This window comes from Pelophylax lessonae, assembly GCF_965119305.1.
Source record: "Pelophylax lessonae genome assembly, chromosome: 5".
Classification (NCBI taxonomy): Eukaryota; Metazoa; Chordata; class Amphibia; order Anura; family Ranidae; genus Pelophylax; species Pelophylax lessonae.
Window position 1 is genome coordinate 297,460,065 of NC_138772.1, and position 1,153,433 is coordinate 298,613,497.

Genomic DNA, 1,153,433 nt, shown 5'->3' on the forward strand with positions numbered 1-1,153,433 from the left:
GAGCACCATCCATAACACCGCCACTGTCATGGTCCATACAAAAGGGGGAAAAGATGTGCTGAAACCGCAACTGGCCCTGGATTACAATAACACCATGGGAGGTGTGGACAGAGCTGACCAGGCCATGACTTTCTATCCAGCAATGCGGAAACAGCAGAAGAAATACTATAAAAAAAATTTCAGACACCTCCTGGAGCAGTGTTTATGGAATGCCTTCATTCTGCTAAAAAAGAAAAGTGACCGGCCTGTGATCCATGCGGACTTTGTGTGGAAAATTGCGGAGCTGATTTTTCTCAGGCACCAGACACCAACTGTAAGTCGATCCGGACGCCGTGCTGCTGGTGTCGTGAACCCCGAACGACTGACCGGTCGTCATTTTATGGACCTCATTCCGCCGACGGAGAAGAAGACTGCACCCACAAGAATGTGTGTGGTGTGCTGTTCCAAGCACGACGACACCGGGCGGAAAATAAGAAAGGAAACACGGTACTACTGTCCAGACTGTGATGTTGGACTTTGCGCTGTACCCTGTTTCAAAATTTTCCACACCCGGGACGTTTATTGAAGCAGTATGAAGAGTAATATTGCATCCTTTTTGGGAAAAAAAAAATATATTGCATCCTTGTTTGACAAAAAAAAATTTCAGTGTTTTTGATTACATGATTTACTATCATTTATTGAATAAAAAGTGTTATTTTTTGGAAAAAAAGTGTTATTATTATATTATTATTTTATAGTTATTTATTATATTATAATTTAGGATTTTGTGTTTCAAACTTTATCATACTCGGGATGTTATAAAGAAGAACACACAGTAAAAAGAAATCATTAGTAAATAGTTGGTTTGGGCTGCTCATTCTCCAGAATTGCAAGCAAAATAATGGTACCGCTTTCAGCACCTAAAATCTGAAACAATCATACCGCCAGGGAGGTTAATAGACGCTAAAATACAAAATGAAATACAAACGACAATTACAAAGTATTTTAACCGCTTGCCGACCGCCGCAAGTACATATACTGCGGCGGTCAGCCCCGGCCAGGCAAAGTGACGTATGGGTACGTCACTAGCCTGTGAGCCAATAGCAGGTGGGCGCGCGCCCACCGGAGGCGCGCTCCCACCCCGGCTCGTTCCCCAACAAGTCTGCACGTGTGACCGGCAGACCCGATGTCCGCCAGTCACTCGCCATCGTCCGCCGTGAAGGGAGAAAGGCAGGCGGCTAATGTAAACAAAGCCGCCTGTCATTCTTTCCTGTTTAAAAGCAGAGATCTAACGGTCCTGCTATGTAGGACCGTTGATCTCTGCTGTTACATGTAAAGCAAGATCCGTGCACAGTTAGAAACACGCCCCTAGGGACACACTTATCCCCTCCTTCCCCAATAAAGTTAACCCCTTCCCTGCCAGTGTCATTTTTACAGTAACAGTGCATATGTATAGCACTGATTACTGTAGTAATGTCACTGGTACCCCTAATAGTGTCAAAAATGTCAGTCAAGGGTTCGATCTGTCCGCCGCAATGTCGCAGTCCCGCAAAAAAAAATCGAAGATCGCCACCATTACTCGTTAAAAAAAAAAACAACAAAAATGACAAAAATCTTTCCCTTAGTTAGTAAACGCAATCACTTTTGCGCAAACCAATAAAAACACGATTATTGTGATTTTTTTTACCAAACATATGTAGCAGAAAACAAATTGGCCGAAAATGTTAAAAAATTTAGATTTTTACATTTTTTGGGGGGGAATTTCATATAAAAAAATGTGAAAAATATTGTTATTTTTGCAAAATTGTCGCTCTTTTTTTGTTTATAGCGCACGATCAAAAAATCGCACAGGTTATCAAATACCACCAAAAGAAAGCTCTGTTTGTGGGAAAAAAAGGACGTCAAATTCGTTTAGGTACATCATCGCATGACCGCACAATTGTCCGTTAAAATCACGCAGTGTCGAATCGAAAAATAGGGCCTGGTCAGGAAGGGGGTAAAATCTTCCGGGGCTTAAGTGGTTAATGAAAACCAATCTTTTGACATTTCCCCCATGACATTATGGGAAGCACACAAATGTGTGGTTAGAGGTGAATTCATTAAGTTCGGGGTTAGGAGAAAGAGAGAGAAGGAGCAGCAGGTCCAAGATCTGATTGCAAAAATATCGGCCCTTGAGTCCCAACATAAAATGTCGCTAGCCAAAAAACATGACCAAGAACTGTTATCTCTTAGGAACTCTCTATCAGAAATTTTAAAGAATAAAATTAAGAGATCACTTTTCTTCAAAAAGGCTATTTACTACGAATTTGGGGATAAAGGAAGCAAATATTTAGCAAAAGCACTAAAAGACGCACAAGCCTCCACTCATATCCTGTCTATGCGTGATAATACTAATAAAACAATACATGACCCGAGAAAGATAGCGAAATCTTTCCGCTCTTTTTATGAGAAATTCTACAACTTACCTCCTCAGAACAGTCCCACTAAATCTACAGGCCCTAGACACTCAATAATAAAACAATACATTACAGATAGTGGTCTTCCCCATATCTCAGATAAAGAGGTTGAGGATAGGGATGATCGAACGGTTTGGTTCGACCATCGGTTCGACCCCGAACATTGGGTTTTCGAAATTCGGCCGAATTCCGAACTTTTTGCGGTAAAAAATTGGTATTCGGTCACCAGAACCTTCCAAAATGCAAAGGAACAGGAAGTGGGCTTTAAAAGCCCGTGATTGGCCCAGAAACGTCAGAAAATGCCAGCCAATGAGGGGGCAGGAGTCTGCTAGGAACGTGATTGGAGTGACTACGGGGACCAGAGGCCAATCAGGAGTGAATACGCCCCCCAGTATATAACATAGCCCCGCCTAACCTCTAGCACAGTAATACAGAGACTGTGGAAGAGAGTGGAAGCATTTCTGTTACTCCTGCTTTGTTACACAACGTTTGCTGCATATCTGAGTGCTTCTAAAGCTCCATATCAGCAGAAGAGCATTCAGCTTACAGACAGTCAGTGTAGTTAGAAATACAGCGATTGTGCTATTTGTTTGAGTTAGAAAAAAATAAATAAAATTAAAAGGACAGTGTCAGTTAGAAATTATCTTCTGCTGTATGGAGCTGTTCTTTTAGTGTGAGGAAAGGGATATGCAGTGTAGTTAGGGTACTATATACCACTATAGTTAGATTCAACAATCTAGTTTTTGTAGGGATAGTAAAAGTGTCAGAGTTCCGTCTAGTGAGCACGTTGAACTGCTGATATATCTACAGCAGGTATACGTGCTTGCTAGTCAGCAAAATACATTGCAGTGATACACACATCTGCTGTATTTAGCGACAACTTTGGGTCGCATAGCAGTGTGCGTTTTGCAGGTGAATTTAACCGCGCAGAGTTGCCAAATCCTCAGTGACAACTTAACGCCTGTTCTTGTAAGCGTTAAGTCCACTGTGCAAAAAGGCTTTGCTACTGTGCGTCACACACATCTGCTGTGCTGTATTTAGTGACCACTTTGTGTCGCATAGCAGTGTGCGTTTTTCACAGCGCAGAGTTGCCAAAGCCTCAGTGACAACTTAACGCCTGTTCTTGTAAGCGTTAAGTCCACTGTGCAAAATGATTTGCTACTGTGCGTCACACACATCTGCTGTGCTGTATTTAGCGACAACTTTGTGTCGCATAGCAGTGTGCATTTTTCACCGCGCAGAGTTGCCAAAGCCTCAGTGACAACTTAACGCCTGTTCTTGTAAGCGTTAAGTCCACTGTGCAAAAGGCTTTGCTACTGTGCATCGCACACATCTGCTGTGCTGTATTTAGCGACAACTTTGGGTCGCATAGCAGTGTGCGTTTTGCAGGTGAATTTCACTGTGCAGAGTTGCCAAAGCCTCGGTGACAACTATGTCAGGTAGACCAAGGAAAGGCATACGTGGCCCTGCTGCGGTTAGGGGCACAGCTTCTAGGGTGTTTAGAGGCAAGGGTGGACATGGTGGTCAGTCCTCAGCCAGGCCACCATTGCGATTGTTCTCCTGCAGTGGCCAAGCTATACGTCCACAGTACGTACAGGAGGTGGTGGACTATATGACCAAACCCTCATCATCGGCATCATCTGCAACTACAGTGACCCAGGCAGAGAAAAGTGGTCAGTCTTCTGCAGTTGTCAGAACAAATACAGATGAGTCCATGTCCACCTCACGTCCTCCCTTAGACCTAACTACAGACATGGCAGAGGAGTCAACTGAGCTGTTTGACCACAGTGTCGGCCATCTACTCAAGCCTGATGCTCAGTCCTTTATGGAGTCTGATGTTGGGTCTGAGGTTGAGGAGGAGGCAGAGCAAGCAAGAGGGGAGAGCAGACGGCCCACTCCATCTAAGGCCGCACCTGTTGTCTCCCGGGCCACGCCTGATGCGCAGTCCTTTATGGAGTCTGATGTTGGGTCTGAGGAGGCAGAGCAAGCAAGAGGGGAGAGCAGACGGCCCACTCCATCTAAGGCCGCACCTGTTGTCTCCCGGGCCACTATACAAACCTCTTCTTGCTGGGCCTTTTTTGAGACATCTCATGCAGATCGAACAGTTGCGATCTGCAAGATTTGTCATAAGGGTCTATACAGTCTCTTTAGTATAGGGAGAGCTATCCAGTGGTTGCTGTAGGGGCAGTTAGAGATTGTCAGCAGTGACACAAATCGATCTGTTAATGTCCACAAAGTCATTTAAAGTGCTGCAATGTCGTTATAGGGTCTATTACAGTCTCTTTAGTATAGGGAGAGGTATCCAGTGGTTGCTGTAGGGGCAGTTAGAGATCGTCAGCAGTGACACAAATCGTTCTGTTAATGTCCACAAAAGTCATTTAAAGGGCTGCAAATTTTTTGGTATTGCTGTGCAGTGCACTAAAAAGGGGGGGGGGTGGAGAGGAGTAATCCACAGTATAATATACTTTGTAGAAAGAACATTATAGAGGATTAGTAGTATTATTGTGCACTGTGCAGCATTGTGACAGGTTTGATGGTGAGACTGAGCGTTTCTGCAGCAACACTACACACAGTGACAAAAGCACTTATGTATTAAAACTGGTGTGATAGACCAATTGCCCCCCCAATACCACATATTGAAGTGTGGTGTAATCTGAGTAAACTTTTACATGTTTATTTGTGTCATGCAACAATATTGCCTCGTTTGCTGAGTGAAGTCTGGTACACACAACGCCAAACTCACTGGCCAATTTTTTGAACTGGTGTGATACACCAATGCCCCCCCAATACCATATATTGAAGTGGGGTGTTATTTAACAGTATAACTTTCTAAGAGTGTATTTTAGTCCTGCAAAAATTTGGCCTCTTTCTGTGTAAACAGTGCTACACACAGTGACAACAGTTACTGGCCAATTATTTGTAGAACTGGTGTGATAAACCTGTGCCCCCCCCCCCCCCCCCAATACCACATATTGAAGTTGGGGTTTTATCTGAGTAAACTTTTACATCTTTATATGTGTCATGCAACAATATTGCCTCGTTTGCTGAGTGAAGTCTGGTACACACAGCGCCAAACTCACTGGCCAATTTTTTGAACTGGTGTGATACACCAATGCCCCCCCAATACCACATATTGAAGTGGGGTGTTATTTAACAGTATAACTTTCTAAGAGTGTATTTTAGTCCTGCAAAAATTTGGCCTCTTTCTGTGTAAACAGTGCTACACACAGTGACAACAGTTACTGGCCAATTATTTGTAGAACTGGTGTGATAAACCTGTGCCCCCCCCCCAATACCACATATTGAAGTTGGGGTTTTATCTGAGTAAACTTTTACAAGTTTATTTGTGTCATGCAACAATATTGCCTCGTTTGCTGAGTGAAGTCTGGTACACACAGCGCCAAACTCACTGGCCAATTTTTTGAACTGGTGTGATACACCAATGCCCCCCCAATACCACATATTGAAGTGGGGTGTTATCTGAGTAAACTTTTTCAAGTGTATTTGTGTCATGCAACAATATACCCTCGTTTGCTGAGTGATGTCTGGTACACACAGCGCCAAACTCACTGGCCAATTCTTGTAACTGGTGTGATACACCAATGCCCCTCAATACCACATATTGAAGTGGGTGTTATCTGAGTAAACTTTTTCAAGTGTATTTATGTCATGCAACAATATTGCCTCCTTTGCTGAGTGATGTCTGGTACACACAGCGCCAAACTCACTGGCCAATTTTTGGAACTGGTGTGATACACCAATGCCCCCCCCCCAATACCACTTATTGAAGTGGGGTGTTATCTGAGTAAACTTTTTCAAGAGTATTTGTGTCATGCAACAATATTGCCTCCTTTGCTGAGTGAAGTCTGGTACACACAGCGCCAAACTCACTGGCCAATTTTTGGAACTGGTGTGATACACCAATGCCCCCCCCAATACCACATATTGAAGTGGGGTGTTATCTGAGTAAACTTTTTCAAGTGTATTTGTGTCATGCAACAATATTACCTCGTTTGCTGAGTGAAGTCTGGTACACACAGCGCCAAACTCACTGGCCAATTTTTGGAACTGGTGTGATACACCAATGCCCCCCCCAATACCACTTATTGAAGTGGGGTGTTATCTGAGTAAACTTTTTCAAGAGTATTTGTGTCATGCAACAATATTGCCTCCTTTGCTGAGTGAAGTCTGGTACACACAGCGCCAAACTCACTGGCCAATTTTTGGAACTGGTGTGATACACCAATGCCCCCCCAATACCACATATTGAAGTGGGGTGTTATTTAACAGTATAACTTTCTAAGAGTGTATTTTAGTCCTGCAAAAATTTGGCCTCTTTCTGTGTAAACAGTGCTACACACAGTGACAACAGTTACTGGCCAATTATTTGTAGAACTGGTGTGATAAACCTGTGCCCCCCCCCCCAATACCACATATTGAAGTTGGGGTTTTATCTGAGTAAACTTTTACATCTTTATTTGTGTCATGCAACAATATTGCCTCGTTTGCTGAGTGAAGTCTGGTACACACAGCGCCAAACTCACTGGCCAATTTTTTAACTGGTGTGATACACCAATGCCCCCCCAATACCACATATTGAAGTGGGGTGTTATTTAACAGTATAACTTTCTAAGAGTGTATTTTAGTCCTGCAAAAATTTGGCCTCTTTCTGTGTAAACAGTGCTACACACAGTGACAACAGTTACTGGCCAATTATTTGTAGAACTGGTGTGATAAACCTGTACCCCCCCCCCCCCCCAATACCACATATTGAAGTTGGGGTTTTATCTGAGTAAACTTTTACAAGTTTATTTGTGTCATGCAACAATATTGCCTCGTTTGCTGAGTGAAGTCTGGAACACACAGCGCCAAACTCACTGGCCAATTTTTTGAACTGGTGTGATACACCAATGCCCCCCCAATACCACATATTGAAGTGGGGTGTTATCTGAGTAAACTTTTTCAAGTGTATTTGTGTCATGCAACAATATTCCCTCGTTTGCTGAGTGATGTCTGGTACACACAGCGCCAAACTCACTGGCCAATTCTTGTAACTGGTGTGATACACCAATGCCCCTCAATACCACATATTGAAGTGGGTGTTATCTGAGTAAACTTTTTCAAGTGCATTTATGTCATGCAACAATATTGCCTCCTTTGCTGAGTGATGTCTGGTACACACAGCGCCAAACTCACTGGCCAATTTTTGGAACTGGTGTGATACACCAATGCCCCCCCAATACCACTTATTGAAGTGGGGTGTTATCTGAGTAAACTTTTTCAAGAGTATTTGTGTCATGCAACAATATTGCCTCCTTTGCTGAGTGAAGTCTGGTACACACAGCGCCAAACTCACTGGCCAATTTTTGGAACTGGTGTGATACACCAATGCCCCCCCCCAATACCACATATTGAAGTGGGGTGTTATCTGAGTAAACTTTTTCAAGTGTATTTGTGTCATGCAACAATATTACCTCATTTGCTGAGTGAAGTCTGGTACACACAGCGCCAAACTCACTGGCCAATTTTTGGAACTGGTGTGATACACCAATGCCCCCCCCAATACCACTTATTGAAGTGGGGTGTTATCTGAGTAAACTTTTTCAAGAGTATTTGTGTCATGCAACAATATTGCCTCCTTTGCTGAGTGAAGTCTGGTACACACAGCGCCAAACTCACTGGCCAATTTTTGGAACTGGTGTGATACACCAATGCCCCCCCCAATACCACATATTGAAGTGGGGTGTTATCTGAGTAAACTTTTTCAAGTGTATTTGTGTCATGCAACAATATTACCTCGTTTGCTGAGTGAAGTCTGGTACACACAGCGCCAAACTCACTGGCCAATTTTTGGAACTGGTGTGATACACCAATGCCCCCCCCAATACCACATATTGAAGTGGGGTGTTATCTGAGTAAACTTTTTCAAGTGTATTTGTGTCATGCAACAATATTGCCTTGTTTGCTGAGTGAAGTCTGGTACACACAGCCCAAAACTCACTGGCCAATTTTTTGAACTGGTGTGATACACCAATGCCCCCCAATACCATATATTGAAGTGGGGTGTTATTTAACAGTATAATTTTCTAAGAGTGTATTTTAGTCCTGCAAAAATTTGGCCTCTTGCTGTGTAAACAGTGCTACACACAGTGACAACAGTTACTGGCCAATTATTTGTAGAACTGGTGTGATAAACCTGCCCCCCCCCCCCAATACCACATATTGAAGTGGGGTTTTATCTGAGTAAACCTTTACAAATGTATTTGTGTCATGCAACAATATTGCCTCATTTGCTGAGTAAAGTCTGGTACACACAGCACCAAACTCACTGTCCAATTTTTGGAACTGTTGTGATACACCAATTCCCCCCAAATACCACATATTGAAGTGGGGTGTTATCTGAGTAAACTTTTTCAAGTGTATTTGTGTCATGCAAAAATATTGCCTCGTTTGCTGAGTGAAGTTTGGTACACACTATGCCAAACTCACTGGCCAATTTTTGGAACTGGTGTGATACACCAATGGCCCCCTATACCACATATTGAAGTGGGGTGTTATTTAACAGTATAATTTTCTAAAAGTGTATTTTAGTCCTGCAAAAATTTGGCCTCTTGCTGTGTAAACAGTGCTACACACAGTGACAACAGTTACTGGCCAATTATTTGTAGAACTGGTGTAATAAACCTGTGTCCCCCCAATACCACATATTGAAGTGGGGTGTTATCTGAATAAACTTTTTCGTAGAACTGGTGGACTAACGGACCAGCAGGAGAGGCAGGCAGAACTTTCATTGCACAAGAGGTACAAAGCAGACTGCAAATGTATCAGGAGCGAGCCATCAGCCATGTACAGTCACATCTGGTGCTCCCAGGATGCCGGCACATGGCTCCGCAGTGTGGGCTTTTTTAACGTGTCCGTTGCTGACACCAGTGTTGCCATCTGCAGCCTTTGCAGTCAACACATAACTCGCGGTAAGCCCAACACTCACCTAGGGCAACCGTCTTAAGAAGGCACCTGAAATACCATCACCAAGCCCAGTGGGAGCAACACCGTCAGAACCCACAAAGCCACACTCCATGCTCTCACCGTCCAGCGTCTTCTCCTTCTCCTGTCTCCTCACAGTTGTCCAACACTCTACCTTCCATGATGCCGTCGTAATGTTGTTCTGGAAAAAGGCAGGCTTCTGTGGCTCAAATGTTGGAGCGTAAAAAAAGATGTCCGACAGGTGTCCGACTACATCAGGTTAACGGCCGATGTGGATGCTCTGAGGAGTGATGAACCCCTGGACTACTGGGTGGGCAGGCTTAACCTCTGGTCAGAGCTTGCACAATTTGCAATGGAACTGTTGGCTTGCCCCCGTCCAGTGTCCTGTCCGAAAGGACGTTCAGCACAGCAGGGGGGATCGTGACCGATAAGCGCACTCGCCTAGCTCATGACAGTGTAGACCACCTCACATTTATAAAAATAAATGAGGCATGGATCTCTGAGGAATTCAACACATGTGACCACCAGTAGACCATGTTTCATTGAAATTCCTCATGCCGGGCCACAAATATCTGCCAGACCGCCATCCACCCACAACAATTCCTGGTCCTTGGCTTCGCTAAATACAGCGGCATAAAAGGCATTTCATGTCCATTGAATGGCTATTTTTTGGAGCCTATACAGGCCGCCACGTACTTCTGTATACTGTGAATGCCTACTGTACCTCCAGCCATCAAATACACTACGTTCTTTGCTGTCAGTTCAACCCATGTGAGCTAATTTTGCCGCCTATACAGGCCACCACTTACTTCTATATACTGTGAACGCCTACTTTACCTCTAGCCATCAAAACCTAAGTTCTTTGCTGTCAGTTCAACCCATGTGAGCTCATTTTTGCAGCCTATACAGGCCGCCACTTACTTCTGTATACTTTGAATGCCTACTGTACCTCCAGCCATCAAATCCACTACGTTCTTTGCTGTCAGTTAAACCCATGTGGGCTAATTTTTGGAGCCTATACAGGCAGACACTTACTTCTGTTTACTGTGTGAATGCCTAATGTACCTTTAGCCACAGAATACTACGTACTTAGCTGTCAGGTAAACCCATGTGGGCTAATTTTTGGAGCCTATACAGGCCGACACTTACTTATATATCCTGTGAACGCCTACTGTACCTCTAGCCATCAAAAACAAAGTTCTTTGCTGTTAGTTCAAACAATGTGAGCTAATTTTTGGAGCCTATACAGGCCGACACCTACTTCTGTATACTGTGAACGCCTACTGTACCTCTAGCCATCAAAAACTAAGTTCTTTGCTGTCAGTTCAAACCATGTGAGATAATTTTTGGAGCCTATACAGGCCGACACTTACTTATCTATCCTGTGAACGCCTACTGTACCTATAGCCATCAAAAACAAAGTTCTTTGCTGTCAGTTCAAACCATGTAAGCTAATTTTTGGAGCCTATACAGGCCGACACCTACTTCTGTATCCTGTGAACGCCTACTGTACCTATAGCCATCAAAAACAAAGTTCTTTGCTGTCAGTTAAACCCATGTGGGCTAATTTTTGGGGCCAATACTGGCCAACACTTACTTCTGCATCATGTGAATGCCTAATGTACCTTCAGCCACAGAATACTACGTTCTTAGCTGTCAGGAAAATGCATGTGGGCTAATTTTTGGGGCCTGGAATGGCCGACTTTTACTTCTTTATCCTGTGAATGCCAAATTTTTCAGACTGGAAATAAAAAATAAAAAAAAATAAAAATTTAGGGCAACTTTTTCAATTGCAATACTTCTGTTATGACATTGTCCATGTGCTGGGACTATTTGTGCACAGCTAGTACGTCTTTTGTGGCTGCAAATATAACACAAAGGTTTTTAAATTTCGCCTCCTATTAAAGTCAATGGGGCCCGCCGCGAACTCGCGCTTCGCGTACTTTTGAGAAAATTTGCGGCTGGTGTTCGCGAACCGCCCTGGCCGATGTTCGTCCATCACTATACTGCAGTTCTTGGCTGAATAAATTGCAGTGATTCATACCAAATATAGTACTGGACTATATGCGTGCATACTTATGCATAAGCCTAGATAAATATAGTTGAAAAAGAAAAACATAAGAACTTTCTGTACAAAATCAACACACAATGAATAAGTTTGCATTTTAACCAAAACATAATATAGCATATTCCTAACTATTCAGAATACATTGTGCATGGTTGTATTGTATTTGACATGTACTACTGTATTCATATTTCGCCACTTGCTTGCCTGAGGCAGGGAAATTAGATTGCTAGCTCCATCTGAGGAACTAATGTGAAATGTCCATGTTCTGTGTAAAGCTCTGTAAAAAAAAGTGTCAGCATTATATAAATGAGATAAAATAAAAATAATAATCAAATGCAATGTATAGATAAAATAATCTTCCATGTCATTTATAGAAGGTTCTGTTATGCCCTCCATCATTCATTGGGATTCATTGTTGTTGAAAATGACTTCATGAAGATAGTCTAAACACTTTTCCATATGGTGAATAACATTTGTCAGCAGGATTTATCTTGGGGGAATATTTTTTATTACTGCATCAGTTGTCTTCCTATTCTTATCTATCTTATATAGATATATAAAATGCTTAACCTATGGTATTTATGATAATGGCTTCACCATTTTCTGAAAGCCATTATGTTATTTCTATAGTACAATATAAAGTGCAGTATGGGAATCCAGCTTATGAAATTCAGGACAGAATCAAGGATATTTCTGTTTTTTTTTCTCCACAGTTTATAAGATGTGTAAGACCCTGGTCACTCTTCTCACCTTTCTGTCACACAAGGGTTTAACACTAAAATACTGCAATATTTACTGTTAATGACTGTTAATCCTGTTAAGTGACCTTACCAATCAGCTAATTATTTACTAGTAATTATCTAATGGGTTTGAAAAGAAGACCAATCTGGCCAAACTCATCTGAACAAAATCAGCACTTAGACTCGGTTCACATTGGGGCAATGGAAGACATTGCGTGTGATTCGCACCACACTGCTATGCAAATCACATGTGATGTTTGTGCAATGCGAATTCAGACCAAACTCATGCAGGACCCTTTTTTTGGCCCGCACCAGAATCGGATCGCATGTTCACACACTGTCCGAAATGACTTTTCGCACTGCAATATGCAAACCGATCAGGGGTGTCATTACCTTTGCATTGATACTGCCAGTGGTTCGCATATGGCAGTGTGACCTGTCTGCGAGTCGGGGTGATGCAGAACCTGCAGTGGATTCACAGGGCTTTTTTTTGGCCAATTGGAAAATATCACTGCTTTGATATCACAGGATGCCGGTTTGCATTTTCACTTCCTACTTCTTCTATGTTGTTTGTATGTGCATTTGCATATACTATCATTGCCGCAATTTCATTATTTCTTGCTGCAGCCACAGTTACTGCTGCAGTCTTGCTGGAAGAGGAAGCTGAAGAAGAGAGAAGGTAGTGAAGATATTGAGTGCATCTATTTGTTGTCAATAGGGAACAGAGAAGGCAATTCTGGCTCATTTACAATGATCTTTGAGCACATGAAGGAATGTTTTTTAAGTACACAAGGATGTATGTTTTTTAAAATAACCTAACTGTAAACATAACCCTAACCCCAACTCTAACCAAAATCCTAACTCTAACTGTAACTCTAACTACTCAAGTGCAGTCCCCCAAAAAAATTGTCTGCATGTATTGTACATGCTTGCATAGGTCACATCGTGTTGTAGGTTCTATCAGTATTATTATTATTATTTTATTTTTTTTCCACACAGTTTGGACAAATTATTGGGTGTACTGAGCAGCAAGCTGCATCAACAAAACATGTTCTTCAGGAACAGTATTCCACCAATTAAAAAACTATTATTATTATTATACAGGATTTATAAAGCCAACAGTTGGCACAGTACTTTACAATCTAAAGGGAGACAATACAGCAACAATATAATTCAATACAAAAGGGGTAGGAGGGCCCTGCTCTTGTGAGCTTACAGGAGTACTTGTGACTAGTAATTCTATTGAGGTAAGTGTGTTTACCTATTTTTAATATGCAACCGAAAATAATTTTTTATTTTTTGTCAAACATTATGCAGTATGTTTTTGTTTTGCTTTTTACATTGTTTTAGATTATTTAAATGCTGTAAAACATTTTTCCGTTAGTATGACATTTTTTTTCTAAAGTGAAAGAACATGACATATAACATACAACGTAGTCACAAAACAATGACATCATTTTTACATTTCAGATACCTTGGAACTGGACATGCTCTGTCAAGTCACGCATACTTAAAGTGTTACTAAACCCAGAGCCTCCATTCACTATATCTGGTCTCCCACAGTACACAGAACATGAAAATGCAATTATTTTAGTAAATATAAACACATAAATACCTTTTCTCATTAGCAGTATATGGCAGCCTGGTGACTTGTATTATGGCTCTTTTCCACTGCATGGAACGAACGGTTCGGCTCGCTTTTGTGCTTTTCCACTGCTGCTGGTATGGTGTAGAAAAGGTTCGGTATGGCGGCACTTTTCCACTACATGGAACCAAACGGTACGGCTCGCTTAAACAGTACCACCTCAGTTGTGGTTCCAACAGGGCCGTACCGGTACCATATCCCACAATCTTTTGCATGCAGCCTTGACTGTTTGTCACTACTAGCCACTGATTGGTCAGAGAATCATTGTTATCCCACCCACTTACTTTAGCACTACTTTAGTGGAAAAGCAAACCATACCAAACCATACCGAACCGTTCCAACACCGTACCATGCAGTGGAAAACCAAACCGGGCCAAGCAGGGCCGAGTAGACTTGAGCCGGTACTTGCAGTGGAAAAGTGCCATTAGTTCCTAGTAAAGCTTGAAAGGAGGAGTTTTCATTCTCCCCTGATCCTCTCTCTGGACATCCCTGAACAGTACTTATTGGCCCTGTGCTGATCACATGCACTCTCCAAAGAAATAAAAAACTCCTCAGCAATACACACCAAACTGAGCTTGTGCATCCCGTCCCCTGACTCTGTATATATCAGGTTCTTTTTTGGAGACAGTGGAAGAAGAGGAGGATCAGAGAGACATGATCAACCAGCCTTTATACACAATGCAAAAGACTAACCCCTTAGGTTCCACAGTGAGTATAATAACAAGCATGTTTTATTGCATATACAGACTTATTTTACTGTTGTGGGTTTAGTAACACTTTAAGACAGTGGCCGGTGGCAGCAGTTTTTATAATTACAACAATTCTACTCTTTTGTGTTGTTTTCCATGGCAGATGCCAATTATAGATTCACTTACGTTGATATAGGTTCCTATGATAGCAGTTCGAACTGGCTTTGTCAGGGATGAAGAATTTGCTCTATGTGAACACCTTCTAAGGCTTATTTTCCAGCTGCTTACTGAACACAGAAAGAAGTGTGTTCAGTTATCACCTCACTAGGGCCAGGGGAGTGGTTAAGTGTGCTTTTGGCATCCTTGAGAACAAATGGAAATTGTTGCACACTCCAATCCATCTTAATATGCAACATGTATAGCTGATTTCTTCTGGTTGCTCTGTAATCTTCCCAATTGTTTGGGTGTAGTAGATGGGAAACACGCATACTTAGGCCAGTTGCCAGTGGCAGCAGTTTTTATAATTATAAAATGTCTTCTCTTTTGTGTTGTTTTCCGTGGCAGATGCCAATTATAGATTCACTTACATTGATATAGGTTTCCTATGATAGCAGTCTGGACTTAAGTGCATTCTCACACTCATTATTTGGACAGTTGCTGCAACAAAATAGACTGGACTTACCAGTCAACAGCCCACTCCCAGGAACAAAGGGTCCTGCTAGGCCATATGGCTTTGTCAAGGAAAAACCATTTGCTCTATGTGAACACCTTCTAAGGCTTTTTTTTCAGCTGCTCGCTGAACAGAGAAAGAAGCATGTTCAGTTATCGCCTCACTAGGGCCAGAAGAGTTAAATGTGCTTTTGGCATCTTTAAAAACAAATGGCATTTGTTGCACACTCCAATCCATCCTTATATGCAACATGTTATAAAGGCTGGGAAAGCAGCATGTGCTCTACACAACTTTATTTGGGAACGAGGCAACTTCAGGTTTGAACTGACTGCAATCCGGGGCAGCAGGAATAGTGCCACTATCCTGGATCCATTATCTTCCTATTTCATGTCACTAACAGGTCAGGTGCCATGGCAGCTTTATGCAGTTGCATAAAAAATCATACGGCTATTGTTAGAATTATGAATGTACAGTTCATTGCTAAATTATTTTTGCTAATTATTCCTGTTTTTTTGTGGATTTTTTAAGTGCAGAGGTTATGTGCTAACCAAAATGTAAATATACATCCTAAACGAAGCTAATAAAAATACGAGAGCATATTTCGGAGTTGTAGTTACTGAGCAGCAAGCTGGAACAACAGAACATGTTCTTCAGGAACTGTCTCACCAGTTGAAATACTAATAATCAAATTGAGGGGGGTAAATGTCTTTGATAAGTCTTTCACATCATTAGGGTTAGCGTTAAAGTGGTTGTTAAGCCACTTGCATGACTTTCTCTAATCCTCTCTGTTTCCTAAGCCTGTGTACCTCTATGTGTTTGTGTGTCTATGTTTTTTTTGTTTTTTTAAATGCTGTGAATACCTAATTTCAGTGTGCTGCTTGGCGATCACGTGACCGGCCGCCTCTCTTCTCTCCCTCTCTGACAGCTGCAGGGGGCGGGGCTCAGATTCCCCTGCTGACATTACCTGGGAGAAGAGGAGGAGAGATATAGAGAGCTGGCCGGTATAGAGAGCTGGCCGCCAAGCAGCACACTGAAATTAGGTATTTACACCATTTATTTTTATAAAACACACAGACAGAGGCACACAGGCTTACAAAACAAAAAATATTATTTAACACAATATTAAACATGATTTAAAAGTTATTCCAGCAGGAGGAGGGGCAGGCAAGCTATGACACGGAGCTGACAGGCAGGGAGGGGAGGGGGAGGAGGAGAGCAGGGCTGAAGATGACTGAGGCATGTACACTAACCACGGTGTCAAGACTCAGCATCCATGATATACTGTTGTCAGTTTACAGGGAGAGGGCAGAACCAGGCAGGATCAGCCAGTTTTTTAGCTGATACAGGGGGCCAAATTACACAGTACAAGCACTGTGCTGTATAACATTTTTTAAGTAAACAGGATAGGTTTTTTTTTATGGTAACAAACACGTAGCGTTAAATGTTAGGGTAAGGGTTTAGAGTTAGGTTTAGTGGTAAATATTAGGGTTAGGGTTGATGGAAATTGCTATGATTAGCAGTAATTATTAGGGTTAAGATTATCAGTATTTATTATAGTTAGAATGCTAACCCTAATAATTACCGATAACCCTAACAATTGCCGCTTACCCTAATGATTACTGCTAACACTAACCCTAACATTCAACCCTATCCCTTAACCCTAACATGTGACTTGGGACACATAAATGTTCCTGCACTACTTTGATGCCACTTTGATGTATTTGACTGCCAAAGATTTTAAGTCGCATGAAATTCACATCAAAGTTGCATAAAAGTTACAATACATGAACAGAGCTGTCGTACTTTCCTATTAGCTAAAAAAAATGCAAAACTCATCAAAAACACATCACACTTTCATTTTTGATGTGGGTCCATTGAAGTCTATTACACGTGAAACGCAATCTGCAGTGGGAAAATAAGTCCCTGACCCTTTCCAAGAAACACACTGGCTCAAAACATACAGATGTGAACTTGATCCATAGGAAATCATGTTAAATATACAGTAGTTTCTTCAAAATGCACTAGAAAATGTATAGGTGTGAACCAGGGGTAACTAAATTATGATTGTTTGTTTTCTTAAATATCATAATTCTCTGCAGATGAGATAAATCTACATGCAGATGTTTAAAGTGGAAGTAAAGTCCACTTTTTAACTTGTACCTACAGGTAAGCCTATAATGTAGACATAGTAAATATCTCCTAAATTTGCACTGTTTAAGAGATATTCACAAAGCATGCAGCCAGTGACCTCACTGGAGCATGTGCTCTGAAAGGACGGTATACGCTTGACATACCTTTGGAGCTTTGTGCTGGAGATCTCACGCACATGCGTGAGAGTTGCGTCATTGAGACCTCATTCATAGAGCTGGAGCTTGCGAACCCAGAAGGAAGACAGGGGGAAGATGAAAGCGCTGTGGAGCTGTGGCAGCACTGCACTGGAGGGATCCGTGTCCAGGTAAGTTTGTTAGTATATGGTGTATACTAGTACATTATGATTTAACCACTTGCTGACCATATAATTTACATATATGGTGGCAAGGTGGCTCAGCTGCGCCAGGTCACGTACCTAGTACGTTATATGACACTTCCGTGTAGAGGGCACGCACACGAGCCACCGGTGACCCGGCTGTGCTGTGACTAAACACAGCAAATGTCGATCACCAGGTGCCGACCAATGAATTATCTTGTCATGAATTCACACAGGACAGAACTTTGCCTGAGTAAACAAGGCAGAACCCTGTCCTGTCAGCGGGAAGTAATAGATTTAATTTAAATTAGAAAAGCAAAGGAATCCACGCTTAGGATAAGAGTAGAGGCTAAAAGTATAGAAACTTGGCTGCAGCCCACTTCAAAAATACAACCCTGGAAAGGGTTATATCAAATATTAGTATAAGAAGGGAGAAGTGATTGGCGCTGCCAAATGAAAGATATATATAACGGATGTGTAGAGTGGGATTCTAATAGTAGGTACTCAATGTCTGATAAAATGTAAAGACTAAACTCACCGTGATGTGAGGCAAAGTAACTAGTGCAATATATAAATAAATATCGTGTCACTTACAATATCCATACATTGAACATCAACAACAATAAAACCATACATATTCACACTTATGTGCAAAAAAGTGCAAACTGCCAAAGGGTGGATATGTGAACCACTAAGAGTATAAATAAATAAATAGATAAAGGATCCGAAATATGAAAAAGTGCTGTGTGCAAAAAATATGATCACCCTAATTCATAATATGAATATATATAAATAAAACTAAAAGGAAAAAATGAATCAGACCACCTGAGGTGGGGAGACGTCACACAACCTTATGTGTGAGCCTATAGTGATAAAATCAGTAAACGATCAAACAGTATATAAATATATATGGCCGTTATTGAATATATATATGGTGCAAAGTACAAAGGTATAAAACATTTATATAAAAAAATGAAAACCAATAAATAAAGTGCAGAGAAAAGTGCAAAATTGCAAGGAAAAATGTCCAATACAATATTAAATAAGTGCAAAGTCCACAAAAAATGGTAAAGGTGCTCTTTTTTTGAAGTGACCCGGGGTGGGTAAGTAGGTGAGAGATAAGGTGCTCCCCCTTCAGTAAGTCCCGTGCTTACCAGATTTGGATACCCCTGCAGGGGTAAATCGCAGGTCCATACTAGGGATCGCTCCCATACAGCAGGGGTCCGGTCCCTGTTCCTCTCTGACTTATCGCACTTGAGTCAAAAAACTTGGGGAATCAAAAAACACCATTTTGAAGCCCTAAAACCTAATAAATGTCCCTAAAAAGTGCCTAGGGTTCTGGGTCATGCCCCAAGGACTATAAATCAGGCAAAAAAAAGTTCTTAAAAATTGTCGTTTTTGATAGAGAGCCAATTATTGAAAAAATTATTGAAATAAAAAGAAATGAGATTTCTTTGGATTTAGTGTCTGGGGGTCTAAAAGGTGTACCTGTGAAGTTTTAGCTCTGTAGCATGTCCAGAACCAGAATTATAGCATGCCAAACCTTCAAAAATGACTCTTTTGCTTAACCGCGCATTTCTTTTGCTCCTAATCAACTGCACAGCCCATGTGTGTGATGGGGACATAATGCAATGCACTGAGAATAAGATTCAAGTTTTTTTTGGAAAAAGGTGCTGTCTCTTTAAATGTGGATAACGGGTGTATTTTCACAATGGGCTATTATTACCAAATGTTTTCAAGAAGTAAAATGGTGTTTGGTGCACTTTAACTTGAATTCTCACAAGAAACAGACATATATGCATGGATACATTAAGGGTTAGGGTTAGGGGTAGGGGCCACAATGTAGTGCACAGTGAACAAGATTAGAGATGTTTTGGATGATTACTATGGTCTCTTGACTTTGAATAGAAGTAAAGGATGCTTAAAAATTGGGCCTTTGGTGGTGCCGACGGTGCCTTGACACCATATCCCTATGAAAGTGCTGGTCATGAAGGCAATAATTGCCTTTGTAAGGAAAAAAATTGCAATGATATGCATCTGAGAAACAGGTGCGCAAAAATTGTTGTTTGGGTGTTGGCGGAGCCATACCACTGTAAGCCCAAAGAGCTGGTGTTGAAGTAGGTGAAAAAATTAAGATGTGTACCTGTGGATCAGGTGAGCAAACATTGTGTTTTGGGTGTTGGCGGAGCCTCCCCACCGTAAGTCCAAAGAGCTGGTGTTGAAGAAGGCGTAAAAATTATGAGGATGTGCACCTGTGGAACAGGTGCGCAAACATGGTATTTTTGGTGTTGGCGGAACCTCCCCACCGTAAGCCCAAAGAGCTGGTGTTGCAGAAGGCCAAAAATTTATGAAGGTGTGCACCTGTGGAACAGGTGTGCATACATGGTATTTTTGGTGTTGGCGGAGCCTCCCCACCGTAAGCCCAAAGAGCTTGTGTTGCAGAAGGCCAAAAAATTATGGAGGTGTGCACCTGTGAAACAGATGCTCAAACATGGTATTTTTGGTGTTGGTGGAGCCTCCCCACCATAAGCCCAAAGAGCTGGTGTTGAAGAAGGCGTAAAAAATATGAATTTGTGCACCTGTGGAACAGGTGCGCAAACATGGTATTTTTGGTGTTGGCGGAGCCTCCCCACCGTAAGCCCAAAGAGCTGGTGTTGCAGAAGGCCAAAAAAAAAAAAAGTATCTTTTCTAGTGGAAACTAAAATGAGGTTCTGTGAACCTAAACAGAACAAGAGGAGGGTTGGAGGGGGCACCCTGGTCCAGGCTTAAACTGAGGCTCAGCTGCCACGTCGCAACGATAGACTAGTCTACAAGGTCTGCATCAGGTGCATCAAAGCTTGATATCCACGACTGATTCATTTTAATGAATGTCAAACGGTCGACTGAGTCGGTGGAGAGTCTCGTTCGATGGTCTGTGATGAATCCTCCTGCTGCACTGAATGCCCATTCCGATAGGACACTGGAAGCAGGGCAGGCCAACAACTCCATGGCATACTGGGCCAGTTCTGGCCAGTGATCTAATCTTAAGACACAGTATGCCAGTGGATCGGATTCGTCACATAAAAAGCCCTCTATGTCACTTTGTGCCCTGACTTAATCGTCCACCATGTGATGCAGACGATGTCAATGCGATGTGGCAGCTGAGAGGCCTGGGCGGTGAGGACTAAAAAAAGACCAAAAGGCATCTGTCAACTGCACGCCTTCTCCAACGCTCTTCTCGTGACCTGCAGTAGAGTCCATGGTAGGTTGTCCCCGCCCCTGCACCCTACGGGAGTCGGGGAATGTGTTCACCAGAATCCTCTTGAGACTGCCCTCAAGGGATTTGATCCTGTGTACTCTCTGGGTGGATGGGAAAAGCTCAGAGACTTTTGACTTGTACCGGTGGTCAAGTAGGGTGGCCAACCAATAGTGGTCAGTCTCTTTAATGGCCTTGATTCTGGGGTCCTTTCGCAGGCTCTGAAGCATGATGTTTGCCATGCGTCGCAAATTTGCAAAGACCTGAGAAGCTGACTCCTCGGGGTCACTCAAAACGACATGATCTTGAACGTGCTCCTCCTCCTCCCAGCCACGTACTACTCCAAAGTGTCCAGAGGGAGTCAAACTAGGCCTTGCAGATTGCCGCATGTCTTCTTCCTCCTCCTCCTCAAAGCCTGCAAAAGTTCCCGAAGAATCGTCCTCCTCTTCCACCCCTGGATCCTGCTCAGCCTCTGGGAGCTAGGCATAATGGGGTCAGGAATCTCAGGATAAAGGCTGCCTTGAGAGGCAAGGAAGTCCTCCTCTTCCTCCTGCTGCTCTGCCTCCAGTGCCCTGTCCATAATGCCACGCAGAGTGTGCTCCAACAAAAACAGTACAAGTAGGGTGTCACTGATGCATGTGCTGTCCTGGCTGACCATCCTTGTGGCCTCCTCAAATGGCGAGAGGACAGCGCATGCATCCTTAATTAAAAGCCACCCAGGCGCGCTGAGCCAGTGCTAGTGCCGTACTCGCAGAGATATTCATTGAGGGCCCTCTGCTGCGTGTACAGGCACTGCAGCATAGCCAAGGTGGAGTTCCAGCGGGTGGGAATGTCACAGACGAGGCGGTGTAACGGCAGGTGAAACTCACGCTGCACTTCGGCCAAACGTGCAGTGGCACTGTACGATCGCCTGAAGTGACTGCATACCCTTCTTACCATGCTTAGCACATCCTGCATTCCCGGGTACGAGTTCAAAAACATCTGTACCACGAGATTCAGGACATGCGCCAGGCATGGCACATGGTTCAACTTTCCCTGCCGAAGGGTGGCCAGGAGGTTTGACCCATTATCGGTAACCACCATTCCTGGCTACAGCTGGCGTGGTGTCAACCACCTCTGGGTCTGTGCCTGCAGAGCCCCAAGAATCTCAGGGGCAGTGTGCTGCCTGTCCCCTAGACACACAAGCTGCAGCACTGCATGACACCTTTTGGCCTGAGACATAGAATAGCCCTTTGAACGTTTACGTGGTACCTCATCATATTCAAAGGACCATGCTGCAGAGGAGGGCATAGAGGAGGATGAGGAGGAGGAGCAGGAGGGGGTAGAAGTGATCGATCTACCCGGATCAGCGACACCACCAGCTGTTTGCAGACGTGGGGGCAATACTGGCTGCAGCACCGAGCTCTGGCTACAATCCATTCCACTAGCAAGCAGTGTCACCCAATGAGCAGTGACAGAAATGTGCCGTCCCTGCCCATGTTTGCTTGACCAAGTGTCAGCCGTCAGGTGTATCTTACGGCTGACTGACTTGGCCAGGGACGACAATACATTGCCTTCCACATGTTGGTATAGGGATGGCAGGGCCTTACGGGCAAAGTAATGCCGACTTGGCACCTGCCACTGTGGAACTGCACATTTTGCAAAGTCGCGGAAGGGAGCAGATTCTACCAGGTTAAATGGTAAGAGTTGCAGAGCCAGTAGTTTTGCCAAACTACTGTTTAGACGCTTGGCATGTGGGTGGCGGGGAGTATACTTTTTTTTTTGTTCCAGCATGTGTGGAATCGAAATTTGCCGTCTAGATGTTACAGCTGGCCCAACCCACCCACAGCTGGCCCAACCTCAGACCCAACATCAGACTCCATAAAGGACTGAGCATCAGGCTGGAGTAGATGGCCGACACTGTGGTCAAACAGCTCAGCTGACTCCTCTGCCATGTCTGAAGTTGGGTCTAAGGGAGGACTTGAGGTGGACATGGACTCATCTTTATTTGCTCTGCCAACTGCAGAAGACTGACCACTTTTCTCTGCCTGGGTCACTGTAGTTGCTGATGATGACGATGATGAGGGTTTGGTAATATAGTCCACCACCTCCTGTACGTACTGTGGACGTATAGCTTGGCCACTGCGGGAGAACAATCGCAATGGTGGCCTGGCTGAGGACTGACCACCACGTCCACCCTTGCCTCTAGACACCCTAGAAGCTGTGCCCCTTTCCGCAGCAGGGCCACGTATGCCTTTCCTTGGACTACCTGACATAGTTGTCACTGAGGCTTTGGCAACTCTGCACAGTGAAATTCACCTGCAAAACGCACACTGCTATGCAACCCAAAGTTGTCGCTAAATACAGCAGATGTGTGTAACGCAGAGTAGCAAAGCCTTTTGCACAGGTGTTAACTTGTCACTGAGGCTTTGGCAACTCTGCGCGGTGAAATTCACCTGCAAAACGCACACTGTTATGTGACCCAAAGTTGTCGCTAAATACAGCAGATATGTGTGACGCAGAGTAGCAAAGCCTTTTGCACAGGTATTAACTTGTCACTGAGGCTTTGGCAACTCTGCACAGTAAAATGCACCTGCAAAACGCACACTGCTATGCGACCCAAAGTTGTCGCTAAATACAGCAGATGTGTGTGACGCAGAGTAGCAAAGCCTTTTACACAGGCGTTAACTTGTCACTGAGGCTTTGGCAACTCTGCGCGGTGAAATTCACCTGCAAAACGCACACTGCTATGCGACCCAAAGTTGTCGCTAAATACAGCAGATGTGTGTATCGCTGCAATTTATTTTGCACAATAGCTGACTAGCAAGCACGTATACCTGCTGTAGATATATCAGCAGTGCAACGTGCTCACTAGACGGAACCCTGACACTTAAAGTATCCCTACAAAAACTAGATTATTGAATCTAACTATAGTGGTATATAGTACCCTAACTACACTGCATATCCCTTTCCTCACACTAAAAGAACAGCTCCATACAGCAGAAGATAATTTCTAACTGACACTGTCCCTTTAATTTTTTTTTTCGCTGTATTTCTTTTTTTTTTTCAAATTTTATTTTTCTTTTATTTATTCCAATTCATAAACATATACATGTCATTCCTTACATTTTTAACTTCCAAAAACATCGTGACTGACATATTATATCATAGCCATTCTCAAAAAAAAACCTTTTCTACCCAGTCCCTTCCCTCCTTCCCTTCTTCTTCCCCCCAAAAAAAAAAAAAAAAAAAAAAAAAAAGGAAAAAGGAAAAAGGAAAAATATAAGTTTCTCTCCCCTCTCTTCCCAATTGGCCTTTCATGGAGATCTCAAGACTATCAGTATTCCGCTCGCCATTTTTTATCTATTTCTAATCAACCAGTTCTTATTCTATCATTAATGATTGACATTCCTCTGATTTAACATACTCTTTCCATTGTTTCCATTTCTTCTCATATTTATCTGATTGTTGGCAGGCAGACATTACCAGATTCTCTAATTTACTTATTTCCTCAACCTTCTTTATCCACATTTTTATATTAGGGGGGTCAGTATCCCTCCATTTAAGAGGGATACATATTTTAGCTGCGTTTATAAAATGTGGCATAATAGATTGTTTATATCCCTGAATGGGTGTGCTGGGTGTATGGAACAGAAAGAGAGCCGGTTCTTTTGAGATTTGACAGTTCATAATTTCCTGTATCGTCTTCCAGATCTGTTCCCAGAATATTTCTACTCCGGGACATGACCAAAATATATGGAACATTGTCCCTCTTCCCGTCCCACACCTCCAGCACCGATCTGTGTTTGTCCTAGAGATCTTGTTCATTTTTACTGGGGTATAATACCATCTGACTAGTATTTTGTAATTTAATTCTTGTATTCTGACACATCTTGAGGTTGAAAATACTGACTTGATTATTTGCTTTTCTCGTTCTACCGAGAAAGTAATGTCCATTTCTTTTTCCCATTCCCTCAAAAACGGTAGTTTACATCGTTCTGTTGATGTCATTAATAAAGCGTACAGTTTAGATATAGCATGGTCTAACATTCCCTGCTGATTACACATTTTTTCGTAAGCTGTTAAATCTTTGTCTCCTTGAGTGGGGAGTTGTAAAGATCTCAAAAAATGGCGTAATTGAAAGGCCCTCCATAAATCTAGGCCGAAAGGGCCCAAGGGGTCCATTAACTCACTTACTGTTACCCATCTTAACTCCAAAATAAAGTCAGATATCTGAAAAATTCCCTTTTCCAGCAGGGTTTTAAACTTCCCATCTTGGTATCCTGTAACAAAATGGGGGTTCCCCAGTACTGGATACAGCAGGGAACTTTCCCGTATCAGCTTCTCCTGTTCAAATATTTTTGCACATACTTTAACCGTGTTTCCTATAATCGGGTGTTTCTTGATCGAGGCTGGTATTATTTTATAACACCATGGAGCTCTTTTAAGCGGGATTTCACATTGTGATTGTTCTAAGTTTGGCCATATCTTTTGTTCTCCATGTCTGCACCAGTCTATCACTCTACCCAATTGTATAGCTTGGTAGTATCTCTTCATATTTGGAACAGCTAAACCACCCTCTACTCTAGATTTAGTTAGATATTTTTTCCCTATTCTCGGGCGTTTAGATTTCCATATAAAATTCATTATCAGGGTTTCAATTTGCCTAAAGTACTGGGGTGGAATATATATAGGGAGTGCCTGGAAAATATACAGAAACTTTGGCAATATACTCATTTTAACTATATTACACCTTCCAATCCAGGAATGCGTTCCTCCTTTCCATTTCTGTAGCAATAAATCTACTGTTTTAATTAAAGGTATAAAGTTCTGTGTGAATAATTGGGAGATTCTGGGTGTGATCAGTGTTCCCAAATATTTTAGAGCCGTCTTTGTCCAATTCAATTTAAAGTTTGAACTTAATTGTTGTTGAAGTATCTCTGGAATCTCTACGCCCATTGTTTCGGATTTAGAGAGGTTTATCCTCATATTAGATTGGGTTCCGTATATTTCTAATTCATGTAGCAGATTGGGGAGTGATATGACTGGGTTCGTAATCGAGAACATTACATCGTCTGCGTATGCTGATAATTTATGTTGTTCTTTGCCCACTTTAATGCCTGAAATGTCCGGGTTCGCTCGAATTCTACACAGGAAGGGTTCTAAGGATAATACGAATAGAAGAGGGGATAAGGGACACCCCTGCCTCGTTCCGTTTGTAATGGGGAATTCCGTTGATAATATTCCATTTACCCTTACTTTTGCCGTAGGCATTGAGTAGCTCTGGGTTATCCATTTGAGCATTTTCTCTCCTATCCCTATGTGTCGGAGCACAACAAACATATACTCCCATTTAACCCTGTCGAACGCTTTTTCCGCGTCGGTATTAAGTAGGATACTCTGTGTTTTATTTTGATGTATTATATGTAGTAGATTCAACAGTTTCGTCGTGTTGTCCCTCGCTTCTCGAGTTGGCACAAATCCAACCTGGTCCAGATGGATCAACCTCTTCAAATATTTCTGTAATCTTGTGGCTAAGATCTTCGTGAAGATCTTAAAGTCTATGTTCAATAGCGAAATCGGTCTGTAGCTTTTGCATGAGGTGGGATCTTTCCCCTCCTTAGGGATTACCGATATATGTGCATGTATTGTTTCTTTGGGGATTCTATTCCCTGTTCCCCATGCATTAAACATTTCAATCATGAATTCTTTCAAATATGGTATTAACTTTTTATAATATTGGATAGTGAATCCATCTGGACCAGGTGCTCTCCCAGTTTTAGTATTTTTTATAGTCTCCATTAATTCTCCCAGTGTGATTGGTGATTCAAGTATGTTAATTTCTTCCTCTAATAGCTGTGGCATTCGTGACGTGCGTACATATTCCTCCATTCGGCCTTGTGGGGTTGTGGGGCTTTAAAGATTATACAATGCTTCATAATATTTTCTAAATTCTTCTACTATCTCTTTAGGATACCGTAAGTAATTTTTTTCCCTGCATCAGTTACTATATTTGGTATGTATGTTGTTAGGGTTTGCTCTCTGAGAGATTTAGCCAATAACTTCCCACATTTATCCCCTGTTTCATAGAAAACCTTTTTAGATTTTTGAATTGCCGCTTTGGCTCTAAATAAGAGAAGTTCATTGATGTTATTCCTTATCTTTATAAGTTCTGCTATCCCTTCACCTGAAGGTGCATGTTTATGTTTTGCTTCTGTTTTATGTAAGGATTGAAGTAGAAGGTCTAATTGTTTCGTTCGTTGTTTTTTGATCCTTGATCCGTGTTTAATAAGAATACCTCGTATGACTGCTTTATGGGCTTCCCATATAATACCTGGGTCTATGTCTTCGATGGTATTAGTTTGAAAGAAAAAATTTATTTCTGATTCTACTTCTGTCATGGTCTCTTGGTCTTGTAATAAGTTTTCGTTTAGTCTCCAGGTCGTTTCTCTCTTTTGCTGCTTATTAGATAGTTCATATGTAATTATAATTGGGGCGTGATCTGACCAGGTTATTGAACCTATCCTTGTATCTTTTATAAAGTGTAATTGACTATGTGGAATTAAAAAGTAATCTATGCGGGAATATTGTTGGTGTAAATTAGACTAGAATGAGTAGTCCCTTTCTCCTGGGTGCATCAAACGCCATACGTCTATTAATTGCTCCCTGTATAGTATTTTTGCGAACTGTTTTTGAACTCTTGGAGGAATTGAAGATGTACCTCGTGACGTGTCCTCAGATGGGATCAAAGGGATATTCAAGTCTCCCCCTATTATTAGTTGTCCCTCTCTAAAGTTGTTGAGTTTGTCCATACTTCCCCTCAGGAAAATGTCTTGTTGTATATTTGGGACATATAAGTTAGCCAATGTAACCTCCGTTTCCTGTATGTTCCCTTTTATAAACAGAAACCGCCCATTTGGGTCATTCAGAATCTGTATACATTTCCATGGTAAGTTTCTCGAGACGAGGATGGACACGCCCCTCGACCTTGATTCTGAGTTCGTGGAATGGTATACTGTAGGAAAGTAGACATTACCCAATTTAGGACACTTATCCTCACGGAAATGTGTCTCCTGTATCATGGCAATGTCAACCCTTAATCTTTTCAAGTCATCTAACAAGATTCTCCTTTTCTCTGGAGTGTTAAGACCTTTTGCATTTACTGATACTATTCGTACGGTCTCCATTACCAAGACCAAAAGATAAGAAGGAGGGAGAGAAAAGAGAAAAAAAAAAAAAAAGGGGGGATAAAGAAAAAGGGAGCTTCCCACCCTTGACCTCTTTATTATAAAGAGATCCCTAATAAGCTTTACGCTAAGTTGCTCATCCAATTGTTATTGGTTCTTGAGCAAATTCCTATGTGGGGCACTGGCTGGAATAGGTCAGAGAGTTGAGGCACTCCCCTCCCTCTCCCTGCCCCGGCACGTCCTATTTCCTTAGTCTATCAGGCATACAATTGTAATACTTTCACATATTTATCCCGTCCCTAGTCTCCGCCCCCCCCCACCGCCCCCCAAGGGAGCAGAGGGAGGAGGGGGGAGAGAAGAGGGGACAGAGGGGCTAGATCTTCTTCCAAAAAAAAAAAAAAAGGGGGGAAAAAACCTGAATGGAAAAAGAGGTTTTGCCGAACCTATCCCCCGTATCTGCCCTTTCTCAGCAATATCTCCTAGTATTATTGCTCCAGAACATCTCTATTTTACTTATAAACATATTATCTAGAGGGTGGCATTGGTACATAGTATTCCCTCTCTGCTTCGTCTCAAGAAAAAAAAAAAAAAAAAAAAAAAGGAAAAAATATTTCCCCTTTCTTCCTCTTTCCCTACCCCCTCCCTCTCTCCAGCACTCCGCTTACTGGCATCATTCACATGTGATAGTTAATGCCGGTAGTGTTGTTAGTGTATTCCCCTAAAAAAAAAAAAAAAAAAAAAAAAAAAAAAGGGAAGGGAGAGGGGGAGCCACGGAAACATACATGGTCTTCATCCAGAAGAAGAGAAAAAAAAGAAAAAAAAGGGGCCATGCTGTTCTTTGCCCCCTGAACCTATATTCTTGGCAAAAAAAAAAAAAAGGGGGAGGGGAGTCCCTTCGTCTTCACCTTAACCTCACCCTCTTTAAGGGTCTTAGTGTGTGCAATCATAAAAAAAACAAAGTGATATCGACACTATTCCTAGGGTCGTGATTTTAAACTGTGAAATTACTTCCCTTTCACTACCTCACTACCTCATTTCTCCTCCCACTTTCTTCATGTGTATATTATCTAATCATTGTGTAAAAAGAAAAAAAATAAATATATAAAAAAAAAAAAAAAAAAAAACCAACCGAACAACAAAAAAAAGGGGGAAAAAGCCCCACATATAATCAGAAAAAAGATGGTGTCACCAAAAAAAAAAAAGAAAAAACACTTCATTCGTGTTTGTGTCTGTGAGAAAAAATAAATAAAAAAAATAAAAAGGTTTTTCCAGGAGGGATCAGTAAGGGAGATTGAGGGACCCCCATCGCCAACTCCATTCTATACCCACTACGGAGGTATATACCTCCTTCTAAAAAAAAAAAAAAAAAAAAAAAAAAAAAAGGGGGAAAAAAAAAGGGGGAAAAAAAAAATATAGGGGGGGGGGGGGGGACACAGAATATTCTCCCATAAACGTTTCCCATTTCATACATGTATACATATTTACCAAATTTCCCCTTCCTCCCTCCCCCTCAACTGTCCTATAGATATAGAGCCTTCAAAAAAAAAAGGAAAAGAGGGAAAAACGATTCATACCCCTTCCCCCTTAACAAAGAAGCGCCCTCCAAAGTCTTATCCCTCCCTCTCTCCCCCCCAGACTCTTATACATCGGTGCTTTTCACATGTAGGACTCTTTATCTTCTTCCATTGGGTTTATCCCGCGGTCTCCCATAGGACTGTCCCATTGTCCTAGGGGAAATTGTTAGCCAGTTCTCCACCTGTACTGTTTCCACTCTCAGAAACTCAAATAGATCAGGCAGGTCTGCTGGGGTTCGGAGCATAAATGATTCTTTTTCTTTGAAAAAAGTTACTGCTAGTGGGTATCCCCATCTGTATTTGAATCCTTGCTGCTTCGCTCTTTCTAACACCGGACGCAGTAATGCTCTTCTGTAAAGTGTAGTTCTAGACAGGTCTGGGAGAATTTTGATTTTAGCGCCCTCACATTCAATTGAGCCTAAATCCCAGGCTTTACGGAGAATCTCCTCTTTTTGCGCATAATAATGTACTTTACATATGATGTCCCGTGGTCTGCTGGGGTCCACAAATCTGGGCCCTGCCACTCTATGGACTCTGTCTATATCTATGTGCGCCATTGTCTGTGCTTGTGAGACCGGGGCTAATACTTTGAGAAAAATATCCCTCACCTTCTCCTGTAGGTCCTCACCCTCTGTCTCTGGTAGCCCCCTCAGCTTCAGGTTTCCCCTGCGACTTCTGTCTTCTAGGTCTTCAATATGTAACTGCATATTGATCAGTGTATCTGAAAGTGTCTCTGTGGTTTTCCTGACCTCTGTCACTTGGTCTTTCACTGTTGTAACTTCCATTGCTTTTGCACTGACCTTACTGGAGAGCTGGGTCATATCAGCACGAAGTTCCTGCATGTCCCGTCGGTGTGTCTCTTCGATCCGCATGATCAGTGCTTCTATCTCCGATTTCGTAGGTAATGCTTTCAGTAGCTCCTTAATTTCTGGGCTTTCTAATCTCTGATGGTTTCCAGTCGATTCCCTGCTCTCTTCAGCAATTACCGCTGGCGCCTGTATGTCTTTGTCCGTAATTTTTCCGGTATTATCTGCAGCCTGTACAACCTGTACAACCTGTGTACTCTGAAGACTCTGTTTGGTCTGAGTTCCGCCACGTGCAGCCGCCATCTTAGGGTCGGAGGTCCCAGCTGTCTGCTGTGGAAAGTATTGCTGGATGTCTCCCGATCTCCTCTGCACCTGGCGGCGTTCTACCGCAGAGCGTTCACTGGCTGAGAGGGTCACCGGGCGCGTCCTTGCCCAGTTGCTTGTTTGCATGCCGGTTTAATTCTTGTACCATGCCGGTCTAGGAGAGGGACATGCGGGAGCTCTTCAGACACACGTCCTCACATCTCCGCCTCTCCGAGCCACGCCCCCTGGCCACTTCGCTGTATTTCTAACTACACTGACAATCTGTCTGTAAGCTGACTGCTCTTCTGCTGATATGGAGCTTTACAAGCAATCGGCTATGCAGCAAACGTGTAACAAAGCAGGAGTAACACAAATGCTTCCACTCTCTTCCACAGCCTCTGTATTACAGTGCTAGAGGTTAGGCGGGGCTATGTTATATACTGGGGGGGCGTATTCGCTCCTGATTGGCCTCTGGTCCCCGTAGTCACTCCAATCACGTTCCTAGCAGACTCCTTCCCCCTCATTGGCTTTTACTGACGTTTCTGGGCCAATCATGGGCTTTTAAAGCCCACTTCCTGTCCCATTGCATTTTGGGCAGTTCTGGTGACCGAATTCCGAACTTTTACCGCAAAAAGTTCAGAATTCGGCTGAATTTCGAACACCCAATATTCGGGTCGAACCGATGGTCGACCCGAACCGTTCGATCATCCCTAGTTGCTATATCTCTAATATCTATTGCTATTGTTTCTATACCAAAGAACAGAATAGCCAGTCCTGGCGATATGGCTGCAATTATCCCCAGAATTTGTGTGAGCAATTGGAAGATCGCTGTCCAAAAGGTGGCTATAACCGGGTATGTCCAAAGTATGACGTATAGCGTACCTATTGCTCCAAAATTCCTCCAACACCAAGGGATATCCTATATGGAGTTAACTACCACCAAAGTAAAATTTTTAGAGTCAATTCCCACAGTTTAATGCTTTTTGTTGCCACATATGTGATGCTGAGCGCCTTTTGCCATTGCACGGGAGTGTAACAGATACCTAAATCTTTTTCCCATGCTTGGATTTATTGTTGAGCAAATCATAAAAGAGGGAGATACCCTTATTCTTGGTATTAGACTCAGAGTAATATTAGGCTACATTCCATGGCAGAGATATGGAGTTGTTTGGATTGGCACGGATAAAATGCTTGATCTGTAGGTAAGTGTAGTGGTCGGAGTTGGACAAGCAATATTTAATCTGCAGGGATCTAAAAGTTTTGGGTGCTGAATCTATCATCAGTTCATCTATCCTTTTAATTCCTTTGGTCACCCATCGAGTGACTTTTAAGTCTGGAATGATATTGGGCAAACTGAGTAGAGGCAGAGGGAACAAGGTAGTAACGGGATCTTGGAAGGGTGTGGCTAGTAGGATACGCCAAGCTTGAAGTGAAGCTAGAAAAGTAGGAGACAATGCTGTAGCTTGATAAGTATAATTTTGGCTAGCTAGAAGAAAGCTATAAAGGTTATATAACAAATATCTCAAAGAAAGCTGCGCTTAGGTCAATAGCAATTAATACCAAACCATAGGTTCAAATGCAGGTATATATAAAAAGCTGCTGCACATATGTAGGATAAAACATATAAAAACAATAATAGAAAGGAAATGCAGTGCTATTAAAAGTCAGAATACTAGTCCATTCAAGTAAGTTTCAGCTGATTGGTCCTATGGAGTGCCACCGCCACCAAAAGAGTGTCCCCAATCACACTCCCGCTTACCGTTCGGCTGATAATATAAGTCTCTCATAGAATCCACCAAAAAACTCCTCCAGATATCCCCCTTCCCAATCAGCACTCTCAGGGTAGAGCAATATATCAGTGGGATTCCATATAACAATTGCTCAGGGTAGAACGATCAGTAATCATCCCCAAAGGCAAAAAAAGATACTCATAGTGTAGTAATTAAGTACCAGATATTTATTAACAAACTTAAGCCCAAAACACTCACAAAAATGAATGGTGAAACAGCTTATCTGTAATGATGTTAGAGATCGGTTTATAGCCCCTGACGACGTCTTCTATTGGATGAAACGATGCGTCGGGCGGGATCTGGAACGCGTGACGTCACTATGCTAAGGAAGCAGCGGCCATCTTCCAGGCTAGAAACCGATCTCTAACATCATTACAGATAAGCTGATTCACCATTTATCACTCCATGTGTAAGGAAATGATGCACTAAGTTTCTGATTCATGGGTGGAGAAATGTCTAGCCCTAGGACATATGATTTTGACTCATTTACCTTGTAATAGGTAATGCGGTTAAACCATTTTTAAAGCAGAGTGTACTGAAGCCAGGGAATTTTCTACATCTGTGAGCATTAATATGATATCATCGGCAAAGAGGCTAAATGTATGTGATGAGTTTTGAGCCTTGGAAACCTGTAATGCTGGGGTGGTTGCGAATATAAGTTGCCAAGGGTTCCATAAGTAAATTAAAGATTAGCTGGGAGAGTGGGCACCCATGGCAGGTCCCATTCATAATAATGAAAGAAGTAGAGAGGACACCAGAAGTGTATACCTGAGCTGAAGGCTTGGTGTATAAGGCCATAATGGCTGAGTATATCGGCCTGCAAACCCAAAGGCTGACAATACTTTAGCTAGATAGCCCCAATGAATTTGGTCAAAAGATTTCTCTGTATCTAGTACTAAGAGCAGAGAAGGCGAACCTCATAGTTTAACACAGTGGATGATATTTATTAGGCATTGTGTTGAGTCTGTGGTCTGGCGTCCCTTGGTGAACCCTAATTGGTCTGGGTGTGTAAGCAGTGAGAGAACATCTATTAGACGTAGGGCAATATTCTTGGCACATCGTTTTAGATCACTGTTAAGGAGTGATATAGGCCTAAAATTTTGAGGAGTAGATGAATTTTTACCTGGCTTGGGTAGGGTTATTATTAGGACTTTAAGTATCTCTGGGGGAAAAGAGGAATAGGCAGCAGAAGCATTGAAAAAGCAAACCAAATAGGGCGTTAAAAACTGTTTGAAAGTTGTATAATATTCCCCTATGAAGCCATCCGGCCCAGGAGATTTATTGATCTATTGCTATTGTCTATTGCTTTGTGAATTTCCTGTGGGTCAAAGAGCGAATTTAGCATCTGCAGTTGTTCTGGGGTCAACTGGGGAAGGGTTAGTTTGTTTAAAAGTTGTTAATCAAATCAGGGGTTGGTTGGAATGTTTCTGGTTCTCTATGAAGATTATAAAGTAAACTGTTATAGTGGTTAAAGGCATCCGCTATATCGTTAGGATGATAGCATTTGCTAGATTTATATCTGCAGGCTCAAAGGCCTTGGGCCAAGACCTTTCCCGCCCTGTTACCATTAGCGTAATATGTCATTTTTATTCTCCTGGAGGTCTTCTCAAAGTTTTTCAAAAGAAGCAATCTGAGGTCATAGCATAGTTGTGTCAATTTATAGGAGATCGAGGGTGAAGGATTTTGTTTGTTTTGAGTTTCTAATTTGGGAATTTTGTCAGTAAGTTCACGTATATGCTTTTGTTGCTGCCTCTTTACTCCTGCCCCCAGTTTGAGGAAAATACCTCTAATAAATGCCTATTGAGCCTTCCATAAGGTGAAGTAGTCAATTACTGAGGTATCATAAGCTGCAAAAAACTCCAATAAATGTCTTTCTATTATTTGTTTGGTGTCATTCTTTTGTAGAAGGAGTGGATTTGTTCTCCAGATCAGAATGGTATTGGAAGACAGGGAACCTTCTATGGTCAGCACAACCAAGGCATGGTCGGACCATGTAATAGTATTAATTGAGGTAGAGGAAGTCTTAGTTAGAAGCCTCTGGTCCACTAAGAAAAGGTCTATGTGTGAATAAGAATGATGGGGTGTGGAGAAGAAGACAAAGTCTCTCTCACCTGCATGAAAGCAACACCATGCATCAAACAGATCATGTTGGAGTGAGGGTCCCGGACATCTAGTGGTAGAAGTGGAGTCCATAGATGGGTCAGGGATGAGATTAAAGTCTCTGCAAAGCAATAGAGAGCCTTTTTGGTGTGTACGTATTTTGCGTAGCAATTTTTTGAGAAAGTGTACTTGATGGGAGTTTGGTGCATATACGTTAGCAATGGTATAGGTTATGGAGTTAATATCACATATTAAAATTAAGTAGCGTCCTTGTGGGTCTTCGACTTCCTCGTGGAGTGTGAAAGACAGGGTGTTTCTAATTTCCGTAAGGACTCCTCCTCTTTTTTTTTTTGAGTCCGCATTACTATGGATCTGAAACAGAAATTCCGGGCCTTGGGATCTCGGATTGGGAAACTAGAAAGTAGTTTAGACGCTACCATTGCCAGAACCTCTCAGAATACTAAATGCATTGAAAACTTGCACAAGCGACTGGATGAGGCACTGAATAAAATTGATGACCTTGAGAATAGGTCTCGCAGATATAATTTTAGAGTGCGTGGCATTCCAGAATCCTTCACCGATGCTAATGCTATTATAAAGGAACAAATTTTGCATCTTATCCCGGACATACCCTCTCACAAATTAAAGCTGGATAGGGCTAATAGGGCTCTGACGGCACCCAGGGATGATGGTCTCCCGCGTGACATTATCGCAAAGCCTCATTATTATGCTGTCAAGGAACAAGTTATGTCCAGAGCCAAGGACATTGTTGATCTTAAGCTGAGGGACCACAAGATTCAAATCTTTGAAAACATCTCACCTGCTACCATCTTGAACCGCAGAAATCTTAAACCACTATTGCAAACCTCTGATTGCCAAGAACATCAAATACTTTTGGGGCTTCCCTTTCAGACTGAACTTCACTTATGGCAATAAGAAACATTCCTTTTCTACATTTCCAGAGGGCAAGGCCCTCTTGCATAAATTGGGCCTTTTCTCCAATGGCCCTGGTGGTAGCCCCCGTACTACTCCATCTGGATCACCTGCTTCCAGGGATGCACGGGATCCTGCCTCCCTGATCTGGCGTTCCACCAGAAGCCAAGCCAAGTTGAAAAGCAGACCCCCCTGAAGCTGAATGTCGCTGTGAAGGTTCAACTAGACCTGCCCTTTATTTCTTCTTGTTCTAACTCTTTTCTTTTGAAGACTGATCCTGGGCGGGATCAAACATGGATCATCGTGGATGCTTCCTGACAAGTCTCTATGTGATAGTTGGAGTGCCCTGACTTCCTGGACTTGAGTTGATATTTTATTGGGAGTTTTCAATATCTTTCGTTTCTCTTATTGATATATATTTTTTTCCCTAGGGAAATCTCACTCCCGCTTGTTTTAGTTGTTGGTCCTATCACTAATGTTGACTATTTTTTGGTGGGCGAGGACCGGTGGTGGTGGTCATGTGTCCTGTTTGTCTGTGTGTCCCTCTCTTGGTGAGGGAAGCGGAGCCAAACTGACTCCTGGGTGTAACCCAGTGTACCATTGGAAATTACCAAGGTTTTGTGCCTTGGACTGTTATCAGTATCTTGCAATATATTTTATATTACTTGTTTTATTGGGGATTAATTCCCTTTCTTCTTTACTTTGTAGGTTGCTACTCCTATTGGAGTCCTTCTTTTTCTTACCCTTCTATGGGTCTTCTCCTATTCTTTTATCTCTCCCTTTGCTCTCTCGCACTTTTTTTTTTTCTTTCTCCCCCTGGTCCTGAGCCCTGAGCTGTAGACGTTCCAGTGAGGCGGAGGCTGTAACTCGCTTTACGGGAGGAGGTGGTGAGTTTCATTTTATATTCCTTTGTGCACCATGGCAAGTACCTCTTCTTGGCTCCCCTTTAAATTTGTCACCCACAATGTGAAAGGTCTCAATTCCCCAATTAAAAGGAGGACAGCTTTTCAATATTATAAATCTTTACACGCTGACGTGCTTCTCCTCCAGGAGACGCATTTTCCACCGAATTATAACCCAAACATTTTGCATCGTTCCTATACAAATTTCTACCTAGCTAAAGGCCCGGGGAAGACAGGGGGCATGGCTATTTGTTTTTCTAATCGAGTGTCTTTCTCATTGGAGAAGAAAATCAGTGACCCGGAGGGGTGATATTGCTACTGGTGGGACATCTGGAGGGCTCCCCGGTCTCCTTGCTCTCCTATTACATCCCCAACCTGAAGCAACTTCCCTTTTTCCACGCTATGCTACATGCAGTGACAGCCGAGTTGAGAGGGATGATTCTTTTCGGGGGGGGGGGGGGGGGGACTCTAATGTAGCTTGGACTCTATTTTTGATAAAACCAGGAAACCTTCATCTGCTCCTAGGCACTACCCTAAACTGGGATATAGATTGGCTAAAATGCTTTACTATCATCATTTGATTGATGTTTGGCGGGAGCTTAATCCCTCCAGGAAAGATTATACGTTCTTTTCTAGTGTCCACCATACCTATTCCAAAATTGACCATTTTCTGACAGATCCATCTTCGGTTCCTCTTTTCCAGGCCAGCAAAATTGTGGATGTAGCATAGTCAGACCATTCCTTGGTTTGGATGTCATGCGACTCCTTATTAGTGAAAAGCGGACCGGCACCCTGGCGGTTGAACAAGTCCCTTTTGAGTAACCCCTCCATATGTTTTGATATAGAACAACATTTGAAGAAGTATTTTGCTGCAAATATTGCTGAAGACACCTCCCCAGTAACCAACTGGGCTGCCCACAAGGCCACGATCTAGGGGGTATTTGATCCAAATAGCGTCTCCCCTTAAACGGAACGCGGATTCTCTTATACGTGAAAAAGAACAGGAATTGGCTGACCTATTGACTCGTCATAAACAAAATCCCTCTCTGGACCTCATAGATAAAATTGACTCAGTCCGGCATGAACTGAACCTGTTTAACAACTAGAGCCGAATAAAGTCTCCGGTGGTCGCAGGTGACATTCTAAGACAAGCCGGGCGCTATGCTGGCTCGAAAGCTGACGCCTCACTCCAGTGAACAGGCACCCCTAAGCTTAGAAAACGGAATGATACTTTCACTCAGAACACGCAAAAAGTCATACACGTGTTTCATGCTTATTATTCTTCCCTGTATGATGCTACACCAGATCCCCCTAGCGCGACTGTCGATAGATTCTTGGATGGCCTTGATCTTCCCTCTCTGTCGGCCTCTCATAGAGAGGTCTTGGAGAAGGAGATCTCCTTAGAGGAGGTGTTAGAGGTCATCAAACAGGCTAAGTCTTCAAAAACCCTGGGCCCTGACGGCTTCTCTACCGCATATTATAAAAAGTTTGCGGTACAGTTGGCGCCACATCTACTCAATTTTTTAGGGCGATCCGGGGGGGGGGTGCGGCCCTTGATGGGGATTCAAATAGGGCCAATATATGTTTAATACCTAAGCCAGGTAAGGATCATACTGATGTGAACAATTGAACAATTATCGTCCCATATCATTGATCAATAATGATTTCAGATTTTTCACCAAAATCTATGCAAACAGGCTTAATGGCTTCTTGGCACATTATATACATACTGACCAGTTCGGTTTCCTTCGGGGCAGACAAGCGGCGGACCAGATACGAGGGGCAATTGATTTGATCACGGTTATGTGGTCAGGTTGGGATGGGGAGGGCTCGAGACAGGGTATGCTGCTATCATTAGACTAACATAAGGTCTTCGATTCTCTGTCCTGGCCCTTCCTTTTCCATATACTTGGCAAATGGAACTGTGGACTGACATTCCTCAATCTTCTACATGCTTTATATTCCCGTCCGTCAGCTACTATTGTAGGGAGTGGCCATACCTTAGAGCCGCTCCGTATCCATAGGGGAACTAGGCAAGGGTGCCCTCTCTCTCCACTCCTATTTGTGATGGCTATCGAGACACTGGCGATAGCCATTAGAGCTAATCCTAATATTCATGGGGTGGAGAGTGGGGCAGGGTTCACAAATCCGGTTTGTTTGCCGTTGATCTGCTCTTATTTGTAACGGACCCTATCACGACCCCACCCAACTTGTTCACTTTATTACATAATTTATTACATAATACATGTCTTTGACAAAACAATTCTCAATGAGTGTATTTTAACGGCTTTAAGACCGGAAGATTTTACCCCATTCCTGACCATGCCATATTTTGCGATTCGGCACTGCGTTATTTTAACGGACAATTGCGCGGTCGTGCGATGCTGTACCTAAATTAAATTGATGTCCTTTTTTTCCCCACAAATAGAGATTTCTTTTGGTGGTATCTGAACACCTGTGCGATTTTTACTTTTTGCGCTATAAACAAAAAGAGAGCGACAATTTTGAAAAAATAACAATATTTTTCACATTTTTTTATATGAAATTCCCCCCCAAAAAAATTTAAAAATCAAAATTTTTTAACATTTTAGGCCAATTTGTTTTCTGCTACATATTTTTGGTAAAAAAAAAATCACAATAAGCATATTTTGATTGGTTTGCGCAAATGTTATCGCAGCTACTAACTACAGGAAATTAATGTCATTTTTTTTTTAACTAGTAATGGCGGCGATCTGGCGGTGATCTGCGATTTTTTTTGCGGGACTGCGAAATTGCGGCGCACAGATCGGACCCTTGACTGACATTTTTGACACTTTTGGGTGTACCAGTGACATTACTACAGTAATCAGTGCTATAAATATGCACTGTCACTGTAAAAAATGACACTGGCAGGGAAGGGGTTAACTTTTATTGGTGATCAAGGGGTTAATGTATGCCTGGTGCTTACTGACGTGTGTGGGGGGAGGGGACTGAGTGACACAGGCACAGATCGCAGGTTCAGCTATGCTGAATCCTGTAATCTGACCCTGCCTGCCACTTAGGTGTAAACAAAGCGGGCGGATCTCCACACTCGATCCCCGACGATCGGGGAAGAGCAGCGGTGATCACCACCGCTCCTCCCCTGGCCCGACTCCCGCGCCGCTGAGAGAGGGGAATGTCTGGTGACGTAGGTCTATGTCGCCAGACGATAACGAGCCACTGTGCCGCAGTAGAGGCACAGTGAGCAGTGGTAAAGTGGTTAAAGCTTGGTTCCACTATTGAAATTGTGCATACAAGACATCATGTCAGCCTGGAGTGAGCTCCACAAAGATATCATAATATCTTTTAGTACAGTGTCCACAACAGGCTGATTTATGGTAGGAAATTATTCAATAGAGTCAGGAAGTTCCCTTGCATCCTCCCCAGAATCTGTGACATGGCTAGCTGCTGGGCTGCATCCAGAGCCATCCATCCAGAATTTTGCCTTGGCAGGGGCTAGCAGATTGAGGTGTAGGTGGGTAGGATTGTGGGCTTTTAGGGGAGCCACTATTTGTTGTTAATATTTGGCTTGGGTGGCTGGGGATGGGTACTATGTACAGGGGTAGACAGAGGATGGGCCAGAGCCACCTTGCCGACCTCCATGCTGCTGCTGAGTGAAGAAAGCAGTCAGCTTCTTTGGTTTCCTCTCATCCTTGCGCTTCCTCGACATGGTCTCTGGATTACTGCAGGGTGGATCGCCCAGATGGGGTTTTTTGAGAAGGCTCCTGGATGTCTGCAATCTGCCGCTAAATGTCCCTGGATGTCAAAGCTCCTCTCTCACGCTGCCATCACAGTCCACGGCCAGCCACACCCCCCAAAAATACAGATTTTTACACATAGGGGATCATTTTCAGAATAGGTCTGATCTTCAAGTGAATTGGATGTACAGTAATTTGAAATAGTGAAGCTGTATTGATGAGTTGCACAACATATTCACTAATGGAACAAGTTCAGTTTAATGTGATACCCAACTAATACCTAGCCTTGTAGTTATACCCTGGGATGCATAGAGCTGGCATTGTGCAGCTTTACTTCATCATTCTTCAAGATCATACTACACAAACTTACACTGTCTTCTGCTGCTAATGTGGCTTTAAACAATTAAACAATAGCAGCCCTCAACAGAGACCATTGCTTATTACAATATCAAGGTAAGTTATAGTTAACCTGTACCTGCCAAAAATCATATTGCAATCATTTTAAAATTGATTTTGTTGTCATTTGTGAAAAAGAAGCTTGTTTTTGTTTTACTGAAAAAAAGTTATAATACAAAATTACAGCCAAATAAACAGATTTCTGAATTTTTACAGTCTGTATTTTACATTCCATGGAAATATTTCTGGTAATTAAAGATGTATATTATAATTAGGTTTGATGTTTACTGTTAGAATAAACAAGGCATGCTTTGAATTAATGTAATTATTCTTAGAAATGCTCCCATATAGCTTTCATGTGTTTATCACATCATTACTCTGTGGATATTAATGATTTATTTTCTTTGGCAGATTAAACTTGAGCATTAGAGCTTAGAAAACATATGTGCAACAAAATGTTTGCAAAAATTAAATTGAATAGATGACTAAATAAAAGGGGAGTGCCTGATCTCTCAGCTAGTTCTTTCAGTAGGATACCTATTAAAGTGGTTATATAGATAACATTTTTTTTTCTTTTAGGTAACAATCTTTTATAGACTAGTATGATAATGTAATGCAAGTTAGTAATGTTGTAATTGAATGTATTTCTGATAAGATATTTTTTTTTCAATATGGTCAGATATACTTTGATATAAAGAGCAAATCCATGTAAGATGTAAAGCAATCAGAGATTTCTGAATAGTATAATGAAAATGCTGCCACTATGTTAAATTTAGAAACTTCAGTTAATTTACAATAATCTGAGTTCCGTGTAATTGCCTGCATCCATCTACAGTATATACACTGCATATATAGGGTTATTAGAAAGCAAGAAGGATTATAAATCCTGGAGCCTCTGTGGGAAATTGGTCTCTCTCTCTCTATCTTTCCTACATCACCAATCACATTTGGCTTTTGTATGAGAGAGACAGCAGGAAGCCTGCAGTGAGCACTTTCAGTGTTACAAATAGATGCACAATAGGGTCATCAGATTGGGAACAAATGGGAGTAAGGCATTTTTTTTACTTTTTTTTTTCATGAAAAACTGAATTGCAGAACAAAAATATTATGCTCCCTGTATGCATCTCAAGGTTGATACTGTTTTCTAATGGAAGGACCCCTTTTGTGATATATATATATATATATATATATATATATATATAAATATACACAAGGCAAGGCAAAATAAAGTATTCTGTGCACTGCCTTGTTTTATGAATGTATCTCAGTTCTATTCAAACATTAAAACAAAAAATCCCTCTTTGTTTTTTTTTTGACAGTATATTTTTAATATCTGTTCATCTATTCAGTAGGGAGAAGGTGTTTTTTTTTTCACAAAAAGGTGCTTTATTAAGATATTAAAAATATTAACAATAGAACAACATAAATGTCAAAGTCATTAACATAGCACAAATAATATCACACGTTCGTCATTCGTGCCTAACTGCAACTGAGCGGTATAAGGCTCATGAAAAAGGTATAATCTTTACAAAATATCAAATAGTGCAACCAAAACAGAGTAGAATTAAGTAAAGCAGCTAAAGGGCGTGTGTATGCGAATATTCTGCAGGAAACTGTCAATGATTATAAGATATCAATTACTAAGTAGGACATTAATCACCATGAAAGAAAGAGGGGCATGGTGACAATTGAGAAAGAAGGAGAAAGAGAAAAGTTGAAAGAGAGAAGGAAGTAGAAGAGAAGAAGGGGAGGGGAGGGAAGGCATAGGGAAAGGAGAGATAGGTAGAGGGACTCGTTTCAGTATTATGATTCTCAGGTTCTATGAGGTAGTCAAGCTCAGCAAGTGGTAAGTTGGTGACAAGGTTTAAGGTATGAAAGGAAGGAGTGTGGTCTTATTGTTAGAAGGCATGATCGAACGGTTCAGGTCGACCATCGGTTCGACCCGAACATTGGCTGTTCGAGGTTCGGCCGAATTTAGAACTTTTTGCCCAAAAAGTTCAGAAATTCGGCAACCAGAACTGACCAAAATGCAATGGGACAGGAAATGGGCTTTATAAGCCCATGATTGGACCAGAACCATTAGCAAAAGCCAATTGAGGGGGCAGGAGAATGCTAGGAATGTTATTGGAGTGACTAGGGGGTCCATAGACCAATCATTAGTGAATACGCCCCCCAGTATATAAGATAGCCCCCACCAAATTCCTAGCATTCTTATACGGGACATGGAAGAGAGTGGAATGCTGTTCTGTTACTTCTGTTACAAAGTGTTACAAAGTGTCATTTAGCAATTTTTAGTGTGAGGAAAGGGATATCTAGTGTGGTTAGGGTGCTCTTTTACACTTTAGTTATCTTTAATTTATTCAGTTTCTGTAGGGAAAGTGTTAAGTGTAAGGGGACTGTAGTGTAGTGTAGGGTTAACTGACAGTGACTGCTATGGCAGGGTGACAAAACCTTTCCATATCAGGGTGACCGCTATAGAGAAAAGCTAGTTTCTCTTGTGTCACTTTCGCTGCAGTAATATGGCTTCGCCCCCATCAGCATTCTTTTTGGCTGCAGGCGTCCATAGGGATCTTTTGAGCACATGTTTGAAGTCAGGCATGACATCTGAACATGTGTATAGGGGGTATATATACACACCCATGTATGTATATATACACCTAGACATATATAGGTGTGAAAGGAGCAGAAAAAACTACTTGCGCTAATGAAATAATTAACACCAATATAGTTACGCTCCTATCACGCCTATATATGTCTAAGTCTAATATACATATAAGTATGTGTGTATATATACCACTATACACAAGTTCAGATGTTTTGCCTGCCTCTAAAAACCCCAAAAAAATGCCTGCAACAACACACCTGGGCATTTTTTTTTGACGCTAGCGTTTTTTTGGGCATTTTTTGGGGTTCTTTGGAGGCAGGCAAAACATCTGAACTTGTGTATAGTGGTATATATACCACTATACACAAGTTCAGATGTTTTGCCTGCCTCCAAAGAACCCCAAAAAATGCCCAAAAAAACGCCTGCTGCTAAACCCGCAAGGTGTGAAAAGCGAGAAGCCACTAACCTGTTCTATAACTGACCTAATACAAACAATCTTTTTTTATGGTTCTGGACATGCTACAGAGCTGAAACTTCACAGGTACACCTTTTAGACCCCCCAGACACAAAATCACACAAAAAAGTTCTTAAAAATTGTCATTTTTGATAGAGAGCCAATTATTGAAAAAATTAAAAAAAAAAAATTAAAAAAAAATGTCTTTGGATTTAGTATCTGGGGGGTCTAAAAAGTGTACCTGTGAAGTTTCAGCTCTGTAGCATGTCTAGAACCATAAAAAAAAAGATCATTGGTATTTTGTCACTTATAGAACAGGTTAGTGGCTTCTCGCTTTTCACACATTGCCGGTTTAGTAGCAAGCGTTTTTTTGGGCATTTTTGGGGTTCTTTGGAGGCAGGAAAAACATCTGAACTTGTGTATAGTGGTATATATACCACTATACACAAGTTCAGATGTTTTGCCTGCCTCCAAAGAACCCCATAAAATGCCCAAAAAAACGCTAGCGTCAAAAAAAAAAAACGCCCAGGTGTGTTGTTGCAGGCATTTTTTGGGGGTTTTTGGAGGCAGACAAAACATCTGAACTTGTGTATAGTGGTATATATACACACATACTTATATGAATTGCACACTTAGACATAAATAGGTGTGATAGGAGCGTAACTATATTGGTGTTAATTATTTCATTAGCGCAAGTAGTTTTTTCTGCTCCTTTCACACCTATATATGTCTAGGTGTGTATATACATATAAGTATGTGTGTATATACACCACTATACACAAGTTCAGATGTTTTGCCTGCCTCCGAAAACCCAAAAAAAATGCCTCCAACAACACACCTGGGCTTTTTTTTTTTGACGCTAGCATTTCTTTGGGCATTTTTTGGGGTTCTTTGGAGGCAGGCAAAACATCTGAACTTGTGTATAGTGGTATATATACCACTATACACAAGTTCAGATGTTTTTCCTGCCTCCAAAGAACCCAAAAAATGCCCAAAAAAACGCTTGCTACTAAACCGGCAAGGTGTGAAAAGCGAGAAGCCACTAACCTGTTCTATAAGTGACAAAATACAAACAATCTTTTTTTTATGGTTTTGGACATTCACAGGTAAATTTTTTAGACCCCCCAGATACTAAATCCAAAGAAATTTTTTTTTTCTTTTTTAATTTTTTCAATAATTGGCTCTCTATCAAAAATGACACTTTTTAGGAAATTTTTTTTGTGTGATTAATAGTCCCTGGGGTATGACCCAGAACCCTAGGCACTTTTTAGGGGCATTTATTGGGTTTTAGGGCTTCAAAATTGTGTTTTTTGATTACCAAAGTTCAGGTCCCATTGATTTCAATAGGGCTCTGAAATCCGGGCCGAACTTTCGGGAAGTTCGGATGTTCTGGCCGAACCGAACTTTTGAAAAGTTCGATCATCCCTAATTGTTAGTTGGCTACTTTATCCGGTGGATTTCAATTTGTCATATTTTTGAGATACAGAAAAAAGTGTCCAATTAGCCCACAATTCACGGAAGGATTCGTGATGTTCCAGTTTTAGAGCAATAGTTTTTTCCATCTCATAAATTTGGTCCATTCTCAAAATCCAGTCTCTGATTTGAGGGACTTTTTAATGGAATTAAACTTTTGGCCGAATTCAGGAGATGGCGAACAAGAGAGCGCTTGTAGTTTTTATAGGACATAGAGTTTATATGCAGTAGGAAGGTAGGAGCATCAAATTTTAGATCTGCCTCAGTGATATGTCTGATCCAGTGGGCAACAGAGCTCCAGAACGGGACAAGTTTGGGGCAGGACCACCATATGGGTAAAAATGTACCCTGATTTCTCCCACATCTCCAGCAAGAGTCAGTGAGCTTGGGGTACCATTGTTTCAATCTAACTGGAGTCCTGTACCACTGTGTGCGTATTTTAAAAGCGGTTTGCTGCATTCTAGTACTTAGGGAGCATTTATGCGAAAATATGCATGACTTCCTCCATTGAGCTTCAGAAAATTGTAAAACAAGATCTTTTTCCCAAGTCTTTTGGTAGGGATCCGGTTGATTTTGCGGGTGCTTGGAAAGCCATTTGTACACTAACGAGGTGACTCTTCTCATCGGAGTCCCCAATAAGCAGCATTTCTCAAAATCGGAAAGGTCCCTAGTGAACAGGGATTTGTACTTGCTATTATGAAGGAAGTCGTGTACCTGCATATAGTTCCACAAAGTCAAGGGCTGAGTGGAAGAGCATCTGTTTTTCAGTTCTGAGTAGCTAAGTAGTTTGTGATTGTGGAAGCATTTAAATGCCAGCAAGGGTCTGAGTTTGTCTTTGTCTGATACGAGGAAAGTTTTGTTGGCCACACCAGGTGTGAAATCAGGGTTGTTAAAGAGGGATGTAAGTGGACTTGGAAAGGACGAGAGATTAAATTGATCCTTTATTTTGCGAAATATTTTCAAGGTAGTACCGATCAGGGGGTGTGTTTTAATGTTCAGGGGGATCGCAGAGTAATTGGACCAGGGGAGAAATCGTTTATCGAAACTGGACCAGTTTTTCTCTATATTCACCCAACTTTTAGAGTAACCATGACAATGCCAGTCAATCATTCTTGTCAGATGCGTGGCGTAATAATAGTTAATGAAATTTGGGATACCCATGCCTCCAGCATCCTTACTGCACTGAAGGTACTGGAGTCTGATTCTGGGATGTTTGTCCGCCCAGATAAACATTCTTTGTAGCGAGGTGAGACGACGGAAAAACGCGTTTGGGATGTGAATTGGGAGAGCGTGGAACAGGTACAAGAGTCTTGGCAGGATCGCCATCTTCACTATAGCTGCTCTCCCGAACCACAAAAACCTACCTTTATTCCATTTTTTAAGATCCTTGGCCAGAGATTTCAGTAAGGGGATAAAATTAGTGTCATAAAGTGCATCAAGATTGGGTGTGAGTCTTATACCTAAATATCTTAGGGAAGAGGACTCCCATCTGTATGGGCAGTTTGCTTTTGTTAAGGCAATCATGTTAGCGGGTAATGTCAGATTAAGGGCTTCCGATTTAGAATTGTTAATTTTGAAATTGGAGAGATATTTATAATAATTAAATTGCTTATTCAAGTTAGGAATTGAAATGTGGGGTTGTGCTATATAAAAGAGTAGGTCATCAGCGTAGGCTGAAATCTTGTGTTCTTTGTTATGAATATGGATACCCTGGATGAAGGAATCCAGATTGATGGACCTAATTAGGGGTTCTAGGGTTAGGATGAAAAGAAGGGGAGAAAGAGGACAACCTTGTCTCGTGCCATTGTGTAGGTTCAGTGGATCGGAGAAGACCACATTGACCCTCACCTTAGCCTGTGGGCCCGAGTATAGAGCACGGATCCATGACATGAGGTTCGGGCCAAAGCCAATATGTTCGCAGGTGGTGAATAGAAAATCCCACGAAACACGGTCAAAGGCCTTCTCTGCATTCGTGGATAGCAGGAGACCTTTAAAGTCGGTCGATTTGGCAGCGTGAATCAGGTTCAGAGATCTGATCACGTTATCCCTGGCTTCCCTGCCAGGCATAAACCCAACCTGATCCAGACCAATGATTTTCTCCAGGTGGGGTCTAATCCGATCCGCCAAGATCTTTGCCAGTATTTTTAAGTCAGTATTCAGTAATGAAATTGGCCGGTAATTTGAGCAGGCCGTCACATCTTTATCGGGTTTTGGTATTACAGCAATGTGTGCCATCAGAAACTCACTTGAGGGTTTGTGTCCATCCTTGATGACATTAAGTGCCTTAGTAAGGTGCGGGGATAGGGTGTCAATAAAAGTTTTATAATATTGTGCAGTAAAGCCGTCCGGACCTGTACTCTTGCCCGGCCTCAGCGCTTTCACTGTTGCCTCGACTTCCTCTTTAGTTATTTCTAGTTCTAGGGTAGCCAGACTCTCCACATCTAAGTGTGGGAGACCGCTTTGAGTCAAGTAGCCGGTTATAGACTGTTGTCTTGAAGTTGTGACATCGGGAGGGGCGTTATGTGGTGGTATGTTATATAGCTTAGCGTAGAAATCTTTGAAGGTATTGGCTATACTTCTAGGGTTGTGCACAAGTTGTCCATTATGGTTTTTAATGCTAAGTATATTGTTGGCGGTTTGTGCGTCTTTAAGCGCTTTCGCAAGCATTTTACCGGACTTATCGCCTTGTTCGTAATAAATGGACCTTTTTAAAATATAAAATGCGTTTTGCATTTGAGTCGTCCTCTACTTGCTTAGCCAGTGTCTGTTTGTGTTTTAATTCAAGATTGCTTATTTTGGAAATCAGACTATCCCTTAACTGTTCCTTCTCCCGTTTCCTCTGTGCACCAGTGCAAACTTTGTACATATATGTACTTTATATGTATTAAAGCAAAACTAGTCAAGCAATGAAACAACTTTGCAGAGGACACAAAATTGGGCAGGGCAATAACTTCACAACATGAGGCAGATATCTTACAGAATGACCTGAACAAAATAACAGAGTGGGCAACTACATGGCAAATGAGGATTAAAGTGGAGAAGTGTAAGGTTTTGCACTTGGGGACTAAAAACATAAAAGCACAATGCAATTTGGGGGGGGGGGCTTTGGGGGAATCAAAAATGGAGAAAGATCTGGGAGTCTTAGTAGAGGATAGACTAAGCAATAGCATGCAATGTCAAGCTGCAGCTGCCAAAGCCGGCAGAATATTAGCATGCATAAAGAAGGGGATGTATTCCAGAGGTAAAACTATAATCCTACCACTTTATAAAACATTGGTCCGACAGCATCTGGAATACTCTGTCCAGTTCTGGTCGCCATATCTCAGGAGGGATGTGTTGGAGCTGGATGTGTTGGAGAGTCCAGAGAAGGGCAACTAAACTAATTAGGGGATTGGAGGACCTTAATTATGAAGAGCGCTTACAATCACTTGATTTATTCTCCCTAGAGAAGAGACACCTGAAAGGGGACATGATAGCAATTTACAAATAGCTCAATAGTGATCTCAGCATAGAAAAATAACTATTCAGTCGCAAGGATTGCATGAGGACGCGAGGACATACAATGCGATTAGAGGAGAAGCATTTTAACCTCAGGCAACGCAGGGGGTTCTTTACTGTTAGGGCTACAAGATTGTGGAATTCTCTACCACAAGAGGTAGTTTCTATGGGAAGTATGGCTGCTTTCAATACATCTCAAGGATCAGAACATTAAGGGGTATGAGAAATGATTACGGCCACACACACCTACACAGGTTGAACTGGATGGACTATTGTCTTTATTCAACCTCAACTACTATGTAACTATGTAACTTGAACACCATTTTCAGTAACTGGGCAATGTCAAAATGTGTCAAAATCTGGTGCAGAATAGTGAAATGTTCCTTTAAAACATCTATATTGGAAACAACCCACAAGGTTTGCTTTTTGTGGCATTGGGTACCAACTCAAATAGCTCATTCTATCCCAAATTACAGTGACAGGTGTATCAGGGGATGCAGTTATGTACTATATATATCTGGTGGTTCTGTCCAAAGCTGACTGCATTTTCGTACAGAACATTTGACCACCTTCAAACTCTGTTTTTTGCATATGATAGTCCCTAAGGACGCGAGGATGGCCATTATTCCCTACACGATTCCAGGCCTGTTTTCATACCAAGAGTAATTGGTTACATACTTTTTTACTGGCCGCGAAGCAAACTATAGCCAAAGCAAGATAGAAGCCCACCATCTGCTTTCAAGAAGTCTAAGACCATATGAATTTGATGCTGATTAATGCGAAACTGTCCAGTGTCTTTCACAACCTAAATTCCTCAAAATATGGGAACGATGGCTTGCTTATGCCTTACCCTCTTTTAACTCTTCTAGTCTGAGCAGCTACTGTTAATTTACAGTAGCCTCTGGCCTAATTCTGGGGGTGATACATCCTGCTGTACCCCCCCCCCCCAGCTCCACCCCACCTACCAGCATGCTCTTTTTCAGCACAATAACTGATTAGGTCCATGCACTGCTTCATCAATCACTCTCAACTTTGCAGGATTATAGGAAATTTGATTTTGCACCAAATACAAATGTTTATGTGTCTTTTTAAAGACACTTTAATGCTGCATTTAATACAAAAAGAAAAAGAATTCAAATATATACAGTTAAATAAAAAGTTATGCTTACTTTTGTTTAAAAAAAGAAACACTTTTGTGTGAAGAGCAGGCCTTTTCTGACACTTTTTGTTTACATGTAAAATCAGCTTTTTTTGCTAGAAAACTACTTACAACTTCCAAACATTTTATATATGTTTTTAGCACAGGTCTTAGAGAAATAAATAGTGAGTTTTGCGATTCTTTATGTCACACGGTATATGCACAGTGTTTTTTCAAACGCAAACTTTTTTGAAAAAATACACTTGAAAAAATTTTATGCACAAAAAGACAATGATTTTTTTGTTATAATCGAAATGACAGTGTTACGCCGAGTAAATACATACCTGACATAACATAACATAATGTGGAGCTCCTGATGACGTCCACATTTATCGATATAGCCTTCGAACTATATTTTGCGGTTGGCTGCAGCCCACTCCTTGTCCACAAGCGTGGAATATTTTACACCTTTATAACATAACATAATGTCTGGTGGGATGGAGATCCCGGAGAACCCACGTGTGAAGAAATAAGCGGCAATGTATTAAACAGTAGACAAGTTCTGAAGTTAAGGAAAGCCTCTACAGGATGCCTAAAGAAAGCTGTATTCTGACTTAAAGGCTGGACTATAAATATTAGATACTTGCAGTACAGTCCAAATGATTCAGCCACTTATGCCATTGCTTTCAAAAGGATGCACTTTTGCCATTTTTAAAGGTCAAAAATCAGCTCAAATTGTGTGCTGGTGTTTCCGGAGAAAAAGAGAACAATCCAGAGGATCAGCCAATGTCCATGCAGAGGATATTGTTCTTTTAGTTGCTATGGGGCCATGTATAAGAAAAGAGGTTTGCGTGAGGCCCAGAATTCGTGGTGGAGAAGAAAGAATGCTGTTGCGGGATTACATTCAATAGGGATCTTTAATACAGAAGACAGAATGGAGAAGACATATTTCCAGAATGCTGGTCTCACCTGATATGTAGAAGGAATTCATGGCTTCCATATTCCATCCAACAGAGTGGTGAGGAGGACAGGAACATTTTTGCCAATCTGGCAGGGATATAGTACCATCTGTGAAGAATCTTTAGAGAAGATTCCTAGTGGGTTATGCATTTTGAGGATGCAATAAGCAGTTGAGGGGCCTTATGACATGGTGTGAGTTGTTGTGAAATCTCGGTTTCTCAAAATTCCAAAGAGGGGGGGTTTTACTGGAAAAGAGATTGTGGTTATTAGTTTGGTAAAGGAATGAGATGCCTTTGGAAATACATTGGTAAAAAAGCAGATAATATCTTTTGGGATATGATAGCTTCCTTTGATGAGAGTTGTGAGGATAGATAGGATTCAGAGGCATTTGTAGAAATAAGATTTGGGCAGTTCAAAAGAGTATATAGACAGGTGTGAACGTAGCTCTCAAATACAAAACCCTTATCACACTAGCAGCGCTGAAAGACAAACAAAGAACTTCCAGATGCTGGAAATTCTAAACCATTAATAACCCTTGCACATATGTAGTATCAACTTCAATTAAGGTAAGTATTGCAAAAATACATAAGCCAAATGACCTCCAATTGGCTATAGATCTCAAAGGGCGATTAACATACATACATATGTAATATTAAAATAGGGTATAAGTTCTTAAATAGTTCATAAATAGTTCATAATGGTTCCAATGAAACGTATCCTTCACCACGGTACACACGTATCTCTAGCTGGACCACCTTCACCACACCAAAGTGAGTCCCCCGTAGTAATGAACACTCACCAGACCAAAGAACAAATGAAGCCTTTTGGAGTATATGCAGATATCCCACATCAGATGGAATAAAAGTGGTCAATATGGATCTTTCCAGCATCCACCAACATGTACTCTCCAAACGCCCATGAGCTCTATTAAATGTATATGTGCATAGAAAGCATGTAAGGCAGAGAAAAGGGACCCATAGCGTAACACAGTTAAAGACAAATTTATTTAAACTAGAGATTCCCCTTCCCCAATACAAATGCACTCACATATACATTAAGTAATATCAGCGTGTAAAATGACTTGCGTCTATGATGGAGACACCCGACTGGTGCTCACTCACCGCTCGGCGCCTTGAGCGAGTGAGTTCCGGGTGTGTGACGTCAGACATATCCAGGTGACTGCGGGCTCACACTCTTACGCGTTTCGTCATCATGGACTTCTACGGAGGGCAGTTCAAAAGAGTGTTGCAAGGCTTGAAAAGTGTGCAGGGAGTTAAGCTGGATACACACTATACAACATATGTTGTTAGATTTCCTTTAAATTTACCTTCAACTATGTAGTGCAAGGGCCTGCCTGATTGCATACAAATTGAAAGTGTTTAGATTTGACCTCATATTATATGGTTTTGGTAAATCTAAAGGAAAAAATCTAGTCAATTGTATAGTGTGTATAGCCAATTAGAGTCCATTAAGTAGCCAAGAGTAGACATTCCAGCTGTCATCCATTGTGAAAGTGATAAGTCTGGTGGCATAGGTTGTAGGGAAGCAAGAGGCAGGGTAGCTATGTCGGGTGAGCGCGATTTTAGTAGTTGAGGATGCAGATTTTGCCAGATGGATAAAGCTGCTCTAATGGTTAGGTAAAGAGGTGCTTGGGGGTTGAAACCTAATAGTTATGCTCCTAGTGTACCTTGCAGGGATGAACCAAGTAAGGAATTCTTAATGGAACACCATACATGGTCCTGTGATGGGGACCACCAGTATTTTAGTTTATCAATGAACAGTATCATCTACACATTAAATTTAAAGAAATATTAACCATAGTCACACAATCTACAACTACACTTCTCTTACACTACCAACAGTCTTTCTTCTACAAAACAACAGCAAAACTGACATTCCTCAACTTCTCACAAGATTTATTGCAGTTGCTGCCATTTGATTGGTCCCCAAAACAAGGACTGTAATTGGCCAGTAGGGTTTGCACTTAAAATCTGCTTCCTAACCACTTAAAGAGAACAATATGTATAGTTACATTGCGACTTCCAAGTATTTTACCAGGATGATGCCTGCAACTACAGGTATCATCCAGTATTATTTTTTACAAGAGATGATGGCTTTTAGGTAAAAGACACCTGAGTGGCTAATTAGCCACTGGATTGCTTTTACAGGCAGAGGAAGGGGTCACACAACCCACATCCTGCCACCATGGGGTGCCTCTCCGGGATCTCCATCCCACCAGACGTTATATTATGATGGGGATCTATTTATTTTGAGGAAACATCATTGTTTATATTTTACCAAAAATTGGGTATTATATTGTGTTTGTGTACATTAAAATTAATTCAAATTATTATTTTTTTTCCAAAAAATGTGCATTCAAAAAACCACTATGCAAATACCATGTGACATAAAAATCTGCAAAACCAAAGGATGGTTGCTGACTGTGAATGATATTTACAGCATGGAAGAGTCACTTGCAGTAGCTAATGATAGGCTTACGAACTTGCACAAAATGTGGTCCACTTGGCATATCTTTCGATACTCCTCAAGCTATGAAAATCTCACTAACTCCCGCTGTGTCCTTGATCCTACTCCTACAATTTCCTAACTGATAGTATCTGCTGTACAAATTTCCCATTTGTCTGACCTCCTATGCCTATTTTTTGGTCCCCAATGATTATCTTTTTGAAGTTACTATCGAGTGTTTTAATATCCAGTCCCATTGTTGTAGCATATTCACCTCTAAATTTCTTTTTACTACCCCTGGCGCTCTAGCTTTGCCTGATTCTTCATCTTCTCTTAGAGACTATCTCTACTGTTTGTTGTACTAGAACGTACCATCAGCATATGTTGCCTTTTCTTTTCCATACATAGGGATATGACTAATGCATATGTTGTTACCTTTCACTTGTTTTATTGCTACAAATTGAAAACTTCTCTGTTTTGCTTGATTTACATGTTGTTCTTCAGAGCAACGCGATTCTTATGCTGGCTGTTGTCATATCATGCTATTATATTTTTTGTTATCCATGTTATTGCTGAATGATTGTTCTTACCTGTACACCTTTCTTTTTCAATAAACTTTGATTGTGAAGAAAAAAAAAATCTGCAAAACCCACCATTTTGTTGACTCTTGTATTGCCTCTTCTAAAAATATATATAAAGTTTACGGGTTCTAAGTAATTTCCGAGCAAAATTTACATGTAAACAGGAAGTGTCATGAATGGCCTGATCTTCTTGTGTTTTCCAGACTAAAGTAAACTTAACCCTTTTTTTTACTGCATATATTTGAAATCTATTTTTTCATACTGAATTTAGAAATAAATTACCTTTCAATTGACATATACACATTTTAAACATGTCCATTTGGTGCAAAATAACATTTCCTATAAGTCTACAAAGTTGCAAAATTTTAAGATTCCCACATGTGCCCACACATTTTGCCACCACTGTGTGTGTGTGTGTATATATATATATATATATACACACACACACACACACACACACACACACACACACACACACACACAGTGCCTTGCAAAAGTATTCGGCCCCCTTGAACTTTGCAACCTTTTGCCACATTTCAGGCTTCAAACATAAAGATATAAAACTGTAATTTTTTATGAAGAATCAACAACAAGTGGGACACAATCATGAAGTGGAACGAAATTTATTGGATATTTCAAACTTTGTTAACAAATAAAAAACTGAAAAATTGGGCGTGCAAAATTATTCAGCCCCTTTACTTTCAGTGCAGCAAACTCTCTCCAGAAGTTCAGTGAGGATCTCTGAATGATCCAATGTTGACCTAAATGACTAATGATGTTAAATAGAATCCACCTGTGTGTAATCAAGTCTCCGTATAAATGCACCTGCACTGTGATAGTCTCAGAGGTGCGTTTAAAGCGCAGAGAGCATCATGAAGAACAAGGAACACACCAGGCAGGTCCGAGATACTGTTGTGGAGAAGTTTAAAGCCAGATTTGGATACAAAAAGATTTCCCAAGCTTTAAACATCCCAAGGAGCACTGTGCAAGCGATAATATTGAAATGGAAGGAGTATCAGACCACTGCAAATCTACGAAGACCTAGCCGTCCCTCTAATCTTTCAGCTTATACAAGGAGAAGACTCATCAGAGATGCAGCCAAGAGGCCCATGATTAGAGTTGAGCGGACACCTGGATGTCCGTGTTCGGCGGGTTCGCCGAACTTGAAAAAAAAGTCCGGGTCCGTGACCCGGACTTTTTCCGAACTTTACCCGGACACCGAACCCCATTGAAGTCAATGGGGACCCGAACTTTAAGGCACTAAAATGGCTCTAAAAAACCAATGGAAAGGGCTAGAGTGCTGCAAATGGCAGCAAAATGTAGTTAAGAGCATGGCAAGTGCTCTTAAAAAAATTCACTTTAAATTTGTAATTTTTAAATAGCAGATTAGAACAGCACTCTGTAGTAAAATATAGCTGAACACTGCACACAACAGACTGATAAAAATATTTTTTTTTCTCCCTCCTCCTCCTCCTCCTCAGTGGGCTCAAGTGAGGGCAAAAAGATTGTTCACTGCACCACCCCCCACACAGCAAAATCGATGTAGATCGCTAACGGACGATTGTTCTGTCCTGTGTCTCCTAGTCTCTCCCTGCCTAATCTCTCCAGCCTGTCCCTAAAATGCTCAAATATCTTTCCCTGCCTACACTCCGACCTGTCCCTGCATTCTTTTCGGGCACAATGTTGTTTTTCCCTGTCTGTCCCGCCATTAAAACCGCGCCATTACATACAGGAAATAAAATTACTGAACACGGATTTTAAACCCCGAACATACAGTAAAGTTTTCGGGTCCGTGTCCGGGTAACAAAAATCCAATTATCCGGTACGGACCCGAATAATACAGTCCGTGTTCGCTCAACACTACCCATGATCACTCTGGATGAACTGCAGAGATCTACAGCTGAGGTGGGAGACTCTGTCCGTAGGACAACAATCAGTCATATACTGCACAAATCTGGCCTTTATGGAAGAGTGGCAAGAAGAAAACCATTTTTTAAAGATATCCATAAAAAGTGTTGTTTAAAGTTTGCCACAAGCATGTGGAAGAAGGTGCTCTGGTCAGATGACACCAAAATCAAACTTTTTGGCAACAATGCAAAATGTTATGTTTGGCGTAAAAGCAACATAGCTCATCACCCTGAACACACCATCCCCACTGTCAAACATGGAGGTGGCAGCATCAAGGTTTGGGCCTGCTTTTCTTCAGCAGGGACAGGGAAAATGTTTAAAATTGATGGGAAGATGGATGGAGCCAAATACATGACAATTCTGGAAGAAAACCTGATGGAGTCTGCAAAAGACCTGAGACTGGGATGGAGATTTTTTCCAACAAGACAATGATCCAAAACATAAAGCAAAATCTACAATGGAATGGTTCACAAATAAACATATCCAGGTGTTAGAATGGCCAAGTCAAAGTCCAGACCTGAATCCAATTGAGAATCTGTGGAAAGAACTGAAAACTGCGATTCACAAACGCTCTCCATCCAACCTCACTGAGCTTGAGCTGTTTTACAAGGAGGAATGGGCAAACATTTCAGTCTCTTGATGTGCAAAACTGATAGAGACATACCCCAAGCGACTTACAGCTTTAATCGCAGCAAAAGGTGGTGCTACAAAGTATTAACTTAAGGGGGCTGAATAATTTTGCACACCCAATTTTTCAGTTTTTTATTTGTTAAAAAAGTTTCAAATATCCAATAAATTTTGTTCCACTTCATGATTGTGTCCCACTTGTTGTTGATTCTTCACAAAAAATTACAGTTTTATATCTTTATGTTTGAAGCCTGAAATGTGGCAAAAGGTCGAAAAGTTCAAGGGGGCCAAATACTTTTGCAAAGCACTATATATATATATATATATATATATATATATATATATATATATATATATATATATATATATATATATATATATATATATATATATATATATAGATAGATAGATAGATAGATAGATAGATAGATAGATAGATAGATAGATAGATAGATAGATAGATAGATAGATAGATAGATAGATAGATAGATAGATAGATAGATAGATAGATATAGATATATTACAATAATGCAGTCCTGCATTATTTGTTTTTGCTTTTATGCTTAAAGATTAGTTTTAAATTCCAAGTGATAAAGTTGGAAGTGCTTATTATTGCAAACAAGCATTACATTCTAAGCTCCAATTGCTGTCTTTGTATTGGAAATAGGAATGTGTTAACCATGGGAATGTGTTACATTACAAAAGGTAAATGGGGCTGGAGCAAGACTTGTTGTAGTAGTGTTCATAATGCAGATATCTAATTAGTCATCATTCTCAGTAAGAGAGCTGCTTACGTGCAGCTGACCAAATATTTTTGGTCATAAGACACTTTTTAACTAGTTCCCCTCTAGTGCAATTTTTTCATTTTTTTTACACAAAATAAAATCAGCATTTTTTGGCAATAAAAAGACTGTACTTAAACCCCCAGAAAATTATATTTTTTCTGAAATAAGAGGCCTTATAGGATAAAAAAAAAAAAAACTAAAATTAATTTTGTACAAAATAAAAGATGAGGTAATGTAGAGTAAATAGATGCTGCTTCAAAACTGCTTCACAAACTGTGTGTACTCCAAAATTTGTGAAAAATATACCCAAAATGATCAATAGGCAACATTTTAAATGCTTTTAAAGCTTATAAATTTAGCGTAAACCATAAATGAGAGACCTAGAATTATAGCTCTCACTCTGATGTTCATGATGATACCTCATATGTGTGGTGCAATTGTGGTTTACATACATGCGTGCACCCCGTGCTGTGTTTGTATTTGCAGGTGTGCACAACACAGTGGAGGATATCTCACACAGGGGCAGGTTGTCCCCATTCATACAACCAATTTTCTTCTCATAGAGGACTTATCATGGTCTTAAGAAAACACTTCATCTGTAGTGTACCAAGATCACATCCTTGGGGAGTAAATTGCTCATTTGTGGACAAGCTATCCTTATGTGGGATATCCTTTGTGTGTTCCCCGTGTTACCTCCTTATCCTCCAGGATTGGTCAGATGCCTACATAATAGCATGATATTGCTTTTTTAATTGCTTAATTTTATTCCAGATCCTTTGTTTATCTTCTCCTAAAGATGTGAACGTTATTCCTGAAACAAGTTAAGAAAAAGTTTTGGGTCTTGGAGACATTCAAAATATCAATATGTATAACAATATGTATAACAATGACGGTGTGAAACTGTAATTAGAAATGATTGAGAATATTTCTGTGTACGGTTAAATTACTTATGTAAATGGAATTATCAGCAAAATATATTTTTATTATGAAAAACTGTGATTTTTTAAGACAAGATAAGACAAGATTAAATGTTATGAATTTTAATTTAGTTATGTTATGTAATAATTGATGCTGTACCATGTACTATGTTTGTAAGCAGCTAAAAGTAACTGTTGACTGCAAATCGACCACAAAATTAAATGAAAGTATAAGTTTAACAGAAAAAAAAAGTGAACTAACTCCCAGCACCTTTACCATTTTCACAGTCCCCATTGCACTTAGTTGCTGTAAAATCCATCTCTTGCCACCTATGCCAGCAAATGTAATGACTCCACACTTGTAAACCTTACTAAACAGAACAGGAGGCTGTGTAGCATTATACTGTTTGCAATGACTAGTGGTCGTTGGTCAGAGCAGCCATATGACCATACTGACCAATGAAAATTTCTTCAGAGTCTTTTTTCTTCTGTAGCAGCATCCCAGAGGAAAGATGAGCTGACCAATGAAAATCTCTTCTGAGCCACTGTCCTGGAAGAAAAAAAAAACATTCTCATTGGTCAGAGCGGTTATGTGGCAATTCTGAGCAATTTTACCAGCTATTGCCTCCATGGGTGTGTAGTGAACGTTTTAAGTGTGTGACTAGTGTTGAGCGAACACGGACTGTATTATTCGTGTTCGTACCGAATAATTGGATTTTTTGTACCCGAACACGGACACGGACACTTTACTGTATGTTCGGGTAAAAATCCGTGTTCGGTCGTTTTATTTCCGGGTTTTGCATGCTTTGGCGCTCTTTTCATGGCGGGCTTTCAACAGCCAATCAACAATCGTTTAACTGGTGTGCCTTAAGCCATCCCAGCCATGCCTGCAAATGTCTCAGTAGCTGTGATTGGCCGTCTGAAGCATGTGACCAAGTCTTTATAAGTTCGAGGCAGCCGCAGCGGCGTCATTATGCTGCTTAGATTCAGGGACAGAGCACACATCAACGTGCTGGCTGCTGATTAGGGAAAGATAGGCAGGAAAAAACCATTTGTGTCCGGATAGAATTGAGGGACAGGTCGGAGTGTTTAGGCAGGGCGAGTTGTAGGCATTTTAGGGATAGAGTCTGCTGAATTATATAGGGTCAGTGTCTTCTACAAACTACAATCGATATTGCTGTGTGGGGGGTGGGGTCTGCACTCAATCCTGATCTACGATCTCTTCTCAATCCTGTTAGGGACAGAGTCTGCTGAATTTTAGGGAAACTGTGTTCTACAAACTACAATCGATATTGCTGTGTGGTGTGGGATTGGAGATAGGCAGGTGTCAGTGATCCACATCCATTTTTCTGTGTGTGAGCTGCAGTGAACACAATCTTTTTGGGCTGCAGTGAACACAATCTTTTTGGGCTGCAGTGAACACAATCTTTTTGGGCTGCAGTGAACACAATCTTTTTGGGCTGCAGTGAACACAATCTTTTTGGGCTGCAGTGAACACAATCTTTTTGGGGTGCAGTGAACAAAATCTTTTTGGGGTGCAGTGAACACAATCCTTTTTGGTGTGCAGTGAACACAATCTTTGTGGGGTGCAGTGAACAAAATCCTTTGTGGGGTGCAGTGAACACAATCTTTTTGGGGTGCAGTGAACAAAATCCTTTTTGGGGTGCAGTGAACAACATCCTTTTTGGGGTGCAGTGAACACAATCTTTTTGGGGTGCAGTGAACAAAATCCTTTGTGGGGTGCAGTGAACACAATCTTTTTGGGGTGCAGTGAACACAATCTTTTTGGGGTGGAGTGAACAACATCCTTTTTGGGGTGCAGTGAACAAAATCCTTTTTGGGGTGCAGTGAACAAAATCATTTTTGGGGTGCAGTGAACACAATCTTTTTGGGGTGCAGTGAACACAATCTTTGTGGGGTGCAGTGAACACAATCTTTTTGGGGTGGAGTGAACAACATCCTTTTTGGGGTGCAGTGAACAACATCCTTTTTGGGGTGCAGTGAACACAATCTTTTTGGGGTGCAGTGAACACAATCTTTGTGGGGTACAGTGAACAGAATCTTTGTGGGGTGCAGTGAACACAATCTTTGGGGGGTACAGTGAACACAATCTTTGTGAGGTGCAGTGAACACAATCTTTGTGGGGTGCAGTGAACACAATCATTGTGGGGTGCAGTGAACTCAATCTTTGTGGGGTACAGTGAACACAATCTCATACTGAAGGTTTGAGGGTGCTGCCTGTTCCATACTCCCCCTACTCCTCATCTAGCCTTTTAGGGGTACAAACAATAGTAATTGGGGCCTAGTGTGGTTGTGTACGTGTGATATACATACACTTTTTTGGGATCATATTTTCTATTCCGCTATTTAATCAAAAACCTTTGGGGATCAGTTAAATTGGGGGATAGTCTGTGTTGGTACGTGTGAGAGAGATCCACCTTTCCAAGTTGTTGGGGTTCATCTCATACTTCTGAAGGTTTGAGGGTGCTGCCTGTTCCATACTCCCCCTACTCCTAGCCTTTTAGGGGTACAAACAATAGTAATTGGGGCCTAGTGTGGTTGTGTACGTGTGATATACATACACTTTTTTGGGATCATATTTTCTATTCCGCTATTTAATCAAAAACCTTTGGGGATCAGTTAAATTGGGGGATAGTCTGTGTTGGTACGTGTGAGAGAGATCCACCTTTCCAAGTTGTTGGGGTTCATCTCATACTTCTGAAGGTTTGAGGGTGCTGCCTGTTCCATACTCCCCCTACTCCTAGCCTTTTAGGGGTACAAACAATAGTAATTGGGGCCTAGTGTGGTTGTGTACGTGTGATATACATACACTTTTTTGGGATCATATTTTCTATTCCGCTATTTAATCAAAAACCTTTGGGGATCAGTTAAATTGGGGGATAGTCTGTGTTGGTACGTGTGAGAGAGATCCACCTTTCCAAGTTGTTGGGGTTCATCTCATACTTCTGAAGGTTTGAGGGTGCTGCCTGTTCCATACTCCCCCTACTCCTAGCCTTTTAGGGGTACAAACAATAGTAATTGGGGCCTAGTGTGGTTGTGTACGTGTGATATACATACACTTTTTTGGGATCATATTTTCTATTCCGCTATTTAATCAAAAACCTTTGGGGATCAGTTAAATTGGGGGATAGTCTGTGTTGGTACGTGTGAGAGAGATCCACCTTTCCAAGTTGTTGGGGTTCATCTCATACTTCTGAAGGTTTGAGGGTGCTGCCTGTTCCATACTCCCCCTACTCCTAGCCTTTTAGGGGTACAAACAATAGTAATTGGGGCCTAGTGTGGTTGTGTACGTGTGATATACATACACTTTTTTGGGATCATATTTTCTATTCCGCTATTTAATCAAAAACCTTTGGGGATCAGTTAAATTGGGGGATAGTCTGTGTTGGTACGTGTGAGAGAGATCCACCTTTCCAAGTTGTTGAGGTTCATCTCATACTTCTGAAGGTTTGAGGGTGCTGCCTGTTCCATACTCCCCCTACTCCTAGCCTTTTAGGGGTACAAACAATAGTAATTGGGGCCTAGTGTGGTTGTGTACGTGTGATATACATACACTTTTTTGGGATCATATTTTCTATTCCGCTATTTAATCAAAAACCTTTGGGGATCAGTTAAATTGGGGGATAGTCTGTGTTGGTACGTGTGAGAGAGATCCACCTTTCCAAGTTGTTGGGGTTCATCTCATACTTCTGAAGGTTTGAGGGTGCTGCCTGTTCCATACTCCCCCTACTCCTAGCCTTTTAGGGGTACAAACAATAGTAATTGGGGCCTAGTGTGGTTGTGTACGTGTGATATACATACACTTTTTTGGGATCATATTTTCTATTCCGCTATTTAATCAAAAACCTTTGGGGATCAGTTAAATTGGGGGATAGTCTGTGTTGGTACGTGTGAGAGAGATCCACCTTTCCAAGTTGTTGGGGTTCATCTCATACTTCTGAAGGTTTGAGGGTGCTGCCTGTTCCATACTCCCCCTACTCCTAGCCTTTTAGGGGTACAAACAATAGTAATTGGGGCCTAGTGTGGTTGTGTACGTGTGATATACATACACTTTTTTGGGATCATATTTTCTATTCCGCTATTTAATCAAAAACCTTTGGGGATTAGTTAAATTGGGGGATAGTCTGTGTTGGTACGTGTGAGAGAGATCCACCTTTCCAAGTTGTTGGGGTTCATCTCATACTTCTGAAGGTTTGAGGGTGCTGCCTGTTCCATACCCCCCCTACTCCTCATCTAGCCTTTTAGGGGTACAAACAATAGTAATTGGGGCCTAGTGTGGTTGTGTACGTGCGAGATACATACACTTTTTTTGATCATATTTCCTATTCCGCTATTCAATAAAAACCTTTGAGGATCAATTGAATTGCGGGATAGTCTGTGTCGGTACGTGTGAGAGAGATCCACCTTTCCAAGTTGTTGGGGTTCATCTCATACTTCTGAAGGTTTGAGGGTGCTGCCTGTTCCATACCCCCCCTACTCCTCATCTAGCCTTTTAGGGGTACAAACAATAGTAATTGGGGCCTAGTGTGGTTGTGTACGTGCGAGATACATACACTTTTTTTGATCATATTTCCTATTCCGCTATTCAATAAAAACCTTTGAGGATCAATTGAATTGCGGGATAGTCTGTGTCGGTACGTGTGAGAGAGATCCACCTTTCCAAGTTGTTGGGGTTCATCTCATACTTCTGAAGGTTTGAGGGTGCTGCCTGTTCCATACCCCCCTACTCCTCATCTAGCCTTTTAGGGGTACAAACAATAGTAATTGGGGCCTAGTGTGGTTGTGTACGTGCGAGATACATACACTTTTTTTGATCATATTTCCTATTCCGCTATTCAATAAAAACCTTTGAGGATCAATTGAATTGCGGGATAGTCTGTGTCGGTACGTGTGAGAGAGATCCACCTTTCCAAGTTGTTGGGGTTCATCTCATACTTCTGAAGGTTTGAGGGTGCTGCCTGTTCCATACCCCCCCTACTCCTCATCTAGCCTTTTAGGGGTACAAACAATAGTAATTGGGGCCTAGTGTGGTTGTGTACGTGCGAGATACATACACTTTTTTTGATCATATTTCCTATTCCGCTATTCAATAAAAACCTTTGAGGATCAATTGAATTGCGGGATAGTCTGTGTCGGTACGTGTGAGAGAGATCCACCTTTCCAAGTTGTTGGGGTTCATCTCATACTTCTGAAGGTTTGAGGGTGCTGCCTGTTCCATACCCCCCCTACTCCTCATCTAGCCTTTTAGGGGTACAAACAATAGTAATTGGGGCCTAGTGTGGTTGTGTACGTGCGAGATACATACACTTTTTTTGATCATATTTCCTATTCCGCTATTCAATAAAAACCTTTGAGGATCAATTGAATTGCGGGATAGTCTGTGTCGGTACGTGTGAGAGAGATCCACCTTTCCAAGTTGTTGGGGTTCATCTCATACTTCTGAAGGTTTGAGGGTGCTGCCTGTTCCATACCCCCCCTACTCCTCATCTAGCCTTTTAGGGGTACAAACAATAGTAATTGGGGCCTAGTGTGGTTGTGTACGTGCGAGATACATACACTTTTTTTGATCATATTTCCTATTCCGCTATTCAATAAAAACCTTTGAGGATCAATTGAATTGCGGGATAGTCTGTGTCGGTACGTGTGAGAGAGATCCACCTTTCCAAGTTGTTGGGGTTCATCTCATACTTCTGAAGGTTTGAGGGTGCTGCCTGTTCCATACCCCCCCTACTCCTCATCTAGCCTTTTAGGGGTACAAACAATAGTAATTGGGGCCTAGTGTGGTTGTGTACGTGCGAGATACATACACTTTTTTTGATCATATTTCCTATTCCGCTATTCAATAAAAACCTTTGAGGATCAATTGAATTGCGGGATAGTCTGTGTCGGTACGTGTGAGAGAGATCCACCTTTCCAAGTTGTTGGGGTTCATCTCATACTTCTGAAGGTTTGAGGGTGCTGCCTGTTCCATACCCCCCCTACTCCTCATCTAGCCTTTTAGGGGTACAAACAATAGTAATTGGGGCCTAGTGTGGTTGTGTACGTGCGAGATACATACACTTTTTTTGATCATATTTCCTATTCCGCTATTCAATAAAAACCTTTGAGGATCAATTGAATTGCGGGATAGTCTGTGTCGGTACGTGTGAGAGAGATCCACCTTTCCAAGTTGTTGGGGTTCATCTCATACTTCTGAAGGTTTGAGGGTGCTGCCTGTTCCATACCCCCCCTACTCCTCATCTAGCCTTTTAGGGGTACAAACAATAGTAATTGGGGCCTAGTGTGGTTGTGTACGTGCGAGATACATACACTTTTTTTGATCATATTTCCTATTCCGCTATTCAATAAAAACCTTTGAGGATCAATTGAATTGCGGGATAGTCTGTGTCGGTACGTGTGAGAGAGATCCACCTTTCCAAGTTGTTGGGGTTCATCTCATACTTCTGAAGGTTTGAGGGTGCTGCCTGTTCCATACTCCCCCTACTCCTCATCTAGCCTTTTAGGGGTACAAACAATAGTAATTGGGGCCTAGTGTGGTTGTGTACGTGTGATATACATACACTTTTTTTGGATCATATTTTCTATTCCGCTATTCAATAAAAACCTTTCTAGGGCAAGATCTTAAATTACAGAAATATGAGGAGGCCGTCAAATAAGGGCCGTGGCCTGGGTCGTGGTGCTGCTGGTAGAGCTCCTGTTGCAAGGAGAGGACATGGTCGATCTGTGCCAGCTACACGCACAAGTGAAACACCTTCCTCAAGTGTGAGTAGGCGACAGAACCTGCATCAGTATTTGGTAGGGCATCAAACGCCCCTAGAAGTGATGAGGCCAGAACAAGTTGAGGCGATAGTAGATTGGTTTGCTGCTGACAGTGCCTCCAGTTCCTTCACATTGTCTCCCACCCAGTCTACTGCAGAAAGGTCAGAGTTGGCACCTGCAGCCAATGTCCAACCGTCTTTCACCTCACCCCCTTGCAAATCAGGCCAGCAGTCTGAGCCCCAAGCCATACAGCAGTCTCTTATTCTTTTTGAGGACTCTGTCAGCAGGGTTTCCCAGGGCCATCCACCTAGCCCTGCCCCAGAAGTGGAAGAGATTGAGTGCAGCGATGCCCAACCACTTATTTCTCAAGATGAGTACATGCAAGGATCATCGCAGCACGTCTCCGATGATGACGAAACGCAGGTGCCAACTGCTGCGGCGTTCAGCATTGTGGAGACCGACAAGGAGGGCAGGGGTGAAGACTGGGTGGAAGATGATGTGGAGGACGATGAGGTCCTCGACCCCACATGGAATGAACGTCATGCAGGTGAACTGAGTAGTTTGGAGGAAGAGGCGGTGGTCGCACAGAGCCACCAGCACAGCAGAAGAGGGAGCAGGGTGCAGAAGCGGAGCGGCCGTGCCCTAGACACTACGCCCGCTACTGCCCAACGCAGCAAGGGAACGAGCGCACCAAAGTCAGCTCAAAGGAGTTCTCTAGCGTGGAAGTTCTTTAGAAAATGTGCTGATGACAGGACACGAGTGGTTTGCACCCTGTGCAATCAGAGCTTGAAGCGAGGCATGAACCTTCTCAACCTGAGCACAACCTGCATGATCAGGCATCTAAGTGCAAAGCACGAGCTGCAGTGGAGTACACACCTTCAAAACCAAGAAACGTCTCTGGCTCATCCTGCTTCCTCTTCTGCTGCAGTCTCGGCCGCTCCAGCCACATCTGTAGTGATACCGGCACCTGCCACCCCGCAAACAGACGATCTGTCAGCAACACCACCACCTGGGTCACCAACAACCATCTCCACAATGTCCCGTGGAAGCGTTCAGCTTTCCATCTCCCAAACACTTGAGAGGAAGAGGAAGTACCCCCCTACCCACCCGCGATCCCTGGCCCTGAATGCCAGCATTTCAAAATTATTGGCCTTTGAAATGCTGTCTTTCCGTCTGGTGGAGACGCACAGTTTTAAAAACCTTATGTCGGTGGCTGTCCCACAGTACGTCGTGCCCAGCCGCCACTACTTTTCCAGGCAAGCCATCCCTTCCCTGCACAACCAAGTGGGGGAAAAAATCAGGTGTGCACTGCGCAACGCCATCTGTGCCAAGGTCCACCTAACTACGGATACGTGGACCAGTAAGCACGGTCAGGGGCGTTATATCTCCCTAACGGCACACTGGGTAAATGCAGTGGCGGATGGGCCTGAGGCGGATAGCAATTTGGCGCATGTCCTTCCACCACCGAGGATTGCAGGGCGCTTCAGTTTGCCTCCTGTTCCTAACTCCTCCTACTCCGCTTCCTCATCCTCTACCGCCTCCTCATCCGGACAGCGTAACACCTTCACCACCAACTTCAGCACGGCCAGGGGTAAACGACAGCAGGCAGTTTTACAACTTGCCTGTTTGGGGGACAAACCACACACCGCGCAGGAGTTGTGGAGGAGCATGGAACAGCAGACAAATGAGTGGTTGCTGCCAGCGAGCCTCAAGCCCGGCCTGGTGGTGTGCGATAACGGGCGAAATCTCATAGCAGCTCTGGGCCTAGCCGGTTTGACGCACATCCCTTGCCTGGCGCATGTGCTGAATTTGGTGGTGCAGAGGTTCCTTAAAAACTACCCCGATATGTCAGAGCTGCTGCAGAAAGTGCGGGCCGTTTGTGCGCACTTTCGGCGTTCTCACCCTGCTGCTGCTCGCCTGGCAGCGCTGCAGCGTAACTTCGGCCTTCCCGCTCACCGCCTCATATGTGACGTGCCCACAAGGTGGAACTCCACCTTGCACATGCTGGAAAGACTGTGCGAGCAGCAGCAGGCCATAGTGGAGTTTCAGCTGCAGCACGCACGCGTGAGTCGCTCTGCGGAACAGCACCACTTCACCACCAATAACTGGGCCTCCATGCGAGACCTGTGTGCCTTGTTGCGCTGTTTTGAGTACTCCACCAACATGGCCAGTGGCAATGACGCCGTTCTCAGCTTAACTATCCCACTTCTATGCCTCCTTGAAAAAACAATTCGGGCGATGATGGAAGAGGATGTGGCACAGGATGAGGAGGAGGAGGAGGATGAAGAGGTAACATTTCCAAGGCTTTCAGGGCAGTCATTCGCAAGGGGCTCCGAGGGTGGGTTCCTGCACACGCAAACGCCAGGGACGCAATTGTCCAGCAGGGGCACAGTTCTGGAGGATGAGGAGGATGAGGAGGAGGAGGAGCTGGAGGAGGAGATGGAACCATGTTCACAGCAGGGTGGCACCCAGGCCAGCTCATGGCCATCACTGGTGCGTGGCTGGGGGGATACAGAGGACACGGACCATACACCTCCCACAGAGGACAGCCTTTCGTTGCCTCTGGGCAGCCTGGCACACATGAGCGATTACATGCTGCAGTGTCTCCACAACGACCGCCGAGTTGCCCACATTCTAACTTGTGCTGATTACTGGGTGGCCACGCTGCTGGATCCCCGTTACAAGGACAACGTACCGTCCTTAATTCACTCACTGGAGCGCGATCGCAAGATGCGCGAGTACAAGCGCACGCTGGTAGACGCCATGCTGCTGGCATTCCCATCTGACAGCGGGGCCACAGTGGAAGCACAAGGCAGAGGAGGAGGAGGAGGAGGTCGCCAACGCAACCAGGGCACCGCCAGCACCTCAGAAGGCAGGGTTAGCATGGCCGAAATGTGGAAAAGCTTTGTCAGCACGCCACAACAAACAGCAGCACCAGCAGCTCAGATGGAACGTCTTAGCAGGAGGCAGCATTTTACCAACATGGTGGAGCAGTATGTGTGCACACGCCTACATGTAGTGAATGACGGGTCTGCCCCCTTCAACTTCTGGGTCTCCAAATTGGGCACATGGCCTGAGCTTGCCCTTTACGCCTTGGAGGTGCTGGCGTGCCCTGCAGCCAGTGTATTATCTGAACGGGTATTTAGCACGGCTGGGGGCGTTATAACAGACAAGCGCAGCCGCCTGTCCAGAGACAATGTGGACAAGCTCACGTTCATTAAAATGAACCAGGCATGGATCCCACGGGACTTTTCCGTACCTTATGCAGAATAGCAATGGATACCGACCTTACCCACCCATTGTTCCATTTTTGCTCTTTCTCACTCTTTTGGGGTGTACCCTCATTTAAAATTTGTGAAAAGAAGCAGTGTTGGCTACCTCGTCCTCCTCCTCAGGGCCAGATTAATGTAGGGGCTATTGGAGCTGCAGCTCCAGGCCCCTACCTTTTATATAGGCCCCGGGTTGGCCATATTCACTGTTACCGCTCTTCTGTCACTTGTAAACACAGAAGTCTGGCTTCTATGCTCGCTTCCCCAGGCAGCACCCTCAGAACCTCCCCACACAGCGTGAAGGCCGGACAAGGAGGGACAGTTGGCGATGCATGGATGTGTTTATGGGCTTCAGAGACAGCATCCCATGTTGAATTAGGCATGCATGGCTGCACCCTTCCTCCTCTGGGTGCATGGCAAGGCACGGCCCTAAGGCCCTTCAAAATCCTCAGCACCAAGCCCATGATGCTGTTAATCCGGCCCTGGTCCTCCTCCACCGCCGCTTCCACCTACACCGCCCATAGGTGTGCGCAGCCTATTGCATTAAGGTGTGCACCCCAAAGTTGAAATACACATGCATGTGTTTGCCAGCAGGGAGAGTAATGTATCGGGGCCATGTACCTGTAGGCAAGGAGAAATAGAGCAGAGCAGGTCCCAGGGAGATCTTTCCCATCTCCTCACTGGCAATGCTATGTGCCCTAGGTGATTAGGGTGTGCCCAGGCACACCCAGCACACCCTGTGCGCACGCCTATGTCACCGCCACATCCACCACCACCTCAACCTCCCTCCTACTCCATATGGGCCTCGTCCTTCAGAGATGAAGAAGAACATTGTTTTATTTTTCTGTTTTTTTTTGTTGTTTTAAGTTATTTCCCTATCCACATTTGTTTGCAGAGCACTTGCCATGCTCTTAATTACGTTTTGCTGCCATTTGCAGCACTCTAGCCCTTTCCTTTGGTGTTTTAGAGCCATTTTAGTGCCTTAAAGTTCGGGTCCCCATTGACTTCAATGGGGTTCGGTGTCCGGGAAAAGTTCGGTAAAAGTCCGGGACACGGACCCGGACTTTTTTTTAAAGTTCGGCCGAACCCGTCGAACACGGACATCTAGGTGTCCGCTCAACCCTATGTGTGACCTATTACACTGCTTGGTGCAGGTGGCAGAACATGGCATTTACAGTAGCTAAATGCTATAGGGACTAAGGGAGTGAGGAGGGTGTTGTGAGTTACGTTACCTTTTCATTCTTATAAAAAAAAAATTACCTTATCATTATATATTATCATATAACAAAAAAGAAGCAAAGGGGTCAACTGACAAAATAACTAGCAATAAGAATTAACCACTTGAAGACTGGCATGTTAAACCCCCTTCCTGCCCAGACCCTTTTTCAGTTTTCAGCACTCTAAAGCTTCAACTAAGAATTTTTCAGGATTGCAACACCGTACCCAAATTAATTTTATATAATTTTTTGAGACATGGCAAGTCTTTTAAAGATAATATTTTTTGCCACACATTTGTAGAAAATAAAGAAAGGACTTCCGATTCCGGCGCCACATAAGGAAGGAGTGAAGGGCAGCGGCTCCGGCATAATCGGCTTATAAAACCGTAACTATACCACTCCAGTCGACTCGGCGACCGGCCCCGACCACCCCTAGGGGATCCGCTATCACTGCCCGCACGAATGGACCGTTTTGTGGTCCACACCGGGACCGGAGTCGCCACTCAGCCGCGCCAGGACACTATACAGCAGAGAGCGCCCTCTCCTCCAGGCATCATGGGCGCTGCTGAGCCCATGGATGGCGCAGTCTCCCCCTCCTTGCCGGCTCCTCTTCCTGACACTCCGGAGGATGCCCAATGCCACAAGATGGCTCAGGCAGTAGCAGCACTCCTGTCTCCCACTATAGCGGAGGCTGTGGAGAAGGCGGTGGCGGCGGGCATTACACAGCTCCGCAAGGACATTGCTGACCAGGCCAAACGCCTCACAGAGGTGGAACACAGAGTCTCTGACATTGAGGATGAGCTCCAATTGTCCTTCACCAAGGAAGCCAAACTTGCTCAGACACAACACTATATCCTTGACAAGCTGGATGACCTTGAGAACAGGTCGAGAAGGAATAACCTAAGAATAATCGGGCTGCCTGAATCCGTCAACACCGGCATGCTTACAGAGGTATGTGCCACTCAGATTCCGCGCGCTCTGGGCATTACCACCGATTGCACGATAGAACGGGCACACCGTTTGGGTGCCCCCTCTAATGACCGCAAGACCCCCCGCCCGGTTATCGTAAGATACCTCAACTACTCGGACAGACTGGCTATCCTCAAATCTTTCAAAAATGCTAAGTCCCCCCTATCGTGTCCCTCCCTACAGCACATCAAATATTGCAAAATTTTAGTGAAGTGTCGTACTATAAGGTAAATTTTGGTAAATCTGTTATCCTTAATATGAATGTTCACTCCTCTACCCTCCACCATCTCCAGACCACACTACCTTACACGTGGACCTCCCAGTCCCTGCCTTACCTAGGTATCCAGATCTCGTTCCCGATGTCTACCCTCCTTCCCTCCAACCTAAAACCCCTATCAGCATCCATCTCCAAAGACGTAGTCACGCTTAGGCCCTCCGAGCTCTCTTGGGCTGGCAGAATAGCCGCCTTTAAAATGGTATGTCTTCCAAAAATTCTTTACGTTTTCCGTACGCTCCCGATACCTATTCCCAAAAAGTTCTTGGACCCGCTATCTAAATTACTGAGAGCGTTTGTATGGCAGAAAAGAAGAGCAAGATGTAACTACTCTCATATGCTACGTCACAAGCAAGTAGGAGGCTTGGGTATGCCAGATATTGTAGACTACTATCACGCAACCAGGCTAGCGCCACTCCGTAACTGGTTTTCCAACCCCCAATCTCTCCCCTGGATCCCAGTGGAGGCTGCATTGTCCAACGTGACAGACCTTAGCCTTCTCTTGCTAGCCGACATATGGAAGCCCCTGACCCTGTCCTCCCTGCCTCCCACAATTAGAGCTTCTATCCAGTCTTGGAGACTTCTATGTACCCAATTCTCACATGTCACTCCTACCTTGACAATTCCCTTCCCAATGGCGGTACTCAATGTGCTGATCCCGTTCTCTTCCGTTGCCCAATTCTTGTCCGCGGGTATACTACAGATTTCTCAACTATACCAAGGACGATCCCTACGTCCATTCAAAGAACTCCAACAGGAGTTTGCCTTGCCCGCTAGGGCTGCATACACATATAATAGTATATCCAGCTTCCTACGCAAATTTTCCCCGCCAACCCTTCCATCCCTGTATCCATATGGAAATTTTTTACGGACCCGACAGTCCCCACCAAAGGTATATCCTTATTTTATAATATGTTTGGGTGCAAAACTAAATTTGTGAAGACTTCACACATGATTAAGTGGGAGGAGAACTGACATTCTCTGATATGCAATGGCAAATAGCTATCCGGTCCTCCTACAGTACTCCCCAATGCGTCAATCATTGGGAACAGACGCAAAAGATCATTACTAGATGGTATCTCACGCCTTATAGGCTATCTAAAATATACCCAACCCATAGCCCACTATGTTGGCGCAACTGTGACCGACCAGGCACACTACTACATGTTTTCTGGTCCTGCTTGGGACTGACAAGCTACTGGAGAAAGGTATTTGAAGTTCTATCCGACATCACTGGGATCCTCCGCAAACCCAATCCGGCAATGGCCCTTCTCTCTCTGGGGATGGATGGTATCCCACTAGATATGAGAACGGTGTATTGCCATGTTCTCACTGCAGCTAGAACATCCATTGCAAGACACTGGAAACAACCGGTGGCCCCATCTCATCTGGAGGTGGTAAAGCTGGTTAATCTCCAATACTCTTTGGAAAAAGCCTACGCTTACTCAGTTACACGAGGAGCTAAGTTCCATAAAGACTGGCACATATGGACCCATAGCCGATACTATACTCCTGCCACATGAGGTTGACGCTTTGTTTCCTTGTTCCTTGTTTACTGTTTGTTTGCTGCTCAGCAGCAATTGCCTTACTGAGACAGTATCTTGACTGACTGTTATGCAATATTGTTTATAAGTTACAACTTGTACTTTTGACCTCGTTTATGCGATACCTGTTCAAGTTCTGTATCGAGTTTCTGCATACCCATATTTTTATTTCTCTTATTGTTTTGTTTTGTTTTATGTAGTTTATTGACTATGATTACACTCTCTTCATGATTGTATTGTTCATTTCTATGCTCTAAAATCAATAAAAATCTATTGAAAGTAAAAATGCTAAGTCCCTTATACTGGATGGTCATAAGCTACTGTTATTTGCCGACTACTCCCAAAAAGTCGCCCGTCGGCGCAAAGCTTTCCAGCCTTCCTGCAACGCATTGTTTCACAAAGGCATAAAATTTCCGCTGGCTTACCCCGCAATTCTGCGGTTCACTGACCAATTTGGAGAAGCGCTATCGTTCTCCCATCCTGATGAGGCAGCTGATTACATCAAATCTCATCTGCATCTCAACTTGGACACTCCTGCTGCTCCCTCCTTATCCCCCTCTGCGAGAGACCTCCTGAGCCCCGGCAGAAACTCGCCTAAAAGGCCCCGTGTGTCCTACAATTCCCGCCAGGCTAGACCGCGCTGAAATGCGCCTACGGTTTATATCATTTCCCCACGTAACAGTTGGGTTTGCTATCAGGGGCCCTGAGCAGTTCTAACAGGTCTGGTATTTTAAGGCTGTACTTTGCGCTACTGCTTTTGTTTTAAGTTGTCGTATGCAAGCCACCGACGCCTGACATGTTCCTGTCATTTTACTCAATGGTTTGCTCTCGACTTGTTGTGATGCATTAACCTATGTTCTTTCTTTTTATCTGTTTTTCCCAGCCTTATCGGAGCACTGGTCCTCTCGCTATGGATGAAGGGTTTTCGTTTCTTCATGTCCTCCGAGTATATTTTTCCCTGGGAGCGACTACACCATTTCTCCGATGGCGAGCGGAATCAGCCTCAACGCCGGTAACGCTGCGGGCCATGTGAGTTTCATGTGGAAAAAAGAGAAGTCAATGCTTCTACTACTGTGTGTTATGATGTATTACTATGCACTATATTATTACTGGTTTACCCCTGTTTCAGATCTTGTAGGCCAGGTTAGGGCCGTATCCATACTCACCTCACCAGGGTCCTGGTATGTCACCCCTATGTGCTTCTGTACTGCCACATACAGCCAGTGGCTTACCCTCTCCCCTCCCGTCACCTTATCAATCCATATTGTAAGACCTCTTCTTTATGATCCCCCTTAATCTCCGGATAGTCTCCTGGAATGTCAAGGGTCTCCGTTCGCCTAACAAGCACATGGCCATCCTTAGGCAGTTAAAACGTCTTAACGCTGACATCGCCATGTTGCAGGAAACCCACCCTTCCTCAGCCAACATTGAACGTATGCGCAAGCTTTGGGTGGGCCGAGTCTACGGCTTGGCTGCGCCCAAAGGCATAGCTGGTGTTCTCATACTGATACACAAACGCCTCACACATGATTGCACCCCCCCTTACACCAATGATCAGGGCAGGATTCAGATCCTTAAACTGTCCCATGGCCCTAAGGACATCATCCTGTCCAATGTATATGCCCCCACACCTCCGACGCACGCCTTTTTCCACACCCTCACGGGCATACTGGCCCCATACGCTCACCTCCCTCTGTTGGTTGGAGGCGACTTTAATGTGGTCATGAATCCTACAGAAGACAGGTCCCTGAAGCCACCTGCAGGCGTCCCCCATGCCCATTCCACAGGCCTTACGCTGTCTGCGTTTGCTGACAGCCTTCATTTGACTGATGTGTGGCGCCTAGCTCACCCCACAGATAGAGAATATACTTTCTATTCCTCCCCCCATGGCACGTTCTCCCGCATAGATTATTTCCTTTGTACCGCACCCCTCCTTCCTACGCTGCACGACCCATCCATCTCTGATCTGGTAATCTCTGACCACTCCCCCCTTATGGTTGACCTGTCTTTGACAGAATCGCCCTCTGCCCGTAAACCTTGGAGATTTCCATCTTACCTTGCTAACAACGCTGAACTCTTAGCGATCCTGATCCGCACTTGGGAAGAATTCCTGCGTGATAATGAATCTCACTCGTTTGACCCTATCTTGCTGTGGGAGACCGGAAAGACTGTCCTTAGGGGCAGAATCATCGCTTTTGCATCGGCATACAAGCGGAATGCGGAGTCAAAATATCAGACCGCTAGCGCCCTTTTGTGCTCTGCTCACTCCGAACTCCTGCAGCAAGATACTCCTGCCCGCAGAGCCCACTGGAAGGAAGCTAAGCAATGCTTTTGATGAGTGGGCATTTGCACACGAACAATTCCATCACTCTGTCCAAGACCTTCAATACCATAAGTACGGCAATAAGTCCAGCAAACTTCTGGCCCGTTTGTGCAGGGGCCCCTTCACTCCAACCCATATCACTTCCCTCAAAGACCAGTCGGGGGCTTTAAATGACACCCCGAAAGGGGTTAACTCAATCATGCAGCAGTTTTATGCTAAACTGTATGGCCCTGATCCGATAAATATCGCTGAGGCCAATAAATTCCTGGAGGAGGTCCATCTTCCACGGGTTACGACAGATCAACTATCTGCCCTGAATGCTCCCCTCACCACTGAGGAGGTAACGTCTTCCATTGCATCCCTATCCCCTGGCAAAGCCCCCGGACCGGACGGGTACACGTCCGAGTTTTACAAGTTGTCCAAATCCTTACTTACCCCCACGCTGACTAATGTCTTTCAACATATCATGGATGGAGGGAGGTACATGCCCACGGGTTCACAGGCCTTCATAAAGCTCATCCCGAAACCTGGTAAGGACGCTACGGAGCCGGGCTCCTACCGTCCGATCTCACTGATCAACCTCAATGCTAAACTTCTATCGAAAATTACAGCCTCCAGATTGGCCGTGATCATGCCATCTCTCCTCCATCCATCTCAGGCAGGCTTCACCAAGGGGCGCTCCGCGACCTCTAATATTCGCAAGGTCTTAGCAGTATTGGCACAAGCACGAGCCGACCCTTCCAACAATTATGCTATTATCACATTAGATGCCGAAAAGGCATTCGATAATGTTAGCTTCCAGTGGCTGCGCCTGGCCCTCCAAAAATTTGACTTCTCAGGCCCCTTCCTTCACCTTATATCGGCGATGAATGCCTCCCCTACGGCTAATGTTGTTACTTCTAATATTCTATCGGATCCCATCCCCCTGCACAAGGGGACCAGGCAGGGCTGCCCCCTTTCCCCACTATTATTTAATCTAGCTTTAGAACCCCTTTCCAGACACTTATCCTTCACATCCCCCCTGAAGGGCATTCGGATTGGTCGAGAGGAAATTAAATCCACCCTGTTCGCAGATGATATTCTACTGTTTACCTCCGACCCAGAGCGGGACATGCACCATGTCAAGGACATCTTTGACAGATTTAAAGTGTGCTCAGGTCTGCGCATCAATTATACGAAGAGTGAAATACTTCCTCTCGGCCAACCGCGCTCTCTAGAGTGGACCTCGCACTCCCCCTTTGCCATTGCCAAAACCAGTATTAAATACTTGGGTATTCATATAGGTAAATCTCCCGACTCCCTATACCAATTAAACTATACCCCATTGATAGCCAAACTAGCCATAGAATTAGATAATTGGGTCTCCCTTCCACTGTCTCTCCTAGGCAGGTGTCATCTCTTTAAAATGGTCACGTTCCCCAAATTGTTATATCTTATGCAGACACTTCCCCTGCTTATTAAACACACTGATATTAATACCTTACACAAATCCCTTTCCAGGTTCCTGTGGAAAACCAAAAGGTCAAGGATCTCCCTCCCCAAACTATACCCCCCAAAGTCACTTGGGGGCGCAAACCTACCCGATATTAGACTATACAATTTATCTTGCCTGTTGAGAGTGGGTATGGATTGGCTAAAGGGGTCTTCTAGGTTCTCTAATTTTTCTTTGGAATCTCAAATCCCTGTCCCTTTTTCCCTAGCGGGGCTCCTGCATAGCGAACTACAGGATCTCCCCCCAAATCTCAAGCAGAACATCTTGTTCCGAGATACTCTTGTGGCTTGGAGGGAAATTAGGAAAAAGTTGGGTCTACTGCAGCACATATCCCAACATCTCCCTATAGCGGGCAACCCATCCTTGTGCTCAATGGACCTAGAAAGAGTCTACTCCACCTGGGCCCAGGAAGGACTAAGAACATTTGCTCAATTGTTTGACTCAACAACGGGTGCACCTCTCCCCTTCCAGGACCTACAACACCTGTATAAACTCCCTGTCCACCATTTCCTGCATATTCACCAGGTCACCTCCCATGCCATGGAACTGTGTAGGGACAGATCTAAGCTATTCATGCCTTCCATCCTGGATACCATCCTATCTGTGGAACATCCTAAACTTGCCCACATCTACCGCCCTCTTCAGGCCACAATACTGGACACACGAATGGACTTCACTAAATCTTCCTGGGACAAGACCCTGAATATTACTGGTTCCAAGCGGCTCCTGATAGCGGGGTATATCACCACATGTGCCTTCAACACTAACGAATTTTGGAGGGAGCAGCAACTGAAAATACTTCACCATGCCTATTCTCCTTTTTCCTCCTCTCCCCTGCATGTTCTTTTCCAAGGATGCTCCTGGTGCTCAGCGCACCGCCCTACGTTACACCACCGGCTGTGGAGTTGCCCAATTGTGTCATCCTTCTGGGACAGCGTGGAACTTTTGATACATAGGGTTACGGGCCTCCATCCCACGAAAAACCCCCTTCCACTGTTGTTTGGGCTCTTGGACAATAAACCTCCGCTTGTTTACATCACACATGACAAACCCCAGGCATCTATACTGCTCGCCCATAAAGCCTGGATCTCTACGTGCCTAATGTTTGCCCATAGGACCATCCTCAGACATTGGATATCCCCCTCCCCCCCACTGTGAAAGAGATTCAATCGGACTTGGATAGTCTGCTCACCAAGGATCGTCTGGACCTATCTGTCTTCAAGTCCAACCCACTTAAGTTCTGGAGGAAATGGCAGGCGTATCTGGTGTGCTTCCACCCGAACACTTCTCTGCCCCCATTAAACACCAGAGGCTGAGACAGCTCAATAGCATACTCCCTTGACTCCTACTTCTCTTCTCCCCCCCTCCTCCTGGATTCTGTAGATGGTTTTAAATTGCCTTTTACTATCACTACCTACTAAAAGATCATCAGGCCTTATCCCTGCCCCCCCCCCTCCCCTCTGGCTGTAATTGATCCTCAAACGTATGTGATATACCTAGATAATTCTTTGATACTGATATGTCTGCTAACCTGGTCACCCCTCCCTCCCCTCCTTTCCCCCCCTGTTTCTCCTCTTTCCTTTCCCCCCTCTCCCGGTTCTATTGCTCTATCCCGCCTGATCCTTCTCCCCACAGGGCATTCGTCCTGCTCTCACCTTTTCCCTCCACCCCCTCCTTTTACTCCCTCCCCCTCTTCCCTTTCTTGGCTGACATTAGTTTTGGTCTCTTGTCACCCCGGTTCCTCTGCTTTGATTTCAGTTGTATGGGCCATTACTCCACCCACTGTATACCAAACATGTTTTACTGTTGTACTTTTACGCTCGTGTTTGAGTGGACTGTTGTATAACTTGTTAATTGATGAAAACTCAATAAATATTTCTTTAAAAAAAAAAAGAAAATAAAGAAAATAAAATGCATTTTTTAAATACAGCTGTCAATTAATATGATATTTCTCACACACAGCATAGGCATACCTAAAGTGACTGTGTCACATACCTGGTCAGTGAGCCTGACATGTAGAGGAGGGCCTCTCATACAACTCCGGCCCGAGGACCACTGATAGTGAGACAGCAGCCACAGGAGCACGGTGACATACGAGTGCCTGTAATCAGTCCAGTCGTTTTCATGGCTGCAGTGGACAGGCTGGTAGAAGGCAGCTGGAAGCAAGGCTTGCTGGGCTGAAAGTTGTAGCAGGCCGGATGAGCAGGATGCCGGGTCAGGCAAGCAGGGTCGGTAATGGTTGGGCAGAATGGACATAGACGGTAGACAGCAGGATGGTCGAGACACAAGCCAAGTCAGTACCAGGAGAACAGCAAGGCAGGTTTAGAAGAGGTCAGGGTATTAAGCAGACAATCACAGAGATAAGCCGGATCAAGATCAGAGGTCACACGGGATCAGGAATGATACACAGAAGCTGCAGATAAAACAGCAATGAGTCCATGCAGCAGGTCAGTTTAAATAGCCAGCCTGGCACCAACATTAGTGACGGGTGCGGTTACATTGTACTGCTGTGACTGGTGATCAGGGACACTGGCTCGCTGCACTGGCATACAGTGTGGTCAGAGCATCCAGCCAGCGTCTCCGATCACTAACCACAGCAATACAATGTTACCATGGTGACACTGTGCTGCTTTGGTAATGATGTGAAGGGACTCAATCACACAGGTGTACTACAGGGTATGGCCATGCAGAGCTGTGCTTACCCACAAGAGGATGCACAAGTGATCCATGCATCTCCATGCAGGCAGTACCATTTTTATCAATTGGGATACAGTGGCTGCATTTACACAGATGCTTCTTCCATTTTGACATCATGGGGCAGTGCCCCCTCACTCACTTGTCAAATTGTTAATCCTTGTGAGAGGAAAGAGATCAAATCCTGCAACAGCCTGTGTTTATAGATGTGATTCCTGTGATTGGTCTCAGCAATCACATGGTTTAGTGCCAATTTTGTTTTGACACACTGATCATGATCGCTGTGTCACAAAGCATGCATGCTGCATACCTTCTAGGGTGGGAGCAGGAGGATGTTTTAATATGCCCCCTCAAATCCAGAAAGCTACTGCTTGACCATTTATTTAAAGTGGCCGAATGGCAACCTGGTTAAAGTACAGTCTTCTACTTTAACTAATCACTTTTTTTTTTCACTATGCAGTTTTTTAATTTTCCTATCCTCCCTTCCTATCCTAGCCATAGCAGCTCCCAATACACTGACATTATGGTTGCCTTGTGCCTGCCTTCTTTATTAAGGGGATTGAATTAGCCAAGAACTTGCTTATAGAACCTTCTAAACCTGCTGGCAATAGTGCAAAGGCAATGAAGTGCCATATGGTTTACAAACTTCTCCTGGGTGAATTTGCTTATAAAGAATCTCACAAAGAACACACAAAATTAACTTTGAGTAGAAAAACTGAAACTTATATGTAGACTCAAACACTACTATGCACTTATAATGATTTGCTATATGAATAGGGGTCTCACTTTTAAAGTGTTTGTACACATTTTAAAGTTAATGTTAGTTATTTCCTCAACTATAAATATCTAATCAAGTGCTAAATAGGGATGATCGAACTTTTGAAAAGTTTGGTTCGGCCAGAACATCCGAACTTCCTCACACAAAAAAAGTTCTTAAAAATTGTCATTTTTGATAAAAAAGCCAATTATTGAAAAAAAAAAGAGAGATTTTTTTATTTTGACTTTGGATTTAGTATCTGGGGGGTCTAAAAAGTGTACATGTGAAGTTTCAGCTCTATAGCATGTCCAGAACCATGAAAAAAATAAAAGATAAATTTTCTGGTTCTGGACATGCTACAGAGCTGAAACTTCACAGGTACACCTTTTAGACCCCCCAGACACAAAATCACACAAAAAAAGTTCTTAAAAATTGTCATTTTTGATAAAAAAGACAATTATTGAAAAATTAAAAAAAAAAGAGACATATATAGGTGTGATAGTAGCAGAAATATATGCTTGCGCTAATGAAATCATTTACAGTAATATATTTCTGCTACTATCACACCTATATATGGCTAGATGTCTATATACATATAATTATGTGTGTATATATACCACTATACACAAGTTCAGATGTTTTGCCTGCCTCAAAAGAACCCCAAAAAATGCCAAAAAAAAAACGCTAGCGTCAAAAATAAAATAATGCCCATGTGTGTTTTTGCTGGCATTTTTTGGGAGTTTTTGGAGGCAGGCAAAACATCAGAACTTGTGCACAGTACCACTCTACACAAGTTCAGATGTTTTTCCTGACTGCAAAGAACCCAAAAAAGAACCCAAAAAAAATGCCTGCTTTGAAACCGGCAAGGTGTGAAAACCGAGGAGAGAAGCTAACCTCCTGAGCTGAAAGTTTTCTAATACAAACAATCCTTTTTTTTTCTGGTTCTGGACATGCTACAGAGCTGACACTTCACAGGTACACCTTTTACACCCCCCAGACACAAAATCACACAAAAAAAGTTCTTAAAAATTGTCATTTTTGATAAAAAAAGCCAATTATTGAAAAAATTAACAAAAAAAAAAAAGAGAGATTTTTTGGATTTCAGATCTGGGGGGTCTAAAAAGTGTACATGTGAAGTTTCAGCTCTGTAGCATGTCCAGAACCATAAAAAAAGATAGTTTGTATTAGAAAACTTTCAGCATAGGAGTATGGCTTCGCTGCTGTAACACCTTGCCGGTTTAATAGAAGGCATTTTTTTGGGTTCTTTGCAGTCAGGAAAAACATCTGAACTTGTGTATAGTGGTACTGTGCACAAGTTCTGATGTTTTGCCTGCCTCCAAAAACCCCCCAAAAATGCCAGCAAAAACACACCTGGGCATTTTTTTTTTTTTGACGCTAGCGTTTTTTTTGGCATTTTTTGGGGTTCTTTTGAGGCAGGCAAAACATCTGAACTTGTGTATAGTGGTGTATATACACACATAATTATATGTATATAGACACCTAGCCATATATAGGTGTGATAGTAGCAGAAATATATTACTGTAAATGATTTCATTAGCGCAAGCATATATTTCTGCTACTATCACACCTATATATGTCTAGGTGTGTATATAAATATATGGATGTGTGTATATACACCACTATACACAAGTTCAGATGTCATGTCTGACATCAAACATGTCCTCAAAAAAGCACTGGCAGTGGCAGCCCCTGCAGCATAAAAAATGCTTGGCTGGTGAGAAGCCATATGCCTGTCCCGAAGCAACTCAGAGAAATGATCATTTCTCTATAGCGGTCACCCTGCTATGGAAGGGTTTTGTCACCCCGCCATAGCAGGGTTTTGTCACCCCGCCATAGCAGTCACTGCCAGTTAACCCTACACTACACTACGGTCCCTTTACACTTAACACTTTCCCTACAGAAACTAAATTTTTGAAGCTAACTAAAGTGTAATGGAGCACTCTAACTACACTAGATATCCCTTTCCTCACACTAATAAATAGCTAAATGACACTTTTAAAGTAAAATTAACAGAACTGCTTCCACTCTCTTCCATGTCCAGTATAACAATGCTAGGAATATGGCGGGGGCGATCTTATATACTGGGGGGCGTATTCACTAATGATTGGTCTAGGGACCCCCTAGTCACTCCAATCACATTCCTAGCATTCTCCTGCCCCCTCAATTGGCTTTTGCTAATGGTTCTGGTCCAATCATGGGCTTTTAAAGCAAATTTCCTGAAGCATTGCATTTTGGTCGGTTCTGGTTGCCGAATTCCGAACTTTTTGGGCAAAAAGTTCTAAATTCGGCCGAACCTCGAACACCCAATGTTCGGGCCGAACCGATGGTCGACCCGAACCGTTCGATCATCCCTAGTGCTAAATAAGTTAAAGGATTTTTGCAAGTGCATTAATGGGTGTTTACATGAACCCAGCTTCACCGTATTAAAAAAAATCACTTTATTAGGGGAACAGTAGTGATAAATGAACTGAGCACAGTTCAATGTACATTCACTTAACACTTAAAAAAACATCTGCAAACCCCACTTAAGTTTATAGGAGCCAAACCTTGTCATTTTCTTTATGGCCTTTTTAACCACTTTAATACCGCTCACGGTAATACTACTGCGGCAGAGCGGCACGATACCGCTCAGCCACGTAGTATTAACGTGATGCGCGATCACGGCTCCAGAGCGCGCTCCCGCGCGCCGCGGGTCCCGATCCCGATGTCATTCGGTAGGGAACCGATCAGTCATCAGATACTGACCAATGATTTTTGGTCAGTGTCTGTAGATCGGTCCCCACCAATGGCAATCTGTCCCCTGTCTGTGTAATGTAAACACAGACAGGGGAAGTGATGTCACTGTCCTTCCTGGAGTCCTTTCGGTTCCAGGAGAGAGACAGAGACACACCAAAAACGTGAGTTCCACTAAGCACTACACTGACACACCTCACATAGGTACATTTAACCCCTTCATCACCTCTGATCACCCCCTGATCACCCCCAAAACCCCTCACAGTGAACACTATATACAGTGGTATACAGATATTTTACTGATCACTGTATAAGTGTCACTTGTGAGCGTAGTTTGCGCCTGCGTTAGGCCCAAATAGGGTTAGGGTACCCGCCACCTATCCCCTAATAAAGTTTTTACCCCTTGATCAGCCCCAGTTAACCCCTTCACTACCTATTACTCTGTGCACTAAATACAGTATATAGGTAAATACTGATCACTGTATTTAGTGTCACTAGTGACCCTAATTTGCGCTTGCGCTAAGCCCATATAGGGTTAGGGCACCCGCCACCTATTCCCTAATAAACTTTTAACCGCTTGATCTTCCCCAGTTAACCCCTTCACTCCATATAAATCAGTGCACTAATATATACAGTATATCAGATAACTACTGATCACTGTATTTAGTGTCACTGGTGACCCTAATTTGCGCTTGCGCTAGGCCCGAATAGGTTTAGGCCACCCGCCATCTATCCTCTATAAAGGTTTAACCCCTTGATCTCCCCCAGTTTAACCCCTTCACTTCCCTGTCACAGTGTTCACTATATACAGTGATTACCGATCACTGTATTAGCGTCACGGGTGACACAACTTAGGCTAGCTAGTTAGCGTCAGGGTCCCACTACACCACCGTTACTTAGCGTCAGTTAGAGTCAAGTACACTAACACACACACACCACCGTTACTAGTATAGTGTTTGAACAGATCAATATCTGATCTGATCAGAACTATACTAGCGTCCTCATAATTTAGTGTTCCCCAAACGCAGTGTTTGCACAATCAGCACTGATTCCTGCTAGCACCTGCGTTTAGCCCCCCTGCCCAGCCCACCTTACCCAGGCAAGTGTAGTAATCAATAGATTACTGACACTTCCAAAAAACACAAATCACACAAAACCGCTGCGTTAGCAGAGTCAGGCCTGATCTCTGTTAGCACTAGCAGTTTTTCTTTGTAGCGACCAAATAGTCCTCGACAACCAGGTGCTTTTATTACCTAGTAGTCGCATCACTGTACGAGTAAATTTAGCTACCAAAATGACAAAACGTTCGTTCAGTGATGATGCTATATACAGTATAATGGCCATGTCAAGTGAGAGCGATGGGGAAGCCTCACTGTCAGAATCAGGGTCAATATACGAACCAGATGACAGCAGCGGCTCCCTGACAGATAGCTCCGACAGAGGGGTCCCTGCTAGGGTCAGGCGTACCCGACCCCATTCTGGAGTTGTTGACTTGCAAGAACTGGAGGTTTCTGGTATGCAGCAGAGTGCCAGTACTAGTGCCGCTCACACTTCTCGTGAACTGGCAAGCACGAGCGGCCTAGTACACCCTGGACCTTCAACCAGCACTGCAGTATCACCTGGTGACGTGGCGAGTCACCTGAGTGCAGTTGAAGCTGGTGCGGTGGCTAGCACGAGTAGTGGCCCGCAGCCACCGCGTATCCGAAGACAGGCCCGTAGAACCCATAGTGTCCTCCCTGAAGCGCTGGCATATCCTAATTGGCAGCCCACAGATTCCACAGCGCCAGTACTTCCCCCATTCACCGCCCAACCCGGAATCCAAGTGGAAACAGCTGGTTTTAATCCCATAAACTTTTTTGAGCTGTTTTTCACTGAAGATCTTTTCAGATCTATTGTGGACCAATCAAATTTGTACACTCAACAATTCATCGCCGCCAACCCAAATTCACCCCTTGCCAGACCATTCGCCTGGAATCCTATTACGATTCAGGAGTTTAAAACCTTTCTGGGCCTTTCCTTCAACACGGGCATTACAAGAAAGAATGAATTGCGGTTATATTGGTCCACTGACCCAATTCATCAAATGTACGTGTTCTCTGCTGCTATGTCCAGGGCTCGATACCAACAAATATTTCGGTTCATGCATTTCAACGACAATGAACTCTGTCGTCCTCGGGGAGACCCTGAATATGATCGGCTCCACAAAATTCGGCCCCTCATAGACCACTTCAATCAGCGGTTCGCAGCCTTGTTTACCCCCCAACAAGATGTCTGCGTTGACGAGTCCCTGATTAAGTTTACTGGTCGCCTTGCTATCAAACAGTACCTCCCCAGCAAGCGTGCCAGATACGGGGTCAAGTTGTATAAGCTTTGTGACAGGGCCACAGGCTATACAGTTAATTTCCGTGTCTATGAGGGAAAAGATAGCACCGTGGAGCCCCCCGACTGCCCAGGCTACATAGGGAGCAGCGGCAAGATAGTTTGGGACTTGGTGTCACCCTTATTCGGAAAGGGGTACCACTTGTACGTGGACAATTTCTATTCAAGCGTGCCACTTTTTAGACACCTCTATCAATTGCAAATTGGCGCTTGTGGCACCGTGCGATCTAATCGCCGGGGCTTCCCCCAACGGCTAGTGAATGCCCCACTGAGCTCGGGGGAGAGAGCCTGCTTGAGGTGCGAGGAATTGCTTGCAGTGAAGTGGAGGGACAAACGAAACGTTTACGTGCTGTCCTCCATTCACCCAGACACGGCAGTCCAAATTACTACGGTCACCGGTGTTGTTGTTGAGAAACCCCTCTGTGTCCACGACTATAACCGTAAAATGGGAGGGGTGGACTTCAACGACCAGATGATGGGACCGTACTTAATTGCCCGTAAGGCCAGACGCTGGTACAAAAAAGTGTCTGTATACCTATTTCAATTGGCTGTTTACAACGCTTTTGTCTTATACAAAGCTTCTGCTGGAACATTATCCTTCTTTCAATTCCAAGAAGAGATAATCAGAGCCCTTGTGTATTCAGCTGGTGCTCCTGCCCAACTTCCCCAACCAGATGCAGTGAGGCGGCTGCATGAGAGGCATTTTCCGCAATACCTCCCGAGTACCGATACCAAACGATACCCCCAAAAAAGATGCCGTGTCTGCAGCAAGCGCGGATTTAGGCGTGACACCCGGAATTATTGTCCCGACTGTCCTGACCGACCTGGTCTTTGCCACGGTGACTGTTTCCGTCGCTACCACACACTAGTGGATTATTAGCATAGGGTACAGCACGGCACAGTTTAGGGCACATTTACACAGGGTCTCAAAAGATGTTCGATGGCTATCGTCATTTTGAGAGACCCGAACCTGGAACCTGGAACTCGACGTTTGAAGAAGAAAAAAAAAATACATAAAAGCCAAAAATAGTTGTCGTCTCAGTCATTTTTTATGTTCTTCTACACTTCCTATGTACTTTTAATGTACTTTGTTTGTTTTTCATTCTTTTGTGACCTGTTTCTCTTGCAGGTACTCGTCGGCTACCACGCATTGATTTCATATATTCTGACACAAACAGTGTTTGCGCTCAGCATACATGGATACCTTTGCTGATAGCAGCTGTGGTGATTTTCTGATTTCAGCACTGCAGTTAAAATCCTATTTTGGTATACGTGGATAGCGCCGTGTATACCCATCATTAAATTCAGTGGGTGGTTGTTTGGGCGGTTAATGATGAGAATCCAAAAACTTTTGTTGTGTCAGTCATTTTATATGTCCTACTCTTCCTAATGTACTTTTTTTTAATGTACTTTGTTTGTTTTTTCATTCTTTTGTGACCTGTTTCTCTTGCAGGTACTCGTCGGCTACCATGCATTGATTTTATATATTCTGACACAAACAGCGTTTGCGCTCAGCATATATGGATACCTTTGCTGATAGCAGCTGTGGTGATTTTCTGATTTCAGCACTGCAGTTAAAATCCTATTTTGGTATACGTGGATAGTGTCGTGTATACCCATCATTAAATTCAGTGGGTGGTTGTTTGGGCGGTTAATGATGAGTAATACTACGCATTATTCCTGTGCTGATTTCTGATAGGTTCTCTTTTTTTTCGTTCAGCCCACAGGCTGCATGAAAAAAAAAAAACCTATATGCCAAACAAAGACCAGCAATGTACTGGTACGTTGCTGGACTTTGAGTGGTTATACCAGGATGATGCCTGCAGATTTAGGCATCATCTTGGTATCGTTTTTTACAGCAAGCGGTCGGCTTACATGTAAAAGCAATCCTAGCGGATAATTGGCCGCTAGACTGCTTTTACATGCAGTGGGAGGGGACTCCCCCCCCCCCTCCTGCCGCCTTCCGCTGCCTTCCACGGTTTTTCTCGGGCTCTCCTGTCCCACCGGTTAACCCGAGAGTGCAGCCGGTGGTTCAATTATCTAACCATAGAGCTGATTGGAGATGAGAATGGCTCCAATCATCTCTATGGCCTAAGATGCCGGAGGCTACGAGCATTTCATAACTTCTGTTTCGCCAGAAATAAACAGCGCCATTGGGAAATTGGGAAAGTATTTTATCACACCAATTTTGGTATGGTCAGATGCGTTAAGGTCAGAGGAAAGATCTAGAGTATAAAAGACCCCAATTTTTTTTAAAAAGAGTACCTGTCACTACAGATTGCTATCATAGAGGAAATTTAAATTCACCGTGATAACAATAAAAATGATTAAAGAAAAAAAATGAAAGAAAAGGTGTCAAAATAACATAAGAAAGCAAATTAAAAAAAAAAAAAAACAAAAAAAAAAATCAAGCCCCCCTGTCCCCCCGTGCTTGCGCGCAAATGCGAGCACAAGCGTTGGTCTAGTGTCATATGTAAACCGCAATTTCAGCATGCATGTGAGGTATCGCCGTGAACGCCAGGTCGAGGGCAGTAATTGTTGTGGTAGACCTCCTCTGTAAGTCCAAAGTGGTAACCTGTAAAGACTTTTAAAGGCTTTTAAAACCGTACGTAGTTTGTTGCCGCGGCACGGGCGTGCGCAATTTTTAAAGCATGTCATGTTAGGTGTCTATGAACTCGGCATAAGATCATCTTTTAAATTTTACCAAACAATTTGGAATTATATAGTGTATTTCTGCATTAAAAATAAAAAAAGTGTTTTTTTACGCAAAAATTGCGTTTGGAAAATGTGTGCGCAAATACCGTGTAACAAAAAAAATTGCAACATCCACCATTTTGTTCTGTAGGGCCTCTGCTTTAAAAAAATATATAATGTTTGGGGGTTCAAAGTAATTTTCTTGTGAAAAAAAAATATTTTTTCATGTAAACAAAAACTCACAGAAAAGGCTTGGTTTTCAAGTGGTTAGAAGAGTGGGTGATGTGTTGCTAAAATTGAGCATAAAATGCCAGGACTGTTCAAACACCCCCCAAATTACCCCTTTTTGGAAAGTAGACACCCAAAGCTATTTGCTGAGAGGCATATTGAGTCCATGGAGTATTTTATATTTTGCCCTAAGTTTCAGGAAAATGACAATTTGTTTTTTTTTTTTTTTTTTTTTACACAAAGTTGTCACTAAATAATATATTGCTCACTTTCCGAAAAGGGGTCATTTGGAGGGGGGTTGTGCTGTCTTGGCATTTCATGGCCTCCGAAACTGTGATAGGTAGTCAGGAGTGAAATCAACAATTTACGCCCTTGGAAAGCCTGAAAGTGGGGGTTGGCTTTCGAGGACCTGTACTCGGCTAGACTGCAAAAAAGTCTCACACATGTGGTATCCCTGTACTCAGGAGAAGCAGCAGAATGTATTTTGGGGTGTCATTTCACATATACCCATGGCATGTGTGAGCAATATATCATTTAGTGACAACTTTGTGTAAAAAAACAAAAAAAAAAAATAATAATAATATATTTCCCGGAACTTGTGGCAAAATATAAAATATTCCATGGACTCACCATGCCTCTCAGCAAATAGCTTGGGGTGTCTACTTTGCAAAATGGGGTCATTTGGGGGGGTTTTGTGCTATGTTGAAATTTCAGGGCCTCCGAAACTGTGATGGGTAGTCAGGAGTGAAATCAACAATTTACGCCATTAGAAAACCTAAAGATGGAGATTCATTTTCGGGGTCCCGTACACAGCTAGGCTCCCAAAAAGTCTCACACATGGGGTATCCCCATACTGAGGAGAAGCGGCAGAATGTATTTTGGGGTGTCATTCCACATATACCCATGTCATGTGTGAGAAATTTATCTTTTAGTGACAACTTTGTGTTAAAAAAAAAAAAAAAAAAAAATTGTAATTTTCCCAAAACTTGTGGCAAAATATAAAATATTCCATGGACTCACCATGCCTCTCAGCAAATAGCTTGGGGTGTCTACTTTGCAAAATGGGGTCATTTGGGGGGTTTTGTGCTATCTTGAAATTTCAGGGCCTCCGAAACTGTGATGGGTAGTGAGGAGTAAAATCAGCAATTTACGCCATTAGAAAACCTAAAGATGGAGATTGATTTTCGGGGTCCCGTACACAGCTAGGCTCCCAAAAAGTCTCACATATGTGGTATCCCTGTACTCAGGAGAAGCAGCAGAATATATTTTGGGGTGTAATTACACATATACCCATGGCATGTGTGAGAAATTTATCTTTTAGTGACAACTTTGTGTTAAAAAAAAAAAATTTTTTTTTTTTATTCATTTTTCAAACACCTGTGACAAAAAAATTAAATATTCAATGAGCTCAACATGCATCTCAGAACATTCCTTAGGATGTCTACTTTCCAAAAAGTGGTAATTTGGGGGGGTCTTGTACTGCCCTGCCATTTTAGCACTTCATGAATTGAGATAGGCAGTCAGAAATTAAAGCTGCGTAAAATTTCAGTATTTACACCATAGTTTGTAGACGCTATAACTTTTGCGCAAACCAATAAAAATACGCTCATTGAATTTTTTTTTGTCAAAGACATGTAGCTAAATATATTTTGGCCAAAAAATATGACATAAATTGAGTATATTGGATATTTTTTAAAAGACAAAGTTGAAAATTTCATTTTTTTGCAAAATTTTCGCTCTTTTTTTATTAATATCGCAAAAAATAAAAAGCGCAGAGGTGATCAAATACCACCAAAAGAAAGCTCTGTTTGTGGGAAAAAAAAGGACGTAAATTTTGTTTGGGTACCACATTGCATGACCGCACAATTGTCAGTTAAAGTCGCACAGTGCCGAAGCACAAAAAGTGGTCTGGACGTAAGACAGCAAAATCCTCCGGTTGTAAAGTGGTTAAGATCAATTTCCATGCTTTTGGTAGAAAAAAAAAAAAGGATGTGGACAGCTGGGAGCTGCCAGAGGAATGTGTACTAGTGCACTAGTACATTTTTTTAAAAGCAATATCATTAAGAGGGGAGCAGATCTTAAGGACTAACATAAATACACAATACACAAAACCTGATTAGGGATACCTTAAAGCTGCACAATAAGTGGTGCACCTGTAGCATGTACTATAGCAAAAGCAACATATTTGGTCAATGATATCAGCCAAATTTCCCATTGTTGGCACTGTTGACAAGAGAGGATCATAATGCGCGGGCTGTCATTTTCATATCAGTGGGTCATCGAGCTGTTTTTAATAATGATTGATGATGGTTCTACTTTGCTGGTTGAAAAGACTACAGTTTTTTTATCACGTGAAAAGTTTTTATTTTAAAATAAAATACTTTTTTTTCCAACAGGGTGTGTGTTTCCTTTATTATGTAATTGCTTTATTTTAGTACTTACTTGTGAATCAGTATCAAGAGGTAGAGTTACATACCCTGTACTCACATGGGGGGGGTTGCGATATTTAGGGGTCTCCTTATTTTGAAGGTGGGCAATAAGGCTGGAGGATATCCAGAGAAAGGTTTGGAGACCATAAAGCCTTTTGTTATGTTTTTTTTTTTTTTTGCATGGGGTCACAAACCCCTATCTATAATAAGGATCTAGTATGGGTTTGGAGAGAACTCATGCCATTTTTCTTTATGGAGTTCCCCTCAAAATCCCCACCAGTTCCTTATCCAGGCATGCAGGCATTCCAGAGTGGTCTGGAAAGGGGGCAGTGAGTGTTAATCAAACCTCCTGGAAAGGAGTGGAGAATAGGTTGGTTAGGGTGGTTTTCAGAGAGAGGGAAAGAGTGGAATATGATGGAATATGATATAAAATAAAGGGACCATTAAGCTTTAAAGGTTTGTTATAAAATACATAGGGGTTGATTCACTAAAACTGGAGAATGCAAAATCTGGTGCAGCTCTGCATATAAACCAATCCGTTTCCAGTTTTGTTTTGTTTTTGTCAAAGCTTAATTGAACAAGATGAAGTTAGAAGCTGATTGGCTACCATGCACAACTGCACTCGATTTTGCACTCTCCAGTTGTAGTAATTCAAACCCATTGCATGTTTATGTATTTTTTGCTGTTTTTTTTTTTTTTTTTTGCTTTTACTTTTGCTTTATAAAACCCCACTAGCTGATGTTTTCTGTTATTAAAAGCACCATAGTTGTTGCACGGTGTATGTAATTCACACAAATATTTAATTATTTAAACATCTATTTAATGTTCATTTTTTATAGCTTTACTTAAATCTTTGTTCACTATAACCAACATTAGGGCAGCTAAAATGTAAAGCTGTTAAAGGTATAAAAGTACAAGACTATTATCAGGAATATTGATAAAATCTTTGATAAATTGGTACATCTGTTTTAGTTGTAAATTGCATCAAAATGTTGTGTCACATATATAGTAAATCATTCAAATTGCTTCATAAATAAAGAAGAACATGTCTGTGTAGGTTCTTGAAACATGTCAGAGCACTACGTTTTGGCACAAGGAAAGGAAGTGATAAAGAAGAAATAAATATTTTACTTTAAGTCAAACCTCTGTGAAGGTTATCTCAAGTGAGATTAAAAGGGCAGCAGATTGAACATCCAATATATCTGATAAATGTGCTTTTGAGACTACAAAAGATCTCTTTTTTAGATATCTTGAAAGCAGTCATCTTAGAAACAGACTTTTCTTTTTCACTCTTGAAAGCTCATCTATAAGAACACCCATGTTTTATTTTCATGACCCCTGTGATACCGGCATTAATCTTCATTTCACTGCATTTTATAATTTAATGTGTGTGTCTTTATATTACTGCAGAAAATGAAAACAGTAAAAATCTTATTTTAAAAATGTCTTTTACTAGTCATTTCATTTTTGCACTGAATAATAAAAATATACATTAGCAGTATGTAAAATATACATCATTGATATTTCTATTAATAAAAAGAAGATGGATTGGTTATTACTAAGCATGATTTGCAAATATATCTAGGTAGATAATGTATGATTTGCTCCACAGTCAGTCACCTTGAATGACAGCTGAAACCTACTGGAGCTGTTATGGCAAAAACATTTGCACAACCTCTGTTGACAGTAAACAGTTTTGAAAGTTTATTTACTGAACACTTTTATGTGGTGCCACAGGACTGTGTGTTTTTCTGGCACCTCATTGAGCTCCAAGCGAACCAAACTGTGCACATTTTTAGAAAGGTTCCCATTGACACATCCTTGTTATGTATGTAACCCAAAACAGCAAAAGATGTGTTAGTACATCAAGATGTTCTACAAAACAGAGAAATTTTACAATGAATCCGAAATCTATCATAAGGCATTATTATAGCATTGACTTTCCATCCAAAGTTTCCATGTGGCGTCAAACAACTTATGTGAAGAGTTTTTACTAGAGTAGTACATACGAGAATTGTAGATTAATCAAGTTTATGGTTTTAGAGGGGTTAGGTGCCAAGTTGGTCTTCCAATGTCTAGCTATCACCGTTTTTGAAGCCACCAGTGTGTGGAGGACAACTGTTCTGAGGAGCTTTTGGAATTTTTCTATTCCTATATGAAGTATAGCTAAGGCAGGGTCGGGTTTTGTCAGGATCCCTGTGACTTCATAAATAATAGAGAAGATTTTCTTCCAGCAGCTGGTGAGGCTTTTACAGGACTGAAATTAATGGAGAAAGTTCCCAGTTTGGCCGCATTCTCTCCAACAAAGGTGCGATTGGGATTTGGAAAATTTGGAAAGTTGATATGGTGTTAGATACCACTGGGAGAGTGAGTCTTCCCAATGTGAAATGCAATGGGATAGGGAATGATTGCAGCGAATGGCTATTTTCCATTGGGGCGTCAGAGGAAGTATTGCAGAGATCTATTTCCCATTTCAACATGGGTGATGATTTAATAAAGACTGTTTTGTTTTGAAGGGTGTTGTAAAACAGGGATATTCCTTTGTGTGGGAGGTTTGAGGAAAAGAGGAACTGCCAGATAAGTTCCGTTAGTTTTATTTCGGGAATGGGGTGTTTGGCAAGGAAAGATGCAATACGGTGATATGTGAAGAATAGATTTTTAGGTAGGTTGAATGCTGTAATTAAAGATTCCAACGGTGTAGGGGACTTATCGAGAATGACTTGGTCTATCCAGAGAATACCCACCCATTGCCTCCCAATTTTTTAGGGATATACATGGTATGAGGAGTTCTAGGACTCGCAGAGGATATCTCATAGTGTGGGTTGTAGGCATGTGGAATTTTGAAGTCACAAGATTTCTCCATGCTATAATGGATGTGCGTGTAGTCATGAGAAGATTTTTGAGACACAATGGAATCCAGGAGCCCACGAGAAGCAGGTAATATAATTTAGGTGATCGATTAATGGTAGATTCAATCTCTACCCAAGGAGCATCCTGGGAGAGGTAGAACCATTGATGAATTGAGGCTAATTGAGTGGTGTGAAAGTAGTCTTCCAAATCTGGAAGTCCCAGGCCTCCTACTCACCTATGTCTTATAAGATGGTGGTGGGCACATCTAGCTATTTTACCTTTCCAAATGAATGTTCTCAACAGTGTTTTTAACATAGATAAATATTGGGGCGATACCGAGACCGGTATTATGCAGAATATGTCGAGGATTTTAGGGAGTATCTGCATTTTGAATGCTGCTAGTCTCCCCACCCACAACAGTTCTATTTTAGACAGTCTAAGGGTATCTTATTTTATAGTGTGTATGAGGGATTTGAGATTGGTAGCCATTAGTTTGTCTATGGAAGAGGTTAAGGTAATTCCTAAGTATGGAATGCTATTGTTGACCCACTGAAGTGGTAAGGAGGCCGAAAGATGTTTGCGTGCTTCAGAATGAATGCTCAGGTCTAAAATAAGAGATTTGGAAAAGTTCACTTTGTAATAGGATATCTTACTAAATTCTTGTAAAGTTTGATGGACAAAGGGAAGTGATATCAGAGGCTTAGACATGCAGAGAATTACATCATCTGCAAAGAGAATGATCGAGTGAGTTCTACCATTGCGTTTGGGTCCAGAAATGTGGGGGTGGGTTCTAATCATCTCTGCCAAGGGTTCAATCATAAGGTTGAAGATGGATGGGGACAGTGGACATCCTTGTCGGGTGCCGTTAGATATGGGGAATATTTTTGAGAGGAGACAAAATGTAAATACTTGGGCTGGGGGGGATGAGTATAGAGCTAAGATAGCAGATAAGATCAGGACTAAGAATCCAAATCTGGACAGTGTGGCAGACATATAACCCCAATGTACCCGATCAAATGCTTTCTCTGCATCTATCGAAAGAACTATGGAAGGTGTACAAGTTATTTTCGTGTGGTGTATGAGGTTGATTAGGCATCTGTTAGTGTCAGGAGCTTGTCTACCTCGAATGAAGCCCAACTGGTCTGATTTAATTAGGGTGGGCATGATATGTAGAAGGCACATAGTTAGGCATATATTTTCACGTCTGTATTTAGGAGAGATATGGAGCGGAAGTTGGCAGGGGCGTTAGGATCTTTTCCTGGTTTTGTAAGGGTAATAATGTGTGCTGTTAGCATTTCCTGTGGGAATGACAATGTTTCAATCACAGTGTTAAACATGGGAAGTAAGAATGAATTTAGAATATCTTTAAAGGTTTTAAAGTATTCATTGGTGATGCCATCAGGGCCCTGTGACTTGCCTGTGGGTAAAGAATTGATAACTTTGTTGATTTCGTGTTCTGATAGTGGGGCATTTAGGGGTAGAAGTTGGGCATTGCCTAATGTAGGAAGGTTGATTTTGGCTAAGAATTGTTGGATGTTATTGTCTGAGGGCTGGGGGGAGAACGAGTCAGATTTTAAGTTAAAGAGAGACAAGTAATAATCAGCGAATGCATCTGCAATGGCGCGAGGGTTTAGAAGCTTCTCTGTGGTATGGGATTGGATAATATAAGGGATTTTTGTTTTGGTCCTTTGGGTTTTCCGTTTATGTGCAAGGAATTTTCCTGCCCTATTATGAAGTGCATAGTAGTTCATTTTTATCTGTTTTAGGCATTTGTCATGGCGTTCACATAGCAGCCCCCTAAGTTTGCACCGTAACTGAGGGACGTTGCATTTATATCGGAGGGTGAGGTTTTGTTACGGGTTTCTAAGGATTGGATTTCGGAAATCAGCTTATAAACCTTGGCATTGTACTGTTTTTTTAGCTCTTGATCCTAGTTTAATTAGGAGGTCCCTTACAAAAGCCTTGTGTGTATTCCATAGGGTACAGGGTTTTGTTTCTGGGAGGTTATTTAATGTGAAAAATTCTTGTAGATGAGTAGAGATCGTTTTTGGATTATAGGGTTTTGTATTAAAGAATTATTGCACCGCCACACAAATACTGGTTGTTGGGTATCAGTGTCTAACAGGGACATGAAGATAGCAGCATGGTCGGACCATGTGATATCTGCAATGCTTGATGATAACACACGTTGTAGCAACAATTTGTCAGATAAAAACATGTCAATTGTGTATTTGAGTTGTGACGTGGTGAAAAATAAGAATAGTCACGCTCTGATGCGTGGTAGCAATGCCACACATCATATAAATCTTCGGTATTGAGGAAATTTCCCAAAGAGGGTGAGTATCTTTTCTTCGGTAAAGAGATGTCCATGGAGGGATCCACCACCATGTTAAAGTCTCCACACAAAAAAAAGAGACCCTTGTCGCATCTTTGAAATTTGTTTGAATAACTTGTGTAGGAATTTCAATTGGTGCGAGTTGGGCGCGTAAGCATTTACAAGCGTATACACGCTGTTGTTGAGCTTACATATCAGGATGATATATCTACCTTCCGGGTGTAGGATGACGTCTAGTAGAGAAAAGGAAACAGCGTCTTTGATTGCAAATAGAAATCCCCTCTTCTTTGTGTTAAAGGATGCTTGGAATATGTGAGGAAAATTGTTGTGTGAGAAGATAGGTATAGAGTCTTTGTGGAAATTAGTCTCTTATACAGCAACTACATCCACTTTGTTGGAGAGGGCTTCTTTCCATAGTGAGTGTCTTTTAGATGGGTGGTTCAAATCGCAAACATTTAACGACATAAATTTAAGTGCCATCTATTTGGTGGGAATTAAAGTAGAGCATGGAATGTAGGTTGTAGGTTGAAAAAGTTAGCAGAGTGTAAAGGATTATGGATGGTAAGGCAAACATTCTCTATCGTAGGGTTGGGTATACACATTCTCGATTCATATCTTTGGCAAGCTTATTATTGTATGAGGAACTGGCCAGTTTGTGTTGCCAGAGAAGATAACACCAGTAACATACTAACTTGAACAAGGAACTGTATTGGTGTAGTAACAGTGAGGTAATTAGCATACAGTAAGTATAAGTAACAGTAATAGCTGTTGCAACTATTGTAGTAGCTGTAGTCATCTTATGGATGTTTTAATATTTAAAGTTAAAGTGGTAATACACTAGATGTTTTATCCTTTTAATGCTTCTCTAACAGATTGAGGATTTGAGGAGAGAAAGGGAGAGATGTTTATACAGCGGACTTTCCAGGGATTTGTATTACAGTATCTCACAAAAGTGAGTACACCCCTCACATTTTTGTAAATATTTTTCTTTTCAAGTGACAACACTGAAGAAATGACACTTTGCTACAATGTAAAGTAATGAGTGTACAGCTTGTATAACAGTGTAAATTTGCTGTCCCCTCAAAATAATTCAACACACAGCCAATAATGTCTAAACCGCTGGCAAAAAAAGTGAGTACACCCCTAAGTGAAAATGTCAAAATTGAGTCAAATTAGCCATTTTCCCTCCCCGGTGTCATGTGACTCTTTAGTGTTACAAGGTCTCAGGTGTGAATGGGGAGCAGGTGTGTTAAATTTCGTGTAATCGCTCTCCCTCTCTCATACTGGTCACTGGAAGTTCAACATGGCACCTCATGGCAAAGAATACTCTGAGGATCTGAAAAAAAAAATAATTGTTGCTGTACATAAAGATGGCCTAGGCTATTAGAAGATTGGCAAGACCCTGAAACTGAGCTGCAGCATGGTGGCCAAGACCATACAGCGGTTTAACACGACAGGTTCCACGCAGAACAGGCCTCGTCATGGTCGACCAAAGAATTTAGGTGCACGTGCTCAGCGTCATATCCATAGGCTGTCTTTGGGAAATAGACGTATGAGTGCTGCCAGCATTGCAGCAGAGGTTGAAGGGATGGGGGGTCAGCCTGTAAGCGCTCAGACCATACGGCACACACTGCATCAAATTGGTCTGCATGACTGTTGTCCCAGAAGGAAGCCTCTTCTAAAGATGATGCACAAGAAAGCCTGCAAACAATTTTGCTGAAGACAAGCAGACTAAGGACATTGATTACTGGAACCATGTCCTGTGGTCTGAGGAGACCAAGATAAACTTATTTGGTTCAGATGGTGTCAAGTGTGTGTGGTGACAACCAGGTGAGGAGTACAAAGACAAGTGTGTCTTGCCAACAGTCAAGCATGGTGGCGGGAGTGTCATTATCTGGGGCTGAATGAGTGCTGCCAGCACTGGGTAACTACAGTTTATTGAGGGAAGCATGAATGCCAACATGTACTGTGACATACTGAAGCAGAGCATGATCCCATCCCAAACACTGGGCCACAGGGCAGTATTTCAACATGATAAAGACCACAAACACACATCCAAGACTACCACTGCTTTGCTAAAGAAGCTGAGGGTAAAGGTGATGGACTGGCCAAGCATGTCTCCAGACCTAAACCCTATTGAGTATCTGTGGGGCATCCTCAAATGGAAGGTGGAGGAAATCAAAGTCTCTAACATCCACCAGCTTTGTGATGTCATCATGGAGGAGTGGAAGATGACTCCATTGGCAACCTGTGAAGCTCTGGTGAACTCCATGCCCAAGAAGGTTAAGTCAGTGCTGGAAAATAACGGTGGCCACAAAAAATATTGACACTTTGGGCCCAGTTTGGACATTTCCACTTAGAGGTGTACTCACTTTTGTTGCCAGTGGTTTAGACATTAATAGCTGTGTGTTGAGTTATTTTGAGGGGGCAGCAAATTTACACTGTTATACAAGATGTACACTCACTACTTTACATTGGAGCAAAGTTTCATTTCTTCAGTGTTGTCACATGAAAAGATAGAATAAAATATTTACAAAAATGTGAGGGGTGTACTCATTTTTGTGAGGTACTGTATATCATTCTCACTCTTTGGTGAGTGCGATTTACACAAGAGCAAGTTATATTTTGGTGTGTATCACTTTTAGCGAGTGAAAGATGTTTTATGGAGACATTTCATCTTTAAATGACCTGCCACTGTTTAACACTTTTGGAACTTTTGTGAATATAAAAGACTTAACTTATTTATTGATTGATTGATTTATTGATTCACCGTGTGTATGTATGCTTTTATATATACGGTTGCCAGCTAAAAATATTCATGAGTATGTACGAATGTACCTATCCTGTAGTACAAAAAACACCTATATTTATTTTCAACAATTGCTTCATCAGCTATTAATTGTGATCAATTACCATTACACCATTTTGTTTAAACGATGTTGTTTTTTTCACAATTTATTCAGTAAAAATTTTGGAAATTTTGACATTAGCATTTTTTATTTTCAGTTATTATATATACTGTATATACACAAAATCACCCACTGTATATCCAGTAGAATTTTTCTGCTCTGCTCTGGCGCTCAGTAAATCTCCTCCACTATGATAATGTGCTAGTTATACATTGTTTATTAGTGTTTGACTAAATGAGCATGAACAAAGGTTCAAATTCAGGCTAGAGTGGTATTGCAGACTGCAGATGGCAGAGGTTCCTGACCTATAATTACTCGACAACCTTGTTGATTTCAAAACTGCTAATTTCAAAGATTCTTTCCATTCCTAGGTGTATAGACAACTATATCTATAAACAGATTGTAAAATACTGTTACAGTATGAAAAGGAAACGTACTAAGAAAATAAATATACAGCTGTTCATGAACTCTCTTTTTGAATGTACAAGTTGACTCATAATTACCCTGGGTTAAAGGCTTCAGCCTTTTTTTCAAACTGTGAACAAATATGTGGATTAGGAGCTCTGACTATTCTTGTTTTGTTAATTTTCTTTTTACTTATTTTCATAAAACTTTTATTTATAACAAAAAATAAGAGGAACAAATAATAATAAAATTGAGTGCAGTGGATTCTGGGCTTTCCAATAATACTCTGCACTGCCCTTTAACATTTCAATTAATAATGACAAGTGTTTATTAGCGATTAGCCAAACACCCCCGGTTCGGTTCGCACCAGAACACCGTGGGGGTCCGGGTACTGATATGGGGAACATGAAGCAATGCAACAAAAAGTTTTTAAAAGCGATCATTTTAAAAGGAGCAGTGATTTACTGATTTTAATTAGGCTTAAAATAAAAACTATATAAATGAAAAATTCCTTCAAATATCGCACCTGGGGGGTCCCCTGAATGTGCCTGAAAAGTAGTGCATCTCTACGATGTATGTAGCCTGCTGCAGCAATACTGACATTCCTAAAGGAAAAAATGTCATATACAAATGTACATACAAATTTCAAATGGCATGTACTTGTCATACAGGTGCAGCAAAATTGGGCCTTGGTTGTTGGTGGTGCCTAAACACCGTAACCCCTCACAGTTACTCTTGCTGGGCGCAGGAATGGGCCCTGCTGCTAAAAATTCCATACAAATTTTGAAATCACATGTACTTGTCATACAGGTGCAGAAACATTGGGCTTTTGGTGTTGTTGATGCCTGAACACCGTAACCCCTCACAATTACTTATGCTGGGTGCAGGAACAGGACCTGCTGGTAAGAATTCCATACAAATTTTAAATCGCATTTACTTGTCATACAGGTGCCAACAATTTGGTCTTTGGTGTTGGTGGTGCCTGAACACCGTAACCAACCCCTCACAGTTACTCTTGCTGGGCGCAGGAATGGGACCTGCTGGTAAGAATTCCATACAAATTTGAAATTGCATGTACTTGTCATACTGGTGCCAAAAATTGGGCCTTTGGTGTTGGTGGTGCCTGAACACCATAACCCCTCACAGTTACTCTTGCAGGCCACAGGGCACAGAGACAGGGCCTGTTGTTAAAAATTACATATGAAATTTAAATTGTATGCACCTGTCATACAAGTGCAGAAAAATTAGGCCTTGGGGGTTGGTAGTGACCTAAACAAAAAACATTGTTGGAAGCTAGCAGATTTACGGTTGAAGAATAGGATAGGCAGCATACCCAGTCTTCAAGGGATGGCAGGCCCCTAGCAAATTCAATCAGTTACATCAGCATCAGGGGCTTGATAGCTCTTGTTGATCCAGGACTGGTTCATTTTGATAAAAGTCAGCTGGTCAACAGAGTCTGTGGACAGACGCACTCTTTTGTCTGTCACAAAACCTCCGGCAGCACTGAATGTCCTTCGGAAAGCACGCAGGAAGCAGAACAGGCCAGTAGCTCCATTACATATTGAGCAAGTTCTGGCCAGTGGTCAATCCTCAAGACCCAGTAACCCAGTTAGAAAACTTGGTTGGAAAGCTCTTCAAGTCTACTCTTGTGCCTAGATAATCATGCACCATATGATGGAGATGCTTCCAATGGTTGCTTAAACCTAACAGCCCTGGGTGCTACTTAGGTCTAAAGAATAGTGTTGAGCGAACACGGACAGTATTATTCGGGTCCGAACTGGATAATTGGATTTTTGCTACCCGGACACAGACCCAAACACTTTACTGTATGTTCGGGTTTAAAATCCGTGTTCGGTAATTTTATTTCCTGTTTTGTATGTAATGGCGCGCTTTTAATGGCGGGCTTTCAACAGCCAATCAACAAGCGTTTAACTGGTGTGCCTTAAGCCATCCCAGCCATGCCTACAAATGTATTAGTAGCTGTGATTGGCCATCTGAAGCATGTGACCCATGTCTTTATAAGTTCGAGAGACCCAGCAGGGTGCGTGATTCTGCTGTAGTGTAGGGAGAGAGCACACATCATACGTGCTGGCTGCTGCTGATTAGGGACAGACAGTGAAAAATTGTGCCCGAAAAGAATGCAGGGACAGGTCGGAGTGTAGGCAGGGAAAGATATTTGAGCATTTTAGGGACAGGCTGGAGAGATTAGACAGGGACAAAACAATCGTCCGTTAGCGATCTACATCGATTTTGCTGTGTGGGGGGTGGTGCAGTGAACGATCTTTTTGCCCTCACTTGAGCCCACTGAGGAGGAGGAGGAGGGAGAAAAAAATATATTTTTATCAGTCTGTTGTGTGCAGCGTTCAGCTATATTTTACTACAGATTGCTGTTCTAATCTGCTATTTAAAAATGAAAGGGGAATTTTTTTTTTTCCCTTCATAGCCTGCTGCTGAGCTGACCGTGACATAAAACATAAGACACTGCTGTGTTCACATGTGCTATTGAGTGATTTTCAATTTTATATACTTTTTTCTATTCCACTATTCAATATACACCCTTTTGGGTTAAAACAAATTAAATTGTGGCATAGTCTGTACTAATCTGCTATTTAAAAATTACAAAGTTAAAGGGGAATTTTTTTTTTCCCTTCATAGCCTGCTGCTGAGCTGACCATGACATAAAACATAAGACACTGCTATGTTCACATGTGCTATTGAAAAATCACCAAATTTATGTACTTTTTTCTATTCCACTATTCAATATACACCCTTTTGGGTTAAAAAAAATTAAATTGTGGCATAGTCTGTACTAATCTGCTATTTAAAAATTACAAAGTTAAAGGGGATTTATTTTTTTTTTCCTTCATAGCCTGCTGCTGAGCTGACCGTGACATAAAACATAAGACACTGCTGTGTTCACATGTGCTATCGAAAAATCACCAATTTTATATACTTTTTTCTATTCCACTATTCAATATACATCCTTTTGGGTATTTTGTATTTTGAGGATTGCAGGGTGCTTCAGTTTGCCTCCTGTTCTGAACTCCTCCTACTCCTCATCCTCATCCTGCCTTTAGGGTACAAAAAATTGTAATCGGGGCCTAGTCTGGGTTTGTACGTGTGAGATACACCTTTTTATATCATATTTTCTATTCCGTTATTTAATCTACACCCTTTGGAGTAAAAATAATTAAATTGCGGCATAGTCTGTATCGGTACGTGTGAGATACACCTTCCAAATTTTTGGGGCGCATCTTCCACCGCTGAGGATTGCAGGGTGCTTCAGTTTGCCTCCTGTTCCGAACTCCTCCTACTCCTCATCCTCATCCTGCCTTTAGGGTACAAAAAATTGTAATCGGGGCCTAGTCTGGGTTTGTACGTGTGAGATACACCTTTTTATATCATATATTCTATTCCGCTATTCAATCGACACCCTTTTGGGGTAAAAATAATTAAATTGCGGCATAGTTTGTATCGGTACGTGTGAGATACACCTTTCCAATTTTTTGGGCGCATCTTACACCGCCGAGGATTGCAGGGTGCTTCAGTTTGCCTCCTGCCTGTTCCAAACTCCTCCTACTCCTCATCCTCATCCTGCCTTTAGGGTACAAAAAATTGTAATCGGGGCCTAGTCTGGGTTTGTACATGGGAGATACACCTTTTTATATCATATTTTCTATTCCGCTATTCAATCTACACCCTTTTGGGGTAAAAAAAATAAATTGCGGCATAGTCTGTGTTTGTACGTCTGAGATACACCTTTTTATATCATATTTTCTATTCCGCTATTCAATCTACACCCTTTTGGGGTAAAAAAAAATAAAATTGCGGCATAATCTGTATCGGTACGTGTGAGATACACCTTCCAAATTTTTGGGCGCATCTTACACCGCCGAGGATTGCAGGGTGCTTCAGTTTGCCTCCTGCCTGTTCCGAACTCCTCCTACTCCTCATCCTCATCCTGCCTTTAGGGTACAAAAAATTGTAATCAGGGCCTAGTCTGGGTTTGTATGTGTGAGATACACCTTTTTATACCATATTTTCTATTCCGCTATTCAATCTACATCCTTTTGGGGTGAAAAAAATTAAATTGCGGCATAGTCTGTACTAATCTGCTATTTAAAAATTACAAATTTAAAGGGGATTTTTTTCTCCTTCATAGCCTGCTGCTGACCGTGACATAAAACATAAGACACTGCTGTGTTCACATGTGCTATTAAAAAATCACCAATTTTATATATTATTTTCTATTCCGCTATTCAATATACACCCTTTTGGGGTAAAAAAAATTAAATTGCGGCATAGTTTGTATCGGTACGTGTGAGATACACCTTTTAAATTTGTTTGGTGCATCTTCCACCGCCGAGGATTGCAGGGCGCTTCAGTTTGCCTCCTGTTCCGAACTCCTCCTACTCCTCTTCCTCATCCTCCCTTTAGGGTACAAAAAATTGTAATCGGGGCCTAGCCTGTGTTTGTACGTGTGAGATACACCATTTTATAAAAAATTTTCTATTCCGCTATTCAATATACACCCTTTTAGGGTGAAAAAAAATGAAATTGCGGCATAGTCTGTATCGGTACGTGTGAGTTACACCTTTTTATATACTTTTTCTATTCCGCTATTCAATATACACCCTTTTGGGGAGAAAAAAATTAAATTGCGGCATAGTCTGTGTCGGTACGTGTGAGATACACCTTTTAAATTTGTTTGGTGCATCTTCCACCACCGAGGATTGCAGGGTGCTTCAGTTTACATCCTGTTCCTAACTCCTCCTACTCCGCTTCCTCATCCTCTACCGCCTCCTCATACGGTCAGCGTAACACCTTCACCACCAAATTCAGCAAAGCCAGGGGTAAACGACAGCAGGCAGTTTTAAAACTTGCATGTTTGGGGGAAAAATACCACACCGCGCATGAGTTGTGGAGGAACATGGAACAGCAGACCGATGAGTTGTTGGTGCAAGCAAGCCTCAAGCCCGGCATGGTGGTGTGCGATAATGGGGCGAAATCTCATAGCAGCTCTGGGCCTAGCCGGTTTGACGCACATCCCTTGCCTGGCGCATGTGCTGAATTTGCTGGTGCAGAGGTTCCTTCAAAATTACCCCGATATGTCAGAGCTGCTGCAGAAAGTGCAGGCCGTCTGTGCGCACTTTCGGCGTTCTCACCCTGCTGCTGCTCGCCTGTCAGCGCTGCAGCGTAAATGTGCCCACAAGGTGGAACTCCACCTTGCACATGCTAAAAAGACTGTGCGAGCAGCAGCAGGCCATAGTGGAGTTTCAGCTGCAGCACGCACGCGTGTGTCGCTCTGCGGAACAGCACCACTTCACCACCAATAACTGGGCCTCCATGCGAGACCTGTGTGCTTTGTTGCGCTGTTTTGAGTACTCCACCAACATGGCCATTGCCTATGACGCCGTTGTCAGCTTAACTATCCCACTTCTATGCCTCCTTGAAAAAACACATCGGGCGATGATGGAAGAGGATGTGGCATAGGAGGAGGAGGAGGAGGAGGAAGAGGGATCATTTCCATGGCTTTTAGGGCAGTCATTCACAAGTGGCTACGAGGGTGGGTTCCTGCACCCACAAACGCCAGGTACACAATTGTCCAGCAGGGGCACAGTTCTGGAGGATGAGGAGGAGGAGATGGAGGAGGATATGGAGGAGGAGATGGAACCATGTTCACAGCAGTGTGGCACCCAGGCCAGCTCATGGCCATCACTGGTGCGTGGCTGGGGGGGATACAGAAGACACAGACGATACACCTCCCACAGAGGACAGCCTTTCGTTGCCTCTGGGCAGCCTGGCACACATGAGCGATTACATGCTGCAGTGTCTCCACAACGACCGCCGAGTTGCCCACATTCTAACTTGTGCTGATTACTGGGTGGCCACGCTGCTGGATCCCCGTTACAAGGACAACGTATCGTCCTTAATTCACTCACTGGAGCGTGATCGCAAGATGCGCGAGTACAAGCGCACGCTGGTAGACGCGATGCTGCTGGCATTCCCACCTGACAGCGGGGCCACAGTGGAAGCACAAGGCCAAGGCAGAGGAGGAGGAGGAGGAAGAGGTTGCCAACGCAACCAGGGCACCGCCAGCACCTCAGAAGGCAGGGTTAGCATGGCCGAAATGTGGAAAAGCTTTGTCAGCACGCCACAACAAACAGCAGCACCAGCAGCTCATATGGAACGTCTTAGCAGGAGGCAGCATTTCACCAACATGGTGGAGCAGTATGTGTGCACACGCCTACATGTAGTGAATGACGGGTCTGCCCCCTTCAACTTCTGGGTCTGCAAATTGGGCACATGGCCTGAGCTTGCCCTTTACGCCTTGGAGGTGCTGGCGTGCCCTGCAGCCAGTGTATTATCTGAACGTGTATTTAGCATGGCTGGGGGCGTTATCACAGACAAGCGCAGCCGCCTGTCCAGAGACAATGTGGACAAGCTCACGTTCATTGAAATGAACCACGCATGGATCCCGCAGGACTTTTCCGTACCTTGTGCAGAATAGAGATGGATACCGACCTTACCCAGCCATTGTTATATTTTTGATCTTTCTCACTCTTTTGGGGTGTACCCTAATTTAAAATGACTGAAAAAAAGCAGTGTTGGCTACCTCGTCCCCCTCCACCGCCGCTTCCACCTACACCGCCACCTCAACCTCTCTCCTACTCCATATGGGCCTCGTCCTTCACAGATGAAGAAAATTGTTTTATTTTTCAGTTTTTTTTGTTGTTTTAAGTTATTTCCCTATCCACATTTGTTTGCAGAGCACTTGCCATGCTCTTAACTACGTTTTGCTGGCATTTGCAGCACTCTAGCCCTTTCCATTGGTGTTTTAGAACCATTTTAGTGCCTGAAAGTTCGGGTCCCCATTGACTTCAATGGGGTTCGGTGTCCGGGTAAAGTTCGGAAAAAGTCCGGGACACGGACCCGGACCGTTTTTTTCAAGTTCGGCCGAACCCGCCGAACACTGACATCCAGGTGTCCGCTCAACTCTACTAAAGAACTGTTTAAAGGCATCGGTCAGCCGGCCACCTTCTCCACTGCTCCTCCTTTGGCTGAATGATGCCTCAGAAACACGTCCAGAGAATGTTAACTTCCCAGTGTCTGGAAAGGTGGTACACAAATTTTTTTTCAAGGCCTCCTCAAGATGTTTCATCCTCTGCTCCCTCTGTGAAGGCAGGATGAGCTCTGCAACTTTACCCTTGTAATGTGGATTAAGAAGGGTTGCCAACCAGTAATTATCCCTCTCCTTGATAGCACAAATCCTCAGGTTTTTTCGCAGGCTTTACAGAATCAGGGAGCCCATGCAATGTAAATTGGAAGAGGCATGAGCTTCTGAGTCCTCTGGGTCACTAAGTATGACATTGTCAGCAGGAGCATCCTCTCCCCAACCACATACAACTCCTGGGGTTTCTGGGGAACCAAAATCATCTCTTGAAGACTTCTGTATGCTATCCTCTACATCCATGCTGCCACAATCCTCCTCCTCCTCTTCCTCCTGTGTGTTTTGTGTCCCTGCAGGCATGATATCTGCATAAAGGGTGCCTTTTGAGGAAAAGGAAGTCCTCCTCTTCCTCCCGCTGTTCTGCCTCAAGTGACCTGTCCATGATTCCACGAAGAGTGTGCTCCAGCAGGTAGACTAGTGTCACTGATGCATGCATCCTTTATCAAAAGTCACGCGGCAAAAAAAAGCCAAGCTGGGGCGTGGCGACTGCCGAAGAATAGCAGATTAACCCGAGCGCTCCTGAGAGATCCTGGCTTCACTTATATCTACTCCCCATCAGAGCACCCTCTGAGCCACCCGAGATACCGGACCGGACGTCGGTAGGAGAAGGAACGATGCCGCTGCAGTCAAAAAACGTTTGAAACTTCTTTCCCGCGGCTCCCGCCGGACTCCGCCAAAATGGCGGGGGAGGCTCGGCTCAAGGCCGAGCGCACCACCCTCTGGCGGCCAGCGCACCGGAGCTCCGGGAGGAGGGGCTACATATACCCGCGTCGCCGCATGCTTCATCCGCAGCTCAGGGAGACACTCCACGCAGCTCAGGGGACTCAACACCACCTACACCATCTTCTAAGAGCCCTGCCAAGTCCAAGCCCAGAATGGAACCCAGGCTCCCTGCACAGTCTGCATTCTCCATGGAGGTTAGTTCTGATCCTCCTATGCTCCTACTCCAGACCTGTTTTCCTCCTTTCAAACAAATGGACAGCCAGTATCGGACACAACGATCAAAAATATGCTTACCATGTTGCACACTTCCCTTCAAGCCAACATTATTGCCGCCATGACGCGCTGCCAAGGAGAAATAGCAAACTTGGGGGAAAGGGTCCACACTGTGGAAAATAAGATGAGTGAATTTACTACCTCTTACAATGCACTGGTTGACTCACATGCATTATATCAGGAAGACATGCACCGTGTTCAGGCCAAATTGGCTGACTTGGAGGACAGGTCACGACGCAACAACTTGAAAATCAGGGGGATCCCTGAAACCGTGACCCCCAATCAACTGCCCCATTTTGTCCGTGACCTCTTTAAGAAAGCTGTCCATGACCTCTCTCCGTCTGACCTCACTATAGATAGAATCCACCGAATCCCCAAGCCTTCTTTCCTCCCGCAAGAAGTTCCGTGCGATGTTCTTATGCACATACACTTCTTTCAAGCTAAGGAACGAATACTGGAAGCATTCCGCTGCAAGGAACATCTCCCAGACCAAGCATTGACACTACAGGTCCTGCCCAATTACTCGAAACACACGCTCCAACTGCGGAGAAATCTAAATTCCATTACCAAGGCTTTGAGGAACAATCGTATTGTGTACAAGTGGAAATACCCCGCCAAATTGTGTATCATGCACCAAGGATCTACCTCCTATTCCTCTACCCTGGATGAAGGCCTTCACCTCCTCCGACAATGGGGGATTGTGCCGGACCTTCCGCCGAACCCTCCAAATCGCAGGAAATCTTCTCCTCAACATGTCCAACTGGATTGGCATGTAGTCGCTAGAAGGTCCAAACCCTCTCATACTCCATCCTAGAGGACGCTCCCATTCACTTCACCGGGATCTCCGGGCCCCTCTCAGGTATCAGAGTACCACTCACCGTACTCGGTCCCCCACTGGCTTTGCAGCCTCAGTTGCTCTTTGGTCCCCTTGGACCCTTTTTTATGTGCTTTAGTTAATGTTCTACCATACTGCTGGTTTTCTCTGTTTGTGTTTTTTTTCTAACACGTCTTTTGCAGTACTTCTCCTCGTGCTCCCAGGATATAACACAAGCCTCGTGCATCCACCACAAATTTTCTTTTTACCCATCAACATTGGTTGGATCACTTCTCCGAAAGACTGCCCTTCTTTCCCACTTCACCTGGAAGGACTGTGTAAGTGATTCCTTCACTGTCCGAATACCTACATAGGCCTCACATTTTGGTCATTCATCCCGCACTCCCGAGCCAATCCACCCTGCCATACGGCAGCCGTTAACCCACCTCATCTGCTTTGTATCATTTATTGTACTTAATGCCTCTACAGTGTTTATTCCTCAATGTTAAGGGGTTGAACCACCCTGCCAAACAGTTCTCATTATGGTCCGAAGCTGTACGCTCCAAGGCAGATATAGTCGCTGTCCAGGAAACGCACTTCCATAGTGGCAAGACTCCCACCTGCCATCATGTGACGTACCCACATGTTTTCTTGTCATCGACTTCTGCCAATACGCGAGGTGTCTTGCTTGCTATTGCTGATTCTGTCTCTTTCACGGCCTCTAAGGGGGTGACAGACACAGAAGATAGATACATCATCTTAGTTTGTCTTCTCAATAATTGTCTCTATACCATCGTCAACATTTATGCTCCTTATACACACCAATTGCACTTTTTGAAGAAATTATGGGTCCAAGTTAACAAAATCAAGCAGGGGAGGTTGATTGTGTGTGGAGACTTCAACCTAGTGGTGGACCACTCCTTGTACTCATCCTCTAAGCGACAGTCCCGCCAGCCTACCCTGGCCTCTCTAATCAAGTCGGAGGAGGTCCACGATGTGTGGCGCTGCCACCATGTTGAGTAAAGAGATTATACCTACTTTTCCCCACGCCATGGTTCATATTTTAGGATAGACTTGTTTCTAGTGGATTTGCCAACCCTCCAGGCAGTTACTGACATGAAAATCTCCCCCATAACGTGGTCAGACCACACAGCTATCCACCTGTCCATTGACACTGGCCCTTGTGCCCCCACAACATACATCTGGCGATGTAACAACTCTCTCCTGACAGATCCGGAGTCTGCCTCCTCCATCAAACAACACTTGCAGGAATTTTTTTGAAATTAACAACACCCCAGAAATATCCCCAACTACTGACTCACAAGGCTTACGTTAGGGGCCTTCTGATCTAGTTAGGGTTCAAACGGAAGAAAAAGTTTACGTCTCGACTAACCGGGTTACTGGCAGAAATACAACTCCTAGACACACAACACACCCTCCCCTACCCTCTTATCCAAATTGACATCTTTGAGACTGGACCTTTGTAGACTCCTATGGGAAAAACATGATAAACTACTAGCTCGTCTCCGTCTTACCTATTACATGCCACACAACAAAGCAGGGAAATTTCTAGCCTCCAGGCTGAAGGCCGTAAGGTCAAGACCAAAATCAACTCCTTAACGTATCCACATACTGGTGCATCCCTGCGCCACCCACAAGCCATCGCTGATGCCTTTGCAGATTATTATGGCTCAATATACAATTTAAAATCGGATACCTCTACACCGCAACCTACTGACACCGCCGTACACGACTTTCTAGAACGCATCAAAGTCCCCGCGCTTACCCCAACAGCGATAGAGTCCCTTAATGCCCCATTCTCCCAGCAAGAACTCTCGCGCATCATCAAATTGCTCCCAGTGAACAAGTCCACTGGTCCAGATGGACTCACTAACGAATATTATCGCTCCCTCCATGAAATATTATCTCCCCACATCCTTACTTTGTTCTCAGATACTATCGAATCCCAATCCTTCCCCTCAGAAATGCTACAGGCCCATATAGTAACCCTCCCCAAGCCGGGCAAATCCCCCACTACCCCCGCCAATTTTCATCCAATTTCATTACTGAACACAGACGTTAAAATCTTTGCCAAGATACTGGCGACCCGACTAGCCACGGTTCTGCCTGACCTGATCGGTCCCGATCAAACGGGGTTCGTTAACCACTTTACCGCTGAGTACCGTAGTACTACTGCGGCAAAGTGGCTCTTGTAGGTCTGACGATGTAGACCTACGTCGCCAGACTCCTCCCCTGTAGGCGGCGCGCTCCCGCTGTTTTCATTCACAGCGGGAGTCGGGCCAGGGGAGGAGCGGCGGCGATCGCAGCTGCTCTGCCCCGATCGTCGGGGAATCCAGTGTGGAGTTCCGCCCGCCTGTGTAAACAGAGCAGGCGGATCTCCTAAGTGACAGGGAGTCACAGATCGGAGTGTTCAGCATAGCTGGACATCCGATCTGTCCCTGACTCACTCAGTCACCTCCCCCCCCCCACATGTTAGTAAGCACCAGGCATACATTAACCTCTCCCTCTCCAATAAAATTAACCCCTTCCCTGCCAGTGTCATTTTTATAGTAACAGTGCATATTTATAGCACTGATTACTGCAGTAATGTCACTGGTACCCCCAAAAGTGTCAAAAATGTCAGTCAAGGGTCCGATCTGGCCGCCGCAATGTCGCAGTCCCGCAAAAAAAATCGCAGATCGCCGCCATTACTCGTTAAAAAAAAAAACACCAAAAATGACATAAATCTTTCCCTTAGTTAGTAAACGCAATAACTTTTGCGCAAACCAATCAAAATACGCTTGTTGCAATTTTTTTTACCAAACATGGGTAGCAGAAAACAAATTGGCCAAAAATTTTAAAAAAAATTGGTTTTTACATCTTTTTTGGGGGGAATTTCATATAAAAAAATGTTAAAAATATTGTTATTTTTTCAAAATAAACGCTCTTTTTTTGTTTATAGCGCAAAAAGTAAAAATCGCACAGGTGATCAAACACCACCAAAGGAAAGCTCTGTTTGTGGGAAAAAAGGACGTAAATTTCGTTTGGGTACGGCGTCGCATGACCGCGCAATTGTCAGTTAAAGTCGCACAGCGCCGAATCGCAAAAAGTGGCCCAGACGTAAGACAGCAAAATGCTCTAGTGGTAAAGTGGTTAAAGGCAGACAGGCCCCGGACGCAACCAGAAGGGTGATAAACCTCATGCACCAGGCGGAGTGTGCTCGATTGCCTTCTCTGCTTCTTTCTATTGATGCAGAGAAGGCATTTGACCGCGTCCACTGGGGGTACATGAGAGCAGTGCTCACTAAGTTCGGGTTTTCAGGCCCCATTGCCTCAGCTATTCTGGCTCTGCCCAGGTTCTTTCCTCTGGTCTACTGTTCTTTCCTCTGGTCTACTCTCTAAAGTGTTCTCAATCACGAACAGCACCCGCCAAGGCTGCCCTCTATCCCCCCTCATCTTTAATTTGATTTTAGAACCCCTAGCCATTTCTGTACGAGAACACCCCATGATCCAAGGCTTCAAATTCTCACACTCACATCACTCCATTACCCTATTCGCCGACGATGTGATACTTAGCCTCACAAACCCCATCACCTCCCTTCCCACGGCCCATCACCTTCTCTGAGTGTTTAGCACCATATCTTATTATAAGGTAAACTTTACCAAATCCCTCATACTGAACATGGGGGTTCACCCATCAACCGTCTCGCACCTGAAATCTACTCTCCCCTACACCTAGACGTCAGAGGACGTCTCTTACCTAGGCTTGAAATTCACTTATCCCTTGTCCAAATTCATATCATCCAACATGCAGCCTCTTGTAGCGACCATCTCGACTGACACACAATCCATAGCCCGCACTGAATTATCATGGGCAGATAGGATTGCAGCCTTCAAAATGATATGTTTACCTAAGATATTGTATGTCTTTCGTACCCTCCCGGTCCAAATACTCACAACCTACATAAACACACTTACCAAATTGCTTCGTACACTAGTGTGGCAGAAAAAACGAGCCAGATGTAACTACTCCCATATGGTCCGACATAAGCAAAAATTCAATCACAATTATTGTGCCATACTCACACAGGTACTCATTTATGGCCCTCTGCTGCGTGTGCAGCTGCTGAAGCATTGTCAATGTTGAGTTCCACCTGGTGGGCATGTCACAAATGAGGCGGTTGGTGGGCAGGTTGAATTCCTGTTGAATGTCAGATAAGCGAGCAATGGCATTGTATGAATGCTGGAAATGGCCACAGACTTTTCTGAACTGCCTCAGGAGATCTTGGAAGCCTGGGTATCTGGTCAAGAAATGCTGCACCAAAAGATTCAGGACATGTGCCAAGCATGGAAAATGTGTCAAGTGTCCCTGATGGAGGGCGGAGAGAAGGTTGGTGCCATTGTCACATACAACCATTTCTGGCTCAAGCTGTCATGGCGCCAACATCTCTAAAGCCTGCCCTGCGGAGCTGACAGAACCTCTGCCCCGGTGTGACTCCTATCCCCTAGACAGACCAACTGAAGCATGGTGTGGCATCTTTTAGCCTGACTGCTTGCGTAGGCCCTTGAACGCTTTGGGAGCACTGCTGCTTCAGAGGACAATTGAGCAGAAGAGGACATGGAGGAAGAAGAGGAAGAGGAGGAGGAGGTGGTGGATTAGCCAGATGTGGCAGAACCAGCACTAACTTTTTGGAGGCGTGGTGGCAAAACAAGCTGCAACACTGAACCCTGTCCTGCATCCTTCCCAGCTGCCAGCAGAGTTACCCAGTGCACCCTGAAAGAAATGTAATGTCCCTGTCCATACCTACTGGACCAGGAGTCAGCAGTAATGTGAACCTTCCTGCTGACTGCTTTGTCCAACGAGGCCAAAACACTACCTTCCACATGACGGTAGAGAGCTGGAATGCCCTTATGCAAAAAGAAATGCCTTTTTGGTACCTGCCACTGTGGTGCAGCACATTCCACAAATTCACGAAAGGGAGCAGAGTCTACCAGATGAAAAGGCAGCAATTGTAACTCTAGAAATTTGGCCAAGCTAGCATAACGACGCTGAGCATGTGGATGGCGGGGCAGTATTTCTTTCTACGGTTCAGCAACTGGGGTAGTGAAATTTGCCTGCTGCTCAAATCAAGTGGTGGTTTACTGCTAGCAGATTGGGTGCAAGTCTCTGTGGCACTCATTGCTATACCATCATCCCTCTTAATGCAAGTATTTGAGAAGACATGAGTTACAGGGTTAGAGATCCCAGATGAGGAGCAAGGTGCAGTATGCTTATTTTGATCTTGTGGCTCTTTCAGGTGCTGTTGCCAATAGACTGCTTGGCAGGTCGTCATATGCCTTGTAAAGCATGAGGTGCCCAAGCGGCTGGTGTTCTGGCCACGCTTGACCCCTTCAAACAGCAAAGCTGTGGTCTACAGCACATGTGCTGAAAAAAAGCCCACACTAATGAATTTTTGGGAGTCCACGGGGAGTTTGCAGCACCCTGCACCTGTGGAGCTCTGTGCTGTGATGCCATAGGTTGGCTACTCCTATGGCAGCCCCTGGAGCACATCCTGCCTCGTTGGAGTTGTTCCTCCTCCTCTATCCTGTCAGGCACCCAAGTACAGTCAGTGACCTCATCATCCCCTCCCTCCTCGTCACTGGAGCAAACTTGGCTGTATGCTGCAGCTGTGGAAACATGACTGCTGCAGCTGTGGTTACATGACTGCTAGTTTCTTGTTCGTCATTATCACCCCCTCTCTCTAGGCTCACATTATTCCCTTCATCAAACTGCAAACCAACATCACAGCTTTCAAATTGCTGTGCATCCTTCAACAACATGCCACTGACACTATCATCAAATAGTTCAGGTGACTCCTCCGTGCATGATGGTGGGGCAACAGAAGGAGTAGCTGTGGAGAAAGAGCCTGTGGAACGGCTTTGGCAGCTGCATTGGAAGGCAAACTACTGTGAGTGTGGGTGTCAGAGGATGAGGTGAATGAGGATGGCTTAATTATCCTCTCCACCAACTCTTCCACATGTTGTGGCTGAATAACACAGGCAGCACCGGAAATAAAGGACTGGCATGCCCCGCCTGCAGAGGATGCACCATGTTGACTGTGACCACCACTTTTCACTGTGGACACAGAGGCTGCTTTTCGTGGCCTTTGAGCGTCTGCCTCTCCTTGTCGGCCTTTCGGACATGATGTGGATAGAGATCAATATAGGGTATACGCAACTGACCGATAGATCCTCTATGGCCTGATATGATCTAAACAATAGCTCTATACACTGTATGGTATATGGTCTATGGTATATACTGCACTACTGAAAATACTTCACTATATGATCTCTTAACTTGTAAAAAGCACAAATCTCTCTCCCTGCCTAACTCACTGCTGCTAGCAATGTCTTTAATTAGACTACACTGCACTGTCTGAAAAACTGAAAATCACTTTGCTCTCCCTGCCTGAAAAATATGATCTAATGCCTGATATGATCTAATCAATAGCCCTATATATAGACAGAGATCAACATAGGGTATATGCAACTGACTGATAGATACTCAATAGCCCTATATATAGACAGAGATCAATGTATGGTATATGGTCTATTCTCTATAGTACTGTATATACTGCACTACTGAATATACTTCACTATCTGTTCTCTTAACTTGTAAAAAGCACAAATCAATATAGGGTATACACACCTAACCGATAGATACTCAATGGCCTGATATGATATAAACAATAGCCCTATATATAGAGATCAATGTATGGTATATTGTCTATGGTATATACTGCATTACTGAATATACTTCACTATCTGATCTCTTAACTTGTAAAAAGCACAAATCTCTCTCCCTGCCTAACTCACTGCTGCTAGCACTGTCTCTAATTAGACTACACTGCACTGTCTGAAAAATTGAAAATCACTTTGCTCTCCCTGCCTGAAAAACACAATCCTCTCCCTCCCTAACTCTTTGCTAGTAGCAATGTCTCTAGACTACACTGCACTGTCTGACAAACTGCAAATTACTATTCTCTCCCTGCCTCAAACACGTTCCTCTCCCTGTCTCCTATCTCGCCCACACAATTATCACACTACATGCTGTGGCTGTGCGAGCAGCCATTATGTGTGGGGCATGTACTTAGTCCCTGAGCCATGATTGGCTAAAAGGCAGCCTGCCTTTGTCCAGTCATGGCAGAGATAATTTGATTGGCCAAAGCATGGAGGTCAGGGTGCATGATTTGGCCAATCACATAATGCACTGCACGCGCGCAATGCATTATGGGCGCTAAGATTTCCCACGAAGAAGCACATTTGTTCGTTATTCGATGAACGAGCAAAGGACCGATGTTTGAGTCGAACTTAGCTTCGACTCAAACTCAAAGCTCATCCCTAGTATTCATCTAAGCTAGCCAAGACAGAGAGTGCATTTTCGCCATCTGACCAATTGTTTTGAAAAGCAACAAATCAATTTACACAGGCTTTTTAGGCTATTTGCAGAATGGCTGCAAGTCCAAAAACAGGAGTGAAATTCTCCAATGCAATATGCTGTATTAGCACTTGCTTAAAAATACATATATTTTAAATTATTATTTTTTTTTTTTTGTGTGTGTTTTTTCACAATATAATTTTTATTGAATAGGATGTATTTGATCTGTTAGTTGTAAGCATGATAAGTACATAAGGAAAATATGCTAAAATATTATAATTTCCCTTTAATAGTGTAAGTTATATACATGTTGGAAATGTTGACATATTTGGCTATGCAGTTATTATATTGTCATTAATTAACAGCTACAAGTACAGACCCCTCAAGTCCCCTGTGTCAACTAAGTCAAGCCTTGACAGGCTCATAGTGTTTTCACAATGCTGTCTGCTTTGGATCTTGAAATATTCAAAGCATGTAAATAATTTGTACTTGCAATATGAACCAAGCAAAGTCACAAAAAAAGAACTGATAATTCTCCCTGCTTTTCTAATATAAATATACTGTATGTGTGTGTAACCTCAATCTGTAAGCGTGTGATGTTCTAAAATTTATATGGATTATAAAAAAAAGTCTGCTCATAGATTCAAAAATAAATATACTGTATAAAAAGTGCTAGAGGAGAGTGACTAAGGGACACAATTACAGTTAAACCTCTACAAAACTGTCCATCTATTAAACTGGTTAGTAACTCTGTATTATAATAAATAAGATGTGCTGTTTTTGATTCTCTCTCTCTCTCCCCCTCCCTCTCTCCCTCCCTCTCTCCCTCTCCCTCCCTCTCTCCCTCTCCCTCTCTCTCCCTCTCCCCCTCTCCCACTCTCCCTCTCTCCCTCCCTCCCTCTCTTTCTCCCTCCCTCTCTCCCTCTCTCTCTCTCTCTCTCCCTCTCTCTCTCTCTCCCTCCCTCCCTCTCTCCCTCTCTCTCTCTCTCTCTCCCCCCTCCCCGCATTAATGCACTATGAGCGTCTACCATTATCTTTTATAACCACATGATGTGATTAACGAGATTAACCACTTCTGGACTGGAAGGTTTTACCCCCTTAATGACCACGCCATTTTTTATGATTCGGCACTGCGTTCCTTTTACGGACATTTGCGTGGTCATGCGACACTGTAAACAAATAAAATTGATGTATTTTTTCCCAAAAATAGAGCTTGCTTTTGGTGGTATTTGATCACCTTTTTTACGCTATAAACAAAAAAGAGCGACAATTCTGAATATATATATATATATATATATATATATATATATATTTTTTTTTTTTTTTTTCACATTCTGCAATATAACATTCCCAATAAAAAAAAAGTTTAAAAATCAATTTTTTTCATCATTTTAGGCCAATTTGTTTTCTGCTACATATTTTTAGTAAAAAAAAAATCCCAATGAGCGTAGTTTGATTGGTTTGCACAAAACATTAATGGCGGTGATCTGCGATTTTTAGTGGGATTGTGACATTCCGGCGGACAGTTCAGGAACCTAACTTACATTTGTGACACATTTGGGGGGACCAATGTCATTACTACAGTAATCAGTGCTAAAAAAAAATGCAATGTTACTGTAATAATGACACTGGCAGGGAAGGGGGTAAGTTTGAGCCTAGGGGAGTATTTTCTAATTGTGAGGGGGATGGGCTTGTGGAATCAACACAGAGACCTGTGATCCTAAATAGGAGGATCACAGGTGATCTGTGTTCATTCCAGAGAGAACAACTGTCTGCTGTGTTTACAACAGAAGACCGTCGTTCTCTCTCCACGGGGAGCGATAGTGGCTGCTGGCCCCATGGATTGGCTTCCCTGCTGCCTAACGGGGGCCATCAGAAGTGCTCCCGTGAACCGACGTACCTATAGGACGGTTCGTGCAGCCGAGCCAGCCTGCTGCAGTATACCTGCGGCGGGCAGTCGGCAAGTGGTTAAGGAACATCATAAGCCTGGATACATTCCCTGGAGCTGGCTGACCATTTGTCTTCAGAGGTGCTTCCACTCACATGTATATGATCTCTTGGTGGAATCATTTGATTTGGTAATCGGACAATTTTCACATATAGAGCACAGCGGTGACACACTTTTGATTGTGGATTATTTCAGCTGCACTACAACATTGAATTGTGGAGCACTGGACTATTTATGAACTTTTTGATGTAATTCACTTTGTTACACCATTCTAGGCAACAAGAGTTTCACTTATCTAGTGATACTTTGAACATTCACTATTGTTTGATTTTGCTTATTGCACATTGTTTATTGCATTGTTACCTAATCACTTTTAGGATGATATCTCAGGCAAAAACAGTGCATCTTATATATTTTACAACTTTTTTTTTCTCCTCACTATTTAAGGAGTGTTTGATTGCAGCAGTTTTTTGATTTCACATATTTGCAGTTATGCTATCTCTAGCAAGCCTGTACCTTACACTCTACTAATTGCACAGGGGGAGGAAAACCACAGAATAGATCTACTTATTTAATTTCTTAACACAAAAAAAAAAAAAAAATTGTAGTTAGGTCCCAGCAAAAAAAAAAAACAACTGCTAGGGTTGTGTTATTAAGCGGTTCTGGACCACCCACCGCATATATACTGCGGCAGGGCGGCCCACCTGCATGAACCGACATAGGGCTACGTTGGTCACGGGCCAGCAGCTAGGGGGGGAGCGCACGCCACTGGCAGTGCGCACTTGCCCCTACTCAGCAGGGGGAACTCTGATTCACGGGGCAGGTGGCTCTGATTGCTGCCTGACACCCACGGTCACTCCCCACTGAGAGAGAAGAACAGTCAGGTGTTGTAAACACAGCTGACTGTTCTTCTCTCTGGAATGATCACAGAGCTCCTGTGATCCTTCTATGTAGGATCACAGGTCTCTATGGTCATTCCATAAGCCCCGCCCCTTAAAATTAGAATCACTCCCCTAGGGTCACATTTAACCTATTGATCACCACAATTCAAATCTGTAAAGAAAAGCGCACGCAACCTCGGGCAATAACGCTTTAATAAAGGACAACAACACAGTACATTGGAATTGCACTCACACTTTTCCTTTAAGACAATCGCTTTACAGCATTCCAACAGGAGCTACTCGCTCCTCCCGTCCCTCCAGATGGTGACTCTGCGGTCTCCTCATTCGCGGCTGCCGCCGCTGTTTCCCTGCTCTCCTTCACTTCCTGTGTTGCCTGGTCACCGGATGCCGGTTCTAGTGCGCCTGCGCACTATACCAACGTAATCTACGGCGCCTCAGGAGAGCCTCAGCCAAAGCCGGAGCCACAAGTTGTACGGAGCTGCGAGGTGGGAGATTCAAGACACGGGTGCACTGCCTCTGCTGTTACTACGGACAACGCGTTTCGGAGGCGGAGCCTCCTTCCTCAGGTCCCACCTTGCTTCCTGCTAACGCCCCTCCCTATATACCCGGGATACCATCGGCCCTAATTATTTAATTGTGTATTCTTAAAGGGGCCAGTAACCAATAATCCTTATCCACCTTGGCTGGGACGGGAGAAGCAAGGTGCTATCCACTTTTAAAAAACATATATTAAAAAACATACATTAAAGATACAGTTTAAGATACAATTTAAAATACAATTTAAAATTTAAAATACAATTTAATACCAGCGCAGATATTAACCAGAGCTATTATAGATACATGTTTGGATATCACATTCCCTACATAGCAATGGTTGTCTCCTGCTAAAAATACATAAACGTATCCTAAAAGTATATATGTATATAAGACTCTAAGCTACATCAGCATTTCCTAATACCAATAGTCGACGGATCATATTAATTCCACATTATCTCTCATCCATCTACCAGGATAATTTCATAAGTCAGGATAATACACATAATAAATATATAAAAAATATATAAAAATACTAGTCTCATTAGAATTCAGTAAGATAAGATTCAATTCCATATGGCACATATGCAAATATCAATTAGTATATGAGGATACTACTCCATATGGGCCAACCAAATGTACTACACGACAGTTGTTTATATTTCTACACACACACACACATATATATATATATATGTATACACACACACATGAGAAATACACATATATATACCTACACATACCCATCGGTGGTGACACCCTGAGTATCCCCAAATATATATCTATACATATACACCTATTCACATACCCAGCTGCTCAGATATTGTTGTGTGGACACGAATGTGCGTATGCCTCCGTGCACACTTCACAGACACATGGCCTGGCAGGGACTATGTTCCCTACCCTTGGTAACCATGTGTATGTGCATGTGCTGGAACCCACTCTACCATGCCCACACCCCCGTGCTGATATGTCAAATGATCGTGTTGACTTCCAGCTCCTCATTGAGCCCACCCGGCGACATGGACCCAAGCGTAAAGATCCAGAATGTTTCTTGCCTGCACAGGATCGAAAACCTTTCACCTTCTGGGAGAGTCATAGATATGGCTTCAATCCCAAATAATTCCAGGCCTGCAGTATCCCCACCATGCGCTTTACAGAAGTGTCTTGGCACGCTGTGCTTGTCTTTTTTCTGCTCAATAAACCGGCGATGTTCGCCAAACCTGGTGCGCATTGCTCTAACTGTCCTGCCAACATAAATTAAGCCACATGGGCACCTCAAGCCATAGACCACAAACTGTGTACCACAGCTAATGAATTGTTTGATATTATAGGAGCGCCCTGCAACTGATGTAAAGCTACTTTTGCCATGTTGCATAAATGCACAAGCCTTACATCTGCTCTGCTTGCATTTGTAGGAGCCTACCATATTAAAGAGAACTGGGATAGTGGATGCTCTATTTTGGCATTTCATACTTTTTATTTTGCTTGGAGCAACCAGACTCTTTACATTGCTAGCCCGCCTAAACACCACTTTGGGTTTTTTAGGGAGCACTCTACCTAAGGCTGCATCCTGCTGCAGAATAGGCCAATGTTTCTGCAAAGCTCTCTTAATGGCCCAATGTTGGTTATTGAATTTTGTAATAAACATAACCTCTCGGGGAGCACCGTTCTCCACAGCTGCCTTGCTACTACAGCCTTCTATATAGCGATCTCTGGCTTTTTGTATATGCTGCACAGCATACCCTTTCTCCATAAATTTTTTCTCTAAAATTTTAGCTTGCAAAAGATATTGCTCAGTGTCTGTGCAATTTCTACGCAGCCTACAGAATTGACTGTAGGGTATGTTTTCTTTCCATTTGGGCAAATGGCAGCTCTTCCAATGTAAATAAGAGTTACCTGCTGTTTCCTTAAAATGCGTTTTGGAGGTGATAGCCCCTTCTTCATTCCAGGTCAATTCTAGATCCAAAAATACAAGGGACTTCGCATCTAGTACATGCGTAAACCTAATGCCATACGGATTGGTGTTACAGTAGTTCACAAATTCTACTGCCCTATCAGCTGTACCATCCCATATTACTATTACATCATCGATGTAACGCCCATAGTACACCAAATGCTGTGCAAACGGGTTCTGCATCCAGATATGGAATTTTTCCCAAAACCCCATGAATAAGTTTGCATAGCATGGTGCAAAATGTGTGCCCATCGCAGTGCCTGAAATCTGTCTATAGTGTTTTCCCTGGAACTCGAAATAGTTCCTTTCCAGTGCAAACTGCGTGCAAGCACTGATAAATCCAGACTGGTCTGGATTGAGGTACTCCGCACCCGACAGGAAGTGTTCTACGGCCTTTAGTCCTCCCTCATGGGGTATTGAAGTATACAGGGAGCACACATCCAGGGATAGCCACAGATAGTTGGGTTCCCACCTATAATTCTGTAGTATCTCCAGCACCTGTGTGGAATCCCTAATGTATGCCGGGAGTGATGTAACTATCGGCTGTAGATGGAGATCCACATATTGGGAGAGTCTGCTGGTAATACTCTCCATGGCCGCTACAATTGGCCTACCAGGAGGACAAACTGGATTTTTGTGTATCTTTGGGGTATGGTAGAAGTACGGGGTTTTAAAATAATTATTTAGAAAAAACAGTTTCTCAGATTTATTAATAATTTTACTGTTGAAGGCCTTATTAATAAGCTCCTTTAGTTCTATCTTATACTGAGGGAGGGGATCCTGGCTCAGAACTTCATAGGTGTTATGGTCCGACAATAGTCTTACCGCTTCCCCAATATAATCCTCCCTATTTTGTACTACTATCCCTCCTCCTTTGTCCGCTACCCTTATGATAATATCGTTATTCTTTTTCATTCGATTGAGTGCCACTATTTCTTCTGAGGATAAGTTATTAGTACTTAGCTTCCCCTTAGGGCGGTTACAGATTTTGTTAAAATCCGCATACACCATGGCATAGAACGTTTTGGTGTATTCATTCTTAACATGATGTGGGTAGAAACTGGACTTGGGTCTAAAATGGCTATACTTTATCTCATTGTAATAGGGGTTAGAGATAGCATTATCTGGTGTTGTACCCCCTTCAAGCCATAATTCTTCCAATATGTCTAACACTTCTCTATCTAATTCTGATTCTCCTAACTCCCCACCGTCCTCCTCCTCAGCCTTCTCCGTGGAGTCTGAGGGGCCTATGGACACCTCTTTAACCTTTGCATTTTGGAGGCTGAAGTATCTCTGCACTGTAAGGTCCCTCATATACTTATGCAGATCTTTAAACAGATCAAAGATGTTAGCATTACTACTTGGGGCAAAATTGAGCCCCTTCTGTAGTAAGCTGATTTCTCCTTCTCCAAGTACATGTGTTGACAAATTGAATATTTTTACTGTGGAGATGGGTGATGTAGTTTTCCTCTTTTTATTTCGCTTCCCCTTTCCTCCTCTGCTTCCTCTATATCTCCTATTTTCCTTTTTTCTGCGGGAGGGGGGCGGTCTAAAAAAGTCCCATCACTGGTCTGGGGCATATGTCCTGTCTGGGCATCTAGCTCCTCTCCTACTATAGCGGTACCTTCAATCTGTGACAGGTCCCTATGTCCTGTGGTGGGTTCCTCTAATGCCTCATACCTATTGGATAGTGGGATTCCTTGGTAGGGTACAACTGGCCCACCCTGGGCTCCCCCATCCATAGAGTATGGACCCTCTCTGGGCCCCTGCTGGGGCCTATCTCCCTTCCCTCCTGACTTCTCCTGATCTCCGGGTCCTGTGATACTCTGGTGGCCTCCTGCACCTGGATTCCCCATGGCAAGATCTTTCTTACTTGGGGTCCTGACCCTCTGGGGTCCCCCCATGTTCCCTATATCTTCCCTCTGACGGGGATGTGTGTTCTTATTATGTTTCTGTGGCCTAACCTCGGGACTGTTAAAGTTACTCTGTTCCCTATAGCTTGCTTTCCTACGTGTACCTCCATATTGTGTTTGATGGTTAGTATTACCATCTCTCTTTTTGTCATATTTATGGTGATTATGATGATATATTGGACCCTTATTATTATGGGGACCACTATTGATATACCCCCTACCATTAGGTGGCGGTGCTGCATTATTACTATTCTGATGGGGTCGGGACACTCCTTTTCCTCTTAGGTATATATATGTGTATTTCTCATGTGTGTGTGTATACATATATATATATATATGTGTGTGTGTGTGTAGAAATATAAACAACTGTCGTGTAGTAGATTTGGTTGGCCCATATGGAGTAGTATCCTCATATACTAATTGATATTTGCATATGTGCCATATGGAATTGAATCTTATCTTACTGAATTCTAATGAGACTAGTATTTTTATATATTTTTTATATATTTATTATGTGTATTATCCTGACTTATGAAATTATCCTGGTAGATGGATGAGAGATAATGTGGAATTAATATGATCCGTCGACTATTGGTATTAGGAAATGCTGATGTAGCTTAGAGTCTTATATACATATATACTTTTAGGATACGTTTATGTATTTTTAGCAGGAGACAACCATTGCTATGTAGGGAATGTGATATCCAAACATGTATCTATAATAGCTCTGGTTAATATCTGCGCTGGTATTAAATTGTATTTTAAATTTTAAATTGTATTTTAAATTGTATCTTAAACTGTATCTTTAATGTATGTTTTTTAATATATGTTTTTTAAAAGTGGATAGCCCCTTGCTTCTCCCGTCCCAGCCAAGGTGGATAAGGATTATTGGTTACTGGCCCCTTTAAGAATACACAATTAAATAATTAGGGCCGATGGTATCCCGGGTATATAGGGAGGGGCGTTAGCAGGAAGCAAGGTGGGACCTGAGGAAGGAGGCTCCGCCTCCGAAACGCGTTGTCCGTAGTAACAGCAGAGGCAGTGCACCCGTGTCTTGAATCTCCCACCTCGCAGCTCCGTACAACTTGTGGCTCCGGCTTTGGCTGAGGCTCTCCTGAGGCGCCGTAGATTACGTTGGTATAGTGCGCAGGCACTAGAACCGGCATCCGGTGACCAGGCAACACAGGAAGTGAAGGAGAGCGGGGAAACAGCGGCGGCAGCCGCGAATGAGGAGACCGCAGAGTCACCATCTGGAGGGACGGGAGGAGCGAGTAGCTCCTGTTGGAATGCTGTAAAGCGATTGTCTTAAAGGAAAAGTGTGAGTGCAATTCCAATGTACTGTGTTGTTGTCCTTTATTAAAGCGTTATTGCCCGAGGTTGCGTGCGCTTTTCTTTACAGATTTGAATTGTTTTGATCCGCCCCCCCCCCCCCCCAGTGGAGTGAGAGAGGAGCAGCAGCAACCAGGACATTTCAGCTATAAAACATACAAACAAAGGAGGTGAATACATGGACAGCGCCATGGGCTGGTGAAGTACTCCTCTTTGTACTTGTTGTATATCAGCATGTGCAGGATCTGTCCTTCTTGATTGTTAAACCTATTGATCACCCACAGTGTTAACCCCGTCCCGGACAGTGTCATTATTACAGTAACAGTGCATATTTTTAGCCATGATTACTGTAGTAATGTCACTGGTCCCCCCCAAAAGTGTCAGTTAGGGGTCCGATCTGTCCGCCACAATGTCGCAGCCCCGCACAAAATCGCAGATCGCCGCCATTACTAGTAAAATTAAAAAAAAAAAACAATAAAAATGACATAAATCTTTCCAGTAGTTAGTAGATGTGATAACCTTTGCCAATCAAAATACGCTTATTGCTAATTTTTTTTACCAAAAATATGTAGCAGAAAACAAATTGGCCTAAAATGTTAAAAAAAAAATATTTTTCATTTTTTTTTTTTTTGGGGAATGTTATATAGCAGAATGTGAAAAATATTGTTTTTTTTTTTTTTTTTTTCTTCAGAATTGTTGCTCTTTATTTGTTGAAAGCGCAAAAAATAAAAATTGCAGAGGTGATGAAATACCACCAAAAGAAAGCTCTATTTGAAGGAAAAAAAAAACATCAATTTTATTTGGGTGCAGAGTCCCACAACCTCGCAATTGTCCATTAAGGTAACACAGTGTCGAATCGCAAAATATGGCCTGGTCATTATGGGGGAGAATCTTCCAGTCCAGAAGTGGTTAATTTGATGCAGCTGACCAGCTTAAAGATACAGTATATTGTAGTATGTTGTACATGAGAATCTAATTTTAATGCAGAGGTGATACTGGGTACTAGATGTTTATGTGTTACTGTGCAGTATTTGTTAAAATGAAAATGGATTTCAAAGCCAACTATGAAGCAGATGCATGAACAGTTGTTCCTATACACAAGAGGTAGGAATTATGGCTGCTAGACTTGCCAACATGTATGTTGTGTTCAGGAAGTCTTTAGTACCACATTATCAAGGTTTGAAGAAATAAAGCATAAAAAGCCTGCTTGGAACTACATCCAAGTTTCAAAAGGTTTATAAAAAATTAGCTAGCCTATGTTGCAGTTTTTATATTGCATGTGCAAAAAAAAGTTTAGGTATATTACGACAGTCATTATTCTTTTAAAATAACATCAAAATAACATCACAGGTCTGGACATCTCACCGGCCAACCAAAAATCAATAGCTACTGATGAATCCTGCCCTTGGGCATAATGTGTATAGGAAAGAGAACCATATTAATGATACCATTTAGTGAAACGTCCAGACCTGTGATATCATTTTAATGCGCTATTTGAGCACCTGTTGTGCTTTAGTTTTCTGTGATTGTTTTTTATGCTATTTGTTAATTAAATAGAGTATATGCATATGCCATTAACTGCTTTGAAGAAAGAGTGATGTGATACCTGTCATCATTTGTCCAAGTCCACTGGTCTTTGATGGTAAAGAGCCCCAGCAGGAAACACCCTAAAGTGCTTATAGACCCAGGGCTGCTGATAGAAATTGTGGGGCCCCATACAGACTACCTGACAGGCCCCTCCCTCCCCAAAGAAAACATTAAAGCAATATTTTTGATAAAAATACAATAAAATCATTATTAGCAGACACAAATACAACATAACTCACAGAATTCCTGCTAAATCACCTTTATTGTATTATTTGATGTTATCATTTCTGATCTGCTATGTATGTTTTATTTACATGTATCAAAAAAAGGTGTTGACAATTTGCCTGCCAACCCCTGCATGTCTCTCATGTAAAGTCCCAACCTCCTTTTCTTTGTTACAAATATTAGGGATGGAGACACACGGCAAATCTCACCGTGCGCCTCATGTAAAGTCCCCCCATTCTCCCCTTTTTCCTTTTTTATCCAGAAGAAACAAATGACATTGGGTTATGTCAGATACACAATTCAGAAATATTACAGAAAGAAATGTAAGCATTTTCAGTAGGCCATAATGTATATAGGAAGTAAGAGACAAGACACTTTTTATCCAGAAATAAAAAAATCATTATGTCAGACACACATTTTGTATAATTTTTATTAAATCAGATCCAAATCTATACTGTACATCTACATGTATATATGACACAGAAAAACAGAAAGAAATATTGTGCACACTACTGTCATGTGTCTGGGGGGGTTTGAACCTGGATCCTTCGGGTTTTGGACCTGCAACTCTGTTTATTTTACCACGGGAGGAACTTTCACAGCATATTCACAAGGAGTCTTTCTATAGCAGGACATCCTGTGCTCTGTGCTTGTTTGTGTGGATTTGTTCCCTGGGTGTGTGCCTTCCTCTGAGACTGTTGAACTACCAGTTTTGCACTTCTGCCTGATTTCTTGACTTTGCTGCCGCCTGACCATTATGCATTCTTCTGCCTGTCTGTGTATGAACTCTGCCTGCCCTTGACTACTCTTTTGATTTCTGACTTTGTGCCTTTTTTCCAGAACTGTTGCTGACCCAGACTGCTTGACTAAGCTAGCGCCTCAACCCTCAACCTAAACACCACTTCAGACTCCATTGTTGACTGGATTTTGACTACAATTTGTTAGTGTATCTAAATCTGCTAGTAGACTTAACATTCCATTGCCCCAAGACAGACAATGCTGCCAGTTCAAATTTGCCTGTTGCTCCTTCATCCAGAGTTTAGGCATCATAATAAGGGAGGTGTGTTACTGGCCAGATCACCAGGTGAAAACAGGGGAAAAAAAGCCTAAAAAAAGAAAATGAATGCAACCACTGCATCTAATGAATGGTAAGCTGCAATTAACTGTATTATATTTGTGTTTTTGGCTTTTTTATGGATTTAAGTTTTATTTGTTTTGAAGATCACAATAGATAAATTATGTGGCAGTGCACACAGCATACATAATATTTCCAGAATGTAATTTGGACCTCTTTGACTGAGCCACATCTACATTTTTCTTATGAGGGCTCAAGAAGGTTATCATTTATATTTCCCAGATTGCAATAGAAGTAATATGCCACATACAATGTGTGTCTACATTTTCTTGCAGACCGTATTGACTAAACCACATGTCCATTTATCTTTGAAGGAATCCCCAAAAAATTAAAAATGCATACTTTTCTGGTTTCTGATTAAAGTAAAATGATGCACACGGCATACGCTATAATTTGTTTTAGACCTCATTTGCTAAACCATATCTCCATGCAGCTTTTCAGTGTCCAAAAAGGAAAGCAGATTTTAATCATTAAAACTGAAGGAATTTGATACTTTCTGCATGAGAGTCATTTTAATGAAATTCTGGAAAACCTCATTTGATAAAACACTTATCTTATGCAGATTTTGAAGACAAAGAATATAATAAAGTGTTTATTTTCACATTGAAAAAGAATGAATATTGACAGTATATCAATTTAACCACTTTACGACCGGCGCACGACGATCTACGTCGGCACTCAGCCCCGGCCAGGCAAACTGACGTAGGCCTACGTCAGCACAATTTGCCGGCCCTGTGCGCGCTCCCGCGCGTCCCCGCCGCCGATGATGACTCGATTGGGTTCAGAACCGATCAGTCATCAGGTCCAGGCCAATCATTTTTGGTCTGGACCTGTTGATCGGTCCTGCCCAATCAGATCATCCTCTAAGCCTGTGAAATGTAAACACAGGCTTAGAGGAGATGTGCCCTCCCCCCACAACGGTCTTTTCGGATCCAGCGTGAGAGGAGAGCACATCTTACTGTGAGTACTGCACCAAGCACACCCACACACAGTTAGATAGGCACATTTCACCCCCGATCGCCCCCCCAATTAACCCCTACAGCACCTGACACAACACACACTATATACAGCATATAGCATATACCTATATACCTGTATAAGTGTGATTTGTGAACAGGTGTAGCCCTTGCGACCCCCCCTTTTCCACTCAAATTACCCCCCACCCCCCCTAATAAAGATTTAACCCACTGATCCCCCCTGAACCCCCCCTGATCACCGCCGTTAACCCCTACACCCTCTGTCACATCAGCACTAATACAAACGCAATATACGGTGTTATTGTATTTTTGTATTAGTGTCATTGTGATCAGAATTAGCGCAGGCGACTAAGTTTCTGTCCCAAGAAGGTTTAGGGTCCCCGCCACCCGCCCAATAAAGATTTAAGCCCCTGACCCCCCCCTGATCACCCCTACACCCCCTGCCATAACACACACCGTATACAGTATATAGCATTTTGCTATATACCCGTATAAGTGTGATTTGTGGTCAGGTCTAGCGCTTGCGACCCCCCTTTTTCCACTTGAATTACCCGCCACCCCCCCCTAATAAAGATTTAAGCCCCTGATCCCACCTGATCCCCCCCTGATCACCGCTAGTTAACCCCTACACCCTCTGTCACATCAGCACTAATACAAACGTAATATACTGTGTTTTTGTATTTTTGTATTAGTGTCATTGTGATCAGAATTAGCGCAGGCGACTAAGTTTGTGTCCCAAGCAGGTTTAGGGTCCCCCCCACCCGCCCAATAAAGATTTAATCCCCTGATCCCCTCCTGATCACCCCTACACCCCCTGCCACAACGCACACTGTATACAGTATATAGCATTTTCTATATACCCGTATAAGTGTGACTTGTGACCAGGTTTAGCGCTTGCCACCGTTCCTTTTATCCTTAGGATACCCGCCAGTCCCTTCCAATAAAGATTTAAACCCCTGATCCCCCCCTGATCACATCCCGTTAACCCCTACACCCTCTGTCACATTAGCACTAATACACACATAATATACTGTTTTTACTGTATTTTGTATTGGTGTCATTGTGACTTGAGGTTGCGCTAGCTAGCTAGTTTCTTTCCCAAAGGAGGTTTAGGGTCCCCGCCACCCCCCCCCAGATCCCCAGCGCATAGTTTAGAAGTAACCCCTTGATTGCCACACACGCACGCACGCACGCACGCACGCACCTACACTTCCATTTCTAGTATAGTGTTTGAACAGATCAATATCTGATCTGATCAGAACTATACTAGCGCCCCCATAGTTTAGGGTTCCCAAAACGCGGTGTTTGCACGATCAGTACTGATTCCGGCCAGCACCTGCGTTTAACCCTTTCACCCAGGCAAGTGTAGTAATCAATAGATTACTGTCACTTGCAAAAAAACACAAGACACAAAACCGCTGTGTTAGCAGAGTCAGGCCTGATCCCTGCTAGCATTAGCAGTTTTTTTTGTAGCGCTTGAAATAGTCTTCGACAACCAGGTGCTTTTATTACCTGTGAGTCGCATCACTGTACGAGTAAATTTAGTTGCCAAAATGACCAAACGTTCGTACAGGGATGAAGAGCTTCTCAGTTATATGCTGACCGAGTCATCTGATAGCGAAGGGGAAGCTACAATGACCGAATTAGTGTCAGTATATGAACCTGATGACGGCAGCGGCTCCCTGACAGATAGCTCCGACGACAGATGGGTCCCTGTTAGACCCAGGCGTACCCGACCCCATTCTGAAGTTGTTGTGATGCAGGAATCGCAGGGTGCTCGTATGGAGCAGAGTGTGGGTACTAGTGCCGCTCATCCTTCTGGCGACCTGGCAAGCGCCAGCGGCCTAGTACAACCTGGACCTAGTACAACCAGCACTGCAGTAAGACCTGGTGACGTGGCGAGTCCCCTAAGTGCAGTTGAAGCTGGTGCGGTGGCTAGCACAAGTAGTGGCCCGCAGCCACCGCGTATTCGAAGACAGGCCCGTAGAGCCCATAGTGCCCTCCCTGATGCGCTGGCATTTCCTAATTGGCAACCCACCGATACTACAGCGCCAGTACTTCCCCCATTCACCGCCCAACCTGGAATCCACGTGGAGACAGCTGGTTTTACGCCCCTGAACTTTTTTGAGCTGTTCTTCACGGAAGATCTTTACAGATCTATTGTGGATCAATCAAATTTGTATGCACAACAGTTCATCGCCGCCAACCCAAATTCACACCTTGCCAGACAATTCGGCTGGAAACCTATAACGGTTTCCGAATTTAAGATCTTTCTGGGCCTTTCCCTCCACATGGGCATAACTAAACAGAGTGAATTGCGGCTATATTGGTCCACTAGCCCAATTCACCATATGCGCATGTACTCTGCCTCTATGTCCAGGACGAGATACGAGCAAATTCTGCGATTTATGCATTTCAGCGACAATGAACTCTGTCGTCCTCGGGGAGACCCTGCATACGATCGGCTCCACAAAATTCGGCCCCTCATAGACCACTTCAATCAGCGGTTTGCAGCCTTGTTTACCCCCGAACAAGTTGTCTGCGTTGACGAGTCCCTGATTAAATTTACTGGCCGCCTTGCTATGAAACAGTACCTCCCCAGCAAGCGTGCCAAGTACGGGGTCAAACTGTATAAATTGTGTGACAGGGCCACAGGCTATACAGTTAGTTTCCGGGTCTATGAGGGAAAAGATAGCTGTGTGGAGCCCCCCAACTGCCCAGACTACATAGGGAGCAGCGGTAAGATCGTTTGGGACTTGGTGTCACCCTTATCCGGAAAGGGGTACCATTTGTACGTGGACAACTTTTATACAAGCGTGCCACTATTTAGTCACCTTCTTGATTTACAAATTGGCGCATGTGGCACCGTGCGACCTAATCGCCGGGGCTTCCCCCAACGGCTTGTAGATTCCCGTCTTAGTCGGGGGGCGAGAGCCTGCTTGAAAACGGACAAATTACTTGCGGTGAAGTGGAAGGATACACGGGATGTTTATGTTCTGTCCTCCCTTCACCCAGACACGACGATCCAAATTCCTACGGCAACTGGCGTTATGGAGAAACCCCTCTGTGTCCACGAATATAACCTTAACATGGGAGGGGTGGACCTTAACGACCAGCTTTTGGCGCCGTATTTAGTTGCCCGTAAAGCCAGACGCTGGTACAAAAAAGTGTCTGTTTACCTATACCAATTGGCTATGCTGAACGCCTTTGTCCTATACAGGGCGTCAGGACGAACTGGATCTTTCCGGGAATTCCAGGAAGAGATCATCCTTGCCTACCTGTACCCAGGAGGCATGCCTGCCCAACTTCCCCTTCCAGATGCAGTGAGCCGGCTGCATGAGAGGCATTTTTCACATGTCCTCCCGAGTACCCCTACCCAAAGATGGCCCCAAAGAAGATGTCGTGTCTGTAGCAAGCGCGGATTTAGGCGTGACACCCGTTATTATTGTCCCAAATGTCCTGACCAACCTGGTCTCTGCATCGGGGAATGTTTCGAGCGCTACCATACACTAGTGGATTATTAGCGTAGGGTACAGCACGACACAGTGTAGGGCACATAAACACAGGGTCTCGAAGGATGTTGGATGTCCATCGACATTTTGAGAGACCCAAGCTGGAAGAGAAGATCGCAGATGATCGCAGTCCCTCCCAAATCAAGAAGTAAAGGAACAGTTAGAAAGAAAAATAAAAGGATCCAAAAACTGTTGTGGTGTCAGTAATTTTATATGTCCTTCTACTCCTTCCTACTATACTTTTTTTCAATGTCCTTTGTTTGTTTTTTCATTCTTTTGTGACCTGTTTCTCTTGCAGGTCCCTCGTCGGCTACCACGCATTGATTTTATATATTCTGACACAAACAGCGTTTGCGCTCAGCATATATGGATACCTTTGCTGATAGCAGCTGTGGTGATTTTCTGATTTCAGCACTGCAGTTAAAATCCTATTTTTGGTATACGTGGATAGCGCCGTGTATACCCATCATTAAATTCAGTGGGTGGTTGTTTGGGCGGTTAATGATGAAAATCCAAAAACTGTTGTTGTCAGTCATTTTATATGTCCTTCTACTCCTTCCTACTATACTTTTTTTCAATGTCCTTTGTTTGTTTTTTCATTCTTTTGTGACCTGTTTCTCTTGCAGGTCCCTCGTCGGCTACCACGCATTGATTTTATATATTCTGACACAAACAGCGTTTGCGCTCAGCATATATGGATACCTTTGCCGATAGCAGCTGTGGTGATTTTCTGATTTCAGCACTGCAGTTAAAATCCTATTTTGGTATACGTGGATAGCGCCGTGTATACCCATCATTAAATTCAGTGGGTGGTTGTTTGGGCGGTTAATGATGAAAATCCAAAAACTGTTGTTGTCAGTCATTTTATATGTCCTTCTACTCCTTCCTACTATACTTTTTTTCAATGTCCTTTGTTTGTTTTTTCATTCTTTTGTGACCTGTTTCTCTTGCAGGTCCCTCGTCGGCTACCACGCATTGATTTTATATATTCTGACACAAACAGCGTTTGCGCTCAGCATATATGGATACCTTTGCTGATAGCAGCTGTGGTGATTTTCTGATTTCAGCACTGCAGTTAAAATCCTATTTTGGTATACGTGGATAGTGTCGTGTATACCCATCATTAAATTCAGTGGGTGGTTGTTTGGGCGGTTAATGATGAGTAATACTACGCATTATTCCTGTGCTGATTTCTGATAGGTTCTCTTTTTTTCCGTTCAGCCCACAGGCTGCATGAAAAAAAAAAAAACCTATATGCCAAACAAGGACCAGCAATGTACTGGTACGTTGCTGGACTTTGAGTGGTTATACCAGGATGATGCCTGCAGATTTAGGCATCATCTTGGTATCGTTTTTTACAGCCAGCGGTCGGCTTACATGTAAAAGCAATTCTAGCAGGTAATTGGCCGCTAGACTGCTTTTACATGCAGTGGGAGGGGCCTCCCCCCCCCACCGCCGCCTTCCGCAGCCTTCCATGGTTTTTCTCTGGCTCTCCTGTCCCACCGGTTAACCCGAGAGTGCAGCCGGTGGTTCAATTATCTAACCATAGAGCTAATTGGAGATGAGAATGGCTCCAATCATCTCTATGGCCTAAGATGCCGGAGGCTACGAGCATTTTATGACTTCTGTTTCGCCAGAAATAAACAGGGCCATTGGGAAATTGGGAAAGTATTTTATCACACCAATTTTGGTGTGGTCAGATGCGTTAAGGTCAGAGGAGAGATCTAGAGTCTAAAAGACCCCAATTTTTTTTAAAAAGAGTACCTGTCACTACAGATTGCTATCATAGGGGATATTTAAATTCACTATGATAACAATAAAAATGATTTAAAAAAAAAAAAATTAAAGGAAAGGTGTCAAAATAACATAAAAAAGCAAAAGAAAAAAAAAAAAAAAAAAAAAAAAATTGAGCCCCCCCCTTACCCCCGGTGCTTGCGCGCAATGGCGCACGCAAGCGGTGGTCTAGTGTCATATGTAAACCACAATTGCAGCATGCATGTGAGGTATCGCCGCGATCGCCAGATCGAGTGCAGTAATTCTTGCAGTAGACCTCCTCTGTAAGTCTAAAGTGGTAACCTGTAGAGACTTTTAAAGGTTTTCAAAAATGTACATACGTTTTTGTCGCTGCGCAGGCATGCGCAATTTTTAAAGCATGTCATGTTAGGTGTCTATGAACTCGGCATAAGATCATCTTTTAAATTTTACCAAAAAAATTGGAATTATATAGTGTATTTGTGCAATAAATTAAAAAAAAATGTATTTTTTTCGCAAAAATTGCGTTTGGAAAATCTGTGCGCAAATACCGTGTGACAAAAAAATTTGCAACATCCACCATTTTATTCTATAGGGCCTCTGCTTTAAAAAAATATATAATGTTTGGGGGTTCAAAGTAATTTTCTAGTAAAAATAAAATATTTTTTCATGTAAACAAAAAGGCACAGAAAAGGCTTGGTTTTCAAGTGGTTAGAAGAGTGGGTGATGTGTGGATAAGATTGAGTATAAAATGCCGGAACTGTTCAAACACCCCCCTAATGACCCCTTTTTGAAAAGTAGACACCCAAAGCTTTTTTCTGAGAGGCATGGTGAGTCCATGGAGTATTTTATATTTTGCCACAAGTTTCGGGAAAATTATTATTTTTTTTTTTTTTGTTGTTTTTTTACAGAAAGTTGTCACTAAATGATATATTGCTCATGCATGCCATGGGAATATGTGAAATGACACCCCAAAATACATTCTTTTGCTTCTCCTGAGTACAGGGATACCACATGTGTGAGACTTTTTGGGAGCCTAGCTGTGTACGCGCCCCCGAAAACCAATCCACATCTTCAGGTTTTCTAATGGCGTAAATTGCTGATTTTACCCCTGACTACCTGTCACAGTTTCAGAGGCCCTGAAATTTCAAGATGGCACAAAACCCCCCCAAATGACCCCATTTTGCAAAGTAGACACTCCAAGCTACTGGCTGAGAAGTATGGTGAGTCCATGGAATAGTTTATATTTTGCCACAAGTTTCGAGGAAAAAAATTTTTTTTATTTTTTTTTATTTTTTTACACAAAGTTGTCAGTAAATGATATATTGCTCACACAGGCCATGGGTATATGTGAAATGACACCCCAAAATACATTCTGCTGCTTCTCCTGAGTACAATGATACCCCATGTGTGAGACTTTTTGCCAGTCTAGCCGCGTACAGGACCCGGAAAACCAATGCGCACCTTTAGGCTTTCTAAGGGCGTAAATTGTTGATCTCACTCCTTACTACCTATCACAGTTTTGAAGTCCATAAAAAGCCAAGATTGCACAAACCCCCCCCAAATGACCCCATTTTGCAAAGTAGACACTCCAATCTATTTGCTGAGAGGCATGGTGAGTATTTTGCAGCTCTAATTTTTTTTGGAAAATGAAGAAAAAACAGGAAAATGCATTTTTTTTCCTCTTTTTTCAATTTCCAAAACTTTGTGACAAAAAGTGAGATCTGCAAAACACTCAACATGCCTCTCTGCAAATAGCTCAGGGTGTCTACTTTCCGAAAAGGGGTCATTTGGGGGGGGGTTGTGCTGTCTTGGCATTTCATGGCCTCCAAAACTGTGATAGGTAGTCAGGAGTGAAATCAACAATTTACGCCCTTGGAAAGCCTGAAGGCGATGATTGGTTTTCGGGGTCCTGTACTCGGCTAGACTGCAAAAAAGTCTCACACATGGGGTATCCCTATACTCAGGAGAAGCAGCAGAATGTATTTTGGGGTGTCAGTTCACATATACCCATGGCATGTGTGAGCAATATATCATTTACTGACAACTTTGTGTAAAAAAAAAAAAAAAATATATATATATATATATATTTCCCGGAACTTGTGGCAAAATATAAAATATTCCATGGACTCACCATGCCTCTCAGCAAATAGCTTGGGGTGTCTACTTTCCAAAATGGGGTCATTTGGGGGGGTTTTGTGCTATCTTGGAATTTTAGGGCCTCCGAAACTGTGATAGGTAGTCAGGAGTGAAATCAACAATTTACGCCCTTGGAAAGCCTGAAAGTGGGGACTGGTTTTCGGGGACCTGTACTCGGCTAGACTGCAAAAAAGTCTCACACATGGGGTATCCCTGTACTCAGGAGAAGCAGCAGAATGTATTTTGGGGTGTCATTTCACATATACCCATGGCATGTGTGAGCAATATTTCATTTACTGACAACTTTGTGAAAAAAAAAAAAAAAAATATATATATATATATATTTCCCGGAACTTGTGGCAAAATATAAAATATTCCATGGACTCACCATGCCTCTCAGCAAATAGCTTGGGGTGTCTACTTTCCAAAATGGGGTCATTTGGGGGGGTTTTGTGCTATCTTGGAATTTTAGGGCCTCCGAAACTGTGATAGGTAGTCAGGAGTGAAATCAACAATTTACGCCCTTGGAAAGCCTGAAAGCGGGGACTGGTTTTCGGGGACCTGTACTCGGCTAGACTGCAAAAAAGTCTCACACATGGGGTATCCCTGTACTCAGGAGAAGCAGCAGAATGTATTTTGGGGTGTCATTTCACATATACCCATGGCATGTGTGAGCAATATTTCATTTACTGACAACTTTGTGAAAAAAAAAAAAAAAAATATATATATATATGTATTTCCCGGAACTTGTGGCAGAATATAAAATATTCCATGGACTCACCATGCCTCTCAGCAAATAGCTTGGGGTGTCTACTTTCCAAAATGGGGTCATTTGGGGGGGGTTTGTGCTATCTTGGAATTTTAGGGCCTCCGAAACTGTGACAGGTAGTGCAGAGGTGACATGCACAATTTACGCCATTAGAAAACCTGGGAGTGTTGATTGGTTTTCGCGGTCCTGTACACAGCTAGGCTCCCAAAAAGTCTCACACATGGGGCATCCCCATACTCAGGAGAAGTGGCAGAATGTATTTTGGGGTGTAATTCCACATATACCCATGTCATGTGTGAGAATTTTATCTTTTAGTGACAACGTTGTGTAAAAAAAAAAAATAAAAAAAAAAAAATAGTAATATTCCCAAAACTTGTGGTAAAATATAAAATATTCCATGGACTCACCATGCCTCTTAGCAAACAGCTTGGGGTGTCTACTTTCCAAAATGGGGTCATTTGGGGGGGTTTTGTGGTATCTTGACATTTCAGGGCCTCCTAAACCGTTAGAGGTAGTGAGAAAATGCAATGAAAAATGTACGCCCTTTGAAATTCTGATGGTGGGGATTTGTTTTTGTGGTCCCGTACACAGCTAGGCTCCCAAAAAGTCCCACATATGTGGTATCCCTGTACTCAGGAGAAGCAGCAGAATATATTTTGGGGTGTAATTACACATATACCCATGGCATGTGTGAGCAATATATCATTTCAATGACAACTTTGTGTAAAAAAAAATAAATAAAAATTTTTAGTCATTTTTCAAACACCTGTGACAAAAAAATGAAATATTCAATGAGCTCAACATGCCTCTCAGAACATTCCTTAGGATGTCTACTTTCCAAAAAGTGGTAGTTTGGGGGGGTTTTGTACTGCCCTGCCATTTTAGCACTTCATGAAATGAGATAGGCAGTCAAAAATTAAAGCTGCGTAAATTTCTGTATTTACACCATAGTTTGTAGACGCTATAACTTTTGCGCAAACCAATAAAAATACGCTCATTGAATTTTTTTTTGTCAAAGACATGTAGCTAAATATATTTTGGCCAAAAAAAAATACATAAATTGAGTATATTGGATATTTTTTAAAAGACAAAGTTGAAAATGTCATTTTTTTGCAAAATTTTCGCTCTTTTTTTATTAATATCGCAAAAAATAAAAAGCGCAGAGGTGATCAAATACCACCAAAAGAAAGCTCTGTTTGTGGGAAAAAAAGGACGTAAATTTCGTTTGGGTACCACATTGCATGACCGCACAATTGTCAGTTAAAGTCACGCAGTGCCGAGTCGTAAAATACCCCCTGGTCGGAATGTGGGTAAAATCTTCCGGGGCTTAAGTGGTTAAATTGTCTTCATTTCAAACAGGAGAGACACTAGGGAGTCTGAAATCAAAACATCAACATTAAAATGCATTATCTATCCAAAAACAAGTCAGCAAAATGCTTCCTTACTTCATGCAGATTATAATGTATAAGAACTTTTACCAGTCCGCAGTTGATTGTGAAACACCAGGTATGCTTCAATGAGAAAACTACTTAGAGACAATAGTCACAATTTTTTTGTGTTAACTGACATACAGTCCCCATCAACTCTTTTCTACCTTTAACGCTCTACTTCATCCTCCATTACCTCCACCCACTAACTTGCTCACTGCCCAGAAGATTGCCAATCACTTCAAAAATAATATTGATACAATTTTTGATGAGATCTCCACTACAAACATATCTTCCTCACCTTACACTCCTTGTCCTCCTGCACAATCAATACTTCCCTTGTTTAACCCAACTACTATAGAGGAAGTCACTAAACTTTTTTCTAACACCCACCTAACTTCTGGCACCCTGGATCCTGTTCCTTCTCAAATACTATGGTCACCCTCTGGCTCTATCCTACACTCTTTAACTCATACCTTCCCCAACCCTCTAAAACATCCACTAGTCACTTCCATACCAAAAAGGGCCTCACTAGACCCCATCAATCTTAACAACCTAAGACCCATCCTCTTACTTCCTTTTGCCTCCAAATTCCTTGAACGTCTAGTCTACAACCGAGTGAGTGATCACCTCATTGAGAATAACCTTCTTGATCCCCTTCAGTCTGGATTTCGCCAACAACACTTCACAGAAACTGCTCTCCTAAAACTCACAAACTACTTACTAACAGCTAAAATTAATAGTCACTATTGCATACTCTTACTATTGGACCTCTCCGCTGCCTTTGATACAGTTGACCACCCCATCCTCCTCAAAAAAAAACAAAACAATTTGCTTGGTCTCGGTGGCTGTACTCTCCATTAGTTCAAATCTTACCTGTTTCACCACACCTTCAGTGTCACTTACAACTCCACTTCCTACTCTCCAACTCCAACTCCTCTTACCGTTGAGGTCCCCCAAGGTTCTGTCCTTGGACCTCTACTATTCTCGAGCTACATCTCCTCACTGGGTCAGCTGTTAGCCTCCCATGGCTTCCACTACCATTTCTATGCTGATTACACATAAATCTATTTCTCTACCCCTCAGCTCACCCCATCAGTCTCCTCATGCATCACGTATTTACTAACAGACATATTAGCCTGGATTTCACACCACTTCCTCAAACTGAATCTATCTAAAACCAAGCTCATAATATTTCCTCTCCTACGTGTCCCTTCCCCTGACTTCTCTGTCAAGATCAATGGCACAAATGTCAGTCCTTCCAAACATTCCAGGGTGCTAGGGGTAACCCTGGACTCTGAACTGTCCTTTTAGGCTCACATCCAATCCCTGTCCAAATCTTGCCACCTTACCCTCTGCAACATCTCCAGAATATGCGCCTTTTTAACCAATGACACCACCAAGCTTCTAATTCACTCCCTGGTTATCTCTCCCCTTGACTACTGCAACTCCCTCCTCATTGGATTAACCTTTACATAGACTATCCCCCCTCCAGTCCATAATGCATGCTGCTTCAAGACTCATTCACCTTACCAACCATTCAGTGTCCTCCACCCCTCTCTGCCAGTCCCTCCACTGGCTTCCACTCACCCAACAAATAAAATCCAAAGCACTAACAGTTTACAAAGCCATCCACAACTCTAACCCCAGCTACATCACTAACCTGATCTCAAAATATCAACCTCCTAGTGGGGGGCGGGAGCGCCACCAGTGGCGATTGTTTGCCCCCTAGCACCACTCCCGCAAACTGACGTACCCCTACATCGATTCGCGCAGCCGAACCAGCCTGCCACAGTGAAACAGTCAGCAAGTGGTTAAGTAATGTAGTTTGTCAGCAATCCACGAATGTGCACAATTTTAAAGCATGACATATTAGGTATCTATTTACTCAGCATAAAATCATCTTTCACATTATACAAAAAAATTGGGCTAACTGTACTGTTTTTTTTTTTGATTCATGAAAGTGTATTTTTTAAAAACAATTGCATTTAAAAGACCTCTGCGCAAATACAGTGTGACATAAAATATTGCAATGGCAGCCACTTTATTCTTTAGGGTCTCTGCTAATATATATATATATATATATATATATATATATATATATATATAAATGTTTGGGGGTTCTAAGTTATTTTCTAGCTTAAAATACAAATTTTTAACCTGTAAGCTACAAGTGTCAGGAAAAGACTTAGGCTTCTTTCACACGGTCCGCCTCCGCAGGCGGATCCGTGTTGCTCAGCGGGGATCGATCCGCGATCCCCGCTGAGCCGGGCGGATGACAGCTCCGTCTCCGCTTGCAGAGCGGAGAGGGAGGTGTCTCAGCACCCGCTGCCCTCTATGGGGGATCGGATGAGAGCGGACCGCTTGTCCGCTCTCATCAGATCCGCTCCGCTCCGATTACTGAACGGATGGAAAAATAGGGTTTCCATCCATCCAGATTTCAGCACAGGATCGGATGCGGATGGCAGCGGGTGTCAGCGGAGGTGACCTCCGCTGACACCCGCTGCCCCATAGAGCTGCATGGAGGATCCGATCAGATCCGCCTAAAAAACTGACAGGCGGATCTGATCGGACCGCCCGTGTGAAAGAGCCCTTAGTCTTCAAGGGGTTAAAATGGACATGCTACCTAGAGTTTTTTCTTTTTTTTATTCCAAATGTTCCCTGTATGCATCCCTATAGGTTTTTTCACCTTGCTACACTGCCTAATTTCTAAATACATTTGGAACAGGTGTCACCCACAAATTTCCTGTGTCATTCCCTCTGGACTCAAATATTTTGGTGACTTTCAGATTTCCAAAAGTTTAACCAAGCTATTGTCTTATCTCATATTGCTGACTGGAAATATGAATACTGCACAACGCTTTGGTCTGCCTTGAATGCAAAATATTCTAAAGACACCCAGTGGGAGGGGCAAAACGCGTCAAGCAGGGAAGAGATAGAAACACCAAACCGACATTAGATCTGAATGCTGTGGCAGCAATCCTCATTGTTTATATGCTCAGAAATGTTATCACTATTGTAAGTGCATTTATGCTTTTAATCTTTTAATAAAGTAAATAGTATTATGCTATTATCATCTCTCTCTTTATTTGGAATGTATACCATCTTTATGCTGAGAGCCTTGTATACTGCCAAAGAGGGAAGGAGATAGATCCACCCATCCATATAACACGCTGATTTTGATCTTATTGCTGGTGAGTGCGGACTCAGGAGGGGAACACGGAATGTCTCCTGAATCCTATATGAGAAGACATCATTAGCACTTTGCACAGTATTACTATTGAAGGACTTTTGCTTGTCTGATTGCACCATCACTTTATGCATCATTAATTGCACTGTTACTTTATGTATTATTGATTGTATTTACACGTTATGTAATTTTCACATGTTTATTGATTTAAGGAAGCAGCGCTTATTTTAACACACTTTTTTTGATCAATGAAATGTTGGCTTGTCTGTATCTCCATAGATCCCAAGATCCTTCAGACATCTGCCTACACTTACAACTCTTTAACAATATCCATATTGGATACTATATTACACTACATTGCTAAAATAAATGGGCATACAAATGACCTTTAATGCCAGGATACCTGGACAAAGATTTTCTCTCATGGCTACCACATTGCCCTCTATTGTTGCATCATATCGAGACTTGAATCTTAAGCCTTTGACTGACCTAGTAAGCGCTTCCTTCCCAAAGGTCAGGTGGCATTATAATCATTTAAGGGAATTTATAGGAGCTCTCCCTAAACCACTTAGGTCTTCTAGAGATCTGACCTAATTTTAATCTATATTTTACTAATCTTCTCTGCCATTATGTTGTATATCTGCTTTATATTGGGCTTTACTAACCCCAAGGAGATCACCATTTCCAGAATATCTATCCCGCTGGGAATCAGACCTTAAGGAACCCATTACAGAATCTTAGAAAAATCAAAGTTCTACAACTGGCACTGGCTCACATATATATATATATATATATATATATATATATATATATATACACAGAATCTCACAAAGGTGAGTACACCACTCACATTTTTGTAAATATTTTATTATATCTTTTCATGTGACAACACTGAAGAAATTGCACTTTGCTACAATGTAAAGTAGTGAGTGTACCGCTTGTATAACAGTGTAAATTTGCTGTCCCCTCAAAATGACTCAACACACAACCATTAATGTATAAACTGCTGGCAACAAAAGTGAGTACACCCCTAAGTGAAAATGTCCAAATTTGGCCCAATTAGCCATTTTCCCTCCCCGATGTCATGTAACTAATTAGTATTATAAGGTTACAGGTGTGAATGGGGAGCAGATGTGTTCAATTTGGTGTTATCACTCTCACTCTCTCATACTGGTCACTGGTAGTCCAACATGGCACCTCATGGCAAATAACTCACTGAGGATCTGAAAAAAAGAATTGTTGCTCTACATAAAGATGGCCTAGGCGACTTCCGGGTTCTAGCACACATGTAACCAGCAGCACGGAACGGCGGCTCCAGCATCATCAGCCTATTATCCTGCATCCAGAGCCCATCTAAGCCATCCAACCCAGGGGAGAACATAACATCGCAACGGAGAGCTAGTAGTTATGGATAAATTCATCCTCCATGGACATTTGCCTGCCATTCCGTCCCCAAAAGGCCTGGCTGTGGATCAGGCCTCACTCGCAGCAGAAATGGCGGATTCCGTTGCCTCACAGCTTCCTCTGGTCACATCTCTCCCTGAAGCCCAAGTAGCCTCACTAGCACAGGCAGTTGATGCGCTGCTGTCCCCTACTATCACAGAAACTGTGGACAGGGCTATAACACAGGGGATGGCGCAAATCAGGAGGAAACTAGGGGAACAGTCCACCAGACTGTCAGAATTGGAGCACAGGATGTCTAATATAGAAGACGAGCTCCAGGGTTCGTTCTCCCTAGACCAGCAGGCCAGGCAAATGCAACACTATATCCTGGACAAGCTTGATGACCTTGAAAATTGTTCCAGACAAAACAATTTAAGAATCATAGGGCTCCCTGAGACGTACAATGTAGATGCCCTGTCAGATTTCTGCATGTCTCATCTCCCCTAAGCCCTGGGCATTACCTCCACCTGCACGGTGGAACCGGCACACCGCTTGGGGGTCCCTTGAAAGAGAGACGCTCCCCCCGTCCGATTTATTGTTCGCTACCTAAACTATGTGGACAGACAGAATATATTGAAGTCTTTTAGGAATTCCAAATCCCTTCAAATTGATGGACATAAGCTCCTTATTTTTGCTGATTACTCGCAAGAGGTTTCCAAGCGCAGAAAAGCCTTCCAACCCCTTTGTCAAGCTCTGTTTCACAAAGCTGTCATATTCACTCTCTGGCATATCCTGCCACGCTCCGCATCACAGACACCTCTGGGGAACTAAAGTCATTCACCCACCCGGAAGAAGCCAGTCACTACCTTCAATCTTACCTGCACATCGCTCTGGACAACACCTCTGGCCCGTCACCTCAGCCCCCCCCCCAGGCCCCAAGAGAGCAACGGAGCCCCAGGAAAGAACCAGAAAAAAATCAGCGCCTCACAGGCCCTGTGTCTCACTCCAGGCCACACTAGAACTCCTACGTTTGGACCTCGGTCCCTTTACGTTCATTTTTATTTTCTTTTTTCTTGTGCTTGGCCCCCTCCACTTCGTATAACATATCACAGGCTAAGTCTCCTGCTTTCTTTTTCCCATCTATCAGGATGTGGTTATCTAAGTTTTTATAGAGATGGTCTTCATTACTGCACTGTTTATCTTCAGCCAGTATTGTATTTGAGTTTAAAGTTTAACACTTGTGTATTGTTCTGTGTTTGGGGTACCCCCCCTTACAGGTTCTCAGCCTTGCCGGACATCGGATCTCTGCCACTCCCTGGTTCACTAGGGCATCTTGACCCTCTCGCCTATGGTCACTATCTCCACCTCTCCCAGGTTCCAAGTGGGCGACAGACTTCGATACCGGTAATGCTGTTCCTTACGGATGTATGAATTCCATGTGGAAAAAAGTGAAGTCTAGGCTTCATTGGTTGTGTCCTTTGGGACCTTTGACCCCAGGCCCCTGTTGGGCCCCCTGTTACCCCTTACCTCCATTGCCCCAATACTTTTTTACCCCCCATTTATATGTAAACTTTCACTTTGCTACTGTGTTGAGCCACACTACTGCCAACTTGTCACTTTTATCGTTGTCATATCTGCTTTTTTGCCCTATCAAGTCACTTAATCCCATATGAAAATTGTCACATGGAATGTTAAAGGCCTCAGGTCTCCCCACAAATGTATAGCCAGCCTCAGGCAACTTAAACGCCTGAGGGCGGACATAGCTGTTCTTCAGGAAACCCACCTCGGTGAACCGGATTTCTTCCGCATGCATAAGCTGTGGGTGGGCAAAGTGTTTGGCTCACCCGTAGCCAAAGGCAAAGCTGCCATTCTTAACCTTATCCATAAAAAATATCCAAGTGATCTCCTCCCCTCTAATGTGGATGAGGAAGGGCGCATTGCTCTTCTTCACCTTAACATCCTTCAACGCTCGTGGACCTTGGTAGGTGTGTATGTCCCTAACTCCCCTTCCACATTCTTTTTTCAGTCGCTCACGTCTACTGGTGGCGGGGGACTTTAACCAGCTCCTTGATCCATCTTCAGACAGATCTGGCTTTAAAGTCGTCCCCCTCACCCCCTTCACCCCCACTAACCCCCCTGGCTGCCTTTTCTAACAGTCTACAACTGGTCGATACTTGGCGTTTGGCCCACCCAACAGCCAAAGAGTACACTTTCTTCTCACACCCCCACAATACGCTTACTAGAAATGACTATATCTTTTCCAATGAACACCTTCTGCAATATACTGTTCATCCCATCATCCATACCATTGCAATCTCAGATCATGCCCCAGTTTCCCTTGATCTCGCATATTTTACAACAGCGAAGGAAAAGGGTCCATGGCGGTTCCCCTCCTACCTCGCCAAAGACCTGGTATCTAAACCGACATAAAAGACACCTGGGAGGAATACCTAGCCAACAACTCCTTGCCTGACTGCTCCCCCACCCTCCTCTGGGAGGCCGGCAAAGCAGTCTTGAGAGGTCGTATCTTATCCTATGCCTCGGCTTATGAGAAAAAGATAAACGCCGCCTACCTCGAAGCCAGCGCAGCCCTTCGGGCAGCGCAAACTGCCCTCAATCTCTCCAATACCTCCCAGAACAGGGAACACTGGCGTTTGGCCAAATCCCGCTTTGAGAAATGGGCTGAGGCACAGGAAAATCTGCATAAATCCTTTCGAGACTGGCAGTTCCACAAATACAGAAACCAATCTGGAAAACTATTGGCCTACCTCTGCAAGCCCCCCTTCACTCCCACTTGCATTTCGGCCCTGAGAGACTCCCAGGGCCAAGTTGTTGACTCGCCTCAGGGTGTCGTTAAAGTGCTTGAACTCTATTACAAATCCCTATATGGACCCGACCCAGTAGATGATACTGTAACCTCCACTCTCCTATCTACTGTCCAGTTACCCACGGTCTCACAAGAACAGCTAGACCTCTTAAATGCCCCCATTTCTCTCAACAAAGTTGCGGATACGATAAAAACTTTAGCCCCCGGAAAGGCTCCTGGCCCCGACGGGTACACCTCAGAATTATATAAGATTGCATCCAGCTCCCTAGCACTTGCTTTGTGTGCTGTCTTTAATCAGATTCTCTCAGGCAGCCCATACTTACTCACTGGTTTCCAAGCCCTTATTAAACTTATCCCCAAAAAGGGAAAGGATCCTGTAGACCACGGCTCCTATCGCCTCATATCCCTTCTTAACCTTGACTCCAAGTTGTAAAATCTAAAATAATCACCAACAGATTAGCCTCCTTCCTTCCTACCCTTATTCATCCAGCACAAGCTGGTTTCATTCAAGGCAGGTAAGCGATCTCAAACTTTTGGAAAGTGCTTGTGGCTTTGGAGACTGCGAGGGCTGACTCCGCCACTGATTCTGTGATTATCACTAACGTCAGCTTTCGGTGGTTGGAGTTGGTCCTCGCTAAATTTGGATTTTCTAGTCCATTTTCTCACCTGATACGGGCCATGTACTCCTCTCCTTCGACCCAAGTCATGACCGCGGGCCTCGCCTCTCAGTCTTTCCGACTGTATAAAGGTACAAGACAGGGCTGTCCACTCTCCCCTCTCCTGTTCAACCTCACTATCGAGCCCCTGTCCAGGACCCTTACATAACATCCCCAACTGAAAAGGAAACGGGTTGTAAACCAAGAACTTCGCACAGCCTTATTTGCAGATGATGTATTGGTTTTCACCTCGGATCCACGCCATGACTTGCCGATGATCCAATCTGTCTTTGAATTTTCCGCACATGCTCAGGTCTATGCATCAACTTCTCTAAAAGTAAAATTCTACCTCTGAACACCACACAAACACATTACTGGGCCTTCTCCTACCCTTTGAAAGTGATCACCACATGCATCACCTACCTGGGGTTAAAAATTGGCAGCCACTTTATCGTCTTAACTTCTCCCCAGCTCTAGACAGAATAATTGCAGAACTACAACATTGGCGTAATTTACCTATTTCCTTCTTTGGAAGGTGCCACCTTTACAGAATGTCTAGCTTTCCCAAATTACTTTACCCATTGCAAACCATCCCCCTCCTTTTAAAGCACAGTGATATTACCAGACTTAATAGGGCCCTGACTGCCTTCCTTTGGCAAGGCCGTCGACCCCGCATCGCCTTCCAAAACACGTAGGCCTTCCCAATGCAAGGATTTGTAATATCTCTTGCCTCCTACGCGGATGCCTTGACTGGATAGGCCAGAAGTCCAGGTACACTAATTTTGATATAGAAAGTCAAATGACTGCACCTTATGATTTGGTTTCGTTGCGGACACAGGGACCTGCCTCCTCCCTTGCACTCTAACGTTCTAGTTAGAGACACAGTAGCGGCCTGGAGGGAAACAAGGAAAAAGCTAGGATCCCCACAGCGGATATCCAGATACTTACCCATCAGGCATCACCCCTGTTTCCGCAAGCGCAGTAACACCCTGCTTTTCTGCTCTGGTCATCAAAGGGCCTGACCAGGTTCTCCCAACTGTACAATGTTGCCACAGGTGCCCCCCTTATTTTTGCTGACCTCACTCGACTTTTTGAGGTACCACCTCAACACCATCTGCTTCTTCACCAATGCCTGAGATTTGTCAATACCCTTTGCTCATCTAAATCCCTTCAGTTCAAAGGCACTATTCTGGACTCATGGGTCTCGCAGGACAAAAACCAAATTTCTCATCTCTACAAGCCATTACATGGAGAACTCTCCAAAGCTGTCTTATTGCAGATAGCCTCACCGTGGAATAAAGTCCTTCACTCCAGTGAAGCTCACCACTTTGCTCTAAGGGGCTATGTGACCACATGTCTTTTTGTTCATAATGAGTTCTGGTGTGAGCAACAATTTAAAATTCTTCACAGGGCATGCATCCCCCACCTAAGATGCTCCTTAGACCAACAAAATCATCTTTGCACACTATGTAAACTCCAATATCCATCCTTGCTTCACAAGCTCTGGGAATGTCCTCACATCTCTAAACTCTGGGACCAGACTCTCTCCTTTACATCTTAGGTACTGGGTATAACACTCACCAAAGACATTTACAGTGCCTTGCAAAAGTATTCGGCCCCCTTGAACTTTTCGACCTTTTGCCACATTTCAGGCTTCAAACATAAAGATATAAAACTTTAATTTTTTGTGAAGAATCAACAACAAGTGGGACACAATCATGAAGTAGAACGACATTTATTGGATATTTCAAACTTTTTTAACAAATAAAAAACGGAAAAATTGGGCGTGCAAAATTATTCAGCCCCCTTAAGTTAATACTTTGTAGCGCCACCTTTTGCTTACGATTACAGCTGTAAGTTGCTTTAGGTACAGTATGTCTTTATCAGTTTTGCACATCGAGAGACTAAAATTTTTGCCCATTCCTCCTTGCAAAACAGCTCGAGCTCAGTGAGGTTGGATGGAGAGCGTTTGTGAATAGCAGTTTTCAGTTCTTTCCACAGATTCTCGATTGGATTCAGGTCTGGACTTTGACTTAGCCATTCTAACACCTGGATATGTTTATTTGTGAACCATTCCATTGTAGATTTTGCTTTATGTTTTGGATCATTGTCTTGTTGGAAGACAAATCTCCGTCCCAGGCTCAGGTCTCTTGCAGACTCCATCAGGTTTTCTTCCAGAATGGTCCTGTATTTGGCTCCATCCATCTTCCCATCAATTTTAACAATCTTCCCTGTCCCTGCTGAAGAAAAGCAGGCCCAAACCATGATGCTGCCACCACCATGTTTGACAGTGGGGATGGTGTGTTCAGGGTGAGGAGCTGTGTTGCTTTTACGCCAAACATAACGTTTTGCATTGTTGCCAAAAAGTTTGATTTTGGTTTCATCTGACCAGAGTACCTTCTTCCACATGTTTGGTGTGTCTCCCAGGTGGCTTGTGGCAAACTTTAAACGACACTTTTTATGGGTATCTTTAAGAAATGGCTTTCTTCTTGCCACTCTTCCATAAAGGCCAGATTTGTGCAGTATACGACTGATTGTTGTCCTATGGACAGAGTCTCCCACCTCAGCTGTAGATCTCTGCAGTTCTTCCAGAGTGATCATGGGCCTCTTGGCTGCATCTCTGATCAGTCTTCTCCTTGTATGAGCTGAAAGTTTAGAGGGACGGCCAGGTCTTCATAGATTTGCAGTGGTCTGATACTCCTTCCATTTCAATATTATCGCTTGCACAGTGCTCCTTGGGATGTTTAAAGCTTGGGAAATCTTTTTGTATCCAAATCCGGCTTTAAACTTCTCCACAACAGTATCTTGGACCTGCCTGGTGTGTTCCTTGTTCTTCATGATGCTCTCTGCGCTTTAAATGGACCTCTGAGACTATCACAGTGCAGGTGCATTTATACAGAGACTTGATTACACACAGGTGGATTCTATTTATCATCATTAGTCATTTAGGTCAATATTGGATCATTCAGAGATCCTCACAGAACTTCTGGAGAGAGTTTGCTGCACTGAAAGTAAAGGGGCTGAATAATTTTGCATGCCCAATTTTTCAGTATTTTATTTGTTAACAAAGTTTGAAATATCCAATAAATTTCGTTCCACTTCATGATTGTGTCCCACTTGTTGTTGATTCTTCACAAAAATGACAGTTTTATATCTTTATCTTTGAAGCCTGAAATGTGGCAAAAGGTCGAAGTTCAAGGGGGCTGAATACTTTCGCAAGGCACTGTATGCTCTCCTGTTCGGTTACTTGAATACTCAACTTGAAACTTTGCCGAAAACGACAAAAGATCCCATTCCGACAAAACAAGCAATGGCTGCTTACATGTTATATGATAGCGCAGAGAACAATTCTCAGACGCTGGATGGATGTCTCTCCTCTGACCATCTCAGAGCTGCGCTCAGATCTCAATGCCCTTTGGACAAAGGAGCAACTAGACCTTACTGTTCAGCTCCATCAGAGTCATGCAGCCTTTCACCGCAAATGGCACAACTATGCTACCACTCAGGATCTAACTCCATCAAGGAAACCGAGAGGTCCTCCTCATCCTAACTCATAATCAGACAATAAAAATGGGGATATTGCTGCGCTAAAATGTAAAGATAAAAACATACATGAATAAAAAGTCAACAGACCAAATGAAAGCAGCCAGCACCTGATCTAGAATCAGAAATACCAGATCTAAATAGCAATATAGAATGGGATTGGTGCAGCGCTAACACAATTGAATCCACAGTCCATACAAATGTTCAAATGGATCAAATACAAAAGTGCAGTAAACAAAAGTTCATCAGAGAGTGCTCCAATAAAGAAGGGAAACTGTCCACCACTTCAAACTTGGAAAAAGCCCCGAGTGCAGGAACCGCCACCAAGATAATAAATGGCCTCTTACCAAATTGCAATGACCCCCATTACAAGGATCAAAGACAGCCTGTGTGATCAAATCAGTGCCCAGATCGACAGGTATCGATTCCCAGTGTTCCCTCAGCAGCTCCGACCGGAACAAGTGAACATAAGGAAAAGAGGGACAACTCCAATAGTGAAGTACGTTCACAGGTTTATTCAGTAAAAGCAGAGTGGCAACTCACGTTTGCATGAAGAAATCACAGCATGTCTCGGAGCTATACTCTCAGAACCTTTGTTTCCAACCAATAAAATGGCCGCCGTGTCTCCTTGCTGGCCTCAGCACAACGAACCGCAGGCTCCTCCTCCGACCGGTTTCATCAACACGTGACTTCGTCACCCCCTGACGAAGTCACGTGTTGATGAAACCGGTCGGAGGAGGAGCCTGCGGTTCGTCGTGCTGAGGCCAGCAAGGAGACACGGCGGCCATTTTATTGGTTGGAAACAAAGGTTCTGAGAGTATAGCTCCGAGACATGCTGTGATTTCTTCATGCAAACGTGAGTTGCCACTCTGCTTTTACTGAATAAACCTGTGAACGTACTTCACTATTGGAGTTGTCCCTCTTTTCCTTATGTTCACTTGTTCCGGTCGGAGCTGCTGAGGGAACACTGGGAATCGATACATGTCGATCTGGGCACTGATTTGATCACACAGGCTGTCTTTGATCCTTGTAATGGGGGTCATTGCAATTTGGTAAGAGGCCATTTATTATCTTGGTGGCGGTTCCTGCACTCGGGGCTTTTTCCAAGTTTGAAGTGGTGGACAGTTTCCCTTCTTTATTGGAGCACTCTCTGATGAACTTTTGTTTACTGCACTTTTGTATTTGATCCATTTGAACATTTGTATGGACTGTGGATTCAATTGTGTTAGCGCTGCACCAATCCCATTCTATATTCATAATCAGACAAGTTTCACTTTTATTTTGCATCTTTCACACTAGGAATGACTGATTGCTCTTTTCTTCACTAAGTAACTCCTGACTTTCGCTTCTCATATCACCCCAACCCCGAATCTTTGGTTCCTTGTTGATATCAACAATGCGCTCTCCTCCCCCCTTCTTCCTCCCTTTCTTGCTTTACCCATCCTCCCTTCCTCCCACCCCACCCTCTCCCGCCCCAATCCCTTTCCCCCCTCCCCTATCTCCCCCCTCACCCCCTTCCTCTACCCCTCCCCCTCCCCCCTCTTTCCCTCCCATCCTCTACCCCTCCCCCTTACCCTTTATTAAGGTTCACCTGTTCTAGTTAATCCATTTTCGGTTTTTCTTTCTTTCTGGATTTACATGATGTTTGCCAGCAATCCCTTGTTGTTTTCCAGTGATGTGCTATTCGATGTATGTTCTGACTTGTACTCCCTGCATCACTAATGGTTATTGTATGTTCTGTTATGACAAACCTCAATAAAGTCTTGTTAAAAAAAAAAAAAGATGGCCTAGGCTATAAGAAGATTGCCAAGTCCCTGAAACTGAGTTGCAGCATGGTGTCAAAGACCATACAGCAGTTTAACACAACAGGTTCCCCTCAGAACAGGCCTCGCCATGGTCGATCAAAGAAGTTTAGTGCACGTGTTCAGCATCATATCCAGAGGTTGTCTGTGGGAAATAGACACATGTGAGTGCTGCCAGCATTGCTTCAGAGGTTGAAGGGGTGGAGGATCAGCCTGTCAGCGGTCAGACCATACGACGCATACTGCATCAAATTGGTCTGCATGGCTGTCATCCCAGAAGGAAGCCTCTTCTAAAGATGATGCACAAGAAAGCCTGCAAACAGTTTGCTGTAGACAAGCAGACTAAGGACATGGATTACTGGAACCATGTCCTGTGTTCTGATGAGACCAAGATAAACTTATTTGGTTCAGATGGTGTCAAGCATGTGTTGCACCAACCATGTGTTGCGCCAACCATGTGAGGAGTACAAAGTCAAGCATGGTGGTGGGAGTGTCATGGTTTGGGGCTGCATGAGTGCTGCCAGCACTGGGGAGCTACAGTTTATTGAGGGAACCATTAATGCCAACATGTACTTTGACAGACTAAAGCAAAGCATAATCCCCTCCCTTTGGAGACTGGACCGCAGGGCAGTATTTCAACATGATAACGACCCCAAACACACTTCAAAAATTACCACTACCTTGCTAAAGAAGCTGAGGGTAAAGGTGATGGACTGACCAAGCATGTCTCCAGTCCTAAACCCTATTGAGCATCTGTGGGGCATCCTCAAATGGAAGGTGGAGGAAGGCAAGGTCTCTAACATCCACCAGCCCCGTTGTGTCATCATGGATGAGTGGAAAAGGACTCCAGTGGCAACCTGTGAAGCTCTGGTGAACTCCATGCCCAAGAGGGTTAAGACAGTGCTGGAAAATAATGGTAGGCGCACAAAATATTGACACTTTGGGCCCAGTTTGGACATTATAATTTAGGGGTGTACTCGCTTTTGTTGCCAGCGGTTTAGACATTAAAGTCTGTGTGTTGAGTTATTTTGAGGGGACAGCAAATTTACACTGTTATAAAAGCTGTACACTCACTACTTTACACTGTAGCAAAGTGTAATTTATTCCGTGTTGTCACATGAAAAGATATAATAAAATATTTACAAAAATGTGAGGGGATTACTCTCTTTTGTGAGATACTGTATATATATATATACACATTGTATTTCATCAAACATGGTAGAAGTCAACTACAAGCTTCTAATGAGATGGCATCACTCCCAAGAAAAACTTCACTCCATTTCAGACATACCATCTCTATGCTGGAGAAGATGTGGCATGACAGCCAACCAGGCCCGGATTGGCCAATCGGGAGCACCGGGAGAATTCCCGGTGGGCTGGATTGGTCGAGGGCCGTTGTCATTCCTTGGTGAAGAGGAAGTCACTTATTAAACTCACTTCCAGGACATGCTGCGTTCCATGCCTCGGTCCCACTCCAAAAACACGCCCCCGGGCCACTCAGCGCTGCCGATAATTGGCTCACAGGCGATACACTTCTTGTAGGAGGCGTGGAAGAGATGGCACCCTATCACAGGATGGATCAGAGAGCGATCACGGAGCCGTCAGCCCTGTGGAGATAATAGCAGGGACAGGAGCTCTGGCCACCCCTCCCTCTGGGGAATTCAGCTGAGGGGCGGGGCTACACATCACTGCCTCGGGTGAAGGAGATGGAGGCTATAGAGTGCAGAGCTGAGCAGAGTCACCTCAGAGCTAACCAGCCTGACCTGCAGTGTGTGTAGCAGCAGGTCAGTGTGTGATAATGACAGCAGTTTAAGGTGTTCTGTGTGTCTGTCTAACCACCAGCAGGACTGACTGAGTGTTCCTTCTTTCTTCCCCAGTGCCATTCCCCAGTATAGTGAGTGCCACTATATCAGTGTACAGTGTTAGGGAAAAACCCTTAGTGTACAGATATCAGTGTTATCTATAGGGAATAGCACCTAATGAGTTTTTCCCTATATATTTCTCTGATATCTGTACACTAAGGGCTTTTCCCTAACACTGACATCTGTACACTTCAGCTGGAAGAATGTCTCTTAGAGCCGGTTCACACATATGCGATGCGGGAACCCTGCAAATTCACTGCAGGTTCCCGCTTTGCATTCAAATCGCAGGCAGTTCACAATGCGATTTGCTAATTGCGGGGGGCTGTCAATACGAAGTTACCGACACCCCCAGATCAGTTCGCATATCGCAGTGCAAACTGTCAGTTCAGACATGAATCGGATCGCATAGGTGTGAACACCCATGCAATCCAAATCTGCTGTGCACCCAAAAAAGGGTCCTGTGCGACATGTGTCCAAATGCGACGCAAATTTAGCCATACAATCTGTATGGCTGAATTTGCATTGCACAGACATCACGTGATTTTCAGCGCAGTGCGCTGCGAATCACATGCAATGTCTGTCATCGCACTAATGTGAACCGGGACTAACATTGGTGGTCAAGTAGGGGTGTTGAAAATAATCATATAATCGATACATTGCGATTCAGCCTTAAATGATTCTCCATCAATGCAGGCAACAGCTGAATCACAATTGCATCAATGACGTCATTCTGGGGCGCCCCTGTCAGAGTGCTCCCCTCCTTCCTCCTCTTCTTGTGTATGTCACACAGAGCAGCGATCTCCTGCTGTGTCACGGAACCTGGATCTGAATTGTTCTGCAGCGATGTAACAAAGTCCCGCCTCCTAGACCAGCTCCTATGATAGACAGCACACTGATCCAATGCTAGGAAATTGAATCAGTGTGACCTGTATCATAGGAGCCAGTCTAGGAGGTGGAACCATGTTGACAGCAGCCGCCAGGCAATTTAAATTCAAGCTTCGCGGCACAGCGAGAGATCTCTGCTCTGTGTGATCCAGGCACTGGTGAGGTTGCATTAGATGGGCACTGATAAGCTGCATTGGATGAGCACTGATAAGGCTGCAATTGATGGGTAATGATAAGCCACATTTGATGGGCACTAATAAGGCTGCATTTGTTGGCACTTCTGAGGTTGCATTAATGAGCACTAACAGACTGCATTTGATGGGCACTGGTCAGGCTGCATTTGATGTGTATTGGTGAGGCTGCATTTGATGGCACTGATAAGCTGCATTTGACGGGCACTAATAAGGCTGCATTTGATGGCACTGGTGAGGTTGCATTGATGAGCACTGGTGAGGCTGCATTTGATGGGCCACTAATAAGGCACTGGGGAGGCTGCATTTGATGGGCACTGATAAACTGCATTTGATGGGCACTGATAAGCTGCATTTGATGCCACTGATTCGCTGCATTTGATGGGGACTAATAAGGCTGCATTTGTTGGCACTGGTGAGGTTGCATTGATGAGCCCTAATAAGCTGCATTTGATGGGTACTGATGAGGCTGCATTTGATGGGCACTGATAAGCTACATTTGATGAGCACTGGTAAGGGGTTCATTAATGGGCACCAATAAGCTACATTTGATGAGCACTGGTGAGGATTCATTAATGGGCACTAATAAGCTGCATTTGATAGGCACTGGTGAGGCTGCATTTGATGGGCCACTAATAAGGCACTGGGGAGGCTGCATTTGATGGGCACTAATAAACTGCATTTGATGGGCACTGATCAACTGCATTTGATGGGCACTGATAAGTTCCATTTGATGCCAATGATTAGCTGCATTTGATGGTGACTAATAAGGCTGCATTTGTTGGCACTGGTGAGGTTGCATTGATGAGCACTAATAAGCTGCATTTGATGGGCACTGGTGAGGCTGCATTTGATAGGCACTATTGATGCTGCATTGATTGGCACTAATAAGCTGCATTTGATGGGCACTGGTGAGGCTGCATTTGATAGGCACTATTGATGCTGCATTGATTGGCACTAATAAGCTGCATTTGGTGGGCACTGGTGAGGCTGCATTTGATGGGCACTGATTGGGCTGCATTTGATGGGTACTGATGAGGCTGCGTTTGATAGGCACTGATAAGCTGCATTTTATGGGCACTGATAAGCTGCATTTGATGAGCACTGGTGAGGTTTAATTAATGGGCACTAATAAGCTGCATTTGATGGGCACTAGTGAGGCTGCATTTGATAAGCACTGATAAGGCTGCATTTGATGGGCACTGATGAGGCTGCATTTGATGGGTACTGGTAAGGCTGCATTTGATGGGCATTGGTGAGGCTGCATTTGATGGGAATTGATAAGCTGCTTGAGTGTGGGCTGGGACACAGGGGTCCCCATGATCCCCTACTGCCCGGGGGCCCCATGAGTTGTCAGTCCGCCCCTGAGCCAAACTGCATGTTTTAGTGAACATGAAAGGATTAGTTCATCTTTTCCAAAAACTGCCAATACAGATAAAGGGGGGGGGGTGTAGTAGATAAAATGAAATTGTAAAGCTCTGACTAAAGATGAATAAAGCCCTTGTTATAGGTAAAGGCCATTTATATACCTCCTAAAACCTGACTAAAAAACTCCCAGTGATGGTATCCCATCCCGCCTTGTTGGTAAGACACGCCCAGCTGTTACTGTTCACTTCCACCATCACATGAGTGACCTTTTAGCTCACATCTACTGCACTAGGGGGGAAAAAGCGCGGAGACTGAGCTCACCATTATGATGGTGGAGGTGAACAGCTGGGAGTGTTGTAGCAGTCTTAGCAACAAGGTAGGATGGGATGATACCATGTGTGGGAGTTTTTCAGTCAGGTGAACTAAAGTGGGCCGGTCTAAGGCATGAAACTCCAGGGCTAAAAATGAGTCCCACTCCAGCCCTGCAGCCAACCATGCACACATTTGATGGCGTTGTCCATATAGTCAATCTTATTGGGATATGGTGTTATCACTGATTGCTCAAATCCAAGACCTTGCACTAGATCCAAACCCTTGGACCATATTATTTCATTGTACAAACTAATTACCAGGCCAATATGAATGTTCTATTTCTCTGGCACCGTGAAGAGGCATGTTTTTGTTCTTTTTTCACATGAAGATCCTCTGCTGGAGCCCTGGTATGTTTGCCCATTGGTTATACCCTTGGAGCCGAGAGAGCGTTCTGGGAAGTGTATTGCCGATTTTCAGTGATCATACATGTTTTAAATGACTTCTCTTGTAATAAGAGAGTCATGGGAATTTGGTAAGCAGATACTCCTATTAGACTTTGGGTGATGGTGAACGTTGGATTGGAATTCATTGAGGAACACTTTATCACAAGTTAACTGGATTTACTTTATTGGACTGTTGATGGATTTTATTTCACTTTTTATGAATTATAGGTGCACTATTTGATTTATCACTTGCAATTTTTTATTTAGTTTTTATTTTTTGTCTAATTTTTTCTTTAGCGCAGCACTTTATTATTTTATTACATACAGATAATTGCTAATAAAATGGTGAATATATAATTAAGACACTATAAATAGTAAAAAAATAATACTAAACAAAACTAATCTCATAAAGTACTTTACTAAAATGCCAGTATCTGTGTTCATTAAAAATAACTTAATGTGCATAAAAAAACCCCAAAGTAAGTATTCTAAATCCTAAGTGCTCTTTACATAAGTATCCTACACTGTGCAATCAGCAAATTCCAGTGAAGATGGTACTCCAATACGTCAGCAATCCTCATAATATTCAATACAGTGAAATCCACGTGCCCAGGTGAAGAAGATAAAAAGCTTACCATAGCAACATGACCCTCAGTCACAGAGCGGTCATAACAAACATGAAAACTGTATCAGCCAGCAGCACAGCTTATCCTAGGGAATACATGAACGCATAAGAAAAGAGATCCCAACAATATAGTGTAAATCCAGCAACACAATTTAGTAAAAATCAGAATTAAAACACTCACATATTAAAAATCAAAGAAGCACTTTTATGTATAGAAAAAAACAGCCTCTAATAGCATTTCTTGCATGCGTAATGACATCATCACATCCTGGTTTTGCCCTACTTGTTTTGACACAGTGTAATGTCCTCAAGGGCTCTGAGACCCTGCTCTAAAAAAAATTAATCAATCCTCGAATATGAAGCATGTACCTGCAAACAAATAGGAAAATGTTGTTTTCCTTTGGATATAATATTCGCCAGGCATCTATCAAATTGAGAGGAATACACCATGTATCATGAAGACAGTAATGTTGGGTCTGAAAGAATCTTTGTTAAAAGCTTGTTATATAACATTGAATGCCTGTTGGATAATGTCCACTGCCCAAATACACAATCAATAGCTTCCTTAAAACAGATTTCTAGTAAGCTGGTTGGGTTTAAAGAAGGTAAAGTAATCATGGCAGGGGGATTCAATTTTTCATTTTACCCAGCCTTAGATATCCACCCATTATCTCTGCTGTCAATGAAAGAACAATTAGGATTGATAAAATGGAGACTATATAAAGAGCACTTAGTAAATGCCTATGGAATATTACATTTTGAAGGAAAAAAATATGTATCTTTTTTTCACAGGTACATGCTTTACTCAAGGTTTCATTACATTTGTTTACATCAATTACTGAAATCCTTGATCTCTATGGAAATAAAACCAATCACTCTATCTGAACATTCCCCAGTGCAGGTGTCTTTAGACCTGTCAGATTAAGAGATATGACATCAGCACACTAGGATCTCTGGGGAAATGTCCAGAAGATTTATTAAATGATCACATCACAGCATAAGCTTTTGTTAGTAGCTCGGTTAATCAGCAGATCTGAGACCCCACAAGACCCTTGACAATTTCTTGACAATGTCTTTTCCATGCTACTGGAATTTCAAGAGATAAATATAAGAACTCTAGAAAAAAACATATTTGTTAAATGCACCAAAAGCATTGATGCCTAGTTACTAGAAGACAAACAAGTTGCCAACTATAAAAACACTGCAAAAAGCACACAGGAAGGCTGCCACACCTCGAGCATTACCACAAAAAAAAATATATATTGGATCCAAAATGACAATTGGATACTCACATGCTGATATAAAAATTCAAGCAATACTGATACACTCCAGCTGGATGCAGTAAAACTCAAGGAAAGGAGCATGACCCCCCAAAATGTGTCAGCTTTCCAACTATTTGGTCCTAGGATAAGTTTACCGGATCCAGCTGGAGTGTATCAGTATTGCTTACATTTTTATATCAGCATGTAAGTATCTATTTGTCATTTTGGATCCAATAAATGTATTAATGGTAATGCACAAGGTGTTTTTGCCTTGCTGTGTGCTGTGTGTTTCTTGCAGTGTTTTTAGAACAGTGGTTCTCAATTCCGGTCCTCGGGACCCACCAACAGGCCAGGTTTGCAAGATAACTAAATTACATCACAGCTGATCTCATTTGCTGCTCAGTGATTGCAGTATTCTAGTCTGCATCCCCCAAGGTAATACTTAAAATCTGGCCTGTTAGTGGGTCCCGAGGACCGGAATTGAGAACCACTGTTTTAGAAGACTTCCCAGTCTGTGGAGAGCTGCACCCTTGAGTGGTATTATGGATAGAAGCATTGCTGAAGAATACCCCTGGTTCTAGCATTGGAGTGTTTTGGAGCAGTGGTCCTCAACTCCGGTCCTCAGGGCCCACTAACAGGCCAGATTTTAAGTATTACCTTGGGAAGATGCAGACTAGAGTACTGCAATCACTGAGCAGCAAATGATATCACCTGGGATGTATTTCAGTTATCTTGCAAATCTGGCCTGTTAGTGGGCCTCGTAGGCCAGAGTTGAGGACCACTGTTTTGGAGTATGCAAGTTTCCAACTATAGCAGAGCGGCTTACCAAGATGTCAAATTTCGGATACCCATGAAATGGTAAAAAACTATGGTACCTAAAAAACTCCATAGGTGACACTTTAAAAGACTTTACAGGTTACTAGTTTAGAGTTAAATATGAACTCAATAAATGCATATGTACTAGAATTATTACTCTTACTCTGAAATTTGCATTGATACCTCATATGTGTTGTGCACTATTTACAAATATGTGGAGATGTGGAGGACCTATATGCATATTTGCATGAGCGCAGGAGCATGGGGGACTGGGTGCTTTAACTTTATATATATATATATATATATATGTATATATATTGTGATGGTATGCGAGGTGAGGTAGTAGATAATCGCTATATTTCACCTCGCATACGTGCTGTAGTGAGAGACTGAACCGGAATCCGGCCTAGGTTTTTCCAGCCTCTGTGACAGGCTAGGTTCCGGTCCAGAGATTGTGGGTTACCTGAGTCCATGCTCAGGTGGACTTTAAATGAACAGGAAGAGAGCACAGAAAGGCTCTGGCCTGAGACTCAGAAGGGAATCTGAGAGAGGAGCTCTGTTTGGACTTTCAAAAGAACAGGTTTGCTTTACCATGTGTTTTTGTGAGTGATGGGGGCCAGCCCCACACTGTATAGTGAGAAAAACTGTTGTTTAGTTTAGCGCCGGACGGCAAGGATTTATTTTACTGTTTTTACATATTTGCAAACCTCTAAAAAAAAGCTGGCAATCCATCAGACTTTAAAGAAATTACCTGCATGCTGGCCTTACTTTCCTAGAAAAGGTGATCCCTGTGAGCTAATCTACCACAATATATATATATATATATATATATATATATATATATATACAGGGCTTTTTTTCTCAGAAAATAGGTGCAGGAACTCACTCCCCCTGTCCAAACCCCACCCCCAACCACACCCAAACCCCACCCCCAACCACGCCCAGACACACCTTCTATAGAGGAGAGAAGTACAGCGGCGCCAAATTATTGTAATAAGTTAGGGCTTAGATCTGCGTATCATAAAAGGCGCGTGGTTCAGGAATATAGGGCTCAGGACTGTGTATTGTGCAGTGCGTATAACAAAGGCGCAGAAAAAAAAAAAAAAACAGCAAACAGGATAGTACTTACATTCAATGCGAAGTGTCCCTTTTTCTCAGAAATATGGAGCATATAGCCCTGTGTACAGATTGCAGGGGTCAGGAATATGTAACACAGAACCCAGCACACAGAGCAGTTGTAAAGCGTATGTAATATGCAGTCCAGGATACAGAGCGCAGGGCTCAGGAGTATGTAAGGCAAAACACTTTGGGCTGAGTACAGCATTAAGCAGTACCATCCAGGGGCCTTTAATATGTAACATACAGCATGCAAAGTATAGAGGTTCTGAATATGTAATCTACAAGGTGCTACAGAATTATCACCACTGGACCCTGCACACTGTGACATACATTACATACTCTTGGTCACCAACTCTGTATGCTTTACAGTACCCCAGAAAATTGCCTTGGTCTTCCCCCAAAAGTAACCATCAAATCATCACCTCTGCTTATCTCTTTACTTACCTCTGTGTCCCCCATCCACAGCTCTACTCTGCACCCCTATCCACAATTCACCTTAGCCACCCCCCCATCAACACCTCACCTCTGCACCCCTCTAACCACAAACTAAAGCTCACCCCAATCCACAGCTCTCACTTTTGCCACCCCCCCCCAAGTTTCACCTATGCACCCCCAGCTTCCCTTACAGCTCTCATCTCTGCACAACCTGCCCCAACCTTCACACCTCTAATTTTGCACAACCTACCCTCCCCTCCTCATCTCTCACTTTGCACAAACTACCTTCTTCCCTCTGCACCTCTCACCTCTGCTCAAAGCTCTCCCCCTCCAAATTCTCCTCTCTGCACAAATTACCACCCCCCTGCTGTCCTTTCTGCTAAAATTCCCCCCACTTTCCAAGCTCTCCTCTGTGCACAAATCCCCCTCCTCCACCCCAGTTCTCCTTTCTTCAAAAATCCCCCCCACTTGCCCAGCTCTACACTCTTCACAAATCTCCCCAACTTTCCCAGCTCTACGCTTCACACAAATCCTCCCCTTTTTCCATCGCTCCTTTCCGCACAAATTCAACCGACATTTCCAGCTCTCTGCTCTGCACAAATCTCCCCAACTTTCCCAGCTCTCCGCTCCATGCAAATTATCCCCCTTTCTCAGCTCTCCTTTCTGCACAAATCTCCCCCCCCCCTTTCCAGCACTTCTTTATGCACTAATCCCCCTGACTTTCCCAGCTCGCCTCTATGCATAAATCCCCCCCCCCCCCACACATAAACTTTCCTAGTTCTCCTCTCTACAATGCCCTCCAGTTCTTCTCTGTGCTCAAATTTCTCCACACACTTTCACAGTTTGCCACCACCCCATCCCCCCCCCCCCCCGCTTCCACCCCAGCTCTCCTCTCTGTACACACATGATACATGACATGGTGCACATCTTGCACATCAGAGTCCCCCCCCCCTTTACATCAAAGTTTCATTTACATCACAGCCCCCCTCCCTCAAATCAGAGCCCCCCTTTACGTCAGAGTCTTTGCTTACACATCAGAGCTCCCCCCTTACATCAAAGCCTCACCTTCACATCACAGCCCATCTCCCTCACATCAGAGTTCCCCCTTCATATTAGAGTCTCCCACATCACATCAGAGTCCTCCAACCCCCCACATTATATTTCTGCCATCACATAGTCCTCTAACACCAGAGTCACCTCTTGCATATTAGAGCTCCACCTTCACCCCCCCGCTTTACACACACACACACACACAAGTTGTCCCCTACACATGAGAAATGCCTTCACATCACAGCCTCCCTCCTTCATTTAGGGGCATGTTGCTGCAGGCTGGGCAGAATCCTCTAGCAGGCATTTGAAGTCTTGTGTACTCCACACACATATTTTTACAGTATTCCACTCTGCACGATCCCCCCTCCCCCACTATTTCCTAGTTGTCCTCTCTCTCTTCGTGATCTCAGTCTCTGCAGAGCTCTCTCCCATTCACAACTCAACTCCCTCACCTCTTCCACCGTCAGTGCTCCGTGGTATGTGCAGGCTTTTTTTCTTTTTTTTTTTAAGCCAATCGAGGAGCTGATACAACTGTAGCTGGGGTGGAGTTTCAGCTCTCCTCCACTCCGTGCTACAATTGTGAGTAGAGGAGAGACACAGGCAGCTGCTGATTCCCCTGCTGGGAACCGATGACTTGAGTTCCCCCGCGTTCCGGCTGAAAAAAAGCCCTGTATATATATATATATATATATATATATATATATATATATATACACAATCTATACAATTTATACAGGATTTAAAAAGGGCCAACAGTTTGCGCAGCGCTTTACAATATGAGGGAAGACAATACAGTTACAATATAATTCAATACAGGAGGAATTAGAGGGCTCTGCTCGTTACATCTTCCAATCTAGAAGGGAGGGTCAAGTGAAACAAAAGGCAATAACTGTGTAACTGGGGGGGGTGGGCTGATGGAGAAAATGGAAGTACAATTGTTAGGTGGAGGTAGGAAACACTTCTCTGAAGAGGATGGTTTTCAGGGATCGTCTAAAAGCTAATAGAGTAGGAGATAATCGGACATATTGGGGTAAGGAGTTCCATAGAATTGGAGAGGCTCTGGAAAAGTCCCAGAGATGAGCATGGGAGGAGGTGACCAGGGAGCTAGGGAGCTAGAAAGCAGGAGGTTTTAAGAGGAAAGAAGATTAGGTTGATATTTTGAGACTAGGCTAGTGATGTAGCTGGGGGCTAAATTGTGGATGGCTTTTTAAGTTGTTGTTAGTATTTTGAATTGAATTTGTTGGGTGAGTGGAAGCCAGTGGAGGGATTGACAGAGAGGAGTAGCAGACACTGAGCGATTGGTAAGGTGTATGAGTCTGGCAGCAGAATTCATGATGGATTGAATGAATTGAAGCCTATGTAGAGGTAAGCCAATGAGAAGGGAATTGCAGTAGTCGAGGCATGAGATGACCAGGGAGTGAACCAGGAGCTTTGTTGTGTCACTGGTTAGAAAGGGGCATATTTTGGAGATGTTGTGGAGGTTGAGGTGACAAGATTTGGACAGTGATTGGATGTGGGGCTTGAAAAAGAGTTCAGAGTCCAGGACTACACCTAGGACTTTGACATGCTTGGATGGGCTGATAGTTGTGACATCGATTTTTGACAGAGGGATCAGGGGAAGGAGGAAAATTTTAAGTTCTGTTTTGGATACTGAAGGGAATCAAGAAAGCTATTCTCGGCAAGGTGGTCAGTCGGTTGTAGACCAGACGTTCAAGGAGTTTGGCTAAAAAGGGGAGCAAGGAAATAGGGTGTAGGTTGTTAATATTGGTTGGGTTCAGCGAAGGCTTTTAAAGTATGGGGCTGACTAGTGCATGTTTTAGAGAGTTGGGGAAGATGCCAAAAGAGAGGGAGAGATTGAAGATGTGGGTTAGAGAGTGTAGAATAGAGCCAGAGGGTGAACATAGCATTTGCGAGGGAACAGGATCCAGAGGGCAGGTGGTTAGCTGGACGTTAGCAAGTAGTTTAGCAACCTCCTCTATAGTGGTGGGGTTGAATGAGGGAAGTAGTGATTGTACCTGTGGGCATGAAGTGTAAAGTGTGGAAGGTATCTGAACAGCAGAGATCTCTTATATATACTGTATATACAGGTGCATCTCAGAAAATTAGAATGTCATCAGTTTATTTGTTTCAGTAATTAATTTGAAAAGAGAAAACTCATATTTTATATAGATGTGCTACACACAGGGTGATATATTTTAAGTATTTCTTTCTTTTAATTTGAATGAATTTGGCTTATGGCTAGTGAAAACCCAAAATCCAGTATTTCATAAAATGAGAATATTACATAAGACCAACAAGGAAAAAAGGTTTTTTAATAGAGAAATGTTGGTTTACTGAAAAGTATGTCCATGTACAGTGTAGTTTGCACTCAATACTTAGTCAGGGCTCCTTTTGCATGAATTACTGCATCAATGCGGCCTGGCGTGGAGGCGATCAGTCTGTTGCAGTAATGAGGTGTTATGGAAGCCCAGGTTGCTTTGATAGCAGTTTTCAGCTAGTCTGCATTGTTGGGTCTGGTGTCTCTTATCTTCCTCTTGACAATACCCCACAGATTCTCTATGGGGTTTAGGTCAGGCGAATTTGCTGGCCAATCAAGCACAGTATAACCATGATCATCAAACCAGGTATTAGTACTTTTGGAAGTGTGGGTAGGTGCCAATTCCTGCTGGAAAATGAAACCAGCTGGTCTCAGAGGGAAGCATGACGTGGCCTGACCACAAAGGGCCTGGTATGGACTGGGGGGGGACCCCATGCCATTTTTTTTTTTTAACATTTGCCATTGCCGACATTCTTTTTTTTTTACATTTATCTGTCTGACAGATGATGAGTCATGGTTGTTAAGGATGTGGCCAGCCGACTTCCTGGGCTGCTGCTTAACAACCAGCTATTCTTCACACAGAATTCGAATTGGTCAATCATTTGTCGACTGATCCAAATTCCAATCATTCTGAAAAGTTGGAGTTTATTTTAAAATTAATAAACAAAACAAATTTAAGGCTACGCTCACATGTTAGTGTAGCAGACCGCGGTAGAATCACCGCGATTCTGCCCGCGATCCGGAAATCATTGCAAATCGCGGGACGCCTGTGCATTGCCGTTGATTTGCAATGGCACCCCAAACGCTGTGCGATGTTGCCGTGATTTCCACCTGCTGAATTGCAGTAACATTGCGCAAACAAAATCGTGGGTCACATGCCGCCCAAAAAAGGTACAAGAGCTTCTTTGGGGCATCATGCGACCCGTGATTTTGTTTTTGCGATGTTACCGCGATTCGGCAGGCGGAAATCGCGGCAACATCGCACAGCATTTGGGGTGCCATTGCAAATCAATGGCAACGCACAAGCGTCCCGCGATTTGCATTGATTACCGGATCGCGGGCAGAATCGCGGTAAGTCTTCCGGGGTCCGCTGCGCTAACATGTGAACGTAGCCTTAGTGAAAACTAAATAAAAATAGACAAATTCCATAATGAAACAAAATTAGTAACATAATGAATCTATCCAAAACTAAACATTTTTTTCCGTCCTGCACATGTCTACTACTGGCACCATCCACTGCTCTATTGAGTGACATAATCTGCTGCTCTAACGGCACCGTCCACTGCTCTACTGGCACTGTCCACTGCTCTATTGAGTGACATAATCTGCTGCTCTACTGGCACCATCCACTGCTCTACTGACACCATCCACTGCTCTATTGAGTGACCTAATCTGCTGCCCTTCTGACACCATCCACTGCTCTACTGGCACCGTCCACTGCTCTATTGAGTGACATAATCCACTGCCCTACTAACACTGTCCACTGCTCTACTGACACCGTTCACTGCTCTACTGACACCGTTCACTTCCTCTACTGACACTGCACTACTCTTCACTGAAAACGATGGACTCCATATGACCAAAGTTAGGGTTAGGTTATAGGGTAATTCCACTAGGGAAGTGACTTTCTAACCTAAAGGATCAGTTAATTTGTTGTAACATGGTCAATGCCTTATTTGTGGTATTTAGGATGAAATGTTTAGGGTGTAACACATAACATTTTACTATGTAGCATCCTCCCACTCAGCTCTCCACCCCTAATGGCAGCAGTCAGTGGTTCTTCTCCCTGCACCCACTGTCACATTTTGAAATTGGTGGAGCCACATCATTCATTCACAGAAATCTGTTAATGATTAAACTGCAAGTCCTTTTTGCCACCACAGAAGATAGACTTGTAGTATCAATGAACTGTGAGCATGCTTAACAGCCCACTCCTAGTTTATTCACACAGCCTACATTTCAGGAATTGTCTGTTTGCATAGAAGAATGGGCAGAGAGCACTAGACAGTGTGTGCAGGAGCAATACCTTACACCAGAGATTCACAGATTGAGGGTGCAATACTCTGCAGGCTCCTGTAAAAAAACAAAAATAAATGCACTTTTTTTTTCTGCAAAAAGATGTGTATTTACTATTTTTTCTAGAAAGGTGAACTTAGCCTTTAAGCATGTTCACTGCAAACATCCAGAGACATTAATAATACTCCTATTTTATGTATTTTTTTAATGCAGCATCTGTAGCATAAAACCATCAGCTGATAATTTATTAGTGCATATTGCATAACATGTTTTTTCTTGTCTACCCCCCCCCCCCCCCAAAAAAGAAAAAATGGTGTTGTGTTAATTAGTTATAAATTAATCATAGTGATGTTGCCACAAATAGACATGTTTTCTATAATGATCAACACAATTTTCCACATTTAATTTGCATGAAGCTGGCAACTGAACATGGCATCATTAAAATAAAGCATAGTAAGCCAGATTCAGCTTGAGTGCAGACCTAAACTTTGGCTCTGTGCTATGCCCATTGATTAGAGAGAGCCAAAAAGAAGCTCAGCCAAAGCAATGATTCATTTTTACAACTCCAGCATCAAAGAAAAAATATGAGTCTGTTAAACTCATTGTGGTTCTAAAGAAACTTCACTGTTGGCAATGCTTCTTTGAAAAGGCTATAGTCTCTGAATATTTATTCTGGTTCAATTAATTCTATGTTCTTTGAGGGAGAGGAACATTTTGCTTAGTGCATGTTAAGCTTGTTTTGTTTCCTTTATCAGCTGCTCCTCTAGGTATGTGCTATTTATTTCAAACCACAGCAATTAAGTGTATACTATAAAAAAAGTTAGACGTGCTCTGCAAAAGCAAATCATTTCATTGTGCTTCAACAGAGACTTTCCTGTGGTTTGCTTACGTTTTTTTGCCAATATGTCATTTCTTTTAAATCGTATCTAAATTCAAAAATGTTCTACATTGCAGCTTTTAAATCTTTAGATTTTGTGGCTGCATTGTCTGCCTTTAAAAAGGCTTTTTCTCCTTTATTTTCCTCCAGTGATCCTGCCAGTAACAGTATTCTTGACCTAGAGGGGCTGACACTTCTATACATATCTATGGAGGCTTTCTCTACTGATTTGGACTACACCTCTACTGAATTTAGGCTTGCAATCTTCACCTTATCGTTAAATGTTTATAGCGGTATTAAACCCAAAACAGAAAATGTATTAGACTCTGTCACACCGGTGTGACTTGTCATGTGATATGTGACTTGTGACTTGTGTGACTTGTCATGTGATTTGACAGTTTCTAATTGCATGTCAAGTCGGACCCTATTGTTGGCAATGGAACCATTCAAATCAGTGCGACTCCATCTTTGAAGTGCCGCACTGATATGAAAAGAAGGTTCCTGCATTATTTATTGTAACGTCAGGTGCGACTTGCATAGACATCTGTGCATGAAGTCACACCTGAAAGTTCACTAACCTGCGACTTTGAAATCGTGCTACTTCAAGTGAAGTAGCACGAGTTCAAAGTCGCAATTTGTGTGAACCAGGCCTAATACTGCAGCTTGTCAATCACTAGATGTGGTAGTTGCATTTTTTCTTCCTTTGCCTTCTTTCGTTCTGTTTTCATCTGGTAATCTGGCCAGTAATGCACCACCTGTATTAATGAGACACCACTCTCGATGAATGAGTAGAAGAGGCACAGTAGACACCAGAATTCTTAGTCAGGGGGGAGAGTACTGTTAAATTCATTAGCATATTTAAAGTGATTGTTAAGTCTTGTTTTTTTAAAATAACAAACATGTTATACTTACCTGCTCTGTGCAGTTGGTTTTGCAGCCCGGATCCTCCTTCTTGGGTCCCTCTTCTGTGCTCCTGTCCCCTCCCTTCTGTTGAGTGTCACCACAGCAAGCAGCTTGCTGAGGGGGGACCCGAGCCGAGCCACAGCTCCCTGTGTCCATTCAGACACGGAGCCATGACCCGGCCCTGCCCCCTCTCTCTCCTGCCAATTGCACCGTGCTGCTGTCTCAGCCAATGAGGAGGGGATTCCTGGGCAGCTGAGAAACTCCTGTAACATCTCTGGATAAAGGTGGGCTCAGGTAAGTATTAGGGGAGCTGCTGCACACAGAAGGTATTTTTTATCTTCATGTATAGAATTCAATAAGATAAAGAAAACTTCTTCCCTTACAATCCCTTTAAAGAAACTAAGGTAAAAGTAGAAGAAAGAAAGCCTAAAAATGAAAATGAATGCAGCCATCCCATATAAGAATTGATAAACTGCACTATAATAAATGTTTTCTTTTGGATTTAATACTGCTTTAAACCTTTTAAAAGTTGCATTGTGCAAATCAGCTCTTGTGGAATTGCAGAAGTTAATGGCAGTCTCAGGTTGAGCTGGGAGGAAGAGAGCTAGGCTGCACTTGGAGGATGATTGTGCAGAGATCAGGGAATTGTTATTTGGAGCAGGTGTGGGAGAGTAGAAGTGACTCCCTCCCTGCGCTCTTATGGATGTATTAGAGGCTAAAGCCCCGTACACACGTACCGATCGTCGGCCGAACGATCGGCCGTCTTTTGTCTGAGGGCTGTCTTGTCTGTTGAAAAGTGCAAAAGACTGCACAAGAATTTTGTCCGCCGACTACAGCAGACTGCAGAAGTGATGTCATGTGATGGTTAACTTTCCTGTTTTTTTTTTTTCTTTTCTGAGCATGCCCAGTCTTGCAAATCTGCTGTCTGTCGGCCGAAATTTGTACTGACTGGCGAACAATCGGCCGCTCTGGTGTCGGCATACAAAAAATTTAATGCTTGCACGACAGATTCTTTTCGGCCGAAAGTGCGCTGTCGGCTGTCGGAAGCATCATACTAACAAGCCGAAAATCGGCAGATCGTTCAGCGGCCGAACATTTTCGGCCGACAATCTGCACGTGTGTACGGGCCTTTAGTGATCAGCATGGAGTGAAGGACCAGAGTAAGGACGCAGTGGCAAAGTTAAAGCAGTTTGCCATATATATATATATTCCAGAACAAGGTGCAACAGCCTCACAGAATTAAGCTAAGTTATACTTATCGCCATCTCTATCCCTTAAAGGACCCAGCCAGCAAAATGGATCTCCTAAAATTGGTTTCAGTGCCTATTACACCAGCGACAGGGAAATCCCATGACCTTTTTGCCCTAATGATGTATCATCAGTGGAGGAGCCATCTTTGAGAGCAGTATGGCTCTGCCATTAATTGCTTGCAAATCCACCCTGTTTAGGATGTTTGAGCAATTAAAGAGGATGAGCAATTAAAGAGGATGTACCATTTTAAAGACATGATCTTCAAAAATTGGGAAAACACACAACGGTATTAGAAGACAGAGTAGGCGGGATAGAAGATGATATACAGTATCTTACAAAAGTGAGTACACCCCTCCCATTTTTGTAAATATTTTATTCTTCCATTTCATGTGACAACGCTGAAGTAATGACACTTTGCTACAATGTAAAGTAGTGAGTGTACAGCTTGTGTAACAGTGTAAATTTGCTGTCCCCTCAAAATAACAACGCACAGCTAATAATGTCTAAACCACTGGCAACAAAAGTGAGTACACCCCTAAGTGAAAATGTCCAAATTTGGCCCAATTAGCCATTTTCTCTCCCTGGTGTCATGCGACTCATTAGTGTTACAAGGTCTCAGGTGTGAATGGTGAGCAGGTGTGTTAAATTTGGTGTTATCGCTCTCACTCTCTCATACTGGTCACTGGAGGTTTAACATGGCACCTCATGGCAAAGAACTCCCCGAGGATCTGAAAAAAATAATTTTTGCTCTACATAAAGATGGCCTAGGCTATAAGAAGATTGCCAAGAGCCTGAAACTGAGCTGCAGCATGGTGGTCAATACCATACAGCAGTTTAACAGGACAGGTTCCACTCAGAACAGGCCTCGTCATGTTTGACCAAAGAGGTTGAGTGCATGTGCTCAGCGTCATATCCAGATGTTGTCTTTGACAAATATACGTATGAGTGCTGCCAGCATTGCTGCAGAGGTTGAAGGGGTGAAGGGAGGGGGGTCAGCCTGTCAGGGCTCAGACTATACACCGCACACTGCATCAAATTGTCCTGCATGGCTGTTGTCCCAGAAGGAAGCCTCTTCAAAAGATGATGCACAAGAAAGCCTGCAAACAGTTTGCTGAAGACAAGCAGACTTAAGGACATGGATTACTGGAACCATGTCCTGTGGTCTGATGAGACCAAGATAAACTTATTTGGTTCAGATGGTGGCAAACGTGTGTGGTGGCAGCCAGCTGAGGAGTACAAAGACAAGTGTGTCTTGCCTACAGTCAAGCATGGTGATGGGAGTGTCATGGTCTGGGGCTGAATGAGTGCTGCTGGCACTGGGGAGCTACAGTTCATTGAGGGAACCATGAATGCCAACATGTACTGTGACATACTGAAGCAGAGCATGATCCTGTCACGGAACCATGAACCAGACGTACAACAACAGATAAGTGAAAATAAGAAGGCTTTATTGAAAATCAAGCTGTAAAGCAAAAGTCCAAACGGATGGCGAAACCGAGGCAGAGTCCTTGCGAAGCCAGAGGTCAGGAACCAGAAGGGTAGTCAGACGAAGCCGGGATCAGGAACCAGCAGGGTAGTCAGACGAAGCCGGGATCAGGAACCAGCAGGGTAGTCAGACGAAGCCAGGATCAGGAACCAGCAGGGTAGTCAGACGAAGCCAGGATCAGGGACCAGAAGCAGCAGCAGTCTTAGAAGCATGTGAACACAGGAGGACCAAGCAAGGAACTGAAGCCACAGACCTCCTATATATATGAGCTAGGCATCCAGCTCCTCCCAGTGGGAAGGAGGAGCCGCAGGGTGGGAGGCTACAAGAAACCCAGAAACCAAGATGGCCGCCAGCACATGTCAAACGAAGGAGAACAGCAAGAAGGTAAGACCATGACAGTACCTCCCCCTCAAGGGCCCCTCCTCCGCGGAGTAAAGAACGGTTTCTGAGGGAAGCGTGCGTGGAAGGCTCGGAGCAAGGCAGGAGCATGGACATCTGCGGAGGGAACCCAGGAACGCTCCTCTGGACCATAACCACGCCAATGAACCAAAAACTGCACCCGACCGCAGACCAGGCGTGAGTCCAGGATATTGCTCACCTCATACTCCTCACGATTGCCCACTTGGACCGGACGAGGCCGAGGAACCGAGGAAGTGAAACGATTACACACCAGTGGCTTCAACAGGGAGACATGAAACACGTTGGAGATCCGCATGCCAGGAGGAAGCGCAAGGGCATAGGCTACCGGGTTTACCCTGCGAAGCACTCGGAAGGGACCAACAAAGCGAGGCGCCAGCTTGGGAGTGGGCACTCGAAGGTTGAGATTGCGGGTGGACAACCATACACGGTCTCCGGCCTGGTAGGAAGGAGCAGGCGCTTGTCTGCGATCAGCCTGGAGTCTCTGGCGCTGCGCAGAGACCTCAAGGGACTTCTGGATCTGTACCCAAGAAGCACGTAGGACGGAAAGGTGATCCTCCACAGCCGGAATATCCTGGGGAGAGAATACCTCCGGTAACACGGCAGGTTGGAACCCATAATTGGCCATGAAGGGAGACGTCCCAGAGGAAGAGTTCACCGCCGTGTTCCTGGCAAACTCAGCCCAAGGCAGGAGGTCAACCCAATTGTCTTGGTGATCGGAGACATAGCAACGAAGGAATTGCTCCAAGGCCTGATTGGATCGTTCTGCGGCCCCATTGGATTGAGGGTGGTAGGCCGAGGAGAAGGAGAGATGAATCCCCAACTGGGAGCAAAAGGCGCGCCAGAACCTGGACACAAACTGACTCCCCCGATCCGACACAATCTCCTTGGGCAAACCGTGCAAACGGAAGACCTCCCTGGCAAAAATCGTGGCCAACTCCTGTGCAGAGGGTAACTTCTTGAGAGGAACACAGTGGCACATTTTGGAAAATCGATCCACAATCATGAGAATGACCGTATGGCCTCGGGATGCAGGGAGGTCCACAATGAAATCCATCCCCAGGTGTGACCATGGGCGCTCCCCGGTGGCTATGGGTTGCAGAAGGCCCAACGGAAGGTGCAGAGGGGACTTACTCTGGGCACAAACGGAGCATGCCGCTACATATGCGGCGATGCCGGAACGTAGGGAAGGCCACCAGAACAGACGTGAAACAGCCCAGGACAGCTGATTCTTTCCAGGATGCCCCGCGGTCTTGGAGTTATGGTAGGTTCGCAACAACCGAGTGCGCAACTCCTCAGGCACAAAACATCTGCCGTTGGGTCTCCCAGAGGGAGCACCAGATTGAGCCGCCAAAATCTGCTCACCCAGGGGAGAGGTCAGGCTGGTGCGAATGGCGGCCAGGATCTGATTCGGAGGTATGACCGAAGTCGGAATCGACTCCTCCCTGGACAGGTCGGAGTACTGCCATAATAAGGCATCCGCCCTGATGTTCTTGGAACCGGGTAGGTAGGAGACCACGTAATTAAAACGTGACAAGAACAGAGCCCATCTGGCCTGACGTGGTGTCAATCTCTTGGCCTCAGAAAGGTAGGTCAGATTCTTGTGGTCCGTCAGGATGAGGACCGGAACCACCGAACCCTCGAGCAAGTGCCTCCATTCTTTAAGGGCCTGCACGATGGCCAATAACTCCCTGTCACCAATCTGATAGTTGCACTCCGTGGAAGACAGTTTCCGGGAGTAAAACCCACAAGGAAGCAGAGGACCCTCTGGTGTTCTACGCTGAGACAGAAGGGCGCCTACTCCCGTCTCAGACGCGTCCACCTCGAGGACAAAGGGCAACCCAGGGTTGGGATGCGACAGAATCGGAGCCGACACAAAGGCGGACTTTAGAGCCTCAAAAGCTCGGATGGCCTCGAGCGGCCAGACCTGGGAATTACTGCCCTTCCTGGTCAGATCCGTGAGAGGCTTGGCTAGCATGGAAAAGTCCCTGATGAACTTCCGATAATAATTGGCGAAGCCCAAAAAGCGCTGCAGGGAGCGAAGACCACTGGGCTGGGGCCACTGTAAGACAGCCGAAACCTTCTCAGGATCCATGGAGAACCCCTCAGCGGAAATGATGTAACCTAAGGTTACCTGGGATCGGTGAAATTCGCATTTCTCAAGCTTACCGAACAGCTTGTTCTCTCGTAACCGTTGCAACACTCGTCTGACATCCAGAATGTGGGTCTCCATGGATTCAGAATATACCAAGATGTCATCCAAATAGACCACCACACACTGCTGCAACAGGTCACGGAAAACATCGTTAATGAATTCCTGAAAGACTGGGGGCGCATTGCACAACCCAAAGGGCATAACCAAGGATTCATAATGACCGGTCCTGGTGTTAAACGCGGTCTTCCACTCATCGCCCGCCTTGATCCTTACGAGGTTATATGCCGCCCTCAGGTCGAGTTTGGTAAAGACTGTGGCCCCTTTAAGGCGATCGAACAGCTCGGAAATCAAGGGTATCGGGTAAGCGTTCTTGATCGTGATGCGATTGAGACCCCTGTAATCGATGCAAGGCCTCAACTCACCGCCCTTCTTTTTCACAAAGAAAAATCCAGCCCCTGCCGGGGACGAGGATTTGCGAATGTGTCCGCGTGAAAGCGCCTCCTTCACGTACTCCTCCATGGCCTCATTCTCCGCTACCGACAGTGGATAGACCTTGCCACGAGGAGGAACGGCACCAGGTTGTAACTCGATGGCACAATCGTATGGGCGGTGCGGAGGTAGGGCAACCGCGCGCACCTTATCGAATACATCCCGGTAATCCTCGTATTCAGGAGGCAACAGAGAGTCCGAGGAAGTACACAGCAACTTGACAGGCCCATGGATGCAACTAGCCCCACACTGTGGTGACCACGAGAGGATCTCGGCCGATCTCCAATCGAAAGTCGGATTATGCTTCTGGAGCCAGGGGTACCCCAAGACCACCGAGTAGTGTGGAGACGAAATAACCTGGAAGCAGACCGACTCTCTGTGAACGGCACCAATGGCTATCCCCACTGGAAGGATCTCATGAGTCACGTGTGGCGGCAGAAGGGGTCTGCCGTCTATCGCCTCAAGAGCCAGTGGAGAACCTCGGGCCTGCAGAGGAATGGAATTGGCGGCAGCGAACACACTATCAATGAACAAACCACCAGCACCAGAGTCCACCAACGCCTGGGTCGTCACAGAGCCCCCGACCCAGGAGAGGACAACAGTGATCAGTGGTTTGTCAACACGGGAAACCGGGGACGAGGAGACTCCACCCAAGATCTGCCCCCGACAGGATCTCAGGTGCGAGCGTTTCCCGGACGGTTCGGACATGCCAACCGAAAATGCCCACCGAGACCACAGTACATGCATCGACCCTCGCGTCTTTGGAGTACCCTCTCCCCCTCGGACAGGCGAGCAAAGCCCAGCTGCATGGGTTCACCCCCAGCCAAGTCATCCCCAGGAGGCGTGGGAGGAGAGGGAGGCACGGGTGGGACAGCAAAGGTAGGCGCCAATCTGTTAGGAGGCCTCCGCAGACTCTCCTTAAAGGAAGGTCTCTCCCTGAGTCTGGTGTCAATCAAAATCAAGAAAGAAATAAGAGACTCGAGCTCCACTGGTAGGTCCTTAGCTGCAACCTCATCCTTCAAGGCATCCGAGAGACCATGAGAGAAAGCAGCGACCAGAGCCTCATTATTCCAGCCCACCTCTGCTGCCAGGGTACGAAACTCAATGGCGTATTCAGCTACGGATCGTGAACCCTGTCTGATGGACATAAGGAGCTTCGCAGCAGAGGCAGCACGAGCCGGCACATCGAATACCCTCCGAAGAGAAGCAACAAAACCGGAAAACTCGGCAACCACCGGATTGTTGTTCTCCCATAAAGGGCTGGCCCAGGCCAAGGCCTTGTCCGAGAGCAGCGAAATTAAGAAGCCCACCTTTGATCTCTCAGTAGGAAAGGCATGTGGCAGCAACTCGAAATAAATGCCCACCTGGTTAAGGAAACCTCGGCACTGAGTTGGCTCTCCCCCAAAGCGCTGTGGAAGGGGGGCAGAACCGGTCATACCCCGAAACACCGCAGGCGCAACAACAGGTGTCAGGGTAGACTCTGGCGCAACAACCGGAGCGGCAGTAGGAGCGGGCCCAGGAGCGACAACAGACCCATCGGCAACGGGAGCGAAATGAGCCGTGCGTTCAAGCAGGGTTTGCAACGCCACGGCGAACCGACCCAACAGGTGATCCTGCTGATCAAGTCTGGCAACCAGCGTGGGTAGCGAGGATGGCCCTGTACCGTCAGAATTCATGGCTTGGTCCTAATGTCACGGAACCATGAACCAGACGTACAACAACAGATAAGTGAAAATAAGAAGGCTTTATTGAAAATCAAGCTGTAAAGCAAAAGTCCAAACGGATGGCGAAACCGAGGCAGAGTCCTTGCGAAGCCAGAGGTCAGGAACCAGAAGGGTAGTCAGACGAAGCCGGGATCAGGAACCAGCAGGGTAGTCAGACGAAGCCAGAGGTCAGGAACCAGAAGGGTAGTCAGACGAAGCCAGGATCAGGAACCAGCAGGGTAGTCAGACGAAGCCAGGATCAGGAACCAGCAGGGTAGTCAGACGAAGCCAGGATCAGGAACCAGCAGGGTAGTCAGACGAAGCCAGGATCAGGAACCAGCAGGGTAGTCAGACGAAGCCAGGATCAGGGACCAGAAGCAGCAGCAGTCTTAGAAGCATGTGAACACAGGAGGACCAAGCAAGGAACTGAAGCCACAGACCTCCTATATATATATATATATGAGCTAGGCATCCAGCTCCTCCTAGTGGGAAGGAGGAGCCGCAGGGTGGGAGGCTACAAGAAACCCAGAAACCAAGATGGCCGCCAGCACATGTCAAACGAAGGAGAACAGCAAGAAGGTAAGACCATGACAGATCCCCTCCCTTCGGAGACTGGGCCGCAGGGCAGTATTCCAACATGCTAACGACCCCAAACACACCTCCAAGATGACCACTGCCTTGCTAAAGTAGCTGAGAGTAAAGGTGATGGACTGGCCAAGCATGTCTCCAGACCTATTGAGCATCTGTGGGGCATCCTTAAATGGAAGGTGGATGAGTGCAAGGTCTCTAACATCCACCAACTCCGTAATGTCGTCATGGAGGAGTGGAAGAGGACTCCAGTGGCAACCTGTGAATCTCTTGTGAACTCCATGCCCAAGTGGGTTAAGGCCGTGCTGGATAATAATGGTGGCCACACAAAATATTTACACTTTGGGCCTAATTTGGACATTTTCACTTAAGGGTGTACTCACAGTTGCCAGTGGTTAAGACATTAATGGCTGTGTGTTGAAGTATTTTAGGGGACAGAAAATTTGCACTGTTATACAAGCTGTACACTCACTACTTTACATTGTTGCAACGTGTCATTTCTTCAGTGTTGTCACATGAAAAGATATAATAAAATATTTACAAAAATGTGAGGGTGTACTCACTTTTGTGAGACATTGTAACTCCTATAGGCAAGAAATTGAAATAATTAAGGAGAAAGTTTCTGCACAAGATTCTTGGTTGGAGGACTTAGAAAATCATCTGTGCAGAAATAATATTTGTATTGTTAGCCTCCCTGAATGAAGTGAAGGCAATCATTTGCTGAATTTTATGGAGAAATGTTTTTTTAATACTTCCTTTTTCCTCTTTATTTGCTATAGAAAGGGTCAATAAGGTGCCCTTCAGATCTCAGCCCCCATGGAGCCTATCCAGGCCGATACTTGTAAAGCTCCTTCGCTAGAAGGACAGAGACATTGTCTTGCACAGAGCCAGAGAGGCGAAGGACGTTGCATAAAATGGAGTTAAGATCTACATTTTTCTGGACTTTTCCACAGGTCTACAAAAGAAGAGAACTAAATGTATTGATATCAAGCAATGATTGCAGCAGTTAGGTGTACCGTATGCTATAAAATACCCTGCAAAGCTAAGGATTGTGGCCAGTGGTGAAACCCTTTTTTTTTATACAGTACACCTGCCACAACTGCTGCTTTGTTGAAACAAAATGAGCAAACTTCACAATCTATTTGAGATGGGGTTAATTGGTAGAATTTAGCTTGGAGCTGTATAAGAGGTTTCCACCATAATTTTTTGTATGTGTATGCATTTATTTATGTATTTATTTAAGATTGGAGATTTTTTTTTTTTTTACTATTATCCCCAAGCTACTATTATTTTAAATATACTTCATATTGTTCACTAGCTGCATTTTTTATTTTGATTCGTTACTGCAAATTTATTTTACATTATTGTAGTCTTTTTTTTAACCAGGGTGCCTTGAGGTTTCTTCAGGAGTGCCTTGAAAAAATGCCTAAAAATTGCCTAAAAATGTATACAAGCTAGCAAGTGGATCAAGCCTGACTTTTAGTTACACAAAGCCACAGGTTTTTATTGTGCTCCATTTCAACCTTCCAGCCACTAACAATAAGTAATGTCATCAGTGTTAATAGGAAGGGTGTTGATCACCTGCACAGTATCCTTGTTTGACCCTCAGCTGCCCCTCTCCATCAACACTGGGGTCACAATAATTGAGTCATGGAGAGAAACTGATGGAGAGAAGTGTATGTGTTTCCATTAATTAAATTTTTAAGGGGGGGAAGAGGATATTTTTTTTTGGGGGGGGGGGTGTATACCTAATAGAGACAATTAATTGGATGAGTGTGATGCTTTTCTAACTGGGCACATATTTGTGTGGTAGTAAAACAAAGATAATCTATAGCTATAAGCCACTTTAGGTACTTCTTTAGCAATGGGGATGGGGGGGGGGGGCAGGTTGAAGGATCTGGCAATAAAAAATAGCTGTGGTAGGTATGGCCTCTACTCTTAAAGCTACTATTCTTTGCTTACAAGAAACACATATTACCAAAAAAACACTATCACAACTGAAACATAAAGGTTTTCCTCATCAATATCATTCTGTATATACTTCTTACTCACATAGTATAGGATAATAATAATATACAGCTCTGTATTCTTTTCCTGTTGGCAAATTAGGGTTGATTATCAAGACCTGTATATATTTATGCACTGCCTGTTAGCAGATACTTTTATGTATTTTAGTGAATGTGCATATTTCTCCATCATTTATTATGAAAGTAATATGACATTTGTTTGAGTTTATTGTAGATAAACAGAGTTTTGTGGTAGGCATTTTTTTTTTTCTGTTCAAACGGTTTTTATTAAGGCAGAAGGAATGTAGTACAAAACAATACCAATAGGTAACAGTGGTGCATAACAGATGAATACACGTCAAAATGACATCATGAACAGCAAGTAGTAGCATAACAATCAGGTTAAGGAATAGGAAGGGGGCAAGCTGGGCGCCCGGAATACAGGTACAAGGGATAAACACCGTGCACAGGGGCGGCTGGGGGTAGGGCAAAAAGGGAAGCCGTAGTGCAGCAAAAGTTTGTGGTCCAGCCACAATAGGGAAACAAATTAGGTAGCGGCCAACTCGAGGCAACAGGGGGGGGGAGAAAAAGAAGGGAGTAAGAGGGGCAAGGAGGACGGGGGGGGAGAGGAAGGGCAAAACAGTGGGGGGGGGGGTTATGCGGGAGAGGAAGGGTGCCCAGAGGGAGTCCCGGGCCACTGATGTGGTTCAGATCGACAAAGCCATCAGGGAGTCGGTAACCACAGGTCAAGCTAGTACAAGAGATTCATCAAAGCCTATCGGAAGACAGTTGTCAATCCATGGTTTCCAGAGCTTTTCGTAAGGTATAAGTTTATCCAGCAGGATAGCTTCAGTTTTAGCATGGATCATAGCTTGAGTGACTCTATTTTTCATGGTCAGGAAACAAAGGGAGGAAGTTTTCCAGGCCTTCGCTATGGTCTGTTTGGCAGCTGTGGTGACATACAGGAAAAGTTTAAATTGGCGATGTGTGAGGTCAGGTGGCTTGCGGTTCAGGAGCGCAGAAGCAGGATCGGGGGTAAGGGGTGTGTGGAAGATTGTAGATAAAACCCGATACACTTCGGACCAAAAGGTACGGACTGTGGGGCATTCCCACCAAATGTGTGCATGGGTACCTAGAGACTCGCAACCACGAAAGCAACGAGGTGAGTATTGTGGCACATACTTGGAGACTCTGGCTGGAACCAAGTACCATCTGGTAAGGACTTTGTAATTTGTCTCCAAGGCTACAATATTTGGGGAAGCCGATTTAGTGGCTTGCCAAATTTGGATCCAGTCAGTCTTCCAAGGAGAGGTGTAGGTCCCTTTCCCATTTGGAAGCATATGCCGGGGGGGTAGTCTCTTGAACCGACAGGAGTTGGGCATAGAGATCAGAAATGAGCCCCCGCCTATGCGGGTCTGTTTTGCAAGCCCGTTCAAAGGTGGAGAACGCATATGAGCTATCGCGCGCCGGTGCGTTCTGGCTAAAGAAGTGTTTCAGTTGCAAGTAGCGAAACAATTCGCCAGGAGGGAGGTTGTGGGCCTCACGCAGGGCTGGGAAGGTTTGAAAAGCCCGGGGAGTGAAGAACTGGTAAGCACGTATCAAGCCAACCCTAGTCCACGCGGAGAAAGAATTCCGGGAGGACCAGGCTGGGTAGAACGAGGGGTTGCGGAGAAAAGAAAGTAGGGGATTATGGGGGGACTGAAGGTGAAAACGACGTTTAAGTCTATCCCAAAGGGTTAGGCTGTGCTTAGTGATAGGATTGGTAACACATCTCCGTTGTGAGGGTGGGAGCCAGAGGAGGTTAGCCACAGAGAGAGGATCACAGTCCATTGCTTCTATGGAGAACCACAATGGGACTTCCTTTGTTGCATGATACTTAGGGAGCTGAGCCAACTGTGCAGCATAGTAGTATTTGGAGAACTGTGGCACCCCAAGCCCGCCTCGGATACGTGGTCGATACAGCGTCGGTCGGGGTAAGCGGGGTTTGGCGTTACCCCAAATGTATTCCAAAGCCCGTTTCTGTAAAATGCGTAAGTAGTAAGCTGGTACCCCAATCGGGAGAACCCGAAACAGGTACAAGATCTTGGGTAAGATCGACATTTTGATGACTGTAATTCTCCCCATCCAGGAAAGAGGTAGGGAGGACCATTTGTTCATAAACGATGTAAGCGTTGATAGCATGGGAGGGTAATTAGCAGAAAAGAGCTCAACAGGGTCAGCTGTGAACTTGACGCCCAAGTAGGGGATGTAGGAGTTGGCCCAAGGGAACGGGAGGGAAGACTTGAGGTGGTTAAGGTCTTCGGCTGAGAGGGATACATTGAGGGCTAGAGATTTCCGTGGGTTAACAACAAGGCCCGAAAGTGATCCAAATTTAGTTAGGGTATCAAGGAGATTAGGGGCAGACGTGAGAGGGGCCGTAAGAAAAAGCAGGACATCGTCCGCAAAAAGGCAGAGTTTATGGTGGTGACCCCCCAGTTCAATTCCACGAATATTCGGATTGGATCGTATGAGGATCGCAAGGGGCTCAATGGCCAAGGCAAATAGCAGGGGGGAAAGGGGACAACCCTGTCTCGTGCCGCGCTCAATGGGGAAAGGGTCTGACCTATAGCCTGAATAATAGACGTACGCTCTAGGGTTCTTGTAGAGGGCATTCACCCATTGCAGGAAGTGGGAGCCAAAACCCCAGCGATCAAGGATGGAGGTGAGGTATGGCCAAGACAGAGAATCGAATGCCTTGCTAATGTCTAGGGAGAGAAAGCAAGAGGGAATTCTGCGTTTCCTGGCAATGTGTGCCAGCAGGGTGGCCCGACGAATATTATCGCCAGCCTGGCGGGATGGGATGAAACCCGTCTGGTCAGCATGGACCAAAGTGCCTATGACCACATTGAGGCGAGAGGACAGGACCTTGGCAAGCAGTTTGATGTCAATGTTGAGTATAGAGATGGGTCTATAATTGGACCAGGAGGTATCATCCGAATTGGGTTTAGGAATCATGGAAATAGCAGCCATGAGCGAATCCGTGTGAAAGGAGTGACCGCCCAGCAGGGAGTTAAGTGCCCCTACCAACGGGGGGATAAGAACAGAGGCAAAGCGTTTATAGTATGTAGCAGAAAAGCCGTCAGGGCCCGGACGCTTACGTGGTTTCAAAGTCTTAATTGCCTGTAAGAGTTCCTCAGCAGTTATGGGTTTATCAAGATTCTCCCTGTGGGAAGCGGACAGTGCAGGGAGATGGACAGAAGACAGGAGGGCATCTAAGCGAGTGCGGTCAAATGTGGAGGGGTCCTTATAGAGCGTGGAGAGTTTATCACGGAAGGTGCGGAGAATTTTAAGGGGATTACAGGTGTATGTGTCCTTAGCCTGCTTAAGGCGTATAGGTTTGGGAGTATAATCGGCTTTGCGAAGCGTCAAGGCAAGAAAGGTGTCAGGTTTATTAGCTTTCATATATAAAGTGTGTTTCGACTTTCGGAGTATTTGTTCCGCCGATTCTGAAAGGAGAAGATCAAGCTCAAGTCGAGCTTTATCGAGGGCTTGTTTCCTGGAGGGCGAGGGGGTGGCTTGGAAGTCTGCGGAGGCCTTATAGAAGGCAGCTTCTAAGTTTTGTAGTAAGAGGCGACGTTCCTTACGGAGGTGAGAGGTTCGGCTAATGCAAACCCCCCGTATAACTGGTTTGTGGGCTTCCCACAACAGGAGTGGGGACGTGTCCGGATGAGTGTTGGTGGACAGATAGTCAGAAATAGCGTGCTCCAATTCAAGACGGTGGGTCGGGTTAGCCAGCATACCGTCATTGATCTGCCAAGAGCGAAGGTTGGGTTTAGGTACCAAGGAAGAGAAGGAGGAGATGACCGCATCATGATCAGACCAGGCGCAGGGGATGATAGTGGAGGTGGAAAGGAGAGGAGATGTGCCCATGTGGATCAAGATGTGGTCAATTCGCGAAAACAGCTTATGTGGATGGGAATAGTGCGTGTACTGTCGTCGGCGTGGGTTGTGTTCACGCCACGTATCCACTAAGGAATGTTGAGTTAGGAGTTGTTGGAAAGAGAGGCGCTGAGCGGAAAGTGGAGCGGGAGATTTGTCCTGCAGAGGATAGAGTACTTGATTGGAGTCGCCACAAAGAAAGAGGGTACCCCGTTTGTGGGTATCCGTGACAGACAATAGGTGGGAAAGGAAGGCCTGGGGTTTCTTATTAGGAGCATAGTATGAAACTATAGTGACATCCGAGTCAAGAAGCCGTCCTAGCAGTATGAGGTAGCGACCCTCAGGGTCTTTTATTTCCTTCTGTAGAGTAAATGGGGTAGTTCTGTGAAATGCTATCAGCACACCCCGTTGCTTCGTGGGAGCAGAGGCAGTGTAGACCTGTGGGTATTGGTGACCAAAGTGTTTGGGAGTCGAATGAGTGGAAAAGTGCGTTTCCTGAAGGCAAGCCACATGAACCGATAGCGAAGAGAACGATCGGAATGCCTTCACACGTTTGGAGGGGGAATTTAGGCCTTGTACATTTAGAGTAAGAACGTTTAAGGTGGACATAATGGAGCGCAAATGTAGCGTGGCAGGGGTAGGAGGCAGGAACGGCGGGCGGGGGACTATCTCCGGGTGGGGACGGAAGACAGGAGGAGCAGGAGCAAGAGGGCGGGAAAGGGGGGAGGAAGGGAAATGGGGGAGAGAAAAAACTCAAGAATGGAAGGGGAGGGAAAGAAAAAAGAGAAAAGAGGATCCTCTGGAAGGAAGTAAACTTCCCGCCAGGAGGAGTCAACCTATCCAAGAGATACCAGTCCAAAAAGGTCTGGTACTGAAGGACTACAAGTGGGGTGCAGTGAGCAGTCTCTGGGGTAGGGACAGCCTAGTAGCAAGCATAACGCAAGTGGAGGTAACGAGTCAATAACATATCAGAGCACAAACAGTAAAACAAATCAGGGCAATACGATAGACCCAACAATGAGAGAAAAATAATAGTTAAAAAAAAAAAAAAAAACTCTTTGAAAATTGAAGAAAAAGTCCAATGTAGGGAAACTCTGCCACCAGTCTCACCTACAGAAGTGGTACGTCCTGGAAGGTACCAAAAAAAAAAAAAAAAAACACAAATGTAAATATATGAAAACATTATAGTTACGGTTCCAGGAGGATACCAAAAATGGTGGTATCAAAGAAAAGGATCAGCAGGGCAGCTAGACAACCGTCCTAGTAACAAAGAGCAGGTGAACACCGCGGGGTGTCCTCAGTCCATGGTGTCCTCAGGAGCCGGGGCTGGAGCTGGTGATGAATAGCGACCTCTCTTGTGGATCCCGTGCTGGGAGATATGATCCTGGTGAGCTTGGGTCTTCTGTGGAGAGGATGATGCAGCACGGCGCTTGGAGCCTTCAGGAGAATTATCTGGGGGTGTCAGGTGGAGTTCACGAATAGTACCATGGAGATCCTCAGGAGATTTACATTGGTAAGAGGAGCCTTTGTAGGAGAAGCGGACAGCAAAGGGGAAGATCCATCTGTAGGTAATCTTGTGGTGTTGAAGAACAAGGAGATGCGGCTTCATAGCCTTACGTTTAGCCAGGGTAGCTTGGGATAAATCCTGGAAGAGTTGGTAACGGTGACCCTGGAAAATTAGGGAATCCCTATTACGGGCAGCTACCATGAGTTGTTCTTTAGTGCGAAAAAAGTGAAGTTTCACTATGATGTCCCTAGGGGGGCCGTCATCCGAGCGCGGGGCCAGTGATCTATGTCCATTTCCAAACGCTCTATAGGAATTGATGGGGATAGTTCCTGAAATAAGGCAGTGATGGTGGATTGAAGGTCCTCCACAGACTCTGGGATACCTCTGATCCTGACATTGGATCTTCTGGCCCTGTTTTCAAAGTCCTCCAAGCGGGAGTGTAGGGATGAATTTTCCTCTCGAAGGGCTTCCAAGTCCTCAGAATGATTGCCTGCTGTGAGTTCTAGTTCCTCAGTGCGTTGCTCTAAGAGGGTAGTGCGGTGGCCCACCTCCCTGATTTCCCTGGTGAGCTTGTCAGTAATGGCATCTGAGGTGTTTTTGAGGGCTCTAGTGAGCATCCGTTCAAATTGCTGGAGCAGGTCTGGCTGCAGCGTGTCTCCCCTAAAAGTTAGGGGTGTGAGGCCAAAATCATAGTCTGTCTCACCGTCTGGGTGCAGCGCCACAGGCTTGGTGTGAGGAGTTGCGTGAGGCGAGCAGGTAGATGGCCCCGCCGCCATCTTAGGAGCGGTTTTGAGGAGAGCGTCCCTGATGGATTTATTTTTAAATTTGTTCTTCGGTCCGCCGTAGACCATCGTGGGTTGACCCCAGAGGTCCCTGGCAGCCGGTGGGTCTGTATGTGGTTAGGTTAGCAGCGGGATGACTCGTTGTGAAGAGGCTGTAATGCCCCCAGAGATGCGGAGCACTAGGCGGACATGTCCTGCTCAGGGGCCAACGGTCATTCGGACCTTCCCAGGGTGAAGGTGAGGCCTGGGGTCCGGAGTCCTGGCCGGGGGATGGAGACCCAGGGGTGCCCAGCAAGCGTGAGGGGGCTGGGAAGATGGCGGCCGGGTGCTGACTAAATGGCTGTGGAGATGGTCCCAGAGGCGCTGCGGGGCAGATTAGGGCAGAGGGGGGTAGGTCCGTAGGGCAGGATGGTGAGTGGGTATTTCAACAGTGCCTACCTCCCCTCTGAAGCGCCGGATGGCGGGCCGCGGCGGCCGCGCAGGCCTCGGGGTCCGGTCCGTAGGAAAGTCCCCGGCTTCAGGCCTAGTAGGCCGCGAGCGGTAATCCTGGTCCGATTCGAAAAAATTTTCGTCCCCCAGGGTCCGGGGAGTCGTGAGGGGGTGCAGATGAGCCGGTGGGCTGAGCAGGGAGGGAGGATTGCAGTCGATTGTACGTGAGGCGGCGGAGCTCCTCACAAAGACGTCCGCTTCCGGTCACGCCTCGTGGTAGGCAATTTTAACATGGTTTTAGATGTATTATTAGATAGGTTTCCTTCTGAGAGGGTGAGAGAGTGGGGTTCACATACCCCATTCTGTAAGATAATTTATAAAGCAGGACTGAGGGATGCTAAGTGGTTACATCACCTCTACACTCAAGGTATGATTTAGCATTGGGTAATGGTTGTCTCCTGCCATTAGGTACTAATAGAAAGTATATATCTAGGGGGCTATCAGATCATTCTTCCCTGGTTGTGCCCCTTGGATTGGGTAGGACCCAGCAGAGATGGCAGTGGAAAGTGAACCCTTTTTGCTGGAATTGATTATAGTGAGGGAGTTTCTGGATTATAATAAGACCTCTGTGTTGTTTGGGGCAGGATGGGAGTCCCTTAAAACTTAGGGGGATCTTAATACAGCAGATCTCTAAGATTAGGAAATCCCTGAGTCAGTTGAGAATGACCAAAACACTCAGTCTGTAACTGCCATATTTAATGACTTGTAGGACAAGCCGGCCACAAATCCCATCGAAATGGAGAGAATCCATCGCGCATTGCGTCGGAAAGGCAGAGACACCAACCCGCCACGTGACATAATTTGCTGCCTCATCAGTGTTCGCACTAAGGAAGAGATCCTCAGAAAAGCCCGAAACAGAATACACATCACATTTGAATCTGTTGATATAAATATTTATCAAGACCTATTTAATATAGCTTTACAACACCGTAAAAATCCCTGCTCACTACTAGATGTCCTAAGAGCAAGGGGTATCCATTACAGATGGAAATTCTACTTTTGCCTTTCAGCCTCCACAGCAGGCTGAAAAATAGCACTGTGGACTCGTCGACATAAGATTATGAATATGAGAAACACAGTAAATGGGCATTGTGATTTTGATTGACATTTAAGTTTCCCAATTCTGATGGTATCCCTATGGGCTCTATACTCCAATATGACTTTATATAAAACAGGATCCTTTTGAGGCCTACACTTCCAAGAATAAAGCATCGAATCATCACCAATAGCCACATGGGGAAACCTATTCAGACTTTACTCTGCTTGACCTTAGATCTTTTCATCCTGATACACACGTAAAAGGCAGAACCTAATCCACTGTTGTAAGAACTATTTCCTTATCTACGAAATTGAGAGAAATCTGCTAGGCTCAGCTTTTCTATAGCGACTGCCTCCTTATAGGGAATTTTCAGATTTTCAGATCTTAAATCTTCAAAATTTATAAGGTCAAGCCTCTTCACTACTGATTATGGGGACACCCCCGAATGGAGACACACATAGAAGGAGATAACCTTTCAAACTCAAACTATGGTACTTGCTAATAAGGAATGACTATCCCCTATTATGCCCTTGCAAGAAGCAAGCATATAAGGGTATAGGAATGGATGACGTCTAGGCTAGGTTTGAATGTTAAACAGCTTTATACTCTATATTGTGTTATTTTATAGTGGACAGGAGAAAAGGGGAGGTGACCTTCATGGGAAATTTTACTCCATCGTGATTTAAATCCAGTATACCAATCATATGAAAATGGATCAATTGTAATTTTTTATGCCAGCAATAAGTTACTCAGAATAGTTTAAGACAAATAGCCAGTAGAGGTCCACCAATTTCTAAAGGCAAATTGGCTATAGTGCTGAAAAGTTTTTGCTTTTTTGATCTACCTATTTAGGTCTCCCCTATCCATTGTTCTCCTCAATAGTTTGCCTCAAAGTTTTACTCAAGGGAATAGCTTAGAAATTTCAACATTTGTACTTCTAGCTTAAACTATAACTAAGGTTTTTGGTTAACCTAAACTGACCAACCACCACTTCCCAACAGTTTACCACGCCACTCACATGCTAGCAAAATCCAAAGGAGTATCTATACTTATCTCAAAAAATGTACCTATAATTGTCACTGACACCCTTGCAGACAGTAAAGGCAGATTCATCTTCTTAAAAGGTTCCCTCTATGACAAACCAATCACATTAGCCATCTCTACTGCTATCTCTAATACAAAGCAAATCCCTTTCCTGAACTCTGTCTGGACACAATTTTACACCTTCAAAACAGGCATCTTAGTATTAGGGGGTGACCTTAATATACCATAACAACCCATCTTAGACATGTCCACTGGCACCTCGTCCATCTCCAGCTTTAAAATGCATAAACCTTCTCCTACAAGAAATAATGGTTCGTGACTCATGGTGTACCCTTAACCCTCATGCCCGAGACTACACATTCTTCTTAGTATCATATAACAAACACTCTTTATTACCTGTTTCTATCACAACCAGATCTGCACCTCCTGACAAACTCTACCATCGAACCCTCAATTTTATCCGATCACAACCCTATACAACCCTATATTCTCCACACACGCTAGAACTTGGAGACTGAGCACTTCCTTGCTAACAGATAACGAACTAACCAGAACATTCTCCTTATGCCTTGACTCATACTTCAAAGAAAACATAGATCCCTCCTTGTCCCCATGTCGATATGGGAAGCACATGAATGTTTAATTTAGAGGAGAATTTATAGCAATGGCTGCACACAGAAAGAAAAGAGAAACAGAATACGATAAACACTTTAACAACACAAATCAAATCACTAGAAGCAACTCACAATCATGAGCTATCCAAGTGTTTCAAGATTTGTTCCAGGCCAGGAAAGAGCTCCTTGCAGAATTTGATCAAATTGTTAAACGCAAATACACTCTGACTAAAAAACTGTTCTATGAACAGGGTGATAAATGTGGCAAATTACTAGCAAGAGCGCTCCAAGCGAAAAGAGCAAAAACCAAAATAAACCACATCAAAACCACGGACAGCACTCTTTTATCCTCTAACACAGATATTGATTCCCAGTTTGTGCAATATTATTCAAAACTTTATTACCTACATCCAGAAATGACCAACATGACTGACCATGATACGCGCCAAACACTTATCTCAGACATTTTTTCCAAAATAGGCTTTTTATCTCAATATAGTCCGAGACCTATCTTCAAATTTGATTCTGAAAACCTGGACAGACAAACTTCTACAGATGAACTCATCACAGCGTTTAAACAGTTAAAATTAGGAAAAAGCCCAGGACCAGATATGGCTTAATCTAAAACGTTCACAGATACCATAGCTAACCCATTCTTAAAAGTATTAAATTCTTTAGGCTCTAAGCCAAAGAGCCTACAAGGTCTATTAGAAGGGCACATTGCTAAAATTTCCTAAAGAAGATAAAGACCCCTCACACGTTGCTAAATATAGGCCTATTTTATTACTAAACTTAGACCTTAAACTCTAATCAATACTCTTAGCAAATCGTCTATCCTCTCACATGACATCACTAATTAGCACAGATTGGGTGGGTTTCATACCCGGCTGAGAGGCTAGAGAAAATACATTGAAAGCAATCAATCTTCATCACTGGATGACCAACACCAAACAAGAGGGATTCTTCTTGTCAAACGATCAGAAGGCGTTGGACAGGGTGGCATGGGACTATATAAGAGCAGTACTGGAAAAAATAGGACTAGGACAAGGAATGCTTAACTATATCTAGCTAAAAACACTCTCTGTAATTATTCAATTAAGTTGCAATCCTCCCTGTGTGGAAGGGTATTTAAGAGTTGAGTGGTGGCGTGTGTTCCACACCCTTGATGATATCATCAATGACAAAATGCATAGGGTGAAGCCGGATTTGCCAACTAGCCACGGCCATCCTGCTTATGGGAAGGATAGAAGTGTCTATCTATCTATCTACATGCCTTTTTACATCATAAGTGCACATTCTTTTAATAAATCTCGCTGGTTTTAATTGATTCACACTATGGAGAATGTTTTCCTCTTTGTATTAATACACCGGCACATAGAGTCTCCTTATCTGATACATACAGTCAGGTCCATAAATATTGGGACATCGACACAATTCTAATCCAAATCAGGTGAACGGTGTAGGAATTACAACAGTTTGTATATGTGCCTCCCACTTTTTAAGGGACCAAAAGTAATGAGACAGATTAACAATCATAAATCAAACTTTCACTTTTTAATACTAGGTTGCAAATCCTTTGCAGTCAATTACAGCCTGAAGTCTGGAACGCATAGACATCACCAGACGCTGGGTTTCATCCCTAGTGATGCTCTGCCAGGCCTCTACTGCAACTGTCTTCAGTTCCTGCTTGTTCTTGGGGCATTTTCCCTTCAGTTTTGTCTTCAGCTAGTGAAATGCATGCTCAATCGGATTCAGATCAGATGATTGACTTGGCCATTGCATAACATTCCACTTCTTTCCCTTAAACTCTTTGGTTGCTTTCACAGTATGCTTCGGGTCATTGTCCATCTGCACTGTGAAGCACTGTCCAATGAGTTCTGAAGCATTTGGATGAATATGAGCAGATAGTATTGCCCGAAACACTTCAGAATTCATCCTGCTGCTTTTGTCAGCATTCACATCATCAATGAATATAAGAGAAACAGTTCCATTGGCAGCCATACATGCCCACGCCATGACACTACCACCACCATGCGTCACTGATGAGGTGGTATGCTTTGGATCATGAGCAGTTCCTTTCCTTCTCCATACTCTTCTCTTCCCATCACTCTGGTACAAGTTGATCTTGGTCTCATCTGTCCATAGGATGTTGTTCCAGAACTGTGAAGGCTTTTTTAGATGTTGTTTGGCAAACTCTAATCTGACCTTCCTGTTTTTGAGGCCCACCAATGGTTTACATCTTGTGGTGAACCCTCTGTATTCACTCTGGTGAAGTCTTCTCTTGATTGCTGACTTTGACACACATACACCTACCTCCTGGAGAGTGTTCTTGATCTGGCCAACTGTTGTGAAGGGTGTTTTCTTCACCAGGGAAAGAATTCTTTGGTCATCCACCACAGTTGTTTTCCGTGTTCTTCGGGGTCTTTTGGTGTTGCTGAGATCACCGGTGCATTCTTTCTTTTTAAGGATGTTCCAAACAGTTGATTTGGCCACACCTAATGTTTTTGCTATCTCTCTGATGGGTTTGTTTTGTTTTTTCAGCCTAATGATGGCTTGCTTCACTGATAGTGACAGCTCTTTGGATCTCATATTGAGAGTTGACAGCAACAGATTCCAAATGCAAATAGTACACTTGAAATTAACTCTGGACCTTTTATCTGCTCCTTGTAAATGTGATAATGAGGGAATAACACACACCTGGCCATGAAAGAGCTGAGAAGCCAATTGTCCCATTACTTTTGGTCCCTTAAAAAGTGGGAGGCACATATACAAACTGTTGTAATTCCTACACCTTTCACCTGATTTGGATGTAAATACCCTCAAATTAAAGCTGAAAGTCTGCAGTTAAAACACATCTTGTTTGTTTCATTTTAAATCCATTGTGGTGGTGTATAGACCAAAAAGATTAGAATTGTGTCGATGTCCCAATATTTATGGACCTGACTGTATTGGGGATTTGTTGCTATCTATAGTTACGAGTTATAGTGAATGATGCAGATGTCCTTTTATCTAATATCCTCATATGTCTCTTTGACCTCTCTCACTGAGGGTCATTATTGTTTGGTAATGCTGGCAATACATGTATAGATTTTCGTTCAGAAATTTTTAGAAAAATTGTTTGATTTTCTAATGTCAAATCAATGTCCTTTTTCAACTGCAGTGATGGGAAAATTTGAAGGGGAAGGAAGGAAAACTTTTCTCAATCAAATTTTCGAGCAGTGTATGTGGTTATCGATCAGAAATTGCATTAATTTTGAAATTGAATGTTAATTCAAAAAGACAATTTTCAAACGACATTTGTCCATTCATCGAATGTTCAAAGAATTTTTCGTACCAATGTTCTATGAACATTTTCGTCCAAAAATCTGTACTTGTATGGCCAGCATAAGCCTCCATCTTCACTGTGGTGATTTATTGGGAGTTTGAAGCTTTGTTTTTTCCTGGGATACACTTTTGGTCAACAGGATCACCAGTCGCTTGCTTTTTGCTTGATTTTTGTTACATTTTTCTCTGCATGGGACTTACAATTATTTTATTTTCATTTTTGGTACCTATTTAATCCCAGGATGGACTTTGTATATCATAGTACTCACTATATGCATTTATTAAGCACTGTTTTCTTAGTACTGATTGTTTATATGCTTTGTATTTGAGCATTGTGACAGCTTTTAGTTATTAAGTTTTAAGCACCCAGTCTGGATTTCTTTTTCTAATAACATCCTAGAATTTGCTACATTGCTATGTAAAACTGTACAAGGGTTTAAAATGAATACTAAGGAGTTTGAATTTGAGAAAAAAAAATAACGCCATTATGTGTTCAGTCATGTATACAATTACAAGTGATACCTGTGAATTTTCCAGACCAAGATGGATTGCCTCATTTACTAAAGAGTTTTCATTCAATTAATGGGCTGGCTGCACTGAATTTTGTTACCTCAGTATGTCACTCAGAGAAGAGGCAGTGAAGGCAAAGAAGCAACCATAAGGGACATAGGAGCTCCAACAACACTATACAGAGACTGTCCATATGACAGCAGCAGACATGATTGTGAAATGACCCAAAACATTTTGAAAGACAGTAACTTAACCTACAAGTCACTAGTATTGAATACATGTGTTACATTGCTTGTCCCCTGGAAAAGATAATCTCTTTCAAATCATGAGGTTCCAGTTAGCAAAACATATTCTGATTTCAAGGAAAGGTGGGAAGAAGAACAGTGTCTGGATGGATTGACAAAGTATTCACTTGATGATATTGAACTAATGATGCCACTGTTTTTTGAACCCTCGCCCCAAGACTGAATTAGGTGGGGATAATATTCTTAAGTCTTTGGGCAGCTTTACTTACATTTAAAATTCAAATTCTTTACTATTTCTCAAGATAAAAGGTGTAATTTGATGCATTGTGGCATGTTTTTGTTAGCTGCTAATGTTATTAGAATAATAAAGGTTTATGGAATCCATCCTAATTAGGTGATTTAAAAAAGGTAATTGCAAATTGCAGATTATATGTGTACAGTGAATTGCCAATAGCTGGAGCTTTTATGAAGAAACAAAGAACTGTAAAATGGAGAGTGTTTGAAGGGGATATTTAGCAGCAACCCTAACTGCTGGCATCCTGTCCCTACCATTTCTTCTGTAGCTTGAATGTGGACCACAAAGGAAGGCTGGAGATGTCCTCTGATCACCACTGCATATCATTAGCAGATACAGCATGGGAAAGGAACAGCAGTGTAACATTGTCATATGAGAAGTACTGACTCTAAAATGTGGTCCTGATGTGGCCAAGCCAGAACCAGGCAAAGTCTGTTGCTTTCGCAGGTAATGCTAATCATTGGATTGCCTCCTGCTGGGGCTGCACTCCTGCTCAAGCCAAGCTGCACAGGACACATGGCCACCATGGTTTATGCAATCAAGCCCACTCTGCCACATTGCTCAGTCATCTAATCTGTTTGAGTTCACTGCAAATGAGCCAATGAAGCCAGTTCATTGAGACTATCAAAGGCTTCAAACACGGGTGCTTTAACACTTTCTGTACTCAAATTGCTACAGCTGTGATTCCTTACTATACCTGTTGTCCCTTATTATGCCTACATTGTCCCTTATTATGCCTACATTTCTACAGTCCCTTATTATGGGTTGTCCCTTATTATGCCTACATTTCTACAGTCATGACTGTGGAATTTTCTCTTGTTGCATCACGTTGCTGTCATGGGAGCCTTCTGAGCTGCCCTTGCTGTACCTAAATTCTTACTGCTCTGATTTTGCAGACTTACCATATCTATGCTCTATGATCCAGCTGAGTTGTTCCTTGCTTCTCCTAAATGATTACTGTTGTATTTCTGTGGACTTACCTCTTGCTACACTGCCTTTTGTTTGTGCCAAGATGTTCCTTTCTGTACCCAAAATTCTACTGCTTTGGCGCTGTAGACCTATTCTTTGTTGCACCATATTGATAAAGATATTGATTATTTGGTTGAGCCAGATGGACTTGTGTCTTTTTTCAACCTGACTAACTATGTCCTGAACTTTATCCTTGTTCCACTGCATTGCTGCTGTGTGTTTTGTAGACTTAAGGCCTACAGACAAGGCTCTTTTTTTCAGCTTATGGGCTTAAATGATTTTATACCAATATTAACAGCATAGATGGAGGAGTCTCCACTGTCAGCTACTATATTTGTGTGGCAACAGTGACTGCATCTGATAGGAAACACAGGGGTTGATTTTTTTAAAACTGGAGAGTGCAAAATCTGGTGTAGCTGAGCCTGGTAGCAATCATCTTCTAACTTCAGCTTATTCAATTAAACTTTGGCAAAAAAATACTAGAAGCTGATTGGTTTCTATGCAAAGCTGTACTAGATTGTGCACTTAAGTTTTAGTAAATCAACCCCATAGTCTATGTTCAGCTGATAGTTTTCCCCTCAGCTCACTTAACTTTTAAATCAACTTTTGATGGGTTAGGTGATGCTTGCAGGACCAATTATAGCTCAAACTTTGTAATCAATTTCCTGTATACTGAACATCTTAAAAAAGAGCCCCTATGCCAAGAGTCCTGCATCACTACATCTGTGTGCTCTGTTCCATTCACATTACCTTCACAATAACGCTGGTATTGTGAAGGTTATTATAATAGAAAATGCTGGTACAATAATACCATATTGAAAAAAATATTAAAATGTATTTCTTATGTAAAAAAATAAAAAGTAAAGAATCTGAATGTCTTCATGCAAAAAATATATTGTTAAGCCCAAAAAAATGCACAAAGAATATAGAATTTTTAGAAAATATCCATAACTTTGTAAAATTATACTGACAGAAGCCACCCTAATTAAAGATGAGCTTTCACTGTTACTTTACACCTAAAAGCTTTGAAACTGGGGGTGTGGCCAGTGCACAGACAAGATGGACTCCTAATCAAGAAGCTCCACATACCGGACCCGAGCATCGGCGACCAGCAGCAGCCCCCGGTGCGCCACAAGCAGCGGTAAGTGCCCTACCTCTGCAACAGCAGGATGTCCCTGAAGTCAAAAGAAAAACAGATATTCATACTGCACTCCTCATCCCACTGTCATCTATCCAGCTTGTAGAGCAGGAATCCCACCAAGGAGGCACCATGAACACAGCAGAGTAGATGGCCAGCTCTCTTTCCTCACCTCCTGGCACCCTAGCCACTTGAAGCCCAGCCAAGACATGGATGCGGATGGATTCTCCCTCTCCAAGAAAATATGAGGAAAGCCACACACATCCCTTCCCTGGGACACAGAGTTTGCAGCCTGATGCCATAGTTTTTCTCACTTCCAATCAGCCAGTCATGGACTCAGTCCTTAGTCACATAAATGGCTCCCTGCAAACTGATATGGCCATCTTAATACAACAATTCAGGCATAACCCACATTGAAATTAAGTAACTGAGTAAACTGAGTATCCCACATTGAAACTAAAATAGATGTCACTTCTACTGTGAATGATCTTGTTGACACGTATGAAGAACATATAGGGAAGCATAGATGTATCAAAGATAAATTGGCAGATATAGAAGACAGATCACTATGTAATAATATAAAAACCCATGTCATATCTAAATCAGTGCAAACATCTGAACTCCCTATATACAGTATGTTCGAGGCATGCTTAACCACTTGCCAATCGCGCTATAGCCAAATGAGGACTACAAAACAGATGGCCAGGTCTTTGAGGCCGTCATATGTGGCGTGCTCTGTGATCAGTGTCCAGAGGACAATCCTGATTACAGATCGGGGTAAAGAGCCAATCAGCAGCTCTTTGCCATGTGATCAGCTGTGTCCAATCACAGCTCATCACAGATGTAAATAGAAGCTGGTAATCAGCACTCTTTTACTCATGCTGACAGCATGAGGAGAGGAGAAGAAAGCCGATAACTGGCTTGTGTAACAGGGACATGTACACTGATAATCAGGGCACTGAAAACAGTGCAGTCCCTACTGTGCCCCACAGGTGCTGCCAAAGGGTGCCCACCGGTGCTGTCAATTAGTGTCACCTATCAGTGCCACCTACTAGTGCCCATCAGTGCTTTCCATCAGTGTCAATCTGTGCCAACTATCAGTTCAGCCTCATCAGTGCCTATAAATGCAGCCTATCAGTGCTCATAAGTGCAGCCTCCTCAGTGCACATCAGTGCAGGAGAAAAATGACCGGTTTGCCACATTTTATAACAAACTATAAAAGTTTTTTTTTTTTTTTTTTACATAATTTTCAGTCTTTTTTCATTTATTTAGCAAAAAAACCCAGCGGTGAATACCAGCATAAGAAAGCTCTAAAAAAAATTATATAACAATTTTGTTTGGGTACAGTGTTGCATTACTGCGCAATTATCATTTAAATTGTGACAGTGCTGAAAGCTGAAAATTGGCCTGTTTAGGAAGAGGGTAAAAGTGCCCAGTAGACAAGTGGTTAAGGTCTTACTACCTGAGCTTAAAAATTTTGAGCTTGTTGTTGAACACATACACAGGCTTCCCAGGTCTTCCCACCTGCCTGACTCAATCCCACAGGATGTGATACTATGAATCCACTTCTATCACGCAGAAGAACAACTTATGCAGAAGATGAGATTGCTGGGAACTCTCCCTGATCCCTACAAACATCTACAGATCTTTGAAGATCTCTCCCAGCACACATTACGATGACACAGGCAACTTAACAGCCTAACAAAGGCCGTAAGGAACCACAAAATTATCTACTAATGGTCCTCCCCTGCAAAACTGCTAATCATGCATTAAGCCTACTACACTTTTAAGGCATCCTCATTGAACCCCCTCCTCCTCTTCAGCAACGTGGGTATAAGGCCTCCTGACAAAAATCTGATGGAACGCCATGGGTTCTCCCCAGCGTTTAAGGGGCATAATCTGGAGTGTACTTGTCTCCAGCCCATTGAACTTTTCTTACCCTCAACCATCTTCCAAGGCACGAGGTTGGCCTCATACTTAGTACTTAGTACTTTGCTTCATCAAATACTTCTACCCTGGTTCTTGAAGAGTGGCTGAACAAACAAGCCTCCTTCAACACTACCTACATTCCACCTCTATGCTGATTCATCATTTAACGCCATGACAAAAAAGAAAGGAGTCCTCCTGGAGATTAAAAATTCTGTTTCTTTCCAACTTCATGACTGTATTATTGACTCAGAGAGAAGGTACCTTATTCTTTCATATTGCTTCACAATTAATAATACTTACGCACCTAACACCCACCAGATATGTTTCCTTAGGAAACTTTACAAGAAAATCTAAACTGAACAACAAGGCTCCCTTATATGGACTGGGGACTTCAAAATTATCCCTGAATTGCAACTGGACTCTTCTGCCTCACATAGATGATGCAAACCCAATCTGGGACCCCTCTTATTTGAATTTCAGCTTTACGATGTACTGTATGGAGATGCCAGCATACAAAGGAACAGGACTTCACCTTTTTTTCTACTTGTCATAACTCCTATTCCCACATCGACCTTTTTTTTTTTGAGAGATCACAAAAACAACTAAAAGTGTCTTTTTATGCAAAGGAATAAAACCAGAGAAACTTTTGTCTCAGTGCATCAAAGGCCATTGCATCAACTCCCAAATCCCTTATTATCACCATCCTTTTACCAAAGAAAGAACCACTAACCCCAGGCAATTGAAGATGCTTTTAGTGCCTGCTTCTATTCAAGCCTTTTTCAATGCAGTACATCTCCCAAGTTTAACAAATCCACAACTTGAAGCCCTTAACTCTCCATTCTCCCCCATTGAAATTACCAAAGCAATAGATTCTCTCCCAAATAAGTCACCCAGACCAGACAGTTACATAGGAGAATATTATAAACAGTTCACATATATCCTTATCAAACCAATGACACAGTGATTTAATGCTGCTGCCTCCTACTCTACATTTCCATAAGAAATATTAGAAGCCTTGATTGTTGTGCTGCTGAAGCCAGGGAAGGGCCCTACCATACCATAAAACTTTCACCAAATTTCATTGTTGAATCATGACCTTATACTATATGCCAAATTAATTTCAAACAGATTAGTGGATGTACTCCCAACTTAAGTCTTATCCATCCTGACCGGTCAGGCTTCACAAAAGGGCGGTAAACTTCTGACACTACCTGACGTATGATCAACATCATTAATTATGCTGATTGCCACGTACTGCCTCCTCTGCTTCTATCTTTAGATGCAGAGAAGGCATTTGCCAGGGCCCACTAGACATACCTAGCTATAACTTTGAGTTAGTTTGGCTTCCAGGGCTGCATCTTCTGGGCAATCATGGCACTGTACTCATGCCCTTCTGCCCAAGTCTGTTGCTCATCTATGCTATCTCAGCCATTCAACATCACAAATTGCACTAGACAAGAGTGCCCCCTCTCGCCCCTCAATTTCAATCTTCCTATGGATCCCTTGGCAGAGAGTATTATCACACTCTGGTATCTCAGGCTTTCCTATATATTTCATAGAACATAACATAAATTAATTTGTGGATGATGTCATCCTTATGTTAACCAATCCCGCTTCTTCCCTAGCTTCAGGACAAAATATGTTATCAGAATTCAGTGCTATTTTGTACTCTAAAGGTAATGATAATAAGTCTTTGGTGTTGGGCATAGGGCTTCCTTCACCACAGAAACAATTGTTAATAGAAAAATACCTTTATGCATGGACTGAGGAAAGTATTGCCCACCTTGGGATCCAACTTACCAGATCCGTCTTGTCCTTAATTTTGGCAAACTATGTCCCTCTCTTGCATGAACTTTTGCAAAATTTTGACCAATTATCAAGGCCTAAACTCTCCTGGTCAGGCCACTTAGCTGCATTTAAATGGTTCAAGCTGTCTTAAATTCTGTACCTATTTAGGCCACTACCTATCCTGATCCCTGCCACTTATTTCAGAACCTTACAATCCCATTCATTTTGAATAATTTTGTATGGCAAAATAAAAGAACCAGGTGAGCACACAACAAGCAAATAAAACGCAGGTCAAAGGGAGGCACAGGATTATTATTATGCCACCATCTTCGCACAACTTAAAAAAAAAAAAAACATTTTTTGCCTAATATCATTAGCCTATGAAAAGCTATTGAATCATCACAAGTCCCAGGCTACAACCTCTACAAATGGTTGATTAGCATGTCCCGGGTACAAGTTAAAGATAAAACTACAATTGCTACACTCACAGCCTCGGTGTTCGCCTTCTGCTCTTTTCTTCAAACAACATCCTTAGGCAGAACTGTGTTTCAAATGCCCACTCCCATCACATTCTTCCAACCACTTATTTCTAATAGCACTTTTCATACTTGTATAGCCAAAGGAATTACTCAAGTGTCTGATTTATACTCTCAAGGGTCAATTATACCTATTCCCACATTGCAATCTAAGCATACACTTCCTAATTCTGAATTTTATAGGTATCTTTATATAACCCACTCTCTATCACACCTGCCCTCTCTGCCTAAATCCATAAACAGCTCAGCTTGGAAATATCTTGCAACTGACAATATCAATGTAAAAGGTATTACACTCTTCTATAGTCTGCTGCAAGACAAACATGTTTAGGGAACACTCTTCCTTTGCAAAATAGGAATCTGACATTGATTGCACTCTTCCAGATTCACCAATGGTTAGCAGCTTTCAGGACTGTCTTCAAAAGCATTTGCTCTGCTAACTTATGGGTACTTACCTATAAAATTGATCTGCATTATGCAATCATGAACCCAGCTGTATCCCCATTATGTTGGAGAGAATGTGGAGCTAGAGTAAGTTTTTTCCATGTATTCTGAGAATGCACCAAGATAAAGGTATTTTGGGAGGACATCTCTGCTTTTTTAACAGATATCTTCAAAATTCCAATAACCCTTTTACATGAACTTGCAATATTACATGTGGGGATCAATGCTCTTCCACCAAACTGTCAGTGTCTTATAATGCAAATTCTACTAGCTGCACGTCTTTTGATTGTTCGGGATTGGAAAACTCCTGACCCTCTCTGGAGGTCTGAAGCTATCACCTTGGTGCATACCCATGGCAAAAAGGAATGTATGTTAGCATCTAGTGAAGGACACTAACAACACATAGAAAACAAATGGAAATTCTGGTACAACTGGTATTCTCAAATGCCTTACTCTGAACCATATTGTATTTTAATGTGTCTGTTAGCCTACCATGATCCAAGTGTGGAATTGCTGTATCACATAATATGCCGTATCACATATTATTGATGTATCACCTTTTAGTCAGCTCTTGATAATTTGGCTACTCGTTCCCTATTTCTTATATACTTTTTATTTTTGTGAGCTTGTACTTGCCATGTGAAACAGTTTCAATAAAAACTTTTTTGATAAAAAAAAAAAAAAAAGTTTCAAAATGTTTGGTTCCAATGTAATGAGTGCACTGTAAAGTAAAGCATTTTAACTTTATATTACCACTTGAGTTCCTGGGCCTTTTCTCCCTTATGTTTTTCATTTTTTTTTTTTTTATTTGTGTAGCACCCACCTTGGTAGGTGCTAGAGAGTGAGTATAGTTTTTGGCTCTGTTTGCCTGTCAGAAGAGCAGCAGGTACATTCTATATTGCACTCTGCTTAACAGGGAGCAGGATCTGTGAGCTAGGTCTGCTCAGTGTGCCCATTGTGTGATTCATATGGTCTGAGGGAGTGTCCCAACTGTGCCCAATGGGGAGGCACATTGGACAGCGGAGGAAACCTGGCCAATGAGGACACAGGCTTTGATACAGCCCCAGGGATTGGCACAGACTGTTGTCTCGTGTATTGTGTGGTGTGGTATAAAAAGCCAGGGGGCATGTGTACACTGGGTCTTTGGGGGAAAGCAGAGTCCCAGAAGGAGGGTTACAGCTGCCTCCTCTTCTGAAGCAGTTGGTGTGTAGCCACAGGCAGTTGGCCTGGTAAACCAGAGTTGTGAAGCTGAGCCCAGAGGTCCAGGAGAGCTGACTGGAGGAGTTGAGGCACTGTGAGGATCTGGAAAGCAGTATCATGAGTACAGAGGATCTTGCCTAAGGGTCTGCCCAGGAAGGGGACCACTCTGGAGTAGTGTAGTCAGTGGACGGGTGTCAGCTGGAGGAAATGGGGTACTAGGTGAGTGCCCTGAAGAGAAATACTATAAGGAACATTTACCTCAGATTCATCCAATGACAGGATGGAGTAGCGGCCTTGCTGCATCCTCAAGTTAGAAGTCCTCAAAATTGTGAATAGTTCAAGTGTTGGAGTATTCCACTCATCCTTTCTCCCATCCCAATATAAAATAAAAACAACAAAAACATCAACCCCTAGACTGATCATTGACTAAGCCAATGCTACGGGTGCTACGGGTAACCCAGGGGAATCCAAAAAGTGTTAAAAACCAGCAGCTCTTAAGGGGGCAGTGCTACATTTCCGATGTATAAATTACACACCTTATATATTAGGTTTTGTGGTCTACATACCATATATTGTTTGTTTGCTTTTTTTTTGCTCAGATAGGGCTTTAATTTGATCAGATTGGATGCAATCATTTTTATTTTCTAACATTATTAGGAAGAAATAGTATATACATTTTATTTTTTAATGTACAGTATTTTTTCCCAACACATCTTTTATGTAATTAGTGTAACCCCATATATGTACTACATAATGTAACCATTACAGTCTGCTGATTAAAAGTATATCACATAAGTGTGATTTTAATGTGACATTATGAAATGATAAAAATTAAAGTAAAGGTTTGCATTTCACTTTAAGATAGCTTTAGTCCCTATTTCTATTGTGACACACTCGCTAAAAAAACAATCTGTTTATGTAAATTAGCATACTATTCAGATAAGATCAAGCCAGGCAGGCAAGAACATACATTAACATAATGGTGACTTTTTTTACAGACTTACATTCACTAAAATTACGAATGACAGTATTTGTTTGTGCAGTAAAGTAAATTTCATGCCGAACATGAGACTTCATTGTTGGAAAGTCTGTATAAAACTGTATGTATAATTTATTACAATATAGATGATATAAATGTATTTGTAATTTTTTCACACTTTATTTTTTTACATTTTCTCTTCTTGGGGTCCTAATCTTCTACTAAAACGTTTAATCTGCAGTACCTTGTAGATTTATTAAGAGCGTTATAAACTCATCAGATTACAACAGTTTTGGATCTATAAGGATCCTTCTTTAGGTAGAACAAGCATGAAAGTCAAACTTACATATATTCTTTATAAAACACATTTCTCCTGGACTGGAAATTAGCAAACTCCTGAATCACTTCAGTTAGGAATCAGGATACAATGCAATCAAACACAGCAGCTAACATTCAGATGACAAATAATATAACAGTGTCTTTGGTTACTTCATATAGATACCTTTTTAAAAAAAAAAAAAATAACAACTTAGAACAATATTTACAAAAAACTATGCAAATCATAATCTTTTTTCAACCCCATTGGATAAATAGCATCTAATTGTAAAATCCATTCCACTTCCCTCTGTCTCAATTTCAATTCTCTATTTCCACCTCTCCTCCACAGTGGAATGTGATCAATTACCATGAATCTGAGCTACAGTATGCCCACACTGTTTAAAATGTTTAGAAGCTGGTAATTCAGACTGTGGAGAGCAAATAGAGGATTTGTGTTGGGAAATCCTATCCTTCATTTTCTGAGTCGTCTCCCTCACATAGTATAATCTGCATGGACATTTCAAAATATAGATTACATATATACTCTGACATGTAAAAAATCCTCAATGTCAATACAGTGCATATGTAATCTATATTTTGAAATGTCCATGCGGATTATTCTATGTGGGGGAGACCTCTCAGAAAATTAAGGATAGGATATCCCAACACAAATCCTCTCTTTGCTCTCCACAGTCTGAATTACCAGTCGTTAAACCTTTTAAACAGTGTGGGCATACTGTAGCCCAGCTCAGTTTCATGGTAATTGATCACATTCCATGGTGGAGAAGAGGTGGAAATAGAGAATTGAAATTGAGACAGAGGGAAGTGGAATAGATTTCACACATAGATATTATTTATCCTAAGGGATTGGACAAATAATTTGATTTGCATTTGTTTTTGTAAATATTGTTATAAGTTGTTATTTTCATTTTTTACAGGTATCTATATGAAGTAACCAGAGACATTGTATGTCCTCTGAAAATCAGCTGCTGTGTTTGATTGCATTGTATCCTAATTGAAGTGATTCAGGTGTTGCTAATTTCCAGTCCAGGAGAAATGTCTTATGAAAAGAGTATGGGCCCTTTCACACGGGCGCTCTGTATGTCCGCAAATCATCCTATTTTTTTGCGGATGATTTACGGACATAATGTAAGTCCATGGCATTGCGGATGTCAGCGGATGACCATCCGCTGACATCCGATTTTCTTCCTTTCAGTTCTGTTCGGTTTTTTGGAATGGAACAGAACCCTATTTTTCCTCCGTTCAAAAAACGGAAAGGAAGCAAAATCGGATGTCAGCGGTGTCATCCGCTGACATCCGCAATGCCCATAGACTTACATTATGTCCGTATGTCATCCGCAAACGGATGGGATGATATGCGGACATATGGAGCGGATGACACAAGTGTCATCCGCTCCGTGAAAAAAAAAAAAAGTGCCGGAGCGGATCGCAATGTGGTCCGCTCCGTGTGAAAGAGCCCAATATGTGAGTTTGACTTTCATGCTTGTTTTACCTGATATAGGATCATTACAGATCCGAAACCGTTGTAATCTTATGAGTTTGTAATTTTTTTTAATACATATAAAAGGTAATCTACACACTGGGTGTGTGCTGCCCTGAACAAATTATATATATATATATATATATATATATATATATATATATATATATATATATATATATATATATATATATATATATATATATATACATACAGTGTGTGTATATATATATATATATATATATATATATATATATATATATATATACTGTATATATTCTGTTCTCCTTTGGAAGTAATATTTGTGTGGGGCACCAAGGCAGTTCTTTTAATTTGTCTATTTTTTAGTCTTGGGTATTATGAAAAACTAAGTACACTCTCTTTAAGAGACAAGAACTATAACACGAGAAGGGGAAAAAAGTCAGGCAAATATCATCACATATTACAAAATCATATAATTGAGACTGCATCAACAATAAAATGCAGAGCTTGAGCAATCATATATAAATTATTATTGGATGTTTTACTGTTAAAAATCTGCAAAGGGAACAATAGAAAACATTTTATTGGGCAATAACACTGGGTAACTGTACCACATAGAAAGGATTTACACAGAACTCATAGAAATTGTCAAAAACTGTGCTTCTATTTATCAACAGATATAAAAAAGGAAAGACAGGAGACTTTAGACACTTTTTCATCTGACAACTTTTTCCTAGGTTATTATATTGTCCTACACTGATATACGTCAAAGACAAATTAAACTGTTAAAATTGACCTCAATGTTTTCAAGAAAACTATAATAATGGAATTAAGGGAGTTACTTTTATTGAATTAGATCTTGAAATTATATTTACTTGGCTTTCACATTATACTTTAACATTTTCAAAAGTGTCACTAATTGGGAACAAGTAAGCAGCAAGCCATGTTGAAGGGAAGTCTACATACTTGTGGCTCTAATGCCATTGAAGGCAGAAACAGCTTAATAAGTCAGGCAACCAGCATTTTCACAGTAAGCACTGCAAGCTCAAATATCTCTCATGACAGGTTTCCTTTAATGTGACTTTTATGATTACCCTTCAGCAAAGTCATAATGTGGTATTTTTTAGTAAAAGAGATGAGCAATATAATTTATTTCTCTATGGACCTTATTCACACAATCAGGAACCTGATTCTGAAGGACCACTTAGAAGTTACTTACATGCTGTAGAACCTGCCAGCAGGTCCCCAACAGTGGGTTATAGGGCAAGGAATCCAAACACCATAGGACATAATAAAGAAGTAATATACTTATCAGATGTCTCATAAGGAAAATCTATTTTTTCATATTAGAGAAGCAAGGTTTTAAAGAGGATTATCTGTATAAAGACCATAAAAAGTGAAAAAAACGAAGAAAAAAATAATACATAGGAAAGCTTACCTGCAATAAAATAACAAATTTAACATAGCAAATAAGTGAAGTGTAAACAATTATGTAAGTACATTTTAATTTAATTTTAATATAATTAAGACTTCCACTTTCTTTGGAGCCACACACTCACATGAGTAAAATACACTGATAAAAAGATGTAACTTTTTTATGTGCATTTTTCAATTGAAAATACTTGAATTTTATGCACTTCAAATCGCCAATTTTTAATGTTTTTCAGCCTTTACGCATTAGCAATTTGGTTCTCAGTAGATAGCAACTGCGAGAGCCCATTCTGAGCACTATCCCATCTGAACTACTTTATAAACATTTTCAAGTAGAGGCAAGTGAAGTCAAAGCCACCAGACCTATGGACTTTTACTCTCCAGCGGTCTCAGTTCTTCCTAGCCTTCTTGGCTAGTGATGAGCCAAACAACCCCCTGTTTGGTTTGCACCAGAACACCGCAAACAGGGAAAATGTTTGTTTGAACAAACAAACTCCTTTGTAGTCTATGGGACTTGAATGTCAAAAATCAAAAGTTCTAACTTTAAAATTTAAGTTATTACTCAACTAAAGTGTATGGGGGTCCAGGTACTGATCTGGGGAACGTGTAGCAATGCAATTTTTTTAAAAAAAAACCTATAGTTTTTAAAGGAGCAGTGATTTACTGATTTTAATGATGCTTAAAGTGAAACTATAAAAATGAAAAATTCCTTTAAATATCGTGCCTGGGGGGTACCCTTAATGTGCCTGTAAAGTAGCGCATCTGTACGATGTATGTAACCGGCTGCAGCAATACTGATATTACTAAAGGAAAAAATGTCATGTAAAAATATACATAAAACATTTCAAATTGCATGTACTTGTAATGCAGAAAATTGTCCCTTTGGTATTGGTGGTGCCTGAACAGTGTAACCCCTCACAGTTACTCTTGCTGGGAGCAAGAACGGGCCCTGCTGGTAAAAATTCCATACCAATTTGAAATCGCATGTACTTGTCCTACAGGTGCAGAAAAATTGGGCCTTGGTTGTTGGTGGTGCCTGAACACCACAACACCTCGTAGTTACTCTTTCTGGGTGCAGGAACGGGCCCTGCTGGTAAAAATTCCATACCAATTTAAAATCGCATGAACTTGTCATAGAGGTGCAGAAAAATTGGGCCTTGGTTGTTGGTGGTGTCTGAAGGCCGCAACCCCTCACATTTACTCTTGCTGGGTGCAGGAATGGGCCCTGTTGGTAAATATTCCATACAGATTTGAAATTGCATGAACTTGTCCTACAGATGCAGAAAAATTGGGCCTTGGTTGTTGGTGGTGCCTGAACACCACAACCCCTTGCATTTACTCTTAATGGGCGCAGGAATGGGCCCTGCTGGTAAAAATCCCATACAAATTTGAAATTGGCTAAGATTAAGTGTAGTATGTGTTCTTATCAGTGATCTAGTGGGGTCGTTGTTCTGTCATCTGACCTGGCCAAGGTTGGGTGTTGGCTATGCATACCTGCTGGAGTGATGGGGACCTGGAAGGTGGAGTGATGGGGACCCGGCAGGAAGTGAAACTGAAATTGGGCCTTTGGTGTTGGTGGCTCCTGAACACCGCAACCCCTCGTAGTTACTCTTGCTGGTCGCAGGAACGGGCCCGCTGGTAAAAATTCCATACCAATTTGAAATTGCATGAACTTGTCATAGAGGTGCAGAAAAATAGAACCTTGGCTGTTGGTGGTGCATGAACACCGCAACCCCTCACAGTTACTCTTGCTGGGCACAGGGACAAGCCCTGCCGTTAGAAATTAGATACGAAATTGAAATTGCATGAACTTGTCATACAGGTGCTGAAAAATTAGGCTTTTGGTGTTGGTGGTGCCTGAACACCATAACCCCTCGCAGTTACTCTTGCTGGGTGCAGGAACGGGCCCTGCCAGTAAAAATTCCATACAAATTTGAAATCGCATGTACTTGTCATACAGGTGCAAAAAATTGGGCCTTTGGTGTTGGTGGTACCCCTCACAATTACTTTTGCTGGGTGCAGGGCACAGGGACAGGGCCTGCTGTTAAAAATGTCATACAAAATTTAAATTGTATGCACCTGTCATACAAGTGCAGAAAAAGTAGGCCTTGGGTTTGGTGGTAACCTAAACCAAAAACATTGTTGGAAGCTAGCAGAATCAAGGTTGAGGAATAGGATAGGCAGAACTGTTTAAAGGCATCTTTCATCTGGCCACCTTCTCCACCGCTCCTCCTTTGGCTGAAAGATGTCTCAGAAACATGTCCAGAGAATGTTAACCTCCCAGTGTCTGGAAAGGTGTTACACATATTTTTCTTCAAGGCGTCCTGAAGATGTTTCATTCTCTGTGAAGGCAGGATGAGCTCTGCAACTTTACACTTGTAATGTGGATCAAGAAGGGTTGCCAACCTGTAATTATCCCTCTCCTTGATAGCGCAAATCCTCAGGTCCTTACGTAGGCTTTGCAGAATCAGGGAGCCCATGCAATGTAAGTTTGAGGAGGCATGAGCTTCTGAGTCCTCTGGGTCACTAAGGATGACATTGTCAGGAGCAACCTCTCCCCAACTACGTACAACTCCTGAGGTTTCTGGGGGATGAAAACCATCCCTTGAAGACTGCTGTATGCTATCCTCTACATCCATGCTGCCACAATCCTCCCCCTTTTCCTCCTGTGTGTTTTGTGTCCCCGCGGGAATGATATCTGCATAAAGGATGCCTTGTGAGGAAAGGAAGTCCTTCTCTTCCTCCCACTCTTCTGCCTCAAGTGCCCTGTCCATGGTTGCATGAAGTGTGTGCTCCAGCAGGTAGACTAGAGGGATAGTGTCACTGATGCATGCATTGTCTTGGCTCACCATCCTCGTGGCCTCCTCAGATGGTGACAGGACGGTGTATGCATCCTTTATCAAAAGCCACCGGCGTGGCAAAAAAAAAAAAGCATAGCTCGCCTGAGCCTGTCCTTGTGCCATACTCACACAGATACTCATTGATGGGCCTCTGCTGCATGTGCAGCTGCTGCAGCATTGCCAATGTTGAGTTCCACCTAATGGGCATGTCACAAATTAAGTGGTTGGTGGGCAGGTTGAATTCCCATTGAATGTCAGATAGCTGAGCACTGGCATTGTATGAACGCCGGCAATTGCCACAGACTTTTCTGGCCTGCCTCAGGAGATCTTGTAAGCTCGAGTATCTGTTCAAGAAACACTGCACCACCAAATTCAGGACATATGCCAAGCATGCAACATGTGTCAAGTTTCCCTGTCGGAGGACGGAGAGAAGGTTGATGCCATTGTCGCATACAACCATTCCTGGCTCAAGCTGTTGTGGCATCAACCATCTCTGAGCCTGCAGATATGACAGATTCTCTGCCCCGGTGTGACTCCTATCCCCTAGACAGACCAACTGAAGCACTGCATGGCATTTTTTAGCCTGACTGCTTGCGTAGCCCCTTGAACGCTTAGGGAGCACTGCTGCTTCAGAGGACAATTCAGCAGAAGAGGACATGGAAGAAGAAGAGGAAAAGAAGGAGGAGGATGTGGTGGAGTAGCCAGATGTGGCAGAACCAGCACCAGCTTTTTGGAAGCGTGGTGGCAAAACAAGCTGCAACACTGAATCCTGTCCTGCATCCTTCCCAGCTGCCAGCAGAGTTACCCAGTGCGCCGTGAAGGAAATGTAACGTCCCTGTCCATGCCTGCTGGACCAAGAGTCAGCAGTGATGTGGTCGTTCGATCGTTCGTCGAATAACGGACAAATGTGCTTCTTCACGGGAAATTAGAGCGCCCATAATGCACTGCGCGTGTGGCGCATGCAGCACGTTATGTGATTGGCCAAAGCATGCACCCTGAACTCATGCTTTGGCCAATCAAATGATCTCTGCCATGATCTATATATAGGGCTATCGATTACATCATATCAGGTCATTGAGTATTTTATCGGTCACTTACGTATACCCTATATCCATCAGATCTCTATGTATATATAGGGCTATCGATTACATCATATCAAGTCAATGAGTATTTTATCGGTCACTTGCATATACCCTATATCCATCTGCTCTCTATCTATATATAGGGCTATCAATTACATCATATCAGGTCATTAATTATTTTATCGGTCACTTACATATACCCTATATCCATCTGATCTCTATCTATATATAGGGCTATTGATTACACCATATTAGGTCATTGAGTATTTTATCGGTCAATTGCGTATACCCTATATTCATCAGATTTCTATCTATATGGTGCTGGTTCTGCCACACCTGGCTACTCCACCACCACCTCCTCCATGTCCTCTTCTACTCAATTGTCCTCTGAAGCAGCAGTGTTCCCTAAGTGTTCAAGGGGCTACGAAAGCAGTCAGGCTAAAAGATGCCATGCCGTGCTTCAGTTGGTCTGTCTAGGGAATAGGAGTCACTCCGGTGCAGAGATTCTGTCAGCCCTGCAGGGGCAGGCTCAGAGATGGTAGATGACAATGGGACCAACCTTCTCTCTGCCCTCAGACATGGACACTTGACACATGTTCCATGCTTGGCACATGTTCTAAATCTGGTGGTGCAGCATTTCTTGAGCAGATACCCGGGCTTCCAAGATCTCCTGAGGCAGGCCAGAAAAGTCTGTAGCCATTTCCGCCATTCGTACAATGCCAGGGCTCGCTTATCTGACATTCAACGGGAATTCAACCTGCACGCGCAGTGCATTATGAATGCGGTTGCTCAAATTTCCCACGAAGAAGCACATTTGTTCATAATTTGACGAGAGAGCGAACAGTCAATGTTCGAGTCGAACTTACGTTTGACTCAAACTCGAAGCTCATCCCTAGTAACCAACCACGCTGTAACTGTAACTGTAACAAATGCATGGTATCAAGTACATAGGATACCATAACTCTTGCCTGGGAGATTCCACCCTGGGAAAAGTGGAGGTGTCTGGCCTGACTATAGTGTCTGGTGAGGGTAGCTGGATCATAGGTCTAGTTCCAAATATTTATAAGCACTTGAGCAGGTGAATAGCAGCATATATGTATGTATTTCAACATTGTATTTAATTATTTTAACAATTCTTGCAGATGAGTGTTAAAAATGTCCTTGATTGAGGTTTATCAGTCCCTGTTTTTTTGTTCAACAGTTTTCTCCAAAAGGATTGCAAATGATTTTTTTAAGATATGTAAAATTTGCTCAGTTGTGATCCTTGACTGACCTTCTTTGACCAGTCCTTGACTGAACAAAAAATTTGAATAAGAAATCTTCAGCTCATGTTGCTGGAACACCAGAGGAAAACATTTTTAACAGCTGACATCAACACAAATAGCCACACTCATGATTTACTATTAGAGGTATTTCTGTTTTTTTTTTTACCCTAAAAGGATGTTAGTGTTTAATGGCAGTCCTAAAAAGATATATTCATTCTTATTTCTGAATTCACAGGTTTTTTCGAGATCAGACAGGAATGTTTGTTTTTTTTTTTGTTTTTTTTTTTAGATAGGCAACTCACCTTTTTTTACAACTAGCCCCATTTAAATTTCAGCAAAGCAATGAAATAAGGAATTAATGCATGTTGAAAAATATTTTGTCAGTTGTGTATAATAAAAACAATTAAATATGTGTATTTTGCAGCCAGCAGAGCTAATGGCAGCATAATAAAGTGGTTCTTTCTCTCTACCTTGGCTCAGCAGCATACTTGCAGCTACAGTGGCACCCCTGTCTACTTTTACACCTGACCTTCACACAGCAAACCCAGCCACCATGTCCAAGAGTCTCAAGGCGGAGAAGATGCCTCCGAAACTGACAGACTTCTTTCTGGCAGCTGCCAAAAAGAACCAGAGATAGCACTGGATTGTCCGGGGATTCAGCTTCTCCAACAGCCTGTGGGTCACATTAACTCAGGTGAGTCCTTTCCTCCATCCACTCCTATTACTAAGGGTCCAGCTAAAACTAAATTCAGGAGAGCAGAAGACCCTACTGATTCTGCTCCCAGCCCCATAGACACAGACACAAAACAGCCTGCAACTGTTACACAGTCTTTGCCCACCACCTGTTACTAATCAGCCTGTAACAGAAACAATGAAAGGCATGATGCTTTCTTTGAGATGTACACCATGTTCAGATTTTACAGCCACATTTTCAGCTCTTAACCCCACTGTCCATGCTGAGAGAATTCAATAGATTGAATCTAAAATTGGGGACATCGAAGTAGCACACAATAAATGAGTAGATTGGTATGCAGAATATGGTTCTGAAATCCAATGGCTAAAAAACAAGTTGGCTCACATGGAAAATCACTCCAGATATAAAAATATAAAAGTTCAGAGATGTATTAGAAATTGTGTCATACTCTCATCACCGGGGCTGATTCAACACATTATGAAAGCCCCTTATTAGGTGATCTGGAAATGTGCACTGATGCGGTTCACAGAATCCCTAAACCTAAATTTCTACCTGATCTTTCACCAAGGGATGTTCTAGCATGCATCCATTTTTCCACATCAAAGAACAGGTTATGGATGCAGGTAAAAAAGAACCATGGCGAATTTGCAGGTATCTCTATGTGGACCTTTTACAACTGAAGGTCCTCGAAAGGAAGAAAATTGCCCCTCCCACTAAAACATTGAGGAACAATAATATCACCTAAAAAATGAGGCTTCCCCACAACATTTCTGGTAACCTGACGGAGTAAAATACTTCCCATCTTTAGAATTGAAAACGGACCTTCACCACCTGAGGGGATGGAAAATGATACCATCAAATGTCCGTTCACAGATGTCGATATCACTGAGGTGCACTGACATGATGTCCTTCATAAGGCTCACATCCTTTCACCTTGTCAATGCTTCATGTAAATGCTATACTATTATGAAAGAAGGGAGCTCATATGCTATCCTTTTTATTTTTTTCTTATTCTTACTGTGTTCTAGCTCAGTGCTACCTCAACTCCCTCAACTCCCCAGCTTAGGCTGCCCATTGTTCCTGCTTTCCCCTTCTTGCAGGATGTTATTAACTGTTATTAACTGTTCTTTGTTGTTGTTTTATGTTGATCCAGTCACATCTCATCTGCACTGCTCAGATCCCCCTGTCAGTGAGGCATGGCCGAGGGGAAGAAGAACTCTGTGAGGTGGCCCTGCCCTAGAGTTTCGCTTTTCCCCTCTGGCAGGAGAGAATGGGGAGATGGGTAGCTGTAGGTTGCTATGTGTCACTGGAGCTGTGGGATCAAACAGCCATCACAGTCCATGGCCGTTCACTCTCCCCTGGAACTTTTTTGATAAAGAGCTTGTCAAAAAAACAATTGTATTTTACTACTCTGGTTATCATACAGCATTTCTGATCCGTGACCAGATCAGTACGATCCCACCATAGTGACAATGCGCTGTTTTGGTGACAGGGACATATTTTCTTTTTAGGGTCATTTACACTTGCGGTGCTCTCTAAAGAGCAATCTGCGTTCAGATTGTTCTTCACAGACAGAATTTAACAGGTGGCGAAAAGACATTGATGTCAATTCATTGAGTTAAATAACGGATAATAAAATGCTGTAAAAGTGCTGTAAATCAGTTGTGAAAATTCAATTTATTAAGAATTTTGCATTAAATACTGAATGCAGTGTTTGCTCAATTTAGCAGTAATTACTGCATTATTTAATGTGGTAATTTATCACATTAAGCTGGTTTCTAAGAAACAAGCTGGGAAGCTGGCTGCAGCGTCACTAACGGATGACTCATCAGCTGTGAGCGGGTTTCCCACTGACAGCTGAATTTAAAAAAAAAAAACATGCCAGCAATTAAAATTTATGAAAAAAACAGTGTGGGGTCCCCCTAATGCATACCAGGACAAAATAAAAAAAACAGTGTGGGGTCTCCCACAAAATCCATACCAGACCCTTATCTGTAGATGCAGGGGGGGACGAGTGAGCGCCTCCCCTCTTGAACCATACCAGGTCACATACCCTCAACATGGGGGTGTTCTTTGGGGCAGGGGGACTCTGCCTCCCCACCCCAAAGCACCTTGTCCTCATATTAATGGGGATAAAATGGCCTCTTCCCAACAACCCTGGGCTGTGATTGAAGGGGGAGTCTGCGGGCGGGGGGCTTATCGGAATCTGGATAACCTCCAAATTCTTCCCCCATGTGAATGAGTATGGGGTACATTGTACTCATACACATTCACCAAAAAAGTGTAAAAAGTGTAAAAAAAAAAAAACAACAGGAGGCAGTTTTTGACAATATTAAAAAAATAAAAATGTAGATTCATCCTCAATCACGATGCCCGCTGCACCGTTAACTCAAAAAAAGAAGAAAAAAGCTCCGCTCTCGACAAATGCTCACACAGTCTGACTGCTTCACCGTGTGCATGCTGAATCAGTGATATCACAAGGGGGTGGTGCCATTAGGTGACATCACCAGATGGCCCTACTCTTACCTATATAAGAACTGTCAAACGGGAAGCCAGCCATTCTGCGATTTGCCTTCACAGCAGGTGGTGCATTTTTTTTTCCCGGGTCCAGTGGTGCAGCGGGCGTTGTGATTGATGATAAATCCAAATCAGGGGACACTGTTTTTTTATTATGAATAAAGGATTTTTGAAAAACTTGTGTACTGTTTATTTTATTTTTTTTTGGTGAATGGGTAGGGGTACTATGTATACCATACTCGTTCACATTGTGGGGGAGAGCCCCCCCCGCCCCAAAGCACCCCCCATGTTTAGGGCATGTGGCCTAGTACAATTCAGGAAGGGGGACCCGCTTGTCCCCCTCTTTCTTACCTGCCGGGCTGCATGCTCCAATAAGGGTCTGGTATGGATTTTAGTGGGGACCCCAGGCCATTTTTATTTACATTTTTGCATGGAATTTCTCCTTCAAATGCATACCAGACCCAAAGAGCCTGGTATGTGGGGGGGGGGGGCTGCACTATTTTTTTTCTTTTTAACATTCAGCTGTTGACAGGAAACCCTCTTACAGCTTATGAGTCATCAGTTGTTAAGGACGAGGCGGCTGACTTCCCGGTCCACTCCTTAGCAACCAGCAGTTGGGGGGGCCCCTCACTGTTTTTTGATGAAAACCGCATGTGATACCACCAGCAAAACCCTGGTAATAAATATTGCATATATAGAAATATGGGTAATTGGCGCTGCCTTAGTGGAATATTATTATATAAATCACAACTAGGGTTGAGCTAACACGGACTGTATTATTCGTGTTCGTACCGAATAATTGGATTTTTTTTACCCGAACACGGACACGGACACTTTACTGTATATTCGGGTAAAAATCCGCGTTCGGTCGTTTTATTTCCGAGTTTTGCATGCTTTGGCGCGCTTTTCATGGCGGGCTTTCAACAGCCAATGAACAAGCGTTTAACTGGTGTGCCTTAAGCCATCCCAGCCATGCCTACAAATGTATCAGTAGCTGTGATTGGCCGTCTGAAGCATGTGACCAAGTCTTTATAAGTTCGAGGCAGCGCCGCTACGGCGTCATTCTGCTGCTTAGATCAGGGAGAGAGCACACATCAACGTGCTGGCTGCTGATTAGGGACAGACAGGAAAAAAAACATTTGTGTCCGGATAGAATTGAGGGACAGGTCGGAGTGTGTTAGGCAGGGCGAGTTGTAGGCATTTTAGGGAGAGAGTCTGCTGATTTTTAGGGAAAGTGTGTTCTACAAACTACAATCGACATTGCTGTGTGGGGTGGGGTTTGCAGTCACCCGATCTACGATCTCTTATCAATCCTGTTAGGGATAGATTCTGCTGATTTTTAGGGAAAGTGTGTTCTACAAACTACAATCGATATTGCTGTGTGGGGTAGGGTTTGCAGTCACCCGATCTACGATCTCTTATCAATCCTGTTAGGGATAGAGTCTGCTGATTTTTAGGGAAAGTGTGTTCTACAAACTACAATCGATATTGCTGTGTGGGGTGGGGTCTGCACTCAGTCCCGATCTACGATCTTATCAATCCTGTTAGGGATAGAGTCTGCTGATTTTTAGGGAAAGTGTGTTCTACAAACTACAATCGATATTGCTGTGTGGGGTGGGGTCTGCACTCAGTCCCAATCTACGATCTTATAAATCCTGTTAGGGATAGAGTCTGCTGATTTTTAGGGAAAGTGTGTTCTACAAACTACAATCGATATTGCTGTGTGGGGTGGGGTCTGCACTCAGTCCCGATCTACGATCTTATAAATCCTGTTAGGGATAGAGTCTGCTGATTTTTAGGGAAAGTGTGTTCTACAAACTACAATCGATATTGCTGTGTGGGGTGGGGTGCAGTCCCGATCTACGATCTTATAAATCCTGTTAGGGATAGAGTCTGCTGATTTTTAGGGAAAGTGTGTTCTACAAACTACAATCGATATTGCTGTGTGGTGTGGGATAGGAGATAGGCAGGTGTCAGTGATCCACATCCATTTTGCTATGTGTGGGCTGCAGTGAACACAATCGTTTTGGGGTGCAGTGAACACAATCTTTTTGGGGTACAGTGAACACAATCTTTTTGGGGTGCAGTGAACACAATCTTTTTGGGGTGCAGTGAACACAATCTTTGTGGGGTGCAGTGAACACAATCTTTTTGGGGTGCAGTGAACACAATCTTTGTAGGGTACAGTGAACACAATCTTTGTGGGGTGCAGTGAACACAATCTTTGTGGGGTGCAGTGAACAGAATCTTTTTGGGGTGCAGTGAACACAATCTTTGTGGGGTACAGTGAACACAATCTCATACTTCTGAAGATTTGAGGGTGCTGCCTGTTCCATACTCCCCCCTACTCCTCATTCAGCCTTTTAGGGGTACAAACAATAGTAATTGGGGCCTAGTGTGGTTGTGTACGTGTGAGATACATACACTTTTTTTGATCATATTTTCTATTCCGCTATTTAATCAAAAACCTTTGGGGATCAGTTAAATTGGGGGATAGTCTGTGTTGGTACGTGTGAGATCCACCTTTCCAAGTTTTTGGGGTTCATCTCATACTTCTGAAGATTTGAGGGTGCTGCCTGTTCCATACTCCCCCCTACTCCTCATCCATCCTTTTAGGGGTACAAACAATAGTAATTGGGGCCTAGTGTGGTTGTGTACGCGTGAGATACATACACTTTTTGGATCATATTTTCTATTCCGCTATTTAATCAAAAACCTTTGGGGATCAGTTAAATTGGGGGATAGTCTGTGTTGGTACGTGTGAGATCCACCTTTCCAAGTTTTTGGGGTTCATCTCATACTTCTGAAGATTTGAGGGTGCTGCCTGTTCCATACTCCCCCCTACTCCTCATCCATCCTTTTAGGGGTACAAACAATAGTAATTGGGGCCTAGTGTGGTTGTGTACGTGTGAGATACATACACTTTTTTGAATCATATTTTCTATTCCGCTATTTAATCAAAAACCTCTGGGGATCAGTTAAATTGGGGGATAGTCTGTGTTGGTACGTGTGAGATCCACCTTTCCAAGTTTTTGGGGTTCATCTCATACTTCTGAAGATTTGAGGGTGCTGCCTGTTCCATACTCCCCCCTACTCCTCATCCATCCTTTTAGGGGTACAAACAATAGTAATTGGGGCCTAGTGTGGTTGTGTGCGTGTGAGATACATACACTTTTTTGGATCATATTTTCTATTCCGCTATTTAATCAAAAACCTTTGGGGATCAGTTAAATTGGGGGATAGTCTGTGTTGGTACGTGTGAGATCCACCTTTCCAAGTTTTTGGGGTTCATCTCATACTTCTGAAGATTTGAGGGTGCTGCCTGTTCCATAGTCCCCCTACTCCTCATCCATCCTTTTAGGGGTACAAACAATAGTAATTGGGGCCTAGTGTGGTTGTGTACGTGTGAGATACATACACTTTTTTGGATCATATTTCCTATTCCGCTATTCAATAAAAACCTTTGGGGATCAATTAAATTGCGGGATAGTCTGTGTTGGTACGTGTGAGATCCACCTTTCCAAGTTTTTGAGGTTCATCTCATACTTCTGAAGATTTGAGGGTGCTGCCTGTTCCATACTCCTCCTACTCCTCATCCTGCCTTTAGGGGTACAAACAATAGTAATTGGGGCCTAGTGTGCTTCTGTACGTGTGAGATACATACACTTTTTTTGACCATATTTCCTATTCCGCTATTCAATAAAAACCTTTGGGGATCAATTAAATTGCAGGATAGTCTGTGTTGGTACGTGTGAGATGCACCTTTCCAAGTTTTTGGGGTTCATCTCATACTTCTGAAATTTGAGGGTGCTGCCTGTTCCATACTCCTCCTACTCCTCATCCATCCTTTTAGGGGTACAAACAATAGTAATTGGGGCCTAGTGTGGTTGTGTACGTGTGAGATACATACACTTTTTTGGATCATATTTCCTATTCCGCTATTCAATAAAAACCTTTGGGGATCAATTAAATTGCGGGATAGTCTGTGTTGGTACGTGTGAGATCCACCTTTCCAAGTTTTTGAGGTTCATCTCATACTTCTGAAGATTTGAGGGTGCTGCCTGTTCCATACTCCTCCTACTCCTCATCCTGCCTTTAGGGGTACAAACAATAGTAATTGGGGCCTAGTGTGCTTCTGTACGTGTGAGATACATACACTTTTTTTGACCATATTTCCTATTCCGCTATTCAATAAAAACCTTTGGGGATCAATTAAATTGCAGGATAGTCTGTGTTGGTACGTGTGAGATCCACCTTTCCAAGTTTTTGGGGTTCATCTCATACTTCTGAAATTTGAGGGTGCTGCCTGTTCCATACTACTCCTACTCCTCATCCATCCTTTTAGGGGTACAAACAATAGTAATTGGGGCCTAGTGTGGTTGTGTACGTGTGAGATACATACACTTTTTTGGATCATATTTTCTATTCCGCTATTTAATCAAAAACCTTTGGGGATCAGTTAAATTGGGGGATAGTCTGTGTTGGTACGTGTGAGATCCACCTTTCCAAGTTTTTGAGGTTCATCTCATACTTCTGAAGATTTGAGGGTGCTGCCTGTTCCATACTCCCCCTACTCCTCATCCAGCCTTTTAGGGGTACAAACAATAGTAATTGGGGCCTAGTGTGGTTGTGTATGTGTGAGATACATACACTTTTTTGGATCATATTTTCTATTCCGCTATTTAATCAAAAACCTTTGGGGATCAGTTAAATTGGGGGATAGTCTGTGTTGGTACGTGTGAGATCCGCCTTTCCAAGTTTTTGGGGTTCATCTCATACTTCTGAAGATTTGAGGGTGCTGCCTGTTCCATACTCCCCCTACTCCTCATCCATCCTTTTAGGGGTACAAACAATAGTAATTGGGGCCTAGTGTGCTTCTGTACGTGTGAGATACATACACTTTTTTTGACCATATTTCCTATTCCGCTATTCAATAAAAACCTTTGGGGATCAATTAAATTGCGGGATAGTCTGTGTTGGTACGTGTGAGATCCACCTTTCCAAGTTTTTGGGGTTCATCTCATACTTCTGAAATTTGAGGGTGCTGCCTGTTCCATACTCCTCCTACTCCTCATCCATCCTTTTAGGGGTACAAATAATAGTAATTGGGGCCTAGTGTGGTTGTGTACGTGTGATATACATACACTTTTTTTTTATCATATTTTCTATTCCGCTATTTAATCAAAACCTTTGGGTATAAACAATTAAATTGCGGGATAGTCTGTGTCGGTACGTGTGAGATACACCTTTCCAATTTTTGGGGCGCATCTCATACTGCCGAGGATTTGAGGGTGCTTCAGTCTGCCTCCTGCCTGCTCCTCCTACTCCTCTTCCTCATCCTGCCTTTAGGGTAGAAAAAATTGTAATCGGGGCCTAGTTTGTGTTTGTACGTGTGAGATACACCGTTTTGTAAAATTTGTCCTATTCCGCTATTCAATATACACCCTCTTTGAGTGTAAAAAATTAAATTGGGGGATAGTCTGTATCGGTACATGTGAGATACACCTTTTTAAATTTGTTTGGCGCATCTCCTTCTACCGCCGAGGATTGCAGGGCGCTTCAGTTTGCCTCCTGTTCCCAACTCCTCCTACTCCTCTTCCTCATCCTGCCTTTAGGGTACAAAAAATTGTAATCGGCGGGGCCTATTCTGTGTTTGTACATGTGAGATACACCGTATTATAAAATTTTTCCTATTCCGCTATTTAATATACACCCTTTTGGAGTGTAAAAAATTAAATTACGGCATAGTCTGTATCGGTTTGTGTGAGATATACCTTTTAAATTAGTTTGGCGCATCTCCTTCCCCCGCCAAGGATTGCAGGGCGCTTCAGTTTGCCTCCTGTTCCCAACTCCTCCTACTCCTCTTCCTCATCCTGCCTTTAGGGTACAAAAAATTGTCTGTGCCTAGTCTGTGTTTGTACGTGTGAGAAACACAGTTTTTTATCCTATTCCGCTATTCAATATACACCCTTTTGGTGTAAAAAACATTAAATTGCGGCATATTTTTCTTATTTGACTGTGAGATACACCCGTGCGATACTGTTGTTCTTTAGTTCCGCTATTCAATAAACACCTTTCTAGGGAAAGATCTTAAATTACAGAAATATGAGGAGACCGTCAAATAAGGGCCGTGGCCTGGGTTGTGGTGCTGCTGGTAGAGCTCCGGTTGCAAGGAGAGGACGTGGTCGATCTGTGCCAGCTACACGCACAAGTGAAACACCTTCCACAAGTGTGAGTAGGCGACAGAACCTGCATCAGTATTTGGTAGGGCATCATGCGCCTCTAGACGTGATGAGGCCTGAAGAAGTACAGGCGATAGTAGATTGGGTTGCTGACAGTGCCTCCGGTTTCTTCACATTGTCTCCCACCCAGTCTACTGCAGAAAGGTCAGAGTTGGCACCTGCAGCCAATGTCCAACCGTCTTTCACCACACCCCCTTGGAAATCAAGCAAGCAGTCTGAGCCCCAATCCATACAGCAGTCTCTTCTTCTTTTTGAGGACTCTGTCAGCAGGGTTTCCCAGGGCCATCCACCTAGCCCTGCCCCAGAAGTTGAAGAGATTAAGTGCAGCGATGCCCAACCACTTATTTCTCAAGATGAGTACATGCAAGGACCATCGCAGCACGTCTCTGATGATGATGAAACGCAGGTGCCAACTGCTGTGGCGTTCAGCATTGTGGAGACCGACAAGGAGGGCAGGGGTGAAGACTGGGTGGAAGTTGATGTGGAGGACGATGAGGTCCTCGACCCCACATGGAATGAAGGTCATGCAGGTGACCTGAGTAGTTTGGAGGAAGAGGCGGTGGTCGCACAGAGCCACCAGCACAGCAGAAGAGGGAGCAGGGTGCAGAAGCAGAGCGGCCGTGCCCTAGACACTACGCCCGCTACTGCCCAATGCAGCAAGGCAACGAGCGCACCAAAGTCAGCTCAAAGGAGTTCTCTAGCGTGGAAGTTCTTTAGAAAATGTGCTGATGACAGGACACGAGTGGTTTGCACCCTGTGCAATCAGAGCCTGAAGCGAGGCATAAACCTTCTCAACCTGAGCTCAACCTGCATGATCAGGCATCTAAGTGCAAAGCACGAGCTGCAGTGGAGTAGACACCTTCAAAACCAAGAAACGTCTCTGGCTCATCCTGCTTCCTCTTCTGCTGCAGTCTCGGCCGCTCCAGCCACATCTGTAGTGATACCGGCACCTGCCACCCCGCAAACAGACGATCTGTCAGCAACACCACCACCTGGGTCACCAACCATCTCCACAATGTCCCGTGGAAGCGTTCAGCTTTCCATCCTCCCAAACACTTGAGAGGAAGAGGAAGTACCCCCCTACCCACCCGTGATCCCTGGCCCTGAATGCCAGCATTTCAAAATTCTTGGCCTTTGAAATGCTGTCATTCCGTCTGGTGGAGACGCACAGTTTTAAAAACCTTATGTCGGTGGCTGTCCCACAGTACGTCGTGCCCAGCCGCCACTACTTTTCCAGGCAAGCCATCCCTTCCCTGCACAACCAAGTGGGGGAAAAAATCAGGTGTGCACTGCGCAACGCCATCTCTGGCAAGGTCCACCTAACTACCGATACGTGGACCAGTAAGCACGGTCAGGGGCATTATATCTCCCTAACGGCACACTGGGTAAATGCAGTTCCGGATGGGCCTGAGGCGGATAGCAATTTGGCGCATGTCCTTCCACCACCGAGGATCGCAGGGCGCTTCAGTTTGCCTCCTGTTCCTAACTCCTCCTACTCCGCTTCCTCATCCTCTACCGCCTCCTCATCCGGACAGCGTAACACCTTCACCACCAACTTCAGCACGGCCAGGGGTAAACGACAGCAGGCAGTTTTACAACTTGCCTGTTTGGGGGACAAACCACACACCGCGCAGGAGTTGTGGAGGAGCATGGAACAGCAGACAAATGAGTGGTTGCTGCCAGCGAGCCTCAAGCCCGGCCTGGTGGTGTGCGATAACGGGCGAAATCTCATAGCAGCTCTGGGCCTAGCCGGTTTGACGCACATCCCTTGCCTGGCACATGTGCTGAATTTGGTGGTGCAGAGGTTCCTTAAAAACTACCCCGATATGTCAGAGCTGCTGCAGAAAGTGCGGGCCGTCTGTGCGCACTTTCGGCATTCTCACCCTGCTGCTGCTCGCCTGTCAGCGCTGCAGCGTAACTTCGGCCTTCCCGCTCACTGCCTCATATGTGACGTGCCCACAAGGTGGAACTCCACCTTGCACATGCTGCAAAGACTGTGCGAGCAGCAGCAGGCCATAGTGGAGTTTCAGCTGCAGCACGCACGCATGAGTTGCTCTGCGGAACAGCACCACTTCACCACCAATAACTGGGCCTCCATGCGAGACCTGTGTGCCTTGTTGCGCTGTTTTGAGTACTCCACCAACATGGCCAGTGGCAATGACGCCATTCTCAGCTTAACTATCCCACTTCTATGCCTCCTTGAAAAAACAATTTGGGCGATGATGGAAGAGGATGTGGCATAGGATGAGGAGGAGGAGGAGGATGAAGAGGTAACATTTCCAAGGCTTTCAGGGCAGTCATTCGCAAGGGGCTCCGAGGGTGGGTTCCTGCACACACAAACGCCAGGGACACAATTGTCCAGCAGGGGCACAGTTCTGGAGGATGAGGAGGAGCTGGAGGAGGAGCTGGAGGAGGAGGTGGAACCATGTTCACAGCAGGGTGGCACCCAGGCCAGCTCATGGCCATCACTGGTGCGTGGCTGGGGGGATACAGAGGACACGGACGATACACCTCCCACAGAGGACAGCCTTTCGTTGCCTCTAGGCAGCCTGGCACACATGAGCGATTACATGCTGCAGTGTCTCCACACTGACCGCCGAGTTGCCCACATTCTAACTTGTGCTGATTACTGGGTGGCCACGCTGCTGGATCCCCGTTACAAGGACAACGTACCGTCCTTAATTCACTCACTGGAGCGCGATCGCAAGATGCGCGAGTACAAGCGCACGCTGGTAGACGCGATGCTGCTGGCATTCCCACCTGACAGCGGGGCCACAGTGGAAGCACAAGGCAGAGGAGGAGGAGGAGGAAGAGGTCGCCAACGCAACCAGGGCACCGCCAGCACCTCAGAAGGCAGGGTTAGCATGGCCGAAATGTGGAAAAGCTTTGTCAGCACGCCACAACAAACAGCAGCACCAGCAGCTCAGATGGAACGTCTTAACAGGAGGCAGCATTTTACCAACATGGTGGAGCAGTATGTGTGCACACGCCTAGACATACTGAATGACGGGTCTGCCCCCTTCAACTTCTGGATCTCCAAGTTGGGCACATGTCCTGAGCTTGCCCTTTACGCCTTGGAGGTGCTGGCGTGCCCTGCAGCCAGTGTATTATCTGAACGGGTATTTAGCACGGCTGGGGGCGTTATAACAGACAAGCGCAGCCGCCTGTCCAGAGACAATGTGGACAAGCTCACGTTCATTAAAATGAACCAGGCATGGATCCCACGGGACTTTTCCGTACCTTGTGCAGAATAGCGATGGATACCGACCTTACCCAGCCATTGTTCCATTTTTGCTCTTTCTCACTCTTTTGGGGTGTACCCTCATTTAAAATTTGTGAAAAGAAGCAGTGTTGGCTACCTCGTCCTCCTCCTCAGGGCCAGATTAACGTAGGGGCTATTGGAGCTGCAGCTCCAGGCCCCTACCTTTTATATAGGCCCCGGGTTGGCCATATTCACTGTTACCGCTCTTCTGTCACTTGTAAACACAGAAGTCTGGCTTCTATGCTCGCTTCCCCAGGCAGCTCCCTCAGAACCTCCCCACACAGCACGAACGCCGGACAAGAAGGGACAGTTGCCGATGCATGGATGTGTTTATGGGCTTCAGAGACAGCATCCCATGTTGAATTAGGCATGCATGGCTGCACCCTTCCTCCTCTGGGTGCATGCCAAGGCACGGCCCTTAAGGCCCTTCAAAATCCTCAGCACCAAGCCCATGATGCTCTTAATCCGGCCCTGGTCCTCCTCCACCGCCGCTTCCACCTACACCGCCCATAGGTGTGCGCAGCCTATTGCATTAGGGTGTGCACCCCAAAGTTGAAATACACATGCATGTGTTTGCCTACATGTACATGGCCCCGATACATTACTCTCCCTGCTGGCAAAGTGAAATAGAGCAGAGCAGGTCCGAGGGAGATCTTTCCCATCTCCTCACTGGCAAACAGAGCGATAATGCTATGTGCCCTAGGTGATTAGGGTGTGCCCAGGAACATCCGGCACACCCTGTGCGCACGCCTATGAGACCGCCACATCCACCACCACCTCAACCTCCCTCCTACTCCATATGGGCCTCGTCCTTCAGAGATGAAGAACATTGTTTTATTTTTCTGTTTTTTTTTTGTTGTTTTAAGTTATTTCCCTATCCACATTTGTTTGCAGAGCACTTGCCATGCTCTTAACTACGTTTTGCTGCCATTTGCAGCACTCTAGCCCTTTCCATTGGTGTTTTAGAGCCATTTTAGTGCCTGAAAGTTCAGTTCCCCATTGACTTCAATGGGGTTCGGTGTCCGGGAAAAGTTCGGCAAAAGTCCGGGACACGGACCCGGACTTTTTTTTAAAGTTCGGCCGAACCCGCCGAACACGGACATCCAGGTGTCCGCTCAACTCTAATCACAACGTGTTGCATGTGAGTAAAGTGTCTGTGCTAGTGTCAGTATACACAATTCATTAAATAAATAAATAATAGTGTAAACAGGTATAAATTAATAAGATCAACATGTATGAAGAATAAAAATTATATCACAGTGATAAAAGTGCAATCAGGTCATATATATATATATATATATATATATATATAAAAAATACAATCAAATCATATATATAAAAATAATAAAACAATATAAAGTGCCAAGTGATAAATGATGCTAGATCATGTGCAGAAAATAAGCAGCAGTGTACTGAGTGAAAGTACAGAAAAATTGCAATAAATGCAATTTTGTGCAAATTATTAGTTAAAAAGATATATATATATATGGTCCTGTTAGCCAGAAAAAAAATTTACAAATCAGTGAGTAAAGTGCAATAAGAACAATAATGTGCAAAAAGGCAATAAATATTGGGTGGCTGGTTAAAAATTAATAGAATCCTAATAACCAGTATAAGTGTTCAGAAATAGTCCAAATCCAAAAGAAAGATCCAGAGAAAATCGGTGTATAAATAAAATAAAAAAGGATCAGTGAATAGATGCAAAATAATATTGCAGGTGACCCCGTGGTGGGCAACTGGCAAGGTGCAGGGGAATCCCACTAATAAATAGCCTACTAACCAGATGTACCCACCCCACACAGGGGTATAGAGCGGGTATTAGGGTATGGATGGAACTCCTTCCCTTCGCTCCTAACTTCTTGGTGGGTCAGGGGGATGTTAGAAACCGTCCCTGGGGGTCCCGGATGTCACCAGAGGAAAACCGGATCCTTAGGTCCTCTCCAATGGGGATAGTAGTGTATCTGGAATATCGTGGATAAAGGATGGCCACTCGGCAGTGGAATATACAGGGCAAAGAAAAATGCTCGATATTGTGATACTGTATGGCTAATTTTATTAGTTAATAAGTAAAAGCTGGGTACTCACAGTGTAACAGGTAATAAAAAGCGTGGAAATAGCATCTCGGAACGCACTGCTTTACACCAGATAGTCGGAAACCGGAAATGATGCAACGGCGCTGTTCGCGTTTTGTCATCTGATGTCCTCTGCAGCGTAGCATCATTTCCTGTTGTCCCCTATTTGTATGCAGTGGTTACCAGGCAACGCCAAACTTCCGCGATAAAACAACTAGCTGATCGGCAAGGTTTCAGACTCCAGAAATATGGCGGAAAAAACACATATAATTTTGTAAATGCCATTCGTACTTGATATACTAAAATCCGAAGGCAAAATCTAGTTTTATTTTAAAAAACTTGTGCCGATATAAATATATATAAGATGCGGATTAAAAAGGTAAATGTGAGCCGTGCTAGAAGAAGTTATAAACCACCGTAGGCATATACAGGGGATTACATATAAAATTACAAATTTATTAACAACTTACAGAATTAAAACAAAAATGTCATATGTACATAATGTACTAGAAATATACCTTATAAGTACATTATATAATGGATCCTATATTACAATAAATTGTGTGGTAAAGGGAGACATTTAATGGACAAAATATATATTGTCAAACGAATGATAGAAAAGTATTTAGTGTGTATAAGAGAGGAAATAGGGCAAGATCTAGTGTGAGGTTTGGCATATTGGTAAACCAGGTATGGGAATACTAAATTAAATTCTAGATGATGTATATATGTAATAAATTACTTTAAATAGTGGAGACTACACCTAGGAGCTATTATCCATTGTGCGATAATTTATTAAATTAGGTAGGTAATAGTAATGTATAAAAATTAGTAATGTATAAAAATTAGTTTTTGAAGGCATATGGGCAAAGGACTAAAAATATACAATAAATATAGTAAATAAATAAGCATATGATATGAGCTAAAACTATTTCATATAGAAGGGCATATTATAACCTATTCAAAAGATATATAAAATATTAAAATATTAAAAGACGGTATGAGAGGCAATACATGGATTGAGATAAGACAACTATTATAAAACCCTAATATAAATAAGATCATATATTAAAAAGACTATATATTCAGTAAGGGGAGGGTATGAGTAATAGCTAAAAATTAGAGATAAAACAATTAAGATCAATGTCTAGGTTTAACCCTTTTGGCTGTAGTGTATTTAGTCGGTATATCTAGGCCGTTTCATTTTTCGAAATTTTAATTCTCTTATTTTCACCCCTCCAATGACCTGAGATGGAATCTATTCCTATAAAGGTAAGCCCTGTTGGGTCTTTGTTGTGTATTTCCGCAAAGTGTCTAGATAAGCTGTGTTTGGGGAACCCTTTTCTAATATTTTTAATGTGTTCCTTAATTCGTACAAATAAAGGCCTAGTAGTCCTGCCGACATATTGGAGTCGGCAAGGGCACTCTATAATATAAGTCACGTGTGTAGTTTGGCACGTGATTAACTTGTTAATACAGAATTCCTCTCCATTCCATCTGGACTTAAAATTCAATATTTTCCTTGGTTGATTTCTGATCGTCTTGCAAGGTAGGAATCTGTTGCATCTAATGAAGCCTTTGAGATCAGGAAACATCTTGACTGGTTTCAGGGGGTCGATGGCATTGTGCACTAATTGATTGCGTAATGTAGGGGCCTTTCTATAGATAAATTTGGGTTTCCTTGTTAATATCTTCGATAGGGTTTTGTCTGACCTAAGAATAGGCCAGTATTTCTTCACAATCTTTTCCGTCTGTCTGAAACCTTTATGGAATCCTGTAACAAAGGCCAGATTATCAGATTTGTGGGATGGGGTCCTGTTTTTGTATAAGAGATCTTCTCTGTTCATGTTCTGTACTTCATTTCTCTTTTTGATTAATTTCTGTTTGCTGTAGCCTTTCTCTTCGAATCTCGCCATAAGTGTATCCGTTTGCTGTATATAATCTTCCAGGTCATCGCAGTTTCTCCTAATTCTAACGAATTGACTCTTTGAAATACTATCTTTCCAGATAGGGTGATGACAGTTTTTTGTAGATATTGTGGGGTTGATTAGCTCGGTGGTAGGCGTGGATGACCCCTTGGGGGGGGGGGTTAGTTACACAGGGAGATAGCCGAGAAGTGGTTGCAAACAACAGTTTGGTTTATTCTTGCAGTTTACTTCACACAAGTGCAAGCGTCAAAAACAGCATAATTCAAAATAAACATAAATAAAATAAATCCTTGCCACTGTGGGCGGCTACCTAGTTCCTTTTCTCTATCTGAACTCCACATGGAATGTATCTCAAGATCACGCTCAAACTTCTGCCACCTGTCTTTCACCAGTTCCATTTTGGAAATATTCCCTGAAAGGCACTTAAAATTAATTTGCTTCACGTTTTCACCAACAGCCTTAGTTTTCTCCACTAGGTGGTGTTTGCTTTTTTCTCCCAGATTTATATCACTTGCTTTAGTTTTCTCCGCTTTAGTTTTCTCCACTAGGTTTTCAGCCTGAACTGAGAAATCATCACATTTCTTACACAGCTCCTTTGTTGGCTGAAGCTCTAATGATACATTTTCCAATGCTTGAAGTTTTTGAAGGAACTGTTTATTCCAGAGGGGTGATTCAAACAACCTGTCATCAAATTTCTGATGCTCACTCAGGACAGACCCCAAAACACTGATCCTTTTAAAAACTGCACCAGGCACACTATCCCCTCTTTGGGACAGATCCTCTGTTGCCTGTAATTCCTCTTCAAGTTCCTGCAACGGAATCTTCATCTCTTCTACTTGCTGTTCTAAGGCTCGCTTAGACTCTTCTAGCTCCTGAACGCTTTTCACAACATCATCCTTGGAGCTGACTAAATCTTCCATTTCTGTACACAGCTGTTTGTTAACTCTTTCTAGTTCAACCTTACACTCTAGAGCTTCCTCCAAGGAGCGAGCCAAGAACAGGGCTTTGCTCTCGTTATCACGCGCCTCCGCTTCTGCATGGTCGCGTTCTTCTGCATATTTTGCAGACACAGTCTTCTCCTCACCAAGCATCTGATCAAACTTCTTTTTCATATCTTCAACACACTCTAATGAACCAACGCTTTCTTCCATGCGTTTTTTCATATCCGCTATCTGAGCTTGCAATGTTGCGACTTGCTCTGATAGGTTTTTCTTGGCTTCCTCCTCCTCTTTTAATTGTTCCAGGACGCCATTTTTCTCAACTTCCATTTGTTTTAGTTTTGTGCTAAAACTCAGCCTTTGACTCCTCTCTTCCTGTAAGAGTTCCTGCGTGTCTTGCAGCTGCGATTCCAAGATAGAAAAATCTTCCGCAATTTCTCTAGATTTGCTGTCTGCTTGAGAAAGCTGATTTGTGACATTGTTCAACTCAACCTGCAGTCGGTTTGCCTTCTCTGACAGCTTAGCACACAATCGGTCACTTTCTGACACTTTGACTTGCGATTCCTGCAGCTGTGCCTCTACTTTTTTTCTCTTGTGTTCAGAATCTCCTTTTCCCTGCATAAGAGCCTTCACCTCATTGGCTAGCTTCTGGGAATGAGACTGTAATTCTGCCACACAGGCTTCTTTCTTCTTTAGCTGCTGCTGGACATGTTGGGCTTCATCTTTCCAACTTTCACAGTCCTTAAGTAATTCATCTACCACATTGCTCAAAGTGGTGAGCTCATACACAGTACTCAGTAATTTAGCCTCTCTTTCACTTTTCTCCTTGTCGCTGAGAGACAATGTCGTTTTCTGAGCGACATTCTGTTCCTGCGCCTCCTGCAGGTCTATTTTTGTAGCTTCCAAAGAATGAAGACTTTTTTCCAGCTGATTACACAACTCCAACATTTCACACATACTTTGCTTCTGCAAAGTCTGAATTTCAATTTCCTTTTCCATAAGGATGGTATCTTTCTCCATTATAGTCTCTCCTCGTTTTTGTAACTCGGAAAAAAGAAGAGCAGTGGATTTTTCCCACTGGAACACCTGAGCCTGCACGTTTCTATGCTCCATCCTAAGCAACTCCAGGGCTCGTTCTTTTTCTTCCATTTTCCGTTGCAAGGCATCCAGCTCAGCCCTGCACACATACTCGGTTTCCTCCAAACCGATGACCTCCATTTGCTGCTGGCGTCTCTGTTTCCAGTCTGCCATGCTCTCTTGGTGAGCCTTTTGTTGAGCTGCACAGCTCCGCTGAAAATCCGCATTTTCCTCAGTGTTGCTAGGGACAACAACCTCTCTTTTTAGCAGATTCCGTTCAGGCATGGATGGGGCTCGTTCAGGCGGTAACATCCCCTCCATCCATAGAATCCGGTCTCTCATTTCAGCTATCTTTGCATCTTTCAGGCGTTTTGACCGCCCCATCTTCAATAACGCCACAATAAATTTTTCACAGTCCAGCAAAAATTTTTGAGACCACTGTCTCTTTAAAACTTAGTAGTTTTTCTCTCTCTTGCAGGATCTCCTTTCCTGTACACACAGTTTGTGCAGTCTCATGCACCAGACAATGCACCAGACAAAACAAAGTCCATCAAAAATTTTGAGACCACTGTCTCTTTAAAACACGTTTTTTTCTCTCTTTCAGGATCTCCTCTCCTGCACACATAGATTGTGCAATCTCATGCACCAGACAAAGTTCATAGAACATATGCACTTCTTTGCAGGGATCTCTGCTTCTGCCCGCATCCTCCACCATATGTGGGGTTGATTAGCTCGGTGGTAGGCGTGGATGACCCCTTGGGGGGTTAGTTACACAGGGAGATAGCCGAGAAGTGGTTGCAAACAACAGTTTGGTTTATTCTTGCAGTTTACTTCACACAAGTGCAAGCGTCAAAAACAGCATAATTCAAAATAAACATAAATAAAATAAATCCTTGCCACTGTGGGCGGCTACCTTCTCACATACCGGAACCTATCTACGGAGTCTGTCTCCAACCTACTGTTGGAGCAAACTTTGCTGATCCTACAGCAGACACTCAATAGTTCATGTATTTTCTTTCCACATAGAAATAGTTCAAGACCTCACCTTGAGTAGTCTTCAGTCTTAATTAATTTCCCCTTCACACAGGAAATGTCCATTGGTTTCTTTTCACCTAGAAACGATCCAAGACGTCACTTCGAGTAGTCTTCACACTTTTTTTACCCTCCTCAGCGCCCATCGCTTCAGGAGGTCTTCCCCATGCTCACACAGCTTTCAGGGGGCATTCCTTCTCCCCTGCCCACATGGCGTCGGGAGGTACACATCTGACTGTCCTCCTCTCCCCAGCCCACACGGCGTCAGGAGGCAGCAATCCTTAGACTTCCTTTGGACAAATTATAGAGGCATTCGTTTCCTCATTCTGAACAGCTGAATGGTTTTCAACTTCCTGCTGGCTATCTCTGCAGCCAACACCCTATAGTAATTGGTGAACTTTCCAAACCAGGTGGAAATGTATCTCCTGTCTGTGACTACATCCACAGATTTACCTGACTTCCTGTCACAATATATAACCGTTTCTGTCGGTTGGTTTAAAATATGTTTTGCTCTTTAATCGTTGCTTCTCTTTAAAAATGATTAGGTCTAGATATTGCATGTTTCTTACTCTGTTTCATTTGTGAATTGGACTTAAGAGCTTAACGTTTTATTTTAAACTATATTTACCAGCACATTTTTCATTTTGCAGTAAATACCACAGAGAACCAAAGAGTTTGAGGCCATCACTACAAAGAAAAAGTACAACATAAAATCCTTGATTACTTGTGATTCGACCCACGTAGTGTATGTTTTAGAGTGCCTATGCCGTCAACAATATGTGGGGAGGACTTCAAGGAAGTTAAAAGTTCGTATTGGGGAACATATCAATAACACAAAAAAAGGCTTTGACAAACACAGTGCGTCTAAACACTTTAAACTGAGGCATAATAAGGATCTACGGGATAGATAGAGTTATAGGACATAAGAGAGGGATGGATAGGCTGAAAGAAGAATCCAAAAAAGAAACCCAATTGGGTATATGAGATGGGTACGCTGCAACCATATGGGTTAAACATAGACATAGATTCAAAATGTTTTTTGACTATCTTTTGATTCATTTTTGAGTGAAGAGATGTTAGATGAACAGACCAAAATATAGATGTCTGATAAATAATAATATGGAATAAAGTACACTTCCCCTTTAAGAGAATGACAGTTAGTGGGGAAGATAATATGGAATATAGTACACGTTCCTTTTAAGATATAATAGTGAGTGGGTTATATAACAATATTAGTGGTATTGTTAACAATGCACATAATATACTTCCCCTTTAAGAGACATAGATACACAGTGGAATTGATAAAAATACATATAACATACTTCCCCTTTAAGAGATATAGATACTCAGTGGGTATGATAATGATATTAATAGGATTGCTAAGAATGCAATTTCTTTTTCTATGATTAATCTTAAAACAGGTGTGTAGATAGAGTGGATAAATGTCAATTGGGGGTAGTGATAATTATCGAGACAACGGATCAGTAACATAAATTGGGTCCCATATGTGAGATGTAATAGAGATATATTTAGTAAAATGTCAGAATCATTTTTATAAAATGGCAAATGTTATTGCAGTATTAATGATTTCCTGATTTAACGCATGTGAGTGAGTGGATTTCCCACTATAAAGATGGTGCAGCTGTGTTTAATGTCCTTCCTCTGTGTGAGGACGTCGAATGACGAAACTAGTCGGGCGGGGTTAGGACATTGGACACCATTGCGCATGTCAGAATCATACTCGTGGCTTTGGATTAACAGCTGGAGGTGAGACACAGACACGCAAAACAGAAAGCAAATTGTTTCCTAGTGTCAGGCATAAATGTGGCATAATTTTACGGATTCAGTCTATGTGGACTCTCCTTCCTTCCTTATAATTACATACCTCCTATAAACCTCAATGAGAGAGCATGGATAAAAGAGATTGTAACATCAACAACAGGGTTTTTAGCCATCCTGCTGGACATTGTATACCAAGGCGCTGAAGCTGGTTTATAATTTTACCAGCCACTCCATCTGGTGAGTCAGTTTCGGGTGATCGGTGGAAGGATCACACTGGGTGATTGCACAGATTTGTTTGTTGAAGATTTTCCACATTGTTTATATGCACTTTTTGGTCTTCTTCCTTTGGAACCTTATGAGAAATTATATAAATAATTTATGCAGCCACTGATTTTTGGATTATTTTACAGCGACATTTGGATTTTGTACTCACAGTATGTTTTATTTGCACTTATATGAATTTATAGTTTTTTAATTGTATTTACGGTATATATGAATCACTTATTTTTCATGTTGCACTAAAATATCACATTTATGTGAGAGTTATTGTTTACATAATAGATGTTTAAAGGTTGCACTAGCACTTTAGGGAGTCTTTTTGAATAGAGCGCATCATTTTTGACAAAATAGGGAACAATTTTTAATTCCCCTTGCTTCATTATATGAAGGAGGGTAAAACTTTTTTTAGTTTTGGATGGAGTGAAGATGGATTAGAGCCCCTGTCATTTTTTTGCTGCCTGTGCCCTCTCTATTTGTTCTGTTTACCGTTATTATTGAAAATAAAAGTTAAAGAAAACCACACATTTTGGGTTGTCCCCAGAAAAGTTATATATATGAAATATTCCAATGGGGACACTATTTCTGGTGAATTGGGGGTCCCCAAGAAATTTCTTTAATGTGCAGGGATTTCCTCCCACTTCCTGTTTAGCTATGGAACGGGAAGTGATGGGAAATCTCCGCAATGGGACACAGATGGTGAAAAAAGATCTGACAGGGGTTATAACCCTCCCTTGCTCTATTCAAAATTTAAAAAAAAAGTTTTGCCCATAGTTCTACTTTAAAAACAATTCCCAATAAAAATAGTTAATTACATGTCAGTCAGGGAGAAAATGATAGTTATATCTAGTTGGTGTCTGCAAAAGTCAATAGTAATGGTCAATGCACCTACTTTGTAGCTGCCTAATAAATGTCTATTAGGGAGACCCATGCTGCTCTGTCTGTCCACCTCAATACACATGCTAAAAAAATGAAATGGGGCATGTCAGTTAAACAGAATCAGTACCTGTCAAAATGTGTCCTTAATGATTTCAAACATACAGTAGTTTACTAATAAAAGGTATATACACCATATATCAGTATTACGTCTTAAATTGGGAGTGAGGCATAGCAGTCATACCTGATATAATACCTGCCAAACATACTGTATATCTCCCAATTACATGCAAATATAAAAAGTATTCATGAAAATCAGTGCTGATCAGAGGGTTTTGAATAATCCAGCTCTGATCCAGTGAACTGTGATCTCAAATCTCATGATGCAAATCAAATATAAACCATGAAATTACAAATATCAATGGATAGCACAATATAAATACATATTCACTTGTCATATCCTGTATACCTACCCCAGGCATACTATAAATACCACAAAAACTTAGAAAACATAATAAATAATAAACTATATAATTAGCTAGATGTCAAATAAATATGATCCAAAAATAGCCTTAAAAAGAAAGAGACTATTGTCCAAGACTGTGCAACAAAACATTCAAGAACATTTTAAAAAAGAAGAATATAAGAAATATTATTCATTAATTTATTGATTCCAAACACAGTTGAAAACATTAACATTTTTCTTTATACGAAATGTCAAAATTCATCCAGCTATAACTCAAAATAAGGTTGTGGGGTTTAAAATGATGACACCTCATGTTCAGTGGACCAGCAAGAAATTGTGTCTGAATTGAAGCCTGAGTTTGAATATGTAACATCGAATGCCAGATGAGTCCAGTATCAGGCAGAATGAATACAATAAATGGACCCTGGGGTATAGAAGGCCTGCACTTGACCGATTTCACTGGTCCTAGTGGGCTTTGTCAGAGGTAAGGCTGAAATGGTGTGCTCAGCATGGATTGTAATAAGTGAACCCAGCAAGGTAAGACAGTGCCACCAAGTGTTTCTTACACCAAGCGGGCATCAAAGGAAAGATATCACAGTTCCAGCCTCTCACACCATGTCCCATGCATGTCTCCCATCATTTAAAGGAACCCAGTACCAATTAAAATCATAGGCTAGCAAATTAATTCTAGCCTTAAATCTCACATACACACAACCTGGGGGAGAAAAGGGCAACCTGTTTTCAACATGCTACAATATCTAATATCCCAATTCCAATGTATTTAACCAAAAGTCTAAATCATCTACATTCAGGAAGCAATTCTCAAAAATCTATTTGTAAAGAATACCCAACCATTTGCATTATAAATAAAAAACAGCATTCTAGCTTGCTCTTAAGTGGATGATGAAAGTCAGCAGAATGTTACTTTCTTCACTAAGCTAAGGGAAAATTCTTTTGCAAAATGACCAGCCTATTTTCCTTTAGCAAGGCAAATCTAATGACTTTCAATGATACTTTTAAGGAAAACCTTCTCTGGTATGTAATGCTTATCATTTTTGACCCCCATATCTAATTGCCAATTTACACAACAACATCAAATGAGAAAACAAGCTCTTTAGTAGACCATGGCCCTATATCCTTGAATTTTCGCTCCCCAGTGAAGTCTTTAACCTTTAGGTGGCTCATTGTAACATAACTACCCTTCATTTACTGTAACTAGTATAATTTAGAAAAATAACCCTTGCTACGACATTTCCAAAGTGTTGATCCTACTTCACATGGATTTGCTTCAAGTCTTTTAATCTTTCAATTACATGGCTTAAAACACCTTCTTTTCCTCTGATATAATTTCTTCTGTCTGTTCTGGGTTAAACCATAATTTCCTCCCCAACATTCTCATTTAAGCCTTTTTTTTCTCTTGAATGGTGATAAATATGGAGTGCTTTGTAACCTCTTTCCTGAACAGGTGTATAGCCAAACACTTTAACCAGTTCTGGACCGAAAGGATTTGCCCTCTTAACCACCCCTGGACCGAGCCCATTTCTGACACATGTTGTTTACAAGTTAAAATCTGTATTTATTGCTAGAAAAAAAAGGAAACAGTAAAGTTAGCCCATTGTTTTTGTATATTGTGAAAGATTACATCACGCCGAGTAAATAGATACCTATCATGTTATGGTTTAAAATTGCGCACACCCGGCGACAAGCTATGGTCAATAAAAATCTCCATAGGCGAAGTTTTAACATTTTTTAAGGGTTACCAGTTTAGAGTTACAGAGTATCTTTTTTTTTTTTAAATGGAGGGAGTGGATCTAAAAGACCCCAGACCCCTTAACTGCCCCTTAACTGCACTTCAATGTATTCAAAATGCCGAAAACTGCATTTTTTAATACTGTCACTTTTTTAAATTCGGCACCTTTAGCTGCCAAGTAACCCGGACATGAGGTCATGAACGCCGCTTCCAGTTTACATCATCGGAGACCCGATCAAAGCCGAATCCAGCTTTTCTCGGGGCTCCAACCAGCCGGCTGGTTGCTCGGGTCTTCCGGTGGGACAGGAAAAATGGGCAGAGCTGAGCAAAGTGGCGGGAGGGGGGGCTGGGGTAACAACCGAGCGGCTCCCGAGTCATATCGGCCATTATCACCTGAAAGCCGACCACCGGCTCTAAAAAATGGTACTGGGATGATGCCTCTAGCTGCAGGCATTACCCCTGTACAACCACTTCTTGCAGATCACATACAGTTTGCGGGAAGTGGTTATTAACCAGGCCATTTTTTGCGGTTCAGCACTGCGTTACTTTAACGGAAAATTGGGCAGTCTTGCGACACTGTACCAAAACAAAATTGATGTCCTTTTTTTCCCATGAATAGAGCTTTCTTTTGGTGGTATTTGATCACCTGTGCGATTTTTATATTTTGCACTATAAACAAAAAAAGAGCAACAATTCTGAAAAAAATATTTTTCACATTCTGCTATATAACATTCCCAAAAAAAAAATCAAAAGTTTTCATACTTTTAGGCCAATTATTTTTTTTTGCTACATATTTTTGGTAAAAAAAAATTGGAATAAGCATATTCATTGGTTTGCGCAAAAGTTATTGCGTCTACAAACTAGGGGAAAGATTCATGTCATTTTTATTTATTAGTAGTAATGGCCGCAATCTGCGATTTTTAGCGGGACTGTGACCTTGTGGCGGACAGATCGGACCCTTAACTGACCTTTTAGACACTTTTGGGGGGACCAGTGACATTACTAAAGTAATCAGTGCTAAAAATATGCACTGTTACTGTAATAATGACACTGGCAGGGAAGGGATTAACCACTTGCCGACCAGTCACGTTGACTGTACTGCGTCACCAGACATTCCCCACTCTCGGCGCCGCGCTCGCGCCGCCGGAGGCTCGCTCCGGCTGTATTCAGTTACAGTGGGAGTCGGGCCAGGGAAGGAGCGGCGGTGATCACCGCTGCTCTTCCCCGATCGTCAGGGATCTAGTGTGGAAATCTGCAAACTTGTGTAAACAAAGCGGGCGGATCTTCTAAGTGACAGGCAGGGTCAGATTGCAGGGTTCAGCATAGCTGAACCTGCGATCTGTCCCTGTGTCACTCAGTCACCTCCCCCCACACACGTTAGTAAGCACCAGGCATACATTAACCCCTCCAATGAAAATTAACCCCTTCCCTGCCAGTGTAATTTTTACAGTAACAGTGCATATGTATAGCACTGATTACTGTAGTAATGTCACTGGTACCCCAAAAAGTGTCAAAAATGTCAGTCAAGGGTCGGATCTGTCTGCCGCAATGTCGCAGTCCAGCAAAAAAAATCGCAGATCGCCGCCATTACTCATTAAAAAAAAAACACCAAAAATGACAGAAATCTTTCCCTTAGTTAGTAAACACAATAACTTTTGCGCAAACCAAACAAAATACGCTTATTGCTATTTTTTTTACCAAAAATATGTAGCAGAAAACAAATTGGCCTAAAACGATAAAACATTTAGATTTTTACATTTTTTTGGGGGGAACTTCATATAAAAAAATTTGAAAAATATTGTTATTTTTTCAAAATTGTCGCTCTTTTTTTGTTTATAGCGCAAAAAGTAAAAATTGCACAGGTGATCAAATACCACCAAAAGAAAGCTCTATTTGTGGGGGAAAAAGGACATCAATTTAATGTGGGTACAGTGTTGCACAACCGCACAATTGTCCGTTAAAGTAACGCAGTGCCGAATCGCAAAATATGGCCTGGTCAGGAATGGGGTAAAACCTTCCGGTCATAAAGCGGTTAAAAATATGCTCATTGAGGATTTTTTTGTCAAAGACATGTAGCTGAATACATTTTGGCCTAAATTCATTTATGGCCTAAATTCGGCACTGTGCGACTTTAACTGACAATTGCGCGGTCATGCAACGCCGTACCCAAACAAAATTTACGTCCTTTTTTTTTCTTTTGATGGTATTTGATCACCTCTGCGCTTTTTATTTTTTGCCATATTAATAAAAATATGCGAAAATTTTGAAAAAAGAACAATATTTTTTCTGCTTTGACAGTTAAAAAATATCCAATATATTCAATTTTTGGATATTTTTTAACTGTCAAAGCAGAAAAAATATTGTTCTTTTTTCAAAATTTTTGCATATTTTTATTAATATCGCAAAAAATAAAAAGCGCAGAGGTGATCAAATACCACCAGAAGAAAAAAAAAGGACGTAAATTTTGTTTGGGTACGGCGTTGCATGACCGCGCAATTGTCAGTTAAAGTCGCACAGTGCCGAATCGCAAAAAGTGGCCTGGACGTAAGACAGCAAAATCTTCCAGTGGTAAAGTCGTTAACCTAGTGGGTAATCAAGGGGTTAAATGTGAGCCCTAGGGAGTGTGGGGGGAGGGGCTTTTGAAATGACCATAGAGACCTATGATCCTATACAGAAGGATGACAGGCACCCTGTGGTCATTTCAGAGAGAAGAACGGTCAGTGTGTTTACAACAGCTGACCGTTCTTCTCTCTCAGCGGGGAGTGATATCACGGATGACTGGCGGAAATCGCGGCCGCCGGCCCTGTGCATCAGCATCCCTGCTGCCCCCCCCCAGCACCACGCACGCGATTGACATAGTACTAGGTCGGTTCGCTCAGCCGAGCCAGCCTGCCGCGGTAAAACTGCGGTGGGCGGTCAGCAGGGGGTTAATTAAGGATATGTACAATTTGGATAGTTTCTTACCATTTCTTTCACATCTTTTTGTATTGCTACATCTATAGCTTAAATAACAAACTGATATTTTGAAAAATCTTTATTTTAGCATCACAAACTGATATTTTAAGAGTTGCCAGGATCAGTCTTTGAAGAATGACAAAAAGCTTACCTTAACTTAACAGCTGAAAACCATTTAATTATTAAAGGACTCATTCATAATCCTTCCGAGCTCATTTTATAAATCTTTTCTTTAGCTCTTATACTGCTTCTCAATTCCCATAACTGTCCTGAGAAATAAGATACCTTTTTTTTTTTCCTACAGTAGATATTCTTTCTTTAGATATTCTTCCTTTTAGATATTTTAACACAGTGTGACATTTCTCACCTTTCAATGAACTCATAGCAACTTCTGTCTATTGGTCAAGATGCACATCTTACTATTCCTTCAGAATAATCAGCCAATTCTGCAAGCTCAACAGCACAATTAAAAAAATACTTGTTGAGCTTTGGTGCTCAGGTTAGGGGATCCCCGCTCCCCTGTTCGTACATTCAAAACAGAAATCTAGCCAGAAACTTGATATCTCCTTAGTATAGTCTTTTATTTGGCTACATCATATATACAGGATTAATGCTGGCATGTATTGGCTATTGCAGCCTTGAAGCCATAGCATATAAAAGAAAAAGAAAAGTGCCTCTAAATATAGTATTTATTTAGTACATCGGGTAATCAGTTAAGTGAACATTCACATGAGGGTAGAGGGATAAAACGCTAATCTTTAAGGAAACCACCAGGTGGAAATAGTCCTCAGTGCCTCCAGTCTGAAGGTATGAGAGCCGCTTTGTGATAGGGAGATTCCGGCAAGGTCATTGTTCTGGGTGGATGGATGCAGCTTTAAGCCCAGCACCAATAGGTTTGTGATGTCACCAGGGTGAAGAGAGAAAGCACAACATGTTTCAGAGCATGCGCTAGGCTCATACGGAGCATGCTCACTCCTTTCCAAGTGATATGGGAGCTGAGTTTAAATACTCCAAGTAACAATGTATTCTCATCTACCAATTAACGTAATAGCACTATTATTGTTCACAAAAATGAACATTATAAAGCATGATCAAAATAGTGGAGGGGGGATCTATGTTTAAAACTATACGAATATATACAGTACACATGATAATATAAAGCTTATATGACAGATTAAAAATGAGCGGATAGCAGATTCGTTTTACAAGATCTATAGAACTGCACAGCCTGTAAATATAGAAAACACAAGAAATACATGCAATGCATGATAGACATGCCTAGCTCAACCATAAGAGATATAATACCTCTCAGTGCTGTAATCTCACATGGTGGAGGTGACACATTGGGGATATGAGATTACAGCACTGAGAGGTATTATAATCCTTATGGTTGAGCTAGGCAGGTCTATCATGCATTGTATGTACTTCTTGGATTTTTTATATTTAAACATTATAATGATTTATTAATATTATGTTATCATTTAATGTTGTGCGGTTCTATAGATCTCGTAAAACGAATCTGTTATTCGCTCATTTTTAATCTGTCATATATGCTTTGTGCTTTTGTGTGTAAATATTTGTATAGTTTTAAGTCCTCCCCCAGCTCTCTTTCACTATTGTGATCATGCTTGATAACGGTAATTCTTGTGAACAACAACCAAACAGTGCTATCATGTTAATTAGTAAATGAGAATACTTTGTTACTTTAGAGTATTTAAACTCGGCTCCCTTTTATTCCCGTATCACTTGAGAAAGGAGCACGCATGCTCCCTATGAGCCATGCGCTAGCTCTGGCTCAAGGTGTTGTGTTTTTTCCCTTTTACCCTGCTGATGTCACATGCCTATTGGTGCTGCGCTCCAAGCTGCCTTCCATCCAGCCATACCCGGAATGACTCTGACTTGTCACCCTGCGGCTCTCATACCCTCAGACTGGAGGTGCTGAGAACTTTTTCCACCGGATGGTTACCTTAAAGTTGAGCTTTTTATCTCTCTACCCTCATGTGAGTGTTCACTTGACTGACTGCCCAATGTACTAAATAAATACTACACTTAGAGGTGCTTTTCTGTTTCTTTTATATGTAATTTTCCAGATTCGGCTTCACTCCTGAGAAGAGCTCATGAAAACTGCTTCCCGTTAAAATCAATAAATGCTTTCACATTGGGGCGGTATGCTGGCAGTGCGGTGACAATTAATAAGGCATGCAGCATCTTTGTAGCATGTTTGGAGAGCTAAAAAAGCAACTCAAATTGCCCCTCTCCATTGAAATAAATGAGAAGCGCCTGAAAAGGGCCTGAAAAGTGCCCGAAAATCACTTCAAAAGCATCTCATAATGGTTTTTGAAGAAGTTTTTGAGTCACGTGTCCATTTAAAAAGTGCACTGCAAATGCCTGAAAAGCTTCTGGAAAATGCAGCAAAAGCGCTTAGCATTTTATTGGCAGTTTAAAAGTTTGAAAGGGCTCTAAGTGTTTGTTTTTCACTCAATGCCTGCTAATTGACAGATGTTTATTTTTCCATGGACCCTTTTATGTACCAATTGGTGTATTCTTTTTAACTTACAGTATTTGCCCTAATTAATTTATCCTGTGCGCTGGCATTTTATCTGTTTTCACTCATAGCATAAATTTCTGCTTTGGAATTCTGTAAGAAGCCTGTCCCCGACATTGATCTTGGGTAAATGAAAGGATAACTGGAGCATTGCACATTACCATCAGTCCAATATTACCAAGAAAAGTACTCTGGAAGACTACGACTACACCAACTGAATATCTCACTGAAAGAGGGTCTGTGATGCCTGAAGTGATAAAATAACTCCAAAAACGGTGGTACATACTGCACATGGAGGCATGTTGGTAAGCTTGCCATTTGTAGCAACATATTAAGAGGTAGATGAAGGCACTATATGGAATTCATATTTTAGTAAGCCTAACTGTGATGACAACTAAAATATAAACTGATGGTATTGATGGCACAAGCTCAATACATAGTTGTTTTATATCATTTAATAAAATGTTAAAAATCTTTAGTTCACATTGAAGAAATCATAACTTGTGAAAATATGCATAGATACAGTTGCATTAGAATTAAATTGTTCAAACAATCCACAAAATCAATATGCAAAGAAAAGTATCTAAGTAGCCTCTTTAGGGTGTTTAAAGATTATCTGTTGGCTGACCTGAAAAGAAGGTTGAGATGGGTCATGGTGGTCTGAAATACATATAAAGCTTAACCTCGGGTAAACAGCTAAATACACATTCGATATACATACGTATATGAATCATATCATCACAATATGAACCACCACGCAGCCAGGCTGGTTACCTGAATTTTCTCTGCTGAAGATAAACAATACAAACTTGTTACCTCCAACCTGTGCATGATTAGTGAAGGATCATTATCAAACTGAGGAGCCTATCCATCTGCTTACTTTATTTTCTTTTACCGAAAGCATGGTCTTTTCATCAAATTTGAATCCAACACTCCTGTTTTGCTTTTAGTGCTGCCTCTTCCTCCATAGCCTCAGGGATGGGAAACTGTGGCTTTCTAGTTGTTCTGGAACTACATGTCTCATGAGGCAATGCAAAACTGACAGTTACAAGCCTGACACACAGAGGTAGAGGCATAATGAGACTTGTAGTTCTGCAGCAGATAGAAGGCTGCAGTTGCCCACCCTTGACCTACGTGGTGCATAGGGGAAAATTTTAACTCTCTGTTTTAGTATTTATCTTCATCATCATGTGATGAAATTTCCACAGGAGAGAAAAGTTAAGGAAACAAACCCGACAGAGGTCCTAGTTGTTCCAACATTCCAAAATTAAAAAAAAGTTAAATTGAAAAGACTACTTAAAATGGTTATTTTTTTTATTAGGTTTAACAATTTCTTTACACTACCATATTAAGGTTTTAGCATGACATGTTGGCCCCTTCTTCCTATAACTATAAAACCAAAGAATATTAAAAAAAAATAATTTTACCTCTGAGTTCAAGATGTACTGCCTGCTTTAAAAGATTGTATCCTTCACGTACAGGTTCTGAGTTATTTTCTCTCAGACTATAATAATGGTGGTCAAAAACGTCTATCATTCATAATCTTTCTGTTTCTTATAAAGCAATTGTAAGTTGTCCAGGCACATTCCAACAGTCAACTTTTTTTTTTACCTCTGCCTTCTCTTTTATCCGGCAATTTGATCATTTTGAACTTTAAGGCTATAGTATACTTAGACCACAGCTCATTTTTAATTTCAATATGTCTTTATTGAAGTTTTAAGTAAAAAAAACCTGCAACTGCAGAGCAGAAAAACAAATACAAATAAGTTAAATAGATAATTAGCTTTGCAGGGCAACATGGTGTTCATAGTAGCCAACATACATTAATACTGTACATCATTGACATAGAAATCAGTAATACTAACAGTACACATCAGGTTATTTCCTTGTTTTTTGTTGAAGGGGTACCAGGTTGATCAATCTTGCCAAGCAACTTCAAAGGTCTTCAATAAATCGGACCTATGAGCCATAATTTTCTCAAACAAGTAGATTGAGTGGATAATGGTTATTACTTCTGATAGGTTAGATGCTTGGTCTCATCTCCAGTACCTAGTGATTGTTAGAGGAGCTGCCAGCAAAGTTCCAGTAAACACTTTTTGGTGCATCACAGGAAAATCCTCTATACCATGATTTAGTATAGCTAGGTCAGGCATAGGATCCTTTAGGATGCCTGTAACACTGGAGAGGAGCCAGAACACACTCCGCCAGAAGCTCCTAAGGTTTTTACAAGACCAGAGGACATGGAAAAGGTTACCTTTTTGGCCACAACCTCTTTAACATAAGGGGGAGCTATCTAAAGAAAAGTGAGCCACATGGTATGGCGTGGGATACCACAGGGATGTAATTTTCTGAGTAAGCCCTCAGTAGTTAACAAAGTGACACAGTAAAGGAGTATCATAATGTGCTAAGCCACTAATGAGTTTTGTAGGTTTTTTTGCAGGTCAGCATCCCATGCCAAGAATGGGGAACTCTTGGTTAATTGTAATTTATGCTGCGGTAGGTTTTAAAAGAAGGGAATGCCCTTGGGAGCGTAAGGCCCACTTTGATAGAGCTGCCAAAATTAAGAGGTATTTGGATTTTAAGAAGAGGGTTTGCCATCACAAGGTATCTGATACTGACAAGTTTGAAGAGAGTATAGGCAGGAAGACTATGAAGGCATATAAATCAATTCTAGAATATGAATTTTGACTTGGAGAGAAGAAAGTATAGTCCCTCTCATTAGAATGCAAATATCTCTACGTGTCATGAACATCTTGACTATGAAACAGAGATTGCAGGCTAGGCACTCTACTCCTGGGTGAGGATGACATATCCAGTCGTGTATTAACTGTGGGGTTAAAGTCTCAACAAAGCAATAAATTCCCATTCTTTTCAATAGAGAGTTTTTTAAACACTTTACAGGAAAAGTGCAACTGGTTGGAGTTGGGAGTGTTTCAGGATCATGCGATACCAGTTGAAAGAATATCCATAGGCATGTGGTATGTTTGTCACCACATACTGTAAGTGAGGCTGGGGAACAAACAAGAAAACAAAAACCAAGTAGTAGAGATGGCCTTGCGGTTTGCCCGGCAGTCGGTTCGCGGCGAACTTTGCTCGTTCGCTGTCCGCCGATCATGTGAACATATGGCGATGTTCGCAGCCACCATATTCTTTTACATTGTGAAGAACTTTGACCCATGACACATCCATCAGGTTGTACAGGACAGCCAATTGAGACATTTCAGCACATGGACATACCCCCTACCTTATAAATAGACCTGAGCTGGCTGCCATTTTACATTCTGCTTTTTGTCAGTGTAGGGAGAGGTTTGCTGTGTGGAGCAGGGACAGATTGTCAGTGACACAAATCGCTCGGTAATAGGTCCACAAAAGTCCTTTTAAGGACTGGTATTTGGTATAGGTGTACTGTCTGTGTCTATATTCTGTCTTTTGTGTGTGTAGGGAGAGTTTTGCTGTGTGGAGCAGGGACAGATTGTCAGTGACACAAATCGCTCAGTAATAGGTCCACAAAAGTCCTTTAAAGGACTGGTATTTGGTATAGGTATACTTTTGTTTAGTTTGTGCAGTATATAGGGGTGTAATACATTTATAATATACTTTCTAATATGGAAAGCATATTATAGTGTATTTTGCCTCTTTCATTGCATTAACTCTGCTACACACAGTGACAAAAGTTACTAGAAAATATTTTTCGTAACTGGTGTGATAAACCAGTGGCCGCCCAAAACGACAGATTGAAGCAGGGTGTTATACTTTCATAATAGTGTTTTGGGGTTCTGCAGAAATGTTGTCTCTTTCGCAGCGTTAACTCTGCTACAAACAGTGACAAAGGTCACTAGAAAATATTTTTCATAACTGGTGTGATAAACCAGTGGCCCCCCAAAACGACAGATTGAAGAGGGGTGTTATACTTTCATAATAGTGTTTTTGGGTACTGCAGAAATGTTGCCTCTTTCGCTGCATTAACTCTGCTACACACAGTGACAAAAGTTACTAGAAAATATTTTTCATAACTGGTGTGATAAACCAGTGGCCCCCCAAAACGACAGATTGAAGCGGGTTGTTATATACCTTCTTCCACATATACTGCACTTCTCTAGAGACTTTTGTCACAGAGTCATCTAAAAAATGACAGAAAGAGGAAGAGGCAGGCCCTTCCGCAGGGGTGGTAGGGGTAGGGCAGGAGCACCAGGCCGGAGCGAAATTGGGAAGTTGCAGAAGGTGCATTCGATTACGTCAAAGGACACACCAGACTTGGTTAAGTGGATCACTCAGCCTTCCTCTTCTGCACCCTCCTCATCCTCTCTATCTGCACCCTCTTCACTCTCTGCTTTGTGCACCCGCACAGACATCAACACCACCACCACCATATACCCTCCGCTTGAGTCACAGGAATTATTTTCCGATCCATTACAACACATTTACGATGCGCAGCCATTCTTGGCATCCGGTCAGGAAGAGGAGGTAGCAACAGCCGCCACTCAGCAGTGTGACGACAGTACCCAGATCAGCCCAAGGAGGTTGGTCCCCGCGGTTGCTGCCTACTCCGAGATCTCAAATGTTAGTGGTGGGGAAGATGACGTCAATGATGACGTGTCTATGGACGTCACGTGGGTGCCCACAAGAGAGGAAAAGGAGGGGAGTTCAGAGGGAGAGATGGACCAGCAGATAGGGAGGAGAAGCAGGCCAAACTTACATTGCACAGCAGGGACAAACCAGAATGCTAATGTATCAGGAGTGAGCCATCAATCATGTACAGTCACATCTGGCGCTCCCAGGACGACGACACATGGATCCGCAGTATGGGCTTTTTGTAGCTTGTCTGCTGCTGACAATCGTGTTGCCATCTGCAGCCTTTGCAGTCTACGCATAAGTCGCGGTAAGCCAAACACTCACCTAGGGACGACCGCCTTGAGAAGGCACCTGAACTCCCATCACTGAGCCCAGTGGGAGCACTGCCATCAGAACCCAAAAAGCCACACTCCAGGCTCTCACCATCCAGCCTCTTCTCCTTCTCCTTCCCCTCTCTCCTCACAATTGTCCTCCACTCCACCTTCCATCATGCCGTCCTCAAGTTTTTCTTGAAAAAAGCAGGCTTCCGTGGCCCAAATGTTGGAGCGTAAAAAAATTATGACACCGGATAATCCTCTTGCCCAACGGTTGACCGCTGGCTTGTCGGAACTGATAGCCCACCAACTACTGCCATATAAACTGGTGGACTCGGAGGCCTTTATAAAATTTGTGGCCATTGGAACACCACAATGGAAGGTCCCAGGAAGGAAATATTTCTCGCAGCAGGGGATCCCAGAGCTATATGGCCATGTTCAGCGGCAAGTGAATGTATCTCTGGCACACAGTGTCAGTGCCAAGATACATCTGACCACAAACACGTGGTCTAGCAAACACAGGCAGGAAAGGTACAACCCCGATTCCAAAAAAGTTGGGACACTATACAAATTGTGAATAAAAACAGAATGCAATGATGTGGAAGTTTCAAATTTCAATATTTTATTCAGAATACAACATAGATGACATATCAAATGTTTAAACTGAGAAAATGTATCATTTTAAGGGAAAAATAAGTTGATTTTAAGTTTCATGGCATCAACACATCTCAAAAAAGTTGGGACACAGCCATGTTTACCACTGTGTGGCCTCCCCTCTTCTTTTTATAACAGTCTGCAAACGTCTGGGGACTGAGGAGGCAAGTTGCTGAAGTTTAGGAATAGGAATGTTGTCCCATTCTTGTCTAATACAGGCTTCCAGTTGCTCAACTGTCTTAGGTCTTCTTTGTCGCATCTTCCTCTTTATGATGCGCCAAATGTTTTCTATGGGTGAAAGATCTGGACTGCAGGCTGGCCATTTCAGTACCCAGATCCTTCTTTTACGCAGCCATGATGTTGTAATTGATGCAGTATGTGGTCTGGCATTGTCATGTTGGAAAATGCAAGGTCTTCCTTGAAAGAGACGCAGGCTTCTGAACTGAGTGCTGAGAACAACTTGGGTTGTCCTTGTCCTCTTTAGTCTGGATGACATGGCGTCCCAGTTTTCCAAAAAGAACTTCAAATTTTGATTCATCTGACCACAGAACAGTTTTCCACTTTGCCACAGGCCATTTAAAATGAGCCTTGGCCCAGAGAAAATGCCTGCGCTTCTGGATCATGTTTAGATATGGCTTCTTTTTTGTCCTATCGAGTTTTAGACGGCAACGGCGAATGGCACGGTGGATTGTGTTCACCGACAATGTTTTCTGGAAGTATTCCTGAGCCCATGTTGTGATTTCCATTTTCCATTACAGTAGCGTACCTGTATGTGATGCAGTGCTGTCTAAGGGCCCGAAGATCACGGGCATCCAGTATGGTTTTCTGGCCTTGACCCTTATGCACAGAGATTGTTCCAGATTCTCTGAATCTTTGGATGATATTATGTACTGTAGATGATGATAACTCCAAACTCTTTCAAATTTTTCTCTGAGAAACTCCTTTCTGATATTGCTGCACTATTTTTCGTCGCAACATTGGGGGAATTGGTGATCCTCTGCCCATCTTGACTTCTGAGAGACACTGCCACTCTGAGAGGCTCTTTTTATACCCAATAATGTTGCCAATTGACCTAATAAGTTGCACATTGGTCCTCCAGCTATTCCTTATATGTACATTTAACTTTTCCGGCCTCTTATTGCTACCTGTCCCAACTTTTTTGGAATGTGTAGCTCTCATGAAATCCAAAATGAGCCAATGTTTGGCATGACATTTCAAAATGTCTCACTTTCAACATTTGATATGTTATCTATATCACATTGTGTATAAAATATAAGATTATGAGATTTGTAAATTAGTCCATTTCTTTTTTACCCACAATTTGTACAGTGTCCCAACTTTTTTGGACTTGGGTTTGTATATCACTTTTACTGCCCACTGGGTTCACCTTCTGGCGGCCGTCAAGCATGTAACCCGTGACACCCGTGTAAATTTGGTTTTACCGCCATGGATTGCATGCAGGCCTGCCTCTTCTTCTCCTCCTCCATCCTCCCTCTCCACCTCAGCTGACTCCTCCTTTTCCGCGGCTACCGTCTCTTCCGCTGCACCACCTAAGATCCCCAGAACCTATTCGACATGCCAGGTAAGACATTGCCATGCTGTACTGTGGCTGTTGTGCCTGGAAGCCAAGAGCCACACTGGTTCTGCACTCCTTTCAGATTTGCGTTCAAAGGCAGATCAGTGGCTAACACCGCTGAATTTGACAGTTGGTAAAGTGGTGTGCGACAACGGTGCCAATCTGCTGAGCGCGCTGAAACAGGGCAAAATTACACACATGCCATGCATGACACACGTCCTGAACTTGGTCGTGCAGCAATTCGTTGCCAAATACCCTGTGGTCACGGATGTCTTGCGTCAGGCCAGGAAAATCTCAGCTCATTTCAGAAGATCTTACACAGCCATGGCTTGCCTTGCTGACATTCAGCGGCGACACAACCTGCCCGTCAGACGTCTTATTTGTGACTGCCCGACGCAATGGAACTCAACCTTGTATATGCTTGATAGGCTGCTCCAGCAGAAACGTGCAGTTAACGACTACCTGTTCAAACTCTGCGGCAGGACAGGTTCTGGGGAGCTTGGGTTTTTTTCACCGCACCAGTGGCTTCTCATGCGCGACGCATGCAGACTTCTGTGGCCATTTGATGAGATCACCAAACTGGTCAGATGCAGCCAGGGTGCCATCAGTGACATCGTACCTTACGCCTTCTTTCTGGAGCGTGCATTGCGTCGTGTCATTGATCAAGCCGTCAAGGAGCAGGAAGGTGAGGAAGTCGCAATGCTGGATGAATTCCCAGGGGGGGTTACTCCATATGAGACAAGTCAACAACAGGAGTCTGAAGAGGATTTAGAGGAGGATCATGCCAGGGCGGATGAGGAGGAGCAAGAAGAGCATGCTTTAAACCTTTCTGGGATCAATGGTGTTGTCCGTGGATGGGGGGAGGAGAACAAGGACAACATTATCCTGAAAGATGAGCAGGAGCCAGGCCACTACACCCCTTCCAGTTTAGTGCAAATGGGGGCCTTCATGCTCCAGTGTTTTAAGAGGGACCCCCGTATAAAAAGCATAAAGGGCAAGGACCTGTACTGGGTGGCAACGTACTTAGACCCCCGGTACAAATAAAAAATGACGGAAATGTTACCACCATCACAGTAGGCTGTCAAAATGCAGCACTTCCAGGCCTTGCTTCGAGAAATGCTGCATTCTGCTTTTGCGTGCGCTGGCAGAGGATTTTCCACTCACAGAGAAACAGTTGCGGGCAGCAATCCAACAGCGCCTGCAAAAGGAGGGCGGTTTGAAGATGTGTTGGTCACTTCAGATATGAGATCATTCTTTCAGCCGACCCATCCACAGCTGTCCTCCGGATCCAGCATCAGGGAACGCCTAGACCGACAGGAGTCTGACTACCTCGGGTTAACAGCCGATGTGGATGCTCTGAGAAGTGATGAACCCCTGGACTACTGGGTGGGCAGGCTTGACCTCTGGCCAGAGCTTTCAGAATTTGCAATGGAACTGTTGGCTTGCCCCTTATCCAGTGTCCTGTCCGAAGGGACGTTCAGCGCAGCAGGGGGGATCGTGACCGATAAGCGCACTCGCCTAGCTCACGACAGTGTTGACTACCTCACATTTATAAAAATGAATGAGGCATGAATCTTGAAGGAATTCAACACATGTGACCAGTAGACCATGTTTGATTCCAATTCCTCATGACAGCCCACAAAAATCCGCCACCACCCATAATAATTCATGGTCCTTGTCTTAGGTAAATACAGCGGCATAAAAGGCCTTTTATGTCCGTTATATGCCTACTTTTTGGGGCCTGTAATGGCCCACACTTACTTCTATATCCTGTGAATGCCTAATGTACCTCTAGCCACAGAATACAAAGTTGTTTGCTGTCAGGTGAACGCCTGTTGGCTAATTTTTGGGGCCTGTACTGGCCGATACTTACTTCTGTATCCTGTGAATACCTAATGTACCTCCAGCCACAGAATACAAAGTTGTTTGCTGTCAGGTGAACGCCTGTTAGCTAATTTTTGGGGCCTGTACTGGCCGACACTTACTTCTGTATCCTGTTAATGCCTAATGTACCTCCAGCCACAGAATACCAAGTTCTTTGCTGTCAGGTGAACGCCTGTTGGCTAATATTTGGGGCCTGTACTAGCCGACACTTACTTCTGTATCCTGTGAATGCCTAATGTACCTCCACCCACAGAATACAAAGTTGTTTGCTGTCAGGTGAACGCCTGTTGGCTAATATTTGGGGCCTGTACTGGCCGACACTTACTTCTGTATCCTGTGAATGCCTAATGTACCTCCAGCCACAGAATACCAAGTTCTTTGCTGTCAGGTGAACTCTTGTGGGCTAATTTTTGGGGCCTGTACTGGCCGACACTTACTTCTGTATCATGTGAATGCCTAATGTACCTCCAGCCACAGAATACAAAGTTGTTTGCTGTTAGGTGAACGCCTGTTGGCTAATTTTTGGGGCCTGTACTGGCCGACACTTACTTCTTTATCCTGTGAATGCCTAATTTTTCAGACTGACATTGAAAATCAATGGGTCTGTAAACGTTCCGCTAAATTGTGGAATGGATGCGGACCCATTTTACAGACATGTGAATGGACCCTATATGTATTTGACATGTATTTACTGGCTGCTGTCAGTTCTGGCTGATTTAGAAAAAAAAAAATAATTTTTGGACTGAAAAAAAAATATATATATTTTATGGCAACTTTTCCAATAGCAATACTTCTGATATGTCAGTTTCCATGTTGTGGGACTATGTGTGCACAGCTAGTAAGTATTTTGTGGCTGCAAATATGACCTGGAGGTTTTTAATGTTCGCCTGCCATTGAAGTGAATAGGGTCCGATGCAAACTTGCGGTTCGCGAACATTTAAGAAAGTTTGCGGGTCGCGTTCGCAAACCGCCCCGTCCGATGTTCAATATAAAAAGGTTCAAATGAACTGAGTGCAGACTTGCTGCTATGCTTAGGGGGTATAAATTGAGAAAACTTGTGGTGGCTCTTGCCACAGGGGAACATGTAATAAGGGCGAATGGATGAGGTGTGCTACTAGGACCTAGCGCCTCCATTAGGATTGTTCCTGTGGGAGACTACTTGCCAATCCAATTCCAGTGCTGAGGGGACTGCAGCTGAGGATGATGCGGGTTGGTGAACCGGAAGGGTGTCCCATGATCTTAGAAGACTGATGCCTTCTTTAACGGATGTCACCTGAGTGGTGTTCCCATTGCGTGTAATAAGGAGCTTAGCTGGGTACTTCCACTGGTAGTTAAGAGAATGGTTTCTGGCACGTTGGTGATAGTATCCAGATTTTTGCGCTGGTGTAAAGTATAAGCAGAGAAGTCAGGAAGTACCTGGAGACCTACTGCTTGTTCCGGGAGATGCTCTTTCTTTCAAAAAGTCTCCAGGATTTTTTCTTTAACTTCGAAAAAATGGATACGCAGGAGGACATCCTGTGGAACATGTGAAGGCAGAAAAGAGGACCTTGAAACTCTGTGTAACCTCTCAATGGTTAGGTCAGCGTGTAAACGCTAGTACGACTGCCTCGAATAGATCTCAAACATAATGTGGTAGCTAAAAGGATGGTACTGATTCCGGTATGCCCTGTATTTTTAAATTATTAAGTCGGGATCTATCCTCCAGGTCAGCCAGCCTATTTATTGATCCAGGCTATGATGTCTTTCTGAGCCTCGTGCATTGGAAAAAAATCGAAATATTGTCAAACTTCCAAGGAGAGCCCTAATTTCTATATGATATTTAAGGGAAGAACAAAATTCATTTGCATGTTTCAAGAGGAACACTTTCAATAAGTAGATTTTTTTTGTGGGGAATAAAAATGTAATTGTTTGGCATTGCATGTGAAGAGATTTGAAGTTACTCTATTAGCAGTAGCAGAAAACACCTTGAGGCACAAATGTTAGGCTCCTTTCACACACATATATACAGTATGTATATATATATATATATATATATATATATATATATATATATATATATATATATATATATATATATACTGTATGTATATATATATATATATATATATATATATATATATATACACACACATCCTTATAAATATGAACAAACATTTTAAAATGTATTAAAAAAATGTTTAACATTTATCATTGTTAGAAAAAAATGAAATAAAACACTTTATTTTTTAAACTTATTAAAGCATTTAATTGTTTACACTAGTGGTTAAGGGGCAGTAAAACTCTGTGGTTAAACCGTTCTTTTACCACCACTCAATTGCTACCACCTTTTAGCTGTAGAAGCAGCGGCTAGGCATGTTCACATGCAACAGTTGCAATTATACCCCCGGTTGCTTTCAGCAGGTGTCGCACCTACAGATTGTGACTCATTCATGTGAATGGTGGAACTCTGCAAGTGCCCCACAACCATGTGCAGTGTGGAGTTCAAGCAGGTGGTGTGGAGGTGATACAATGCCTCCTCACCTCCTCTCATATGTTCTCTGAAGAGTGATCTGTTTGTGGATCGCTCTTCATAAATCAAAGCATTTGTGAATGAGCCCCTACAAATTTGTGAGCGTCCCCCCTCACATCTGAGTCCTGTTTTACATAAGAGTTTTACATAAGAGTCCACAGCATTTCCCCTTACACCAGAGTCAATAGCGTTTCATCTATCACAGTTCCCCCTTAAATCAGTGTTTCCAGAGAGCCTCCCTTACATCAGAATCCCAAGAGTTCCCTTTAACACTTGGAAACCTGATGTAAAGAATGCTGTGGTGTAAAGGGGAACCTTGACTTAAGGGGGTCTCTGGTCACCTTACATAGGAGTTTCCAGCATTTTCTTATATCAGAGTATCCAAAGTCTCCATTTACATTGGAGTCCCCCTTTATATACACTGTAAGGGGGGACTCTGACACAAAGGGGATCTCTGTGGACTGTGATGTAAGGGGGGGGGGGCTCTAAAGTGAGGGCGTCTCTTGTTACTACAGAGTTCACAGAGATTCCACTTACATCAAAGTTCCCATTTATGCTAGAGTCTCCAGAGTTCCCCTTTAAAACAGTGTGCCAGACAAAAGTATTTGTAAAAGGGGGTCAGGTCAGCCATAGCAGCCCCCTCACAGCACAAATTATTTTACTTTATATGAGCAGCACTCCCTCCCCCCCCCCCTGTTTGTGTGAGTATTGTCCTCCCCTCCGTGAGACTACAAATCCCAGCATAGCAGGCTGGGCTCCCATTTCTCAGTTGCTCCCTAGTGCCCCACATACAGTGTGACTGAGAATGAGGACACCCTCTATCCCTGCCTGCTGCAGTGCTGCACAGATACTGCAACTGCCAGAGTCTGTGCCCCCACTCTCTCCTTACTAGTGACACATCCTGAGTCCCAGCGGGTCCCCCTCACCTCAGTTGATTCTATTGGCTGCAAAGTGGAACAGGGGGGCGGAGCATTTAGAGGCGGAGCAGGGAGGGGAAAGGTACATCCTCCTCCTCTGCCTGGGGTAGTCCTAGCAACCAATCATTTTCTTGGGGTGGACATTGGGCAGTGGTGGCTTCAGCAACCAGTGGTGGACCCATTGTGGCAGCAGACAGGACCATAGAAGATAAAGACAAAGGGGCCCTGAAGCTGCCTCTATAGTTCCGGTTACAGCATCCCTGACAGCAGGCGGTGGATTGATATTCTTCTGTCAGGAATGCTATATAGCCTGAACTATAGAGGTAGCATCAGAAAATGTTGCCGCCTGCCTGCTTACTTACTTACACAGCCAACTGAATAATAGTCCTTCTTGCAGTGCTGCAATTATCTATTAGCAGAGGTTCTAAAATGGAGATCCCCCACATTCTGCCAGCAAAAAAGCCCTGGGGTGTGCCAGATGTGCCTGGGCATTAGTTTGTGCCCAGGCTCACCCGGCACACCCCGTGCGCACGGCTATGCAAGCTTCCCATCTGATCTTCGTCCTTGCTATGTGCACTTTAGTTGTGATCTACTGCCACCTGTAACATTCATTTTTTTTTTACATTTTCATGCGTGTGACCTTAACTTCACCGGCAAGACCTTTTGCAAGAAATAATTGGACATGTTCTGCCTCCTCAACTTGGTTTAATTATTGCTTTCAGTATAAAATGTAAATAAAATCATTATTACACAGAATTATGAGCTTCTCGTGAATGATTTAATTCATCCTGCACATATCCAAATGCATTCATTAAACAATGAACAGAAGTAAACTGACTCCAAGAGCATATCAAGATACACAGATAGCTAGCAAAAGCAAATGAAGACATACTGTAGAGATAGCTAAGGCAAAATAAACTTTTTTAAGACTCCCTGGATATAGAAAATGCTTGTGTTTCATCACGGATTTTCTTGTATGGAGACAGGTATAGACCATCAGTAGTTATCATGATATAAGCACACTGTCACGCTGTTAGAGACACACAGAATATATTCCTGAGTGTGCAACGATAATATAGAAAATTATATTCATCTACATCTACAAATACCATCTCTAGGGATTTCTTAGAGACATTAAACTCCCCATTTTCACTCCTTCACGGAGAGAAGCAACTCGATACACCATTAACTTCACTTGAGCTGAAAACTGTCATAAAATCCTATTCCATCTAGAAAGCCTAAGATATGTATTTTTAAATTTGAAAATAATCAGGTCCATGGTAGACTACAATGGACAAAATACTAAAGTCTTTGAGTGCCAGTATTAGTGTAAAATGTATTTTTTTACTGGAACATTCACTTTACTGAGAACAGCTGTGCTGGTGGAGCAGTGCCTGTTTTATTTATGCCATAAATTAACCTGCCCAATTGATGTTTGGATTCACTAAGTCTCCATTGGACTGAAACTTGAAAAGGCTGCATATACTGTTCTACTGTACTAGTGTAGCACTGCCCCCTGGGGGATTGCTGGTTTTTTAACACTTTTGGATTCCCCTGGGTTACCCGTAGCAACTGCTTGCAGAAATGTTAACACTTTACGTTCGGCCCAGTCAATGATCAGTCTAGGGGTTGATGTCTTTGTTGTTTTTATTTTATATTGGGATGGGAGAAGGGATGAGTGGGATACTCCAACACTTGAACTATTCACAATTTTGAAGACTTCTAACTTGAGAATGCGGCAAGGATGCTACTTCATCCTGTCATTGGATGAATCTGAGATAAATGTTCCTTCTGGTATTTCTCTTGAGGGCACTACCAAGTACTCTAGTACTCCCTTTCCTCCACCAGCTGACACCCGTCCACTGACTACACTATTCCAGAGTGGTCCGCTTCCTGGGCAGACCCTTAAGCAAGATCCTCTGTACTCATGATACTGCTTTCCAGATTCTCGCAATGCCTCAACTCCTCCAGTCAGCTCTCCTGGACCTTTTGGGCTCAGCTCCACTCCTCTGGCTCACCAGGCCGACAGCCTGTGGCCACACACCAACTGCTTCAGAAGAGGAGGCAGCCGCCACCCTCCTTCTGGGATTCTGCTTCCCGCCAAAGACCTTGTGCATATATGCCCCTGGCTTTTTATATCCCACCCCACAATGCACCAAGACAGCAGTCTGTGTCAATCCCCAGGGCTGTATCAAAAGCCTGTGTCCTCATTGGCCAGGTTTCCCCCACTTTCCAATGTGCCTCCCCCTTGGGCACAGTAGGGACACTCCCTCAGACCAGATACATCACACACTGGGCACACTGAGCAGACCTAGCTCACAGATCCTGCTCCCTGTTAAGAAGGGTGCAATATAGAATTTACCTGCTGCTCCTCTGATAGGCAGACAGAGTCAAAAACTATACTCACTTTCTAGCACCTACCTAGGAGGGTGCTACACTAGAAAATTATAAAAAAAATTCTTTGACATCCTTACACACTGACTAACCCATGGACTGAGGAAGACATGAGGTCCCTGTGTCGTCACGCGTAGGGGAGGGGCTAGGACGGACGGAGCGCTTCACTGATTGTGAGACTGTCGGGCTGCATTGGCAGAGGAGAAGATACATAGCCACCGCGTCTCCCGCTTTTCCATTACGGCTTGCATGGATAAATTGTACACTGCTGGTTAAAGGTGCATGGATGCACTGAAATTTGTGAGTTTATATCGATTCTTCTTTTATTGAAATAAATGTTTTAAAGGTATAAGCACTATTGGAGATTTCTTTTTTGCATATAACACGGTGATACTAGCTGCTGGAGTGTCATGGTTTGGATGGATTGAATTTCATGATTCCCGGTATAAGGGCTTATTTAAATCGTGTTTTAAGCCATGGACCACAGGATTAATAAGATCTGGAAGGGTCAACCCTGAGAAGGAGCCCCTATAGATGAGCCTGTTATAATCGTTTATAAGGTGAGCGCCCACTTGCAAGGGGGTGCACAGTGATTTTAGGATCCGTGACACTCTGGTCACTCACTATCATGGGGAGCACCTACCACCTATAGGTGGTTCTGAACACTGCAAAGAATTGTCATTCGCACTGATTCAAAAGGACTTGAATTTTCGATTTTTGGACACTAATTATATATCAATATTTTTCACCTATTTATTTTGCACTTCATTATTGGATTAATTCATGTTGTACTTTATTAGGACCCGTATAGCACTGTGGTTTGCATATTGATGTACATTGCACAGTATTTGCACTACGCACTTATATGAGGATTTTAATAGATTTATTGAGAGTATATTAGGTTTTATTATATTATTTATTATACTAAATTATTCACCGGTCACTTTGACCGGTCATCATCTACGAACAGGTTAATGACATAGGGTTTGTCATGGATTCTAAACCCTGTGATTGAAGTGTGGGAGCGGATGGCTTCTGCTAAGGGTTTGATTAGCAAGTTAAATATCAAAGGTGAAAGTGGGCAGCCTTGTCGTGTCCCATTTGTGATATTAAAAGTTTTAGATAGTAACCCCAGAGAAAGGCAGGCCTTGAGTAGGGAATGTAGCTATTGGGTCCTCTGTAGTAGGTGTGTTAGGCAAGAGGGTGTCTAGAGCACTTACCTCTCTAGAGGGTTCTATGGAGGAATCGTCCTCACAGGAGTCTCTGCGTGGCCGTGACTTGGCGGGGCTCCCTTCGGATGGAGTTGAGCTGCCTGAATTCTGTGTCTCCTGGCTGGGAGGAAGGCTACTAAGCTTTCGGCCGAGCGGCCGCTAGAATACCAGTCGCGGCTGCCTCATCTTGTCTCTCTCTGTCCATTTTAGAGAAGACCTCTCTGAAAAGTTGGAAAGAACCCGGACAGCTTCTGAAGTTGTGCAGCTTCTCTGTGGCGTCTTGGCATGGCAGGTTGCTCTGGGGCACTGGAGGAGACAGCAGGGGAAAGCTGGATCGGCTATGGGGGATCAGGTTGAGCTCAGCTTTTGGAGGAGCAGGTATCTCATGCTGCCATTTCTCTTGGTGGTCCCTATGCCCCGCCCCCACACTTTTTCACGTTTGATGATAATGGAAAACAGGGCAAATAGAGAAGGTAAATCTCCCTAACGGGAGAACAAACAGCAATAAAAACCTGACAGGAGTTCTAATCCATCTCCTCTCTATCCAAAGCTTAAAAAAAAGTTTAGTCATACTTTAAGTTATATAGTATTCAAAGTTATAGTCTTTCAGATGGAGAAAAATAATTATGTTTTAAATATTGAATGTATGTTTATTGTTGAAAAGTGCCATATGTCACAGCATCAGGAATTTGCAAGCTTCGGTGTTTCCTCTGATACTGTAGTCACTAATAAATCAAAACATATTAAATCAAATGAACAATGACACTAACTGTTTTAAATCTGTTACATTTCTTCTAAATGTCATTTTCAACCTTGTAACATTCTGTCATACTGATAAAGTGTTATGCATCAATATATTTCCTATAGGCATTGTTGTATCTTACTCGAGTGTAACATAAAACAACTTAAACTAAATCATCAGAGATTGATATGATCCTTCTGCTACTGTTGAAAGTGCAGAGAGAGGCTTAGAACAGACAGCTGGTCTTAATTAGTGTTTGTGTTCTCCCACCTTGACAAAATACATTTTCACAGTCTTAGATGCAGATATTAATGATACATTACTAATTGAAGGTATGAGAGGTTGGAGAAACTGATCACAGCTCATTAGATTCAAAAGATACAAAAGACAGGTCAGAGACATGCTAGCAAGTCCTTGCTGTTTCAGTCATCTCAGTAAGTATTTAAGAAATGATTCCTTGCTAAAATATTAAGCACAGTTTAAGCTGATGTGCAATAAAATTCTATGATGATTATAGGCATGATTATGATGCTTCTCGTTGACTGTGTATAGCTAGAAGAAATACTAATGCAAATGTATGGCTGCAGTCTATAAAATGCATAATAATTATGAAACATAATCAAATTAGGTACCAATAAAATTATGTTTAAAGCTGAACTCTAGGCTAAGCAAATATTTTATAAATTAAAGAGACGTGTGTATTCTTACGTGGATTTTGGTCCGCCTTATCCATTTTTTGTAGGTCCTTGCAGTAATCAAGCATGAACCTTTGTCTTTGTGCAATAGTCCCCTGTAATAAAGACTATTTACATCTGCTCTCGTTATCTTTGTGTATGGTGACTGGTCTTGTATCCCCCCCTCTCCTGATTTGTTCTCAGCTCTGGCTATTAGCAGCATAATGGTGATGTCACTGACATATTTACAAGGTAATAGCCAGGTTTGCAAAGACTTCTGGTGTATACAAAGTGGATTTATATGCTTTGTGGTTACTGGTTTTCTGCCAAGAGTTCAGCATTAAAGCTTAACTGCAAACATTTTTTTTTTATTTGGATAGAGTGAGAAGAGGTAACATTTCTGTTAGGTTTTTCGTTCTTAAAAACAGTAATAATCCCTCAGATCTGTTTAAAACTAGCAAAAGTATGGGGTATGTTGGGCTACCATTTAGGAGGATGGGCTGTCTCCAGGTGAGCCTCTGTTTGTGGATTGTTATATACTATATGTCCCATAGAAGGAAACAGTTAGTTTAAACATAGGTACCAGACTTATTAGCCCTAAAGCTGAACTCTAGGTTTGCAATCACTATATATAGTTTGTTTGGCGGGGAGAAGTGGCAACCGCTCACTAACATGGGGGTGTAAACCCCGAGCTCTGTGTGGATCTTTGAGAAAAGGACATTTCCACGCCAGCCTCCATGGCTCAACAGCAACCCACTGCTCTCCTGCACCCACAGCAATGTCTCAGAGGCGGAAGGAGGATGCAATGCTAGAGAAATTATTGGGTTTCTTCCCAATCATGCGGCTAGAACCATAACAAGATGGCGTCAGGATCCCTTCCAGTTCTAGTGGTGACTGCTTCACAGGGCTCAATTCTACTATCTCCCAGTACTAGGAGTACAGCCACATTTTTCCCCAGGAGAAATTCCTAGCCTGATATTTTCGGCAGACCTCGCATGGGGGTATGTGACTCCAAAGTACAATCATCAGCTGGCACCCTGCCCAGTGACCCCATAGCCTAATTTCCCACTGGGGATAAAATAATTTCTGACACTTTGCCAAAAGACATGTTGCTATCCCTACACTCCTCTTTTCAAGCAGACATGCTGGCATGCTTTAATACCATGGGAGCTTGCACCACATCTTATAACAACATGGTAGACGCTCACGTGGCCAACAGTGAGGAGATTGCTTGGCTAAAATTAAAAGTGGTTGATTTAGAAGATTGACATGACCTCAAAATTAGAGGTATTCATGAATCACTTCAGTCATCACAATCCCCCACTATGTTCGTGACCTCTTCCATGCAGTAGTGCCATCAATATCACCTACTGACCTCACCATTGATAGGGTCCATGGGTTCCCAAACCTTCCTCCTTGCCCCAAGAGATCCCAAGAGATGTCCTGTTAAGGATCCATTTTTTTCAAGTAAAAGAAAGAATTCTTCCTGCCCTTCGCCAAAAATACCAGCTCCCAGAGCAAGCTACCACCTTCAAGTGTTACCAGATCTCTCTACACATACCTTACAAAGGCGGAAGAATATGATTTCCATAACTAAGACTCTTCAGAAGTATCAACTCAGATGCCAGAAGAAATATCTGGCTAAACTAAAATTCACACCAGATGGCTTCACAGCTCTCATCAATAACCTGGAAGATGGAATTTGATTAGTCAAAGATTGGAATATAGTTCTAGAAGATTCACCCATCTGGCTCCTCCTTGCCCATATTTAAAAACCTATGGCAGACATGTCCAAAGTCCAGCCCTCTGGCCAATTGCTTTAATATGGCCCCACAGGTAATTTGGAAAAATCCATTGTTGTGGCCCCTGTAAATCCTCAAGCGCTGCTCAGGACCCCTGGGATCTCTGAAACTTTCAATGCCGCTGGACTGCACGTATACCATATTAGTTCTTTTACCATTTATTTTATGCATCCTCTTATATTTGCTACTGTTTTGAATGACTTATACTATAAATTATGGTCCATCCCGGCCTGCTGCATCCAATTCCGTTTTTTCCTGTTACTTGTGTATACACTATTGTTAACACCCACCGCTCACTCCGCCAGATTTTTATCCCTTGCTCAATACGGCCTCAGACAGCCTCATTAGGAAGCACTAAAAAACACAAATAAATCCGGCGCTAGTATGACAAGACCAGCGCCCTCTACATGATAATTGGCATTACACCTGTGGGTCAAGCAGCAACTGTGTGGGAACAAAACACACTAGGAGGGATGTTCAAAAGTATATATTAGTTACACAAGGGTTAACCACATATAAGTGCTATATGAATAATGGTGGCAGCAATAATAGTCATGAAGGATGCCAATGTAGTAAATAGAACATTGAAAAGTTGTCAGGACAACCATACGAGAAGCAGGTACTCCTCACGCTCCCCTGGCTCCCCTGCATTGGGTCACCGCACATGCCTCTCTCCACCAGTGGCTCCATAGCGGTTCAAGGCTCATTTTGGTCCTCCTTCCCCCAGAGTCTGATGTCACATCCGGGTCCCCTTCCCGATTGGCACTCATCGTGGGTGATCGGAGCAGCCACAGATTGCAATCTTCCTTGCCTCCTATACCGGGCATTGTGTGACCCCTTTTCCACGCTTCCCTGTCCAGGATTAAGGCATTCTGTTATCATCTCCTCACAGCCCGAGCAAGGCACAACTGTCCACATTGGTGCATTGTTCCTGGTTGGTTTTATGCCTTCACACACACTGGATGGTCACCAAGCTGTGAGTTTTTAACCCCTTATTTTGGCTTCACCATTGCAGATCCAAAAGGGGTCATTGTACAAGGTGTACTGCTGTTTTATACATACATGGAACTGATTTGGATAAAACTTTTCAATGTTCTATTTACTACATTGGAATCATTTATGACTATTGTTGTTGCCATCATGAATCATCATCGATGGGTTCATGTAGAGCTTATATGTGGTTAACCCTTATGTGACTGATTAGGGAGCATGCATGCTCTGAATTGAGATGTATACATTGTAAAATCTCAGTTAATGCCAGTTGGTCTAAATTAGTTCTAAATATATATGGACACAACATGTATACTTAGTGTTATATGAGCTTTTGAGAACGCTCTGATTGGAGGAGCGAAATGCGTCAAGCCGTTGCTCATACGTACGATGTAATTTCCGGTATCCGTGGTTGGAACACACAGGGTGAGCCCGGCGTCCACCACCTGGAAGATATTCAATTACCGCACCGCATGTATGTAAGTGTAACTTTATCTATATGCAATAAACTTTATTATATATACTACACTATGAAGATTCTCTTTTGCAATGGCTATACCCATGGGGAGAGCTAAATCAGGTTAACCCAGGAGTCTACGATATTGCCACGCTACTGCTGCTAAAAATAAGAGTTTGTGTATGGTCACACTGCCCGCTTGCTATCCACCCTGATTTGAGGAGGGAATTGATACTACAGGCTTATTTACCTCTTTTGTCCGGTGAGTAGGGGACCGAGAGGGGAGCACACAGTGGAGGCACCAAGCACTGAGCACTTTGTGTGGAACTGTCAGCAATACATGCTATTTCAGCACAGAACACTTTTGATTTGTGTGGAACTGTCATCAATTGATTTTCAGAGCACTGAGCACTTTGCATTAACTGAAGGACATTGTTCATTTATTTATTTATTATAACCATTTTTTGCACTTTATGAGTATAACATTTGACACCTTATAAGAAATGTAATTATTTAAGATTTAGTGGTATTTGTTGGCGTATGCTAATATTATTAAATATTTATTGATAATTTACATAGTATTATTGAAGTATGTACACATTATTACTATGAGTATTCATTTTCACTGTGATTTGTAGCACTTTCTGGCACTAGTTGGCACATTATATTGTTTAATATTTAAATATTGGCATTTGGGCACAAGTTTTTAGCAGCGCTGATATACATATATATATATATATATATATATATACAAATCTAAAAAGGTTTCCTTTTTTTGATCAGCAGCAGCTTACTTTCAAATATAGATATAGTGTGCCAATTTTCCTGAGCGCAGGTACCCATACCCATTTTATACTTAGTGTTATGTTCCTGTTTATATTTTTTGAACCTAAAAGTTGACAGACAACCTTTATTACTAATAATATGTCATGTACTTTAAAAATGTTCCTGACATATTTCAGCTTCCTGGATTTTTTTTTTTTCATCTGGCCTTTAGATATGAAAGGCAGAGTGATTTAACACCTGTTAAGATTTGTCATCCATGTGACGAAATGAAAAGTATGCCGTTTGCAATAAACTTTGCATAAAATAGTTAATTTCATTTTAATGGTCCAAAGAATGTCAGTCAAAATGGTCAGCCCTCACGCATGTTTACTTCATCAAATCTGGCCCTCTTTGAAAAAAGTTTGGACACCCCTGACCTATGGTGAGTGGAAAAAAAAAGCAGCCTAACCTGGGCTAACACACTTAACTATCATTGCCACATAATTAGAGGTTTCCCTTGGAGATATTGGCTCCTTGTTAACAAGAGCTCATTCCTATATCCCTGTCTGGTTTAGCAGCCTTGCTGCACATGGCTCGATTCTGAACCCTTTTACTTTCTGTATCAGTTATAGTAGGTTCCTGTTCCAGTTTACCTACTCCATGTGTTGTTTGAATATTTTTTCATTATGGCAACCATCTCAAAACAACCTTTGTTGCAATTTTTTTTCTTCTCTACTAAACATAAAACCTACCACCTTCAGGATTCGTTCTCAATCTTCACATTATTGGATGTTAATACTTCAACTGAGGACCAGTGCCCAAGGTGTGGGATGAATCTTCCATTTATATTGTCCCAGTGTAAAGAACAAAAACTTATTGTCATTCTTGAACAATATCTTCCACCATATAGATAAAGTGCACACTCACCAGAGCTAGTTGCTGTACAAATTATAAGACAGCAATAGCGCATGTAGCTACTGTTGTCCAGGTCCTTTTTGGTCCTGAAGAACAAATTAACCAATGCAAAGTCTCCTCGTGTGGAATTGTAGCATCAATTAAGAGCATATGGATGTCCAAATAAAAAAATATGGAGATACTCATAGTGTAGCAATTATTACAAAAGGTCTAGTCACTTACATCAGGAGCCACCACCTCAAATATTAAAGTGGTGGCTGGACCTCAGGCATGTCTGATGTAAGTGACTAGATACATCTTTGCCTTTTCTATTTTATTTGGACCTCTTTCTATTGGCTTTATACTGTGACATGTCAGTGTCATTTTAAATATTTTTATGATTTTGCATTTTTTTGTATCGATTGCTAAACAATGAGCATCTTCATATTTTTTATTTGGATCTCCATATGCACCTAATTAATGCTACAATTCTACATGAGGAAACTCCCTGCATTGGCTAATTTGTTCTTCAGGACCGAAAAGGACCTGGACACCAGTAGCTACATGTGCGATTGCTGTCTTATAATTTGGACAGCAACTAGCTCTGGTGAGTGTGGAGGACAATGTTCACGAGTGACAATATTTTTTTGTTCTTTACACTGGGACACTATTTGTTTGAAACTACTTGTTTTTATTTTACATATATTTTTGGACTCGCATTGGATTTTTTCACCATGTTAAGTTAGTTTTATTCTGAGCGCCGTAACTGTTTTTTATTCATGTATTTGGGTGTATGTATAATTTGCACTATTTTGCTAGCAGCTCTCTCTATAATAATTTTTGTACAGCGCTGACATTTCTTATTACACAATCTTCCATTTATGCATTTACTTATTTGTTGATATACTACTTAAATTATTAGTGCCTAATGTCCACGGTCTCAACCACCTAGCCGTTGTTCATTATGGAAAGAAGCCATTACTGCCAAAGCTGACATACTTATAGTTCAAGAGATTCACTTTAAACTCTCAGCTTCTCCAAACTGCCATGACAAAGACTTCCTTTGTGTCTGTTCCACTGAGTTTTCCTCAAAGAAGAGAAGAGTCCTTTTTGCCCTTAGGAATTCAATAACATTCTCAATTCAGTTCTCTGTGATTGATAAAAGTGGGCAGTATGTAATTTTAGTATGCACAATTAATGATAATCCTTAAACCCTTGGGTGGGGGGGGGGGGGTTGGGTGTATGCACCTAACTCTATGACCAGCCAATTACTTGCATATAAGCCTTCAAAATGGGGACTATTGATTTTTCAAGTTCAGGTTCCATGGACTTTAATAGGGTAATAGAGAACTTTTTCTAAGTTCAGGAGTTCTGGTGCAAGCCAAAAATATCAGTGAAAGGGGAAAGTAAAGGATAGTCCCACATATAGACTATGCATACCTGTCTTGTTCAACTTGTTTCCATATACTGTATCTCTTTGCAGCATGATGATTGTACTCTTTACCTTTTCTTTTAGCTCTATATATTCTACTAATCGTAGACTATATACAGCTATACCCCCACTCAGTCGTTGTGATTGTATGCTTTACTAATTTTGAGGAATTTCATTTTACTTAATCGTAGGTGAGCTTATGGCTTATCTAGTAAGAAAAATGTAAAGAACTGTTTTGTTGACTACTATTTACTATACTGTAAACGTATAGATGTTCTGTCTTGTTTATCTTTATAGAGAATACTGATTCTGAATCTTAGGGCTGTGTTTTATCGTTATAGGTTTGGCCTATTGTCAATATGTTGTTATACTTGCACCTTATTGTTGTCTATGTATCATTTTAATAAAATATATTAAAATTTATAATTTTTTAATAAAACATATTGTTGGTTGTAAATTATGTTGTGCCACTAAAGTCCATTCTGTTGCTCTATATCACTTTCTACCCTTGGTTAATGTTATATGCTGGTTGAAGTAGTTTCTCCCAATTACTTTGATTAAATTACTGTCTAATTTTCTAGGAAAGACCCCCAGCCCCCTTGTTTACAGAGACTCTGTCCTGGGTGGGTGCACTGACAAGTTTATTATCAAATCCACTCTTCCACTTAGCAAATGTTCTGGTTCTTTTATTTACCTACAGGATTAATGCAATATTCTGTTTGAGGCGGGTCATTTCTGATAAATCCCCAAAAGAGGGCTACATGTGCTTCATACCAACTAGAGCTAAAAAAAACTCCTTGGATGAGTGGTAAAACATCTTCAACATTGCAAAACAAGTTAAAAGATGCAAATTGCAACTAACTATATCATGGCTTGATATATAAGAACTTTCACAGACATACTAACAGTAAATACACAAAGAATTGCCACCTTCTGACAGTTTCTTTTTTTGTTTCTTGAGGTCTTCTGTGCTAGATTTTTGTGCTGTTTCTTTAAGCATGTTTTACCATCCTCTTTGTATAAACTGTTTAGGAAAAAACTCTCTAGCTGCACTTAATTATTTTTTTTTACTTGGCAGGCTCTAGGTCTGATACTGTATTCATTACCCAAGGAGTTACTAACATGGAACAATCATTCAGACAGCAAAGCATATAAACTCTGTACTCCCCTTTAACATACCTGTTTCAGATCAGATAGTGAAAACAAAAAACAAGAAAAAAAAACAGTCATCACGGGATGAGCCAGTGTTTCTATCCCTATAATATCCACAAGCTGTATACAGTATAGCTTCAAAAACATGCAATCACATGTATTTTCTGTAAATATATTTACAAACTCAGGAATGAGATACCTTTTTGCTGCAACTTGTGACACAGATATATATTCCTTTTTAAAATAACAATTAAAAAATAATGCAGCATACAAAGAAAAGACAAGAATATATTTCAAATAAAATATTTTTCTTGTTATATGATAATTTAAGAACAATGCAGATTATCAGGGGAATATCTGCAGTTTGAGTAACTGAATCACAGCAAACATGTGTATCCAAATTCACATTGGATAGGAAAGAAAATAATAAATTTTAAGCAGAAAGCAATCTATTGAATATCATTTTAAAAATGTCAACCATATTTCCTTATAAAAATAGACAGCCAAAGGGCAATCAAGGTTGCTTTTTCAATTTATTGGTAGGTTTTACCTGCTAGAGCCTCTTGAGGATATTCAATGCCTCAAACTAATGTCCGTTGCTTTTATTCCACATATGAGCTTCTGATGCTCATGTCCTCAAGGAGCATTAACTTTAGCCAGATATTCATTAACAGGACAAGATAAAAATTCTTAGTAATAGCTACTATTTTTGCTAGGTAGGCTAGATTATAGCCTTATGAAAGTTTTCCTCATTTCCTTAGCTTTCAAATGAAAGCTTGGTATATATTACAGCACATTGAAATGCCATTTAAGTCTACTTTATGAAAAGTTCAATCTTACTTGTTCTAACTTTTTAGACTAGGAAATCATATTTCCAATTTGTCATAAAATATAAACCAAAAAAGGTTATTTTTTTTTTGTTTTGTTTTAGGCTCTGCTGTTTAACAACAGGCTGCAATATTAAGTGCAACATAAAACAGTAAAATAATTATGAATACCTTAAACATAAACTGACACTGAAATTTTAAATTAAGTTAATTAAAGTATTTTTTATAGTATTAATAATAATATTCCAGAGATTTTATAGTTACGCTGCCTTGCTTATTTGGTATCATTTTTGACCTGCACGCATTGTATAGCTTGGGCACTCCTGACAAGATTTTTAAGCAGCCTGTGTTTTGAATGGAACACAGTGTATGTAAGGCTGGGATTGGGCTAGGAAGGTATATTTGGCCACAGGGATACAGGGGGGGCATGAATCTGTATTCATAGTATGCAGTGAGAAACCACATATTATCTGTAGAGTTAAAAAATGAAAGCTGCCAGCAGGGGCCGATTGACAACTCATGGGGCCCCTGGGCAGCAGGAGATCATGAGACCCCCTGTGTCCACATTAAAGCCACATGCACACAAAGCCCCACCCCCCAGCATGCACTGCATGGACACATCTACCGTGGGATCAAAACTGGTTGGTTCACGACAGGCTGAAGAGGGTAAGGCAGGGCTGAGGAGGCCAAGTGTATAGAGAAGAACTTTTTATGTTCATATGGGCTGTTTGAGTGGGGCTGGCTGACTGTCTCTTTACCCAGTAGCTAACTGGGAGCCTTATCTTTCTCCCCCCCCTCCCCTCCTTTTTGGCATGGGAGATTGGATGGGCGTTTCCAGATGTGCATCGGTGCCACGCTTCGGGCAGTTGCGTGACGTCCTTTTTTTTTGGAGCCGCAGTGTCGGCCACATCTGTTTATCAGCATCGTGTATGAGGAAGTTATGTTAGCGGTTTTTGCCAGACAGTGTTTTTCACCCATGCGAGCATGCCTCCTCATTAACCACGCTTGTGTGACGCTGGGAGCGTCCTGTGGTTCAGCTCTGGGTATGTATAGCACTCTCAGTTAAGTTACGGTCTCACATGCTTTTCCTCTTGGGAATGCTGTAGATTACATTTGGATTCATTGTTACCACTATTGGAGCTAGAATGTATTCATTACAGTTCAGCTCCTCCACCTTACTCTCACTGGTTATACCCTTTCCTGGGTCTATGGAATTTATTGTGTCAACTTTTTTACGGCCCTTTCCATCACATTCACACTTTTTTACAATTTTACTCTCTTTCTTTCTGGTCTGTAGCACTCTGCTACAATCTTCACCTCTCCCCTTTTTTTAGTTAATAAAGACCCATAGGCTTTGTTCCAATTTGTAAGTAGCAATACTCACCATACAATCAACTCACTATGGTTAAAACACAGTCTGAACTCTGAGCTGATTAGTAAGTTATCAGAGGTGGACTTATATTTTTTTTAACAAAGGCTGACAGCGCTCAGGGGCTAATGTAAACTGATTGTAGAAACAGCTGCAATAATCCACAGTCAATGCCCAATAAAACACTGGCGATTTATTCACAACATTGGAAAGAAATGTATATACCATATGACACTATCGCAACATTACCATGCTGACACTGGAGCTGGCTCGGGCACTGATGGGTTACTGCATATTTTTAAAAAATATTATTCACAAAGTTAAATCAAAGTCCTGACTTCCAACTCCTCATTCAAACCCTCAGGGGACATGGAGTTGAGTGTGAAAATCCCATGGGTTTCACACATACAAAGTCGCAAAAACCTTTCACCCTCAGGCAGAGCCTTAGAAATTGCCTCAATGCCAAATAACTCAAATCCCACCGTACTGCTCCCATGCACTTGACAAAAATTCCAGGGTACACTATGCTTATCTTTCTTTTGTTCTATGCAGCGGCGATGTTCTCCGAACGAGTTTTGCATGGCCCGAACCGTTCTACCCAGGGCCGGTGCAGGACTATTTTGTGCCCTAGGCAAGACCAGCTACTTGCGCCACCCCCCCCCTCAAAAAAAAAAGAAAAAATCGAATTAAATTCACTAATTCTAGCACCAGAACTCCTGCATTCCATTAAACTGATGACCTATAGGGTCTTTTCATGTGTGCACCCATGAAACAGCAAAAAACTTCAGTACCCTATATTTTCTCATAGGCAACGCTCAAAAAGCCCCTACAGGACATCAGGTTAGTGTTATGCAGTAGTTCTGATGCTAGAAATATTGCTGTCATTCTGGCGTGCACGGTGATGCATAACATGTGCAGGGCAATTGCATGCATTTCTTTTGTGTGTGTGTCTTGTGGGGGGGGGGCTCTAAAATGTTTTGCTCTTATATGTGTCTCTTTAAATGTTTAAAAAGTTTTTTTATATTTGTGTTCTTTATTTTTTTTTACATAACGTTTATTGCCATTAGCTAGAGGACCAATAGCCCCCTATGTGGTAGCATATAGGTGACAGGTACTCTTGATTAGACGTTCAGGTTCTATTAGTCTCTGGATGTCTCCCCTAAGGTATTACTCCCAGTCGTGAAAAGGTATTACTCCCAGTTGCTAAGGTATTACTCCCAGTTGCAAGGAATTACTCCCAGTCGCTAAAAGGTATTACTCCCAGTCGCTAAGGTATTACTCCCAGTCGATAAAGGTGTTACTCCAAGTTGCTAAAGGTATTACCCCCAGTTGCCAAGTTATTACTCCCAGTCGCTAAAGGTATTACTCCCATTCACTAAGGTATAACCCTGAGGTTGCTAAGGTATTTCTTCCAGTCGCTAAGGTACTACTCCCAGTACCAAGGTACTTGCAGGTACTAAGGTACTCTCAGACCAACTGCATGTCTGCCCTGGTCTGATGCCAAATCCTGCAGTCTGCAGCCTTCCCCTGTCAGTCTCTCTTCACTCTGTCTGTGCCTGTTTGTGTGATCCCCCTCCGGCCCCCCCTCACTCAGCCGAACAGCTGATCATCGCACTCACAGTTTCTGCTGTCTCCTCTCCTGTCCTCTGCACGCCTCTGGTACTGTTCCTGCCGCCCGGTGTCTGTCATGCTGCTCCCTCAATGTCGGCAGTTGGCAGGCCCCCTTCCCCTCAGTCACTCGGTCTCCCTCGTCATCTCACCCTCTGTCTCCCTCGGCTCTCAGTCACTCCTCTCCTCTGCCTCTAGTGGCCGCTGCAAGCACAAGCCCTGTCCTTCACTATGTGTTGTTTTTTTCACATTTGGCTAGGTGCCACCATGCTTTTCACATTCTTTGCCCATTTGATGACCACCTTGGGTTTTATTGGAAGTACTCGACCTATGGCAGTATCCTGCCTTAGGATAGGCCAATGTTATTGCATAGCCTTCTTAACCGCCCAATGCTGATTATTGAACCTGGTGATGAACAAGATGTTACAATGTTCATCATCCATACCCTCAATCCTCCTACTCTCACGTCCATCCCTATAGCGTTCAATTGCCTTATGAATATGTTCCTCCTAATACCCTTTTTCCAGGAACTTTTTTATAAGTACTCCTGCTTGTGCTAGATGATCTGATAAATCAGTACAGTTTCTACGCAATCTACAGAACTGACTATAGGGTATGTTTTCCTTCCATTTGGGTAGGTGGCAACTTTTTTGATGTAAATAAGAGTTGCCCGCAGTCTCCTTAAAATATGTTTTGGAGACCCTCAGAACCCCAAGATAGCTTCAAATCCAAAAAAAGACTAAGACCCACTCATCAACAACATGCGTGAATCTGATTCCATATGGATTTGAGTTACAATTGGCCACAAATATGGCCACTGTGTCAAGGTCTCCATCCCATATTATGAACACATCATCCATGTACCACCCATATTATACAAGATGCTGAGAAAAAGGGTTTTGGGTCCAAATATGAAATCTTTCCCAAAAACCCATAAACAAGTTGGCATAGCTGGGGGCAAAATGTGCACCCATAGCTGTGCCTGCCACTTCTCTATAGAAAGACCCATCAAACTAAAAATAATTTCTTTCAAGGGCAAACTTGGTAAATTTACATATAAACTCAGATTGAAGTGGATGCATATATTCAGCTTCTGACAAAAAGTGCTCCACTGCCCTTAGCCCACCCTCATTAGGGATGGATGTATATAAGGAACATACATCCAGGGATAACCAAAAATAGCTACTTTCCCACCTATACTTTTCCAAGGTGTCTAGGACCTGAGAGGAGTCCCTAATATAGGCTGACAGGGACGTGACCAACGGTTGCCACAATAGGTCTACCTGGAGGACAAATCAAGTACTTGTGGACCTTTGGTATGTTATAAAAGTAAGGTGTCTTAAAGTAGTTGTTGAGAAAGAAAGAATAATATGTTTTGATAAACTCGTTTTTCACATGATGCGGATAAAATACCAACTTGGGATGGAAATACGTATGGATGATATTATTGCCGAAGGGTTGTGGCGACCAATTCATCAGGTTCCACACCCCCTCAAATAACATTTCCTCCAAGATATTCAGTACCTCTCGGTCCATATGTGTTCTGTTTGGGTCTCTACATTCAGCTCCTGAAAAATTTGTCCTAACCTCAGGTACATTGTTAGTGACCTTATCCTTATCGGATTTCAGACTATAAAATCGCTTAACTATAATATCACGGATGTATCTATGCAGGTCCCTGAACAGCTCAAACAAATTGACATTACAATTAATACAAATTTAAACCTTTGTGTAATAGACCCAATTGCCCTTCATTTAATACATGAGTGGACAGATTAAAAATCTTTATAGTGGAATCCAAAGGTCTATTTTCCCTCTCTTTGCTTCACTTCCCCTTTCCTCCTCTGACCCCTCTGGGTCTCCTATTTTTTTTTTCCACAGGAGGGGGTATGGCTAAAAAATTCCCATTTGTACCAGCACGGGCTATGTGTGGCAACTGTGTATGAGCTCCAGCACCTGCCACATCCACAGGTGCATCACCTAAACATACTACAGGGGTCCGAGAACCCTGTGATAAACCCTTTAATGAACCTGTATCAATATCCAAGACACTGTAGGAATTGGATACAGGTATAGTGAACAAAACAGGTGGGGCTTCACTGTAACCAGCCTCACTGACATCCTTTGCTGGACTCCTCCTAATAACCTCGGTGGAAGATACACACCTAAGATGATTGGTCTCACCAAGACACAAGAGAATTGGAGATGACTCCACTACCTCCTTTTTGGGATCTATGTGGTTACTGGAGGGAGGGCCACTGGCTATTTTGGGAAAACAAACCTTTTTATTATAATTCCACTCACAATGCTTATGGGTCAAAAAGTTGCCACTCCCTTGGGGGCAGGGATCTGGATGGTCAGTCCCTGTACCCACCCGTCTATTTCTATGAGGCCTTTTTAGTGAATTTTTAGGGGTAACCACATATTATCATTATCACTAGTATTTTTACTTTTGTGGTGGTTTTTATTCTTGTTTTTATTCTTATGGTTGTAAGAAGAATTTGAATGCACATTTTTTTCTATTGTGATTATCCCTATTATCGCTATGATTAGAATTCTGATTCAGAAACTGCACAGAATTTCTTCCCTGAGGAGCAGAAATCATGTTATTATTACTGTTCTCATTCATACCGGTACAACTACCTTCACCTGCATGCTGGGAATGGGTAACTCTAGCATTTTTCCAATTTAATATAGTGCCTTTTTCATAATCGGCTATATCCCTGGAAAATGTTTTACATTTACCCTGAACAAGGTGATCCTCAAATCCAACCCTTTTGTGTTCTAACAAGTCCCTACATTTATTATAGCTGGGAACTTCTTTGTACATATTTAATTCAGACACCAATTGTGTGAGTTTGGTGGTATTAAAGGCCAACATCCTTTCTCTCTATAACTATAATTATATAACTATAGCTATAACTATAATTTCCATCCATTGTGCTGTACAGAGTGAAGAAACCTTGTCCCAAGTTTTTTGTAAACCAGGGTCTAAAAAATGACATCTCTTTTTATTTTTCAGGCCCCTCGGAGCAAGGCATTCACCTAAATACTGCTTAAGAAATGTTATATCCCACCACTGGGTGGAATTATAATTATACAGTATACATTTTCAGTTTTTGTACATAAACTCCAAAATTCTCTTTCTAGCTCTTGGACAGCAGTGATGATCACATTGCCTGATGGGCAAGATGAAGACTGACAAGCATTAGCATTACTATTAATGTCTTCTCCTGAAATGGATTTAGTTTTTGAAAATAATCCTTCAAAGATTTTTACTGATTTTGAATATTATTTTGAATGCACAGTTTTATGCTATTTTCACTCTGATATATATTGCACAATGTTGCATCATTTGAAACTTGGAAGCACATTTGCGCCCTTATTTTTAGCACTTAGGCCCTTTGTATAAATATATGGTTTATATATTTGTATTTTAATTTTGGAATAAGGGTAGTAGCGCCTCACCATAACATACATTTCCCAAATTAGGGCCTTATCTGCATAACTTTGAAACCTTATAATATTGTCTCTAGGAATATCTGCTGACATATTCCTGGGTCTCCGGAGTCGATGTACTCTCTCAATATTAATATGGTCTACTTCAGCATTACCCATCAATGGGTTGAAGATTTTTTCCACTTTATCCATTAAGTCTTCTTCCTGTTGTTCAGGTATACCTCAGATTCATACATTTTTCCTCCTGCTCCTATTCTGCTGTTCCTCTATCATATAAGCAAGATCTCTGTTCTCCACCTTAAGTTTTTTCAGCTCCCCTTTAAGGTCTTTATTGTTTTTATATGGCCGTCCTGTTTCTTCTCCAGATCTTCCACAAGGTGTAACAGGTGGCCCAAATCTTTACTAGTTGCTGTTAGATCTGTTTTCAGAACTTTAGGCATATTAGCCAATTCTCCTTTTGTAAGCGACTGATCATTTGATAATCCTTCTGCGTCCTTATCCGGTCCCACTACTGCTTCTATAACCTGTTCATGTACAGTTTGTTCAACTGAGGACTGACCTGTTGAAGTTCTTTTTAAACTCTTTTTTGGATCAGTTTGTTTTGACCGAGCCCCTAAGGGTTTCTCCAAAATGGATTTATCAGTAATGTCCTCTAGTATCATAAACATTTTTATGGTATTAGGGCTAGCACTAATTTGTGTTTTTGTTTTTTTTTTTTAGGTGCACCTCCTCTTTCAGATCTGCCCCTCATAGTCCCCCCCTTTTTTTTTAATTTTTAAATAGTCCTGGGGGTTATTTACCCAGAATCTCAGTACTATATAGACTAGTCACCTAATCTCTGGTCTGACCTTCTCTGGATCTTTGCAATCCCAACAGGTTTTACAGCTATCCAGAGCAGTGTTAATTTTGGCAGCAAATATCAATTTCGTTTTAGTCTAAGGCTGGCCATACATGTTCAATTTTCTTGTACAATTTTCTGTTAGATTTACCACAAACCACATAATATGAGGTCAAAGCTAAACAACACTTTCACTTGTATCTAATTAGGCAGGCCTTTGTACTACATAGTTGAAGGTAGATTTCTAGAAAATTGTACAGAAAATTGTAAGAAAATTGTATAGTGTATGGCCAGCCTTAGTCTTAGGACTAAAATGGCATTTTAGTTTTAGTCCCATTTTAGTCTTCTCAAGTGTTTTAGTTTTAGTCGTATTTAGTCGACTAAAACTCCAGTACATTTTAGTTGACTAAAACACCTTACATTTTAGTCGACTAAAACGTCCTACATTTTAGTCGACTAAAACTAATTTTAGTCATCTAAATGTCATGGTCAGGTCAGAGAGGAGGCCTGTAATGCTGCTGCCTGCAGTCAGTGCAGTGAGTGCACACAGTGCTGCTCAGAGTGCTGGATGGGGGTCTCAGGTTTAAGGGTGGTCTCTGGTCTGACTCTGAACTGAAGTTGTTGAACGGGATGGGCCGGGCGGGCCTCAGCGGCCTATATGCACACACACAGTCCTGGATGGATGGCGGAATCGGATGCCAGTGGTGATTGGTGAGTGGTCTGAGGGGACTCAGGGAGGCAGTAATAGCTGGCCTGGCTGTTAACTCACAGTGGGTGCTCGGCTCTGGATGTGGTGGTGGCCGGGTGCCAGTGCCGTGTGATGAGTCAGGCCTGGCGCGTCTGGCTGTAGTGCTGCAGCTGCAGTGCTCTGGTGAGGTCAGGTGACTGGTCTCGAGTCGGCTCTCTTGTAGTAGTCCACTCCTCACGTCGAACGTCACGGGGCACGCCACGCCAGACGCCACACAGGCGGAGATCCGTGAAAACCCCAGAAGTTGGGTAAACGTCCCTGCCTCACATTCTCGTTTAGTTTTCATTCATTAACGAAAACGGATTTGATTTTCGTCATAGTTGTCGTCATTTGACGAAAATGTGCTATACTTTGTGTCTCGTTTTCGTCAGTTGAAAAATTGCCGGTGACGAAAGCAGTGACGAAAACTTTTTCGTTGACAAAATTAACACTGCTGTAAACTCCTTGGCTGTAATGTCATTGCACATATTACCTGAATATATTACCAACATTAAATTTTAGGGAAAAATATAAGGAAAGCCTCTTTCTTAATTGTTTAGTTTTCAGCAGCTTAGTAGATGCTCCTTACTTATGCGTATGCGGTGGTGCAATACATGTTTAAACTTTAATGTGCTATTATTACATGCTCTGGATGTTATTGTGTTGCCGATATAGAAATGGCCAGCAGAGGAGTGTTAATTTTGATGATGTCAATTTTTTATTTAGTTTTAGTTATAGTCTTATGACTAAAATGCCATTTTAGTTTTAGTCGTATTTTAGTCATCTGAATTGTTTTAGTTCTAGTCGTATTTTAGTCGACTAAAATTGTGTTAATTTAGTCGACGAAAACGTTTTAGTTGGTTTTAGTCGACGAAATTAACACTGATCCAGAGCAATCGTATATGCTTCTAAATTGTCAAATTAGTCCAATTATCAGCCTAGGAGCTAAAGACTGAATGCACAACTGGTATTGAATGTGGAAAATTAAAGAATAATTATATTTGCATTTACGTTTGCATTTGCTCTGCACGTTAAACAGAAAAGTTGCTAAAGTTGTTGCAGATCAAACAGTAACAGGTATAAGAAAGTTCTTCTGTAGCAAGTGTAAGAAAGTTCTCACCGTCCTGTAGAAAAATCCAGAAGTTCAGTGGAGATTGATAGCCAGCAGGATACCTATAAAGGTCTATCCATGAGTTCAGGAGTACATGGAGCAGGAGGGATTAAATAGAGATATCAGGTTACTTTTAGTCAGTGATATATCTATCTATTTATATATATATATATATATATATATATATATATATATATATATTTTTTTTTTTTTTTTTTTTCAAATCAGAATATAAAATAGCCAAGTGAAGCAGGTATGTCAGCAAGGTTTTTATTTTTTATTTCCCTTTCATAGCAGCTCCTAGGATCTGAAGGTCCTCTTTAAAATGGATCATGTTAAGGGCGGTTCAGGACAATATGGCTTCTTTACAACACAGCCTCTGTTCCTTGTATCCTACACACCTCCTGACAACTTCGGGGTTCAGACATGAGCCCCCCTCCCGTGCCCAGCAGGGGGATGTTGTCTCTGTCAGGCCGCAGTTTGAAGGAGGGTAACGGTAGGCACCGTTGGATGGATCGGGAGCAGGGCAGTCAGCTGGAGTCAGAGCTTTGTGTCTGCATGGCGTTCGGCGCCTGGAGCTCCCTGCTCTTACAAGTACATCATCAGGCTCCTCCCTCCTCTGCTTATGCTGTGTAATTGTCTCTGTGCTTTGCAACCTAGGAAGGTTCTGGACTATAGGTGGAGACTAAGCAGATAAGCAGCATGAATATACATACAGCCCTAGCCAATTGTAAGGAGAAGTGCCACTAGGCATGCTGGGTGCTGGTATTTATGTTCAGAGATCACATGGGCTCTTGGTTATTACTGGAGAGGATTGCACCAGGATGGGTGAGAGACATTGCCTCCCCTGTCACTTGCTGCCATGTGGCCTCAGAGGTGTGACCAGAAGGCCTGAATTGCTAACATGTGGCCTCAGATGGGAGATCTGGGAGCCTGAAGTCTGTGTGGCAACCCTGGTCCTACCATAGCTGACAGAGGGAGAGTCTACAGCGTATCTGGTCTGGTATTACGAAAAGAGAAGTCTGCCGGTGGTGCTTCATGAGCCTTGTGAGTACAAACATCCTAAGGATCCTTAGACAGTCATACCCTCTTGTGCTCTAAGTCAGCTGAGGACCCACACAAACAAGTACCTTGGATAGTGTTCTTAGAACTTTTTCTACATCTGTCCAATACTTTACTAAGGGACATTGCTCTGTTCTGCAATCAGTTTGTTGCTACTATGAAGAAGTCTGCATCTACCTTTGAAAGGACTTCAGTCAAGTTTCAGTAAGAAAATACATTTCCTCTGTGTGAATAGTTCAATTTGGCAGTATCCCATTATATCCCTTACCTTATCCAAGTTCTCCAATAAAACAACAAAACCAAAACCCCTAGACTGGTCATTGGAGTAACGAGCAGAAGTTAAATGTGCACCTAGCTGTGGGAAATGCCTTGTGCCTGGCTGCGGAGCAATGAGTGGGGAAGACCCGGCCACATACCAGCGGTCTCTGCGGGGATATTGTACATTGCTTAGATTTGAGTTGAGTTATAAGTCACGGTGTTATGAGTAACATTAAAATCTAATAAGGAGCTAAATTCATGGGATACATTGATGCCTAGGCGTTTAAAGCACTGAACCCATTGTAGTTGGAGATAGTACTAGACAGCAGAGGTGCACATCTATCTATGAGGAAAAGAGTAGATTTAGATCAGGTGATCTAGATGCCAGAATAGAAACCAAATTTGTTAAAGGTGTGCAGAGTGGCAGTCAGGGAAGATTGAGCATCTTTGAGATACGACAATACATCATCAGGTGATAACGAAAAAAACAGGAAGGAAGTAGAGAGGAGACATTGCTGGAACTGACAGCAGAGGAGCTAATGCACCCATGGTGAGAATAAGGATGACCTTGCAACCTCAGGGAATTTCTCCATTGGAATTTGTTTTAAGGCTTGGCTCCCTTGGCTCCATATGTGGTGGAGGATTGGTATGTCATACACAGGCTGAGGAAGCTCTATTACCCTTTTATGGATTTCTTTTGTGAATCGTGTTCTACTCTCGGACACCTGTGGAGTTCTTTGCTCTTTTTTCATTGGATATTATGATTTATGGACTTTTCAAGATTTGAACTTTTATCTATTTTTATTCACATTCATGGACTGTTTATTTAGCATTTACTAACTATTATTTAGCGCTGCACCCACCTCTTGATTGTTTTGCTATTTAAAAGGTATATATTCAACTTTTAGTGCCAGCAGCTTGTTTATTCATAGCGCTCGCTCCCCATTGATTGATTTAGGTGATAACGAAAGCTTGTCCTCTAGTGACCCAGCCACAAATGTTTGGATTGGTACAAATGAAGGAAGCCAAGATTTCCATGACCAAAGCAAATAGACCTGGAGACGAGGGGTAGCCTTGTCTGATACTCTTTATGCCAGGGAAATATCCGAGGGGGGGCAACAGGGAAATTGCTCTCCCCCCGAGAAAATATTACTGACTCAGAGGCCAACTCACAGCCATTACACATTGGTACTTGATGCTCCACCCCCTGTACCTCTCCCAACAGTTTCCCAGCCTCTCTCCTACAGGCTGCTGCTTGAGTGGGCAGGATGGGGATGTGCCTGACCCCTGAGATTGCCACCCGCCTGGAAGAGGGAGGTGTGAGCAGCTGAGCAGAGGGAGCCGAGTGAATGTTCCTGGAGGTAAGCTCAGCTAGCAGTACATCGTGGATTCGTTTACAAGCACCCCTATGCTAAGTCTGCTGAGTTACGGCAGCTTAGCATAGAGTTGCTGCTAGCTGACAAATAGAAATGCATCTCCTTTTCATGTAGCACAGTGAGAAATTGGGCTCATTAAAGCATTGTGACTGCCCCGTGGTGTGTGCCCTCCTAACCCCCCATGGTATGCCCAACCCCTCCCCCCCCAGGGTGTGCCCTCCTGGCTCCACCAGTGTGTGCCCTCCCAACCCCTGATGTGTGCCCTCCCGACACCATGTGTTTCCTCCTGACCCACCGCTGGCGTGTGCCCTCCTAACTCCCCCCACAGTGTGTCCTCCTGACCCCCTCAGTGTGTGCCCTCCCAACCCCCCAACCCCCCGGTGTATGTTGCCTTACATACTACTGACCACTGTACACTGCCCTACAGCCTACTGACCTCTGTACACTGCCCTACAGCCTACTGACCTCTGTACGCTGCCTTACATACTACTGACCTCTGTACATTGTTCTCTGTATGATACGTTAAATTCAGTTCTGTAGGCAACAACTTATTTTCTGGCAGTGTCCCTCCCGAAACTAGACTCTGGATCTGCCCCTGCCTTATTCAGGAAGAAGGGAGCCAAGAGTTGGCAAACACCCTGGCGTTAGGGGTTAGAGAAGCTTAATCCACTATATGAACTTGAGACTGAAGCCAATTTTTGGATACGGTGCCTTAAAGAGCTCCCGTCATTTGCTAAATTGTATAGCATGTGTGGGCAATTTAACTTTAAGAGTAATTGTGAATGATGATTTGTTTCTTTTTATAATGATGATTTTTGACATTGCATAATGTCAGAGTGCAGGGGTGTTTCCTTTTCATTGCTCCTGCTTGGTGGATGGCACTTTGAATATTTCTGCACTACTGTATGCACTTACTGTTTCACGTGCCGGATGAAGGGCTCCTGCACCGCTCCAAAACATTACAATTTTCAACTGTGATGTATTCATTCTTCAATAAAACTTTTGCAAATTATTTGAAGATCTGTGGTGTGCTGGTAAATATGTACACAAGAGTACCTGTCACCTGCTCATGCTATCACATGAACTTGAGACTGAAGCCAATTTTTGGATAAGGTGCCTCAAAGAGCTCCCATCATTTGATGATTTTATAGCATGTTTGGGGAATTTAACCTTAAAGGCCCGTACACACGTACCGATCGTCGGCATACAAACGTCGGTGGACGAAGGATCTGCCGATTGTACGCGTGTTAGTATGGTGCCTCCGACAGATGTCTGCGCACAATCCGCGGACAAAAGTCTTTCGTGCAAACATGAAAATATTTGTATGCCGACACCAGAACGGACGATTGTTCGCCTGTCAGTACACAATTCGGCCGACAGACCGCAGATTTGCAAGACTGGGCATGCTCAGAAAATAGAAAACACAGGGAAAGTTAACCATTACATGACATCACTTCTGCAGTCGGCGGACAAAATTCTTGTGCTGTCCTTGTGCTGTCTTTGCACTTTTCAGCAGACACCGACATCCCGGGGAGAAAAGAGGAACATTTGTAAGCCGACCATCGGTACGTGTGTACGGGGCTTAAGAGTAATTGTGAATGATGATTTGTTTCTTTTTACAATGATGATTTTTGACATTGCATAATGTCAGAATGCAGTGGTGTTTCCTTTTCATTGCTCCTGCTTGGTGGATGGCACTTTGAATATCTCTGCACTACTGTATGCACTTACTGTTTCACATGCCGGATGTAGGGCTCCTGCCCCGCTCCGAAACATTAAAATTTTTCAACTGTGATATATTCATTCTTCAATAAAACTTTTGCAAATTATTTGAAGATCTGTGGTGTGCTGGTAAATATGTACACAAGGGTACCTGTCACCTGCTCATGCTATCACATAGGGGGCTTGAAAGCATACAAATTAACAAAAAATGTTAAAAGTGCAAAAAAAAAAAAAAAAAATTCTATAAAAAATAATAATAATAATTGAAAAAAGTAAAACACCCCATCACACACCCCAAATAAAAAGCATAGGGTGAGCATGTGTATGTAAACATCAATTGTGCCACACATTTGAGGTATCATCATAAACAATATTGACAGTAGGTTTATTTACTAGTAGAGTATGATCACTTAGTAGTGAATTTTCAGTTAACTTAGTGAATTAAATGAAGCTTTGAGAAGTTCAATCATCCAATCAAATACAAGGTAAAACCCTGTATTTATTTAATTCCCATGCAAATGATGATTAGATATTTACAGCAAACATAGTTTCACTTTGATCACTTTGGTAAGTGAGCATTCTCAACTCTATCAGTAAATCACTGCAATATGCAAATAACTTTACATTTTTGAAGAAGTGGCCATGGTAATGAGACGTAATTTAGAAAAACTTGATTGGGTATTTATAGTGAATATAGCTTCACTTTGATCATTTTGGTAAGTAAACTTTCCCTACCCTATTAGTAAATCTCCTCAGTAGCCACCTAACTTTACCTTTTTAAGGAAGCAGTTATGCTTATAAGATATGATTTATAAAAATAAAAAAAAAAACTATTGCCCTTTCCACATACTGTATATTATTTTTCTCCTACACTAAGAAAAGAAATATTCAGAACAGTGCAAGGAAAGAAATATGCCGTGATACAAATAGCATCACTAGCTTCTAGTTATTTATAGAGGAATTCCATGAAAATAATCTTGTTATGCATACTATTTCTGTCAAACAGTAAAAATAGTATAAAGGACCCTGTGTAATTTGACTATAATGTCGTGCTCTCTGGTGTCAAATAAATAACAAGATATCTTGCTGAACTCCCTTTTAGACTTAGACAAGTAGTTGAAAAACTTTTCATGGCTTTAAAGGATTATATTTTATCATATGTTCCTGTGGTTTTTAAAGGCTAAGTTCACCCTTTGTGTAAAATGCTTCATGCAGACAAAGGGGCTCCAGTAGGTTTAAAATGCAGTGTGGCACTTTCAAAATATTGTTTAATTTGTTTACATTCTTACATCCTATTTAAGCTGGATACACACTATACAATTTTCTTTAGATTTTTTCCTTTCGATTTACCAAAACCATATAATATGAGGTCAAACCTAAACACTTTCAATTTGTATGCAATCAGGCAGACTCTTGCACTACATAGTTAAAGGTAAATCTAAAAGAAATGGTACAACAAAGGTTGTATAGTGAGGAATCCAGATTTTGTTTCCTGGACACACCAGACTTTACTGCAGGGTTTCTCAACCAATGTTCCACTGGACCCTAGGGTTCCTCAGAGGTTGGTAGGGGTTCCTTGAGCAATGAGCAATTACTGCCCCTCAGATAAGTTTCCATTGACACCATTGATCATTTTAGCTATCTGTAAGGGGATAATTCTTCCCAGTGACCACAAGCATAAGGATGATTCTTCCCACTGCCCATCACACTGATGTATCATTAGATGTAGATATAGTCATTTTCAGCAGGGATTCCCTGAGACTAGAAAGTTATTTCAAAGGTTCCTCTGTGTTAAAAAGGCTGAGAATGGCTGCTTTACTGTATATGCATGAATAAACTAGTGAGGCATTGCTACCTTTTCCACACAGGACAGAAAAGGAAATGTTCTGAGCAGTAATATTTAAACAACACTAGTTCGAGAAAGTGTCACCAGACCAATGAACAGTCCATGATGATGCTTCCATTGGTAAAACAAATCAGTTCATCCATCCAGGGCCATCTTACTGAATGGGCACGCTGGGCAGTTGCCCGGGGGGCCCACTTGCCAAGGGGGCCCCACCTGTTCAGCGACCCAGCCTCAGCCAACCATTAGTCCCGATTCCTGTGTGCACCCCACCGCCGAACTTAGCAGGAGGCAAGCGCCTGTCAGCCCTGTGCTGCTGTCAGGCCACTTGGGCTATGGAGGGGGAGCCCGCAACTGCAGGAATGCCTGTCTGCCTCCATGGGAACAGGCACACAGGACAGTCGAGTCTGACTCCCAACCGTGTGTGTGTTCACCGGAACCAGCCGCCCAACTTGGAAGCTGTCATTAGCCTGGCACTGCTCAGCGACCCAGCCCCAGCCAAGCATTAGTCCCGATTCCCGTGTGCATCCTGCCACCAAACTTAGCTGGTGGCAGGTGCCTGTCGGCCCTGCGCTGCTGTCAGGCCACTTGGGCCATGGAGGGCCCACAACTGCAGGAATGCCTGTCCACCTCCATGGGAACAGGCACACACTGGACAGTCAAGTCTGACTCTCCTCCATGTGTGTTCACTGGACCCTGCCACCCAACTTGGAAGCTGTCATTAGTCTGGCACTGCTGTACCAATAAATATTGCCTTATCGATTATTTGCATTTTTATTCTCGTGGGTGATTGTGTAGGCAGGGCCCCAGTGCTCGGCATTGCCCGGGGCCCTTTAATGCTCTTAAGACGGCACTGCATACATCTACATGTGCTGTCTGAAAGATCTGGGCAAATCTCAGGAATGAATGGACAGAAATACAAACCCTAAAGTGGCATTTAAATCCAATACCAAAAATGTATTTTATTGCAGCTCACCAATCCATAGATGTGGTGGCTGCATTTTTTTTTTTTATTTGGCTTTTTTCCCCTCTGTATTCATCCAGTGATCTGGTCAGTAATACATCTCCTGTATTAGAGTGCCTCCACCCTAGATGAAGGAGAGTAGGGACACCTTTGGACAACAGCATTGTCAGTCTAGGACAGCCATTCTCAACCTTTTCAACACAGAGGAACCCTTGAAATAAATATCTGGTCTCAGGGAACCCCTGCTAAAAATTAAAAATCTACAACTCATGACACATTAGTGTGACAGACAGTGGGAAGAATGCTCCTTACTCTTGTCATCATTGGGAAGAATTACCCCGTTACAGATAGCTAAAAGGAACAATGGTGTCATTGGGAACTCATCTGAGAAACGGAAATTGCCCATTTCTCAAAGAACCCATAGCAACTTCAGGAGGAACCCTGGTTGAGAAACCCTGCTCTAAGGAGAGGGTAGTGTTAGATGCAACAAATTGAAGCTGAACTCCATCTAACACTTTAGCAGTGGGATAGGGGTTTTTTTTGGGATAGGGGTTTTACATAAATAAATAAACAAAAGCTGATCATTGTAAGCACCCCTGCCAGTGGTAAATGGGTTGTCTCAATCCTCTAACTGCTACATCTGCATGATAAAGTTCTGTTGAAAAACAGCAGATTTACTGGCCAGATCACCAGGGGAATATAAAGAAAAGAAAGACCAAAAAAAACAATGCAGCTGTCACAGCTAAGAATTAGTAAGCTGCAATATAATACATTTTTGCTTTTGGATTTAATGCCACTTTAAATAGAAAATGGGGAATATGCATCATAACTTTGATTTTAAACCTGAACTTCAGGCAAACATATATTTATACAGTACATAGCTATAATATTGAATTGCAATCTTATGTTATTTGCCAAAGGATTTGTATTTATGCCTATTAATTCCTGAGATTTACAACCAGCCAGCTTGAAGACCAAATGTTTGTCTACTTCAGTTAAAGTGGGTCTTCACTGTATCTGAGCAACACTAACCAAGAACCCAATTTAAATCATTTGTGATATTCAAAGCAAACTTCCCCATCCATCCATGTCTCCATGCTTTATTTTGTTGAGAAATCACTTTGAAAAACACTCCCCTAGCATTTCTGGCCATGGCCATCTTGAGTAAGGGCAAAGGATTTATGTAGCATTTACTTCCTGGAATCCATCTGCCTTTAGTTTAGGCATGCATGTAGGAGAGAGTGCTTAGATGAGAAAACCCATCCTCCTGCTCTCCTCCCCTTCTGAAGACACCTGGGATGTATGACATCATTTGCCTAGGCCAAAAACCAGGAAGTAACTGAAGAAATGTAAAAAAAATACATTTAAAAAAGTAAATACAATATACTTTCTTATCTATTTACTAATACTAGCAGCAGGATGATTAAAAATAATCATTGTTGATTGGGAGAGTGAAGTTCCCCTTTAATCAATACAACTAGGTATTTTCCCAATTGCCAGCCTGTGATGGCTTAGAAGTAGATGCAATAAAGGCACTGCAGGATAACCGATTGACTTTTCTTATTTTTGTTATTTTCTGTTTTGCACATCCAGGTTTTGGCAAACTGATGTGATCATATCTGCTTAGAGACTTCATATGCAGTCACATGAAGCTGTAGCTGTATTCTATTAGTTCACCTACACAAATCCAGTCATACTGGACAGACTTCTATCATTCGGTCAACCAGGGTTGGATTTACACTTTGGGATCTGAAACACTTCAGGTTTTGCACACTCTTACTACACAGGAATGAACCCTTTCGCTGCCAGGTCCTGCGCGCGTCCTCTTCGGCGTCTTCTTCCGCCTTCTGTGGTCCCACGATGCTCTGCGCCGGCCCCGACGTCACTTCCGGGTCGCGCGCGTCACCCCTCCACAGCTTCTGGGCATGCCCAGAAGCTGTTTAGAAGGGGATGACGCGCGCGACCCGGAACTGACGTTGGGGCCGGTGCAGGCGCAATGATTCCTGGGAGCTATGACGTCCAGCTCCCAGGAATCATTGCAGAGCCAGGAAGTGACGACGGGCCGCGGCCGAGGAAGGAGGAAGAAGGAAGTAAGGTAAGTATATTTTCTTCGCTACGAGGTAAGTAAAAAAAAAAAAAATATGCGATTATCCATTTCTTTTTCAGGTGACCCGGAGCGAGAAGATGGAGGTAAGTATAAAAATAGGGTGGAACTCCACTTTAACCACTTTACCACCAGAGGATTTTCCTGCTTAACATCCAGGCCACTTTTAGCAACTTGGCACTGCGCGACTTCAACTGACAATTGCGCAGTCATGCAACACTGTACCCAAACTAAATTTACGTCCTTTTTTCCCACAAACAGAGCTTCCTATTGGTGGTATTTGATCACCTCTGCGCTTTTCATTTTTTGCGATATTAATAAAAAAAAGAGCGAACATTTTGTGAAAAAATTTACATTTTCTACTTTGACAGTTAAAAAATATCCAATATATTCAAATTTTGTCATATATTTAGGCCAAAATGTATTTAGCTATAAATTTTCCAAGTAAGACCAGCTGACACTGTCAAATGCCTTATGGATGTCTAAACTAACTAGGCAGGTGGGGATTTTCCTACGGCTAGCATCATGTATAATATTGGCTGTAAGTCTGATATTATCGACGAGTTGTCTGCCCAGAATAAACCCCGTCTGGTCTGGGATAATTAATTTGGATATGTGTTCCGCAAGACAGTTAGCAAAGAGTCTACCGAATAGTTTAAGGTCATTGTTCACAACCGAAATGGGTCTAAAGTTTTGAGAAAGGGAATGATCCTTGTCAGGTTTTGGGATAAGGGACATATTTGCGAAGAGCATCTCTTCAGGGAAGCTGCCACCCTGAAGTATCCAATTAAATAAATTGGTGAGTCTAGGGACCAAAATGGGGGAGAATGTTTTATAATAAATTGCGGAAAAGCCATCCGAACCTGGCGCTGTAGATGATTTTAAGGATTTTATGATTGATAAAATCTCCTCCTCCGTGCAGGGTAACTCCATCTTTTCCCTCTCCTCAGTAGTAAGGGTAGGAAGATGTAATTTGGTAAGCCAGGACTCGAATTTAGCCAGTGGCATTAAGGAGGAGTTGGACAGGAGATCCTTGTAAAATTTAGTGAAAACCTCCAATACCTGCTTGAGATTACTGATGATGGAACTTTTGAAAAGTTCGGTTCGGGCAGAACATCCGAACTTCCCGAAAGTTCGGCCCGGATTTCAGAACCCCATTGAAATCAATGGGACCCGAACTTCGGTAATCAAAAAACACAATTTTTAAGCCCTAAAACCCAATAAATACCCCTAAAAAGTCCCTAGGGTTCTGGGTCATGCCCCATTAACTATTAATCACACAAAAAAAAGTTCTTAAAAATTGTCATTTTTGATAAAAAAAAGCCAATTATTGAAAAAAAAAATAGAGATTTTTTGATTTTGACTTTGGATTTAGTATCTGGGGGGTCTAAAAAGTGTACATGTGAAGTTTCAGCTCTGTAGCATGTCCAGAACCATGAAAAAAAAAGATACATTTTCAGTAGAACAGGGATGTGGGACCCTCCTTTTACACCTATATGATCTTTTTTTCTGGTTCTGGACATGCTACAGAGCTGAAACTTCACAGGTACATCTTTTAGACCCCCCCAGACACAAAATCACACAAAAAAGGTTCTTAAAATTGTCATTTTTGATAAAAAAGCCAATTATTGAAAAATTAAAAAAAAAAAAAGAGATTTTTTTTATTTTTACTTTGGATTTCGTATCTGGGGGGTCTAAAAAGTATACACAGTTTCAGCTCTGTAGCATGTCGGGAACCATAAAAAAAAAAAGATTGTTTGTATTAGAACACTTAGAACACTTTCAGCTCAGGGGGTTAGCTTCTCTTCTCGGTTTTCACACCTTGCCGGTTTCAAAGCAGGCATTTTTTTGGGTTCTTTGCAGTCAGGAAAAACATCTGAACTTGTGTATAGTGGTACTGTGCACAAGTTCTGATGTTTTGCCTGCCTCCAAAAACTCCCAAAAAATGCCAGCAAAAACACACCTGGGCATTTTTTTTTTTGACGCTAGCGTTTTTTTGGCATTTTTTTGGGGTTCTTTTGAGGCAGGCAAAACATCTGAACTTGTGTATAGTGGTATATATACACACATAATTATATGTATATAGACACCTAGCCATATATAGGTGTGATAGTAGCAGAAATATATTACTGTAAATGATTTCATTAGCGCAAGCATATATTTCTGCTACTATCACACCTATATATGTCTAGGGGTATATATACAGACATATATGTGTATATATACCCCCTATACATATGTTCAGATGTCATGTCTGACATCAAACATGTCCTCAAAAAAGCACTGGCAGTGGCAGCCCCTGCAGCATGAAAAATGCTTGGCTGGTGAGAAGCCATATGCCTGTCCCGAAGCAACTCAGAGAAATGATCATTTCTCTATAGCGGTCACCCTTCTATGGAAGGGTTTTGTCACCCTTCCATAGCAGTCACTGTCAGTTAACCCTACACTACACTACGGTCCCTTTACACTTAACACTTTCCCTACAGAAACTAAATTTTTGAAGCTAACTTAAGTGTAAAGGAGCACTCTAACTACACTAGATATCCCTTTCCTCACACTAAAAATAGCTAAATGACACTTTGTAACACATTAGAACAGAACAGCATTCCACTCTCTTCCATGTCCCGTACAAGAATGCTAGGAATTTGGCGGGGGCGATCTTATATACTGGGGGGCGTATTCACTAATGATTGGTCTAGGGACCCCCTAGTCACTCCAATCACATTCCTAGCATTCTCCTGCCCCCTCAATTAGCTTTTGCTAATGGTCCAATCACGGGGTTTTAAAGCCCATTTCCTGAAGCATTGCATTTTGGTCGGTTCTGGTTGCCGAATTCCGAACTTTTTGGGCAAAAAGTTCTAAATTCGGCCGAACCTCGAACACCCAATGTTCGGGCCGAACCGATGGTGGACCCAAACCGTTCGATCATCCCTACTTGGGATGAGAGACTATTTTACCATCGTTCTTTCTAAGTTTATAGACATGTGTGGGTTTTACTGTTTGGGCTAGTTTTTTGGCGAACATAGTAGAAGGTGTATTGCTGTGGAGAGTAAATTTAGCTTTGGACCATCTAAGTGATTTCTCTGTGTCTCTGGAGAGGATCTCATTTAGGGCTTTTCTTTTACTAGAGATTTGATCAAGTATAATCACCTCAACAATACCCCCCTTCCAGATAGACATAAATACATGTCTAAATGGGAGGAGGATCTGGGTTGCACTTTTTCAGTCATAGAATGGAGGGGTATGATTAATAATCTACGTAAATGCACACGCTCTACTACTAGTAGGGAATCACCCTTCAAATTATTTACCAGGTGGTATCTGACTCCTTCCCTCATTCATTCCTACAACAACTCTGTGCCCCCTCTTTGTTTTAGAGGCTTCACAGACGAGGGCACACTTCTCCACATTTTTTTGAAGTGTGATCGTTTACAGCCCATTTGGTCTAGGGTCAGTCAACTGCTGCCATTTATAGTGGAACGTGATATTACTCTCACCCCAAATATATGCCTGTTGTAGTCCCGTGTCCCTGGGGTCCCCTTCCATAATTCCAAACTATTTCATACTTTAATGTCTTCAATACAGTGGATGATAGCATTGAACTGGAGATCGGATAATATATCTTGGTCTCAAGTTTTATCTAGAATGGACAGCATCAAACTGTCTGAGAAAGTGTTCCACTCTATACAAGGCTCCATGCCAGTTTTCCATGCCAAATGGGATCTGTGGGATACCATTGTTTGTTGAGGTTCTACCCGAGTTGGAGCTTGCTTCTGGTACATTGCTTGTCGAAGATCAATAAGGTCTTACCTTTATGTATTGCCTTTATTCCTGGTTACAAACTTAAATGTAAACATGACTGTAACATTATATTATGTCTAGGTCTTCTATCCACCTTTAGTTTATGCATGTCATAGGCTCGCAATCCTATAACCCTGTTTAATGCATTCTATTTGTATTGATCTGATTTTTACTTTTGTGTGACTTTCTAATAAAATCTTTTGTAAACAAAAAAAAAATGTATTTAGCTACATGTCTTTGACAAAAAAATCCTCAATGAGTGTATTTTTAACCGCTTTAAGACCGGAAGATTTTACCCCATTCCTGACCAGGCTATATTTTGCGATTCGGCACTGTGTTAATTTAACGGACAATTGCGCGGTCGTGCGACGCTATACCCAAATTAAATTTATGTCCTTTTTTTTTCCCACAAATAGAGCTTTCTTTTGGTGGTATTTGATCACCTGTGCGATTTTACATTTTTGAAAAAAAGAGCGACCATTTTGGAAAAAAAACAATATTTTTTTACATTCTGATGTAAAAAAATGTACTGTAAATAGCCACTTTCTCTACAAAACTGAAGGTGTTCATTTTTCCCTTACAGCTTTAAGAATTTGTAAAAGACCACCCAAACCATATATTTTCTGAAAACACATGACCTGTAGAATAAAAAGAAGGTGCTAGTAATTTTTAAGACCCAGTGATATTTGCACAAATGTTTATTAAATCAATATTTTCACTAATACATTAAAACCATTATTTGCAGATACAACACAGTTAATTTTACAAAATGCCTACTAAATATAAAAGCCTAACCTATATTGAGCTAATAAATAACAACAAATATTTGTAAATTTTAAATTGCACCTTTTTGCAAAATGGTGAAATTCGAACGTACACAAAAATTTCTCTAACGATTTGGAATTTTTCTTTTTTTAACTTACAGTTTCTGAGTTTGTAAAAGCCCCCCAAACCATATATTTTCTGAAAGAACATGACCAGTAGAATAAAAAGAAGGTGCTACTTAGGGATGATCGAACTTTTCAAAAGTTTGGTTCGGCCAGAACATCCGAACTTCCCGAAAGTTCGGCCCGGATTTCAGAACCCCATTGAAATCAATGGGACCCGAACTTCGGTAATCAAAAAACACAATTTTGAAGCCCAAAAACCCAATAAATGCCCCGAAAAAGTGCCTAGGGTTCTGGGTCATACCCCAGGGACTATTAATCACACAAAAAAAGTTCTTAAAAAGTGTCATTTTTGATAGAGAGCCAATTATTGAAAAAAATAAAAAATAAAAAAAATTCTTTGGATTTAGTATCTGGGGGGTCTAAAAAGTGTACCTGTGAAGTTTCAGCTCTGTAGCATGTCCAGAACCAGAAAAAAAAGATCATATAGGTGTAAAAGGAGGGTTCCACCATCCCTGCTCTACTGAAAAATTATCTTTTTTTCTGGTTCTGGACATGCTACAGAGCTGAAACTTCACAGGTACACTTTTTATACCCCCAGATACTAAATCCAAAGAAATGTTTTTTTTTAATTTTTTCAATAATTTTTTAAGAACTTTTTTTGTGTGATTTTGTGTCTCGGGGGTCTAAAAGGTGTACCTGTGAAGTTTCAGCTCTGCAGCATGTCCAGAACCATAAAAAAGATTGTTTGTATTAGGTCAGTTATAGAACAGGTTGTTGGCTTCTCGCTTTTCACACCTTGCCGGTTTAGTAGCAGGCGTTTTTTTGGGCATTTTTGGGGTTCTTTGGAGGCAGGCAAAACATCTGAACTTGTGTATAGTGGTATATACCACTATACACAAGTTCAGATGTTTTGCCTGCCTCCAAAGAACCCCTAAAAATGCCCAAAAAAAAGCTAGCGTAAAAAAAAAAAAAAACGCCCAGGTGTGTTGTTGCAGGCATTTTTTGGGGTTTTTTGGAGGCAGGCAAAACATCTGAACTTGTGTATAGTGGTATATATACACACATAATTATATGTATATTACACTTAGACATATATAGGTGTGATAGGAGCGTAACTATATTGGTGTTAATTATTTCATTAGCGCAAGTAGTTTTTTCTGCTCCTTTCACACCTATATATGTCTAGGTGTATATATACATACATGGGTGTGTATATATACCCCCTATACACATGTTCAGATGTCATGTCTGACTCCAAACATGTGCTCAAAAGATCCCTATGGACGCCTGCAGCCAAAAAGAATGCTGACGGCGGCGAAGCCATATTACTGCAGCGAAAGTGACTTCAGAGAAAATAGCTTTTCTCTATAGCGGTCACCCTGATATGGAAGGGTTTTGTCACCCTGCCATAGCAGTCACTGTCATTTAACCCTACACTACACTACGGTCCCCTTACACTTAACACTTTCCCTACAGAAACTGAATAAATTAAAGCTAACTAAAGTGTAAAAGAGCACTCTAACTACACTAGATATCCCTTTCCTCACACTAAAAATTGCTAAATGACACTTTGTAACACTTTGTAACAGAAGTAACAGAACAGCATTCCACTCTCTTACATTACCGTATAAGAATGCTAGGAATTTGGCGGGGGCTATCTTATATACTGGGGGGCGTATTCACTAATGATTGGTCTATGGACCCCCTAGTCACTCCAATCACATTCCTAGAATTCTCCTGCCCCCTCAATTGGCTTTTGCTAATGGTTCTGGTCCAATCATGGGCTTTTAAAGCCCATTTCCTGTCCCATTGCATTTTGGTCGGTTCTGGTTGCCGAATTCCGAACTTTTTGGGCAAAAAGTTCTAAATTCGGCCGAACCTCGAACAGCCAATGTTCGGGCCGAACCAATGGTCGACCCGAACCGTTCGATCATCCCTAGTGCTACTGTTAGGGTCCTGGGATTTTTACACAAATGTTTATCAAATCACAAAAATAAACCACTAAAATAATTTTTTGCACACATAAAAACAATTTAATATGTAATTCCTGCTAAATTCCTACTAAGGTCTCCCTCAGTGGGGTGTGCTAAAGTGTACGCCCATGGAGGGCCATGTTTACCTGCATGGGGATGCACAGGTATTGTGTGCATCCAAGTGCAGACAGTTCTATTCATGTCAATTGGGAAGCAGCATCTGCAAGGACAGATCTGACATCCATGCGGGTATACAGCTGCAAGACAAAGTATGTGAACCCTTTGGAATGATATGGATTTCTGCACAAATTGGTCATAAAATGTGATCTGATCATCATCTAAGTCACAACAATAGACAATCACAAACAAAATAAGGTGAAAGACACACCTTTCTCCTGTGCTCAGAAAACGAGGCTCCCCGACTGAGCTTCCCACAGGACTTTGCAAAAGGCGTCTCAGATGGCTATGGTCTTGCTAAAGGACTGGGGCAGTCCAACAGTACTGCAAACAAAAAAACACAAAAAGGGCGCAACGACCTAGCGCATTATCCTCAATAATGGTTTTATTGTTGTAACATAAAAATGGCTACTCACAAATGCAGATGAAATCAATCATATCGGACTCAGAAACTTGAGTGTCAGAAGTAGTCCATACGAAAGTTCATTATCCTATTAGGATAACGGCTGACGCATTTAGAGGCCTACGCCTCTTCCTCAGAGACACTGTTTTTTTGTTTGCAATAGACAATCACAGTCTGCTTAAACTAATAACACACAAAGAATGAAATGTTGCCATGTTTTTATTGAACACACCATGTAAACATTCACAGTGCAGGTGGAAAAAGTGTGTGAACCCTTGGATTTAATAACTGGTTGAACCTCCTTTGGCAGCAGTAACTTCAACCAAACGTTTCCTGTAGTTGCAGATCAGACGTGCACAACGGTCAGGAGTAATTCTTGACCATTCCTCTTTACAGAACTTGTCTTGACTAAAATGAATAAAAGACTCAACTTGACTTTGACTTGGTATTCATGACTTGAGACTTGACTTTGACTTGAGACTTATGACTCAAAATGACTTTACTTTTTTAAGTTATTAAATATTTGCATTTTCTCAATATGTGTTAAAGCAAAATGAATGTGCCTGTTATGTTTCTGACACCACAGTCACTTAAAACACCTCAGTGTGTTCTGATTTTTAGGACACTGGCTGTTTAACAATGGAAATACTTAACTTGTTTTTAGTGACTGTGGTATTGAAACATGACCGGACGAAGGATTTTGAGCTGTTTGGGCATTCAAAGTGTTTCTTTAATATGCCAAGAAAAAAGCACTAAGCAGTTTTGTTAATGTTAAAAAAAAAAAAAAAAAAACCTTTCCTGACCACTGACTTTTAACTGATTTAAAGGTGAAAATTGGGGTAGATCAGTATTTTGACTTGATTTGTGACTTGACCAAAATAAATGACTTGACTTGACTTGCTTGACTTCTAGCAGGGACTTGACTTAACTTGCTTGCTTTTCGCCACAGTAACTTGGGACTTGCTTGAGACTTGAATGTTAAGACTTGAGACTTGCTTGTGACTTGCACATGTGTGACTTACTCCCATGTCTGGTAGATTTACTAACAGGAATGTTAGCATTTGCCAGTGACTTTTATAAGTCTTTAGCTGACACTCTAGGATTCTTCTTCACCTCATTGAGCAGTCTGCGCTGTGCTCTTGCAGTCATCTTTACAGGACGGCCACTCCTAAGGAGAGTAGCAGCAGTGCTGAACATTCTCCATTTATAGACAATTGGTCTTACCATGGACTGATGAACAGCAAGGCTTTTGGAGATACTTTAATAACCCTTTCCAGCTTTATGCAAGTCAACAATTCTTAAACGTAGGTCTTCTGAGAGCTCTCTTGTGTGAGGCATCATTCACATCAGGCAATGCTTCTTGTGAAAAGCAAACCCAGAACTGGTGTGTGTTTTTTATAGGGCAGGGCAGCTGTAACCAACACCTTCAATCTCATCTCATTGATTGGACTCCAGTTGGCTGACATCTCACTCCAATTAGCTCTTGGAGATGTCATTAATCTAGTGGTTTACATACTTTTTTTCACCTGCACTGTGAATGTTTACATGGTGTGTTCAATAAAAACATGGCGAGATTTCATTCTTTGTGTGTTATTAGTTTAAGCAGACTGTGAGTGTCTATTGTTGTGACTTTGATGATGATCAGATCACATTTTATGACCAATTTGTGCAGAAATCCATATCATTCCAAAGGGTTCACATACTTTTTCTTGCAGCTGTAGGTGCATGAACCCAAACGCAGATAGTGTGAGTTCAGGGACATTCATCCACATGGATGTCAAATTGGGAGCAGTGGCTGTGTCCTTGCAGCTGCTGTGTCTCAATTGACATGAATAAGAATGCCTTCAAAGGAATGCACGGAACACCTGTGCATTCCTGTGCAGCTGCTGTGTCCCAATTCACATCAATGGGACTGCCTGCATGGGGATGCATGGAACACCTGTGCATCCCTCTGCAGCTTAACTAGGCCCTGTAGTAGTATGGCCTGCGTGAACAAGGCCTTGGGCTTTGTTTAGACATGGAGGGGTGAGTGCAGGGGGACTGTGCCATGGAAGGATGAGTGTGGAAGGGGACGTGCTGTGGAGAGGTGAGTGCAGGGGGGCCGTGCTGAGGAGGGGTGAGTGCACGGGGACCATGCCATGGAGGGGTGAGTGCAGGGGGACCGTGCCATGGAGTGGGGAGTGCAGGGGGACCGTGCCATGGAGGGGTGAGTGCAGGGGGACCGTGCCATGGAGGGGTGAGTGCAGGGGGACCGTGCCATAGAGCAGTGAGTGCAGGGGGACCGTGCCATGGAGGGGGGAGTGCGGGGGGGGACTGTGCTGTGGTGGGGTGAGTGGGGGGAGACCATCAAGTGGAGGGGTGAGTGCGGAGGGGAACGTGCCATGGAGGGGTGAGTGCGGTGAGAACCTTAGTGAGCCTCTAAAGTTTATACATTAGATTATGGCACACCTGTGGTTGGTCTTGAGGAAGCACAAAGCAATGGAATGAGGACCTTAATCGTGAGATTGACTGTATAGAGGTGTTCGCACATATGCCACAGAATCTATTACCAATATATATATATATGTTAATTTGTGTATTTTTATACATAGTCGCCTAAGGCACCTATCATGTTTTAATGATGATTAAATAAATGTGTTTTTTTTAAGAAAGATATAGATTTGTCTAATGTGAGTGACTTTAAAATGGACAACAAGCAGGAAGCTGTTTAGCTAACTTTCTGTATTATATGCATTGCATACTAGCACATTATTAAAGACTAACCTTGAAAGGAAGCCCTCTAGCAGCACACTGTCACCGCTGCAGAGGCTTCCATCTTCACCTCATCTTCCTTCTAGGTTCGCGTGCTGCAGCTGCTTGAGCGGCCGAACCACGATGATGTCATTTCCTGGCATGCGCATGGGAGTCACAGCCATGCCACAGGTATGCCGTTCTAAAGAAATGGCACAGGTATGCCGTTCCCTCAGAGCGCATGCACCAGTGACGTCATCATCACGTTGAGGAGATATTATTTAAGCTACAGGTAAGCTTTACTATAAGCTTACCTGTAGGTTAAAATAAAAATACTGCATTTACTACCACTTTATTCAGTTTGCTGTTAAGCATGTATTTCTTTACCCCTTATTTATCTTTTCCTAGAATGTGCAAATTAGCAGCAAAAAGACATGTAAAAAAAATGTTAATTCGTTTTTTCCAAATGCCAATTCTACCATACTTATTTAAATGTGATAGCAATACAAAAATGCTAATCAAACATAAAACCCAATTCAGTTCATAGATTCGTCCAATCAGCAATTATACTTTCCAAATATTTCTAAAAGTGCTGCAAATTACGTACAATTACACACTAAATGATATAATCCTTTATACTGAGTTCTACCTTTTTCTCCAAAAAATGCAACAACCTAAAAAAAGATTAAACCTAAGCTGCATTTCCAATTATGTTAGCAGGCAGTATAAATACTAAAAACATGTTCAGTATAATTGGAAATCTTTCTAATGTCACATTTTGACCCTCATAAATGTTAATGTATAACTATTTAAAGATAAGCACATTTGTTCAGGAACAGTTCAGTAAGATTATAGCTTTCTGCTATTACTGTTCAGCTGTCAAACATTGTGTTGTGCTGCTTATTATGCTAATTGAAAATCTGTTGTTGGTATTTACTAATGCAGCTTGATTATTAGAACATTTAGTATTCTAGCATAGATATCTTGATGGATACCTGTTTAGACAAGCAAAGAGACGGATACAGAAACACTAATAGAGTATCAGTGATAGTTTTTCTGTGTGTGTGCCAATAATAACTTTTCAGCTATTAAATGCTTGCTTTGTGTCCATAGTTCATGTCATTGCTACTTGTCCTGATAATGCTATAGATAGTAGGATGGATGCATGTGCATATAGAATTAATATTCATAACAAAATATAGAATTTAGGACTGTGACTCGAATACATTTTATTCATTAAACTGTGACAGCATAGCCTAAGATGGACAGTTTGAGTACCTGAAAATGAAAGATCCGCTTTACTGTAAAGCTCCATTCACACCAGAGCATAGCGTAGCAGCAGCTGCTGCAGGGCATTTTTTTTTTTTTAGCGTTTTTGTGTTTGTTAGAGGAATGTTTTTGGAGCTGCACTATCCATTTGAATGGGCCTCTCTCTGCTCCAAAAATCCTCTTTTACTTTTTCAATGTTCTTACATAAGTTTATAGAAGCATGTTTGCACCTCCTCGACTGGATAGGATAGTGATATATGATTAAATACATACACTGATGAATCATCTAATGTGATTGGGAGGGCATTTAAACTAAGAAACATATCATCACCTTTTACAACTTTTGTGATGCACTGGGTGTTTTTCTTTTTTTTTTTACTTTGACCCTGTCTACAGATTCAGCTGGCGGCATTATTATTTGTGGAAATACAACAATGCAGTGCTTGCATCATGTACATATATAAAAACCACCAAAAATGCAAAAGTCTTAAAATGTCCAGTACAATCAGTAATCAAAAGTGCTATTGTGCTCCAATCTTCTGAAAAGTGTTGAAGTGCTCCACATAAATGCAATCTGTGATGTGACACACACCCCCTCTGTGTCCTTACTTACCAGCGACAATGGACTCCCAGCTTTTCTGTCTTGGCTTTAATAAACTGATGGGTCACAAGGATCAAGTCAAAAACTCCCTAGTATACCTCTCAAATAATCCAGTTATTCCTCAAGTTCAGAACAGAGAAAAGGAGCAAATAGTGAAGAACCGCAGGTTTAAGTTTAATTGCGCAGTAAAAAACATGCTTACAAAACAGAGGACAAAAACAAGTGTCTAAAATGCAAGGATAATTCCATAAATGCTGTAACCAGCATGCTTTTCACAGTGGCCGGATGTGATGTCACTAAAACTTATAACCGGATTTCCGACTATTAGCTTCTTCTCTCTGTTCCGAACGTGAGGAATATCTGGATTATCTGAGAGGTATACTGGGTAGTTCTTGACTCCATCCTTGCAACACATCGGTTTATTAAAGCCAAGCCTGTTTGGCTCCCAATTACAAATAATTGGCCAGTAACTGTTGTCACTGTGTGTAGCACAGTTAACGCAGCAAAAGAGGCCACATTTTTGCAGGAATAAAATACACTCTTAGAAAAGTATACTGTTGAATAACACCCCACTTCAATATGTGGTATTGGGGGGCCACTGGTCTATCACACCAGTTGTACAAAAAATTGGCCAGTGAGTTTGGCACTGTGTGTAGCAGAGTAAACACAGCAAAAGAGGCAATATTGTTGCAGGACATCAAATACACTAATAAAAGTATACTCAGATAACACCCCATTTCAATATGTAGTATTGGGTTGCCACTAGTTTATCACACCAGTTGTTCAAATAATTGGCCAGTAACTGTTGTCACTGTGTGTAGCACAGTTAACGCAGCAAAAGAGGCCAAATTTTTGCAAGACTAAAATACACTCTTAGAAAAGTATACTGTTAAATACCACCCACTTCAATATGTGGTATTGGGGGCCACTGGTCTATCACACCAGTTGTACAAAAAATTGGCCAGTGAGTTTGGCACTGTGTGTAGCAGAGTAAACACAGCAAAAGAGGCAATATTGTTGCAGGACATCAAATACACTAATAAAAGTATACTCAGATAACACCCCACTTCAATATGTGGTATTGGGGGGCCACTGGTCTATCACACCAGTTATAGTACTTTTTGCTTTTGTCACTTTTTGTAGTATAGCTGCAGAAACGCTCCACACACCAGTCACAATGCTGCACAGTGCACAATACAAATCCACTATAATATGCTTTCTATATTACAAAGTATATTATACGTGGATCACACCCCTATATAGTGCACTGCACACCTATAACAAATACCAGTCCTTAAAATGATTTTTGTGGACCTTAACAGAGCAATTTTTGTCACTTACGAATCTGTCCCTGGTGCACACAGCAGACCTCTCCCTACACTGACAAAAGAGACTGTACATCTATACCAAATATCAGCCCTTAAAATGACTTTTGTGGACCTTAACAGAGTGATTTGTGTCACTGACTATCTGTCTCTGGTGCACACAGCAGACCTTTCCCTACACTGACAAAAGAGACTGTAGACCTATACCAAATACCAGCCCTTAAAGAGGTTGTAAACTGAGAAAAACATTTTTTTTTCTTTACATCCTGAAAGAGAAAGACATAATGAGCTAGTATGCATTGCATACTAGCTCATTATGAAATACTTACCTTAGAACGAGCCCCCGCCGCACCGCTCGCTTACCTCTATGACGGGCGACATGTCCAGTCGCCCGTCTTCCGGGATCGCGGCATCCGGCCATCTGATTGGCCGGAGCCGAGGTGACGTCACTCCCGCGCACGCGCGGGAGCCGACGGTCACGGCACGGGGCTCTGAAGGAACGGCACGATCGGCCGTTCCTTCAGAGTGCATGCGCCAGTGACGTCACTGGCTGCATGAAATGTAAATATCTCCTAAACGGTACATGTTTAGGAGATATTTACAGTACCTGTAGGTAAGCCTTAATATAGGCTTACCTATAGGTACAAGTGTCAGAGGAGGGTTTACTTCCTCTTTAAAAGGACTTTTGTGGATCTTAACAGAGCGATTTGTGACACTGACTATCTGTCCCTGGTGCGCACAGCAGACCTCTCCCTACACTGACAAAAAGCAGAATGTGAAATGGCCGCCAGCTCAGGTCTATTTATAGGGTAGGGGGTATGTCCATGTGCTGCAATGTTTCATTTGGCTGTCCCCTTCCTGGTGTGGTGACTGAGCGTTGCTGCAGCAATACTACAAACAGTGTCAAAAGCACTTTTAATGTATTATAACTGGTGTGATAGACCAGTGGCCCCCCAATACCACATATTGAAGTGGGGTGTTATCTGAGTATACTTTTACAAGTGTATTTGTGTCCTGCAACAATATTGCCTATTTTGCTTTGTTAACTCTGCTACACACAGTGCCAAACTCACTGGCCAATTTTTTGAACAACTGGTGTGATAGACCAGTGGCCCCCCAATACCATATTTTGAAGTGTGGTGTTATTTAACAGTATACTTTTCTAAGAGTGTATTTTAGTCCTGCAAAAATTTGGACTCTTTTGCTGTGTTTACTCTGCTACACACAGTGACAACAATTACTGGCCAATTATTTGTAGAACTGGTGTAAAAAACCTGTGGCCGTCCCAATAACACAGATTGAAGCGGGGTGTTATTGTCACGATACTGCCGCATACTCACCTGCGTCTGGGCGCCTGCGGCATTCTCGCAACAGAGTCTCGGTGCTTGCCGTCCTCAGAGACACCTCCTCCAGGTCTGCGCTGGTTCCTTCTCCTCCCCTCACCTCTGAAGACCGCAGCGGGCACACTGTCGTGGCAAGATTTCGGCCGCCATGTGGTTCCAGTGTCTTACACAGAGGGAGAGAGGAGAGTTGAAGATCTGGTAAGGTCAGGTTCTATGAAGCAAATCAAGATGGCGCTGGGTCTCTGACCTCCCTTTATAGCTCCTGGCTGCCCCACCTACTGATGGGAGGTGGCAGGTCATGTGATCCTGGCTCCCTATATAAATCAAGCACACCTCAGTCAGTGCTTGGTTATTTTCCTTGCTCCTGTGTGTCTGCTGTTGCTTTGCCTGTGTTCCTGGTTCATGATCCTTTCTTCCTCAGGTTGATACTCCTTAATTGCCTGCCAGACCTGACTCCAGAGTTGTCAACTTTACTTCCTCCTCTTCATTAAAGGCCTCCGTGCCACCACAGACCCTGCGGGGCCCTGTTCCCACTTCCAGGGACTCCTGAGGGTCGTGATTGTAAGGGAGTGCTGTTCCACTGCAACTGGGTTCCCTCTCCACTGCAAGACCCCAGGTAGGTTGTGACATAATAACCAAGCCTAAAGAATGGAACCAGCAGGAACAGCCGAAGCTATTGCTGCTCTCACCTAACAGATGACAGCCTTGGCTCAAGCCATCCAAGATCTACAAGCCAGTAACGCCGGGCTTCTTCAACATAAACAAAGAAGGGCTCAGTCTGTACCCCTTCCAGACTCACCCCCAACCACTGGTCAGGTACTGACTGCATTCCCAGAACCGGCCATTCCTATGCCTGACAAGTTTACTGGAAAGAAGTCTGAACTGCGATCACAGCTTGTGAACTACTCTATGCTCTAAAACCACGCACCTACCCCAATGATTATGTGAAGGTCCGCACAACCATTGCCTTGCTGTCAGGTCAACCTCAAACCTGGGCACACCAACTCCTGCACTCAAAAAGTCCAATATTGGAAACCTGGGACTATTTTGCCGCAGCTATGCGCACATTATATGATGACCCTTTGAGACGCTCCGATTCTCGCTCAGCCCTCCGTTACCTCCGGCAAGGAAGAAGACCTGTGGAGGACTGCACCACGGATTTCCGGGAGTTGGCATCTGACACCGGTTATAATGAAACTGGCCTGATAGAACAGTACCGACTAGGCCTATCCGAGGCCTTAAAAGATGAAATAGCCAGAGTTGGGGTACCCACTTCCTTGGAGGGTCTGATCCTCCTAGTCACCCAATTAGACCGACGCTTCCGTGAACGAAGAAGTGATAGACAGGCTCCAGCTAATCTCCGGTCCTTGGATTTCCTGGGGCCTGTGCCTTCTGCTTCTCAGTCCTCTTCTTCATCTGAAGAACCTATGCAAATAGGCATGGTTCGTCGTCCACTAACGGAAGAAGAACGCAAAAGATGCCGTTCTCAAGGACTCTGTCTCTATTGTGGGAAAGCCGATCACCAACTTCGGTCATGCCCAGTCCGACCCACAACCTCACCTGGTAAGGGTTCCTTAGCTGCTTCTTCCTGGACTACTACTGTTCCATCCACCTCTTCTTACTTATCTGTTTCTCTTTCTCTCCAGTGGGGAAGTAGAGATCTCCAGATTACAGCCATCATCGACTCAGGAGCCAGTGGGTGTTTCATAGACCATACCTTGGTCCGATCACATCATCTGCCTATGCAACTTAAGTCACGACCGTTATCCCTATTTGTGGTAGATGGGACTCCTATCAAAACTGGACCAGTACTACATGAAACTGGCCCCATCTGTCTCCTCCTTGGTCACCACAAAGAGACTATCAATTTAGATATTGTACCCTCACCAATATTCCCACTCATTCTCGGCCTTCACTGGCTTCACACCCACAATCCAGCGATAGACTGGATCAAGGGCACTCTCACCTTCTGTTCCACCTTTTGCACCACCACTTGCTTAAAAGAGACACCCAAGCATCTACTCACGATGAACTTTGACCCTCCAGTTATCTTGCCAGACAAATACAAGGAATTCCAGGATGTCTTTAACAAACAGAATGCAGATAAGTTGCCCCCAAGATGTCCATATGATTGTCCAATCGATCTGCTCCCAGGTGCCCCTATCCCCTATGGACATGTATTCCCTCTCTCTGAAACTGAACTCACACACAGATGAGTTTCCTGCAACACTGCGATGTCAGCTCTCAAACGTTTCAGGTGTCTGAGAACTGCCATCCTCTTATGTGGGGACCTAAGACCCTTGACATTTCATGAAATTACTTTTATGTGGGGTCATAAACTTGGGGTGATATTTTTAGCTGATGAATAGTACCAATAAGTGTCTGTAGGTGAACGGGAAAGGTCAGCCTGGGATATAGAATATGTTTGAAGTCTGGTGCATGGCTGTTAGCATCTAGTGGGGATCTGAGAAGGGACAGGAGAAACAGCAGCCCAACAGGGGCTTGTGAAAGAAAATGAGGAGCATTAACCATAGGAAGCCTAGACTTCGCTTTTTTCCGCACGTAAGATCACATACGCGACGGACAGCGTTACCGGTTTTCTGTAGTCTGACCTCCACTCCAATTATTAAACATTAGAAGAATGTCCGACTCAGCGATGAACTATGTGGGAGGTCAGAAGATAGTGGAAGTGTTGCCAGGCCCCAGAAAATGGCAAAGCCGCGCACCTGGGGTGGAAGTTGCACTTCCTAGGATGGAAAAAAAATAAATATTAGAACATGAACAAGAACAACGAGGCAGATGATAATAAAAATTAATGAACAGTCACACCTATAACGGTCAGGGTATAAAGCATACAAAAGGAACAAATGTAACCTGACTAATCTCAGTACACGATGGCATAAAGTAAATAATGCATGCCGGCTCCAGATGGAGAGGTAGGGCCTGGCAAACACAAGATGACCTCTTACAACAAGGAGGAAAATGGGTGTCATGTGGAGACCAAAAAGAAGCAATGATCAGCGTGGCCTAGAACGGGAAGAGGGGCCAGTTAGGTGTTGCTTTTTTGCAGGGTCTTTCTTGGGGCTCCGTTGTTCCCTGGTGCCTTGAGGGCATTGGGGTGAAGGGGTGGATGGAGATTCCAGAACAATGTTGAAATAACGATGCAAAAATTGACTGGCTTCATCTGGATGTGTGAAGGATTTCTGCTCCCCAGATAAGTCCGTGAGACGCAAAGTGGCTGGATAAGCCAGGGTGAACTTGATGGACTTATGGTACAGGGCCTGGCAGACTGGTTGAAAAGCCTTTCTGCACCTAGATACTTCCTGAGAATAGTCGGCGAATACCAGAGGTTTGTGGCCATCAAGTTGGAGAGATTTGTAGTTACGGAATGATTTAAGGACATTTTGTCTGTCCATGTAATTGAGGTACCGCACTTTAACAGGACGGGGAGTGCATCTCTCATTTGAGGGGGTCCCCAGGCGATTTGCAGGTTCAACAGTGTATGAGGTATTGATCCCCAGGGCCGTGGGCAAGCGGTTCATTGCAACATCCAACAGAGAATCAGTGCCATAAGATTCTGGGAGTCCAATGATCCGGAGGTTATTCCTCCTAAATTGGTTCTCTAGGTCATCTATCTTATCCAGAAGATAACGCTGTTTCTGCCTGGCTTGCTGATCCATGGAGAAGGACCCCTGCCGCTCATCCTCCAGATCAGACATTCTGTGCTCTAGTTCTGTGAGCCTGTGAGTATGTTCCCCCATCTCCTTTTTAAGCTGGGCAATCCCCTGGGAAATGGCTTTATCCACAACCTCAGTGATGGTGGGGGAAAGTAGAGCTGCCACCGCTTGTGCCAATAAGGCTATTTGAGTGTCAGGTAGGGGAGAAGATGACTGACTGTTAGATGCAGCGTTGGGTGGAAAAGCACCATCCGCCATGTCTACCTCTGTGTAAGCCAGAGATTAAGCCGTGGGCTTGAGCAGTGGATTCACTGGGACACCGCCGTGATGCAGGTATCGATCCATGTCTGTCAGGACCCTGAGGCATCGCTGGGTTGGTTGCTGGGTCGGATGGCTCACTGGGACTGTGTGTGCCGGCTTTATAGGTGATTAATCCCGGAGCTGAAGTCCTGCGCTGCCTCTTACATGGGCACCGGAACCGGAAGTCGGATGCCTGGTTCATTTGAGCTTGTCCACATTGGCTCTGGACTGGCGGCTGCGCTTGTCTGTGATAAAGCCCCCTGCCGTACTAAATACACGTTCAGATAATACACTGGCTGCAGGGCAGGCCAGCACCTCCAAGGCATAAAGGGCAAGCTCAGGCCATGTGCCAAAATTGGAAACCCAGAACTTGAAGGGGGCGTGTTCACACATACTGCTCCACCATGTTGGGGAAATGCTGCCCCTTGCTAAGACGTTCCATATCAGCTGGTGGTGCTGGTTGTTGTGGCGTGTTGACAAAGCTTTCCACATTTCGGCCATGCTAACCCTGCCTTCTGAGGTGCTGGCTGTGCCCGGCTGCATTGGCTACCTCTTCCTCCTCCTCTGCCTTCACCTTGTGCTTCCACTGTGCCCCCACTCTCAGGTGGGAACGCCACCAGCAACGTGTCTACCAGCATGCCCTTGTACTCGCGCATCTTACAATCACGCTCCAGTGAGGGAATTAAGGACGGTACATGTTCCTTGTAATGGGAATCCAGCAGCGTGACCACCCAGTAATCAGTACGTTATAATGTGGGAAACTCGGCCGTAGTTGCGGAGACACTGCAGCATGTAATCGCTCATATGTGCCAGGTTGCCCAGAGGCAACGAAAAGCTGTCCTCTGTGGGAGGTGTATCATCTGTGTCCTCTGTATCCCCCCAGCCACGCACCAGTGATGGCCATGAGATGGTCTGGGTGCCACCCTGCTGTGAACATGGTTCCTCCTCCTCCTCCTCATCCTCCACAACTGTGTCCTTCCTGGACAATCGTGTACCTGGCGTTTGTGGGTGCAGGAACCCACCCTCTGAGCCACTTGTGAATGACTGCCCTGAAAGCCTTGGAAATTATCACTCTTCCTCCTCCTCCTCCTGTCCCACATCCTCTTCCATCATCGCCCAAATAGTTTTTTCAAGGAGGCAGAGAAGTGGGATAGTTACACTGAGAATGGCGTCATCGGCACTGGCCATGTTGGTGGAGTACTCGAAACAGCGCAACAAGGCACACAGGTCTCGCATGGAGGCCCAGTTATTGGTGGTGAAGTGGTGCTGTTCCGCAGAGCGAATCACGCGTGCGTTCTGCAGCTGAAACTCCACTATCGCCTGCTGCTGCTCTCACAGTCTGGCCAGCATGTGCAAGGTGGAGTTTTCACTTTGTGGGCACGTCACATGTGAGGCGGTGAGTGGGAAGGCCGAAGTTACGATGCAGCGCTGACAGGCAAGCAGCAGCAGGGTGAGAACGTCGAAAGTGCGCACAAACGGCCCGCACTTTCTGCAGCAGCTCTGATATATCAGGGTAATTTTTAAGGAACCTCTGCACCACCAAATTCAGCACATGTGCCAGGCAAACCAGCTAGGCCCAGAGCTGCTACGAGATTTCGCCCATTATCGCACACTACCAGGCCAGGCTTGAGTCTCACTGGCACCAACCACTCATCGGTCTGTTGTTCAATACCCCTCCACAACTCCTGCGCAGTGTGGGGTTTTTCCCCCAAACAAGCAAGTTTTAAAACTGCCTGCTGTCGTTTACCCCTGGCTGTGCTGAAGGTGGTGGTGAAGGTGTTACGCTGACCGGATGAGGAAGCGGAGTAGGAGGAGTTGGGAACAGGAGGCAAACTGAAGCACCCTGCAAACCTCGGTGGTGAAAGGACATGCGCCAAACTGCTATCTGCCTCAGGCCCAGCCGCCACTGCATTTACCCAGTGTGCTGTTAGGGAGATATAACATCCCTGACCATGCTTACTGGTCCACGTATCCGTAGTTAGGTCGACCTTGCCACAGATGGCGTTGTGCAGTGCACACCTGATTTTGTCCCCAATTGGTTTTGCAGGGAAGGGATGGCTTGCCTGGAAAAGTAGTGGCGGCTGTGAACGACGTAGTGTGGCACAGCCACCGCCATAAGGCTTTTAAAACTCTGTGTCTCCACCAGACAGAATGACAGAATTTCAAAGGCCAGGAATGTTGAAATGCTGGCATTCAGGGCCAGGGATCGCGGGTGGGTAGGGGGGTACTTCCTCTTCCGCTCCAGTGTTTGGGAGATAGAGAGCTTAACGCTTCCTTGGGACATCGTGGAGATGGTTGGTGACCCAGGTGGTGGTGTTGGTGGCAGATCCTCTGTTTGTGGGGTGGCAGGTGCCACTGTCACTACAGAGGTGGATGAAGAGGCCGAGACTGCAGAAGAAGAGGAAGCAGGAGGAGCCAGAGACCTTTCTTGGTTTTTGAGGTGTCTAATCCACTGCAGCTCATGCTTTGCTCTTAGATGCTGGTCATACAGGTTGTGCTCAGGTTGAGAATGTTTATGCCTCGCTTCAGGCTGTGATTGCACAGCGTGCAAACCACTTGTGTCTTGTCATCAGCACATTGTCTGAAGAACTGCCATGCTGGGGATCTCCTTGGAGCTGGCTTTGGCGTGCTCGGTCCTTTGCTGTGTTGCGCAGTAGCAGGCGTACTGTCTAGGGGACGACCGCTCCACTTTTGCACCCTGCTCCCTCTTCTGCTGTGCTGGTGGCTCTGTGCGACCACCGCCTCTTCCTCCGAACCACACAGGTCACCTGCATGACGTTGATTCCATGTAGAGTCAAGGACCTCATCGTCCTCCACATCATCTTCCACGCAGTCTTCACCCCTGCCCTCCTTGTCGGTCTGCACAATTCCAAAAGCCGCAGCAGTTGGCACCTGTGTTTCGTCATCATCCGAGACGTGCTGTGATGGTCCTCCCATGTACTCAACTTGAAACATAAGTGCTTGGGCATCGGTGCACTCAATCTCTCCCACTTCTGGTGCAGGGCTAGGTGGATGGCCCTGGGAAACCCTGCTAACAGAGTCATCAAAAAGCAGGAGAGACTGCTGCATGACTTGGGGCTCAGACTGCTTGGTTGATTTGCAAGAGGGTGAGGTGAAAGACTGATGGACATCGGCTGCCGGTGACAACTCTGATCTTTCAGCAGGAGACTGGGTGGGAGACAATGTGATGGAACTGGAGGCACTTTCAGCAACCCAATCTACTATCGCCTGTACTTGTTCTGGCCTCAACATTCGTAGAGCTGCATTAGGCCCAACCAAATACTGCTTTAGGTTCTGTCGCCTACTTGCACATGAGGAAGGTGTTTCACTTGTGCGTGTAGCTGGCACAGATTGACCACGTGCTCTCCTTGCAACAGGAGCTCCACCAGCAGCACCACGACCAGGGGGCCACGTCCCTTATTTGACGTTCTCCTCATATTTCTCAAATTTAGGATCTTGCCCTAAATGGGTGTTTTTTGAAAAGCAGAATAGAACAACCGTATCTAAAGTGTGTATCTCACACGTACAGATACAGACTAGGCCGCGATTTAAGATTTTTCCCCTAAATGGGTGTTTTTTGAATAGCAAAATAGAACAACAGTATCTAAAGGTTGTATCTCACAGTAACATATGCAGCAAACGCTGCAAAATTATTTTTTTTTGCCCTAAATGGGTGTTTTTTTTAATAGCAGAATAGAACAACAGTATGTAAAGGGTGTATCTCAAAATGACAGATGCAGCAAGGGCTATAAAATTGTGGATTTTAGCCCAAAAAGGGTGTTTTTAAAAACCCAGAAAATTATAGCTATATAGCTTAAAATGCACACTGAATAATGCGGCAGAGGCCCCAGATGGAGGGTATTGCCAAAAATGGGTGTTTTTTCAAAGCCTGAAAATTCTTGAAGTATTTCAAGCTTGTTTTTATCACACATGCACCTAGCAAAGGCTGTAAAATTGTGTGTTTTGCCCAAAAAGGGTGTTTTTAAAAACCCAGATGGAGGGTATTGCCAAAAAAGTGTGTCAAAAATGTCACAAAAGCACATATGCAGTGAGCTGAGCTTGCATAAAATGCCCCCCACTGCCCACCTAACTAACAGACGGATAAAAGTAATTTTTCTTTGTCACTGGGCTCAGGGCAGGGTAAAAAGATTATGCACTGCACCCACACAACAAAATCTTTGTAGCTCGCACGCTGACTGAGTTCTGATTAAGGCTCCTTTCACACTATCCGTCTGTCGGACGGATTCTGTTTTTCTCAGCTGCCGATCCCCCGCTGAGCAGGAGGATGACAGCTGTGTCTCCCCGCTGTGTGTGGAGACACAGCTGTCAGTTCCCCATGCATCTCTATAGGGGAAATCGGATGGGAACGGACCGTCGGTCCGTTCTCATCCGATCCGATCCGCTGGACGGATGGAAAATAGGGTTTCCATCCGTCCAGATTTGACGGATCGGATCGGATGTCAGGGGACATGTCTCCGCTGACATCCGATCCCCCATAGATATGCATAGGGGGACCGTTCAGATCCGCCAAAAAATCGGACAGTCGGATCTGAACGGTCCGCCTGTGTGAAAGGGGCCTTAAGAATAAAGCATCCAGGTGTCCGCTCAACTCTAATTCTGTCCACTCCTATTCTCTCCCTCAAAGCAACAGCCTCAGCCTTTCCCTACAGTAGATAGAGGACTCCAGCTTATATAGAGGCTGGGTCACATGCTGCACTGGCCAATCATAGCCATGCCATTAGTAGGCATGGCTGTGATGGCTTCTAAGGGAACATGAGTTAAACACTTGTTAATTGGCTGCCCTGCAGCTTTTTTAAATGCGCCATTAAATTGCCGAACACAGAACTCGATACCGAACATACAGTAAAATGTATGTGTTTGGGTCCGGGTACCAAAAACCCTAAAGTCTGGTACGAACCTGAACTTTACAGTTTGGGTTCGCTCAACCCTACTACTTACCCTTCCCCCACTTTCAGTCAGTTTTTGGTAGATGGTTTCACACAGGGGTTCCACACGGGGTCCATTTCATTACTACAATCCACATTTGGGTTTAAAAATCTACTGTCAACAGCCACTGATATGGATGCAGTGGATTGTTTGCTCCAAGTCGAACTAGAGAAGGGTTTTATCATAGGGCCTTTCATGACACCTCCATTCCACCACTAAGGAGTTCACCCGGTTGGTCTGGTTAGTGGAAAATTCTCCAATAAATTAAGTTTAATTTATGATTTTTCAGCGTTGAGATGTCTCACGCATTTTTTACACTTGGCTGACTAGTCTGTTATGCAAATTGTTCAATAAATCCCTTTTTCTTTCACCCTACTCTCTTTATTTTTTCTCCCTTTTAGGCATACTGTCCATGTAGCCACGGCACACCCCAGGTCACTATTCCCCTCTCCCTCCCTTACCTTCCTGAATTATTTCTAAGAGACTCCAAGTACAAATAGGAAGGCTGATCACAGATCAGCCTGAATTTGTAGGAGTCGTCTCGCTCCATAAATACCTGCACTCAACCATCTTCCCTCGTGGACGTTACCTTTCACGTTACCCCACCCACCCATCCCTTTGACTCTTCTTTTTTTCTGATTACTAATTACTTCTTGAGTATGCCCCCTTTTAGGCATACTGTCCATGTGACCACGGCACACCCCAGGTTCCTATTCATCTCTCCCTCCCTTACCTTCCTGGATTATTTCTTTCAAAGATTTTTATTGGTATAAATGCCAAGACAGAACAGTATAACAGAACAAGATAACATGGCGTAAGGTTAATCAGCAGAGCATACAACAAATAAAGAAAGATCAGCAAGTAGAGGTAACATTTATGATAAACATCATATGAACATATGGAAATAGGTCGATCTTCGTGGTACCATGTGGTTAGAAATCGACTGATTCAGAACTAAAAAAGTCAATGGAAGATATTAGGATACAATGTTAGGGACCACGGGCTCCGAGCACCTGAAAAGGTTGCGACACATTCGGGGGCCCTGTTGGGCGTTTTTATAAAAGGGGTCACCTACTGGGCAAAGGGGACCCTTCCAGTAAATCTAAAAGTGAAAGCAGAGGCAGAGAGGTCCTCCCGCAAGCAGCGAGAGCCTATAGAATTGAAAGAGGGTAGTGAGGAGAAAAATGCAGAGTTGATATAAAGAAGATGCAGGGAGAGAGAAAGCAGAGAAAAGAAGGCCAAAGAAGAAGGGGGGGAGAGGGGAATGAACAGAGCAAGAGGCAGGCTAAAGAACAGGGGTTTAGGGGGGTCACCGGGGGTTGCTTGGACCAGGATGGCCCTAATAAATCACAACGTCACATTTGTATATTGTAAGGTGCCCAAACACTCTCAAATTTAGATACATGGTCATGTAGGATTGCAACAATTTTCCATTTAGCGGCCTGAAAGTAGACAAAGGGTGATTTCCAGGCTTTCGCTAGAGTAAGTTTAGTTCCTAGGAGCATAAAAAAGATGAGGGAGAGAGAATGCTTGGGTACCCTTAGGGGGTATTCGTGCAAAAAGGTTGAGGAGTCTACGGAATCTGAAGTTTCATCAAAAGTCTAATCAAGAGAAACATCTTATTCCAAAAGGACCTTATCTTACCAGGTAAGCATAAAAGAGCCCTGGTGGCTGCAACCCCTAAAGCATAGGGATGAGGAGCTATGGAACACAATGGATAAGTACCAACGCATTAGTAATTTGATGTTGGCCTCAATGAGGGTTACATTCATCATTCCTTTAAAGGATCTGTGAAAAATGTGGTGCCACGTATCTAATGGTAAGTCTAAATCAAGGTCCTGTTCCCATCTAAGGGCATAGGCGGGCTTGTCATTGGCATTCAGTAGGGCCGAATATATGATCGAAATGCCTACTCTCAGCTCTCCAGACTCTGAGCACCATCTCTCATAGGGGGTCAGCAACGGGGATTCCATTTTTTTGGACCATATGGTTTGAAGAAAATGTGATTTTTGAAAGTAACGCAATTTTTCTGAGGGAGGCATCATTAATTTGGTAAGACAATGTGAAAGGGAGAGTGGGCTTGTCGCTCAATTAGGACCCAATCTGGCTTGGGGCTGTGGAGGTAGATTGCTGAAAATTGGGCTAGTTGGGCCGCCTGATAATATTTCCACAAATTAGGGAGTGCCAAGCCTCCCTGTGTCCGCAACCTGTACAGAGTCTTTGTAGGACAGCGATACACCTTCTTACCCCAGATGAATTGAACAATTTGGGATTGAAGTTTTTGCAGATGGGATTTAAAATAGGGATAGGAAGCGATCTGAAGAGATATAAAATACGTGGGTGAAGCATCATTTTTATGGAGATAATCCTGCCCAGCCAGGAAATATTATGTAAGCTCCAAGAACTCAAATCAGATTTTAGTTTATGGTAGAGAGGCGGATAGTTAGCTTGATACAGGAAGCCAATGGAGGGAGAAAGATGAATCCCAAGGTAGGGGAGGGAGTTTTTGTACTAAGTGAATTGAAAGTTAGGTTTAAGAATCTCATAAGTGGCGGTACGGACCATAATGTTTAGTACCGAGGATTTAGCTAGGTTCACCGTTAGACCTGAAGCAAGGGAGAATTAGGTATGGTGGTGATCGGGGAGGACAGAAAGAGCAATAAATTGTCTGCAAAGAGGGTGCATTTGTGTTCAATAGGGCCGCAGTGTACCCCATGGATATCCGGGTGTTGACGGATTGCTATGGCTAGGGATTCGATCGCGATCGTGAATATGAGGGGTGATAATAGACACCCTTGTCTGGTTCCCCTTTTAATATAGAAGGGCTCAGAGTTTTGGCCCGGGATGCGGATTTGGGCGGTGGGCGAGGAGTAAAGAGCTCATAGGACATTAATAAATTTGGGACCAAAGTCCCACCTTTCGAGAATCTCAAAGAGGTAGGGCCAGGTGACTGAGTTGAAAGCCTTATGCAAATCGATGGACAGTAGCAAGGCTTCTTGTGGGGGGCTTCCATCCCACCTAGAAGTCAGAAGAGAGATGAGGTCTACAGCTCTCCTTATTTGGTCGGGGGCCATGTCTTCCCAGGATAAAACCTGATTGGCCCTTATGAATATAAAGGTTAATACATCGGGACATTCTGTTTGAGAGGACCTTGGTGAGAATTTTTAGGTCGACATTTATAAGGGAAATTGGCCTAAAATATTGAAAGTCGCTGTGATCCTTGCCAGGTTTGAGGATGACTGAGATGTATGCTGAATTCAAGGACCTCTCAAGAGAGCCCCCTGATTGTATAGCATTTTAAAAGTTAGTCAGGTGGGGGGCAAGAGTGTTTGCGAAAGTCTGATAGTAGACCGACGAAAAGCCATCTGGACCCGGTGCAGAACCCTTTTTAAAATTCTTGATCACCCCTAGGATTTCTAGCTTGGTAATAGGGTCATCTAGTTGTTCTTTGTGATCCCGCCGAAGATGGGGGAGAGGTATGTCCTTGAAAAAATCCGCTGTGGACTTTGACGGGGAAGGAGAGTCACTATCGTAGAACTTGGAGTAAAAGGAATGGAACGAAGGCAAAACACGTTGGGGGTTTTGGGACAGGGTGCCTTGGACCGTCCTTATTTTAGGGAATGCCGAGGATCAGGTTTTGGGGGATAATTTGTAAGTCTGGGCCCTATTTTGTTCTGAGGATTCGTAAAACTTGGCTCTAGACCACCTTTTTTGTTTTTCGGCCTCTGTCGTTAGGGCATGATTTATTTGGAGCTGGCCTCTTCCAGCCGTAATTTGGAAGTCGGGGTAGGGTGTTTGTTATGAGATTTGCTAAGTGCAGTGAAATCAGGTTCTAATTTTGATAGGTCCGCCCTTCTTTGGCGCTTGAGGTCAGAAGAGATTTGTATGATCTTTCCTTTGCTTATCGCCTTATGGGTGGCCCAAAGGGTTTCAGGGGAAATTTTATCCATGTTATAAGTAGTGAAGTATGCTTCAAGCTCTTTATTTAGAATGGTACAGTGAACTGGATTGCTCAGTAAAGCTTTATTCAATCACCATTTAAATGCACTGCTTGGGGGCGGGTAACGTGAGATGAGTAAAATAACCATTGCGTGGTTGGATAGGGGGGAGTCCCTAATGTAAGATTTTACAGTTTGCGGAATAGCATGAGAAGAGATAAAAATGTGGTCTATTCTTGATAGTGAGGTGCGTGCTCTTAATTACCTCTGTATCTGCAGTTACCATCCTCAAAGTTCTAAAAAATACTTTACCTTTTTTTCTATCCCAGCAGAGAGTTGTCAGTCTTTAAGCCCTCTTACCTGGAGTGTCAACACAGAACATGTGCACAGGAATAGAAGGGAGAGCAGAGAATTTAATCCTGTCTTGCGTGTAGTCCCTAGAGGTAGTAGTCCCTAGTAGTCCTTAAATGTCCACTAGCCCCTCCGAGAAGAGCAGCCTAGCAATGCGGGTGCTCTGTCTAGGGGGGCGGCAGAAAGAGGGGTTACCCAGGCGAGATTTGTCTAGGCCCTGATCAAGGGCGATGTTGGAGTCACCGCCCATGATCAGTGTGCCTTTGGTGTGAATCAAAACCCTGGAGACTAGATAATGGAAAAATTTCTCCTGATGTTGGTTGGGCGCATAGTAGGAGAGCAAAGAGTATGCGCGTCCATCAATGTCCCCTATTAGCAAAAGGCAGCACCCATCCGGGTCCTCTCTCTTTTTTGTGAGGGTAAAGGGGACGTGTCTATCGCCACCCCTCTGGTTTTATTGGTAGCATCGGCAAGGTAGAATTGAGGGAATTTGTGGTGAACACATAAGGGCCTAAAAGAAGTAGGAAAAGGAGTTTCCTGCATCATGACAATGTCTAGATGATGAGAGTGGTAGAGATTAAATAGCTTACGTCTCTTCATTGGGGAATTGATGTCTTGGATGTTCTGAGAAGAGATTTTCAGTGGGCGAGGAGAGTCAGCTGGGGGGGGGGGGGTTATCGTGCCATAGGAGAGTGGAGAGCTGGAGTGGAAGCATGTCGGTGACCCAAAGAATGAAGGTCGGAGAAGAAAGCTGTTAATGCCAGGCGTGGAGTGTCAGTATCCTCTTCTTCCTCAAGGTGAGTCGAAGGTTCCCCTGGTGACTATAGTTGAAAAAAGGAAAGGAGAGAGAGAGAGAGAGAGAAGAGGGAGAGAAAAAAAAAAAAAGAACCATGCGTGTATCTGAAATAACATGCAAATAAAGTACATATATCCCAGCTCAAACGGGGGGGGGGGGGCTCCAAAAACCCAGAGATGCCTGTTGAAAGGCGGGGCATCTGTCCTGATCCACAGAGGAGACTACCCATGCAGATGAGGGGAAAGGGGAACCAGGGAGCCCACTCCGGCCAGGCGCCTGGAGTAGCTTGATGGGCCACCTGAAAAACCAAAAAAAAAACCCAAAGAGGGGGGGGGGGGGTATTTCGTTTTTCAGTCTCCCTGAAAGGGAGAGCTGGGAAAGCTGGACATCCCAGAAAAAAATTCTAAAAATTGGTGGCTCTGGAAAAGGATAAAAAGGAGAGATCCAAAAAATAAAACAGGTCAAACAGTGTGTGATGGGGGTCCCCCAAGAGGGGTTCCTGCAACTGTAAAACAAGTGCAGAAGTCTCTAGTGTAACGGATATGAAAAAAGAAAATCAGGTGCGCTAAATTCACATGTGTCACACATCAAAACTTGGGTGTGTCACTATAATAAGTAACCAACCAACCTCTGCAGTGTGTACCTTGATTGATGTGCACTAAGAGGGTGTATGGTATTACCAGAAACCCTGGTGCTGACAAATAAAGGTGATGGATGAAGTAATAATTTTCAATGTGATAATAACAACATAATCAAATGGTGCTTCACAAATAATGCAAAATAAAGTCCAAAACTTCAGTGTGAACCACCTAAAGTGTATATATACACCCCTGGGGGGTACACAAGTCCCAAAGTCCCACACAAATAATACAGTCCCCCGACGTGTATTGGATAAAACTGTGAAGGTGCAATGGTTCCACCACCTGGATAGGGATTGGCCTCTTACCATAAGAAAGAGGTCAAGGGCGGATAATTAACCCAGTAGTGTCCTAGGGGTCCCGGGGGTCACCTTGGGATGTGCAGACAAAATTGGCCTCTTACCAGATCGCTCCAAGTATGGGCAAGTTGTCTCACTTTTCGTATTATGTCCCAATCCCGGTCCTCTATCTTCCTGGGGGTTCTCTCTATTATCCCGGATGGAGGCTTCAGCTTGTGGCTCATGAAAATAAATTAGACCATAGTGCAGTACCTTGGGTGGTTTTATTAACAAAAGTAGATGCACTTACATTTAGACGGTCATCTCAAATCACAAAAAGAACCAATTCCAATAATAGAGGCCGAGACCACCTGCAGTGCGGTCCGGCAACCAACGATGACGGCGCGGCGCTCCTCTCTGACGCGTTTCCACTCAATAGTCGTCTACGGAGATAGGAGTATGCCTGCACCGTCATCTTCCGCCCTTAAAAAGCCAATGTGTGACGCACTTCCGGTGTCCGCAGTATCCTCCTTCCTGTGCGCGCACAGGAAGTGACCTCACACAAAAAGTCCGTCCCAATACTTCCTGTTATGGAAAATAAACATCCGGGTCAAAGTCCGTGACGCTACCATAATCAGCACGATCGCCACCCATATAATGGGGACCGATCCGGCCGCCACAGGAAGTGGGGATCTGGGCTAACTGGTACTGTACAGATGAAGGTCATATATGAAATGCCCAATACAATTCCATACGGTACAAAATAAAATAAAAAGCCGCAATGCTTCTCAGCTGATTCCAGCCATTATACAATAAAAAATATAAAATATAAAAATATTGAAATGTAAAACCCTGCCATCAATATAGGTAGGTGAATATTTTTACACAATATTAAATAATATTTAAATCACATGTTAAAATAATAAAATCAATAAAATATTACCTCAAATTAAACATGATTTGGGCAATAGGAAAAGAAAGCCAATAGGTAAATGACCTGCCTGTTATCAAACAGGATGTGTCACTTTGTGTAAAGAGGAGAAGGGAGCAAGATTTGGCGAATCTCTAAACCATTCATCTATTGTTAATGAATGAATTAATGTCAAGATCTACATTATGTCCTAGGGGGCGGGAGCTCTTCAGCTGGTAAATCCAGAAGGTTTCCCTTCTGGATATAGTCCTTCTCAAATCGCTACCTCGCCAGTGGGGAGTGTATTTCTCTATTACTACCACCTCTAAATCGTGATGTTTCTTGTGGTGGTATATAGCACAATGTTGGGATAGGCTGTGACCTGGAAAACCTTTCCTTATGTTTGCCAGGTGTTCACAAACGCGGATACTTGCTGTCCTGATAGTCCTGCCTACATATTGTTTTTTGCAGCTGCAGGTCACAAGGTAAATGACCCCTTTAGTATGGCAGGTAATGAAGTCTTTTATGGGAAAACTTTCTCCAGTGACAGTTGATGTGAAGGTATTAGTCCTTTTGGTCTTAGCACTTCGACAGAGATTGCAATTTTTACATGGATAGTACCCCTTAAGATTGGGAAAGAGAATTGGGGTTACAGGTGGTTCTACATATGTCCGAGCTATCGTCTCCTTCAGATTTTTAGCTTTCCTGAAGATCATCTGCGGACCCGTAGGGAGGACTGGACCTAATACTTTATCCTGCCTCAATATGTTCCAATGTTTACGAAAAACATGGTTCATCCATCTGTAGTTGCCCGAGAACTGCGTGATGAAAGCAAAGTCAAAGCTTTTCTTAGTTGTTCCTTCATCTCGTTGAACGGTCAGTTCCCCTTGTGTGCAATCTTCTAACTCCTTCATCTCTCTATCAAATGTAATGGGATCATAGCCCTTCTCTGTGAAGCGTTGTTTCAGAATTTCTGCTTGAGTGTAATAATCAGAACGTTCTGTACAATTCCTTCGTATCCGCCTGAATTGCCCTCTGGGAATAGACTTTAGCCATGCTGGATGATGGCAACTATCGAGTGAGATGAACCCGTTCTTATCTGTGGGTTTGTGGTAGGCACTTGTTACGAATCCATTCCCTCTTCTTGAGATGACTAGATCGAGGTAATGTACTGACACAGTACTCCAGGAATAGGTGAACCTAATGCCCCAACTGTTTTGGTTGATATGAACCATAAACTGGTGTAAACTCTCCTCGTTTCCTTTCCAAATAAAGATGGCATCGTCTATATAACGTCGCCAGAACAGCAATTCCTGTATCCTCTCGGAAAAAATGTTCCTATCTTCCCAGAGTGCCATAAAAAGATTGGCGAGGCTGGGGGTGGCGAGGCCGTTAAGGGAGACACAACCACCCCCCCACCAAAGGGTAAGGGGAAGGCTAAATGGGAAGATAAAAAGAGAAAAGAACATCCAAACACCGGATATAACAGAAGGGATCGATCGGATGAGAGGAATCGGAGACGATCAAGATCTAGATCCCCGTTTAGAGGACAGGTGGACCACACTGGGTATTATTCCCAATCATCCCATACACCTCAAGAGTCTAGGTATTCGATGCCTAACAGATACGAATCATTAAGTTATGATGATTCGGATGAAGATGAAAGGCACCCACCAAAAAGAGGCTTATTATCAACTCCCATCAATTCTAAGCCAAAGGGTTTTTTAGGCCAGGGACCAAGCAAAGCCAAAAGAAAAAAACCAGTAGAGGCTGCAGGGGGGGCAGCGCACGGAAAAAAGAAAAAATAGATACTCCTGGAATTTTCAATCTGAGTGGAGTGGTTTTAACAGAAAAGGAAAAACACACGCTTAATAAGGGACTGAAATATGCCCCGAAAAAACCACTCAACAAGTTCCAGACCTTTGTTGACGTGCACAAATTTATACGCAAACTGAATGTAAAACGACATTTTTTGTGCAACGCCAAAGAAAGGAATTATGTGTCATACAGTCAGACCGCATGTATACCCACCAACCTCAGGAATGCTTCCTTGTTCAATCCTGGAGGCAAGTCCAGTGATCATGTCAAAATTTTCAAGGAGGTTGTCCTGAGGGAATTGGAGGAGAAAGATATGAAAATCCAATCCCAAAGAGACTTATCTTTAGGGATCAAAGCTATATGCGACAATAAAAATCTGATTGTTCGACCGGCTGATAAAGGAGGGGGAACGGTACTCCTGAATAAAGAGGATTATCTAGAAGAGATGCAAAACCTCTTATCAGACCGAGACACTTATCAAATCCTTCGGAAGGACCCTACTGGGACTTATAAGAGGAGGCTCGAAAAGATTGTGAAAAGAGGCTTTGAAGATGGTATTATAAGTGAAAAGGAAAAAGAATTCCTGGTTCCACTGGCTCCACGTATACCAATCATCTATTATCTTCCAAAGGTTCACAAGAGCTTGACTAGACCTCCAGGAAGACCTATAGTGAGCGGAATAGATTCCGTAACATCTAGGATAGGCAAATATGTTGACTTCTTCCTGCAGCCTCTAGTTAGGGAAACTCCGGCCTATCTGAAGGACACTTCCCAGTGTATACAGGAGATCACCAATTTAGAAGTAGAGGGGAACATTCTACTAGTTACCGCGGATGTTACGTCCTTGTACACTGTCATCCCCCATGATATGGGGTATGAGGCAGCTAGTGTGTTCCTGGACCAGGCATATGAGATTCCAATACAACAAAGGCGGTTTATCCTGGAATTACTCACATTCGGCATGGAACACAACTACTTCTACTTTGGAAATCAGTTTTTTCTCCAAAAGAAAGGCGTGGCGATGGGGGCTAAATTTGCCCCCAGCCTCGCCAATCTTTTTATGGCACTCTGGGAAGATAGGAACATTTTTTCCGAGAGGATACAGGAATTGCTGTTCTGGCGACGTTATATAGACGATGCCATCTTTATTTGGAAAGGAAACGAGGAGAGTTTACACCAGTTTATGGTTCATATCAACCAAAACAGTTGGGGCATTAGGTTCACCTATTCCTGGAGTACTGTGTCAGTACATTACCTCGATCTAGTCATCTCAAGAAGAGGGAATGGATTCGTAACAAGTGCCTACCACAAACCCACAGATAAGAACGGGTTCATCTCACTCGATAGTTGCCATCATCCAGCATGGCTAAAGTCTATTTCCCAGAGGGCAATTCAGGCGGATACTAAGGAATTGTACAGAACGTTCTGATTATTACACTCAAGCAGAAATTCTGAAACAACGCTTCACAGAGAAGGGCTATGATCCCATTACATTGGATAGAGAGATGAAGGAGTTAGAAGATTGCACACAAGGGGAACTGACCGTTCAACGAGATGAAGGAACAACTAAGAAAAGCTTTGACTTTGCTTTCATCACGCAGTTCTCGGGCAACTACAGATGGATGAACCATGTTTTTCGTAAACATTGGAACATATTGAGGCAGGATAAAGTATTAGGTCCAGTCCTCCCTACGGGTCCGCAGATGATCTTCAGGAAAGCTAAAAATCTGAAGGAGACGATAGCTCGGACATATGTAGAACCACCTGTAACCCCAATTCTCTTTCCCAATCTTAAGGGGTACTATCCATGTAAAAATTGCAATCTCTGTCGAAGTGCTAAGACCAAAAGGACTAATACCTTCACATCAACTGTCACTGGAGAAAGTTTTCCCATAAAAGACTTCATTACCTGCCATACTAAAGGGGTCATTTACCTTGTGACCTGCAGCTGCAAAAAACAATATGTAGGCAGGACTATCAGGACAGCAAGTATCCGCGTTTGTGAACACCTGGCAAACATAAGGAAAGGTTTTCCAGGTCACAGCCTATCCCAACATTGTGCTATATACCACCACAAGAAACATCACGATTTAGAGGTGGTAGTAATAGAGAAATACACTCCCCACTGGCGAGGTAGCGATTTGAGAAGGACTATATCCAGAAGGGAAACCTTCTGGATTTACCAGCTGAAGAGCTCCCGCCCCCTAGGACATAATGTAGATCTTGACATTAATTCATTCATTAACAATAGATGAATGGTTTAGAGATTCGCCAAATCTTGCTCCCTTCTCCTCTTTACACAAAGTGACACATCCTGTTTGATAACAGGCAGGTCATTTACCTATTGGCTTTCTTTTCCTATTGCCCAAATCATGTTTAATTTGAGGTAATATTTTATTGATTTTATTATTTTAACATGTGATTTAAATATTATTTAATATTGTGTAAAAATATTCACCTACCTATATTGATGGCAGGGTTTTACATTTCAATATTTTTATATTTTATATTTTTTATTGTATAATGGCTGGAATCAGCTGAGAAGCATTGCGGCTTTTTATTTTATTTTGTACCGTATGGAATTGTATTGGGCATTTCATATATGACCTTCATCTGTACAGTACCAGTTAGCCCAGATCCCCACTTCCTGTGGCGGCCGGATCGGTCCCCATTATATGGGTGGCGATCGTGCTGATTATGGTAGCGTCACGGACTTTGACCCGGATGTTTATTTTCCATAACAGGAAGTATTGGGACGGACTTTTTGTGTGAGGTCACTTCCTGTGCGCGCACAGGAAGGAGGATACTGCGGACACCGGAAGTGCGTCACACATTGGCTTTTTAAGGGCGGAAGATGACGGTGCAGGCATACTCCTATCTCCGTAGACGACTATTGAGTGGAAACGCGTCAGAGAGGAGCGCCGCGCCGTCATCGTTGGTTGCCGGACCGCACTGCAGGTGGTCTCGGCCTCTATTATTGGAATTGGTTCTTTTTGTGATTTGAGATGACCGTCTAAATGTAAGTGCATCTACTTTTGTTAATAAAACCACCCAAGGTACTGCACTATGGTCTAATTTATTTTCATGAGCCACAAGCTGAAGCCTCCATCCGGGATAATAGAGAGAACCCCCAGGAAGATAGAGGACCGGGATTGGGACATAATACGAAAAGTAAGACAACTTGCCCATACTTGGAGCGATCTGGTAAGAGGCCAATTTTGTCTGCACATCCCAAGGTGACCCCCGGGACCCCTAGGACACTACTGGGTTAATTATCTGCCCTTGACCTCTTTCTTATGGTAAGAGGCCAATCCCTATCCAGGTGGTGGAACCATTGCACCTTCACAGTTTTATCCAATACACGTCGGGGGACTGTATTATTTGTGTGGGACTTTGGGACTTGTGTACCCCCCAGGGGTGTATATATACACTTTAGGTGGTTCACACTGAAGTTTTGGACTTTATTTTGCATTATTTGTGAAGCACCATTTGATTATGTTGTTATTATCACATTGAAAATTATTACTTCATCCATCACCTTTATTTGTCAGCACCAGGGTTTCTGGTAATACCATACACCCTCTTAGTGCACATCAACCAAGGTACACACTGCAGAGGTTGGTTGGTTACTTATTATAGTGACACACCCAAGTTTTGATGTGTGACACATGTGAATTTAGCGCACCTGATTTTCTTTTTTCATTTCATATCACCTATTGGCTCTAAGGTTGCTGCTTTTTTCACCTACTTTATCCAGCGCACTTTTTCTTTATACACATAGTGTAACGGATATATCAAGATGAGATCACATCAAATGCCGTTGACTTGGGCCATTAGGGAGGTCTAGCATCCTTGGCACGCTTGGAGTGTTAAATAAATGGATGAAATTTGATATACGGTATATAGTAAAAAAACATATATATGTCACAAATAACAGTAGGGCAAGGATGGTGGGAACCCCTCACCACCACACAATTGTTCCCAAACTTAGTGCAAAGGCTAAGACCTATATAAAAAATAAAATCATAAGAAGTGTCCTTATAATAAAGTTCTCAGCACAACATAGTCCATAAAGTCCATGAACTCTTAAATACATGCAAAGAATGTCCAAGGAGCAGAAATATTTTGTGATATTAGGGGGGGACACCCCATTCTCCACCACCACAGTGCCGGCATTAGTAGCTGAATGACACAATCACCAAATGACAATGCCCCCCCACTGTCGTGGATCAGGCTCAAAACGCATGGATTCCAAGAAGCATTACTCTACCGGACCGCCACAACCGCCTAATTGGATGATGTACCTTCCGTGCATGAAAGAAAGAAATACTCCACTAGTGTGATATCGTTTCCACACGCTTTATTAAAAAATCCCACACATTGCACTCACTTGTTTACAAGAACATTATAGCATGTAAAACATGATCCAACATCCAGCTGGAGCTATGGATACCCTTCAGATGCTTGAACTGGCTCCACGCCAAGTAGAAAGTTCCTCCGGATACTCCAATACCTCCGCCGTGTCAGTAACCAAAAACGCCATAAAGTCACGTCCCTACGCGTTTCGTCATATCCGACTTCAACTGGGGGCGTGGCCAGACGGCATGGCATACTAATTTATAGTGGCGTACCCTGCCCTATGCAAAACAGATAGGGGCTGGGCGCACGCTCTAAAGAACACCTTCTGGTCTAGCAGGTTTTGGCAGTATGAGTGATCCCACAGCATCCAACTGTGCATTTAACCCCTCCTTTACCGGCATCAAAAACCATTCGTCAAGCCACAGCACAATGGGAGGCTAAAATAGTTGGAATCACCCAGAACTACTATTGGCCCACCAAAAATAACTCTGGAGGGTCCCTGTATACTGTAAAATATAGTGCCTATATAATATGAGATGCCATTAACACCTGCCAATAGGGCAGAATACAGCAGTTAGTGGCAATCCAAACTAATAATGCCCACACACATAAACCACACACATAAACATATGAAAGGACAAATGGATGCCAAAGCAATAAATGAAACCAGTAATGCATTATGTGCATATATATTCAGCCCCTCATACAAGCAACAAGACCGGATTAAGGTATATTAAATCGCATACGATACCAAACCACATAGGGCATAAACATAGACCTATATGAATATGGGAAAGCATACATAAATAGAAAGTAAAACACATACATAAATCATGATAAAATCTACAATCTCATGAAATATAAAATACATATAAAATATATGCATAAACCACACATAATACATAAAAATATGTATATAAAGAAAAATATTCAAATTCAAATTAAAGATTAAAATTAAAGCGCCTGCTCCTAGGGAAAATATCCAGAAAGGGATCTCAAAGAATATATAAAAAAAATAATATATACACATATATATGAGACCCCATTGGAAATCCTAAGGGGCCTAACTGTAGTACTATGAATCACTAATGAAGAATTTCAAATCAAGCTCGATGTTAAGGCCTACTGGATCAAGAGACTGGGTCAGAAAGATCCATTTTGCCTCACACTTGGACAATTCTCTGATCCAGTTTGCACCTCTCCAAGACGGGGACACCTGCTCCACTCCCCAAAAATGAAGACCCCTAGGGTCTCGTTGATGGAATTTTCTGAAGTGTGCGGATACACTATGTTCTTGCTTCCTCTTTAAAATGTTACTGATGTGTTCACCCACCCTTTGCTGTATAGTCCGCTTTGTGGGCCCAATATACAACAAATTGCAGGGACACATCAGTGCGTAGACAACATGAGTAGTGTTGCATGTCATGAGGTGCTTGATTTTAAATGATCGATTTATAGCTGGAACACTAAACTCTTCCCATTTCCTCAAGTTTGTTCCAGTGAAAAAACAGGACCTACACCTCCCACATATATGAAAACCTCTTCTCCCTGGGAAGAAAGAGGTATTAGGTGGGTCGAGGATTTTCTTGACAATCCTATCCCCAAAATTAGGTGCCCTCCTATAAATAAAAGAGGGCACCTCAGGCAGAACAGGTCCCAATGTCTTATTCATACATAATATGGGCCAGTGCTTTTTAAAGATGGCCTCAACTCTTCTGCAGTCCTCAGAATAAGCCAATAAAAAGCTCCACTCCTTCGTATTGCCAGACAAATTTTGAGTGTTGTTCTTCTTATTCTCCAGACAAGAACTTTTTGGGACTTCCAAAATCTTCATAATTTCAGCCTCCATGACTTCTTCTCTATAGCCTTTAGTAAGGAACCTGTCTTTCAAAATCCCTGATTGGGTCAAATAGTTAGCGTCAGATGTAAAATTACGTCTGACTCTCATAAATTGACCACATGGTATATTTTTAATTCAGGTGGGATAATGACCACTCTGGATGAAGAGACAACTTTTCCTATCAGATGGCTTGAAATACACTTTGATGGTAAATTTGGTACCTTGTCTCCGTATTATCACATCCAAAAAATTTATTTCCTCCTGGCTCCATTGGAAGTCCAACTTGATGTTATTCCGGTTATTATTGAGGGGCTCATAAAATCCCTCAAAGAGGATTCTGGGCCCTCCCAAATTCCTCATAACATCGTCAATGAGCCTGCGATAATATTTCAAGGCGGGTCTGCTAGTGTTAAACACAAATTTGTCCTCCCTCTCCACCATGATATATGTGCGAGGCTTGGGGCGAACCTAGCGCCCATAGCAACACCTGTTCTTTGAATGAAAAAATTATTCTGATACCAAAAGTAATTGTGGCCTAAACAAAAATCAAGGGCCTTCTGGATGAAAACCTTTTTTTCAAAAGGTACCTCATCACGTTGGCTCAAAGCCCAATTCAGGGCTAAAAGAGCACCAGTGTGTTGGATGATGGTATAGAGGGACGACGCGTCCGCCGTCACCAAGAAGGTGGGCGAGTCGTCCCTCAACAACACATCATCCAACGTAACCAACAGATCCCTAGTGTCCTTCAAAAACGCCTTAGTTCGAAGGACACTGGGCTGTAAAAAGGTATCCAGATACTGGACAAATCTCGCATTCACCGAACCGATTACATTCACAATCGGACAGGGAGGAAAACAAGAGGGGTCCTTGTGGCCCTTGGGCAGCGTGTAAATGATGGGTATCCGACATGCACTAGGGACTAGAAATTTCTTCTCTTTTTTTTTGTCAATACATGACTCTTAAATCCCTGATCAATCAACACCTTGAGTTCCTTCTCGAAGTCAGGAGTCGGATCACATGGTAACTGCACATAAGTAGCCGTGTCTCCTAACATTTCTTGCAATTGCCCACGATAGAAGTCCTTGTTCATAATTATGACTCCTCCACCCTTATCAGCGGGCCTAATTATAATTTCCTTACGCTGTTCCAAAGATTCCAGGCCCTCTTGTATATGTTTGTATTTCTTCCCAATAGTGTAATTAGGCTGAAGGGACTATAAGTCTTGTAGGACTAAATTTTTGAAAACCTCAACACAGTGGTTGTTTCTAACGGGAGGATTAAATATGGACTTATTATGCAGTCTGCTATTAATCACCCCCCTTCCACCTCCATTGCTAACAGATGTAATGGGGTTGTTGATGAAATATTTTTTTAAATTCAATTTCCTTATATATTTGTGTGTGTCAATGTACACATTGAATTTGTTCATAGCTCGTTTCGGGGCACACTTTAATCCTTGGTTCAAAATGTGTAAATCACTTTTAGTCAACTCAACTCCACTGATGTTAAAAATCTCTTCGTTCAATACTCTCTCCTTCTATTTCTTGTGCTGGACCCATCTTCCAGCACGGACTCCCCTTCGGAGTTGTGGACCTCTCGGAGTGTCTGACGATCTCCTTGCTGCCCATGCATGGAGTGTTGTTTCTACCAGGTCGGTTGAAGAGGGCTCTACGGGGAAGGACTCTTAGATTATCCTGAGCTCCTGACTGTTGAAGAGGCAGTTGGGTCCTGAGAGATCAGTCCAAGACGCAGGAGGAGATGTTCACCCTCGGGGAGGGAGGAAAAGCTGTAGGTCTGTTGATGGAGAAAGCTGAGGCGGAAAGGGAAGGCCCACCAATATTTAATTGCCTTTTGCTGTAGGATATGAAGCAATGGTTTGAGAGCTCGCCTTTTCTGGATTGTGGTGGGCGAGAGATCAGCAAAGATCTGTACTGGGTGACCTTGGATACTGAATTGCTCCATATTTCTTTATTTTATCATGATTTCCTCTTTGACTTTATAAAAGTGTGGCTTAACAATAATATCCCGCAGAGATCCATCAGGAAGGGGGGGTCTTAGTGCTCTGTGGGCTCTGTCAAACTCAAGGCGGTGTGGGGGGATGTCAGGAATCATGTCCTGTATAAAAGCTGTGACTGCTGCGTCAATATCCTTGACACTTTTAGGTAGCCCCCTGATCCTGAAATTGTATCTTCTGGATCTATTCTCCAGTTCATCGATTTTGGACAAAGCATTGTCTAGCTGGTCATGCAGGTCTTGGAGTCTAACGGTATCGATTCAGTATCCTCCCGAAGAATTTGGATAGGAAGTCCCTGATAACAAATAAGATCAAGGCAGAGGAGTTGGGTTCTAATAATTATAGAATAGTGATGGACTATAGTATACAACATATCATTGAGAAGTATTGGTCCATATTGAGACAGGATAAAATCTTAGGCCCGAGCCTCCCGGCAAAATCGCAATTTGTTTATAGGAAGGCTCCTACCCTCAGACAGGTTGGCTCCTGGAGTCATAGATCCCCCTATCCAAAGAGAAAATAAATTATCTTCTTTTCTCACAGGTTTTTATGCCTGTGGAAAGTGCAAATCTTGTAGGACTTCTAAAGTAAATAATAAAAGACGTAAGGAATTTACTTCGAGTGCCACTGGTAAAGTGTACAAAATTTCTGACCTTATTACTTGTTCAACCACTGGTGTTGTTTATATGCTTGAGTGCAGCTGCAGATTGCAGTATATCGGACGCACATCTAGAGCATTGCACGTCCTTGTGGCCGAGCATATGAACAACATCAGGAAGGGTCTTAGAACTCATTCCGTCTCTCAACATTTCAGACAGTGCCATCACAGAGACCCACAAGATATGAGGTTCTGGGGGTTGGAAAAAGTCAAAAAACATTGGAGAGGTGGAAATTTTATTAGGCAACTGAGTCGACGTGAATCCTATTGGATTTATGAAACAAAAGTTTCGGTACCAAGAGGGTTAAACGTCGATTTTGATCTGAACTGCTTTATTTCTAATCGCTAGTCTGGGAGTATTTTATAGTTTTAAGGATTTTATACTGTTGGTTATAAAGATGTTTAATATGTTTCTGTGACAATTTGCGAGCTATGTAATCCGTGAGACAGTGGGTGTTAGTTTACGGCTCCTATTTTATATTATTTTTAAGGAAATTTTTATAGAAGGAATTTTTTATGGAAAATTTTATATAATAAATGTCTTAAGTGTTTAAACAATAATTTTTGTCCCCTATCGTATTTATATCCTGATTTTAAGTACTTGGGTGTTTAACACACACTATTGTTTAATATATTTTATGTAGTTAGACAAAAGGGTTGGGATAGTCATGCATTTTTGTCCCATTTCTTTTAAATTATTAGGGATAATATAGCAGTCTATTACCCTTTAGCTCTTAAGTTTATTAATATTCTTTACATTTCTCTCTGATTCACTTTTCTATTATAATTGTGGATTTTGAGGACGGGTATTAGTTACAGTGAGGCCGCTTTGTTCAGGCTGTTTTACAGAGGGTTAACTGGGTGGTATCGGCACGATGTTTCCTAGCGCTGGATTGGTGTGTCAGTGTGTCCGTGATGACACACTCCGGGGCGGGATTGAAGGAGGAAGTGCCTGGCTGCCTAGCAACCCTATGGACGCGTTATTGCTTACTGGCTCTTTATATTGCGGGGATGACAGGCTCCAATACATGCCGCTGAGGAAGTCCCTCCCCTTACGGGATGTCACGCATGCGGAAGGGAGGAGCTGTGACGCCACCCGCCATCTCACGTAGCCGCTCGAGGAAAGGTTTGATCGCTGTATCCAGCCTAAGAGCTTTGAATGCTGTTGTTTTGCTGTTTTTCATGTAAGAGGCTTTATACTTTTATTTAATAAATGTGTTAAGACATACTTCACCATATGCAATCCCTTGCCCACTTTTTTTGAGACACACTACTAGAGAGCAAGTACTTGGATTGTCTGGTCGTTAGCACCTGGAGGTATCTGGAGGAGCTGGGATCATCCCATCCATCCTGCCAAAGGTTCTATTGCCGATTTCAGTGGAAATTATTCTGGTATATTTGACCCTTTGTGGTCAGAGTTTTGAGGTGAGAGGCCAACCTTATCTGGTGGTGGATTTTCTGTCACTATAGAAGTTGCAAGACCATAGAAACATCTCTGAGTGCATCTTTATCCACACGGGCCCCTTCCTCCTCTGCATGGACTATTTCCACTTTTATACATTTTTTAGCACTGCACTAATTTCCTCTGATAAGGTCTGGCTGTGTTTTGATTGGCTCTCACAACAGTCTGGTCTGTCTTAAGTTCAATGGCCTCAATTCTAGTCCCCAGGTTTTGAAGATCTGAGTGAATAGCAGAGGCTATTTGCATGGCAGTTTGTGTCAGGCCTTTAGATAACATTTTGAAGAAAGTGGCTATAATATAGGAGAAGTCTTGTGGGGTGTTGGGGGGGGGGAGGTGGAGTGCCCAGGGATGCGTTGAGCAGGCCCCATCCAGAGATTGCAGTAGCTCATCCAGGGTCTGCTCCAGGAGGGAAACAGTGGATGCAGGGGAGAGAATAGGGGGATGATTCAGGGAGGTTGCAGGGTGTAGATGTGCTGACCTGAGTGGTGTATTAGTCGCCGGGGTGTCCGTGATGTCTTCCTCTCCGTCGGGCTCCATGTTGTGGGCGGTAGCGGCCGCCATCTTAGTGCTGGCAGAGTTGGAAGCCGCAGCCCCTAATCGCTGTGAGAGGTTCCTATGGACCTGTGATCCAGGCATCGGGGGTCCCAAATTGAGCTCCAGGGTTTCGGGAGTAAGGGGGGCCAGGTGTCACGGCGGCAGAGTGCTGGTGATCGCTGTAAGGGCGCCTATACGGCCGGAGCGGGACAGAGCTCCCTGGTTAAGCTGCCATCCGGGGAGCCGCCGCGCATGCGCCTCCTCCTGGACTATTTCTAAGAGACTCCACGTACAAATGTGTAAAACATGATCTTAATTACCTCTGTATCTGCAGTTACCATCCTCAAAGTTCTAAAAAATACTTTACCTTTTTTTCTATCTCAGCAGAGAGTTGTCAGTAGTGATGTCGCGAACCTAAAATTCGCCGTTCGCGAACGGCGAACGCGAACATCGGCAAATGTTCGCGAACCGGGCAAACCGCCATAGACTTCAATAGGCAGGCGAATTTTAAAACACACAGGGACTCTTTCTGGCCACAATAGTGATGGAAAAGTTGTTTCAAGGGGACTAACACCTGGACTGTGGCATGCCGGAGGGGGATCCATGGCAAAACTCCCATGGAAAATTATGTAGTTGACGCAGAGTCCGGTTTTGATCCATAAAGGGCAGAAATCACCTAACATTCCTAAATTGTTTGGAATAACGTGCTTTAAAACATCCAGTGTGTGAATACGATCAGGTATGATGTTTTATCGGTCAAGTAGTGTAAGGGTTACGCCCGTCGCCCGCTTCACAGTGACAGACCAAACTCTGACAGACCAAACTCCCCGTTTAACAGTCAGTCAGTCCATTTGCACAACCGCAAACTCCCCATTTGCACAAGGTTGGATACCAAGCTAGCCATGTCCCGTTCCTTGTCCTCACTGACATTATTGAAGGTCTCTTCCTCCACCCAGCCACGTACAACACCAAGGGTCCCCGAAAGGTGACAACAAGCCCCCTGGGGCGCCTGCTGTGGCTGGTATTCCACCTCCTCAAAGCCACCTTCCTCCTCTGACTTCTCTTCTTCAGACTCCTCTCTCTGCGTTGCCACAGGTCCAGCAATTGACAACGACAAGGCTGCTTCTGGTGGTGATGGGGACCACAACTCTTCCTCTTCATGCTCATCTACAGCCTGATCCAGTACTCTTCGCAGGGCATGCTCCAGAAAAAAACGCATATGGGATGAGGTCGATGATGTTGCCTTGGGTTCGACTGACCACCAGGTTTGTCACCTCCGCAAAAGGACGCATGAGCCTACAGCCATTGTTCATGAGCATTCAGTAACGCGACCAAAAAATACCCAGCTCCGCAGAAAGAATGAAAGAAAATTAATGTTTTTTCTATGAAAAATTATCCCGCGGATCGCTTTTGGTCTGTTCACAATGAAGCAACGACCTTATCATCTGGGGTGTGCCAACACACTCCTAGAGGTGATCGCTTCATTGTGATATGCAAGCCCCTTCACCACGACAAGGTATTGATCACGAAGGGGAATTGACACATGTATGTGCCTTTTTTTTGTTTTTTGTTTTTTTGCAGCCACAGTGTAGCACCAGAGGCCAGAAAAATTAGGCATGTACACATGCATGAAAAAGCAGGTATTGTTGCAGCCGCTGCTGTAGCAGCGGCCTGAAAAATTGAGGTTTTCAAGGCAGAAAGTGCACTAAAACATTGCGGCTTGAACCGTAGTTGGTAGCGGAGACGTCACGTAAGTCATCCGGCATGCAGAGAATGATTAAATACAGCAGCGTGTGGACCATTTTTAGCCCAAGGCATCTCAGTCATCACCAGGCCTTTTTTAGTCAAATGCATCCCCCACTGTCAGTCCCTCCGGGATCCATGCCTCATTCATCTTAATAAACGTGAGGTAATCAAGACTTTTTTGACCTAGGCGACTTCTCTTCTCAGTGACAATACCTCCTGCTGCGCTGAAGGTCCTTTCTGACAGCACACTTGAAGCGGGGCAGGCCAGAAGTTCAATGGCAAATTGGGATAGCTCAGGCCACAGGTCAAGCCTGCACATCCAGTAGTCAAGGGGTTCATCGCTCCTCAGAGTGTCGATATCTGCAGTTAAGGCAAGGTAGTCTGCTACCTGTCGGTCGAGTCGTTCTCTGAGGGTGGACCCCGAAGGGCTGTGGCGATGCGTAGGACTAAAAAAGCTTCGCATGTCCTCCATCAACAAGACGTCTGTAAAGCGTCCTGTCCTTGCCGGCGTGGTTGTGGTGGTAGGAGGAGGATTACTTTCACCTCTTCCCCTGTTGGATTCCCGTTGTGCTGTGACATCACCCTTATATGCTGTGTAAAGCATACTTTTCAACTTATTTTGTAGCTGCTGCATCCTTTGCGACTGCCGGTAATTGGGTAACATATCAGAGACTTTCTGCTTATACCGGGGGTCTAGTAGCATGGCCACCCAGTACAGGTCGTTCTCCTTCAGCCTTTTTATACGAGGGTCCCTCAACAGGCATGACAGCATGAAAGACCCCATTTGCACAAGGTTGGATGACGAGCTACTCATGTCCAATTCCTCGTCCTCACTGATGTCATTGAAGGTGTGTTCTTCCCCCCCAGCCACGTACAACACCACGGGTACCAGATAGGTGACAACGAGCACCCTGGGATGCCTGCTGTGGTTGGTGTTCCTCCTCCTCAAAGCCACATTCCTCCTCTGACTCCTCTTCCTCAGACTCCTCTTCCAGTGTTGCCGCAGGTCCAGCAAGCGATGGTAAGGCTGTTTCTGGTGGTGGTGATGGTGACCACAACTCTTCCTCTTCCTCTTCACGCTCATCTACGGCCTGATCCAGCACTCTTCGCAGGGCACGCTCCAGGAAAAAAACATATGGGATGATGTCGCTGATGGTGCCTTCGGTGCGACTGACTAGGTTTGTCACCTCCTCAAAAGGACGCATGAGCCTACAGGCATTGCGCATGAGCGTCCAGTAACGTGGCAAAAAAATACCCAGCTCCGCAGAGGCTGTCCTAGCACCCCGGTCATACAAATACTCGTTGACCGCTTTTTCTTGTTGGAGCAGGCGGTCGAACATTAGCAGTGTTGAATTCCAACGTGTCGGGCTGTCGCAAATCAAGCGCCTCACTGGCATGTTATTTCGCCGCTGAATATCTGCAAAGTGCGCCATGGCCGTGTAGGAATGCCTGAAATGGCCACACACCTTCCTGGCCTGCTTGAGGACGTCCTGTAAGCCTGGGTACTTCTGCACAAAGCGTTGCACAATCAGATTCAACACATGTGCCATGCACGGCACATGTGTCAACTTGCCCAAATTCAATGCCGCCAACAAATTGCTTCCGTTGTCACACACCACTTTGCCGGTCTCCAGTTGGTGCGGGGTCAGCCACTGATCCACCTGTGCGTTCAGGGCGGACAGTAGTGCTGGTCCGGTGTGACTCTCTGCTTTCAGGCAAGTCAACCCCAAGACAGCGTGACACTGTCGTATCCGGCATGTGGAATAGCCCCTGGGGAGCTGGGGGGGTGCAGTTGGTGTGGAGCAAGACGCAACAGCAGAAGAGGACTCAGCCGAGGAGGTTAGCAAAGAGGATGGAGTAGGAGGAGTAGAGGAGGTGGCAGCAGGCCTGCCTGCAAGTCGTGGCGGTGTCACCAACTCCTCTGCAGCAGAGCCACGCATTCCATGCTTGGCAGCCGCCAGCAGATTTACCCAATGCGCAGTGTAAGTGATATACCTGCCCTGACCGTGCTTTGCAGACCAGTTATCAGTGGTCAGATGGACCCTTGCCCCAACACTGTGTGCCAGACGTGACATGATTTCATTTTCCACAATAGAGTACAGGTTGGGGATTGCCTTTTGTGAAAAATAATTTCGGCTGGGTACCTTCCACTGCGGTGTCCCAATAGCGACAAATTTTTTGAAGGCCTCAGACTCCACCAGCTTGTATGGTAAAAGCTGGCGGGCTAAGAGTTCCGACAAGCCAGCTGTCAGATGCCGGGCAAGGGGGTGACTCTGTGAGATTGGCTTCTTACGCTCAAACATTTCCTTGACAGACACCTGACTGTGGGCAGGTGAGAAGGAACTGATGAAGGTGAGAGGCGGAGGGGTGGGTTGTTGATAGGGGGCATGGAGGACAGCAGTGGTTGACGTGGCTGAAGATGCTGGACCAGGAGGAGGATGGTGGCTTTCAGTTTGTGTGCTGCTTTTACTCATGTGTTGATCCCATAGGCGTTTGTGATGTGAGATCATGTGCCTTCGCAAAGCAGTTGTACCTAGGTGGGTGTTGGACTTCCCACGACTCAGTTTCTTTTGGCACAGGTTACAAATGGCATCGCTGATATCAGAGGCAGACACACAAAAAAAAGCCACACTGCTGAGCTTTGCAAGGACGGCATTCAGGTGGTGGCAACAGCTTGCGTTGATTGGCGTGCTGTCTGGCTGACCCCGGGTGCCGAATCTACATGCTGTCTGACTGCGCCACTAGCTCCTTGCGATGACCTCCTCCCCCTGCTTCCAACTCGTCTCCTCCTCCTCCTCTCTGTCTCCGCATCTGAACTTTCCTCCTCTTCTTCTGCTCTTCGAGCAGGCACCCAGGTGACATCCACAGACACATCGTCATCATCAGCCGCTTCACTTGACAACTCAGCAAAGGCAGCAGCAGCAGGTACAACATCATCATCATCATCACAATGTACGTCCATGTGTATAATGCTGCCTGACTGAGACATATCCCCATTATCTACATCCTCTGGCACTAATAGTTGTGCATCACTTATTTCTTCCAACTGATGTGAAAACAACTCCTCTGACGGATCAAGTGAAGCGGCTGTGGTGCTAGTGTTGGTGGTGGTGCCGGCGGGCTGGCGAGTGGTAAATTGAGAGGTGCCCGAAGCTGAGCTGGAGGAGGATGGTGCATTAAGGTTCCGAGCGGAAGCTGTAGACGATTGGGTGTCCTGTGTAAGCCAGTCAACTATGTCCTCAGAATTTTTTGAGTTCAGGGTCTGTGGTGGCCTCTGAACACTGGGCATTATTCTACGGCCTAAGGAAATCACAGCACCACGACCAGGACGGCCCTTGCGGGGTGGCCTGCCTCTGCCTGTCATTTTTTTTTAATGTGTTGTACTATGAGTGCAAGGTGCTGTGCCACCCTATAGGAGTGTTGGGCAGTGGGTACAGTACACTCTGTGGGCCTGACAGTCACTGGCACCCAGGCAACTGCAATTATAAAAAAATATATATTTTTTTACTTTGCAAGCTGCTGTGCCACCTTATATATCAGTGGTGGGTGGGCAGTGGCACAGTACACTCTCTGTGGACCTGACAGTCACTGGCACCCAGGCAACTGCAATTATAAAAAAAATATATATTTTTTTACTTTGCAAGCTGCTGTGCCACCTTATATATCAGTGGTGGGTGGGCAGTGGCACAGTACACTCTCTGTGGACCTGACAGTCACTGGCACCCAGGCAACTGCAATTATAAAAAAAATATATATTTTTTTACTTTGCAAGCTGCTGTGCCACCTTATATATCAGTGGTGGGTGGGCACGCAGTGGCACTGCAGTGGGCACAGTACACTCTGTGGACCTGACAGTCACTGGCAGCCCAGGCAACTGCAATAATAAAAAATATTTTTTTTTTTCAAATTGCAACAAGATGCTGTGCCACCGTATATATATCAGTGGTGGGCAGTGCACTGCAGTGGGTACAGTGCACTCTGTGGACCTGACACAGCACTCACTGCAATTATGACAGAGGAAAAAAAAATATTTTTTAAAATGCAAGGTACTGTGCCTGTGCCACCCGAAATGAGTGTGGTGTGCACACAGTACAGTCTGTGGTGGGTCTGTGGCCTCTCACACACAGCGGGCAGGCAACTGCGGTGTACAATATATATATATATATATATATATATATATATATATATATATATAGGAAAAACTCAATTACCAGCCCTTAAAAGGGCTTTTGGGGACACTATATATATATATATATATATATAAATTAAAAAAAATCCTCAATTACCAGCCCTTAAAAGGGCTTTTGGGGACACTAGATATATATAAAAAATTACACAAATACCAGCCCTTAGAAGGGCTTTTTGGGGTGCTGTCAGGATGATGTCCTTACAGCAGTAGTGGACCAAGAACACTGCAAGACCAGGAACACTGACTAACTGTCCCTAGCTTAACAGCAGCAGCAGCAGCAGCAGCTCTCCCTGCTCTCACTAACACACACTGCTTCAGAATGATCTAAGATGGATGCTGCCCTTGCTTATTTATAGGAGGTGGGAGGGTGTGGGAGGGAGGTATGCTGATTGGCTGGAAATGTGCCTGCTGACTGTGAAGTTCAGGGTCAAAGTTTGCCTCAATGATGTATTATAGGGGGCGGACCGAACATCGCATATGTTCGCCGGCAGCGGTGAACGCGAACATGCTAAGTTCGCCGGGAACTGTCCGCCGGCGAACAGTTCGGTACACCTCTAGTTGTCAGTCTTTAAGCCCTCTTACCTGGAGTGTCAACACAGAACATGTGCAAAGGAATAGAAGGGAGAGCAGAGAATTTAATCCTGTCTTGCAGGACATTACTAGACACCTAACTATTTTCCCCTCACCTAAAAAACTCAATAAAATTCACTTGCAAAGCGCAAAAACTCTTGTAACGTGATCAGCTTTTTTTCCTTTAGTAAGAAGTCGTATTTTTCTGTTTGCATATTTCCAAATGTCACATCCATTGTCATGTGCAAAGTGCATAAACAAAAGCTGAGACATGACTGTTCCTTCACATATTCAAGAACTTGTGATCTAATGTAGCATATGAGTTGCCATGAGAATTGTCCCTGGCACAAACACAGTAACTGTTGCAGTCATGATCCATAACAGAAGTATTATATTAATACAAAAGATATGTTAGAATGCACCTCCCTGTGTGCTAAACAAAATTAGTCTGACTTTCACCAGTATCAATAGCATATAAATCCTTCTCACTCTCCCTCAAAGAATTACTAGACATCTATTGTGGGTTTTCCAGAGACGATATGGCACAATTACAATTCATGTGCCTGTCTAACCAGTAAATACTCATCTGGCCAAGATATGGTGAGCCAATGGTTCTGGGAAAGATAAAAAATAAGTGATAAAATCAGTGAAATACTGTATATCTATGAGCACATTACTTAATTATTTTCTTCCACCATTATTTGGGTATGCATTATGGTCACAAACAATGTTGAGTACATCATTACTGCGCTAAAATGACATACTGTAATGTAAACTAAGCTGTGAATTGATTTACCTCACGCTAGAAAATGGCTTGTGATGACTGATTTTGCATTGTTACAATTGCTCTCCTGCCTTTGAGAACAACTTGTCTTTTTAGGAATAAATCAGGGGATCTCCTATTTAATGGAATTCAACCCTGAAAATGTTTAACAGGAAATAGAACATAAAAGGAATAAAAAAATATTTCAATGGCTATATAATAAAGGCTCCTGAAGAAGTTGCTTGCTGACAAAATGGGAGGGGTGTGAAGACATCTCATTGGAGAATGCTCATACATGTGGATTGCACAGTAGTGGTCTGGGCAATCTGAGGCCTGTGAGTTTGAGCAATCATATACTGTATGGTAATGCTTTGCACTAGAAACATGTTATGAGTTTATTGTTTTTTTTTTTTCATTTAACCACTTAAGCTCGGAAGATTTTACCCCCTTCCTGACCAGGGCCTATTTTACGATTCAGCACTGCGTGACATTAATGGACAATTGCGCGGTCGTGCAATGCTGTACCCAAAGGAAATTTACGTCCTCTTTTTCCCACAAACAGAGCTTCTCTTTTGGTGGTATTTGATCACCTGTGCAATTTTTTGATCATGCACTATAAACAAAAAAAGAGCGACAATTTTGCAAAAATAACAATAATTTTCACATTTTTTTATATGAACTTCCCCAAAAAAAATGTAAAAATCAAAATTTTTTAACATTTTAGGCCAATTTGTTTTCTCCTACATGTGTTTGGTAAAAAAAAAAAAATCGCAAAAAAAGTATTTTGATTGGTATATAGTCGGGCGGCGGTCGGCAAGTGGTTAAGTTTTTATTAAAGGATTTTCATGGTACAGAAACAATGATTAACATGCCTAGTAACAAAATGTATTGTACAAGGTACAATAGTAGGAAAAACATTGGCAAGGTATGTCAGGATACCAGTGAAATATTAAAAAAAGAGTTTATTGGTTTAAAAGTAAAAAAGCAGAATATCATGGTTAGAAACCCTTTGTTTTTCTTTAAGTATCTGCTATTGTTATACTTTAGGAAGCTGAGCCCTGGTAGACTTGCTTATTATTTGTGATCGAACACCCATCCTTGATTGGGAATATACCTTATATGATATCATCAGGAATCATCATTTATGTTTAAACACTGATTGATATTTATAATGGGGTTCAAACACATATGATGAGCTGCTTTTATATTTTGGGTGGAAGCACACAATGGTCAGAGTAGTCATGGCTCCACCAGAGCAAGATATGGCTATCAGCTGTACCAGTTATGCAACCAGCTGGATGAAGCTAGAGAGTTTTTAGAGAATTGTGAAAACAGAAGTTAGGTTGGAAGTTTTGCCAGGAGGTCATTACCAAGGGAAACCAGAGTAGACAATAAATGTATAGTTAAGGTTTACAAAAAGGTTAAGAAATCCCATTAAGAGAAGTCAACACCAAAAACAAAGCAAATAGTTCTCCTCACAAGCTAGTAAAATTATAATACAGACAACTTGAGTGTGGAATAAGTTGACCTTACATGTGCTATTCAATACAGTATATGGAGGCTATAATTACTCAGTGATTATAATGCTTGTAAGACAGAAAAGTTATTTTGTAAAAAGTTTGTTGGTTGTAGCTATGCTCTAATTTGAGTTCACAGTTCTTGCCTCAACTTACTGTACTGTTGTGTGCAATGCTCTCTGACTATTAGGTTTTTGTAAATATGATACAGAAAAGATGAGTACTTTATTTCAATCCAAATGGGAAAGGCTTATGAAGAAATGTTCCTGAGCCACTACCAGATTAATTACATTGAAGTGTATAGAAATTGAAATATACAAAAGAAATATGGTGCCTCTAAGAGTAATCCATGGATAATATCACATACTATAAATATATGAGCATCGTACATTTATGTGATATTAATTCCGAATTGATTGATAATCGTAGAGGGGCCCAGTTACTTTTGTATCACTCATCATAATGTACCAATTATTCAGCACAGATGGTAAAAGTGATGAGGCCAGGTTCTTAATTAAGTATGCTGGTTGATACTTAAAAAACAGATAATCCCTGGAATTTATGGACATAAAGATGAAAAGGCCTGCGTGAATCATGAGGTGGTTGAAGTGTCAGTTTAAAACATTGCTTTCACTTTTGATTCACTTTAAGAGGGCGCCTTGTTACAGAGTATTTAATAAAGCAACCATAAAATGTCAAATAGAAAATATAGAATGTAACAACTAATATAGTTATCATTTCAAAAGTAAGTGAAGTATGAAGGTATGGTATATTATAGCAATGGCAAGATTTTGGTAATACATGATTTTCTTTTTTGACTTAAAGTGCCTGCCAATTTTAACCACAACAATTCTAGAGCATTTTTCTTTTTCATTTTTTGCTACTGTTAGAATATGCATTTTTTTGGCTATAAAATTACTTAAATCTCTTAGGACCTTATATATTTTCTAAAGTCAGAGGAGAATAAAAAAAAGATGTTAATTGCAATTTTTTAACAGTTAATCAATGCATATTTTCAGGAAAAATGCACTAAAATACACTAAAATAAAGATTAGTGCAAAAAAACCCACAATGTAATACCCAATGTTTTGGTAAAATAAAGGAGAAATGGGTAGCTTTGAGAAAATAGAAACAAAACGTGTCCATGCTTAAAACTAGGTGTGCCTATAATATTCCAAAAACGATGGTACCTAAAATTGTCCTTAGGCAATTCTTTAAAAGCCTTTGTGTCTCTTTAATTTAGAGTTAACCAATAAATATGGCCCTAAAATTATTGCTCTCATTCTGTTCACCGCGATACCTCACATATATAATGCAATTGTGGTCTACATACACATTCGCACCCTGTGTTTGTGTGTGCAGGGCGACAGGGTTAAGTTTAAAATTATTTTTAATACTTTTTTATAATTGTAATTTTGTATTAAGTTTTACAATTGTAAAAAAAAGACAAAACAATTCAATCATGCACCTATAATCACATCAATGATATGAATAATCAAAATCTATTCTTTTACGGTATTTAAAATTTGTCTTGTGACAAAGAAAAGAAAAACCAGAGGGGAAAAGACCAGACAACAACCATGATAATATTCACTTTCAGACATCAGATGATCCAAAAAGGATTATAAGAGAAAGAAAAGTAAACTAGAGTTAACAAATAAACTCTTATCCAAACATATGGATATATCAGTGGGAGCTAGAACTTCTATAGAGTCCAACATCCCTCAACTGTGTATGCAATATTCATTTCACAAAGAGAACACAATAAGACTGATGGGGCTGCAGTGGACTATAAACAGTAAGGATAGTCAGGGAGAGGTGGTATTGTATTTTATTAAATAATTCCAAAGAGTCCCAAGTTACAGCTGTAAGATTTTCCAACACTCTTATATCTGCGAAGGTAGAGAAGAGCTGACCATGTGATTGGGTCTCTGTAGATCTCTGTAAGTCTCATAGCCACCATTAAAATGTAAGCAGTAAGCTTTTTGGAGTGTTTACAGGGACCTGAAAAAGGCAGTTCTAGGAGATAATGGAGCACATCCAGAGGCAGGAAGGTATATAAAATGTTCTCTAAAATTTGATGAATGGATGCCCTAAAAGATTGTATTCAAGAGCATTGCCAGAATATATGGACCAGTGTACCTCTGTCCTGTTCACATCTCCTGCATACCAGTGGCACCATTTGGCTGTAAGAATGTAGAACATCAGGGGTTTTACACCAAAGGATAAGAATTTTGTAGATGTTTTCATTATGGCTTATGGCTTCATTATTTTCCATGTCCTAGATTTTGTTCCAGCTTGCTAAAATAATATGGTGATGAAGAGCTATACCCTATTTTTAAATGTATAAGTGAGATTTCTCTGAGGGAAAGGTGACCTCTAGAAGTGTATGTATGTAGAGGAAATGAAATAGGGTTAGGTAGGACCTTGGGCACAACAATTGTTTTAAAGTCAGAGGGGTGGTCTGAAGCTAGGGAAGGCCGCAGGGCTGAGAAGAAACTGGAGATGGGAATGTAAGACCCGAGCAGGTTCCTATTGGAACTTTCAGGACACCAGATTTGGAGAATATTGTAGTCAAAGATGCCTGCCCAGGGTAACATTTGTGTATACAAACAATTATCTGGCAGTTCAGGATTGTACTGTAAGTTAATCATGGGCGACTGAGTTGGGGCCAAAGTATATTTTCTAGTGCAAGTTTTTCTAATCTGTATATTAAAAGCAATAGGGTAAGTAGAATTTGGTGTACAACATTTTGAGCGGCATCTGAAGATGATAAGAGCAATCAACAAGGGTGTACTGGATACCACTGTCCCAATTCTAATTGTGATCAGCGATTGCAGGGGGACTTGTTGGAACATGAAAGTATATAGTGTAGAAGAGTCCTGTAGTAATACTTGATTAAATCCAGTTCCCCAATACCACCTTTAGATTTAGAAAAAAGAAAAACTTAATAACAGCTTTGACATTTTTTAAATGTAAATTCTATCTAGAAAAGAAATATCATAGGTATCTCATTGTTTCATTAACATGTATGTCTTTGATTAAGGGAAGGTAGTTAGCTTTATATAGAGATGAAGAGGGAACTGTGATATTTGTGCCTAATATTAGCAGTTAAAGAGGTCAGCTCTGCACATGTTTATATAAGAAGTTTAAGGTTTGACATAAAGTCCTTATTATTGAAAGGAGGGTGTAACTCTGGTGACAGGCAGTTATAAAGCTTAATATAAAATTTCTCACATTTTTTTAGTTCAATAGCTTAAGAGCAGTAGGTAGGGGTACTTACATTTGGATAAGAAACTTAGGGCAGATTGAGAAGGTCTAGCTTTTAATTTATACACTAACTTCCTATGGGGTTCCTGTTACCTCCATAACATACTTTTTTTTAAAAAAAAAATTTCACCTCAACCACCTTGAGCTCATTTCACAACTGGACTACAGATAGCAATAGGGGAAATGTAGATGAAGATAACAACTAGTTTTCCGCTATACACAATTATTGCAGTAGCTCCATTTTAACAATAGCAGAGTCGCGTTTGATGAGTACCATCTGAGATATATTAACCTTTAATAAAAGCTTTGTGAGCGTCCCATCAAGTGGTTGGACTGTGAAACTGTACCATTATTTACTTGAAAAAAATTCCTCTAGAGCCCTAAATAGTTGAGCCCCAATCCCCTAAGAGTGATTCATTTAGATGCCAATGGCATGTTCTAGGGCTAGTGTGTGCCACTTCAAGATTCAGGACTATAGGGGAATAATCTGACCAAGTAATTACGTTTTTTTCAAAGAAAATCACTGATTGGAGTGGTGAGGCTAAAACAAAAAAAAAAGATCCAGCTCAGAGTATCCATTATGTTCTGCAAAATAACAAGTAAGTTGAAGGGTGTTTGATGTGCAAGGCATCAAATGATGGTGCTCCCTTATTAGCTTGCTGTAGGCGGTGGACATTTTTATTTCTGATTGGAAAGTAAGTGCTGTAAAGTGATTGCCTATCTCTAGTTTATTATACAATTAAGTTAGTCACCCCCAACCATGGTGTATGGTTGAGCTGACTAAAGTAGTTTGGCAGAGGTATGAATATAAAACATTATTTGACCAGTGTTTAGGGCATATACATTTATCTATGTCATGGGTGTATCTGCAAATCTGCAGTTAAGAAGAACATATTAACCTTGGGGGTCTAAGTCAGAGAACAGTACATGTAGTGGACAGGTGCATTTAATTAAAATTGCTACATCTGATTTCACAGATGGATCAGAGGCTACATAAACTGATGGGAAATATTTTAACCCAAATCTGAAAGAGCTCTCCTTCTGCAAATGTGTTTCTTGTACCATAACTATGTCTGCTTGAGAGGTCCTAAATTATTTTAAAGCTAAACACCTATTCCTTACAGAATCTAAACCTTTAACATTATATTATAGGATTTGCAATGTAATTATACAATACAGGTTTGAGCAATTGTGGATAAACAGGACTAAGGAGAAGAAACCATGTCGGGAGCCATTTTAAAACAGAAAAGTATAATCTGGTGCACATACCCATCCAAAATGGAAAAACACAAAAAAAAAAAAAATTATAACTATGGTCTAGGTAAGACCTACAGAAAAATAACACCATAGTCAACAGACCTGAGATCAGCAGCCATCTCAGTTTTTCATAGATCCAACCAAACTGAGAGGAAGCATTGAGATGTAAAATCATGGCGAAAGCCACCTACTCCTTTTATACAAAAAAGACCAATAAAAAGACATCCTGAGAATTTAGAAATCTGGTCCATATGAGCAGAGGATGATATCCTCTAAAGCAGGGATCTTCAAACTACAGTTCTCCAGCTGTTGTGGGACTATACGTCCCATGAGGCATTATAAAACTCTTACGTTCATAGATATGAATAGGCATGATTGGAATTGTAGTTCCTGAACAACTGAAGGACCATAGTTTGGAGACCCCTGCTCTAAAGTTTAAAGATATGCAGGCATAAAAGCTTCAGTATAACAAGGGTGGATATAACATATTTGCTCACCTATCAATTTCATGTACGAAGTCAAGATGGAGATGTAAGTTGACATGCTGGTAAGTATTTCTTAGTCTTGTATTTACAGTAACTGGTGTCCAGGTCTTGCTAGATGTCATCACTGGTCGTGGTTGTGGGATAGGATCTGCTTCTTCAAATGCTTCTTCAAGCAAAAGTGGATGTCTCAAGTTTTTGAGGAAGGCCTCACCTTCTTACAGATCCTGTATGCTGTGTTGAGCTCCTTCTTTGGTCACTATAAGTCTTTAGGGGAACCACAAGCTATAGGGAATGTGGTGTTTTTGCACATGTAATGTTATAGGTCTCAGTGAGCACCATTTGGTGAGCTTAACCACTTTACCCCCAGCCCTATTTCAGACACTTTTTGTTCACAAGTTAAAACCAGTATTTTTTCCTAGAAAACTACTTAGAACCCCCAAACATTATATATATTTTTTTAGCAAAGACTCTGGAGAATAAAATGTCGGTCATTGCAAAAATTTTTGTCACGCGGTATTTGCGCAGCGGTCTTTAAAACGCCATTTTTTTGGAAAAAATTTGAAAAGTCACATTTCACTGCATTTAAAAAATACTAAACAGTAAAGTTAGCCCATTTTTTTGTATATTGTGAAAGATGTTTTCACGCCGAGTAAATAGATACCAAACATGTTACGGTTTAAAATTGCGCCCCCCCCCCGTGGGATGGCGACAAACTACGGTCAATAGAGATCTCAATCTGCGACGCTTTAAATTTATTTAATGGTTACCAGTTTAGAGTTAGAGTGTAGCTCTTTTTTTTAAATTATTGCCCACGCTCTGGCGATCGCGGCGATACCTCACATGTGTGGTTTGAACAGCGATTTCATTTGCGGCTCGACTTGCGTATACATTTTTTTTGTGCGCGAGCTAACGGTGACGGGGGCGGCTAAATTTTTTTTTCCTATTTATTTTTTCTTTTTTTTAACTTTATTACAGTTTTTTTAAAAAAAAAAAAAAATCTGATCACTTTTATTGCTGTCACAAGCAATGTAAACATCCCTTGTGACATCAATATGTGTGACAGGTACACTTTATGGAGGGATCGAGGGTCTAAAAGACCCTAGACCCCTCCACTACACTTCCCTGTATGCAAAACGCCAAAAACGGCATTTTTGCATACAGCCATTTTTCAAATCTGCCGCCTTTTGCAGCACAGTAACCCGGATGTGACGTCATGGACGCCGCCTCCAGGTTACGTCATCGGAGACCCGATCGATGCCGTTTCCGGCATTCATCGGGACTCCATCCAGCCGGCGGATGCGCCGGCTGGGTGCTCGGGGCTCCCGGTGGGACGGGAGCCCCGAGCAAAGCCGCGGAAGGCGGCGGGAGGGGGGGGGGACGTCCCCTCCCGCCCCCCCGGGTAACGATCGAGCGGCTCCCGACTCCCGCTCAAACAACGGTACCGGGATGATGCCTCTAGCTAGAGGCATCATCCCGGTATAACCACTCAAAGTCAGCCGACGTAGATCTACGTGGCTGGTCGTTAAGTGGTTAATATGTGACAGATCCCTAAAGATTTGGGTTTTCTTCCCTTTAAAATCAATCACTGACTTGTACTGGGTAGAATTTAGTAGAATGTTTTTTGCTGCTATATTAATGAAAGTAGACAATAATGTCTATAGGGAGTATGTCTGCTGGTGGCTTAGGACCTATAGAACAGTGTGTACATTCCATATGCCTGACTATGTCTGGTATATTAGGGACAAAAACTGTGAATAAGCTCACTAAATAAATTGGAGCTCTGTATCTCTTACAATTTCTGGTACTCCCCTGATGCAGAGGTTTTGATGCCTAATATTTTGGAAAATGAAGAAATTATAAAAAAAATGATCATTTGACGTCCACTCAGAATGGTAAAGCCACCACCCGGACAGCATTCTGCTATCAGCTGGATGTTAAAGCATAACTAAACCCAAAAACTAAAAAATGTCATGTATATTGTAGTTTACCAATCATTGGATGCAGTGGCTGCATTTTTTTTAAGCTTTTATTCCTTTATTTTAATTTTGTAATTGGCCAATAACAAACCTCCTTCTTTTAGGGTTGCTACATTCACTTTTCCACTGTATCTATGGAAGAGCAAGATAAAAAGACAAGGCGCCTCTAAGTGCAGTAGGCTCTGAGTATTTATTAGGTTAAAAGCATAAAAGCACTCACATTTGGTAAGTATAACATGGGCATAGCAAAGATCTGTCTGGAGTCTTCCTATCCGCTGTGCTGAGTGGTTGCAATGGGGACATCCGGTGATCCGCTTCCTGTAGATGCGTCCTTTCATCTGTGTCTCAGCCTGGTCGGCATGAGATTTCCTGAAGGCAGGGTGTGGACGCAGCGGCTGGTGTCCAATAGAGCGGGTGGTGGGCGGTTACATGTTTCTGAGCTTAGCTCCTTTGTCAGACCTCCACCCGCTGGAGGTAAAAGGACATTTATATATGCAACTGAAATCATTATTAAATGGGACAGGTGCATTCAGGCAAAAGATAATTGGATAGTTAATTGATACCAGCATGTGCATACCCTGAAAGCTGGTAACCATTGCACAATTATCGCACATGTGAATACTGCATTACCATATTAAAAATATTTAAAAAAATGTATAAAAATATATATTAAAACATACACATATACATACATGTAAATAAAGAATATATATCTAAAAAAATATATATATATAAATAAAAAAACAAACAAACAAAAAAAAAACGTACGGAAAGTATTCAGATCCCCTTAAATTTTTCACTCTTTGTTATATTGCAGCCATTTGCTAAAATCATTTAGGTTCATTCTTCTTCCTCATGAATGTACACATAGCACCCCGTACTGACAGAAAAACACAGAATTGTTGACATTGTTGCAGATTTATTAAAAAAGAAAAACTGAAATATCACATGGTCCTAAGTATTCAGACCCTTTGCTCAGTATTTAGTAGAAGCCCCCTTTTGATCTAATACAGCCAGGAGTCTTTTTGGGAAAGATGCAACAAGTCTTTCACACCTGGATTTGGGGATCCTCTGCCATTCCTCCTTGCAGATCCCCTCCAGTTCTGTCAGGTTGGATGGTAAACGCTGGTGGACAGCCATTTTTAGGTCTCTCCAGAGATGCTCAATTGGGTTTAAGTCAGGGCTCTGGCTGGGCCATTCAAGAACAGTCACGGAGTTGTTGTGAAGCCATTCCTTCGTTATTTTAGCTGTGTGCTTAGGGTCATTGTCTTGTTGGAAGGTAAACCTTCGGCCCAGTGTGAGGTCCAGAGCACTCTGGAGAAGGCTACTGCACTTAGAGGCGCCTTGTCTTTTTATCTTTATCACTTTCAGAGCAGCTTCTCCTCTCCAGTGCTGCCGAAGTGCAGTGTCTCACCTAAAGCCTGCTGTATTCCACGGAAGCGCCCATACAACAAAACCTTTTCTATGGAAGAGCAAGATAGCCATCCTTGGATAGCAGTGTTGTCAATCAGTGGAGAGAGTAATATTAGATGAACTGGTAGATTCAGATGGACTTTACATAAGTGACTAAAAATTGTAAAGTTTGGCATTGTTAGCCACCATGGCAAGCATTTGGGATCAAACACAAAGCCATTTCAAAGCAAACAGAAAAGTCATTTTTTTTAAAAAGGGTAAAATAAACGATATTTCCAGCAGCAAACAAACATTGAATTAGCTTCAAACAAATTACAAAACAAAGTCTACTTGTCTTCAGCACAAAACCACAAAACAGTATTTCACCAACTCAACTCTTCTAATATTCCACGCCTCAGCTTCCAGCTTTCCTGTACCTAGCCCCCTCTGCCTTAAGGCAGAGGTATTGGAGGCAACCTTGGGCACCCTACAATGCAACCCATGAATATGAATCTCCGGAGGGAAAGAAATCACCTAGACACTCTGCCACTGGCATGCTTGTTTTGTCTCATCAAAGTCATGGGGGAAAGGTCCTGCCTAGCCTAGCAGTAAGTACTGCAGACAGTCCAGAACTGATTTGGCACTCTAGCTCTAGGGATGGCCTTGCTGTTCGCCCGGCAGTCGGTTCGCGGCAGACTGCGAACGAGCAAAGTGGCCATATTAGTTTACATTGGGGAGAACTTTGACTCATGACACAGCCATCAGGTGGAACAGGACAGCCAATTGAGACATTTCAGCACATGGACATACCCCCTACCTTATAAATAGACCTGACCTGGCAGCCATTTCACATTCTGCTTTTTGTCAGTGTAGGGAGAGGTTTGCTGTGTGCACCAGGGACAGATTGTCAGTGACACAAATCGCTCTGTTAAGGTCCACAAAAGTCTTTTAAGGGCTGGTATTTGGTATAGGTGTACTATTCTTTGGTGTGCAGTGCACTATATAGGGGTGTAATACACTTATAATATACTTTCTAATATAGAAAGCATATTATAGTGGATTTGTATTGTGCACTGAGCAGCATTGTGACTGGTGTGGTGAGCGTTTCTGCAGCTATACTACAAATACAAACAGTGACAAAAGCACTTTTAAAAAAGTATTTAACTGGTGTAATAGACCAGTGGCCCCCCTAAACGACAGATTGAAGCAGGGTATTATCTGAGTATACTTTTATAAGTGTATTTGTGTCCTGCAAAAATATTGCCTCTTTTGCTGCGTTAACTCTGCTTCACATAGTGCCAAACTTACAGGCCAATTTTTTGTACAACTGGTGTGATAAACCAGTGGCCCCACAATACCACAGATTGAAGTGGGGTGTTATCTGAGTATACTTTTATAAGTGTATTTGTGTCCTGCAACAATATTGCCTCTTTTTCTGTGTTATGCTACAAACAGTGCCAAACTTACTGGCCATTTTTTTTGTACAACTGGTGTGATAAACCAGTGGCCCCCAAAATACCACAGATTGAAAGGGGGGTGTTATCTGAGTATACTTTTACAAGTGTATTTGTGTCCTGCAACAATATTGCCTCTTTTGCTGTGTTAACTCTGCTACACACAATGCCAAAATTACTGGCCAATTTTTTGTACAACTGGTGTGATAAACCAGTGGCCCCCCAATACCACAGATTTAAGTGGGGTGTTATCTGAGTATACTTTTACAAGTGCATTTTTGTCCTGCAAAAATATTGCCTCTTTTGCGGTGTTAACTCTGCTACACACAGTGCCAAACTTACTGGTCAATTTTTTGTACAACTGGTGTGATAGACCAGTGGCCCCCAATACCACAGATTGAAGTGGGGTGTTATCTGAGTATGCTTTTTATAAGTGTATTTGTGTCCTGCAACAATATTGCCTCTTTTGCTGTGTTAACTCTGCTACACACAGTGCCACACTTACTGGCCAATTTTTTTTACAACTGATGTGATAGACCAGTGGCCCCCCAATACCACAGATTGAAGTGGGGTGTTATCTGAGTATACTTTTATAAGTGTATTTGTGTCCTGCAAAAATATTGCCTCTTTTGCTGTGTTAACTCTGCTACACACAGTGCCAAACTTACTGGCTAAGTTTTTGTACAACTGGTGTGATAAACCAGTGGCCCCCCAAAACCCCAGATTTAATTGGTGTGTTATCTCAGTATACTTTTATAAGTGTATTTGTGTCCTGCAACAATATTGCCTCTTTTGCTGTGTTAACTCTGCTTCACACAGTGCCAAAATTACTGGCCAATTTTTTGTACAACTGGTGTGATAAATCAGTGGCCCCCCAATACCACAGATTGAAGTGGGGTGTTATCTGAGTATACTTTTATAAGTGTACTTGTGTCCTGCAACAATATTGCCTCTTTTGCTGCGTTAACTCTGCTACACATAGTGCCAATATTACTGGCCAATTTTTTGCACAACTGGTGTGATAGACCAGTGGCCCCCCAATACCACAGATTGAATTGACGTGTTATATACCTTGTTCCACATATACTGCGCTTCTCTAGAGACTTTTTTAACAGGGTAATGTAAAAAAATGACAGGCAGAGGAAGAGGCAGGCCCTTACGCAGAGGTGTTAGGGGTAGGGCAGGAGCAGTAGGCTGGAGCCAAAGTGTGAAGTTTCAGAAGGTGCTTTCGATTACGTCAAAGGACACACCAGACTTCTGCACCCTCCTCATCCTCTCTATCTGCACCCTCTTCACTCTCTGCTGTGTGCACCCCCAAAGACACCACCAACACCACCACCATATACCCTCCGCTTTAGTCACTGGAATTATTTTCCGATCCATCACAAGACATTTGTGATGCGCAGCCATTCTTGGCATCGGATCAGGAAGAGGAGGTAGCAACAGCCGCCACTCAGCAGTCTGACGACAGTACCCAGATCAGCCCAAGGAGGTTGGTCCCCGCTGTTGCTGCCTACTCTAAGATCTCGAATGTTAGTGGTGGGGAAGGTGACTTGGATGATGACGAGTTTTTGGACATCACGTGGGTGGCTACAAGAGAGGAAGAGGAAGGGAGTTCAGAGGGAGAGACGGACCGGTAGATAGGGAGGAGAGGCAGGCAGAACTTGCATTGCACAAGAGGTACAAAGCAAACTGCAAATGTATCAGGAGCAAGCCATCAACCATGTACAGTCACATCTGGCGCTCCCAGGACGCCGGCATATGGCTCAGCAGTGTGGGATTTTTTTAATGTGTCCACTGCTGACAACAGTGTTGCCATCTGCAGCCTTTGCAGTCAACGCATAAGTTGCGGTAAGCCCAACACTCACCTAGGGATGACCGCCTTAAGAAGGCTCCTGGACTCCCATCACGAGCCCAGTGGGAGCAACGCCATCAGAACCCACAAAGCCACACTCCAGGCTCTCACCGTCCAGCCTCTTCTACTTCTCCTTCTCTCTCCTCACAATTGGCCTCCACTCCACCTTCCATCATGCCATCCTCACGTTGTTCTTGAAAAAGGCAGGTTTCCGTGGCCCAAATGTTGGAGCGTAAAAAAATGATGACACCAGATAACCCTCTTGCCCAACGTTTGACTTTTAGCTTGTCGGAACTGATAGCCCGCCAACTACTGCCAAATCAACTGGTGGACTCTGAGGTCTTTCGGAAATTTGTGGCCATTGGAACACCATAATGGAAGGTCCCAGGCAGGAAATATTTATCACAGAAGGGCATTCCAGAGCTGTATGGCCATGTTCAGTGGCAAGTGAATGTATCTCTGGCACACAGTGTCAGTGCCAAGATACATCTGACCACAGACACATGGTCTAACAAACATGGGCAGGGAAGGTACATAACTTTTACTGCCCACTGGGTGAACCTTCTGACGGCCGTCAAGCATGTAACCCGTGGCACCCGTGTAGATTTGGTTTTACCGCCACGGATTGCATGCAGGCCTGCCTCTTCTTTTCCTCCTCCTACTCCATCCTCCCTCTCCTCCTTGGCTGACTCCTCCTTTTCCACTGCTAATGTCTCTTCTGTTGCACTGCCCAAGATCCCCAGAACCCATTCGACATGCCAGGTGAGACGTTGCCATGCTGTGCTGCGTCTGTTGAGCCTGGAAGCCAAGAGCCATATTGGTCCTGTACTCCTTTCAGCTTTGCATTCACAGATCAATGGCTGACACCGCTCAATTTGACAGTTAGTAAAGTGGTGTGCGACAAGTGTGCCAATCTGCTGAGCACGCTGAAACAGGGCAAAATAACACACGTGCCATGCATGGCACACGTCCTGAACGTGCAGCGATTCGTTGCCAAATACCCTGGGGTCCAAGACGTCTTGCGGAAGGCCAGGAAAATCTCGGGCCATTTCAGAAGATCTTACACAGCCATGGCTCGCCTTGCTGACATTCAGCGGCGACACAACCTGTCCGTCGGGCGTCTTATTTGTGACTGCCCAACGCAATGGAACTCAACCTTGTATATGCTTGATAGGCTGCTCCAGCAGAAACGTGCAGTTAACGACTACCTGTACGAACTCTGCGGCAGGACAGGTTCTGGGGAGCTTGGGTTAATTTCACCTCACCATGCTGCTCATGCGCGACGCATGCAGACTTCTGCGACCATTTGATGAGATCACCAAACTGGTTAGTCGCAGCCAGGGCGCCATCAGTGACATCGTACCTTACGCCTTGTTTCTGGAACTTGCTTTGTGTCGTGTCATTGATCAAGAAGATGAGGAAGTCGCAATGTTGGATGAATTCCCAGTGGGTGCTACTCCATCTGAGACAAGTCAACAACAGGAGACTGAAGAGGAGTCAGAGGAGGATGGTGCCGGGCAGATGAGGAGGAGCAAGAAGATCATGCTTTAAACCTTTCTGGGATCTTTGGTGTTATCCGTGGATGGGGGGAGGAGAACAAGGATGACATTATCCTGGATGATGAGCTGGAGCCAGGCCACTACACCGCTTCCAGTTTAGTGCGAATGAAGGCCTTCATGCTCCAGTTTTTTAAGGGGGATCCCTGTATAAAAAGCATAAAGGGCGAGGACCAGTACTGGGTGGCAACATACTTAGACCTCCGGTACCTCTGCTCTTACATACAACACTCAAATCCCAAGTGGAATTTAATGAAAAGTATTAGTAGCGCAGACATCAATAATAATGAAAAAAAAATTTGGCTCATCCATATGAATCAGTCCAATACATAGAGTAGAATTTCCAGAAAAAGTCTATAAAGTATGAGATCACTTTGAGAGACCAATCCACCATACAGGAAACACCACTGTGTAGCCAGGATCACCAGAAAGATTTTTTCATCCACCGCTGTGATAATAAGTGAGGATGGCAACTCACCAGGTACTGTGGCCCACCCACTTTCATAGGTAAGGCTAACAAGTGGAGGAACACTGATTTGCACACTGGCTCAAATCCTGATCCCCTGTCTTCCACATGGACAATATTCACCCAGTGATCCTTATGCACCTTTAATCCTCACTTCTCACCCGACCATCCATAGGTCAACAAGGTGACTCAGCAGCAAGAAAAAGATAAAAGGCCGCACTAGTGTGATATTGTCTTAAAATTTCACATTTATTCACTACACACTAAATGAAAATTCACTCACAAACGATATATAATACAATGCGGTATTGCACCATCGCTACTTAGGGCACACTCGCGGGCGATGCTGGTCCCTCACACCCTCTCCACGCTGGTGTCAGGATACTCCGATCGCTCCGTTCGTGTACTTCCGGTCGCCGTAGGTTCACACTCTGACGCGTTTCATCATTTCCGACTTTGTCAAAGGGCGTGAACCCACGGCGTAGCGTCCCGGTACTTAAAGGCAGATATCCACACAGCTGGCGCTTGAATGATCACATAGCCCGCCCAGTATGCAAATATCCAGGCTAGGCAAATAGGGGAACACTCTCCCATCCACCCCAGCGAAAGAACTAATGTGGATATGATGAAATATGACAGGGAATCCTTAATTTAAACCGGACAAATCCCAATACCGAGATTTAGCACAGCTATTAATGCCGCTAATGATAAGCAACTTGTCATTGATCCAGCCATACCAGTCTGTGTGGATATCAAAATGCACCAAGACATCAAAAAATGATTTAACTCTATGAATACCCACTAGAAATGGGCAATATAACATATATAAAAACAATTTGAGTACATTTAGGCTACATTCACACCTGAGCGTAGCGTTTTTCGCGCGATTTTTGCGGCGTTTTTTACCGCGATTTTACCGCGATTTTTACCGCGATTTTTGTGCAGGCGTTTTTAGATTGAATGGAGATCAATGGAAAACGCCTGTAATCTGCCCAAAAAGAAGCTCATGTACTTTTTTGAGCGTTGGGCGTTTTGTATACAGCGTCAAAACGCTCAGATGTGAACAGGGGCCATTGAAATGAATAGGATTTGTCTTGTTGGGCGTTTTGAGAGCTGATCCTAGAGCAGAAAAACGCCCCAAAAACGCCTCAAAACGCCTAGATGTGAACGGAGCCTTATACAATAAATGATATTTAAACAAAATTAAAAAGCGTAAACAAATAGAGACAAAAACCCTGACATAATGCCATGGTGATTAATCTATAACACCAAAAAATTCAATATTTTTAAATAATTAAGAATATTTAAATATTCATTAAAATTTATAATGAAACTAAAAAGTATAAAATTTAATTAAAATTACAGACAAGGACCTCATATGCAAGACTAACGGAATAATGCTCCCACATTTCCTGCATCATCAATCTAAAATAAGGTAATCTCAAAAGTACAAAGGATCTGTAAACCACTGGGGACTCAATTGTTCATCTATATTCACTACTGGTCACTGATGAAACAATTGAGGTCCAACTCAATGTTCAACCCTTTGGGATCTAAGGCCTGGGTAAGGAAGATCCACTTGGTTTCACACTTCGATAACTCCCTCACCCAGTTAGCACCCCTCCATGAGGGGGTTACCCTTTCTATCCCCCAGAAATGTAATCCTCTGGGGTCACGTTGGTGAAACCTCCTGAAGTGGTCAGAGACACTATGGTCCCTGAACCCCTTCAGGATGTTGGAAACATGTTCCCCCACCCGTTTTTTAACGGTCTGTTTGGTGCAACCAATGTAAATTAGATTACATGGACACATCAAGGCATACACCACATGTGTGGTGCCACATGTAATGAGGTTTTGAATTTTAAAGTTCTTGCCTATTGAAGGTACAAAAACTCTTCCCTTTTTCTTGGATTGGTCCTTGTAAAATAACAGGCCCGTCATTTCCCACATGTGTGGAACCCCTTCCTATCTGGAAAGAATGCCACATTTGGGGGGTCCAACACTTTCTTAACTACCCTGTCCCCGAAATTCAGAGCTTTCCGATAAATAAAGGAGGGAATAACAGGGAGCACAGGGCCCAGTGTGCGATCTTTCCGAAGAACAGGCCAATGCTTCCTGAAAATTCCCTCAACCTCTTTGTAATCTCTGGAGAAATCAGACAAAAAACTCCATTCTTTAACATTATCAGTGGGTTTTGTTCTATTCTGTAGACAACTGGACCTCGGTATCTCAAATACTCTCTGGATTTCATTATCAAGAACTTCTTCTTTATAGCCCTTTTGCAAAAATCTATCCTTAATTATCTTAGATTGTACTAGATAATCCTGATCAAAGGTGCAATTGCGCCTGACTCTCATGAATTGACCCCTAGGTATATTTCTTAACCAAGTGGGGTGGTGGGCACTCATTATTGACAGATAACTGTTACGATCGGTTGGTTTGAAATATATCCTAGTTGCAAACCCATTTTGCTGTCTGAAGATAGTCACGTCCAAAAACTGGATACACGTCCTATCTCAATGAAACTCCAACCTAATATTATTAGAGTTAGAGTTCAGATGGGACATGAACAGTAAAATAGATTCCTCAGTGCCCTCCCAAATAAACAAGATATCGTCAATATATCTTTTGTAATATAGCAATTCTTGTCTAGACTGGCTGAAAACATACTTATCTTCCCACTCAGCCATAAAGATGTTGGCCAAGCTAGGGACAAACTTCGCGCCCATGGCAACACCCATCTTTTGGCTGTAAAATTGATTGTGGTACCAGAAATAATTATGGGATAATACAGAAGTCCAAAGACTTCTGTATAAATCTCTTTTGGGCAAAGGGGATCTCATCCCGTTTTCTAAGGGCCCAATTAAGGGCGAGGAGGGCAAGGTATTGTCCCAGCCTTGCAGACACAGTTCCGATACCATTGACAATAGGACGAGCAGGTGGACACTTGTGAATCTTTGTGAATTTTGAGGAGAGTGTAAATTTTAGGAATTCTACATACACTGGGGGTTAGGTACTTTTTTTCTTTTTTGGTTAGAACGTGTATTCTAAAACCAAAATTGACCAAAGACCTCAGTTCCTCCTCAAAACCTTTTGTTGGATCAGCAGACAGTCTTGTATAGGTGTTTTCATCACTTAGCATGTTGGACAGTTGCTGGTGATAAAAGTTTTTGTCCAAAATAACCACTCCCCCTCCTTTGTCTGCTGGTCTTATGATAATCTCCTTTCTTTTTTCTAAGGATTCAAGACCTTCCGCAATATGTCTACTATTATTATAGACCTTTTTTCCGGGTGTCAACTGTTGTAGATCCTCCAGCACTAGATTTTTAAACACCTCTATATAGTGATTATTATTCAACTGGGGATTAATAATGGATTTATTTTTCAAACCACTATTCAACACCCCTCCCACAGTTCCATTACTTATTGAGGTGACTGGATTATTCAGAAAATATTTTTTAAGGTTAAGTTTTCTGATATATTTGTGGGCATCAATATAAACATTAAATGTATTAATGGCACGATGAGGTGTATGCCTTGATGTGTCCATGTAATCTAATTTACATTGGTCGCACCAAACGGACCGTTAAAAAATGGGTGGGGGAACATGTTTCCAACATCCTGAAGGGGTTCAGGGACCATAGTGTCTCTGACCACTTCAGGAGGTTTCACCAACGTGACCCCAGAGGATTACATTTCTGGGGGATAGAAAGGGTAACCCCCTCATGGAGGGGTGCTAACTGGGTGAGGGAGTTATCGAAGTGTGAAACCAAGTGGATCTTCCTTACCCAGGCCTTAGATCCCAAAGGGTTGAACATTGAGTTGGACCTCAATTGTTTCATCAGTGACCAGTAGTGAATATAGATGAACAATTGAGTCCCCAGTGGTTTACAGATCCTTTGTACTTTTGAGATTACCTTATTTTAGATTGATGATGCAGGAAATGTGGGAGCATTACTCCGCTAGTCTTGCATATGAGGTCCTTGTCTGTAATTTTAATTAAATTTTATACTTTTTAGTTTCATTATAAATTTTAATGAATATTTAAATATTCTTAATTATTTAAAAATATTGAATTTTTTGGTGTTATAGATTAATCACCATGGCATTATGTCAGAATTGTTGTGTCTATTTGTTTATGCTTTTTAATTTTGTTTAAAGGTCATTTTTTGTATAAATATAATCAAATTGTTCTTATATATGTTATATTGCCCATTTCTAGCGGGTATTTATAGAGTTAAATCATTTTTTGATGTCTTGCGGCATTTTGATATCCACACACAGACTGGTATGGTTGGATCAATGACAAGTTGCTTATCATTAGCGGCATTAATAGCTGTGCTAAATCTCTGTATTGGGGTTTGTCCGGTTTAAATTAAGGATTCCCTGTCATATTTCATCATATCCACATTTGTTCTTTCGCTGGGGTGGATGGGAGAGTGTTCCCCTCTTTTCTTAGCCTAGATATTTGCATATTGGGCAGGCTATGCGATCATTCAAGCACCAGCTGTGTGGATATCTGCCTTTAAGTACCGGGATACCGCGCCGTGGGTTCACGCCCTTTGACAAAGTCGTAAATGACGAATCGCATCAGGGCGTGAACCTACGGTGACCGGAAGTACTGGGGGACACGAACGGAGCGATCGGAGTATCCTGACACCAGCGTGGGGAGGGTGAGAGGGACCGGCATCGCCCGCGAGTGTGCCCTAAGTAGCGATAGTGCAATACCGCATTGTATTATATATTGTTTGTGAGTGAATTTTCATTTAGTGTGTAGTGAATAAATGTGAAATTTTAAGACAATATCACACTAGTGCGGCCTTTTATCTTTTTCTTGCTGCTGAGTCACCTTGTTAACCTATGGATGGTCGGGTGAGAAGTGAGGATTAAAAGTGCATAAGGATCACTGGGTGAATATTGTCCACGTGGAAGACAGGGGATCAGGATTTGAGCCAGTGTGCAAATCAGTGTTCCTCCGCTTGTTAGCCTTACCTATGAACGTGGGTGGGCCACAGTATCTGGTGAGTTGCCATCCTCACTTATTATCACAGCGGTGGATGAAAAAATCTTTCTGGTGATCCTGGCTACACAGTGGTGTTTCCTGTCTGGTGGATTGGTCTCTCAAAGTGATCTCATACTTTATAGACTTTTTCTGGAAATTCTACTCTATGTATTGGACTGATTCATATGGAAGAGCCAAAATTTTTTTTCATTATTATTGTCTGCGCTGCTAATACTTTTCTGTAAATTCCATTTGGGATTTGAGTGTTGTATTGTTTCCAATGTTTAATGCTTAAGTAGCTGCGACTATTCTTTAATTAGACCTACTGACTATCTAGTACTTTGCGAGCAGGGGATATATTGCTTTTATTCCGAGTAATATTTTTATTTTGTGTCGGCTCTTACATAGTATGCTTGGGGACTGGGCAGTCTGTGTATGCACAGCCCCTAGGCAACAAAGTAATTGGTTTTTGTGATGTATAATGCTTTTTATGTGATTATGGAGATAGCGGCTCTATATAGTCAAATTAGTGATATATACTGTATGTCTCTTTGATTATTCTTATAGAAAATATTTATTTATCGTATCTAAGTAAGTCAATATTCTTACTGACTAGCTATATTAGCAAACATTATGCAGGCACATTCTAAACCAACTACATGTTAGTGGCTTTTGTCTGTTCCATAGCAACATGGAGGACAAAAACAAATAATATTCTTTATTTATATATGCTGATATTTGCATCTCCATAACCACATTGACTACTACTATTTTCATCATAGGATTTAAATTATAGGTCAACTAGCCACATACTTATGTTGAGCTTTTATTATCATACTATAGGTTATCCATACAAAGGATTTTTGATACTAATATGTAGTGTTTTACCTCACCTTATAATCTATATTGTATTTGTGTAAAAAACTATTTTTGATAATATTGTGTATATGAATTATTTACTGTATGTTATTATTCACAGTGCTCCTTAAACAGGCCCCTGAGGAAGCGGGTAAGCGCGAATCATGTTGAGCCTGGAGCCTGAGTGAGTTAACAGATGCCCAGTCACGGACACTACCTAAATTCACTACTTTACAACAAAACATCTTGTATATTGGAGTACCAACCTTGAACAGCTTCATCAAGGGAAGATATTATCCTTACTCTTCTGTGATGTAATATGGTAGTCGGCATCTGTCTGTGTAGATCTGCTAACTATGTTCCAATGTGGCTTTATGTTTCTATGTGTAAACTATGTGTACACTTTTTCAAAATATGTGTTCTTGCAATTTTAAAAATGTTTTGAACTTCCAAATAAATTTATATTGATTTTATTTTAGTTTTTTCTTATGTGCCATTAAAGTCCACATTTACATTTATCTTCTTGACAAGATAGAAAGAAGTCCACCTCTTTCTGGGCTGACCGATTCTTTGTGCCTACTTAAAGGATGACCCTGAAGCCTGGACGTCCAGAATTTCAAAGTCCGGCTGACTGCTCAAATTTCCAAAATGTTGATGGGGAGACTTTTCTCTACCCGAGACCATTTTCCCTGGACAGAGGCTTCCTCCAAAACCGCTCCCCAGCTGGAGAGACTGGCATCTGTAGTGGCTAATTTCCAAGTCACCGGAAGGAAGGATTTCCCTTTCTCCAGATTTCTGGTCAACAACCACCAATTTAGACTCTGACGTACTCTTGGTACAAGACACATGGATCGGTCCAGAGACTGAATGTTTCTGGTCCAGGCACACAGAATGTTGTTCTGTAAGGGTCTGGCATGAAATTGGGCAGAGGGAATTCCCTCAAATGCAGACACAATCTTCCCCAATAACCTCATGCAAAGACGTATGGAAGGATATCTCAGCCTTACTACGGACTGAACCTGATCCTTCAGGTCTGCAACCTTTCTTGCTGGCAAGAATATCTTTGCTTGCGCTGTGTCCACAAGAAGACCTAGATATTCCAGATGCTGGACCGGCTGTAATGTTGATTTTACCAAGTTCAGAATCCAACCCAGACGCTCTAAGAACTGGGCTGTCTGATGAACTTTTTGGCTTAGAGCTGAAGCCAATCGATCTATTAGTAAAAGATCATTCAGATATCCTATTATAGATATCCCTCAGGACCTTAGAACAGTCAATACTGTAGCTAGGAACTTTGTGAAAACTCTTGGAACTGTGGCTAACACCAAAGGGCAGGTCTACAAACTAAAAATTATGGTTCTCTATTGCAAAGCGTAGGAACCTTTGATGAGCCTGGAATATAGGCACATGAAGATATGCATCTTTGATATCTATGAATACTAGAAATTTCTCTCCCTGCAGGGAGGCTACGACAAACTGACTCCATCCAGAAAGTATGAACGTTCAGAAACTGGTTTAAAGCTTTGAGTTTCAGAATAGGTCTCACATCCCCATTTGGTTTGGGGACTTATGAACAGGTTTGAGTAAAAACCCTTAAACGTTTTGTGCTCTGGAACCTTTATTATCACTTTTTGAGCCCTCAGCTCATCCAATGCCAGAAAGAGAGACTTTCTTTTTAGGGAATCCTGTCGGTAAACTTTACCTTATAAACTGGGGATACAGGAACACCCAAAATTCCAATTTGTTCCCCTGTGAAATGGTGGAGATAACCCAGTTGTCTTGGATCAATTCCACCCAAACTTTTGAGAACTGCCACAGCCCTCCCCCCCCCCCACCCTTCACAGAGAGGGCTTAGTAGAAGACATGGCTGATTTCTGGGTCCACGGCTTTTTCTGACCCTGCCCTTACGGCTTGGTTCTGGATCCAGATGTTTGAGGCCGTCGCCACTGTCTGGAAGTAGAAGCACTGGTATTATGAGTGCTGGGGATTTTGAAAGAAGGATGCTTGCTTTTCCTTTTTATGGGTAGCAATGTACTTTTCCCCCCAAGACCTTTTGGATATACTTATCCAGATCATCACCAAAAAGGCGTTCTCCTTGAAAAAAGCAGCCAGTCAGTAATTCTTTACATGGTAATTCCGCATATGCACTGATATCAGAGAAAATCATGACATTTGCCTTATGGAGTCCTTAAGAGCATCCACTGCAAAACATAAAGTGTGAGGTAGATCTGACAGATCTTCCACAGACTCTTGAGAAGGAACTGTCTTGGCCACTCGCTTCATACGGTCTTTCAAAGACTAACAAACTCCTATGGCTGCTACTGCTGGTTGTATAGCAGGACCTGCAACCACAAAGGAAGCTTTCTATAAAGATTCCATTATCTGCTGGATCTTTAAAAACCTGGGCATTATCCACAGGTTAAACTCTTGTTAACCACAAAAATAGAAGCATCCACAGAGGGTATATTTAATGTCTTAGTAAACTTTTCCTCCATAAGATTCAATGATGAAAACCTTTTCGGAGGAACAAAAATCCTATCAGGATGGTCCCAATCTTTATACATTTCTTGCCCCAAGAGCGGATGTATGGGAAACGTCTGAGGACTATGAGTTGGGGCAATGAGCCTAGAGAGGAAAAAGAGACTTCAGCTGTCTCTAGGGGAGGAAATTTGTATCCAGACTAGACCATTTCAATAAGAAACTGAATACACAATCTCTGGGTCTGAGAGGTAGATAGAAACTCCTCTGACCCTAACTCCCCAGAAGTGGAAACCTCAGCTTGACCTTCCATAGGGTCACCATCAGCTTCCACATCCTCTGCTTGATCCTGAACTGACTCGGGCGGGCTCAGGTGAGGGAGATCTATCACGTTTCTTCCCTTGAGATGCTGCAATGATGCCAGCAAGCCTACCCTCAAGGCTGGCCAATGCCACAGCCAAATCGTCCTTAGTGACATAGGTTGCGACAGAAGTACTAGGAGTAGCTACTAGGAGTACTAGGAGTGGCTCAGATTGGCAAGATGCCTCTGGCTCTTCAAGAGGAGCAGACACAGTGGAAACATGGCTAGAATCTTCAAGGCCTGACGGTGGCATCACAGTGCCTTTTCCAACTGTGACACCCCCCCCCCCCGGCCCTTTTTCAGGCAGACATTGCTTTAAAGCAAGACAAACTTGAGGTACTATCTTGAAGTGTACTTAAGGCTAGTGCCAAGTTTATACAGCCTAATGCACACAGCCCTGATTATCCCCAGATACAGGACCTGTTTGTGCCAGTAACATATACCCACAGTGACTCACGCAACCCAGCTGCTGCTGCTCTGTGTCCCTTTCAGCCTGTGACAGAGGCTAGTGTGTTGGAGACAGTTCCTTGCAGAACTCGCCCATTTATGCATGTGCAGTGTGGCATGTGGTGTCCATGTGCATACCATTGCATTAGAACACGCCGTCCAACTTCCGGTTCTGGTGCCACATGTGAGGGAGCAGGAAGCGGCGGCTCCCGGACTATCTGCATACAAAAATGGCACCAGAGCCCACGGCAGTGAGTCCAGCGCCCCCCAAACTAATTGTAATAGGGGACATAACACTGATGGACAAGTACCTGGTCCACGGACCGACTAACGCCGCCCCCGCCCCCCGCACTGACACTTCACAGACCGGCCTCACAGCAGCCAATATGGCGGACGGAGCGGGGTTGCCGCACAGCCTGCAATCCCCACTGCCCACAGCAACTGGCACAACTCAACATCATATACAGCATTCCGCTGTCCCCCCGGATCAGTATGCGGGGATAGCGCAGGCAATCGCTGCCTTGCTGTCCCCCACCATTACTGCAGCCGTGGATAAGGCCATGGCTGCTGGCATAGCCCAAATATGGAAGGACCTGGGGGAAGGCACCATCCACCTCACAGAACTTGAGAGCAGAATGGCAGAAATTGAGAAGGAAGCACAGGCCTCATTCCACTCAGACCAGCAGCTGCGGCAAACACAGCAGTATCTATTGGAAAAGGTGGATCATTTAGAAAATTGTTGGAGGAGAAACAATTTAAGAATTATTGGTCTCTCTGAATCCATTGGAGCAGACTCTCTTATGGATATATGCTCACAATGTATCCCGCAAGTGCTGGGAATCGCAGCACCATGTATGGTGGAAAGAGCCCACCGCTTAGGACCACCCTCCAATGAACGCCGTACCACCCGGCAGGTCATAGTGCGGCACCTTAACTATGCGGACAGAGTTAATATCTTCAAGTCCTACCGCAACTCCAAAGCCCTCCGGCTGGATGGCCACAAACTGTTAATGTCCACTGATTATTAGAGATGGCCTTGCGGTACGCTCGGCGGTCGGTTCGCGGCAAATTTTGCTTGTTCGCTACCCCCCAAATTTGTGAACACATAGCGGTGTAACGCTCCTGAGTTTTTAGTATAGGCTGGATTTGCAGCTGCAAAATCTCCACTCAGTAGTCATGTAGAGATGTGTTGAATACCAGATCCAACTCTCCAGGACTCATCACCGTGGGCCTGGCAGCTTCAACATACAGATATATACACACTCAATGAGATGTTCCTGGAGTGATAGGATGTATATGATAGTATGAAGGTGATGTGCTGAAGGGACAGGTGTGAACAGTGACAAGGATGGTAATCACTTGATAGGTTTGTATAGGAGAGTTCAAGATGGTATTTAGGAATGCAGATAGGTTAGTATTGAGTATGCTAACAGGTGGTGAGGACAGAAGATGACAAATACAGGATAGACTAACCCAGTGCAAGGATAGATAGTAGTAGACAGGAGAGCTAGCAATCTATGCAGCAGTGCAGATGATAGATGGTAGTAGGCTCAAGAGCTAGCAATCTATGTAACAGTGCAGATGATAGGATAGTATGGATAGGTAGTAACAGTCCTTAATGTGCATAGGTAGATAGTACAATAAGGTTATGGAGGGTTCCCCTGTGGGGTACTTATCACTTGTAATGTTAGTAGTTTAGAGAGGTCCAGTAGATAAGGAATGATCCGGTAGCGAGATACAGGGATCAGTAGCGAGGTTCCGGTCTGCTCCAGGTAAAGGGAATAGCTGGAGGTTCCGATCGAGAGACAGGCTTGAAAGCATGTGGATAACAAGGCAGGTTGAACGAACAATGTGAGTGAGACCGCCGGCGGTTGAAATAGCCGCTCTGCGGCGCTCAGCAGTGACATCATCGTTCTTAAAGGTATATGCGTACCACCTGAAGAGAAAGGTGGGACGCATTACAGAGAAAGTGGTGATTAAGGGTACCGGAGGTACCAGAATCTTACAGTACCCCCCCCCTTAAGGCCGGCTCCGGAAGGCCTATAGGACAGGTTTCTCTGGGTGTTTCGAGTGAAAGTTCCGTATAAGTCTAGGCGCATGAATATCAGAGGTATCTAGCCAGGTGTCGTCTTGGGGTCCATAGTTCTTCCATCTTATGACATACTGGAGTCTTCCTCTATGGATGCGAGAATCCAAAATTTCCTTGATCTCATACTCTTCTCCGCCTTCAACTTGTATTGGAGGTGGAGGCAAGATGGTAGGCCTTATTCCTTGGTTAGGAACATGGGGCTTCAGTAGCGACACATGGAAGATGGGATGGATCTTGAGATCTGCTGGTAGGGTGAGCTGTACTGCAGCTTTTCCGATAAGTTTTTTAATTGGGAAGGGTCCCAAAAATAAAGGTCCAAGCTTCTTGCTAGGGATTTTTAATCTTAAGTTCTTTGTCGATAGCCAAACAAGGTCCCCAATAGCATACTGAGGAGAAGGTCTTCTACGAAGGTCGTAGTACTTTTTTTGTTGACTGTGAGCGTGTGATATAGTGGTATTGAGTAAACCCAAAGAGTCTTTTATTTGGGTAAGGTAATCCGAGGCTACTGGGTTACTCGATGGCAGGATGCGTGGTGGAAGAAGAGTGGGATGAAACCCATAGTTCAAGTAGAACGGACTTTGCTTCGTAGTACTGTGGGTTGCGTTGTTGTAAGCAAATTCTGCTAGAGGAAGGAGATCCACCCAATCATCCTGCAAGTATGATGTGTAGCAACGTAGATATTGCTCAATGCACTGGTTGACTCTTTCAGTCTGTCCATTGGTCTGAGGATGGTAGGGAGAAGTGAGCTTTCGCTCAATGCGTAAAATTTGACAAAGTGCTTGCCAAAATTGAGAGATGAATTGTGAACCACGGTCGGACAAAAGAGTTTTTGGAATTCCATGCAACTTAAACACATGTTTCATCAGTAGTTCCGCTGTTTGTTTAGATGAAGGTAGTCTACAGATAGCAATGAAATGTGCCATCTTTGTCAAGTGGTCCACTGACACTAGGATGGTATTAAATCCTTTAGAGGGTGGTAGTTCTACTATGAAATCTAAGGACACAACTTCCCATGGAACCTGGGGTATTGATAGACTACAAAGTAGTCCAGAGGGTTTTGTAGTGTCAATTTTGGACCTTGCACAGATGTCACATGAAGAAACAAATTTTTGTACAGACGTCTTCATATCAGGCCACCAAAACTGCCTGGTGAGCAAATTAAAGGTTTTCGTTATACCCATATGTCCTGCCATGGGCACATCATGCGATAACTCCAAGATCTTGGTGCGCATAGTAGGGGGTATGTAGAGTTTGTCATTGTAATAGAGGAAGCCTTCTGCATCAGTACTTAGTTGTGGTGGAGGTGAATCCATTCTTATACTGTGCAAAATCTCTTCCTTCAAGGAACGGACAACACCAATAATGCGTTCATAGGGTATTATGGGAATGGAAGGGATTTCGGCGCAGTTATCTTCGGTTAATCGTGATAGCGCATTCGCTTTTTTATTTTTGTCTGCAGGCGTGTAGGTCACTAAGAAGTTGAATCTTAGGAAGAATAATGACCATCGTACCTGCCGGTGGGAGAGAGTTTTGTTAGTCTGGAGGTATTGAAGGTTTTTATGATCTGTATATATGAGTATTGGTAACTGGGTACCTTCGAGCAGATGTCGCCAATTCTCCAGTGCCAGTTTTATGGCAAGCAACTCCTTTTCACCCACTGGGCAATTCACCTCTGGGCTGCTTAGTGATTTTGAAAAGAAAGCAACTGGGTGGAGTGATGAAGTGTTTGTTGGTCGTTGGGAGAGAACTGCTCCTACTGCCATATTTGACGCATCTACCTCTAGAATATATTGGAGGGATGGGTCTGGATGGCGTAGTATGGGAGCAGAAGTAAAGCTTGATTTTAACAAGCAGAAAGCTTGATTTGCTTCTTCTGACCATTTGAATGTTTTTTTTATACTTGTCAGTTGTGTGAGAGGTCTCACAATAGCGGAAAAGTTCTTGATGAACTTCCTATAGAAGTTCAAGAATCCAAGGAATCGCTGTAGGGCCTTACGAGTTGTTGGTATAGGCCAGTCTAGAATACAGGACATCTTACTCATATCCATCTTAATTCCAGTTTTGGATATGAAGTATCCTAGAAATAATATTTCTTCTTTATGAAATAGACATTTTTTTAATTTCACATATAGTCTGTGTGAGAGCAGTCTGGACAACACAAGTCTTACATGTTTTATGTGTTCAGGCATAGATCGAGAATAAATAAGTATATCGTCTAGGTATACTACAACACAAACATCAAGTAAGTCTCTAAAGATGTCGTTTATGAATCTTTGGAAAGCTGCGGGAGCATTACATAGCCCGAATGGCATCACAAGGTATTCGAATAGTCCGTATCTGGTTCTGAATGCTGTTTTCCACTCATCCCTGTCACGGATTCGGATTAGGTTGTATGCCCCTTTCAGGTCTAATTTGGTGAAATAAGTAGCCCCACGCACCTGTTCAATAAGTTCAGGGATGAGCGGCAAAGGATAGCGATCCTTTATCGTAATCGTGTTTAATTGCCTATAATCGATAATAGGCCTGAGACTGGAATCCTTATTGCGGACAAAGAAAAGTCCTGCAGCAGTGGAAGAAGTAGAGGGTCTAATGAACCATTTGTCAAATTCTCATCCAAGTATTCCTTGAGATGAGAAAGTTCATCCTGTGAAAGGGGATAAACATGACCGAAAGGCAATTTGCTGTTTGGGAGTAGATCGATAGTGCAATCGTAATCCCTATGGGGAGGCAACACTTGAGCATTTTTCTCAAGGAACACTTCGGACAGATCCTGATAGCATAGTGGTGCAATTTCATCTGACACCACAGACAGAATCTTCCCATAAGATGGGAGGTTACACGTATTCTCACAATAGTGAGAAGGGAAAATCAAAGTCCGTTTTTTCCAATCTATGATTGGTTGGTGTGTGTGTAACCAGGGAAGTCCCAAAATAATAGGAAAATGGGGTGAGGATAGTATGTCAAAGGTGATGGTCTCCACATGTGATTCGTTGGTAGTGGCAAGGAGTGCCTGTGTCTGGTTGGTGATTGGACCAGAAGACAGTGGAATAGCATTAATGAAACTAACAGAAACAGGCTTAGATTTTGAAATAATAGGTATTTTATTTAAGGTAACAAAGCGTGTATCAATATAGTTTCCACAAGATCCAGTGTCGACCATAGCCTTGGTGGTGATCCTAGTTTGGTCCCATTGTAATATTAAATGAACAAAAAGATAGGGGTTAGAAAAGGAAGTCGTTAATCCTCCCAGCAAGACATGTGAACACTCACCCTCTTTTTTGCGGACAAGGGGACAGGTGCTTATCAAATGATCCGAGGATGCGCAGTACATGCAGAGATTTCTGGATGTTCTTCTAGCTTGTTCAGTAGTCGTTAAAGGTGGGCGTATGGTTCCTACATCCATGGGAGTAGGGTCAACGGCCGAAATCTGAGAAGGACTAGACAATGGCATTCCCATCTTTTCAGCCCTTCTTTCTCGCAGTCGTCTGTCGATGTTGATACTAAGTTGTATCAAGGCCTCCAAGGTGCCAGGTAAATCCGCTCGGGCGAGCTCGTCTTTAACAACTTCTGATAACCCGAGTCTGAATTGAGTTCGCAAAGATGTGTCATTCCACCCTGAATCAAGGGTCCATCTTTTGAACTCAGATACAAAGTCTTCTACAGGTCTCCTTCCTTGTTTTAAGGCCCTCAACTGAATATCAGCAGTACTCTGCCTATTGGGGTCATCGTATAAACTAGCGAGTTCCGCTAGGAATAAGGAATAGGTGTTGAGAATCTGATCATTATTCTCAAAGAGAGAGTCTGCCCAGGCCCGTGGATCACCCGTCAAGTATGAAATAACGGCACAGACTTTTATTTGATCGGTGGGGTATGTACGAGGTTTTAACAAAAAAAGCAATTGACATGCGTTTTTGAATTCACAAATTTTTTTCCGATCACCTGTAAACACTAGAGGAGGGTTTATTTTAGGTTCAGGAGGCTGAACAGCAGTAAGCCGTGAGAGCTGGTTTACCTGCTGTGTCAGAGTCTGATTCTTTTCTTGTACGTCAGTCAGAACAAGTATTAACGCTTTTACTTGTTGTGTTAATTGTGTCACTTGAGTGGGTAATTCTGCTGAATCCATTTTTAAGGTTCGTTCAATCTGTAACGCTCCTGCGTTTTTAGTATAGGCTGTATTTGCAGCTGCAAAATCTCCACTCAGTAGTCATGTAGAGATGTGTTGAATACCAGATCCAACTCTCCAGGACTCATCACCGTGGGCCTGTCAGCTTCAACATACAGATATATACACACTCTGCACCCTCTTCACGCTCTGCTGAGTCCACTCCCAAAGACACCACCAACACCACCACATACCCTCTGCTTGATTCACTGGAATTATTTTCCGATCTATCACAAGGCATTTGCGATGCGCAGCAATTGTTGGAATCGGATCAGGAAGAGGAGGTAGCAACAGCTGCCACTCAGCAGTCTGACGACAGTACCCAGATCGGCCCAAGGATGTTGGTCCCCGCTGTTGCTGCCTACTCTGAGATCTCGAATGTTAGTGGTGGGGAAGGTGACGTGGATGATGATGAGTTTTTGGACATCACGTGGGTGGCCACAAGACAGGAAGAGGAAGGGAGTTCAGAGGGAGAGACAGACCGGTAGATAGGGAGGAGAGGCAGGCAGAACTTGCATTGCACAAGAGGTACAAAGCAGACTGCAAATGTATCAGGAGCGAGACATCAATCATGTACAGTCACATCTGGCGCTCCCAGGACGCCGGCACATGGCTCAGCAGTGTGGGATTTTTTTAATGTGTCCGCTGCTTACAATAGTGTTGCCATCTGCAGCCTTTGCAGTTAGCGCATAAGTCACGGTAAGCCCAACACTCACCTAGGGACAACCGCCTTAGGAAGGCACCTGAACTCCCATCACCGAGCCCAGTGGGAGCAACACCATCAGAACCCACAAAGCCACACTCCAGGCTCTCACCGTCCAGCCTCTTCTTCTTCTCCTCTCTCCTCACATTTGTCCCCCACTCCACCTGCCATGATGCCGTCGCCACGTAGTTCTGGAAAAAGGCAGGCTTCTGTGGTCCAAATGTTGGAGCGGAAAAAAATGATGACGCCGGATAACCCTCTTGCCCAACGTTTGACTTCTGGCTTGTCAGAACTGATAGCCCGCCAACTACTGCCATATCAACTGGTGGACTCTGAGGCCTTTCGTAAATTTGTGGCCATTGGAACACCACAATGGAAGGTCCCAGGCAGGAAATATTTCTCGCAGAAGGGCATTCCAGAGCTGTATGGCCATGTTCAGCGGCAAGTTAATATATCTCTGGCACACAGTGTCGGTGCCAAGATACATCTGACCACAGACACATGGTCTAGCAAACACAGGCAGGGAAGGTATATCACTTTACTGCCCACTGGGTGAACCTTCTGACGGCCGTCAAGCATGTAACTCGTGGCACCCATGTAGATTTAGTTGTACCGCCATGGATTGCAAGCAGGCCTGCCTCTTCTTCTCCTCCTCCTCCTCCATCCTCCCTCTCCTCCTCCTCTCTGCTACCGTCTCTTCCACTGCACCGCCCAAGAACCCTAGAACCTATTCCACATGCCAGGTGAGACGTTGCCATGCTGTGCTGCGTCTGTTGTGCCTGGAAGCCAAGAGCAACACTGGTCCTGCACTCCTTTCAGCTTTGCGTTCACAGGCAGATCAGTGGCTGACACCACTGAATTTGACAGTTGGTAATGTGGTGTGCGGCAACGGTGCCAATCTGCTGAGCGTGCTGAAATAGGGCAAAATAACACACGTGCCATGCATGGCACACGTCCTGAACTTGGTGGTGTAGCAATTTGTTGGCAAATACCCTGGGGTCCAGGACGTCTTGCGGCAGGCCAGGAAAATCTCGGGCCATTTCCGAAAATCTTACACAGCCATGGCTCGCCTTGCTGAGATTCAGCGGCGACACAACCTGCCCATCAGGCGTCTAATTTGTGACTGCCCGACGCGATGGAACTCAATGTTGCATATGCTTGATAGGCTGCTCGAGCAGAAATGTGCAGTTAATGACTACCTGTTCGAACTCTGCGGCAGGACAGGTTCTGGGGAGCTTGGATTTTTTTCACCACGCCAGTGGCTGCTCATGCGGGGCGCATGCAGACTTCTGCGGCCATTCGATGAGATCACCAAAGTGGTCAGTCACGGCCAGGGCACCATAAGTGACATCATACCTTATGCCTTCTTTCTGGAGCGTGCATTGCGTTGTGTCATTGATCAAGCCGTCGAGGAGCAGGAGCAGGAAGATGAGGAAGTCGCAATGTTGGATGAATTCCCAGTTTGTGCTACTCCATCTGAGACAAATCAACAGCAGGAGTCTGAAGAGGAGTCAGAGGAGGATGGTGCTGGTGGGGGGGGGGATGAGAAGGAGCAAGAAGAGCATGCTTTAAACCTTTCTGGGATCCCTGGTGTTATCCGTGGATGGGGGGAGGAGAACGAGGACGACATTATCCTGGATGATGAGCTGGAAGCAGGCCACTACACTGCTTCCAGTTTAGTGCGAATGGGGGCCTTCTTGCTCCAGTGTTTTAAGGGGGACCCCCATATAAAAGGACTAAAGTCCAAGGAGCAGTACTGGGTGGCAACGTACTTAGACCCCCAGTACAAACACAAAATGGTTGAAATGTTACCACAATCACAGAGGGCAGTCCGAATGCAGGGCTTCCAGGCCTTGCTGCGGGAAATGCTGCATTCTGCTTTTGCGTGCGCTGGCAGAGGAATTTCCAGTCACAGAGAGACAGTTGCGGGTAGCAATCCAACAGCGCCTGCCAGAAGAGGGCGGTTTGAAGATGTCTTGATCACTTCAGATATGAGATCCTTCTTTCAGCCAAACCATCGACAGCTGTACTCTGGATCCAGCAACAAGGAATGCCTAGACTGACAGGTGTCCGACTACATCGGGTTAACGGCCGATGTGGACGCTCTGAGGAGTGATGAACCCCTGGACTACTGGGTGGGCAGGCTTGACCTCTGGCCAGAGCTTGCACAATTTGCAATGGAAATGTTGGCTTGCTCCCCCTCCAGTGTCCTGTCCGAATGGACGTTCAGCACAGCAGGGGGGATCGTGACCGACCTAGCTCATGACAGTGTAGACTACCTCACATTTATAAAAATGAATGAGGCATGGATCTCTGAGAAATTCAACACATGTGACCAGTAGACCATGTTTCATTGAAATTCCTCATGCCAGGCCACAAATATCTGCCAGACCGCCATCCACCCACAGCAATAGGCACATGGAATGGGAATTACTGCGCTATCAAAAAAAGAAAAGCTGCTTGCACTAATCACCAGACATAAAAAGTGACCAAAAGACATAGAAAAAAGCATAAAAATGTGCAGTGCTAGAAAACAATAAGATATACTTGAACATATGACACGTGTGAAATAAATACTAAGTGTCCAAACATATAAGCCAAATGGAAATCAATAAAAAGTCCATCTGGAATGAAGTCCCAAGTGAATGAAGTGAGGAAAAAAGATCCAACATAAGTAACGTGATCACAATGTGCAGCAAATCCCAACACCGGTAAGGAGTAATAGATTACGCTCACCAGATAGGTAGGACCCAGATACCGTATAGCATGTGGGTCATACAAGCTGTTAGAATATGTGGTGGATGTCCCAGATGGATGTAGAAACCTCAGAGGTGTCCATATGGACCAGCAGCAGGCATGGGTGAACCAAATTCCAGCTCCAACGTGGGTAAAGGTAAAAACCAAAGAGGGACAAACATAGTGTAATATTGCTAAAAATCAATTTAATAAAAAAACGTAGCAGGTACACTTACAAAACATCCCAAGGTATTGTGCATATCAAGGGTATAAAGCAGGGCTGACTGTAGTCATCTTAACACGTTTCAGCAGAAATGCCTGTGGAAGATTGCTGGCATGCACCACGCCAGATTGCAATGGCTGTTGCGATCTTTGGTTTTTACTTTTATGGGCTTCTCACCCACGTCAGAGGTCAGGGATTCGGAAATGAGATATATCCTGGTATCAGGGACTTTGGAAGGGACTCAGTACACCTTTGTTTCATATTATGCCCCCAAGCAGGGACAATCCCAGTTCTTCATCTCCATGTGGGCTAAACTTGCTCCATACCTCGTGGGCAAAATTGTCGTAGGGGGGGATTCAAACACGTCCTTTGACAGAATCCTGGACAAATCCAGCCCCAGGCGAGCACGTGACCTTTGTCCGCCCAAACGCAGTCTCACTATAGCCAAACAATTTCACGCGCTCTGACTCATAGATATATGGAGGGAGCTTAATCCGTCCTCCAGGGAATATACCCATTTCTCTGCCCCTCATGGCACATTGCCAGGATTGATCGCATCTTCCTATCCTCAGTAGACGTTCCCCTTGCAGTGAAGGCGTCTATTAAAGATTCCCCACTTTCGGACTATTCCATGGTTCTTTTGGATTTCTTAACCTCACAAGACCGGGACGGGGTGTTTAGATGGCGTCTGAACGAATCGTTACTCAGCAATCCCTCTCTCTGCAACATGTTGGAAAAAGATATTGCTGTATATTTCCAATTGAATGACTTGGGAGATGTATCTCCTGAGACTTTATGGGCTGCACACAAGGCAGTTATGCGGGGGAAGCTTATACAGTTGGCAGCCAAACTCAAACGAGAGAACCAAATTGATGTCTCCAAACTCGAAAGGTAATTCCAGGAATTATCTAGGACACACAGAAGTAGGCCTACATTAGCCTCACAACAGCGACTAGAGGCCAGTCGTCTAGCCTTTAATATGGCCCTTACCACGAGGGCTTAAAAAAGCCTGCGATGGTCTAATGCTCAATTTTACTACCATAATGACAAAATAGGACCTAGATTAGCAGCCAAATTATCTCCCCGTCCTAGAGCTTTTGCTTTCCCTAAAATTAGGACTTCGGAGGGCATCCTGACTCAGAACCCGCAAAAAATTATGACAGCATTTAATGAGTTCTACTCCCAGCTATACACATCTAAACAGGGACAATCCCATCAGGCCAGGACAGGGTTCCTGGATGGCTTAACACTCCCTAACATATCTGAAAGCCCACAGAGCTAGTATGAAATCCCCTATCTCTGATCTTGAAATTTTGGATGTGATCAAACAGTTGAAAAAGGGATCTGCTCCCGGCCCGGATGGATTTTCCTCTGGCTATTATAAGACGTTTGGACCGGTGCTTGCCCCGCATATGGCCCACTTTTTCAATTCCCTCCGGGAGGGAAAGCAAATAGAGGATTCCGCCAACACAGCGTACATTTCAGTAATCCCATATCCTGGCAAGGACTCCTCTGATGTTAAAAATTATAGACCAATCTCTTTGATCAATAATGATTTAAAAAGCATGGCGAAAGTTATGGCCAATAGGTTTGCGGACTTTATAGGTCGCTATGTCCATAAGGACCAGGTGGGATTTATGCCGGGCAGGCAGGGCCCAGATCAGATCCGCAGGGCTGTGGACATACGTGTTTAATATCCTAGACAGATGGGTTTCGGACCCTCCTTTTTAAACACTCTAGCGATCCTTTACTCCACTCCTAAGGCACAGGTAAAGCTGCAGGGTCATTATTCGGAGGCTTTCCCGATTTTTCGAGGTACTAGACAGGGTTGCCCGCTATCTCCCCTAATTTTCGCGATAGCCATCGAAACGCTAGCTATTGCAATCAGAAGTAATCCCAACATTCATGGCATCACCTGTGGGGGTCGGGAGTACAAGTGCACCTTATTTGCAGATGACCTTCTCCTCTTCCTCTCTGACCCTCTTATTACTACCCCCAACCTACTCAGGCTCTTAGATGAGTTTGGGAGGGCCTCGGGCCTGCAGGTCAATCTATCAAAGTCCATAGCACTGAACGTCAGTCTTCCTCCCGCTCTATTAAACACTCTCCAGGAACATTTCCCTTTTGATTCGGCCACCTATTCCATCCCGTATCTTGGGGTCAATTTAACTGTCTCCATTGATTCCCTATATCAAGCCAACTACTCCTCCTATCTGCTGAAATGGAACTTTGGAGTAGATGGAACATCTCCTGGCTGGGAAGAGTTAATTCGGTCAAGATGAACCTCCTCCCCAGGATCTTGTACTTATTTCGCTCCCTCCCCATACCTCTAGCTAAGGCAAGACTTCAAAAGCTTCAGTCTAACATCACACGATTTATTTGGGGTAATAAGGGCCCCCGAATTCCGAGGAGGGTCCTCATCAGAAGTCGACTTCAGGGGGGCTTGGGGGTACCTCAACTATGGAGATACTACCATGCGGCCCAACTGGCGCAATTCTCGGTCATCTACGCCATGGGTGGTAGACCTGACTGGGTTGACATGGAAAGACAAGCAACCCCCAACCACACCATAGACTTCCTAGTTTTGTCTCCTCCTCATTGGAGACCCCCCATATTGTCACCCACCCTGTCTCACTCTATTGCGCTTTGTGACAGCTTATACAAACTCCCCTCCCTCATTTCAGCCCATAAACCCCTGACACATGTATTTAACAATCCAGATTTCCTACCGGGAATGAACATAAAAGCTTTCCAGTGGTGGACTGACAAGGGGCTGTTCAGGATAGGACATTTCCTGTCCTCCAGAGGCCCGTTGTCGGTCACACACTGTATTAATAAACAAGGCATGCCTCCTACGGAGAAGTTCAGGCTTCATCAAATTAGACACTTCCTATCTTCCCTGGTCGCCGCTTCCACCTACACCGCCACATCCACCGCTACCTCAACCTCCTACTCCATATGGGCCTCGTCCTCCTCCTCCACCACCACCGCCGCTTCCACCTACACCGCCATATCCTCCGCCACCTCATACTCCTACTCCATATGGTCCTCGTCCTCCTCCTACATCATTTAAGATGATTATTTTTAATTTTTCTGTTTTTTAAGTTATGTTAAGTTATTTCCCTATCCACATTTCTGCAGAGCACTTGCCATGCTCTTAAGATGGGTTTGCTGCCATTTGCAGCCCTCTAGCCCTTTTCATGTTTGTTTTAGAGGCATTTTAGTGCTCAAAAGTTCGGGTCTCCATTGACTTCAATGGGGTTTGGGATCGGGGTAAAGTTCGGGTTAAGACCGGTTCACGAACCCCAACTTTTATTCCAAGTTCAGTCGAACCCGCCGAACCCGTACATCCATGTGGTCGCTCAACTCTACCCACAATCAGTGCCCACAGTGCTGCCAGTCATTGTCCATCAGTGCCTGCTCATCTGTGCTGCCCATCAGTGCTGCCCGTCAGTGCCCATCAGTGCCACCTCTCAGTGCCGCATATCAGGTCCATCAGTGCCACCTCTCAGTGCCAATCAGTGCTGCCTTTCAGTGCCCATCAGTGCAGCCTATCAGTGCTCATCAGTGCCATCTATCAGTGCCCATCAGTGTGGCATATTAGTGCCACCTCATCAGTGCCCATCAGTGAAGCCTATCAGTACCCATTAGTGCCGCCTCATCAGTGCACACCAGTGAAGGAGAAAAAATACTTATTTTCAAAATTTACTGACAGAAAATAAGAAAAACTTTTTTTTTCAAACTTTTCTGCCTTTTTTCTTTTTTTTTTTTTAGTAAGAAATAAAAAACCCAGCTGTGATTATATACAGTACTACCAAAAGAAAGCTTGATTTGTGTGAAAGAAATGATAAAAAGTTCATATGGCTACAGTGTAGCATGACCGCACAATTATCATTTAAACAATTTGCTGAAAATTGGAAAGGGTTGTCGCCTTCAAAATGATAGCCCTCCCTATTTTATGATACTTATTTAGGATACTACCGATTGGTCTTTCTAAGGCCTACCTTTTACATATTCAAGCAGAGGTTAACAAATTTATTTGATGTAATATGCCCCCTAGATATGCCAGAAATATTTTATACTGCTCACATAAACAAGGTAGACTTGGAGTCACACGGATATGGTTTTACTATCTGGCCTCTCATTTGACCCAATTAGCACCTTTCATTGGTCTGCCTCTACACCTATTAATGTACTTATGAGACACAATGTCATAGTAGCTCAATCTCTTTGACTTTGTCTCTATAAAGATACATTTCAGATACATTTCAGCTTATATAAAATGTTTATCCTTGAATATTATTTTGGGGAGATCCTAGATTGGTGTCAGATTTTTCTAGACCTGCAGACTTCCATTGGTGGAGATCCCAAGCACTCAGAAACCTTTTTATATTTCCTTGAAAGCTCTAATTTTGTGATCTTTGCACAACTAAGTGCTTCCAGGTCAATTCCCCTTTCTGAATTTTTATTATAGCAACAAGTTAGACACTTTTTTGCTACACATTATGCTCTCTTTAACAAGTCCTCATACATTTTTTGAGGACATCTGTCATAGGCATTCTCAGGAAAAGAGTCTGATTTTATTTAATTATACCTGCTTTTTCCATGCAATGGCTACTACCAAACTTTTGTATATGGCGAACTGGGAGACTGACCTTGGCGACCAGTACACAGAATGAACTGGGATGTTTTTTTTTTTTTATAAAGTATTTACTTTGCAATAGATTCGAGCTACACTGGGCTCCATTTACTAAAGCTTATTGCATGATGTATTTAGGTGTCAAGATACATTTTCCCTAAAGAAGGGCCCCAATTGACAACCTAATGAGTATTTGTCTAGTCTACATTTGCCAGTTGTACATTGCATGCTCTCCCCTGCATCCCTAATGGAGCTTTTTGAGGCAAATTTGTTGGAGTTTCAGGCCATTCTAATGAGGTTGAGAAGAAGGGTGGTTGTTATGTGTCCTTTAAGCAGCGAACCTTGCTGGATGATTTCCCCAAAGCAGAAGTGCTTTCTAAATTATGTCTAAGGACCTTAATAAGCTTCTCCTTTGGGAATTGAAACATTTTCTGCAGTCCACCACACTGAGTAGCCATTCCATACTGCCCATGACCAAGTTGCTGGCTGCTCTGCACTTTCTGTGCAAAGCCACCTTTCAGATGGTAACTGGAGAAGTGGTGGGGATATCCCAGGAATCTTTCTCAGGTTTCTTGCTAACGCCTTGCAGGGTTTCAGGCAAATTGCCCCCAAATATAACTACCTGCCTATCACACATCAGGAGTGGGATAAGATCAAGAACGATTTCTATGCGATAGCTGGGATTCCCAATGTCATGGGTGTGATGGATTGTACTCATGAGCTTTTTTTTGCCCCCTCTCTTAATTAACACATCTACCATGATAGTAAAGGCTACCACTCACTAAACATACAGGTTCTCTGCGATTCATCAAAAATGTGGTCATTGGGTTTCCAAAATCTGTTCATGATGCACAAATATTAAGGCAATCACAGCTCTACCATCATTTTAAAACTAACAGAATAACTGGAGGCTGTCTTCTTGGTAAGACACTTTTTATTATCAAATATGTCTCTCTCAATGCATGTCACATACATCATACATGGAAGTATATGTTCATATGTTACACTCCTGTGTTCACTCCTCATACCATGCAAACAAAATATACGCAGAAGATTGTTAGCCTCCTCATCCTGGTGTAACAATTTCCAACTTAGCCATTTTACATATGGCAGCCTGTTCCCATTTATGAGATTGTCTATTGATTCTGCAATATGCCCTGTTTATCTTCTAGGTAAGCTGCAGCCTGTATGGGAGTGTTTGGAGATCCGTTCTGAAAAAAAGCCTTTCACCCTTTGTGGGGTACACTAGTGGAAACTAGGCAACCTCCTACATTCTGCATTTTAGCTTCTGCCTCCATAAAGCATGCATGCAGATGGCTCAGAGGGTCCACAATCCCCATCCAAACCTGACTGTATTGACAGAACTATATGTGTGTGTGTGTTTTTGCCCTGACGTACACTTAAAAAATACAGTAGCTTTGTTGAAAAGAATTTTCGAATTATTCTCAGATACAAATATAAAAAGGATTTTTGAAATTACTGCTTGCATAAGGACTTTTGCCCCGGCAGCTAAATAAGCATATTATGAAACCCTCAGTAGTGCATCGCAGAGCTGGGTCCATCGGGGAACAACTGGTGCACAGTGAATACAGGGGTGACTCCCCACGAGACCCTTGTAGGATCTGGGGCACCTACCCCTGTGGATCATGCGTCTGCTGTCCTTTTATCCGACAGAGAACTACCTTCACTCTGCCAAATGGAAGTCCATTCAGATTAAGGCATTTCGCCAATTGTAAAACCAGGGCAGTCGTCTACTTGATGGAGTGTGAGTGCGGTTCATTCTATGTGGGCAAAACCAAGCAGGAATTCCACGATCGGGTAGGAAAACATCTGGCGAGCATGAGGATCAGCAACCTCTACCTGCCTTTGGGCAGGCATGTTGCTGGAATTCATGGTTACCATATGCCCACTGTGAATTTCACGGTTTTGGACCGCACTCACATTCCGTCAAGGGGGGCGACTGGAATAAGGTCCTCCTGCAAAAGGAGGCACGCTGGATTAGGGCCCTTAGAGCGACTACACACCCAGGTCTCAATGAGACTGAAAGTTTTAGACCCTTTCTATCTAGCTTCAATTCGGGCAAGACTGATTAGAGGCACACCAGTTCATCCCCCCTCCCCTCTTTTTAATCCCCCCCCCTTTCTGTAGTCTGTTTTTTGTTTTTGTCTTTGTCTGGGAATATTTAATATGCTTGTCAATTACGATGTTTTCCTGGATCTCAGGAACAGGCAGGGCTATGTATATATTTTTATATATTATGTATATGTATTGAAATATGTTTTCCCATATACATATATGGGTATTTTCCAATAAAACAGTGTTAACTCAGTTGATCCATGTGTGGTGGATGTGACACGTGTTTCTTGGCTTCCCTCCCCCCTTGGGAGATGAGGTTGAATGCCATATACACGTTGAGCGCTTCCACACAGGCATCTTTCTGACTATTAGATATGTGTAATTGTATATATCATATGTCTAGTTTATCTGGATATGTGAGATACATATCATGTTGTCTCCAAACTCACTGTTCTTTTAATATAATTGCATGTACATTAACATCATTGACATGACAGTTGCGTGCCATCTGTTTGCATCGCATATGTGGGTTTTAGTTGGAGCAACGTTATCCCCACATTTCCATCAGTTATTGCTTTGTCAAATCCTATGGGTTGGGATTTGGGGATATGGCTATGTGATTCAATAGTTCAGACGTTGTGACCCCCCTTTTTTTCCAGCCCTGTGCTGGACTATTTTGGGAGTGGTGGAGGGGGTTTTTTTTCTTTCTCCCTCCCCCCCCCTTTCTTTATTCTCAAAATAGTAAAAATTTGCTCTTCGGTTCTTTTTGGGATGTGGTTTGATCTCATGTTTCTCCTGTCCGGCGCGGTTGGTTGACATCTCACCCTCCCAGACTCCGAGTGTGGATGGGGTGATTACGTTACCCGGATCCTTATGGGGGACTGTCTCCCTTTTGAATCTGGGGTCAGCACCCGCGCCGGCGGCCATCGGTCCTCGTCGGGTTAATGTCATGTGATCAGCGGCAGCCTCTGTGTTCCCGACATTTCCGGTCACAACTTCCGCCAGCTGATCCCGACATTTCCGGTCACAACTTCCGGTGTGGCGTCATGGATATGACGCCACATCTGGCGGAAGTGAGGCGCATCCAGCGCGGTTTCCCGCGTTGGCGCCCTTTTTGAGGACGCCGAGGTCCGTGACCAGCGTCATTCCCATGGAATCCCCTTGCAGAAAGGGTGTTCCATTTTGTGGGGATCTTCAGCACACTGTTTGGGGTTGCTAAACTGCTGCCTCTCTTGGAACGCCTTGGGATCTATGCACTCTTGGGACCTTTTTCAACCGGGATCCTTTGTAAGTATAGTTATTACATAGATGTTCTTCGATACATTGACAGGCTATGTAATTAATTTTGGGGAAATTTGATATTCATGTCAGCATTGATGCCCCCCCCCCCTTTTTTCAGTATGCATCGTCTTACATGCTGAGATTTTCCTTGTTTTAAGCAATGACCCAGAGACACTTATGATTAAAGACAATGTAAATTGATTTGCATTGCAACTATTGTCTTTTGTTATATATATGTATATTTTTTGATTACAGTGCTTTCTGTCGGTCGTCTGGGGAATACTTTATTCGTTTCCTGCGGCCCTACAGGAGAATATGGGACCTACCTATCTCATGAGAACTTGGATACAGATATTTGGGATCTTTTCCAATTAATAGTTTTTACGTATGTCTTTTTTCTTTGGAGGAAGGATCTATGGGGATTTCTTTCGTCTCCCCTCTCTTTCTCCCTTTATGGTCAGTCTGAATATAGTAGTCATATCCATATGTTGCTATTACCCACGTATGCATATGTTTACAGTTTGTATGCAGCTGCTTTATTATATTATATTTTCTATCTTTACTTGTAGAGTTGGGATCTATCTCTCCCTGATGAAGAACAGAACTGTTAGTTCTAAATATGTTTGAAACGCGTTGGATCAGGATCTATACTCTATCAAAGGGTTCTATACTCAGTGCAATATTATCTACTCATGTGTGGTAGCCTTTCTCAATGTTCCACGACATGTATTTTATTACGCTGTGAACAATATATGTAATTTTGAATTGAATCTATGTATTCTTGAATAAAATTAGTAATTTTTATATATCCATGTTTTTGTTTGCCCTCAAAATCCCAATCTGAGGAGAAAAACTTTTTTATTTGTATTCTTATGTGTAACAAGGGATGGTGGCAAACCATACCAACCATAATCTGAAAGTTCTTGTATATGCATATTATGATATGTATCTTTTGCATAATACTTTCCAAATGCTCCTGGACACTTTTTTTATCTACTGTATATGGAACCTGACCTTTTAGCTACATCCACCAATTCCATATCTTTCTATTTCTTGACCTGCTTACTTCACACTGTCAATTTTATTTACTGTATCTTTATCAAATGTATATTGACTAAGGGCCCATTTACATGCATCTGTTTTGATGCATTACATGTTGCATGCATTAGCATTTTGAAGTGTCATTCATTTTGAATGGCAACACACTACCCCAGCGAACCTCCAACTCATACATGTTGACGGTGCCAAAACACATGGTAAAGAACTACCATGCATTGCAGTGTGCTTTATCTGAAATGCTACAAGAAATTTTAATGGTTCTGTATTGGCACCTATTCATATGAAAAAGCTGTCTGTTTGGAACACATTCACATTTTAAATATCTTTATTTGATAATACATTTTTCAAGTAAAAAAAAATCTCTTCACATGCAGCTAGACTTCTTTTTTAGTTTCTCTTAAACTCTAAATAGGGCTATGTTATTTGAAATTCAGATAGTGCCTAGAGAAGTTTTTTCTTTAGGAACACACTTTTGGTTGCAAATTACAATATATTACTTTCATACTTTCACCTTTCCTTATATTGTAAATTGTTATATGCTCATACTATTCAAATATTAAAAAAAAACTTGAAATACATTTGCTCCTGCACTTTTTGACCTAAAGTACATATTTCATTTTATTTGAGGAGGTTGAAATGTCCTTTGGAGATTAGTTGCAGATTAAACTTTGACACATTATCATATATAAGAAAAAAAATTAGAGGGTCATTAAGCATTCTGCTATCATAGAATGAAATATTGAGGCTTAACTCCGAAATACTCATGTGGTCTTTCCCCAGATATTGTAATGTTATTGCACCCTGAGGGCTCACTTAGGAGAGCACACATCTATCTATAGTGTGCAGTCAGAGGACAGTCAGACATGTTAATGAAGATGCATAACCTTTAAAGTTGCAGACAATTCAGCATTTTAAGTCATGTATTTGAAACTTTTTATTTCCTTACTAAGTGCCTGCTAGATAAAGTTAAAAGGAGTTCTACAGCACAAAGCTAATACTTTAAACAAAATCTCAGATTTCACACTTCATTCTACATACAATACATTTTAAAAGGACTCAACGAACTAGGAAAGTATGTCAAAATTATTTTATAACATGCTAGCTGTAGTACAAAAATCATATGATCTATACTAACCATTATTATGCTGTTTTTCTATTTTGAAGTAGCAGATTTTTTTAATAGCAACAAGAAATTTTATGAAAATATTGGTTAAATTTGTATTATAGCATTTATAAAATGAATGAATGTGTCAATGTGAAGAAAATCTTTCTAAATTATTTCCTTTTATTGGTTGAACTAGATGGACTTGTGTCTTTTTTCAACCTGGCCAATATGTAACTATGTAAATCAGGAGTGATACTGATTTTTATTATTATTAATATGTTCTTAACAATTAGATTTGTATTATTTTATATTTGCATTTATCGGACTGTTAATAATAATAGGGGAAAACATGTAGGGTCAAGAGCTTAATGTAATTGATCCCAGATAGCGAATGTGATAATATTTTAGAAGTTCCTCCTGGTCTGTTAATTGTACCCTGAAAATCTACCTTTTACCTGGAATTCCTCCTGAAAGATAGCAGTGCATTTCCAGTGATTCATACCATATCTTCAGTGTCATATCCAAGGCATTGTGTTTGTAACTGCTAGTCCCATGAGATTTAGAGTGATATTTGATAATGTCACTATGGTTCTGCACACAGGTTTTTTTTTAGCAAACAGAGAAGTATCTTGAGGACCTGCAGTGCCTGCATCAACTTGCTTTTGATGTATTATTTTTTCTTAATCTGTACTTTTTAAACCTCTATGGATGCTGCAGCTTGAATATTCCCCCACAAGTCATCAGATCAGCACTCCTTGGTGAAAAGGGGGGATCTGGCATGAGAAAGCAAAGCACTTCTTCCACTAATATGGCTGCCTTTACACAGTGAAACATAAAGGAACAAGGCATGGCCAGGTGAATTCACAAAAGTCTGGAGGTATTTAGCTACATGTTACCTGTGCATCTAGTTCATTATCACTTAACCACTTAAGCCCCGGAGGATTTGGCTGCTCAAAGACCAGGGCCTATTTTGCGATTTGGCACTGCGTTACTTTAACTGACAATTGCGCAGTTGTGCGACGCTGTACCCAAATTAAATTGATGTCCTTTTTTTTCCACAAACAGGGCTTTCTTTTGGTGGTATTTGATCACCTGTGCGATTTTTATTTTTTGCGCTATAAACAAAAAAAGAGCGTCAATTTCTTCTTCTTTTCAACATCGGGAGGGTACCTTTAATGGGGGGTGGCTAATCTTCTTCCCTTGCAAGGCACCTTGGAATTATTTCCATATTCTATACCCCAAAAGAAACATGAGTATTTTTTGGGTAGATTTACCAGAATCTTGAAGCACAGAAATGTGATGATGTCGCTGGGACCAAAGTAAGATTTGTTATGAAAACAAAAAAGGTTTTATTTAAAAATGTCATTAGCATGTTGAGGGCGGTGGAGAGGATTTACCAGGGAAATCAAAATATAGGCAGAAAAACTTTAATCTTTACTATGAATGATATGGTTGTATCAGAGCTTGTATGCAACCCAGGAGTCAGATTGTGTCTACCTCTGATCAATGTTCAGTGCTGCATATAACACAGATATCTTCATTTCTAAAGGATAACTTCCCCTTTTAATAAAAAAATAAGTGTACATTTTTTTGCAGGTAATTATAGCTTCAATGGCTGATGGAAGGTGTACTGTAGTTCATTTATTCACAGGAAACTGTGAATAAATGACGTTTCCATGTGGACGGAGCCCTGCAATGCCGCGGCCTTTTCAAAAAGTGACAGCGGGTGGGGGAGAAGTTCCTCCACCCGCTGTCACATAGTGGGGAGAACAGCAGAATTGTCGGCAGGAGCTAGACCATGTTACATGTACCAGGTAACATGTTCCAAAAGGTGAACTTATCCTTTAACAACTTTTTTTTACATTATACGGAAGTTAACTACTTAAGCTGCGGAGGATTTAGCTGCTCAAAGACCAGGCCCCATTTTGCGATTCGGCACTGCGTGAATTTAATGGACAATTGCGCGGACGTGCACCACTGTACCCAAATGAAATTGACGTCCTTTCTTTTGGTGGTATTTGATCACGATTGCGATTTTTAATTTTTTGTGCTATAAACAAAAAAAGAGCGACAATTTTGAAAAAAATAACAATATTTTTCACATTTTGTTATATGAAATTCTCAAAAAAAATTTAAAAATCCAAGTTTTTTAACATTTTAGGCCAATTTGTTTTCTGCTACATATTTTTGGTAAAAAAATTGCAATAAGCGTATTTTGATTGGTTTGCGCAAAAGTTATTGCGTTTACCAACTACGGGAAAGATTTATGTCATTTTTATTGTTTTTTTTTTTAACTAGTAATGGCGGCGATCTGAGATTTTTTTTTGCAGGACTGCGACATTGTGGTGGGCAGATTGGACCCCTGACTGACATTTTTGACACTTTTGAGGGTACCAGTGACATTACTACAGTATTCAGTGCTATAAATTTGCACTGTTACTGTAAAAATGACACTGGCAGGGAAGGGCTTAACTTTAATGGTGATCAAGGGGTTTAGGTGTATCCCTAGGGGCATGATTCTAACTGTTAGGGGGCGTGGCTAGTGAAGTAATCACAGACACATACGAACCTACATAGCAGGATTGCATAGCCTCTGTCATTACTTCAGGGAGAATGACATACGGCTGTGTTTACATCCGCCATCTGTCTTTCTCCCTCTCCTGAGGGAGATCGCGAGTGGCCGGCGGACATCGGAGCCACCAGTCACATGCACAGGCTAGGCAGGGAACGAGTGGGGCGGGAGCGCGCCGCCGACGGCGTGCGCTCACTCCCTACAGGCTCGTGGGCAAGCGACGCACCCATACGTCACTTTGCCTGTAGGGGGCTGACTGCCGCAGTATATAGTCGTGCGGCGGTCGGCAAGTGGTTAAATACAAGCACATATTAGGCCTCTTGCACACGATACTCCTGTTTGAGCATCTACTTTTTCATCTGTTTTTTTCATTAATGTATTTTTGTGCATATGCGGTCGCCGGATTGTGCACATTTTTTTGCGCAAATGCGCAGAAACATATTTACATGTTCTTGTTTTGTTCATTATGGAAATGGCTATTTGCGCAGATTTGTGCACAATTGCACGCATTTGTGCGCATTAGGAGTAAATTGCTGATCAAAAATGCAGCTTTTTCTATTTTGTTTTTACTGAAGAATGCATGGTGCTTGTTTACGTGCCTGTGTGGATAGGCACAATACAATTAATGGGCTGTATTTTAGCTTTGTAAAAAAAAAAAAAGCTGTACTTAGCTTTTTCAAGCTGCAGTGTGCAAGAGGCCTTAATGGTTGAACACACCTTCCTTAGTATCAGATGCTTTATTGTGCTACAGTCTATATTGATGGGAAATATAGCAGTCTATTTTAAAACTACACCAGAAAAAAATCACTCAAATAATTTTCTTTAATGTAATGGGTTTCTCTAATGTTAATAGCTAATGATGAATTGATTTTTTTTGTCTTAGCATGGGTTTATCCTTCATATCTACATTATAACAAAGCTTTTAAAGCACAGCACGATCTTGAAACACATTAATTACTGCAGAAGGAAATGTTCACAATCTGACAAGTGTATTTTACTGTATGTGTTGATGTATATACTATATAGATCATTACATTAATGTACAGTATAAAACTAAAATCACTAAACTAGTCAAAAGTCTTTTTTATCAAATCCATGTTAATTGCAGTCATGTTTATTAACCAGTGAAACTCTCTAGCTTTTTGCATGTCACCAAAATGAAATAAAGCCAAAATGCAATAGAGAAAGAAGTCTGTAATGTATAAAAAGAAAACTTAAGCTAGCAATTGATGGTGTAATAAATCAAACTTCTCCATTGCAAAAGATATAAAAAATGTTGACTGCATACACCATTCCACTTCCCAAACATGCAGTTTGAAAAATGAAAATCAATTTTGTTATGTGTTTTTAGACAGTGCTGAAAAACAGAACATCTAAAAGGTGGGGAGAGAAAAGTTTGAAACTAAAGGATAATTTATAAAAGTCAGTTGCATTAAATTTTCCACCAAAATTGTTCTATAAAAGTAATTTGCAGTGGTTCTGGCTGAGAAAATATTGATGTCAAAACATGCCTGGTGTAAGTTAAAAAAAGTTTAAAACAAAATAAAAAATTTACTTATTTTCATAAATAGGGAGATAGATTGTCAAATATGGCACTGACATGAATAACTGATATGCCTGTGGTATTTTGGTAGATTTTAAAGGAGTTTTATAGCAGCAAATGAGTCTTAAGGACAAAATTGTAAAATTGATTTTGATTTTATTGACAAAATGTTAAAAAATTCCACATGGGATAAAACATGAGCTCTGGTGATGATTCTGAACCAATGGGAATAATCTCTGGTAGAAAGATATCCATCAGTTCAATGGTAAATATACAGGCCACATTCTTACAGCCACCTTGATATGCTAAGCATACTATATCTCTAAATGTATAATGCATTTTATAGACATCACACACTGCCTGAAGAAGACCCTTATGGAATAGGTTGAGACACGTCGGGGTACCACTTTGTTTGTTGTGATTGTTTATTATTACCTATACATTGATCTTATTTTCTATGTCTATGTCATTACTTTTGATAGACCAATACTGTAACCAGAGCTCATGTTTTATTCCATGTGGATTTTTTTAACATTTTGTCAATGAAATCAATATCAATTTTCCAATTTTGTCCTTAAGACTCGTTTGCTGCTATAAAACCCCTGGGGGATTTTTCCTTTTTAAAGTGATAATAAACCCCTACATAAGCCTACTGAAGTAACTAGCCTCAGATTATGCAAAAAGATTAAATAAATCCTCCTACATAAACTATACCTGTTTATCTGAAGCCACACACTACACAGCACAGAGCAGAAAGCTTAGTGAAACCTGAGTGGAGGGAAAAGACACTCCCCTCACTACACAGTCTGATGGGGCACAGCTGAGGCTTTAAATTACCTTCTGTGTGCTGGAAGGGGGCAAAGCCATCTCCCAGGATTCCCTGATGTCTGGAAGAACTGTCAGAAATTACTCATGCTGATAGCAGAGGAAGGAGAAGTCAGTCAGGATCCACATTAAGTGCTATAGATTGAGGCAAGTACACACCATAAAGGATATGTTTTGTTTATGTTTCATTTCAGAGGTTTACAAAAACTTTAAAGATATTGTGTGCTGCATAGATAAAATTATTATTTAAAAAAATTACACATTTAAAAAGATTAATTTAATTCCAACCAAAATTGACAGTTATGCATTGTGGGGACAAAGCCTACCTGCTGGATAGTTCAGTTTTCATCCAGACATTACTCTTTTGTCTCTTAAACACAAGTTCTGTTGTAAAATAATTCCAATACTACTACATTTCTCACAATTGCCAACCAGCTTTAAACCTGCCTTGGAAGTTTGATGGGATTGGTGGTGCATGTGTCATGTACCTGGGTGTCCTTGAATCGGGAGGTTCCCTGTTTCATAGCTTGTAGCCTTATCTGTTGTGCCACAAAGAAGCTCTGGAGTTTTGGCAGTGATTTTTCAGCCTGATGCTTTACTTTTGGACTCACTAGCTCCACCTGCTGCCAGCTGCGAACAATGTACAATTTAACTAGCTGTGAACAATGTGCAATTTATCCAGCCTTTAAATAGCAGCACTTCCTGTTCCTCAATGCCCGTTTGTTTTGGAATATCTTCCTGGGTGTGCTGTTTGCTCTTTTACTGACTATCGTGTATAAACTTTTGCCTGTATTCTTGACCCCTCTTCAGCCTGCCGAATCTGTACTTCACCGCCAGCTTGTGTATGACTTCTGCCTGCCTGACCATCTTTTGGATTACGTTTGGATACCACTTTGCCCGATCTGTTGCCGGCCTGAACTCTGACTATGTTTTCACCTGAATCCTCAGCACTCAAGCTCCACTTCGGACTTTACCTAACAGGTACCTAACAGCATGATTAAAAAACAAGGAATTTTCACAACACAAGATTCAGTAAGTTAAGTCCTACTGCCCGCCCCCCTTCCTGGGACCCTAAATAGACATGTGTCTGCTTTTTTCTGGTTTTATGTACCTACTTGCGTTTTAAGTAGGAGATCACTGAGAACCTTAGGCTATAAGTAGGATGGTGCATGGTAGCACCTTTCTCCACATCTGCTCATATGAGCCATGCCCCAGGGTAAATTATTTGAACTTTTTGACTTTAGCACAGTTGTTGTGCTTCTATAACTTACTGTTTATTGTTGTTAATCTTTTTCAGGTGCTCAGTGTGACCTTGTAGGTTTTTTATATAAAGGCTAAATTTAAGTTCCATTCTGGTTGTTCAATTCAAAAAAGGTGAGCAATAGATTTTTCTTATTAATTTTTACAGTGTATGAACATATTGATTGACTTTTTAGTAAACCGTAATTTACACATAATTTTTGAATATTATTCAATAAAGATTACCCATGCATGGTTAAAGAAAAAAGCAAGATAGGAAAAGGTACTAAAGTATTTAAGCAATCATTTTATTTTTAAGAGAAAAAGTTCTATGAACTTAAAAGACTATAGGCCTATTAATAGATACACGCACACACACTGAAATGAACAAATCTTGTAATTTAAATTTGGACCTTAAAGAGGAGCTACAGTCCTTTTGTGTTTGTTAAAAATCAGCAGCAACAAAAACTGTAGCTGCTGACTTTTAATAACACTCACCTGTCCCTGAATCTAACAATATGCTCACCTGAGCCATCCCATACCACAGACTTCTCTCCCCGGGGTTGGAATTTCAATTGTGGGCACCCAGGTGTGACAGCTTGCACCCCCTGCATGGTCTGGCAGTCTTCTGGGACCTATGACATGTCCCAGAAGACTTCAAGGAGGGAGAGGAGAACTTGAGCTCAGATCGCTTAGACGTTTCGAGAAGGAGTGGTAGTGGGTACCTGTCAAAGCTAGGTACCCACTCCCCACCCCAAAAAATGACATGCCAAATATGGTAAGGGAGGAGTACTTAAAGCGTAACTTCCCTTTTTGGGTCGAGCTCCTACAACTGTATACCTTTTGCAGACTAAAGCAATCTTTACAGTTCTTCTATTTGACTAATGATTCAGTGATAACTTTGTCATTATTTAGGATAACATTAGGATTAGTGTTGAGCGAACACGGACTGTATTATTCGTGTTCGTACCGAATAATTGGATTTTTTGTACCCGAACACGGACACGGACACTTTACTGTATGTTCGGGTAAAAATCCGTGTTCGGTCGTTTTATTTCCGGGTTTTGCATGCTTTGGCGCTCTTTTCATGGCGGGCTTTCAACAGCCAATCAACAATCGTTTAACTGGTGTGCCTTAAGCCATCCCAGCCATGCCTGCAAATGTCTCAGTAGCTGTGATTGGCCGTCTGAAGCATGTGACCAAGTCTTTATAAGTTCGAGGCAGCCGCAGCGGCGTCATTATGCTGCTTAGATTCAGGGACAGAGCACACATCAACGTGCTGGCTGCTGATTAGGGAAAGATAGGCAGGAAAAAACCATTTGTGTCCGGATAGAATTGAGGGACAGGTCGGAGTGTTTAGGCAGGGCGAGTTGTAGGCATTTTAGGGATAGAGTCTGCTGAATTATATAGGGTCAGTGTCTTCTACAAACTACAATCGATATTGCTGTGTGGGGGGTGGGGTCTGCACTCAATCCTGATCTACGATCTCTTCTCAATCCTGTTAGGGACAGAGTCTGCTGAATTTTAGGGAAACTGTGTTCTACAAACTACAATCGATATTGCTGTGTGGTGTGGGATTGGAGATAGGCAGGTGTCAGTGATCCACATCCATTTTTCTGTGTGTGAGCTGCAGTGAACACAATCTTTTTGGGCTGCAGTGAACACAATCTTTTTGGGCTGCAGTGAACACAATCTTTTTGGGCTGCAGTGAACACAATCTTTTTGGGCTGCAGTGAACACAATCTTTTTGGGCTGCAGTGAACACAATCTTTTTGGGGTGCAGTGAACAAAATCTTTTTGGGGTGCAGTGAACACAATCCTTTTTGGTGTGCAGTGAACACAATCTTTGTGGGGTGCAGTGAACAAAATCCTTTGTGGGGTGCAGTGAACACAATCTTTTTGGGGTGCAGTGAACAAAATCCTTTTTGGGGTGCAGTGAACAACATCCTTTTTGGGGTGCAGTGAACACAATCTTTTTGGGGTGCAGTGAACAAAATCCTTTGTGGGGTGCAGTGAACACAATCTTTTTGGGGTGCAGTGAACACAATCTTTTTGGGGTGGAGTGAACAACATCCTTTTTGGGGTGCAGTGAACAAAATCCTTTTTGGGGTGCAGTGAACAAAATCATTTTTGGGGTGCAGTGAACACAATCTTTTTGGGGTGCAGTGAACACAATCTTTGTGGGGTGCAGTGAACACAATCTTTTTGGGGTGGAGTGAACAACATCCTTTTTGGGGTGCAGTGAACAACATCCTTTTTGGGGTGCAGTGAACACAATCTTTTTGGGGTGCAGTGAACACAATCTTTGTGGGGTACAGTGAACAGAATCTTTGTGGGGTGCAGTGAACACAATCTTTGGGGGGTACAGTGAACACAATCTTTGTGAGGTGCAGTGAACACAATCTTTGTGGGGTGCAGTGAACACAATCATTGTGGGGTGCAGTGAACTCAATCTTTGTGGGGTACAGTGAACACAATCTCATACTGAAGGTTTGAGGGTGCTGCCTGTTCCATACTCCCCCTACTCCTCATCTAGCCTTTTAGGGGTACAAACAATAGTAATTGGGGCCTAGTGTGGTTGTGTACGTGTGATATACATACACTTTTTTGGGATCATATTTTCTATTCCGCTATTTAATCAAAAACCTTTGGGGATCAGTTAAATTGGGGGATAGTCTGTGTTGGTACGTGTGAGAGAGATCCACCTTTCCAAGTTGTTGGGGTTCATCTCATACTTCTGAAGGTTTGAGGGTGCTGCCTGTTCCATACTCCCCCTACTCCTCATCTAGCCTTTTAGGGGTACAAACAATAGTAATTGGGGCCCAGTGTGGTTGTGTACGTGTGATATACATACACTTTTTTTGGATCATATTTTCTATTCCGCTATTTAATTTAACTGGGCCTCCATGCGAGACCTGTGTGCCTTGTTGCGCTGTTTTGAGTACTCCACCAACATGGCCAGTGGCAATGACGCCGTTCTCAGCTTAACTATCCCACTTCTATGCCTCCTTGAAAAAACAATTCGGGCGATGATGGAAGAGGATGTGGCACAGGATGAGGAGGAGGAGGAGGATGAAGAGGTAACATTTCCAAGGCTTTCAGGGCAGTCATTCGCAAGGGGCTCCGAGGGTGGGTTCCTGCACACGCAAACGCCAGGGACGCAATTGTCCAGCAGGGGCACAGTTCTGGAGGATGAGGAGGATGAGGAGGAGGAGGAGCTGGAGGAGGAGATGGAACCATGTTCACAGCAGGGTGGCACCCAGGCCAGCTCATGGCCATCACTGGTGCGTGGCTGGGGGGATACAGAGGACACGGACGATACACCTCCCACAGAGGACAGCCTTTCGTTGCCTCTGGGCAGCCTGGCACACATGAGCGATTACATGCTGCAGTGTCTCCACAATGACCGCCGAGTTGCCCACATTCTAACTTGTGCTGATTACTGGGTGGCCACGCTGCTGGATCCCCGTTACAAGGACAACGTACCGTCCTTAATTCACTCACTGGAGCGCGATCCGGCCCTGGTCCTCCTCCACCGCCGCTTCCACCTACACCGCCCATAGGTGTGCGCAGCCTATTGCATTAAGGTGTGCACCCCAAAGTTGAAATACACATGCATGTGTTTGCCAGCAGGGAGAGTAATGTATCGGGGCCATGTACCTGTAGGCAAGGAGAAATAGAGCAGAGCAGGTCCCAGGGAGATCTTTCCCATCTCCTCACTGGCAATGCTATGTGCCCTAGGTGATTAGGGTGTGCCCAGGCACACCCAGCACACCCTGTGCGCACGCCTATGTCACCGCCACATCCACCACCACCTCAACCTCCCTCCTACTCCATATGGGCCTCGTCCTTCAGAGATGAAGAAGAACATTGTTTTATTTTTCTGTTTTTTTTTGTTGTTTTAAGTTATTTCCCTATCCACATTTGTTTGCAGAGCACTTGCCATGCTCTTAATTACGTTTTGCTGCCATTTGCAGCACTCTAGCCCTTTCCTTTGGTGTTTTAGAGCCATTTTAGTGCCTTAAAGTTCGGGTCCCCATTGACTTCAATGGGGTTCGGTGTCCGGGAAAAGTTCGGTAAAAGTCCGGGACACGGACCCGGACTTTTTTTTAAAGTTCGGCCGAACCCGTCGAACACGGACATCTAGGTGTCCGCTCAACCCTAATTAGGATCTATTTTTTTGTAGAGAAAAGGTTTTCTGTTTAAAAATATTGTCTTACAAAAATTATTTATCTTTAATGCAATATATAAATAGAAGCCTGTATCCAATCAGCCTAAAGGGCCAGTCTTTGGGTATCTCATTGGTAGTGATTCACAGTTAGTTTAGTCAACATAAGATATGGCTTTTCAGGGCTTTTTCTGCCCACTTTTATTAAAACAGAAAATAAAACGTTCACAGCAATCCACTTCCCTCACAGGGGGTTTCCACCATCAATACAAAATTAATACTCAGCCTCCTGGCCTTTTTGGCCTCCTTTGGTAGCCCTGCTGCTCAGGCCTCGTGCCTTGGTTCTCCTGACCATCTAACACAACATCCCAGTGCTCATGCACAAATGCTGTACCTCTGTCAGCTTTCTCTTTTTACTGCAGCTCCCTACTGCTCCATCTCTCAGGCTTGGGCCTCTGTCTGTCCTGTCCCAGACAGCACCATACAGACACTCATAGCTCTCTAGCTGCTCCCTTGCAACCACACACAGACCCCCCCCCCCCCAGTGCCCAGTGCCTCTAAGCTTTCTGAGTGCCTCTCTGTGTTCCTCTGCTTCTGAATTCCTTTCCAGTGTCCATCCTGGTCCTGTGATCTCCTGTTTCCACTCTCAGTGCATTACGTCCGATACTTATTTTCCTCTCGAGATTGTGGGGCGTATTTTGGGACATGCTTGGGGGCCACCATTTTGTTACAGCTGGTGAATACAGAGGCAGGTGCGGCCACCATTTCTAGGTAAATTCTTGGCATTTTTATAACTTACTGTACTATAACTTCTTTTATGGACTGATAATTATTTGAACATGGATCCTTATTTATGTTTTTCTTCCTTTGAAATGTTTGGTCATGTCCCTGTTATGTTGTGGAGTCAATATGATCCTGTCTGCTAATAGTTTAGTACCATATCCCATGATCACCACACTAGTATTTTAGGCATTAGTAGTTAGTTAAGATACTACACCACTTTTCTGAACGGTTCATTACATATTGTATTTGTCAACTCTCCTCCTATTGTACAGTGATTTTAAAGTCTCTTTTTTTTTTTTCAATAAAAAAAAAAAGCTTGCTATGGGGGCACCTGAGCCGAGTCGAGCTGCTGCTCTGTGTATCCATTCAGACATGGAGCTGCGGTTTGGCCCCGCTGCCTCTCTCTCCTCATTCGCTAACTGACTTTGATTGACAGCAGCAGGAGCCAATTGCGTGTCTTAGCGATTAGAGTTGGTTCTGCAATGTAAGGAGCTTCGCAATCTTATTTTGGGATGGATTTTGTTTATTTAAGGGTTTCTATTCCTTTGAGAAGAATTTTATTGGTGAGGGCATTTTTTTTCTTTTCCTGGGTCCCCAGCTTGAGGAGTGTTCCCCGTATGACTGCCTTTTGGGCATTCCAGAGGATTTCTGGATTAGAGACAGGATAAACATTAGAGATTAAAAAGACAGTAATCTCTGATCTGACCTCAGCACCAAGCAGTGAGGCGTTCATTTACCACATAGTGTGTCGGGGAATGGTGGAGGAGATAGTGATGGTAATGAATACAGGAGCGTGGTCAGACCATGTAATGATCCTGGAGGAAGTTACTTTTTGCAAAAGGGCCTTGGAGGTCAGGAAAAGGCTTATTCTAGAATAGGTTTTCTGGGTGTGCGGGAAGATGGAGTAATCTCTCTCAGTACCATGATGACATCTCCTGGGGTCATAGAGGTGCTCAATAGGGATGGCCTTGCGGTTCGCCCGACGGTCGGTTCACGGCGAACTTTGCTCATTCGCAGTCCTTCCGATTTTGCGAACATATGGCGTTATTCATGGTGGCCATATTAGTTTACATCAGGTGGAACAGGACAGCCAATTGAGACATTTCATCACATGGACATACCCCCCTACCTTAAAAATAGACCTGACCTGGCGGCCATTTCACATTCTGCTTTTTGTTAGTGTAGAGAGAGGTTGGCTGTGTGCACCAGGGACAGAATGTCAGTGACACAAATTGCTCTGTTAAGGTCCACAAATGTCCTTTAAAGGGCTGGCATTTGGTATAGGTGTACTGTCTCTTTTGTCAGTGTAGGGAGAGGTTTGCTGTGTGCACCAGGGACTGATTGTCAGTGACACAAATCGCTCTATTAAGGTCCACAAAAGTCCTTTTAAGGACCGGTATTTGGTATAGGTGTACTATTCTTTGGTGTGCAGTGCACTATATAGGGGTTTAATACACTTATAATATACTTTCTAATATAGAAAGCATATTATAGTGGATTTGTATTGTGCACTGTGCGGCATTGTGACTGGTGTGGTGAGCGTTTCTGCAGCAATACTACAAACAGTGACAAAAGCACTTTTAAAAAAGTATTATAACTGGTGTGATGGACCAGTGGCCCCCCAATACCACATATTGAAGTGGGGTGTTATCTGAGTATACTTTTATAAGTGTATTTGTGTCCTGCAAAAATATTGTCTCATTTGCTGCATTAACTCTGCTACACACAGTGCCAAACTTACTGGCCAACTTTTTATACAACTGGTGTGATAGACCAGTGGCCCCCCAATACCACATATTGAAGTGGGGTGTTATCTGAGTATACTTTTCTAAGTGTATTTGTGTCCTGTAAAAATATTGCCTCTTTTGCTGCATTAACACTGCTACATAAAGTGCCAAACTTACTGGCCAATTTTTTGTACAACTGGTGTGATAAACCAGTGGCCCCTCAATACCACAGATTGAAGTGGGGTGATATCTGAGTATACTTTTCTAAGTGTATTTTTGTCCTCCAAAAATATTGCCTCTTTTGCTGCATTAGCTCTGCTACACAGAGTGCCAAACTTACTGGCCAATTTTTTGTACAACTGGTGTGATAGACCAGTGGCCTCCCCAATAACACATATTGAAGTGGGGTGTTATCTGAGTATACTTTTCCAAGTGTATTTGTGTCCTGCAAAAATATTGCCTCTTTTGCTGCGTTAACTGTGCTACACACAGTGCCAAACTTACTAGCCAATTTTTTGTACAACTGGTGTGATAAACCAGTGCCCCCCTAATACCACATATTGAAGTGGGGTGTCATCTGAGTATACTTTTCTAAGTGTATTTGTGTCCTGCAAAAATATTGCCGCTTTTGCTTTGTTAACTCTGCTACATACAGTGCCAAACTTACTGGCCAATTTTTTGTACAACTGGTGTGATAGACCAGTGGCCCCCAATACCACAAATTGAAGTGGGGTGTTATTCAACAGTATACTTTTATAACAGTGTATTTTAGTCCTTAAAAAATGTGGCCTATTTTGCTGCGTTAACTGTGCTACACACAGGGACAACAGTTACTGGCCAATTTTTTGTAGAACTGGTATGATAAACCAGTGCCCCCCCATTACCACAGATTGAAGCGGGGTGTTATATACTTTGTTCCACCTATACTGTGCTTCTCTATAGACTTTTGTCACAGGGTATTTAAAAAAATGAAATGCAGAGGAAGAGGCAGGCCCTTACACAGGGGTGGTAGGGGTAGGGCAGGAGCAGTAGGCCGGAGCCAAAGTGTGAAGTTTCAGAAGGTGTGTTTGATTACGTCAAAGGACGCACTAGACGTGGTTGAGTGGCTCAATCAGCCTTCCTCTTCTGCACCTTTCTCATCCTCTCTATCTGCACCCTCTTCACTCTCTGCTGTGTGCACCCCCAAAGACACCACCACCACCATATACCCTCCGCTTGAGTCACTGGAATTATTAAGATATGAATCTCATTTGTTTGAAATTTGCCCTTTGCAAGATGATTTACTTTATTTATTCTTCTCTCTTTCTCTTTTCTATCTCTGTGTTTTTTTTTTTTTTTTTGGTTTTTATCCAGCCATATCCAGGTTCTTTCTTGATAGGACCTGTATTTGGTCTTTTTTTCTTTTTTTTTTGTAATAAACTTTAATGTTGATCCTGTATTATCCAGGTTCAAGGGGGTCCTTTCCCTTCTTTGCAAGAAGTTTAATCACTGCCTGGTTGCCAGTGGGAGGATATGAACCTCCGGACCAGACGGCGCTATAGACTTCCAACAAGGTAGGTGTGATACACTCTAACGTGGATTTGTAAAATTCCCCTGTAAGTCCATCTGGACCAGGGGCTTTGTTTGGGGCCAGAAATTTTATGGTAGGATTTTTGAGAGGGATATTGGGCCATTTAACATTTCCAGGTGGTCAGATGAGATTGTAGGGAGATTTACTTTGTCAAGGAAGAAATGGGCCTGGGCGATATCAAAAGGATCAGGGGAGTATAAGAAGGTATAGAATTTGTGAATAATAGATTTCACCCCTTGTGGGGTGGAGTTTACCAGTCCTGTGGGGTCTCTAAGGGATGCTATATGGGTGGGTTTGTAAGGGGCTCCGCATAATCTCGAAAGTAACTTACCTGCCTTGTTACCAAATTTGTATAATGAAGCAGAAAAGTGTGCCCGTTTTACAATTTCAAGTTTCTCCGCCCACGTGTCAAAAGCTTTTTCAGCATTAGTCCATTCCTGTCTATTGGCAGGGGAGTCTATAGACAGGAGTGTACGTTGGGCATGGTGGAGGCGTTCGCTAGATTGGAGATACTGTTTGGCAGTGGACTTTTTGTATGCCGAAACATAGAAAATAATTTTCCCTCTTAGGAAGGCCTTACCAGCTTCCCAAAAAAGGTTGGGGTTGGACGTGTGGGAAACATTATCTATAGAGTATTCAGACCACGCCCGTGCTAAATAGAATTGGAAGTCTACATTGTTATTCAGAATCACTCTGTCTATCCGGGGGTCCAGTATCAATGATATAGGGGCATGACCAGATATGACAATGTCATGTATTACCGGGTCCTCGATCCTAGGGGTGACCGCTAGGGATGATCGAACTTTTGAAAAGTTTGGTTCGGCCAGAACATCCGAACTTCCTGAAAGTTCGGCCAGGATTTCAGAACCCCATTGAAATCAATGGGACCCGAAAACACAATTTTTAAGCGCTAAAACCCAATAAATGCCCCTAAAAAGTGCCTAGGGTTCTGGGTCGTGTCCCATTAACTATTAATCACACAAAAAAAGTTCTTAAAAATTGTCATTTTTGATAAAAAAGCCAATTATTGAAAAAAAAAGAGATTTTTTGATTTTTACTTTGGATTTAGTATCTGGGGGGTCTAAAAATTGTACATGTGAAGTTTCAGCTCTGTAGCATGTCCAGAACCATAAAAAAAAAAGATTGTTTGTATTAGAAAACTTTCAGCACAGGAGGTTGGCTTTGCTGCTGTAACACCTTGCCGGTTTAATAGAAGGCATTTTTTTGGGTTCTTTGCAGTCAGGAAAAACATCTGAACTTGTGTATAGTGGTACTGTGCACAAGTTCTGATGTTTTGCCTGCCTCCAAAAACCCCCAAAAAATGCCAGCAAAAACACACCTGGGCATTTTTTTTTTGACGCTAGCGTTTTTTTGGGCATTTTTTGGGGTTCTTTTGAGGCAGGCAAAACATCTGAACTTGTGTATAGTGGTGTATATACACACATCCATATATTTATATACACACCTAGACATATATAGGTGTGATAGTAGCAGAAATATATGCTTGCGCTAATGAAATCATTTACAGTAATATATTTCTGCTACTATCACACCTATATATGGCTAGGTGTCTATATACATATAATTATGTGTGTATATATACCACTATACACAAGTTCAGATGTTTTGCCTGCCTCAAAAGAACCCCAAAAAATGCCAAAAAAAACGCTAGCGGCAAAAAAAAAAAATGCCCAGGTGTGTTTTTGCTGGCATTTTTTGGGAGTTTTTGGAGGCAGGCAAAACATCAGAACTTGTGCACAGTACCACTATACACAAGTTCAGATATTTTTCCTGACTGCAAAGAACCCAAAAAAATGCCTGCTTTGAAACCGGCAAGGTGTGAAAACCGAGGAGAGAAGCTAACTTCCTGAGCTGAAAGTTTTCTAACACATACAATCCTTTTTTTTCTGGTTCTGGACATGCTACAGAGCTGAAACTTCACATGTACACCTTTTAGACCCCCCAGACACAAAATCACACAAAAAAAGTTCTTAAAAATTGTCATTTTTGATAAAAAAGCCAATTATTAGCGCAAGCATTTATTTCTGCTACTATCACACCTATATATGTCTAGGGGTATATATACAGACATATATGTGTATATATACCCCCTATACACATGTTCAGATGTCATGTCTGACATCAAACATGTCCTCAAAAAAGCACTGGCAGTGGCAGCCCCTGCAGCATAAAAAATGCTTGGCTGGTGAGAAGCCATATTCCTGTGCCGAAGCAATTCAGAGAAATGATAATTTCTCTATAGCGGTCACCCTGCTATGGAAGGGTTTTGTCACCCTGCCATAGCAGTCACTGCCAGTTAACCCTACACTACATTACGGTCCCCTTACACTTAACACTTTCCCTACAGAAACTAAATTTTTGAAGCTAACTTAAGTGTAAAGGAGCACTCTAACTACACTAGATATCCCTTTCCTCACACTAAAAATAGCTAAATGACACTTTTAAAGTAAAATTAACAGAACTGCTTCCACTCTCTTCCATGTCCAGTATAACAATGCTAGGAATATGGCGGGGGCGATCTTATATACTGGGGGGGCGTATTCACTAATTATTGGTCTAGGGACCCCCTAGTCACTCCAATCACATTCCTATCATTCTCCTGCCCCCTCAATTGGCTTTTGCTAATGGTTCTGGTCCAATCACGGGCTTTTAAAGCCCATTTCCTGAAGCATTGCATTTTGGTCGGTTCTGGTTGCCGAATTCCGAACTTTTTGGGCAAAAAGTTCTAAATTCGGCCGAACCTCGAACACCCAATGTTCGGGCCGAACCGATGGTCGACCCAAACCGTTCGATCATCCCTAGTGACCGCATCGGAACAGAAAAAATAGTCTATTCTTGGGAATACATTGTGTGGATGGGAGTAAAAGGTGTACTCCCTATCACAGGGATAATGAATGCGCCAGATGTCCGTGAGGCCTAGGGAGTCAATGGTTGCAGCTAAAGGTGGCAGGGCAGGTGTAACGTGATGTGGGGCCTTGACTCTAGTCATAGATTTATCTAATAACGGATTAAGCAGAGAGTTGTCTGTACCGTAGCAGTTATTGTGGGGAAAAGTAGCGCTACCATAGCTTGAGCTATGCGGTCCAATTGTGGGTCCCCCAGGGATGGCACGGAGGCGGCCGGAGGAGTGTCCATGCCGGATGCGTCCGCATCTCCAGGGGGGAAGGCCGAGACTGCAGCCTCAAATTGGGGCTGGCCTGACGGTGCGCGCGGGCCATTTTTTTCCAAAAAATTGTCCATGGCCGGTACACAACCAAACTAGGTAAGTACCTGGAGGGGCGGATGGATGCGTTGGGTCTCTGTGAGATGTTTGGAGGGTTTTACACGCAGATTTAGTGTCCTGCCACGGGAGCCGAGGGAAGACGCGGCTACAGCATTCGGCGCCGGAACCGGAAGTCCATATTTGGTCTTTACATACAACATTTGAGGAGTTCCATGTCCCTGTGAGGGTTCTGTTGATTTTTATCATTAGGCCCTGACCAAATAAAAACAGGTATGTGATGCATCATGAGAAAATTCTTTGTTTATTTTTTCTTTCATATAATATATATACATATTTTGCATCTTTCAATATATAACTTTTCCATTTTGTTTTTTTTTTATTTATTTTTTTTAAACAGTTTTTTTCCATTTTAAGAATTATATTTTCATAATCATTTATTGCTTTCTCAAAATTATTATCATTTTTTATTTTTTTTCCTTTTTATTTTTTGATTTTTGCATTTAATTATTTTTTTATCCCTTTTATTCTTTATTTTTCTATTTTTTTATTTTTTATTTTTTTATTTTTTTTTTTATTTTTTTTTCTCTCTTTATTTTGGATTATCTCATATGGCTTTTTTCTTGCTGCATTTCTCTCTCTCTTCTTCCTTTCCCTTCTTCCCCCCCCCCCCCCCGCCAGGTCCGCCCTTGTCTGTTTTTCGCCCCTGTCCTTTGTGGTTCCCAGGTGAGGACCGCCATCCTGGTATGTGGTCCTCTTGGTATGTGGGCCTTTTGGATTATACAACCTTACATTATATAATTGGTAGATCCAAGATGTAGATGTGGGTGGACCACATATCTATGTAAGTTCTGCGCCCATCTGCATTGGTATTATAGATATATTATTTGTATGATATAGAATACTCATTTGTTCTCTGTACTGTATATACAGATATGTGCTGAGGACCAATACACCCCCTGAGGAAGACTTTGTTAAAGTTGAAACGCGTTGGTGTTCGGGGGTCCGGCACCATATCACTCCTGTGCTATAACCCATATGTTTTGTGATATCCACCTTTTCATGTCTATGTTTGACTATGTACTGAAGGTTTTTTAGAAATTGATGTGTTTTTTTATAATAATTGTACATGCAAGTCCCTTTAGACTGCCTTTTTGTAATAATGCAATAAAGTTTTTTGCTTTTTATATATATCTTTTGCTTCATACATTTTTGTAAATTTCCTATGCAACCCTATTTACAAGACATCTCAAACATCCCTTCTCCCCCCTTCTTTTCCAGGATTTTTTCTCAGGTTTTTTGTAAACACAAGCCAGTTATCAGCTTTTCTCGCCTCACGCTCACAGCGTAAGATTAATAATATAACTTTGATTACAAAATATTCAGTTTTTCTCAAATTAGTTGATGCAAAAATTAATACACCCCACAACAAAAACTACTACATCTAGTATTTTGGATGACCCCTATGATTTGTAAGGACAGCACTAAGTCTTCTAGGCATGGAATGAACAAGTTTGTAACATATTGCAACATCTTTTTCCATTCTTCAAGAACAAGAGCCTGGATGCTGGATGGAGAGTGATGCTCAACTTGTCACTTCAGAATTTCCTTAGGTGTTCAATTGGGTTCAGATCAGGAGACACACTTGGCCACTGAATCATTTTCACCCTATACTTCTTCAAAAATGCAACAGCGGCCTTAGATGTGTGTTTTGGATCATTGTCATGTTGGAAAAGTGCACGATGACCAAGGGCACGGAGTGATGGTAGCATCTTCTCTTTCAATATAGAGCAGTATACCTGTACATTCATAATACCATCAATGAAATGCAGTTCCCCTACACCAGCAGCACTTTTAAGCCCCAAAAAAGGTCAGACTTTTTTGTGCATGGGCTTTAGGAGAGGCTTCTTTCATGCCATTCCCCTGCTGTGTATGCCCTATTGTGCCAGGGGAAACAATCACCCCAGTTTGGCTTTCTACTTTTTAATCTAACTGCAGTGAATTTGCATAGTGATGATTTTCTTCAAACCTTCTCATCACAAGACATGGTCTTGAATAAATTTGTTAGAAAAAATACTTTTTAGTGTGTGCAAATTACCAAATCTTGGTTGCAATCAATAGCATTTTGTAGTATAATGTCCCATAGAAATTGTTGATTCTGAAAGGAAAGTAAGGGTTTTCTGACAAATCTTTTGGGGTCTACTCATTTATGCTGATAATATCTTTGTAGTATACTGTATACGTCTGTCCATCATAATTCAGACAATCTTGGATGGTGATAACACTCGTGGTTTAAAATAATGTGGACAGTATGGGGGAGATTTACTAAAATAGGTGTGCACAGAATCTGATGCAACTGTGCATAGTAACCAATCAGCTTCTAAATTCAGCTTGTTCAATTAAGCTCTGACAGTAAAACCTAGAAATTGATTGGTTACTATGCACAGCTGCACCAGATTCTCTGTGCACCAGTTTTAGTAAAGCTCCCCCTATTTGTAAATATACAGAAAACCAACTGAGATATAAACAGTATATATATGAAAAGATATCACCAACGATAATGAAAAATTATGAGTATTATTAGACATGATTGCAAAGTCAAATTGTGAGTGTCACTAAAATGAGGGTACAACACTTTGGAGAGTAATCTCATTCACTGGAAATTGATTAATTATTGTGGGACAGAAGTAAAATCAAACTTAGAATATTATAAAAAAAAATAAAAAATCAGCACATTGTAGTCATCTATGCGGCAGCCGGTTGCGATCCAGGTGCCTATTTAAGAGATTTAGGACAGTAGTGAAATGACAAGTGGTGGAGTGAGGCTGTCACATTGTATCTTTGGGAATAATGCCAAATGCGTGATATTTGGAGGTTAGAGGTGGTTGATATTTGTTGAGGCTAGTTGTCTGAGTGTCCAGGTCAAAACGGTATGAAGCTAAGTGATAAGATAAGAGCAAATGAAAGTGGTGGAAGGAGGTAAAGCGACACAAGGTCTGGGAGTGGGCAGCAGAGTGGGATGACAGATGGCTCGGGGTTAGGAGGCAGGCTCATGGAAAAGCAGGGTAGAAGCAAGAAGATCCGACTGGGAGGCGGTGACAGGAGTTGATGGCTTAGGATTGGGAGCAGATAAGGGGAAATGTCAGGAAGGCAGTGACAGGTGGAGATGGGTGGGAATTGGTACTAGAACAAGAGGACAGGCAGAGCAGGATGACAAGGAGGGCAGGCTAAGGAGGCAGTCTGGTGGGATGACAGGGTGGAGACAACTGAGAGCTGTAAGGGAGGCAGTGGCAAGAATGGATGATTAAATTATGGTAAATGATTGTACCAGAACAGAGGAACTGTCTGGGAGGAGGAGACAAGGGGATGCTAGCTAGGGTTGAAAGACAAAAAAAAGAAAAACATGAAATAATAATGGCTCAATTTATCCTGGGTAGTTCCTAGTAACTCAGGTAGAGTAATGAAAAAAAAAGCTCTGCTGCTGTTTGCTATTATGGTACAGAAGCTGCATCTTGACTAGTTATATCTGAAACAGCTAGCATTCTCTGTAGAGATGAAATCTGATTTTATCTGTGGTAATCTGCTGGGTGCCAAGTGGTTTTTGATAGTCTTAGCTCTACAGAACATAACTTTAGGTTGTGGGCAGTGGCTCAGGTTTGAGGAGTGGATCCAGTTGAAGGATGTGCCCTTGATTTGAGAGGATATCCCTGATTAGGAAATGGTTAGTGTTATACCTGGTGATGCAGTTGTATTAAGAGAAGGGTTTGGTGGATCTGGATGAGATGGATGGCCTGAGATACTTCTCATGTGGGATCTTTAGGTCTCTTTTAAACACTTCTTCAATGAATCCATTGGGATATATTTTGGTTTTTGCACCTTGACCTAAAAATTGGTGAATATGCAATAAAAGACTTATTTGTTCTACAACTTTTTTCTGAGGTGTTTAAACTGACCAAATAGAGTGTTTTTGAGCCAAGGTTTGTGATGGCAGCTGCCTGAGGACTTATTACTTAGCTTCATATCTTCTTGATCAGGATGTTCAGACAATCCTCCTTCTATAAGCATTATCAACCCAACCCTAACCTCCAAAGATCACACATTAACCGCTATTCAAATAGATACAGTGTGACAAGCTCACTCCATCACCTGTCATTTCACTGCTGTCTTGATTTTCTCAAATAGGCACTGTGATTCCAACATGGCATGCTACCACATAGATTACTACATAGTCTTTATTTATTTTTTTTTCTTTTTATCATTCTGAGTTTATTTTATATTTTATTGTCCCACAGTATTTAATCAGTTTCCAGTCCCACCCTCCTTTTAATGGCACACACAATTTGACTATGCAATGTTGTCCAGTCCCACCCTCCTTTTAATGGCACACACAATTTGACTATGCAATTTTGTCTAAGAAGTAATCATTGGTTATATATTTTAATATATATTGATTGCAGAATGATTATAAATTATTTAGTATGAAGGATTACCCCTTATTTAGCAATTATTTATGTTCCATCACATTTAAACATTTAAGTATGGTCTGTTGTGTAATGATACGTGTGATGGTCACCATCTGTGTAGGTGCCTACGTATCTGTAGTATGAAGCTCCTTCACATACAATACAATACATCGTCAATTGTTCTATTGTTTTATATTTGTTTTTATTTTTATTTTGTTGCACTTTTATTTGTTGATTTTCTTACTCCCTTTTACAGGTTTATAAAAAAAATAAAAAAAAGAGTCCAATTTTTGGTTATGAATTGTTTTCATGATTTATGTATATATATATATATATATATATATATATATATATATATATATATACAGTATACAGTATATTTTTCCTCTTTTTCAGGATCAGAGCAGTGCTCAGTGGAGCTGGCAGCAGAAGAAATACAGTGCCTTGCGAAAGTATTCGGCCCCCTTGAACTTTGCGACCTTCTGCCACATTTCAGGCTTCAAACATAAAGATATAAAACTGTAATCTTTTGTGAAGAATCAACAACAAGTGGGACACAATCAAGAAGTGGAACGAAATTTATTGGATAACAATAAAAAACTGAAAAATTGGGCGTGCAAAATTATACATCGAGAGACTGAAATTTTTGCCCATTCCTCCTTGCAAAACAGCTCAAGCTCAGTGAGGTTGGATGGAGAGCGTTTGTGAACAGCAGTTTTCAGTTCTTTCCACAGATTCTCAATTGGATTCAGGTCTGGACTTTGACTTGGCCATTCTAACACCTAGATATGTTTATTTGTGAACCATTCCATTGTAGATTTTGCTTTATGTTTTGGATCATTGTCTTGTTGGAAGACAAATCTCCATCCCAGTCTCAGGTCTTTTGCAGACTCCATCAGGTTTTCTTCCAGAATGGTCCTGTATTTGGCTCCATCCATCTTCCCATCAATTTTAACCATCTTCCCTGTCCCTGCTGAAGAAAAGCAGGCCCAAACCATGATGCTGCCACCACCATGTTTGACAGTGGGGATGGTGTGTTCAGGGTGATGAGCTGTGTTGCTTTTACGCCAAACATAACGTTTTGCATTGTTGCCAAAAAGTTTGATTTTGGTTTCATCTGACCAGAGCACATTCTTCCACATGTTTGGTGTGTCTCCCAGGTGGCTTGTGGCAAACTTTAAACAACAATTTTTATGTATATCTTTAAGAAATGGCTTTCTTCTTGCCACTCTTCCATAAAGGCCAGATTTGTGCAGTATACGACTGATTGTTGTCCTATGGACAGAGTCTCTCACCTCAGCTATAGATCTCTGCAGTTCATCCAGAGTGATCATGGGCCTCTTGGCTGCATCTCTGATCAGTCTTCTCCTTGAATGAGCTGAATGTTTAGAGGGACGGCCAGGTCTTCGTAGATTTGCAGTGGTCTGATACTCCTTCCATTTCAATATTATCGCTTGCACAGTGCTCCTTGGGATGTTTAAAGCTTGGGAAATCTTTTGTATCCAAATCCGGCTTTAAACTTCTCCACAACAATATCTCGGACCTACCTGATGTGTTCCTTGTTCTTCATGATGCTCTCTGCGCTTTAAACGGACCTCTGAGACTATCACAGTGCAGGTGCATTTATACGGAGACTTGATTACACACAGGGGGATTCTATTTATCAACATTAGTCATTTAGGTCAACATTGCATCATTCAGAGATCTTCACTGAACTTCTGGAGAGAGTTTGCTGCACTGAAAGTAAAGGGGCTAAATAATTTTGCACGCCCAATTTTTCAGTTTTTTATTTGTTAACAAAGTTTGAAATATCCAATAAATTTCATTCCACTTCATGATTGTGTCCCACTTGTTGTTGATTCTTCACAAAAAATTACTGTTTTATATCTTTGCGTTTGAAGCCTGAAATGTGGCAAAAGGTAGCAAAGTTCAAAGGGGGGCCAAATACTTTCGCAAGGCACTGTATATATATATATATTTTTTTTTTTCCTCAAAGGTATGTGCTTGCTTATGAATTTATAGTCATGTGACTGGGTCTCCAAAATGTATTTCCCTTCCCTATTTACCCAATGCTCTAGCCACTCTGTCAATAATCTAAGTTCTGTTTTAAAAAAGGCTTGTAAAGCCATATGTTATTCACCATTATACATCATATGTGTCCAGAAGTTGAAACTAGTGGCATGAATGTATTCACATTCTAAAAAGAAACGTATGTAAATGATGTCTGACTAATATTAATTGATAAATTTCCTTACAAATTTTATATGTGTGACTGACAACGCAATATATCAAAAGAATGTGCATTAAAAAGGTTTATGAAACGTATATTATTAACATTTTAGTATTCAGTTAGTGCAAATGCCTCCAGAAGTATACAGATGTGTGTGGGCAAATTGAGAATATTAGTTACATAATCAATCATTAGTCTGTCTAATGCAGTATGATTGTTTTACACTATAACTTGATTTGAAGAAAGAAAAACATTCAATAACGTGTAACATTGTTTTTTTCCCTGATTTCATATATTAAATAAATTGTCTTTATTAATGTTTTTTAGATTTAAAGAATACATTTTATACCTCATATTACACCACACCAAGGTGGGGTTCAACATGCATGAACAAGAAGTAATGGTAATAATCTCTGCACATCAGCAGAACAACAATGTGTTTTGGTTGAGAAATAGAAACAGTGAACAAATCCACTCACACTAAGGGAATTGTAAACGTATGAGGGGTGTAGTGTCATCCCTAATGGGATGGCCTTACTGCCAATTATGAGCTTAACATACCATGAAAAGAAAGTGAAATGGAAATGGCTCTTACAGTGATAATAGTAAAGATGATGAGGGGGTCAGGTCACATGTATAATAATCAGCATTGTTAGTGGGTAAAGGCCCACCACATATATACTGCGGCACTCAGCATCTTACAGGCAAAGTGACGTATCGCTACGTTGCTCGCTCCCGCCGCTCTGGGGAACGCTTATGCATGCCCTCTGCCCCGCTGATGATCTGATTGGGTTCAGAACCGATCAGTCATCAGGCCCAGGCCAATCATTTTTGGCCTGGACCTGTTGATTGGTCCTGCCTAATCAGATACTGTTTGTGCTTGTGTAATGTAAACACAGGCACAGAAAAGACCCGCTCTCTCCTCCCCAAATCCTTTTTGGATACATCGAGAGGAGAGAGTGGATCTAAACTGTGAGTACTGCACCAAGCACCCACACACAGACGTAGATAGGCACATTTAACCCCCGATCACCCCCCAGTTAACCCCTACACCCCCTGTCACAACACACACTGTATACAGTATATAACATTTTCCTATATACCTGTATTAGTGTGACTTGTGACCTGGTTTAACGCTTGCGGCCGTTCCTTTTAGGCTTAAGATACCCGCCACCCCCCCTCAATAAAGATTTAACCCCCTAATCACCCCCAGTTAACCCCTTCCCCCATGTCACATTGCACACTAATATACAGGTAATATAGTGGTTTACTGTATTTTGTATTAGTGTGATTGTGACTTGAGTTAGCGCTAGAAAGTTAGTTTCTGTCCCAAATAGGTTTTGGGTCCCCGCCACCCCCCGCATAAAGATTTAACCCTCTGATCACCCCCAGTTAACCCCTACACCCCCTTTCACAACACACACTGTATACAGTATGTGACGGAACCTCAGACCCACACTGTACTTGTGGTCTTCCGTCAGTATACGGCTTCCTCGCAGTCATGAACATAGATATCAAATCCCAGCCGCTGTCATACAAAACTAGCCTGACACTTAGCTTGTATACTGGAAACAACTAACTCTTTTATTAAAACAAGTAGCAGACTTTTACACACTTGAGAAGCATGACAGTCACTACATGAACAATGACCTGGATATTTACATAAAGCATCACACAATGGTGAGATAACGAGATACAGCTAACTCATGGCTAATCCCATCTAGACAAGGTTATTATTCACATGCTAATTAGCTCAGCGTACTTAAGTCAGCCTGGAAGCCCAGACTGCCGGCACCAAAGGTAAAACATACATACATACATTATTATAGTGTAAATACTGAGAACCCACCGTAAACAATATGTGAGCAAATCAGCATAATTTACAATGCGTGGAAGACAGGTGTTTGAGCTGATGACATGCACCTGTCACAAGTCTGACCAACTGAAGCAATCCAAACTATTACTTATCTGTCTTTAAATTCCAGTGACGGTGAATACTGTCACACAGTATATAGCAGTTTCCTGTATACCTGTATTAGTGTGACTTGTGACCTAGTTTAGCGCTGGCGGCTGTTCCTTTTAGGGTTAGGATACCCACCACCCCCCAATAAAGATTTAACCCCCTGATCCTCCCTGATCACCCCCAGTTAACCCCTCCCCCCTGTCACATTGCACACTATACACAGGTAATAAAGTGTTTTTCTGTATATCTGTGATAGTGTGATTGTGACTTCAGTTAGCGCTAGCGAGTAAATTTCTGTCCCAAGTAGGTTTAGGGTCCCCGCCAGCCCCCCCAATAAAAATAAACCCCCTGATCACCCCCAGTTAACCCCTTCATTGCCCTGTCACAGTGTCATTTTTATAGTGTACAGTTTTTTTTCTGATAACTATTATTAGTGTCACAGGTGACATTAGTTAGTGTTAGCGTCAGTCTAGGATAGCGCAGATCCCCGGCACATAGTGAGAAATATTAGTTAACCCCTTTATTACCGCATACACACTCATACACACACATACACCTCCATTACTAGTATAGTGTTTGAACAGATCAATATCTGATCTGATCAGAACTATACTAGCGTCCCCAATAGTTTAGGGTTTCCAAAACGTGGTGTTTGCACGATCAGCACTGATTCCTGCCAGCACCTGCATTTGGCCCCTCCGCCCAGCCACCCCTCCCAGGCAAGTGTAGTAATCAATAGATTACTGTCACTTCCAAAAAACACAACACACAAAACCGCTGTGTTAGCAGAGTCAGGCCTGATCCCTGTAAGCATTAGCAGTTTTTTGTAGCGACCAAATAGTCCTTGACAACCAGGTGCTTTTTTACCTGTGAGTCACAGTACTGTACCTGTAAATTTAGTTGCTAAAATGACCAAACGGTGGTACAGTAGTGCAGAGTCCTACAGTATACTGATCATGTCAGATCAGAGCGATGGGGAAGCCTCACTGGCAGAATCAGGGTCAGTATACGAACCTGAAGAGAGCAGTGGCTCCCTGACAGAGAGCTCTGACAACGGATGGGTCCCTGTTAGAACCAGGCATACCCGACCCCATTCTGGAGTTGCTGAGGTGCAGAGATTGCAGCGTGCTCGTATTGAGCAGAGTGTTGGTACTAGTGCTGCTCTGCCTTCTGGTAATCTGGTGTGGAGTGAGAGCTGCTCAGTGAGAGCTGCTGCTGACTGGACCCCCCACTGAGACCCCCCTTCGAGACAGAGGCGGCGGCAGCTGGTGACCTGGGTGTGCCAAGAAGCGGATAGTGAGAGGCAGTGGCAGCCGGTGACCAGGGGACCAGGAGCAGTGGCCGGTGACCCGGGCATAAAGTGCGGTGGGAGTGACAGCAGGACCGAGAGGCCGAGAGGTGATAGGCTGACCAGGGTGGTGGGTAAGTGAATTTGCTGTGCAGGGGAGAATGGGATTGTCTCAGGCAAAGGCGGTAGGAGGAGAGAAGCAGGCTGAGTGAGGGAGAAGGAATCCGCTGACAAGGCCTGCAAGTTTCAGTGTCAGTTTACAGGGGCAGCTGAGCAGGAGCACAGAGACACAAACTAGTAAAAATGACTGAGACTGTGACTGTGAAGACTGACTGTGTGTAATGGGGACGCTGGCTGAGGAGGTGGTAGTGTGAGTATCTGAGTAGTGTTAGTATCTGAGTGTTGCGAGTACCTGAGTGTTATGATTACCTGAGTAGAGTGACTGTGAAGTGTTGAATACTGCTGTGTATGACTGGGGAGTAACTGTGTGCTGAGAAATTGAGTCAGGAAGCTAGTAAACAGCTAATTGGACAGAATTAAATTCCCAATCCACATACAATTAGTGGGTATGATGCCCGTTGGGTGTGGGGATGAGACTCGGTGTACATCTTGTGGCATGTATGCGTTCCTTGATCATCCAATCAAGGGCGAATACAGCTGCGCAAAATTTAAGCATGTTGCTTCCCTGGAAGCTCAGGTCCTGAATCTGGGAAAGCAACTGGCAACACTGAGAAGAATCTCCATACTTAAGGAGAGCTGGGAACATACCCGGCAGGTGCCGGCAGGGGCCAGCACAGAGGCGGGTGGAGATACAAGGATGCAGGCACCAGAGCAGAGTAATTAGGAAGGGTAGAGGGAAAAGAGTCAAGGAGGCATGAATATCCCAATAAATATGCCCTGTTGCGTGATTTTGGGGAAACCAGTCAGGGACCAGCATTGCTGGAGCAGAGCGATGCCCCTAGCTGCCAGGGGAAGAATTTCTCCAGTCAGGGCAGAAGCGAGGCTAAGGGTAAGGAAAGACAGGTTCAGGTGATAAAGGAACTCAATTATTAGAAGGACAGAGAAGGCAATCTGTCAAAAAGACTGTAAGCACCAAACTATTTCTTGTTTACCGGGCGCTCTGTTAAGTACATCACGGATCTGGTGGACAGATTATTGGGTGGGGCTTCAGGGGACCCAGCTGTCATGGTACACGTGGGTACCAATGACAAGGTTAGAGAGAGATGGAGAGTCCTAAAAAACTATTTCAGGGACTTAGGAGCCAAATTAAGAAGTAATGGGTGACCAGAGATTCAAAACCCAAAGTAGGTAGGCTGACAAATCAAAAGTGCAGCCTCATAACACCTCTAACAAGGGTATAGTATGCAACCAAACAAAATTATGAGGTTTGTATGTCAATGCTAGAAGTCTGGCCAACAAGATGGAAGAACTGGAGCTGCTAATGTACGAGGAGGATTTTGATTTTGTGGGAATTTCGTAGACTTGGTTTGACAGCACTCAGGATTGGCTGGCAACCATTTAGGGGTATTCCCTTCATCACAGAGATAGAGAGGGTAAAAAAGGGGAAGGGGTATGCCTGTATATCAAGAACAATGTGCATGTAAATATGAGGGATAGTGACGGACGAACATCGGCCGGGGCGGTTCGAGAACGTTATCCGCAAACTTTCTCAAATGTTCGCGAACCGCAAGTTCGCGGCGGGCCCCATTGACTTTAATGGCAGGTGAACTTTAAAAACCTTCAGGTCATATTTGCAGCCACAAAATACTTACTAGCTGTGCACAAATAGTCCCACAAGATGGACACTTTCATAGCAGAAGTATTGCTATTGGAAAAGTTGCCCTCAATTTTTTTTTTTTTTTTTAGCAAAAAAATGATTTTTTCTAAATCAGCCAGAACTGACAGCAGCCGGTAAATACATGTCAAATACATATAGGGTCTATTCACACGTCTGTAAGATGGGTCCGCATCCGTTCCACAATTTGGTGGAACGTTTACAGACCCATTGATTTTCAATTCCAGTCAGAAAAATTAGGCATTCACATGATAAAGAAGTAAGTGTCAGCCAGTACAGGCCCCAAAAATTAGCCAACAGGTGTTCACCTGACAGCAAAGAATGTTGTCTTCTGTGGCTGGAAGTACATTAGACATTCACAGGATACAGAAGTAAGTGTCGCCCATTCCAGGCCCCAAAAATTAGCCCACATGCGTTTACCTGACAGCAAAGAACGTTTTATTCTGTGGCTGAAGGTACATTAGGCATTCACAGGATAAATAAGTAAGTGTCACCCATTCCAGGCCCCAAAAATTAGCCCATATGCGTTTACCTAACAGCTAAGAACGTTGTATTCTGTGGCTGAAGGTACATTAGACATTCACAGGATAAATAAGTAAGTGTCGCTCATTCCAGGCCCCAAAAATTAGCCCACATGCATTTACCTAACAGCCAAGAACGTTGTATTCTGTGGCTGAAGGTACATTAGGCATTCACAGGATAAATAAGTAAGTGTCGCCCATTCCAGGCCCCAAAAATTAGCCCACATGCGTTTACCTGACAGCTAAGAACGTTGTATTCTGTGGCTGAAGGTACATTAGGCATTCACAGGATACAGAAGTAAGTGTCGCCCGGCCATTACAGGCCCCAAAAATTAGCCCACATGTGTTTACATTAGGCATTGACAAGATAAATAATTGTCGGCCATGAAAGGCCCCAAAAATTAGGCATTCAATGGACATAAAATGCCTTTTATGCCGCTGTACAATTGTTGTGGGTGGATGGCGGTCTGGAGGATATTTGTGGCCTGTCATGAGGAATTTTAATCAAACATGGTCTACTGGTCACATTTGTTGAATTCCTCTGAGATCCATGCCTCATTCATTTTTATAAATGTGAGGTAGTCAACACTGTCATGAGCTAGGCCAGCCAACAGTTCCATTGCAAATTGTGCAAGCTCTGGCCAGAGGTCAAGCCTGCCCACCCAGTAGTCCAGGGGTTCATCACTCATCAGAGCGTCCATATTGGCCGTTAACCCGATTTAGTCGGACACCTGTCGGTCTAGGTGTTCCCTGATGCTGGATCCAGAGTACAGCTGTCAATGGGTCAGCTAAAAGAATGATCTCATATCTGAAGTGACCAAAACATCTTCAAAATAACCTCTTCTTGCAGGCGCTGTTGGATTGGTACCCGCAACTGTTACTCTGTGAGTGGAAATTCCTCTGCCAGCGCTTGCAAAGCAGAATGCAGCATTTCTCATAGTATGGACTTGAAGTGCTGCATTCTGACCGCCCTCTGTGATGGTGGTAACATTTCTGCCATTTTTTGTTTGTACCGGGGGTCTAAGTACGTTGCCACGCAGTACTGGTCCTTGCCCTTTATGCTTTTTATATGGGGGGTCCCCCTTAAAACACTAGAGCATGAAGGCCCCCATTTGCACTAAACTGGAAGCGGGGTAGTGGCCTGGCTCCAGCTCATCATAGAGGATAATGTAGTCCTCGTTCTCCTCCCCCCATCCACGGACAACACCAGGGATCCCAGAAAGGTTTAAAGCATGTTCTTCTTGCTCTTTCTCATCCGCCCCGGCACCATCCTCCTCTGACTCCTTTTCAGATTCCTGCTGTTGACTTGTCTCAGATGGAGTAGCACCCCCTGGGAATTCATCCAACATTGCGACTTCCTCATCTTCCTGCTCCTGCTCCTCGACGGCTTGATCAATGACACGATGCAATGCACACTCCAGAAAGAAGGCGTAAGGTACGATGTCACTGATGGCACCCTGGCCGTGACTGACCAGTTTGGTGATCTCATCAAATGGCCACAGAAGTCTGCATGCGTCACGCATGAGCAGCCACTGGCACAGTAAAAATAAAACAAGCTCCACAGAACCTGTCCTGCTGCAGAGTTCATACAGGTAGTTGTTAACTGCACTTTTCTGCTGGAGCAGCCTATCAAGCATATACAACGTTGAGTTCCATCGCATCAGGCAGTCACAAATAAGACACCTGATGGGCAGTTTGTGTTGCCGCTGAATGTCAGAAGGCGAGCCATGGCTGTGTAAGATCTTCTGAAATGGCCCGAGATTTTCCTGGCCTGCTGCAAGACATCCTGGACCCCAGGGTATTTGACAATGAATCGCTGTACGACCAAGTTCAGGACGTGTGCCATGTATGGCACATGTGTAATTTTGTCCTGTTTCAGCACGCTCAGCAGATTGGCACTGTTGTCACACACCACTTTACCAACTGTCAAATTGAACGGTGTCAGCCACTGATCTGCCTGTGAACGCAAAGCTGAAAGGAGTGAAGGACCAATGTGGCTCTTGGCTTCCAGGCACAACAGACGCAGCACAGCATGGCAACATCTGACCTGGCATGTGGAATAGGTTCTGGGGATCTTGGGTGGTGCAGCAGAAGAGACGGTAGCAGCGGAAAAGGAGGAGTCAGCCGAGGAGGAGAGGGAGGATGGAGTAGGAGGAGGAGAAGAAGAGGCAGGCCTGCATGCAATCCATGGCAGTAAAACCAAATCTACCACGGGTTACATGCTTGACAGCCGTCAGAAGGTTCACCCAGTGGGCAGTAAAAGTTATATACCTTCCCTGACTATGTTTGCTAGACCACGTGTCTGTGGTCAGATGTATCTTGGCACCGACACTGTGTGCCAGAGATACATTCACTTGCCGCTGAACATGGCCATATAGCTCTGGAATGCCCTTCTGCGAGAAATATTTCCTTCCTGGGACCTTCCATTGTGGTGTTCCAATGGCCAAAAATTTCCGAAAGGCCTCCGAGTCCACCGGTTGATATGGCAGTAGTTGGCGGGCTATCAATTCCGACAAGCCAGCAGTCAACCGTTGGGCAAGAGGGTTATCCGGCGTCATCATTTTTTTACGCTCCAACATTTGGGCCACGGAACCTTTTTACAGAACAACGTGAGGACGGCATGATGGAAGGTGGAGTGGAGGACAATTGTGAGGAGAGAGGAAAGGGAGAAGAGGCTGGATGGTGAGAGCCTGGAGTGTGGCTTTGTGGGTTCTGATGGCGTTGCTCCCACTGGGCTCGGTGATGGGAGTCCAGGTGCCTTCTTAAGGCGGTCGTCCCTAGGTGAGTGTTGGGCTTACTGTGACTTATGCCTTAACTTCAAAGGCTGCAGATGGCAACACTATTGTCAGCAGCGGACACATTAAAAAAAGCCCACACTGCGGAGCCATGTGCCGGAATCCTGGGAGCGCCAGATGTGACTGTACATGGTTGATGGTTCGCTCCTGATACATTAGCAGTCTGCTGCTTTGTCCCTCCTGTGCAATGTAAGTTCCACCTGCTTCTCCTCCCTATCTGCTGGTCCATCTCTCCCTCTGAACTCCCCTCCTCTTCCTCTCTTGTGGGCACCCACGTGACATCCATAGACACGTCATCATCAACGTCACCTTCCCTATCACTAACATTCGAGATCTCAGGGTAGGCAGCAACAGTGGGGACCCACCTCCTTTGGCTGATCTGGGTACTGTCGTCAGACTGCTGGGTGGCGGCTGTTGCTACCTCCTCTTCATGATCCGATGCCAAGAATGGCTGTGCATCACAAATGTCTTGTGATGGATTGGAAAATAATTCCAGTGACTCAAGCGGTGGGTATATGGTGTTGGTGGTGGTGTCTTTGGGGGTGCACACAGCAGAGAGTGAAGAGGGTGCAGAGAGAGAGGATGAGGAGGGTGCAGAAGAGGAAGGATGAGTGAGCCACTCAACCAAGTCTGGTGCGTCTTTTGACGTAATCAAACACACCTTCTGAAGCTTCACACTTTGGCTCCGGCCTACTACTCCTGCCCTACCCCTACCACCCCGCGTAAGGGCCTGCCTCTTCCTCTGCCTGTCATTTTTTAAATTACCCTGTGACAAAAGTCTCCAGAGAAGCGAAGTATATGTGGAAGAAGGTATATAACACCCCACTTCAATCTGTGGTTTTGGGGGGCCACTGGTCTATCACACCAGTTCTACAAAAAATTGGCCAGTAACTGTTGTCACTGTGTGTAGCACAGTTAACGCAGCAAAAGAGGCAAAATGTTTGCAGGACAAAAATACACTGTTATAAAATTATACCGTTAGATAACACCCCGCTTCAATCTGTGGTATTGGGGGGCCACTGGTCTATCACACCAGTTATACAAAAAATTGGCCAGTAAGTTTGGCTCTGTGTGTAGCAGAGTTAACGCAGCAAAAGAGGCAATATTTTTTAAGGACACAAATACACTTATAAAAGTATACTGTTAGATAACACCCCGCTTCAATATATGGTATTGGGGGGCTACTGGTTTATCACACCAGTTATACAAAAAATTGGCCAGTAAGTTTGGCACTGTGTGTAGCAGAGTTAACGCAGCAAAAGAGGCAATATTTTTGCAGGACAAAAATACACTGTTATAAAAGTATACTGTTAGATAACACCCCACTTCAATCTGTGGTATTGGGGGGCCACTGGTCTATCACACCAGTTCTACAAAAAATTGGCCAGTAAGTTTGGCACTGTGTGTAGCAGAGTTAACGCAGCAAAAGAGGCAATATTTTTTCAGGACACAAATACACTTATACAAGTATACTGTTAGATAACACCCCGCTTCAATATATGGTATTGGGGGGCCACTGGTTTATCACACCAGTTATACAAAAAATTGGCCAGTAAGTTTGGCACTGTGTGTAGCAGAGTTAACGCAGCAAAAGAGGCAATATTTTTGCAGGAAAAAAATACACTGTTATAAAAGTATACTGTTAGATAACACCCCACTTCAATCTGTGGTATTGGGGGGCCACTTGTCCATCACACCAGTTCTACAAAAAATTGGCCAGTAACTGTTGTCACTGTGTGTAGCACAGTTAACGCAGCAAAAGAGGCAACATTTTTGCAGTACCCAAATACACTGTTATAAAAGTATATTGTTAGATAACACCTCGCTTCAATCTGTCGTTTAGGGGGGCCACTGGTCTATCACACCAGTTATAATACTTTTTTTTAAAGTGTTTTTTTTTCACTCTTTGTAGTTGTAGTATTGCTGCAGAAACGCTCACCACACCAGTCACAATGCTGCACAGTGCACAATACAAATCCACTATAATATGCTTTCTATATTAGAAAATATATTATAAGTGTATTACACCCCTATATAGTGCACTGCCCACCAAAGAATAGTACACCTATACCAAATACCAGTCCTTGAAAGGACTTTTGTGGTCCTATAACAGAGCGATCTGTGTCACTGACAATCTGTCCCTGCTCCCCACAGCAAACCTCTCCCTACACTGACAAAAGAGACAATATAGATAGTACACCTATACCAAATACCAGTCCTTGAAAGGACTTTTGTGGACCTATAACAGAGCGATCTGTGTCACTGAAAATCTGTCCCTGCTCCCCACAGCAAACCTCTCCCTACACTGACAAAAAGCATAATTTAAAATGGCAGCCAGCTCAGGTCTATTTATAAGGTAGGGGGTATGTCTATATGCTGAAATGTCTCAATAGGCTGCCCTGTTCCACCTGATGGATGTAAAGTAAGAAGGAATGACCGCACTTCCGATAAAGTTCAAAAATGGAGTGTATTTATTTCACATCAAACGAATGGCAAAATAAAACGTACACACTGTGAGTGCAGGACAAAACGGTAGACGCGTTTCACGACTGGATGTGTTGCTTACTCAGTAATGAGTACGCGACACATCCAGTCGTGAAACGCGTCTACCTTTTTGTCCTGCACTCACAGTGTGTACGTTTTATTTTGCCATTTGTTTGATGTGGAATAAATACACTCCATTTTTGAACTTTTTCGGAAGTGCGGTCATTCCTTCTTACTTTATGTGATTCTGGATTACGGATCCGACCGGCACCTGATTCCTGCCTCTCCTGGAGCGGTCTCCCCAGCTTGGACTCTGCTTATCTCCACCTGATGGATGTGTCATGGGTCAAAGTTCTCCCCAATGTAAACTAATATGGCTGCCGCAAACAACGCCATATGTTAGCAATATCGGCGGACTGCGAACAAGCAAAGTTCGCAACGAACTGACCGCAGGGCGAACCGCAAGGCCATCGCTAATGAGGGATGATATCACAAATGGAGCTAGGGAGGAGGTAGAATCCCTATAGATAGAGCTTTAAAGAGAAGGAACTATGGGGAAAGTAATATCACAGCTTGGAATTGCAGCAAGAATGGGAAATGTCATTATACTGGAGTATTTTAATTATCCAGATATAGACTGGGCAGAAGGAACCCCGTATTCTTTTAAGGCTCGACATTTCCTAAATGTTGTACAATTTCATGGGTCAGATGGTGAACGCACTGACAAGAAATAATGCGTTACTAGACAAGGTCAATTAGTTTCAGTATAAATCATAGAAATAGGAAACACAAGGGTAATACAAGGACACTGAATTTCAAAAGAGCCAACTTCCCTAAACTGTGCTCTTTGTTAGATGATATAAAATGGGATAAAATCCTAGGAATAAAGAACACAGAGGAAAAATGGAAGCACTTTAAGAACATACACTGAACAAAATTATAAACGCAACACTTTTGTTTTTGCCCCCATTTTTCATGAGCTGAACTCAAAGATCTAAGACTTTTTCTATGTACACTGCTTATTTCTCTCAAATATTGTTCAAATCTGTCTAAATCTGTGTTAGTGAGCACTTCTCCTTTGCCGAGTTGATACATCCACCTCACAGGTGTGGCATATCAATATGCTGATTATACAGCATGATTATTGCACAGGTGTGCCTTAGGTTGGCCATAATAAAGGCCACCCTAAAATGTGCAGTTTTCCGGTATTGAGGGGGTTCAAAACCAGTCAGTATCTGGTGTGGTGTGAACAGTACACCATTTGCCTCACACAGTGCAACACATCTCCTTCACATAAAGTTAATTAAGTTGTTGATTGTGGCCTGTGGAATGTTGGTTAACTCCTCTTCAATGGCTGTACAAAGTTGCTGGATATTGAGAGGACCAGGAACACGCTGTCGTATACGCTGATCCAGAGCATCCCAAACATGCTCAATGGGTAACATATCCAGTGAGTATGCTGGCCATGCAAGAACTGGGATGGTTTCAGCTTCCAGGAATTGTGTACAGATCATTGCTTTACAGGGCAGTGAATTATCATGCTGCAACATGAAGTGATGGTCGCGGATGAATGGCAACAATGGGCCTCAGGATCTCGTCATGGTATCTCTGTGCATTAAAAATGCCATCAATAAAAAATGCACCTGTGTTTGTTGTCCATACCATACGCCTGCCCATACCATTACCCCACTGCCACCATAGGCCACTCGATCCAAAATGCTGACATCAGCAAACCCCTCAACCACATGACGCCATACATGCTGTCTGCCATTTGCCCTGTACAGTAAAGACTGGGATTCATCTGTGAAGAGAACACATCTCCAAAGTGCCAGACACCATCGAATGTGAGCATTTACCCACTCAAGCCGGTTACGATGACGAATTGCAGTCAGAGACTTTGATGAGGATGACAAGCATGCAGACGAGCTTTCCTGAGACGGTTTCTGACAGTTTGGGCAGAAATTCTTTGGTTATGCAAATCGATTGTTGCAGCAGCTGTCTGGGTGGCTGGTCTCAGACGATCTTGGAGTGGAAGATGCTGGATGTGGAGGTCCTGGGCCGGTGTGGTTACACGTGGTCTACGGTTGTGAGGCCGGTTGGATGTAGTGCCAAATTCTCTGAAATGCCTTTGGAGATGGCTTATTATGTGCAATAACCATGCTGTCAAATCACCATCTTGATATGCCACACCTATGAGGTGACTGGATTATCCTGGCAAAGGAGAAGTGCTCACTAAACAGAACATATTTAGACAGATTTGTGAACAATTTTTGAGAGAAATAGGCCTTTTGTGTACATAGAAAAAGTTTTAGATCGTTGAGTTCAGCTCATGAAAAACGGGGCAAAAACAAAAGTGTTGCATTTATAATTTTGTTCAGTGTACTAAATAAAGATATTGGTCAGTGCATTTCAATAGGGAATACGTTTAGAAGAGCTAAAATAAACCCTGGGTGGCTAAACTTCATTGTAAAAATGTATATAAAAACTAAAGAAAGGGCCTTTAAAAAACACAAGGCTGAGTGGGCTGAGCGATCTTTGGCAGCATTCCAATATTACAAAGAATGCAATAAGAAATGTAAGAGCACAATCAAGGCGGCTAAAATAGAACATGAAAGGCACAAAGCAGAAGAGAGTAAAAAAAAAACCCCAGGAAATTCTTTAAGTATATAAATAGCAAGTGAGGCCAGAACACATTGGCCCATAAAGGACGACAAAGGGAATATGGCCACAAAGGACAGAGAGAAGGCGAAGGTGCTAAATAAATTTGTCTTCACAAAACAATTGGGGGGATACAGTAACCTAGACTGTAATGTTAAAGTTAAAAACACGTCACAGGAAGCACCCTCATGGTTAACAGAAGACAGACTCAGAACTAGACTTGAAAAACTTAACATAAATAAGTCACCGGGACCAGATGGCTTACACCCGAGGGTCCTTAAAGAACTCAGGTGATAGCCAGACCATTGTTCCTAATTTTTATGGATAGTCTACTGACGGAATGGTACCAGCTGATTGGAAAAAAGCCAATGTAGTACCAATACATAAAAAAGGGCCAAGATATATCCCTGGGAACTACAGGCTGATTAGCCTAGGATCAATAGTCTGTAAGATATTGGAGGGGATGATAAGGGACTATATGCAAGACTTTAGTCATGAAAATGGTATCGTTAGTAGTAATCAGCATTTATTCATGAAAAATCACTCTTGCCAGACCAATCTATTAACCTTCTATAAAGAAGTGTACTGCCATCTAGATAAAGGAAGGCCTGTGGATGTGGTGTATCTGGATTTTGCAAAGGCATTTGATACAGTTCCCCCAAACGTTTACAGTACAAACTAAGGTACGTAGGTATGGACCATAGAGTGAGTACCTGGATTAAAAGCTGGCTTCAGGGGCGAGTCTAAAGGGTAGTGATAAATGGGGAGTACTCGGAATGGTCTGGTGTGGAAAAGTGGGATCCCCCAAGGATCTACCCTGGGACCAATTCTACTTAATTTATTCATAAACGACCTAGAGGATGGGATAAACAGCTCAATCTCCGTATTCACAGATGATACTAATTTAAGCAGGGCAATAACTTCTTTCAATAATTTTTATTGATTTTACAAATGATAAGGCAGAAACAGCTAATGGTTAGGCCAACATGGCCACGTACAGTTTGAGGAGCTAATACAAAAGTTTAACAAAAAGAAAAGATTGTGTGACAAATACAGACTAATCACTCGAAAGGTTGACATAAAAATAATCAACAAGTAAAGTTTGTGTTGGACAAGAAGGAAGCCGCATACTGATGTCAAGTGTAACAAAAATGAACACATGAAAAGTTATGGAGTCAACAGATGGGTGGCTGCACAAAAAAAAAAAAATAATAATTTGATGTAAAAACCGGAGAAGCATTAGGGGACCCATCCCAGGGGGAATATACTGTGGACAGGATGGCATTCCAAAAGCCCACAAAACTTCTGGGCTAGTGGAAGCCCCAATCTGAGGACTCCAAATATTGAAGGTGGGCTAGGATGGGAATATCATACCCCCCCCCCCCCCCAAAACAAATAAAAGCAACCATAATCAGTAATTATGTATTCAAATTAACCGATCTTGTCCAACTTGCCTTAAGTCGATATTCTATAGATATGTTGAACCTCATTAATACCCCATAGAAGAGAGGAGGGGTAAATACCAAACAGGAGCAGATTGTCCTTGAAAGAGAGAGCAGGAAGGGACTAGGGAGAGAGTAGGGAGGGAGGATCGGGTCATCTAGAGTTAAGGAGTTTGCGTTATATGGAGACCAGTGTAAAGGGGTATGTGAATATATTTAGCCCAGGGCCCAGGGTTCCCAAATCATTTTGAAAGTTTTGGCTTTATCGTGGAGATGTCTAATCATTTTCTCCTGAGCCATGATCCAGGAGACTTTCTGTTGAACAGCTGAGAGGTGAGGGGGGCAGAGAGGTGATTTTCGATCCCAATAACATGTAAAAGACCAATGCCTAAGAATGTTTAGGATGTTTCTCCACTCTATGGTTAAGAAGCGCAATTTGAGGGTTCTGAGGCATATCCAAGCCAGTAATCTTGCGTAGCAGGCAAAATCCTGTAATTCTGGGGCAAGATCACCAAGTGTGGAAAAGGGAGCCTAAGAGATTGCAGCCTCTGAAGCACAATGGGGAGGAATCTGGGTATATTTTAGCAATTTTGGTAGGAACCTGGTACCAACATAAAAATTTTTTGGCATTTGCTTCCACCAAGGAGATGTTTAGAATATCTTTAGGAATAAATAATGGAAATACCTCCTCTCTGATCCATGATATTCCCACACCATTGTTCATACTCTGTTAGTCTGGGTGGTTCCGGTTTATTGTGCCATAGAGTCTGAAGGAAGTGAGTGATTTGGGTTAGACTGAACTTCTCTGAAAGGGGCATTCCATGTTTGTTTACATAATGACTTATGCATAAAGGGTCCCTCAAGTTGAAGAAATTACCTAAATATATAGTCCAAATGCTAAATAAGCCCTTGTTAAGCCACCATTTGAATGCTTTGATATCAAGACCTGGAGGGAAATCTGTTTTGTGAAACAAATGAGCTAAAGGGTGAAATTCCAAAATTATAGAGGAGTTCTTATGAAGAAGGTCGCAGAGGGTCAGGGAGTGGGATAGCGTGGGGTCTAAAATCAGAGGTCTGCGTCTGGAAGGAGTGCAGGGTAAAAATCTAGGAGCTGCCTGTCTTTCCATTAGAAGCCAATCTGGCTTGAGGCCGTGAGAGTAGGCTATGGAAAACTGAGATAGCTGTGCTGCCTGATAATACTTACACAGATTGGGAAGAGCCAGACCTCATTGCTGTTTTGATCTAAAGAGCACCTCCTTAGAGTAGGGATGACCTATGCCTGTTAATTATTTCATTAGCGCAAGCATAGTGTTCTGCTATTTTCACACCTATATGTGTGTATGTGTATAAATACATATAAGTGTGTGTATATATACCCCTATACAGAAGTTCAGATGTTTTGCCTGCCTCCAAAGACCCCAAAAAAATGCCCAAAAAAAACGCCTGCAATAACACACCTGGGCGTTTTTTTGGGCATTTTTTTGGGGTCTTTGGAGGCAGGCAAAACATCTGAACTTCTGTATAGGGGTATATATACACACACACTTATATATATTTATACACATACACACATATAGGTGTGATAGCAGAGAAGCCACATGGGTGTTAATTATTTCATTAGCGCAAGTATAGTGTTCTGCTACTTTCACACCTATATATGTGTATGTGTATATATACAGACATGTGTGTGTGTATATATACCCATACACAGAAGTTCTGATGTTATGCCTGCCTCCAATAACCCCCAAAAAAATGCCCAAAAAGACGGTTGCTACAAAACCGGCAAGGTGTGAAAATAGTGGAGCCATATCCCTGTTGTATATTAATTCTAATACAAACAATCTTTTTTTTCTGGTTCTGGACATGCTATAGAGCTGAAACTTCACAGGTACACTTTTCAGACCCCCCAGACACTAAATCCAAAGAAATCTCATTTTTGTTTTCAATATTTTTTTCAATAATTGGCTCTCTATCAAAAATTAAAATTTTTAAGAACTTTTTTTGTGTGATTAGTAGTGCCTGGGGCATGACCCAGAACCCTAGGCACTTTTTAGGGGCATTTATTGGGTTTTAGGGCTTCAAAATGGTGTTTTGATTCCAGAAGTTCGGGTCCCATTGATTTCAATGGGGTTCTGAAATCCGAACCGAACTTTCAGGAAATTCAGGTGTTCTGGTCGAACCAAACTTTTCAAAAGTTCGATCATCCCTGCTGGTGACCCTAGCATAGGGAACAAACTATTCAGCAAAATGGAATATAAAAGGACTTGCGGCCATTCACTAAAATTAGAAGAAAAGCGGTTTAACCTTAGATTGCATAAAGGGTTCTATACCGTCAGAGCGGTAAGGATGTGGAATTCTCTTCCACAAACAATGATGTCAGCGGGGAGCATCAATAATTAAAAAAGAAAGATTAGATGGGTACCTTAATGACCACAGCATACAGGGGTTTACAATATAAACTGGATGGACTGGTGTCTTTTTTAACCTCACTAACTATGTAACTATGAATTGCAATTAATTGCAAAGTCCCTCGTTGCCATGAAAATTAACTTAATTCCATAACCCATAAAAAAACATTTCCACTGCATTTGTGCAATATGCTACGGGGCATCCAAGAAAGTCCAGCAAATGCCAGGACCGTCTCCTACAGTTGATTCAGCTGTGGGATCGGGGCACCACCAGTGCAGCTTGCTCAGAAATGGCAGCAGGCGGGTGTTAGTGCATCTGCACGCACAGTGAGGAAAAGACTTTTGGAGGATGGCCTGGTGTTAAAAAGGGCAGCAAAGAAGCGACTTCTCTCCAGGAAATACATCAGGGACAGACTGATATTCTGCAAAAGGTACAGGGGCTGGACTGCTGAGGACTGGGGTAAAGTCATTTTTTCTGATGAATCCCCTTTCTGATTGTTTGGGGCATCCGGAAAAAACCTTGTCTGGGGAAGAAAAGGTGAGCACTACCTTCAGTCCTGTGTCATGCCAACAGTAAAGCATCCTGAAACCATTCGTGTGTGGGGTTGCTTCTCAGTCAATGGAGCGGGCTCACTCACAATGTTGCCTCAAAATAACGCCATGAATAAAGAATGATACAAAAACATCCTTTGAGAGCAATTTCTTCCAACTATCCATTTTGGTGGCAAACAATGCATTTTCCAGCATGATAGAGCACCTTGCCATAAGGCCAAAGTGATAACTAGGCGGTTTTGGGGAACAAAACATCGAAATGTTGGGTCCAGGAGACTCCCCAGACCTTAATCCCATTGAAAACTTGTGGTCAATCCTCAAGGCAAGTGAACAAAAAAACCCCACAAATTCTGACAAACACCAAGCATTGATTATGCAAGAATGGGCTGCCATCAGTCAGGATGTGGCCCAAAAGTTGATTGACAGCATGCCAAGACGAATTGCAGAGGTCTTGAAAAAGAAGGGTCAACACTGCAAATATTGACTCTGCATAATTTTAATGTAAATTGTCAAAAAAAAAGCCTTTGACATCCTTGTCATTATACTTCAGTATACCATAGTCACATCTGACAAAAAGGATCTAAAAACATGGAAGCAGCAGACTTTGTGGAAATTATTATTTATGTGATTCTCAAAGCTTTTGGCCACTGCTGGAAATATACCGAGTATAAGCCGACTTTTTCAGCACATTTTTTTATGCTGAAAAAGCCCTCCTCAGCTTATATACTTACCTGTTCTCCCTGGGGCCGACCAAACGTCAGTGGCAGCCGGCCCAACATATACACTGCGCATGCACCGCTGCTGCTCGAGAAAGCCTGTACACACTCACCCATTTTTGGGCAGATGGCACATGCGCAATGATGTGTGGCGCCGGGTGGCGCCATGTTTAAATGTAAGGCGCCTTGAGGATGGGTAAGTAAGACCCCTGTACAGCCTCTGCATATGCTACACCATGCCCTCAGCCTTGCATCTCCTGCACCATGCCCTCAGCCCTGAATCTCCTGCATCATGCCCTCAGCCCTGCATCTTCTGCACCACGCCCTCAGTCCTGCATCTCCTGCTCCATACCCGCAGCCCTGTATCTCCTGCACCGTGCCCGCAGTCCCTGCATCTCCTGCGCCATATCCGCAACCTCTGCATCTCTTGCACCATGCCCGCATTTTCTTCCTCTCCTTTACTATGCCTGCAGCCTCTGGTATCTATTTTTATTTTTGAAATTTACCAGTAGCTGCTGCATTTCCCACCCTAGGCTTATACTCGAGTCAATATTTTTTTACATTTTTTTGTGGTAAAATTAGGTGCCTCGGCTTATATTCGGGTCGACTTATACTCGAGTATATATGGTATATTAATTTGGAGTTCATTTGATTATCTGTGATTTTTTACAGCGCTGCACTGATTTGTTTTCTTTTTGTATTGTGTGTAAGTGGGAATCACTTATTTAGTACTAGCTTTGCTGTTCCCTATTTATTTTCTATAGTCTTGTATCATCCTCAACTGATTTATTGTTCGGATTTTAGTACATAGCTGTACAGCCTAAAGCTGTGGACACCCTATAATTCTTTGACTGACGGAGTTATAAAAAATTGTATATAAAAGCCCATCCACATGGGTGCAGAGGCCCATACAGCTTGTGTTGAATGACAGATGTTCTGTGCCGCCATCACCAGCAGCCTGTTAAAAATCAATGATAGGCTGGCAGATGCAGTGGCTCTATTAATCTCCCTGCACATCTGAATATTTACATCCAGACAGGCAGTTGAATGGTCTTGGAAGCAGACAGACTGATGGAATTTTTAACATGGTGTTGGCGACAGCTGTATGGAACACCTGTCTCCCCCAAGTGCAATAGCACATACAAAAGCACATGCATAAGCCCATGCATAAGCCCATCTTGTAAGTACCTTTGAGCCCATGTGAATGTGCCCTAATTAAAAAAATTCACAGAAAGATATGCTTGGATTCAGGAGATTTTGAAGTTGGAATTTTAGTAGAAAGGTTCCTGTTTGGGTCAGATATCAGCACAGGAAAGGTGAGCATGCAAATCAGGGATTAGGTTTACATAAGTAAGGGAATGTGTTTTGGTTACAGGATGAGACTTACTGCATGGCATTGTTGTCTGCTACCAGAACTCTACAAAAAGTAGCCATATAAATGTCTTTAGTTCTGAAATCTATTATATCAGGTTATTTGTTGAATCCTGTACTTTGAAAATGTTATGTGGTCTGTTTAATTCAAAATAATACTACTGATGACACTGATAGTTGAGTACACCCCCCTCTTTAGGTTGAGGGTAGGATGCTTAGTCTTCCTGCTTGGTTGCCTGTAGTTGTCTGTAGGTAGTCTTCCTGCTTGGTTGCCTGTTGAGCCTTTATTAGCCCTTGCATTTTTTCCATTAAAATTATTGTTTTTGTTTACCTCTCTCACTGGCCTATATTTCAGCACACTTAAGGGCTCTTTCACACAGGCGTTCCGTATGTCCGTTTTTCATCCCATCCGTTTGCGGATGAAAAACGGACATAATGTATCTCTATTTAAATACGGATGTGAGCGGATGATCATCCGCTGACATCCGTTTTTCGTCCGTTCAGTTCAGTTTTTTGGAACGGAAGAGAACCCTATTTTTTCTTCCGTTCAAAAAACGGAACGGACACAAAAACGGATGTCAGTGGTGTCATCTGCTGACATCCGTATTTACATAGACATACATTATATCCGTTTTTCATCCGCAAACGGATGGGATGAAAAACGGACATACGGACCGGATGACACAAGTGTCATCCGTGTCCGTTTCAAAAAAAAAAAAAGGACCTGATCGGGCAAAAAAGAACTGAACGCCCGTGTGAAAGAGCCCTAAGCCTTGTACACACTATTAGTTTTTTTCTGTGCAACTCAGTGGGTTGAACAATAAAAAACTGTCAGCTCCGGTCTATGCAAATTTAGTATAGCTATCTCCCCCACTGAGCTATTGTGTTCTGATATGGGGAAATCCCCCCCCCACACCAGAACACTCTGATCAGCGCACTCTGCCATTGGCTGAGAGCACTGATCAGGATTTGTTTGACTGCTGGTTTTCCAACATGCGCATCAGATAGAAGCCGGCCAGCTTGGCTGGCTTCTGTTGGACAGACCGACAAACACGAATGTCAGCCCATGTGTACCTGGCTTAATTGGGCTTTTTGAAGGGGAAGGGTAATGTTCTAGCTTTAAATTCTTGTTAATAGTGATCCCTCAATTAGAGGCAATCAGCTACCTTTACCTTGGTAATTATACTTTTCTTTGTGGAACAGTGTTTCATTAATTCAGGCAAAGATCGTATGTACATGTTTCTAATGCTACAGATGCTTTTTGTTGCTTACCACAGTATACTATGATCCTTATGATTGTGATCTTCATGACTGATCTTCACTGATCAGGTTGTATCCTTGTGTCTGTGTATATGATTATTATTCTTGAATAAAAAGATTGAAAGCAAAATAACGATTACTGGGGAGTTATACTATGCAATGCCATTATTCTTAATTTAGTAAAGAAAAGAACAAGTAGTCATTTTCAAGTATATGTCGATGCTTTTACTGTAATAAAGCAGCCAAAGAATGTAATATCTACTTGCAAATCTGAATATCAAGAGCTATATGTTGCACAGATGAAAGGTCTCTGTGTTCATTGGAAATTTGGCACCTCTTAGCCTTGAGCAGTGATTATAGCAGAGGTAACAGTATATTCCTTGGTTGCATGATATTCTTTTACAAGGTTGGGAAGACAAATGCTCATTGCTTTTACTCTGTCACATGATTTATGAGGCTCTGGGTATCCTGTCCCAGGAGCATTAACAAATGAGTGGTTGTTTTGTCTGCTGGTTAAATTACAATGATTCTGGTAGGAAGAAATGTTTATAAGATGAACATTGATGTACATTATAAGACACAATAAGTAACAAACAATGTGAATATACTACATTATACTGTATTTATATATATATATATACACACACACACACACAGTATATTGTCACACATGTTTTTAGACCTCACAAATGCGCTTCTGAAAAAATGGTCAAGCATTTCCATAGACACGCTCCTAAACCTTATGGACAGTCTTCCCAGAAGATTTGAAGCTGTTAAAGATAGAAAGGGTGGACCAACTCAATATTGAACCCTATGGACTAAGACTGGGATTAACCACTCTACTACCGCTCACAGTAATACTACTGCGGCAGAGTGGCTCGTTCCCGTCCAGTCACATAGTATTAACGTGACTGGACTCCTCCCCTTCTGGGCGGCGCTTGCGCGCCGCCGGAGGCTCGCTCCCGCTGTTTTCATTCACAGCGGGAGTCGGGCCAGGGGAGGAGCAGCGGCGATCGCCGCTGCTCTTACCCGATCGTCGGGGATCGAGTCTGGAGATCCGCCCGCTGTGTGTAAACACAGCGGGCGGATCTCCATAGTGACAGGGAGTGACAGATCGGACTGTTCAGCATAGCTGGACATCCGATCTGTCCATGAATCACACAGTCACCTCCCCCCCTACACGTCAGTAAGCACCAGGCATACATTAACCCCTCCCTCTCCAATAAAATTAACCCCTTCCCTGCCAGTGTCATTTTTACAGTAACAGTGCATATATATAGCACTGATTACTGCAGTAATGTCACTGGTACCCCCAAAAGTGTCAAAAATGTCAGTCAGGGGTCCGGTCTGTCCGCCGCAATGTCGCAGTCCCGCAAAAAAAATCGCAGATCGCCGCCATTACGCGTTAAAAAAAAAACACCAAAAATGACAGAAATCTTTCCCTTTGTTAGTAAACGCAATAACTTTTGCGCAAACCAATCAAAATACGCTTATTGCGATTTTTTTTACCAAACATATGTAGCATAAAACAAATTGGCCAAAAACTTTTAAAAAAATTGGTTTTTACATCTTTTTTGGGGGGAATTTCATATAAAAAAATGTGAAAAATATTGTTATTTTTTCAAAATAAACGCTCTTTTTTTGTTTATAGCGCAAAAAGTAAAAATCGCACAGGTGATCAAATACCACCAAAAGAAAGCTCTGTTTGTGGGAAAAAAAGGACGTCAATTTCGTTTGGGTACGGCGTCGCACGACCGCGCAATTGTCAGTTGAAGTCGCACAGCGCCGAATCGCAAAAAGTGGCCTGGACGGAAGACAGCAAAATCCTCCGGTTGTAAAGTGGTTAAAGGTCATGTGCATGTAAAGTCAGGTGCCCCAATACTTTTCACAATATAGTGTATGATCATTGTAGGGGATCCTTTTTACATCCACTCACAAAATCTTCTTTTTAAGGTTTCGTTTTCCACTTTTATTAAAAAAAAAGTTCTCAAAACACAACACAGTTACCACTTGCATGTGTGCTTCAGTCTCTTTATTTGCAAAAGAAACATACATTCAGCCTTCCGGCTTCCACTTACAGTGTTGCTGCTCAAGCCTCAGACCTAGGTCATTGTCTGTTTCCTCTAGACAGCTACCTTAAACCTCAAACTCTCTGCACACTATCTTGCAGCTCCCTGCTGCACTAGCCTACTCATTCCTGGCTGGAACCCTTCTGTCTCCTGGGTGGAACCTTGAGATACAGTCACTCCCAAACCAAAAGGGCTTTTGAATAGCTGCAAAATTATTGGGTGATTATTGCTATCAACATATGGCCCTAGGGTTAAAGGCCTAATTTATTTACAAAACACTAGAAAGCTGCCAATCTCCAAGATCCAGACCAGGACTTGTCAAACACGGATAAAATTGAAAAACTTGTTTTCTTTCTATGAGACACGTATCATAGAGTCCCTCAACCTCTACTAGTGAGCACCCTAGGTTACACTAGTACCTTTCATGGCCCTGTAATCCAGTCTCATCTCTGATGAAGAAATCCCTGTGTTCTAATCTGTACTTCAACTGCCCTTTTAACCATTTCCCGCCCGCCATATAGCAAAATGAAGGCCGCAAAGTGGTTAAGTTATCCTGACTGGGCGTCATGACCTCCAGCAGGATAAGCCGCTCGCGCAAACCCACGGGGGCGCACAGAGCGGTGATCGGTGGTGCGGTGTGTCACTCTGACACACCGCATCTCCGATCTCGGTAAAGAGCCTATGACGTAGGCTCTTTACCATGTAATCAGCTGTTGCCAATCACAGCTGGTCGCATCGTAACCAGGAAGTGCCCATTCGCGCTGACCAGGCGCGAGTATAGGAGACAGGTGCTCTCCTGACTGGGGGCGTCTGCACTGATAATCAGTGCATTTATTATCTGTGCAGACCCATCAGGGATGTCCACTACAGCCCACCAGGGATGCCCACTAGAGCCCACCAGGGATTCCAACCCATGCCACTAGGGATGCCAACCGGTGACCACCAGGGATGCCAATCAGATGCCAATCAGTGCCCATTAGCAATGCCTGTCAGTGCCTTATCAGTGCTGCCTTCTATCAGTGCCCCCCATCAGTGCGGCCTATCAGTGCCCAACAGTGCCACCTACCAGTGCCGCCCATCAGTGCCACCTGACAAAATAGCTGGATCGGGGATCGGTAAAATTTAGCAGACCCACGAGTCGATCCTGGGGCATCGCTACTCTCCAGGTTTCTGACCCTCACTTCAATAGGAGAAAAAAAAGCTTTTACTCATCTAATTCTACAGATGCAGGCATTCTTCTTCTGTTTATGGGGGGGGGGGGGTATCCACATCACTGGCTGTGTGATGTGGACATTTCCTAGGTATCTGCCGATCCCGATACCAATCCGGAAGTATTATTTTGTTATAAGCTCACAAAACAGTACTTCCGGATCGGAATTGGGATCGGCAATTTCACAAAGCAAAAGATCGGGATCGGGACCAAAAAAGTTGGATCGGTGCATCCCTAATAATTACCCCCACTTCACAAATTATTAAACTGGCAGTAATTAAGACCAGCTCTGATCTGACATGCAGAGGTATACCAGTGCTCTGAGTTAGTCATACAATATCTATGTTGGTATACTGCCATAAATATATCTCTACCCATGCCTTCTTAAGCTGTTGGCAGGGAGATTTCCTGGCTAAAAGCTAAATGTAAACAAAAGGGTCAGGTTAGGGGCTAAGCCTTCGTATTCTCTCAGTACAGGTTTCCTTCAACACCTTCCCGTCTGGTCTATAGCAGATTGATGGCCGGGCAGGTGCTTTCCCGTTCTGACTGGATGTCAAATAAGGTGCAGGGTGCGCAGTGATAGGTGGTGAGCTGTGTCTCTAGGACACAGCGAATCACAGATCAGGGTAAAGAACCGATGATGTAGGCTCTTTACCATGTGATCAGCTGTGTCCAATCACAGCTGATCACATGTAAACAAATGCTGGATATCGGCATTTTCTTTCCTCAGCACTGTCAGCCAATAACCAGCTTTCCAGTTAAATGGGACTTTTACACTGATAATCAGAGCACTGATCATCATCAGTAGCCTGATGATCCGTGTAGCCCCATCAGTGCCCATCAGTGTAGCATATCAGTGTCTATCAGTGCAACATATTAGTGGCCATTAGAGCAGGTTATCAGTGCCCATCAGTGTAGCCTATCAGTGCCCATCAGTGCAGCCTCATCAGTACATATCAGTGAAGAAGAAGAATTACTTATTTGAAACATTGTATACCAGAAACAAAGAACACGTTTTTTTTTATTCAACTTCATATGTATTTTTTTTTTTTAAGCAAAAATTAAAAATACCACTGGTGATTACATACCACCAAAAGAAAGCTTTATCTGTCTCAAAAAAATGATACAAATTTCATATGGGTAAAGTGCTGCATGACCACACAATGGTCATTTAAAGTGCTGAAAACTGACGATTGGCCTAGGCAGGAAGGGAGTGAAAGTGCCCAGTATTGAAGTGGTTAAAGAATAGGTGTACTTTTTTTTACCATGCTACATGTTATACCCATACTAGGGATGTAACTTGTAACCTGGTGCCAAGCCCCCCTGGTCCTTACAGATTCCTGGGGGAGGCTTTGCCTGCACAGCTGCATCATTTACTCACAGAGATCTGTGAATAAATAAATCACAAGTCCCATCTGCCATTGTGATGGAGAGACTTGCAGTCACCAATGTTTCTAGTGGTAGTCGGTTAAAGGAGCGCCCACTGTCAAAAATAAGAATCCCACTTGGATCAAAAGATTTTTTTTTTCGTTTTAATGATAGTAACAGAACATGTTAAAGCCAATGCGTTTGCTGTTCGGATCTAAAAGGTTATGCTGTCAATTTTAGATCCGAACAGCAATGCTCACGCCCTCAAGAAAGGGGAGTCTCTGTTCCCCCGAAATGCGTTGGCTTTAACATGTTCTGTTATTATTAAAACGACCATCTTTTGATCCAAGTGGGATTCTTATTTTTGACATTGGGCACTCTTTTAATTGACTACCACTAGAAACTTTGAAAACGACCACTAGGCCGCACCCTAAGGTAGCAGCCCAGACCCTTTAAAAGGGTTCATTGCCACATTTTCATCTATTCGGGCCTAATCGATTGGGAGAAAATTTCCCCAAGCGGCCCTCTCTCATCATTCACTCACAAACCCTCTAGGTCAATCCAGCGTAGCCATCATCTTTTTAAAAAATTGAAGTTACCAATGGAACTTAAGTGCTGTAGTCCATTAACACTTCTTTCAGCTCCCTAAAAGAAAGTCTGTCCCTTGATACAGACATAGAGAGGGAGGGAGCATATGTAGGAAGCCAAACATTGCACCAGAAATCCACTGATCATCTTTTCAATGCGTTGCAAGCTCATATGAAAATTAAATCCACATGTTTTTCTGCAGACAATGGTGCATTTATTATTTGTTTGCAAAAAGTGGACTTAGCTTTTAAGGCACAACATCAAGGGCTCTGGTGTGCTGTAAAGCAGCAATGATACTGAGCTTTCTCAGTTGTTAATAGGATAATGGCTCACAAGTGGCATGGAGGAGTTACTAATTACTGCAGACTATAAATAAACAAGTCTGCTCAGCTAACAAAGCAACAGTAGCAACCCTTCTTTGGACTGTATACAGCTTTGATGTCTTTTTTTACAGCAGTTTAACAAAGAACACTAATTCTCTGATTATGTGAGTATTATTTATGCTGAAGAGATTATTGTTTTAAGTATTGAACACTCTCAGCATTGATGAACTACATGAAACTCTTAATTTACACGCTTATTTTCTAGAAGGAGAACAGAACCAGAATACGGTAAATTCCACCTTTTCTTAGCCTTATAACTGTTCTGATCTATTACATACAATATATGCTCAATTGCGGCGGTGTCTACATATAGAGACTTCTTTGTAATTTCTTATTTGTTATTTATACCGATAGAAAGTATGCTTCAAGTGGTTTCAAATTTCTGAAACACTATTTTTGTGCATTGTTTAGTAGAGAAAGTTGTTATAACCTAAATCACTTTGTGTCTACCTCTCTAAAATGCATCCTCATTCTTTTATAGGCCTATAAATCTGCCAGTCTGTGGCTATGGCAGAGCACCGAAGCTTGGGGACAGAGACCTAACCTCACACTATTCCCCTCCTACCTATATAGAGAGTCTCTCTCTCTCTCTCTCTCTCTCTCTGTATTCTTTGTCTCTGTCTATATTTGCCTCTCTCACTGTCTCTCTCTCTCTGTCTGTCTCTCTCATTGTCTCTCTTTCTCTCTCTGTCTGCCTTTTACTGTCTCTCTCCCTCTCTGTCTGTCTGCCTTTTACTGTCTCTCACCCTCTCTGTCTGTCTGCCTTTTACTGTCTCTCTCTCCCTCTGTCTTTCTCCCTTTCTCTCCCTCTGTAGCTCTCTCTGTCTGCCTTTTCACTGTCTCTCTCTCTCTCTCTCTCGCTCTCTCCCATTGTCTCTCTCTCCCTCTCTCTCTCTGTCTGCCTTTCACTGTCTCTCTCATTTGTCTCTCTGTCTTCCTTTCACTGTCTCTCTCACTCTCTGTCTCTCTCTCTCTCTCTCTCTCTCTCTCTCTCCCTCTGTAGCTGTATCTGTCTTTCTTTCACCGTCTCTCTCTCTCTCTCTCTCTCTCTCTCTGTGTCTGTCTCTCTCTCCCTCTCTGTCTGTCTCTCTCCCTCTGTAGCTGTATCTGTCTTCCTTTCACCATCTCTCTCTCTGTGTCTGTCTCCCTCATTGTCTCTCTCTCTGCCTGTCTCTCTCCCTCTCTGTCTCTCACTCTCTCTCCCTCTGTAGCTGTATCTGTCTTCCTTTCACCGGCTCTCTCTCTCTCTCTCTGTCTGTCTCCCTCATTGTCTCTCTCTCCCTCTCTGCCTGTCTCTCTCCCTCTCTGTCTGTCTCTCTCCCTCTGTAGCTGTATCTGTCTTCCTTTCACCATCTCTCTCTCTGTGTCTGTCTCCCTCATTGTCTCTCTCTCCCTCTCTGCCTGTCTCTCTCCCTCTCTGTCTGTCTCTTTCCCTCTGTAGCTGTATCTGTCTTATTTTCACCACCTCTCTCTCTGTGTCTGTCTCCCTCATTGTCTCTCTCTCTCTCTCCCTCTCTGTCTGTCTCTCTCCCTCTGTAGCTGTCTCTGTCTTCCTTTCACTGTCTCTCTCTCTCTCTCTCATTGTCTCTCTCTCCCTCTCTGTAGCTCTCTCTGTCTACCTCCCTCTCTCTCTCTCTTTCCTTTCTCTCTCGCTCTATCTCCCTCTCTGTCAGTCTGTGTCTCTCTCTCTCTCTCTCTCTCTCTCTCTCTCTCTCTGTTTCTCCTTCTGTCTCTCGCTCTTTGTCTGTCTCTCACTCAGTCAGTCTCTCACAGTTTCTCTCTCTAACCAACTCTCTCTTTTTATGTGACTCTTTATGTGTATGTCTCTCTGGCTCTGTGCCTCTCTTTCCAAGTGTGTCTCTTTCTGCTTCTCACTAAATACACATGTTGGCTGTCTCCTCAGTAAAATGTATGTTGAGAAAGACATAACGAGAGTTGTTTAACTGGTCCAGGTCCTGAGGAGATGAGCGGGGGAAAGTGAAAACAAAAACACTTCTTCCACCGATCTCAGTCATTCTGAGGCAGCAGCAGACACGTCCTCTTCACTAATGCTGTGCCTGAATCTCTTCCTCAGTAGGGTTGCCACCTCATCCCTTTAAACCAGAACACATATGAATTACACAGGTTCTGAGGCTAATAAAATGCACATAAGGCACTAAGTGAGTTTAATTACCACCTTAATCAGCCACAGAACCTATGTAATTAATGTGTGTCTTGGTTTAAAGGGATGAGGTGGCAACCCTACTCTTAATGTCTGTCAATCAAAGGTGAAGAGGCGTGGCAACACAGTTTGTTTGCAGGTTTCGGGATTTTTTTTTCATTATTAAAGGATTAGGGATGATTAGAACTGACAGACTGCTCTTTTCCATCCCAGACTAAGTACAAGTCAGTTGTGCTCCTATGCTGTAATAGACAAACTGTTCAGTTTACATTCTGTTTTCTGGGTTTACAACCCCTTTAACCACTTTACCACCGGAGGATTTTGCTGTCTTACATCCAGGCCACTTTTTGCGATTCGGCACTATGCGACTTTAACTATTGCGCGGTCATGCAACGCCATACCCAAACGAAATTTACGTCCTTTTTTCCCCACAAGCAGAGCTTTCTTTTGGTGGTATTTGATCACCTGTGCGCTTTTCATTTTTTGCGATATTCATAAAAAAATGAGACAATTTTGAAAAAATAACAATATTTTCTACTTTGACAGTTAAAAAATATCCAATATATTCAATTTTTGTCATGTATTTAGCTACATGTCTTTGACAAAAAAATTCTCAATGAGCGTATTTTTAACCGCTTTAAGACCGGAAGATTTTACCCCCTTCCTGACCAGGCCATATTTCGCGATTCGACACTTTTAACGGATAATTGCGCGGTCGTGTGATGCTGTACCCAAATTACATTTATGTCCTTATTTTCCCCACAAATGAAGCTTTCTTTTGGTGGTATTTGATCACCTGTGCGATTTTTGCTTTTTGCACTATATACAAAAAAAGAGCGACAATTTTGAAACAATAACAACATTTTGCACATTTTTTTTATATGAAATTACCCCCCCAAAAAAATTTGTAAAAATCAAAACTTTTTTTTTGCCAATTTGTTTTCTGCTACATATTTTTGGTAAAAAAAATCGCAATAAGCGTATTTTGATTGGTTTGCGCAAAAGTTATCGCAGCTACTAACTACGGGAAATGTATGTCATTTTTATTGGGTCTTTTTTTTAACCAGTAATGGCGGCGATCTGCGTTTTTTTTTTTTTGCGGTGGACAGATCAGACCCTTGACTGACATTTTTGACACTTTTGGGGATACCAGTGACATTACTACAGTAATCAGTGCTATAAATATGCACTGTTACTGTAAAAATGACACTGGCAGGGAAGGGGTTAATTTTTATTGGTGATCAAGAGGTTAATGTATGCCTAGTGCTTACTGACGTGAGTGGGGGGGAGGGGACTATCTGACACAGGGACAGATCGCAGGTTCAGCTATGCTGAATCCTGCAATCTGACCCTGCCTGTCACTTAGGAGATTCGCCCGCTTTGTTTACACAAGCGGGCGGATCTCCACACTCGATCCCCGACGATCGGGGAAGAGCGGCGGTGATCACCGCCGCTCCTCCCCTGGCCCTACTCCCGCTGTGACTGAAAACCGCGGGAGCGAGCCTCCGGCGGCGCAAGCGCCGCCCACAAGGGAAGGAGTCCAGCGACGTAGGTCTACGCCGCTGGACGATAACGAGCCACATTGCCGCAGTAGCAGCAATGTGAGCGGTCGTAAAGTGGTTAATAACAGAATCTGCAATGGAGTAATTGACAAAAGAATTGAGGGTACTTTGCTTACAAAATAAATATAGGCTCAGATTTCACTATTTGGCTTTGTGCGTCCCTATTGTGGGCAGTTATAACAATGTTCTGACTTTTATGAAGACTGAAAAGAACTTGCACTTTGATGCTTTGTAAATTTAAGCCATGACTACTCTATCCTTTATCACTGCTTCATGTAGAAATATATATTAACACAAGCAGTGTGTCACTGTGAAAATGCAGTAAGTGACAGACAGGGAGGATTGGGCAGTGGAAAGGTCCCTAGAGCAGGTAGATTAAGAGAGGATTTAAATTTGGGAGAGATGGTTACCTGCACAAAGGAAAGACTACAGGCAGCCAGTATCCCTATGTTCTGCTATAGCAGTGTAAAATCTGACAAGTTGGGATCACTTGTCCAGGCCTAACTGGCCAAAACAGACAAGCCACAAAGCCATACTGTAGACCAGGGATCCCCAAACTATGGCCCTTCAGCTGTTACGGAACTACAGGTCCCATGAGGCATTTTATAACTCTGACATTCACAGACATGACTATGCATGATGGGAATTGTAGTTCCTGAACAATCGGAGGGCCGTAGTTTGGAGATCCCTACTGTAGACAAATCAGAAAAACACATGACTCAACACCACTGATTGGAAGTGCATGGCTACAGTTGATATCATTGTATAGCTCATAAAATAAAAAAAGCCAGCCACCTCAGCTGTTTATTTCTCACCTGTTATGTTGAGCCCTCAATTAACAACGGAGGCTCATTATTAGGTGCACTGCTGGCTCTTTCTATTTTAAGGGACCACAAAGCCAAACTGTTGTGTGACAGTGAGAGTACGAAACTGTCTAGAAATAGAAGCAATTCTTGTCTAAACAATCCCTGGACACAACAAGAAGTTTAATGGACATCCATTAAATTATCTATGGGTCTTAATTGTCAGTGCTTGTGACAGATTCATGTACCTGCCATAAACAGGTACAATAATTTGTCACATGGAAGATGGGATTAAGGTTTGAGTGTCAATGTCAGACACTTAATCCTCAGTGCAGCTCAGTAATGCTGAGCTCTCTGCCTGGCTACTCTGTGACAGGTGAATTGTCAATGAGTTTTGTTGTGGGGTAGGCAGAGCCTGATGGGGAACTCTGCGAGACAAGTTCCCCATCTGGTTAGTAGGGTTGTCACCCCATCCCTTTAAACCAGAACACATAAGAATTACACAGGTTCTGAGGGTAATATAATGCAGATTAGGCACCAAGTGAGTTTATTTACCACCTTAATCAGCCACAGAACCTGTGTAATTAATGGTTGTGGAGGGGGAGAAACTGGCTTTGCTAATCATTAACCACTTGCCGACTGCCTAACGCCGATCTACGTCGGCAGTCAGCCCCTCACAGGCAAAGTGACGTAGGGCTACGTCACTAGCTTGTGAGGGTCTAGGGAGCGAGCGCGCGCCCCCGGAGGCGCGCTCCCGCGTGGTCACGGACCCCCCCGCGCGTGTGACCGGCGGACCCGATGTCCGCCGGTCACTCGGCGATCGGCGGGGGAGAGGGAGAATGTCAGGCAGCTTGTGTAAACAAGCCACCTGTCATTCTCCTTGCTGTTAGGATACTGATCACTCGGATCTAGTATGTAGATCCGTTGATCAGTGTCCATACAGCTCAAGCCCCAGCCAATCACAGTAGAAAGCACGCCCCTAGGGATACACACAGCCCCTCCCTCCCAAATAAAGTTAACCCCTTCACTACCAGTGTATTTTTACAGTAACAGTGCATATATATAGCACTGATTACTGTAGAAATGTCACTGGTAACCCCAAAAGTGTCAAAAATGTCAGTCAAGGGTCCGATCTGTCCGCCCCAATGTCGCAGTACCGCAAAAAAAATCGCAGATCGCCGCCATTACACGTTAAAAAAAAAAACAACAAAAATGACAGAAATCTTTCCCTTTGTTAGTAAACGCGATAACTTTTGCGCAAACCAATCAAAATACGCTTTTTGCGATTTTTTTTTTTTTTTTTTTTTTTTTTTACCAAACATAGGTAGCATAAAACAAATTGGCCGAAAAAGTAAAAAAATTTTGATTTTTAAATTTTTTTTTTGGGGAATTTCATATAAAAAAATGTGAAAAATATTGCTATTTTTGCAAAATTGACGCTCTTTTTTTGTTTATAGCGCGTGATCAAAAAATCGCACAGGTGATCAAATACCACCAAAAGAAAGCTCTGTTTGTGGGAAAAAAAGGACGCCAAATTCGTTTAGGTACAGCGTCGCACGACCGCGCAATTGTCCGTTAAAGTCATGCAGTGCCGAATCGCAAAATACCCCCTGGTCGGAATGGGGGTAAAATCTTCCGGGGCTTAAGTGGTTAATAGTCAATTGGCACCTTTCCCCATTGTAGAAATTGTGTAGAGAAAAGAGACGGGGTTTCTAACCCTGTCCAAATGGGCAGAGGTAGAACCAAAGGGGATTTAAATGTGCGACTGATACAATAAATTTATCAAATTCAGTTCTTATTTAAAAATTAATAAAAAAGTTTTTATTCAACATATATTAAAAACAGACAGACATACATATTTGTTGCAATTTTATATACATATATTGTACACAGAAAAAAGTGCTTGAATTTCAATGAGCCCACAATGGGACTATATGAACATGCGAAGAGTTGCTGGAACTACGGGTTTCGCGATGAGTGCTTCCTCAGGCTCCAGCTGTTTCAAAATATTCTTAATATATATAGAAAGTCCTTAATTTGGATCTTGGTGAATTTGATCACATTGTACGATGTATGTATGTTTATACAAATAAATATCGACAAAAGAGGCAACGGTCAGATACACCATAGGGAAGCCGATAATTGACATAAGCTTAATATAGTTGTCATATATCAAAATGGGGGAAGGTGATCTGATTCCATTCATATATAGATGTGTATGATGTTAGAACATGCAGAGATATACATTGAAAACGGCTCATAAGAGCACTAGCCGAGTCCTAAAAGGACTAAGGGATTCCAAAAGTTCAAAAAACATGGGAATCCCTCCCACACAAATGTGCATCTGGCACTGTTTCAAAAGAAGAGGGCCATCCTTTTCCCAAGTAGTATTACATGTAGCCAGTATAAAGAAAGGCTTTACATGTTCATTTCCCCTCACCAAGCCGCCCTATATAAAATGCACTGCTGATATGTACTGAACTGACCGATAGATACTGAATGGCCTGGTATATACTCAAGTGGCCTATATATCTATATAGATACCAATATATGGTCTATACTTAAACGACCAATAGAGACTGAATGGCATGATAAATACTCAAGTGGCCTATATCTATAGAGATATCAATGTATGGTCTATACATAACCGACTGATAGATACTGAATGGCCTGATATATACTCAAGTGGCCTATATATATGTAGATATCAATATATTGTTTATGCTGAAAGGACTGATAGATACTCAATTGCCCTATATCTATATATAGATATCAATGTATGGTCTATGGTATATACTGCACTGCTGAATACACTTCACTATCTGATCTCTTAAATTGCAAAAAGCACAAATCTCTCTCCCTGCCTAACTGACTGCTACTAGCAATGTCTTAATTAGACTACACTGCTGACTACACTGCACTGTCTGCAAATCCCTTTCCTCTCCCTGCCTCAATCACGTTCCTCTCCCTGCCTAACTGACTGCTACTAGCAATGTCTTAATTAGACTGCACTGCACTGTCTGCAAATCACTTTCCTCTCCCTGCCTCAATCACGATCCTCTCCCTGCCTCAACCACTTCCTATCTCGCCCCCGCCCACACGCACACTACATGCAGCTGCTGTGTAAGCAGCCTTTATATAGTGTGGGGTGTGTACTTAGCCCCTGAGCCATGATTGGCTAAAGGCAGCCTGCCTTTGTCCAATCATGGCAGAGATGATTTGATTAGCCAAAGCATGGAGGTCAGGGTGCATGCTTTGGCCAATCACATAATGCACTACATGCGCGCAGTGCGTTATGGATGTGGGCACTCAAATTTCCTGCGAAGAAGCACATTTGTTCATTATTCGACGAATGAGTGAACAGCCAATTAAGCTCTTCCCTACTTGTGATTGACAGTGATGTCCTAATTGGTGCACATCCTTTTTTATTTATTTTTTAAACACTTTATTGAAAGTTTTATAAGCATACAAGTAAAGTTACAAAAAGTGTACAAAAATCCAAGACCAAGTGGTAACAAACAACCTTAGTTAGGACAATAACAGGTACCGAATGACATGTAATATTTGGCTAGTAAACAGGTGAAGGTCAGTTGGGGAAAACACAAAAGCGAACAGCGAGAAGAGACCCAGGAATAGGGCAAGTTGTGCATGGAAAGCAGCGCTCGAGTACCAGTAAGTGTCTGAACTGAATGCTATAGTTCTCCCATTAGAAAAGTGAACCCCCGGAACCCCTCGGCCGTGTCACGGTTGAGAAGCGGATCCTGCAAATATAACCAGGGGGCCCCCCCGGGCACACGATCGGGGAGTCAGGCACCCCCAAGGGGAGCACACTGTACCAAGACCCCCGAGCATGCACCAGAGGAGGTTGGATGAGGACCAGACTAGGGGCACAATGAGCGGGGAGGGGGGGTTATGCCGATAATTAAGCCGGGGAGGGCTGGTACACAGGTAAGGGCAAATGGTAAACTGGTATCTCCTCTTACCAAGGTACTATGATGTTACAGGAGGTAAGGGAGAGGTAGAAGGGGCGGACGTTGGGATAAGGATGACGAAACAAGGACAATACACTGGGAAAGGAGGAGAAAGAGAAGAGAGAAAAAAAAGGAGGGAAGCGGAAAAAGAAAAAAAAAAAAAAAAAAAGGGGGGGGGGGAAAGAACATTGAGGGCCCGCCACATCCATGGCGAAAAGAAGGGGACTCAGCCAATTAGCCTATTTAGCCTGAAGCTCCCATTAATTCGCCATATTTGGAGGAAAGGGAAAAATGAAGCCACGTGGCCCACGTGGTGTAAAATTTGTCAGGGGAGTCGTGGGCTTGGTGGTGGGTCAGGTCTTCCATCTCCGCCACCCTCTTCACTCTACGGAGCCAGTCCGCAACAGTGGGAGGGGAGGGAGAGAGCCAGCGACAAGGAACGCACCTTCTCGCAGCATTAATGAGGTGTAGGGTCAACGATTGTTTGTAAGCTTTTTGAGGTATAGACATGTGATGGAGGAGGTATTGAGCTGGGGAGTAGGTTGTGATGTACTTGATAAGAGAATGTTGGTGCGCATCTTTTAATGAAGGGTTTAGTATTATTAGCTACCACCTGATAGTGCAAGATTACTACCAGTCCGGTTGCACCACGTCATGGCCACTACTAGAGGAGGTGTATGTTCCCTATTATAATTTATATGGGGCATTGTTATTAATTTTATAAACTAACACAAATTTTATAAGTTTTATTTTTGAACCAAACTTTTTAAAATAGGCTGCAAATTATTGCTGGTAAATATAGAATAGCTATGGGAGTCCAGATTCACGATTTTAAATTAGATATGAAAGGATTAAATCGGATTTTGGATCTCAAAATGGCGGGAGCATATAAATAAGGAAGAAATGTGTCTGATCACATGACCCCTGATGACGTCAGACATTGCTGCCATCGATTGGAATGCAGGTGAAATGCAAACCGGTGTCCTTGCTTTTTAACAGGCCTCACATGATTGTCCTCATTGTTAATGTAATTTTGTGCTCTTAATTGAATAAAGATTTGATATACTGCACTATGAGAGGCATTTGCTTTTGATTTCCCATATAAATTTGAATTCCGGGGGTCCGTTCGACACCGGTGATTGCCACTATTGAACCCTGCACCTGGTAACAGGATCAAGAAAGTTGCATCCTTTGCTTTGCATGACTGCCTATAATGGGGGTCATCTAGTTTTGGTGAGTAAGATGTGTGGTTTATGTTGGTGATGAAGACACGGGATTACTGAATAAAGCCTCGTACACGCGCACAAATTGTTGGCCGACCGATCGGCCATCTTTTGTCCAGTGTTTGTTGGTTGAAATGTGCTCTAGACTTGCACTGGACTTTTGTTGGCCAACAAAAACCAACTTCAGAAGTGATGTCATGTGATGGTTGACTTTCCGTGTGTTTTTTCTTCTCTGAGCATGCCCAGTCTTGCTCATCTGATTTTTTTGTCTGCCGAAATCTGTACTGACTGAGGAACAATCGGACGTTCTGTTGTTGGCCAACAAAAATTTTATAGCATGCACACCAGATTTTTTTCGGCCAAAAAGTCGCAGTTGGTTGTCGGAAGCATCATACTAACAAGCCTACAATCGGCCGATCGGACATTGGCCGACAATTTACGGCCAACAATCTGTGCGTGTGTACGGGGCTTTACTTACGGTGGAAACTACGAGAAGATTCCCATTTGTTTGGAGACACCTGGTGGTTGTTTTTATGGACACTGCACTTTTAAATGATTTTATTTAATTTTTATCATTTTTTATATGCAATTTAGAGTTACACTACACTTGTATATGCACTTGTAGCACTTATGTGAATATATTTTTTTGGGAGCGTGGTTATATAATAATTGTTTTTCACATTCTGAGCATTGGCATCTCACCGAGTCGGCCTTTATCACCACCAGTTTCCTTATCTGGGAACTAGTAGTAATTGTTATGGAATTTGCCATCACAGCTATAGCAATGAATTCCTAAAGTGCCACAGATAAGAATAACCTGAACTCGGTGCATGTGTCCGAACACTGAATGAAAACGGTCACAAAACTTTCCAGTATTAGGCTCAGGAAATTTTAAAGGGATCATACCACCATAATTGTGTTTGCAAATGCTTTATTAAATTCTCCTAATGCGTCTAGGCTAAGCAGGTGAAACGCCGAGTGCTCCTGGTCCCGTGGCTTCCCCGGAGCACTCGAGGCGTCCCACGGGCTGCAGCGCTCCGGTCATCGTCCCCGACCGTGAGCGCTGTTCCCCCGCATCTTCAGTGACTCACCCGCCGGGTCCCGTCATCTCTTCCTCCCGGTGCACGCCGGGTTCCTTCCTGTCCTCCTCCCCGGCGCACGCGCGGCCCCGCTCCCTAGGGCACGCGTGCGCCGCTGCATTGAAATTTAAAGGGCCAGTGCACCACTAATTGGTGGCTGGTCCAATCAGTCCAAAACATATAAAAAACCCACTTCCCCTTCCTGTCCTTGCCGGATCTTGTTGCCTTTTGTGCCTTGAGAAAGCGTTTGGTGTATTTTCCCTGCCTGTGTATCAGACCTTCTGCCGTTGCTCCTGACTACAAACCGTTGCCGCCTGCCTTGACCTTCTGCTTCGTCTGACCCTGCCTTTGCCTTGTCCTTCTGTACCACGCCTGAATCAGCTGTCTGTGAGGTTGAGCCGTTACCAGAGGATACGACCTGGTTGCTACCGCCGCAGCAAGTCCATCCCGCCTTGCGGCGGGCTCTGGTGAAAACCAGGAAGTAACTTAGAACCGGTCCTCTAGTACGGTCCACGCCAATCCCTCACTGACACAGAGGATCCACCTCCAGTGCAGTCACCTACCGCCAGTCCGGACCCTGACAGTAGATCCGGCCATGGATCCCGCTGATGTGCCCATGCCTAGTCTCGCTGACATCACTACCGTGGTTGCCCAGCAGTCCCAGCGGATTGCTCAGCAAGGTCAACAGTTGGCACAGTTGACCGCCATGCTGCAGCAGCTTCTTCGTGCATGGCAGAAGCCGCCTGCTTCTGCTTCCGCTCCACCTCCGCAGCCGGTGGCCGCCGCCTCCGCTAGAATCCGTTTGTCTCTCCCGGACAAGTTTGATGGGGATTCTAAGATGTGCCGGGGGTTCTTGTCCCAATGTTCCCTGCACCTGGAGATGTTGGCTGACCAGTTTCCTACGGAACGGTCTAAAGTGGCCTTCATGGTCAGTTTACTGTCTGGGAAGGCCTTGGCCTGGGCCACGCCGCTCTGGGACCGCAACGATCCTGCCACTGCCTCCGTCCAGTCCTTCGTTTCTGAAGTCCGCAGTGTCTTCGAGGAACCTGCCCATGCCTCGTCAGCAGAAACAGCCTTGCTAAACCTCGTCCAAGGAGACGCTACAGTAGGCGAATATGCTATACAGTTTCGCACGCTGGCCTCCGAACTGACCTGGAACAACGATGCCTTCTGCGGGACTTTTAAAAAAGGTTTATCCAGCCATATCAAGGATTCTCTGGCCGCACGAGAGATACCTGACTCCCTGACGGAACTCATCCAGTTGGCTACTCGCATAGATATGCGCTTCATTGAAAGACGTCAGGAACTTCGCCAAGAAAAGAATCTTGTTCGCAACAGGCGATATCCACGCCTGCCACCTCTCTTCCAGCAACCTTGGCAGCCGGTTACTGTGCCTTCCGCCGAGGAGGCCATGCACGTGGATCGGGTTCGCCTGACCCAGCAAGAAAGGTCTTGCCGGAGGAACGAGAATTTATGCTTATACTGTGCGAGTTCCGAACACTTCTTAAAGGACTGTCCAGTTTGTCCACAGCGTCAGGGAAACGCTCGCATCTAGTGAACGTAGGAGAGGCGTCGCTGGGTGTAAAGTCTTCCTCTTCACGCTTGATTGTTCCAGTACGGATTTCTTCTGCCGCTAAAGTCTCCTTCCCTGCAGAGGCCTTCTTGGACTCTGGTTCTGCAGGAAACTTCATTAAAGCCTCCTTCATCAACCGCTTTAGCATTCCTGTGGTCCGTCTCGTCAAGCCCTTCTTCATTACTACAGTTAATGGAGAGAATCTGAACTGTACCGTGCGTTATCGCACAGAACCCGTGCTCATGACCATAGGGGTCCTCCACCAAGAGACCATTGAATTTTTTGTTCTACCGAATTGCACTTCTGACGTCCTTCTTGGCTTGCCCTGGCTCCAGCGCCACTCTCCTACCCTCGACTGGACCTCTGGGGACATTAAATCATCGGGGCCTACCTGCCACACTTGTTGCCTCAAGTCGGTACCTACTAGACAAGTCTCCGTCTCCTCACCATTGCTCGGCCTTCCTAAGGCCTATCAGGACTTTACTGACGTCTTTTGCAAGAAACAGGCGGAGGTCTTACCACCACATAGACCCTATGACTGTCTCATTGATTTGCTTCCCGGTACCACACCACCCCGTGGCAGGATTTACCCTCTCTCCATTCCTGAAACCAAGGCCATGTCGGAGTACTTTCAGGAGAACCTCAAGAAAGGTTTCATCAGGAAGTCTTCTTCTCCTGCTGGAGCAGGATTTTTCTTTGTTGCCAAAAAGGATGGGTCACTACGCCCATGTATTGACTACCGCGGTCTTAACAAAATCACGGTAAAGAATCGCTACCCTTTGCCTCTCATCTCGGAGCTCTTTGACCGTCTGCACGGAGTAAAGGTCTTCACTAAGCTTGACCTCAGGGGCGCTTATAATCTCATCAGAATCCGTGAAGGAGATGAGTGGAAAACCGCTTTTAATACCAGAGATGGCCACTTTGAGTATCTCGTCATGCCTTTCGGCCTGTGCAACGCTCCTGCAGTCTTTTAAGACTTTGTCAACGAGATCTTCTGGGACATGTTGTATACCTGTGTAGTGGTCTATCTTGACGACATTCTAATCTTCTCCTCCACCCTGGAGGAACACCGTTGCCATGTTCGTCAAGTGCTCCAGCGCCTTTGTGTCAACCATCTTTACACCAAAATGGAAAAATGTATATTTGAACGTAGCTATCTTCCGTTTATGGGATACCTAGTTTCTGGACAAGGTCTTCAAATGGACCCCGACAAACTCTTTGCAGTCTTGGATTGGCCACGCCCCTCAGGACTTCACTCTATTCAGCGCTTCCTTGGATTCGCCAACTATTACCGCCAGTTTGTTCCCCACTTCTCCACTATCGTGGCGCCTATTGTGGCACTAACCAAGAAAGAAGCAAATCCGAAATCCTGGCCTCCCCAAGCTGAAGAAGCCTTTACTCGCCTTAAAGCCGCCTTCGCCTCCGCTCCAGTCTTGAATAGGCCCGATCCTCTGAAACCATTCTTCCTGGAGGTGGATGCCTCCTCTGTTGGAGCCGGAGCGGTTCTTCTTCAAAAGTCTGCTAAAGGAAAAAACGTCACCTACGGCTTCTTCTCAAAAACGCTTTCCCCTCCTGAAAAGAACTATGCCATCGGAGATCGTGAACTACTAGCCATTAAGTTGGCACTAGAAGAATGGAGACATCTTCTGGAAGGATCCCTTCATCCGATCACCATCTACACTGACCAGAAAAATCTCTCATACCTTCAGTCTGCCCAGCGCCTTAATCCACGTCAGGCCAGGTGGTCATTGTTCTTTGCCCGATTCACTTTCCAAATCCATTTTCGTCCTGCTGATAAGAACATTGCCCTATCACGTTCCACCGATGCCTCCGAAGATGAAACCGTTCCTCAACACATCATTCCTCCTGAGTGTCTAATTTCAACTGCCCCTTCTTCACTGGCACCAGTTCCTCCAGGGAAAACATTTGTTCCTCCACGTCTTCGCCTACGGACTCTCAAATGGGGTCACTCCTCTCACCTGGCGGGTCACGCTGGAATTAAAAAGACGACTCTGCTAATTGCCAGACACTATTGGTGGCCTTCCTTTGAGAAAGATGTAACAGAGTTCGTTCGGGCCTGTACTGTCTGCGCACGTGATAAAACTCCCCGCCAGAAGCCTGCAGGTCTTCTCCTCCCTCTGCCAGTGCCTGAACAGCCTTGGTCCCACATAGCAATGGACTTCGTCACTGATCTTCCCGTATCCCATGGCAACACAGTCATATGGGTGGTTGTTGACAGGTTTTCAAAAATGGCACATTTTGTCCCGCTTCCTGGTCTCCCTTCTGCGCCACAGCTGGCGAAGCAATTCTTTTTGCACATTTTTCGTCTCCATGGTCTTCCAACACATATCGTCTCCGATAGAGGCGTTCAGTTTATCTCAAAGTTTTGGAGAGCTCTCTGCACCCAATTAAAAATCAAATTGAACTTTTCTTCTGCCTACCACCCTCAGTCCAATGGACAAGTGGAGAGGGTTAACCAGATCCTTGGTGACTATCTGCGACACTTTGTCTCCTCCCGTCAGGATGATTGGGTCGACCTGTTGCCCTGGGCCGAATTATCTTATCACTTTAGAGACACTGAGTCATCCACCAAATCTCCGTTTTTTTGTGGTGTACGGCCGTCACCCGCTGCCCCCCTCCCCATTCCCACCTCTTCTGGAGTTCCTGCCGTTGATGACTTGACCCTGGACTTCTCCTCCATCTGGAAAGAAACTCAAAAGTCGCTCATCCTGGCCGCTTCTCGCATTAAGAGACATGCAGATAAAAAAAAGAACTCCTCCTGTCTTTTCCCCTGGGGACAGAGTGTGGCTCTCTGCCAAATACATCCGGTTTCGGGTCCCCAGCTACAAACTGGGTCCGCGTTATCTCGGGCCTTTTAAAATTAAAAGCCAAATTAATGCTGTCTCTTACAAACTCCATCTTCCTCCCTCTCTCCGTATTCCTAACTCCTTTCATGTATCCCTTCTCAAACCCCTCATTCTTAACCGATTTTCCCCTAAGGTCACCGTTCCTGCTCCTGTCTCTGGGTCCTCTGATGTCTTCTCAGTGAAAGAGATCCTCGCCTCCAAGGTCGTCAGAGGTAAAAAAAAATATTCTGGTTGACTGGGAGAATTGTGGTCCTGAGGAGAGGTCATGGGAGCCCGAGTCCAATATTCTCGACAAGGAGCTCATCCACAGGTACCTGGGCTCCAAAAAGAGGGGGAGACCTAAGGGGGGGGTACTGTAACGCCGAGTGCTCCGGGTCCCGTGGCTTTCCCGGAGCACTCGAGGCGTCCCGCGGGCTGCAGCGCTCCGGTCATCGTCCCCGACCGTGAGCGCTGTTCCCCCGCATCTTCAGTGACTCACCTGCCGGGTCCCGTCATTTCTTCCTCCTGCCGCACGCCGGGTTCCTTTCTGTCCTCCTCCCAGCGCGCGCGGCCCCGCTCCCTAGGGCGCGCGCGCGCCGCGTCATTGAAATTTAAAGGGCCAGTGCACCACTAATTGGTGCCTGGTCCAATCAGTCCAAAACATATAAAAACCCACTTCCCCTTCCTGTCCTTGCCGGATCTTGTTGCCTTTTGTGCCTTGAGAAAGCGTTTGGTGTATTTTCCCTGCCTGTGTATCAGACCTTCTGCCGTTGCCCCTGACTACGAACCGTTGCCGCCTGCCTTGACCTTCTGCTTCGTCTGACTCTGCCTTTGCCTTGTCCTTCTGTACCACGCCTGAATCAGCTGTCTGTGAGGTTGAGCCGTTACCGGAGGATACGACCTGGTTGCTACCGCCGCAGCAAGTCCATCCCGCCTTGCGGCGGGCTCTGGTGAAAACCGGTAGTAACTTAGAACCGGTCCTCTAGTACGGTCCACGCCAATCCCTCACTGACACAGAGGATCCACCTCCAGTGCAGTCACCTGCCGCCAGTCCGGACCCTGACAGCAGGCAGCAGTCTGTGTATGAGCAGACTAGGGGTCCAGTCTGATAAATGATGGAACCATTTCAGCAGAAAGGTAGCACTGTCTTAAGGAGGAAATATACAGAGCTGTGAGACCAATAGCCGTCACCTGAGAGATATTTGTGATAAAAAAAATCATAACATAAAATATATTTTAAATCTGTGCTTTGTTGGTTGTTTGAAGTAATTACTGTGTATAAAATAGCATCAGACACACAATTCTGATACAGAATGTAGGGCTGCCCTCATAGGAGCCACTAAATAGGACCAGTCCTCTTGTTCTTTGCCTTGACCTTCTAAAGAACCTCAAACCCTCTGACACACTTGGTTGAGTGTAAAAACATTAGAATATCACAGAAACATACTGAAAGCAATACTTAGTACCCAGCTGTAGTGTTGTATTGTTATATCAAGGAAAACAAGCACCAAACCAGGTTGCAAATGTAAACGTAATATATTACCGCCCAATATGGTTGGTGACAAGGCAAGCATAAAATGGGCTAACAATGAAGATCACATTGACTAGCATACAAAGTGATTATCAGTGATAATCAGTTATCATTACCAAGCATAAGATGGGGTCTAATGTCCAGATCAGCATAAACAGTAACACCACTTGAAGTGCAACAGCAAGCAGTAATATGATCTGTTCTACAAAACTGCAGAAACGATACTGCCAGTGTGCACTTATGGTGGCTTTGCTAGGCCTAGACTGACCGAGCAAGCACTGACTGTGTTTAGATAATTAGGAGGGATAAGGGGGACAAAGGGGATGTGCAGGTTGGTTTATGGAAGGGGCAATCCTTAACCAGTTCCTTCCATAGTCAAATGACGCCAGCAGGAACATTCCATCAATCTGGGCAGCCATCATATGATGTCCGCCCTTGGACAGAGCCCATCCCCGATCAAGGTAAAGAGCCAATGAAATAGGTTTTTAACCACTTGACCGGCTGTGTCCAATCACAGACGGTTACAAATGTCAACAAAGATGGGGGTAACTGACTGTTACCAGGTTCTCCTCTTCACACACAGATCCAGTGTGAGGAGGAGATCTGGAAACAGTGAGTTACCACTTTATTGTGAATTCTACTGTGCTCTTATTGCCCCACCAAATAAAGAGGACATGTCACCAGCTGAACTACTACCTATCTGTGAGCCCATCAGAGTACCTGTCACCTGCCCATCAGCGTACCCGAGTACCTGTCACCTGCCCATCAGAGTACCGGAGTACCTGTCACCTGCCTATCGGAATACCCAAATACCTTCCACCTGCTCATCAGAGTACCTGCCGCCTGCCTTTTAAAGTACCCGAGTACTTGCCACCTGCACATCAGTACCACCTGAGTACCTGTCACCTGCCTATCAGAGTACCCAAGTACCTGTCACCCTTCATACAACCACCATGTCCAAGTCCAAAAAATGTTTCACTGCCGAACAAGCATATCAATTTCTAACCCTGATGGATTGGAGCTCTCACTGTCCGATTCTGATTCAAGTTCTGAATCCGGTTCAGAACACGAGCCCTTTTGAAGGCTTTACATTGGGGACCGAATTGGAGGAGGAAGCAGTCCGTCCTAAAAGAAGAAGACGCTCTGAAAACCAGGCAGACACCAGCATTGGCATGCATCCCAATAGCCAATCAGCAAATGCCAACGGCGCTAGAACCCAGGAGGAAAGGCCAAGTACAAGCACTGGAATTTCACACCAGCCCCAAAGAATTAGAGTGCATACACAGCTTCCAGATGCCTTAGCAAACCCATTGTGACTGCCTTCAAGCTCAGGGTCAGCTACAACCCCCCTTCACAACACAGCCAGGTTTGCAGGTAAACACCAACATTTTTTCTCTAATTGATTTTTTTAATTAATTTTTCCCTAATGATTTCCTTCAATTCATCGTGGACCAACAGTTCATAGAGAACAACCCCAACTCATATCATGCCCATCCTTTCAAATGGAGACGCCTAACATTAGTAGAGCTTAAATTGTTTTTGGCCTTTACATCATAATGGGGCTTACAAAAAAAGAGTTGCATTCCTATTGGTCCACCAAACCCATCCACCACATGTCAATTTATTCATCGGTCATGTCCAGGTCCCGCTATGACATTCTAATGCGCTTCCTCCATTTCAGCGATAACTCCCAGTGCCCTCCCCAAGATCATCCCAATTTTGACAAACTCTATAAAATGTGCCCCCTAATTGATTTATTTTCTAAGAGGTTTCCCGAAGTTTATGTCCCTGACCAGAACATCTCTGTGGACGAATCACTGGTCCATTTCACAGGCCGGCTGGAATTTAAGCAGTACATTCCCAGCAAGAGGGCTAGGTATGGCTTAAAACGAAACAAGCTCTGTGAAAGCAACACTGGGTATGTGTACGTCTTTCGGGTGTACGAAGGCAGAGACTCCCAGCTCCAGCCCCCTGAGTGCCCAACGTACAAGGGAATAAGTGGGTAAATGGTCTGGGACATAGCCTTCCCACTGTTGCAAAAGGGGTACCACATTTATATGGACAATTATTATACGAGTTTAACCTGTACCTGAAGAAAACCTTGGCCTGCGATTTAGCAAGAAAAAACAGGAAGGGCTTCCCGCAGCGTCTAGTCATTACAAAACGGGGAATCCGCAAGCCTTAGGAATGAGGAAGTGTTGGCTGTGAAGTGGAGTTATAGGAAAGACGTTTACATCATGCCCATCATCAACGTTGACACCTCAGTGGAACTTAGAAGAAGACGCGATCCTGTTCGAAAGGCTGGTTGTATCCACGAGTACAATAAGTTCATGAGGGGTGGATTTAAATGATCAAATGCTGCAGCCCTATCTCCCAACACGAAAGTCCCTCTTTTGGTATAAAAAAGTCGCAATTTACTTTTTCCATTTGGCCATTTACAATGCATATGTCACCTATCAAAAATCTACAGAAACACCAAACACCTTCCTCCAGTTTATCGAAGATATTGCCACTGCCCTGATTTACCAGCAAGGATCCCCTCAGAAAGCATTCCTTCCGATTGTGTCAGCAGACTTCATGAGCGCCATTTCCTTGACCATATCCCACCATCAGAAACCAGAAGAAGACACCAAAAAAAGTGTCGGGTGTGTAGCACTGCTAAAACCACAGGTAATCTTTTGTTTACCCTTTGCTCAGCAGAATGTATTTTAGAATGTATTATGCTATGTGTTAGGGGCCTTCAACAATGTGATAGGTTGTCAGGAATTTATGTGTGTGATTTATGTTTCTAGAATGCATGATGGTGCTCCTTGGATTTTGGGCCCCTATATGTGGCTAGGCTGTGAAAAAGTCTCACACATGTGGTATTACCATACTTAGGAGGAGTGGCAGAATCTTTTTTGTCGTTTCATGTTTGCTGTGTACATGCTATGTGTTAGGAATATCCTATAAATTGACAACTTTGTGTAAAGAAAATAGGTTTTTATTTTTTTTTCCACATTTACCAAAATTTTGTGGAAAAAAATGACATGTTCAAAAGACTCATAATGCCTCATAGAATATACGTTGGAGTGTTTGCTTTCCAAAATGGGGTCATTTTGTGGGCGTTTCCATTGTCTTGGTGCTCTAGGGCCTTCAAAATTGTGATAGGTTGTCAGAAAATTATGTGTGTAATTTTATGCTCCTAGAACGCTGAAGGTGCTTCTTGGATGTTAAGTCTCTTTATGTGGCCAGACTGTGTAAAAGTCTCACACATGTGGTTTTGCCATACCCTATAAATTGACAACTTTGTGGGGAAAAAAAAATAAAAAATGTCTTAATTTTCCCCAGAATTGTGGGAAAAAATTACAACTTCAAAAAACTCACCATGCCTCTTACTAAATACCTTGGACTGTCTAATTTACAAAAAGGGGTCATTTGGGGGGTATTTGTACTGTCCTAACATTTCAGGGCCTCAAGAAAGGAGATAGGCCGTCAGTACATCTGGTGTGATCAATTTTCAGTAATTGGTACCATAGCTTCTAGACTCAATAACTTTCACACAGGCTAAATAATATAAACTAATTTGGGTTATTTTTTTACCAGAGATAGCAGTATAAATGTTAGCCCAAATGTATGAAGAAAAACAAATTTTTTGCAAAATTTTATAATCAAAACTAAAAAAAAAGTGTTTTTTTTTTTCAAAACTTTTGCTCTTTATTTGCTTATATCACGGAAAAAAAAAAAACAGTTGTGATCAAATACCACCAAAAGAAAGCTCTATTTGTGTGAAAAAATGATAAAAAATTGTGTTTGGTTACAATGTAGCACGACTGAGCAATTGTCATTCCAAGTGTGAGAGTCTGAAAGCTGAAAATTGGTCTGGGCAGGAAGGGGGTGTAACTGCCCTGTATGGAAGTGGTTATTCTTCTGCCAGCTATCATTGGGCCATTTAGGAAGTATTTGTGTGCTGAATGAGATGCGTGGAGAGGTGCTGTACTAGTTTAATATGAGGAGGAGTTGTTAAGGATGTGGTACAGGTTTGGTGAGTGCAGTATAAAACTAGTGCATTAAATGTCCTGATCCCAGTGGCATTGTTTCTGCTAGCAGTGTAAAGGATGCTTCTAATTCACTTGTCCATAAAATAGTTGCTTCTAGGGAGAATGTCACTAGTGGCCTCTCTTTATATGTAGACAATTTTTACAGCCCCTAGTCATTGCATTGCCCCACCATGTATTGAACATAATACACCTCTATTAAAAAAAAAACAAAATTCATACCCCTTGAAACCTACATATCTATCTTCTTCTTAGATTTATGCTTTTTATGAGGTAGGATTACTGGCAGTTAACAATTTATCTACTAGCAGTGATTTACATGACAAACAGACTTATTTTTATTTTTGCCAGCACTAGTTTCTATTTAGAACCTAATTATTTAAAGTTCGATGGTAGCTATTGCATATAAAAGACCACCACATCAATTGTATTCCAGTTATGCTAACCTGGGCTTCTGGGAGTTCCACCAATTTTAACAATTAACAATTCCTATGCCCGTAATATTATATTCTACAGCCATTATATAGATGATATTGTGATCATGTGGGATTGGCTCCAGTCGTCAGTAGCTACATTTTTTTAGTACTGTAAAAGTCATTTGTTTAGCCTCTAGTTCACTGGTGTGCAATGCTACCTCTTTGGTGTTTTTGGATCTTGATTTGAACTTTATTCCATCATCGCAAAGCAGAGATGAGAAACTTAGAGATCAACTAGTAAAAGTAGCACATTTTACACATAGTTAGGCACATATTTAACCCATTGCTCCCCTTAAATGTTACCCGCTTCCCAGCCAGTTTCATTAGTACAGTGATAGTGCATATTATTAAAACTAATCACTGAATTAGTGTCACTGGTGATGTCAGTGGCAGTTAGTCAGTTCCACCCCCAGCATCAGTTAGTGTCAGACTGTCCATCATTAATAGTATAAAAAAAAATCCAGAATATATACTATAGTTTGTAGGCACTATAACTTTCATGTAAACCAAACCATATGCAATTAAAGGGATTTTTTTTTTAATCGAAAATGTAGCAGAATACATTTTGACCAAAATTTATGAAGACCTTTTTATTTTTTATTTTTTTTTTTTTTTTTAATTATATCGCAAAAAAAACTAGAGGTGATCAAATATGACCAAAAAGCTTTATTTATGTGAAAAAAAATTATACAAATTTTGTTTCTGTACAGTGTTGCATGACCACACAATCACCAGTTAGAGCAGTGCCAAATGGTCATGAAGGGGGTAAAATCTTCCAGAGCTGAAGTGGTTAAGCACATTGTGTTTATTGTTGTCACTTGGATGGGGATCTGATCACATTATGGCAAATTACTGCAGAAAACCAGTTAATTCTAAGGGGTTTGTGACGGTGGCAGGTATCAGATCCCTGCCCTTCTCACTAACTCGTGACCAAGGACCAGCCATTCTCACACCCTGCCGTCACTTGCGTAACAATGCCACTCTCAGTCAGCTGCACCCGGCACATAGATTTCCCAGCTTGCGGGACCACAATCTAGATGCCAGCAGGCTGAGAGCGATTGTCACTGGGCTAATTAAGCAATTAACCCTTTCACTGCCACCACCGCTAAGTTATGATAAGCCCAGCGGACGCTCGTAATTTTAGAAATACCAATTATGACATTAGAATAATCATCTATAACACGCACTGTCACCACAGACAGGAATGTTCAGAAGATTTATTCTATACAGTAGCACTCTTCAAGAGACAGGTTCGTTGTTAGTTTACATTAAGAGCTTAGGGACAAGTATAACACTTTTCAAAATAAAGTTTAATAATAAAAAGGTTAAAATTGGTGCGAATAAAATATTTACAGAAAAAAGTGTTTCAAAGAAATAGCGACATAATTCAGCAATTTAGAAATAAGATAGAATTGAGAAATAAGGATACTTGCATTCAATGTCCTGAGTATTATCAGAGTTTCAGAAGCTGAGCCAGTGTGATTGGTTGTCAAACTTGATAGATGTTCCTTTCTTGATGTTACTATGAGAACTCCCTAACCCCATCTGCCTCTCTCTTTTTTCTCTGAGACTGCAGGGGGTGTTAACAGAGGTCCCTGACCAATAAACACAGTGGCCATGGGCGGCCCTAAGGTTTACGACCATACCAAGGAACCTCCCGTATAGACAGATTTATAACATAATTTATATCTTCCAACATCTACCAGTTGCCTTCTTGAAACTGATAGATTATTGTGCAGCATTGAATTTCATATCCATAGACACCAAACACAGGCCATCTCACAGTAACCTCTGACCCGTAAGGCATCTGACAGCTAGCTTCTATTCTATATGTGATAGGGTGGTCATGCCTGGTCTTAATTCGATCAGTATGACATTTCTCATCCAAATATATACTTATTGTTAATGTGTCATGTTCCTGTCTGCATTTATGAATTGGGAATGGATTGTTAGATGTTCTAATGAACAGCTTGGCTGTGGTGGAATTTACGACACAGCCTGGTCAGCCTTAATGGATTTGCTCAGATTTACGACCGGCCTCTTAAACACCATCTGCTAGGATTTCTGTCTGTGCTGAGATAAGGTTTCTTTGAAGGGCCGTTTCTTTGAAGTCGAAGCCCTCCGCATTCCAGGAATTAATTATCCTGAGGAGGGAGCTGGGTGAGTGAGGGGCTTTGTTAAACTGTCATGGCTGCTTGAACAAAATGGTTGCTTTCGTATATCCAGCGCAGGATATCATTACAGGGTTGATATACTTCTTCTCTTTTACTTTGAAAATAAAGCATAGAACAAATAAACAATTGAACATAAAGAAATCATGGAACCATTTTTAACAAAATGTAATCTCCATTTTTGACTCCTCAAAGTATCCACCTTTTGCTGATACAACAGCCAAACACACTCATTGTATTCTTTCTACAATGGAATATGTATTGTTCAGAAAGTTCTACCCAACACTGTGGCAGAAGTTTCCACAAATGTATTGCCCTTGAAGGTTACTTTGCTTTTACCCCTCTGTCCATTTCATCCCAAACCAGCTCAATAAGGTTTAAGTCTGTATATTGTGCTGGCCATTCTATGATTTGAAGCCTACCATCGTGTTCTTTTCATCTAAGGTAGTTCTTACACAGCCTGGAGGTAAGGTCATTATCTTGCTTTGGTGTGAACCTCTGACCAACTGGGCATATTCCAGAGGGTTTTGCATGGCACTGCAAAATGCTGTGGTAGTAGTTTTGGTTCAGGATACCACTCACTCTGTGCAAGTTGCCGACTATGGATGCAGCAATAAAAGCACAGGACCATCACGCTTCCACTTCCATATTTGACAGTTGGTGTCACAAACCAAGGAACAATTCTTTCACATACTTGATGGCATACAAAAACCCTGTGTGAAAGGTACATTAGCGGCAGTTCACCGGATGGAAGCTTAAACCAAGAGCTCCGCACCGCTCCAGTCGAATAACCTTCGCCACAGCCACTAAACAGCTCTGCCCCGGAAAGCTTGGCAATAGCAATCAGGCATCACCCTGATATTAAAGGGGTCCGCTGTGGTCCACAGGAACATAAATACGCTTTATTTGCGGATGATCTCCTCTTTGTCACATCTCACCTTATCTCAACCCCAAATATTTTTAACTGCTTCATAATTTTGGTCTGGTATTAGGTCGCTAACTGAATTTCTCCAAATCTTTTTTTTTTAAAAATCTTTTTATTTGGTTTTAAACAAGAATAACAATTACACTTACACTGTAGAAATAAATGCAAGAAAGAGTAAGACATATATGGATTTGTTGACAGAATGTTTCGTACATTATGCACATAAGATGAGGGAATTCAAACGCAAACATTTGACATCAGTTGAAAGCATAATAAAAAATGTATAAGATAAGGAATATACATTCAACAAGGAGGAGATAAAGGGGGTGAGGGCAAGGATGCAGACAAGCAAAGCAGGCAGGGGCCATGCACTCCCCCCGGGACACCCAACTGGGATCACTTTATGTCCCAGGGGGAGCCAGCCCCTTTTCTCTACTAGTCGCCAGGTCAATCCGGGGTACACCACTCTGATTACTTGTTAGTAAAAAGTTCCCAAATGTGCCATCTACCTGAAAATTTAGCGGGATTGGACAGATGCGGACTCAAGAGCTTTTCATATTGATAGGACTCTTTTAGTATTTGGAGTACCTCCCTGCGCGAAGGGGGGGATGCGTCTTTCCATTTGCGAGTAATGGCTAGACGTGCAGCAAACAAGATATGTTGGACTACCACTCTGCATACGGGCGGATACCAATCCACTCCGATGCCTAATAATGCCTGCTCAACTTTTAATTTGTTTAATATGCCTGTGACTTCGGCGATCAGACGGTTAATAGAAGCCCAAAAGCTACGTAAAGAGAGGCACGACCATAAGACATGCAAAAGGGTGCCTACTCGGCCACAGCCCCTCCAACACAAATTGGAGTGTCTGGGATGAAATTTAGCTAGCATGTACGGTGTTCTATACCACCGTAAGTGTATTTTTTGGGCACCTTCTCTAAAATTAGAACAACAGGTGAGGGAGTTGTTTAATTTGAAAGCTGACTTCCATTGCTCTTCTGTAAAAGATTGACCCAAGTCCCTTTCCCATTTTAGTTGTGGGCTTCCTTTGGTAAAGTGTAGCCTGTCCTGCATGTGTGAGTAAAAGAGGCTGATGCCTCCTTTATGAGATGTAGGCGAGTGGAGGAAACGTGCTACAGATTCAGGCAATACTACGTGAGTTGGGATTGGGGTAGGCAGCAAACCACAGATCCTTCCATAAGTCAAGAATTCCTTACGGAGCCTGGGGTAACGAATACATAAGTCCTTGTATTTGACCAATTTAGAAGTCTTACAAATGTCCCCGAGGAAAATAAGTCCACTGTTGCGCCATGTCTCCAAGTTTAAATCAGGAGATAAAGTCAGTGATTGCAGTGGTATGGGGATTAGAGACGTATCTCCTGACTGAATGTGTTTGGGCAAAAATGTACGCCAGGCATGAAGCGTGGCGGAGATTGTGGGATGATGCCAGTCAGTGGGTTGGTTAGACAGTGATGCACTGAGGAGCAAATCCATCAAAGTGCCTCTAGTCAACATGTCGGACTCAATAGTAAGCCATCGAGGGGAGGGATTAGAAGAGAACCAGTACTTAGCCTGGGATAAAACCGCCGCCGTATGGTAGTCTTTCAAGTCCGGGACGCTCATTCCCCCCACTGTCACGTGTTTTGTAAGCATCAGGTGCGAGCATCTGGGCTTGCTGCCTTGCCACAAGAAGGATGAAAGTATCCTCTGTAAGGACCGATAAAAAGATTCAGGTAAACTGTTTGGATATTGGGTAGAGACAACATGGGATCTGTGCAAGACATAATAACATTGTCTGCGAATAATGAGATCACATGTGACGTTGTGCCAATATTAATGCCATGTATCCCCGCATGTGATCTCATGCACTCCGCCAATGGCTCCATCAGCATGGCAAAAATAAGGGGAGACAACGGGCACCCCTGTCTCGTTCCGTTGGTAATTTGAAATTTATCAGAAAAAATACCTTCAGTAAACACATACGCGGATGGGGAAGTATAAAGGGCCATAACTGCATCTAAGACCATACCCTGAAATCCCAATTTCGATAAAACCTGGCGCAGGTATCCCCAGTGTATCCTGTCAAAAGCCTTTTCGGCGTCCAGAGACAGGAACACTGTGGGACCCCCCGAGACTTCAGCATGATGAACCAGGTCAATCAGTCTCCTAGTGGCGTCCATGGCCTGACGACCCATAACGAAGCCAACTTGATCTGGATTTATCAGTTTGGGCAGGAATTTAGATATACGGTTTGCCAACACCTTTGCGTACACCTTAAGGTCCACATTCAAAAGAGATATGGGCCTGAAGTTCTGCGCTCTGTCTGGGTCCTTGCCCGGCTTAGGGAGTGTGATAACCGTAGCTTCCAACATTTCCGGTGGAAAGGATGCAGAGGTCGCAGCCTTAAGAAACACTCGTAGGAGGTAAGGAGACAGAAGGTCACCGAATGACTTGTAGTAATCTGCAGCAAAGCCATCGGGGCCTGGTGCCTTGCCTCTTGGCAGAGATTTGATAACCGTAGATATTTCCAATTCTGAAATTGGGGTGTTTAATTTGGCCAGGTCCTCAGTAGCTAGGCTGGGCAGATTGAGGGAACTTAGAAATCCCTGAATAATAGTAGGAGAGGGCTGAGGAGTCCCCACATCCTCCCGTAGGTTATACAGAGAACTATAATACTGCCCAAAGGCATCAGCTATGTCTTTAGGATTGGTCAGCCTAGCCCCTGAGGAGTGGTGAACCAGATAAGAGATGTGTTGTTTTGATTGTTTAGCTTTCAGCTGGGAAGCTAGAAGCCTTCCAGCATTATTACCATGAGTATATTGTTTGGTTTTCAGCCGGCTAAGTGCGGAGGCATGCTGATGTATCAAATATAGTCGGAGCTCATTCTGGGCTTGGGAGAGCTGTTCCGACACTGATGGTGAAGGTGAAGTTTTATTTGTGATTTCCAATTGTTTAAGGGATGCTAATAAGTAATCCATCCGTTGCCTCCTCCGCCTCCTCACCTCCGCACCCCTTGCCATCAGGACCCCACGCAGAAAAGCCTTATGGGTATTCCAGAGGACAAAGGGGCAGACATCATTCGAGTCGTTAATGCGAAAAAACTCCTCCAGTGAGGATCTAACCTCAGTGAAATCCCTCTGGTCCCCCAGCAGGTCCGCTGCATATCTCCACCTATTGGCTCCCGTGGTGAGGGCCACGTCTCCAATCACTAATGAGATGGGAGCGTGGTCCAACCACGTTATGGAGCCTATTTTGGCCTCCGTAACCTTCTGCAGCAAAAATTTGTCAGTAAAGAATATATCAATTCTTGAGTACGAGCTATGCATTTTAGAGAAAAAAGTAAAGTCCTTTTCTGTTGAATGATAACACCTCCAGACATCATAAAGGTTTGATTTAGACAAGAAATTAGAAAGATCGGTACGGTGGTGTCGCCTCGGAGCGTTCCGAGACACATCTTGTTGATAATTCGGTACTACATTAAAGTCTCCACAAAAGATGAGGTGACCCTGAATCAGGGGGGTTAGGAACCTCCATAATTTGTTAATATAGGTGACCTGTCCCGCGTTTGGTGCGTAAACCGTTACAATGGTATAAGTAATTTTATTGATAGAACAGGTCACCACTAAAAATCGCCCATCAGGATCCGTTGTGTGGGAAATCAATTGGAAGTTCAGAGAGTCTTTAACAAGTAGGGCCACTCCACATTTCTTCTTGGGGCCGTTAGACATGAAGACATGGGGAAATTGCTTATACGAGAGGCGCGGGTGATCACTGGAAGCAAAATGTGTCTCCTGTATAGCCGCAATATCGCAGCCATCGGTTTTCAATTCACGCCACAGTACATGCCTCTTGTAGGGGCTATTAAGGCCATTAACATTTAAAGAAGTAATCCGGAAAGACATGACTGGGGGATGGCAAAGTTTAGTTGTGGTGTTAGCAGGGGGAGCTGTAACTCCGAGTTGATGGAGGGTTGTGTAAGTATGTATGCCGTGTAAAATAGAAACTCACGTGTCCAGTCCCGGCAAAGCGCACCAGATACAGTCAAGATCAGCGGAGTCCCGAGATGACACAGGCGACAAACGGTTGTCCACAGCAAGAGTGCCAAGAGTTGGCACTTGGGTAGCGTCTGCAAAGGAAGGCACTCCGGAAAAACAAACAAACAACAATGAGGGTTACACAAAAGAAAAAGCAAAGAAAATTTTGAACAATAGTCCCAACGATAGCCACTAGGTGGCAATGGAATGGGTAAAAAAGGAAATGGTTAGAAAGATGACGATAACCGTGGGGCTATCTGTGTGGCTTCCTAGCCACCAATTCGGGGGATATAACTCAGTCTATAGCCGAACAGAACTACAGGAGCATTATGTAACTAAGAACTTGAACAATGTGGGTCACAACGTAGATCCATAGATAGAGCAAACAACAAAAGGATTGGAGCCCATCAATCCTGTGGGGACGCTGAAGGGTGAGCTGATGAGCCATGAGGGCTATTGTCCGCAGGATCCAGAATACCCCATTGCTCCAACAAATGAATACCATCATTCAGTGTGGTGACACGGAACTCCTTCTCTCCTCTGGTAATAAGTAAGGTAGCAGGATAATTCCATCTATAGGGGATCTAGTGGTTCCTAAGAGGCTTAGTAACAGTCATAAGATTGCGACGTCGATTCATCGTATGGGCCGAGAGGTCGGCGAAGAAGGAGAGGCCCTGCATTGCTGGAGGCAGGCTAGAAGATTTCCTGGCTATTGACATGAATTTCTCTTTCACTGTAAAAAAGTGAATGCGGGCAATGGTGTCTCTGGGAAGATGAGCTGGGATGTGTTTAGGCTTAGGAAGCCTGTGAATTCTATCAATGGCTAGGTCACAGAGTGGAACATCAGGGAGGGCCTCTTGCATGATTGCGGTCAGATATTCCGTCAGTTCCAGCGGTTTAACCGTTTCAGGAATGCCCCTAATTTTTACATTATTCCTCCTCGAGCGATCCTCGAGGTCCGCCACTTTGGATTTCAGCCAGATAATGTCATCATCGTGGTCGTTATGGGCGTCCACCATATTATTAAAGGTGTCAGCGAATTCGCCCATCTTCTCTTCCACATGAGTAACTCTGCCCTCCACTGCCTGCACTGCTGAGTTGCACCTTGTCATAAGCTGTAACATATCTGCATGGATTGCACTGCGGAGGGAAAGCATCATCTCTTTAAGTGTGGAGTCCATGACAGGTTGATTTTTAGTAGGGAATGAGGAGATGGTATCGTGGAATTCTAGGGTGTCATCCACAGCTCCGTTTTGTATGTCACCTTCATTAGGGTGATGTAATTTCAATTTAGCCTTTGCAGGGCTGTTGGCAGCAGAAGGGGAGCCATCTGGGGAGTGGCCAGAGCTGGTGGCAGACGCTCTATCTGGGCCCCTTTTTTCTTTAGGAAGCTGTGTGCCCGGCACGCGCTGCGAAGCCTGTGTGGAGCTGCTAGCAGAGGAGCCGGCGCCATCTTGGCTGCGCGGCCCGCCAGCTTGGCGGAAGAAATCCAGCATCTTACCGGGCTTGGAGTGCAGCTTTCTCCTCCCGGATGCGGTGTTGTGCCTGCCCGGCATGTCAGAAGGATGATCACTCGTCCGTGGTGTGACCCGTATCGCTATAAATTGCTCCGGTATGTTCTGTAGGCGAGGAGCTGTGCTTTCACACTACCATCTCCTGCGCTGGCCGGCTCCGCCCCTCCAATTTCTCCAAATCTTTGGCAATTAATGTCTCAGTACCTCTCTCCTTGATTGAGTGCCTGCAGGGTCACTTCCCTTTTACCTGGAGCTCCTCATCTATTCCTTACCTAGGGGTCAATTTGACTCCTAGCTTTGAGCTTTTATACTCCGATAACTACCGTTCTATGTTTAAAAAATTACAGACATGACCTCTCTTGGCTAGGCCGGATAAACTCGGTCAAAATGACCCTCCTGCCCCGTCTCCTATATCTATTTAGATCTCTACCAATCCAGATCAAGAAAACTGTGTTGCTTTGATTCCAGTTTAAAGTAATACAATTTGTTTGGCATTCCAAAGGTCACTGCTGCTCTAAGGAGGTGCTCTTTAGATCCAAACAGCAAGGAGGTCTTCCCAATCTGTGGTGTTGCTATCAGGCAGCACAGCTAGCTCAGTTCTCCATAGCCTACTCTCACGGCCCCAAGCCAGATTGGCTCCTAATGGAAAGACAGGCCGCTCCTAACTATAAGATAGATTTTTTTTTTTTTTACTCTGGACTCCTTCCAGACGCAGACCTCCGATTTTAGACCCCACCCTATCCCACTCGCTGACACTCTGTGACCTCCTTTACAAGCACTCCTTTTTAATAGTGGAAATTCACCCTTTAGCTCATTTGTTTCACAACCCAGATTTCCCTCCAGGTCTTGATATTTAAGCATTCAAATGGTGGCTTAACAAGGGCTTATTTAGGATAGGTCATTTCTTCAACTCGAGGGGCCCCTTATCCATAAGTCATTGTGTGAGCAAACTTGGAATGCCCCTTTCAAGCTAACCCAAATCACTCACTTCCTTCAGACCCAATGGCACAATAAACCGGAACCCCCCAAAATAATGGAGTATTTCCATTATTTATTCCTCCCTGTCCAAGGCTCAAGATAAACGATCTTCTGCCAAGTCCTGGGAGGAAGATTTGGAGGAGGAATGGGAACTCGAAAGTGATACTAAAGCTTTTTTCACTCCTTTTAAAGGTATTCTTAAACATCTCCTTGGTGGAAGCAAATGTCAAAATTTTCACAGGGTGGTACTGGGTTCCTACCCAAATCGCTAAAATATTCCCTAGATTCCTCCTCACTGTGCTTCAGAGGATGCAATCTCTTGGGCTCCCTTTTCCACGCTTGGAGTCTTGTCCCAAAATTAGAGGATTCTGTAATACATTTTTTTGCCTGCTACGCAAGGTTACTGGCTCGAATAGTCCTCAGAACGCTCAAATTGCGCTTCTTAACCATAGAGTGGGGAAACTTCCTAAACATTCTCAAGCATCGGTCTTTTACATGTCATCGGGAGCAAAAATCACCATAGCTAAATCCTGGAAGAAGACTTCTGTCTCACTCTCATCTGCTAAATGGAAAATCTCCTGGATCATGGCCCAGGTGAAAATGGTTGGAATTTTTTTCGATAAAGTCAACACTTTCGAAAGGATTTGGGAACCCTGGGCCAAATACATTCACATACACCTTTAACCTGGTCTCCATATCACGTGAACTCCTTAACTCTAGATGACCCAATTCTTCCTCCCTACTCTCTCCCTACTCCCTTCCTGCTCTCTTTCAAGGAAAATCTGCTCCTGTTTGGTATTTACCCCTCCTCTCTTCTATGGGGTAATAATGAGGTTCAACATATCTAAAGAATATCAACTTAAGGCAAGTTGGACAAGATTGGTGAATTTTAAAACTCGTTTACTGATTATGGTTGTTTTTATTTTTTTTTTGGGGGGGGGGGTATGATCTTCTCATCCTGGCCCCCCTTCACGCAATATCTGGAGTCCTCGGATTGGGGCTTCCACTAGCCCAGAAGTCTTGTGGGCTTTAGGAATGCGGTCCTGTCCACAGTATATTCCCGCTGGGGTGGTGGGTGGGTCGCCTAATGCTTTTACATCAAATTATTATATACTTTTTTTTTTTTGTGCAGCCACCAATCTGTTGACTCCATACTTTTTCATGTGTTCATTTTTATTACACTTGACAATTGACATCAGTATGCGGCTTCCTTCTTGTCCAACACAAACTTTACTTGTTGATTATTTTCATGTCAACCTTTTCATGTGATTAGTTTGTAGTTGTCACACAATCTTTTATTTTTGTTATGCTTTTGTATTAGCTCCTCAAACTGGACTTGGCTATGTTGGCGCAGCCAACAGCTGTTTCTGCCTTTATCATTTGTAGAATCAATAAAAAATTATTGAAAGAAAAAAAAAAACCTGCGTGATTAACCAGATATCTAAAATTTTGATTCATCTGTGCCTCATGGCCCAGGCAACCCTTATTTTCTTTTAGCAATGACTTCCTTACAGCCAGCTGACATGTCAAGCTTGCAGCTCAAAGTTTTCTCTTCACGGTTGAAACTGAGACTTGTTTACTTCAATCAGAACAACCTGTTCTTGAAGCTATTGTCCTGTGTGCTGCCTGCCATGCATGCTATTGACTCTCAGAAACTTGTCTTCTGATCCTGTTGTGGCTTTGAGTCTACCAGACCTCATCCTGTCAGAGTTTCCTCCAGTTTTCAAGTGGCCTTTAATGATGTAGGAAAATGTACTCACTGACACCTTGACTTTCCTTGCAATTTCTCTAAAGGAACACTTTTTTATTTCTTTTGGCATGTTCTTAATAAAATGTATGGATTTTATAAAAAAAATTGTGAATTTTCTGATCTTCTCATACATAAATATATAAACCTCAAAAGTCCCCATCTTTATCTTTGAAATTAGCTTTTTATTATAAGCCTTAGATTTTGTATAGGTTCTATAACGAGAACTATTAGAAGAATTGTATGCCCATTCACAGTTAAAACTGAGACTTGTTTACTTCAATCAGTCTTAGGTTGTGCTTGAAGTTGTTGTCCTGTGAGCCACCTGTCATGCAAGCTGTTGACTCAAACTTCTCTTCTGATCTTGTTATGGCTTCCTCTTTTGATTTTGTTAAAGCGGAGTTCCGGGCACAAAAACGATTTTTTTTGTTTTGTGCCCCTCCGCTAGGTAGAGCTCACCTGAAAAGGAATTGGATAGTTATTTTTATTTTTTTTGTTTACTCACCTTTTTATTGAAGATCGTAAATACTCACCTCTGACTGCTTCCTCCCTCGGAGCCGCGGCTCACCCCGTCACTTCCTGCCTCACGATGATTCCTGGGAGCTAAACGTCATAGCTCCCAGGAATCAATGCGACGGCACCGGCCCCGCTCGTCATTTCCGGGCGACACCTCATTCCCCTGCTAAACAGCTTCTGGGCTAAACAGCTTCAGCTGCCCACAACAGAGATGGAAACGCTGTGGAAGAAATTTTCTAAGTAAGTATTTCTTCTAAAAGGTAAGTGCGAACCGGGACAGATCAGAGGCTAGCCATTGTGGAATGTGCTAGCCCTGACTGTTCGGGGGTATGTTCAGCAAAAAATCATTTCTGTGCCCGGAACTCCGCTTTAATCTAGGGGGGCCTTACATTTTGTATAAGTTCTATAACAATAAATACCAGAGAAATGTTATGCCCATTCTCCAGAACCATATTCTCACCCACTCAAATTTCCCTCTAAAATATTTAACCACATCAGCGCTGATGTTGTCTGTCAATTTATGAGCGGCCCTGGTACCATGTAATCGCTGTGTCTCACACATGTGGCATCGACATCATCAGAATATGTTGTTAGGTGTAATTGTATATTTGCCCATGCTGTGCGTGAGAAATATTTTATTAAATTGACAACTTTGTGTAAAAAAAAAAAATAATAATAATTTTCATTTTCTTTCTGCATTTTTCCAAATACTTGTGGCAAAAAATTAGGTCTTCACTCACCATGTGTTTGCATTCCAGAATGTGGTCATTTTGCGAGTGTTTCCACTGTCCTTAGACTCCAGGGCCTCCAAATATTTGATAGGTAGTCAGGAAGTTGTGTAATTTATGCCAAAAAGGGCTTCTTTAGATTTTGGGCCTTTCTATGCATCTAGGCTGTGCAAAATGTTTACCTATGTGGAATCCTTTTGCTCTGGAGACATAGCAGAGTGTGTTTTGGGGTGTAATTCATAGTAGTAAGAAATAAGAAAGGCAGTCAGTACATCAGGAGTGATTCATTTTCAGATATATATCCCATAAATTGAAAATTCCATAACTTTCACACAGACTAAATAGTATACACTGATTTTACTGAAGAAATGTAGCAGAATACATTTTGGCTTACATTTATGTAGGAAGATTATTTATTTGCAAAATTTTATACAAAATCATTTTTTTTCTGTATTTTTTTTGTTTATAAGCAAAAAATAAAAAAGTGGTGATTAAATACCACTAAAAGAAAGCACTATCGGTCTAAAAAAAAATTTAAATTTTTTTTGGATACAGTGTTGCATGACTGAGTATTTGTCATTCAAAATGTGAAAGCGTTAAGAGCTGAAATTTTGCCTGGATTGCAAGAGGGTTAAAGTGTCCAGACTTGTACTAAAAATTAGGCTTAGCCGGAGTGTATTTATAAAAGTTTCTGAGTTCTAATGTCATTACAGAAGCTTTATGTAACAAGCTATCAGTAGCTTATACATGGGTCCAAAGCCGCATCAAAATTGGCAGACCTTTACTTCAGTAGGTAGAGGTCCATATGGAATATAAGAAGTAGCCAATACAGGGTTCATCCCATCCAGTGGCTAGCTGATAGATATGTTGAGAGTGGAGCTTGCCAGCGTAAAGATATATCCTGATAGGTACAAGAAGGGAGGTGTGCTAATCAATAGGGTAACACAAAAAAAAGACTAAAAAAAAAAAAAAAAAAAAAAAAGAGGAGGAGAAGTACAGCTAGAAAAAGGGAAGGAAGAAAGCAAGCAAGAAAGGCGAGGGCGGGTTTTGGAAATAGCAATCCCTGGAGGCCTGACTGTGTGGTCAGTTAGTCAGCAAGAATTACACTAACATGCTATGAACAGCTTCACTTCATCAAAGGAGAGGCCTTGCATTCTTCCATGCTTTTGCAATTGTCTGTTTTGTGACCATAAAAATGTGGGTTGCTAAGATACATTCTTTCTTTAAGCTCTTTATGCAGGTTTGAGTGTAAAATTGTACTGACCATGTTTATAGACTTCTATTCATAGGCAATTAACTTTGGGGCATGTCCACCATATATGTTTCATGTCGCCCTGGTCTGAGCAGCCCCAAAAGCAAGTGGCGCAGGGTAAGTAGGGAGACACTTAACAATTCTCTCTGGGGTATAGGACCACCTGGACATTACCTTTTGAATTAATTTTACAAGGTCACCACATTGTGTGAAAGTGAAAGAGTCTTCCACATTTTATTCCAGTCCTAAAAAAATTGCACTACACTAAGACCTGATTCCCATTATGTACAGTATGAAGGGGCCCAGATGTTTGAGGAACACAAAAGCAAGTATTATAATAGAGAAAATTGGCCATGGTGGACTTTAACCCATCATAGTTCCTAGTGAGGGATTTTAGTAGGTGGTGTATTTGGAGATAATACAATGCTTAGAGTTTGGTGTATCATAGGTACCATTTAGTTGTTGCCCTGTGTGGTCAACAAAGATACAACTGTTGTCAGACCTGAAACACCACCAGGAATATAGTAGCAATGGGGGTTTTCCAAGCCCAGGGGAAACAAGGGGCAGTAAAAAATCTCCAGAAGTGGGAGGTGTGGGGAAACAAGACTAGCTGAATATTTGACTGCATCCCAGACTGCCAAGGTGTGAGCTAAAATTGGGTTGAGAGGCTTGGGGCACAGTCAGCAAGGAGTAAGGCCACAATAAATTGGGGCCAGCTATAGCGCTTGCTTCAAGTGAACCAATGCTGAACAATAGCTTGTCAATACAAAAGGTTTTAAAAAAATATTTTTTTGAGGGTGGTAGGCCTTAAATATATATGACACATTAAACCTTCATAAAGTGCTTGGTGCTGATATCTTAATAGAGTAATGTGCAAGGATGTATATACAGTATATGTGTATAACAGTGTGTGATGAATAACAAATGATCTTAAAATAATACTTGAAATAGATAACACAATAAAAGTATAAGAAATAAATATTTAGATATAATAAATGCAGTATTATAAAGTAGAGGAAGATGCTATATTTAAAGTGATTAAATCAATCAAGTAAAAATAAATATATCAATCAAGCAGAAACATTTTTATGTTTTCAATAAAAATTCATATAATAATTCATAAGTGACTCAAGTGCAAATGTGTTGGTAAAAAAAGTCCATAAATAATAGTTCATAAGTGACTCAGGTGAAAATATGCAGATAAATCTTGAGTGCCAATAAAAAAGGAAAAAGTGTAGGTGCTCTGTGTTGAATCCTCTAATGCTCCAGTGCTGGTATTTTCTGGTGCCGAAGAACACACTCACCAGATGATGTGGGTCTAATATACCTTATGGTATTAAGACCTGTATACACTTATATGGCCACCAGGGCCAAAGTAGACACTGCTGGGCTTTGTAGTACCACAGTACTCGGGAATTCCCTCTCCTGGATAGCCTCGATCCACAGGGTCCGGTCAGGGTATGCAGGATAAAAAAAGCTCCAGATAGTGTATTACCATAAAAAATATGTTTAATAAAATTGGTAGGTATACAGTACATGAAATAGTAAAAAAAAACTCCAGCCGTAATGGTGCCCGTGAGTGGAGAGCGGTGAATGCCAGCTTGCGTTCCACTCAGGCACCCGTGACGTAAGCAGCGTGCGTTCCACCTTACGCGCGTTTTGGTCAATGCGTATGACATCTTCAGAGGTGGAGAAGCAGACTGACTCGGGGCCTTAAATGTGGTAGTCACCGCCCCTCACTCCGCCCTGACCAGGAAGTTTGTATGCATATGTGTCCCCTGCTGCTAGGTGGAACTGCTCTCCACTCACAGGCACCATTACGGCTGGCGGTTTTTTACTTTTTCGTGTACTGTATACCTACCAATTTTATTAAACATATTTTTTACGGTAATACACTATCTGGAGATTTTTTTTATCATGCATACCCTGACCGGACCCTGTGGATCGAGGCTATCCAGGAGAGGGAATTCCCGAGTACTGTGGTACTACAAAGCCCAGCAGTGTCTACTTTGGCCCTGGTGGCTATATAAGCATATACAGGTCTTAATACCATAAGGTATATAAGACCCACATCATCTGGTGAGTGTGTTCTTCTATTATCCCCCACGTTGACACCAAAAAGTACCAGCATTGGAGGATTCAACACAGAGCACCTGCTCTTCATCACACACTGTTATTCATCACACACTGTGTTATACACATATACTGTATATACATCCTTGCACATTACTCTATTAAGATATCAGCACCAAGCACTTTATGAAGGTTTAATGTGTCATATATATTTAAGGCCTACCACCCTCAAAAAATATTTTTTTAAAACCTTTTGTATTGACAAGCTATTGTCCAGCATTGGTTCACTTGAAGCAAGCGCTATAGCTGGCCCCAATTTATTGTGGCCTTACTCCCACTATCTCTCACTGTTTCTATAGCCGCTGCATTTTCAATCATCTATTTATTTCTATAAATTATTGCGCATTTCTTTAGAATATACCATAACCCTACCCATAGGCGCGAGGGATGTACATATTCAAGTATATTAATTCACAGTCAGGAAGGAAGCCAAATTATCTGTATCTACTAGATCTATATATGTCCACTTAGGCCCCATTTACACTAGTGCGACTTGTCCCGCGATTGTGGACCGCAAAATCGCATGACAAGTCGTTTTCCATTATTTTCAATGAGCCCCATTCATATCAGTGCGTTTTGAAGTCGCACCGACTTCAAAGTAGTTCCTGCACTACTTTGCCACGATTTTAATGCATTTTGAGGCATATAGCCTTGCCCATGCTTTCAAAATCGCTGCAAAAATCGCGCCGCGAAATCGCGGCAAAATTGCGTTGCAGTAGTGTGAAAGGGGCCTTAGGCTTTGTCTTGTCAACACGTAGTTGCACCAAAGGAGTGAGTTTTGCTACTTTATACTGGTAGATTATATTGGGTACCCCTAATTCTTCCCTAGATTTTTGCTTGTAAAGTGCATGTCTGGTCAGCCTCGGCCTAGTCGATCCCCAGATAAACTTAAGAGTTAAGCGTTGTAGAAACTGTAAAATACGTGGGGTGACTAGGAGCAGCAGTGAGGCAAGGTGAGTGATTAGTGTGTTTTGAATGAGGAATGATCCAAGGTCAGATGAAGTGCGAGATTACAGTCCCCACAGAGTAACAGTATGCCTTTGGAATGTATACGCACTAAGTTAAAGAGATGGGATAGAAAGGGCATCTGGCACGCAGAGGCATAATAGGAACATGCAGTCACCTCCATGTCAATCAGAGAGCCCTGGAGAAGTAGGTAGCAACCTTGATGACATATAAATGGGACTCTAATATGGAATGCAATAAGAATCCCAAACTTTTTAGTAAGGGCAGTGGCATGGTGGATTTGGCAATACCGAGCCTCAAAATAATGTGGGGTGGATGAAGTCTCGAAATTAATTTCTTGCAGGCAAGCTATATCCACATGGTGGTAACGAAGATATCTTAAAACCTTAGTGCAGTTCTAGGATGAGCTTAGGCCTACATATAGCGATAACCAATTAAGATCCATAGCTGACTATGCAAGGTCTATATTGACATAGTCTGTGAAATTGATGTAGAACCCCGGGTATGGGGAGGGAGGGTGAGAAGCACAAGAGATGGGCCAAAAGCAGGAAGAGAGAAAGAAAAAGGACCTCCAGGACAAAATGGCCTAGAGCAGACAAAAAGCTGGAGTCTGTCATGAATCGTCTCCAAAAAGAAGAGTACAATAAAGAAAAATACCCCATCTGCTAAAGGTAGCAAAAAGAAAATGGATACAGGTATGACATGCTCAAATGCTGCTTGGTAGGCAGAGCAACAAGTACTGTATAGATAAGGTAATTAAATAGCACACTTAACCAGAGAGTACGGACCATCCTGTTAGGGTATGACAATCCAACATGAGGAGGAGAAGATGTAAAGGAGCTGGGGAAGGGAAAGGCGATTGGGAAGGGGGAAAAAGAATGGTAGGATGGTACCATTTCACAGAAGGAAAATTAACATTCCTAATACGACTACCAACAACTCATATAGAATGAGATAAATGCAACAAATCAGCTGTGTAACTAATCAAGCCATAATAGGAAAGAGGTCCTGCTAAAGTCCAGCTGAAATATTGAGCAAGAAAAAAAAAAGGGGGGTCCCAGCCCTCGGTTTTAATATTTTTCAGGGAATGTACCTTGGCTGGAGCGGTACTCATGTACCTCTGCCTGTCTTAGGGATATGATTTTTGTCTCTCTCTGGGGCTGGTTTGTCCCCTCTCTAGTAGAGAAGGTTCATTCATTAAGACCTGAAGACATGGTGGGATGTAATCTCCCTTTCATTTAGGGTCTGGTTTTTTTTTCCATACTTTTCCTTTTTTTTTTTTCGCTTTCCCTGTTCTAATCCCATTACTTTCTCGAAGTTTTTTTTCTCTTTCAGTGATTTGCTCAGAAAAATCCAGATCTCCCCTCTTCTCTCCTGAGAAATTTTGTCATCTCCTACGGAAAGGGATATCTTTCTCCTCCTGGCCTGAGGTAAGTGACCTTGTTCAGCTGGCTTTTCCTTATCCCTTGTTCCATGGCTAATGTTATATGCTCATAGCCCAGCCGACATGTCATGGCACTGGCTCACGTGATGTCTGTCACGTGATTCTGTAGAGGGACTTGCACTCCTGCGTTGTCCTTTCTCCTATGGTGGGGTAATTTGTCTGCCCTGCCTCCTCTCTGGCCATCCACCTGTCATTGGGAGGGATCTTGTGATGGGCCTGCAGGGCTATAAATAGGAGGGCTCAGACACCAATGCCTCCCAGGTGATTGGACACGCTATTTTTGGTCAGCATTATTTTCATCCTGGTAGGTACAAACCCTCTCCCTCCCTTATTTGTCCCACATTTACTTTTTTGACCAAATTGACCTTGCACTGCTGGGGTAATCCTATGCACTGGTGTCACTGCCTCACTAAGTTGCATTTATACTTTATAACACATACACTTATATTCACATTACTCCTAATTGTACCATGTGGTAGCTCTTGGCCATTTAATCATTATTTAATATTTTCCTACTACTTTTTTACCTTTCCATCATTTTTTAGTTTATTTTTAATTTATCGTGCACATCACCACCCATATACAGTCCTTTTTTCTAGCCAATATCCTGGCAGGTCATGGTGGATGGCTCTGTTTGCTCATTTTTCCATCTGCCTTGTTTTGAAATGCTGGCCCACTTTAAATCCTTTACTCACAGCTCCTGGGCCAGACATCTCGGGTGCCACTTTGGCATGCAGCATCCTGCATCTTTGTGAGTATGGATCACTTAGTCTGATTCCCACATTCCAATCTATCTGATACATTTCCATGTTCATAACTATGTTATATTTTTTATAATTTTACTTATAGATTATGTCTATGCATCAACCCCTGAAGTGTGAGACTGAACTCAGAAAACACATTGGGTCACCACAATTTAAGCAGGGAAATAACTTAAAAGAAAGGGAGAGAATGATATGCATGTGTTGTGTAAAAAATTGGAACAATGTAAGCGATTTTAGAGAAATAATTGTATGAATGAATGCTTGAAATTTTAGTCCCACATCTTGTGTGTGTCATGTTAGCTGTGTGCAGACATGACCCCTCCCCTTTTCCCCCTTCCCCCTCCCTTTCTCCCTTCCCTTTCCCCCCTCCCTTTCTCCCTTCCCTTTCCCCCCTCCCTTTTTTTTTCTCATGAAAATAATGTACTAGGATGAGACATAAGTGTTAAGCTGAAAGGACACCCATGCTAATTTCTGTTTTTTAGACAAAACATTAATAACATTATGTGCCGGGTTAATTCATCTAATGATAAACAATGTGATTACAATTATTTTGAATCTGTTGCCCTGACATGGTAAAATTAAAGTTTATATTTAAGGGTGTATATTGTAAATAATTATACAAATTATGTATTATTTGACAGTGGAAACGGTGCTTTAAAAAAAAAAAGTGTGCATATTTGCCATGAGGGAAGTTGATCTGCGGGTCCAGCGGTCACAACTGGGCACCTGCGATCGCTCCCCCTGGAGAAAGAATGGCAGTCTGCTGTTGTAAACATGGCAGACCGCTGTTCTGTCAGTAATTAACACAGGACTCCTGTGCTCCTCCTATTTAGGAACACAGATCCCTGTGTTCATTCCATAAGCCCATCCCCCACACAGTTAGAATGCACCCCCTAGGGACACATTTAACCCTTTGATCTCCCCTGGTGTAAACCCCTTCCCTGCCAGTGTCATCAGTAAAGTACCAGTGCATATTTTTTAGCACTGATTACTGTAGTAATGTCACTGGTCCCCCCAAAAGTGTCAAAAATGTCAGTTAGGTGTCCGATCTGTCTGCCGCAGTGTCTCAGTCCTGCTAAAAATCACGGAAATGTTTCCCCTAGTTTGTAGATATGATAACTTTTACGCAAACCAATCAATATACTCTTATTGGGATTCTTTTTTTTATCAAAAACATGTAGCAGAATACAAATTGGCCTAAAATAATTTTTACATAATTTTTTTATTGGGAATGTTATATAGCAGAAAGTGAAAAATATTGTTTTTTTTGGGGTTTTGTTTTCAGAATTGTGGCTCTTTTTTTGTTTTTAGCGCAAAAAAGAAAAATCACAGAGGTGATCAAATACCACCAAAAGAAAGCTTTATTTGTGAAAAAAAAAGGACGTCAATTTTATTTGGGTATAGCTTTGCACATCCACGCCATTGTTGGCTAAAATAATGCTGTGCCGAATGGCAAAAAATTGCCTTGTCATTAAGGGGGGAAAACCTTCTGGTCAAGAAGTGGTTAAGAAGATGTATCTGTGTGATAGGAATTAGTGTATGATATTGAGATTATCACTTGAGTATGATTTCTGATATGATAACAATTTTATTAATAACATATATATATTTTAATTAGTTTAGACAACCTTTGGTTGGAAATTAAGTACATGTTGTTGGGAAAATTTGTAATGAGAGGTTACTTTAGATTAGATTAATATTGATTGTAATATAGCTGTTATGATACTTAACAAAGCCAAGATGGATGGAATACATGGGAACTTTTTTTTACAAAAATGAAAACTAAGGTCTGATAATAACTTGATATGTGGTCCATGATGTCACATTAATAAATTCATTAGAATATAACAGAGCCATCACACCAAGTCCACATACACTGTTAGGATAGTTGCCACCTGCAGCCAGCTGTTTTATAGTTTTAAACTGGCTGATGATTTTTTTTGTTACAGATGGTTGGTACTTTTGTTTTTATTTCTTTTTTAATTCCAGCAGAATGTGTGGATTGAGAAATGATATGTTCCTTTTCCTTGTAAGTGCAGTGGTAAAATGCTGCATTACTGCACGGTAAAGTTATTAATTATTGTTATGACATTAAGAAAATAATGTCAAAAGGGGAACTAAGCACTTGTGTTATCTTGCTGAAACAACAGAGCAAGGAAAGAGAAATTGTAATATTTCCAGTAAAATGTTTTTGTTTTTGAAATGTAAAACTATATATATTGCGGTTGCGGAAAAAAGTTCTGAGGCAGAATATGGGCTTAAGTAAAGCTTTTTTCTGTTCTGGGGCCCTCTGGTTCCACTTGGGTCCAAAGGATAGGAGGAACTGGAGGTGTTTTTGCCTCAGGTCACTTCTGGATCCAATCTGGGATTGGGCTCTTTAATGTTTTTTTTTTTTTTTTTATATTTCAATAGTTTTTTAATATTTTTGAAAAAATACAAGAATAAGGTGTACATGACATATAGTTTCCATATTAGCTTATTACTGACTGGTGTTACATTACAGATGAGGGCACAAAGTGGATTGCTAATAATCATATTGTAAACATTACCTGCTAATGGCAGAGAGTGATTATAAAAAAAGTAAGAGCAACAAACTTTAAGCAGACATTACGGAGGGCAATACTACAATTACGATTTAGACCATTACTCCATGTAAAAAAAAAAACAAAAAAATAGAATGTAGAAGAATAGTTGACTAACATTAGTAATACCAACTACACTTCTAAACACAGTCAGATATCTGATTCAAATAAACCTAGGTTGGAAGGCTTTGAATACAACCTCTGCCAGGGATGCCACTGTTTAACAACCTTCAAATGGTTTCCCATACTATATGCGTAAAGTATTTCATATGTACAGTGCATGTTTATTATTTGTAGGGTTTCTTTCAAGTCAGGGATTGTTTTATCTTTCCAGTGTCGGATTAAGCTGAGTTGGGCTGCTTATAAGATACGAGAGGCCACTGTCTTTTGAGCTGGAGGTAAAGTTTCTATATCTAGCGATAGCAATACCACACCAGGGGATGGCATGATATGGATTCCTATAACTTGTTCAATAAGATTAAAGATAAAAGACCTTCATTTGGTAATCTTGGAACAGGACCACAAAAGGTACATCAGTGTCCCTGGACCTCCACTTTTCTTACAACATTTAGGGGATAGCCCATGGGTAAAATTAGATAGACGATATGGGGTGAGGTACCAGCATAACATAATCTTTTGGGACAATTCCCATACATTGGCACTCCTGGTAGAAGTGCACATAGTACCCAAAGCCTTTTGACACTGTTTCTCTGAGTATTATCTTCCAAAGTCCTTTTTCCAGGCCTTTATATGGGATAATTTGCTGAATTCCTGTTCACTTTGTAGGTATTTATATATGAATAAAGTACCCTTGGTCTTTGTATTGTTGAATAGATAATGAGCAATTTGCCAGGGTAGGTGGGTCCTCAAGTTATTGAAGTGTTTTGGATCCAAAATTTGGATATATTTATATTATTCCATCTGGGGAATAGAATATTTCAACTGAAGGGTTCTAAATGTTTTGAGTGCGGGACCTACAAGTACATCCTCTAACATGAGAGCTCTATCGGGACACCAATTAGTAAGAGAGATACCTGGGATTAAGAGTGAGATAGCTGAAATCTAGAATCTTAAAGGAGTTGAAGTACGTTTGGTTAAGCTTTGCGAAGGCTACTCGAATACTGCTTGTATTGTGGGGGCTGTGTTAGTATGTGTATAAGGAAGAAGTGGGCTAGGGTTTAGATAGTTATAAAGGTTGCCTGCCTTAACTTGGTGTTTTTCAAGTTCAGCCCAAAGTGTAGAGGGGCTTGAGGCAAACCACTCTTTCAGCTGTGCTAGTATGGAGGCAGTATGGTAGTCTCGCAATTTAAATGAGCCTGCTCTATTCCTCCTGCTTTCCTGAGCTTGACAAGTCTGCTAAAAGCACAGCGTGTCTTCTTTCCCAGCCATAAATAACTATTTAGGTTGGATTGCACATATGTAAAAAAGGATTGGGGTACTGGGATTAGCAGTACTCTAAACATGTATAACAGCTGCAGAAGTACTTGAATTTTGAAGGCAGCCAGCCTACCTGACCAAGATAACTCAAATTTTTCTTAGGTTGTCCAGTTTAGAAAGAAAGGATTGTAGAAAAGAGTTACTTAACAAGTTCTTATATTTTACTAGTAAGGGTAATGCTTAGATATGAGATACCCCTTTCCTTCCACGTGTATTGGAATCTGCAGCTGATATCCAGCCTAAGTTTGCTGGGTATTCCCAATCTCAAAATATACGACTTGGTCTCATCTACCTTGGAGTAAGATATTGTATTAAATAACTATAGTGCTTGGTGTACCAAAGCCAGCAAAGTTTTAACATCAGTGAACATCGAAATTATGTTGTCTGCAAAAAGTCTAAAGGTGTGCATTCTACCTGACCTGACCTGGAACACTTTAATAGTCGAATGGGGGAGAATTAGTAAATTAAAAATAAGTGGGGACAATGGCCATCCCTGACACGTCCCAATAATTATATTGAATGGGGTCAAGAGCATGCCTGATGAATAAACTTGGGCAGAGGGAGTTCTACATAAAGCTATAATTTCCAGGTAGATCTGGCCCGTAAAGCCAAACCTGGTCAGAACCTGTGCCAAGTAATCTCAGTGGATTCTGTTGAACACCTTCTCTGCATCCAGAGCTAGGAGCAGAGAAGGCTTTATTTTTCTGTTGGCTAAGTGTATGATATTGATCAGGCGTCTAGTGGCATCTGCTGTTTGGAGACCTTTTGTAAAACCAGATTGGGCTGGATGAATAAGGGATGGTAAAAGATCAACCAATCTGTTTGTAAGTAATTTGGCATAAAATTTTAAATTGTTGTTGAGCAAGGATGTGGGATGGAAGTTTTGCGGTGCGTTAGGGTCTTTCCCTGGCTTCGGTAGTGCAACTATCATTGTCTTGAGCATTTCAGAGGTGAAAGAGGAGGAGGAAGCAGCATGGTTGTAAATGTCTACTAAATATGGTACAAGTACATTTCTAAATGCTTTAAAGTATTCTCCTGTAAAACTGTCCAGCCCAGTCGATGGTATGGGGGATTTCTGTCTCCCCTATTAGAGTTCAATTGGCTCAATTGTTCTTCTGTAAATTGGGGAGTTTGATTTAGTCAAGGAAGTTGGCAATCATTGTATTCGAGGGCTGGTTAGTATTCAGATCCAGTTGTAGGTTATAGAGTGAGCTATAATAATGGCTGAATGTGTCAGCAATAGTCATGGGGTGATATAGCTTGGCCTTACTCACTAGATGTTAGATAGAAGGAATTTTAGTCTTATGCCTATGCCCTCTAAGGCGATTGGCTAAAAGTTTCATAGCCTTATTGCCATTGGCATAATAAGATATTTTAAGTAGTTTTGAAGCTTTTTCAAAGTAGTCGTAAAGTTAGACGAAGGTCATGCCTGAGCTTTGTTAGTTAGGGATGTGGATGTGCTAATTTTATTTTGAGCTTCTAAAATTTGGATTTTAGAGGAAATTTTTTAATTTTATGCTCCCTCTGCCTCTTGGCCCTTGCTTTCATTTTTATAATGAGTCCCAGCATAAACACCTTGTAAGTGTTCCACATTACAAATGGATCAGTTACAGAATTTGTGTTGTGATCAAAAATTCAAGCAACTCTTTCGTGAGCATAGATTAAAGGGATCTACCTCGAACAACCGCGGGTTGGATCTCCAAACAAATATGGAATTGACCTTAGGTAAGTTATCTACCATCAGCAATACTGAGGCATGATCCGACCAAGTGAAAGCATTGATCTTTGAGGATTTTATTTTGGGTAACAACCACTTGTCCGTAAGGAGAAGGTCAAGTCAAGATTTTGTGGCTCCTGGAAAAGGAGCAGTCCCTTTCTATGGCATGAAGACATCTCCAAGCATCATAGAGATCATTGGCGAGTAGCAGAGATTGTATGGAATGATGATGTCTTCTAGACAGTGTTGTGGAATCCATCCTAGGGTCAGGAGGTAGATTGAAGTCCCCACACAGTAATAGAAAGCCCTGCCCTGCTGGACCTGTTTGATCTTTTTGAGGATTCAGCGCAGAAAGCAGAATTGATGCTCATTGGGTGCATAAACATTGGCTACTGTGTAGGTGGTAGAATTGATGTCACACACCTAGATGTGATAACAGCCTTGAGGATCTACCAGCTCTTTGTGTAGAGTAAAAGCAACTGTGTCTCTTATGGTTTTCATCATTCCTCTCTTTTTTGCATCTGTGTTGGCTAAGATATGCAGGAATTTAGGATGGGAACACTTAGGCATTGCTTGGTTGTGAAAGTGCGTTTCTTGAATGCAGAGGATGTCCCAATTAATTTGTGTTGCCTCTTGCCACAGGGATTTGCACTTCACAGGATGGTGGAGTCTCTTGGCGTTGATAGTTAGGAAGGTTATTGTCATTGTGTAGAATGATGGAAAATCTCTGTAGCATGTGAGGGTAACACTTACATCCAACAGTGATCGTGTTCATACCATTCCCATGAAGATAGAGTCTCGGGTCCAGGTGTGGATAGGCGAGGTTGTTCAAGGTAGGTTTCATCTGGGTTAAAGGGTGGCCATAGGTCTGACTGTGAGAACAAACATTAGTAAAACTGCAAGACAAAAAAGCAAAGAAAATCTATAGAAAACTCCAAAGAAGACGAATATAGGTCATTATGACCTGGGCGTAGCACAATGCCACTCAGGAACTTAAGCGGGGAAGAAAAAGTTCAACTTGGTGGAATTTCTCCAATTCAGGGACTGAAGTTAAATGTAAAGGTATGGCTGCTAGCTGGTTCATTTATGCATACGAACATTTCTAGAAGTGACCAGGTTCCATTCTTCCTCAATGTGCTCACGGTTGTGTGTTTTGAAAGTCTGGGGTGGTTCTTCCAGCACTTTATGCAGCGACTTAAGCAGGGTTAGACCTTTTGGCAAGGGAATCTATCACATATTCTTTACCTTCTTTGGTGATGATTAGCTCGGTAGGGAATGCCCATTTGTAGGAGATCTTGTGGTTCCTTAAGGCTTTTCGAGATGGTGTTAAGGTTCCTACGCTTTTGAAGGGTGAATTGAGGTAGAACAGCAAAGAATTGCAGATCTTTGTATTGTGTAGGATAAAGTTCTTTGCTGTGTGATGCAGACATTAGACACTCCTTTACATGGAAGAAGTGCAGGCGTAGTATAATATCTCTAAGCACATTGTCAGGAGGGTAGGAAGGTTTAGGCAAGCAATTGATTCTGTCCACCGTAATGTCTAATTCTGTGAGGTCAGGTAGAATTGAGGGGAACAATTGTGAAATGTATTTGCGTAGATCTGATTGCTGGACTGACTCCGGAACTCCTCTGATTTTAAATTGTTCCTCCTAGAGCGGTCCTCAATGTCTGCAATCTTTGCTTTAACTGCCTCCATCTCATCCTCAATGCTTTCCTGGGCATCTATCAAATCGTTAGTAGTGGTGGCAAACTCCCCCATTTTTGTTTCAATATGATCCACCCTAGAGATTACTGTTTGAAGCTCCACTTCAAATTTCTGTACACAGGACAGCATGTCAGTGTCACGGTTCTATGGATGTGAGCCCACAGAGGAGCAGGTGACACGAACTCCCCCAGGGAGTGGAATATAAAGGGCCAGCCGCTGTTCTGCCAGGGACCCCCTCATTGGAGTTTGGACTTAGCTGTGTGCTGACCCCAGGTCATGACCCCCAGGTTCACCCTGCTCATGAGAGTTCCCAAAGACACAGTGCAGGCATGGATGAATGGATGGAGCAAAAGGAGAGCCAGATAACGAGCCAAGGTCAGGACAGGCAGAATACAAACGTAATCAGGAGAACTAGCAGTCGGTACACAAGAGATTGGTCCACGAGAAGTCAGGTAGGAATGATAACACGGAAGGGGCTCAGGAACAAGTGATGCTTCGGCAACCAGAAACTGGTCTGAGTGGGATTTAAAGACACGTGGGAGGCTGGACTGGAAGTAGCAGGAAGGAAGGTATATTAACCATCAGGTGAAGCATGCGACACCCATAGCTGCTAAGTCAGTGCAGCAAGAGCAGAGCACAGGCTGGTGGAACCACAGGTGCCAGCAGACCTACAGCAGCAAAAGGTAAAAAACGTATGCAAACAGTAAAACACAGATCAGCTCCACAGCTGATCTGTGACAGCACGTAATGAACTCCTCAGGGAGACTAGCATGTCTTTTAAGGTCGTGTCCAATACTGGCTGATTGCTGGTGAGGAAAAGATCAATTGAATCAGGGAGCTCCCTAGGGTCATCCCCTGAGTCTAGACCCGGGCTTATCTCATGACTATGATCCAATCACTCCATCCTAAATTGCGCTTTCTTCGGACTCCCTGAGGTAGAAGTGTGATGAGGAGAGTGCTGGTTGTTAGGTAATATGTTTATTTGTGGTGTATTACCTTTGTAGAGCCTCTGCTGAGGGGTACTGGATCATGTGGATGCGGAGGAGCCGGCACCATCTTGTCTAGGCCCGTGTGTGAAAAAGGCCATACGTTTCTGTGGCTATATATCCCTGGTGCTGTCGGAGCTCTGCTTTCAGGCATCCATCTCGGTCCGTGGCTAGCTCCACCCACGATCTTTAACTACTTCTATATCGGGCGATTTCTGGTACTTCGCTCCTACATGTAAAAATCATAATTTTTTTGCCCTAAAATTACTCGGAACCCCCAAACATTATATATTTTTTATTAGCAGAGACCATAGGGAATAAAATGGTGGTCATTGCAACTTTTTATGTCACATGTTATGCTGAGTAAATAGATACCTAACATGTCACGCTTTAAAATTGCGCACACTCACGGAATGATGCCAAACTTCGGTACTTAAAAATCTCTATAGGCGACGCTTTAAACATTTTTACAGGGTTATCAGTGTTGAGTTACAGTGGATGTCCTGGGCTAGAATTGTTGCTCTTGCTCTAATGTTCACGGCGATACCTCACATGTATGGATTGAACGTCGTTTACATATGTGGTCGCGATGTACGCATGTGTTCACTTCTGCGTGCGAGCACGCAGGGACGGGGTACTTTTTATTTTTTTATTGTTTGTTTTATTTTAATTTTCTTATTTTTGCACTTTCCCTTTATTTATTTATTTATTTTGATCGCTTTTATTCCTGTTTATAAGGAATGTAAACATACCTTGTAATAAGGGAATAGTGAATGACAGTTCCTCTTTATGGGGAGAATGCCTGGAAAAAAAAAAATTATCTTGGCTATTCAAGGGACTGATATATAACTGAAGTGCCTATATATATATATATATATATATATATATATATATATATATATATATATATATATATATATATATATATATATATATATATAAAAACTTTGTGGTATACACTGCACTATCTGATCTCAACAAACTGCAAAAAAGCAAAAATCTCTCTCCTTGCCAGCAATGTATTTATTAACTATAGAATTCCACTTATATCACCCGCTGGCCAAGGGATTAGATCCCACAACCCTGCAATTAGCAAGGCTGGTGTTCTAGCAGCTACACCACTGTCAAGCATGCTTGATTGAATACACTTTCCCTGCCTAACTAACTCCTATCTCACCCTACACACAGTGTATCAGATAAAAGTTAGGGAGAGTGTGTTCAGCTTAAGCAGGCTTAACAATGGCATAGATGGTAGAATACCAGGCTTGCAATGAGATGGCTGTGGGGTTCAAATCCTCAAAGTTCCCATGATGAAGCCCATTTATTCGTCATTCGACGAACAAGCAAACAGACAATCCCTAGTACCAAAATATGACGTCAGTAATTTATTCACTGCACCTGAGAAGTGCATTGTGGGGCAGGTTGTGATGTCAGGTCCCTATAAAAGAGCTGTCAAAATCAAAGCAGCTCAGAGAGCGGGAAGTGTCTGAAGCAGGAGCTGCTTCTTTTTTTTTTTTTTTTTGCGGATGGGCAACTGGTCATTGGGTGACACTATTTTTTTATTTTTTACTAAAGGACTTTTCTGGCTTTTGCCTTAATTTTTTTTGGTGAATGGGTAGGGGGTATGATGTACCCGATATCCATTCACATAGGAGGGCGGAATCTGGGGGCTCCCTTGTTAAAGGGGGCTTCCAGATTCTGATAAGCTTCCCCCCGCAGACCCCCACAACCACAGCCCACGGTTGTCAGGAAGAGACCCCTGTCCCCATCAACATGGGGACAAGGTGCTCCTGCGCCAAAGCACCCACCCCCCCATGTTAATGGGCATGTGGCCTGGTATGGTTCAGGAGGGGGGCACTCACTCGCCCCCACCTCCATCCTGGCCAGCCAGGCTGTGTGCTCGGATAAGGGTCTGGTATGGATTTTAGGGGGAACCCCATGATGATTTTTTTTTTTTTTACCTGTATTGCTGGGAACCGACAATACATTACAGCCACAAGCAAGTTTATATTACAAACCCAATTCCAAAAAAAGTTGGGACACTGTACAAATTGTGAGTAAAAAAGGAATGTACTAATTTACAAATCTCATAAACTTATATTTTATTCACAATATAATATAGATAACATATCAAATGTTGAAAGTGAGACATTTTGAAATGGCATGTAGTGATGGACGAACATCGGCCGGGGCGGTTCGTGAACGGCAGCTGCAAATTCCCTCAAAAGTCTGCGAACCGCGAGTTCGAGGCAGGCCCCATTGACTTTAATGGGAGGCAAAACTTTAAAAACCTTTAGGTCATATTTGCAGCCACAAAAGATGTACTAGATGTGCACAAATAGTCCCAGCACATGGACAATGTCATAACAGAAGTATTGCAATTGAAAAAGTTGCCCTAATTTTTTTTTTTTTTTTACAGCAAAAAATATATATATTTTTTTCATAAATCAGCCAGAACTGACAGCAGCCGGTAAATACATTGTCTAATACATATAGGGTCCATTCACACATCTGTAAAATGGGTCCGCATCCATTCCACAATTTGGCGGAACCTTTACAGACCCATTGTTTTTCATTTCAAGTCTGACAAATTAGGCATTCACAGGATAAGGAAGTAAGTGTCGGCCATTACAGGCCCCAAAAATTAACCCACATGCGTTTACCTGACAGCTAAGAATGTAGTATTCTGTGGCTGAAGGTACATTAGGCATTCACAGGTAACTGAAGTAAGTGTCGGCCATAAAAGGCACCAACAAATAGCCCACATGGGTTTACCTGACAGCTAAGAATCCATTCACACAGTAGACAGAAGTAAGTGTCGGCCTGTATAGGCTGCAAAAATTAGCTCACATGGTTTGAACTGACAGTAAAAAACTTAGTTTTTGATGGCTAGAGGTATGGTAGGCCTTCACAGTACACAGAACCGTAAGTGTCGGCCTGTATAGGCTCCAAAAATTAGCTCACATGGTTTGAACTGACAGCAAAAAACGTAGTTTTTGATGGCTAGAGGTATGGTAGGCGTTCACAGTACACAGAACTGTAAGTGTCAGCCTGTATATTCCCTGCCCGTGTTTGCTAGACCATGTGTCTGTGTAGAGAACACCCCGCATCAGTCTATGGTATTGGGGGGCTACAGGTTTATCACACCAGTTCTACAAATAATTGGCCATTATCTGTTGTCAATATGTGTAGCACAGTTAACACCGCAAAAGAGGCCAAATTTTTGCAGGACTAAAATACAATCTTAGAAAAGTTAAATAACACCCCACTTCAATATGTGCTATTGGGGGGCCACTGGTCTATCACACCAGTTGTTCAAAAAATTGGCCAGTGAGTTTGGCACTGTGTGTACCAGACTTCACTCAGCAAAAGAGGCAATATTGTTGCAGGAAACAAATACACTTGAAAAAGTTTACTCAGGGGGGCGTGGCCGGCAGCCGAAGGAGATGGCCGCGTGAGGTTTGAGCTCCGATACTCCCGGTCTCTCCGCAACACCGAAAGCGACGTAGGGCAGCGACTCCGGCTCTCCTTACACCCTCGTGAAACCGGGAACCCTGAGGAGCAAGATGCGGAAGCGAAAGGATCGCGGGGGGCCCCGTAAGTTAACGGACTTTTTCTCCTCTACAAGTACACCCAGGTCCCAAAATGGCGCCGGGGCCTTGCTGCAGGCCGGAGCCTCGGCCGGATCGCGGCACAATAGCGGGAGGGACCCGGGCTTGCTCTCTCCATCGGCCAGCAGCAGGTCATCCCAAGGGGGCTCCCCATCCCACAGCCCGCAAAAACATGCGACCAAACGGTCGGAGGCACACAGATGTGCGGGCGACAGTAGGGAAGGCAATGGATCCCTGGATAGCACACTTGAATTCTATGCTAATATACGGGATTTTCCTACTACTGGGCAGCCACTCACAGATGTCACTATGAAGGACATGCTGATGTCCATTAATGGAGCGTTTCACAGGGAGATAGTGGCGTGTGTTAATGGCATAAAGACTGACGTAGTAGAACTTGGAGGCCGGGTGGATCATATTGAAGGGAAAATGGAGGAATTCTCTACTGCCCACAACGAGCTAGTGGACGATTATAATGCCCGGGGGGATGACCTAGATGCCCTGAGAAGCAAGATGGCGGACCTGGAGGACAGGGCCCGCCGCAATAATGTGAAGTTGCGGGGGGTTCCCGAGTCGGTCACCCCCCCAGAACTAAGAGCCTATGTGCAGGCTATGCTGCTAGCCCTAATGCCGGACACCCCGATCACTGAAGTGGTGGTGGACCGGGCCCATCGCTTACCAAAACCACAGCATTTACCGGACAAAGTTCCAAGGGATGTCATTGCGCGCATCCACTTCTTCCACGTGAAGGATGACCTTATGAGGTTTGCGAGGAAAACCACCCCACTGCCTGATCCCTACCACGGTATCTCGGTATATGCGGACCTATCGCAATTTACTATGGCCGCTCGGAAGAAGCTTATCCCATTGACCAAGCTGCTTAGAAACAACCAGGTGCAATACTCCTGGGGGTTCCCCACCAAGCTACTTATCATTAGAGAGGGCCGTACACACGTCGTCCGATCGGTGGAGGAAGGATTTGCCCTCACTAAAAAATGGGGTTTTCTCCCGGACCCGCAGGAGACCTCTCCTCGTGCAGAACCTACCCGTCTAGAACCGGAATGGCGTAAAGTCAACAGCTGAGCCCGAGCTGCTGGAGAAGTTCCCGGGATACTAGTACCATGGATCCACAGCGGATTCCTTTTGCACCTTCTTCAAGTCGCTTTTTTTTCTCTTTCTTTCTTTTTTTTTTGCCTTTATAGTTTCCTCTTGATGTTTCCACTCTGAGCAGTTGAAGTTACCTCCTACCTGGATGAGTCGGGGTCCAGGAGTGACCGGGTGCTCGGAGCTGACTCCCCTCTGACCAGTGTCTGCGATCTTATCGCATGACGGGGTTTACTCCGAACTCTTGTTTACTTGTTTTTTGTGCTTTTTGTGTTTCATTTTGTTTTATAGTTCATTTTTTTGACCTCACCATTGTCTACGAAGAACTGGAAACTACTACCCTGATGACCAAGAACTTTTATATTGCATGCGCTCAACACCAGCAGCACACATGGGGGACTGTGTCCTTGTACACTCTCTACAGGTACTGTCCGCACTGTCTGTCCTTTTTCCTATCTCGATATGGCGGAGGCTGCTTGACCTATGAAGACCCTGCTTGAAGTGAATTAAGTCTGATAACTGCAAAGTTTCATTATCTTTATGCCTTTTCTCTTTAAATGGTTATTAAGATAGTTTCTATTAACGCACACGGCCTTAACAGTCCTTTCAAGCGCAGGTCTCTCTGGCGGGAGGCTCGCGCTTTACATGGAGATGTAGTTTGTGTCCAAGAGACCCACTTCGCACGGTCCAATCCTCCTCGGTGCTCTGACAGGTCCTACCCCCACATTTTCTCCTCTTCGGGTGCTACTAAAAAGAAGGGTGTACTTACTGCTATTAAAAATTCTGTTGCCTTCACTTTACACGACTCGTTGGCCGACGAGGCAGGTCGGTACCTTATCCTAGTCTGTGACATTAATAATATCACCTACACAATTGTTAACCTTTATGCTCCCAATCAGGGGCAATTGCGATTCTTACGGGCGCTGAGGAGAAAAGTGGATCGTGTGAAAAAGGGTCTCACACTGTACTGTGGGGATTTTAATTGTATTGCAGATAAAGGGTTGGATTGTTCTCCCACTCAGGGGCGTGCGAGGGCTACTCTACAAAAGTTTTTGCACACCTCTGACTTATATGATGTCTGGCGTTGTTTGAACCCTACGGAAAAGGACTTCACGTACTACTCAGCCCCTCATGGATCGTACTCGAGAATAGATCTATTTGTGGCTGACCTACAATTCCTAAGAGCGGTTGAGAAGTCTAACATCCACACTATGTCCTGGTCTGACCACGCTCCGGTCTCGTTGGTGCTCTCGGAGCCCCATATGACTACCCCGGTCCAACTGTGGCGCAACAATGTGTCTCTGCTCCGGGACGCGGGCCATCGGGAGCGGATGGGTGGTCGGATTCGGGAATATTTTGAGGATAATGACACTCCGGAGGTGGACATATTCACACTATGGTGCGCACACAAGGCGGTTTCCAGGGGGATTCTTCTCCAACAGGCCTCTAGAGTAAAAAGGGCGAGGGCTCGGGAGTTGGATTCCCTGATGGGGAAGCTCAGATCCCTTGAGATCGCTCATAAAGCAGACTCTACCCCACTTAAATTGGAGGAGCTTACTGAGTGCAGAAAACTTGTCCGTCTTAAACTTCTAGAAGAACATCAGCATCTCTTGTTCTTATCTAAAGCACGATACTATTCTCAGGGTAACAAATCGGGCAAAATGTTAGCTAATTTCCTGAGACGGAGGCACCAAAAAACTAAATTGCCCTCTATCAAAGAGCCCACAACTGATATCCTAGTACGCCACCCCACTGCTATAGCCAACGCCTTTTCTAGTTACTATAAGGCACTTTACAACCTTAAGGATGATGCAAAGACCCCTCAACCTTCAGAACCCCTTATTAAGTCCTTCTTAGACTCCTTGCATCTTCCCACTATAACGGATCAGATGCGGCAGGTAATGAATTCCCCTATAACAGAGGCGGAAGTTCAAAAGGCTATCTCGTCCCTACCACCTAACAAATCTCCAGGAGCGGACGGCTTTTCGGCTGAATACTACAAGGCATTCCAACAAACCTTGTCACCATATCTTTGTAAAGTATTTAATGCGGCTGCCCAGCGTGCCTCCTTCCCAGAGGAAATGTTACAAGCAGTGATTGTTGCGCTTCCAAAGCCAGGCAAAACGCCTGATGTGCCCCAAAATTTCCGTCCCATTTCTCTTCTAAATTCGGATCTTAAGCTATATGCAAAAATCCTAGCTGTGCGCCTGGCCGAGGTAACTCCCTGCCTGATCAAGGCGGATCAGGTGGGATTCGTGAAAGGTAGACAGGCGCCGGACGGCACTAGGAGAATGTTGGATCTCTTGCAAATGGCTGAAAACAGGAAGGTGCCCTCGGTGTTCCTGACGTTAGACGCAGAAAAAGCGTTTGATAGGGTTCACTGGGGGTACCTAAAAGCGATATTGACCAAATTTGGGTTTCAGGGACCTATGTTTTCTGCTATCTCTGCCCTATATACTAAACCCTCGGCCAGGGTGTTTACATCCGGTGCCATGTCTGACAGCTTTGTGATTACCAATGGAACGCGCCAGGGGTGCCCCCTGTCACCACTTATTTTTTCCTTGGGTATGGAGCCCCTGGCGGAGGCCATTAGGAGTGATCCCAATATCTCGGGTATTGGAGTAGGGGGAAGAGATCACAAAATCGGGCTATTTGCGGATGATGTGATCCTTACCCTGACTTCCCCAACACGGTCCCTCCACCATTTGCAGTGCCAACTGGAAGCTTTTGGAGCCATTTCCTACTATAAGCTTAACGTAACAAAGTCCATGTGCTTGCCGATTTCTTTGTCTGCTAGAGAGCTGCAAAGCCTTAAGAGCAAGCACCCTTTTCAATGGACCACTAAATCGGTTCCGTACTTAGGTATATCTTTGGTGGCGCCGACATCTCAAACATATCATACTAATTTCACCAAATTGCAGTCCATCGTTCGGGACAACCTAGCACATATCGCCTCCTATGAACTATCATGGTTGGGACGCATATCTGCACTCAAGATGCTGGTGCTACCGAAGATTCTTTATTATTTTAGGACACTCCCGGTGGTAATCCCGGAGGCATTCTTCAATAATATGGACAAGGAATTTCGGAGATTCCTGTGGGGGGGTAAGGTACCGAAGATCCCATACTCTATACTGATTAAATCTAGATCTGTGGGAGGCGTCGGCTTCCCGCGCCTCAAAACTTATTACGCGGCCGCCCTATTAGATCAAGCAAAAGCTTGGTTTGACCCAACCTCAGATAAATTATGGGTGCTTTTAGAAAAGGCAATAGTGGCGCAAAGGGAACTCCCGGCCTTGCTTCTGGCCTTTGTATCTGACAGTGCAATCTGCATCCCCAGGATATCCTCTTTGCAGGCGACGTTACGAGCCTGGAAAGTGGCACAATCCTTGACAGGGATCCCTAAAACTAAACTGGAATTGAAGCTAGACTCCTATGAATATCTTATACCTTCACTGAAAATACCTCTTGGGGAATGGTCTAGGTCATCCTCATACCGGGAAATACGCAACCATCCTGTTAATAATCCCTCTTTTTTTAGGGCCCAGCTAAATCACTACCATATTAAACACCCTAATCCCTTAGTGGAGGTACCTTCTGATATCTGGGACTATTTCTCAAACCACTATAGCAAACCAAGGGGACTTTCGTGGTTCTACAAGGCACTGCAACACCATACTAGGTACAGCAAGTCCTCTAACGAATTCACATGGGAAAAAGACCTAGGGGAGGAATATACGGAGCGTGAATGGCGGCTGGCCACTCGCTCCGGATATTCATTGACACATTGTACTACTCACTGGGAGGTGGCTCTCAAAATCCACCACCGCAGCTATCTGACCCCGGTGCGCCTGGGCAGAATGTTTGGTGACGCTTCCACGGCCTGCTGGCGGGGGTGTGGGGGACAGGGAACGCTATTTCATCTTCTATGGCAATGTCGGTGTCTCACAGGCTATTGGGCGGCGGTGTTCGCTCTACTTAGGTCGGTGACCGGGGAGCTGATGCCAATGTCCCCGGCCTTGGCTCTATTGAACCTAGGCATCCAAAAAGTGCCTCCCTTACACCGAGCTATCGTTACCCATATCCTCACCGCAGCCAGGTTAACTATTACTGCGGCTTGGAGATCGGAAAATAAACCTCAAGTGTTGGGGGTAATTAATAGAGTTCGTTCCCATTATTCATATGAAAGATTCTTTGCTAATGTTAATGGACAGTGCACGCAATTTGAACAGATGTGGAGTTGTTGGTCATCGAAATACCCGGGATAGGGGCAGCCTTGTCTCTAGGTGTTTTGTTATAATGTAATGCTTATACTTTTGAATGATGACATGTACTTGCATATGAGGTTAAAGTTTTAGACTGTCCAGTTGATAGTCTTATGTATTAAGGATCTATGTTTCTCGACTGTACAAGGGTTGAAATGCTGTCAGAGTTAATTGTAACTACCACATTCAATGCCCACACGCTACGTGGGGGCAGTGGGTGGGCGTCCCGTGGGTTGGCGCCTGGCCCCCGGGGGGGCTGGGGGGGGGCCCGCGCTGGATCACAGTGTTGTTCCCGATGGGGGTGGTCCGGGGTGGGTTCCCCGTTGGCGCTGCACGGAATTGTTTGGCTGGGGGGCCGACTAGCGGGAGGCCCTATCCCAAGTAATAGGTTGGCGCTGTCTGATGGCTGAATTGGGTATACATTGTTCATTGTGATTGTTGCGGATTTCAACTGGTGTACCTGTATAACGTATTTGTTATTTGTTCTTTTTCTTGAAAATTTAATAAAAAACTATTGAAATGAAAAAGTTTACTCAGATAACACCCCACTTTAATATGTGGCATTGGGGGGGAGCATTGGTGTAGCACACCAGTTCAAAAAATTAGCCAGTGAGTTTGGCGCTGTGTGTACCAGACTTCACTCAGCAAACTAGGCAATATCGTTGCATGACACAAATACACTTGAAAAAGTTTACTCCGATAACACCCCACTTCAATATGTGGCATTGGGGGGGGGGGGGCAATTGGTCTATCACACCAGTTATAATACATTATAAGTGTTTTTATTACTGGGTGTAGTATTGCTGCAGAAACGCTCAGTCTCACTGCCACACCTGTCACAAGGCTGCACAGTGCACAATAATAGTAGTAATCCACTATAATATGCTTTCTACAAAATATATTATACTGTGGATTACCCCCCTCCCCCCCCCCCCCTTTTTGTGCACTGCACAGCAATACCAAAAAAATTGCAGCCCTTTACATGACTTTTGTTGACATTAACAGAGCAATTTGTGTGTGACTGCAGCCGATCTCTAACTGCCCCTACAGCAACCACAGGATACCTAGTAGGCCCTATAGTAAAGAGACTGTAATAGACCCTAAAACGACATTGGAGCATTTTAAATGGACTTTTGTGGACATTGACAAAGCGATTTGTGTGTGACTGCAGCCGATCTCTAACTGCCCCTACAGCAACCACAGGATACCTAGTAGGCCCTATAGTAAAGAGACTGTAATAGACCCTAAAACTACATTGGAGCATTTTAAATGACTTTTGTGGACATTGACAAAGCGATTTGTGTGTGACTGCAGCCGATCTCTAACTGCCCCTGCAGCAACCACAGGATACCTGCCCCTATACTAAAGAGACTGTAATAGACCCTAAAACTACATTGGAGCATTTTAAATGACTTTTGTGGACATTGACAAAGCAATTTCTGTGTGACTGCAGCCGATCTCTAACTGCCCCTACTGCAACCACAGGATACCTCTCCCTAAGCTCAAAAGATACTAGACCTATACCGAAATACCAGCCCTCAAAAGGACTTTTGTGGATCTTCACAGTGCTACATGTGTCTAACAAACTCTCCCTGATGAGCACAGCAGACCTCTCCCTACACTGGCAGAAAGCGGAATGTGAAATGGCCGCCAGATCGGGTCTATTTATAGGGTAGGGGGACTGTCCATGTGCTGGAATGTTTCAATTGGCTGTCCGGTTCCACCTGACGGCTGTGTCATGGGTCAAAGTTCTTCTGAATAAAAAAGAAAATGGCGGCGCGGACATATTCGCGAACATCGGCAAAAGTCAGACTTTTTGCAAATTTGCGAACAAGCAAAATTTGCCGCGAACTGACCGCCGGGCGAACCGCAAGTCCATCTCTAATGGCATGCCAAATATTGGCTCATTTTGGATTTCATGAGAGCTACACATTCCAAAAAAGTTGGGACAGGTAGCAATAAGAGGCCGGAAAAGTTAAATGTACATATAGTGCCCATTCACACTACCGCGACTTGTCAGGCGACTGGTCAGCCTGACAAGTCGCGGTCCATGCAGTGCTACGGGAACTGTTCTAATAGGACGACTCAAGTCGCTCTGACTTCGAAAATAGTTCCTGTACTACTTCGGGACGACATCGGAGCGACTTGCATTGACATTCATTATATGAAGTCCGTGCAAGTCGCGCCGAAGTCGCGGTGCACGCGACTTCACAGGTCGCCCCCGAAGTCGTGCCGCGGTAGTGTGAACAGGCACTTAAGGAACAGCTGGAGGACCAATTTGCAACTTATTCGGTCAATTGGCAACATGATTAGGTATAAAAAGAGTCTCTCAGAGTGGCAGTGTCCCTCAGAAGTCAAGATGGGCAGAGGATCACCAATTCCTCCAATGCTGCGGTGAAAAATAGTGGAGCAATATCAAAAGGAGTTTCTCAGAGAAAAATTGCAAAGAGTTTGAAGTTATCATCATCTACAGTGCATAATATCATCCAAAGATTCAGAGAATCTGGAACAATCTCTGTGCATAAGGGTCAAGGCCGAAAAACCATATTGGATACCGTGATCTTCGGGCCCTTAGACAGGACTGCATCACATACAGGAATGCTACTGTAATGGAAATCACAACATGGGCTTAGGAATACTTCCAGAAAACATTATCGGTGAACACAATCCACCGTGCCATTCGCCGTTGCCAGCTAAAACTCTATAGGCCAAAAAAGAAGCCAAATCTAAACATGATCCAGAAGCGCAGGTGTTTTCTCTGGGCCAAGGGTCATTTAAAATGGTCTGTGGCAAAGTGGAAAACTGTTATGTGGTCAGACGAATCAAAATTTGAAGTTCTTTGTGGAAAACTGGGACGACATGTCATCCGGACTAAAGAGGACAAGGACAACCCAAGTTGTTCTCAGCGCTCAGTTCCAAAGCCTGCATCTCTGATGGTATGGGGTTGCATGAGTGTGTGTGGCATAGGCAGATTACACATCTGGAAAGGCACCATTAATGCTGAAAGGTATATCCAATTTCTAGAACAACATATGCTCCCATCCAGATGTTGTCTCTTGCAGGGAAGACCTTGCATTTCCCAACATGACAATGCCAGACCACATACTGCATCAATTACAACATCATGGCTGCGTAGAAGAAGGATCCGGGTACTGAAATGGCCAGCCTGCAGTCCAGATCTTTCACCCATAGAAAACATTTGGCGCATCATAAAGAGGAAGATGCAACAAAGAAGACCTAAGACAGTTGAGCAACTAAAAACCTGTATTAGACAAGAATGGGACAACATTCCTATTCCTAAACTTGGGGAACTTGTCTCCTCAGTCCCCAGACGTTTGCAGACTGTTATAAAAAGAAGAGGGGATGCCACACAGTGGTAAACATGGCCTTGTCCCAACTTTTTTTAAAATGTGTTGATGCCATAAAATTTTAAATCAATTTATTTTTCCCTTAAAATGATACATTTTCTCAGTTTAAACATTTGATATGTCATCTATGTTGTATTCTGAATAAAATATTGACATTTGAAACTTCCACATCATTCAATTCAGTTTTTATTCACAATTTGTACAGTGTCCCAACTTTTTTGGAATCGGGTTTGTACATTTTTTTCCTTTAGAAATGTCAGTATTGCTGCAGCAGGCTACAAAAATCGCACAAATGCACTACTTTACAGGAACATTAAGGGGGCCCCCAGGCATGATATTTAAATTAATTTTTCATTTTTTTTTGTTTCACTTTAACCACTTACCCACCAGGCCTATTTTTGACACTTGGTGTTTACAAGCTAAACATTTTTTTTTTTGCTAGAAAACTACTTAGAACTCCCAAACATTATAAGCCAGTCAGGGCTTGCTACTTGGGAGTACATTGAGCTAGGCAGCTCGGTAGTACCAAATAGCGATGAGGGGTGTACTCACTCTTGTGAGATACTGTGTGTGTGTGTGTGTTATGTATGTATGTATGTATGTATGTATGTATGTATGTATGTATATATGTATATGTATATGTGTGTGTATATATATATATATATATATATATATATATATATGTATGTATGTGTATATATATATATATATATATATATAATCTGTCAATGTATACTATACACTATGGATATGATGTGTCCTATTGTGTGAAGTGAGGTGAATGAATGTTTTAGGTGTGTGTGGAAGCAGTGTGTCATGGTGCCTATTTTAAGTGTTTACAATTTTGATATACAATAAAATGAAGATTTTTAGAGCCCAGTGATTTGAAGTATATACAGTATATATGTTTTCCTGTTCACCTTTTTTATAGGTGGTTGAGCAAAATCGTTCTGTACTTTGCCCATTTGTCTTTACCGATGGCTCCCACCTGGGTGACTTATACTTTGGTACCTATGGAGAGGATTATGAGGGGGTAGAGCTTGGAGGGTCCCTTTTCAGGGTTTATATGTGATAGGGGGAGGAGGCCCTAAAGCTGAATTTCCACTTTTGGGTGCAGCTCCACGTAAAATGATTAACTAAATTTAGTCAACAAAGTCACCAAAGATTCCAAGGGGTATTGCCACAGCCAAGAATTGTGATTTAGTGGTGGTCCTAGAAACCCTTCAAAGTTGACCTTTTTACAGTCACTAATTAAATGTTGTAGCAGTAGGTTCTTGCTATGTGCCGTAAACTCACCTTCTCTTGGACCATTGGGATTTTGCATTATCTTTCCACCATTTCATTATCTGGGAAAGAAATGGGATTATTGATTAATATTTTAATGTCAGAACAATACTATTAAAATTATATAAATATATTCAAAATTATAAAGCTAAAATGCTTTAGTGCAGATTAACCTTTTATTAAACACACTCGCAAAAAAATAAAATAAATTCCATTCGCAAGTGTTAGCAAATGCACAAGCCCATCAATTAGTATGCAGACCTTAGTATCCGGAAGAGTGTCCACATGTGTAGATCTGCTGTGTAGAGCATGGATTAACAGTCCCCTGCAGTGCATTAGTACACCTTCCCAGCAAGGAGTGTTGTCTCCAAGGGTAAGAGAGGCTGGATTCACCCCTTTTTTATGGATAGTGTAGGACCCACTGATAATGGGGTACTTTGACGCAGTGGTGGGCTTGAGCACGATATGGCCATATGGTGGGACTAAACCCCCATTTTTATTTATGGATTGTCTCCATATTTGATAGTCATTTCTTTTGCATGGTTGCGCTATTCTTTTTTAATATACATGTTGCTTGGTCCATAGCTGCACCGGCTTTAGATATACATGTTCAGGGTCTGCTCCCCCAATTTTTTGCTTGTTTATTATGTATTCGGTCTGACCAGACTTATGAGGTTGAGCATCCCATCCCCCACACACACCTGTACTCTATTGGTGTCCTCTATCAAGTAGATATAGGAGGAGTCCCCTGCAGTGCATTAGCACACCTTCCCAGCAAGGAGTGTTGTCTCCAAGGGTAAGAGAGGCTGGATTCACCCCTTTTTTATGGATAGTGTAGGACCCACTGATAATGGGGTACTTTGACGCAGTGGTGGGCTTGAGCACGATATGGCCATATGGTGGGACTAAACCCCCATTTTTATTTATGGATTGTCTCCATATTTGATAGTCATTTCTTTTGCATGGTTGCGCTATTCTTTTTTAATATGGATAAACTTCTGCCTGCAATCTGAACTAAATATCTTCCCTGTAATTTTCTCAGCCAAGAGGCTCTAAGTCTGCTCAGAAACCGAAAAGGATAAAGTGATAGCAAACTGCAAAGTGATAGCAAATCTCCGGAAGCTTCTGCTCAAACCAAGCTACACTAGTCACTTTGATTTGGTCAGATGTGTTTATTATATGTACAAATATTTTATATCAATTCATTTATAGAATTAAATTACACAACTAGTGTATATCCTTCCCTCTTAAAACCAACTTTATTTTTTAATCATGTGTGGATTGATATAATTTTATTGATTAGATTGTTTTTTACAACCCGATTATAGCAGATAATGTTGCGGTTTCATGCTTCCAAGGGTTAATTCATTGATAAGTGGACTGTGCAAATATAGGGGGGTTTCTTCCGTAATGCTGTTGATTTGAAAATGTGAAATACTCCACCCAAAAAGCATTATAGCTACCTAATGATCAGAGCCAGGGCTACTGCTGGGCCAGTGATGGTGAACCTTGGCACCCCAGATTTTTTGGAACTACATTTCCTATGATGCTCAACTACAGTGCAGTGTGCATGAGCATCATGGGAAATGTAGTTCCAAAACATCTGGGGTGCCAAGGTTTGCCATCACTGCGCTAGGGAAACTAGGCAGCTGCCTAGGGTGAACTTCCTCCTAGGGCGCAGGCTGGCTTACCCACTCTTTACTAGGAGGAGGGGGCACCTGGAGCTTCTCAGTGCGCCTCGTCCTCAGCCCTGTCTGGGGCAGTGCAGCAGCAATCTTGGGGTGCGGGCGGTCAAGCATCTATCACCACACGGCCGTGATCAGTGAGGGGCTGGCCAAGGACAGGCCTGAAAGCCTGGGAGTCCTCGACCTCCTTGACCTCACCCCCTGACCTGCCCCCTGAAGAGGGGAGAAGCAGCGGGCGCAGCGTACCCCACGCTTTCAGAGCATGGATTGTTCCAACTTCATCTTTGCTCTAACATGCGGCCCGGAGCCAGGGGAAAGGGTGACTGGGGGCACAGAGCTATGACAGAAGATAAGCGGAAGGGGCAGGCTGCTGTGGGAGCCGCTGTAACTGGAAGGATAGAAAGCAGATCAAAGATACAGACTGGCAGCATGGCATTAAAGGTATCGTCTGGAAATAGAAGGGACTGCAGATAGAGACAGGGCTAGGGGTCTCCCTCATCTCTCCCCTAACTCCCCTCTCCCCTCTCTCTCTCAGTCCGCCCTCTCTCAGCCTTACTATATCTTAGCCCCCCTCTCTCACCCTCCCCCTCTATTTCCTCCCTCTCTCAACTCTCCCCCTCTCTCAGACCTCCCCTCTCCCCCTCTCTCCCCCTCCCCCTCTCTGTCCTCCCTCTCTCAACTCTCCCCCTCTCTCAGCCCTCCCTCTCCCCCTCTCTCAGCCCTCCCTCTCCCCCCTCTCTCAGCCCTCCCCTCTCCCCCTCTCTCAGCCCTCCCCTCTCCCCCTCTCTCAGCCCTCCCCTCTCCCCCCTGTCGCAGCCCTCCCCTCCTCCCCTCTCTCAGACCTCCCCTCCTCCTCTCTCTCAGACCTCCCCTCCTCCCCTCTCTCAGCCCTCCCTCTCCCCCCTCTCTCAGCCCTCCCTCCCCCTCTCTCTCTCTCTCTCTCAGCCCTCCCTCTCTTCTCCCTCTCTCAGCCCCCCTCTCTCTCAACCCTACTCTCTCTCAGTACCTCCCTCCCTTAGCCTCCCTCAACCCCCCTCTCTCTCAGCCCTCCCCCTCTCCGCTCCCCCTCTCTAAACCCCCCTCTCTCACAGTCCTTCCTTTCCCTACTCTCTCTCAGCCCCCTCTAAGCTCCCACTCTCTCAGCCATCCCTCTCTGCTCCCTCTCTCAGCCCTCACTCTTCCCCCCCTCTCTCAGCTACTCCCCTCTTTCAGCCACCCCCTCTCTCAGCTCTCCCTCTCTCAGCCCCCCTTCTCTCAGCCCCCTCTCTCTCAGCTTTCCCTCAGCCCACCCTCTCTCCTCTCTCTCTCAGCCCCTCTCTCTCCCAGCCATCCCTCTCCCAGCCATCCCCCTCTCAGGCCCCCCTCTCTCAATTCTCTCTCTCCGCACCCACTCTCTCAGTCCCTCTCAACCCCACACTCTCTCATCACCCCCCTCTCTCAGCCCCCTCTCTCTCAGCCCTTCCTTTCCCTACCATCTCTCAGCCCCCCCCCCCCCTCTAAGCTCCCACTCTCTCAGCCCTCCCTTTCCCCTCCCCCTCTCGCCCCCTCCCCCCCAATCTTGCCTAGGGCTCAAAATAGTCTTGCACTGGCCCTGCAAATGATACCAAGCTCACTCCACAGTGGCCTGTGTAGCCACAAGGGCCTTTCAGCTGCAGACATTACTAGTAATAATAAAATTATTAGTGCAGGTTGTGGGCAGAAATGCATCTGCACTCTATACAGCAGGTTTTCAGATGTGGAACGCTCCTTCAGGATACTGAGGTTTGCAAAATAATTGATAGGCTTGTACATCTCCTAACACTTATTAGTGAAATGTATTTTATGTTTTGTAAATGTGTTTAATAAAAGGTTAATCTGCACTAGGGTTGTTCTTCCCTTTATTATTCCTTTATGTCTTTTTAGTTTGTTTACCACCCATGGACTGTGGGAAGCATCAGGACCCTGGAGCCACAGAGCAACCATCACTATCACATATTGACTATTACATTATTTGGAGAGGGGTCTGGCTGTTTTTGGTCTTTTAGTGCAACATCAATATATATATATATATATATTTTTTTTTTTTGCAATACAAATTAGAATGCCTTTATATATTTTTTTCTAATTATCTACTTCTACTAAACAGTGCATTTAACAAATACATACAATGAAACACAACATACCAGGAAAAACACAGACAAACAAAACATAGACCAGCAACATGTGTTCATTCTGTTAGTCAGAATAACTACTGTACTCCCAAAGGATGGTAGGATAGTATAAAAAAGGATACCTAAAGTAGAATAATTATTGCTTTGCTTCACCTCTTATTTTATGTATTGAGCTGTTAACTTGATTTAGTGTCAGAAAGTCTAATCTAGCTCTAATTTTTTTCATCATTAATCAATTTTTAAGAGTGAATATAGATCTAACTACATGATATTTTATAATTTTAGCACTACAATTTCAGAGATAGAAGTTATAATCACAATTTTATTGTGAACTCTTCATTCACACAAAATGTCAATTAACTGGATTACCTGGAGTTGTAATTTATTTATTTTTTTAAATTGTATTTTTATTAAAGCAACCATTACTACCTCCTGACACCTTTTCTGGCCTGCCACCACTATCAGCAAATGCCACCTCTCCTCTCCTGTAACCATAACTAACTCCTAGCACCTCTCCTAGCTGACCTGCCACCATTACCAGAGCTCCTGCCTCTTTTCAGTGTGAATGTGCCTCCAATATTTAGCCCTAGTAATGCTGTTATTTCAACCACAGTGAACAATCCTGGCTGCAGGCAACTCTAATAGGAAGCATCACAGCTGAATGATTGCAGACTTGGGGACTGGGGCTGATGAAAACCCCCTTTTAAGTGAGGACCTTCATGGACTATTGGGTGTCCAGACTAGAGTATTGGCTTAAACTTGCATAGCATGTGCTGAAGCTTCTGGCTTTTCCTGCAGCTTGTGTTCTGAGAGGTCATTTATTGAAGAAGGAGGTTTTGTTACAGAAAGGTGAATCTGCCTGTTCCCCCAACGCATGGAAAGGCACATTTTCCTAAAAATGACCCTAGTCCTGAATAAGCAATCAATACAAACCCCTGTTGCTTATGCTACCTACAAAATATGTAATTGTCACCCAGCCCATAAACAAAAATAAATGGTACCTTTTTAACATTACCAACTCATTTCACCTTCTGTTCTGCCACTATTACTAGCTTCTGCCACCTCTTCTTGCCTTGTACTATTATAAGCTCTTGCCATCTCTCCTCTCTGCCCTGCCACTATCACCAGTTTCATCCACTTCTCATGACCTGCTCCTGCTATCTTTCCTGGTCTTTTCCATTGGTCTGGCATTGTAAATATACCAAAAATAATATTTCTTTAGTTAGTCCTCAGCAGCAAATATTTTGATGTTTACAGCAGGATAAATGTTGTCTCGATGTTTGCAGCCTACTCCAATGCTTTGGCACTGTCAAAGTGCCACACATAATGTGTCTGCAGCTAGTCCTCAGCTGCAAATTTGTAAAGTTTGCCGCAGGGTAAAACATTTTCTGTGCCCTAATGTTTTCAGCCCATTCCACTGCTTTGTCACTGTTAAGGTACCACACAATCTTTCCATATCTGAGCTTCAACTGCTAAATTTTTAATATTTGCTGCAGGGTTATTCCTACATTTTAACTCAATGTTTGTGGCCTATTCCAGTTCTCCAGGACTGTAATGGTACCACACATAATGTTTTCAAAGCTAGAGACCAGCAACAACATTTTTAATGTTTGATGTAGGGTAATTTCTGCTTTGTAACAAAGGAGAAAGGTGCCACAAAGCCCTTATAGTGTAGTAAGTCAATTTATAAAAAAATAAGATCAAAATAAATAGTGTACATTAACAAATGTGGAATAAGGCAAGGCTTGTCAATGTAAAAGACAGTGCAGGGCTAAGGTGGATGGATGAATGGGCTGGCTAAAGATAAAGGGTGCAGAGCTGCTGTAGATGCTGAAATGGCTGCCACCAATTGGCCGATGGTACCAGGATCCAAAATATACCACCGTGAGGCTTGATAAAACATGGAACACATTTTGGAAGAGCAGCAGGCTTCCTTCCTCAAAACGAATGCCAATAGCAGAATAAATAGTAATCAATATAATTTATATTTTGATATGAAATTAATGGTTGATGTAAATTATAACTGATGGGAAGGTACCAAATCATGAATGTTGGGGGTTTTAAAAATCAATATAATCATAAATGAACCAATAACTAAATATAAAATCTAAATAAAAAAATTGTATTCCGGAAGAAAAATATATATACAGTATATATAATACACTATTTATACAGTATCTCACAAAAGTAAGTACACCCCTCACATTTATGTAAATATTTTTTTATATCTTTTCATGTGACAACACTGAAGAAATTACACTTTGCTAATAGGAAAAGTAGTGAGTGTAAATTAGCTGTCCCCTCAAAATAACTCAACACACAGCCAATAATGTCTAAACCGCTGGCAACAAAAGTGAGTACACCTCTAAGTGACAATGTCCAAATTGGGCCCAATTAGCCATTTTCTCTCCCCAATGTCATTTGACTCGTTTGTGTTAAAAGGTCTCAGTTGTGAATGGGGAGCAGTTGTGTTAAATTTGGTGTTATCGCTCTCACTCTCTCATACTGGTCACAAAGTTCAACATGGCAACTCCATAGCAAAGAACTCTCTGAGAATCTGAAAAAAATAATTGTTGCTCTATATAAAGATGGTCTAAGCTATAGGAATATTGGCAAGACCCTGAAACTGAGCTGCACCACGATGGCCAAGAGCATAAAGCAGTTTAAGAGGACAGGTTCCACTCAGAACAGGCCTCACCATGGTCGACCAAAGAAGTTGGGTGCACATGCTCAGCGTCATATCCAGAAGTTGTCTTTGGGAAATAGACATGAGTGCTGCCATCATTGCTGCAGAGGTTAAAGGAGTGGGGTTCAGTCTGTGTGCTCAGACCATACACCGCACACTGCATCAAATTGGTCTGCATGGCTGTTGTCCCAGAAGGAAGCCTCTTCTAGAGATGATGCACAAGAAAGCCCACAAACAGTTTTCTGAAGACAAGCAGACTAAGGACATTGATTACTGGAACCATGTCCTGTAGTCTGATTAGACCAAGATAAACTTATTTGGTTCAGATGATGTCAAGCACGTGTGGCAGCAACCAGGAGAGGAGTACAAAGACAAATTTGTCTTGCCTACAGTCAAGCATGGTGGTAGGAGTGTCATGGTCTGGGGCTGCATGAGTGCATCAAGCACTGGGGAGCTACACCTTATTGAGGGAAAAAGAAATGCCAACATGTACTGTGACATACTGAAGCAGAGCAGGATTCCCTCTCTTCAGAGACTGGGCCGCAGGGCAGTATTCCAACATGATAATGACCCCAAACACACCTCCACGATGTTCAGAAGGAGAGGTGTTGGGCGCTTGTGCCCAAGGGAAAGCCACCAGTATGCAGCAACCAGATGGACAAGGGCTGTAATGGACCGGACTTCAAAAGTATTCCAGAAGTTCAGGGCAGCTCTGGCAGGCAAAAAATGGAAATCCCGCTGGCAACAGAAGAAGAAAGACAGGTGCCGCTGAATGTAGCAACAGATTTATTAATGACAAGAAAACGTAGTAACTCACATCATAAAATCCATTTTCCGCAATGTAGCAGCTTCCTGAGTGTAATCTTCCGTGTCTCTCCAGGTCCCGACTGACCCGCAGCCGGGAGGTGACGTGCAGGAAGCTTCACAGGGAGCTGGTTAGGGCGGAAGCTGGCGGTGAGCCGCACGCTGGGCGGAAATTACGTAACGCGTTTCGGAGCATGCGCACTTGGCACTCCTTCATCAGACGTCGGATCATTGCGGAAAATGGATTTAAGAATTTTATGATGTGAGTTACTACGTTTTCTTGTCATTAATAAATCTGTTGCTACATTCAGCGGCGCCTGTCTTTCTTCTTCTACACCTCCACGATGACCACTGCCTTGCTAAAGAAGCTGAGGGTAAAGTTGATGGACTGACCTAGCATGTCTCCAGACCTAAACCCTATTGAGCATCCTGTGGGGCATGCTCAAACAGAAGGTGAATGAGCGCAAGGTCTCTGGTATCCACCAGCTCCGTGATGTCATCATGGAGGAGTAGAGGAGGACTCCAGTGGCAACCTGTGAAGCTCTGGTGAACTCGATGCCCAAGAGGGTTTAGACAGTGCTGGAAAATAATAGTGGACACACAAAATATTGACACTTTGGCCCCAATTTGGACACTTTAACTTAGGGGTGTACTCACTTTTGTTTAGACATTATTGGCTGTGTGTTGAGTTATTTTGAGGGGACTGCAAATTTTCACTGTTATAAAAGCTGTACTACTTTACATTGTAGCAAAATGTAATTTCTTCAGTGTTGTCACATTAAAAAATCAAATAACATATTTACAAAAATGTGAGGGGTGTATTAACTTTTGTGAGATACTGTGTGTGTACACACACACATATATATATATATATATATATATATATATATATATATATATATATATATATATATATATATATATATATATATATATATATATATATATATATGTGTATATGTGTGTATATTAACATGATAATGGTAAATGAAATTGAATGAGCAATAATGAACATGAATGAAATGATAGATTGATAAATCGATAAATCGAGATTAACCACTTCATGCCCAAAGTCCACCTCATCAGTGCCACCTCATTAGTGCCCGTCAGTGCAGCCTCATCTGCGCACATCAGTGATGGAGAAAAATTACCTGTTTGCAAAATTTTATAACAAATATGAAAAATGTTTGTTTTTCAAAATGTTCTGTTTTTAGAAAAAAATAAGAAAACCCAGTGTTTGACCTAATACCACCAAAAGAAATCTCTATTTGTGTGAAGAACAATGATAAAGTTTCATATGGGTACAGTGTTGCATGACCGCTCAATTGTCATTCAAAGTGTGACAGTGCTGAAAGCTTAAAATTGGCCTGGGCAGGAAGGGGCGTAAAAGTGCCCAGTAGGCAAGTGGCTAATAATGAAAATGCAGTTAAATAGTTTGAAGATATATCTAGAGGATGCACACATGCATAGATATGTGGAAGTGCATACGTGGTGACAGACCATTAGGACATGGCATGGCCCAAAAAATAAATGGTTACCAAGTACCCAAAAATAAAATGTAAAAAAAAGGATATCAAAGAAAAACTGATGTAGAAAATATTACATGGTAAGAACAATGGCCACCAAAAGGTTTAATATACAAATATATGCACATGCGTGCGTAAAATTATAGTTGTACACAAGCATGCAAAGACATGACATATGCGTTATCGCGCAACCGCCTCCGTGTAAAAAAATTTATCAAAGAAACAGTTAACTGAAGAATTATTAGGGAATAGAATATTAGCACTAAACAAACAAAAAAATAAAATAAAAATAATACTTTAAGATACTAATAATACTTTAAGAAAAACACAGATGGCAGTATGTATATATAATTGATATAAACAACCACAAATCGTCATCAGCCTATAGGTGATCAATATTATAGCTGCCTTCTATGCATTAGGATAAAAAAAAACCTTCTGTGTGCAGCAGTCCCCCTCAGCCCCCCCCTAATACGTACCTTAACCCATCGTTATCCAGCAATGTTGCAGGAGTGTCTCAGCTGCCCGACACTACCCTTCTCATTGGCTAATACAGCAGCCTGGTGTGATTGGCACCCTTTGTTGTCAATCAAAGTCAGTCAGCCAAACAGGAGAGAGAGGGGACGGGGATGGGTCAGGGCTCCATGTCTGAATGGACACAGAGAGTTGTGACTTAGCTCGGGTACCCCCACAGCAAACTGCTGCTGTGGGGGCACTCACACGAGTGAAGGGCTAGGAGCACAGAAGAGGGACCCGAGAAGAGGAGGATCTGGGCCACTCTGTGCAAAACCAACTGCACAGAGCAGGTAAGTATAACATGTTTGTTAATTTTAAAAAAAAAGAGACTTTACAATCACTTTAACCACTTGCTGACCAGCCGGTGCACATATACTACGGCAGGTCAGCTCTATTACGCTAAACTATGTACATGTGTGTCGTTTCATTTAATAGGCAGTGGGGGGTGCACACGCTGATTGGGGAGCGATCGCGGGGGCCCCCTCTTGCCATAGAGACAGAACGGCGGTCTGCCTATGTAAACCAGACAGACTGCTGTTCTGTCACAGATGAAAACAGGGATCCTGTGTTCCTGCTATTCAGGAACATAGATCTCTATGTTCATCTAGTGTGCCCATCCCCCACACAGTTAGAAAGCATACCCTAGGGACACACTTAATCCTTTGATTGCCCCTGGTGTTAACCCCTTCCCTGCCAGTGTCATTAGTACACTAACAGTGCATATTTTTAGCACTGATTACTGTAGTAATGTCACTGGTCCCCTCAAAAGTGTCAAAAATGTCAGGTGTTTGACTTGTCTGCTGCAATGTCACATTCCTGCTAAAAATCGCTGATCACTGCCATTACTAGTAAAAAAATAAATACATAAAAATACCAAAAATATGTGGCAGAATACATATTGGCCTAAAATGATGAAAAATTTTGATTTTTTTTCAATTATTTTTATTCATTGTGTTTTATAGCAGAAAGTAAAAAATATATATATATATTTTTTTTTTTCAGAATTGTCGCTCTTTTTTTGTTTACAGCAGTACAGTGTTGCATGACCGCGCAATTGTCAAAGTAATGCAGTGCCGTATTGCACAAAAATGGTCATCAACCACTTGTCGACTGCCCCAGGCAGAATTACTGTGACAGGGTGGCATTTATTTGGTGCTCACACCACGAATCAACACTTTGTTGCACTGTTTGCACTTTTCAATATTTATTTATTTATTTATTTATTTATATGTATTGATTATATTCATTGTGGTGTTAGAGGTAGCAATACGATCACATGTGCTTTGGTTTACCCTGCCTATTAAGTTTGTGTATAGTGCCCTTATTTACCTATTGAAAGGCAGCGCCACTCACCTTACTACCCCCTTATTTATACATTGAATACAACCCTTTGGGTTGTATTTTGAGGTAGGATGCAGCCTTAATTTATTCCGTTAGCACGGATTTCCCAACCTCTTTAAAAGGCAGTGTAGCGCAACCATAATCTACCATACACTAAAAAGTTATACTACAAACAAATGGAATATTCAAATATACTCAAATATACAGTGTACAACAAAAATTTTGTTCACATTCCAAAACTGTAAAAAATCAAACTGTAAAGTCCAATCAAAAAATAGTGCAATCACCACTGTGCCACTATTATCCAAATAAAAGTGCTCCGTGTCTCCACCACAGTATAAGTTGGCCGCTCACCTCAAAGCCATGACCCCTGCATTACCAGAAAGGTCAAAGAAAGCCTCATGGATAATGATTCTGAAAGACGCTTGGCAAATCTTCACTCCTTTTTACCTCAAAATGGGATACACAGGTCCCAGGTTTAAAAAATAAATATTGCACTTACAGTCTGAAGCAATGTCACTAATGCTAACTTAAATGCACATGTCAAACACATATGCCAGAGCAGGGCCGTCTTAAATATTGATTTGACCCTGGGCAAAAATTTTGTTGGGCCCCTCCCCAAGCTAGACTCAAAATTAGTTTACTGCAGCAGATCAGGCAGCGATTGCGATTGGCTGTCAGAGGTTACAGCACATCATTACCGCTGACTGTTTAGTTGCTAGAGGTTACTACACATCATTACCACTCACTGACTGATTGCTAGAGGTTTACAGAACATCATTACTGCTCACTAATTGGTTTCCAGAGGTTACTACAAATCAATTTTGCTCACTGATTAATTGCTGGAGGTTACTGCACATCATGACCTCTACATCAAATTGTGGGTGTGGCCAAACTGCACTAGCACTGAGGGGTGCGCTATGTACAAAGTGCAGGGTTGAGGGGTGCACTACAGAAAGAGTGCATAGTTGAAAGGTGTGCTACATACAGAGTTGAGCGGTACACTGGGCACAGAGTGCAGCGGTAAGCTTTGTACAGAGTGCAGGGTTGGGGTGCGCTATGTGCAGAGTGCAAGATTGAGGGGTGCGCTATGTGCAGAGTGCAAGGTTGAGGGGTGCGCTATGTGCAGAGTGCAAGGTTGAGAGGTGCGCTATGTGCAGAGTGCAGGGTTGAGAGGTGCGCTATTTGCAGAATGCAGGGTTGAGGGGTGTGCTATGTACAGAATGCAGAGTTCAGGGGTGCGATTGGTACAGAGTGCAGGGTTCAGGAGTGTGCTACGTGCAGGGGTGCACTATGTGCACAGTGCAGGGGTGCGCTATGTACACAGTGCAGGGGTGCGGTAGGTGCAGGGGTGCAGAGTGCAGGGGTGAGGTAGGAGCAAGGAGGAGGTAGGTGCAAGGGTGAGGTAGGTGCAGAGTGGAGGTAGGTGCAGAATGCAGGGGTGAGGTAGATGCAGAGTGGAGGTAGGTGCAGAGGTGTGGTAGGTGCAGAGTGGAGGTAGGTGCAGAGTGGAGAGGTGATGTTGGTGCAGAGTGGAGGTAGGTGCAGATTTCAGGGGTGGAGTAGATGCAGAGTGGAGGTAGATGCAGAGTGCAGGGGTAAGGTAGGTGCAGAGTGGAGGTAGGTGCAGAGTAAAGGGTGAGGTGAGTTCAGGGGTGAGGTGAGTGGAGGGGTGAGGTAGGTGCAGAGTGCAGGGGTGTAGTAGGTGCAGAGTGGAGGTAGATGCAGAATGCAGGGGTGAGGTAGGTGCAGAGTGGAGGTAGATGCAGAATTCAAGGGTGAGGTAGGTGCAGAGTGCAGGGGTGAGGTAGGTGCAGAGTGGAGGTAGGTGCAGAGTGCAAGGGTGAGGTAAGTGCAGAGTACAGGGGTGAGGTAGGTGCAGAGTGGAGGTAGGTGCAGAGTGCAAGGGTGAGGTAAGTGCTGAGTGGAGGTAGGTGCAGAGTGCAAGGGTGAGGTAGGTGCAGAGTTCAGGAGTGAGGTAAGTGCAGAGTTCAGGTGTGAGGTAGGTGCAGAGTTCAGGGGTGAGGTAGGTGCAGAGTTCAGGGGTGAGGTAAGTGCAGAATGGAGGTAGACGCAGAATGCAGGGGTGCACGACTCTCCTCCCCCTCAGATTCCAGTACAGAGCTCCACTCCCCTTCTCCCAGCCAGATTCCAGTTCAGAGCTTCCGCCCGAGGATTTCAGTACAGAACTTCACTCCCCCCAAGAACAAGGCTCTCCTCCCACCCCCGGATTCCAGTACAGAGTTTTCCTCTGTCCCAAATGCTACTCACAGCAGGATATCTAATGTCCATGGAGCCTTCCGGTTTTAGCAGCAGCTTCCCCATCCCCTTCCTCCTCTTGCTCTTAGCTGCTTCTCTGGAACAGTTTGTCCATTGACTTTGTGATCGCTCGGCCCCGGCTCGCTGACCTCTCTCCCCTTCTGTCTCCACACTGCCAGCAGAAGGATGATCCCCCCAAGCACCACAGACACTGCCACCAACGCCGCCACCTCCATGTCTGCCCCTCACTCAGCCATGTGAGAGGGATCAAAGCGGCCACCGGGAGAGCAGGACTGTCTCCTGTAAATACAGAAGCAGCACTTCAGTATTTACAAGTGACAATAGCGAGCAACCACCATGTGACCAGCGTTGGAGGTGGCCGAAACTCTGGCGGACTCACGGGCAAGGGGTAGGCTCTTTTGGCCCCCCAACAATAAAGGGCCCTGGGCAGCTGCCCCTTTTGCCCTGCGTTAAAGACGGCCCTGTGCCAGAGTTAGGCCCTGAAACAAGATGGCCGCGGGAAAGATGTCAAGCCCAAGATTCTCCCCCCCTCATAAAAATATGAATAAGGGAAGAATCCTGAGAAGAAAAAGCATTTCTCATTGAAGTATAATATTCCTTCCCTGAACCAATTCTTTAAACCCTGATTTATATATATGCATAGGTTACATTTGAGAGGGAGGTAAGTTTTAATATCCGAGAGTTTACAAGCTTCCTCCTGCATATAATCCTCCTTATCTTAAACACACTGTCCCCTTTATCGGCATGTCTGATTATGATTTGGGGATAGAGCCTTCAGCTTCTGGGTAGGTACAAATCATTCTTCTTGTTAGTGACCTGGCATCATGCCTTCATATCATTGTACACCAGGGACTAAAAAGTGAACTATTTAATTGCATTTTCATTTTCAATATTCATCTCCATTTATTCATTTTTTAATCTATAATTTAGGACTCTACATCATGGGCTCATAATAAACTGATGTAATCATGATCCTTACTATTAGGGGTCAGCTTCCTGTTTTATATTCATTTTATATTCACTTTCCTGACCCAAGGGCTGTTGTTCATTATTACTCAATAATTGTAATTTACCATTATAATGCCATTTGATAAACATCTGTATACAATTTTTTTTTTTTTTTTGCTTCAATAATGCCAATTTATTATTTATATTTAGTTACTGGTTTATTTATGATCATATTAATTTTTAAATCCCCCGACATTCATGATTTCATACCTCCCCTCACTTATATTTTACATCAATCATTAATTTAATATCAAACTGTATTTTATATCAATTTTATTTATACTATCAATTTTAGCTTTTTATATACACAGCAGGTAGTTTTTGGCTCGTAGAGGGTTAAAGATTATCAGGTGACTGATTAGTTCAAAGCTATACCTCTGGAAATAATGTGATTGTTATTTTTATTATTATTTCATATATCTTTTCACAATTCAAATAACTCTATTGGTTTGCTACTTTTTACTTTGATATCATTCCAGGTTTGACTTTTGAGACAGTTGACATTTTAACTCATCATACTAACTGATCTTTTGCCACAATTTAACCCTCAGTGATCTGAATTTGAAGTGAGTGCTTTCTCCTTTTAATTCCTGCTTTGTGCCTTAATGTTTACGGCTTATTTTAGGGCACTGTCACTGTAATGGTGATACATATAATTTTTATGCAGCTTGACATGAGCTGCAAAATGTGTATTATTTGTAAATCCTGCATTGTGCCTAATTTTTATTACTGTGCTCCATGTCTGTTAAAGTGCGGCACACTGTTTCTGAATCTGGACTTGTGAAGTTGCTTACTTACTGTCCAGCCATGGTATAAAATTTGTGGCTTATTTCTCTGAATTAATACAGGGATAAAACGTGTCCTTTTTTCTCACCCTCTTACATTTCAGTTTAAAGAACCTCTTTCCATACTGTACAGCCAATGAATAATATTTGTAGCTATTGTTTCTAAAATAATGCACTCTAATTTTTATTTTTGTATTGAACTTGCCCTTTTTCTCCCTCTAACACTGAGGCTTAACCATGAGGCTTACATATTGTCCAGAAACTTTACAATAAGTGTAGCTATTGTCTCTGAGCTACTCCTCCTTTTTTTTTTTTCAAGATAATACCTTCCCTATCTATGCTTCTTACATTGCAGCCTAACCAAGTTGCTTACACAATGTACAGTCACTGTACAATATTTTGACTATTTTCTCTTAAATAATACATTTATGTGTTGTTTTCAATATAAAACTGGTCTCATCTCTTCCTTTTAGTGTGGCCTCACCAAGCTGTTTACATACAATGCAGCTACTTTAATGAACACTGCTCAAAAAAACAGAACACTTTGAAAACGCATCATATTTCAACTGCGAAAAATATCATGCTGGATATCTATACTGATATAGACTGGGTAATGTGTTAGGAATGAAAGGATGCCACATCATTTGATGGAAATGAAAATTAGCAACCTAAAGAGGCCTGAATTCAAAGACACCCCAAAAATCAACGTGAAAAAATGATCAAGCAGGCTAGTCTACTTTGCTGAAATTTTATTGCAGTAACTCAAAATGGTACTCTGTAGTTTGTATGGCTCCCACATGCTTGTATGCATGCCTGACATTGTCGGGGCATGCTCCTTATGGGATGACAGATGGTGTCCTGGGATATTTCCTCCCAGATCTGGACCAGGGCATCGGTGAGCTCCCAAACAGACTGAGGTGCAACCTGGCGGTGTCGGATGGACCAAAACATAATGTCCCATGGGGGGGTTTCTATTGGATTTAGGCCAGGTGAATGTGGGGGCCATTCAATGGTATTAATTCCTCCATCCTCCAGGAACCGGGTGCATACTCTCGCTACATGAAGCCAGGCATTGTCATACATCCGGAGGAACCAAGGACCCACTGCACCAGTGTAGGGTCTGACAATGGGTCTAAGGATTTCCTCCTGATACCTAACGGCAGTCAGGATGCCATTGTCTAGCCTGTAGAGATCTATGTGTTCCTCCATGGATATGTCTCCCCAGTCCATCACTGAACCACCACCAAACCAGTAATGCTGAACGATGTTACAAGCAGCGTAACCTTCTCCGTGGCTATTCCAAACCCTTTCACACCTGTCACATGTGTTTAGGGTGAATCTGCTTTCATCTGTGAAAAGCACAGGGCGCCATTGGTGGATCTGCCAATTCTGGTGATCAATGGCAAATGTCAATCAAACTCCACAGTGCTGGGCAGTGATCACAGGATGTTGGGCCCTCTGGCAACCCTCATAAAGTATGTTTCTGATAGTTTGGTCAGAGACATTTACACCAGCGGCCTACGGGAGGTTATTTTGTAGGGCTCTGGCAGTGCTCACAAAGAAACAGATATCTGTCCTTCTGATGGGCTAAGAACCTTCTGCGGCCCTGTCTTGCTCTCCTAGCCACTTAAGCCCCGGAAGATTTTACCCCCTTCCTGACCAGGGCCTATTTTGCGATACGGCACTGCGTGACTTTAACGGACAATTGCGCGGTCGTGCGACGCTGTACCTAAACAAATTTGACGTCCTTTTTTCCCACAAACAGAGCTTTCTTTTGGTGGTATTTGATCACCTGTGCGATTTTTTGATCATGCGCTATAAACAAAAAAAGAGCATCAATTTTGCAAAAATAACAATATTTTTCACATTTTTTTAATATGAAATTCCCCCAAAAAAATTTAAAAATCTAAATTTTTTAACATTTTAGGCCAATTTGTTTTATGCTACATATGTTTGGTAAAAAAAATCGCAAAAAGCGTATTTTAAATTGGTTTGCGCCAAAGTTATTGCGTTTACTAACTAAGGGAAAGATTTTTGTCATTTTTGTTATTTTTTTTTTTAACGAGTAGTGGCGGCGATCTGCGATTTTTTTTTTTTGGGGGACTGCGACATTGCGGCGGACAGATCGGACCCCTGACTGACATTTTTGACACTTTTGGGGTTACCAGTGACATTACTACAGTAATCAGTGCTATACATATGCACTGTTACTGTAAAAATTACACTGGCAGGGAAGGGGTTAACTTTTTTTGAGAGGGAGGGGTTAAGTGTGTCCCTAGGGGCGTGTTTCTAACTGTGATTAGTTGTGGCTTGAGGTGTAAGAACAGTGATCAATGGTCCTACATAGCAGAACCGTATGATCACTATTCTTACACAGGGGAGAATGACAGGCGGCTTTGTTTACACTGGCCGCTTGCCTTTCTCCCGCTGTAACAGCTGATCGCGAGTGCCTGGTGGACATCGGGTCTGCCGGGAACACGCGCGGGGGGGTCCGTGACCGAGCGGGAGCGCGCCTCCGGCGGCGCACGTTCGCTCCCCAGAGCCTCACAGGCTAGCGACGTAGCCCTACGTCCCTTTGCCTGTGAGGGGCTGACCGCCGCCGTAAATAGTCGTGCGGCGGTCGGCAAGTGGCTAGAGTAACTGCCTGTCTTCTGGAATTATTCATGTGCCATCCTGGAGGAGTTGGACTGCCTTTGCAACCTCTATAGGGTCCAGGTATTGCCACGTTACCAGTAGTGACAATGACCCTAGCCAAATGCAAAACTAGTGAAAAACAGTCAGAAAAGATGAGTAGGGAAAAAATGTCAGTGGCCATCACCTGTAAAATGATTCCTGTTTTGGAGGTCCCCTCATTCTTGCCCATCTAGTGCACCTGTTGTTAATTTCATAAACACCAAAGTAGCTGAAACTGATTAACAACTTCCCCGCTACTTTACTGACCAGATCAATATCACTGAAGTTTTATGACTTGATGCTATACTCTGATTAAAAAGCGTTCCTTCAATTTTTTTGAGCAGTGTATTTGTACCTGTTGTCCCTTATATAAAACACGGCAATGTTCAGTTTATTGCCTATTCAAGTGCTTGTATACTGTGCTAAAGTATCCAATTTCTAACAAACCTGAAGTATATATTTTAAATATTTTGGGCATGTGGTGATGGGGGATTCAGGGAATTTGGGTTTGTGGTTTGGAAGTGTGTTTGTGCACTTTGTTTTTACATTTTATTTAATTTTAAAGGCAAAACCGTTTGGTACGGTGAAAAAAAAAAAGGAAGCTTGCAAAGTTTACTAAAAAACAGATTGCCACTTGTCAACATGTACAAAGTTGGGGCCTTCTGCTTTATTTTTTTGGCAAAATTTGCTAAAATCCTCCTAAATATAAAAGCTAAAACTGTATTGAGTTAATAAATAACAAATATTTGTACATTTTACATTGCGCCTTTTTGTTAAATGGTGAAAATAGAGGATGTGCAAAACTGTAAATAAAAACAATTAACAATTTATTTTTTTAGAATTTTTTACAGATAACAAAAATGGACAAGCATATTCTGTTGAACAGTGTATATATGAAAATAGGATATATAATAAATGTAGATATGAAATAAAAGTGGGGAATCAAATGGGTGATTACAAATAACATAGGGAGGGGGTATTAAGGGAGAATAGTATAATCATTTTGAGTGCTGTCTATCACTAGGTACATAGTAGAGGTCAGAGGATTTGTCTATCTTCCCAGACACAGACCTGGGAGCAAACTGTGTCTGGGGAGTAGATCACCCTACTCTACTGTAAAGAGTACCCATCCCAAATTCTTAATGACTTTGCAAAGTAAGAGTAATAATATTGATTAAGTAGCAATGTTAATGAAACCTTAGTGAGCCATAGTATATACAACGCAGTACAGTACACCATTATACGTGGAGGGGCTATGAGATGTTATTTGGGATCTCTTCAGTTAGCGTAAACTTAACTTAGTGAGGGACCATTTCTATTTTTCCAAATACTTCAAGCTTCATTGCACTCCTCGCTTATCATATTTATCAGTGCTAACATGCGTTTGAAGTGATAATTGTGCTCAACCATTCTTTCCACAACCGAGGGATTTAGGGCCAGAAAAGTGGGGGTTGGGAGGTGGACATCTTTGCCAGTCTTTTACCGGTGATTTTTAATTATCATAGACAATTCTCGATGCCCTGAGCAGTGAGAAGCCTGGGCTACTGAACAGAAGGCTGCCCGCCATTGTTCAGATGAGAAGGATTCTTTAAGGTCCTTTTCCCACTTGAGCATAGGGTCTGATATACTAAATGATATTTTGTTCTGCAACAAGTTGTAAAACAAGGAAATACCTTTGGCTTTAAGATTAGGTGAAAGGTAGAACTCCCTTGCTTTATGGTGCAGCTCAAATGTGGGTATGTGGTGTTTCGTCAAGAAGTGCAGCACTCTTATACAGGAGAATTGCACTTTGGTTGGTAGCAGGTATCTGGTGGACAATTTGTCCAGGGTGTACGAGGAATGCCCATCTGACAAATATTCTAAGCCATGAGAGGTTAAGGCAGAGAAGTTGGGGATCAGGGTCTCAAAAATTTGGATTCTAGGGGATGACTGATAGGGGGTGTGTTGAGATTTCCTTAAACACTCCTGGACCACCTGCCGCATTATGTTGGTACTTTGACATTAAATACTGGTGTTATGGCCGCAGATAGCTACCATATTCTTGTTTTTTTTCTTACAGGGCAGGTGGTCCTCTTTCACTTAAAAGTGGTTCCAGAGGCAGATTGGCAACAGGATCACTTGGGCATCAGGAGAGGTGTGCCACATGGGCGGCAGGAGAGGTGTGCCCCCCCCCCCCACCAACACTTCCTGGACATTTTCCCTGTTTACCAGAGCTGTCTGTAGCAGGGAAAACGATCTGGCCTGTTGCAGTCCCAGGCAGGAAGTCGAGTGAGGGCAAGATGGCCCCCACATGACTCTATAGCCTTGGAGGACCAGAGCAACGTCATATGTTGCTTCCTCCCAACGACTTTAAAGGGCCCATTTTTTTTCTTGCTTTTAAGGGTAGATGTGAGATCTGAGGTCTTTTTGACCCCAGATCTCACATTAAAGAGGACCTGTGAAGGGACAGTGTAAAAATAAATAATAAAAGGTAAAATAAATAAGAAAAAAAAAATTAAAGCGCCCCTTCCCTCGAGCTTGCGTGCAGAAGCAAACACATACACAAGTCGCGGCCACATATATAATCAGTGTTCAAACCACACATGTGAGGTATCGCCATTATTGTTAGAGCAAGCAAAATCATTCTAGCCCTAGATCTCCTCTGTAACTCTAAACTGGTAACCTGTAGAAATGTTTAAATTGTCGCCTATGGAGATTTTTAAGTACCAATGTTTGTCGCCATTCCACGAGTGTGCGCAATTTTAAAGCATGACATGTTCGGTATCTATTTACTCAGTGTAACATTATCTTTACATTATAGAAAAAATTGGGCTAAATGTACTGTTTTCCTATTTTTTTAATTAAAAAAAGTGTAATATTTTCCAAAACAATTTTGTTTTAAGACAGCTGTGCAAATATGGTGCGACATAAAGTATTGCAATGATCTCCATTTTATTTTCTAGGGTCTCTGCTAAAGAAAGTATATACAGTTTGGGGATTCTATGTAATTTTCTAGCAAAAAATATTGATTTTAGCTTGTAGACAACAAGTGTCAGAAATAGGCCTGGTCCTTAGGTGGTTAATTTAGTGAGATGTCTCCATGCTAGCATAGGGGCCTGGGTGGGGAGGGGAATGTCTTTGAGGGGAAGTTGTTTCCACATATCAGATGATATGAGCATTCTTAGATCTCGGCCTGGGACCAGGGCCTCTTCCAATCTTACCCATAGAGGAATCTCCTCTGAGGAGAACCAGTGCTTAATTTGGTCCAGATGTGCTGCCCAGTAGTAGTCTTTTAAGTCTTGTATGCCTGCACTGCCTATTGAACTGTGCTTAATAAGATTAGAGTGGGAACATCTAGCTCTTTTGCCTTTCCATAGACATTTCTTAAATCCACTCGACAAGCATGCTATATAGTAGTTTGTTATGGGGATGGGCAAGGATCTGAAGACATACAGGATTTGTGGAAGGACGAACATCTTAATAGGAGCAAGTCTACTGTACCAAGCTATCTTATGATGGTCAGCTGGTCCAGTTCCTTTGTAATCTTGTAGAGGAGATGTTTGAAGTTAGCCAAGGCTAGTGAGTGAGAGGAGGCAGTGAGAGTTATACCCAAGTACTAAATCCCCTCCGTGCTCCAGGAGAAGGTAAGAAGCTTTTGGAGAGAGGATTTTACATCCTTTCTGACCCCCCAAGTCAAGAATTCGGGACTTTGAGGCGTTAACCTTTAAAAAAAGGAAATGTTATCAAACTGAGTTAAGATTTGAAAGGCAGTTGGGAGAGACGACTGGGGGTTATTTAGAATGAGGCGGATGTTATCGGCAAACAGATTTATTTTGTGTGTGTTGTTCTGGAGCTGGAAACCAGTTGCAGCTGAATTGGACCTTATTTTCTCCGCTAAGGGCTCAATCATTAGATTGAAGATAGTGGGGGACCATGGGCTTCCTTGTCGAGTATCGCTGGAAATTTCAAACTGTTTGGAAAATAGACCCAAAGCATTAACCTGAGCAGATGGACTAAATTATAGAGCAAGGATAGCTGTTAGAATTGGACCTTGGAAGCCAAATTTCTGCAATACAATTTTCATATACAACCAGTTTCCTCTGTCAAACGCCTTCTCTGCATCAATTACTAGCAGCAGAGAGGGCATCCAAGTCTTTTCTTCATATTGTATGATATTGATAACTCTCCTGGTTGCATCTGATGCTTGTCTTCCGGATATAAACCCTGTTTGATCTTTTTTGATTAGTGAGGAAAGTACCTGCATCAGGCACTTAGCCTGCAGTTTTGCATGAATTTTGGTCTCAGAGTTTAACAACGAGATTGACCAAAAGTTGTCTGGGGTTAACAGATCCTTCCCGGGTTTCGGTAAGGTGACCACTAGAGCTCTCAGCATCTCAGAGGGTAATAGGGATTTATTGGTCGCTATGTTAAAGAAATCCTCTAGGTCAGTCATGGCGAACCTTGGCACCCCAGATGTTTTGGAATTACATTTCCCACGATGCTCAACTACCCTGCAGTGTACATGAGCATCATGGGAAATGTAGTTCCAAAACATCTGGGGTGCCAAGGTTCTCCATCACTGCTCTAGATGGTGTATTAAGGTGGGACCAAAGATCTTATAATATTCATTAGGCAGGCCATCAGGACTAGGTGACTTGCCGCTTTGAAGGGACCTAAATATTTTAGCTATTTTAGGGCCTGAGAATGGGGCGTTGAGTTCTCTGAGCTGGGCTTCCGAAAGGGCAGGGATGCCAATAGAGGATAGACAATTTTTAATATCTGGGGCAGTGGGCTGAAGGATGTTGGGATATCCTGGAGATTGTATAGCGCACTATACTCATCTGCTATCTCCTTTGGGTTGGTAATGTGGTGTTTGAGAGTGGGCTGGATGAGGTGGGATATTCTAGATTTTGCCTGGGGGGTTTTAAGTTTGTTTGCTAAATATTTCCCTGTCTTATTGGCCCCTGCAAAATGGTTGCGTTTGATGCATCTCAGGTGTTTGTCGTACTGATCAATGATGTGGGATCTCAGCTCTCTTCTCAGTTTTATGATGGAGTTAGAAATAGAGGGAGACGGGTAATTTTTTTTCTTGGATTCTAATGTGTGGATTTCTGACATTGAGTTTTGAGGTATAGGCATTTTTAAGTCTTGTGCTTTGTTGAATGTAAATGCCTCTAATAAAGGCTTTGTAGGCATTCCAGAGTATAAATGGATCAGATACTGAATCTGTATTAGTTGTGAGGAATTCTCTGAGATGCTAAGAGATGGCCTCAGAGTTTGACATTACATCACCAGATTGACAGTCTATCAATCCTTTCCTGCTCCTCTATAGTTACCATTATTGTGGCATGGTCAGGACCAAGTAATGTCTTGGATAGAGGAGGAGGAAATTTTTTGTAGTAGCCATTTGTCCACCACAAATAGGTCAATGCGAGAGTATGTATAATGTCTGGTGGAAAAAAAGGTGTAATCTCGCTCATTAGCATGTTGACACCTCCAGACATCATATACCTCTTCAGCATGAAACAGATTTCTTAAAGTATGTGGTCTCCTTGATATTGGTGAACTAGTGTCCATAGTTGGATCGACCGTCAAGTTAAAGTCCTCACAAATCAATCACCGCCCATACTCGACCTGAGTAATAAGTATAAAGAGTCTCTGCACTAATCGCAGTTAGTAAGAGTTTGGAGCATAAACTGATATCAGGATGTAAGGTATCATATTTAAGTCACCTGTAATGATGATGTAGCAGCCTTAATCATCTAAGTGAGAGGACTTCAAGTGGAAGTTGACTGATTTTCCAATGGTAACCAGGACACCACGTTTCTTTTCTGAAGCGCTGGCCAGAAAGATGTGAGGGTAGTCCCTGTGGGAGCATTTAGGGGTTGCAGCTTTGTGGAAATGCGTTTCTTGTGCTCAAACAATGTCTGCTTTAAATCTGGAAGCCTCTTTCTATAATGAAAAGCATTAAGCATGGTGGTTTAGACCTTTAACATTGATGGAGATACACTTCAATGGCATATTGGCAGAGAAGGTGAATGTAGACTGTAGTAGATGTGAGTATCAGGGTGATCGTTCAAGATGGTGACATCATGATGGTACCACAAGCAAGGTCGGGGCAGGGGGATGTAGCTGGGGTGTGCGCAATAATGAGGTGTTAAGTATAATATTAAGGTTTTACACTTGGTTATACTTTTACTGCAGATTCTGGAGAGAGTATGATAAATGAACAAGAAAAACAAAAACAAAAAATGAGTCAAAAGGTGACCTCTGAAGAGAGCCATGCACAGCAGAGCTGCGTTAAAGTCAAATTAGGGGACAAACAGGGTAGGAAGCCATATCTAGGCCCCAAGGTTAGTTAGACACTTGTAGGTTGTGACCTGAGCCTCCAGAAGAAGATTTATTAAAAGACCTCTTGCGTGAGATTGTTTGACACTCTTGTTCCAAAGGTTCCAGGCGAACTTGGAAAGACGATTGTGGCAAGGAGTCAAGTATTATCCCCCCACTGACCGAGGAGGGATAGACCGTCTTCCATAGTAGACACACTGGATAATACTCCGTTGTGAGTGATAAGGTGGCAGGATGCCTCCATTTTTGAGTAATATTATGGTTGCATAGGGCCTTTGTTATGGTGGCAGAAAGCCATCATAATTCTCTCTTTTACCTGGTAAAAGTACACTCCTAGACATCTCTGGGAGCATCTGCTGAGATGAACAAGGGTTTAGGCAGTCTATGAATCCTATCTATAGACAAATCAAGGCCTGACAGAGTTGGGGCCTGTGCAGAAAATAACTCTTGCACATATTGTGGGAGTTGAGATGCTAAAACAAACGGTCTCAGAAATGTCACGTATCTTGATTTTATTCCTCCTAGAGCTATCTTCTAGGTCTGCCACTTTATCTTTTAGCCATGCAATTTAATCTGAATGAGCAGCATGAGCGTCCACCATAGTGTTGAAGGATGCAATATATTCTCCCAGTTAGTATTCCACTCTGTTCACTCTGTCTCCTAGCTGATGTATTTCAGCCTTGTATTAAGGAACTGCAATAAGGATCCTAAGGAGATGAGCATCTCTTTAAGGGTAGTGTCTGAGACAGGCTGTCCTTGCGTGGGGAAGTTTGTCAAGGGGTCTGCATGTGGGGCCATGTCCTTCATGTTGAGAACCTGGGTAGGCCTTGGTGGAGAGACCGTGCGAGGCATGGACTTCACAGGGCTCCTGGTGGAGGGAGAGGAGCATCCCGAGTACAACCCACTGCCTAAAGAGCTTCAAAAAATGAAAGTGAAATGGATATCCACTAACCACGCAAAAATGGATGAAAAAACTGTGCTCTAATTATTTAAATAAATTTAAATAAAGCTGCTTGTTGTAAAGACCAATTGGTCTGAAGATAGTAAATATCAAAGAGTCGGTCAGCCACTAGTTCTGAATGGTACCTTGAGAAACTGCGCTATTGTAAAGTGAATAAGTGCAATTGCATAAATATAAATGTAAAATTGAAACCATTAATAAATAGTAATGAATTTCATATACATATGTACATTAAAGTGTCAAAAAATATTATTATTAAAAATAATAATAAAGTTACATAATTATAATCATAACCAGATCATGATTGATAAATTAATAAATAAATCAGTGTATAGAAAGTGCCAAAAATTCAAATAACACCAAAGTGATATATTAGTGCACAAAAACACATAATGTCCATACCATGCATAAATATAGCATATAGTGTCCATAAATAATAAAAAAAAATATAAAAATTCAAAAATTGTTGTGCACTCGTGAATAACTCGTGGATCGCTTTTCAGAGGAGCTCCCATGATAAAGTAACTAAATCCACCACAGATAGCAATGCCTACTTACCGAAGGTAAATATATAACTCACAGATAAGGGCAATCCAAATAGCATATGCTTCCACCGCAACTAGACCACCATTAATGGTTTAGAGTGCACATTTATATGTATGTAATTGCACTTATTCACTTTACAATAGCGCGGTTTGTCAAGGTATTGTTCAGAACTAGTAGCTGACCGGCTCTTTGATATTTACTTACTGCCTAAAGAGCTTACCTGGTGTTGTTGAGGAGTTCCACTGAATCCCTGATAATGATCAAGTGCCTCTGCATGTAGTGGTTGCATCTATTGGCTTTTACCATTTTGTTGGAGACCTCGGCCTACAGACTTGAAAAAGCCATCCACTATGCGGGTCTTTTCTTCAGCAGGTCATCCCGCTTGGTCCCCACCGAGGATTGAGGTCTCTGGGGCTAAAATTGACTCGGATGTTGCTGGATGGATTGGCTTGGGGCCTGTCAGAGCCTCCTCAGAATGCGGACTTTCACGCTCGCGGTCACCACGCCCCCTCCTATATCCTCTGACCCCTAATTTTAATCCGTATATTTTCTGAAAGCACACGACCTATAGAACAAAAAATATGCTAGTGATTTTTTTAGGCCCCACAACAGTTGTGCAAATGTTCCTCAAATTTCTATTTTAACCAAAAATACACTAAAATTATTATTAGTCGACACATACTTCACAAAATGTACAAAATTCCTGCTAAATTCCTACTGAATATAAGTACAACATTCCTGACAAATTCCTACTGAATATAAAAGCGAAAACTTTATTTAGTTAAAAAAATAACAAATATTTGTACATTTTAAATTGTGTCTTTTTGTAAAATAGTGATAACTGAAGGTGCTGTAAATAAAAACAATTTACTCTAAAAATCTGAGGTTATCATTTTTCACATTCAGCATTCAGAATTTGTAAAAGACCCCCAAACCATACATTTTCTGAAAGCACATAACCTGTAGAATGAAAAATGTTTATCAAATTGCTATTTTCAGTAAAAATACACAAAAATCATTATTAGTGCACACAAAACACAACATAACTTGCAAAATCCCTGCTAAATTGCTACCAAGACACAGGGGGAGTACTAAAGTGTATGCCTCTGGAGGGTTGTGTTTACTCTCATGGGGATGCACAGGTTTTCCATGCATCCCTGTGTAGACAGTCCTATTCATGTGAATTGGGATGCAATTACTGCACAGACAATACTACTGTTTCCAATCTAACATCTATGTGGGTGTGAGTGCACGACCCCGAACGCAGACAGTGGGAGCTCAGGGACATGCATCTGAACCCACATGGATGTCAAATTGGGAGCCTTTGATGAACTGCCTGCAAAGGGATACATAGAACACCTATGCATCCTTGTGCAAGTAAACATAGTCTTGCAGGGGCATACACTGTAGTATGCCCTGTGTGGGGAAGGCTTTACTATGTCTTTTTTAATTGTATTTTTTTTTATTAGTTTATTTATTTTTAAAAAGTTTTTTTTTTATATATTTTGTACATTATTTTTTTTAGTGGAGGAGATATCAGCGCTCTAACCAGACCCCTGATGTCTCTTTTTTGAGTCCCTTTCTCTGCAGCCTAAGCTGCACTGTACATGAATGAATAGGAGTCTATGTAAAGACTCCTATTCATTCACAAAACTGCACTATACTGTAGTAAACACTGTTTACTATGCTCCAGTGATGAATAGAAATAGGAGCGATCAGTACTGATCGTTTACTATCTCCATTCAAGGAAAGGAAGGGGGCTGGTAAACACCTGGTTTACCAACCTCCCCTCCCTCCACTCTTCACCCTGTTGACAGCTTCCCTGTGCGCCCCAGCAACAGCTGTAGCTGGCAGGAGGGAGAGGAGGGCATGTCGGCCAACAGCACACGGGGGGATAGATCAGGAGATCAGTGAGGAGGGGACCATTGCAGGAGTCGGAGTAAACAAGTGCAAAGCCTCTGTGGCTGCCCTGCAGCATCGGAAGCCGGGGGGAAAGAGTAGCCACAGGGGATTAAGATTGCAGGTTGCGGGGGGAAATGGGTGTGGGGGGGGGGAATCAGTGCTGGGTGGGTAAATGTAGGAAAGGAACAAAACAGACATTTTCAGACAAATAAACTACTTTTCTGAATTTACTATAAATGTTTTTATGTCAGGAGATATTTTTAGTCATAAATTTGGGAGTCGCATTGTAGTTAGACTTTTGCAGTAGATACATTCTCCTCACATAACATATGAAATCTCATACTATGTATTTTAGTTATCACTAGGCATTAAACATTAAAGAAATGACTAGTTTCACTTGAACTTTTGTCAAAAACCTTTCATTTATTTCATCTAGTTTTCTAAATGCTTTGAAGTCAATGTAGATACAAATGTGATTAGCTGAAGTGGTTATGGTAGTTTAAGGTTTTTAGAGCATTAGATGACGCTTGAGTTCTTTTCGTGCATGTCATGAATGTTCTTTTGCTTTTTTTTTTTTTTGGGTGTAGTTAGTTCTTATTGAGGTCTATATTTAACCACTTAAGCCCCGGAAGATTTTACCCCCTTCCTGACCAGGGCCTATTTTGCGATTCGGCATTGCGTGACTTTAACGGACAATTGCGTGGCCGTGCGACGCTGTACCTAAACAAATTTGATGTCTTTTTTTCCCACAAACAGAGCTTTCTTATGGTGGTATTTGATCACCTGTGCGATTTTTTTATCATGCGCTATAAACAAAAAAAGAGCGACAATTTTGCAAAAATAACAATATTTTTCACATTATTTTATATGAAATTCCCCCCCCAAAAAAAATTAAAAATCAAAATTTTTTAACATTTTTGGCCAATTTGTTTTATGCTACCTATGTTTGGTAAATAAAATCACAATAAGCGTATTTTGATTGGTTTGCGCAAAAAGTTATTGCGTTTACTAACTAAGGGAAAGATTTCTGTCATTTTTGGTGGGTTTTTTTTTAACGAGTAATGGCGGCGATCTGCGATTTATTTATTTTTGCGGGACTGCGACATTGCGGTGGACAGATCGGACCCTTGACTGACATTTTTGACACTTTTGGGGGTACCAGTGACATTACTACAGTAATCAGTGCTATAAATATGCACTGTTACTGTAAAAATGACACTGGCAGGGAAGGGGTTAACTTTATTGGGGAAGGAGGGGTTAAGTATGTCCCTAGGGGCGTGTTTCTAACTGTGATTGGACATGGCTACTGGTGTAAGAACAGAGATCAATGGTCCTACATAGTAGAACTGTGTGATCTCCATTTTTACACAGGGGAGAATGACAGACGGCTTTGTTTTGCGAACGATCGCGAGTGACCGGCGGACATCGGGTCCGCCGGTCACACGCACTGACTTGTTAGGGAACGAGCCGGGGCGGGCACGCACCTCCGCGGGCGCGCGCTCGCCCGCTATTTACTCACAAGCTAGTGACAGGCTAGTGACGTACTGGTACGTCACTTTGCCTGGCCGGGGCTGACCGCCGCAGTATATGTACTTGCGGCGGTCAGCAACCGGTTAAGATGTTTTATAGTGCAAGCATAGGTGGGCACATCCTATTGCATTAGGATGCGCACCCCAAAACTCAAACGCACATGCCTTTCTCTGCAGCCTCACCTGCACGGGGCAGTGAATGAATGGGAAGTTCTCTGTGCTAAGCACAGTTTACTATGCTTTGGTTATGAATGAACACAGTGAGTGAGTGTGTTTACTGTGTTCAGTTAGAAAAGTAAGGGGCCAGTAAATTACATATTTCCTAGCCCTTACCCCGCTCTCCATCCTGAAACCTTCCCCATAGTAGCCAGGGGAGAGGAGGGAAGCCAGAAGCACTGCGGGGCGTGTGGGGAGGGGGGGGGTAGTTGGGGTAAACACGGGGGAAGCCCAGGCAGTAGGGGGAATCGGCGGCACCCCTGGCACACCCCAGGCACACGCTTATGAGTATAAGGTGATTTTGGTCATATGTCCTAACATTGCAATAACTTCTAGTCAGAAGTTAGACGTTTTGTAGTAGATAAAATTCTTCTGAATAATATTGTAATTTTTTTGCGTATTTTCTGTTATCTTATGTTTCCAAATAGGCAAAAGTAAAATACATCAAAACAATTTAACATTATCCACTTCCAGAACTTTTTACCCTCTTAATGACCAGGCCATTTTTTGTGATTCGGCACTGCGTTACTTTAATGAAAAAATTTGCGGTCGTGCGACATTGTACACAAATATAATTGATGTCCTTTTTTCCCCACAAATAGAGCATTGGTGGTATTTGATCACCTCTGTGTTTTTTAGATCTTGTGCTATAAACAAAAAAAACAATTTTGAAAAAAAAAAACACAATATTTTTACTTTCTGCTATAAAACATTCCCAGTATTTTTTTTTTAAATCAAATGTTTTTATCAGTTTAAGCCAATTTGTATTCTGCTACATATTTTTGGTAAAAAAAAATCCCAAAAGGTGTATTTTAATTGGTTTGCGCAAAAGTTATAGCGTTTACAAGCTACAGGATAGATTTTTAGTGGGACTGCGACATTGCAGCCCCCTAACTGACATTTTTTACACTTCTTGGGGACCAGTGACATTAATACAGTAATCAGTGCTAAATAATATGCACTGCTACTGTATAAATGACACTGGCAGGGGAGGGGTTAACATTGGGGGTGATCAAAAGGTCAAATGTATGCCTGTTTGTGCTTACTGGCTGTGGGGGGGGGGGGGTGCTGTGGGAGGGCTCTGTAACAGGCACAGAGAGATTGGGGTTTCCGTTTAGCTGAAACCTATGATCTCTCTGCCTGTGTGATAGAAGACCCACCTGCTTTGTTTACATAAGCAGGCGGGTCTTCTGTCAGTTTCTGTGAAGATTGCGGGAGGCCGGCGGCGATCACCGTCGCTCCTCCCTCGGTCTGGCTTCCGGAGTGCGGCTCCGGTATCGCGCATGTGCCACCGAGACCACGTGCACATAATCACGTAGATCTACATGATTATGTGCAGCCGAGCCACCCTGCCACAGTAAATCTGCGTGGGGCAGTCTGCAAGTGGTTAAAAAAAATATAATTTCTCTTTACTATTTCATGCTGCTGTTTGGAATTTTTCTATTGTGTAAAATAAAAATAAAAAACAAAAACACCTGAAATACACCTAAAAACACAAGGGAAACATTTAGCCCCCGTTCACACTAAGGTGACCTGTGAGGCGACCTGGTCGCCTCACAGGTCGCCGCAGGTCGCCTCCCATAGGGAAGCTGCGGACCCGTTCTAATAGGAGCGACACAAGTCGCTCCGACCTAGAAAAAGGGTCCGGAGCTTCTTTGGGGCGACCAGGAGGCGACCGCCATAGACTTCAATGTTATGAAGTCCGTGGCGGCCGCTCCGAGGTCGCGGCGCGCTGCTCGCACCGCAATATCGGAGGTCGCCCCGGGAAGTAGCGTCGCGGTAGTGTGAACCGGCGCTTATTTGCATTTTTTTTCTCATTCTTAGGAGGAGTTTGTGTATTTATGTGCAGCATGTATGATTAATAACCATGACCAGGCATAATATGACAAAGAATGTAAAAATAAAGAACAAAAAAAGTAAACTTTTTTTTTTTTTTTTACTTTCTTTGTCCTTTTCATTACATTTTGTACAATTTTGATGCTATTTAGACAATAAGAGGAAAAGAAAATGGATTAAAATAGCAGCTTTTATACTTTAAACACTGGGCTGATATTTTATATTACGCTCTGTTATTTAAATGCTTGAGATTGATATTTGGACTCTTTTTTTAATTGTCTAAAAAAAAAAAAAAAAAAAAAAAAACGATACACAAAAATATGCAAAAAAGCATTAACATTTTTTTTTTTTAGTTTGGATGTGAAGTGACACACTGATAATGCGGCTATTAGAAACAATTTTAGTTTTGCATCAGATCAGAAGAGTGCAGTACCTTATGAGGTTGTATCATGCCTTCAAATGACAATGGCAATCACCATTCTTTAGTACTTGTGCATGCTGTGGAAGAGTTTGCAGACATGCCAACTGCTATAAGCAATGTGGTTTATTACAGATCATTTCACTTTACTGCATTTTCCTTATGTTACGCTCTAGTTAATTAAACCCACCCAATTAAATGAGGAAAAAGTCAGTCAAATATAAGGGCTTTACATGCAGCTCAAGAAGTTAATACTCTAAATGTTAAAGCCTGCCTTTACTCTCACATCTCCCACACAATATTACTGGCTCATAACTATGATGCTTCCTCACTAGGAGGAACCCCCAGAATTCCCCAGTAGGAATATATATGAAACAAGATGAAGTAAGCAAACTTCGACTCTACCAAGAAGTCCCTGAGCTTTAGGCCGGGTTCACAATAACTATTGTTTCAGGTGCGAAAAGGTTCCGAATTTGTGCCTGAATTCAGACCTAAAACCGAGCCAAAGATGCACAGTACAATTTTTGGACTCTATTAAGGGCCAGTCACACTCTCCTGTTATGTAAATTGGATGCAGAGAAACCCGAATTCAATTCGTATAAGTGTGAACCCCGCCTTAACAAGCAGAATTGCCCAGAATTTGGATGAGACAGGTGAGAAATTTATTTCAAATAGTTTTTATTGGGTTTTTCAAAAAAAGACATGAATTAGAAAACACGCTCTCGGACGCAGCCGCAGAGCCAGAATGAACAATGTTTGGAACAAAAGAATAATCATGAATAACACGATCAACAAACGTACATACAAGCGGTCATGGGTTACAGCTATATACCAACGTAGGCAGGACAACAGTAATCAACAGGTAAGTAAGTAAGAAACAAACAATTGTACCACAAATGTCAAAGGAGAGGGGGTTAAGTACTCATACCGGTCTGAAGGTGGAGGGATGTGTAGATGGAATGAGGGGAAAAGGAGAGGGGAGAGGGGGGGGGAGGCTCTGCTCTATGGATGGTGGTTCCAGAAGGGGGAGGACTGAGGCTTCCCGGGAGGGGGACCTGAGGTGGAAGCGGCGGCGGGGGGGATCCAGTCCGCCACTGCCACCAAGGGCTCCAGGTGGTGTCAAAGGTTTTGAGGGAGGAGGTTCGCAAGGCTAATAGGTGTTCGTAGTGGCCATTAAGGTGGATTTGGGTGATCACCTCCGAAGGGTTGGGAGGTGACAAACTGCGCCAGTGACGTGCAATAGCTAGCGTTGAGGCTAACAATATGTGTGAGGTCAGTGTTCTTGCCTTAGGTGGGATGGCGTCAAAGCCCAACAGGAGAAGTGCTAGGGCTGGGTCGGGGTCCACCATCTTGCCTGTGATTTGGGAGACAATGGAGAAGATTTTCTTCCAGTAACTAGTCAGCGATTTACAAGACCAGAAGAGATGGAATATGGTCCCATGTTGTCCACATCCTCTCCAACAAAGTGGAGATAAGGAAGGGTAGAACCTGGCCAGTAGTTGGGGGGTCCTATACCATCTTGTCAGGATTTTCTGGAACGTTTCCCAGTGATTAATGCAGTGGGAGGAGGAGTAGGCAAATTTAAAGGCCTGAGCCCATGTGGCAAGGGAAAATTCTCTACCTAAGTCTGTTTCCCAGTGATGCATGAAGGGAGTCTTAGAGTTGCGTTTTATGGTGGAACAGGGAGTAAAAGAGGGAAATGCCCCTCGTGTGTGGCTTTGGTTGAGTGAGGTGGTTCCAAGCTTGAAAATTAACAGTGATAGTCGGGGGGGGGGGATGCCTCAGTAGGAAGGAAGAGATACGGGAATGAGAGAACCTGGCCTTGGCCGGGAGACCATACTTGGTGGAGAGGGATTCAAAAGTCATCAATTGCGTGCCTGTATAAAGTTGATCAACCCAAAGGATGTCCCCTGTCTTGAGATGGTTGAGGGATAGGTGGGGGATCAGTATTTCCAGGGTTGGGATAGGTATTCTAACCTTGGTGGTGTTAGAGTCTGATTGTGAGTGGGAGATCAGTGACCTCCAGGCAAGGATGGAAGCTTTGGTGGGGGGTGGGAGGTTGGAGAGGTTAATCGGGATCCATGAGTCCGCCAACAGTAGGAGGGAAAGATCGGGGGTGTGCGAGCAGGATGCCTCCAATGAAGCCCAACAGGAGTGATTCGGGTCCTTAAACCAGCATGAGAGTTGGGTGAGTATAGAGGCTTTATAGTAGTCCTCAATATCGGGGAGGCCAAGGCCACCCACTCTCCTATGGAGAGAGAGGTATTTTGCAGCACATCTGGCTCGCTTCCCCTGCCACAGGAAGCGTCTCATGGATGAGGACAGTCTGTTAAGTTGAGGGGCGGATAGGGGGATTGGAAGGGTCTGGAAAAGGTAAAGGATTTTGGGTAGTAGGAGCATTTTAAAGGTGGCTACTCTACCCACCCACGAAATCTCGTGTTTAGCCAGGGACGCCACATCTTTGTTTAGTTGGGTCAAAAGGTGGTCCAGGTTAAGGGAGGACATTTTGGGGGCAGTGGGTGCAAGGAAGATCCCTAAATAGGGTATACTCTGATCCGTCCAAACGTAGGGCAAAGAGGTAGATAGGTGTTTTTTGGCCGAGGGCCCCACCCCCAGGTCGAGTATGACTGACTTGGCGAAGTTCACCTTGTAGAAGGAGACATTACTAAATTGCTGTAGGAGGTCATGGGCAAAGGGGAGGGATACTGTCGGATTTGATAGGGAAAGTATTATGTCATCCGCGAACAAGTTGATAGTGTGGGATTGTCGGTTCAATTTGAAACCAGTTATATGCGGGTGTGAACGCACGGCTTCAGCCAGTGGTTCTATGGCCAAATTGAAGATGGACGGTGACAGGGGGCAGCCCTGACGGGTCCCGTTTGTAATGGGGAAAGCTTTGGAGAGCATACCGTTGGTCAAAACTTTAGCCGAGGGGCAGGAGTAAAGGGCCAGGATGGATAACATAATTGGGCCCTGGAACCCAAATTTGTGCAGTACTGCCCTGAGATACCCCCAGTGGACCCTGTCGAACGCCTTCTCCGCATCTATGGACAGAAGAAGAGAAGGCGTCCGACTGGCCCCAGCATGGTGGATCAGATTAAGCATACGTCGCGTAGCGTCCGATGGCTGTCTGCCCTGCATAAAGCCGGACTGGTCTGGGGCAATCAAAGAAGGGAGAATACGTTGAAGTCTGAATGCCAAGAGTTTGGCATAAATCTTAACGTCAAGGTTGAGGAGGGAGATAGGGCGATAATTGGAAGGGGAGTCTGGGGATTTGCCAGGCTTGGGGATAGTAACCACATGGGCCAACAGCATCTCCTTGGGGAAGGAGCCACTGACAGCTGCGGCTTGGAACGTCGTTAGGAGGTGTGGGGACAAAATAGGGAGGAAGGACTTAAAGTATTCCGAGGATAGGCCGTCCAGGCCCGGAGATTTGCCAAGGGGCAAGGAGCGGACCACCGCCGAGATCTCCTCGGTAGTGAAGGGTTGGTTCAGGGATTCCAATTGTGTGGAGGATAGGGAGGGAAGACGTAGCTTGGACAAAAAGGAGTCTATAGTGGTGTTCGTGGGTTGGGGTGTAGAGGTGCAGGACCTTAGATTGTACAGGGAGGAGTAGTAATCAGCGAATGCATCAGCAATTGCTTGAGGGTTAGTCAGAGTATCGTGGGTATGTGGGTGGGTAAGGGACGATATCTTGGTCTTGGTTCTACGGGCTTTCAGGCGGTTAGCCAAGAGCTTGCCAGCCTTGTTGTTGTTAGCATAGTAGTTAAGCTTCAGCGTGCGCATGTAGCGGTCATGTTGGGAGGACAAAAGTTCCTTAAGCGAGTTGCGAAGGTTAGAAAGTTTGTCGGCCAAGGCAGGGGAAGGGGAGGATTGATTCTGGGCATCAAGGGCACGGATATCTGTAAGGAGGGTATCAAGTTTGGAGCGGAAGGACTTACGGAGCCTGGAGTTCAACTTCAGGAGGATACCCCTAATAAATGCTTTGTGGGCGCACCAATTATTAAGGGGGCTCATGTCTGAGGGTAAGTTTAGGGAAAAGAACTGCTGTAGGTGTTGGGAGACCTCATCGCGAGTGGGGGGATCATGGAAGAGAGATGCGTTGCATCTCCACACTCTTGCTAGGGAGAGGGAGTTACTATCCTCGAGTGTGAGGGAAATCGGGGCATGATCCGACCACACGATGTCGTGAATAGAAGAGCCAGAGACTCTTTGTAGTAACCATTTGTCCACTAGGAAGTAATCTAGACGGGAGTAGGAATTGTGACTGGGGGAGTAGTAAGTGTACGACCTATCTGTGGAATTTAGACAACGCCAGACATCGTACAAATCCTCAGACTCAAGCAGGTCCGCCAAGGCGGCGGGCCTCCTGTTGTGAGAGGAGGAGGTGTCGAGGTCAGGGTTGACAGGCGCATTCAAATCCCCACATAATAACAGGTTACCATAGTTGGAGAGGGAAACTTTATTCAACAAATTACGCAGAAATTTCTTTTGACGCATGTTAGGGGCATATGCAGCTACCAAAGTGAGAGGCATGTTATTAATGACACATTTCAAAACAATATACCGACCGTTCGTATCAATGGTAGAATCTGTGAGGGTGAACGTGACAGTGTCTCTTATCGCTATGAGAACTCCTCTCTTCTTCTCTGCGGCGGAGGCTCGGAATACATGGGGGAAGGCTGGGTGGGAGCATTTCGGAGATGACTGGCTGTTGAAGTGCGTTTCCTGAACTGCAAGGACATCCGCATGGAGGTCTAGAGCTTCCTGCCAGAGGGACCTCCTCTTTGCCGGGTGGTTGAGACCACGGGCATTTATCGAAACAAATTTAACCCCCATGAGGAGAAGCCAACAAAAGATTTAGCAGCCAAAGGTGGTGGAAAACATCAACTTGCAGCAGGCCAATAGTTCGCAGAGCACAGGCAGGCCGGTCTGAGGAGTAGTAGTGGATCAGAAGGATGGCAGTCCAGTAGTGACGGGGTATGAGCAGAGCTACAGTCCAGGAGATAGGGACAAAAGGTAGAGCACAGTCAGCAAAAGGGAGGGTGGTACCAGAACTGTGGTGGGTAGGATACAGGCGTGGGAGCAAGGGGTAGCCATAATGACCTTGTATGGTACATCCAAAAAAGATGAGGAACAACCAAAAAAGGGGTAAAAAAGTGGCCCCAGTGAGGCCAGAGCAGTAATCACTGCGAGCAGCGGGGGGGAACGGGTACATCAACAGGTACCCGCAAAACACTCAGGATTCAGGTCGGTGGTGGGAGGAAAGAAGCATTCCTGGTTCCCTTGGTTTTCTTGGGCGGTTTCTTGTAGGAGACTGTGTGCCATTCTTGGCGGAGATGTTCCGGAGAAGGGGCAACAGAGTTGTCGCGGGCAGGTTGCTCTTCAGGCAGAATGTTCCAGGTCCGCAATAGGCGGATGCCGTCTTCTAGGGAGGAAACATAATGTCTCGAGCCCTCACGGGTGATTTCAAGCTTGGCCGGGTACTTCCAGCGGTAAACAAGCTGGTGGTTCCGCAATGCCTTCGTGATAGATGAGAGGTTGCGGCGCCTCTGCAGGGTAAACTGGGAGAGGTCCGGCAGGACTTGGAGATTCGCAGCCTGGGGGGGTAGTTCCGTGCGTTTGCGGAAAGCTGAGAGGAGATGTTCCTTAACTTGGAAAAAGTGGACACGCAGCAGCACGTCACGGGGAATCTCAGAAGGCAGAAAAGAGGGTTTGGATACTCTATGGATCCTATCAATCGTGAGATCCGCATTGGAGAGGGATGGGAGTACCGCTAGGAAGAGGTCCTTGGCAAAGTGTGGGAGTTGGTGAGGCAGGATGGTCTCCGGGACTCCCCTGATTTTCAGGTTATTCCTGCGGGACCTATCTTCTAAGTCTGCGATCTTTGCTTGCATGGAGGAGATGATGTTATGGTGAGAGGCATGAGAGTCCACTAAGGTGTTGAAGGAAGAGGTGAATTCTCCCATATGCTGCTCAACAAGGTTAACCCTTTCACCAAGGTGGGAGATGTCTGCCTTGCATTCCCTAATACAGGATTGCATGTCCAACTGGATGGATGATCTGAGGGTTCTCAGCATGTCCAGCATGAGGGTCACTGAGAGAGGCTGGTCAGATGGGGTGAAGTTGCCAAAGGGATCTGGAGAGGGGGCCGCAACCGTGTCCATAGGGGATGAGTAGGCCTCATGGAGCTGGTGGTCAAACCGCGGCCTAGATTTGGCCGGGCTCCTCGATGTAGGGGAAGACGGCTCAGACGTGGGGGAAGGAGAGGAGGGCAGAAGACTTGCCTGGAGTAGAGGATGCCGTTGCTCCTTGTCCGGTCCGTCCATGGATGGATGCGCCTGTGAAGTCTGAGGCGGAGGGCCAGCCACGGCGCCATCTTGGCAGCGATCGCGCTGCATGGGAGAGAAGAAGGTGGACAGCTTCGGTATGTGCAGCGGATCGAGGTGGCGTCTCCGCATAGCAGGAGTCCCGGTAAGCGGAGGGTGTCAGGCAGCAGCAGCTGGCGTGGAGATCGGGAGCTGGAGGCTTGATATGTGCCGATATGGTCCTGAGTGGAGCGGAGCTCAGAGACTATGCGGCCATGCTAGACGGCGGTCGCCACGCCCCTCCCAGGTGAGAAATTTAGACACCCATAGGTGCCTGCACATACAGTATGTGAACCAAGCCTTAAAGACTGCTCATTCAGGATCAGTCTTTAGGCAATTAACTAAGATAGCTGTTATGAATTAGCATTTAGCAGCTGGGAGACCAGATATCTGTAGCCAGTGGCGTGACAATAGGGGGGGCGGGGGGGCGGTCCGCCCCGGGTACCACACATTAGGGTGGTGTCAGCGAGCACCAGGGTGACACGCGGGGCCGGCCGCCGGAGGAGAAACTGTATAGCAGAGAAAGGGAGAGAGCCTCACTTCGCTCACGAGCCCTGCATAGTACACTGCGGGAAATGCCGGAGTTAAGTGTGCTAGATAATGAGAAGGTGATTGGTTGCTTGGACCGCCTAGCAACCAATCACGGCTCATTAACTACTAAGCGCATTTAATTTCGGCATTTCCCGCTGACCGCTGTGTATGCAGGGCTCGTGAGCCTCTCTCCCATTCTCTTTGAACAGTTCCTCCCTCTCTGCTCTCCTCCTCTGCTCCTCATAAGGTAAGGGGGGGGCGCAATTGTATTTTAAAGTTGTTATATTGGGGCAGGGGGTCTCCATTGTAAGGGGGTTGTCTACATTGTAAAGGGGTTCTATGGGGGGGGGTGTCTGCATTATAGAGGGGTTTTATTGGGGGGGTGTCTGCATTATAGAGGGGTTTTATTGCTGGGGTCTGCATTGTAGAGGGGTTTTATGGGGGGGTGTCTGCATTATAAAGGGGTTCTATTGGGGGGGTGTCTGCATTGTAGAGGGGTTTTATTGGGGGGGGGGGGGTCTGCATTGTAGAGGGGTTTTATGGGGGGGGGGTCTTCATTGTAAAGGAGTTTTATTGGAGGGGGGGTTGTCTACATTGTAAAGGGGTTCTATGGGGGGGGGGGGTCTTCATTATAGAGGGGTTTTATTGGGGGGGGTGTCTGCATTATAAAGGGGTTCTATTGGGGGGTGTCTGCATTGTAGAGGGGTTTTATTGGGGGGGGGAGTTGTCTGCATTGTAAAGGGGTTCTATTGGGGGGGGGGTCTGCATTTTAGAGGGGTTCTATGGGGGGGGGTTTGTATTGTAAAGGGTTCTATTGGGGGGGGGGTTGTATTGTAAAGGGGTACAATTGGGGGGTTGTATTGTAAAGGGGTTCTATGGGGGGTCTGCATTGTAAAGGGGTTCTATAGGGGGTTTGCATTGTAGAGGGGTTCTATTGGGGGGGTTGCATTGTAGAGGGGTTCTATTGGGGGGGGTCTGCATTGTAAAGGGGTCCAGGGGTACGGGGGCTGTGTAATGTAAAGGGGTCCAGGGGTACGGGGGCTGTGTAATGTAAAGGGGTCCAGGGGTACGGGGGCTGTGTAATGTAAAGGGGGTCTTCCTACATTTTACTCGCAGTTATTACTGCAGTCCTATATATTTTTTTTTTCTGCACTTTCTGAAAGCGCACCAAAAGTCTTGCATGCTGCATCTTTGGCACGCTTTCAGAAAACAGGAAAAATTTTTGGGGGGGAGTGACACCATGGTTTACTGTACCAGGTGACACCAACCCTAGTGACACCACTGGCAGTAGCACACAGTAAGTATGCCACTGCCAGTTACATGTATTTCTGTCTGGCGCCTCAGGTCAATCAGCGCAGTTTTTGCAGAGGAGGAGGGGCCTGGTCGTCGGGTCAATGTGCGGTTCGTCGCCTTCACGCCGGGGGGGGGGTGCCAGATATAGGATCCGCCCCGGTTGCCAAATGCTCTAGGTACGCCCCTGTCTGTAGCTACACCAAGATACTGGGACCAGACCATGTATGCATATCCTTTAAAGTGAGATTTATTCACAGTGAACAATAACCACACACCAACAGAAATAAACATGAGAATGCATGAAAAGCAAAACTAAATAACGAAATGTCTACTCAGCAAACTAACAAACTAACTAACTATATATATACTCAACAAAATTAAAAATGCAACACTTTTGTTTTTGCCCCCATTTTTCATGATCTGAACTCAAAGATCTAAGACTTTTTATATGTATACAAAAGGCCTATTTCTTTCAAATTTTGTTCACAAATCTGTCTAAATCTGTGTTTGGGTTCGCTCAACCCTATGAAAGAGCCCTAACTGTACGTTCGGGTTCGTACCGGACTTTAGGGTTTTCGGGTATCGGACTGTATATTCGTTATCGAGTTTGGTGTCCGGCAAGTTAATGGCGCGTAAAAAAAGATGCAGGGCAGCCAATCCACAAGCGTTTAACTGGTGTGCCCTTAGAAGCCATCACAGCCATGCCTACTAATGGCATGGCTGTGATTGGCCAGTGCAGCATGTGACCCAGCGTCTATATAAGCTGGAGTCATATAGCGCTGTACGTCACTCTCCTCTATCTAGTGTAGGGAAAGGCTGCCTGCGGCTGCTTTGAGGGAAAGCATAGGCGTAGGACAGAATCTTTGATCATTCTAATTAATCTACATAGATGTTGTTGTGTACTAGGGTGCTGCTGCATTGAGGGAGAGAGGGAGAGTATATAGGAGGAGGACAGAATCATTAATATTATTCTTTAATCAGAACTTCAACTTATCTACATAGATTTTTTTGTGTACTAGGGCGGTGCTGCATTGAGGGAGAGAGGGAGAGTATATAGAAGGAGGACAGAACAGAGATGAGGGACTCGAGTCACATGACTTGACTTGAGTCAGACTTAAGGCTGGCCATACATGTTCAACTTTTGTTGTACACTTTCTGTTAGATTTACCACAAACCACATAATATGAGGTCAAAGCTAAACAATAGGGTTGAGCGAACACGGACTGTATTATTCGTGTTCGTACCGAATAATTGGATTTTTGTTACCCGAACACGGACCTGAAAACTTTACTGTATGTTCGGGTAAAAATCCGTGTTCGGTCGTTTTATTTCCGGGTTTTGCATGCATTGGCGCGCTTTTCATGGCGGGCTTTCAACAGCCAATCAACAAGCGTTTAACTGGTGTGCCTTAAGCCATCCCAGCCATGCCTACAAATGTATTAGTAGCTGTGATTGGCCATCTGAAGCATGTGACCAAGTCTTTATAAGTCCGAGGCAGCGCCGCTGCGTCATTCTGCTGTGTTAGTTCAGGGACAGAGCACACATCATACGTGCTGGCTGCTGATTAGGGACAGACAGGCAAAAAAAAACATTTGTGTCCGGATAGAATTGAGGGACAGGTCGGAGTGTGTTAGGCAGGGCAAGTTGTAGGCATTTTAGGGCGAGGCTGCTGATTTTTAGGGTCAGTTTTCTACGATCGATTTTGCTGTGTGGGAGGGGTTTTCAGTGACCGATCTACGATCTTACCAATCCTTTTAGGGAGAGGCTGCTGCTGATTTTTAGGGTCAGTTTTCTACGATCGATTTTGCTGTGTGGGAGTAGTTTTCAGTGACCGATCTACGATCTTATCAATCCATTTAGGGAGAGGCTGGAGATAGGCAGGTGTCATTGGTCCACATCGATTTTGCTGTGTGTGGGGTGCAGTGAACACAATTTTTTTTGCCCACTGAGGAGGAGGGAGAAAAGTATTTTTCTATCAGTCACTGTGTGCAGCATTTTTCCTTCAGCTGTGCTGTGCTGACTGATCATACACTGCTGTGTTCAGTGTACAGTTCACATGTGCTGCTATTATTGAGTGGTTTCAAAAATCATACACTTTTTTCTATTCCACTATTCAATATACAGCCTTGGGTTAAAAAAAAATTAAATTGTGGCCTGCAGCAGAGCTGAATGATATTTGGGGTTTTTGGGGTTCATCTCATACTTCTGAAGATTTGAGGGTGCTGCCTGTTCCAAACTCCTCCTACTCCTCATCCAGCCTTTTAGGGGTACAAACAATAGTAATTGGGGCCTAGTGTGGTTTTGTACGTGTGAGATACATACACTTTTTTTTAATCATATTTTCTATTCCGCTATTCAATAAAAACCTTTGGGGAACAGTTAAATTGCGGTATAGTCTGTGTTGGTACGTGTGAGATCCACCTTTCCAAGTTTTTGGGGTTCATCTCATACTTATGAAGATTTGAGGGTGCTGCCTGTTACAAACTCCTCCTACTCCTCATCCAGCCTTTTAGGGGTACAAACAATAGTAATTGGGGCCTAGTGTGGTTTTGTACGTGTGAGATACATACACTTTTTTTGATCATATTTTCTATTCCGCTATTCAATAAAAACCTTTGGGGAACAGTTAAATTGCGGGATAGTCTGTGTCTGTACGTGTGAGATCCACCTTTCCAAGTTTTTGGGGTTCATCTCATACTTCTGAAGATTTGAGGGTGCTGCCTGTTACAAACTCCTCCTACTCCTCATTCAGCCTTTTAGGGGTACAAACAATAGTAATTGGGGCCTAATGTGGTTTTGTACGTGTGAGATACATACACTTTTTTTGATCATATTTTCTATTCCGCTATTCAATAAAAACCTTTGGGGAACAGTTAAATTGCGGTATAGTCTGTGTTGGTACGTGTGAGATCCACCTTTCCAAGTTTTTGGGGTTCATCTCATACTTCTGAAGATTTGAGGGTGCTGCCTGTTACAAACTCCTCCTACTCCTCATCCAGCCTTTTAGGGGTACAAACAATAGTAATTGGGGCCTAGTGTGATTTTGTACGTGTGAGATACATACACTTTTTTTGATCATATTTTCTATTCCGCTATTCAATAAAAACCTTTGGGGAATAGTTAAATTGCGGGATAGTCTGTGTCTGTACGTGTGAGATCCACCTTTCCAAGTTTTTGGGGTTCATCTCATACTTCTGAAGATTTGAGGGTGCTGCCTGTTACAAACTCCTCCTACTCCTCATCCAGCCTTTTAGGGGTACAAACAATAGTAATTGGGGCCTAGTGTGGTTTTGTACGTGTGAGATACATACACTTTTTTGATCATATTTTCTATTCCGCTATTCAATAAAAACCTTTGGGGAACAGTTAAATTGCGGTATAGTCTGTGTTGGTACGTGTGAGATCCACCTTTCCAAGTTTTTGGGGTTCATCTCATACTTCTGAAGATTTGAGGGTGCTGCCTGTTACAAACTCCTCCTACTCCTCATCCAGCCTTTTAGGGGTACAAACAATAGTAATTGGGGCCTAGTGTGGTTTTGTACGTGTGAGATACATACACTTTTTTGATCATATTTTCTATTCCGCTATTCAATAAAAACCTTTGGGGAACAGTTAAATTGCGGGATAGTCTGTGTCGGTACGTGTGAGATACACCTTTCCAATTTTTGGGGCGCATCTCATACTGCCGAGGATTTGAGGGTGCTTCAGTCTGCCTCCTGCCTGTTCCAAACTCCTCCTACTCCTCATCCTGCCTTTAGGGTACAAAAAATTGTAATCGGGGCCTAGATTGTGTTTGTACGTGTGAGATACACCGTTTTGTAAAATTTGTCCTATTCCGCTATTCAATATACACCCTGTTTGAGTGTAAAAAATTAAATTGCGGGATAGTCTGTATCGCTACATGTGAGATACACCTTTCCAATTTTTGGGGCGCATCTCATACTGACGAGGATTTGAGGGTGCTTCAGTCTGCCTCCTGCCTGTTCCGAACTCCTCCTACTCCTCATCCTGCCTTTAGGGTACAAAAAATTGTAATCGGGGTCTAGATTGTGTTTGTATGTGTGAGATACACTGTTTTGTAAAATTTGTCCTATTCCGCTATTCAATATACACCCTGTTTGAGTGTAAAAAATTAAATTGCGGGATAGTCTGTATCGGTACGTGTGAGATGCACCTTTTTAAATTTGTTTGGCGCATCTCCTTCTACCGCCGAGGATTGCAGGGCGCTTCAGTTTGGCTCCTGTTCCCAACTTCTCCTACTCCTCTTCCTCATGCTGCCTTTAGGGTACCAAAAATTGTAATCGGGGCCTAGTCTGTGTTTGTACGTGTGAGATACACCGTATTATAACATTTATCCTATTACGCTATTCAATATACACCCTTTTGGAGTGTAAAAAAATTAAATTACGGCATAGTCTATATCGGTACGTGTGAGATACACCTTTTAAATTTGTTTGGCGCATCTCCTTCCCCCGCCAAGGATTGCAGGGCGCTTCAGTTTGCCTCCTGTTCCCAACTCCTCCTACTCCTCTTCCTCATCCTCCCTTTAGGGTACAAAAAATTTTAATCGGGTCCTAGTCTGTGTTTGTACGTGTGAGATACACCGTTTTTTATCCTATTCCGCTATTCAATATACACCCTTTTGGGGTAAAAAACATTAAATTGCAGCATAGTTTGCATATTTGACTGTGAGATACACCGTGCGATACTGTTGTTGTTTTGTTCCGCTATTCAATAAACACCTTTCTAGGGCAAGATCTTAAATTACAGAAATATGAGGAGACCGTCAAATAGGGGCCGTGGCCTGAGTCGTGGTGCTGCTGGTAGAGCTCCTGTTGCAAGGAGAGGACGTGGTCGATCTGTGCCAGCTACACGCACAAGTGAAACACCTTCCTCAAGTGTTAGTAGGCGACAGAACCTGCATCAGTATTTGGTAGGGCATCATACGCCTCTAGAAGTGATGAGGCCAGAACACAGAGAGGCGATAGTAGATTGGTTTGCTGCTGACACTGGCTCCAGTTCCTTCACATTGTCTCCCACCCAGTCTACTGCAGAAAGGTCAGAGTTGGCACCTGCAGCCGATGTCCAACCGTCTTTCACCTCACCCCCTTGCAAATCAGGCAAGCAGTCTGAGCCCCAAGCCATACAGCAGTCTCTTGTTCTTTTTGAGGACTCTGTCAGCAGGGTTTCCCAGGGCCATCCAACTAGCCCTGCCCCAGAAGTGGAAGAGATTGAGTGCAGCGATGCCCAACCACTTATTTCTCAAGATGAGTACATGCAAGGACCATCGCAGCACGTCTCCGATGATGACGAAACGCAGGTGCCAACTGCTGCGGCGTTCAGCATTGTGGAGACCGACAAGGAGGGCAGGGGTGAAGACTGGGTGGAAGATGATGTGGAGGACGATGAGGTCCTCGACCCCACATGGAATGAACGTCATGCAGGTGACCTGAGTAGTTTGGAGGAAGAGGCAGTGGTCGCACAGAGCCACCAGCACAGCAGAAGAGGGAACAGGGTGCAGAAGCGGAGCGGCCGTGCCCTAGACACTACGCCTGCTACTGCCCAACGCAGCAAGGGAACGAGCGCACCAAAGCCAGCTCAAAGGAGTTCTCTAGCGTGGAAGTTCTTTAGAAAATGTGCTGATGACAGGACACGAGTGGTTTGCACCCTGTGCAATCAGAGCCTGAAGCGAGGCATAAACCTTCTCAACCTGAGCACAACCTGCATGATCAGGCATCTAAGTACAAAGCACAAGCTGCAGTGGAGTAGACACCTTCAAAACCAAGAAACGTCTCTGGCTCATCCTGCTTCCTCTTCTGCTGCAGTCTCGGCCGCTCCAGCCACATCTGTAGTGATACCGGCACCTGCCACCCCACAAACAGAGGATCTGTCAGCAACACCACCACCTGGGTCACCAACCATCTCCACAATGTCCCGTGGAAGCGTTCAGCTTTCCATCTCCCAAACACTTGAGAGGAAGAGGAAGTACCCCCCTACCCACCAGCGATCCCTGGCCCTGAATGCCAGCATTTCAAAATTCTTGGCCTTTGAAATGCTGTCATTCCGTCTGGTGGAGACGCACAGTTTTAAAAACCTTATGTCGGTGGCTGTCCCACAGTACGTCGTGCCCAGCCACCACTACTTTTCCAGGCAAGCCATCCCTTCCCTGCACAACCAAGTGGGGGAAAAAATCAGGTGTGCACTGCGCATCGCCATCTGTGGCAAGGTCCACCTAACTACCGATACGTGGACCAGTAAGCACGGTCAGGGGCGTTATATCTCCCTAACGGCACACTGGGTAAATGCAGTGTTGGATGGGCCTGAGGCGGATAGCAATTTGCCGCATGTCCTTCCACCACCGAGGATTGCAGGGCGTTTCAGTTTGCCTCCTGTTCCTAACTCCTCCTACTCCGCTTCCTCTTCCTCTACCGCCTCCTCATCCGGACAGCGTAACACCTTCACCACCAACTTCAGCACGGCCAGGGGTAAACGACAGCAGGCAGTTTTAAAACTTGCCTGTTTGGGGGACAAACCACACACCGCGCAGGAGTTGTGGAGGAGCATGGAACAGCAGACAAATGAGTGGTTGCTGCCAGCGAGCCTCAAGCCCGGCCTGGTGGTGTGCGATAACGGGCAAAATCTCATAGCAGCTCTGGGCCTAGCCGGTTTGACGCACATCCCTTGCCTGGCGCATGTGCTGAATTTGGTGGTGCAGAGGTTCCTTAAAAACTACCCCGATATGTCAGAGCTGCTGCAGAAAGTGCGGGCCGTCTGTGCGCACTTTCGGCATTCTCACCCTGCTGCTGCTCGCCTGTCAGCGCTGCAGCGTAACTTCGGCCTTCCCGCTCACCGCCTCATATGTGACGTGCCCACAAGGTGGAACTCCACCTTGCACATGCTGCAAAGACTGTGCGAGCAGCAGCAGGCCATAGTGGAGTTTCAGCTGCAGCACGCACGCGTGAGTCGCTCTGCGGAACAGCACCACTTCACCACCAATAACTGGGCCTCCATGCGAGACCTGTGTGCCTTGTTGCGCTGTTTTGAGTACTCCACCAACATGGCCAGTGCCGATGACGCCGTTCTCAGCTTAACTATCCCACTTCTATGCCTCCTTGAAAAAACAATTCAGGCGATGATGGAAGAGGATGTGGCACAGGATGAGGAGGAGGAGGAGGAGGATGAAGAGGTAACATTTCCAAGGCTTTCAGGGCAGTCATTCGCAAGGGGCTCCGAGGGTCGGTTTCTGCACACACAAACGCCAGGGACACAATTGTCCAGCAGGGGCACAGTTCTGGAGGATGAGGAGGATGAGGAGGAGGAGCTGGAGGAGGAGATAGAAGCATGTTCACAGCAGGGTGGCACCCAGGCCAGCTCATGGCCATCACTGGTGCGTGGCTGGGGGGATACAGAGGACACGGACGATACACCTCCCACAGAGGACAGCCTTTCGTTGCCTCTGGTCAGCCTGGCACACATGAGCGATTACATGCTGCAGTGTCTCCACAACGACCACCGAGTTGCCCATATTCTAACTTGTGCTGATTACTGGGTGGCCACGCTGCTGGATCCCCGTTACAAGGACAACGTCCCGTCCTTAATTCACTCACTGGAGCGCGATCGCAAGATGCGCGAGTACAAGCGCATGCTGGTAGACGCGATGCTGCTGGCATTCCCACCTGACAGCGGGGCCACAGTGGAAGCACAAGGCAGAGGAGGAGGAGGAGGAGGAGGAGGAAGAGGTCGCCAACGCAACCAGGGCACCGCCAGCACCTCAGAAGGCAGGGTTAGCATGGCCGAAATGTGGAAAAGCTTTGTCAGCACGCCACAACAAACAGCAGCACCAGCAGCTCATATGGAACGTCTTAGTAGGAGGCAGCATTTCACGAACATGGTGGAGCAGTATGTGTGCACACGCCTAGACGTACTGAATGAGGGGTCTGCCCCCTTCAACTTCTGGGTCTCCAAGTTGGGCACATGGCCTGAGCTTGCCCTTTACGCCTTGGAGGTGCTGGAGTGCCCTGCAGCCAGTGTATTATCTGAACGGATATTTAGCACGGCTGGGGGCGTTATCACAGACAAGCGCAGCCGCCTGTCCAGAGACAATGTGGACAAGCTCACGTTCATTAAAATGAACCAGGCATGGATCCCACGGGACTTTTCCGCACCTTGTGCAGAATAGCGATGGATACCGACCTTACCCAGCCATTGTTCTATTTTTGCTCTTTCTCACTCTTTTGGGGTGTACCCTCATTTAAAATTTCTGAAAAGAAGCAGTGTTGGCTACCTCGTCCTCCTCAGGGCCAGATTAACGTAGGGGCTATTGGAGCTGCAGCTCCAGGCCCCTACCTTTATATAGGCCCCGGGTTGGCCATATTCACTGTTACCGCTCTTCTGTCACTTGTAAACACAGAAGTCTGGCTTCTATGCTCGCTTCCCCAGGCAGCTCCCTCAGAACCTCCCCACACAGCACGAAGGCCGGACAAGGAGGGACAGTTGCCGATGCATGGATGTGTTTATGGGCTTCAGAGACAGCATCCCATGTTGAATTAGGCATGCATGGCTGCACCCTTCCTCCTCTGGGTGCATGCCAAGGCACGGCCCTTAAGGCCCTTCAAAATCCTCAGCACCAAGCCCATGATGCTCTTAATCCGGCCCTGGTCCTCCTCCACCGCCGCTTCCACCTACACCGCCCATAGGTGTGCGCAGCCTATTGCATTAGGGTGTGCACCCCAAAGTTGAAATACACATGCATGTGTTTGCCTACATGTACATGGCCCCGATACATTACTCTCCCTGCTGGCAAAGAGAAATAGAGCAGAGCAGGTCCGAGGGAGATCTTTCCCATCTCCTCACTGGCAAACAGAGCAATAATGCTATGTGCCCTAGGTGATTAGGGTGTGCCCAGGCACATCCGGCACACCCTGTGCGCACGCCTATGAGACCGCCACATCCACCACCACCTCAACCTCCCTCCTACTCCATATGGGCCTCATCCTTCAGAGATGAAGAACATTGTTTTATTCTTCTGTTTTTTTTTGTTGTTTTAAGTTATTTCCCTATCCACATTTGTTTGCAGAGCACTTGCCATGCTCTTAACAACGTTTTGCTGCCATTTGCAGCACTCTAGCCCTTTCCATTGGTGTTTTAGAGCCATTTTAGTGCCTGAAAGTTCGGGTCCCCATTGACTTCAATGGGGTTCGGTGTCCGGGAAAAGTTTGGCAAAAGTCCGGGACACGGACCCAGACTTTTTTTTAAAGTTCGGCCAAACCCGCCGAACACGGACATCCAGGTGTCCGCTCAACTCTACTAAACAACACTTTCACTTGTATCTACAGTAATTAGGCAGGCCTTTGTACTACATAGTTGAAGGTAAATTTCAAGAAAATTTATCAGAAAATTGTAAGAAAATTGTATCGTGTATGGCCAGCCTAAGTCACCAGTTTGAGGACTCGAGACTTGCTTGACTAAAATTATTAAATGACTCGACTTGACTTTGACTTGGTATTTATGACTTGAGACTTGACTTTGACTTGGGACATATGACTCGAAATGACTTTACTTTTTTAAGTTATTAAATATTTGCATTTTCTCAAGATGTGTTAAAGTAAAATGAATGTGCCTGTTATGTTTCTGACACCACAGTCACTTAAAACATGTCATGGGCTTGCAATAGTGTTTGGCAGCTTACCTGCTCCTTCATGTCTGCATTAGAGGCCAGATTCCCCTTCTGGCTCCTTTTTATCATCTCTCCTTCCTGTTCGGCCCCACCCCAGGCCATCACAGGAAGTCTATATTAACCAGTGCACTGCAGGTCTGCTTTACTGTTCAACAGTGTTTGTTAGTTGTTTCCTGTCTGCCGTGTGCTTGATCTACCTTTCTGTGTACCGACTTTGGCTTGTCTCTGACTACTCCTGTTTGCCTGTGACCCTGATCTTTGGCCTGTCCCTTGGTTACCCTCGTCTGCCTGTTGCCCTGACCTCGGCTTACCCATGTCTATCCCTTGTGTCCTGAGTGGCTGCTTCCCCTCTCTCCCTACGGAGCGTGACCCAGGGGACACCAGGGGCCGCGACCTGGGCCCAGCTGCAGCCAACTCCATCCTCACCACTAGAGGCTCTGGTGAACACCTGCTGGGTCTTAGACTCTGTGCCCTGGGGAAACTTGGGCTCACGTTCCGGTCCATCCGCAGCAGTCAGCTATCGGGTTCGCTACCTTGCGCTGCACCCCTGCCTCCAACAGGGTGCAGTTGTCACCTGGCCGCAGGTGACCTGACAAAACGCCTCAGAGTGTTCTTATTTTTAGGACACTAGCTGTTTAACAATATAAATACTTAACATGTTTTTAGTGACTGTGGTGTTGAAACATGACTGGACGAAGGATTTTGAGCTGTTTGGGCATTCAAAGTGTTTCTTTAATATGCCAAGAAAAAAGCACTAAGCAGTTTTGTTAATGTTGAAAATAAAACAAAACCTTTCCTGACCACTGACTTTTAACTGATTTAACCAATTTACCACCAGAGGATTTAGCTGTCTTACGTCTGGGCCACTTTTTGCGACTCAGCACTGTGTGACTTTAACTGACAATTGCACGGTCATGCAATGCCATACCCAAACGAAATTTACGTCCTTATTTTCCTACAAATAGAGCTTTATTTTGGTGGTATTTGATCACCTGTGCAATTTTTACTTTTTGCGCTATAAACAAAAAAATAGCGACAATTTTGAAAAAAATAACAATATTTTTCACATTTTTTTATATGAAATTCCCCCCCCCCCCAAAATGTAAAAATCAAAAATTTTTATCATTTTAGGCCAATTTGTTTTCTGCTACATATTTTTGGTAAAAAAAAATCGCAATAAGCATATTTTGATTGGTTTGCGCAAAAGTTATTGCGTTTACTAACTAAGGGAAAGATTTCTGTCGTTTTTGGTATTTTTTTTTAACGAGTAATGGCGGCGATCTGCAAATTTTTTTTGCGGGACTGCGACATTGCGGTGGACAGATCGGACCCTTGACTGACATTTTTGACACTTTTGGGGGTACCAGTGACATTACTACAGTAATCAGTGCTATAAATATGCACGGTTACTGTAAAAATGACACTGGCAGGGAAGGGATTAATTTTATTGGAGAGGGAGGGGTTAATGTATGCCTGGTGCTTACTGACATGTGTGGAGGGAGGTGACTGAGTGACACAGGGACAGATCGCAGGTTCAGCTACTCTGAACCCTGCAATCTGACACTGCCTTTCACTTAGGAGATCCGCCCGCTTTGTTTACACAAGCGGGCAGATCTCCACACTCAATTCCCCGACGATTGGGGAAGAGCAGCCCTGGCCCGACTCCCGCTGTGACTGAATACTGAGGGGAATGTCTGGCGACGTATCGCTAGACGTTATCGAACCACTTTGCCGCATTAGAGCTCTAGTGAGCAGCGGTAAAGTGGTTAAAGGTGAAAATTGGGGTAGATCAGTATTTTGACTTGATTTAGGGCAAGATCCTAAATTTGAGAAATATGAGGAGAAAGTCAAATAAGGGACGTGGCCCCGGTCGTGGTGCTGCTGGTGCTGCTGGTGGAGCTGAAACACCTTTCTCAGTTGCGAGTAGGCGACAGAACCTGCAGCAGTATTTGGTCGGGCCTAATGCGGCTCTACGAATGGTGAGGCCAGAACAAGTACAGGCGATAGTAGATTGGGTTGCTGGCAGTGCCTCCAGTGCTGTCACATTGTCTCCCACCCAGTCTACTGCTGAAAGATCAGAGTTGGCACCTACAGCCGATGTCCATCAATCTTTCACCTCACCCCCTTGCAAATAAGCCAAGCAGTCTGAGGCCCAAGTCATGCAGCAGTCTCTTCTGCTTTTTGATGACTCTGTTAGCATGGTTTCCCAGGGCCATCCACCTAGCCCTCCCCCAGAAGTGGAAGAGATTGAGTGCACCGATGCCCAACCACTTATGTTTGAAGATGAGTACATGGGAGGATCATTGCAACACGTCTCGGATGATGACGAAACACAGGTGCCAACTGCTGCGGCTTTCAGAATCGTGCAGACCGACAAGGAGGGCAGGGGTGAAGACTGGGTGGAAGATGATGTGGAGGACGATGAGGTCCTCAACCCCACATGGAATCAACGTCATGAAGGTGACCTGTGTAGTTCGGAGGAAGAGGCAGTGGTCGCACAGAGCCACCAGCACAGCAGAAGAGGGAGCAGGGTGCAAAAGCAGAGCGGCCGCCCCCTAGACAGTATGCCTGCTACTGCCCAACGCAGCAAGGGACTGAGCACACCAAAGCCAGCTCAAAGGAGTTCCCTAGCGTGGCAGTTCTTCAGACATTGTGCTGATTACAGGACACGAGTGGTTTGCACGCTGTGCAATTAGAGCCTGAAGCGAGGCATAAACGTTCTGTCAGAATTAATAATAAATTAATAATATCTCACTGTGCCTCCATTATGTCAGAATTAATAATAAATTAATAATATCTCGCTGTGCCTCCATTATGTCAGAATGTTTATACTGCTCTGAATATAACAGTGTCTATTTATGTCAATAAGCAAAGATCTGTGCGGAAGGAGAATCTCCCTTATTTCCACAAATAAATATGTAGCGAATTCTTTTTATTGATTAATTTCTTTTTAAAAGCATATACCAATCTTAGTGAAAACAGTCTACAGTATTGAATATATAAGAGTATTTATTCACCAGACATGTAATCACAATAAATGATCAGACTTGAGATGACACCAAAAAAAATAACTTCACAAAAATGCAAACTTCAAACAATAAATGCAATGTGATGTGTAGCTCAATAATGAAAGTAAAAATAAAGCAAGATTACATTTTTCCCAGATGTAGTAGCATAAACCATAGATAAGTATACTATACAATCAGACCACAATTGTCTGCGCAATGCACAGTCTGATAGTCACTCCACTGCAGATGAAGCGAGAATAGGCTAGGCAAAACGTGAGACTAATACGCCAATATGCGCTAAATCCGATATTAATAAAAAATGTTTAAAAAGCAAAAATCATCTCTTAGAGAAAAATATACATATGGTTTATACGGCTGGGATTGTACTCTCGTTACCCTTGAATATGAAATGTAAAACATTTAAGGAAGTACATAAACAATATTGAATAATAATCAAATAATTAGCAAGGCTTATTTACCATATTTAAAATGGCCGCTAGCTTAGAATGGTCGTTACCAGAGTCTTTAAGATGGCTGCATTTCCAAGATGGTGGCCAATTAGGGAGGAGTTTCGTTTGGCATCCCTCAAAGTTTCAGATACATGATGGAGCGAAATGGAGTCTGTGTAGATGAGTCTATGCATGGCTGTAGTAGTGTGAATGTTGTATGTGTGATGTATATTGGGCAAAATGTCATGTGTCATGTCTCACCTGAGTTTTTCTATTTATATGGTATAGAACAAAGGACTATTAAAATTACCACAAGTTAAACCCAGAAGGAGTGACATGATCCCCATTGGCTGGAACATCTTATTCATTAACTGGTGATGTCATAGGGTGACACCTCTTGGTCAACCAGTATATGGATATTAAATAAAGATTTCTCCATTTAAGACTATTATAAAACAACCTAAAAAGTATCCATGCTCTCATCTATTACATGTCCATTTAATAACTCCATATGTATCTAAATAAGGAATGAATCTTGGTAACACCATAATAATATTTAATATATCTTATTTAATATATATTGGATTTTACTTTTTAACCCAAGACTTCAATTACCGTAGTAGCATTCAGTCACCAGTGAAGGCAGTATTGCATTGCTCTTAGGTTCAGTATATAGCAATATAGCAGCATTATTTGTCTTCAAATAAACTTTGCACCTTATATTGACAAAGAGCTTAGAATTCAGACCTCCTAGAGCCTAGCAAGGTTACAAATGTTTATGATGCTTTCTACAACTTACAATTTACAAATGTTTACTGAAGCCTCTCTTGACATACAGATAAGATACCTTGGTATAGCGTCTTAGACTTATATCTAAGGAAAGTCAACACTATTTATTTATTACCTTAGGTCAACACAGCATGTCTGGGGTAAACCTGTTTAAGAATTTCCTGAACAGGCACTTTTAAAGGAGATTTAACCTTTCAGTAAACTTCTACAACATGGATGCCACTGCTTCATATTTCTATACAGAAAAAAATATAACATTTAATTTCTATTTGTAAATTTAACCTCCCCAAATAACCCTGACAGTTCTCAACCTGAGCACAACCTGCATGGCCAGGCATCTAAGAGCAAAGCACGAGCGGCAGTGGAGTAGACACCTCAAAAACCAAGAAAGGTCTCTGGCTCCTCCTGCTTCCTCTTCTTCTACTGCAGTCTCGGCCTCTTCATCCACCTCTGTAGTGACAGTGGCACCTGCCACCCCACAAACAGAGGGTCAGCCAGCAACACCACCACCTGGGTCACCAACCATCTCCACAATGTCCCATGGAAGCGTTCAGCTCTCTATCTCCCAAACACTGGAGTGGAAGAGGAAGTACCCCCCTACCCATCCACAATCCCTGGCCCTGAATGCCAGCATTTCAAAATTCCTGGCCTTTGAAATGCTGTCATTCCGTCTGGTGGAGACGCAGAGTTTTAAAAGCCTTATGGCGGTGGCTGTCCCACAGTACATCGTGCCCAGCCACCACTACTTTTCCAGGCGAGCCATTCCTTCCCTGCACAACCAAGTGGGGGACAAAATCAGGTGTGCACTGCGTAACGCCATCTGTGGCAAGGTCCACCTAACTACGGATACGTGGACCAGTAAGCACGGTCAGGGACATTATATCTCCCTAACAGCACACTGGGTAAATGCAGTGGTGGCTGGGCCTGAGGTGGATAGCAGTTTGGCGCATGTCCTTCCACCACCAAGGATTGCAGGGCGCTTTAGTTTGCCACCTGTTGCTAACTCCTCCTACTCCGCTTCCTCATCCTCTACCACCTCCTCATCCGGTCAGTGTAATACCTTCACCACCAACTTCACATTATAACTTGTGCTGATTACTGGGTGGTCACGCTGCTGGATCCCCGTTACAAGGACAACGTACCATCCTTAATTCCCTCAATGTAGAGTGATCGTAAGATGCGTGAGTACAAGCGCACGCTGGTAGACGTGCTGCTGGTGGCATTCCTACCTGACAGCGGGGGCACAGTGGAAGCACAAGGCGAAGGCAGAGGAGGAGGAAGAGGTAGCCAACACAGCCAGGGCACCGCCAGCACCTCAGAAGGCAGGGTTAGCATGGCCGAAATGTGGAAAAGCTTTGTCAACAAGCCGCAAAAACCAGCACCATACGTCTTAGCAGGAGGCAGCATTTCACCAACATGGTGGAGCAGTATGTGTGCACACGCCTAGACGTACTGAATGATGGTCTGCCCTGTTCAACTTCTGGGTCTCCAAATTGGGCATATGGCCTGATCTCGCCCTTTATGCGTTGGAGGTGCTGGCCTGCCCTGCAGCCAGTGTATTATCTGAACGTGTATTTAGCACGGCAGGGGGGCGTTATCACAGACAAGCGCAGCCGCCTGTCTAGAGCAAATGTGGACAAGCTCACGTTCATTAAAATGAACCAGGCATGGATCCCACAGGACTTGTCCGTACCTTGTGCAGAATAGACATGTATACCGGCCTTACCCAGCCATTGTTGTATTTTCGATCTTTCACACTCTTTTGGGGTGTACCCTAATTTAAAAAAAAATTAAATTAAAAACCAAAACCAGTGTTGGCTACATCGTCCTCCTCCACCGCCGCCACTTCCAACTACACTGCCACATCCACCGCCAACTCAACCTCCTACTCCTTTTGGACCTCGTCCTCCCCCACCGCCGCCGCTTCCACCTACACCGCCACATCCACCGCCACCTCAACCTCCTACTCCATATGGACTTTGTCCTCCTACATAAAGATTACTATTTTTTATTTGTATGTATTTTAAGTTATTTCCCTATCCATATTTGTTTGACACTTACCATGCTCTTAACAACATTTTGCTGCCATTTGCCGCCCTCTAGCCCTTTCCATTACTTTTTTAGAGCCATTTTAGTGCTCAAAAGTTCGGGTCCCCATTGACTTTAATGGGGTTCGGGTTCGGGGTCAAGTTCGGGTCACAAACTTGAACTTTTTTGCGAAGTTCGGCCGAACCCGTCGAACCCGAACATCCAGGTGTCCGCTCAACCAAATCTGGACGGATGGAAACCCTATTTTCCATCCGTCCAGCGGATCGGATGGGATCGAATAAGAACGGACCAATGGTCCGATCCCATCTGATTCCCCCATAGAGATGTATGGGGAACTGACAGCTGTGTCTCCGCACACAGCACGGAGAACAGCTGTCATCCTCCTGCTCAGCGGGGTGAAGAAAAAGGACAGGCGCCACAAGTGGAACGCAGGCTCCCGGAAATGACGCAACGCGTTTCGGAGCATGCGCACTCGGCTCCTTCCTCAAGCGTAAGTGACTGCCACCTGGTGCCAGGTTTAAATACAGCAGTCTACAATCAATTAACATGGAAATCAATACAAGGGGCGGCGCAATACTCTGCAGGACCAGCTACACCGCCAGCACTTCTGGAGAGTACGCACAATACTTTATGAATAATACAATGGATTTCGTACTGGGGCTTATTCATGTACAACAGCTTTAGACAAACAATATACACTAAAAATATTAAAACTATTAAAAAGTCCTCAACGATAGATATATTGAAACATGACTTACATGCCACAAAACTAGGAGGGAAAATAAAATAATAATATATACACATATATCTCTCTGTACCCAGGTACAGAGGAAAAACGGCTTACCTTATAATAAGGAAAACCGTAGGCTCCGAGGATCATGTACTCCCAAAAGGAATTCATTTTCCATGATCCATAATACATTATAAAAATATATAAGCACCTAAATGTGCCGGATAGCTAAAAGACAAAGTTCTAAGAACTATAAAATTACTATAAAAATACTTTAAAATACATGCACACATGTATGCATGTGTGTACACACGCACACATATATACATGTATGTACCCATATGGTACCTACAAAAGGGAATGACTAGGAAGGGAAAAGGTGATAAGGAATGAGAAGGGAGGGAAGGGAAGAAAGGGGAGGGGGGGAAAAAAAGGGGGAAAAAGAAGAAGGGAGGGAAGGAGAGTAAAGGGAAGGGGGGGGGGGAGGGAAAGGAAAAGAAAAAGAAAAAAGGGGAAAGGAGGGGGGGAGATGGAGGAAAAAGGAAAAATTAGAGTAATAACAATGCACTGACTCACAAAATAGTATTAATATCCAGCTCCTCGTTCAGTCCCCCGGGAGCTAGAACATTCAGAGCGTATATCCAGTAAGTTTCCGGACTCTCAGAGCACGGTTTGGCCTGCACCGACGCTATATTCAGGAGGGTAAAGACCACCATAGCGTCCCCAGGCACTTCCTTCAACACCATAATAAATCCACTGAGGGATTATATGTCTGGGTAATTGAGGCAATTCCAAAAGGCACCTCTGAGGCCGAGAGGTTCAGGCGTCTGTGCAGTAGGGAAACTTACTGGATATACGCTCTGAATGTTCTAGCTCCCGGGGGACTGAACGAGGAGCTGGATATTAATACTATTTTGTGAGTCAGTGCATTGTTATTACTCTAATTTTTCCTTTTTCCTCCATCTCCCCCCCTCCTTTCCCCTTTTTTCTTTTTCTTTTCCTTTCCCTCCCCCCCCCCCTTCCCTTTACTCTCCTTCCCTCCCTTCTTCTTTTTCCCCCTTTTTTTTCCCCCCCTCCCCTTTCTTCCCTTCCCTCCCTTCTCATTCCTTATCACCTTTTCCCTTCCTAGTCATTCCCTTTTGTAGGTACCATATGGGTACATACATGTATATATGTGTGCGTGTGTACACACATGCATACATGTGTGCATGTATTTTAAAGTATTTTTATAGTAATTTTATAGTTCTTAGAACTTTGTCTTTTGTCTTTTAGCTATCCGGCACATTTAGGTGCTTATATATTTTTATAATGTATTATGGATCATGGAAAATGAATTCCTTTTGGGAGTACATGATCCTCGGAGCCTACGGTTTTCCTTATTATAAGGTAAGCCGTTTTTCCTCTGTACCTGGGTACAGAGAGATATATGTGTATATATTATTATTTTATTTTCCCTCCTAGTTTTGTGGCATGTAAGTCATGTTTCAATATATCTATCGTTGAGGACTTTTTAATAGTTTTAATATTTTTAGTGTATATTGTTTGTCTAAAGCTGTTGTACATGAATAAGCCCCAGTACGAAATCCATTGTATTATTCATAAAGTATTGTGCGTACTCTCCAGAAGTGCTGGCGGTGTAGCTGGTCCTGCAGAGTATTGCGCCGCCCCTTGTATTGATTTCCATGTTAATTGATTGTAGACTGCTGTATTTAAACCTGGCACCAGGTGGCAGTCACTTACGCTTGAGGAAGGAGCCGAGTGCGCATGCTCCGAAACGCGTTGCGTCATTTCCGGGAGCCTGCGTTCCACTTGCGGCTTCCGGTGTAACCAAGTTCTTTGACCAGCTTCCTGTGACGTCACCTCCGGGCCGGTGGACGGCCGGATCGTGCGCTGGAGACGCTGCCATACGGACTGGAGCTTACCTATGTGTAAGTTATTATGTATATTGTGCAATAAACCTTTCTGGCTAACTACATTGGCGCCTGTCCTTTTTCTTCACTTCTGCCAGCGGATTCTTCGGAGTTTTCCTGTCAGTGCTGCCTTGTATCCAGCCATTTGGGACAGTCCCGAAATAAGAATCTGGAGCATCCCCCGCGCCCCTCCTACAGTGGTGGACTCCTTTCTTTCTTGCCTGGTAAGAAGCGCCCAACAAACTTTTTTTCTGAATCCTGCTCAGCGGGGGATCAGCGGATCGATCCCCCGCTGAGATAAACGGAGTCCATTTGACGGACACATAGTGTGAAAGAGCCCTTAGGCCCCTTTCAAACATACAGTCCGTTCAGTTCAGTCACGTCAAAATGTATCAGTTTTTTCATCTGTTTTTCATCAATTTTTCATCCGTTTTTTTCATCCATTTTTTTTACATCCATTACCAATGCAAAAACGGATTAAAAACAGACCGTTTGTCCATTTACATTCGTTTTTCATCTGATCCGTTTTTTTGACGGATGAAAAATAGGGCATTCATTAGTTAAAAAAAACGGACATTGACGGAAGCTGATGAAAACGGATGTTAGCGGATGATCATCCGTTGTCATCAGTTTTTACATAGAGATGCATTGATGTCCATTTTTCATCCATCAACGGATGGATGAAAAACCTACAAATGGACCGTATGTGTGAAAGGGACCTTAGTGAGCACTTCTCCTTTGCCAAGATAATCCATCCACCTCACAGGTGTGGCATATTAAGATTCTGATTAGAGAGCAAGATTATTGCACAGGTGTGCCCTAGGCTGGCCACAATAAAAATCCACTCTAAAATGTGCAGTTTTATCACACAGCACAATGACACAGATGTTGCAAGTTTTAAGGGAGCGTGCAATAGGCATGCTGACTGGAGGAATGTCCACCAGAGCTGTTGCCTGTGAATTGGATGTTAATCTCTCTACCATAAGCTGTTTCCAAAGGCGTTTCAGAGAATTTGGCAGTATATTCAACCGCCCTCACAACCACAGACCATGTGTAACCACACCTGCCCAGGACCTCCACATCCAGCATCTTCACCTCCAAGACCGTCTGAGACCTGCCACCGGACAGCTGCTGCAACAATCCATTTGCATAACCAAAGAATTTCTGCACAAACTGTCAGAAACTGTCTCAGGGAAGCTCATCTGCATGCTTGTTGTCCTCACTGGGGGCAAAAACAAAAGTGTTGCATTTATAATTTTGTTCAATGTATATATGTACTGTATATATATATATATATATATATATATATATATATATATATATATATATATATATATATATATATATATGTATATGTATATGTAGCACCCTACAAGGTAGGTGCTAGGTAAAGTATAGTGGGCCTTGGCTGCCTAACAGCAGGGCCATGATTCTCAGCTGGGCTGTCATGCCTCCCAGGTGTGGTTGCTGAGAGGGGAGTCTCCCCACTGGCTCCATAAGAGGATTCTTATTGGGCAGTGGAGGAAACCCAATCAGAGGCGCATTCAGGCCTGTATCTACCCCAGAAGGCAGATTCTGCCGCAAAAGATTCTGGGAGTGGGTATAAGTTTGAGGGGAGCGCATGAGGCAGTATCTTTGGTGGGAAGCAGAGTCCCAGGAGGGATAGTACGGCTGTCTCTCCTCCTGTCAGAAGGATCGGGTGTCTCGGGTGGCTTGCCTGAGAGTACAGAGAGAGAGAGCTGAGCTGCAGAGAGGATCCGGTGTGCCGAGGACCAGCGGAGAAAGAGGGGTTCAGTTCCAGGAAAGCATTCCAAGTTCTTGAGTACTGTGAACTACCCCCTATGGATCTACCAAGCTTAAAGGGGACCACTCCGGTGAAGGTCCCTGGGATCCAGGAACTAGCTAGTGGTAAAGGGAGTGCCTAGTGAGAGGACCCTGAAGTGTCAGAGGGGGTGCCTAGTGAGAGGACCCTGAAGTGTCAGGGAGGGTGCCTAGTGAGAGGGGGTGCCTAGTGAGAGGACCCTGAAGTGTCAGAGGGGGTGCCTAGTGAGAGGACCCTGAAGTGTCAGAGGGGGCGCCAGCGGTTGGGCCCTGAAGAGTTAAGTGTACAGTGTGCAGTGTACAGTGTTGAGAGTTGCAGCAGCACAAGCAGTTACAAGGAGCTACCTCAGTCAGTGAAGGGCTGGAGGGAGCTGTTCACCAGACATTTGAGCTAAACAGAGTGTCAAGAGTCAAGTGTATTACAGTCCTGGATCTACTGAGTTAACCAGTGTATTAAAGTCGAAGTTCTAGCACAGTTCAGCAAAACAGTTTCTTCAAGCACCAGGAAGCATTGGTCGGCATTCAGCTGGCGTCAAGACAGTGCTAACAGGCATTTTTCTTTAAGGAGTCCCAGTTAAACCTAGTTGAGCCAGAGGAGTATTCCACTCATTCCCTTCGCCCATCCCCATTACAAAATAAACAAAACAAACCAAAGATGCCAGAATGGTCATTGTCTCTAATCTCACACTTGTTTATTCATCTTAAATGTGTTGGAAGTGTTACCGGTAATAATGTCAGACCCATATCAGGCTCAATGCCTGGAAACATTGCTACATATATATTTGTAGTCTGAGTCTTCTACTAGAAATGTGATATCTGTAACTACCAAAACCTGAGGTGTGCCAAAGTCGTGCTGGTCAGTATACCTAAAAGAGAGCATACTCTAGGTATACAGGTGTCTGAAAATAGAAAAAGAAGACGGGGGGGGGGGGGTTTGAATGCGAGAGAGCCAGAAGGAAACAAGCGGTCATGTGCCTGCCAGAGGAGGAGGAATATATACCCCCTAGACTCCTCCTACAAATACAGGCTCGCCAAAGGCCCACCTTCATATTTATCTATAAATATATGTACAAATCAGAAACACACAAGGCAGTGGAGAGCAAGAAGCAGATGAGAAGAAGGAAAGAAAAATTGGGATGGGAACAAGGCCGTGGGATACTGGATACAGGGCAAGAGCAAGAGCAAGATCCAGAAAAAATGGCTACAGTGTCAGGCAGCAGCACGGCAAACAGGGTACAAGCAGAAGCAGCCAAAACACTGAGGCAAGGAGCTGTAGCAAAGGTGGAACCTAAGTACCCTCCCAGCAGGTGTTGCCAGGTGCAGCTAGTCACTGGAACTGGAACCTGTGCTGGCTGTTGGGAGACACCTGCTAGTGGACACTAAAACTGCAGCTTTCTGCCCTAATGATACCCTTTTCTCTTTTGTTCATTGACAGACACAGTTCAACATATGCAGAACCATAGGGTTATATTTCCCCCTACAGGAGTAGGACACTAGGCAGAAAAAATGCTTGGCTATGCCTATGGGCAGTACTAGTTGGTATACATCCCCCTCTCTGCTATAGGCCTTAAATTTTTTCTGCCCAGTCAGGAATATGGACCTACTTCCCTGCTGGGATCTTTGGTCCTGGCACTTTTTTTTTACATGGAATTTTTTCTCCTGTTTTTTTCCTGTGAGATCTACAATCAACTGCTAGACTGGGCGACGGGCTGGATAGCTAAATCCAGTAGTCCCCCCAGTATGGTCACTGAGCATGCACAGACCAGAGCTCCACGCTAGGTCAGCTGTGACATAACCCTACTTGACCCTGCATACGACCGAGTCTTGGCCCGAGTCGCAGCGTTTCTCCTGGCCAACAAGCCCCCCCATTTTGATGGTGAGAAAGTTCTGTCTGGAGTGGTGCCCACCTGGTTCCTGGTATGGTGAGTAACTATCCCCCTCCCTCCCCTGGATGCGGTTTGGGGTGGAATCAGGCCCCTCCTTGGGATGGTCAGACCTGAGGGTTCCCCTGCTCCTCCCCAGATCCCTCTTTTGTTTGGTGGTCCCTGTGGGCCATCTTGGTTCCCCCTCTGGGGTAGCGCGGTGGGTTGGCAAATGGTAGGGGATGGTGTGCTGCACTCTATCGGTGGTTGGGGATGCTGACTTTACAAGAAGGGGGGGTGGCCGCTGATGGTGGTCCTGTGCCCAGATACCCCCTCTCCATGGTGGCTGTTGCCTGGGCTCCAGGGATCCCTCCTGGGTCCCAGGGAGCCTCATGGATGCCAGCGCCATTACTTTGGGGCCTGTGGCCATGTTTGTGTAGTCCAGTGACCAAGTTTGGTTGGCCGGCATGCATTAGCAGCAGCGACCATGACAGTGGAGCCTCTGGGTGGCAATTTTGGCTGTAGGAGCTCCTCCTTTTTCCCTGGTGTTTCCTTTTTCCCTGGACGCTGTACGTGGATACTGGCTATCTCTGGGGCAGACCGTTGCTACTCTGGTGGGGTGGTGAGTCTGATGGGGTCCCTCCCTCTCTCTGCTGCAGGTTGTGGGGTGCTCTTTTTTTCTGGTACCCCTGTGCTGATACATGTGCGGTGAGGGAGTCCCATAGCGGTGCTAGACACTTTTTGTGGTGGGTTCCCATTTTACCTTAGGGAGTCTCAGGAGCATGTATATCCACCTGACCCCGTCTTGGAGGCAGCAGGTCCCTCTGGATCCCAGCCCTCCATTGATGCACTGACAGTGGTCCTGGAGTCCTTTGTTTCCAGGGTGGAGGTGGCCTATGTGTGGTGGGCTAGCTAAAGCATCCCACGCCCTCCCCTGCCTCATCTGTCTCATCAGATCCTGAACGAGGCTCTGCCGCCGTGGACATGGCCCACCCTGTGGGATTTGTAGCCCTGATCTATCAGATAGTGAGGATGATTCCTCCACACCTGTAGCTGTGCACAAGTAGGTGCTGGTTGATGCACTGATTACATCCATGGGGGAGACTTTAAAAATGGTGGATGCAGCTGAGACTGTGGCAGAGGTGGCTGTCCCCTTTGGCATCAACAAGGTGTCTTGCACGGCAAAAGTATTTCCTTATCCCTCCTATTTTGCCAAGTTTTTCTACAAAGATTGAGAGTGCCCAAAATGGCCTTTTGTGGTTCCTAAACACTTTGCTCTGAGGTACCCCTTTGAAGAGTCACTCCTCAAGAAGTGGACTGTCCCACCAGTGGTGGACCCCCCTGTCTCCAGGATGAACAAGGCAACCATTAATCCGGTAGAGGAATCTCAAGCTTTTAAGGATCCGGATTACAGAAAGGCGGGGTTTGTGGCCCACTATATGTTCACTATTACTGGTTCGGCACTGAGGCTGGTCCTGGCCATTGCCCTGGTGTCGCAAACACTAACTGAGTGGGCTAAACTTTTGCACGGTGATCAAGAGGGTGAGCAGATTTCCCCTGCCTTTGCTGACTTGGCGGACCAGTTGGTCCAAGGCCTGCGGTTTGTTTGCAATGCCTTTTTGGACACGGCTCCCTTGATTTGTAAGCTATCTGTTTCAGCAGTGGTGCTTAGGGGTGTATTGTGGCTTAAGTGTTGGTCTGCGGAACAGACTTCTAAGCTCTGAATGATTTACCTTTTCAAGGTAATCGATTGTTTGGGGCTACCCTGGATGACATCATTAAGAGGCTCACAGGGGGATGAGTACATTTCTTCCACAGTCTGGGAAGGAAAAAGAACATTGTCGCAGACATGGCCCATCTTTCTTGGCTCACAAAACATTTGTTTGTCCCTCAGGGTCCACTGACAATGGTTCAAATCCTTTCAAGCCCTCTTTGAGAGGTTCCAAGTGACCCTGATCTGGCAAGCTATAAGTAGGATTCTCTAGACCCGAGGACAAAGCCCCTTCAGCATGAAGGTGCATCCTCATCCAGTACCCCAAAAAAATAAAAATAAACTACCAATACTTCTACTCCCACTACCACTACTAATAATAATAATATTAATAATAATAATGATGATAATGATAGTAATGTTAATAATAATAATAATAATATTGATGATAATAATAACGATAATAATGATAGTAAAACATAAATAACCCCCTCTCCCCACTATTGCACACACAAATTACATGCACACATAATATACTTACAGTATATGCATTACATACATTTTGGTGTTTCACATTATGTGTGTTTTTAATCTGTAAGTTAAAAAAACAAAACTGTAAAACATAAAAAAAATGTTAAAAATAGCTAAATTGTTTTGTAAAAAAAAAATAGCTAACTTGTGTTGGTCACCTAAGGTTAAAAGTGAAGCGCATGTCTCAGCTGATAAGGGGGTAATAACATCACAAATATAAAAAAAATGAAACCTCAATAATATCCCTTGATGTACTGTTGTAAATATATCAATCACATTTCCCAGTGATATAAAACTATTTATTATGAATAGTGTGATTTGCCATGCAATAATGTTGCCCTTCACCAAAAAGACCTGTTAGCGATGAGTAAACCATGCACAGTGCCGACCTCGACTGAAGTCTATTTGAGCCAAATCTTTTTATTTTTTTTCCTGGCCTTTTTCAAGGCTAAAAAATGAGTATCTGGGCCCTGCCATAGAGGAATGGAAAAAAAAAAAAAAACATTCAGAGGGAGAGGGTTTATGAACATGACTTAAAGGCATCAATAAACAGTGGTTGTGGATGTGAATTTAGCACTGCCACTGCTAATTGGCAGATCCCTGTATGGCTTTTGTTTGTAAACAAACCAGGGAATTTGTCATTAAGGCTCCATTCATATCTTGGCATCCCGGATCGTGGGCAGAATTGCCGCGTTTCTGCACGCGATCCTGAAACACAGCAAATCGCGGGATGCCCGTGTGATTTCCATCACTTCCAATGGCACCCCAAATGCAGCGCATCTTGCCGCAAATGTCACCCAATGAATCGCAGTAAAATTGCGCAAGCAGAATTGCTGGATACCTGTCGTCCAAAAGAAGTACAAGAACAGGCGTTTTGCGATTCTGTTTGCCCGATTTTACTGCAATTCGTTGCTGCAAAATCACGCCACGTTTGGAGTGTCATTGGAAGTGATGGAGATTGCTTGGGCATCCCGCGATTTGCCGTGATTCGAGATTCCAGGCCTGGGAAGCCAAGATGTGAATGGAGCCTTAGTGCTGGTAGCGCTAATGAAGCTAACTGGCCAACCCATGCTGTATGGCCATGTCCATTTTTCAGTCAAAGATGAAAGATCCCTGCTGGCTTGTTTACATACAAAATGTCCTTTGTACTGGAGACCAGGGAACTGGTGACGTTATGGAAATGATCAAATGCTGGGAGTTAAAGTAGAACTTTTTTTTCTTTTACTTTTATTTGGTTCACATGAATTAGATCTAATGCTGATTATACTACAGCTGGATGACTGCTAGGAATGATAAAATGCCAGATACTGCTGTTAGCTGTAATCTCCCAGTGCTGCTGGTGTTCTACCAAAAAAGGGGAAGCTCCACTTGTTTGCACTCTCCCTCCCTCCACTGCCACATTTGGAACTTTTTGGGGAGGAGGGGGAAACGGGTACCTGATTTTGACAAGTGACCGTTCCCCGTTCTGGGTAAGATTGACAATCTACAACGTTTCCCCCCTGCCTCCTTCACCCTGATGCCTTCTGGGACACACACAGGTCCCAGAAGATGATGGGATTATTCAGAAAATGCACCGCAACTTGCACATGCGCAGTAGGAAACACACTGTGAAGCCGCAAGGCTTCACTTCCTGTTTCCCTTACTACAGATGCCAACACCTGCACCTAAAGCCGACTGACAATTTGGCTAGGGGTGTCACCATTGCAGGATCACTGGACAGGTAAGTGTTCTTATATTAAGATTCTGCAGCTACAGAATTTGCCTAATGCCTAATCTTGCTCATAAGAGCAAGATTAGGCATGCCCAGAAACTAAAGAACACATACAAAACAATTCAACACATAACATCACTTCTGAAGTTGAATTCTGTCGTACGAGAATTTTCGTATGAAAGTAACCTCTTCATGGCATTGTCCATCAATCCAATCCTACTGGAAAACTGTCCACAAACTCACTCATAAAATAACCACCCTCCCATTGGCCTTTGCACCTGCTCAAATGTTACTGCACCATCATTGCACATCAATCACACCATACTTCAAGTCCTTAACGATGATGTTAATCAATGCTGCTAAACTCTGCATACCTAAATTATGGCGCACCCCAAAATTCCATCCATATCAGACTGATTCAAACGCATAGATAAAATAACTGGAATGGAAGAGCTCATCTCGATATCTCAAGACTCCCTGCACAAATTTACCACCACATGGACAGGCCGGATGAGCTTCAAATCCTCCATCGATTATCACAGATTATCTGATAGAAATTAAACACCTTTGATCATGTAATTTATATTAGGCCATATTGCATACCTAACACTGGACTCCACCCTTGACTCAAAAGAGACTATTGGTAAACCGCATTTAACGAGATTTATAAACACGTCATACTACATTTCTATCCCTATACAAAAACATATCCGCTTACATAAACTAGAAATTAGCCTACCACTTTCTCTCAACTCCACTGTTTACTTTTCCCCTATTCTATTACTTCCCCCTCCCCCTTTTACTTCCCCCCCCCCAATCTTCTCGTCCCCTCTTGTAATTTCACTGAAACCACACTCAGGCTGGACTATGATGTGAGTGCAGGACATTCCCTCGTCCAACACTGGCCATACACAAGATCATCCTCTACAAACACAACATATGCATATGCATCTGTCTCCCATCGGAATACTCCCTGGGAAATACCCACCTGATATCATATCTTCCCTTCATCTACAACCATTACACACCTTTACAATCTAAATATTGCTGTATTATCCACTACTCATTGGCAATATAGCCTTATTATTTAAAAACCTTAATCCAGTGTAATTTACTGTATGTCAATTTGTACCCCAGGCTTTCTGCACCTTAATGTTCTTGTTAATATAACATATGCAATTGTTGTTTACTTTTTTTTTTGCTTCAATAAAAACTTTTGGATTACAAAAAAAAGAAAGTAACCTCTTCACTTTCCATATGAGACTAGCATGCAACAAAAATCTAAAGAAAATGTGTCCGATAATCTGATCATGCGTGCAAGGCATTAATCCTCTGCTATGCAGCCATATGATACCCTAATTTAGTTGCAGAGTCATTGTTGTGAAGAGTCCATCTTTGTGCAGCTTCATTAGGCTGTTTTGTATTATTCTGAAGGGCATACATCATGTTTGCCATTCTGAACCCTTTTGCATTATTACATCTAATTTTGTGCCTGTTTAGTAAACTGCAAGTTAAAGTTGATTAATACTATCTGATTATTTGGCAAATTACCTTTTCTGTTATTTTCTGATTGAGGTGCGTGTTTGTGCGTGTGTTGCCTTTTACAAAATATACACATTTTGATATTCATTAGGAATGCAATTAGCTCAAAGTAAGAAAACAAGCATTCTGCGTTTGTACCTTCGAACCCTTTTGCATAATCACACTAATTGACACGTTCCTTTGGGATTAATTAAACTAAGACAAAACCAGAAAAAATCCCAGTTCAACTCACCAACCAGTCTGCTTACTAACCAAATTAAACTGTCTGTCTAACAGTGTGCGTTAAAAACAGGGGTTTAGTTAGCACACATTTGCAAACACATGCATAAGCTGCAGGGCCACTTCACAGCACCCTGTATTACCTTGCAAATGTGTGCTAACTAAACCCCTGTTTTTAAAGCATACTGTTGGACAAGTTAAATTGGTTGGTAAGCAGACTGGTTGGTGAGTTGAGCTGGGAGTTTTTCTGGTTTTGTCTTGCATGCGTTGTCCTTCCATGTGCTCCTTGCTGTGAAGGCCAATTATAGGTGGGGGCAGGGGCCATTTTGTTTGTTAGTGATATATACTGGTGTGGGAACACACTGGAAGCCTTTCCTGCTATTGTGCTATGTGCTGGGCATCCATTGTCCCTCTGTGCCTTTAACCACTTTAAGACCAGAGGATTTTCCTGCCTAATGACCAGGCCACTTTTTTCAACTTGACACTGCGCAACTTTAACTGACAATTGCGCGGTCATGCAATGCTGTACCCAAGCGAAATTTATGTCCTTTTTCTCCCACAAACAGAGCTTTCTTTTGGTGGTATTTGATCACCTCTGCGCTTTTCATTTTTTGTGGTATTAATAAAAAAAAGCAAAAATTTTGCGAAAAATTGACATTTTCTACTTTGATAGTTAAAAAATATCCAATATATTCAATTTTCCTCATATATTTAGGCCAAAATGTATTTATTTACATGTCTTTGACAAAAAAATTCTAAATGAGCGTATTTATAACCACTTTAAGACTGGAAGATTTTACCCGATTTCTGACCAGGCCATATTTTGCGATTCGGCACTGCCTTTAACGGACAATTGCGCAGTTGTGCGACGCTGTACCCAAAATAAATTTATGTACTTTTTCCCCCACAAATAGAGCTTTGTTTTGGTGGTATTTGATCACCTGTGCAATTTTTAATTTTTGAAAAAAAGAGCGACAATTTTGAAAAAAAAAAAAAAAAAACAATATTGTTCACATTCTGATATAGAACATCCCCCCCCCCCCCCCAAAAAAAAAATTACAAATCAAAATTTTTTAACATTTTATGCCAATTTGTTTTCTGCTACATGTTTTTGGAAAAAAAATCTCAATAAGCGAATTTTGATTGGTTTGCGCAAAAGTTAGCGCGTTTACAAACTACAGGAAAGAGTTGTCGTTTTTATTGTTTATTTTTTTTTTACTAATAATGGCAGTGATCTGCGATTTTTTGCGAAAACTGCGACATTGCGGCGGACAGATTGGACCCCTAACTGACATTTTTGACACTTTTGGGGGACCAGTGACATTACTACAGTAATCAGTGCTAAAAATATGCACTGCTACTGTAATAATGACACTGGCAGGGAAGGGGTTAACACTGTTGGTGATCGAGGGGTTAAATGTGTGCCTCATGCTTACTGAAGTGTGTGGGGGGAGGGGATTGTGTGATACAGACACAGATCGCAGGTTCAGTTATGCTGAATCCTGTGATCTGTCCCAGCCTGTCACAGAGCAGTAGTTTACACAAGAGGGCGGATTTCCTCAGTCTTTCCCCGATGATTGGGGAAAAGCGGCGGGTGATCACCACATCTCCTCCCCTTGCCTGACTCCCGCTGTGTCTAAACACAGTGGGAGCGAGCCTCCGGTAGCGCGTGCGCCACCGAGAGAGGGAGGAATCTGGCGACGTAGGTCTATGTCACCAGACACATGGCTGCCACCTTGCTGCAGTAGCAGCAACGTGAGCAGTCCCAAAGTGGTTAAGAAGGGTTGTGCTACCTCCCAGGCCACCTGCCCCTTATCTATCCATGAGAATGCATGTGCTTCCACTGTGGAGACTCTCATAGATTTACAGTAGTTAGGACTAAAGGTAGTACAGGTTGCCATAAAGTGGCCCTGCAGCTTACATATGTGTTTGCAAATGTGTGCTAACTAAACCCCTGTTTTAAATGCATACTGTTAGACAGTCTTACATGTGTTGCCCTTCCATGTGCTCCTTTCTGTGAAGGCCAGTTATAAGTGTGGAAAGGGCCATTTTGTTTCTTAATTACACCAAGGCTCATTGCATAATAGTTGTGCATTCTTATCTTCATATACTTTTCTACTGTTTGGATGCAAGTAAACCTTTTTTTAGTAGTGTCACAATATATATATATTTTGCAAGTTTCTGGTCATTTAAAATAAAATTTAACACTGCATCTTTTTGCGATCACATATGTGATACCATGCTGGGGAGACACATAGGGATGAGCAGATCAACTTAATGTGTGTTGTTGGTAAATTATGTTTTTACATCTAAACTTGTGTACTGTAGATGATAACTGCAGTGGAACTTCTTTGCTGCTGCTGTATTAGTCTTCTGCAGTGTGGACAGGATTAAACTGAATATTCATTAAAGCAGAAGTGCACCGACTTTTTTTAATGAGACCACTTTGCAATGCTTATCTATGGATTGTCTCCAATGCAGAGGGCAGCCATTTTGGCTGGGACTGGGTCGATCTTGGAAGGACGGTGCTTGGCTGATGCAACTAGAGCAAGGAGACAGTGAACTGGGTTGCTGGGTAAAGAGAGCTGGGATGTGCCACCAGCCTGCAGAATGCAAGGAGGAAGTCACTGTGGGGACCATGTGCTGGTGTGTAACCATCTATCTATACTGGGCAGCTGAGAGAGAGCACCACAAAGTTGCAGTGAAGGAGAAACAGTGGTGTGTAGCCAGAATTTGCCAGAACTGCTAGTAGAATATGCTCCTTGGATTGGAAAAAATGGAGACGAGCAAGGATATCACGTGGTTTATCTGTTGGAATATGCTGTGGTGAAAATTCTGTGTGCGCCGTCCATAGTAAGGTCCAATGTGGTGAGTGAAGGGACCAGGGCCTTAAAAAATTGTTGCTGGTAGGAGAAAAGATCTGCAGGAGGAACAGATTCAGGAATACCTCTGATCTCAATGTTATCCCTGCGGAAGCGATCCTCTAAGTCCGCAAGTTTAGCAGTACTACATTGCAATTCCCCTGTTTGGTTTTGATGTGTGTCTAGCTCATATACAGGGATGGAGACCAGTAGCATGACCTGCTTGTGTTTCATTTAAAGTCCCAAAAATTTTATGAAATTAGCGATGGAGGCGCTGTGCTTTCCAGGCCAATGCCCCATATAAAGTCCCAATCTGTGTTTTATACTGTATCCACCAAGGGGATGGAGGTGTATACTTCTCAGCTAGTCCTTTTCAGTTTTGTACCATCGCTACAACATAGCTATTAGAGCTATGATATATTAGACCAGTCATAGATGGGAGCGGGTTGGGGGAGGTTTGGGCTGCCTCCCTCCCACCTGTCTCCCATCTATCCATTAGCAGCCATGTGCTTCCATTGTGGAGACAATAAAAATTGTCAGTGTTAGGACTGCAAGTAAAGCAGGGTGCCGTGTAGAGGCCTTGCAGCTTACACATGCATTTGCAAATGCGTGTCAACTAAACCCCTGTTCTTTATTTATATTGTAAGACAGGTCTACTTGGTTGGTGGCAGACTGGAGGGTGACTACATCAGACTGGGGGCTGGCTGGCTTCCATGCACCTCTTTTAATCCTTTCAAGTTTGAGTTTTTCTGATACAGGAATTTGAGACGCTGGGCATTACCTGCTGGTGTCTCACTTAAAGTCCCACATAGCCTATATTGTTTGTGTGTCTAACTCATTGTAAGCACTGACATAGTTGCTAAGTTAATGCTCAAGTATGTCTGTGCATTTCCCAACTTCATCTCTCTTGGATTGCATATAGGAAATAGATGTGTATAAATCTTTACTGAGGTTTTTTTTGAAGAGACAGGAGCATGTGTTTAAGAATGTTTTCAGGCACTGGATTGTCTGTGGTTGGTAAGGCAGCTAAGGTAGCATTTTGCACCTCATCAGACCTGCACAGTGTTTGATAGCAAGGTGTATGGAGAGGAGGCTGCTCTCTTATTGCCATTGCTGGAGCGATTCCCACATGGGGTTGTATAGTCCATTGCTGCTGTAGCAGGCTAGGAAGGAGAATGCTGAGATGCCAGAGGCGCTGCTCTTGGCATGGAGCCAGTGTCATCTTGGATGCCCTGGGGCTGCGAGCTCCTAAAGACTTTAGTCAAGTTGTGGGGACCCGCCGGAGAATTCTTCTTGCGGGGCATGACGGTCAGGAGTTCCAGGACTTACAGTGCAGCAGATGCTGGGGAGATTGTGGCTGTGGTAGAAGCTGGGAACGGATAGTTTCCCTGTGCGGGGAAATCTCTGTGCATGGCCAAGCTCCACCCCTCAACTTTAACATAATATACAGAATTTGTTTGGAAAAACATATGTATTATTTCTTCTTCTATCATAGTAGCCATGTACAAATGCTTGAATCATGTGTAGCAAGTCTATACAATTATTCTGGCTGCTGTGTTTGAAAAAACACACTAGTTGTGATTCTTGGAATAAAAGATATCATAGGCATTCATCAAGAGTGTCAACTATGCCTGCCTTTTCCACCCTCCTCCTCTAGTCATAGAAGTTGTACTATAGCTTTCAGCAATGAAAAACACTCTAAGACAAGTAGTAGGCATGCCTCATTTATTTTTAAATTTTTTATTTCAATATATTTTTATTGAGAAGGCAAAAGAAATAAAGTTACAAACAACGCCGTCCGGCGTGGTATATGAGCAATTTCAAGATGTCATAAGAGAGTTATACACAGATGTTAACTTCTAGCAACATACAGTATGCTACTGTAGATAAGGCACTAATAACTTGTTGGTATTTTGGGAATTATTTTAGTAATTATTGGTATGAATGCAGTAAAAGGAACAAAAGAAAGGACAGAAAGTAAATATAATATAACATAACCAAACATAAATCAAATACAGACATGGAGATCTGCTTCTCATTTATCCTTGTTTTGAGTATACCAGTCATGCCATGGTTTCCAAAATTAGCTAGTGTTTTGATATCTTCCAGTGGAAGATGCAAAAAGTAGCTCATAAGTGACGTGAGTATGGATCTTTCTGATTTCATTTAGAGACGGGGGCTAAAGGTCCCTTGAATGTCTGACTAGAGCTAGGTGTTGTAATGTTCTGGTACCTTTGGGTACCCTAATTACTCTTTCATAAGTGTATGCGCCCCACCATTCTCTTTTGGTAAGGTGCGCATACACCTTTAAGACTGATGCTGTCATCACTGAGCGCCGGACTGGATGGCTATTTAGATCGCCGGCTCTCACTCACATGTGTTAGTTCAAACTGCTTTGTGCCTTGATGCTAACCTGTCTTGAAGCTCTCATGCTTGCAAGCATACCTCGCTGTCGGAACCACGCTGCGCTGATCCCTGTATCCCGCTACCGGATCATCCGCTCTTGCCGAACCTCTCCTCTACTACATTGCTATTAGTGATAAGTACCCCACAGGGGAAACCTCTATAACTTTCATACTAAAGCTTACACTATCTAGCTCTGCATACTAAGGACTATTACTACATCTGCATTATCTAAGATTGCTAGCTCTTGAGCCTACTACCACCTGTTCTTGCACTGGGTTGATCTCTCTTGTATGTCCACCTGCTACTCTGTCATCTGCTACCATACATGATTGCTAAACCTATCTGCATCCCATCTGCTACTATCTTACTTTCAAGAACATTTCCTTTCAAGTGTCTGTCATCTACCATCTCTACCCAACCTGTCTCTTCAGCCTATCATCACTGTGTTACTATATACATAAGTCACTCTAGGAAACATCTTATTGAGTGTGTGTATTTACTTGCTGAATTGAGATCATCCACACATGATGAGTCATTGAGAGTTGGGATTGGTGTCTCAGCGTTTCTCTACATGACTACTGAAGTGGAATATTTCTGCAGCTGAAAATCCACATCATGCATAAAACGCAGGAGCGTTACAGATTGAACGAACCACAAATGGATTCAGCAGAAATAACCACTCAGATGACACAATTAAAACAGCAAGTAACTGCGTTAATACACGCACTTGCTGAATTAAAAGAAGACAATCAGGCTCTGTCGCAGCAGGTAATTAGACTGACACAACTTACCACTGCTCAGTCCCCTGAACCCAAAATAAATCCTCCTTTGGTATTTACAGGCGATCGCAAAAAATTTCGCGAATTTAAAAACGCATGTGAGTTACTTTTCTTGCTAAAACCCCGTACCTACCTTACTGATCACATTAAGGTTTGTACTATTATTTCTTACCTAACAGGCGATCCTCGGGCCTGGGCAGACTCTCTTTTTGAGAAAAGCGATCAGCTTCTCAACTCCTATGCCTTGTTCCTAGCAGAACTCACTAGCCTATATGATGATCCCAATAGGCAGAGTACTGCCGATCTTCAATTAAGATCCTTGAAACAAGGTGGGAGACCTGTAGAAGACTTTGTCGCAGAATTCAAGAGATGGACCCTTGATTCAGAATGGAATGATGCATCTCTGAAAACCCAATTTAGGCTTGGCCTATCAGAGGCCGTTAAAGACGAGCTCGCCCGAGCGGATCTGCCAAAAACCCTGGATGCATTGATACAACTCAGTATCACCATAGATAGAAGACTACGAGAAAGAAAGGCTGAGAAAATGGGAATGCCATTATCCAGTTCTTCTCGGATTTCGGCCGTTGACCCCGTTCCTATGAAGGTAGGAACCATACGCCCACCTCTATCAATTATGGAAAGAGCCAGAAGACGATTTGGTAATCTCTGCTTGTACTGTGCATCCCCGGATCACAAGATAAACATCTGTCCCCTAGTCTACAAAAAGAAGGGTGAGTGTTCACATGTCCTCCTAGGGGGATTGACAACTTCAATCACTAACCCTTATCTTTCTGTTTGCTTAACATTACAGTGGGACCAGAACAGGATTACTACTAAGGCCATGATTGACACAGGATCTTGTGGAAATTATATTGACATACGTTTTGCTGCTTTAAATAAAGTTCCTATTGTTTCTAAACTTAAACCTGTCTCAGTGAGTCTTATTAACGGTGTTCCTTTATCCTCTGGTCCGATCACTGATCAGACACAGGCACTCCTAGTCACTACTAACGGGTCTCATATGGAGACCACTACCTTCGATCTAATACCTTCACCCCACTTTCCTATTGTTTTGGGACTTCCCTGGTTGCACACACATCAACCAACCATAGATTGGAAGGAACGGACCCTGACCTTCCTCTCTTGCTATTGCGAGGGTACGTGTAACCTCCCGTCTTTCGGGAAGATCCTGTCTGTGGTGACAGATGAGATTGCACCACTATGTTATCAGGATCTCTCTGAGGTTTTTCTTGAGAAAAATGCTCAAGCACTACCTCCCCATCGAGACTATGATTGTAGCATTGATCTACTCCCAAATAGCAAATTGCCGTTCGGTCATGTTTATCCTCTTTCACAGGATGAACTTTCCCATCTCAAAGACTATTTGGATGAGAATTTGGAAAAAGGTTTTATTAGACCTTCCACTTCTTTCACAGCAGCAGGACTCTTTTTTGTCCGCAATAAGGACTCAAGTCTCAGGCCTATCATCGACTATAGGCAATTGAATGCTATTACAATAAAACATCGCTATCCTCTACCGCTTATCCCTGAGCTCATTTAGCAGGTGCGTGGAGCTACCTATTTTTCAAAATTGGACCTGAAAGGAGCATACAATCTCATTCGAATCCCTGATGGACACGAGTGGAAGACTGCATTCAGAACCAGATACGGATTGTTCGAATATCTTGTAATGCCATTCGGGCTATGCAACGCCCCTGCAGTTTTTCAACGATTCATAAACGATATTTTCAGAGACTTACTAGATGTCTGTGTTGTGGTATATCTGGACGATATACTTATATATTCACGATCCCTGTCTGAACACATAAGACATGTAAGACTAGTATTATCGAGATTGCTTGCACACAACCTTTATGTGAAACTGAAAAAATGCTTGTTTCATAAAGAAGAGGTACTCTTTCTAGGCTACATCATATCCAAAACAGGAATCGAGATGGACATGAGTAAGATATCCTGCATTCAGGATTGGCCTACACCAACCACACGCAAGGCGCTACAGCGATTCCTTGGATTTTCGAATTTCTACAGGAAGTTCATTAGAAACTTCTCTGCCATTGTGAGACCCGTCACACAGCTCACTAGCATTAAAAAACCATTCAAATGGTCAGATGAAGCAAATAAAGCTTTTCACCTGTTAAAGACAAGGTTTACTTCTGCTCCCATACTACGCCATCCAGACCCATCCCTCCAATACATTCTGGAAGTAGATGCGTCAAACATGGCAGTAGGAGCAATACTTTCCCAACGACCAACTCACACTTCACCACTTCATCCAGTCGCCTTTTTTTCTAAATCCCTAAGCAGTCCCGAGATAAATTACCCCGTGGGTGAAAAGGAACTGCTTGCTATAAAATTGGCTCTGGAGAATTGGCGACATCTACTCGAAGGCACCCAATTACCAATACTTATATACACGGACCATAAAAATCTCCAATATCTTCAGACTAACAAAACTCTCTCGCACCGACAGGTACGATGGTCACTATTCTTTTTAAGGTTTAACTTCCTAGTGACCTACACACCTGCAGATAAGAACAAAAAGGCGGATGCACTATCATGACTAACTGAAGAAAACTACTTTGAAATCCCTTCCGTTCCTATAATACCTCACAAACGCATTATTGGAGTTGTCCGTTCCTTGAAGGAAGAGGTTTTGCATGGTATAAGTTTGGATTCACCCCCACCACAACTAAATACTGATGCAGAAGGCTTCCTCTACTACAACGACAAACTTTACATACCACCTACCATACGCACCAAGATCTTGGAATTATCGCATGATGTGCCTATGGCAGGACATATGGGTATGACAAAGACTCTTAATCTGATTACCAGGCAATTCTGGTGGCCTGACATGAAAACATCTATACAAAAATTCGTCTCTTCATGCAATGTCTGTGCCAGGTCCAAAATTGACACTACGAGACCATCCGGTCTACTATGCAGTCTACCAATACCCCAAACTCCATGGGAAGTTGTGTCCTTGGACTTTATAGTGGAATTGCCTCCTTCCAAAGGATTTAATACCATCTTAGTGTCAGTGGACCATCTGACAAAAATGGCACATTTCATTGCTATTCGCAGACTACCTTCGTCCAAACAAACGGCAGAACTCCTGATGAAACATGTCTTTAAGTTACATGGTATCCCAAAAACTCTTCTGTCTGACCGTGGATCACAATTTATTTCCAAGTTCTGTCAATAACTATGCCACATACTACGGATCGAGCGGAAGCTCACTTCTCCTTACCATCTGCAGACCAACGGACAGACTGAAAGAGTCAACCAATGCATCGAGCAATATTTACGTTGTTACACTTCTTACCAACAGGATGATTGGGTGGATCTTCTCCCTCTGGCAGAATTTGCCTACAACAACGCAACCCACAGTACGACCAAGCAGAGTCTGTTCTACTTGAACTATGGGTTTCATCCCTCTATTCTTCCACCACGCATCCTTCCTTCAAATAACCCAGTAGCTTCAGACTATCTTACCCAAATAAAGGACTCTCTGGGTTTGCTTAATACTACCATTGCACACGCTCATAGTCAACAAAAGAAGTACTATGATCTTCGCAGAAGACCTTCTCCTCAGTACACTATCGGGGACCTCGTTTGGCTCTCAACAAAAAATTTAAGACTGAAAATCCCTAGCAAAAAGCTTGGACCTCTGTTCTTGGGACCTTTCCCAATCAAGAAACTTATTGGAAAAGCTGCAGTACAGCTTACATTGCCAATAGACCTCAAAATACATCCCATTTTCCATGTGTCGCTACTGAAGCCCCATGTTCCTGACCAAGGAATAAGGCCTACTATCCCACTTCCTCCTCCTGTACAAGTTGAAGGTGGAGAAGAATACGAGATAAAAGAGATTCTGGATTCTCGTATCCACAGAGGAAGACTTCAGTACTTGGTTCGATGGAAGAACTATGGGCCCCAAGACGACACCTGGCTAAACACCTCTGACATACATGCCTCTAGATTAATCCGCAATTTTCATGCGAAGTACCCAGACAAACCAGCTCCAGAGGCCTTCAGGAGCCGGCCTTAAGGGGGGGGGGGGGGGGGGGTACTGTAATGTTCTGGTACCTTTGGGTACCCTAATTACTCTTTCATAAGTGTATGCGCCCCACCATTCTCTTTTGGTAAGGTGCGCATACACCTTTAAGACTGATGCTGTCATCACTGAGCGCCGGACTGGATGGCTATTTAGATCGCCGGCTCTCACTCACATGTGTTCATTCAAACTGCTTTGTGCCTTGATGCTAACCTGTCTTGAAGCTCTCATGCTTGCAAGCATTAGTGATGTCGCGAACCTAAAATTCGCCGTTCGCGAACGGCGAACGCGAACATCGGCATATGTTCGCGAACCGGGCGAACCGCCATAGACTTCAATAGGCAGGCGAATTTTAAAACACACAGGGACTCTTTCTGGCCACAATAGTGATGGAAAAGTTGTTTCAAGGGGACTAACACCTGGACTGTGGCATGCCGGAGAGGGATCACGCAAAAAAAAGTTCTTAAAAATTATAATTTTTTGATAGAGAGCCAATTATTGGAAAAATTAAAAAAAAATAAAAATAAAAAATTTCTTTGGATTTAGCATCTGGGGGGTCTAAAAGGTGTACCTGTGAAGTTTCAGCTCTGTAGCATGTCCAGAACCCCTAAAAAACAGCATTTGTCTTATATTTTCAGGAATATGGCTTCTCTGCGGCTGGCTTTTTCTCTTGCAGGCATTTATCGGGCATTTTTTTAGGCAGGCATGTCATTTTTTGTATTTAGTGTCTGGGGGGTCTAAAAAGTGTACCTGTCAAGTTTCAGCTCTGTAGCATGTCCAGAACCCCTAAAAAACAGCATTTTTCTTATATTTTCAGGAATATGGCTTCTCTGCGGCTGGCTTTTTCTCTTGCAGGCATTTATCGGGCATTTTTTTAGGCAGGCATGTCATTTTTTGGATTTAGCATCTGTGGGGTCTAAAAAGTGTACCTGTGAAGTTTCAGCTCTGTAGCATGTCCAGAACCCCTAAAAAACAGCATTTGTCTTATATTTTCAGGAATATGGCTTCTCTGCGGCTGGCTTTTTCTCTTGCAGGCATTTATCGGGCATTTTTTTAGGCAGGCATGTCATTTTTTGTATTTAGTGTCTGGGGGGTCTAAAAAGTGTACCTGTCAAGTTTCAGCTCTGTAGCATGTCCAGAACCCCTAAAAAACAGCATTTTTCTTATATTTTCAGGAATATGGCTTCTCTGCGGCTGGCTTTTTCTCTTGCAGGCATTTAGCGGGCATTTTTTTAGGCAGGCATGTAATTTTTTGTATTTAGTGTCTGGGGGGTCTAAAAAGTGTACCTGTCAAGTTTCAGCTCTGTAGCATGTCCAGAACCCCTAAAAAACAGCATTTTTCTTATATTTTCAGGAATATGGCTTCTCTGCGGCTGGCTTTTTTTCTTGCAGGCATTTAGCGGGCATTTTTTTAGGCAGGCATGTCATTTTTTGTATTCAGTGTCTGGGGGGTCTAAAAAGTGTACCTGTCAAGTTTCAGCTCTGTAGCATGTCCAGAACCCCTAAAAAACAGCATTTTTATTATATTTTCAGTAATACGGCTTCTCTGCGGCTGGCTTTTTCTCTTGCAGGCATTTATCGGGCATTTTTTTAGGCAGGCATGACATTTTTTGTATTCAGTGTCTGGGGGGTCTAAAAAGTGTACCTGTCAAGTTTCAGCTCTGTAGCATGTCCAGAACCCCTAAAAAACAGCATTTTTATTATATTTTCAGGAATACGGCTTCTCTGCGGCTGGCTTTTTCTCTTGCAGGCATTTATCGGGCATTTTTTTAGGCAGGCATGTCATTTTTTGTATTTAGTGTCTGGGGGGTCTAAAAAGTGTACCTGTCAAGTTTCAGCTCTGTAGCATGTCCAGAACCCCTAAAAAACAGCATTTTTATTATATTTTCAGGAATACGGCTTCTCTGCGGCTGGCTTTTTTTCTTGCAGGCATTTAGCGGGCATTTTTTTAGGCAGGCATGTAATTTTTTGTATTTAGTGTCTGGGGGGTCTAAAAAGTGTACCTGTCAAGTTTCAGCTCTGTAGCATGTCCAGAACCCCTAAAAAACAGCATTTTTCTTATATTTTCAGGAATATGGCTTCTCTGCGGCTGGCTTTTTTTCTTGCAGGCATTTAGCGGGCATTTTTTTAGGCAGGCATGTCATTTTTTGTATTCAGTGTCTGGGGGGTCTAAAAAGTGTACCTGTCAAGTTTCAGCTCTGTAGCATGTCCAGAACCCCTAAAAAACAGCATTTTTCTTATATTTTCAGGAATACGGCTTCTCTGCGGCTGGCTTTTTTTCTTGCAGGCATTTAGCGGGCATTTTTTTAGGCAGGCATGTCATTTTTTGTATTCAGTGTCTGGGGGGTCTAAAAAGTGTATCTGTCAAGTTTCAGCTCTGTAGCATGTCCAGAACCCCTAAAAAACAGCATTTTTCTTATATTTTCAGGAATACGGCTTCTCTGCGGCTGGCTTTTTCTCTTGCAGGCATATATATCAGTGGTGGGTGGGCAGTGGCACAGTACACTCTCTGTGGACCTGACAGCAGTCACTGGCACCCAGGCAACTGCAATTTTAAAAAATATATATTTTATTTTACTTTGCAAGCTGCTGTGCCACCTTATATATCAGTGGTGGGTGGGCAGTGGCACAGTACACTCTCTGTGGACCTGACAGCAGTCACTGGCACCCAGGCAACTGCAATTAAAAAATATATATATTTTTTTTTACTTTGCAAGCTGCTGTGCCACCTTATATATCAGTGGTGGGTGGGCACACAGTGGCACTGCAGTGGGCACAGTACACTCTGTGGACCTGACAGTAACTGGCAGCCCAGGCAACTGCAATAATAAAAAATATTTTTTTTTTCAATTTATTGCAACAAGATGCTGTGCCACCGTATATATATCAGTGGTGGGCAGTGCACTGCAGTGGGTACAATGCACTCTGTGGACCTGACACAGCACTCACTGCAATTATGACAGAGGAAAAAAAAAAATATTTTTTAAAATGCAAGGTACTGTGCCTGTGCCACCCGAAATGAGTGTGGTGTGCACACAGTACAGTCTGTGGTAGGTCTGTGGCCTCTCACACACAGCGGGCAGGCAACTGCAGTGTACAATAGATATATATAGATATATATATAAAGAAAAAACTCTATTACCTTACCAGCCCTTAAAAGGGCTTTTGGGGACACTATATATATATATATATATATATATGTATATATATAAATAAAAAAAATCCTCAATTACCAGCCCTTAAAAGGGCTTTTGGGGACACTAGATAGATATAGATATATATATATAAGAAGAAACAACTCAATTACCAGCCCTTAAAAGGGCTTTTGGGGACGCTAGGTATATATATATATATATATATATATATAAAAAAAAAAAAACACAAATACCAGCCCTTAGAAGGGCTTTTTGGGGTGCTGATATTACAGCAGTAGTGGACCAAGAACACTGCAAGACCAGGAACACTGACTAACTGTCCCTAGCTTAACAGCAGCAGCAGCAGCAGCAGCTCTCTCCCTACTCTCACTACACACACTGCTTCAGAATGATCTAAGATGGATGCTGCCCTTGCTTATTTATAGGAGGTGGGAGGGTGTGGGAGGGAGGTATGCTGATTGGCTGGAAATGTGTCTGCTGACTGTAAAGTTCAGGGTCAAAGTTTGCCTCAATGATGTCTTATGGGGGGCGGACCGAACATCGCATATGTTCGCCGGCAGCGGCGAACGCGAACATGCTAAGTTCGCCGGGAACTGTTCGCCGGCGAACAGTTCTATACATCTCTAGCAAGCATACCTCGCTGTCGGAACCACGCTGCGCTGATCCCTGTATCCCGCTACCGGATCATCCGCTCTTGCCGAACCTCTCCTGTACTACATTGCTATTATTGATAAGTACCCCACAGGGGAAACCTCTATAACTTTCATACTAAAGCTTACACTATCTAGCTCTGCATACTAAGGACTATTACTACATCTGCATTATCTAAGATTGCTAGCTCTTGAGCCTACTACCACCTGTTCTTGCACTGGGTTGATCTCTCTTGTATGTCCACCTGCTACTCTGTCATCTGCTACCATACATGATTGCTAAACCTATCTGCATCCCATCTGCTACTATCTTACTTTCAAGAACATTTCGCTGTCAAGTGTCTGTCATCTACCATCTCTACCCAACCTGTCTCTTCAGCCTATCATCACTGTGTTACTATATACATAAGTCACTCTAGGAAACATCTTATTGAGTGTGTGTATTTGCTTGCTGAATTGAGATCATCCACACATGATGAGTCATTGAGAGTTGGGATTGGTGTCTCAGCGTTTCTCTACATGACTACTGAAGTGGAATATTTCTGCAGCTGAAAATCCTCATCATACATAAAACGCAGGGGCGTTACAGGTGTGCTGCCAGTAACATGTGAATTACCAGATTCTTTAGATTGAATGGTATAGGTTCAAGGTCTAGGGAAAAGAGGGCTATTCCTGCTGACATTGGGACTGCAACCTGAAAATCTGGTTGATCATTCAGAAAACACTTATAGGAGGATATTACTTGGCATGTCCAGATGATATGGTGAAGTGTACCCATAGCTCCACAACCTCTCCAGCATAGTGGGGAGAACTGAGGATTTTGTGTGGGGTTAGGTACCAACGTAGCAAGAACTTCTGGGTAATTTCCCATAGATTGATGTTCTTTGTGGTTGTGTAATTGGAGCATAGTGCTTTTTGCCATTTTTCAATGGAATAGGACTTCCCCAAGTCAAGTTCCCATGCTTTTATGGGTGTTAACTTAAAGAACATGTTTTTATTGTCGATCGTGTAATATAAAAAAAGATATTCCCTTTATTTTAGAATTTGAAGAGATGTAGAATTGCACCACTTGCCAAGGTAAGGATATTTTTATGGGTGGGTTGTGTTGGAGAAAATGTGTAATTCTTGTATAGCTATAGAGATCAAAACTCGGTAGCTCAAACTCAATTTGTAGGGTTCTAAAAGTTTTAGTTGCAGGACCCACCTGTGGATAATCAACTGTGCGGATTCCCTTACAAGCCAGTGCGATATAGGAAGGTCTGGGATGATGATGGTAAACTCATAATGAGTAATTTATTTGTGGGTCTGTTAGATTCCCCAAAATTCATAGTTAATATATCTTGCCAGGCTCGTATTGATGCCCCTATAAAAGGTGAAAGTGTGTTGGTCGTAGATGGGATAAATCTGCTAGCCAGAAGATAATTGTATAGATTATTATGCTTCACTTGGCACCTCTTTAGTTGTGCCCATAAATTGCTGGGAGATTGGGAAAACCATACCTTCAGGCTGGCAAGAATTGAGGCGGAGTAATAATCCTTAAGCACTACATGCCCTATTCCTCCAGCTCTTCTGGTAGTTGCGACTCACGAGATTGCCGGAAGCACATCTCACCCTCTTACCTTTCCAAAGGTATTTATTCACTAATGATTGAGCAGATTTAAAGAAGGATTCAGGTCCTATAAAGGGAAGCATTCTAAATAGATATATTAGTTGGGGTAGAAGTCCCATCTTAAAGGCCTGCCAGGCGACCGGACCATGTTGGCTCACATTTGGAAAGTTCCTGCAGCTTGGATCGGATAGTATCCAAGAAAGGAAGATAGTTAGCCGCATACAGATTTGTCGCACTAGGAGTTTGGGGAAATACCTAAATTATTTATTCCCTCCTTTTTCCAGACGTAGGCAAATGTAGCTGTCAGTTTTTGCTTCAAATGAGGAGAGACCCCTAGGTCTAGAATATGTGATTTGGTTTTGTTGACCTTATAGAATAAAATACTGTTAAACATTAGGGATGAGCTTCGAGTTCGAGTCTAATGTAAGTTCGACTTGAACATCAGGCGTTCCTGTGTTCACTGAACACACGAACAAATGGGGCCGTTCGTTGGTAATTTGCCTAGCTGCCGCACTCGATAAATAGAAAAGAAAAAAAAAAAAACGCTCCCACAACTTCAGATGCCTCTGGCGTAATGAGCTGTTGGAGCTGTGACAGCTCTTTTACTTTCAATGGTCTTTTATTGAATTTTACAATACAACAAATAAAAAGTGAGATCGAACATAATATACACAGTGTTCCAAGCAGTGAGATACAACAATTTCAAAAGGTAGAAAAGTATCAAATCATAACAAGCGATATTGCCATACATAAACCTGGGATCATCATATGGATATTAGGACTTGTCAATAGCCATCCCACAAGGACTGTTCAGAGTGCAAGGAAGAGCAGGCTTAGTAAATGAGCGGTACCAACCTAACCATGGTTGCCACAAGGAGAGGGCTTTTAAGTAATTCCCTCTACTGGAGGCAAACATCAACTCATAGGTACTGTGGGTATGGACCAGGTCCAAGACATCTTGAACAGAAGGGGGATGTAAACCTTTCCAGTTTCTGGTGATAGTCAGTCTGGCCGCCAAGAGCACATGGGTGATGACATGTCTGGAGTTGGGTGGGTAGTTCTCTATCGTAAGATTTAACAGGGCAAGGGCTGGGGAGGGTGTTATGGTAATGTGTGTGATTTCCCCTAATCTGCTAAATATGTCTAGCCAGTAGCGACGTAGGAGTGGGCAGTCCCACAGGATATGGAATATATCACCTGTGTGGCCGCATTGTCTCCAGCAAAGTGGGGAGGATGATTTATAGAATGTAGCCAGTTTGGAGGGTGTCAAGTGCCAACGAAGGGTAATCTTGATTGATTGTTCCCAAAGCGCTGAGCACTTTGTATGTTTGTAGGCATGACGGAGTGCCGTTTGCCATTGGTGTGGCGTGTAAGATTGCTGCAGGTCCGCCTCCCATTGGAGGAGAGGACGAGACTTGGAAAGTGTGGACCTATCGTGCAGGGTCGAGTATATCAGTGAAATGCCCTTTGAAGAGGTGGTAGGGGTATTCAAGAAGTTCCATATGCGGGGTGGAAGGCCATACACCAGGGAGGGAAAAGTACAAAGAAGATGTTTAATCCTGAGATAGGTAAAGAGCGTTGAGGGGGGGGGGGATTGTAATCTTGCTGTAGGGATGTAAAGGATCTCATGACCTTGTCGTGAAAAAGATTTTGTAACGTCAGGATGCCATGTGTCTTCCATTCTGTGACAGAAATATCAGGGATTAACAGGGTGGTGACTTCTAATGGTATCGGCAGTGGGGTTACATTGGGGGAAGTGTTAGTCAGGGGTAGGAGTTTACGCCATGCAGCTAGCGAGGCTACCATAGTGGGAGAGAAAGACATTGGGACTTTGGGACCATAAGGGGCGCTTAATAACCAAGTTCGCAAGGACAATTTGGGCATTTGAGTAGATTCGATCTGACCCCAGCTAGTAGCGGGTGAGGAGCGGAACCAGTCCTTCAGTTGGGTTGTCAATGTAGCAAGGTAGTAGTCTTGGAAATCAACATAGCCCGTTCCCCCTGCTAGGCAGGTGTTTGGTCAGAAGCGAGTGTGCACAGCGCGGTTTCTTATGTTGCATCATATATGCTCTCAGAATGGATTGTAGGGATGTGAAATACGAGTTGGGGATAGGAATAGGCAACGTGCGGAATAAATATAAAAGCTGGGGGAGAATCATCATTTTAAACGCTGCGAGTCTACCTGACCAAGAAAATTTGTGATGTTGGAGCGATTGGAGCTCAGATTGCATTTTGGAAAGGAAGGGGGCTTAGTTTGTCTTGAAAAGGGACTTTACTGATTTGGTCAAGTGGGTACCGAGGTATGGAATGGAGTGGTCTGCCCATGAGAAAGGGAAGCTTTGTTGGAGGATGGATTTAGTCGTTAGATCAAGATGTAGATCAAGTATGGTGGATTTTGTCACGTTGATTTTATAGTATGATACGTCGCTGAACCATTGTAGGATTCGGTACGTTTCAGTTAGGGATGTCGTGGGTTAGTAAGCATCACTATCACGTCGTCCGCAAATAAGCTTATCTTGTGGGTAACCGAGCCAAACTGGAACCCCGATATAAGGGGATTAGAGCATATATGGGCCGCTAATGGTTCCATGAGAAGGTTAAATATCAGGGGGGACAGTGGGCAGCCCTGGCGGGTGCCATTCGTGATTTTGAAGGGCCGGGATAACATGTTGGAAGTGTAAACTCTCGCCGAGGGGGTGGAATATAGTGCAAGAACCGCTGACATAATAGTGCCTTGGAATCCGAATTTAGTCAGAACAGCTCTGAGATAGTCCCAGTGGACCCTGTCGAACGCCTTCTCTGCATCCAAAGAGAGAAGCAGAGAAGGCATTCGAGAGGTCTCAGCCTGATAGATAATGTTAAGGAGTCGCCTGGTAGCATCTGATGCCTGGCGGAAAGGTGTAAACCCCGTTTGGTCTAAGTGAACAATGGAGGGGAGGACTGCTTGGATCCTATTAGCGAGCAATTTAGCATAAATTTTGGCATCTATGTTTAGGAGGAGTATTGGCCTAAAGTTTTGAGGAGAAGTAGGGGCTTTCCCTGGCTTCAGGAGGGTGATGACCAAGGCTTGAAGCATTTCAGGGGGGAACTTAGAGGAGGTGTCAACTTGGATAAAGACAGGTAACAGATGGGGTGAGAGGACGGAACAGAAGCGTTTAAAGTATTCGCCCGACAGACCGTCAGGGCCAGGTGATTTGTTGGATGGTAGGGCCGATATGACGTCTGCTATGTCTTGTGTCGTGAACGGGGCATTAAGGAGTGCCAATTTTTCCGTAGAGAGGGTAGGGAGTAAGACTGCAGCCAGAAACTTATCAATCTCCTCTTGAGAGGTCTGGTGAGTTTCCGGATCTCGGTTGATGTTATATAGGGCCTCGTAGTATAGACTGAACGCGTTGGCTATGTCTTGTGGGTTATATTATTTTTTGGAGGATGTGGGGTTGTGTAAATATTCTATTCTGGTCTTTACTCTTTGCCCCCTAATTTTTTGTGCCATGCTCTTCCCTGCTTTATTGGAGGTGGAATAAGAGGCTGCCTTACATCGGCGGTGGAAGAATTCAAAGTCCACCAGCAATAAAGACCTCAATTCTCGTCTCATAGTAGCAAGCTGTAGTTTGTGATTGTGATCAGGGTGCCGCTTATTCAACTCGTCTAGGTCTGCTATAGAAGAAAGAAGAGAGTCTACACGGGCGGTTCTCTTCTTCTTTTCCCTAGAGCCCACCTGAATAAGCAGTCCTCTAACAAACGCCTTGTGGGCATTCCACACCACAGCCGGGTCGGATACAGAATGTTGGTTGTGGGCAAAAAATTGCAATAACCACTTATCCAGTAGGAATAGATCAATCCTGGAATAAGTATTGTGGCTCGGGTAAAAGTATGTGTAGTCACGCTCTTCAGCGTGCTGGCACCGCCACGCATTGTGTAGGTCGTGGGAATGAAGTAGCTTTTTCAGCTGGGAGTTGTGGCGCTTGGAAGGGGCAGTAGAGTCTAAAGTCACATCTGGAACCGTGTTGAAATCTCCGCAGACAATTAAATGTCCCGTGTGAACCTTGGCAGCGGCTTTGAGAGCTTTGGATAGAAAAGTAATCTGTCGTTGGTTGGGTGCATATACGTTGAGGATTGTGTATTGCACGTTGTTTATAGAACACACAAGAATAAGGTAGCGGCCATTGATATCCGTTGTCAAATGGTGTTATTGGAATGAAACAGAGTCTCTGACAGCAATCATCACCCCTCGTTTTTTGGCATTGAAGCATGAGTGAAAAATGTGGGGAAAATTTTTTATGACGGCAGTATGGTAGTGGTGATTGCGAGAAATGTGTCTCTTGGACACAGAGAACGTCACTGTGGTGAGTGATGGCGGTTGACCACAGCGATTTCCGCTTGGCTGGGTGGTTTAATCCCCGTGCGTTTATAGATAAGATTGTGAGTGGCATGGTGCTGAGGTGGCTAGGTAGGTGGTGTAATAGAGTTACTCACAGTTGGATGTGATGACACCGAAGGGATATGTGGGTGACCAAGTCCAGTGGATCACGTAGAGCCTGGCTGGCTGGGAGATCGTCGCTGCCCAAAGCGCTGGAACAAAGTGAGCTTGGACCAGTAACTGCAAAAACAACACAACAAAAAAGAAAAAGAACAAGAACAAGAAAAAAAAAACAGTAACACCGCAGATGGATGAAGACTATGCCTTAGATAGATGCTCCTGTGGCAGCGCCTAGAAGGCTGGTGGAATAAGGTACTAGTAGGTAGCGTAGCCTTGTGATATGTGACACGGAACAGGTGCTTGTAGAACTGCACTTGGTATGTGAGTAGATAACAAAAGCTCTGTGAGGAGAGAAAGTCTATCCAAGAGTAGAGAAACACGGTAGGAGACACTGACTATGTGTACTACCAGTGGATCGGGGGGAAGAGTCTTTCAATGGATCCCTGAGAGGGGGACAGAGGAGAGCGCTGGAGCGTCATGGGGCCCGCTACACATGATGGTCATGGGCGCTGGCGGGAGTCCCAAGTAGGGTGATTCCTGGGCTGGCGGGTTCCGGAGGACATGGTCTGCATAGGTTCGTCCCTTGGAGGGGTGGGTATGATACCCCATGTTGAGTTGAGCAGTCGCATGCCATTATGCATAGAGGAAATGGTATGGGGGATCCCATTTTTGGTGACTAGGATAGTCGCCGGGTGTCTCCATTTATAGGGGATGTTGTGGTTCATCAAGGCTTTGGTGATGGAGCTGAGTTGCCTCCGCAGTTGGAGCGTGTATTTAGAAAGATCCACAAATAGTTGTATCCCCTCATAAGGAGCTGGGAGTGTGCGTTGGAGATGGGATGAAGCCAGGAGATGGTCTTTAGTTTGATAAAAGTGCACTCTCATAAGGGTGTCCCGCGGTACTGAGTCAGCAAGATGAGATGCCTTAGGCAGCCTGTGTATGCGATCGATAGTAAGGTCCATAGCAGAACAGCCGGGGAGCATGGCCGCCATAAGGGAGCTAGCATATTTGTGGAGCTCGCTCTGAATACCACGCAGTTTGACATTATTGCATCTAGAGCGGTCCTCTAAGTCTGCCAATTTAGCCTTAATCCAGTGCTGTTCATCCCTAGTCTCATCACAGGTGTCAATGATATCATTAATGGTGTCAGTGCAGTCAGCCATCTGAGCCTCCACAGAGTTGAGCCTGTGATCCATTCCCTGCACATCAGAGGCAATTTTACCAAATAAGGATGACAGATTCTGAAATAGGGAAGATTGAAATGATAGCAACATTTCTTTTAATGTAGTGTCCAGGACAGGCTGGCCTGTGGTGGGGAAGTCTGCAAATGAGGCCTGTAATGAGGGGTTAGAGAGGAGGCTAGTGTCCTGGCTGCTGTGTGGGAGACTGCATCTCCAGTCTCATGCGGGCTTTCGCAGGGCTAGAGGAGGCTGGGGAATAAACTCCTGGTCTGGTGGGAGATGATGGGGAGGTCTGGGGCGGCATTACCTCAGATGGGACCCCGATGTCCTCCGGTGGCTGTGTGGAGAAGAATTCCGCAGGAGCGCCGGCGCCATCTTGGCGGGAAAAGACCCGCGGCGGGGGGCGGGAGAAGAAGGCCGTGAGCTTTTTCGGCCGGTGATCGTCCTTCCGTGACAGCTCTTTTATAGGAAAGAGGCGGGGACACCACCTGGTGAATGGGTATGGGTACGATTTCAGTCAAACTCAAACAGCTCATTACGCGGGAAGCGTCTGAATAGGCAAAAGCTTCTTTTATTTTTTTCGGGTGCGGCGGGCAACGTGATTGACGGTGGATTTACATCGGGGGACACTATTTTTTTTATTTTTTATAATAAAGGACTTGTCAAAAACTGTCTTTTGTTTTTATTTCTTTTTGTACACTTTTTTGGTAAATGGGGAGGGGTACGATGTACCCGATATCCATTCACATGGGGGGGGCGGGATCTGGAGGCCCACTTGTTAAAGGGGGCTTCCAGATTCTGATAAGCCCCCCACCCGCAGAGCCCCACAACCACAGTCCAGGGTTGTTGGGAAGAGACCTTTGTCCCCATCAACATGGGGACAAGGTGCTTTGGGGGGCACCCCAAAGCATCCTCCCCATGTTAAGGGCAAGTGGTCTGGTATGATTCAGGATTAGTGGCGCTCGCTCGTCCCCCCATCCTGTCCAGACAGGTTGCTTGCTTGGATAAGGATCTGGTATGGATTTTGGGGGGGACCCCACAACATTTTTTTTTTCAATTTTGGCGTGGGGTTCCCCTTAAAATCCGTACCAGACCAGAAGGGTTTGGTATGGCTGGGGGGGACCTCTAGCCATTTTTTCTTGTTTATATTTGTCTGTATTGCTAGGAGCCAACAATTAATTGCAGCCGCAAGCAAGTTTAAATGACATTTTTTCCTTTAGAAATGTCAGTATTGCTGCAGCTGGCTACATACATTGCACAAATGCGCCACTTTACCGGCACATTAAGGGGACCCCAGAGGTTATATTTAAAGGATTTTTTTTTTTATTGTTTCACTTTATGCATCATTAAAATCACTGCTCCTGTAAAAACGATTGTTTTTTTTTTTTTAAATGTGCATTGGTACATGTCCCCCAGGGCAGTACCCAGACCCCCATACACTTTTCTTTGGGGCAATAACTTGCATTTAAGCCTTTAAAATTAGGACTTTTGATTTTTCATGTTTGAGTCCCATAGACTTTAATGAAGTTCGCATGTTCTAACAAACTTTTCCCCTGTTTGCAGTGTTCTGGCGCGAACCGAACCGAGGGGTGCTCCGCTCATCACTATTAAACATTGTTAAGGTTTCATGCGCCAAAGCCAGGGAATTCTCCACATCAGTTAGCATTAGGATTATATTGTCCGTGAATAGACTAATGGTATGAGTCCTATTAGGAGTATGGAAACCAGTGATTTGGGGATGAGAACTGATATAGGAGGCCATTCCTTTTGATCAGTAAGTTGAAAATGAATACAATAAAGGGCAGCCTTAGGGCATTCCATTGGTGATGGGAAAAAGGGTAGATAGTATCCCTGAAGAGTAAACTTGCATCAATGTTTGGTATAAAGGGCCATGGTAGCAGAGAGTATGGATCCAGAAAAACCAGTGGACCCTTACCAGGTAATCCCAATGGATTTTATTGAAAGCCTTCTCTGCATCCAATGCTAAAAGCAGGGAAGGCTTCCCCTGTAGGTTTACCATATGGATGATTTTAATTATCTGCCGAGTAGCATCTCAAGATTGGCAACCCTTGGTAAATCCTGACTGATTAAGGCGGATGAGCAAGGGTAGGATATCCAGTAAACAATGGGCAATCAGCTTGGCATAGATCTTTATATCAATGTTTAGCAGGGAAATTGGTCTATAATATGGGGTGTGGTAGGTTCTTTCCCTGGCTTCGGAAGGGTAACTATCAATGCTTGCAACATCTCAGGAGGGAAGGCAGAAGAGGCAGCAGCTGTGTAATAGATATTGATCATATGTGGTGTTAATATATTTTTAAAGTACTTAAAATTTTCCCCAGAAAAACCATCTGGACCTGGTGATTTGTTGCTAGGTAATGACTCCTCCATTCTACTACTCGTCACCCACTTACCATGGGCCTCCCCTTTCTGGCATGCATCCATTCGGGACCCTTCAGCTCCTGGGTCAGTTATATGCCACCACTACCACACAGAAGTTTATTTCCCCAGCTTAGTTCCATTGATCTGTGAGTATTTAGTACTCCCATGAGTCTCTATCAATTTACTGAACCTTTTTTCAGGTATTTTTTCATTGACTTATTTTTTACTTCAACAATTATTTCCTTAAAGATATACCTTGAATGCATTTATCTCTGAAGAAGCGAGCGTACAGCTCGCAAAACGCATCAAAGGATGCAGTATATTCTATTATAATGGAACCATAATTTATTAAGGCTACTTCTGAAATCAAACTGTAATACTATGATGTTTACCAATATGCGTTATATTACTACCCATATTTATGCTGTATATTATTTACAATTCAGCCAATGGGCTAGTTCATATGTAATCCAATGTATGACACCATTCCTCACCTTTACAATATTTTTTATACTACAATAAAAGTCTACTTTTTTACCTGCCTACTCTTGTATTTTATTGCCAGCCACTAGCATTACCTCATTTAAAGTCCCGCGGGCCAATCTTTTTTGTCTACATGGGTTAATTGAGTTAAGGATACCTTTTGTAGGAATTTGTCAATTATCTTTGGAGTTGGTTGGGGTGTGTTAGGGTCTTTATTGAGATCATAAAGTGAGCTATAGTAGTGACTAAAAGCATTTGCTATATCCTGTGGGCAGTAAAGCTTTTTGTTGGAAGTAGGGTGTATGGTATAGGGTATTTTAGTTTTATGTATGTGGCCTCTAAGGCATGGAGCTAAAAGTTTACCCGCTCTATAGCCAGTTGAATAATAAATCATTTTAAGTCTTCTAGATGTCCGCTCAAAATTGTCCAAAAGGACATCACAAAGCTCATTGTGTAGGGTAGTTAATCTCTTGGAAGTTTTTTGTGAAGGGTTTAGTTTGTTCTGGGTGTCTAATGTCTGAATTTCATTAGAAAGGTTTGTAATTTGGTTCTGCCACTGCCTCTTTGCCCTTGCCCCAAATTTGATAAACATTCCCCTTATATATGCATTAAGGGCATTCCAGAGAGTAAATGGGCCGTTGACTGAGTACTCATTATCCACATAAAAGTTCTGTAGTAGATTTCCCATCTGACTAAATGTCAGGTTATTGAAGAAGCCTAGGGTTGATCATTCATTTAGGCCTAGATTGCACTGTGGAAGGGTCTTCAATGGACATCCAGACCGATGCATGGTCAGACCATGCAATGTTGTTGATAGCTATGGAGCTAATTCTAGACAAGAGACACTTGTCCACCATGTACAGATCAATATGTGAATATGATCTATGCAAAGGTGAACAAACACATGAAATCTTTTTTCACCTGCATGGTAGCAGCTCCATGCATCATAGAGGTCTTGTTTATGTATGGACTGTTGGAATGAGGGAGATTTGCATATAGAAGTGTAGGTGGAGTACATAGCTGGATCAGGGGTTAGGTTAAAATCCCTGCATAATAGTAAAAAGCCTAGTTGATGTTTACGCTCCAAATAAACACCAGCTTCTTTCATGGATTACTTTGTAAGATCCGTAAACATTTGCTATTGTATACGACGTGGAGTTGACATCACAGATCAAAATCAGGTATCTACCTTGTAGGTCTTGGATTTCCTTATGTAGGTCGAAGGAGACAGTGTCCCTGATTGCTGTTAAAACTCCACTTTTCTTTGTGGCCGCATTTGCAGTAAAAATGAAAGGGAAGTTTTTATGTGTACACTTTGGAGGAGCTAGGTTGCTAAAGTGTGTTTCTTGTGTGCACAGAATGTCACAGTTGTTTTGCAGCGCATCCTGACACATGAATTTTTGTTTCACTGGATGATTTAGACCCTTTGTGTTAATTGTCAGAAAAGACACTCCCATTCTGTCAAGTGAGTTATGCTATAGAAGTGGTTAGTGTTGTGGTTATTCACTGTTGTGACAAGGTTGTGGCAGTGTGATGCCCCATGGTCTGCAGAAGAAGCTCAGGAAGGCGGAAGGTTATCAAAGTGTACGACTGCATTGTAGAAGCAAGAAAAAAAGACATAATAAACCCAGGTACTAGGAAACTTGTAAACCAGTAACAGTATCTGCTTTAACCACTTGCCGACCGCCCACAGTATATTTACTGCGGCAGTCAGCCCCGTACAGGCAAAGTGACGTAGTACTACGTCGCTAGCCTGAGAGCCTCTAGGCCCCCGCTAGTTCCCTAACATGTCCGCGCGTGTGACCGGTGGAACCGATGTCTGCCGGTCACTCGCGATCTCCCGGTGGAGAGGGAGAAAGGCAGACGGCTAATGTAAACAAAACAGCCTGTCATTCTCCCTGATCTAACTGCAGAGATCATACGATCCTGTTATGTAGGATCGTATGTCTCTGTGGTTACATCACTAGCCACACCCCTTTACAGTTAGAAGCACACCCCTAGGGACACACTTAACCCCTGCATCACCAATAAAGTTAACCCCTTCCCTGCCAGTGTCATTTTTACAGTAACAGTGCATATGTATAGCACTGATTACTGTAGTAATGTCACCGGTACCCCCAAAAGTGTCAAAAATGTCAGTCAAGGGTCCGATCTGTCCACCGCAATGTCACAGTCCGCCAAAAAAAATCGCAGATCACCGTCATTACTCGTTAAAAAAATAAATAAAATCTTTCCCTTAGTTAGTAAACGCAATAACTTTTGCGCAAACCAATCAAAATACGCTTATTGCATTTTTTTTTACCAAACATATGTAGCAGAAAACAAATTGGCCTGAAATGTTAAAAAATTTTGATTTTTACATTTTTTTGGGGGGAATTTCATATAAAAATATTTGAAAAATATTGTTATTTTTTCAAAATTGTCGCTCTTTTTTTGTTTATAGCGCAAAAAGTAAAAATTGCACAGGTGATCAAATACCACCAAAAGAAGCTCTGTTTATGGGGAAAAAAAGGACGTCAATTTCATTTGGGTACAGCATCGCACGACCGCGCAATTGTCCGAATCGCAAAATAGGGCCTGGTCTTTGGGCAGCCAAATCCTCCGGGCTTAAGTGGTTAAGACAGAAACATATGAACAAAAACAGAGAACATGAAAGGGTTGGTAAACCCGGGTGCAGCACAATGCCTCTAAGGCTGTTTGGGGGGTAAATTGAGCCTGAAGGTAACCTCCATCTCCCAGGGGATCTGGAATTTTGCTGCAGTGCTTAACCCTCCTCTTATGTTAGCTTTCTGTTACTATCCATGATGTTAACAGGGCGGTTTTGACCCGTGTCTTAAATCAGCCATAAAATACCCTCTGAACAATTATTTATCATCCAATTTGTTTCTTACCTCTTGGTTACCTTGTTAGGCTTCTTTATCCTTGAAAAGATTGGTTTTAATATTTTTGGTGTGACCCCTTAGAACTTTCTTTTGATAGCATACTCTCATTTTCAAATTTAAAAAATGGTAAAATAAAGTCAGCAACTCTGAAATGTATTGGTCCTATGTTCTTCACTTTATTTAGAGAAGCAGGCAAAGAGATAGGCCCCTCCCTAACTACAGCTCACAGTGTTGAGAGGTGATTGGCTGTCAGTGTTACAGAGAGAGTGTTTATGATTTAAGTTTTGGCACTTATTAGTGTCCTATAATCCTATATTATAACTGGGTCAGAATTGACCCTAACACCATAAACGTCTTAATTTTCACCACAGTATTTTATAATTTAGTGAAAAGGATTCTTTTTCTATTACATTGTTTAAATAGAGGTTCCTGACAAAGTAAAAAAATCTTGATGCAATAAACAAATTTATGTGATACTTATAGACATTCAAAACCTGAAAACGGGTCGGTTCGGACCCTAACATAAGAGGAGGGTTAAACAGGATCAGTGATGTTTTTTAGTTTTTTTGCAGTTACCAACTGCCATTCCAGTTCAACCCTTTTGGTGTTAGGGGTTGGACTTTCAGAGTCAGGAGGTTCAACAAGTATCTTCCAAGACCTAGGCAGGGTGATTCCCCTATCAAAAGAGCCAATGATATATGAGGAGCCATCTTTTGTCCCCATCTATAGGTAATATTGTGATTACAAAGAGCTTTTGTAATGGTGTTGAGGTTTCTCCTTTTTTGCAATGTGAATTGGGATAGGTCTGCATATATTTGAACTCTGGATTATTGCTGAGGGACATGTTCCTTTTTACGCATTGCCGCCATGAGATTTTCCTTTACGTGGTCAAAGTGGAGCCTCAGTATGACATCCCTAGGGATTTGGGAGAGAAGATGTTCTGGTTTAGGAAGACAATTAATTCTATCAATTGTGATATCAATATCAGAGAGGTCAGGAAGAATAGCTTTGAACATATCTACAGCAAAGGATTTTAGGTCTGCTTGTTGAATAGATTCGGATACACCTCTAATTTTCAGGTTGTTCCTTCTCGATCTATCCTCTATGTCAGTGAGTTTCATTTTAACCCATTCCATCTCCTTATCTTTATCTTTTGAGGCATCCACCAGATCGTTAATGGTAGTAGCAAATTCCCCCGTTTTGGGTTCTATATGTCCTGCCTTGAATTTCACCTCATTCAATTCATTATTGAATCTGTGCATGAATGCCATCATGTCTGCTTGTAAAGAGCTTCTTAAAGATATTAATATATCTTTAATTACTGTGTCAAGCACAGGTTGGTTGTTGGTAGGGAACACCTTAATAGAGTCTGGAAGCTCTCTAGTTTCCTCCCCAGAGTCCAAATTGTTGTTCACCTCATGCCTCCTGCTGGGATCATCCACCTTGAACCTGGCTTTCTCAGGGCTGCCAGAGAGAGGAGTAGAAAGGCAAGGGCTTGTTTATGTGGGGATCCTCCTCTGTAATCAGAGATGTCCTGCTGGAAAGCCTTGTGAGAGGAGTGGGCTGCTGGTGTGGAGGATGCTGCGGTGCCATCTTGCTTGTCCCTGGCCACCGCTGTGTGAAGAAGGTGGTCAGTTTTTAGGGTTTCCTAGCTTCTTTCCTTTTTTGGGACATGTTCTCTGATGTGCAGGCTGCTGGATCGCTGCAAAATTGGGCTGAAACAAGTGCCTGGGATGTCAGTGCGGGTCGTTGTTTCCTCTGTGGAGTCGAAGCAGCAGATCTAAGCCGCCATGTCCCTCTTTACCAGACCCCACCCCCTTCTTATATTATTTTTTAAGCACACAAATACAATGATATCTTCAATGTTTCTGACAATTACAAATTATGACACTGAGTTGAGTAGATAGGTATCAAATCTGTAAAAACCTTAAAGCCTGTGTGCCTGCAAAAAAGCAACAAGCTACTATACCAAAATCTGCCCATAGATATAGCTTTGAAAACTTTTATAGCTCGATAATTTTAAGTTACCTACGAATAATGATCTGAGAATTATTATTTTGCTCTGTTGTGCATAGTGATACCTAATATGTGTTGTGCAATCTTCATTTACATATGCAGACAAATATTGCATGCATATTTGTATTTGTATGTGTGCTTGGGGGGCAGAGCTTTTTTTTTAATCTATTTTCTTAAGCACTTTTTACATTTTATTCACTTATTTTAATATCTTCACAAGGGCTTGACATGAGGACTACATCATTACTGCTGTATTAAAGTGGTCATGCTGATTTACAGCCACCAAAACCACTTATTTTACAGAACTCAAAGCTGGCTACACAACATATAAAGAAGCCGAGTCTTCAATAGCAGCTGTACAGCTGTCCGAATCAGTTCTAATAGAGAGTCCAAACCTAGCTTTACAGAATGAAAAGAAGAAAGAAACGTCAGTAGTAGCATTACACTTTATTTACACTGCATTACACTTTAAAGCTCAGTTCACTTTTATGTAGGTGCCTAATTCATGCTGTTTCACAAATTGTGTACGCGTTGGCACATCACATTTAGGGCAGCCCATTCATTTTATTATTTAGTGTGCCAGCATGCAAAAATTGTACAAATCAGGTGCATTAACTTTTCTTTGAAATCGCACTGCACTGAAATGTAGGGTATTTTGCTAGCATTATGAAGATGCACTAGGGTGCCATTAAGTATTTATAGCACTGCTGCATGTCTGCAAAAGGGATGTATATTTTTGTTGCAGTGCATGAATGCATGCGATTTTGCATGCATTCCCACAATGCACAAGTTTGAACCTAGCTTTAGAGCTATCATTGCCTAAAGAGATTGATTTAATAAAGCAGTAGAGCTTATTCACATAGCAAACTGAATGTTCACTTAAAGCGGTTGTAAACCCTGTAAAAAAAAATAAAAAAAAAAACCTGCAAGACAAAGGCATAATGAGCTAGTATGCATCGCATACTAGCCCATTATGTTTAACTTACCTTAAAACGAAGCCCCAACACGGACCCCCGGACATCGATGCGGGCGCTGCCATGATCCCTCGTCGTCTCTTCCGGGTTCGGCGGCTCCGGCGCGCTGATTGGCCGGAAGAGACGGCTCCAGCGCGCTGATTGGCCGGAGCCGCGATGACGTCACTCCCGCGCATGCGCGCGGGAGTGATTTTTCCGGCAAGCTCCCGGCAACTTAATTGAAGGTCCCCCCGGACCTTCAGAGCGCATGCGCCGCTCGCTCGAGCGGCTGCATGCACTGTAAATATCTCCTAAACCGTGCCGCTTTAGGAGATATTATTTGTACCTACAGGAAAGCCTTATTATAGGCTTACCTGTAGGTAAAAGTGTAAAAAAGCGGGATACAACCGCTTTAACATTCGAATTATTGGGATGCAGGTACCTTACGTACTTTAAAGTTGGATACAAACTATACAACTTTTGTTGTTTGATTTCCATTAGATTTACCTTCAACTTTACGTAGTACAAGGGCCTGACTGATTGCATACAAATTGAAAGTGTTTAGGTTTGACCTCATATTATATGGTTTTGGTAAATCTAAAGGAAACAATCTAAAGACAATTGTATAGTGTGTATCCAGCTTTACTCTTTAGCACATGAATGTTATAACTTAGTGGATAAAGTGAGGCTGTTTTCAACTAATTAGTATATAATTGAGTATGATATGATAACTTTTTTACGAAGTTATTCCTATAGACATGTGAACAGCTTCTACTCCTTTAATAAATAAATCTCATTGTCTCTTGGCCTCAGTCTTTCTCATTTGAAAAGAATAGGACATTTAGTAATGTTCCCACCAGCCCTAAAAAATAGAATACAATCTTGACACTCCGTAAGTTTATTATTTCCTGTATGTTATAAAACACACTGTACATCACCAATAAAATTCAGTAACATGGAGACAAGCAAGAAACTGGTGGAAACACCTCATCACAAGATTATTCTATGAAACTAAATTATGTTAATGAATAAAACAGCTTGCAAGCATCTACACGAGCTAAAATATCATTTTCACCACATACCAATACTTTGTTGTTAAGCAGAAAGACTTTAGAGCCTTCTTAATTTTTGGTATTTGTTTTTAAGAAAAGCAAAGTACATGCTCTCCGCAAACCGTTTCAATTCAATGTATTAGCTGGGTAGTATATTTTATTCTGAACTTGTTTTTTTTTTTATCATCTGGAATATGTAGCTGATGCATTCTTTGGCAGAAATAATTACATAACACACAAAGAACAGGTTAAAGTAAATGATGCATGCAATTTTAAATTGTACAAATGTATTGGTCATGCAGACTGCTATTGTTTTCTTTGAAAACCCGGAGAAAGAAAAAAAAATCATGTAAGTAAGATGTATTGGCAGAAAGCCAGAAACATCCACCAGCTGCAAAGCCAGTTGGGACATTATGTTTCTTGACAGAAAATGTGTCATTCAAGTGCACAGTGCCATTGTATTCTCACAGCGTGAAGTGTGTTTTGGACGGGTAAATGGGTATGTTAGTTACAATTAATGCTTTTGTCAGCCAAGCTTTTGGTAGCTTCTTGTGTTACTGAATGCTAAAAATATGTATGTGAACACTAGAAAACAAGTGACTCCCCTTGGAAAACCAAGCATTTAAAGTCAATCTTATAAATTCATTTATAAGCAAAAATAAGGTCTTCCTCATAGGAAAGCAAAAACAAGATGACTTGAAGTATATAACCAACTCATTTTCCTGAAGCAGTCACATTTGTAGCTACATGAATTCTTCCAATTGTTTTGAATGGTAAACAAATAAATCAGGTCATGAAAAATGCATTGAAATCATGAAGGCATATAAATAAATATTTTGCACATAAGATTATATACGGTTTCTGGTAGCAGGTGTCCTTAGGCAGTAAGACTTTGGATGTAGCAGTTTCTGGAAGGCCTTTAAACAAAATGTAGAACAATACAATAAAATATATTCAATATGATTTGAAAAATAAGCTTTATCTTTCCCACACTATCCCAGTAGTTTCATTTGATAAGTAATATAGGAATCTTAAAGAACTCCAGGCAAATAGCTAAATTCAGAATATAAATACATGTATAAGAGGGGCCTTAAAAATGTGTCCGCACTTTTTTGTATTTAATAGAGGTAACAAAAAGTGCAGAAAGAAGAGAGTAAATAAAAGGGACAGGAAATAGTTAGATTAATTAGAGAAAGATCACAGTAGGAAGAAATAGCCCTCCATCACACCAATAAATGTTTAAATAAATAGATATATTTTCCTATATTTAAGCATGGAGGTTCATGTTACGACCTTAAATTCATCCTTGTCCCGATAAAGAATCCATTCAGTCTATTTGATACAAAAATAAAAATTTTCTGTTGTTTTGTTGGGCAATCATTTTCTTCATCCCCACCAAATGACATATTTTAGCTATCCATTTTTCAATAGTAGGGGTAATGGTTGAGTACCAATTTCTAGGTATTAGTGTTCTAGCTGAGTGGATATTTTTGCATCATTTGACCTGGAGTGTCACCACCCACTGGATTGACCACCTGTCCCCCCAATGTCACAAACATTTATTCTCAATAACTACAGTTTCTATTACTTGATGGAAATTTTAGTTTCCAAAAGTGGCAGTAAACAGAAGGGGCTTTGGCATTTATAGATGACTTCCTAGAGTGCTAGGCCATAGCTGCTCTTACTTGTTGGAAGCTATGATGTCATCTGATTTAGAAATGTATTTATCTCCTAAACTGTACATTTTTAATACAAAAAAATAGAAGTTTTATAATATATGTAGTGGAAGTAATACAGCAATTGTACTTGTATCCCAAAGTTCAGACTTGACTTATATATCTGCAAAAAGTTTAAATCATGCACTATTATTTAACTTTTTCAGTGTGATCTTGTCTAAGGTTTGCACAGCTTGGTTTCCTTTTATACTTCATGAAGAAATTGTTTTCTTTCTTTGGCATTTTCTGGCTTAGAGATACTGCTGAATTTTAAAGCAGTTGAACAGATACAAATAAAGATGTAAATCAGATGCGTTTAGAATCTCATTTTTTAAAATGTTAACAGCATATCAAAAGAACAACTTAGAGCACAGACATCTTAAGTGATGCAGCCTGGAGCTTACAGGTGAAGGTGCATTATTTTGACCCCACAACATAGAACCTAGATACTTTAATATAGTAGCATCAGAGAAATTCAACCTTTCTTTATTGGGGTTAATTGGGTAAAAACTTGGACTTAATTATCATTGGTTGTATATTATAATAAAGTACAATGTATTGAATATAATGCTTTAAAATGTAAAAAATAAATTCTTAAAAATGTACCTGTGGAGTCCGTTATATTGTTTCTACCACCCTGAATTAACTAAAAAAGAAGTGCATTATTTGGAAAGAAAGTGAATAAAAAAAAAAAAAAGAAGAAGAAGAAGGTTGAAAAACTGTTATAAAGAATGTAAACCAGTTAATTTATGGATTTAATGACAAATAATGTGATGCTCTGAAAACATGCACACCAGGAGAGAAAAATGTATTGTAGATGTCCCAAGTGTATTACAATGTTTAAACAAATAAACTAAAAAGTGACTAAATGAGGTTGTGGTGACGGACATCTGGCACTCAGGGGGTAATACTTACTGCTGCACCTCCCACTTAAGATCAAGGAAAATCCACCAGCATCAAGCAACATGAAAGAAAACACGGTGCATGGATACATTCGTATCTGCACTCTTTATTCGGCAAAACAAAAGTATCCACTTACTGTTAAAATAGCAGAGATTGGCATGCTGGAGACGCTATAACACTATACAATATCATTAAAATCACCAAAAAAAGAGCAATATGAGGACAAACCTACACAGTCCAATCAATTTCTGTACAATTGTGCAGGCCTCTTGATTACATAGATGTTGGTGGGTGCAAAGAAAGCTGCACAATTATATTGTATAGTGAATGGTCCATTCTATACATACATGAATAACCTAAACCCTGTAGTAACTAATAAAAGACCAAAAATGTTGAAAAAAAATTTTCTGTCACATTTCTGTTCTAAAAAATATCCAAAAAACTCCAAAATGTATTCTGCTACATGTCTTTGGTTAAAAAAAATCCCAATAAGTGTATAGTAATTGGTTTGTGTAAAAAGTTATAGCATCTACAAACTATGATACACTGTATATATTGGAATTCAGCTTCTCTTTCTGACTGCCTCACATTTCTTGAAGTGCTAAAATGCCAAGACAGTACAAAAACTCTTCAAATGACCCCTTTTTGGAAAGTAGACACATCAAGGAATTTGCTGAGAGGCATGTTGAGTCCATGGAAGATTTTATTTTTTTGTCACAAAGTTGTCATTATATTAAGATATTTTTTCCACACATGCCATGGTTAAATGTGGAATTACAACCCAAAACTCAATCTACTACTTCTCTCGACTATGGAGATACCACATGTGACAGACTTTTTGGTAGCCTAGCCACGTACAGACCCCAAAATCCAATGACCATCTTCAGGCTTTCAAAGGGTTGATTTCCTCATTTCACTTCCTCACTACCTATTACAGTCTCTGAGATCCTGAATTGCCAGGATAACACAACCCCCTCACCCAAAATGACCCCTTTTTGAAAAGTAAACACTCTAAGCAATTTGCTTAGAGGCATATTGAGACCATGAAAGTTGTTTTTTTTCACAAGTTTTTGGAAGATGAAAACAAAACATAACAAAAAAATTATTACACAAAGTTGTCATTGAAATGATATATTGTTCACACATACCACAGGCTTTTGTAGAATTGCACCTCAAAAAAAATTCTGCTACTTCTCCCAAGTATGGGAATACCACCTGTTTAAGACTTTTTTGGAGCCTAGTCGCATACAGAAGCCCAAAAATCAAATGACAAATTTGAAAGCCTGATGGTGTGACGTTTCCTAATTTGCTGAGAGGCATATTGAGTCCATAAAAGATTACATTTTTTTGCCTCCAGTTTTTGGATAGAACACCGCCCAAATTACCCCTTTTTGGAAGACACCCAAAGGAATTTGATAAGAAGCATGGTGAGTAGGGATGATCGAACGGTTCGAGTCCACCATCGGTTCGGCCCGAACATTGGGTGTTCGAGGTTGGCCGAATTTAGAACTTTTTGCCCAAAAAGTTCGGAATTCGGCAACCAGAACCGACCAAAATGCAATGCTTCAGGAAATGGGCTTTAAAAGCCAGTGATTGGACCAGAACCATTAGCAAAAGCCAATTGAGGGGGCAGGAGAATGCTAGGAATGTGATTGGAGTGACTAGGGGGTCCCTAGACCAATCATTAGTGAATACGCCCCCCCAGTATATAAGATCGCCCCCGCCAAATTCCTAGCATTCTTGTACGGGACATGGAAGAGAGTGGAATGCTGTTCTGTTCTAATGTGTTACAAAGTGTCATTTAGCTATTTTTAGTGTGAGGAAAGGGATATCTAGTGTAGTTAGAGTGCTCCTTTACACTTAAGTTAGCTTCAAAAATTTAGTTTCTGCAGGGAAAGTGTTAAGTGTAAGGGGACCGTAGTGTAGTGTAGGGTTAACTGACAGTGACTGCTATGGAAGGGTGACAAAACCCTTCCATAGCAGGGTGACCGCTATAGAGAAATGATAATTTCTCTGAGTTGCTTCGGGACAGGAATATGGCTTCTCACCAGCCAAGCATTTTTCATGCTGCAGGGGCTGCCACTGCCAGTGCTTTTTTGAGGACATGTTTGATGTCAGACATGACATCTGAACATGTGTATAGGGGGTATATATACACATATATGTCTGTATATATACCCCTAGACATATATAGGTGTGATAGTAGCAGAAATATATGCTTGCGCTAATGAAATCATTTACAGTAATATATTTCTGCTACTATCACACCTATATATGGCTAGGTGTCTATATACATATAATTATGTGTGTATATATACCACTATACACAAGTTCAGATGTTTTGCCTGCCTCAAAAGAACCCCAAAAAATGCCAAAAAAACGCTAGCGTCAAAAAAAAAATGCCCAGGTGTGTTTTTGCTGGCATTTTTTGGGGGGATTTGGAGGCAGGCAAAACATCTGAACTTGTGCACAGTACCACTATACACAAGTTCAAATGTTTGTCCTGACTGCAAAGATCCCAAAAAAATGCCTGCTATTAAACCGGAAAGGTGTGAAAACCGATAAGAGAAGCCAACCCCCTGAGCTGAAAGTGTTCTAATACAAACAATCTTTTTTTAATGGTTCTGGACATGCTACAGAGCTGAAACTTCACAGGTACACCTTTTAGACCCCCCAGATACGAAATCACACAAAAAAAGTTCTTAAAAATTGTCATTTTTGATAAAAAAGGCAATTATTGAAAAAAATTTTTAAAAAAAGAGATTTTTTGATTTTTACTTTGGATTTCAGATCTGGGGGGTCTAAAAAGTGTACATGTGAAGTTTCAGCTCTGTAGCATGTACACTTTTTAGACCCCCAGATCTGAAATCCAAAGTAAAAATCAAAAAATCTCTTTTTTTTTAATTTTTTCAATAATTGCCTTTTTGTGTGATTTCGTATCTGGGGGGTCTAAAAGGTGTACCTGTGAAGTTTCAGCTCTGTAGCATGTCCAGAACCATAAAAAAAAGGATTGTTTGTATTAGAACACTTTCAGCTCAGGGGGTTGGCTTCTCTTCTCGGTTTTCACACCTTGCCGGTTTAATAGCAGGCATTTTTTTGGGTTCTTTGCAGTCAGGAAAAACATCTGAACTTGTGTATAGTGGTACTGTGCACAAGTTCAGATGTTTTGTCTGCCTCCAAAAACCCCCAAAAAATGCCAGCAAAAACACACCTGGGCATTTTTTTTTTGACGCTAGCGTTTTTTTTGGCATTTTTTGGAGTTCTTTTGAGGCAGGCAAAACATCTGAACTTGTGTATAGTGGTATATATACACACATAATTATATGTATATAGACACCTAGCCATATATAGGTGTGATAGTAGCAGAAATATATTACTGTAAATGATTTCATTAGCGCAAGAATATATTTCTGCTACTATCACACCTATATATGTCTAGGAGTGTATTTAAATATATGTATGTGTGTATATACACCACTATACACAAGTTCAGATGTTTTGCCTGCCTCAAAAGAACCCCAAAAAATGCCAAAAAAAACGCTAGCGTCAAAAAAAAAAATGCCCAGGTGTGTTTTTGCTGGCATTTTTTGGGGGTTTTTGGAGGCAGGCAAAACATCAGAACTTGTGCACAGTACCACTATACACAAGTTAAGATGTTTTTCCTGACTGCAAAGAACCCCAAAAAATGCCTGCTATTAAACCGGTAAGGTGTAAAAACTCCTGTGCTGAAAGTGTTCTAATACAAACAATCTTTTTTTTTTATGGTTCTGGACATGCTACAGAGCTGAAACTTCACATGTACACTTTTTAGACCCCCCAGATACGAAATCCAAAGTATAAATCAAAAAATCTCTTTTTTTTTTTTCAATAATCGGCTTTTTTATCAAAAATGACAATTTTTAAGAACTTTTTTTGTGTGATTAATAGTTAATGGGGCATGGCCCAGAACCCTAGGGACTTTTTAGGGGCATTTATTGGGTTTTAGGGCTTAAAAATGGTGTTTTTTGATTACCGAAGTTCGGGTCCCATTGATTTCAATGGGGTTCTGAAATCCGGGCCGAACTTTCGGGAAGTTCGGATGTTCTGGCCAAACCGAACTTTTCAAAAGTTCGATCATCCCTAATGGTGAGTATTTTGCAGATCTCATTTTTTTGGCACAAAGCTTTGAAAAAAAAAAAAAATAAAATAAAATAAATACATTATATATATATATATATATATATATATATATATATATATATATATATATATATATATATATATATTGGGGGGCCACTGGTCTATCACACCAGTTGTTCAAAAGATTGGCCAGTGAGTTTGGCACTGTGTGTATCAGAGTTAACACAGCAAAAGAGGCAATATTGTTGCAGGACACAAATACACTTATAAAAGTATACTCAGATAACACCCCGCTTCAATCTGTGGTATTGGGGGGCCACAGGTTTATCACACCAGTTCTACAAATAATTGGCCAGTAACTGTTGTCACTGTGTGTGTAGCACAATTAACACAGCAAAAGAGGCCACATTTTTTCAGGACCAAAATACACTCTTAGAAAAGTATACTGTTAAATAACACCCCACTTCAATATGTGGTATTGGGGGGCCACTGGTTTATCACACCAGTTGTTCAAAAAATTGGCCAGGGAGTTTGGCACTGTGTGTATCAGAGTTAACACAGCAAAAGAGGCAATAATGTTGCAGAACACAAATACACTTATGAAAGTATACTCAGATAACACCCCACTTCAATATGTGGTATTGGGGGGCCCCAGTTTTATCACACCAGTTCTACAAAAAAATTGGCCAGTAACTGTTGTCACTGTGTGTAGCACGGTTAACGCAGCGAAAGAGGCCACATTTTTTGCAGGACTACAATACACTCTTAGAAAAGTATACTGTTAAATAACACCCCACTTCAATATTGGTATTGGGGGGCCACTGGTCTATCACACCAGTTATAATACATTAAAAGTGCTTTTGTCACTGTTTGTAGTATTGCTGCAGCAACTCTCAACACACCAGTCACAATGCTGCACAGTGCACAATACAAATCCACTATAATATGCTTTCTATATTATTGAAGTATATTATACGTGAATTACACCCCTATATAGTGCACTGCACACCTATACCAAATAGCAGCCCTTAAAATGACTTTTGTGGACCTTAACAGAGCGATTTGTGTCACTGGCAATCTCTCCCTGATGAACACAGCATACCTGTCCCTAAACTGAAAAGAGACTGTAGTAGCCCTATACCAAATACCAGCCCTGAAAAGGACTTTTGTGGATCTTAACAGAGCTATTTGTGTCACTGGCAATCTCTCCCTAATGAACACAGCAGACCTTTCCCTACGCTGACAAAAAGCATAATGTGAAATGGCTGACAGCTCTGGTCTATTTATAAGGTAGGGGGCATGTCCGTGTGCTGAAATGTTTCAGTTGGCTGTCCTGTTCCACCTGACGGCTGTGTCATGGGTCAAAGTTCTGTTCTGGCTGGCTGGTACAGGGCCTGTGGATGTGGTGGGCTGGCTGGCACCGGGCTGCTGTGGGTAGGTATATGGCTGTGATACAGACGAGGCTGTCCAAGGCTAGGGAAGCGGCCTAAGAAGGCAGAATAACGTCACAAAAATATCGGCAATATCGGTCAGTTCCAGGGCTGATACCGATATATCGGGGAAAGTGCATATCGGCCACCGATAATCAGTCTATCCCTAATATATATATCACAGGTCCCTTCGTTCATTCCATAAGTCTACCCCACACATAGTTAGAAAGCACCCTGTAGGGACACATTTAAACCTTTGATCACCCCTGGTGTTAACCCTTTCCCTGCCAGTGTCATTATTACAGTAACAGTGCATATTTTTAGCATTGATTACTGTAGTAATGTCACTGGTCCCCCCAAAAGTGTCAAAATTGTCAGTTAGGTGTCCGAACTGTCCACCACAATGTCGCAGTCCCACTAAAAATCGTTGATCACCACCATTACTAGTAAAAAAATAAATAAATAAATAAAAATTACATAAACCTTTCTCCTGAAGCCGTGTGGGCTGGGGACAGGAGAGCAGTCAGACGTGTGCCCCTGAAAGCTGTGTGAGCGTGGGGAAGACCTCCTGAAGCAATATGAAGCTGAGGAGGGTAGCAAGTGTGGAGACTACTCGAAGTGAGGTCTTGGATCATTTCTAGGTGAAAAGAAACCAATGGACATTTCCTGTGTGAAGGGGAAATTAATAAATGTGAAGACGACTCAAGGTTTGACAGTGCCATTGTGAATGAGGCCTTTTACACAGCAGAATCTTGTTATAAACCGTCTACCTGCACCAACATATCTAACAAGTTGGACAGTCAAAAACCAGCACTGCCTTCATATTTACAGTGCCTGAAGGAGGAGTTGGGGGAACCCAGGTTTAAGACCATTGGAAAGAGGCTTCTGGAAATTGTCTGGTCCCTTCTTGCCAGTGTCAGCAATACTTTCTGGGCTTGTTTTGACCCGTAGGGGTCTGTACAGTCGGTAAGAGTACCCTGTTATTTTGCCCGGTGGTGGTCTTTCCTGTTTCACATTTCTCCATCATTACAGTGGATGTGGACTCTGCCAGCACTTCTGGGACTTACTCTTATATATTAGTTTTCTTATCAGCATTGCTGGTTATGGATTAGCGTGACACCACTTTACAACATCTCTTTGAAGATATATGTTCTCTATCTTTTTGTGTCAGCTGCTTTCCTATGATTGACTTTTTATTCATTGATTTATTCATTTGTGTATGTTTTTATACGATTTTAGCGCAGCAACTTTACCATTTATATTTAACTTTCCCCTAGTTTGTAGATGCAAAATGCGGAAACCAATCAATGTACTCTTATTGGGATTTTTTTTTTATAAAAATATGTAGCAGAATACCAAGTGGCCTAAAAGGAGGAAAAAATAGATTTTTAATTTTTTTTTTATTGGAAATGTTCTATAACAGAAAGTGAAAAATATTGTGTTTGTTTTTTTTTTTTTTTTTAGAATTGTCTCTCTTTTTTTGTTTATTGAGCAAAAAATAAAAATTGCAGAGGTGATCAAATACCAAAAGAAAGCTCTTTTTGTGGGTAAAAGAAGGACATTAATTTTATTTTGGTACAGCATCGCATGACCACGCAATTGTCAGTTAAAGCAGTGCCGAATCACAAATAGTGGCCTGGTCATTAATGGGGCAAATCCTTCCGGTCCAGAAGTGGTTAAATGAGTACTATGTTTTTTTATTTTTCAAGAGAATTTTATTTAGTTATGTGAATTCTGGTAAAACATTCAGCAGAACTTCACCTTAAGCATACATGGATCGAAATTCAGCCGGGTCCCTGCTAAACCACCTCAATTTTATCTATGTATGGCTAGCTTTAAGTGAAGCATTCAATCTGACCTCAATCATCCAATGTGTGGACACTGTGGCCACTGCTGCCACTACAATTGAACAGGAGTCCCCACTGGCCTACTGGCTGAATGAAAAAATTTAACTGTGTATGGCCAGCCTTATTTACGTTTGTGTGTTTAAATGTTCTAGTGATCATAATAGAAAAGGACCAAAAAACAGCAACACACACCAATCTGTGTAAAAATGAAAAAAAAAAATAAACAATATTTTATATTATTTATAACTATAAGTACCATCTCAATAACTAACAGGAAAAAAAAAAACTAGTAGTATTTTAATACATTGACTGTAAGCAGGTCTTGTTGAGTGTCACAGAAAAAAAGTATCTCTATATATATATTGTATGTGTACGTTGTAGATACTTATTCATACTTTTTAGCCTGCTTTTTATTAAACTGTGACAATATCCCTTCAGTTCAGTCTAATATTAATTATATTTTTCTCTCTGAATTTAAATCATTGGGTGCACTTAACTTTCTTCACATACTACTACTAAGAGCAAGGGATCATGTTACTTATTATTAATTAGCAATTTTATTTCACTTTACACTGCTGAGGTTAATAAAAAAGAAAGCAAACCAAATGTATAAAGATGAAATAATTAAAAGAACATTCAACAGTGCCAATAATATTTGAATTTATGGCTGGCAAGTTTATAATTAAATTAAATGGGTGTAAAATTTTACACATATAATGAAAGTTAAAGCCTTACATTTTAAAAAAAGCTGCTTTTTATGTTTTTTTTTTTTTTTTTTTAGTCACACTAATTACCAAATCAAGTTAAATATTTGACTTGTGGGTCAGAAGAAGAGAAAAATTACTGAGCCAACCTCTTCAAGTCAAAGATTACAGGACCGTTTAAACATGATAACATGTTTGTTGATAATTAGCAATTTGTGTCACCCATGTTCACAATATATTTCAGCCATGTTTGTGTTTATTGTGACAGTGGAATACTTTTTTTTTTATCTCCCCTAGTATCCCTTCTAATGTTTTACTGCCATCTAAAGAAGCCAGTCAGCAGGAATGGATGGCGTGGGCATTCACCCCATCTTAATCCACAGAATGCATGCTTATATTGGTCTTTTATGTACTATAGACTAAGGAGCAGGGCAAAAAAATGAATGTGTGGCACTTGAAAGGTAGGCAGAGCAGAAATATTTCTAGGAGAGACTGTCAGCTGTTTTACAGTGTCCTCTAAACACTGTTTATCATTTTTCTCAGCAAGTTACTTTAACATTAGTATCTAGTTAGATAACTGAGTGGTTCAATTCCTGTGCAGTTATGTTCACTACTGGAGTCATACAGCCTGTATAATTTTGCTTTCCTTCTAACACATCAAGTTTAGATATGATATGGAATTATTACCTGATATAGGTATCCCATACCTGTCTATTGTAGCTGCATTTTTATGCGTTCTGTATTTATTGATTTTACATGTACTGTATAAGAGATACAGAAACAATAGGAAAATGATGCAGATGTTTAAGGAACATGAAAACACTGGGCAGCTTACAGCACAAAAGAACACTAATTATCATGGAAAAAGAGTCAGCAATCAAGGACTACAGATACTAATGAAGATTACAGTAAGTAATCTCTAAAGAAAGCATGACTTTGACTTGACTGCAACTAGAAGACAGCTTAGTAAACAGTGGTTCAACACAAAAGTCCCTTTCCCTTCAAGTACTTCTTTGAGGTAGGCAGAAAGCCAAAAAGGGGTAAATTGGGAAAAATATAGGGAGAAAAAGGCCAACTCTGTATGGTATGGTCAAATCTTAAAGGTGGACATTACCATCTAGGGCAGCCAATAATGAAAAGAAAGGGGGAAGACAAGAATATAGTAAAAAAAAAAAAAAAAAATACGGGTAAAAAGGGAGATCAGGGAACAGTCAGCGGGGAACTAGAACCTTTGTGGTGCAGAAAATAACTCAATGGGATAGCTGTTATGCACACAGGACGTTTTTAGATCATCCTAACTGATCTGACTTTCAGCTTATTGATTTGAATAGAAGTCGCATCCAAGTTGGATCATCATGATCGGACTTGTGTCATGCGACTTGTGCTCTGAGGATCTTGAAGGGGAACCCCACGCCAAATAGAAAATAAAAATGGCGTGTGGTCCCCCCCAAGACCATACCAGACCCTATGTATTTTAGGGGGAAACCCTGTGCAAGAAAAAAAAGCTTGGGGGTCCCCCCAAAATCAATACCATACCGTTATCTGAGCATGCAGCCTGGCAGGTCAGGAAAGGGGGGGGATGAGTGAGCAGCCCCCCTCCTGGACAATACCAGGCCACATGCCCTCAACATGGAGCGGTAAGTGCTTTGGGGCAGGAGGGGCATGTGCCTCCCACTCCAAGGCACCTTGTCCCCATGTTGATGTGGACAAGGGCCTCTTCAGGACAACCCTGGGCGGTGGTTGTGGGGGTCTGCAGGCAGGATATGGAAGCCCCCTTTACCCAGGGGCCCCAAGATCCCACCCCTCCTATGTGATGGCATGTGATGTCACAAGGGGTAGAGTCTCATGGTGATGTCACTGGGTGGCCATGCCCCATGGGTATATAAGAACTGTCAGAGAATGGAGCTGGCACAATGACAGAAGCCACCTTCAGTTGAAGACAGGGTCAGCAGTGGAGAAGACAGCAGCGGCAGCGAAGAAAAGATCGGCGGAGAAGACTGGAGGAAGAACACGATCGGAGGGAGAAGACCAGAGGAAGAAGATTGGAGGAAGAAGACATGTTGAAGATTTTTAATAAAGGTCTTATCAAAACCATATCCTGTGTTTATTTACACAACACTGCCTTTTTTGGGGGAATGTGTAGGGGTACCCCATACTCATTCACATGGGGGGGGGGCGCACACAGACCTCCACAACCACCACCCAGGGTTGTAAAGAAGAGGCTCTTGTCCCATCAACATGGGGACAATATGGGAAACCCCCTGCCCTAAAGCATACACCCTCCCATGTTGACGGCATGTTACTGGTATGGTCCAGGAGCGGGGGCGCTCGCTTGTCCCCCCCCCCCTTTCCTGACCTCGGGGGACGAGGGTCTGGTATGAATTTTGGCGTGGGGTGAGCTTTTTAAGATCCATACCAGACTCAAAGGGCCTGGTATAGACCTGGGGGAGACCGCATACCATTTTGTTGTTATGTTGGTGTGGGATTCCTCTTTGAGATCCTCAGAATACAAGTCGCATGCCACAAGTGAGATCATGATGATCTGACTTGGATAAAACTTCTATTCAAATTAATGGGCTGAAAGTCAGATCAGTTATGGCAGCTCCTATAGGAAACCTAAAAGCGCATTTTACAGCTGCTTTTTCCTGCCGTTGGTAGTGGCTTTGCAGCTCATTTTTTTATTACCCTGTATACATGAGGACTTAAGGGGGGCCATGTGTCCATGGACTATCCAGGTCTCTCAGGCATCAACTGTTTAAAGTAATCCTTTCAAGTGAAATCTAGCCAATAGAACCAGGTGGGAGTAAATTTAGGCTGTGTGTTTTTCAATGAGGGATTAAAGAGGAAGTAAACTCGGCTATGAAAATCAAACTTTTACAATGTATTAAACGTACATGCAATATAATTACATTACACATTAAATATTCACATCATAACTGTCTAGAAATACCTTTATTTTAAACTTTATCTTTTTCCTCTTCCTTGCTGTCGGCTGCGCCATGTCTAGTCCTGTTTTATGCTCCCCCTGCTGCCGTCATTTCCGCCCTTACTGAAGTTGTAATGCAGTCTCTCTGTGTAAGACGTGCTCTCAATCTCTCACTGTCTTGGAATGCTTGGAATTTTCACTCACTCGCTCCCTCCTCCCCCCTCCCCTTGTGTAAACTGTCATGCTCACTCCCCCTGTGAGATGACAGGAAGCTGGAAAGAACGGCACAGCTAATCGCGAGACTTAGCTGTGCCCTGACAGAACAGGGAGAGTTCAGAAACGGCATGCAGATGTGCCGTGGATTGGATAACACACTGGGCATGCGCAGATGACGTCAGAAAAAATTACAGGAAGAATAAACAAGTAAGAAATCTTTTACAGGCATCTATCGACTGCTTTGTTTCTGCAGATTAGAATAAGCTGAAGTGAAAATTATGAGTTTACAACCTCTTTAAGACTTTCCATAATCCTAATGTCCTCCACTCATCTGATCCACTGTTAGATGGTCGGTAAAGAGGAGGATTTCTATAGAGCCAGAATAGAATACATGAACGTGCGGCATTTATCAGATGCTGAAGGAAAGATGCGTGGTATGTTTCTGTCAGGAAGGATTTGTGATGCAGTTGATAAGCCTTCTTACATTAAGGATACCATCCACCTACTCCAAATTTTGGAATCTTTAACCATTCCTCTGGATGCCCTGTTGGTGGCTATAGATGTAGAGGCTTTTATATCTATACCGCACCAACAGGGCATCCACACCATTCAACACATTTTGTCTCAATTGGATTGTTCCCTAGGTGACATTAACGGGTTCATTGTCCAGAGCCTGGAATTTATATTGACTCACAATATTTTTTCATTTGATGGCTCCCACTACCTACAGATACAGGGGGTAGCGATGGGAACTTCCTGTGCCCCATCGTATGCCAACCTGTACCTGGGAGAGTGGGAACATAGCTTCCTTTCAGATGACGCACTCATACCATGGACCAGGCATATACTTGCCTGCATCGTTATATTGACGATGTACTTGTCATTTGGAGTGTGTAAAGTTCATGCGTTTTTGTTAGTGGATGGATTTACAGCTGCAGAATTATTACACTCAGTAGCCTTGTAGAGAATCTGTTGAACAAACATATCCAACTCTCAGGACTTCATCACCGTGTACAGCCTGTTATATACCATATATATTAATAGATGTTAATGGAGGGATAGAATATATGAGGATATATAGATGAGAGACAGGCTATTGTATGGTGAGCACTAGAAGTAGTATTAGGAGAGTTTGCAGGTGATGGTAAAGCAGATAGGTTCTGATGTCAAGTATAGTGCAGATGGTAAGTAGGACACAGATGGAGTATACTTAGACAGAGTAACCTAGTGCAAGGATAGTTGAAGGTAGTCCCAAGAGCTAACAGTCTATGCAGATGATAGTGAATAGATAGATACAGATAGTCTTGGTAATTGCAGTAGATGACAGTAGGAGATTGGTTAGTAAGAATCCCCTGCGGGGTACTTATCACTTAGATAGGTTTAGGAGTAACAGTGTCCATTGGAGAGGGGTGATCCCGTAGCGAGATATGGATCACCAGCGAGGTTTCCGGCTTCAGTTCAGCAAGGGAGAATGTCAGCAGCTCCGACTTCACAGGAGTAGGTGCGGTGAACATGCGGTGAAGGTGAAAACAGCATGCCAGGGGTGATCGGGTGGCGAGACACAGGATCCAAAAACAGGTTCAGGTAGCGAGATACAGGAACGTGTCGAACTGGTATGCTGACTTCAGACAGCGGGACGCTCCAACCATGGCGGTTGAACGAGCCATGAGTGAGAGCAAACCGGCGATTGAAATAGCCGCTCATAGCGGCGCTCGGCAATGATGTCATCCGGTCTTAAAGGTATATGCGTCCCTTGTTACACAAGATGGGACGCAATTAGGAGAGGAGAAATATGGAGACAAGGGTACCAGAGGTACCAGAACATTACAGAGTGGCTCCAAGGATGAGCTTCTTGAATGTATTACCCAGATGAACAACAACACATTTAATCTTAAGTTCACCATGACTTATGATCCACACTCTGTCAATTTTTTGGATGTCACCATTGCAAAGGACTCACTTGGCAATTTACAAACATCACTTTATCGGAAGCCTACATCCGCAAACACTATTCTTCATGCTTCCAGTTCCCACCCTGCGCCATGAATTCGCTCTATACCATATAGCCAATATCTCCGAATTCGGAGAAATTGCTCTAGTGACACCCAATTTAAAACTGAGGCAAATTACTTGAGGAAGCGTCACCTCACAAGAGGATACTCAAAAACGTGCCTAAGAAAGGGCTTTAATAGAGCAATCTCCCACACTCGACAAGAACTCCTGTTTGACAATAAAGACTAGATCTAGGAACTTAAATAATGACATTAATCTTCCCCGGATTATCTTACAGTATACTGAGCAGCACCAGCAGATATACAAAGTTATCAAAAAATTCTGGCATCTATTGCGCATTGACCCCAATATCAGCCCCCACGTGATTGATAAACCAGCTGTTACATATCGCAGATCAAAAGCTCTTAAAGACTACCTAACGCAAAGTCAATTTGTAGGCAAACATAGTAACGATCCATGCAAGAGATTTGGTACATTTACATGTGGTGGCTGCAATTATTGTCAGTTCATCAATACTGCCAAGAATGTTCAACTACCCAACGGTAGAATCCTTAAACCGTCCCACTTTGCCAACTGTAGAACCGCAGGGGTGGTTTATCTCCTATCATGCCCCTGCGGTGGCTACTATGTTGGCAAAACTAAATTAGACTTTCATAAGCGTATTTATAGACATATCAATAGTATGCGCAAGTGCAACCCTGACCTGCCTCTGGATAGACACGTTCATGATAAACACGCAGGACACTTTCCCATGACAAAGTTTCTCACTCTGGACAGAGTTCACCCCAACCCCCGTGGGGAGGACTGGAACAAAACCCTGTTACAGAGAGAGACACATTGGATACTAGACCTAAATGCAACCACATTACCAGGCTTGAATGATATGGTGAGTTTTAAGCCATTCCTAGAGGGATTTTCCTCTGGAGGATGGGAACAATAACCTATATTTAGGCATAATATCCTCTGTCTGGTTTGATATATGCTCTCATTATCATTCTATTAACAGACGGAGTACCATATTCATATAGTCAAACCAAATAAATCAAGATGACCTTTAGGACATTTTTGTCGAACAGAGGGGCACTTGATACAGGCCTCTTGTAATTAGGGGGCCATACTCTGTAGGTATGGATTCTTTGGTCCATTATATGTATACCATGTCATGTATAATCCATATGATTGTTTGATCTATCATATGTATACTATGTTATGCATAATTCATATAATGACTGTAGAGATTAGTAGTCTGGAGTTTGCACATAATGGGGCGGGTTGTACTGTGTTTTTTACATATGACCCTCTATAGCTTTAGGAGAAAATGCACAAACTTGTTCTGCAGTAGAGTCTTTGACTATATTCTGCATATTGGTATAAACTGTGGGGGTTAAACTTCACAATGATTACATATAAGCAATATTTTTGTTATGGGACACTGTATGTATGTGTTACTGTTATCCCTTTAACATTGAAGACCCTCGGACCATATGCTGGATCCGGATCTATTCCTCTTTGTCCAGATCCACACAATATCTATCACGTACCTGAAGGTGAGCCTGAACGGTGAGGAAGGCCTCTCTTACGCCTCTGACCCGGGGCCCCTGATAGTGCAGACAGGAGGTGCCGGAGTGTAGAGTAGCATGAGTGCCTGATGCAAGCTGGAAGCAGGCTGATGTTCACAGACAGGGATAGCCAGGTAGGTCCAGTGGATAAGCAGGTATGTAGGCAACTAGTGCTGGTGGCAGGAGCGTAGTGAGACAAGCTGGGTCAGAAGCCGAACGGTAATACAGGAGCCAGAAGGTGCAGACTGGAGCGGAGGTCAAGGGACAATCCTGGGTTGGTGCAGGCAGAGAGCAGAGGATAGTCAGGACAAGCTGTGTCTGGTACTGGTAAGCAGGATACAGGTTTAGCAGGTTCAGGTCAACAAGGCTGAAGACAAAGCAGCACTGGAGCTGAGCAAAGGCTGGGTTTAAATTGCCCATTTGGCGCCAGCATCTGTCATGTTGCGTGCTTGCGTGCGCACGTTCGCGCATTCACACATTCGTGCATGCGCATTAGCCAAGTCCCTGCGGGATTTAACAGAAACACAACTTTGAACAGCAAGCCTCTTCTTACAATATCCTTTTTTTTTCATCCTCATGGTCATATGCATAGATATGCTATGGGCCCCCTTATCCCTGCCTCCTGTACTATCTTCTGTTCTTTTTCTTTTCATCTTCTTCCTCTATATCCGCTCTTTTCATTGCTGACTGTGGTTGTGGCCCTGTGGGTTCCCCCGGCGCGGGTAGAGGGCGCTGTGGTGTTCCACGCTTCCTCTTATACCGGCCTCCTTCCGTGTTGGCTGGTTTCCCGCGTCGGCGCCCGTGAAGCTCAGGTCTGGCCTCCCTTTCCTGTGTGGGCGGGCTCTGCGCTCCTACAGCAGGTGATCTCATTGGCTCGCCCTCGGACAAGCTCCATGATGCGATGCCTTCTGCGCATGCGTCAGCGTCCCACGGACGCCTTATCTTCCAGCAGCCCCTGCACAGTCTTTGCAGAGGCTGCCCATTCCAGTACGAGATGACAGGTATGGAGTCTATACTTTTTGCAATCTAAATCCTCTTCACATTATTCATTTCTAATTACTGTATTGCATGCTAAAGACCATTGAACTATTATGGTATCGGACGTGGCACTTTACTGCCTGTCTTCTTACTTCACGGTTTCCCTCTTGCCTTCACCCCCACTACTCAGGGAAATTAACTCTTACTTTGGTCTATTTCACCATATAATACTTTTTCACTGCCCATTATATATATTCTGGGGCAATGTTGGTATGGGTGTTAAGCGGAATAAATATTCCTTTTCTCTTATGCTGTATGAATGATATAATACGTATATACATATACGTATAGATTACATGGACAAAAATCTTATACTGAGAAAACACTATATTTAACACAGATGTGCTAGAAGATGGTTTGATTACCACTTGTTAAAACTCATACAGCATATAGAAATATTTTTAGGCCCACAACTCTTTGGACCTTCACCTGGATCCTCTAACTTGTCTGGTTATATGTACCAGCACAAATCTTTCCCTTTCTTGGCTTCACTCATGTTTCATTCACGTCTAATTTATGGTTTTATATCCACTATGGTGACCTGGTTCACGTCACTCTTTCTTCTCTAAATTTTGTCTCATGATATCGATTGTACGGCAGTACAGGTGGACTGAAATTCTTCTTTATTCCCTCCAGACATCCATACTTTTGATACACCAAATACTGAACTGATACTCATACTTCACCTCGTATGACCCTCTGTCATTGCAATTACTTACCTTCTTCAGGTAGTATGACTCTCAAACTCAATTGATGGGCACCACCAGTGTTTACATTCATTGCTCATACATACCTCTTTTTTTCTGTATCACTTTCATCTTTTACTTAGGTTGACAACACTTGCTTATACAAACCAGTAAGGCTTCCTCTGGAGCGGTCCCTGGTGAGCAATTTTGGATCATCGTGGCACCCTTGGGGCTTCTAATGCAGCTACTATCCCTTATTTTCCTGTATATTTGCCCTTGATGGGTTATATTGGAACTGGGCATTCCTCCTTTAGCGGTAATTCTTACAGTTTTTAATGACAGATCATTCCACTCTCCCATGAAGACTTTGAGGGTAGGTACTTATCATCAGAACAGGACAAACGGGGAGAGTAGATCTGCCACATCACATAAAGTATCTAGCTGTCTCCATCCCTTGGTAAAATATGGAAAAAGCAAAGGAGATTGTGGAACTTTGAGTGAGCACAGCTAGATATATATAAATGTATAATTGTATATGTGTCATGGCTGTCCAATGAGGTCCCGAATTGGGGACCCGAAATGGACTGACATTTAAATATACAATTCTTAATAAATAACATCGATATAGGTGATACATCATATATCCAATTATTATAGGTATGAATAAATGCAGTAATAACATATTCAAAATCATTATATTTAAATGACAGATTTATTGTGACAACAAATTCTCTGTAGGTACACAAACTTTAATTATACAGAAAATTTTACTAAGACCCAAAAAATGGGGACCTACAGAGAGCTGACACATGGTTCAACATATTCAATTCAAAATTCTTAACCTAAAATATAACATGTATCGATATAACAGGTCGTATAAAATTTGCATAAATAACAAACATATTAATAACGTCTCCAGAATGATTAATCATACGAGGTGTATAAATTATGATAATCTATTCTTTGTGGGTACATAATCATTCAATATGGCGGACTTGTATCTGATGGCTGAGTAATTGTAGGCTTGACGCGTTTCATGGACCTCCGTCCACTCATCAGGAGCATAAGAATTAAATTGTATATCTGGAAATATAAATCAGGATTGTATCATAAATAAAAATAATATAAATGAGAGGGGGAAAAAAATATTATATATCTCTCATAGTATACATGGAGTACACACTACCTTGAGTAGTGTCATGTCTCCGAAAATCCAATCCTAGAGAGGAGGCACAGGGCTGGGCCGAGATATGCCTGATCCAGGGCTGAGGCATGGACAGTATCCAATAGAATGGGGACAAGCAGCAAGAAAATAAGAACCCCATATGAGACAGAGGAATAAGATGGTAGATAATTAGATACCAGTAAATTCTGAAAATATATAATATATTGGACTATGTTTAGTTTAAATTCTTCTAGTACAGTAGAAATATAACTGGTATAATAAGAGGGAGAGAGAAAGATAAATCCAGATATAAAGAAATTTCTAAATGGTAGATGAAAGTTAGTGAACCATCAAGGAGAGAGCCACCCGCATGGAAATGCCCAAAGAAAAAACGGGGGTTGCCAAACGTGGAAGTGAGCAGATGATATTGGTATATCAATTGAGGGGACATGTGAAGAGAGAGGAGATGATTGTGATGCTAGGTTATTTAGAGAGGATCTCAGATAAAGAGTGAGATAAAGGGGAAAGTGGAGGACCAGAACCGTGGTGAAATGTAAGACACCAATGAGACCCCTATTTGTCCCTAAAAGCACGTGAATCATATTAAGACAAGAGAGCTACATGCAGTGACTGAGAAGGATAATATAACATTATGACAATAGTTTACCCCAGAACAAATGTGCAGGAACAGATAAGGATGGGATGAGAAGATGAAAGGCTACAGATATAACCAGGCTGGGTTACTCCAAACCTCGGATGCACTCCACGCCAACGCCATGTCGGCATTGGATATCTAGGCGGAAAACAGACCCTCCCACATCCGGTCAGGGACCGGATGCTGGGCGGAGAGGACCGCCTCCGATGCAGATGGTGATCAGTTGTCATAGCGATGCGGCGTTAGAAAGACGCCGCACCACCAGACCGCTGTAGCATGGCGCCGATGGTAGAAGCACAGCCGCGCCCCTAGCCTGGATGTGAAACACAGAGACAGACAAAGGGGATCGGCGGCTGACTAGCATAGCAGCCCCAGAGCAGGGACCCGGACCAAATCCCTGGTCTGAAAAAACCTCCATAGGACTGTATGGGAATATGAAAGCTAAAAAAAATTATAAAAAATATTAAATAATGTTGATAGCTCAATCTTGGGGAAGGGAGTAAATGTCTTTGATAGGTGTTCTCCTTGATGGTTCACTAACTTTCATCTACCATTTAGAAATTTCTTTATATCTGGATTTATCTTTCTCTCTCCCTCTTATTATACAAGTTATATTTCTACTGTACTAGAAGAATTTAAACTAAACATAGTCCAATATATTATATAATTTCAGAATTTACTGGTATCGAATTATCTACCATCTTATTCCTCTGTCTCATATGGGGTTCTTATTTTCTTGCTGCTTGTCCCCATTCTATTTGATACTGTCCATGCCTCAGCCCCGGATCAGGCATATCTCGGCCCAGTCCTGTGCCTCCTCTCTAGGATTGGATTTTCGGAGACATGACACTACTCAAGGTAGTGTGTACTCCATGTATACTATGAGAGATATATATATTTTTTTTTCCCCTCTCATTTATATTATTTTTATTTATGATACAATCCTGATTTATATTTCCAGATATACAATTTAATTCTTATGCTCCTGATGAGTGGACGGAGGTCCATGAAACGCGTCGAGCCTACAATTACTCAGCCATCAAATACAAGTCCGCCATATTGAATTATTATTTACCCACAAAGAATAGATTATCATAATTTATACGCCTCGTATGATTAATCATTCTGGAGACGTTATTAATATGTTTGTTATTTATGCGAATTTTATACGACCTGTTATTGATATCGATACATGTTATATTTTAGGTTAAGAATTTTGAATTGAATATGTTGAACCATGTGTCAGCTCTCTGTAGGTCCCCATTTTTTGGGTCTTAGTAAAATTTTCTGTATAATTAAAGTTTGTGTACCTACAGAGAATTTGTTGTCACAATAAATCTGTCATTTATATATAATGATTTTGAATATGTTATTACTGCATTTATTCATACCTATAATAATTGGATATATGATGTATCACCTATATCGATGTTATTTATTAAGAATTGTATATTTAATGTCAGTCCATTTCGGGTCCCCAATTCGGGACCTCATTGGACAGCCATGACACATATACAATTATACATTTATATATATCTAGCTGTGCTCACTCAAAGTCCCACAATCTCCTTTGCTTTTATCATCAGAACACCTCTAACAAAAGCTTGTTATATGTCTTTCTATATTCTATTAAGCTTCTCAATCCTTGCAGGCACATTGAGTGTTTGGAACTTTGGTTGATCCCTGAAGAAGGGTATGAAACCCGAAACGCGTAGGGTCATTTTCCGGTTCAACTCCACCATGTGTACCTGAGTGTCTTCAACGTTGATTGGTATATGATCTGTCAAGGCATGCGTTTTTAACCAGCCTCTTAGTTTATTTACAAGTGTAACATATAATTTTTTGTATATCTTTTTGTCCCTTTGTGTAATAAAGTTTATTATATTTTACTCTGGTGTTAGTGTCTAGTGGCATTTATAGTCCCACTCCATTGGGGATCTTCTTGTCTAAATATATGTGGAAAGTTTGGATGGGAGCACTTAGGGGTGGCACGGAGATGAAAGTGCATTTCCTGCACTGCGATAATGTCTACTTTGAGGTGTATGGCTTCCTGCCAAAGGGATTGTCTCTTCGCAGGGTGATTTAGATCTCGAGACAATTTTAAAGCCCATGATGGAGCTTCAAGGTAGGATGTAGTGGCATCAGATAGGGTAGGCATGTAAGGAGAGGCTGGGTGGGTGGTCCGTGGAGCAATCCGTGATGGCTATGATGGCATAAAGAGTTGATTGCAGAGGTCATAGTGGGCCCCTGATGTCCATCCCAGTTTCAGATGGTAAGAAAGGAGGTATAGACATCAAAGGGGGTTGGGAGTGAGCAGGTGGTACGCATGAGGTGGAAGGCAAGCAAACAGTGGTTTCCGTATAACAAGTTGCAATGGTCAGAATACAAAGTAAGGCATTAACCTCCCTGGCGGTATGATTCTTTCAGATTTTAGGTACTGAAAGCGGTACCATTATTTTGCTTGCAATTCTTGAGAATGAGCAGCCCAAACCAACTACTTACATATGATTTCTTTTTACCGTGTGTTCTTCTTTATAACATCCCGAGTATGATAAAGTTTGAAACACAAAATCCTAAATTATAATATAATAAATAACTATAAAATAATAATATAATAATAACACTTTTTTTTCCAAAAAATAACACTTTTTATTCAATAAATTATAGTAAATCATGTAATCAAAAACACTGACATTTTTTTTTTTTGTCAAACAAGGATGCAATATATTTTTTTTTTCCCAAAAAGGATGCAATATTACTTGTCATACTGCTTCAATAAACGTCCCGGGTGTAGAAAATTTTGAAACAGGGTACAGCGCAAAGTCCAACATCACGGGTGCGTGGCCGACGAGTAATGTGAGCGGACGTGTCCCACAGTAGCTCCGCTGGTATCCTGCTATTCTCCTGCTGATCTCAGCCATCCTGTGCCCGATTCACCTGCAACTTTCAGGATCACCTCTCCACATCCTCTGCTTGCCGGCCGTGCCACCATTTCCATCCGGACAGATGTCCTCCCGCAGCACGAAGTCCCGCTCCGCGGCGGACCCTGGCGGCCAAGATGGCGGCGCCGCGACCCGCTCGGCAAAGGAGAAGCAGAAGGAGGCCGCACAGCGCCTGTTCGCAAAGCCTCCAGGTAAAGACCTCGCTCCCCCTCTCTGTCAGGCTGATGTGGGGGATGTGGATATGACCTCGGGGGACTTGGGGGATGCTGGCCCTCTCCTGTCGCTGGACTCTGGGCCTTTGGCCCCCCCTGAGGCGGGAGCGGCGCTGCAGTTGGGGCCTACCTCCCCTTCCATGACCCTTGACTCGGAGCCCACCCTGCGGGATATCCTTTCAGCGGTCACCACTGGCAACGCTAACATCGCTAGATTGGCTGGTGAAGTTCAGGGCATGAAACTAGAACTGTCCCTAGTACGCCAGGACATGCAGAAGCTGCGGGATCGCACAGCTGCATTGGAGGGCCGGGTTAGTACTATAGAAGATGAGTGGCAACCATTACAGCGGGATGTTCAGTTTCTCCACTCTATTACTACAGCTAATGCAGCCAGATTGGAGGACATGGAAAACCGCTTGCGTAGGAATAATGTGAGGGCAGTGGGAATCCCTGAAAAGGCGGAGGGGAAACACCCTGTGGATTTTATTGAAGCATGGCTGCTGACAACCTTTGGCAAGGATTCCTTCTCCCCTATGTTTGCCGTGGAGCGGGCCCACAGGATCCCTGCTAGACCTCCTCCGCCGGGAGCCCCCCCCAGACCCTTTCTATTCAAGCTGCTCAATTACAAGGACCGCGATGTCATCCTGAATAAAACAAGAACCACTGCTGATCTCTCTATAGATAATGCCAGAGTCTCTCTGTACCCTGATTTTTCTGCTGAAGTGCAACGCAGGAGAGCTAAATTTCTGGATGTTAAGAAGAGGCTGCGTAGGCTGAATGTGCCATATTTCATGCTTTATCCTGCCAAATTGAAGGTGGTGGCGAATGGCTCGACCCAATTCTTTGACAACCCCCAGGCCGCTGTGAACTGGCTGGATAGGGAGGAACATCATCTAGCCCGGCAGGCACCCCCCTGAGTTTGGGGACGCTGTTATCCTTTATTGGCTTTGAGTTTCAGTCTATGATGCGGAGCACTGACTGTCCGTTTCCAAGTTTTCTTTTTTTTCTACAGTTGGTGTTTTTTACCCCCCAATAGGGGTATTACATTTGGGATCACCGCTCGGCTGAGCGAGACTGTCGTGTTTCCCCCCAGATTGATTGTATGCGGTTCCTTTGCATACTGTGCCCCTATCCTGTTGTCCTGCGGGGACATGCTGACTCCGTGGAACGGAGAATGGTTTACTACTGGGCCCTGTTGGCCCCCTTGACTTTGTTTTTTACACTGCTGCTTTTCCCCCCTTCCCTACCTCATGTTCTTTTTCAAGTGAGACCTCTCAGGCCTAGGACTCTTCCGGCTGCAGATGGCTGGCGTGGACTGCATTTCCCTCTCTACTTACCTACGCACTCAGTGTGCATGCTCCCGGAGACTCTGTTCTGGCGAACTATGGTTGGCGGTGGGGAGTGGTATGTCGGGTGGTCTGGGGGAATTCTGCTGTTACATTTATATTGCGTTTTTGTTAACTCATGGAGCTCTCACAGCTTAATGCATTAATCTTGTCCTGGAATGTTCGGGGCCTGGCGGATGGGGTTAAGCGTAAAGCGGTATTTGCATATCTTAGGAAGCTTAAGCCCACTATTGTCTGTTTACAGGAGACCCACCTGGTGCGCACTTCCACGCATTTGCTACGCTCTCTGGCATATCCTGTTCAATACCATTCTGTTCACTCCTCGTATTCGCGGGGGGTGAGCATGTTGGTGTCCAGGGAGGTGGCTTTTGTGTGCCTGCGCAGCAGGGTGGACGATCTGGGGAGATATGTTTTTTTATTATGCAAAATTAATGGTTTTCTGTGTATTTTGGCTGCTGTCTATGTCCCTCCACCCTTCTCCCACGAGGTTCTCCGTCTATTGGCACAATTTATGGCGCCCCACCCCGATACCCCAGTATTGGCCGTGGGGGATTACAATAATTATCTTGACCCGGCACTTGACAAATTCCACCCCTCCTATCACGGGCCCGCCCCTATTTCACGCCCTACGGCGTTTGCTAAGTTTTTGACGGAATTGGGCCTCAGAGATGTTTGGAGGGACAGGCAGGCCTCCGCTAAATGTTATTCCTGCTATTCAGCCACTCATGGAGGACTGTCATGCATTGATTTGGCCCTGGGGAATGACTCTATGAGGCCCCGGGTGACTGATTCGGCGTACGAGCCTCGCCTGGTGTCCGATCATTCCCCGCTTTGGGTTAGGTTTTCGGTTCCGGGCTCGGGGACTCGTGGGCTGTGGCGGGTGAACCCGTTCTGGCTGACGTTGTTCCCTGAGCCGGATCTGATTGCACCGGCCTTGGAAGACTTCCTGGCTGTTAATAGGGGTTCTGCCTCCCCTGCGGTGGTGTGGGATGCCCTTAAGGCCTTTTTGCGTGGTCAAATTATCAAAGGGATTACTATGGTTAAACGTAATTCTGCGCAGTGGGAGGAAACGGTTCGTGATGACATGAAGCGTAGGGAGGAGGCTATGATAGCCTCGCCCTCTCCCTCTGCGCAGAAGGCCTGGCTGGAGGCGCAGGCTTTGTATAACTCAGTGGTATTTTCAGCGGCTGAGAAGAAACTATATTTCCTGCAACAAACGTACTTTGAGGAGGGCGAGAACACTGGGCACATGCTGGCTATGGTAGCCAGGTCTCAACAGGATCCTGGCTCGGTGACGGAGATTGTCTCTCCCTCCGGGGAGGTGGTCTCCTCCACTCCTCAGGTGCTTGAGGGCTTTAGGCAGTTTTATGCTGATTTGTATCAGTCCCGGTGCGGGGGCCGGGGGGCGGCCCTGTCCTCCTTTTTGGACGGGTGCTCCCTGCCTCAGCTTCGGCAGCAGGATAGTCTGTCCCTTAGTGCTCCGATTACAATGTCTGAACTGACGGATGCGTTGGGGCAGGCACCTAATAATAAGGCACCGGGAGCGGATGGCCTTCCGGTTGAGGTCTACTCTAGGTATGGGCGAGTCCTTCTGCCGGCTCTCCTCTCCACTATGCAGGATATTATGCGGACGGGGGTCCTGCCGGATTCCATGAGTGAAGCCATTATTATTGTCTTGCCCAAGCCAGGGAAGGACCCTAGATACCCGACTCATACCGACCGATCTCCCTGTTGACCACTGATATAAAACTTTTCGCACGTATTCTTGCTAACCGGCTTTCGAAGGTCATTACCTCCATCATTCACCCAGACCAGTCTGGATTTATTCCGGGCAGGTCCACGGCGATTAATATACGGCGCTTTATCTCAACTTACAAATTCCAGTTGATAACCCGGGTAATAGAGCCATATTGTCCTTGGACGCGCCAAGGCATTTGATAGTGTCGAGTGGCCTTATCTGTGGGAGGTCCTCTCTCGCTTTGGCCTGGGCGATGACTTCATTGGTTGGGTTAAGGCGTTATATTCAGCACCTAGGGCGCGAGTCAGGGTGAATGGGGAACTATCTTCCCCGTTCCCCCTCTACAGGGGTACTAGGCAGGGGTGCCCTCTGTCCCCCCTGCTGTTTGCACTGGCGATAGAGCCGTTGGCGGCCCTCATTAGGTGTTCCCCGGCTGTGGTGGGTTTCCGGAGGGGTGACCTGGAGGAGAAGGTGTCCCTATATGCGGACGATACCCTTCTGTATTTGGGTGACACTGAGGGTTCCCTTAATTCGCTTATGGTTCTTATAGCACAATTTGGCTCATTTTCAGGTTTTTCTATTAATTGGGATAAGTCCATACTAATGCCTCTTGATCCCTCTCTACCGGCCCTGGGTCGCCTGCGTGTAGCAGACACTTTTAGGTATTTGGGGGTGATGGTCTCCCCGGATCCGGCTCAGTACCTGCGTTTGAACCTGCTGCCTCTTTTAGACAAGCACCGTACTAAGGGTAAGAGTTGGAGTAAGCTGCCACTTTCGGTGGTTGGCAGAGTGAACTTAATTAAAATGATTTGGGCCCCCCAGCTATTGTATATCTTTCATAATTCTCCAATGTGGATCACAGTGTCCTGGTTTAAGCGGGTGGAGTCCCAGTTTCGTGACCTTGTCTGGCAGAGGCAGCAGCCCCGTATTAAATTGTCTACCCTTCAGTACCCCAAGGATAAGGGTGGATTGGCAGTACCCCATCCGCGGATGTACTTTCTTGCAGCTCAGTTGCAGCACTTGGCGGGGTGGGGGGATCAGTCCTCGACGGACCCACAGTCCCTGCTTCTGACTAATTCCAGGCTACCTCTCTCAGCGGCGTCCCTTTTGGAGATGGATCTTCCCTCATTGCCGTTCAGTGCTCCCACGGCGACCCTGTTGCGTCGCCTGTGGCGGGAACTGCGTGTGTTGTCACACTCGGATGGATTTTTTGATTTTACGCCACTGTGGGACAACCCGGCCTTTCCAGAGGTCGCTAGGTTGCAAGACTCTCTGGGGTGGCGGGACAGGGGTAGAAGGTACTTTGCCCAACTGTTTGAGGGCTCTGTGCTTAAGCCTTTTGACCGCCTTCAGTCTGAATTTAATCTCCCTCACCAACACTTCTATCGCTACCTCCAACTGCGCCATGCCCTTCAGACCCAGCAGCGACTGTCCCCCATACGACAGGCGGACCAGACGATTGTGAACTCAGTGATTAGGGCTCAAGATAAACGGGGACTGATCTCCCTTAGGTACCAATGGCTTCTCTCGTGTATACAGGACCCGGCCTCCTTGCGGTGTAGAGCGGCATGGGAAATGGATCTGGGGGATATTGGCGGAGATCAGTGGGATCAGGCCTTAGAGGCCCTTCCCTCGGTGTCTCTGTCGGCTTCCCACAAGCTTTCCCAGCTCTTTATACTCCATAGGACGTATCGTACCCCAGTCCTCCTGCATAAGTGGGGTAGGCGGGATACGCCTCTTTGCCCTAAATGTGATTCCCACAGGGGAGATTTCATACATCTGCTGTGGCGCTGCCCGAAGTTGGTTAGGTATTGGACTCAGGTCACACAATGCATTTCACAAGTTGCCCATGCACCTATACCGGTTGACCCTCTGGTGTGTCTGTTGGGCATACTAGACCCGGAGCCGTTTACCCCTGGTGCATATATAATGGTGCATAGGCTATTATACTTGGCCAGGAAACTGATTGCTAACTATTGGATGAGTCCAACGATTCCTACATTGGCACAGTGGGTGGCACGAGTCAATTATATTCTGCTAAGAGAACAGCTAGCGTATCGCCATCGTAATGCAGCCACAAAGTTTTATAAAATCTGGCAGGATTGGTTGGATTGCCCGGGACTAGCACCTGCACAGCTGCTTATGTATCGTATTCTGCAGGCTTAGTTTGTTGGTAGACATCCTGGCTGTAATGGGGTCTTTCTCACCTGAACTCCTATTTTCCCTTTCTTCCTCTTTCTTCCCTTCCTGTATTCCCCTTTCTTTTTCTCCTTCTCTCTGTTCGACCCATTCCCTTTTTTTTTCCCTCCCTCTCTTGTTGTCCTTCTGGGAACTGAGCTCCTCCGTTCCTTTGCTGTGGTGGAGACCTGTTCCCGGTATCTCTCTATCCCTTGGATTCTGATATGGGTATGATGGCCACGTGGGCGTGGTGCTCTCGGGGGGTGTCACTTTCACACGGTTGATGTGGGGAGGTTTCTTCCTGCGCTTATGCCGAACCCTGTTTATCCTGATACGTTGCTGCTTTGGTTTATGTTTATATCGGCCTAAGTAGGTTCGGCCATTTCTATTATCTTAACACTACTGTAATTGTTCCTGTTTTTGTATTGCTCTATGCTGTTTCTTCTCACCAAGAGATGTGACCCCTGCGAGGGTGCGGTATTTTTCAACATGTATGTATGTACCTGATTGTCATTGCTGTGAATGTTTTCACCCGTTCCCTTCCCTTCTCTGTTTTTTTTTTTTTTGTTGTTTTTAATAAACACCTTTTGGATTTAAAAAAAAAAAAAAAAGTCCAACATCACAGTCTGGACAGTAGTACCGCGTTTCCTTTCTTATTTTCCGTCCGGTGTCGTCGTGCTTGGAACAGCACACCACACACATTCTTGTGGGTGCAGTCTTCTTCTCCGTCGGCGGAATGTGGTCCATAAAATGACGACCGGTCAGTCGTTCGGGGTTCACAACACCAGCAGCACGGCATCCGGATCTATCTTACTGTTGGTGTCTGGTGCCTGAGAAAAATTAGCTCAGCAATTTATAACACAAAGTCCGCATGGATCACAGGCTTGTCACTTTTTTCTTTTTTAGCAGAATGAAGGCATTCCACAAACACTGCTCCAGGAGGTGTCTGAATATTTTTTTATAATATTTTTTCTGCTGTTTCCGCATTGCTGGATAGAAAGTCATGGCCTGGTCAGCTCTGTCCACACCTCCCATGGTGTTGTTATAATCCAGGACCAGTTGCGGTTTCAGAACATCTTTTCCCCCTTTTGTATGGACCAGGACAGTGGCGGTGTTATGGATGGTGCTCATCAGGCAGACATCTTTTTTGTCGCGCCATCTAAGTGCTAACATTTTTCCTTTCTGCCAGGCAACTAACTCTCCGGGCTTGAGTTTTTTGTTGGCAAAGCTGGGGGGCATGTCACGCCGGTTTGCTCTGACGGTCCCATACGCACCTGTCTTATGCTGTAGGAGGAACTCAAACAGTTCTGGGGACGTATAAAAATTGTCTGTGGTGACACAGTACCCCTGATCCAGCAGAGGCTCAATCAGCGTCAGAACAGAAGCAGTTGCCATCCCATAGCTGCTGAACCTTTGGTTGAACTTGGTTCCTCTCCTGGTATATAGGACCGAGTTCCAAATATAGCCAGAGCTGGATTCACACAGCATAAAAGATTTGATTCCAAAGCGTGCTCGCTTGGACGCAATATATTGGATCCAGCTAAGTCTCCCTTTATATGCCATAAGACTTTCGTCTATGCAAATGTCTCTTTCTGGGACATAGGACTCCTGGAAATTTTTCAAAATTAATTGGTAAATGTCCCAGATCTTTTTCAGCTTCGGAGCCGGATGAGAAGTCTCATCAAAATCCTCATTATTGGCAAAGTGCAAATATCGCATAATAAGGGAAAATTTGTACTCCGACATAACGGTTATCCTCCTCAACATCGACTTTGAGACCAGGGGCTCCGGTAAACGGGAACCTTGGGGGCGCTACGTGCTCCGTACCGCAGTCGATGACGCACCAAGTACGCACATCGCTTGTCACAGTCACAGCATCATCACTGAACTCACTTTCAGCGTCGGATGATGAGCTTCCCCATGAATCGCTGTCACTCCACTCTGCATGTGATTCGGGATCGCTGTCGCTCTCGCCCAGCAGGTCATACACCGCTTTTGATGTTGCGGCGCGCTTGTTTGAGGCCATGGTCGCTCTGCAATGATCCAGATACAATGTATAGGAATAATGCAGGAAGTGCACTGGAGAAAGCACTGGGGGGCAATGAAAGGTCAATTTATTTTATTTAGGGAATGTAATCCAATTCCAAAGCGTGCTCGCTTGGACGCAATATATTGGATCCAGCTAAGTCTCCCTTTATATGCCATAAGACTTTCGTCTATGCAAATGTCTCTTTCTGGGACATAGGACTCCTGGAAATTTTTCAAAATTAATTGGTAAATGTCCCAGATCTTTTTCAGCTTCGGAGCCGGATGAGAAGTCTCATCAAAATCCTCATTATTGGCAAAGTGCAAATATCGCATAATAAGGGAAAATTTGTACTCCGACATAACGGTACCAAAAAAAGGAGTGGCCAATAATTTGTTTGTGGTCCAATACCACTTCTGCAGGGGTTTCCCCACCACTCCCTGCAGAATAATTAGGCCCAGGAATTTCCATATATCCGCACTGGTAACGGGTTTCCACATCCTGCTCCTTGAAAACCGCCGATGTGCTGCGGCTTGTTGTTCCTGGTACCGGTTGGTCTCCACAACAATTTTTTCGATAACCTCATCAGTCAAAAAAAGTTGCAGATACGCCAAAGGGTTATCCTCCTCAACATCGACTTTGAGACCAGGGGCTCCGGTAAACGGGAACCTTGGGGGCGCTACGTGCTCCGTACCGCAGTCGATGACGCACCAAGTACGCACATCGCTTGGCACAGTCACAGCATCATCACTGAACTCACTTTCAGCGTCGGATGATGAGCTTCCCCATGAATCGCTGTCACTCCACTCTGCATGTGATTCGGGATCGCTGTCGCTCTCGCCCAGCAGGTCATACACCGCTTTTGATGTTGCGGCGCGCTTGTTTGAGGCCATGGTCGCTCTGCAATGATCCAGATACAATGTATAGGAATAATGCAGGAAGTGCACTGGAGAAAGCACTGGGGGGCAATGAAAGGTCAATTTATTTTATTTAGGGAATGTAATCCAATAGGATTACAGTGTATCAGTGTGTTTTGGTGTTATACATTTTGAATTTGCCGCCGGTTCCACCCCCCGGCGGACGTCACGTCGCCGGAGACGGAAGCCGGGGCTCGCAGACGATCGGGAGGAAGCTCCGCCGCCGCATACTGCCCGCATTCATAACTGGAACCTGGAGAAAAGGTAAGTAAAACCTCTTCCAGGATCCGGCGATCTTCCTAGCGCTACCCCGAGTGTGGCTCGGGGTTACCGCTTTTGGCTCTAAAATCTAACCCCGAGTCACACTCGGGAATACCGCTAGGAAGATTAAGAAAGGTGGCCTTGGTCAGGCCCCAGCAGTGCATACTGCTAAGGTGGAGGGAGAAGGGTACAACAAGGTGTACCCACAGCACACTCAGGGAACAGATCTGGAAGAGGTGGGTGGAGGCAACTCCTTACCTCCTGATTTCTTCTTGGAGGATTTCTTGTGGGTGGCTTTGTGCCATTCCTGTTTCAGGTGAGCGGGTGGCAAAGGGGTTGGGTCCTCAGGGAGTATGTTCCAAGTGCGGAGGAGGCAGATGCCCTCATCTAGGGAGGAGACAGTGTTTGGAGCCATTGTAGGTGATTTCCAGCTTGGCTGGGTATTTCCAGCGTTATATGATCTGGTGGTTTCTCAAGACCTTTGTTTGCGATGAGAGATTACAGCGTCTCTGGAGAGTGAACTGAGAAAAATCAGGAAGGACCTGCAGATTTTCGGCTTGTGGCGGTAGACCATCTGGGTGGCAGAAGGCGTTCAAGATGCTCTCCTTCACCTGAAAAAAGTGGATACACATCAGGATGTCTCTGGGGGTTTCAGGAGGCAGGAAGGGAGGCTTGGGGACCCTGTGGATCCTATCTATTGTAAGATCCCTGAAGGTAAGCAAAGGGAGTATCAGGAGGAAAATATCTTTTACAAAATGGGGAAGTTGTTGCGGTGGAATGGTTTCTGGAATTCCGCCGATTTTTAAATTGTTCCTGTGGGAGTAATCTTCCAGGTCAGCAATTTTTGCTTGTAGGTTAGATAGGATGTCCTGGTGGGAGGTGTGGGAATCCACTAGGGAGTTGAATGAGGAGGTATAGTCGCACATCTTGTTTTCAATTTTATGAACTCTGTCACCCAGATCATTTATTTCTGCTCTGCACTGTTGGATGCATGTCAGCATATCAGAGTGGATGGAGGCTCTCAGATACAGGAGCATTTCTTTCATCATAACATCTGATAGCATTGCCCAGTGGTGGGGAACTGTGATATGGGGTCTGGATTGTGAGCAGTATTGGTGTCCATAGGGGATTGCAGGGCCTCTAGGGGTGTATTTGACCGGGCTCCTGGTTGTAGGAGAAGAGGGATCTGAATGGGGTGGAGAGGGGGAAGGAGGCTCACCTGCCTGTATTTGTGTAGAAGCCGAGCCTGAGGGAGCCCCAGCTGTGGAGTGTGGAGAGCGCGCGGCAGCCGGAGGAAGCCTGCTGCCGGCGCCATTTTGGTGGAGGCCGTGCTGCATGGGGAGGAAGAAGTCTGAAAATTTTTGTACTTGCAGCGGGTCCAGGCGGCGTCTCCACATACCCAGGAGCAGCGGGAGGTAGTGGGTGAGCAGGCAGCCGGGTTCAGTCACGGAGCGAGGTAAGGAGGGCTTGATCTGTGCGGATGTCCCCTGGTGTAGAGTGGTGCTCAGCTACTATGTAGCCATGTTGTAAATGTAATAGGCATTGCTTTTCGGCAAAAAACGCTGTAAAAAATTGAGTGACTTTGAGGTCGCAAAAGTGTGAAAGGGGCCTTCAGTAATTAAGGTATAGTGTGCCCCCTTTCAATGCAGAGAGTCCAGCATGCCCCCTTTCAATGCAGAGAGACCAGCGTGCTCCCTATTAATGCACAGTGACCAGCGTGCCCCCTTTCAATGCAGTGACCAGTGTACATGCCCCCTTCAATGCAGTGACCAGCGTACATTCCCCCTTCAATGCAGTGACCAGCGTACATGCCCCCTTCAATGCAGTGACCAGCATACATGCCCCCAATGCAGAGATCAGCGTGTGTGCCCCCAATGTAGTGACCAGCATACATGCCCCCAATGCAGAGATCAGCGTGTGTGCCCCCAATGTAGTGACCAGCATACATGCCCCCAATGCAGAGATCAGCGTACATGCCCCCAATGCAGAGATCAGCGTACATGCCCCCAATGTAGTGACCAGCGTACATGCCCCCAATGCAGTGACCAGCATATATGCCCCCAATGCAGAGATCAGCGTGCATGCCCCCAATGCAGAGATCAGCGTGCATGCCCCCAATGTAGTGACCAGCATACATGCCCCCAATGCAGTGACCAGCATACATGCCCCCGATGCAGAGATCAGCATGCGTGCCCCCAATGTAGTGACCAGCATATATGCCCCCAATGCAGAGATCAGCGTGCGTGCCCCCAATGTCATGACCAGCATACATGCCCCCAATGCAGTGACCAGCATATATGCCCCCAATGCAGAGATCAGCGTGCGTGCCCCCAATGTAGTGACCAGCATATATTCCCCCAATGCAGAGATCAGCGTGCGTGTCCACTTACTTACCTAGAGCAGCAGCGGCGGCGATCGGCATCTCTTCATTCCCCCGAACGGCGGCTTCTCCTCAGTCCCAGCGGCGCGTCTCCTGGAGGCCTTCCACTCCCGCTTCCTCCTCGGGCCAATGGCATGGGGTTTGCCTTGCGGCCAATCAGGAAGCGCGTTTCGGACGCACTTCCTGATTGGCCAGGAGGAGGCCGGGTGTGACAATAGCGAATTTTCATTCGCTATTGTCACACGATGGGTGGGCTCGGGACGCACTGCTCTGCGCCACGGGTCCACCCTTTGCATTGCACTATTAGAGCCTCTGGCTCTAATCAGGTGATGCTAAAATAAAAAATCCCATTGTACTCCATGCGTCCGGCGCTCCTAACGAACCGGCCGCCACTGAATGGTTGTGCATGAAAATCCAAGTAGATCAGCAGTTTTTCAAATACTCAGACCAGCCGTCTGGCACAAACAACCATGCCACGTTCAAAGTCACTTAAATCCCCTTTATTCCCCATTCTGATGCTCGGTTTGAACTTCAGCAACTTGTCTTCACCACGTCTAGATGCCTAAATGCATTAGGTTGCTGCCATGTGATTGGCTGATTAGTAATTTCTTTTACCAAGCAGTTATACAGGTTTACCTAATAAAGTGGCCAGGGAGTGTACATCACAGTATAAATTACATACAGTATAAGTGCCTGTTCACATTTATGCGATCACAGAGATCGCATGTAATTCGGAGCGCACTGCTCCTAAAATTACATGCGATGTCTGTGCAGTGCAAATTCAGCCATACAGATTGTATGGCTGAATTTGCACCGCAATTGCACTTAACACGCACAGGACCCTTTTTTTGGTCCGCCTCAGAATCAGATCGCATGGTGGTTCACACTAGTGCGATCCTATTCTGTGTGAACTCTCAGATCGCACTGCGATATGCGATCTGATCTGGGGTGTCTTTAACTTTGAATTGGCACCCCAAGCGTATTGCATATGGCAGTGTGAACTGCCTGTGCTGCGGATGCGATGCGGGAACACTCTGTATATTCGCAGCGTTCCCGCATCGCATAAATCTGAACCGGCACTAAAATATACAACAAGCTGATATAATTCTTCTCATACAAATTTTTCACAGTCAGATTGTTTGAATCGCAAAGGAATGCATCCCTTAACTCAAATAGTGACCACTGCTCAATGTCTGACCAGTAGTTAAAGGGGACCCAGTGGAAAAAAATCAAAGAGGCAGCACAAGGGAGTGCATAGGTGGAATGGAAAGAAATGCAAAATGACAAAAAATGACCAACAATCCAAGAAAAAAAAAGTGGCAATGAAACCAAAATGGGGATGGCTGTGTATTTGAGCATATTTGGGAATGCTGTGCTGATGCTTTGTACACAAAGTGGGGTTTGTCTCTGCGCCACCATTAAATTGCCTCACCAGCTGCTGGGAGACTTGATTGCCCAATAAGTGGAGTGTCATCAGGTATTGTCTATCTCTTGCAGAGACATTTGTTAATTTATTTTTGTTTCTGCTCTGTTCACTCTAGTGTGCAATGTTTAATGTGGACGTGAATCATATATTACCTTGAATTCATTAAGTGACTTTTTTGCAGGCAAGTTTGTTCAACATATATGGCTGTGATGTATGTGCACCTTTATTAGACCCCTTGGCTGCCATCCTGTGGACATACAGGTTCCCTGCATGCTTTTCAATGCAGATTTAAGAAGTGAGTGCTCATTAATGATTCTTGTTCAAAATTTGTATTGGATTTTTCAGGTAGTAACATCAGAAAGAAGACAAACGTCATTTATCACACTATGTTGTACATAATACAGGTTTGTGTGAATGAATACAAGTAATAAAACAGAAACAATAGGTAGAGGTAGACAAAAACGAATACAATCAATTTTGAGGGCTAAATGAATGGTGGGCCATACCGTTTCCCATCCCTAGGCACCCCATAAGAGAGCAAGCTGTGCATAAGGGGGGGGGGAATATGGCCAGTTTCTAGATTATAAGATTTCCCTCTATTATACAACGGTTCAATGTTTTTTTTTTTGTTTAATTTCTGTTTATTGAAAAAAATTTCAAGGGGGGCGTGGCGACCGCCGGACTGAATGGCCGCTTAGCAGAGGAGCTCCACTGCACGCTCGGCTTAATCCGCATCTACGGCCCATCAGAGTGAGTGTTTTCACCTCACAGACACACGGATCTTTAGGGGAACGCTCCCTGCAACCGACGGACATGGCAAGACGGAAAACAGACCTACCGGCGGTTCGTAAGCTGTCTGATTTCTTCTACCCGGCGGCCTCGGGTCGCACACAAAATGGCGCCGGAGCCTCGCATCGCAAGAACGATACCCGCCCTCTAGTGTCTGCAAGCCCCGGCGCAGCAGTGATGTCACCAGCGCGCCGAGACACGGACGATACTGGCAAGCAGATGAGGCTGGCGCGCTCTGCCGATTCCTCCCCCTCCACTCCATCTACCCACAGCCCGGCGAAATCGAAGCCGCGGTGGGAGGAAGGGCACCGCACATCTCACCCCACGAACATGGAGGTGAGTGGCCAGGACTCTGCCACGCTTAGTGCTTGGTCATTTGTCCCTGAACCGGACCCCTTTGCCTCTATCCCCACAACAGGACAACCTATCTCCGATAGTGCCTTAAAAGACATGCTGTCCATGATGCACAAGTCCATGCAGGCTACAGTATCTTCCTCCATTGCATATTGCCAGAAAGAGTTGCATGGCCTAGGAGAGAGGGTCAATACAATTGAATGCAAGATGGATGAGTTCACTGTATCATACAACACTCTAGTAGACTCGCACACTGCCCAACAAAATGATATCAGCCGCATACAGGCCAAACTTGCGGACCTGGAGGATAGGTCCCGACGTAATAACCTGAAAATACGCGGCATCCCGGAAACGGTTATGCCTAACCAGCTTCCTAACTTCGTACGAGATCTTTTCCAACAAGTTGTACCTGCATTGACGAACTCCGATTTGACTATAGACAGGATCCATAGAATCCCTAAGCCCTCTTTTCTCCCCAATGATGTTCCTAGGGACGTCTTGCTCCGTATCCACTTCTTCCAGGCAAAAGAGAAGATCCTGGACGCATTCCGGCGCAGGGACCATCTACCAGAACGAGCGGCAGCGGTCCAAGTATTGCCCGACTACTCTCAATACACCTTACAACAACGCCGCAGCCTCAACACTGTAACAAAGGCCCTGCGCAACCATAAGATAATTTGCAAGTGGAAGTATCCGGCAAAACTGTGCATAACCCATCAGGGTTCCTCTTCTCAGGTCACCACCATCGAACAGGGAATGCGCCTGCTCCGCCAGTGGGGTATTGTCCCCGACGACGCAGGTCCATCGAACGCTACAGCTCTACCTCCACTACCCCCCCCCCCCCCCCCGTGTACAACCTGAATGGCAAGTTGCATCCAGATCCTCGAGATCTCGTAGCCGCCACAAGTGACACTCACTGTAAGATCTAGCCGGGCGTGCCCGGCCCTCCCTGGTTCTAAGGTGCACACCCCACCGTGCTCTTTTTCCCCTACAGTTTTTGTAGCTACAGCTACCCTTTTGGCCTTGAGGGGCCATGTCCTTTTTATTTTTTGACTGTTTTGTTTGTTTTGTTGTTGTCTTCAGTACTACCAATATTGCCGTACCGCATGATGTGCCTTTTCTCTGCCCATATGCAGTCTTCACCTTCTTCAGCTGTTCCCGGATGAACATACGCACCAAGTTGCTCGCTTCCACCCTGCCCATGGACCTTCACAGCAGGACCTACGTGATTATCCGCCTTACAAACTCGCAATGGTCGCCTCTACAGCCAGGTTTGGAGAACTTCTCAGGTACTGTTTTCATAGTCCCTTTATTCCGTATCCTCCACTGGGTGTACCAGACTCTCCTCACCCTACCAAGTGCCACCTGTCCCCTTTACTCCCGGCCCAACTACGTCCACACGGACCCTTTCTGGAACTTAGATGGCTGTTAAATTCCTTTCCATGAATGTTAAGGGGTTGAATCACCCCGCAAAATGTCACTCGATGTGGAGGGAGGCTGGCGCAGCTGCAGCGGATGTTTTGGCGATACAGGAGACTCATTTCCAGATCGGGCGCACTCCCCGCTGTACCCACCCCGACTACCCACATGTGTTCCAGGCTTCTTATACAGCTAAAAAAAGAGGGGTGATGCTGGCTTTTCGGAACTCCTTGTCCTTCACCTTCGCTAAGTTGGTGGAGGACAGGGAAGGCCGCTTCCTGATTATCAACTGCACTATCAATCAATGTCCATATACTATTGTCAATGTGTATGCTCCTAATATACGACAATTGTCTTTCCTATGTAAATTGTGTTCCAAGGTATCCAAGCTGACAGTCGGTAAATTGATAATGTGTGGGGACTTTAATCTGGTTGCCGATCATGCCCTGGACTCTTCAGCTAGGCTCAAATCCAAGCCCCCATCCCTAGCTTCATTGTTACACTCAGAAGGCCTGCATGATGTTTGGAGGTACCAGCACGCGGAGGAGAGGGACTATTCCTTCTTTTCCGTGAGCCATAACACGTACTCTAGAATAGACATGTTCCTTGTAGATTTTGCTACGTTGCCCTTCCTTACTGATACCTCCATATCCTCCATCACGTGGTCAGACCACGCTGCGATCCACATGACCCCTTCTACAAACCCACCCTCTACAACCTCCTTTATTTGTTGGTGCAATAATTCCCTTCTTTCAGACCCAGACTCCCTAAAACTCCTACAAAAGCACCTGCGAAATTTTTTTCTTAACAACAACGCTTCTGACACTTCCCCCTCCACCCTGTGGAACACGCATAAAGCGTTCATCCGAGGTATGTTGATTCAGGCAGGCTCTAGACTAAAAAAGAAACGTAATGCTGCCCTTCAGCACCTCACTGAGGAGATTCACTCCCTTGACGAGCTGAACAAAAAGTCCCCCTCCATGCACCGTGCCTCTCGGTTGACCTCCCTTCGCGCAGACCTCCGCAGATTGTTGACCGAGCAACATGACAAACTGCTGGCACGTTTCCGCATGACTTATTATTCATCACACAATAAAGCTGGCAAATTCCTCTCTTCTCGCTTTAAAGCCAGGTGAACCCGAACTAGAATTGATTCCATTATGCACCCTCACACCAATGAGAAACACTCTTATCCCCAAAGTATCGCAGACGCTTTTGCGGACTATTATAGTGCCCTTTATAATTTAAATACTGACACCTCAACACCTCAACCCACGGAGGCGGAAATACAGGCCTTCCTCCATCACCTGCACCTCCCGTCCTTATCTGCGGACTCTTTGTCATTTCTTAATGGTCCCATCTCCCCCTCAAAACTGTCGAAAACTATTAAGTCAATGCCTTCCAATAAATCTCCGGGGCCGGATGGACTGACTAATGAATACTATGCGGTTATGCAAGACATCCTCTCCCCCCACATGCTATCCCTTTTCACACAAGCTATAGCCATGGGTTCCCTGCCAGCTGAAATGCTTCAGGCGAACATTACTACTCTACCCAAACCAGGGAAAACACCTAATACACCGGCAAACTTTAGGCCCATATCCCTACTTAACACTGATATTAAAATCTATGCTAAAATCATAGCGAATGCATGGCCACAATCCTCCCCACGTTGGTAGGAGCGGATCAGATGGGTTTTGTCCAAGGTCGGCAGGCCCCGGACGCTACAAGACGCGTGATAAACTTGATGCATTATGCGGAGCGCGCTCGAACGCCTTCTCTGCTGCTGTCTATAGATGCGGAGAAGGGGTTCGACCGCGTTCATTGGGGGTACATGCATGCCGTTCTACGGAAATTTGGTTTTTCGGGCCCTATCTTATCCGCCATCCTTGCTCTGTATTCAAACCCCTCAGCTAGAGTACTATCTGCCGGCACGCTCTCTAAATCGTTCTCTATCTCCAACGGGACTTCTCAGGGTTGTCCACTATCCCCCTTGGTTTTTAATCTCCTGATTGAACTGCTGGAGATGCAATTGAGACAAAGCCCCTTGGTGTCAGGATTCAAACTCCCCAATTCCCACCATGTCATTACGCTTTTTGCGGACGATGTAATTTTAAGCCTCACAAATCCCACTGTGTCTTTGCCTGCCGCACACAACATCCTCCAATCCTTTAGTAACGTTTCTTACTACAAAGTTAACTTTAGCAAGTCGGTGATACTAAACATAGGAGTGCATCCTACTGCACGCTCTCACTTACAGAACACATTACCTTACACGTGGACCACTCACCCCCTGCATTACTTGGGTATTGATTTGACCTTCCCCACGTCTAACATGGTCACTGTGAACGCTTCCACCCTCATGAAATCACTTACTTCAGATATCGCTAAGCTCAAATCGGTCGAACTGTCCTGGATGGGGCGCATAGCCTCATTTAAGATGGTCTGCCTGCCTAAGCTCCTATACTTGTTCCGCACTCTTCCTGTCCCCTTCCCTAAAAAGGTCATTCTTCCCTTTTCCAAAATGTTGCATGCGTTTATATGGCAGAAGAACAGGGCTAGATGCGCACGTTCCCACATGACCAAACACAAATCGGTAGGTGGCCTAGGGCTCCCTGATCTACTTGATTACTGCACTGCCTCCCACCTAGCATCTCTGCGCCACTGGTTTGCAGACCACCCTACCACACCTTAGGTCTCTGTTGAGTCTACCCTTTCCAAGACTACTACCCTCTCCGCTGACATGTGGAAACCGCTAGATATCCAATGTCTGCCTTTGCCCACTCAAGCTACACTGGCGGCGTGGAGATCCCTTCTTAAACAGTTTCCTGCCACATCCCAGACCGTACCCGTCCAGCTCCCAATTTCCACGATACGTACGCTACTTCCTTACTCAAACCTCGCTAACTTTCAAGCAGCAGGGATCAAAACAGTGCACCAGCTTCTCCAGTCCAATTCCCTTAAATCGTTTGAGGCCTTACGCTCGGAATTTGGTCTATCCCCACATGCGTTGTACTCGTACAATAGCATAGCAAGTCTCATGCGCAAACATCCTCCTCCGCAAATCAAGCTTCCCTTATCAGTGTGGAACTTCCTCACGTCCCCCTCCTCCTCGGTAAAAGGTATCTCAATGTTCTACCACACCCTAGGCGACAAACAAGCCTTTTCTAAATCGCCCCACATGTTGGCGTGGGAGAGGGAACTACAAACATCTTTCTCCGAGTCCCAGTGGAAAATTGCCATTTGTAGCTCTTATAAATTCACCCAATGTGTGAACCATTGGGAACAAGCCCAAAAACTCCTCACCCGTTGGTATCTGACCCCTTATAGACTCTCGAAGATCTTTGACTCCCATAGCCCTACATGCTGGCGCAATTGTGATCAAATAGGGTCACTGCTACACGTTTTTTGGTCCTGCAAGGGCTTATCTAGCTATTGGAGAAAGGTGTTTGAGGTCCTATCCACCACGACTGGGATTCTCAGGAAACCTGACCCCGCCCTGGCCCTGCTCCTGTTAGGCTTAGACTCATTTCCACCCCCCCCGAGGACGGTCTCTGTACACATATTGTTAGCGGCCAAGACGGTCATAGCACGGTACTGGAAACAGCCCACTGCACCTTCACACATGGAAGTCACTCGCCAGGTGAACCTGCAGTGCTCGCTGGAAAAGGCATATGCATATTCTAAACCCCGAGGCCCTAAATTTCATGCTGAATGGCAACCATGGGTACAGAGCCCATACTTCTCCCCATTACTTGGATGAGGTTGAGCACACAGACTAGTTTCCTTTTGGTTTTTATGGATAGTTTTTTTTTCGACTGCATTCCTATTTTACTTTTGAATATACTATGCAATATGTTCTCTTGTAATGTAACTCCATTTGCATACGTAACGTCCTTGTTTTCTGGGCTGCATGTACATGCAGTTTCTATCCTCATGCTTTGATACAGCTACTCACTGTTACTGTTATAATCTGAATTGGTTAATTGTATGTTTGTTTTTCTTGTATACTTCAATTTCAATAAAAATCTATTGAAAGTAAAAAAATTTTCAAGAAGACAAAGAAAAACAGAACATAGACCGTACAATCTGACAGGAAATACGGTAACAATGGAACAGTATCAACGAGTGCATGAGTAGCTCAGTGTGTGCCAAGCACACCCAGTCATAAAAAGTCTGAAAAAACATAATGATAAGATAACATCTTGCATAATAAAACCAATGTCGGAGAGAGCCCAGAAGAAAACGAGGGGATAGCAAAGAGCATAAAAGAAAGGGAAAGAAAAAGAAAGAGCAGCCAGAAAGAAAGGGGACAAGAGGTGAGAGGGAGGGGGGGGGGGAAATAAGGCCACGGGTGACTCATATACCACACAATAAAAACCTTAATCAGAAAGTATTACATAAGAAGACGATAAACACAACGGTTCGATGTTAAAGGTTTATTATAAAAGGAAAAATTAAGACCAGAGTAGGAGCTAATGGTGAGTTAGGAGTATTAATGCAGCTAGTAAACGTTAGCTACAGGAGGGGTGCATCCCTAGAGAGCTCGTATAGTACTCATTCATCCTGGGGATATAGCTCCAGAGATCTGGTGAACAACTGTTATTTATAAAACCTTCTAACATGGTAACAGATCAGTGAACCGAGTAACAAAATGCTTCAATATTAACAACCTCGTGGGTCTAACCAGGTGGAGTGCTCAGAGATAGGAGTAGTCGGTAGAGCTTTGACTACCTGAAGGAAGGTAGGTGGGGTAAATAGAGAGAGGAGCAGAATGGAGAGGGAGGGGTGAGGGAGAGTAGTTGGGGTAGAGAATGAGAGAGTGGGAAGATAAGGGGGGAGTGTGAGATCCCAGGCACCTAGATTGTATTAGTTATGCTGGATGGAGGGTACGTATGTTTTGAGATGAGGATTTTGTTGCCACCCAGATGTGGTTCCAATCAGCAACTTCTAAAGTTAAGTCTAAGTCTTTTTCCCATCTGGAGGTGTAAAAAGGGGAAGAAGAGGTTCCAGTGTTAAGTAGGTGAGTGTAAAGGGTGGAGATTAGGCCTCTTCTGTGTGGGTCATTTTTGCAGGCTTTTTCTAGGAGAGATAATGAGGGAATGCGTGAGTCTTTAGGAATTAAGGGGGAATAGAAATGCTTGATCTGAAGGCATCAGAAGATTTCAGATGCAGGGATATCTTTAGAATCTCTAAGGGCTGTAAAGTGCTTTATACCGTTGGGAGTTGTATATTTGTATGCTCTAATGAGGTTAGCAGACAGACATTTTTGGAAAGAGGATGGTGAGGTCCAGGCTGGATAGAAGGAAAGGTTGTGCAGGAAGGCGAGCATGGGGTTATGATGGGATTGGAGAAAATGCTTATGTTTCAGACGATCCCACAGGGAGAGTGAGTGACATGTGATGAGGTTACGTATCATGCGGTGCTCAGAGTGAGAGAAGGATAGCAACAGAGAGGGGGTCTATTTCAACCGATTCTATAACCACTCAGAGAGGTGTTTCAAAAGTGGAGTTGTATTTAGGTAGTTGGGCTAATTGGGGAGCATAATAGTATTTTGTGAGTCGTGGAAGGCCTAGACCTCCCCTAACCTTTGTGGGTAGAGGGCGGATTGAGGAATTCTGGGTTTAATATTGTGCCAGGCGTAGGAGGATAGTTTCCTTTGTAGTAAGTGGAGATAGTAGGCTGGGATTGGGATGGGTAAGACTCAAAACAGATATAATCTTTTAGGGAGGATCATCACTTTGACCACAGATATCCTGCCCATGTAGGCTAGTGCAAGAGGAGACCATTTGATAAGGAGATTGGTGAGGGGAGAAAGCATTGGGGGGTAGTTGGCTGTGAAAAGACCTGATGAGTTAGCTGTGAGTTCAATTCCTAGATATGTGATATTGTGTGTGGACTAAGGGAAAGGGAGAGAGGATTTTAAATGGGTCAGGTCATTTGAGGGAATTGAGATGTTCAGGGCATTGGATTTAGTCAGGTTGATTTTCAGGTCAGATATTTGGCCAACATCTTTTAGGAGTTAAAGCAGGTTGGGTGCGGAGGTTAGCGGGATGACATGAAGAAGAGGACATTGTCTGCAAATAAACATAATTTGTGGTGATGTCCACCTAGTTCCACTCCCTTATTGTTGGGGTTATTACGAATCAGCTGTGCTAAGGGTTCAACGGCAAGGGCGAAGAGGATCAGTGAAAGCGAACAATCCTGTCGCATGCCTCTTTTAATCATTAAGGGCTTTGATTTAAGACCCATGTAGCGGACAAAAGCCTTGGGGGTCGGCATATAGGGCTCCAAGATCCAAGAAAGGAAATGAGGCCCAAATCCCAAAAGTCTTAATATGTGGCGCAAGTAAGGCCAGGAAACTGTGTTGAAGGCCTTGTTAATACTCATTACTGATTAATTTGTTAAACACAGGAACTTAAGCTCTATTTCATATAATAGAGAAAACACCAGGACTTTTTTGGGAAATTTATTATGAGGTATTTATTCTTGAATCCAGATCCTTATTAAAATCATTGTGGTTCTATACTCTTCTCTGCAGGAGGTCCAGCTGTTGGGCTTTTGGCCCCACTTGGTGGATACAGGTTGGCACTCCTGGACAGACACATCTCATATTTTCATTATTACAATAACGACTTGCCTCTTCATCATTTGTAGGCAGGGATCTTCTTTTGGGAGACTATTTTTCGATGGGTGAATGTAGCCTTTAGACCCCATTCACACTGGGGCGACCTGTCAGGTGACCTGGTCGCCTGACAGGTCGCCTGCCATAGAGAAGCTGTGGACCCGTTCTAATAGGAGCGACACAAGTCGCTCCGACTTAGAAAAAGGGTCCGGAGCTTCTTTGGGGGGACCTGGAGCGACCTGCATTGACTTCAATGTTATGAAATCCGTGCCGGCTGCTCCGAGGTCGCGGTGCGAGCTGCGCACCATGACCTGTGAGGTCGCCCCGGCAAGTCGGATTGCCCCAGTGTGAACGGGGTCTTATTGTCATGCAAGTATAGTAAACAATTTATGTGGATATAAAAGTGTTTGTGTGATATTGTTTTGATTTATTTCTGTTTATTTTGCCAGTAGTATCACTACACATTTTCCTGAAGAAGCCTGAATAGGCACAACATGTTGAATACCATGCATGATAAATGACATTATCTGACTGTACAGTATAGTCTTAATCTAATTTTTTTTGTAATTAAATAAAACATTTTAACTCAATTTTATACAAAATATTTCTCTGTGAATTTATGTGTCCATGCACCTGAGAAGTCCCATATTCCCCCCATTTGCCTCTAGTTCTTTATAAATAGATGTTGGTGCCTCTGATTTTATGTAAACTGGTCTTCGCCATACAATATCCATAGCAATATATATGTGTGTACATACCCAAATCTGGGGGGAATAAAACAAGGTCTTACACTGAAAAAGAGTGGCAAAAACAAAACATTTTTAATAAAGAGCATGGGTGAACCATGAGTTAAATTAAAAAAATAAAAGTGTGTGTGCAACCATAATAAAAACAAATGGGCCACAAATAAGTAACCACTAAATATAGAATCTAACCCATACGAGTGAGTAGTGTCAGTGAAAAGAAATGCCACCAGAGTTAAATTTTCACCCAATGCTGGTAGATATTGATATAGTTCTGCAGAGGTGCTAGGTCCCAGATAATCCACCCTCCATTGCCCCCCTCAATTTATACCCAAAGAGAGACCAGGCCCCTCTCAGCATCATGTTAGCCCACAGCTGAAGGAGGAAAAGGATTCCACCATCCACAGCCTAGAATTAAGTGGGCAAAATGGCACGTGAGCGTGAGAAGTTGGTGAGACGACGCCGCACACACTGTCATGTCAACATTACAGGATGGCAAGACATGGTGCCAATGCTGATGGATCCAACTGCCCTACAGGGCCACAACGGTGATGGAGGGAGGTGGGCACATCCCCCTCATCCCACCTCACTCACAACAGACCTAATGGCATATGTGCAATTTTTATGTAAAGAAGCAGAGTAATGATGCCCAAAAAGAAAATGTATGTTTTAATCTAGTTTATAGTCTCGCATTTCAATTGATGCTAATTACTTACAGGGTCCCCTTTTTTTTGGGGAAAACAACATCCATATTTGAGATATCTAGTTTTATTTCCTACATTATGCTGTAGATTGAACAAAAGAATTCAGCTTCCCACTATGCATTTTTTCTTTTTTCATTTAAGAGCAAAAGTAGACTAAATACACTGTATTGTGCCGTTACAACAAAAATATGGGACAAACTGTCACAAAATGCTGTTGGTCTCACAATGTCCCATTTATGTCTGATTCAGACTGTTATGAAAGCTAATAGTTCTCAACAATTTTGCTGTATGTGCTGGTAGCTAAAAAGAATCTCCGATGCAAAGGTACTTTTGCTTCAGACATTGAGCTAAACACACAGAAAAAAAATATACCGTATATCTTGGAGCTGTTTTACTTGCCATCCATTCCTCTTTTAGGATTAATGAATACATTACTGCAACTGTGTTTTTAATCTGTCTAATTAGGCTTTAAAGAGCAGCAAATTTGTGTTACAGGAATGAAACACAGATTTCACAGAAGATGTAGGTATTACAACTCTTTAAGAGTATAACATTTTTTCTCTGGAGTACCATTAGACACTTGTGTACTAACAATTCAATTCCTGTATAAGATAATATTAACGTTTCATTTTGTGTATTTGAAATACTACAGGGAGTACTCACCAATTATTGTTTTGGCCCTGCGATATGCCTCATTCCTGTTATAACATGTTTAAAACATATTAACTTCAACTTCTCTGGTTCCACCTAAAAATCCTGTGGTAGTAAGTGTAGCACACTCCTAGATAGGTGCTACAGAGTGAGTATGGATTTGGCTCTTTCTGCCTATCAGAGGAGCAGCAGGTACATTTTATATTGCTCTGTGCTTAACAGAGAGCAGGCTCTATTAGTTAGGTCTTCTCAATGTGCTCAGTGTGTGTGATTCCCCTGGTCTAGGTAAGTGTTTCACACTGGTCCAATAGGGAGGCATTGATACAGCCCCAGTGATTGGCACAGACTGTTGTCTCTGTGCATTGTGGGGTGTGGTATAAAAGCCAGGAGCACATGTGCTCATGGTCTTTGGCTGGTGAGCAGAGTCCCAGAAGTAGGGTGGCGGCAGCCTCCTCTTCTGCAGCAGTTGGTGTATGGTGACAGGCAGTCGGCCTGGTGAGCCAGAAGAAAGGAGCTGAACCCAGAGGTGCAGGAGAGCTGACTAGTAGGGGTTGAGACACTGGAGAACCTGAAAAATAGTATCCTGAGTACAGGGGATTGTGTCTAAGTGCCTGACGAGGAAGGGGGCCACCCCAGAGTAGAGTATTCAGAGGATGGGTGTCAGCTGGTGGAGTGAAAGGGGGTGCTAGGGGAGTACCCTTAAGATGAGTGCTAAGCAAGCGTCTATTCAGGAACTTTACCTCAGATTCATCTAGCGGTAAGGTGAAACTGCGGCCTAGCCGCATCTTCAGATAAAAGTCCTCAACATTGTGAATAGTTCAAGTTTTGGATTATCCCACTCTTCCCTTCTCCTATCCCCATATAAAATAAAAACAACAAAAACAACAACCCTAGACTGTTCATTGACTGAGCCGGAAAGTAACGTGTTACGTTTCTGCATGCACTTGCTACTGGTATCCCAGAGGGACCTGAAAAGTAGGGATGATCGAACAGTTCGGGTCGACCATCGTTTCGAAATTCGGCCGAATTCCAAACTTTTTGCTGAAAAAGTTCGGAATTCGGGAACCAGAACCGACCAAAATGCAATGGGACAGGAACTGGGCTTTAAAAGCCCGTAAATTGGACCAGAACCATCAGTAAAAGCCAATTGAGGGGGCAGGAGTCTGATAGGAATGTGATTGAAGTAAATAGGGGGTCCAGAGGCCAATCAGTAGTGAATACGCCCCCCAGTAAATAAGATAGCCCTGACAAATCTCTAGCATTGTAATACAGGGATGTGGAAGAGAGTGGAAACAGTTCTGTTACTCTTGCTTCAAAAGTGTCATTTAGCAATTATTAGTGTGAGGAAAGGGATATCTAGTGTAGTTAGGGTACTATTTTACACTATAGTTAGATTTAATAATCTAGTTTCTGTAGGGAAAGTGTTAAGTGTCAGGGAGACTGTAGTGTAGTGTAGGGTTAACTGACTCTGACTGCTGTGGCAGGGTGACCAAACTCTTCCATGTCAGGGTGACCGCCATAGAAAAAAGATTGTTTGTATTAGAATTGCAGTAGAGCAGGATAGTGGCTTCGCTACTTTCACACCTGGCCGTTTTTGTTGCAGGCGTTTATTGGGCTTTTTTGTGCCCAAAAAATGCCTGCAACAAAAGCGCCCAGGTGTGTTGTTGCGTTTTTTGGGCACTTTTTGGGCGTCTTTGGAGACAGGCATAACATCTGAACTTCTGAATAGGAGTATATATACACACACACTTATATGTATTTATACACATACACACATATAGGTGTGATAGGAGCGAAGCCCTATGCCTGCAAATAATTTCATTAGCGCAGACATAGGGTTCTGCTATTTTCACACCTATATATGTGTATGTGTATAAATACATATATGTGTGTGTGTATATATACCCCAACACAGAAGTTCAGATGTTATGCCTGCCTCCAAAGACGCCCAAAAAATGCCCAAAAAAACACCGGCAACAAAAACGCCCAGGTGTGTTGTTGCAGGCGTTTTTTTTTTGGGCATTTTTTGGGCGTCTTTGGAGGCAGGAATAACATCTGTACTTCTGTATAGGGGTATATATACACACACACTTATATGTATTTATACACATACACACATATAGGTGTGATGGGAGCGGAGCCCTATGCCTGCAAATTATTTAATTAGTGCAGGCTTAGGGTTCTGCTACTTTCACACCTATATATGTGTATGTGTATATATACATACATGTGTGTGTGTGTATATATACCCCTACACTGAAGTTCAGATGTCATGCCTGCCTCCAAAGACGTCCACAAAAAAGCCCAATAAACGCCTGCAACAAAAACGGTCGGGTGTGAAAATAGCAGAGCCACTATCCTGCTCTACTGCAATTCTAATGCAAACTATCTTTTTTTCTGGTTCTGGACATGCTACAGAGCTGAAACTTCACAGGTACACTTTTTAGACCCCCCCAGACACTAAATCCAAAGAAATCTCTTTTTTTTTTTTTTCAATAATTTTTTCAATAATTGGCTCTCTATCAAAAATTTAAATTTTTAAGAACTTTTTTTGTGTGATTAATAGTCCCTGGAGCATGACTCAGAACCCTAGGCACTTTTTAGGGGCATTTATTGGATTTTAGGGCTTCAAAATGGTGTTTTTTGATTACCGAAGTTCGGGTCCCATTGATTTCAATTGGGTTCTGAAATCCGGGCCGAACTTTCGGGAAGTTCGGGTGTTCTGGTCGAACCGAACTTTTTAAAAGTTTGATCATCCCTACTGAAAAGGTGAGTAATTCAGCAGCCCTCAAGGGGGCAGTGCTACATAAGTAATTTGGATGTGCTCTCAGATACTTCCCAACAGGAATGCTTCTCACTAATGTTTGAGCATTGAAGCTAGTGGCATAAAGAACATTGTAGCTCTGGGCTTTACATAAAGGCATGTATTTAATTGCCCATCCTCCCCTGTTCCAATTGTTAGATCAAGAAATGTGATTCTCCTGGAAATAGCTTGAAAATCTCAAATAAAGTAATTTAGTTCCAAACCCCTCACAGATTGTATTGCTTCCTCAATTGTACCACACCATGGGATTATCGCATTGTCAATGTACCTGTACCAGGCCAATATCCTGTACTGGCACACCAATGAGTTCCTGTTCTCAAACATGTCTCTCTCATTCACTTTTTTTTTAATATAAACTTTGTTTGTGTTTAAACTTAAAAAAGGACATAAAAAACACAACAGTACAACAATCACTATGACAAGTAAAGACAATGTATTCCACAAATCAGAACATGTTTCAAGACAGACTACAAGAGTCTATGAATGTAAGTTTGTTTGTGTTCGGGGCATACAGCATTGCAAATGGGAATTTCTGGTCAGCAATAGTCCCTTTTACAAAAACATATCTGTGAAGTGCTCAAGGGGCAGAAAAGGGCAGGATTTGTGAATTGCTATAGCCGTACCCGCAATTTCACAATAGGGGAGGAGATAATATACCAATGAGTGAAGAGCTGAGTGGGAAGTTTGGGCATGGAGTCATGAGTAAAGTGAGTTTCCTGCAAGAATAGAATCTCGAGCCACAATTTACTGCACTTATGAGGAGGGCAAAGACCCCGAACATTGTACGAGATTACCTTAACCTTCCTAGCGATATTCCCGAGTGTGGCTCGGGGAGTCTGTAGGGCTACAAGAAGGGGGCGCAGTGCCTGCATTAGAGTGCATTAGAGTGCGCCAAGATAGATCTTAATAGAACAGGTGAGCTCCATCAAAGTCATAGTATGTTTTTTTGCGCATCTGTTGCATGATGCGATCTTTAAGCATATACTTGTGGAATTTGCATATGACATCCCTAGTGCTATCTGGGTCTTCAGAGAGAGTGCACAGCACCCTGTGGGCCCTGTCAATCTCAATAGGGGTAGAGACAGGCAGCTTCAGTTTGTCACGAAATATGCCACACAAAGTAGGGATCATGTCCTTAGGCGACGTGGCTTCAGGTAGGCCCCGGATGTGTTTGTTCTCCCATCTCCTGCAATTTTCAAAGTCATATGGCTGACAGAGCAGGGCCTTAATTGTCCAGTCTTGTGCCATGCACTCATCTATAAAAGGGAGATAGAGGGAAGAGCCTCCTCAAATTTCTGCTCCAAAGTCTCAATCCGGCCCCCCAGCTGTGTGGTTTCTGCTTTAAGTTGCTCTATGCCTTGCCTGAAAGCTCTCTCCACCCTATTGGCAACATGTTCCAGGTCTTCCTTGGTAGGCAAAGACCAAATGTACTGCTTAAGATTTCTGTCCCCAACAAAGTCTGATATGTCTGATCCCTGGTCCTGGGAGAAAGTGGATCGGGGAGATGCAGGAGGTGCTGTATCACTCACCACTCGTGGAAACGGGATAGGTGAGACCGTCGGCATATGGGAGACAGGTGAGGCTGCTCCATGCTATGGATCCTCTGAACCCAGTGCCATTTCGGAATCTACTCCTGGTCCCCACCAGCTGCTCAGGAAGAATGATTCCAGTGATCCTTGCCTTGTGTGGGTGGTCCTCAGTGGCTGTGATGGTGCCCACCGTTTCTGGTGCAAATTAAGGGGTATTTGTGGAACGAAAATCACCCTCTAGGCAGGATTATATCTGCTGTACGAACAGAGACACACATCCTCACGCCTTTATGGCCAAGCCACGCCCCTCTCTCATTCACTTAAGAATATTTTCACTAATTCTGTGACACATTTTCTAAGGTTTTTTTTTTTACAATTTCTAACCCCAGGTAATTGTTGAATAGAAGAACAAAGGGCCTCTATGTCCAAGATGAGCTGTATGGTGTTTGGAGGAACTGTGACACTGTTGCAAAGGGTGAGAAGGTACGTTGTGTTCTTCATTTATACATAGATAAAAATGCCTGACTTGACAACCACTCCTAACCAAATTGAGAGAAAGTGGAGTGAAATGAGGTATAGCAGGCATCGCTAATTCTGTGTTTCAGACTGGGTATCTCCACAACTATATGGAAATCAATGAAATAATGGAAAAAATAAAAATGGTGATGAAACTTATTGTAGAAGAAGGAAACTGCAGCTGACCACATTACAAGAACAGAATAACAACAATAGAGATAGACTTGAACCTTTCAAAGATAATGTAGACTTTACCAAATACAATGATCTGATTAAAAGAGAGATAGATAGGGTACAGAGGAATTTAAAAACCACTAAACAATCTAAATTCAAACATGATTTGGATGATTGGGCAAAAGGGAAAATGTTTTATTTGACCCCTAGAAGAATCAGGAGTAGGTCTAAACGCCGGGGTCACTCGCCGGGTGCTGCATCCAATATGAGAGTAACAGTTTTAACTAGTTATAAGGAGGACCAGAGATCGGTGACTTTTTTAGATCAGGGGAGTACAGGGGATCCAGACCCTCCACTATCCAAGGGAATTCTAAAAAGCAACAAAACAGTAGAAACAAGAGGAGGGGAAAGAGGCAAAAACAAGAGAGAGGAAAACAATCATCAAAGAAATACCCGAATCAGGACCAGGTGTCAGAGATAGGGACACAAAGCAACCAAAATTGTTTCCCGGATGAAATTAAAGGTACCAACAGGATGAGAGATAAAAAGGTAATCAATTTATCTAATTTACCCCTTTTCTCCCTTAGAACAAATGGACAACTTTCAGGTCTATAAGGATCTGTGCCTTTTTCTCAGGAAAGTAAACTTTACACTCCTATATTCCAATGGATCGGGGGTGACTCCAACAGTGAATACTGTAGATCAACCCGATAGAGAGGCTATTGAGATGTTGGTCTCCCTTCTTGAGGAAGGTAATGATCTAGATGATATTGATGACTGTACGGTCAGTAGTATTACACAGGACTTGCCACTATGGCTAACAGAGGGTGAAATCAGGGAAAGACTGGATAAAATTAACACAAATAAATCACCAGGCCCGGATGGCGTACATCCGAGAGTACTCAAAGAACTCAGTAAGGTTATATCTAGACCACTGTTCCTGATCTTTGCTGATAGTATTAGGACTGGAAATGTACCAGGGGATTGGAGGAAAGCTAATGTGATACCGATATTCAAAAAAGGGCAGAGGCATGTCCCGGGTAATTATAGGCCTGTCAGTCTGACATCGATAGTATGTAAACTTCTGCAGGGGATGATAAGGGACTATATCGTAGAGTTTGCTAAAGACAACAACATCATCAGCAGTAATCAGCACGGGTTTACAAATGGGCGTTCTTGTCAAACCAATCTCTTAACATTCTACGAGGAGGTGAGCTGTGAGCTAGATAGGGGCAGACCAGTGGATGTGGTGTACCTGGATTTCGCCAAGGCGTTTGATACAGTTCCCCACAAGCGCCTAATTTATAAAATAAGGTCTGCAGGTATCGACCGCAGGGTTTGCTCTTGGATACGGAATTGGCTAAAAGGGCGTGTCCAAAGGGTGGTAATAAACAGCGCATACTCAGACTGGTCTGAGTTGGTAAGCGGGGTCCCCCAAGGCTCAGTCCTGGGACCAACCTTGTTCAATTTATTCATAAATAGCATTGAGGATAGGATCAGTAGTTCTATATTAGTTTTTGCGGATGACACAAAATTGAGCAGGGCAATAACTGCACAGCATGAAGCAGATATTCTACAAAATGACCTGGACAAATTAACGGAGTGGGCTACGACATGGCAAATGAGGTTTAATGTGGAGAAGTGTAAGGTTTTGCACTTGGGGGCTAAAAACATAAAAGCACAATACACGCTAGGGGGGGGAACCCTTGGGGGAATCAAAAATGGAGAAAGATCTGGGAGTTTTGGTAGATGATAGACTAGGCAATAGCATGCAATGTCAAGCAGCAGCTGCCAAAGCCAGCAGAATATTAGCATGCATAAAGAAAGGGATGTATTCCAGAGATAAGGCTATAATCCTTCCACTTTATAAAACTCTGGTCCGACCATATCTGGAGTATTTGGTCCAGTTCTGGTTGCCAGTCCTCAGGAGGGATGTGTTGGAGCTTGAGAGGATCCAGAGAAGGGCAACTAAAGTAATTAGGGGATTGGAGGACCTTAATTATGAAGAGCGTCTGCAATCACTTGATTTATTCTCCCTGGAGAAGAGACGCCTGAGAGGGGACATGATAGCAATTTATAAATATCTCAATGGTGATCTCGACATATTAAAAAAGCTATTCAGTCGTAGAGAGTGCATGAGGACTCGAGGGCATACATTGCGATTACAGGAGAAGCGTTTTAACCTCAGGCAAAGTGGGGGGTTCTTTACTGTTAGAGCTACAAGATTGTGGAATTCTCTACCACAAGAGGTGGTTTCTGTGGGAAGTATGGTGGCTTTCAAAAGACTCTTAGACGTACATCTCAAGGATCAGAACATTCAGGAGTATGTGAGATGATTAGGGCCACACACACCTACACAGGTTGAACTGGATGGACTATTGTCTTTATTCAACCTCAAGTACTATGAAACTATGAAACTATGATCAATCTGTTTCTAATCCATGGAGGAGACAACCAACAATACAAATTAAATCAACATCCATGCCCCAATTTAGAAAAAATAAATGGTTGGGGGTCTTTTTGGACCGGGTTTCAGAAGACCTTAAGAAAATCCCATGGGAGGCATGATTTGTAGAAAATCTCTCTTCAGATGAACGCAAAGTACTACGTAAATTGCGTGATGCTGAATATCTTGTGATCAAGAAAAGCGATAAGGGTGGGAATGTAGTCCTTCCTTCTGAGGAGATGTATGAGAGTGAGGTAATTTGCCTCCTCTCTGACACATCCATCTACAAAAAACTGGATAATAATCCCTTTCCTAAGTTGGTTGCTTTGATAAATGAGAAATTATATTTCGCTTTCGAGGCAGATTTGATCACACAAAAGGAACTGGATTATTTAAGGGTGGAGGAATTCAACATTCCTACCTTCTACATATCTCCTAAGATACATAAGGACATACGATGCCTACCAGGAAGACCCATAGTGTCGGCTGTCAAGAGACCCTTAGAGCGTTTAGGTAAATATATTGATTCCCTCATTAAAGAGTTGGTGAGTGGGTTGCCATCTTATGTAAGGGATGTTCTTAACAGGATCTTCAGGATGGACTCCCTTGGCGCAGCACTATTGGTTGTAATTGATGTGGAATCCCTTTACACATCTATTCCACATGAATAGGGCATATTAGCAGTGCATCATTTTTTGGAGAAAGATTTTCCCCTTATTGGAGCAAAAAATGCGTTTGTGGGTGAGCTCCTTCATCTAGCACTCAAAAATATTTTTTTTAGATTTAACAACACATACTACCAACAAATCAAATAGTAATGGCGGCGATCTGCGATTTTTTGCGGGACTGCGACATTGCGGCAGGCAGATCGAACCCCTAACTGACATTTTTGACACTTTTGGGGGTACCAGTGACATTACTACAGTAATCAGTGCTAAAAATATGCACTTTTACTGTAATAATGCCATTGGCAGGGAAGGGGTTAACCCTGTGGGTGATCAAGGGGTAAAATGTGAGCCTAGGGGATTGATTCTAACTGTGGTGGGGCGTGGCTTCTGAAATGACCATAGAGACGTGATCCTATATAGAAGATCATTCCAGGGAGAAGAACGGTCAGCTGTGTTTACAACAGCTGACCGTTCTTCTCTCTCAGCGGGGTGCGATTGCGGGTGTCAGGAGGCAATCAGAAACGCCTGACCCGTGCCTTGGCTTCCCCGCAGCCGAGTAGGGTGTGGGAGCGCGCCGCCGGCAGCGGGCGTTCGCCCCCTAGCTTCCCGCGTGCGTCGGTTTGTGCAGGAGAGCCACCCTGCTGCAGTAAAAAGACGGTGAGTGGTCGGGAAGTGGTTAAGGGAATACCAATTGGCCAGTTCCTGCGATTAAAAAGGAACTTCTCAAATATGGATGATTACCGACACGAGTCTGGTGAACTGTACTTAAGGTTTAGAGAGAGAGGCTACCCACACAGGACTCTCAGGAGAGCGAGTAAAATAGCAGGTGAAAGATAATGCAGTGACCTTTTGGTTCCAAAAATGAGGACTCCAAAACTTCTAGATAGTCTACCTAGAATTATTACCAAATATGGTGCACAATGGAATTCTGTGGGCAGAGTACTTCAGGACCATTGGCATATCCTCACCAGGTAAGAGGAGATTAGGGCAATTGTAGGCCCTAGGCCAATGATGGTGGCTAGAAGATCAAAACCTTTACAAGATACTCTGGTACAATCAGAATTCTAGAGAACAATTATTACAAACTGGTTGAGTGATCTCTCTGGCCTGGTGAGGATGTTTGTCTGTGGCCACTGCAGCATGTGCAAGTTTGTAGATAGATCTAATAGTTTTTTTGACTCCACTGGTCAGAGGAACTATGAAATAAAACAATTTATTAATTGTGCGACTACAAGAGTCCCTTACATCCTGGAATGCCCTTGCAGGAAAATGTATGTGGGCAAGACTAAACGCCAGCTACGTGTGAGGTTTGGGGAACACCTGAAGAGTATTACATTTAAGGAGGAGACCCCCAAGAGGTTTGCATTTTGCCGCACAACAGCGGAGCCCTAGGGGACTCAAAGTAAATGGATTTTTGCTTTAAAAATTTGTAGTCGCAGAGGCGACTTTGACACAATCCTGCTTAGGAAAGAAAAATCCTGGATCTTTAGACTTGACACGATGGCTCCTAAGGGGTTCCACAATGAAATGAGACTTAGGCTGGCCATACATGTTCAACTTTTGTTGTACAATTTTCTGTTAGATCTACCACAAACCACATAATGTGAGGTCAAAGCTAAACAACACATTCACTTGTATCTAATTAGGCAGGCCTTCGTACCACATACTTGAAGGTAAATTTCAAGAAAATTGGACAGAAAATTGTAAGAAAATTATATCATGTATGGCCAGCCTTAATGTCTTTTTGGAACCCTAATGTAGGGCTGAATATGATGTTAGGCTTTAAGATAGGTCTTGTCCGGAGCGCATGCGCGGAACTCGCCGATGTCAGACGTGTCTGACTGAGCTCCGCTCCGTGAGGTGACAGCCCGCCGCTCTCCCCGGTGACCAGCCGCACAATCCGCAGCCCGATCTCACCCCGCAGGCTCCCGCAACCCCCCCTCCGCCCTGCCATGGTCTCGGGAGGTGCCAAATCGAAATTAAAGAGCCGCAATATCCGTGATGTCCTGGTCAGGGCATCATCCAAGATGGCGCCGCCGTCAGTATCCCGCGCCGGAGCCAGCACATCCAGGTCCCCCAGGATTGCTTTGCCTCACCCAGATGAAGGTGAGTCAGACACTGACTTCTCACCCACTTCGGGGGCAGCTGCAACATATGGCCCCTCAGAGTCTGCTATGATGCGGCATTTTGAACACATCCTGCATAAGGCCCTCAAGCACACCTCAGACCAGATAACTGACAGACTTACTAAAGAAATCAGGGAGCTGGGCCAGCGCACCGCTGACCTGGAACTCAGGGCAGACGAACTTGAGGTCAGTTTCTCACACCACTCCGATGAGCTAGAAGCCCTTAGGGAGGAAAACCAACTTCTACAAGCACAATTGGAGGACCAGGAGAACAGGGCTCGACGCTCCAATATCAGGATTCGGGGGATCCCTGAAACTGTGTTGGACTTACAATCCACAGTGACTGCCCTCTTCCAGGAACTCTCCCCCTCCATCCCTATTGAACGCCTGGAGATGGACCGCATACATAGGGCTTTGGCCCCCCGCAAACCTGAGGGACCTCCCAGGGATATCATAGCCAAGCTCCATTTTTACAAAACTAAGGAACAACTCCTTCAGGCTGCAAGGCAGAAAGATACCCTCCACTTCCAGGGCTACATGTACCAGCTTTTTGCTGATCTCTGCAAGGCTACAATCACCAAGCGTAGGGCGTTCAAACCCCTTTTGCAAATTCTCCAACAACACCATATCATTTACTCCTGGGGCTTCCCATTTTCACTGCGCTTCACCTACCAGGGCCGCAAACACACCTGCAAGACCACTGATGACCTTCAACAGCTCCTCCAAGACCTGCACCTGACCTCCGACCTAGTGCCTCCCACCGCTCAACAACAGCGCAGACGCTCCGCTTCCCGCTCCCCTCTGAAACCTACCGCTACCACATCCACTACCCCTAAGCGGAGCCGGCACATCTCCCCCCTGCCTGCATTTATGGACTCGATGGACTGAGAGCCCCACCTGCATGTGTCCCTGCCTTTTTTACTTCACCTACTTTGAGTGACTCTCGCTACTCGGTTTTACACCTACTGACTTTGATTTTCTTTTTTCCTCTCCCTCTTCCCCCCCCCCCTTTTTTTTTTTTTTTTTTTTTCTCTCTCTTCTTTTTGTTTATCTGCTGAACTGACTTTGCTTCCCAGGCCAGCCTCGCAGACTTCTTCCGGCAGATCCTGGATCCCTCGTCAGACGGCACCACTTCACGGGACACCGCTTCATCACTAGGCTCACCCGGCCTGACAGCAACTACACAGTCTGGACGGTATTCACGGTAACCATGTTCCCGCCGGGAACTTCCTATCCTCCTTTACTACAGGATTCCCTCCTGACGGGGACAATGATGGACCCTTTCTCCCCCCCCCCCCCCCCACACTTTTATTTTGTTTTTTGCGTTTCTTGCTCGTAAATGCTTGTATGTTCCTGATATTCTGTTCACTCCTACTGTTCATGCTGCACCCTCACACGGATGCCCCTCCTTTTATTCACCGAAGACTCCCCTGGTCACCACCATGGACTTTATCACCTTCTCACGCCCGCGGGCGGATCTGTCACCCGTCGGCTGCCACTGCTGCCCCAACCCGCCACCGGAACCCTCCTCTAGGAGACTTCCCGTGGTGGCCCATCTCCCTCAGCGTAGGCGGTCACCCTCTACGTTGACGGACAATGTTTTTGATTTTTTATTTTGTGTTTTTTGTTTTCTTGCTTGTGCTGATATGTCTGCTGATTCCAGTGTCTCTTCTTTCCTCCCTTTCTCTCCCTAGTCTGTGCCTTCTTTTGCCCCCTCCTCCCCTCCCCCCCCTCTCCCCTCCCACTCGCCGGGGGGATCCGGTTAATGTCACACTGATCCCTGATCTAGTCTCCCGCCTCACACACAAGCGATGGCCTCCTTGAATGTATTGACCCTCAATGTGCAGGGTCTCAACTCTCCACAAAAAAGACGCAAGGCCTTTCGCTCATTGGCCTCTCTAGATGTGCATGTAGCTTGCCTCCAGGAGACACACTTTTCAACCTTGCATACTCCCAAATACCTAACTTCCTCTTATCCTCAATTTTTTACAGCGTCTGCCTCGGTTAAGAAAAGAGGGGTTTTGATAGCTTTCCACAAATCGGCACCGTTCACACTCCATTCATCCATTGCAGACCCTGAAGGCAGGTACCTTATACTCATTGGCACCTTACTGGATACGGAGGTAACCCTAGCTTCCTATTATGCACCTAATGTAAACCCCCATGCCTTTCTCTCCCATTTTCTTCAAATCACTGCAGAGCACAAAAAAGGCACACTTATTCTCTGTGGAGATTCCAATCAGGTCCTCTACCCTTTCCTGGACAAATCCCCGGCTACACCCTCACGGTCAGCAGGTAGACTCACCTTCCAGCAGTTACTCCACACCCACTCTCTGATCGACACGTGGCGCGAACATAACCCATCCAAACGACAGTATACTTTTTATTCCAACCCGCACAAGACATCCTCGCGTATCGATCATATACTTACCTCTATAGCGACTTCTCCCTCCCTCTTGGCTTCCTCGATCCTCCCAATCCCCTGGTCTGATCATAACGCAGTAGTCTCCACCTTCAACTCCCTAATTCCCAAACAGCGCTCCTTCACCTGGTCGCTGAACGACACCCTCCTAACGCACCCTTCCCACAGGCTAGAGATAGCCGAAGCACTAGAGGACTATGTCACCCATAACGACACCTCTGACGTTACACCGCTTACGCTTTGGGAGGCACACAAGTCCGTCATCCGCGGCGCTCTCATCAGCCTGGCCTCCCGCCGCAAAAAAGAACGCCGACGGCTCTATGACACCCTGAACTCAACCTACACTGGTGCTTATGACCAGTACCAATCACACCCCACCCCAGACTCTCGGCTTGCCCTCGACGGGGCCGCACTGGAACTGGATCTTTTTCTCACTGATTCAGCTGAGAAGCAACTGCGACGCTCTCACCACCGGTTTTACACCAAAGCTAATAAACCTGACACATTTTTAGCTTTGTCCCTTCGCAACGCCACAGTCCTCCGAAAACCAATACGCCTTAAGACCACCCCTACCACCCATACCAGCAATCCGGTCAAGATCTTGGAGACGTTTCGTCAACACCTCTCCAAGCTCTACTCTCCTCCTCAACCCCCCTCTGACGCACAAACTTCTGATTTCCTCTCTGACCTCGACCTGCCCACCTTATCTGCTTCCCAACGAGATACTCTTGACGCACCCATTTCGGACCTCGAAATTCGTAATGCGATCAAAACTCTTAAACTCAATAAAAGACCAGGTCCTGATGGGTTTACAGCCAATTATTATAAACGTTTCTCTGACCTCCTGACCCCTATGCTTAACAAGGCTTACAACTCCGTGCTTAAAGGTCACTCCTTTGGTTCTGATTCCCTCACCGCAGCTATCTCGATGATCCCTAAACCACAGACGGACGACTCCTCTTGGGCCAATTACCGCCCGATATCCCTTCTTAACATAGACGTTAAGATCATGGCCAAAATCCTAGCGGCACGCCTCAACCCGATAGTTGGATCCTTAGTGCACAGGGACCAAACAGGATTCATCCCCTGCCGCCAGGCTGGTGATAACGTGCGGAGAGCGATACACCTAGCGCACCAGGCCCGCCATCGTAAAGTCCCCACATGCTTCATCTCCCTCGACATTAAGAAAGCTTTTGACACCCTGTCTTGGCAGTACCTGCAGACTGTGCTCCGCGTGTGGGGTTTCGGACCCCACTTTTTAGCTTGGATCTCCTCACTCTATTCCTCGCCCTCGGCCTATGTGCGTTATGCAGGATTTCGATCTTCCACCTTCCCTATAGGCTGCGGCACCAGACAAGGATGTCCCCTCTCACCTCTCCTCTTTGCCCTCGCCATTGAACCCCTAGCCCAGAAAATTCGTGCTTGCCCTGATATTAGAGGCTTGGAAATAGGGGGACATCACCACAAGTTGTGCTTATTCGCGGATGATATCCTCCTGTTCCTCACATCCCCGCTGACCTCCACACCCAATCTCCTTGTTCTCCTTCAGCGCTTTGCTGTGATTTCTGGGCTGGTCGTCAACCCTCAAAAATCGAAGGCTCTTAACATCTCCTTGCCCCCCACCCTCCTTCAGCAATTGCAGTCAGTGCTTCCCTTTACCTGGGCTACTCATCACATACCCTACCTGGGAATTAAGCTCACGGCAGATCCCCTGGAACTATTCATGGCCAACTACCCCCCCATGCTGCGTCATCTCACTAAACTCATGGAAACGTGGGCGCCCTTACCTATAGCCTGGTTGGGCCGCATCACGGTAGCTAAAATGGCCTTACTACCTAAAATATTGTACTTGTTCCGGGTCTTGCCTATAGCGGTCCCCCCTTATTACCTGAGACAACTCCAGTGCAGAACCTTCTCTTTCATCTGGGGCAAAACCAGGCCCAGGGTACCCCGTAGGGTCCTCTACCTTCACAAGCTACAGGGTGGATTGGGTGTTCCCCAATTTGCCAAATATTATCAAGCGGCTCAATTGGCGCAGTTACCCAAGTGGCATGCCAGCCAAGAAGTCCCTCTTTGGGTGTCCCTTGAGGCGGTAGAATGCGATCCCCTTTCTGTTGCCAACCTGTTGTGGCTAGCACCAACAGACCGTCGCTCATTGACTAACCCTATCTTATGCCATTCCCTTCGTCTTTGGAACACACTGAAGTTCAAATACAAGCTCCAGTCGCCCCACAACCCTCTACTGTCCTTTCTAAATAACCCATCTTTCCCGCCAGCCTGGGACTCTCCTTCCTCATTCCACAGATGGGCATCGGCCGGCCTGGTTAGGGCCCACTCCCTAACCCTGTTTGATGCCTTCAAGACCTTCCAAACACTTAAAGACACGCATAGCCTCCCTGACTCTGAAATCTTCCGCTATCTACAGATTAAACACTTCCTAACTCCATGCCTTCGCACCGACACATCTTTGCCCACCCTGACCTCCTTCGAACACGTTTGCCTCCATGACCCACATACCCGTGGCCTGATCTCCATGCTCTATTCCAGGCTCACAGACCCCCCGGATCGTGCTCCCCCCCCGTACACTGTTAAATGGGAACAAGATTTGGGAATTACGCTTGACCCTGCAGATTGGTCACATATCTGGCAGACGACGAAGGCTGCCTCACAAAATGTGGTAGCCTCAGAGACGAACTACAAAGTTATGATGCGCTGGTACCTAGTGCCGGCACGTATTGTGAAATTCTTACCCACATACTCCCCAGTATGCTTCCGAGGTTGCTCAGCTGTCGGCACGCACTTGCACATCTGGTGGACTTGCCCTAAAGTTCAAACGTTTTGGCGAGCGGTCTTCCAAATCCTTTCTACCCTGACGGAAGTGCCTCTCTCCCCGGACCCCTCGCTAGCTCTATTGAACCTGAAACCTGACAATGTTTCTAAATTTAGGCATAAGCTAATCCTGCAGGTCACCACGGCAGCCAAACAAACTATAGCGAAAGCATGGAAAACACCAAACTTGCCCTTGCCAGAACTCAAACATAGAGTCACCAACGCGATGATCCATGCCAAAATAGAAGCAATCTTAACTGATAAGGTGGAGAAGTTTGACAAACTTTGGCACCCCTGGGTGACCCATTATCTGCCCTCCAACTTTGACGAAGCCCTGATGCTTCCTTAATCGGCTTCCAAACTTCGAATAGATCACACCACTTACTTCCAGTTTCCCCCCCGGCGATCTGTCTTTCCCCCCCCCTCTCTCTCCTACCCCTCTCCCACCCTCCTGTCTCCTTACCTACTCTGTTCCCCTCCTTCCCCCCCCTCTCTTTTTTCATTACTGCTATGAATTCTTTCTTTGCAAACGTTCTTATCTGGTTCAACTGCTATTGTTCAACCACTGGTCATGTGGTAACGGAGAGCTATGTTTCCCCCTGTTCACTGATTGTAACCTCCTGTTCCAGCTGTCTTGGTCCCTGCCCAGGACAGCCCTCTTTGTCCCATGTTTCCCTCCTCCGGGATCTGATTACCCTCTTGAAGTTGCCTAATCACTCGGCGAGTGCTTGTTGGCCTCACCTCTCCTCCTGGGCACAGCTTGTTCCCTTTATGGGGTGCCTGGGGGACGGGCTCCTTCTACCACCCTCCATCCCCAGATCCCCCATTTGTTCATTGCCTTTGTTGTCACCAACTGAGGTTTTCCTGAGGTTACGACTGTTTGTTACTTTATGATTGCTCTCTGTACCCTGTGAGTTGTTACTTGTGTCACTATAACTTTTCAGTGCATGTTACACGTTGTACTGCATTTGTTAATTTCAATAAAAAATTTTGAAAGAGAAAACTCTTTAACCAAAAAAAAAAAAAAAAAAAAAAAAAAAAAAAAAAAGATAGGTCTTGTCCTTGCTTACTATTTATTGCCTTACTTTTTGTTCAGTGTTTACTGCCTGTTCCTCTGCGATAAATGTGATAATCCAATGCGTACCTACTTTTGTCTCTTTATTTATTATATCCTCCCCTTTGTTCTCCCTCTTCTCTCATTGATTATTTCTAATCTCCTGTCATCTAGTTGGAGACAGGGGATACCTGTTCCTGTGGCATATGCCATGTTTTGCCTAGATAGTTACTGCCTTGCAGGTTAACATGCTCCCAAGATTCAAAAGGATTTTGTTATTTACTTTCTGCAATTATGTTTAAGAACACATTCTGTATTGGCAAGGGCTGCTATTGCCTGTTTTATATTTAACTTTTAACCACTAGATAGTGTATGAGAGCACACAGCTGTTCCTGGTCTATTTGATCTACATTCTGTGTTATAAATAGACGAGTTGAAAGTACTTCATCTCATCCTGAAGAAGCCTACATCACGTATGCAAAACGCGTTGACGTCAGCAGCACACGGAGCCCTGCGTTCCAGCGTGCGTTCCAGTGTACGCCTCACCGGACTTCTGGATTACCGCAACACTTCTGGCACTGCATTATTCAGCGGCCGCTGTGAAGCCTGATTGGAGGAGACGGGAGCTTCATCTTTAGCCTGTTGTTTGGACATACCATCCACCCTGAAATGCAGACCCTGAACAGGATGGCCTGTTTGAAGGTGGAACAGTGGTGAGATACTGCTAGCTATTATCCATTATATTTCATTGCTGTGTTTTGCACTGGTGATCTACCCCAGCATCTTACAGCAACAATATATACCATATGGTATCTATTGGGACTGCTCTAATGGAAAATTGTGTTGTTTTATACTCTCCTTGAGTTTGGTAAAGCCTTTGCACATAACAAACTCTGGACAAGGGACACACCCTGCTGTGCTTTATATCTAATTTCCACTCATGTTCCTTCACAGGCATTCACTTTTGATCTCCAATACCAAGAATTCTGAACAATATCAGTCAGGCCCATCAAGAGGCCATTTTATGAGACCCTCCACTTTTCATTATTTGGAGCTCAGCTCCCTGGCCTCACATGACATTGTGTTTGCCATAGAGATTGACCGATTATCAGCAACACCGATATATCTGGGGCCGATATGCACTTTCCGCGATATATCAGAATCGGCCTTTTGATTTAACGATATTGCCGATATTTTTGTGACATCATTCCTTATGTTGCGCAAACGTTATGCCTTCTAACACGCCTGCGGGGGGCCATACATGACGCCATTTCTTTCAAATCGTTTTTATCGAATTTTTCAAACAACAGGGTAGACATTAAGGGAAAACAATAGGCAGGTTTGCACATTACGTGTAACAGGTAATACAGATTAGAAATCAAATGACGCTCATGAACTAGAGCTGTACGGGTCTTATAGCACAGAACAACTACAATCCAGTAATATAACAACATAGAAATTGGATAACATCTGTTCCTCTCTCACTTCTCTAAATTTTACATAACAGTGTAAGTGCGCTATCTAGCTGCCTCAAATCGGATTACACAGAAAGGTTCATATTATACCAGTGGGTCCAAGTGGACCAAATGATTTTCTCCTTGTGGTAAGACTCACTTGTGGGGGTCATAAGTAGCTCGTACGTGTGATGTAGTTGCGTAGTATGTATGACGTCCAGAAGGGAAGGGGGTTGGTTGTTTTTCCATCGTCTTGTGATACTTAATCTAGTCGCAAAAAGTACATTTAGCACTACTTTACGGAACGGTCTTGGAATGGTTTCTATAGTCAGGTTCAAAAGTCCTAACTCGGGTGTCGGATTCAGGGGCGTCTGTATAATGTTAGTGAGCATCTGGAACACATCTGACCAAAGGGCTTGAATGGATGGGCAATCCCACAGCAGGTGTTTGATGGTGCCTAAGTTGCCGCAATCACGCCAGCAGGTAGGGGGGGTGTCCCCATGAAATTTTGCTATTAAGTCCGGGGTGAGGTACCATCGTAGTGCGATTTTGAGGTGCATTTCTCTAATGGAGGTGCTCAGAGAAGCTCTATTACCCGAGGATAGGGCCGTGGACCACTGTTGAGGGGAAAATGAAGTTTCCAGATCCCGTTCCCATTTTAGTATGGGAGGAGATTTGGAAAAAACATTTTTTTCACTCAGAATGGGGTATATGGTTGAGATCCCCTTCGCTTTCAGAGAAGGGGATGTGAGGAATTCCCAAACTTTTTTTGGTATAAGGGTTCTGTATTGAGGGTTGTGCTGCAGGCAGGATTTAATTTGAGTGTGTCGGTACCATTTTGTTCTGGGGATTTGGAACTCCGAGACTAACTGCGAAAAGGTTTTAAGGGTGTCTCCAGTGTAGAGGGCCCCTAAAGTGGCGATGCCGTGGCTCGTCCATTGGCTCAAGTTCATGTCTGGGACCACTTGGAGAATGCTAAGTAGGGGTAAGGAGATTGTAGTAAGCGGCGTTTGTTTCCATTTAGAGTGTGTTAATTGCAGCCAGGCATAGACCGATGCTTTAATGGTCGGAGGTAGGTGTGCCGGTAGTTTGTCCCCAGCTCGTCTACTACACAACCATGAGGCAAGGTCCCCGCGAGGGGTCAAGTTCTGTTCCAGCGTCCCCCAGACAGTGTCCGGGTTCTCCTGGAACCAAGGACGTAGTTGGGATAGTACTGAGGCCGTTTAATATTTTGCCAGGTTGGGCACGGAGGTTCCCCCCGCTTCCTTGGTCTTCATCAGTATCCCCTTGCACATCGGGCACGTTTGCCCTGCCATAAGTAGTGGGATAACATTGACTGTAGTGAGTGTAGGAACGACTTGGGTATGGGAATGGGTAGTGACCTGAAGAGGTATAACAATTTGGGTAGTGTGCACATTTTAAAGGCTGCTAGCCTCCCTGACCACGTAAATTTGAATTTCCCTAGATTTTGAAGTTCTTTAGATAGCAGGAGTTTGAAGGGGGCGAAGTTTGCCTGAAACAAGAGTGATGTGGATTTAGTAAGGGTAATGCCTAGGTATGTGACCCCGTTGTCCGCCCATTTATAAGGCATCGTGTTAGTTAAAAGATTTCTGGTTGTCCCATCAATGCCTAGGTCTAACATGTTAGATTTGGTTTCATTTTCTTTGTACAACAAGACTTCCCCAAATTCTGTGAGGATGTGCTGGATTCGTGCGAGAGAGGCGGCGGGGTTTGATACCATCAGGATAACATCATCAGCAAATAAGCTGATGCGGTGTTCCTGAGGTCCTACGTGGATGCCAGTGATGTAGGGGTCCGTGCAGATTTTTTGGGCCAGAGGTTCAATGGCCAGATTAAAAACTAGGGGTGATAGAGGGCATCCCTGCCGTGTTCCATTAGTGATCTGGAAGGGGTTGGACATGGATGTGTCTACCAGTACTCGGGCCGTGGGGTGGGAATAAAGCGCCAGGATGGCTGCATGCATTCTGCCATGAATGCCAAATCTGTGGAGGACTTCCTGGAGGTAGCCCCAGTGGACTCTGTCGAACGCCTTCTCTGCATCCAGGGAAAGGAGCAGAGAAGGCGTTCTAGTAGAGTGTGCGGTATGGATGACATCTATGAGTCTTCTCGTTGCGTCAGCAGATTGTCTACCCAGGGTGAAGCCTGATTGGTCTTTGTGTATTAGATTTGGTAATAGAGGCATCAATCTAGTAGCGACTAACTTGGCATAAATTTTTATATCCGAATTGAGCAGGGAGATGGGACGAAAGTTTTGCGGAGAGGTCGGGTCTTTGCCTGGTTTGGGAAGGGTTACAATGGTGGCTTTGAGCATTTCCGTCGGGAAGGAGGATGTGGATGCGGCATCATTAAACACTTCGCACAGATGTGGTGCCAGAGTGTCGGACATGGACTTATAGTACTCGTTTACCAGTCCATCCGGACCAGGGGATTTCCCAGTTGGCAAGGATGCTACGGCTAATTGAACTTCTTCCACTGTGAAAGGGGCGTTAAGTACATGACGCCATTTCACCACACGCTGCACTTAAGACCACCTCCCATGCCTCACACAGCCTCGTGTTACAGCCAGCTGCAGTCTGGTCCAGTCGCGTTGCCATCCATCCATCCACCCGCAGGCCCTGGCCTCAGCCACCCACCACAACAGGGTGCCAGCCCAGCGAGCAAGCAACCAGCCACCCAGATGACACCAAGCCAGCCATCCGCCACTGTGACCAGTGTTCCAGCAAGCCAGCTACTCCCCACAACAGGCCAGGGTGAGTGAGTCACAAAAAAACCAGCAATCAACACAACAGGATGACCCCAAGCCAGCCCCCCACCACAGTGTTCCAGCAAGCAAGACACCCACCACAGTGTTCCTGCAAACCAGCCAGCCACCACAGTGTTCCTGCAAGCCAACCAGGCACCACAGAGACTGTTCCTGAAAGCCAGCCACCCATAACAGGGTGACACCAAGCCAGCCATCCACCACAGTGTTCCTGCAAGCCAGCCACCCATAACAGGGTGACACCAAGCAAGCCAACCAGGCACCATGGAGACTGTTCCTGAAAGCCAGCCACCCATAACAGGGTGACACCAAGCCAGCCACCCACCACAATGTTCCTGTAAGCCAGACACCCATAACAGGGTGACTAACAGGGTGACACCAATCCAGCCAGCCACCACAGTGTTCCTGCAAGAAGGCCACCCATAACTGGGTGACACAAAGCAAGCCAACAAGGCACCACAGACTTTCAAGTTGAAATGGAGATGGATGAGGAGAGAGAGTAAAAGTGTGGTCTGGGACTATTTCTCATCTTAACCATCTCCAGGAAAAGCAGCAATGTGCAACACATGTACAAACAACATAAGCATGGGATCAGTAACTGCAAAAATCAAAAATAGTTCATCATATTGAATTGTATCATGCAGCACAGAAAAAACAAAATTAATATCAATGTGATTGTGATTCAATACCTCCTCCACTATCCCATTCCCAGGCAAAAATACCAGATATGTTTGTGAAAAATAACAGATGTCACTGTCTAGATTCAGATGGAAGATTCCAACTGCTGGACAGAGTAATCACAGAGATGATTGTCACTGATAACCAGCCATTTACAATGCTGTCTGACTCAGGATTTAAGCGGTTGATGTCCATACTTGAGCCAAGCTACACATTGAAGAGTGAGAAGTATTATCAAACCGAAATGCTGGCAAAGCTACACCAAAAGGTAGTTGACAAAGTAAAGGCTATGCTCCAACCAGAGAATGCTGGCAACTCACTCTCATTCACGACGGACTGCTGGTCACAAACAGAGTCCGAGTCACTACTCATTCTTACATGCCACTTCATTGACAGCGATGGACAAAAAGGCAATTGGTCTTGAATACAAAAGAGATGCAAGGATCCCACACAGCTGAGTACAGTAGAGAAATTTTTCTAGGCATGCTTGAAGAATGGGGAATCAACAAAGACCGAGTGATGCTTGTGCAACTTCTAGACAGTGGAGCAAACATGCCTAAAGGAATGAGGCTTGCTGATACGTCAGACCTCTGTGTCATCATGGCACACAACACCCTCCCCCTTTCAAATGATGGTCTGTCAAGCCAAAGAGCTTTGATTGATATATGTTTTGAGAAGCATCAAGAGATTAAAAATGTTGTGCTTGCAAGTCTTTTGAATCCTCAATACAAGAACCATGCTTTCTCTTCTGATGATGTATTGGCTAAGGCAAAACAATGGCTGACAGAAGATATGGAGGTGCAGGAGGTTCCTGCCCAAAAGACAAGTCCAGAACACTACTTTATGAAGAGCAGCATGCTGAAAAAACAGACAAATGTCCAAAAATACATCAACGAACAGAAGAGAATCTGCTTTATCATCGTCAAATTGATCAGGACATTTTTAATGTTTTTTTGGGGCCTCATGCGGAGGATTCAATTTCTTCTGAATCTGCAACGATGAGCCTTGATGATGAACTTCATCTCTATTTGAAAGAAGCCGTAATTGACAGAAGAAGTCATACTCTTCAGTGGTGGAGAGAAAATGAGGCACGCTACAAAAGACTTGCTTCCCATGCTAGAAGATACCTCTCTTTCTCTGCTCCTCTGTCCTCCACTCCTGAGCATGTTTACGAAGTTGCAGCATTGTTTCAACAAAACAGAAGACGTTTAACAGGTGACCATGGACATGCTGAAATGTTCTGCTTTCTGCATTATTTATAATATTGTTCTACTTAACTGGGAGTATTGAAAAGAGTAGTATCCACTCCACTCCACTCCAATCCACCGTCTAGCTGTTGCCTACTTTTTTTTCTAGCAGTTTTGCACTGACTGCTGTAGTTGCAGTGAGTGCCATACTGCTAAGAGTCTAATCCAATCCAATGTGTAGCTGTTGCCTAGCTTTTTTCTAGCAGTTTTGCACTGACTGCTGTAGTTGCAGTGAGTGCCCTACTGCAGAGATAGTCCACTGGCTCCAATCCACTGTCTAGCTGTTGCCTAGTTTTTTTTCTAGCAGTTTTGCACTGACTGCTGTAGTTTCAGTGAGTGCCCTACTGCAGAGGTAGTCCACTGAGTTACTCCAATCCACTGTCTAGCTGTTGCCTAGGTTTTTTTCTAGCAGTTTTGCACTGACTGCTGTAGTTGCAGTGAGTGCCCTTCTGCAGCGGTAGTCTGCTGAGTGACATCAATCCACTGTCTAGCTGTTGCCTAGGTTTTTTTTTAGCAGTTTTGCACTGACTGCTGTAGTTGCAGTGAGTGCCCTTCTGCAGCGGTAGTCTGCTGAGTGACATCAATCCACTGTCTAGCTGTTGCCTAGCTTTTTTCTAGCAGTTTTGCATGGACAGCTGTAGTTGCAGTGAGTGCCGTAGTGCAGAGGTAGTCCACTGACTCCAATCCACTGTCTAGCTGTTGCCTAGCTTTTTTTCTACCAGTTTTGCACTGACTGCTGTAGTTACAGTGAGTGCCCTACTGCAGAGGTAGTCTGCTGAGTGACTCCAATCCACTGTCTAGCTGTTGCCTAGCTTTTTTCTAGCAGTTTTGCATGGACTACAGTAGTTGCAGTGAGTGCCGTAGTGCCTACGGTAGTCCAATGACTGCAATCCACTGTCTAGCTGTTGCCTAGCTTTTTTTCTAGCAGTTTTGCACTGACTTCTGTAGTTGCAGTGAGTGCCCTACTGCAGAGGTAGTCTGCTGAGTGACATCAATCCACTGTCTAGCTGTTGCCTAGGTTTTTTTCTAGCAGTTTTGCACTGACTGCTGTAGTTGCAGTGAGTGCCCTTCTGCAGCGGTAGTCTGCTGAGTGACATCAATCCACTGTCTAGCTGTTGCCTAGCTTTTTTCTAGCAGTTTTGCATGGACAGCTGTAGTTGCAGTGAGTGCCGTAGTGCAGAGGTAGTCCACTGACTCCAATCCACTGTCTAGCTGTTGCCTAGCTTTTTTTCTACCAGTTTTGCACTGACTGCTGTAGTTACAGTGAGTGCCCTACTGCAGAGGTAGTCTGCTGAGTGACTCCAATCCACTGTCTAGCTGTTGCCTAGCTTTTTTCTAGCAGTTTTGCATGGACTACAGTAGTTGCAGTGAGTGCCGTAGTGCCTACGGTAGTCCAATGACTGCAATCCACTGTCTAGCTGTTGCCTAGCTTTTTTTCTAGCAGTTTTGCACTGACTTCTGTAGTTGCAGTGAGTGCCCTACTGCAGAGGTAGTCTGCTGAGTGACTCCAATCCACTGTCTAGCTGTTACCTAGCTTTTTTCTAGCAGTTTTGCATGGACTGCTTTAGTTGCAGTGAGTGCCGTAGTGCAGAGGTAGTCTGCTGAGTGACTCCAATCCACTGTCTGGCTGTTGCCTAGCTTTTTTTCTAGCAGTTTTGCATGGACTGCTGTAGTTACAGTGAGTGCCATAGTGCAGAGGTAGTCCACTGACTCCAATCCACTGTCTAGCTGTTGCCTAGCTTTTATTCTAGCAGTTTTGCACTGACTGCTGTAGTTGCAGTGAGTACCTTACTGCAGAGGTAGTCTGCTGAGTGACTCCAATCCAATCCACTGTCTAGCTGTTGCCTAGCTTCTTTCTAGCAGTTTTGCACTGACTGCTGTAGTTGCAGTGAGTGCCCTACTGCAGAGGTAGTCTGCTGAGTGACTCCAATGCACGGTCTAGCTGTTGCCTGCTGTAGTTGCAGTTAATGCCATACTGCTAAAAGTCCAAATCCAATGTCTAGCCGTTGCCTAGCTTTGTTTCTAGCAGTTTTGCACTGACTGCTGTCGTTTCAGTGAGTGCCCTACTGCAGAGGTAGTCCACTGACTCCAATCCAATGCAGTCTGTCTAGCTGTTGGCTTGATTTTTTTCTAGCAGTATTGCACTGACTGCACTAGTTAGTTGCAGTCAGTGCCTTACTGCAGAGGTAGTCCTCCACTGACTCCAGTCCAATCCAATCCAATCCACTGTGACATGTGTAGCTGTTGTCTTGCTCTTTTTCTAGCAGTTTTCTAGCAACTAATGCAGTGCAGTCAGTGCCTTACTGCAGAGGTAGTCCTCCTTCGCTGACTCCAGACCATCCAATCCACTGTGTATGTGTGGTCATGGTGTATATTGTGTAGCTATTGTTGTATCCTAGCTTTTTTTCTAGCAGTTTTTCACTGAGTGACTGCACTGCATTAGTTACAGTCAGTGCCTTACTGCAGAGGTGGTCCTCTTCCACTGACTCCAGTCCATCCTATCCACTGTGTATGTGTATTTTGTGTAGCTGTTGTTGCCTAAGCTTTTTTTCTAGCTGTTTTGCACTGACTGCACTGCAGTAACATATTGCAGTGTGTGAGTCCACTACTGAAGCACTTTATTATGCATTAATGCACAATCAGATGATGTGAAATGCAAAGCAAATGTCCCTGCAATTTAAGTTTTCATATCAGTTTGTATGCAGTTAAGGTGTGAAGAATGAGCACTTAATGTTAAAAATTTAAGATTAACATGTTTATTAAGAGATTTGTGTCGAATTTTGTGGTTTTTTTTGGTAATTTTTACATGTGTAAAAATATCGGCCGATACCGATATTCGATCGGCAAAATATCGGTATCGGCAACGAAAAAACAATATTGGACGATCACTAGTTTGCCATAGCCCTGAATTAGGGATTTTCTATATGGAACTTTTTTTTTATGTGCATGGAGTTAGTGTTTTGCCTTTATCATAGATCCCAGTTTTTTAAAGTTCCCTTTTAGGTATCTTTGATGGCGTGTGCTGGTGTGAATGGGGCCCTTTTAATACATTCCGTGTTTTGCTGCGATTGTGTGGTTTTAATATTTGGTGTCTGGGGTTGAGTATTTTTTATCCCATTTTAGGTATAATTTTCAATAAAGATTATTTGACTTTACATTTGACACCGCTTTAGGTTCTCCTTTACAGCTTTTTTTTCCTCCTCTCTTTTTTTTTTTTTTTCATTATTACGTTGTGTTCTGCACATATAGGAGGACATTTAAAACAAAAGGTTTTAAAGTCCAATTTTTTATTCCCATACTTTCCCTGACTGACTTTTAAACTGTAGGTGCATAAACATGGGAAACTTTGGATGATGTACCTTAAGAAATTATACTATCTTTTGGTCTATACTGTTTCCTTCTTATGCTGACTTTGCTATCAGATTCAAAATTGCCACCAAACACTATTTCTTACATTTTTTAAAACTTTTTAACATAATCCTTCTTGTTCATAATGACTACATCCCCCCTTTGTCTGATGTTTTAATCTCAATCACAACATTATCTTGGTGATCATCTAAAGTCTCGCATTCAGATCTAGTAAGATTATTCTTCTAAATTTTTCAAGTATGCAGGACTCTGATCTCCCTTCTTACTGCCCACAAAAATACGTTTTAACCTACTCTAATTTGGTGACCCATACCTGGTCATCAAAAGCTACAAGTCCCAATACTACTAACCTCATAATTAGATTAAAGCAACTAAGAACTCCTCCTAAATGTTCACATGTCCCTCATCCCATAGATCTGCCTCAAATTGGTACCCTACTATATTGGGGTAAAATGTCCTTTTCGACCATCTTAAGATCTACTTCCCCTTCCTGTTCACCAAGTATTGATCCATGCTATTCCTTTTGGGATAAGGGGCGATCTTTAGAGTATTCACCCAAATGTCCTGTCTGTGTGTGTTGCCCACCCTGTTTATATCCTTGTATTGTGCTTTCAAATAAACCCACCTATGATTGTCTTCCGTCTCCTACTTCTCTTTCTAGTGACCAACTTTTTGATTGTGACAAAATCCATTACACTCAAATAAATATTCTCCGGTGTGTGTGGGATGCACTCTACTTACGTGCTTCTTCACCTAATGTGAAATCCAACTTCTCCTCAATAACCACATTCTTCCTATTACTTTCCTTTTTTGATTTAACTGCATTGCTTGCTCTGTATCTGACTATGAAAAACAAAAGAAAAGAAAAAAATATTTTCTTTGGGGAGTTCCATTTATACGTTTCCAGACAAATTTGCAAATCTGTCCCTCTCTAATTTAAAAGTATTTCCAACCAGGATCTCCTAGCTTAAGCCTTCAATAAAATTGAATATCTCTTTCCTTTTTGTAAAAATATTGCATGACCTTTCATGGAAACCAATGACTTCACGGCAATCTCCATTTCCCTATGTACTGTTAGAATCTATTGCTAATCGAATTACATCAGCATTTTAATCATCAGTATTGTACATTTATGAAGATTTTTTTCCAAATTTCATATCAATTATTTGATTATTTCTCAGATTTTTTGAAATATTTGTATTATTTGTCCTTGAGGGTATTTATTATCTTTCAGATATTTCCTAAAGAACACAACATTTTATCAAGTCCTAGATTTCTTCACATATAAATCTTTTAATTTGAATAGAAGCCTGAATAATTATTTTTAGAGGTTGTCTTTAAAGAACAGACTTCTCTCATTTTGTACTTTTATTAAGCATATCCTCCCAAATGACTGAATACATTTTTATTATGTCAAATATCCTATTAGCAGGACAGATGTGTAGAGTAAAAGGACTTAATCAAAATGGGATATTTCTTCCCAATAGATCAATTATATATACCAGTTCTTATGGCTCCAGATCCTTGAAGAATAAATAATTCCTATTCTTCAAAGGATGGTTTAAAACTCTGGTACCACACAAAATGTTGTAATAAATGCCCCATTACCTGCCTTTTTACACTCTACAAGAAGCAATCTCTCATTTCATATACCATATTTTTTTAAGAAAACCCATACACTTAAAAAAGGTATTTGTTAAAAGACATCACACTCCAAAATTTAAAAAAAATAAACCATTTACTTATTTTTGACAGTACAGTATTTGTGGTTAGGGATTTTATACATCTTACAGCATCTTGAGGATACTCAAATGTAAAACTCCATAACAGTATAAAGTTTTCACTAGAGAACCATTACACTCTTGTGTGTATGCACTTCATTGCATGCATAAGGGAAAAAGTTCCATCTTGTGGATTAGAAATAATATAGGGAGTACTCCCTGATAAATATATTTCAATAGAGAATAGGAATTCAAATTTATTTTCTACAAAATTCACAAGTTTAAAATGGTTGGCATTGCACTTTGTAGAAATATGTCTTTTTGTTAATAAAAATACATCTGACGGGAATCAAGGTCATGCTTTCATACATCCTCATATAGATTCCAGAAAGTTTCTGAAATCTTATCCAGGAAACCGTTCACTGAAATCTTTAAGTAGCTTTATGCCTGTGGAGATGTGCTGTACAGTATAGGGAAGTAACCTAATATTGTTACAGTAGTATTGTGATTAGCAAATGTATATTTTATTCAATACATTTCATTACGGTCATTTAGTAAAAAAAAGTTACATTTCTGGAAAGGGAGAGAATAGTTAGATTACATCAACTACAAAGATTTTTTGAATAACTCAGGGAACATTTATGAAGTTGAATAAATAACAAGTGGCATTGCCCTTGAGTGTATTTCTGTGTGTTGAAAAGCAGAATAGTGAAAACTTTGCTCAAAAGACAAAACAACTGGTAGAAGAACAACTATTTTGACTCTTTTTTCCTGTCAGTTAAAAGAGAAAAATTGGATGGCTATGTTATTGTGCCTTAGGCAAGTGAGATAAAGCTTCACAGTCACTTGGAAGTATTTTAGAGATTGTAATGTATCTTTAAGATCCTCCAATAAGTACCAATCTATGTACCTGAACAAAAAAAAAAAAACCTCATAATGACTGCTTTCTGGCTTCAAAAACATACTGTATGTGTAATAAAGCAATTCCACTATTTGAGAAACTTTTTGGTTTGTGTGTTGTGAAGTTAATCAGTCAGGTTTTCCCTGTACATATGTTTTTAGAGACTGCCTCTAACTCTGTTAAAAAAGATAAAGTATTGGAAAACGATATGTTTCATAACTCTGCTCACAACAAAAAGACAAATAAATGTAACCTATTATGGAACAATAAAAAGGAATAGGGGTGATGGCGCTGCCTATATAATTTAGATGTAATAGAAATGTAATAAACTGTGATACAAAGTGCCTTAAGCTAAAAACAATAATGTGTAATAATCAAACAGTAATATATTCCGTAAAAACCTCAATTAAGTGCAAGTGCAAGGTATAAAGGTGCCTGCAAAAAGATTGGAAAGTGACTGGTGCAATAATTATATGAGCAATAAATAATATTTAACATGCAATATTAATGTGCTGAAAAATATGGTGCTATATAAAGTGAACTGTTCCACTCATACCACGTGTTGATATGGGGAATAAAAAAGTGCCAACAGAGCCAAATAGAAAAAGGTTTTTTTAAAATACAGCTTGCAATGTCCAATAAGGAAAGATCCAGTAGAAAAGTCTATATCATGTGCGGTGACTTCAAAAGCAATAAAGGTGACAGCACTCGGAACAAACCGACACTCAGGTGAAAAGGTGACCCCGTGGTGGGTGGTAAGGTGCTGGGATTCCTTTGGTAAAATTGCACACTTACCAGAGACACCCACCCCACACAGGGGTATAGAGCGGGTGTTTTTTATGGGTCTGGCAACCTAGCGGTATCCTCCTATCCCTGGATGGAGGGCGTGTGCCGAGGATCAGGCTGGTCCTGGTGTGGATGTACCCTAGGATGGTCCCCTGTGTGCCTTCCTGCCTAGGTGTGTTCCGAGGGATCCACTCAGCTCCACTCCCGATATTTAAACCAGAAAATAAATAGTGGACATAGCGTAATTCCGCAATATGCTTTATTGAGCAAAAAAATGAAAAGGTACTCACATTGAACAGGAAAAAAACGAGCGTAACTGTATTGTCCGAGCGCTGCTGATGACGTACTGCTACGAAACGCGTACAGCGTGTCAAGTCATTTCCGGTAAACCTACATGGGAACGAGGCTTGGATCGCAAGCGCTCGGACAATACAGTTACGCTCGTTTTTTTCCTGTTCAATGTGAGTACCTTTTCATTTTTTTGCTCAATAAAGCATATTGCGGAATTACGCTATGTCCACTATTTATTTTCTGGTTTAAATATCGGGAGTGGAGCTGAGTGGATCCCTCGGAACACACCTAGGCAGGAAGGCACACAGGGGACCATCCTAGGGTACATCCACACCAGGACCAGCCTGATCCTCGGCACACGCCCTCCATCCAGGGATAGGAGGATACCGCTAGGTTGCCAGACCCATAAAAAACACCCGCTCTATACCCCTGTGTGGGGTGGGTGTCTCTGGTAAGTGTGCAATTTTACCAAAGGAATCCCAGCACCTTACCACCCACCACGGGGTCACCTTTTCACCTGAGTGTCGGTTTGTTCCGAGTGCTGTCACCTTTATTGCTTTTGAAGTCACCGCACATGATATAGACTTTTCTACTGGATCTTTCCTTATTGGACATTGCAAGCTGTATTTTAAAAAAAAAAATTTCTATGTGGCTCTGTTGGCACTTTTTTATTCCCCATATCAACACGTGGTATGAGTGGAACAGTTCACTTTATATAGCACCATATTTTTCAGCACATTAATATTGCATGTTAAATATTATTTATTGCTCATATAATTATTGCACCAGTCACTTTCCAATCTTTTTGCAGGCACCTTTATACCTTGCACTTGCACTTAATTGAGGTTTTTACGGAATATATTACTGTTTGATTATTACACATTATTGTTTTTAACTTAAGGCACTTTGTATCACAGTTTATTACATTTCTATTACATCTAAATTATATAGGCAGCGCCATCACCCCTATTCCTTTTTATCCAGTGCATAGTCTCCGGACTATCATCCAGGGAGGCTGCAGCCTATTTTTAGATATATCTATATATATTGTGACAGGAAGTCAGGTAAATCTGGGAATGTAGTCACAGGAAGGAGATACATTTCCACCTGATTTAGAAAGTTCACTGATACTATAGGGTGTTGGCTACAGAGCTAGCCAGCAGGAAGTTGAAAGGCCTTCACCTGTTCAGAATGAGGGAGTTAAGGCTCTATAATTTGTTCAGAGAAAGTCCTATTGATTGCTGCCTCCAGAAGCTGTGTCCTGAAGCCATGTGGGCTGGGAGCAGGAGGACAGTCAGCGTGTGCCTCCCGACAGGATGTGTGGGCCTGGGAGAAGACCCCCCGGAGTGATGTGTGCCCGGGACGGTAACCAAGGGTGAATACGTCTCAAAGGTGAGAAGACGAACTGTTGATGTGAAAGAAACAAAGGACTGTGTTGCCCTGTGAAGCTATTATAAAAGGACTATTGAGTGTCCGCTGTAGGACAAGGAAGTCTGCCCGACGGTAGGTTGGAGACAGACACTTAGGCAGGTTCCAGTTGTGAGAAGGTAGCCGCCCAGAGAGGCAAGGATTTATTTTCTGTTTTATTTTATTAAATGGTGTTTTCTTCACCAGGCTGTATGCAGCAAAACATCCAAAATAAAATAAAACAGAAAATAAATCCTTGCCTCTCTGGGCGGCTACCTTCTCACAACTGGAACCTGCCTAAGTGTCTGTCTCCAACCTACCGTCGGGCAGACTTCCTTGTCCTACAGCGGACACTCAATAGTCCTTTTATAATAGCTTCACAGGGCAACACAGTCCTTTGTTTCTTTCACATCAACAGTTCGTCTTCTCACCTTTGAGACGTATTCACCCTTGGTTACCGTCCCGGGCACACATCACTCCGGGGGGTCTTCTCCCAGGCCCACACATCCTGTCGGGAGGCACACGCTGACTGTCCTCCTGCTCCCAGCCCACATGGCTTCAGGACACAGCTTCTGGAGGCAGCAATCAATAGGACTTTCTCTGAACAAATTATAGAGCCTTAACTCCCTCATTCTGAACAGGTGAAGGCCTTTCAACTTCCTGCTGGCTAGCTCTGTAGCCAACACCCTATAGTATCAGTGAACTTTCTAAATCAGGTGGAAATGTATCTCCTTCCTGTGACTACATTCCCAGATTTACCTGACTTCCTGTCACATACCCCCCCCTCTTGTTTCAACCCTAGGGTTGGGACACAGATTTCCAGGCACGCATGTGTCAAGCACTGCTGACTCACTGATAAGCCTCCTATTATCCTCAAGCTTCCGGATGAAACTGTTTTGTCATCTTCATTGACGGATTTCTCATAAATGCCACACAGTTTGTCTCTCATCTCATATACACATTCTTCAACTGCATTTTTGGCATCATTTTGCTCCTTCTCGTTTCTGTCATCTTCATTGACAGCTTTCTCATAAATGTCAGACAGCTTGTCCCTCATAACCGTCTGTCCAATCCACCATGGAGGACCGTGATCCATAGGCAACTCAATTGGGCTAGTCTTAATGTCTTCAACATTCTTAAGACGCCTCTCTCTGCAATCCATAAATGTTTTCCACAAAACTTTGAGAACCTTTGCTTCACTAAGCTTTGTTCCAAGTAGGGACTCTTGACATCCCTCTGTGACTTGAGTTGCCTCTCCATACAGCTGTACACAATCATTGACTTTTTGTTGTAAAAGGGAATGATCTTCCTTCTTGAGCTTTGCTTGCTCTAAGATGCTGTGCAGAGGATTTTCCAATTGAGACAACAGGCTGTCACACATTTCTTCAAAGTGACCCCTGTTCCTTTTCCCAGAGATATCAATATCATTCACCAAACATTTCATATTCATAGGCAGATCTGAAGCATTTGCACTCATCAACTTCTTAAACTTTTCGCCCTCCTGAGCGAGTCGCAGTAAAGGCCTACTATTTGATTTGATATTGAGTTTATATTTCTTGCCAAACTCTTCACAGAAGAAGCCAACCAGAACATCATCAACTTTCCTTCCACCAACATAGGGGTCAAAGGCAACAACACAGTTGAACCCAGCGATCTGGGTGGTATCCATTATAGACCTCCTCTCTGCATCAGTGAAGAAGCATGGAACTGCAACACATTCTTTTACAGGTTTCTTCAATGCACTTTCTGCTGAACTATTTGACCGCTCAAGGTCACCTAGTTCTTTTTCTCTATCTGAATTCCACATGGAATGCATCTCAAGATCACGATCAAACTTCTGCCACCCGTCTTTCACCAGTTCCATTTTGGAAACACTCCCTGAAAGGCACTTATTCATTTGCTTCACGTTTTCACCAACAGCCTTAGTTTTCTCCACTAGGTTTTCAGCCTGAACTGAGAAATCACCACATTTCTTACTCAGCTCCTTTGTTTGCTGAAGTTCTAATGATACATTTTCCAATGCTTGAAGTTTTTGAAGGAACGGTTTATTCCAAAGGGGTGATTCAAGCCACATGTCGTCACATTTCTGAGGCTCACTCAGGACAGACCCCAAAACACTGATCCTTTTAAAAACTGCATCAGGCACACTATCCCCTCTTTGGGACAGATCCTCTGTTGCCTGCAATTCCTCTTCCAGTTCCTGCAACGGAATCTTCATCTCTTCTACTTGCTGTTCTAAGGCTCGCTTAGACTTTTCTAGCTCCTGAACGCTTTTCACAACATCATCCTTGGAGCTGACCAATTCTTCCATTTCTGTACGCAGCTGTTTAACACTTTCTAGTTCAGCCTTACACTCTAGAGCTTCCTCCAAAGAGCGAGCCAAGAACAGGGCTTTGCTCTCGTTATCACGCACCTCCGTTTCTGCACGTGCGCGTTCTTCTGCATATTTTGCATACACAGTCTTCTCTTCACCAAGCATCTGATCAAACTTCTTTTTCACATCTTCAACACACTGTAATGAACCAACGCTTTCTTCCATGCGTTTTTTCATATCCGCTATCTGAGCTTGCAATGTTGCGACTTGCTCTGATAGGTTTTTCTTTGCTTCCGCCTCCTCTTTTAATTGTTCCAGGAAGCCATTTTTCTCATCTTCCATTTGTTTGAGCTTTGTGCTAAAACTCAGCCTTTGACACCTCTCTTCCTGTAAGAGTTCCTGCGTGTCTTGCAGCTGCGATTCCAAGATAGAAAAATCTTCCGCAATTTCTCTAGATTTGCTGTCTGCTTGAGAAAGCCGATTTGTGACACTGTCCAACTCAACCTGCAATTGGTTTGCCTTCTCTAACAGCTTAGCACACAATCGGTCACCTTCTGACACCTTGACTTGCGATTCCAGAAGCCGTGCCTCTACTTTTTCCCTCTTATGTTCACAATCTCCTTTTCCCTGCATAAGAGCCTTCACCTCATTGGCTAGTTTCTGGGAATGAGACTGTAATTCTGCCACACAGGCTTCTTTCTCCTTTAACTGCTGCTGGAAACGTTGGGCTTCACCTTTCCAACTTTCACAGTCTGCACGTAATTCATCTACCACATTGCTCAAAGTGGTGAGCTCATACACAGTACTCAGTAATTTAGCCTCTCTTTCACTTTTCTCGTTGTCGCTGAGAGACAATGTCGTTTTCAGAGCGACATTCTGTTCCTGCGACTCCTGCAGGTCTATTTTTGTAACTTCCAAACACTGAAGACTTTTTTCCAGCTGATTACGCAACTCCAATATTTCACACATGCTTTGCTTCTGCAAAGTCTGAATTTCAATTTCCTTTTCCATGAGGATGGTATCTTTCTCCTTTATAGTGTCTTGACATTTTTGCAACTCGACCAAAAGAAGAGCAGTGGTTTCTTCCCACTGTGACACATGAGACTTGAGTAGTTCATTCGTTTCCTGCAAGTTTCTATGCTCCATCTTAAGCAATTCCACGGCTTGTTCCTTTTCTTCCATTTTCCGTTGCAAGGCATCCAACTCAGCCCTGCACACATACTCGGTTTCTTCCAAACCGATGGCCTCCATTGGCTGCTGGCGTCTCTGTTTCCAGCCTGCCATGCTCTCTTGGTGATCCTTTTGTTGAGCTGCAAAGCTCCGTTGTTTCAGCATCTCCCCCATTTTGGGTTTACTTTTCATCTGAGAACCCTGCGTCTCCATAGCAGTTTCATTTGCCCCAGTGTTGCTAGGGACAACAACTTTTCTCTTTAGCCGATTCCGTTCAGGCATGGATGGGGCTGGTTCAGACGGCAACATCCCCTCCATCCATAGAATCCGGTCTCTCATTTCATCTATCTTTGCATTTTTCAGGCGTTTGGACCGCCCCATCTTCAATAACTCCACAAACAAATTTTTCACAGTCCAGCAAACAATTTTCAGACCACTGTCTCTTCAACACATGTAGTTTTTCTCTCTCTTGCAGGATCTCTTTTCCTGCGCACACAATTTGTGCAGTCACTTGCACCAGACACAACAAAGTTCATCAAATAATTTTGAGACCGCTGTCTCTTTAAAACACTTTTTTTTTTTTTTCTGTCAGGATCTTCTCTCCTGCACACATAGATTGTGCAATCTCATGCACCAGATAAAGTTCATCAAACATTTGCACTTCCTTGCAGGGATCTCTGCTTATGCCCACTGCATACCTCCACCATATGTAGGGACTCACTCATTGGTAGGCGTGGATGACCCCTTTGGGGGTGCGTTTTCCCAGAGAGGTAGCCGACAAGTGCTTGCAAACAAACAGTGTGGTTTATTAAATGGTGTTTTCTTCACCAGGCTGTATGCAGCAAAACATCCAAAATAAAATAAAACAGAAAATAAATCCTTGCCTCTCTGGGCGGCTACCTTCTCACAACTGGAACCTGCCTAAGTGTCTGTCTCCAACCTACCGTCGGGCAGACTTCCTTGTCCTACAGCGGACACTCAATAGTCCTTTTATAATAGCTTCACAGGGCAACACAGTCCTTTGTTTCTTTCACATCAACAGTTCGTCTTCTCACCTTTGAGACGTATTCACCCTTGGTTACCGTCCCGGGCACACATCACTCCGGGGGGTCTTCTCCCAGGCCCACACATCCTGTCGGGAGGCACACGCTGACTGTCCTCCTGCTCCCAGCCCACATGGCTTCAGGACACAGCTTCTGGAGGCAGCAATCAATAGGACTTTCTCTGAACAAATTATAGAGCCTTAACTCCCTCATTCTGAACAGGTGAAGGCCTTTCAACTTCCTGCTGGCTAGCTCTGTAGCCAACACCCTATAGTATCAGTGAACTTTCTAAATCAGGTGGAAATGTATCTCCTTCCTGTGACTACATTCCCAGATTTACCTGACTTCCTGTCACAATATATTTTATACATTTACTACATATATTTTTTATCTATTTATTTATACACATTTTTTCACTCATTTATTCACTTATCTATCCATTTAGTCCATAGCGCGGAAGTTTTTATTTTTCTATTATGAAACAATCACTCACATTTTTAAAACCAATTTTTTTGCTCTTTGATAACCTTGTATGTTTATTATTAAAAAGTGGAAAATTCTGTTTACTATATTTTTCCAGCGCTTGCTGTAAATCCGGGATCTGTAGTACAAGAATATTCTGGGAAGTCATCAGTTTCTGTAATTGCCAACAATACCTGCCATTAGCACACAACTATGCAGGTTGGGACTAGGGTTCATCTCAAACCAAGCAGCTATGGACTAGGATTGATCTACTGTACATGACAGTTTCCTTGCTGTCAATGGTTTCTAAGGAAGCACCAGCAACATCCTTGGCAACCATTAGTTTGTATACAAACTGGTAGGATTAGCATGACATTATTAATTCAATATGTCACAATATGCCACATAGCAATATTTAATCAATGACACTGACAAAATATCGCCATGGGCATATTTGGTCAATGTCATCACCCAGGAGACATGCCTCTTTGTTTACTTTTAAAAATAGGGCTCCACAAAATGGCATCAGGTGCCAGTCATGAATTAGATTGGATATAGCCTATTGGTCAGCAGGTTTTTTTCCTTTCAGCAGGCATAGTTTATCATGATTTATGAGAATCTGCATTGCAGATGGTTGTGATTGATGATGGATTTACATCATGGGACTATTTATTTTTAAAGGACTTGTCAAAACTCATGTTCTGACATCCCACCTAGAACCAAAGCCAGGTGTGTTTCAGCTTATCCTTAGTTTGGACCAAACAGGATGAGATAACAGATGTTGAGAGGAGCCAGGAGAAAGGGATGTAGGGGAGGCAGCAAAAAATATATATATCATTTTAGAGGAGGGTATATTTATTGTTTGCAGCTGGTACGCCTACTATTAGCATTGATGGTCAGGCACAATAGCTGGCTCTGTGTTCTTCACCTATAGCAGCCCCCTTTGCCATAAGGCAAACAGGCCTAAAGGCACTCAGTTGCCCCAGGTCTTATACACAATGCTATAGTGCCTGGCTGCCACACCGGGGCAGTTGCAAGCTAAGTTCAGCAAATAGTTACTTTCGAGAAGCAGGCAGGCAGAGTGGTTTAATGGCAGTCATGATTCGAGGCAGGCAACATTCAACAAGGAAATCTAAATTAGCAGGCAGGGTGGAGATCAGGCGAAGGCAAAGATCAAGACACAGGAACAAGGTATGCAAAAAGGGAGCTTGACACTAAGGGCTTGACAGACTTAAAACAGGTTTGGTCTCCACCCAGAGGCTGTGTCTACATCAGTCATCCTACAGGTGAACAGTCAGACAGGGAGAGTGCAGCTCAGCCAAAACCAGGATGTTGGAATGAGACCAGCAGCTGCCATGGAACAGGAGAGTTACACGCTCCTAACAATAGTAGTACATTAACTAAAGAGTAATCTAAGGTTCTAGACTGATTGAAATATGACCCAAAGAAAGCACTTAGCAAACAGTACGCGCCTTTTATGATCTACAAATATGTAAAGATAAACTTATTAAGTTTTATTTTTAGAATTCCAGAGCCTATACTGAAGAGAAACGATGTTGCAGTATGTCAGTATAGAAATAGTGGTCTTACCAACAGGTCTATTTTTAAGCAGCAAATTTCAAATCATTTTTTTCCCCCAAAAAGCTTTATTAAAAGTGAGCATAGGAAAAATACATTTTAAATCAATTTTTTTTTTTATTTCAAATATCTTTATTGAAAATGTATAATTTACAAGCATCAAACAAAAACAAAAAGGGGTAGATCTATAAAGCTTGCATCTAGCCCACTACTAATGTTTCCTTTTACTGCATTGATATTATGTATTTGTATAATATATTGCAGTTTTAATCACATTAATATATATGTAAATAGGTAACTATTACCAAATTATTAATATATAGTGGATATAGCTAGATGTTTAAAAAAAAAAAAAAAAATTTGATAATGATATTAGGGACTTAAAGGGTAGGTTCACCTTGTGAACACAAACAAGAAAATTGACAGCGCTCTCCGGATTGATGTGGTTGACCATAAATCCTCAAAGTAAAAAAAGCCAAATGTAACGGCTAAAAGATGGTAATTTATTGTTTATAAAATTAAAAACCATAATGGGTTGTACGATACTATGCTGGTGTTGGTAGATGTGGATGAGCTAAAGTCCACTGGGTCCAGTAAGCAGGGAAATGAAAAAAATACCCCAAGGCAACCGATTCCCTTTGGGTTTCTCGCTGGCTTGATTGACAACAATCTTTGGTCCCGAACTTCCGCCTCGTGGTTGCTGTGACATCACCCTAGAGCACCGACGGTTTCCGGCCAGGCTCCCGAGCATCTGTGACTTTGTTCCATCAGGGACATCTTTCATTCCTGAGATCACTGGGCCCAGTGGACAATAGCCCATTCACATCTAACAACACCAGCATAGTATCGTACAACCCATTACGGTTTTGAATTTTTCACTGTAAAACAATAACTTTACATTATGAACTATCAATTACTATCTTTTAGCCTTTACATTTGGCTTTTATTCTATATACTGTGAGGATTTTTGGTCAACCACATCCATCCAGATAGCGCTGTCAATTTTCTTCTTTGTGTTTATGGTTACTGTGTATACAATTCCTGATGGCTGCATCGGATTGGCCCTTAGGGCAGTGGACAGTTTCAGTCTCCACAGAGCTCAGCGCTTGGGATACATTGTGTGTATTTTCTTTTGTCGCTCACCTTGTGAACATGTTTCACCCTCATTTAGGGTGTAGTATGTACTGTAGCATGTTCAAGCAGACTCTTCTTTTCCCCTTACCCCCTATTTCTGTGACAGTGGGCAGGGGTTCTTCTCCTCGGCAGCTGCTATCTCCTTTAAAATCAGCATGGCTATGAGGGTAATAGAGTAGGTATTTCTGACAAGAAAAAGAGTAAATATTTAGTTCTACAGTTTACTAGAATTTCAGCCATATATTACCTCCACAAGGTGCGTAGAAATAAGACGCTTCTCCAGGATGTCCTCTTATGTATGGGTGGTATAAGCTTGCTTTCTGCAAAATTAGAGAGTATATTTATTTTCATCTGTATCCTGTAGTGCTACTACAAGTCTTGTCATTGTTATACCATATTTTCTATGAGGGGGGAATATTGTTTTCGACAATACAGTAGATGTAAATTCCTTTTACGCCAACATGAGACACAGTAGATGTAAATTCCTTTTACACCAACATGAGACAACCAAAGACTGGATATAGTAATTTGGATTTTAAATGAGGTATCTGATCTAGAGCAAATTGACTTTTAATTTAATTTTTTTTAAGTTTCCTAGATCCCATAATTCTTTTGATATAATAACTTTGATTCACAAACTAGCAGAGTGGATAAGAGATCTAATAGTAAACGTGAGTGTAATATGACAGAAAGAATACTGATTTCATAGTTGCCAACATTTGAAAAAAATTTCCAGGGACACTTTGCACACCCACTTCCCTGAAATTCTGCCCACTCTGCATAATTAATCTCCGCCTACTTATCAGATTATAGAGTCTACTCAATATAGAGAGAATTATAGGAAATTAAAAAGGGAATTTCAAACTTAAGGCCAAAGTAGCAGAGTTGGAATAAATCTCCCATTCAGCTGCACTACTTCTGCGTAACATTTACGGGCATCCCGATTAACGGGCGCTTCCAGGGACAATGTAAATTACCCGGGACAGGCTCTTATTTGCCGGGACTGTCCCGGCAAAAACGGTACAGTTGGCAAGTATGTGATTTCACTGTTTCTTAACTGTGCTGCACATTGAATATTCACTGGGATATTTGTTAACACAGTTTCTTAGACACAGATCATGAAATTAAGGTACGTATTTGTGTACTAAATGCATTGTGGCAAGTGGACATAATGGGGTTCAATTGCTATAGAAATAGAGACTGTTCAATCAGCATAGTAAATGTTCATCTTACTTACTAAAATTCAATGTGTAAAGTAAACATAAACCTTGCAAACTGAACAACTACTACTCCTTTGGTGAAAAAAGGACTAATGGCTTTGAATTTCGTCGATCATCATATCATAGTTTGCACCGATTAGAATAATATGTATCATTATATATAATAGCATTTTCATAACTTTCTAAAAAAAATAAATCATGTCTACATTTTCCACTGTGAACTATCGACATTACATCTGCTGCTTATATTAATATTTTTCATGTTTGCCACTGAACTATTGACATTTCTTCTGATGCTTGTGTTCCTGATTTTTGTTTGTTAAATAGTCACCTAACCACTGATCTCTGGATCACATCTGTTCTACAATTACTGCTTTGTAATTGTTTTCAGCTTGTCTGATATCACACTACATATCGATTATACATCAGCAGCATTTGTCAATTTTTAACTCCAAATGACAAAGTATGCAAAATTCACAGTTTACACTCCAAAGAAGAATGTGAAGATAAATGTGTTGTTCTAATAGGAAAGGTTGCAGAGGGTGCACTTTATTCAAGACAAAAACATAGCAAAAGAATGAAATATCAATTGAGACTTAAATCCATTCAACATTCGTCAAACAGTCATACAAATTGTATGTGAGCATTGCAGTCACTTGCAGTGCCATCTAGTGTCAATATAGGAAATTAAGTGTTTAACACAAAATATCCATTAATAAGTAATTTACAAGTGCTGAATAGAAAAATACATTTTAGATTTCTGACTCATCTTGCTGATACTAAAAAAAAAAAAACAAAACAAAAAAAAACATTTTTTAAATTGTCAATATGTCATTATTTTTAAATGTCTCTAAAATCATGTTTAATACATGTTCTTATGTTTTATATATATATTTTTAGATGAAAATGATTTTAACTAATATTGATGCTTTGAAAATAGTTGGACTGTTTTTTATACTTAATAGAGAAGGAAGGGGAAGAAGAAAATTTATTTTGGGACAATGAACATTAGGGTTAAATATTGCAAGAAACATCTTAAGGCCCGTACACACGTACCGATCGTCGGCATACAAACGTCGGCGGACGAAAGATCTGCCGATTGTACGCGTGTTAGTATGGTGCCTCCGACAGATGTCTGCGCACAATCCGCGGACAAAAGTCTTTCGTGCAAACATGAAAATTTTTGTCTGCGGACACCAGAACGGACGATTGTTCGCCTGTCAGTACAGAATTCGGCCGACAGACCGCAGATTTGCAAGACTGGGCATGCTCAGAAAATTAAAAACACAGGGAAAGTTAACCATTACATGACATCACTTCTGCAGTCAGCTGAAGTCTGCAGACAAAATTCTTGTGCTGTCCTTGTGCTGTCTTTGCACTTTTCAACAGACACCGACATCCCGGGGAGAAAAGACGAACATTTGTATGCCGACGATCGGTACGTGTGTACGGGGCTTTAGTGCAACAAGATCTTAGGCAAATATGTGCTTGTTATTGTCATCAGTAGTTTCATGGTCTAACACCTCTTGGAGAGCAAGAGTAGTTTATTTCAATGTGATATAATTATGAGACTAAATACTAACCCCTGTAAAAATGTATTGAAAGATGTTCTCAAAGTTTTTTGCTTAAATTATTTAAGGCAGAAAAAAAAAATCTGTCCTTGCAATACAACAGAATCAATGCTGATAAATTGCTTCAGCTTGCATTTAAGTGGTGTTAAAAACCTAAAAAACAAAATATATATATATATATATATATATATATATATATATTCTATTCTATCATAGATGTGCTGCATGCATTCGTTTTCTTGTTTGTATTCTTTTTTCAAGTTCCTTTAATCACTTGAGCTTTGGAAAGGTATATTCCCTTCATGACCAGAGCGCTATTTAGCACTGCGCTACTTAAACTGGCAATTGCTCAGTCATGAAACACTGTACCCAAATGACATTATATAGTTTATTTTCATATAAATAGATCTTTATTTTGTTTCTTATATTTGATCACCACAGATTTTTTTTTATTTTTTATTAAATAAATAAAAAAGACCAAAAATTGTGGGGAAAAAAAAAACACTTTCCACTTTCCATAAAAAAAAAAAAAAAAATCCAATAGAAACTAATGTTATCATACATTTAGGCCAAAATGTATTCTGATATATGACTTTGGTAAAAAAAAAAAATCCCAATAGGTGTATATGAATTGATTTTTGTGAAAGTTATAGCGTTTACAAACTATGGTATACAGCTTTGACTTTCTGACATTTCTTGAGGTGAAAAAAAATGCCAGGGCAGTCAATCCCCCCCCCCAAATTACCCCTTTTTAGAAAGAAGACACCCCAAGGTATTTGCTGAGAGGCATGCTGAGTGCATGGAAGATTTTATTCTTTTCCCACAAGTTTTTGGAAAATAATTTTTTTTTCTTACACAAAAATGTCAGTTTAAAGAGATATTTCTTACACATGCCATGGGTATGTGTGGAATGACACCCCAAAACAAATTTTGCTACTTCTCCTGCGTATGGGAATACCACATGTTTAAGACTTTTTGGGGACCTAGCTGCATATGGGGACCCCAAACGAATGACCACCTTGAGGAATTCAAAAGCCATATTTTCCTCATATTGCTTCCTCATTATCTATCACAAATTTTAGGCTGGCCCTGAAATGCCAAGGTAGCATGATCATCCCCCCATGACCCTTTTTTTGGAAAGTAGACACCCCTAGCTATTTTCAGAGAGGCATGTTAAGTGTATGGCACATTTTATGTTTTCCCCCAAGCTCTTGTAATATGACAAAGGTTTTTTTCTTTTTTTTACACAGTTTTCACTTTAATGAGATATTTTTCACACATGCCTTGGGTATATGTGGAATTACACCTCAAAACACACTCTTCTACTTATCCTGAGTATAAATAGACCACGTGTGAGAGACGTTTTGGCAGTCTAGCCATGTACAGGCCCCCCAAATCCAATAATTACCTTTAGGCTGTCATTCTCTCATGTCATTTTCCACACTACCTGTCACAGTTTTGGAGGCCCTAAAATGCCAGGATAGTACAAACACTCTTTCAAATGACTCTTTTTTTGGAAAGTAGACAGTCCAAGAAATTTGATAAGAGGCATGGTGAGTATTTTGCAGATCTTATTTTTTGTCACATCATTTTTAAAAAAATGAAAAGAGAAAATAAAATATATATTTTAATTTTCTTTCTTCATTTTCCAAAAACTTGTGGTGAAACATCAGATCTGCAAAATAATAGCCATGCCTCTCAGAAAATACCTCGGAGTGTCTACTTTCCAAAAAGGGATCATTTAGGGATGTGTTTTGTACTATCCTGGCATTTTAGGGCCTCCAAAAATGTGACAGGTAGTGAGTAGGGATGATCGAACTTTTGAAAAGTTCGGTTCGGCCAGAACATCCGAACTTCCCGAAACTTCGGCCCGGATTTCAGAACCCCATTGAAATCAATGGGACCCGAACTTCGGTAATCAAAAAACACCATTTTTAAGCCCTAAAACCCAATAAATGCCCCTAAAAAGTCCCCAGGGTTCTGGGTCATGCCCCATTAACTATTAATCACACAAAAAAAGTTCTTAAAAATTGTCATTTTTGATAAAAAAGCCAATTATTGAAAAAAAAAAAGAGAGATTTTTTGATTTTGACTTATATATGCGAAATATATGCTTGCGCTAATGAAATCATTTACAGTAATATATTTCTGCTACTATCACACCTATATATGGCTAGGTGTCTATATACATATAATTATGTGTGTATATATACCACTATACACAAGTTCAGATGTTTTGCCTGCCTCAAAAGAACCCCAAAAAATGCCAAAAAAAAAACGCTAGCGTAAAAAAAAAAATGCCCAGGTGTGTTTTTGCTGGCATGTTTTGGGAGTTTTTGGAGGCAGGCAAAACATCAGAACTTGTGCACAGTACCACTATACACAAGTTCAGATGTTTTTCCTGACTGCAAAGAACCCAAAAAAATGCCTGCTTTGAAACTGGCAAGGTGTGAAAACGGAGAAGAGAAGCTAACCCCCTGAGCTGAAAGTGTTCTAATACAAACAATCCTTTTTTTTTATGGTTCTGGACATGCTACAGAGCTGAAACTTCTAAAAGGTGTACCTGTGAAGTTTCAGCTCTGTAGCATGTCCAAAACCATAAAAAAAGGATTGTTTGTATTAGAACACTTTCAGCTCAGCTGTATGTGTGTATATACACCACTATACACAAGTTCTGTATATATACACACATAATTATATGTATATAGACACCTAGCCATATATAGGTGTGATAGTAGCAGAAATATATTACTGTATATGATTTCATTAGCGCAAGCATATATTTCTGCTACTATCACACCTATATATGTCTAGGGTATATATACAGACATATATGTGTATATATACCCCCTATACACATGTTCAGATGTCATATCTGACATCAAACATGTTCTCAAAAAAGCACTGGCAGTGGCAGCCCCTGCAGCATGAAAAATGCTTGGCTGGTGAGAAGCCATATTCCTGTCCTGAAGCAACTCTCTATAGCAGTCACCCTGCTATGGAAGGGTTTTGTCACCCTTCCATAGCAGTCACTGTCAGTTAACCCTACACTACACTACGGTCCCTTTACACTTAACACTTTCCCTACAGAAACTAAATTTTTGAAGCTAACTTAAGTGTAAAGGAGCACTTTAACTACACTAGATATCCCTTTCCTCACACTAAAATAGCTAAATGACACTTTGTAACACATTAGAACAGAACAGCATTCCACTCTCTTCCATGTCCCGTACAAGAATGCTAGGAATTTGGCGGGGCGATCTTATATACTGGGGGGCGTATTCACTAATGATTGGTCTAGGGACCCCCTAGTCACTCCAATCACATTCCTAGCATTCTCCTGCCCCCTCAATTGGCTTTTGCTAATGGTTCTGGTCCAATCACGGGCTTTTAAAGCCCATTTCCTGAAGCATTGCATTTTGGTCGGTTCTGGTTGCCGAATTCTGAACTTTTTGGGCAAAAAGTTCTAAATTCGGCCGAACCTCGAACACCCAATGTTCGGGCCGAACCGATGGTGGACCCGAACCGTTCGATCATCCCTAGTAGTGAGGAAATGACATGATAGAATACAACCTTTGTCAGCCTAAAGGTGGTTATGGGATTTTGGGGGCATGTACATGGCTAGGCTGCCAAAAAGTCTCTCACACGTGGTCTCTTCATACTCAGGATAAGTAAAAGAATGTGTTTTGGGGTGTAATTCCACATATACCCAAGGCATGTGTGAGAAATATCTCATTAAAGTGAAAACTGTGTAAAAAAAAAGAAAAAACCTTTTGTCATATTACATTACATTACGTCGCTCGCCCAGGAGCCTCTAGGGGACGAGCGCGCGCCACTGGAGGCGCGCTCCCGCCCCAGATCGTTCCCGCACATCCCCGTGCGAGTGACCGGCGGCTCCGATGTCTGCCAGTCACTCGCGATCTCCCGCTGAAGAGGGAGAAAGGCAGGCGGCTAATGTAAACAAAGCCACCTGTCATTCTCCCTGATGTAACTTTAGAGACTACACGATCCTGCTATGTAGGATGGTATGTCTGTGTTGTTACATCACAAGCCATGCCCCTTTACAGTTAGAATCACACCCCTAGGGACACACTTAACCCCTTGATCACTAATAAAGTTAACCCCTTCCCTGCCAGTGTCATTTTTACAGTAACAGTGCATATGTATAGCACTGATTACTGTAGTAATGTCACTGGTACCCCCAAAAGTGTCAATAATGTTAGTCAGAGGTCCGATCTGTCTGCCACAATGTCGCAGTCCTGCAAAAAAAATCGCAGATCGCCGCCATTACTAGTTAAAAAAAAACAATAAAAATGACAAATCTTTCCCTTAGTTAGTAAAAGCAATAACTTTTGCGCAAACCAATCGAAATATGCTTATTGCAATTTTTTTTACCAAAAATATGTAGCATAAAACAAATTGGCCTAAAATGTTAAAAAAATTTAATTTTTACTTTTTTTTTTTGAGAATTTCAAAAAATGTGAGAAATATTGTTATTTTTTCAAAATTTACGCTCTTTTTTTGTTTATAGCGCAAAAAATAAAAATCGCACAGGTGATCAAATACCACCAAAAGAAAGCTCTGTTTGTGGGAAAAAAAGGACATCAATTTCATTTGGGTACAGTGTCGCACGACCGTGCAATTGTCTGTTAAATTCACACAGTGCCGAATCGCAAAATAGACCCTGGTCTTTGAGCAGGAAAATCCTCCGGGGCTTAAGTGGTTAAAGTGAAAACTGTGTAAAAAAAAAAGAAAAAAAAAACATTTTGACATTTTACAAGAGCTTGGGAAAATAAAATCTGCCATGCACTTAACATGCCTCTGGAGATGATTGGAGCCATTCTGATCTCTGATCAGCGCTATGATCAACCAGCAGTACAGGCATCAACCTGGTATAAACACTCAAATACAAGTGACGTACCGGTACGTCACTGGTCCTTGTTGGGCATATATGTAATGTTCTTTTTTTTTTCATGCAGCCTGTGGACTGAATGGAAAAAAAAAAAATCTCCATTAACAATGATCAATGTGGATGAATAAATCTCTGCCAGAAAAAGTGTGGGGTACGCCCATCATTAGAATCTTCCATCCTGTATCTACCCACTTCCAATGTTGGAAATACAGGTAATGTTCTTTTTTACGCTCAGCCCATGGGCTGAGTGAAAAAAAGAACCAAACAGATTCCTCCATTCACATCAATCAATGTGAATGAAGAAATCTTTGCCAGAAAAAAAGTTGTATGCGAAAGCATAGGAGAGATCTGCCCACTGATCACCCCAGGTCCCTCATGCTTGGCCATATACGTTTTTTTTTTTTTTTCGTTTCAATAATTTTTTATTAGTTTAACAAAAAGTAGGGAGATAAATCAAACAGGAAAAGAGTTTCAGTACAGCACAAAAACTGAAATGTACATCATCGCATACAGTGTATTACATAGGTACAAGTAAAACAGTATTCATTAAGTAACCAGATGTGAAGTCACCACATTATTCCTTTTCCATATGCTCCATGACTTGGCAAAGGTGGTGAACTTTAAGGTATTAATTGCTAATAGCCGTTCAAAGGCATAGTTTTGGTCCACCAGCCTCCCCACGTCAGAGAGGTTAGGAGCTAGATTAGATTTCCAGTTTTGTACCACCACTTAACAAGCTGCAAGCAATATATGGATAACTACAGAATGGAACACAGATGGGTACAAATCTATCCCAATATTAAGTAAAGACAGGGCAGGGTCAGGTTTTTTTTTTTTTATAGATCCAAGTGCACTTGGCAATTAGCTGCAAGACTTGTCTCTAGAAACTAGGGAGGTTGGGGCAGCCCCAGAGGACTTGTTCAAGATTACCTACTTGTCCACAGTTGCGCCAGCATACAGGGAAGATGAGAATCTGGTCACTTTGACAGGGGTATAATAACATCTATGAGTGATTTTTAGTGTTAGTTCATTATGATTGGTACAATGAGTAGTTTTAAACCTCGATCTCAGAGCAGATTGCAATTAGGAAGGTGTAATGGGGGTATGGAGATCTTGTTCCCATAAGAGCATAGCCTTAGATTTAGTAAAGGCTTGCCTATCCTGGAGGATAGAGTAGAATAGGGATTGTGTTGGGCTTGGGTAGGTTGTAGAAGCTCCAAGCTTTCAGAGAAAGATTAGGTTTAGCAGTGGGGTGTTTAGTGAGGAAGTGAAACATCCTAAAGCACGTGAATCATAGCTGAGCAGGTATGGAGTATTTTTGTTCCAATTCCGCAAGCTTGTGTTTGTGGGGGGGGGGGGTTGTCTCCATGAAGGAGATCTGATATCTGATACTTTGGAGATACCATTCTGTTAGGCGTTGTTACCTACTGTTGTAAAACCCTTTGCTGCATAGTGCATTGGACTGTCTGTTACCTCACTCTTAATATTGCCTCAGGTTTCTTCTCTCGATATTTACCTATTCTGCTCCCCTTCCATCTTCACCCTCCCCCCCCTCTTCTCCCCATTTCTCTCCATTACAGCCGGCTCGGGGGGGGCCTTAAGGAAATCCGGTTGGGACACACCTGGTGGCGTTCCGATACCCTGTCACCTACATACGCTTGACCTGGGCCACACTTCACGGAACGGTGAGTGATTTGGTTTCCTCTATTACCGCACTATACATACCCTGACATATTGCTACCATGTTTTCTGCACTTGGCAGGAGTCCCACGGTACTCTCTTTTAATTGCAGGGGACTTAATGTCCCAGGAAAGAGATCCTCCATCCTCAGGGCCTTAGGCAAAGTGAAACCTGCTTTTGTTTTCCTCCAGGAAACACATTTTAGGGCCAGGTCTATACCCCACATAACAACCAGACAATTCCCTAGAGCCTTCCACGTGACCTCCCCTGTGAACAGGGCCAAGGGAGTATCAATTTTGATACATAAAGAATCAGCGTTTGACCTCACACACCAATTAGTAGATCCTGAAGGTCGTTATTTACTCCTGAAAGGTACCCTTAATGGCAAGCCTGTGACCCTTGCTAATGTCTATTTCCCCAATTCCGCACATGTGTCCTTCTGTCAAAAGGTGATAGATGAGATGAAATGGTTTGGGGAAGGCTGCGTTATCCTGGGTGGGGATTTCAATGTGCCCCTGAATCCACTCTTAGACACTTCCAATGGTCACTCCTGCATCAAATACAGGACCCTGAAAAGACTTAAGACTCTGTTGGGGTCACTTGCTTTAGTGGATTCCTGGAGAGCCTTACATGCCGATGATAAAGACTATACTTACTATTCCCCGGTACATTCCAAATATTCTCGAATCGACTTCTTGTATGTTTCCCAACGGGACCTGCCGGACCTGACCGCATCACATATAGGCAACCAGACCATCTCGGACCATGCCCCTATCTCCCTGACTCTTACTGTCAGACCCAGAGACTCAGGAAAGGTCTTTAATTGGCGTCTGAACCCCGCGCTTCTGACCGACCCCCATATTCGAGATCACATCTCTAAAGAGCTGACCCTGTTTTTCGAGGCACTCGCACGGTCTACGGTGCTTCCTATGAATGTCTGGGAAGCTCATAAATGCACTATTAGGGGGACGCTCCTAATGTGGGGTGCCAGACGCAAAAAACAATCAGAGAAACAAACGACCGATCTACTCTCGTGTATTGCGACACTTGAGGCCACACATAAACAATCCCTTTCGAACGACACTCTCCAAGCCCTTATCTCTGCTAGGAAAGATCTGAGACAACTCCTAGATACCAAAGCCAGACGTCTGCTCTTCTACCGTAAACACATTTACTACGAACAAGGCGATAAGGCGGGGAAGTTTCTGGCCAGGTCTTTGAAAGAAGCCCAACTGGCCACTAACATCCCCGCTATAAAAAATAGGCAAGGGAATCTGGACAGAGACTCCCGCCTCATAGCTCAACATTTTCAGGATTTCTACTCCAATCTCTACAACATACCAGCTCGCCACAAGCCAGCCGCACTACATGGAGACAGACCGTCCCTTATTAGAGAATTCCTCCAAAACAGCTGTGACGAGACCAATCTCGCCCCATTGCATTGGAGGAGCCTGGTTGCCCGCCTGCTGCCTTTGGACTATGGACCAGACTTTAAAAGACTTTGACTCCCTGGCGATTAAACTGTATTCGTGGGGTCTGAGTGCCATTCACCTAATAATGTGCACTCAGACCTGAGCTATCTGGGGATATGTAACATGTCTATGTTTAATGTATAAAAAGTAACTTTATATATTTTAAAGCATAATACTGTATTTGGGTCCCCATGTGTGTAATGGAGTCTCGCTGTGAAAACTAGTTTTAGCTGCAGAGAGAGGGGGGGGGGATTGTTTCCAGCAGCCCCCTCCTGAGCAATGTCTACTGATTAACTGAGTGCTTTTGTCTAGAGTGGGGATGTTTTGCTTCTGGGAGTCTGTAATGTGATACATGTCTGTTTGTGTTACAGTCTTCCATTTGGTCCCCTAGGGGAGTGTCCACTAGGTGGGAGACCTGCATAAATACGGGGGCAGGTAGCCCTCAATAAACATACCACTGCTTGAGCCTCACACGGAGCCTTGTCTCATTCTTGGGGGATTCACTGTATGCTGTTGGAGACTGATTGCTAGGAGTGTAAGCTGATGTATGCTTTTCCTGTTCGTCTGCTAGCAGCTATTCGTGAGGTCCCAGGCTGGAGTGCTATTTTGTATCCAGTTCGGGAGTTTGGTGTCCTGCAAGTAGCTGTGCCTGTCTCTCAGAAAGGGGCATATCGCCAAAACGGATTTTAACCCCTTGTCTGCTGAAACGGTCCGTTACAACAGCAAACTCCCTAGGTTATTAGATTCGGATGCAGAGTCCCTAGAACAACCTTTCACGCACACCGAACTTTTGGCAGCGATTAAATCGCTCAAGTCTAATAAGAGCCTGGGCCCAGATGGCTTCACTGGCCATTATTACAAAACTTTCACTGATCAGATCTCTACCCCTCTCCTCACGGCACTGAATTCCCTCCTCTATGACTGTGCAATACCAACTTCTTTTTCACGAGCCCACATCACAGTTATCCCTAAACCCAATAAAGATGCCACTGAATGCCCTAATTATAGGCCTATCTCCCTATTGAACCTAGATCTTAAGCTGCTAGCCAAACTCATTGCCACTCGTCTCAGGTCTCTACTCCCACAATTGAAAGGCCCAGAACAGGCGGGCTTCATGCCGGGTCGTGAGGCTCGCGACAATGTTTTGAAATCTAACAGTCTGATCCACAGATTCCATATGGATGGTGTCGGAGGCCTTCTCTTGTCTACGGACGCGGAGAAGGCCTTCCACAGGGTGGCCTGGGACTTTATGTTTGAGACCTGTAGACACGTGGGATTGGGAGACCATATGCTCGCTTGGATTACAGCCCTGTACACAAACCCCTCAGCTCAAGTCAAAGTGAACGGAACCCTGTCTGAGCCGATACATATCCACAACGACACACGCCAGGGATGCCCACTCTCACCCCTTCTATTCATCTTATCCTTAGAGCCCTTCATTCGTATAATCAACCTGCACCCTTCCATCAGAGGTATTGAGGTGGGGGGTAGAGAGCATAAGATTTCCGCTTATGCGGACGATCTTTTGTTTTTTGTCTCTCTCCCGTCCACCTCGATCCCCAATTTGCTGGACATGTTTGAAATCTATGGCTACATGTCTAATATGCTGATTAATTACCACAAATCTGAAGCCCTAAATCTAACCCTGCCCTCACAACAGGCGAGTAGTATTCAACAGAATTGCACATTTAAGTGGAACTCGTCTAACATACAATACCTAGGTGTGCGACTCACCCAACATCCCAAAAACTTATTCGAACACAATTACCCCCCTCTCCTTGCCACCCTCACGAAAGAACTGCAAGGTTGGATGCCCCGATTCTTCTCCTGGTTTGGCCGGGCTGCCATCATCAAAATGGTGACTTTGCCGAAACTCCTGTACCTCATGCAGGCTCTCCCTATCACCATCCCCTCCTATTTTTTTCGAAAACTACGTTCGCTCCAGATTCAATTTATCTGGAATCGCAGACAGCCCCGGGTACATTTTGACAAGATGACCAAATCCAAATCCTTTGGTGGTATGGGTCTACCCAACTTTAAGCACTACTACTGGGCTGTTCATTTATCCAGGATTATAGATTGGAATTGCCATACCCGGACAAAGGACTTGATTCAGGTCGAAAATTCGTTCTTTGCAGGACCATTGGCGAAATTCCCCATGGATCCTGACCACATCTTGCCCTAAAATTCTGCTGACCCACCCCCTTATAGGCCCCACCCTGAAGACATTCCACACCATTGCGCAAAGCCATGACATATCTTCCTCTCCCGGCCCCTTGACCCCACTAGCACATAACCCTGAGTTTGCACCAGGACTGGATAACCCCCTATTCCTGAAGAACTTGCGAGACCCTCTACTGGCCAAGGACTGTTTGGTGGGGGGCGTTTTCAAACAACTGTCTGACTTCACACAACTTACCGCTAACCAGAGAATGCCCCTTTGGTCCTACTTCCAGGCTCGTAGCTACCTCACCTCACACAACAGGAAACCCCTAGTAAGCAGACCCTTAAGTGACTTTGAAACTTGCTGTCATCTGGGTGAACGGGTTGAGAAGACCATTTCCCAGACCTATGCCTGGTTACAGAAACACAACGATACCGGTCAGGACAGATTCAGAGAGAGATGGAGCTCCTTGTTGAACACTCATATCTCAGAGTCTCAATGGAAACGGGTTTGTACTCTTATGCACAAGTGCTCACTGAGCACGAAATTGCAGGAAACTGCTTACAAACTACTCACACAGTGGTATGCCTCGCCTGATAAAATTAAGAGATGGTACCCTGCCTCTGACGATACCTGCTGGAGATGCGGACTTGAGAAAGGCACTTTAATGCTCATCTCCACCTACTGGTAAAAAATTCAGTTAATATGCTCGTCCATTGTGAATGAGGAGATTACCCTCTCTCCTGAACTCTGCTTACTGCACCTCGGTTCAACACCACTCCAAAAATACAAGAATTCCTTCATCATTCACCTTATCAATGCAGCCAGGTCCCTCATCCCTTTGCATTGGAAATCTACCAAGGTCCCCACAGCCTCAGACTGGCTGAGGAAGGTCTCGGAAATCTGGGAAATGGAAAGGGTTTGCGCACTCACGAATGACAGAATCCCCGGATTCCTATCCCGATGGGACCCTTGGCTTAAATTCCAAACTTCTCCACAACATACCCTGTCTTTTCCAGGTCTACCCTGAGCCGGCCTCCTCGTAATTCTCATCCTTCCTGATCCCTCTCTTACCCACTCTGAACCTACTCTTTCTCTTACTAGTCATCTATACCTAGTATTGTAGCTCCGATGCCCTTCTTCAGCCCTGTTTTGCAACTGATCTGGTGCAGCCCATCGAACTTTAGATGTGTTGGTTTCTACATCTGCTAGTTCTCTTAGCTCAATATGATTGTATGACCATAGATCTTGGAAACCTGAGGATAATTTGTTTCGAAGAATTTGTTTCACATGATTATGTCAACACTTGTATACCAGACTCGTTTTCTCCAGAGCTACTTGCTTGCTGCTTTGTCCGTTCATCGGATCTTATACCTTTCTTTGATGCTCTCTAGAATGCCTATGCACTATTTTGTTACTCTTCTGTACACTACATTTGACTATTGTATGCTTTATTGCTTCGCTACGTCAGTTTGTTCAAGCTTTTCGATGCAATGATTCCTGCACAATTTAGACATGTGTGTACCTTGGCTTATAATGTGTTCTCATTTCTGTATTGTACCCCATGTTTTCAATAAACTTGATTGTTTAAAAAAAAAATACTTTGGAGATACCATATTGAGGTAACGCAGTGGTGGAGAGAGACAGGATTAAGGTCTCAAAGATGTAGATTGGGATGGTTGGAATAATTTGTGCTCTTTGCCCTAGTTTGGGGGAGATAAGGTGCTTCCAAGCCAGTAGCAAAGCTTGCATAGGCAAGGATAATTATGAGAGGTCTCTCTCCTGCAGCTGTCACTCAGGAGGAACAAGCAGAGGTTTCTGTTGGGAGTAAGGATCGACTCTATCTCTGTCCATAATGGGTGCTCCTTTAGCGAGAACCAGTGTTAAAGCTGATCTAATATAACAGCCCAGTAATAATCTTTCAGTCCGCAAGACCTGCACCACTTACAGATTTGTGTTTAATTAGACATGACTGCGGACATCTGGCCCTTTTCCCCTGCCATAGAAACATCCAAATGGCACCCGACAGGAATGTGAGATAGTGGTTCATTGCATGTATAGGTAAGGACCAAAACAGGTACAGTATTAGAGGGAGGATGTTCATTTTCAGTCCTGCTAGCCTGCCATACCAGGACAACTTGAATTTTGCTAACTGTTTGAGCTCTTTTTGGATCTTAGAGAACAAAGTTTTATAGTTGGGTGGAACTAAGGATTTAGTTGTGGCTGTGAGGGTGATGCCTAGATCAGGGATTTCATGGCATTAACCTTATAATATGATATATAACTAAACTCCATTAAGGTTTGGAAGGCCTGAGGTAGGGATCGGTCAGGGTTAGTAAGAAGGAGAATAATGTCATCCACAAAGACATACAATTTTTGTGTGGAGTCTTAAAATGTAAAGCGTGTAATGAGTGGATATGAACGAATGGCTTCTAACAGCTTGATCATTAGGTTAAAGATTGTGGACGAGAGTGGACATCTCTGTCAAATACCATTGGATATACCAAAGGATTTGGCCAATAAACCAGATGCGTTAACTTGTGCAGAAGGATTAGAATACAATGCCAATATATAAATGGTTTAGGAGAAGGGAAGGAGATGAGGAAGGAATCACTGGAGGGTAATATTAAAGTGATACCTAAAGAGGGAAAGGAGGCTAATTTATGTTCTAGCGAAAGATCAATAGCATTGTTAAATGTAGATCCAAAGCTATATGCAAAAGTTTTGACCTCTAGATTAACCTCCCTGGCAGTATGATTATGTCAGGAATTCTGTACCAAAAGCGGTACAATTTTTTTCATGGAAATTTGGCGTTATGTATTATAGGCCTACAATTCTTAGTAATTACTGACTTAAACCTGACCAAAACAAGACTCTAGTAGATGTCCCAGATGTGATAAATTTGAAACACAAACGCATGAATTATAATCTAATCAATAATATAATTTTATTATATAATATATAATATAATATATATAAATATATAAATAAATAAATATATATATATATATATATATATATATATATATATATATATATATATATATGTGTATATATATATATATATATATATATATATATATATATATATATTATATTATATTATATAATAAAATTATATTATTGATTAGATTATAATTCATGCGATATATATACACATACGTGTATATGTGTGTGTGTATATATATATATATATATATATATATATATATATATATGTATACATATACATACATATATATATATATATATATAATATAAATGTTATGTGTGTGTTTGTGTTTTGTGCAACGTTCAATGTTTGAATTTCCCTCCCTAGTTCCGCTCCCATGCAGCATTGCTGCTGCAGGGAACGGAACTAGGAAGTCATCACACCGACGGAGGACGTACGAGCGGCGGGGATCTCAGACGGCTGGCGATCTCAGCAATGGGAGATCATCGCTGGATCGCCAGGAGAAGGTAAGAGACACCGCTGCACGCTCTGCCCATCCACCCCGAGCGTGACTCGGGGATACCGATCCTAGCACAGAAAATCCACCCCGAGTCATGCTCGGGGTTACCGCTAGGAGGGTTAAAGAGCTTATGCCTAAGTGGATCCATGCAGACCAAACCGGATTTCTTCCGGGGAGGGAAGACAAAGATAATGGGATAAGAACCGTGCTCCTTATGCAAAAGATGAGAAGTGGAAGATCCCCAGTGCTATTCCTGTCAATTGACGCCAAAAAAGGTATTTGACAGGGTGGACTGGGGATTTAGGTTATATACAACAGAAGCAGTAGGAATAGGCCGAGGATGACCCAATAGGTCTATAGGCTGTCAGCCTACAGCATCAGTAAACGTGAATGGGATGTTGTCCATTTCATTTGAAATGCATATTGGAGCAAGACAAGGATGTCCGCTCTCTCCTCACCTGTTTGTGCTGTCACTGGAACCATTATTGGCAACCACACGAAATAGCACAGATATAGGAGGGATGAAGAGCATAAGGTAGCGGCATATGCCGATGACATTCTGTTCTATGTATCTAACCCAAGAATTACACTGTCAAACTTAATAAAAGAAATGACAAGGTATTGAGCACGTTCAAACTTGAGGATCGGGGGGTGTGGCTTGGTCCCGATCCAAGATGGCTGCTTAGCTCTGAGCTCCTCCGCCTCGAGGCCTGATATTTCTTTTAGCCAGCCCGTATACCCCTGTAATCAGTACTGAAAATTTGGGGAGTACCTCCAGAAGCTCCTCGGCCACCCGATCCCGCTCTCCCCGGGAGCCAGAGACGCAGGTTAGCCGCACAATCCCTGAGATCTTCCGCACGCAACCCAGGGAGACGCCACAACCTACCTCTTCTTCCTCTCAGGATTCCCGCTCCCGCTCCCCGAGCAGAACTCCTCAGGCCCGCTCACCATCTCCTGATGCTCCCAGACGCCCGCCTTCCTTATCCTTCGCTGACCTGCAAGTAATTGCGGCCGATATTAAATCGGATATTAAAGCCACCCTCTCTACTGTGATCGCGGAGCTCAGAAGTGACTTCCAAGCCATGGCGCTGAGGATGGAGGAGGTGGAAACTACTACGGCCCACCATGATGCCTCCCTCTGCCACGTACAGCAGGTCACGGAGTCTCATGCTGCCCTTCTCCGCGACCTAAACCGCCACGTTGAGGACCTGGATAATAGGGGCCGTCGTAAGAACTTGAGAGTCCGGGGTGTCCCTGAGAGTGTGGAGTATCAGAACCTCCCGCAGGCGATCTCTTCTATCTGCAATAACCTGCTGGGTAGGCCCCCTGACTCCCCTGTCCAGATGGAGCGTATACACAGAGCCCTTTGCCCCCGGGGGAGAGAAGCTGACCCGCCGCGGGATGTGATCTGCTGCCTGGCTGAATTCCAACTTAAGGAGGATGTGCTCTGCAACGCCCGTATTAGACAGCATATCACCTACCAGGGATCGTAGATTAAGCTGTACCAGGACTTTGCAGCGGAGACGGGAACTGCGACCTCTGCTGGATGAATTGCGCTCCCGCGCCATTATCTATCGGTGGAAATTCCCGTTCGGTCTCTCCGCCACTTCACAGGGCCGCACGGCTCTCCTATGGGTCCCGGAGGACCTAGAGCATTTCTGTGCCACCCTTGGTATACCGTATGTTCCCCTACCTGATTGGTACAGTGAGTTCCGCACATCGCCTCTCCAACGAGCCACTTCCATGGAGGGCATACAACCGGCTGGCAACTATGTCCTTGGCAGGCGCAGGGTGTACCCCTCCTCCCCACCTCCTGCTGGTAGAGATGGTGCCCTGCACAATGGAAGTCCCACGGCGTCTCCTGATCATAGGAGGGCGAGGCGCACACCGTGACTGCAGCGCCCTACTTGCTTGTGAGTACATGTCTCTCCAGTGTCCCGCGTTGTGCCTTAATGCTACCGTTGTAGCTGTTTGACTGCCCTTCATGTTGCCTGCCCATTGACTTTCCTGGAACTGAGCCTTATTGCTGCTGTTTTTGCCTGTCACTCTCTGCCTCGGAATGCCCTGCCCCGGGACTTGGACTTTTTTAATGGACATTGTTAGAGTGTGACACCGCTGGGAGTCAGCTACTGCTAGACGGACTGCGAGGCGCACACCGTGACTGCAGCGCCCTACTTGCTTGTGAGTACATGTCTCTCCAGTGTCCCGCGTTGTGCCTTAATGCTACCATTGTAGCTGTTTGACTGCCCTTCATGTTGCCTGCCCATTGACTTTCCTGGAACTGAGCCTTATTGCTGCTGTTTTTGCCTGTCACTCTCTGCCTCGGAATGCCCTGCCCCGGGACTTGGACTTTTTTAATGGACATCGTTAGAGTGTGACACCGCTGGGAGTCAGCTACTGCTAGACAGATTCCCGGTTTCACCGTGTTCCTGCTGTCTGATCTTTTGCTCCCCAGATGCCGGTGGCTGCTTTTGACCCCCCCCCCTCCACCCGCTGACCGCTCAGGGGGTCTGGTGTTCAATGCATCTCGCCATTGTCCCATCTTTGCCCTTTGCCTTATGGGGGATCCCTCCGAACGCTTTGCTGAATGATCTGTGCTGGATGATGTTTGCCCTTTCGGTGGACTGCCTTTGATGGACCTCTCAACCCGGATGTAGTGGTGCCTTCCTCTGGACTGCCAGGGACTTGGAGCTGTCCTTGCTCCCCGCGCTCAGATGAGCCTTGTCACCGTTGATTTGCTCCAGGTTCCTTGGCTTTGTTTTTGTTTGTCTTTTTTCCCTTTTTGCTATGATGCTACTTATGGGTTCTTGAGTCCTGCTGCGGGTTTGTATGGACCCTTTGCTCCTGCTCCCCCCTTCCCTAATGCAGGGTATTATCTCATGTATATTGTGCTGGGTACTGTGCTATCATTAGCGGGATTTGGGATGTTGTGGGGGGTGGGGGAGGGGGGGGGTGGCGTAGCTGTGGGTCGGGAAGAGTGTTCTATTGCTTGTGTTTGATGGGTCATCTTCCCCTTTATGCCTACCATCGGCCCCCTTTATTTGGGGTACTGCTTGGTACTCTATAGGGGACTTTGACGCTCTATTGGAGGTCCTTGACGGCGACACTGTTCGGTCGGACTTGCGCGTCCTTTTGGGATGCAGAATGGTTGGGGATCCCCTCCTCTGGGAGTTTCCTGGTGGGGGATGTCCCTGGAGCTGTTCTAGTGGAGGTTCGTTGGACCCCTGCATGTGTTCTTACCAACCATTGCCGCTTCAGGGCTCCAGGTTTCTTTATAACCAATTGTGCCATTTTTGTTTCTGTTGGTTTGGGATTTTAATTTAGAGCTCAGAGTCTATTGGGCAGGATGAACTTGTTTACTGTTGATGATTGCTATGTTTATGCTCCCTTTTATACCATCTCAGACACTGGCCCTTGATGGGTATCTCCTCCTCACGCAGACGTGGGGTCCCCTGCGTTCCCTAGGGGGTTCCCACTGTCTTGTCCTGAGCCCTGCGCCTCCTCCCCTTGTCTTCTTTCCCCTGTGGGTTCCATTGCACTGACAGTATCTGTGCTCCCTGCCTCCCCCCCCTGTCGATCTCCGGTTTTCCGTTGCAGTATTGCTTCTTTTGTTTATATGCCCCCCCCCATATTTGTCTATCACCTTCGGGCTATCTTCCTTGCTCCTACTGGCCATGTGGGTGCTTGGTGCTGCATCCCGTCTTTGATCCTCTTCCTTCCACACTCGCCAACGGTTGGGGCTTGCCTCTTCCGAACCTATTCTGATTACACCCCACCCGAGTGGGTGCCTTAGCTGGTCTAGTTGCATCCCCGGATATCATCCTTCCCCTTCCCTCCTTCTTTTCTCTTCAGCCTACCTCTGTCTTTCTACGCTACTCTCTAACTTTATTTGGCTGCTCCTTCTCCCCTCTTCCCTCCCCCCCCTCTTTTTTTTTTTATTCTCTTCTCCTCTCCCCTTTACCCTCCCCCCTCCCACCATCATGCCACATAATCCCCAGATCTGCTCCCCCGCTCAACGGTTGAAAGTGGTTTCTTTTTTTAATGCCAAGGGTCTCAACACCCCACAGAAAAGGTCTACTGTTTTGACACATATGCGCCGTCTCGGGGCGGATGTTATATTCCTACAGGATACCCATTTTCACTCTGATGCCATCCCCAGGTGCCATAACAAACATTACCCTACTGTCTTCCACGCCACCTCCGCAGATTCTAAAACTAAAGGGGTATCGATTCTCCTCGCCAAATCTCTGCCTTTCACGGTCTAAGGTTCTCTAGCGGATGCTCAGGGCCGTTACCTCAGGGCCGTTACCTTTTTCTAACGAGGTCTCTGAATAATAAGACAATCACTTTCGCTAATGTTTATAGTCCTAATTCCTCCCAGGTGCCTTTCTTTAGGGACTTCAATGTCCCCTTGGATCCTCTGATTGACACCTCCTCAGGCACCTCCTGCCTTCCTTACAGAGCGCTGAAGCAACTCAAGCTGTGTCTCCAGGAACTTCTCCTCCATGATTCCTGGCGCACTCTGCATGCCCAGGATAAGGATTTCACATTTTTCTCTCCGCTCCATCAGAAATACTCTAGAATAGACTATCTCTGTGTGTCCCAAGATGCCTTACTCTTTCTCTCTGAGGCCACGATAAAACCCTCTATCCTCTCGGACCATCACCCTGTCACAATGACATTGTCTATGCCAATTTCCACCCCTCGTGACAAAGTCTGGAGACTGGATGCTTCCCTGCTGACAGATCCCGTTCGTATCTCGGAAATCCGCTCCACCATTGCCGATTACTTTTGGCTTAACGCTACTCCTGATACGTCTTTAGTAACCCAGTGGGCGGCGCATAAATGTGTATTTAGAGGTAAATTGCTCGCTCTCGCCTCAGCTGTTCGGAAACAACAGGAGGCGACTATCTCTGCGTACATCTTTCTCAAAAACCACAAAGGTTCTCTGAATGTGACCACACAGGAAAGTGGCTACAAGATTGTTGCTCGGTGGTATCGCACCCCTGCACTTCTGAACAAAATCTCCCTTTCTCTGCCCCCTACGTGCTGGTGGTGCCTTGCAGATCGTGGCACCTTGCTGCACATTTTTTGGTCCTGCCCGTACCTGTCCACATTTTGGAAAGATGTGCACAGGATTGTTGAGCAGGTGACTACTTATGAGCTGGAGTTCTCGCCTGCCCAGTTCCTCCTGCATCATTCCCCCACTTCTCATGCATCGTACATGAAATCCCTGGCAATACATATGATCAATGCAGCCAGGCAATGCATTCCTGTGTTGTGGGCCTCCACGCAACCGCCTAAGATCAAACAATGGTTGCGCCATGTTGTGAGGATTGCTGAAATGGAAGAACTCATCCATGTAGCTCGAGATACGCCGACTAAATTCCACAAGAAATGGGTGTGTTGGACCCATTATATGACTACTACGGAATTCTCCTCTCTGTGTAATTCCTGATTCTGGGATATGCCTACTGGTGGATCTTTCGTCTCTGTTCTTATGTTCTTCACCTATGTGCTCTCATGTATGCCCACCTCCCAACTTTTTCAGACCTGCGCTCAGTCTGTTTCCGCATAAATAAAGTACCATGGTACTCCCCCTTTTGCCTATACCCCTGCACCCCCCCTTTTTTTTTCTTCTTCTTTCTCCTCTCTCTCCCACCCCCCTCTTGCTCCTTTACACTCTGCTCCGCTGTCTTTCCTCTTGGCTCTTGTTACCCTCCCTCTTTTTCTCCCCCCTCTTCCCCTGTCCTGCTCGGGTGCTATTGGGTGGTTTGGCTGGTCCAAATGGCTGGCACCCCTCCTGTCCTTCCCCCCGGAACCCTTCATTGGGTCTCCCCCCTACGCCGACGACTACCCCTCCCTGCCCCTGGACCTTTTTTGCCCGGGGGACGGGAGTACATCTCAACACCTCCCTGCTTCCTTTAGGCCCGTGTTCCCACATTAGGGATGCCCGTATTTTTGCAAGCCTCTACACCTCCCCCCCCCCTCCTGCTGCTGGGACTACATCTCTCCCTCACTCTTTAGACTTGGGGGTTTTTACCTTCCCATGGGCTCCCTTTTTGTCCCCATTATACTCATTTGAGCACTGGCCTTCCTAACATAGTTGCTTACTGTGCTATTTTCACTACTCTTGGTCTGGTTGCTTCTGTTCCAATGTCACCTGGGATAGTTGTCAAATGTTATGTTGATGTTATGCCATTGTTCTCCGTTTATGTCTGTATTCCCATCTGCATTCCATGCTTTCTGTAATTGCTCATTTTATTCCCAATAAAATGTTTAAAAAAAAAAAAAAAAACTTGAGGATCAACCCTGTAAAATCTAAAAATTTGAATAAAAATTTGAATAGAAAAGAAGAACTAGCTTTACAAAAAGAATTCCCATTTTCCTGGGGGAAAAAAAGTTCTAAAATATCTTGGGATACATTTAACATTGCCTCTAAAAAATGTATATCCCACTACTGAACGAATTTAAAACAGAAATTAAAAAGATAACAACAAGGCCACTATCTTGGGTACGACTAATAAATACGATAAAGATGATGATAGTACCAAACATCCTCTATAAATTTCAGATGTTACTAATATATCTACCACAGACTCATTTAAAAATTTTACACACAATGATAACAAAATTCATATGGCAGAATAAGAAATCAAGAATGCATCTCTCAGTACTAGGTAGGGGGAAGATACAAGGGGATTCAGCTGCACCGGACATTAAAAGGTATTATAATGCTGTGGTATTAACACAAATGATGGAGTGGACAAAAATAAAAAGTGAAAAAAAAAATGGGTAAATACACTGAGCAATGCACAGTTAAGTAATAATATTGTGGTTCCACAAAAAAATAGAATATTAAATGGAGACACGCATGAATTGACTAAGAATGTGTTTAGGGTATGGGATTTAATTTATAAACTAAAAAAATGGAAATATAATTCACCTTTAATCTCACTTATGGGGACAAATTATTTTATACCTGGTAATGGAGCACAATTTGGAGAATGGATAATAAAAAAAAATGCACAGATTAAAGATATAACAAAAAATGGAAAAATATGTCCATATTAGGAACTGCAACAAAAAAAAGGAATTGATGATAGTAAATGAATGGCGGTATTCTCAGTTAAGACATTTTGTGACAACTTTACCTCAGCCAATTAGATCGGAGAAAAATCTCTTTTCTTCATTTGAACACCTCTGTAGTATGCAGACGACACCACAACACTGTATATCACAGATCTATAAAATACTCACAGAGAATATAGGATTGAGAATAACGCCATTCATTGAAAAATGGGAAGAAGAGCTGGGATCATGGCCAGAGGGGCAACAAATAAACAAAGTACTGAGAGTGGTAGAGGCTATAAATACGGTAGAGATGAATTGTAATTGTTTGTCCAGATGGAATATAATACTGGTTAAAATACATAAATATAAACCAGAGAAAACCTCAATGTGGTGGAGAGGATGGTACTATGGCACATATATCGTGGCATTGCCCAAAGATACAGGATTATTGGCAGAAAGTGAAACAACATATAGAGGAAATTACGGAAATATACATGGTGATGACCAGGGGAGGACTGGGCCAGGGGGCAGGGGGGCAATTGCCCTCTGGGCCGCTCTGATGTTCTGTAAAAAGGCTGCACCCCTTTTGCCACAGACATGCCTAAAGGATTCCTGGTGAAGAGAAGTAAAAAGTCCCTGCCACTAACCTACTGAGTGTGGGTTGAAGACAAGGACAGAGCGCAGGCCTCCTTCCCCAGCATGGATGGTGTAAACTGTGTATGAGCAGAGGCGGGTTCCATGCCCCACTGGAGAATCTCCTCCCCTGGCCAGCCCCAATAAAGCTGTCCCAGCTCCCTCCAACTGCCCCCTGCTGGCCAGGTTGGGAACCCAGATTCATTCGGTGAGTAGAGAGTACCTGAAGCAGGGCTTCAGCCTGGAATGGGGGTCAGTCGGAAGAGGGAGAGTGGGAGGAGGGCTGAGTCGCTGCACCATGGGCCTCTGATTTGTACTTGCCCCCTGGGCCAAAAGTTGCCAGTCTGCCCCTGGTGATGACCCATGGGTCTGCCTGTTTCATAATACAAAAAATACAATAAAACAATATAAGAACACGGTAGTACCTTACTTAATAAAAGCAGCAAAGGGGGCAATACCAAAAAAGTGGTTAGACCCTTAAAGCCCTACGATGAGAGATTGGTTTAAAAGAATAGAACATATATATGAAATGGAATACTTGATTTTCCATTATATGGGAAAATAGGTAAAATTGAAGAGAATGAGGGAAATATGTGGAAATTTGAAGTGAACAAGATGGGACAGAGAAGGAAGAAAGATAGAAGAAAGGAAGATATAAAATGGCAAAATATGGGAAGGGGAGTGAAGGAAAGGTTAATAGGGATTTTTGTATATGATTGTTGGACTATAGCTATATGTGTTGTTATCCCTTTTTTTATTGTAATTATGGGAAAAATTATTAAAGGATAAGTAAAAAAAAAAAAAAAGAGTACAATGCTAAAATAGCAGACATTATTGGCTCTGTGAAACCAAATTGACTCAGAACCATGGACATGTACAGCCAGTGCACCCTATCGGACACCTTGTCTGCATCAATCGAAAGAAGCAGAGAAGGCGTTCGTGTTTTTTCAGTGTGGTGCATATTATTCAGGAGTCTCCTGGTCGCATCAGTTGTCTGTCCACCTGAGACAAAGCCCATTTGGTCTTTTTTGATCAGGGAAGGGAGAACAAGCATCAGAGGCTTTGCCAAACGCTTTGCGTAAACCTTTACATCGATGTTCAACAAGGATATTGGGTGAAAGTTAGCAGGAATGGTGGGTTCTTTCCCAAGTTTGGGCAAAGTTACCACCTGGGCCTTCAGCATCTCTGGGAGAAATGAGGAGGTTTTAAACTGCTTTAGAGAATACTGCATTTAAATGTGGGGAAAGAACAGAACTGAAGATTTTGTAGTACTCATTTGGCAGACCATCAGGTCCAGGGGATTTTCCATTGTGTAGAGAGAAGATGGTATTTGCAATTTCTAAATCGGAAATTAAGCATCTGAAGTTATTCCTCTGACATCGTAGGAAGACATAAGTTGGATAATAAGTATGTCAGATGAAGAAGGTTGGGGGTATTAGGGTGTTCGCTTAGGTTGTATAGGGTGCTAAAATAGTTCACAAATTCATCAGCTATCTCCTGAGGGTTTATTATCTTATGCCTGAAAGTGGGATGGATGAGATGGTAAATGCGGTATCTTGCTTGAGTACCTTTAAGCCTGTTCATTAGATATTTATCCGCCAGCATAAAAGTTAATTTTCAGGCGCCTGAGATGTTTATCATACTGTTCAGTGAGATGGGACCTTAACTCCCCTCATAGTTTAGTAAGGGAAGCAGAGATAGAATGGGAAGGTGATTTATTTCTAACTTCCAATCTATGGATTTCTGAGAGAAGTTTATCAAGGGGAAGATTGTATTGTTTCTTGGCTTTGGAGCTTTGTTGAATACATACAGTGTCTTGCGAAAGTATTCGGCCCCCTTGAACTTTTCAACCTTTTGCCACATTTCAGGCTTCAAACATAAAGATATAAAACTGTAATTTGTTGTGAAGAATCAACAACAATTGGGACACAATCATGAAGTGGAACGAAATTTATTGGATATTTCAAACTTTTTTAACAAATAAAAAACTGAAAATTTGGGCGTGCAAAATTATTCAGCCCCCTTAAGTTAATACTTTGTAGTGCCACCTTTTGCTGCGATTACAGCTGTAAGTCGCTTGGGGTATGTCTCTATCAGTTTTGCACATCGAGAGACTGAAATTTTTGCTCATTCCTCCTTGCAAAACAGCTCGAGCTCAGTGAGGTTGGATGGAGAGCATTTGTGAACAGCAGTTTTTAGTTCTTTCCACAGATTCTCGATTGGATTCAGGTCTGGACTTTGACTTGGCCATTCTAACACCTGGATATGTTTATTTGTGCACCATTTCATTGTAGATTTTGCTTTATGTTTTGGATCATTGTCTTGTTGGAAGACAAATCTCCGTCCCAGTCTCAGGTCTTTTGCAGACTCCATCAGGTTTTCTTCCAGAATGGTCCTGTATTTAGCTCCATCCATCTTCCCATCAATTTTAACCATCTTCCCTGTCCCTGCTGAAGAAAAGCAGGCCCAAACCATGATGCTGCCACCACCATGTTTGACAGTGGGGATGGTGTGTTCAGGGTGATGAGCTGTGTTGCTTTTACGCCAAACATAAAGTTTTGCATTGTTGCCAAAAAGTTTGATTTTGGTTTCATCTGACCAGAGCACCTTCTTCCACATGTTTGGTGTGTCTCCCAGGTGGCAAACTTTAAACAACACTTTTTATGGATATCTTTAAGAAATGGCTTTCTTTTTGTCACCCTTCCATAAAGGCCAGATTTGTGCAGTATACAACTGATTGTTGTCCTATGGACAGAGTCTCCCACCTCAGCTGTAGATCTCTGCAGTTCATCCAGAGTGATCATGGGCCTCTTGGCTGCATCTCTGATCAGTCTTCTCCTTGTATGAGCTGAAAGTTCAGAGGGACGGCCAGGTCTTCGTAGATTTGCAGTGGTCTGATACTCCTTCCATTTCAATATTATCGCTTGCACAGTGCTCATTGGGATGGTTAAAGCTTGGGAAATCTTTTTGTATCCAAATCCGGCTTTAAACTTCTCCACAACAGCATCTCGGACCTGCCTAGTGTGTTCCTTGTTCTTAATGATGCTCTCTGCGCTTTAAACGGACCTCTGAGACTATCACAGTGCAGGTGCATTTATACGGAGACTTGATTACACACAGGTGGATTCTATTTATCATCATTAGTCATTTAGGTTAACATTGGATCATTCAGAGATCCTCACTGAACTTCTGAAGAGAGTTTGCTGCACTGAAAGTAAAGGGGCTGAATAAATTTGCACGCCCAATTTTTCAGTTGTTTTATTTGTTAACAAAGTTTGAAATATCCAATAAATTTCGTTCCACTTTATGATTGTGTCCCACTTGTTGTTGATTCTTCAAAAAAAATTACAGTTTTATATCTTTGTTTGAAGCCTGAAATGTGGCAAAAGGTTGAAAAGTTCAAAGGGGGCCGAATACCTTTGCAAGGCACTGTATGCCCCGTATAAAGGATTTGTGCGCGGACCATAGGGTATTAGGGGCCGAAACTGAATTTGCATTAATAGAGAAGAACTACCTGAGATGCTGAAGGATAACTTTAGATAGGATATTGTCCTGCAATATTTTAACATTGCAACACCAAATAGAAGACCTGTGGGGGAGATTCTTGCTCTTCTATTGTTACCATATTAGCAGCGTGGTCTGACCACATTATGTCTTGTATAGAAGAGGGGGAAATCTTCTGAAGAAGCCATTTATCTCATACAAACAAGTCAATGTGGGAGTAAGTATGATGTCCAGAGGAGAAAAATGTATAGTCTCTCTCATTGGCATGTTGGCACCTCCAGACATCATAGAACTCCTCCACATGGAAAAGGTTTCTCAATAAAGGGGAGCATCCTTTCGAGGGGGATCTAGACTCAATCCATGGATTCACTATGAGATTAAAGTCCCCACGCATCAGTAGTTGGCCAGATCTACAAAGAGCAATGGTCTTGAAGACTCTCCTCAGGAACCTAAGCTGGGAATAGTGTATATGGTAACCAGGGTGTATGGCTTGGAGTTGAGATCGAGAAAATACATTTGTTGGAGAAGCATGGACTTTGAAGGCACTAAATAATTAAAATAACAATTTTACTAAATCACAACTAAAATGTACATCAAAAAAGGTGTTTAGTATATGTAACCATTGTAGCTGATTAGCAATATACAGATATACAAACAACAATACTGGTAATTGCGGTAGTTATTGAATATGTTACATCAGGAAGATCTCAAAGAGGGTGACAGGTGTGTGGGCTGCCGTCCAACGAGATCGATCAATGTGATGATAGGTATACAGAGAGTTCATAGAACCAATTTGCTCGACATGTTTAGCTTGGATAGCTTCATCTGGAGCTAGTAGTAAAATGCTCTGTATAACAGTGTAGACATTAAATCAGGCGTAAAGCCATAAAGCCAGGGTATGATGATAACGAGGAGGGTAAAGTAAACTGGCAAGGAGCAGGTCAGAGACAATAAGCAAAAGTGCAAATGTTATCCGTATAGGGGTATGCGTCTGAAGTTTGTTAGATAAACACCCATTAAGTCCAGCCAGTATATAAATGCATGTAGAGGATGAGTAGAACAGGGCTGTCTGTCCAAGCAGATCAGCAGGGGTCGCTGTAACGGTTCCTACACAAATCTTCACCCTCCCCGGATGGGAATATACCAGCCCACACACCTCTCACCCTCTATGAGATCTTCCTGATGTGACATATTTAATAACTACTGTAATTACCAGTATTGTTGTTTGTATATATGTATATTGCATATTGCTAATCAGCTACAGTGGTTACATATACTAAATGCCTTTTTTGAGGCGCAATGTCCACATTTTTGATGTGCATTTTAGTAATGATTTAATAAAATTGTTATTTTAATTATTTAGTGCCTTCAAAGTCCATGCTTCTCCAACAAATTTATCTTCTAATTAATTTGGAATGTGGCACTTAATTACATATAAATATGCGCTTAGTTTACTGCTACCTGACTGCGCATCTAATCCAATTATTTTGGAGTTGAGATCACCCAAAATAATGATGAGTCTGCCCTCTGAGTGCAGGTGGGAGGACTTGAGCTGGAAGGACACAGACTTACCGAGGGCTAATAGGACACCTCTTAGAAGATATGCGGGTAGTCTCTGTGCATACATTTAAAGGTGGCTGCCTTCTGGAAGTGGGTTTCCTGTGCAAAAACAATGCCTGCTTCAACTTTTGTTGCCTCCTTCCAGAGGGAAAATCTCTTGGCAGGGTGATTGAGACCCTTGACATTAAGGGAAAGGCATTTCAGGGTCATATTAGATAATGGTGGATGTCTTCTCAGTGAGTGGTGGTACGTCTGGGACCAGGGATGTCAGTAGTTACATAATAGGAACATAATAATAAAAAATATGTCCCGGAGAGGGACTGTCAGCAGAAAGTAGAGGGGACATGGGGAATAGGGTCGAACATTCCCTCAGCCAGGGTCTGTGGGTAATTGTGTAACAAGATGAAGTTAGGAGCCTCCAGATGACTTCTTTTTGGGTGACCGCTTGCAGGAGACCACTTGCCAGTTGGAATTTAAAGCTGCAGGTTGTTGATGATTGGCTTCCTTGGAGGGTCAAGGAGAATCCCCATGTTGCAGAGCTTGGAGACCTTAGTCCAGAGTTGTTACCTTCACTGTCTCTCCATTGTGGGTAATGGAAAGTGTGACTGGATATTTCCATTTGTGGAGAATTTTATAGTTTTGCAGTGCCTTTGTTATTGTTGCCAGATTCCTGTGACATTGGAGAATGTGCTGTGAGAGGTCTGGGAGAAGTTGTATCTAGGAGAAATGTTCCGGGACGTTTTCATATTGTCAGAAAGCTGACGGGAATTTCTCCTTTGCCTGGATGGCAAGATCTGGGCCTGTTAGGGATGGCACCAGGGAGGAGAAGAGCTCTTGGGCAAATTGCTGCAACTGGGAGCTAGACAAAGATTCAGGGATTCCCCTAAGTTTGAGGTTATTTCTCGTAGACTTATCTTCTAGGTCTGCTACCTTGTCTCTCAGCCATGCGATTTCCTCAGCATGGGTGGCATGGGCATCGACCATGGTGTTGTATGAGGAGTTATAGTTGCCCAGTGAGGACTCCAGCTGATTCACCCTGTCCCCCAGTATCTACAGTTCCCCTTTAAATTGCTGAACACCAGCCATCATGTCAGAGTGTAGAGATGAGTGCAAGGAGAGGAGCATATCTTAGAGTACAGTGTCCGATACAGTCTGCCTCATGGTTGGAAAGGCAGATATAGGATCAGGAATGGGCTGGGGCTCCCTTGCATGCTGTTCCTGTGATGCACTCACCTTCATGTCTGGGTCCTGCAGGGACTTCTGAGGTGAATCCATGCGTGGCTTTGATTTCACGTGGGTGGTGGGTGTAGATGCCCCTGATGATCCTCCACCGCCCTGAAGTCCAGACAGGCCATTATTGTGTCCCTGGGATCCATACTCTGTGGTCATGGCCTGTGGCCGCCACCATTTTTTTGAGCCTGCGACCTACAGGCTGGAAGAATCCAGCCAGCGTGAGGGGTTGCGGGGGGATTCCTGCAACGGTGAGACATGCTGCTTGGTGTCTGCGGGTGGGAGATGCTTTTAGAGGCTTGCCAAGGGCAGTGGTGGCTCAGATGGCAATGGATTACCCCAGTGGCTGAGCGGAGCTTCGGGCTGTTGCAGCCATCTCGATGAGCAGTCGCCAAGCCCCCATGTACATTTTTTCAAAACTGCGGATGAGCAATCATCTTGCAGAGCTGCAGGCACTGATGTATGTATTCTGAAAGCAACATCCTGGGCAAAAAGCAGAATAAACAGATCAGTGCTGTAGATGATTGCCATTTCTGCAAAGCAAACAGGAGCAGGAACAATATCACACAGCAATAAAATAACATTAACTCAAAAAAATAACAACTTTTTTCTCAGGCACTGATGTATGTATTCTGAAAGCAACACCTTGCTGCTGTCAGAATAAACAGATCAGTGCTGCAACAGAATGGTGTTCCTGCAAAGCAAAGTTTCCTCTCAAACCAGCGATTTGCACCAGTGCCTCGGCTCTCCGGAGATTCTTCCTCACAGAGCAGAGGCTCAGGAGCCTGCCTGCTTGGGCGCCCCCATTGCAAGCTGCTTGCATTGGAAGCACTCAACAGAAGAGAGGAGTCAGGGACTCCAGTGGGGGACCTGTGAGGAGGATTGGGGCTGCTCTGTGCAAAACCACCGCACAGAAGAGGTAATAATAACCTGTTTGTATTTTTTTTTTTTTTTACTATAAAACTTTCCAGCCTTTGATTTTAGGGTCTCTCAAAATGTGATAGACATTCTACTAACTATGTAACATCTTTTGAGACCCTTGTGTGTGAATTGTGTGGCCTAGGCTGAGTCATGCTGTACCCTATATTAATACTCCACTAGTGTGTGGTAGTGACGGAAGCAGTCCCTGATGCAGAGACCAGGTTGTCCATAACAGGAGGGACAGAAATAACGGGTGTCTAATCTTACACTGTGTCTTCCAAAGACACAACATTTCCTTTGGGCTGACTTTAAGGTCGGGGTACCAGGGAGGTCATAAGGAAAATGCCTCTCATGCAGCCGACTCACTACAGCTAGATTTGGGGTTTCAGCAATAGCACTTCCAGTTGCTTTGTAAAGTACTATATATAGCCAATTTAAATAGACACCTTTTTGTACCAGTGTCTAAATGCAGAAAACTAAGTATGGTTTCATTATTTGATCTTTGAAGTCCACTCCTCCCATATTAAGATTATAGCAATGAACACAGAGAGGCTTTTCAACAACACTAGATGCCGGGCAAATTTGGATTATTGTATATGCATGAATGGAAGACAGGACAAAAATATCCTGTTTGTCCTTCCACTTTACTGCGAGTAATTCACCAACCCTCAAGCAGGCTTTCTCCCCCTTTCTAAATAGGATGTTTTTAAGGCTGTTGGGGGAAGCCCTGGCAATTAGGTTTCCTGGTGCCACGGCAGCTAATTCTGAGATTGAATTTTTTTCTAAAAAGTGGCACGCTTATGTAGGCCGCTGGAGCCTGCCAATCAACCAAAAGATAGTTCAGCATAAGTACTGGCACCCTGCTGCATATAACACAAGTAATGCATTCCTAGCACTTCAGCTACTTGGTATTGTGTGCGCCTCACCTTGGCAGGGACTTCTTCGCCATTGTCCGATCTTCCTGTCTGGGCACCGCTGCCTTCTACAGGTTCTTACTCTGAGCCTGATTCTGACAGAGAGGACTCCCCTTTGCTCTCATCCGTCATACTCAGAATCCTGTAGGATTCTTCACTAGAGTACCTTTCTTTAGACACTTTGGGCACTACATTTACATACTTAGTGCCTAATGGGTAATGGGAAAAAGAGCTCTTGCTGGCTGTCAGGGACTGTTTGAATGGCTAAAAATAAAATGTACCTGCTACCTGCTCTACCTGATGTTTCTAACACTGCAGCATTGTGTGCAATGTATTAGAAGTGGCAGTTATCTACTGACACTGCATTTGTTGGGGGGAGGGGGTGACAAGAGGGGCTGGCAAAAAACAGGGCTGATCCTGCTAATACTGCATTTTGGGAACACTATACTAAGGGGGGACAACAATAGTATAGTTCTGTTCATGATAAATATGTTGATCTGTAATTACACAATGCTTGCAATGGTGGGCATCTGCGACCTATAGTGACATAGTGATAGTGTGCAGGCAATTTAACGCTGACTGGCCTTGGCTGAGAGGGATGCTAACTGACCCTGATGCTATCTGATGTTGCAAGTGAAAAAAATACAGTAATCAGTAAAAAATACCGTAATAATAGTACTTGTCGGGGGGACAGGGGTGATCAAAGGGTTAACAAAGGCAATTAAGGGGTTAAATCTCCATCAGAAGAGAGAAAATGTGCTACTACCCCAAATGATCCAAAAATCTGCAACTCCATACATGCTCTTAAATATCTTCAAATGTATTAGTACTTCATAAAATAAGAATATGGTACAAATAGTTAAATGTGCTTATCTAAGGTGTGCGGTTGCAGTGTGCTGCTTCAACTTACTATGTGATGTTCTCCTCTTTTCTTGGACAGAAAAGAGTCCAGAAAGAGAAGAAATTGTTAGATTGTGTGCCTGTGCTTACTAACACAGGCTGATCTGTTTTTGGTTGCAGGTGATCAGCAGGGTCTCAGCCAAAATCATTGACATGCTTGTCCTGCAGCCAATGTCAGTGGGGGTTACCGGGTACGCACGTGTACAGGTACCGGACATACAGGTACGTTGCGGTGCCTGTACGAGCTGCCCCACCACAGTATATGTATTGTGACAGGTCGGCAAGTGGTTAATTGACCTAGCTGTCTAAAAGGAGCATTTAGAGAGTTGAGACAAACCATTAAACAGCGAAAAGGGTGTTGTTAATGGCCAATGGTTAGCTTTTATTCACTTATGAAAAACTCTTATTTCAAAAGGAAAAACAGTGTTGATATAACTGTTTAAAAAGTGTTAGCTGTAGTTCAGCTCTAATTTTCCATGTTCATATAAATCTGATAATGCTTTAAATACTACTCTTCCACAGACAGGCAAGGATCCTGGCGAAAGGTGTCTCTGTTGTGGAGAGTGGAAACACTCTAAAAGCAGCAAGCATCTTACTGACATGATCACCATGTGAAAATAAGCGGTAAAAATCCTAAAAAAGAAAATGGATTATGTACTAAAATCTTAACTGATGGTTATTAAAAAATAGGTTTGGTTAGGTTGAATATGCAAAACTACAAAAAATATGAAGGTTGGCTACACACGACAAAATTAATGAGATGTAATACTGTATATTAGTCACACGTGTTTAAAGACAATTTACTATAATTTATAATGTTACAAAAATAAGAAGTAGATAATGTGCATGCACTGTATATGAATCCATTTCCTCTAATTATATTGTCAATAATTTGGGGGGCATTGTCTATGTACCTAAACACATACAATTTTCCAGGTGTAAAAAGATAACGCCACCACACACTGGATAAGTTAGGACTGCTCCCTCCAAGGCATTTCACCCAATTTCTCTATGACTAAGCACTGATTGGTTGAAACACATTAGAGAGGGAGGTCCTAGGGCAGGGACTGTCATTGCAATGCTTGTGGATATTTCTTTTAATACATGTGGATAATAGAAACTTAGCCAGTGTGCTGTGGCTTTTTCCTTTTTGCACTCAATCATTGACTGTGTTTGGTGGTGGGGAAAATCTGCTTGGAAAGGAGCTTTCTTAGTTCAATGACATACGCTTTTCTGTTTGCTGACTACGTTGTCCACAAGCTTTGCAAATTATTACAAGTCATTTTTTTCTGAAGAAAATAAAGAAATAGAAAAATAAATCTACTGTCCTACACTTCTGAGCCATGTTACACTATAGCAAAAAAAAAAAAAAAACAATTTAATACAGTTAAACTTTATTTCAGGGCCACCAGCCACACTGACAACTAATTACTGAAAGTAGAGGTAGAGATGAAGAGACAAAAGTGCAAAGTTCTTTGCGCAATGTCTTCATTTTGCAGAAAAGAGCACCTCGAATACATTTTTATATCAATTACCAGATATCAGAACCTTGGACGTTGGCCACTAGGTATGTGCTTTCTTCCCTTAAAGCAACTTCTGTTAAAGCAAAACTTCTGTTTTGTTAAAGAGATCCTGTTATCGTACAGTACTATTATTTTTAGAAACAATCTTCCTATAAGCTTTTATGTCACATTATCCAGTTTTGTGTTTTTAATCTCCCTGCAATTTTTGATAATATGATAAATAACAGCAGGAAGAGGGGGCAGGGACAGAGAGGAAATTACTCTTCTTGAAAGTGGTCAAATTTCTACTTAAATTACATAGGTCACAACATCTGACAAAAGTGAGGAACGTGCTTTTCATCATCTACTGCTGAAAGGTTTATATCTGGCATAGGTGTTGTGTGGATGAGAAAAAAAAATGTATACTCTCTAGCCCAAATATTATGTGTTTTCCATGTGTCTATCAATTGATTGGTCTGAGGATGATTAGGTAGGGTCTTATAAAATACTTTAGAGGAGGGCTTTTATTGAAGTCACCACCTATCACCATAGCAGAGAGTAATGTCTGTTGAGCGCCTTGAAAAAAACAACTTAAAAAAACTGAGATCTGAGAATCGTTATGTGCATACACAGTGGTGATAGTAAGTTCTAGACCCTAGAGAATTATGGATGAAGATGGCCACACCTCTGCTTTTAGAAAAATATAACGTATAAGATGATTGACCATATGTGTTGTGAAAAAATTGGGATAATTAAAGTCAGCAAAATGTGTTTCTTGTAGGAGGATAATTTTTACCCCTAAGCACTTGTTATGCCGAAGAATATTTTTTTCCTCTTGAGCAGGGAATGGAATTCTTGAATGTTATTAAAAATGCGAATAATACCCATTAACCACATCATGCTGAGATGATAGCAGAATGATGGCTGGGTGGGGGATCAGTTATCCTGACTTGGCAACATAGGGCCTGCCCCCTGGGGCACGCAGAGAAGTGATCGTTGGTGTAGTGTGTCGCTACGACACACCACATCTCCGATCTTGGTAAAGTGCCTATGGCGTAGGCTCTTTACTACATGATTAGCTGTGACTAATCACAGCGGTAACCAGGTAGTGCCAGTAATCGGCTTTCCTCCGTTCGCACTGACAAGGCGCGAGTACAGGAGAGTGGATCAGCAGCTCTCCTGACAGGGGGTCTGCACTGATAACCAGTGAATTGATTTTTAGGGCAGCCCCCATCAGAGGTGCCCACAACAGATGTCAATCAGTGCCCATCACAGATGCCAATTAGTATCCATCACAAATGCAGAACAGTGCTCATCAGTAATGCCTGTCAGTGCCCATCCCAGATGCCAATCAGTGTCCATCTGTAATGCCTTTCAGTGCCTCCTCATCAGTGCTGCCTATCAACCCTACATATAAATGCCTATCAGCCCATCCTGGTGGTTTTTGAGGAGGTGGTTTAGGTCTTAGGGCGCAATCAATACGGACACATAAGAAAGGCTTGCGGATTCTGGTCTGGCAGTAGAGACTTAAACAGTTTCAGAGTCATAGGGGTAACTTATTCAGGAATTTCACTGCTTCCAAGGTTTTCTTGTTTATTAAAGTTGTCCTCCCCCTGTTCTTGGACCTGTGAGAATATTGCCACCAGGGATTCATGTTCTCTGCTTAGGGTACTATATGTTATACTGAACTCCTCATGTTTGGTTTTCAGTCTGTTCCAGTACCTAAAGCTGCCAGTTCTTTAGATAATGTGTTTGTTGTTTTGTGTAGCTCTGATTGAAATTTGGCAGCTAGTTTGGTGTACATGATCTCCAGGATAATATCATGGTCAGCTTTAGTGAGAGGAGTAATGTACTCAGTGTACGTGGAAAGTCAGGTTCTGCAGGCTGTCATTCCTCAGAAGCATTGCCAGCTGAGGATGAAGCGGAGTCATTGGCACCATCTTGTGCCATTTTACAGCGTTCCTTCGCCCTCAAAAGATAGTGTGCTACGGACTTTTGTACAGTGCTCTGGGTTTTATTTTTAGGTGTCAGCATGCACAAGGCTTTCATCTTGTGAGGGTGCAAAAGAAGAGCCAATGTCAGCATGTTTAACCTTCATAGAGTGCTCGTGTCCCAGTGAGTTGCAGCCTTGAGCTCACGCCACCTTCCTGCTCCGAGCCACACGTGCTTTTTGATGGGTACAAGGGCCTCATCCCAACATACTTGAAGAACCCTCTGGAATAAGGGGGCCCAAAGATATCCAGTTCCCCCTACATGAATTAGTATGGCTTACATAGTACCCCTTGTTACTCTCTCACCAAAATTTTTCAGAAAAGTAACTAAGAATAAGCACATCAAGAAAAAAAAAAAACAATGCATTTGCATTCGTATACAGTATGTCCTCCACAGCAATGCCCAGCTACCCATGTTCTTTTTCAACAAAAGATTAAAAACTTGCTTTGGAAAAAAAACAAAACAAACAAACAATATTTAGCTTCTACAGGTTTCAATGTGGTTAAGGCTTAGTGGTTTTCTTGCTGAACCAAACCTGCAAACCAAATTGTGTCTGTTTCACTCATCCCTATTCTTTAAACTGAACCTGTAGAGAACAGATTTAAAGTATTTTTTTTTTTTTTTGCCTAAATGGCAAAAAAGACTAAAAACCCGGGGGTGGAAAACATTCATATGATCCTTTAACCACATTAGCTCTGGAAGGTTTTACCCCCCTTAATGACCAGGCCATTTCTTTGCGATTCGGCACTGCATTACTTTAACTAACAATTGCAGGGTCTTGCAACGCTGTACCCAAATACAATTGATGTTCTTTTTTTCCCATAAATAGAGCTTTCTTTTGGTGGTATTTGATCACCTCTGTGTCTTTTAGATTTTGCACTATAAACAAAAAAATAGCGACAATATTTTTTTTTTTTTATCAGTTTAGGCCAATTTATATTATGCTACATATTTTTGGTAACAAAAAAAAAAAATCCCAAAAAGCGTATATTAATTGGTTTGCCCAAAAGTTTTAGCGTTTACAAACTATGGAATAGACTTTTTTTTTTTTTTGCTTTTTTTTTATTAGTAATGGCAGCCATCAGCGATCTTTAGCAGGACTGCGACATTGCGGGGGGTAAATCTGACACATATGGCACTTTTCCACTGCAAGTACCGGCTCGGCTCCACTCGGCACTGCTTGGCCCAGCTCGGCTCAGTTTGCTTTTCCACTGCGTGGTGCGAGTCGGCACGTTTCAGCACTGTATAAGCTCTAATCGGCTCGGTTTGCTTTTCCACTAAAATAGTAAGTGGGTGGGATTACAACAATTCTCTGACCAATCAGTGGCTAGTAGTGACAAACAATCAAGGCTGCATGCAAAGGATTGTGGGATATGGTATAGGTAGGGCCCGCTTGGAACCCCAACCGAGGTGGTACTGTTTAAGCAAGCCGTACCATGTAGTGGAAAAGCGCCGCTGTACCAAACCGTACTGAACTGTTCTAACCCGTACCATGCGGTACCATATAGTGGAAAAGCGCCAAACCGAGCCTTACCATGCATTGGAAAAGCGCCTTAAGTGACACTTTTTGGGCACCAGTGACACCAATACAGTGATCAGTGCTAAATAATATGCACTGTTACTGTATAAATGACAATGGCAGGGATTAATACTGGGGGTGATCAAGGGGTGTGTGAGCCTAATTGTGCTTGCTAACTGTGGGGGGGGGGGGGGAGGACTCTGTGACAGGCACACAGAGATCAGTGTTTCAGCTTAGCTGAGACACACAATCTCACTGCTAAGGAGAGCCACCTGCTTTGTTTACATAGGCAGGTGGCTCTCTTGGCAGTGATCGAGCCCGCTCCTCCCACGGTCTGGCTCCCGCTGTGTCCATTCACAGTGGGAGCATGGCTCTGGCCGTGCCCTCACGCTGCCAAGACCGCGTGCACATAATCACGTACATGTATGTGATTATGCAAAAGTTTGTAAGCAGATATTGACATATTTATAATACAGTATCAATATGTGTGTGTATATGATAAAACATGAAGTACTTTAACAAGTTTTGCATAACTAAACATATAATGTCCCAACAATTATTTACAAAGTTACAATATACTGTATCAAGAGAGTAATAAAACTTTAGTTTAAATATTTTTTTCTTGAATATACTGTATAACTTTTATTACCTTTGTTTTTAATTTCAAAATGTTTTCAATTGCAATTCTATATTATAATATCTGATGTCCCAAACAAGCAGCTCCCTGCTTGTTTTGTATTTGCATACTGCTCAGCTGGTTAGAGTTCTCGACTTCAGCTGCCATCACTAGTTGCCTGGAGACAGAAGATAATGGATTGTTTGCATTGCAGGTAATTTGATTTTTCCCTAATTCTTTTTATTGTTTCCAAGTCTTTTTTTTCCTCATTCCTTTTACAGCTAAAGTAAAAAGGCAAACCATGTCTTTTAAACCTTCCTTAGCCAGACTTGATTCAAGGTCACAGAAAGAAATTAAAAAATGTATTCTCGATCCTAATTTATAAACTATTTAGGTAATAACTGTGGATTTTGAATTTATGAATTTAGAACTAAGGTCAGTTATAAATAGACAAATGGTTCCCTAAGAAGCACAGGTGGGATGAGAAGGTGGTGTTTTGCCATTGTTTGTAACTTAAGTCTACACAAGGACCCAATATGCTGGAAATATTTATGTGGGATAAGGAATGTGTTCAGTGTGAAGGGAAAGTATAATATGTTTTAAAATAGTAAACGCTTCCCGCCTGGCCACTGCATATAAACGGCCAGGTGAGACAAGCATCGACAACATACCTATACGTCCTCCCAGATCTGTGTCTTGTGCACGCCCCTGGATGTGCGCATTGGCCCAATCCTGTGATTGCTATGTCCAGATCACTGATCGGGTACCAAGCAGTAGTGCTCTGCCCTAGTAGCATGTGTTCTCTGTGACCAATTACAGCAATCACATGACCAGTGGTCAACATGGATGCCATTCATACAGTCATTGAGAACTACTGTGATCTCTGTGATTGGTTATGGTGATCACATGGTACAGGAACAAGCACCGCAAGCCTATACTATGCGATAGCTGTAGCCAATCGCAGTTATCACAGTAGATCTCAATGGCTGCAGGAATTGCACAGCTGTACAGTATCACCAGACCAGTGCTGCCAGTCAGCTGCTGCACCAATAAGTGTCCCCAATCACCACCACCCACTCACATTGTCCCTAATCACCATCACAACACTCACAATGCCCCTTATCACCATCACACCAGTCATATTGACTCTGATCACCACCACACCTGTCATAGTGTCCCTGAGTGATAACTAGCACACCAGTTACAGTGTCCCTGATCACAGCTATACCAGTATCTGTGTCCCTGATCACCACCACACCAGTTACAGTTTTCCTGATCACTGCCATACAGTAGTTCTCAATGGCTGCAGGAATTCCACAGCTGTACAGTGTCACCAGACCAGTGCTGCCAGTCAGCTGCCACACCAATCAGTGTCCCCAATCACCACCACCCACTCACATTGTCCCTAATCACTATCACAACACTCACAATGCCCCCTATCACCGCCACACCAGTCATATCGACGCTGATCACCCCTACACCAGTCATATTGACTCTGATCAATCCCACACCAGTCATATTGTCCTTGATAACTAGCACACCAGTTACAGTGTCCCTGATCACAGCTATACCAGTATCTGTGTCCCTGATCACCACCACACCAGTTACAGTGTTCCTTATCACTGCCATACCAGGCTCTGTGTTCCTGATCACCACTGCACCAGTTACAGTGTCCCCAATCACTGCCACACTAGTTATATTGTCCCTAATCACTAGTGATGAGCCGAACACCCTCTCCCCCCCCCCCTGTTTGGTTCACACCAGAACATCTCGAACAGGGGAAATGTTCTAGCGAACATGCAAACGCTATTAAAGTCTATGGGACACGAACATGAAAAATCAGAAGTCCTCATTTTAAAGGCATAAATGCAAGTTATTGGCCCAAAAAAGTGTAAGGGGACCTGGGTTCTGCCCTGGGGGACATGAATCAATGTAATTTTTTTTTTTTTTTAAAACAATGGTTTTTACAGGAGCAGTGATTTTAATAATGCTTAAAGTAAAACAATAAAAATTAAAAATTCCTTTAAATATCGTGCCTAGGGGGTCCCCTTAATGTGCCTGTAAAGTAGCGCATTTGTGTGATGTTTGTAGCCTGATGCAGCAATACTGACATTTCTAAAGCAAAAAATGTCATTTAAACTTGCTCGCAGCTGTAATGTATTGTTGGCTCCTGGTAATACAGGTAAAAAATGAAAAAAAAAAACGGTGTGGGGTCCCCCCCAGTTCATACCAGACCCCTTGGTATAAGGCCAAGAACAAAAGAGTCTCAAAGAGGATGGGACTGAAAACCAACCTCCCAGTAGGTTTTCAGGGGAGAAGGGGGGGGGGGAGGGGAAGCAAGGAGTTGTGGGACTTTACTGGTACAGTATATAGTCAGTAAACAAAAGAAAATATAAAATATAAAATGTTTTTATTACATACCAAAATTAAAAACAGTTCAAACATACAAAGGACGTAACGTACAATAATTAAACGTTACAGAAGGCTCTGTTAGGGCCAATATACGATGTGTGAGCATAAAGTTAGTGGCGATCAAAACAGAAAGGATGACTTCCGGTTCCGGCGCCAGATGTGAGGGGACAGGAAGTAGCGGCTCCGGGCGCATCGGCTTACAAAACCGTTCCTACTGCCCGATCGGTGAGTCCGCAGCATCCCCCGCTACTCCGGTCCTCTAGGGGAACACCCCATGGACAAATTTCTGGTCCACGGACCTGTTACTGCTCATCCCCCGGACCGCACGGACTCTTCTCCCGCCGCCACACAGCAAGGCAAGATGGCGGAGGGCACAGCCCAGCTCCCCAGCCAGCATCCTCCTGGGACCAGCTACGCTGCTGTCACGGCCGCATCTCCCGTTCACAATGCGGTATCACACGATCAGTACACAGGCATAGCCCAAGCTGTCGCAGCATTGCTGGCACCCACGATCACTGAGGCAGTGGACAAAGCTATGGCTGCTGGAATAGCTCAAATCAGAAAAGACCTTGGTGAACATGGAATGCGTCTCACTGATCTTGAGAGCAGGGTGACTGAGATTGAGGAGGAAATTCAATCCTCTTTTCACCATGAGAAGCAATTTAGTCAAACACAGCAATACCTGTTAGAAAAAGTGGACGATTTGGAGAACAGGTCGCGTAGAAACAACTTACGCATAATAGGTCTCCCGGAATCTTTTGGCGCAGATGCCCTGGTGGATTTATGCTCTCAGCGTATACCCCAGATCCTGGGACTCTCCGCTCCTTGCATTGTCGAACGTGCACATAGAGTGGGACCCCCCTCTAATGAAAGGCGCACTCCACGCCCGGTCATAGTGAAATACTTGAATTTTGCTGACAGGAATAACCTGATGAAATCCTATCGCAACTCAAAAGCCTTGCAGGTTGACGGACACAAATTATTGCTGTTCGCAGACTATTCACAAGAGGTTTCCCGCCGCCGCAAGGCCCTACAGCCAATCTGTAATGCCCTCTACCAGCAGGGTATAAAATTCACGCTGGCGTATCCTGCTACACTGCGGTTTACAGACCCGTCCGGCCTCTCAAAATCATTCACCCACCCTGAAGAAGCCTGGGATTACCTCAACTCTACCATGAGACTGCCGATGGACACCTCGGCCCCACCTGCACGATTCTCCACCTGGCAACAACAACAACCCAGGGACCAACGGAGCCCTCGCAAGGACCCGGCTAAAAAACTGAGACTCACTGACTTATCCGGGAAAAACAACCCTGCGTGATCGCCACTTAGGTCACAACTTGGGCCTCAGTTTTGCAGGAACCTCTTCTACTGGCCACCGTTCCTCCGCTGTTGTTTCTCCTGCCCTCGTAAACCCTCCATAGCTGTCACCCAGGGTTACTTTCATCCGGATATCCTATACCTCCTGGAATTTCTACAGGTCATGTCTCTCACCTCGGGCGGCATTCCCCCGTTTAGTATCCTCTCAGTGACTCTATGATGCTGGCTATGCTCACCTGTTTTGGTTCCTAATTGAATGTTCAGTATTCTTTAACTAATTGTTTTCTCTTTACGTGTACTCACCTCCTCACAGGGTGCTACCGTGGTTTGTCTGCTCATGCATAAAATGATGTGGTCGCTCTGATGACGGAGATGTCTGTCTGGCATACACCCTCCTCTAACTGTAAGTGGGACTGCGGGCACGCTGCTCGGGCTTGAGCTCCGACCTTCCCCGGTAGCGCTACTGTAGGCGGTTGTCACATGTGGGAAGAAGCGAAGTTCATGCTTCCACGGGCACACCAGTGTCCTAAAGATGCTCTGTATTGTTTAGTTCTTCTTGTACAAGTTTTGCCAATTTGCCTCCCCCCACCCCCAATTTTCCTGCACCATCACTCAACACCTAATTTCCAATCCACACCCATATTGCTCTGTAGATTGGACAATATCACAGCAAACAAATTTAGACCTACAAAACCTTTACCGATAAGTTTCCCTTGTTACGAATATGGTTAGACTAATTTCTTGGAACGTGAAAGGCCTTCGTTCCCCTCATAAACGGATGGCGATTCTTCGCCACCTAAAAAGGCTCCGAACGGACATTGCGGTCCTGCAAGAGACCCATCTTCCTGAAAAAGATTTTATACGAATGAAGAAACTATGGGTCGGCCAAGTCCTAGGTTCACCCGCGATAAAAGGGAAAGCAGGCGTTCTTATCCTCATAAATAAATGTTTCCCCGGCACAATCGTTTCATCCCAGACAGACACAGATGGTAGGTTCATTGCTGTCACCATATCCTCCGGTCAACGGGAATGGGTCCTAGCTACTACGTATGCCCCCAACTCTCCATCAAAACAACACTTCCAAGATTTGGCTTCTCATTTGGCGCCGTTCCTCCATACTCCCCTAATTTTTGCGGGTGATTTAAACTCGGTCATGGACAAAGGGGAGGATAGGTCACGCCCTCTACCCTATCGTACACCTGATCGTTTTCCCCACTCCAGCCACCTGTCCGCTTTTGCAGACCATCTCCAGCTCACCGACATATGGCGCCTCATGCATCCCACGGGAAGGGACTTTACGTTTTTCTCCAATCCCCACAACTCCCTTTCCCGGATTGACTACTTCTTTGTTAACTCCCTGTCACAGCCTCTGATCACAGACTCCACAATCCACGACTTGGCAATTTCTGACCATGCCCCCATATCTGTAGACTTTTTCGAAGCATTCACCAAACCCCCCTCGAACAGTTGGCGGTTCCCTTCCTTCCTGGCACACGACACACGACTGGCGACAGTAATAGAGGAAACTTGGCAAGAATTTTCACACACCAACGCTTCACACGCCTCCAACCCTACCCTATTTTGGGAAACGGGAAAAGCCGTATTGAGAGGTCGCATTCTCTCCTACGCCGTCGGCCGAAAACGGGCTATTAAGAAAGCATATGCTGAGGCTAGTATGCAGTTACGCAAAGCACATTTGGCACTGTCTCAATCCAACAGACAACACTGGCAAGAGGCAAAGCTAGCTTTTGACACTTGGGCGGCGGCGCAGGAGAAATTATACTCCTCCATCCAGGATCTACAATACCACAAATATGGCAATAAACCGGGTAAATTGTTATCCAAATTGTGCAAAGGCTCATTCACCCCCACACATATCACAGCATTGAAATCAAATGCGGGAATCCTAACCACATCACAAACAGAGATAGCTGCATCTCTTTCAAATTTCTTTGCTGACCTGTACACTCTAGAGAGCCATGACACACAAGCGGCTGAATCCTGGCTAGCCTCTGTTACCCTTCCCACTATTGCAGAAGACTTACTTGCATCCCTGAATGCCCCAATTTCGTTAGAGGAAATTAAATCTACGATAACGCGACTGCCCCCTGGTAAAGCCCCCGGACCTGATGGCTTCACCTCTGACTTCTATAAAGCGTCGGTAGACGTCATAGCACCGACTCTCCAATCCCTTTACCAACACGTACTGGAGGGTCACCCCTACTTCCCAACTGGTCTACGGGCGCACGTTAAATTAATACCGAAGCCTGGGAAGGACCCGACTGAACCTGGCTCATACCGCCCCATTTCACTCCTAAATTTAGATGGTAAAATTCTGTCCAAAATAGTTGCTAATAGGCTCGCCCCCATCATGCCCACCTTGATCCACCCTGCCCAGGCAGGCTTTACCTCTGGCAGATCCGCCACAGCTAACATCAGAAAAGTTATAGCAGCACTGGAGGCATCTCAGGCTAACCCCCTAGCAGATATGGCGATCATCTCTCTGGACGCTGAAAAGGCATTTGATAGGGTGGACATAGATTGGCTCCATCTGGTCCTTCAACGTTTTGGGTTCAGGGGCCCCTTTGTCCACCTTATCAAAGCCATGTACACGAACCCCTCTGCCTGTGTAATAGCCAATGGCCATACTTCCGCACCGTTCTCTCTATGTCGAGGGACCAGACAAGGGTGTCCACTATCCCCTCTACTCTTCAACTTAGCTCTAGAGCCTCTTGCTAGGTACATACTAAGTCATCCCAACCTCCACGGTATTCCCATAGGCGACTCTGACCTACACATAGCCCTATTTGCAGATGACATACTGATTTTCACATCTGACCCTGTTAGGGATTCCCAACTGGTACACGACATCTTTAATGACTTTCGTCTCTGCTCAGGACTGAAAATCAACTTTTCCAAAAGCGAACTCCTTCCCCTTCGTCACACTGCTCACAATCCCTGGCCCTTCACGCCCCTCTTCTCTATCGCTAAAACTTCTATCACATACTTGGGCATAAAAATTGGACGCACACCTTCGTCCATATACCATCTAAACATCCCCCCCACTATTTCAAAAATTGTTTCAGCATTAGACACGTGGATGGGTCTTCCCCTCTCCCTCTTCGGCAGATGTCATCTTTACAAGATGGTGGGTTTCCCTAAACTGTTGTATCCTCTCCAAACGATTCCACTTTTGGTGAAACATTCAGACATGCAGAAATTAACTAAAGCTGTCACCGCCTTCCTATGGCAAGGCAAGAGGCCCCGTATTGCCCTTCAGAAACTATATTTGCCGAGGAGGGAGGGTGGGGTGGCGCTCCCTAACGCCCGCCTCTACAATCTTGCATGCGTATTCAGAGTGGGGCTAGATTGGATTGGCAAAACTTCCAGGTACTCTAATCTCATACTTGAATCCCACCAATCCTCACCCTACGACTTAGCAGCCATCCTACATTGCCAACACAGTGCTCTGCCACCGGCAATGAAGCATAATATTCTTATCAGGGACACCAATATAGCCTGGAGGGAAATACATCGTAAGACCAATTGTTCTTCCAACATGTCCCGCCACCTGCCTATATGTGGTCATCCTCTATTCACACAGGCACAACGTTACCTTCCATTCCGGGACTGGCACACTCGGAACCTCAACCGTTTTGCACAGCTGTTTGACACTGTACAGGGTACCCCACTGCCCACGTCAGAGATTGTGAACCGTTTTCAACTACCCAAAGGTCACACCCTTGGCATTTTACAGGCTATTAGCTTTGTGGTCAAAACATGCCCTAACCCTTTGCACAGGTTTCAACACACTCTGGTCGACAAGCTCCTAGAACAGGGTCTTCATAAAATATCGGATATCTATAAAATGCTTCTGTCTCTTCCCTCTATCAGCAAATCCTCTTTTCATACCTCTAACTGGAACAAAGATTTCCCTGACCCCAACGCACATGCATATATTTTAACGGGCTACCTGGCCATTCACAAGGCCATCACCAATGAATTTTGGAGGGAACAACAGTTCAAGATTATGCACCGCAGTTATGTACCGTATTCCAGGAACTCTCCAAACCCTCATTCAGCATGCTGCCCGCTTTGTAAGGCCTCCACACCTAACCTCGCTCACAGACTCTGGTTTTGCCCGAGCATTTCTACCTTCTGGACCTCGGTTGAAGCCTACATCACCACTGTCTTAGGCCTGACCCCCCTAAACAACCCTTACCCACTCCTGTTTGGAAATTTAGACCTTCCTCTTGCCAACCTTACTAAAAGCCAACGTCTCATCATCAAGACACACAAAACATGGCTCCTAACCTGCTATATGATTGCTAAGAGGACTATCCTGGCCAAGTGGATACAAGACTCTCCTCCAACCTTAGCTGAAGTGATCTCAGGCTTGAAACTACTCTATGCCAGGGAAGCCCTGGAGATCAAGACTTCCTCTTCCCCCAAGCTTGACAAATTCAACTGCAAATGGAACCTTTTTCTTGCGCACATCACCGACTGCAAACATACATTGGACAACCAGCAACTCCAACATTAGCCACAGATCTGCTACACTCTGACTCATGGCAAGCCTGCCTGCTACTAATGACCTTGTTAACTCTTGTGTTCCAATTAAATCTACACTGCTGCTTCTGGTAACATCTGGTTTCTCTTTCTTCCACCATGCTGGCAACCTGGTTAATTGACGAATCCGCAGATCGGACATATCCCTATTTTTCATCTATTCACATGGTCTCAAGGGACTTGCGCCACAACACGTCTTCGTCCTCTGAGACACTTTACTGAACTCCTAAACTTGGTTTGCTGTTATCTAGGCTGTCCCTTATTATCGTATTGCTATGCTTTTCATGTGATGGTGCACCTCCTCCTCCCCCTTCTCTCCCCCCCTACCTAAACCCCCACACCCCCCTTACTCTACTATACTCTGTCCTACACCTCCCACCCCCCACCCTTTCCCCCCCCCCATAATATTATATTGTGTGTTTGCAATGCATTCATATATGACCTTTTGGCCTCACCTCCAGTAGGCACACGTAACGCGAGGACCTAATGCTTTGAGATCTACTTGATATGGCTTCTGTACAAATATGTTTATGTTGATTGACAATTTGTGATGATTGATACTCTACGGCTCTTCATGCATTGCTATATCTGTTACATGTCTTGTTTATTTGTTCAAAATCAATAAAGTCTGTTTAAAAAAAAAAAACAGAAAGGATTTCCAAAAACTCAAGGTGTATCTATCTCAACCTCAACATGTTTCGTGGCGAACCACTTCATCAGGAGGATTTACTGTATGTAGATAATGCTCATTCTAATAATGACAAAAAACATTTGGTCAATGCATCTATATCAAATTCTTATACAGTCTGTAGTCAGTTTACAAATGAACAACACTATACACAAGAAAGTGGGAGGATTGCCTTTACCTTATCGGCTATGCTCACAGAGGCCACAAATCAGGACAAGCAACCATCAAATCCTCTCGCCGGCGAACATGGACGACATTGGATTAAGAGGTTTAGAATCAATACACATTACAAATTAGAAGGTAAGGACCATCACCAGGAGTTGAGACTAAATGTGCAAAGAAAAAGAAATCCATAGTGTCATGCACAAACTAGGAAAAATGATTTCCTAGTCCCCATAGGAAGGTTACAATATATATAATGCATTGGTGAAAACCTTACCACCAGGGTATAAGTGGTTACTCATAGATGTAAACCTGATCCAAAAAGAATCTAATCCCGCCGGGGAATATGTCATTGCTGGGAAACCAGCATACCAGGGCCACAGGATAAGTTGGAGACACAGGTGGATAGTAGAGGAACTCTCAATCCAAAGAGGAGTTTCCACGTTTGTATTCCACGGACAAACAGGGTCGAGTGGTAACAGGCTGAAGAGGTAAAAATAAATACAGGTATGAAATAAGATTGTTTCCACATTGGATAGGCTGCCTAAAATAAACGAGGACTACCGATTACCGGCCACTGGTACAAGACGAGAAACCCGGCTGAGGGGATCAGGATCAAGCAGCGTTCGCCGCCATGACGGCAGCGGACGCTCTTAAAGTGTCAGCCAAGCGACGCGCGCCATGACGTCACCCACAATGGGTGCGGCCACACGTCGCCCAGACCTCCATGCCGCGCAGGCGCAAAGGTACGTGCAGGCGCGATTGGAGTGCTGAAACTGGGCGCTCCAAAAGTGGCTTGCGTCATCGGACGTTGCCACAACAAAGAGGTCACATGTCCGCCGGCGAAGAGGTCACATGTCCGCCGGGGGGAACTACGTCCAGGGCGAAAAATGTTACTACTTCTGGTTTATATTTATGATGTAGGCCGATGTGTCTGCCTACCGCTGTAAGCTTGCCTGTATTAGAACAGTAAAGATGTTCTCCTATTCTTTTTCTTAATTCGCGTCGGGTTTTGCCAACATAGGCCTTGCATTCGCATGTCATCAAATATATGACACCTTGGGTTTCACATGTGGTGTGTGTTTGTGGTGAGAATGAATTCCCATCCGGGAGACGGTAGGTAGATCCTGCCAAATTCCAGGGACACCTAGGGCATCCTCCACAAGGGTAGGTCCCCCTTGTGCCCCTGCGATGACGTTCGTCAATCTCATAGTGGCTGTGTATCAGGCTATCTCGTAAAGAGGTAGCCTTACGAAATACCAGTTCGGGATCTTCCCGAACATATTTTTTAGGATATGATGTTCAGTTAAAGAATGCCAGTGGCGCGAGACAATAGTTCGTAGTGTGTGGTGATGAACGGAAAATTTTGTAATCAGTTTAACAGTATTTTGTACAGGAGGTTTAGATATAGGATGTAACAAAGAATGTCGGTCCTGAGCTTTGGCTCTATTGAATGCCTTTTTGAGTGTTGTATGGGTATATCCTCTCTCCAAGAGGCGTTTCCGTAGGCCATCTACCTGTACAAGGAAGTCCTTTTCACGGGAACAATTGCGTCTTAAACTTAAAAATTGGGCATATGAAATGCTTTTAACTAAGGATGTGGGATGAGAACTTGTGGCGTGGAGAAGAGTATTGCCGGCCGATGGTTTACGGTAAAATTCTGTATATAAACAACCCTCTGGGGATTTCTTGATCATTAGATCAAGAAAGGAAATTTGGGTATCGCTATATGTATAAGTGAATTTGAGGTTCCACTCATTGATGTTAAGTTTGTCCAGAAATTAACTTAAAAGTTTTTCAGTGCCAGTCCAGGCCAAGAACAGGTCATCAATAAATCTGTGCCAAAAAGGCACATATTGTAAATATGATGTGTACTCACCGTTGGAAAAGATCATCCTCTCCCACCCCCCCAGGTATAAGTTGGCATATGATGGTGCACATGTGGTCCCCATGGCCACGCCCTGTACCTGTAAATACATGTCATTCAAAAAGGTAAAATAATTCCTGGTTAGGATAAATTGTAGAAGTTTTAGAATGAACAGGTTTAGTGACCATGAAGAGCATCCTTGCTCCATCAAAAAGGTCCTTACCACCCCGATGCCCAACTCGTGGGGGATGCTGGAGTACAAAGCCTCCACATCTATAGCCACGAGGAGGGCACTGGGGGGGAGACGGACATCCTCGATATGTATCAATAGGTCAGTGGTATCTTTAATGTACGAGGGCAGGGCGTGGACATGGGGAGCAAGATGTGCATCAACGAATCGACTGGCATAATCGGTAAGGGATCCGATCCCAGAAACGATTGGTCTACCTGGGGGGGAGAAGAGATTCTTGTGGGTCTTAGGTAGAGTATAAAATGTGGGGACACGTGGGAACTAGGTGAATAAGAATTCGTAAGTGTCCTTATCAATGATGCCTTGCCACCATGCTTCAGCAATTAAGCGATTAAATTCACAAATGTATTGTTGTACAGTAGAGGTAGGTATTGCACGGTACCAGGCGTCATTGCATAGGACATTGTAGCACATCCTTTGGTATTGCTCATGAGTCATTACAACTGTATTACCCCCCTTGTCGGACGGTTTTATAATCACATTCTTATTAGTGCAAAGTCTTTTCAAAGCTAGTTTCTGGGACAGAGTTAGATTGGAAGGGGTTTCATTCCATACTTGTTTTTTGAGGTCCCTCACTGTAATTTGTAAGAACGACCAAATGATAGGACAGGTCATAAGATCCGGGAAATTAGTGGAACGGGGTTTAAAGGTCGTTACTGGGCGGGGATTCAACGAGGTTTGGACCTCCAACTCCATACTTGATGGTGCTAAAAGGTCCGCACCTTCTTGCTGTGATTGATCCTCAATGGATCCCTCTTCGTATAGAAGCATCAGGTCCTTTAGGGCTCTGTATTCGGCAGTGGATAAGTGCTTGGTGTGTTCCACCAGCTCTTTTTCAAGTGCCAAATTTCTTTGGCTTTTGTCAAAAATAAACTTGAAAGTTAGGTTTCTCGCAAAAAGGTATAAATCTTTTATTGTATCGGTGACGTCAATTGTATCGGAAGGACAAAAACCCAGACCGAGCTGTAAAATTGAAGTCTCATCTGGGGAAAGTGTGTAGGGAGTAAGATTAACAATGTTTAATTTGGAGGAAGTGTTAGTGTTGGTGACGGGAGTAGGTTGGGTGCTTTGAAAACAAAGGTGTCTAGACTGCTCTGGAGTCTCTTGTCGGTTGGTGGATGTAGCCATAAAAAAACAATCTGACTTTGTGATGAGGTGGCATTGGGTATTGTGTTAATGGTGTTCAATACTTTAGGGATGATGTCGTGTAGGGTAGTAGAAGTTGTGTGGGGGGTGGCTTGGGACAAGTGAGGTTGGGTAGTGGGGTGAGAAGTAGGAGGTTTGTGAGGTCGTGGTGGTTTAGTAGTTTTATAGTATTTCTTACCTTTCTTATTTTCAGTGGGTGGGGTATTACCTACAGGACGGGATCTTTTTCGAAGTAGCTCCCTATTGGCTGTAGCACCAGTTTCAAAATTGGCCTGTTGAGAAGAGCTTGGAAATAAAGAAAGATTATTATCATTTACAGTAGATTAAGTAAGGAGATCTTGAGATCTGGGACGTAAAGGTCCCTTTCTTGCCAGAGATGTCCCTGTCCATCTGTAGGCAAATCCATCAGAGAACGCCATCTTATCTCTGATGAGTTTGCCTTGCTTGTTGGAAATAATCTCTTTGTTAAGTGTCTCTAAACGATCCCGCATTTCTTTCCACTTGATTGGAAAATCGGGGAGTTCAGTCAAATGTTTGTATTGGTCGCTGACTTTGTCAATGTCCCTTTCTAGGGTTATTAGATCCTCAGTGTATTGGCCGATTAGAAGGTTCATTAAATCCAAGCTACAATTTGTTAAGCGTTTCTCCCATGCCTGTTTGAAATTGGCTGTGGGTTCTTTTATGGTAGGGAAGATCTGTACCCTTAGACCAATGGGGCAGACCTCCTCCACTACATATTGCTTGAAATACTCAAGATGCCAGTGTAAATGTGACTTCCTCTTTAAGAGGCCGTACATTTTATCAAAAAAACGTTTTAAGTCATCGTCAGTCTGGCGATCCGCCAGACATGTGTTTTGTATGTTGGACATGAAGCCAGCCCAAGCTGGGCCTAGTACATCTATTTTAAATAGTTGAGATGAGGTAGATTAAAAACAGCAAGGTAATAGGCTCTTACAATAGTCCCAGAAAATGGTCTGGACACCAAGTAGGACACAAGAATAAAAGAGGACAAAGGAGAGGGGAGAGGGAGAAAAAGGAGAAACACAAAAGGGGGAAGGGAGGGAGGGAGGGGAAGGGTATTGATGATAGGATGGGAAAGGAATAGTTGGGGGGGGGGAAGACTCTAGAGTAATAACTCCTAAATGTATTATTAGGGAAATAAAAGGCGTTGGGTAATGAGCCCACACCTATAGGTATTAATGATTTTTATTAGAAAGGCTAATTTGCCAGGCTGTGAAATAAGGGGAGGGGGCTAATCTCCATTGGGGTGTGTCACTCAACGGCAACTAGTGTCAGAGTGGCAACTACTCCCAATTAAAGGGGTGTGTTATCCACCCAATGAACAAAAATGACTAAATGCCTGGATACATGAATACATAGGTTAGAGGTACCTACATCCCTAGAAAATAGTCTCAAAGAGGATGGGACTGAAAACCAACCTCCCAGTAGGTTTTCAGGGGAGAAGGGGGGGGGAGGGAAAGGGGAAGGGGAAGCAAGGAGTTGTGGGACTTTACTGGTACAGTATATAGTCAGTAAACAAAAGAAAATATAAAATATAAAATGTTTTTATTACATACCAAAATTAAAAACAGTTCAAACATACAAAGGACATAACGTACAATAATTAAACGTTACAGAAGGCTCTGTTAGGGCCAATATACGATGTGTGAGCATAAAGTTAGTGGCGATCCAAACAGAAAGGATTTCCAAAAACTCAAGGTGTATCTATCTCAACCTCAACATGTTTCGTGGCGAACCACTTCATCAGGAGGATTTACTGTATGTAGATAATGCTCATTCTAATAATGACAAAAAACATTTGGTCAATGCATCTATCCCAAATTCTTATACAGTCTGTAGTTAGTTTACAAATGAACAATACTATACACAAGAAAGTGGGAGGATTGCCTTTACCTTATCGGCTATGCTCACAGAGGCCACAAATCAGGACAAGCAACCATCAAATTCTCTCGCCGGCGAACATGGGCGACATTGGATTAAGAGGTTTAGAATCAATACACATTACAAATTAGAAGATGGTGGGATGTGAATAGATGAAGGAAATAGAATCCAAATCCAAATAGATTGAAACCAAGAGAATATAGTGGCACCGAAGTTGTGTCCCAAGGGGGTACACTCAAGTCAAAGGACTTGGGTGATGGTGGGTGTGTGAGTAAGAAAAGGAAGAAAAGGAGATAAGACCGGGAGAGGGATGGGGTAAAGAGGAGATGAAAGAAAAAGGGGGGACGAGGTGTTAAATCGGGAAGAGGGGGCCAAGGTAAGGACCATCACCAGGAGTTGAGACTAAATGTGCAAAGAAAAAGAAATCCATAGTGTCATGCACAAACTAGGAAAAATTATTTCCTAGTCCCCATAGGAAGGTTACAATATATATAATGCATTGGTGAAAACCTTACCACCAGGGTATAAGTGGTTACTCATAGATGTAAACCTGATCCAGAATCTAATCCCCGCCGGGGAATATGTCATTGCTGGGAAACCAGCATACCAGGGCCACAGGATAAGTTGGAGACACAGGTGGATAGTAGAGGAACTCTCAATCCAAAGAGGAGTTTGTGGAGGATGCCCTAGGTGTCCCTGGATTTTGGCAGGATCTACCTACCGTCTCCCGGATGGGAATTCATTCTCACCACAAACACACACCACATGTGAAACTCAAGGTGTCATATATTTGATGACATGCGAATGCAAGGCCTGTTATGTTGGCAAAACCCGACGCGAATTAAGACAAAGAATAGGAGAACATCTTTACTGTTCTAATACAGGCAAGCTTACAGCGGTAGGCAGACACATCGGCCTACATCATAAATATAAACCAGAAGTAGTAAAAAAAAATTTTCGCCCTGGACGTAGTTCCCCCCAATCCCAGAGGTGGGAATTGGGATAGAGAGCTCTTGCAGCGCGAAACCCTCTGGATTGAAAAATTGGATGCAATCATCCCTCCAGGCATAAATGAAACGAATAGCTATAAGCCCTTCCTCTAATTTATGTAATCCTAGCCCCGTTTTATTTCATTGATCCATTCATCTATTTTATCTAATTCTATGTTCTTCTTTTTTTCCCCCCTTTTTTCCCCCTCCTCCTGTTTGTTTAGTTTGGTTGTCTCCTCCCCTCCCTTCCCTCCTTTTTTCTTTCATTTTTTTCCGTTTGTTCCCCACTCCTTTTTTCCATATCCCTCCCTATTCTGTTCCCCTGCCCCCTTCCCTTCCCTTTCCCATTGTTTATTGCCCTCCTTCCCCTTCCCCTTACCTATCTTTACTCTAGATAATTCTCCATAAGTATTTCCTCTAAATTGTAACCTTTTGCCATGTTATAGGTGTAAATTAACATGTTTAAAAACGAGAAGTTATATGACACTGTAATTACAATATGCTTAATTTTTTGTTTGCTATTATTACTAATATCTTCTGCTTTGTATTTCTAGGGCTTTCTATACATTGTAACCATTATATTGTGTCTGATTAATATTGCCTTTCCTCTTTCGGCTGTGCTCGTATTGGTCGCCTCTCGGGAGGCGTGATCCTGCTTCGCCGGCGGACATGTGACCTCTTTGTTGTGGCAACGTCCGATGACGCAAGCCACTTTTGGAGCGCCCAGTTTCAGCACTCCAATCGCGCCTGCGCGTACCTTCGCGCCTGTGTGGCATGGAGGTCTGGGCAACGTGCGGCCGCACCCATTGTGGGTGACGTCACGGCGCGCGTCTCTTGGCTGACACTTTAAGAGCGTCCGCTGCCGTCATGGTGGCGAACGCTGCTTGATCCTGATCCCCTCAGCCGGGTATCTCGTCTTGTACCAGTGGCCGGTAAGCGGTAGTCCTCGTTTATTTTAGGCAGCCTATCCAGTGTGGAAACAATCTTATTTCATACCTGTATTTATTTTTACCTCTTCAGCCTGTTACCACTCGACCCTGTTTGTCGGTGGAATACAAACGTGGAAACTCCTCTTTGGATTGAGTGTTCCTCTACTATCCACCTGTGTCTCCATCTTATCCTGTGGCCCTGGTATGCTGGTTTCATAGCAATGATCTTTTTGGATCAGGTTTACATCTATGAGTAACCACTTATACCCTGGTGGTAAGGTTTTCACCAATGCATTATATGTATTGTAACCTTCTTATGGGGACTAGGAAATAATTTTTCCTAGTTTGTGCATGACACTATGGATTTCTTTTTCTTTGCACATTTAGTCTCAACTCCTGGTGATGGTCCTTACCTTGGCCCCCTCTTCCCGATTTAACACCTCGTCCCCCCTTTTTCTTTCATCTCCTCTTTACCCCATCCCTCTCCCGGTCTTATCTCCTTTTCTTCCTTTACTTACTCAGACACCCCCCCCATTACCCAAGTCCTTTGACTTGAGTGTACCCCCTTGGGACACAACTTCGGTGCCACTATATTCTCTTGGTTTCAATCTATTTGGATTTGGTTTCTATTTCCTTCATCTATTCACATCCCACAATCTTCTAATTTGTAATGTGTATTGATTCTAAACCTCTTAATCCAATGTCGCCCATGTTCGCTGGCGAGAGGATTTGATGGTTGCGCGTCCTGATTTGTGGCCTCTGTGAGCATAGCCGATAAGGTAAAGGCAATCCTCCCACTTTCTTGTGTATAGTGTTGTTCATTTGTAAACTGACTACAGACTGTATAAGAATTTAAGATAGATGCATTGACCAAATGTTTTTTGTCATTATTAGAATGAGCATTATCTACATACTGTAAATCCTCCTGATGAAGTGGTTCGCCACGAAACATGTTGAGGTTGAGATAGATACACCTTGAGTTTTTGGAAATCCTTTCTGTTTGGATCGCCACTAACTTTATGCTTACACATCGTATATTGGCCCTAACAGAGCCTTCTGTAACGTTTAATTATTGTACGTTATGTCCTTTATATGTTTGAACTGTTTTTAATTTTGGTATGTAATAAAAACATTTTATATTTTCTTTTGTTTACTGACTATATACTGTACCAGTAAAGTCCCACAACTCCTTGCTTCCCCTTCCCCTTCCCCCCCCCCCTTCTCCCCTGAAAACCTACTGGGAGGTTGGTTTTCAGTCCCAGCCTCTTTGAGACTATTTTCTAGGGATGTAGGTACCTCTAAACTATGTATTCATGTATCCAGGCATTTAGTCATTCAAGAACAAAAGAGGATGTGTTGGGCGCTTGTGCCAAAGGGTGGGTCCCCACTTGGATAGAAGAGAAGAGGGGGGAACAATCAGGACTTCAGGATGGTACAATGTTCCAATGCTATCACGGAGGGAAGCGATGTAGACAGGCAGAAGCCGAAATCCCGCTGGCACACAAAAGAAAGAAGGACAGGCGCCGCTGAGTGTAGCAGTGAAGGTTTATTGCATGACATTAATTAAAAACTTACATTAAGGCAATAGCTTATCCTCATGGCTTCTGAGTCCCTTCCTGTAATTGGTGCTTCCACCCTCAGGCCGAACCAGCAGCCAGGAGATGACGCTACCTCGGGGAAGCCCTGGTAGCGTCATCTCCCAGCTGCTGGTTCGGCCTGAGGGTGGAAGCACCATGTACAGGAAGGGACTCAGGAGCCATGAGGATAAGCTATTGCCTTAATGTAAGTTTTTAATTTATGTCATGCAATAAACCTTCACTGCTACACTCAGCGGCACCTGTCCTTCTTTCCTCGGTATAAGGGAATAAGAGGATAAGCCTCCCCTCGCAGACCCCCACAACCACAGCCCATGGTTGTCAGAAAAGAAACCCCTGCTCCCATTACATGGGGGAAAGGTGCTTTGGGGTGCATCTACCCCCCAATGTTGAGGGCATGTGGCCTGGTATAGTTCAGGAGGATGGGGGGGGGGCGCTCGCTCACTACTTTTGATGCTAAATACTGGGGTTATGGCAGCAGATAGCTGCCATAACCCCGGTATTTTTAAAAACAGCGGGCGATCGTCTTTCAGGTAATTCTATCTATCTATCTTTATTTTCCCCTTCTGCTTTTTTTCAAAAATTCTTCAGAAGACTTACTATGCATCCTAAAAAATACCTTCGCTGTTTGCTTTCCAAAATGTGGTAATTTTGTGGGGTTTTTTGTTATTTTGGTGCTCAAGGGCCTCCAAAATGTGATAGGTATTTAGGAAAGTAGGTGTGATTTAACCCTCTAGAACATTTGAAGATGCTCCTTAGATTTTGGACCCCTCTATGTGACTAGATTGTGTAAAAAATCTCACATATGTGGTAACATCAAACACAAGAGGAGTAGCAGAATATGTTTTGGAGTGTAAGTCTAAGGCTCGGTTTCCACTAGTGCGGCTACGAAGTCGTGCTACTTCTAGCGCGACTTCGTAGCTAAAGTTGTTTGCGGCTTTCAGTGAGACTTGTCCCTCATTATAGAGGGAAGTCGCACTGAAGCCGGCTCAAAAGTAGTGCACGAACTACGTTTGAAGTCGCCGCAACTCAAGTCGCGGCAGTGGAAACGGGCCGAATTGAAAACAATGGCTTTTGACTTGCTGTGCGACTTGACATGTGTCAAGTCGCACAGCAAGTCGCACTAGTGGAAACCGAGCCTAAGTCTAATGTCTATGATGTGTGTAAAGAATATCTTAATAATTCACAACTGTGTATAAAAAAAGTACATTTTCATTTTCTGTTCAGAATTTTTCAAAATCTTTTGGTGAAAAATAACATTTTCAAAAGACTCACTATACCTTTCTGAAAATACCTTGGAGTATTTAATTTCCAAAATGGGGTCATTTTGTAGGTGTTTCTACTGTCTTGGTGCTCCAGGGCCTCCAAAAATGTCAATGTTAGGTAGTCAGATTCTTAGCTACTTCCAGCCTTTTGCAAACTGATGGCTGTGTGGGACTTTTGTCGATTCGGGTGGACGTCATAGGATGTTCTCCCAGTTCGTGCCTTACTGAGCCCACTGCTGGTACCATGTAATCACTGTGACCAGCAGATCACATGGCAATTGTAAACAATGAATGGCTTCCTTTTATGCTATCCATAGTGTACAATTATGTTGCACAAAAAAACATGTTTCACTAAATTTATTTTTACATTTTTTCATTTTCCAAAAAAAGTGGCAAAACATTAAAACTTCCAAAAACTCACCATAGTAGCAACAAAAAACGGGTATGATGGCGCTCCCGGACAAAATGGCACAAAAATAACTTGGATGCTGCTCGGGATCTTAAATCATTGGACTTGTTTATTAAAATCAATTAAAATTGAACTCCTAGACAGGAAAAGCCAGTGGTATGCCCAGGGTGCAGCACTCAGCAGATAGGTGTAACACCGGAAGAGACACCTCAAAAGCAAGGAGAACCCAGGAGCGGGGAAGCAACGTCTTACCACCTGTGGAGCCTGGATGGTGTGACACTTGTGGGTGGACTGACAGCCTCAATCAAGCCAGGAAACTTCTCTGCCGATGTGCCTCCGGGCTGGGCGATGCCTGAGATGTAGAGAAGAGGCTGGAGGGAGGGGGGGAGTGGAATGCTCAACCCCCACAGACAGCTCCGGTGGCGGTGCACGCCTGAGGCGGCAGCGGCCGCTGCTCGTCAGACCCTACTGACGTGGCGCCGGGAGATGACGTCACCAGGCGCCTGGCGCAGACATGCGCACCTGGGACTGCAGCACCGATGAAGCTTCTACGGCCGCCGGAGGGATGTGGAAGCAGCTCACCGACGGCTGTGCTGTGCAACCAAAGGGTCACCTGGCGGAGCTATTAAGGAAAGCCACGGATGGAGGGGATGACATGTTTCGGGCCAAGCCCTTCTTCAGATCTCCTGTGGCTGGCAGGCAGGGGGCAAATTTAATGAATGTAAGGAGGAAGAGGCGTTGCCCCACACTCTCTGGCTCCACCTTGTGCCAAAACACGATGTGTACAAAACAAAAACAAAAACAGAACATCAAATATCAAAGATCAAAATCTAAATGGATATTTCAAACCTATAAAAGAAATAATGTATATAATAAGATGGGAAATGAAAATGAAAAAGAAATAATAATAAAAAGGATATAAAAATGAAAGTAAATAAATAAATAAATAACAGATGACGACCTCAACTCCAACAGGGTGTATGTTACACCACAGTGTAAGCGTCGAGTTCCTCATTCAACCCATGGGGGGACAAGGTATTTAGCTTATAAATCCAGAACGTCTCTCTCTTGCAAAGCAAGGAGAGACGTTCATTGATGGACAAGGAACCCTTGGGTACGCACTCCACCGCCCACACCTTCAGAAGGTGTGGGCGGTGGAGTGCGTACCCAAGGGTTCCTTGTCCATCAATGAACGTCTCTCCTTGCTTTGCAAGAGAGAGACGTTCTGGATTTATAAGCTAAATACCTTGTCCCCCCATGGGTTGAATGAGGAACTCGACGCTTACACTGTGGTGTAACATACACCCTGTTGGAGTTGAGGTCGTTATCTGTTATTTATTTATTTATTTACTTTCATTTTTATATCCTTTTTATTATTATTTCTTTTTCATTTTCATTTCCCATCTTATTATATACATTATTTCTTTTATAGGTTTGCAATATCCATTTATATTTTGATATTTGATGTTCTGTTTTTGTTTTTGTTTTGTACACATCGTGTTTTGGCACAAGGTGGAGCCAGAGAGTGTGGGGCAACGCCTCTTCCTCCTTACATTCATTAAATTTGCCCCTTGCCTGCCAGCCACAGGAGATCTGAAGAAGGGCTTGGCCCGAAACATGTCATCCCCTCCATCCGTGGCTTTCCTTAATAGCTCCGCCAGGTGACCCTTTTGGTTGCACAGCACAGCCGTCGGTGAGCTGCTTCCACATCCCTCCGGCGGCCGTAGAAGCTTCATCGGTGCTGCAGTCCCCGGTGCGCATGTCTGCGCCAGGCGCCCGGTGACGTCATCTCCCGGCGCCACGTCAGTAGGGTTTGACGAGCAGCGGCCGCTGCCGCCTCGGGCGTGCACCGCCACCGGAGCTGTCTGTGGGGGCTGAGCAATCCACTCCCCCCCCCCCTCCAGCCTCTTCTCTACATCTCAGGCATCGCCCAGCCCGGAGGCACATCGGCAGAGAAGTTTCCCGGCTTGATTGAGGCTGTCAGTCCACCCACAAGTGTCACACCATCCAGGCTCCACAGGTGGTAAGACGTTGCTTCCCCGCTCCTGGGTCCTCCTTGCTTTTGAGGTGTCTCTTCCGGTGTTACACCTATCTGCTGAGTGCTGCACCCTGGGCATACCACTGGCTTTTCCTGTCTAGGAGTTCAATTTTAATTGATTTTAATAAACAAGTCCAATGATTTAAGATCCCGAGCAGCATCCAAGTTATTTTTGTGCCATTTTGTCCGGGAGCGCCATCATACTTGTTTTTTGTTGCTACTTTCTCTTCTCAGTTGGGATCTGGGTTAGGGTAGGCAGCAGCCCGGACATGGACATGTAATTCATGGTGGACCCCTTTGGGCATTGTCCGACCTCATTGTCCCAGCCCCGCCTTCTGACTACCGGCACCACAGCGCCAGGATTTTCTGTATACACTCAAAAACTCACCATGCGTCTTATGCCTTGGAATTTCTACTTTGCAAAACGATGTCATTTGGAGGATATTTGCACTGGCCTGTCATTTTCAGGCCTCAGGAAATGAGATGTCATGAGGCTTTCAGTACATCAGGATTGATACATTTTCAGATATACATACCATAGCATGTGGACTTTATAACTTTCCGACATACTAAATAGTAAACACTCTATTTGTGTGAAAAAATATAAACATTTTATTTAGGTACAGTGTTGCATTTGTTATTAGGTGCAACAGCGCTGAAAGCTGAAAATTGGCCTGAGCAGGAAGGGGGTGAAAGTGCCCGGTATTGAAATAGTCAACCTATGCTCCTCTATGCCCCTCTGTGCATGTAGGCTGTGAAAAAGTCTCACACATGTGGCATCCCCATACTCAGGAGACATAGCAGAATGTGTTTTGGGGTGCAATAAAAAGGAAAGCTTATGCTGTTTGCGAGAAATGCCGTATTTATCGGCGTATAACACGCACTTTCCCCCCCTGAAAATAGGGGGCAAATTGTTTGTGCGTGTTATACGCCGATATTGTTAAAAAAAGGCAGGGTACATACCCCAGTATCAGGCGAGTGGACGCCATCCGAGATTACCTGGGGGACCTGCGAGTCCCGGGCCCCCCAGACCCCGCATTGCAGGCCTTGGGCAGCCTTCCTCCTATTGGTGTATGTTACACAGTTTAACTCTCGCGGCCGTCAGAGTGTAACCACGGTAATGCTCTGCACAGCTCGCGAGAGTTAAGCCTGAGCTGAGAGGAGCAGAGAACTGCCGAACTTGTACCAGCCAGGTACAAGTAGTTAAAAACCTGTGGGATAAAATAAGTCTCGGGGAGTGGTGGAGCACACAGTATTCACTGCCTGACAGGGGGGAGGGGAGCTAAAAGACACATACTGGCTGACAGGCCCCCCTCCCTCAGAGCAGAGTGTGTGTCTCTTTGACCTCCCTTGTAAGGCAGCAGTGTTCGTTGGTGTTAAAGGGGGCCAGAGTGACAAAAGGAGTCTGCCGGGGGGGGGGGGGGGGTTCAAAGAAACACACTGCCTGACAAGGAGGTGAGGAGCTAAGAGACACACACTAGCTCCTCCATGGGAATAGGCTCCATGGGTAGGCTGGATGTATTCACCTCTATGTATATTATATATATATATATATATTTTTTTTTTTTTAATGCATAAACCTCCTTCTTTTTTTTTTTTTTTTTAAACCTTGTTTACTTAATACTAATAAATAAAAACACCACACGATAAGTCCCCGTTCACACTAAGGCGACCTGTGAGGCGACCTGGTCGCCTCACAGGTCGCCGTAGGTCGCCTTCCATAGGGAAGCTGCGGACCCGTTCTAATAGGAGCGACACAAGTCGCTCCGACTTAGAAAAAGGGTCCGGAGCTTCTTTGGGGCGATCCGGAGGCGACCGCCATAGACTTCAATGTTATGAAGTCCGTGGCGGCCGCTCCGAGGTCGCCCCCCCAAGTCGGATCGCGGCAATGTGAACGGGGCCTAATGGTTTGGAAAAAGATCAGGCCATGGCTGGTTTATTATTGGTATAAATAAATAAAACTCAAACTTTATTTTAAACTTGAAATAACACACTTAAACAACCTAGCCACTACGGCTTAGGTTGACAATATAAACAATAACTTTAAATAACATTATCCAACCATGCATATTTCAACTCAATAAAACTTACGTCCACCAAAGCACTGCGCTAAGGCGACAGTAATTACCAATAAATAATAACTGGCGTAAAAAAAAAAAGTGACGTAGGGGTACGTCGGCTAACTTTGCGGGGTTATACCAGGATGATGCCTCTAGCTAGAGGCACCATCCCGGTACTGTGGTTTAGAGCCGACCCCCCCCCCCCCCGTGGTTTAGAGTCGGTTTGACCCCCCCCCATCCCGCCACCTTCGGTGACTTTGCCCGTCCGCCAGCTGGATGGAGACCCGATCCCGGAAGCGGCTTCGATCGGGTCTCCGATCACATAACCCAGAGGCTCAAAGTGTAGACGTGAATAAAATGTGAATGTTTTATTTATCAAGAAAAGGTTTTCATATGGCAAAAGTAACAAATATATCAAAAAATATATATGGTGCACAATAAAATTCAGGTTACACTTTACCACAGCGGGATTTTGCACAATATCTAACTTTGCAGAAAATGTAGATATGGTCTATGAAGTGGAAATCATACAACATCACACACACACACATATATAAATTTATATATAAATATATGTACAGGCATCATATATAGCATGAGTGGGTGTAAGTGCGGCACATACAGAGTGTCCCAAAGCTCTGGTACAAAATGCCACATCAATAGAAACAAGAAGGTAAAAGCTGTGATTACATTCACCATTCACAGGGCACCTTACACCCCACTCAATCTAATAAGCGGGGGGGGGGGGACCAGTAGGTGGGGGCCTAAAAAAAAAAAAAAAACAGAGGCCAGCTCAGCACACACTGGACCGCATGGCACCATCTCCATCTATACATATGTCTAAAAAGGGGGAACAGAGACAGTGGTCTGCAACTCACATACCTAATATTACCGTCCCTCTGGTATCCCATTTGGCTGTGTCAAACAGGTCAGGGATGTTCAGATAACAGCCTATGTGCAAGAGTATGCATATGCGTCCAGTTTTCCTGTAAGTATATGGATCAGTAAAAATAGATAGTCAGCTGCATGCTGCAGCACCAGTTTAAAATAATGATGCATTGGTCAGGCCATATCTAGACACTGATATTTTTTGTAGGACCTACCCAGTCCAATTTTGTTATTAACCACTTGCCTACTGTGCACTTAAACCCCCTTCCCATCCAGACCAATTTTTAGCTTTCAGCGCTCTCACACTTTGAATGACAATTGCGCGGTCATGCTACACTGTACCCATATGACATTTTTATAATTTTTTTTCACACAAATAGAGCTTTCTTTTGGTGGTATTTAATCATCTCTGGGTTTTTTATTTTTTACAAAAAAAAAGAAAAAAGACAGAGAATTTTGAAAAAAAAAAAAAGTTTTTCTTATTTTCTGCGAGTAAATTTTGAAAATAAATACATTTTTCTCCTTCACTGATGTGCACTGATGAGGCGGCACTGATGGGCACTGATAGGCTGCACTGATGGGCACTGATGAGGTGGCACTTATGGGCACTGATGAGGTAGCACTTATGGGCAGTGATGAGGTGGCACTGATGAGGAGGTACTAATATGCCGCACTGATGAGCACTGATAGACGACACTGATAGGCGGCACTGATGAGCACTGATAGGCGGCACTGATGAGCACTGATAGGTGGCACTGCTGGGCACTGAGAGGTGGCACTGCTGGGCACTGAGAGGCGGCACTGACGGGCGGCACTGATGGGCACTGATAGGCGGCACTGATGGGCACTGATAGGCGGCACTGATGGGCACTGGGGGATGGCACTGATGGGCACTGATGGGCGGCACTGATGGGCAGCACCATCAGTGCCCACACTCAGTGCCCATAGTGCTGCCAGTCAGTGCTCATCAGTGCCTAGATGAGCAGGCACTGATGGGCACAGACTGGCAGCACTATGGGCACTGATTGTGGGCACTGATGAGGGGCACTGATGGTGGGCACTTCGTGTATTTTGTGAACCTTGTGTAATCAGGGCACTGATCACCAGTGCCCTGATTACATTTTTTTGTGTCCCCGACGGCTGATCGGCTCTGCTCCTTCCTCACACTGCAGTCTCTGTGTGAGGAAGGAGCGCTGGCGATGAGAGATGATCTGATATGTTTACATATGAGATCATCTCTCATTGCATGGGCTGATCACATGGTAAATGGCCGCTGTGATTGGCCATTTACCACGATCTGTGATTGGCTATGTCCAAGGGACACAGATTTTCCCCGCTCGCGGGAGCGCGCGGGGAGCCTGTCTCTGGGAGGCCGTATAAAGACGGCCTCCCGGAAATTAGAGTCCGCGCTGTAGCCGTACTTTTGCTATAGCGCGGATCTGAAGAAGTTAAGCTCCTGCATCCTGCCTCGCCGTGAGGGAGAAATGATCACTCCATTGGTGATCCATCATCATATAGGGCAATGATTTGATATGGTGCATCCCTCCATGTGAGTGGAGATAACTCCACATGTGTTGGTGTTGTCCTGCCATTTTTGTGCCTCATGAAATGAGATGTTAGTCAGTACAACAGGACTGATCAATTTTCAGATATATATTATAGTATAGTTTGTAGACTCTATAACTTTCAGTGCCGATTCACACATATACGATGTCAGACATCACATATGATTCACACTGCACTGCTGTGCAAATCACATGCAATGTCTGTGCAATGCGAATTCATCCACGCAGATTGCATGGCTGAATTTACATCACATTCAGGCCAAAGTCGCACAGGACCCTTTTTTTTGGTCCGCACCAGAATCGTATTGCATGGGTGTTCACACCTATGCGATCCGTTTCTTGTCCGAACTGACAGTTCGCACTGCGATATGCAAACTAATCTGGGGGTGTCGTTAACTTTGTATTGACACTCCCAGCAGTTTGCATTTGCAGTGTGAACTGCCTGTAAGTCAGGTGTGATGCGGCAATCCGCAATGGATTTGCAGGGTTCCCACATCGCACGAATGTGAACCAGCCTTCACACAGACTATAGAATATACACTGATTTGGGGTATTTTTACCAAAGAAATGTAGCAGAATACTTGTTGGCCTAAATTTATGAAGAAAGATTACCTATTTGCAATGTTTTATAACAGAAACTAAGAAAAAAGTGTTTGTTTTTTTTGTTTTTTTCATAATGTTCAGTCTTTTTTAGCTTCTATAGCAAAAAAATTTAAAACCCAGTGGTGATTAAATAAGCTTCATCTGTCTCAAAAAAAAATTATAAACATTTCATTAGGGTACAGTTTTGCACTACTGACTTCTAAAAATGCTAGTTTCCTGGCTGTTTCAGATATCAGTATTTTCGGAAGGGGTTAGCAAATGCAGCATATTTTCCACAGTACAGGTTTCCTATCACAATAATACAAGGTACTGCTGCCCTCCTATCCGGTGTGTTGTTTGACATTACAATTCAGTCTTTGGCACAAGTTGCTTTGAAACAATTCAGTATTATTGACTTTGACACACAGCTTTAATCTGAACAGTTTAGGCTGCTTTTTATACTGGTGCCATTGATTCAAACTTGTGTCCACTCTCATTCCAAAAGTGATTAGATAACAAACGGAACTGAAGTGAGCAACTGCAAACAAAGCTGCCATCTTTTAGCAAGCAATTTACCGTATATGTATTTTTAGAAAGGAAAATAGGGAGGTACCTATCATTGATCGTGTTTCTAAACTGAGATATGGACAAGAAATTACAACAGAGTTTAGATACACATGTGTTTGTTTTGTGTGTTTTGGAGTGTTTTCACTCATCACGGATAGGGCAGCTGAATTTCCAGTGGTGGTCCGTCCATTAGGGGTGCAGGGGCGCCCCCCCATCCATGCGCCTGGCCCCCTAATCTACAGGCAGGGCACCAGATGCATCAGGAAGCAGGTTCTGAGACCTGTTTCTCAAATGGCCAAAGGAGAAGGCATCCTATTGTCGGAGGAGGATGGAGGAGGACAGAGGAGACGGCCGCCGAGAGGGGACATGGTGGAGACTGAGGGGGAAGCCACCGCCGTCTGGAGGAACAAGGTAAGTGAACCAGTGCCTGGGGGGTTATGGTGTGGACTGGACTGGTGGCCAGGTCTGTCTGACATCCCCTGACCGATGGAGCACCAGCCGCCACTGCAAATTACTTGAATATATTGCCCTATGGGTGACATTCGCCCCAGAGATGCTCCAGATCTTTTTCTGGAGAGGAGCATGGTGCGTTACCGCAGTTTTTTGGGGGTATGCTGAACTTTGGATGCCTTTAACATGTAATGACAACACAAACACGATGCACATTTGCAGCCTTTCTGAAATGCATGGCAAAGCACACATTTTCTGTGCAGTTTGCCATGCATTTGGAAACACACAGATGTGAATGGAGCCTTACTGTTCTAGTGTAAACGCTCAAATTTCACTTTCAGGTCACCTCTAGAGTAGTGAGAGCATATTTTTTGGCTTGTTTTTCCAGTGACACGCATATGGCAGCCTGCTGACTTCAATGGTCTGTGCTACACATGGCAAAGTAGCTCATGGGACATTTTTGCACCATTTTTTTTTACTATATTTGTCATCTGTTTTTTCATGTAGCAAAATGTGTTTCTGCCTCTGTGTTGACTCTGAAAGCACCATTAGGTAATTTCAGGCCATACACTATACAATCTGATTGTACAATCTCCTTTAGATTTACCTATATACCTATATAGTAGGAGGACACACCTTCTATTCAATCATTCTGTTTCCAATCAGGCAGGCCCTTGCACTACATCAGGGGTGTCCCGTGGGCTGCATGTAGCCCCAGGGAATTTAAAATGCCACCTGAGCCCATCTAAAGGGATGCTGGGGAGGGCAGACAAATGCATGCATGGAGAAATGTCGGGAGTGCTGTGAAAACATGTTGATGGGTGAAGGTGTGCTAATGAGGTCAGCTGGCAAGCTCCTTCCTGTGCGTTATGCCTCGTACACACGTACTGATCGTCGGCCGACCGATTGGCCGCCTTTTGTCCAGGGCTGTCCTGTCCGCTGAAAAGTGCAAAAGACTGCACAAGAATTTTGTCCGCCGACTGCAGAAGTGATGTTATGTGATGGTTAACTTTCCCTGTGTTTTTTCTTCTCTGAGCATGCCCAGTCTTGCAAATCTACTGATTGTCGGCCAAATTCTGTACTGACTGGCGAACAATCTGCCGTTCTGGTGTTGGCCAACAAAAATTTTAATGCCTGCACGACTCTTTTCGGCCTAAAGTGCGCCGGCGGCTGTCGGAAGCATCATACTAACAAGCCTACAATCGGCCAATCAGTCGGTTAGGCATTACTGGCTTGTCTGTCTCTGTCTGTATAACAGGCAGTTTCTAAGTCCCCGTTCACACTAAGGCGACCTGGTCGCCTCACAGGTCGCCGTAGGTCGCCTTCCATAGGGAAGCTGCGGACCCGTTCTAATAGGAGCGACACAAGTCGCTCTGACTTAGAAAAAGGGTCTGGAGCTTCTTTTGGGGCAACCCGGAGCGACCGTCATAGACTTCAATGTTATGAAGTCTGTGCCGGCCGCTCCGAGGTCGCGGCGCGCTGCTCGCACCGCGACCTCGGAGGTCGCCCCGGGAAGTAGCGTCGCTTCTATGTGAACGGGGCCTGAAGGATGGAGGTAACTGACAGGTTCCAAACTGTCAAACAAACAAAAATAATGATACTGGTGGATAAAAAAGAACATAATTTTGGTAGATAGAAAAAAAAAAATGACTAAGCATATTAAACCAAAAAAAATCAATTTGTTTCAAATTACCACCCTTTAATTAACCTCTTAAGCCCCGGAAGATTTTACCCCCTTCCTGACCAGGGCCTATTTTGCGATTCGGCACTGCGTGACTTTAACGGACAATTGCGCGGTCGTGTGACGCTGTACCTAAACAAATTTGACATCCTTTTTTCCCCACAAACAGAGCTTTCTTTTGGTGATATTTGATCACCTGTGCGATTTTTTGATCATGCGCTATAAACAAAAAAATCGTCAGGAGTAGTTAGGCTTCCCTGTGCTGGGGCTTCAGTCTCAGCCTTTCTAATCTTTTATTTGATTTTCTTTGAAAATGTCAGTTTTTTCTCTCACTTAACTAGCTGTTTATTTTGTCAGCTTCTAGTTGTTAGTCGTTTCTTCAGATGAAGATGGATCATGCGGTGCTGGGATTTGGACTGACCGCCCTGGTTCTCCAGGGCAGAAGGGTCAGATGGACCCCCAGCCTGCCATTGAGTGTTCAGTTTATGGTTCGCCCTGGCATTATGAATGACCCATCCCTGCTCGCTGCAGGGATGTAGCCGTGAGGTGGCTTCCTCACAGGACACATCTGCGATGCTGCAGTGTCATGTCCCTGGCCAACGGCACTCCCTGTCAGATGAGGAGAGCAGTTTTCCGTTCATAGAGGCACCCCACGCCATCTGGTACAGATACAGGTAAGTACTTCTGTGTGGGGCCTCTGTCTGGGGTGGCAGTCTGTGTTGCTGTGTGTTCCCCATGTCTGTGCCTGTGCGACTCCCTGATGCAATCCCTGCGGGGTTCGCTTGTGCAGATGCTGTATGTTTTCTGGGGGTCCCCTTCCCTATGTCACTTCGGTGCTTGTTGGGGGTGCATACGGTGTGTGGCGACCGCAGCGGAGTGAATTCGCGCGGCCCGCCATCTTTGATTTGGGCAGGCATGTTAAGCTTCTCTGTGGGCAATATTTCATGCTGTTTTGGCGCCATCCGCCTCCATTTTGTGGGAGAAGGACGATCGTTCCGACCGCATGTTCGGCGGCCATTTTGGCGAAGCCTCCAATGCAATCCTATGGAGCAGCCATTTTACCTTGCAGTCTTGCAGTCTATAAGTTCAGCCTACTCTAGCAGCACTTCCTTTTTCTCTGCAGCAGGACATCGGTGGCAACACTCTGCAGGCTCTGCAGGTTAACGCTCTCAATATTCCTCTGTATTGTCGCTTCTGGCTCAGTTTTCTCTTCTCCTTTTGGGGGTCTTTGTCACTGTAGCTGTAGCAGTGGGCTGCGCACTCCGCAGCGATCTTAAAGGGGTAGTACACATTTTCTTGCACTGTTTTTTTTCTAACCTTGAGCAATGGATTCTCAGGATAGCAAATTCCCCCCAGCTCTGGTGGGGGCCCCCAGTTCTCCTGTGGCCCCACTGAGACCTGATTTGGCCGCTGTGGTGGTGACTTTGGTGTCCAATATGGAAATGCTGATGGCTGAACGTGCTGCAAAAAAGAGGGCCAGATTGTCTCTCTCCTCTGATTCAGATGGTGATATGGCTGCTGCTGCGAGCGTGCCCTTTTCAGGGTCCCGCTCATCCTTGGACCCACTGGGGTCTGAGGGGGAGGCTGAGGTGGAGGGGGTTGATACCTCCCCCCCGGGTCGCCTGAAGAACGGGCAACCATGGATGAGTTAATTTTTTCTGGTAAGGAAACTTCACATTTGGAGGATGAGCCCAGTCCTCCGGGCATTGTGTCCTCGTTTGGAACACACAGGACCCGCAAGTCGGCGCAGGTTTTTCCCTGCCCAGCGGAATATCATTACACTGTTAATGAAATGTTGCGCACGTTAAAACCGTCCATTCCTGGTGCCTAGTCGGTTCAAATTGCTTTATTCTTTTGCACCGGCTACGGAATCACGATGGTGTGTGCCTCCACAGGTGGATCACACTGTGGCCGTGTTAAACAAGGCTACCTTGGTTCCCTCTGAGGATACTCGGGTGTCTCGGGACCCTACGGACCGGCGGTTGAAGTCTCTAGCCCGCCATTCCTACACGGTGGCGGGTTCGTTGCTCAAACCCATTTTCGCGTCCGTTTTGGTGGCTCAGGCGGTGGCTGATTGGACTAAGATGCTTAGGAGCAACCTCGTGTCTGATGGTGTTCCGCCTGCCCGGCTGGAAATGGTGGATCAGATCCACCAAGGAGTCATATATTTGTGTGATGCGGCCTTCAATGAGGCCCCGTTAGTGGCACGCCTCTCTAGTGTCGCGGTGCTTAAACGGCGACTGATATGGCTAAAGAGCTGGTCGGCTGACCAGTCCTCACGGAAAACAGTTGCTGATTTTCCCTATGCTGGCTCTCGCCTTTTTGGCGAGGCATTGGACACCCTGGTAAAAGGCATCACGGGGGGCAAGAGCACCTTGCTGCCCCAGAACCCAAAGAACAAGTCCTTTCGAGGCAAGCGGGGTTCGGCGTCTCGATCCAGTCAGGGGTCCTTTCGTGCCTTTCAGAACCAATCCAAGGGCAAGCCCTTCAAGGCCCAGGGCAACCAGAAGAAGCCCTGGGCGGGTAAGCAGAAGTCGGGCAATGCCGGCTCGGCGGGTCAGTCCGCCTCTGCCTGAAGGGGCGCCCTCACCCATTTCAGGGGTGGGGGGACGTTTGCGCGGTTTCCTTCAACCTTGGCTGCTCCTGATATCGGACAGGTGGGTTCAGGAAATCATTCAATCAGGGTACAAGATCGAATTCCTTTCCAGGCCGGCGGACAGATTTTTTCCCTCAAATCTTCACTTGCCTCCGGGGCATCTGCAGGATCTGCACCAAGCGGTACAGGACCTTCTTGCTCAGGGGGTGATTGTCCTGGTGCCTCATCGGGACAGGGGCCAGGGGTTTTATTTGAATCTGTTCACTGTGCCCAGAAAGGAGGGCAAAGTGCGTCCTATTCTGGACCTGAAAGCGCTGAACCGCTTCGTGCGTGTTCGGAAGTTCCGTATGGAGTCTCTCAGTTCGGTGGTGGCCTCCTTGAGCCCAGGAGAATTCCTGGCCTCGATAGATCTGAAGGATGCCTACCTGCACATCCCCATTTTCGAGGGGCATCAGCGGTACCTTCGGTTTGCTATCGCAGAGGACCACTACTAGTTTGTGGCGTTACCTTTTGGTCTCGCTTCGGCACCCAGGGTTTTTACCACAGTGCTGGCGCCGGTTCTGGGCCTGCTGAGGGCACAGGGACCACAGGGGCACAGGGCATTGCGGTCTTGGGTTACCTGGACGATCTGCTTCTGAGAGCACGTGCCAGCCAGGACCTAGTGCGCGATCTGTCCACCACGGTACAGACGCTCCAGGAGTTCGGGTGATCCATCAATGTTCAAAAATCGACGTTGTCTCCATCGGTTCGTCTTCCCTATCTGGGGATGATTCTGGACTCTGCTCAGGCAAGGGTGTTCTTGCCGGAGGACAAGCTCCGGACCTTGCAGGACGAGATCAGGTCCCTCAGGGACTACCCGTCCTCATCACTCAGGACCTGTATGTGGTCTCTGGGATTGATGGTGTCAGCCTTCGAGGCAATACCCTTTGCTCAGTTTCACACGCGGGCTCTCCAGACGAAGATCCTGGCCAGGTGGGACAGACTTCCTCAGTCCCTGGATCTGACTGTCTCCTTGAGTCGTCAGACCAGATTGGCTCTTCTGTGGTGGCTCCAGTCCCCGTCGGTGGCGGAAGGCAAGTCCTTCCATCTGTTGGTGTGGACGGTGATTACCACGGATGCCAGCCTGTCGGGCTGGGGTGGGGTCCTGGGCAACCTGTCGGCCCAGGGCACTTGGTCGGAGGAGGAGTCTTCCCTCCCGAAATGTGCTGGAATTGCGAGCGATAAAACTCTGCCTCTTCCAGTGGTCGGACCGTCTTCAGGGCCGTCCTGTCCGGGTACAGACAGACAATGCTACCACGGTGGCTTACATCAACCACCAAGGGGGCACCAGGAGTGCTCAGGCGGCCCGGGAGGTGACCGACATTCTATCGTGGGCCGAGACTCATGTCCCGGCGATCTCAGCAGTTCACATTCTGGGTGTGGAGAATTGGCAGGCAGACTATCTGAGCCGCCAGACCCTGGACCAGGGGAAATGGTCCCTGCACCCGGAGGTCTTCCAAATGCTGTGTGCGAGGTGGGGATCCCCGGACGTGGATCTGTTCGCATCTCGACTAAACCGAAAGGTGGAAAGGTTCGTGGCAAGAACACGCGATCCTCTGGCAGTCGCCTCGGATGTGTTGGTGGCCCCTTGGCATCAGTATCGTCTGATGTATGCCTTTCCTCCGATTCAGTTGCTATCCAGGTTCCTCCACAGGCTAGCCTCGGAACCGCACCTGGTGATTCTGGTGGCTCCAGACTGGCCACGCCGGTCCTGGTATGCCGACGTTGTTCATCTGGCAGTGGCGCCTCCGTGGCGGCTGCCCATGCGGGAAGATCTCCTGTCTCAGGGTCCGATCTTCCATCCTGCTTTACAGTCGCTGGCTTTAGCGGCCTGGCTGTTGAGACGCAGGTCCTGAGGGACAGGGGTCTCTCCTCTGAAGTCATCGCTACCCTTGTCAAGGCTAGGAAGACCTCCTCTGGAAAGATCTATTACCGTACCTGGAAGGCTTACTTCGCCTGGGGCAAGTCCAGGGGGTTCTCCACTAGCTCGTACTTAGTGTCGAGAGTGTTGGCTTTTCTCCAGGCGGGAGTGGACCAGCGCCTGGTGCTGGCCACGATCAAGGGCCAGGTGTCCGCCCTGGCTATTCTTTTCCAACGCCCTGTGGCGTCTCATTCTCTGGTTCGCACCTTCATTCAAGGTGTGCAACATTTGGCTCCTCCCAGGAAGGAGCCCTTACCTCCATGGGACTTGAACTTGGTTCTGTCCGTGTTACAACGTGCTCCCTTTGAAAACATCCGGGATATATCGTTGCCTCTGCTGCCTAAGAAGGTTGCCTTTTTGGTGGAGATCACTTCGGCTCGCAGAGTGTCGGAACTGGCAGCGTTATCTTGCCGTTCTCCGTACTTGGTGATTCACCGGGATAAGGTGGTTTTGCGTTCGCAGCCCTCCTTTCTTCCTAAGGTGGTCTCTGAGTTCCACATTAATGAGGACATTGTCCTACCTTCGCTTTGTACGAAGCCTAAGCATCCTAAGGAGGTTGCTCTGCACTCCTTGGATGTTGTCAGGGCGATCAGGGTTTACCTGTCGTCTACCGAATCCTTTCGTAAAACAGATTCCCTCTTTGTCCTTCCTGAGGGACCTTGGAAGGGCATGGCTGCATCCGCAGCGACTATTGCCAAATGTATCAGACAGACCATTGAACAGGCTTACGCCTTGAAGGAACGGGTTCCACCCTTCCCTGTTAAGGCGCACTCTACCAGATCTGTGAGTGCGTCCTGGGCCTATTGGCATAGGGCCTCGGTGGCCCAGGTGTGCAAGGCTGCGACTTGGTCGTCGGTGCACACTTTTTCCAAATTCTACAAAGTAGATGTTCTGGCATCAGCTGATGCCTCCTTTGGCCACAAGGTTCTCAGTGCGGCAGTGCCATAATGGACCCTCAAGTTTTTTTCTGGGTCCCTGGCTGTTGGCATTTGCTTTCCTGGGCTGTTGCTCCTGTTGAGCATTGTTTTTTTATGTTGCCCAGAAGGTTCTCTTACGGTGCATGTAAGATTCCTTTCTCTGATGTGGGTACTTAGTTGCCTTTTCTACGGTTGCGTCTCCCACCCCTCATGTCTATACTGCTTTGGGACATCCCAACAGTGATGACTTAGAGGAGGCAGCGACTGTCGGAGGACGTAAAAGAAAACTGAATTTTTGTAAAATCTTACCTGTAAAATTCCTTTCTCTGAGTCCTCCGACAGTCGCCGCCCCGCCCCTCTTTTGGGTTTTTTATTACCTACTGCTATGCTACCAAACTGAGTTGGGAGTGGTCACTGCAGGGGGGTATTGACCAGATGGGACAGCCCCCATGGGTGTGTATATGCTAATGCATTTTGTTATTTGACTAAGTCTATATGCCTAGCTACTCCTGCGGAGCGGAAGTCAATACCCAACAGTGATGACTTAGAGGAGGCGGCGACTGTCGGAGGACTCAGAGAAAGGAATTTTACAGGTAAGATTTTACAAAAGTTCCGTTTTTATTACAGCACAGGCTTCCAGTGTCGGGAGGGCATTCATTGACATCCTCCCATGATCCCCCTGTGGCGCACGGTCCTTCAGACTCAGCTGATCACAGATGGGGTTAAAGGGTCAATCACGGTGGCCCTTTACCACATGATCAGCTGGCAGCCAATGGCAGCTGTTTACGGAAGTAAACAGAAGCCGGATATCTGTTTGTTTTTCTCCTCATGCTCAAAGTGTGAGGAGAAAAGAATAAAGCCGGTAACCAGTGCTGCTAATCAGTGCCCACCAGTGTCATCTATCAGTGCCCATGAGTACTGCTAATTAGTGCTCACTAGTGCAGCCAATCAATGCCCATCAGTGCTGCCAATAAGTGCCACCTATCAGTGCCACTTCATCAGTGCCTATCAGTGCAGCTTATCAGTGCAGCCTCATCAGTGCACATCAGTGAAAGAGAAAAAAATACCTGTTTGCAAAATGTTATAACAAACTATGAAAGTTATCTGTCTCTTTTTTTTCTTTAGCAAAAAATAAAAAACCCAGTGGTGATTAAATAATACCAAAAGAAAGCTCTATTTGTGTGAAAAAAAAGTATACATTTTGTTTGAGTACGATGTTGCATGACTGCGCAATTGTCATTCAAAGTGTGACAGTACTGATAGCTGTAAAATGGCCTGGGCAGGAAGGGGGTATAAGTGCCTAGTAAGCAAGTGGGTAAATAATTTACACTTTTCTACTATGATTTGTTCATGTAAATCAATTTATGTTGGGGTATGAAGCAAAATGCAAGGCCCCTTTCACACATACTGTCTGTTCAGTTCATCAGTTTGGTCACATTTTTTGTCTTCAGTCAACGTCCGTTTTCATCTCAGTTCATATCCGTTTTTCATCCATTTTTTGTCAGTTGTCATCTGTTTTTCATCTGTTTTTTATCAGTTGTCATCTGTTTTTCATCCGTTTTTCATCCGTTTTCCGTCCGATCCGTTTTTTGACGGATGAAAAATAGGGCATTCATCCGTTCAAAAAAACGGACATTGACGGAAGAGGATGAAAATGGATGTTAACAGATGATCATCCGTTGTCATCCGTTTTTACATAGAGATACATTGATGTCCGATTTTCATCCGTCAACGGATGGATGAAAAACAGACAAATGGACAGCATGTGTGAAAGGGGCCTAAAGGATCAGATTTTCGAAACACAGACACTTCATTCAGGAGAAAAGTCCTGCCTTGTCAGTGTCACAGCAGTGTTATGAATGTGGATAAACAGGGGCATCTCAAAAAATCTGAAATATCATTAAAAAGTTAATTTCTTTCTGTAATTCAATTAAAAAAGTGATTCATATATTTAAAAAAATCATATATTATATAGATTTATTACACACAGGATGATATATTTCAAGCAAGAAAATCCATGATCAATGCTTACAATTATTTTTGCATTGATACATGTACATCTTTGAAGTTCACCAAACCCCTGCTGAGCTGAACCCAGAGCAATTTGTCTCATCATTAGTGACCACATGATCCTTCCAGTGAGACTGCAAAAAATGCTGAGTATTCCAAATCTCATGAAAAGACACTCCTGCATTGGGCAGGAGCATCCTTGTGTTATATTTTGGATACTCAGCATTCTCCAGAAACTCACTGAAGGATAATGATGTTAAACTCTGCAGTACAGAAGCCAGTGTATGGAACTAGATTTACTAAATTTAAGCTGGTATTTACTATGGAGGATTGAAGCCTGATATTTTAAGTGGCCCTTACTTTTTAATGCAATATCGACTTTAACATTTTCTACATCTATGTTCATTCATATTACAAAAAGTGACAAAATATTTTATTCTTGGTTGAGTTGGGGGTCTCCAAGATTTCTGAGGGCTTCATATAAGAATATGAACAGTTCCTTAAATCCCCTACTACTTTAATTATATCCTTACAGTATTGTGTCAGCATATCATTTTGTCTCCTCTCTGTTCAAGCATTCAATGTCCCCAGTACACTACATTCATTTCATTATTTTCTCATTGCTTTCTTGAAAACTGTAAAATCATATTAGTACAAAAAGAAACATACAAGTGAGACAATAGCTTTTTAGAAGATTTTTCAACTCCGAATTGAAAGGGTAAATGATTTTTTAGTGAAGCTGGCTGCTGGTTAGCTCTGCATGTCTTGTGATTCTATCCTTCCTTCACAGTCATTCTGGCTTTTCAAGTTCCTTATTGTTTTGATTAATGGTGTGGGTGAGGAATCCTGCTGCCCATGAAAAATGTAAAAGTCTATTTAAGATAGCAATATGAAAAACTAAACACACTATGTTCATCTCAAAAAAGATTTACACATCATTTACACTGCTTCAAAGAAGTCAGTTTATAAAAGCTGCAGGCTTCATGTTCAATAGGAATATCTTTAACAGAAGGCAAAAGAATATGTTCTTAATAGTTTTACCTCTTAAAATTTAGTGGTCAAGTTTCAGTTCTTTAACCTAGAAATGTATGTATACAGAGATATATGAAGTATTTGTGCACTGGGCCCATATACAGTACATTGTTAAAAAATATGATTAATAATAATAATAATAATAATAATATTTAAGCAAATCAACATCAATCTATATCAGGAAAACATTTGGTAGTTTGAAATGCCTTTTTCTACAAGGCCCTTTTAAATTGCGAAGTTGAGATCACATTTACTGAGTCCCTTTGTTTACTTGGTGCCTTCTCAGTCTCCCCTTTTTCTACCCTATCCCACATTAATCATTCATGGTTTCAGATTTCAAGATATTAACATTTATATAGGTGATATGTGGCGCCTAAAAACAAATAAGTAAAATCATAAAAGTCTATATGATATAGATGTCAGAAGGTGGAAACCCCGCACCAGCTTCAGTGTGATAAATAGATCCAAATGGCATCACTGTGATATAGGCAAATCTTACTCAAGGAAATAGACCCTCAGATTATAGAGTGGTGATTCACGCCTTGTGATAATCAAAGAACAGATCTCTGCCCAAGAAACTGCACTGCACCTCACATGGAGACAACTCCGGATGAAGCATCAAAAGCGGTGTTTATACGGGACAACCATAACCCTGACCAGCAACTTAATCAGTATCTTCCTCCAAGCTTGCTGTTAATTACCTTCAGTGAAAACCTACCAAGATTATCATATCCTGAGTTGTAGGCAGCTGAAGTTTTATGCAAATCTCAACATTTCCTGTAAAAGCCTGACTTCATCGTCTCCAAATTTTCTAGGTCTTTATATTACTGTAAGAGGAAGATGACAGATAACTGCTGTGACGGAACCAACCCACACTGTGCTTGAGTGCTTCTGTCAGTAACCTGCTTCCTCCAGTCTTGAACATAGATATCAGACAGTATAGCCGCAATATACAAGACTAGCCAACAATAGCTTGTATAAAACTGGAACCTTTTTTGAACAAACTCACACAGAATATATACCGCACAGGAGGACACCCCCCCCCCCCCCTCCTGATTGCAATAGCCTAACAATAAAAACTGCACACAGGAATATAATTACCATAGCTAAACATTAAGTTAATTAAACTGACCACCTGGACAATGATATCATTAAAATGCTAATTAACTCAGCACCTAAACCAGCCTAGGTGGGGTGCACACAATACTAGCAGACAGACAAACAATAGGTGACACAATTAAACATGGAATCCACATCTAAGCAATACTTTGATTATTCAGTAGTCACAGACTTCGTGGCAACCGTCTACAACAGGCATTAAGTCTCACAGTGTAAATTGGGATTAAATCTTCATATATTTCTTGAGGGATATTGTTGATAAATATTACTGTCCTATTTGAAGTAATCCAAACCATATTCTCAGTGTCCATTAAGTAGCTGTCCATCATTTTCTTGGTCACCCTATGCCCCTAATAGACACAGAGTGACTTACACATAAGAGGGGCATGGGAGCTGAAACAAGGGTTTCCCAACCTCTCCAAGGGAAGCTGGGTTCCACGGGCCCCTCACCCAAAGTGACCCCCGTCACATCTCTCCCCTTTCATCAGGAGACTAACACAGAAGGGTTGACTTCAAAGTTAAGCCTCGTACACACGCACCGATTGTTGGCCGTAAATTTTCGCCCAACGTCCGATCGGCCGATTGTCGGCTTGTTAGTATGATGCTTCCGACAACCGACTGCGACTTTTTGGCCGAACAAAATCTGGTGTGCATGCTATAAAATTTTTGTTGGCCGTCAACAGAACGGCTGATTGTTCGTCAGTCAGTACAGATTTCGGCAGACAAAAATCAGATGAGCAAGACTGGGCATGCTCAGAGAAGAAAAAACACACGGAAAGTAAACCATCACGTGACATCACTTCTGAAGTTGGTTGTTGTTGGCCGAAAAAATTTGTGTGCAGTCTAGAGCACATTTCAACCAACACAACAACACTGGACAAAAGTCGGCCGATCGGTCGGCCAACAATCGGTGCGTGTGTACGAGGCTTTAGTCTGTAGTTCCAGTCCCCCAAAGCCTGTACCCACACAGTACCCCAAACAAATTGTCTCAAACAGATCATTACTCACCCAGCCTACCTCCTCCTCTCTCCTGAAACATACCCACCACTGGGGAGATGTGTGGATGGGCCCTTATCCCTGGAGTCCTGTCAGCCACTGGAAAGAAGACAGGGTGGCTGGGCTCACCCTGACATGCTGTTGGGGATCTGGGCTGACTACCCAGCATTCCTGGAATATACAGGTGGGGACTGTAGTCCTGTCCACACCCTCAGGAAATCTATCCTTTGTTAGTTTAGGGAAGAGACCAGCAGCACTCTATTCTGTTGCCAACTCTTCTGCTGGGTTGGTGTCATCATTCTGGGGCACTGTCTGCTGCTGATAAGGGGAGTCGGCTCCAACTTCCTTGCCCTCAGTGGGACAACCTTTCACTGGTACTGTCTCCCAGGTGCACAGGTCCTGGCTTGGGAGGGAAGACAGTTTCCTCTGCTCAGGCTAGAAGTCTCACCGTGTAAAGTGGGATTAAATCTTTATATATTTCTTGAGGGATATTGTTGATAAATATTACTGTCCCATTTCAAATAATCCAAACCATATTCTCAGTGTCCATTAAGTAGCTGCCCATCATTTTCTTGGTCACCATGTGCCTCTAATAGACACAGGGTAACATAAACATAAGAGGGGCATGGGGAGCTGAAACAAGGGTTTCCCAACCTCTTCTGGGTTCCACGGGCCCCCAACCCAAAGTGACTCCCATCACACCTGTTTTATTTTTATTTATTTCAGGTACTTATATAGCGCTGTCAATTTTACACAGCGCTTTACATATACATTGTACATTCACATCAGTCCCTGTCCTCAAGGAGCTTACAATCTAAGGTCCCTAACTCGCATACATACACAGTAGGGCCAATTTTTTTTTTTATAGAGGATCCAATTAACCGACCAGCATGTCTTTGGAGTGTGGGAGGAAACCGGAGTACCCGGAGGAAACCCACACAGGCACAGGGAGAACATGCAAACTCCAGGCAGGTAGTGTCGTGGTTGGGATTCGAACCAGCGACCCTCTTGCTGCTAGGTGAAAGTGCTAACCACTACACTACTGTGCCGCCCTGAGTACAGTGGCCATGAGTTATTTGTTATTAAGCGCCACAAATCACCTATATGCATGTTTTTATTTTGAAATCAACAAATTGATGATGGCTGCTACTCTATTGTTATATGCATGTCCTAGCGCTGATATTCTGCTTGTATATTGAAGATATCAACATTGATTCTAGGAAGCAACTCTCAATGGTTAATATCATCCTCAGTCTTCTAAAGCCAGTTGACTGCCATAAGAAAATGCTCCTGTCTTTCTCCTAGCTAAAAGTAAAAAAAAAAAAAATGCTATTATGATATTGCGTGCTGTAATCTTTGGAGAGAATGTATGCAGCAATTTAATATTGCCAATAATTCAGCAGTGTTAACATTCACAGAGTTATCACCTATTCTTGTTCATTTACTTCCTGCTCATGGTGATTAAGTAAATGCCACACAGAAACAGCAGATTAAAAAGTTCTTAAAATCACAAAAAATGATTGTCCTTCTCTCCAAAAGGGATCACTAATTGGCTCAATTGACACTTTATTTTGCATTTTAATGTACTGCTGCTAACTGAAAAATATTCATTATTTTCTATTTAACCTTGATAATCTTCCAAAATATAATTATTCTACTAAAGATATTAAAGATTTTGTCTTAGCTTTTTTTTTTTTTTTTTCCAAAAATAAAAGAATATCACTGATATAGCACCTCCTAGTCAGGTGCTAGATAGAAGATATAGTTTGACATTTTCTGCTTAACAGGGAACCAGCAGGAAAAACCAGAATTCCTTCATCTGCTTATCAGAGGAGCTTGATCTTTAGTTAGGTCTGCTCAGTGTACTCAGTCTCATCATCTCATTCATCTGGTCTGAGGGAGTGTCCCCACTGCGTCCAATAGGGAGGCCGGTTGGACAGTGGGGAAACCTGGCCAATGATACACAGGCTTTTGTAACCATCCCAGTGGGTTGGCACCTGGAGAGGTGCATGATGGGATTGGAAATAAAAGCGGAGAGCGCCTGAGGCAGAGTGTCTTTTGGCGGGAGCAAAGTCCCAGGAGGAGGTGACGGCTGTCTCTCCTTCTGCTGAAGTAAGGAAGGTGGTCCAGGCAGTCGGCCTAGGGACCAGGAGTTAAGCTGGGCTACACACTATCCAGTGTGTGCTGATCGAGTGGAGCTGCTGGGCAGAGTTCTTCTGGAAAAACAGTATTGTGAGTACTCAAGATCTGCCCAGGTGTCTGCCTAAGAGAGGGAGCCACTCCAGAGAGGTCAAGGGGATCAAGGAGCCAGCTTAGCCTGAGTGATACAGTAAAGGGGGTGCCAGTGTACAAGCCCTGAAAATTAGAGAGTAAAGGGGGTGCCAGGAAGGGCCCTGAAGTGTTCAGCAATACAGTTTATGTCAGGATACTGCTTGCCTCAGGAAGCTTATCATCCTATTTCACAGTCAAAAGGCAAAGTAAAGTAAACGGCCTAGCTTTGACCAGCTCAATCAGCGTTAACCATCGTCAGTCAGCAATAACCATCGTCAGTCAGCGTTAACCAGCATCAGTCAGCATTAACCAGCGTCAGTCAGCATTAACCAGCGTCAGTCAGCACTTTCAGCATTGTCCCTGCCTATTGTGCATAGTTTAGGATGTTTGGAGTATCCCACTCATCCCTTCTCCTACCCAAGTTCTCAATAAAACCGATGTAGCAAGGTTTCCAGGCCTGTGGCCTGATGTGGGTCTGCCATCAGTACCGGTACTCTCTCCAGCCCATGTGAACTGTGTCCCTGGGTGTGACACCTCCGGCATCTTTGTTTGTGGTTTTTATTTGGTTTAAAGGGGATGGGAGAAGGGAATGAGTGGGATACTCCTTGAGGATTAACTAATTAGAATTGGGACTTTGCTCTTGAAAAATGCCTGTTGGCGCTTCCTTGATGCCAGCCAACGCTCACTAACGCTGTATATAGCCTGTAGAACACGAAAGTGCTGAATCCTCGACTATGAGTCCAGAAGATCCAGGACTGAGAACTGTAGAACTCCTGACACTATTGTGCTGTGAAAGTCACTGGATACTATCCCCCGCTTTGGCTAGCTTGAGGTAGTATGAAATAGAACTCTGTATAGCTGTACTTGCAACTGGCACACTCTGTACAATTCAGGGCCCAACCACAGGTGCCCCCTTTCACTTGAACTCTTCAGGGTCCACTGACTATGTACCCCCTCTGTAGCTTCAGGGTCATCAACCTAGGTACCCCCTTTACAACTAGCTGGCACTGGATCCCAGAACCTCTTCCGGAGTGGCCCCCTCTAGCTTCAGGCAGACCCCCAGGGGCAATCCGCAGTACTCATGACCTGTGTAGGCTTTCCTGGGACTGGACCCCTCTCTCTCTCCGCAGGCTCTCTAGGCACACCGGATCCCCTCAGCTCACTCAGCATGCTGTGGACACTCAGGCGACACCCTGAGACATCCACCTTCCTCAGCCGCACTCTCCTTCCTGGGACTCTGCTCCCGCCAAAGACACCCTGTCATGCACTTCCCCCAAACGTATACCCACTCCCAGAATCCTTTGCAGCCTAATCTGCCTTCTGGGGTAGTTACAAGCTGGGATGTGTCCCCTGATTGGGCTTCCCACACTGCCCTATGAGAAGCCTCTCACATGAGCCAGTGGGGATACTTCTCCCTTCAGCAGGCACATCTGGAAGCCCTGACACCCTACCTAACAAATCACAGCCCTGCTGTTTAGCAGACAAGGCCCACTATATCTTTACCTAGCACCTACCTGTAGGGTGCTACACCTAAAAAACCAATGAAACTGGACTGGTCCTTGTCTGAGGTAAACACACTTTGAAATATGCCTAAATCTTCTACTGTTGCTAATGGTAACCCAGGGGAACCCACACTCTGCAGCTCCCATGTGATTAGTGCTACACTGCCATGGATCTAAGGCTTACATTGGATCAGAATTGTTTCCAAATGGCCAGGTCAGTGAGCCTTACATCCTTAGCAGTTTCAAAGGTTGTAAGTTTATGGTTGCTTCAATCTAGGATCCCTTGCAATAAAGAATGAATCTGCTTAGAAGCTAGCAAGAAAACAACCTCAACCATTAACCGGTATATCCTTTACACAGCTCCCGGATGCATCTGTACCTGCTCACCAGAATGTAAACAAAGCAGGAGTGGCTCAATGAGGGAACACAGAAAACTTTATGAATGGATGTGCTCACTTCCATTCATATTTATTTTCAACTCTCCTCCACTCTGTTCACCAGCCACTGCTATTTTGTTAACATTGCTGGTGAGTGGCGGCAGCAGCCTTTTGGAGCAGTGAGATTGGTTATCATTATTATAATATTTTCCAATCTTCCTGCATAGTAAAACCGAATCAGAAGTTTTAATATATGAGCACTGCATTCAGGGCAGTAAAGGAGGCTGGTAAAGAAGGAAATCGAAAACTCTGGGGCTGATTTACTAAAACTGGAGAGTGTAAAATCTGGTGTAGCTCTGCACAGAAACCAATCAGCATCCAGATTTTTGTTAAAGCTTAACTGAACAAGTTGAAGTTAGAAGCTGTTTGGATACCATGTACATCTGCACCAGATTTTCCTCTCTCCAGTGTTAGTAAAGCAACCTCTCTGTGTTCTCACTTTCTTTCCCCAGCACAAAAGGGAGACATCAGGGGTATTTCAGACCCCGTCTGCTAAAGAGGACCTGTTACCAAAGGGAAAAGGTGATTGAGGACTCAGTGGTGTTGATTTAATAAAACTGGAGTGTGCAAAATCTGGTGCAGCTGTGCATGGTAGCCAATCAGCTTCAAAGTTCAGCTTCAATTAAAGGGTAACTCCACTTTCAAGGGGAAAAAAAAAATGCAAATGAAGAAAAGAAACAATATAGCGTATACAATTGCGACACACGTCATATTGTAATTGAATGTAATTAAAAATTACCTTTCCTTTTCAATCTGCAGCCTCTGTCATTTTCTGAAAATGCAATGCAATATGGCTACCTGGAGGTGTTCATTACACAGAATGTGTACTGAACGCACCCAGAAACATAATTTCCCGCTTGTGTGATTGGCTCACCAATTTTCCCAGAAGTTTGCACTAAGATACAAGTCAGATTTCAGCCATCCCCAATAGGAAAATATCTAAAGGGACGCAGGCCCAGCAGATCTCCTCATTTAGTGCTCTGCAGCTGCACAGCTAATTAATAATCATGAAACCACTCCCATTAAACCCGCTCAGCACAGAAGCACAGAGGAACAACCAGGGATTTCTTCAGAATAACAAAAAGGTTGGAATCTGCAACAACGTCTTTTTTAACCACCTCAATACTGGGCACTTAAACCCCCTTCCTTCCCAGACCAATTTTCATCTTTTAGCGCTGTTGCATTTTGAATGACAATTGCGCGGTCATGCAACATTGTACCTAAACCAAATTTGTGTCATTTTTTCCCCACAAATAGAGCTTTCTTTTGGTGGTATTTGATCACTGTCAGGTTTTTTCTTTTTTGGTGCACAAATAAAAAAAGACAGAAAAGTTTGAAAAAAAAAAAAAGTTTTTTTGTTTAGGTTATAAAATTTTGTGAATAGATAAGTTTTTTCCTGCACTGATGATGCCGCACTGACAGGCACTGATAAGGAGACACTGATTGGGTGGCACTGATGGGGTGGCACTGATGGGGTGGCACTGATATGCAGCACTGATGGGCACTGATAGGTAGCAATGATATGCAGCACTGATGGACACTGATATGTGGCACTGATAGATAGCACTGATATGTAGCATTGGTGGGCACTGATAGGCAGCGCTGATGGGCACTGATAGGCAGCACTGATGGGCACTGATCGGCGGCACTGATAGGCACTGGTGGGCACTGATAGGTGGCACTGATCGGCACTGATGGGTGGCACTGATTGGCACTGATGGGGGGCACTGATGGGCACTGATGGGGGGCACTGATGGGCACTGATAGGCAGCACTGGTGGGCAATAATGGGCACTGGTGGGCAGCACTGGTGGATGGCAATAACGGGCACTGGTGGGCAGCACTGATATATGGCATTGGTGGGCAGCACTGATAGGAGGGCACTACTAGAAGGCTGTTTGCCATCCCTGGTGGCCATGGTGGGCATCCCTGGTGGTCATGGGTGGGCATCCCTGGTGGCTCTAGTGGCATCCCCTCCCCCCAGGGCTGCACTGGTAATCAATCATCTGATTACCAGCACAGACCCCCCCTGTGATCAGTGAGTACTTAGAAATACTCACTGATCACCCCCAGCTCCAGTATCGATCCTCTTCTTCTCCTCCCTGACAGGATCTGTCAGGGAGGAGAAGAGATCGAAGCCGTTACAACGGCTGTATTTACATTGCATGACGGCTGTGATTGGACACAGCCGTCATGTGATCAGGAGGGCCAATCACAGGGCCCTCCTGACGCATCTTGTTGCGCTGTGTCCGAGGGACACAGGCACATCGGGATCGCGCCGCTGCGCGTGCCCGCGGCGGCGCGATCTCGCTCCTTCTGAAGGACGTTCCGGAACGTCCATTCAGAAGGACGAGACTCCCACCCGGCCGTATATGTACAATGGCCCGGGTGGGAGGTGGTTAAATTACTTCTGGATCGCCCACCTCATATATACTGCGGCAGGGAGAGCTAAGCTAAAACACTGATCACTCTTTTAGCACATCCATCCCCCACACAGTTAGAAAGCATTCCCTAGGAGCACACTTAACCCCTTGATCACCCCTAGTGTTAACCCCTTCCATGCCAGTGTCATTTATACAGTATTGGTGCATATATATATTTATTTTTTTTAGCACTAATCACTGTATTGGTGTAATTGGTCCCCAAAAAGTGTCACTTTGTCAAATTTGTCTGCCGCAATGTCGCAGTCCTGCTAAAAATCACTGATCACCGCCATTACTACTAAAAACAATAAAAAAAAAAGTCCATAAATGTGTTCCATAGTTTGTAGACACTATAACTAGCACAAACAAATCAAAATACATATATTCTTTTTTCCCCAAAAATATGTAGCAGAATACATATTGCCCCAAATTGATGAAATTTTTTTTATTTTTTTTTTTATTTTTTATTGACGATGTTTTATAGCAGAATAATTGTCGATGCTTTTTTGTTTATAGAGCAAAAAATAAAAACCAGGGAGGTGATCAAATACCACCAAAAGAAAGCTCTATTTGTGGGGAAAAAGACATCAATTTTTGTTTGGGTACAGCGTCACATGACAGTAAAATTTTGAGTTAAAGCAACGCAGTGCCATACCGCAAAAAATGGCCTGGAAGTGGTTAAAATCCTTGCAATGTACATAGATCACCCAGAGAAGAATGTTTTTTTTTTATTTTTTTTATTTTGTCAACAAAAGTGGAGTTACGCTTTAAACTTTAACAAAAAAAAAAAGACCCTGGAAGCTGATTTCAATGCAGAGGTGCATCCGATTTTGCTCTCTCCCGTTTTAGTAAATCAACCCCAGTTTAATTCTCTAGCATAAAGAGGAAACATTAGGAGTCTGTTAGACACTTTATGTCTCATCAAGGAGGACAGTACTTCTGGTACCCAGTGACAGTATATAGGTACAAAAGTGCACAAACCCAGCCACACCCATAAACACACCATTTTTTGCATTGTTGATGCGTATTACTAGATATGCATTAAGACGCATTGAGTCATGTAAGCCCATGCATTTTGGATAGATCTCAATGCAGGCAAAAATGTAAAGGACCAATTTACATGTTAGCAATATATTAAGCATGCATTAATATGCATTGTATTATGACAGCTCATTCAGAATTAATGGGCTGATAATGCACCCTACTGTTCCTAAAAATGCACATAATCCTTTATTCGAATGCACCACAATGTTCTACTGCACTTCATGTTGCCTAAGTGTGTTGTGGTGTTATTCAAATGAATGTCCCTGACACTTCAGAATGTAATTTGACACAATGATTACATGCAAAGCCAACAAGGTTTTTAACCTTACCACTTAACATTAACTTCTGGGGCCCCTCCAGGGGTTCTTAATGCCAGGGACATATTGTTGTCTTCCAGTTAATGTTACCACTTTGACTGGCTGTCATGGTGGTTACATGACTTGGAGCCTGTCCTACCCAATCCTAAACCATGACAGGCAACAGGTTCAGGTGTATGTAAATGAAACATTTTTAGATTTAGTAAGAATTTGAGGATTTAGTTTGTATTTGGGCGTGCTAATATACAGTATATCTTATATTCTATACTATAATATATATATAATTGTAATTGTTTAAAAAAATATAGTTTTGATAAACATTTGCATAATTATCATGGGATGTAAACATTAATAACATCATAATTTATTTCTGTAGGCCCTGTGCTTTCGGAACATAATATAGACTGGTGGGTCCTTTACTAAACTTCAAAGATGCAAGTTAAAAATAATGGTAACAATTAAGGATGGGCCAAACACCCCCCTATTTGGTTCACATCAGAACATCTCAACCAGGGAAAAAGGGGGAACTGGGTACTGCCTTGGGGAACATGTATCAATGCAATTTTTTTTAAAAAACAATACTTTTTAAAGGGGCAGTGATTTTAATGATGCTTAAAGTGAAACAATAAAAATGAAAAATTCCTTTAAATATCGTGCCTAAGGGGGTCCTCTTAATATGCCTGTAAAGTGGCGCATCTGTACAATGTATGGAGCCTGCTGCAGCAATACTGACATTCCTAAAGGAAAAAATATAATTTAAACTTACTTGCGGCTGTAATGTTTTGCTGGGTCCTGGCAATACCAATACAGTTAAAAAAAAATGAAAACAATGGTGTGGAGTCCCCCCCCCCCCATTTAAAAAAAGGAAAAAAAAAAAGTAGTGTCCGCCCAAAATTCCCCCCTTCTGAGCCATACTAGGCCACATGCCCTCAACTGGGGGAGTGGGTGCTTTGGGGCAGGGGGGCTCTGCCTTCCCACACCAATGCACCTTGTCCCCATGTTGATGGGGGCAAGGTCCTCTTCCCGACAACCCTGGGCTGTGGTTGTTGGGGTCTGCCAATGGGGGCTTTTCAGAATCTGGAAGCCCCCTTCAACAAGGGGGCCCCCAGACCCCCCCCCCCCATGTGAATGGGTATCGGGAACATCGTGTCCCTACACATTCCCCCCAAAAAGTGTCAAAAGGTAAGAAACACAGGAAACTGTTTTTTGGCAAGTCCTTTTATTAAAAAATAAAAATGAAAAATAATAATGTCCCTCAAAGTAATTCCACCGTCAATCACGATGCCCGCTGGACTAGAAAAATATATATATATAAAAAAAAAACGCTTCCTCCTCTTGGGAGGCATCCCACCGAATGCCTTCTCTCCACTTTGACAGCTCTTATATGGGGGGTGGGGCCACCCATATATGTCACTCGGGGATATAGCCGGGTGTCCCCACCCTTTACCTTTATAAGAGCTGTCAAAGCGTAAATAAGGCATTTGGCGGGATGCCTCCCAATGGGTGGAAGCATTTTTTATTTTTTATATTTTTCGTGTCCGATGGGCATCGTGACTGAGGATGGGTTTACATCAAGGGACACTATTTTTAAATTTGTTGTCAAAAACTGTTTCCTGTGGTTCTTACTTTTTGACATTGTTTTGGTGAATGGGTAGGGGTACTATGTACCCGATACCAATTCACATGGGGGGGGGGGTTTGGATCTGGGGGGCCCCTTGTAAAAAAGGGGCTTCCAGATTATGATAAGCCCCCCACCCACAGACCCCCACAACCACAGCTCAGGGTTGTCAGGAAGAGGCCCCCTGTCCCCATCAACATGGGGACAAGGTGCTTTGGGGGGCACCCTAAAGCACCCTCCCCAAGTTGAGGGCAAGCCTGGTAATGTTCAGGAGGAGGGGGCACTTGCTAGTCCCCCCCTTTCCTGGCCTGCCAGGCTGCATGCTCAGATAAAGGTCTTGTATGGATTTGGGGGGGGGGGGTCACGCTGTTTTTTTTTTTTTAATCTTGTCGTGGAGTTCTCCTTAAAATCTATACCAGACTCAAAGGGCCTGGTATAGTTTTTTTTTTTTTTTTGGGGGGGGGGGGGGCACGCCATTTCTTTTTTTAAATTCTGTCATAGGGTTTCCCTTAACCACCTAAATGCAGGGCACTTTCACCCCTTCCTAACCAGACAAAGTTTCAGCTTTCAGTGCTCATTGGCGTCTATGGAAGATCTTGGTCAGCTTGACAGGGCAATGCTCCCAGTCTTTAACATTGGCATATATGGGAAATCTTGGTCAGCTTGACATGGCACTGCTCCCGAACCATAAGTGACAGGGACACTAAACTTGGGGCGCACCAAGAGGGGACCCAGGACTACAACATCTCCGTACATTTTAAAAGTGGGGTATGCCTGTACACTACACTGACTGCACTAAACTGACTGAACACACTATCCACAAACTACCTGCCTAATCTCAATTGTCACACACTATACATATTATATATAAGCAATCATGGCTCTCAAAGTACATTGTGCTGTGATTGGCCAAAGCATACTGGTCAGGTGCATGCTTTTGCCAATCATCAGCAATCAATGCACTGCAAGAGCACAGTGCATTATGGGGTGCTCATCGGTGGGCAAACTTCCCGCTGAGCGCCCCATTTGTTCATGTGTTCAGTGAACACACGAACAGCTGATGTTCGGGTCAAACTTATGTTCGACTCAAACACACAGCCCATCCCTAGAAACAATAACCCAGAGTAAAAAATAACAAAAATATTGAGACAGGAGCTGACACCCAAAGGGTTAAAGAGTTGTCCTTATCAACCATTTTATTGGTTGCACAAAATATTAATTCTCCCACTAAAGCTTAAAAGTAAACTAAAAAAGTAAAGCAAGCACACTTCTCATCAAATAACAGATATACTAACAAGGATTAGCAGCCCAATCTGTGGGCTCCACCTTTTATTATATATACAGCGCATAATGGGAAAGGAAACAGTTTATGCCTCACAAAGGAACATACTGCAGTATAAGTCCATTGTCTGGTGTAAAGGAGGAATGATTACAAAGTCTATAATAAGCAATTTTTCTTTGATTGAAAGTAAATTTTTCTGTCAATATCTACTAGTACTTAAAGGTGAACTTCACCCTTTTTTAAAAAATGACAACAAAGGCACCTTTAGAAATGTTTAGTAATGGCAAGCTACAGAGTGATATTTTTAAATAATTGCTGGCTTTTTATCCTTGCATACATTTTTTATTTTTATTTTCCTCTCCATTCTTTTAAAATTTCAATACTCATGCTTTATTTATTTATTTTTAAAATTTATAATAAATATCTTTAAAACATACCTTTGAAAAAAATGTTTAATTTGATAATTTCTATAAATCCAAACATTATCAGTCCAATGACATTTCAGGTACTGTATTGATATAATTAGAAATCCTGGCATTATTAGTTCAAGGAAATTTCATGTATGAGTGGAGGGATTGGGTGGGGTCCTTCCAGATTTAACACAGACTGGGATGTAGCTGAAAAACTCTGGGCCCTGGTACTATGAATGTGGGCAGTAAACCCCTAACAGCACTAAACCTGCCATTCTTTCTATGTCTTTTTTTGAAGTCTGTAAAAAAAAATACCACTCTCCAATTGATAAGTGCCATAAGCAGCTGCTACATGTTTTTTTTACATGTTTTTACAATGTAATGTGAAATGTATAAGCTTGTAGAAATCTTTTTTTCACAAAATTTTAACTGAATAAAGACTAAGTCACAAAATAGTGTATCTACACCAAGGCCAGTGGCAGACAGTGATTTGAGGAGGATAACATACATGCTACAGACAAGTAGGCCTCTTATATGGTAAAGCTAGTAACTTCAAATAGTGATGAGCCAAAAAAAACCTGGTTCAGTTCGCACAAGAACACTGTGAACAGAGGAAAAGTTTGTTTGAATAAACGAACCCCATTGACGTCTATGGGAGTCGAACCTTGAAAATCAAACGGCCTCATTTTGAGGCTTAAATGCAATTTATTGCCCCAAAAAAGTGTATGGGGGTCCGAGTACTGACCTGGGGAACATGTAGCAGTGAAAAAAAAGTTTTTAAAAACAATTGTTTTTAAAGGAGCATTGATTTACTGATTTTAACCACCCATACAGAGCAGTTACACCCCCTTCCTGCCCAGACCAATTTTCAGCTTTCGGCGCTCTCACACTTTGAATGATAATTACTCAATCATACAACACTGTACCCAATCAAATTTTTTTATCATTTTTTTTACGCAAATAGAGCTTTCTTTTGGTAGTATTTAATCACCACTGGGTTTTTTATTTTTTGTGATATAAGTAAAAAAAGAGCAAATATTTTGAAAAAAACACATTTTGTTTTAGTTTCTATTATAACATTTTGCAAATAAGTAATTTTTTTTCATAAATTTGTGCCAAAATTTATACTTCTATATATCTTTGGTAAAAATAACCCAAATTAGTGGTTATTATTTAGTCTTGTGTGAAAGTTATAGAGTCTACAAGCTATGGTGCCAATCATAGAAAATTGATCACACCTGATGTACCGACGGCCTAACTCATTTCTTGAGGCCCTGAAATATCAGGACAGTACAAATACCCCCCAAACGACCCCTTTTTTGGAAAGTAGACATTCCAGGGTATTTAGTAAGAGGCATGGTGAGTTTTTTGAAGTTGTAATATTTTCTCACAGTTCTTGGGAAAATTAAGAAATATTTTTTTTTTGTTTACACAAAATTATCATAATAACAAGTTATTTCTCACACATACTTGCAATTACACCACAAAATACATTCTACTACTCCTCCTGAGTATGGCGATACCACATATGTGAGACTTTTACACAGCCTGGCCACATACAGAGGCCCAACATGCAAGGAGCACTGTCAGGTGTTCTAGGAGCATAAATTACACATATAATTTCCTAACGACCTATCACACTTTTGAAGGCCCTGGAGCACCAGGACAAGGGAATTACCCACAAAATAACCCCATTTTGGAAAGCAAACACCCCAACATATATTCTATGAGGCATAATGAGTCTTTTGAACATGTCATTTTTTTCCACAAGTTTTTGGAAAATGTGGAAAGAAAATGAAAACGCATTTTTTTTACACAAAGTTGTCAATTTATAAGATATTTCTAACTCATAGCATGTACATAGCAAAAATGACACCCCAAAATACATTCTGCTACTCCTCCTGAGTATGGCAATACCACATATGTGGGACTTTGTCACGGCATAGCCACATACAGAGGCCCAACATGCAAGGAGCACCGTCAGGTGTTCTAGGAGCATAAATTACACATATCATTTCATTACAACCAATCACACTTTTGAAGGCCCTGGAACACCAGGACAGTGGAAACCCCCACAAAATGACCCCATTTTGGAAAGCAAACACCCCAACACATAATCTAGGAGGCATGGACTGCAGATAGGTACTCAGGTACTCTGATGGGCTGTAGACAGGTACTCAGGTACACTGATCGGCTTCAGAAAGGTACTTGGGTACTCTGATGAGCTTCAGAGAGGTACTTGGGTACTCTGATGGGTTAGAGACAGATACTCTGGTAATCTGATGGGGTGCAGATAGGTACTCGGACACTCTGGGCTGGAGACAGGTACTCGGGTACTCCGATGACAGGTACTCAGGTACTCCGATGACAGGTGCTCAAAGTACCCGAGTACCTGTCATCAGTGTACCCGAGTACCTGTCAGAGGAGTACCCAAGTACCTGTCACCAGCCCATCAGAGTACCCGAGTACCTGTCATCAGAGTACCCGATGGGCTGGTGACAGATACTCTGATGACAGGTACTCGGGTATTCTGATGACGGTACTCAAAGTACCCGAGTACCTGTCATCAGAGTACCCGAGTACCTGTCAGAGGAGTACCCAAGTACCTGTCACCAGCCCATCAGAGTACCCGAGTACCTGTCATCAGAGTACCCGATGGGCTGGTGACAGATACTCTGATGACAGGTACTCGGGTATTCCGATGACGGTACTCAAAGTACCCGAGTACCTGTCATCAGAGTACCCGAGTAACCGTGTACCTGAAAGGTACTCGGGTACTCTGATGACAGGTACTCAAAGTACCCTAGTACCTGTCATCAGAGTACCCGAGTAACCGAGCACCTGAGAGGTACTTGGGTACTCCGATGACAGGTACTCAAAGTATCCGAGTACCTGTCATCAGAGTACCCGAGTAACCGAGTACCTGTCATCAGAGAACCTGAGTACCTGTCATCAGAGTACCCAAATACCTTTCACCAGCCCATCAGAGTACCCGAGTACCTGTCACCAGCCCATCAGAGTACCCGAGTACCTGTCATCAGAGTACCTGATGGGCTGGTGACAGGTACTTGGGTACTCTGATGGGCTGGTGACAGGTACTTGGGTACTCCGATGACAGGTACTTGGGTACTCTGATGGACTGGTGACAGGTACTTTGATGGGCTAGTGACAGGTCCTCTTTATTGGGGGGGGAATCAGTGTGTTTTGGGGTACACTGTAATCAGTAACTAGCTGTTACCACAATCTCCTCCTCACACAGGATCAGTGTGTGAGGAGGAGAACACGGTGGCAGCTAGTTACCGTGTTCTCTGTTGACATTCTGTGACCGGCTGTGATTGACAGCCGGTCACATGGTAAAAAGCCAATTTCATTGGCTCTTTACCTAGATCGGGGATGGGCTCTGTCCGAGGGACGAGCCTCGTCCCCAATCGCTGTGCTGCGCGCCCCCCGGGGCGGGCATTGAGGAGAGAATGAGTGGCTCGCACTTGAGCCGATCATGTGATTGACACATCCGATCATGTGGTAAACAGCCAATTTCATTATTCACTATAAAAATGAAAAATTGCCTTCTCTTAAAAATGACATATGACATTTAAATTGTATGCACCTGTCATACAAGTGCAGAAAAATTAGGCCTTGGGGGTTGGTAGTGACCTAAACAAACCAAAAACATTGTTGAAAGCTAGCAGAATCAAGGTAAAGGAATAGGATAGGCAGCATATGCAGTCTTCAAGGGATTACAGACCCCTAGAAAATTCCATCAGTTACATCAGCATCAGGGGCTTAATAGCTCTGGTTGATCCAGGACTGGTTAATTTTCATAAAAGTCAGCTGGTCAACAGAGTCTGTGGACAGATGCACTCTTTTGTCCATCACAAAACCTTCAGCAGCACTGAAAATCTGTTAGGAAAGCAAGCTGGAAGCAGGACAGACCAGTGGCTCCATTGCATATTGAGCAAGTTCTGGCCAGTGGTCCATCCTCAAGACCCAGTAACCCAGTGGATACTCAGCTGGAAAGGTCTCCAAGTCTGCTCTTGTGCCTAGATAATCATGCACCATATGATGGAGACGCTGCCGATGGTTGCTTAAACCTAACAGCTCTGGGTGCTGCTGAGGACTAAAGAACTGTTTAAAGGCATCGGTCAGCCGGCCACCTTCTCCACCGCTCCTCATTTGGCTGAACAATACCTCAGAAACACGTTCAGAGAATGTTGACCTCCCAGTGTCTGGAAAGGTGGTACACACATTTTTTTTTCAAGGATCGTGGATCAAGAAGGGTTGCCAACCAGTAATTTTCCCTCTCCTTGATAGCACAAGTCCTCGGGTCCCTTCGCAGGCTTTGCAGAATCAGGGAGCCCATGCAACGTAAGTTGGAGGAGGCATTAACTTCTGGGTCCTCTGGGTCACTAAGGATGACATTGTCAGCAGGAGCAACCTCTCCCCAACCACGTACAACTCCTAGGGTTTCTGGGGAATCAAAACCTTCCATTGAAGACTTCTGTATGCCTCTCCTTCTTGGGCTGTTGCAGTCTTTACCCACCTCCCACCCAGCCACTGTACATATACGGCCGGGTGGGAGTCTCATCCTTCTGATCGGACCACGGCGGCGCAATCTCGATGTGCCTGTGTCCCTCGGACACATAGCAACAAGGTTTGGCATCCTGATCACATGACGGCTGTGTCCAATCACAGCCGTCATGTAATGTAGATACAGCCGTTGTAACAGCTTTGATCTATTCTTCTCCTCCCACAGATCCTGCCAGTGAGGAGAAGAAGAGACGATCTGTGCTGCAGCCAAGGGATCAGTGAGTTTGAAGCATTTTTTTTGCTAATTACTTACTGATCACAGGGGGAGGTCTGTGCTGGTAATCAGAACATTGATTACCAGTGCAGACCCTGGGGGGGGGGGGTGCCACTAGAGCCACCAGGGATGCCCACACATGACCACCAGGGATGGCAATCAGGGCTCAGGGAGTCTGCCAGTGGTGCCCACCTCATCAGTACTTCCCACCATTGCCATCTATCAGTGCTGCCCACCAGTGCCCATCATTGCCATCTATCAGTGCTGCCCATTATTGCCCACCAGTGCTGCCTATCAATGCCCATCTGTGCCACCCATCAGTACCTCCTATCAGTGCCGATCAGTACCGCCTATCAGTGACCATCAGTGCTGCCTATCAGTGCCCACCAATGCTGCATATCAGTGCCACATATCAGTGCCCATCAGCGCTGCATTACAGTGCTGCCTATCAGTGCTGCATATCAGTGCCACTTCATCAGTGCCTGTTAGTGCGGCCTCATCGGTGCTCATCAGTGCAGGAAAAACATATTTATTTACAAAATGTTATAACATAAACAAAAAACTTTTTTTTTTTTTTATTCAAACTTTTCGGTCTTTTTTTATTTGTGTACCAAAAAAGTAAAAAACTTGCAATGATCAAATACCACCAAAATAAAGCTCTATTTGTGGGGGAAAAAATTACATAAATTTGGTTTAGGTACAGTGTTGCATGACAATGCAATTGTCAACCAAAATGCAACAGCGCTAAAAGCTGAAAATTGGCCTGGGCAAGAAGGGGGTGTAACTGTCCTGTATTGAAGTGGTTAAATATGTGGCAATACTAGCTTCAAGGTTTATGTTCACATATTTCTCTAACATGTAAGAAATACATTTCTGGACAATGGGGATCATATCTGGAAATTACATAGTTACATAGTAGGTGAGGTTGAATAAAGACAACAGTCCATCCAGTTCAACCTGTGTAGGTGTTTGCGGCTGTAATCACCTCACATAGCCCTGAATGTTCTGATCCTTGAGATGTACGTCTAATAGTCTTTTGAAAGCCACCATACTACCCGCAGAAACCACCTCTTGTGGTAGAGAATTCCACAATCTTGTAGCCCTAACAGTAAAGAACCCCCCACGTTACCTGAGGTTAAAATGCTTCTCCTCTAATCGCATTGTATGCCCCCGAGTCCTCATGCAATCCCTTCGACTGAACAGCTTTTTTTCTAAGCTGAGATCCCCATTGAGATATTTAAAAATTGCTATAATGTCCCCCCTCAGGCGTCTCTTCTCCAGGGAGAATAAATCAAGCGATTGCAGACGCTCTTCATAATCAAGGTCCTCCAATCCCCTAATCAGTTTAGTTGCCCTTCTCTGGACCCTCTCCAGCTCCAACACATCCCTCCTGAGGACTGGCGACCAGAACTGGACAGAATACTCCAGATGCGGTCGGACCAGAGTTTTATAAAGTGGAAGGATTATAGACTTATCTCTGGAATACATCCCTTTCTTTATGCATGCTAATATTCTGCTGGCTTTGGCAGCTGCCGCTTGACATTGCATGCTGTTGCCTAGTCTATCATCAACCAAGACTCCCAGATCTTTCTCCATTTTTGATTCCCCCAAGGGTTCCCCTCCTAATGTGTATTGTGCTTTTATGTTCCTAGTCCCCAAGTGCAAAACCTTACACTTCTCCATGTTAAACCTCATTTGCCAAGTCGTTGCCCACTCCGTTATTTTGTCCAGGTCATCCTGTATGATATCTGCTTCATGCTGTGCAGTTATTGCCCTGCCCAATTTTGTGTCATCTGCAAAAACTGATATCGAACTACTGATCCCGTCCTCAATGCAGTTTATGAATAAATTGAACAAGGTTGGTCCCAGGACTGAGCCTTGGGGGACCCCGCTTACTACCTCAGACCAGTCTGAGTATGCGCTGTTTATTACCACCCTTTGGACAATGCTCAAAAGCATGGAAATTACCATGCTTTTGAGCAATCTACATTCACTATAGACAGACTGGAGTCACTGGACTTACAATCTTGACAATGTATTTTTTATTTTCAAATCAACACTATTGTTTTTTGGGGGTTTTTTTCCAAACAAGTTTAAATATTGAAAATCAATGTACATTGATCCTAAAATGAGGTGCCATATCTTTAAAACTCCTATTTCATATCTCCTTAGACTGCATATAAACATCACTTACTTATGTTAAATCACTTGCTTACTGGGCACTCATACCCCCCTCCCCAACCAGGCCAATTGCCAGCATTCAGTGCTGTCGCACTTTGAATGACAATTGCATGGTCATGCAACACTGTACCCAAACAAAAATGTTATCTTTTTTTTTCTTAACACAAGAGGTTTCTTTTGGTGGTATTTAATCGCCACTGGAATTTTTATTTTTTGCTAAAGAAACCAAAAAGTCCAAAAATTTTGGGAAAAAAAATGTTCATAGTTTATAACATTTTGCAAACAGATCATTGATGTGCGTTGATGAAGCTGCACTGATGGACACTGATAGGCTGCACTGATAGGCACTAATAAGGTAGCACTGATGATGCGGCACTGGTGGGCACTGATGAGGCTGCGCTGATAGGTGGCACTGACAAGTGGCATTGATGGGCTCTGATAGGCGACACTGAGGGGTACAGAGGAGAGGCACTGATAGGTGGTACTGACGGGCACTGACAGGTAACACTGATGATGGGGCATTGATGGGTGGCACTGATGGGTGGCACTGGTGGGCACTGCCTAGCAGCACCGGTGGGCACTGATAGGTGGCACTGGTTGGCACTGATTAGCAGCACTGTTGGGCACAGATTGGGACCAATATAAATAGGAAGCACCACTAAATCCTAATAGTGCAACATGAATAATCATATGGTAAAAAATGTGGCGTGAAAACAATTAAACATACAGTGAAAAAATATAAATAATGAAAAATATATCATTGAAAAAAAAATCAATCATATGGAAGTGATATAATAAAACAGGTGGAAAATCCAGTGTTAGGTGAAATTAAAAAAGTCCTTTGAATTAAAAATTCCTTTTCAATATTAAACAATAGGGATAGGCTGGATGTTTGAGTCGAACATAAGTTCGACTCAAACATCAGGTGTTCGTGTGTTCGCCGAACAGGGAAAAAAGTTCTAGCGAACATGCAAACCCTATTAACCTCCCTGGCGGTATGATTATGTCAGGAATTACATACCAAAAGCGGTACAATTCTTTTCATGGAAATTTGGCGTTATGTATTATAGGCCTACAATTCTTAGTAATTACTGACTTAAACTTGACCAAAACAAGAGTCTAGTAGACATGCCAGATGTGATAAATTTGAAACACAAACACGTGAATTATAATCGAATCAATAATATTATTTTATTATTTAATATATAATATATATAATAAAATTATATTATTGATTAGATTATAATTCATGTGTTATATATTATATATAGATATATGTGTATATATCTATATATATCTATATATATATATATATATATATATATATATATATATATATATATATATATATATATATATATATATATATATATATATAACGCATGAATTATAATTGAATCAATAATATAATTTTATATATATATATGTGTGTGTGTGCATATATATATATATATATATATATATATATATATACACACATAGATATATGCATATATATACCGGTATATATATATATATATATATATATATATATGCATATATATATATATATGCATATATGAATATATATATATATATAATATAAAATGTGTTTTGTGTAACGTTTTTTTTTTTTTTTTTTTTAATTTCCCTCCCTAGTTCCGCTCCCATGCAGCATTGCTGCTGCAGAGAACGGAACTAGGAAGTGATCACACCGACGGAGGGACGGAGGAGCGGCGGGACTCTCGGCTGGCGATCTCAGCAATGAGAGATCATCGCTGGATCGCCAGGATAAGGTAAGAGAACACCGCTGCGCTCTCTGCAATCCACCCCGAGCGTGACTCGGGGTTACCGTTCCTGATATGAAAAATCAACCCCGAGTCACGCTCGGGATTACCGCCAAGGAGGTTAAGGTCTATGGGACATGAACATGAAAAATCAAAATTCCTAATTTTAAAGGCTTATCTGCAAGTTATTGCCATAAAAAGTGTATGGGGACCCGGATACTGCCCTGGGGGACATATATCAATGCAAAAAATTTTTTTTGAAACAATAGTTTTTGCAGGAGCAATGATTTTAATAATGCTTAAAGTGAAACAATAAAAATGAAGAATTCCTTTAAATATTGTGCCTGGGGGGTTCCCTTAATGTGCCTGTAAAGTGACGCATTTGTGCGATGTAGCAGCAATACTGACATTTCTAAAGGAAAAAAATGTAATTGAAACTTGCTCATGGCTGTAATATATTGTCGGCTCCCAGCAATACAGATTAAAAAAAAGAAAAAAAAAAAAAAACAGACCCCCACAACCATAGCCCAGGGTTGTCAGGAAGAGGCCCTTGTCCCCATCAACATGCCCCCCCCCCCCCATATCCTGGCCTGCCAGGCTGCATGCTCGGATAAGGGTCAAGTTTGGATTTTAAGGGGAACCCCATGCCAAAATTAAAAAAAAAAACAACGTGGGGTCCCCCACAAAATCTAAACCAGACCCTTATCCGGGCATGCAGCCTGGCAGGCCAGGATATGGGGGGGGGAGCATGTTGATGGGGACAAGGGCCTCTTCCTGACAACCCTGGGCTATGGTTGTGGGGGTCTGTGGGTGGGGGGGCTTATCACAATCTGGAAGCCCCCTTCAACAAGGGAGCCCTCAGATTCCAGCTCCCCCCTATGTGAATAGGTATCGGGTACATCATACCCCTACCCTTTCACCACAAAATTGTACAAAAAAAATAAACACAAAAGACAGTTTTTGACAAGTCCTTTATTCAAAAAAAAAAAAAGTGTCCCTCAATGTAAATCCATCATTAATCACGATGCGCACCGCACTCGAAAAATAGAAAAAATTCAAAGACGCTTCCGCACTTGAGCTTTGGCAGCTCTTTTATAGGCAAGGGGCAGGGCCACTTGGTTACGTCTCCCAGTGGCGCCGCCCCCCAGCTTCTGTTTAAGTCCATAATCAGCTGTCATTGGCATTAACGACAGCGGCCCTTTACCCTGTTCTGTGATCAGCCAAGTCTGAAGGACGATCACAGAGTGCGCTGCAGGAGGTGCGCAAGCAGCAAAATCATAGGAGGACATCTATGGACACCCTCCCGGCAATGGAAGCCTGCCCTGTAGCCATCTTTCAGCATTAGCGTGGGTGGAAAGTGGTTAAAACTTTTGCCTCCTATTATACATCTATTTACAATCCTTTCATTTTCCTTTCACTTTGACGTCCTTCCCCTTCCCTTCCCTTTCCTTTTCTTTTCTTTCTGTAACATTTTGATTTTGATTGACTTCAATACTGTTTGCTAAATATATCCCAAGCAATATTTCTCATCCTTAAAAGGATGAACAAAATTGAGACCCTTAGGTGAAATCTTAATGGATTTTTTTGCTCATCTATAATTATAAATTCATAGTGAAGTAAAACGTCCTGATCCACTTACTTATCCCAGACCCATGCCTTGAGGAATAACAAAATCAGGATCCGCCTTTCAACCAAGCAGCTATTGTTTTTGTCAGGAAAGGTAAAAAATGGCATCCTCCATAGGTGCGTGCTACCATTTGCCAGTTAATGATTTTTCTGACATTTACAAACAAGAAAATAATTTTAAATTACTATCCTGCTTCCCCCAAAATACACAGCAGACAGCTAATGGTCATGGACAGAGCCATGTTCCCACTAGGTAACTAAGGCATACTACTATGACTCTTACTGGAGAGCCATCTGAACGCATTGTTGGAAGCAGTTTTTACTATGCCATGACTGTGCTTGCAAAACCCGTCACTGAATTTATGCTTTTGTTGAATTATTTTTATTTTTTCCCCTAATTTTGCTACTAAGTTAATTTTAAAAAATTTGGGTTCAAATTTATACCTCTTGCCAAAAACCTTAAAAGGTCTACTTTTATTTTTTTTTTTTCTTTCCTACTTTTCTAAATAGAGTAATTTTTAATTACCATAGTTTCTCGGGTTCTGCCACAGGTGAGCCACTGTGAATGCAGTTCAGTGCCAAAAATCAGACATGCCAGTTTTCAGCCATTGAGAGTCAGAATGTGCTCCCTTGTTTTTAGGCCCTGAAATGCTCCCACCATGTAACTAAGACATGCTTGCTTATGTGGTGTTATATTGAATAAAAGTAGTAGTAAAAAGTATTTTTTAGTGTTGTTACCCACTTATATACATAAGAAGCGGGAAGAAAAAAAAACAGTTTAATGTATTTTCATTATAAAACTATAAATAAATAAAAAAAAAAAAAAAAAAAAAAAAAAAATATATATATATATATATATATATATATATATATATATATATATATATATATATATATATTAAATATGTTCAAAAGATACTCATAACACTTCAGACTGTATACTGTTCAAAATGGGGCAATTTGTGGGATCTTTCAATATGTTTTTGAAGATAGGACTTTTGTTATCATGTAATGGTGTCATAATGAAAAAAAGCTTTGTAAATAAAATCTAACATATACACCGTTGTTGCTACATGATATATTTTCTCTATAATTTGAAAAATAAGTATTTGTATTTGGTTTTGATTTAATCCAGACAATTAAAAAAAAATATTTTCAGAAAAAAAAATGTGCCGCATCTTTTACATTTTTTTAAGTGGTTGACATCAGTAGCAAATCATTTTTTCATAATTGTCACAATGTTTCTTCCATTTCTAAAACAAAATAAAGTATGTTATTTAGAGTAATATATCAAAACTATCTGTCCCCAAAAATCAATGTCAAGATTGGCTAGGCTGACTGCAAAACCAGAGATGTATAGTAACTAAGTAGAACTACTTCACTACTGTACTTAAGTACAGAAAGACAGTATCTGTACTTTCCTGGAGTAGAATTTTAGAATTTTTTTCTCCTACTTCCACTTTTACTTCACTACATTTTTTCGATGATTTCAATACTTCTACTCCGATATTTTTTTTTTGTGCTGCATAGTTACTCGTTACAATTATTAATCATCGCATACGAAAATAAATGCTACTGTATGTATAAATAAAATGGTCTACACATCTGCTGTTAAGGGGAAAGAGAACCTCCCCCAACCAAGGAGAGTCACAAGTGTACTTAGACCTTTTTTCTGGTAAGAGGCTGATTTTGCTTTTTTCACTGGAAGTTGAGAGCACAGGTTTTGCAGTTTTGTTTCACTGGAAGAGTCTATTTGGATATTATTTTGCACTTACCTTCATCCGCCGGGTAAGGGGGAAATCCACAAGGTGGTGGGAGTCTGCACCTATTATTTGGAATAGCACCTGTTTGATTTCTGCACCTTTGAAAATATATATTCATCTTGTTTTGTCACATATACCGTATATGGTATTATGGCATTATAGCATTATATATATGGACTTTTTATTGACTTTGATTTCATACACTCTTCCTTTATTTCATTATTGGAATATATTGTTGTATATCACATTGGTTTATATATGATTTTGCGCACCAATAAGGGGGAAGGGAGGGACATACTTTATCTGTTTTTGTTTACAAAAAGTTACAGCCAAAGGAATTGTGATTGTCCTTTAGGTTAATCATTTGAAATAATAAAAAACAATATGATGTTCAAACTTTTGACTTCTTTCTTTAATAACTACATAACACAGTACTTTTACTTTCAGTACTTGAGTAGCAAAATGTAAAAAAAAAAACTACTTGCAATACTTAAGTACAAAAAATGTTGAATACTTTAGTACTTCTACTCAAGTCACATTTTGATCGAGCACTTCCACTTCTACTCAAGTCACTTTTTGATCGAGCACTTGTACTTTCACTCGAGTATGGGTTTTGAGTACTTTATACAAGTGTGTGCAAAACAAAGCAGCAATTGTAAGACAATCAGTCACATGGGGGTTGATTTACTAAGGCTGGTGCACTCAGAATCTGATGCAGCTGTGCATAGTAGCCAATCAGCTTCCAACCCCAGCTTGATCAGTTAAGCTTTGGCAATAAAACCTGGAAGCTGATTGATTTCTATGCAGAAGTGAGCCTTATTTTGCACTCTCCAGCTTTAGTAAATACACCCAATGGTGTTTACAAAGTTTAAAGGTGGTGGGACAACCATTGACAGGCAGCATAATGGTTACATCACTCTCAAATATGACCATGTGGTCATATTTAGGCAATGATATGCCTATTCCATTCCCTGCCTGTTTGCTTATATGAACAGGGATTCCCACCATGTACTGTATGTAAGTGACTGGGCCAGGTGACCTCAGTGATTGGTAAGGATGCAGCATCTGCAAGCATCCACTGCTTCCTCAGCACTGAAGCTGTCACATTTATCCATGCTGAATGCTCTATATGTTTGGTATTTGGATGAACATCCGAATAGCCCGTCAGGAGAGTAGTCTGTAGGCCTGGCACAGTGACCAATTTCCAATATGGCCATGCCCGCTTGCACAGAAATGCCCGCACACGTATTGCGAATGCATGTTGAACATGGTGCACATGTATGCACGTGTGCACTCGAGCGAACACAATGCACGGCAGATTCTGGGACCCTCTGGCCTTTAAAAGAGTAATTGTTGCACATGGACATTGCTGACTGGTCTTCAGCCTGTTCCCTTGTTTTGCTTATGCTAATTACCCATTACTGACCCAGCTTGCCCTTAAATACATCTTGTCTCTCTCCCAGTTCTGACCTTGGATTGCCCATGGAACTGCTCCAGTCTCCTGTCCTGTGTATGCCCTCAGCTTGCCTGACCATGTCTCTGATCTCCTGTCTGCTGACCTCTGCAACCATCCCTGACTACGCCTTCTGATTTGCCTTGTCTGCTGTGATATGCCTTGGTGCCTACCTGCTGTACCCAGCTTGCTGTACCTAGCTGCAATACTCACCTGTTGCTCCAGCTTGCAGTACTTACCTGCTGTATCCAGCCCTCTGCACTTAGCACTGCAACCGTCAAAATTGCTTAAGTATTATCTTGAAAATGTACCCTGTTTTCTGAACTCCACCTTAAAAATAATAGTGTATTTGTATTTCTGATATGTGAGTTTGCCTTGGCACTCCTTTGTCTGCAACCCCCACCACTCAACTAAAACTATAGCTTTATTTTATTAAAATGACAATGGCATTTTTACTTTATACAGATTTGGTAAAAAAAGAGCTATTGTAATATATTATATTTGGTTGGTACAATGTCCTATCTATTAGGCTAATGATATTTTTGTTTGGAATTGATTTTAAGCATTATACAGTAAATCTCATATGTGTGATTTGTATCCATTAAAAGGGTTGTAAAGTCAGCAAGGTTTTTTTATCTTAATGCATTCTATGCATTAAGATAAAAAACCTTCTGGGTGCAGTAGCCTCCCCAGCACCCCTAATACTTATCTGTGCCCCCTCTTTGTCCAGCAATGTCCACAAGCCCCTTGGCCATCCTGGGACTCTCCCTCCTGATTGGCTGAGATAGAGCCGTGGCACCATTGGCTCCCGCGGCTATGGATCAAAGTCAGTGAGCCAATAAGGAGAGGGGGGGGGGGGGCGATTCACAGCAATGTGTCTGAATGGACAGATGGAGCTGCAGCTGGGCTTGGTTGTCCCCATAGCAAGGTGCTTGCTGTGGGGGCACTTAATAGGAAGGAGGGGCCAGGAGCAGAAAAGAGGAACTCGAGAAGAGGAGGATCCGGGCTGCTCTGCACAGAGGAGGGAAGTTTTAGCCTCCGTTCACACTGGGGCGACCTGTCAGGTGACCTGGTCGCCTGACAGGTCGCCGTAGGTCGCCTTCCATAGAGAAGCTGCGGACCCGTTCTAATAGGAGCGACACAAGTCGCTCCGACTTAGAAAAAGGGTCCGGAGCTTCTTTGGGGCGACCCGGAGCGACCTGCATAGACTTCAATGTTATGAAGTCCGTGCCGTCCGCTCCGAGGTCGCGGTGCGAGCAGCGCGCCGTGACCTATGAGGTCACCCGGCAAAGTAGCGTCGTCCCAGTGTGAACGGGGCCTTAACATTATTTGTTTATTTATTTTTAAAATTAGACTTTACAATCACTTTAATAACCAGAGAACAAAACAAAACTGGTCAAATGACCTCTAATAAACTATCCATTCTAATGGACACCTCTGAATAACTTCCAATATCCTATAAAAGGTGAAATCAGCTTCCTAATGAAAGAAAGTTAATTCAAGCAATCTATTTTTGTTTATCATATTGCTAGTAAAATGATGCATTTAAACAGCTTATCACATTTAGCATTTTAGTTTTCAAAGTCTAAGCAATCTACCTGATTTAAGATTATTCAAATTACAACTATCAAAGTCTGCATTGTCTCTCTCTTTCATTAGTGTATCATGCTGTTTACTGTAGATTGTTTATCATCAAGAGGCTTTCCTAAAACACAAAGTTAAATTCAATCTGGTTGTAACGTCTTACTTGATATTATAGAATAGTAAATTGCAGTTCTCTTCAGGTTGAGGTTTTCTTCATGTTGCTGCTGAATGAAATAAATAAGGCCCCTTTCACACATGTGGACTGTTTGTTTGATCCGTTCTGTCATGTTTTTTTCAAAGAATAAAATTATGAAGTTTACATCAGTTTTTCATCAGTTTGTCATCAGTTTTTCATCCATTTTTAACTGTTTTTACATCAGTTTTTCATCAGTTTGTCATCAGTTTTTCATCCATTTTTAACTGTTTTTACATCAGTTTTTTTACATCTGCCAGGTAGAGTCCTTAATCACTTGAGTCCTGTAGCCATTTTTGCATGCAAAAAAAGACCATTTGTCCGTTTACATCCATTTTTCATCTGATCCATTGTTTTAACCACTTAAGCCCCGGAAGATTTTACCCCCTTCCTGACCAGGGCTTTTTTTGCGATTTGGCACTGCGTGACTTTAACGGACAATTGTGCGGTCGTGCGACGCTGTACCTAAACTAATTTGACGTCCTTTTTTTCCCACAAGCAGAGCTTTCTTTTGGTGGTATTTGATCACCTGTGCGATTTTTACTTTTTGCGCTACAAACAAAAAAAGAGCGTAAATTTTGCAAAAATAACAATATTTTTCACATTTTTTTATATGAAATTCCCCCCCAAAAAAATGTAAAAATCAAAATTTTTTAACATTTTTGGCCAATTTGTTTTCTGCTAAATGTGTTTGGTAAAAAAAATTGCAAAAAGCGTATTTTGATTGGTTTGCGCAAAAGTTATTGCGTTTACTAACTAAGGGAAAGATTTCTGTAATTTTTGGTGTTTTTTTTAACGCGTAATGGCGGTGATCTGCGATTTATTTATTTTTTGCGGTACTGCGACATTGCGGCGGACAGATTGGACCCTTGACTGACATTTTTGACACTTTTGGCGTTACCAGTGACATTACTGCAGTAATCAGTGCTATACATATGCACTGTTACTGCAAAATGACACTGGCAGGGAAGGGGTTAACTTTATTGGGGAAGGAGGGGTTAAATGTGTCCCTAGGGGCGTGCTTTTTACTGTGATTGGACATGGCTACTAGTGTAGGAACAGTGATCAACGGTCCTACATAGTAGAACCGTATGATCACCATTCCTACACAGGGGAGAATGACAGGTGGCTTGTTTACATCAGCCGCCTGCCTTTCTCCCTTCACCGAGGACGATCGCGAGTGACTGGCGGACATTGGGTCCGCCGGTCACACGCACTGACTTCCCAGGGAACGAGCCGGGGGGGTGCGCGCCTCCACGGGCGCGCGCTCGCCCGCCTGCTATTGGCTCACAAGGAAGTGACAGGCTAGTGACGTATATATACGTCACTTTGCTTGGCCGGGGCTGACCGCCGCCGTATATAGTCGTGCGGCAGTCGGCAACCAGTTAAGGGAAAGAAACATGGGGTTTTGCTCCGTTTCAAAAAAAGGGATCTTGATGGAAGCAGATGTGAACTGATGTAAATGGATGATCATCTATTTACATCTGTTTTTCCATAGCGATGCATTGATGTCCGTTTTTCACCCGTCAACAGATGAATGAAAAATGGACAAACAATCCGCATGTATGAAAGGGGCCTTACAATGGAACCTGTTCACCTTTGTATAAACCACACACATATGTTCCAGTTCCTTTAGGCTCCGTTCACATCTAGGCGTTTTGGGGCGTTTTTGGGGCGTTTTTCTGCTCTAGGATCAGCTCTCAAAACGCCCAACAAGACAAATCCTATTCATTTCAATGGCCCCTGTTCACATCTGAGCGTTTTGACGCTGTTTACAAAACGCCCAACGCTCAAAAAAGTACATGAGCTTCTTTTTGGGCAGATTACAGGCGTTTTCCATTGATCTCTATTCAATCTAAAAACGCCTGCACAAAAATCGCGGTAAAAATCGCGGTAAAATCGCGGTAAAAAACGCCGCAAAAATCGCGGTAAAATCGCGGTAAAAAACGCGCGAAAAACGCTACGCTCAGGTGTGAATGTAGCCTAAGGCTACATTCACACCTGAGCGTAGCGTTTTTCGCGCGAATTGTCCTAAGGCTACATTCACACCTGAGCGTTTTTTACCGCGATTTTACCGCGATTTTTGCGGCGTTTTTTACCGCGATTTTACCGCGATTTTTACCGCGATTTTTGTGCAGGCGTTTTTAGATTGAATAGAGATCAATGGAAAACGCCTGTAATCTGCCCAAAAAGAAGCTCATGTACTTTTTTGAGCGTTGGGCGTTTTGTATACAGCGTCAAAACGCTCAGATGTGAACAGGGGCCATTGAAATGAATAGGATTTGTCTTGTTGGGCGTTTTGAGAGCTGATCCTAGAGCAGAAAAACGCCCCAAAAACGCCCCAAAACGCCTAGATGTGAACGGAGCCTCAACCACAGTACTTGGTGACAACATAACAACCAGCAACTGATGGGACAATAAACACTGTGGTCAAGAATATGTAATATAAAGTTGCACAGCACAAATTATTGAATTCAGCACAAATTATTGAATTCAGCGGTCATGTCTATAAAACATAAATGCCAGTGTATACATTTTAGCAGTTAGGAGTATATACTGTATTGTACAACATAGGCTATAGAATGTAGAGATCAGGAAGAAACATGTGCAATGGTCAGGAGTATGTTACATAGTAAAGTTGTTGGTTAGTGGGAGGCAAAAATGTCCCAGTATCGGCAGTACATGGGAGGAAAAATACAAAGAATGTGGAAGTCAGTAAAAGGAAATAATGACCGTGGTCAGTGGGTGAAAGAATTCCACATTCTTAATGTCAGTGAGAGGAAATCAGTGGAAGAATTCCCCCTTCTGTGACACTGGTATTCCAATAGCTGGATTGATTCCTCAAAGCAAATACCTGTGTAAAAAATATTGATATTTGACTTTGATATTCTAAAAAATATTGTAATCTAACACAAAAGCAAAGTGCATATCCTTCTGCCATCAACAACTTCTTTGTACAACACCGTGATTAAAGAGGTTGTAAACCGAGAAAAAAAATTTTTCTCTTCTTTACATCCTGAAAGAGAAACCCATAATGAGCTAGTATGCATCGCATAGTAGCTCATTATGAAATACTTACCTCAGAACGAGCCCCCGCCGTGCCGTCTGCTTACCTGTATGACGGGCGACATGTATAGTCGCCCGTCTTCCGGGATCGCGGCATCCGGCCATCTGATTGGCCGGAGCCGCGGTGACGTCACTCCCGCGCACGCGCGCGGGAGCCGACGGTCACGGCACGGGGCTCTGAAGGAACGGCACGATCTGCTGTTCCTTCAGAGCGCATGCGCCAGTGACGTCACTGGCTGCATTAAAGGTAAATATCTCCTAAACGGTGCATCTTTAGGAGATATTTACAGTACCTATAGGTAAGCCTTAATATAGGCTTACCTATAGGTACAACTTCCTGAGGAGGGTTTACTTCCTCTTTAACTACTTGCTGACAGCCGACCGCAGATATACTGCGGCAGGCTGACTTGCGCCCCCATTAGGCAGCGGGGAAGCCGATCCACGGGGGTCTTGGAATGCACGGCGTGATCTAACCGCGCATTGGAACGCAAGCTGGAACACTACTCCGCTTGCCACTCTGCATGTCAGCTGTTGTTCCTCTTTGGAGCCTGTATGTTTTTGGATGTTTTACCCTATGTGGGAAATACATTTTTAAAAAAACTTTCTACACTATTGGAGCATTTGTTTTTTACATAACCCTGGCCCCTAAACCCAGAGGAGTGGAGCCAGGTGTGGAGGAATCCAGCCTGCACCCCCACTAGGAGCAACACAGGGAACCCATTATTTCTGGCCTAGAAGGCCTACAAGCGAGTCTGGTCTTAGTGCTATAAGCGCTACAGCACATAAGACCCACTACCTCTAGTAAGTGATCCACCTTCACCACACTTCACTGGAAAAAAGGAACCCACGCCACCAAAAGTCACAAACTATTGGAATATTGAGCACAAAGTACCTGCACTTTGATTTATATCCTGAAAAAGACCCTTTTCTTGTCACATTGATGGACTTCATGTTTGCACATTATTTTGCACTATTGGTTATTTATATTATTTGTCACCAATTAAGTCATATACCATTTATGTAATTTGATTACACAGAATTTTTATCTATTTATTTATAGTCCATAATTTATCTATATACATTATATACACCTATATATTGCACTATGAATCAGCAAGCGCTGTAGATAGTTCTCTGACTATTTCTGACAATGTCATTATTACAATAACAGTGCATATTTTTAGCACTGATTAGTGTAGTAATGTCACTGGTTCCCCCCAAAAGTGTCAAAAATGTCAGTTAGGGGTCCAATCTGTCCACCGCAATGTCTCAGTCCCACTAAACATCACAGATCACCACCATTACGTACATGACATAAATCTTTCCCCTAGTTTGTAGAAGCAATAACTTTTGCACAAACCTTTTAAAAATACGCTTATTGGAATTTTTTTTACCAAAAATATGTAGCAGATTACAAATTGGCCTAAAATGATGAATAGATTTTTTGCTATTATTATTATTATTATTATTATTATTTTTTTTTTTTGGGGGGGGGGGGGGGAATGTTATATAGCAGAAAGTGATTTATTTATTTTTTCAGAAATGTCGCTCCTTTTTTGTTTATAGTGCAATAAATAAAAATTGCACAGGTGATCAAATACCACAAAAAGAAAGTTATATTTGTGGGGGAAAAAAAGGACCTCAATTATACTAGGGTACAGCCACACACAACCACACAATTTTCCATTAAACTAACGCAGTGCCGAATCACAAAAAATGGCCTGGTCAATAAGGGGGCAAACCCTTCCGGGGCTGAAGTGGTTAAGCTACCTTGTGCATTATGGTTTTGTGAATGCAAGCTTTAGATATGTACTCTTTTACTACTAGCTTAATAATTCTCAGTGCCAACATAGCAGGGGTTCCTTTGAAAAAAGTTATTGGCATGCAAGTATAATTATGGGAGCAAGCCCTCCATGCTAACACCATGGCTGCTTTACACAATAATTTTTTCCTGGGACTAGCATTAGCTTTGAATGTAGTGGTATCTGGGGGATGGAAACTAGAGAAATATTCCCTGCAGCTTAGAAGAGGTGGATGTGAAGCAAATACAAGTGACAACGTATACTTTTTTGCTTCCTGATTGAGCCCATACAATTGTATATTGTAAAAAATAAACCTATGAGCTGACTGCTGAGTGAATATAAGCCTGTCCTTCACTGAGGTTTAGTGCTTCAGTATTTTCCCTGCAAGCCATGTCCCTGTCTGAGCCTGAACCTGATCCTGATCCAGAAACCTGTGTTCTGATCCTGAGTCCTGTTCCCTGTACCTGGCTCCCTGCTTCCCTTGTCTCCTGTTCCTGTCCTGTCTTGCTATTGTTTGCTCCATCCTTTTGTATATTGTTAGTTAGGTCACTATTGGGGTTTCACACTATTTTGTTTATATTTTGTTAACTTGTTTTTGGTTTACTGTTGTTGGTATTGGAGTGTGTCATTTAGCTTAATAAATGTATTTACACCTTATCCCTCTGGGTCCTGATTCCTTAGTGCAGCCGACTGATCTGATCACCCTTGCTGGATTCCTGCACGTGGTATCCTTGACCGAATACTGAAGCCACTAACTATCAGATCGATTCCACCTGGGAATTAAGAAATTTCTGGTTGTTGCAAGATGCAGTCAGAGGAGATGTTTTTATTTTTCCCTGCCTGTAACAGAAGGCAGGGAATATTGCCACCAAATTGTGAGAGCGTACACTATCAAGCAATTGTTGGAATGCATCTGTCTGGCTCACTCGCTTGTTGACCAAGGCAGAGTTTTGTTCAGAGAGATTCAGCCACTCATTCAACTCTGTGAAGATTTGGCTTTGCCTAGTATCCCTAGGGGTGGTGATGATTATTTTCCTCCTTTAGTGTGTCTTAGGTGGTATCTCTTGTGTGGCTCTTGCAAGATGATAAACCCCATTTCATTTATCATTATTCATTATATTCTCCAGAGGCTCTGCTGGATTGTATAAATGCTGTACACTCTCTAATCAGGCAAGGGGATTAAATTGAGTTTTGTTCAGCCCTTACTCCAAACCTGGTCAGATCTTTCCGATTCAGCATCAGCTAATTTGCACCAATCCACTTCTGCCTCTAGACACCAGTTTACTCAAAGTTTCCCCTCTCCGTTACCCATAGCAACCACAGCTGCAGTTCTGTAAGGTTTGCATCCAACTGTATGTCCATATCCTGGCTCGACTAGCTGCACTTTTCCTGCAATTAATCCAGTGAAAACGCACCCTCCACTACTCTGTTGCCTGAAATTCTCCTCTGTAACTGTCTCTCCTTTTCCACCATCACCCAGCACTGCCATTATGCTTCCATCTACTCCACAACCTATCCATAGCCCTGCAATCACTCGCAAGATTCCTGGAACTAAACCTAAAAAGAAAAGGAGATTCTTCCCAACACATACAATTATGCCTGCTGCCCAGCCTCCTGATCTGGTGCCTGCTGCCAAGCCTCCTGATCTGGTGCCTGCTGCCCAGCCTCCTGATCTGGTGCCTGCTGCCCAGCCTGCTGATTCGGTGCCTGCTGCCCAGCCTGCTGATTCGGTGCCTGCTGATTCGGTGCCTGTTGCACCGGTGCCTGCTGGTCCGTTGCCTGCTGCCAAGCCTACTGATCTGATGCCTGCTGCCCAGCCTGCTGATCCAGTGCCTGCTGCCCAGCCTGCTGATGCAGTGGTTTCTGCCCAGCCTGCTGTACTGGTGCCTGCTGCCCAGCCTGCTTGTCCTCTGCCCACTTGCCAGCCTGATGTGCCACTGCCTGCTGCCCAGTCTGATGTGCCACTGCCTGCTGATTCAGTGCCTGCTGCCCAGCCTGCTGATGCAGTGGTTGCTGCCCAGCCTGCTGTACTGGTGCCTGCTGCCCAGCCTGCTTGTCCTCTGCCCACTTGCCAGCCTAATGTGCTACTGCCTGCTGCCCAGCCTCCTGATCTGGTGCCTGCTGCCCAGCCTGCTGATTCGGTGCCTGCTGCCCAGCCTGCTGATTCGGTGCCTGCTGATTCGGTGCCTGTTGCACCGGTGCCTGCTGGTCCGTTGCCTGCTGCCAAGCCTACTGATCTGATGCCTGCTGCCCAGCCTGCTGATCCAGTGCCTGCTGCCCAGCCTGCTGATGCAGTGGTTTCTGCCCAGCCTGCTGTACTGGTGCCTGCTGCCCAGCCTGCTTGTCCTCTGCCCACTTGCCAGCCTGATGTGCCACTGCCTGCTGCCCAGTCTGATGTGCCACTGCCTGCTGATCCAGTGCCTGCTGCCCAGTCTGATGTGCCACTGCCTGCTGCCCAACCTGATGTGCCACTGCCTGTTGCCCAGTCTGATGGTCCTCAGCCTGCTGCCCAGCCTGACGATCCTCTGCCTGATGCCCAACATGCCACTGGCGCTTCCCTGCCTGATGCCCAGCTGGTCTTTGGTCTCAGCGTTGGGACATGTGCTGCATTGAGGGCATGTACAGTATATTCCTAATGTTATGCCTCTTCAGGAATTTGACCTGTGGGGTACCTTGACAGCTTACAGATCCTGACTGTGGGGCGCATGATCAACTACTGGACTCTGGTGGCACACCTTCCAGCAAGTTAAAAGACTTTGGCCTGGAAAGTGAAAGGAAGCCCACAGACTTGGAGGGGAGGCCATTCTGGACTTTCAGGGTAGAAGGACAATGGAGCATCCGGAGGACGCTCCTCAAGGTGGGGGAACTGTCAGGATCAGTTTCATTACGTGGGTCACCTGCTGGTGGCACTGCTGTTCCTGGAAGTGAAGGGCACAGTTCAAGGAACAGCAGTGCCACCAGCAGCTGGACTGTACTTTTAATTAGGGTGCACCTGAGGTGGACTGCTGAGGGAATATAAGCCGTCCTTCACTGAGGTTCCGTGCTTCAGTATTTTCCCTGCAAGCCATGTCCCTGTCTGAGCCTGAACCTGATCCTGAAACCAGAGTCCTGTTCCCTGTACCTTGCTTCCTGTACCTTGCTTCCTGTACCTGGCTCCTTGCTTCCCTTATCTCCTGTCCCTGTTTGGTCTTGCTATTGTTTGTTTGCTCCATCCTTTTGTATATCGTTAGTTAGGTAAAAATTGGGATTTTGCACTTTTGTTTACTTGTTTTTGGTCTACTGATGTTGGTATAGGATTGTGTAATTTAGCTTAATAAACGTATTTACACCTTATCTATCTGGGTCCTGATTTCTTAGTGCAGCCACTTGATCTGATCACCCTTGCTGGATGCCTGCATGTGGTATCCTTGACACTTCCCATGTCACAAGACCATAAACAGAAAGTAGGAATTGCTTTTCCTAACTCCTGTACTTGCATCAGACACCAACATTAGGTGATGGAATAAGCATTTGCAAGTCCAGAGCATGCTATGATTTGGTTAGGTTCCTGCGACAGCCCTACAGAAATTGGGAAGTTTGCTGTGAGAGTGTCAAACATAGCTGAGGTTTTATTTTAGAAAGAAATACAGATTAGGTGAATCTCTCCATATCAAACTATATAAATCACTAATTCTGCTGCACTATGTTTCACTAACAATTTGCGTAGAAGGCTAGTATGGGATGTTTGTTTATCCATTAATACAAAGCGGATTACACTGAAAAAAAAATCTTGCACCCTGTAAAACAGTAATAGTGAAATAATTCATCAAAAAAAATGTGGTAAATAATTTGCAATAACTGCATTGTGTGGGGGTTAATAAACAAGAAACAACAGACGCTTCTCTACAGAAAAGTCCTTGATGTCAATCACACATTTTTTTTTTATCATGCTTGAAAACACCTGTGAAATCCATTGAGTCAGATAGTGTGAAGAGAACTGGCAGTCTTGACAACAAAAATAGGCAGATGTTGGATTTTCAGTTTCATTTGTTAAAATTTGAGTATGGACATCTTGTGTTAAAGAATTGCTTTTAATAAGAGCTGTTTTTGTATTTCCTTTAATAATGGCTAACATAAAGAAAACTGAAGCAGAGGTAAAGTCACTTATCAAGTCCAGGTGGAGGTTTGTTAAACAAATGTACTTATTCAAATCTGCTGTACTTGAATTTTTTTTTAAACCATATTTTTATTAAAGATTTTCATATACGAGATACAGAGTCGGACATCATAGATGTGTATGCAATCATAGTCACTTTTTATTCAACACTAGTAGATTTCTAGGGTGGTAAACGGTAGAGTGAAATCAACCCCAATTTATGGGTATGATATGTTAATTGATACTGTATCTACTCTTCCACTCCAGATGTGAACATACGGTGGTTGAGTAAATGTTATCAGTTTAATCTGGTTGGGGTACTCTACTGAGTTTATGGGTGAATTGCACCAATACTCTATAGCAAAGTTTGGGGTAAGTATAGAGTTAGATCAGGTGAACATGTATAGGAACAAGGTTGAGAACAAGATTAGAGACAACTTTAAGAAACATATATTTGAGTAACAAAAATTAGCTTTCTATTTCTAGTGGTTTACAAGGTCAGTCACTGTTTCACGTCAAAGGAATTTGGAAGTATTGTAGAATACCATGTAGGTATATCACAACTGTCAATAACAGCTTAGGTCAGTCAGATTTCTTTGGTTTCAGGTATACTGCTGCATTTGGCCATTGTGTCCAGATTTGCCATGTAGAGTTGGCTTGGTGGCATTCCCCTCTACTGGATGCCATCATGATTTCATAGCTACAGTGTGTGTTTACTAGTTCGAGGGTTTCCTCGATGATAGGGCCTGGATCTGATTTCCATAGACGTGTTATGCTTTGTTTAGGCTGCCAGTAGGATATGTGTTGTGACAATTTGAAAGGTGAAAAAATTGTTGCGCTCAACATATAATAATAATAAAGTGCTTGTGCAAATAAATTAGCATAGGTATAATTTCATAACATAGAAAAGTGGAGATTTTCAATCAAAAACTCAATAAAACAGTGTAAAAGTCCATATGCAGCAACAGAACCCAAAGTCCATATAGCATTGGTAACACTATGTATAGAGAGAGACTTGATAGTGGTGTAAAAAAGCCTTCACCTCCACAATTCCACCCAGTGCTCAAGCAAGGTACTCCTTACCGGAGATATATGACCCCTTGATTATAGGGGGTCACATAGACAAAGATATCCTCTCAATACACGATCCTCAACTCCTCTGCTCCAGGGTACATATTCCTATGATAACCTCTCAGAATCAACCCGGATCTCGTGGCGGACATAGATAGAGCAAAGAAAACTCTCATGGTGCAGTAAGTTTAAACATGACTATTTATTCTTACAGATTTGCACTTACTAGAGTTTCCATGAATCGTTCGCTCAATACAGATAGTTACAAACAGCGGGGCGATGAGCACTGCCGAACGCCAGCGCTCCTCCAACCCGGAAGTCACTACGGTCTCACGTTCCCGACGTACGTTTCGTCAGTACGAGCTGACGTCATCAGGGGATCAACCTGTAGTGACTTCCGGGTTGGAGGAGCGCTGGCGTTCGGCAGTGCTCATCGCCCCGCTGTTTGTAACCATCTGTATTGAGCGAACGATTCATGGAAACTCTTTCACATTGTCACAGCATCACAGCTTTTTGTTTGCTGCTCACAGTCAGGAAGAAATTCCTTAGGAATTCAAAATACCTTTATATTTAAAGATATTTATTAAGACATATATAGTTTTTCACAAGGGTCACAAAATCAACCATTTGCGCAGTTTATTTTGGTTTCACAAAATTTTTCACTAGGATATGTGTTGTGACCATTCTGTATGGGCTAGGAATATCTTCTATTGGTAAATTTAAAAGTGCTATTGTGGGGAAGGGGGAACATGACAGTTTAATATGTAATTCAAGATCTGGAATATCTGGGACCAGTAATGCATCTCCAGCATGTGTCAGGTGATTGGGGGTTAAAGGAGGCTATTCTAGCGGGGGTGAATAGTAAATAGTGATAATCAGCGCAAACCACAAAAATCAAAAAACATGTAAAATAGTGACCCCGCTGACGAAGTCCCCGCGTACGGGGGAGGAGCCTTCTCGGAGTACGTCGATCCTTGGAGGTACACAGAGAGTTGTTCTGACGCTAGAAGCCTGCACTGCTCAAGTGCTTGTCAATGTAAGTGAATTTTCATTTGGTAGAAGGAATAAAAGCTTTTGTAAACAGAGAGCATTAGATCCTTTCTTCCTTTATTTGCACTGGGTTCCTGGCCTATGTGGAGCAGTAGCTGGAAGGGGTGAAAGAAGGGACACCAGGCTGTTATCCATACATCTGTCTATTACATCCCAAAGTGTGTATGACTCTTATGAGTCTAGTCCTAAGGTGAGCTGCTTATTTTGCACTAGCCACTGGGAGCACTGGAGTGGAGCATGCAGCACTATATTGTTTGATCACAGATGAAGATTGATTGCTTCATTGGATTTATTGGTCACTTTCAATTTTTCACGATTGGGACTACAATTATCACTGATTATCACTGTTATTAGAGTTGATTTATTAGCATTGAGTTGCTTTTTGATTTAAGCTATTTAAGCACATTTATTTATATATGTTCTTTCACTTGGCGCAGCAATATTATTTATAGATTTATTCTAGCGGGGGTCAAGTACCATCTTTGGGAGGCAGATTTTTTTAGATAATTCTCACAAAGATGAGCTACTTGTGGAATTATATATGGATTTGAACGCTTTCTACCTTTGTTTTCTGAGTAGCATTTTCCCAAATCAGATTCCCAGCAAAGGTGGGAGGTGGACTTAACAAAGTTACGTTTTTGGAGTAATAAGTTGTAAAATAGAGAAATGCCTTGGTGTTTAGGTGATGGATGAGTTAATAGAAATAGTAAAAATCAGTGCAAACTAGGAATAATTGACCTCAAAATAAATAAATAAATACTCTACGCAATAAAAACGTGATATTAAATTCAGTGTTGAATATAAATTGCAATCAGTGGAACGGCTGCTAACACAAAGTACGTTTCACTGCATACCAAATATAAAAAACTGATCCAAAAAAGTGCAGCGCTACTTGAATGAATACATAAAATATAAATACATTTCATAAATATAAGAAAATCTAGTTTAAATAAATAAAATTTCATTTATATTGAATAAATACAAATTGTGAAAAAAAGAATTTTAAAGTGAATAAATATTGAAAAGGTCTTTCAAAAAGAACAAATATAAAAGTCCTGTGCTATAAGAGTGTGCAAAAGTGGTGCAAAATGACCAAAATGTCACAAAATAGAAAAGTGCCAGTGCTTTAAAGTGAATCTTCTGAGGTGCAATCATTCACCAATAAAAAGTGGCTACTCACCTTTAATGATGTCGCGAACCTAAAATTCGCAGTTCGCGAACGGCGAACATCGGCAAATGTTCGCGAACCGGGCGAACCGCCATAGAGTTCAATAGGCAGGCGAATTTTAAAACACACAGGGACTCTTTCTGGCCACAATAGTGATGGAAAAGTTGTTTCAAGGGGACTAACACCTGGACTGTGGCATGCCGGAGGGGGATCCATGGCAAAACTCCCATGGAAAATTACGTAGTTGACGCAGAGTCGGGTTTTGATCCATAAAGGGCATAAATCAACTAACATTCCTAAATTGTTTGGAATAACGTGCTTTAAAACATCCAGTGTGTGAATATGATCAGGTATGATGTTTTATCGGTCAAGTAGTGTAAGGGTTACGCCCGCTTCACAGTGACAGACCAAACTCTGACAGACCAAACTCCCCGTTTAACAACAGTCAGTCAGTCCATTTGCACAACCGCAAACTCCCCATTTGCACAAGGTTGGATACCAAGCTAGCCATGTCCCGTTCCTTGTCCTCACTGACATCATTGAAGGTCTCTTCCTCCACCCAGCCACGTACAACACCAAGGGTCCCCGAAAGGTGAGAACAAGCCCCCTGGGACGCCTGCTGTGGCTGGTATTCCACCTCCTCAAAGCCACCTTCCTCCTCTGACTTCTCTTCTTCAGACTCCTCTCTCTGCGTTGCCACAGGTCCAGCAATTGACAACGACAAGGCTGCTTCTGGTGGTGATGGGATGTGGACCACAACTCTTCCTCTTCATGCTCATCTACAGCCTGATCCAGTACTCTTCGCAGGGCACGCTCCAGAAAAAACGCATATGGGATGAGGTCGATGATGTTGCCTTGGGTTCGACTGACCACCAGGGTTGTCACCTCCGCAAAAGGACGCATGAGCCTACAGCCATTGTTCATGAGCATTCAGTAACACGGCCAAAAAATACCCATCTCCGCAGAAAGAATGAAAAAAAATGAATGTTTTTTCTATGAAAAATTATCCTGCGGATCGCTTTTGGTCTGTTCACAATGAAGCAACGACCTTATCATCTGGGGTGTGCCAACACACTCCTAGAGGTGATCGCTTCATTGTGATACGCAAGCCCCTTCACCACGACAAGGTAACGATCACGAAGGGGAATTGACACATGTATGTGCCTTTTTTTTTGTTTTTTTTCAGCCACAGTGTAGCACCAGAGGCCAGAAAAATTAGGCATGTACACATGCATGAAAAAGTAGGTATTGTTGCAGCCGCTGCTGTAGCAGCGGCCTGAAAAATTGAGGTTTTCAAGGCAGAAAGTGCACTAAAACATTGCGGCTTGAACCGTAGTTGGTGGCGGAGACGTCACGTAAGTCATCCGGCATGCAGAGAATGATTAAATACAGCAGCGTGTGGACCATTTTTAGCCCAAGGCATCTCAGTCATCACCAGGCCTTTTTTAGTCAAATGCATCCCCCACTGTCAGTCCCTTCGGGATCCATGCCTCATTCATCTTAATAAACGTGAGGTAATCAAGACTTTTTTGACCTAGGCGACTTCTCTTCTCAGTGACAATACCTCCTGCTGCGCTGAAGGTCCTTTCTGACAGCACACTTGAAGCGGGGCAGGCCAGAAGTTCAATGGCAAATTGGGATAGCTCAGGCCACAGGTCAAGCCTGCACACCCAGTAGTCAAGGGGTTCATCGCTCCTCAGAGTGTCGATATCTGCAGTTAAGGCAAGGTAGTCTGCTACCTGTCGGTCGAGTCGTTCTCTGAGGGTGGACCCCGAAGGGCTGTGGCGATGCATAGGACTAAAAAAGCTCTGCATGTCCTCCATCAACAAGATGTCTGTAAAGCGTCCTGTCCTTGCCGACGTGGTTGTGGTGGTAGGAGGAGGATTACTTTCACCTCTTCCCCTGTTGGATTCCCATTATGCTGTGACATCACCCTTATATGCTGTGTAAAGCATACTTTTCAACTTATTTTGTAGCTGCTGCATCCTTTGCAACTGCCGGTAATTGGGTAACATATCAGAGACTTTCTGCTTATACCGGGCGTCTAGTAGCGTGGCCACCCAGTACAGGTCGTTCTCCTTCAGCCTTTTTATACGAGGGTCCCTCAACAGGCATGACAGCATGAAAGACCCCATTTGCACAAGATTGGATGCCGAGCTACTCATGTCCAATTCCTCATGCTCACTGATGTCATTGAAGGTGTGTTCTTCCCCCCAGCCACGTACAACACCACGGGTACCAGATAGGTGACAACGAGCACCCTGGGATGCCTGCTGTGGTTGGTGTTCCTCCTCCTCAAAGCCACATTCCTCCTCTGACTCCTCTTCCTCACACTCCTCTTCCAGTGTTGCCGCAGGTCCAGCAAGCGATGGTAAGGCTGTTTCTGGTGGTGGTGATGGTGACCACAACTCTTCCTCTTCCTCTTCCTCTTCACGCTCATCTATGGCCTGATCCAGCACTCTTCGCAGGGCACGCTCCAGGAAAAAAACATATGAGATGATGTCGCTGATGGTGCCTTCGGTGCGACTCACTAGGTTTGTCACCTCCTCAAAAGGACGCATGAGCCTACAGGCATTGCGCATGAGCGTCCAGTAACGTGGCAAAAAAATACCCAGCTCCGCAGAGGCTGTCCTAGCACCCCGGTCATACAAATACTCGTTGACCGCTTTTTCTTGTTGGAGCAGGCGGTCGAACATTAGCAGTGTTGAATTCCAACGTGTCGGGCTGTCGCAAATCAAGCGCCTCACTGGCATGTTGTTTCGCCGCTGAATATCTGCAAAGTGCGCCATGGCCGTGTAGAAACGCCTGAAATGGCCACACACCTTCCTGGCCTGCTTGAGGACGTCCTGTAAGCCTGGGTACTTTTGCACAAAACGTTGCACAATCAGATTCAACACATGTGCTATGCACGGCACATGTGTCAACTTGCCCAAATTCAATGCCGCCAACAAATTGCTCCCGTTGTCACACACCACTTTGCCGATCTCCAGTTGGTGCGGGGTCAGCCACTGATCCACCTGTGCGTTCAGGGCGGACAGTAGTGCTGGTCCGGTGTGACTCTCTGCTTTCAGGCAAGTCAACCCCAAGACAGCGTGACACTGTCGTATCCGGCATGTGGAATAGCCCCTGGGGAGCGTGGGGGGTGCAGTTGGTGTGGAGCAAGACGCAACAGCAGAAGAGGACTCAGCCGAGGAGTTTAGCAAAGAGGATGGAGTAGGAGGAGTAGAGGAGGTGGCAGCAGGCCTGCCTGCAAGTCGTGGCGGTGTCACCAACTCCTCTGCAGCAGAGTCACGCATTCCATGCTTGGCAGCCGCCAGCAGGTTTACCCAATGCGCAGTGTAAGTTATATACCTGCCCTGACCGTGCTTTGCAGACCAGCTATCAGTGGTCAGATGGACCCTTGCCCCAACACTGTGTGCCAAACGTGACATGATTTCCTTTTCCACAATAGAGTACAGGTTGGGGATTGCCTTTTGTGAAAAATAATTTCGGCCGGGTACCTTCCACTGCGGTGTCCCAATAGCGACAAATTTTTTGAAGGCCTCAGACTCCACCAGCTTGTATGGTAAAAGCTGGCGGGCTAAGAGTTCCGACAAGCCAGCTGTCAGACGCCGGGCAAGGGGGTGACTCTGTAAGATTGGCTTCTTACGCTCAAACATTTCCTTGACAGACACCTGACTGTGGGCAGGTGACGAGCAGGAACTACTGAAGGTGAGAGGCAGAGGGGCGGGTTGTTGATAGGGGGCATGGAGGACAGCAGTGGTTGACGTGGCTGAAGATGCTGGACCAGGAGGAGGATGGTGGCTTTCAGTTTGTGTGCTGCTTTTACTCATGTGTTGATCCCATAGGCGTTTGTGATGTGAGATCATGTGCCTTCGCAAAGCAGTTGTACCTAGGTGGGTGTTGGACTTCCCACGACTCAGTTTCTTTTGGCACAGGTTACAAATGGCATCGCTGATATCAGAGGCAGACACACAAAAAAAATGCCACACTGCTGAGCTTTGCAAGGACGGCATTCTGGTGGTGGCAACAGCTTGCGTTGATTGGCGTGCTGTCTGGCTGACCCCGGGTGCCGAATCTACATGCTGTCTGACTGCGCCACTAGCTCCTTGCGATGACCTCCTCCCCCTGCTTCCAACTCGTCTCCTCCTCCTCTCTGTCTCCCCATCTGAACTTTCCCCCTCTTCTTCTGCTCTTCGAGCAGGCACCCAGGTGACATCCACAGACACATCGTCATCATCAGCCGCTTCACTTGACAACTCAGCAAAGGCAGCAGCAGCAGGTACAACATCATCATCATCATCATCATCACAATGTACGTCCATGTGTATAATGCTGCCTGACTGAGACATATCCCCGTTATCTACATCCTCTGGCACTAATAGTTGCGCATCACTTATTTCTTCCAACTGATGTGAAAATAACTCCTCTGACGGATCAAGTGAAGCGGCTGTGGTGCTAGTGTTGGTGGTGGTCCCAGCGGGCTGGCGAGTGGTAAATTGAGAGGTGCCCGAAGCTGAGCTGGAGGAGGATGGTGCATTAAGGTTCCGAGCGGAAGCTGTAGACGATTGGGTGTCCTGTGTAAGCCAGTCAACTATGGCCTCAGAATTTTTTGATTTCAGGGTCTGTGGTGGCCTCTGAACACTGGGCATTATTCTAGGGCCTAAGGAAATCACAGCACCACGACCACGACGGCCCCTGCGGGGTGGCCTGCCTCTGCCTGTCATTTTTTTTTTAATGTGTTGTACTATGAGTGCAAGGTGCTGTGCCACCCTATAGGAGTGTTGGGCAGTGGGTACAGTACACTCTGTGGACCTGACAGTCACTGGCACCCAGGCAACTGCAATTAAAAAATATATATATTTTTTTTTACTTTGCAAGCTGCTGTGCCACCTTATATATCAGTGGTGGGTGGGCAGTGGCACAGTACACTCTCTGTGGACCTGACAGCAGTCACTGGCACCCAGGCAACTGCAATTAAAAAATATATATATATTTTTTTACTTTGCAAGCTGCTGTGCCACCTTATATATCAGTGGTGGGTGGGCAGTGGCACAGTACACTCTCTGTGGACCTGACAGCAGTCACTGGCACCCAGGCAACTGCAATTAAAAAAAATATATATTTTTTTTTACTTTGCAAGCTGCTGTGCCACCTTATATATCAGTGATGGGTGGGCAGTGGCACAGTACACTCTCTGTGGACCTGACAGCAGTCACTGGCACCCAGGCAACTGCAATTAAAAAAATATATATTTTTTTTTTTACTTTGCAAGCTGCTGTGCCACCTTATATATCAGTGGTGGGTGGGCAGTGGCACAGTACACTCTCTGTGGACCTGACAGCAGTCACTGGCACCCAGGCAACTGCAATTAAAAAATATATATATATATTTTTTTTACTTTGCAAGCTGCTGTGCCAACCTTATATATCAGTGGTGGGTGGGCACACAGTGGCACTGCAGTGGGCACAGTACACTCTGTGGACCTGACAGTCACTGGCAGCCCAGGCAACTGCAATAATAAAAAATATTTTTTTTTTTTCAATTTGCAACAAGATGCTGTGCCACCGTATATATATCAGTTGTGGGCAGTGCACTGCAGTGGGTACAGTGCACTCTGTGGACCTGACACAGCACTCACTGCAATTATGACAGAGGAAAAAAAAATATTTTTTAAAATGCAAGGTACTGTGCCTGTGCCACCCGAAATGAGTGTGGTGTGCACACAGTACAGTCTGTGGTAGGTCTGTGGCCTCTCACACACAGCGGGCAGGCAACTGCAGTGTACAATAGATATATATATATATATATATATATATATATATATATATATATATATATATATATATATATATATATAAAGAAAAAACTCTATTACCTTACCAGCCCTTAAAAGGGCTTTTGGGGACACTAGATATATATATATATGTATATATATAAATAAAAAAAAATCCACAATTACCAGCCCTTAAAAGGGCTTTTGGGGACACTAGATATATATATATATATATATATATATATATATATATATATATATATATATGAAGAAAAACTCAATTACCAGCCCTTAAAAGGGCTTTTGGGGACGCTAGATATATATATATATATATATATATATATATATATATATATATATATATATATATAAAAATTACACAAATACCAGCCCTTAGAAGGGCTTTTTGGGGTGCTGTCCTTACAGCAGTAGTGGACCAAGAACACTGCAAGACCAGGAACACTGACTAACTGTCCCTAGCTTAACAGCAGCAGCAGCAGCAGCAGCAGCAGCAGCAGCTCTCCCTACTCTCACTACACACACTGCTTCAGAATGATCTAAGATGGATGCTGCCCTTGCTTATTTATAGGAGGTGGGAGGGTGTGGGAGGGAGGTATGCTGATTGGCTGGAAATGTGCCTGCTGACTGTAAAGTTCAGGGTCAAAGTTTGCCTCAATGATGTATTATGGGGGGCGGACCGAACATCGCATATGTTCGCCCGCAGCGGCGAGCGCGAACATGCTAAGTTCGCCGGGAACTGTCTGCCGGCGAACAATTCTGTACATCTCTACTCACCTCCTGTTCTGACCCCTGTGTTACCAGTGGGTCAGAAATAGCTGTTCCCAAAGAGGGATATATTCCTAAGGATGATGACTGGCCGATGATCCTCCAATCTCCAATCTTGTATCCCCCTTAGCTGTGTCTCCAGTATAAGACAAAAATGGGGCAGATCTAGAGCTCTCCGTATAACAAAATTTATTGGAAAACAAATTACAAAGTAACAGACTCACATTAAAAGGCACATCAAGGCTGTGCGAGCCAGACAAGCTCATTTGGAATACTCCGATCTCTCATCAGTATAATCAGTAGAGAGGGGTGGCCTTTATCGATGGATGAGTTAAGAATGACCAAGCAATAGAAGGAAAGGAGTAACAAGGTTTGTGTTTGGGTAAGGTGGTAAGGTGGATAAACAGTGGGCCACCCATAGGTGGGTAAAGTAATTTATTGTGGGTAGTGTGAATTCTTTGCTGCTTCAGTGAGATATCATAATGTTGAGTGTTTAGTGTTTTAATACTCCTAGCAGAATGGGAGGGAGTGGTTTGTGAAGGTGGTAATGGTAGGTCTGTTATTTTCAACGCCTGGCTTGTGGCTTTCATTGTGAGAGAAAGGGCATTCAGTATGGTAGTTCCTAGGGGGATCCCGAGGATCCATGTTTGTAAGTCTTTTCAGAGGAGTGAGGATGATTCTATTTGTCCCCAATGTGTTTCGGGTGGTGCTTTGAACCATGCTCTTAGTTGTGTTAGTATAGTAGCAAGGTATTAGTCCTTGAAATCTATGTACGCCGAGCCTCCTAACAACCTGTGTTTGATAAGTTTTTAGTGAACTCATCTGGGTTTTTTGTTAGTTGTGGCAGGTGGATAATTTTGAACGCTGCTAGTCTCCCAGACCATGATAGTTCATGTTTTGCTAGTTTTAGTAATTCAGTTTGTAGTCTATTTGCAAATATTTTATAATTAATCACAAAAAAGGTTTTTCTCAGATTTGGTGAGTTTGATGCCTAAGTATGTTATGAAGTTCTCGGCCCAAGCAAATGGAAGTTGGGGATGTAATATGTTTTTCGTTGTGGCGTCTAGACCTAAGTCAATTATAAACTATTTTGTTTTGTTTACTTTATAGTATGATACTCTGCTGAATCATTTGAGAGTGTTTTGTATTTCTATCAGGGAGGTGGCCAGTTGTGTGAAAATGAGGGTGACATTGTCAGCAAATAAGCTGATTTTATGTGAGGTTCTACTTATTGTGAAGTCAGAGATCTTGGGGTTGGATCTGATGTGTTCTGCTAAGGGTTCCATGAGTAAATTGAATATTAGAGGGGATAATGGGCATCCTTTGCGGTTGCTATAGGTTATGTGAAATGGTTGGGATATCATTTCTGCAGAATAAACTCTTTCTGAGGGGTTTGTGGCTTGTGGAGTTGTGTCACTGGCTGAAGTATTCTGCCAGTGAAGCCAAACTTGGTAAGGACTCTGTGTAGATAGGGCAAGTAAATTCTATCCAACACCTTCTCTGCGTCTAAAGATATAAGCAGAGAAGGCGTTCTGCTGGACTCGGCATAGTAAATAACGTCTATAAGCCTCCTGGCTGCATCAGATGCTTGGCGGCCTTGGGTAAAACCCGATTGATCCTGGTGGATCAGGGTGGGCAATATGTCATTTAGTCGGTTGGCAATAGTTTTTGCATAGATTTTTAGGTCAAGGTTTAGCAAGGAGATCGGTCTGAAGTTTGGGGGGGGGGGGGATGTTCTGATATTTTCCTGGCTTTGGGAGGGTTATTATCACTTGCAGCATTTCATAAGTATTTCAGTATAAGCCTAGGGTGGGAAATGCAGCAGCTACTGGACCACCACAAGACCCAAAACAGGGGCTTTGGGCACGGTGCAGGGGCTGCGGACATGGTACAGGAGATGGTACAGGCATGGCACAGATGGTACAGGAGATACAGTGCTGCGGGCATGGTACATGTGATTTTTTTCAAAATTGATGGTAGATTTTCTTATTTTTTATTTTTTAGAGCAAAAAATAAAAACTGCAGAGGTGATCAAATACCACCAAAAGAAAGCTTTATTTGTGGGGGGAAAAAAAGGACAGCATTGCACGACCACTCAATTGTCAGTTAAAGTAATGCAGTGCCATATTGGCAAAAAAGGGCCTGATTTAAGAAGGGGGGGTAATCCTTCTGGGGCTGAAGAGGTTAAAGCAGTCTAAAACAAAGTCTGTGGATTTTGTGGGAGACTGAATACCAACATGCAGGAAGTGTACCTGCTGCAATGCTTTTCCATGATATTTTAGATGGGGAAGGAAGTGAGATAAGGAGAGAAAATTATATAGCAACACAGTTTTTTACCAAGCACCGGCAGAGACAGATTGACCAGAAACAGGTGAAGATGGAGTTTGCTTTAAAATGCCCATGCCAAGTCTTCACTTCCTCGAAAATCCCTATTTAAGATTAAAATATTGTGCAAAAAATCTGAGACTTTCTCTTATTTGTTCAGATGGCAGACAGATTGCAAAGACATAAAATTCAAATATCTGTAATTCTGGTAGAATGTGCATGTAATAATTCTTCATTCTCTTTCTGTGTCTCCTCTTCTAACATCGTAGCATAGATATGAAGGTAAGCCATGCTTGTAAATAAAGAGATTAAAACAGCTTTTTTTCTTTGTGTACACAGCTTTGCTTTCCGGCTTGCCATCTGTGGAAAACTTGTGTTATGTTATCAACTAAATGTATGTGTTTTTCTGCAACACATAAAATGAATTTTACTTGCACTAGAATGATTTACAATTATGTGCCTTTTAAAAAGAAAAATTACTGTATAAATATACAAGAAATATATTTATCTTGAAAAAAATAATGTAAACCATATGCATGTTTTATATTCAATGTCAACAATTGTCTCTTAATGACTGTAAAATCATTCTTGTATTTGGTGCTCAAAGATAGTCATTTGAAAAATTCAAAATTGAAATTTTCCATGGTAACTCATTTATCAACCACATTAGGAGATAGTGGCTTTTGATCTTAGTTGTTTTAAAATGATGACCAGTGTAATCGGGTCCTGGAAGCCCCTGCTGGCATTAGCCCTGGAACTTCTGGCTGTCAGTGTCAGACAGAATCCAGCACTACATCCAGCAGATAAAACAATCAAGTGTAATAACATCACATCATTTCCTGACAGTACAGAGCTGGGACATAGCTATTACAGATCTGTCTACAAAGCAAAGAGACAGAAAAAAGTGGGGCTTTACGGGCCAGTGGGAGTAGAAGGATCACACCAAAACCAATATATAAGCTTTAAAAACCTTATAAACTTTATATATTGGTTTTGGTGTGATCCTTCTACTCCCACTGGCCCGTAAAGCCCCACTTTTTTCTGTCTCTTTGCTTTGTATACCAATTAGGGGTATTAGGGGTAAGGGCCTATTTACACTGTACTTTTTTCTGTGCCAGATCTGTCCACCCTTTACCTACAGCAGTAGGTCATAGCTATAATGACCTATTGCTGGCTATAAAATGCAAAAACTTTTAATGTGCAGAATTGAGACATCATTGAAATGTAAAAAAAAGCTCCAGAACTTAAGGGAATTTAGGGAAAAATAGACTTTCAGATCCAAGTGGTTAAAAAAATCTGTCCTAGAAGACCTAGAGACTGCCATTGCTAACCTCTCCTTTTGAAAATGTCAGTAGCCAGGCTGCCATGTTAATCCACTGACTTTAACTAATTACCTGGAAAAAATATGAAGATAAAGATTTTGTAAATATTCACTGACTTTTCTAATTTGCAGATTAGCGGAGAGTGCAGATTTATTTTTCTGGAACATTGATTTACAATGAAGTCAGTAGATTAGCAGAACAGTCATACAGGCATTTCAAGAAGGGGCCAGGATGGCAGAGAACTTATTCTTCTCATTTCATGCTTCTCACCGCATGCTACCATCTGCTGTTCAGCGGACCTGTCAGCAATCCCACATCACTGCATGGCTAGTTAACCCTTCCCTGTGCTATCCAAAACTTACAAGTAATTTTTTTGGCTTGGAGGTACGATTTAAAAAAATTTACCTGTTCCAACTTATATACAAATTAAACTTAAGAACAGACCTACAGACCTACAGAACCTATCGTGTTCATAACCTGGGGAGTGCCTGTACCTTTAAATGTCCCTGTTCCCTCAAGTATTCAGTAAGAAACTTGCCAATTTTAAAGGTCATAAAAAAAAAAAAAAAAAAAAATTGCAGTGACATCAAGGTGACCATTGAGAGTCATCATCTGCAGAAAAAAAAATCAATTCTGACAAAGCAGTAGCTGCACAATTGTGCAAGAGCACCACCAGACACATGACCTTAGCAGTATGGTGGTGGACCCGATACTGCTCTCGGTCCATATAGGTGAAATAAATCGTATTGGATTTAATGTATATGCTACGGATGCTGACTTTGACATTCTCTTGACATTCTTTCCTGATTATTAAAGTGTGTAATTATGTCCCTAGTCCTAATCCTAATTCTATTTATGAAGTACAGTATGTTTGTTTAATATTTGATTCTTTTTTTGGTGCCTTTAGTATAACCACTATCTTGCTCCTGTGTAACATAATGCTGTGCTATATTTCACATATTATGACAGCTAGAATCAGCAACACATGTTCCCAGGACGATAAGGACCAAGTCAAGTGCAAGTGCTTTCTATTCACTGGAGCGGGGAAGCTTCACTTTTGGAATTTGAATGCACACTATCCGTTCAGTGTTATACTGTGTTTACACAGGGAGGATTACTCTCTCTATTTGTCATGTTTGCCATTATTGGTAAAAGTGAAAAACTCCCAAATTTTGGGTTACCCATAGAACAGTAGTAGGGAGAAAATCTTCCAATGGGGACACCATTCCTGGTAACCATAGTGACAATCAGGGACTCCCTCACTTTGAAGGGATTTCCTCTGCTTTCCTGTTTTGGTTATAGGACAGGTAGTGACTGAAAATTCCCCCAAACAGGGCACAGATGTCAAAGAAAAAAAAAACTGTCCAGGGTTAAAGCCCTACCTTTCTCTTACCATTTTTTTTTTTTTTTAATTTAAGTCCAGTTGGTAATTTTTTTTAACTGCCATATGCTGTCAATCTAGTAAGCAGACTTATAGGAAACATATCTCTGTTGCTTATCAGGTGTCTTATTTGCTAACTAATCTCTCAGTTACCCATGTCTTATTTGGAAAATTGAATCACTAGTATCCCAGGCCCCTTTGTTTTCATTTAACTTAGGGAGATAACCTGGCCAACAGCTGAATTGGGATAGGAGAGGGATACAGTATTGTGTAGGGAGCTCTCACATACATGACTACTTCCCAGCACAGAAAGGCCCCTCTAAATATTAGAGTACATTTGTATGTTAGCCTAGAGTTGGTCCTAATTACCACAAGTTTCCTAATCGGCAAACTGGCAGTAATTGTTTAAAACTGTTTAGTGGCTTCCGGTTCCAGCACTACATGGAATGGCAGTACTAGGCTAGAAGAGCTCAAACCAATCCTATTCAGCATAAAAGGCCTGCAAAGGAGCTTCTCCCACCAGTGATCTGGCAGCTGACATGTTCAGGAGACTGCATGGGTCACTTTGTGGAGCAATCTTGATCCTGCTTTAACTCTCTGCCATCTCGGCCTTGTGATACTGAACACTGCATGGACATAAGCATGGCAGGTATCGTTGCTGAGGCTGGTGCTCTCTCTCCCTCCTCAGCTCCTGCTGACACAAAGTCATCTCATGCTCTAATTGCTGAGGCAGTAGCTGCTCTCCTGACCCCTACTATTACTGCATCTGTGGATAAGGCAGTGCAGAGAGTTTTGGGGATATGGGGATAGAACAGCTGTGCATAGAGATGGGCAAAAAGTTCTAAATTCGGCCGAACCTCGAACACCCAATGTTCGGGTCGAACCGATGGTCGACCCGAACCGTTCGATCATCCCTACTCACGTAGAACCATTATTTTTTCTATTTTTTAATTTTAGAGATGTTTCAATTTTGCTACATCTATTTTTCACCTTTGTGAAGTATGTTTTTTTTTTTTTTTTTTTTCCAAGACAAATAGGTCTTAAATTATGTAGCACATTTGAATATCTATGAGTCAGTTTTAAAGGTTTAGGTAGAGAGAAATAGAGAAATGTATGAACTACAGTGATTTTGTTCATTGCTACTTTCATGTAATTATTACAACCCCAGAGGTTTACTAAAAATGTTATTATCTAGTATTACTACCCCTTGGATTCTCTTTTTCTGCAATGTAATAGAGCTGTACAGCACATAATATGAAGTCTCTGCCTCCTGTCAAAATAAGAAAAACATTTTTAATTTCATCACAAACAAAAATTATGTTTGCATATATCAGTGGTGAAATAACAAAAACACAAACAATAATTCTGTTTTTATATATATATATTTTTAAATCTTTTAATCACAATAGCGCTAAATTCTATGTGCATATTCATATGGGCATTTCATGTTAAACCCCATAAGAAGATTAACAATGTATTAAAAAAATAAATAAAATAAAACATTTTTTGGGGTTCTTTTTTTTTGCTGCATAAAGTCAGGAATAACAGTTATACAACCATCATATCTACCCCTACTGAAATATTGTTGCTCATTATTATTAGCTCAATATGCAAATATCTGTTACTGCAAAGTAATCAACAATTGGTGAAGCCTAATAATTGTATATATTATATCTTGTAGTAATGTAGTAGCCAGCAGGTGAAACTGAAGTGTGCCTTGGGATATATATATATATATATATATATATATATATATATATATATATACAGTGCTCAGTATAAATGGCTAAACATCAACAGATTTGTTAGAAACTCTTTTTGCTCTTCTCTTGTGCAGAAGTGATACAGAGTTCATTGCTCTCTCCAAAAATTTTGCATTGAGTCCTTTACGCTCCTTGGAGTCTTGCTATTACCGGGCTCCTTTTGAGCCAACTATACTCGACTAGATTATCATTATCTAACACCTTTGTACTCGGTCGAAGATATTCTATCTTCTTTTGGGCCTTAGAATGGAATTTTTTATATCCAATGATTCAGTTTACAATGTCCGGGTACGCCAGGGGGGACCCTCTTTTTCATTGATCCATCCATACTAAATTATTACTATCAGGAATACAATGGCATAAAATCTCTTAAGAAGATTTTATTCTTATTCATATATCGAAATGCGTATTTGTTCCAAAGCTTTATTTCCATCCATGTTGGTTATTAGCCATGCCCAGGAATGCCATTTTTTGCATTTTTTGCCACTTGAGTATTTAAACTACTGTGTATTCCCTATACGAAATGTACACTATGTGTTTTTTATTGCAAATTGCCATTGTGATCTATTTTTAAAATTTTCCAATAAAAATTATATATTTTTATTCACTGTTTTGATTGCCTTCAAAATCCAATTTTTTTTCGCAGTTTTCTATTGTTCTGTAATAATAAAAAGCAGGGATGATGACAATCACACCTCCGGCCACTTAGTCACTATCTTACTATAGAAACCCTTTACTTTCCTTTCAAAATCAACATTTTCTATGGGACACTATAGTACAAAATACTCCCACAAATGTGGGACATTGATTGCAACCAAGATTGGTTAATTTGCACATGCAAAAAAGTGTTTTATCTAACAAATTTATTCAAGACCATGTTGCAAAAATGAATACACCCCAATAAGTCTACATTTTAGACAACAAAAATCCTAATTACCAAAAATTCAAATACAGGTGAGTCTAATTATTCATTAAACAGGTGTCCAGCAGACATTTGATCATAGAAGGGTGTTGGTTAACAAAGAAACCCATTTCCCATTTCATGCTGTCAACAATGGCACCACATAAGGCCCGTACACACGTACCGATTGTCGGCCGTAAAGATTCGGCCGACGACCGATCGGCCGATTGTAGGCTTGTTAGTATGATGCTTCCGACAGCCGACAGCGCACTTTCGGCCGAACAGAATCTGTCGTGCAAGCATTAAAATTTTTGTAGGCCGACACCAAAACGGCCGATTGTTCACCAGTCAGTACAGAATTAGGCCGACACACATCTACAAATCTCAACACGCATGATCGGAACCAAATAACGTCCCGGAAGAATTTTCTCAAGTAAACTCAACATTTTATCCAGAAAGAACTTTCGGCTCGCGGCAGTCCAAAAAATATGTGAAATGCGGAGCACATGCTCATCTTGATAAATGTGAGAAGAAGGAAGATGCTGCTCATAATTCAATACTTTACAAATAAAAAGGCATGTGTTCTGTTATGATGAAGATAATGTTTGTCTATTCTATCTGTTGTATCAAATTTTAGATTTAAATAATTTTAACTCTTCACCATTATCTTTGTATTTTGACTGCAAAGATCTAACTATTGATATGTCCCTTTATTCTTTTATGAATTAATGTATAAAACATATTTTGCTGGTTATGCACAATATTCAACATGTTAACAAATTAAGATACACCATTTTTTAATTTCAATCTTATTTATTTTTTTAAATCAGAAAAAACAAACAGAAAACATTAATACTTTCATTATTATAAAAATAAACATAAAAAAGGTCCATTTTGACTAAATTAACTTATAAAATGAGAAACAGGGGTAAAATAAATAATAGGGTACAAAAATTATAATTGCCTATAGCTATACTCAGGCTGCCATGAGGGCATGTTGTCATCATGTTGGCCATATTGCCACTGACTGCCATGTGGCATTTGGCGAGGTGGTGGCTGGTGTTGTGGAGGTGGAGGTGGAGGGCACGGGTGCTCATCGCACGCGTGGGTGTGCTCCGTAAGGCAGCCCCTTTCGGCCTTGTGCAGCACATCCAATATTATTTTTTGGGCAAATTGGCGCTGGAGTAGCTCCACTTGCCCTAAAGTTTTGCCAGTTAGATTCCCAAAGGACTCATAGGCTTCAGGTTTCCTACGGAGGGCTATGGTGGCCTCGCTTATAAACTGGTTGGTGATCTCATCCACGTGTTTCTTTTTTTGTCTGCGTTTGGCAGGAGGTGGAAATGATACCGAGGGCTCCACAGCCTCCTGGCTGCCACCTGCCTCCTCCTCAGTGATACTTCCCTGTTGATGAAATTAACAATTGATTAGAATGTTATAGTGTATATAAAAATGCATGTTTGTTATATTATTGTGAACAAATAGAAGACTTTACATACAGTGGCGTATCTAGGGTCTCCAGTGCCCTTGTTGAGGAGCTGTATTTGGCAACAACCCCCCCCCCCCCCCCCCAAGATCAATGTAAAAATTTAACCACCCAAAAAAAATTAAAAGGGCATTAAATGTTTTTCATTTGTCCCTTGTTTGCCCAGTGTAGAGCTCTCTAGTGGGCAATCATTGTCTCAGGTGTGAACAACAAGAAAGAGAGGGGTGAGAGATAGAGAGAGGGAGAGAAAGAGGGGGTGTGAGAGAGAGAGGAGGGGGGTTGCAGAGAGAGAGAGGGGCCTGAACTTGCAGAGGGCTTGATGTAGGGCATTGAGGGTGAAGCGGTGCAGGGAAACAGGAATAAGGAAGCCATCTGCCTTGCTGACCCAGAGTGAGAGACCAGAGACATGGAAGCAAGGATGGATGGATCATTTGCAGGAGCTGTTAGTTTGTTAGTTTTTAAAAAAAAAGGTTGAGCCGGAGGAATGCTGAGGCTACAGCAGTGTTTGTAAAGGGCCTTACACACTATAAGATTTTCTGAAGACTTTTTCCTTCACATTTACCTTTTCTATGTAGTGCAAGAGCCTGCCAGATTGCATACAAATTGAAAGTCTTTAGGTCTGACCTCATATTATATGGTTTTGGTAAGTCTGAAGGAAAAAGTCTTCTGAAAATCTTATAGTGTGTATGGCCCATTAGACCGGAGGTGTGCTGAGGCTATAGCAGTGTTTGTTAAGACCGGAGGTGTGCTGGGGATGCAGTGAGAGGCAGTCTCAGTCTCCTGGTCTGTTGGCTCAGCTGCTTTCAATGTTTTACACCTGCATGAAGCAGCTCTCAATGTTTTACACCTGCATGAAGCAGCTCTCAATGTTTTACACCTGCATGAAGCAGCTCTCAATGTTTTAAACCTGGATGAATCCGCATGCAAACTGGGGGTTCTGGGGTGTGCAGGCTGAGTGGATTTTGAAAAAATCCCTAAAACAATGCCAATGTTTTTGTGACCCCCCCCCCCTTGGCCTGCGCCCCTGGCGGTTGCCTGTCATGCCAACCCCTTGCTATGCCCGTTTACATAAAGGGTCAATTATGGTTTTGCTTATAATTTTGTTACATGATTACATTTTTAGCAGACAATATATTGTGAAATGCCATACCTGAGTCAAACTCTCCTCCAGGATATCTTCCTCCTGGCTGGGATCAACTGAGGCCTCTGCCAAAGTAGAAGGCAGTGTTGAAAGGGATGGCCTTGATTCCTCCGTATCTGCCAGGAATCGCAGGTTGTCAAAGTACCACAGCCGTGGTACAGGGACATCATCTGCAGCAGCTCCAGACTTTGTGGCGTCTTCAATTTTTTTCACCTCACGTCTGTAGGCAGTCCTAATGCTGTTTATTTATTTTTTTATGTATGGTATATCTGCCCTCGGATATATGGGCTTGTACAAGGCCACTAGATGTTGATAGGCCTCTTCTTTAAGATGCTTATTTTTGTAGGCTGCAGATTTTACTTGCCACAAACAGGGCAGTTGCCTGTACTCCTCAATGAACTGGAGCAAAAATTTGTGGCTGGTGAAAGTGTCCACCATAACGCAGTACAGTATATGCCTGCAAGACACAACATAACACAAAACATAGTAAAATAGCATGTATTTTGGGACATAATAAAGATATTCCCAATAAAAGCTGTATAGGGCCCAAAACACACACTTTATAATCAAATAGTCTTACCTTTGTTTGCGGGGAAGAGTCGTGATTCGCCGATCGCTCGTGCTCCAACCAACGATATGTCCGCTAGCGAATCGTCGACCGAAAGATCTGGCGTCCTTTAAATACAGCGCATGCGTCAACTCCCCCTCCATTGGCGGACTTGTGCAGGGGTGTGTACGTGCCGAAGATCAGGCCTGCATGCGACACACACACACCTGCGGTGGTGGAACAATCTTTGGCAAGAAACATGTCTCAAAGATCTGAGAGTTCAACTAGTGTGGGCCGAAGTGGTTGGGCCACCAAAAAAAACAAAGCTACACCCATGACCAAGGGGGAAATGGTGGAGATGGTTGGAATACTTGAAAGGCTGGACTATGATGGCAAGTTGGAAAATTATGAGAGGCCCAATGCCAGAAAACACCGCATTATGGACAAGGTGGTGGCCTGTTTAAAGAAAAAGTACGGCGTGGAGCGATCCAAAGACCAAATCAGGAAAAGATGGTCTGATCTAAAACATCGTGAGCAAGATCAGCTTGGGCAAATACATCGTATTCTGAAAAAAAGTAAGTTTTTTTTTTTTTTATCATGCAATATGTTTTGGTTAAATTTGGTGTATGTTGTATTAACATGTCTAGATTATAATGTCTATATAAAAAGTACTATTACTCATTTTATTGGTCATGTCGTGATTAGATCGATCTATTGTTGATTTTTTAGTATATTACATTAAAAGACAGGAAGCCATAGTTAAAAATATATGTATTGTATTGCAACAAATGTTCTTTCTTGGCACGAATTTTCTCTGCAAACATTCCTATTATTCACATATTATTATTCTAACCTTGAAATAGGAGAAAAAAGAAAATTAAAAGCTAAGGAATGGGAAAGGAGGAGGAGAGGTGCAGGTACTTTGGCAGCTCCATATACAGTGGAGGAAGAAGCAGAGAGGACATGGGCTCAGATGCTGGCACACATTCTCCAAAAGGTAATTGGTTCCTATGCACAGTCAAACAATAATGTACCATATTTTTATGAGATAACCATGTACATTTCTTAATATTTGTTAATAAAATAGCTATCAAGCAGGGCACCATGTCCTATCAAATGTACCTCTTGTGACTTTTATGATATGGCAACTTTTTTGTATTATGTACTGTAGATCAAGACATTCTTCCAGAGTGCATAATGGTGGAGCCAACAAGTGTGCAGCCACCAGAGCAACATGAAGGTGGGTAGGCACAGATTTTTGGGTAGTGGGATAATAGAAATATGTGTATTTGCAATGATTGTTTAACCTTATATTCTTGTATTCCCTTACAAATTTACATTGCAGATGTTCCCTCATGCGAAGATGTGTCATCTCCAGCTGGATCGGATGTTCAAACATCAGAGGAGAAATCTCATGGCAACTTGCCAAGCAGTCTTGCCGGCACATCTGGACCAAGTGTCGGAGAGCCAGTTGTGTGCCCACGTAGGTTTTTTTAATAATGATTTTTAAAGTGTATTTGTCATTTGCTGTATTTGGTGTAATGCTTCAAAGGAACGACCTGTTTGTTCAATAATGTAAATCAGGTGTGGCAAGCTTTGAAAATATGTGTCCATTATATAATCATATAGTGTAAATTCGTCATTATTTATCTTTTTTTGTGTAGATTTGTGACTATATGATTATATATTACACACATGATTAAATTGTTTTGCGCACCTGATTGACATTTTACATAAAACATATGTTTTTGACGTTTGCAGGTTTCTATGCCCCTTGCACACGGGGCATGAGCTAAAATATGTGTCAAAGATTTGTTTAACGCCACAAAAGCAGCTGTAAATACGTGTTTTCAGTATTTTGGAGAATTTGCGTAATCGCACGTTTTACCATGTTGCTTTTATCAGCGTTATTTTCAGCCTCCATTTCTAAACACTAGTTCCCTATGGGAGCCTCTTTATTTGAATGGAAGTCGCACCGTAAGTCGGATCAGGATGATCTGACTTTCGGGGCCACTTGCACTGTGAAGATTATTGAGGGGGAACTACACAGAAAAATTGGATAACCCGCCGTGGGTGTCCCCCCCCAAGTTCCCAAGCAGGCCCTTTGTGTGTGGTATTGAGTTTGAGGGTAGGCCCACACCAAAAAGACGGAGTGGGTTACCCCCAAAATCCATACAAGACCCTTATCCAAGCATGCAGCTTGGCAGGCCAGGAAAGGGGACGAGAAAGCGGACCAAACCCCCCCTGGACCACAGCAGGACACATGCCCTCAACATGGGGGGGTTTGTTGCTTTGGGCCAGGGGGGGCTCTGCACCCCACACCCAAAAACACCTTGCTCCCATGTTGATGAGGACAAGGGCCTCATCCCCACAACTCTGTCTGGTGGATTTGGGGGGTCATGCGGCCAGGGGGTTCCTAGGACTTTGGAAGCAACCTTTAACAAAGGGTGGCCCCCAGATCCCAGACCCCACTCCCTATGTGAATGGGTATGGGGTACATAGTACCCCTACACATTAACCACATAAAAGGAAGTGTATGTGAATAACGACAGGAGACGTTTCTGAAATGTTCTTAAATATCTTCATCCGGTCTTCTCCACTCTTTGGATCTTCTCCTCTCCACTCTTCTGCTGTCCAATCTTCTGCTCTTATGTTGTCTGCTCTTTTGCCCTAGGCTCTTCTTCTTCCTCCTGTCCTCCTCCGATGCTGTTGCCGTGGATTCTGCCCGTCTCTGCAGCTTAATATATATACATTACGACCATGCCCTCACAATGACGTCATCATGCGTTCACACCCCTAATGAATATATAGTAAGCTCCGGAGACCGGCAGAATCATCAGCAACAGCATCGGAGGAGGACAGGAGGAAGAAGAAGAGCCTAGGGCAAAAGAGCATAAGAACAGGGTAGTTATTAACTCGAGAGTAATTTAAGATAAACTGGACACCAAATGTTTCTATAATATGACCTCATGTAGGTGATTCACATTGACTCTGTTTTATTTTTTTCTACAGATCATGTTTTACATAGTTGCACTCTTGCAAAATTGACCACTGAGGCACTACAATGCTGCTCAGACCTTGAAAAAATTAAGGAGACTGCAACAGCATTACAGAATAAAATGCGAGACTTCGTGGACATGATTGGCAAATTAAAAAAAAAAGTTTTACTACGTTTTAAATGTTTTTATTGGGATGTTCCTGATTTTACCCATTTTGTATTGTCTTTTATGGCATATTTATTGCACTCAGCTGTTAAGGGTGTACCCAAGTTTGGGAAAAGCACTTTACAACACCCTAACCCTAACCCTAACCCTAACCTTAACCCTAACCCTGTGAATGTTTGTTACTAAAACATTTTTACATTCAACAATGTGTGTTCGATTCTTTATTTGACTTTCGTTGGGGGGTCCAGGTCTAAAGCTGTGTAAAGAAGCACTAAATGTATGATGGCTGTCCTATTCACATATTTACATGTTAATGAAAGCAGTTTTGACACTGCCATATGCGAGTTGCTGGGGGTGTCAATGAAATGTTAAAGACCCCCCCAGTTTTAACGCATATCACAGTGCGATCTGACATTTCACACAGGATCGGATCACACAAGTGTGAACGACTGTGCAATCCTATACTGATGTGGCTGAATAAATGCATCATGTGCGACTTTTGTGCGAGTGCAGTGCGAATTTAGCCATACAAACTGTATAGCTGATTTTGCCCTGAACATCTGATCGCATGTAATAAAGGAGCAGTGCACTCCGATATTACATGCCATCAGATGTGCAGTGTGAATTGAGCCATACACTTTGTATGGCTACATTCGCACTGAACCCGCACACAAGTCGCACATGACCCTTTATTTCTGATGTATCTGGATTGGATCACACAGTGCTTCACACTTGTGGAATACAATCCTGTGCAAAAAGTAAGTGGCGGGTCACCCTTATGCGATGCAGGAAGGCTGCAAAGTTGCAGACTTCCCGCATTGCATAAGTGTGACTCAACACTCAAGGTACTAGCAGTTCTAGGATTCAATATGGCATTGATATTGCCAGTAGCAATCAGTGTAGGGAGATCAGTGTAATCTATAGTGTATTGCTGGTTCTTTGCTCTAGTTCACTTTACATTACCTATATATAACACTTTGAGATCAACAATGATCAAGTTTCACATAACACTGACATATCCTAACATTGGTGGGCAGTGAGAAGGATGTCATAAATGAACACAACATAACAGGTGTAGGTACTTTGTTAATACCCTAATGTATTATATGAAATATATAGTATGGGCACCTTCTGGAGAATGACCACCAATGTAAGGTGACATTAGATGAACCTTGGGTGTGACCTAGTTCTCAATGTGAGAGGGTTTGTGGAAATGTAATGGGGTGCAGAAGGCCCGTGTATTTACACCACTGGATAAAAAATAACACATGGCCATCATCACTTTGGATCAGCTGGGGAGAGACTACAGTAAAGAAACACACTGATGAATGTATTAACCCTTCCAAAGTCACACATATATAACACATGATTAACCCAAAAAATTATGTTTGGGATATGTGCCCAAATGATTAGAATCCACAATACAGAATCATTGCAATTTTGGTTTAATGTGTAGAAAAATCTTATATCTCTGACATTTATCTTGTGTTTAAAATATTTTAGAACATTAATGGGTGTGTGGCAGTGATACAGCTCCTCTCCCCACAAAATATTCCAGATATTCCTGGCGGATCTGACAGGCCCTTTGTGATTCCAATCTTGAACATCCAACTTGCATTGAGGTCATGGACTCCATTTGCTCACGAGGTTGTGCCTCTCCACTTGTCCCTGGCATAGCAGGGTCAGTATCCAGTTGCTGCATAAGATAGTTTTCTGCATTCCTGCATAGAAAGTTGTGTAAAATGCAGCAACAGAGGACCACGTGATCTACTTTGTAGAGTGCCAGGTGTATGGACGTCAGGAATATCCGGAACCGGTTGGCCATTATCCCGAAGGCATTCTCAACAACTCTGCGAGCTCTGGACAACCGGTAGTTGTAGATCCTTTGCCCGGGGTTGAGGTTCCTCTGAGGGTAGGGCTTCATAAGATGCTCCCCAAGCGCAAAAGCATCATCTGCTATAAAAACAAAGCTCATGCCCTCAACGGTTTGCTCCCTGGATGACAAGTTCAGAGTGCCGTTATGAAGACGACGAGCGAACTCCGTCTGCTCAATAACTCCCCCATCCGAATTGCGGCCATTTTTGCCAATATCCAAAAAAATAAACTCATAGTTAGCATTAACTATGGCTAGCATGACTATACTAAAAAATCCTTTATAATTATAAAAAAAGGGCGCCGGAATTCGGAGGGGGGACAATGCGGACATGCTTCCCATCTATAGCACCCCCACAATTGGGAAAATTCCACTTTTCCAGAAATTGAGCAGAAATCTCCAGCCATTGCTCTGCGTTTGAAGGAAACTGTGAGGGGAACAAAAAAACAAGATTTAGTGCTTGAGCACATCACATTATTAATTACACACACAGTTGTCTGCTAAATGCTTATGCAACTTTGATAAAATATAAACAACAGGAAGGCAATCGTTTGGATTTGGGGATGTAACATCTACATACATTTATTTTACACCTCCTAATGTTATTATATTGTAACTCACCAGCTAGAGCAGAGATTCTCAAACTACGGCCCTCCAGCTGTTGCAGAACTACACATCCCATGAGGCCTTGTAAATCTCTGACATTCACAGACATGACTAGGCATGATGGGAATTGTAGTTCCTGAACAACTGGAGGGCCATAGTTTGAAGACCTCTGAGCTAGAGCTTTGGTATATGCTGACTTTTAGATTTAGCATGTGGGTGGGGGGATGGTTAAGCAAAACTATGCATGTATACATCAATAAGGGCTTGTGGTCAGTGAAGGTTTTAACATCATTACATAAACATACACAATCATAGGTGGGAATGGATGGACTGATGTGTTTAAGATAAATCATAAACTAGGTGCTAAAACATTGGCCAAGGAATAATTGTTTGAGGGAAAGTCATAAAATGACCCAAATTCAAAATACTGTTAACAGGCAATGCGTTTAGGGATACATAGGAGAGAATGCTGGGGTGGTTAGTGGGTAATTTTACAAATGGTTAAGATAATCTACATCTTTACTACTATGTGCATGCGGACAGAGGGTAGTTACAAAATAATGGCCTGTGTAAATTGCTGTACATCCAAAAACATCATAATTCGGGTGAGATGACTAATACATGTAATGTAATGTAAAAAATAAAACATACCTTGATATAGTCCTTCTGCAAGACCTTGATGATAGCAGAGCAGGTCTCAGGGATGATGATACCAAGTGCTTGGGGGGAGATGCCTGTGGTGAACTTGAGATCCTGCAGGCTTCTCCCTGTTGCAAGATACCTCAACGTCGCAATTAACCTTTGCTCAGGAGTAATTGCAACCCGCATACACGTATCCTGCTTCAGAATATAGGGGGACACCAGGGCAAGAAGACAGTGAAAGATGGGATCCGTCATCCTCAAATAATTCCTGAAGTCATCAGGATTATTTTCCTGGAGCTCCCTCAGCAAGGACATGTGGGAAAATTGATCACGGTTAAGCAACCAATTTTTCGTCCAGGAGGTCCGGTTCTTCTTCCTCTTGCTCATACCTCGCCTCAGAGCAAAAACTCCAACGCTAACTACAGCAAGGGTCGAATACTCGGTCTCCATAATGAATTCTCGAATGATGTCTCGGAAAATAGTGAAATGTCGTCAACCAAACAAATGCTACCGAAATCAGCGCGAGATGCCCAGAAGGGTCACGACCAAACACTCACTTCCTCTTTTGTAGCGGCGGACGTGCGTGGAACGTGCATTGAACGTACTGACGTCATTTTCTGTCAGCCGACAAAAGTACAGGGCAAGTCTAGAGCACTTTTCAACAGACAAACAACAAACACGACAGCCCTGGACAAAAGACGGGCGATCGGTCGGCCGACGATCGGTACGTGTGTACGGGGCTATAGACCTGAGAAAGACAATCATTTCTTTACACAAAAAAGGTGAAGGCTACAGGAAGATCAGCAAAACTTTACTTATCAGTCAGAATACTGTAGCAAAAGCGATACAAAAATGTAACAAAGATGGAACTACAACCATCTCACAGAGACATCCAGGCCGTCCCCAAAAGTTATTACCTCGACAGGAGCATCTTCTGATGAGAAGGGTTATAGAAAATCGCCATGCAAGTTCACTGCAATTAGCTAAAGAAGTAGAAAACCAAACTGGCTAATTGTTTCCCGTGACACAATGTGACGTACACTGCAGAGGAATGGCATGCATGGGTGTCGTTCATGCAGTGCCGGTACAAGGTCATCCATTGCCCAGGGCGAACATTTCAAATTGCGCCCCCCCCCAGGCCATGCATGACTAATCATCATCTTACCTATACCTGTTAGCCACACCTGACCATTTTACCTACATATAAAGTGCAGAAGTCAAGATTGGATAAATTACAAAGTGCAGGAGTCAGAAACGGGGTTATTTTTAAAATAATAAATTGGGACCTGCTTCTAGAGGAAATTGCAGTGTGTGGCAAAAATTGGATGCGGCTTTCACTGTGCTGAATATTGAGTGTGGCAAGAGATGCAAGGGCACAAACAGTGCAAGGGCTCAGTAGCAAGTGACGCAAAGTTCAGACTTTTATGATTGTGGAAGGGGGGCATTCAGAAGATCCAAAGGTTTTTTAGGGTGGGGAGGGTCCACTTTAAAGTTCTTTTACTGTTTGTTCAGAATATCTACAATATGTTAGGGTGCATGAACTGGGGAGTGGTTCACTTAAAGAAATAATTACCTGAAAACAAAAAATGTAATATATTGCAGCTTACCAATCATTAGATGTGGTGGCTGCATTCGTTTTCTTTTCTTAGGCTTTTTTTCCACCTTTTTCATCTGGCGCTCTGGCCAGTATCACACCTGCTTTATTAGAGTGCTCCCACTCTGGATAAAGAACCACAGGCAGCACAGCAGACAACAGTGCTGTCAGTCTGGGGGGAGGGGAGTGCTAGATGAACTAGCAGATTTAGATACACTAACAAATTGAAGCCAAACTCCAGTTCCCACTTTATAATCATTTACTGTGACGTTTTTTTTTCTTTTAGTATAAAGGTTTTACTTAAATATATGCTGACCTTCGTAAGCACCCCTGCCAGTGGTAAATGGTTTGTCACATCTCTGTAACTGAAAGTGAGCTTGTTCTTTTGAAAAACAGACTTGCTGGCTGGATCACCAGATGAAAACAAATGCAGCCTTCACAACTAAGAATTGGTAACCTGCAACATAATGTTTACTTGTGGATTTAATGTCTACTTTACACTGGTGACCCTGTTGCTGGTGACAGGTTTGCTAGTGAGAGCAGAGAACGTCATCACCTGACATTGCTACCATGCTGACAAACTGTGGAATGTCCTTTGTCAATCTGGCTGATGAGGGATTAATGCTGTAGGAGCGGGTCAGTAGTTTTCCTGTCCTCTCCTGTTGCTGGCTAGTTGACACCAACACCAGGATCACAATTGTGACAAAATGTACTTTAAATTTGGTTTGCTAGGAGTGAAGTAATCCTGACAGTTTGATCTGTTACTACATTCCTTCTAGTTTCTAGACCAATTCACAACATACATCACTAGCCTATGGAAAACAGGACCCACCACTCCGCACTTCAGCACCCCTCTGCTTTCTGCTCACCTAGTGAAGTGAATCTAGGAAAAAGAATGAGGAGGTCACACAGGGAGCTCTGATTCCCAACAAGGACTCTATGGCATTTGCAGCTTGCTGAAATAATGTGTTTCTACAGATAGAAACGTCCAGGATTTCTCCCCAGCACTGCCCCGGTCTGTACATGAAGAGCACTGTTTTTCAGGACAACTCCTCCATCTCTTCTGAGATCCGGGGGCTATCAGAGCAATTCTGCACATTTTCTTTGCTTGCACTGAGCTGTAATGTAGAGGCAGGAGATGAATGAAGCAGGACATACAGGAGGGTGATCAGGAGAACTGTCACTGCCATGTGAATGAAGAGCACAGAGGAAATAAACTTACATGGCAACCAATTCTCACTGTGCTTCATCACCACTATATTAATCTTTGCTGCCTGCAGCTACAAGTATCAGTCACAGAATGGAATGGAGTTACTTTACACTTTGTGGAATACTGAAACATCCCAGTAGATTCCTTCCATATTAATCCATTTTACTTTCTCTTTCACATTTAGCAAAGTACAGCACAGCCAGGTACAGTTTGGAAGGCAGAATAGATCAGGACTCACAGGTGCAGAAGACATGTAATCCATCCATCCTGTCACATCTTCATTCTGCCATGTGCTGAGCTCTGATGTCTTTAGTGTTGGGCGGGATTAATGATCGGGGCTGCAGTGTAGTGTCCTCTTCTTGCTCCGCCCCCCTGCAGAGAAGCTCTTCCTGTGACAGCCCCGATCCGGCCACACTGAGGAACTAAATCCCAGGAGAAAACATTCTTCTCCCTTCTGTAAAGGCATGTAAGACCCCATGTACAGTGAGAGTGAAAGAATACCTATTGTGTGAGTCTTCTTACTGGCAACCCAGCGCCCCTCCCATACTGTGGCCAGGGCAGCCGCCCCTCCCACCCCCCCCCCCTTGCACTGGCCCTGCATCCATGAAGGAAGGCTCTCCTAAAGCCCATGCCCAAAAAAGCCTGCTTAGAGCTTGCCTGGAGTGATGAGACCAAGATAAATGTTTTTTGGAACTTATAGCTTCAAAACTGTTTGGTGTCACAAAGGTGAGGAGTGCAAAGAAAAATGCTTTGTGCCTACAGTGAAACATGGTGGTGGCAGTGTCCTTCTGTGGAGCTGAATTTCATTCATGGTATCATGAATTCACAAATGTACTGCTCTATATTGAAAGAGAAGATGCTGCCATCACTCTGTGGACTTGGTCGTTGTGCACTTTTCCAAAATGACAATAATCTAGAACACACATCTAAGGCAACTGTTGCATTTCTGAAGAAGAACAGGGTGAAAGTGATTTAATGGCCAAGTATGTCTCCTGATCTGAACCCAATTGAACATCTATGGAGAATTCTGAAAAGACAGGTTGAGCATAACTCTCCATCCAGCATCCAGGCTCTAAAAGAGATCGTTCTTGAAGAATGGAAAAAGATAGATGTTGCAATATGTTATGTAATAAAGTTGAATTTCATCTGAATTTCCCTGTTTGGGAAAACTAAATGGGGAATTTGCCTACCTGCTGAGCCAAGCCTCCTGCTGCAGTCAGAAATGAAACCGTTTACCAACCAGGTTGGTTGCTAGGGAGTCAGGTGCTATTGGCTTCATAGCAACCAGTGATGTTTTCCCACCCATCCATTCAACTATAAGTCAGAGATTTGTATAAAAAAGAAAAATGCGCTGGTCTGTGATAAAGCTGCTCCCAGGAAAAAATATGAATGTAGTGTAAATATGAATGGTGCGCTAAATCCAAATAAATATGAACAAAACAATGTGCAAAAATCAATGTAACCAAAATCATATGTGTAAAAGTCCCAAATGCAACGTGATGTAACTCCTCAAATGATATATTCTGGTGATACAAAAATGTTGACAAATGGTGATAGATTCAAATGGTAACTTTGAAATCCCTCCACCTGGTGAAATTCCTCCTTACCGGACGGATATGAAGTAAGTGCAAATCATGAAATATTTCAAAAAACGATTTCTTGTGCCCGCACTAAAGAAATGCATCATACCCAATTTTTTTTGCCAAAAATATGTAGCATAAAACAAATTGGCCTAAAATGTTAAAAAATTTTGATTTACATTTTTTTGGGGAATTTCATATAAAAAAATGTGAAAAATATTGTTATTTTTTCAAAATTGTCGCTATTTTTTTGTTTATAGCGCAAAAAGTAAAAATTGCACAGGTGATCAAATACCACCAAAAGAAAGCTCTGTTTGTGGGAAAAAAAGGACGTCAATTTAATTTAGGTACAGCGTCGCACGACGACGCAATTGTCAGTTAAAATCACGCAGTGCGGAATTGCAAATTAGGCCCTGGTCTTTGAGCAGCCAAATCCTCCGGGGCTTAAGTGGTTAAGGCAGATTACATTTCCTTGCTGACTTCTTTTTTTGCATGGTATTGGGGTCCCCCTTAAGGGTCTGATATGCATGTAGAGGGGGGTCCCTATGCATTTTTTTAAGAAAATCAAGTTGGCAGGAAAAGACCAGCAATTTAAACTGATTTTTTTTTTTTTTTTTTTTTATTCAAGTCAGTTTTGCTGTAGTACATTGCATACATTTAATGTTTCACTTTAAGTACCATTAAAATCACTGCTCCCTGCAAAACAGTAATCCCTTGCCTATTATCCTTGAAAATGGTCACAATTGATCTTAAAGATTTGGGTCCCACTAACTTCAGTTTTGATTAATGTTCAGGATTTGTGAATGAATTCAGGTCATTTACTGAGAATTATAAAGCAGCCACAGCAAAAGAAAAAAAAAAAAAAGTAGAACATATATGTTGATTTTTTCTTTTTTTGCTACGGAGATAACTCATCTGCCAATTGCTGCTAAAACCTTCATTTAAAGGGAAGGACAATTCTAACTATTTGTTTTTTTTTACCATTTTTACTTTAAAATAGTTATTATGTCCATACACTTCTTAACTTGGCATAAAAAATGAAGTAAGGATATACCACAACCACTTCTATCAAAATAGGTTTAGAAATAACTCTTGATATGTTGTTCCATTATCTGAAAAGTATTTTCCACATACAAAACTCCATCTTTTTGTGTCTGTTCTAGCTGACAAAAATAAAATGTAATGTACTGTACCTCCACAAAGGGTCATTACACTATAACTTTTGCCAACATCAACATCATAACATACAACAAAGAACCACCAGGTTTTTTTTTTTTTGCCAGTCAGTTCAGTTTGTCTTTCATTTAAAATGTATCAGTTCTCTTTTTGATGGAGGGTTTTTAACAATTAACTACTTAAATTTGAACTTTACCCAAAAAGTGAAGTACTGCTCATTTTCTCCCTTCAGCCTGTAAGTGAGTTGCAGGCTTTTTTTGGTGGGGGGGGGGGGGGTGGGGGGAGTGAGTACTATTTTATTCAGGTACCTTCTCCCAACTCTGCAATCTTCACCTAAGTGAGGATGGCATCACGTGTTCCACCCCATGCTTGTGTGCAGCTTCCTGGGACATTTCCTACATCCCAGGATGTTGTGAGACCAGTCTCCCTGTACTGTAAAATCTCACACATGTGTAATGGGGAGCCATCTGTGATTTATCAGGAAATAACAGCCTGCTCCCAAATCAAAGATGGTGGACTGGGGAAATCAGGTGTAGGAAGACAGTGCTGGAATCCATGGGCTGGTAAATACCTGATTTTTAAAAGTTATCGTCATAGTATTTGTAGAAAAAAAAAAAAAACATAGTGAAGTTCCTCTTTAACCGCTTCAGGACTGCCCCACATACATTTACTGTGGCGCAAAACCACGTACCTGTACGCAATTTTTTCAAGGGATATGGGGTGCGGGTGCTGCTGGAGACCATCTCCCGCTGTGATTGGACACACCGGAGCCAATCAGTGGGTCCAGCAGATTGGATGTCTGCAAAACAGTGGTCTGCCTATGTAAACAAGGCCATTCTGCTAGTAAGGAAGATGGAAGATCTAAGCACGAACATAAATCTTTCACTTTCTAAAGTGCAACCATCCCCCACACAGTTCATAATTAAATCTAGGGAACACATTTAACCCGTTGATTGTCCCTGATGTTAATCCCTTCCCTGCCAGTGTCATTTGTACACTGACAGTGCATTTTTTTAGGCACTAATCCCTATTAGTTTCACTGGTCCCCAAAAAGTGTCATTTAGTGTCAGCTTTGTCCGCCGCAATGTCGCAGTCCCTCTAAAAATCGCTAAAAAAATAAGGTCCATAAATCTATCCCATAGTTTGTAGATGCTATAACTGTTACGCAAACGAGTCAATACTTGCTTATTAGGATTTTTTTTTACCAAAAACATGTAGCAGAATACATATTGGCCTCAACTGATGAAAAAATTTGATTTTTTTTTTAATTTATTGGATGTGTTTTAGAGCAGAAAGTTTAAAATATTGTTGTTTATTTTTCAAAATTATCTATATTTTTTTGTTTATAGCACAAAAAATAAAAACGGCAGAGGTGATCAAATACCACTAAAAGAAAGCTCTATTTGTGGGAAAATAAGAACATCAATTTTATTTGGGTACAGTGTCCCATGACCGTGCAATTGTCAGTTAAAACAACGCAGTTCGGTAAAGCAAAAAATTGCCAGGTCAGGAAGGAGGTAAAACCTTCCAGAGTTGAAGTGATTGAAGAAAACTTTATGAGCAGTGTAAAGTCAGACAATACTTAAATTTCTAGAATTATTGATATCAAAGTAATGTTTGTGTTCAGAATGAATAGTATCAACTTAGAATGTGACTGACAAAAAAAAAAAGAAATTTGTTACAACTTGAAGCATGTTTGCCAATACTTTTCTTGGGGGCAATTCAAGTTGCAGTCATCAAAGAAATGTTATGCATTGCTTAGCTGAGCATAAACCAATACGTACTAGTCCAAGAAATGTTATATAGTTCCTATCAATATATATATATATATATATATATATATATATATATATATTAATGTAGCATAAAAAGTTATTAGAAAGTTATTAGAAAGCAGAAAATTGAAAATGCACATTACATTTAATGATTTTTACATGTTATCACAAATGGTCAAATGCCAGCTATTTTTAGTTTGCTTGTCCAAAATATTTGGAGGACATTTCTGTTTGCATTTCTAAATTATGACTGATATACTCATGATAAGTAAGTACAGTACTTTATTGCTAGGAGTTTTCCAGCCATTGCACAAGATTGTCATTGATTTGTGAAAGTATTTGGTTGGAAAAAAACATTGCTTCAGGCAACATAATAATTAGGTCCATCTCTTGTAAGGGCACACAAAATAACTTTGTGTGTCAAGAAAATATGCCTATTTATTATAATAGATTGTTTAGTTTCACACAACATTCCAGCAAATGATGATATTTTGAAAGGGTTCTCACCACTATCACCAATTGCTGTGAAAGATTCAGATTTAAATGTTTTTCTACATTATTATGTAGTATATTGGTATTTTTGGCAATTATATTTATTATGTATAATGTCTACCAACATGCAATATTTTCCTCTCCCTCTCTGCCTTTTTCATTTTTTTTTTTTTTTAGATAGCCATTTTACTTTGTGGACTCTAATCCAATTACATATTAAGTACAAAACATTAAGTTAAAGAAGTTACATCAAGTTGAACATTAAAGTTTTATTTGTGGTGATAATTATATAAACAACATACACAAATGTTGTTCTCTGCAAAAATCTGAGAACAAATACATAGTTGTGGTGTGGAGCTTAGAGGGCACTTTATAAAAAAAAACGAATGTGACAGTTGTAGTTTTGCAAATGTGGATACTCTCAAACAGCCACATATATATATAAATATAATATACTAATATCAGCGCTTGTGTAAAAGTTGAAAATAGAGACATCAACAGAACAGTATCATATAAACCACTATCAGTGCCTACGGGTGTTATTTAAAATAAATGCAGTCTTGCCTATTGCTTAATTTTCCTTGTCAAATTTGTTTATTGTTTTTAATAAAATAAAGGAGAACAATCTGAATTTTACAAGGATTGTGGTACATATTCAAAAGGTAATAAACTAATTCCTTCAATTGGAAAGGGACAAATAAAAATGCAAATGCAATATCATACTATATAAGCATCAAATAGACCGTCCAAGTCAAATGTCAAAAATGTAATATAATTGAAAAGAAAGAGAAAGGTAGATTGTTGACTGTCAGTCTAGTTTCATAGTTACATAGTTACATAGTTACATAGTAGGTGAGGTTGAATAAAGACAATAGTCCATCTAGTTCAACCTGTGTAGGTATGTGTGGCTGTAATCATCTCCCATACCCCTGAATGTTCTGATCCTTGAGATGTAAGTCTAAGAGTCTTTTGAAAGCCACCATACTACCCGCAGAAACCACCTCTTGTGGTAGAGAATTCCACAATCTTGTTGCCCTAACAGTAAAGAACCCCCGCGTTGCCTGAGGTTAAAACGCTTCTCCTCTAATCGCATTGTATGCCCTCGAGTCCTCATGCAATCCCTTCGAATGAACAGCTTTTTTTCTAAGCTGGGATCCCCATTAAGATATTTATAAATTGCTATCATGTCCCCCCTCAGACGTCTCTTCTCCAGGGAGAATAAATCGAGCGATTGTAGACGCTCTTCATAGTCAAGGTCCTCCAATCCCCTAATTAGTTTAGTTGCCCTTCTCTGGACTCTCTCCAGCTCCAACACATCCCTCCTGAGGACTGGCGACCAGAACTGGACGGAATACTCCAGATGCGGTCAGACCAGAGTTTTATAAAGTGGAAGGATTATAGTCTTATCTCTGGAATGCATCCCTTTCTTTATGCATGCTAATATTCTGTTTCAAGACAAGGTGATTAATAAATCAGTAAAGCAAAGTACATTTCAATAAGACTGGAGAACAATCCTGTTAGTACCACATAGGAACTGAAAAAAGGGAAAGGGTCATGAAAAAAGGAGTAAGAGGAAAAAAGGGAAAGGGTCATGAAAAAAGGAATAAGAGGATAGAAGAAGTAAAGAAAAGGCAAAAAATACAGTGATAATAAAGGGTAAATTTGATAGAGGTAGTGCGGCTTCAACTGAATGAAAGGGTAAATGAAGTAGTATTTGGGGTTGGTACCTCAGGCCATGGAAATGTGGGGACTTTAAGGGCAAAGTAACAAATAATAGTCTAAATGAAAGTAGTAAAATAAAGTTTTTTGTTTACTGTCTCCTGTAGCGTCATACATATATACAGTAAAGTAAATACTTGTGAGGGGCTATAGGCCCCTGGTGTAGAGATGTGATTAAGTTCAGAAAGTAGTGACAGATGTGAAAGTTGTGACTTTTTTTAGGGAAACTCTCTATTGTAGCAGAGAGTTTCTCCTGCGTTTGTGTCCCAATGCGTTTCGGCTCTCAGTCGAGCCTTTTTCAAGGGTGAAAGTCACAGATTATCAATTGTTTTCTTTTCATGTGTGCTGATAATGATCCCTCTGGAGCAGCGAGAACCCGAGCCGTGTAGCGGTCTGTATTGATGTTAAGGGCAACCACCTGTTCAATCTCTGCTTCAGATTGTCTCATCAGATGGTCCTCTGGTGTGTATTATGCTGTCCCCTGATCGGAACCTGATGTGTCCAATCTTGCAGGGTTCCTCTAAATGTATATAACTCTGTACATCAGGAGTGGTATATATGTGCATATTTCCTGACCCCGGGCTATATATCCTGCCACGGTGGGTCACTTACTTGTAATAGGTGGCTCGAGAGAGCCCTCTCTTGGGTTGTTAATATTGGTGGGTTCGCCCGATTGATTCGGCTGTGTCACTGGCTCCTGCGGTCCTCTCTCCTCCCTGTCAGTTAGGGAACTACAAGGAATTTACAAGGATTGTGGTACATATTCAAAAGGTAATAAATAATTCCTTCAATTGGAAAGGGACAAATAAAAATTGGGGAATTACAAGGAATTTACAAGGATTGTGGTACATATTCAAAAGGTAATAAATTAATTCCTTCAATTGGAAAGGGACAAATAAAAATTGGGGAATTACAAGGAATTTACAAGGATTGTGGTACATATTCAAAAGGTAATAAACTAATTCCTTCAATTGGAAAGGGACAAATAAAAATTCAAATGCAATATCATACTATATAAGCATCAAATAGACCGTCCAAGTCAAATGTCAAAAATGTAATATAATTGAAAAGAAAGAGAAAGGTAGATTGTTGACTGTCAGTCTAGTTTCAAGACAAGGTGATTAATAAATCAGTAAAGCAAAGTACATTTCAATAAGTCTGGAGAACAACCCTGTTAGTACCACATAGGAACTGAAAAAAGGGAAAGGGTCATGAAAAAAGGAATAAGAGGAAAAAAGGGAAAGGGTCATGAAAAAAGGAGTAAGAGGAAAAAAGGGAAAGGGTCATGAAAAAAGGAATAAGAGGATAGAAGAAGTAAAGAAAAGGCAAAAAATACAGTGATAATAAAGGGTAAATTTGATAGAGGTAGTGTGGCTTCAACTGAATGAAAGGGTAAATGAAGTATTATTACCATGGCAATAGTAAAGTGTCATCAAAGTCTGGAGGTATACAATGTTTAACCCAAGGTAACCAAAGGTTTTTAAATTTGCAGATCCGATCACTCGCAATTGCTTTCATTTCTGCATGGACAAGGGCTTTATTGGTTCTGTGAATGTTTTTGGCTACAATCAGATTTTGCATGTTCCATGCGTTAGCTGTGGTTTGTTTTGCAGAAGTTAAGAGTTGTAAAAGAAGGCAAAATTGATTCTGTGCAATTCTATCTTCTTTTAGAATCATTAGAACTATAACAGAATTATATTGTATGGAAGTTTCGAACATTTTAGAAGCTAAATCCAAAACTGCCTTCCAAAATATTTGGGCTATTGGACAAACTTGTTGACTGGAATAGTATCACTGGATTGGCCAACGTGTTGCCTATATTTAAAAAGGGATCAAAGTCTTTGCCAAGTAACTATAGACCTGTTAGTTTAACTTCTATAGTCGGGAAGATACTGGAGAGTTTAATAAAAAAAACACATAGATGTGTTCTAGCTGGAAAAAATATTTTAAGCAACAGGCAGCATGGATTCATGAAAGACAGAAGTTGTCAAACAAACCTGATTTCTTTTTATAAGGAGGCAAGTAAAACCTTGGACAGAGGGGTGGATGTGGATGTAGTATACTTGGATTTTGCAAAAGTGTTTGACACAGTTCCCCACACACAACTAATGTGTAAGGCAAAGTCTACAGGCTTGGAAAGATCAGTTTGTAAATGGATAGAAAATTGGCTGAAAGACAGAATTCAGAGAGTAGTGGTTAATGATTCTTAATCTGAATGGTGTAAGGTTATCAGCCGTGTATCCCAAGGTTCAGTGTTGGGACCCCTACATTTTATTATACTTATAAATGATATAGGGTCTGGAATTAAAAGTAACATTTCAGTCTTTGCAGATGACACTAAGATTTGCAGTGGAATAACTTCCTTGCAGGATGTCTACAACTTCCATGCCTACCTCAATGCACATTGAGCAACTATGTGGCAAATGACGTTTAAAGCGTAACTCCACTTTTGGTAAGAAAAAACATTCCCCTCTGGGTGATTTATGTGCATTACAAGGATTGTAACAAACTTTGTTGCAGATTCCTACCTTTTGTTATTAAGAAAAAAAAATCACTGTTTATCACTGTTTATTCCTCAGGGCCTCTATGCTGAGTGGGTCAAATGGGAGTGGTTTCATAATTATCCATTGGCCGTGGAAGCTACAGGGCACTAATGAGGAAAGCTGCTGGCCCTGCATCCCATTAGACGTGTTTCTATTGGGAGTATCTCAACAATGACATTTTTGTTGCAGGGGATCTGCAATCTGATTTGTATCTTAGGCAGACTTCTGGGAATATTGGTGAGCCAATCACACAATCAGGAAATTATGTTTCTGGGGTGTGGTCAGTAGTATGTATTCTGTGTACAGAACAGCTCCAGGTAGCCATATTGCATTGCTTTTTCAAAAAAATTCAACAGCTGCAGATTAAAAAGGAAAGATAATTTTTAATAACATTCAATTACAATATGATGTGTCGCAATTGTATACGCTATATTATTTTATCTCGATTTGCTATTTTTTTCCCCCACAAAAATTGAGTTACCCTTTAATGTTGATAAATGTAGAGTTATGCACTTGGGGGCTAAGAATATGGATGCATCATACATACTAGGGGGAGTAGAACTGGAGGAATCCATAGCAGGGAAGGATCTGGGTGTTCGGGTAGATCATAAGCCTAATAATAACATGCAATGCCAAGCTGCGGTTTCCAAAGCAAGCAAAGTCCTTTCTTGTATTAACAGAGGAATGGACTCCAGAGAGAGAGATATCATTATTCCCCTGTACAAATCATTAGTAAGACCTCATCTGGAATATGCAGTTCAGTTTTGGGCACCAGTTCTCAAAAAGGATATCAGGGAACTGGAGAAAGTGCAGAGAAGGGCAACCAAACTGATAAGAGGCATGGAGGAGCTCAGATGTGAGGAAAGAATAGAGTAACTGAATTTATTCTCTCTTGAGAAGTGGAGATTAAGGGGGGATATGATGAACATGCACAAGTACAGTACATAAGGGGTCCATATAGTGAACTTGGTGTTGAGTTATTCACTTTAAGGTCATCACAGAGGACAAGGGGGCACTCTTTACGTCTAGAGAAAAAGAGATTTCATCTCCAAATATGGAAAGGTTTCTTCACAGTAAGAGCTCCCTCCAGAGGTGGTTCTGGCCAGCTCAATAGATTGCTTTAAAAAAGGCCTGGATTCTTTCCTATGTGTAAATAATATAAATGGGTACTAATATGTATAGGTAAAGTTGATCCAGGGAATATCTGATTGCCTTTGGAGGGATCAGGAAGGAATTTTTTGCCCTGCTGTAGCAAATTGGATCATGCTTTGCTGGGGTTTTTCGCCTTCCTCTTGATCAACTGCGGGTATAGGATTATGCATATGGGATTATTTGGTTGTGTTTTTTTTCTTTACTGTTTTTTGTTTTTAATTGGTTGGGCAAGATGGAATTGTGTCTTTTTGTAACTATGTAATCCCACCATATATTCAGTTGGGTGCCAGGATTTGAACAGCTGTGAAAACAAGCTGCAGGGTGATTGGGAGTGTATTTCGCTATCCTAGCAAGAACTAAATACCAACGAGAAAGCACCTTATAATTTGTTTCCACAGCAACAACATTAGAGAAAGCAGATTTAGTGGTTAACCATATACTGGACCATTCAGTATCATTGAACGAGCGTTTTAAATAGTATTCCCGTTTAGAAACATAGGGAGGGGGACTAGCATCAAAACTAGCTGGAATTTGCTGGAAGAGTTGAAACACGTCCTTTGATATGTGGGGCATAATTACATACATGCTCAAAATGCAAAATCTGTGAAAAAAAGAGTGTCGGATTGTAGGTATGGTTGGAAAAAAAAATCAGATCCCACCAAAATATTTCAAAAACTATCTCATTATCTAGATACGGGCAAGGAGATGGGGGTATTAACATTGAAGGTAGCTGATTCCCTGATGGTGGAGTCTCCAGTTACTCCGGTTTTCCATCACTTACCTAAAGTCCTTAAGAATCAGATGCCTATTAGGGTGACGACCGATTGTTGCAGGCATCTTCTCCCTGCTTGAGAAACTTGGAGCATGGGTGGATTGGTACCTGCAACCCTTGCTCAAAAGACTTCCAGGCTATATTAGGGATACTTCTACTGTTCTATTACACATGAATGACATCCAGTGGCAGGCGACGTTTGTCTGGGCCACTTTGGATATCAAGTCACTGTACTTATGTATTCCACATGAATTGGCACTTGAGGCTCTCCATTGTCACCTGCACAGCTATAGTACATATAGTGCAGAGCTAAAGGAATTTTTGGTTCTGCCTGTTTTGTTTTAGTTAAATTATAAAATTTTATTTTTAATCAAGTGTATTATTTGCAGTGCATGGGAGCCTCTATGGGAGCCACGTTTTTGCCTTCACTGGCCAATTTGTACATGGGTTGGTGGGAGGAATTGTTCTTGTTTTCCCATTGCAGTCCTTATACAGAAGCCCTCCAATGGTATAGGAGATTTATAGATGATCTTATATTGGAATGGGACAGTAGCATTGTGGACATTTTTTGTATCGAATGTAATGATAACCATCTTTATCTGGAGTTTAACCATAAAAGCCATGCTAACTGCATCAACTATCTTGATGTCACATTGGTTGGTGATTACATCACGAGCAGTGTACAAACTTGCACCTTTCGTGAAGAGTGTGCTGGTAACTCTCTTCTTGTAGCTACAAGCTGTCACCCTACACACAAGATCCAATCGATTCCGGTAGGTGAATTTATTAGTGCGCTGCGCAATTGCTCCAATGCAGACAGTTTCAAAATTGAATGCAACATTATCACTTCCAGACTAGTCTTTTGAGTTCCCCATCTGAGGAGAGTGGCATGCCTATTATCCCCATCGGAGTGAACGCTTGGGTGATTTAGTTGTTTGAACTATTTTTAAAAAAAAAACTGCAATAGTTTGCCAGCATACTTTTTTTGCATAATGGCCTCCCAACTCCTAAATGTACAAATTTACCATGCCAAAAGGATCAAGGTGACACAAGTCTTCCAGGCTTTGCTCTCAATCATAAAACAGCACCTTTTGATTGAATACTAGATTGGTTCAGCAAAAAGCATCATAAACATTTGGTCAAAAATTCAATTTCTCCATAGCATCCTAAAGACCTTTTATGGTCTGACAAATTAAATAAACACAAATTGCATCACTGTTCCATTTAACTGCAGCCACTGGTAATTAGGGTTGAGCGGACACCTAGATGTCCGTGTTCGACGGGTTCGGCCGAACTTTAAAAAAAAGTCCGGGTCCGTGTCCCGGACTTTTACCGAACTTTTCCCGGACACCGAACCCCATTGAAGTCAATGGGGACCCGAACTTTAAGGCACTAAAATGGCTCTAAAACACCAAAGGAAAGGGCTAGAGTGCTGCAAATGGCAGCAAAACGTAATTAAGAGCATGGCAAGTGCTCTGCAAACAAATGTGGATAGGGAAATAACTTAAAACAACAAAAAAAAACAGAAAAATAAAACAATGTTCTTCATCTCTGAAGGACGAGGCCCATATGGAGTAGGAGGGAGGTTGAGGTGGTGGTGGATGTGGCGGTGTCATAGGCGTGCGCACAGGGTGTGCCGGGTGTACCTGGACACACCCTAATCACCTAGGGCACATAGCATTATCACTCTGTTTGCCAGTGAGGAGATGGGAAAGATCTCCCTCGGACCTGCTCTGCTCTATTTCTCTTTGCCAGCAGGGAGAGTAATGTATCGGAGCCATGTACATGTAGGCAAACACATGCATGTGTATTTCAACTTTGGGGTGCACACCCTAATGCAATAGGCTGCGCACACCTATGGGCGGTGTAGGTGGAAGCGGCGGTGGAGGAGGACCAGGGCCGGATTAAGAGCATCATGGTCTTGGTGCTGAGGATTTTGAAGGGCCTTAAGGGCCGTGCCTTGGCATGCACCCAGAGGAGGAAGGGTGCAGCCATGCATGCCTAATTCAACATGGGATGCTGTCTCTGAAGCCCATAAACACATCCATGCATCGGCAACTGTCCCTCCTTGTCAGGCCTTCGCGCTGTGTGGGGAGGTTCTGAGGGTGCTGCCTGGGGAAGCGAGCATAGAAGCCAGACTTCTGTGTTTACAAGTGACAGAAGAGTGGTCACAGTGAATATGGCCAACCCGGGGCCTATATAAAAGGTAGGGGCCTGGAGCTGCAGCTCCAATAGCCCCTACGTTAATCTGGCCCTGAGGAGGAGGACGAGGTAGCCAACACTGCTTCTTTTCACAAATTTTAAATGAGGGTACACCCCAAAAGAGTGAGAAAGAGCAAAAATGGAACAATGGGTGGGTAAGGTCGGTATCCATTGCTATTCTGCACAAGGTACGGAAAAGTCCCGTGGGATCCATGCCTGGTTCATTTTAATGAACGTGAGCTTGTCCACATTGTCTCTGGACAGGCGGCTGCGCTTGTCTGTTATAACGCCCCCAGCCGTGCTAAATACCCGTTCAGATAATACACTGGCTGCAGGGCACGCCAGCACCTCCAAGGCGTAAAGGGCAAGCTCAGGCCATGTGCCCAATTTGGAGACCCAGAAGTTGAAGGGGGCAGACCCCTCATTCACTACATGTAGGCGTGTGCACACATACTGCTCCACCATGTTGGTAAAATGCTGCCTCCTGCTAAGACGTTCCATCTGAGCTGCTGGTGCTGCTGTTTGTTGTGGCGTGCTGACAAAGCTTTTCCACATTTCGGCCATGCTAACCCTGCCTTCTGAGGTGCTGGCGGTGCCCTGGTTGCGTTGGCGACCTCCTCCTCCTCCTCCTCCTCTGCCTTGTGCTTCCACTGTGGCCCCGCTGTCAGATGGGAATGCCAGCAGCATTGCATCTACCAGCGTGCGCTTGTACTCGCGCATCTTGCGATCGCGCTCCAGTGAGTGAATTAAGGACGGTACGTTGTCCTTGTAACGGGGATCCAGCAGCGTGGCCACCCAGTAATCAGCACAAGTTAGAATGTGGGCAACTCGGCGGTCGTTGTGGAGACACTGCAGCATGTAATCGCTCATGTGTGCCAGGCTGCCCAGAGGCGACGAAAGGCTGTCCTCTGTGGGAGGTGTATCGTCCGTGTCCTCTGTATCCCCCCAGCCACGCACCAGTGATGGCCATGAGCTGGCCTGGGTGCCACCCTGCTGTGAACATGGTTCCATCTCCTCCTCCAGCTCCTCCTCCAGCTCCTCCTCCTCCTCATCCTCCAGAACTGTGCCCCTGCTGGACAATTGTGTCCCTGGCATTTGTGTGTGCAGGAACCCACCCTCGGAGCCCCTTGCGAATGACTGCCCTGAAAGCCTTTGAAATGTTACCTCTTCATCCTCCTCCTCCTCATCCTGTGCCACATCCTCTTCCATCATCGCCCGAATTGTTTTTTCAAGGAGGCATAGAAGTGGGATAGTTAAGCTGAGAACGGCGTCATTGCCACTGGCCATGTTGGTGGAGTACTCAAAACAGCGTAACAAGGCACACAGGTCTCGCATGGAGGCCCAGTTATTGGTGGTGAAGTGGTGCTGTTCCGCAGAGCGACTCACGCGTGCGTGCTGCAGCTGAAACTCCACTATGGCCTGCTGCTGCTCGCACAGTCTTTGCAGCATGTGCAAGGTGGAGTTCCACCTTGTGGGCACGTCACATATGAGGCGGTGAGCGGGAAGGCCGAAGTTACGCTGCAGCGCTGCCAGGCGAGCAGCAGCAGGGTGAGAACGCCGAAAGTGCGCACAGACGGCCCGCACTTTCTGCAGCAGCTCTGACATATCGGGGTAGTTTTTAAGGAACCTCTGCACCACCAAATTCAGCACATGCGCCAGGCAAGGGATGTGCGTCAAACCGGCTAGGCCCAGAGCTGCTATGAGATTTCGCCCATTATCGCACACCACCAGGCCGGGCTTGAGGCTCGCTGGCAGCAACCACTCATTTGTCTGCTGTTCCATGCTCCTCCACAACTCCTGCGCGGTGTGTGGTTTGTCCCCCAAACAGGCAAGTTGTAAAACTGCCTGCTGTCGTTTAGCCCTGGCCGTGCTGAAGTTGGTGGTGAAGGTATTACGCTGTCCGGATGAGGAGGCAGTAGAGGATGAGGTAGCGGAGTAGGATGAGTTAGGAACAGGAGGCAAACTGAAGCACCCTGCAATCCTCGGTGGTGGAAGGACATGCGCCAAATTGCTATCCGCCTCAGGCCCATCCGCCACTGCATTTACCCAGTGTGCCGTTAGGGAGATATAACGCCCCTGACCGTGCTTACTGGTCCACGTATCGGTAGTTAGGTGGACCTTGGCACAGATGGCGTTGCGCAGTGCACACCTGATTTTTTCCCCCACTTGGTTGTGCAGGGAAGGGATGGCTTCCCTGGAAAAGTAGTGGCGGCTGGGCACGACGTACTGTGGGACAGCCACCGACATAAGCTTTTTAAAACTGGGCGTCTCCACCAGACGGAATGACAGCATTTCAAAGGCCAATAATTGTGAAATGCTGGCATTCAGGGCCAGGGATCGCGGGTGGGTAGGGGGGTACTTCCTCTTCCTCTCAAGTGTTTGGGAGATGGAAAGCTTAACACTTCCACGGGACATTGTGGAGATGGTTGTTGGTGACCCAGGTGGTGGTGTTGCTGACAGATCGTCTGTTTGCGGGGTGGCAGGTGCCGGTATGACTACAGAGGTGGCTGGAGCGGCCGAGACTGCAGCAGAAGAGGAAGCAGGATGAGCCAGAGACGTTTCTTGGTTTTGAAGGTGTGTACTCCACTGCAGCTCGTGCTTTGCACTTAGATGCCTGATCATGCAGGTTGTGCTCAGGTTGAGAAGGTTTATGCCTCGCTTCAGGCTCTGATTGCACAGGGTGCAAACCACTCGTGTCCTGTCATCAGCACATTTTCTAAAGAACTTCCACGCTAGAGAACTCTTTTGAGCTGACTTTGGTGCGCTCGTTCCCTTGCTGCGTTGGGCAGTAGCAGGCGCAGTGTCTAGGGCACGGCCGCTCCGCTTCTGCACCCTGCTCCCTCTTCTGCTATGCTGGTGGCTCTGTGCGACCACCGCCTCTTCCTTCAAAATACTCAGGTCACCTGCATGACCTTCATTCCATGTGGGGTCGAGGACCTCATCGTCCTCCACATCATCTTCCACCCAGTCTTCACCCCTGCCCTCCCTGTCGGTCTCCACAATGCTGAACGCCGCAGCAGTTGGCACCTGCGTTTCGTCATCATCGGAGACGTGCTGTGATGGTCCTTCCATGTACTCATCTTGAGAAATAAGTGGTTGGGCATCGCTGCACTCAATCTCTTCCACTTCTGGGGCAGGGCTAGGTGGATGGCCCTGGGAAACCCTGCTGACAGAGTCCTCAAAAAGAATAAGAGACTGCTGTATGGCTTGGGGCTCAGACTGCTTGCCTGATTTGCAAGGGGGTGAGGTGAAAGACGGTTGGACATTGGCTGCAGGTGCCAACTCTGACCTTTCTGCAGTAGACTGGGTGGGAGACAATGTGAAGGAACTGGAGGCACTGTCAGCAGCAAACCAATCTACTATCGCCTCTCTGTGTTCTGGCCTCATCACTTCTAGAGGCGTATGATGCCCTACCAAATACTGCTGCAGGTTCTGTCGCCTACTCACACTTGAGGAAGGTGTTTCACTTGTGCGTGTAGCTGGCACAGATCGACCACGTCCTCTACTTGCAACAGGAGCTCTAGCAGCAGCACCACGACCCCGGCCACGGCCCCTATTTGACGCTCTCCTCATATTTCTGAAATTTAAGATCTTGCCCTAGAAAGGTCTTTATTGAATAGCAGAACAAAAGAACAACAGTATCGCACGGGTTTATCTCACAGTCAAATATGCAAACTATGCCGCAATTTAATGTTTTTTACACCAAAAGGGTGTGTATTGAATAGCGGAATAGGATAAAAAACTGTGTACCTCACACGTACAAACACAGACTAGGCCCGATTAAATTTTTTCCTACCCTAAAGGGAGGATGAGGAAGAGGAGTATGGAACAGGCAGCACCCTCAAATCTTCAGAAGTATGAGATGAACCTCAAAAACTTGGAAAGGTGGATCTCACACGTACCGACACAGACTATTCCGCAATTTAATTGATCCCCAAAGGTTTTTATTGAATAGCGGAATGGGAAATATGATCAAAAAAAGTGTATGTATCTCACACGTACAGAAGCACACTAGGCCCCAATTACTATTGTTTGTACACCTAAAAGGATGGAGGAGGAGGAGGAGGAGTATGGAACAGGCAGCACCCTCAAAGCTTCAGAAGTATGAGATGAACCCCAAAAACTTGGAAAGGTGGATCTCACACGTACCGACACAGACTATTCCGCAATTTAATTGATCCCCAAAGGTTTTTATTGAATAGCGGAATATGAAATATGATCAAAAAAAGTGTATGTATCTCACACGTACAGAAGCACACTAGGCCCCAATTACTATTGTTTGTACACCTAAAAGGATGGAGGAGGAGGAGGAGTATGGAACAGGCAGCACCCTCAAAGCTTCAGAAGTATGAGATGAACCCCAAAAACTTGGAAAGGTGGATCTCACACGTACCGACACAGACTATTCCGCAATTTAATTGATCCCCAAAGGTTTTTATTGAATAGCGGAATAGGAAATATGATCAAAAAAAGTGTATGTATCTCACACGTACAGAAGCACACTAGGCCCCAATTACTATTGTTTGTACACCTAAAAGGATGGATGAGGAGGAGGAGGAGTATGGAACAGGCAGCACCCTCAAAGCTTCAGAAGTATGAGATGAACCCCAAAAACTTGGAAAGGTGGATCTCACACGTACCGACACAGACTATTCCGCAATTTAATTGATCCCCAAAGGTTTTTATTGAATAGCTGAATAGGAAATATGATCAAAAAAAGTGTATGTATCTCACACGTACAGAAGCACACTAGGCCCCAATTACTATTGTTTGTACACCTAAAAGGATGGAGGAGGAGGAGGAGGAGTATGGAACAGGCAGCACCCTCAAAGCTTCAGAAGTATGAGATGAACCCCAAAAACTTGGAAAGGTGGATCTCACACGTACCGACACAGACTATCCCGCAATTTAATTGATCCCCAAAGGTTTTTATTGAATAGCGGAATAGGAAATATGATAAAAAAAAGTGTATGTTTTTCACACGTACAGAAGCACACTAGGCCCCAATTACTATTGTTTGTACCCCTAAAAGGATGGATGAGGAGGAGGAGGATGAAACAGGCAGCACCCTCAAATCTTCAGAAGTATGAGATTGTGTTCACTGTACCCCACAAAGATTGTGTTCACTGCACCCCAAAAGGATTGTCTTCACTGCACCCCACAAAGATTGTGTTCACTGTAATCCACAAAGATTGTGTTCACTGTACCCCCCAAAGATTTTGTTCACTGCACCCCACAAAGATTGTGTTCACTGTACCCCACAAAGATTTTGTTCACTGCACCCCACAAGGATTGTCTTCACTGCACCCCACAAGGATTGTCTTCACTGCACCCCACAAAGATTGTGTTCACTGTACCCCACAAAGATTGTGTTCACTGCACCCCAAAAGGATTGTCTTCACTGCACCCCACAAAGATTGTGTTCACTGTACCCCACAAAGATTGTGCTCACTGTACCCCCCAACGATTTTGTTCACTGCACCCCACAAGGATTGTCTTCACTGCACCCCACAAGGATTGTCTTCACTGCACCCCACAAAGATTGTGTTCACTGCACCCCACAAAGATTGTGTTCACTGCACCCCAAAAGGATTGTCTTCACTGCACCCCACAAATATGGTGTTCACTGTAATCCACAAAGATTGTCTTCACTGTGCCCCACAAAGATTTTGTTCACTGCACCCCAGAAGGATTGTCTTCACTGCACCCCACAAGGATTGTCTTCACTGCACCCCACAAAGATTGTGTTCACTGTACCCCACAAAGATTGTGTTCACTGCACCCCAAAAGGATTTTCTTCACTGCACCCCACAAAGATTGTGTTCACTGTACCCCACAAAGATTGTGTTCACTGTACCCCACAAAGATTGTGTTCACTGTACCCCCCAAAGATTTTGTTCACTGCACCCCACAAGGATTGTCTTCACTGCACCCCACAAGGATTGTCTTCACTGCACCCCACAAAGATTGTGTTCACTGTACCCCACAAAGATTTTGTTCACTGTACCCCACAAAGATTGTGTTCACTGTACCCCACAAAGATTTTGTTCACTGCACCCCACAAAGATTGTGTTCACTGCACCCCAAAAGGATTGTCTTCACTGCACCCCACAAAGATTGTGTTCACTGTACCCCACAAGGATTGTCTTCACTGCACCCCACAAGGATTGTCTTCACTGCACCCCACAAAGATTGTGTTCACTGTACCCCACAAATATTGTGTTCACTGTACCCCCCAAAGATTTTGTTCACTGCACCCCACAAGGATTGTCTTCACTGCACCCCACAAAGATTGTGTTCACTGTACCCCACAAAGATTGTGTTCACTGTACCCCACAAATATTGTGTTCACTGTACCCCCCAAAGATTTTGTTCACTGCACCCCACAAGGATTGTCTTCACTGCACCCCACAAAGATTGTGTTCACTGTACCCCACAAAGATTTTGTTCACTGCACCCCACAAAGATTGTGTTCACTGCACCCCAAAAGGATTGTCTTCACTGCACCCCACAAAGATTGTGTTCACTGTACCCCACAAGGATTGTCTTCACTGCACCCCACAAAGATTGTGTTCACTGTACCACACAAAGATTGTGTTCACTGCACCCCAAAAGGATTGTCTTCACTGCACCCCACAAAGATTGTGTTCACTGTACCCCACAAAGATTGTGTTCACTGTACCCCCCAAAGAATTTGTTCACTGCACCCCACAAGGATTGTCTTCACTGCACCCCACAAGGATTGTCTTTACTGCACCCCACAAAGATTGTGTTCACTGTACCCCACAAAGATTGTGTTCACTGTACCCCACAAAGATTTTGTTCACTGCACCCCACAAAGATTGTGTTCACTCACCCCAAAAGGATTGTCGTCACTGCACCCCACAAAGATTGTGTTCACTGTACCCCACAAGGATTGTCTTCACTGCACCCCACAAGGATTGTCTTCACTGCACCCCACAAAGATTGTGTTCACTGTACCCCACAAAGATTGTGTTCACTGCACCCCAAAAGGATTGTCTTCACTGCACCCCACAAAGATTGTGTTCACTGTACCCCACAAAGATTGTGTTCACTGTACCCCCCAAAGATTTTGTTCACTGCACCCCACAAGGATTGTCTTCACTGCACCCCACAAAGATTGTGTTCACTGTACCCCACAAAGATTGTGTTCACTGTACCCCCCAAAGATTTTGTTCACTGCACCCCACAAGGATTGTCTTCACTGCACCCCACAAAGATTGTGTTCACTGTACCCCACAAAGATTTTGTTCACTGTACCCCACAAAGATTGTGTTCACTGTACCCCACAAAGATTGTGTTCACTGCACCCCAAAAGGATTTTCTTCACTGCACCCCACAAAGATTGTGTTCACTGTACCCCACAATGATTGTGTTCACTGTACCCCACAAAGATTGTGTTCACTGTACCCCCCAAAGATTTTGTTCACTGCACCCCACAAGGATTGTCTTCACTGCACCCCACAATGATTGTGTTCACTGTACCCCACAAAGATTGTGTTCACTGTACCCCCCAAAGAATTTGTTCACTGCACCCCACAAGGATTGTCTTCACTGCACCCCACAAGGATTGTCTTTACTGCACCCCACAAAGATTGTGTTCACTGTACCCCACAAAGATTGTGTTCACTGTACCCCACAAAGATTTTGTTCACTGCACCCCACAAAGATTGTGTTCACTCACCCCAAAAGGATTGTCGTCACTGCACCCCACAAAGATTGTGTTCACTGTACCCCACAAGGATTGTCTTCACTGCACCCCACAAGGATTGTCTTCACTGCACCCCACAAAGATTGTGTTCACTGTACCCCACAAAGATTGTGTTCACTGCACCCCAAAAGGATTGTCTTCACTGCACCCCACAAAGATTGTGTTCACTGTACCCCACAAAGATTGTGTTCACTGTACCCCCCAAAGATTTTGTTCACTGCACCCCACAAGGATTGTCTTCACTGCACCCCACAAAGATTGTGTTCACTGTACCCCACAAAGATTGTGTTCACTGTACCCCCCAAAGATTTTGTTCACTGCACCCCACAAGGATTGTCTTCACTGCACCCCACAAAGATTGTGTTCACTGTACCCCACAAAGATTTTGTTCACTGTACCCCACAAAGATTGTGTTCACTGTACCCCACAAAGATTGTGTTCACTGCACCCCAAAAGGATTTTCTTCACTGCACCCCACAAAGATTGTGTTCACTGTACCCCACAATGATTGTGTTCACTGTACCCCACAAAGATTGTGTTCACTGTACCCCCCAAAGATTTTGTTCACTGCACCCCACAAGGATTGTCTTCACTGCACCCCACAAAGATTGTGTTCACTGTACCCCACAAAGATTGTGTTCACTGTACCCCACAAAGATTGTGTTCACTGTACCCCACAAAGATTTTGTTCACTGCACCCCACAAAGATTGTGTTCACTGCACCCCAAATGGATTGTCTTCACTGCACCCCACAAAGATTGTGTTCACTGTACCCCACAAGGATTGTCTTCACTGCACCCCACAAGGATTGTCTTCACTGCACCCCACAAAGATTGTGTTCACTGTACCCCACAAATATTGTGTTCACTGTACCCCCCAAAGATTTTGTTCACTGCACCCCACAAGGATTGTCTTCACTGCACCCCACAAAGATTGTGTTCACTGTACCCCACAAAGATTGTGTTCACTGTACCCCACAAATATTGTGTTCACTGTACCCCCCAAAGATTTTGTTCACTGCACCCCACAAGGATTGTCTTCACTGCACCCCACAAAGATTGTGTTCACTGTACCCCACAAAGATTTTGTTCACTGCACCCCACAAAGATTGTGTTCACTGCACCCCAAAAGGATTGTCTTCACTGCACCCCACAAAGATTGTGTTCACTGTACCCCACAAGGATTGTCTTCACTGCACCCCACAAAGATTGTGTTCACTGTACCCCACAAAGATTGTGTTCACTGCACCCCAAAAGGATTGTCTTCACTGCACCCCACAAAGATTGTGTTCACTGTACCCCACAAAGATTGTGTTCACTGTACCCCCCAAAGAATTTGTTCACTGCACCCCACAAGGATTGTCTTCACTGCACCCCACAAGGATTGTCTTTACTGCACCCCACAAAGATTGTGTTCACTGTACCCCACAAAGATTGTGTTCACTGTACCCCACAAAGATTTTGTTCACTGTACCCCACAAAGATTGTGTTCACTGTACCCCACAAAGATTTTGTTCACTGCACCCCACAAAGATTGTGTTCACTGCACCCCAAAAGGATTGTCTTCACTGCACCCCACAAAGATTGTGTTCACTGTACCCCACAAGGATTGTCTTCACTGCACCCCACAAGGATTGTCTTCACTGCACCCCACAAAGATTGTGTTCACTGTACCCCACAAAGATTTTGTTCACTGCACCCCAAAATGATTGTGTTCACTGCACCCCAAAAAGATTGTGTTCACTGCAGCCCACACACAGAAAAATGGATGTGGATCACTGACACCTGCCTATCTCCTATCCCACACCACACAGCAATATCGATTGTAGTTTGTAGAATACACTGACCCTATAATTCAGCAGACTCTATCCCTAAAATGCCTACAACTCGCCCTGCCTAAACACTCCGACCTGACCCTAAATTCTATCCGGACACCAATTTGTTTTCCCTGCCTGTCTTTCCCTAATCAGCAGCCAGCACGTATTTGTGCTCTGTCCCTGAGCTAAGCAGCAGAATGACGCCGCTGCGGCTGCCTCGAACTTATAAAGACTTGGTCACATGCTTCAGACGGCCAATCACAGCTACTCATACATTTGCAGGCATGGCTGGGATAGCTTAAGGCACACCAGTTAAACGATTGTTGATTGGCTGTTGAAAGCCCGCCATGAAAAGAGCGCCAAAACATGCAAAACCCGGAAATAAAACGACCGAACACAGATTTTTTACCCGAACATACAGTAAAGTGTCCGTGTCCGTGTTCGGGTAACAAAAATCCAATTATTCGGTACGAACACGAATAATACAGTCCGTGTTCGCTCAACACTACTGGTAATTGCTAGTTTTATATATTTAAAAAATGCAGCCCCTCTACTATCCCGGACCCATTAACTTTTCTACTGAATACCCAACAATTCCTCCATAGCCTTCATGCCCTTAAATAAGAATATGACATTGAGCCTTTTAGTCTTAATGAAAATCCCCACAATCAACCTAATCATCCTGCCTGCAGAACTTCAATCCCAATGCTCCAGTAGGAGCATTGTTTTGGTTTTCCATAGACAACTGCTCAGCTTCTTTATCATTTTGGGTCACCTGAATATCACCTGAATAGCATCTATCACTTACTGACAGCTTTTGAAATGCTTTGTACATAGTCTCAATCACCATAACATAACATTTCTTTAACATACCAACCTATTTTAATTATCTAATTATTTAATTTCCTAAACTTTGGAAATTATCTTCCTTTGAAACATGTTACTAGGCAACAGAGATGCTCCTCAAAACTCCTGATACCTGGAAGTCTTCCGTACTACAAGCCCGAGCTAGACTCGCCTCTCTCCTCTGCCTACACTAGAGATACACCGGTCCTAAAAACATCAGCCCATTCCTCCCTGGAATTTGACAAACACTTTGTACAGCTCATATAACCCTAATCTGGACCTGTGCAGTCACAGAAACCCAAGGCTATTCCCTCCTGCACAGACCCCTGCTGTCTGTCATTTTGGCTACTGCCTTCTACAAATTTCATACAGTGGACCCAGTCTCACAACACACCTATTCAGCTTATTACTACTGAATAGGGATGATCGAACGGTTTGGGTCGACCATCGGTTCGACCCGAACATTGGTTGTTCGAGGTTCGGCCAAATTTAGAACTTTTTGCTGAAAAAGTTCGGAATTCGGCAACCACAACCGACCAAAATGCAATGGTTCAGGAAATGGGCTTTAAAAGCCCGTGATTGGACCAGAACCATCAGTAAAAGCCAATTGAGGGGGCAGGAGAATGATAGGAATGTGATTGGAGTGACTAGGGGGTCCATAGTCCAATCATTAGTGAATACGCCCCCCAGTATATAAGATAGCCCCCGCCAAATTCCTAGCATTGTTATAAAGGGACATGGAAGAGAGTGGAAGCAGTTCTGTGAAGCAGTTTTGCTACAAAGTGTCATTTAGCAATTTTTAGTGTGAGGAAAGGGATATCTAGTGTAGTTAGGGTGCTATTTTCCACTATAGTTAGCTTTAATTATTCAGTTTCTGTAGGGAAAGTGTTAAGTGTAAGGAGACCATAGTGTAGTGTAGGGTTAACTGACTCTGACTGCTATGGCAGGGTGACAAAACCCTTCCATATCAGGGTGACCGCTATAGAGAAAAGATCGTTTCTCTTGTGTCACATTCAGAGCACTGATATGGCTTCTCACCGGTCAGCTTGCTTTTTGGCTGCAGGCGTTTATAGGGCTTTTTTGAGGAGATGTTTGGAGTCAGGCATGACATCTGAACATCTGTGTAGGTGTATATATACATACACCCATGTCTGTATATATACACATACACAAATATAGGTGTGAAAGTAGCAGAAACATATGCTTGCGCTAATTAAATAATTAACAGGCATATGGCTCTGCTCCTATAACACCTATATGTGTGTATGTGTGTAAATATATACAAGTGTGTGTGTATATATATAACCCTATACAGAAGTTCAGATGTTTTGCCTGCCTCCAAAGACCCCAAAAAAATGCCCAAAAAGTGCCTGCGCCAAAAAAAATGCCCAGGTGTGTTCTTGCAGGCGTTTTTTTGGGCATTTTTTTGGGGTCTTTGGAGGGAGGCTAAACATCTGAACTTCTGTATAGGGTTATATATACACACACACTTGTATATATTTATACACATACACACATATAGGTGTTATAGGAGCGGAGCCATATTAGTGTGAATTAGCGCAAGCATAGATTTCTGCTATTTTCACACCTATATATGTGTATGTGTATATATCCATACATGGGTGTATATACCCCTACACAGAAGTTCAGATGTTTTGCCTGCCTCCAAAGATCCCAAAAAAATGCCCAAAAAAAAACCACCAGCTGCAAAAACACACCTGGGCGTTTTTGTAGCTAGCATTTTTTTGGGCATTTTTTGGGCGTCTTTGGAGGCAATTTTTTAAATTTTTTTAATTTTTTTTTTTCAATAATTGGATCGCTATCAAAAATGACAATTTTTAAGAACTTTTTTTGTGTCATTAATAGTCCCTGGGGCATGACCCTGAACCCTAGGCACTTTTTAGGGGCATTTATTGGGTTTTAGGGCTTCAAAATGGTGTTTTTTGATTACCGAAGTTCGGGTCCTATTGATTTCAATGGGGTTCTGAAATCTGGGCCGAACTTTCGGGAAGTTCGGATGTTCTGGCCAAACTGAACTTTTGAAAAGTTCGATCATCCCTACTACTGAACAACAGTGAGTCTAATTTTTATAGCTATAACTATTACCCAATGAATACATTATACATAATATAGCCACATGCTATCCTCCTAGTGCCAGGTATAAGCCTATTGATTAAACAATTATTTATCGTGACTAGGCTGACACTTGCTCGACTCTGGAAACAACCTTCAGCCCCTGATCCCTCAACAACTATAGATAGTTTAAATTAGCATGCCACAGATGAATACATGTTTGCCAAAGCCCACCTCTTACTGAAAAACATAAAAAAAGACCAGGCGAAGAGGGACTGTCCCTGCTGAAAGAATGATTATCAGCTGCTGGTGGGATGCTGCTAACCCAAACCCAGTACCAATGAGATCAGTGAAACAGCAGCAATATTTGGTTAGAAAAGCACTGTCCCATGGCAGAATGAACATGGAATTCCAAATTAAAAATGAAGACTGTCAATTTTATTATACATCCCATGAAGGGAGCAAGCCACTGATGTACCATGGGACAACGCTTTTATTCCCAATTATTGTTGCTGTTCCACCTCTTAATGGATACATTTCTTTGTAACTGGGCTCCCTGGCTATAATCTCCATTGCTATAATCTCCTTGGCGCTCATTACTGCGGTAAATTCTCCATGTACAAAAATGTTCTCATTGAAAATCGTTATGCCTTGGAACCCATGCCTTAACCATCATTTAATTTTATTTTATTTTATTGTATTTATCTAGATCCTTGGTATTAAGTATTACATTTTTTCCTTATATTACTTAGCTACCTATTTGTTTATGTTACCTAATTGTGCAGCAAGGCTTCTCTCTGGAGTATTGCTGATTGATGGCTCTCTATAGACGTCTCAGTAGACACCCCTACATCCATAGCACTGCACCGGCTTCTTCTTTCGCCCTCTCTTCTCTTGCTTTTTCACTTCTCTCTTCCCTTTCTTCTCCTCCCTGTACCCACTATCTTTTACCCTTGCCAGACTCCCTTTTTTTTCTTTTCCTCCTTCATAACATAATGCTTAAATTGTTACATTGTAAGAATTGTAAGTGCTGTCATCTCCTTGCCATGATATCCTAGTCAGCTTTGTATTATTTCCTTATACAGTAAATATATAATTATATTAATAAATATAAATGTTGAAACCAAGCAATGATTGGTATATGATAAGGATAAAATATGATGCCTCCTATGTATCTGCAAAAATATACATAAGGTTAGTCACTATGATATGGTTCACTGCAATTCACAATTCTTCCTCAAAGCTTTTGGCTCTCATGTTGACTAAATAACATCTGATGACTAGTGATGAGCTCTGGCATGTTTGGGATCGTAGTCCCAAACCAGCTGAGCAATACCGCCAGGAAGCCAACACTGCACACCACCAATCATAGGCATTGAGGCATTTCCCGGTCCACAGTTGCACAGACCAGGAAATGCCTCACTGTCTATGACTGGCAGTGTTCAGTGTCGGCTTCCTGGCGGAATTGCTCAGGTGAGTTGGGACTACGATCCCAAACACACATGAGCCCATCACTACTGATGACCTGATTATGTATATTAATACACCAGCATACAGTTTGTATTGGTATATAATATGTACTTCACTCAACAAAATCTGATTTGCAAGAATATATAGAAATAACTTTGGAAGATAACACTGCCAAGAAAACCTTGTTTCTCCAAGCACAAATTAAATGTGTCTTATTTTGGTATCATACATAATGCAAAGTTATTGGCGATTCAAAAGGCCCGTAGTTTACATATAAACAATGTTCTGGTCCATAAAGGATACAGAGGTGTAAGCATGCAATGATTCTTAAGCAAGCAAGCAAATTCTTTTTCCTTCCACTACAGAATGTATGGGGGAATAATTCCTGCAGCACTATTGTGTACTGTGGGAGTGATCATATGCAAAAAATATGACAGGCTTGTTGTACTGTTGTAAATTAATGGTTCAATTTCAGTACAACCAGCCTGCCCATAGATGGATCAAATCTCAGTCTGTCCCTGCTGAACCGAAAGAGAGTTAATCCATCTACAGCTGACTTCAGGTCCCTTGGCTTATATGATCTTGTGACAATGGGCTTGATTTATAAAGGCAAATAGGCTGTTCAATTTGCAAGGAAAGTTGCAGTTTATATGGACACTTCCCCCCAGAGCTTAGTAAAAGAAGCTTCCATCATCCAATCATGCACAAGCAAAAATGTTTTTTTATTTTTCTTGCAAGTGATTGGGTGTTCTTTGCAAAGTGAAATTTCACTACATTCACTAAGCCTTGGGGAAAATGATCTTGCAAAGTGCAATTTCCCTTTAAAAGAGAACAGCCTATTTGCTTTTAGTAAATCAACCCCCATGTGGCTGTTATATAAACACTTTCTAGAATGGAGCAGAGTTGTCATATTTACATCCAGAACCCACACTTTGTTTTGCAGCTCACTCACTATGCAACTAATTGTCAACCAGGTTAAAATCGGAGGTTTCATAGACAAAAGAAGAATTTGAATATGCAATATACATTTATTGATTGGGTTACATAATATTTACAAATAACACTTTTAATAATATTTTCTGTACAGTATAAATAACGTGGGTTACACAATGTGTACAAATTACACACAAAAGCATATTTACAATACAATGTATGGAACACGTATGGAGTTAGTTAAACTAAGCTTTATATCTGGTCATATTGAAGACTTTTATGTCCCAGCATAAAGGGCACAGCTTGATAACAATTCATTAAAAAATTGCCTCTTCTTTATGCACATTGCCTAATACAATATAAGGCACACCTACTGGCCACTGCACCCAGCTAATGTACATAGAGTATAGGCCAAAATAAAGTGGCTGATAACAACCCATGTGAAATGTGATAAGAATACAAAATAATTTAGAAGTGGGGAGTGGAATAATATGTGGAGGACCACAATTAATGTTTTAACCACTTCTGGACTGGAAGGATTTGGCCCCTAATGACCAGGCCATTTTTTGTGATTCGGCACTGCGTTACTTTAACGGACAATTGCACGGTCATGCAATGCTGTACCTAAATAAAATCAATGTCCTTTTTTCCCACAAATAGAGATTTATTTTGGTGGTATTTGATCACCTCTGCAGTTTTAATTTTTTGCGCTATAAACAAAAAAAGAGCGACAATTCTGAAAAAAAAAATAAAACAATATTTTTTACATTCTGCTATATAACATTCCCAAAATAAAAATTAAAAAAATCTAAATGTTTTAACATTTTATGCCAGTTTGTTTTCTGCTACATATTTTTGGTAAAAAAAAAATCACAATAAGCGTAGTTTGATTGGCTTGCGCAAAAGTTATCTCGTCTACTGACAATGGGAAAGAATTGTCATTTTATTTATTTTTTACTAGTAATGGCGGCGATCTGCGATTTTTAGCAGGATTGCGACATTGCGGCGGACAGATCAGACCCCTAACTGACATTTTTGACACTTTTGGGGGGACCAGTGACATTACTACAGTAATCAGTGCTAAAAATATGCACACTATTACTGTAATAATGACACTGGCAGGGAAGGGGTTAACACAGTGGGTGATGGAGGGGTTAAATGTAAGCCTAGGGAAGTGCTTCTAACTGTATGGGGGTTGGGCTTTTGAAATTATCACAGAGACCTGTGATCCTATATAGAAGGATCACAGGCGCTCTGTGATCATTCCAGAGAGAAAAACGGTCAGCTGTGTTTACAATAGCTGACTGTCCTTCTCTCTCAGCGGGGAAAGATTGCAGGTTCTCAGCGGAAATCTGAGCCTCCGGTCCCGTGCATTGGAGTCCCCGCTGCTGAGTGGGGGCGGGAGAGCGCCGCCCCCTAGCTGCAGGTGCGCGACCGGCATACAGCTACGTCGGTTCGCGCATGTGGGGCTGCCTGCCACAGTATATCTGCAGCGGGAGGTCCTTAAGTGGTTAAATACTGTATATTATCATATATCAGAAGACCTATTGAATATATTACACAAACCCTTCAGTTGATAATTTGTTTTAAAAATACTCTGAATATATTCTTTATAATATTGACAAAAATGTAAAAGAAAGCAGTTTTCATTTTCTTAGTGTTCAACATATTTTGTGTAATTAATGATAATATATATATTATCAATAAAATATTTTTTCCTGGGGGGTGGCGACTGCGGAGTGTAATGGCCGCTTGATCCAGGAGCTCCTTTGAGCGATCGGGAAGACTCCACATCTACGGCATATCACAGACCTGCCACCGACTCTACTTGCGTCTCCCAACACATGGGACTAAAAAAAACTTTTTGTGTCCTTCTCCTCCACCGGAGCTGGTCTCCAACACCATGGCAGCGGGGACGGATTCCACGGCGCAGGCCCCGATCCTCTAGCTGGGAACCCGAATGCTGGCACTGCACGAGGGAACTTGCATCACCCTGAAACGGCAGAGGAAAATGCTGCTACACACTCAAGCCGCTCCACACCATCAATGCAAAGCTGTGGCCCAGGAAAGGGCAGGATACTGACTGTGAGGATGAACCCTCAATGGAGCTGAGCGTGCACAATACCAGATCCCTTCCAGCCCCAGATCTTTTCACAACTCTTCCCACCACTGGCCAACTGGTATCGGATACCACTTTAAAGGAAATGTTAATCTCATTATGCTCCTCTAAACAAACCGATATACTGTCATCCCTTACACACTGACAAAGAGAAATACAGGATCTGGGAGACAGAGTAGATCAGGTGGAAAAAAAAATGAGTGAAATCGCCTCCTCCTACAACGTCCTGGTGGACTTACACACCTCTTATCTGGAAGACATGGCGTACATGAAAAATAAATTAGCAGACCTTGAGGACAGGTCACGTCGCAACAACCTTAAAATAAGAGGCATCGGGGGCGTGGCATGCTGGCACCAGAGTTGGCCGCTTAAGCCCTGAGCTCTGAAGGACAGAGGAGATCTTCAGCGACGATGGACACACCAGCGCTCGCATCCGCCCACCCATACACCCGGAGCATCCCGCCGGCACCCCGAACGCCATGTCCTGCAAGAGGAAAGAAGAACACCGGCCAAAAAAGCTGACAGCCTTCTTCTCTCGGTCTCCGCCGCGGGAACCAGGGAGGCAAGATGGCGCAGATGCCTCTGCGGCCTACATCATGCCGCCACCATCGGATCACACTGGGGGCCCCACGGAGGTAATACCACCCATGACATCCCCTTCCTCCCCCTCTGGACCAGGAGACTACTCCCCAGAGACCTCCAGCCCAGCAAAAGCCTGCATGAGACTGGAAATGCAGCCATCATGTCTCCCTCACAGCAGCCAGGACATTAACACTCTCACTGCCCCTTCCCTGCAGGCATCTATACCTGACTTTCCCACTAATGGTCAGCCTGTCCTGGATATCGCGCTGAAAGACATGCTCCTCTCTTTCCAAACGTCCCTATTTCAGAATCTGTCCACTTTATTTGGCAAAGTAACTTCTGACATGCAGAGGATGGATCACAGAATTCACTCTGTGGAAGCAAAGATGGGGGAATGCACAGACACCATAAATGATATCATAGACACCTGTGATGAGACTAGAGATGAACAACACTGGATCAAAGCTAAGCTGGCAGACTTAGAGGACCGCTCCAGATGCAACAACGTTAAATTGCGTGGCAATCCTGAGTCTGTCCCGCAAAGTGAGCTTCATAACTATGCCAGGTCCCTTATGGCGGCCGTGCTCCCTGACTCCACTGATATGGATCTTACATCGATCTTACTATCGATATCATTCACAGGCTGCCCAAAGCCTCTCATCTTGCAGACTCAGTACCAAGGGACACTCTTATGAGAGTTCACTTTTATCAGACCAAAGACCATCTGTTAGCTGCTTCCTGCCTGCAACGCACACTTCCCGCACCTTATGCGGATCTATCGAAATACACCCTGAAAATGAGGAGACAACTCAGCTCGATCACAAAAGGCCTGATGAATCACAATATACCTTATAAATGGCGGCACCTGGCGACTATTAGTCACCAAAAATGGGAGTCCCGCACGTCATCTCCACCATGCCGTATGGCATGCGACTACTCCATACTTGGGGCATCATCCCCACCCCACCACAAGAAGAAGACATGTAGACCACCTCCTCCATGCCCCGGCCACCCAGGAGCTATCCCAACGGGAACTCACGTCAGCGACCATGACTATCATCTACAGTGAGTCCTAGTGTCCACATGCTCTCTTCTCTGTCCCACCCGCAGAGCTCTTCTGGAGAACTTTTCCCCTGAGATACTGGTAGTCCACTCAATTCTGTGCTGACTACTAGTTCCTTGTACCCTTCCTTTGCACATTCGCTTGCTCCAACAAGCTCTCCTGTATCCACACACCTTCTAGGGCAACAACCTTACGCTTTTTGTTTTACACCATTTTTTCTTTCTCTTCTTTTTTTTCACCATTACTGTTATATGTTCATATTGTTTCCAGCTCATAAGTCGGTGACCTTCAGTTTGACAGTTTGGTACACATCGACTCCACAGAGCTCCATCAACCTCCCGACTTTCAAGTGGAAACTCGTCCAAGTGTGAGTACCTCAAATCTCTTCTTCTTCAACCTATACTACTCCCAGCCATGCCACTCACGATACTGTCCATTAATGCCAGAGGTTTAAACCACCCGGCTAAGCGGAAATCATTATGGAAGACTGCCACCTCTCACCATAGTGACGTCCTCTGCGTACAAGAGACTTGTTTTTCTCAATCACCATTGCCATACTGCCGCCATAACAAATTTCCCCACATCTTTCACTCGTGTTTCACTGCCAAAAAAAGGGGTGTGATGATAGCGGTCAGAGACTCTGTGTCCTTCCAACAACACTACTTGAACACGGATGTGGATGGCCGCTATCTTATACTTGTATGAACGATAAACAACGTGCTATACACACTCCTTAATGTGTACGCACCCAACAAACGCCAGAACCCCTTTCTCACCAAAGTTCTCAAAGAAACTGCCAAGGTCCAAAAAAGCCATCTAATTGTTTGCGGAGACTTCAATTTGGTTCCTGATATAGATCTTGACTCCACTGCTCCATCCAAACGACATAATGGTAGTATGGCGCTCATAGATAATGCAGGGGAATATACAATAGCAATACAGTAAGGAGTGGTATGTCTTAAATGGATGGCCAGGACAATATTCAGCATGTTGTTTTTGGGCTGTATTGACACTTGGCACAAGGTGGGGATTATGAGTCCATTGTGCAAGTCTCTGAGGATAAAGGGGAGATAAATGACCTGGAATCCAATAAAGGATAAGCAGATACAGGGTAGATCCAAGGATGGATGTATGGATGGGTCACAAGGCACTCAAGGCTGCTGTCCAGGAGAGTGAAGTTGACTCTGAGCAGTAGATAAAGAGAAGAGGGAAGCGCCTCTTGAGTGTGGTAAAAAGCACAATTTATTACAAAGCAATATAGTAACTTACATATAAGTAAGCAGGTAAGTGCATGGCTCTCCGAGGGCGGCTGCTGGGGATTGCATCCAAGTGTCCAGGTGTCCAGGCGTAGGCTTGATGTCCGGGAACTGGGGGAGACTTTGCTTGATCCTTCCGGAAGTGCCGTGCAGCGGTGGAGACTTGTGCAGCGGCCGGGAGTCAGCAGAGGCGTCTGACGTCACAAGGTGGTGTGGGCAGTCTGGGCTTCACGACGCGTTTCAGAGCCTGCGTGAGTGTCCGGTCCCAGACCTGCACACTCCTTTCTCAAGTGTCACACTATATGCTTACCCTTAGTAGGATAGACTGCTGTATTTTGATATCACATAGCCTAATTCTTATTTTTTTGATCTTAGAAGTTATGAAAAAACATGTCAATAAGGTTTTTTTTTTATTGTGTTTCATTTCTCATAGAAAAGACCCATGAATATAGCCTGCTGTTCAAAGCCTCTAGTTTCTAGAGTTGAATATAAAAGGGGCAGAATATGTATATGGAACACCAGTAACACCCCGAAACAAAACAATGAAATCTAAACAAGTTCAACTGGGAGGGGGGGGGGTAGTGGAAAACAAAGAACATCTTGTTCTGAATACAAAGGTTATAAAAGAAAACAAGCTTTTTAATTTTTTATTAATTAATTTTACTCAGTTGCTCCCCCAACTACTTTGTGGATTACACAGTGTGGGTTTCAGAACATATTAATAGTACAAGTACATGAGGAAGAGAAAAGCATCAATAGCTGAATACTCACTATGTCCAAAAATATTAAGACAGGACCTAACAAGCAAGAAAATTGTATATTTTACTTCAGAAAGTAACTACATTTCTGTCTATAAATCAACACAAAGACAGTAATGACATAAAGGGTTCACAATAACAGCATATTTATATGAAAGATCTAAGCACATTCCCAATTTCAGGTTTTGACATAGGCTCACTCCCATGTGAGTTTGTGAAGGTTATAAATGTAGCACCCCCCTAGGTAGGTGCTAGTGAGAGAGTATAGTTTTGAGCTCGGTCTGCTTACAAGAGGGGCTGCAGGTAAATCTATATGGCTCTCTGCCTACTAGAGAGCAACATCGGTTAGTGAGGTCAGCTTATTGTGCTCAGTATGCGACCCATGGGGAGTGTTTCACGCTGGTAAAAGAGGGAGGCATGTTGGACAGTGAGAGAAAACCTGTCAAATGGGTGCATAGGCTTTGCTATAGTCCTAATGAAGGCAAGTCGCCTCGATGCATGCTGGGATACTGTATAAAAAGCCGGGAGCACATGTGTTTGGGGTCTTTCATTTGAGAGTTGTGGCCCGGAGAGAGGGGGTGACTGCCTTCTCCTCTGTAGAGGTGCCATGAGGTTGCAGGTGGACATCCTGAGGGGCAGAGGAGCGGTTGAAAGGAGCTGAACCTAGAGGTCCAGGGAAGCTGACTGAGAGGGGAGACACTGGAAGCCCTGTGGCTGCAGTATCCTCAGTACAGGGACTTGTGAGGGGCGCCACCCGTGCTCATAGGATAGTAAGTGGACGCGTGTCAGCAGAGAGAGAGAGGATACTAGGGAGAGTGTCCTGAACATAAGGGTGTTCACCAAGTCGTCTTGAAGGAAACAAGAGACTTAATCCTTATTCATCCAAAGTGGCAGGATGAATTAACAGCCTGGCTATTCCATACTTAAGAGCGAAGTAGAGAAGATAGAAGTCCTCAAATACTGTGAATAGTTAAATTGGAGTATCCCACTATTCCCTTCTCCTATCCCCATTATAAAATAAGCAACAAAACAACCAAATACCCCAGGACTGATTATTGGAGTGGGAGCCAAGAGGAATTAAGAAATTGCATTTGCTTATGGCCGTGTGCTGGTAACCAGGGGGACCCGCAGAGTTAATATCTGGCAGTCCTTACGGGGGCAGTGCTACATGAAGTTTTTGGCACTGAGGTGTATTCTGACATAGGCAGGAGGAATTTAAACTAAATTTCTTATTTATGACACAGTAAGCAAGCAAGCAGGAACTGTAGGTCTTACATGCTCATCTTTGAACTATTTTGAAAAAGAAAAATTATTATAGGCAACTGGAGCAAGCAAATACACCGTTATTACTATTAAAGCAGACTTACCTGGGACAATGTCTGAGCAAATGCAAATGGACAAAGTATTTTTTTTATAAATGTGTTTTTTTTTTTATAAATGCAGTAAACCTTTGATGGTAAATTCAGTGAATTGATCATTTTTCTGCTTCATAAAATATGCCCTCAAACTCAGGATAGTCCAATTCAGTAGGCATTCATCAAGTAATATGCATAGATTGGCAGCTTGAGCTTAGTGCACTTTGCACATCATTACTTTTACACTTCTTTACTGAATGTGCCCTATAATTACAGTATATGGTATGTTGTTGGATTCTTGAGTTTTACAGCTTTCTGCTTGACCTCGGTTAGACTACAGTCAACTTGAAAATTATTATTTCTCATTTCATTGGAATTTTTCTATTTGTTTCTACCTGAGGTTTTAAATTATTAGCCTTAAGCTCAGTAATAATTGCAGCTAGCTTCTTATCCCTTCCAGTTTATATCAATGTTCATCAAGTTTGAGCATCATATCTCTTTTTTTGTATACTCAGTAAATTTATGTTACCTTGACAGGACTAGAGTTTATCCTGCTTATTGTATTTTAGGCATTATTAAAAATTAAAAAATGCAATTTTTTTTGCAGATTATTCTCTTTGATTTTCTAAAACAAGGATCTGTATTTTTCTGAGACCATTACACAAAAACCAGAAAAATCCCCAAAGAAAGTATGCTTCCCAATTTTGAATTCTGCTGGATAATACTACATTGATGTGTATCACAAAAATAATCATTTTATGAATGTTTTAGGTTGGTGTATGTAACTATAATATTCAGCATTATAAACATGTATTATTTACAAGCCTTTTTGCAATTTCCACAATTTCATTCAAACTAACGTGACAAGACTCAAATGCTGTTTTTTTTTTTTTTTTTTTTATTGGGAATGGTACAGTATATAGCAGAAAGTTAAAAAAAAATATATATATTTTTTTTTCAGAATTGTCACATTTTTTTTGTTCATAGTGCAAAAATAAAAATCGCACAGGTGATCAAAATACCACCAAAAGAAAGCTCTATTTGTGGGAAAAAAAGACTTCAACTTTATTAGGGTACAGCATCGCATGACCGTGCAATTAAAGTACCGCTGTGCTGTATTGCAGGAAATGGCCTGGTCATTAAGGGGGTAAATCCTTCTGGTCCAGAAGCGGTTAAAGACACATTATATTTAGTTTTTGAAAGCCAGTGTGGTTTTGTCTTTGTGACTGTCAATAAATGAGCAGCTTTTGCAAGAGTATGCATACAATTTTGAAGTGTGCTCTTTTTTTTTTTTTCAAATATGGCTGAAAGGACAAGTGTTCATGTATGTAATGTTGTTTCTCAAGCACGTTACTCTTCTGAAAAGCACTTTTAGATTGCGGCCCAGGTTCAGGACTGGGACAGTTCACACTTTATCATCAACAATAAAATACATATTGTAGTGTACTTCCAAAGGTCAAGCTCAAATGGCATGGAGTACTTTGGGTTTTTTAATATTGAGCATCCCGATAGACACCCGCGCTAGGCCATCGTATCACTGAACTTAAACCACATTTAAAAAAATAAGGGTCTTTTTGACCATCTGTTTTGAGAACAAACCTAAATGGTAACAAAGATAATTTTATTGTTTTTTTTTTTTTCAATTACAAATTTTTATTGAGAATTTAGAGTGAGGTTATACAACAGAAAACAGCATAGCCGTCTAAATAGCAGAAAGAAAAAAAGAAAAACAAATTCTTACATAAACAACAAGGACAAAGAATGCATTGAAGTCTAGAATCTGTGTTATATATTACATTTCAGTTAGATCTATCTTCTCCCACTATTTCACTATGGCATGATCTACAAAACATAACCATAATGACACAACCTCCCTCCACCCAACGCATTTTCTACATTATATATACAAAATAAAGAACAAAACAAAGTAAGGAGAGAAAAGAAAAAAAGGGGGGGGGGGACAAATCCACTCCTTTAGGACCAATGGCAAGTTAGTGAAAGCACCCATCAAACCATATCAAGGGTGTCTGCCTACATCTCCTGGCCCTAAAAGGGCCGCCCCCTCACCGATAGGACAAATATATTCCATGCATCCCACATCTCAGTATAGCTCTTCCTTTTATGTTGAGCAGTTAATATCAAATCCTCCATTCTATTTATTTCTTCTACTTTCGGCATCCAACGCGCAATTTTTGGAGGTGTTTGCTTTTTACAACTAAAGGGGATGCAAGATCTAGCCGCATTCGAGAGATGACATAAAATAGATTTTGTGTCAATTTAGGACAAGACCAAAATATATGAAGCAGCGTACCTACTTCCTAGGATATTTCTATTGTGATGGTTGCAAATCCAATGTTTCTAGTAAAAATATGTATACAAAATATTAATATTAATATTGCTTCTACTAAAAAATAATTATAATAACCTTTATTCCTAAATAAATACCTTACAATAGCTTTAGCAGCTTTGAGATTTGACATTGCAATGTCCTTTAAACAATTATCAGCAGGATAATAAACACTTCTGGAAAGTCTCCAGATTATGAAGTTCCATTTTCCTACTATTTATGTGCTTTCATTAGATACTATAGGTTTTATATTACAAATAGTGATATCTTTTAATCAGGAGCCCAGCCGTCTGATTTAAAAAGTGTCTGCAGCAGGCAGATATTCTCCAATGTAACGAGTGCATCCAATCTTTATTGACCCTAAGATAATACTAAGAAATATATATGCATACACTTTAGTGCTAAACCATGAAAAAAAATCAATACAATAGCTTAAAGGCCATACACTATTGATGTTCACATTCTATATATTTTATGATACAGTGTACCATATTTTCTCTTAGGGATAAGTTCAAGAATTAAGGAGAAAGGAAACTTTAAGTACTTTAGTAGTTCATTGTTCTATCATTTTCAGCAAAAACAATGACGACTGGGAAATAAATGTATAATTAATAAGAATGTGATGTATTTTCTATACCTGCAGGCTATTTGCTTTTAATCTCATATTTTTTAGTCAAGCTTTTCTAAATTTATGAAGCTCACACTTCAATAATAACTCGGCGTGCCTTTCACATTCTACAGTGTCATGTACGTTCTCTTTTCAATGAAAACCCCTGGGAATCCAAAAGCAAGTACATTTGGCACATCAATCAAGATATTATTGTATAAACAGACATGCATCAAAAAGCCTAAGGTACTATGCATCAAAATATTTTTCAAAACCAAAAAATTAAATGTAATTTTTGTTTCAGGTTGTTTGATAGTATTAAACATGCATTGGCAACACTGGCAAGCTGTGCATGATTGACAGATTAATTAGCTAGTGCTATTTTAAACTTGTATTAGGCTATATTCATTTTTTTTGTAAATATTTTAAGTGACATTTGACTTGCTATGCATGAATTTTATATATTTTGAAGGTCACAAAATTCCAGTTTAAAAAATAACTTTCCTTTTAGAGCAGAAGCTTTTACTGGCATTGTTTCTGCAGGCTTCATGAAATAATATGGGAAGATTAAGACATTTGTGTTGTGAACATTGGGCAAAGTTCATGGTATCATGCAAAACAAGTCATTTTTAAAACCATCCCAATGAAACTGGCTAGTGCATCACAGCGCATATTTATTTTAGTTCACCACAGTTCACTAATGTTAATCATCTATGCACTGTAATTAGGGATGAGTTCTGTATTCAGTCTGAAAAGAGGTTGCGAATAAACTTTGCTTGTTCAGGCATTTGTCCAAATGCCAAACCTTTGGTGGGAGCCAAACATCATTTATCATAGCAGATTTCTGCTGCTACTATATATGATAAAATCCTTCCACTGTAAATGGTTTTGAAAGAAACAGTGGGTACCAGCACCCACCACTTCCTTAGCAACCAGTGACATTGCCTGTGCTCATTTGTTTGCTGACCCTTGGATTTAGCTATGTAAACAAAGGGAAAGGGATAGTGGTTGACAACTATGCCTATATTTTGCCAATGAAGTCACTTGGTATACCACACCCCTCTGTTTACATTTAGCAGTGGGACTGAGAGCTGCCATTTGTGGCAAGTGCAGCAACAGGATCAGATGCATCTATTGGTTAGAGTGTTTTTTCTCTCGGCAAGTCAGCAGGCATCATTCATGCGAGTCCAACGAGTGCCATCTACATTGAAGCTGTCAAGACCTCTGTTTGGATTCCTTGCTCCATTTATTTATCTTTTTGGTAAGCATAATACCATTGGGAGCCTGGATAGAATATTATTGGTTCTACACATCACTGTTTATTTTCATCATTTTGGACTTTATGCATGGACATTTATTTGGTCTATTTATGAATTAATAGCGCAACTTTATTATTTATATTTTGTTTTGGGTGTGGTCACACTTGAAGTTGCTGCTACATTTATCTTTCCATTACTATACAATTTTTTATCATTCATCATGATTGGTGAAGCTCTGCATCAGTGGAAGAAGTGATTAAAAATGGATTTACATAGTGGGAAAATGTTTGTGTTTTTTTTATTTTTATGGAGTGTTTATTTTCCTTCTTTTTCGTAAATGAGTGGAGGTAGTAGAGTACAACATGTCTTCAATCTTCAAACTGAAAGATACTCAGCACCAGTCAACCCCAAAATATAGATGACAAACTGTTATTTCAGGGCTCAGTGTGTCCCCCACCCTCTTGATACACTGTGAAATTGTCTAGAGAGCAGCGCTGATATCATCACATTAGCACCACTTTGTATAATTGAAGACCACCGAGCCTGAAGAGAAGGCAATGAATAAGAGACCCTGTGACATCATGGGGCTTATTTACTAAAGCTAGAAAGGACAAAATTAATTACAAGAGGTTAGAATCTGATTGGTTTTTCTGCATAATTGTGACTAATTTTGCCCTTTCTAGCTTTAGTAAATAGAGCCTCATGTGACTGACATAAAGGCAATACAAAAGATAAGTATTAAAGAAAACAGCATAACATACATACACTTTATTGTCAAAAGTAATGGAACTCTTGCCTTTACAGGCACATGAACTTTAATGGCATCCCAGTCTTAGTCCGTAGGGTTCAATATTGATTTAACCCACCCTTTACAGCTTCAACTTTTCTGGGAAGGCTGTCAACAAGGTTTAGGAATGTGTCTATGGGAATTTTTGACCAGAAGAGCATTTGTAAGGTCAGGCACTGATGTTGGACGAAAAGGCCTGGTTCGCAAGTCTCTGCTCTAATTCATCCCAAAGGTGTTCTATCAGGTTGAGGTCAGGACTTTGTGCAAGCCAGTCGAGTTCCTCCACCCCAAACTCGCTCATCCATGTCTTTATGGACCTTGCTTTGTGCAGTGGTGCGCAGTCATGTTGGAACTGAAAGAGTTGAAGCTCCTGTAGCTGCAAAAGCTGGGCCAACTCAATATTGAACCCTATAGACTAAGACTAGGATGCCATTAACCCTCCTAGCGGTAACCCCGAGCGTGACTCGGGGTGGATTTTCTGTGCTAGGATCGGTATCCCCGAGTCACGCTCGGGGTGGATGGGCAGAGCGCGCAGCGGTCTCTTACCTTCTCCTGGCGATCCAGCGATGATCTCCCATTGCTGAGATCGCCAGCCGTCTGAGATCCCCGCCACTCGTCTGTCCTCCGTCGGTGTGATGACTTCCTAGTTCCGTTCCCTGCAGCAGCAATGCTGCATGGGAGCGGAACTAGGGAGGGAAATTCAAATATTGAACGTTGCACAAAACACAAACACACACACAACATTTATATTATATACAGTGGGTAGGAAAGTATTCAGACCCCCTTAAATTTTTCACTCTTTGTTATATTGCAGCCATTTGCTAAAATCATTTAGGTTCATTCTTATTCCTCATGAATGTACACATAGCACCCCATACTGACAGAAAAACACAGAATTGTTGACATTGTTGCAGATTTATTAAAAAAGAAAAACTGAAATATCACATGGTCCTAAGTATTCAGACCCTTTGCTGTGACACTCATATATTTAACTCAGGTGCTTTCCATTTCTTCTGATCATCCTTGAGATGGTTCTACACCTTCATTTGAGTCCAGCTGTGTTTGATTATACTGATTGGACTTGATTAGGAAAGCCACACACCTGTCTATATAAGACCTTCCAGATCACAATGCATTTCAGAGCAAATGAGAATCATGAGGTCAAAGAAACTGCCTGAAGAGCTCAGAGACAGAATTGTGGCAAGGCACAGATCTGGCCAAGGTTACAAAAAGATTTCTGCTGCACTTAAGGTTCCTAAGAGCACAGTGGCCTCCATAATCCTCAAATGGAAGACATTTGGGACGACCAGAACCCTTCCTAGAGCTGGCCGTCCGGCCAAACTGAGCTATCGGGGGAGAAGAGCCTTGGTGAGAGAGGTAAAGAAGAACCCAAAGATCACTGTGGCTGAGCTCCAGAGATGCAGTCAGGAGATGGGAGAAAGTTGTAGAAAGTCAACCATCACTGCAGCCCTCCACCAGTCGGGGCTTTATGGCAGAGTGGCCCGACGGAAGCCTCTCCTCAGTGTAAGACACATGAAAGCCCGCATGGAGTTTGCTAAAAAAACACCTGAAGGATTCCAAGATGGTGAGAAATAAGATTCTCTGGTCTGATGAGACCAAAATAGAACTTTTTGGCCTTAATTCTAAGCGGTATGCGTGGAGAAAACCATGCACTGCTCATTACCTGTCCAATACAGTCCCAACAGTGAAGCATGGTGGTGGCAGCATCATGCTGTGGGGGTGTTTTTCAGCTGCAGGGACAGGACGACTGGTTGCAATCGAGGGAAAGATGAATGCGGCCAAGTACAGGGATATCCTGGACAAAAACCTTCTCCAGAGTGCTCTGGACCTCAGACTGGGCCGAAGGTTTACCTTCCAACAAGACAATGACCCTAAGCACACAGCTAAAATAACAAAGGAGTGGCTTCACAACAACTCCGTGACTGTTCTTGAATGGCCCAGCCAGAGCCCTGACTTAAACCCAATTGAGCATCTCTGGAGAGACTTAAAAATGGCTGTCCACCAACGTTTACCATCTAACCTGACAGAACTGGAGAGGATCTGCAAGGAGGAATGGCAGAGGATCCCCAAATCCAGATGTGAAAGACTTGTTGCATCTTTCCCAAAAAGACTCCTGGCTGTATTAGATCATAAGGGGGCTTCTACTAAATACTGAGAAAAGGGTCTGAATACTTAGGACCATGTGATATTTCAGTTTTTCTTTTTTAATAAATCTGCAACAATGTCAACAATTCTGTGTTTTTCTGTCAGTATGGGGTTCTATGTGTACATTCATGAGGAAGAAGAATGAACCTAAATGATTTTAGCAAATGGCTGCAATATAACAAAGAGTGAAAAATGTATATATATATGTGTGTGTATGTATATGTATATATATATATATATATATATATATATATATATATATGTGTATATATATAGATATATATAGATAATAAATTATATTATTGATTCGATTATAATTAATGCGTTTGTGTTTCAAATTTATCACATCTGGGATGTCTACCAGAGTCTTGTTTTGGTCAGGTTTAAGTCAGTAATTACTAAGAATTGTAGGCCTATAATACATAACGCCAAATTTCCATGAAAAAAATTGTACCGCTTTTGGTACAGAATTCCTGACAGAATCATACCGCCAGGGAGGTTAAAGTTCAAGTGTGTGTAAAGGCAGGTGTCCCAATACTTTTGATAATGTAGTGTATTAGATATCTTTAGACGCAGTGGCAGTTGAAGGAAAGTGCAGGACCAGGGGTTGGACTTTAAATCATAGAAAAAAAAAAAAAAACCTCCCTTTCTATAAGTATGACTTCAGTAAGATGGAGTTTTATTGGTTTCTATAATTTGTTCCATTTCAAACTTTGCACCTAGTATTGTTTTCTCAAAGGGCAATCACTGCATGCAAATTGTGTAGTTCGCCATCGATGTGCTGGTGTGGTCTGGTCTCCTTATACAATCCCAAACTATACTCTTAGAATAGCAGCCAAAGCTGACCATAATGTGTACGTCTGCGGTAGGGAAATTAAACTGTAAGTTCATTAAGGTTGGGGCCTGATGTTAATGTTCCCCTGTTCTCTATAGGCATTACAAAAAGTTTTATAGAACAGATAAACATATGCTCTATTAAGCTTGAGGTAATAAAGGCTGTTTTGAAGAGTTTTAATTTTCGCATTGGATACTTACAACTTGTATAACAGTAAACTAAAAAAAAACGTACAGTAACATATCATCAAGCTAGCATTTGTTCAATGTGTGTGAAAATATAAGCCAAGACAAACCACAAAAAAATACATTTTACATTTACCGTGATTTCCCTATCAATGTACTGCCAAGTCTGCTAAGCAGAAATCTGTTAAAATGATAAAAACCTATCTCTGATACATAGTTAATATCAAATAAACTCCTGTCAAATGAAATTAATTGCCTGGAAAAAGCACAATTGTAAGTATGTAGGAAAGTGGTATTGAACAGATGCAATTTACACAGTCCAGCACACATGGGTTAATAAGCAAAAGATGTTATAAAATAGGGTCCCAATGGAACCTCTATACAGATGGAAAACAATCTGCAAAGGCAATAAATTTACACATTTCATGCAATTAGGACTAGTGTGCTTTGGAATGAGATAATATCATGGAAAATCATAGCGCACTTCTACATTTTTCAAATTGGGAAAAAAGAAATCATTTGCAGAGACATAATAACCAGTTCAAGATCAAAATACATATTCTTATGCAATATATCATTACAAATATACTGTATAATCCAGTGGAAATGGGTGTTCAGCAAAGCATATATGATACATATATCCAAAAGATAAGGTGGCACTCATGGGGCCTGAAAGGTGTACACTAAGCAATAAGGATTATTTTGATGTTTCAGTGAGGCACAGGCTCGTCTTCCTCAGGCCCTGAGGAAGTTGAGCTTGTGCCATCTTGAAATGTCAAAATAAGGGGGGCGTGGCCAGTGCGGGATAGTGATGGACGCTTGAGCTCTAGCTCCGCCAGCCGACGACTCCATCCAGCGCCATCCCCAGCGACGTGAACAGGATTTTCTCCCTCATCTGACTCCGGCTGCTTGTGGCTACATACCGCGATGTCCCGCAAGAGGAAGGATGTAAAGGGACCGAAGAAACTGACGGCGTTCTTCCCGATGGGGAAGCAAAGGGTCCATTATACCGACCTGCCGGAAGATACAGCCCCTTCTGGCAACCAGCAACCAGGTACCCTTTCTCCTTTTGCCTCTGCTCCATCCAGCCCTGCATGTACAAGCCCGGCCAAATCTAAAATACGGCTGGATCCCGCAGACAAGGCCTCACAGCCTGGGAGCTCGAGTAACCCACTACTGCCCATCTCCCTGGGGTCCTCTCCCTTCGCTGCCTTCCCCACAGCTGGCCAACCTATCATGGACACGGCATTAAAGGACATGATGTATGCCCTCCATACCTCCCTCCAGGCAGATATAGTCTCCCTTGCTACTAAGTTTTCTGCTGAAGTTCTCTCATTAGGGGAAAGGGTTCGCACTGTGGAATCCTCTGTATCTGAGATTGTAACTACAGTAAATGATTTGGTGGAAGCGCATGAAGAAAGTTTGGATGAGCGACAATGGCTGAAAGCTAAAATCGCAGATCTGGAGGACCGCTCCAGAAGGAACAATCTTAAGATCCGTGGCATTCCTGAGACTGTACTTCCTGCTGAGCTACACAAATTTGCCACTGATGCGTTTTTAGCGATTTTACCTGGAGCGACTCCCCTGGAGCTGACGATTGACCGTATCCACAGGGTTCCTAAACCCCCTTTTCTCCCGCAACATGTGCCACGCGACACGTTGCTCCGTGTGCACTTCTACCAAACCAAAGAAGCTATCCTGAACAAGGCTAGGTCCTTGGGCAATCTACCTGATCCCTACTCCGCTATACAAATTTTTGCAGACCTGTCTAAGCATACTCTGGACACACGTAGACAACTTTCTACTATCACCAAGGCTCTGCGAAACCACAACCTGCCGTACAAATGGAAACACCCCTCCAAGATTTCGGTGGAGAGGAATGGAGAATCATACATGATCACCACGCTAGATAGGGGCATATCCCTGCTCCACTCATGGGGCATCATCCCCGACCCAGTACCCCCCCGGGCGCGAAAAAATCCCCGAGCAGAGTTCCCCCACAATGGCAATCCATGCCGCAACGCACCTCGAGAGACACTTGATTGACTGGGCTCGCAATCCTGTTTTTTTGTTTTCTCTCTCCGGACTTTTTTCTGGAGTCCTGTTCCACTCCCAGCTTGTCGTCTAGAGGCGTTTAGCCCATTTGACTGTTGAACTGTTCTCACCCCCGACTGGAGACGGCTACCCCAGCCTATGGTTTCCTTCTGCTTTTGTGTTCTATGTCTGTATTGTCTGGTCTTGTGTTGTTCCTTTTCTCCCTCTTCTGCAGGTGTAACAGACTCTGATCTGCCTCGAGAAGATGTGTCTGTCCCCGGAATCGCCGGGAAACCCCTCAAGATCCGCATTTCTGCAAGATTCCTCTACATGACTACAGGAGACTACACTGTCAACTCCCGACTCTCCACTCATCCATCTAACTACACTATGTCTATCGATGGTTCCGTGAGTACTGATCCCTCGCACTCACCTCCACGCACACATGACGGTTAAAATTCTATCTGTCAATGCCAACGGCCTCAATCACCCAGCTAAGCGCACTTCTTTGTGGCGCACTGCCATTAAGAACAGAGCTGCCATTGTTAGTGTACAAGAGACTCACTTCTTAGACCAACATGCTCCCCTCTGCTCCCATAGAGAATACCCCACGGTTTTCACAGCCTCTTGCTCTAAGAAACGGAAGGGTGTACTAATGGCCATACACAAGGACTTGGATTTCGAATTAATCACCTCAGTCACGGACGCCAACGGCAGATACTTGATCATAGTCTGCTCCATTGATGGATTTACAGTAACTTTGGTCTCTATATATGCTCCCAACATTCACCAACTCCGGTTCCTGAACAGAACTATGACTAAAATCCGTTCGGTCCAAAAAGGCCCCTTGGTGCTGTGTGGTGACTTCAACCTCCCCCCAGACAGATCTGTGGACACTTCAGCTGCCACCACCAGATGCCTTCCGTCTTTGCAAAATTTCATCCACAAGCATGACCTATATGACATCTGGAGGTGCCATCATCCCTCCGATAGGGAATTCTCCTACCACTCTGTGGTGCACAACACGTATTCGCGTATTGATGTCATCTTGTCTGATTTGATTCTACTCCAAAGGGCAGTGGACTCAGAGATAACCCCGATCACATGGTCCGATCACGCCCCAGTGAGTGTTGAACTCTCACTGTCACAAAAACCCAAAGCGACAAAACCCTGGAGAGCCAATGCTGCTCTGCTCAAACGCCCGGACAATGTTGATTTTCTGAAAAACTCCCTAATCGAATTTTTTGAGACCAATCAGGGGTCGGTATCTGAGTCCGCGACTCTTTGGAACGTCCACAAGGCATTCAGTAGAGGGGTACTCATTCAATTGCAGCGTAGGACTAATAGGAGACGCTCCCAATTGGTAGATAAACTCACGAAAGATATTGCCGCTCTGGAAACCCAGAACCAGACCAAACCCTCCACTGACTTAAAATCCAGACTCTTGACGCTCAGGCGAGAACTCCGCTCTCATCTCCTAGACACTTACGAACGTAACCTCCAAAGAGCCAAGGCGACGTACTACGCCACCAGCAACAAAGCTGGCAAGCTTTTGGCTGCCAAGCTTAAAGGACAACGTACTAAAACTAAAATCAAATCCATCGTCCACCCCCATACGAACGAACGACTGCACGACCCTAGGGACATAGCTAACGCTTTCAGCAGCTACTATGAATCCCTCTAAAACTTGAAGGACTCTGTACCCTCCCCCCCACCTCCGACCATATAAAGCAGTTTCTAGATAGTATTTCGCTACCTTCCCTCTCGCCCGTACAAACCACACAACTTAATGCCCCCTTCACAGTGGAAGAAGTTCAGGCAGCCATAGGGTCCTTGCCAACTGGGAAATCCCCTGGCCCAGATGGTCTAATAAACGACTACTACAAGAGCATGACAGACATACTGGCGCCCCATCTGTGTGCGGTGTTCAATGCTGCCGCAGATACCTCAGCTTTCCCGACGGAGATGCTTGAAGCTACCATCGTGACCCTACCCAAACCAGGCAAAGACCCGTCAACCCCACAAAATTTCCGTCCCATCTCCTTGCTCAATTCTGATATTAAAATTTATGCCAAGTTAGTCGCTAATAGACTGATGCCACTGATGCCAAGCCTAATACACGAAGACCAATCGGGTTTCACGTTAGGTAGACAATCTGCTGACGCGACCAGAAGACTTATAGATGTTATCCACGCTGCACACTCCAATAGAATGCCTTCTCTGCTCCTATCTTTGGATGCAGAGAAGGCATTCGATAGAGTCCACTGGGGATATCTCCAGGAAGTTCTCCGCAGATTTGGTATAGATGGCAGAATGCATGCTGCTATCCTGGCGCTATACTCCCACCCTACGGCTCGAGTCCTGGTCGACACATCCCTCTCCTCACCTTTCCATATCACAAACGGCACACGGCAAGGGTGCCCCCTATCGCCCCTGGTTTTTAATTTAGCCATTGAGCCCCTGGCCCAAAAAATGCGTACAGACCCCTGCATCACCGGGATTCATGTGGGACCTCAGGAACACCGCATCAGCTTATTTGCTGATGATGTTATCCTGATGGTATCGAACCCAACATCCTCCCTTCCACGAATCAAATCTATTCTTGCAGAATTCGGGGAAGTCTCGTTGTACAAAGTGAACGAGGCCAAATCGACTATGTTAGACCTTGGTATCGACGGGGTAACTAGAAACCTTCTCACTAGATCGTTTCCATACAAATGGGCGGACGACGGGGTTACTTACCTAGGCATAACCCTCACCAGATCCACCAACCTCCTGTTCCAGGCAAATTTCCTCCCCTTCAAACTCCAACTATCGAAAGAACTTAAGAACCTAGCGAAATTTGAGTTGACATGGTCGGGGCGACTAGCCGCCTTTAAGATGTGTACACTACCCAAACTGCTGTACCTTTTCAGGTCAATTCCCATCCCCATCCCCAAATCGTTCCTACTAGCATTGCAGTCAATGGTGTCCCGCCATTTATGGCAGGGAAAGCGTGCCCGTTGTGCGAGGGGGATATTAATGAAGTCTAGGGAAGCAGGGGGAGCCTCTGTGCCCAATCTGGAAGAGTACTACCTGGCATCCGTCCTTTCGCAACTTCGCCCATGGTTCCAGAGCTCCCCAGATACTGTCTGGGGGAAACTGGAACAACATCTAGCTCCTCGCGGAGACCTCGTCTCATGGCTCTGTAGTAGGCAAACTAGGGACAAGGTCCCGGCGTACTTGCCTCCGACCGTCAGAGCTTCGATCGCGGCATGGCTGCAACTGACACATTCGCGATGGAAATGCACCCCGCTCACGACTATTTCTCTACCTCTACTTAGCCTCCTCCAGGTAGTCCCAGATATGAATCTGGGTCACTGGACGGATCATGAAATCACCACTCTAGACGCCCTCTATACTATATCCTTAAATCTTTCCCACAACTGTCTTCGGAGTTCCATATCCCCAAGACCGAATGGTACAGACATGTCCAAATCAAGTCCTGCCTGAAGCGCAATCCCCAATTCAGGGCCAACATCCCGAAGAGAATTTGGGAGTTCCTCACGTCTTCTTCTCAGAAAGCGAAGGGTATCTCCACTATCTATCCTATTTTAAGCGAAAAAGGCGTTTTCTCCAAGTCTCCTCCCCTGCTCAAATGGGAACGAGATCTGGGGGAGTCCTTCTCCTCTCAACAGTGGTCCAAGGCCCTATCCCTGAGTAGTAAAGCCTCCTTGAGTGCCTCCATTAGAGAAATGCACCTTAAAATTCCACTAAGATGGTACCTCACACCTGACATAATAGCGAATTTCCATAATGACACTCCTCCGACATGCTGGCGTTCCTGCGGCAAACTAGGCACCATTAAACATCTGTTGTGGGACTGCCCACCAATCCGCGCCCTCTGGTCTGAAGTTTTCCAGCTGCTAACCTCCATTACACAGCTACCCCTGAACCCGACACCGGAACTGGGACTTTTGAACTTGACCATAGAGACTATCCCAAGACCGCACCGTAAACTAGTACTGAACGTCCTATTCGCAACTAGACTGAGTATTACTAGAAAATGGAAGAATAGCCAACCCCCTTCCCTCCAGGACATCGTCCACACCACCCAACTGCACCACACGTACGAGTTGCTTGTAACCCCCAATTGTGAGTCTTACCGAAAGGAAAAGGACTTATGGTCCAACTGGGACCACTGGTATAATCTGAATATTTGTGTGTAATTTAATTGATGGCCGCTAGATGGCGCACTCCCACTGTTATGTGATTTCCAATGGAATAGAGTGAAGTAGTCATGCTCCAACCCCCCATTTGATACCTGTTATGGATGATGTAAGCTTTTCAGTTTAAGGGATCCTGTTTTACGATTATTACTTGATTACTGTTTCACAAAAGCTGTTACACGTATTATACATACCTGCTTATTGTTATACCCTGTTGTTTGAAAAATTTTCAATAAAAAAGATTTGAAATGAAATGTCAAAATAAACCTTATCACCTTTCAAGCTACATGAATGCCACCTTATCTTTTGAATAAAAAATATACTCATATGGGGGAGCATTGGCTATCTCGCTGATGGGCGGATGCATGGCTGAGTAGCTCCTCCAGACTTCCGAAGAATTAAAAAAATCGAGGCAACCATCTGCACCACGGACACCCCTAATCGCTTGCCTGAGTGCCCCTGCATCCTCAGACATGGTTCAAAAGAAGGACACCTCAGGGACTAGAAAGCTGCCACACTTCTTCCTCCCCACGGAGTGGCCATGTGCTCAAGATAGCACTGGCGCCAGCTTGCCTGCCTACGCCAGCGGCTCTCACAGATCCCAGATGCGTCCGTTGTATCCATGACACTTTGTGTTTTGGCATGCCCGGGCGCTGCCCCACCAGGGGGTGGCGCCAGGTTTGTCAGGGGCGCGGCTGCGGTCATGTCCTCCAGGCCAGGAAGATGCCTTCCCTTCTCTCATTGCCTCCCTCTCTCAATCCCAGCAGAGACTTGTGGCTTGTCCATGCTCTGGTGGGAGGGACCGAGTGACGCATGGAGGAGGTGGCTTGAGGAGATGACCGGCCATTTCTTGGTCTCCTGGCAACGCCGGTTCAGTTCCCCGCCCTGCATCATGTTCTGACGTGTGCCATGTCAGCTTTGTGGAGGAGGGTATAAAAGGAGCCTACACAAAACCCCAGCTCAGATGCTGTGAAAAACGTTGGTTGTGGTACACTATTCAAAAGGTAGCTCATCCTTTATATTCTCCTTAAAATGTATTTTATAGTTTTTGATTTAGTCACATTCCATTCAGCAATGAATAACCTGGGTTCCCCCCTATTTTTTATTTTTTTTGTATTTCAGGCTGATTACCTTATAGCAAAAAATTATTTTTTTGCTGCTCAAGTGTCTTCCATCTGTTTGACTGCAAGGCTCTGGAGGATTAAATTATATGCCAAAATTCCTGTGAAATATTTAATATACTTTCCTGAATACCCAAAAACAAAAATACCTATTGTTGTCTATTTGCTGAACGTTGAGGCTCTCTGGGGTTTGGGACCATTTGTAAAGAGTGTAAGTGCACTGATGCAGTGATGAGTGTAAGACATCTGATAGGACTTAGAAAGTATACTAGTTAACTACTATTTTTGTGTTCTGATAGCATATTGTCATTACTAGTGTTGAGCGAACACGGACTGTATTATTCGTGTTCGTACCGAATAATTGGATTTTTTTTACCCGAACACGGACACGGACACTTTACTGTATGTTCGGGTAAAAATCCGTGTTCGGTCGTTTTATTTCCGGGTTTTGCATGCTTTGGCGCTCTTTTCATGGCGGGCTTTCAACAGCCAATCAACAATCGTTTAACTGGTGTGCCTTAAGCCATCCCAGCCATGCCTGCAAATGTCTTAGTAGCTGTGATTGGCCGTCTGAAGCATGTGACCAAGTCTTTATAAGTTCGAGGCAGCCGCCGCAGCAGCGTCATTCTGCTGCTTAGCTAAGGGACAGAGCACACATCAATGTGCTGGCTGCTGATTAGGGAAAGATAGGCAGGAAAAAACCATTTGTGTCCGGATAGAATTGAGGGACAGGTCGGAGTGTTTAGGCAGGGCGAGTTGTAGGCATTTTAGGGATAGAGTCTGCTGAATTATAGGGTCAGTGTCTTCTACAAACTACAATCAATATTGCTGTGTGGGGGGTGGGGTGAATCTGCACTCAATCCTGATCTACGATCTCTTCTCAATCCTGTTAGGGACAGAGTCTGCTGAATTTTAGGGAAACTGTGTTCTACAAACTACAATCGATATTGCTGTGTGGTGTGGGATTGGAGATAGGCAGGTGTCAGTGATCCACATCCATTTTTCTGTGTGTGAGCTGCAGTGAACACAATCTTTTTGGGCTGCAGTGAACACAATCTTTTTGGGCTGCAGTGAACACAATCTTTTTGGGCTGCAGTGAACACAATCTTTTTGGGCTGCAGTGAACACAATCTTTTTGGGGTGCAGTGAACAAAATCTTTTTGGGGTGCAGTGAACACAATCCTTTTTGGTGTGCAGTGAACACAATCTTTGTGGGGTGCAGTGAACAAAATCCTTTGTGGGGTGCAGTGAACACAATCTTTTTGGGGTGCAGTGAACAAAATCCTTTTTGGGGTGCAGTGAACAACATCCTTTTTGGGGTGCAGTGAACACAATCTTTTTGGGGTGCAGTGAACAAAACCCTTTGTGGGGTGCAGTGAACACAATCTTTTTGGGGTGCAGTGAACACAATCTTTTTGGGGTGGAGTGAACAACATCCTTTTTGGGGTGCAGTGAACAAAATCCTTTTTGGGGTGCAGTGAACAAAATCATTTTTGGGGTGCAGTGAACACAATCTTTTTGGGGTGCAGTGAACACAATCTTTGTGGGGTGCAGTGAACACAATCTTTTTGGGGTGGAGTGAACAACATCCTTTTTGGGGTGCAGTGAACAACATCCTTTTTGGGGTGCAGTGAACACAATCTTTTTGGGGTGCAGTGAACACAATCTTTGTGGGGTACAGTGAACAGAATCTTTGTGGGGTGCAGTGAACACAATCTTTGGGGGGTACAGTGAACACAATCTTTTTGGGGTGCAGTGAACACAATCTTTGTGGGGTGCAGTGAACACAATCTTTTTGGGGTGGAGTGAACAAAATCATTTTTGGGGTGCAGTGAACAACATCCTTTTTGGGGTGCAGTGATCAAAATCCTTTTTGGGGTGCAGTGAACACAATCTTTTTGGGGTGCAGTGAACAAAATCCTTTGTGGGGTGCAGTGAACAGAATCTTTGTGGGGTGCAGTGAACACAATCTTTGGGGGGGTACAGTGAACACAATCTTTTTGGGGTGCAGTGAACACAATCTTTGTGGGGTACAGTGAACAGAATCTTTGTGGGGTGCAGTGAACACAATCTTTGGGGGGTACAGTGAACACAATCTTTTTGGGGTGCAGTGAACACAATCTTAGGGGGGTACAGTGAACACAATCTTTTTGGGGTGCAGTGAACACAATCTTTGTGGGGTGCAGTGAACACAATCTTTGGGGGGGTACAGTGAACACAATCTTTTTGGGGTGCAGTGAACAACATCCTTTTAGGGTGCAGTGAACACAATCTTTGTGGGGTGCAGTGAACAACATCCTTTTAGGGTGCAGTGAACACAATCTTTGTGGGGTACAGTGAACAGAATCTTTGTGGGGTGCAGTGAACACAATCTTTGGGGGGTACAGTGAACACAATCTTTGTGAGGTGCAGTGAACACAATCTTTGTGGGGTGCAGTGAACACAATCATTGTGGGGTGCAGTGAACTCAATCTTTGTGGGGTACAGTGAACACAATCTCATACTTCTGAAGATTTGAGGGTGCTGCCTGTTCCATACTCCCCCTACTCCTCATCTAGCCTTTTAGGGGTACAAACAATAGTAATTGGGGCCTAGTGTGGTTGTGTACGTGTGATATACATACACTTTTTTTGGATCATATTTTCTATTCCGCTATTTAATCAAAAACCTTTGGGGATCAGTTAAATTGGGGGATAGTCTGTGTTGGTACGTGTGAGAGAGATCCACCTTTCCAAGTTGTTGGGGTTCATCTCATACTTCTGAAGGTTTGAGGGTGCTGCCTGTTCCATACTCCCCCTACTCCTAGCCTTTTAGGGGTACAAACAATAGTAATTGGGGCCTAGTGTGGTTGTGTACGTGTGATATACATACACTTTTTTTGGATCATATTTTCTATTCCGCTATTTAATCAAAAACCTTTGGGGATCAGTTAAATTGGGGGATAGTCTGTGTTGGTACGTGTGAGAGAGATCCACCTTTCCAAGTTGTTGGGGTTCATCTCATACTTCTGAAGGTTTGAGGGTGCTGCCTGTTCCATACCCCCCCTACTCCTCATCTAGCCTTTTAGGGGTACAAACAATAGTAATTGGGGCCTAGTGTGGTTGTGTACGTGTGATATACATACACTTTTTTTGGATCATATTTTCTATTCCGCTATTTAATCAAAAATCTTTGGGGATCAGTTAAATTGGGGGATAGTCTGTGTTGGTACGTGTGAGAGAGATCCACCTTTCCAAGTTGTTGGGGTTCATCTCATACTTCTGAAGGTTTGAGGGTGCTGCCTGTTCCATACTTCCCCTACTCCTCATCTAGCCTTTTAGGGGTACAAACAATAGTAATTGGGGCCCAGTGTGGTTGTGTACGTGTGATATACATACACTTTTTTTGGATCATATTTTCTATTCCGCTATTTAATCAAAAACCTTTGGGGATCAGTTAAATTGGGGGATAGTCTGTGTTGGTACGTGTGAGAGAGATCCACCTTTCCAAGTTGTTGGGGTTCATCTCATACTTCTGAAGGTTTGAGGGTGCTGCCTGTTCCATACTCCCCCTACTCCTCATCTAGCCTTTTAGGGGTACAAACAATAGTAATTGGGGCCCAGTGTGGTTGTGTACGTGTGATATACATACACTTTTTTTGGATCATATTTTCTATTCCGCTATTTAATCAAAAACCTTTGGGGATCAGTTAAATTGGGGGATAGTCTGTGTTGGTATGTGTGAGAGAGATCCACCTTTCCAAGTTGTTGGGGTTCATCTCATACTTCTGAAGGTTTGAGGGTGCTGCCTGTTCCATACCCCCCCTACTCCTCATCTAGCCTTTTAGGGGTACAAACAATAGTAATTGGGGCCTAGTGTGGTTGTGTACGTGTGATATACATACACTTTTTTTGGATCATATTTTCTATTCCGCTATTTAATCAAAAACCTTTGGGGATCAGTTAAATTGGGGGATAGTCTGTGTTGGTACGTGTGAGAGAGATCCACCTTTCCAAGTTGTTGGGGTTCATCTCATACTTCTGAAGGTTTGAGGGTGCTGCCTGTTCCATACCCCCCCTACTCCTCATCTAGCCTTTTAGGGGTACAAACAATAGTAATTGGGGCCTAGTGTGGTTGTGTACGTGTGATATACATACACTTTTTTTGGATCATATTTTCTATTCCGCTATTTAATCAAAAACCTTTGGGGATCAGTTAAATTGGGGGATAGTCTGTGTTGGTACGTGTGAGAGAGATCCACCTTTCCAAGTTGTTGGGGTTCATCTCATACTTCTGAAGGTTTGAGGGTGCTGCCTGTTCCATACCCCCCCTACTCCTCATCTAGCCTTTTAGGGGTACAAACAATAGTAATTGGGGCCTAGTGTGGTTGTGTACGTGTGATATACATACACTTTTTTTGGATCATATTTTCTATTCCGCTATTTAATCAAAAACCTTTGGGGATCAGTTAAATTGGGGGATAGTCTGTGTTGGTACGTGTGAGAGAGATCCACCTTTCCAAGTTGTTGGGGTTCATCTCATACTTCTGAAGGTTTGAGGGTGCTGCCTGTTCCATACCCCCCCTACTCCTCATCTAGCCTTTTAGGGGTACAAACAATAGTAATTGGGGCCTAGTGTGGTTGTGTACGTGTGATATACATACACTTTTTTTGGATCATATTTTCTATTCCGCTATTTAATCAAAAACCTTTGGGGATCAGTTAAATTGGGGGATAGTCTGTGTTGGTACGTGTGAGAGAGATCCACCTTTCCAAGTTTTTGGGGTTCATCTCATACTTCTGAAGATTTGAGGGTGCTGCCTGTTCCATACCCCCCCTACTCCTCATCTAGCCTTTTAGGGGTACAAACAATAGTAATTGGGGCCTAGTGTGGTTGTGTACGTGTGATATACATACACTTTTTTTGGATCATATTTTCTATTCCGCTATTTAATCAAAAACCTTTGGGGATCAGTTAAATTGGGGGATAGTCTGTGTTGGTACGTGTGAGAGAGATCCACCTTTCCAAGTTGTTGGGGTTCATCTCATACTTCTGAAGGTTTGAGGGTGCTGCCTGTTCCATACCCCCCCTACTCCTCATCTAGCCTTTTAGGGGTACAAACAATAGTAATTGGGGCCTAGTGTGGTTGTGTACGTGTGATATACATACACTTTTTTTGGATCATATTTTCTATTCCGCTATTTAATCAAAAACCTTTGGGGATCAGTTAAATTGGGGGATAGTCTGTAAAGGTACGTGTGAGAGAGATCCACCTTTCCAAGTTGTTGGGGTTCATCTCATACTTCTGAAGGTTTGAGGGTGCTGCCTGTTCCATACTCCCCCTACTCCTCATCTAGCCTTTTAGGGGTACAAACAATAGTAATTGGGGCCTAGTGTGGTTGTGTACGTGTGATATACATACACTTTTTTTGGATCATATTTTCTATTCCGCTATTTAATCAAAAACCTTTGGGGATCAGTTAAATTGGGGGATAGTCTGTGTTGGTACGTGTGAGAGAGATCCACCTTTCCAAGTTGTTGGGGTTCATCTCATACTTCTGAAGGTTTGAGGGTGCTGCCTGTTCCATACTCCCCCTACTCCTAGCCTTTTAGGGGTACAAACAATAGTAATTGGGGCCTAGTGTGGTTGTGTACGTGTGATATACATACACTTTTTTTGGATCATATTTTCTATTCCGCTATTTAATCAAAAACCTTTGGGGATCAGTTAAATTGGGGGATAGTCTGTGTTGGTACGTGTGAGAGAGATCCACCTTTCCAAGTTGTTGGGGTTCATCTCATACTTCTGAAGGTTTGAGGGTGCTGCCTGTTCCATACCCCCCCTACTCCTCATCTAGCCTTTTAGGGGTACAAACAATAGTAATTGGGGCCTAGTGTGGTTGTGTACGTGTGATATACATACACTTTTTTTGGATCATATTTTCTATTCCGCTATTTTATCAAAAACCTTTGGGGATCAGTTAAATTGGGGGATAGTCTGTGTTGGTACGTGTGAGAGAGATCCACCTTTCCAAGTTGTTGGGGTTCATCTCATACTTCTGAAGGTTTGAGGGTGCTGCCTGTTCCATACTCCCCCTACTCCTCATCTAGCCTTTTAGGGGTACAAACAATAGTAATTGGGGCCCAGTGTGGTTGTGTACGTGTGATATACATACACTTTTTTTGGATCATATTTTCTATTCCGCTATTTAATCAAAAACCTTTGGGGATCAGTTAAATTGGGGGATAGTCTGTGTTGGTACGTGTGAGAGAGATCCACCTTTCCAAGTTGTTGGGGTTCATCTCATACTTCTGAAGGTTTGAGGGTGCTGCCTGTTCCATACTCCCCCTACTCCTAGCCTTTTAGGGGTACAAACAATAGTAATTGGGGCCTAGTGTGGTTGTGTACGTGTGATATACATACACTTTTTTTGGATCATATTTTCTATTCCGCTATTTAATCAAAAACCTTTGGGGATCAGTTAAATTGGGGGATAGTCTGTGTTGGTACGTGTGAGAGAGATCCACCTTTCCAAGTTTTTGGGGTTCATCTCATACTTCTGAAGGTTTGAGGGTGCTGCCTGTTCCATACCCCCCCTACTCCTCATCTAGCCTTTTAGGGGTACAAACAATAGTAATTGGGGCCTAGTGTGGTTGTGTACGTGTGATATACATACACTTTTTTTGGATCATATTTTCTATTCCGCTATTTAATCAAAAACCTTTGGGGATCAGTTAAATTGGGGGATAGTCTGTGTTGGTACGTGTGAGAGAGATCCACCTTTCCAAGTTGTTGGGGTTCATCTCATACTTCTGAAGGTTTGAGGGTGCTGCCTGTTCCATACCCCCCCTACTCCTCATCTAGCCTTTTAGGGGTACAAACAATAGTAATTGGGGCCTAGTGTGGTTGTGTACGTGTGATATACATACACTTTTTTTGGATCATATTTTCTATTCCGCTATTTAATCAAAAACCTTTGGGGATCAGTTAAATTGGGGGATAGTCTGTGTTGGTACGTGTGAGAGAGATCCACCTTTCCAAGTTGTTGGGGTTCATCTCATACTTCTGAAGGTTTGAGGGTGCTGCCTGTTCCATACCCCCCCTACTCCTCATCTAGCCTTTTAGGGGTACAAACAATAGTAATTGGGGCCTAGTGTGGTTGTGTACGTGTGATATACATACACTTTTTTTGGATCATATTTTCTATTCCGCTATTTAATCAAAAACCTTTGGGGATCAGTTAAATTGGGGGATAGTCTGTGTTGGTACGTGTGAGAGAGATCCACCTTTCCAAGTTTTTGGGGTTCATCTCATACTTCTGAAGATTTGAGGGTGCTGCCTGTTCCATACCCCCCCTACTCCTCATCTAGCCTTTTAGGGGTACAAACAATAGTAATTGGGGCCTAGTGTGGTTGTGTACGTGTGATATACATACACTTTTTTTGGATCATATTTTCTATTCCGCTATTTAATCAAAAACCTTTGGGGATCAGTTAAATTGGGGGATAGTCTGTGTTGGTACGTGTGAGAGAGATCCACCTTTCCAAGTTGTTGGGGTTCATCTCATACTTCTGAAGGTTTGAGGGTGCTGCCTGTTCCATACCCCCCCTACTCCTCATCTAGCCTTTCAGGGGTACAAACAATAGTAATTGGGGCCTAGTGTGGTTGTGTACGTGTGATATACATACACTTTTTTTGGATCATATTTTCTATTCCGCTATTTAATCAAAAACCTTTGGGGATCAGTTAAATTGGGGGATAGTCTGTGTTGGTACGTGTGAGAGAGATCCACCTTTCCAAGTTGTTGGGGTTCATCTCATACTTCTGAAGGTTTGAGGGTGCTGCCTGTTCCATACTCCCCCTACTCCTCATCTAGCCTTTTAGGGGTACAAACAATAGTAATTGGGGCCTAGTGTGGTTGTGTACGTGTGATATACATACACTTTTTTTGGATCATATTTTCTATTCCGCTATTTAATCAAAAACCTTTGGGGATCAGTTAAATTGGGGGATAGTCTGTGTTGGTACGTGTGAGAGAGATCCACCTTTCCAAGTTGTTGGGGTTCATCTCATACTTCTGAAGGTTTGAGGGTGCTGCCTGTTCCATACTCCCCCTACTCCTAGCCTTTTAGGGGTACAAACAATAGTAATTGGGGCCTAGTGTGGTTGTGTACGTGTGATATACATACACTTTTTTTGGATCATATTTTCTATTCCGCTATTTAATCAAAAACCTTTGGGGATCAGTTAAATTGGGGGATAGTCTGTGTTGGTACGTGTGAGAGAGATCCACCTTTCCAAGTTGTTGGGGTTCATCTCATACTTCTGAAGGTTTGAGGGTGCTGCCTGTTCCATACCCCCCTACTCCTCATCTAGCCTTTTAGGGGTACAAACAATAGTAATTGGGGCCTAGTGTGGTTGTGTACGTGTGATATACATACACTTTTTTTGGATCATATTTTCTATTCCGCTATTTTATCAAAAACCTTTGGGGATCAGTTAAATTGGGGGATAGTCTGTGTTGGTACGTGTGAGAGAGATCCACCTTTCCAAGTTGTTGGGGTTCATCTCATACTTCTGAAGGTTTGAGGGTGCTGCCTGTTCCATACTCCCCCTACTCCTCATCTAGCCTTTTAGGGGTACAAACAATAGTAATTGGGGCCCAGTGTGGTTGTGTACGTGTGATATACATACACTTTTTTTGGATCATATTTTCTATTCCGCTATTTAATCAAAAACCTTTGGGGATCAGTTAAATTGGGGGATAGTCTGTGTTGGTACGTGTGAGAGAGATCCACCTTTCCAAGTTGTTGGGGTTCATCTCATACTTCTGAAGGTTTGAGGGTGCTGCCTGTTCCATACTCCCCCTACTCCTAGCCTTTTAGGGGTACAAACAATAGTAATTGGGGCCTAGTGTGGTTGTGTACGTGTGATATACATACACTTTTTTTGGATCATATTTTCTATTCCGCTATTTAATCAAAAACCTTTGGGGATCAGTTAAATTGGGGGATAGTCTGTGTTGGTACGTGTGAGAGAGATCCACCTTTCCAAGTTTTTGGGGTTCATCTCATACTTCTGAAGGTTTGAGGGTGCTGCCTGTTCCATTCCCCCCCTACTCCTCATCTAGCCTTTTAGGGGTACAAACAATAGTAATTGGGGCCTAGTGTGGTTGTGTACGTGTGATATACATACACTTTTTTTGGATCATATTTTCTATTCCGCTATTTAATCAAAAACCTTTGGGGATCAGTTAAATTGGGGGATAGTCTGTGTTGGTACGTGTGAGAGAGATCCACCTTTCCAAGTTGTTGGGGTTCATCTCATACTTCTGAAGGTTTGAGGGTGCTGCCTGTTCCATACCCCCCCTACTCCTCATCTAGCCTTTTAGGGGTACAAACAATAGTAATTGGGGCCTAGTGTGGTTGTGTACGTGTGATATACATACACTTTTTTTGGATCATATTTTCTATTCCGCTATTTAATCAAAAACCTTTGGGGATCAGTTAAATTGGGGGATAGTCTGTGTTGGTACGTGTGAGAGAGATCCACCTTTCCAAGTTGTTGGGGTTCATCTCATACTTCTGAAGGTTTGAGGGTGCTGCCTGTTCCATACTCCCCCTACTCCTCATCTAGCCTTTTAGGGGTACAAACAATAGTAATTGGGGCCTAGTGTGGTTGTGTACGTGTGATATACATACACTTTTTTTGGATCATATTTTCTATTCCGCTATTTAATCAAAAACCTTTGGGGATCAGTTAAATTGGGGGATAGTCTGTGTTGGTACGTGTGAGAGAGATCCACCTTTCCAAGTTGTTGGGGTTCATCTCATACTTCTGAAGGTTTGAGGGTGCTGCCTGTTCCATACCCCCCCTACTCCTCATCTAGCCTTTTAGGGGTACAAACAATAGTAATTGGGGCCTAGTGTGGTTGTGTACGTGTGATATACATACACTTTTTTTGGATCATATTTTCTATTCCGCTATTTAATCAAAAACCTTTGGGGATCAGTTAAATTGGGGGATAGTCTGTGTTGGTACGTGTGAGAGAGATCCACCTTTCCAAGTTGTTGGGGTTCATCTCATACTTCTGAAGGTTTGAGGGTGCTGCCTGTTCCATACTCCCCCTACTCCTCATCTAGCCTTTTAGGGGTACAAACAATAGTAATTGGGGCCTAGTGTGGTTGTGTACGTGTGATATACATACACTTTTTTTGGATCATATTTTCTATTCCGCTATTTAATCAAAAACCTTTGGGGATCAGTTAAATTGGGGGATAGTCTGTGTTGGTACGTGTGAGAGAGATCCACCTTTCCAAGTTGTTGGGGTTCATCTCATACTTCTGAAGGTTTGAGGGTGCTGCCTGTTCCATACCCCCCCTACTCCTCATCTAGCCTTTTAGGGGTACAAACAATAGTAATTGGGGCCTAGTGTGGTTGTGTACGTGTGATATACATACACTTTTTTTGGATCATATTTTCTATTCCGCTATTTAATCAAAAACCTTTGGGGATCAGTTAAATTGGGGGATAGTCTGTGTTGGTACGTGTGAGAGAGATCCACCTTTCCAAGTTTTTGGGGTTCATCTCATACTTCTGAAGATTTGAGGGTGCTGTCTGTTCCATACTCCTCCTCCTACTGCTCAACCATCCTTTTAGGGGTACAAACAATAGTAGTTGGGGCCTAGTGTGGTGGTGTACGTGCGAGATACATACACTTTCTTTTTGATCATATTTTCTATTCCGCTATTCAATTAAAACCTTTGGGGATCAATTCAATTGCGAGATAGTCTGTGTCGGTACGTGTGAGATCCACCTTTCCAAGTTGTTGGGGTTCATCTCATACTTCTGAAGATTTGAGGGTGCTGCCTGTTCCATACTCCTGCTCCTACTGCTCAACCATCCTTTTAGGGGTACAAACAATAGTAATTGGGGCCTAGTGTGGTTGTGTACGTGCGAGATACATACACTTTTTTTGATCATATTTCCTATTCCGCTATTCAATAAAAACCTTCGAGGATCAATTGAATTGCGGGATAGTCTGTGTCGGTACGTGTGAGATCCACCTTTCCAAGTTTTTGGGGTTCATCTCATACTTCTGAAGATTTGAGGGTGCTGCCTGTTCCATACTCCTCCTCCTACTCCTCATCCATCCTTTTAGGGGTACAAACAATAGTAATTGGGGCCTAGTGTGGTTGTGTACGTGCGAGATACATACACTTTTTTTGATCATATTTCCTATTCCGCTATTCAATAAAAACCTTTGAGGATCAATTGAATTGCGGGATAGTCTGTGTCGGTACGTGTGAGATCCACCTTTCCAAGTTTTTGGGGTTCATCTCATACTTCTGAAGATTTGAGGGTGCTGTCTGTTCCATACTCCTCCTACTCCTCATCCATCCTTTTAGGGGTAGAAACAATAGTAATTGGGGCCTAGTGTGGTTTTGTACGTGCGAGATACATACACTTTTTTGGATCATATTTCCTATTCCGCTATTCAATAAAAACCTTTCTAGGGCAAGATCTTAAATTACAGAAATATGAGGAGACCGTCAAATAAGGGCCGTGGCCTGGGTCGTGGTGCTGCTGGTAGAGCTCCTGTTGCAAGGAGAGGACGTGGTCGATCTGTGCCAGCTACACGCACAAGTGAAACACCTTCCTCAAGTGTGAGTAGGCGACAGAACCTGCATCAGTATTTGGTAGGGCATCAAACGCCCCTAGAAGTGATGAGGCCAGAACAAGTTGAGGCGATAGTAGATTGGTTTGCTGCTGACAGTGCCTCCAGTTCCTTCACATTGTCTCCCACCCAGTCTACTGCAGAAAGGTCAGAGTTGGCACCTGCAGCCAATGTCCAACCGTCTTTCACCTCACCCCCTTGCAAATCAGGCCAGCAGTCTGAGCCCCAAGCCATACAGCAGTCTCTTATTCTTTTTGAGGACTCTGTCAGCAGGGTTTCCCAGGGCCATCCACCTAGCCCTGCCCCAGAAGTGGAAGAGATTGAGTGCAGCGATGCCCAACCACTTATTTCTCAAGATGAGTACATGCAAGGATCATCGCAGCACGTCTCCGATGATGACGAAACGCAGGTGCCAACTGCTGCGGCGTTCAGCATTGTGGAGACCGACAAGGAGGGCAGGGGTGAAGACTGGGTGGAAGATGATGTGGAGGACGATGAGGTCCTCGACCCCACATGGAATGAACGTCATGCAGGTGACCTGAGTAGTTTGGAGGAAGAGGCGGTGGTCGCACAGAGCCACCAGCACAGCAGAAGAGGGAGCAGGGTGCAGAAGCGGAGCGGCCGTGCCCTAGACACTACGCCCGCTACTGCCCAACGCAGCAAGGGAACGAGCGCACCAAAGTCAGCTCAAAGGAGTTCTCTAGCGTGGAAGTTCTTTAGAAAATGTGCTGATGACAGGACACGAGTGGTTTGCACCCTGTGCAATCAGAGCTTGAAGCGAGGCATAAACCTTCTCAACCTGAGCACAACCTGCATGATCAGGCATCTAAGTGCAAAGCACGAGCTGCAGTGGAGTACACACCTTCAAAACCAAGAAACGTCTCTGGCTCATCCTGCTTCCTCTTCTGCTGCAGTCTCGGCCGCTCCAGCCACATCTGTAGTGATACCGGCACCTGCCACCCCGCAAACAGACGATCTGTCAGCAACACCACCACCTGGGTCACCAACAACCATCTCCACAATGTCCCGTGGAAGCGTTCAGCTTTCCATCTCCCAAACACTTGAGAGGAAGAGGAAGTACCCCCCTACCCACCCGCGATCCCTGGCCCTGAATGCCAGCATTTCAAAATTATTGGCCTTTGAAATGCTGTCATTCCGTCTGGTGGAGACGCACAGTTTTAAAAACCTTATGTCGGTGGCTGTCCCACAGTACGTCGTGCCCAGCCGCCACTACTTTTCCAGGCAAGCCATCCCTTCCCTGCACAACCAAGTGGGGGAAAATATCAGGTGTGCACTGCGCAACGCCATCTGTGCCAAGGTCCACCTAACTACGGATACGTGGACCAGTAAGCACGGTCAGGGGCGTTATATCTCCCTAACGGCACACTGGGTAAATGCAGTGGCGGATGGGCCTGAGGCGGATAGCAATTTGGCGCATGTCCTTCCACCACCGAGGATTGCAGGGCGCTTCAGTTTGCCTCCTGTTCCTAACTCCTCCTACTCCGCTTCCTCATCCTCTACCGCCTCCTCATCCGGACAGCGTAACACCTTCACCACCAACTTCAGCACGGCCAGGGGTAAACGACAGCAGGCAGTTTTACAACTTGCCTGTTTGGGGGACAAACCACACACCGCGCAGGAGTTGTGGAGGAGCATGGAACAGCAGACAAATGAGTGGTTGCTGCCAGCGAGCCTCAAGCCCGGCCTGGTGGTGTGCGATAACGGGCGAAATCTCATAGCAGCTCTGGGCCTAGCCGGTTTGACGCACATCCCTTGCCTGGCGCATGTGCTGAATTTGGTGGTGCAGAGGTTCCTTAAAAACTACCCCGATATGTCAGAGCTGCTGCAGAAAGTGCGGGCCGTTTGTGCGCACTTTCGGCGTTCTCACCCTGCTGCTGCTCGCCTGGCAGCGCTGCAGCGTAACTTCGGCCTTCCCGCTCACCGCCTCATATGTGACGTGCCCACAAGGTGGAACTCCACCTTGCACATGCTGGAAAGACTGTGCGAGCAGCAGCAGGCCATAGTGGAGTTTCAGCTGCAGCACGCACGCGTGAGTCGCTCTGCGGAACAGCACCACTTCACCACCAATAACTGGGCCTCCATGCGAGACCTGTGTGCCTTGTTGCGCTGTTTTGAGTACTCCACCAACATGGCCAGTGGCAATGACGCCGTTCTCAGCTTAACTATCCCACTTCTATGCCTCCTTGAAAAAACAATTCGGGCGATGATGGAAGAGGATGTGGCACAGGATGAGGAGGAGGAGGAGGATGAAGAGGTAACATTTCCAAGGCTTTCAGGGCAGTCATTCGCAAGGGGCTCCGAGGGTGGGTTCCTGCACACGCAAACGCCAGGGACGCAATTGTCCAGCAGGGGCACAGTTCTGGAGGATGAGGAGGATGAGGAGGAGGAGGAGCTGGAGGAGGAGATGGAACCATGTTCACAGCAGGGTGGCACCCAGGCCAGCTCATGGCCATCACTGGTGCGTGGCTGGGGGGATACAGAGGACACGGACGATACACCTCCCACAGAGGACAGCCTTTCGTTGCCTCTGGGCAGCCTGGCACACATGAGCGATTACATGCTGCAGTGTCTCCACAACGACCGCCGAGTTGCCCACATTCTAACTTGTGCTGATTACTGGGTGGCCACGCTGCTGGATCCCCGTTACAAGGACAACGTACCGTCCTTAATTCACTCACTGGAGCGCGATCGCAAGATGCGCGAGTACAAGCGCACGCTGGTAGACGCCATGCTGCTGGCATTCCCATCTGACAGCGGGGCCACAGTGGAAGCACAAGGCAGAGGAGGAGGAGGAGGAGGTCGCCAACGCAACCAGGGCACCGCCAGCACCTCAGAAGGCAGGGTTAGCATGGCCGAAATGTGGAAAAGCTTTGTCAGCACACCACAACAAACAGCAGCACCAGCAGCTCAGATGGAACGTCTTAGCAGGAGGCAGCATTTTACCAACATGGTGGAGCAGTATGTGTGCACACGCCTACATGTAGTGAATGACGGGTCTGCCCCCTTCAACTTCTGGGTCTCCAAATTGGGCACATGGCCTGAGCTTGCCCTTTACGCCTTGGAGGTGCTGGCGTGCCCTGCAGCCAGTGTATTATCTGAACGGGTATTTAGCACGGCTGGGGGCGTTATAACAGACAAGCGCAGCCGCCTGTCCAGAGACAATGTGGACAAGCTCACGTTCATTAAAATGAACCAGGCATGGATCCCACGGGACTTTTCCGTACCTTATGCAGAATAGCAATGGATACCGACCTTACCCACCCATTGTTCCATTTTTGCTCTTTCTCACTCTTTTGGGGTGTACCCTCATTTAAAATTTTTGAAAAGAAGCAGTGTTGGCTACCTCGTCCTCCTCCTCAGGGCCAGATTAATGTAGGGGCTATTGGAGCTGCAGCTCCAGGCCCCTACCTTTTATATAGGCCCCGGGTTGGCCATATTCACTGTTACCGCTCTTCTGTCACTTGTAAACACAGAAGTCTGGCTTCTATGCTCGCTTCCCCAGGCAGCACCCTCAGAACCTCCCCACACAGCGCGAAGGCTGGACAAGGAGGGACAGTTGCCGATGCATGGATGTGTTTATGGGCTTCAGAGACAGCATCCCATGTTGAATTAGGCATGCATGGCTGCACCCTTCCTCCTCTGGGTGCATGGCAAGGCACGGCCCTTAAGGCCCTTCAAAATCCTCAGCACCAAGCCCATGATGCTGTTAATCCGGCCCTGGTCCTCCTCCACCGCCGCTTCCACCTACACCGCCCATAGGTGTGCGCAGCCTATTGCATTAAGGTGTGCACCCCAAAGTTGAAATACACATGCATGTGTTTGCCAGCAGGGAGAGTAATGTATCGGGGCCATGTACCTGTAGGCAAGGAGAAATAGAGCAGAGCAGGTCCCAGGGAGATCTTTCCCATCTCCTCACTGGCAATGCTATGTGCCCTAGGTGATTAGGGTGTGCCCAGGCACACCCAGCACACCCTGTGCGCACGCCTATGTCACCGCCACATCCACCACCACCTCAACCTCCCTCCTACTCCATATGGGCCTCGTCCTTCAGAGATGAAGAAGAACATTGTTTTATTTTTCTGTTTTTTTTTTGTTGTTTTAAGTTATTTCCCTATCCACATTTGTTTGCAGAGCACTTGCCATGCTCTTAATTACGTTTTGCTGCCATTTGCAGCACTCTAGCCCTTTCCTTTGGTGTTTTAGAGCCATTTTAGTGCCTTAAAGTTCGGGTCCCCATTGACTTCAATGGGGTTCGGTGTCCGGGAAAAGTTCGGTAAAAGTCCGGGACACGGACCCGGACTTTTTTTTAAAGTTCGGCCGAACCCGTCGAACACGGACATCTAGGTGTCCGCTCAACCCTAGTCATTACCAGGTTTGACAAGTTATCTAAAACAAAATAGGTATATCAGCGCAAAACAATAGTGCAACATATAAAGTGTGCAAAGATATATAAAGGTGAAAAACAAATATTATCCCAAAATGTAAAAATACACAGATATGTAAAAAAATATTAATGGTGTAAACTCAAAGTAAATAGTGCAAAAAAATATATATAAATGATTGGCAGCATCCACTAACTGTGTCCACACTCCACAATAAAGATATAGAAAAAAACCAAAACAGTGTCGCGCCAAATCTATAATACTTAAATACACAGTAATAAAAACTGCTTTCAAGTGAATAAATGAGCTTCCAAATGAAAAAAGTCCACAACAGAAAATCAGTGAAAAGAGTCTTCAGTGCTTAGCACCACTGTGACTGTGCTCACCAACCCTTCACCAATAAATGTAGCCTCTCACCTCATATTTAGACCCCAGCATCACCAAGGGTCTAACACAGCTTACCAAGGAAGTCGATGCTTACGGGCTGACGTAACGCGTATAGGGGACGGAGCCTGCACACCTGAAGTCACATCCCCTTGATACTAGCGTCCTGGATTGTTGTATATCGTACCTCTTTTGGCTGATTTTAACTTCTGTCATGTAAGTGCAACTTGAATAAACACCTTGCTTTATTTACGATACAGAGAGCACTAGATCTGTTTTTTATCTCTCTTTATATGCATTGGATCGATCTTGGATTTGAGCAATCTTCCATTGATGTTACCATCCTGCATACACCCCATTAGAGGGAATAGGCCGTGTTAGACCCTTTGTGATGCTGGGGTCTAAATATGAGGTGAGAGGCCTCATTTATCAGTGAAGGGTTGGTGAGCACAGTCACAGTGGTGCTAAGCACTTAAAACTCTTTTCACTGATTTTCTGTTGTGGACTTTTTTCATTTGGAAGCTCATTTATTCACTTGAAAGCACTTTTTGTTACTGTCTATTTAAGTATTATAGATTTGGCGCGACACTGTTTTGTTTTTTTCTTGACCAGTTATCTATCCCCCTCTGTGGGAGACCCAGCGCGGCAAGGCTGCCACACGGGGCATGTGTCAGTGATTTCCAGGTGTAGGCTCACATATCCTCACTCCACAGTACATGTTCCATGCCACAGGTATGGACACACTTTGTGTGTCTGCTTTTCTTTGAGCACTAAGCTGCATTTTGCTATTTATATAGACAATGTTGTTTTTCACACATATAATATATATATATATATATATATATATATATATATATATATATATATATATATATATATATATTGTGAGGGGATTGGCTCGATGGCGGGTGTGGATGACCCCTTGGGGGGGTTCGTTACACAAGGAGATAGCCGAGAAGTGGTTGCAAACAGTTTGGTTTATTCATGCAATTTTCTTCACCAGACTGCAAGCGTCAAAAACATCCAAAATAAAATAAAACACAAAACAAATCCTTGCCACTGTGGGCGGCTACCTTCTCACACACAGGAACCTACCTAAGGAAGTCTGTCCCCAACCTACTTTTGGGCAGACTTGGCTGATCATACAGCAGACTATCAATAGTCCATTTATTATCTCTTCACATAGAGAATGTCCCTTTTCTCTTCACACAGCACATGTTCATTGGACTTTCCTTTCACATAGAAAACATCCATTGGTTTTTCTCTTCACACTCTTCACATAGAAATAGTTCATTTTCTCACCTTGAGAAGTCTTCACACTTTTTACCCTCCTTAGCGCACATCGCTCCAGGAGGTCTTCCCCATGCTCACACAACTTCAGGGGGCATTCCTTCTTCCATGCTCACACAGCGTCGGGAGGCACACATCTGACTGTCCTCCTCTCCCCAGCTCACACAGTGTCAGGAGGCAGCAATCCTTCTCCCATGCTCACACAGCGTCGGGAGGCACACGTTTGACTCTCCTCCTCTCCCCAGCTCACACAGCGTCAGGAGGCAGCAATCAATAGGACTTCCTCTGGACAAATTATAGAGGCCTTGATTTCCTCATTCTGAATAGCTGAATGGTTTTCAACTTCTTTACACCTTCCTGCTGCCTTTGCAGCCGACACCCTATAGTAATTGGTGAATTGTCTAACCCAAGCAGAAGTGTATCTCCTGTTTGTGACAACATCCACAGATTTACCTGACTTCCTGTCACAATATATATATATATATATATATATGCAAATTCTTATATTGATTAATTGATTCATATTCCATTTGTTTATTAGTTAGATTGACATCTACGCTTTCTCTGAAGAAGCCATATCTGCGAAACCGGTCACCTAACTAAAGCGCAACAGAACATCAGTGTAACAATCTTACATAGCACAGTGTATAATATTTTTATGAACTTGTTTTTAACTAATACTAACACTAACTAATACTTTTGACACTTTGCCTGGAACCAGTGACTTTAATACACTGATCAATGTTAAAAATCTGCACTGTCACTCTACTAATGAGACTGACTTGGAAGGGGTTAACATCTCAGGCCATCAAGAGGTAACTGTGTGCCTAGCCAGTATTTGTGTGTTAGCAATGCGGTGTGAATCACATGCGATGTCTGGCATCGCGCCAGTGGGAACCGGCCCTCAAACCAGACATTTTCAGAAAGCACATGACCTGTAGAATAAAAAAAAGTGCTACTGATTTTTTGGGCCCTGCAATAATTGCGCAAATGTTCATCATATCACTATTAAAAAAAAAAAAAAAAAAAAAAAAAACACTAAAATCATTAATAGAGCACATAAACACAACATAACTTGCAAAATTCCTGCTAAATTACTACTAAAGCATCATTCACATGTGGCATACTAAAGTGTATGCACATGGAGGGCCATGTTTACCCCCACAGGGATGCGAAGGTGTTTCGTGCATCCCTGTACAGGCAGTCCCATTTATGTAAATTGGGATGCAACGGCTGCACAGGCATAGCTAATGTTATGGATGTCAAATTGGGAGCAATGGCTTTGTTCATGCAGTTGCTACATCCCAAGTGACATCAATGGGACTGCATGCACAGGGATGCACGGAACACCTATGCATCCCTGTAAATGTACGCTGTGTGTGCCTAATGTGAACAAGGCCTTAGGCCCCTTTCACACAAGCAAACTGATCAGGTCTGCCTGTCTGTTTTTCAAGTGGGCCCAATTGGACCACCCATTGTTTTCTATGGAGAGGCTGATGTAAATGGACATTTACACCCGCCTGCATCCGATCCGGACCACAAAAAACAGACAGACGGGGATCCCATTCCCTATCCATCTAGCAGATTGGATCAGATGGAAAGGACAGGTGGTCTGTTTCCATCCGACCACACCATAGAGAACAGTAGAGAGATGTCTGATGAGCAGGCAGATCTGCTTGACAGAGTGCTCCGTGTTTTTTTTTTTCTTGTTTTTTTTTTATTTATTTTTTTTACATTTTCATAATTTTTACAATTGTATTATTTTATTTATTTATTTATTTTATTTATTTCTTTTTGGGTGGGGGAGTGTGGGGGCAGGGGTCTTTGGTGAGATATCAGAGGTCTAAACAGACTCCCACATCTCTTTCTCTGCAACACTTTACAAGAATAAATAGGGAGTCTGTCTGACACATAGTAAACTCTCAGTTTACTATGATTAGCTGATCAACTAAGCTGTCAATGGACACAGGAGCCATGGCTGCCTCTGTCCACTGCACTACAGGGAGGGGGCTGGAACACATGTTTACCAAGCCCCCCTCCCACTCAGCATGACAGTTGGCTGGACACAGTGCCGGTCAGCAGCTGCAGGCGGCAGGAGGGTATGGGAGGGATGCCATTGGGGGATGGATGGATGGGGGGTGCAGGGGCTGGTACAGGGGGATTGGCCTGCCAAGGGGGATATTCTGTGATCCCCCCAAGCCCCAGCAGCACCTGAAGCCGGACAGAGTGGCAGAGGAATGATGCCAGCTTCTAAAGGTACAGTAGCTGTAGGGGATCGGGTTTGCTGGGGGGGAGGGGGTGGATCAGGTGGGAGGGGGGGACTTAGTGCTGGGGGGAGAAGGGGGATGAAGGATATAGGAAAGGAGTGCAGGGGTCGTAGTTTTGGGTGACAGGGAGCACAGGAAGTGGAGAGGCTGGGGACAGGGAAGCGGCTGCATGGGAGGGGAGGGTGGCCACATTTTAGGTTAATAACTCTGATCAGTGGATTGTAATCTGTTGATCAGAGTTATATAATTGTTCAGCAGAGTCTGGTGAACAATTATGTTATAAGTTCATGGTCATTGAAAAGACCATGAGCCTCTAGCAGGGGAAGAAATTTGGTCCATATGGCTTACGGACCTGGCAATAAAAGGGTTAAAAGATTTAACTTGTTATCAGTTTAGAGGACAGGATATCTGGTGCTAGAATTATTGCTCTCACTTTGACATCTGTGGTGATACCCCAAATGTGTGGTTTAATCACCACTTACATATGTACGTAGGACATATGTGCATATTTACATTTGCGCATGAGCATATGGGGGATGAGGGAGCACTTTTTTTTTAAATGTATTATTTTTTTCCTTTAAATATATTGTCACAGTCTTTTTATTTATTTGTTTGTTTGTGTGTCTGTTTGTTTTGGATAAACCTTATTGCTATCACAATGTGTGGACAACATGGGCATTGGCATTGGCCTCAGATCTCTCCTCTGATCTCAAAAGCATCTGATAAAACTGAGATTGATTTGATCAGATGCCCTGCAAGCCAGTAATGGCTTGTAGGCAACAAACCAAAACCGGAAGTGACAAAATCCTTGTTTTTTTACAGGTTCATTCATCATACAGGAGGGGCTTGTATGGATGTACCTTTCTCTCCTCTGTAAATAGTTTTTAGCCACTTGGCATCTGGGGCAATTTTTGTTTCATTTTTCACACACACATTCTTACTTAGACCTGACAAACATTTTATATTTCTGAAAGAAGAGGCCCTGGAGAATAAAATAGTTGCATTTGCACGTTTTATAGTTGCATGATATTTGCACAGCTGTTTGTCAATGCATTTTTTCAGAAAAAATACACTAAATAGACTTTTAGTGCATACAAACACAAAATAATACAATTAGCATTAGTAAAAATTAGGTAAAATAGAAATAACGGAGTTGTGTAAAAAAAAAAGATAACAAACATGTCAATGTTTAAACCGGTGTGCACCCCTGAAGTGGGAAAAACTATGGTACCCAACATTTTTTTTATAGGTGACACTTTAAAAACCCTTTTTAAGCAATGAGAGGGCGTGGCTTCCGGCGCTGAAGATGGCCGCTTAGATCTTCAGCTCCGCTCGGCCACCCGGGACATCGCCTAACTACAGCCTCCACAGCGGGTTTAGAAACCTCCACGCTCTCGATACTACCTCCGGGCACCATGAGGAACAAGAAGGGTGCCGCACAGTCGCACAAACTGGATGGATTCCTCCTTTCCAACTCGGCGGGACTCAGGCAAGATGGCGCCGGCAGGCCCCCGCCGCACGCTTCTTCCCGGGAAGGAAACCAGCAACACAGATCACAGCCGCTTCAGCCATGCGGGATGGAGCAGGCGGCATCCTCTCCCTCGGAACCCAGAGGCATGATCACACTGCCTGCAGACCCCTTCGCTGCTTTCCCAGTGGGAGACCACCCGATCTCTGGTACACTCCTGAAAGGCATGCTTCACTCCCTATGGTCCTCTCTGCACACAGACGTGATGCAGAGCCTTGCTCAAACAAGAAAAGATGTCCAGCAGCTGGAGGTGAGAGTGGACACTGTTGAATCCTCCATGACAAAATGCACCTTGTCTCTCAATACCCTCATCACAGCCCATAATGATCACACGGATGACATTGACTGGATCAAAGACAAACTTGCGGACCTAGAGGACAGGTCCCGAAGAAACAACTTGAAATCAAGGGGGATCCCGGAAACTGTCCAACCCCAACACCTGCGTAAGATGGCTACAGACCTCTTTTCTGCACTGATCCCCTCCCTGACTGCGTCTGAACTGGAGATAGACAGAATCCACAGGATTCCTAAGCCTCACTTTATAGCTCAGGACCTGCCTCGGGATGTCCTTCTCCGTGTGCATTTTTTTCAGACAAAGGACAAAATCCTAATGGCCTCAAGGCAACTCCAATCTCTTCCTGGCGACTTTCCGCAGGTTCAGATTCTGCCAGACCTCTCTAGGCACACGCTCCAGAAGCGTAGGAACCTTGCCACCATAACCAAAGCCCTGAGGAATCACCACATAGTGCACAAGTGGAAACATCCAGCTCAACTATCCATCACCCACCAGGACCGCACTGTCACGATCGCTTCTTTGGAGGAAGGAATGGCCCTTTTACATCGCTGGGGAATCATCCCGGAGCCTCCATCCGCCTCCTCGCGGTCTTCCAGATCTCCATCGCCACAGGCCCTCTCGGATGAATGGCACGTTGTGTCCCGCAAAAGGTCTAACTCTAGACAATCCTCACCCGGAGGTGAACTCCAGCACCCGCCTAAACCTGCTCAACGCTAGTCCCTGTCCAAGGTATCGTTGACCTACTGGCCCCTCTGTCACTGTTGCAGGTCGCACCTGCCTCTAGACTCTTTTTTACTCTTTGTCTGGCTCCCCCAGCCTCCCTGCCTTCCCTTCCCTTCCCATTTTGTTGCTCCAGTCGGACTAATGGACTTGTGCTTATTGAAATGCCCGCACTCCCCACGGCCCTCGTCCTGATGACCCGTTTTGTCTCTCTGAAGATACCATGACCATCAAGTTTCTTTCTCTAAATGTAAATGGTCTAAACCACCCAGTCAAGCGATTCTCCCTATGGACAGAGCTCAACAACAGTGGGGCTGATGTGGTATGTATCCAGGAGACCCATTTTAAGCATAACCACCTGTCATCCCCTTTCACTCTAACTGAAGTTTCCAAGGCCATTAAACTACTCCCCAATGGGAAATCACCGGGTCCAGACTGACTATGCAACGAATATTATAAAATCCATAGCGACACCCTGGGTCCACACTTGGTAGAGGTATTCAACCAGGCCGCCCGCAAAGCTGCATTCCCAAGTGAGATGTTGAGTGCCTACATCACCACTATCCCTAAACCCGGCAAAGACGCTAGCCTCCCAGCAAATTACCGACCCATCTCTCTATTGAACAGTGACCTCAAGATTTACGCCAAAATTCTGGCGTCCCGACTTCAGCCCCTCCTCCCTCTGCTTGTTAAAAGGGACCAGATGGGTTTTATGCCAGGCAGGCAAACATCGGATGCTACCCGGCGGATCATGAATTTGGTACACCTGGCAGAGGTCTCTAGAACGTCTTCTCTGCTCCTCACTCTGGATGCAGAGAAGGCGTTCGATAGGGTGAATTTCCCTTTTTTCATGCGACTTACACTAGAAAAAATTGGCTTCTCGGGGGACATACTCTCTGCGATTCTTGCCCTTTACTCTTGCCCCTCAGCAAAGGTCCTTACCGCTGGTATAACCTCGAATCCATTTAAAATCACTAATGGCACCCGCCAGGGGTGCCCCCTTTCACCTAAGATCTTCAACCTGATGATCGAGCCCCTGGCAGAGGCCATTAGATCAGATGATGAGGTGATGGGGTTCCGGGTGGGATCCACATCCCATACGGTCAACCTGTTCGCGGACGATATCGTAATTGCCCTCACTAACCCTACTCGCTCACTTCCGGCTGTCCATAGAATTCTCTCTGAATTCAGCTCAATCTCTTACCACAAGGTGAACAAATCTAAGTCATTGGTATTGAATCTGGGAATTAAAAAATGGGACGCTGACCGCCTTCAGAAAGACTTCCCCTACCCCTGGACCGAAGATTCTATCCCCTATCTAGGTGTACTTATAACTCCCACTATCAAATGCCTCCTCACTGTTAATGTAGACGCCTTATTGAAAAAGACTGCTAAAGAGATGGTAGCCATGTCCAAAGTGGAGCTCTCCTGGGGTGGCCGGATGGCCGCCTATAAAATGTCGATATTGCCCCAAATCTTATATCTTTTTTGTGCCCTCCCTCTGACCTTTCCTAGAAAATATTTGGATGCTCTTTCCAGGAACATGCGTGACTTTATCTGGGGTGGTGCAAGGGCCCGAGTAGCTGCCTCCACCTTGGCTCTACCTAAGTCCATGGGCGGTGCCAAACTTCCTGACCTCAATCTGTACCTATGGTCCACTAGACTGGTCCAGCTTCGTATGTGGTTCTCCAATTCCAACACCCTCCCTTGGATTCAACTCGAAAGCCACCTAGCCCCCACTGGTGACCTCCGTCTGATTCTCCTCAGTGACCTATGGATCCCATGGTCGTTATCTCAGCTGCCCCCCACGTCCCAGTCTTCAGTCTTGGCGTGGCCCAGACTGGCTCTCGCCGGCGGGAGGCAGGCGGATGGACGCTCCCTAAATTCCTTGTCACTCCCGATTCCCATCCTGGCCGCCCATATTCATTCTCTCCAACTGACCCAACTGGCTAAATTGGGTCTGACTTCACTCTCGCACTTCTACGAATGTGGTTCTTTGCGCTCTACGGTTGCATTGATGAAGGATTATGGAGTCCCTCCCACGCTGATCTTCTCGATTCACCATATACATAGCTTCCTAGCTAAGCACCCTCCGACGACTGTTCATCTACCTGCAAAACCCTGGGCGTTCTACCACACTGATTCACGCACAACCAAGGGCATCTCCATTTTTTATGATAGCCTCCTCAACCTAGCGGACGTCCATAAATCTATGCCAATGCTTAGGTGGGAAAAAGATTTGGCGCTCACTTTTACCACAATGCAATGGTCCAGAGCTTTGACGTCCACCTATCGTTTTTCACACTGCACCTCCCACTGGGAACTTATGCTCAAAATTACAAATTGGTGGTACTACACACCCTTCAGGCTCTCAAGGTTGTTCCCCTCCACCCCAGCACACTGTTGGCGTGAATGCGGTGGCATAGGAACCCTATTGCACATTCTCTGGGAGTGCCTCTCACTCACAAGTTACTGGAAGAAAATTTTCAGTTGTATAGCGGATTGTACGGGGATTCTAAACCCTCCGAAGAAAGAACTGGCGCTGTTGAATCTGGGAATTGATGAATACCCAATTCAATTTCGACAGATGATACTACATATCCTATTAGCGGCTAGAACACTTATCCTACGTAGGTGGAAATCACTGGAGATTCCGGGTTTCTCTGAGTTGGTCACGTTAGTGAATGATAATTATCGCTTGGAGAAGGCACTGGCAACCAATGATATTATGCTGTATAGGTTTGCTGAATCTTGGCGACACTGGAAGTATCACAAGCACTGACCGCGGTGCTGGCTGGTGCGGTGGGGTCGGCCTCCTCCCTGACGCTTATGTTCCCACTGGGATATCGGGGAGGGGGCTGTCATCCTCTCCGTGCTTACCTGGCCTTGTGGTCTTTATCCCTCTTTACCGCTACCCTAGGCTCACTCGCCAATCAGCTGGGTCTTGGAGTATGATTGTCGCTCAACAGGTACCTATTGATCGATACATGCACTTTGACCGCATTGGACTTTGTTATTGATGATTGATGTTGAACTTGAACTTGACTTTGTCCTGTCTGGAGTAATGTCCTCCTCCCCCCCCCCCCTTATTGCACTCACGTTTTGCCTTACAAGCCTTGTTACAACTGTTTGTTCTCTGAGAATGTTTGTACTATTTTCTTTTTCCTGTAAGAAAATTCAATAAAAACTATTGTTTAAAAAAAAAACCCTTTTTAAGCTATCTGTTCACCATTAACCATGAAATAGGGCGCTAGAATTTTTGCTTTCACTCAGATGTTTGGAGACCCATGTGTACATTTCTATTCACGTGTATGCCTGAGGAGTTGGATGTTCTTTTACTTTTTTCAATCATTTTTATTTATTTTAATATAATTTATTTTGTTTTTATTTAACTTTATTGCTTTTACAGAGGGGCTAACAAGACCTTATGTGACAGCATAGGCAGGTGACTGGTCCCACTTCCTTGGCTATAGTAGCCTGTAAATGACAGCTCTAAAATGAATGTGATGAAATAATTGCTGCTTCCCAGTTAATTAGCCATAATAATAAGGGAGATAAGGGAACTAATGTCCCTTGATCACCTTCTTTTCACACTGTCTGGTCAGTTTACTGCAGTTCTGGGCCCCCTGGAGAAATGGGAGAGCTTGGGAACCACTGTGGGCAGCAACGGGTTTGTGACTCTTTTTTTTTTTTTTTTAATCTTTTTATTTGATTTTAAGCATAAACAAGAAATGTAAACAAGAACACATACAAGTACAGTATAATAAGAATAAGGTGAAAAAAATGAACAAACAAAGCAACATACTCATTATAATGGTAAGCATGAGGAAATTATCATTATAAAACCAAAACATTTGTAGCTGTCACTCGTTTCCTGCATAGAAGCAAAAGGCTATAGTGACATTAAGACCGGAACAGCGGGCCCCACACACACCCTAGAGCATGTAATGAGGGAAGACCCCCTCCCCCTGGAGGACGCCCCTAAAGGGAGCAAACTGCCCCCCCAAGGAGATCCGGCCTCCAACCCACCTTGACTGGATCCTAAGCATACAAGTCACTATAAACGTGATGTAATAACTGAAAACTCAGGTGCATGCTTGCCCCAGAGTATAAGCGTTCCAAATCGACCATCTGCCCTGAAATTGTTGCGGTCAAAATTCAGTGAAAGCTATTAATTTTTCATATTCATAGGATTCCCTCACCAGTTGTATCACTTCCCCTTTGGAGGGAATGTCGCTACTCTTCCATTTCCGAGCTTTGGTTAATCTCGCTGCAAACAGCATATGTTGGACCACTGTTCTAAATTGGGGCGGGTATCTGTCAATGTCTATACCCAATATTGCCTGCTCTACTGTAACCTTATTAAGGATCCCTGTAACATCAGCAATTAGTCGAGTTATGGAAGCCCAGAAGCTTCTCAAAGATACACATGTCCAGGTTTGTGACCCTTCTAACTATCAAAAAAGTGATTAGTTGGCTGTAGAGTACAATCAAAGGCCAGCACATAGCCCAATTTGTATGGGAAAATAATTTTATTCAAATGATATCAATACGGAAAAGAGAACAACTTCATTTTGTTATGTGAAAAAACTTTCTTTTCCCATTATTTCCTGTCTCAGAGACACTGTGAGAAGTAAGAGGAGATCTCTCTAAAGTGAGGGAATATCTCCTTTTAAGCCAGCCATAGATGAATCGAAATTTGGCCAGTTCAGCAGGGACCAGCCTAATTTCGATCCATGTGTGACCATCCCTGCTCGGCAGAAGTTGATCATCAGGTTGACTTCTGTTGAACAGGTATGTTGGAAAACTTTTGTTAACCAGTGGCTATAGTCAATCTGTGACAAAATATTATGTCCCAGCTGGAAGGATTCCTCTGTTCTGCTGTGGATAGAGGAATCCATTTGTTTTCTTTTGTTCAACCCACTGGCTGAAAAAAAAAAATAATAATTTATATCCATCTTTAGACAGGGACATTTGTCCCATTTGAAGGATTTCCTTTCAACTCAACTGTTTATTTTCCCATCGTTTTTTTTGGACCAGAAGCAATGGTCACCAGGTTTATTAGTGAGGGTGATTATCGGAAGCAATAAAAACCTGAAAGTTTTTTCTTAACAGGTTCATAGATTTTAAAAAATGCTGGCTTTACGTATTTTTTTTTTTTTAAATATGTAAATGATTGTTGTTTTTATAGTCAATCAGGCTGATACTTAATCAAAACTAAATAGTTATTATGTTTTTAAATAGTTAATGTTTGAAAGATAAAAGTATCTTAGTGCTCAGGTGTGCATTAAAACTGGCTTGCCATTTACATTTTAAATAAAAGCAATGATATTGTTGTTGCTTTTTTTTTTCTTTTTTACATTTCTCAGCAGTTTGGGATGCACTGTTATGTCCACTTATGAAACTGAGATAAGCCACAATAGTGACTATCACTGTGCTTTTTTGCAACTGTATAGAGCTTTATGTAGCTGTCATGAGGAAAAGAGATGCTTTTCTCTGCTTCCTATCACAAGACAATAAAAGCTTTAATAAATATGCTCCTCTAAGAGTTCTATACACAGTGAATAGCCTTGAAGTGTAGAGACCGGCCAGATCATGCCTTATTAAGCAGTCACAAAAGCAGCATTGTATTAGGGCTTAAATGCACACATTGGAAATTGGGACTGCATGCTATGCGTTTGCATTAGTTTGTGAATTGCTCAATAGGTTCAGGGATTGTGATTATTATGCACATGTATATCTGCATATTTTTGCAATCCTGAAATGCATGCATAGAATAGGATTTTATGCTTCTTCTTGTTCATTTCTCTTTAGTAAATCAAGAACTTTAATTCACTGGGTTGGTTTGCCAGAGAATTAGGTAGAGCATGTTAACCAAACAAAGTGAATGTTCACTTTATATGTATATCATGTACAAGGGAAATTAAAAAAATGGAATTGTACTTGCACATGATTGAATGAATATAATGAGTATATTCACCTCTTACACCTGTTCACCCACTATGGACCAGAACAATTTGCTATAAACCTGTTTATTCTGCAATAACGTTGTCACTACTTAAGAAAACAAGGTAACATGTACTGTATATTGTTTTCTAGGGACATACAAGGCTTTCTTCTCATTAAATTGTCATATCCGAATTGTGTTGTTTATGAACATTGATTCAGAGTGCTTTTTTGACTGCTTCAATTGTTGACACCTTCTACGAGTATACAGTGATCATGGCTTTGATTAATCAAAGCTGACAACTGCTATATAGTGGAAAAGGGGGGGGGGGGTGTCCTTGAGCAGGGCAGAGAGACTGGACATGCTACACACATCCTGTGTACAATGATTACATTTTTTTTGGGTGTATGTAGCATATCCAATGTCTGGAATTAGTTAACATTATTCACTAAAGGAAATGGCATGTGTGGAATCTTGTACACTGTATGGTTGTTGACTGCCCGTGCACACTAAGGATGAGCAAATCACGGTCGGCTTTGCAGGGGGGGGGGGGTTGTAAAATCCTGTGTGAAGTCTGAAAACTATCGACTTAAAAACAAACCCCACAGAAGTCTATGGGGGGAGGCAGTGATTCTTGAAACTAAATTCTGGCTATTTTTTTTTTTTTTTTGAAAAATGCTTTATTAGATTTTTCCATCATAGAAAATACAATTCTACAAAGTAGAATGAACATGCCGAGGCATACTGAACAAGTAAGTAATCCAATAACAAGTTACCTTTTTTTTTGTTTTGCACACAGGCGAAATACTTGTCAGGTTCAAAAGTATTTATACAGGAAACATATATACATATGAGAAGAGATGACAACTAAACAAACTTAATGGTGCAAATATGGGGTGCGGAGGGAAAATCACTCCATTCCCTTCAGCATCTCCCCTCCTCGGCTCCGAAGAAGGAAGAGAGGAGGAAGGCAGTTGGAAATAGGGGCATTGGTGTCTTACCGCCTGGGAGGAAAGCAGTAGCACCAAGCCTGAGACCCAGAGGTAAACTTATTGTGACACAATAAGGTTTAAAGAGTAAATTATTAAACGTTTGCATGGGGTATCTATCCTAAGACAAAGAGTCTATGGATGGAACAGGAGGCTAGAAAGAAGCACATTTGTAGTATTACAGCATAGTTTCATAGTGTTACATATCAAGTATCCTGTACTAGGTACTGGATGACACCTGTTGCTGTTATTTACCAGTAGAGATAAAGTGGGGGTGATAGTGGGGGTGATCAGGGGTAGAACCATGATAGCTGGCTTGGAGATAGGAGAAGAGCACCCGTATATGTTAAATGCTGGTAGGTAAAAGGAGAGAGGAGATGTGGGTGCTGCTGAGTCCAGATGTAGGTTGGTGCATTGCTGAGCTTTATTTATAAGGAGAACTGCAGGAAGAGGGGGGGCTCCTGTGGATTCAGAGGTGCAGGATAGGGTACCAGTAAGGTCGATGGTTGGTAGTGATATATGGATAAAAGAAGACCAATTGCACTGAAATTGGGGTGTAGGTCCAAGCTTGTAAGCAACACACTTCTTTGTTCAGCAGGGATGTGAGGTTGTTTTTGACGCCCTGGATTGTAGGAGGGCAGGGGAAAGACAATTTTTAAGGAATCCTTCATCTAGCTGGCATGAAGCATGTCGAGAGCCAGGCCTTGTTTTGTTGAATGGTTGCTTTTTGAGTGTTAAGGCCTTTTGAGGTGGGGGATCCAGGTGACAAAAGAGCAAGGGGAAAATATTCTTCGGGGGGGCGCCCCCTTCCCTTTAGGGTGAGATCCTCGTTTTGGTTCCAAAAAAAATAAATAGGAGGACAGAGCCAAAGCCTATGGAGTCAGGGAGAGTTTTTCTAGGCTAAACATAGGACACTGGTATTTGTGGGGTAGATAAGTTGAGGTCACAAAAGGGATGTAGGCACAGTGGATTATTTTGAACTGTTGTTCACGCCAAAATTCATTGGTTACAAATGAGCAGGTAAAGATGTAAGCCTTTATGATGCGACTCACTTCTGCTGGTGAATTGAGATCAGAGATCCAGAATGCAACAGATGTTGCCAGTAGAGGTTTGCAAAGACGTCTATTTAGGGGTTTGTAGATGTCCGAATTGTTGCCATTCTAGAAGGGAGTCCAGAGCCAAATTGTGGAAACGTTGAAATTTGTTTGGGCATAGACTTGTAGCACGTTGAACAGCTTGATGGATGAATAGGAAATGGTGTTGTGGGAACTTGAATTGGGCCTAGATTTGGGAGACTGGTCTAGCATTGCCTGTTTTGGGATCAAAACGTTGAGCAAAATATAGTAGCTTTTGGTTTGCCATGGCTTTGAAACCTGCGTAGGATGTAGTAGGTGAAAAGGATGGATTTCAAAGGATTGGAAGGTGTTGTGATAACCATTGGGGAAAGCTTAAATTTGCGTCTGAACTCACGGCAGGTGTCTCTGAGTAGCAGGTTTGGGAGGAGGGGAGATGGGATAGACCACAGTTGGCAGTGAAGGATAGCCGGCAGGCAGTAGGGGGTGACTAATTGGGTTTCTAGGTTATAGTTGGAGTATCTGGAGGTTTGCAAAATCCAGTCTAGACATATCATCAGAAGACAAGATAAATTCTACACTCTATATTAGGGAGGCTAGCACCCCCCCCCCCCCCTCGCTCCTCGGGAGGACAAGTTTGTTCAGAGAAATACAGGGGTGTAATTTCTGCCACAGAAAATCGGATAAGGCTTTTTGTAGATTTTGAATGTCTCTATGACATAGAAGTAGAGGTATTGTTTGGAAGGGGTATAGGAGTCTGGCAAAACTGACCATTTCAAACAAGTGGCACCTCCCAAAGAGTGAGATGGGGAGATCCATCCATGTATCCAGTTTATTTATAATCACCAGGGTGAAATTAAGATTACATAGAGAAGGAGCTTTGCCAATTTTTACTCCTAAATAAGTGATGTGGTTTTTAGCTACAGAGAAGATAGCGGAGGTAGCCCATGAGGGGGTTCTAATAGTGGGAGGATCTTGCTTTTGGCAAAGTTGAACCGTAGACCTGAGAGACCTTTAAATTTAGTGAAAACATCCTGAATGAGAAGCATGTCAGAGGCAGGGTTGGAAAAATAGGGGACAACAAAAGGTCCCAGCACTGACCACTGTGAGTTGTCCTGAACCACACTGGTGCAGCTGTCAGAATCAAACAATATAACCATCCAACAGGCAACCAGGAGAGACAGTACTATCCGGATGTTGGTGTTATCATTTCAGTTCTCAAAGGATGAACAAGCCAGTGGATACAATGAACAGTTTATTGAAACAACCAGAAGGGTAACAGTGCATGAATTGATAAATTTGCTGATACGATTCCAGGCTGGCCTTAATCCGATGGGGATCGGTGGATGGCAGCTGAGTCCACTAGATGGAACAAACCGGGCCACTGTGGAAGGACATGTATTCAGAGAAGCCGTCAACAAACGGGAGGCGGGCCAGGCCCGCCAGCGCTGCCGTGTGACGTCACCGCGGTTTAAAACCACAGGGAGGAAGTGTCATACCTGGAAGCAGGAAGAACCAGCCTGGAACACATGAAGAGAGCGTTGCTTTGACATCTGCAAATAGGGCAAGACAAAGTTCCTGCTGACCTATTTTCATGTAGGGAGGGGTGGCAGAGGAGGTAATGAGAAAGTGGTTTGAGGGCTGAATTAAAGAGTAATGGGGAGAGAGGGCACCCTTGTCTGGTACCTTTGTTCAGTTTTACAGGTTTAAAGATGTCGCCAACTGCCACTATGTTCACTGTAGGAGTGGCATACATGATGTCAATAAAATGAAGGAAGGGACCCAAGAAGCCAAAATGTTATAGGACCAGACACAACCAGTTAAAGCTGACGTTATCAGAGGCTTTCTCTGTGTCTAGGGATATTATGGCTATGTTGTTGGTTGTATTAGATTTGGCGTGTTCGAGAACCGTGAGGACTTTAAAAATGTTGGAGGAGGCAGATTGGCCTTGGGTAAAGCCTGCCTGGGCCGGATGGATAAGGGAGGGCATAATTTTGGCTAGTCTGTTGGCAATAATCTTTTTTTGTCAGCAATTTTAGATGATTTTAGAGTCTAGCCTGAGCAGTGAGATTGGCCTGTAGGAACTGGGTTCTGAGGGATCTTTACCTTTCTTGGCTATCAGTTTAACGTATGCTTGGTAGCCAGAGGGAGGGTATTCACCACCTTGGAGGATTGTCTGATAAACCCTTGCTAAGGTTGGGACGTGTGAGCTGTAAGCTTGAAGAATTTGGGGCTGAATCCGTCTGGGCCAGGGGCTTTCCCATTGTTTTGTGTATTTCTTGTTCGGTGACTAGGGAGTTGAGTTGGGCAAGGAGAGTGGGGTCAATATGAGGAAGGGGAATCCTTTGTAAAAATTCCTCAGCAGCATTCGGGTCAGAGGGGTCTAGACTGTATAGAGTAGTATAGTATTGTTCAAGGACGGAGCAGATATCAGTGGAGGAGGAGCATGTGTTACCTTGGGCATCTTTCAAAGAGGTTATATGTGTGGGAGCATGTGCCCCTTTGCAGAGTAGGATTTATATATACATTCTTGAACGTCTGCCCACATATCAAAGTTTGTTTTGGCTTCTTGCCATAGCTTTCGGTATGTAGGGATGTTATTAGGTGATAGCTGTGCTTGCGGTGTGTCGCAGTTTGTAGGTGGCTTCTCGGAAGTTGGTGAGGACCTTCCTCTTGTACATGGAGGTGAAGGCGATGATCCTACCTCTTAGGCAGCCTAGAAGGTCAGGAAAGAGAGCGGACAAGTGAGAGCCCTCCCCCCTCCTGAATCATTCTAGGCCACATGCCCTCAACAAGGGGGTGGCAGCCTCCGGACAGGGGGGACTCTGCCCCCCCCCAAGCACCTTCTTTTCATGTTGATTGGGACAAGGACCTCTTCCAAACAACCCTGGCCAGTGGTTGTGGGGGTGTGTGGGTGGGGGCATATTTGAATCAGGAAGCCCCCTATAACAATGGACCCTCAGATCCCAGCCCCCTATGTAAATGAGTATGGGGTACATAGTACCCCTACTCATTCACCCTGCAAAAATGTGTAGTGTATTCATTTATTTAAAAAATAAAAATAAATGTCCCACGGTGTAGATACATCATCAATTATCAAAGCCACCGCCAACCCAAAAAAAAGAAAAAAGGTAAATTTTTTACAATTTTGGTGTAGAGTTTACCACAAAATCCATACCAAACCCATTTTCTTTTATTGCCGGCAATTCTGTTTTTTAGATTCGGCTGTCAGCAAAGAACCTCACTAACAGCTGATGACTCATGGTTGTTAAGGACACGGTGGCCACCCGCTCCTTAAAAACCATGTTGTTTATTGATAAGGACGCGGGATGCCGCCTGATCCTTAACAACACCTATTTATTAATGTTAAAAAATATGCTGGCCAGTGCCAGGGGTTAAATTACCACGTTTTCACTACTAAAATACTGCAAGACTTTAAAAAATTACTCATGTGATATTTGAATGCCAAAAAACTTTTTGAAAAATGCTGAGTAGTATTTTACTGCATTTTGTAAGGGGAACAATACCTGTTTGTGAATGAAGCCTCCCTGTGGCATATGTGTGCAATATTTGTGCAATTTGAATACCCTCACAATTCAGTGTGGTCAGCTTTATTGCTTCAGAGCATTTACAGTATTTAAAGGGGGAGGTGGGTGTAAAAAAAAGGATCAGCCCCAGGTGCCAGATGCATTCCTGGTTGTCTTCTCTCCTGAATGACACAGTCAAACATATTAGAGAGGCAGCCTGAAGAGCCTCTGGGAAGCAGTTTTTTTTCACAGTGGGAAAATCTCGCAGAAGGTAGTGGCTGGCAAAACTTTGCATTTCTTTCACTTATTAGGAGCATAGCAGCTACTTTTTTTTTAGTACTGCTAATGCACCCTTTTCTCTTCTTCCTCAAGTGTGCATTGCAGGCATTTATCTCAAAGTACTACTTATGCACCCTTTTCCTCCTCCTCTGCTAATCTCGTCCCAGCCCTACCAACTGACTATGAGGTATTGGTGGAATTTTTCACACCATGCTAACCCTAGAACAGGCCCACAGAACTCTACAGTGTATTTAATGGACAGTTTTGTAATTTATCTGCTGCTGAAGTTGAAAAAAATGTCCCCCAAAATATACCCTAGCATCCTATTACCAGCTTTACCAAACACCCTTTATGTGAGATTGTGGCCTTTGTTACACAGCAGTCGCAGGAACCCAACCATCATTATTTTGCCCAAAATTATAATTTTTGACAAAATGAGGCAGCAGGAGGCAACAAGAGACAGAGGATGATTACCAGAAGGGGAGGGTTAAAAGTCTGGCACTGAGGAGAAGGGTTAGGGTGCTAGTGGTGAGGAGGAATGTTGGTGTTCTGGTGGTGAGACGGAGAAAGAATCTTGTGGTAATAGTGGTGAAAAAGAGGAGGGTTGGGGTGCTGGTGTTGATGAGGAATTTTGAGTAGGTTTCAAGTGGAAAATTGTAACCCTTTCCTATACAAATGTAGCACACCCCACGTAGGAGCCACTGGTGAATAGGTATCCCCCACCCTGCTCAGCCAAGCACACCGAATCTCCACAGTATCCCAGTGTCCAGAACTAGTCTAGTCCTTGTTTTTTTTTTTATTTTATTGGGGGGCTAAAACTTTGATATGTTAGAGGGGAAATTATGGGATGCCCATCTGACTTTAGCAAAACTCTTCAGTGACAACTTTCTATATACTGTATATAAGCACTCAATTTCTTGCAGAAAATCACAGACCTAGCTGGAACACTGTTTTTAATTCTGACAAAAGGCACTTAGTCAGATTAAGCAAAAGTCCTTTGCAAAAAAAAAAGTCCTCAAAAAAATAGTGGTGCGCCAGATATAAGTGAAAAAAGGAAACCAGTTTATATCCATACTAGTATCCGCAAAATATATAGTGCACAATCCAAAACAATATATATCTCTTATATAAGTGTCCATATAGTAATGAAATCATCTAAAGCGTCCATATATCAATAAAGAATCCAGGTGCAACTATCCATAGTGCTCAAACAAACGATCCAGTGTTCATTAGTTTACACCTCTGTGAGTGATAAAAAATCCCATCACCATGTCAAATGGTCTCTCACCTCCGCCATAGACCAGACCACGGGTCAGTATCAGCTTGTATCCTTAAACAGAGATAAACAAACCAAGGGGGCTATCTCCAGCCTCTCGCCTCCAGATCGAATGTGGCATAGACAGGGGAATAAATAAACACAAATCTAGTGCTCTCTGCTTCAAAATATTCACAGTATATTGTAATAATAATAGCTGTACTCACAATGAGGGCACTCAATAGTGCATAGTAGTTCGCTCGAAGTTTCATTTAAAGAAATCTGCTATTCTAGCATTAGTAGGTTGGGTAGTCTCTGGATCATCTTCCAAATAGTAAAGATATAAATTATATGTTTTAAAGCAGTCAGCAATCTCCTTAGGGTGGAAAACTTTAGACAACAACAGGAGAAGGGCGCACCGACCTTGTGCATTACCACTAAAAAAGTTTATTAAAATCAAAATAGGTAGCATACATTATGATGTATACATGCATGTAGGAAATAGGAACCAATCACCTCCAGAACACTTCTCTATTGCTGGATGGTGTGATGGCGTCCACAATGACCTGGCTTGGCTTACACGTTTCGAGGGAGAACCCTTTTCCTCAGAGCCAAAAGCAAATAGGTGATTGGTTCCTATTTCCTACATGCATGTTTATATCTTATGTTTGTAAATATAATGTATGCTACCTAATTTGATTTTCATAAACTTTTTTAGTGGTAATGCACAAGGTCAGTGAGTCCTTCTCTTGTTGCTGTCTTTCAGTGTTTTTGGATAACCTTGGTCCTGAGGGGGCAGAAAGACCGCCTTATCTGTGCTAAAAAAACCATTCAGACCACTCACCTTCCCGCACACCACTTGAGCGCAGGAGAGATACTGTTTTTGGAAAACTTTAGAGCCTGTGGAAGGATGCAGCAGAGAAGACAGTTTGGTTTTGGCTTGCCTAGAGTGCAGATACTGTAGTTAGCCAACAGGCTACCAGATTTATTGCCCTGGGTGTAATATGTGGCCTTAAACGTTTTTAAGGATTTTTGTCAAATATTCTTTATTGAAAGAATTTTGTAATAAACATACAACAAAAGCATTACATGTGTTGTCAGGTCCGATGTGCCAACTGGAGCTACAATAAGTATCAACATATACAATGTATGTGTAACAAATACATTTAGTGTTTGACAATTTGGTTCTTATGGTATTAGTTATTACTGGAGACGGGTGGCAGGAGCGCTCCAGGTGGGGGGGCAGGAGGGGGGGAGGGGGGGAGATTAGGAAAGGGGTAGGGCGGGGGGGGGCAGGAGGGGGGTAGAAAAACCAGCATACTAACCAAACAAGGTGTTTATAAAAAAAAAAAAACACATTTAGACAGTACATCTAGGGTGAGATAAACATGAGGACCAGTTATAGAGAAACTTACCCATGGAGAAGTTCTTCTTTGCCATTAATCTTTTCATCTCACACTGGAGGTTAAGGTCCGCTAGTGTGGACGTTAGAGAAGGGGGCTCTGTGGTTTTCCAATGTTTGGCAATGTTTAACTTTGCTGTGAGAAGTAGGTGTAGAGTTACTACCGGTGATCTAGGCGAAAACGTTTCTATTCCTAGGTGTGGTAAGGCAATCTCTGGAGAAGGTGTGACAGGGGTGTGTGATAAAGAGGACATCAGGGAGAAGATCTGTTTACAGTAGGAGCTGAGAGATCTGCAGAACCAGAGGGTGTGTGCTAAGGTGCTCGTGCTACCACAGGCTTTCCAGCAGATTGAGGTGGATGTTGGGTAGATTTTTGCTAGTCTGTGTGGTGTTAAGTACCATCTATGTATAGTTGTTTGGTACAATTCCCAGTGGTTAGAGCATTGAGATGCTTTGTGGGTGAGTTGGAAGGCTTTCTGCCACATAGTGGGAGTTGGCTTGATATTTAATTCTGTTTCCCATTTTTGAAGGGTGGTAATTTGGGAGAATTTGTGGAGCAGATCAGAGATTGAGATTACAGAAGAGAGTTTGGAGGACTGGAAGAAGTGGTGCAGTCTCGTGTAGTTGAAATTTTCATGCTGCGGGAGGCCAAATTCATTTTGGAGGGTACCGAAGGGTTTCAGTGATTGTTGGGATGTGATGTCTAGTACGGACCTAATTCCGGAGGTGTGCCTGCATTGGAGTTTAAGATTAGGGATCAGGTTCTCTAGTGCTCTGAGTGGAACAGGATGATTGTGTATGGGGTAGGTTTGGCGGCAATTTGCTTGTATAGTGGGCCCAGGCAAGAAGTGATGCTATAATAGCACGACTTGTAGGTTATGGGTAGCCTACAGAGAGGAGGAAGAGGAAGTCAAGTGGTTTGCATACGCAATGTATGATGCTTCTATATTTGACCATGATTTGTTTGGGGAAGGGGGCCACCAATAGTATAATTGGTCAAGGATAGTTGCATAATAGTAGGCTCGTATATTGGGGGAGCCCGACTCCATCTTGCTTGTGATGCCTCACTATAATGTGTTGGGTTTTCCATCCCAAATGAATTTTGTGATCTGCCTATGGATGAAAGTGAAGAAGGATCGGGGGAACGGCATTGCTATGGTTCGGAAGAGGTATAGTAGTTTGGGTAGGATGAGCATTTTGAAGGATGCTCTTTTTCCCCATTTTATATAGACCGGAGGTTCTTAATTGTTCAAGTACGTGGGTAAGTTGCGTTTGAAAAGCTTTGTAATTTAGGTCATAAAGAAGTTGGAGAGATTAGGAGAGCTTAATCCCTAAATAGGGAATAGATTGGTTAGCCCATGTGAAGGGGAGACTGGCTTTCAGTAGAGCTTCTTGTTTGTCAGGAAGATTCAGAGGGAGGATTACAGACTTACAGGGGTTCAGTTTGTAGAGAGATGCTATTCCAAATTAATGTAGGATTTTTTGAATTGCCGACAAGGAACAGGTGGGGTTGGAAACCAAGAGATTGATGTTGTCTGCAAAGAGACTGATCTTATGATCAGTGTCGTTGCAAGGAATTCCAAAGATACGGGGGTCGTTTCTGATTTTTAAAGGTTAAGGGCTCCATCAAGAGGGCAAATATAATGGGGGACAGTGGGCAACTTTGACGGGATGGCATTAGAGATCCCAAAGGTTTTAGATAGGGAGCCATCTGACAATACTCTTGCTGATGGTTGGGAGTAAAGGGAAAGTATTTCTGATTGAAACCAACCAGTGATGCCAAATTTGGAGAGGACTGCCCTCATAAATCCCCAATGTACCCTATCAAATGCCTTCTCTGCATCTATGGCTATGAGCAGAGAAGGCATGCTTTGTAAACTCATTCTAAGTGTTGGGTTAATCAATTTTTAAATATTTTAAAGTATGCTCCAGTAAAGCCATCCAGTCACGGAGATTTGTTGCTAGGTAGAAATTCTATATCTCGGTCAAAGAGCAGCAAAGAGAGAATTTAGGGATTGCAATTGGACCAGCGTTAAGCAGGGGACGCTTATGTTATGCAAGAAATCACTGATCACGTCTGGTGTAGGGTGGAACATGTCAGGATCAGATTTGAGATTATATAGCGTGTTGTAATAGTTGCTGAATGTGTGAGCTATATCCTGCTGATGGTAAAGTTTGTTCTTAGTGAACGGATGCAATATGAAGGGGAATATTGGTTTTGCGTCTATGTCCTTTTAGACATGGGGCTAGTAGTTTACCCACCCTGTTATCACTCTCATAATAGGTCATTTTTAGTCTGTGTAAGGTCATCTATTTGTTTTTGCCTTTTCCTTTTTGCCCTTGCTCCTAACTTAATGAATATACCCCTCAAAAATGCCTTGCGAGCATTCCACAGTGTAAATGGATCATCTCCAGACCCTAAATTGTCTATAAAAAAGTCTGAAAGGTGCTTTTGTTCTCAGTATGCTGCAAAGGCCTTGGATTGGATCTCCAAAAAAAGGCTTGGGTAGAAGAAATTGAGTCCAGTACAGTTAATGAGACTGATGCGTGGTCGAACCACTTGATGATGATTTTTTTTTATATACTTTTTTATTCGTTTTACTTAGGTCATACAAAGTATACCAACAAGTTAAAAAACCCACGCAAAGGGAAAGAGAGAAAGAAGAAGAAAACACCATTTCCCTCAATCCCTTAAATGACCCAATAACACCGCCCACCCACCCCACATTTCCAAACCCATCCTTTAGAAAGTGAGAACTGATCTAGTTTTCCCGAAGTCACATATAATTCCCAGTTTCTTTAAATTCTTTACATCCTTTCCATTTTACTATGAAGGCCTCTATTCTCTTCTCTGTTACAAAGACTTTCCATATTAAAGATAAATTCTACTCTATCACACCACTCCTCCATTGTGGGGTCTTCTGAGTGCAACCCTCTCTTTGGGATCATGCCTTTTGCAGCATTTAATAAGTTCGGCACAATAGTGTTATTATATTTTTTGAAGGGGCCCTCTACACAGTGAAACAGGCATTCCCACAGGTCGTCTCTCACACTTACTCCTCTAATCTGGACTTTGAGTTGTTGTATACATAGCCAGAATGTTCGTATTTTATGACAACTCCACCATATATGAAACAAGGTGCCAACCTCTTGACACCCCCTCCAACAGAGTTCAGATGTTTCTCCTTAGGCACGGTGCATGATGGCCGGAGGCAAATACCATCTGGCTAAGAGTTTATAATTCATCTCTATAGTATTGACGTCTTTAGCCGTACAGTGGACCGCTCTCAGGACTTTATTTTCTCCTTCTCCATCCAATCTTATTCCAATTTATTTTTCCCATTTTTCCAAAAAAGGTGTCCCCCCCCCCCCCCGCTTATCAGGTCAGGCAGCGCCCCATACATTTGTGATAGACCATGTCTGATCTTCTTAAATGGATCCAGTATTTTTTCCATAGGGGTTAAATCGCTGCCTGACCAGTGTATTTACATAATGTGTTAGTTGCATGTAATTCCATCCATTTAGTGACAAAGCGCTTTTCCTATTAAGATCCTCTAAAGATGCAAAATTGGAATTATCATGGATAGGCAGGATAGCATCATTCAAGGTGATGGAACTACCAAAAATCCTATATTTGTTCCGCACCATACCACTTCCCATCAAACCAAAGTACTTTAAAGAATTAAATAGCCTGGTCAAACACCTCGTGTGGCTAGGAAAGAGACCTAGATGCTCTATGAAACACCTTACCAAACTTAAGACAGTGGGAGGTACCAGCTGCTCCATCATGGAAGACTACTATACAGCAACACTTTTAGCCCAAACAAAACAGTGGTTTCTCGACACTACTGAAACACTATGGGTCCATGTTGAAAGAGCAACAACCTGTTCTACCTCGCTACACCTATTACTCCTAGCAGATGCTTGGAAACCACTGAACCTATACAACCTACCACCCACAAGACAGACGACACTGGTAGCTTAGAGAAAACATATTGCCTACTCTCGCTTTAGTCCCTCCACCACTACCCTCCGTATACCCCTGACCACATTGGAAGCACTCATTCCATACCTCTCAATGGAAAAATGGGGCGACCATGACTTGTTATGGTTGGACGAGATTGTCACAACACAAGGTCTCAAACCGTTGAACATTCTTTTGAAAGAACATAATCTCCCTCCTTCCATTGCATACTCTTACACTCAAATTAAAACCTTCCTATCTAGGCATCCAGTCCCTACTATTCAGTTTCATAACCAAGCACAGGAATTCTACACAGCCCCAGGAGAGGGGAAAAAAGGAATATCACTCTTCTATAATATTATGCAGATTAAAATGATGTTTGAAAAAACTTCCCCAATGCTAAAATGGGGAACCGATCTGCGTAAACAATTTACTTCCCAACAATGGCTACATGCTTTAAAAGTGATACACAAAGCCTCCCACTGCACTAACCACTGGGACCTCTCACAAATAGTGGTGGCCAGATGGTATTAAACCCCGACCCTACTGGCAAAAATTATTCCCGCCTATTCCCCACTCTGTTGGAGAGACTGTGGACAGCCGGCTAACCTTTACCATGTTTTTTGGTCCTGGCGAAAAATATTTCAAATTATAGCCGACATTACAGGGATCCTGAACCCTCCAGATCCAGCCTTAGCCATCCTTAACATAAATATAAATAACTACCCCCTCCCTACAGGACGTTTGTAACACATATACTGCTTGCAGCCAAATTAGTTATAGCCAGACACTGGAAAGAAAGCGACTCTCCTAACCCTTCCGAAGTCGTTGAGCAGGTAAACTTAAACTACCACAATGAAAAGCTTCTGGCAGCCAGAACCCAACGTTCACTCACTTCATTCGACAAGAAATAGGAAGCTTGGATAGCATGGTATTCCTGACATATGTTCCTAACAGTGTGACTGCCTACAACCTATATTGTCGATAATATTTGGACAATTTTTGTAACTACATTGAAGACTGTATATCAGTCATGTGCCTTATGGATCACTACTTTGTTACCATTACTCTTATACTGTACGACTGTTCACATGTTTACTTGTTTTGAAATTAATTAAAACTACTTTGGAAAATAGATCCTCTAAAAGACAACATCTTTCCATTATGAACAATATGTTTTAAATTTTAAATCTCCTAACCCACTCCCAAATTTCCCCTCTAACCCCGGTGGGAAAAACTTTGTGCCTGCTATATAAATTAACGGGGAGTTATATTGCCATCTGGTCCGCTTGTGAAGGGCGTCCCAGGTCCCGAATAACACCTTCATCAAATCGTGTATCCCCTCGTGTGTTGTGTGGAGACACCGCTTCTGGCAGAAGTTCCTGAAGACGCCACTTCCGGTGAAATGCATTGAGGTTTATCATAGTGGCATCATTTCCGGTTTACGTCACTTCCGCGCAAGGTGAAACACAGGTGGAACGCACTGAACGGGAAGTGGCGTGCCCTAATCACATCTACACAGGCTTTGAAAGTTAGTGCTACTGGAAGCACTTGCAAATGTGAGTGTCCTTTATATTTTATTGTAAAAACGTTTAAAAAATTATTTTTGTACAATGAACCCTTTTAATTTATTTTATGGGAAAACTGAGTAAAACCCACAATAGGGTCAACCATTCTGGATCATACAGCAAGCTCCTTCACCGTATCTAGAGTGAAACATCTCCATATCACAGGAGGCATATCAAAGTTGTATAGGTCCTGGGAGCCTGATTCATTCTGGTAAGTGGCCATTACTTACCAAGGTGGTGGAAACAAAGCATATATCTACTAGCACTTTATTGGTTTGGAGCACTGATCACCTTTGGGGATATGCAGAAGAACCCCATTTTTTTTCCACAAGAGAATAATGAACTATACACTATTTTGTGAAGTTTTTTAATATCGAACTTATCACAGAATATTATAATTTAGATTTATTTATCACATGTACATTTTTAAATATTTTTTACACAGGTATATGAATTTGGCACATGTCACTTTTTTTATGCACTTTTGAAGCACGTTTGCACAATTTTTTTTTAATAAGCACTTAGGCACTTAGTAAAGGAATTAACCCATTCTGTGTTATCATCCTTTGCTTCATTTGCATCTACAAGATCATTAATGGTGTTAGCAAGTTCTCCCATTTTTGTGTCAATGTGGTTTACTCTTGATTCAACAGTCTGTAATTCTGTAGTGAATTTCTGCATACAGGACATCATAAAGGGAGCTCCGTAGGGACACGAGCATGTCCTTTAGGACTGTGTCCATTACTAGCTTGTTGTTAATGGGGAATTCTTCAATAGAGTCAGGTAATTCCCTGGTGTCCTCCCCAGAGTCAGTGTTATGAGTGTTAGAGTTCCAATTTATTGTCCCAGACATTGGAGTAGAGGAGAGAGAGAGGGTTGTGAAATGGGTTAATTTTTTGGCTGGAGAAGGCTGTTGAATTGGCTTGAGGAGGAGAGTGAGATGTTGAGGAAGGAGAGGTGCCGGCCCCATCTTGTCTGCACCCATGCTGCTGCTGTGTGAAGAAAGCAGCCAGCTTCTGGGGTTTACGCTCGTCCTTTCACTTTCTGGAAATTAACCATGGGTGCCTGGGAGCTGGATCATGGCTGTGGGATGAACAAATCGGGCTTTGATGGGCTGTTTTGTGCTGCTGTGTCCCCTGTATATAAAGAGCTAAGTTCTCAGACGTCCATCACAGTCTGCGGCTGGCCACATCCCTAGTATTTACATTTGTTATTTTTTTGTTCTTGTATAGTTTGTTAAAGCAGATGTAAACCCAACTAATAAAATCTGATATAAGCATTAACACCTGGTGATACTGATATAAAGATCCTTGTTTGGACGCTTTGAGTTATGAGGTTACAACATTCTTCCCATTTCACATAATCACAAGCCTGTAAATCACCATGTCACATGCTCTCCCAAAGGAAAAGATACACTTCTGTGCTAATGTACATTGGCCAAGAAGATTACTCTGTTATCAACATTTAAAAAAAAGCTAATTAAAAGAAAATTGCAGCCAGCAACAATTAGGAAATATGCCCTTTGAAAAAAGCACATGCAGCTTGTAATCTGTGTAGTATCCGTGGACAAGAATAGTCTGTCAAAAAAGTATTAAAGACAGCAACATTTAAGGATCTACTGTATGTACCATGAAAAACTCATGCAACTTGTTATGAATGAAGTGCATGTAAAAATCTGGTAAAGAGGAACTAAAGTTCCATGATACAGTGAGCAGGCAGGCATTGTGTTGCAAAAGAAACATGAAATGCCTTTTCTGCAATAAAACACACTTACCTTGCTGTTCACAGTGATCTCCGGCTTTTAAACTGAGCTACACATGTGTAACTTATAGCTGCCGATCCTGTGTCCCAAAATGACAAGCTTCTGCACATGCGTAGGAGATGTCCAAAACAGAAGGAAAGATGCAGGCACTAACAAGAGAGTGTTGGGAAGGTGAGTATCCTCCCTTTGGTTCCATTTTAGGAAGTTATGAAGATGTAAAAATTATTTTCTCCCCTCTCCCCACCTATAAGTTCTCAAAGACACACAATATTTTGCTACCTAGACAACATGCAGTAAGAGTCACATTGATTTCAAAAGACTAGTTCTTACAAGCTCAACAGTAATCTGTCCCTATACACATTATAAACAGCACTTCCTATGTTTTTTCTATCACATCTAATCACATACAGTATGGTTGCTGGAAATCCAAACCTTTATATTGAAGGGTCTGGCTTACCTAATTCTCCACTATTAGCCCTTCTAAGTGATCTAACCTAAATGTAAAGGCCTGGAAGTGAGTTATCGGTAATTGGGTATGGTGATGATATTGCACATTAGTTCACTGGGTCTGCAAACTGAAAATGGGCTGGGTTTGCTTTGAACCCAAGCTCAACCTGAGCCCAAACCCTATCCTTAATACACACAAGAAAGATACATGCATGCTTAGTAAATTACCCCCTTATGGTCCATTAAAGCTCTTCATTTCCTTATTGATACCAGTGCATTTTTAATATAGTTTTATTCCTAAATTGAATGTGCTTTTAAAAAATTGTTAATGACAGTTTAATAGGCCAAAAAACAACACACGAAAAAAAAATTAAAATCACATTTTTATTATAGCCATGCTACATTTCACAGTAAAAAAAAACTTGCTAAATAAATTCAGTATATGTTGGCTGTAGACAGTATGCACATGTGCACAGTGCTAATGGATAGAAAAATTAATAACAATACCATTTGGTTTTCCACACAAGATCAGTGTGTTGGCTTGCATATCTCTTGAAAATAGAACATGAATAGAAAATATAGTAAGCAGAGCTTATTTAAATAATGAATAAATGTGATTTCCGTTACTGTATGTGCATGAATGCATTGACATGCTGTGCAGAAAAACAAAGGCATCAACACATACCAATAATAATAAAGTATTATTTAAGTAATATTTTTACATGCACAAGCACATTTTTTCCTTTACTTTAGTACAAACCAGTTTTCATTTTTACAGATTAATTTTGTATAATAAAACAAATTGTGATACTTTTACATTTACTTACAATATCATACATACTCTCATTTCTTTGGTACGGTTACATTCTCTGATAAATACAATAAATTCATGTAAAATTCATGAATGGCATTCCAGCAGGAACTGGACCACTAAGCAACACATTTCCTAAGAAAGAATTACAAACAGACCTCATTGTAAATAACCTGTCATGAGAGGTCAAAACTGATAAACCTTCTTTTTATAATAAAACAGAAATGATGAAATTGGATTTCCGAGTCATTATTTTCCCAGATGACCATGCTAAACCTGCAGAAGCAAATGTCACATTCTCAAAGAGAATTGACATTTCCTCCATTTTGCATGCTTGCAATGAAAGCCCTCAAGGCATCTGTGAAATAAGTGCAGACCACTTCTATAATCAACCTATTTATAGATATATTATGACTCTCAACTTCATTTTGGCTAGGTTGCAAAAGAAAGCATTTAAATAAATTTACCAGAGGTAGTATGTTAAATAAGTGTAATAAGTAAATAATAAATAATATCTCTTATTAGAATATATTTACATTAGATACTACGGTTCTTTTTTGCACAGGTGCACATCGTCCTGTCTGAAACATGTTTCAACCTATGGGCTTACGCATATGTGCTTAAGCTTGTTAGCTAAATAAAGTTTTGCCTGTGAAAACATTTTTTTTGTGTGCAATTTTTCCTTTGGTTTATACCAAGCTATATGTGTAAGAATACATTTGAAAAAAACTGATGAACTGGATTTTTTTTTCTATTTCTTAAAAAAAATAAAAATAAAATAATAATAACCGCTTGGCAACCAGCTGTGCTGTGATTCATCACAGCACATGCCAATCAGTGGGTCCTGGACAATGATTGACTCTGAGCTTCACAAACACAGCTCTGTGAATGTAAACAACACAGAGCTCTGTTCAGTGACAGGGGATCTCCTTGTTTGTTCATTCCCTGCAAAGCAGGGAATGAAAACAATTAGATCCCCAGTAAAATCAGCACACAATACACACATAAACACTTGTTAGGCAAACATTTAACCGCTTGCTGACCGCCGCAAGTAAATTTACTGCGGCGGTCAGCCCCTGCCAGGCAGAGTGACGTTAATTAACGTCACTAGCCTGGGAGGGTCTGGGGAGCGCCCGCGCGCCCGCGGAGACGCGCTTCCGCGCGGTCACGGACCCCCCCGCGCGTGTGACCGGCGGACCCGATGTCCGCCGGCCACTCTGCGATCGGCGGGGGAGAGGGAGAAAGTCAGGCAGCTTGTTTACACATTCATTCTCCTCGGTGTAAAGACACTGATCACACGGATCTACTATGTAGATCCGTTGATCAGTGTCCTTACAGCTCAAGCCACAGCCAATCACAGTAGAAAGCACGCCCCTAGGGACACACACAGCCCCTCCCTCCCAAATAAAGTTAACTTCTTCACTACCAGTGTATTTTTACAGTAACAGTGCATATGTATAGCACTGATTACTGTAGAAATGTCACTGGTAACCCCAAAAGTGTCAAAAATGTCAGTCAAGGGTCCGATCTGTCCGCCCCAATGTCGCAGTACCGCAAAAAAAATCGCAGATCGCCGCCATTACACGTTAAAAAAAAAACAACAAAAATGACAAAAATCTTTCCCTTTGTTAGTAAACGCGATAACTTTTTACTAATACCCTTTTTGCGATTTTTTTTTACCAAACATAGGTAGCATAAAACAAATTGGCCGAAAATGTTAAAAAATTTTGATTTTTACATTTTTTTTGGGGGGAATTTCATATAAAAAAATGTGAAAAATATTGCTATTTTTGCAAAATTGACGCTCTTTTTTTGTTTATAGCGCGTGATCAAAAAATCACACAGGTGATCAAATACCACCAAAAGAAAGCTCTGTTTGTGGGAAAAAAAGGACGTCAAATTCGTTAAGGTACAGCGTCGCACGACCGCGCAATTGTCCGTTAAAGTCACGCAGTGCCGAATCGCAAAATACCCCCTGGTCTTTTAGCAGGAAAATCCTCCAGGGCTTAAGTGGTTAAACCCTTGATCGCCCTAGATGTCAACCCCTTTCTGCCCAGTGCTAATAGTACAGTGACAGTGCATATTATTAGCACTGATCACTGTAATAATGTCACTGGTGATGTCAGTGGTCAGTTCCCCCCAGCATCAGTTAGTTTCAGATTGGTAGCGACACAATCGAAGTCCCATTATAAGTCGCTGATCGTCCCCATTTCTATTATAAAAACAATTTAAAAAATAAAATTTCCAGTATTTATACTGTAGCACTACTCCTGCAGGAGCCGCTGGTATGTTGCCCAGTTCTTCCTCACTTTTACTCTGTAGCCAGGCACAAATGAGCTTCACACAGCCAGTTACACACACTCACTTCAGCTTGTCAATCCAATGTCAAGTTTAGGGGTTTTGTTTTTGTTGTTTTATTAGAGAACTTGAATAGGGTAAGGGATATAGTGGGATACTTCAAAATTGAACTATTCACACCGAGGACTTTAACTTCCTTTTCTAGTGAATCTTGACTGAAGGCCTTGCAGAAAGCAGATAAAGACTTCTTCACAGCAGCAGCAAACTAATTACAGAACTCAGCAAATTCCCTTAGTAAAGTAATAGACAGTCCTGGACAAAGTTCTAAGAACACTAGCTAGTGTTCTCTTTGTGTAGATCCTCAGCTTACTTGGAGCACAAGAGGGGATTAACCGTCTAAGGCTCCTTAGAGTGCCTGTTTCTACAAGGCTCCGGAAGCTCCACCAACAGCAGCTTTCACTCTCTGTGATACCAGAATAGATGGACTGTAGACTCTCCCTCTGTCAGCTATGGTAGGACCAGGGTCAGCCATAAGGGCTTTAAGCCCTCAGGTTGCCCACCTGAGGCCACATGGCAGCAAGTGTTGGAGGAGGTATTGCCTCTCCTGCCAACTGGTGCAATCCTCTGCTAGGAAAGACCAAGAGCCCATGTGCTCCTAGAATGTAAATACAGGCACCCAACATGCGTTGGAACACCTCTCCTTGTAATTGTCCAGGGCTGTATGAATATTCATGCTCCCATCTGCATGGTTTCCACCTATTAACTGCTGGCTAATGTCATCCTCAGCTGGGGATGTTGGGTGATGTTATTGACCATGAATGGTAATGAACATATTTGGTCAATGACGTAATCTGAGACTCACAGACTCACTCTGTGCCAACCTCTGACACCCAATCTAGGATCCCCTGCTCTATGGAGCCGAAGAAACATTTGAAGCTAGGTGACCCCACATCAATGATCTCCGACACCTCCTCACCCGAGGAACTTGCCAACTCTGGCCTCTGGTTCTGATGGGTCTCATGGGTTTCGTGGGTCTCATCTGCTTCTGTTATAGCTAGCTAATGGATCATGGTGACTGCCCAGTACAATAGAGATGCTGGTTTGAGTGGAGAGCATTGGTCCTGGCCCACAGCAGGGCCCTTGGCTCACAGCTGTCTTCCCAGGAAGCTGTAGACATAGGCATCTCCATAGTGAATCCTGACTTCCACATTGCTAGCAGTATTCTGGGCTGGCAGTCACTTGGCTTTAGCCTCGGCAGCATCTCCCCTCAATTCCCACACCGACCCCAAGCATGCATCTTCACAGTAAAATTCTGGCATTGACTAAATACCAGACAAAAGTATTCTATGTCCTCACTACTGCACAGCATCAGGCTCCCATGAGGTGCTAAATGTAATCCACTATCAGTTAGTGTTCAGTTCTGCAGTTCAGTCAGTCTCTCTGTGCATTCTCCACCTGTCACAGCAGCACTGGTGCCTCGAATTACAGCTGCACCTACCATCTTTACGCTCCTCACACGTGGCTTTCCCTCGGCAACACCCAGAAGTGAAAGTGAAAGTTATGTCACAGCTCCACCCCACTCACTGGATTGGCTGACCCTTGGAGGTGACTCCGCCTACACTCCCAGATTGGCTGACTAACTGCTAACTGCTGCTAGAGTGTAAACTGTTTGAAACATCTTTTCTGCCGGGGGAGCATGCGCGGAGGCGGCTGAGGTGGTAATGTCTGGCTGAAGCTCCGCTCCTGACAGGAAGATAACCACATTAAACAGAGGACTACTGATCGCAAAATTCAACTCAATTTGCCCTAAAAGGTAGCTAAAACAGTCAGGAATATGGCGGTATGGTTTTAGTTGGGAACCGGCACAAAATTAAAACTAAATCACAAAGAGACTCTGCCCCGCTCTCCTGTTAAAATGGCAGTGGCTATAGCTAATACCTCAGCTGCTGCAGGTGTGCCTGTACACCCTGTGAGGCCTGCCCAGTGAGGCCTGCCCAGTGTTCCATTTCTCCTCAGATTTCTGGGTCACTCTCTCATCAGTTTAACCCCAATTTATCCTCACAGGGAAATGTAAATATTGTGACAGAATCTTCAGCACTGTTGCAACAGATGGAAAATATGTTTCAAAAACTATTATCCCAAACGTCCGACCACATCACAAATAGCCTCACTAAGGAAATTAGAGATTTGGACTTTAGGATATCTGACCTTGAAACCAGAATGGGTGATATAGAAAACAATATCCAAACTTATACTGCAGAAATTGAATCTCTTAAGGAGGAAAATCTTTCACTACAATATCGCCTGGAAGATTTTGAAAATAGGGCTCGGCGCTCTAATCTGCACATTAGGGTCATCCCTGAATTTGTCACTGACTTACAAGCCACTATGTTGGCACTTTTTCAAGAATTACTGCCCACTATTCCAGCGGACTGCCTGGAAATGGACAGTGTCCACCGTGCACTTACACCCAAAAAAACCTGATGGTCCGCCTTGTGAAATTATTGCTAAGTTCCACTATTATCGCACTAAGGAACAACTCATGTCTGCAGCAAGGGGAAAAAATGTTCTGAACTTTCAAGGTCATATTTATCAAATCTTCGCAGACATCTTCCCAATCACCATTAACAGGCGAAGAGCCCTGAAACCGCAGCTTCTAATACTGCAGCAACACCACATTCCTTATCAATGGGGTTTCCCCTTTTCCATTCACTTCACTTTCCAAGGTACTAAATATGTATGCCACACAGCTGAAGACCTACAGTCCACGCTTCATGATCTACAGTTAATTGAATCACCGCCTGTAAGTGGTAACTCTCATTGCAGATCATCTTCGAATTCCCCACAGAATCATCCCAGAAAGAATGAGAAGAAAGGCAAACAAACTCCAAACAAGTGCGGCAGCTTCATCTCTCCTACACCTGATCCAGCAGACTCAATGGGCTGAGTTATTTCAATCTATCTTGTGGCTAGGCCCTTTTGATAGTGCTCCTGCTTGTTTCAACATCTTGCATAAATGCTTGTCATTAGACCCCCGTTAACCTGTTAAGCCCTCTTAGGGATCCTGAGGTGATATATCAAGGTCTATGGGCATAGTTTGGGTGTTTTCTTTTGCTTTGCCCTAGCTTATCATTGGTATTGTTTATCACGGTCTGTCTCTGCCAGGGTTGCTCCATGTGCTCCCACCGGGTAACCTCAGGAGTTTGCATTTTAAATGGAACTCCTGACGTTGGCCTCCTTTCCCTTAGTGGGGGACCTTTGTTCTCCCACTAACGGACATCATATTTTCTTCTTATTTTCTTCTTTTTTCTTTGTAAATTTATATATGTCTTTATTTTACTATATGCTTTTATTATCACTTTTTGTTCTTTTCTCCTTTCTGCTCCTTTTTTCACCTCCCTTCTCTTTTGCCCTTATCTTTGAACTCGGGAATAAAACGTTTACCTTTCGGACTTGTTATAAATGTACATTTTAATGTCATAATGTTTACTAATACAAAATGGCTCCGCTGACTATTTTATCCCTGAATGTGCAGGGATTAAATAATCCGCATAAACATACCAAAGCTTTCTGTACCTTTGCCTCCTTGAAATCCCACATTCTGTGCCTTCAGGAAACTCACTTCTCAATCCATTGTACTCCCAAATTTTTCAACTCTAAATTTCCACAGGTTTACACAGCCTCTGCAGTTACTAAACAACATGGGGTTCTTAAAGCCTTTCGCCGCAATACACCTTTTTCAGTACTTAAAGAGAAAAAAGATCCAGAAGGTCGTTACCTGATCTTAACTGGGCACCTTCTAGACACTGCTGTCACCATTGTCACTTTATGCTCCCAATAAGAAACCCTTTACCCTTCCTATCACACCTTTTACAAATAATAGACTCCCATAAAATAGGTACACTTCTGTTGGCTGGTGACTCGAACCAGGTCATTTCACCTTTTCCAGATAAGGCACCACCTGCTCCTTCATCCCCCTTGAGAAGACTGTCTTTGTCCAGTTTACTTTCTCAATAAAGCCTTGCTGACTCTTGGAGAGAATCCAATCCAACTAAAAAGAATTTCACACATTTTTCTCATCCCCACAACTCCTTTTCGCGTATTGATCATATTTTCCTTTCCATTGGTATTCTCCCAGAACTCCTCTCTTCTAACATTATCCCCATTCCTTGGCCTGATCATAGTGCGGATTGCACCAGTCTTGCTTCCGCCATCCCTAAAGCTGATGACCTTACTTGGTATTTGAATGACATATTACTTAAGAATCTGACTCACCGCTCCGAAATAGCTAATGCCTTGTCAGACTATTTAACTCATAATTCCTTACCTGAAACCCCACGCTTAACCCTATCGGAAGCACATAAACCGGTACTAAGAGGTATTTGTATGCGACAGATGTCGCATTTGAAAAAAGAACGTAAAAACCTTAGTGATAAATTGGAATCTACTTTTAACAAATGCTATCTTGTGTTCCAATGTGACCCCACACCTGCCCGGTAACATGATCTGGATAACGCTAGGCTTGAATTTGATTTATTTCTTACTGAAACGGCTGACAAACTAGACACCACTTCTATCTTAAATCGAATAAGCCTGATACCCTTTTGGCACGCATGCTAAATAAAGCTCACAATCCCTCTCTCTAAACATATCAAACTTAAAATTGCAGACAATTCCTATTCTAGCAATCCTGTTAAAATTCTAGCTAACTTTAGATCTCATCTTGCTGCCCTTTATAACTCCAGAGGTTCTATTAACCTTGACCGAGCAAATTCCTTTTTCTCTGACCTAAATCTTTCTACCATCCCTTCTCCACAACTAGATTTTTTAGATTCTCCCATTTCACAAGATGAAATATTAGCAGCTATCAAATCATTAAAAGACCGGGTCCAGATGGGTTTTCTATATTATATTACCAAACGTTTTCCTCTACTTTGATTCCTGTTTTGGCTAATGCTTTCAATCCCCTTCTATATGGTGCATCCGTTAGAGGGGAATTTCTCACAGCCTCCATATGCATGATACCTAAACCTCATATTGATGACACTACCTGGTCTAACTACCGTCCTATATCCCTCTTAAATTTGGATATTGAAATCTTGGCAAAAATTCTAGCCTTACGATTAAATAGTATTATCAGAAAACTTATTCACAGAGACCAAGTAGGTTTTATTTCGGGCCGTCAAGCAGGTGATAATATTTTTCGGGCGTTACTACTTTCCCACATTGCTAGAAAGAGACACATCCCCACTTGTTTCCTATCTTTAGATATTAAAAAAGCTTTTGACTTGGTCTCCTGGTCTTACATGGATTTTGCCCTACGTAAATGGGGTTTTGGCCCTCATTTTTTAACATGGGTGGCCGCCTTATACAATGAACCTAGAGCATACATAAAATACGCTGGATACAAACTGAACTTTTTCCTGTGAAAAGGGGTACACGACAAGGTTGTCCCTTGTCGCCCCTGCTTTTTGCCTTATTAATTGAACCACTCGCCCAACACATCAGACTAAACCCTTCTATCAAAGGGATCAAATTGGGGGGCCATCACCACAAACTATGTTTGTTTGCAGATGATGTTCTTCTATTTCTCTCTTCCCCTCATATCTCTGCACCCAACCTGATTCATACTTTGCACAAATTTAGTAATATTTCAGGCCTACATGTGAACCTTCATAAGACTACAGCATTGAATATTTCCTTATCCACAGAACTCCACTTGACCCAGTCCACATTACCTTTTTCCTGGTCCTCACACCACCTTCTTTATCTTGGAATCAAACTTACAGCTGACATATCTAGTTTGTTCTCAGCCAACTACCCCCCCTTGCTAAAAAAGATTAATGATCTCTTTAAATATTGGATATCTCTTCCCCTCTCCTGGTTTGGAAGGATTGCAGTTATTAAAATGTTGATAGTTCCTACATTTCTGTATCTATTTTCAGAGTCCTTCCGATACCAATACCAGCTCATTTTCGACGTATTTTACAACGGAAAACTTTGAATTTCACTTGGGGTGGTACTAGACCGAGAAATGCTACTAAGACTTTATTCCTTCTGAAAATGTTAATACCTACTATATAGCTGCTCAGATTGCACCGGTCACCAAATACCACGCAGCACAGGAAATACCATTGTGGGTTGCTATTGAATCTACTTAAATTGATCCTCTCTCGATCTCCAATCTTATATGGCTAAAACCCAAATCTCGTTCACCTATTCACAACCCTATTATCAAACACACACTTTCAATCTGGGACAGAATGAAAACACCATACGGCCTCCAATCAACACATAACCCTTTCTCTCCTTTCTTAGAAATTCTTCCTTCTACCCAGCCTGGGTATCCCCATCATCTTTCCGCAACTGAGTCACATCGGGACTAACTAGACTTTGCAATTTGGTCTCTGCATCCGATTTCATATCTTTTCCGTATTTAAGTGCTTCCACTTTTCTCCCTTCCTCTGAACTTTTTTGATTTTTTCAAATTAAAAACTTTTTTTCCCCGCTTCCATCTGGAACTGGCCCTCTGAATCAGCTTTCGCCATTTGAACGAGTTTGCTATAAAGAACCCCATGTTGAGGGCCTTATTTCACAACTATACTTGCAACTTATTGTTAAACCTGAAGAAGGACCCCCTGATTATGTAGTAAAATGGGAATCTGATCTGGGTCACCCTTTGAATAACACAGAATGGTCGGATATATGGTCTAATACAAAATCCTCTTCCACCAACATTATTGCGTTAGAGGCTTCTTATAAAGTATTCATGAATTGGTATTTGGTGCCCTCCAGAATAGCTAAATTTGCACCACAACTCTCAGCACTCTGTTTTTGCGGCTGTTCAGAGGTTGGTACCCACTTTCACACCAGGTGGATATGCCTGATTATTTCCTCTTTTTGGGGAGAAGTCTTTCAACTGGCCTCTAAGCTGGTTGATTTGCCACCACTGCCAGACCTAACAATTGCACTTTTAAATGCAAAACCAGACATTCTTACACGCACTCAGTTTAAACTCCTTATACAACTCTTAACAGCCGCTAAACAGACTATTGCCAAAGCATGGAAATCATCTTTCTTAAACTTTTGTGAAACTAAACGAGTGAACATTTCAATGATACGTGCCAAGATGTCGGCCTTGGATAATGGCACTTTGAATACATTTGACATTCTTTGGAAACCTTGGATTTCCAAGATGCTTCCCTCAGACTTGCATGAAGCTGTTTTACTTTCTTGGTAACATTCCTACACATCCACACATCCTATTATATTGTTTCCTTCTGCCTTGCCTTATTCCCGATAATTGTTCCCACTTCTTTTCTCTATCTTCCACTCTTTTTCCTTTCTGGCATTCTTGCCTTCTGTTATCTTCTCCTTCCCTCTATTTATTTTTATTTTTTTATTATTATTTGGTTTCTTGTAATCATTCAATACAGCAATTTACTTTCTCTACTAGATTTGAGTCCTCGTTTATTTTGAAGAATTGGATGACTATGTGCCATGCTATATTAGGCTGTTCTTCATATGTTCTATGAGATACTTTTATTAGTCAAGATATGTAACTTTTTAAAAGATCCTTTATTTGTGTAAGGTTCCCATTACCTGTTCTCCTTCTGGGTCACAGCTTGAACCTATTAGCGGTGACCCATAGGGAGGACACGGACACGCTATTCCTATTATTGCAACCCCATTGACTTCCACTTCTACATTATTTATTATACTTATTCAATTTTCATTATCGCTCATTGACTCTCTCTATATCTTGTATACCATTTGCCCACTGTAAATTTGGACTCTATCTTCTTTACATTTTTGTTGTATCCTTTTTACACTTCTGTTGTATCTATTGTATGTACATAACTCTAATAAAATAGTATGAACGAGAAACATCTTTTCTGCCACTTGCTGTAGTGCAAATAGCAACACACATCCCCGCGGCACTCTCTCCGGTCTCATAACAAGCTTCGATAGCGCTCACACTCCAGCGCCTGCTGTTAACTCCTTCACTGCCACTTGTCACCTCAGTCATAACAGTCTCTGCTGTAGTACTTTTCCTGCTGTTAATAAGCCATACTGTAACGCAGATGACAACAGTTGCTCCTGCAGTGAACACACAATGTCCCACATGAGAAAGTCCCACTACTAGTGACTGTGTAGCAGATATACTCCTCCATAGCATACATTTTGACAAAACCCTGGGTGCCCCAGTTCCTGCCACATAGATTAAATCTTTCCCCGCCATCTGTTACTTCACCTTTTGCAGACCACGCTGAAACACCTTTTCTGACCCTATCAGGCCATGCTGTAATGCAAATAGTAACCTGTGCTCTGGTGGCATCTCTGCCTCTTTCTAGGTAGCTTTCAACTCTCTCCATGTCATTACTTGGAAATGCACTTGCACTGCCAACTGTAGAACAGACATTCCCCTCCATGGCCTAACACTGTTTCACTCTGATTGCGGTTGCACGTTTAATTCAGTATATTTCTGTACGTTACTGCACGTTTAATGCAGTGTGTTATTGCACATTTAACACTGTATATTTCAGTGCGTTACATACCATTTAACGCAGTTACAAAGGGACAATCCAGCGCCTGGTGGGAAACGAGCCATTGCCTGTGCACATCCAAAGAGATGTGCATACACACACTCTTTGTAAGTAGATGGTGTGTGAAGTTACCATTATGATACACTGCGGACCGTTAGGGGTTGCTGTGGTAAGCTGAAACTATCAAATGTAAGTCTATAATCAAGGAAGAATTTCATACTGGGCATATTACCTGGTGGTCTAATGGTGTTCACTGTAGGCTTGGATATCAGGATATTCTAGATAGTACACTATATCGGCAGGGCGGCGGTGTAACGCACGCCGCTCATCCCGGAACTAGCGTGCGCACCACCGCATAACGTCACTTCCGCCCATCCAAGCCGTGACGACTTCCGACTTCCGTATACCATAGCGGCGGGACAGCGGTGGAACGCACGCCGCTCATCCCGGAACTGGCATGCGCACCACCGCATAACGTCACTTCCGCCCGTCCAGGCAATGACAACTTCCGCCCCCGGCAAGCCGTTCCTATAGTAACCGCAAAGGGAGGACGCATGTGTGCCCCGCTGATGCAGCATGTACACTGTGCCATACAGACCATATCCATGAGAACTATATTTAAATGCACCATACAGAATCCACTCTGGTGGAAATTAATTAGAGAACTCACCAAAATTGGAAGCAATGGTGGTCACACATATTTGTAATAGCAATGGAGATATTATAACATCGGATAAAATAACCTGAACCAGTAAAGTTAAAATTAACATTAGCATTAATAATATCAAAGTTGATGGGTACTTATGCACCAATAGTGTGACTTGCTGAGCCAAAATAAGAATCACATATATAAGAATAAATAAATGGATAGAAAATAGCTCAATATCCAATTACAATATATACAACGATATATAAAATATATATATATATATATATATATATATATATATATATATATATATATATACATATAGATACTGAACTAAAATGATTCATTATATAAAATCTATATTAAAACCATATAAATATATGTGTGCATATAATGTGACTCGTTGATTATGGCGTGTAGAACTTTAAACACGAATTTACGCGTGCCATACCTCCTCTACGAACAAACCTTGGAGAACTTGAAAAACTTAGCTCAGTAAGCCAATATAAAACTTTAGATGTGGGACCTATACTGAAAACTATACCCTGCGAATAAACTGAGGGGGAAAAAGAAAAAGAAAAAGAAAAAGGAGGATGGTATGACTGACAGTGTGTGTATGTGCGCGCATTGCCTGCGCACACACACACTCACACAATTGAGGAGACGGAGAGGGGGGAGGGGCACACACATGCACATACGTCAGCCTGAACATATACACACCAACATATGCGTGTGGACCCCAAAGAGAAATAGAGAGTGGTGTGGTACTAGGATGGAACCATAAAAGGAGCAGTGGTAACTGGAACAGATGCCGGGGGGACAGGAACACATACAGAAGGGGGGGGGGGAAACAGGAATGCACTGCAAGAAACTACAGTACACCCTGGATTTCGAGATCTTCATTCAAACCCCCAGGGGACATGGACCCTAGGGTGAAGATCCAGTAAGACTCCCTTCTGCACAGCTTCTGAAATCTAGCCCCCTCATCAGGGTCCTTAGCTATTAGCTCAATGCCGAAAACCCGTAGGCCCGTTGGATCCCCATCATGATGCTGCTCGAAGTGGCGAGGTATAGAATAACTGTTGCGGTCCTTCCTTCCTGCCTTCGTTTTCCTGTTCAGTATGCTGCACTTGTGTTCACCAAACCTTACTCTAAGGGGCCGTATAGTACGGCCTACATAGAGTAGGTTACACGGGCAGACTATACCGTAGACTACATAGTTGGTGCCGCAATTAATAAACTGTTTAATACTCCTACTACGGCCATCCAGCCCGAGGACCTCACTCTTTCTATGCCACATATATGAACAGGTTCCACAATTCCTCACTCCACACCTAAAGCTGCCCTTTTGATCGAACACAGTAAACCACGGGTTACTCGGGGTAATACCACCGCACTCCTTGATTTTCCTAACTTTACTGGGGGCAATCTGACTCCTAAGGTCGCTAGGTTTTCTAAAGACCACCTCTGGTGCCGGGGGGAGGAGGGAACCTAGGACTGGATCTTGTTTCAAGATGTTCCAATTATGTTTCAAAGTACGCTGTATGCTAAAGGCTTTGTTGTTATACATAGTGCTAAACCTGGTAATCCTTGTTCCTGATGACTTAGCATACAACTTCTTGGGCCTGGCCCCCCGACATGTATTCATGGCTTGAATACCACCAACATTGGTATCCTCTCCCCCATAGTGTTGTAGGTATTTGTTGTAGGCCTCGTCAATAAGACTAGCCTGATAACCCTTTTCCAGGAATCTATTTTTCAGTACCTGGCCCTGCTCTTCATAATCTGTGACCAAAGTACAAGTTCTTTGTAGTCTACAGAATTGACCGAAAGGGACATTTCTAATCCACCTCGGGTGATGATTACTCTCCGCGTGGAGGTAGGAGTTACCTCCACTCGGTTTGAAGTGTGTTTTAGAAATTATGCCCCCTTCCTGAGTAGCTCGCAGTTCAAGGTCCAGGAACACCAGATGGTTATCACTTACAACGTGGGTGAAGGATATCTCGAAAGGATTGCTGCTGCAATGTGAGATAAACCGTCCAACTCCTCACTAGTACCGTCCCAGATAATCAATATATCATCAATATATCTGGAATATAAGGCCAGATGGACTCTGTAGGGATTATTATTCCAGATATACTGGTCCTCCCAGTACCCCATGAACAGATTGGCATAGCTTGGGGCAAATCGAGCTCCCATGGCTGTGCCTCTGGTTTGCCTATAGTATTCATCCAAGTATACGAAGTAATTGTGATTCAACATGTATTCTATACAGTCAACCACAAACTTCGCTTGGAAGGGGTGAAGATTGCTGGTTTTTAAATAATGCTCAACTGCTGCGAGGCCAAAATTATGTCTAATAGACATGTACAAAGATGATACATCTAATGATACCCATTTATAGTGTCTCAGCCATTGTATAGGTGCCAGGATATCAAGCATGTGTCCTGAATCTCTAACGTATGACGGTAATGCCATCACTAGATCTTGCAGGAAGGAATCGATGTAACTACCCAAGTTGCTTGTCAAGCTGTCAATGCCAGCTATGATCGGTCTACCGGGGGGATTGGTCTCATTTTTATGTATCTTGGGGATATGGTAAAAGTGTGGGGTTCTGGGATGCGGGACATACAGGAAGTGATATTCGCTCTTCGTGATGATGCTTTTGGACAATGCATCGTCGAGAAGGACCTTGAGAGACCTTTTATAGTCGCACAAAGGGTCCTTCCGGAGCTTTTCATACGTTGCTTCATCGCCCAATAGCCTGAAGGCTTCTGCTAAGTATGCAGACCTATCCTGTATTACCAGGCTCCCCCCCTTATCAGCCTGTCTAATAATGACATCATCCCTGCCCTTCAGTTCCTTGATCACATCCCCCACAGTGAGACCTTCCTGGGTCAGGATATTGCGCCTGGAATTGGACCTAGTGTAATCCCTTCTGGTACATAGTTGTCTAAGTTCCCCAAGGACTACCTCATAAAAGACGGGAAAGGAAATTGCCCTTAGCCCAGTGGGGAAAAAACGTTGACTTAGGCCTAAAATTAGTATGGATGATGTCCTTACCACTCTCAGATACGGGAAGGTCCATCATAAAATCCTCGCACCCCCCCTTCCTGAAATAGGTCCTCTAGAATAATGAGAGCTTCATCATCTGTCATGCAATTTTTAGGGGACTGGGTTGGTGCTCTAGCCATTTCATTGCTACAGGGTTCCACCGTGTCCTTTTTTATAGCGTAATATCTTTGGACTGTTAGTCCACGGATATACCTATTCAGGTCTACAAAGAGGTTGAAGAGGTTAGGCTGGCTGTCTGGCGCAAAATTTAGCCCCTTTCGTAACAGGTCTAGTTCAGTCTCAGAAAAGACCGAAGCAGACAGGTTATAGATCTTTATGGTTGACCTGCCAGCCATCACCTTCTTCCTCCCCTGGGCCTTCTTTCCTCCCCTCGTACCTCTCTTTCCCTTTGTTCCATCTTTCTCAGTGACTGTCTTAAAGGAAGCGAGTTTTGATATTTTGCTGCCGTGGGCGTAAATCCCCCCACAGCTCCTCTCCCTAAAAAACGGGAATCTGGCTGCTGATCCCCAACTGGTAAGTGGCCAGACTGGCATACAGGACCGGGTCTATCACTGGTGTCTACCCAATTGACCTCCAAACCTCCAAGGGGAGGCTCTGTGATCGTACGATCAGAGACATCTCTATTCTCACAAGGGGCTGGGTCTAATGTATTCTCCATATTGCTCCTTTGGGGGGGCCTGATTACTGGACCTGACACTGCCAACTTCTCCAATATCATTAGGGTTGCCGTATCCCCTGTTATAGACATTATTATGCTGTTGGTAGTGGCGTTTGTTCTTTTTCTTTTTCCTCTGGGATCTATTGGGGCTAAAGTGATTCACATTCTCACCTTCTCTGAGATCGTTAATAGGGGCCCTACTAGTAAATGAATCCCTTTTCCAGTTCAACTCTCTCCCCTCCTGATAATCAAGTCTGTCCCTCTCGAATTTTCCTGATTTGCGACTAATTAAATCTGTTTCGAAATTCACAATCTGGTCATTTACCTTGCCATCCCAACTACTAAAGGATGGCAAATCTACAAAGGGGGCCAGTTCTTCTTGTATGTTTTTCAGATCCTCACGGACGTTGTCCAAATTCCTTTTCCTTTGTATCACAATAGATTCAAGGAGGATTTTATTGCACTCCCTTAACTTATTGAGCCAATTGGTTTGTAGGTCCTCATCTAACCAGAAGCAAGTCTTAGTAAGTCTGAGGCCTCTAGGAATCCTATTAACCTCAAGATACTTTTCTAATAGTAGGATGTCCCACCACTGCGTCATTTCCTTCTCCAAGGAATGTTTGAGTTTGTAAAATAAGGACACCATAGTGTCTTCTCTGTCCACAACCGCTGGAGCTTCTTTATTCACCGTACTAGGTGCATGCTGCTTTTCGTAGGAATCGATGCTACTACTGAAACCTCTAGCTAGGGATTGCCTCCTGAGTTCCCTTTCTTCCATAGAGAGGACCATCTTGTAGAGTCCTTTTACAACACAGCCAATCCAATGAATCACTAGAGGGCCTAATCCTCAGCTGCAGGAATCCCACTTGTATATATTCCAAAAAAGATAAGTGCTATACAGCACCCCATTTCCTGCACTCGGAACCTGGTCCTCAGGCTGCCTCAATCCCGGAACTCGTGCTGATATTAGGCATCCATGATGGCTAGGCTTTGCTGCCCCTTTACGACCAGGGCGGTCGACCAGACACTGAAAATACAAAGCAAAAAAAAGGGCGCACCAGCCTAGCGCATTATCCTCAGCGAGTTTATTTGGATAAAATTATTAAAATCAAATACTCACAAACAAACATGAAGTTCAGGCACATCAATTCCATGCACCTGCCTCCTGCCAGAGGATCAACGTCTTTACCGGAAGCAGAGGGCTGACGCGTTTCGAGGCCGTGCCTCTTCCTCAGAGCCTGGAGGCCATGGTCAAGTCCATAGTTTAAATATAATATGAAAGGCCAGGCCTCCACATGACCCTTGGGGATGTGGGAGGAGATATCGCCCAAATGGGCGTGACTACACAGCTAATTGCCCAAAAACTGTTGCAGGTCACAATTATAATTACATTTCGGTTGGCTAGCCCCACGCGACCATTTATTCCACTGGTGAGCTGTCCAATCAATCAAACAAAACTTCCCAGCCCATCGTGGACTCTATTTCACATATCATACATGCCAAAATGTTAGATTAAAACTGGTGTGGTAAACTGACCTGTGCAAGTCTTGGTCCAAACCAAATAGAGCATCACATCCTCCAAGCAGTTACAAAGGGACAATCCAGCGCCTGGTGGGAAACGAGCCATTGCCTGTGCACATCCAAAGAGATGTGCATACACACACTCTTTGTAAGTAGATGGTGTGTGAAGTTACCATTATGATACACTGCGGACCGTTAGGGGTTGCTGTGGTAAGCTGAAACTATCAAATGTAAGTCTATAATCAAGGAAGAATTTCATACTGGGCATATTACCTGGTGGTCTAATGGTGTTCACTGTAGGCTTGGATATCAGGATATTCTAGATAGTACACTATATCGGCAGGGCGGCGGTGGAACGCATGCCGCTCATCCCGGAACTAGCGTGCGCACCACCGCATAACGTCACTTCCGCCCATCCAAGCCGTGACGACTTCCGACTTCCGTATACCATAGCGGCGGGACAGCGGTGGAACGCACGCCGCTCATCCCGGAACTGGCGTGCGCACCACCGCATAACGTCACTTCCGCCCGTCCAGGCAATGACAACTTCCGCCCCCAGCAAGCCGTTCCTATAGTAACCGCAAAGGGAGGACGCATGTGTGCCCCGCTGATGCAGCATGTACACTGTACCATACGGACCATATCCATGAGAACTATATTTAAATGCACCATACAGAATCCACTCTGGTGGAAATTAATTAGAGAACTCACCAAAATTGGAAGCAATGGTGGTCACACATATTTGTAATAGCAATGGAGATATTATAACATCGGATAAAATAACCTGAACCAGTAAAGTTAAAATTAACATTAGCATTAATAATATCAAAGTTGATGGGTACTTATGCACCAATAGTGTGACTTGCTGAGCCAAAATAAGAATCACATATATAAGAATAAATAAATGGATAGAAAATAGCTCAATATCCAATTACAATATATACAACGATGAATAAAAAAAAAAAAAAAATATATATATATATATATATATATATATATATATATATATATATATATATATATACATATAGATACTGAACTAAAATGATTCATTATATCCTGATATCCAAGCCTACAGTGAACACCATTAGACCGCCAGGTAATATGCCCAGTATGAAATTCTTCCTTGATTATAGACTTACATTTGATAGTTTCAGCTTACCACAGCAACCCCTAACGGTCCGCAGTGTATCATAATGGTAACTTCACACACCATCTACTTACAAAGAGTGTGTGTATGCACATCTCTTTGGATGTGCACAGGCAATGGCTCGTTTCCCACCAGGCGCTGGATTGTCCCTTTGTAACTGCTTGGAGGATGTGATGCTCTATTTGGTTTGGACCAAGACTTGCACAGGTCAGTTTACCACACCAGTTTTAATCTAACATTTTGGCATGTATGATATGTGAAATAGAGTCCACGATGGGCTGGGAAGTTTTGTTTGATTGATTGGACAGCTCACCAGTGGAATAAATGGTCGCGTGGGGCTAGCCAACCGAAATGTAATTATAATTGTGACCTGCAACAGTTTTTGGGCAATTAGCTGTGTAGTCACGCCCATTTGGGCGATATCTCCTCCCACATCCCCAAGGGTCATGTGGAGGCCTGGCCTTTCATATTATATTTAAACTATGGACTTGACCATGGCCTCCAGGCTCTGAGGAAGAGGCATGGCCTCGAAATGCGTCAGCCCTCTGCTTCCGGTAAAGACGTTGATCCTCTGGCAGGAGGCAGGTGTATGGAATTGATGTGCCTGAACTTCATGTTTGTTTGTGAGTATTTGATTTTAATAATTTTATCCAAATAAACTCGCTGAGGATAATGCGCTAGGCTGGTGCGCCCTTTTTTTGCTTTGTATTTTCAATGCAGAGGAGGTGGTGGACTGGCTTACTAAACCAACCTCATCCTCCTCATCCTCCATAACCCTGGCAGAGACTAGTGTGCAGTCCACTGCAGCTGCCAAACTGGCTAAATCTGCCTCCTTGTCCACAGCTATTCCTGCCATAGCCACAGCATCAGGCATGAAGGAGTCAGCTGAGTTATTTAAACACAGCATTAGCCACTTGCACCTCGATGATGCACAGCCATTACTTGATTCAGATGTTGGTTCTGAGGTTGGGGAAGGTAGGAACATGAGCCTACAGAGAGGGGAGAACACTGGTACACACTGCTACACAAATTGGCAGTCATGTTCCCCTAGCCGTATTGCCAAGTTGTCTCAAGTGGTAATGAGGATGGAAGAGATGATCATGATGAGGTCACTTATGCAACTTGGGTGCTGGATAGAGCAGAGGAGGAAAGTGAGGGTGAGACAATGTGGCAGCCATCATGGAAGAGTAGAGAGCAGCCACCCTGTTCCATCATGTTATGGACCTGTTATCTCCTTGCACCCTTCCCACAGCTCAGCTGTCTGGGCCTTTTATAGCACATGTGCAGCCAATCGCACTGTTGCAATTTGCAAACTTTGTCTCAAGCACAAAACCTTGTCACAAGCATGGAAAAAACACCAGAAGATTGGGTACCACATGCTTGGCAAGGCATTTAACCTCCCACCACTCAGCCCATTGGCTAGAGTAGCTGAAAGCCACACAAAAGGGTTGCAATTCTGTTCCTCTCCCTTACTCACCTCAGTCTACTCCCGATATACCTCATGATCTCTCAGCAGCCTCCACTGACAGGGATTATGGTATAGCACAAGGTGTACCAGGTCCTTGCAGCACATCTGTCAGTAGCACACCTCCAGCTGTAGACTATAGCCAGCTAATTTCTCTGCCCCATCTGCTGCAGCAAAAAAAAAAAAAAAAAAAATACAGTCACTGCCACCCACATGCCTAGCATCTAAATGCAAGCTTGTTAAAGCTGCTGGCTTTACAACTTCTGCCTTTCCATCTGGTGGATTCTTCCCCCTTATGTGCTGTACCACAATGGCATGTTCCCAGTCAATATTTCTTTTCATGTAAGGCCTTTCCAGCTCTGTGCCATCACATGGAAGGCAATGTTGTGGCATTGCTGGGCAAGGCAGTCAGCCGCAAACTCCACATAACTGCTGACATGTGGTCTAGCAAGCATGATCAGGGATGCTATATTTCATTCAAAAGCACACTGGTTAACTCTGCTTGCCATTCAGAATGATGCAGGATAGGGCTAATCGCTGCAGCTTCTTGCGCCACCATGTCTCCATACAGCTAGCGCCGATGATGCCAGATTTTTCAGCTCTAACCCCTCCTCCTCCATGCCCTCTGCTTAATTGTCTTATGAACCACAAGTGACCCTGAGGAGTCTGCTTATCATGCCTCCGCAAACTTGTGGTTCATGGGCTCTCTCATACTTCAAAGCCTGGGAAAGGACCCTAGAATATGTGGCATCAGGGAGAAGGATCATTATTGATTGGCAATCCTCCTTGACCACTGTTACAAAGGGAAAGTCTCAGAACTCATCCCGTCCCCACAAAGGGTGCAGAAGAATCTTGAGGACACTTTAAAGAGAAGATTATCTAATGTTTTCCCGACTCTGATAGGTTACAGTGTTGTGGAAAACGTAGTTTTAAGGCTTCTGTTGGTCAAGCGAGTAGCAGGGGAGAAGGGGGTGCCTAAATAATGCATTTCACAATTTTTTTAGTCCTCTCCACCCAAGGCTCTAAGCTTCCAAATCCCATCGGCAGCGTCTGCATCATATGGTGGACGATTACCTAGGGGCAAAAACAGACATGGAGAGCTTTCCAGTTGACCATCCACTGGGTTACTGGGTTATGAGAATAGTCCACTGACCAGAACTTGCCCAGTATGCAGTTGAGCTGCTGGGCTGCCCTGCACCCAGCATGCTTTTTGAATGGGCATTTAGTGCTGCTGGAGGTTTTGTTTCCGATAATAGAACATGTCTGTCCACAGACTCCGTGGACCATCTGATATTTATCAAAATGAATCAGTCCTGGATTACCAGCAAATATGAAGCCCCTGATGCAGATGTCACTGATTAAGTGTTTTTGGGATGTGTAATCTCTGCAAGACTTCTAGGCTGCCTAGTGTTGTGGGTGTTTATTTCATCTGGTTTCATTTTTTGGTGTAGGTTTTATGGGCATAAATTAACACCCAGGGGCCAATTTTTCCCCACCTGTTAGACAGGTGCATATCATTTCAGTTTTTGACAGCAAGGCAAATTCTTCTTTCATCAAGAGTACCTCTATAGGGTTATGACGTGAAGGTGCCACAGACACCAAAAGACCCAATTTTTCCACACCTGTTTGACAGATGCATAAAATTTTAATTTTTGACAGCAAGGCCAATTCTTGCTTTCATCAAGAGTACCTTTAAAGGATTACGGTGTAAAGGCCCCACAGATGACGTGAAGGTGCCACAGACACCAAAAGACCCAATTTTTCCACACCTGTTTGACAGGTGCATATAATTTAAATTTTTGACAGCAAGGCAATTCTTGCTTTCATCAAGAGTGTCTCTATAGGGTTACGGTGTGAAGGCACCTTCGACACACAAAGACCAATTTTTCCACACCTCTAATCCTGTTCCTGGTGCACTATATTGTGGGCTCATTATACAGACTGGCTCCCCAAGCCATTGTTTACAAAATAAAGAAAGCTTGCAATGAAAATGTAATTTTTTGGACTTTATAAATGCAATTATTTCTGCAGCAGCTGTACACAGTACAGATGTGCCACTTTACATGTAGACTAAGGCACTATATTGAAAGGAGTTATTCATTAACTGTTCTTGCATGGCAAGACCACTTACTGTTATCTCACATATATATTCTTATTATTATAGCCAAATTTACCACCCTAACTTCTCCCACAGTTTTTACACTACATAGACAGTAATATACCAAAACGTGCAGATTGTTCCCAATTTGTGTGCTGTTGCCTTTTGGAACATTTTGCCAAATGGTTCACAAAATATCAGCATTTTTGTGGCGAAATTGGTCCCATAGGAATGAATGGCGGAATGTTCAAAACTAGAGTGGGAGCTTAAAAATCAGGACATGAGGGGGCATGGCTTGCCAGCGCTAGAGATGGCTGCTTAAGCCTAGAGCTCTGAGGGACAGGGAGGACACACAGCGACGCCGGACCACACAGACTTGCCCATCGAGCCACAAATCATCACCGGAACACCCCGCCATCACCCTGAACATGTCATCTCGCAAGAGGAAGGAGGAACACCGCCCGAAGAAGTTTACAGCGTTCTTCTCACAGCCGCTACATCGCAGGACAGGGAGGCAAGATGGCGCCAGCGCCTCTGTGGCCTGTGAAGGAGCGCGGCACACAGAGCAGGAAGAAGGCCTCACTGAGGTAATATTATCAGCTGCCTCACCACCTTCCCCTGCCAAAGATGGGGCATATTGTTCAGATACCCCTAGTCCAGCCAAAGCCTGCATGAGGATAGATCTGCAGGCGCCACAGACACTCACTCTCAGCCAGGGCAGTAACCCCTTCACTGCCCCTAACATACAGGCCTCAATAGCAGACTTTCCTTCCACAGGACAGCCTTTATTAGACACTACTATGAAGGAGATGCTGCTTTCATTTCAAACCTGCCTATTCACTAACCTCTCATCCCTATTTGGTAAAGTTACATCTGGCCTGCAGGGAATCGAGACTAGAGTACAGTCAGTGGAGTAAAAAATGGGAGAATGTACTGACACTATAAACGACATTATTGATGCCCATGATGATATCAGAGATGAGCAAGGATGGATTAAGGCCAAGTTAGCAGACTTGGAAGACTGTTCTAGACGTAATAATGTTAAGCTCCGCGGCATTCCCGAATCGGTCACTCCGAATGAGCTTCACAACTATGCCAGGTCCCTAATGGCAGCCATGTTGCCTGACTGCACAGAAATGGAACTCTCCATTGACTGTATCCACAGACTACCTAAAGCGGCTCACCTGGCAGATTCAGTACCAAGAGACACTCTCATGAGAGTACACTTCTACCAGACTAAAGATCACCTGCTGGCAGCCTCACGTCTGCGGCGTACACTTCCCGCACCTTATGAGGGCATTCAACTTTTTGCAGACCTATCCAAATACACCTTACAACTGAGGAGACAACTCAATATGATTACGAAGGCCCTAATGAATCATAATATACCGTACAAATGCCGCCACCCGGCCACTATCATGGTTACCAAAAATGGGGTCCCGCATGCCATCTCCACCCTGCCTTATGGAATGCGACTGCTCCATACATGGGGTATAATCCCAGGTCCTTCCCAAGAAGAAGCTATGCAAACGACTCCTTCTTCACAACGTCAATCCGCCAACTACTTCTTCGGGAGTCCCTGGCGTCAAACCTGATGGCCGATGAGCTATAGTCCTTAAGCTCACACATACTCCTCTCTGTCTCAAAAGATCGGAGCACCTACAGAGAACTTTTCCCCTACTTTACTTGTACCCTGCCTACTTTGGGGCGGTTTTGGTACTACAGTTCTGTACGACAGACCCACTTGCTCTGACGTGCTTCTGAATCTCGAGTTATTCCCAGAAAGAACACGTATCTACGCTACCTGTTAGAAACCACTGTTTGTTATTACTGCTTTTGACTGTTCATATTTCTTGCAGCCTCAGGTTTTCCTCCACAGTACTCAACTCCTGCATTTTCCACACCTTGCCAGCCCATCCCTTCTTTGGACGAAGTACCGCAGTACAACACATCTAACTGTGAGTAAACAGACTTACCCGACAGCTTCGACTACAAGACACGAACATGCCTTTCACTATACTGTCTATCAATGCCAGGGGCCTGAACCCCCCTGCTAAGCGAAATTCCCTTTGGAAAACTGCGAAGACCCATAATAGTGACGTGCTATGCATACAGGAGACGCACTATGCACATTCCCCTCCGGCTTTCAGCCACAATCGTCACTACCCCCATGTGTTCCATTCCTGTTTCACTTCCAAAAAGAGAGGAGTGATGATAGCCATAAGAGACACAGTAGCTTTCCAACACCACCGCACAAAAGTGGACGACAATGGGCGATACAGTATGTCATCCTGATATGTACCATTAACGACGTTCTGTATACAATTTTGAACGTGTATGCTCCAAATAAGAGACAGATCCACTTTCTCAACAAAGCCCTACGCGACATGCACGAGATTCAACAGGGCCAACTTATAGTCTGCGGAGACTTCAACACAGTACCGGATCCCTCCATGGACTCTACAGCTCTAGCCAAGCAACATGAATCTAAATTGCTGACACTTTTTCACTCACATGATTTACATGATGCGTGGAGGTGTTATCATGCGAGTGAACAAGATTATTCCTACTTTTCTCCAATTCATAACACGTATTCCAGAATTGATCTTTTTCTACTAGACAAATGGTTATTGCAAGATGTTATTGCTTCAGAAATTCACACTATAGCCTGGTCGGATCACGCCCCGATAACTCTGACCTTGTCAGACAAATCATCTCAACAATCTCACTTTATTTGGCGTACAAATAATTTCCTGATACAGCAACCCCAAGTTGCTAAACAAATTGCTGACCGTCTTGAACAATTCTTTGCTCAGAACCAAAACTCAGTCTCTGATTCGGCTGTGGTGTGGAATGCACACAAGGCATTCATAGGAGGGTAGTTAATACAACAAGGCTCACGGGACAAAAAGAGGAGGCCGAGGCATTTAGATTCGCTTCTCTCATCCATTGCAGAACTAGATTCCAAAAATCAATCGCATCCGGACTTGTCCCTGAAAACCCAACTAGAATCCCTTAGACGGGAACTGAGATCTCTATTACTAGTAAACTTTGAAAAGTTTCAATGTAGATGTAAAGCTACCTCATATTCTACCTCCAACAAAGCGGGGAAGATTATGGCACAAAAAATTAAAGGTCATAGGATCAAATCCAGGATAGCATATCTTCATCACCCAAATTCCTCAGAAAAGGTATACAACCCTCAAGATATTGCTAATGCATTAAGTTCTTATTATGAGACACTATACAACATAAAAAATGATGCACATACTCATCAACCTTCGGCTAATTAAATTAATGCCTTTTTGTGGAAAATTAATATACCTACCCTTTGTGAGGAACACTTGAAATCTCTAAACGCCCCTTACACAGTTCAGGAAATTGCTTTGGTGATTAAGAACCTCCCCTCGAACAAATCCCCGGGACCGGATGGTTTGACAGGAGACTATTACAAGCAATTCCACTCTATCTTAGTTCCCCACTTACTCCCTGTCTTTGTTAATGCCTCGTCCTCCTCTACACTCCCCCCTGAGATGCTTCAGGCGCTCATCATTACATTGCCGAAACCAGGTAAAGATCCCACTTCACCCCAGAACTTTAGACCAATCTCACTACTGAATCTGGATACAAAAATTGACGCCAAATTACTGGCACTGAGATTGCAAAACATCCTACCGTCCATTATTCACCTTGACCAGTCAGGCTTCACACCGTTTAGACAGGCTTCAGACGCAACTAGACGCCTGCTAGACATTATACACTCCGCTGAGGTTTCTCGAACGCCTTCTCTGCTCCTGTCCCTGGATGCAGAGAAGGCGTTCGACAGAATCCATTGGGAATACCTTAGGGCAGTACTGTGTAAATTTGGATTTCAGGGTAATATCCTCCATGCCATTTTAGCTCTTTACTCCTTGCCTTCAGCTAGGGTTTATTCGTCCAACATGCTCTCCCAACCATTCAACATTACCAACAGCACTAGGCAGGGGTGCCCTCTGTCCCCCCTAATTTTTAATCTACTCATGGAACCCTTGGCCACACATATACGTTCTAACCCCAGGATATCAGGTTTTCACATAGCAGACTGCAACCACAAAATAAGCCTCTTTGCTGACGACGTAGTTATGATGCTCACCAACCCCATGTCATCACTGACAGAAGTACATTTAATACTACAATGGTTTAGCAATGTCTCGTACTACAAAGTAAATGTGACGAAATCTACTATTCTTGACCTCAATCTCGACCTGACGACCAAAACTCTACTACAACATCAATTCCCATTCTCGTGGGCGGATCACGATATCCCATATTTAGGCATCAGGCTGACTAAGTCCACTAGATCCTTATTCCGGACCAACTATATCCCGTTTCTTTCTAAAATGAGACAAGACCTTATCTCTTTACAACGGCAAGAATTTTCATGGTCGGGCAGATTGGCTGCGTTCAAAATGATGATACTTCCCCAACTGTTGTATATGTTCAGGACTCTACCCATTCCCATTCCCAAATCCTACTTCACCTCATTACATTCCATTCTGGGGGGTTATATATGGCAACAGCAAAAACCAAGATGCGCTTACCATATTTTGATCAAACATAGAACTTCAGGGGGTACAGGATACGTTGATTTCCATGATTACTATATCGCCACAATTGTCACGCAATTGAAAGAATGGTTTCGCTCCACTCCCACGACCAACTGGGGGCAAATTGAATCTGCCCACACAAGTAGACAGCCCCTGCTAATATGATTGAGGAGTTCCCCTTTCAACCCACCACTACCCACATCCTTCTCACCCCCAATGACGGCATCTATTCAGGTCTGGCGTACAGTCTTATCAACACAATCTGTTCACACCCCAACAGTCACCCCTCCTATCCCTGTGGATGTTCTAGCTATGTTAATTAGAGATGTATAGAACTGTTCGCCGGCGGACAGTTCCCGGCGAACTTAGCATGTTCGCGTTCGCCGCTGCGGGCGAACATATGCGATGTTCGGTGTTCCCCCCATAATACATCATTGAGGCAAACTTTGACCCTGAACTTTACAGTCAGCAGGCACATTTCCAGCCAATCAGCATACCTCCCTCCCACACCCTCCCACCTCCTATAAATAAGCAAGGGCAGCATCCATCTTAGATCATTCTGAAGCAGTGTGTGTAGTGAGAGTAGGGAGAGCTGCTGCTGCTGTTGTTAAGCTAGGGACAGTTAGTCAGTGTTCCTGGTCTTGCAGTGTTCTTGGTCCACTACTGCTGTAAGGACAGCACCCCAAAAAGCCCTTCTAAGGGCTGGTATTTGTGTAATTTTTTTATATATATATATATATATATATATATATATATATATATATATATATATATATATAGCGTCCCCAAAAGCCCTTTTAAGGGCTGGTAATTGAGTTTTTTCTTCATATATATATATATATTGTAAGGGATTAGCTCGGTGGTAGGCGTATGGGTGACCCCTTTGGGGGTGCGTTTTCACAGAGATAGCCGATTAGAGGTTGAAAAACAAGACTGATTTATTCATGCAATTTACTTAACACAATTGCAAGCATCAAAACAGCCAAAATAAAATAAAAGACAAAATAAATCCTTGCCTCTGTGGGCGGCTACCTTCTCACAGCTGGAACCTACCTAAGAAGTCTTTCCAACCTACTGTTGGGCCGACACTGCTGATCCTACAGCAGACACTCAAATGTCCATTTGTTTGCTTTTCACACAGCACAAACATTGTCCATTGAACATGTCCCTTTGTTTTCTTTCACACAGCACATGTTCATTTATAACAGGATCCTTTACTCTTCAGATTCTTCACATTGAACACAGTTCATTTAACAGGTCCCTTTACTCTTCACACTCTTCACATGGAACACTTCTCTTCACACTCTTCACATGGAACACTTTGTCTTCTCACCTTTGAGACGTCTTCACTCGTGGTTACCCTCCTTAGCTTCACATCGCTGTAGGGGGTCTTCTCCCATGCTCACCAGCTTATCGGGAGGCACACATCCGACTGTCCCCCTCTCCCAGCCCACACGGCGACAGGCGGCAGCAGTCCTTCTCCCATGCCCACACGGCGTCGGGAGGTACACGTATGTCTGTCCTCCTCTTCCCAGCTCACACAGCGACAGGAGGCAGCACTCAATAGATTTTCTCTGGACAAATTATAGAGTCCTTGATCTCCTCATTCTGAACAGCTGAATGGTTTTCAACTTCCTGCTGGCTCTCTCTGCAGCCAACACCCTATAGTATCAGTGAACTTTCAAAGCAGGTGGGAATGTGTCTCCTCTCAGTGACTACATTCCCAGATTTACCTGACTTCCTGTCACATACCCCCCCCTCTTGTTTCAACCCTAGGGTTGGGACACATATTTCCAGGCACGCATGTGTCAGGCACTGCTGACTCACTGATAAGCCTCCTATTATCCTCAAGCTTCCGGATGAAACTGTTTTGTCATCTTCATTGACAGATTTCTCATAAATGCCACACAGTTTGTCTCTCATCTCATATACACATTCTTCAACTGCATTTTTGGCATCATTTTGCTCCTTCTCGTTTCTGTCATCTTCATTGACAGCTTTCTCATAAATGTCAGACAGCTTGTCCCTCATAACCGTCTGTCCAATCCACCATGGAGGACCGTGATCCATAGGCAACTCAATTGGGCTAGTCTTAATGTCTTCAACATTCTTAAGACGCCTCTCTCTGCAATCCATAAATGTTTTCCACAAAACTTTGAGAACCTTTGCTTCACTAAGCTTTGTTCCAAGTAGGGACTCTTGACATCCCTCTGTGACTTGAGTTGCCTCTCCATACAGCTGTACACAATCATTGACTTTTTGTTGTAAAAGGGAATGATCTTCCTTCTTAAACTTTGCTTGCTCTAAGATGCTGTGCAGAGGATTTTCCAATTGAGACAACAGGCTGTCACACATTTCTTCAAAGTGACCCCTGTTCCTTTTCCCAGAGATATCAATATCATTCACCAAACATTTCATATTCATAGGCAGATCGGAAGCATTTGCACTCATCAACTTCTTAAACTTTTCGCCCTCCTGAGCGAGTCGCAGTAAAGGCCTACTATTTGATTTGATATTCAGTTTATATTTCTTGCCAAACTCTTCACAGAAGTAGTCAACCAGAACATCATCAACTTTCCTTACACCAACATAGGGGTTAAAGGCAACAACACAGTTGAACCCAGCGATCTGGGTGGTATCCATTATAGACCTCCTCTCTGCATCAGTGAAGAAGCATGGAACTGCAACACATTCTTTTACAGGTTTCTTCAATGCACTTTCTGCTGAACTATTTGACCGCTCAAGGTCACCTAGTTCTTTTTCTCTATCTGAATTCCACATGGAATGCATCTCAAGATCACGATCAAACTTCTGCCACCCGTCTTTCACCAGTTCCATTTTGGAAACACTCCCTGAAAGGCACTTATTCATTTGCTTCACGTTTTCACCAACAGCCTTAGTTTTCTCCACTAGGTTTTCAGCCTGAACTCTTTTCACAACATCATCCTTGGAGCTGACCAATTCTTCCATTTCTGTACGCAGCTGTTTGTTAACACTTTCTAGTTCAGCCTTACACTCTAGAGCTTCCTCCAAAGAGCGAGCCAAGAACAGGGCTTTGCTCTCGTTATCACGCGCCTCCGTTTCTGCACGGGCGCGTTCTTCTGCATATTTTGCAGACACAGTCTTCTCTTCACCAAGCATCTGATCAAACTTCTTTTTCACATCTTCAACACACTGTAATGAACCAACGCTTTCTTCCATGCGTTTTTTCATATCCGCTATCTGAGCTTGCAATGTTGCGACTTGCTCTGATAGGTTTTTCTTTGCTTCCGCCTCCTCTTTTAATTGTTCCAGGAAGCCATTTTTCTCATCTTCCATTTGTTTGAGCTTTGTGCTAAAACTCAGCCTTTGACACCTCTCTTCCTGTAAGAGTTCCTGCGTGTCTTGCAGCTGCGATTCCAAGATAGAAAAATCTTCCGCAATTTCTCTAGATTTGCTGTCTGCTTGAGAAAGCTGATTTGTAACATTGTCCAACTCAACCTGCAGTCGGTTTGCCTTCTCTGACAGCTTAGCACACAATCGGTCACCTTCTGACACCTTGACTTGCGATTCCAGAAGCTGTGCCTCTACTTTTTCCCTCTTATGTTCACAATCTTCTTTTCCCTGCATAAGAGCCTTCACCTCATTGGCTAGCATCTGGGAATAAGAATGTAATTCTGCCACACAGGCTTCTTTCTCCTTTAACTGCTGCTGGACACGTTGGGTTTCCCCTTTCCAACTTTCACAGTCCGCACGCCATTCATTTACCACATTGCTTAAAGTAGTGAGCTCATACACAGTACTCAGTAATTTAGCCTCTCTTTCACTTTTCTCTTTGTCGCTGAGAGACAATGTCGCTTTCAGAGCAACATTCTGTTCCTGCGACTCCTGCAGGTCTATTTTTGTAACTTCCAAACACTGAAGACTTTTTTCCAGCTGATTACGCAACTCCAACATATCAGCCATACTTTGCTTCTGCAAAGTCTGAATTTCACTTTCCTTTTCCATGAGGATGGTATCTTTCTCCATTATAGTCTCTCTGCGTTTTTGCAACTCGACCAAAAGAAGAGCAGTGGATTCTTCCCACTGTAACACATGAGACTTGAGTAGTTCATTCATTTCCTGCAAGTTTCTATGCTCCATTTTAAGCAATTCCAAGGCTTGTTCCTTTTCTTCCATTTTCCGTTGCAAGGCATCCAACTCAGCCCTGCACACATACTCGGTTTCTTCCAAACCGATGGCCTCCATTGGCTGCTGGCGTCTCTGTTTCCAGCCTGCCATGCTCTCTTGGTGAGCCTTTTGTTGAGCTGCAAAGCTCCGCTGAAAATCCGCATTTGCCTGCTGTTGAGCTGCATTTGCCTGCTGTTGAGCTGTATTTGATATAATCAGTTGTTTCAACATCTCCTCCATTTTGAGCTTACTTTTCATCTGAGCACACTGCGTCTCCATAGCAGTTTCATCAGTGTTGCTAGGGACAACAACCTTCCTCTTTAGTAGACTCTCTTTAGGCATGGATGGGGCTGGTTCAGACGGCAACATCCCCTCCATCCATAGAATCCGGTCTCTCATTTCATCTATCTTTGCATTCTTCAGGCGTTTTGAACGCCCCATCTTCAATAACTCCACAAACAAATTTTTCACAGTCCAGCAAAAAATTTTCAGACCACTGTCTCTTTAACACATGTAGTTGTTCTCTCTCTTGCAAGATCTCTTTTCCTGCGCACACAGTTTGTGCAGTCACTTGCACCAGACACAACAAAGTTCATCAAATAATTTTGAGACCGCTGTCTCTTTAAAACACTTTTTATTTTTTTCTGTCAGGATCTTCTCTCCTGCACACATAGATTGTGCAATCTCATGCACCAGATAAAGTTCATCAAACATTTGCACTTCCTTGCAGGGATCTCTGTTTATGCCCACTGCATACCTCCACCATATGTAAGGGATTAGCTCGGTGGTAGGCGTATGGGTGACCCCTTTGGGGGTGCGTTTTCACAGAGATAGCCGATTAGAGGTTGAAAAACAAGACTGATTTATTCATGCAATTTACTTAACACAATTGCAAGCATCAAAACAGCCAAAATAAAATAAAAGACAAAATAAATCCTTGCCTCTGTGGGCGGCTACCTTCTCACAGCTGGAACCTACCTAAGAAGTCTTTCCAACCTACTGTTGGGCCGACACTGCTGATCCTACAGCAGACACTCAAATGTCCATTTGTTTGCTTTTCACACAGCACAAACATTGTCCATTGAACATGTCCCTTTGTTTTCTTTCACACAGCACATGTTCATTTATAACAGGATCCTTTACTCTTCAGATTCTTCACATTGAACACAGTTCATTTAACAGGTCCCTTTACTCTTCACACTCTTCACATGGAACACTTCTCTTCACACTCTTCACATGGAACACTTTGTCTTCTCACCTTTGAGACGTCTTCACTCGTGGTTACCCTCCTTAGCTTCACATCGCTGTAGGGGGTCTTCTCCCATGCTCACCAGCTTATCGGGAGGCACACATCCGACTGTCCCCCTCTCCCAGCCCACACGGCGACAGGCGGCAGCAGTCCTTCTCCCATGCCCACACGGCGTCGGGAGGTACACGTATGTCTGTCCTCCTCTTCCCAGCTCACACAGCGACAGGAGGCAGCACTCAATAGATTTTCTCTGGACAAATTATAGAGTCCTTGATCTCCTCATTCTGAACAGCTGAATGGTTTTCAACTTCCTGCTGGCTCTCTCTGCAGCCAACACCCTATAGTATCAGTGAACTTTCAAAGCAGGTGGGAATGTGTCTCCTCTCAGTGACTACATTCCCAGATTTACCTGACTTCCTGTCACAATATATATATCTAGTGTCCCCAAAAGCCCTTTTAAGGGCTGGTAAGGTAATAGAGTTTTTTCTTTATATATATATATATATATATATATATCTATTGTACACTGCAGTTGCCTGCCCACTGTGTGTGAGAGGCCACAGACCTACCACAGACTGTACTGTGTGCACACCACACTCATTTCGGGTGGCACAGGCACAGTACCTTGCATTTTAAAAAATATTTTTTTTTCCTCTGTCATAATTGCAGTGACTGCTGTGTCAGGTCCACAGAGTGCACTGTACCCACTGCAGTGCACTGCCCACCACTGATATATATACGGTGGCACAGCATCTTGTTGCAAATTGAAAAAAAAATATTTTTTATTATTGCAGTTGCCTGGGCTGCCAGTGACTGTCAGGTCCACAGAGTGTACTGTGCCCACTGCAGTGCCACTGTGTGCCCACCCACCACTGATATATAAGGTGGCACAGCAGCTTGCAAAGTAAAAATATATATATATATATATTTTTTAATTGCAGTTGCCTGGGTGCCAGTGACTGTCAGGTCCACAGAGTGTACTGTACCCACTGCCCAACACTCCTATAGGGTGGCACAGCACCTTGCACTGATTTCCTTAGGCCCTAGAATAATGCCCAGTGTTCAGAGGCCACCACAGACCCTGAACTCAAAAAATTCTGAGGCCATAGTTGACTGGCTTACACAGGACACCCAATCGTCTACAGCTTCCGCTCGGAACCTTAATGCACCATCCTCCTCCAGCTCAGCTTCGGGCACCTCTCAATTTACCACTCGCCAGCCTGCCGTCACCACCACCAACACTAGCACCACAGCCGCTTCACTTGATCCGTCAGAGGAGTTATTTTCACATCAGTTGGAAGAAATAAGTGATGCGCAACTATTAGTGCCAGAGGATGTAGATAACGGGGATATGTCTAAGTCAGGCAGCATTATACACATGGACGTACATTGTGATGATGATGATGATGATGTTGTACCTGCTGCTGCTGCCTTTGCTGAGTTGTCAAGTGAAGCGGCTGATGATGACGATGTGTCTGTAGATGTCACCTGGGTGCCTGCTCGAAGAGCAGAAGAAGAGGGGGAAAGTTCAGATGGGGAGACAGAGAGGAGGAGGAGACGAGTTGGAAGCAGGGGGAGGAGGTCATCACAAGGAGCTAGTGGCGCAGTCAGACAGCATGTAGATTCGGCACCCGGGGTCAGCCAGACAGCACGCCAATCAACGCAAGCTGTTGCCACCACCAGAATGCCGTCCTTGCAAAGCTCAGCAGTGTGGCTTTTTTTTTGTGTGTCTGCCTCTGATATCAGCGATGCCATTTGTAACCTGTGCCAAAAGAAACTGAGTCGTGGGAAGTCCAACACCTACCTAGGTACAACTGCTTTGCGAAGGCACATGATCTCACATCACAAACGCCTATGGGATCAACACATGAGTAAAAGCAGCACACAAACTGAAAGCCACCATCCTCCTCCTGGTCCAGCATCTTCAGCCACGTCAACCACTGCTGTCCTCCATGCCCCCTATCAACAACCCGCCCCTCCGCCTCTCACCTTCAGCAGTTCCTGCTCGTCACCTGCCCACAGTCAGGTGTCTGTCAAGGAAATGTTTGAGCGTAAGAAGCCAATCTCACAGAGTCACCCCCTTGCCCGGCGTCTGACAGCTGGCTTGTCGGAACTCTTAGCCCGCCAGCTTTTACCATACAAGCTGGTGGAGTCTGAGGCCTTCAAAAAATTTGTCGCTATTGGGACACCGCAGTGGAAGGTACCCGGCCGAAATTATTTTTCACAAAAGGCAATCCCCAACCTGTACTCTATTGTGGAAAAGGAAATCATGTCACGTCTGGCACACAGTGTTGGGGCAAGGGTCCATCTGACCACTGATAGCTGGTCTGCAAAGCACGGTCAGGGCAGGTATATAACTTACACTGCGCATTGGGTAAACCTGCTGGCGGCTGCCAAGCATGGAATGCGTGGCTCTGCTGCAGAGGAGTTGGTGACACCGCCACGACTTGCAGGCATGCCTGCTGCCACCTCCTCTACTCCTCCTACTCCATCCTCTTTGCTAACCTCCTTGGCTGAGTCCTCTTCTGCTGTTGCGTCTTGCTCCACACCAACTGCACCCCCCCAGCTCCCCAGGGGCTATTCCACATGCCGGATACGACAGTGTCACGCTGTCTTGGGGTTGACTTGCCTGAAAGCAGAGAGTCACACCGGACCAGCACTACTGTCCGCCCTGAACGCACAGGTGGATCAGTGGCTGACCCCGCACCAACTGGAGATCGGCAAAGTGGTGTGTGACAACGGCAGCAATTTGTTGGCGGCATTGAATTTGGGCAAGTTGACACATGTGCCGTGCATGGCACATGTGTTGAATCTGATTGTGCAACGTTTTGTGCAGAAGTACCCAGGCTTACAGGACGTCCTCAAGCAGGCCAGGAAGGTGTGTGGCCATTTCAGGCGTTCCTACACGGCCATGGCGCACTTTGCAGATATTCAGCGGCGAAACAACATGCCAGTTAGGCGCTTGATTTGCGACAGCCCGACACGTTGGAATTCAACACTGCTAATGTTCGACCGCCTGCTCCAACAAGAAAAAGCAGTCAACGAGTATTTGTATGACCGGGGTGCTAGGACAGCCTCTGCGGAGCTGGGTATTTTTTTGCCACGTTACTGGACGCTCATGCGCAATGCCTGTAGGCTCATGCGTCCTTTTGAGGAGGTGACAAACCTAGTGAGTCGCACCGAAGGCACCATCAGCGACATCATCCCATATGTTTTTTTCCTGGAGCGTGCCCTGCGAAGAGTGCTGGATCAGGCCGTAGATGAGCGTGAAGAGGAAGAGGAAGAGTTGTGGTCACCATCACCACCACCAGAAACAGCCTTACCATCACTTGCTGGACCTGCGGCAACACTGGAAGAGGAGTGTGAGGAAGAGGAGTCAGAGGAGGAATGTGGCTTTGAGGAGGAGGAACACCAACCACAGCAGGCATCCCAGGGTGCTCGTTGTCACCTATCTGGTACCCGTGGTGTTGTACGTGGCTGGGGGGAAGAACACACCTTCAATGACATCAGTGAGGACGAGGAATTGGACATGAGTAGCTCGGCATCCAACCTTGTGCAAATGGGGTCTTTCATGCTGTCATGCCTGTTGAGGGACCCTCGTATAAAAAGGCTGAAGGAGAACGACCTGTACTGGGTGGCCACGCTACTAGACCCCCGGTATAAGCAGAAAGTCTCTGAAATGTTACCCAATTACCAGCAGTCGCAAAGGATGCAGCAGCTACAAAATAAGTTGAAAAGTATGCTTTACACAGCATATAAGGGTGATGTCACAGCACAACGGGAATCCAACAGGGGAAGAGGTGAAAGTAATCCTCCTCCTACCACCACAACCACGACGGCAAGGACAGGACGCTTTACAGACGTCTTGTTGATGGAGGACATGCGGAGCTTTTTTAGTCCTATGCATCGCCACAGCCCTTCGGGGTCCACCCTCAGAGAACGACTCGAACGACAGGTAGCAGACTACCTTGCCTTAACTGCAGATATCGACACTCTGAGGAGCGATGAACCCCTTGACTACTGGGTGTGCAGGCTTGACCCGTGGCCTGAGCTATCCCAATTTGCCATTGAACTTCTGGCCTGCCCCGCTTCAAGTGTTTCATTCAGAAAGGACCTTCAGCGCAGCAGGAGGTATTGTCACTGAGAAGAGAAGTCGCCTAGGTCAAAAAAGTCTTGATTACCTCACGTTTATTAAGATGAATGAGGCATGGATCCCGAAGGGACTGACAGTGGGGGATGCATTTGACTAAAAAAAGGCCTGGTGATGACTGAGATGCCTTGGCCTAAAAATGGTCCACACGCTGCTGTCTTTAATCATTCTCTGCATGCCGGATGACTTACGTGACGTCTCCGCCACCAACTACGGTTCAAGCCGCAATGTTTTAGTGCACTTTCTGCCTTGAAAACCTCAATTTTTCAGGCCGCTGCTACAGCAGCGGCTGCAACAATACCTGCTTTTTCATGCATGTGTACATGCCTAATTTTTCTGGCCTCTGTGGCTGCAAAAAAACAAAAAAAAAGGCACATACATGTGTCAATTCCCCTTCGTGATCGTTACCTTGCCGTGGTGAAGGGGCTTGCATATCACAATGAAGCGATCACCTCTAGGAGTGTGTTGGCACACCCCAGATGATAAGGTCGTTGCTTCATTGTGAACAGACCAAAAGCAATCCGCAGGATAATTTTTCATAGAAAAAACATTCATTTTCTTTCATTCTTTCTGCGGAGCTGGGTATTTTTTGGCCGCGTTACTGAATGCTCATGAACAATGGATGTAGGCTCATGCGTTCTTTTGCGGAGGTGACAACCCTGGTGGTCAGTCGAACCCAAGGCGACATCATCGACCTCATCCCATATGCGTTTTTTCTGGAGCGTGCCCTGCGAAGAGTACTGGATCAGGCTGTAGATGAGCATGAAGAGGAAGAGTTGTGGTCCACTCCCCATCACCACCAGAAGCAGCCTTGTCGTTGTCAATTGCTGGACCTGTGGCAACGCAGAGAGAGGAGTCTGAAGAAGAGAAGTCAGAGGAGGAAGGTGGCTTTGAGGAGGTGGAATACCAGCCACAGCAGGCGTCCCAGGGGGCTTGTTCTCACCTTTCAGGGACCCTTGGTGTTGTACGTGGCTGGGTGGAGGAAGAGACCTTCAATGATGTCAGTGAGGACAAGGAACGGGACATGGCTAGCTTGGTATCCAACCTTGTGCAAATGGGGAGTTTGCGGTTGTGCAAATGGACTGACTGACTGTTGTCAAACGGGGAGTTTGGTCTGTCAGAGTTTGGTCTGTCACTGTGAAGCGGGCGTAACCCTTACACTACTTGACCGATAAAACATTATGCCTGATCGTATTCACACACTGGATGTTTTAAAGCACGTTATTCCAAACAATTTAGGAATGTTAGGTGATTTATGCCCTTTATGGATCAAAACCCGACTCTGCGTCAACTACGTAATTTTCCATGGGAGTTTTGCCATGGATCCCCCTCCGGCATGCCACAGTCCAGGTGTTAGTCCCCTTGAAACAACTTTTCCATCACTATTGTGGCCAGAAAGAGTCCCTGTGTGTTTTAAAATTCGCCTGCCTATTGAACTCTATGGCGGTTCGCCCGGTTCGCCGGTTCGCAAACATTTGCCGTTCGCGACATCACTAATGTTAATTCCTGACATTTCCTTCTCTGCCTGGAAGTCCTGTGGTATCTCTACTCTATAACAATTGTTCCAGAGCAACACCCTAAAGCCCTTCACAACACTACAACAGGAATATCTTCTCCCATCATCGACTCTATTCACCTATTTGAGAATAAGCCATTGTCTTTCTACGATCCTACACTTGCTATACCGTGTCCCTAGCCGCATTTGGACATTTCTTACAGACACTGCCCCTTCCCCCAAAGGCATCTCGAACATATATTTGACCCTACAAGACAAGAAGACCCTGAATAAGTCAAAACCCCTTCAGCAATGGGAAGAGGACTTGCATCAATCATACACGACGGACCAATGGTCCATGGTACTTAAACACGCATACAAATCCACTAACTGCTCTGCACTATGGGAACAGACAATAAAAATCACCCTTAGATGGCACCTGACACCTGCAAAGCTTGCTTTGTTCTACCGCCACTCCTCCCCTCTGTGCTGGAGGAACTGTGGCCATGTGGTGGATATACACCATATTCTATGGAAATGTTCAAAGCTCAGATCCTACTGGCATGAGATATTTCACATTTTATCAGAAATCACACACCTACACATTTGTCCTTCTCCGGCCCTTGCCCTCTTGATCTTGACGATTGATGACTATCCCTTTGAATCGAGACACCTTATAGTTCATGTCCTTTTGGCGGCGAGACTAACTCTCCCTAGAAATTGGAAGAAAGAACTACCTCCTACTGTCAGAGATGTTATAAACTTGACCCAAGATCATTGTTCCTATGAACTCATGTTTGCCTCAAGCAAAGGGAACTACCAGAAATCCCTTTCCGTGTGGCAACCTTGGACAACGTTGTTTAGTCGACATGATAAATCTACATCTGTATTGGTCACTAAACATTCTGTCTGAATTGGCTGGTGGTGTACCCTTATGTTTATTTACTTGATGTCCTTGCTGTTATGTTCATTGGCTGTGAAAGCAAGTTTATTAATTGACTACTGTTTTGATGGAAGTTGTAATATGTTCAGTCATTATTTTAGCATTTTCTTTGTATTGTGAAATTTCTTTCAATAAAAATATATTAAAACTAAAAATCAGGACATGATATCTGAACTGCCACCACTTCCTCATTTTCAAGCCCACCTACACAAATCATATATCAAAACGTTCAGCTGTCCCGGCTGCCACTCAAAATGTCCACAGCTAAGCCATAGTCCTGATAGTTTTCACAATATGACTGGTAGCGGCAAGAACACTTCACACAATTTCCCCAGAAATTGTAGCTTTTCTAGTTTTTATTGTTATTTCTCATTTTTATGTTTTCACTTTAAGCATCAGTAAATCACTGCTCATTTAAAAATTACATTTTTTACAAACTTTTTTTCATTAATACATGTCCCTCAGGGCAGTACCAAGATCCCGATAACCATTGTATGCCCAATTACTTGTATATAAGCCTTCAAAATGGGCACTTTTGATTTTTCCAGTTTGGGTCCTATACACTTTAATAGGGTTTGTTATTTGGCTCCGAACTTTCGCAATGTTCGAAAGTTATGGTGCAAACTGAACACGGGGTCATTCAGCCCATCTCTAGTTGGCAGCAACAGGGAGATTTACTCACACTATGCTTTAGCAGCCAGGCATGTGTGTAAATGTCAGCTGTTGGCTTTCAGAGAACTGGTGGCTATAAAGCTGCCAGACCACTTCAACAGACCCCTGGAACCTGTGCCTCATGCATATTTCTCGGTCTTCACTTTCCTATTTGTGGGTAGAAAAAAAGTACATTTTTTGTGTACATGTATCATTATCCATTAGCTAGTGCTGTGCTTGTAGCAAATGCATGTCATTCAACACTAATAGGAAAACATGATGCACTTTATACCCATGTAGAAAAGTAATTTATTCTGGCCATTGAAATCAATTAAAACCCAAGTACTAAGTGCATGTTTAGATGCTTTTTTACACATTTAGGCATGTCAAGTGTTTTTTCCGCCAAAACTCTGCAGCTCCTGCATGCACTTTTTCATGCCTATAAATGCTCCTGCCTATAAACTCCTCTAAACACCTATGTGTGCATGGGCACATAGGCTAACAGGCAGGGGCATTAACAGGCAGGTAAAAAAAAATGGCCAAACATCCCTAGGAGCCACAGAAGAAACATCCAGTGTGCATGAGGCCCTACACATATTTTTGCATGGGCATACAAATGCACATTACATTTATGTCTGAAGATCAACTTTAAAGGTAGGTTAACTATGGAGACTCTGATTAGGTCCTAAGTCTATAAAAATATACAAACAGTGGTCTATATTACCCCAATTCCCCAAATAGTACTTTTGAGGGCTTTGACCCATGGTTTCTTGCTTTGTATCAAAGATAAGACTTTGAATTCAAATGGAAAAGGGTGGCACAAAACTTTGGGACAGCCTTCTTGGGTCTATGCCCCCTCCCCTTTCTTTCCCCTAAAGCTTATTCAGAAGTTTTGCAGTTATGAAGGAGTTGGTATATTAGGGGTACTGTCTCTTTAAATAATTCAAAGGAGTTGCTACTGGAGATTCTATGCCAATAGAGATTTAGGGAATGTTCTGGAACTTAATGATGGTATATAAGAAGCAGGAAAAGCTTATTTTTTACACAATTGCAGAGATCTCTCCTGAAGCTGTCATGAAGATGCCTCTGAGGCAGGTGCTCAAGAGGGCAGCTGTGGTAAAGCCTGGCTTAGGAAGTGTTTGGCACTAGCTGAGTTACAGGAAGATGTACCTGTAGGAAGGGGCTGTGCAAGATGTATCTACATTAAGTGTCTCTCAGAAAAGAAGAGGGAAGAGGCTCTCTCTTCTGTCTCCGGATAGAGAAGCCACCAGAGACAGAAGAGAATGGTCTGGGGGAGCTGAGAGGGAGCCGCATGTGAGGCCTCTTAACACACCTTCTTCACCTACCATACCCTTGGAGCGAAGAGTTCCTGTCAATAAGCTGCTCATTAGGACTGTGAGTGACATTTCCAGGAGGATAGTCTTGCTGGAGAGTGCAGTGCTATAGACTCCCATACCACAGAATTCAGTTTCTCAGGGTAAGTCTCTGTAATTGTCCATCTTTTCTGAACTGACAAAAGTATTATAGTGTATGCAAGACTATAACCTCAATGCATCACCTAATGTGCATATCAGTGTTTCTTATGACGGTATGGTTACACAAAACTATTTGCCACAAAGAAAACAAATTACTTTTTGCTGCCAGGCTCTGTGCTCCACTTTTAAACCGTAAACTCCACATTCTCCTCTGGGTGATCTCTGTACCTTGAAGGGATTTTAACAAACTTTGTTGAAGATTCCTACCTTTTGTTATTCTGAAGAAATCATTGTTTGTTCCTCTGTGTCTCTGTGCTGAGTGGGTCTAATTGGAGTGGTTTCATACTTATCTATCAGCTGTGGCAGCTGCAGGGCTCTAATGAGGAAAGCTTTTGGGTCTGCATTAGATGTGTTCCTAATGGGAGTATCTCAGCAAAAATGACATTTTTGTTGCAGAGGATGCCAGGTATCTTAGGTAGACTTCTGGGAAAATTGGTGAGCCAATCACACAAGCTGGAAATTATGTTTCTGGGGCGTGCTCATTCTGTGTACAGAACAGCTCCAGGTAACCATATTGCATTGCATTTTCAGAAAATTACAACAGCTGCAGATTAAAAAGGAAAGGTAATTTTTAATAACATTCAATGATAATATGATTTGCGTCGCAATGGTATATGCTGTATTCTTTTTTCTTATATATTGTATTTGCTGATATTGTATTTGCTGATTTTTTCTGCCATGAAAGTGGAGTTACCTTTTAAACTCAGCTGGCCAGACCATTGCTTGTTTATTTTTCCTTTACAGATTTCAGAGTTTGTAAAAGATCCCCCAAACTATGTTTTCTAAATGTACATGACCAGTAGAATAGACATAAGTTGCTACTGATTTTTTGAGCACAATGATATCTGCGCAAATGTTCATCAAACAATATTTTAGCTAAAAATACACTAAAATCATTATTAGAAGATAAAAACACAGCAATTTTTTACAAAATTCCTACTAAATATGAAAGCTAACCTGTATAGGAGTTAACAAATATTTGTAAATGTTGAATTGCCGTTTGCAAAATGGTGAAAATCAAACAAACATACGCAAAAATGTAAATATCCAAATTTCTCTAAAAATCTGGAGGATTTAATTTTTCACTTACAGCTTTAAGAGTTTGTAAAAGATCCCCCAAACTATACATATTCCCCAAACATATACATATACATCATAGGACCAGTAGAATAAAAATAAGGTGCTACTGATTTTTAAGGCCCCGCCGATATTTACACATAAGTTTACTCAATCCATTTTTTCCCAATAAATGCACTGAAATCATTAGCATATACAAGCACAGCACATTTTACAAAATTCCTGCTAAGTTCCTTCTAAATATAAAAGCTAAATCTGTATTGAGTTAATAAAAACCAAATAGACTACCTCCCAGTTCTGTAAATCAGAGCAAGTTACAGCAGCAAGTGAAACGCTGCAGAAAATGGCATTGATATCATTATGACAACACCATTTTAAACATCACTGAGGACTGCCTAGCAGGGAAGAGGCTAAGAGGTAAAGGACCCTGCTTGTTACAAGACCAGCTTGAAGGCATCTGAAAAATTAATGAAAGATTGTCATCAGGACACCAAGTTGCAGACTGTATTGTGCCAGCATGACAGAGGTTTTACCTCATATAAGTAGAGAGTTGGAGTGGAATATTTCTAAGCTAAACTGACTACTTTTGACCGCGTAGTCCATGGGGTAAGGGTCAGTGTGAACCTTATTTTTGTGACGCATCCTTCCCAACACCCTTCCTGTGTGGATTTGCACTTTTTGGACTGTTTTCTTATTGATGCTTTTCAATATAGTTTGGACTTTATCAGTGTCTTTAGTGCTGCATGTATGTGTTATTATTTTCTATGTCCTTGACCAGAAGAAATGTAATAGCAGCTTTCAACATTTTACTTGTGAGATAGTATTTTTTATTTAATTTTTAGCAAGCACAGGGGATCTTTTGAATAATGTAAGTTGCAGCGCTTAAACATAAAAATAGTGAACATTTATGTGCATAAAATGCAAAATATATATAATGAACTCAGTCCATAGAAAACTTCAAAAAAGTCCATAAAATAATCAGTGCTAGTGTGAAAATGATCAATCCTCCACCAGTGGTTCTTCACTCAAAAACAGAAATGCGCACTCACCAGACCATGTTGCTGTCTTATTAGGACAGCTAATGCGTTTTTATAGTGTAACATCAGGTCTTGAACCAAAAGCAAATCAGAAGAGAGGATATACACCGGAGGTAATTCCTTCAAATGCTCCAACCAGCAGGAAATTATATCAATAGGTATAAAAGAGAGAAAATACTTTCCATAGTGTAGTATTTATTAGCAAGCAACTTAAAATCAAGAAAAAAGCCAAAACATTGGTCCAAGCTTCAGAACATCACTTACATGAAAAGCCACCAAAACCGGGGGGGGGGGCGGAGCGACCGCGGACGTGTATGGCCGCATGAGTTAGGAGCTCCTGCACAGGACCAGGGAATCTATCTCAACGGAGCTGATCTCATCTACCCACATATACCCCCTGAACGGCGGTGACCCCGAGCACACAGCGGAGATGTCTAGGCGACAGCAGGACCCTCCAAAACCACGGAAGCTTACCCTTTACTTCCCTCCGGCAGCGGGCCGCTCGAGCCAAAATGGCGCCCGGACCTCTCTCAATAGAGACGCAGCAAGCGCTCTAGTAGCGGCAACCCTCCTACGAGACGCACTGCTCTCGGCGGACGCCGATCCGGACCCAGCCTCAGGTCAGTCGACCCCTTCTACCCACAGCCCCGCTATGAGCAAACAGAGGCGATCCTCACTTTCTGAAACGAACGGCCTCTCACATGGCGGGAGCATGGCGGGGGACACACTCGATATGGAGACTACCACTCCAGACCCCATTGCAGCTTTCCCAACCACAGGTCAGCCCATATCCGACACAGCACTTAAAGACATTGTGATGCTGCTGGGTTCATCTCTGCAGGCTGATCTGTTCTCTGGCTTGAAGGACTGTAAGAGAAGCGTACAGATTGTGGAATCCAGGGTTGATCATATGGAAGACCAAATGACAGATTTTGCTACCTCCTTCAATACCATGGTAGATGCTCACTCATCTCAGGCAGACGATATCTCATGGATCAAATCTAAATTGGCGGACTTGGAGGACCGGTCGAGACAGAGTAATCTCAAAATACGTGGCATCCCTGAAACAGTTTCCTCTAACCAACTCCCGCACTTCGCAAGAAACCTATTCCTAGCTGCGGTTCCAGGCTTCTCCCCCGCTGATGTGACAATTGATCGTATCCACCGCATTCCAAAACCTCTGCATCTTCCTGCAGAAGTGCCAAGGGATGTGCTGCTCAAAATGCACTATTACCAAGCTAAAGAAGGTATCCTCCTGGCATTTAAACAAAAGGACCAACTGCCTGAGCAAGCAAGGAACTTACAAGTACACGATGCAATGTCGCAATAATCTGCTAACCGTTACCAAGGCCCTGCGTAACCATGACATTCCTTATAAATGGAAATACCCAGCGAGCCTGACAATTACCAAAGAGGGGTCCACTAAAACAATACACTCACTGGAAGCCGGATTGGAACTTCTCCGCACCTGGAATATCATTCCCCCTCAGTTCCCGACGACCACGCCGCCTCAGAGAGCGAACTCCTCACTGGGGTGGTCCAAACCCGCTCACAATCACCGCAACAAGTTCTAACGGCACTCCTCAGACTCCTTCCTGCTCTATGGACTTCCCTGGCCCAGTGCCTTGGTACACACTACCGTACCCCGCTAAATGTTGCAGGCTTGCCTGCCCTAATCCCTTCCGAGGAATTCCCTTTTTTATGCCTGGCAACAGGCCCCTTTGTTACTCCCGTTGGAGTTAATTGATATAACTCAACAGCATTCAATTTCCTGCTTTATTGAATACTTGAGCAACACCCGAAAACCTTGCTCACATGGTCCAGTGTCTCCTACCAAATCCGAGCTTTTTCACATCTTCCTTCCCGCCTGCCATCCCGAGATATCTTTAATATTCACTCTGGCACATCGCAGATCCAGCAATCCACTCTCCGAGCTCAAGACATACCGACTGCTAAGCCCATCTCTTCTACTCCCTTTCCCATGGGTCTGAAGATCATATCCATCAACTCCAATGGACTTAACCACCCAGCCAAATGGAGGACCCTGTGGAAAGACGCCATCCTGCAAAAAGCTGATATCTTGGTAGTCCAAGAAACGCACTTCCAGGTGGACGCATCCCCCTACTGCCAACACAGGAACTTTCCTCATACTTTCTTTGCCTCGGCTCCTGTTAAGAAGAACGGTATCCTGGTTGCCATCAGGGACTCAGTGGTGTTCACCCTTAAATCGTCCCATCTCGACCCGGAGGGTAGATATGTCATATTGATATGTGTAATTGATAACGTACCCTTAACGTTAGTGTCTGTGTATGCTCCTAATGTTAAAGCGGAGTTCCGGGCACAAAAACGATATTTTTTTTTGTGCCCGTCCGCTAGTTCAGCCTAACCTGAAAAGGAATTGGATAGTTAGATTTTTTTTTTTTTTAAAACTCACCTTGTAATTGACGATCGTAAATACTCACCTATGACAGCTTCCTCCTCCAGCGCCGAGGCTCTCCCCGTCACTTCCTGCCTCGCAATGATTCCTGGGAGCTAAACGTCATAGCTCCCAGGAATCAATGCGCCGCACCGGCCCCGCTCGTCATTTCCGGGCGACGCCGCATTCCCCTGCTAAACAGCTTCTGGGCATGCCCAGAAGCTGTTTAGGAATGCGGCGCCGCACCGGAAGTGACGAGAGGGGCCGGTGCAGTGCATTCTGGGTCACGAAGACGCGGAAGAAGACAGAGAAGAGGACCGCGCCGGCTTCAGCTGCCCACAACCGAGATGGAAACGCTGTGGAAGAAAATTTCTAAGTAAGTATTTCTTCTAAAAGGTAAGTGCGAACCGGGACAGATCAGAGGCTAGCCATTGTGGAATGTGCTAGCCCTGACTGTCCCGGGGGTATGTTAAAAAAAAAAAACGTTTCTTGCCCGGAATTCCGCTTTAAACAAATGTGTTTTCTTCGCAAGATCCTCAAAAAGGCTCGGGCGCTGAGAGAGGGTCATCTCATCATATGTGGTGACTTTAGCTTGCCTCCCGACCCTCGGATCGATACTTCCTCTGGGTGCAGCAGGCGCCCGCCTGCTATGGGGAGCCTGCTCCACCGTGAGGAACTATCTGACGCCTGGCGTTGTTTTCATGCGGAGGAGAGGGATTTCACCTTCTTTTCAGCCCGCCACAAATCATATTCACGAATCAACCTTTTTATTCTTAATTCCTGGTTATTGCATCGTACCTCTGAGGTTAAGATACATGACATTACATGGTCGGATTATGCAGCTATCTCCATCGTAATCCATCTGGAGAAGCCTGGCCCTGGCTTCACCACCTGGAGATGTGACAATAGGCTGATCCAACTCCAGCAACACTCTACTACGCTTCAAAACCATCTAAAGTCCTTCTTCCAGATTAACGATGACCCAAATATTGTGGAATACCCATAAAGCCGTTATGAGGGGCATATTGATTCAGCTTAAGTCTAGAGAAAGGAAATCCCACAAAACAGCTGTGGACTCCTTGCTGGCGGACATTCATAAATTGGTGACCGCCAACAAGACCTCTACTACTGACGCACAATCGACTGCTTTAACTCGACTTAGACATGAACTAAGTTTACTCCTGATTCACGACCATGACAAGGCTATGCGTTCCCTCAAGCTATTGTTTTACTCGCAACACAACAAAGCTGGGAGGTTCCTCGCTAACCGCCTGAGAGCACGCAAAGCTAAAAGCAAAATACCTCATATTTTCCACCCCTTTACCAAACAAAAACTGCTGAAACCCCAAGATATTGCTGACGCATTCTCCGACTACTACGGGGCGCTGTATAATTTAAAAGATGACCCCTCCTGCCCTATCCCATCTGACCCGAGTATCATGTCAGTTCTCGATGACATCTGCCTACCCACCCTGACGAATACCCAACTCCTGACTTTGAACTCACCCTTCTCCCCTGAGGAAATTACCCAAGCTATCAACAAACTACCTAATGATAAATCTCCAGGCCCTAACGGTTTTACTGATGAATATTTTAAACAATTCCAGGATATATTGTCCCTGTTTCTACTACGACTTTATCGGACCTTCTCCCAATCTGGCTCCTTTCTGCCTGAGATGCTTAAAGCGCACATAGTGGCTCTCCCAAAACCGGGCAAATCTCCAGACACCCCAGCAAATTTTTGCCCAATTTCCCTGTTGAATTCGGACATAAAAATATACGCTAAAATCATTGCTAACCGCCTTTCCACTATCCTGCCCACCTTAATAAACCCTGACCAGCTGGGATTCATGACAAATAGACAAGCGGCGGATGCCACGCATCAAGTCGTTAATTTAATCCATTATGCGGAGCTGACAAAAACCCCTTCCCTTCTTTTATCTATTGACGCTGAAAAAGCCTTCGATAGAGTCTACTGGAAATACATGCTGTTGGTTTTGGAGAAATTTGGATTCCAGGGGCTAATTCTATCGGCCATTCTGGCGTTATATTCTACTCCCTCCGCCCAGGTGTTTATCTCGGGCATCTTGTCCAAACCCTTCTCCATTACCAACGGCACTCGCCAACTGTTAGCTCAAATCTTGTCAGGAGGCAATTTCACAATGATATACAGTGGGTACGGAAAGTATTCAGACCCCCTTAATTTTTTCACTCTTTGTTATATTGCAGCCATTTGCTAAAATCATTTAAGTTCATTCTTCTTCCTCATGAATGTACACATAGCACCCCATACTGACAGAAAAACACAGAATTGTTGACATTGTTGCAGATTTATTAAAAAAGAAAAACTGAAATATCACATGGTCCTAAGTATTCAGACCCTTTGCTGTGACACTCCTATATTTAACTCAGGTGCTTTCCATTTCTTCTGATCATCCTTGAGATGGTTCTACACCTTCATTTGAGTCCAGCTGTGTTTGATTATACTGATTGGACTTGATTAGGAAAGCCACACACCTGTCTATACAAGACCTTCCAGATCACAATGCATGTCAGAGCAAATGAGAATCATGAGGTCAAAGGAACTGCCTGAAGAGCTCAGAGACAGAATTGTGGCAAGGCACAGATCTGGCCAAGGTTACAAAAAGATTTCTGCTGCACTTAAGGTTCCTAAGTGCACAGTGGCCTCCATAATCCTCAAATGGAAGACGTTTGGGACGACCAGAACCCTTCCTAGAGCTGGCCGTCCGGCCAAACTGAGCTATCGGGGGAGAAGAGCCTTGGTGAGAGAGGTAAAGAAGAACCCAAAGATCACTGTGGCTGAGCTCCAGAGATGCAGTCAGGAGATGGGAGAAAGTTGTAGAAAGTCAACCATCACTGCAGCCCTCCACCAGTCGGGGCTTTATGGCAGAGTGGCCCGACGGAAGCCTCTCCTCAGTGTAGGACACATGAAAGCCCGCATGGAGTTTGCTAAAAAAACACCTGAAGGACTCCAAGATGGTGAGAAATAAGATTCTCTGGTCTGATGAGACCAAAATTGAACTTTTTGGCCTTAATTCTAAGCGGTATGTGTGGAGAAAACCAGGCACTGCTCATCACCTGTCCAATACAGTCCCAACAGTGAAGCATGGTGGTGGCAGCATCATGCTGTGGGGGTGTTTTTCAGCTGCAGGGACAGGACGACTGGTTGCAATCGAGGGAAAGATGAATGCGGCCAAGTACAGGGATATCCTGGACAAAAACCTTCTCCAGAGTGCTCTGGACCTCAGACTGGGCCGAAGGTTTACCTTCCAACAAGACAATGACCCTAAGCACACAGCTAAAATAACGAAGGAATGGCTTCACAACAACTCCATGACTGTTCTTGAATGGCCCAGCCAGAGCCCTGACTTAAACCCAATTGAGCATCTCTGGAGAGACATAAAAATGGCTGTCCACCAACGTTTACCATCCAACCTGACAGAACTGGAGAGGATCTGCAAGGAGGAATGGCAGAGGATCCCCAAATCCAGGTGTGAAAGACTTGTTGCATCTTTCCCAAAAAGACTCCTGGCTGTATTAGATCAAAAGGGGGCTTCTACTAAATACTGAGCAAAGGGTCTGAATACTTAGGACCATGTGATATTTCAGTTTTTCTTTTTTAATAAATCTGCAACAATGTCAACAATTCTGTGTTTTTCTGTCAGTATGGGGTGCTATGTGTACATTCATGAGGAAGAAGAATGAACTTAAATGATTTTAGCAAATGGCTGCAATATAACAAAGAGTGAAAAATTTAAGGGGGTCTGAATACTTTCCGTACCCACTGTATGGCCCTTCAGTTGCTAACCCCCCCAGATAGTGAATTTTCCCTCTTCCAGCTGGGAGATGCGAGGACACAGCGCACCGAAGCAAGGTGTAGACACATCTGATTTTATTGCAAGTTTAGCTCATAATTAAAGGCAAGTTTTGAGCGGGAAAGACTGCTCCAAACTGGTTACAATCCATCAGTCAAATTAACAATAGCACATATCTTACAGAACAGTACATGAAAAGGCTTTTGTTTTTGCTATGCATCTGTGTCAATATGAGGTGTTCTTGTATCTGAATCTGTGTTTTGTGGGAGAGTCGCTCCGTCTGTCTCAGCTTGTCTGATGTGTTAACATGTAAGTAAGTGTCAATGAGTTCAGGTGTTGTCTGTCATCTATATGCAAAATATCCAACTGTCAAGTGTTCAAATGAATGAATGGAAAGCTGTTTAACATGTCATCTAAATGCAAAATACAGCTGTCTGATGTCCAGGGTTGTATGAATGAGTGTTAGTCTGGCTCGTTACTATGTAAATGCAAGGGACCACATTCCATTGACAAATGGGCATAAGCTGAAATATATATGAAATATAATAAGGCATGTTAATACAATCTTTCAACCCAACCTTTGATCCCAACTTTATTCATAATGGTGGGATCACTTAGAGTCTGTGAATAGCACTATGTGCCCTCCTGGGATATATGTCCAATTATGAATGAGCTGGACATTCTTGACATACCTGGGTTGCGTTTGTGTATGAGTGCATACTATTGGTAAAAACAGGTGACATTATATTCTAAAGTGTATGTAGGCTGGTGACTTGGTTGTGTGCACATAGGGATGTAACTTCTTAGAATTCTATCAAATCAAAAACAGACATGTTCAATGGGGAGGGTCATAGCTTGCAAGAATCCATGGCCTGAAAAATCCAACTCCATATTATGGTAATAAAGTCACGACAAATAGACCATGGCAGCACATACCACCTGTTGACTATGGCATGTGATTTTTCAACATGTCCTAAAGCCTTTGCCAGGAAAGGGCAAAAATAAACCCCCACATTCAATGAGAGGAAAAAATTCTCTTTCGACCCTCGTCGTCAGAGCGGTCAGACTAAGTCCCTGGCGGCTACCACGTAAACCAATGTCCTTTGTGTCCAATAGGCTTAACTTCGACTGTAAAGTGGAGACATGAATGTCTCATGTCTCTCTCTTTTCCTGGGGTGAGCAAGGGCAAAATGAGGAGAGGTTCTCGGGGTGGTGAGCACATGTTGCAAGTAACCAAACAGTGGCTACTAGTGCTAAGCTTGCTACAAAGAGTACCACTGTTGCAGGAATGCGAAGTCTTCCAGGAGTAGGGGTGTCTGTTGGCATTGTACCAATGCGTCTGTCTGGTGCTCGTCACAATCTTCGGTCTGCAGTCGTGGGGTCCAGAGGTGGGGCTTCCTTCAGTCGCAATGCGTGGATCCAAACCGGGGAGTCGTCTGTCAATACCGCTGTTCTGGTCACTGCTTGAACTGTCGCAGGAGGTCCATAGGGTGGGTCTAGCGACGTCAGCTTACAGAGGGGGGCCTTCACCAGGACTCTGTCTCCAGGCTTAAATGAGTGGGTTGGTGCACCTGTTGGCAAAGGAAACGAGAGCGAAATATCACCATAATCACTGTTTAATTTTTTTTCAATTTATTCTGCCACATATTCTTCTTGCAAAATTTCTAGATATGAGAAGAAATTGTCTCATGGGGTTGATAAGGGTCTCCCCATCAAAATTTCAAAGGGAGATAGCTTGATACTGGGGTCACTCCGACCCCAGCAAGAACAGCAGGCAAGCACAGAGACAAGAATGCAAGTTTTACAAGAATGGCAGGAGTATATTGTGGCACTGGGCTTCTGGCCTACAGGCAGGCAGCAAAAATAAATGCTAGTAAAAACTACTCGCAGCACTGGGGTTTAGGGCCTACAGGAAGGCAGGTAATTTTAAGACAGGAAGGATACCTAATGGCACTGTTTTGGGAGAACACAGCATGTCTACGCATGCAACAATGGTGAGGGCCCTTGGAGGGGTTGAACTGCCTTGTATTCCTCCAAAGGTGGAGATGGGTTAACTTGCAGTCCTCTGACTCACCCAAGCAGGCAGCTACCTAGAACTGAGAATCCCTTGCATGGCTAAGATGCTGTGATCACTGAACAGCAGGGAGTGAAATTCAAGCTTTCTTGTGTACATGGACACATAGACACACAAAACAGCTAGAAGTCAGTACTCATGCAAACATAAATTTATACGGGTTTGCACAATTGCTTGGTGACACTGAACAGGAAATTGAAACCAAATAGCCTTGGAGACACAGGATCTGACTTCAAGGACCATTTATATGCAAAACCTGGGCAATGAGTCACCTTAGAATGAAAAGAGATGGTTTGGCAACTAATTGAATTCACCGCAGGAGGTTTCCTTGCCTTTAAAGTTTAAATCTTTAACAATATCAAAGTAGTAACGCTGGCATAAATGCATTATAATTCTTAGCACACTATCAACAAGTCATCCAATTCCATCCTATTTTTTTTTTTTCTTTTTCCAATAAAAGAAAACTTTATAAGAGATGCTTAATTATCTAAGGCATAGCACCTCTTTAATGCCAGAGCTTATATATGTCAAATTAGAACACATCAAATATCTAACACCCATAAAAACTGTCTAATCAGTCAGAAAAAAAACTATTTGTAAACAATACTTCCATAAGGTTGGGTTGTCGTTGAAGTCTGCAATCGTCCTCCGTTCTGAAAGTCTCAAATTAAATTTGTCTGAGAAATAAGCATCAAGAAAAATTCAGTAACAAAACATTTTACTTTTACTCCTAAAAAATAAACCAACGGTTAGAGGAATTTAGCATACAGTAAGCATGTCAAACATTTTCCTTCCTAACAGTGCACTTCTCTAATACCAAAAATTGATGACGTCAAATTAATTATTACCACGTGGATTTCTATATATTTTTTATGTTATGGTATACCATAAACTTAAAGAAAAAAAATTATTATTGTTCACCATGGTTAAAAAATGAGCAGCTCAAAAATAAACATTAGCAATTTCCCATTTGGATACAAGAACCCATACGTCACCATCACCATTCTTCTCACCCATTTGGAACATCCTTCAAAGCTGTTTTTTTTTCTACAAAAGCAACACTGATAGTTAATATACATTTGCATATACAATTAACAGATTCTTTTGTACTTTCCTCTTCAAGTTCACCCAGCTCAGTCAATCTGTATGACAATGCAACTCTTTACAATCCCTTTTGCAGTTACCTATGTCACAGACAGGAGAGGGGGGAGGGGGGGTTTTTTTGCTAAAAAGGCACCAGAAAATATATATTTTTTTTTAAAAAGTCAGTGATAAAAAAAGGTCGGTGACACAAAACCTCAATGATAAAAGTTCAAAATTGCTCACGATTTTTTTGGATAGAAATACAATTTTAGTCCTTAAGGTCACACTTTACACACCAAATATATATTTCCTTGCTTCTAAAAGCTGCCATGACCATCATAGTACGGATTTGTTACCTTTTTCGTGGCAAAATCACATCACTTTAAAACATAAGTAATAAACACAAAACAAATTATTATGCAACCAGTATTCATTCAGTGTTATGAAATGCTTTGCTGATACAGCACCTTTAGGAACAGTGTTAAAACAAACACAACATAACGATTCATGGATCTAAGGATCTAAGGTTGCCCATACACGATACAATTTTCATACAATTTTCCTAAACGTAAATTTCATCATTTTTTTTTTTTTTGAGATTCCCCTTACCTTGAGAACTGCCCATTATCTAAGCTCAGAATACAAAGTGAGATCAGCTGAGTTTTAAGGTTTATATATATATATATATATATATATATATATATATATATATATATATATATATATATATATATATATATATAGGGATGGTGAGGTCAGTATTTAGACTTTATTGGAAAACCTAGTTTCCCAACTTATGTGGTTTCCTGCGACTTTCTAATCAGATTTATATACATCCAACTTATGGTTTTCTGTTAACTATCCTTGGTGGGCAAGTGTATACCTTCAAGCTCAGCTTAATATCACATACAATCTCCACATACATCTATACAATGGCATGCAATCTTATATAACGACTAAAAATACACTTAAATGTCTATACAGCAATATATACAAGTTTTAGAGGGAGAATTCACTATCACACACAGTACTGCTTTGTAAACGGGTTTCAGACCCTGGGATATCAGACCCCATCTTATCTTCGGGGCTTCAGGCCCTGGAGTATCAGACCCCATCTTATCTTTGGGAATATCAGATTCCCGGGAGGCGCTAAAAATAGTGGTTAACTGGGTACTGTTTATCTGCTCTGACAGTATAGGGTAGTAATAAATAAAAAATAGAATTACTTACCCCATGCTGTGTTATGGCAGATTCCACTTTTCTGACACCAAACTGTTAGCTCAAATCTCGTCAGGAGGCAATTTCACGATGATATACGGCCCTTCAGTTGCTAACCCCCCCTAGATAGTGAATTTTCCCTCTTCCAGCTGGGAGATGCGAGGACACAGCGCACCGAAGCAAGGTGTAGACACATCTGATTTTATTGCAAGTTTAGCTCATATTTAAAGGCAAGTTTTGAGCGGGAAAGACTGCTCCAAACTGGTTACAATTCATCAGTCAAATTAACAATAGCACATATCTCACAGAACAGTACATGAAAAGGCTTTTGTTTTTGCTATGCATCTGTGTCAATATGAGGTGTTCTTGTATTTGAATCTGTGTTTTGTGGGAGAGTCGCTCCGTCTGTCTCAGCTTGTCTGATGTGTTAACATGTAAGTAAGTGTCAATGAGTTCAGGTGTTGCCTGTCATCTATATGCAAAATATCCAACTGTCAAGTGTTCAAATGAATGAATGGAAAGCTGTTTAACATGTCGTCTAAATGCAAAATACAGCTGTCTGATGTCCAGGGTTGTATGAATGAGTGTTAGTCTGGCTCGTTACTATGTAAATGCAAGGGACTACATTCCATTGACAAATGGGCATAAGCTGAAATATATATGAAATATAATAAGGCATGTTAATACAATCTTTCACCAAGGCTGCCCACTATCCCCGAGTATATTTAATTTGATGATGGAGCCATTAGCCGAACGTATACGTTCACATCCCCATATTTCCGGTTTCCGCATAAGAGGCATCCCCCACAAAATAACGTTATTCGCTGACGATGTCATGCTGTCCATTACCAATCCTATAGTGTTCATGCCCTTCTTACACCAACTTCTAACGTCCTTCTCATCCATATCATACTACAAGGTGAATTTTACCAAGTCGCTCATCCTCAATCTGGGGGTACAAAAACATACCAGACAACACCTGGAATCACAATTTCCGTACATATGGACTGACCATGAAATCTCGTATTTGGGGCTAAAACTAACACCACTGGTTTCCTCTCTGGTGGGGGCCAATTACAAGCCACTAATAGCAGATATACAATCGGATCTTACAAAAAAATCGTACCAGGAACTATCTTGGCTAGGTAGGCTAGCAGCCTTCAAAATGATGGCCCTCCCCAAAATCATGTACGTCTTTCGTACTCTCCCAGTAACTCTCCCGTCCGCAGTGATCAACTCTCTCAGCCGTGTACTTAAACAATATATCTGGCAGGGGAAACACCCCAGGTGCTCATGGGCTCACCTTATTAAACATAAAAAGGTAGGAGGTACAGGTATGGTACAGCTAAATGACTACTTCCTAGCGTCCCAACTGACCCATCTACGTACGTGGTTCCCGGAACACACTGGCATTCATTGGTCCCAAATAGAAGCTGCACACAGTAAAGTTAAACATTTACACATACTATTCCTAGCAGACATGTGAAAGCCCCAAAACATGCCAGACCTGTTGATCACAACCAAAACATCCATTTTGGCCTGGAGAGAATTGCAAAAACACACTAACGTGGGAGATGCACACTGCAAGCAAAGACTACCCATTAGCCTCCTTGACGTCTTGATCCCGTGTCTCTACACCCTGAAATGGAGGGATAGGGGCATACATTGGCTCGACGACCTCTTTCTCAAAGAGCGACTGAAACCGTTCGCAACTCTCACACATCAATACGAAATCCCGAATTCGGAACTATATACCTATACACGGATCTCCACGTTTCTAGCTAAACATCCCCCTCCAAATATCACTATTCCACATCCGGTACTCCGATTCCTCACAAATCTTCCTGGGTCGACAAAAGGCATCACTTTCTTCTATAACATGTTCCATACCAAGACTAATTTTCACAAGTCCAGTCCCCTGATTAAATGGGAGGGTGACCTCAAACGATCTTTCTCGCAACAACAGTGGATGTGTGCATTCCGGCACTCATATGGGGTGTCGAGATGCACCAACCACTGGGAATTGTCCCCAAAAATCTTGTCCCGGTGGTACCTAACGCCCTATAGGTTGTCCCAGTTCTACCCGACACACTCACCACTCTGTTGGCGGGAGTGTGGCCAAGTAGGCAATTTATATCACATTCTCTGGACATGTAAAAACCTTGCTAGCTTCTGGAACCAGGTCTTCGGCTTCATCTCGTCCGTGATACAATCACCTATCAAGCCGAACCCTGCCTTAGCTCTCCTCACTCTAAATATTGATCTGATTCCTAACACAGCTAGGTGGGTTACAGCACATATACTGTTGGCTGCTAGGGCCACCATCACTAGGAGGTGGAAAAACACAGATGCTCCAAACCTATCAGAAGTGGTGGCCTCAGTGAAACTTACATTTGAACATGAGAAATCACTGGCGTTGTGCTCTCACTCTCTTTCAATACATAATAAACACTGGGAACCATGGATCGCTTGGAATGACAAATGATAGTTGATTGTACCTGTTATATCTTGTGACTTACTATGCCATATATTACATGTTGCAATTGTGAACTGTTCTTTTATGTTATATCTCGACATGTTGAATGCATTTCATGTAACTGCTGTTTTAAAACTAATAAAAATTTATTTGGAAAAAAAGCCACCAGAACCGACAATAGAGCTGGTGGCTAGGACCTCTGGCAGGCAATACTGCTCTACTGCCGTTTTGCGTGAAGACACTTCGTCAGGAGGATCTTTTGTTTTTTAATAAATAACAAATATTTGTAAATTTTAAATTATGCCTTTTTGAGAAATGGTAAAAATCGGACGTACGCAAACATTTCTCTAAAGATCTGGAGGTTTTATCTTTTCATTCACAGCTTTCAGAGTTTGTAAAAGACCCCAAACCATATATTTTCTGAAAGCACATGGCCAGTAGAATAAAAAGAAGTTACTACTGATTTTTAAATCCCTGCAATATTTGCGCAAATGTTTATCAAAATAATATTTTCACTAAAAATACACGAAAATCATTGGTGGACTCATACAGGGCAAACAGGGCAAAATTTACAAGATTCCTGCTAAATTCCTACTAAATATAAAGTGTAAAGCTGAATTGAGCTGGAGGTTACCATGTTTCCCTTACAGCTTTCACAATTTGTAAAAAACCCCTCAAATCATAGATTTTCTCAAAACACATGACCTATAGCAGTCATGGCGAACCTTGGCACCCCAGATGTTTTGGAACTACATTTCCCATGATGCTCAATTACACTGTAGCATGCATGAGCATCATGGGAAATGTAGTTCAAAAACATCTGGGGTGCCAAGGTTCGCCATCACTGACCTATAGAATAAAAAATATGTGCTACAGATTTACGGATTACTTTTTTAGCCATAGTTGCACAAATGTTCGTCAAATTGCAATCTTATTAAAGATACACTAAAATAAATATAGGTGGATACATACATAGCAAAATTGTAAAAATTCCTCTTAATTGCTACCATATCATTGTTTATGTGTGGCATACTAAAGTGTAAGCCCTTGGAGGGCCATGTTTACCTGCACGGGGATGTACAGGTGTTCCATGCATCCCCATGCAGGCAGTCCCATTTTATGTCAATTGTGATGCAAAGGCTGCACATGCATAGCCGCTGCTCCCAATCTGACATCCATACACCCCGACCTACATGGATGTCAAATATGGACCAATGGTTGTGTTTGCACGGTTGCTACATCCCAAATTACATCAATAGGACTGCCTGCACAGGGATGCACGAAACACGTGTATTCCGGTACAGGTAAGCACAGCCTTGCAAGGGTATACACTGTGTATGCACTGTGTGAACAAGGCCCTAGGCCCCTTTCACATGAGCAGACCGATCGGGCCTGCCTGTTTTGCAGGCGGGCCTGATCGATCCACCCATTGTTCTCTTTAGAGAGGTGGATGTAAATGGACATGTGTCGGTTTACGTACTATCTGCATTTGATCCGATTCGGTCTGCCAAAAACAAACAGATGGGGATCCGTTCCCCATCCATCTAGCAGATAGGGTTGGATGACAGTCAAATGGAAACCGACAGGCGGTCCATTTCTATCCGACCACCCCATAGAGAACAGTGGGCTGTGTCCGTGTCTGCACTGTATCAGGCTCTGCATCAGGTGGATCTGCTTGACGGTGTCCATTCCATGTGAAAGTGGCTTCACTACGTTTTTTTTTTTAAATTTAAATTTTTTATTTTTTTACAGTTATATATAGTTTGAACTTTTTGTACTTTTTTTTTTCTTTGGTGTGATATCAGAGGTCTAAACAGACCCCTGATTTTTCTTTTTTTGAGACAGAGAAAGGGACTGAAGATAGTCCCTTTCTCTGCAGCACATTACATTAAGGAAAAAGGAGTCTGTATATACATAGTATACTCGGTTTACCATGCTCAGTCATCAATGGACGTAGAAGCGATCTGTAGTGATCTCTGCCCCCCAGCCCCAACCTCACCTGCTGCCACAAAGCCCCCCCCCCCACTCCAGCCTGTCAGTGTGCCAGAGCTGAGTGAGTACCGGGCAGCAGATGCAAGCGGCGGGAGAGGAAGGAGGGAATGTAGAGAATGCCACCCAGCAGAGAGGGATGCAAGGTGCGGTGGCCATTGCAAGGGGATAATCAGACTGGTGTGGAGAACATAGTATGATCACCTCTAAGCCCCTGCAGCACCTGAAGCTGGTGGGGTTGGCAGAGGAGGTAAGCCAGCTTCTCGTGGGTAGCTGCAGGGGACCTTGTTTGCAGGGGGGTTGGATCAGTGTGGAGGGGGGTATGGGTGCAAGGACGGGAGGTAGAATATAGAAAAGAAGAGTGGGGGAACCTTTTTACAGGAATAGGAACGGTGGGAGGTAGAGAGGCTGCATACAGGGAAGTGGTGGCATTGGGTGGTCACATTTGAGCTGAATAATTCTGATAAGCGGATTATAATCCACCGATTAAAGCTATAGGATTGTTCAGCAGAGTCTGCTGAACAATTCTGCGATAAGTTTATGGTCATTGAAGTGACCATGAGCTTATAGCAGAAGGAGGGATTAGGCCCATATGGGGTACGGACCTGGCCAGCTGGAAGCAGTGCTGTAGGTTCGTATGCCGCATGGACCCGGCAGTAAAAGGGTTAAAGAAGTCCTCCTATGCAAAGTTTCCCCTCTAGGTTTTAATTCATTAGTTCTGATGAAAGAAAAAACTTGGAGAGGAGAATTTGTGGACTTATTGTCTCTTTCTCCCTTCAGCCAAAGACTTTGCATCCATTAAACAATTAGAGGACAAATCTAAAAATGAAATACATAGACCTATTACTAGGTCCTTATTCAACTGGTTGCAAGCCTTTTGCATGTTTTCCAGTGTAATGACAGAGAAACATTTTAATTTATGTGCTGGCCTTTTTTCTGGACATTGACCATGTATTAGAAGCACACACGAATTTTGGAGGATTTTGATGGTTAAATTATGACAAATCATTTTGTCAAAAATCGGCTGTCTGTCCATCCATCACTTAAATGGGGATGGAAGACATTGGGTTGTAGCTAAATTTAATCGTGCCACAAAAACAGCCTGTGAGCAATTACCTGCTACTTTTTTCAACAGCAGTATCTGCATATTGAAAAGGTGTCTGCTTTGCTTATAATGAATCGCAGTGTAAGTGGAACACTGCTTGTAGGTATAGACATCAGTGTTCGTTCTGCACAGGCACTCATCCAGTGGCTAAATGTTATAAGAAAATCAACAACATAGCTCAAAATTCACATGACAACATTTTTCAGAAAAGCCTGCACGGCAGTGAGGCTTCAAAGAATGTGTCCATTGTTGGACATATACCCAGACAGGGAGAATGCCCTAGTCCTAATGATTTTTTTATGGATTCCCATTCCCTGAATTTACCGGGAAAGGTTTTGATGTGCTTCCTAATTTGAAGTGGGTGGCACATTTTACTCAAACAGGGAAAAAGTATTTAACCTCTTAAGCCCCGGAGGATTTGGCTGCTCAAAGACCAGGGCCTATTTTGCGATTCGGCACTGCATGATTTTAACGGACGATTGCGCGGTCGTGCAACACTGTACCCAAATGAAATTGACGTCCTTTTTTTTCCACAAACAGAGCTTTCTTTTGGTGGTATTTGATCACCTGTGTGATTTTTACTTTTTGCGCTATAAACAAAAAAATAGTGACAGTTTTGAAAAAATGACAATATTTTTCACATTTTTTTTATATGAAATTCTCAAAAAAAATGTAAAAATCAAAATTTTTTAACATTTTAGGCCAATTTGTTTTCTGCTACATAGTTTTGGTAAAAAAAAAAAAATCGCAATAAGCGGATTTTGATTGGTTTGCGCAAAAGTTATTGCATTTACTAACTACGGGAAACATTTATGTCATTTTTATTGTTTTTTTTTTTAACTAGTAATGGCGGCGATCTGCGATTTTTTTTGCGAGACTGCGACATATTGCGGCGGACAGATCGGACCCCTGACTGACATTTTTTACACTTTTGGGGGTAACAGTGACATTACTACAGTAATCATTGCTATAAATATGCACTGTTACTGTAAAAATGACACTGGTAGGGAAGGGGTTAACTTTATTAGTGATCAAGGGGTTAAGTGTGTCCCTAGGGGCGTGATTATAACTGTCAAGGGGTGTGGCTTGTGATGTAACCACAGAGACATACGATCCTACATAGCAGGATCGTATAGTCTCTGCAGTAACATCAGGGAGAATGACAGGCGGCTTTGTTTACATTAGCCGCCTGACTTTCTCCCTCTCCAGTGGGAGATCGCGAGTGACCGGCGGACATCGGAGCCGCCGGTCACTTGCGCGGGGATGTCAGGGAACGAGCGGGGGTGAGAGCTCGCCCCCTAGAGGCTCATGGGCAAGTGACGTACCCCTACGTCACTTTGCCCAGGAGGGGCTGACCGCCGCAGTATATGTACTTGCGGCGGTCTGTAAGTGGTTAAAGAAATTTCAGTAGCAGGCCCTTTTCTTTTTTCCCCCTTTTAAACATTTCAGTATTTTCTCACTAGATGTTGTTCCCAAAAAAGAATCAAACTCCTTACGATTAATACATCACCTTTCTTATCCCAAAGAAACCTGAATGATGACATTGATACATCAAGTGTTCTGTTTCATACTCTACATTTGAGGAAGCCATCTCATTAATTGTGCTTAATGGCAAAGGTGCCTTGTTGGAAAAAGCCAACATTAGTCAGATTTTGCCTACATCCAATTGATCCTTCAGCTTTTATTCATTAGGCTTTTACTTCAAAGGTTTTTATTTCTTTGCCAAATGGCTGCTTGGTCTCATATGCATATTTTGAATCTTTTTCATCTTTTATTAACTGGGTTGTTAAGAGTAAGGTTCTGCTGGAATATTTAGGCCCTTCGGATTCTAATAGTTATTCAGAGCTACTGAAAATATTTTTTGATATTTAAAAATGTTTCAGTTTCCCATTAGCAGAGGAGAAAACTGTTTTTCCTTTGGTCTTTTTGGAATTCTTGGGAATTCTGATTGACACATCATTAATGGCATTACAATTACCTCTGCATAAGCTTGAGAGAATAAACATTTTGATAGCTGTCTTTTTGAATAGAAAAGTCGAGAGTAGAGAGTGATGCAATCTCTTCTAGGCCTTTTAGCATTCACATGTAGAATTTTGCCATTTGGCAGAGTTTTTTTGGGACGTTTGTACATTTCCACTTCTGGCTTAAAATCTGAGAATTCTCATATTCATCTCTTAAATCCTCTTGAAGAGGACTTGTTAGTATGGGCTAAATTTCTAGAAAACTTCAATGGCAAGTCTTTCTTTCAGGAATCTTGCATTGATTCGGATGCCCTACATCTATTTACAGATGCAGCTGGTTCCAAAGGTTTTCGCAGCCATATAGGAGAACAATTGGTGCTGCGGGAGTTGGCCTCATTCTTTAGTTGTGAAGAAAGTCACAAAAAGTATAGTTCTGCTCGAACTCTTCCCGGTAATAGTGGCATTGGAGTTATGGGGCTCTAATTTTGCTAACAGGTGAATTTTGATTCACACTGATAACAAAGAGGTATTGTTTGAAAAAAAAGTCTGTCATCTAAGTCCTTATTTGTCATACTCTTTAAAAGACATTTGTTTTTCCTTTGCTTAAAATTGAATGTCTGGCTAAAAGCAAAATTCACTCTTGGTAAATGTATTCTTTTTTGCCACTCACTTTCTTGTTTCCAGATGACTCAATTTCTGCAACTTCTCCCTTCAGCAGATGAAGAAGGTCATATATGCCCAGCTCATTTATGGGACTTGATTTGAAAGTGGCTTTGCTGGCTATTGAGAATTCTGTATCTCCACATACCTGTGCTGAATATTATGCTTCCTGGGGAAAAATGAATAATTTTTGCTAAATCCCAGCTGAACAACCTTTAGAATATAATGTTTTATCATTTCTATCTTTATGGATGAAAATGGATCTTTCTTATACCCACATAGTTAAGATATTGGTGGGAATTTCTTCTTTCTTTCATTTAAGGATACTCCCGGGAGTCCCGGCCTGCACACATTTTTTTACTGTAAAACAGGTGTTGAAGGGTTATAAGAAAGCTCATTTTGTTCAGGATAATAGAAAACCCATATCTAAAAAGATTTTGCTTCAATTATGCTTTGCTACCTCACAGGTTTGTTCCTCCACTTTTGAGGCATTGTTGTTCAAACTAGCTTATGCGTTGCCCTTTTTTGGAGACTTAAGAAACTCTGAGTTGATTCCACCCAACAAGAAATATTCATGCGGTATAACATATGAATACATTTTTATGAGACAATGAAGTGGTTTATTCAAAACTGATCGTGGTTTATTCAAAACTGATCAGATGGGTAGGGGTAGGTGGATTTTTATCCAAAGGGAAGAAGATAGTAATGTTTGTCCAGTTAGGATGGTGCATTCATTTTTGCTAGTTCGGCTGTCCTGCCTGGGACAATTTTTTATGCATAGGGTTAGATTGCTGGTTACTAAATACAAATTAGATTTTTTTTTTTAAAGAAATGTTTATCTTATTTGAGTTCGCAGCAATGTAAGTTTACATCTCATTCCTTGTAGATTGGAGCTGCCTCTGCAGCCACCAGGTCCAGTATGTCAGAGTACAACATAAAAAACCTGGGTAGGTGGGAGTCTAATAGTTTCAAAGTGTATATCTGCCCTGACTTGTTTCTTTGATTTTCTTTAGGTAATACATACACTGTGTGGATCATCAGACGGCCATACATATTTTGGGTGAGAAAGAGAGCGACTCAAGGACCTATTTGAAGAATCTAACTTTGCCTTCAGAGTACTTCAAAGTTCTATGGAAGGGTATAAGAGGGTTAAAGTGGTGTCAACTTTATGATCCATTAACCAGATTGTATCAATATTGGCCCCTTCTATTGGTGCTAATCATTAATTAAGGGGGAAACTATATAGGTGGAATGAGAACATTAGATTCATTGTTTATGATAAGACGTGATTTGCATAGATTTAGGTTGTCATTTTTCTGAGATTGTTCCCTAGGTTACCCTGGTTGTGTTCCCCACAATACAGCAATTAAAAAATACTTACCCTCTTTGGATGGTTCCTCCTACAGACACATACATTTAGGAGGAGAACTTCCAGGTCTATATCGCCAAAATAGAGTTCATCTTTCTGTCATAGGCTTAGACATTTTTCATTTGGGCCTACAAAATTGCATTGAAATGGCTTCGGGTATGGCTTAGGCCGAATGTTTTCTTCAAAAAAGCCCGGCTGTTGGGGACGGTTTGGTGAAATTCAGTGAAATATGCTCGAGTTCTAATAACTGAGCAATATGTTTTTTTTTTCTTGGTCAAAAATGGTATTGAAGTTTTCAGAGGGAACAATAAAGGAAGGTGAACAATCTGTAACATACCTTGTTGCACAGAATTTAGGCTCACATGGATGAGTACAAATGACAGAGCAATGATAATAGATAGGTGTGAAAAATGTAATTGATTTTGGGGGCTAAGTATATGTTAGAAAGTATTGTCTATCATCCCCAGGCACCCCATGGGGGGGCAAGCTGTGCCGTTGGGGGAAGGGAAGACAATACGTCCAGCCTTTAACTTCAACTGTTCCCTCTGCTAGAAAAATATATTTGAAGTTATAAGGGGACGTATAGACAAACAATAGTAGAAGTATGAACTAAAGGTGAATTAGGAGCTGTAGGACAGCCAGTGTCAGAAAACTGTAAGGGGGGATGTCCTTAGGGGGGTTACAGAGCGTTCATTCATCCTAAGGGCAATGCCCCATAGATCTGGTAAACTATTGCGTATATCATATTTGAAAACTGTAACGGATCATTGTGTGAGTAAACAAGTACGTAAAGTTTAACAATATTGTGAGTCTGACCTGGCAGTAAGTTTAAATATAGGGATGGTTGGTAAAACATTAACTACCTAGAAAAGGAAAGGTAGGGTGTACAGAAAGGAAAGTAGAATGAGTAGAAGGGGAGAGAGAGAGTGGATGGGGTGGAGAGCGGGAGAGAGGGGAAGGATGAGGAGGTGCCTGGATCCCCAGGTTTCTAGGTTGTATCAGTTAGGCTGTATGAGGGATATGTTAAAGAGGATGCCTCTTTTGGGAGCAAGAGGGATTCATCAAAATTGGGTGGGAGGAAGTGTGACACTCAAGAGGACCAAAGGGCTTCATATTTGGGAACTCTATCTGAAATAACCGCCTCGATTTTTGCATGGATCATCGCTTGTGTGACCTTGCTTTTGACACAGAGACCAAGAGTCTTCCATGATTTAGTGAGGATTTGCTTGACCACCGTTGTGACCAACAGGAGCAGTTTAAACTGACCCTGAGATAAGTTTGGCAGCTTGAGATTTAAAAGTGCTATTAATGGGTTGGGTGATATAGCTGTATCGAAGAGGGTGGAGAGCATGTTGAACAGGTTGGACCAAAAGGTTTGTACGATTGGGCATTACCACCAAATATGGTGGAAGTTCCCTTGTGGGGGGGCAGACTCTAAAGCAAGTGGACAAAACATGGATCACAGGCACACAGGTTAAGCCATGAAACCACATGTAAAACAAATGAAATTCTTAGTGGATATGGTACAGTACATGAGGATAAAAGTCACTATAAGAACCACTATATAGTCACTGAAATAATTGGCAGGAGACACTTAGGGCAATAAGTAGCTATTCTCAGGGGTGAGTTATCTACAACAAGTGGAGGGGTATTTAGGAACATATTTGTTGTTTTATTATTTAACAAAATTGAGAAATGTTCATGGTATATATAAGATGTTTTGTTATGTATGATAAACCAATAAAGTGCCACAGCTATTTAATGCCAGTTTTGTGTTATGGTCTTTATTATTGTTTATTAATACTATTCAAGTATAGAGATGGCAAATTTTGCTTGTTCGCTACCCGCCAAATTTTTGGACACATGGCGTAGTTTGCGGCGGCCATATTTGTTTACATTGGGGAGAACTTTGACCCGTGACACAGCCGTCAGGTGGAACGGGACAGCCCATTGAAACATTCCAGCACATGGACATTCCCCTACCCTATAAATAGACCTGATTTGGCGGCAATTTCACATTCCGCTTTCTGCCAGTGTAGGGAGAGGTCTGCTGTGCTCATCAGGGAGAGTTTGCTAGACACATATAGCGCTGTGAAGATCCACAAAAGTCCTTTTGAGGGCTGGTATTTCGGTATAGGTCTAGTATCTTTTGAGCTTAGGGAGAGGTATCCTGTGGTTGCTGTAGAGGCAGTTAGAGATCGGCTGCAGTCACACAGAAATCGCTCTGTCAATGTCCACAAAAGTCATTTAAAGTGCTCCAATGTCGTTCTAGGGTCTATTACAGTCTCTTTACTATAGGGAGAGGTATCCAGTGGTTGCTTTAGGGGCAGTTAGAGATCTACTACAGTCACACACAAATCGCTCAGTCAATGTCCACAAAAGTCATTTAAAGTGCTCCAATGTCGTTCTAGGGTCTATTACAGTCTCTATACTATAGGGAGAGGTATCCAGTGGTTGCTTTAGGGGCAGTTAGAGATCGGCTGCAGTCACACACAAATCGCTCTATCAATGTCCATAAAATTCATTTAAAGTGCTCCAATGTCGTTCTAGGGTCTATTGCAGTCTCTTTACTATAGGGAGAGGTATCCAGTGGTTGCTTTAGGGACAGTTAGAGATTGGCTGCAGTCACACACAAATCGCTCTGTCAATGTCCACAAAAGTAATTTAAAGTGCTCCAATGTCGTTCTAGGGTCTATTACAGTCTCTTTACTATAGGGGAGAGGTATCCAGTGGTTGCTTTAGGGTCAGTTAGAGATCAGCTGCAGTCACACACAAATTGCTCTGTCAATGTCCACAAAAGTCATTTAAAGGGCTTCAAATTTTTTGGTATTGCTGTGCAGTGCACTAAAAAGGGGGGATGGGGGAGGGGGGTTAATCCACAGTATAATATACTTTGTAGAAAGCATATTATAGTGGATTAGTAGTATTATTGTGCACTGTGCAGCATTGTGACAGGTGTGGTGGTGAGACTGAGCGTTTCTGCAGCAACCCTACACACAGTGGCAAACTCCCTGGCCAATTATTTGTAGAACTGGTGTGATAGACCAGTGGCCCCCCAATACCACAGATGGAAGCGGGGTGTTATCTACCTTTTTCCAGATATACTGTGATTCTCTAGAGACTGTTGTCACAGGGCAATTAAAAAATATGATAGGCAGAAGAGGCAGAGACGTACGCAGGGGTGGTAGGGGTAGGGCAGGAGCGGTAGGCCGGAGCCTACCTGTGAAGTTTCAAAAGCCGCATGCAATTACGACAAAGGACGCACCAGACATGGTTGAGTGGGTCACTCAGCCTTCCTCTTCTGCACCCTCCTCATCCTCTCTATCTGCACCCTCTTCACGCTCTGCTGTGTGCACCCCCAAAGACACCGCCACCACATACCCTTCACTGGAATTATTTTCTGATCCATCACAAGACGTTTGCGAAGCGCAGCCATTGTTGGAATCGGATCAGGAAGAGGAGGTAGCAACAGCCGCCACTCAGCAGTCTGACGACAGTACCCAGATCAGCCCAAGGAGGTTGGTCCCCGCTTTTGCTGCCTACTCCGAGATCTCGAATGTTAGTGGTGGGGAAGATGACGTCGATGATGACGAGTCTATGGACGTCACGTGGGTGTCCACGAGAGAGGAAGAGGAAGGGAGTTAAGAGGGAGAGATGGACCTGCAGATAGGGAGGAGAGGCAGGCAGAACTTGCATTGCACAAGAGGTAGAAAGCAAACTACAAATGTATCAGGAGCGAGCCATCAACCATGTACAGTCACATCTGGCACTCCCAGGACGCCGGCACATGGCTCTGCAGTGTGGGCTTTTTTAAATGTGTCCATTGCTGACAAGAGTGTTGTCATCTGCAGCCTTTGCAGTCAACGCATAGGTCGCGGTAAGCCCAACACTCACCTAGGGACAACCGCTTTAAGAAGGCACCTAAACTCCCATCACTGAGTCCAGTGGGAGCAACACCGTCAAAACCCACAAAGCCACACTCCAGGCTCTCACCGTTCAGCTCCTTCTCCTTCTGCTTCTCCTTCTCCTCTCTCCTCACATTTGCCCTCCACTCCACCTTCCATGATGCCGTCGTCACATTGTTCTGGAAAAAGGCAGGCTTCTGTGGTCCAAATGTTGGAGCAGAAAAAAAATTATGACGCCGGATAACCCTCTTGCCCAACGTTTGACTTCTGGCTTGTCGGAACTGATAGCCCACCAACTACTGCCATATCAACGGGTGGACTCGGAGGCCTTTCGTAAATTTGTGGCCATTGCAACACCACAATGGAAGGTCCCAGGCAGGAAATATTTCTCGCAAAAGGGCATTCCAGAGCTGTATGACCATGTTAAGCGGCAAGTGAATATATCTCTGGCACACAGTGCTGGTGCCAAGATACATCTGACCACAGACACATGGTCTAGCAAACACGGGCAGGGAAGGTATATCACTTTTACTGCCCACTGGGTGAACCTTCTGACGGCCATTAAGCATGTAAGTTGTGGCACCCGCGTAGATTTCGTTGTACCGCCATGGATTGCAAGCAGGCCTGCCTCTTCTTCTCCTCCTCCTCCATCCTCCATCTCCTCCTTGGCTGACTCCTCCTCTTCCGCTGCTACCGTCTCTTCTCCTGCGCCGCCCAAGATCCCCAGAACCTATTTCACATGCCAGGTGAGACGTTGCCATGCTGTGCTGTGTCTGTTGTGCCTGGAAGCCAAGAGCCACACTGGTCCTGCACTCCTTTCAGCTTTGCGTTCACAGGCAGATCAGTGGCTGAGACCGCTGAATTTTTCAGTTGGTAAAGTGGTGTGCGACAACGGTGCCAATCTGCTGAATGCTCTGAAACAGGGCCAAATAACACACGTGCCATGCATGGCACACGTCCTGAACTTGGTGGTGCATCGATTCATTGGCAAATACCCTGGGGTCCAGGATGTCTTGCAGCAGGCCAAGAAAATCTCAGGCCATTTCCGAAGATCTTACACAGCCATGGCTTGCCTTGCTGAGATTCAGCGGCGACACAACCTGCCCCTCAGGCGTCTTATTTGTGACTGCCCGACACAATGGAACTCAACGTTGCATATGCTCGATAGGCTGCTCCAGCAGAAGCGTGCAGTTAATGACTACCTGTTTGAACTCGGCAGCAGGACAGGTTCTGGGGAGCTTGGGTTTTTTTCACCTCGCCAGTGGCTGCTCATGCGGGACGCATGCAGACTTCTGCGGCCATTTGATGAGATCACCAAACTGGTCAGTCATGGCCAGGGTGCCATAAGTGACATCATACCTTACGCCTTCTTTCTGGAGCGTGCATTGCGTTGTGTCATTTATCAAGCCGTCGAGAAGCAGGAAGATCAGGAAGTCACAATGTTGGATGAATTCCCAGGGGGTGCTACTCCATCTGAGACAAATCAACAGCAGGAGTCTGAAGAGGAGTCAGAGGAGGAGGATGGTGCTGGGGGGGGGGGATGAGAAGGAGCAAGAAGAGCATGCTTTAAACCTTTCTGGGATCCCTGGTGTTATCCGTGGATGGGAGGAGGAGAACAAGGACGACATTATCCTGTATAATGAGCTGGAAGCAGGCCACTATACCGCTTGCAGTTTAGTGGGAATGGGGGCCTACATGCTGCAGTGTTTTAAGGGGGACCCCCATATAAAACACATAAAGGCCAAGGACCAATACTGGGTGGCAACGTAATTAACCCCCTGTACAAACACAAAATGGCGGAAATGTTACTACAATCACAGAGGGTGGTCAGAATGCAGCACTTCCAGGCCTTGCTGCAGGAAATGCTGCATTCTGCTTTTCCGTGCAGATTAATTTCCAGTCACAGAGAGACAGTTGCGGGTAGCAATCCAACAGTGCCTGCAAGAAGAGGGCGGTTTAAAGATGTCTTGGTGCTTTCAGATATGAGATCCTTCTTTCAGGCGAACCAATCGACAGCTGTACTCCGGATCCAGCATGAGGGAACGCCTAGACCTACAGGTGTCCGACTACATCGGGTTAACGGCCGATGTGGACGCTCTGAGGAGTGATGAACCCCTGGACTACTGGGTGGGCAGGCTTGACCTCTGGCCAGAACTTCCCCATTTTGCAATGGAACTGATGGCTTGCCCCCGTCCAGTGTCCTGTCTGAAAGGACGTTCAGCGCAGCAGGGGGGGATCGTGACCGATAAGCGCACTCGCCTAGCTCATGACAGTGTAGACTACCTCACATTTATAAAAATGAATGAGGCATGGATCTCTGAGGAATTCAACACATGTGACCAGATTTTATCGAAATTCCTCATGCCAGGCCACAAATCAAAGTCAGGCCAGACCGCCATCCACCCACAACAATTCCTGGTCCTTGGCTTTGCTACATACAGCGGCATAAAAGGCATTGAGCTAATTTTGGAGCCTATACAGGCCGACACGTATGGATCTGTGTACTGTGAACGCCTACCGTACCTCTAGCCATCAAAAACGAAGTTCTTTGCTGTCAGTTCAAACCATGTGAGCTAATTTTTGGAGCATATACAGGCCGACACTTACGGTTCTGTGTACTGTGAACGCCTACCGTACCTCTAGCCATCAAAAACAAAGTTCTTTGCTGTCAATTCAAACCATGTGAGATAATTTTTGGAGCCTATACAGGCCGACACTTACGGTTCTGTGTACTGTGAACGCCTACCGTACCTCTAGCCATCAAAAACAAAGTTCTTTGCTGTCAGTTCAAACCCTGTGAGCTAATTTTTGGAGCCTATACAGACCGACACTTACGGTTCTGTGTACTGTGAAGCCTATCGTACCTCTAGCCATCAAAAACAAAGTTCTTTGCTGTCAGTTCAAACCATGTGAGCTAATTTTTGGAGCCTATACAGGCCGACACTTACGGTTCTGTGTACTGTGAACGCCTACCATACCTCTAGCCATCTGTAAGATCCTGGCACTCTCAGTGCCTTCCTATCACATCATTTCCGGGTGCGTTACATCTACCTAGGTAGATGAGGCACATATAGGTGTGTTTCCCTTTAAGAGTGCTGACATCATCATGAGGCGCCGGACTGAACAGCTATTTAAACCACCAGCTTTCACTCACATGTGTTCGTTCAATGTGCCTTGAGGCTTACCTGCCTTGTGAAACCGCATGTTCACCTTACCTTACCTTGTCTTGTGCTGCCGGAGCTTCCAGCTATACCCTTTACCTGAACTGAACCGGAACCTCGCTACAGATCCCGTATCTCGCTACCGGATCACTCCTTACTACTGGACTTTGCTACTGCTAACTATCTAGTGATAAGTACCCCACAGGGTATCCCTTACTAACTTTACTTCACTATCATCTACTGCATATATCAAGACTATCTCTATCTAAGCTACTCCTATCATCTGCATAGATTGTGAGCTCTTGGGACTACCATCAACTATCTTTGCACTGGGTTACTCTATCTTCTATACATGATTGTTAGAACCTATCTGCATACTACCATCACCTACCACTCTCTTGAATTCTATTACTGAGTGCTCACCATACTATCGCCTGTCTCTCACCTCTATACTATCACATATTCTATCACTCCAGGAACATCATATAGTGTGTATGTATATTGCATAACCAGGCTGTGCACGGTGATGAAATCCTGAGAGTTGGATATGTTGTTCAACAGAATCTCTACACGACTACTGAGTGTAACAATTCTGCAGCTGCAAATCCATTCACTAACAAAAAACGCATGAGCGTTACAGATTGAACGAACCTTTAAAAAAAATATGGATTCAGCAGAATTGCCCACTCAAGTGACACAGTTAAAACAACAAGTAAATGAATTAATACTTGCTCTTACTGAGGTAAAAGAGGAAAATCAGACATTGAGACAGCAGATAGCCTGTATTCCACAGCCTACTGCCGCTCAACCCCCAGAACCTCTTGTCTTTCTACCAGACAGGTTTGATGGTTCCCGTTCCTCTTTTCTTTTTTTTCGGATGGATTGTGAGCTCCTATTTATCCTTAAGCCCAGGACCTATCATAATGACTTTATTAAAGTTCGTGCTGCCATTAATTTGCTTTCTGGCAAAATGAAAACATGGGCATACCAGAAACTGCAAGAAAAAAGTCAGATCCTAGACAATTGGGAGTCATTTGCAATTGCGATGCACTCCCAGTGTCTCCCCTCCCAAAAATCTACTCCTAAACCTGCTCCAGGTAACTGCAGACCCCGGGTACCTAGGGAAAAAAGAAAACCAAATGAATATAGTGATCCTGCCTGGTCATGGTACAAGCCTGCCTTAAACAGTCAGCCTTGTCACTCTGACACATCTCATTTGAACCCTGATCCTACAGAAATTGATGAGGAGCCTATGGAGATTGGTGCCGTACATACTAAGTTGTCCTTACAAAAAAAAGATCACAGGAGAATCTGTGGCCTTTGTTTTTATTGTGGAGAAGGGGGACATTTCATTACATCTTGCCCAACCCGACCCCATAGGCCTAAGGCTCTCCCAATGGAGGCCAGGCTAATCCGAACTGTCTTCCCTGAAAAACAGCCTGGAAATTACCAAGGCTGTTGCCAGCCCTGTCCCCGTTCTATATCAGAAAAGGACACCCAGAAATTGGCAGATGTTGGTATAGATACTCCTATTTTGGCAAGCACACTTATAGCTTCCAATGAAAACATTGAGATTCTTGCACCTGACTGCGTACGCGCTTCTAATGGCACAGTGGTACGTAGAAAGGATCTAAGGTTATTTGAAGAAGCATTGGTTGCTATGACTACTTCAGATGTTTATGCGTCCGATTAGTGAGGGGTTCATATAGCAGCCTACCTGATCCGATTCTCAGATCGGTTACCAACCTGATCCGATTCTCGTATCGGCAACAAGTCCTATCCGATTCCCACATTGGTTACCAACCTGATCCGATTCTCGTATCGGCAGCAAGTCCTATCCGATTCTCACATCGGTTACCAACCTGATCCGATTCTCGTATCGGCAACAAGTCCTATCCGATTCTCACATCGGTTACCAACCTGATCCGATTCTCGTATCGGCAACAAGTGATCTGATTCTCACATCGGTTACCAACCTGATCCGATTCTCGTATCGGCAACAAGTCCTATCCGATTCTCACATCGGCAACCAGTTTTTTTTTTCGATTCTCACATCGGCAACCAGTTTTTTATCCGATTCTCGCATCGGCAACCAGTTTTTTGTTTTTTTTTCGATTCTCACATCGGCAATCAGTATTTTTCCGATTCTCACATCGGCAACTAGTCTTATCCGATTCTCATATCGGCAACCAGTCTTATCCGATTCTCACATCGGCAACCAGTTTTTTTCCGATTTTCACATCGGCAACTAGTCTTATCCGATTCTCATATCGGCAACCAGTCTTATCCGATTCTCACATCGGCAACCAGTTTTTTTCCGATTTTCACATCGGCAACCAGTTTTATCCGATTCTCACATCGGCAACCAGTTTTTTTCCGATTCTCATATCGGCAACCAGTCTTATCCGATTCTCACATCGGCAATCAGTCTTATCCGATTCTCGCATCGGCAACCAGTCTTATCCGATTCTCATATCGGCAACCAGTCTTATCTGATTCTCATATCGGCAACCAGTCTTATCCGATTCTCACATCGGCAATCAGTCTTATCCGATTCTCACATCGGCAACCAGTTTTTTTCCGATTCTCATATCGGCAACCAGTCTTATCTGATTCTCGCATCGGCAACCAGTCTTATCCGATTCTCATATCGGCAACCAGTCTTATCCGATTCTCATATCGGCAACCAGCTTATCCGATTCCCACATCGGCAACCAGCCTTAGAGGCCTTCCGGAGCCGGCCTTACGGGGGGGGGTACTGTAAGATCCTGGCACTCTCAGTGCCTTCCTATCACATCATTTCCGGGTGCGTTCCATCTACCTAGGTAGATGAGGCACATATAGGTGTGTTTCCCTTTAAGAGTGCTGACATCATCATGAGGCGCCGGACTGAACAGCTATTTAAACCACCAGCTTTCACTCACATGTGTTCGTTCAATGTGCCTTGAGGCTTACCTGCCTTGTGAAACCGCATGTTCACCTTACCTTACCTTGTCTTGTGCTGCCGGAGCTTCCAGCTATACCCTTTACCTGAACTGAACCGGAACCTCGCTACGGATCCCGTATCTCGCTACCGGATCACTCCTTACTACTGGACTTTGCTACTGCTAACTATCTAGTGATAAGTACCCCACAGGGGATCCCTTACTAACTTTACTTCACTATCATCTACTGCATATATCAAGACTATCTCTATCTAAGCTACTCCTATCATCTGCATAGATTGTGAGCTCTTGGGACTACCATCAACTATCTTTGCACTGGGTTACTCTATCTTCTATACATGATTGTTAGAACCTATCTGCATACTACCATCACCTACCACTCTCTTGAATACTATTACTGAGTGCTCACCATACTATAGCCTGTCTCTCACCTCTATACTATCACATATTCTATCACTCCAGGAACATCATATAGAGTGTATGTATATTGCATAACCAGGCTGTGCACGGTGATGAAGTCCTGAGAGTTGGATATGTTGTTCAACAGAATCTCTACACGACTACTGAGTGTAACAATTCTGCAGCTGCAAATCCATTCACTAACAAAAAACGCATGAGCGTTACACCATCAAAAACAAAGTTCTTTGCTGTAAGTTCAACCCATGTGAGCTAATTTTTGGAGCCTATACAGGCTGACACTTACGGTTCTGTGTACTGTGAACGCCTATCGTACCTCTAGCCATCAAAAACGAAGCTCTTTGCTGTCAGTTCAACCCATGTGAGCTAATTTTTGGAGCCTATACAGGCCGACACTTACGGTTCTGTATCCTGTGAACGCCTACTGTACCTGTAGCCATCATGTACTACGTTCTTTGCTGTCAGTTCAACCCATGTGAGCTAATTTTTGGAGCCTATACAGGCCGACACTTACCGTTCTGTGTACTGTGAACGCCTACCATACCTCTAGCCATCAAAAACGAAGTTCTTTGCTGTCAGTTCAACCCATGTGAGCTAATTTTTGGAGCCTATACAGGCCGACACTTACGGTTCTGTATCCTGTGAACGCCTACTGTACCTCTAGTCATCATGTACTATGTTCTTTGCTGTCAGTTCAACCCATGTGAGCTAATTTTTGGAGCCTATACAGGCCGACACTTACCGTTCTGTGTACTGTGAATGCCTACTGTACCTCTAGCCATCATATACAACGTTCTTTGCTGTCATATCAACCCATGTGAGCTAATTTTTGGAGCCTATACAGGCCGACACTTACTTCTGTATCCTGTGAATGCCTAATGTACTTTCAGCCACAGAATATTACATTCTTAGCTGTCAGGTAAACGCATGTGGGCTTATTTTTGGGGCCTGGAATGGCCGACACTTACTTCTTTATCCTGTGAATGCCTAATTTTTTAGACTGGAAATGAAAAACAATGGGTCTGTAAAGGTTCCGCCAAATTGTGGAATGGATGTGTGAATGGACCCTATATGTATTAGACAATGTATTTACCAGCTGCTGTCAGTTCTGGCTGATTTATGAAAAAAAAAAAAAAAAGTTTTGCTGTAAAAAAAAAATTAAAAGAATTTAGGGCAACTTTTTCAATTGCAATACTTCTGTTATGACATTGTCCATGTGCTGGGACTATTTGTGCACAGCTAGTACGTCTTTGGTGGCTGCAAATATGACCTAAAGGTGGCACTCATGCACACCCATTTATAAAAGGCAATGCAAAAAAAAAAAAATGATATGCAATACATAGAATAAAAATATTTAACCTATCATTGTAAAGCAATAAAACAATGGACAATAATAGCTGGTAGGTTTCTAAAGGGTAATGCATTTTTTCACAATAAGCATGAACAAAGACCACTCTAATTTCAGTAAATACAAGAACCTGTACCAGAAGCCAAATTCAGATTAACGTAAGAAAGCCCTTTGAGAGAATAACATACAAAGGAAAAAACTAACAATAAAAATAAAACAGTGAAACATTGTCATGTTGCAAATAATACCTTTCCAAGGCATTAGAAGCACAGTGTTGTCCAACAAAAAAAAAAATAATGTTGTTTGTGTGCTTTTATTTCATAAAACATTAGCATATGATTAATGGCATTTTCTTTGTGAAGTATCACAGTCATCACTAGTGAAATTACTTTTAGTCTGCCTTCTGGGCATAAATAATAGTGCTCTGTTTCATACTTGTGCCTGCTTTTTTTTTTCATTTGCCCTCTTTATGAAATTCAGGGATTACAAAGGAGAAATAAATATGCATATGAAATGTACTATGAAAGGAATATAGTTTTACATAAATATATATAGATAGATTTACATTTAAAACAAGCAGTGCATCATTGTAATATATATTTAAATTAAACACTGGGTTCTTTTTTAGTAGCACTGAAGTGAGTAAGAAATAATTGTTAATCATATTCGAGACTTCCAAACTGACAGCTAAAGCATAAGTGGTTTCTGTAGTAGTTAGATCTTAAGGAAGCCTATAAATTATATGATTAAGCTTCAATGGTCCCTTAATAGGCTGCTTTAATCAGTCTGAGGAACCAAACTGTCAAAGAGATTGAAAATATATGGGACAAACACACTATAATTTTCATGGAGTGTAGTTCTTATTTTCAAGTAAATTACCTTTTGCAGCATGCAATTTGCAAAAAGAAATCAATTGAGGCCAGTCATCAATAAAGCAGTGAGCTGATACCTTACATTTATTTCAGGACATTAATGTTATATGAAAAATTGATATTCATGTAATTTTAACACTAGCATAATCATTAACAGTCCTAAGAAAATAAATACCTGCATAATCTTCAATTTTTACAACCATGTTTTCAAATACACAGGTTAATGAAAAGTGGAACAAAATGTTTCAGCCCTGTAATGTCTTAGTCCCAAATTCCTTTATGATTTGATGGGGATATAAGAACGTTTGCATTTGAAAATTATTTAAAAAAATAACATAATATAAAATAAAAATAATGCTTGTCAAATTGAATGCATTTACATATACAAATAAACATCACTCTCCAAATCTTTAGACAAGAAAAGTATTAAATATATTTTTATATTATTGCGTACCTAAACCTGGAATTTATATAATCCAAAACATGATCAAATTACAACGCTAACCCACAAGGAAAATTATCTTCATAAAGTTTCAATAATTATCCATGAATTAAAAAAAAAAAAAAAAACAATACATAGTCACATGGCTGAAAAAAAAAAAAAAAAAGGCTTACTGCTACTTGCATATTAGGGCCCTCTCACACAGGCTTTTGCTCAGCAGGAATTGATCCACCAAACCCTGCTGAGCATGTGGATGACAGGTCCGTTTCTGCTCACTGTGCTGAGACAGACCTGTCATATCCCTGCTCTCCTCTGTGGAAGATCGAATGAAAATGGACTGCCTGACATTTTCATCTGATCCTATTCAATCCGATCCTCCAGACGGATGGAAAATAGGGTTTCCATTCATCTGGATTTCATGGACAGGATTGGATCGGATAGCAGTGGATGTCAGTGGACATGTCACCGCTGACATCCACTGCTCCATTGAGGTGCATGAAGCACCTGATCAGGTCCACCTGAAAACTGATCGGAAAGCCCGTGTTAAAGGGGCCCTACTCTCTGAAAATCCATGATGGATTGCTTTTCAGAGGGTGGTATAGCAGTAGTTCACAGGCATTTGGGAGGTACTACTGCTTTCTTCTGATGCCTTTTTTTTTTTTTTTTTTATTTACTTTTTTTTTAATTGCCAAATGGCAATCTAACGTTGCAGGACTGTGATACAACAGTGAGCCAAGGGTCACAGTTGAAATGTGGCCCCATTGATCTCGATGGGTGAGTTTGACAGATGGTGCCCCTGAGTCTAAATTCCCATGGCTGCGAAGCAAAGCATTGGTTCTATATAATGTGCGCAGCTCTGTCGGGCTATAATGTTAACAACAGAGGGCAGTAAAACTGTTGCTCACCTGCCTGTTTTTTTACCTTTTTTTACCTTCCCACCTGCTGTCCATGTGAAAGAGCCTTTAGACTGCTGTTGCTTTATGAATTGAGCCTAACATGACCATAATCAGTGTGTGGTTCTGCCTGTTTGTCATTTGATTGACTTCTGTCTGATTTTTTTTTTTTTTTTTGATCAGTGGCTGCATCCACTTATCAGTGTATTCCTATAGCTGTGACAGATTCTGTAAGAATAAAATGTTCTGGTGGGGGGAATTCCTCCAACCACTTCATTTATGTGAATAAAAAAAGAATCTGCTGGCTGAAAAAAAAAAAAAGCTAACAGCGTATGGCCAGCTTTAGGGTGTTGACAGAAAGCTACTGTATATAGTGGTATATGTGTGGTATGAATATTGATGGACACTTAGAGGTCTATATATAAAACATTTGAATTACAAATCTGTCAAATATCTGCAAAGCCAGAGCAAAGGATCACCATATTTTCTGTTATATGTGTAGTTTCTAGATCATTGACACCCCCTAGTAGCCATAATTCTTTTTTTCCCAGAAATACCCCAATTAAGATAATACCTGCATTATGGCCAGTAGAGGGTGCTGATGATATGATTTCACATATTACAGAAAAAAAGTGATCTTTCAATCTGATTGTGCATATGTGTTACACATTCATACGCCCTATGTTTTGTATTTAGAATCCATAATCACTTTTGAGTATTGACACCTTTAGACACTGTTGAGTTGATTTACTAAGGAATACAGACTGTTAAGTTTGCAAAGTGAATGTTCATTGAGCTTAGTGGCAAATCTGTGCTATCTCCATTTACTTAAACATGTGCAAGCATACGTTTTTCATTATACTTGCACATAACTCACTGGGAACACAGCCTAATCTTAATCGCTACAAGCAGAGAACATTTCCATTGAATGTTTACTTTGCTAGGTGAACAATATGTATTATTTTAGTAAATCATCTTTATTGCATATATAGGGTGAATTAGTTTACAGGTTTAGGTATATAGTGTTACAACTTCATATAAGTGAGCCCGATTTTTTTTTTATTATGATTTATTTCTGCATTGAGAGGGGATAGCTTCTTTTGTTTCTACTTTTGTTCATTTTCCTATTCTTGACTCCAGTCTGCTGTAGTAGGATACCTTGATATTTTTTTAACTTAATTTGTCATTGTGCTGTCTGCGCCCTCTTCCTAACACACAATGACACCATCAGAGGGCCTACAAAAGTTTGCTTATGCTTCAAAGCCAAGTAGTACACTTGTTTTTATTCATTTTATAAAAAAGGTAATATCCAGAATCATTTAGTACAGGTTACTGAAGCTATAACTATATTCTTTTTTGTGAATGCTTTTAATGATGATATTGGATATAATAATGCCTTTTATTTCATATGCATTTATGTGTTTGTCAATAGGTATACACAGCTGACAAACTAAAGTGACATTTGCAGAATTCAATCAAGCGCCACCTACCAACCTGTATCACCTGATACTGAGGTGTTGATTTACTAAAACTGGAGAGTTCAATAGAAACTAATCCGCTTCCAGGTTTTTCTTACGAAGCATAATTGAACAAGCTGACGTTAGAAGCTTACAGGCACCCATGCACAGCTGCACCAGGTTTTGTACTCTCCAGTTTCAGAAAATTCACCAATGGGTGCAATTGTGTGCTGTGGAAAAGGGTCAGTCTGATTCTTAAAAAACAACTAAGTACAACCACACCAAGCAGAGCAATGATCAGATTATACAAGTAAACATGCTTCCCAATAGGGACCACAGGGTGCCTACTTTAGACGCATGGCTTAAAGCACATGGAGGTTGAGGTTACCCATATTATCTACCATCTTTATGACTGCTGTTATTGATTTTACATATCAAATCTTCTTTTAAAGAGCAAATATATTAAAGAACAGCTTTTGCTGGTTCCTTACACAATACAATTTTCACAACTTGAAAAGCTCTCTTTGCCTTGTCATGGTGGGCTTAGCACCCTTGCTGAGATATGTTATTGCTGATAATAGCAGAGTTAGGCACAAACCTTTGGTAGCATCCTGCTATTCCTAGAATGGCTCTAACCTGTTTTATGGCAATGACTGGAACAAATATTTATTCAATTAATTCTTGTCTATTAGAGGCTGTATGACCACCGCCCTATGCCTGGCTCCTTCCAGGCCTATTGCTCTTTTTTTGGACTTAATGTTAGTCCGGCCTGTTGAATGAAATCTACAACTGTTTGGAGCTTCTGTAGGTGGCAATCCCAGTTAAGACTGTTGTGGAATATTTTCCTCTCAGGTACAGATACTTGACACCTATTAGTCAGTGATACCAAATCAGATATGCAGCTACATAGAGATCAACAAGAATCAGTAAGTTTTGAATCAGAGTGATCTGAATTGTATTATTCTATATGCAATATGACGTATATGAAATAGGTTGTATCAAAGATATAGTTTGCCCAATCAAAGCTTAGTAGAAACTTGAACAAGCTCAGAGTTAAAAGTTAATAGTCCTGTGTTTGCAACTTTTTGGAGGGGATTCCCCATCAAAGATATAAATGTCTTGTGGTCATAATCCTAGACGACCCTCTTGTTCACGTCCAGACAGTTTCTCATTTGTTGCAGAATATTGCAGCAGTCGTCAGATTTATTTATTTCTTTTTGGCAAGTGTGCATGTAAAATAAAGAGATAGATTCAGATTATCATTCTCATTAATAAAGCCATATTGTTTTAAGCAGCCATCTTGCCACCTCAAGACTAAAAATGGCAGCATCATCTAGATACAGTATTCTGAAGCATATGCTTTGTTGGGCTTATCAATGATTATCATCCTTTTTTGGGATGAGCCTGGGGCCCAATATAAGTCACAAGGGAATACTGCATGCTGATACAGCCCATCTGGAGTAACAAAAGCTGTATTTTCCTTTGTCCTATATTTAAATCTTTAACTAAAGAACCACCCCAATATATTAGAGTCCAAAATTAGGTATATTGCAAACATAAAATGGATACAATATCCACAGTGTTTTAACAGCCAGACATTGCTCCTTTATCAGGGGTTGGTACAAAATAGATACAGTGTTTGAAGTCTCATAATATGATGGGTTATTTACAATAGTGTGATAAAACAGTAACACCCCAACACTGAAAATAGTGTGATAAAACAGTAACACCCCAACACTGAACAGTTGCTTGAACAGCCCTGGCTGTTTATAGAACCTGCCAATAATATTTAGCATAATCAAGTGTGGTAATATATCTGGCAGGACCCAATCTTTCTATCAACTGGGGCATGGGATAAGCATTAAATTTACCTTTTTATGTAGCTTCCCGAAGTGGTTGTAGAACCATGGCTAACATCTGGCTTAGGGATGAACATCAAGGGACCTGGCCACTTGCTGATGTATTTATATATAATCCTAGGGCTAATATTTCTGTCCCTATTCTGGGGCTTTTTTCTGATGCAAGTCTCAGTCATAATATTACAGTAAATTATGTTATTTGGACAAGGTGATTCTAAAGACAAATTTCAGCAGAGTGAACGAAAAAAAAAAACCAACATAAAAATCACTGTTTTGACAGGGGGACTAGCCCCCGCCAGAATACACTGATCAGCGTCACAGCCATTGGCTGTAAGTGCACATCGAATGCTGGTTTTCCAGTATGCTCATTCGACAAGAGACAGTCACTTTGACTGATTTTTGGCCTGTTTGTACCCAGCCTTATTCTGAAAAGTAGATAGGCATACATCCCAACTTTCCCATATTTTGAGCGACTGCCCCCGATCTATATATACTGTATATATATATTTATTTTTTTTATCAAAAAGTGTTTTAAAGTGCTAAAGCTTTCATCTAATTTCTAAATTGTACATTTCAAAAGCCAACATAAAGGAATAGTAGTGGTAAAAAATCACTTGTGGATTCAATAATCATTTTTTTTGTGCAATTCTCCTTTAAGGTAGCGTGGCGGGGGGGGGGGGGGTGTCCTATGCCTACATACTTTTTCTAACAGGTGTCCCTCATTCCCATTTTAGAAAGTTAAAGAGGTTGTAAACCCTCTTGTATAACTTTTACCTATAGGTAAGCCTATATTAAGGCTTACCTATTGGTGCTATAAATATCTCCCAAACTTGCACCGTTTAGGAGATATTTACAGCGCAAACTGCCGATGACGTCATCGGCGCAGGCGCTCTGAGGGAACGGCCACCCGTGCCGTTCCTTCAGAGCTCAGTACCTTGAACGGCGGCTCCCGCGCGCATGCGCGGGAGTGATGTAATCGCGCCTCCGGCCAATCAGATGGCCGGAGGACGCGAACCCGGAAGCGGGACGGCAGGACATGTCGCCGTCCTGTCGCTGAGGTGGCGGCACGGCGGGGGCTTCGTTTTAAGGTAAGTACTACATAATGAGCTAGTATGCGATGCACACTAGCTCATTATGTCTTTCTCTTTACAGGGCTTTTTTTTCTCGGTTTTTTTTTTTTACTTTACTTCCTCTTTAAGAGGTATGGGCAGGGTCTCTTAAACCCTAGCTTCTGATATACCCTTCAGTGTTAAGTGATTCTTCCATGGTTTATTTTAGGTTAGCATAGTATGGTTAACATAGCTTTCTGTTTCTGGGCTGGTATACCTGGTAGTTGACATAAAAAATGTATCTATTTAAGACATTTTAATAGACCATGGATTCCCTTTCATGTCAAAAGTAACTAAAAAGCTGTGCGAAAATGACTCCCATACACAGCTCATTGTAACACCCCTCAACTGATGGGCTCGTAGAATAGATCTCATAAGGGCCCTGCTACTTTCTTAGAAATGTACTCTCAAAAGTGGGCACCAAAACGATGACTCCCAGGTTAATTATTCTAATTTTACCAGCCTGTGCCAAGTGAGTTTGCTGCATATGATCCCAAACTATGAGTATGACTGCTGATATCCTAGCAAAGTGTTTGATTATACTTGTGAGGATTGGCCTCTTACTTCCATGTTTCTCTGGTTGTGTCCATAAGTCCTTGGGACATTGACTGTAAAAAAAATGGAAAACTCTGCTGATGACTATGGCACTTTCCTGAAAGAAAGCATGTTATGGTAGCAGTCCTAGTCTTTTCTTTTGCTCTATTAATCTATTCTACCAGCCTATCAGTTGAGGTGTGTATGGGAGTCATTTTCGCACAGTTACTTTTGACATGAAAGGGAATCCATGGTGTTCTATTAAAATTTCTTACAGAGAAACACTCCAGTCAAACATTAAATTTTTCCTAATAATAGTATGTTAAATATCTTTATCTTTGATATTATTCATTTTCTGGCTAGCTGCTTGTGTAGCTGAGAGTCTTATCTAAGCTAGACAATCAGCTTCTTCCTGTTCTTCACCAACAACTCTATTTTCGGTTATCTGAAATTTGCTAAGCTGCCTTTCACTTCCTGATAAGGTTGTCAATCTTTTAGACAGATATGCCTAGACCTGTCCTAAGTTGCACTAGTGGAAATGGAGCTTTAGTCTACGTTTCCACTATTGTGATTTAGAGTGCGGCTTTGATGCAACTTTCCAATTTCTGGAGCAAAGTCGCATCAAAAGTTGCATCAAAGTAGTGCAGGTACCTTTTCAAATTTGCTGATTTTCAAAGTCACATAGATAAGAATGGGTGTCATTAATTAGCTGCACTAGTGGAAATGGAGCTTAAGGTCCTTTTCACACTTGAGTGGCCTAAAAGTCGTGCGATTTTACCACGTTTTTTTGCCACACTTTTGCTGCAATATTGACAGGACTTGAAGCAATGCCTATGTCTTTGGACCTCAAAACGCATCAAAGTCGGACTAAAGTAGTGCAGTGACTACTTTGAAGTAGCTTCAACTTGAAGTCACAATCTTGGAGTGTGACTTGTCATGTGACTTTGCAGTCCCAAATCACAGGAAAAAGTCGCACAAGTGTGAAAGGTGCCTTAGTCTACATTTCCACTATTGCGACTTTGATGCAAATTTGATCCAACTTTATACTCTCTGGACCAAAGTCACATCAAAAGTTGCATCAAAGTAGTGCAGGTACCTTTTCAAGGTTGCTGATTTTCAAAGTCACACAGATGGGAATGGGTGGAATTGAAATCAATGGGCTGTTACTTTTAATGTGACTTTGTGAGTTCAAAGTCGCATGACAAGCCACACTAGTGAAAACAAAGCTTTAGGCCCCTTTCACACTTGTGCAACTTGTAATGTGATTTGGGACTGCAAAATCACATGACAAGTCATTCTCCATTATTTCCAATGAGTACCATTCATATCTGTGCAACTTGAAGTCACACCGACTTCAAAGTAGTCCCTGCACTACTTTGGCATGATTTTGATGCGTTTTGAGGTCCAAAGACATTCAAGCCCAGTCAAACTTGCATCAAAATCACGGAAAAATCGCTGTTAAATCGTGTGACTTTGAAGTCAAAAGGGGCCTAAGTCTACGTTTCCACTATTGTGATTAAGAGTGCGACTTTGATGCAACTTTGATCCAACTTTACACTCTCTGGATTAAAGTTGCATCAAAGTAGTGCAGGTACCTTTCAAAGTCACTGATTATCATCTATGAAGTTGCATAGATGGGAATGGGTGCCATTGAAATTAATAGATTGTAACTTGTCATGCGACTTTGTGTGTCCAAAGGCGCATAATATGTTACACTAGTGGAAATGGAGCTTTAGTCTATGTTTCCACTATTGAAATTTAGAGCGTGTTTTAAAGCAACTTTGATCCAACTCTACATTCTCTGGATCAAAGTTGCATTAAAAGTTGCATCAAAGTAGCGCAGGTACCTTTTTAAGGCCGCTAATTTTTCAAAGTCGCATAGATAGGAATGGGTGCCATTGATTAGTCACAATAGTGAAAATGTACACTTAGTGTGGTTTGTACTATGATCATTGTACTGTGAGCTGAGACCCCAGAGCACTTCCAGCTACACTGACAGTTCATGCATTAACCCCTAAAGCCTCCCGAACACCAGTATAGCCAGCAGGAAACATAATTAAAGGGAAAGGACTCCCCAAAGGACTGAAGAGATTAACGGTGCTCTTCTCCAAAGCCGACACTGATTGCAGCCAAGATGGTACTAGTGAAATGTTGGAACCTCAGATAGTGATCAGACTGGACTTGCCTCTCTCTCCATAGGAAGATATCACAGACCCTGCCTTTCCAGCAAAGGGCCTGGCTGAGAGACCTTCCACCTCCCCACTGCAATCCCCTTATACCAAAGGTTAAGTGGGTAAAGAGCAATCTTTACTGTCCTATACTGTTATCCCTGAGCTCAATAAAATAGCACTGTTTTGGCAGACCATCCCGCACCAGATGCTCCAGCCTTAGCTTTAATGCTTAAAAAAATGTTGCTGTCACTCCATTAGGACATCCAATCTGATCTACATAAATCTGTGTTACACCTCCAATCACTAAATTTATCACATAAGTACTGATTGTATTGACAGGAAAAGGAATGAATGTGTATCTGCTAACAAAGGGAAGAGTATGAGAGGCCCCATGGAGCACCTAAATCGATACCACTATACATTAATGGTTACAGCCCTACCCACCCACATTATACCATATCCATCTGCCTGCTCCTTGCCCTTGGTTTTTAAGCTTTGAAAGGAGACTGTGGAGGAGAAAAACATATATTTATGTTTCTCTTTTTCCCACGCATGTTTTCTTCCCTTTATACCCCTTTGCCCCTTTTCCATTTGACCCTCCCACCAAACCTGAATGAAGCTTGGCCTCCTGGTGGTGGGGAACGCAGGGCAGCTGGCCCTGAAGACTGGCTGACCTGCGTCCTTACCCCTCTGATTACACAGCTCTGCTCACAGTAAATCCATTATCCATTAGAGCATCTTACTCTCTTGAATTTCCTCCAATCTCGACTATAATGGACTCTCCTGATCCCCGCAGAGAGAAACTTCTCAACATCAATTATTGTCCACCTACATAGATATGGTACTTGCTTAATCTGACTACAATTCATACTGCAACTTATGCATGATGTTGTTCACCATAGCCGAACCTTAAATGTTCACCTTTGCCTGTATAACCACGCACCTTTTGAACTGTTTTGTTATGTTCTCGAAAAAGGATTTATTTATTTTATTGTTTGTACATGATTTATGCTGTGTAATTTTGTATTTTTACTAAATAAAATTATTTTAGAAAAAAAATAAAAAATATGTATCTGCACATAATGAATTGGTGGATGCATACCAGAAACAAGCTCAGGAGATACAAAAACTTAAAGAGGAAGTGATAGAATTAGAAGAAAGATCACGTAGGAACAATATAGAATTCAGGGGTTACAAGAATTCACTACTACCATGTGAAGGAGACTCCTATGTCTGTTACTAGACAACTCCCATCTCTTCCGGAGCCATACACACATATTACTTTGTTCCCTGATATTTTGGCCTCCGCTGTCCAAAGGAGGAAGGAACTTCAAGATATCACAGGTGCCTTACAAGCATGCACATTCAACTACAAATGTGGGTATCCCACTAAGCTATTGGTTACATAGCAGAACAAGGTTATCCCTATCCTGACCCCTAATGATGGCACCAAATATCTTGCTGCCTGGGGAATATCAGTGACCCATTCTTCTCCCAAGAATAAGAAAAAAAAAAGAAGAAAACTTGATTTGCAAGTCTGAACTCAAAACCAGAACTTTTTACAATTATTTTTTTTCTCTTTGTTTAATACCTGCCATATATGCAATTTGATAAATGGGAAACAGATGGATCTCCTGACTATGGGTGTAATAGGCATACCCTAGAATGATAAGTATGCCATGCATATTCATGCAGTTTCAAATTGTTAATTGTTTTCTTATTTTTATCTGTTTCATACAACTACTACTGATGATTTACAATTTTGTTCAGAGGCCTAGTATGGATTGTTTGTGTTTGATGCATTCTCCATTTCTCAGGACAATGACACTTGATTACGTGGTATGTTGTGTCTCTTGGATGGCCATAATCACTTCCATGAACACAAAGGACTGAAGCACTGAAATTGAATTATGACATTCTTTGTGTCCAAGATGCTCATTTTATTCATTCTAATCCACTCCAGTATATCTACTTCAGTTTTGCCCTGTGGCTTAGCATGGAGGGGGCAGCTGGGGAAGTCGCAACAGTTAGAGGAGTGCAGAAATTAGTCCTGCGCCATCCTGAGTGTGCTGGTTACGATGCCCCAGCCAACAGTTGCCAGCCCTCTTGGTCAATTACAGTCATTTTTAAGGAGCGGCCACAGGCATCAATATCAACCAGCTGGTTGTCAAGGAACAGGACAGCCACTACGCCCTTTAACAATGGATGAGTCATCAGCTGTCAGTGGGGTTCCCTGCTGACAGCTGAATGTAAACAAAATTGCTGGCAATGAAAAAGTAAAAATGAGTGTGGTGGTCCCCCCCCGAATCCATACCAGACCTTTAGGTCTGGTATGAATTTTGAGTGAAATTTTGAGTGAAAAAAAATAAAGGCATAGGGTCCCCCCAAAAATCCATACCAGATGCTTATCCAAGTGTGCAGCCTGGTAGGCAAGGAGTGCCCATCTGCACCATACCAGACCACATGCTCCCCCGCAGAGCACCTTGTCCCAAAATTGATAAGGACAAGGGCCCCTTCCCCACAACCCAGGGCAGTGGTATGGGAATCTCCCTTTAACAAGATCCTACCCCCTATGTGAAGGAGTGAAGGAGTATGTGGTACATTGTGCTTTGCTTTTTTTTAATAATGTCCCTTTAATAATGTCCCCCAAAGTAAATCCTGCTTCAATCATGATGAACTCGACTGCCACCGACCAAAAAAAAAAAAAAGGAGATCTGCACCCACTGCTGGCTCCCACCATCTGGCAGCTCAGCCACCTACACTGATAAGTAAACTAATGGGCGGGGCCATCTGGTGACATCGGATGACTCTACCCTTTGTGACATCACTGGCCGGGGCATGCAAAAAACTTGTCAAAAACTGCAATGTACCCCTACTCATACACATGGGGGGGCGGGATCTTTGGGCCCCATTGTTAAGGGGGCTTCCAGATTCCTATAAGACCCCCTGTGACGGTGGCGGGTATCAGACCCCTGGCCTTTTCATCCAACTCGTGACCAGGGACCAGGCAATCTCACACCCTGCTGTTACTTGCGTAGCAATGCCACTCCCAGCTGCACCCGGCACACAGATTGTCCATCTTGCGGGACCACAATCTAGATGCCAGCAGGCTGAGAGCGATTGTCACCGTGCTAATTAAGCAATTAACCCTTTCTCTGCTACCACCGCTACGTTAGAATGAGCCCAGCGGACGCTCGAAATTTTAGAAATACCAATTATGACTTTAGAATAATCATTTGTAACACACACTGTCACCTCAGACAGGAATGTTCAGAGGGTTTATCCTATACAGCAGCGCTCCTCCAAGAGGCAGGTTCTTTGGTTAGCTTGCGTTAAGAGCTTAGAGACGAAGTTAACACTTTTCAAAATAAGGTTTAATTATAAAAAAGGTTAAAATGGGTGCAAATAAAAATATTTACAGAAAAATGGGTTACAAAGAAATAGAGACACAATTCAGCAATTTAGAAGAATAGATAAAGAATTAGAAATGAAATACTTGCATTCAAAGTCCCAAGTGTATCTTAGTTTCAGAAGGTGAACATGATCGGTCCTCCAGCTTGATGTTTCTGCTTTGATGGTAAGATGAGAACTGAGAGCTCCCTCAGCTTCCCTCTTTTTCTCTGACCCCCCAGGGGGTGTCACCAGAAGTACTTGACCAATAAACACTGGGGCCATGGCCGGCCCCGGAGGCTCATAAAATGCTAAGGGACCTCCCGTTTAGACAGATTTTGTAACAGAATTCATATCTTGAAAGATGTAATGGTTACATTCTTGAAACTGATATTTTATGGTACGGCATAGAATTTCACATCCATGGACACCAAACACAGGTTATCTCATAATAACCTCTGACCCGTAAGGCATCTGACCGCTAGCTTGTCTTCCCTAGGAGTGAATGTTATGTTTGATCTTAATTTGTTCGGTATTTTATTCGGCATTCAAATATATACTTTTTGTTAATATGTTATGTTCCTATCTGCATTTATAAATTGGGTATAATTTGTTGGATGTAGGTGTTACATTTTAATTAACAACTGGGCTTGTGGAATTTACAACCCAGCCTGCTAAGACAAAGTTGGCTTTCTTTATGACCTAGCATCTGCCAGGGTCTGTTAATATAAGGCTTCTTTGAAGCTTGCACTGGTTAGGATAAGGTGGGGGGCTAATTTAGTTCGAGGGAGAGAGAGGGGGGAAGGGAAATATCTCTGATTACACATCTGCTGGCTACAGCTTTAAACAAAATGGTCGCCTGTGTCACTGGACAACATGGATGCCCGTGATGACAAAATGGTGTCCCAGCGCACGACACCATTACACCCCCACCTGCATATTCATTCCATTTCTCCATTTCATACTCACCCCATACTCATTCACATGGGGGGGGGGTAGGATCAGCAGGCCCCCTTGTCAAAGGGAGCTTCTAGATTTCAATAAAGATTGATACTAGGGAACAAAGAATAGGGCTATATGCAGATGATATACTGATTGCTATAACTGACCCTTTAAAGTCCTTACCTGCTTTAAATTCCCTGCTTACATATTTTGAAGCACTTTCGCTGCACAAAATAAATGAAAGCAATGTTGTTTTTAGCACAAATGCCCACTGTGTACTCCGTGTGTACTACAGTATCTAATTTGCTACAATGAAAACAATAGGGAGATATATTTGGAATGGGTTGCTAAAGTTGGAAAGCCACTCTTTACCACTCTTTAAATGCCTTCTCTAGCTGTGCATGTAAAGAAGCCTAACTGAACTTATTTTGTAGTACAAGATTTTGAAAATATACCTTTCTTTTCTTTTATTTTCACTAACTTTTGGTTTAAATTTTCATTGAATTCAATATATTTTCTTGGAGCTTTGTGTCATAAAATGATCACCCTGAAGGTTATTTGTGCTAATAGTTATTAACATAGATAGGACAGCATTTATCGTTCAAGAATGTTTTAACTTGTAAAGGTATAGAAAGCTATACATTTTGTGAAAGTACTGAACAGTAAGTGCCGGTTCACACTTGTGCGGATGCGCTGATCGCATGTAATTCGGAGTGCACTGCTCCTTCATTACATGCGATCTCCTGTGCGGATGCGAGTTCAGCCATACACTTTGTATGGCTGAATTTGCAGCGCATCCGCAGCAAACTCGCACATGAGGCATTTTTTGAGCCGCCTCAGAATCGGATAGCACAGTGGTTCACACTTGTGCAATCCGATTCTGTGCGAACTGTTAGATCGCACTGCGAAATGCGATCAAACTGGGGGTGTCGTTAAAATTTAATTGACACCCCCTGCGTATCGCATATGGCAGTGTGAACTGCCCGATGTGTGGATGCGATGCGGAATCACGCTGCATATTCGCAGCATTCCCGCATCGCACAAATGTGAACTGAGCCTAATGGAAGTTATAAAAACTGTTTTTTCCTGAAGGATAGGGTTCTCAATTATTCACATAATAAACACATATTTCTGAAACAGATTAAAAGACTATTATAGATTCAGGAAGACACAATAGTGCTGCTCAGCACATTTTTACTTTGCCTAATAGAAATGGTACTCATTGGTAAAGCAAATTGCATGCACAAAAGTAACTATTGTATGAAACTGTACACCATAGGAAATCTAGAGATGCTTAAAATTACATTTTTCTCAAATGGACCCAAGAAAGAATACTTCTTGGAAGCAGTGCTGTTTGAAGCCTTCCTGTGTCTCTATATAAGGGAACATTTTTTATCACTCTTTCAATGCACCTATAAAAATAATGCAGATATATATTTCAATATCTATGTAAAAAAAAAAGAAAAAGCGAAGTGTAATCATATGAAAACACGTACATAAAGACAGACACGGCAATATTAATTTATCAGTTTATTTATATCTCATTCAAAGCCAAATTTACTTCACTTAGATAATACAGTATTGAATTTTTACAGAAGTGTAATGTTTATTCCTTCTTTCATATTGATAATTTGCATTCTTAGAGTGTGATATTATGTACGTTATATTTAGTAGTAACCAATCACAGCAGATCACATGACAATTGTACACAATGGATGACTTCTATCCATGCCATTCATTGTTTACTATTGTGTTGCTCATTGTGATTGGTCGCAGTAATCACATGGTACAAACAGGGCCATCTGTACCATGTGATTAGCTAATCACAGCTAATTACAACAATACACATTGAATAAAATGATTTAATTCGAAAAAAATGGTTGCTTATATCAGTGACAATCACTGTTATAAGCAATCATAATGTGTAAAGAAAAAAAAACTGATCACCTCCGCAGAGTAGTACAGTGTTACTATGATAATACTGTATTGTTCTGGTCACAGTATGTATATCGTAAAAAATAATTTTGAAAATTGAATAGTGTCCTTGATCGCCACCAAAACAATTATATGATGATGCTCTCTATTGCACTTCTGACAGTATGTAATTTCTTCTTTACCTTTTAATTTTTCTTTTCTTTTTTATTTCTTTACTTTCTAAAAAAACAAAAATTACAAACTCATAAAATTCAACATGCCTCTTACTAAATACCTTTGACTGCCTACTTTCCAAAAGGGGTAATTTGGGGGATATTTGTACTGTCCTGCCATTTTCAGGCTTTAGAAAAGGCCTATCATCATGACTGATACGGTACATTTACAGAAATATATATGCTATAGCTTGTGTATATTTTTCCTACAGACTAAATAGTATACATTTATTTGGGTTACTTATCCCCCAAAAAATTAAGCAGAATAAATTTTGGTCTACGTTTATGAAGAAAGATGATTTGTTTTCAAGATTTTATTACAGAAATTAAGATAACTGTTTTTTTTTTCTTCAAATTTTTTTATCTTCTCTTTTATTTCACAAAATATAAAAAAACCTGGTGGTGCTTAACCACTTACAGCAAAGTGATGTAGGGGTACGTCGGCAGACTTTGCGGTGGCATCACCCCGGTACCGTTGTTTAGAGCCAGTGGTCGGCTTTCCAGTGGTAATGACTGATTGTTTGGGATAATTTTTTCACCATCACCTAAGTTAACAAAAACATTTTTCAGCACTGGGATTTCAGCATTATATTATCATCATTATTATTCATCACAAGTCACTTGTATTCCCACACTATATTGCACTTATTCACGAGAAATTAAGTTATATAGGATGTAAAATGATGTACTGTCTTTAGCGCTGTGGTTTTGATTTAATATTTAACACTCCTAAATATTAGCGCTTTTATCCAGCTTTTTTTTTTTTTTTGCGTTTTTTGGACGTCTAGTGTGCATGGAGCCTTAGCTTAGAAAATGGCCTTTACTGAAATTGAACATTCAGCTCCCATTGATTTTAATAGGATTTGGGTTCTAAATGTGAACTTTGATATTGTTTGTTAAACCAAACCCGGGTACGGTTCGACTCATTCCTTCTCACAAAGGAGATTTCTTTTTTTTTTTTTTTAATTTTTCAAAAATAATTTTTATTGAATTTCAACAAATACAAACAACATGTTTGATGGGAATATCAACAAGAAATTCGAGTTCAACATCAGTTGCTTACAACAAGAAGGGGGGGGGACCCCCCCCCACACCCATCAAACCCAGATTTCAACATTTCTAAGGGGAATATTTCCAGTAGTGCCATGCTCTGTCAAACTTAGCGAGCGAGAGAGCATTGATTGCCAGGGACCTCTCCAGATGATAGTTGTCATTTACCGTTTGGACCACCTTGGAGAAGTTGGGGATCTCCAGTGATCTCCACCTGCGGAGGATCAATGTTCTGGAGGCCAGAAGTATATGTGTAACCATCTGCCTAAAACAAAGGGGATATTCGTCTATACCAATGTTTAGCAAAGCCAGCTCCTTCTTTGGGGGACGGAGGATGCCCGTGCACTCCGCAATACAATGAAAGACTCTGGACCAGTAACTCATCAAGGACGGACAGTCCCACAGAACTTGAGCTAGCGTACCAATACTACCACACTCTCTCCAACATTGGTCTGAGACCGAAGGGAAGACCTTCGACAATCGGAAAGGTGTATAATACCACCTGTTGGTGATCTTAAGAATTTGTTCCCAATGGGAAGTGCAATGGGAGTATTGGTAGGTAGCTTTGTAGGCCCGGGACCATTGCTCTGGGGTGAATGTGCAGGCAAGATCTTTTTCCCACCTTAGCATAGGCATGGACTTAGGGGAGTCGGTCTTGTATATGAGACAATCATAGAAGAGAGAGATGCCTTTAGCTAGTTTTTTAATACTATGATAGTACAGCCAGGCTTTCTGGGGTATTTGTCTGGTTGATAAGGGATGTTTGGAAAGAAAGCTATGGATGCGTAGGACAGTAAAGGTCAGGGCAGGTGGAATGTGAAAGGTCTGCATCAGCATCTTAGGAGAGCAGAGGACACCTTCTGAGTAAAAGTGGGAGAGTTCAGACAGACCCCAAGGGGCTAGTTGGGGCAGTTTAAGAGAGGGTAGGTGGGCTTCCAGTATAGTTAGCGGTAGGGACGAGGAGCTGTAGGAGGAACCTCCAGTCCGCTCCCCCTGCATGACCACCAGCATGCGCCACACCAGAAGAGCCTGCATTGTTGGGGGAAAGTCGAGAAGCTGCCAGGGGATCCAGAGGTCGCCCAGGAGCAGCAGCCGGAAGTCCTTTGTGGGCGAGAGGTGACGCTCGATCTGTGTCCAGGGATGGTCAGCAGAACCAGGGAACCATTCCCTCAGCTGGTCCAGTCTGGTAGACCAGTGATACAATGAAAGGTCTGGCAGTTTGGCACTGCCCATGTGCTTGGGCAGTGTCAAAGTGGAGGTAGCTACCCGCGCCCTAGTGCCACACCAAATGAAATTGCGCATACGTCGCGCAAAAGCATCCAGATATTTTTCGGGACAATTATGGGAAGCGCTCTGAAGAGATATAGAATTTGTGGTAGTGTCAACATTTTATAGGCAGCCATCCTGCTACCCCAAGAAAGTTCCACCTTGACCATGGAGGTCATCTCTTTCGTGATTTTTTTGAGTAGGGCCTCAGCGTGCGCGGAGAGGAGATTCAAGACACGGGGAGTTACGCTCAAACCTAGGTATAGAATTTGATCTTCCGACCAGGGATAAGGGTACTTGCTTTGGAGGAATTTTATGTCATGCCCATCAATTCCCATATTCAGAACAAGGGACTTAGTGGCATTAACTTTGTGATAGGAGATTGCACCGAATTCCAAGAGGATGCGGTGGACCACCGGTAGGAATTGCAATGGTTTCGTGAGGATTACTACAATATCATCCGCAAATTGGTTCACTTTATGGGACATGTCACCAACTGGGAAACCCACCACATCAGTGTCAGATCTGATGGCCTCCGCCAGGGGTTCAATCATCAAGTTGAAGATTGTAGGTGAGAGAGGGCACCCCTGGCGGGTGCCATTGGTGATATGAAACGGTGTGGAGGTCATACCTGAAGTGAGTACTTGGGCTGAAGGGAAGGAATAGAGGGCCTGAATTGAGGAAAGGATACCCCCCGAAAAGCTATATTTCTCCAGAGCCAGGCGCATGAAAAGCCAATTGACTCTGTCGAACGCCTTCTCCGCATCCAGCATGAGGAACAGAGAAGGCGTTCGAATCTTTTCCGCCAGGTGTACCAAATTAATGATCCGCCTGGTGGAATCAGACGTTTGCCGTCCTGGCATGAAACCCATCTGGTCGTTTTTAACTAGGTAGGGGAGGATAGGTTGAAGGCGGGGAGCTATCAGTTTGGCATATATCTTGACATCACTGTTCAAGAGGGAAATGGGTCTGTAATTTGCGGGGAGGCCGGGGTCTTTCCCAGGTTTGGGAATAGTAGTAATGTAAGCATTTAACATCTCACGGGGGAATTCAGCTCTGCGGGCCGCCTGGTTGAACACAGCTGCAAGTGTGGGGCTTAAGGTAGCGTCATGGATTTTGTAATATTCATTACAAAGGCCATCCGGGCCCGGGGACTTCCCAGTGGGGAGTGTGCAGATAGTCTTGGAGATTTCAGCAACCGGGAATGGGGAGGACAGGGATTGAAGGTGGGATTCAGTCAGAGTGGGTAGGCAGAGTCTGTCAAGAAACTTAGAGATAAGCTCAGGAGTGGGGTGGAGGGTGGAGGGGTCATGGGCCAGATTGTACAAAGAACTGTAGAAGTCTGCGAACTCATTTGCGATGTTACGGGGGTGGGTAAGTCTAGTTCCAGTCAGCCGCTGGGAGAGGTGGGAGATGCGCATGGTAGCCCTTTTCTGCTTGATCCTAGCAGCCAAGGTTCTACCCGCCCTGTTGGCATGGGCATAGTATTTAAGCTTCAGGGCTTTGAGGTGACGATCATAACGATCCATAAGGTGGGATTTCAGGGATTCTCTTTGTTGGGACAGCGGTGTGTCTACCACCTGCGTAGGGGAGGTCTTGTGGGCAGTTTCAAGGTCACGAATCTCCGATAGAAGAGAGGTGAGCTTTTGCTTATAGGCCTTTTGTATTATAGCAGTTTTCTGGATACAAACGCTGCATATGAATGCCTTGTGCGCACCCCAAAGCGTCCAAGGGTCCGATACCGAGGATGTGTTAAAGTTGACGTATTCTATGAGTTGATCCCTGATAATTTTGCCAGAAAGGGGGTCCTGTAATACCTTAGTGTCACATCTTTAAACCAATGTCCGTTCCCCGGCTCCGATCTCCACAGCAGCATGGTCTGACCAAGTGATGCTTCTAATGGCCGAGGAGGAGACCTTACCCAGTAAAGGGAGGTCAGTCAGGAACATATCTATACGTGAGTAAGATCGATGCCTGGGGGAGTAGTAGGAATAATCCCTTTTCAAGCCATGCTGACACCTCCAGACATCATAACGCTTTTCCCTGAGAAGGAGAGAGTAAAGGGATAGTTGTCGGCCCCGGGCGGGCACCGAAGTGTCAAGCCCCGGGTCGACCACCATATTCAAGTCCCCACAAACAACCAAGTTACCATACACATCAGAGGAGACTTTCTGCAGCAGTCTATGTAGGAAACGCTTCTGGTGACAGTTCGGAGCATAGACTGCAACCAGGGTCAGGGGGACAGAGTTAAAGTCACCTTGAAGGATGAGAAATCTGCCATCAGGATCTTGGGTCAGATGATGTATTGTAAATGCAATTGTATCCCTGATCGCAATCATCACGCCCCTCTTCTTCTCAGTGGCACTGGCAAAAAACAAATTGGGGAAGTTCCTGTGGGAAAATTTTCGGCTGACAGTTAAGCTTGAAGTGTGTCTCTTGGATGGATACAACATCTGCTTTGCTGTTACATAGGTCGGTCCACAGAGAGAACCGCGGGATGGTTCAGGCCATTCACGTTCAGTGAGAGAAATTTGATGGTCATGGAGGCCAGAGAGGGTGAAGGTATCCTAAGCACAAGACAAATACGGCAATCAACAAGTAACAGTAGACAACCTATGTGTACGCTGGAGCAAGGGGAAGGAGGGGAAAGGAGACCAAAACTGACGCGGAGCGCCAGACAAAAAGTAAAAAAAAGTCTAAAGGCAGGTGCAACCTGCAACAAAAAGAGAGGGACCATCTATGGCAAAAATACACTGCCTAGGCCGGGGACTAAGGTGGAGCGGACAAAGGTAAGTGCTCACCACCGGGAGAAGATTTTTTGGAGTTGAACCTCTTGCGTGAGATGACTTGCCATTCTCCAGAGAGATTTTGCAGAGGCAAGGCGTCTAAGGATGAGGATGGTCGGTCTGGAATGATCCCCCATCTGTGAAGCAGGGACATGCCTTCCTCCACTGTGGATATGGTCATCGTTGTGTCTTGATGTGTGATTGTCAGGAGGGCCGGATGCTTCCACTTATGTGGGATTTGGTGATTCCTGAGGGCTTTAGTGATTGTGGCAAGGTTCCTACGCTTTTGTAGCATATGCCGTGAGAGATCCGGGAGAATTTGTATTTGGGGGAATTCACCAGGCATGGCTTGGAGTCATCTGGAAGCCAAAAGTACTCTGTCCTTAACCTGAAAAAAATGCATACGGAGTAGAACATCCCGAGGAAGATCCTGGGCTATTAAGTCTGGTTTTGGGATCCTGTGGATCTGATCTATCTCAAGCTCAGGTGCCGATAGGGGGGGAACCAGAGCGGAGAAGAGATCCGTTGCTAATTTTCTCAGATGCTGGGACTGGACCGATTCCGGGACCCCCCTTAATTTCAAATTGTTCCTCAGCGATCTGTCCTCAATATCAGCCAGTTTATCTTTCATCCAGGCTATATCCTCAGAGAGGGGGGAGTGGAGGAACCGGATGAGTTCCCGCTGTCCGGGTTGGCGATTTGCCTGCTGGAGGTCTCGCGGCCTTCCCGCCCGCCCCCGCTGCGAGGTGGCTGAGGTTGCGGCCTACCGGCGCCATTTTGCTGGAGCCTGGCGGCGGTGGAAAGGAGGAAGCCGTCAAGCCTGGAGGTGTGCGAGGCTCCTTTCTTACCCCTCATGGCTCCCAGAGGCTTTGGTAGTCCAATGTAGGCATCTGGGTCCGCCGTGCGCGCTGTTTGTGGCTGATGTCCCGGGTGGCCAAGTGGAGCTGAAGAGCTATGCGGCCATCTTCAGCGCTGTACACCACGCCCTCCCAAAGGAGATGTCTCTTAATGTTCTGACTGACAACAGTGACCTGGAAAGGTAATGAAGGTAAATCCCCTTCAATGGGATACAGACAGCAATACAATTTTGGCAGAGGTTCTATAGACTGGATGGGAAGAGAAATTTCACAATTCGGGACATAAACCACAAGTTGGTAGGGATTAAATTCTTACCCACTTTTTCCAAAACAAATAAATACATAAATAATAAATAATACATGTGCATGGCTTTAAAATGTATCCCAGTTACCAATATGAAGCTTTACAAATTCATTCTCAAATGAAAAGCCATTTATCCAAGCAAGCTTTACTGCTGGAGGCAGAAGCTGCATAATTACAACTTTCTATTACAGCAAACTCATTACAACATTGAAACACAGCTTTTGGAAAGTCTATAAGCTTTGCAATTGGCGATCTTTAAAGTGATGCCATAATCTATGCAGTATATTCCACATATAAACCAAGAGAGGTTTTCTCCTTAGTAATGCAACTCAGTGGCACAAAAATATTTACTACATCGTCTGCATCATATCTTCAGTGTAAACATGTTTTATAAGTCCTCAGTAATGAAAATTATCATCTGAAAAAAAATTAACAGTCACCCACATTGACATTCCGTATTAGTTTTGTCTTTTTCTTTGAAACATTTTAAGGGTTTCAAGTTTTTATTTATCAGGCTATTTTTTAGATTTTTAGATGAAAGTCAGAGACAATTGAGTACTGTCCGTGATACTTTTTTATTTGCACTAACATACAATTTTTCAGGACAAGATTTCGGGGTATGTCCCCTTTATCAAGATCCAAGCAGTACTGATCCACAAAATGTTAGCAGCATGGTAAAGAAACACAAAATCTCTAAGCCAAAGGAAAAAAAAAAAAGAAAAAAAGAAAAAACCAAACAAACATAAGTTTAACTGGCATGGTAATAAAACTAGCTTGATTAGTGAGATAAGATAGAGGGAGAGTTAAAGACAGGGGAAGGTGGGGGGGGATAGTCAAGGAGGGGGTCGTAAAACTGTAGCATAATGAGAAAGGAAACTCATATCTAAGTTTAAGCCGTTATTTTTTGTGTCAAAAAGAAGTATCATTCTTAGTTCAAAAGTTTTCCTTTCCTGCATGGTTCTGAAATTCCCTTTAAGAACTAAAACATTGAGGTCTTCTATAGTGTGGTCCGGTTGTGAAAAATGATGTCCCACAGGTGTACAGAGACTATCTTCTTTATGTTCCTTGATGGTATGTCTGTGCAAATTGATCCTCACTTGCAACTTCTGTCCTGTTTCGCCTACATAAGATCCTTTGCTACATCTTTTGCATTGGATGAGGTACACAACATTACTGGAGGTGCAGTTGTATGATCCCATAATATTAAAGGTCCCATTTGTGTGTGTGACACTTTTAGACAGATTGATCTGGTTGCACAGTTTGCAGCGTTTTTTATGGCAGGGTTTGCTCCCATTATTTGCGACTTCATAATCAGAATGAAGTTTTCTGCTGATTAGTTTATGTCTGAGGTTGGGTGGTTGTCTGAAAGCCAGTATTGGAGGTTGTTGGAATATTCCTTTCAGAGTTTCATCTTCTGCTATGATGGGTTGTAAATCTTTGATTATCTTTCTTATCCCTTCTAGTCCTGGATTGTATGTGGTGACTAGAGGCACACGGTTATTTGTTTTTTTCTCTTTGTATTGGAGAAGATTTTCCCTTTGGGTTTTCAAGGCTGTGTTTATGCCGGTGTTGATGGTTTTGTCTTTGTAACCTTTCTTACGGAAGTGTTCTGAGATGTTTATCTCTGTCTTTTGGGTCTGAACAGATTCGGTGGTATCTGATGGCCTGGCTGTGTATGATGGCCCGTTTAGTGTGTTGGGGGTGAAAACTGGAACTGTGGAGATAGCTGCATCGGTCAGTCGGTTTCCTGTATATCGAAGTATGAAGCTTGTCATCTCTGATGTATACTGTGGTGTCTAGGAAGTTAGCATGCCTGCTAGAATAATCAATTTTAAGTTTGATAGATGGGTGAAAGGTGTTGATCAATGAAAAAAATTGTTTGAGATTTTCCTCACCTTCTGTCCATATGATGAAAATATCATCAATATAGCGATAATATCTGTATGGCTTATGTTGTATGCTGTTCAGGAATTTGTCCTCCAGATCAGCCATAAATAAGTTTGCATACTGGGGTGCCATTTTACTTCCCATAGCAGTACCCATACACTGGAGATAGATGTCGTTATTGAAAGTGAAGTAGTTGTGTGTAAGAATTAATTTGATGAGCTGTGTAACATCCTCAGCACTGTATTTGTGGTTTGGTGAGGATGATAAGAATCTGTGACATGCAGCCAATCCATCCTTGTGAGGGATGTTACTATACAGCAATTCTACATCCATAGTGACTAGAAGTGTATTTGGTGGTAATTGTTGTATATTGTTAAGCTTGTTAAGAAAGTCAGTAGTGTCTTGAAAGAAACTCACAGTATTCATGACTAATGGTTTTAAAATATTTTCTACAAGGCCTGAGATATGTTCAGTAAGTGTATTTATACCTGTTATGATGGGTCTGCCTGGATTTCCTGGCTTGTGAATCTTGGGCAGCATGTAGAAGTCCCCAATTTCTGGATTATCCGGAATAGCATTGATAAGTTCTGAATGTAGGTGGGTTGGTGTAGTTTTAATGAGACCTTTTAATTGCTTAGTGAAATCCTGGGTTGGATCATAATCCAGTTTTTTATAGTAAGTAGTATTTGCCAGCTGCATCTGGCCTTCTTGTATATATTTGTTTGTATCCATCACAACGACTGCTCCGCCTTTATCTGCTGGTTTGATGGTGATGGCCTGATTATTGCGCAAATCGTGTATAGCTCTTCGCTCCAGTGGTGAAATGTTGTATAACGTTTTCTTTTGCTGGGTGGATATCAGGGATGTAACTCGCAGTCTGAAGCTGTCAATATAGGTGTCCAGTTTGGGGTTACGTCCTTGTGGAGGTGTGAAGTTGCTGTTCTTTTTCTTTTTGTCACTTTCTGTTGTCCTAGGATAACTTTCATTTCTGTGAAAATATTCTTTGAGCCTTAGTCTCCTGAAGAATTCCTCCATATCTGACAATACCTGTAAATTATCCAATTTGGTGGTTGGGCAGAACGTGAGGCCTTTGGAGAGGACTGTTATTTCTGGTTCAGAAAGTTTATGATTTGACAAATTAATGATTCCAAGTTCCTCTGTTATATCCGCATTTTCAGTCAGGTCAGCATTTACACAGATGATACCTTGGGATTCTGAATCTGATTCCAAGTCACTGATAGCAGGAGTTATAGATGTTGTGCTTGTTTTATGTTGTTTGGGTTGTATCCACAAGGCCTGCTCTTGGTGTAGCTTTTGGAGTTTTTTTTGCTTCCTGCTCATAGCAAGTTTTTGAAGTCGTCTTTGTAAGGTTTCCATTTCATTCTTGATTTGGTTGATGCTTGTAGGAACCAATGATGTTAAGGTTTCAAACACCGGCTGCTTTTGATGCCTGATGGTTTCCCTTTTACCATATAGTTTGTGAATGAGGTTGTTCCTTAATCTTTCGCTGGTGCGTCTGCAAAGTCCTTCTGCATAGGGAGAGTTCAGTGTATTTGCACAAGGATTTTTAATCCGGAGACCTTGAGGTATGAGGTTCCTCTTTTTGCATCTTGAGAGAAAGAAGATGTCACTGTTGATCTGTGTTTCCTTTGTGATCAGGTTGGTTAACTGCTTCTTTATGCGGCTATATGCAGTATCTTCCATCATGCTTGAGGTAATTGTAGCCGTATTAGTGCACTTGCGACAGAGACAATTGAGTACTGTCCGTGATACTTTTTTTATTTGCACTAACATACAATTTTTCAGGACAAGCTTTCGGGGTATGTCCCCTTCATCAAGATCCAAGCAGTACTGATCCACAAAATGTTAGCAGCATGGTAAAGAAACACAAAATCTCTGAGCCAAAGGAAAAAAAAAAGAAAAAAAGGAAAAAACCAAACAAACATAAGTTTAACTGGCATGGTAATAAAACTAGCTTGATTAGTGAGATAAGATAGAGGGAGAGTTAAAGACAGGGGAAGGTGGGGGGGGATAGTCAAGGAGGGGGTCGTAAAACTGTAGGATAATGAGAAAGGAAACCCATATCTAAGTTTAAGCCGTTATTTTTTGTGTCAAAAAGAAGTATCATTCTTAGTTCAAAAGTTTTCCTTTCTTACATGGTTCTGAAATTCCCTTTAAGAACTAAAACATTGAGGTCTTCTATAGTGTGGTCCGGTTGTGAAAAATGATGTCCCACAGGTGTACAGAGACTATCTTCTTTATGTTCCTTGATGAAAGTCACAAATGGTATTGGTATGTGAAATGTACATTGGTAGTTTCATGCCTGTTGAAATCTGTTTCAACCATTTAAATTCAAAGGGACTTTATTAAAGGCCCATTTGGCACTAACCACCAATAGGAAGGGACGTTTTATGAGAGGGAAAAGACTTTCACTGGTTTCCAGTGTAACAAGGGTTGTTGCTAGGAAGGCATTATAGACCACCACTAAGCCCCGATGTAATTAGGCCTTCTTTTAATTTGTTTTTAATAAAGTTTTAGTGAAATAAAGATATATACTGTTTTTCATTATGTTCACAAGAGGTACACGTAGGAACCTCTGTATTATCATAGAAATAAATACACAAAATAAAGGGAAATATAAATGAAATGACAATCTATTGTCTATTTGTTAAGCCCTATCCACCTATTGCTTGAAGATGAACATTTCTATTTTGCCTAATTTGTCTGGCTATCACGTGGATAGTGCTAGACATCCACTCAATGCCTTTTATCTAAATTAGATGTTAGAAGTAAAAAAAAAACTTAGAAAAAGCAAATAAAATTTAAACTTAGAAAAACTAAAATAAATGAGTCTATCTGCGTTAAATTTGTGTTAGATTCATTAATCCAGTGGTTTCAGAACCATATAATTTTTTAAAGTTAAATTTCTGCTAGCTTAAATGTATTGTCCCAGAATCTCCACCTAATTTGAAAGAGTTTAAAGCCTTGGTTGTCGATTGCTAGAAATTTCTCGTAGTAGTTGTGGGAGTTGACCCTTCTAATGACTTCTGATAAATTTAGTGCTTTAGATGACTTTCATGCGGATGTGATAGTCAATCTTGCTGCAATAAGGATATGAGACACTATGGTTTTGTATTGTAAAGGAGTTTATCGTTAGACCTAATAAAGCTAGGTGCGATGTTGGAGTAGTTAAGATTCAAGTAACTTGTGAAATAAGGTAGGAAACTGAGTTCCAGAAACTCTTGAAGGATTTACAAGACCACAGTGTATGCATTAGATTACCTACACTGCCACATTGGCACCAGCACAAGGGTGACACATCAGAATGCCATTTAGAATATGTATATGGTGTGAGGTAACTTCTATACAGAATTTTAAAGCATTACCCCAGTGGTTTATACAATGGTAGACACCTATATTTGCTAATGCATGTTGCCACTCTCTTAGAGAGAAGGATCTGGAGAAATCCTTTTCCCAGCTAAGCATCTGTGGGGATTTTGTAAAAGGTTCTGAGTTTTGGAGGTAATCGTAGAACCAAGATATGCCCCCTTTGCTAGGGTTTTTCTGATTAAGGTATTGCCAAAGCTTGGCATCTATGTCAATGTTCGTGGGTTTGTGCATTGAAAGTTGCATAGTCTAAGATAGGAATATTCTTGATGGCACTTAGTTTGCCTTTTTTATGTCTCTGTAGGTGATGAGTCCTTTTCTCAGCCACTGTGAGATGTTTAGCGAGGGTATGAGATGCTCATAAGCTCTCAAAGTAATGTCTAAGGATACCCGTGGGTGTTTAATATTAGATTGGTGTTGGATAAATGTCTGTGCCTCCACAGTGGCTGATATAGAGGGGAGAGGGGTATTAGAGCTAGGAACGGCAATAGCTCCTACCATCAGCAATGATTGAAGGTCGTGATTCTGGACCATAGCTCGTTCTTTATTCACCCATTGTTTATCTAGTGGAGTAAACCAGCCTTTGATTTGGTCTAGTAAGGCAGAGTAGTAGTAATTGCGAAGTATCAGTAGTCTCACACCACCTCCAGATTTATGTCTACCTAGAATAGAATATGTTGTGCAAGGTTTTTTTCCTTGCTGTATAAAACATCTAATGGTAGTGTCCATGGTGCAAAAAAAAAAAAAAAAAAAAACTTCTAGGAACTTGTATATGAACTGTGTGAAAGTAATACAGCAGTTTGGGTAGGGTTAGCATTTTAAAGGTGGCTGCTCTCCCCATCCAAGAACGTGTGAATTTCCTTATGTGGGAGAAGTATTTTACTATTAGTTTCAGTTAAGCCCCATAGTTAGCCTCATAGGTCTGTGATGAAGGGTATGTGAGAGAAGTTCCTAAGTATGAATGTTTTCTAGACACCCATTGATAATTAAATGAACCTCAGGTCCCTTAAGGCTTTCCCAGTTATTCCTATTGGTAGAGCAGATGATTTAGATACATTGAGTTTAGAATAGGATACTTCACTACATTTATTCAAGATAGAGTTAACTGCTTAAAGAGATGGCTGTGGTTTGGAGAGGGTAAGGATCACGTCATCTGTGAATAGCCCTATTTTATGCGCCTGACTGAAGACTGTTATGTCATGAATTTGGGGGTGGGATCTGATAAGGGAAGCTAATGGCTCCATAACTAGGGGAAACATTTAGTGGGGGAAGGGGGCACCCCCGTCGTGTGCCATTTGTAATGTGGAAATGTTCAGACATTACACTAGACGTAAAAACTTGAGCTGGTGTAAAGCCTAGATATGGCTTGTTTGATAAGGCCCTGGAAACCAAATGTGGTTAGTGTGGTCTGAAAGTATCCCCAATGGACCCTATCAAACGCCATCTCGGCGTCCATCGCAACAAAAAAAATTGCTGGAGTTTTGAAGATTTCTGCCAATCTTAGCAAATTAAACATGCATCTTGTACCGTCTGCTGCTTGCCTGCCCTTCACGAAACCCACCTGATCAGCCTTAATTAGGGTGGGAGAAATGTCTAGCAATCTATTGGTTAATGTTTTTGCATAAAGCTTCAAGTCCAAATTGAGTAGAGAGATTGGACGAAAGTTTTGAGGGCAATTAGGTGTCTTCCCTGGTTTAGGAAGCATGATTATTATAGCCCTCAGCATTTCTGGAGGGAAGGAGGGTAAGGTCGCAGCCCTCTTTCCTAAACAGGATGTATTAGTGAGGACAGTTTAGTTTTAGATTGTCTAGCATTAAGATAATTGTCCAATAGGCGCCCAGCTCTGTTACATTGGGTATAGTATGTTGCCATAGAGAGTTTTTATAGTTTTTTCATATTGTAATATGTAATGGTAGCTGTCTAAGGTTCTAATCTACATTTTTGTAATTCATTCAAAATTTGCTGGGATAGGTTTTGTTTATTCTGGGCTACCGACACTTTAATTTGATCAAGTAATTCAGACAGGGCTTGTGACCTACGCCTGCTCTCCCTCGCTGACATTTGTATCATCAAACCTCTGCAAAATGCATTGTGTGAGCACCAAATGGTAAATATGTCCATTTCTGTATTGATGTTAAGTTGGAAGAATTTGTTAAGCTGTTCTTTCAACCTTTGTTTGGTAGAGAGCTTAGAGAATAAGGTGATGTCATTCCGCCAAAGGTACGTCGGGGAGATCATCCATTTTTCCATAATAGTCACTGACTTTGGAGAATCATCCGACCAGGTGGTGTTGTATATATCCACATGTGTGATTTTATGGAGTAATTGGAGATCCATCAGGAAGAAGTCTATTCTTGAGTAGGACTGATGCAGGACGGAAAAAAAGGTGTAGTCCTTTTCTGATGCATGCAAACATCTCCATGGATTATATAGGTTATTGTCCTTTAGAAAGACGGAAAGAGTATTTCTATGAGATGGTGACTATAAGGCTACCCCTGTCCAACAATGAAAATAGTCTGTAATCGGAGGGTGGGTATAGGCTGCAGACTGTTAAACCATGGAGTATCCAATTGCTAGGGGGAGCTGCAAGGATGTTTTCAATGTTGGAGCAGATTTGACAGTGGTTAAGGTTTTCTGCCTTCCTCAGGACTAACTGTGGGTTTAAGGTTCTGAGGATGAAGGTTTTCCATGTATTTATTTATTTATTTTTTTGTTGAACTTGATGGACATGTGTATTTTTTTTAACCTTACTATATAACTGGCCATACACTGTAGGAATTTTCTCACGGACCGTCTGAAATTCACCTTTCGGCTGCCTCCTGCTAGACATCCCTTGACTGAAAAATCAAAGGGGTCAGGCCGAAAATTGTTGGCCAAATAGTGCCTGCATACAATCAGACATAGCCTGTTTGAGTATTTCAGCAGCAGTTGGGGCTGACTATCAAAATGCAATGGCCATAGTGGGAAATTTGTCCATCCATGCTGTATATTTTTTTCATTTGCAAGTTGAACGAAGAAAAACTATCAGTATATGGCCAGCTTATGAATCTATGTAAGGAACCAATATAGGCTGTTAACTCTACATTCAAAGTGCTGGATACTGCCAAGGAAGATCACTACCGAGAGTATCTAGTAAGACATTCCACATTAAAATTGGCCATGGCCATACTGTATCTAATTATGATCTATCTATCTATCTATCTATCTATCTATCTATCTATCTATCTATCTATCTATCTATCTATCTATCTATCTATCTATCTATCTATCTATCTATCTATCTATCTATCTATCTATCTATCTATCTATCTATCTATCTATCTATCTATCTATCTATCTATCTATCTATCTATCTATCTATCTATCTATCTATCTATCTATCTATCTATCTATCTATCTATCTATCTATCTATCTATCTATCTATCTATCTATCTATCTATCTATCTATCTATCTATCTATCTATCTATCTATCTATCTATCTATCTATCTATCTATCTATCTATCTATCTATCTTAAAATTTCTATTGGATTTCAGAGTGTCCTGGAGTCATCAAACCATTAAGCCATAGTATTATTTTAAGGCCAGAGAAGTTAAAACCCCTCTACAGAATTTAGTCTTTTCTACCATGTGGAAAGACTCTGCGAGGCATGAGCAATAAGGGGTCAAAACAATTCCTTGTTGTCTTCCTTGCATCAGTGACAGAAAGTTTTGGACCTCCTTACCACTGGACCTTATCATCAGGTCTCAGAACATGAAACCAGAGGTGTTCAGGGCAGCAAACTGGGTTTTCTCCCTTTAAGGGGGAGGAGAGAATTGGTAAATGGGAGTTTACTAATTATCGTTTATCAGTTAAATCAATCCCTTTGTGGAATGCAAAAGTAGGTTCAAAACCAATTTTTTGTTGTCACTGTACAGAATATTCTTTATTGGCTTTCTGGGAAAGCAGAGAACTAGATACTTTAGAGAAAATATATTGTTGCTCTTAATTTACTCCGTGAAGTGCTATTTATGACCATTTGATATATTGCAACAAAAAACAGCGCATATGCAAAATGCATAAGCTTAAGAGCACAGTGCTATATTTATTAGCATACATTCATTTACACAGGCTTAGGGAAAATCTTGCATGGCTTTAAAATGCTTGTGTAAGAGGAAAGCAGACATCATTGTTTACCACTAATGTTAATTTCATGATGCAATAAATCAAAGGAGAAAGGCAATATTCATGCTCTGGTTGTGACTTACATGGAAGATAAATGCAAAATGCACATATTGTGGATAAGTTATACATCAACCCTGAAATGAATTATTTATATAGATATCTTAAGGAGGAGATGCTTCAACATACTTTCTCACTGAGCGAAACATGGGGGAACAAGTAGCAACTCCTAAATGTGTTAATGCTTGGTTTACTTTTATTTATATGTTCATGTTTTATGTTAACAGATAAGGTCATGCATAAAAAGTGACTATGAGAGAAGCTACAATCGATGCTGATGAGTGATGCTCTTCTAAATCATATATATTACTAAGTTGCTATTGGGCAGAAAAATGCATTATCATTTTTGGTAAATGCATTGTGTTAAAATTAGTCTGTATTTTGCACATAACATATTTTCTCACAATGCATCTGTGAAATGTTAATGTAAAGTACATTTCTTAAGCAGTGAGAGTAAAAGAAAGAACACATGCCTGTTTTTGTCCATTATTTATTTATTTATTTTTTTTGATAAATGCTTTTCCTCTGCTAATAAAAATAATTCATATAACAAAGATTTTGCAGTCAGAAAGATTATAATATTTTTTTCTGTTGTGTGTAAGAGAAATTCAGATTCAAATTACATTTCTTGACAACTGCAATGAATAAAAAAAAATACAGTAATTATTAAAACAGTGTTTTTCAACCTTCCTTAGTCAGAGCACCCTTTAGAATTGCATACAATCTAGGGGTACATCAGTCTGAGCATGCATTCACACCAGGAGGTGTACCCGAGTGTGCCCACTTTTTTGCGCATTCCCACGTATCACATTTTTTAATGGACTGCTTTATGCTTGTGCAAGACACAAAAAAAGGCTCTTGATTTTTTTAATCACTTTAAGACCGGAGGGTTTTACTGCTTAACGTCCAGGCCACTCTGTTCAACTTGGCACTGCGCAATTTTAACTGACAATTGTGTGGTCATGCAACGCGGTACCCAAACAAAATGTACGTCCTTTTTTTCCCCCAAAACAGAGCTTTCTTTTGGTGGTATTTGATCACCTCTGCGCTTTTCATTTTTTGCGATATTAATAAAAAAATAGCAAAACTTTTGCAAAAAAATTGACATTTTCTACTTTGACAGTTAAAAAATATCCATTATATTCCATTTTTGTCATATATTTAGGCCAAAATGTATTTAGCTACATGTCTTTGACAAAAAAATTCTTAATGAGCGTATTTTTAACCACTTTAAGACCGGAAAATTTTACCCCATTCCTGACCAGGCTATATTTTGCGATTCAGCACTGCGTTAATTTAACGGAAAATTGCGCGGTCATGCGACACTGTACCTAAATTAAGTTTATATCCCTTTTTCCCCCACAAATAGAGCTTTCTTTTTTTTAATTTTTGAAAATAAGAGCAACAATTTTGAAAAAAAAAAAATATTTTGCACATTCTGATATATAACATTCCCTCCAAAAAATTATAAATCAAAATTTTTTAACATTTTAGGTCAATTTGTTTTCTGCTACATATGTTTGGTAAAAAAAAATCACAATAAGCGTATTTTGATTGGTTTGCGCAAAAGTTATTGCGTTTACTAACTACAGGAAAGATTTGTAATTTTTATTGTTTATTTGTTTTTTACTAGTAATGGCGGCAATCTGCGATTTTTTTTTTTTGCGGGACTGCGACATTGCAGCGGACAGATCAGACCCCTAACTGACATTTTTGACACTTTATAAATATGCACTGTTACTGTAATAATGACACTGGCAGGGAAGGGGTTAACACTGTTGGTGATCAAGGGGTTAAATGTGTGCCTCATGCTTACTGACGTGTGTGGGGGGGAGGGGATTGTGTGAAACAGACACAGATCGCAGGTTCAGCTATGCTGAATCTTGTGATCTGTCCCTGCCTGTCACAGACGAGATCAGTCCGCTTTGTTTACACAAGCGGGCGGATTTCCTCACTCTTTCCCCGACGATCGGGGAAGAGCGGCGGTGATCAGCGCCTCTCCTCCCCTGGCCCGACTCCCGCTGTGTTTGAATACAGCGGGAGAGAGCCTCCGGCGGCGCGCGCGCGCGCTGCTGAGAGAGGTAGGAGCAGCAACATGAGCAGTCGGCAAGTGGTTAAATTGCACCACACCAAAACATGTGTTTTAGCAGGTGCATACTTGCTTGATGCTTGGGGGGCTATTAAGAATACAATAGGCAGCACATTTTTGTGTGCGATTTTGCATGTGTTACTGCACTTCATGGCCTAAAATGTAGTTTGTATTGCAGAGATATGTTGTCTGAGGAGATAGAGGGAGGTAATCGGCCATTGTACAGTCTGAAGAGAGCATTCCTGTGTTAACTCCTGTGTATAATCAATACAGTATGGTGCAGCGCTAATCACAGCAAATATACATTTATATGACAAATAATTGCAAGAAATGTCCTTGCGCAGTTTATACAAGTCCACCAGTCCACCAGAAATAGCAGGTGACCACAATTCCCAGGAAGGAGAAATTTCACACAGGTAAGAAGATTTGTCAAAGAGTTTCAGAGGAAAATGCACCCAAAGTGATACAATTGGCTCCTTACCAGATACCAGAACTCCTGTATATAAACCTTCTCCTGGCTATTGCCTCCTCCCTGCTGCTATCTATACTCCTGTTGGCTATCCAGGAAGCTGTGCGGGACCCCGACCTGTCCTTAGCAACTAATGACATTATTAGTTGGTAGGATGTGGGCAGGCAGCCCGCACAGCTTCCTGGGTTAATGACAGGAGTACAGATAGCAGCAGGAGGAGAAAAGTGCTAGGAGGAGGTGTGGTCTGTGCTCTCACCCTAATGTCTGTACACAGGAGTTAACACAGGACCACTCTCTTATCAGACTGTTACAGATTGGGGCAGTTTTATGTAATTTTTCCGCAACCGCTCCTGGGGAATCTTTGTGGCAACCCAAGTTGCTTCCGCACCCCAGGTGGAAAAAAATTGGCTTAATCATTTGTGTTTAATAAGCATTCATTGGCTTATATAGTTTTCCTGCAATGCGTTAGTGGAAATGAAAGGGCAATTTCACCTTTAGCTACACCTCCCTCATTGTAACAATCAGTGTTAAATGTTTAACTTAAATTCAGCCTTGGAGATCTTGACCGTGTGGCCCTGGCTAGAATCGCAAGCTTTTTTAAAAGCTACTATTATTTGCTTAATTAAAAAATAGAAGAATAAAAGAAATGAATCGCAAACTACCTTACTAATTATGCAGAAAACATGTGGGTCTTTGTTGCTAATTCAAAGCATTCTATTATTTTCCCCAAGCATCAACCTATCGTTGAGAAAAATGATTTTTGTTTCTGCACCTGACACATCACCTCTGACCGTTTTATTAAAAAAATACTGTTAGGAAAGAAAAGCACAGGTACATGTGGTGGTGCTTAAAAATTCTGTCATCTCATTACCTAATGAATATGTAGGAGGCTGAAGCAAAAGTAACAGTAGCAAGCATATGGCCAAGAACAGTAGCAAGAAAGCAAAAGAAACTCTGAAACCTGTATTACCAAGTTGTAGTTGTTAGGTGATTTGAGCTGAAGGAATGACACTTTCAACAGTATGTCTTGCTCATTGATGGCCTTTTCACAGGATGGTAAAAATCTAAGTGTGGCTTTCATGCAATGCACCTTTCAATCATACTCATTGTTTCTAGCAGATTTCCTCTGCAAAAAGTTTTATCTTTATCTCAGGCTCTTCTAATGCCTAGTTGTACTTAAAAATATTTGTGTAAATGTTAGCTCTACCACCACCAGTCTTTCATTAATTACTTGTAATAATTATGTATAAAGACTATAATTAAACAGTTATTGGCCTGTTTTCCCCTTACCAGTTTCTATGTTGGACACATCCTGCTGACTGATCTGCTGTTGCGGTCACTTTTTATTGTTGTATTTTGATCTCTGGTTTCCCCCCCTTTTTTTCTGGGGGGGACTACTTGGCGGTACCCAACATTTTCAGGTATAGAGGCTTCGGATCCCCCTCCCCCACAGGGGGGGGGGGGGGATCCGCGTCTTTTTGCTAGTTTTTCGTTTTTAATTTTGCCGTTCATTTTGACAGCACAGGTGGGTTTTTTTTCCCCTTTCTTTGTCCCTTTGATTATTTTGGGCACATACCGGAGTGGTAGTCATGCTCCTCCACCTGCCCCTGCGGTTTCCACGAGATGACCTTCTCGTGCCCATCCGGAGCACTTCTAGGTCTCCTTTACAGGGGCTTGGATTGTACTTCCTGGCCTACCCTGGGGACGTTCCTACCCCAAGCTATATCCAGGTGTGGCTTTATGCCTATTACATGATGTGTTTCTCTCCTCCCTCTCAATCCCCTTTCCCGCTTTCTCCTCCCTTCTTCTTTCTCTTATTACTTTCCTAGCTAATCTCCGAGACAGAAATCTTCTTGTGCAGGTGGTTTGGTTCCTCCTGGCCCGGCTCGGGTCCCCGTGTTCCCTCTCCCCGTCTCAAGTTCCTCAATCAATGCTTCCATACCAACGATTAGATGGCGTCCCCTGACCTTCGACTACCTTCTCTACGCATAGCATCTCACAATGTCCAGGACCTCAACTCTCAGATTAAGAGACGTTAAGTTATTCCAGTTTTATCACACCTTACACTTTGGCATACTGCTATTACAGGAAACCCACTTCCCCGCTAAATATAATCCCTCCTTTGTTCATTCAAAATACCTTTTATTCTACCTGGCGAATTCAGCCACTAAGACTAAGGGAGTAGTCATTTTCTTGTCTAGAAAACTAAAATTCACCCCTACCAAAATCCTGAGAGACCCAGAAGGTAGATACCTTTTTCCTTATAGGGGAGTTTGACGGACAACCCTACACCCTTTTATACCAATAAGGGACAAGCTCACTTTTTTTCTCTGAACTCTCCCGGTTAATTTCACTGAACACTGTGGGTACTTTGATTATGGGTGGGGACTCCAATCTGGCTTTCGATCTTAGCCTGGACAAATCTAGGCCACACACCTCCCCGTATAAACAACCTTCTAAACAGAGCGTTCGGGTCGCTAAAACTATCTCCTCGCTGGGTCTAGTTGATATCTGGCGGGAACTTAATCCACAATCCAAAGACTTCACTCACTACTCCGTCCCCCATCAAACTTACGCCCGCATTGACCACATCTTCTTACCCTACTCCTCTATACCTAATGCTGTAAAAGCTGACATCCGCGACACACCTTTATCAGACCACGCTATAGTTTCCCTTTCCTTCCTGACACATTCTCACTCTCCAGGACACAAATATTGGCGACTTAACAAGACTTTACTGTCAAATCTGGTACATTGCACTCTCATTGATAAGGCTATTAGCGAATGCTTCCTTTTGAATGACACCAATGATATTTCCCCTGAATCTCTTTGGGCAGCTCACAAAGCAGTGGTCTGGAGGCAAACTACTCAGCTCTCCTCTAAAATTAAACGCAAAAAAGGGCAGATATTGCTAGTATGGAATACACTTTCCTGGCCCTCTGCAAACTACACAAACGAAACCCCACCAGAGATACCCTACAGCAGCTGGATGCAGCCAGGCTAGCCCTGAACTTAGCCTTTACCACGGAGGCTGAAAAGCATATCCGATGGACAAATGCCAGGTTCTACTCTGAAGGCAACAAGATTGCCACAAGTTTAACGAATAAATTGACCCCTAAGCCAAGGACCCATGCCTTTCCTAGGATTAGACTGACGTCGGGGGTACTGTCGAAGAACCCGCTCTCCGTCATGGCCACCTTTCGTAACTTTTATGCAAAACTGTATGATTCAGTAGCTTCCTCCCCTACGTCTGGTATTCAGGACTTTTTAGACATTGTCTCCCTACCCACACTCTCTGCCCAACATCGAGCAGAATTGGATGCTCCCATCACGGAAGTAGAGGTACAGGCAGTGATTAAGAACCTGAAGACTAGATCTGCTCCCGGCCCGGACGGTCTCTCCTCTCTTTACTGCAAGGCCTTTTCTGATTCTCTTACCCCATACTTGGTTAAGCTTTTTAACTCTCTCCGCTCCGGGGAACCACAGGCATCTCAATTCTGCCCTTTTGACCATTATCCCTAAACCCAATAAGGATGCCAGTGATGTTTCTAACTATCGCCCTATATCTCTCATGAATAATGACATTAAAATCCTCACAAAACTCCTAACCAATAGGCTATCCTCTTTCATTGCCCTGTACATACATAAGGATCAGTCAGGCTTCATTCCAGGGAGACAGGGGACAGTCCAAATACGTAGGGCCGTCGATCTCATCTCCATCCTAGGATCGGCATGGGACGGGAGACCCCCCCAAAATGGAGTTCTCCTGTCCCTTGACATACATAAGGCTTTTGATAAGGTTTCCTGGCCGTATATCTTTGCTGTACTCAAGAGGTGGGGGTTTGGCCCTCACTTCATGAACAAATTGAAAACATTATACTCTCTACTTTTGGCTCTGAACCCTTCCCCATTGCTAGGGGAACCCGGCAAGGCTGTCCCCTGTCGCCGCTGATTTTCGCAATAGCGATTGACTCTTTATCAATTGCAATTATGATTAATCCTGACATTGGGGGTGTCCGTTGCGGGGACTTAGAGCACAAATGTGCCCTTTTCGCTTATGATCTTCTTTTATTTGTTACCAATCCCCTGGTGTCTATCCCCAATCTCCTTAACTTATTAGAGGCCTTTGGCAAGGCTTCAGGCCTATTGGTTAATGTAGCTAAATCTTGTGCCCTAAATGTCTCCGTAAACCCCACCCTCCTCCCCATGCTACGGCCCAACTTTCCCTTTACTTGGAGAACTGATTTGATCCCTTATTTAGGCACGCACTTGACCCCCTCCATAGGCTCCCTCTATACTGCTAACTATCCCCCTCTGTTTAAGAAGCTCAAGGCAGACCTGGCTACATGGGGATCCCATACCCTTTCCTGGCTGGGCAAGATTAATGCCATAAAAATGACATTCCTTCCCCGCGTTCTTTATATGTTCCGCTCCCTCCCGATCCCGGTTAAAACGGCGCACTTGGAAGACCTCCAGACCTCAATCATTAAATTTACCTGGGGCTCAAAAGGCCATTGGTTCTCTAGATCTATGCTGTACCATTCTAGGCGTAATGGAGGCCTTGCTCTCCCTAATCTCCACTGGTATTACCAATCAGCCAAGCTGACCCAATTCTCTACCATATATAGGCGTGGTCCTAAACTGGATTGGGTACATATAGAGAGGCAAGCAGTCCCGCATCACACTCTTGATTATCTAGCTTGGTGTTCCCCTAAAACTAGGCCCCCAATATTTTCTCCTACGCTGTCCCATTCACTCTCCCTTAATGATACCCTTCATAAAAAGCAAACACTGGTCTGGTATGAGCATTGGTGCTTGGAGGCCAGGGACCCAAAAGGAGGAATCTCCATTATTTATTCTTCGCTGTCCAACAGTGAAGACAAACCAACATACCTCCTGGCATGGGAGAGGGACCTGGGGACGGAGTGGGACCTGGACGATTGGTGCTTACGTTTTCAACGATCTTTCTCAGGTATTTTAAATGTCTCTCTTATTGAAGCAAATGTTAAATTATTTACAAGATGCTATCTAGTCCCCTCCCATCTAGCTACCATGTTCCCGAACTCTTCCCCGCTCTGCTTTCGGGACTGTGAGATGATAGGTGACCTCCATGTCTGGTAGTCTTGCCCCAGGATTCGTACATACTGGAACAATCTTTTCCGAATCATTCGTAAAGTTACCAACCACCCGATTGCCCAAACACCTCAGATTGCACTACTTAACGGCATGGTTCCTGACATACCTAGGCATACCCGGAAACAAATCCACTTTATATTATTGGGCGCTAAGCTCACCATTGCCAGAGCCTGGAAAAAATCTTGAGTCTCTATTAGAGAGACTAAATTAAACATTTCTTGGATTATGACCCAAGAGAAGATATCCAGCATCCTTGCAGATAAGGTAGCTAAATTTGAGCTTGTTTGGGAACCCTGGGCCGAATATGTACAGGTCTCTATCTAATTAGTCCAGACCATCCACCCGTCTCTATCTTTTTTCTCTTCTCTTGGGGTCCTAGGACCCATCAAGTTCCTTAATTTCCACTCCTTCTATTTCCTTCCTACTTCCTTTCCTAAGTCTTTTCTCTTTTTTATTCCCCATGTTTCTCTTACTCCTGGGGAGAACCCCCCCGGGGGGACCAGCTCGGGCCCATAAGTTTTGCCACCCTTTTGGGGGCATGGTGCCCGGCCCTGGCTCTCGGCAGGGGGAGACCCCTAGAGAGTGGTTATGATCTTTCTCAGACTCGATCTTACTCTCCTTTTTCAGAGGGACTCTGACCCACTGTTCCTGTCTCATTCCTTTTCTCTTCACACCACAGTGACGCTAGAGGTTTTATTGTTTACCCTTGTTCTCTATCACAGCATCATAAGGCCATGTCAGTATTGTACGTGTTATAATGATTGTATGATAAGTGAGTTGACATACCATGTCTACTTTAACTGTTATATTTTGTTTTATATGCGAAAACTTTCAATAAAAAACAATAAAAGGATAAAAAATGTAAGAGGATTTTACACTGAGTAAATACTGTAGATGCCTAACATGTTATACTTTAAAATTGCACACTATCTTTGAATGGCAACAAGCTACTTAAAAATCTCTATGGGGACGATTTAAATTTTTTAAAGGTTACCTGTTTAGAGTTACAGAGGAGGTCCAATGATTGCGGCTATACCTAACATGTGTGGTTTGAACACTGTTTACATATGCGGGCAAGGCTTATGTATGAGTTTGCTTCTGCATACGAGCATGGAGGGATGGAGCACTTTAATTTGTTTTCTTATTTTATATCCCTTTGTCCCTTTTTTTTCTTTTCACTTTTTTTTTTATCACTTTTATTCCTATTACCAGGAATGTAAACACCCCTTTTAATAGAAATAGGCATGACAAGTCCTCTTTATTAAGAGATCTGGGGGTCCAAAAGGCCCCACATCTCTCATTTACCTTTAAAAGCAAAATAAAAAAAATCACTTAAAAAAAATCACTTGCTAATGCCTGAGAACCGGAAATAATGTCAGAGGTCACTCTGAGTGGGGGCCATCTTGCTCTCATTTGACTTCCTGCCCAGCAAAATGGCCGCATCAGGGATAGCTCTGTTAATTTTGAAAACTACCGGAAAGTGGCGGGGGGGAGGGGGGTCACCTCTCTCACCGCCTCTAAAAGTGATCCCGTGGTAATTGCACCCACGGAACAACTTTTATCTGACGTGAAATCGCCCATAGTAAAAATGATACCAGGGTTATGGCAGCTAGCTGCTTTCATACCACCAGTATTTGTCAAACTAATGACATATTTTACTATGGGCTAGGCGACATACAACATGCAGACAGCAACCAGCCTTGTACTGGTAAATATTTAAAATGCTTTTCGCTAGCATACAGTATGAATGTCAATGTTGAAGCCTCCAAGACCCCAAAATATGTCATTTGTTATACACAGCAGGGGAGTAATTGATTCCATATGTGACCTGCCATTATCACAGGTATCTGTCATTGTACATTTAAGATGAAAGAACCTATGTATAATTAAATAATTTCACTAAGTATTCTAATGTACCCTGGAAATGTTTTCTCTTTCAGGACCTAACTGAATGCCTCCTTGTACAACCAGATGTATTTAGTTAAAATTGCTGCCTAATATTGTGGAATATTATATGTAACAGCATGTTCATACACACAGTTAAAAAATAAAAAACAGGTCAGTAAATAAATGATCACTAGAGTCAGAAAAAAACAAATACATAATTTGTTTCCTAGATTTATACTGCACATATATTTATTATCCCTTGTCTTTGTATAAATAGGTATACCTACACTTCAGCACAGCTATGATTAAAAATACATTTCAAAAGTAAAACAAATTTGTTGAAAAGGTCATTGTGACTCCTAAGAAATGAAAACTTTTCAAGACAGACTTTATTAATAATTGCTTTGACGTAAGGAGAATCTGAAACATCTTAAGCATTAAATATCAAAAAAATATAATTTTAAATGAAAGGGGTAACTGAGCCTTGACTATTCTTCTGTATTCAGTGAGGTAATATATGGAATAGAAGATTTACCAGCTTCTGTAATAGTGAATTTTCCTTTTGCAAAGTATTGTGCCTTCACAGGCTGTTGAACCTATTCAAATGCAGTTGTTAGAAAGTATTGTGGTAGTGATAAATGTCTATTTGAATTAAATATCTTATGGATAAAAAACTTTAAATAACAACTTTTACTTTATGAGCCTTATACAGATGATCCATCATGAAACCATTTTTGAACAATTGTGTTAACTGAACTTTTCCCCCCTCATTGTATTCTGTACAAAAATTACTAAAAAGAACCATTGTTTTTATATACAGTATATGCCCCTCTTTTTTTTTTTTTTTTTGCTTTTGTTATGTTTTTATTACTTCTCTTTGAATATTTGAATACTTAAACCTTAACTATAACATCTCAATTATTACTAAAAGTTGATATAGAGTATTTTTTTTTTTATATATTTTAGATAGAGAATGTACATCTGTGGTTTATGGAAGGTGTACATTGTACCCTAAAAAATATATGCCTTTTTATGCTGGTAGAGATAGGATGTGTTTTTTATGTGTACATTTTAGCTTGTGCAATTGGGTTATGAAAACAACAAGCAAGTAGTTCCACTTCGTCTTAACATTTGTAATGTATTTAGGTAAGCTTTACATGGGGTTTTTGGGATGTAATTCTCAGTATGCCCATGTTGCATGTGATACATATCTTAATAATTGGCAATTTTGTGTAAACAATACAATTTTGTTTTTTTTTTTCCTAATTTTCCAAAAGCTTATGGAAAAAAATATGATCTTCAGAAGAATTGTCATGCCTTAAAAAAGTCTCACACATGTTGTATCCCCATACTCAGGAAGTGTAGCAGCATGTGTTTTGAGGTGTATGCCCAAGCTGTGTAAGAAATATCGAATTAAATTGAAAACTGTGTAAAAATATACATTTTCTTTTTCTTTCCACATTTTCCAAAAACATGTGGGAAAAAAAAAGGAAATCTTCAAAAGATTCACCAAGCCTCTAAAAAATACCTTGAGGTGTCCGCTTTCCAAAATGTGGTTATTTTGGGTGTGTTTCTTCTTGCCTGGTGCTTTAGGGCCACCAAACATGTGATAGATAATCAGGAATATTAGATGCCTAATTTATGCTCCTTAAAAGCTTGATGTGCTCCTTTGATTTTGGGTCTCTCTGTGCATCGAGACAGCAAAAACGTCTCACGTATGTGGTATATCCCATACTCAGGAAGAGTAGAAGCATGTTTTTTTGGGGGGTTTTTGTAATTATGCTTTCTGTGTAAACTATAGATACATCCATGTGCTGCTCACCATCGCCATCCTGTTTGAATGGTTTGGTGGCTTTGAATTATGATTCTGCTGGCTTTTCCTCGCATTGTTTGTCCTACCAACTAATTAATTTTTTGGGTAGGTAGTTTGATACATATATTAGCCACAGGACACCTTGTTATACTGTAATTTTACTACTGGTAGCTTACACATATGGTGGTTAAAGGGATTGTAAAGTCTTGTTTTTTTTCCTATTAAAATAACAAACATGGTATACTGACTTGCTCTGTGCAGTGGTTTTGCACAGGGCAGCCCAAGTTTTCCTCTTCTTGGGTCCCTGGCTGGAGCTCGTGGCCCCTCCCCCATCTCACTCCTGATTGGCTAACTGAGTTTGACAGCAGCAGGAGCCAATGGAGGTCTCAGTGGTCTCAGTCAATCAGGAGGGAGAGTGCCAGACAGCTAAGGCCCTCATGGACATCACTGAATAGATAGGGGGCTCAGGTAAGTATTAGGGGGGCTGAGGGGAGCTTCTGCACGCAGAAGGATTTTTTTTATCAATCATATTTTATTAAATTTTAAAGTTGCATAAACAAGTATTGTCAATACAATTTCCCTACAGATGAGCACAGAACATAGATTTCAAATAGTAACATTCCAAGGGATGTAATCCAATCTTAGACATATGTTAGTATTTACCATTTAGACATATAAATAAAAGAAAAAGAAAAACGTGGGTAATTACCCAAATATTCTGTAGGATTTAGTAGATTATGACAAGTTGTTTACGGCTGTTCAGGTGTACAACAGGTTATAACGTAGCAGGTATACAAGAGGAGAGATATATAAATTCATTAACAGGTTTTAACGACTTCAGGGAAAATAACTCAGCAGGGTACTTCTAAAATAGGGGAGACTGCCAATGATTGGCTTGGGAAACATAAAAGTTGGCTTTCCAGTGAAACATTGGGTGTTATCGTGCCATCATTACAGACGTGCTGTGCAGGACAGATGTTGTAACCAAGGGGACCATTGAGACCAGAAGGCTTGGCCTTCGCCATTTTTGATGGAGAACATAAGTTCAAATTAGGTTTGAGTGCTAAGATTAATTGTAAATGAAGAGAGATGGGGGGTTCTGCTTGCTTCCAATTAGATGTGATAGATCTTCAGGCTGGGATTATGCAGTGTATGATGAGAGGGAGGTGATGTGTGGGCCAGCATTTATAGTTTAGGAGGAGGAGTGCTGATGCAGGATCTGGATCCAGTTTCAATCTAATTACTGAGGAGATGATTTGAAAAACACTGACCAGAATGGAAATAATTTAGGACAGTGCCACCACATGTGCAACAAAGTTCCGTTTTCTCCACACTGTCTCCAGCAAAGTGGGGAGTAAGAGGGAGAGAATTTGGATAGTCATGTTAGCATGTAGTACCAACGATGGACAAGTTTTAGTTGGGATTCCCAATGTGTTGTATATCTTGAATGTTTAAGTACTTTGTTGGTTGTGTTGTACCATAGAAGTATGATATTCCTTTTTGGTTAGTGGAGTGGTCTTGGATAAATGAAAGAAGATCTGGTGGAATTCTGAAAATGTTCCTTACAGAGGGAGTCAATAGCATGTCTGATACATAGATATTTCTAGAAGTCTTTGTGTGGAATGCTGTGAATCCCCATTGTAGTTCTGAGCAAGACCTTAGTGTTGCTTCTTCATAAAGGTGACCAATGGTAGAGATTCCTGACTTCATTCAGTTGCTGAGTGAGAGGTCTTTAGTGAAAAGTTGGAGGGGGCAGAGAGGAGGAGGGTTGATGAGGTTGTGAAGAACAAATGAAATTCCAGGAAGCAGCGGCTTCCATGATGATGTATTTGGATGATGGGGTAGGAAGTCCCAATGACAGTGCTCCTAACAGCCCTTTTAACAGGTGGCCCAGTATTGCTTGTTCAATATGTACCGATTGTTTGTCGGGCAGTGAGTGCCACCATGCTTAACTTGATCCAGGATGACTGCGTGGTAATAGAATTTTAAGTTGGGCATTCCCAATAATTGCTTATTTAAGTATGTATAAGATATTATTCCTGAAGCAGGGGCATTGTTTTCCCCATATAAAGAGGATCAGAGCTGATTGCAGACTCTGAAGATAAGATATGGTGAGTGGAATAGGCAATGTTCGGAAATAGTATAGTATTGTTGGTAATAGCAACATCTTTGTGACTGCTGATCTACCCGCCCAAGAGACTGGAAATTTAGAGTAAGATCTTGTTTGTTGTCGTATTTTGCTTAGAAGGGACTCCTAGTTGGTCTTAAAGAGTGAGGAGCGAGGGGATGTTATTTTAATACCCAGATATTGTATAGATGAATGTGGAGCCCAGGAGAAGCCAGATTATGTTGTTATCTGATATTTCAATTTGTTGAAAAGTGCTACAGGGATCATTTGTGATTTGGAGATGTTCACTTTATACAGAAAAAGTTGACCGAATTCTTTTAAAAGTGTGGTAACTGCTGGGAAGGAAGATATTGGGGTTGGTTAGAGAAAGGATTACATCATCTGGATATAGACCTATTTTGTATTCTGCAGAGCCAATTGTTATGCCTGAAATTTTTAAGATGGCTTCTAATAGCTTGGGCGAGTGGTTCCATGTCCAGAGCAAAAATTATTGGTGATAGGGCACAGCCCTGCCTGCTGCCATAAATGATTTAAAAAGATTTTGACGTAGTGCCATATACTGTATATACTTTTGCACTGAGGAGGAGTATACAGCAGTGATTAGGGATGATCGATTGGTTCAGGTCGACCATCGGTTCGACCTGTACATTGACTGTTCGAAATTCGGCCGAATTCCTAACTTTTTGCGGTAAAAGTTTGGAATTCGGCAACCAGAACCGCCCAAAATGCAATGGGACAGGAACTGGGCTTTAAAAGCCCGTGATTGGACCAGAAACGTAAGTAAAAGCCAATTGAGGAGGCAGGAGGATGCTAGAAATGTGATTGGAGTGACTAGGATGTCCAGAGGCCAATCAGTAGTGAATACGCCCCCCAGTATATAACATAGCCCCGCCAAATCTCTAGCACTGTAATACAGGGGCTGTGGAAGAGAGTGGAAGCAGTTCTGTTACTCCTGCTGCAAAAGTGTCAATTAGCAATTATTAGTGTGAGAAAAGGGATATGCAGTGTAGTTAGGGTACTATATACCACTATAGTTAGATTCAAAAATATAGTTTCTGTAGGGAAAGTGTTAAGTGTCACGGGGACCGTAGTGTAGTTTAGAGTGAACTGACTCTGACTGCTATGCCAGGGTGACCAAACTCATCCATGTCAGGGTGACCGCCAGAGAAAAAAGATAATTTTTCTTAGAATTTTTAGTAGAGCAGGGATGGGGTTCTGCTCCTTTCACACCTGGGCGTTTTTTTTTTTTTTCAGGCGTTTATTGGGCTTTTTTGTGGACGTCTTTGGAGGCAGGCATGACATCTGAACTTCTGTGTAGGGGTATATACACACACACACACACACATAAAGTGGGTACGGAAAGTATTCAGACCCCCTTAAATTTTTCACTCTTTGTTATATTGCAGCCATTTGTTAAATCATTTAAGTTCATTCTTCTTCCTCGTGAATGTACACATAGCACCCCATACTGACAGAAAAACACAGAATTGTTGACATTGTTGCAGATTTATTAAAAAAGAAATACTGAAATATCACATGGTCCTAAGTATTCAGACCCTTTGCTGTGACACTCATATATTTAAGGTGCTTTCCATTTCTTCTGATCATCCTTGAGATGGTTCTACACCTTCATTTGAGTCCAGCTGTGTTTGATTATACTGATTGGACTTGATTAGGAAAGCCACACACCTGTCTATATAAGACCTTCCAGATCACAATGCATGTCAGAGCAAATGAGAATCATGAGGTCAAAGGAACTGCCTGAAGAGCTCAGAGACAGAATTGTGGCAAGGCACAGATCTGGCCAAGGTTACAAAAAGATTTCTGCTGCACTTAAGGTTCCTAAGAGCACAGTGGCCTCCATAATCCTCAAATGGAAGACGTTTGGGACGACCAGAACCCTTCCTAGAGCTGGCCGTCCGGCCAAACTGAGCTATCGGGGGAGAAGAGCCTTGGTGAGAGAGGTAAAGAAGAACCCAAAGATCACTGTGGCTGAGCTCCAGAGATGCAGTCAGGAGATGGGAGAAAGTTGTAGAAAGTCAACCATCACTGCAGCCCTCCACCAGTCGGGGCTTTATGGCAGAGTGGCCCGACGGAAGCCTCTCCTCAGTGTAAGACACATGAAAGCCCGCATGGAGTTTGCTAAAAAACACCTGAAGGACTCCAAGATGGTGAGAAATAAGATTCTCTGGTCTGATGAGACCAAAGTAGAACATTTTGGCCTTAATTCTAAGCGGTATGTGTGGAGAAAACCAGGCACTGCTCATCACCTGTCCAATACAGTCCCAAAAGTGAAGCATGGTGGTGGCAGCATCATGCTGTGGGGGTGTTTTTCAGCTGCAGGGACAGGACGACTGGTTGCAATCGAGGGAAAGATGAATGCGGCCAAGTACAGGGATATCCTGGACAAAAACCTTCTCCAGAGTGCTCTGGACCTCAGACTGGGCCGAAGGTTTACCTTCCAACAAGACAATGACCCTAAGCACACAGCTAAAATAACGAAGGAGTGGCTTCACAACAACTCCGTGACTGTTCTTGAATGGCCCAGCCAGAGCCCTGACTTAAACCCAATTGAGCATCTCTGGAGAGACCTAAAAATGGCTGTCCACCAACGTTTACCATCCAACCTGACAGAACTGGAGAGGATCTGCAAGGAGGAATGGCAGAGGATCCCCAAATCCAGGTGTGAAAGACTTGTTGCATCTTTCCCAAAAAGACTCCTGGCTGTATTAGATCAAAAGGGGGCTTCTACTAAATACCGAGCAAAGGGTCTGAATACTTAGGACCATGTGATATTTCAGTTTTTCTTTTTTAATAAATCTGCAACAATGTCAACAATTCTGTGTTTTTCTGTCAGTATGGGGTGCTATGTGTACATTCATGAGGAAGAAGAATGAACTTAAATGATTTTAGCAAATGGCTGCAATATAACAAAGAGTGAAAAATTTAAGGGGGTCTGAATACTTTCCGTACCCACTGTATATGTATATATACACATACACACATATAGGTGTGAAAGGAGCGGAACCCCATCCCTGCACTAATGAAATTATTTGCAGGGATGGGGTTCCACTCCTTTCACACCTATATGTCTGTATGTGTATATATATGTATATATATATATATATATATATATATATATATATATATATGTGTGTGTGTATACCCCTATACAGAAGTTCAGATGTCATGCCTGCCTCCAAAGACGCCCAAAAAATGCCCAATAAACACCTGAAGCAAAAACGCCCAGGTGTGAAAGGAGCGGAACCCCATCCCTGCGCTAATAAAAATTCTAAGAACAATTATCTTTTTTTTTTCTGGTTCTGGACATGCTACAGAGCTGAAACTTCACAGGTACACTTTTTAGACCCCCCAGACACTAAATCCAAAGAAATCTCATTTTTTTTCAATATTTTTTTCAATAATTGGCTCTCAAAAACGACAATTGGCATGACCCAGAACCCTAAGCACTTTTTAGGGGCATTTATTGGGTTTTAGGGCTTCAAAATTGTGTTTTTTGATTACCAAAGTTCGGGTCCCATTGATTTCAATGGGGTTCTGGAATCTGGACCCGAACTTTCGGGAAGTTCGGGTGTTCTGGCCGTATGAAACTTTTCAAAAGTTCGATCATCCCTAGTAGTGATGGCTGAGTTAATAAGAACCTGTGAGGCCAAAGGTATGTAGTGCCTCTCAGAGATATAGTCAATGAACCTGGTCGAATGCCTTCTCTGTGCCCAGGGAGAAGAGCAGACAAGATGTTTGATAGGACTCTGCCCATTGAAGCAGGTTTACAATGCGTCTGGTGCCATCAGATGCCTGGTGACCTTTCACAAAGCCCACCTGATTTGGGTATATTAGGAGGGGGCAGGGGCGTAACTACAGGGGTTGCAGGGGTTGCGATTGCAACCGGGCCCAATGCTCCAGGGGGCCCAGAATTGGATAGGAGGGGAGGCGGGGGCAGCATGTAGAGAAATCACTGTCCTCCTTTTTTCTCCTGTAGTTGCAGAAAGAAAATGGAGGAGATTGGATCCTCTGTATGCTACCCCCACCACTCCTCCTATCCAGTTCACTTGTGTTCTGCTGTCTCTGGGCCCCTGTGTGCTCGCCTGGTCCCCCCCCCCCACTGTGATCCCTCCCCTTTCCTGCCGGGTGCTGCAGGGGATGTGTAACAATAGAGAACCAGGAAGGGGTCAGTAAATATGTAATTTACCAGCTCCTTGCTTCTCTAAATGGGCAGAGTCATAGTCAGTTACATTGTAAAAAAATAAAATAAAATGATAAAAAATAATACAATTAAAATACCAAAAAATAAAAACTACTGACACCAGTGGGTGAACTTTCAGAATCGCAAAGGTCCCACTTGCAACCGGTCCCTGGCATTCCACCACCGTGGGGAGGCCCCAAGATGTCAGGAAGGGGGCCCACTGCAAAACTTGTGAAAGGGACCCGCTGTGGGACCGCAATAAAGGGCCCCGCAAGCGGAGTAAAAGGGCCCCAGGATCAGTGGGAAGAGACCGGGGCTTGAAGGGAAGGGCCCCGACCAGGGGTCCGGGGGGGCCCTTCATGGTTTCTTGCACCGGGGCCCTGAAGGTTCTAGTTACGCCTCTGGGAGGGGGATAATGTTTTCTAATCTAGCAGCAATGATTTTTGCATAAATGTTTGCCAGTGTTGAGGAGAGAGATGGGATGAAAGTTAGCTGGAAGATGGGGGGATTTTCTGGGCTTTGGCAGGGTGATTATTAATTCCTCCAAGGCTTCTTTAGAGAATGAAGCTCCTTTTGCTGCCGAGTTGTGTACAGTTTGTAGGTGTGGGGCTAGGATTAAACTGAATTTTTTGTAATACTCATTGTCAAAGCCATCTGGGCCTGGGGCTTTATGCATGGGCAATTTGGAAATCACCTTGGTGATCTCTTGTATTGAGAATGGGGTGGATAAATCAGTAAGATGTTCCTTGGATATTTTTGGAAGGCTAAATGAGGAGAGAAAGGATTGAATTGGGTGGCTGTAGGGGCAGGGAGAGCTTGAGTATAATTTAGATTATAGAGTTCCTTGTAGTATTCTGCAAACGTGTTCGCTATGTGGACCGAATTAGTGAGTCTTTTCTCATGTTTATTTAGTAGGAAATCTATTCTACTTCTGCTGGACTTAATCTGGTTCAAGAGATATGTGCCTATTTTGTTGCTTGCCAAATAAATTTTAAATTTTAGGCATTTTAAGAGAATGTCATACTGTGTGAAAAAAGCACTGTGAGAGCTGATGGCTAAGATCTTTAAATTGTTTGTCCCTATCTGGGGAGTATTGAGTTTTGTTCTGGGATAATGTATGTTTAGATTTTTTAAGATCGGTGATCTTCTGCATCCTCTTACGCTTCTCATGTGGTCCTAGTTTTATAAAAATGCCTCTCATAAAGGCCTTGCAGGGTGCTCATATGATATGTGCATTGTCCACAGAGTTGACATTTTGTACAAAACATTATTCTAGTTCCTTTTTGATATGCTGCTCGTGGATAGGGTTGTGAATAAGGTGAGTTTAGTCTCCACATTTTAGTAGAGGGATTGTTTTGGTCTAGATGGATTGTGAGTGAGGTTGGAGTGTGATTGAACCAAAGGATTGTGCCGATCTTCGCTTCAGACATTAGAAGGAATATGGGTTGCTCCACGAGAAACATGTCAATTCCGGAATACACATAAAGTGCATTTGAGTAAAAAGTGTAATCTTTTTCTGTACCATGTACATTTTTCCAGACATCATAAAGGCCTTCCTCCTTAATTAGTATATGTAAGTCATTGGTATGTCTCCTATTGAGGCTAGTGAAGTCTATGTTTGATTCGGGGACTGCGTTAAAGTCTCAGCACATTATGAGACCACCATATTGCACTGAGCGGATACGTTTAAAAAGGGTGCAGAGACATTTTTTCTGTTTGGTATTCAAGAGAGTAACTAAGGTAAGGGGTTGATGGTTAATCTTGGCACCCAGAATAATATATCTGTCATTTGAATTGCATTCCAAATACTCTTGTGAGAAAGTGACGGTGCCTTTAATTGCAATCATCACACCTTTGGTTGTTTTATCGAAGTTTGTAAAGAAGCAATGGGGAAATTTTGTGATGGGAAATGCTAGGGGGATTAAGTGTAGATATACAAGTTACCTGAGCACAGAAAATATCACATTTCTGTGAAAGGGCTTCTCTCTATAACATTGATCTTTTGTATGGACTGTTTAAAGCCTTAACCTTCAAGGAGGCAATTTGTAATGTCATCTTTACTATTGGAAATGTTGCACGGGTTAGTAAAGAGTGGTCAAATTAGGTACGTCCTGAAGTTAATTATGCCTCTACTTCAGTGGTTCTCAACTCCTGTCCTCAGGACTGACTAACATGCAAGATTTTAGGTATTAACTTGGGGAGATGCAGACTGGAATACTGCAATCACTGAGCAACAAAAGATATCACCCGTGATGTATTTTGGTTATCTTGCAAACCTGGCCTGTTAGTGGGTCCTGAGGACAGGAGTTGAGAACCACTGCTCTACTTGGATATGCCACATCCTATCCGTAGGAGAGCTTACTATGAACTGCTAGGTAACAACTTAAAAAAAATAATAAAAAACAAAAAAATAAAACGTAATTGTTATATATACTACGTAGGTACACTTGGTAGAAATGAACTAACTGAAATAATCAGACCTAGTGTCAGTCAAACTGAGATATTTAGATAAGCTACTAACTTGTGAAGGTACATGAACAACAGAAAGTCCGGCCTCAGGGAAGCACCATGATAGGAATTGCCTATGCGTGCTTTAAAAGCCCTTGTTTACTTAGCTCCTTATCCTGTTCCAGGGACTTTGTCTTGGCCTGAGGTGGTAAATCCGGAGGTTTGGGATGTTGAAGGTTGTGAATGTGGGTGGTGGGATATCTCATTGTTGTGGCTGCCTCTTTTATTCCGCCAGGGACTGGAGACCATACTTGTGCCCCTGATTAGTGAGTTGAAGTGTGGCTAAGAAAAGCCATTTTTGATAATTTTTTTGTGTCTTAGAGCATCTGTGATGGAAGAAAATTGCTCCTGCCTTGCTAGGGTTCCCCCCGAGAGGTTAGCATAAATAGATATATGAGAGAACGGTTAAAGAAGTTTACCTGCCTTGTGGGCTGCCGCCATAGTTCTGTCTGTAACGTGCAATAAATGGATTCTTTCCAGAATATCTCGTAGGACTGTATCTGAAAGTGAGCTTGGTTTGGCAATTCTGTGGGCTCTGTCTATGACCAGGTTTCGGATGTTCCATTGGGAGTGAGATTTTAAGCAGTTGGAGGAGATAGGGAACAATCACAGGAGGGGAAATTGTTTCAGGAACACTTCTAAATGTGAGATTTTTTCTCCTAGACCTAGCTTTCAAATTTGCAACTTTATTTTTTAGCCACTGGATGTCAGCATCGTGCTCCTGATAGCAGTCCACTAAATCATTATGTGCAGTTACAGAATCTCCTAGCTTAATTTCCAAATTTTCAACCCTTTCCTCTATCTGATCCACTTTTACTTGTAAATTGGTGATGTTTTTACACAATTCCACTTTTAAGTTCTGTTTTAGAGACTTTTATTGTTTTAGGGACATTACTTTTAGTGTATGCCAGTGGCGGCCGATGTGTTGGGGGTGCAGGGGTGCCACCCCCCCTATCAATGCATCCGGCCCCCTAATCTGCATGCGGGGATTTTTTTAATCACCTAATTAGAGCCAGAGGCTCTAATAGGCTGCAGCAAAGGGTGGACCCAGGGCGCACTGTGTGACAATAGAGAATTTAAATTTGCTATTGTCACACGGATCCTCCTCCTGGCCAATCAGGAAGCGGGTCCGAGACCCGCTTCCTGACTGGCCAAAAGGCAAACCCCATGCCATTGGCCGAGAAGGAGGCGGGAGGACTGAGGACTCGAGGAGACGAGGGGACGGAAGAGAAGCCGCCGCTACAGGTAAGTGCACTGGTCTTGGGGGGGGGGGGCTTGGCACGCTGTTCATTCTGCATTGAAAGGGGGCACACTGATGTCTGCATTGAAAGGGGGCACGCTGGTCTCTGCATTGAAGGGGGCACGATGATCTCTGCATTGAAGGGTGCACGCTGGTCTCTGCATTGAAAGGGGGCATGCTGGTCACTGCATTGAAAGGGGGCACGCTGGTCTCTGCATTGAAAGGGGGTACGTTGGTCTCTGCATTGAATGGGGGCACGCTGGTCTCTGCATTGAAAGGGGGCATACTGGTCTCTGCATTGAAAGGTGGCACGCTGGTCTCTGCATTGAAAGGGGGTACACTGGTCTCTGCATTGAAAGGGGGCATGCTGGTCTCTGCATTGAAAGGGGACATGCTGGTCTCTGCATTGAAAGGGGGTACGCTGGTCTCTGCATTGAAAGGGGGCACGCTGGTCTCTGCATTGAAGGGGGCACGCTGGTCACTGCATTGAAGGGGGCACGCTGGTCACTGCATTGAAGGGGGCACGCTGGTCACTGCATTGAAAGGGGGCACACTGGTCACTGCATTGAAAGGGGGCACGCTGGTCACTGTGCATTGAAAGGGGACACGATGGTCACTGTGCATTGAAAGGGGGCATGCTGGTCTCTCTGCATTGAAAGAGGGCACGCTGTGGTCACTCTGCATTGAAGGGGGCACACTATACCTTGATTACTGAAGGCCCCTTTCACACTTTTGTGACCTCAAAGTCATGCAATTTTTACAGCTTTTTTTGCCGCAAAGCAATGCCTATTACATTTTTCTGTTTGCGCCCCCCAAAAATTTTGAGCACCAGCCGCCACTGGTGTATGCTCTAATGCTGGTTGATCAGTGGCAGGAAAGGAGGATATTTTCATGTGGCTCCTGTCCTAAGTCACAGTACACAGTTCTCCATGAAAGTGTTGTATTTTTCACTTACATGTCCTTTAGACTGTGGCGAGGCAAAAGGCAAAATTGCAGGTCTCTTATTTGTCTGCTTTTGCTCCTGTTCCATGTCTTGGATCGCTGTTTCTGATGGGCTGGAATGTGTTGAAGCATCTGTGTGAGGGAGAGATGTGACCGAGCTGCCTCCAGTGCCCTGCCGTTCTGAGGGAAGAAATCTGTCAGCTTTTTAGGCTAGTGAGAGCAAGAGGAGCGGCTGTAATGTTCCAGTACCTTTGGTACCCTAAATTACTTTTTCACAAGTGTATGCGCCCCATCATTCTCTTTTGGAAAGGTGCGCATACACCTTTAAGACTGAAGCTGTCATCACTCAGTGCCGGACTAGATGGCTATTTAAAGCGCCGGTTCTCACTCACATGTGTTCGTTCAAACACCCTTACCTGGATGCTAACTTGGCTTGAAGCTTTCGTGCTTGCAAGCATACCTCACTGACGGAACCTCGCTGCGCTGATCCCTGCATCCCGCTTCCGGATCATCCGCTCCTCCTGAACCAACCTTCGGCTGTATTGCTATTAGTGCTAAGTACCCCGCAGGGGAACCCTCTATAAACTTATACTAAGCTTACACTATCTAGCTCTGCATAGTAAAGACTATTTATCACATCTGCATATCTAGATTGCTAGCTCTTAAGACTACTGCTTCTTATTCCTGCACTGGGTTGATCACTCTTGTATGTCCACCTGCTACTCTGTCATCTGCTACCATACATGATTGCTAAACCTACCTGCATCCATCTGCTACTGTCTTACCTTCAAGTGTCTGTCACCTACCACCTCCACTCAACCTGTCTCTTAAATCTTCATCACTGTGTTACTACATACATAAAGTCACTCTAGGAACCAGCTTGTTGAGTGTGTGTATTTACTAGCTGAATTAAGACCTTCCACACATGATGAGTCATTGAGGTTGGTAATGGTATCTCAGCATCTCTCTTACATGACTACTGAAGTGGAATATTTCTGCAGCTGAAAATCCACACCATACATGAAACGCAGGAGCGTTACAGCGGCGGGAGATAGCTCCTCTGGTCATCCCCACTCCAGGCAGTGACAGACACTTGATCTTGCGGGCTAAGGCTGCTGATTAACCACTGTAGGAGCTTTCCTCTACCAGAGCTCTGAGGTTAGGCAGCCATTATTGTGAGTGGCCAGACTACGCCCTCCCCCCCTCCACAGAAGGCTTTTTATCTTATCGCATAGAATGCATTAGGATAAAAAAAACCTTCTGACTTTACTACCCTTTTAAGTTTGATTTTACAGTTTGTATTTTGCTGACACTGCTCCCATATCTGCCAGGTAAGGGTTGGGGCACCCCTTTTGTGTCCTCAGCTTATCCCGCCCTCTGGCATCCTTGGATAAGATTAGTGCCCCCTACTTGACAGTTTGGCAAAAGAGTTTTATAGTATGGTTTTATATATACTATTTGTAAGTGTTTGAAAAGTATCTGCTCCCTAAAACTCCTGAAGACACAATGAATACCATGAAACATGTTAAGAATCACCGACTGCTCAAATGTTCCTGATTACTGTTATTGAAGGGACTATTGTCTTTTCTGTCATTTCAGTTGTATGTATAAGATGTAGGAACAGTGGTTCAGTCAATTGGGAGTGTACACCCTTATATGGGCACTTCTATTTAAATTATCTAAAATGTTGGATGTTTTTTAACATGATGTTTTGTAATAAAACTTTTGTTTGATTTTAACTAAATTTTGCAGGTGTCTTTCCTGTTCTCGCACTAGGGCCTCAAGAAATAAAGTAGGAAGTCAGGAAGTCAGATATAACATTTATTCCCCTTGAAAGCCTGAAAGTGCTTTTTGGTTTTTGGGCCTCTCTATCAATCTCAGCAGTGGAAAAAGTTGCATGCCTGTGGTATCCTCCTAGTTAGTAGGAGAAGAAAAATGTGATTTGGGGTGTAATTGTAAGTATACCAATGTTGTGTGTGAGAAAACACTTGTTAAAATTATACTTTTGTAAAATATAGTCACATTTTATTAACTCTCGTCATTTCCCCCAAAAAATTGTGGCAACATATTACACAAAAAACACATCATGTTTCTTACTAAATACCTTGGAGTGTCTACTTTCTATAAATTGGTCATTTTGGGGGTATTTGTATTGTCCTGACATTTTAGGGCCTCAAAAAAGTTGATACTCTGTCAGTACATCAGAGGTCAAATATTCAGTATATAAACTAAAGAAATTATCATGCTCAGTATACCAAAACAACATCAAAATTAACAATTAAAAAAGCAGCACACTGAACATTTGAATACTGGAGTAAAAAAAACATACAACTGAAAATCGTTGTGCTGTTATTTTAAATCAAACAATGTCAAAATGACAAAGGGAATGGCGCAAGAAAATTATTGAATCTCTGATATGGATGAATATTTTTCAAAACCATTAATTAACCACTTCAATACTAGGCACATTCACCCCCTTCCTGCCAAGCCCAATTTTCAGCTTTCAGCGATGTCACATTTTGAATGACAATTGCACGATCATGCAACACTGTACCCAAATTAATTTTTTATATCATTTTCCTTACGCAAATAGAGCTTTCTTTTCTTGGTATTTAATTACCACTGGGTTTTTTTGTTTTTTGCTAAGAAAACAAAAAATATTGAAAAAAAAAGTTTTTCTTAGTTTCTGTCAGAAAATTTTGTAAATAAGTAATTTTTCTCCTTCACTGATGTGTGCTGATGAAGCTGCACTGATGGGCACTGATGGACACTAATAGGCTGCACTGATGGGCACTGATGAGGCAGCACTGAAGAGCACTGATGAGGAGGCACTAATATGCAGCACTAATGGGTACTGTTAGGTGGCATGGATATGAAGCACTGATGAGCACTGATGGGCGGCACTTATGGGCAATGATAGGTGGCACTGATGGGAACTAATGGGCGGCACTGATGGGCAGGCACTGATGGCCACTGAAAGGCAGCATTGATTGACATAACTGATGGGCACAGATTGGCCTCACTAAAGGGCACAAACTGGTGTCACTGATGGGCACAGACTGGTGTAACTGATGGGCACAGACTAGTATCACTGATGGGCACAGAGTGGCATCACTGATGGGTACTGCTTATGCTGAATATTAATCAAGATTCGGATGATCAGTGCCCTGATTAACTTTACACGTCTTCCCTGTGAGGAGATGCTGCTGATAAGGTGAGCCAATAAACGGCACTTCCTTGTTTAAATGTGATCAGGAGGAGTGGATTGCGGTGATGGTGTGCGTTCCGCTGTGCATTCCACCGCTTAGGAAGTGACGTGTGAAGGTCAATAGTTTGGCTTTAGACCACTCATTAACACATTAGCTAATGTATACTTTGGGAACAAACTCACATCTCATTCTGCCAGCACATCACAGATGAATTAAAATTGTTTTTAAGTGGGTGTATTACTTTAGGAGGCAATTTTAGTATCCCCCTTAACCCACTACAAGATACATCAACAGAACAAAACGTGTTCCATATATAGAGAGAACCATGAATGCCAACATGTACTGTGACATACTGAAGCAGAGCATGATCCCCCTCCCTTCGGAGACTGTGCAACAGGGCAGTATTCTAACAGGATAAAGATAGCAAACCCACCTCCAAGACTAGTGTTGAGCGAACACGGACTGTATTATTCGTGTTCGTACCGAATAATTGGATTTTTGTTACCCAAACACGAACACGGACACTTTACTGTATATTCGGGTAAAAATCCGTGTTCGGTCGTTTTATTTCCGGGTTTTGCATGCTTTGGCGCTCTTTTCATGGCGGGCTTTCAACAGCCAATCAACAATCGATTAACTGGTGTGCCTTAAGCCATCCCAGCCATGCCTGCAAATGTCTCAGTAGCTGTGATTGGCCGTCTGAAGCATGTGACCAAGTCTTTATAAGTTCGAGGCAGCCGCAGCGGCGTCATTATGCTGCTTAGATCAGGGACAGAGCACACATCAACGTGCTGGCTGCTGATTAGGGAAAGATAGGCAGGAAAAAAACATTTGTGTCCGGATAGAATTGAGGGACAGGTCGGAGTGTTTAGGCAGGGCGAGTTGTAGGCATTTTAGGGATAGAGTCTGCTGAATTATAGGGTCAGTGTGTTCTACAAACTACAATCGATATTGCTGTGTGGGGTGGGGTCTGCACTTACTTCTCCTGATCTACGATCTCTTCTCAATCCTGTTAGGGACAGAGTCTGCTGAATTTTAGGGAAAGTGTGTTCTACAAACTACAATCGATATTGCTGTGTGGTGTGGGATAGGAGATGGGCAGGTGTCAGTGATCCACATCCATTTTTCTGTGTGTGGGCTGCAGTGAACACAATCTTTTTGGGGTGCAGTGAACACAATCTTTGTGGGGTGCAGTGAACAAAATCTTTGTGGGGTGCAGTGAACAAAACCTTTGTGGGGGTACAGTGAACACAATCTTTGTGGGGTGCAGTGAAGACAATCCTTGTGGGGTGCAGTGAAGACAATCCTTGTGGGGTGCAGTGAACAAAATCTTTGGGGGGTACAGTGAACACAATCTTTGTGGGGTGCAGAGAAGACAATCCTTGTGGGGTGCAGTGAACAAAATCTTTGGGGGGGTACAGTGAACACAATCTTTGTGGGGTGCAGTGAACAAAACCTTTGTGGGGTGCAGTGAACACAATCTTTGTGGGGTGCAGTGAAGACAATCCTTGTGGGGTGCAGTGAACAAAATCTTTGGGGGGTACAGTGAACACAATCTTTGTGGGGTGCAGTGAACAAAACCTTTGTGGGGTACAGTGAACACAATCTTTGTGGGGTGCAGTGAACAAAACCTTTGTGGGGTACAGTGAACACAATCTTTGTGGGGTGCAGTGAAGACAATCCTTTTGGAGTGCAGTGAACACAATCTTTGTGGGGTACAGTGAACACAATCTTTGTGGGGTGCAGTGAACAAAACCTTTGTGGGGTACAGTGAACACAATCTTTGTGGGGTGCAGTGAACACAATCTTTGTGGGGTGCAGTGAACAAAACCTTTGTGGGGTGCAGTGAACACAACCTTTGTGGGGTACAGTGAACACAATCTTTGTGGGGTGCAGTGAACAAAACCTTTGTGGGGTACAGTGAACACAATCTTTGTGGGGTGCAGTAAACAAAACCTTTGTGGGGTACAGTGAACACAATCTTTGTGGGGTGCAGTGAAGACAATCCTTTTGGAGTGCAGTGAACAAAATCTTTGTGGGGTACAGTGAACACAATCTTTGTGGGGTGCAGTGAAGACAATCCTTGTGGGGTGCAGTGAAGACAATCCTTGTGGGGTGCAGTGAACAAAATCTTTGGGGGGTACAGTGAACACAATCTTTGTGGGGTGCAGTGAAGACAATCCTTGTGGGGTGCAGTGAACAAAATCTTTGGGGGGTACAGTGAACACAATCTTTGTGGGGTGCAGTGAAGACAATCCTTGTGGGGTGCAGTGAAGACAATCCTTGTGGGGTGCAGTGAAGACAATCTTTGTGGGGTGCAGTGAACAAAATCTTTGGGGGGTACAGTGAACACAATCTTTGTGGGGTGCAGTGAACAAAACCTTTGTGGGGTACAGTGAACACAATCTTTGTGGGGTGCAGTGAACAAAACCTTTGTGGGGTACAGTGAACACAATCTTTGTGGGGTGCAGTGAAGACAATCCTTTTGGAGTGCAGTGAACACAATCTTTGTGGGGTACAGTGAACACAATCTTTGTGGGGTGCAGTAAACAAAACCTTTGTGGGGTACAGTGAACACAATCTTTGTGGGGTGCAGTGAACACAATCTTTGTGGGGTACAGTGAACACAATCTTTGTGGGGTACAGTGAACACAATCTCATACTTCTGAAGCTTTGAGGGTGCTGCCTGTTCTATACTCCTCCTCCTCCTCCTCATCCATCCTTTTAGGTGTACAAACAATAGTAATTGGGGCCTAGTGTGCTTCTGTACGTGTGAAAAACATACACTTTTTTTGATCATATTTCCTATTCCGTTATTCAATAAAAACCTTTGGGGCTCAATTAAATTGCGGAATAGTCTGTGTCGGTACGTGTGAGATCCACCTTTCCAAGTTTTTGGGGTTCATCTCATACTTCTGAAGCTTTGAGGGTGCTGCCTGTTCTATACTCCTCCTCCTCCTCTTCCTCATCCATCCTTTTAGGTGTACAAACAATAGTAATTGGGGCCTAGTGTGCTTCTGTACGTGTGAAAAACATACACTTTTTTTTTTATCATATTTCCTATTCCGCTATTCAATAAAAACCTTTGGGGCTCAATTAAATTGCGGAATAGTCTGTGTCGGTACGTGTGAGATCCACCTTTCCAAGTTTTTGGGGTTCATCTCATACTTCTGAAGCTTTGAGGGTGCTGCCTGTTCTATACTCCTCCTCCTCCCCCTCCTCATCCATCCTTTTAGGTGTACAAACAATAGTAATTGGGGCCTAGTGTGCTTCTGTACGTGTGAAAAACATACACTTTTTTTTGATCATATTTCCTATTCCGCTATTCAATAAAAACCTTTGTGGCTCAATTAAATTGCGGAATAGTCTGTGTCGGTACGTGTGAGATCCACCTTTCCAAGTTTTTGGGGTTCATCTCATACTTCTGAAGCTTTGAGGGTGCTGCCTGTTCTATACTCCTCCTCCTCCTCTTCCTCATCCATCCTTTTAGGTGTACAAACAATAGTAATTGGGGCCTAGAGTGCTTCTGTACGTTTGAAAAACATACACTTTTTTTTGATCATATTTCCTATTCCGCTATTCAATAAAAACCTTTGGGGCTCAATTAAATTACGGAATAGTCTGTGTCGGTACGTGTGAGATCCACCTTTCCAAGTTTTTGGGGTTCATCTCATACTTCTGAAGCTTTGAGGGTGCTGCCTGTTCTATACTCCTCCTCCTCCTCTTCCTCATCCATCCTTTTAGGTGTACAAACAATAGTAATTGGGGCCTAGTGTGCTTCTGTACGTGTGAAAAACATACACTTTTTTTTGATCATATTTCCTATTCCGCTATTCAATAAAAACCTTTGGGGCTCAATTAAATTGCGGAATAGTCTGTGTCGGTACGTGTGAGATCCACCTTCCCAAGTTTTTGGGGTTCATCTCATACTTCTGAAGCTTTGAGGGTGCTGCCTGTTCTATACTCCTCCTCCTCCTCTTCCTCATCCATCCTTTTAGGTGTACAAACAATAGTAATTGGGGCCTAGTGTGCTTCTGTACGTGTGAAAAACATACACTTTTTTTTTTATCATATTTCCTATTCCGCTATTCAATAAAAACCTTTGGGGCTCAATTAAATTGCGGAATAGTCTGTGTCGGTACGTGTGAGATCCACCTTTCCAAGTTTTTGGGGTTCATCTCATACTTCTGAAGCTTTGAGGGTGCTGCCTGTTCTATACTCCTCCTCCTCCCCCTCCTCATCCATCCTTTTAGGTGTACAAACAATAGTAATTGGGGCCTAGTGTGCTTCTGTACGTGTGAAAAACATACACTTTTTTTTGATCATATTTCCTATTCCGCTATTCAATAAAAACCTTTGGGGCTCAATTAAATTGCGGAATAGTCTGTGTCGGTACGTGTGAGATCCACCTTTCCAAGTTTTTGGGGTTCATCTCATACTTCTGAAGCTTTGAGGGTGCTGCCTGTTCTATACTCCTCCTCCTCCTCTTCCTCATCCATCCTTTTAGGTGTACAAACAATAGTAATTGGGGCCTAGAGTGCTTCTGTACGTTTGAAAAACATACACTTTTTTTTGATCATATTTCCTATTCCGCTATTCAATAAAAACCTTTGGGGCTCAATTAAATTGCGGAATAGTCTGTGTCGGTACGTGTGAGATCCACCTTTCCAAGTTTTTGGGGTTCATCTCATACTTCTGAAGCTTTGAGGGTGCTGCCTGTTCTATACTCCTCCTCCTCCTCTTCCTCATCCATCCTTTTAGGTGTACAAACAATAGTAATTGGGGCCTAGAGTGCTTCTGTACGTGTGAAAAACATACACTTTTTTTTGATCATATTTCCTATTCCGCTATTCAATAAAAACCTTTGGGGCTCAATTAAATTGCGGAATAGTCTGTGTCGGTACGTGTGAGATCCACCTTTCCAAGTTTTTGGGGTTCATCTCATACTTCTGAAGCTTTGAGGGTGCTGCCTGTTCTATACTCCTCCTCCTCCTCTTCCTCATCCATCCTTTTAGGTGTACAAACAATAGTAATTGGGGCCTAGAGTGCTTCTGTACGTTTGAAAAACATACACTTTTTTTTGATCATATTTCCTATTCCGCTATTCAATAAAAACCTTTGGGGCTCAATTAAATTGCGGAATAGTCTGTGTCGGTACGTGTGAGATCCACCTTTCCAAGTTTTTGGGGTTCATCTCATACTTCTGAAGCTTTGAGGGTGCTGCCTGTTCTATACTCCTCCTCCTCCTCCTCCTCCTCATCCATCCTTTTAGGTGTACAAACAATAGTAATTGGGGCCTAGTGTGCTTCTGTACGTGTGAAAAACATACACTTTTTTTTGATCATATTTCCTATTCCGCTATTCAATAAAAACCTTTGGGGCTCAATTAAATTGCGGAATAGTCTGTGTCGGTACGTGTGAGATCCACCTTTCCAAGTTTTTGGGGTTCATCTCATACTTCTGAAGCTTTGAGGGTGCTGCCTGTTCTATACTCCTCCTCCTCCTCCTCATCCATCCTTTTAGGTGTACAAACAATAGTAATTGGGGCCTAGTGTGCTTCTGTACGTGTGAAAAACATACACTTTTTTTGATCATATTTCCTATTCCGTTATTCAATAAAAACCTTTGGGGCTCAATTAAATTGCGGAATAGTCTGTGTCGGTACGTGTGAGATCCACCTTTCCAAGTTTTTGGGGTTCATCTCATACTTCTGAAGCTTTGAGGGTGCTGCCTGTTCTATACTCCTCCTCCTCCTCTTCCTCATCCATCCTTTTAGGTGTACAAACAATAGTAATTGGGGCCTAGTGTGCTTCTGTACGTGTGAAAAACATACACTTTTTTTTTTATCATATTTCCTATTCCGCTATTCAATAAAAACCTTTGGGGCTCAATTAAATTGCGGAATAGTCTGTGTCGGTACGTGTGAGATCCACCTTTCCAAGTTTTTGGGGTTCATCTCATACTTCTGAAGCTTTGAGGGTGCTGCCTGTTCTATACTCCTCCTCCTCCCCCTCCTCATCCATCCTTTTAGGTGTACAAACAATAGTAATTGGGGCCTAGTGTGCTTCTGTACGTGTGAAAAACATACACTTTTTTTTGATCATATTTCCTATTCCGCTATTCAATAAAAACCTTTGGGGCTCAATTAAATTGCGGAATAGTCTGTGTCGGTACGTGTGAGATCCACCTTTCCAAGTTTTTGGGGTTCATCTCATACTTCTGAAGCTTTGAGGGTGCTGCCTGTTCTATACTCCTCCTCCTCCTCTTCCTCATCCATCCTTTTAGGTGTACAAACAATAGTAATTGGGGCCTAGAGTGCTTCTGTACGTTTGAAAAACATACACTTTTTTTTGATCATATTTCCTATTCCGCTATTCAATAAAAACCTTTGGGGCTCAATTAAATTGCGGAATAGTCTGTGTGAAGCTTTGAGGGTGCTGCCTGTTCTATACTCCTCCTCCTCCTCCTCATCCATCCTTTTAGGTGTACAAACAATAGTAATTGGGGCCTAGTGTGCTTCTGTACGTGTGAAAAACATACACTTTTTTTGATCATATTTCCTATTCCGTTATTCAATAAAAACCTTTGGGGCTCAATTAAATTGCGGAATAGTCTGTGTCGGTACGTGTGAGATCCACCTTTCCAAGTTTTTGGGGTTCATCTCATACTTCTGAAGCTTTGAGGGTGCTGCCTGTTCTATACTCCTCCTCCTCCTCTTCCTCATCCATCCTTTTAGGTGTACAAACAATAGTAATTGGGGCCTAGTGTGCTTCTGTACGTGTGAAAAACATACACTTTTTTTTGATCATATTTCCTATTCCGCTATTCAATAAAAACCTTTGGGGCTCAATTAAATTGCGGAATAGTCTGTGTCGGTACGTGTGAGATCCACCTTTCCAAGTTTTTGGGGTTCATCTCATACTTCTGAAGCTTTGAGGGTGCTGCCTGTTCTATACTCCTCCTCCTCCTCTTCCTCATCCATCCTTTTAGGTGTACAAACAATAGTAATTGGGGCCTAGAGTGCTTCTGTACGTTTGAAAAACATACACTTTTTTTTGATCATATTTCCTATTCCGCTATTCAATAAAAACCTTTGGGGCTCAATTAAATTGCGGAATAGTCTGTGTCGGTACGTGTGAGATCCACCTTTCCAAGTTTTTGGGGTTCATCTCATACTTCTGAAGCTTTGAGGGTGCTGCCTGTTCTATACTCCTCCTCCTCCTCTTCCTCATCCATCCTTTTAGGTGTACAAACAATAGTAATTGGGGCCTAGTGTGCTTCTGTACGTGTGAAAAACATACACTTTTTTTTGATCATATTTCCTATTCCGCTATTCAATAAAAACCTTTGGGGCTCAATTAAATTGCGGAATAGTCTGTGTCGGTACGTGTGAGATCCACCTTTCCAAGTTTTTGGGGTTCATCTCATACTTCTGAAGCTTTGAGGGTGCTGCCTGTTCTATACTCCTCCTCCTCCTCCTCCTCATCCATCCTTTTAGGTGTACAAACAATAGTAATTGGGGCCTAGTGTGCTTCTGTACGTGTGAAAAACATACACTTTTTTTTGATCATATTTCCTATTCCGCTATTCAATAAAAACCTTTGGGGCTCAATTAAATTGCGGAATAGTCTGTGTCGGTACGTGTGAGATCCACCTTTCCAAGTTTTTGGGGTTCATCTCATACTTCTGAAGCTTTGAGGGTGCTGCCTGTTCTATACTCCTCCTCCTCCTCTTCCTCATCCATCCTTTTAGGTGTACAAACAATAGTAATTGGGGCCTAGTGTGCTTCTGTACGTGTGAAAAACATACACTTTTTTTTGATCATATTTCCTATTCCGCTATTCAATAAAAACCTTTGGGGCTCAATTAAATTGCGGAATAGTCTGTGTCGGTACGTGTGAGATCCACCTTTCCAAGTTTTTGGGGTTCATCTCATACTTCTGAAGCTTTGAGGGTGCTGCCTGTTCTATACTCCTCCTCCTCCTCATCCATCCTTTTAGGTGTACAAACAATAGTAATTGGGGCCTAGTGTGCTTCTGTACGTGTGAAAAACATACACTTTTTTTTGATCATATTTCCTATTCCGCTATTCAATAAAAACCTTTGTGGCTCAATTAAATTGCGGAATAGTCTGTGTCGGTACGTGTGAGATCCACCTTTCCAAGTTTTTGGGGTTCATCTCATACTTCTGATGATTTGAGGGTGCTGCCTGTTCCATACTCCTCTTCCTCATCCTCCCTTTAGGGTAGGAAAAAATTTAATCGGGCCTAGTCTGTGTTTGTACGTGTGAGATACACAGTTTTTTATCCTATTCCGCTATTCAATACACACCCTTTTGGTGTAAAAAACATTAAATTGCGGCATAGTTTGCATATTTGACTGTGAGATACACTCGTGCGATACTGTTGTTCTTTTGTTCCGCTATTCAATAAAGACCTTTCTAGGGCAAGATCTTAAATTTCAGAAATATGAGGAGAGCGTCAAATAGGGGCCGTGGCCTGGGTCGTGGTGGTGCTGCTGCTAGAGCTCCTGTTGCAAGGAGAGGACGTGGTCGATCTGTGCCAGCTACACGCACAAGTGAAACACCTTCCTCAAGTGTGAGTAGGCGACAGAACCTGCATCAGTATTTGGTAGGGCATCATACGCCCCTAGAAGTGATGAGGCCAGAACAAGTGGAGGCGATAGTAGATTGGTTTGCTGCTGACAGTGCCTCCAGTTCCTTCACATTGTCTCCCACCCAGTCTACTGCAGAAAGGTCACAGTTGGCACCTGCAGCCGATGTCCAACCGTCTTTCACCTCACCCCCTTGCAAATCAGGCAAGCAGTCTGAGCCCCAAGCCATACAGCAGTTTCTTCTTCTTTTTGATGACTCTGTCAGCAGGGTTTCCCAGGGCCATCCACCTAGCCCTGCCCCAGAAGTGGAAGAGATTGAGTGCAGCGATGCCCAACCACTTATTTCTCAAGATGAGTACATGCAAGGATCATCGCAGCACGTCTCCGATGATGACGAAACGCAGGTGCCAACTGCTGCGGCGTTCAGCATTGTGGAGACCGACAAGGAGGGCAGGGGTGAAGACTGGGTGGAAGATGATGTGGAGGACGATGAGGTCCTCGACCCCACATGGAATGAACGTCATGCAGGTGACCTGAGTAGTTTGGAGGAAGAGGTGGTGGTCGCACAGAGCCACCAGCACAGCAGAAGAGGGAGCAGGGTGCAGAAGCGGAGCGGCCGTGCCCTAGACACTACGCCCGCTACTGCCCAACGCAGCAAGGGAACAAGCGCACCAAAGTCAGCTCAAAGGAGTTCTCTAGCGTGGAAGTTCTTTAGAAAATGTGCTGATGACAGGACACGAGTGGTTTGCACCCTGTGCAATCAGAGCTTGAAGCGAGGCATAAACCTTCTCAACCTGAGCACAACCTGCATGATCAGGCATCTAAGTGCAAAGCACGAGCTGCAGTGGAGTACACACCTTCAAAACCAAGAAACGTCTCTGGCTCATCCTGCTTCCTCTTCTGCTGCAGTCTCGGCCGCTCCAGCCACATCTGTAGTGATACCGGCACCTGCCACCCCGCAAACAGACGATCTGTCAGCAACACCACCACCTGGGTCACCAACAACCATCTCCACAATGTCCCGTGGAAGCGTTCAGCTTTCCATCTCCCAAACACTTGAGAGGAAGAGGAAGTACCCCCCTACCCACCCGCGATCCCTGGCCCTGAATGCCAGCATTTCAAAATTATTGGCCTTTGAAATGCTGTCATTCCGTCTGGTGGAGACGCACAGTTTTAAAAACCTTATGTCGGTGGCTGTCCCACAGTACGTCGTGCCCAGCCGTCACTACTTTTCCAGGCAAGCCATCCCTTCCCTGCACAACCAAGTGGGGGAAAAAATCAGGTGTGCACTGCGCAACGCCATCTGTGCCAAGGTCCACCTAACTACCGATACGTGGACCAGTAAGCATGGTCAGGGGCGTTATATCTCCCTAACGGCACACTGGGTAAATGCAGTGGCGGATGGGCCTGAGGCAGATAGCAATTTGGCGCATGTCCTTCCACCACCGAGGATTGCAGGGCGCTTCAGTTTGCCTCCTGTTCCTAACTCCTCCTACTCCGCTTCCTCATCCTCTACCGCCTCCTCATCCGGACAGCGTAACACCTTCACCACCAACTTCAGCACGGCCAGGGGTAAACGACAGCAGGCAGTTTTACAACTTGCCTGTTTGGGGGACAAACCACACACCGCGCAGGAGTTGTGGAGGAGCATGGAACAGCAGACAAATGAGTGGTTGCTGCCAGCGAGCCTCAAGCCCGGCCTGGTGGTGTGCGATAACGGGAGAAATCTCATAGCAGCTCTGGGCCTAGCCGGTTTGACGCACATCCCTTGCCTGGCGCATGTGCTGAATTTGGTGGTGCAGAGGTTCCTTAAAAACTACCCCGATATGTCAGAGCTGCTGCAGAAAGTGCGGGCCGTTTGTGCGCACTTTCGGCGTTCTCACCCTGCTGCTGCTCGCCTGGCAGCGCTGCAGCGTAACTTCGGCCTTCCCGCTCACCGCCTCATATGTGACGTGCCCACAAGGTGGAACTCCACCTTGCACATGCTGGAAAGACTGTGCGAGCAGCAGCAGGCCATAGTGGAGTTTCAGCTGCAGCACGCACGCGTGAGTCGCTCTGCGGAACAGCACCACTTCACCACCAATAACTGGGCCTCCATGCGAGACCTGTGTGCCTTGTTGCGCTGTTTTGAGTACTCCACCAACATGGCCAGTGGCAATGACGCCGTTCTCAGCTTAACTATCCCACTTCTATGCCTCCTTGAAAAAACAATTCGGGCGATGATGGAAGAGGATGTGGCACAGGATGAGGAGGAGGAGGAGGATGAAGAGGTAACATTTCCAAGGCTTTCAGGGCAGTCATTCGCAAGGGGCTCCGAGGGTGGGTTCCTGCACACACAAACGCCAGGGACACAATTGTCCAGCAGGGGCACAGTTCTGGAGGATGAGGAGGATGAGGAGGAGGAGGAGCTGGAGGAGGAGATGGAACCATGTTCACAGCAGGGTGGCACCCAGGCCAGCTCATGGCCATCACGGGTGCGTGGCTGGGGGGATACAGAGGACACGGACGATACACCTCCCACAGAGGACAGCCTTTCGTCGCCTCTGGGCAGCCTGGCACACATGAGCGATTACATGCTGCAGTGTCTCCACAACGACCGCCGAGTTGCCCACATTCTAACTTGTGCTGATTACTGGGTGGCCACGCTGCTGGATCCCCGTTACAAGGACAACGTACCGTCCTTAATTCACTCACTGGAGCGCGATCGCAAGATGCGCGAGTACAAGCGCACGCTGGTAGACGCCATGCTGCTGGCATTCCCATCTGACAGCGGGGCCACAGTGGAAGCACAAGGCAGAGGAGGAGGAGGAGGAGGTCGCCAACTCAACCAGGGCACCGCCAGCACCTCAGAAGGCAGGGTTAGCATGGCCAAAATGTGGAAAAGCTTTGTCAGCACGCCACAACAAACAGCAGCACCAGCAGCTCAGATGGAACGTCTTAGCAGGAGGCAGCATTTTACCAACATGGTGGAGCAGTATGTGTGCACACGCCTACATGTAGTGAATGAGGGGTCTGCCTCCTTCAACTTCTGGGTCTCCAAATTGGGCACATGGCCTGAGCTTGCCCTTTACGCCTTGGAGGTGCTGGCGTGCCCTGCAGCCAGTGTATTATCTGAACGGGTATTTAGCACGGCTGGGGGTGTTATAACAGACAAGCGCAGCCGCCTGTCCAGAGACAATGTGGACAAGCTCACGTTCATTAAAATGAACCAGGCATGGATCCCACGGGACTTTTCCGTACCTTGTGCAGAATAGCAATGGATACCGACCTTACCCAGCCATTGTTCCATTTTTGCTCTTTCTCACTCTTTTGGGGTGTACCCTCATTTAAAATTTGTGAAAAGAAGCAGTGTTGGCTACCTCGTCCTCCTCCTCAGGGCCAGATTAACGTAGGGGCTATTGGAGCTGCAGCTCCATGCAGGCCCCTACCTTTTATATAGGCCCCGGGTTGGCCATATTCACTGTGACCGCTCTTCTGTCACTTGTAAACACAGAAGTCTGGCTTCTATGCTCGCTTCCCCAGGCAGCACCCTCAGAACCTCCCCACACAGCGCGAAGGCCGGACAAGGAGGGACAGTTGCCGATGCATGGATGTGTTTATGGGCTTCAGAGACAGCATCCCATGTTGAATTAGGCATGCATGGCTGCACCCTTCCTCCTCTGGGTGCATGCCAAGGCACGGCCCTTAAGGCCCTTCAAAATCCTCAGCACCAAGACCATGATGCTCTTAATCCGGCCCTGGTCCTCCTCCACCGCCGCTTCCACCTACACCGCCCATAGGTGTGCGCAGCCTATTGCATTAGGGTGTGCACCCCAAAGTTGAAATACACATGCATGTGTTTGCCTACATGTACATGGCCCCGATACATTACTCTCCCTGCTGGCAAAGAGAAATAGAGCAGAGCAGGTGCGAGGGAGATCTTTCCCATCTCCTCACTGGCAAACAGAGCGATAATGCTATGTGCCCTAGGTGATTAGGGTGTGCCCAGGTACACCAGGCACACCCTGTGCGCACGCCTATGACACCGCCACATCCACCACCACCTCAACCTCCCTCCTACTCCATATGGGCCTCGTCCTTCAGAGATGAAGAACATTGTTTTATTTTTCTGTTTTTTTTTTGTTGTTTTAAGTTATTTCCCTATCCACATTTGTTTGCAGAGCACTTGCCATGCTCTTAACTACGTTTGGCTGCCATTTGCAGCACTCTAGCCCTTTCCATTGGTGTTTTAGAGCAATTTTAGTGCCTTAAAGTTCGGGTCCCCATTGACTTCAATGGGGTTCGGTGTCCGGGAAAAGTTTGGTAAAAGTCCGGGACACGGACCCGGACTTTTTTTTAAAGTTCGGCCGAACCCGTCGAACACGGACATCTAGGTGTCCGCTCAACCCTATCCAAGACGACTACTGCCTTGCTAAAGAAGCTGAGGGTAAAGGTGATGGACTGGCCAAGCATGTCTCCATACCTAAACCCTATTGTGCATCTGTGGGGCATTCTCAAACAGAAGGTTGAGGAGCACAAGGTCTCTAACATCCACCAGCTCTGTTGTCGTGGAGGAGTGGAAGAGGACTCCAGTGGCAACCTGGGAATCTCTGGTGAACTCCATGCCCAAGAGGGTTAAGGCAGTACTGGAAAATAATGGTGACCACATAAAATATTGACACTTTGTGCCAATTTGGAAATTTTCACTTAGGGGTGTACTCGCTTATGTTTCTAGCAGTTTAGACATTAATGGCTGTGTGTTTTGAGTTATTTTGAGGGGACAGCAAATTTACACTATTATACAAACTGTACACTCACTACTTTACATTGTAGCAAAGTGTCATTTCTTCAGTGTTGTCACATGAAAAGATCTAATAAAATATTTACAAAAATGTCAGGGGTGGACACACTTTTGTGAGATACTGTAAACCTAAATGACAACAAGATTGAACAATACCTTTTGCCCTGGATTCCAGGCCTATGAATCCTCTCCAGCCACTGCTTCCAGAAGAGTCTTGATCTACTTGATCCCTTCATTGCCGCATTTCTACACAGGTCGCTAAACTCCCTTTCATCTCCATTAGCGAAAGCTGCAGATGAAGAGGAGCACTGCTCGTTCCAAACTCCAGTGCTGGAAGGGGTAAGCCTGTCACAGGGGACAGTCGGATCACTACTGATGTAAGGCTATGTGAGAGGGGGAGAAGACAGGGTGAAGACCCCTGAACTAGTGGGGGGGGGGGGGGGAGGATTGCCTTCAGAGAGCAATGTACTTTTATAACAAATAACACAGGGCCTTGCTGTATAATGTGTCTGACTACTGTATACTTTATAGCTACTCCACTTATGCACTTAATTGTAAGCCCTACTTATTTTTGACTTAAAGGGACTGAGTTTATATTCGACCCCCTCAGGGTGTGCCATACTGCTTAGAATACTAAACTGTACATCATTATCGCCACTTCACCGCTCCTTTTTGGGTGATAATTATTTTTCTCTGCTGCCTGAGTATTCTTGCTTTTTCATTGTGTCCTCCCCTCTTCGCCTTACAGTCAATACCACCAGGGGCCCAGGATGAGAGGCAAATCAAAAGCCAGCAAAGTAGCCCTACCTGCCCCAAGCCCAGGGTGACAGATGCTGATCTGTCGGCTGAGATTCTGGCAAGAAGGAGACTTCCTAAACCCCTGATAGATCAGCTGTGAGCCTCTAATATCTCCTATTGTTGGGGTTTCCTGGCCTGCCTCAAAGTGAAAAAAAGGTGGCAGTATGGTGGTCCTGAGATTTCCAGAAGATTTGGGAGAATTGTGAAACAAATTGAACCTACCACTCCCAGCTCTCCCGGGGTGGGATGGGACCCCAGACATGTCAATGATGCTGAGGGAGGAGTGATGGTCTCAGGTGGAAAGAAGAGGCGGGGTGGAGGAGGTGGATGGGGGAATGGAGAGGAGTGGGTGGGGGGAGGTGGGGACGTGAGATTGTCTCCCTCCTCCTCTCTCTTTTTTTCCATCCCTTTCTTCCTTCTTTGGGAGGCAGCGGGGAGGAGAGGGCGGGAGGGCTTGTTAATTGGTAGGGTTGGGTCAGAATGTCAGAGCGGTTGCCCCCTGGGAAGGTATGGATGGGAGGGGACACATGGCTGTCTGTCACCAGGCCTGTACAAGGATTAGGATGTGGACAATTGTCCATTCATCTGAGGGGTCAAACTCTTGGGGAAGAGTGTTAAGGGGGGTTGTTGTGCTGTTTTATTTCTATCTATCTCCATTTCTCCATATAGAACCTTTCTTCGGAAAGGATGTGTTGCCTGCTCCTGTGGCTGCCTATGGCTTTGGTTAATTTGGTATCATATAATGTTAGGAGTTTGAATACACCTAGCAAACAGTATAAGGTAACTAAAGAACTGCATGGGGTGAGAGTGGCCTGTTTACAAGAAACACATAAAACACATGCTTTGGGTATTAAATTGTCATCCCGCCTTTTCCCAATGTGGTTCTATGGCGACTCGGCTTCGAGTCTCGCGTGGGGAGTGGTCATTGGATTTGATAGATACACCATGTTTACGCTAAATGAGCAGCTGGCAGATCCCGAGTGGAGGTTTCTGTTTATCAAGGGAAAATAATTCGATATGGAGTGTACGTTTGCAAACATTTATGCCCTCAATAGAGAGCCAGATAAGTTCCTGAGAAAAATTTTCAAAACGTTGATGATATTTAACCACTTCAGCCCCGGAAGGTGTTACCCCCTTCCTGACCAGGCCCTGTTTTGCGATTTGGCACTGCGTTACTTTAACGGACAATTGCCGGTCGCGTGACGCTTTACCTAAACAAAATTTGCGTCCTTTTTTCCCACAAATAAAGCTTTCTTTTGGTGGTATTTGATCACCTGTGCAATTTTTATTTTTTGTGCTATAATCAAAAAAAGAGCGACAATTGTGAAAAAAAAAAAAAAACAATATTTTTCACATTCTGCTATAGGACATTCCCCAGAAAACAATTTGTTTTCTGCTACATATTTTTAATAAAAAAAAATCGCAATAAGCATATTTTGATTGGTTTGTGCAAAAGTTATCGTGTCTACTAACTACGGCAAAGATTTATGTCATTCTTATTGTGTGTTGTTTTTTTTTTTTTAAAGGCGGCGATCTGCAATTTTTAGCGGGACTGTGACATTGCAGCAGACAGATTGGAAAACCCTAACTGACATTTTTGACACTTTTGGGGGTACCAGTGACATTATTACAGTAATCTGTGATAAAAATATGCACTGTTACTGTAATAATGTCATTGGCAGGGGAGGGGTTAACCCTGTGGATGATCAAAGGGGTTAATGTATGCCTATATGCTTACTAACTGTGTGTTGGGGGGGGGTTCTGTGGCAGGCACAGACAGATCGCAGTTTCAGCTTAGCTGAAACTGTTGATCTGTCCCTGCCTGTCTCAGAGAAGAGCCGCCTGCTTTGTTTACATAAGCAGGTGGGTCTTCTCTCCGTTTCCCGGATGATCGTGGGAGGAAGGTGGAAATCGCTGCCTCTCCTCCCCCGGCTCGCCTCCCCCTGTGTCTAAACACGCACTGCCGGAATCACATGCACTCCAGTCCTGTAGTACTATGTGACTTGACACAGGGGAGCCTCTCTGCTGCAGTAAAATTACTGTGGGCGGTCGGCAAGCGGTTAAAGAAGGGAAGGCATTTTTGTAGCAGGAGACTTTAATATGGGGCTGAGTGGACTCATCAATGGGGTTCTCTCATCTTCCAATACAATGGCAGAATGAAATTAGAAGTTTACCTTGGGAATTTCAGTTGGTGGATGCTTGGAGGGTCAGACACCCAAAGCTGAGAGATTATACTTGTTATTCCTCAGTACATGGCTCCTACTCAAGGATTGATTACATCCTAATAGAGCTTCCACTATTAACTTCCCTCAAGGATGTGACAATTAAGGCCATTACACTCTCTGACCATGCCCCAGTGATGGCCCAGTTAAATTTACTAACAGCAACACCTAGAGAAAGTGCCTGGAAACGGAATGATTCACTCATTCAGAATCCTAAGATAATTGAGAAGGTAGAAAGGAACTGGAGAGCTTTTTTGCTATTAATGATACACCAGAGATTTCACGGACTACTCTGTGGGAAACGCATAAGGCTTATCTAAGGGGGATATTAATCAGGCAAAGGAAGAGGGAAAAGGAGAGGAAGAGCCAGTTACTTAGGGAAATACACATCTTGGAACAACAGATGAGACCCAATGGCATCCCAGAGCAGTGGGAGCTAACTGAGAAGAGAGGGGAACTGACGGCACTTATGGAGGAGACAAAGAGCACATTCCACATAGTTATGAAAGATAAATACCAATGCGGAAATAAACCCGGGAAATGGCTAGCAAAAGCAGTAAGGGAGAAAAAAAAGATTGTTATGTCTCCAAAATTAAAAACAAGAACGGGGGAATAGCACATTCATCCCCTGAGATCGCCCAAGTATTCCACTCATACTATAGTCAGCTTTATAATGTTAGACAGAAAGAGGAAGGTAGGGTAAGTAGAAAGTATGATATGGCCATGAGGAAATACCTGCGGGAGCTTGATATTCCAAGTCTACCTAGGAAGGAGTTAGAGGACCTGGAGGGCCTGATTACACATGAAGAGGTGGGGCAGGCAATAAAGAACATTGCCCCAGGGAAGAGCCCAGGCCATGATGGATATTCTATTATGTATTATAAAAGGTTTAAAACATTTTTATATTGTATAAGTTGGGACCTCTTCTCTGGCAAATTCAGGCCTTTTACATTGAGGGAGAGCAACTTTATAGTAGCTCTCTTGTGACTATGGTCTTTTTATAGGCGAGAGCTTGCTGAAACATTTTGCAATGGATTCATTGTATCAGTTGGGGGGGGGGTATATTCTATAGTAATATCAAGATCACTTTGCTTGTCTCTGGGAGTGGTATGGGTAGGAGGCTGGGGTAGTATATTAGGAGATGCGTTTGCTTGAAGGGTTCGTAGGAAAGGGATGCTGCGAGTAGTGAGGTATGTATAAAGGAGGAGGGGGGGCGGGAATCCAACCGTGCAACTAGTCCTGCTAGGCACTTCACTTGTTGGTATAGGTAGTTTAGAGGAGGACTATGCTTCCTGCCAAACTATGTTAGGACGAGGAAGAAGACTGGGCAGAGCAATAGCAGTGATACTAGTTAAGTACCTAGAATAAGTGTGCATTAGGCACACAGCACCTCTATAAGTGAGGATTATTATTGACTTTTGTATTGGTCTCACAATAGGTATAGTATAATTAGGTAGATATGAGATGTGGGTATCATAGAACTGAATATGGGTGTATAAGTGCTTAGTGATAATATGGGAGAACATAAAAATAGAGAAAAACTATTAACTGAGAACCGTGTCAATGCATTAACAATCTTATCTATACACTTCCGAATCTTAAGTTATTTGGATCAAAGACTCTGGAAGTGTGGGAACAACTAGATTAACCTGAATCTTTGTGGAGTCTAGAGATAAGATGATTGCAAGAGATCATACCTTGTAAGAGCCATGAATCCTATAGGCAGCTGAGTTTTTGTATTCGTATGGCGCCATCTAGTGTCATTATAGAATATAGTCAGAGAGGCTGTTAACTGTACTTCAAGGAGAGAAAATTTGCATCTGTTAATACTTATAACAACAGTATTTAAACAATCGTTAACAAAGAAAATCTGTATGTTCAGTTGACACGCCTTCTGACAAAAGTGATATAATCACCACTTACACAACATTCCCTTATTGTAGATTCCTTTTTGTGTCAATACGTGCTATTAGGTTACCTGGAGTAGAAGAACCCATATTATATGATTCACAACAAGGGTTGTATATATATATATATATATATATATATATATATATATATATATACTAGACTCATCAACATTTTTTCATACATCTGGTATGTTATTGTGATGAATGGAAAGTAAGCCATTGCTCACTTGACTGGCATAGTGTCAGCATTATCTGACAGACAATCATATTGACATTTATAGACTAAGGCTTGAGTATAAAGCCTATGTATGCTATATATTGCCATATACAGAATTTTAAGGGGTATCTAACTATAATTTGCAAGTACAAAAGAAATACTGAGAGAAAGAGACAGCTTGCGAGAGAAATTGAGCTCAGTGATTTCACCTCACATTAAACAATTTGTATGTGGATATCAGTCTCTTCTGGGTTTCCTATGTACAGGAGACGGAGGGAGGCTGCTTCCCCCTGGGTTGCGATGATAAGCACGTGATGGTGAGTTTGGTTGAGAAAGTCTTCTCCTTCTTGAGGAGTTAGGAGACCTGTCATCTGGAATTTCCATACGTTCTTCTCTTCTTACTCTTTGTTGGTCCGGGAAGAAGTTCCAATTAGTGATGTCGCGAACCTAAAATTCGCGGTTCGCGAACGGCGAACGCGAACATCGGCAAATGTTCGCGAACCGGCGAACCGGGCGAACCGCCATAGACTTCAATAGGCAGGCGAATTTTAAAACACACAGGGACTCTTTCTGGCCACAATAGTGATGGAAAAGTTGTTTCAAGGGGACTAACACCTGGACTGTGGCATGCCGGAGAGGGATCACGCAAAAAAAAGTTCTTAAAAATTATAATTTTTTGATAGAGAGCCAATTATTGGAAAAATTAAAAAAAAATAAAAATAAAAAATTTCTTTGGATTTAGCATCTGGGGGGTCTAAAAAGTGTACCTGTGAAGTTTCAGCTCTGTAGCATGTCCAGAACCCCTAAAAAACAGCATTTTTCTTATATTTTCAGGAATATGGCTTCTCTGCGGCTGGCTTTTTCTCTTGCAGGCATTTATCGGGCATTTTTTTTAGGCAGGCATGTCATTTTTTGTATTTAGTGTCTGGGGGGTCACAAAAGTGTACCTGTCAAGTTTCAGCTATGTAGCATGTCCAGAACCCCTAAAAAACAGCATTTTTCTTATATTTTCAGGAATACGGCTTCTCTGCGGCTGGCTTTTTCTCTTGCAGGCATTTATCGGGCATTTTTTTAGGCAGGCATGTCATTTTTTGTATTTAGTGTCTGGGGGGTCACAAAAGTGTACCTGTCAAGTTTCAGCTCTGTAGCGTGTCCAGAACCCCTAAAAAACAGCATTTTTCTTATATTTTCAGGAATACGGCTTCTCTGCGGCTGGCTTTTTCTCTTGCAGGCATTTATCGGGCATTTTTATAGGCAGGCATGTCATTTTTTGTATTTAGTGTCTGGGGGGGTCACAAAAGTGTACCTGTCAAGTTTCAGCTCTGTAGCATGTCCAGAACCCCTAAAAAACAGCATTTTTCTTATATTTTCAGGAATACGGCTTCTCTGCGGCTGGCTTTTTCTCTTGCAGGCATTTATCGGGCATTTTTTTAGGCAGGCATGTCATTTTTTGTATTTAGTGTCTGGGGGGTCACAAAAGTGTACCTGTCAAGTTTCAGCTCTGTAGCATGTCCAGAACCCCTAAAAAACAGCATTTTTCTTATATTTTCAGGAATACGGCTTCTCTGCGGCTGGCTTTTTCTCTTGCAGGCATTTATCGGGCATTTTTTTAGGCAGGCATGTCATTTTTTGTATTTAGTGTCTGGGGGGTCACAAAAGTGTACCTGTCAAGTTTCAGCTCTGTAGCATGTCCAGAACCCCTAAAAAACAGCATTTTTCTTATATTTTCAGGAATACGGCTTCTCTGCGGCTGGCTTTTTCTCTTGCAGGCATTTATCGGGCATTTTTTTAGGCAGGCATGTCATTTTTTGTATTTAGTGTCTGGGGGGTCACAAAAGTGTACCTGTCAAGTTTCAGATCTGTAGCATGTCCAGAACCCCTAAAAAACAGCATTTTTCTTATATTTTCAGGAATACGGCTTCTCTGCGGCTGTCTTTTTCTCTTGCAGGCATTTATCGGGCATTTTTTTAGGCAGGCATGTCATTTTTTGTATTTAGTGTCTGGGGGGTCACAAAAGTGTACCTGTCAAGTTTCAGCTCTGTAGCATGTCCAGAACCCCTAAAAAACAGCATTTTTCTTATATTTTCAGGAATACGGCTTCTCTGCGGCTGTCTTTTTCTCTTGCAGGCATTTATCGGGCATTTTTTTAGGCAGGCATGTCATTTTTTGTATTTAGTGTCTGGGGGGTCTAAAAAGTGTACCTGTCAAGTTTCAGCTCTGTAGTATGTCCACAACCCAAAAAAAACAGCATTTTTCTTATGATTTTTAGTAGAAAACTAATACAGTGTCTTTCCAGCTGTCTTTTTTTCTTTCTGGCAAGCTGAAATATGATATGCCAAGGCAAACATGCCTATCAGTTGAGCTATGACACAGACAACACTGCACACATGGGGAAATATGTAAAACAAAAAACAGGAAAAGGAAATTAGGTGACGGTAACAAAACATGATATTGTGATTGGCCAAATAAAAAGTCACCTCGCGATGAGGTCGCGCCAAAGTCGCGCTAAGTCGCGCCAAAGTCGCACTGGAAGCGACGCTACTTTAGTGGTAGCGGCAGTGTAAACCAGCACTAAAACATCCAGTGTGTGAATACGATCAGGTATGATGTTTTATCGGTCAAGTAGTGTAAGGGTTACGCCCGTTGCCCGCTTCACAGTGACAGACCAAACTCTGACAGACCAAACTCCCCGTTTAACAGTCAGTCAGTCCATTTGCACAACCGCAAACTCCCAATTTGCACAAGGTTGGATACCAAGCTAGCCATGTCCCGTTCCTTGTCCTCACTGACATCATTGAAGGTCTCTTCCTCCACCCAGCCACATACAACACCAAGGGTCCCCGAAAGGTGAGAACAAGCCCCCTGGGACGCCTGCTGTGGCTGGTATTCCACCTCCTCAAAGCCACCTTCCTCCTCTGACTTCTCTTCTTCAGACTCCTCTCTCTGCGTTGCCACAGGTCCAGCAATTGACAACGACAAGGCTGATTCTGGTGGTGATGAGGACCACAACTCTTCCTCTTCATGCTCATCTACAGCCTGATCCAGTACTCTTCGCAGGGCACGCTCCAGAAAAAACGCATATGGGATGAGGTCGATGATGTTGCCTTGGGTTCGACTGACCACCAGGGTTGTCATCTCCGCAAAAGGACGCATGAGCCTACAGCCATTGTTCATGAGCATTCAGTAACGCGGCCAAAAAATACCCAGCTCCGCAGAAAGAATGAAAGAAAATGAATGTTTTTTTTTATGAAAAATTATCCTGCGGATCGCTTTTGGTCTGTACACAATGAAGCAACGACCTTATCATCTGGGGTGTGCCAACACAATCCTAGAGGTGATCGCTTCATTGTGATACGCAAGCCCCTTCACCACGACAAGGTAACGATCACGAAGGGGAATTGACACATGTATGTGCCTTTTTTTTTGTTTTTTGTTTTTTTGCAGCCACAGTGTAGCACCAGAGGCCAGAAAAATTAGGCATGTACACATGCATGAAAAAGTAGGTATTGTTGCAGCCGCTGCTGTAGCAGCGGCCTGAAAAATTGAGGTTTTAAGACAGAAAGTGCACTAAAACATTGCTGCTTGAACCGTAGTTGGTGGCGGAGACGTCACGTAAGTCATCCGGCATGCAGAGAATGATTATATACAGCAGCGTGTGGACCATTTTTAGGCCAAGGCATCTCAGTCATCACCAGGCCTTTTTTAGTCAAATGCATCCCCCACTGTCAGTCCCTTCGGGATCCATGCCTCATTCATCTTAATAAACGTGAGGTAATCAAGACTTTTTTGACCTAGGCGACTTCTCTTCTCAGTGACAATACCTCCTGCTGCGCTGAAGGTCCTTTCTGACAGCACACTTGAAGCGGGGCAGGCCAGAAGTTCAATGGCAAACTGGGATAGCTCAGGCCACAGGTCAAGCCTGCACACCCAGTAGTCAAGGGGTTCATCGCTCCTCAGAGTGTCGATATCTGCAGTTAAGGCAAGGTAGTCTGCTACCTGTCGGTCGAGTCGTTCTCTGAGGGTGGACCCCGAAGGGCTGTGGCGATGCATAGGACTAAAAAAGCTCCGCATGTCCTCCATCAACAAGACGTCTGTAAAGCGTCCTGTCCTTGCCGGCGTGGTTGTGGTGGTAGGAGGAGGATTACTTTCACCTCTTCCCCTGTTGGATTCCCGTTGTGCTGTGACATCACCCTTATACGCTGTGTAGAGCATAGTTTTTAACTTATTTTGTAGCTGCTGCATCCTTTGCGACTGCCGGTAATTGGGTAACATGTCACAGACTTTCTGCTTATACCGGGGGTCTAGTAGCGTGGCCACCCAGTACAGGTCGTTCTCCTTCAGCCTTTTTATACGAGGGTCTCTCAACAGGCATGACAGCATGAAAGACCCCATTTGGACAAGGTTGGATGCCGAGCTACTCATGTCCAATTCCTCGTCCTCACTGATGTCATTGAAGGTGTGTTCTTCCCCCCAGCCACGTACAACACCACGGGTACCAGATAGGTGACAACGAGCACCCTGGGATGCCTGCTGTGGTTGGTGTTCCTCCTCCTCAAAGCCACATTCCTCCTCTGACTCCTCTTCCTCACACTCCTCTTCCAGTGTTGCCGCAGGTCCAGCAATCGATGGTAAGGCTGTTTCTGGTGGTGGTGATGGTGACCACAACTCTTCCTCTTCCTCTTCACGCTCATCTACGGCCTGATCCAGCACTCTTCGCAGGGCACGCTCCAGGAAAAAAACATATGGGATGATGTCGCTGATGGTGCCTTCAGTGCGACTCACTAGGTTTGTCACCTCCTCAAAAGGACGCATGAGCCTACAGGCATTGCGCATGAGCGTCCAGTAGCGTGGCAAAAAAATACCCAGCTCCGCAGAGGCTGTCCTAGCACCCCGGTCATACAAATACTCGTTGACCGCTTTTTCTTGTTGGAGCAGGCGGTCGAACATTAGCAGTGTTGAATTCCAACGTGTCGGGCTGTCGCAAATCAAGCGCCTCACTGGCATGTTGTTTCGCCGCTGAATATCTGCAAAGTGCGCCATGGCCGTGTAGGAACGCCTGAAATGGCCACACACCTTCCTGGCCTGCTTGAGGACGTCCTGTAAGCCTGGGTACTTCTGCACAAAACGTTGCACAATCAGATTCAACACATGTGCCATGCACGGCACATGTGTCAACTTGCCCAAATTCAATGCCGCCAACAAATTGCTCCCGTTGTCACACACCACTTTGCCGATCTCCAGTTGGTGCGGGGTCAGCCACTGATCCACCTGTGCATTCAGGGCGGACAGTAGTGCTGGTCCGGTGTGACTCTCTGCTTTCAGGCAAGTCAACCCCAAGACAGCGTGACACTGTCGTATCCGGCATGTGGAATAGCCCCTGGGGAGCTGGGGGGGTGCAGTTGGTGTGGAGCAAGACGCAACAGCAGAAGAGGACTCAGCCGAGGAGGTTAGCATAGAGGATGGAGTAGGAGGAGTAGAGGAGGTGGCAGCAGGCCTGCCTGCAAGTCGTGGCGGTGTCACCAACTCCTCTGCAGCAGAGCCACGCATTCCATGCTTGGCAGCCGCCAGCAGGTTTACCCAATGCGCAGTGTACGTTATATACCTGCCCTGACCGTGCTTTGCAGACCAGCTATCAGTGGTCAGATGGACCCTTGCCCCAACACTGTGTGCCAGACGTGACATGATTTCTTTTTCCACAATAGAGTACAGGTTGGGGATTGCCTTTTGTGAAAAATAATTTCGGCCGGGTACCTTCCACTGCGGTGTCCCAATAGCGACAAATTTTTTGAAGGCCTCAGACTCCACCAGCTTGTATGGTAAAAGCTGGCGGGCTAAGAGTTCCGACAAGCCAGCTGTCAGACGCCGGGCAAGGGGGTGACTCTGCGAGATTGGCTTTTTGCGCTCAAACATTTCCTTCACAGACACCTGACTGTGGGCAGGTGACGAGCAGGAACTGCTGAAGGTGAGAGGCGGAGGGGCGGGTTGTTGATAGGGGGCATGGAGGACAGCAGTGGTTGACGTGGCTGAAGATGCTGGACCAGGAGGAGGATGGTGGCTTTCAGTTTGTGTGCTGCTTTTACTCATGTGTTGATCCCATAGGCGTTTGTGATGTGAGATCATGTGCCTTCGCAAAGCAGTTGTACCTAGGTGGGTGTTGGACTTCCCACGACTCAGTTTCTTTTGGCACAGGTTACAAATGGCATCGCTGATATCAGAGGCAGACACACAAAAAAAATGCCACACTGCTGAGCTTTGCAAGGACGGCATTCTGGTGGTGGCAACAGCTTGCGTTGATTGGCGTGCTGTCTGGCTGACCCCGGGTGCCGAATCTACATGCTGTCTGACTGCGCCACTAGCTCCTTGCGATGACCTCCTCCCCCTGCTTCCAACTCGTCTCCTCCTCCTCTCTGTCTCCCCATCTGAACTTTCCCCCTCTTCTTCTGCTCTTCGAGCAGGCACCCAGGTGACATCCACAGACACATCGTCATCATCAGCCGCTTCACTTGACAACTCAGCAAAGGCAGCAGCAGCAGGTACAACATCATCATCATCACAATGTACGTCCATGTGTATAATGCTGCCTGACTGAGACATATCCCCGTTATCTACATCCTCTGGCACTAATAGTTGCGCATCACTTATTTCTTCAAACTGATGTGAAAATAACTCCTCTGACGGATCAAGTGAAGCGGCTGTGGTGCTAGTGTTGGTGGTGGTGCCGGCGGGCTGGCGAGTGGTAAATTGAGAGGTGCCCGAAGCTGAGCTGGAGGAGGATGGTGCATTAAGGTTCCGAGCGGAAGCTGTAGACGATTGGGTGTCCTGTGTAAGCCAGTCAACTATGGCCTCAGAATTTTTTGAGTTCAGGGGCTGTGGTGGCCTCTGAACACTGGGCATTATTCTAGAGCCTAAGGAAATCACAGCACCACGACCACGACGGCCCTTGCGGGGTGGCCTGCCTCTGCCTGTCATTTTTTTTTTAATGTGTTGTTACTGTTGTACTATGAGTGCAAGCTGCTGTGCCACCTTATATATCAGTGGTGGGTGGGCAGTGGCACAGTACACTCTCTGTGGACCTGACAGCAGTCACTGGCACCCAGGCAACTGCAATTTAAAAAATATATATATATTTTTTTACTTTGCAAGCTGCTGTGCCACCTTATATATCAGTGGTGGGTGGGCAGTGGCACAGTACACTCTCTGTGGACCTGACAGCAGTCACTGGCACCCAGGCAACTGCAATTTAAAAAATATATATATTTTTTTTTACTTTGCAAGCTGCTGTGCCACCTTATATATCAGTGGTGGGTGGGCAGTGGCACAGTACACTCTCTGTGGACCTGACAGCAGTCACTGGCACCCAGACAACTGCAATTTAAAATATATATATATATATTTTTTTACTTTGCAAGCTGCTGTGCCACCTTATATATCAGTGGTGGGTGGGCAGTGGCACAGTACACTCTCTGTGGACCTGACAGCAGTCACTGGCACCCAGGCAACTGCAATTTAAAAAAATATATATATATTTTTTACTTTGCAAGCTGCTGTGCCACCTTATATATCAGTGGTGGGTGGGTGGGCAGTGGCACAGTACACTCTCTGTGGACCTAACAGCAGTCACTGGCACCCAGGCAACTGCAATTTAAAAAAATATATATATTTTTTTTACTTTGCAAGCTGCTGTGCCACCTTATATATCAGTGGTGGGTGGGCAGTGGCACAGTACACTCTCTGTGGACCTGACAGCAGTCACTGGCACCCAGGCAACTGCAATTTAAAAAAATATATATTTTTTTTTTACTTTGCAAGCTGCTGTGCCACCTTATATATCAGTGGTGGGTGGGCACACAGTGGCACTGCAGTGGGCACAGTACACTCTGTGGACCTGACAGTCACTGGCAGCCCAGGCAACTGCAATAATAAAAAATATTTTTTTTTTCAATTTATTGCAACAAGATGCTGTGCCAACGTATATATATCAGTGGTGGGCAGTGCACTGCAGTGGGTACAGTGCACTCTGTGGACCTGACACAGCACTCACTGCAATTATGACAGAGAAAAAAAAAATATTTTTTAAAATGCCAGGTACTGTGCCTGTGCCACCCGAAATGAGTGTGGTGTGCACACAGTACAGTCTGTGGTAGGTCTGTGGCCTCTCACACACAGCGGGCAGGCAACTGCAGTGTACAATAGATATATATATATATATATATATATATATATATAAAGAAAAAAATCTATTACCTTACCAGCCCTTGAAAGGGCTTTTGGGGACACTATATATATATATATATGTATATATATAAAAATAAAAAAATCCTCAATTACCAGCCCTTAAAAGGGCTTTTGGGGACACTAGATAGATATAGATATATATATATATGAAGAAACAACTCAATTACCAGCCCTTAAAAGGGCTTTTGGGGACGCTAGGTATATATATATATATATATATAAAAAAAAAAAACCACAAATACCAGCCCTTAGAAGGGCTTTTTGGGGTGCTGATATTACAGCAGTAGTGGACCAAGAACACTGCAAGACCAGGAACACTGACTAACTGTCCCTAGCTTAACAGCAGCAGCAGCAGCAGCAGCTCTCTCCCTATTCTCACTACACACACTGCTTCAGAATGATCTAAGATGGATGCTGCCCTTGCTTATTTATAGGAGGTGGGAGGGTGTGGGAGGGAGGTACGCTGATTGGCTGGAAATGTGTCTGCTGACTGTAAAGTTCAGGGTCAAAGTTTGCCTCAATGATGTCTTATGGGGGGCGGACCGAACATCGCATATGTTCGCCGGCAGCGGCGAACGCGAACATGCTAAGTTCGCCGGGAACTGTTCGCCGGCGAACAGTTCTATACATCTCTAGTTCCAATCAGGAATAGGCATTTGTGGGATATTTAGGGCATTGCAAAAGGGGACAATATCTTCTGGGAATCTTATTTGGGCTGAGCGACCTCTGGGACCCGCTGAGAGGCAAAAAGGAAATTTCCATTTATATGGAATGTCCCTTTCTCTAAGAATGTCCAGGAGGGGATGCAGTGACTTTCTTTTTTGTAATGTTATCTGAGACAGGTCTTGAAATAGTTTAATCTCAGTACCTTGGAACAAAACTCTACCTCTCAGTCTAGCTTTGTTGAGAATCTCTTCTTTGAGCTGGAAATTGACTAAGCATCCTATAACATCTCTCGGTGGATCAGTATCTCTACCTTTGGGCCTGAGCGCCCGATGTAGCCTTTCCATCTCGATGATGTTGTCTAGTGGTCTCTTTAACAGATCGTTGAAGAGTGCTAGGACTGTTTGGTTGAGATTTGGGGGTTCAATTGACTCCGGAAGCCCTCTTGTCCTGATATTGTGTCTCCTTCCTCTGTTCTCCAAGTCTTCTATGTGTCTGTTCATGTCTTTGATTTGGGATGCTTGTGAAGTAAGGGCTATTTGTGCGTCTGTAATGTCAGATTCATGTCTGTCTGATGTGTCCTCCACATCCTCCAATCTGGTGGTTATGTTTTGCATATCTCTGCGCAAGTCCATAATTGCTGCGTTAAATGATGCTTTTATATCAGCAGCTACTGCTTTTAGCTCATCCAGAGATACAGGTGCGGAAGTTGTTTTGATAGGGGGCTCTGAGTTGTGTTTCTCTAGTCCCCTAGGAGGGCTTCTGCTGGCAGCCCTGCTAGCACCTGAGGATCGTGGAGTTGTAGTTGATGAGTCTCTTGAGCGTGTTCCAAACATGTCTGGGATGTGTCTCTCTGCTGCTGAGTCTGGATCTCTAGGGGATCGTGAGTGTGTCGCAGAATTATTACGATCTGATTTTCCCATGTTTGCTGGTGTTAATGATATCCATGAGAGGGCAAAAGAGGTCCTGTGTGGTCAAGCACTAAAATTAAGTGGTCATTCTCAGTGGATCTTAAAACGAGTGAAAAAAGTCAAGATGTTGAATATGATGCGATTCCGAATCGCAGCCGCCAGAAATACTGTAAGAAGATAACACTTAGATGCTTCACTGAAGGTAAGTAACTAATTTGGAATGTAGCTAGCAAGAGAGTAGAGGCAAATGTGAGTCTGTGGGAGTATTGTGATCTCCCAGGGAGAAGTGTGCTAGATTATCTGCTTGCTTAATGTCACTGAATGAAGTCAGGATGGCGGATTGTGTGGATGAACAGTGTGTCTATACACTGTGCTACCAATATTGCTACATTGGTAAGAGAACAATAAACTTCGCTAATTCATTTAGATGGGTTATGCAATTATTGATGTTGTTGTGATATTGTATGTTTTGTTTTCCTTCTGTGTTTTTTAGGAAGGTATACACGCATGTACATATATGCATATTCTCTCAATAGGCTATGTATAAATCCTAAACTCTTCTTTTTTATATATTTTTGTAGAACTGTTTCAGCCTTTATTAAAACTCCTGAAGAAGCGCCAACCGCGCGAAACATGTAGAGTTTGTCTTTGACTGGAATACAGTACCTAATACCGAGCCTCCTTATTTTCACGGCCGATGGATTCGTTCAAGAGTTCTAATTTGCTACACCAGAAATAGCCTTAGGGCTACTTTAGCACCTCTAGTTTGTACAAGCTCCAGTACGGTAATTTCTGTCCATAAGGCGGTGACAGAGGCTTTGGTAATTTAGAATATATGTGCCTTCTGAATTGCGTGCTTCGATACCTATATATTTGTCTTTGATATGTTTTCATGTTTTACACTTGTGGTGACACACATATTTGTATATATATGTTTTTAATAATTTCTAAATAAAATATTTCATTGTTATGACATTATTGTCCGGTTGTTAGTGCCAATAAAGTCCATTTCCTCTTATTCTTTCTATACATGGATTGTGTGGATGAATTGAGGTGAAAATGATCCACTGTATAAGAGAGCTTATAGCTGGGGCAGATGGCAGGATAGCCTGGGGTTGATCATGGGTTGGATAGCTTAGAAAGTCCAGGAAGCAGTGCCTACCCGTTCCCCCGCCGCGGGCGGATCACCGCTCTAGGAAAGGCCCTGGCTTCAGTCTCGACTAGGCCTCAAACTTGTCTGCCTCCCTGCGGCATATTTTTTTGTCCAAAAAGCAGGATGATGGTTCCAGGGGGACACAGTAAACTTGTAGGCACTCTATTTTTCTTTCTAGGTGTTCCTAGGAGCCGGATGGCTGCCGATTGGGGAGTAAGGCAAGCAGAGCTCCTCTCTTGTATGTCCTGCTCCGTCCGCTTTCATCCACGCCACCCCACAAACTATAGGCATCAGCCGACACCTACACTCCTGTAGAGCAGCTGGGGTGAGTATCAGGGCTCAAGATGGGATCCGGCGGCAAGATTGAGATAGATTGTTTTGTAGGCCGCGATGGCGCCGGGCCCTGCAGTTGGCTGCGATTCCCGCCGAGCAGGTCAGCGGAACGTCGGGAGCACAATATTGGTATCAGCCGATACCTCGTCCTCCGCTGAGGAGGGGGAGATGTTTTTTAAAGCTGGCCGCAAGTTATGAAGGTTGGATGGGTATAGATTGATTTGTGGTAAGCAGAGCTCTGTTCCCCTGCGTTTTACTCCGTCCACCTCCGGGCACGCCCCTCAAAATTTTTTAGTCATGTACATATGTTCAACTCAGTGGGGAAAGGAGAGAATTTAACCACTTGCCGACTGCCCGCTGCAGATATACTGCAGCAGGCTGGCTTGGCTGCGTGAACTGGAGTACCTGTACAACGGTTCGCAGAAGCGCTCCTGCCCCCATTAGGAAGTAAGGAAACCGATCCACAGGGCCGGGAGCCGCGATTGCCACCGGGCCCCCGTGATGTGTAAACACAGCAGACCGTTGTTCTCTCTGGAATGAACACAGAGCGCCTGTGATTCTCCTATATCCTCCAGGCTCACCTGCCCTCTGCCTATCCATTATAATACATGTGCTTCCACTGTGTAGGCTCTAAAAATTTAGAGTTAGGACTGAAGATCATACTGGGGGGGCCGTGAAGAGGCACTGCAGCTTACACATATATTTGCAAATGTGTGCAAACTAAATCCCTGTTTTTAAAGTTTATCTTTAAAAAAAAAAAAAAAGCAAGTATACAGTACGCCACACCAGGTAAGGTAGAAAAAAGTATTATTATTTAATATACAGTATAAGGTCTTCCATCAGTAGGTTATTTTTCATTTATCTAAAGGTAATCTGAGGAATTAAAGACGCACTTGACTGGGGTATTTATAGAGACACTCCATCCTCACTGTAACCAAGTTTTCATCTGCTGCTGCAGTTGTCAAGCAGACAAATCAGCAGTTTTAAAGCTAGGTGGCAGGAGCCTGATGGGGATTTACAGACGATAGTTACCCATCAAGTCCACTGCCCTTTTGACTGACAACAAGCAGTGGGTGAATCGTTAGCCAATAGACAGCCTGCTATTGGCTATAGAATCCACCTATTGTCTGCTGTCAAAGGAGAGAGTGGATCTGATGTGGAACTAGAGTCCCAGCTTCCCCCAGAAGACTCTACCAGCTGTCAGGGTCACTTGTTGCTAGGGAGCCATTGGATGTGAAGTACTTGGCGTCCCTAGCAACCAATTGCAGGCGGGAAAGAGGCAGCCATTTGCTACTGTCTCTGTACACCAATTTAGAGATGGCCTTAATTACCTCTAGTTTTGTTTTCTACAAACTTGAGGTAATTGTTTTTTTAATTTGGTGCAGGCTATTTAGGACTACCTGATTCTACAATTGCGTTTGACAATTAAGTTTCTATTTTGTTGTTTATTTATCTAAAGATACTGTATGTTTCGTATTTGAATGTTTAAAGAATGCACGCTGATACGTTGCTCTGTTTCTATTTATTTTATGACCGTAGAAGATTATACGGCAGAATATTATATATTTTTAGAGGAATCAATTAAATATTCCATCAATAAAATATATGCAGCCTTAATACTAGATAATAAGAATACTTATGTCCTTTTTTTTTCTAGATATGTATGTAAGAATGTATCAGGTACATACAAATCAATTTCATAAATCTTTTTCAATGGCAAAGAAGGCACGTTATGTTTAAGTACAGGAAGAAAGACTTGTCGGTTATTTTGTTTTTGAACAAATACGGTTCCCTTTCTTAGTCAAAACAAAATGTGAAAGCTATAATTTAAAATCTTCAAGTCACAGGAAATGTCAGGACAGACCTCTGTGCTCATGGTGAATATTTATTTCCGTCATGTACCTTTGACAGACGCTGAGTAACTCCCACAGCTTAAGCTCTGCTATTTTTTCTGAGAACAGAGCAACAAACAAAAAAAAGCCTGCACAAAAGAAAAGGATTAAAAGTCTTAGATCACAATAATAAGAAATAAGACCACAGACTTTTGTACAGAGACTGTGTAACAAATGAAACTGATAAAATTCTAGATGAGTTCAGAGGGATTATTTTCAAATTCTGTCTGTTCTTCTGCAAGAACAATTTGTCGAAACAAAACAACCACATGCTGTTTTTGTGAATTGTGCACATCCCATTGTGTTATTGCTATGTGATACTTGATGCTTTGCCAATTTGCAGGATGTTTACCATGCAGCTTTAAATTCAGTTTATAGTAGAAAAGGTTATAGCAAATGAAAGTTTCTTTTTCAAATGTGTAATTGCTTTTTGCAATTGGATATAAAAAAAATACATGTTTGTTAGGCTTTGATTTTAAAAGGACATCCAAAGACATGGTTATCTGTTTTGAATAATAGTTTTGTTATTAAATAGTGCTGGAGATTAGGCATTGTACATTTCCATTATTTTAAACAACTTTATAGTTTGCTGGCATCGATTTTGTTTCAGTTATATTAGCGTGGCCATAATATAAAAGCTTCTACATTTTCTTTTCTTTTTTCAAGCTTTAAGTTTAGTTTAACCACTCCTGGACTGGAAGGTTTCCCCCATTAATGACCAGGCCATTTTTTGCGAAACGGCACTGCGTTACTTTAACTGACAATTGCGCGGTTGTGCGACGCAGTACCCAAATAATATCAATATCCTTTTTTTTCCCACAGATAGAGCTTTCTTTTAGTGGTATTTGATCACCTATGCAGTTTTTATTTTTTGCGCTATAAACAAAAAAAGGGTGACAATTCTGAAAAAAATATATATATATATATATTTTTTACTTTAACATTCTCAATTAAAAAAATAAATAAATAAAACAAAATAATTTTTTTTTATCATTTTAGGCCAATTTGTATTCTTCTAAATATTCTTGGTAAAAAAAAAAAAAACCCAATAAGTATATATTGATTGGTTTGCAAGTTATTGTGTCTACAAACTAGGGGAAAGATTTATGTAATTTTTTAAACTTTTTTTACTAGTAATAGCGGCGATCAGCGATTTTTTAGCAGGACTGCAACATTGTGGCGGACATATCGGACACCTAACTGATATTTTTTACACTTTTGGGGGAACCAGTGACAATACTACAGTAATCTGTGCTGAAAATATGCACTGTTTCTGTACTAATGACACTGGCAGGGAAGGGGCGATCAAAGGGTTAAATGTGTCCTTAGGGGGTGATTTTAACTGTGTGTGGGTTGTATTTACTGAATGAACACAAATACCTGTGTTCCTAAATAGGAGGAACAAAGGATCCCTGTGTTCATTACTGACAGAACAGCAGTCTTCCGTGTTTACAATGTCAGGCAGCCATTCTTTCTCCACGGGGAGTGATTGCAGCCGCTTGGTGGCAGTTACAGCCACTGGACCCGCTGATTGCCCTCTATGGCAAATTTGGCCCACTAGCGGTCCCGCGAAGCGACGTACAGTTACGTTTTTTTGCAGGACAGAGACGGCCTGCTGCAGTATATGTACTCAGCAAGTGGTCAGCAAGTGGTTAAAATGTGGTTAAAATGTGTGGTATGTAGCACACTGTGGACTTAAATTGATTGTAAAGGAAAACATTTTATTAAAAAAATAACAAACATGTCATACTTACCTGCTCTGTGCAGTGGTTTTGCACAAAGCAGCCCGATCCTCTTCTTTTTGGGTCCCCCAATGGTGCTCAGAGCCCCTCCCACTTGCCAAGTGCCCCCATAGCAAGCCATTAGCTGTGGGGGCACTCATGCATGCTCGCTCCCAAGCCAGGTCTCTGAATCTAAAAAACACATAGAGCATGGCTCAGCCCCCTCCCTCCCACCTCACTACCTGTTATTGACAGCAGCAGGCGCTCATAGCGCCTGCTGCTGCATCTCAGCCAATCAGGAGGGAGGGGCCCAGGAAAGCCTCGGGTCTCATGCACATCGCTGGATTGAGATCAGGCTTAGGCAAGTATTAGGGGGAGCTGAAGGGGAGCTGCACACTGAAGGTTTTTTTACCATTATGAATAGAATGCATGAAGGTAAAAAACCTTCAGCCTTTACAACCACTTTAACTTACCTCTAATAAAGTGTATCCTGCTGGCTGCTGCTTACTGTAGAGCTCTTCCCTCCCCTGATGCTGGATTCTCCCCACAGTGGTGATATTATGGCACTGCAGGGTGTTAATATTAGAGGCTATGACTGTGAAGAATGAATTGGCTCCACTCTTCTCTCTTACTCATTCACAGAAAACATAGTAATCTATCCCTGAATGCAATGAGTTTGGTGAATGGAAGAGGGGCACATGAATGACAGGATCCACCTCATCCAATAACAGAATATGCATTCTAGGAAAGAATGTAATGATACCAATGCTTCACAGCTGCAGCTGCTGATATAAACCTGATATAAACCCTCACAGTGACAGAAAATCTTTATTCTGGATAATATCCAATTTCAGTGGAGGGAAGATTTCTACAGTAAGAAACAGCCAGCCAGCAGAACATGGAATACACTTTCTTAGTGGTAAGTTATGTGTCTGGTTCTGCATCCACAACACCACTTTTAACTAAATTTCATCTTTAAGAAAAATTCTATTTGCCATGTTAACATACGTTCATGGTTTTAAAGCAAACCTGTTATTTGCAAATGCAGGAAAAGTCTTAGATATATTCCCCTCCTTAGCAGTTATGGGATCTGCTGCCATTTACTGTATGTATTTGTAATTAGCTTGGGCTTAATAATTACCACATAGTTAGTTGGTTGGTGACACACAAGTACTTCTTGTCCCTGCTAGATTGGTATAAAACCCTAATTGGAGGACTGCAATATTATTTAAAGGGGAGACAGAGGCCTGAGCCACATTACCTTATACACACAGGAGCTATACGTATTGCACCCAAGCCAGAAGCAGAAACTATTAGGCAAGTATTCCTATGTTCTTATAGTTTAACTGCAGCTTTCCATAGTTTCTTGAATGTGCATCTAAATCCTTGTGGCAGATCAGATGTATCCAATTCCTGTTGTTATTATCTCACATGCACAGTGTCAGATAGTTAGGTCTGTGCTACTATATGTGTGTAGTGCTTACCTTACAGTATATTAGTAGGTGAAACTCTTTATTTAATAGATAATAATAATTATATGTAGCATCTGTTATTTTAATTAACCCTGTCCCTTGACCTGGGATTCTATAGCTAGTTTTAAGCTCTGTGCTCAATACCCAGCATAGGCTACAGTCAGGTTAGGCATCTGTTAGAGGTCTGGTTGCATGACAGATTAGAAATAGGGACTAATATGCAGAGTAGTTAGGCTGACTCCAGTGTCACATCATGGTTTCTACTAGTGAGAGTTTGCATTTCAGACTGGTTGGACAATGGTTTGAGGATCTCCTCATTACCGCTGAACTTTTCTTTAGGGTTTCTGACACAAAGTTGGATGCCACGTCATAATCATTCCCAGGGGCCCCTGCAACTGAATTTGCTGCAATATTCATCTGGCGGTATCTTTACCCAGGACACCTGTTGGGCCATTTGCTGATAATACCAGTTTGTATATATTATTAATATTTTAATATATAAAACTCATATTATTTTCATACTTATGGTTAACATTTTATGCTGGCTGCAGTATTTATTCTACTGTCAATTACTTTGATTTGGTTACTGGTTATTTTCCCAGGAAGGGAGTTCCCTCTGTTTACAGAGGTCTGTCCTGGGTGGAGGCACTGAAAGCATTATTATCAAACCCACTTTCTCACTTAAGAAAGATTCTGCTTCTCTCATTTACCAACAGGTTTAGCAAAATATCCTGTTTGAGGAGGGCCATTTTTCATACCTCCCCAAAAGAGGGCTACAGTAGCAAATTGTATATTCACCGTATCTTCATTCCTGTTTTTCCATTGAACGATCAGAAATTATGCTTGATTTAAGTATGGAGAAGCATGTGACTCACTCTCCTTCCTTTCAATTGACCGCATTGATGTTTGACACCTAATCACTCTTACATAAGGGCAGGGAGAGTAGCCCTGTGTAAACTCTGTTTAACTCTGAGCTTGCAAAAAGCTATCTTTCTTCAAAATTGATGAGTAAGTAAAGAAAAGGTTCAGAATATTTGGAGTTTAAGTTATATCATTTTCTATTCATTTTTATTATTTCTACCAGTTTACTAAATTGTTAATAAAAAATGCAGGCACCTACCTAGCAGTTTGTACTGACCAGGACATGTTTTTTGGTATGTTTATCCATAGACAATTTTAGTATAAAGCAATAAACTCACTTCTTACATCTGCAATATTTTCAGGTCCATTGCAAGGATGCTAGTGAATGTATTGGATAAAACAATGACTCATTAAGTTTACATAGGCAGTTGTAACATCACTTTTATTTAGCTTTTATTATAGGCATGATGAGAAAAATAATTTTGCCTCTGGGTCTTATCTATTAGGTCTGGAAATGTGTTTTTATAGCCAAATGAGCTTTCTTTAAATACAATCAGCTTCTTTAAAAAATCATTAAAATATAATTAGTGAGCAAACTGGGAGAATCCGCAAAATTTGCAAACTTCAAATATTGTACCCAAACCCCATTGAAGTTAATGAGAATGAACTCTTGTAATTTTTTTAAGTCCTGTTTCAAGGTCTTTTTGCAAGCTTTGGTAAGAAAAAATGGCATAAGTAGCTGGGAACTACAAAAGGGATATATACAAATGCAAAAAATAAATAAATAAATATTGTTCAGCTTATCTTTTAAAGGCTTAAAGGGCAAGAATGAAAATATGCAATTCTTTTAAATAACTTGCTTGGGGATGCCTTAAGGCTGTCAAGGATGTAACGTTTATGACAGAGCAAAACTGCTTACAGCTGGTCAGCTCATTAGGTCCTATGTCCTCTGCATTCCCTATTGCTATAAGACTATGATCAGCTTATAACAAAAAGTAGTCCCAGATCCTTCTCACTGGTGAATAGCTGTGATCAGCTGTGAAGATCATCCTCTCCCTTGCTGTTATGGGCCATACACACTATAAGATTTTCTGAAGACCTTTTCCTTTATATTTAACAAAACCATATAATATGAGGTCAAACCTAAACACTTTCAATTTGTATGCAATCTGGCAGGCCCTTGCACTACATAGAAAAGGTAAATCTGAAGGAAATCTAACCACAAAAGTTGGATAGTGTGTATCCAGCTTAACTCTGCCTTTCACTTTTCCTCCCACTGTGCTCTTGCAGTCTGCTCCACTCTGTGCCTGCACAGCCAGTTCACTCACTGAACAGCCCACTGTCTGCTCTGTGACCTTCAATCTAAACTCTATGTGTGTATTTCTCAAATCTACTGATTCCTTCACTTTCTTGTATGAACATCAGGAAATTCAGTGATGATCACTCCTGGATCCTCAATCTTTTTTCGTTTTCTCAAAAATGAAATATGAGAGATCTTTTCAGATCCCCAATATTTCACTAAAGTGCCACTAATAAAAATATTAAAATAAAATAAAAAAAAACGCAAAAATAAGCCCCCTCTGTGCAATATAGGAGTGCATATGACATCATGCGCATTGCAGCAATGCAGAAAAATTTATAATTTTCTTGTTAGTGTACTTCAATGCCATTAATTATTAATGAAACTCCAAAGCACCTTGGGAAAGTTTATGCACTATAATCCATAGCAATCAACTAACATGTATTGTGGTCAGCAATTTTTTGGTGAGAATTCTTTGTGTTTGGCAGTCCTTTCAAATGAAAAGACCGTGCTAATGCATTGCATGTCAAGCTGCCTAAAGGCACACATCAGTGTGCTATCACAGAGCATAGGTGTGAACCTTCCCACACATAAATTATACACACATAAAGTAAACATGTGCAGTACGCTCATTGAAATATTTTTTGTGTTGGTGCATCATGGCTACAACACATTGCAGAGCTTGATTTTTAACTTTTGCTAACCTCTTTTAAAATTATGTTATTTATTTATTTAGTGTGATGCAAAGCAAAGCATTGCAACACATTGTTAAGTGTTGTAATGCAATACATTGTGATAAAATGTATATATAAATAATTTTATGACAATGCACTTCAACACAGCACACACAGTACTACCACAACACATAGGTGTGAAGCCAACCTCCTTGCTTATTTACAATTCCTTTATTTAACCACTTTACCACCGGAGGATTTTTCTGTCTTACGTCCAGGCCACTTTTTGCGATTCGGCGCTGTGCAACTTTAACTGACAATTGCGCTGTCGTGCGACGCCGTACCCAAACGAAATTTACATCCTTTTTTTCCCACAAACAGAGCTTTCTTTTGGTGGTATTTGATCACCTGTGCGATTTTTACTTTTTGTGCTATAAACAAAAAAAGAGCGCTTATTTTGGAAAAATAACAATATTTTTAACATTTTTTATATATGAAATTCCCCCCCAAAAAAATGTAAAAATCAAATTTTTTTTTAATTTTTGGCCAATTTGTTTTCTGCTACCTATGTTTGGTAAAAAAAAAAAAATCACAATAAGCGTATTTTGATTGGTTTGTTCAAAAGATTTCTGTAATTTTTGGTGTTTTTTTTTTAACGAGTAATGGCGGCGATCTGCAATTTTTTTTGCGGGACTGCAACATTGCGGCGGACAGATCAGACCCTTGACTGACATTTTTGACACTTTTGGGGGTACCAGTGACATTACTGCAGTAATCAGTGCTATATATATGCACTGTTACTGTAAAAATGACACTGGCAGGGAAGGGGTTAATTTTATTGGAGAGGGAGGGGTTAATGTATGCCTGGTGCTTACTAACGTGTGTGGGGGGAGGTGACTGAGTGAGTCAGGGACAGATCGCATGTTCAGCTATGCTGAACCATGCTATCTGTCCCTGCCTGTCACTTAGGAGATCCGCCCGCTCTGTTTACACAAGCGGGCGGATCTCCACACTCGATTCCCCGACGATCGGGGAAGAGCAGCGGCGATCGCTGCCGCTCCTCCCCTGGCCCGACTCCCGCTGTGACTGAAAACAGCGGGAGCGCCCCCTACAGGGGGAGGAGTCCAGCGACGTAGGTCTACGTCGCTGGACGATAACGAGCCACATTGCTGCAGTAGCAGCAATGTGAGCAGAGGTCAAGTGGTTAATAACTCAATACAGTTTTATATTATAGATTTGGTAGGGACAGTTCTTTCCCACATGACTCCTACTGCAGATGACAACTCCCAGGCTGGCTGCTGATTGTCAATAAACTAACCAGGGATACTGGCTGATGTCATTGGCCAGATATGGTCAGGACCATATTAGGTCAATGACATCACCCGTGATGCCCACCAGCTTGTTTACATTGTGATTTTTCAGTTGTCATGTAGTGGTCGTAGCAAGATAGTGGGCAAACTGGCAAAATCTGACCATTTTGTTTGCCAATTCGATGAAGTAAAAACAGATTGGGCTCAGGTCAAACTCCTGATCCACAAACACAAGAAAACAAAGAAGAGCGCACCGACCTAGCACATTATCCTCAATAGTATGGCTTTATTAATAAATCATAAAAATGGCTACTCACAAACAGAAGTTAAAGATGATCATATCAGACTCAATCGCTTGAGTGTCAGGAATAGTCCATGTCCATAGTCCATTTGAGATGACGGCTGACGCGTTTCGAGGCTTAGCCTCTTACTCATGATCCATCTGAACTGAAAGTGTTCCTCTATTATTAATGGGTTAAAAGCAACTTTTATTTTAAAATTCCTGGAAACCAGTCTTTTTTGCAGTTGTTTTGGACTAGTTAAAAAAAAAAAAAAACGCTTTACATAGTATTGTGTATGCGTATAAATGCCTTGAAAAGTAAAATATAATGTTCACATACAGGTAGAAAATTTGGATAAATGTTAAATTAAAGTTCAAAGAGGGTTATTGAGAAATGAATAGCAAAATGAATATTGTGTAAAACTGTGAAGCTGACAACTTGCTTCAATTTTCTCATTGCAAACAGCTTGTTAACCGCCCTGCATAGCAGCATTGCCAGGTGCGGAAATCAGCACAATTTCCACTCTGCTTCCTGAAAGGCCTGTTTGATGTTAAAATGTGCCATCATTTAAATTATCTATTTAGTCACATTTTCCTATAGAGAAGTTTATTGTGTGTGTTTCAATTAGGTATGGGATTTTCAGGGTCTAACAAACTCTGAATTTGAATTTCAAATGTAATTTCACATTATACTGTATCTTAATGTTCATCTTTTTACTCTTTCAAAGAATATTTTACAGCTTGACCCTGCTGCACAAGAAGCTAGTTTACCAAAAGCTGTTGATTAAGCACTTGTAAATGTCATACCAGTTTTTGGTAGCTCAGATAGTTACTGTATTCTTTTCATTTCTAGCTGAATAATGAGGATGTTGAATAATTTGACTTTTTGGAAAAAATAATAAAATTACAATTTTGCATATACATTTACAACATAATTTATTCTCTTTAGGTAAAGTCTGATAGTTGTTTTTGCTCACTGAAAGTGTCTTAACCACTTAAGCCCCGGAATATTTTACCCCCTTCCTGACCAGGGGGTATTTTGCGATTCGGCACTGCGTGACTTTAACGGAAAATTGCGCGGTCGTGCGACGCTGTACCTAAACAAATTTGACGTCCTTTTTTTCCCACAAACAGAGCTTTCTTTTGGTGGTATTTGATCACCTGTGCAATTTTTTGATCATGCACTATAAACCAAAAATTGCGTAAATTTAGCAAAAATAACAATATTTTTCACATTTTTTTATATGAAATTCCCAAAAAAAAAATTGTAAAAATCAAAATTTTTTAACATTTTAGGCCAATTTGTTTTATGGTACATGTTTTTGGTAAAAAAAATCACAAAAAGCGTATTTTGATTGGTTTGCGCAAAAGTTATTGCGTTTACTAACTAAGGGAAAGATTTTTGTCATTTTTGTTGTTTTTTTTTAACGCGTAATGGCGGCGATCTGCGATTTTTTTTTTTTTTTTTGCGGGATTGTGACATTGCGGCGGACAGATCGGACCCTTGACTGACATTTTTGACACTTTTGGGGTTACCAGTGACATTACTACAGTAATCAGTGCTATATATATGCACTGTTACTGTAAAATGACACTGGTAGAGAAGGGGTTAACTATTTTTGAGAGGGAGGGGTGGTGTGTGTGTCTAGGGGCGTGATTCTTACTGTGATTGGCTGTGGCTTGAGGTGTAGGAACAGTGATCAATGGTCCTACATAGTAGAACCGTATGATCACTGTTCTTACACAGGGGAGAATGACAGGCGGCTTGTTTACATCAGCCGCCTGCCTTTCTCCCGCTGTCACGGACGATCGCGAATGCCCGGCGGACATCGGGTCCGCCAGGCACACGCGTGGGGGGGTCCGTGACCAAGCCGGAGCGGGAGCGCACATCCGGCGGGGCGCGCTCGATCTCCAGAGCCTCACAGGCTAGGGACGTACCCATACGTCACTTTGCCTGAGGGGCTGGCCGCCGCAGTATATGTACTTGCGGCGGTCGCAAGTGGTTAGAAGGGTAACTCCACTTTTGTGGGGGGGAAAAGTAGCAAAGAAAAAATAAACAGCGTATACAATTGTGACACAAGTCATATTGTAAATAAATGTTATTAAAAAAATATCTTTCCTTTTTAATCTGCAGCTGCTGTAATTTTCTGAAAATGCAATGCAATATGGCCACCTGGAGTTGTTCTGTACACAGAATGTGTACTGGCCACACCCCAGAAACATAATTTCCTGCTTGTGTGATTGGCCCACCGATTTTCCCAGAAGTCTGCCTAAGATACAAGTCAGATTTCAGGCATCCCCTGTAACAAAAATGTCATTTTTGGTGAGATACTCCCAATAGGAACACGTCTAAAGGGATGCAGGCCCAGCAGCTTTCCTCATTAGTGTTCTGCAGCTGCACAGCTGATTGATAATTATGAAACCACTGCCATTAGACCCACTTGGCGCAGGGGCACAAATGGTGATTTCTTCAGAGTGATAAAAGGTAGGCATCTGCAACAAAAGTTGTTATAATCCTTGCAATTGTGACAGGAAGTCAGGTAAATCTGTGGATGTTGTCACAGACGGGAAATACATTTCTGCTTTTTTAGGCAATTCACCAATTACTATAGGGTGTCGGCTGCAGAGGTAGCTAGGAAGGTGTAAGGACGTTGAAAAGACTTCAGCTGTTCAGGATTAGGCAATTAAGGACTCTATAAGTTATCCAGAGGATGAGTACTGATCGCTGCCTCCTGAAGTGATGTGCACTGAGGAGAGCAGTCAGCTGAAGACTTCTCAAGGTGAGGTCATGGATTTTTTCTGTGTGAAGAAAAACAAATGGACATTTTCTGTGTGAAGAGAAAATAAATGGACTATTGATCGTCTGCTGTATGATCAGCAGTGTCTGCCCAGCAGTAGTTTTGGACAAACTCCCTAGGTAGGTTCCTGTGTGTGAAGGTAGATGCCCACAGTGGCCAGGGTTTATTTTATTTTATGTTTGTTTTTGAATTATGCTGTTTTTGATGCTTGCACTTGTGTGAAGAAAATTGCAATAAAACCATAGACTGTTGTTTTCAACTACTCCTCGGCTATTTCTCTGTGTAACGAACCCCCCCAAGGGGTCATCCACACCTGCCACCGAGCTAATCCCTCACACATGGTTGAGGAATGCATTGGGCAGAAGCAGAGATCCTGCAAGAGAGAGAAAAGCTACTTGATTTAAAGAGACAGTGCTCTCAAAATTTTTGCTGGACTTTGAAAAAAATTATTGTGGAGTGACTAAAGATGGGGCGGTCAAAGCTCCGGAAAGAAGCAAAAATGGCTGAGATGAGAGACCGAATTTTATGGATGGAGGGGATGTTACCGCCTGAACGAGCCCCATACATGCCTGAACCGAGCCTGCTGAGGAGAAAAGCTGTTGTCCCTAGCAACACTGGTGAAAATGGACCAGTTATGGAGAAGCAGTGTTCTCAGATGGAAAGTAAACCCAAAATGGAGGAGATGCTGAAATAAATGGTTATAGCAAATGCAAAACAACAGCAGGCAAATGCGGATTTTCAGCGGAGCTTTGCAGCTCAACAACAGGCTCACCGAGAGAACATGGCAGCTCACCAAAAGAGCATTGCAGCTCAACAACAGGCTCACCAAGAGAGCATTAGAGCTAACCATCTAGAAAAAGCAGATGTAAAGAAACAGAGTTTGGAGGAAACCAAGTCTTTGTGCATGGCTGAGCTGGATGCCTTGTAACGGCAACTGGAAGAAAAGGAAGTCCTGCATGTTGCAGAGATTGAGGTTCTGGAGACAAAGTTACAAAATTTACAACAATCCTCTAGGCAGATGAAAGCAAGCCCTGGAGTTTCTTAGGATGGAGCATAGAAACTTGCAGGAAAAGAGTGAACTACTCAGGACTCATGTGTCACAGTGGGAAGAATCCACTGCTCTTCTTTTGGTCGAGTTGCAAAAATGTCAAGACACTATAAGGGAGAAAGATACCATCCTCATGGAAAAAGAAATGGAAGTTCAGACTTTGCAGGAGCAAAATATGGGTGATATGTTTGAGTTGCATAATCAGCTGGCACAAAGTCTTCAGTCTTTAGAAGCTACCAAAATAGACCTGCAAAATGTACAAGAACAGAATGTCTCTCTGAAAACTACCTTGTCTCTCAGCTCCAAGGAGAAAAATGAGAGGGAGAAAAAACACAAAGCAGTGTCTTAAAGAGTGGAAGGACAAGTCTCAAAAACTTGTAGAAGAGGTGCAGACACAGACTGATATTCAGAATATGGCCTCACTGGAAGCTGGATCAAACCTGGCTACTTTGAATGAGCAGGTGAAAGCTGCAGAGCGTCTAGCAAGTGAGAGAGAGGCTAAATTACTGAGTACTGCGTATGAGCTCACCACTTTGAGAAATGTGGTAGATGAATTACGTACAGACTGTGAAAGTTGGAAAGCTGAAGCCCAACGTGTCCAGCAGCAGCTAAAGAAGAAAGAAGCCTGTGTGGCAGAATTACATTCTCATTCCCAGAAACTAGCCAATGAGGTGAAGGCTCTTATGCAGGGAAAAGGAGATTCTGAACACAAGAGAAAAAAAGTAGAGGCACAGCTTCAGGAATTGCAAGTCAAAGTATCAGAAGGTGACCGATTGTGTGCTAAGCTGTCAGAGAAGGCAAACCGACTGCAGGTTGAGTTGGACAATGTCACAAATCGGCTTTCTCAAGCAGACAGCAAATCTAGAAAATTTGCTAAAGATTTCTCTATCTTGGAATCGCAGCTGCAAGACACTCAGGAACTTTTACAGGAAGAGAGATGTCAAAGGCTGAGCTTTAGCACAAAACTAAAACAAATGGAAGATGAGAAAATGGCGTCCTGGAACAATTAGAACAGGAGGAGGAAGAAAAGAAAAACCTATTGAAGCAAGTCTCAACACTGCAAGCTCAGATAGCGCATATGAAAAAGCGAATAGAAGAAAGTGTTGGTTCCTTAGAAAATGTTGAAGAGGTGAAAAAAGACTGTTGAAGAAGACTGTGTCTGCAAAATATGCAGAAGAACGTGACCGTACAGAAGCAAAGTCTGAACTAGAAAGAGTTAACAAACAGCTGCGTACAGAAATGGAAGATTTGGTCAGCTCCAAGGATGATGTTGGGAAAAGCGTTCATGAGCTAGAAAAGTCTAAGCGAGCCTTAGAACAGCAAGAAGAAGAGATGAAGACTCAGTTGGAAGAACTTGAAGAGGAATTACAGGTGACAGAGGATCTTTCCCAAAGATGGGATAGTGTGCCTGATGCAGTTTATAAAAGGATCAGTGTTTTAGGGTCTGTCCTGAGTGAGCATCAGACATTTGGTTACATATTGCTTGAATCATCCCTCTGGATTAAACAGTTCCTTCAAAAACTTCAAGCACTGGAAAATGTATCATTAGAACTTCAGCCAGCAAAGGAGCTGTGTAAGAAAAGTGATGATTTCTCAGTTCAGGCTGAAATTCTAGTGAAGAAGGCAAGTGATATAAAGCTTGGAGAAAAAAAGCAAACACCACCTAGTGGAGAAAACTAAGGCTGTTGATGAAAACGTGAAACAATTAATAAGTGCCTTTCCGAGAATATTACCAAAATGGAACTGGTGAAAGACAGGTGGCAGAAGTTTGATCGTGATCTTGAGATACATTCCATGTGGAGTTCAGATAAAGAAAAGGAACTAGGTGACCTTGAACGGTCAAATAGTTCAGCAGATATGCAATTCAACCAAATCAAGGAAATACTAAAGGAGCTACAAGGGAAAAGTAATGCAATAGCAGAAAGTGCATTGAAGAAACCTGTAATAGACTGTGTTGTTGCAGTTCCAGGCTTCTTCACTGATGCAGAGAGGAGGTCTGTAATAAATACCACACAGATCGCTGGGCTCAACTGTCTACGGCTAATTAATGAAACTACTGCAGTGACCCTTGTAGATGGAATCTATAAACAAGATCTACCAGCACCAGAAGAAAAGCCAAGGATTGTGGTTTTTGTGGACCTGGGACATTCTGCATATCAAGTCTCTGTGTGTGCATTTAACAAAGGAAAACTTAAAGTACTAGCTACTGCCTTTGACCCATATGTTGGTGAAAGGAAAGTTGATGTTCTGGTTGGCTACTTCTGTGAAGAATTTTGGCAAGAAATATAAACTGGATATCAAATCAAATATTAGGCCTTTACTGCGACTCGCTCAGGAGGGCGAAAAACTTAAGAAGTTGATGAGTGCAAATGCTTCAGATCTGCCTCTAAATATTGATATATGTTTTATGAATGATGTTGATGTCTCTGGAAAAATGAACAGGGGTCACTTTAAAGAAATGTGTGACAGCCTGTTGTCGCAAATTGAAGGCCCTTTGCACAGCATCTTAGAGCAAGCCAAGCTCAAGAAAGAAGATCATTCCCTTTTACAACAAAGAGTCAATGATTGTATACAGCTGTATGAAGAAGCAACTCAAGTCACAGAAAGACGTCAAGAATCCCTGTCCAAATTAGGAGACTTCTTAAGAATACATGCGGACTCTCTAGGAGTCTGTCAAACTTTAAAAGAAACAGTAGTGGGAGCAGTCAGCGTGGATAAAGACAAAACAGATCCACTAGAAAGTACAGACATTACTTAGAACACAGCTAAGTGAAGCAGAGGATCTCAAAGTTTTGTGGAAATCATTTATTGATTGCAGAGAGAGGCGGCTCAAAACTGTTGAAGACATTAAAGTTAAGACTAGCACAATTGAGTTGCCTATGGATCACGGTCCTCCATGGCGGATAGGACAGACGTTTATGCAGGACAAACTTGAGAAGGAGCGAAATTATGCCAAAAATGCAGTTGAAGAATGTGTATATAAGATGAGGGACAAGCTGTGTGGCATTTATGAGAAATCTGTCAATGAAGATGATGGAAAAAGTTTCATCCTGAAGCTTGAAGATACAGAGAATTGGCTATATGAAGATGGAGAGGATCAGCCAAAACAAGTGTATATAGACAAGCTAACGGACTTAAAGAAAGAGCCAACCCTACAAGCATATGAACAAAGGTAAGCATTTGTTAATGAACTGGAGAGGGAAATGAATTCATATCAGCATGAAAGACAGTGGCTGATGGAAAAAGCAAAGCAGATTGCTCAGAAGGATTTCTCTCTGGCAGCTGAAGCAGACAAAGAATCGAATGGACTGAACATTACTTGGGAAGATACTAGGAGGCTTATCAGTGAGAGTCAAGAGCAGTGCCTGACACATGCGTGCCTGGCAACCTGTGTCCCAACCCTAGGGTTGAAACAAGAGGGGGGGGGTATGTGACAGGAAGTCAGGTAAATCTGTGGATGTTGTCACAGACGGGAGATACATTTCTGCTTTGTTTAGACAATTCACCAATTACTATAGGGTGTCGGCTGCAGAGGTAGCCAGGAAGGTGTAAGGATGTTGAAAAGACTTCAGCTGTTCAGGATGAGGCAATTAAGGCCTCTATAAGTTATCCAGAGGGTGATTACTGATCGCTGCCTCCTGAAGTGATGTGAGCTGAGGAGAGCAGTCAGCTGAAGACTTCTCAATAAAAGAAAAGGAATTGGCAGCACTCCAGGTTGAGTCAAAATCCAGGTTTATTGACTGGACATCCAAATATGACAATCGTGACAAGGTAGACGCGTTTCACACACTGACTGTGTGCTTAATCATTACCTTTGATAATGATTAAGCACACAGTCAGTGTGTGAAACGCGTCTACCTTGTCACGATTGTCATATTTGGATGTCCAGTCAATAAACCTGGATTTTGACTCAACCTGGAGTGCTGCCAATTCCTTTTCTTTTATCAAGTTTTCACGGAGGCGAGCCGGGGCATGCACCTGTGTGAGTCATCAGGCAATTACACCACCTTGAGCAGTGACTCCTTGTCTGTTCAATTGAAGACTTCTCAAGGTGAGGTCATGGATTTTTTCTGTGTGAAGAAAAACAAATGGACATTTTCTGTGTGAAGAGAAAATAAATGGACTATTGATCGTCTGCTCTATGATCAGCAGTGTCTGCCCAGCAGTAGGTTGGGACAGACTCCCTAGGTAGGTTCCTGTGTGTGAAGGTAGACGCCCACAGTGGCCAGGGTTTATTTTATTTTATGTTTTTGAATTATGCTGTTTTTGATGCTTGCACTTGTGTGAAGAAAATTGCAAGAATAAAACCATAGACTGTTGTTTTTAACTACTCCTCGGCTATTTCTCTGTGTAACGAACCCCCCAAAGGGGTCATCCACACCCGCCACCGAGCTAATCCCTCGCACAATGTACATAGAGCACTCAGAGGGGAATTTTTTTCCTCATCTGATCTTAGCTTTGTGCAACAGTCTTCCATGTATCATGTGCGAATACCACAAAAATGTTCTAATACATTCTGTATGTAGATGCTTTTTTCTACATGGAATTGCTGAGACCTCATTACATATAAATAAATCCAGTATACAAAATTTCTGGTTCCAGTGCAGTAAGTAGTTAGTAGCAGCAGGAGAGAGGAGCACCTACCTGCTCAAAGAAATGCCCATACAAAACTGAATAAGCTATATGAAATCTTCTCTTCTTGTGCCTCACCAGGACATTCACATATCTCTATGAACCATTTTCTATCAAAGCAGCTGGTGAGATTTCTTTTTCTGCCATGACTCCCACAAAGTGTAGTCCAAATTGTAGAATCAAGATGGCCACCATGTGACACCATGTTAGTTTTTTTGAGCAATATCCTGCCACTTCTGAGGAAGATGTTCAGGGGAATTATGCTAAAATCTGTATCGGTTGAGGTAGCCAAACTACTTAGCCCACTATTAAGACCACGGTGAGTGGCAATATGAAATAGGGGATACAAAAAGAGAAGCAGGATTTGAAAGTGAATGCCAAGCAATGGTAGATAATTGCAAAACAAATCTGATTTTTTTTGTGGACTCTACCCTCAGTGGTAAATCTCTGTATGTTCATATCCACTATATTGTGAAAAGTATTGGGAGGCCTGCCTTTACACTCACATGAACTTTAATGGCATCCCAGTCTTAGTCCATAGGGTTCAATATTGAGATGGCCCACCCTTTGCAGCTATAACAGCTTCAACTCTTCTGGTGAGGATGTCCACAAGGTTTAGGGGTGTGTCTATGGGAATTTTTTGACCTATTAGAACACGTTTGGGGTGAATTAGATTGGAGACTGCAAGCCAGGCCTTATCACTCAACATCAGTGCCTGACCTCACAAAACGCTCTTGTGGAAGAATGGTCAGACATTCCTATTGACACACTCCTAAACCATGTGGACAGCCTTCCCAGAAAATTTGAAGCCGTTGTAACTACAAACTATGGGCCACTAAACAGCTTACCGCCCTTTTCTCTCAGCGGAGAGCGATTGTGGGTGCCCAACGGCAATCGCGGCCGCTGGCCCCGTGGATTGGCATCCCCGCTGCCCAGTGGGGGCGGGAGCGGCTCTCCTGCAGTGCGCTCTCACCGCCAGCACTGCAAAGAAAACAGATGACATAATGGACACCTGTTTTATTTGTCAAGATGAGCTGATCCAATTACTTGCAAGGATTTATTAACCCCCCCCCCCCACCCAAAAAAAAAGAAAAAAAAAAAAACAATTGCACAGGATGGGGAGGACTCCCACACTCTTATGTACTAGGTGTAATAAAAAGACAAAATACTGTTTTCATTGTGATTTGGGTCTGCCTATGCATTAGACCTTTTTACTCTTACTTTTTAATTTCTGAATTTCTGAAAAGCTATCATTGACAAATAATTGCACTCCATCAAGATGTTTTTAGGAGGTTTCTCAGAGAAAGAGAAAAGAGCAGCCCAAAAAAACATTTGTATTCATGCAAAAAAGTATTATAGTGAAAAATTCTCAAAACTCCAAAATCATCACTGGATTGATCTGATCAACCATTCTCTTCCTTTACATAAATTGACTTATACAGTCAAAGGTTGTCTAGAAAATGTTGACAAAATTTGGTCTAAGTGGGCATTTTCACCATCCACATAGGCTTCTTAAAGTATATTGGGTCCACCAATTCTCTTTACAACACTCTATTAGCTGTTTAATGGCAGATTTAACCCCTTCCTTCACACATACATAGGGCATCACTAAAGTGGGTCTTCTTCCATGAGGCCGCATACATGCAATCATACTGTATGTTTTTGCTATGAGCACACAACACAGCACGCTCCAAAGACAGAGACAGGGCTTTCACTAATGATATGAAACTAGAAGTCCTGGTTCCTGATTACCTGATCCCTGTGATAGTCTCTGATTGGCAAGCACAGTGATCAATCACTGTACAGCTCGTCCCTGCATTTTTTTTTCTCTCCTGAAAGGAGAGGAATATACATTTTATTATTATCTGCTTGCTAGGGGCGAACAATGTAAACAACAGAAGTGTGTTATAAATCAAAAAAATAAATAGATATTTTAAGGTTTGATCTAGTTCAATGTCAGAGTTAGTATTAGGGTCAAGGTCAGGGTAAGTATGTTTTAGTTAGAAAAAAAAAAAAAGTTTTATTAAAATTAGTATTAGTGACAGTTAGTGTGATTGTCATTGTGCTTTAGGTAGGATAAAAAGCAAAGTGTGCACTATTGTTTCTACAGGTACAAAGAAAAAAAGAAAAATAACATACACATATGTGGTAGCGCTGTGACCAGGAGCAGGAAAATTTATTTTGGGTTGTTCTTTGTTGGTAAGTTATGGTAACAGCAAGAAATATACAGCTACATTTAAAAATATATATATTTTTTTTTCACTGTTTCGGGCCAGTTTTCCCTCCATAATAGAAAAAACAGAAGATACCTGTTATCGCTTACAACTAGGGTTGAACGAACCCAGACTGTATTGTTGTACCGGACTTTTGGGTATTCGATATCCGGACACGGACCCGAACATTTCACTGTATGTTCGGGATACTGTCCGTTGTTCGGTATGTTTTGGCGCGGTTTCAATGGCGCGGTTTCAACAGGTGCAAGGCAGCCAATCAGCAAGCGTTTAACTAGTGTGCCCTTAGAAGCCATCACAGCCATGCCTACTAATGGCATGGCTGTGATTGGCCAGTGCAGCATGTGACCCAGACTCTATATAAGCTGGAGTCACATAGCGCCACGCGTCACTCTGCTATAACTATACTAGGGTGAGGTTCCTGATGTTGCTGCTGAGGGAGAGATAGGAGATTATTATAGGGGCAGGCTGGAGATTGCTTTGAGGGAAAGAATAGGAAGAATGTTCTTTAATCAGACAGCGATCTACATTGATTTTATTGTGTGGGGGTGCAGTGCACGATCTTTTTGCCCGGAGGGAGAGATAGGAGATTATTGTAGGGTCAGGCTGGAGATTACTTTGAGGGAAAGAATAGGAAGAATCTTCTTTAATCAGACAGCGATCTACATTGATTGCATTGTGTGGGGGTGCAGTGCATGATCTTTATGCCCTGAGCCCAGTGAGGAGTAGGAGGGAGAAAAAAAAAGTTTTATTAGTCTGTTAGGTGGGCGGCGTGCGGGGTGTAGCGGACATTTAATGCAAGCTCAGTGCATATGTGTCTGCTTAATCTGCATGTAAAAAAGAAAAAAACTTTTTTCCTTCATTTTTTATTTTTACATTGTTTAGACAGACACTGCTTTTTCTAATCTGCTCTTCAATAAGCACCAATGTAAGGGAAAAATGATTATTTTTCAGCATTTAGGGTAAAAAAATATTTTTCAGTTTTTCATTCAAATGGGTTTATTTTTATTCAATAGCGGAATAGAACAACAACAGTATCCAACCTGTTAGGCGTGCAGTGTGTAGCGGCCATGTAATGCAAGCTCAGTGCATATGTGTCTGCTTAATCTGCATGTAAAAAGAAAAAAAAAATTTCCTTCATATTTTACGTTGACATACATTGTTTAGACAGACACTGCTTTTTCTAATCTGCTCTTCAATAAGCACCAATGTAAGGGAAAAATTATTATTTTTCAGTATTTAGGGGAAAACATTTTTTTTCAGTTTTTTTCATTTATACTTTACTGTGACACTGCCATACAGCGTTTAGACACTGCTGTTCAATCTGCTCTTCAAAAATCACCAATTAAAGGGAAAAATTGAAATTTTTCATTCATACTTTACAGTGAGATACACCCATGGGATACTGTTGTTGTATTCTGCTTATCAATAAAAACCCATTTAGGGGAAAAAAATGTAATTGCGGCCTAGTTTGCATATGTTACTGTGAGATACACCCTTTGGATACTGTTGTTGTATTCCGCTTATCAATAAAAATCCATTTAGAGGAAAAAAATTAAATTGCAGCCTAGTCTGCATATGTTACTGTGAGATACACCCTTTGGATACTGTTGTTGTATTCCGCTTATCACTAAAAACCCATTTAGGGGAAAAAAAATTAAATTGCGGCCTAGTCTGCATATGTTACTGTGAGCTACACCCATTGGATACTGTTGTCGCATTCCGCTTATCAATAAAAACCCATTTAGGGGAAAAAATTAAATTGCGGCCTAGTCTGCATATGTTACAGCGCAACAAGGCACACAGGTCTCGCATGGAGGCCCAGTTATTGGTAGTGAAGTGGTGGTGTTCCGCAGAGCGACTTACGCATGCGTGCTGCAGCTGAAACTCCACTATGGCATGCTGCTGCTCGCACAGTCTGGCCAGCATGTGCAAGGTGGAGTTACACCTTGTGGGCACGTCACATATGAGGCAGTGAACGGGAAGGCCGAAGGTACGCTCCATCGTTGACAGGCGAGCAGCAGCAGGGTGAGAACGCTGAAAGTGCGCACAGACGGCCCACACTTTCTGCAGCATCTCTGACATATCGTGGTCATTTCTAAGTAACCTCTGCACCACCAAATTCAGCACATGCGCCAGGCAAGGGATGTGTGTCAAACCGGCTAGGCCCAGAGCTGCTACGAGATTTCGCCCATTATCGCACACCACCAGGCCAGGCTTGAGGCTCACTGGCAGCAACCACTCATCAGTCTGCTGTTGAATGCCTCTCCACAACTCCTGCGTGGTGTGTGGTTTTTCCCCCAAACAGGCAAGTTTTAAAATTGTTACGCTGACCGGATGAGGAGGCGGTAGAGGAGGAGGAAGTGGAGTAGGAGGAGTTAGCAACAGGTGGCAAACTGAAGCACACTGCAATCCTCTGTGGTGGAAGAACCTGCACCAAACTGCTATCTGCCTCAGGCCCAGCCGCCACTGCATTTACCCAGTGTTCTGTTAGGGAGATATAACGTCCCTGAACGTGCTTACTGGTCCACGTATCTGTAGTTAGGTGGACCTTGACACAGATGGCGTTGCGCAGTGCACACCTGATTTTATCACCCACTTGGTTGTGCAGGGAAGGGATGGCTTGCCTGGAAAAGTAGTGGCGGCTGGGCATGACGTACTGTGGTACAGCCACCGCCAGAATTTTAGAGAAAGAAATGGAAAGAAAAAATAGCAACGAAAGGATGCCACATGGTTTAATGAAAATGAAAATATTCAACCTACAGAGAGCTGAATTCAAAGACACCCCAAAAATCAAAGTGAAAAAATTATGCATCAGGCTAGTCTATTTAGCTAAAAAATTATTTTAACAATTCAAAATGATGCTCAGTAGTTTGTATAGCACCCATGTGCTTGTATGTATGCCTGACAACATCAAGGTATGCTCCTAATGATCTATGAACTGGCAGCGGACGCTCGCCACATAAGGCCAGTCATGCACCAGGAGGAACGCAGGACCCTCTGCACCAGCGTAGCCTATGACAATGCGTTCAAGGATTTTATACCGATACCAGTCAGGGTACCATTGTCTAGCCTGTAGAGGTCTGTGTGTCCCTCCATAGATATACCTCCCCCAGGGCTGCTGATAGAAATGGCAGGGTCCCGTACAGACTACAGACTACCTGACAGCCCCCCCCCCAAGAAAACATTAAAGCTATATTTTGATAAAAATACAATAAAATCATTACTAGCAGACACAAATAAAATATAACTCACAGAATTCCTGCTAAATCTAAAAGAGGAAACTGAGCTGATAAATAAATCTGTGTGTGTGATTGAGGTCTTGGGACTCATGCACGTGGGTGCTGTGGTCTGTACAGTGTGAATCAGTGGTTCATTTACAGTATGTATGTGGCTTGAGCCACCAGGAGCTGTACGAGCACAGCTGCAGGTCCTAATTTGACAGGCGTGGGGATGCAGGTGTACAGCCTGAACACAGACCGTGTGCATTTGGGGACCACTAACCTGCACACCTGTCAAATTAGGGCCTGCGGCTGTGTTCGTACAGGAGCTACATCTCCATAGAATGACAGGTGGCTCCTGCCCAGACCCCTCCTTCATACAGCCAAAGTACCTGTGTGAATGAGCCCCTAATTATATTTTTTAACCTAAAAAACAGATCTCTCCAGCGATGTCCTGTCACTACTAAGAGGGATTCCATCTTCATCTGGTCTTCTCTCTGGGTTCTTGGGCTCCAGTCGTTTGACCAAACTACGATGATGTAATGCACACGCATGCGCAGGTGGGTGTCATGGTCACAGCAGTCAATGGATGGTATGTCATCCATTGAGAGCGCAGTGCACATGCACTGGTGTTATCACTGGTTGCTAGGTTTAGCAGATTTTCACCCATGCTACTTAACTGACCAGATCAATATCCCAGGAGTTTTATTGATGTGATGCTGTACTCTGCTTAAAAGGTGTTCCTTTTTGAGTATATATATATATATATATATATATATATATATATACACTGTATATATACCGTCAGGTCCATAAATATTGGGACATCAACACAATTTAAATCTTTTTGCCTCTATATACCACCACAATGGAACAAACAAGATGTGCTTTAACTGCAGACTTTCAGCTTTAATTTGAGGGTATTTACATCCAAATCAGGTGAACGGTGTAGGAATTACAACAGTTTGTATATGTGCCTCCCACTTCTTAAGGGACCAAAAGTAATGGGACAGATTAACAATCATAAATCAAACTTTCACTTTTTAATACTTGGTTGCAAATCCTTTTAGTCAATTACAGCCTGAAGTCTGGAACGCATAGACATCACCAGACGCTGGGTTTAATCCCTGGTGATGCTCTGCCAGGCCTCTACTGCAACTGTCTTCAGTTCCTGCTTGTTCTTGAGGCATTTTCCCTTTAGTTTTATCTTCAGCAAGTGAAATGCATACTCAATCGGATTCAGGTCAGGTGATTGACTTGGCCATTGCATAACATTCCACTTCTTTCCCTTAAAAAACTCATTGGTTGCTTTTGCAGTATGCTTCGGGTCATTGTCCATCTGCACTGTGAAGAACCGTCCAATGAGTTCTGAAGCATTTGGCTGAATATGAGCAGATAATATTGCCCAAAACACTTCAGAATGCATCCTGCTGCTTTTGTCAGCAGTCACATCATCAATAAATACAAGAGAACCAGTTCCATTGTCAGCCATACATGCCCAAGCCATGACACTACCACCACCATGCTTCAATGATGAGGTGGAATACTTTGGATCATGAGCAGTTCCTTTCCTTCTCCAAACTCTTCTCTTCCCATAACTCTGGTATAAGTTGATCTTGGTCTCATCTGTCCATAGGATGTTATTCCAGAACTGTGAAGGTTTTTTTAGTTGTTTGGCAAACTCTAATCTGGCCTTCCTGTTTCTGAGGCTCACCAATGGTTTATATCTTGTGGTGATCCCTCTGTATTCACTCTGATTGTTGACTTTGACACATATACACCTACCTCCTGAAGAGTGTTCTTGATTTGGCCAACTGTTGTGAAGGGTTTTTTCTTCACCGGGGAAATAATTATTCGGTCATCCACCACAGTTGTTTTCCCTGGTCTTCAGGGTCTGTTGGTGTTGCTGAGCTCACCAGTGCATTCTTTCTTTTTAAGGATGTTCCAAACAGTTGATTTGGCCACACATAATGTATGCTATCTCTCTGATGGGTTTATTTTGTTTTTTCAGCCTAATGATGGCTTGCTTCATTGATAGTGACAGCTCTTTGGATCTCATATTGAAAGTTGACAGCAACATATTCCAAATGCAAATAGCACACTTCAAATGAACTCTGGACCTTTTTATCTGCTCTTTGTTAATGGGATAATGAGGGAATAACACACACCTGGTCATGGAACAGCTGAGCAGCCAGTTGTCCCATTACTTTTGGTCACTTAAAAAGTGGGAGGCACATATACAAACTGTTGTAATTCCTACACCTTTCACCTGATACCCTCAAATTAAAGCTGAAAGTCTGTATTTTAAATCCATTGTGGTGGTGTATAAAGCCAAAAAGATTAGAATTGTGGCGATGTCCCAATATTTATGGACCTGACTGTATATATATATATATATATATATATATATATATATATATAAAATGTGTGTGTGTATTCATTTAGAGCGATAGAGATAGGGAGGCCCAAACCAGCATCGACTGCTTCAACACCCTCCTAGACTCAAAGCAAAAGATTATAAAAAGCTCAAAGCAACATGATACTGGGGTCTCCTGCTTTTATGTGTAATCTGTTTATTAAGTTTATTAAGGTATTATGTGTTTACTGTTAAGTGTCTTTCTCCCATTGTATAATTTTCCTATTGTGTGCCTTCTAGGTGTGAATTCCCATTGGTAATTGGATAACCTATTGTTTCTGTCTGTTTTAATCCTCCTGGAGATGTGATTAGTCTTGGGTCAACGTTACCTCGTTACCTAACAATTGTGGGATGAGTAATATATATGGTGACTGCCCCCATTTTTGAAGTGTATAAAAACCTGTATTTCTATTCAGTAAATTGATTCCTTGGGTTTTTACCTCAACATCATGCCTGTGTACGATGCTTGGAGTAAAGGGCTGGTATTAGCTATCGGTCTGCCAGAAGGGTTTGGAGGGCAGGAGGCGGAGGCACCCAGGCGGGGTGCCAGGTCGTCCATGATAGATAGATAGATCATTTTTAGCAACAATGTCTGTAGTTTTTAATATACATTATATGAATAATGCATAAGCGTATAGAATTATGTTTCTTAACACATGCAACAAATCAGTTTTGTAAACTGAAAGGATGTTCCCTTTACTGCAATATGTTACATTTAGTAACTAGCTGTTAGTGTAATTACAGTAGTGTCGTTTCTCTTTGAAGACATGGTAATTTTATGTTTACCTTTTTATCTTCCAAGTTGTTTAGAATACTTTAGAAAAATCTGAACAAGGTCATGTAGCTGGCAGAATGACATTATCTCTTTTATTTGTAGTCTCCCAAAAGAATATTGCTTTTCTAATTTTTTTTTTATTCGCTTTGTAGTTTCAGTTTTTATTATACCATCATTGCCTTTATTTGCTTTGTAAAATCTTTAGCATTCAATCATAAGATAAGTCATAACTTGATGTTCATTCTCCCTATAAATTAAAATAGTCAAGAAATACACTATAAGGCTTAAAAATTTGAACATAGTAATATATATTTTTTAACTCTTTTTCATATGCTAGTAAAAATAGAAATATTTTTGTGACAGATACTGTATAATATGTTCAATGTAACAAAGGAGTAAAAGCCTGTTCACTTTTTTGCAAAGTGAATTTTTACTTTGCAGGAGAAATTTCACTAACAAAATGAAGCAAATTATGTTTTTATTTTATTTGCATAAGATTGGGTATTTTTTGCTAAGTGAATTATTATAACATTCACTAAGGAAATATAAAAAATCCCCTTGCAAAGTGAACAGTAGAGATTGGCCAAACAACCCCCTGTTCAGATCGCACCAGAACTCTCAAACATCACAAAAGTTCGAACCTTAACTACAAACCCCATTGAAGTCTATGGGACCTGAACAGGAAAAATGAAAAGTCCCCGTTTGAAAGTTATTGGCCATAAAAAGGGTATGGGGGCCCGGGTACTGTCACTTTTGAAATCAAATGGAATGTTTGGTGCCAAAAGCTGGTTAGGCTTTTGCATTGCCATAGGGTATGTAGTAAGTTACCCACTTGGCCACAGCCTCTCAAACACTGGGGGGATTAATTGGAGGAGGAAACCCTGGCCAGTCTATATGGGGTATAATACCAACACAATAACATTTTATGATTCAGTTCCCACTGGTTAATGCAATGTGAGGTATTATAGGAGCAGTGTATTGCTTTAAAGAGGTTGTAAACCCGATTTTTTTTTTCACCCTGAAAGAGAAACACATAATGAGCTAGTATGCATCGCATACTAGCTCATTATGAAATACTTACCTTAGAACGAGCCCCCGCCGTGCCGCCCGCTTACCTCTATGACGGGCGACATGTTCAGTCGCCCGTCTTCCGGGATCGCGGCATCCGGCCATCTGATTGGCTGGTGCCGCGTTGACGTCACTCGCGCGGGAGCCGACGGTCACGGCACGGGGCTCTGAAGGAACGGCACCAGCGGCCGTTCCTTCAGAGCGCATGCGCCAGTGACGTCGCTGGCTGCATGTAAGGTAAATATCTCCTAAACGGTACATGTTTAGGAGATATTTACAGTACCTATAGGTAAGCCTTATCATAGGCTTACCTATAGATACAACTTGCAGAGGAGGGTTTACTTCCTCTTTAAGCCATTGAGTGTCAGTAAAGACAGATTGCAAATCAGACTCCCAGAATTGCATAGATGAACATTTTTGAAAGATGTCTTTGTGTTGTAGGATAGAAAAAGAGTTATATACTTTGGTTCCAAGTTGTGGGTTTGTAGTACTGCTAGGCTTGGGGGATGTACATAAAATGGAGGTTTAGGGGGATGATTTCAAAAAGTGTGGGATACGCATGTATAGGAAGTAGCTAGAAGAGGGAATGTTATAAATAGATGTTAAGTCTGAGAAGGATTTGGGTTTAGTATCCTTTAGAAGATTATCTACCCAGCGTATCCCAGCTTTGTGCCAGGGCTTGGTTTTTATATGGGGAACAAGGATATCGAGGGCAGACAGAGGGGTTCTAATGTCAGCACTATGTTTGTTAAACACAGAGCCCTATGTGAATAATTTCCATGCTTGATCAACACTTGTTGGAAACGTGTTGGGTGAGGTGGCTATTCCTGGTTGCGCCGCTGTGATGTTTGCAGCGGCATGACGCATGTGAGTTACCATGTATTTGTATTTATATTTTAAATAATAAATGGGATTTGCTTTTATGTTAACACTGTTGTCTCCTCTATTGAATATGCGTGTGAATATTCCTGCGGAATGTCTGAGATGGAGCCATGATGACGGGGATTATGATATACTGGATATGCCTTTTTGGATTTTAACCACTTTAGGACCAGAGGATTTTCCTGCTTTACGTCCAGGCCACTTTTTGCAACTTGGCACTGTGCAACTTTAACTGACAATTGCGCGGTCATGCAATGCTGTACCCAAACAAAATTTACGTCCTTTTTTCCCCACAAACAGAGCTTTCTTTTGATGATATTTGATCACCTCTGCACTTTTCATTTTTTGCGATATTAATAAAAAGAGAGCGACAATTTTGAAAAAATAACTATATTTTTCTACTTTGACAGTTAAAAAATATCCAATATATTAAATTTTTGTCATATATTTAGGCCAAAATGTATTTAGCTACATGTCTTTGACGAAAAAATTCTCAATGAGCGTATTTTTAACCACTTTAAGACCGGAAGATTTCATGATTTTCCTATATTTTGTCTGCTATTTGTTGTGGATTACGTAACTCTTGTTTCATGGATGGGTGATATATGAATTGTATTCTCAATTTTGGGGTATGAACCTTTAACCTATTGGCTAAAAGTTTTCCAGCCTTGTTGTTTTTGGCATAGTAATTAAGTTTTAGTCGCCTTAAGTAGTTGTCGTACCGAGAACTCAGTAAGGTTCGAAGTTCATACCGCAACGTAGTGAGAGAGGCAGAAGTAAATTCAGATGGGGACACCTTGTTTCGGGATTCAAAATCATGGAGAAATGCTAACAGGTCTGAGATTTTGCCATTCGATTGGCGTTTAAACCTGGCACCCAATTGCAGTACCATTCCTCATATGTACGCTTTGTGTGCATTCCATACTGGGAAGATACTCAACTCGGGAGAGATATTGGTATCAAAATAGTCCGGGAGATGTTGTGAGAGAAAATCTTTGTTAGAGGGATTTTGGACAACCATGTTATTACATCACCACAAATAAGTTGTTAGGCAGGCATCCTTCTCCTCCATTGTTAACATAATTGCAGCATGGTCCGACCATGTAATGTCATGGTTGGAGGAGGAGGTAGCCTGTTGCAGCACATATTTACCCGTAAAAAAATAATCAATTATAGAGTACAAACAGTGCCTAGAAGAAAATAATGTATAGTCTCTTTCCCCACCGTGATGACACATCCATACATCATAAAGTTCTTCAGTGTAGAGAAGGTTCCCCAGTGAGGGACGGTGGTGCTTTCGCGGTGAGGTAGAGTCAAGATCAGGCTTCATTACCATATTGAAATCTCGGCAGAGAATCAGATGGTCAGACTTCACTTTTGCCACTTTTCGTAGCTGTTTCCGGACAAACCTCAGTTGGTTGAGAGTTTGGTGCACAGGCATTGACTAGAGTATAGGGTATGGAGTTCAGAAAATGAGGAGGTACCTGCCATCTGGATCACAGATGCATTCTTTTAGCTGGAATGCAACAGAGTTCCTGACCGAGATTAGGACTCCTCTTTTTTTCTCAGGTGTGCTTGTGAGGATAAGTAGGGTGCGTACACCTTGCTGTCACTTGCAGACCTTCTAGAGCATAGGTGTCAAACGCAATGCCCGTGTGCTGAATGCAGCCCCCCAGGCCATTTCATGTGGCCCTCACACCTCTCCTGCAGCACCCCCTTGTCTCTGCCCCTACCTTGTCTCCGTAGTCAGCAGCAGAGAGGACAGAACTCCTTTGCCAGATCCAGCTCTTCTCTGCAGAAAGGCTTGTCTTTACCCATCCCCCCTCCTCAGCAGTCTGCAGCAGAGAGGAGGGCAGAACTCCTCCTACAGATCCTGCACTTCTCTTTGCAGCTGCAACACCACCTTGTCTCTGCCTCCCCTGGTCTCAGCATTCAGCAGACTCTGGAAGCTGACTCCAGCAATTCTCTGGTCTTCCTCCAGACCCTGTATTTTCTTTCTTCCCAGATCCATCTGCATCTTCTTCCTGGCAGCAACACAAGGTAAGGCGGGTGCATTGTGATGTAAAGAAGGGTGGGTGACTCTTGACTTCTGATGGTGGGGGGGCTCTTGACATCTAATCTTACCGATATAACCAGCCTCTTGAGGGCAACCATAATGCTGATGTGGCCCGTGATGAAATTAAGTTTGACACCTCTGTTCTAGAGGTACTTCTAATGAAAGCAAGAAATGGCTTTGCTATAAAAAAAAATTAAATTTCATGCACCTGTGTGGAAAAATTGGTCATTGGGTGTTAATTGTGCCCATGAAACCTATACCAAAAAATTACTTCAAGATAAAGTCAAATCCCACAAAGCTAAGCAGCTTAGACAGTCTTGCAGATATTTGAGATCCCTATAACACTTAATTGGTGACATCGCCTTCAGGGGCTTGGTAGCTGCTGCTAATCCAGGACTGATTCACTTTTACAAATGTCAGCCAGTCAATGGAGTCTGTGGACAGATGTGCTCTTTTATCTGTCACAAAACCTCTGGAAGAACTAAATGCCCATTTGGAATTCACACTGCATGGAGGGCAGCCCAGCAGCTAAATTGCATACTGGGCAAGTTCTGGCCAGTGGTCTATTCTCATGACCCAGAAACCCAATTGATCATCTACTGGAAAGCTCTCAACGTCTGTTTTTTACCCTAGATAATCTTCCACCATTTGATGCAGAAACTGCAGATGGGACGTTGAAGCTGACAGCCCTGGGTGCCAAGGACTAAAAATTTTTTTGAAATGCATCCCTGAGGCACCCCCTTCTCCTCCTTTGGCCAACAGAAGCCTTCAAACTAGCTTTCCTATGGGACAGTAAGCTACCAGAGCCTGGAAAGCCATTATGTAAACTCTTATTTAAGGTGTCCTCAAGATATTTGATGCAGAGGCATGGGAAGCAGAGTCCTTGGGGTCACAGAGAATTACAGTATCTGGAACTGCCTCCTCCCAGCCACGTACTACTCCCAAGATTTTTGGGGACTGAAAACTATCTCAAGGTTTGACATATGTCTTCCTCTAGTCTACTCCAATGCCTCCAAAACTGCCATAATCCTCCTCCCCTCTCTTCTCTTGTGTGTTCTGAGGCATCACAAAAATGGTGTCTGCATAAAGTGGGCCTTGAGAGGAAAAGAAATCCTCTTCTTTTGTCCACTGCTCTGCCTCGAGTGCCCTGTCCATAATGACACACAGAGTTTGCTCAAGCAGGAACACAATAGGGATTGTGTCATTGATGCATGCATTGTCACAGCTCTCCATACTTATCACCTCCTCAAATGGTGACAGTACAGTGCATGCATCCTTAATTAGCAGCCATTGATATGGGAAAAAAACAGAGGTGTCCTGAACTTGTCCTTGTGCCATACTCACACAGGTACTCATTGACAGCCCTCTGCTGCAAGTGCAGCTGCTGCAGTATTGCCAAAGTTTAATTCTACCTGGGGGGGCATGTCACAAATCAGGATGTGTACGGACATGGTGGAATTCCCATTGAAATTCAGCCAAATGAATACTGGCTGTGTATGACCACTTGAAATGTCTACAGACTCTTCTGGCCTGCTTTAGAACATATTGCAAACCTGGATGCCTGTTTAGGAAATGCTGCACCCCCAAACTGAAGATGTGTGCCAGGCATGGCACATGTGTCAACTTTCCCTGCCGAAGGGCAGACAAAAGGTTATTATCTCACACCATCATTCCTAGCTCAAGCTTTCGTGGCATGAACCACCTCTGGGCCTGCCCCTCCAGAGCTGCAAAAATTTCTGCTCCGGTGTGGCTCTTGTCCCCTAGACCGACCAGCTAAAGCACTGCATGGCATCTTTTAGCCTTGAACACTTAGGGGGTACTAGTGGTTTATAGGACAATTTAGCAGAGGAGGACATGGAGGAGGAGAAGGAGGTGGAGGTGACAGATCTCGCATCATCACCACAAGTATATATCATATTTTCTAACTAAGGAATATTTATCCACCTCACCAATTACTGCCACTGACATTGCAATTAGCTGAATTTTATTACTACTCTATTATGTTTTCTCAATATATGGTATATTGGCTATATATTCCTTCCTTTTTTAAATTTAGTTTGTCCGAGTAATTGCCCATTGACCACTAGATAACATTCCCATTATTCCATCATAAAGTGAAGCTCTATTATGCACTCAACATCTGCCAATATACAATTGCCACTAGATGGCGGCCCGATTGTCCAATTATCCTATTAGCATGATACAACTTTATTGACCAGCACCACTAGATAAGGCAACCATGCCCCTGCATATTTAGCTTGAAAACGGAGTTTGCCTGTCATTCACATTGGCAGTGCGCACGCTCAGAAACGCATTGCGGTCATTTCCGGTGATGTCACACGAACGACGTTGCGGTCCACATGCGTTCCAGCCCTCCATCTCGGTCCAGGATACATGCCAAGTAGGCATTCAGTCCCCGTATGAGACCCAAGGGAGCCACAGCAGTACATTGCACCCCACATTGAACAGCTCACCAGCGTGTATAGAGACGCACCTCTGCAGGACACCCTAGATGTTATCTGATACTCAAATGTGAGCATTTTTATACTTTGTTATTAAATGCTACACAGTTTTTATTCAAGAGGCGCCTCTGTTTTGTCTTTTTCTGCTCTTCCATTATGCCTTTCTCTGGAGGACATCCTGCCTCATTGGGTTGTTTCTCCCCCCCACCCTTTACTTTCCTCCTTTGCTCTATCCAGCACCCAAAATGCGTCAATGACCTCATCATCAGCATCCCCTCTATCCTCATCATCACTGGAGCCAACTTGGCAATACACTGTGGCTGGGGGAACATGTCTGACAATTTGTTGTTTATCAGTGTTCTCCCCTCTCTGTAGGCTCATGTTAGTCCCTTCCTCTACCTCAGAGCCAACATCAGAGTCAAGTAATGATTGTGCATCCAAAAATAAGTGGCTGATGCTGTTAGCTGACTCCTCCATGCATGATGACTGGGGCTTTAGCAGGAGTAGCTGTGGACAAGGAGGCAGCTGAGATGGACTGTGCACTAGTGCCAGCCTGCGAGATAGAGGATGTGGGGGATGAGGATGGTTTAGCATGTTCAACATCACTAAACAGAGACAAAGGTGCCCTGCCTGAGGACGAACCATATCCACCTTTGCCTGTGGACACAGAGACTGCTGGCCGCCTCATAATGACATGGGAATGTCTGCCTATCCTTGTTTGCCTCCCACACATGATGGTTGGGGTCTTATTATCCACATTTTTAGATACTGGGAAATGTGTAACTGGATGAACTTTAGTATATGAAAAGTGGTGTTCGGTGCACTTTAAATTGAGGACTGACACTGACAGAAATGTAAAACTATAAAAAAAAAAATAAAATAAAATAGGGGGAACACCAGCATTGCAGTCAGAAAAACCATGGCTGACAATTTTAACAAAGGGGGCAGGCAGGGGACAAAAAAACAGCACTGTATACAGCACTAAACGCTATGTAAAGCTGTGTTAAACACTGCACTACACTAAAACACTACACTGACACACTCTTCTCACAGACTATACTAACACTAAAATAACACTCTACACTCAAAGTCACAATAAATGAACACACTAACTGCTAGTAAAAAAATGAGCTCTGCTCTATCTATCTCTAACCTTACACTGCAAAGTCTTCCTATGGGAAGGAACCTTTTATAGTGTGGGGTGGGACTATGATTACTGACCTGTGATTGGAGAAAGTCATCATCATCATCACTTTGTCCAATCAGGGTCTCACAGTGCTTATTGGTGAAGCCTTGCATCTGACCAGTGGTCAGTTGCAAGGCTTCATTCAATTAGGGCCCTAGAAAGCACTGTAAAGTGCGCAGTGCATTGAGGGGCACTCGGTGGGAAAACATCCTGCCTAGCTACCCGCAAATTCAGATGTTCACCTAATGGGCGAACATGAGAAGTTTGGGCCGGACTTTTTATCGGCTCAAACTGGTTGCCCATATCTAGTAAACAGGCCATAAACATTTAGCAAATAAGTCACAATGCGTACTTTATATTTTTATGCAGTATATACCTAATTCAAATAAATAACATTTTGAATGCGTGCAGATCGTTTTATGCTTCTTGTCTCCAATTTCCATTATTGTGTTTAAATACATATTTTTATATTCATTCTCTATGTACACCAGGGAAAACAGCATTTTTGCCTAAATGCAGAGACAAAAATTAATTAATGGATCAGCCAAAACAATACTCTATTGTTTTTAACTTTGTGTGTTGGAGTAGCAATGGGAGAAAATAGAATAAAACCTAATCATTGTGTAGCATGACTTAGAATCACACCCTGCATATATAATGAACAAAAGTGTTTCCCCCGTTACCATATGTAATTACAGACTATACAGTGAAATATATATACCAAAAATACCCACGCTACTGATCTCTATAGTAACAGCTGCAGTGTAAAACACAATCATTGTTATTATTATAATTATGAAACCTCAGTACATAGCACTCAATTGTGTTATCCTGGTGCTACTATCTCCTATTAGTCAACCATAATGTCACCATCCACATAAAGTGCTTCTTTGCATGAATAATTTCAAAAAATAAAAACATTTCATTGCCTGTCTCATTAGTGAACTCTAACATAATAGTCCATATACACAGTGTCCAATTGCTTTCCAATGTTGTTCCTCTGTAAATTAATGAGTGATATATATATATATATATATTTTAAAGTGCTCTGTGCTCAAAGTGCCAAAAGATTATATACATATATCTCTTGTGTTTCTTATCCTCCACCGTGCATCACCACCACACTTGTACTCTCCCCAGATGACAATGACCTCTCTGGAAAGAGTATGGTCTAAATGCACTTTTTACCCAAGGGGTTAATAATCCTAGGCAGCAGCTTTTCCACTCTAGGGTAATATTCGCCATAAAAGGGAAGAGAGAAAACTTTTATAGTGTAAAACATTTTTAATTAAATATAATCTAAAAAAAAAAAATTAAAATGTGCGCTTACATTATAAAGTGCATTCCCCTTGCGCCTTGGTTAAATCACGTTTGTACTATCTCTCAGTGTGAGCACAGACCATCCTCAATATCTCACCACTCCCAGGTGTCAGCCTCTCGTTCAGCCACAGATAGCTTCCTGTATCCCCCCTTTTTTTCGGGAGCACTTTTTATGGTGGTGCACATTATCATAATTTTTTCCCCGCAGGAGAAAAAAATGCTGATGTTTTGGAACTGAGCACTTTTTGTATAATTTGTAATAACTTTATAATGCATTTGCACTTTCATTTTTGCACAATTTCTGCACATATATGGACTTGACTTACAGTATATGGATTTGTTAATACACGATAAATGTATTATATGTTTAAGGCACTTTACTGTGTTTCTTAACCACTTCTGGACCGGAAGGATTTTCTCCCTTAATGACCAGGCCATTTTTTGCGATTCTGCACTGCGTTACTTTACTTGAAAACTGCGCGGTCATGCGATGCTGTACCCCAATAAAATTGATGTCCTTTTTGTTCCCACAAACAGGGCTTTCTTTTGGTGGTATGTGATCACCTCTGTGTTTTTTTGATTATACTCTATAAACAAAAAAACAGCGACAATTTTGAAAAAAATAGCAGTATTTTTCACTTTCTGCTATATAACATTCCCAATAAAAAAAAAAAATTAAAATCAATTTTTTTCATCATTTTTGGCCAATTTGTATCTTGCCACATATTTTTGCTTAAAAAAATTCCAATAAGTGTATTTTGATTGGTTTGCGCAAAAGTTATCACGTCTACAAACTAGGGGAAAGATTTATGTCATTTTTATTTAACTATTTATTTTTTTTAATAGTAATCTGCAGTTTTTAGTGGGACTGCGACATTGTGGCGGACACAACTGACATTTTTGACACTTTTGGGGGGACCAGTGACATTACTACAGTAATCAGTGCTAAAAATATACACTGTTACTGTAATAATGACACTGGCAGGGAAGGGGTTAACACCAGGGGTGATCAAAGAGTTAAATGTGTACCTAGGGAGTGATTCTAATGGTGTGAGGGCCAGAGTTGGTGGATGGAAACAGGGCTCCTGTGTTTTCCCAGATAACAGGAGCCCTGTTTCAATCAGTGACAGATGAGCAGTGTGCTGTGTTTACAATGGCATACTGCCTTCTGTCAGTCCCTGCAGTGATCGCCATTGCGGCCCCTGGACCTGTTGCTTAGCTTCAGGACTAGAGAGTGAGTGCGTGATTGCGCTGCCGGTGTCCGAGAACAGCTCCCGTGAGCCCCCGTACAGGTATGCACAGGAGAGCCAGCAGTATATCTGCTGGTCTTTAAGCGGTTAAAAGAGGTATTTATTTGTATAAGGACAGAGCACTTTGCAATATTGTTTAATTGCACTAAATCACTTGCCATCAGGGAAACTGCCCTTAAAGTTTCACTAAATGGCATTATACACCTGACCTGTCAAACACCATGTTATTATTCCTGAGACTTCTGATACCTGCTTTCGGGGTTGCCCTTCTCAAGGCTCATTGGTCCACATGTTTTGGAGTGTGAGAGATTGGCACTTATATGGCAAACAAATTCATATATTGCTTCTAAGATACCAGGCCATACCTTGCAAATGTCTCTTCCCATGTACCTCTTATTCACCCAATACCTGGCATCTGTCGCTATGAAGAAAAGCTTAGCCATAGCATATGTGTTACTGCACAATGGACCATAGCCTTGTGATTCTTTTTTCACTAATCATTAATAGAATAGATTATGCTGATAGAAGGAATGTTTTACACATTTGTTTCCATTTGTCTCATATATGTTTGACTTGCATCTTCTTTCTAAATATTTTTGGCTTTTATAAGTCTTTTTGTATTGTTATTTACCCTTACAAATAAACAGTATGTAAAGAAAAAAAGTAAATAAAGCATGTGGGTCACATGGCGTACAACAACTTGCCCACAAAGAGCCAACCAATATTGTAAAACAAATGTGCTTTCTTTTTATGAGGAAGCAAGTAAACACCTAGCCAAAGGAGTGGTTGTGGATATAGTATTCTTGTATTTTGCCAAACCACTGAACACAGTTACCCACAGAAAGTTATAGTTGAGGTCTATAAACATGGAAAAAATGGTCTATAAATGGATAGAAAACTGTCTTAACAACCATATTTATAGTGTTTAATAATTCATACTTTGAATGATCTATGGTTGTTAGTGGTGTATCCCAAGGCTCAGTGTTGGGAACCTTACATTTGTAGGTTTTCACTTTGTAAAACAACCCACTCAGTTTAAAATAAAAATGAAAGGCCAAACATTTATGTATAGATATAAAAAAAAAACCCATTATAAATACCTTTTTTCCATTTTTTATAAGTGATCACATTCCCTCTGTTCTCACCTGCATAAAAGCTGGAGGGAGGAGAAGCAGCAGCACACTGAGCTTCCCAGTGAATGGCTGTGCAGTGGGGGCATGTCAGGACAAGTCTGATTATTTGAGGAGAATACACTGAATTCCCAGCATAGCTAGAGAACTGACTATGGTGTGCTCCCTTGCTTAATGTGGTCAGTTTTAATAGGAAAGCAAGGGGACTAGCAGGAACACCAGGGATTTCACATAAAGGAAGCAATACAAAGAGAACAAGAGACATTATCATACAAGTACATGGTTGAGCAAGCACATATCAGGAATATAAATTGTTGGGGGTAACAAATGCTTTAACATACTGTACAGTATTCATAAATATAAATAAAAGTATTAAAGGGTTAAAAGTATGTGTTTCTGTGTTTTCAGATATAATCAAGCTATGTAGGAAAATAACATTCTTTCTGGATGTCTCCAACTTAAAAACAGATTTTAATGCACAGTTTGACTGGGCAACAATGTGACAAATGAGGTTTAATGTTGATATGTGTAATACGTATTATGCAATCCAGAGCTAAAAACATGCATGCATCATATACTCTAGGGGAGTAAACCTGGGGGAGTTAATAACTTAGATGGATATGAGAGATCTGGTTGATCAGACTTAATAGCATGCAATGCCAAGAGGCAATTTCTAATTCAGGCAAAATACTTTCTTGTATGAAAAGCGGTATTGACTCCAAAGAGAGAGAGAGAGAGACCGAACCTTGCCCCTTTACAAAGCATTAATACGATTTCATCTAGTATATGCAGATCAGTTCTTGGTACGAGTTAAAAAAAAAAAAAAAAGGATACTGGGGGTCTGGAGAGAGTGCATAGAATTGCAACCAAACTGTTAAAAGACATGGATGACCTCAGCTATGAGGAAAAATTAGCTGAACTGAATTCATTCTCCCTTGAGAAGATTAGATCGAGAGGGATATAATCACCATGTAGAAAAACATAAATGGTTCATATAGTGTATTTGATGCAAAGATATTCATTTTATGGTTACTGCAAAGCACGAGGGGAAACCCCTCATCCGGAACAAAAGAGGTTTAATCTCTATATGTAGAAAGGCTTCTTCACAGTAAGAGGTGTGAAAATGTGAAATAGGCTTAATCTGGAACTCATTTGTTAAAAGTAGATGGATGCATTTCTAAATTCACAAAATATAACTGGATATAACCATAAGTAATAACGCCAAAGATTTTTGATCCAGGGAATATCTGGTTTTCTCAGGGTTATCAGGAAGGATTTTTTTTTTCCTGTTGGATCAAATTGGACTATACCGTAAAAAGGGAATTTGTTACCATCCTCTGGATTAACTGTTGGTTAATCCAGGAGCTCATTGTTCATTGGAGCTCAATAGACCTGTGTCTATGTCTTTTCAACCTGACTATGTATACAGTGCTCTACAGTGCTATCCTGTGGATTCTGTGGTGAGCTACATAACCTTGTGTACCACCTGTGTTCACAGTTTTAGACCCAACAGTCCTTAGGAAACTTTTTTTTTTTTGCATCAGCATCCAATGTGCATGTTACTTGCTTGACAGCCTCTGTAACACACCTTTGCAGCCTTTTGTGTTTCTTTTGTGATTTGTCAAGATTAGTGTTGAGCGAACACGGACTGTATTATTCGTGTTCGTACCGAATAATTGGATTTTTTGTACCCGAACACGGACACGGACACTTTACTGTATGTTCGGGTAAAAATCCGTGTTCGGTCGTTTTATTTCCGGGTTTTGCATGCTTTGGCGCTCTTTTCATGGCGGGCTTTCAACAGCCAATCAACAATCGTTTAACTGGTGTGCCTTAAGCCATCCCAGCCATGCCTGCAAATGTCTCAGTAGCTGTGATTGGCCGTCTGAAGCATGTGACCAAGTCTTTATAAGTTCGAGGCAGCCGCAGCGGCGTCATTATGCTGCTTAGATTCAGGGACAGAGCACACATCAACGTGCTGGCTGCTGATTAGGGAAAGATAGGCAGGAAAAAACCATTTGTGTCCGGATAGAATTGAGGGACAGGTCGGAGTGTTTAGGCAGGGCGAGTTGTAGGCATTTTAGGGATAGAGTCTGCTGAATTATATAGGGTCAGTGTCTTCTACAAACTACAATCGATATTGCTGTGTGGGGGGTGGGGTGAATCTGCACTCAATCCTGATCTACGATCTCTTCTCAATCCTGTTAGGGACAGAGTCTGCTGAATTTTAGGGAAACTGTGTTCTACAAACTACAATCGATATTGCTGTGTGGGGGGTGGGGTGAATCTGCACTCAATCCTGATCTACGATCTCTTCTCAATCCTGTTAGGGACAGAGTCTGCTGAATTTTAGGGAAACTGTGTTCTACAAACTACAATCGATATTGCTGTGTGGTGTGGGATTGGAGATAGGCAGGTGTCAGTGATCCACATCCATTTTTCTGTGTGTGAGCTGCAGTGAACACAATCTTTTTGGGCTGCAGTGAACACAATCTTTTTGGGCTGCAGTGAACACAATCTTTTTGGGCTGCAGTGAACACAATCTTTTTGGGCTGCAGTGAACACAATCTTTTTGGGGTGCAGTGAACAAAATCTTTTTGGGGTGCAGTGAACACAATCCTTTTTGGTGTGCAGTGAACACAATCTTTGTGGGGTGCAGTGAACAAAATCCTTTGTGGGGTGCAGTGAACACAATCTTTTTGGGGTGCAGTGAACAAAATCCTTTTTGGGGTGCAGTGAACAACATCCTTTTTGGGGTGCAGTGAACACAATCTTTTTGGGGTGCAGTGAACAAAATCCTTTGTGGGGTGCAGTGAACACAATCTTTTTGGGGTGCAGTGAACACAATCTTTTTGGGGTGGAGTGAACAACATCCTTTTTGGGGTGCAGTGAACAAAATCCTTTTTGGGGTGCAGTGAACAAAATCATTTTTGGGGTGCAGTGAACACAATCTTTTTGGGGTGCAGTGAACACAATCTTTGTGGGGTGCAGTGAACACAATCTTTTTGGGGTGGAGTGAACAACATCCTTTTTGGGGTGCAGTGAACAACATCCTTTTTGGGGTGCAGTGAACACAATCTTTTTGGGGTGCAGTGAACACAATCTTTGTGGGGTACAGTGAACAGAATCTTTGTGGGGTGCAGTGAACACAATCTTTGGGGGGTACAGTGAACACAATCTTTGTGAGGTGCAGTGAACACAATCTTTGTGGGGTGCAGTGAACACAATCATTGTGGGGTGCAGTGAACTCAATCTTTGTGGGGTACAGTGAACACAATCTCATACTGAAGGTTTGAGGGTGCTGCCTGTTCCATACTCCCCCTACTCCTCATCTAGCCTTTTAGGGGTACAAACAATAGTAATTGGGGCCTAGTGTGGTTGTGTACGTGTGATATACATACACTTTTTTGGGATCATATTTTCTATTCCGCTATTTAATCAAAAACCTTTGGGGATCAGTTAAATTGGGGGATAGTCTGTGTTGGTACGTGTGAGAGAGATCCACCTTTCCAAGTTGTTGGGGTTCATCTCATACTTCTGAAGGTTTGAGGGTGCTGCCTGTTCCATACTCCCCCTACTCCTAGCCTTTTAGGGGTACAAACAATAGTAATTGGGGCCTAGTGTGGTTGTGTACGTGTGATATACATACACTTTTCTGGGATCATATTTTCTATTCCGCTATTTAATCAAAAACCTTTGGGGATCAGTTAAATTGGGGGATAGTCTGTGTTGGTACGTGTGAGAGAGATCCACCTTTCCAAGTTGTTGGGGTTCATCTCATACTTCTGAAGGTTTGAGGGTGCTGCCTGTTCCATACTCCCCCTACTCCTAGCCTTTTAGGGGTACAAACAATAGTAATTGGGGCCTAGTGTGGTTGTGTACGTGTGATATACATACACTTTTTTGGGATCATATTTTCTATTCCGCTATTTAATCAAAAACCTTTGGGGATCAGTTAAATTGGGGGATAGTCTGTGTTGGTACGTGTGAGAGAGATCCACCTTTCCAAGTTGTTGGGGTTCATCTCATACTTCTGAAGGTTTGAGGGTGCTGCCTGTTCCATACCCCCCCTACTCCTCATCTAGCCTTTTAGGGGTACAAACAATAGTAATTGGGGCCTAGTGTGGTTGTGTACGTGTGATATACATACACTTTTTTGGGATCATATTTTCTATTCCGCTATTTAATCAAAAACCTTTGGGGATCAGTTAAATTGGGGGATAGTCTGTGTCGGTACGTGTGAGAGAGATCCACCTTTCCAAGTTGTTGGGGTTCATCTCATACTTCTGAAGGTTTGAGGGTGCTGCCTGTTCCATACCCCCCCTACTCCTCATCTAGCCTTTTAGGGGTACAAACAATAGTAATTGGGGCCTAGTGTGGTTGTGTACGTGCGAGATACATACACTTTTTTTGATCATATTTCCTATTCCGCTATTCAATAAAAACCTTTGAGGATCAATTGAATTGCGGGATAGTCTGTGTCGGTACGTGTGAGAGAGATCCACCTTTCCAAGTTGTTGGGGTTCATCTCATACTTCTGAAGGTTTGAGGGTGCTGCCTGTTCCATACCCCCCCTACTCCTCATCTAGCCTTTTAGGGGTACAAACAATAGTAATTGGGGCCTAGTGTGGTTGTGTACGTGCGAGATACATACACTTTTTTTGATCATATTTCCTATTCCGCTATTCAATAAAAACCTTTGAGGATCCATTGAATTGCGGGATAGTCTGTGTCGGTACGTGTGAGAGAGATCCACCTTTCCAAGTTGTTGGGGTTCATCTCATACTTCTGAAGGTTTGAGGGTGCTGCCTGTTCCATACCCCCCCTACTCCTCATCTAGCCTTTTAGGGGTACAAACAATAGTAATTGGGGCCTAGTGTGGTTGTGTACGTGCGAGATACATACACTTTTTTTGATCATATTTCCTATTCCGCTATTCAATAAAAACCTTTGAGGATCAATTGAATTGCGGGATAGTCTGTGTCGGTACGTGTGAGAGAGATCCACCTTTCCAAGTTGTTGGGGTTCATCTCATACTTCTGAAGGTTTGAGGGTGCTGCCTGTTCCATACTCCCCCTACTCCTCATCTAGCCTTTTAGGGGTACAAACAATAGTAATTGGGGCCTAGTGTGGTTGTGTACGTGTGATATACATACACTTTTTTTGGATCATATTTTCTATTCCGCTATTCAATAAAAACCTTTCTAGGGCAAGATCTTAAATTACAGAAATATGAGGAGACCGTCAAATAAGGGCCGTGGCCTGGGTCGTGGTGCTGCTGGTAGAGCTCCTGTTGCAAGGAGAGGACATGGTCGATCTGTGCCAGCTACACGCACAAGTGAAACACCTTCCTCAAGTGTGAGTAGGCGACAGAACCTGCATCAGTATTTGGTAGGGCATCAAACGCCCCTAGAAGTGATGAGGCCAGAACAAGTTGAGGCGATAGTAGATTGGTTTGCTGCTGACAGTGCCTCCAGTTCCTTCACATTGTCTCCCACCCAGTCTACTGCAGAAAGGTCAGAGTTGGCACCTGCAGCCAATGTCCAACCGTCTTTCACCTCACCCCCTTGCAAATCAGGCCAGCAGTCTGAGCCCCAAGCCATACAGCAGTCTCTTATTCTTTTTGAGGACTCTGTCAGCAGGGTTTCCCAGGGCCATCCACCTAGCCCTGCCCCAGAAGTGGAAGAGATTGAGTGCAGCGATGCCCAACCACTTATTTCTCAAGATGAGTACATGCAAGGATCATCGCAGCACGTCTCCGATGATGACGAAACGCAGGTGCCAACTGCTGCGGCGTTCAGCATTGTGGAGACCGACAAGGAGGGCAGGGGTGAAGACTGGGTGGAAGATGATGTGGAGGACGATGAGGTCCTCGACCCCACATGGAATGAACGTCATGCAGGTGAACTGAGTAGTTTGGAGGAAGAGGCGGTGGTCGCACAGAGCCACCAGCACAGCAGAAGAGGGAGCAGGGTGCAGAAGCGGAGCGGCCGTGCCCTAGACACTACGCCCGCTACTGCCCAACGCAGCAAGGGAACGAGCGCACCAAAGTCAGCTCAAAGGAGTTCTCTAGCGTGGAAGTTCTTTAGAAAATGTGCTGATGACAGGACACGAGTGGTTTGCACCCTGTGCAATCAGAGCTTGAAGCGAGGCATGAACCTTCTCAACCTGAGCACAACCTGCATGATCAGGCATCTAAGTGCAAAGCACGAGCTGCAGTGGAGTACACACCTTCAAAACCAAGAAACGTCTCTGGCTCATCCTGCTTCCTCTTCTGCTGCAGTCTCGGCCGCTCCAGCCACATCTGTAGTGATACCGGCACCTGCCACCCCGCAAACAGACGATCTGTCAGCAACACCACCACCTGGGTCACCAACAACCATCTCCACAATGTCCCGTGGAAGCGTTCAGCTTTCCATCTCCCAAACACTTGAGAGGAAGAGGAAGTACCCCCCTACCCACCCGCGATCCCTGGCCCTGAATGCCAGCATTTCAAAATTATTGGCCTTTGAAATGCTGTCATTCCGTCTGGTGGAGACGCACAGTTTTAAAAACCTTATGTCGGTGGCTGTCCCACAGTACGTCGTGCCCAGCCGCCACTACTTTTCCAGGCAAGCCATCCCTTCCCTGCACAACCAAGTGGGGGAAAAAATCAGGTGTGCACTGCGCAACGCCATCTGTGCCAAGGTCCACCTAACTACGGATACGTGGACCAGTAAGCACGGTCAGGGGCGTTATATCTCCCTAACGGCACACTGGGTAAATGCAGTGGCGGATGGGCCTGAGGCGGATAGCAATTTGGCGCATGTCCTTCCACCACCGAGGATTGCAGGGCGCTTCAGTTTGCCTCCTGTTCCTAACTCCTCCTACTCCGCTTCCTCATCCTCTACCGCCTCCTCATCCGGACAGCGTAACACCTTCACCACCAACTTCAGCACGGCCAGGGGTAAACGACAGCAGGCAGTTTTACAACTTGCCTGTTTGGGGGACAAACCACACACCGCGCAGGAGTTGTGGAGGAGCATGGAACAGCAGACAAATGAGTGGTTGCTGCCAGCGAGCCTCAAGCCCGGCCTGGTGGTGTGTGATAACGGGCGAAATCTCATAGCAGCTCTGGGCCTAGCCGGTTTGACGCACATCCCTTGCCTGGCGCATGTGCTGAATTTGGTGGTGCAGAGGTTCCTTAAAAACTACCCCGATATGTCAGAGCTGCTGCAGAAAGTGCGGGCCGTTTGTGCGCACTTTCGGCGTTCTCACCCTGCTGCTGCTCGCCTGGCAGCGCTGCAGCGTAACTTCGGCCTTCCCGCTCACCGCCTCATATGTGACGTGCCCACAAGGTGGAACTCCACCTTGCACATGCTGGAAAGACTGTGCGAGCAGCAGCAGGCCATAGTGGAGTTTCAGCTGCAGCACGCACGCGTGAGTCGCTCTGCGGAACAGCACCACTTCACCACCAATAACTGGGCCTCCATGCGAGACCTGTGTGCCTTGTTGCGCTGTTTTGAGTACTCCACCAACATGGCCAGTGGCAATGACGCCGTTCTCAGCTTAACTATCCCACTTCTATGCCTCCTTGAAAAAACAATTCGGGCGATGATGGAAGAGGATGTGGCACAGGATGAGGAGGAGGAGGAGGATGAAGAGGTAACATTTCCAAGGCTTTCAGGGCAGTCATTCGCAAGGGGCTCCGAGGGTGGGTTCCTGCACACGCAAACGCCAGGGACGCAATTGTCCAGCAGGGGCACAGTTCTGGAGGATGAGGAGGATGAGGAGGAGGAGGAGCTGGAGGAGGAGATGGAACCATGTTCACAGCAGGGTGGCACCCAGGCCAGCTCATGGCCATCACTGGTGCGTGGCTGGGGGGATACAGAGGACACGGACGATACACCTCCCACAGAGGACAGCCTTTCGTCGCCTCTGGGCAGCCTGGCACACATGAGCGATTACATGCTGCAGTGTCTCCACAACGACCGCCGAGTTGCCCACATTCTAACTTGTGCTGATTACTGGGTGGCCACGCTGCTGGATCCCCGTTACAAGGACAACGTACCGTCCTTAATTCACTCACTGGAGCGCGATCGCAAGATGCGCGAGTACAAGCGCACGCTGGTAGACGCCATGCTGCTGGCATTCCCATCTGACAGCGGGGCCACAGTGGAAGCACAAGGCAGAGGAGGAGGAGGAGGAGGTCGCCAACGCAACCAGGGCACCGCCAGCACCTCAGAAGGCAGGGTTAGCATGGCCGAAATGTGGAAAAGCTTTGTCAGCACGCCACAACAAACAGCAGCACCAGCAGCTCAGATGGAACGTCTTAGCAGGAGGCAGCATTTTACCAACATGGTGGAGCAGTATGTGTGCACACGCCTACATGTAGTGAATGACGGGTCTGCCCCCTTCAACTTCTGGGTCTCCAAATTGGGCACATGGCCTGAGCTTGCCCTTTACGCCTTGGAGGTGCTGGCGTGCCCTGCAGCCAGTGTATTATCTGAACGGGTATTTAGCACGGCTGGGGGCGTTATAACAGACAAGCGCAGCCGCCTGTCCAGAGACAATGTGGACAAGCTCACGTTCATTAAAATGAACCAGGCATGGATCCCACGGGACTTTTCCGTACCTTGTGCAGAATAGCAATGGATACCGACCTTACCCACCCATTGTTCCATTTTTGCTCTTTCTCACTCTTTTGGGGTGTACCCTCATTTAAAATTTGTGAAAAGAAGCAGTGTTGGCTACCTCGTCCTCCTCCTCAGGGCCAGATTAATGTAGGGGCTATTGGAGCTGCAGCTCCAGGCCCCTACCTTTTATATAGGCCCCGGGTTGGCCATATTCACTGTTACCGCTCTTCTGTCACTTGTAAACACAGAAGTCTGGCTTCTATGCTCGCTTCCCCAGGCAGCACCCTCAGAACCTCCCCACACAGCGTGAAGGCCGGACAAGGAGGGACAGTTGGCGATGCATGGATGTGTTTATGGGCTTCAGAGACAGCATCCCATGTTGAATTAGGCATGCATGGCTGCACCCTTCCTCCTCTGGGTGCATGGCAAGGCACGGCCCTAAGGCCCTTCAAAATCCTCAGCACCAAGCCCATGATGCTGTTAATCCGGCCCTGGTCCTCCTCCACCGCCGCTTCCACCTACACCGCCCATAGGTGTGCGCAGCCTATTGCATTAAGGTGTGCACCCCAAAGTTGAAATACACATGCATGTGTTTGCCAGCAGGGAGAGTAATGTATCGGGGCCATGTACCTGTAGGCAAGGAGAAATAGAGCAGAGCAGGTCCCAGGGAGATCTTTCCCATCTCCTCACTGGCAATGCTATGTGCCCTAGGTGATTAGGGTGTGCCCAGGCACACCCAGCACACCCTGTGCGCACGCCTATGTCACCGCCACATCCACCACCACCTCAACCTCCCTCCTACTCCATATGGGCCTCGTCCTTCAGAGATGAAGAAGAACATTGTTTTATTTTTCTGTTTTTTTTTGTTGTTTTAAGTTATTTCCCTATCCACCTTTGTTTGCAGAGCACTTGCCATGCTCTTAATTACGTTTTGCTGCCATTTGCAGCACTCTAGCCCTTTCCTTTGGTGTTTTAGAGCCATTTTAGTGCCTTAAAGTTCGGGTCCCCATTGACTTCAATGGGGTTCGGTGTCCGGGAAAAGTTCGGTAAAAGTCCGGGACACGGACCCGGACTTTTTTTTAAAGTTCGGCCGAACCCGTCGAACACGGACATCTAGGTGTCCGCTCAACCCTAGTCAAGATCTCTTGGGCATTTGATTAAAAAAATAAATGTAATTTAGAAAAAAATACTACAATGAGAGGCAAGCCTAAAATAGATAGAATAAATAGATATAGCTTTTTTGATTGGCACAATTATAATTTATTTCCGGTAAGCGGTACCTGCACAAGTTACCCTAATCTGTTTCCACAATTTTGGACATTACACGGACTTTTATTCATTACTATTCTCACTACTAGCGCAACTTGTTTACATATTGTTTTTTTGGGGTGTCGGTCACACTTGAGGTTGCTGCTTTACACACGTATTTTGGATTAGCGCAGTTGTTTCCACATTTTTTTACCATTTTCCCTGACTTTCAACTTGCAGCCTATCCATGGATATATTTGAGTATAGGGCCTCCAAAGTGGTCAACACGGATGGGGTCTTCGAATCCTTTACAGCTACTGATACAGATATAAGTGGTCTTTTTATGAGACTAAAAAATGTCATGGTATCAGAAGTACACACTCAATGGGACATAGCCTTTCTCGAAACATACGTGAAAAGAACTATGGTCCCGAGGAGTTTGAGGTGGGAAGTATGTCCACAATCAGACAAAGTCGAACTAGAAGACTGGTTTAGGTACTTCAATGAAGCTGGGGTCAGCTTTTTGAAATTTCTCACAGCCCGGAAAAGAGCCAAACTTTCCAGGCTAGATGGGGAAATTAAACTAGTCAAAGAAAAACTGGTCCCTCATATGACCAGTGAGGAATATAAAAATGCCTCTTCAGACTTATTGAATTATATAGATAAAGAGGAAAAAGAACAGAAGATTAAGAAACGGAAAAAGTTTAATCGTGACATACAGGATTACCACTCAAATGCCGTCTTTGAGTGGCAGAAGAAGTTGTTTGGTGATTCGGAACCATTGGAGGAGGGTATGGAGACATCCACCAACCCCCCTAGGGTAGCTTTCAATGCTCCTCAACCTACCACTAATGGTCCCAAAATGAACAAAAAAGGTCCCCGACCTAATGGGAGAAGGCCCTCTTTTAAATCACCACATAGAGGGTCTAACCCGAATAATAACAAATCTAATAATCAACCCAAACAGGGCACTAATTTCCCTGGTCAAATACAACAAGGGGAATGGCAACGGGGCCGAGATCGTAATCCATACGGTGGATATGGCCACCCCAATTTCCCCCACACCCCACAATTGAGGAGAGGTTCGGATAACTATGGTGATTCAAACTATTACCATCCCCATCCATATGGCCCTGAATTGGAGCATTACCGATCACCACATAGACGCCCTTACTACAGACCCCCTAGACGTAACCCTTATTGGTATGATTCGATGTATAATCACCCGCCAGGGCCTGAAAGAGACTCTCAGGGATTTAGGAGAGATATACCTCCCCCCAGGTCTGGAAACTACCAATACAATGTTCCGGTTAACAACCGGTTCTATCCCCTTAGGGACAATGAAGCACCTATCGAAGGAGCAACGTCCCAATCACAGATTAATACCACTACTACAAGGGATGTGGTCTCTGACAATTCCGGCACAGATATGCTAGCTGGACAAAGTTATCCAGAGTGGGGTTCTCCCAAGGCCAATCAAGGCGTCAAACGACCCGCCGAACCCCAAGAGGATGCAGAGGAGGGAGGCGGAATAAATCAAAAGAAATCCAAAACGTAGAAGGTGCTGGGATTTTTAATCTAAGCAAGGTAACACTCACTAAGGCTGAAATTTGTATTTTAGATAAGGGTTTAAAATTTGCACCACCTCAACGTCTGAATAAGTTTCAGACGTACATGGATGTCCATAAATTTGTGAGAAAAATGAGTGTTAAAAGACATATCATGAGTAACCCAATTGAACAACAGTGTACTGTATCCCGACAATATCAGCATTCAGGGTTATCAAATGCATCTGTTTTCAACCCACCTGGGTCTTTAGCCCCTTCTTTGAAGGTCTTCAGAGATGTGATGCTTAGGGACTTAGACCGTATTCAGGTACACAAAACCTCTTTGCCTAACGACCTACAAATAGGACTAGATTCTTTGTGTAACAACAAAAATCTGGTAATCAGGCCGGCGGACAAAGGTGGGGGTATAGCTGTTCTCGATAGGGAAGACTATATGGCAGAAATGAATAGGCTATTAAGTGATGATCAGACTTACATTACGCTCCCCTCTGATCCCAAGGTCAAATACAAAAGGGTGCTAGATAAAATCGTAGAGGAGGGTCATGAGCTGGGCATTCTCAACAAGAAGGAGAAAAGTTTTCTTGTTCCGAGATGCCCTCGGACGCCTGTTATATATTGTCTGCCTAAACTGCATAAGAGTCTGACTTCCCCCCCGGGTCGTCCCATTGTCAGCGGCATAGACTCTGTGACGTCCCGGGTGGGGAAGTACATTGATTCTTATCTGCAGCCCCTAGTTCAAAAGACACCGTCGTATGTCAAGGATACGACCCAGATTCTTAATCTGTTGTCAGGACTGACCCCTACAGCCAATTTATGGATGGTAACGGCAGATGTATCTTCTCTTTACACTGTCATACCTCACCATCTTGGCTTAGGAGCAGTCAGAATGTTCTTAGACAGGGACTCTCAAATACCCCCTTTACAGATTTCTTTCATTATGAAACTTTTGGAGTACGCCACCCATCATAACTATTTTTGGTTTGATGGGAGGTTTTACCGTCAAATAACGGGTGTGGCTATGGGGGCTAAATATGCACCCTCCCTTGCCAACCTGTTTATGGCCCAGTGGGAGGAGGATGTCGTCTATGCTCACCATAGGCCTCAGCTGATGCTGTGGGTTAGGTATATAGACGATGTCCTCCTCCTCTGGGATGGCCACCACCATGATTTAACTTCATTCATGGATGAGCTAAATTCCAATTCGAGGGGCATACATTTCAATTATGAATGCAGCCAATCGACCATTAATTTCCTTGATATAACTATATCAATCAAGGATAATGGTTTTACAACATCGACTTATTTTAAGTCAACAGACAGGAATGCCTACATCCCTGTAGACAGCTGCCACTATGATCCATGGTTAAGAGCAGTACCGAAGGGACAATATCTTCGTATCAGAAGAAATTGCTCTAACCAACATGAGTTCCTGTCTCAAGCAGATGTTTTGACTAAAAGATTTTTGGAAAAGGGGTATAGCCATGCTTTCCTTCAAGAAACACTTAATGAAGTTCAGCAACGGGATAGGGTGCAACTTTTAAAACCGTGTGAGACAGCTAATAGCGTAGCTACATCTAATTCGATCGTTGCACCTTTCATCACCTCCTTTTCCAGTCAACATATGGCTATAAAAAATCTGATCCGCCGACACTGGCATATCCTGAATAATGACCCGGTTTTGAAAACATCCCTCCCTGATAAACCTAGGGTTATTTTTAAGGGTGCATCCTCTCTGAGAAATCAGCTAGCCCCCAATGTGCTTGAGCCCCCTAAACCTAGAGCGACTTTCTTAGATCAATTAACTGGGTATTATAGATGCAACAGGTGCCAAATTTGTTCATTAAATTCAGTGAAAAAACAGAACACCAATGCCTTTACCTCCCAGAGTACAGGAAAATCGTTTGACATAGAACCTTTTATTTCCTGCACCACTAAGGGAGTGGTTTACTTGCTTCAATGTCCATGTGGCTACCAATATATTGGTAGGACCAAACGTCCACTTAATGTTAGACTTAACGAGCATGTAGCCAATATTAGGAAAGCATTCCCGAAACATTCCGTTTCTAAGCACTACGCGCAGGCCCATAATAGTGACCCTAGAAATACGTTGTTTCTTGGAATTGACAAATTTACCCCACATTGGAGGGGGGAGCCTCTAACTAGAGGCATCTCCCGCCTTGAAATGTCGTGGATCTATAGGGCCAAGACATATACACCCTTCGGATTAAATGTCGACACTGAAATCAATGCATTTATTGATAATTCATAGGTACATCCATGCTGTCAGTCATTATTCCATTTGTTTATTTTGTTATGGCCCTCACTGTATTAATATAATTTTGATCCATATATTTGTTGGTCTTATAATCCAACTAAATACAAACTATTGCCCTCCTGAAATGTATAGCGGCATAGATGTTATCCCAATTAATGTTGGATAAGACTTTCAATATTTCATAAGGGTTCCATATGGATATAATCCATATATCCATAGGATTGGTTGTAAAATTTATTATGATTAAAATTTGTAATACTTGTATCTAATTTTAATTCATTTGTGGCTTGAATCCATCACCGGAATTTCCCTCAATATTCCATTTTTTCATATATTTTTACTAATATTTACATTAAAGCAATACACTGGTTTTATATAATTTTTGTGTATATGAGTGGCATAGTTTAATTCGTAGCCATTTTTAGTTAAGGTTTTTCCCTTGTCCTTCTTTTTGGATGTGGATTACTTAGTTCCTTTGGCGATCGTCATTCAAATATGATCGTTTTTTAATTAAATTTTTTAATTCAATTCATTTTATCCACATTACTATGCTCAGTTATTTCCCAATATCGGATTTTGTCTTCCATTTCCGTTTCCGGGTTATATTGGGATTATTATTATTTATTTTCTTCTTTTTTATCCTTAATGGAATTCCTGGACCGTTCATGCAGGTTCCGGTTCCGGCATACCTTCATCAAGATGGCGGATAGGGAACTTCCGGTTATCGATACAAGGAGGTTTATTGCTATAAATAGGTGGCGTCAGCACGCCGCCCGTACCTTTGAGAATATCATCTCTGATGAAACGCGTCAGGTCACGGCATGCTGACGTCACCTTCACGCTACCATTCACGAAGTGCGGGCGAGCGGAGCCGTCCGGCCAGCGGCTGCAACCTCCTCTCCCTTTTGGCTCATTTGTCTGGATGTTTGTAAGTGTTTTTTCCTTTTACTAAATAAATCCATTGTGGGTTTTATGCTATGGCGTGCCTTCTTTCATTCCATGATTGATCATACCCTATCTGGAGTTTATTGGAAGTGGTTATACCGGAGCATATTTCTCTCCATTTTCCTGCCCCTACTACATTGGGAGTAGTATATACTCCATCTGGAATTCATGAGAAGTGGACACACCGGAGTGAATCCCTCTACATCTTTTGCCTTTCCATCAATGAGAGTCGGTAAGGGTGTTTGACCACTGGTGGTGCTTCCTTTATCTGGTCTGGCTTGCATGGTTGGGATCTATCAGTTACAAAGCTCTCTGCTCTTCACATTCCATCCTGTGGTAAGCTGCTGTCCAACTGGGTGAATTCATTGATTTACTTGCTGTTTTTTGCTTTTTTTTCTGGCAAGAAGTACCTATAGATTTTCTGAGGGATCTATTTCACTATTTGCACACTTATTTTTCCACGGGAACGTCAAGCTCCCATACACTTTGGGTGTTTATATATCTGCAGTTTTTGTGGTTTTACGCTATGGCGTTTTTATTTTTATCACACATGTCATCATTCTGCTGAGGGATCTGTGGCTTAATCAGACGGTCCATCGATATCCACCATCGGAGGCCTTCACAGAGCTTTTTTAATTGGCACAATTATAATTTATTTCCGGTAAGCGGTACCTGCACAAGTTACCCTAATCTGTTTCCACAATTTTGGACATTACACGGACTTTTATTCATTAATATTCTCACTACTAGCGCAACTTGTTTACATATTGGTTTTTTGGGGTGTCGGTCACACTTGAGGTTGCTGCTTTACACACGTATTTTGGATTAGCGCAGTTGTTTCCACATTTTTTTTACCTAAAATAGATATGCTTGCCATTTTTTTTTAGCACACTTTATTTGCTTTCACAGTCATTTTTAAAGAAGACATCTCTCTATGGATTTTAAAGATCTCTTGACTGCAACTCCTGATGGTAAAAGAACATTTAATAACTTTTGATGAAAACTACCGGGAAAAAAAAGCATTTAAACTGAAATAAATCCAAATGGGATGCTGCTGCTTTAATTAATCCAAGCTCATTGTACTAGAAAGCAATAAATTCATAGCTTAATATGTGTCGCCAGAGCACGCTCTGAGGATGAATTAAAATTGTGATATTCGGTAACACCACATACATACATAAGGCATCCCCAAAACTGTATTTTAGAGGAATTGTGTATTTTTATTATTATCCTTAAGGCTGCATGAAAATACCAATTCCCTACTGTACGGTATGTTTTTGTTTTATTTCTTTTTTTTTTGGCAAGGACACCTTTTTTTCAATGCCAATGTCAGGCTTCTCATGTCTTTTGTCTGACAATAATTTGTTTTTTAGTCCCATGAAAAAACTAAATGGAATATCAACATTTGTTCTCCATAGACGTCCGTGGGGTTTAGAAAAGAAATGCATTTTTCAATTTTTTAGGACGTTTCACAAACCTGGCCAAAACTCAAATATGGGCAGAGTTGCACATCCCTAGCAATCATGTGTCATGACATTTTTGCTAAATATTTATCAAATTTGCCACAATTTATCAATTTTAACTGCAAAAATACCTCCCTTACTCATACTCTCCCTATTACAGGGAAATGTGTTCATCAAGTACATGAATTCATTTCCTAATGCAAGCATTACTTTAGCATAGTTATTCATAAGGAACTAGGTCTGATATGGAGAGGAGGAAAGTAAACTTGTTCAGGTAGACAAATAGGCTGTTTATCATATTGTTTCTTAGTATATTTTGACCAATCTGCTTAGAGGTTTTGTTCATGTTCTTATTGCTTTATCCAAAAAGTGTTTTTTTATATATCCCAATTGCAAGCTGAACAAAAGTGCAACAACCTCTAGTGCTCAATTTATTTATGTTTTTCATAAATAAATAAATACATTTTCTGGATGTTTTCCATAAGTAATATTATTGTTTTCATGTGTTTCTTTTGTGTTGACAGAATTGACTAAAGCAGTCCATAGATGAATAATTTATTTTCGTTCAACCAGCAGGTTAAATAAAAGTTCTGATGCCAGGAAAAAGCAGCTGTAAAAATGTGTATTTTGTATTGGCGTTATTGCACGTCTTAGTCAAGTTTATCAGCGTTAGCGTTTGGCAGCCTTTCTCTGCCCTCTTCTATTTTCCAACCTCAAATCCAACTACTTCAGCTTAAAAATGTCTGACGTGACCTAACGCTGTATGCAGCCTTTAGCAGCATCAGGCGTTTTTACAGCCTAATGCTGCTGCTCCAGAACACACTGGCCCTGGGATTTTTTTACAGCTTGAAAAAGCCTATGCCACTTACAGCTCCCAAAAGCCGGTGTGTGCCTGAGGCCATGGAATAACATGGAGGGGCATTTTTAAGCTGGTAAAAAAGAAAAAACGTCTGATGCTCCTAAAAGCAGCTGTAAAAACATTCTTTGTGCATGAGGCCTAAATGTGGATGGGGGAATCCTGTGCTGCAAACTATAACTGAAAGAGAGAAAATCTGACGGTTAAACAGAAATCAATCGGTAGACCAACATCTGTACAACCTCCCTGCCATACATGGATCAAAATTCATATCTGTTGAACTGGTTAAATTTAGATCCATGTATTGTCAGATTTACAGTGCAGATTGGGACTTATTTCCACTATAAAGTGCAGCTTTTAAGCTAACCTTTTTTTTTTTTTTTTTGAATAATTTTTATTGGGTTTTATATAATACAACAATGCAGAAAACAAGAACAAGGTTTGGAAGTACAAGTATACAACTTCAAATAGAAGATAAACAGTGTGCGTACAAAATTGAATTTCTTAGGTCCGTCAAGGAAGATTAGTATTATCTAAAATTAGTATCATCTAATGAATTTGGATATTTTCAGCATGTATCTCAAAAGTAATTGTTGGGTTGTAAACGCCTACCCTCCCCCCTGGGGCACCCAAACGTGAAAATGTTTTGCCCCCAGGGGAGGGGCCACACCCAAGCCCCATCCACCACGTAGAACCACAAATACCTGAGGAAAGATTCTACCCTTTGGAGGCCATAAAGGTTTCCCATATGTGCCACCGTGTCTTAAAATGTTTAGAGCTCTGTGCTGTGCCACTGAAGAGTCTTTCATACTTTACCAGTTGAATTACTTCTCCCCGTGAGGGGACGACAGTGCCTTTCCATTTACATGCTATAGCTAGTCTAGCGGCATTCAAGCTAACCTTTCAAGAGTCAATAAACAAATGCCTTCCTAACTGAACAAACTTCTTTTTAAAACACAACTTTATTTTCTTGAGATAATAATTTGTTCTAAAATAATTCTCATGTGGGACTGACCTTATTGTAGATTTTTATTTAGAGTATGTGAGAGCTCTAAATAGACAATCCATTTGTGCTAAATAACAATCTGAGTACGGGTCTTTTGCTTTAGCCTTCAGCTAAAAACCAAATCTTCTATTTTTCCCCATCAGTTCATCCCTCAAAGTTATTACCTTTTGTCCAACCAGCACCTCCCTATTAGATTGTAAGCCTGCAGGAGCAGAGCCCTCCTAACCCTCTTGTTTTGAATTGTGTTGTTGCTGTATTGTCTCCCTTTATATTATAAAGCGCTGCGCAAACTGTGGGCGCTATAAAAATCTTGTATTATAATAATAAGAAAAGGCCTAATTCTTATGTTAGTCACCAATGTTTAAACAGAAATAAAGTACTGGGTGGCAATATTAACGTCTCACTGAACCCTTCACAGGACATGTCAAACGGAATGTCCACCCTACCATATAAAGCCCTATGAGCCTTCAAGTGTGTAATAAGGGGAATATTCATCGATACCGCCACCAGACACAGACGAGAAAGACAACTACATATCAGTGAACTGACTACCTGCATCCATGCATTAGAACAAGCACATAAACGGTCACAAGCAGTGTTTACCCTACAAGACCTTATGCAGGCTAGATCAGACCTTCTATCAGAAATGGACAAAAAATAAATTGCAACTATATTCTATCTCAAAAATTATTTTATGAATATGGAAACTTCTAACCAGGGCACTGCAAGCCAACAAAGCTGCCTCATCGATACACTTTTTAATGGATTCTGCAGGACACAATGTCACCTACAACCCTGAGATTGCCAAACAATTTGTCAATTATTACTCCCAAATATACAACCTGTCCCCTTCCGACTCTACCAAGGGAGACACTCCCAGACTTCAGTTGATTAAATATTTTTTAAAGAAATACAGCCCCAAATTTATATCTATCACGGAAGCTCAAGACTTAGAATGTCCTCTTTCAGAAGAAGACATAAAACTGGCACTTAAGCAAATGAAACTGGGCAAAAGTCCAGGCCCAGATGGACTAAAGTTAAGCTACTACAACACTTTTATGAACCCCCTCCTGTCCCAATTCTTATCAGCCTTCAATACCTTATCATCCCCTACTAAGACCCCTTAGAAGCCCACATAACAGTGATTCCAAAACCTGGGAAAGACCCCTCTTAGCCACTGAATAGAGACCCATATCACTACTAAATGTAGATTTAAAATGCTATGCCAAGATTCTCACCAATTACCTTCTATCCCTATTACCACAACTGATTTATTTCGACCAAGTGGGCTTTATACAAGGCAGGGAAGCCAGAGATAATAACCTAAGGGCGAACAACATTCATCACTGGCTCACATCCACCAACAAACCTAGCTTCTAGCTCTCATTCAATGCTGAGAAGGCATTTGACAGAGTGGCCTGGGACTTTATGTCAGAAGCTTCTAAGGCAATTTGTCTTCATAAACGGATGTTACACTTCATCCAAGCTCTCTACTCTGCCCCTACAGCAAGAATTCAGGTCAATGGCCACCTGTCAAATGTCTTCTCCATCTCAAAAGGTACCCTGTCTCCTCTAATCTTCGTCCTCACCCTTGAACCCCTACTTCACTGTTTCAGATCCAATCCAAATCCCCAAACTAGCCTCCTTTGAGGACGACATCCTTTTATTTCTATCAGAAACTCTGACCACAATTCCCAATCTTCCTAATGACTTCTTCACCTTCAAATATCTAATTAATCTGCAGATTAACTTTGCAAAGTCACAGGCATTGAACATCTCTCCGCCACAGGATATTCTGAGACAACGCCAACTAAATGTTCTATTTCAATGGAACAAAGATGCAATAACATACCTAGGCATCCAATTACCTGCCAAACTCTCAGGCCCATACACCAAGAATTACCTCCCAATACCCCAGAATATACAAAATGACTTAAAATCATGGTCTACAGGACTCTTTTCCTGATTCGGGAGAGCCGCAATCCTGAAAATAAATATCTCTCCAAGAATATTATATCTATTACAGACCATACCGATTACAATACCCCCCATCTTTTTTCTCATCTTACTGCAGGTTGTGTCCAACTTTTCTATGGGGTACATCATGCCCTAGGCTAAGCTACAACAGACTGACAATTCCTAAATTGAAAGGAGGCATAGGCCTCCCAGACATTAACAAATATCATCTAGTCTGTCAGTTATCAAAGGTGGTTGATTGCAACATCCTTTGGTTAGATCCCTGCCACATCTCCCTTCATGCAAATCTCACCCCTTGATAGGCACTAAACTTCTAGATCTAGATTTCCCTCCAGGTATGTCAGACTCCTGTCTTTTAGACAACTGGCCTCACCCCTCTTTCCAGGCAGAACATTTCTTTGACAGAGGTCACTTCCTTTATTTGCCCTCACTTTTATTATGGACTAAGACCTTTTCTTTCTCATTCTGGACATACACGCAAATTCGACATTTCCTGAATAGACCTCAACTTCTCTCTGAATGGTCCCACCAACACACACCCTTCGAAACAATATCCTTAAAAATAGAACCACAAGGACACCTAATCTCAGATATATATTTATGCTGTTTGCCAATTATCCAATATAGCTAGTTGCAGATGGGAACAAGAGCTATCTATATATCTCTCAGATCACGAGTGAGAACAAATCCTGTGAAACGCGTCAACTGTTCCTGTTATTTTTGTCTGACACTGACCAATAAAGAAGTCTTCATCATTGGACTCTGTTGCAGTGTGCCACCATTCTTTCCTTTGCCGGTTATATCTCTGGTGGCGAGCCTGGGTGTGCACCTGTGGGGGTCAATCTACTACTAATTGCCTGAGCGGTATATCGTTTGTGTTGGGAAAAAATATACACATATATCCACAAGGTATCAGACACAAATTCTCCCCCACGGTACCCCCCACACTGTTGGCAGTGTAACCGAGACCGGGGCTCACTTCTACATATATGGTGATCCTGCCCCCTGATCCAACAATCCTGGAAAGAAATTTACAGAACTATATGCCAAATCACTACCCCCCCCCCCCAGAGAGGGGGGGTAGTGATTTGGCATATAGTTCTGGCATATATTAGATTATTTGCCAGCAAAATTTCTTTTACATCACTCCACCATCCTGAAAGCTGAATATATTCACTCTCTAGCCATGCATCTTGTAAATGCAACCAAATTGTGCATCCTACTTCACTGGCGCTCCCCAGATAGTGCAACCATAGCAGAGTGGTTCAAATGCATACAGAAGACTGCTGAAATGGAGGAGCTCATTCACCAAGCTAAAGACACCCCTTATAATTTTAGGAAGGTCTGGTCCTGTTGGCAACACTTTACAACAATGGACGACTACCTTGAAACACCTACCTTAACTCCATCTACCTACCTCTGGTTAGAAGGTGAGGGAGAAGTATGGGTTCCCTAATCCTCTTCTATCTCCTTATTCCCTACCTCCCCTTTTTTGACCATGCTTGGTATTCTTTTCCCCTTTCAATTTCCTTTGTGATCATACCCCCTTTATCCATATCTCCAACCTCATACTTACCTTTACTTCACCCCCTCTCCTTTTATCTCTCTCCAAACATCTTATGGGCTAGTGTTGTTATTTCCTTCTTTATGTCACCACCACAACCCTACATTTAGAAAGAGCCAAATGATGTATACCCTTCAGATACCATATAAACACACCTACTTCTACATAGGAGTTTATTAGACCAAACAACAACACTCACATGCCATCTTCCCTTATCGGGTGCCTGTAATCAAAAGAGGATATCCCTCACATGTACTGCTCTGTCTTACACACTGCGATTATGACCCCATTGTGGATCTAGCTCCAAATGCTTGGTATAATCATTAATTACCTAGTTCTATGGTTGTGAGAAACACATCACCAGGTATTTGTTCACCTTTCAATTTTCCTAAGATAATCTATATGCTACTAAGTGAAAATTTAGTTGACGTTTCGTGTTGTCTTTATTATTCACTACATTGCTAAGTTAATATCTTCCATTACATTGTATATGCATTTGCCAAATAAAGCTTTTGTAAAAAAAAAAAAAAAAAAATGTATTTATACGTGTTCTTCATGGCAATGCACAGCTACTCTGATCTGCTTACTGGAAAAAATGTTTCTGACTTTAATCAGCAAATGGGAAACACTGGTGCTGGCTGGGAATAGGAAAGGGAAAACTGGTTCTGGTTGGGTTGTGCTGAGGGAACTGGAAAAACTGGCATTTGCCTGTGACCTGCAAACTGGAAACACTGGTATTAGCTGTGATCAGCAAATTGGAAACATTGGCACTGCCTGTGATCAGCAAACTAGAAACACTTATTCTGGCTGTAAGCAACAAACTGAAAACACAGGTGCTTACTGTAATCAGCATACTGAATATCACCATTGCCTATAATCAGCAACACAGGCACTAAATGTGATCAGCAAACTTGATCAGCAAACTTGAAACCATGGCTTTGGCTGCAATCAGCAGACTGGAAATACTAGCGCTGCCTGTGATCAGCAACACTGGCACTTACTGTGTTCTGCAAACTGGAAATATTAGCACTGACTGTGATCGTTAAACTGGAAAAACACTGGCGTTGGCTTTGATAGGCAAACTAGAAGCACTAGGACTGCCTGTGATCTGCAAATGGTTGCAAAAATGTTGCACCTAGCAACAATTATATTGTGGCAGTGAGAGTGTTAAGCCACAATATGCTAATCTATATATGTGGCGCCCTCCTAGGTAGGTGCTAGGAAAAGCATATTGTGGCCCTGTCTGCTTATCGGGGGGGGTGATCATTCAGCTAGGCTGTCATATGTTTTCAGGTGTGCCTGTTGAGCCTGGGGAGTCTCCCCACTGTGTCCAAGAGGGCTCTTGTTGGACAAGTGGAGGAAACATGGCCAATAGCACACCGGGGCTCATATCTATCCCAGAGGGCAAAGCCTGCCAAAATGCACCCTGGGATGGGGTATAAGTCTGAGGGGAGCACATGACAGAGGGTCTTTAGCAGGAGAGGCGGCTGTCATTCCTGCTGTCAGAGGAAGCAAGGGTGTCCTGGGCGGTCAGTCTAGAGGACCCGAGGTTGAGCTGGGCTGCAGGAGAGGATCCAGAGTGCTGTGGACCGAGTGGAGCTGCTGGGCAGAGGTTTCCAGGAAAACAGTGTCTTGAGTACTCGAAATTGCCCAGGGGTCTGCCTAGGATAGGGGCCACTCCAGAAGGTCAAAGGGATCCGGGAGCCAGATAACCAGTAGAGCGGATTAGAAAGGGTGTGCCTGTGTCTAAATCCTGAAGAGAAGCGAGAGAAAGGGGGCGCCAGTGTGGGCCCTGAAGTGTTCAGCAGTGCAGCAGTGTATACAAATAGCTACCTCAGCAAGGAGTGCTTAAGGGAGCTTAAAGAGGACTTCTTTATTCAGAAAAAGCAGTCTCAACAGTTCAGCATTAACAGGCATCAGGCCAGCGTTATCCCACTCATCCCTTCTCCCATCCAAGTTACAAAATAAGTACAAAAACCCAAAGATACTGGACTGGTCATTGTCTTAGTGCTCACACTTTGAGAACATGCTTAAATGTGCTGTTGTTGCTAGCGGTAACCCAGAGGGACCCATATCCAGCACCCTCGCTGGGAATTGTGATATATATATATTTATATATATATATATATATATATATATATATATATATATATATTTTTTTTTTTATAAGCAGGGTTTTTTTTTGTTTTTTTTAGCAGGAACGTGGGGGAATGCAGTTCTGGCACCTCCACCACTGAATATATGTAATGGCAAGGGGTGCAACTGTGTACTGGAGGATCTATTGATGCTGGCTGCTGGGGGATCTATTGTTGCTGGGGGAGGGGTGCTCTATTGTTCAGGGGGAGTTAATGTTATTGGTGGGGGGGGGTTATTGTTGCAGGGGGTGCATGGTTGCTGGTGGGGATCTATTGTTGCTGGGTTCTTATGTTGTGGGTGGTCAATTGTTGGAGGGGATCAACTGTTAAAGGGAGGAGTCTACTGCTGTAGGCTGCTGAGAGATCTATTGTTGCTGCAGGGATATATTGTTGCCAAGACTCTAGTGTTGCTGGGGGTACCAATTTTTTCTGAAGGGATCTGTTGTTCCTGACTTCAAGAGATCTATTGTGCTGCTTTTCTTATCGTTACCACATTTACACAAATTACAATGATACTTGATTCTGTATTCTCTGGTATTGCTAGGTGAGTAGGGGGTAGAACCAAGGGACAATGTTCAGAGGTGGGTAAGGGATGGAGACAAGGGGTGACTTGGAAGGGGGGAATACCTGCACCTATTCTCTGAGAAAAAAAGTTATATATATATATAATATATTACCAGAAGAGAAAATAATAAAATTTGGCTCCCATAAACTGGGATGGTTCACTCATTCCTACTTGTGATGACAACATGCAAATTTCAAACATCAAACTTTTTGTTCATAAATTTTATTGAGGAAAAAAAAAAGTTTACATGGTAAAGAGTGCATCATCCCCCTAGGAATGTAACAATTCGGTACAGTGTCTGGGACACAACCCACATTAACAAGACCTAAACTTAGTAGGTACATAAGAAAGGATTGGAGGGTAGCCCAGTATGCACATTCACAAAGTAACACAAGTATTCAACATGATGGCATGGCTGGAAGTAATGTAAGTTTTGTGCTGGTAGACCCTGCCTGACAGTGGGGTATTCCAGGTGGTGCTGTTCTGAGACAGTGAAAATACTTGAGAGTTTAAGGGCCTGGGAGTAGGAGGGAGAAAGGGAGAGGGCAGTAGTTACCAAGTACTATTAGGTCTCGAGGATATTGGGGTGTATATTGTGTGACTGTTGTCTCATTGGTTTTACACAAATGGGTGGGGCTATGGTTTTAGGGGGGACTCACAAGTGCAGAGGTCTAGCTTAAGAAAGATAGAGACGGAGGCGCATGCGCGGCAGCTCCCTGAATGGAGGCTTGATCGGGGAGCTCCGTCCCGCTACGGCATATTAGACAGCCCCGCTGCCTACACTAGCAGGTCTCCGCCTCCACCTGGCACCGATCGACTCCCGGTCACCCAGCGCTCCTCTCGGGAACCCCGATGCCCGACTCCCAGGCTCGTGGGGACCGTTCTCAAAGCACCAACCTGACGGCGCCCTGCCCCCACAGCCCCAAGTTGGCGGCCGCTTCACCTCACAGCCCGGGATCCGATGAGGGGGAGGACATTGCGGACGCTTCCACACTCCAGCAGCAGCTCAGGTCAGTCTCTGCCCCACTGGACTTGCCACAGATACTGTCCCCAGCCTCTACGATCTCCCTCCTGGAGAGGACCATGGAAGAAATCACACAGTCCCCAGCTTTTTGCCTATCCAGACCTCCCAAGCCTGCCACAGGGATCACAGCCTTTCCCTGTTCCTAACCAGCAGGATTTCTCTTACCTCATGGCTACATTTTCTCAAATGCTCTCCCAGGGTCTGGCACAGACAGCCTCCCAGATCACTTCCGCCACTCACAATGATCTACAGAGCCTGGGATCTAGAATTGAGGCGATAGAGCTTAAAACTGACCAAACTGTAGTTAAAGTTAACCAGAACTCGGCCAGAATGCAGGATTTGCATGATCAACTCGACACGGCCCTGTCCAAAATTGACGAGCTTGAAAATAGATCCAGATATAATTTTCGGATAAGAGGTCTACCTGAGAGTATTAAGAACGTTGATGAAGCTGTCACCTCCTTCATCCGGGACTTGATCCCTGACATTCCACCACACCGCCTTGAGCTTGATAGAGCTCACAGAGCCCTTAGAGCCCCCCTCCCCGACGGATCCCCCAGGGACATTATTGTGAAACCACACTTTTACAAAGTCAAGGAGGCGGTCATGAGGATCTCTAGGAACTCGGATCGTCTATCTATCCAAGGCCACCCCATTCAAGTTTTTGCGGATCTATCCCCCACTACTATTCCGAAAAGGTGGGCTCTTAAGCCGCTTCTCCAAGTCCTGCAACAAAAATCTCTTAAGTATTGGTGGTCATTTCCTTTTCGCCTCACTTTTCTTCATCAGCAAAAGACCTACAGTTTCTCGACTCTCCCAGAAGGGGAGCAGACCCTCTTGAAACTTGGCTTCATCTCCCAGGAACCTGCCACTTCCACCCCACACCGAAGCTCCGGTTCCTTCAAATGCCCCTCTCCTCAGAGCCCCCTGGTACCGACCTGGCAGCTGCAACATTTCAAGCGGGCCAAAGATGCTAGACCAGCCTGAGGATTTTCCTGACCTGACTGGCATTCACCTACTTTTTACAGGACTCACGCCTGTTCGATGGTCTCTGGGGCTCATCCCCATTGAGACTTGATCTGACTGTTCCCCTTTGGGGCATTCTCGGTTGCTATGTGTTGGACTTTCAATTGTTTATCTAGTTTTTTCCATGTTTAATGCTTTTTAATGGGTGTTATTCCTTTTGCTACTTTTGATCTATATACAGCCTTTTTGGGGTCACCTAATACCCTCCAAAGTTTGTTTGTTCGCTTGGGGGTCTTTTTCCCCCTTTTTGCTTTTCCTTTTTTGTTTGTTTAGCAGATTTTTGGCGGCACCTACCATCCTCTTTTTTGGGGTGTCTAGCCGTAGCGGGATCTCTGCTGCACCTCACTCCCTCTCTGCATGGGACTTTTTCCCCCACGCGGTCGGGGACTGATGCCTTTGTCACTCATGGGCATCTCTGGGTTTCAGGTTGAGTTAAGGTTTGGCTTACCACACCTGAATTGGGTTGGGATTTTTTGGTACTACTGTTTGCATGTACTCATATTTATGTGGCTCTCTCTTCTCTCCCTCTCTTCTCTTCTTGTTTCTTTCCCCTTCCCCTCCTCCTCCCCCCCCCTCCGGTCACCAGGGGATTTCTTCTTTCTCCACCACAGGGTTTAGGCCTTCGAGGATCAGCTCCCAGTGTACACTCGGTTTCCTACATCAAGTTGCACAAGACTCATCGCTATGCTCCACCTCCAGCACTCTACGCTCTTCTGATACGATGAACCCACCGGTCACCTCTACCCGTCCCTGGAAGATCTCTTCACACAATGTCCAAGGGATTAACTCCCCAACTAAGAGATGTAAGCTTTTTAATCTATACCACTCTCACCACATTGATATTGCACTCACACAAGAGACTCATTTCCTGGCTTCTTATAGACCTTTGTTCGTCCACCCCAAATACCCCCAATTTTATTTAGCGAACGCCACTGACAAAACTAGGGGAGTGGGGATTTTTTTTGCACGCCACGTCCAATTCGACCTTCTAAGGAAATTTGAGGACCAGGAGGGCAGGTATTTGTTGCTGATAGGAAACATGGGGGGGACCAAATACTCCCTTCTCTCCTGTTATGCCCCGAATAAAGGTCAGGAACTTTTCTTCCAACACCTAGCTACACATATCCTACCCCAAGCCGAAGGTATACTAATCATGGGAGGGGATTCCAATATAGCCTTGGACCAAAGCCTAGACAAATCGCGACCAGGTAATCCTTCTTTCTGCCGCCCTCCCAGACAGAGCACCCGGATTGCCAAGTTGCTCTTCTCAGAAGGGCTAGTAGATATCTGGAGGGAGCTTAACCCCAATGCCAAGGACTATACACACTTCTCAGCCCCACATAACGTCTTGTCGAGGATAGACCATATCTTTGTTTCCGCTAAGACTATCCCTCAGACGGTGAAGTCTTTTATCAGGGACTCCCCTATCTCGGACCATGCGATGGTTGCTTTATTAATAAACCGCACCCACGTTCAGGATGGTGCTTTCAGGTGGTGTCTTAATGAAGCTCTCTTGAGCGATCCCGTGCAATGGGCCTTTTTTCTCCAAGGAACTGGAGGAGTACTTTTCTACTAATGTCACTCCTGAGGTCTCCCCTGAAACCATTTGGGCAGCACATAAGGCAGTGATCAGGAGGAAAATAATTCAAATCACCTCTAATCTTAAACGCCAGAGACGGGCTGATCTTGTGAAATTAGAATCAGAGTTTCTTGCACTCAGTAAATCCCACAAAAAGGATCCTACCCCAGCTTCCAAAACTCGTCTGGAAGAATCCAGACTTCGATTAAATTTAGCACTAACGACGGTGGCGGAAAAGCAGCTTCGCTGGTCGGGAGCAAAATTTTATGCCTCCTCAGACAAAATAGGCCCCAAGCTTGCAGTCAAACTGTCCCCCAGACAGCGATGCCTCACAATTCCCAAAATTAGAACGTCGCAGGGAACCTTGTCCCAAGATCCACAACAGGCTCTGCGATCATTTCACTCCTTTTTCTCAAAATTGTATGACTACAATGCTCCCTCTCCCTCACGGGAAGCGCAGTCCTTTCTGGACGATTTACCCCTTCCAAATCTTAGCCGAGAACATAGGGAATTACTGGAGGACCCCATCTCCGAATTAGAAATCTTGAGTGTTATCAAGGCCTTGCGGAAGGGCTCCGCTCCTGGTCCAGATGGGTTCTCCACAATTTATTATAAGGCTTTTGGACCCACTTTAGCTCCCCATCTATGCAGGTTTTACAATGCTTTACGGAATGGTGAGTCTGTTGAGAGAACTTTGAACTTGGCATATATTACGGCCATTCCCAAACCGGGCAAAGACCACAGCGATGTAAGCAATTACAGACCCATATCTCTCATTAACGTAGACTTAAAAATCTTAACGAAGGTCCTCTCCAACAGGCTCTCCACCTTCATTGGTAATTATGTTCATAAAGACCAATCAGGATTTATCCCGGGGAGACACGGATCTGACCAAATTAGGAGAGCTATAGATCTCATTTCTCTGGTCAACTCTAGGTGGGACGGCGGTTCTCCTCAAGAAGCTCTGATTCTATCCCTCGATTTACAAAAAGCCTTTGACTCGCTCTCTTGGCCCTACCTCTTCGAGACCCTTCGGAGATGGGGCTTTGGCACCAAGTTCCTCAATATTCTACAGGCCCTCTATTCAACCCCCTCGGCCCAAATCCGCATTTTAGGCCACTACTCAGACTCTATTGCTATTAAGAGGGGCACCCGACAGGGTTGCCCCCTTTCCCCTCTCATTTTTGCTATAGCAATGGAATCCCTAGCGATAGCGATTCGCCACCACCCAGACATATGCGGGATTCGATGTGGCCCGACGGAACACAAATGTGCACTTTTTGCGGACGATGTTTTACTTTTCTTGACATCCCCTATCACTTCGATCCCTAACGTTATGCACATACTTCGCAAATTTTCCCTAGCCTCCGGCCTCATGGTAAATTTCTCTAAATCTATGGCACTGAATATATCCATTCCAATTCCCTCCCTCGAAGCTTTGAAACCTTCCTTCCCTTTTCTGTGGTGTAAGTCCTCGATCCCTTATTTGGGGGTACTTCTGACCCCATCGATCGATACCTTATACCAGGTCAATTATCCTCCTTTATATAAAAAACTGAAAGCTGACCTAGCAAGCTGGGATCATCACAATCTCTCCTGGCTGGGTAGAATTAATTCTATCAAGATGACACTCCTCCCGAGGATTTTATATTTTTTTAGATCTCTTCCCATCCCCATCAATAAACGCCATTTACTAGACTTACAATCCTGTACAGTCAAATTTGTTTGGAACAAAAAGGGTTATCGCTGCTCGAGGTCGATTTTATTTAGACAACGAACACGGGGCGGGTTGGCTTTGCCCAATCTTTGGAAGTATTATCAAGCGGCCCAACTGGCCCAGCTCTCTCTGATTTATACACGAGGACCTAAACCTGACTGGATTCAAATAGAGAGGCAAGCGATCCCCCACCACACACCGGACTATATCGCTTGGTGCCCGCCCAAGCTGCAACCAGCGATACTAGCACCCACCCTCTCGCACTCGATCAAATTATGTAGACAACTCTATCAACTCGACTCACTGGTCTCGCCTATGAAACCGTTGAATCACCTATTTCACCATCCCCTGTTCTTACCTGGGCATGACATTAGGGCATTTCAATGGTGGACGAACAAAGGTCTATATCGAATTGGGCACTTTCTCACGCCCTCTGGCCCTCTCTCCCTCTCCCATTGCATTTCCAAGCTCAAGATGCCGGCCTCAGAACAAATCCGGTTTCTTCAAATTTCCCATTTCTTGCACTTAATGTGGTCAGACAAGCGTATCCCCCCAATTTTGACTCCATACGAACGGTGGTGTTCTGAATCTGCTGAATTGAGGGGGGGCATATAGATTATTTATTCTGCACTGATGGAATCTCCGGAAAAAACGGCTTATGCACTTATATGGGAACGTGACTTGCAGGTGGAATACTCACCGCAGCAATGGTACCACATTTTCCACAAAGCCTTTAAGGGCATGATCAATACATCCCTCATCGAAGCGAATGTTAAAATACTGACCCGGTGGTATCTTGTCCCGACCCGTCTGGCACTCATGTTCCCTAACACCTCCCCACTGTGTTTCAGGGGGTGTGAACATCAGGGCTCTTTCCTTCATACATGGTGGTCATGTCCCAAAATTCGCTCCTTCTGGAACAAATTTTTCCATTTACTCCGACTAGTCACAAGCCTCCAGATTCCGCAGACCCCTCAAGTGGCCTTCCTGCACGATTTTCCTCACAAATACTCCAAACATCTGTCCACCCTACTGTTCTTCATGCTCCTAGGCGCTAAGCTCACTCTGGCCAGAGCCTGGAAGAAATCCTCAGTCTCCCTCAATTCTGCCAAACAGAAGATTTCCTGGATAATGTCCCAGGAAAAGGTTGTAGCCTTTTTACAGGACCGAGTGGACAAATTCGAAGCCACCTGGGACCCCTGGGTGCGCTACCTACAAGTTTTGCTGTAATCCTCCCGGGCCTGCAGTTTGGGATGAATCCCTCGGTGACTCTCTGTTCCCCTCTCCCCTACTATCTTCTTTCTACTGTTCCTTCTCTCCCCTTTTTCTGCCTTCTTATTTTACCTCAACATCCTTTTGCAAGTTAAAGCGCCGCTATTCCTCCATGTGGAGCCGGCACCCCACTAGTATATCTTTTGGTATGGGTACAGGGCCCTCTTCTCCTGCAGGGGCCCTGTCATATTTGGACGGGCAACCTGGTCCCCAAATGTGTCACAACCCACATGGGTTCTTGGGGTCAGGGTCTCGCCAGGTTCTTTGGCTCCCGGGAGGACATAGTGGTGTACCACCCTTCTTGAGGTAATCTTGGTATTGTGACACATTGTTAAGCCGCACAACTGTCTCATGCTCTTCAATGCCATGTACGTTCTATTACTTGATTCTTGAAGTTGTTTCACCTAGCTTGTGTTATGATAACGTTCAATAACCATTTCTTTTGTTGTCAATAATGACTGTTTGTATTTTCATTTTTATCTCCAATAAAATATTTGAAAATAAAAGAAAGATAGAGGCAGGAGAGGGAGAAAAGAAAGGGGGGGGGGGAGAGAAGAGAGGGTAAGGTGGAGAAGTAGCTGAAAGTATAGGTAGAAATCAGAGGGGGGAGAAGGGGGGATTAGGGAGCTTTTACTGGTGGGCAGTCAGAAGTTGAGTTAAGGCCATTTAGGGGGAATGCAAAGAGTTATTGAAGTTAGCTGGGAGGTAATGATCAACCCAGGGTTTCTACAAACGTTCATACTTTTTGATCCAGTCAAGGAGGACTCTTACATCAGTAACTTATATAGAAAATTGTACAATATATTGTATATTCCTTATATAAAGCAGCAGTAAAAAATAATTATATATAATAATATATTTGGCTCAATGTTAGCCAAAGTTCATAAGGCTCATGAGAGCTTATTTTCTGCACATTAGGCATTATTTTATGTTAATTGCAATGTTAAGTGGAATTTAATTAATTTAACTGTATTCATTTTTCACAGATGTACAGTACACACTTGTTAATTTTCTATTGCTTTAGTCTTATCAAATCATATACAGTAGAAATAAACCAATACCTGTTTCTAGGATGCAACATCAAATTTATTGTAAAGGTTTTAGAGCTGTCGTTGATGGGAACATTACAGCAATCAAAGATGAGCTGCATATTAAGCATTAGAAGTAATATTTGATGGTCTCTATAAGCTTTTACTTAGTATTCATTTTGCTGAATGAAAATATTGTACAAGTACTTTATCAAACAAATGACACTTAAGCTGCAGATTTCAACGTTATAATAAAGCAATAAATCTTCAATGATACAAGCACTATAAAACATAGCAAACTCAAAGAGAAAATATCTCCTGATACCACCCCTTCAGTCTGCTTCAGAATTAGTTAATGGGCCATGATGTGTAGTTGATAAGTTGATACATCACAAATGCCTCAGGGGAGTGTGTATACTCTCAAACCAGTTCTACTTGAAAGGATATTTGCAGCCCTCAATATTGATGTGATTAAAATTCTATCATACCATGTACAATGATAAAATACCTTGAAGATTTTTTTAATCACATTTAGAAATTATATATTCCCATAGTATGTACACAACACTGACAGTATTTTACTGGCATGGTATTGTTTTACTTTTTTAAAGTTTTATATGAAACTGAAATATTACAAAAGCGAATTTAGTTACTATACACACATATATTTTAGATTCATTTATATAGATTATAGCACACATTTACATTACTTCAGTTGCCATGTTTTAGTCACAGATTGTTTTCAATCAGTAATGCTCTTTCACATACCTCACAACACTTGAACTTGACAAAGAGGGACAATTATTAAAGTGGTGGAATGTGGAGTGCATAGTTTGCCGTGGTGAAAATCGGGTGTGACCCCCTGAAAAAGGGGTTGTGACCAAATGAGTGCAGTTTACAGAGGCACCTGCAGCAGCTTTGACAAATATCCCACAAAGCTTCTGTACACAGGGCTTCGGGGATAAGCTGAAAATTCAGGACAGCCCCACCCAATCCAGGATTGTTGGAAGGTAGAAATGAGAAAACCCTGGATGCATAGCCAGCTGCAGAGTGAGATGGCTGCCTGAACATCCAGCTCCACTCAGCCTCTGGACAAACAGCAGCTTGTAGAATGCCACTGAAGCAATCCTCCCCTCTCTTTTGCACTGGAGGGGAGAACAAACAAGCAGCACCTGGGCGGCATGTCCAGGAGAAAGCACAAAAATTTCCATAAGCTGCACTGCCTCACAGACTATTTCCCTCAGGCAGTCATGCAGCATATTAAAGATGGCACCAGAGCGGTCCCTCACGCCTCCTCCCCAGAAACTCTCAGCTTGAGGTAACAGGCTGGCAACCTGGAGGAGATGGACAGTTCTACACCAGACCATGATTCTCCTCAGGTGTTGCCCGCTGATAGAGGGAAACGGGTCAGCACAGTCACCGGAACTTCCCCCTAATAAAGCCCCTCTACTCAAGAAGCAGCACTGGGATGCCCCTGCAGATACAGATACTCGTTAGGACTAGGGATGATCGAACGGTTCAGGTCCACCATCGGTTCGGCCCGAACATTGGGTGTTCGAGGTTCGGCCGAATTTAGAACTTTTTGCCCAAAAAGTTCGGAATTCGGCAACCAGAACCGACCAAAATGCAATGCTTCAGGAAATGGGCTTTAAAAGCCCGTGATTGGACCAGAACCATTAGCAAAAGCCAATTGAGGGGGCAGGAGAATGCTAGGAATGTGATTGGAGTGACTAGGGGGTCCCTAGACCAATCATTAGTGAATACGCCCCCAAGTATATAAGATCGCCCCCGCCATATTCCTAGCATTGTTATACTGGACATGGAAGAGAGTGGAAGCAGTTCTGTTAATTTTACTTTAAAAGTGTGATTTAGCTATTTTTAGTGTGAGGAAAGGGATATCTAGTGTAGTTAGAGTGGTCCTTTACACTTAAGTTAGCTTCAAAAATTTAGTTTCTGTAGGGAAAGTGTTAAGTGTAAAGGGACCGTAGTGTAGTGTAGGGTTATCTGACAGTGACTGCTATGGAAGGGTGACAAAACCCTTCCATAGCAGGGTGACCGCTATAGAGAAATGATCATTTCTCTGAGTTGCTTCGGGACAGGCATATGGCTTCTCACCAGCAAGCATTTTTCATGCTGCAGGGGCTGCCACTGCCAGTGCTTTTTTGAGGACATGTTTGATGTCAGACATGACGTCAAACATGTCAAAGCAGGCATTATTTTGGGTTCTTTGCAGTCAGGAAAAACATCTGAACTTGTGTATAGTGGTACTGTGCACAAGTTCTGATGTTTTGCCTGCCTCCAAAAACTCCCAAAAAATGCCAGCAAAAACACACCTGGGCATTTTTTTTTTACGCTAGCGTTTTTTTTGGCATTTTTTGGGGTTCTTTTGAGGCAGGCAAAACATCTGAACTTGTGTATAGTGGTATATATACACACATAATTATATGTATATAGACACCTAGACACCTAGCCATATATAGGTGTGATAGTAGCAGAAATATATTACTGTAAATGATTTCAAAAATGATGTGTTTTTGCTGGCATTTTTTTGGGGTTTTTGGAGGCAGGCAAAACATCAGAACTTGTGCACAGTACCACTATACACAAGTTCAGATGTTTTTCCTGACTGCAAAGAACCCAGAAAAATGCCTGCTATTAAACAGGCAAGGTGTTACAGCTGCGAAGCCAACCTCCTGTGCTGAAAGTTTTCTAATACAAATGATCTTTTTTTTCTGGTTCTGGACATGCTAAAGAGCTGAAACTTCACATGTACACTTTTTAGACCCCCCAGATACGAAATCCAAAGTAAAAATCAAAAAATCTTTTTTTTTTTTTTTTTTTTTTTTAATTTTTCAATAATTGGCTTTTTTTATCAAAAATGACAATTTTTAAGAACTTTTTTTGTGATTTTGTGTCTGGGGGGGTCTAAAAGGTGTACCTGTGAAGTTTCAGCTCTGTAGCATGTCCAGAACCAGAAAAAAAAGATCATATAGGTGTAAAAGGAGGGTCCCACATCCCTGTTCTACTGAAAAATTATCTTTTTTTTTTTTTCATGCTTCTGGACATGCTACAGAGCTGAAACTTCACATGTACACTTTTTAGACCCCCCCAGATACTAAATCCAACGTCAAAATAAAAAAATCTCTCTTTTTTTTTCAATAATTGGCTTTTTTATCAAAAATGACAATTTTTAAGAACTTTTTTTGTGTGATTAATAGTTAATGGGGCATGACCCAGAACCCTAGGCACTTTTTAGGGGCATTTATTGGGTTTTAGGGCTTAAAAATTGTGTTTTTTGATTACCGAAGTTCGGGTCCCATTGATTTCAATGGGGTTCTGAAATCCGGGCCGAACTTTCGGGAAGTTTGGATGTTCTGGCCGAACCGAACTTTTCAAAAGTTCGATCATCCCTAGTTAGGACTCCCTGGCTGCTCTCCCCACCACTGACCAGCCAGCATCTGAGCACCCCCTGAAGCTCATGCTGCTTTCCCTACACAAAGACCTGCACAATGAGCTTCGGTCCTCCATCAACACATTGCACTCCAAAATTGGGCAGGTAGAGGATTGTACAGGTGATCTGGAAAAATTGCTAACTGATTCTATCACAGTTTACACCAAAATGGCAGATGCCATGTGACAACCACACTGAAGAAATGTGTTTCCTCCAAGGTAAAGTAGTGGATCTAGAAGACTGCTCTAGGAACAACAACATCAAATTCAGGGGCATACCAGAAACATTAAAAACGATGGGTGCCAGTGTAAATCACACATAGACAAATGTACCTACGTCCTTTGGAAATGGAGAAGGAAATTAACTGAGGCTAATGTGGACTTTCATGGTACCATAGAAAGGCTTGACAATTGAATTTGTTAAAAATACATTTTATTCAAAAACCTAGTCCAATAAATCAAACATATATCTAAAAGATACATATAGCTGCTATAAAGTCATTTTACAGCTGGAGTGACCTTTCGGATGTAAATTTTCACAAATACAATATGAATGTTAAACGCTCGACGTGTTTCGTGGGAAAGACACCGCTTCTTCAGGAGCTTATAGTACACTATTAGAAAGCTGTAGACACATTTAATGCTGAAATGTAGGACAATCACAGTAGTTCATTTAGGTTTTACATAAAGTATAAAGCTGTAATTAAGATTGTGGTGCCAGTCCATATATGCTTTCTTACCCGGAGTGGGGCCATCCACAAGGAGCTACAGTGCAAACGTCTGTCATAGAGAATGCGGGAATCCCACCCATGCAGTCCCTTATCTAACAAAAAATAAAGTATTTAAAAGGAGATTAGAATATAGTTTACTACAATCAGTATCGCTAAGGATAGGTAAAATTCTTCCTTTAACGCACCATAGTTTATGCTGAACATTTGAATCAGATCCTCCCAGAATCAAAGATATACTGTATCTAAAAGATTTTCTCTAAAATAGTCACCAGAATATTCTGCCAAAACAAGATGAAAATAACCATTACTTCACTGCTGAGTAATAGCTGAAAATATACTCTCAGTCAGATTCTAAAATATGAATACTGATATATCCAAAATTTATGTAAGAATAAGTGTACTTTACACTTAAGTGGATCCGCGCAGGATGAAAGTTGATCAAATAAATTAAATTTGTAGTGATTACTGCCCACGTGATAAATAATTAATTATTTAAGTGAAATATATATGTGAATAAATATATACTGTATGTGAACCTATCTGTGGTTAACTTAACACTAATGATGTAAAAAATATATAGTGTAAAAAAACATTGTAAAAAATATATTATTCAACAGTGCTTTTATTAGCTGCTTTTCCAAACAACAATATAGTTGAAAATTAATAAATTTGGTGGAGACCGCGCTCAAATAATTGTGTAAATAAATAAATAAATAAATGCGTAATGGTAATAAATTATAAAAATGTGTCTGATTCTATGATTTTCCAATATATAACATATGTAAATTCACAAAAGTATCTCCAATGTGTAAAAAGTGAATCAATATATAAATCATTAAATTAATGAATTAATAAATAACCAATAAATGTATTCAAAGCTTTTTTAAGTGATAGTGAGAGTCCAAAGTGACTTTAAATAATATATTGCAAAAGTGTCCAATTGCTGCAAAAGTGCTCTTAGTGCTTCATCTGAATGGTGAGTGGATAGCAGTAAAACAACCCCCTGAGGAAGGCCCGGAGTCCCAGTGCTGCCACACGTAGGGGAAGGGCCAGGCTATTGTCTGTGAACTCGGAGTATGCTATCAGCGGCATTCATTTGTATAGACTGGTGCTCTCATGAACCAGAACCATGTGAGTGTTTTTAGTGCATTTAAATCATTTTTTTTT